General features: G+C 39.8%; 2 protein-coding genes and 1 long non-coding RNA gene across 3 annotated transcripts; 2 read left to right on the top strand and 1 right to left on the bottom strand.

Moving 5' to 3' along the window:
- Nucleotides 1–33,717: 33,717 nt before the first annotated feature.
- LOC134292071 (uncharacterized) lies at nucleotides 33,718–35,602 on the top strand. The gene is made up of 2 exons (XM_062860794.1): nucleotides 33,718–34,738; nucleotides 35,328–35,602. Exons 1-2 carry the CDS (start codon nucleotides 33,819–33,821, stop codon nucleotides 35,374–35,376), a joined length of 969 nt encoding a protein of 322 aa, XP_062716778.1. The 5' UTR covers nucleotides 33,718–33,818; the 3' UTR covers nucleotides 35,377–35,602.
- Nucleotides 35,603–285,839: 250,237 nt separating this feature from the next.
- LOC109415401 (peroxidasin homolog) lies at nucleotides 285,840–853,695 on the top strand. The gene is made up of 11 exons (XM_062856469.1): nucleotides 285,840–288,061; nucleotides 531,240–531,412; nucleotides 611,186–611,332; nucleotides 625,145–625,345; nucleotides 625,419–625,540; nucleotides 667,213–667,360; nucleotides 699,825–699,922; nucleotides 730,898–731,019; nucleotides 765,425–765,605; nucleotides 786,072–786,242; nucleotides 830,105–853,695. The coding sequence occupies exons 1-11, from the start codon at nucleotides 287,943–287,945 to the stop codon at nucleotides 830,330–830,332; spliced, it is 1,710 nt and encodes a 569-aa protein (XP_062712453.1). The 5' UTR covers nucleotides 285,840–287,942; the 3' UTR covers nucleotides 830,333–853,695.
- Nucleotides 853,696–1,125,028: 271,333 nt separating this feature from the next.
- On the bottom strand, nucleotides 1,125,029–1,125,901 carry LOC134292061 (uncharacterized). The gene is made up of 2 exons (XR_009999435.1): nucleotides 1,125,580–1,125,901; nucleotides 1,125,029–1,125,519 (listed from the first exon to the last, which is right to left on the bottom strand). It is a non-coding gene; the product is annotated as an uncharacterized LOC134292061 (long non-coding RNA).
- Between the last annotated feature and the right edge of the window lie 16,886 nt (nucleotides 1,125,902–1,142,787).

The raw sequence follows: 1,142,787 nt of genomic DNA, 5'->3' as shown, positions 1-1,142,787 counted from the left end.
AAAATACACCTTAATACATAAAAGCAAATGAAAAACGAACGAGACATCAAACCACGCAATGGAAATTGAAAATTTCAAGCAGCATTTTGAAAAAAAAAGCCAACTGTCGATAAAGATCAAGAAGTCATCCTAGACTGTATTTATGTTGCATTGTAGAGCAATGTGAAGATATCCCTTCAACGCCTCAACTAACTAGTGAAGACGAAATGGAGCCACATGAAATGGAACGCATTAAGTCTGAAATGGCACTCAATAGTTTCCTCGAGTGAGCAAGCAATGAGTAGCATTTTCAGTCTTGAGTATTATTCAAATTATGACATCCATGCTGTCGGTATTTGCATGGTAGCAATTGATCATTGATCATTTCATAACAGCCGTTTAAGTGATTTTAATGATCTATTCTGACGAACATCTTTGGATTCTCTTATGCTAAGAAACTTCCTAAATTTATATGAAGTTCCGAACGGAATTCTATTTAGAGCTTGAATTTTGACATTTTATCAAACCAACTTTGATTGAAATGAGTTAAAATTGCAGTTTTATATAGCTTTTTGTTTGTTAGGTAAACATTTGAGATGTTTTAGAATGCGATTCTATATAATCAAGTTCAGTACCCGGTCACCTTTGTCACTGAAACCATTTAGGGTAGAAGCATTAGCTTTGGCCATAGTACAGATTGAAACCTTTCATATTGGCATATTGGTAGTTTTAATTGGTTCATTTGTATTTTTTTGGGAAAGGTTTCCCTTAGACTGACGAAAACTGGTGAACGAACGCTACTAATGCAATGTGCAAAAGTACCATACTTATCACAATTCATATGTCCTACTTAGTTTGAAATATGCACTCGAAATTATTTCTATAAAATATCATAGCGTGATTAAATTGAAAAAAATACCGTGCTAGAATCGAGCGTGATATAATGGAGCGTGATTAAATAGAACCGTGACAAAATCGAAAAACCACTGTACTAGGAGTTTCTTCATGAATTCTTTCTGAAGTTCGAGAACTCAAACATTATTCTTCAGGGATTAGTCTAGGAGTTCCTTCAGAGATTCCTCCAGGTGTTCCTTCAGGGATTGGTACAAAAGGTGCTCCAAAGAATTCCAACCAGTGCTTCCTCTAAAATTTCAATCAGCGAAGCCAATCATTGTCGTTATTGTGCCAAAACCATGTGCGACTGTAGAATCGAGTTCATTTCTACGCCTACTGGCGATGGAGATAGTCGAGTGACTCCGTAGCTTGAAGGAATAGAAGCGGCCGTCTAGCGAATTGGGGAGTCGTGAGTTCGAGTCTCATCGGAGTACGTGGATTTCTTTTCATAATTCAAATCTCAATTTGTTCATCGAGCACATGTTTCTGTTGTGCACATGGATGTTAAAGCATATTCAAAAATGTGACTTTTTCGTTTTTTTTTATGTTTTTTTCATTACTTCAATGCATTTTTGCAAAATTTTACTACAAGTAAACTAGAGGTTACTAAAGGTAAATTATGCAGTTTTCAAGTTTTCTCACTGAAAGTTTTCTTAGGAAGATCGCTTCAGATCTTCCAGTTAATTACGAAAGCTCCTGGTTTTTCTATGCAGGAGTTCTTTCAGGGGCACGTAGATGGCATTCCTTTTCCCTCCTATTGGAATTGTTTGCAGTCAATCAATCAGGTTCCCCCATTAACAATGCATTTGGGTTCCCTCAGCATTGGTACAAGAAGTGGGACACTAAAACGTTACGTCATCGCATCCTAGTGTTTAGGGATCTCTCCAGGAGTTCCTTCAGATCTTCTTCCGGGAGCATTCAGGGATGCCTCCAGAAGTTCCATCTAGTGTTCCTACAGGAGTTCCTTCTGAGATCTCTCCTGGAATTTCTGCAAGGATTCCTCTTGGAACTATTTCAAAGGTGTCTCCGAGAATTCCTTCAAGGATTACCCCAGTCGTTCCGTTAATAATTTCAGCCGGAGTTCCTTCTCAGATTCGTCCAGGATTTTTTCAGAAATTTCTTCTGGAATTCCTTCTCTCTTGGGATACTTTCGAAATGTGTCATGGAGATTTTGCAAAGATTCTACCAGGAGTTCCTTCAGGGATTGCTCTAGGCATTCCTTCAGGGATTCCTACAGAAGTACCTCCAAGGATTCATTCCGGAGTTTCTTCGAAGATCCCGGCAGTGCATTAGTTGTTTCAATGATTGCTCCAGAAGTTCCTTCAGGGATCACTGCAGGAATTCCTTCAGGAATCGCCCCTCCAGGATGACCTTCACAGATTTTTGCAGGAGGATTCAAGAATGCCCCCAGGAGTTTCAGGGATTCCTCCAGAAGTTTATTCAGGGATTCCTACAGTCGCTCCTTCAGGGATTAGTCTATTCTAATAGTCTCTTTTAAGATTACTACAGGAGTTTTTTCTGGGATACCTGGAAGTCTTCCGGATTTCTTTTCAGAAGGATTCAGGAATGTCTCCAGGAATTATATCAAGGATTTCTCCAGAAGTACCTTCGGGAATTTCTAAATGGGTTCCCTCAGGAATTCTTCTAGGAGATCTTTCATGGATTTCTTTAGAAATTTAATCAGGCATAGCTTCAGGATTTCCTTGATGGATCTTTCATAGACTTCCTACAAGAATTCCTCCAGGATTTCTTTCAAGGGATCCTCCAGAGATAGCTTCTGGAAATTCTTCGGGAAGTCACCCTGGAAATTCTACGGGGATTCTTCCAGGAAACCCTTCACGGATTCCTCCTGGAAATTCTTCAGGGATTCCTCTTGGAATTGCTTCGAATAATCCTCCTGGAAATCCTTCTTAAATTCCTCCTGGTAATCCTTCGTACAGTTCTTCCTACAAATCCTGGAAATCCTTCATAGATTCCTCCTGGAAATCCTCCGGGGAATCCTCCTGGAAACTCTTGGGAGATTCCTACTAGAAATCCTTCGGAAATTTCACATGGAATTTCTTCTAAGATTTCTCCTGGAAACCCTTTGCGGATTCTTCTTGCAATTTCTTTGGAGATTCTTCTGGTAAGCCTTCGAGGATTATTCCTGGGAATCGTTCGGAAATTCCTCCTGGAATTCCTTTGGGAAGTCCTGTGGGAATTCCTCCTAGAATTCTTTCGGGAATCTCTTTTATATTTCCTTCGGGAATTCCTCAGGAAATCCTTCCTAGACTATATTCGGGGATTCCTCTTTGTAATCCTTCGAGGATTCCTCCGGAAAATCCTTTGAGGGTTACTCTTGACAATCCTTCGGGTATTCATCCTAGAAATCTTTCGGGGATTCCTCCCGGAAATATTTCGGGGATTCCTCCTGGAAATCTTTCGAGGATTCCTCCAGAAATCTTTCATGGATTCTTCCTGGGAATCCTTTGAGAATTCCTCCATGAAATCCAGTGAGGATTCCTTTGGGAAATCTTTCAAAGATCCATCCTTCGTATATTTCTCCTGGAGCTCATTCAGGGATTCCTTCTACTCCTGCTCCTCCTGGAAATACTTCGCAGAGTCCTCCTGGAAATCCTCCAGAGATTCATCCTAGAATTATTTTGGGGATTCCTGTTGGAGTTCTGTTGGAGATTCCTGCTGGAATTCCTACGGAGATTCCTTCTGGAAATCTTTCTGAAATTTCTCATGAAAATCCTTCGTACAATTCCTCTAACAAATCCTACGGGGATTACTCCTTGAAATCTCTCATAGATTCCTCATGGAAAACCTCCGGGCATTTCTTCTGAAAACTATTCGAGATTTTTTTTCTGGCATTCCTTCGACGATTCCTGCTGAAATCCCATCTGGAATTTCTCCTGGAATTCCTTCCGGGAATCCTCGTGGATTTTTTTTCTTGGATTTCTCTAAAATTCCGATCAAGATTTCTCCAGCAAATCTGCAGGAATCTCTTAAGGAGAGATTCTTGATTCACCAGGGATTCTTTAGGAAATTCCTTTAGGGATTCATTCAGCAGTTCCTGCAAGGATTAGTCCAGGTGTTCTTTCAGGGACTTCTCCACGATTTCTTTCAGAGAATCCTCCAGGTAAGAGCGGTGCCTCTCTTTGTTCTAATTAATCATATTAGCGCCCATCCGCCTTTTACTTTTTGATAACTTTTTGCCCTTCAATGGCAATGGATTAATGCGACATGCTCAAGGGTACGTATAATATCACAATACGTTGGTCTAATCTTGGTTATGAAAAAGCTCACACTGAAAAATCTGGAGCAATATGTGCTTCGCCACTGTCTAATGAAAGCAGAATCCACATATCGGAATGGGCAAAGTGATTATTGAAAGCACCGTTCAATTCCGGCTCCCTGCGACAAGTCCACGTCCGCCGTGGCTTGAAATCATTAGCATTATAAACCAGTTGAACAAGACCCGAGCAGAAGAGAATAGCAAAATAATAACTACAAAATAACATAACCTGTTTTTATATCTTGTTTTGTTATTATTAACTTATCTGGAAATTACTTTTCCATAACATCTTTTGTTGGACAATCTTATTTTGTTATTATCCAGCAATTGATATGCATCCATTAAAAAAACATTTAAATAACATGTTTTGTTATGGAGCAAACTAAGTTATTATTGTGATATTGAGAGTGTACACATATTGGATAAACAATATCACAACAATAACAAGTTTTTAAATTGTAACTACAACATTAGAGATTTACGTTCTTTACAGCATTCCGTACATATTATCTTATAATTCTAATTACCTATTATTCTTGTCAGCTTATTATTTTATGAACACTTCGAATATTATGTCCTGTTTTTTACCATTTTATGTATCCAGTTACATATAGTCGTATCCATGCCATAGAAAATCTCAGAATGTTGTAATACTTGGTGGATTAGTGTTCCTCGGAAATAGTTAGACTCATATGTTATAATTCGTAATTAGGATAACTCTATCCAAAAAATTTTGCTTTCGGTTTGTTAACAATAACTTTTGAAGATCAAAATTTGTTATTGAAATATTTTCAAAATTCATTGTTATTAAGTTGTTATTGACACAAACAAAACATGTTATTAAATTGGTCTTCCAGGAACACTTTTTTGTTATGATATTTGTTATTTTGCCGCTTATGACACGCAAGTTTATAACAAAATATGTTATGTTAATAACATTAAAATAACTGATTTCATCACTCAGTTATTTTGCCAAAATAACGCATTTTGTTAAACGACTGTTATTTTCTTCTGCTCGGGGAATGTAATGCTAATGGAGACAGCGTACGTGGGCTTTGAGTTGTGTGATAGCCAACGATCGATCGCTGTTTGTCAAATTTTCATCCCATCATGCCATGATGAATTCCCTTAGCTGAAACACGGAACCATGATCTTTTGTGTGCGGCAGTGGAATTCTTTGTAACATTTTTTAGTCAAAACATCCTAGGTTATCATTTACATAACATTATCGGTTAAAAAGTTTCAGACAAATTATTTCAACTTATATGACAAACATGCAAAAAAGTATGTTTTCCCGCATAATTACAATTGCAATACGCAACGTGTAGGCGCAACCGATCATGCTCAAATTTTGCACAGATACTGAGCTGCCCATGATCGCATAGTTGGCGTAACCACCATTGACTATGTCAGTATTCCCAAGCTAATATCTATCGCAGTGAATAAATGTGACCAGTTTTATTCAATAGAGCACAAGATCCAATCACTAGCTAGATGTCAACGGGAAAAAAATCTTAAAATTTTCATTTTTCATTGTTAAAATTTCAAAAGTGTGTTGAAAACTACAGTGGCGCTTACGTCAACTATGCGATTATGGGCAGTGAGGACCCAAAACGGAACCAAAAAAGCTTTGATCTGAGAAAACGGTTCCGATGACCCACGCTAATGTGCAATCGGTAGTGGTCATAATGCCACAGTGGTCACCGGAAATAAATGAACATCGGGAGAGGACCATTTGGAGGAGGTAATCGAAGTCCTGGACGAAGATTTGCTGGATACTTCCCCGGAAATTGGAGAAACAGAGCAGGCACATGCTTGTGCGAATGAATCAGCTCCTGAAGGATAATAATAACCCTAGGCAATCGTATCACTTTACGGTCTTTGACAAAGTTGTTTGGCATATAGTCACCTACATTAATACCAAAGGGTTTTACCACTAAACGCAGTGTCACCTAGCGGCGAAAAATTAACTATAGATTTCTGCATACATTTGGCCACGTTTTCCCATACAAACTTCAAACACTTTGAGCGCTCCCTTAGGCTTAATCGATTTTTTTTTCAAATTTTGAACGTAGCTTCCAGGAGTCCAAAACAACCAATTCAGGAGGTGGCAGCCAATTAAACGCCCCATAATAAATTCAAAAGTTTCCATAAATAATTCGAAACTTGCCAATAAATAAATAGGGGTGGAAGCAATAATAAACTATAAAAGTTCCATAAACAAATCAAAAAGCGCATAAATAAATCAAGACTTCCCATAAATAATTGATTTTCGAGCAATAAAAAATGCCAGAATTTCCACAAATAAATCAACAATTGCAATAAAAAACTACATTTTTTCCAACAAAAAATTTCGAACATACTACATCAAGAACTATTATGCTAGAAAGACTGTGCAATTTAACAGACAATCGCTTGCTGTCCGAACTCGCTAACGCTCGTCGGACTTTAAAAAGGGATAACATCTCTGTTCGCATTCTACCGGGCAAATTCTTGGATCTGTGGATTGCCTAGATCCGAATCGACGCAGCTACGGCGCGTCGGATTTCGGAAACTTCGGCGGCCTTCTGCCGCCTCAGTTCCTCAATCCTCTATGCGGCTTCGCCGCATGGCTCGGCCGAAACTTTTACTTTACACATTGTTTCGTATATATTGCTAAATTTTCAATTGCTTTTTTGATGTTTTTCAATTGGGAAGTTTTGAATTATTTATGGAAAAATCAGATTTATTTATGGAAAATTTAAACTTTTCTGGTGGAAAAAATGTAGTTATTTATTGAAATTCTTGAATTATTTGTGGAAATTCCGACATTTTTTATTGCTCGAAAATCAATTATTTATGGGAAATTTTGATTTATTTATGCACTTTTTGATTTGTTTATGGAAATTTTATAGTTTATTATTGCTCCCACCATTACTTCTTTATTGGCAATTTCTGATTTTGGTATGGAAAATGATAAATTTTCTATGAGTCGTTTATATTTTAGCCTTCAGGAGGTAAAGGTGCTATTAGACTGTTTGTCATTATGTCAAATATTTGCCATTGAAGTCCGACATTTATCCAAGGTTGCTATGATTCACGTTGTGTTGGTCATTTGTTGGGCTTGTTTGGCCAAATATTTTTCAGGTTAAATGGGACCTTAAGACTTGGCATTTTTAAATTTTTTTGTTTTTCAGTATTTCGAAAAGTTATGACAAAATGTTGGTTTTTGATAAAAAATTGTAACATGCGATGGTCCTTCCAACGCATGGATTGAAATTGTAATGAAATCGATTTCGGTCTTTTATTTTGGGGCGTAACAAGGTATGTTTTGAAGATGCTTTAGCATGTATAACTTTTTGAAAAATAGATTTGGAAATAATATTTCACACATAGTGGGGCAAAAGTTCGAATTGAGGGGCAAGAGTTCGAGTCATGTGACAACTTTGAGTAAAAACCTAAAATTCTGCAAAATGTACATATTATCTCTAAAAATGATGGAATAAGTGAGAAAATTCGATTAAAGTTGAAAAAAATGTGGTTTTAACTGAATTTGGCGAAAAACTACTAATTTTTGATGTAGTAAATTTAACCCTGATTTGGGTAAAATCCAGATCGAACTTTGAAGTGTATTCCAGTTCCAGCATAAAATATTAATTAGGTTCAGGCATTCCTATTACTTAAGTGTCAAAATATTGTGCTACGATTAGCGAAATTCTACAAACACTAGATTCGAACTTTTGCCCCAGTGGTGGGGCAAGAGTTCGAATAAGACGCACACATACAAAAAGTGTTGTAACTCAAAATCGAAAAGACATTTGGCGTAACTTTGTTCAGAAAAAAATTAACTCGTGGATGGTAGAATCACCACACGGTATTCATTCATTTTTATCTGCTGAGATTTTTTGAGAAAAATTGTATTTGCAACTAGGGTCGAACTTTTGCCCCACCTTACTCTATATTATTCCAGCAAAATTTGATGATTATTGGTGTAGTACTTTCATCAATACAATCAAAACAACAAGGGGTGCACACTAATTGTTGTCTGAGGGGCTAAAATCACGGTTAGCCCCAATATATGTTTCGACTATAAAATTGTTGATAGTGCATCGATTTTTTTGAAATTTTGCCTATGCAAGGAAAGTAGATTAAGAGGTTTGTGTTTAAAATTTCAGCCATTTCCTTTATCAAATTCAAAAGTTACAGCGCTGACAAGCTAAACCAGGGGCTTTACAAAATTCAATTGCTTGCGTTCTACTGTTTCTTTGCTATAACAAAAGGTACTTCACCGATTCAATTGAAATTTTGCAGGTGAAATGAACACATCTTAAGATATTATCATGCAAAATTTGAGCAATTTTAATGTATATATTGCAGAGTTACAACCATATTTCTGTGTCCCGATTATTGCGGATACAGGCTTTAATGCTGAGTCGAGAAAAGTCGAGATTTTTTTCAACGTTTTGTACAACGACGTGATTATTTAAGAGTTAGATGAATAGATTTATCACTGTAAAATATGTATACCTATAATTTTCAAGGGGCCCACAAATTTGGTTCCGCACCGGGCCCCCAAATCCCCTGCTACGCCACTGATAGAATCGCAAGTGTGCGACGATAGAAATTGAATAGAAGTTGAAAATTAACAGAGGGCCATAATTGAACAACACAATCACAACGACGACCCCTTTGCCTAACGTTCTCGTTACTTTCGTGACTCCTTCCTTCTTTGAGTAGTATTAAGTTCACCGAGAAAAGCCAATAAAATTCAATTATCATATCTGAACCAGTAGTTGTCCGGAACCGGTTCCGGGGGTCCCGACGGATGTGGCCAAATATAAAAGATTACCAAACCCATGCATGCGATACAACAAAGAACGGCTTTTCTGATGACCTGATGTCTGGTTATCAAAGAAATTGGTTAGAACCACATTAGGGACAGCCGGTAGTGCCGTAACCAGTTTCGGCGGTCCCTCCGATAGCGGCTAAATATAAAATTGAACTGAACCTATGTATGCGACACAGCAAAGCTAGGATTTTTTGATAACCTTATAAACATTAGCAAGCAAACAGGCTCAGACCGATGAAAAAAATGTTTTACGCATATGGTCAAATCTCAATCGTTACGTAGTACATAATTGAATTTTACATGTTTTTGACTTTGCATGTCTCAAACTGGCTATAACTTGAAAATGGTCAAACTTATCGCATTTGAAAGATTATTAAATTTGCTATTAAAAAGATCTTGGAATCTATAGGTTTAGTTAGATAACTAAAGCAAACAAGCTCGAAAGTAGTGTTTTGCCTTTCTCGTACACTTAGTGCACTAAAAAACTATACGTTCACTCAAAAAACGATTTTTCGGAAAAAGGCTCGGAGGATCAAGTCGCATATACCAATTAACTCAGTTCAACGATTTGAGATTATGTCTGTATGTGTGTATGTATGTATGTGCGCAAAATAAATTCACTCACTTTTGAGGCACTTCCCATTGGCCGATTTTTCGAATTATAGCTTGAATCGAACCGGAATTGTTTGCTATAAAAAATGGTCCAGATCGGCCAAGGCGTTCCGGAGTTATGGTCATTTCAGTGATCCGGACCAGCACCGGTAGAACTGGCCGTATATAAAACTGAACTTGCCCCATCATGCGATACATCAAACTGCGGCGATTTTTGTAACCTTTGACATGGTTGACGAGAAGCGATGTTGGCCCAAAATTCAAGATGGCATCCAAATGTTTAAGGTGGTTCAAAATTGAAGATGGCGGCTGTTTTATAGAGATTTTGGCTCTTAAAGCATGCTATATGGGATTATTTGATATGGGGAAGATGTCTGGACTCCTAAAATGACGACTAGAATATCCAAGATGGCAGTCTGAAATCCAAGGTGGTGGCTTCAAATTCAATATGGCGTCTGTTTAAAGAAGTTTAAGGCTCTAAAACCATGCAATATGGGTATATTTGGTTTGGGGAAGATGTCCGGAGTCAAAAAATGGCGACCAGAATGTACAAGATGGCGATCTAAAATCCAAGATGGTGGCTTCAGATTGAAGATGTCGGCTGTTTAATGAAGTTTTAGGCTCTAAAACCATGCAATATTGGTATTTTGGTATGGGGAAGACTTCCCGAGTCCAAAACGGCGATCAGGATATCCAAGATGGCGATCTAAAATTTAAACTGGCGGCTCCGAATTCAAAATCGCGGCTGTTTAATGGAGGTTTAGGGCCTGAAACAATGCATTACTGGTATATTTGGTATGGGGATGATGTCTGGATTCCAAAAATGGCGACTAGAATATCCAAGATGTTGGTCCAAAATCCAAGATGGCGGCTCCAAATTCAAGATGGCAGCTGTTTAATGAAGTATATTTTTCGTAGGGAAGATGCATGGACGCCAAAAATGGCGACCAGAACATCCAAGATAGCAATCTTAAATCCTAAATGGCGGCTTCAAATTCAAGATAGCGTCTTTTTCTTAAGAGTTTGATGCTCAAACATTAAAAGCCAGATAAACGATATGATTTCTGGTATCATGGAATGGATTTCTGTAAATTGTATGAAAGTGTGATATACATCTACATTTCGCTTGAGTTTTATTGAAATGGGGTTTTGAAGGCACGAGAAAGGCGCCATCACCGCTAGGTGAATTAAATAGGGTTTTTTGTTTTTCATATAAGGGCTATCCACTGCGGAAGTTCTCATAAATCTTCATGCTGAGAAGCAGGCTTTGTTATAGTGAGGATATTACGTCAAGAAAAGAAGATCAGGGAACGATACAATTGAGAATCTTATTCAAAATGCATTTTAATCGCAATTGAAGCCCTAGCAACTGAAATAGTTAAAAACAAATTCTTTTGGCATCGCTCAAACAAATTCCGTGAGCCAATTTCAGCGTGCACACCATTTATCGAAAACCGAACAAAAACCCCTCCACTAGCCAGCGGGAGGTTTTATTTATTTGTGAAACTAATTATGCGGATAAATTTTCATAATAACTACCACTAATAACGGGGACTGGATGGAGCCCCCCGAAGGACTACCGACAATCGGGCACAAAAGTGAGTTAGCGATCGTGGAACATTTTGTGCAGCTGCCAAAAACGTCCCCTAAAGTCAGCGTGGCCGCCACCGCCGCCAGGCAGCGAAGTGCACCATATGAAAATCCGTCGGCGACACGGCAGTTGGTCCGCACGGATGGACGGTCGGCCGGTTGGTTGGTCGTCAAATCCCCTTCAGTATCCCGTTGAGAGTTCGCGAAGAGGTGCCGTCAAAAGCGATGAGGTGCGAGGTTTAGTACGAAATTTCCGAGAGTCATGAATTTCAAAGTGGTGGCCTCTTTTGTTGCTGCCATGGCTTCGTTCGTTTGCTGCATTTAGAGCAAAATACACTGCTGGTACAACTAGATGCTAACGAGTGCTAACATATGGATCGGGAGGGGATGTGAATAGGATTGTTGTTGAGTGGGGATCAAATTCCGAACTTCAGCAAAGCCCTAGTGCAAAAATGAGTACATTCCTTGCATTATAGTTTTTTTTGTGGGGCGGTATTGCAATTTTGGGCTTCCTGAACTGCATCTGCAACACCTTTAGAGAATATGTTTTCTAAATATTTAGTTTGTATCCGAGACAATACTAGCTATCAATATTGCCGCGGGAGAGTATCGACGCCACCAGTTTTACCTTAGAGCAGAGGGTATGGATTGATCAAGATGTCTACAAAAAAGAGAAGCTTATCGACAATTTATTATAAAATATTCAGTAGTCTTCTCAATCACGGTCCGCATCGAAACAGTACCTACCGATTTTCAAGTGTTGTTTTATTTTGCACTTTCGTAAATATATACAGGGTGTTAGGTTCCTGAGTGCAAACTTTTTAAAGGGTGATAGAGGACCATAAATGGTGAAAAAAATTGTTCTACGCATATGGTCAAATCTCAACCACTACATAGTTATTGAACTTCCCATGTTGACTCTCATCGCCTTAACTGGCTATAACTTGAAAAAGGTCAAACTTATCGCAATTTTTTTACCCTTATCCGAAAGAGTATTGAATTTTCTATCAAATTGCATCTTTGAATCGATTGGTTTAGTTAAATAACTAAGTTTTCTAGAGCAAAATTGCTCAAAATAGTGTGTTTCAATTAGTTTTTGTCAATTATCTTCGAAACATGCGTAATAAACTCAAATTCTTATTTTGGCAAAGTTATGGCCCCTGTTCCACTCTACAATTCGTTCTTTGACACCAAACTTCTAGTTCTTATCGTTTTCATGCAATTTCGATTTAAATGTGCGGCACAGTGCGCAAAAACGTGTTTACCTAGACAGTTGCAAATTTATGACCTAAAATGAGATGTTTAAATCGGAATTGCAAGAAAGAATGAATTGTAGAGTGGAACAGGGGCCACAACTCTGCCAAAGAAAGAATTTTAATTTATTACGCATGTTTCAAAGTTAATTGACAAAAACAAATTAAAACACACTATTTTGAGCAATTTTGCTCTAGAAAACGTAGTTATTTAAGTAAACCAATCGATTCAAAGATGCCATTTGATAGAAAATTCAATACTCTTTCGAATAAGGGTAAAAAAATTGCGATAAATTTGACCATTTTCAAGTTATAGCCAGTTAAGGTTATGAGAGTCAAAAACATGGAAAGTTCAATAACTGCGTAACGGTTGAGATTTGACCATATGCGTAGAACAATTTTTTCCACCATTTATAGTCCTCTATCACCCTTTAAAAAGTTTGCACTCGTGAACCTAACACCCTGTATCTTCATACAAATGACATTTCTTAACCAACATGTGAATACCACTGTACGCCTCAGTTCCTTCCGTCCTTCCTAGGCTCATGTGATCAGATAGAGGGGAGTCTGCTCTACCTGTTACTGTTACTACCTGTTAGATTTAATGAATAATGGGACAAGAGGAGAAACGGGAGAAGCCGAAATTCTCAATGGGTGTTACGCCCTTTTCAAATCTTGGTATTGATGTCCATGTCCAATCACGGGCTCACTAGAACAAACAACATTCTCCAAAGTTGCGCGGTATCGTATGTAACCACTCTTGATCAAACAATCACCATAAAAATACGATGAAAGCATGGTCCAATTTAAGTCTAAAAATCCTTTCAGTTCAGAAACTCCATGAAATTGCTCAGTTCCTTACACAAACGACGTACCTGCAGACGACAGCAAAATGAACGGAAGGAATTCAATGAATGGCACTTTACGATTATTGTTCCGTGTGCTCTGATAATTCCAGCGAGTAATCACCAATAGAACTGACAAAGAGAGAGCCAAACCTCCCACTTTTCCATAAGTATCACACAATTCAAAGCCCACGTTTATCTTATCAACCGAACTCAACTCAACTCAACCCCATTACCCGGAGACACAGTTTCCCTTTGACAGGACGCCCCTCCTTCTACCAGCCGAAACGGACCCCGACACAATCCAAGGTGTGAACAGGCCGTTGAAAATATCGCTAACTGGTGTGGCAAAGTCTTCTCCAGCGTCGTTGAAACGGAAACGCGTTCTGCGTTGACATATTTCTACAAATTCTCCGCCGTTGTTGAAGGGGAAACCCAAGGGCTTTCTCCAAACACTGACTGACTGTGCAACAACACATTCACCCGAGCTACGACGAGCAGCATGGAAAGGTGTCTCTTCTCCGGAGAAACAAAGGAGTGGCAGAATGCCATGTCTCCCCGTTCCTCTGCACCGGAAAGCATTCACAGAATGTCGTCAAAATAATAGATCATTATCGTAAATTACCAAACCCCTCGTGCCGTGAAGAACCACCACCGCCCCCATTGAGATGTGTAAAGCCAAGAGAAAGGTACTGAATCGGGAGTGGGTGCGGTTGTTGAATGCGTTGTATCATTGACGATTTCTTATTACCCACCGCCAAACAAATTTCTCTTTGTTGTCGGAAGCAAATTGTGTTGAATACAGTGGTGCCTTCGAGACTAGTCGAATTTACTCAATATGTTAGCAGCTCTTGGAAAATAAACAATGTTTTAACTCCCTCTATGAGCGTCAACAATTATAAGAAAAATAACCTATTTCTTTCATTATAAGATTTTATGTAAGAATATAGCTTCTCTGTAAATCTTTTGTTTCCTCTCTATTTCCTGCCGAAATAGATATGGAATTCTGAAAATAGGAGTGTTCGTGGTGTGGGCTCAGAGTTAGTTTGGCTTTCTATTCCGCAGAATTGTTACCTGTTCTGTGGCTTAGTTGGTTTAAGCGCCGGTCTAGCGAATACGGAGTCGTGAGTTCCAATCCCACCAGAAGGCATTTTTTTTTCACAATTTCATCTCTCAATTTAATTGGCAAATTTTGTGTCTTCCAATTATCAAGTTTCGACGTATGTACTAGCAAAATTAATATTTGCCTGTAATGGGCAACATGGACATGGGCGACATAGACAAAAATTTGTAACTCAAATATTCTTTCAGATTCTCTCAAAATAAAAAAAATCCGGGATTCTTTATTTAAAATTGTTTTCCAGGGATTTCTTGAGTTTCTTACAGAGATCAGTTCAGATATTTGAGCAGTTATTTCTCTGAAAATTCTTAAAATATATTTTGGAACGCCTTGCATTAATTGCTTCAAAAATCCCTCCATGATTTTTTTCGGAAAATTTTTAGTGATGCCTTCAGAAATACTGTGAGAGTCTCCTTCAAAAGTTTATTTATTTGAAAAACCATCCATGGATATATTTAGAAAATGCTCCATTGATTTTCATAACACATCCTCTAGGTGTCAAGAGATAAATCTCTAGCGATTTCTACGGATGCTTTCAAGGATTTCTTCAGGAATACCGGGAAAAATGCTTTCAGGGATTTCTTAAGAATTGTATTGGTTTCCTTTAGAATTTCATTTAAAATGTTCTATAGATAACCCCAGAAATTAACATAGGTACTCCTTCATAAAACCTTCCTTGAATTCTTTCCAAAATTGCTCCAAGGTTTTTTTTAGAATTATTCTAGAGTTTCCTTTAAATTTTCCCGTTTTTTTTTTAAATATCATCGTTTTTTTTCTTAAGCATCCAGCGACAACTCCGTCCAGAATTTCACAGAAAAACCTTTTATGGGCTTCCTCAGAAGTTCCTCCATAGATTTTTGCGGAAATGCGTCCCTACGAGACTTCTTTCAGGAAATCATGCATGGAAATCTTCAGAAATTCAAAATCTTGAAGTTTCTTTGAATATTTCTCCAATGAATATTTTAGAATATCCTTCACAGACTTCTTCGCGAATTTCTAAGTGTTACCTTCAGAATTTCTCTCAAATATTCCTTCATAAATTCGCCCAAAGATTTATTTGAGAAATTTTCTATTGATTTCGTGCAAAATCACTCAATTGTTTCCTTCAGAAAGTGCTCCAGGAGTTCTTTAAATCCATCAAGTTTGTTATCGTTTTAAAGAACTCTACCAGCGGTTTTTTCAGCAATTCTCTCAGGGGTTCTTTAGGTTTTATATCCAAAGATTTCTCCAAGAATTTCCCTCCAGAGTTTCCCCATAAAATCCTCCAAGAGTGTTTCTTAGTATTTTTCCAGGTTTTTCTTCTCAAACTACACCATGGATTGTTTTCTAGTCTTATAAAGGGAAACATGCTTAAAAAATCTTCAGAATTTTTTTCAAATTCATTTTATAACTTCTTCCAGTATTTTTTTTCTGAAACTATTCCTGAGATTCTTTCAGCAATTCGTACAGATATTTTTTATAAAGTCCACCAGTAATTTGTTCAGCAATTGCTATATGGCTTCCATTCAAAATTCTGGAATTTCCATTGAGATTACTGCATTATTCAAAATAATATCTCCAAAAAATTTTCTTCATTACCTTTGTGCATTAATTTGAGAATTTATTAACGGAAAGGAAATAATTTCTGAAGGCTAGGGAAATTTAAAGAAATTCTGCCAGGAATGCTTTCGGAAATTTTTGTGAGAAATCCATGAAAAAATCTTCCAGGGATTCCGTTAGAAGATTCATAATATGCTTTAGAAGAACTTCCTATTTTCTAGAGATTACACCAGAAATTAACATGAGTACTCCTTTATAAAACCTTTCTACAGTTTCTTTCAGCTTCTTTCAGAAATCCTTTCAGGTATTCCTTTAAAAGGATTTGTTGTTCAGAATTTTTCCACAAATTCCTCCAAGGATTTTTTTTTTGAAAAACTTTAACATTCTTTCGGAAATATTTACTTCGAAAAATTTTCAAGGGCTCCCTTAGAAATTGTCCTGGAAATTTCATGACATATTTTCATAATTTTTTTTCATAAATTTGTCCAAAGATTCCTTTGAGAAATTTTCTACAGATTCCTTCCAAAAATGCTCTATGCTTTCTCTATGCTCTTTGCTCTAAGGTTTCTTCAAAAATCCTTCTGGGGATTCTTTGAAAAAATATCTCCAGGACTCCCTTCAGATATTCCCTTAAGAATTTATCCAGAAATTCCTATAATAATTCTTCTAGGTATATTTCCATATGTTCCTTCTGATACTCTACTAGAGATTACCTTATTATTCCGCATTAGAACAAAAATCTGTTGACAAAATTGTTCGGAAATTTCTTCAATTCTTTCAAAGATTCTTACATCAATTCTTCCAGTAGTTCTGTCAAAAAATATTCCTGAAATTCCTTCAGAAATTGAAACAAATATTTCTTCAAGAAGTCCACTAGAAATTTGTCCAGGAACTGCTATCGAAAGTCCACTGGTAATTCATTCAGGAATGTATCTAAACGATTAGTTTCAGTGAATCAGGTCAAAATTCTTCCTAAGATTCCTACAGGAGTTCATTCAGAAATTCCTTCAGGATTCTTTCCTTTTCCAGAAAATTCGCAGGCTTTTTCTGCTGTGTATGTATCTAAGAACTTCTTCATGGATTTTTTTGGGAAATTCAGAAACATATCCAGGAAATTTTCACAGAAAAAAACTTTTGAAATATCACGAGAGTTTTTTCTAGGTTACCAAGGTATTTCCTCAGGTATTTTCACTGAAACTTCATCAGAAATACGTCAATAGATTGTAAAAGAATTACTCTCCAAAAAATCTCCAAGAATTTTATGAAAGAATTTTTCCACGAATATTCCTAAACGTTCCTCAAAAAACTTTTCTAGAAATTCCACCAAAAGTTTACCGTGGAATTTCTCCAGGTATTTGAGAAAGATTTTTTTTAATTTCTCCTGGCATTACTTTGAGAATTTCCATTGGATTTCTTCAGATGTTCTAGTGAGACTTATTCAACAGTATTTACTGAGACTTCTACAAGGAGTACATTGGAGATGTTTTTAGAGATTGCTTCAGCGATTCCATCAAAAATATCTTCAAAGACTTTCAAAGAGTTTCAGAGTTTGCTCAGGAATTTTCGCAATGGTTTTCAAAAAAGTTCTTTTATGGAGTTAGTAAGAAGTTGCTCGAGAATTTTCTTTACAAATGTCAAAGAGATTCCCTACCCAAGCAACACACATGTTATAATAGAGTTACTACAGCGCAAGTTTTGGTTGTATAGAAGTTTATTTTACGTAATTCTAACATTGTGTTGAAATAACGTAAAATAAACTTCTATACAACCAAAACTTGCGCTGTCGTAACTTTTATATAACATGTGTGTTACTTGGGTAATATATTCTTTCTAGAGTTCCTCCAGGAATTCCCTGAGGGATTCCTTCAAGGATAATTTCAAAAATTCCTGTTTTTTTTTGTTTATTGAAAGTGCTGCTGAAGTTCCATCAGAAATATCTCCTGTGATAACTTTAGAGCATCTTTTCTCAACCTTGGCTCTTGTGACCTCACAGTATGTTGTCATCCCAGTTTTCGAAAAACAATCGAAGCGTGCCTGCTAGCAGTTGGGGGGTGGCGAAACAAAGTTTCGGAAACTACGCTTTAGAGGTCCCTGCAGGAATTGTTTCAGACATTCTTCTAAGGATTTTTTTTTCATAAAAGTTCTTCCAGAAATCGTTGGAAAAACCTTAAAATAATTCAAGATTCCAAGATTTTTTTTTGATAATTTTCCGGAGGGAACAAAAGTTCTTGAAGTAAATTTTTATTTATCTTTGAGGTTAGCTCTGAAGGAATTTCAGAAGATATGCCTGGGAGAATACCTGAAGAAACTCCTCAATATACCTACTTATTCCTAGAAAAAAAAAAAAAAAACATTAGAAACTTCTAGAGCAACTGTGGAAGTAACTTCATGCTTGAAAAACTCCTGGCGATACCTATAAGTGAAAATTTGAAAGAATCTCTTAGAAATGTCTGTGGAATCTACAGACAAAGATACTGCATTAATTAATGAAAAAAATTCAAAATAAATTTCTTGGGAATCCCCTGCAGGATTTTCAAAAACAATCCTTCGAAGAACTTCAGTAGATACCACTGGAGGATTTCTTAAACGACATACACTCCCGATCAAAAGTTTGGGGTCACCCCCTCAAAAACATGTATTTTTTTTAGGCCCATATCTTCGCCAATTTGCGTCCGGTTTCAAAACGCTGGGTCGTATTCAAAAGATAATAAGTCAAAGAAACTTTAAACATGATTGAAAAAAAAAACTTTTTTAAAAAATTTAGTATGTAAACTTAAGGCGAAACTGGAACCATTTCCTAACTTTTTGGTTTTTGATTTTTTATTAAATAACGAAGCAATATTTTCAAAATCGGTTTTCGTGCACATGTATGGAGTATGGATCAAGATATCTTCTGAATTTTTTTGTAAAGGAAAATGTTTTCCGTTTTTGCAAAAAACAGTTTTGAACAAAATATCACAAAAAAATGGTTTCTGCAAAAATAGAAAACATTTTTCAAAACATGAGAAAATGCTTCCAGTTTCGCCTTAATACAAAGTTGCCAAATTTTCTAAAAAATGAATACAGTGGTTTTTCGATTTTGTCACGGTTCTATTTGATCACGCTCCATTATATCACACTCGATTTTAGCACGCTATTTTTTTCGATTATTTCACGCTATGATAATCGATACAAATATCGCCAACCACATATTTCAAACTATATAGGATACATGAATCATCATAACTTAGCGAAAGCGTTACGAAGGAGTTTCGGGGGCTTTGGAGCCTCTCAGATGCGTCACATGGGGTCCGAGGGAGTTTAAGGGGGATTTTGGAGGCATTTCAAGACGTTTCAGAGAATTTTCGGGGAATTCAGGGGCGTTAAGAAAGCGTTACGGAGAAGTTCTCAGGGGTTTCGAAGCCTCTCAGGTGCGTTACATCATAGCAAATGTTATTGTTTTGAATTCCCATGTTGCGTGCATCAAAATTTCCGTTGGTCCAATAAGGCATTTGGTAATCACCACGATAAATTTCTTGTTGTCCTAGATATCTATAATTGTTAAAATCTTTTTCATAACCTATTTCGCTCTGGTTGAATCTACTTTTATCGTAATGGAAGTTGTGATCAATACATTGTGGATTACTGAATTTCTGTTTTTCATTTTGTTGCCTGTAAAATTCTGCAGTGTGGGAATCCCTCAATCTCTGCTCGATGCGTTCTTGTTGTTCCACATCGATGCATTCTTCTTGTAGGTAATCTAGCAAATCTTCCAATGAGTCTTCTTTTTTCGTTTTTGCAAAAATTTTCAAATTTATATCTTCCAATCCCGCTAGAAAATGTATTCTTAAATGTCTTTGAGCGTATGACTCAATTGTAGGATCTTTAATATAATCTTTTTCGAATTCATCAATATTCCTCTTAAGTTGAAGAACGCGATCTTTGTAGTTTTTAAAACTTTCACACTTGCCTTGTTCAAGGGTCTCTATTTTATTAAACAGTTCTTCCAATTGTAAACTAATTCCGAATTCTTTTTGGAGATTATCTTTCACTTTATCCCAAGTATTTGCAAGAATGTTTTTAAATTTTAACGCTGCTGGACCTTTAAGTTTCGACAGTGCAATTTGAATGAGTATGGTTTCTGCATTTTTCCTTTCACTAGCATCAGTTATCCGTTTTATGGGTTTCAAAAAACAATTAATTTGATATATGAAAGCATCTAATTCACACGCACTACCATGAAATTCTGGAATACACTGTATAGCAAAATTTATTGGAAATTCAAATCTAGCGTTGTTCGCTCCACTATTGTTGCCTATTTCATCCATTGTATTCGTGGCCATTTTTATGTTGATATTTTTACTGATTTTTTTTTTTTAATTCAAATTAACACGACCTTATTATCGCCGGTCTGCTGCATAGTTACAAAATTATTATTTTTTTCAACTTTTGATTGATTCCATTCCATTGTAATGCTAGTTCACATCTGAAAATCATGTTTAGTGTAAAATTATGCCCTAAGTTCGAAAGCATAAGGGAAAAAGATACAGTAGAGCTGAAAATATTTTCGATATCCCGTACAAACCTGGCGATTTTGAATCAACATTGTTACATTGTTGTAGTTTTTGAAAGAAAAATACAAATTGTCTTTATTTATTGAATATTTTGCTAAAATTTAAGGCGATTGTTCCCTACACTTATCAATATCCAATCTGACGAAAAAAAAAATCAGATATTCAAAACATATTACGTTCAGCTTCCTATTATTGCAAAAAGATATTGAAAATTTGTGAATTGTAACTTGAGATATTTAAATTTTAGTAAATTAAAAAAAACTTGGTTGCGATTGTCTCGTATAATTAAAAAAAAACTGTACTTCTTAGTTTTCTTATTTTAAACACGGTCTCAAAATCAGCACGTTATTATGCATCAATAATTTTAATCGTTAACAGAAGTCCGCGACTTTCCTTTGATTTTGTTAACTAGTGTTATTCGTTCGTATTTTTCATCCACTTGTTCTTCTTGAAATCATTATTCTTGTTATATTTTTCCATTATTTATTGAAAATCAGTATGATTTCCTTTTTTTTAAATAAATTTTTGAATAACTTCTTTATTTTTACCATAACAGTATTTCAATTAAAATGTTTTTGTATAAATCGTAAAAAAAAAATTTATCATTTCAAACCAACTCACAAAAAATTTAAACCATCTCAAAACACTTAATCATTTAAAAGGTTAATACTCACGATACCATCAAATAATGCAGGCTGAATGATGTCCATTGGTCCAGACACTCGGTTCCATACACAGGTTGTTGCGTTGCCATTTCCAATTCGGTGCTACGTTGTATTCCACTAACACTTGCGCTGCCACGAATTTCATCTTTTCCATCCAGTCTGTAACATTGTTTTCTTCTCAATTGTTCAAAACTGTTCAATGTTCATGGTTTGCACTGATTCTGACACTGATTTCTTCTTCCAGTCAGAAAATTGGCGTTCCGCTGTTCTAATTGTCGAACAGTTTTGCGCTGTCACCATATGAAGCGCCCTGTACCGTCCAGGGGCTCAACTAAACACTACACGGAATGTGATATCTTTTAATTCATAACAGTCCGACGATATCTTTTTAATAATCTATATTGAAATACCACAAACCATCACTTAACTTATATTACAATGATTCAATTTTTTTTCTTATATCACCTTTCTGTATTTCTTCACCGAAGTTGAAAAAACTGAACCGAACTGGACTTTTACTCTTACGTTGAAAAACTGAACTTTTACAACTACTGTCTTTTCTGAACCAAGATTGAACACTCTAGCGTTGAAACTGACCCACTGTCTCACTGACTACCTTTGAACTCAACAACCCCGTTCTTCAACAACTCTAACGTCGAACTCTCCTCGATTACTCTGTTCTTCAACAACTGCCCGATTGAAGCCAAAACCTCCGTATTTATAGCCTGAATTTCCTAGCAATACCCGAAGAAGTCACGAAAATTCCTAACGTTGCCCAACCCATCTTGGGCGTGTCCAAAAAACCTAAAAAAAATACTAAAACGTCCCAAAACCTTCTACCTTTCCTACTTGTCCACATCGTGTTTTACATCTTTCTCTTCTTGAAAAATCTCTTTTCTCTTGGGCGTATCCCAAGCCTAGCCGTGTCTTGGGCGTATCCCAAGCCCTACCAAAAATCCTAGTTCTGATAAAAAAAAACCTAATTTCCTAACCACGCCTGACTTGGGCGTGTTCGCAAAACCCCTACTAAGAATCTTTACCCGAAGGCCTACATCGTCTAGCCCCGCCTCACTTGGGCATCTTCAATGCTTGGGCGTGTCATATCGTCATCTTCACCATCGTCCTCATCGTCATCATCGTCATCATCATCACCATCATCATCATCATTATCATCATCATTATTCTTAGCCCCATCATCTTTTCGGACTTGGCACCCAATTCTTCAAAACAAAGCAACCGCCTTGTTATTCAAATGTAACCTTGCTTGCGCACAATGACCCCTAGCCGGGTCCCGGCCACGGATGTTGGTTGAAATTGTACTCCAACATTCTTTTCGTTCGGTTTACTTGAAGACAAAACAAATCCAGTGCAAACAAGCCAGGCGCCCTATGCGGCCAATACGGTGTCGATTTCAGAACATTCCAGCAAGGGTTTACCTGAGTTCAAAGCGAACCCAGTGAAAACAAAAAAAACCAACCACGGCTACGCGGCCAATTCGGCGCATCGATTTTCGAGACAAACAAAAACAATTGCGGTTACCCGAAACCACATGCGGCCAATTCGGCGCCTCAATCTTGTGACAAAAAAAACAATCTAGGCTATCTGAAACCATAGGCGGCCAATACGGCGCCTTGATTTCGCAACATTCCAGCTAAAGTTTACCTGAGTTCAAAACGAATCAGGTGCAAAACAATCCAGGCTACCTGAGACCATAGACGGCCAATTCGGTGCCTCGATTTCGAAACGTTCCTTTTAGGTTCACCTAGGTTCAACCCAAGCCAATGTCACCTTTGTGCAACCGCGATTAATAGAACATTCTTTCGGGTTTATTGCCCATCTTTGTCGTCGGCCCACCAAGCGTAGTAACAATCTGCACTACCCCGGTCCAGGCCCAACGTGTTCGAACACGATCGCACCCGGCCACCACCGGACGATGATGGGTCATAAAAACAAAGTCAGTAACGAATGGTATGTTTCCCGTTGCTTCCAATATACCGCGCGTGAGGTAGGTAGACCCTACGATGAAAATTGAATCTAAAATCCCCCGGGCAGCTGTTGGGAATGTGGGGTGAAAAAAATGCATTTTTGTTTCAGTTGAATTGACTTTGAATATCGGAAGGCGTGGGAATATTTAGGCGTTGCATGGGGTCCCCGGGAAGTTTAAAGGGGATTTTTGAGGCATTTTAAGAAGTTTCAGAGCAAACTCTGAAATACCTTAAAACGCCCCTCAAACCTCTTGTAACGCCCTTTAAAGGCTCCTGAGATCCCATGAACTGCCCCTAAAGCCCCTTGGAACGCCCCTTGGAACGCCCCTGAAACCCAATTAATACTATTGAAATACCCCAGAATTCCCCGTAATCCCATGAAAACACCAAAAAAATCTTGACAGAACACCGTTAGAAGGTTCCTCAAATCCCCCGAAACAACCCCTTAAAACACCCCTGAAGCCCCTTGGAACCCCCTTTTTGGGCTCTCTTGGAACTTTCTGGAAACCCCCATAGCCCCATCTTAACTGCCCAGGAGCAAGACCTGTTCTCGCGAACTTGATTCTCTAATTAAAGCCCTAGTTAAAGAATAAACTTAATTTATGCATAAATTTCCCTCTTTTAATGCCTTTTTCAATTTATGCACATTTTTAGTTTATGCAGTCCCAGCCATGTGCATAAAAAGAGGTTCTAGTGTACCTGGAACGTCAGGACCATAAATGAACCTGGAGGAGTGTGCCTTTTGGCTCGTGAATTGCAGAAAGTTGGTGTGTGCGTGGCTGCTATACAGAAAGTGCGGTGGCCCAAAACTGCACACTTAGAAATTCTGAATTTTGCACGAAACGGAATCATTAAAGAATGTAAACGTTTTCAAGACGGAATCACAAATTGAACTCAATTTTACGCGCATCATGTAAGTGCTGATTGGTTGCGTTAGATGTCAACAAATTCGTTTCACCAGAAACGTAGAATCAGTATCACTTTCATCACCCACCTTCTAACTCGGTGAAATAGCCGAGAGGTAAGAGATGTGACTCACGATCAGCAGATCCGGTGTTCAAATCCAGCCATGGGATTATTTTACTTTTCAATGTTTTATCTGTCAAATCGGTTCTAGCGATTGCTAGAGGCTAAGAAAAATAAGTTGTATTTTGGGGTGTCTTGAAAGACGAAAATTTACATGTTTCAACCTCTAAATTTGTGTTTTTGAAAATGCTCGTATATGTCAGGTTCAGGACACTTAAAATTACATGATATTTTCTAGGTGTGTGGTGAACGTGAATTCAGGGCGGTGGATCCCGTCGCCAACACATCGTTCAAATATAACATCTACCATAGCGGCAGCGATAAGGCAGAACATGGGGTCGGATTCATAGTGACCGGGAAACAGATGAAGCGAGTTATGTAGAAGCCGATCAACGAGCGGATCTGCGTACTGAGGATCCGGGGCAAATTCTTTAACTACAGCCTGATCAATGTCTATGCGCCGACCAACGAGAAAACCGATGATGTGAAGGATGTGTTTTATGAATGTCTTGACAAGACCTATGGAGACTGCCCAAAACACGACGTTAAGATTATCATCGGTGACGCCAACGCGCAGGTGGGAAGAGAGGGCTTTTTCCGTCCAATCATCGGAACGGAGAGCCTTCACTCCATCGCAAACGACAACAGCCTGAGATTAGTTAACTTTGCTGCTGCCAGGGGAAGGGCCATTAGTAGCACCTACTTTGCACGCAAGGATATCCGCAAGCACACCTGGAGACACCCAAACGGCGATACTTGCAATCAAATCGACCATGTGCTGGTAGATGGCCGACATTTCTCGGAAGTAATTGATGTTAGAACTTTTCGAGGTCCCAACATCGACTCAGATCACTATCTCGTAGTTAGTAAAATTCGAGCTCGGTTATCAACCGTGTCGGACTCTAGGAACCGGCGATCGATGCGTTTCAACATCCAGCGGTTTTCAGCAGACGGAACGGTAGCTGACTATCATTAGAAGCTGGACGAGCGTATAAGTGAGATCAACGAGAGCGATAATCTCAACACTCTGTGGGAGTCTATCCACGGAGTGATGAGTACGGCAGCGCGGGAGGAGATAGGTACTGCTCAAAGACGACCTAAGAACGGGTGATTTGACGAGGAGTGCCAGAGGGTAACGGACGAGAAAAATGTTGCCAGAAGCCGGATGCTGGTGCCGGGGACCCGGCAGAGCAGGGAGCGATACAGGGAAGCAAGAGTAGCCGTAAAACGAATCCACCGCAAAAAGAAAAAAGAGCACGAGGAAAATGTAATTGCTCAGGCGCAAGAGAGTATGGAACAGAATGATATGCGGAGATTTTACGAAACTGTCAATGGCGTGCATAGAAAAACAGCGCCTTCTCCCGTCATGTGCAACGGCCGTAATGGAAACTTGCTGACAGACAAGACAATGATGGCTGCTAGGTGGAGAGAGCACTTCGAGGTATTGTTGAACGGTGGGAGTGGAAGAGCGACGGACAGAATTCGAATCGACGACGACGGACAAGCTGTGGAACCCCCAAAGCTAGACAAGGTCAAGACAGCCATTAGGGGACTGAAGAACAACAAGGCTGCTGGGAAGGACGAACTCCCGGCCGAACTTCTCAAGCACGGTGGTGAGCAGCTGTATCAACTCTTACACCGTATTAAATTGAAGATATGGGAGGAGGAAGAACTGCCCGCTAGTAGGTTGGATGGTCTCATTTGCCCTCTTTCCAAGAAAGGGCATCGACTAGAGTGCACGAATTACAGAGGAATAACACTCCTCAATTCAGCGTACAAAATTTTGTCCGGAGTTCTGTTCCACAGGCTGAGGCCGATTGAGGAGTCCTTCGTCGGCGAATATCAGGCAGGATTTCGTGAGGGCCGATCAACGATGGACCAGATGTTCACCCTCCGGCAGATTCTCGATTAATTTCGGGAGTACAACTTGCAGACCCATCATCTGTTTATTGATTTCAAGGCGGCGTACGATTCAGTGAAGAGAAACGAGTTATGGCAGATTATGTTCGAACATGGATTTCCGGCGAAGCTGATTAGACTGATTAGACTTGACGGATCGAAATCAAGTGTACGGGTTGCGTATGAAATTTCGTCATCGTTCGTAACCTTTGCGGACTGAAGCAGGGCGATGCTCTTTCGAACTTACTGTTCAACATAGCACTGGAAGGAGCGATAAGGAGAGCTGGTGTGCACAGAAGCGGAACCATTGTCACGAAGTCGCATATGCTCCTGGGCTTCGCGGACGATATCGACATCATCGGAATCGACCGTCGGGCCGTGGAAGAGGCGTTCGTACCTTTTAAGAGGGAGACTGCGAGGATTGGACTTACGATTAACACCACAAAGACTAAGTACATGATTGTTGGTGTTCAACGTCGGTCCGGCCGTGGTAGTGGTGACGAAGTGGTGCTAGGTGGGAAAAAGTTTGAAGTTGTGGATGAATTTGTTTATCTTGGTTCTCTAGTGACGTGCGATAATGATGTTACCCGCGAGCTGAAAAGACGGATTGCGGCTGCAAATCAGGCCTTTTTCGGTCTGCGAAACCAGCTGAGGTCCCGCAGGCTGCGAACAAAGACAAAACTCGCGTTGTACAAGTCTCTGATTCTCCCGGTCGTTTTATACGGTCATGAAACGTGGACGTTAAAAGAAGTTGATCGGAGAGCCTTTGGAGTCTTCGAACGTAAAGTGCTGCGAACAATACTCGGCGGTAAACTGGAGGACGGCATCTGGCGGCGTCGCATGAACTACGAATTGTACCAGGTATATAAAGAGATGGATATAGTGAAGCGAGTACAACACGGCAGGCTGCGGTGGGCTGGACACGTAGCTCGTATGCCGGAGGTACGACAAGCTAAAATTATATTCAGCAGAGAACCAGGAAGGGGTCGTTGGCTTCGTGGAATGCCGCGCACACGTTGGCTTTTTGCAGTTGAGGAGGACCTAAGGACTCTAAACGTTCAGGGCGCCTGGAAGCGATTGGCCCAGGACCGAGGCCAGTGGAGGCGGATACTTCATTCGGCGTAGACTCACCGCTACGAGTTGAAGCCCATCAAGTATCAAGTAAGTATGTGCTGGTCATTGATAAGTCAGAATATCTGTAATTATTGGCTATTTTCCGTCTAATATGACGGAAAATACCAACTATGACGTTGTAAATTCCTAGCCTTTTTGTCGCTTTCTTTCAGTAATGCCCAAGATGTCGAGAAAAGTTGTCGACGGGAACGAGAGCCATATTCGCCCTCTACGGATTAGCGATCCAAAGGCTTGACCACTGGATTAACTGAAGATCCAGGCGGTGTTCGAACTTCTGATGAAACAAGAACTGACCTTAAAGGTATGTATCCCCAACCACGAATGACCTTGCTCTATTATAATCATGTACTTTTCCCCTGCACCAGGAATCATAATGCATCCCATTCATACGTCCAATAACGGTTTCAATAATCGCATAAATATATAAAATCACATTCGCAAAATCCGCGTGTAGCTGGAAGTTTATTATCACGCACGGCTTGATCCTGCTGTGTACAATCCAGGGGTGGGTGACGGGTCCCAACCTTAACCCCCCATTCAAACAGAACACCATCGTCATCATTGCCATCATCATCATATCATGGCTTACGGCGACGTGAGATGCAAGCTCATGCCATTAGTTTCCCCAGCATTGAAGAGGGTTCAAGGTGATGATGGGGCGGACTGAGGATGATGATACAAAATCACTGGCTATGGGTGTCGACGGAACGTGATTTTCATTTGTTTGTTTGTTGACAACATTAGCGCCTTTTTTTGTTGTACGTGGAAATCCCGGATCATGTCAAAGTGTGGCCGCCTCGGGCACTCTGCGCTACTGTTGCACGCGGTGTTTGGATGTGGATGCCGAAAGTTCAAAGTGCTCGAACGGTTTCAATTTTAGGATAAGGGGATATAATTCGGGTTGGGTCCCGGCTGGCTGAGGGAAGCAGAAACAGCGAATAACTGTGAGCATTGAACTTTGAATTGCGTGTACCTAGAAATGCATTTGATACAAAATGAAATGAATAAATTAAACCTCATGAAATATTGTCGGATGCTGTTTTATGTAGTGGGGGGAAGAGGTTGTCGCGTGTTATGCGATTTTTTTAACCTTCGAATGAGAAGGATGCGTTTTGGAAAGAGATGAAAAATTAATATGTGCGGAAGTGTGGAATGTGCTTTTTTTTAAGGCCTTTCAATGCACGGATTATACCGGGGATTTTGATTGCTGTTGTATCTGATGGAAACAGATTGACGGATCGGTTAAAAATTGTGTACAATTGGGTTGCATTTACTGCTTTTGACGCGATGGCTTATTTTTATTGAATTAAGCCATAACATGTAAAGTAAACGATTGGTTGACCGACGACAGTCATTAACTTCGGGTGGTAAAACAAAAACTGGATTTCATTCATTTTGCGTATGTAGATTCCAGTAGGATCAAATTGTTGTTCAAGAAAAAAACGACATTCGGATAACATAGCTTGTTCAACATACACTCCCCAAAAACATGTCATTATTCAGGCCCATATAATCGATTTCAAAACCTTGGGTCAAAAGATGATACATAAGTCAAAGAAACGTTGAATAACACTTGACTATCACGCCGAGGACCTGGGATCGAATCCCACTCCCGACAAACTCGCAAAATGTGAGTTCTTCCTTCGGAAGGGAAGTAAAGCGTGGGTCCCGAGATGAACTAGCCTAGGGCTAAAAATCTCGTTAATACAGATAAAAAAACCCAGATTAATTCACCTAGTGGTGATAGCGCCTTTCTCGTCGAATAAGTACTCTAAGATATTTCCGTCGCCATAAGCCGAAGTGTTCCTGAATCCTGAAAATACTCTAGAATGGAACAAATATTATTTTCTTCTTTTGTCGCAGTGCCCGTTCGTCATTGAGGGGGTGGAATTGATAAATAATATGTATTTGATGAAAAAATAAATACTCAAACAATTAAGCAAAACCGCTTGATTTATCGGGTTTGGTAAGAAATTTTCTGGAGGACTCTTCACCTTAAAATTTAAAAATTTATTGGTTTATTCGTTTGTGCCCTTCCTCAAAATGTTAAATTCCGACCCAAAATTTTCAAGAGGGAACCCCTCTTGACAGAAAAGCAAGAACCTTATCAGAGCCATAATTGAATTTGGAAACTTATTGATGGCTCATATTCCTATGTTATGTATTATGTTAAACGTATAAGCAGAGCTGAATAATATTAAACCTCTCAGTTGACTGCTTGACCACCTTCACGAGCACTAGATGCGGAACATTATCAAGACATTTCAGCAATTTTTTTGCACAGTTTAGCCTTTACTTCATTATCATTGGTTATACTGCCGTTCTACGCATGATTATCCCATGTTATATGGGATTCATGTAAATTTGACAAAAAAGTGCAAGTAAGTAAAATTTCCCATAAAAAAACCATTCAAATTTCAACCGTGTTGAAGAGCGCGATGGCTCAACCAGTTGCATCGAAATTCTGCGCAGTAATTTAAGTCGCAAAAGGGGATGTTTTTTTATTCTTAACCACTTAACCTATTTTACAGCTCTTTTGTCCACTAGGCACTACGTGAGCGATTCCAATTGGCGGCTGCACTTACACTTGCACAGCGCCTAAATGTCTTCTATTATATTCTTATTCAACTATATCGAACTGGTTTGCCTTTGTGCTGCTTTCACTTTTCTACCCTGTCCTTGATAGTGTAGTAGGCTTTGCTGTTATGAAAATACATTATGTCACAATAAAGAACTTTTTGCACCGGGTTGGACGTGTTTCCTTCAATTCAGAAGTGGGATAAGACCTACATTCTGCCATATGGATTCAAAATTTCATGTTATTCATCATCAGGAAGATATTTTGAGGTGCGTCGCGAAACGGAATTGGTGTTCCAAAGGAATAGTTGGAAGCAAAATGAAGACATTACAAAACTCTCGAGCTGGTGGTGTAACTTACGTGGTCAAGAGGAGTGCCGGGATCGGTAGAAACAGAAGTTTATGGCTGCAAGCGCCAAGAAAACGGGATTAAACAACAAGAAAAACTGCATTACAACATCGAAGACTGGGTCATCGAGTTGGAGCTAAGGAAAACGTCGTTGGGGCTGATGGAGTCAATAAAGTGGTTGTTCACATCGAGGACGATGTGTGTTGCCAAGATGGCCGAACTGTAGTAGGCTTTGCTGTTATGAAAATACATTATGTCACAATAAAGAACTTCTTGCTCCGAGTTGGACGTGTTTCCTTCAGTAGAATGATGAGCACGATGATGAAATGATGTATGGCTGTTGTTCCTTTTCCAGTCCGATTGGGGGTCGTCCATTATGGGTTGCCGTTCGCCGATATCGAATTATCCGGGTCCGTTTGAGCTATGAGCGCTCAGAAGAGGGTCAAGGGCTAGCCGCTCTCGGGGGGAAAACCAACTGATGAAGTGCCGGGGCCTGGATCGAACCCATGACCATCCGCATATGAAGCGAACGTGTAGCCACTGCGCCATGCGGCAGTCAAAAGGGGATTGATGCTATAAAATTATAATTTTCCCATACAACGTTGATCCATCCTACTGTATAATTACGCCCCAGGAAAATGGTGAGATTTGAAAAGATCGCTTAAATTTTTATCAATATTTTGTTCGTTTACGCATATGAACCGGTTCTGGAACACTACCGGTTCAAATATAGTCTGAAACTACTTTCCTGCTCACCATTCAACTGGTTATCGAAAATGCCGCTATTTGACGTGTCGCATGCATGGGTTATGTTCACTTTTATATTTGGCCACTTCCGGCGGGACACCCGGAACCGGTTCCGAAACACTACCGATTCAGATAAAGTCTGAGACTATTTTTCTTCTTCTCGTTCATCAGATAATCGAAAATGCAGTGGTTTGATGGGTCGCATGCATGGGTTTGTTTCATTTTCATATCTGGCCCCTTCCTGGGGTACCGGTCCGGAACAACTAAATAGCCATAACTCCGGAACGGCTGGACCGATCTGAACCATTTTCAATAGGAAACAATGGGGCAATATACCGCGTCGAATGAACCATCGGTCGTTGAAATCGGTTCATATTTACTATCTAAAAAAGAGGTGACCTTTTTGTACACATACACACACACATACATACACACATACATCAACTCATCGAGCTGAGTCGATTAGTATATAACACTTGATCCCTCCGGGGGCTCTATCAAATTTTCGTTTTTGGAGTGAACATATAGCCTTTCGGTACACCTTGGTGTACGAGAAAGGCAAAAAAAAAACGTTGAATAAGATTTAGGTGGAATTTTTACAAAAATATGTAATATTAGACTGGGTTAACAAAGTCGATTTATCGGAACAAAGCTTTTTCGATTCGTTTTAGCGTCCAAAAACTGTGCAAAATTTGGTAGCGATTGGTTGCGATCGAAATTTGTATGGAATTTAGTATGAGAAAACGTACTTTTTTACATTTTTCTCATAAATTGATTTTTTTTTTCGTTTAAAACGATCGAACTAATGACGTTGAAGTATAGCCTAGGATATGCCGAAAAACTTTGCTAAAGACCGCAAAGTGATCAGACACTTATGATAAAAGTTATTATGTTCAGAAAGTCTGATGGTGCTTAATAATTAACAAGTAAAGAAATCACATCAATAATAAAATCTCAATTTTTGGCCTAAGTTACCAGGCAAATAATTGTTTTCACAAGCGTCGGATCACTTTCTGGTCTTTGGAAAAGTTTTTCGGCATATCCTAGGCTATACTTCAACATCATTAGTTAGATCGTTTTAGACGAAAAAAAAAACAATTCATGAGAAAAATGCAAAAAAAGCACGTTTTTCCATACTAAATTCCATACAAATTTCGATCGCAGAGTAAATGAACTCTCGATGTATATTGTGTTGTGTAGATTGTTTTTACAAAAAATGGGTCAATTTTGAAACTCCATACATTTTGTATGGGATGAAAAATTGGTGAAAAACTTTAAACAACATTTACTCGAAAGTTGGTTTTTGTCACTTACACCCAGAGACGAACCAGCCAAGGGCTGAAAGTCTCTCAAATAAAGCTAAATCAATCAATCACTTACACCCCTTTGCTTCTAACCCCCTCAATTATCTTCAAAAAATATTAAGAAAACATTCCAGGTATTTTTTCAAGAAATTTTCCCAACGATTTCTTCAGAAGACCTTCTAGAGACCTTTTTCAAAAATTCCACTTTTATTGACTTCGGAGAAATCATGAAAAATACTTGTATTGATTCCATCAGAAAATGCTTGGTTTACTTTAGAATTTTCTCCAATGTTTTCTGAGTATTACCTCATAAATTAATCTAGGAACTTTTTATATCACAATACCTGGATTTTTTTCGGTACTCCTCTTAAAGTTTTCTTCCAAAAGCGGGTTTCTTTTGAAAGTTTTGTTTTTAATTCAATTTCATGGATCGATTCAGAGTATCCTCTGGAATTTCCTTCGATGTTTTCGTTAGAGAACCCTTGAGAAAGTTCTCAAAAATTCCTCTAGAGAAGCTTGATGAAAGATTTGCTTAAGAAAATCCTCTAAAGATTTTTTCAGGAATTCGTACGAGAATTATTTCCGGATTATTTTTTGGAGGCTGTTCGAGCCCGTATGAAGTTGATCATCAATATTAACTTCTTTTCTCGATCAGCCTAGATAGCTGTGTAGTGTCGGTCAGGCCCGTGCACAGAAGTGGCGCCAAGGGAGGGGTTTTTCCCAATTTTGGCAAAAGGCGGAGGGGCGCCTAGTGTATGAAGCGTCGGTAATGGGGAGGGTTTAACACCCAAAACCCCCCCCTTGTGCACGGGCTTGGTGTCGGTAGCGATTGTCTCAATTGGCTAAGAATAACACTACGGACCGCCTGTTCCGGTGGTAAGAATCCACCAACAGGTGACCCCTAATTCATGGTGTGATGCGGCTTTATGGTTACCGTGCCTAGGAATTAATGGCTAGGGGGGGCTCTACCCCATTTGGCATAATGCCATTTGGCATAACGCCGTTTGGCATAATGCCATTTGGCATAATGGTCATTTGGCATAATGGCTATTTGGCATAATGCCGTTTGGCATAACACAAAGAACAGCCTTCTTGGTAAGAATGTGCATAATATTCGTTATGCCAAATGGCCATTATGCCAAATGGCCGTTATGCCAAATGGCTTTTATGCCAAATGGCATTATGCCAAACGGCGTTATGCCAAATGGCATTATGCCAAATGGGGTAGAGCCCTAGGGGGGTCTAATAAAAACCTAACCGCTAACGGAGCCTGTGGAGTACCAGGGCGCCCTCCACAGTATGTAGCCCTTACTGCGCTAACCGGAGCAATGGTGCAGTGGACCTTGTGTTTCTCCGAGACAATCAGCTGCCCTTCTTTAGTCTCACTTGAGGCTAAATAAGGGCGGGATTATGAAGATGTTGTTAATTAGTTTAAATTTTCACCTATATGGTTTCGCATTATGCGATTTACACAGTGTAGTCTGTGTATCCTCGCCTTTGGCGTTTTCCAATCGATACCGATTTGGTTTTATTGTTGCGAAGAGTTCAATCTTACCTAGTTTGGGTAGTGGCTACGGTTAGGATAGCTCAGATCAATCTTCAGCATAAAAGAACAGCAACGATCAATCTTTGCAGACTTATGCAAAATGGTACAGCCCAAGTGGCCTTGGTACAAGAACCTTACTTTCGTAAGGGAAATTTCTATCTAGGAAACCTTGTGAACCCGGTGTTTGCCACTTTCAGTAAACATGAAATGGCAAACTCGCGTGTCATGCCTCAAGCCTATGTGCTTGTCAACAACGCAATAGTTGCTACACTTATCTCTGAACTAACCACCAGAGATGTATGTGCTATCACAATTGATGTATCTGTTCGAAACCTCAACAGGAAATACGTCTATTGTTCTGTGTATTTACCGCATGATGAACCATCCCCTACGGATGCTTTCAAACAAGTCATCGCATACTGTACTTCAAAAGGCCTTCCGCTAATTGTTGGCAGTGATGCTAATGCTCACCATATCATCTGGGGCAGCTCAGACATTAACTTGAGAGGCTCCAGTTTGATGGAGTACTTAAGTAGTACAGATCTTGCATTACTTAACATAGGCAACCGCCCAACCTTCATGGTATCTGCTAGAGAGGAAGTGTTAGATATAACGCTTTACTCTAGCAGAATTAGTCACGAGCTGACCAATTGGCATGTGTCAGATGAAGAATCTTTATCTGACCATCGCTATATCTTTTTTGAACATTTAAATGTTACTTCGCAAACATTGCGTTTCAGGAATCCTCGGTCAACAAACTGGGATCTTTATACTGATTTGGTTGCAGCCAAATTTCATGGATACTCACCATCCATTGACACTCCAAGTGATTTAGATAATGCCGTTGATACTACAACGACCTTCATCATGGAAGCTTTTGAAGAAGCATGCCCTCTACGGTCTGTGAAGATCACAAGAGGAACCCCTTGGTGGAACTCTGATCTGGCGAAACTCAGGAAACAATGTAGAAAGAGTTGGAACAGACGACGTTCGGCTGGTTCGGAGGCTTTCAGGTCGGCTCGCAAGGCCTACAGGAAAGCTCTCCGGTCTGCTGAACGATCCGGCTGGAAAAACCTTTGTACAAATGTTTCCAGCTTGAGTGAAGTCAGTCGGTTAAACAAAATCCTTGCGAAATCTTAGGATTTCCGGGTGAACGAACTTCGTTTGCCAAATGGCGATCTGTCTTCCTCTGATGAGGAAGCTTTGGAATGCTTATTCAGCACACACTTCCCTGGATGTGTGGATATTACATCTTCGGATGATCCTGATGTCTTTTCTTGTAGTTATGATTCTTTAGCTTTGGCTCGGAGTATTGTAACTATAGAATCGATTGAGTGGGCTCTTAATAGCTTTGCTCCTTTCAAATCTCCTGGGGCAGATGGGATTTATCCTATTTTGCTTCAGAAGGGATTTGATTATTTCAAACATGTTTTGAAAAAACTACTTGTTTGCAGTTTTGCTACAGGGTATATTCCCAAATCCTGGAGGGATATTACTGTAAAGTTTATTCCGAAAGTGGGTCGTGCGTCGTATGAAGAAGCAAAGAGTTTCAGACCTATCAGTTTGACCTCTTTTCTTCTGAAATGCTTAGAACGCATTGAGGATCATCACATCCGTGATGTTCATCTGGCCAACGTGCCTCTTCATGTGAACCAACATGCCTACCAATCTGGTAAGTCCACTGTGACTCTTCTACACAAGGTTGTTTACGATATCGAGAAAGCATTCGCTCAAAAGCAATCTTGTTTGGGTGTTTTCTTAGATATCGAGGGTGCCTTTGACAACGTGCCTTTCGATGCCATATTGGAAGCCGCACGGAGTCATGGTATATCTCCAATGATTTCCAATTGGATTCACCAAATGCTCAAAAACCGATATCTGTTCTCGACATTGCGTCTAGCAGGGATTAGCAAATTGAGTGTTTGTCCCCAAGGGGGAGTCTTATCACCGCTTTTGTGGAATCTCGTAGCAAATACGCTATTGAGGCAACTCAATAATAGCGGTTTTCCTACTTATGGTTTTGCCGACGACTACCTAACATTGTTAGTTGGTATGTGCATCAGCACCCTTTTCGACCTGATGCAAAACGCCCTTCAGGTAGTTGAGGGTTGGTGTCGCCAATATGGCCTTTCGGTTAATCCGAGTAAAACATCTATTGTTCTTTTCACGGAAAGGCGAAACCGTAATGGCGTTCGACCTTTGCGTCTCTTTGATTCTGAAATCGATGTGACTGAACAGGTAAAGTACGTTGGAGTCATTCTTGATTCCAAGCTTTCCTGGACACCTCACATTGAGTTCAGAATCAAGAAAGCTTGTATGGCCTTCGGGCATACTTGGGGTCGGGCAACTTGGGGTCTAAAACCCAAGTATATCAAATGGATTTACACAACTGTGGTTCGGCCAATATTGGCTTATGGATGTCTTGTGTGGTGGCAAAAAGGTGAAGTGAGAACGGTCCAATCAAAATTAGGCCATCTCCAAAGGATGTGCTTAATGGCGATGTCTGGAGCGTCAACTCCTACGGCAGCGCTAGAAGTTCTCTTTGACGTTGCCCCACTACACATTCATCTCAAACAAGAAGCCCTTTCTTGCACTTACCGGTTACGGGTACTTGGTCTACTAGAGGAAACTCCTGTGAACCGCACATCAACACACACCTCGTTGTTTCCACTTTTGGTGAATTGGGACAAAATTGTCCTTGCTCCAAGTGATCTTACAATTGCTTGTAATTTTCCATATAGGACATTTTCCACGAAATTCCCTTCCCGGGAAGAGTGGACATCTGGTTATCTGGAAAGAAGTATTTCAGACGGCATCGTATGTTACACTGACGGCTCCCTTCTCGAAGGTCGAGCAGGTGCTGGTGTTTATTCTCGTGAGCTAAGGCTGTATCAGTCTTACTCACTTGGTAGACACTGCACCGTTTTTCAAGCCGAAATCTTTGCTCTTATGTGCGGAGTGCAATCAGCACTTCAGCAGCACGTAATGTGCAAAGTAATATACTTCTGTTCAGATAGCCAGGCTGCTATTAAAGCACTTGCTTCGGCCAACTCCAGGTCGAAGATAGTTATCGCTTGTCGAACTCAAATCGAGGAGCTGAATTCAGCAAACGCTGTTCACCTTCTATGGGTACCTGGTCATTCTTCCATCGCTGGAAATGAATTGGCTGATGAGTTAGCTCGCTCTGGAGCATCACATGACTTCATTGGCCCTGAGCCAGTTCCGATATCGAAGTGTTGGATTAAGCTTCAGATTCGCACCTGGGCTGTCACTCAACACAGACAATATTGGAATAGTTTGGAGTCATGTCGTCAAACCAAATTGTATAATGCTGAGCCATCTCTACGGGTGGCGAAGTATCTAACTAATCTGTCTAAGCAGAATTGCAGCATGCTGGTCAAAGCATTGACTGGCCACTGCCGACTCAGCTATCACATGGCGAATATTCAGCAAGCTGATTCATTTGCCTGTGATAGCTGTGAATCCGATTATGGAACTTCGTATCATTTGATATGTAACTGTCCAGTTTTCGCGCAACTGCGTTTCCGAGTATTCGGTAAACACTTATTAAGTGAAACTGACTTCAGAAACCTGAATCTTCAGGATATTCTGTTGTTCTTAACCCGCTGTGGTAAAGAGCTATAGGCTCTCTTTCGCTTTATGCGTTACTAGCTGACCCGGCAAACTTTGTATTGCCCCATTTTAATTGTGGGTCTTTCACTACGACACTTTCAATTGGTTTAGTTCTGATGCTTTTTAATATCTTCTGTTCCGGAAAAATCTTTAGTGGAATCCCTGAAGGCGTTCCTGGTAAATTCCTCAAGGAATTGCTGGTAAATTACTGGTAAATCCTGGTGAAATCACTGGAGGAATCCCTTGAACCAATTTCTGGAGAAATAGCTGGAGGAATCCTTGAAGGAATCCCTGGATTCTTGGAATAATGTGTGTATAAACTCCGGAAGGATGATTTCCTGGAGTATATTGGATTAATTTCTGCAAGAATTCCTGAGGTTATTTTCGCAGGAGTTCCTGGGGTAATTCCTGGAAGAGTCCCAGAATCATATCCTAAAGAAATGAAAAGGATGCCTGGACACATGCCTGTGCGAATTCCTGGAGGAATTTCTAGGGAAATTCCTTGAGCAATCTTCAGAGGAACTCCTGGAGGAATTTCTCGAGGATTTTCTTGAAGAATCGCTGGAAAACTTTTAGGTAGAATCCCTGGTGGAATCCTTTAAAGAGTTTCTGGAGAAATTCCTCGAGGAATCCCCTATGGAATTTCTACAGGAATTTCATGAGGTATTTCTTAAAAGTACCTGGAGGAATCACTGCAGAAATTCCATTAGGAATTTCCAGAGCAATGTCTGGAGAAATTCCTGGAAAAAATCTTGGAGGAATATCTGGATGAATTATTGGAGGAATCATCGTAGGAATTCCTGGAAGAATCTATGGAAGAATCTTTAGAGGAATCCCTGAAGGAATTTCTGGTAAATACCCGGACCAGTTCCTGAAGGAATTCTTGGAGGAAATTCTGATGGGATTCCTAGATGGATACCTTGAACCAATTCCTGGAGAAATCTCTTGAGGAATCCTTGGAGGAATACCTGAAGGAGAAACTTCTGGAAACATTCCTCAAGGAAACCCCGAAAGAATTCCCGGAAGAATCCCTGGAAGAACTTCTGGAGGAATTACTGAAGAAATTCTTGAAACAATTTCAAAAAAGAATCCCTGTAGGGTTTACTGGATCAATTCCTGGATCAATTCTTGGGGTAATTCCTGAAGGTATTCTTAATGGCAATCCTGGAGGAAACGCCTGGATGAAATCCAGAATCCCTGAAGTAAATTCTGCAAGAATGCCTGAGTTAATATCTGCAGGAATTGCTTGGGTAATTCCTGGTGGAATTCTCAAAGGTATTCCTGGAGGAGTCCCAGAATTAAATCCTGAATGCCTGAGGAATGCCTGGATGAATCCCTGGAGGAATCCCTATAGAAATCCCTGAATGAATGCCTGGTGGTATTTCTAAAAGAATTCGTGGCAGAATTCCAAGAGCAATCCCTAGAGAAACTCCTGAAGGAATGCCTGGAGGAGCTCCTGAAGGCATTCCAGTAGACATACCTGAGAGAATTTCTGGAGAAATCTGAGGAATTCCTTGAGCTATCTTCTAAGGAACTCCTGGAGGAATCTCTAGAGTAATCTCTGGAGAAATTTCTGGTGGATTTTATTGAAGAATCACTGGAGAACTTCCAGCAACAATCCCTGGAGGAATTCTTGAATAAATGCCTGAAAGAATTCCTGGAGAAGTTCCTGGATGAACCCCTGGTGGAATCTCTAAAGGAATTGCTCGAGGTATATCTAGAGGAATACCTGTAGGAATTCACAGAGGAATCCTGAAACAATTCCTGAAGGAATTTCTGGGGGAATCCCAGAAAGAGTGCTTGGAGTTACTTTTAAAATAATCCCAAAAGCTGTTCCAGAAAAAATCACAGAAGGAATTCCCGGGTGAATTTCTGAAGAAAGCCCATGAGGAATTCCTTAGGGAATCACAGGAGAGTTTTCTTGGCGAATTTTGTAGGAATCACTGGATAAAAAAAATCTGAAGAAGTCCATGTCTGCAATAATGATTTTTTTTAACGAAATGTTTAATTAATTTCTGGATATTTTTTGAATAACCTGTAGAAATACTGCGAATTCCAGACAGTGTTGCGAATACTCACTAGCAAAAAATTATACTCACTTGCTTCTATCTCAGTCCAGAAGCATGCTATCAAAAAATGATGTTTGAAGGGGTTTTAGATTGTAGTTTAATCTAAAAGTTTGTCGAATAAAGTAAAGGTCTCAGACACATGCCAAAACCGTGAGAGAGCTGTGAGTACACGGTGAGTATAAATTACACGAATTTTACTCACCTCGTACTCACAGCTCTCTCACAACTTTGGTATGCGTCTGCGACCTTTACTTTATTCGGCAAACTTTTAGATTAAACTACAATCTAAAAGCCCTTCTAACATCATTTTTTGATAGCATGCTTCTGGACTGAGATAGAAGCAAATGAGTATCACCCTTGCAAGTGAGTATTCGCAACACTGATTCCAGATGGATTAATTGGAGCAATCTCTAGTGAAATTCTGGAAGACATCTCTGAAGCAATACCTGCAGAAATACTATAAAAGATCTCTGGTTAAACTCTCGAAGGAAACCGCGGAAACAACACTGGAACAATCACTGAAGGAACCTCTAAAGATGTCTAAATCTCCACTTAAGGACAAATCCCCAAAAAAATGTCTGGTTGAATCGCCTGCAACATCATAAATACAATTAAATTAAATAGTAGTTCACGTTTTTAAAGCGAAAACGCTAAATACTGATAAAAATAACGATTATTCACAGTTGTTTGAAGCCAACGATGAGAGAGCATCAGAAAGTGTTACACTTTCTGGTCTATGTTGGAGTATCTTTGTATTCGTTCGTGAACCATACGACTCCAAGAGCGAACATAGTCACGCTTGGTTATTGTCGATTTAGCACTAAATTGGTTTCCAAAAAAAACTTCATTGACTTCCGCTGCCTTTACTATGCGTTAAACATAACGTCGGAAGTAGTGCACTGTACAGTAAATCTGGTTTTCTATACCGTGAACTACTTCCGACGTAATGTTTAACGCATAGTAAAGGCAGCGGAAGTCAATGAAGTTTTTTTTTGGAAACCAATTTAGTGCTAACGCCACAATATTGAAACAGAACCAACAAAAGGAAAGAAACACTGCAGATTGGTTCACTTATCACTTCTGCTGCCAAACACTGGTTCTAGATTTTACAACGTTGTAGTTGTAGATACTGTAAAATGTATACTTTTTTTATGAAGAATGCAAAGTTCTATCTCATCATTGACAGTTTTAGCGCCAACTCGAACTAATGAACCCAGAAGAGATCATTTAAATCCAGCAGGGTAGTATGTACGCCGAAAAATGCACCTGTGATAAGTGTGCGAAGCACGATTCGTCACATTTATTTTCAATAATTCACCCCAAAGTGACACCGACAAACTCTCATGCACAACTCATAATCGTAGAGTCAAGTCCCTGCTAGCGCAAGCACCTAATATTCGATTCATGATGTATGTCATCGACGGACGGCCTTGCCATCAAACGGTGGCACGACGATATCGCATTCAGCCGCGACACGGATTACCACTCGATTATGGGATAATGAGACCCCTTGCCGAATACATCGCCAAAGGTGGGTGAGGCAAGGCCCGAGCGGATGCAAATCCTGATTGCTCACATATCGCCCGGCTCGGCTATTGAACGTGCAAAATCAGGGATGCAAAATTTAGATATCCATCCGGCAAATGCACTTCCTCCCTGCTGTCTCCACACCGCTCTTCCTCATAGCCGGGAAGCACCAATTTCAAAGCGCGCCAACGAAATCTGTCAGTCGTTTCCGCTTTTTATACGGCTCATTTGTTATTTAATACGGCAAAAACTAATCAATTGGTTATGCACGCTGCCGGTGTCATCCGTGCTCCCTGGGCGGCGGCGGAGGTGGAAATGCAAATTGAAAGTTCACAGTAAAATATTGATTCTGACGGGGTTGTGGGACCGGCTGGACCGGACCAGCGGTGCGACTACGGACGAGTGTTTGCTTTCCGTTAGATTTGATCGTATCAAATTTGGTACTGACTAGCCCCGGTCTGTTTTTCTGGGCTGAGGGTCATTAGGCGTGTAAACTTTCCTGATAGAGATCATAACACAGGGTTCGTTCAAATCAAGCCATATGGAAATGGAAGTGCTTTTCCGATGAGCACACGTGTGTGAAGAGCTCAGCCTGAGGGTGATTTAGGTTGGAAATTTGTGAGCTAGAAACTACATAATAAGTTCTGGGCTATAGCAAATGACGATTTTCTTTCTTCAAATATTTGCTCATTGTTCAAGCTCATGAACAATGGATTTAAGAGGGTGAAATAACTGTTTGAGAGTATGGCCTCAATAATATTATTGAACATTAAAATTACAATGGAACCCGTGTGTGTGATGAAAAGCTTTCTAATAATAAAGGATGTTTATCCAGAAGAGGTACAGTCGCTACAGATGTGAGTCCTTGATGTATGCAAGAGACGAGCACAACCATGGACGAAACTACTAGGGCTTAACCCCCAAGGTACCATTTTTTGCCTTTCTCGTACACTAAGTGTACTGGAAAGGCTATATGCTCACTCCAAAAACGACTTTTTGATAGAAGGCTCGGAGGGTCAAGTCACATATACAAATCAACTCAGCTCGATGAATTGAGATGATGTCTGTGTGTGTGTATGTGTGTGTGTGTGTGTATGTGTGTGTGTGTGTGTGTGTGTATGTGTGTGTGTATGTGTGTGTACAAATAAACTCACATCACTTTTTGGCAGTAAACCTCAACCGATTTTAATTACCGACGGTTCATTCGACGCGGAATCTGGTCCCATTGTTTCCTATTGAAAATGGTTCGGATCGGTCCAGCCGTTCCGGAGTTATGGCCATTTACGTGTTCCGGACCAGTACCCTTGGAAGGGGCCATACATAAAAATGTAACAAACACATACATGCGACACATCAAACTGCGGCATTTTGGATAACCTGATGAACAGTCAGCAAGAAAACAGTCTCAGACCATATCTGAACTGGTAGTGTTCCGGAACCGGTTCCGGGAGTCCCACCGGAAGTGGTCAAATATAAAAGTGAACCAAATCCATGCATGCGAGTGCGACACATCAAATTGCGGCATTTTGGATAACCTGATGAACAATCAGCAAGAAAACAGTCTCAGACCATATCTGAACCGGTAGTGTTCCGGAACTGGTTCCGGGAGTCCCACCGGAAGTGGCCAAATATAAAAGTGAACTAAATCCATGCATGCGATACATCAAATTGTGGCATTTTGGATAACCTGATGAACTGTCAGCAAGAAAACAGTCTCAGATCATATCTGAACCGGTAGTGTTTCGGAACCGGTTCCGGGAGTCCCGCCGGAAGTGGCCAAATATAAAAGTGAACCAAATCCATGCATGCGACACATCAAATTGCGGTATTTTGGATAACCTGATGAACAGTCAGCAAGAAAACAGTCTCAGACCATATATGAACCAGTAGTGTTCCGGAACCGGTTCCGGGAGTCCCGCAGGAAGTGGCCAAATATAAAAGTGAACCAAATCCATGCATGCGATATATCAAAACGCGACTTTTTTGATAACCCAATGAAGGGTTGGCATAAGAAAAGACTCAGACCATATCTGAACCGGAAGTGTATCGGAACCGGTTCCGGGTGTCCCGCTGAAAGTGGTCATATATAAAAGTGATCCAAACCCATGCATGCGGCACATCAAACTACGGCATTTTCGATAACCTGATGAGCAGTTAGCAAGAAAACAGTCTCAGACCTTATATGAACCAGTAGTGTTTCAGAACCGGTTCCGGGTATTCCGCCTGAAGTGGCCGTATATAAAAGTTGACAAAACTCTTGCATGCGGCAAATCAAATCACGGTTTTTTCGGCAACTTGATGACCGGTTATTGAGGAAGTAGGCTATGACCACATTATGGACTGTCAGTAGTGCCGAAACTAGTTCCCTCCGAAAGCGGCTAAATATAAAATTGAACCAAACCCATGGCGTTTTTTAAAACCTTTTTTTTATGTCTTTATTTAGGCGCCGTCCACAAATTACGTAACGCTCTAGGGGGAGAGGGGGAGTATGACCGAGCGTTACGGTCCATACAAAAATTTTAGGATTTTCATACAAAAAAACGTTACGGAGGGGGGAGGGGGGTCAAAAATTGCCGATTTTAGCGTTACGTAATAAATGGATGCTGCCTTATGAGATTTTCAGCCCGAGGCTGGTTCATCTCAGTTTGATAACCTAATAAACTTTAGCAAGCAAATAGACTCAGACTATTTAAGAGACTATCGGTAGTGTTTCGCAACCGGTTCCAGGCCGGAAGTGACACCAAACCCATGCATGCGATACCTCAAATCACGGCTTTTTAGGTAACATGATGAACAGTTGCAAGAAAATATACGCAAGCCCTATCAGTGTGTTACGGAACTGATTATGGGTGTCCCGCCAGAAATGATCAAATGTAAAAGAGAACCAATACATGCGACATATCGATGACTTTTTCAGTAACAAGATAAACGGTTAACCAACAAATAATCTCAGACCATATTTGGGAGAACCGGTAGTGTTCCAGAACTGGTGACAAGACGAGTAACGCGTCGGAAATGGTAAAATATAGAAAGGAACTAAACCATAGCGGCGTTTTTGATAATCTGATGAACAGTTATCAAGAAAATAGTCTCACGCCACAGTAGTTCGGAATCGGTTGCGGGTGCGATTTGATAGAAGTGAACCAAAACCATGCATATGATACATAAAATCGCGGCATTTTCAAAAATTTGCCGAACGATTAGCAAGAAAATAGCCTCAAATCACATCAATTTCCGGCTGTTCAGGTCACGTGATGAACAGTTGACAAAAACATAGTCTAAGACCATATTTGAGACAACCGGAATCAGTTCCAGGTGTCCCGCCGGAAATAGTCAAACGTAAAATTTAACCGAACCCATGCAAGCTGCATATTAAATAGCGGAATTATAAAGGTTAACAAAATAAATGTCAAAGTGATAAATCAAATTGTGGCTTTTTTGATAGTATGTAAACGTTGGGTAAGATTATAAATGAAGAAATGATCAAAGTCTTCATATATGCAAGAGAACGAAATCGTGACCAAAGCGATCTCTTCAAACCACGCCATTTCAGATTCCTGCGGTGTAAATGTATAGTAGGATGGATCAACGTTTTATATAAAAATATAATTTAATCGCGTCAACCTTATGCAGTTTTTCAATCTCCAATCTCCTTATGCTTCTAAAATTACTGCTTACAATTTGGGTGGGCTGGTTGAGCCCTCACTCTTCTCATTGCGATTGAAATTTGAATGAAAAATTTACATTTTCTGCATTTTCCTCGTAGGAAGATCAAATTTTACATGAATCGTGTTACCAATGATAATAAAATATAGCCTAAAGTGTGCTGAAATAAACAATGGCGAAGATCACAAAGTGATCTGTGATTGTGAATAAAGTTAACCTTCTTCAAGCATTAACTGACGCTCACCTCGCTGCCGTAGTGGATGGAATGGGGTCACAATGACCCCAATACACGACTAGGGTTAAGGTGGTCAAGCAGTCAACTGAGAGGTCTGATCTTTTTCTGCTCTGTTTTGTTGTTGAACATAACATCGGAATATGTATCATCAATATGTTTCGAAAATCGATGATGGCTTTGTTAAAATTTTTGCTAGTGTAAAGTGTTTTTAGGATTCAGGAACATTTTGGCTAACGTCGAAGAAAAGTTTATGAGTACATATTCGACGAGAAAGGCACTATCACCACTAGGTGGATTAATCTGGTTTTTTTCTTTTTCTTTCTTCATTGGTCCAATTGTCGGTTTAACTTATCTCGGAGCTGATCCATTATCGAGTAAATGTTTTAACCAGGTACTATTTTTCCTCAAAATACAAGAAATATACTTCATTTGCTTCTAACTACACTTTTTTTTCAAGTCAACCCACTGCAGATCAGTCGGTAGAAAGTGTGCCGATTTATAAGTGCGCAGGATTTATTTTACATTAGTGAGCCCAACTTTTTATGCTGATTTGAGGCACCTCTTAATTTCGATGAACTTGGTTGACATTTTGACCCGTGGATTTGCCTAGGATGCCCATCCAAACATGAGGGGGGACTTGAAAAAGTCCTAGTGTCGATGCGTTGCTTTATAAATTTGTCAATGAATTTCTTCAAGAATTTTATTCCTCTAAGATTCTGAAGAAACCCGTGATTTAGTTTCAAGAAGAAAATTGCGAGAAATTTCTTGGAATGCTCCTTTAAAGATTTGAAGCAATCTATGAAAAAAAAACTACACGTAGGGTAAGTGTACCAATTATTCGCCATCGTTAATTTTCACCCTTTAACGATGTGAATCAACAAGAAAAAAAAAATGCGAACAACAGATCACGTTCACAAAAGATAGTCGCACTCATTCAAACTCAACATTTTCCTCAAATCATGGTAGAAATAAATCATTTTCCTTAAAATTTCGGCTTCCTTGCACTTTTTTTCGCCATAGTGTACCAATTATGGCTAACCTCAAAAGGAATGCATGCAAATAGTGCGAAAAGGAACCGAAGTTAAAAAAATGTAACCATAACTGGTATAGGGTTCCTATCATTGCCACACGCTGTAATTATTACTAAAAGTAGTTTTGGATCCGTTTCTATATTTTTCCTGTAATTCCATACTTACATACTAAGCTGTCTTTTAACTTATTGATGGCATTCGTTGGTCTACTCGTTATTTTTGTATAAATAGCTTTCCTTAGGTAGTGCCATAATTGGTGCACGCATCCTATTCTTTTAAAACAAAATTCTAGAAGAATTCTTTCCTGGATTCTATTTGAGTTTCCTCCAACAACTTTTCTTAAGGATTTCCCCATAAATTATATTTTTTTTCGAGAAATTCTTGTTGAAATGCGTCTAGAGGGGTTTCCCAAATAAATTCCTCCAGAGATAAAAAAAATGTGATTCTGGTAGAAATTTAGGGAACTTCTTCGCATATTCCATCAGGGATTCTTACAAGAATTCCTCATCTAAGGATGCCTTTGTACCTGTAATTCTTACAGATATTTTTGCTGGATTTTCTCCAGCGGTAGTTAAAAGTCGCTTAGCAATGTTCACTCTTTTCAAAAGTAAACAAATTGCAAAGGCTTTTCTTAGCTAGCTAGTAAGTGAGATTATACCTAAAAATAAAATAATAAGATAAATAAATTAATTATTGGTAACATATTACAAAACATGCAGCAATAAAAAATAAAACTTATTACCATATAAGATTACCATATAAATGGCAAACAGTCAGAACCAAATTTAATACAAACACACCCACAACACAACCCACGCTGACTGACTGACTGAAAAATAAAAAAAAAAAATCAAAATTTAAAAACCCAATTAGTCTACAAGTACAAAGAAAACACCCGCAATTATGTTCATAGAAATTAATTCAGAAACTCTTTCAATAGATCTCTGAGTGTTTCTACTTAAATTCTTCAGACAATATCGCTCAGAATTTCTTCATCAACCAGGGTTTAGCCAAAATCTCTGAACTACATCCGTTTTAACTTTTCTGAAAACTTCATCAAGATTTTTTTCAAGAAATTCCATAAATGTTTCTCAAAGGATTTCTGCCGGTCGGTACTCACTTAAGAGTTGATGTGGTCAACACATCTTATTCACGTATATCAGCCTTATGCCCATTTGGATCCATCTAGTTTTCTCTGAAAAATATTTATTATGAGGTATTTGTTTAGGAATCTCAGGGAAATTCCTTATTGAGTCTCAGAATGAAATTCTAAAGAAATTCCCAGGAGGAATACGCGTGAAAACAAGTGGAATCGCTTGGCGGTTCTCGCTTTTAAATCCAGGAGGAATCCGAAAAATCTCTTGAAAAAAATCTCGTTCACTTAAAAGACAATTCACACCGTCTTCAGCCAGAGGCTGCACAGACTGAACACATTACTTACACTAGACAACGGACAACACAGAACACCCAGTAGCCCAGTGATGAATTTTTCGTTTGACGAAAAGTTTCCACCGTTGCAGTTAAAATTCGTAGGAAACATTTCTAGAGAAATCTCTGATTCAGTGCTAAAAATCGTAGATGTATCCTTGGAGGAAATGTGCCTGTAAGATGCTCTGTAAAAAATATTGCAGGAATCTCTCAAGAAATGTCCGCTAGAACCACTATAAGTAATAATGCAAGAAACTCTGACAGCAAAGTTTCTGAAACGATCTTTGAAAAAGCTTTTGAATGCGGAAATAAACCAGCCTAGGGCTGAAAGTTTTAATAATAAAGAAATATTATAATTACTATTATTAACTTTCCATTATGGGAAAATTCAGCCCAAGGCTGGTTTATTCTCGAATGAAAAAATGAAACTTCTGGATCCCTGGAGAAAATTATAAAGGAATTCCTGGAGAAACTTCAGAATATATGTTGTGATCACTGGAGAAATCTATGGAAACTTCCGTAACGAATTCATGATGAAATTTAAAAAAAAAATCCTGAAGCGAAGTTTCTTAATGATTCCCAGAAAGAAACATTGAATGTATTTTTTAACGATTTTGTTCATGAATTCTTTGAGTTATTTTTTAAGGTAACCTTTGTGCAAATTTAGAAGAAGTCTATAGATTTTTTATAGTTTACTCGTGAATTTTAACTACGGCTAATTCCATATACTTGAGTCTATTGAAGATTGTCCAAAGGAATCTATGGAAAAAAATCTGAGAGATTTCTTAGAAGAATTTTTGAAGAAAACTTTTATAGATTTTTTTATTATTCCTTGGAAGCTTAGTTATCCGTAAACATCTATTAAAGACTATTTTTGGAAGATGTTCCAAAGAAATCCTTTGCAAAATTTCTGAAGTAATGCAGAACTTTTGGTTTTCTTAGAGAAATCGCTGAAAGAATTTTCTTACAGAATCTCCGGAAAGATTTCTTCAAAAAAAAAACAAACAAATAAACTGTTTCTGAGGAGTTCAATATGATGGTAGTTTGAAGGAGTTTCTTAAGTCATGCAATTATGGGTATATTTGGCATGGAGAAGATGTCCGAAAAACCAAAAAGTGCGACCAGAATCTCCAAGATGACAGTATAAAATCCAAGATAGCGGCTCCAAATTCCAGATGGCGACTGTTATACAAAACGACCGGAATATCCAAGATTGTCGTCAAAAATTCAAGAAGGTGGTTATAAATTCAAGATGGCGGCTCCATATTAAGGTGGCCCACAGTTATATGAAAAACAAAAATTTCGAAAAATGCCAAGTCTTACCTCCTAAATCAGTTGTTTTGGACTCCCAGAAGCTACGTTCAAAATTTGAGCACAATCAATTAAGCCTAAGGGGGCGCTCAAAACGCTTGAATTTGTATTGGAAAACTGGGTCAAATGTATGCAGAAATTTAACGTTTTCGAATTTCGCCACTAGGTGGCGCTAATAGCGTTCAATAATCAAGCCCTTTGGTACTATTGTAGGTGACTATATGCCAAACAACTTTGTCGAAGACCGCAAAGTGATCCAACGTCTGTGAAAAAAGTTATACCCTAGGTAAAGTGAGGATAAACTTTATTGTTGTTTTTCTAATACACGTAAAGGAATAATACCGTCAAGGCGCCATTCACCGTGGGGGCTCCATTCACCGTGTGCCTTCGAATATTTTTTCATTATTTCCAAATTATGATTGAATGATATGACAATTTCCCTTCAATTTCACCAATACAATGTTGAAGGCACACGGTGAATGGAGCCCCCACGGTGAATGGCGCATTGACGGTATCAATAATGAAATCTCAATACTTTGCCTCACTTTGCCTAGGGTATAACTTTTTTCACAGCCGTCGGATCGCTTTGCGGTCTTCGACAAAGTTGTTTGGCATATAGTCACCTACAATAATACCAAAGAGTTTGATTATGGAACGCTTCCAGAACCACCTAGCGGCAAAATTCGAAAACATATAATTTCTGCTAACATTTGGCCAAGTTTTCCCATACAAACTTCAAGCGTTTTGAGCGCCCCCTTAGGCTCTACCGATTTTGCTCAAATTTTGAACGTAGCTTCTGGGAGTCCAAAACAACTGATTCAGGAGGTAAGACTTGGCATTTTTCGAAATTTTTGTATTTCATATAAGTGTGGGCGACCCTACTCCATTTTCAAAATTGCGACTGTTTAATGGTGTGTTAGGCTTTAAAACTATGCAATATGGGAATATTTGGTATGGGTAAGAAGTCTGGACCCCAAAAATGGCGACCGGAATATCCAAGATGGCAGCCTAAAATCCAAGATGGCGGCTCCAAATTCAAGATAGCGGCTGTTTATTGGTGTTTAGGCTCTGAAACCATGCAATATGGATATATGTATTTGGTATGGGGAAGACGTCTGGAGTACATGAATAATGACCAGATTATCAATCAGTAGGTCGGCTCCAGAGACACGTTCTCCTCCATTTGGGAAATTTGTGCCATCGCCATGAATACGAGTCTATTCATCATTTACCTGAAGGAGAGGGAAGGGAGGAATAAGGAATGGGATAGGGAAAGGGAAGGTAAGGAAATAGGGTCGACATTATCGCATAAGCGTACCACAGTGGGTTCAAACAGCGCCCTGAAAAGGGCACTGTAAAAAACGCATAGAGCGTAAAGTAAGTTTATAACTGGCAAGTAACGGGTTCAGAACAACAGAACATCCTGGAGATTCAGGCTTCTTAGGTCAGTTTCATTTAATCAAGTGTTTACCGAGTTCTCGGAAACGCAGTTGCGTAAAAACTGGGTAGTTACATATCAAATGATTCAAAGTTCCACAGCCGGATTCTCAGCTAAGATATACAAATGAAGCAGCCTGTTGAGGCTTGTGATGGACAAAATCATAAGTAAGAAAACCACATTAAGTTATCTCAATTGCGTTTCTGATAAGAGATCCCTCAAAAGTGGTTGCAAGACGTAATGTCGAGAAGAGATGTTGGTTTTTGAGCATTTGGTAAATCCAATTGAAAATCATTGAAAGATAAATAGGACAATCCGTGCGGCTTCCAATATGGAATCGAAAGGTACGTGTTCAAAAGTATCCTAGAAATCCAAGAAAACACTCAAACAAAATTGTTGTTAAATGAATGCTTATCCGATATCGTAAACAACATTGTGTAAACAAATCACAGTGGACTTTCCATTTTGGTAAGCATGTTGGTTCCCATGGAGAGGCATGTTTGCCAGAAAACATCACGGGTGTGATGCTCGACAAAGCGTTCTGATTAATTATTTCAGAAGAAAGAGGTCAAATCGATGGGTCTGATCTTCATACGATGCATTATCCTCTAACGGAATAAACTTGACAGTGTAATCCCACCAAGATTTGGGAATAGCAAGGCTGCAAACAAACAGTTTTATCAACACATTCTGGGACTCGAGACATGACACGCGAGATTGCCATTTCAATTTTACTGAAAGTAGCAAACATCGGGTCAAACGCAAAATGCGGAACCATATAGGTGATAATTAAAGCATTACATCTACATAGAAATCCCCCTAAGAAAGTAAGGTTTCTGGACCAAAGCTGTTCTTTAATGCTGAAGATTGATCTGAGCTGTCATAACCATAGCCACTACCCAAACTAGGCACGACGAAACTCTTACAATCATAACACAAGAAAAAAGAGCAGCGATAAAAACCAATTCGGTATCGATTGAAGAACGCCAGAGACAAAGACACACAGAGGACACTGTGAAGGACGCATAATGCGAAGAGCCATATGAGTCATAATTAAAGCTAATAAACAACATACTAATAATCCCACCCTCATTGAGCCTCGCAGTTGAGGCTTAAGGCAAAACTGGAAGCATTTCCTCATTTTTTTGGTTTTTAATTTTAAACATTTTCTACCGCGTAAAAAAAATCAGAAGATACCCTGATCCATACTCTACATGTGCACGAAAACCGATTTTGAAAATATTGCTTCGTTATTTAATAAAAAATCAAAAACCAAAAAATGAGGAAATGCTTCCAGTTTCGCCTTAAGAAGGATAGCATATTATCTCGGAGAAACACAAGGTCAACTGCACCATTGCTCCGGTTAACGCAGTAAGGGCAGAATACTGTGGAGGGTGCCCTAGTACTCCACAGGCTCCGTTAAGCGGTTAATATTTTATTAGACCCCCCTAACCATTCATTACTAGGCACGGTAAGCATATAGCCGCATCACACCATGAATTAGGGGTCACCTGTTTAATGGACTCTTACCACCGGAACAGGCAGCCCGTAGTGTTATTCTCAGCCAATTGTGACAACCGCTACCGACACTATACAGCTATCTAGGCTGATCGAGAAAAAAGTTAATATTGATGATCAAGTTAATAAAATGACAACCAGAATATCCAAGATAACGGTTCGAAATCCTAGATGGTGGCTCCATATCCAAAATGGCGGCTGTTTAATGGTGTTTAGGCTCTGAAACCATGCAATATGGATATATGTATTTGGAATGGGGAAGATGTCTGGGGTACATGAATAATAACCAGATTATCAAATACGACGGCCTAAAATTCAGGATGGCGGCTCCAAATTCAAGATGACGGTTGTTCAATGGAGTTTTAGGCACTAAAGCCATGAAATGATGGTATATATAGCATGAAGAATATGTCTGGAGTCTCAAAATGACAGCCAGAATATCCAAGATGGCGATCGAAAATGGCGTCTCAAAATTCAAGATGGCGTCTGTTAAATGGTGTTTTAGGCTTACAAATCATGCAATATGGGTATATATGGCACAGGAAAGATTTTCGAAGTTTAAAAATTGTAACCAGAATTACTAAGATGGCGGTCCAATAATCAAGATGGCGGTCCAATATCCAAGATGGCGGATATTCAATGGAGTTTTAGGCTCTAAACCAATAGATATGAACATATTTGGATGAATCTTTAGGGAATCATAAGGAAAGTATAAAAAGTAATTGTTTCCAGATGAGTTGTAGATTTTCATTCAATTTTCACTCAACGTGAGAAGAATTTATAGCACTTAAGTTTAGTCTTCTTATGTATCAAAGTCAGAAATCAAAAATTTCAATCGTAACAAAATCAAGAACGGTGGAGGGAAAAGTACCTATAGTCCACTTTAAAATTTGCATTCCTGAAAGTATACCGTTTGAAGGACTGTCGTAGACTTACAGAGTTCCTCTTTTTTTACCCTCGGTGTCTGTTTCGTCGTCTTCCAAGACTTGAATTTTACACCTGGCCGTGCATCGCCGGCGTTTATAAATTTGCATTTAATGGAACTAATGGATCACCCAATCCGTCCAGTCCAGGAGATGCTTCTCATAGGCAAAAGCAACGTAGGAAAACTTTTGTCAACATCGCTCGGCCGGACGAAGATTGAGCGATACATAATGGGCAAGCAGGGTGAAAGATGAACTGAATAATATTATTTCTTGGAAGTTGATTTACAAGATGCTTACAGCTGCCGCTTGTTAGCTGATCTTTCGCATTCCGCCCAGCTGCTGATGACTTCCACTATGTAGTATAAGGAAGTGAGACGGATCCCTACTACATTGGATATCGGCGCAAGGATAGGAACGTCGTGAAGGCAAGTTATTTAATTAGAAGCAATTTGCTGTGACTTGCATTCCAGCGGCAGCAACAGATGCTGTGTACTGCCCTATCGTGCTTGGAACGAGATAAGATTTTTCTGGAACGAAGCCATCAGCCATGTGCTCTTGCATGATTGAAAAACTTCCCCCTCGGATAGCCGGAAAAGGTTAATCTCTTATTGAGCTGTGCTCCATTCACACAGTAACAGTCCGATATAAGCCCCATTCACAAAGCATTTCACTCACCTGTTCAACCGCACACTCACACACTCGCATCACACAATTGCAGCCACTCTATCATTGCTTTCGTCTGATCCGGGCAATCAAAGGGGATTCATATTGGACGAGAAAAGAAGAGGAGATTGAGAAATCATGATACGATGGGATCAAAATTAAGGCTTCAACGTATCCGTAATGCTCTTTCGTGCTGCTGCTGTGTGATGGAACCGAGTAACGAAAAGCGAAAAGGTAGCTTCCCTTCTTTGAGGGTATGCAATATAGTGATTTTCAATAAGATACAGTTGCATGGCCGCAGAACGATTACTCATACGTGAATAATTTTGAATGTATAACATTGATCAACATTTCAAAAGTAAAAAATCGGCATGGATTGAATGATATAGGACACAAACGAATAACTCGTAGATGTATAAAATAGAACCAGAATGCCTTGTGAGCAACGTGGCCGTGCGGATAGCGGTGGCAGTCATCTAGGCGTATCGTAAACTCCGAGTGTGGGTTCGATTCCCGCTCCAGTCGGTGGAAAATTTTCGTCAAACGAAAAATTCATCATTGGTCCACTGGGTGTTCTGTGTGTTGTCCGTTGTCTAGTGTAAGTAATGTGTTCAGTCTGTCCAGCCTCTGGCTGAAGACGGTGAAAATTGTCTTTTTTAAGCCTGATATCTTTGACAAACATAACCTTCTACTAAGAGATTTGACGCAACGATTAATATAGAAATAAATGAGATTTCGCTAAAGAACAATCTTCGGTATAGTTAAAGCTGGAAGAGTAACCTAAAAGTACCAGGGGTAAACTATCTTTCTAAGGACGAGTACAAGAGTACATCTATCAAATTGAAGTTATCTTAATGTAAGCAGTAAATATAAAAATCATGTATCATTGAGCAGAAAATACAAACCCTAACCGACAACCCATGTATCATGTAGCGTAAGATACACTCGAAGGGCCAGCCTGCCAATTCCCAAGGAAATCACGAACGAAACACCACAGCAAATCCTCGCTTGGCAGAAATTGGCTTCATCAGGGACTTTTCGGTTAGTATGATTTCATAACGACCGGTATAAATTTAATAAAACTCCTCCACATTCTCAGGTGGTAGACACTCCTTCTTCGTACACACTACCGCCAGAAGATAGCTATCACCGATGGTAGGCAGCATGAAACCACACACAATAGCGTTTCGACTTGACCCACCCACTAGCAGTCTTGTTTCCCTCCCCTCAACCGTCCAACCATGTACGCTTTGGTGATAAAGCTCTTAACTTGCTCCATTGCGCCCAACACATGCATGCAAAAGGCCTAGCTCAAATCATACCTATTCCAGACCCGTATGCCGAGAGTGAAAAATGGTAACTCAGGTAGAATTAACTCCTGGTGGTACGGAACGTTCCTGTTTGAGTGAACAACGAACATAACGTATTCGCCTTTATTTGTCGGGGGTCGAAGCATAACTTTTGCGACCCAGAAGTCCCGTCCACCCCTCACCCTCCCAATAATGTTGAAGAAGACCTGTTGTAAATTTGCGAGAAACTGAAAGTCCGAAAGCCGAGGTCGGCGGATGTTGGGAACATATTTTAACAGTTGAAAGCTTCCTGTTGGTTGGGGATTGGCTCACTGAATGGTCCTACACGCACGAACTCAGCCAGCATACACAGACACACTTTATTGGGTGGTGAGCAGAGGAAGTTGGAATCTTTTCATCGCTTTAGCATGTTGTATGTCCTACCTGTGGGAACACGGTTCAATGGATTTATTTCGATAGCAACATCACTTGACTACTGTTGACTCTTGAGATGTGAAATACGGCTTTCAATAATGGAATCAATGGGGCCCAATTTATTTTAAATACATCCATTTGACTAATTTATTAAGCTTAACATAAAATTAAAATAACACTGAAAATACAATTTAAGCTTAGTTTCTTGCTCCCAAGTAGAGCGCTCAAGTAAAATTCCTCCTTTTTCCGTAAGTAATTTTGACATTTGTTCAACTGGCAGCATTTTAACAAAACGATGCTGTGAGAAGGATGTGAAAGAAAAGGACACCAGGTTGTTCACGGTTTGGACTTGAAGAAATTTCGATCGTTTCCTCAGGAAATGTTATTGAAATTGAAATGTACTCTTTCGCGCGCGTGTGGGGAAAATGAATGAATTTATATTTTACTTTTGGGTGGGCTTCTGGGGAAAATCCAGACTACGGATTCGCACTACGGTGGGAGGAATTCTGCTGGGTCTCTGACGGTTACTTCATGGAGTTCTTGAAGAAAAAGATCCACGAAGGATTCTTTGTGATGAATCTTCTGGCATTCCGTACGAAGGTTTTTCTTTGAGATTTCGCAGAAAATTCTCTTGAAGTTCTTCCGGGTGCTCCACCAGAAAATCCACCAGGAGTTCACCGGGGATTGTCTTAAAATGTCTCTTAGATTTTCATTAGAAGTTCTACAAAAAATCCCTCCATGAGGGATTTCTGTAGTATTTTTTTTTCGGGGTTCACTCAGATATTTATTCAGATTCCCGCAGAAATTCCATCCGGGATCATTCCAAGAGATGCTTCTAGAACTTCTACAGGAATGCATTCTAAGGTTTCTCCAATAATTCCCCCAAAGATTCCTCCAAGAATTCCTCCGGAGATTCCTACTCCTCCGGACATTTCTCCAGAAATTCCTCCTGAGATTTCTCCAATAATTCCTCTAGAAATTTTTCTGGAGATTCCTGCAGGAACTCCTCCGGAGATTTTTTTTTTGGAAATCCCTCGGGGAAAACCTTCCGGAGATTCCTCCAAAAGATCTTCCTAAAATCCTCCGAAGGTTTCTTCGGAGATTCCTCCCGGAATTCCTCCAGGAATTCGTCCGAGGATTCCTCCAGAATTTTCTCCGATGATTCCTCCAGGAATTCCTCCGAGGATTCCTCCAAGAATTCCTCCTGGATTATCTCCGCCAATTTTTCCAGGAATTCCTCTGAGGATTCCTTCAGGAATTTCTTTGGGGATTCCTCCGGATTATCTTTGCTGATTTTTCCAGGAACTCTTCTGAAGTTTCCTCCAGGTACTCCTCCGAAGATTCCTCCAGGAGTTCCTCCGGAGATCCCTCCAAAAAATATTCCGGAGATTCCACATTCAACTCCTCCGGAGATTCCTCCAGAAATACCTCCTCGAAATTTCTCCAATAATTCCTCCGGAAATTCCTCCAGAAATTCCTCCCAGAATTCCTCCACAAATTCCTACCGAAATTCCTCCAGAAATTCCTCCCGGAATTCCTCCGGTGATTTCTCCAGGAATTCCACCGGATATTCCTCCAGGAATTCCCCCAAAGATTCCTGCAGTAATTTCTGGAGGAATCTCGAGAGAAATTCCTGGAGGAATCTCCGGAGAAATTCCTGGATTAATCTCCGGTGGAATTCCTGGAGAAATCTTCGGAGGAATTATTGGAGGAATCTCCGGAGGAATTATTGGAAAAATCTTAGAAGGAATTTTTGGAGATTTGCTCCAGAAAATCCTCTGGTGATTGCTCAAGAAATTGCTTCGGGGATTTCTCCGATAAATTTCTCCAGGAATCCATTCGGGGATTCTCGGGGAAGTCCTGCAGGAATTCTGGAAGAATTGCACGAGAATTTCAGAGGAACTCCTGGAAAATTACCCGAAGAAGTCATGGTGGAATTATTGGTGAACTTCTGGTGGAATTACCGAGGTAATTTTAGATGAGTTCCTGGGAAACTCCTGGGGGAATTTCCTGGAAACTCATTGGGGAATTCCAGGGGATTTTATGCAAGAATTCTCAGGAAACTCTTGCAGAAGTTCTCGAAAATCCTCCTGGAAGAACTTCTGGGGAACTCCTGGATATACTTCTTAAGGAATTAACGGGGAACTTCTGGAGGCATACCCGGGAACTCTCGGAAGTTTTATCGGGGATTTCCTGAAAATTTCTAGATGATTTCCTGGGAAATCCTTGGAGGAATTTTCGGAACACTCCTTGAGGAATTCTCGGGGAGCACCCTGGAGGAATGCCCGGGGAAACTTCTGGAGGACATTCTGGAGGAATTATCGAGGAACTCCTGACAGAACTCTTTTAGGAATTTTCGAGAACTAGCCAGCTTGTTCCTGGAATTAAGAGCTATTTTCATGAGGAACTTGAAAACACCATATTTCCAAAACTCCCAGAGTCCCGAACTCTTTTTTTTTTTAAATCATAAGCTTCTCTTGGACCCACATCTTCTTTGAAGAACTTGAGGAGCTTCGCCGAATTATTCGTTTTTTTAATAGTATTTCCCGCTTCCTGCAGAATCTCGGAAAATACCCGAACTCCTATAAAATCATAACTTTCTTTTATGAGAATGGAATTCTTGGAATTTCCTTCCGTATTAACTTCTTTGTGGATTGACCAGGTAGTTCGTTCTTAAAATCTTTTAATTTTTACTGCACTAATTTTCTCTCTATAATTCCATTATCGTCCCCAACATCGTCCCACAATTACCACCGATACAGCGAGACAGAACAAGAGCAATGCTGCAGATTCTCACATAATTACTTTCGTCCAGGAAACAAACTTATTCACCAAACTAAAGTTGTTTTGAAATTAACTGCAGGAAATCCCCGCTCATTGCGTTTTGTCGCAGTGGCAGAGTTGCATTTTTTTTGAGTACATACCACAGTGCTTCCGCATTCCGTTGCACTTCAAACAGATGTTTTATCTTGAGTTCTTCCCTTGCCAAATCTTTAACCCTGTGTACTTTAGGCCTAAGGCCCCTGTGTACTAACAGCTTAATGCACACTGATATCTTTGGTGCGAAAGAAGAAACAAAAAGAAAGAGAAAATGTCACTTTTACTCACGGAATAATACATCGACATATTATTCCGTACGGAAAATTAACAACATGACTGACAGCATCGCATGACAGTGCCATCTGTTGGCAAATCTTTTTGGCTGCGAATTACTTATCAACTGCGAACGCTAAAGTAATTTTGATTGCAAAAGCTTTACTTGACCATTACTTGTCCTATCCTTTTACACAGTACTTACCAGGTGGAAACTAGCCATTACCTTCATAACACTTAGTTATTGAAGCTGTAGCTTAACAACGCTACGCACACGTGTTCACACAAGCTCATCCTATTGTTATCTCTCCTTTTCACGCCTTCTTGTGCCAACTTCTTGTACAGTAACGAGCACCAATTTTGCAGTGTTATTCTTCGGTAATCCTACACCATGCCCTGCCCATCGTATCCCCCCAGTTTTAGCAGCTTTCTGGATGTTCGGTTAGTCGTAGAGTGCAGCGAGCTCATGGTTTTTTCTCTGTCGCCCCGCACTGTTCTTCCGCACACCACCAACGATAATCATTAGCACGCAACACTCGGAAACTCTAGGAACTCGCAGATCCTCCTCTGCAAGGTCCCCGTGTAGTGGTAGTAGAGGAACACCGGTATTATGAACGTTCTTTGGGGGTGTCCTTTTAATTGGGTAAGGGTATTTATACGATTTTTTTTACACCCCTTTCGCCTCTTATAAGATTTTTTGTATGAGAACCCAAATATGTTTGTATGGCGCGTAAGATTTAACAAACCCCTACCTCCCCCCATAAATCCTTCCGTAATTAATGGTCAGCCCCTTTACATGGTACATTTAGTGGGGGATGAGTATTTTTTGACCGTAGTTTTTCTGAAGCTTCTGGTAGGGTAGAGCTTCCGCGGGTCTTGTTGCACAACAGTTCCATTTCCTCTGCCCTGCACCCCTCGTCAAACGTTTCATTCCGTCGACTCTGTCCCACGTAGCTCTGAAAGTGTTCTCGGCTGCGTCATTTATGGCTATTTTAGTGTATTCTTTTTGCTTGAGAGCATAGCAGTGAGAATGACTCACGATGGCGATGCCAGTCTATGACAAGAAGCCGCGATGTTTTCTTTTCGGTTTGACTGCGTTGTCGTCGTCGGTTTGAACGCATTGGCGTTCCCCGTGAGTTCCAATCAGTGGCTAGATGCCACTTTTGTCTGCACCGATTAGGAGCACATAATCACTAATCACTTAAACAGATATTTATCGGTGAGCTCGTTGCATGTTATTAAAAGAATTAACAGTCCAAAATATAATCTGCGTGACATGCTGCAACACAGCCTTCTCGCAGCTTATAAAAATTGCTCCCAGAACAACAGCCAGTAGCCTAAAGGAATGTTTAGATTAGTCACTTGAAAAATAACTGCTGGACTTTCTAGAGGAATTTCAGTCGGAATCCCTAGAGGAATCCTTGAACAAAATCCTGAACTCCTGAAGAAACACTGGCAACAATGTCTGGAGGAATCCCAGCAAGAACTCATTAAGGGATTCATGGAGAAAATCTCTACAGTAATTGCTAGAGAAATCCCGGGAGAAATGCGTGAAGGAATCACAACAGGAAGTCCTGGAGTAATACAAGGAGAAAATTCAGTAGGAGTCCTTGGATTTATTCCAAAAAGAACCCTAGAAGCATATTTGGTGGGAATCCAGACATAACTCCACGAAAAATTCTGAGAAGAGTCCAAGGAGAAATACCTAAAGATTACCCGGAAGAAGATTCTGTGGAAAAAATGCTACTGGAATTTCCGGGGAAATTACAGTAGAAAGTCCTGATAAATTCCGGCAAGAGTTTCTGGAGAAATTTCTATTAAAATTCCTTGAAGAATATCTGGAGGAGTTTCTGGAGAAATTTCAGCAGGAGTTGCTTAAGGAATGCCAGCATAAATTCCTTGAGAAGTCTCTCTCAGGAGGAATTCTTGGATGAATATCAAACAATCCTTAGAGAAATCCATCACTGAAAAAAAAAATCCTGGAGTATTTCACTTCGCTGAAGTCTTTAAAGGTAACGATTCCAGGACGGAACTCCCGGAGAAATTCTCTATTGAATTTCAATGATTATCTGAGAGATTCTCAGGGGTCTCAAGTTAGCCTCAAGATTTAGGCTATGGATCACCAATCCGGAGACGGCAGGTTTGAATCCCGTTCCGGTAGGGAATATTTTCTCGACACCCTAGCCATAGTGTATCATTGTGCTCTCCTCACAACATACAAATTCATGCGATGGAAAGCAAAGGAAGCCTTTCGATTAATAACTATGGACGTGCTTAAAAACCACTAAGTTGAAGCGAGGCAGGCCAAGTTCCAGTGATAACGTAGAGCAATAAAGAGGAAAAAGAAGAAGATTTGAGAGAATTCGGAAGGAATTCCTAAAAGAGTCCTAGAAGTAATCCCATGAGAAACATAGGAAGGAAGTACGAGAAACTAGAGAGGACTTCATGAAGGAATGCTGAAATGGACATGCTTGCTCAGCTCATGGCCTAGTCATACTCATAGAGCCGATGTTGACATGGAGCACCTATCAGTGCAGAGTGTATGTTGGCGATTGTGCAGTTATTACCTCCACAAAGTAATCAAATATTTCTGCGTTCATTTTCAAGTATCTCATGGCGGAGCTGAAAATGCATGCATCTGACATCCAGTTCAGTAAAGTCCTTATAGAAACCCTAAGAAAAATTTATGGAAGAATTTGGGAAAAAATACAGAAAGCTCATGAAGTGTTCTGGAGGAATTCCTGATGATGATGATTCTTGATGCAGTATCAAGAAAGAATCATGGAAAGAATTTGGGGCAAACCCGCAATGGAATCTTGGAAGGAATCAATTAATAATCAATCCTCTGAAGATTGAGAGGAATCAATGATCAACAAAGGAATCCCGAGAAAATATGTCGTAAGAGATTCACAAAAGAAGCTTGATATAAATTAATTGAGAAATCCATAGAGGAATCTCTGAAGAGATCCAATCTATGACAAAAGGTCGAAAGACATAAGGTCGAAGGACAAAAGGTCGAATGGGCAAAAGGTCGAATGGGACAAAAGGTATAACCAAAGATAATTTGAAAGACATGAAAAAGTGATTGATATTTAATCCCGCATTGCAATTCGAAATAGATGCCTAGGATGATATAAAGTAGAAACCAATAGAATGATATAAAGTAATATTATTCATGAAAGTTAAATGTGGAAAACAGTACTCTTTTAAAGAATAGCCTATGGGTAGAAGATCAATCATAGATTGAGATATTATCATTTGAAACTCCAAGCGATTTAATGAAGCAAAACAATTTATTCATTATAGAAGAACAAATCTCTGGGTATTATATGAGCAAACAAAACGAAATGATTTACGTTGGGAGGTATGGCGTTCAGTCTTTGGAGGAATAACTCAATAACGGACTCTTAAGCTTTATGAAAGCTTAAGAATCTGTTTTGAGTTATTCTTCCAACGGCTGAACGCCATACCACCCAACATAATCATCAACAGTCGAAATTCGAAGAAATTATTTACTTATACAGTGTAATTCGTAGCAACTACCTATCCATCCAAGAGGGGGGTGATCACTAATCACAAGTAGTAGTAGTTTCTGCAGTATAGATAGGAAGAACAGCTTTTGAAATAAAGAAGGCAAAATTTCTGATTGAATAATAAGTACCTAAAGAGTCGATAATTGTTTCAGTGACAAAACTTAAAAGAACAGCCTATACATTTTAGAAGGAAAAATTCCTGAACAAAACACCAAACTAAATTGCCATCAAATACTACATTAACACAACTTGAAAGAACAGCCTAAAAAAAGGAAAAATTTCCTATAGAAATGTCAGTGGCTGAAATACGTATGATTACTATAACAGCAAAATAATGATTCTCTCAATGAGCAACAAGATGAAATATTTATTCTTGTAAGTGAGACACACCAGCTGGTAACTTGGTTTACCAATGTTTTTGTTCATTCGACCTTTTGTCCATTGGACCTTTTGTCTATTCGACCTTTTGTCCATTCGACCTTTTGTCCCTTCGACCATTTGTCCTTGGACCTTCTGTCCTTAAAGCCCCATGAAAGAATCCTTGATGAAATCCATAGATAAACCCTCAATGGAAACTCTAGCGGGGAGAAATCCTCGAAGGAATCATATGAGAAATTGTTGAAGAAATCTAAGCACAATTCTCTGAAAATATCCAAGAAGAATCCCAGAATGAGTCTTGGGAGGAATACCTGAAAAAAAAATCTGTAAAAAGTCCCGGGAGAAATCCTTTAATAAATCCTAGAAGAAATCAATGAAGAACTATCGGAAGGAATCTCTGAAAGAATGCTTGAACGAACCCCAAAGTGACCCCAAATCTCTGAAGATCATTCGGGAGAAAAATCTGCAGAAATTGCAGTAGAAAGCCTGCGTGAAACTCTTAACTGAAAAAGAGACGAATCAGCCAAGGACTGAAGGTCTCTATAATATAGATCAATCAATCAATAAATCTTAAAGGAATCCTGGGAGGAACCAATGGCGGAGACCCGTGAGAATCCCTCGATGTAATCTCATTAGGAATTTTGGAAATAAATGAATAAATCCCAGGAGAAATGCCTATACCTATTTCAAGAGAGAACCCAAGAAGAATCTTGGAGAAATCCCTGATGGAGTCTTGGGAATAATCCGTAAATGAATCCCGGAATAAATCTCAAAATTTATCAGGGGATGAAAAAAGGAATGCCAGGGAGGAATCTCTGATGTGATGCTGATAATATCCCCGAATAAATCCTGGGAGAAACACACCTGATGCGAAATCCAGAAGACATTAAAAAATCCTCAAAGGAGTCTTGGGAAATCATTGAGAAATCAATAAAAGAAAACCAGGTAGAATCCGTACGGGGATCCTAGAAGAAATATCTGGAGAAATTCTGGAAAATATTACTGAAATAATTCTGAAGGGATTCCTGAAAGTATACCGGTAGTAATTACTGGAAGAATCTTTCGAAGAATGCTTGAAAAGATCCCATGAAAAATACTGAGAGGAAAAAATATGTGATGAATCCCTTTAGGATTATTTGGAGGAATTTCAAGATTAAACTTGATAGGCATTCTAAGAAAAACTCAAGGGAATCACAGGAAGGAATTTCTCATAATGTTCATTGATGAATCCCAGTGGAAGGCCCTGAATGTAGACCAAGATATCCGTGCTATATATTATATGTTGTCCGTCCAAACCCTTTAAAGCTCGATCTCGATTTTAAATATATTAAGGTTAAATTTACCACATCAAAATTTAACAGTTTTTCGCCAAATTCAGTTAAAACGAAAAATTTTTTCAACTTAGATCAAATCTTCTCACTAATTCCATCATTTTTTGGAAATTAGCATTAGACTTTGCCCCCAAGAATTCTACTCTAATCGTCGCCACTACAAAAAATGAAATTTCTATGGAGATGGCGTAGGCTAGAGCAGTGGCCAGGACTAGTGCTGTTACCCTTTGTTTATATTCCAGAATTTTAGGTTTCTACCACATGACCACAGGAATTGAACTCTTGCCCTATAATTAAAACTTTTAACCCACTAGAGTGAGGTGGGGCAAAAGTTCGACCCTAGTTAAAAATTCAATTTTTCTCAAAAAAATCGAAGCAGATAAAAATAAATGAATACCGTGTGGTGATTCTACCATCCATCAGCTAAAATTTTGCTGAACAAAGTTACGCCAAATGTCTTTTCAATTTTGAGTTACAACACTTTTTGTATGTATGTGTCTTATTCGAACTCTTGCCCCGCCACTGGGGCAAAAGTTCGAATCTTGTGTTTGTGGAATTTCGCTAACCGTGGCACACTAGTTTCATACTTTGGTAATAGGAATACCTAAAACCAATTAATATTTGATGTTGGAAATGGAATACACTTTAAAGTTCGATCTGGATTTTACCCAAATCAGGGTTAAATTTACTACACAAAAATTTAGTAGTTTTCCGCAAAATTCAGATAAAACAACTTTTTTTTCAACTTTGATCGAGTTCTCTCACTAATTCCATCATTTTTAGAGATAATATGTACATTTTGTCGAATTTTAGGTTTTTAACTAAAGTTGCCACATGACTCGAACTCTTGCCCCACAATTCGAACTTTTACCCCACTATGTGTAAAATATGACTTCCAAATCATTTTTGCAAAAAGTTATACATGCTAAAGCTTCTTCAAAATATATGTACCTAGTTATGCCCCAAAATAAAATATTGAATACGATTTCATTACAATTCCATTCCATGGGTTGGAAGGATCATCGCATATTAGAATTTTTTGATCAAAAACCAACATTTTCTCATAACTTTTCGAAATATTGATTAATTTTCATAATTTTTAAAGTGAAAGACTCTTTTCCAAAAAGGCTTCGAACAATCTTGACACCCGAAAGTTATAATTTGAATTGAGCTCGAAAACTTCAAAAGAAACTTTTGCCCCACTCGAACTTTTGCCCCTTTTTACTCTATGTGTGAAATATGATTTCTAAAACTATTTTGGCAAAAGTAATAAGTTAAAATTTTTCACTGTTAAGGCTGACTTTGGAAAAGTCGGTAAAACTATTTTCGAAGTCCGGAAAAATTCCCAAAATAAATATTTTTGAAATGAAATTGTTTAAGCTACATTCTGTAAAATATTCACGATGCTCCTGAGTTATAACCAATTTTGAGTAGAGTAGAGTAGAGTAGAGTAGAGTAGAGTAGAGTAGAGTAGAGTAGAGTAGAGTAGAGTAGAGTAGAGTAGAGTAGAGTAGAGTAGAGTAGAGTAGAGTAGAGTAGAGTAGAGTAGAGTAGAGTAGAGTAGAGTAGAGTAGAGTAGAGTAGAGTAGAGTAGAGTAGAGTAGAGTAGAGTAGAGTAGAGTAGAGTAGAGTAGAGTAGAGTAGAGTAGAGTAGAGTAGAGTAGAGTAGAGTAGAGTAGAGTAGAGTAGAGTAGAGTAGAGTAGAGTAGAGTAGAGTAGAGTAGAGTAGAGTAGAGTAGAGTAGAGTAGAGTAGAGTAGAGTAGAGTAGAGTAGAGTAGAGTAGAGTAGAGTAGAGTAGAGTAGAGTAGAGTAGAGTAGAGTAGAGTAGAGTAGAGTAGAGTAGAGTAGAGTAGAGTAGAGTAGAGTAGAGTAGAGTAGAGTAGAGTAGAGTAGAGTAGAGTAGAGTAGAGTAGAGTAGAGTAGAGTAGAGTAGAGTAGAGTAGAGTAGAGTAGAGTAGAGTAGAGTAGAGTAGAGTAGAGTAGAGTAGAGTAGAGTAGAGTAGAGTAGAGTAGAGTAGAGTAGAGTAGAGTAGAGTAGAGTAGAGTAGAGTAGAGTAGAGTAGAGTAGAGTAGAGTAGAGTAGAGTAGAGTAGAGTAGAGTAGAGTAGAGTAGAGTAGAGTAGAGTAGAGTAGAGTAGAGTAGAGTAGAGTAGAGTAGAGTAGAGTAGAGTAGAGTAGAGTAGAGTAGAGTAGAGTAGAGTAGAGTAGAGTAGAGTAGAGTAGAGTAGAGTAGAGTAGAGTAGAGTAGAGTAGAGTAGAGTAGAGTAGAGTAGAGTAGAGTAGAGTAGAGTAGAGTAGAGTAGAGTAGAGTAGAGTAGAGTAGAGTAGAGTAGAGTAGAGTAGAGTAGAGTAGAGTAGAGTAGAGTAGAGTAGAGTAGAGTAGAGTAGAGTAGAGTAGAGTAGAGTAGAGTAGAGTAGAGTAGAGTAGAGTAGAGTAGAGTAGAGTAGAGTAGAGTAGAGTAGAGTAGAGTAGAGTAGAGTAGAGTAGAGTAGAGTAGAGTAGAGTAGAGTAGAGTAGAGTAGAGTAGAGTAGAGTAGAGTAGAGTAGAGTAGAGTAGAGTAGAGTAGAGTAGAGTAGAGTAGAGTAGAGTAGAGTAGAGTAGAGTAGAGTAGAGTAGAGTAGAGTAGAGTAGAGTAGAGTAGAGTAGAGTAGAGTAGAGTAGAGTAGAGTAGAGTAGAGTAGAGTAGAGTAGAGTAGAGTAGAGTAGAGTAGAGTAGAGTAGAGTAGAGTAGAGTAGAGTAGAGTAGAGTAGAGTAGAGTAGAGTAGAGTAGAGTAGAGTAGAGTAGAGTAGAGTAGAGTAGAGTAGAGTAGAGTAGAGTAGAGTAGAGTAGAGTAGAGTAGAGTAGAGTAGAGTAGAGTAGAGTAATTAAATCGCCGACCTCAGCAAACGGATTGCCGAGAATCCAACAGCCGAGAATCCGGTAATAATTTTTACTGAATCTCGGTAAAAGTTTTACCGAGATGTCGTTTAAACTTTGCCGAGATCTCGGTAATCCAACATTTTACCGAGATCTCGGCAAAGTTCACCGAGACTCGGTAATGGTTTACCGAAATCTCGGTTGAATTTTTACCGAGAATCAGTAAATATTTTACCGAGATATCAGCTGTTGAATTCTCGGTAAACCGTTTACCGAGATCAATTTCTGAATTTAAGTGTGTAGAGTAGAATAGAATAGGAAATTTTATTTCAATAAGTTTATTTTTTTGTCATGCTTCACATACAAACTTCAGCAGGGTAATGGCTGGGAAAGTCACTAAAGACTAGGTAATTCTCTCACATCCACATTCCACTCGATTGGCATTGTGCGGCGAGAACTAAACCAGGTGCAAGTCAGTCACCCGTCGTTCAATCCTGTCGAACTGTGCCGTATGGCCACTGACTGCTGATTGTGCGACACGGGAACTGGGATGAGAATACAGCCAGGTGTGTGTGTGTGTGGGTATGTTGCAAGTTGCAACGTTCAGGTTGGCAATAAGTTGTGACCGTGCACAAGTGCAACAGACGTTCTTCAGGGAAATTTACAACCATCAACTTGATTTGCAGCTCGCGGTGGTGGCTAGTAGCAATGGCGACGAGGCTGCATCGTCGCGCTTCCTATAGGAAAAGCGTTAAGGTTCTGTCAAATCGCCACTAACAGATACTGAGTCAGCGTCGCTCGGAATCGTTTGCGTCGAATTGTGAGCAGGCCTTCAAATTTCCTCTCCACCTTGTTCGTTAGCAGCTGTGGTGGCGACGTTCAGTAGACACAAAGATGGAGCGATATAATTTTCACCCACCACATAGGTAGGTAGCTGTTCCCCATCCAGTCCCGAGCTGTGGAGTTCCGAAGGATCACAAAGCACGTCAACTGGCGCGACTGGCTAGGTGACTGGTGGATGCTGCTGAAGGTACGTAAATCGCCGAGAGTAACTATTGTAACGAACGGTGATGGCAGGCGCGATGGCGAAGTACCAGTTGAAGCTATTCTCGGGAAGCGGGCTTTTCTAGTTAAGAGGAACACGTGCTCGGTAATGTAAAGCTCGACGAGGCAACTGCATACAGGTGGCATCCGCAGGAAATAAGCCACCGATGGTCTCGTTGTGGGGCATTCATTCAGTGGGCACGAGTACGGATTATTTAAAGATCCGCTGCCGATACTGTCAAGGTGGAATGATTACCTTCGTCTTCAACTCTGAGTGTAAGATTTTCAGGTGTGCGATATTGGTGACAGCCACGTTAAATTGTTACTTGAGTCAATTGCTACTCTATATCCCTTTCGTGAAGGACCATAAAAGAATGATTATCTCAAATTTTCTCTTATAAACTTAAGGTCCTCTAGAATAAAACTTTCTTTGTTTCGGCTACTTTATCCACCTTTGCACTTTTTGGGGTCAAATTAGGACCAGCACACTGCATCGAACGCCATTGATGTTTTTTCATCCTAATTGAAATACTCCAGTCTGTAAAAATATTGACAGTATGTATTGATAACAATGCAAACTCTACTTTTTAGATAATTTGGACTCATTTTAGTTGATCTGTTATCGCGTGATGTCCAACCACATTATTTTTTTTCCATCATAGCAGTGGATGTTCAACACTCCTTTTAATAATCTTCTATCGCTCACCTCCTAAGACAAATAAACACTCGCATATTTCTTTGACTTTCGACTGATGAACTGGCTGACGTTTTACATTTAGCCCGGTAATTTACGATCATCTGTAATAGCTCAGGTACATCACGGTAGCAGCAGCTTCACACACAAGCTTAATGCACTCTCTGTCTGCATTCCTGGTGCCGGCAGCAAAGACAATGACGACGAATCGTCGACACGGCACCCATTACAAATGAACCTGGCTGGGAAGCTCAAATGCACCTTAATGGCTAGTGGGTCAGCTGGAGCAATTCCGGATGGGGGTGATGGTGCTGGTATAGCACCTTTGATAAAACCGCATCACAAGCTGCTACCCGTTTGTGGAACCATGCTACCGTCCATGGTTGCTGTTGCTATACTTTTCTCCCGGCGATGCTTATGGTGTGGCTAAACATTGCGGTCAAACCGAAGGAAGACCGAACCGAAAGCAACTGCCACCCACACTCACTCCGGTAAATACCTGGTCTGAGGAGGGAAGAAGCAAATTTGCCAACGAACCAGATAGCTGAGCATTATAAGAGCATCGCCAACGCTGTGCTCTTATTGTTTTAGTTTTTGTCGAAGTTTTTCACTGTTTAATTATTAGAACACAACTTTGTCTCTCATCCAGTGTTTGGACGAGAAAGTGATCAGTGAACCACTCGGCAGTTTTTCTTCCCTTCTGTTGGTTCTGTTTCAATTACCAAGCGGTGTATGTTCTCTCGTCGAGTCGCATGGTTCACGAAGGAACACTAAGAGGATACTCCGATATAAACAAGCTGCGGCGATGAGCGGGCATCGCTAAGTGTAACACTTACCGATGGTCGCTCATCGTTGGCTTGGGGCAACTGTGAATAATCGTTATTTTCATCAGTATTTAATGCGTTTTCGCTCTAAAAACGTGAAATACTATTTAATTTAACTGTATTCATGACGTTGCAGGTTGTGTAGTCACAATAAAAAAAGAATTATGGCAATAAAATATTCTTACCGAATGCATCGCTTTCATTAGCGTCATCGAGCATCTTCTCTCTTGATTGCGCTCTCGTATCGAACCGGGCAAGAGAATGAACAGCATTTCGGGGAGCGTTCCCGAGCATGTTGGTTCATGAAATGTTACAATCGCGAATGTATCACTTGCTGAGCATGGACCATTCAGTGGTTCGCGATAAAAATCCACACACTGCTCTCATCATAAAGACTTTAGTTCATAGCTCTTAGTTGTGTATAGCTATAAATAATTAGAATTATGAAAATTATTGAACATAGGAGTCTCCAGCTAGCCTAGCGGTTAAGGCTATGGATCGCCAATCCTGAGACGGCGGGTTCGGTTCCCGTTCCGGGCGGGAAAATTTTCTCGACTCCCTGGGCATAGTGTATCATTGTACTTGCATCATATTACACAAATTCATGCAATGGCAGGCAAAGCAAGCCCTTTAATTAATAACTGTGAAAGTGCTCAAAGAACACTATGTTGAAGCGAGGCAGGCCAAGTCCCAGTAGTGGGGACGTAGAGCCATAAGGAAGAAGAAGAAGAAGAAGAAGAAGAAGAAGAGGTATTCCACTAAGATGTCCAGGTTCATCATCACCATGCAACGTTTTGCCTAACGTAGAAAGTGGTAGAAAATTCTATAAAAACGTGGCTGACGCATGAAGACCGGAATTGTGCTAAATTTTTAAAACTATACCGCATAATAATTGGAAATCACAACATACTGGAATAGCATCTCAAATCAGCCCACCGGTGGGATTACCCTTACGCCAACAGTGGGTGTCAGTAAGGTGCTTTGGTTTGGCGGTTTTCGTGGTTTGCAGCTGGATTTATTCGGTTCACTTAAGGTGTCGGTTAAAAATGGCTTTTCAACACAACAACGTTTTCACACTTGCACCACCAGTGCCACCACCACCATTCCACATGGTACCATGCATTCGTAAATGGTTGCTGAACGTGCGGTTTATACGTGATACTCTTAAGCTTACCCATGGTCACGTTTATGGTGGGTACTCTTTAACAACTTGATTTGTTATCCTTTTACGGAAGGGCTTGCGGATCGTGGATGGTATTCTGTGAAGAGTCGGAAAACAACTGCGAAAACAAGAACAAAATCGCTGTCTATAATTAGAATTGCGTGCAAAACAAGGATTAGTTCATGTGAATGATCTCTCCGTGGAATACCCGCGACAGCCACCGAATCAATGAAAGCATGTTGATTTCAACCTCATCTGGTGAAGCTACCTCAACAGATATCCTGTTAATCTTCAACCCCAAGAGGACACAGCCCTCACTCTGCACCCCCCCCCCCCTACATCCCGAACGTTTCTTCAGATATCTGACAGCAACGCTGATAATGATGATGGAGCGCCAGCTTCTCCAGCAAGCACAATAAAAGACCGATTAAATCATCCCATAAATTTCAATCCCGACCGAGCGAACTTCCCCATAAATAATTCAGAAAAACACTTCATCCCTCGGCTGCTGGTTGGCCGGCTGGCTGTCCGTGTCGGTTGGTCGATTTGCCGGCCCAAGTGGAATAAAAGTGATACACACTTAGTAGATAGTTGCTCACCGGTCCGGACCGGACCGAACGTAGAGCCTCGTGTTGGTCCATCCCGCTGCTATCCATCTTCTTTGGGGTGAATCTGTGGGAGGAGGGGACTCTGGTCGGACGTTGCGTGTGGAGGGAAATCACCCAAGCGGAATCTGCCGACCCGTCAGGAGGAAATGAATTGATCCCCGTTACATGAATATCTTGCGCTTACTGACTGACTGGTTGGTTTGGAGCTTAATGAACGTGGGAGAGTGGAAGGATGTTGTTTCTTCGTTGGTCATTTTGGGGATTCAAACACGTGTCATGCATACGCATTAGAAATATGGGATAAGGAGCAATGAGCTGGATCAACATTTTCAAGGCTAATCTGTACGTTTTCATTTACTTAGCTGAAAATTCCCACTTTAACCGCTAACAAAAAAAAATTACAATCATTCAAAGACGCTGGCTCACATGGTCAAATATTTCACCACGCACATATCAATGATTATATACGTTTGGCTCAGATTTTTATTAGCGACCTACACATGTAGGCCCTTCTGTATAACTGTAACCTTAAACACGCCATTTTTTTTCTTAATATAAAAAAAAAACTTTGATCATGTGCTGGATGTCGTGAATTTTTTACTTTTGCATTAAAATATAAAAATGCAATATCCAAGAAACAAAATTCATCCAAAAGTTTCTCTAGAGGTTTCCATTAAAAATGCAGATCTTTTTCTGGAACTCTTTCAGGAGTTATTGTTGAAATTTTTTATAAAGTTTTAACACTCCGCTATGATCAATGTATTTAACTTATTTTGTCAATAATTACGTAGACTACATATATACTTAAGGCTGTATCTATATCCTAAGATCCTTTTCTTAGGTCTTATTCTATATATTCAGATATTCCCTCAAACATTGAAATTGAAATTTTCAATAGAAATTTTTCAATAGATTCTGAAACTCCCTCAACAGGATTCTCCAGGGATTGCTTAGGGTTTATTAAGACCTTAATTCAGGTACCTTTCATACTTTGTTGCGATGATGCTTAAGAAATTTTCCCAAAGATTCTCTTAGCAATTTTAATTACCGCAAAACAAACTCCTTAGGATTTTTCAAAGGATTTTCAAAAAATCCTTCTATGAATACATGCAAAGGATTCTCCTGTTCTTTCAGAGATAAAAAAAACAGTATTTCAAAAACTTATTAAGAAGTTCTCTAGAAGTATTTTTCAGGATGTTACTTTCAAAAATTTCTCCTTCAGGTATTTTTCTTCAGGATTTTTTTTTGCAGTTATCCCTGAAGAAATTATTTATATTTTTTCTATGAATACCTCCAGAGGTATCTCCAGGAGTTATCCTAAGAATACCTCCCGAAATTCCTCCAGGAATCCCTTACTTACCTTACCGGTCAGGCTAAGGCCGGGGTGGCCTCTGCTGTACATAGTAGTCGCCTCCATTCCACTCGGTCCATGGATGTTTGTCTCCAGTTCCGCACTCTGCGTAGGGTCCGCAGATCGTCCTCCACTTGGTCGACCCACCTAGCTCGCTGCGCTCCACGTCTTCTTGTACCGGTTGGATGACTCTCGAGAACCATTTTGGTCGGGTTGCTATCCGACATCCTGATGACGTGACCCGCCCACCGTAGCCTCCCGATTTTCGCGGTATGGACGATGGTTGGTTCTCTTAGTAGCTGATGCAGCTCGTGGTTCATTCGCCTTCTCCAAGTCCCGTCTTCCATCTGCACTCCGCCGTAGATGGTACGCAACATCTTCCGTTCGAAAACTCCAAGGGCGCGTTGGTCCTCTGCACGTAGGGTCCATGTTTCGTGCCCATAGAGGACGACCGGTCTAATCAACGTTTTGTAGATGGTTAACTTCGTGTTACGGCGAACTTTATTCGATCGTAGAGTTCTGCGGAGTCCAAAGTATTCACGATTTCCTGCCACAATGCGCCTCTGAATTTCTCTGCTGGTGTCGTTGTCGTCGGTCACCAGTGAGCCCAAGTACACGAATTCTTCAACCGCCTCGATTTCATCACCGTCGATATGAATTCGGGGTGGTGGGCGCGGTGATTCCTCCCTGGAGCCCTTTGCCATCATGTACTTTGTCTTCGACACATTAATGACTAATCCGATTCGCCTGGCTTCACTCTTTAGTCGGATGTACGTTTCCGCCATCGTCTCAAATTTACGAGCAATAATATCAATATCATCGGCGAAACCAAGCAGCTGAACGGACTTCGTGAAAATCGTCCCACTCGTGTTCCCCGCTCTTCTTATTACACCCTCCAAAGCAATGCTGAACAGCAAGCACGAAAGACCATCACCTTGCCGTAACCCTCTTCGAGATTCGAAGGGACTCGAGAGTGTCCCTGATACTCGAACTACGCACATCACTCGATCCATCGTCGCCTTGACCAACCGTATCAGTTTATCCGGGAATCCGTATTCGTGCATAATCTGCCATAGCTGTTCTCGATCGATTGTATCATACGCCGATTTGAAATCGATGAACAAGTGATGTGTGGGCACGTCGTTTATTCAAGAGTTCCACCAGTACCTTTGTCTGCAATTTCTGCAGGAGTTTTGGCAGACATTTTTAAGAGGTTCGTTTAGAAGTTCACTACGGATATCTGCAGGACTTCTTTCAGAAATATCTTAAGCAATTTAGAATTGAAATAACATTCAGAGTTCCTTAAGAAGTTTATCATGTATTTTTTTTTTCAGGAATTAAGGAGATATCTGGAGGATTTCCTTTAGGTATTAGGGAGGTATATTAATGTAGATATACCAGGGTATCTAAATGAGTTATCCCAAGATTTTTTGTCCAAGAATCGTACCAGAAAATTGTCAAGAATTTCTTCTAGATATCTCCAAAAGGATTTTTTGGAAAGAGAATACCTTCCAAAATTCCTCCAGGGATCTCTCCGAAATTTATTTGTGGATTTATTCAAGAATTCCACCAGTACCTTTGTCAGCAATTTCTGCAGGAGTTTTGGCAGACATTTTCAAGAGATTCGTTTAGAAAGTTCACTACGGATATCTGCAGGACTTCCTTCAGAAATATCTTAAGCAATTTGTAATTGAAATAACTTTCAGAGTTCCTTAAGAAATTTCTCATGTTTTTTTCCAGGAATTAGGGAGGTTTCTAGAGGATTTTCTTTAGGTATTAGGGAGGCATAAGTTATCCCAGGGTATCTAAATGAGTTATCCCAAGATTTTTTGTCCAAGAATCGTCCCAGAAAATTGTCAAGAGTTTCTTCTAGATAACTCCAAAAGTAATTTTTAGAAAAGGGATTCCTTCGGATCATCCAGGATGTTTTTCAGAATTTTCTTCAATAAATTCTTGCTTAGGAATTTCTCATGGAATTCTTGGAGGTAGAGGTGTGCGCCGATTTGAAATCTGTCGGCGGCGGCGTTTTGCATTTTTTTTGACCGACGGCGGCAGCGTGATCGGCGTGACGCTGAATAAATTTTCGGCGGCGGCGGCGTAAAACGGCATGGTCATAATTTTTAATTTTTTGTTAATTCCGTTAATCAATATCATTGTTTCATTTTTTAGTAACTCTTTATTTTAAAGATGCAATGGCATGTTTATGGCTACGGTTTAGTTATTTTTTTATTTTTACATGTTTTTTGAAAATTTATAGAAATAATTTTTATGGTGAATCAGCTGCCCAAAAAATTATCAAGAATGACCTTCTAAAGGATTCCCGGAAAAAATTCTAGAGGAATCCCCGATGGAATTTCTAGAGGAATTTTCGAATAAACTCTTTAAGGAATTCCCGGAGAAATTCGTAGAGGCATTCCTCCAGGTACACCTACAGGAATTCCCGGATGAACTTCTAAACAAACGAATTTCCAAAAGAGCATCTAACAGAATTCCCTGATGAACTCTTAGAGGAACGCTTGGGGAAACTCCTGGAAGAGTTCAGGAAACAAATCTTAGAATAACTCTTAGAGATATTGCCGGAGGAACTCTTAGAGAAATTTCCGGAAGAATTGTTAGGGGAATTACCGGTAGAACTCATAGAAGAATTCTCGGATGAAATTACGGGCATTCCCTGTGTAACTCCCAGAAATATTTTTAAAGCAACTAGTAAAGTTATTGCCAGAGAAATTTTCGGAGGAATTTTCGGACGTAGAGAAATTGCCGAAGAAATTCGAAAAGGAATTCTAGGAGGAACTCGTAGAGAAATTACCAGAGGTATTCATAGATGAGCTCTCGGATGAACTCTTAATGGATTTCCCGAAAGAATTTCTTGAGGAATTCCCAGCGGGATTTCTAGAGCAACTCCCGAAGGAACTCCTAGAAGAATTCCCAAGAAATTCGTGAAGAAATTCCCGGATGAACTCAGATACTTCTAGAGAAATTCCTGGGAGAACTCCTAGAGTAACGTTCGAGGAAATTCTTAAAGGACTTCTCGAAGAAATCTCCTGGCATACCCAGTGCAAGTTCTAGAAAAAACTCGTAAAGGTGTTTGCGAAGATATTCGAACTCCCGGAAGCATTTCTAGACAAATTCCCGAAAGAACTTTAAGAGAAAGTCACGGTGAAACTCTTAGTGTAATTATCGGAAAAAAATGGTGATGAATCCCCGCACGCTATGTCCAAAGGGAAGTATTACGAAAATCAAATGTACCTCAAATGTTATTCCATAGGATCGATGGTTTGAACCTCTAGTTTCAGAATCTGTGCGGTTTAAAATATTTCATATTGGGTTTTTCGATTTTTTTGATTTTTTTCCTATTTTCCCATGCAAATGGCGAAAAAAGTTGTTTTAAGGTTAATTTCATCCCATATAAAAATGTATGGAAAAAAACCCAAGATGGATTATTTTAAATCGCACATATTCTGAATCTAGAGGTCCTAAAATACGGTTCTAGCGAATAAAATTTGAGGTACATTCACTATTCATAATACTTCCCTTTGGACATAGCGTGCCCCGAAGGAACTCGGAAAGGAAGGGATTCTCGCAAGAATTTCTAGAGGAAACCGTAGAGACATTTCCACAGGAACTTCTAGAGGAATGTTCGGAGAAACTTCTGGAAGAATGTCCGGGCGACCTCTTAAAGAAACTCCTGGAAGAATTCCAGAAGTAACTGCTATAGAATTTGCCGAAAGAAGTCCCAGAAGAACTCCCGGAAGCACTCCTAGAGGAATTACAGGAGAAACTCCTAGAGGAATTATCGGAGGAAACTTCTGGTATTTCCAGTGCAATTTCTATGAATTCTTAAAGGAATTCCCGTAGAAATTCGTTAAGGAATTCCCGGATGAACTCGTTGAAGAACTCGTGGAGGAATTCCTGGAGGTGCTCTTAGAGGAATTGTGTGTGTATTTGGTTTTGAAGAGGGACTTAACCTAGTGGTCATTCGTCCCTCTGTCCTAGAGGAATTGCCGGATGATCTGCTAAAGGAATTCCCAGGAAAAACTTCTAGACTTCTAGATGAATTCCTGGAGGATCTCCTAAAAGAATACCCGGAGTAACTCTTAGAGGAGTTTCTGGAGGAAGTACTACAAAAAGTCTCAGTGAAACTTCTGTAGCAATGCCCGAAGAAACTTCTAGAGGATGTTTCGGAGGAAATCCTTGGAGTTGCCGAAGGACTTTCCGGACTTCCCGGAGGAACTCTTAGCGGAATGCTTGGCGAAACTGCTGGAAGAATCCTCAAAAGAGTTGCTGGAGAAATTTCATCTCTTCTGGAGATGAACACGATAACAACTTTTTTTTCAAAATCGCAATAATTTGCTTCAATCGTCGGAATCCCTAGATTCTTTTTCAGCCATCAGTTATCTTCAGGAACCCCCGCCCCGGTGTCTTTGTAAACTCGAAGGACAAACTCTTTCACTTTTTTAGAACTGTTATAAATTTGGACCAAAGAAAATGGACCACTGCTGAAAACGACTTTACAAATGCTATGTATGCAGATGACTCCATTGCTTGAAATATGTATTGCAATGAAATAAATCAAGATATAATTTAATTTATCGATGAGTTTTTGAGATCGGCGTAGAGAATTGGTGTTCGGCGGCGTAAGCGGCGGCGCGCCGAAAAATAATCGGTGGCGGCGGCGTGAATCGAAAATCGGCGGCGGCGCCGGCGTGGCGCGGCGGCGCACACCTCTGCTTGGAGGAACCCTTAGAAGAATTTTGAAGGACATTTTAAACAAATCTACCGACGAATTTCAGTAAAACTCCATGAAAGGATTGTTGAGGAACTTTACTGGAGGGTACAGTAAAGTTTCCCAGAAGGAAGCTTTTAAAAAACTTCCTAGAGAAATACCTTGACATATTCGCAGGCAAAGCCTTGGACGAAAATCCTAGAAAAGTTTGTTAGGTAATCCATAAGAAAATTTCTGAAGAAATCCTTTAATAAAATTTAAAAAGGAGTCTGGAAGATTTTCCAAAAAAAAATCCGTGGAGAATATTTCCGGATGAGTTTTTAACTTTTCATTTTATGAAGAAATTGCTAAAAGCACTTCTGAAAGTGTTTTCTAAGCAATTTGAAGACATATTTTTGAAAAAAAAAAAATCCCACGGGAATGCTTGAAAAAAAAAACGCTTCTGTAAGCTTCTGTAAATATCCTTTGCAAAAACTCGAGATAATACTAAAGGAATAACTGTAGAAATTCCTAGGTAACATTTCTGAATAAGTTCCTCAAAGAATCCGCCGAGAAATTCTTAGAGTTATCTTTTAAGAAAATGGCGGAGGAAGTTATTGAGAATTACATGGAGGAAATACTATATGAACTAAGTGTAGAATTAGCATAAGTTAAAATACACAGAAATAAAAATTAAAAAAAAAAACTATACGAACTCTGTATGAACTCCAGGAGGAATTCCTACATGAATCTTTGAAAGAATTTATCTGTGGAAATTTGTTAACGAACCCCTTCAAGGGTTTCCTAAACAAATCCTTGAAAAATTTCTGAAGTTTTCCCTGCCGGAGTTTCAAGAGGTTCTCATGAAAATTGACATAAAAGTATTCCTGGATAAAGAAATTCTCAAGGGACTTTCTGGAGGAAACCATCTGAAAACATCCATGTAGCAATTTTGGAAAGCAATTCATAGAAGATTTTACAATGAAATCCTTGGACCAATTAATATAGATATCTCATAAAGAATTTCTGGACAAATTTTCCGGGAAATTTCTAAAGGATTCCCTGGAAGGTTTTTTGAAGAAAATTTTCTAAAGAAGTATGTAAAAAAAAATTCTAGAGAAATCCATCCATGAAGCAATTTTTGGAGAATACCGAACTTTTGATGTTCTGAAGGAATCGCTGAAAGCATTTCTGAAGAAATCCGAGGATGATTTCCTGGAGGAATTCTCGTACGGAACATCGAAAGAATTGATGTAGGAATTTCTATAAAGGTTTTCTAAAGGTGTTTTTGGAGAAATTAAAAGAGGATCTTCTAGAGGTAATTCCTAATGAAATTCAAGAGCAATTTCTGACGACATTCTGAAAAAAAAAAACATTTGAGAGGAAACCATAAAAAAGTTCTAAATGGAGCATTCCGGACATTCAAGGTGAAATTTCCCAGAGCATTCCTGGCTGATTTTTTTTATTAAATTCCTGGAACATTTTCTGAAGGAATAACTTTGGGAATTTATGAAGGATTTTTTGCAGGAATCCATGGAGTGATGTCTGAAGATATCTATGAAATGTTTCCCAAATCAAATATATTCTTTGATAAATTTTTGCAGGAATCTCTCAAAAAATTTCTGGAGGAACCACTAAAAGATATCTGACGAAATTTATGGATGAGTTTCTACAGCATTCTTTGTAAGATTTTCTAACATAGCATTTTAAGAAATTCAGGAGGAATAGCAAATGAAATATTAGAACAATGTCATGTAAGAAATTTAGGTATGAATCTCTGACAGTTTTTTTTAGTTATTTTCGAGCAAGTTTATGGAGTGTTCCATTGGCGCTCATGCTGATAGTCGATTACTCAGTGAGTAACTTGGAGTATCTACAATGACACCACTGAGGAGAACCTGTTGAAATTTCACCAGGAGTTCCTTCTGAGATTCACGCAGATGCTTAAACTGATTTTTTTTAGAAGTTTATCCAGAGATTTCTTCGTAATCTTTCGGAAATCCTTCCATTTTCCTCTGAAATTCTTAAGGATTTTTTTTTCTAAAATTTCTCCAGAAGTTCCTTCTGAAGTTTTCCAAAGGTTCTTCCTGGGATTCTTCCAAAATTTCTATTGTAATTCCATTCTTGAATATGTAGTTCTAGCATTCTTCCCAGATTTCCCTCTAGGAATCGTTCAAAAACTTTTCCAAGAGTTCCTCCTGGGATTCCTTAATGAGCTCCTCTTTGGTGCTCCTGCAATAATTTCTTCTAGGTTTATAGAAGCGAGACTTTTGGATTCTTGCTGGAATTACCGGCAGGTGTTCTCTTTGGAGATCTTTTCAGGAGTCCCCTCTGGGGATCCCTTTCCAGGAGTCCCCTCTGGGGATCCCTTTCCAGGAGTCCCCTCTGGGGATCCCTTTCCAGCAGTCCCCTCTGGGGATCCCTTTCCAGGAGTCCCCTCTGGGGATCCCTTTCCAGGAGTCCCCTCTGGGGATCCCTTTCCAGGAGTCCCCTCTGGGGATCCCTTTCCAGGAGTCCCCTCTGGGGATCCCTTTCCAGGAGTCCCCTCTGGGGATCCCTTTCCAGGAGTCCCCTCTGGGGATCCCTTTCCAGGAGTCCCCTCTGGGGATCCCTTTCCAGGAGTCCCCTCTGGGGATCCCTTTCCAGGAGTCCCCTCTGGGGATCCTTTTCCAGGAGTCCCCTCTGGGGATCCCTTTCCAGGAGTCCCCTCTGGGGATCCCTTTCCAGGAGTCCCCTCTGGGGATTCCTTTCCAGGAGTCCCCTCTGGGGATTCCTTTCCAGGAGTCCCCTCTGGGGATCCCTTTCCAGGAGTCCCCTCTGGGGATCCCTTTCCAGGAGTCCCCTCTGGGGATCCCTTTCCAGGGGTTTCCCTCTGGGGATCCCTTTCCAGGGGTTTCCCTCTGGGGATCCCTTTCCAGGGGTTTCCCTCTGGGGATCCCTTTCCAGGGGTTTCCCTCTGGGGATCCCTTTCCAGGGGTTTCCCTCTGGGGATCCCTTTCCAGGGGTTTCCCTCTGGGGATCCCTTTCCAGGGGTTTCCCTCTGGGGATCCCTTTCCAGGGGTTTCCCTCTGGGGATCCCTTTCCAGGGGTTTCCCTCTGGGGATCCCTTTCCAGGGGTTTCCCTCTGGGGATCCCTTTCCAGGGGTTTCCCTCTGGGGATCCCTTTCCAGGGGTTTCCCTCTGGGGATCCCTTTCCAGGGGTTTCCCTCTGGGGATCCCTTTCCAGGGGTTTCCCTCTGGGGATCCCTTTCCAGGGGTTTCCCTCTGGGGATCCCTTTCCAGGGGTTTCCCTCTGGGGATCCCTTTCCAGGGGTTTCCCTCTGGGGATCCCTTTCCAGGGGTTTCCCTCTGGGGATCCCTTTCCAGGGGTTTCCCTCTGGGGATCCCTTTCCAGGGGTTTCCCTCTGGGGATCCCTTTCCAGGGGTTTCCCTCTGGGGATCCCTTTCCAGGGGTTTCCCTCTGGGGATCCCTTTCCAGGGGTTTCCCTCTGGGGATCCCTTTCCAGGGGTTTCCCTCTGGGGATCCCTTTCCAGGGGTTTCCCTCTGGGGATCCCTTTCCAGGGGTTTCCCTCTGGGGATCCCTTTCCAGGGGTTTCCCTCTGGGGATCCCTTTCCAGGGGTTTCCCTCTGGGGATCCCTTTCCAGGGGTTTCCCTCTGGGGATCCCTTTCCAGGGGTTTCCCTCTGGGGATCCCTTTCCAGGGGTTTCCCTCTGGGGATCCCTTTCCAGGGGTTTCCCTCTGGGGATCCCTTTCCAGGGGTTTCCCTCTGGGGATCCCTTTCCAGGGGTTTCCCTCTGGGGATCCCTTTCCAGGGGTTTCCCTCTGGGGATCCCTTTCCAGGGGTTTCCCTCTGGGGATCCCTTTCCAGGGGTTTCCCTCTGGGGATCCCTTTCCAGGGGTTTCCCTCTGGGGATCCCTTTCCAGGGGTTTCCCTCTGGGGATCCCTTTCCAGGGGTTTCCCTCTGGGGATCCCTTTCCAGGTGTTTCCCTCTGGGGATCCCTTTCCAGGTGTTTCCCTCTGGGGATCCCTTTCCAGGAGTCCCCTCTGGGGATCCCTTTCCAGGAGTCCCCTCTGGGGATCCCTTTCCAGGAGTCCCCTCTGGGGATCCCTTTCCAGGAGTCCCCTCTGGGGATCCCTTTCCAGGAGTCCCCTCTGGGGATCCCTTTCCAGGAGTCCCCTCTGGGGATCCCTTTCCAGGAGTCCCCTCTGGGGATCCCTTTCCAGGAGTCCCCTCTGGGGATCCCTTTCCAGGAGTCCCCTCTGGGGATCCCTTTCCAGGAGTCCCCTCTGGGGATCCCTTTCCAGGAGTCCCCTCTGGGGATCCCTTTCCAGGAGTCCCCTCTGGGGATCCCTTTCCAGGAGTCCCCTCTGGGGATCCCTTTCCAGGAGTCCCCTCTGGGGATCCCTTTCCAGGAGTCCCCTCTGGGGATCCCTTTCCAGGAGTCCCCTCTGGGGATCCCTTTCCAGGAGTCCCCTCTGGGGATCCTTTTCCAGGAGTCCCCTCTGGGGATCCCTTTCCAGGAGTCCCCTCTGGGGATCCCTTTCCAGGAGTCCCCTCTGGGGATCCCTTTCCAGGAGTCCCCTCTGGCGATCCCTTTCCAGGAGTCCCCTCTGGGGATCCCTTTCCAGGAGTCCCCTCTGGGGATCCCTTTCCAGGAGTCCCCTCTGGGGATCCCTTTCCAGGAGTCCCCTCTGGGGATCCCTTTCCAGGAGTCCCCTCTGGGGATCCCTTTCCAGGAGTCCCCTCTGGGGATCCCTTTCCAGGAGTCCCCTCTGGGGATCTTTTTCCAGGAGTCCCCTCTGGGGATCCCTTTCCAGGAGTCCCCTCTGGGGATCCCTTTCCAGGAGTCCCCTCTGGGGATCCCTTTCCAGGAGTCCCCTCTGGGGATCTTTTTCCAGGAGTCCCCTCTGGGGATCCCTTTCCAGGAGTCCCCTCTGGGGATCCCTTTCATGAGTCCCCTCTAGAGATCGCTTTCAGGAGTCCCCTCTGGGGATCCCTTTCAGGAGTCCCTTATGGGGATCTGACTTGGATTCTAACCAGAAGTTTTTAATTTGTGTCTCTAGAAAATACCTCAGGAATTTCTTCAACAATTTCTCATCATCCTGAAATTTCAAGGAGAATTTAATCCAAACATCCGGCAGTCCTCCTACAACTTATCTTTTCAACAGAAGAAGCCATCATAATATTTGCATTGATAGTACAACCATACGGTAGAATCTCCCTAGAAAAAAGGGTACTGTCAGAAAATTCATTAAACATATTGTAGAAAACTAAGAGCATATAATTGTAGAGCGAATACCTCTGAATATGTCTAGAAACTTTGATAAAGGATTGAGTTTTGTGCAATCTCTGTAAATGTCAGATTTGCATTTTCTGTTATTAATACAACACATCTGTACCCTTCTTCAACATTCATCTAGATTTTAGCTAGCCGGAATGTTATCCACACATCACAAATAATACCGAACTACATCAACCATATTGCTCTCCATCAACAATAGCGATAGAGATACAGATAGGGCGAACAAGGTGCCATCCATGAGGCGCACGAAACATGTCATCTGACAATAATGGTGGAACTATAGAAACTAAGTGGATCGTCCGATGCCAGGTAACAAACGAGTACGCGTCACGTGTGCCACCTGCCTATCAGACTGAAATGCCGCTGCTCCGCGGGGGGGGGGGAGGAACAACAGAGCGGCCTGGACGACAACTTGGTCGGAATCATCTACTGAATAGTTAGACGTGGATGGAGTTGAGCTACAACCGCCGTCGCCCGGTATCAAACGGCAATGTGTGGATGTACCTTAGAGTGGTTCAAAAACAGACAGGCTGGAAATTAACATCTTGTCCCCTGGAATGTAAAGCTTAGTGCCTCACATGTTTCTCTGATAATGTGTATTTATGGTGCACGAGAAGTAAGGAGGTTGAAACGGTGATTCTATTTAAGGTTTGCGTCTAGGTTTGATTTTTGGTACGGTTCAGGTTCTGGAAAATAAAATTCCATATTTCAGTTTTGGCCTACTTTGGATCACACTAATGCGCCTGCTTCTCGCAGGTGACATTATATTCCTTGCGAACTCGGCGGCGTGGTTCCCGGGGATCAGAGCGCACTAGTTTTCATTAAAAGTCATAACATCTTCCCGGGTTCGTCGCATACGTTCGTAGCGACCGGGATCCGGTTAAAACTAGTTTTCCTCCTTCATGGGGCTTAACGTGAATTTTAATTAAATCTAGACCTAATGGAAAGCTCCCGACTAGGATTCCTCTGGCTCAGACCCATCCCTGCTGAAATGAAATGAAAGTCAACCACATGGCATATTACCAGGTATGTGACGATGGCTACACACCACCATCGTTCAATCACTGCAGTCGATCATGTTCGAGCCGCTCGGTGGTCAGTCCGGTGTCGCCCGAGCGAGCGCCGCCATCATCGTCCTTGTCAGCAGGTGGACACGACTGACTTTAATGGGCCATTAAAGGCGCTTCGAGACAAGCGAGCTACTAAGCTTCACATACGCCTTACACATCCGTCCGACCCCGATGTTGAACAGGCAAATCGACAAGAGCCCCAAGCAAGCTTGGTAGCAGCAGGGCTGGACCCTCGAAGCCTTAGCAAAGCAAAGACGATACACACAGTTTTCCGCACACATAATTTTCGCTTGCACCAGCACAACTCGCCGCGTTAATATCAATTATACTAATGGAATCGGAGCAATAAAGCCATAATCGTCGGAGGTTTATTGCAAGATTGCGGGAAAATGAATTTTAATGTGTGAGAAGGCCCTTCTTGGCCCTGTACGAGTCAATCTGGTTCCGGGCGTCTTCGCTGTAAGTGGGGGCTTTTTTCCGGTACTTTTATGGTCGGCTTGAGGGCAATGAAAATTGGGTTTCCATATATTTAGACGCTTTCTTGTGGCAGTCTTAAGCCCCATATGAAAGTTCGGTGCGAGAGCGTTTGATTCGTCAAGTTCAATGAACAGTGTCGTCATGTTAAAATCAGGGATGGGTACTGAAGATTTCCAAATTTTGGCGCCCCAATGATGGTGCAACACCATTGTTTTAGGCATTACACCAATTGTTATAAAAACTTTCTTTCTCATTGTTTTTGCTTCCCCATCTAGTTTTTTAACAATCTCCCTGTGATATTCGAAATCAAAGCTTTGAAAAATAAAAGAAAGTATGTGTGTGTGTGTTTTTATTAAATTAAGACATTTTTTGTAAATATTCTAATATCTTATGCCCATGGACAAGTAAGAAAACATTCATTTATGACTTATGATAAAGCCTGTATCCGCAATGATCGGGACACAGAAATAGAGCTGCAACTTTGCAATAGTTACATTATAATTGCTCAAATTTGGCCTGATAACATCTTGTTCAACATGTTCATTTGACCTACAAAATTTCATGAGAATCGGTGCAGTACTTTTTGTAGTAGCAATGAAAGAGTAGAATGTGCGCCATTGAATTTTGTACAGCCCCTAGTTTTGCTTGTCAGCGCTGTAACTTTTGAATTTAATAAAGGAAATGGCTGAAATTTTGAACACAAACCTCTCAATCTACATTTGTAACACAGGCAAAATTTCAAAATTCTCAAAAGCACGTCTGTTTGTTTTTCATCAACAGTTAAAAGTCATGCATCGCTTTTTATGAAATTTGGCACAAATAATAAACATATACCAAAGAGTTCTCAGTCAATTATTTGACCAATTTTACCGATTCATTACAGAGGTACAGCTGTACTTCTGTGTCCCGATTAGTTTTTTAACAATCTCCCTGTGATATTCGAAATCAAAGCTTTGGAAAATAAAAGAAAGTATGTGTGTGTGTTTTTTTAATTAAGACATTTTTTGTTAATGTTCTAATGTCTTATGCCCATGGACAAGTAAGAAAACATTCATTTATGACTTATGATAAAAGAATAGCCTAATGGTTAACGGGTTCGATTCCCGTTCCGGTCGGAAAAATTTTCTCGACTCCCTGGGCATAGTGTATCATTGTACTTGCCTCACAATATAAAAATTCATGCAGTGGCAGGCAAATAAAGTCCTTCTATTAACCCGTTAACGTTCAAGGTGTCTCACAATTTGAATCTTTAAATAAATTTGTTATCAAGTTCCAATAAAAAGCATGATTTGACAAAAAAATGGAAGTCTATGGTGTAGTTCCAAAAAAATTCTTCAATGTAGGTCCTCAACATCTGATAATTTTCTCAAGTTCTTTTTCAGCGTAACTTCTACGGTATCGTTATATTTATTTTGATCCATATAGGCATAACACAGCTCTAAACAAGTGAGAGAGATGATAACCACTCAAAAAGAATAGAAAAAAGACTTATAAATTGGGACAGAAATGTAACCCGATAAACGCCTAAAAGTATGCATGACCCTTGTTATTTCAACTGCCGTGTTCAACATTTCTCATATTCAAATTTCAAAAACAAATTAAATAAAGAGTGCTCACTTACGTAGCATAACGAAACATTTAAATACTATAGAAGTTAGATTTTACACGGATAATCATTGAGCATGAGCATGAGCAAGATTGACCACCCACGGTTGCTCCTCTGTTATTGCAAGGACAACTGCATTTACACAAAGAACCAACAGATCATGCTTGGGATTTGCTTTCTCCTCATTATGCAAATGCTGTAATCCAAATACTTTTCAATAAGCAATATCAGCACGGGCTTGCAAGATTTATTAGGGATTTTGTCTTGGTAAACAAATCTTGTTTTGTTTCGTGACAAACAATGCAAGACGAATAATTCCCTTTAAAATCGTCCCCCCATTTCCCGGAAGGAACTATTTTATAAATCCCTGGAAAAACTCGGGAAGAATTTTTGAAAAATTTAGGGATGCAGAAAAGAATAACTAAAAGAATTCTTTCAGGATTTTTCAAACCAACTCCTGCAAAAATCCCTGAAAAGAACCTAGGAGCAATCCCTACAGCAATTCTTTAAGTAAATATCCTGAAAGTATCTCGAGAAAATCTCATCTCACTGCTTCACCCTACTCTCTACCCTCTACCTTACTCTCTACCCGAGCAAAGGCGGATAACAGAATGATAACAATTTCTATTACTTGGTTAACATTCGTTTGATAATCGAGTTTGTTATCATTTAGGTTGAATTAAGAGCCAACATAACAAAAATGATAACTTAAATTCGCGAATACCAAAATGATAAGACGTTAAGTTATCATTGAGTTCAAGTTGATAACTAATTGTGTTGTACAATATTTTGTTCAACATTACATTTAGTTATCAACATGAAAAAATACAGCTGATTGATAACTTGTTTTGTCATCAATCAGTTATCATTCAGAGCTATTTTATCAACCGAAATAGTAAAAATCTACTTTGCCGACATCATCAGCAATTGAAAAAAAGTTTCTTATAATTTACATCCAATGTTTTCATCTATTGTGCCGAGGCGGGTCTCGAACCCTGATCGAGTGATAGCCAGTCGCAGCCGATAGCCCTTATACCAACGGGACTCAGTGAGTGAGAATAATTGAAGGCTAAGCTTTCGTACTACAGTCGCCATTGGCGTATTTAGGATTTTTTCCTAGGGGGTGCCTGGGGGATGCCAGTTTCAGTGGCTTCCAGGTTGTTTTGCTTTTTTTTTGCAAAAAGAAATATCGATCCACCTTCAATTTCTTAGTACATTGACATACTACGTCACGGGACAAATAAGCCCGAAAATTTAAACGCACTATATTTTAAAGAACAGTTTTTTTTTTGTTTTTGAAAAATCCGAACCGTTGTACTGACTTAACACTCTCGCCGCCATGTGAGGTTTGAGAACTTTATAACTTGATTACCTATAATACATGGAATTTGTATTTTCAGTTTGAACTTTACAATCATCACAACCCCTTTGTGAATTGAATATATTGATTGGGAATACATTTTCAGAGCAATTTTTAGAAGTGTAAATCTCGGAAACTATCAATTATCCACACATTTGCGTTTAACTTGTATTCATCGTGACATCTTCTTTGTATTATTGCATGATAACAACCCTTATAAAATAGTTTTCAGGAACAATTGTAAGAGTTTTTTCCCATGTTGTGGAAATTAAGCCACTACATCCAATAGGCTGAACTTTTGTGGCATTGAACTTGTAATATCAGAATACATATATGTATTTTTGGTTTGACCGCAACATTAATAGCGAATTTCGATTTTTCTCTTCAGGATTCTGATTCTATGTTATAATATAATAATGAAATTTGTGTTTTCGGCAAAACATTGTTTCGGTAATGCCTTAGGGAATACTCCCGGCAATTTATTTGAATTAAGACATCTTTTAGAAATCTCTCAGTAATTCCTTTGAATTTGGCAAATTTCTTCGGCAATTTCTTTAAGAATTTATTTGTTAATATGTCTGGAATTTGATACTGAACACCTTTTACGCATCCTTTGAAAATTTCATCGGAAATTACTTTGGAAATTTGTTTGGCAATTCCACTAGCAGTTTATTTGGGTTTTTTACTTCATTAGCAAATCCTTTGAAATGTTTTCTCGGGAGTTTCTTCGCCAATTTTTTAGTAGTCTTTCAAGCGATGTTTTGTTAATGTGAACAATTCTTAGATGATTGCTTTTTGAAATTTTCTAATTTCTCTTCAGGCAATTCCTTTGGGAATTCTTTTAGTGATGCCTTTGGTGATTCATTCGAAATTGACTCTGGGAACATCCTCACAACTTTTTTTGAAATGTATTCGGAATGACTTTACTTTTTTCGATTTTCGTCGATTTTTTGGACTTCAATTATCTATGCTATGAGGCTTCTTTTGAAAACTCTTTCGGAAGTTCTTTAATAAATCGCTTCTATAATTAAAATAAAAATTCTTTAGACAATTTCTTCTAGATTTCTTCGGTAATTATGTAAGGAATTCCTGCAGCAGATGATTTCGGAATACCTTGGGCATTTACGATGTTACTTGCATTGAACATTTAGTTGTGAATTTTATAATCAAACCCTTTGGAAATCTTGAAAACTTTTATTATTACTTTAGGAACTTCTTCGGTAATTCCTTTGGAAACTGATTCGGTAATTTTCTTAGAGATTTCCTTCGGGAAATTTTCTTCGGAAAAGTCTTTGGGAATTTCTTCAAAATTTGTTTGTGGAAATTTTTATACAATACATTTTGGAAATTTATTTTGAGATTGGATTCGGCCAATTTCTTTAAAAAGTCTTACTATTTTCATCAGGAATTCCTCTGGTAGTTTTTTTTTATTAAATCTTTGGGCAACAACTTTAAAAGCTCTAAGATAATTTTGATGAAATTTTTTCCGGCAACTTCTTTGGGAATTTGTTAGGAATGTTTTCGTGAATTCCATAGGATTTTCTTTAAGGTGAATATAGAACGAAGCCACACCTTGAATTTTCAGGAGCACAAATCTGAAAAACCGAATGCCGGTATGCGTTGAAAAGTTGATCGATTGGTCACCACCAGCGGGTAACCAATCGATCAACTTTTCAGCTCAAACCGAGATTCGGTTCTTCAGATTTGTGCTCTCGAAAATTCGAAGTGTGGCTTCGTTGTATATTCACCTTAAGTAAGTCCAGTTGAGAATTTTCAGTTCAGCAATTTTTGGAAGCAATAAATTTAAATACAATTGATATATAAAGAATTGCAAAAGTAATCACAATAAAATTGCCTGAGAAATTTGCAAAATAACTGAAAAAGAAATTGCTAAAATAATTACGGAGGAATAGCCATTGAAATATAGAAAAAAAATATCCAAAGGAAAGGAATTGTTGATTGCATTCCCAAGAAACGTAACAAGCTGAATATCAGTTTCTTAAACTAAAGTTTGCTTATGAGTGGTTTCTTCCTCTCTTATGAAGCTTAAATGGCTTAAATGTTTGTAGGGTTCCAATGAAACTACCGTAGAAATTTTCAAAAATAAAAGAACACCATGCCGAAGGAACCCTCAAAGAAATAGCCATACTGCGGTTTAGCAAATACGGAGCCGTGTGTTCTCGAGTCCCACCAGAACGCGATTCTTTTTTCACAGATTCGTCTCTCATTTTGTCAATTAGCAACATTCTGTGTCTTCTAATTAACTACAAGTTTTTCCCGTACATTCCAATAAAATTTCACTGGAGATTTCTCTAGTATACCTCCTAGAATTTCTCTGGAAATTCCAACTATTTCCAAAATTCGTTTAGGGATTCCTCTAGAGATTTCTATTGGGATTTCTTCAGCTAGAATTCCTTGAAGAAGGCCAAGATGAGTTCCAGGTGTAATACCATGATTAATTTCTAGAGTAATCCATGAATTCCTGGATGAGTCTTTAGAATCGCTTATGGACTTCTAAGAGGAGTTCCTGGAGAAGTCCAACAAAAAATTTTTGGAGAAATCCCAGATTTTTTTAAAGATTTCTAGGAGGACACACCGAAGGTATTTCTGCAAGACTTCTAGGAAGATTGTCTTGAATAATCCCAGCAAGTTTTTGAAGGAATCCCTGGAAAAATCTTAGTAGAATCCGTAGAAGAATTCTGGGAGGTATTACAGTAAGAATGACTGGAGGAGTTCTAGGAGGAATTGCTGGAAGAACCACAACAGGAATAGCTTGAGAAATCCAGCTGAAATTTCTGGATGAAGGCCAAGAGGAGTTCCTGTAGGAATCCCATGGGAAATTTATGAGAGAATCCGTGGACAAAATATTTTGGATAAACAATCTTGGAGGAATCACCGGAGAGTTTCTGAAGAAATCACAGAAAAAATTTCAGGAGGTATTCTGAGAAGTATTCTGGGATCACTGTAGAAAACTCAGCAGAAATCCTAGTAGAAATTTCTAGAGAAACCCCATCAAGAATGCCGGGATGAATCCAAAGAAAAATCCTTGGAATATCCAAAGAAGTCCCTGCAAGAACCGGTAGAGTTATTCTGGAAGAATCTATAGAGAAGACCATGAAGGAATCGCAGGAGGATTTTCTGAAAGAATCTCAGGAAGAATTCCAGCCATAATGGTGGGACAAATTCGTATAGGAATCACTAGGAAGAGTAGGAAGAATTTCTGGAGTAATTGACGGAAGAACCACAAGAGGAGTTGTTTTAGGTATTCTTGGAGGAAGGCCAAAAAGAGTTTCTGCAGGAATTCTCTAAGAATTTTCTGGAGAAATCTTTGGATAAAATCTCTGGAGGAATTCCTGGATGAGTCCTTGGAGAAATCCCTGGTTGAGAAACTAAAGGAATTTCTGCAAGAATTCCAGGAAGATTGCCTGAAAAGGTCTCAGAAAAAAAGCCAGGAGAAAGCTCTAGAAGAACTCGTAGCATAATTTCGGAAGTACCACAGTTAGAATTTCTGGAGGAAGAACAGCAGGAAGAACAGCATGAATTGCTAGAGCAGTAACAGCTGGAATATCTGGAGGAATTCTTAGAATTCCTGGAGCTATCATAGAAGTAATTTCTTGAGAAATCATAGAATCAGCAATGCCAGGGGTATCTTAAGAGAATTCCACTAACAAATGCTTGGAGGAATACCTACAGTTCTCCTTGAAGGAATCGGTAGAGGTTCTACCCCATTACCCCGAATGCCACTACCCCGAACGCCATTACCCCGAACGCCACTATCCCGAAAGCCATTACCCCGAATAGGCCATTACCCCGAAAGCCGTTACCCCGAATGGGCCATTACCCCGAATGGGCCATTACCCCGAACGCCACTACCCCGAATGGGCCACTACCCCGAACGACATTACCCCGAAAGTATATTTTTAGATGAGTTATTCTGGTGATGGGTATTTAATATTTTTGTTAATTTAATAACATTACTGACAGCTTCAATACCAGAAAATATCATTGTAAAGAATAACCTTAAAACAAAATAATGGAATAATACGTATTAGAGATGATCTTGTATGAGATAGAGCTGTCAGCAAAGGTCCTTCAAATACTGGCTATCGATATTGGCCCATTAGGCCGAAAAGATATTTGGCCAAAGTATCACTAATAAGTCTAATGATCATTAGGCGAGATCAAATAATACAAATTGCAAAATAGGCCCAGAAAGAACATTTTATAGTTAGAAAAAGAAAAAATCTTTTAAGGAGGAATAGACGATTTGGTAATATGTAAAACTCTATAACAGTGTAACTTAAAAAAAAACATTCCTTAAATGTGAAAAAATGTGATTGATAGGTTGGCCGCCAATAAGGTCTGCTAGGATATAACTAGAAAGAACAGCATATAAATTAAAGAAGGGCAAATCTCCTATGGGACCATTCATAAACTACGTAGACCGAATTTTGGTCACCTCGGTCCTCTCCCCCTCCTCATCGTAGAATTTTAAAAGACAATTGCACCGTCTTCGGCCAGAGGCCGCACAGACTGTACTAACATTAGACAATGGACAACACGTATAACACTCAGTGGCCCAGTGGAGTATTTTCTGTTTTGACGAAAAGTTTTCCTCGACCGGAGCGGGAATCGAACCCACACTTCGAGGCATGCGAGATACCTAAACGACTAACGCCGCTAACCGCTCGGCCACGAAGTCCACGATTTGTTCATACAAAAATTTGTAAATTTGTATAGAGCTTAGAATTTGGATAGACCCTCTCCTACTTACATAGTTTATGCACGGCCCCTATACATTAATCTGCAAAGGGCAACATGGCTACCAAACAACTCTGTAACAATATAAGTCGAAAGAACAGCCCAACTTTAAAAGAAGGGAAAACACCAGATGGAAATAATAGAGATATGTCGCCAATCAACCCGGTAACGACGTAACCAGAAAGAACAGCCTATAAATTGAAGAAGGGCAAATCTCATATACAGTAAGCAGCTTTCACTCCCAGTAAACTATATAAGTGCAGCTAGAAGAATAGCCTTTCAGGAAAAGAAAAGCTACAGTTTAGTCGCCAGAAAAAAAAAAATAGTTAATTTGGTTCAACGATGCTGGATCTACCTTGCTAAGTGAACTGAACTGAATATCTGAAATCCAGTCCAGTACTACAATCTTGAAAAAAATATCCAGAAAACAATTTTAGGGCTTGATGTTCTGGAAACTAACCATCAAAATCAAAAGAAATCAAAAGAAATCCAGTTGCCAGTTTGGCCGCAAGTCAATTCTGAAAAATTTTACTTGAAAGTACAGCCTATTATTCAAAGAAGAACAAATCCGCTATGGAGTTAGTTATTCGTCTGCAAATAAGCTACGTAACACTCAAACTCGAAAGAACAGCTTCTGATGAAAAGAAGGAAACATTTCTATAAAGAAATTAACAGTTTGGCTACCAAACAACTCTGCAGTCTGCAATAGTACATGGTTGGAAACTGCAAACTCAATAGAACAGCCTTATTTTTAAAAGAAGGCAAATATTTGAAGAAGTGTAGTTTAATAACCAGCACAATCGTTTGCCACCAGTTTACAATCGTGCTTGAGGCCAACCAACTTATAAAAGAAGGGAAAATGTCAGTTTGAAATACTTGTAGTTTTTATAGCCATAGCTATAAGTTCAAAAGAGCAGCTAGTTTAAAATAAGGAAAATTTGTCTTTACTTCTCTTCTTAATTTCATTGCGTTTGCTGCTTTCGTTTTCACGAACCTTACTTTTGCATGAAGCACAACATACGGAAACCTAAGGGAAACGGAACTTATCTTAACCGTAGTGTGGCCAGCAAAAAAAACACCCGTAGAAGGCCGGCAGGGTACCCGGGTACCCACGAAATGGAAATGATCATATCTCAGCGATTTTTCCACCTATTTTAAAAAAATTTGCCTCATTCAACTCAGAAACTCATTATATATCGAGATCGTATTTGGTTGGACCGGTCCGATCACCGAAACATCCGGATTTCCGGATCCATGTTTTTATACAATACAATATACGGGATTTTCGGTAGGTTAGTAGCAATTTCGGTACCAAGCATCGTAAAATTGCTTTGGCATATTGTATCTGGCCGGCCTGGAATTATAAAACGTGTTGACTTTGAAACTGTGTTTTCGGAACACGCTTCCGTGGGACCATGGTTGACCATAAACACTTTAAGTTATCCTAGCCTTAACAATGTGGGTTTCAATATGGTATAAGGACATGCTCCCAAAAATATGGATTTTCCGAAAACCACGGTGATTAGATCGGTCTAACTAAATATTTTTCCGATAGATGATGAGTTTCTGAGGTGAATAAGCTAAAAATTTCCAAAATCGATGAAAAATTGACGGAGCTATGATCATTTCAATTTCGTGGGTACCCGCGTACCCTGCCGGCCTTCCACGTAATAAAAAAATGAAGGAGCTCCTCCCCCTGCCCTTCCTCACTTTAAAATTCGGTCAACCCCATTATTAGATGTATATTCACGAGTTCTAAGATCTAACAGAGTTCCAACATCCTAGTCTCAATAACCATTAAAATATCGAGATTTGAAATTGAAAAAGGTACCCGGGTACCCTGCCGGCCACATAAGTGTTAAACAATGTGCTCCCATTGTCATGCTATCTAAAACGAAGTAAATAAGAGCTATTTGATTTGTGTTTTATTTTTATATATTTTTTTTACTCGTTACAAAAAGAAAACAGAAAAAATCGGTACCTGAATCGTCTGTTTAAGAATAGTATTAACATAGGGGCATAGGATGGAGAAGAGTATTCATACCTACACTAGTTACTGATTACCCTTTCCTAACTTATAACGACCTTCATCAACTTTTAATCGGTCACCCCTTTTTTGGTGATCTCCTGAACGATTCGGGGTAATGGCCCTTTCGGGGTAGTGGCTTTCGGGGTAATGGCTTTCGGGGAAATGGCTTTCGGGGTAATGACCCATTCGGGGTAATGGCTTTCGGGGTAGTGGCCTATTCGGGGTAATGGCTTTCGGGGTAGTGGCCTATTCGGGGTAATGGCATTCGGGGTAGGGGCGTTCGGGGTAATGGCGTTCGGGGTAATGGGGTGGAGCCATCAGTAGAAGTATACTGGAGGAATTCCTGATGGAATCGCAGGAGGAATTTCTGGAGGAATCTCAAGATGATTTCTCGAAAGTATTGCAGCAAGTAAGTATGCCAGGAGAAATCCCTAGAAGTATTTCTGAAGGAGTCCTCATGGGAATTGCTTGAAGAATTCCAGCTGAAATTCATGGAGGAAGGTCAATAGAAATTCTTGGGGAAATCCCCTGGGGAATTTGTGGAAGAACCTCTGTAGAAAGTCCTGGATGTATCCTTGAAGAAATGTAGGAAAGAATCAATGAAAGGATTTTATAGAAAAATCTCACGGAGATCTTCCTGAATAATTTTCGGAAGAACTTTCCTAGTAGAATTCCAGAAGGTACCACTGTGATAATTTGTAGAGGAGGAGTGACATTGCTGGAAGAATCGCAGCAGCAGTTGCTTGAGGAATCCTAGCTACAATTCCCGGAGGAAGGCCAATATAAGCGCCTGAAGGAGTTCCATGAGAAATTTCTGGAAAAATCTCCGAATGAAATCTCTGAAAGAATTCGTGGAAGAATCACCGGAGGAACTTCTAAAAGGATCCCAGGAAGATTGCTTGAATAATTCCACCAGATATTCCTGTAGAAAATTCCAATAGAAATTTTAAGAGGAATCCCTAAAAGAATTCCGATAAGAATCATAGTAAGAATTTCCAAAGAAATCCTAGCAGAATTTACTGGATCAATCTCTGCAGAAATTTCTAGTAAGTACAACCCCATCATGCCTGCCTCGAGTATCCTAAGGGAAGTTTATTGAAGAAATATCGGATTGAATCCAAAAAGGAAGCCTAGAGAAATCACTGTATGAATAGATAGAGGTATTTCTGGAGCAATCTATGTAGAATCTATAGATTGTTCCTACCAATATCCAAAACGTACAACAGTTATATAAGTAATTCCGGGTAAGCTTAAGTTTTGTTCACATGTGTCATTACTAAATATTAGAATTATTGTGTGAAGTTTTAAATTTTAGGTTTTTAAAAAACATACTGCTTTTTACTAAAATTTTAAAATTTTTGGAAAAATTCTAGGGGGTGCCGAATATGTTCTAGGGGGTGCCAGGCACCCCTGGAACCCCCCCTAGCTACGCCAATGACAGTCGCATTGAAGGTGGAAAGCGGAATCTATTTTTTGATTCGAGGTTCATCAGACTCTCAGATTTGGGAAAGCTTTGACATATACGTTTGAAAGCTGATAACATATTTTGTTATCATTTAGTTTTTTTATGATATCGCGATAGACTAAATTATCGATAGCTAAACTTGTTATCATTTGGTTATCATCAACTGAAGAAGACGATAACAAAAATAACAAAATGATAACACCGATAACTTAGTTTGTTATCAAAGTGATATAATTTTGTTATCCGCCTTTGCTCGGGTACTCTGCCCTCTATACTAATCCTCTATCATATCCCTCAACTCTACAATCTGCCCTACTCTCTACCAAACCACAGCCTTATATTTCACCCTACCTTCTACCGTACCCTCGACTCTAATACTTCACCAGGGATGCCATATATACAGATTTTTCTGTATTATAGAGATTTTTGAGCATCCATACAGATTACGTTTTATATGAAGTACATATTTTTGAACTAGAGGGCTATTTTATTTTTGTATGGGATACAGATTTTTCATCCAAATTTTGTATAGGATACAGATTTTTTAAAAGCGCTATACAAATTTTAAAAAAATCATCTGGCATCCTTGCCCTTCACCATACTCTATATTGTGCTAATCGTACCGTCTACCCTACTCTCTACGCTAACCCTTCCCCTACCCTTAATCCTACCCACCATCCTCTCCTTTTCCCTACCGTCAACCCTACCCTTCTACCCTACCCCCTCTACCCTATCCTTCACCCAAACCATCTACCCGACCGTCTGCTCTATCGGTTACCCTACCCGCTACCCTACCATCTACCCTGACCCTCTACCTCACCCTCTACCCTTATACTCATGAAGCCCTCGATAGATACCCATATTGCATAATATTATAGCTCAAACTATCAATCTGTGTCCGCCATCTTGGATTCAAAATGGCGTCGAATATCGATTTTTGACTCCTACACATCAAGCCCGATCGATTCATATCCATATTGCATGGCATTGAAGCTCAAACTACCTTTCCGTGACCACCATCTTGGATGTGGTCCGCCATCTTGAGTTTCAAAATGGCATCGGATATTTATTTTTGAGCTCTACTCATGAAACCCGATCGATAGATACCCATATTGTATCCAATCCAGCATTGTCGTTAAATATCATACATTCTGAAGGTCTGGCTGCCATCTTGGAAACTAAGCCGCCATCTTGATTTCCAATACCCTTACAATCACCTCCACATCCACATGTGTATGCCAAATTTGATTGAAATCTCTTGACCCATTCCGGAGTTATGCCGGAACATACATATATGTCTTCATATATACATTAAGGTGGTTCAAAAAATCGTTTTTGCTCCACACCGCTTATTCGATTCATAACCAGATTATATGCCTTCTCCCAAATTTTGAGTTGAATTGGTTGAAATTGAGAGTGCACAAGCCCTTCAAAGTTTGTCTGGGAATTACTATGGGAAAAGGACGTTTTTCATTCAATTGACCATAGCATTTCCCCAAGTACCCTAGAGTGTAAGTTGGACCTTGGTACTTCTAGGGTACTCTATCAGCTACAATTTTGCCGAAGACCACATTCAAATCGGACGTCTCATTAATTAGTTATCGATTTTTATCCAATTGGAGAAACATTAACAGCGATCGTTCAGCTTCCCAGCAGGTAACATTGCTGCACATGGTGCCAAAGATAGCACACAGAAATCATGGCTACTATGTATGTTTCAAGGCAAATTGCAGTGATACTCATCGAATAGTGTAACCATCATGATCAAAGATTTTCATTCTGTATAAAAAATCAATAACTAATTAATGAGGCGTCCGATTTGAATGTGGTCTTCAGCAAAGTTGTAGCTGATAGAGTAGCCTAGGAGTACCAAGGGTCAACTAACACTCTAGGGCACTTGGGGAAATGCTACGTTCAATAGAATTGAAAACGTCGTTTTCCCATAGCAATTCTCATACAAACTTTGAAGGGCTTGTGCACTCTCAATTTTCAACCAATTCAGCTCAATTTCTAGGAGAAGGCTTAGCATCTGGTTACGAATCGAATAAGCAGTGTGGAGCAAAATCGATTTTTTGAACCACGCTAATATACATACATATAAACATACAAATAGACAAACATATAAACAAACAAGCATATAAACATACAATTATACATACATTGGCTTTTGTTTGTATTGATTAACAATTTTGCCGAAGAAATGAACTATAAATTATTAACCATTGTCGAGATTCCAGGGAAATACATTGCTTTTCCATTGGAAATGAAGCTCATAGATTGTGACAATATGTAATCTTTGCAGCATCGTTTACGCCACCTAGTGAACCATTCACAAACTATATTGTGAACTATGAACAAGATATAAATGTGGAGAACATCTCCTCTGAAGAAAGTTTTCTAAATTTTTGCCTAATTTTAGATATATTCACTTCAAAAGGACTGTCCTATTTATAGGACGCTGTGCGTTCGGTGCATCTGGCCTATAAATAGGACGTTGGGCGGATATGGGTTAATAACTGTGGATGTGCTCAAAGAACACTAAGTTGAAGAGCAAGAGGCCAAGTTCCAGTGGGAACGTTAATTCATGAATAAGAAGAAGAACAAAATAAAATAATTTTCTCTTGCTATTTCCAAAAAAATACAGAAATCACTTTTGTAATTATTTCAATTTTTTGCACCCTAAAATTTCATTTTTCTTAGTTTTTTACGCTCCCATATGTGTAAAATCTACTATGATATAAGATTTGTTTTCCTTATAATCTACGCATTAAAAAAATGCTTCTTAATGATATTGGGTATTTTTCTTCTACATTCAAGTACAATCTGTTACCTGAATTTTCCGAGACAATATGCGATCCAGAATTTTTCTCATTTTGTTTTTTCGTATATCCAACCCTGTCTGTGGAAAATGTTTCATGAAAATCTGAGACCCTTTGGCCCAATTGGTACGATAATAAAAAAAAAAAATCCCCTACAGCTTTTCCAGAATAACGTAACCTTTTCTTATTTTAAGAAAAAAAACTTAGACCGATTGCACGTCCTTTAATCAAGGGAGATGCATTTGAGATAAGTAAGTTAAATTAATGTTTTTTTAATCCTTTATGAAATAATTATCGTTCGGATTTTAAAAACTCAATCGAATAATGCTCATAAAACGAATAACTGAAGTATAACCTTGAGTAAACAGCTTCGATTCTATCATAATCATACTGATCACAACTTCTGAGGCTTAACTTTTTTGTTAAAATCTCTTTAATAAATAAATAAAAATAATTGAATTTTTGAAAGGAGGAATATATGAAATAATGTGTGAGAGAACTCTTGGAGGGATTTCTGAACAAACACGTAGGCAAAATCCAGAGCAGCTCTTAAAATGTTCTCTGCATGTATTATTGTTGGAATCCTCTGAAACCAATGAAAAAAAAACCATCGATAAATAACTAAAGACATTCCTTCGGGTAATTCCGATTGAATGTCTAGAGAAATTCCCCTAAGCAAATTTTATTTAGAAAAAAATATTTAGGAACTGCTGGAATATTTTTTGTCGGAAGCCTGATCTCTGATTTTGAATGAGTTCTCGAAGGACTTACTGGAAGAATTCTTGGCAGGAGAAACTTTTTAAAGGATTTCCTTGCATACATTTTGGAAGCAATGGATTGGTTCTGGAAGAAACTTCCAGAGATATCTCTAGAGGGATTACTAGTGGAGAAATTTCTAAAAAAAACCCCAGGACATTTGCGAAAGAACCCTCGAGGGACGTTCGAGGCGTCTCTGGAAGACATTTAAAAATATATGGAGCAATTTCCTAAACTATCAATGCAATATTTTATTTATGAATCCCTGGAAAATATCTAAAGTTAGAAAAAAGAAAATCGCGTTAAGTACTGTTCCTTTGAATTCCACTAAGACTTTGCATCCTTTGACAGATACGAATTTCGACCTCAACTGTAAGGTCGTCTTCAGTGTATTGTACTTGACTCGACTGAAGAGATACATCGCATTCTACACGTTTTATACATCTTAGGTAAAAATAATAGGTAACTTAATCTAGGTTTTTTCCCCGAGCATGCCAAAACTTATATCTATATTAACCTCTAAAGTCATTTCAAGAAATATTACTTGAAGAGTCCACGAATTAATATTCCAGAAATATCATGGAAGATATTTAAAAGGAATCACAATGAAACCATAGAATAACTGTTGAGGAAATCTATGATTTTTTTTATGAAGAAATTCGTAAAGCATTACTTGAGGCACTTCATTGGCGTATATAACTTTTTCTTTTTTTTCACACATTCTCCTTGTTTATCAAGGGAAAGCGGGATGAAATAGGGTTTCAGAGCACCATCTTCCATCCGTCTCTTTCCCGTGTTTGTTCATAAGAGTGAGTAAGAAAAATGAAAAAGCTAGATCCGCTATTGGTAGTTCCTGAATTTCTAAGGGAAACTCTTCAGAAAATTTTCGAATGAAAACCTGGACAAAATTAGGAAAATATATTGAAAGATTATTGAAGAAAATCCAGCAATATTTTCTGAAAGGATCTTCTGGAGGATTTTTTTTTATTTCATGGAAGATACTTTGAGAATTTTTAAAGAAATTTAAAAATAGATTTTGAATTAGTCTTAACAATTGACTATTTTTTTCAGAACTCCCTGGAAAACTTCCTGAATACCACTCTTGTGTTTTTTTTTAAACAATCCTTGGATTTTTTAGGGCATCTATGGAGGATTTTCTTAAGCAACCCGTGGAAGGTCCTTCAAAGCAATCATTCAAAAAACATTTTAGAAAAATATTTTGAAAGGTTTATTAAACAATCAATGTTGGATTTTCTGTAACAATTCTTAGTGAAATTTCCGAAGGAATACCTACGCTAAATTGTGAAGGAATTCCAGCAGGAATTTCCAAAGCGATTTCCGTATGAATCCTTGCTACATATCTGAAAGAATCTGGAAAACATCTCGTGCGCGAATTTCTGGATCAATCCTTGGAGAAATTTTCGTAGGAATTACTGGAAAATTTTCTGAAAGACTTTAAGAAGATTTTCTGTAAAACTCTGTGGAAGAATTTCTTATGGAATCTTTGAAGGATTTTCCAAGTTATCCATAGAATAATAGATGATAAATATCTGAGCAAGTTTTAAAACGAATCCCTGGACTAATAGAGTAATTTCAGAAGCAATCCACGTGAGATTTTCTCAATTGCAGGTAGAGATTTCAAAAGGATCTTGGGCATATTTCTGGAATCCTTGGATGATCGCTTGATAGAATTTCGCAGATATCTCTGGAGGAATTTCTGAAGATTTTCTAAAGATGAACTAAATTCCCAGAAGAGTTTCTTGAAGAATTCCTGAAAAAAATTCTGAACTAATATTCAATGAATTTTTCGGAAAGAAAGCTTGCAAGAACTTCGGAAGAAAATCATGAAGGAATTTTTGAAAATAGTTTCTCTACTTTTTGCATCATTTTTGCTAGAGCTTTAGAAAAATAAAAGTAAGAATAATTTTAATATTTAACCTAACCTATATCTAAAATTTCCAGTAAGCCTAGTGGTTAAGGCTACAGAACGCCAATCCGGAGACGGCGGGTTCGATTCCCGTTCCGGTCGAGAAATTTTCTCGACACCCTCGATATAGTGTATCATTGTACTTGCCACACAATGTACAAATTCATGCAATGGCAGGCAAAGGAAGCCCTTCAATTAATAACTGTTGAAGTGCTCCAAGAACACTAAGTTAAAGAGAGGCAGGCCAAGTTCCAATGCAAATGTCAAGTCATAAAGAAAAACAAAAAAAGTTATGGTAATGCATCTTCAAAAAAGAAACTGCGTTGACTTTGGTAGGAATTAGGTTATTGGATACCTTATTGAGCATGTGGCTCCCATTTTCATCCTACGAAAAACAAGGAGTTAAGCGCTGATTGTTATGTTTCTTTTTTTTATATTTTTTGTTAGAAGTGAGCACCAATGAGAACAAAAAGAACGGAATCAATTGGTGACGTAATCGCTAGTTTTCGAAAAGGATGAATATGGGAGCGCGAGGTTACTGATGGCACATATACCCTATTTGGAAAATTTCTCCAAAGCCGTCTTGAACTGTTTACCGAAAACTACCGAAACTAGTATCAGTCATCTCACAATGATAAAAAAATGGTATTAGTCAGCTGAAAATCACATTTCAGTAAACATTGAATCTCCTTCCCCATTGTACAGCGATCAACCCACGATTTCCCTATTTGTGTTGTTGTTGTTAAATTCTACAGATTCATAACCATTCTGTGAGATAAATTCTTCTCCGCAAAATGTGTCAAATACTTCGTTCCTCGTCGTATCCTTTCCTTCCACCAGCAGCCCAAGCTTATCATCAAAAGCCTTTCATTGTTGTCTGTTTATCAGTGCCAGTGTTACTGTGTTGTGTGGTGGCGGCATATAGTGAATCTTCACTCCATCCCCAGCGTGCAGGCGGAGCACAATTCACGCTTTCCGTCCTGGGAGTATAGGAATTACACAGCTTATGCTCTCCATCCGGTACAAAACACCATGCCTTAGCTGCGAACTGACTGACGATTATGCTGGCCGTGTTGCAGGAGGGATAGATGCGAAATTGTTCCATGTGGGGATTTTTTTTTATTATCGAACAAATCGGGTCGAAGGGTCTCAGATTTTCATGAAATTTTTTCATGGATTCATGGATTCTGAACAAAAAAAAAATGAAATAGAAAAATCTAAGTCGCCTATTTTCCCGGAAAACTCAGGTGGATTTTTTTTGTTTTCCCCTGACACTACTTACTTTGAAAAATTATAACTCAAAAACAAAGCATCGCAGAAACATTTTTTTTCTAGACAATAAAAGCAAATTTTCTCAGAAATTAAAAAAAAAATATGAAATGAAAAAAGTTTTCCACAGATTATTCCACAGTTGAGAAAATTCGTAAAGAAAAGTGGGAAAAACTATGCCACAACTCGTGGAAAATTTTCAAACCTTTATAACCTTTAAGGTCATACGGGACGCCGTGCTAATTTTCTTATCCTCCCTCTCTTTCTAACAATTTGCCTCGCGATTTTGAAGATGGTAATCTCGATTTCTATCGAACAGAAAAGGCTGAAAAACAATCAGCATATGGACTGCAAGTGAGCATACACAATGATAAATTTTTGTGCCATAATATGAAGCAGAATCTGAGATAACCATTTTAATAGAAAAAGAGCAATGGCGGATATTTCCTCGATTGTCCCGTTCGCCCTTAATTGCTGAAATTTTTGGAATGTATTTTTTTTTTTTTTTCGTTTTTGAGCTATGGCCAATTTTGTGAAGCCTACATGGGATGGCCAAAATGTTTGGGATAGGCAACTTTTTTTCTCCCACAAAAAAAAATTAACATGCTGTAACTTTTAATACAGTGCATCAAAAAATCTCAAATTTTGACTGTTTGTCAACCTATTATATGTGCATCATTGGTACAAATTTGGGCTCGATTGATTAATGTTTCGCGAAGTTAGAACCGTTTGGGTGAAACACTATTTTTTAGACAACTCATTTTTGAGTTGTCATATCTCGGAAACCAGTGAACCGAATTGAATGAAATTTTGAACGTACACTATCAATATGTAAATGCTTCACAAACTATTAAAACATACGTACTTTTCAAACGTTGAAAAAAGTTATCATGGATTGACACTTTTTGGTTTTTTTCTCGAAAAAATGTATTTTTTTCACATCAATGTCAATAAATTTTAGTGTTGATATCCAAAGATTTTCCACTTCTGTTCTCAAGTTATCTCTAATCAGATATATTAGAGCCTAATTAGATTGAAGGAAGAACAAATTTAATAATTTTTGCGTGGTATTGTAAATTTGAATTATTTTCCTCTATATTGGTAAAAATTTCAACCCGGTATAACTTAACTCGCCGTGAGAAAATATTAAATTTAATTACGTCGTATTAAGTATCAATATATTGTTGATAAACGTTAAAAAATTCATTCAATTCGGTTCACTGGTTTCCGAGATATGACAGCTCAAAAAATAGTTGTCTAAAAATAGTGTTTTACCCGATCGGCTCTAACTTCGCGAAAAATTGATCAATCGAGCCCAAATTTGTACCAATGAAGCACATATAATAGGTTGACAAACAGTCAAAATTTGAGATTTTTTGATGCACTCTATGAAAAGTTACAGCATGTTGATTTTTTTGTTAAAGAAAAAAAGTTGCCTATCCTAAACATTTTGGCCATCCAGTGTATATTATATGGTAATTTTTCACAAAATTGTTTCTACGATGCATCGTTCTTGAGTTATGATTTAAAAAAAAAAAGGCTTACATGGCACATTTGGACATTGTGCAACAAAATTATAGCGAATAAAGGTTATAAAATAGAATCTATGACATTTGGTCGAAAGACATTTAGTCGAATGACGTTTGGTCGAATGACATTTGGTCGAAAGTACATTTGGTCGAACGGACATTTGGTCGAATGGACATTTGGTCGAAAGCCATTTTTTTGGAAAATGAAGCATATGACATTTAGTCGAATGGACGATTCGTCGAATGGACATTTGGTCGAAAGGCACTAACTGATGAAAAGAGATGTAGATTTCGGTATCATAATTTTTTATATGTTATTGAACAAGCAAGCCTCGTTGAATAAATGTACGACTCGTGCTGGAAAAAAATCATCATTTTGCAACTTGTTGCATAAATAACCATTTTGGCTCGCGTTCAGTTCATATGCAACACTGCGTCAAAGAATAGCCTATGTTTAAGGACAAACGTCTTGAAATCCCACTTCAACAGTGCATCAGAACTTCAGACGCACAATTCTCAAGAAGCAAGCTTCAAACAACAGTGCATTGTATAATGCTGTTTTCGCTCACTTATAATAAGCTTGAAACAAGAAGATCAGGTGCACTGGTTTTGTTTACGAAGAGATGTGTACGCTCGAAGTCGCGTGTTTTGGATCCTAACCAATCTGTCCTTAAGAGAAGGAAAAATATCCGATGAAAATGTCTGCAGCAATAACATCCAAATATCAAACGGAAGAACAGCTTGTATTCAAAAGGAGAAATTGCTTCTGAAACATTCAGTAGTTGGTACAGGAAAACGCAATGAAATAAATAAACGTGAAAGAATAGCCTATGTCTCAAAGAAGGAAAAATTCATGATAAAATGACAGCAAACATAGTACAAATACGAATTTTGAAAGAATAGCCTATGTTCAAAAGAAGGAAAAATCATAGATGAAAAAATCACAACCATAATGTCCACTCTTCACTCTCAGCACAAATAATACACTTGAAAGAACAGAGTATGTTGAAAAGAAGGAAAAATATTTGATGGAAAAGCCAGTATGTTATATACAAAAACGCAATGAAATGGTGAAACTGGAAAGAAGAGCCGAAACCTACACTGCACTACAATGTTTGCTTTTTTATGTTTGATATAATTAAACACGATCAAATTGCTATACGACATAGCGTCCATTCGACCAAACGTACTTTCAACCGAATAAGTTCAGTAACATATAAATTATTATACCGAAATCTAGAAAATTATTTTCCATTCAAAGCTCTTCATCAGTTAGTGCCTTTCGACCAAATGTCCATTCGACGAATTGTCCATTCGACTAAATGTCATATGCTTCTTCTTCCAAAAAATAGGTTTCGACCAAATGTCCATTCGACCAAATGTCCGTTCGACCAAATGTACTTTCGACCAAATGTCATTCGACCAAATGTCCTAAAGCCTATAAAATAACCTTCTCAAAAATAGTTTTTTTACACCCGATTCTTTTTTGCACGGGTCTGATTTTTGCTATAACTCACTCATATTTTAACCGATTCTCATGAAATTTTGTACACTGATAGTACTAACCGTGCCTACATGTGTACAAAATTTCATGAAAATCGGTTAAAAATTGACTGAGTTATACCGTGCAAAAAAAGATTCGGGTGTATTTTTTTCGGCTTATCTCTATAAATTTTCTCAACATTGAAAAAAAATCGTAAAAAACTTTTTCCAGTTCCTTTTTTTGGATTTCTGAGAATATTTGCTTTTATTTTCTAAAAAAAAAACTTTGTTTCTGCGATGCTTCATTCTTGAGTTATGATTTTTTAAAGTAAGTAGTGTCAGGGGAAAACAAAAAAAGCCCACCTGAGTTTTCCTGGAAAATAGGCGACCCTGATTTTTTTTCTTTTTTTTTGTTAATATATCCATGAGCCCAGCCTGTTGAAAAAGTTTCATGAAAATCGTAGACCCTTCGGCCCAAACCCGTACGTTAATAAAAAAATCCCCATGAATTTAGGAATTGGTAAGTTTGGATAAGCTTGTTGCGTATTTTAAACATCTATGTCCATACTGGCGTGGAAGCTCTATTTTTCAACTTGGCAGAAAAATGCTGTCCATAACTAACTAAGACCACAGAGGGGTCCTACGTTGGCATCGAATCGAACCCATTGATTTCAAAATATCGTACGATACAGTAGAAAGAATTTATCCTTGGCAGATAACACTGACATTAGCGTGGTTCATCGGAACCGTTTTCTCAGATCAAAGCTTTTTTGATTCCGTTTCGGGTCCTGAGTATCTGTGCAAAATTTGAGCGCGATCGATTGCGTCTACACTTTGCGCATTGCAATTGAAATTTGTATGGGATTTTGTATGGGAAAACATACTTTTTTGCATTTTCGTCATAAGTTGAAAAAGTTTGTCTGAAATTTTTTAACCGATACTATGAAATGATAGCCTAGGATGTTCTGAAAAACTTTGTCGAAGACCGCAAAGCAATCCGATACTTGTGGAAATAGTTATAACCAACGAAACGCAAGCATGTGTTTATGTTTAACATGTGAAGGAACAACAATAGCAACAAAATCGTGCTGTTTCGCCAAGCAATGCCAACGCTATAACTTTTTTCATAAGCATCAGATCACTTCGCGGTCTTCGACAAAGTTTTTCAGGACACCCTAGGCTATGTTTTCACTTTATCGGTTACATGGTTTTAGAAAAATTCGAGCTTGTTATGAGAGAAATGCAAAAAAGTGTGTTTTCCCATGTAAAACCCCATACAAACTTCAAACGCGATGCGCAAAACGTAGACATAACCGATCGTGCCCAAATTTTGCACACTTATTTGGGTCCTGAAATGGAATCAAAAGAGCTTTGATCTGATGGGATACCATTGAATTTTGTTTCCATATAAACGATGACCCACTCTAACTGACATATCGACAACCCCCTATCAAAACGACCTGTACTACTACAACCAGAAATCAGAAAACAGTGATTTTACTCCATTCCACCCTAGTTGAAAGCATTTTGTAGCGGTTTTACGAGCACGGGAGCGGGGGCTGGCTTGAAACCGCTCGCAAATTATTTCATACAAACTGGAAAGCACAATCCCACAAATGACAGGGATGAGAACGAGGACAACATTTCAATGTGAAGCAACAGCAGCAGCAGCAGCAGCTTCTACAGTTGAGGACGTCCTTGGAGAAGGTTCCCGTGAGGATGCATTAATGCGAGATGTGAGATGGGATTGTTGTTCACATGTGCGTCACTGGAAAACGCATTACGTGGTGGGTAAGAGAGAATGAATGCATAAAGCTTATGTCTTGTATTCAGTCACGATTTACATACTTTGTTGGAGGCTTGGTGAATGACTGTTTGGGAAACATGATATCCATGAAATATCAAGTCTTCCAATCATTGTGTAGAACCCGACTTTAAAGTTTTCGGATAAATCTTATCATATTTCCACGTCAATTTATGAAGTCCAAAAACCACAGCTTCATTACCAACGCAAACAAGTATCCAATTTCAGCCATCCGTGTTCGCCATCCCTGGCCATCAATCTCAGCTCAACCCGCCGAGATCAGATTGTATAAAGTTCTAAATTACGTTTACTGTTGAGACCGACCTTAACTGTCTGTCTGTGCAGCAAAACATCAAGCACCAAAGCCAAAGGGGTGGAAGTTCAACCGTAAAAAAATCGGAACTCCTCCATCATCGCCAGCACACAGGCCCATTTCCTAATTTGCCCATCCGAAAAAGGGGTTAAATCTTTTAAATAATTACCATCATTAGAACCCACCCGCATCATCCGGGATAATGATGACGACAACGGGCGAGGACATCGTACCGAAGGTTCATACGCACTGTGAAACCCGATGTTTTATGCGCGCAACCGAGCGAGATGTTTAACGATTTATGAGAGGTTGCCTCTTCAATTATTCCGACGTTGACGACGCGTGCTTGGCTGCTGCTTGCGCTGCTGCTGGTGTAAAGATTAACGGGGCCTAATTTAATGGTTGTTCTCTTTTCAAAGTTTGGCGCTCCTGGAAACTCCCTTCGGAGATGGTGGGAGCCAAAGCACACTCTATCAGGGCTAAGAGATGAGTTTGGATGTCACCTGATACCCTTTCGGAGGAGCCTCAGGATTCTTAATTAAGACTGTGGTTGTTGAACATGCGACGGAGATTAATTTAAGCTGGAAATGTTTAACTCAGTTGTTAAATTCAATAAGGTAAATCAATGATATCTATTTTCGCAACTGTTTGGGGTTTTAAAATCAAATTGTTGATTGAAATTCTTCGCTAGAGCAGTTTCTTATTGGCAACTCATTGACATTCTCAGTCCTGATGTATCCGTAAGTTCCTACTAAATAATTCTCAAGTCGATCATCTCTATTTGCTGCTTGGCGTTTCCTCTGCTATCGATCGTTTATTTTTAATTGTTAATTAGAAAAATCATTAGGTAACGCTACTAGCTCACACCAACAAAGTAGGTACTTATCTAGAAATAATACATACATGGAAGATATTGAAGGTTCAAGTGGAGTCTGATTTGGAATAAATAATCTTAAGTAATTGAATTCCTTGAAGGATTTTCCATTTTTGTAATTTTAGGCGGAATCTACTTGAATTCTTGAAACTAACGAACAATTCGCTCTTAAACACTTCACTCCGTCATTCTCCAAAGGGGCCTCTTATGCCTAACCAGCTTCTATTAGTATCCTAATGAATAAAATCACTACCTGTCTAAACACTTTATACTGCATATTATTGTCCCAACGGGCGGTGCGCACCATTTTATCGAATTCCACATCCTTTGTACCACGCTCCACGTAACTAGTCGATATCATACCAAAGTATCCCACTTAGTCGTCGGGTATTAGAATGGAACCAGTATGCATGTGTGTACAGTACACATACCAAAGCACCACCACCACCAGCGGGACTATCACCACTGGCTCGATATTTATTCCGCAAATATCATCACTGCTAATATTTGCATCGTACTTTGTGTGTTTTTAATAGTCTCTCGCACTCTGCTGCGGCGCTGCTGTTTAAAACTGCTAAATTCCCAGCATTTTCCATCTAGCCGGCCGACACTGCAAAGTACACTACCTTCTCCAACCAACCGGGCAGCGTACACTGATGTTATTCGTGCTGCACAGGAAGTGTTTCCAAAAGTACGGCTAGATGGACATTAAAATGAAGGCGAAACACAAAATACGCTAGAACTTTAAAGACATTAGAATTATAAAATCCTTTTATGGTTGGCTTTTCGGTCCGGATAAATTATTAGCGGGGTGATACTATTTCATCCGACGTTTCGACCCTTGGTTTAGATCTTCTTCAGGGAGGTTATAGGGATATCGCTACGTTTGTATCGCCGGTTGCTTGGCGTAGGGCTGTCGGGTTTGGTGAATTTAAGCTTGTGTTGGCTATTTGTGGGTAGATGGTGAGGGTGTAGTTTACAATAATTTGTTTTACCACTGCGCCGAACACTATTATGGCGTCTAGACACTGAATAGTATTCAATAGTTCGATCGCTGTAGTGGTGGAATAGCTTGATCACAGCGAATAAACCACAGTTGATCTGTCGCAGGGGGGTGACGTGTCACACACTTGGGCGAGATGATCGACGATAAGCTTACCTTCGGTAGCCACGTTAACTATGCCTGTAAAAGAGCCTCCACAGCTATTGCGGCACTGTCCCGGATGATGTCCAATAGCTCTGTGGTGTACGCCAGTAAGCGTAAGCTTCTGGCTAGTGTTGCTACGTCCATACTTAGGTATGGCGGCCCGGCGTGGGCACTGCGCTAAGTACTAAATGCTACCGACGGAAGCTGGAAAGTACTTACAGGCTAATGTGCCTGAGGGTTGCGAGCGCGTACCGTATCGTGTCACACGACGCTCTCTGCGTCATTACTGGTATGGTGCCTATCAGCATTCTTATCAGTGAGGACATGGAGTGCTTCGAAATGCGCGGCACAAGAGGCATACGCAGGACTGCCAGGATGGCCTCTATGGTCAAATGGCAGCGCGCGTGGGACAGTTCCACCAAAGGAAGGTGGACCCACAGGTTGATACCGAGGGTAGATAGTTGGATTATTAGGCGCCATGGGGAAGTTACATTCCACCTGACACAGGTCCTTTCAGGTCATGGTTGCTTCCGACAGTATCTACACCTGTGTGGCTCCGTGGTCGTGTGGCTAGAATCTTTAAGCTCATAGTCGCATCGTGCTGAGGACCCAGACAACCAGAAATCGCAAAAGAATGTACACTGTACATCGTATAAAGTACTATTTTAACTCACTATCGCATATATGTACGACTGAGGGACAATTTTCATCGCATATGATGTTATTTTTTGAACTTATTGTGATGTATCTGATAGAATCATATAAGAGTGCAAATTAACTTTTATAATGTATAACTACTTCGTAGTAAACGATATCTGATGTTTCATTGCGACGAACTTTACATATTCGCAAAAGAGTTCGAGCGGACTTGCAAAGTGTCAATTGAATTCGCATAATTGCATTATACGACTTCGCTTGTACTTTTCTTATTATGTCAGTGAAACTCGCATTGGTGTACAAACTAAATCGCATAAAAGTAAGAATAAACTCTTTAAAATGTGCATACAAACTCGCATAAGCTAGAATCGTTAACGTTGGTATATTGCGTAGTGATAACAATGAAAGAGGTGCTGTTGGAGTGCCAAAAAGCTACAAGAAAGTTAACAGTCATAATCATGTTTAACGACCTGATAATTTATAATGGGTGGTGCTAACAAGAGAGAGGTAGTGATAGCTGTGCGGGAAATCACGTTTCGGCATTTTGAGCTTCATATAGCGCAGGGAAACCAAGTGCATTCCAACACTGAGGTGAGTTAGAAGGTCATGACATTTAATCAGTAGTGTTTGGTGTTCAGTGTGAAGTGTGGCTCGAAAATCCAAAGGTTCTCAGTTCGATACTGAGGTGACAAGAATTGTTTTTTTTTCTAATATTATTAAGTAGCATAAGAAGATATATTGCGTCACAATTAGAGGGTCTTGCCAGGGATTTCCCGGGAAATCCCGGGATCTAAAAAATCCCGAATCCCGGGATATTTTTTCGAAATTCCCGGGATTTCCCGAAAATAAAAAAAATCAATAATGCGTTCTACTAAGCCAGAACTATTAGCTTTAAGTCTACTTTGATGGAAATCTTTGTAAATATACTACTAATTTATTTTAATTGAATGGTAGAATGTACGTCCTGAGAATTCATTTTCCGCTATTTTAAGCAGTGTTTTGGTACAGCCATATTTCTTGCAACAGTTTTATTAACATTTAGTAACATGTGAAATAATTCCAGATGAAGCTTCTGAAAAAAAAATCGATAAATTCCTTGAGCCATTTTCTTCTAAAGTTCAATCGAAACATCTTACGGAACTCATTAAAATATTCTAGACAAGGAAAAATTGAGTAATTTAAAGTAGATTTTTTTTAAATATTAAGGGAGTTTTTGAATTGATTTCAAGTAGATAAGGCTTACAGTAAATAGGTAGTATAATATAGTCATAGTCAAGTTAAATGCACAGCCCAGCAATGTGACCAGAACTGTTAAGGCTAGGATTGATTGATTGATTTGTCTTTATTTAAGAGACTTTTAAGGCTAGGATATTTTCAGCATCCCTGTACAAGTGATAATGTATTACCGTAAAATAATAAAAATTCAGTGTAAGAATTTCTTGCTAATGAAGGATATTTTCTTGCAAGAACGGCAAAGAAACATTCAAAGATCTTGTAAATGGTTGTGATTTTTTTTTCTGTAAACAAAGTCAGAGGAATTTCTAGATTGATTTGTTGAAGTCGTTTTAGAAAGAAAAAAAAACTCCTGGGGATTTAAGGACAAGGTATTTAGAGTACACAGCTCAAATTTTCTAGAGCCACTGAATGGATATTGCTGAATTATGCATTATGCAAACAATCAGTTCAGTGGTTGACAATATCGTGATGCATTTTCATCCAAATCCGTTCAATGGTTTCAAAAACTGTACTCTAGAAAATTTAAGCTATGTACTCCAAATACCTTGTCCTCAAAGGCATCTCTAATAGATCACTTTAGAAATGCCTTAAAAGAATTTCTATAAGATTTTTTGAAGGATTTTTTAAGATGTTCTAGCCAGCCCTACAAGATTTTTTTTAGCATGACGAGCCTCTTCCACATGTTCTATTCTAACGTTCTTTGCAAAAATGTCAATTGTACAAAAAAAGTTTAATACATGTATGAAATTTCTTCAAACTTTTTCTTTTAAAATAAATATACTGACCTAAATTGTAACAAGTTACCATTAAAGTTTTCAAATCGTTTCTCCAACCTTTATCACTCCCAGAAATAACAAGAAAAAAAGACCTCATGGCTTCATGTGATACTAACTCCTAAATTTCTGATGAGTCTCTATTTTTAAGTCTTCAAGAATGTAAGTATCGTTAGAAATGAGTTATAAAAACATCTAGCGAAAACTTTCCTTTGAAATACAGCTAAAACATGTTCATGTGTTGCTTTTCTTTAGAATTTTTATTGATAATCTCTTGACAGATTCTGTCAAGATAGTTCATGAAAATTAGTTCCTGTAGATGATCCAGATAATTTAATTTTTTTATATGAAACCTTCAACAACACTGGGTGTAATTGTGAATTTAAGTGAATTGAACGTTTTTATAAGTCAATGGAATTTGATTCAAAATGTTTTAGATTTCGTTCCATTGTTTTTTTTATTGATTTGGGAAAAACTTTGTTTTTCTTGGGATCTAGGGAAATCCCGGTATTTGAAAATAAAAATCCCGAATCCCGGGATTTTTTTCAGTCCGGGAAACAAGACCCTCTAGTCGCAATAGCGCACACTGAGCATCGCATAAGATACCGCCTGGAGTCATATAGCGTAATTATTTTTCCGTCAATGCACGTATAGCGCCTCCACTTTTGTACGCATAACGACAACGAATGGATGCATAGATAAGCATCTGCAAAGATTCCCAGAAAAAAAAAAACTCCTGGGATATTTCTAAAGCCGTTTTCTTCAAAATTCACAAGAAATATTTTTGAATCAATATCTTAAGGAATCCACGGAGAAATTATTGGGGTTATCCTTGTCTGGTCGTGTACTTCCTGAATAAATATTTAAAGAATTTCTGAGAAAATATCCGGAACATTTCCAAAGAAATCCCTGTAGGTAACTCTAAAACAATCTATGAAGGAATTTCCGAGAATTTTCAGTACGAAAACTTTCAGGATCTCTTGGAGCAGCTTTATGTTTTGCAGTGCAGCTCAAAGCTGAAAATGATTTATATTTTTGCTGTATATATGTAGAATATAAATATAAGTCAATGGTCATTTTTTTTATTACCGTACACATTGGGCCGAAGGGTCTCAGATTTTCATGAAACTTTTTCCATAGGCAGGGCTCATGGATATATGAACAAAAAAATGAGGTAAATTCAGGGTCGCCTATTTTCCCGGAAAACTCAGGTGGAAATTTTTTTGTTTTCCTCTGACACTACTCACATAGAAAAATCATAACTCAAGAACGAAGCATCGTAGAAACAAAGTTTTTTTTTTTAAGAAAATGAAAGCATTTATTTCAGAAATTCAAAAAAATATTCCCACAAAATTTTTCAAAATTGAAAAAATTCGTAAAGAAAAGCCGGAAAACTATGTCGAACTTGTGGAAAATTTTCGAAAAAATACTTTTGAGAAGGCGACCTTGAATTTTCGTCAATTTTTTTTTGTTCATATATCCATGAGCCCTGCCTGTGAAAATCAGAGACCTTTCGGCCCAAACCCGTACGGCAATAAAAAAAATCCCTAATGCCTCACATTCAGTCTCCTCGTTTATGCGTGTATCCGATACAATATCTATAATTTACGATAATAACAAACTTACGATGTTGCCGAAGTTACCCTGTTAGTGAACAACGACTCGGTGCTAGTAATGGGTGTACAACATAGGCAAATCCATGGAATTCACCTGCTAAACACTTAAAGTTCGCTTAAAATTATTCGGGGTGCTTCTTATTCCTCTGATTTGGGTGATATTATTATAATTTAACAATAAAATATTTTAGGAATGTTTAGGTTCTAACCACCAAAATCTTGTCCTACGGATTCTTGTCAGCAATGTTAGCAAAACGGGCTGCAAAACGGTGAGTCGAAAAGGAACATAGCTCTTGTCCTCACAAGTTCCTACCTCATGCTTCCACGGCTCAAGCGATGACAAACCGCCAGCTAAGAGTTGTGTGCTTAGCTGGTAGTGCAGCTTGGGCACTGTTGTCCTTCTGCTTCAGCTAGATTAAGGAGGTACGTCTCGAGCGTCTGTTCGCCAAGGAGGTGCAGCTTAAACAGCGTCTGTTCTGGCATCCAGAACGAATGCATAAAACATATCTTGGAGAAAGTCATGACGGAATATCTGTAAGAAGCGCGCTTAAAAATTCTTTTAAAAAATCCAAGGAAGAAGTTTTGTTCAAAAAAATAGCTGGAAGAGTTTCTGTACGAAGCCTTGGTAGATTTTGAGACCGATTAATATTGGGCAAAATCCATAGAAGATTTTCTTGCACTTGGAATCCTTGAACAAGTGTATAGAGGAATTACATAAGCATTTTTAAAGGAATACCCGGGGAAATTTCTAAAATTATTCCTCGCAGAATTTTTGCTGGAATTTTTGTAAGAATCTCTTAAATAGGCTGTGGACGATTTTCTTAAAAAAAAAAATTTGGATTATTTTTGGAAAAAAGCCCTTGATTTTCTCAAAGAATCGCTCAAAGCATTCCTGAACGGAACCTTTGATGTTTCCTGAAAAATTTTTCGTACGAACAGTTTTTAGAGAAAATTTTGAAGGAAACTATACAGGAAATTTTGAAGTGATCAAGATATAGTGGCTCAGTGAGTAATTTTATTTTAAGGACCCTTTAACTGAATGGAAGTCATTCGGGTCCGGTGAGTAATTTTAAGTTTCCTCGATATATATGATCTGACAACACATTTTTTTTTCATTAGTTAGTGAAGCCGGCAGCAGTTATCAAATTATCAGCAATCGCACATCCCAGAACACAACTGTCCCGGTGTCTACTCAAAGCCAACCAGTCCCACACTGCTGGCTGCTTACCGTTGTCGTATCTATGAGCAGCATTTGTGTGCTGTGTGTATATTTCTTCAATTACGCTCCCGGGGTCTTTGCTAATATTATACCGGCCCGATGTCGTTCGTTATTGTTAGATAGAGCTCGCTCGTACACGCCCATTGAGCAGATCGAACGTGAAAATTCAGGACGTCGGTGATTATGTTTGTCAGATCGGTGATAACGAGAGTTTCCGATACCGTTGCTGTAGCTCCGCCAAGAAGCCTTGTCCGGAGCGGGTCGAGTTGCCTGGTCGCAGAAATCGAGAAAGCCCAGGTGTGCCATCACGAATCACTGTCCGTTGGAGGTTGTTCGGATAACCAGATGGTCCGCTTGGAAGTCTCGGCTCGGCTGCAGATGCACAAAACATAGACAAACCGCAACGGTGAGCTGCCTTCCAGTGGCCAGAGGCGGTTTACCGATGCATCATGCAAAGCACACAGACTTCGAGACAGCCAACAACAATGAGCGTTGGGCGACGCCGGTGATGATGATGATAATCGCCTGGGTTTAATATCTGTTGTGTGAGTGTGCAGTTCTCGGTCTGCGGAAACATTATTTGCAGGCTTTCTGATATCGGAATCGTCGTCGTCGCATCACTACACGATATGAGCGACCATAAATGAGGCGCAACCGAATCGGAGCACCACCAGAACCCGGGAGCAATCGAGGCAAATTCACATTCAATTGAAGGTGAATTGTGAGTAATGGTTTGTGTACAACGGTTGAAACAGGAAATCAGAGAACTAATTCTCGCATAATGTATGTAAAGAGTTTAGAAGGCAGAGGTAGTCCACAATTTCAATCGTAATTTCCGTTCAAATAAAACCAAAGCAATAATCCTTACATATAATGGATGCTTTACTTGACTTACAAGCATCGAAGATAACAACCACAGAAAGCGAGAATTGTACACAACGATCGACTGTGGCTGTAATTAGTGTTTCATTACATCTTGAGTACAGGCACAAATTTTCAACAAATTAACCAGAGCACTGGAAATAAACTTTGAACATGGCGAAGCTCTAAAACTTATAAAAAGCCTGATTCTGTGGAAATGTAACAACTGATGTAAACTAATGATTTTTCTATACCTTTCAGCAGTAAATTTGATGCAAATGTTACCATTTCATCGAAATCCTTATTAAAACTTCCACATGATTATCGCTGCCATTGACAGTTATGACACTCATACTTCACTCAGCATTATCCAATTGATCAACTTTCTCCTTCTTATGAAATAGTCTGTTGCAGCCCAACAAGTTTCCTATCCCTAGCTTTAGCAATCGGATTACCAAGCAAAGAAGATTGCTTCTGGCTCCATTCTAATATATCTTCATTATTCGCCCATATTAAGAACTGCTGCTGCTACGGTTGCTTCTGCCTTATCCAGGAAAACTCTTTAAGCCATGAACTTTGCTGCCACTACTGACTGTATGCGCTTCTGTCCCGAGCCGCTGCCGCCACCATACACATATGTCTGCGATGACTGCTCTGCTGGTGGCGAAAGCTTTCTCCCAATATCTAGTAGACACACCAGGAATATTTATAAGTTTTGCTCGCATGAATAAGCAATAGTTATAATCTCGCAAGTTTCTCTTCCGAACGATGCGGCCGATATGCTGGGAGGGGGCGGGGGAGGTTCTCTTCCACTTCGACACACTTTGTGCCGTCCGTAAGTTTTCCGCATTTGTTGGTTGCAGGCCGGCAAATATACATTCCGCACGCCGGACGGACACCATCTCGGTCTGCCAGTCAGTGAGTTATTCAGCTGTGCGTCCCGAGTCGGAAGAATCATCTGGATTGGGATACAATTGCTTTCATCTAAGCTTTACATTTCATTTCATTTATTTGGTATTACATCAAATTCAAGATAAAACTGAATTAACAATATTTCTCCTAATACACGGTTCGTGGTCTGCCGCTCTCCTTCCTCGGTCACGCCCGATGCTCGCTAAGTCACTCTCCACCTGGTCCGCTCATTGTGCTCTCTGTGCTCCACGCCTTCTTGTACCAACCGGATCTGTCGCAAATACCAACTTTGCAGGGTTGTTGTCCGGAAATCTTGCAACATGCCCTGCCCATTGTATCCTTGGCTTTGACCACCTTCTGGATGCTGGGTCCCCCACAAACCTTTTTCCTGCATACTGCCGAAGATCGTTCTTAGCACGCATCGCTCGAAAACTCCGAGTGCTTACAGATCCTCCTCGAGCATGGTCCATGTCTCCTGTCCGCAAAGGACCACCGGTCTTATCAGCGTCTTTGTTCGCTCATATCGCGACCATCACGAGACAATCACTTGAACCGCTTCCTGGAATCACCCTTCCCAAGGTGATACGAACCAGCAAGCATGTCACGCCTGGAATGACAAACATGTTGTGGGTTCCACCTTTCGCAGCTTTTCAGCGATAGCAGTTGCTGAGTATGCTTCAGGCGGATTGCAAGAGAATCAATCTCTCTGAGCAACGATGCATAACGGGCGAAGTGAGAGCGTTTGCCGTAGCCAGGGCGAACTGCGTGGTGCGCTCAATGTGTGCGTTTAAACTGAGCTATGCAAAACCTGAGTCTCAGTGCAAAACGAATAGGATTTGTGACGTATGTACCGTACTCGTGATAATACACATGCATAGTTTTACATGCTGTTGCGCGTGCATCTGCTTGAGGCGACAGAGAGAGTCATGACACTCACATGAGCCATATCCAAGTCAAGATGATTGTATCAAAACAAGGGTGACCGGGTGACATTGATGGGTTTCTGTCTTTTCTGGTATTAGCGACCGTAGAGAGAGTGAATCAGAAACCGCAGGGACAGAGTGATACAAGTTTGGCGTTTATCAGCTTTTTGTGACTTGTACGCTGATGCTTCGCGGCACTGCGTACATAATGCACTTGGTGCGTGGGTGACTCTTTTTAGACCGCAGCTCTGGAGATCGTAGTAGGCACCTTGTCACAGTCACTGGTGAGATTCGAATGAACTGGATAGTTCACCCGAAACCCTTACGCAGTTTTGCACACCGGCCATCGTTGCTTTAATCAGTCTAGTTAGTTTACCAGGAAAGCTGTTTCCGTCCATGATTTTCCATAGTTCTGTGCGGTCGATACTGTCGTATGCCGCTTTGAAGTCGATGAACAGGCATTGGCGTAGCTAGGGGGGGTTCCAGGGGTGCCTGGCACCCCCTAGAACAAATTTGGCACCCCTTAGAATTTTCCTTGTCAATCACCAAAAATTTAAAATTTCACACAATGAATTTCAATACTTATTAAAAGCACATTTGAATAAAACTTAAACACTCCCGGAATTACTTATACACCTGTTGCACGTTTTGGCGTTTTGGATATTGGTAAGAACAATCAACAGACTTCTCCATGGATTCCTTCAGTATTACCTTTATCTATTCAAACAGTGATTTTTCTAGGCTTCCTTTATGGATTCCTCCCGATATTTCTTTGATAAACTTCTCTCAGGATTCTCCAGGCAGTTCAGATGGGGTTGTACATACTAGAAATTTCAGCGGAGATTGATCCAGCAATTTCTGGTAGTATTTCTTTAGAATTTCTTACTATGGTACTTCTTGGAATTTTTCTAGGTATTCTTCTAAAAATTTATCTTGGGATTTCTTCAGGAATTCCTGATGGGGTTATTCAAGACAACATTCCTGGGATTCTTTCAGAAGTTTCATCCGGTGATTCTTCCAGGAATTCCATCAGAGATTTTATTTAGAGATTCTTCCAGAAATTTCTCAAGAAATTCCTCCAGGAGCTTATATTGGCCTTACTCCGGGAACTGTGGCTAGGATTCCAGCAAGTTTTCTTAGAACTTCTCCAATAATTCTCACTGTGATACCTTCAGGAATTCTACTAGGGAAGTTCTTTCGGAAATTCTTCCAGAAAATCATCCTGGGTTTTTTTTTTCTAAAAATCCCTTCGGTGATTCTTCCAGAGATTTCTTCAAGGATTTAACCGGGACTTCCTCCAGAGGTTATTCCAGAAATTCCGCAGGGGATCTCTCCAAGAACTTCTATTGGCCTTCCTCCATGAAATTCGGCTGGAATTTTTCAAGCAATTCCCATTATAACTCCTTCAGAAATACTTCTAGGGATTTCACATGGCATATTACCATGCTGCAATACTTTCGGGAAATCTTCTTGAGATTCCTTAAAAAAATCTTCCTGCGATTCTATCAGGGATTCCTCCAGTATACATCTACCGATTCTTTCAAGGAGAACTGTAGTTATTCCTCCGGACACTTGGTAGAGGAACTTCTTTTAGGACACCCCCGGCATTCCTGATTCAAGGATTTCTCTGGAAATTACTTCTATGATACCTCCATGAATTCTATGAATTCCTACAGATCCGCGCTTCCCAAACTCCCAAGATCCGCTTCCCAATTTTGGGAAGCGCTGCTCCAGTTATTCCAGCTGGGATTCTTCTACCAATTCCTGCGGTTCTTCCAGCTATTCTTCCTTAATACATTCTAACTATGGTAGTTCAGAAATTATGCTACGGATTCTTCTAGAGCTTTCTCTTGGCTTTTCTGCTTGAATCTTTCCAGGTAATCTTCCTGGAATTCTTGCAGAAATTTCTTTGATTGTCCCACCAGGGATTTTTCCAAGGACTCATTCAGGAATTCCTATAGAAATTCCTCATGGAATTCCTGCAGAAACTCCCTTTAGCCTTCCTTTAAGAATACCTCGAACAACTCCTCCTAAGGTTCTTCCAGCAATTCCTTCAGAAATTCTTAAAACGATACGTCCAGATATTCTTCTTGTTATTCCTTTACGAATTTATCCTAGCATTATAGCTGGAATTCTTCCGAGAAATCTTCCTGATATTTCTTCAGAAATTCCCCGCGATTCCTTCATGACCTTCTCTAAAGATTCTTCCAGAATACCTCAACCGTTTCGTGCAGGGACTTCTCTTGGCATTCCAAGGATTTTTTCTTTGGATTCCGCCAGGCATTCCTGATTGGGTTTCTCTATAAATTCTTGTATAGTTTCCTCCAGCAATACCTCCTAGGATTTCTGCTGAGATTTCTACAATGATATACCCCAGAATCCTGTTAACAATACCTCCTGAGATTTTTCCTGTTTTTCTTCAGAAGCTCTTCGGTGATCCTCCAGGCATTTTTCTAGAGACTCACCCAGGAATTATTCTAGAGTTTTATTTGTGGACTACTATAGAAATTAATCACGGTATTAATCCTGGAACTCCTCTTGGGCTTCTTAAAGGAATGCCAGCAGAAATCTCTAGAAGAATACCTAATCGAATTTCGGGAATAGTTGGAATTTCCAGAGAAATCCTAGAAGGTATTACTATAAAAATCTCTAGTGAAATCCTATAGGAATGTACGGGAAAAAACTTATTATTAATTAGAAGGCACAGAATGTTGCTAATTGACAAATTGAGAGATGAATTTGCGAAAAAATCGCGTTCTGGTGAGTTTCGAACCTACGACTTCGTATTCGCTATACCGTAGTATGACCATTTCTTTGAGGATTCCTTCGACATGGTTATTATTATGTTTTTTTTGAAAATTTCTGCGGTAGTTTCATTAGAATTTCATCAGCAAATTCTTTGAATTTTTTTTGCTTAATTTCAATGGCTATTCTTCTGAAATTATATCAGCAATTTCTTTTTCAGTTATTTTGCGGATTTATTAGGCAATTTTATTGTGATTATTTTTGAAATTCTTTATGATTTAACTGTATTTATATTCATTACTTCCGAAAGTTCATGAATTGGAAAATCTAAAATTCTCAACTGGTCTTGGTCAAAGAAAATCCCATGAAATTCACGAAAAACTTACAGAAAAAAATCCCAAAGAAATTGTCGGAAAAAATCCATCAAAATTACATTAGAGCTTTCAAAGTAGTTGCCAAAACAATTCATATAAGAATTACCAGAGGAATTCCTGAATAAAACATTTTAAGACTTTTTAAGGAAATTGGCCAAAATAAATTGCCGAAATATTCTATCTATTCTATAAAGAAACAAAGAAATGGATTCGAAGAAATTCTCAAAGAATTTTCCGAAAGCATTAAAGGAATTTCTAAAGAAAATTTAAAAAGAACCCCTAAAGTAATTTCCGTAGAATCACCGTAACAGAGTTTTTAAAGAACCGCCAATTTTTCAAAAAAATTCCCGAAGGAAATCACTAAGAAAATTGCCGTATCAATTTTCAAAGGAATTACCAAAGAAGTTCCCTAAAGTAATAATAATCGAAGTTGCCGAAAATTTCGAATGAATTGCTGATGAAACTTCCGAATAAATGTTCAATGTAAGTAACATTGGAATTGCCGAAGGTTTTCCGGAATCATCTGCTGCAGGAATTCCTTACATAAAAACTGAAGAAATCTAGAAGAAAGTGTCTGAAGATTTTTCAATAAAATTATGGAAGCGATTTATGAAAGACTTTTCGAAGGAGTTCTCGAAGAAATTGGCGAAGGAATACCGAATAGCATAAATAACAAAAGTCCAAAAAATGGACGAAAATCCAAAAAAGCAGAATGACTTGCCGAAGAAAAATTGGAGAATTTTTAAAAGCAAATGGTCGGCGTTAAGTCAGAGAGGACCATGTGTCTTTTACTTAATTTCTAGAAAAACGACTTTAAAATTTACAACTCTATAAGTTTTGAGTTTTTCAACAAATTTTCTTGAATTTTTGACATAAATCTTAATAACTATTTATCACAAGATCGCTCTGTATTGATTGCGAAAAAACGTAAAATAAAACTTGAAACCGAGAAATTGCTAAGTGATTGATTGTACTTAGTCCACTCTGACTGAACGATTTATGAAAAATCTTCAACCAACTACAGTTTACACTCAAGTTTTTACATATTTGATGAAAAAATAATGCACAAGTAGGACAACAGTTAATAGGGGTAGTGTATAATGTGGGCAGGAAGTTTGAAATTTGTTATTTCGGTTATTACACTGTTGATTGCCATTTTCAATTTTTATGTTCAGTCAGAGTGGACCAAGTACAACAGCTCAATATCACATGAAGGGTAGTCAATGAATGAGTTATTTGATAATTTTTAACTTGAACATTTAATAGCTAACCACTTTTTAATGAATTTTCATAGTTCGGCACGTTTTTGAAATATTGTAGTTACACAGTTCATAATAATTTATTCAGAGGACTGGCATTTTTCAAAAATTCGTTCAGACAGTGTGAACCAAGTACACAATTCTTAAATAATCGGTAAAATCAACTTCTTCAAGAAACGGGTATTGGTACATTTCAATATGATGCCCAACAGCTACTAAACAAACATATTTTGATTTGGAAAGGATTACGAAGAATAAGGTAATTTCAACTATTTTTCTTAGAGACACATGGTCCACTCTGTCTGCACGCGAAATGCCACAATATGCTTCAACACGATGATCTGTAAAATACGATATGGACCATAATAAAATAGAATTTCACGTGCTTTCTTGACCAATAGTCATCAGGAAATGCGTTAGGGAGTCATACGATTTGGAAACGTATCACATTTTGATGATAAACTACTTTATTTATTGGATTTTAACCAATACATATTTTTTCAACTCTCTTGACATCAAGCATATGGTCCACTTTGACTGCACACTAGTATCGATTTTTGCAGTTCATTCAAAAGAAAATTGTGCTATAACTCTCGTTAATTGTAATGTTAAGAAAATTGGGTGAATGCTCCAAGTAGCTTAAGTAATTCTTTATCCAATGCCCTAAAAATCTAATTTTCGTCAATTTTGTTACTTGGTCCCCTCTGACTTAACGCCGACCAAATATCAATAGAATTGCTGACATTAACAAAACAATACTTGAAATACTATTTAAAAAATCAGCTTCATACAGCATACCAATCCAGTCGAAATTGGAATTTGGTGCGAACATTAGGATCCCGATGAGATAAATGGAAGTTCGTTCGCACCAAATTCCGGGTTTATGTTTGTGAAGCTTCAGAATGGAACTCAGGATAATCGAGTGGGAATTTTGTAGCTATGAGAATCATACTCACAATTTTTCTGTAAAAGTATTTTCTTGTCCACGTAGTAATATTCAACTAATTAAAAGAACGCTTTTAGCCATTAATTTTGTGGCCAAACCAAAAATGCAAATATGTATTCTGATTTTGAAATTTTAAGTATTTATATTCCTTAAAATTGTTATTGAAAGCTATTTTGATAAGGGTTGTTATCATGCAATAAAACAAAGAGGATGTCACGATGAATACAAGTTACACGCAAATTTGTGGATATTTTATAGTTTCCGAGATTTACAGTCTAATAATTGCTTCGAAAATGTATTCTAATGGACCTGATTGTTTTCAATCCACAAAACAGGGGATGTCGCGATGATTGTGAAGTACTTAAGTTCAAATTCTATTTTCCCGCGACGCAGTATATCATTATACTAAAAAAAAGAGGTCGGATCGGTATTTCATTAAAAAAAAAGCAACCTGAGAGCCACTGAAACTGGCACCCCCTAGGCACCCCCTAGGAAAAAATCCTAGATACGCCAATGTGAACAGGTGATGCGTTGGGACCTGGTATTCACGGCATTTCTGGAGGATTTTCCGTACGGTGAAGATCTGGTCCGTTGTCAACCGGCTGTCGATGAAGCCGGCCTGATAACTACCCACGAACTCATTCGTTTTAGGTGACAGGCGACGGAAGATGATCTGGAATAGCATTTTGAAGTCAGCATTCAAAATAGTTGTCGCTCTAAAGTTTTCATATATGTACCAAATGATTGCTTTTCTTGTGAATAGGTCAGATTATCCCTTCATTCCACTCCTCCGGTATCTGTTCGTTTTCCCAGATCCTGACGATCAACCAGTGCAACCGGTTCGTCCTTATCCCTGTATATTTCGACTCGCGGCACGAGCCGTTGTGGGATGCCTTGAGTTTCTCGTAGAACTTCCGTGTTTCAAGGGAATGGCACAGCAGATCCATTTCCTCGCACTCCGCTTCTTCCAGGCGTCGCTTTTTCTCCCGAAAGAAGCGGGTCTACTACTTCCGCTTCTGTTTGTAACGTTCCACGTTCTGGAGGGTTCCTTCCTGCAGCATTACCGCCCGTGCTGCGTTATTCTATTCCAAAATCTCGAATCATTCGTTTCGTCGACTTCTTCCCACCTACCCGATGGTGCTCTCGGCTGCGTTGTTGATGCGTTCGAGCTGTGCGTAAAATGCGTCTCTGTTATCATCAGTGCTTCCGGAGTGTGGGCTGTGTACGTTTATTATTTATGCTGAAGTTGAAGAATCGGCTCCTTGATCACGCGCCTCTGCATGTCGCTCATCACGATAAAAGCTGTTCTCAGCTCACGTGTGTTTCCGCTACTCTGATAGATGGTATGTTAACTTCTAAACGTTTGCACCATGGCTCCTGATTGTTTAACATACCTCCTGCAGCGCTACGATGCCGAACTCGTGGTCCTTCAGTAGATCGGTAAGTGTATGGGTTTCCAATCGCAAGTCCTTTTTGTTTGCTGGGGTCGTTGCTGTTGGTCTCGGTTCGTATTTTTCTGTTGCTGATATTTTGCTACCCCCTACAATGTTTTTTTACGACTGGCTCATAGGGCCTGATAACAACCTCCTACTTTCCGGAGGACCATAATGCACAGTTAAGCCTAGAGTCCTTCCCTGGCACTCGGACGTTGATAAGCCGCCCTCAACATGAGGATCAGACGCCGTTGTAGCCGCTCCTCCTAGAGAACCGATCAGCGCTCAGGTTTGCAGGAGCAATCTGCCCCCCCCCCCCTTCCCTGTCAAGCTACAACCAAATTTCCCACCGAGGTTGGTTATCCGTTGTAGTTTTGTTGATTGCTCGCAGCTCGGCCAGTGCCACGTGAAAGTAGGGATAGGAGTTGCTGGACAGAGGCTAGTGATCTCAATGGGAACTGTATTGCGCGAATTAGCCAGCCTTTACCGTGTCCTTAGCTTTACATAACGAAAATACATTTAATAAGCACATATGGCATTACTTTCCTAGATATCTGGATGAATGCAAAATCAGGTCGTTGACCCCGAAAGTGAAGGGCAATATTGCCAGTACGTGAGAACACGGCCAGGCGTTCAGGAAATCTGTCAAGGGTGAAGCTGAAAAGGCCGTCGCGTCACGAGTTGAAGGTAGCATTGGTCACGGCCTCGTGTAGGTCCTCAACCACCACTGATTAGGGTAGGTAAGAAGAAGGACGCCCCCTGGACCTTAATAAATAAGCAAAAAAAAAACGAAGTAGAAAGAGAAATAGGATACCAAGGACGATAAGTTACGGAGAGCTATGGGGTCAGGTGCTGAGCGAGAGAAGGGGCAGCAGGGACAGGAGTCCTGGGGTTTGACGAACCCTCCTTCTACGTTTCTGCCGTGAAGTTTCCGGCTATAGGTAGAACTACGAAAGGCTATTTCCGGTGGTAAGAGTCCTCCAAACGGGGTAACCCTAATGAGGCACGTTCGGTGTAGTACTAGATTTGTAGTAAAGGGCTGAATTTTTGTATGGTGAGGAGAAGGTCAATTCTCCGTTTCGGCAAAGAAATGGTGCAAAAAGCGTGGGTATAGAGATAAGTGACATTTCAACACACGAACACTAGCGAAAATTTTTCCTCACACAAAAGTACACGCCGATTGAAAGGCTATTCAGATTGCATATGCAAATATTACCCAATCGAATTGGGTAAAACGGGTAAATAATGATAAAACTAACGTCCGGGGCAAGAGTGCAAATGTTTTCCTCACAGTTTCACAACTACATCTACAAAAAAGGCACGCATACATTTGAACGTGATTACCTCTATTATGATTCCTTGCCTAATTTGATGCTATTTGAGCAAAGCTTGGGATAACTTATGTTGCAAGAAATGGAGAAAACAACTACACTGTTGACCCAAGTTTTGCTCAAACAGCATCAAATTAGGCAAGGAATCATAATACCCACGCTTTTTGCATTATTTCATTGCAGAAACGGAGAATTGACCTTCTCATCATACTAAAATTCAGCTCATTACTACAAATCTAGTACTTCACCGATCTGTCCTATTCAAAGTGTCAAGCGATCCGTGCCGAGAAATGAGTGATCGAGGGGTTGAAAAAGATGTTCGATCGTTAACTGAGCCTGTGAGGTAACTGGACAACCCACAAAGTATTTTGTCCCTTACTACGTTAATGCAGAGCTTTGGCGTGGCGGGCTTTTTTACACGTGCTACTCGTGGGATTTAATATGAGTCACAACAACAAAAAATATTAAACAAAGCGGTAGTGGTAGTGGCGTGGCTAACCCTTCCGACCCAGACAGAAGCCTTCACTTTTGCAGATAGTCGTAGAGGTGAGACGGATGCGATTGCTTATGACAAGCAACCAGAGAAACGTGTGAAGCAGCGGTCAGGTGAGAAGCTACCAGGTGGCATCAGCAAGGCTAGGCAGGTAGCTCTTCACCCCGAAGGTCGTTAGTAAAGCCGGTAATTCGGACCCCAGCCAGGCGTTCCGCAGAGATCGAAAGGTAACAGAAGGTTGAGACCACTGATAGGTCTTCAGGAGGCCAGGTGCTAAGCGCGAGAAGCCTGACGCGCTAGTCATCAAGACTGAAGAGCCCAAGGGGCTGTCCATAAACCACGTGGTCATGGGGGGGGGGGGTTCGGCCAATGACCATTTTGTAATTTTGTATGGACAAATAAAATTTTTTGTATGGACTAATGACCACGCGGGGGGGGGGGGTTGAAAAGTCCCAAAAAAATGACCACGTGGTTTATGGACAGCCCCCAAGTACTCGGAAATCTTGAAGGCGATGAGCAGCGACGTCAAACTCGTGCATACAAGTAGAGCAGCGGTTTACGCTTTCAGTCCTGGGCACCCATGGTGGTGCAGAGGGCCAAATTGAAAGATTTCCATCCTTGGCGATTGTGCTGCCATGAGCCTCTGGGTCTGCTTCTGCTGTGATGTCCTGCTGCAGGTTTCATTTCCGCTACTTCGTAGAGTGCCGACCCACCTCCACTTTCGCTCCCGAATTTCTGTCTCTATCGGCTTTTGATGACATCGACGATGGAGCTCCACGTTGGACATCCAATTGTGAGGCCACCATGCAGACCTGCAGCCGTCGAGTGTTTTCCACTGATACACACCAGGTTTCACAGCGTAGAGCAGCACAGAATTTTCGAGTTGAAAATTCGGATTTTGGTGCGTCAACTAATCTGGTTGTCTTTCCATACATTTCTTAAACTCGCAGAAGCAGCCCTTGCCTTTTTGATCCGTGCATCTATATCGATCTTGGTGCCGCAATCGGCCGCCATTTGGCTACCAAGATATTGGAAGCTTTCAATATTCTCCACTAACTGCCCAGCTACCGTAAAGCTGGAAGGGCTGATCGTGTTCCAACGATTTGGTCTTGTTGACGTTGATGGTAACTGCCACTGAGGAGCGATTGGCAACATGATCGAGCTTGCTCTGCATATCAGAGCACCCAACGGGAGGTCTGTCTAAGGTGTCCGGACTTCAGAATAGCCGCAGCTGACAAATCCTAGTTCAGCTGAACCTGAACCACTGCAACGCAACTCAGCAACTGCTTTGTAAGACAGTTTCTGAATGGGGGACGGATATTATCAGCATAGTGGACCCTTACCTAGTACCCGCCGGCAACAGAAATACGGTCGCGGATGGGTCCGGAATGGTCCGGAAAAATAGCTTGGATATTGACGACGCGTAAATACCCCGTACAAGAGTTGGTGTCTACTACCTATGGAGGCTAATTCTGTAGCTGTTATACATCTCCGCGGTGGTCGATCGAGCAGTTGCCGGACGCAGATGCTGGACTGTATGACGACCGTGCTGACAGGGCGAAGGCCAGTGGTAACCCGATCAGAAAGGCATAACAAAAATGTAACAAAATTATATCAACGGTTGTTAGATATATCAACGTTTGTTGTATTTAGATATATTTGACAAAAATGATTTAAAAACCTGATTTAATTATATCAGAATTATAACAAGGTCAGTTATAATACAAATAAAATCATTTTGATCATCTTTATATGAACATTATAACAACCTCAGTTATAGTTTTTAAAATGCAGTTTATTTCAAATGAACATTTCACTGGTGGTGTTTGGTACGCAGTTACGCCGCTGTGTGGTGCTACTGTGCTTGTAAAATACAGTATTTTTGACAAGTTTGTATCATGATCCAGATCCTTAAGAAAGTTCAGGTTATACGTTTCATTTATTTATTTACATACTTGTAGATTGAGGGTTATCCATTATTAGGAGTTCACAACAGTGCTGCAATTTTTCGACAGGCCTTTTTGATAGCGATATTTTGCTTTTTTCATTTTCTCCGTTTTGGTTTTCCTCTCATTGTTGTTTTCCGATCAGCAACACGGGAGCGAAATGAAATAGGTACTCACACTCGCACGCAGCGTGCTGAAAGCGAGAGCTGACAAGGCTAAATTTCCATTCAATTTTCTGTAGTTGAGTGTTTTCACCCGTGGTAGCGTATAGGGCACTCACTCTCACAAGCCACCGCTTGAGACGAATGGCCGTTCAGCATGAGTAGTGTGTGGATGATTGGGAATTGATCATGTTGGGTCGCTCACGAATGGAGCTCTCGTACTCTGTCAGTTCTCACATCGAGGAACTGAAAACGAAAACGAACGCCGCAGTCATTCATTTTCGGCTGAAAAACAGGCACTGAGACTGATATTTTGCAGGACTGGTTCACAATCGATTTCTTGATTAACGAGGTTCAAATTCATCAACACAAATCAAACCTTAAATAAACTAATGTAGTATTTTTTACATGTTTGAATCATAGATATATATTGTCTTATGTTGGATTCTCAACCAGCTGCGTTCAAAACGCGCAGCATCAGATCGCACCAGACCACGCACGTATGGTTTGTACACGGTGTGCACCTTGGCTAAAACTGGTTTTGCAGCCGCCGGGTGGGAGCTGTCACTTATAATAGCTGTCAAGCTGTATCGTAAAAGTAAAAACAATAAAAACAGCTCATACTATTGTATCAAAATGTGTTTTATTTTCATTTTTTATCAATACTTGATGGCACTACTTATATTTATACTGTTACTAAAAAGCTTTCATCTCAAAAATACCAAAAAATACCTCTCCAAATTTTTGGCAGTATGTTTACCTAGTATTGCTTCGTATTTGCTGAAAATTTTAAGTTGCGATTTTTTGCGCTTTGTGAGATATTAAGGCTTGAAATTCACACTATTTTTTCGAATTTGTATTATTATTTTTAATTTTTTATGATAATATTCAACATATTCCCGTACAATGTGATTGGTTTGACACATATGCATTAGGAAAAAAATTCAACTCACATGATTTCTAGTAAAAATGTCAAAATAAGTTTAAAAAACTGTTTTTCATTGATTCGTTTTTATTTTTTAAATAATTTGAAAACAGTAGGCTATGGAATTTTGACGTCTGAGAAAGAGTTGTTTATTTTGCAAAAATGAACAACTTTGCCGAAAACAGCAAGTCTCTAAGACGTAGAACAAAGAAGTTAGATGGTGGCGCCACCTATGCGGACGAGTTGCGAACAACTGCGTTCTTAGCAATAGATGCCCCTGCTGATGTCAAACAACTTTGTCGAAGACACCATGTGTCGGAAATGCTTTGTTTTGGAGTAATTAATTTAGTCGCGCTAGATTGCGATTCTGGCCCTTAGTGCATTGACATGTATAGTCAGATTTTTGATCGTTTTTTGTTATTGAACAACTGGATCAATTAGTCGTCTGCAAATTAAAATCACCTTAGTTTTTTTTTGAAGAATTGATTGATAATAATTTTTTTATATCTGTATTAACGAGATTTTTAGCCCTAGGATAGTTCATCTCGGGGCCCACGCTTTACTTCCCTTCCTAAGGAAGAACTCACATTTTGTGAGTTTGTCGGAAGTGGGATTCGATCCCAGGTCCTCGGCGTGATAGTCACGTGCTTTAACCATCACAGCGGACCTGGTCCACGTGATAACAAATTATTTGCAGTTTGTTTTCTGCTCTTGCCTGCATCGGACGCAGCAGACTCGTTTCGGTGTACCTACCACTGTGTGGTGTTGGAAGATAGTTTTTTTTGCCTTTTGTTGGGCAGTGCTTTTGTTCGCTGGTCGACCGTCGTCGGTGCAAATTAGCAATAAATTGTTGCTAGGATGGATGCTCCCTGTAACACACTACAATTTCAATTCCCAAGGGGGACGGTTCCGCCGTCGTGGGACGAAATCGCTGGATTTGTGAAGCAGCTTAAGTCGGATCCCATGCAGATGGAGGTGGTTTACAAGTTACCACAAACCAGAACCGTCTGCATCAAGTACGCTTCTGAGGAATCGATGGATCAATCTTTGAAGGAGAATGCGGATTGTGTAAAATTTCACTACTCGAACGGCAAAGCAGTAGATGTGCATGTGTCCATTGCGGGAAATAATGTGACATATGTGCGGGTGTTTGATCTCCCGCCGGAGGTGCCTGACAAGGATCTGTCGACTGCTCTCAGTAATTACGGAAAAGTTGGTCGGATGGTTCGCGAACAGTTCCCAGCGGGATTAGGGCTTGACCATCTCCAAACCGGTGTACGAGGCGTGTATGTCGAAATGGAAGTCGATATTCCGGCTGCCTTGGAGATAGGAAAATGGAAAGCACGTATATTCCACGATGGTCTGAAGGACAAATGTTTTTTGTGCAACAAGGAGGGGCACCGAAAAGACTCGTGTCCAGAGAGGAAAACGAAGAAACGGAACAACAAAAAGAACCCGGATCCAATATCGTACGCCGGCATTGTGGCTTGTGGACCTGCAGCACTGCAAAGTGAAGCGGATTTAATTGAGGAGGAACCAGAAATAATCGAACTAGTTGAGGATGAAGCCTTGGAAGTGGATGAAATAGGCTGCCATGTAGAGCCGGTCTCGGTGGAGCAAACAGAAGAGGAACAAAAGAGGGAAAGGCGTGAAAGAGCAATAGCGGACTTAACCAAGTTTGCCCATAGAGTCCAGGAGGTTATGACTAAACAACAGGCAAGCGAGCGAAGGGCGCAGTTCGCTGCATCGGGATCAACGGAGATGCTGCGTCCGAAGAAAACAGCTAGGAAGACTTCGAAGTAATTTTTTTAAGTAAATTAAACACAACAAGTGTAATTGAGTATTTCGGCTCCGTAAAGTGCACTGCACGCATGAGCCTATTAAATAAACGAAATGGAAAAAAAAAAAAACAAATTATTTGTGGAGCTTTGAAATTTATATCTAATTTCGTCACGTCATGCCGTTAGTCACGTTTCATTGCGTAGAGAGACGAACCAGCCAAAGGCTGAAAGTCTCTCAAATAAAGATAAATCAATCAATCAACGTTTCATTGCCATGCAATTAACGTCCATATTAATTCAGTAGAAATACAGCTTCGTATTATCTGTATAAACATGTGGATATTACATACTTTCAAGGATGATGGAAGGCCGTTGATAAATAAGGCTAACATCAATGGTCCTGAAACCGATTCTTGTGGCACTCCCGATAGAATACCGATCGGGCTTCAATGATTTCCTTTAACTTTCTTAATTTAAAAGCGGTTATTAAAAAAGGATACTCAATCAACTGAAATCAAATAGGTGTTATAATCTGTGCAGTAGTTCAAAATGAGAAACTCTGTTAAAAGCTTTTGAAAAATCAATCAATAGCAGAAGGCTATTTCTTTTTTACCAAAATGTTGATGGACATCGTCATGCATTTTAAGCAAATGCCGGGTACTTTCGACTAGTGGGGGAATTTCTTGTTTAAACCATTTTTTTTCTGAAAATAAAAACATTATATGACATCACGATGCAAAGCGAACGTCACAGAATTGCTTTAGTATGTCAATTGTTGTACCATGTAATGTAAAAAATGTGCATTAAAAATTTATTTTTTTATTTCACAAGCCATCTAAATCTGAAAATCTCCAGAAGTGCATTTCGCCAGAAGTGCTAACGCCATGAAGCGGTGAAATTTCCAACCACAAGACTACTACATAACTTTGCCACAGGCAGAAACTTCCTTGATAGTGAGTGAGGAGCATTAGATAATTATTTAATAACATATGTCAAAATGTTCGCTAGCACCAAGAGAAGGTGAAATTGTATACCACTCTGTTCACTGTTTAAGAGCCGTTAACTATCTCTACAACTTTGATGAAAATACGACGTTTATTTCTTGTCTGAATCATGAGATAAAGCATTCCAAAATGCAGAGCAAATTCTTGAGTTACGATTATAACTAAATTGTACCCACTTTTGTTATTATATCCTAAGATGACGTAATTGGGAACAATTACACTTTTATGTGACGTCATATTTTCTCTCCCCTGTACATTGGACAAATGAGTCTATTTATAGACCTGCCGCCAAAACGAAGAACCACTTGATCATATACCGCCCCTCACTTCAAGTGCTGCAATGGCCTCATTGATAAAGGCGCCGGTTTGCAATTGAAGGCTGGCGTCCTTGGTTCGATTCCCGTCTGGGTGAGGGTTTTTTTATATACTACGTGGAGCAAGTTTTTTATACAAAAAATATTTTGCTAAAAATAAATAACACTCTTAATAAAAATTACCCAAAAATGAGTTAAAATTTACCCAACTAAATTTTTACCCAATATATTTATATCAAATTTATAACAACATGTGTTATAATTTTTTGATCATTCCAATATTTATTATATGTCACGTTGTTATAAATTTGTTAATATTGTATCAACACCTGTTATGATTATGTTATGGCTAGAGCAATTTTAGTTATATTTTTTGTTATTTTAACACCTAACCGGCGAATTTTATAACTCATTCTGTTATGAAAAATCTTTGAAATAAATAACTTAATCGGTTATAATTTTGTTATGCCTTTCTGATCGGGAAGTGGTAAGTGGTAATAGCGGGTGACACTTTAATGCCTGGGCTGTGGAATGGGGAAGCCATTTTACGAATCAGCGAGATTAGATCCTGGTAGATGGCTATGCTAGATGTCGATCTTGCAAATGTCAATGCCAAAAATACCTTTAGTCAAAACGGCTTAAAAAGTAGTTCGAATGGGGAGGTTACGATGGCTACACTCACAGCGACCATCTGGCGGTTCGCTACGTTATCGACTACAATAACACCAGACAGCGGGTAGAGAAAGAGGCGACATGGCTAAGGCCAAGCCCTCGTAGGTGGAAAACATCATACGAGGTATCCAGGGAGGCGCTCTGCCGTGAGCGAATGCTACTCGATTTGAGCGATGACGAGCTGGTAGCGGTGCTCTCGCATGTGTACGATGCAACCCTTTTTTACGCTAGTTTACTGCCGTGTGCAGCATAGCTGGATACCCATAGAACATGGGACAACTATGCTGCACACGGCAGTTTAGGAGACCACCGGCTTATTGGCAAATACTCAAGCAATTCCGGATATGCGCCGTGCCTGCCTACAGACTAGGTGGCGATGGCAGCGAGCACAAACTCGGGAAGGGCGAAACGAACGGCGAGTGATGTTTGCCGCTGCCAAAGCCGCTTTGAAGACCAAGATAAAGGCCTGCTTTAAAAGTCTCTGTCTAAGTGCCAATACGAATCCGTGGGGTGATGCCTACAGGTTCGTGTTGCCCAAGACAAAAGGTGTAATAGCTCCTACAGAGCAGTCCCTAGGTGCCATCCTCAACAGAACACGCATAAAAATCCGTTCCGAAAACCGTCCACAACCAGTCACGTTATTCGGAACAAGCACGATTTTCGTTTACGAAAATACACCATGAATAAAAATCGCGTTCTCGTGAACCCTGTTCCGCCACAAAAATGTAACGCCTGAGTAACACACCAGCTCAAAATCAAAAACCATATTATCGTGAAATGTGTTCAGATATCTATGATTTTTGTTCGCATATATTGAACCTAGTTCACGGTACACGGTGTTTAGTTCACACGCGTGGGAACACAAATCACGGGAATTAGAACTACTTCATGGTCTGCAATAATCGTTCCGGCAATTGTGAATCAAATCACGGCAAGAGGATCGTTGTTCACGGTCTGATATCACAAGTTTACAAAATAAAACGAAAGTCGTGAACTTCTGTCAACTACCAACATTTTTGAAGCACAATTTAGTGCTGATTTCGAAACCGACCTTCAAAAAATTTAAAGTAGAACAGTTTTTGAGTTTTAGCTCAATATCGAGTTTTGTAACTTTTCAAAATATGTGATTTACTAAAATTCAAATATATTGCGTTTTGTTCAACCAATTTTAAATCTTTTTCCATAAATTAAAAGCTGAATACAATACCATTCGATCATCTGAATACAGGATTTGCGTCAGATTGATGAAATTCAAGATATTGGCGAGTTTTAGGGACGATCTTCTTAAATTTTAGCAAAATTCTTTGAAGAAATGTATTTTTTTCAATAAGAAAAAACCAACTGAAAAATTCTTTCTCGACGTTTATTAGACATTCCATATGTAGGCGAGTTACAGTAAAAATTTCAGCTCAATCGGAGCATTGATTACGGAGAATGAGATGTTTGAAGTGAGCGACTTTGCTTAAAAATAGAACAAAAATCGATTTCAAATCATCAACCTTGTATGGAAAGTCGAAAAAAATTCCGCTCTACTGTAATTTTTTTCCTTCGCGCATTCGAACTCAGGGCATGATTCTACACCAAAAATGATCATCAGCTTACCGAGTTCAAAAATGCTGTAAACTAGTGTATTTTTTTCAAATTGAAAGCAAAGAAAAATGCACTTCATGGTCTGGACACTGCTTCAGACGAATTTTAGACATTATCTTCGGCACAATTTAGACATTTCCACGATTTGGCTAGAAAATGGGTCAACGGATCACCATAATTCTATCACTGATGCATTCGAGGAGTACTCCGACATGTTCGTACGAAAAATAAATAACCGGGAAAGTAGTAAAAACGGGAAAATTTTAGGGGCACTTCTCTACAGAACCTTAGAGAACTACATGTCAAACAACGTAGTAGGCAGGCAGTACGACGTTTGCCGGGACAGCTAGTTGTATAATACTTTGTTAACACCGTACTTACATGGCATTTCCAAATCTGATTAAAAATCCATAGTATCTTAATCTTAGGCAGGGCGCAACAGTGGGAATCTCGCCATCTGTTTGTGCCAGCATTCCGGGGAATTCGAGACGCACTTTCACTCTCAATCATCAGAAAAACCACCACAATCACTCACTAACATTATAAACAATCAATAGTAATTTGCTTTTCGAATTAAAAACCGTTTTTAACGCCGAAAACCGGACACCAGAACTCTGCAAAAGACTGCTAGACTCCTTTGCGCGGCACTTGTGCGACTACCCGTGTGGATGTTTGTTTATGCGGCTGACAGGGCGCATGAACCGAGTTCCAGATTTTGTGATCAAAATCACGAAAATGATTTTGAGGGTTCTTAGTTCCGTGATTTTAGTTCGTATTATTGCATGCGTTACCAAATTAGTATGGGGTGTAAAGTAGGCATGAACTGTGTTCTGAAATTTAAGACTTGTCCTCGAAAAGTCAGGTTTACCGAATAACGTTTGCATGATCTAAATCACGATGATGAAGGAGACGCGGGTTCCATAATTTGTGACTTCTTGTTCCCGAATACTGGAACGGATTTTTATGCGTGAATGTTGAAGCACGCCTAGGTTGTGAATGGTCTCTCGAGCAACCAGTTCGGCTTTCGGAAAAGGGAAGTTGACCGTAGACGCTATCTTGTCGGTTACAAAACCACCGAAATAGCGCAAGAGGAGGAGGACTCGCTACTGTGCAGTAGTGACACTATTGGATGTAAGGAACGTATTCAACAGAGTTAGTTGGACGGCTACTACCGATGATTTTCTGCGTCTGGGGATAGCCGGGTACATGTACAAGATACTTGGAAGCCAGCCAGCAATTTGATGTCAATATCGAAATTGCCACTGAAATAGTCACACATATATAGCACCAAAGAAATCGTATTCAATGCGCGAAAGAGGCATATACATACTAAAGTGGAGGCCATATCGAAACATATACATATACGATACCAACATGATTTACGATTTCTCGAAAAATTTCTACAATTTCGCCGATTCACTCCGTCTAAATATATGATAATGCATGATCTTATTACGATTGAGTGTACCGATATACGACTCAAGATTTTCAAATAAAAAACTAATTGGTGTTCAGTGGGAATCGAACTTAGGTCCTTTGATTGAAAACTGCGCGTTATATCTATTGGCTATATTGCCAAGTTGAAAGTAGAGAGTTCAAAGTGAATGGGATGAAACGAATAAAAACTAGCATGATACGGTGCGAGACTTGTGGTAGGAGCGTTGTTGTTGTGCATTGAGTGGCACTTAAAGTGGTGCCTTGCAAGAGGCTTGTAATTCACATCGTTGTTGGAATCTAACACTTATATAAGTCATCTGCTGTATATAAATAGTAAATATGAAATCCTTCATATTTCGTTGAAATTATTGCTATCATAGTTAGCATGTGTCAACAAGAAAAAATAAACATTTTTTTCCTTGTCTCCATCATATTTTTTTTTTTCTTTTTTATTTAGGGATTTTCTGCCGTAGGCAGGTTCATCCCGAAATATGTCTCCATCATACAAATATGTAAACAAAACCATTCATGATTTCCGAGATTAAAATTCGACTGTTAAAAGTGCGACTGTAAAAATGAATATACTTTTTTCTACGATTTCGTCGTATACGAATGACAAATATACAATATTCTTATCGTTGTATACGATTGCATCGATTTTGATCATACCTCTAGGAAGGCATCTCGATTTAGCAGATTTATGTACGATAAAAAGCGACAATTTTCACGATGCAAAGAAATCACATATACGATGCTACCGAACTTGAAGCTTGACACTCAAAACGTATGATTTTTTTACGATTCTATCCGATTCTGTGCGACCATACCCATAGTTTCTAGCGCCTTTTATGATTGTAGACGACTATATGAAACGAAATCGAAATTGAAATTTTACTTGGTCTAAAATGCGATTTTTCGCAATCATTGTCATCAACTATACATATTATTATACAATTTTGATTCGATATAGGAAAATATACGATTTTTTCCACACAATGATTAACGATTTGTGGTCGGCTGGGCCCATATAGCCGAGGCACGGGTATTCAGCATGACCATGCTGAGGGTGACGGGTTCGATTCCCGGTCGGTCCAGGATCTTTTCGTAAAGAAAATTTCCTTGACTTCCTTGGGCATAGAGTATCTTCGTGCCTGCCACACGATATACACATGCAAAATGGTCATTGGCAGAGGAAGCTCTCAGTTAATAACTGTGGAAGTGCTCATAGAACACTAAGCTGAGAAGCAGGCTTTGTCCCAGTGAGGACGTTACGCCAAGAAGAGGAGGAGGAGGAGGTTGGCTGGGTTCCAGAACCGAGTACTAGTTTACGACAGAAAGGAGAGTTGGACGTGTTTTCACATAACCTCAAGAATCCCGCAAGGTTCCATCCTGAGTCCGGTGTTATGGATCATCATCTACGAGTTGTTGAGGTTGAAGTTACAGGTGATGGTTCATCGATCGAAGAAATGGAATCAACTACTGCACACTTGTTCACAGTTGTGGAGAGTGGATAAGAGCCAGGAAATTTGATTTTTCTCACCACAAAGCTTAGGTGATGATTGTGAATAATCTGACGTCGGTGCAGCAAACGTTGATCGTTGATCATTGTAGGCGAATTCACGTCAAATCGCTCCGTCAAAAACTTAGGTATAATCAACGAACGACGATAAGCTTACCTGCGGTAGCCACGTTAATTATGCCTCAAAGGGGGCCTCCACAGCTATTGTGGTAGTGATATAATTTCCCAACAGTGAAATGTACGTTTTTGGGTTTTTAAGATTCAAATTTAAACCAAACACCCCAACAAGTGAACTTTCATTATTTCTTCCATGTCGGGATCTCCCATCTCAATTGGCAAACCGAGTCGATTTCGCATTTGCCAGCTTCTCCGAAAGGCATCAAAATGATAATAACATTCACTCCTTTCGATGATGCTCCGTTCCGTTCAGCCACGCCGACCAAATCCAGCCAACCCAAAAGATACATAAGGGGGGATCACTACTAGACTAGCAATCCCATCCAGCTAGCTGGCAGAGAAGCCTTCCGGCTTCACGGCAGCGACAAAGGCGGCGGCGTAACACCCCGACAAAGCCAAGAAGGTTATATAATAAAGTTTATCGATGCGTATTGTTGTTCGGCATATATGGTTTCTGTCCGCTTGCCTCACGTTCCGTGCCCCTGCTCCCGCTCCGGTACTGAATACTAATTTTACTTTCCCAAACTGGCATTAAAGTGGAATTATCCTACCGATCTTGGCGTATGTGCGCGTGGGGGGGGGGGGGGGGGGGTAAGCACAAGCCATTAGAACCGGGACCAACAACCGCAGATGACTGTTGCGCGCTGTGCGGCTTGAATTGCGATTGCGATTGGGACTTGTGAGCCGGTCGGTCGGTCGATATGGGCTTATTAGCTGTCGATTTAGGATCCACGAGTTTTGGATCTTCTCCATGATTTGGTGGATTGGTACTTACCTAGCACATAATGGGTTCGAGCCAAAGTCCGGCCAGTTCCGGTACATTAATTTGTTTCGGGCGAACGTGAGTTGGATGAGGACAGGAATCGAAAAAAAAACGGATGGGAATTAATTGCTATTGAATTAGGATTAAGCGCTCATAAGGGGCGGGTGCCATGGAAGGATTTGGCGTGAAGAAATATGTTTTTTGTGAAATTGGATTGTTACGAGCATTACTCTTTTTTATATCGTTTCCCCCTTATCGAAATTTCAGAAATATTTAAAGGAGATCACAAAAAGTCGCATTTGATGAAAATTCCTATGCTTTTCATTCCTTGCATATTTTGTGCAACTACATTTTGTTATTCATTTGACTCTGCTGTTGTTTTGTAATTTTAACCCAAATTTTTTGCAAATTAACCAAACAGGAAATCGTTTCATATGGACTCCAGAAATTGCGGTCAAAAAAGTTTCCTCTCTGAACCAACTCTTCCATCGAAAAGTGGAACCATGTTAGCAGGTTCAAAGAATTTGAAATGAATGAATGAACGCGACTGAACTCGATTATTCAAAATATTCTCAGCTCGAATCTGTGGGGGTTTTAAAGCAATTCAGGAAAATTCAGTGGATTTTCAGCGTCTCCGGTGCGTTATAGGGTTTCCAGGGACTGTCAGGGGGCTATCATAGGCATTTCGGGACGTACAAAGGATTTTCAGTGGATTTAAAAGGGTTTTAGGGGGATTTTAGAGGGTCTCAGAAACGTATGAAAAGAGAGTTTAGACGGGGCTTAAGAAGGCCTACAGTTTTAACAATACATTTTGGATCACTGCTCTCAGCGTAAGGGGGCTTTCTTCGGCGTTTGAGCATTTCAGGTAGTTTTAGAAGGAGTCCAAGACGTTTCAGACTGATTACGCTGGTAGATCTGATGACTCATCATCAAGCAAGTACTTGGAGACTCTCAATCCACCATTGAACAGACCACTTGACAGCTGGGGATTTTTTTTATTACCGTCCAAATTGGTCCCTTCGGTCCCTTCGGTTTCATGCAGATTTGCATGAAACTTTTTCCACAGGCAGAGCTCATGGATATCTGAACAAAAAAAATTGAGAAAAATCAGCGTCGCATATTTTCCGGAAAACTCAGGGGGAAATTGTTTGTTTTCCCCTGACACTACTTACTTTGAAAAATCAAAACAGAAGAACAGAGCATCGTAGAAACATTTTTTTTTAGAAAATGAAAGCAAGTTTTCTCAGAAATCAAAAAAAAAAAAAATAAATATGAACTGCAAAAAGTTTTCCTCAAAATTTTCCACAGTTGAGAAAATTCGTAATGAAAAGCCGTTAAAACTATGCCCAAACTCGAGGGAAATTTTCAAAAAAATATATTTGAGAAGGTGATTTCATAAGCTTTGATCGCTGAAATTTTTGGAATGCACTTTTTTTTTCGTTTTTGAGTTATGGCCAATTTTGTTGAAAAATGTCCAAATGTGCCATAAGCCTTTTCTTTGTATAATCATAACTCACGAACGAAGCATCGCAGAAACAAAGTTTTTTTTTTGAAAATGAAAGCAAATTTCTCAGAAAAAAAAAATTAAGTGGAAAAAATTTTCCACCGTTGAAAAAAAAACATAAGGGAAAACCGGAAAAACTATGCCTGAGTTGGCGGAAAATATTCAAAAAATATTTTGAGAAGGTGATTTCATAAGCTTTGGTCGCTGAAATTTTTGGAATACACTTTTTTCTAGTTTTTTCCGGTTTTTTTATGAATCATCACAATGGTGAAAAATTGTGTGAAAAACTTTTGAATTATTGCGGAAAAATTTTCAAAAATTTCTCCAGAATGTTCCCCATATTTACCTAACCGAAGAAAATATCATAAGCATAATCAGTTTGGCCGAAAATATGATAAGCACAATCAGTAACCGAATAATAGAATCAGTAGTTTTTAAGTTATTCACATAACATATTATGTTATAAACTTGTCCGTCATAAGCGGCAAAATATCAAATATCTTAACAAAAAAATGTTCCTGGAAGACTAATTCAATAACATGTTTTGTTATATTCAATAACAATCTTAATAACAGTGACTTCAAAACTTAATTTTGTTGTGTTATTCTCCATTACATAATTGTACATTCTCAATAGTAGAATAATATCTAAACTTGCTCTATAACAAAATATGTTACTTAATTATTATTTAGTGGATGTATTCCAATAACTTGATCAAACAAAATAAGTTTGCCCAACAAAACATGTTATAGAAAAGTAATGTTTTGATAAGTAAATAATAACAAATTATGATATGAAAACAGGCCAAGTGATTCTGTTGTTATTAATTTGCTATTCTCCTCTGCTCGGGTATAGCTATTCATACTGTAATTTCCTTATTTTTCCAGAAATTTATTCAAAAAGCTTAAAGAAATGTAAACCTAAACCCAGTAAATTTATTAGGAGCTCTGCGCTGTTTGCTAGATTTTTTCGGGGATATCTCAAGACTCAATTCAGATATTTCTGAAATAAAGGGGATGTCAGTTTTCGGAAATAGTTTTTCCAGCTATACTTGAAAACTATTTTAATAACACATTGCGAAATGTATCAAAATTATCTTTAAAAAAATCTAAAAACTATCGGGAATTTTTTTTGAAATTACTTTGTAAGTGTATTTGGTAGAATCCATTGAGCGTTACCTAGAAAAAATATTTTGAGAATGAAGATTTAAATCAGAGTTTCTCGTTGTCACTATCAATGGTAGGCAAATTACTAATTTTGATAGGCCGATAGAGATTAAAGGCAGCATGTACTTTTTACAATACATTTTTTCTTCAAGCTTTCTAACAAACTACTTACAATATTTTTTATGACTATCTCACCGAGAATTGTAATATATTCTTGATATTTATTTTATATGCAAAAATTTTAAGCAAATTCCATAAAAAGAGCAATGTTATGCTTCGACAGATCACTGGCAAGATGTGTGACAAATTATTCCCAGTGCTCTCATGGTAAAAATCATAGCTAGCTAGTTAAGGTTTCCTGATTTCAGCACCTCTGCACTGGAACATTCGCATGGATGAATTCCTGTAGGAATCTCTGAAGGAATCGCTTGACCAATTTCTAAAGGACCTGCTAGAACAACTTCTGAAAGAACCCATGGAACAACTTTTGAAGAAATTCCTGCTGAAATTTCTGAAGTAATTCTAGGAATATTGAAGAAGTTTTAAAGATATTTTCGAAAGTATCGCCGAAGAAATTTAAGAAGAAAGTTATGAATTCCTGAAAGAATATCTAAAAAACAGGATCCATATAAGGATTTAGTTTCTGAAGGCATCGCCGAAAGTTTAAATAAAGGAATCTGTGGAGAAATTTCGGAATGATTGTCAAAATAAAAGTCTAAAGGAATCTCTGATCGAATTTTTGAAAGAATTCCTGGAGGAATTTGCACTCAAATTCATGGATTATTTTTTGGAAAAAATGGAGGAATTTCAGCAGAAATTCTTGCAAAGTGCTTTCAAAGAATTCTTGTGGAATTTGTAGAATATGGTGAATTTCTAAACAAATCCCTGAAAAAAGTTTTTGAATGAACCGATAGAAGATTTTTTAAATGAATCAATGTGGGAATTTTTAGTCAAATTCTTGGAAAATTTTCCGAAAGATTTTTAAGAAAGATGATTGGAAGAATTTCTGAAGATTTTTTTGGAAGATTTTCTAAAGGAATCTCCAATAGATTCTCTTAAAGAATACCTATAGAAATTTCTGAATATTAAGAGGAAATGCGGAAGTAATCCCTGGACGAATTTCTCAAATCTCTGAAATCATTTGTGAAAACTTATGGATAAATTGGTGAAGCAATTCATGTCAAATTTCCTAAGCAATTGGTAAAGAAAGACTTTTGAATCATTTCGTTATAAAATTCCAGGGCAAATAAATCCTCGGAGACATTTTCAAAGGAATCCCTGAATGAGTTTCTGCCCCACACACCACATTACACGAATTAAATCGTGGCCTAAATGCAACCATTTGAAGCATGGCATTTTCGATACCTGTGGTATGATATCTTCATCTTTCCATTTGTGTTGCCAGCTGATCTAGGTCTCCTGACGGACCAATGCAAGAAAAACCGCTGATGATGATGACGCTCGTAAATATCGCTTTTACTAGCGTCCACATTAATCAAAGAGTCCGCTTTCTTATTGCCTGGAATCGAGCAATATATAGGGACCAATTATGGTGATGGTGTATGCACACGCTCAGGTCTTGGTGTACTATTCCATTAAGAAAATACGCTGAGAGTTTCATTGACCAAACAGAATTCAAATAGCTTAGACTATCAACATGTAGACATACGTGTCACATATATGTGAACATGAGGCCTGTCTCAAACCATGTTCTGATTATTTTTCCCATCCTCTATACGAATGAGTGGAATAATTTTATGTTTTGTTTTTGTTTACTCTCTAATGCCTATTCTTTGGGAGATACGTGTATATATTTCGAAAACCACTTGCATGTTTTCTCAGTGTCAGTTATCTACACTGAGGAAAACTACAAGTGGTAGACTAAATACAAGTACCTATTAAAGGATAAGCGGTACTAAATGCTACAAAAACTCATTCCACTCAATCGAAGAGTGTATTCTGCTTTATAAGATTAAAAAATCGGTACAATAACCTATGTAAATTATGAATGTGATGTAGCGTGAAAAACTCAACAAACTCAGGTTATTTATACTTCCAACATATTCGGTTGGAAAATTAGAATCATAGATCTTGATAGGTTTCCCTCATAAAACAATTACTTTAATATTTTTGAAACACCACTCATAATAGACCCTCGATCCACTGGAAAACTTAATCCATCATGTCTCGTTGATACCACCACACATAGGAGAGTCACTCGATTTCGGAGCTTCGTGTCCCGTCAACCAAAAATAACACATTTCGCCATTGCTTCTGTCATGAATGTGGCGATGGCGGCGCGCCATTCCGGCTTGTCACGAACCAATTTCGAAAAACGTAATTAATCCTATTATCAAAATCAGATTGGTTCTTCCTCTGTGCTGCTGCTCCGTCTGCTGCCACATGGCATGGTATACAATACACAAGCCATCGGAGACTGGAACCATCAGCCGCCACACTCCAAACTCGGTACATCCAGGTCACGATCAGCACCGGAACTGCAGACTCCGACCCCGCCGGCCGCACGCGCACAACACTGGACTGGTTTTATTTGAAATCATCTTCTGCTTCCGATATTCCGGATTCTGCGAGGGGCGGCCGCTAAAGAAGCGTCGAAATCGAAATGCTTCACTAAAAATTCAAAAGCAAATTACCGATGGTGGAGACCCCCGCCTGCCACTGGAAACCACAACACACAGCAGCGGGATGACGTACGGACGACGGAAAGCGGTTTCAAATTAAGATGGCTCTCGTCGGTCCGGTGCGGCTCGGACAGACCACGACGGGCACCACAACGATGACGCCACCACGGACGGACGGAGGCATTTTCACGATTTGTAGATTAGAATTCAATTTCGCTGGTTTTCACCTTCAGTGAACCACAATCGGGATAGGCGTTTGTCGGACGATTCGGTGGAGATTGTTTGTACAAATAAGCAACCAACGGAAGTGAAGCAAGAAATTGCAACTCAATGGAAGCTGAAATTGAAACAAACCTGAGCGAAATTGGAACATTACGTGCTGTTTGGCCTCGGTGGGCTTGTACATTGCCCACAAGGCGGCATTTGGAACATTTTAAATTGAACAATTCGGTCAAAATAGAGCATGGATATTTTGACTGGCACTTTCCAATATTTGGAATATAAATTAAAAATCATTCTTGTACCAACTTTTCGAACCCTCTAAGCAGAATACCCTCATCGAATGAGTGTAATCAGTTTTATACCTTTTAGTTCCGCCCTATTTCGCTTATCCTTTGACCAGTGCTGATAATTTAATTTGGTCATATCTAAATTCAATCACCTACAGCTCATTTCAGAAGCTGATCCTGAGAATATGATATATGAAAAACTTGTGCGGCTAGACCAGTTCTGCAAGAAAGTCACGGAAAAACCGCTTTTTTTTGAATATTTAAGGTAAATGTCACGGACTACATTTGAAAAATGCCAAATGATATTCACCGTGAATATCATTGGCATTTTTCGAAGGTAGTCCGTGACATTTACCTTAAATATTTGAAAAATATAGATTTTTCCGTGACTTTCTTGCAGAACTGGTCTAGCCGCACAAGTTTTTCATATACCATATTCTCAGGATCAGCTTCTGAAATGAGTTGTAGGTGATTGAATTTAGATATAACGAAATTAATTTTTCAGCACTGCCTTTGACAGATACGCGTATTTCGACTACCACTTGTAATTTTCCTCAGTGTCAGTTATCCACTCCAAAAATGATTATTTTTATAATTAGTCATAACGTAGAGCCTTTTTAAAGTTTAAGTTTTTATACACTACTTACCTTCTAAATCCATAGATTAGTTAAAATTGAAATACAGTTTAACAACTGTAAAACTAATTTAAATTCTTTGAATTGATCTAGATAAGTTTAAGATGTATTCTAGGCATCGTTGCAACAAGTTTTATTTTGTGAAATTGGTTTTTACAACTTTTCCAACCAAACTTTGCTATACTCCTTGTTTTTTTTTTTGCTTTTGATTGCTAACTAATGTGAAATGATATAGAAATGTCAATCAAGGTTTTCATCAGGTTCATCTACTGAGTAAATAAAACAGAATTTCCATCGGACGCCAGTATTTTTTTGAATTTTCACCAGAGCTGAGCAATATCAGTCTTATTAGTTAACTACTGATACATATTACGCCACCACAACTAGTGCAGTCATGGTAAAATCCGAGCTAGTTACTCAAGGTTTCCAAATTTCAGCGCCCCTATAATGGGGTGGTCCCAGGGAAATGACTGGAATTGCTAAAGTTATAAGCTGTAAGTTAAGATAGAATTCTTCTGAAAATTTCTAGAAATTTTTCCAAGATTACCTCCAGAGGTAGCACCAGAAGTTGCTTTGGGGATTATTTTGTGATTTATCAAAAATGATCTGGAATGATTACAAAAAAGAACATTCTTGCAGAATTTCTTAGAAATGTTTTAGCAAGAATTAATCTAAAGATTCTTGTTAGTATGACCAGTAGTACACAGGGTCAAATATTTGACAAGGAAAGAACTCAAGAAACAACATCAGTTTGACACTAATGAAAATTCGATCGAGTCAATCAAGATGTTTGAGCCTTGGTTTCTTTTTGGACAAATATTTGATCCTGTGTACTAACGGCTTATCTCTTCAGAATGCATCCCTGTGCTTGAGTTTCTATGAAAATTTCTCTTTCCTCCTTTCTTGTTTCCAGGAATTCTTTGGGATTTTTTTTGGGACTTTTTCAGGGATTTCTCAAGGAATTTCTCAAAAGATTCATCGTGAATTTGGTCCACGGGTTTTCTCACAAATTTCTTCCGAATTTTCTCCAGATATCCCTTCACTGATTCAACGGAAAATTTCTCCAAGGATTGCCACATAAGTTCATGCTTGTATTGCTTCATGTATTTCTTCAAACATTTCTGAACAACTATAGGCAGAATTTTTCCTAGGAGTTTTTTTTTATTTCTCTGAAAACTCTTTTAGGAATTTCTTCAGTTTTTTCCAGGAATTCCACCAAACGTGTATTTAAAAGATGCAATGCCAGGAGTATTTTTTCAGATTCGAAAATTCTTTCAGAAATTCCTGTAAGGGTTTCCTTTAGCAATTGAAAAAAAGCTGCTTATCAGAAATTATAGCTTGAATTTAACTAGAGGTTCCTTAAGGTATTACTCACTTTATTTTGGGATTTTTTCAGATATTTATTTGCATATTCCGCAAGAAATTCTCAAGGTTTCTCAAATCATTTTCTCGAACGAAATTCCTCAAAAAAAAAGAAAAAAGAATTTCTTCTCTGAGTTTCTAAAGGCTAAAAGATATTTTTGCTGGAACCAAAAGTGAAACTTAAAAAAAAAATCTTTGTGTTTTTTGCCTTTCTCGTACAACAAAGTTGTACCGAAAGGCTATCATTTCACTCCAAAAATCAATTTTTGATAGAAAGCTCAGATTATCAAGTCTTATATATCAATCGACACAGCTCGACGAACTGAGCAAATGTCCGTCCGTATGTGTGTGTGTATGTGTGTGTGTATGTGTGTGTGTATGTGTGTGCTAATAATAGATCACAGAAATGAGCTTAAGTTTTTCCTAGTAAATGTCAATTGATTGTGCCGCAACAAGTTTCATTTGATAGGGAATAGGTTGTAGTTGAACGCTATTGAATTTGGTTTGGATATTTCAAGCCATTTCAGAGATATTTGAAAAACTTTGCGAACTTCCACAAATAAATATTTTTAATTCCCACGTTCCCATGATTTTCCAAGCCTAGACACGAACGCTTCTTGGACACCCTAAAATAATTTACCTGAGTTGTGAATTTAACTCATATTTTTTTAGATTGACAAAGTTGTAACAAAAACCATTTCCTGCTATAGCCCAACAGTAGATGTAGTAAATTTAAGTTGCATATTCAACGGAGTGGTTTTGAAGTTATATTTCAAGTTCGAAAAGTAGTGAATTGTACACCTTTTGATGTAGCATTTTTTAAACGTGTGCGTTGTAGCAGGTAAGGGAGCGACCATAATTTACGTCACATTTTGAGGGATATCTGCAAAATGTGATAATTCCGGCACATGTTTCAGAGAAACAATGCAAAAAGTTTGGCTGCAAGAAAAAAGGGGGTTGAAAATAGACAATTTTTAGTAACGTAATTTAAGGACGTCCCAAACATATTGTATATTTCGTGGGTCGTGTGCTGCATACATCTCGGCGATTAACTTACCGCTTACCGGGTTCTAATTAGTACACGTTACACACGAATAAACAAATTACCAAAAAAAATATGCCAAAAACTCAAAATCAAACAACCTTGTAAGGTATGAAAACTCTACTTGTTTTAGCGTTTTTTGGCATTTCTGCCTTTCTCGTACAACAAAGTTGTACCGAAAGGCTATCATTTCATTCCAAAAATCATTTTTTGATAGAAAGCTCAGATTATCACGTCTCATATATCAATCGACACAGCTCGACGAACTGAGCAAAATTTGCTACATTAAATGTCCGTCCGTGTGTTTTGGTGTGCTAATAATGCTAAGCAAAGAAATGAGCTTATGTTTTTCCTAGTAAATGTCAATCGATTGAGCCGCAACATGTTTTATTTGATAGGGAATAGGTTGTAGTTGAACGCTATTGAATTTGATTTGGATATTTCAAGCCATTTCGGAGATATTTGAAAAAGTTTGCGAGCTACCACAAAATAAACTTCTCATTCCCACGTTCCCATTTTCCAAGTCACAAACGCTTATCGGGAACCCTAAAAAAATTCACCTGAGCTGTGAATTTAACTCGCATTGTTTTAGATTGACATAATTGTAGCGAAAACTATTTTCTACTGTAGCCCAACAGTAGATATAGTAAATTTAAGTTGCATATTCAACGAAGTGGTTTTGAAGATCTTATTTAAGCTAGAAAAGTAGTGAATTATTATACACCTTTTGATGTAGCATTTTTTAAGCGTGTGCGTTATAACAGGTAAGGTAGCGATAATAAATCACGTCAAATTTTGAGGTATATCTGCAAAATGTGATAATCCCGATACATGTTTTGGAGATACAATGTAAAAAGTTTGATTGCAAGGGAAAAAGGGGTTGAAAAAGGACATTTTTTATGCAACGTAATTTGAGAACGTCCCAAACACATTAGTACATTTAAAGGGTCGTGTGCTGCATACATCTCGGCGATTAACTTACCGCTTACCTGTTTCTAATTAGTACACCAAGAAAAAAATCTACTCAGTGGCTGAGATGTGAGATTAGAAATCGAAAAATCGATTATTTTTCTTACTCGTTTTAGCTAAAAGTGGGACAACCCGTTGCCAATGAGTAACTGTTGTTGTCCCACCATTAATGGAAACTGAGCAAGAAAACAAAGGATTTTTCGATTTCTGAGTGAGACCAACTCAGAAACCAAGTAATTTTTTTTGCAGGTGTATACGTTACGTATAGTACATATATTAATGTAACATTTTTAAGCGTGTGCTTCGCTCAGGCAAGGGAGCAATCGTGAATCACGACACGCTTTAAGAGGTACTCACAAAGTGTAATAATCCATGCACACATTTTGAAGATGAAAATGTTAAAATGTTGACGTAGAGGGAGAAAAGTGATTTAGAATGGAAAATTTTAATGTGACGTAATCTATGAACGTCTCGAACATATTAATATATTTAATGGTTCGTGTGTTGCATACATCTTGGCGATTAACTTACCTACCACTTAACGAATAAATGTACATTTGTCAGGTTCTAATTATTACCTACCGAGGAAAATTTCTACTCAGTCACTGGGTTGATCTTACTCAGAATCAGAAATAGTTTTTGTTTTCCTACAAGGTCGTTTTCAGCGGTGGTCCATTTTTTTGGTCCAAATTTATAACAGTTCTAAAAATTTGGAACGCCAAAAATAGACCAAATTCCGCTCGCTTCCACCGGTATTTGTTTCAAATTCTAAATCGCGCATTAAACGTCATCTTGCCACTGTTTTTAAAGTAGAAATAGTTATCGTTCAAGGTGAAGCTTATTCCCGAAGATATGAAATTCCACCGGAGTTCCACCTGGACGTTACATCAAAGCTCCCTCCAGGAGTTCCACCAAGGATTAATCCGGAAGTTCAAACAGATATTCTTTGACGGGTTCCATCCCAGATTTTTCTAGTATTTCAATCTGGAATTTCTACAAAAATTCAATTTGGTATTCGACCTTTCACCTTGAATTCTTCCAACAGTTAACGTGAGATTTCTCGAAGAGTTCATCTTGGCATTGCCCCGGAGTCTCACCGGGAAATCTTCCATGAGGCCGATTTGAAAATCTCGGAAGAGCACAAGCTGGGATTTCTTCAAAAGTTCCATCATGAATTTTTACTGGAGTTTCACCTATGATAGTTCCATCTGGATTTGCGATATCTCCAGGAGTTCCTCCTAGAATTTCTTCAGGAGCGTCACCGTGGTTTTGTCAAAAGGAATTCCTCCAGGAGTTCCACCATGGATTTTTTAAAGAGTTCGATTTGAGTTTTTTTCGGTAATTCCACAAAGAATTCCTCCGCAAGTCCCTAAGAAGACCGTCTATAGAACCACCACTGGTTCGCACTGGAACTATGGTAAAAAAATTGAAAGAACTGCGAAAGAAAGGATTCCTGAAGGATCTTTGAGATGAATTTCTAGAGAAGCGGCTGATGGTGTTTCGGAAGAATATCCCAAAGGATTCCAAAAGATCAAAGGAATTCCCTGACTAATTTCAGAAAGGATTCTTGGAGGAACTACGAAGGGAATTTATTTAAGACCTTCGGACGGAACTCCAGGAGGAACACTTTGAGGTTTTTCCGCAAGGATTTCCGGATAAATTACGGAAACAATTTTCAGAAAATATTTCTTAACCTTCCTTTTGCAATGGGGTCAGTTTTTATCAATCGGCACATTCATTTGGTTGCCACTCCGTAGCAGGGAATCTTTTCAGGACACCTTCAGGAATTTCTCCAACAATTTCTCCAGCAAATCCTCCATGAATCCAGGGAATCCTCAAGAACCTCCTCCATGGATTTGTTCAGGGATTCCTCTAGGAAACTTTCCAAGAACTCCTCCAGACATTCTTCCAGGAATTCCTCTTGCGATTTTTTCAGGATTTTTTTCAAGAATTTGGGATATTCTCCACGAATTCTTCCAGGAAATCTTCCTGGGAATTTTCCAAGAAATCTTTCAAAAATTTCACTTAAGATTCTTTCAGAGATTCCTCCAAGAATTCCTCCACAGATACCTTCAGGAATTTCTCCAGCGGTTCCTCCAGGAACGGACAATTTCCAGAAGGAATTTCTGCAGGAATCCTCATTGAAAGAATGCTTGCAGGAATCTCTGGAGAGGATTAGTACGCCACAATACTCGGATTGTAGCTGCCACTTTCCGTCCGGGGATTCCTATAGAAATCCCTAGAGGAATTTCTGAGAAATTCCTGGAGAAATCCCCCTGGAATAATACATTAAATAATTCCTGGAGAAATTCCTGGAGGAATCCCTGGATAAATCTGGAACCTCCATTGGTTTCTCAAGGAATTGCTCTGGAATTCCTCCATAGATTTCTCCAGGGATTTCTTCAGGGATAATTCTAGGAATTCCTCCAGGATCTGGGAAAAATCCTCTCACGATTCTGGGAAGAATCCTCTCAGGATTCTGGGAAGAATCCTCTCAGGATTCTAGGAAGAATCCTCTTAGAATTCTGGAAAGAATCCTCTCAGGATTCTGGGAAGAATCCTCTCAGGATTCTAGGAAGAATCCTCTTAGAATTCTGGAAAGAATCCTCTCAGGATTCTGGGAAGAATCATCTCAGGATTCTGAAAAGTATCCTCTCAGGATTCTGAGAGATTTCTCCTGGAGTCTCCATTGGTTCCTCAAGGAATTCCTCCAGGAATTTCACCAGGTATTGCTCTAGAGATTTCTTCAGGAATTCCTCAAGAGATTCCTCTAATGATTCCTTCAGGAATTCCTCACAGATTCTTCTAGAAATTCCTCAGGGAATTCTCCAGGAATTCCTCAGGGATTCCTTCAGGAATTCCTCCAGAAATTCCACAGGGATTCCTCCAGAAATTCCACAGGGATTCCTCCAGAAATTCCATAGGGATTCCTCCAGGAATTCCACAGGGATTCCTCCAGGAATTCCACAGGGATTCCTCCAGGAATTCCACAGGGATTCCTCCAGGAATTCCACAGGGATTCCCCCAGGAATTCCACAGGGATTCCTCCAGGAATTCCACAGGGATTCCTCCAGGAATTCCACAGGGATACCTCCAGGAATTCCACAGGGATTCCTCCAGGAATTCCACAGGGATTCCTCCAGGAATTCCACAGGGATTCCTCCAGGAATTCCACAGGGATTCCTCCAGGAATTCCACAGGGATTCCTTCAGGAATTCCTCAGGGATTCCTTCAGGAATTCCTCAGGGATTCCTTCAGGAATTCCTCAGGCATTCCTTCAGGAATTCCTCAGGGATTCCTTCAGGAATTCCTCAGGCATTCCTTCAGGAATTCCTCAGGGATTCCTTCAGGAATTCCTCAGGCATTCCTTCAGGAATTCCTCAGGCATTCCTTCAGGAATTCCTCAGGGATTCCTTCAGGAATTCCTCAGGGATTCCTTCAGGAATTCCTCAGGGATTCCTTCAGGAATTCCTCAGGGATTCCTTCAGGAATTCCTCAGGGATTCCTTCAGGAATTCCTCAGGGATTCCTTCAGGAATTCCTCAGGGATTCTTTCAGGAATTCCTCAGGGATTCCTTCAGGAATTCCTCAGGGATTCCTTCAGGAATTCCTCAGGGATTCCTTCAGGAATTCCTCAGGGATTCCTTCAGGAATTCCTCAGGGATTCCTTCAGGAATTCCTCTGGGATTCCTCCAGGAGTTCTTCAGGGTTTTCTATAGGAATTCTTTCGGATATGTCTTTGGAGAAGAATCTTTGGAAGAATTCCTTGAGGAAGAAATGGACGTTCTCAGAGAAATCTGGAGGAACTCCTGGAGAAATCCAGGAAGAATTGCTGGAGGAATCTCTTGAGAAATCTCTTGGATTTCCTGGGGGGCTTCCTTTTGGACATTCCTGGAGGAATCCCTGGTACAGTTCCTATTTATATTCTTGGAGTAATTCCTATAGCAATCCCAGGAGGAATTCCTATTGTAGTCCCTGAGGAATTGCTGGAGAAATCTCTGAATAATTTTTGGAGGAATCCTTTGAGGAATTTCTGGAAGCATCCCTGGAGGAATTCCTGAAAGATTTTCTGGAAGAATCCCTGGAGGAATTTCTGAAAGAATCTTTGGAGGATTTCCTTAAGAAGTCTCTGGAGAAATACTTGGAGGACGTCCGTTCAGATATTTCTGGAGGAATCCCAGGAAAAATGGACGAATCCCTGGTGGAATGCCTGAAGGAATCCCTTGAGAAATCACTGGAGGAATTCTTGGAAAACTTCTTTTTGGATATTCCTGGAGGAATTTCCGGAGAAATCCCTATAGAATCCCTATTTGTGGGCTTCGTGGCCGAGCGGTTAGCGGCGTCAGTCGTTTAGGTGTCTCGTAAGCGTCGGAGTGTGGGTTTGATTCCCGCTCCAGTCGGGGAAAACTTTTCGTCAAATAGAAAATTCTCAAGTGGGCCACTGGGTGTAATATGTGACCATTGTCAAATGTTTGTACTGTCCAGTCTGTAGAGGCCGCAAGGTCGAAGACGGTGTAATTGTGTTTATACGAGTACAGTCAGGTTTTTTTTACGCGGGGGATACGTACCGCGTAAAAAAAAAACTCAGTTCAAAATTCGAAAAACCGCGTAAAAAAAGTCTCACCATTTCTCGACGAATCATGCAAAAATAAGCCGATGAACTTTTTTTTTGTATGGAGTTTTCATTTACGCGGCCGCGTAAATGAAAACCGCGTAAAAAAAGACCTGACTGTATATAAATTCCTGGAGGAATTCCTTTAAAAATACCTGTAGCAATCCCTAAGGAATTGCTAGAGGAATTACTGAAGGAATCCGTAAAGAATTTCTGGAGAAATCCAAAAGGGATTTCTGGAGAATCCCTGAGGAAATCATGGAAGAATCACTGAGAAATTCAAAAAGGAATACCTGAAGGATTCCTGGAGGAATCCCTGAGGAACTCCTGGAGGAATCCTCGAAGAATTCCTGGAGAAATCTCTGAAGAATTCATGGAGGAATCCCTTAGGAATTCCTGGAGGAATTCCTGGAGGAATTCCTGGAGGAATTCCTGGAGGAATCCCTGAGGAATTCCTGGAGGAATCCCTGAGGAATTCCTGAAGGAATCCCTGAGGAATTCCTGGTAGAATCCCTGAGGAATTCCTGAAGGAATCCTTGAGGAATTTCTGAAGAAATCCCTGAAAGAATCCCTGAGGAATTCCTGCAGGAATCCCTGAGGAATTCCTGAAGGAATCCCTGAGAAATTCCTGAAGGAATCCCTGAGGAATTCTTTGAGGAATATCTTAGGAATTCCTGGAGGAATCCATGTGGAATTCCTGGAGGAATCCTTGTGGAATTCCTGGAAGAATCCCTGAAGAATTCTTGAAGGAATCCCTGAAGGATGCTTGAAGGAATCTCTGAAGGATGCTTGAAGAAATCCCTGAGGAATTCATGGAAGAATTCCTGGAGGAATCACTGTGGAATTCCCGGAGGTATCTCTGAAGAATTCCTGGAGGAATCCCTAAAGAATTCTTGAAAACACCCCTGTGGAATTCCTGGAGGAAACCCTGGAGAAATCCCTGAGGAATTCCTGGAGGAATCCCTAAGGCATTCCTGGAGGAATCCCTGAGAAATTTCTGGAGGAATCCCTGAGGAATTTCTGGAGGAATCCCTGAGGAATTCCTGGAGGAATCCCTGAGGAACTCCTGGAGGAATGCCTGACGAATTCCTGGAGGAATCCCTGAGGAATTCATGGAGGAATTCCTGGAGAAATCCCTGAGGAATCCCTGGAGGAATTCCTGGAGGAATCCCTGAGGAATTCCTGTAGGAATCCCTAAGGCATTCCTGGAGGAATCCCTGAGTAATTTCTGGAAGAATCCCTGAGGAATTCCTGGAGGAATCCCTGAGGAATTCCTGGAGGAATCCCTGAGGAATTCCTGAAGGAATCCCTGAGGAATTCCTGGAGGAATTCCTGGAGAAATCCCTGAGGAATCCCTGAGGAATTCCTGGAGGAATCCCTGAGGAATTCCTGGAGGAATCCCTGAAGAATTCCTGGAGGAATTCTTGGAGGAATCCCTGAAGAATTCCTGGAGGAATCCCTGAAGGATTCCTGGAGGAATCCCTGAAGAATTCCTGGAGGAATCCCTGAAGAATTCCTGGAGGAATCCCTGAAGAATTCCTGGAGGAATCCCTGAAGAATTCCTGGAGGAATCCCTGAAGAATTCCTGGAGGAATCCCTGAAGAATTCCTGGAGGAATCCCTGAGGAATTCCTGGAAGGAATCCCTGAGGAACTCCTGGAGGAATCCCTGAGGAACTCCTGAAGGGATCCCTGAGGAACTCCTGGAGGAATCCCTGAGGAACTCCTGGAGGAATCCCTGAGGAACTCCTGGAGGAATCCCTGAGGAACTCCTGGAGGAATCCCCGAGGAACTCCTGGAGGAATCCCTGAGGAACTCCTGGAGGAATCCCTGAGGAACTCCTGGAGGAATCCTGTGGAACTCCTGGAGGAATCCCTGAGGAACTCCTGAAGGAATCCCTGAGGAACTCCTGGAGGAATCCCTGAGGAACTCCTGGAGGAATCCCTGAGGAATCCCTGAGGAACTCCTGGAGGAATCCCTGAGGAACTCCTGGAGGAATCCCTGACGAATTCCTAGAGGAATTTTTGAGAAACTCCTGGAGGAATCCCTGAGGATCTCCTGGAGGAATCTCTGAGGAACTCCTGGGGGAATCCCTGAGGAACTCCTGGAGGAATCCCTGAGGAACTCCTGGAGGAATCCCTGAGGAACTCCTGGAGAAATCCCTGAGGAACTCCTGGAGGAATCCCTGAGGAACTCCTGGAAGAATCCCTGAGGAATTTCTGGAGGAAACCCTGAGGAATTTTTGGAGGAATCCCTGAAAAATTCCTGAGGAATTCCTGGAATAATTCCTGAAGAAATTCTTGCAGGAATCCCTGAGGAACACTTGGAGGAATCCTTGGAGGAATTTCTGAAGAATTTCTGGAGGAACTCCTGAGGAATTCCTGGAAGAATCTCTAAGGTATTCCTGGAGAAATCTCTAGAGGAATTTTTGGAGGAGTCCCTGATGAAATTCCTGGAGGAATTCCTAGAGAAATCTGTAGGGGAATCCCTGGTGAAATTCCTGGAGGAATTCCTTGAGAAAGCAATGGAAATTCCTGGAGGAATCCCTGGAGAAATCTATGACGGAATTCCTGGAGGAATTTCTTGAGAAACCAATGGAGGTTCCTGGAGAAATTTCTGAAAAGTTGCTGGAGGAGTTTTTGGAGGCAAGTGTAGAATTAGCCTTGGTTAAAATAAACGTAAATAAAATTTTAAAAAAAGTTCCTGCAGGAATTCCTGTAGATGTTCCTTTAGGAACTCCTGTAGAAACTCCTAGATTTGTTCCTGGGAGAATCCCAGAGGAGATCTTGGAGGAATTCCGGGAGGAATCCCTGGAGGAATTCCTGGAGGAATCCCTGAGAAATTCTTGGAGGTGTTTGTGGAGGAATTTGTGGTACACAGCGTGAGCGTGGTGTCGCTGAGGGTGGCTGAAGACGCGACTGTTCGAGGGTTAAAAAGGATCACTTTCGTAGTGTGCCGCGCTTGTTGATGAGAGTGAACATTTTCGCTCCCGTCATTTATTTTTAGTTTCATTTTTATCAAATTTTCCATTTTCCTCAGTATTGAATGTTTTTGATTCCTGTATAAAAAGGACCAAAAATTTTGTTTTGGGACTGAATCACCTTCCTCAGCGTCATGCTCAAACTACTATTCTTATATAAGATGATGGTAACAATTTTCGAGCTTTCGGATATGGATGGGATAGTTCATTTTTTCAAAATTGATTCATAAAGTTACACTCATAGCACAATTATGGGTTAGGTACCTACTCAAGAAGCAGTCATTTCATAATCGATTTTCAAACAGAAATAACATTTACATTATTTTTATTTTGCATTCTTATCATTGAAACTCCTTTTTATTGTTTTATATAAAAATCTGCTGAAAATTACTAAAAAGTTGATGAATAATAATGAAAACTACATTAATGGGCCAAAATTGGCTGTGTAACAATTATGGGTCAACTTGTTGTCTACCTATTATTTATTTAGTTACTCAAGTTTTATCTATTTTGTTAATGAATTATCATTTATTCTCGTTAGATCAACTATAGTAGAATCTAATACTGGTCTCAAATCTCTTAACGAAGCGTGTTTTCATGATTTGAAATAATTTTTTCAAAATTGGGACCAAATCTCCATCCACCCACACCACCGATAAACGCCTAAAAGTATGCAATGTATATGTACGCAGAACTCTCAATTACATATATGCTGCACAAAAAGTCACCCATAATTGCGTGATTTTCACGCAGCAATAATGAGTCACTTAAATTTTGTCTGAAATTAGCTTTAATTAGCTGCAATCACATTAGTTTCCACATTAGGAACACAAATTTTACCTTTGTTCTGGTGGCGATACCATTTCGTACTTGAAAATCACTAAAGATCACTTTTACAGAGCTTACGAAAGCAGCGCACGCACTTTATTCACAATTGAAGCGTTACTTTGACAGATGGTTTTGCACCGAACAAAAGTTTTTGAAAATTTGTATGTTATTATTGGAAATACTGTTACATGGGAAAATATTAGGAAAATTTGCTGAAAAACTATGAAAGATACCCCATTTTACTGTACATTTTTGGTTTACCCTTAAAGAATCTAATTGCTATAACTATTACAAGTTCAAGCTTCTATGTTGCAGGAGCTAGAGAACGTATTCTACGAGAAAGGCACTATCACCGCTAGGTGGATTAATCTGGGTTTTTTTGCAGGAATTACTGGAGGAATTTCTCAAAAATTCTTGGACAATCCCTGGGAAGAACTTCTGAAGCAATTTCTGTAGAATTTGTAGTGTTGGGAAGTTTCTGCAACACTTCATAAAAAATTAAAAAAGAAATACCTTGCTGAAGTTCCAGAAGTTATTCTTTAAAATGATGAAGAAATCTTTGGAGATATGACTCAAATTATGTAATTTCAAAAGAAATCTCAGCAGAAATTGGTAAAAAGATAATCTGAAGTGTCACGTCGGAGCAGGGGGAGCGACACTAGTTTTGCCAACCCAAAAAACCTCAAAAAAAGCTGAAAAAAGCCCAAAAAAGCCCAAAAAAGTCGCTAAAACCCGCAAAAGTTTTGCGGGTTTTACCGGGTTTTTTCGACTTTTTTCGGTTTTTTTGGGGTTTTTCGGCTTGGCAAAACTAGTGTCGCTCCCCCCGCGTCGGAGTGTTGGTGGGACTTGGTTGACAGAAGGTTCACACATTGGTGTGTGGATACCAGGGTAAGGTGATAGAATTGTGTGTTTTTATTATTAAGAAGATATGCGGCACAGTTCGCTTGATTGCATAACTTGTAGGCGTTTTCTAATAGGATTGAGACACTGTGCAGTGAAAGTTTTTGGAAGGAAGGGAAACGGCTTTCTCAACCCGTTTCTATCCTAGCGATGGCTATGAACATGGGAATATACTTGAGTTGTATATGTAGAGAGCAGAGAGACAGTATATAGAAAAATACAAAGTAGTAGGAAAGGGACGGGCCAGGGATTGAACCCAGGACCTTCTGCATATAAATCAGAAGCGGTAGCCACTACCCAGTCAACCAGTGATCGTATAAGATGTTGAATAAGATGTTAAAGTGGAGGCGAAATGCGTACATTTTACATGCGCCTTAATGGAGGCATGCCGCATATGGCCTCCACTTTATCATCTTAAGCAACATCTTATACGATTGATGGTTATCTGGGTAGACTAGCAAGCCCGTCTAAAGAACTTGAAACAATGATGCAAATTATCACCTCACGAATGCTCAATCAACTTATCAACTGTATTTTTTCGTTGCGATTGAACTGTACACTGCTCAGCGATGACCAGAGGCAAAGAGGTGGCAAAACAAACATAATGTAATGTCGAATTCGTTTATTCCCGACGGTGCACAGCAATTGACACCGGAAAAACGAACGGTTTCGGTGCAATTTGTTGACAGCTTATGATGGTATTCGTAAGAGCGCGTGATAGCGTCAATGAAAACAATAAAGGATATCAAAAATGACCATAATCAATGTTTTCATGATTTCCGTGATGAACAAAATTATTTTTATTTTTTACTTTCTACATCCAATTTAACAATTTTAAAAGTTTTCAGTAATCCACTTGTACATGATAAACTTGTAATGATAAATGTTACTTGAAAATTGTTATCCAATGTTTTAACACTCCTACATTACTTACCTTCTTCAAATTCTCGTAATATCATAATTTTCCAATTAGAAGCAACTTTTTAGAACACTTTCTGTTGCCCAATAAAAAAGGATGCTAACATACAATTGTAAACGATCTACGTGCACAAATTTAACACAAAAAATGTTATATGCAGTTCAATAGAAAACGATTCGCTACAACGTAAAAAGGAAAATAAATAAATGCTTTTAAAAATAACGTTATTGAAACGAAACTCATATTAAAAACGATTCAACCATCCTTTAGTGACATTTGTTTGACTATTAATGTAATTCAAAAATTAAATATTTGTTGTTACAAAAAAATAGAATTAACGGTTTTTGAAACTGGTTGTACCTACAAAATGTTACTTCAGTAATATTTCAGTCCAATTTGAATTAATAGATTTTTATTCTATTCTGAGCTTATCAAAACTTTATTACGTAAATTTTTTTTCATAATTTATATATCACCATGTGACAGAAAATTCTGATGAGTAAAATCATTGAAAGTAATCTACATATTTGCGATTACAAAAAAATTGTGATGGGAAAAATATACATTGAATCAACTCTTTGAAATTTCATGTTACCGATAAATTTTGAAGATTCGTCAGAAGTTGAAAGACGTGATAATCATCGATCAAGTTTGAATAATTTTTAAACGCACAGATTTGCTGTTTGGAAATTAAAACATCTCAAAATAAACGAATATCCAAGAAAACTGTTTACCTAATGCCGAATAGAAAATCATCATTCCTACCCAAACAAAACCACGATACAAGTTCAGCGATATGCATGTATTGGTAAAACTAGCTTTGTACCTGCTACACCGCGCTCAAACTGGGTGTAGCATTTTCTTGCACCGGTGCCAATCGGGTGTCAAAACAGAACAGTACCTGCGAATAAACGAACGGTTTCGGTGCAAGTTTGCTACACCCGGTGGCAAAGCGGTGCAGGCGGTGCAAATAAACGAATTCGACATAACTCACAAACGATTTTGCACACATCTGTCAGTGCAGCCACATGCTCACCCGAATAGACAAACAACACCGAATGGGTTGGTTTCAGAAGCTACGGCACTAACGCTCGACACGCACACAGAAGCAACATTCGCATGTACCGACACCACACCAATATCGTTTCCAGCCTACGATGATTCGCGATAGGCTGAAGGGTGAAAACGTATTCGTTGTCGAAAGCGCATCGCATCATTTCGCGAATATTTTCATCAAATAGCAAGCTTGCTTAGAAACCTACCAAAAAGAATTCTGGAGAATTTCATCAGGGAATATCTGAAGGAAGCCCTGAAGAAACTTCTTAAAGAATGTACACCTGGAAAAAACTCAATAAGTGTTTTTGAACAAGCCTTGATAGATTCTAAGACCGAATTTCTGGAGTAATTTTTGAAAGAATAATCGATGGACAAACTTATGAGGGAATCTCATAAGGAATTTTTGAATGAATCTCCAGGGAAATTTCTAAAAGAATCCTTGGAAGAATCTCTGAAGGAACCACAGTAAGACTTTTTGAAGGAGTCTGTGGAAAATTTTCTAAATATACCCATAGAGAATTTTCTGGGAGAGCCTTTAGACTTTCTTTATAGAATTGCTTAGACTTTCTTAAAGAATCGAATTCTAGAAAAAAAAATCTATCGAGGTATTTTTATAGAAATCCTTCTAGGGGACTTTTTGGTGAAATTTTCGGAGGATTATCTAACGAAAATTCCAAAGAAAGTCCTAAAGATAATTCTGAAGCGATTCGTTAAAGATGTTGCAAAGAACATTCAGAAATCTGTCGAAGACTTTCCGAAATGATTTCCTATAGAATTTTGTAATAGAATTCATATCCAAGGAAGGTATTACGAAAAAAAAATAATGGATATATTTTCTCTAGTAAAATTAGGATAAACTTTCAAAGAAATCAATGGAGGTATTCTTGAAGATATCTCGGAGAAATCTGCAAAGAAATTCGTGGCAGAATTTCTAAAAAAAATCCTTGAAGTTATTCTGAAGGAATAACTGGAAGAATTTCTGAAGAAATACCTGGAGATGTTTTGGATGAATTTCTGAAGACATCCATGAGAAACTAAAGGAACTCTAGATAAATTTCCGAATGAATTTTTAATATTTTTAAAAAGCTCGCAGTGGAATCTTTGGGGTAATCTTTGAATACATTTCAGAAGAAATATCAGGACGAATTTCTGAAAGAATCTCCAAAAATATTTATTTTATTTGCATGAATTTTTGATGGAATCATTGGAAGAAGTTCCAATATCACGGAGTTTTTAGCGTACAGTGTGAGGGTACACAAAATTGAAAAACTCACAAAGGTTGCTTACTTTTTCTACATATATGAGGCCACCAAAAATCAAAGACGGTTTCTAATATCTTGCGGAAGAAATTTCCATAAGGACCAAACTAGATTTCTTATTTTTTTGTTTTTTTTTTAATTTAAGTACCGAGGCATATTTTCAAAAACGGTTTTCATACACAGTTAGAGGAAGGATCAAGGTATCTCCTGATTTTTTCCTGGTGTGAAATGTTTTTCAGTTAAAAAAACATTTTTAATCGAAATTTCTGAAAAAAAATGTTTTTTGTAAAAATGAAAAACATTTTCTATCAGGACAAAAAAATCAGGAGATATTTTGATCTTTTCTCTAACTTTTGAACTTATATTTTAAATAAGCTTCAGAAGAATCCTTTGGTTAAGTTATTGGAGAATTCTGGTTAAACCAATTGAACTAACCGCTAAAAATTGGTAAAATAATTCGTTTGATGTTTCCTGAAAACCCCTGAAACTCAATTAAGTATTTTCTTCAACCTTCTTTTGCATCATGTTGGCAGCAGCTCGCTGACGTATTGTACGGTTTGGGTGAAAAAATGACCCTAATGTCAAAGGAGGGTTAAACAAAATTGAGTTGAACAAAAAGTAATAAAATTAAAAAAAAATCTGTCAGATGTTTTGAAGAAATCGACACTGATTTTTCATTTGGGCCTAACTGACATTTTCGAGTTCTCTTCATCGATCCTCTCTTTGTGTTATCACAGAATGTGTATTGAGTTTTCCAAAGATTTTTTGGTTGAAATGCGAAGAAGATGACTACATGTTGCTATAGAAACAAAAAGAATAATAATTTTGTTTGTTTTGATCAAGTTATTAGCAAAAGAGAAAGTCGACGAAGAGAAATCGATCAAGTCAGTTAGGCCCTTATGAAAAATCATTGTCGAAATGTATGCATCGTTTATGTCATTTCCAATTATTTTGCTGATCTTAGTGAGATTCTTGAAATGCAAAATGTGTTCGTATTTATACTGTTATAAGTGAAATAAATTTTGGAAAATTGTTAAGGCGACTACCATTGACATTCTTAAAGAAAAACACGAATGAAAAGCACTTCAAGAAAATAAAAAACCCTAATTAATCCACCTAGCGGTGATGGTGCCTTTCTCGTGCTTTAAAATATCCATTCAACAAAACTCAAGCGGGGCGTGATGACATTGACATAAATATAAAATGGAAACTGCTTGCTAAATCTACTCAATATGGATACATTATTTATTAGCATAACATCCAATATTCAGAAAATATAAGACAACGATCCAAAATTCAAACCAAACAAGTGTTATGAAGCCGCAAAATTTCTAAACGTCATTTTAGATTTTCCGGTCATCATTTTATGACTCCGGATATCTACCCCAACTAAACTAACCGCCATCTTGAACATTGAGACACCATCTTGGATGTTCTGCTATTCATTTTTGGACCCTGTACCTAAAATTACATAAAATAGTCGCGGTATTGAATTTTTGCATGTCGTTTATGATTTTCTGGTTACCAGTTTTGGACGAAGACCGGCATTCTTCCCCATTCAAACTATAGTCATATTGCAGACCTTGTGAAACAGCGCACAGCTTGGGTTTTCTGATTACAAATTTTGAATTCTGGACATATTTCCATACAAAATATGCCCATAATGCAAGAATTTAAAATCCTATAAAATAGGCGCTAACTTGAATACTGGGCCATTATCTTGGATTTTGGACCGCTATCTTGGATACTCTGGTGGACTCGGAACATATTTCCCATACCAAATACACTTATTTTACATAGTTTTAGAGCTCAAAATTCCTTTAAAAAAGCCGCCATCTTCTGTTGACGCGATCAAATTCTTATTTTTCCCTTCAACGTTGACCCATCCTGCTATTAATTTACACCTTAGGGTTCTGGAATGGTACGATTTGATGAGATCGCTTTAGTTTTGTCTATATTTTGTTCTCTATTTTTTCCCTATTTTTCCATCAGGTTGTCGATAAGTCGTGATCAGTCTTGTTAGAGATCACAGTCATTTGAACCTTTTCGTCGATATTCGGCCTCCTTTGTCTCCGACATTCGCAACACAAGCAATCAAACTACTGTTCGAAACAAAAATGTCAAACGAATGCACTTTACGACGATAGCGGCTTCGGGAGACGGTTCGGCTTTTGTTATTCCTGTCTTCTTCCATAATAAGAACTATATTGCCCATCTGTGTGTCGCAACATGCAAGAATAAACTAATATTAACATTCATAATCGGAATTGGCTGAAAATCTATGCGTAAAGATAGAATTAGACAAATGTCATCGTGTCAGATGACATTAATTTGACCCTTCCTTATGTTTATTGATCTTCGTTCTACTGCTCGTGTTGTGTGTAAGAGGTAACTGTAGCGCACGAATGTAACAAAGCAAGCTGACACCCGACTGCAGCGAAATGAAGGTAGTAAAAAGTGTCGAATGTTTACAAGACTGGTCGTGATTTGATGTACCGTAAACCGGGGTCAAATTTATCTCCGGGTTGAAATTGATCAGACGTTTTTCCGTTACATAAAGTATGTTTTAAATAGTTTCCTTACCTGTATCGTTTAGTATAGGATTCCTACATAACGATACTTTGGAGGGAACTGTGTAAATTATGCTTTACTAACTGAAAAACGCCTGATCAATTTCGACCCGGAGATCAATTTGACCCCGGTTTACGGTACCGATCCATGGGTTTGGTTAAATTTTACATTTTACTACCCGGATCTTATTCCGGGTAAGTACCGGCTGAACCAAAAATGGTCTGACGCTATTGTCTTGTTAACTGTTCATCGGTTAACCAAAAACGTTGCTAATTGAAGGTGTCACATGCAGGGTTTGACAATTTCGACGGGACTCTCGGAACCAATTCCGGAACACTACCAGTTGTCTCTAGTGTGATCTAAGGCTATTTTCTTGCTAACTGTTCATCAGGTTATCGCAAAAGCCATGATTTGATGTGTCACATGCCTGGATTTGGTTTACTTTTACATTTGACCTCTTCCGGCCACTCAAAACCGATTCCGAAACACTTGCTGGCCGTTCATTAGGTAATCTAAAAAGCCGCAATTTGATGTGACGCATGCACGGGTTTGTTTCTCTTTCAGATTTGACCACTTCGGCGGGAACCCCGGAACCGGTTCCGGAACACTACCGGTTCAGATATGGTCCGAGACTATTTTCCTGCTTACCGCTCATCAGGTTATCGAAAATGCTGTGGTTTAATGTGTCGCATGCATGGGTTTGGTTCAATTGTATGTTTTGCCACTTCCAGTGGGACGCCTAGAACCGGTTCCGGAACACTACCGGTTCAGATATGCTCTGAGATGGTTTTCTTGCTCATTGTCCATCAGGTCATCGAAAATGCCGTGGTTTAATGTGTCGCATGCATGGGTTTGGTTCAATTGTATATTTGTCCACTTCCAGCGGGACGCGTAGAACCGGTTCCGGAACACTACCGGTTCAGATATGGTCTGAGACTATTTTCCTGCTTACCGCTCATCAGGTTATCGAAAATGCCGTGGTTGGATGTGTCGCATGCATGGGTTTGGTTCAATTGTGTGCTTTGCCACTTCCAGCGGGACGCCTAGAACCGGTTCCGGAACACTACCGGTTCAGATATGGTCTGAGATAGTTTTCCTGCTCATTGTCCATCAGCTTATCGAAAAAGCCGCTATTTGATGTGTCGCATGCATGAGTGTGGTTCACTTTTATATTTTACCACTTCCGGCGGGACACCCGGAACCGGTTCTGGGACACTACCGGTTCAGATATGGTCTGAGACTATTTTCTTGCCTACCGTTGATCAGATTATCGAAAAATCCGCGGTTTGATGTGTCGCATGCATAGGTTTAGCATTTTCATATCTGGCACCTTCCTGGGGTACCAGTCCGGAACACCTAAATGGCCATAACTCCGGAACGGCTGGCCCGATTCGAACCATTTTCAATAGGAAACAATGAGACCAGATTCCGCGTCGAATGAACCATCGGTCATTAAAATCGGTTGAGGTTTACTGCCAAAAAGTGATGTGAGTTTTTTTTGTACACACACATACACACACACATACATACATACACACACACAGACATCACCTCAATTCGTCGAGCTGAGTTGATTGGTATATGTGATTCGACCCTCCGGGCCTTCTATCAAAAAGTCGTTTTTGGAGTGAACATATAGCCTTTCCAGTACACTTAGTGTACGAGAAAGGCAAAAAGGACGATTTTTGCCTTTCTCGTACACTAAGTGTACTGGAAAGGCTATATGTTCATACCAAAAATGACTTTTTGATAGAAGGCCCGGAGAGTCGAGTCACATATACCAATCGACTCAGCTCGACGAATTGAGGTGGTGTCTGTGTGTGTGTATGTGTGTGTGTATGTGTGTGTGTGTGTATGTGTGTGTGTGTATGTGTGTGTACAAAAAACTCACATCACTTTTTGGCAGTAAACCTCAACCGATTTTAATGACCGACGGTTCATTCGACGCGGCATATAGTCCTATTGTTTCCTATTGAAAATGGTTCGGATCGGTCCGGCCATAAATTTAGGTGTTCCGGATCGGTACCTCTGGGAGGGACCAGACATGAAAATGCAACAAACCCATGCATGCGACATATCAAACCACGTTTTTTTTTTTTTTTTTTTTTTTTTTATCTGTATTAACGAGATTTTTAGCCCTAGGCTAGTTCATCTCGGGACCCACGCTTTACTTCCCTTCCGAAGGAAGAACTCACATTTTGCGAGTTTGTCGGGAGTGGGATTCGATCCCAGGTCCTCGGCGTGATAGTCAAGTGTTCTAACCATCACACCAGATCCGCTCCACGGCATTTTCGATCATCTGATAAATGGAAAGCAGGAAAATAGTCTCAAACCATATCTGAACCGGTAGTGTTCCGGAACCGGTTCCGGATGTCCCGCCGGAAGTGGCCAAATATAAAAGAGAACCAAGCCTGTACATGCGACACATCAAACCACGGCATTTTCGATAATCTGATGAACGGTAAGTAGGAAAATGGTCTCAGACCATATCAGAACCGGTAGTGTTCCAGAACCGGTTCCGGATGCCTCGCCGGAAGTTGTCAAATATAAAAGAGAACTAAACCCATGCACGTGACACATCAAACAGCGGCATTTTCGGTAACCTGTTGAATGGTTAGCAGGAAAATAGTATCAGATCATATCTGAACCGGTAGTGTTCCGGAACCGGTTCCGGATGTCCCACCGGAAGTGGCCAAATATAAAAGAGAAGCAAACCCATGCATGCGACACATCAAACCGTGGTATTTTCGATAACCTGATCATCGGTAAGCAGGAAAACAGTCTCAGACCATATCTGAACCGGTAGTGTTCCGGAACCGGTTCCGGGAGGTCCCAATGGGTGAATGCAAACTTTTTAAGGAGTGATGTGTACGCATATGGTCAAATCTCAACCGTTACATAATAATTATCTTTAGATGTTTTTGACTTTGCTTGTCTCAAACTGGCTATAACTTGAAAAAGGTCAAACTTATCGCAGCTTTTTAACCCTCATTCGAAAGTTTATTTTATTTTCTATCAAAAACAGATCTTTTAATCTAACGGTTTAGTTAAATATCTTAGTTTTCTACAGAATTTAAGCTCGAAAATATTGTTTTGCCTTTCTCGTGCACCGAAGTGTACTGAAAGGCTATATGTTCACTGACTATATGGCTATATGGCGTCTCAAAATTCAAGATGGCGGCAAAAACTTCAAGACGGCAGCTGTTTAATGGAGGTTTACGCTCTTAAACCATTCAATATAGGTGTATCTGATATGGGGAAGAAGTCTGGAGCCCAAAAATAGCGACCAGAATTTCCAAGCTGCTGGACATAAATCCTAAATGGCGGCTCAAAATTCAAGATTGCGGCTGTTGTTTAAAAGTTCAAGGCTCAAAAATCAAAAACCAGATAAATGATATGATCTCTGATGCCATGAAATGGATTTCTGTTAAACGTATGAAAGTACGATATTCATCAACATGTCACTTGAGTTGTGTTGAAATGTGTTTTTGAAGGCACGAGAAAGGCACCATCACCGCTAGGTGGATTAATTAGGGGACGATTTTTTTTTTCTTCAAAACACCAAAGTCTAACTCAAAAAAACTGAAAAAAAAATACATAAGGCTGATATAAACTTAATTTTGACTTTTTGTCTCAACCACCCCCCCTCCCCCCTTCAAATTTTTTTTGGCTTGATTTTGCATTTTGAGGGGGCAAACAAAACATATTTATCAAATTCTCCGTTCTTGCTAAACATTTTTTTTTATCTGTATTAACGAGATTTTTAGCCCTAGGCTAGTTCATCTCGGGACCCACGCTTTACTTCCCTTCCGAAGAAAGAACTCACATTTTGCAAGTTTGTCGGGAGTGGGATTCGATCCCATGTCCTCGGCGTGATAGTCACGTGCTTTAACCATCACACCAGGTCCACTCCACTATTTGCTAAAAATTCTTTAACAAATCCGATGAGTTTTTAATATTTTTCAGAATAAATGCTTTATTATTTTTGACCAGAGTGATGGGACAAAAAGAATAAATATTTGTAACGGCCTAACTATAAATTTTGCAAATTAATAAGGGGCTTTCCATAAACCACGTGGTCATTTATTGGGAGATTCTGAACCCCCCCCCCTTTCGTTCCACACGTTTAAGGTGTCTAGAATAATGTTAAACAAAAGCCAATTGTAGAAATGTTTGCCTGTGCCATGAAAATAATGTTTGTTAAACAGATAAAAAGTTCGATATTCAACAACATATCAACATTGAGTTTGGTAGAAATGGTTTTTCGAAGGCACCAGTAAGGCATCACCACCACCAGATGGATTAATTAGGGTTACATAATATGAAGACTAGCTGTCTCGACAAACGTCGTACTGTCTGCCTACTGTGTTTTTTGACATATAGCTCCACAGAGAAGTGCCCCGCAAACTCATGTGTATGAGAACCTCTCATTTAACAGGGGGATCTCAGTCCATGCTATGAACCTTTTCCGTCTCAAAAACCCCGGCATGCAAATCTGCACGCCAATCAGTCCAGTAGTTCCTGAACCCATAAGGGTCAGCCTTGTACTACCCAGATCTATGAATGAAAACATTTTGTACTTCCAATTCGTAAAATTCAGCATATTTGTAGTTCCGTGTCAAAAATTGAGCTTATTCCATAAAAAAGACCATAGTTACAGCATCTCAAACTTGATCATTTTGTATGATGATCGGCATTTGTTCGATCAATTATGCACCACAGTGTAGATTTACTACAATGCTATGAAAATTCAAAAAAAATTTGTTGCAATATTAAATTACAAAATGAATTGTCCGGTAAAAGTTAAAACAATTCAGGGAGTCATTTACCAACAACAGTAACAGTTACAGTTACAGTTAGACAAAACACAAGACCAGAACGACCAAGTTAGTTTCCCCTGAAGAAGACACTCATCCCGTGTCAAAACGTTGGGCAGTTATTGGACATCGTTTCACTGTTAAAAGAATGCGTAGCCGTTTCTAAGTGAAAGTTGAAACCCTACAGTCGAGCCTCCAATAGCGTAAATATTTTGTGAAACTTTAATCGCGTTTTTCTTAGTGATGGGGTTTTCATCATGGGACAACTAATACGTAGAATGCACAATGGGTCCAGAGCCGTGTTTACGAAGACAAAAATGTTTGTGCCTAAACCATAAGTTTTAGATACATGGTGTCTTTAGGAAACTTTCTACTTATTTTTCGACCTTTTTTCTCATTATTGTGAAATTAGGGTGGTCCCTCTAGTTTCGCTGATCCAAACATCTGCTTCCTAATAGTTTTATGTACGTTCACAAAATGTTCCACAAAGTTGTAAAAGAACTTATTTGGAGCAAGTTTGCCGAAGAAACTATTATTCTATCTCTTATGGTTCCTAACTTATAATTTTTTTAAATGATTCATGTTAGGGTGATCCATGAATTTCAGTTTTCCTGAAATAACTTTTAATGCGTTCGTTTCTCGTAAATACTTTGTTCCGAGCACTTTTAGAACTATCAACGACGCATATATTTTCCAAAGAGCTCAAAGTTCTAACTCTCATAGTTAAAAAGATATTGTCATTTTTCTACGAAAAATCATTTTTTTTTTCAAAATGTCATATCTCAAAAAGGAGCAAATGGATTTTCAATCTCCCGGTTGCATTGGAAAGATCGTACTCTGTTCTATTTATGTTGAAAAAACTGTAGGTACCTTTTTTGTTTAAAGCTTTTTATTGAATTTTGAAAATACGATTTTTTTCATGGAAAAGCAGTTGTAACTTTGAAAATCGATAAGATACAAACTTGGCGTCTTCGACAAAATTGTGAGTTTTTGGCTGCTATAAAAGTGCCCAAAACAAAGTATTGCGAAAAAATCTACACATAAAATTATATTGAGTAAAAACTGATTTTCATATGGAAAGCGGAACAATTTCAGCAAACTCTACTAGTCTTTGTTAGATAGATCGAAGTAACCATGCCGAAAATGTTTAAATTTGCTTATAATCCATAATTCGTCAATAAAATCAACTTAAAATGTGATTTTGAGCTGATTTCCACCAATTTAATTTCAATTTCATCACTTCAATGTATGGATAGTGAAAATGTCAATCACTAGTATATGTTTATGTTAACGTAAAAGCTTATCAAAGTTACATGATTTACAATGTCTTATCAACATTGTGCTTAAATGGTGATGACAGTATAAATAAACATTGGTTCTACAATGAAATGGATGACCATTTACCTAGCTACTTTGATCTATCTAACAAAGACGAGTTGAATTTGCTTGAAATGTGTCATTTTTCATATGAAAATCTGTTTTTACTCAATATAATTTTATGTGTTGATTTTTTCGCAATACTTTGTTCTGAGCACTTTTATAGCAGCCAAAAACTCACATTTTTGTCGAAGACGCCAAGTTTGTATCTCATCGATTTTCAAAGTTACAACTGCTTTTCCATGAAAAAAATCGTATTTTCAAAATTCAATAAAAAGCTTTAAACAAAAAAGGTACCTACAGTTTTTTCACCATAAATAGAATAGAGTACGATCTTCACAAAGCAACCGGGAGATTGAAAATCCATTTGCTCCTTTTTGAGATATGACATTTTGAAAAAAAGTGATTTTTCGAAGAAAAATGTCAATATCTTTTTAACTATGAGAGTTAGAACTTTGGGCTCTTTGGAAAAAATATGCGTCGTTGATAGTTCTAAAAGTGCTCGGAACAAAGTATTTACGAGAAATGAACGCATTAAAAGTTATTTCAGGAAAACTGAAATTCATGGATCACCCTAACATAAATCTTTTAAAAAATATAAGTTAGGAACCATAAGAGATAGAATAACGGTTTCTTTGGCAAACTTGCTCCAAATAAGTAATTTTACAACTTTGTGGAACATTTTGTGAACGTACATAAAACTATTAAAAAGCAGATGTTTGAATCAGCAAAACTAGAGGGACCACCCTAATTTCACAATAATGAGAAAAAAGATCGAAAGATAAGAAGAAACTTTCCCAAAGACACCATGTATCTAAAACTTAAGGTTTAGGCCCAAACATTTTTGTCTTCGTAAACACGGCTCTGGACCCATTGTGGAATGGTAGTACATATGTTGAACGTTTCTTTCAGTTTGCGGACTCATCTTTATACAGCCTAGGAGTGATTTGATTTGCAAGTTCTAGCCGAGTCCTTCGTCATTTAAATCTTATGCTTCCGTGATTACTAAAGCCACAGCGTACAAATATCATTAGGGGTGGTGGGGGTAAAGTGGACAACCTAAGCATTGTGATTGTTTCCAGTAGAAATGCGGCAAAATCCATCCGTTTTTCCGAGTAACATGGAAGGTAATGATATACTCTAGAAATCTTGTAAGAGATTACATTTAAAAAGTATTGTTTTCTTTGATTATTTTCTTCACCAAAACGTGCATAAAAATAGCGTGAAAAAAATCGGTGGGGGTAAAATGGACAATCGATGGGGTAAAATGAACAAGTCGTTAAAAGTTATACAACAGCATATTATTTCTATGTTTTTAAATGCAAACTATCAAATTTCATACGATACCTTTATTTTGTTGTTTTCAAACTTTACTAACAAGCTTTGATACACACTTAAATAATTATTGTAAAAATAGTGTAAAAAACAAGCACTGTTTTGGATGAAAATGATTTTTTTTAGATATAAAATATTTTTTTATAACTTTTTACTTCAACTATCTCACGACATGTATGACGGCTGATGATTCTGGAGTTTGCAAAAAAAAAAATATGGAATTTTGGTGAAATTGAACCGATTGTCCATTTTACCCCCACCGTCTGATTATGTTAAAATTATTTCCAAAACTTTTTTTTTTACAAAACTTAATTTTTTTTTCGTTAGAATATATTCTTCTATGTGGACTTTATTAGTTTAGGGTGTAAAACTTGTAATAGTTCGATAAAAACTCACGAAAAAACCTTAGCAATGATAAACAGATTTTACATCATTTCCGATTTTTCACGTGATTTTTGAAGTTTTTGTCATTTTGAAGAGGTTTATTTGATTTTAATGTTAAAGATCAGAAAAAGTATAATGATTCATGCTTAGGCGTAAGCTTCAATCGTTAAAACATTTTGAAAAACAATAAAAGCCATGAAACTGTACCCTGTCCATTTTACTCCACCTGTCCACTTTACCCCCACCACCCCTATGCTGCGGTTAATAAGATTTTGTCTTTGACGACAAGCACACACCATTCTCATCCGCCCTCTCTGATTGGGATCAAAGCAACGACCACCGACCACTGACTGTCCCAAAATTGCACAAGCACATTTCTCGAGAAACAGACCGAATAATTTCGCCTCCTCGCCAGAGTAGCTCTTGAAGGTTGAAAATGACTAATGCAGGAAGGGCGAAACATCATCGCTCTGTGTTTCGTATTCCGGAGGACTGGATTCCGTTTCGGTTGTCCGGTTTGGTTCGGTTTCACCATCTCTCGAAAGCCCAGTTGAGCAAGAATGCAGGCAAGGAGCTGAACATGTAAAATGATTCGCAGAAGGATATTTGTGTCAACAGGCTTGAGTTCTGTTGCGGACGGTCAACGGCGATGGCGACGGGTGTGCAAAGTTTCGTGTTACATGACCAGCAGCAGCAGCCATACCTTCAAAGAACCATTTCGTAAGCATTAAACTCCATTGTTGAAAGCGTTAAGAGAGGGATTCCATTTCGGACTGGCAGCAGAATCAGGAGCTTGAGCTTGTTGTTAGATGCATGACTTTGGTTGTGTAAACGATGATGGCGCTGGAAACCGTGTCAGATGCTGGACAATGGAGTGCTGTAAAACTTGTGTGAAACCAGTCAGCGTCGCACTGTTACCTAGAGGGCAATCATTTCCGAGTGATAAAGTGGCAAACACTTAAGAGGATTGCGAGAACACCAGTGTCAGCTTGGATACTTGAACCATTTGTCATGTTTAAGATATTTTTGTTCCATATCGTTTCAGTTCTACTGCTTGATAGCTTGACATTTCATTATTGTTGTTTTAACTTCTCAAAAGTTCATCAAGCATCACCGAAAAACCAATTAAGTAGTACTACAAAAGTTTCCAAACATAGTATTGAAATCTAATCACCATCCAGGACCCATCCAACATATGCAAACTAACAAGGATTGAGTCCACGTGTTATTACAAGATAAAAAAAAACCTGCACAGCTGCAGCCCCAATTTACATGAACCTAGCACAGTGGTTACCAAGCGTTGGATTACGGAAGAAATAATATCAAAAAAACCAGAGTTTAATTATTCTTGTTTTTAACATTTAATGGCGTTGAAACCTCCTGAGATGTCTTCAAAAATTCCGCTAGAAGAATTTCCATGCATTTCCTCAAAAGTTCCTTTATAAATTATTTTAGAAATCAGTACATTATTTTCAAGAAATTATCCAAAGATTTCTTCAATAAAAACATTCAGCGATTGTTTTCAAATTCCTTCAGAATTTCTTCGAAGTTTCCTCCACAAATTCTTAAAAATTCTTAAAAATTCTTAAAAACTCTTAAAAATTCTTAAAAATTCTTAAAAATTCTTAAAATTCTTAAAAATTCTTAAAAATTCTTAAAAAACTTAAAAATTCTTAAAAATTTTTAAAAATTCTTGAAAATTCTTACGATTGTTGAAAAGTTTATTCAAGAATCCCTGTAAGAAATCTTCTGTAGATTGCTTCCAAAATTTCTCCAAGTGTTGCGTCAGAAATGCCTCCATGAATTCGGTCTGAAAGTCTATAAAGGTTTCTTAAAAATTCTTAAAAATTCTCAAAAACTCTTAAAAAAAATCTTAAAAATTCTTAAAATTCCTTAAAAAATCTTAAAAATTCTTAAAAATTCTGAAAAATTCTTAAAAATTCTTAAAAATTTTTAAAAATTTTTAAAAATTCTTAAAAGTTCTTAAAAATTCTTAAAAATTCTTAAAAATTCTTAAAAAATTCTTAAAAATTCTTAAAAATTCCTAAAAATTCTTAAAAATTCTTGAAAATTCTTAAGATTGTTTAAAAGTTTTTTCAAGCATTCCTGTAAGAAATCTTCTGTAGATTGCTTCCAAAATTTCTCCAAGTGTTGCTTCAGAAATGCCTCCAGAAATTCGGTCTGAAAGTGTATAAAGGTTTTTAAAAATTCCTAAAAATTCCTAAAAAATCTTAAAAACACTTAAAAATTCTAAAAAAATCTTAAAAATTCTTAAAAATTCTAAAAAACTCTTACAAATTCTTAAAAATTCTTAAAAATTCTTGAAAATTCTCAAAAATTCTTAAATATTCATAAAAATTCTTAAAAATTCTTGAAAATTCTTAAGATTGTTTAAAAGTTTATTCAAGAATCCCTATAAGAAATCTTCTGTAGATTACTTTCAAAATTTCTCCAAGTGTTGCTTCAGAAATGCCTCCACGAATTCGATCTGAAAGTCCATAAAGGTTTCTTAAATAAACTTTTTCATAAATTTCTCCAAAAAATCTTCCGGGGATTCTTAAAGAAATTTCTCCAGGGCTTTCTTCAGATATTTGGTCAAAAATGTCCATAGATATTTCTACAAGAGTCCTTTTAGCTAGATTTAAATGGATTTCTTCTAAAATTTCTTATTTTATGGATTTCTTAAAAATTCTTGAAAATTCTTAAGATTGTTTAAAAGTTTATTCAAGAATTCCTGTAAGAAATCTTCTGTAGATTGCTTCCAAAATTTCTCCAAGTGTTGCTTCAGAAATGCCTCCAGGAATTCGGTCTGAAAGTGTATAAAGGTTTCTCAAAAATTCTTAAAAATTCTTAAAAATTCTTAAAACCACTTAAAAATTCCTAAAAAATCTTAAAAAATCTTAAAAATTCTAAAAAACTCTTACAAATTCTTAAAAAATTCTTTAAAATTCTTGAAAATTCTCAAAAATTCTTAAATATTCATGAAAATTCTTAAAAATTCATGAAAATTCTTAAGATTGTTTAAAAGTTTATTCAAGAATCCCTGTAAGAAATCTTCTGTAGATTGCTTCCAAAATTTCTCCAAGTGTTGCTTCAGAAATGCCTCCACGAATTCGGTCTGAAAGTCCATAAAGGTTTCTTAAAGAAATTTTTTCATAAGTTACTCCAGAAAATCTTCCGGGGATTCTTAAAGAAATTTCTCCAGGGCTTTCTTCAGATATTTGGTCAAAAATGTCTATAGATATTTCTACAAGAGTCCTTTTAGCTAGATTTAAATGGATTTATTCTAAATATCATCAGGGATTACTTTTAAAAATCTTCAAAGAATTTGTTTAGAGAATCCTCCTGAAATTTCTCCAGGGATTCCTTCAGAATGTTGTTCAGAAATTATTTCATAAATTCTCCACTGGTTTAGAAATTATTTCATAAATTCTCCACTTGAAGAAGTTTATCAGAGATTAGTTCTGGAATTGCCCTAGGGATTTCATTTAAAATTCCAACAGGTATGTGTCAAGGTGATTCAGTCAGAAAATCCTCTTTGAATTACTTACAGTGAATTGGGCAAGAATTCTTCCAAAGTAAGGACAATGGAAACTCGTAATTTCGCGGGTGTCAGAAAATTTTACAAAATTTCAAAACTACTCTACAATTTTCCATCAATTTTTAATTTTGAAACATAAATGCCTGATATTTTTTGACAGTGTAAATTTATTGCTGATTCCGTTTCCGCACAATTAAAGTTTACGGCATTTTAAATTTTCTAACCTGAGTTTTAAACAAATTTGTTTTTCTCTCTTTATAATCAAGATTTCGGGTTGAAGGTGCTAGTTCATCTCGATCAAATTTGTTATTTTTTCAATGAGGTAATGATTACGCCTCACAAAACCACAAACCATTTGTGATGCGAAATTGGTTTTTTCCTCAACAAAACGTTCAAAATTATGGAATCACGAAATTTCCACAAAATGCACAAAAGTAGCCCGCAAAATTTAAGAAATTTTACCGCGGATTCCTGAGAAATCTAAAGGAGAACATACAGTGTTTGCTTTACTTCCTCCAGACATTGTTCTATATATTTAGCTCTCAATTCATTCGGCATTTCCTCTAGAAATAACTCTAAGAATTTTCTATAAAATTCCTAAAAATTTTAAGGAATTTCACAAAGGATTTCCCGAGTTTTTTTTTTTCAACTAATTATCCTAAAAAATATTCTGGAATTCCACGTGAGATTCCTTCAAATCTTCCTCTGGAGATTCATGCAAATGTACTTCCTGAGATTACACATTCCATTCAATTTTCTACTGAAGATTTTTTTTTGAAACTCCGTCACTGATGCTTTCAGAAGTTCCTGCTTGGATTCATTCTGAAAAAACTTTGGGGTTTCCTTCAAAATTGTCTCCAGAGATTTCTTCAGAATTTTAGGGACTTCTCCGAAAGCATTTTCATGGAGTTTTTCAGAAATTCCACTAAAAATTTCTTCAAAATTAGGGCCTCCAAGAATTCTTTGATGAATTCCTTCAGTGATTTGCCAGAAAATCTTACAAGTGCTTTTCATGAATTTCTTCTGTGATTCCGTTAGAAACGTATCCTGGAAATTCTTCACAGATTAATACTGGAATGGTTTGAGATATTTCTCCAGGGAAATTTCTCATAAATAATTGCAAGAATTCTGGAAAGAATGTGTGAAGAAATTTTTAAGATTTTTTAAGAAAATTCCCTGAAAAATTCTTGAACTTTCTCTCCAAACTACTCTGGAATTCATTTTCTTAAGATCTACAACATCTACCATCGTTATAGTTCACTCAGGTCAAGGAATTTTATCACGTTGATGTTCATTAGGCCTCGCAATACTACGAGCAACTCGATATTATGGAAGTTGGACATTCCGTGAGATACAAATGGTCTCCAATAAACTTTGAAGTTTGGGTTTCTGCATGAATTCTCTGAAAACTCCTCCAAGCAATTTTCCTAAGAGTTTCTCCTGAAATTTATCCACGGATTCAGGAAGTTTCCAGGAAGTTTTCCAGAGATTTTTCCCGGAATTCCTCCAGCGATTCCTCTAAAAAATCTTCCAGGGATTCCTCCATGCACTCATTCGAGAATAGTTCGAGAGCTCCTTCAGGAATTCATCCAAGGTTTCCCCAACAACTAATCCAGGGATTCCTCCAGGAAACCCTCTAGGTATTCTTCCACAAATTTCTCCGAAGATTCCTTCAGAGTTTCCTCCAGAAATTGTTCAGAATTACTCTAGTAATTCCTCCAGGAAAATTTTCCGGGTAATTTTCCCGGGAATTTTCTGCAGAAATTCCTACAGGACTTCCTCCAAGAATACCCCCAGGACTTTTTCCTGGAATTATGTACTGCTAATTCATCTAGGAATTCTTCTAGGGATTCCTTCAAAAATTCCTCCACGGTGTCCTCCAGAAATTGTTCCAGAAATCCCTCCAGGGATTCCTCTACAAACTCGTACCGGAATTATTCATGCAATTACAACAGGAGTTTTTCCAGAAACTCCTCACATTCCTGGAATTCTTTCAGAATTTTCATTAGTCATTCCTCAAGGAATTCCTTCAGGATTCTTGGTGGAATTCTAGAAATAAGTCTTGACGAGGTTCCTGAAGGAATTCATGGAAGAGAATTCTGGAAGGAATTGTTGGAGGAATTCTTAGCGGATGTCTTGGAGGAATTCCTAGAGGATTTCCTGAAGAAATTCTTGGAGGAATTACTGGGAGATTCTTGTATTCATTTCTGGAGGAATTTCTGAGGAATTTTCTGAATTCCTGAAGGCATTTGTTGAAAAATCCCTGGAGGTATTCCTAGAGGGATTTATAAAGGAATCCCTGACCAAAATCCTGGAAAAGAAGTACTGGAGCAGCTCTTGGAGAAATTCTTATTAGAGGTCCTTGGAGGAATTCTTAGCAGAAGTTTTTGAAGAATATGTGGAGAAATTCTTGGAGGATCTTTTGGAAAATTTTTTGGAGAAATAATTAGAGAAATTCATGATGTAATTCATTGGGAAATTCTTGGAGGAATTCTTGGAAGAAGTCTCGGAGCAGTTCCTGGAGAATTCCCTGAAGGAATGCTCGGAGGAATCTCTGGAGCTGTCCCAGGAGTATTTTCTAGAGGAATTTCGAAAGTTTTTCTGAATGATTTTTTGAATGAATTCTGGAAGGAATTTCTAGAACAAATCCCTGAATGTATTTCTGGCAAAACCCCTGAACGGATTCATGGCAGAAGTCTTAAATGGACCCTTGGTGAAGTTCTTGGGGAAGGTCCTGTAGGGATTTTTGAAAGAATTCTAGGCAGATAACTTGGAGGAGTTCCTGGATATATTCTTGAAGAAATTCCTTGACGATTTTTTGGTGGAATTTCTGGCGGAATTCTTAAGGGAATTCCTGAAGGCATTAAAAGAGGAATTCCTGGACGAATTTCTGGAGAATTAATTTCTGGGGGAATTTCTGTAGGATATCTTGATGGAATTTCAAGACGAATTTATTAAGGAATTGTTGTAAGAGCTCCTAGAGTTATTTCGGAAGGATTTTTTTGCGTAATTCCTTCCTTAAGAATTTTTGGAGGAATTTCTGACGAAAACCCTGAAGGAATTCTCGGACGAATTCTTAGGGTAATTCCGGGAGTATTTTCTTGAGGAATTTCAAAAAAGGTTTCCCGTAGGATCTTGAAGGTATTCATGGAGGAATTTCTGGAATTTCTCAGAAAATCCCAGAGGGAATTCCTGGAAGAGTTCTTTGAGATAAACCTGAAAAAGTTCCTGGAGTATTTCCTGTAAAAAATCTTGTTCCTGGAAAAAAATCTGGAGAAATGCCTGAAAGTTATTTCGGATGAATCCCTGAATTAAATTTGGGGAAAAAATCTGGAAGATTTCCTGTATGTTTCTGGAGAAATTATTTGAAGAATTTCTAGAGAAATTCCTAAAGGGATTCTTGAAGAAATTCCTGGATAAATTTTTGGAGGAATTCCTTGAAAATTTATGGGCAGAAGTCTTGGAAAAATTCCTGAAGAAATTCTTTAAGGAAAATACCTAGAAGGATTCTTTGAGGAATTCTTGGCTGAATTTTTTGAGGAATATCTGACGAAATTCTTGGAGAAATTTCTGTAGGAATTCTTGAAGGAATTCTTCGAAGAATTTCTAGAGGCATTCTTATAGAAGTTTATGGTAGAATTCTTAGAGGAACTTCTAAAAGAATTTTCAAAGAATTTCTTGAAAAAATCCTGGGGGAATTTTCGAAGGAATTATTGGCAGGAATTTTTGGAGGAATACGTGGAAGGATTCTTTGAGGAGTTCTTGGCGAAAGTTTTGGAGGAATTTCAGAAGGAATTTTTGGAGGAACTACACCGATGAAGTAAATAGATACAAGAGTAAAGCTTATAAAGCTTGAAGGTCCTAAATCCTGTATCCGCAATATGGCATCGAAAGGCACGTTGGAGAGCGTTCATAAATGATGAAGTATTTTTTGGCCAATTTTCAACACCCCCTCCCCCCTCGTAGCCTATTTCCGCATACCTAATGCATGTCATCCCAAGTAACATTTTAAGTTTTGTTCGGCTCTATAAGAGATCTTCATGACTAATTTTATAAAACTTGCAATAAAACTGATTTATACATCAAAACCTCTTGATAACCTTTTCAAGAGCATCTTCCGGCTAAGTGGCCAGTGGAAATCAGAAACCCTGCATCCAACCAACTGGTGGGCAATTCTTCATCCTCCCAAATCTATATAATAATCTGGTGGATTGATTGATGTAGCTGCTCGCTTCCGTGCTTAAGAAGTTCGACCGGGATCTCGTCCTTCCCAGCAGCCTTGCTGTTTTCAGCTCCTTTAGGGCCTTTTTAACCTCATCCAGTGTTGGTGGTTCCACTGCTTGACTGTCATCCATTATGTTAATCCTGTTCCTGGGTGCTCCTTCGCTGCTACCATTCAATAAATCTTCGAAGTGCTCCTTCCACCTGGCTGCCACCATTGTTTTGTCTGTCAGCAAATTTCCTTCCCGGTCATTGCACATGGCGGGCACTGGCGCAGTCTTGTGCAGCGCGCCATTGACAGTTGCATAAAACCTCCGCATATCGTTCCTGTCCATACTTTCCTGCGCTTCAGCAATAACACTCTCTTCATGTTGCTGTTTTTTTTCTGCGGTGGCTTCGTTTCTCTTCTGCTCTTGCAACCCTGTACCGCTCTCTGTTCTGCCGGGTACCGGCCACTAGCATTCGACTTCTGGCGGCATTCTTTTCGTTCGTCACTCGTTGGCAGTCCTCGTCAAACCAACCATTACGTTGGCGTCGCTGAGTGGTACCTATCACCTCTTGCGCTGTTGTTGTCCCTGCTTCGTGGATACTTCCCCACAAGCTGTTGACATCTCCAGATCCGTTGGTCTCTCCTATCCTCTCGTCTAGCTTCTGATGGTACTGTGCAGCAACCCCTTCGGCTGACAAGCGCTGGATATTGAAACGCATCGTCCTGTTGTTTCTTGAACTCGTGACGTCGATGACGTGGCCTCACTCAAATTGGAAACATTTATCCAGCTGGATCGTTCAGCAGGTTGAACGAGGATTCTTGACATTGACGGGCGTTGAGAACCCCTATCATCTCTGCCATCTAAGTAAAAACTAGCCCAAACATTCTATTTCCAACCATCGAATTCAGCACCTAAAGTCCGAACCCAATTTGCGTGATATAGAGACGATAGTAGCGTGTGCCGGGGACCGGGGCGACTACCGAACGAAAGCAAAGTTCACGCAAATTGATCCCATTGTTCAACAACAACAACGCCCGAGCACACATCCACAATGCAGGCAGCACAGAACGGACGACAGCTCAAGCCCCGGACCCGGTCCGCGGTGGTGCAACTGCAGCGGAAATGGGAAGCACGACAACAATGAATGTCCACAGAACAGCGCTGCCAAAAAAAGAAAGGAAAAAAAAGTCAGGGAGAATAGCGCTCCAAAAATTGCAGGATCTCGATTCGGGGGCCAACGGTGGGGAAAAAAGTTGCATCTGTCCAATGGTAATTGAATTTCCCAAACCTCAGCTCGGCAACTCGGCGTTGGTTTTTACGAATGTAGTGCGGTGGATGGGACTTTTTTTCTCGGGTGCTCACTTGCCCACTATACTTGCCCGTATACGGTATTTCAGTCAACGTGTTTGCTGGGCTTCAGGGAAAGAACCAAGGGCAAGGGGGTAGTAATGCACTCCTCCTGTTGGAGCAAATAGTTTATTGATGACAATGATCTTCTTTTATGCGAAGTTTTTGCTAGCCCCCCAATGCAATGTGGTACTTCTTCCGCCGGTTGATTCCTGTTTGAAGTGAATCGTGAAGGCCGGGGATTTCTGGGTGAAAAACTATTGTGGATAATCATGGAAGACTGAATTTCCCGTGGAATAGATTTGGGTACCGACTACGACATGAAATGTGGCTGACCGAAATTATCAAGTTCCTGTTCCTGTTTCACGGTAGTCCTAGAAAATGGAAAACACTTAACGGACACTTGGACGCACGTGTTTTTTCTGGGGAAAATCAAGAAAATAAGGTTCAATAAGGTCCCGGAATGGTGCTACATTTTTTTTTTTTGTAATAAAAATTTGCTTCTGCTACATCTAGTGCTACATTCTGTACGAATACAAAAATGATCGCTTGACTAAGAAACAGTGGTGTCATCGAGGTTACTCCAAGTTACTCAATGGGTAACCAGGTCTCGCCATTCTCAGCAACAGTCTGAACACTCAGTCAAAATTCATGAGAATCTATCTGTTCTACATGTCATCTGACATAAGCCTACCAAGTTATAATCCTTCTCGTGTACACTTCACTAATGACAGTTCCTCTGTTAAATACGATCTGTCCATGAAATAAGCTATTCATAGAATACCAGATCTACTTCGGTCTATATCTATTTCTCGTATTTTTAACAAAAAGTATCAAAATGTCAATTCCTATAAGAGATTTTTCACTGATGGGTCTCGCATAAATGGATCCACTGGTTTCGGTGTCTTCCATGAAAATTTCACCGCCTTCCGCAAACTTCAGGAACCTTGTTCGGTTTATGTTGCTGAGCTGGCAGCAATTTTACATCGCTTTGGGGATGATTTCCAACATGCTCATGGACGCCATTTCTTCATCTTCTCAGATAGCCTTAGTTCGATTGAGGCACTCCGGTCGATGAAACCTGTAAAACATTTATCCTACTTTCTTACAAAATTAAGGGAGCAGATGGGTGCACTGGTCGAAATATCATACAAGATTACCTTTGTATGGGCCCCCTCACATTGCTCAATTTATGGCAATAAAAAGGCGGACTCTCTCTCGCAAAGGTGGGCGCACAGGAAGGTGAGATCTATGATAGAAGAATTTCACATGATGAATTTTTCCATTTTGTTCGCCAGAGTTCTCTTCAAAGTTGGCAAAATGATTAGCGAGATGGCCAGCTGGGACGATGGTTACATTCCATTATTTCATTATTGTTTGTTTGCGAGTGTGGTGGTATGGTTTGGATGTAAGTCGCAATTTTATTCGCGTAATGTCAAGACTTATGTCCAACCATCACTCGCTAGATGTGCATTTACACAGGAATAACCTCGCGTTGGGCAATGTTTGTACTAAGTGCGGTTCCAATTATGATGACATCGACCACGTAGTTTGGCAATGCCCGGATAATGATGCCTCCAGAGCACTTCTTTTGGATACCCTTGAGGCCCGAAGTAGACAATCCTTTGTTCTTGCAAGAGATGTGTTGGGGACCCGTGATGTCACATACATGGGATGTATTTTCGACTTTCTTCGCTCTGCTGGTATAAAAGTTTATCTCGCTTTTGTTTTCTTTTCCAGTTTTATTTTCTCTGTTTTGTTTGCTGTTTTGTCCTCTTTGTGTTACCGAGCTGGTCCTGGCCATCCGGAAGACCAAGTCCCACATCAAGTTGGTACCAACTGAAAAGTTGTTAATCGAGCCAAAAATAACGGTGCTGGATCTTTAGGCAGAAGTATGTCAGGCCGAAGTACGTTAGGCCGCAGTTCATTAGGTCGAAAGTGTCTTTACGCCGAACGGGCATCAGTTCGGTTGAGTTGAAAGTCATGAAACGCCCAGTTTGATCATATATAAAACCCAATACTCAAAAGAATAACCGACTTCTCAAAGAAAGTAAATCTGTCATGGTACTCAGTGGTTCAATTAATTACTACCGTCAATAAAATATGCAAAAGCAAAATTTTCGGATGGAATGTTGGCAGAGTGATCAATTAATTATCAGTACTTCAGTAACAGTATAACATCTACATCAAGAAATCATCTATGTGAGAAAAGGGAGAAGGATAAAAGAATACTGACTCATTTTATGAACTTCAGTTTAACAACCCATTCAGCCTATCTTACTTCGGTCTGACGTACTTTGGCTAAACGTACTTCGTCCTAAGACCGGATCCCCCTAGTTGGGCATTGGGTCAATGTTAAATTGCATATTTGCAATAATCTTTTCGGGGAATAGGTACATACGGGGAAACATCTTTCGGGGAAATGGTACATTCGGGGAAAAAACTTTCGGGAAAACTTCATTCGGGGAATTGGTTTTCGGGGAAATGTCGTACAATCCTATTAAGTACAAAAAAAGATCTCCGGCTCCGTAAAGCGTTATACGCGATTGAACCCAAAATAAATGAACAAGTTAAAAAAAAAAATCCCAGAAATTAACGCAAATATTCCCTAACAAATTCTTTCTTGGATTTCTTCCAAATACGCCTAATTGATTTTTTAGAACACCTGAATCGAATCCTTGAAATTTTTTTTCAGATTTTTTTTTTCTGGAATTTTCCCTATAGCATTCATTAAAAATTTCACTGACAATTCATCAAGAAAAGTTCCCAGGGATCTCCTCATAAACTCCATAGATTCTTTCAGAAGTCGTTCGAGCCGTTATTCAGGAAATAATCCACGGATACTTTAAGAAATGTTAAAAGATATTGCCTCTACAAATGAAAAGTTCAGAATTTCTTAAGGATTTTTTTTAGAAAATCGTGTCAAAAATGCTTCCAGGATTCTTTAGGGTTTATTTCCAGGGTTGCCATCAGATATTCCCTCATGAGTTTCTCCAGAAATTCCTCCTAAAATTCTTCTAGCTAGATTGCCATGTGTTTCTTCTGATACTCCATCAGGGATTACTTCAAAAATTCTTTTAAGAAAATGCAATATTTTTAGAAAATTTCCTCAAATGCGTCACTTTCAGTTTTTTTTTTCGCCGGACAATGCAACGCGACCGAGATCCCCATCTCAACTGCCCCAAACACGCGTCACTTTTCGTTTATTCCGCCGAACAATGCAACCTGATCGATTTCGCTTTCGCAACTGCCCCAAACACGCGTCATTTTTCGTTTTTTTTTCCTTCGAACAATACAACGCGACGAGATCCCCATCGCAACTGCCCCATTCGATAATTTCTTCGATATTCCATCCAAAAACTACTTTGGGAATAGTTCTAGAAGTTGGCTTAGATAATCCTCCGGCAAATCTTTAAGCAAATGTTTTGGAAATTTCCGAAAAGAGAAATTATGAAAAAGTTTTTAAATAATCCGGATTTCGCTTCGGCTACTGCCAATTTGTGCATGCGATCATCCAATAAATACTTTCAAATTTCTTCGGGAATTTATTTTGGTATTTCTTTGGTAATTAATTTCCTTTTCCTTTTGTCATTCTCCAGGATTTCCTTTCAGAAACTATTCTTTGGAAATTCTTTCAGAAAATAATTTAGGCGTTTTTTCTGGGAATACCTGTCGATTCACCAGTAGAAATTCCTCTGGCAGTAGATTTAAAAATTCGGCATGCAATTTGTTTTGAAATTCTGTTTGTTTTTTGAAATTCTAGTTGTTTTCTACGAAAAATTCCTTTTTGAATTCCAGAAACTCCTCCAAGAATTCTTCTAGCTAGATTGCCATGTGTTTCTTCTGATACTCCATCAGGGATCACCTCATAAATTCTTTTAAGAAAAAGCAATCCTTTTAAAAAAAATTTCGAAAATTTCTTCAAGGATTCCTTTACAAATTATTTTGAAATTTGAAATTCTTCCCGAAAATCTTCGAGAGTTATCTGTATAGCTGTTTCTTCAAGAAGTGCTTCAGAGATTTGCTCAGACTGAACATCTTTCTTTAGATATTTATCCAGAAAATCCGGCAGGAATTATTTCAGTGATTGATTCTTGCATTACCACTTTCAATGATTCAGGCAGAAATTCCTCCGGAATTTCCTGCAGGGTTTCATGCAGAGATTTCTTCGGGATTTTTTTTATGTATTTCTCCAGAAAGTTCTCCAACCTTTCCTCCATGGATAAAACCAAGAAATTCTCCACGGATGCTTTCAAGAATTCAGATACATTTCCCAGGAATTTAAAAAGGAATTCATTTGGAAATATCTCAGTTTTTCTCCACGCATCTTTACAGAAGATTAGCAAGGCGTATTTCTCCTCTGGATAAATCCCCGGAATTCTGGGAGGAAACCCCGGAGAAATTTCTGACGGAATCCCCTGAGAAATTTCTGCAGAAATCTCCGGAGTTATTCTTGGAGGAATCCCTGGAGCAATCCCCAAATAATTTTCGCAGGAATTCCTGGAGGAATCCCCGGAGGAATTCCCGGAGGAATTCCTGGAGGAATCCCTGGTAGCATGCCCGGATGAATCCCTGAAGGAATCCCCGAAAAATTCCTGGATGGATTCCCGGACTAATTCCTGGGTGAATCCCTGGCGGAATTCCTGGATGAATCCCCTGAAGAATTCCTGGAGGAATCCCCGGAGGAATTCCTGGAGGAATTCCTGGAGAAATTTCTGGAGGAATTCCTGGATAAATCCTCGGAGGAATTCCCGGAGGAATCCCTGGAGGAATTCCTGGAGGAATTCCTGGAGGAATCCCCGGAATAATTCCTGGAGGAATTTCTGGAGGAATTCCTAGAGGAATCCGTGGAAGGATTCCTGGAAGAATACCCGGAGGAATCTATAGTAAATCCTGGAGAAATCCCTGGAGGGATCCCCGGAAGAATCCCGAGGGTATTCCTAGATGAATTTTCGGAAGAATTTCTGGCAGAATCCTCGGCAGAATTTCTGGAGGAATCTCCAGAGGAATTCCTGGAGGATTTTCGAGAGCAATCTATGAAGGAATTTCTGGAGGAACCTCTGAAGGAATTCCTGGAGGAACCTCTGAAGGAATTTCTAAGGGAATGCGCGAAGGAATTCCTGGAGGGGTTTCCGGAGGAATACCTGGAGAAATTCCCGGGAGGAAAACCAAGAGGAATTCCTGGAGGAATACATCGATAAATTACTGGAGGAGTTCCTGGAGGAATACCTGCAGGAATTTCCGGAGGAATTCCTGGAGGAATGCCCGGAGAAATTTTTGGAGGAATCCTCGGAGAAATTCCTAGAGAAACCTCCGGAATTTCTGGAGCAAAACGCAAAGGAATCCCCGCAGGATCCCCTGGAGGAGTCCCAGGAGGAATTCCTGGAGGAATCCCTAGAGGAATGCCCGGATGAATCCCTGGAGGAATTCCTGGATGAATTCCCGGAAGAATTCCTGGATGAATCCCCTGAAGAATTCCTGGAGGAATCCTTCTAAGAATTCCTGGGGGAATTCCTGGAGGAATTCCTGGATGAATCTCCGGAGGAATTCCTGGAGGAATCTATGGTGTAACTGTTGGAGAAATCCCGGAAGAATCCCCGGGGGAATTCCTAGAGGAATTTTTGGAAGTATTCCTGACGGAATTCTAGGAAGAATTTCTGGAGGAATCTCCAGAGGAATTCCTGGAGGATTTTCGAGAGCAATCTACGAAGGAATTTCTGGAGGAACCTCTGAAAGAATTTCTAAGGGAATCCACGAAGGAATTCCTGGATGGACTTCCGGTGGAATACCTGGAGGAATTCCCGGGGGTAAAACCAAGAGTCATTCCTGGAGAAATACATCGAGGAATTCCTGGAGGAGTTCCTGGAGGAAATCTTGTAGGAATTTCCGGAGGAATTCCTGGAGGAATCCCCGAAGAAATTTTTGGGGGAATCCCCGGAGAAATTCCTGGAGAAATCTCCGGAGGAATTCCTGGAGGGATTTTGGAGTAATTCCTGGAGGAATTTCTGGAGTAATTCCTGGAGGAATCCCTGAAGCAATCACCAGAGGAATGTCCGCCGGTACCCCTGGAGGAATCTATGGTGTAACTGTTGGAGAAATCCCGGTAGGAATCCCCGGAAGAATCCCCATGGAATTCCTGGAGGAATTTTAGGAAGTATTCCTGGCGCAATTCCAGGAAGAATTTCTGGAGCAATCTCCAGAGGAATTCCTGGAGGATTCGTCGAGGGAAGTCCTACAGGATATTCGATAGCAATCTACGAAGGAATTTTTGGAGCAATCCCCAGAGGAATGCCTGCAGGAACCCCTGGAGGAATCCCGGGAGGAGTTCCTGGGGGAATCCCGGGAGGAGTTCTTGGAAGAATCCCTGGAGGAATGCCCAGATGAATCCCTGGAGAAATTCCTGGATGAATCCCCGAGAGAATTCCTGGAGAAATCCCTAGAGAAATTTCTGGAGGAATCCCCGGAGAAATCACTGGAGAAATCTCCGGATTAGTTCCTGGAGGAGTCCCTGGAGCAACCCCTAGAGGAATCTCCACAGGAATTCCTGGAGGAATGCCTGGAGGAATGCCTGAAGGAATCCCCGGAGGAATGCCTGAAGGGATCCCTGCAGGAATGCCCGGATAAATTCCTGGAGGAATCCCCAGAGGAATTCCTGGATGAATCCTCGGAGGAATTCCTGGAGGAATCTCCAGAAGAATTCCTGGATGAATCCCCGGAAGAATCTCTGGAGACATCCCCGGAGAAATTTCTAGAGGAATCCCCGGAAAAATCTCCGGAGTAATTCCTGGAGGAGTCCCTAAAGCAACCCCTAGAGGAATCCCCACAGAAATTCCTGGAGGAATCCCCGGAGGAGTTCCTGGAGGAATTCCTGAATGAATCCCCGGAGGAATTCCTGGATGCATCTCCGGAGGAATTCCTGGGTGAATCCCTGGAGGAATTCCTGGATGAATCTCCAGAGGAATTCCTGGAGGAATCCCCAGATGAATTCCTGGATGAATCCTCAGAGGAATTCCTGGAGGAATTCCCAGAAGAATTCCTGGAGGAATCCCCGGAAGAATTTCTGGAGAAATCCCCGGAGAAATTTCTGGAGGAATCCCCGGAGAAATCCCTGGAGAAATCTCCGGAGTAATTCCTGGAGGAGTCCCTGGAGTATCTCCTAGAGGAATCCCCACAGAAATTCCTGGAAGAATCCCCGGAGGAATTCCTGGAGGAATTCCTGGATGAATCCCCGGAGGAATTCCTGGGTGAATGCCTGGAGGAATTCCTGGATGAATCTCCAGAGTAATTCCTGGAGGAATCTCCGGAGGAATTCCTGGATAAATCCCCGAAAGAATCCCTGGATGAATCTCCGGAGGAATTACTGGATGAATCCCCGGAAGAATTCCTAGAGAAATCCTTGGATGAATTTTTGGAGGAATTTCTAGATGAAATTTCGTTGGAACTCTTTACGGAATCCTAGGAAGAATTTCTGGAGGAATCTCCTGGGGAATTCATGGAGGAATACCTGTAGAAATTTATGCAGGAAACCTCAAAAAAAATCGTGAAGAAACTTCTGCATGAATTACAGGAGGAACTGTAGAAAGAGTTTATGAATGGTTTAGAATAGAAATCCCTTAAATACAATAAGGAGGAACTAACTCTGAATTAAAACTCTTGAAGGAGTTGCTATGGCAATCCCACAAAGAAATCATGGAATCTCATAGAGCACTTTTTGGAAATCCAGAAGAAATTGTAAAGAATTTCCTACAGTTTTTTTTGGATAAAACTCCTGGAGAATCTCAGAAGGAAGCTGCGAAGGACTTCAAGAAAAAAAATATGGAGAAATCTCAGCAGGAGCTCGTGGAGGTTTGCCAGAAAGTGACCTTGGAGAAATTTTATATGGAACTCCTGCAGGGATATCGGAAGAAACTTCTGAAAAAATTCCATAAGAACTGATGAAAATTTTTCGAAAAAAATTGTGCAGATATGTACATTAGATAAAATTTTTGAAGTTCTGCACCAGAAACAGCTCCTGCAGGAATTTCCGTAGTAATTCGCGGGGTACTCTCTAAAGTACCCATGGAAGTTCAGTCTCCTTGATTTGCAATAAGAGCTACAGGTCCCGGATCCAGTGGTCAATTCCTTCAAAAATTGACGGCAGAGTTCCGGGTTCCATCGAGAAAATGGGATTATATTCCGGCAGGAACGCTATTACAAATTCAACAGCAACCGCGGGATGTTGTTTACATATCTCACAGAACCCGAACAGCGCCAATGTCACTTTTCCTTGCGGAATAATTGGTCAGGATATTTTCCCACAAGAAAAAGTGGCACCTGGTTTGATCGACACAATCATCACCATCATCATTAATCATCAAGTTCATCGATTATTCCATTTCAGCTGAGTACCGCTCAAGAAATTTTGTTAGGAAATCGTTTCTTGACCGTTTCTTGTTCTATCTTTTCCAAAGTACTTACCAGGTGAGTACAACTCCTTATAAAAACAAGATTGTTAATAAAGAAACAATTAAAATTTAAAAATCCTGGGAGAACTGTAGAACACTGTGCAGATAATTATAGAAGAATTTCTTGAAAAATTTCTTAGAAAAAAATTCTGAAGCATCTTTGAAAAACTTTCTGAAAGAATCGCCTAAGAAAGGTCTGAATAAATGCTAGGCCATCTCTGGAGAAATTTTTGAGGAAACCCTTGCAGGAACTTCCAAAAAAAGTCACTTCCAAAGAAATTTCCTCTTAATTGCCTAATAAAATTGCTAAGTTTTATCTAAAAGAATTTCTTGAAAAATAAAACAAGAAAGAATATTAGAATTTCTGTATAAAAAATCTCTTGGAATCACATATTTAAAAGAAAAATCATTGGATGAACTCCTGGACAAATCCCTAAAAAATCCCCTCGAGAAAATTCTGATGATATTCCTGGAAGAATTTTCTTAGAAATGTTCGAATAAATACATGAAGGAAAATTTGCACAACCCTGTGTAGCAATCTTTGAAGCAACCCAAGTAACCACGAAGCTGTATATAAGTGCATCAATTTGGCCATATATTTATATTTAAAATTGTGTAAATAATGCTGCACTACTTTAAACACCTCATTGAAGCAATATTAAAGTCGAAAAGGGCCCCACTAAAATTAAATTAGTGCCACATATTGCAGCACGTTGACAGCCATTGCTAAAGTGACATAAATGCATGTGCTGTACATTTGCATTAGCACAGTTAATTACGTGCAACACGAAAAACCAAAACAAAAATCTATTTTTAGCACCGTTTCGTTATCGAAGGTACTAATGCCCTCCCACATCAATGTTTTAACCATTTTATTGTTGCCGGGTCGGGAGTCGAACCAGCAGTGTTGAAGACCGCTAGATGAGTTCCATACGCGCTGGTGCCGTGGACCGTTTCTGCTACAGTGGTAACAAGAGATATTTCATTAACTAAAAGGAAACTGTTCTTCTGCCTCGACCATTGCAGTAGAGGGCAAAACGACTATGGCATATGTAATAGAATCCCTGCAATCACATTCTGATAAATCACTGATAAATACATAATGCATTCTAGAAGATATTTAACCAATACAAGAAAATTAAAACACCCTTCGTACACTGCTCATAACATTATGCTAATTGCGGTTTCCATCATTATTGGCATGTGATCATCAGAAAAGAGAAAAGGTCATCTCTAAAATGGTGTTGCTGAAGAAATTCGTCGATCGGTGGTTCAAACGAGGATTAAGTTGGTCGGGAGTCGAACCAGAAGTGTTGAAGACCGCTATAGTTGACCGTGAAGTTATTAGCTCTTCTTGATTTCATTTGTTTACCATTAGAGTCAAGCTTTTATAATTGTATTGTTAGAGCAACCCTTGCTAGTTTGTACATTGCATTTATACAGTTTCTGCAGTGTTGAATTATTGAATTATCGTATATCACCTTTTAATGCACCCTAATGTAAAGAAAAAATGTAATGCATCAAAACATTGATAATGCCAATCTAAAGGATTTTTGCATGATAAGTGTAGAATTACTGCATTTCGCATGGCAAAGGTTGATATGCAGTCTAATTCGTGCAATGATATAATGCTTGTGGTTACTTGGGAATTTCCTATAGAATTGCTGGGGACTAATTTCAATATGAAGCTTTCGAGAAATAACTTTTGAACTTCCAGAAGAAGACCCATGGAAAATTGCTGGAGGAATTTATGAACGCATTTCTGGAGGAATCCACAGAAAACATCCATGAACAGGAATGAATTGACCAGGGAGGAATCTTAAGAGGAATTCTTGATAAACTTATTTCTGGAAGTCCTGCGAGAGTTCTCTTGATATGTAAATTTCGGAAAAAAATGATCGTGAAGAAAACTATAAAGAAGTACATGGGAAGAAATACAGCCTAAGAGTATTCTCGGAGGAGTTCTTGTTGAACTATTGAGTAATAGAAAAGAAATCGAAAAGACAGTTTATGGAGGGGATTTTCCGGAATACTTAATTCTTAATAAGGTGTAATATTGAAATCATTTCCATAGAAGCGTACCGGTACAGGGGGTGCTGAGATTTGAAAACATGGAGTAACCAGCTCTGAGTTTACCATGACAGCACTGCTAAGAAAGCTTCCAGCTTATAGCTGTATAAGGGCTTATTCGACACTAAATTATGCCGAAGATTTTATTTCAGTCGAGGCCAAGGTTACGCCAAGTTGAAAAAGAAGAAAGTTAGCTAGATCAAATAACCTAAGTTTACATGATTTTTTAGAAACTTTTACAAGCAAAGCAAGAAAAATACTCATTTACCGTCAAGGCACCATTCACCGTGGATCTAAGAGGATTCGGGGCAAATAAGGGCTGTCATTTGACACCAGTCTCATAATCATTGTTGGTGCCGCTTTTAATTGCCTTCATTATAGGTTAAAATTAAAGCAATACCCACAAAAGTAGAATTTTTTTCACAAAATTTGGTGATATAGTACAATTAGTAAAGGGTAGTAGGGTCGCCTAATTCCGTGGTAGGTCACCATTCACCGTGGTAGTAGGGACCCATTCACCGTGTATGAGAAATTGTATTCTACTTTGTTTAAAAATGATCAAAACACCCCAGCCAAGGAAATTTTCTTCGTTTAAATTCATTTCAAGTAATAACTTGCATGATTTTATTAGAAAAACGAATGTTCAAATTTTCAATTTTTTCTAGATATATGGGACAATATGGGGCACGGTGAATGGAGACCATTGATTTTTAGGGTACCCATTTACCGTGCCTTTTTGTTTCAATTAAAAATACGAGTAATCGTACTTTCTTGTTAAACTTACTTCGGTAATGCAAAATACATATCTGATATGTGAATTTAATTGCTTCTTGGTGGAATAAAAACGTTACTACATTTAGTTTATCGCTTAAATCACCTTAGCGCAGTTTTCGTTTTTTCACTATGAAAGCAGTGAACGAGCAGAAACCCGCTTCATGTAAACACACTTTAGTGTCAAAATGATACTTTTAAATGTTTCTAATGAGCGTTTTGATATGGTAACAATACATTAGTGTTGTATTGGTGAAATTGAAGGGAAATTGTCATATCATTCAATCATAATATGGAAATAATAAAAAAATATTCGAAGGCACACGGTGAATGGCGCCTTGACGGTAAACAAAAAACATCTAAAAAATCGTTTAGTTATCGATACATATATGTAAAAGTCAAAATAAGGCATACAATGGATCCAACTAATTTGAACTAATAAATTCCAAATAACGTGATTTTTCATTCAAATCACATCCATTGTGATAAAGCGATAACATCTCCATTCACAAAAAAAGTAAACACCTGATGCTATCAGCAAACACCATTATCATTCTTTTCACATCCATCCTCGCTCGCTTCCCATTGCTGAAAATAGTCATCTTCGTAGGACCGTTGATCGTAGCGTACAGCTGGTGGAAGCCGAACTGAAAGGATGTTAAACGAAAGCTAATTATCTCGTAACTTATTCAGCGAGTGTGCAGCACAGCTCGGTTGGCAACTTTCCATTATCCGTGGTATCATCGCATCGGTGTAACTTTTCATATTTCATCAAAGGATTAGTGTTGGTTCAAAGGTATTCCGAAAGACAGAGGTTTAACAAAAACTTGTGAGCATCGTCAGTTTTCATTTCCTTGCATCCGATAGAGTTCTACCATTTTCCTCCATACCACTCTCGAAAAAGAAATTCTTGTCGTCCCAAAATTAGTCACCTGTCGTCTTAAATATTTGCAAACTTGAAACCGTGTTATCCCCAAAGTCGGTGTCTAATTTTTCCCATCACGCGGGAGTGACTGACACACATACGTGCCAGCCAAACTTCCACCCAGAATGTCATGTCCCCGCGGGAGCTTTGCAACTTTCCTACTCACCGGCAATATGTAGGATGTAGGTTAGTCATCTTCAGTCTAGCGGGTGTCCCCTCACCGCATAGGAGAATCGCTAGAGAGATTTAGACAACAACGAAAAGGAGTGTCATCACTACTCTCGGTTACCATCGGCGCAGCGTCGTCGTCGTCCTTTCCTCCCATATGCACATTTTTCCGCATTGCTGGTAGCCTAGAAAAAACGGGAAACATAATACGCGTATCAAGTTGCCACGTGAGCTCACACACGTAGACAAGCGGAGATCAGGTAGGCGAAAAGTGATATTTTTATTTCGGATCTCGCGTGCGGAGAGTTGTGAGCCGCAAGGTGCGTGCCATGTCGTCGTCGTGTAGCTTCCTCCGTTTTGTCATGTATTCACGAGTGAGTCAAGAGGAGAGTGTACCAGGATGCATCGACCTGACTTTTGCGAACATTTATTTGCACAACAACAGAATTAGAATAACACATACCCAACAATTGTGCCCCACATTACTCGGTTTGCGGCTGCCATCGCATACACTGCACGTGGATCCACCCATCGCGCTGCTCGCCTTATTGTGCGAACCGGATCTTGCAGCATGTTCTGCCCACCGTATCTTTCCGATGGTTCCGGTTGTTCTTTTAAGAAATCCTTTCTAGGTTAGTAGGTAATCAATAAAGCATAACATGGGTATTGCATAGCGTGGACAAACAGACATTTCCCTTAACGATTCAGAACCTAGTAACGGAAGCATGTTCGCGAAAGATAAAAAAAAAAACAGAAACTTCACAGTACGTTCAAAACCTGTAAACTTATGAGGGATCGAATGTAACAAAAGGATCCCGGCATATATAACGGAAATTTTTGTGCGATCTTAGACTTCTATTGCAGATGAATGTTAAAAAAAATAAAAATAACATTTGGTTTCGAACGAGATTTGAACTCAAATCCTTGGGTTGTGAGTAGCACGCCCGAGTGCTTACGGCTGTCTCATATTGTTGGAATCCTGACAGTCAAAATCAAACAGTTTCTATTGTACAAGAACTACCGTCTTCGGACGTGTGTAACCTACTGTAGCGAATAGAAAGAGAGAAAACTGTAACAGCTGCGAGCAAGCAGAGCAACCGCAGAGAGTTTCTGGCATGATTTATAGCAGATACATGTAAATTTCATGCGAATTTGCTGTGTTTGGGCGAACAGAGATAAATAAAAGATGTTATTTTTTAGGTTATTCAGTGTTTTAGCCAGTACAACGGCACTGCTGATTGGAAGGTCCAAATTGGCTCCCTTAAGATGACAAAGCAGCCAGGACCCGCCTCGCAGTTGTCACACGTTCGCTTCATAAGCGGATGGTCATGATTTCGATCCCGGCCCCGGCACTTGCAATTTTTTGTCAGCTGCTCTTCCCTCCGAGAGCGGCTGATAATGTAATTGGATATCGATGAACGACAACTCATAATGTACCGTCAATCAGACTGGAAAAGGAACAAGAGGCACACATCAACATCATCGGTGCTCATCATTCTACCATGGACAGAGTACACTGGAAGACGGCTTGTATTAAACTATTTTTAAATTTACCATGGTAAAACGTGATCCGATGAGCCACCCACCAACGTCAAATTAGTGATAAATGAAATGGTAAATAAGAAAAAAGAAGCACTGCAAAGTAGAAAGATTGCGTCATTGACTGTACAAATACAGAGCGAGGGAAAATTAGAAATTTCAAAGTCATGTACCTAAAACACCTAAACCCGTCAGTTACAGTTAGGCCATACATAGGAAAAATAACGATACAAATGTTTACCTCCTGAGACACAAACCTCTTGACGAAACGTCGGACAAATAGAGGATGTTGTTTGTTCAAATAATGACTGCGTAGTCAAACATAGTTATTAGTTTAGTCAAATGTTTTTCTAAGACCAATATATTAGTCATGAATGTACAAAATTTCCTTTTAATTCGGTTCTCTTAATCCTGAGATAAAGAACGGCAGCTGAATTAGAAACGTTTTACTAGAAGCGTTCTTACTTCGAATTGAGTTAACCAATCGAGCCCCAATTTATACCAATCATAGCGAACTAGCTGAGGATTTGAAGGTCAAAATTTGAGAATTTTAGTGCACATTATAAAGAGTTACAGTTTGTTGAACATTTTCTAGCCAATAAGTAAAATTTGCATGCTCTCGCAAATTTGCAACTAGCGCCGTCTATAGGCAGAAACTCGAACCAAACGGTAAATTAACTGAAAGCCCTTTATCTGAAATTAAAAATTTGTTTGTCCCCTAGCACCGCTTAGCGGTGGAATTTCGAATTATTTGTCCCATAATCAGTAAGTTCTTGACCAGCCAAAAAACTATGCCGAAGACACTTGCAATTTCGTTAGCGTCACAGCTGTTAATCTGTGATTTCTGTGATATCTAAGACAAGACGGGCTTGGTGGTCTAGTGACTACCGCTTCTGATTCGTATGCAGAAGGTCCTGGGTCCAATCCCTGGCCAGTCCTTTCCTCCTACTTTGTATTCTATCTATTTTCTCTTCTCTACATATATAACTCATGTATATTCATGAGTTCATAGCTATCGCAAGAACAGAAACGGGTTGAAAAAACGGTTTCCCTTCCTTCCAACTTTCACAGCACAGTGTCAATCTATCATATAACGCAAACAAGTTATGCAACCTAGCGAACTGTGTCGCTTCGCATTCAGAATAATCTACACACAATCTATCATCTCTAAATATCTCCTCTATCAATGGATCGTATCACTGACCAATGGTGACTCCCAGTACTCACATCCTACTCTACTAACAAATACCCCATCAGTGCTGGTTGTGGGGACACAGAGTGCTCTCGGTCTCTAGTAGAAACAATCATCACACTCTAACATTTATTTCCCTTCCCAACTAACTGTAAGGAATTGGCCAGTGCCGGTATTATCGTGATCGATTTCTGTGATATCTAATTGTAAGACAAGCAGACGAAACACTCACAAACTTCCCATCCCATATGTCTCAGGGTCCTGATTACTAGAATGTTGATGGCTTCGACAAAGTTGTTTGACTTATAAAGGGCTTACAGATGATGGACTCTATGATTCGAAATTCTGCCACTAGGCGGCACTAGTTACAAATTTGCAAAAGCTTGCAATTTTTTGGTATTAGTTTTTCAAAAACTCTCAATTTTTTCATGTTTTTTACCTCATAAACCTTCCTTGGGAGAAAACTAACAGAACAAAACTAAGACGATCAAAATCGGCCCTTCCGTTCGCAAGTTTTGCGCGGTCCCACGTATGCCACTGCATTTTTATATACAGGGGGTGGTCAAAATGTTTGGGATAGGCAACTTTTTTTCTCCCACAAAAAAATTCAACATGCTGTAACTTTTCATAGAGTGCATCCTAAAACCTCAAATTTTGACTGTTTATCAACCTGTTATATGTGCATTATTGGTACAAAATTGGGCTCGATTGAATAATTTTTCGCGAAGTAAGACCCGTTTGGGTAAAACGCTATTTTTTAGACAACTCATTTTTGAGCTATCATATCTCGGAAACCAGTGAACCGAATTGAATGATTTTTTTAACGTATATCAACATTATATTGATACTTAATACAACGTTATAAAATGTAATATTTTCTCACGACGAATTAAGTTATACCGGGTTGAAATTTTTACCCATATAGAGGAAAATAATTGAAATTTACAATACCACACAAAAATTACTAAATGTGTTCTTCATTTAATCCAAATAGGCTCTAATATATCTGAATAAAGATAACTTGAGATCAGAAGTGGAAAATCTTTGGACATCAACACTAAAATTTATTGACATTGACGTAAAAAAATTACATTTTTTCGAGAAAAATCCAAAAAGTGTCAATCCATGATAACTTTTTTCAACGTTCAAAAAGTATCTATATTTTAATAGCTTGTAAAGCATTTGTATATTGTTAGTGTACGTTCAAAATTTCATTTAATTCGGTTCACTGGTTTCCGAGATATGACAGCTCAAAAATGAGTTGTCTAAAAAATAGTGTTTTACCCGAACGGTTCTAAGTGCGAAAGAATAATCAATCGAGCCCAAATTTGTACCAGTAATGCACATATAATAGGTTGACAAACAGTCAAAATTTGAGAATTTTTGATGCACTCTATGAAAAGTTATAGCATGTTGAATTTTTTTGTGAGAGAAAAAAAGTTGCCTATCCCAAACTTTTTGGCCATCCCCTGTATATATAGATAGATATATTGGTCTTTGAATACCACATTACTCGACTAAAATAAGAGTAAAGTGATAAATTTACAGATTAGTAAACACACTTTAAAATCACTCGGTTTGTCCAAAAACTGTACACAATGAATTAAAACTCAAAATTTATAATGATTATAGTCATAGTTATAAAACAAATAACATTGTCTTTTTTATGAAAACGAATGAAAATCTGAGAATAACGATTTTTTTCTTGTTCTGGTCAGTATTAGGGTCACTCCAGGAATTTCTCTCGGAATCCCTCCCGGTATTCCTTCAGAAACCGTAACTTCCTGGGATACCACCAGGAATTTCTTCCTGGAACCTCCTCATACGCATCAGAAACGTCTTTTAATTCCTCTGAAACACCTTTAAATGCCCCTGAAAGCCCACCTGAAACCCCGCAAAACGCCTCAGAAACCTACCTGAAACGCCCACAATCCCCTTGAAACGCCCCTGAAGCGCCCCTAGAAACCCACCTGAAACATCCTGGAATCTCTTGAAATCTCCTAAAATGCTTCTAAAACCTCCCTGAAAAGCTCTGAAACGTTCTGTAACCTTCTGAAACGCCCCTCAAAGACCCCCTGGAACCCCCAGAAACCACCAAAACTCCTCTGAAACCTCCATGAAACGCCCTTCCACCCCTTGAAACGCCTTTAAAAGCCCAATGAAATCCCCAGAAACCCCCTAAAACACCTCTGAAACCTCCCTGAAACGCCACTGGAACTAAAAGTCTAAAAGTCCCCCCGAAGCCTCCAGAATCCCTACAAAACGCCCCTGAATGCTCCCTGAAACGCACTCTAACCCCTAGAAGCCCCCCTCTCCCCCCCCCCCCCCTGATACGCCCCAGAAATCAATTAAAACGTCCCTGAAACCTCCCTGAAACGCTCTGTAACCCCTTGAAACGCCCAAACGCCCCTAAAAGAGCCCTGAAACATCCTGAAACCCTCTGAAACTTCTCCGAAACGCCGTGTATCCCCTTGAAACGACTCTGTAGCCCCCTGACACACCCTGGAACCCTCTGAAAGCTTTACACATCTACCGGGATTTGACCTTTTACGCGGTTTTTAAATAACGCGGTACCATTTCCATTGCCAGCTATTTTATGTTCGAAGGACAACACTGCCGTGAATCGCAAGTCAGTCCCATCTATAGAAAGTAGGCATTGAGAAAATGGACTCTGAAGTTCTTAAATTCGATTTCCATGTGAAATTTCAAAAAAATCGCCATAAATTGAATACTTCTGCGATTATCATGAAACTTTCACAAATTGTTTCAAATGTAAATACCGAACTGCGAAAAATATAATACTGGCTAAACGAGTGCTGAACAGTTGCACTGCAGGGTACACAAGTTCGTAATGGGACTGACTTGCGATTACTTTTCATTATGGAACAATCTGACTTGGTGTTGTTTTTCGATTTTACTGAACAAACTATATATTTTTATTCACACAGCTGAAAGACCATCCGAAGGAAGATCGAAAATCGCCATTAACTCAATTTATCCCAAAATGCAGATGGGACTGACTTGCGATTCACGGCAGAACACTATCGACAACTTCTCAGTACAGCAATGATCAGCCCTCTGTCACCCATCCTAGCCGACATTGCTCTGGTCACAGTCATTGATAGAGCAATGTGTTCACGTCCCTTTCCAATTTCAATACTGAAAAAGTATATGCATGAGATATCTTCATGGCCATTTTGACCGATGCCAAGGCACAAGTATGTACTTCGCGAGTTTAACCGGCATGAAGTGAGGCTACAGTCAATGGAAAGTTGGCATACCTAGATGTGCCGGTGATCAGAAACGAGGATAAGACTCTACCGAATGGTTCATTAAACCAATAACTTCTGGAAGGATACTGAACTGGCACTCCTTCCACCTACCAAAATATAAAGTGAAAGTTGCAAGAAACTTTATACAGCGAGTCTGCACATTATCCACCAACAAGCTCCAATGCCATCTCATCGACACGACCGCCCATTACAACCAGCACAGATCCTTCAGTACCTGAAATGGACACTGAACGAGAAATTGCTTCAATAATTCAACGACCTCCAAATGCATACAACATCGAGCCAACAGCAACAAACCACAGAGAACATCTAGGGTATCGCGCCACTTGGGCGGTGGCTTCTATATTCGTCTGTTTTCCACTATAACTCAGTCAATTTTGAACCAATTGACTTGAAATGTTGTACACGGGTAGATACTATACCTATCTCATCGCATTCCAAAAATTGTGTCAATTGGTTCAAATTTAACTGAGTTATAGCGGAAAACAGACGAAAATAGAAGCCACCGCCCAAGTGGCGCGATTCCCTAATCTACCGATTCATCCTATACGTCACAGGACCATCCGAACGCATCATCTGCAACCCAAACAGGGACCCCAAGTAACACACTTGTCACAGAAGAGTCACGGCGGCGCAGGTTTTTGTTGCGCAGAAGTCACCGTGACTTACTTCTAGCAAGTAAGTATTCATTTGTTAGAAGCAAGTCGCAGTGACTTCTGCGCGACATAAACCTGCGCCGCCGTGACTCTTCTGTGACAAGTGTGTTACTTGGGACTACACAACAAATTCAAACAAGATTAGGGGTTCGAACCACTTGGGCACCCGCGTCAATTCCCGGCACCTCACAGCAAAACAAATCAAAATATCACTTGTCGCATATTTTCCATACGCACTTCCTTGGGTAATCATCTCCCGCAACATTTCCGCAACGGGATCCACAGTCAATGAGCTACACGTTCACTCTGAAGTCGCACAAGTGCGCAAAACAACTATTACACGCATTCGAGTGCACATTGTCAGCGCAAAGATGGGTGCCGAAGTGATTTCCTATTTGATTTTGCTGGAAGTTCGGCACGAGTGACGGGAATTGGCGCTGGACTAGGTACAGTAAACTCGTTCAAAATCAACTTTCCGGGAGAAAATCTTCACAACGATCACTGTTAACAACAAGTACACGCAATAAGGTATTTGATTCAGATGGAAGAAGTGGACGGAAACTGTCGTTTCGTTGTGAATTTTGGTAATGCATAATTTTGTTTACCCGTAGTGCCGGGAATGGGATCAACAAACCTATTGTCAACATGGGACTGCAACCTTTGAACAGTCGTAAGAACTCTGGCGGCGCCGCTTTGCTTGCCATTTGTTCTCGACCAGAAGAAAATATCAACAGCATAATAAAATATGTTATTTTGGCATAGTAACTGAACAATGACATCAGTAATTTTTATGTGTTTTACATAACAAGGTTATAAACTTGTCTATTATAAGCGGCATAAAAACAAATATCATATCAAAAAATGAGGAACGAACTCACCGGAAATCCTATTCAGCTGATTCTCAGTGTTTGTTTTTCGTTTTTGAGTTATTGAAAAAAAAAGCTAGCAAAATATCAGCATTTTTGACCATTTTTTAGATCCCGAAGAAAACCTTCCCTATTTTGCTCAATTATTAAGAGGTCCTAAAATCATTGGCTTTAGTAGACAGCATATTTTTTCGTCGAAAAAAAAATATCATGTTTTTTTAGCTTCATACATATTTTTCAGAACTACGGCAGTTTGGACCCCTTGAGCCATAAGATACGGACTTCAATTTTTGGCAGGATTATTTTTTCGCTAAAACGATCATTTTTCAATAACGAACTTTTAACATTTCCCATGTTTGCAAAATATGGGACTCTCCAGTTGAAAAGTCGGAGGGTGAACCGAACGAATTTACGCTGAATTCCTTCGAAAGATGGATTTCATTAATCTAGAGGCTGTAAAGGCGAATCAGGAGGGGTCTCAGCAGCCTTTAAAGGGCGCTACAGGAGGTTTCAGGCGCGTTTCAAGGCGTTTCAGAGGTATTTCAGAGATATTAAGGGGGTTGCAAGAACGTTTTAAAGGCGTTCCTAGAGGTTTTAGGAGCGTTTGATTGCACAGGGGATTTTCAAGGGGTTTCAGGAGCATTTCAAATTGATTATGATGACTTCAAGGGCGTTTCAATGGGATTACGGAGGCTTGAGTAGCGTTTCGAGGCATTTCAGGTCAGGGTCGTATCAGGGGGGGGTTTCAAGAAATCCCTTAAAGCAAAGGGGTTTCAGTGACATTTTAAATGAATTACGGGGATTTCAATGGCATTTCAATGGGACTATCGAGGTGTCACAGATGTTTCAAGGCATTTTAGGTATTTTAAGCAATTACAAGGGTATTTGTGAAGGATTGTCTGAAAATCCTCTGAAAATTCCTGCGTAAAGCATCTGAATCAGGCCTAATATTCTCGGAACTGTCCATGGATGCTATGTAATGCCTGCACAAAGTAGTTCTTTCAAGGATTGCTCCAGAAGTTCCTCCGGTGATATCTCCAGGAGTTTATTCAGCGATCTCCCTCATAGCTCCAGGATTCAGGGATGCCTCCAGATGATCTTTAGGAATTCCTTGAGAAGATTTCTAAGCTATATCAACAGGAGTTCGTTCAGAGATTCTTTTATGAGGATTCATAGATGCCTTCTGGAGATACATCAATAATTCCGTAAGAAATTTCTTCAAAAATTCCTCCAGGAGTTTCATGGATTCTTGTAGATGTTTCTCCTTCTGAATTTCTTTAAGGATTCCTACCGAAGTTCCTTCAGAAATCTCTCCAGGTATTCTTCCAGGGATCGCTCCTGGAATTTTTCCAGAGATTTTTTCCAGGAGGACTCGTGGATGCCTCCTGGAGTTTATTCCTAACCACTTAACCTATTTTACAGCTCTTTTGTCCACTAGGGCACTACGTGAGCGATTCCAATTGGCGGCTGCACCTACACTTTGTACAGCGCCTAAATGTATTCTATTATATTCTTATTCTACTCTATCGAACTGGTTTGCCTCTGTGTTGCTTTCACTTCTCTACCCTGTCCTTGGTAGAATGATGAGCACGATGATGAAATGATGTGTGGCTGTTGTTCCTTTTCCAGTCCGATTGGGGGTCGTCCATTATGGGTTGCCGTTCGCCGATATCCAATTATCCGGGTCCGTTTGAGCTATGAGAGCTCAGAAGAGGGTCCAGTGCCAGCCGCTCTCGGGGGGAAGAGCAACTGACAAAGTGCCGGGGGTGGGATCGAACCCATGACCATCCGCTTATGAAGCGAACATGTAGCCACTGCGCCACGGGCCCCGGCACCTCCAGGAGTTACGTAAGAGATTTCTCCAGAAGCTCATTCAGGAATTCCTACAGGAGTTCATTCAGGGAATCTTGTAGGTGTTCCTTTAATGATTTCCTTAGGATTATAATCAGGCATATCTCCTGGATATTCTTGAAGGATCTTTCATGGAGTTCGTCCAGGATTTCCTTCTGAAATTCTTTCGAGGATACCTCGTGCAAATCCTTCCCCCTACCCGAAAACATTCCCTTTAGGAGATTCCGCTGAAAGTCCTTCGAGGATTCCGCCTGGAAATCCATCAGAGATTCCTACCGGTATTCCTTCAGGAATTTCCCCTGGAATCCCTGCAGGGATTTCTCCTGAAATTTCTTCGGGGATTTCTCCTGGACTTCCTTCAGGGGTTCCCCTTGACTTACTTCGAAGATTCTTCCTGGAATTTCTTTTTGAATTTCTTCGGAGATTCCTTCTAGAATTCTTTCGGGGTTTTCTCTTGGAATACCTTCGGGGATTCTTCCTATATTTTCCTTCGGGGTTTCTTTCGAGGATTCCTCCTGGATATTTTTTAATGGTTCCTCCTAGAAATCCTTTGGGTATACCTTCTCGAATTCCTTTGAAAATTTTATAAGTTAGTTATGTACCTTTCTCTCCTACCATGCATCCTTTATTTTAAAAATACTCCAGGGAGTCTTTCCGGCACTCATGCGTGAAGTGAACCGTCACCGAAATCAAGCGAGGCGTGTGTGTGGTTGAATATACCAGCAGCTCCGGGAAAATGTACCATATGTAGTGTAGGTAGGTACAATATGTGGAAGAACCCGATGTTCTGATTGTTTGCTTGCTCACATCATGCGCCTGTCGAGAAGATCTGCGTGCGTGACACCTACACGACGGATCTTTTCTTCGTGTTCATCGGTGAACGGTGGCACCGTAGCAGCCGAGCGCGCGCCTCGTGCAAGGGAAAGAAAAAACGACAACACCATCAGTTTCCATTTGGAGCTTCCGGAGCCAAAGCCGACACGACGAATCAGATAAATCACTACTGATGAAAGGCTTTTATTGTTCCCGGGCTTTAATCTGATTAAAGAGACCGGATTAGGGCGGATGTCTTCTTTTTTCGGGGCGAGGCGAAAAAACGTGTCGTTGCTCGAATGTGGTAAATTAGCCGGTTCGAATGTGCTTACAATAGATATGCGTCGGCGGTAATTGGGATTACGCTTTTCGTTTCCTGGTGTGACAGCGAATTACCGATTCTCCACTTCATTTGATGGTAGAAAAGACAGTTTTTCCTTATCACATCGTTCATCTGTAAGCACAGTTTAATTTCACAAATGTAATATTACCGGGTGTACATTTGAGCATGGAAGTCAATTTATAATTAGTTTTGGAAGTTTTGAAATACACTAAGTCGAAAAGAAGCAGAAGATCTTCTACCATACTGCCCATATTCGCATAGTTGGCGTAAGCGCCACTGTAGTTTTTATCACACTTTTGAAATTTCAATGATGAATAATGCAAAGTTTAAGATATTTTTTGCGTTGACATCTCGTGCTCTATTGAATAAAACTGGTCACAATTAAGCACATGCGATAGATATTAGCTTGTAAATGCTGACATTGTCAATGGTGGTTACGTCGACTATGCGAACATGGGCAGCGTACAGTGCTGTCATGGTAGAATCAGAGCTGGTTACTCAAGGCTTCCAAATTCCAGCGCTCCCTATACTAGTACACCCCCTAAGGAAATGGTTTCGCCTAACTAAGAATAGGGTAAAAGCTCCCTTAGTGGAGGTAGTACCAATAGTGGTGGAAGTGGCAATTTAGCACTATTTCGACCAAATAGCTTGCAAATGAAATTTTTAATAGATGCATCATACTTAATTAACACTCCTGCGTCGATGCTATTTTTCACTTACACGAACGTCTATGCCTCGAAAAAAGTTGGAACGCTAATTTCAACCTTCTATATCTCGGCCGTTACAAGTCCGATTTCAAAAATTTTTTTAGCAATGAATTTTTTAGGATCTCTGGATGAGTATACATGTTTTGAAAATTTTCTCTGATCAAAATTCTAATTTCTAGTACTAAAAAACCCGGAGCAAGTCGTTATAAATTTCCTAAGATTTTTATGTTCGAGCAGAACTTTAAATTTATCGCGATGACCACATGATTTTTTGATGGTGAATTGCCCACACGAGTGTAATAAAGCTATCAATGTGATTATAGTGATTATTTATCAATCAAAGCACTGCAATATATTCACAAAACTACGTATAATACAGAAAAAACCATATTATCTTTTGTAACTTTAAATTTGTCGCGATGACCAATGTATTTTTTTATTTTAAAATGTGCGCATATACTTAAGGAAGAAATTCTCAGAACATTGTTGATATTTTTCTCTTCAAAGAACTACAAAAAATTCAGAAAACTACGATTTTTTCAGGAAAAATATACATTTTCGTTATAACTTCAAACTAATCTCGAATTCCCATACATTTTATGATTTTAAAATATTTGCGTATTAATCCAGAACAAGTTTGCAGAACATTATTGATACAAATCTGGCCAAACAACTACAAAAAATTCAGAAAACTACGATTTTTTCAGGAAAAATATACAATTTTGTTATAACTTCAAACTAATCTCGAATTCTTATACATTTTATGATTTTAAAATATTTGCGTATTTATCCAGAACAAGTTTGCAGAACATTATTGATATTAATTTGGCCAAAGAACTACAAAAAAATCAGAAATTTACGATTTTTTCAGTTAAAATATACATTTTTGTAATTACGTTGTGAAAAGTTGAACATTTCAGTTGGCTGAAGTATGCTGAAATGGCCTACTTTTCACCCCTAATGCAAGTGTGCCGAAAAGTACTGCCCGCGCACAACTGTTTGACAACGGGAGCTCGATCATTGGTGACGCCTACTATACCAGCGCCTACCTGATCAAACGAAAAACTACGCCGACAAGCATGAGCGCGCGCACGTGGTTTCTACTGATACATGTTTGTGTAGCTAGAAAAGATTGCACTAAATGGGTGTTTTTCGTAATTACAAAAAACTTTGTATGCAACTCGTTGCAAAACTCGATTTTTTCAGCACTCGTCGTATTTATCCAACTCGGCAAGCCTCGTTGGATAAATGTACGACTCGCGCTGAAAAAATCCTCATTTTGCAACTTGTTGCATAAATAACTATTTTGTTATAACTTCAAACTAATCTTGAATTCCCATACATTTTATGATTTTAAAATATTTGCGTATTTACCCAGAATAAGTTTGCATAACATTATTGATGTAAATCTGCAGAAAAGCTACAAAAATTAGAAAACTACGATTTTTTCAGGAAAAATATTTAATTTGGTAATAACTTCAATCTAATCTTGAATTCTCATACATTTTATGATTTTAAAATATGTTTGTGTATTTATCCAGAACAAATTTGCAGAACATTATTGATATGAGTTTGGCCAAAGAACTACAAAAATTCAGAAAACTACGATTTTATCAGGAAAAATATGCAATTTTGTTATAACTTTAAACGAATCTCGAATTTCCATACATTTTATGATTTTAAAATATTTGCGTATTTATCCAGAATAAGTTTGCAGAATATTATTGATGTAACTCTGGCAAAAGAGCTACAAAAAATCAGCAAAAATACGAATTTTTCGGGAAAAATATACAATTTTGTTATAACTTCAAACTAATCTCAAATTCCCATAGATTTTATGATTTTAAAATATTTGTGTATTTATCCAGAACAAATTTCCAGAACATTATTGATATAAACTTGGCCAAGGAACTACAAAAAATTCAGAAATTTACGATTTTATCAGGAAATATATACAATTTTGTTACAACATCTTATTGGTCTCAAAATCTAAGACATTTTATGATTTTAAAATATTTTTGTTTGTACATATTCAGAACAAGTTTGCAGAATATTATTGATATGAATGTGGCCAAAGAACTACTGAAAATTCAGAAAACTATGTTTTTTCAGAAAAAAATATACAATTTTGATATAACTTCAAATCAATATCAAATTCTCATACATTTTATTATTTTAAAATGTTTGCGAATTTATCAAGAACAAGTTTGCAGACATTATTGATATAAATCTGGCAAATGAACTACAAAAAATTCAGAAATTGACGATTTTTTTCAGGAAAAATATACAATTTTGTTGTAACTTCAAAGTAATCTCGAATTTCCATACATTTTATGATTTTAAAATATTTGCGTATTTATCCAGAACAAGTTTTCAGATCATCATTGATATAAATCTTGCCAAAGAACTACAAAAAATCAGAAAACTACGAATTTCATAACATCTTCTTGATCACAAAATCTTGGACATTTAATGATATTAAATATTTTCGTTTGTATCCAGAACAAGTTTGCAGAACATTGTTGATATAAATATGACTAAAAAACTTCAACAAAAATCAGAAAACGTCGAGTTTTTCGGGAAAAATATATAATTTTATTGTGACTTCAAATTGATCTAGAATTATTATACAACCAGGAAGGGCTCGTCGGCTTCATGGGAGGCCGCGCACACGTTGGCTTTTTGCAGTTGAGGGGGACCTAAGGACTCTAAACGTTCAGGGCGACTGGAAGCGATTGGACCAGGACCGAGGCCAGTGGAGGCGGATACTTCATTCGAAGTAGAATCTCCGCTACGAGTTGTAACCCATCAAGTATCAAATAAGTTATTATACATTTTATGATTTTAGATTTTTTGCGTATTTATTCAAAACAAGTTTGCAGAACATTGTTGATAGTTAAGCTGCTAAGAACTACGAAAAATTCAAAAATCTACGAATTTTTCAGGAAAAATATACAATTTCGTTATAACTTAAAATTGATCTCGATTTACTGTATATTTTATGATTTTAAAATATTTGCGTATTCATCCAAAACAAGTTTGTAGAACATCGATCATAGCTTTCTCCTAAAAGAACTACTAAGAAAACTAGGAATTTTTCAGGAAAAATATTCAATTTTGTTATTACTTCAAATTGTTGTCAAAATCCCATACGTTTTATGATTTTTAAGTAATTGCGTATTTAGGCAAAACAAGTTGCACAACATTGCTGATATAATTCTGCCCAACAAACTGCAAAAAATACAGAACACTACGATTTTTTCAGGAAAAATATACAGTTTCGTTATACTTTCAAATTGTTTTCAATATTTCATGTATTTGCGTATTTATCTAAAATATATATGCAGAACATTGTTGATATTATTCGGACAAAAACACTACAAAAATCAGGAAACTATGAATATTTCCGGATAATTTATAATTTTGTTATAACATAAGATTGATATAATTCTGGTCAAAGAGCTACAAAAAAATCAGAAACTATGAATTTTTCAAAAAAAAAAACAATTTTATTATTACTTCAAGTTGATCTCAATTCTTAATTCATTTGATGCATCCAAAATTTATGATTAAAAAAATGCCCATTTTCCGAAGCAAACCTCTGTTGATATTATGCTGGCAAAAGCACTACAAAAATTCAGAAAAATACATTTTTTTCTGATGACGTACATTTTAATTATAACCAATTATAATCAATTTTAAGATTTCAACATCCCATACATATAATGATTTGAAAAAAGTTGCATGTTTAAACAGAACAAGTATTTCAAAAATTCGTAGTTTTCTAATTTTTTTTTGTTGTTCTTTGGAGAGAAAACTATCAACAGTGTAACGCCAACTTGTTTTGGATAAATACGCAAATATTTAAAATCATAAAATGTATGCGTTTTGGAGATCAATTTGAAGTTATATGAAAATTGTTTATTTTTCCTGGATAATAGTAATTTTCTGAATATTTTGTTATTTTTTAAAGAGAAAACTATCGACAATGTTCTGCAAACTTGTTATGGATAAATACGCAAATATTTTAGAATCATAAAATGTATGAGAAATTGCACTCAATTTGAGGTTATATCGAAATTGTACATATCTGCTAAAAAAATCGTAGGTTTCTGAATTTTTTGTAGTTCTTTGACCAGATTCATACCAAGCATGTTCTGGATAAATACGCAAATATTTTAAAATCATAATATGTATTGGATTTCGAGATTGGTTTGAAGTTATAACAAAAATGTATATTTTTCCTGAAAAATTCGTAGTTTTCTGAATTTTCTGTAGTTTTTCTGCCAGATTTACATCAATAATGTTCTTCAAACTTGTTTTGGATAAATACGAAAATATTTCGAAATCATAAAATATATGAGAAATTGAAATCAATTTGAGGTTATATCAAAAATGTATATTTCTGCTAATAAAAATAGTAGTTTTTTGAATTTATAACGAAATTGTATATTTTTCCTGAAAAAATCGTAGTTTTCTTAATGTTTGTAGTTCTTCTGCCAGATTTACATCAATAATGTTCTGCAAACTTATTCTGGATAAAAACACAAAATTTTAAAATTATAAAATGTATGGGAATTCGAGATTAGTTTGAAGTTATAACAAAATTGTATATTTTTCCTGGAAAAAAATCGTAGTTTTCTGAATTTTTGAAATTCTTCTGTCAGATTTACATCAATAATGTTCTGCAAACTTGTTCTGGATAAATACGCAAAAATTGTAAAATCATAAAATTTATAGGATTTCGAGATTAATTTGAAATTATAACAAAATTGTATATTTTTCCTGAAAAATTCGTAGTTTTCTGAATTTTGTGTAGTTCTCTGGCCAGATTTATATCAGCATGGTTCTGGATGAATACGCAAATATTTTAAAATCATAAAATGTATGGAAATTCGAGATTAGTTTGAAATTATAACAAAATTGTATATTTTTCCTGAAAAATTCGTAGTTTTCTGAATTTTTGTAGTTCTTCTGCCTGATTTTCATCAATTATGTTCTGCAAACTTGTTCTGGATAAATACGCAAATATTTTAAACCATAAAATGTATGGGAATTTAAGATTAGTTTGTAGTTATAATAGAATTGTATATTTTTCCTGAAAAAATCGCAAATTTCTGATTTTTTGTAGTTTTTTTGCCAGATTTACATCATTAATGTTCTGCAAACTTGTTCTGGTTAAATACGCAAATATTTTAAAATCATAAAATGTATGGGAATTCAAGATTAGTTTGAAGTTATAACAAAATTGTATATTTTTCCTGAAAAACTCGTAAATTTCTGAATTTTTTGTAGTTCTTTGGCCAAATTTATATCAATAATGTTCTGCAAACTTGTTTTGGATAAATACACAAATATTTTAAAATCATAAAATGTATGGGAATTCGAGATTAGTTTGAAGTTATAACGAAATTGTATATTTTTCCTGAAAAATTCGTAGTTTTCTGAATTTTTGTAGTTCTTCTGCTAGATTTACATCAATAGTGTTCTGCAAACTTGTTCTGGATAAATACATAAACATATTTTAAAATCATAAAATGTATGGGAATTCAAGATTAGTTTGTAGTTATAACAAAATTGTATATTTTTCCTGAAAAAATTGCAAATTTCTGAATTTTTGTAGTTCTTTTGCAAGATTTACATCAATAATGTTCTGCAAACTTGTTCTGGATAAATACGCAAATATTTTAAAATCATAAAATGTATGGGAATTCAAGATTAGTTTGAAGTTATAACAAAATTGTATATTTTTCCTGAAAAAATCGTAAATTTCTGAATTTTTTGTAGTTCTTTGGCCAAATTTATATCAATAATGTTCTGCAAACTTGTTCTGGATAAATACACAAATATTTTAAAATCATAAAATGTATGGGAATTCGAGATTAGTTTGAAGTTATAACGAAATTGTATATTTTTCCTGAAAAATTCGTAGTTTTCTGAATTTTTGTAGTTCTTCTGCTAGATTTACATCAATAGTGTTTTGCACACTTGTTTTGGATAAATATGCAAACATTTTAAAATCATAAAATGTATGGAAATTCGAGATTAATTTGAAATAATAACACAATTGTATTTTTTTCCTGAAAAATTTGTAGTTTTCTGAATTTTTGTAGTTTTTTGGCCAGATTTACATCAATTATGTTCTGCAAACTAGTTCTGGATAAATACGCAAATATTTTAAAATCATAAAACGTATGGGAATTCAAGATTAGTTTGAAGTTATAACAAAATTGTATATTTTTCCTGAAAAAATCGCAAATTTCTGAATTTTTGTAGTTCTTTTGCCAGTTTTACATCAATAATGTTCTGCAAACTTGTTCTGGATAAATACGCAAATATTTTAAAATCATAAAATGTATGGGAATTCGAGATTAGTTTGAAATTATATCGAAATTGTATATTTTTCCTGAAAAAAATCGTAGATTTTTGAATTTTTTGTAGTTTTTTGGCCAAATTTGTATCAATAATGTTCTGCAAACTTGTTCTGGATTAATACGCAAATATTTTAAAATCATAAAATGTATGGGAATTCGAGATTAGTTTGAAGTTATAACGAAATTGTATATTTTTCCTGAAAAAATCGTAGTTTTCTGAATTTTTTGTAGTTCTTTGAAGAGAAAAATATCAACAATGTTCTGATAATTTCTTCCTTAAGTATATGCGCACATTTTAAAATAAAAAAATACATTGGTCATCGCGACAAATTTAAAGTTACAAAAGATAATATGGTTTTCTCTGTATTATACGTAGTTTTGTGAATATATTGCAGTGCTTTGAGTGATAAATAATCACTATAATCACATTGATAGCTTTATTACACTCGTGTGGGCTATTCACCATCAAAAAATCATGTGGTCATCGCGATAAATTTAAAGTTCTGCTCGAACATAAAAATCTTAGGAAATTTATAACGACTTGCTCCAGGTTTTTTAGTACTAGAAATTAGAATTTTGATCAGAGAAAATTTTCAAAACATGTATACTCATCCAGAGATCCTAAAAAATTCATTGCTAAAAAAATTTTTGAAATCGGACTTGTAACGGCCGAGATATAGAAGGTTGAAATTAGCGTTCCAACTTTTTTTGAGGCATCGGCGTTTGAGTGTTAATAACATTAATTCAGTTTTGTGTTCAGGATTTGCCGAAAAACCTATCTTAATCAATTATTTTCCTTAATTTTTTTGCTCCTTTGCACCTATAGTGGTGGTAGTGTTCCTTTAGTGGTGGGTCCCATAAGAATTCAATGGGATACGCCACTATAGGAACCAATATTAAATTTTACCTCCATAATAGGAACCATGTACCTATAGTTGGTGCAAGCGATTTATTAGCAAAAACTGATATAAACAATGGTTTTCACATTTTTCCTAGCAAATTTAAGTGAACAACTACCGATTAACGTTTTCAGACTTTTTATTTGTGTTATTTTCAATTTGATTCAATTATTTTACTACAAGGAGCTATTAATAGCACCACTATTGGTACATTTACCCTAATTCTGCAAAAACTCTCTCATGTATTATTATTACAGTATTTTTTTCTGTAATAATCGTGAAATTCCTTTTCGCTTCTTGCTGGAATTCTTTTATGAGTTTAACAGGAATTAAAATTTCTAGAAAATTCTCCTGAATTACCTCACCGCCAGAAATTCCTTTAGTGATTCTTTGAGAATTTATCAAATAGTGTCTGAAATGTTTACAGAAAGAAGTTTCTCGCAGGATTTCTTTCAATGATTTTAGCATGAATTCCTCTAAAGCTTTCTCTTAGTTAAGGGTCGCAGTACCAACCAATTTTGGCGAGTACCGGTATTTCGGTACTAGTGCATCCAGTACCGGTAGTAGCGGTAAAATACCGGTACTGGCAGATTTTTGCTGAAGCCACATAAGGCTCTAAGTTAACAAGCCAAAAATCAACAGTGTAACTATTTTTGCATTATGAAATTCAGTTCAAAGTTTTCAAATATATCCTTGGCATGTTCCCTCAGCCTAAATATAAGGAAACTAAGGATCAAATTTGTTTCAAAACATTATACTTGAGTTTCCACATGTTCATCAGAACAGTTACATGGCGAATATTGAGAAACATTTTGAAACTTCTTATTGTCTGGTAATGCTTAAATATAAATGTGTACACTAATAAAATTTGTTTCCCGATGCAAACGACAAATACAAAACTGTTTTTACTGTCAATTTAGAATTTCCAATGCTCAATTAATTTATCGCCGATGTCTTAAAATCAGTTGATCCGTACATTGAAGTAGGTTGAACATTGTCCTGCTATGAAATAAGTAAGAGCAGGATGCAGCAACTTCAACAATGCTCAACCTGCTTCATTGAACAGGACTGGTATCAAAGTACTGATTCTCCAGTACCGAAAGTACCGGTACTAGAGGTGGCTCGGTACCGGTATTTTCGGTACCGAAAGTTGGCCGGTTGTACCGGTTCTATCGGTGCTACATCCCTACTCTTAGTGTCCCTTCAAAATGCATCCCTGGGATTCCTCCAGGTAGTCTTTCGGGAATTCTCACATTTCTTAGGTAAATTCACAAGAAATTTCTTAAAATATATTTCTTGATACTGGCTCACGGGTTTCTTACAAAATTCCTCCTGAGATTCTCTACAAGATTCTATAGGAAATTCATTCAATAATGGTATGCATGCTTGTATTATTTTATATATTTCTTCAAACATTTCTGAGACTATTCCTCCAGAAATATTGATTGATTTTTTTCCATGATTTTTTCTCTGGGATTTCTCCAATAATTCTCAGAATCAGGAATCTTTCCATGGCTTTATCCAGGAATTCCTCCAAACGTTTCTTCGAAAGGTGCAATTCTAGGAGTGTTTTTTTATAAAGATCTGGTGATTCTTTCAGAAATTCCTCTTGGGGTTTCCTTTACAAATTAAGATTTTATCCAGGAACATTTTTCAGAAATTATTGCTTCAATTTATTCAAAGGTTTCATTATGTATTTAAAAAAAAAGAGATTTCTACGAGCTTAAAATTTATTTGGAAATTCCTCCAGAAAATTCTTGGAAGTTCCCCCGAGGGCTTCTCCAATAGTTTCTTCGAGTATTCCTCCAGGAATTGCTTTGGGTTTATTCCGACCTTCTATCGGGGATTCTTTTAGTTTTTTTTCCCAGCGAATCCTTCAAAAATTCCTGCAGAAATTACTCTAGAATCTATTCCTTAGCATTTTCCAAGAATTTTTTCTATGAATACCTGCAGACGGTTTTGCAGTACATCCGGGTATTATTTAGAAAATTCCTTAAAAAATCATTTTTAATGTTATCAGTGGTTCTCCAGGATTTTTTTAACTGTTTCTTCAGTATTTCCTTCGGAAATTTCAGAAAATTCAGAATAGGGGTTTCTGCTGTACAAATCCCTTTTTGAATTGTATAAGATATTTCTTCAGAGATATCTCCAGGAGTTTTTTTTAGGGATTCCTACAGCAAATCCTCGATGCCTGGAGGATAAATTTATTTAAGGATTTCTTTAAAAAATCCACTATTACCTTTGTCAGCAATTACGGCAGCCATTTTAAGGTTTTTTTTTTCGAATTTCCTCTAAGGATTTTTCCAATAATCCCTCCACAGGTTTATCAAGTTTTTTTTCCTTGGAATAACTTGATATCTTTTTTTTTCAGAGAATGAAGAGGATATCTTAGGGTGTTTCTTCAGGTATTCTCTTAGAAATTATCCAAGGCATTCATCAAGAGATTTCTTGAGACTTTCCTCCAGAAATTTCTTAAAAACTCCTTCAGGGATTTCTTATCGAATTTTTCAGTATTTCTGGAAGGACTTCTGAAAATCTCTGGAGGAATATCTAATCCAATTATGTAGGGATATCTAAAGACATGTCAGGAGATATTTTTGATAGAATCGCGAGAGCAATTTCTAAATGAAATCATTGTAGAAATTTCTTCAAAAATCACTGAAGTTTTTCAAATAATTCTAGAGAAAAAGTTTCAAAGCAACCCCTGTAGGATTTGCAGAACAATATTTAGAAAATTTCCTGAAAAACTCCTTGAAGAACTTTTGAAGAAATCCCTTGCTGAAATTCTGAAGAAATTTCTAGAGATAAATATATCTCCTCAAAGGAATTTCAGAAAAAAATCCAGCAGAAATTTCTGAAAGAAACCCTGAGAAGTTCCTAGATAAAAAAAGAAGACTCTCCCCCAAAGTGTCAGCTTGAACCATATTGTTTTATTTTTTTTTTGTTCGTGAATTTTAACTGAGGCTAATTTTTCACACAAAAGCTTGAAACTCTCATTCTATGAACGTATGAGTACACTTACGTGAAATTCTACATTCGGGTGCAAGGACTTTTGGTAGTGAAGAATTTTTATTTTTTTTATCTGTATTAACGAGATTTTTAGCCCTGGGCTAGTTCATCTCGGGACCCACGCTTTACTTCCCTTCCGAAGGAAGAACTCACATTTTGTGAGTTTGTCGGGAGTGGGATTCGATCCCAGGTCCTCGGCGTGATAGTCAAGTGTTCTAACCATCCAACCAGATCCGCTCCAGGTAGTGAAGAAATCTACGGTAATATCCCTATAGAATTCTTTTTAATGAATCTCTGGATAAATATCCGAATAAATCCTTGGGAAACACTTGAAAGAAATTCAGGAGGAAATTATTAAGAATTTCTTGGAGAAACTTCTAGATAAATCCTTAGTGGAATTCTTAAAAAAATATTGAAGAATTTATATGAAAATTTCTGGATAAATTATTTAATAAAATTCTTGGCGGATTTTCTAAAAATATTTTTGAATAAATCTGCGGACGAATTTTTGAAAAAAAAAACGGAATACCTGGAGAAACGCATAGAAAAGCGCCTGCAAAGACCTGATGAAAAAAACTCTTGAGGTATTGCTAAAGGCATTTCTGTAGAAATTCGTAGGAAATATTTTTGAATTAATTTGTTAGGGAAGCCGTGAAGAAGTTACAGGAGTTATCCGTAGAGGAAATGTCGAATAAATTGCTGGGGTAATACATCGAGAAATATGTAGAAGAAATCCTTAAGGAATCTCTGTATGAACTCCTGCAGGAATCTCTGGAAGAATTCCTGTCTGAATTACTGGAAGTAATAATTTAAAAATGAAAGAATCCATAGAATCTCTGGAGGAATTTCTGCAGGTTTTTTTCGATGAATCCTTAAAAAATTCTTAACACATTCATGTGGAAATTTTCAATGGAAGGAATATCAGGAAAATTTTCTAAAGAAACCAATGAAAGAAAGGAATTCTAAAGAAAACCCTGTCAGAGATCGTGAAAAAAAATCCCTGGAGACATTTCTGATCATTTTTGTAAACGAATCTCAAGCCAAATTTCTAAAAGCATGATGTAGTTTCAGAAGGAACCTACCTAAAAAGAATTCTTGGAGAGGGAATATCTGAATGAAGCTCCGGAAAAAAATCTCAGAAAATTCTTAGAAGAATGTTTGAAACAAAAAAAGCTCCTGTAAGAAACCTTGGGAGATTTTAAGACCTAATTCCTGGAGTAATTTCTGGAGAAAACCTTGAATTTATTCTGGAAGAAATCCATAGAAAATATCTGGGACATATTTTTAAAGGAATCTCAAGAAAAATTTCAAAACGAATGCCTGGAAGAATTTCTAAAGTAATCTTTGTAAGAATTTCCGAAGGAGTCTGTAAAATATTCTTTAAACAAATCCTTGGAGAAATTTCTGGAGGAACCTTTGTTTTTCTTAAAGATACGCTGAATACATTTCTGATGGAATCCATGGATTATCGGATCTGTGAAGGATGTTTTAAGGATTCCCCCCCCCCCTAGAGGAATTTGTGGAGAAATTTCTGGGACATGCTATAACGAAAATTCTCATGGAAATCCTTGATGAAATTCAAGTTAATTGCTGAAATGATATCTAGAAACTGTGTAGAAAATTAGACAGGACTTTAAGAACTTTCTAAAGCAATCAATGGAAGAATGCCTGAAGGATTTCCCAGAAAAATCTTGGTAGGCATTCATGGCAAAATTTCTAAAAAATTACCTGAACATTTTCTGAAGCAATCACTGGAGGAATTTCTAAAGATGTAATAAGCTAAAGAAATCCCTGGATGAATTTTCAGTATGAACCTTTGATATATTTTTAAAAGATTAGGTACTATGTAGTACATAATTTCGTAAAAAATCGCATAAGCAATCACTAAATAATATCAGAGGCTCTTCTACACTTCCAAAATCTTAAATTTTCTTAAAAGGTAAGGAATAGGAGCGTAGATATATATCTGGAAGGAAGTTTTTCTTGTGTTAACGCAAACACATCGAGAAAAATCGCAGATGGAATATTCTTATGCGTATCTGTAAATGTGGAAGAAAACAAAATCAAATTCTCCATTCCTTATATGAGGGGGTTAGAAGCAAAGGGGTGTAAGTGACAAAAACCCACTTTCAAGTAAATGAGGTTTAAAGTTTTCCACCAATTTTTCATCCCATACAAAAAGTATGGAGTTTTAAAAACAAATCATATTTCTCCGATATTTGTAATTTTACTAAACATCGTAAAAATAATCTTAAAAAGTTCCTGAAAGCTTGAAATCTGAAGAATTTCTTTATATGCTCAGCTCAAAATCGAGAAAATGGTCACTTATACTCCTTTAGCATCTTGACCCCTCATATGTAAGAGCTTTTTTACACATTCGGGGCGTTAAAGTCACATTTGCACTTATGCAAAACCACAAAAGAATATTATAATATTTGGTAGAGTGACAGAAAAAGATCAAATATCACTAAAATTTTTACATACATATTATCGGAAGATTTGTTCTCTTTGTCATAAGGGGGTTTTGTCACAAAATTTATTGAAACTTTTGAAGTCGTATAATTAAGCTAGGTTGGGAAAGATTTGCGGTCAACTTTCAGCTCCATAGGTTTTAAAAATCTCCTATAACGAAGAGAACATAATTGTCAAAAATACATTAGTTTCTCTATATGAAGACGCCCAGCTCGTACCTAAGAGGGGTGGGGGTTGTTTTGGGGGTTGGTTAAACCCTTCTCATTACCCAAGTTCCATATAGAAGGCGCCTTTCCGCCTTATATTGAAAATACGAAAAAATCCTCCTTTGACATCTTTTCTGCGCACGGGCCTGGAGGGTGCAAAATATCGAAAAAAAAACACCGATTTCCTTGGTGTAGAGCGGAAACAATTCCTAATTTCACTGAGAAGCTGTTATCTTACATGTGTGGAAGCACAAAAACAAAAAAAAAAACATAGGCTGTTTTTCTTATACTTGCGAGGGCGCTCATCCTGGGAATAAAAAAAAAATAAGTTTGACCTCAAGAGCTGGTTACTCAGTGAGTAACTTGGAGTAACCACGATGACACCACTGGCAGCGTAGCTGACTGGCATTTTACTTGGCTACCAATTTGTGTTTAAGAGATGTATTGTTTCTGCCAAACGTATTGCTGCAATACAATGATGAATTTAAATTGAAATCAACCCCACTTTAAAGCGCTCTCAAAACAGACACGTCTGAACCAAGCCAACAAACCAAGTTCATCAGTGTCGGAGGCGGTCCAAAATTAGAATGATGATTCAATCAGACAGAATCCGTTCATCCTTTCGGCACACAAACGGCCTGTCCAAACCAGTTGTCATCCTCCGATCGCCGTTGTCGCTGACATGCTGCTGGCAGATGGCCGGAAGTGCCATAGGACCGAAACGAAATAGCGACAACGCTTCGTCGGTCACGAGCAAGTCTATCGAAAAACAGCATAACGCTAGAAGTTCACATAGCTTCTTTGGAATGGTAATTCGGTTAAAAAACAATTTTTGTTGTCGGGAAATACTCCGTTCTCTGCTCTGCTTTATCCGGGTGGAATGTTTTATTGGATTTCCGTTTTTCGTCCTTAAGGCTGAGGCCTGAAACAATCAAATTCACTCTCGCCAACTGAGTCAACCAAAATTGAAAACGAGCCATTCTTCCGAGGAAGACGTTCTCTCTAATCAAAATAGAAAAAAAAAAACCTTTTGCTTGAAGAAACAATTTCTTCAACTGCTGCTGCTCCTGAATAAACAAAGAACCATCATTACCGCTATCATCATATACTAACAATTCAGACAGGGAGCAACCGGTTTTTGTGTCCCTCCGTCCTCCATCTGCTTGCTCATCGGTGAGTTCTTGTTGACTTTGAGTAATTACAACCACCACAACCGGCTCAGTTGAGTTCAGTTCGGTTCAGTGAAGAAACAAAAAAGAAAAGATAACTGCTCCTCTTGACGAAGGATGGGTTCTTTGGCCGGCCAATCAGACCACCCACGCTGCTGCCTCCCGCTTGCTAAAGGTTCAAGTTGCTGCTTCAAATGCATCCCGACAATTAGCCTCGACAGGCACACAGAGTGCATACAGCTGGTGGTGCGAGGGGCGTAATTCCCCATTCTCAGTAACCGAAACAATCGCGTCCGTTGTTTTACTCCGACAACAAATAGACCAAGAATGACCTTCCATCAGTGTACGGAGGGTTTCCCACCCAAACGCAGAACAGCATGGGCGGTTTGAGGAAATTGAAAGTGAGGGGCCAAATACAATGGTTTCAGCAGACCGGCTCTGGAGCCACATTATACTCCATTTTGACCATTTGTATCATTGCCTTAAAATGAGCATATTTAATCATCTAAAAGAAATAAAGTCAGAGAGGGGCATAGAGATAAGGACAGGTAGAGAAATTGAAAAAGGTACCCTGGAAGGGGACACTTACGCACTAACGTAATGCCAATGGGTCTTAACAGCGCCCTGTAAGAGCACTGTAAAATCGTAAAAAGAGCCTAGCCTTACGCCAGCTCTTCAAAAAAAACGGAAATATGCTTCTTTGCAAAGCTCAATTTCAATAAAACTTTACGAATTCGCTGCGCTCTAATAAATAAAGAAAAAATAAACCTTTCTCCAGCAATTTCGTTGGAAAACCCTCCACGGATTTAAAAACAAATTCAAGAATTTATTCCACAGTTCTCTTCAGGAATTCTTTTAGAAAAGCTGCTACAGAAATTCTTCAGAGTTTTTTTTTTTCAAATCCAGCATTGATTGTTTTAGAAAAATCTCCAAGAAATTCTTCAGTGGCTCCTTTAGAAAATCCCTCAGGGGTTGTTTCAAAAACATTTCGGAAGGATTTTCAGTAAACCATCCAAATTAAAAAAAAGTCTTCGGGGAATCATTTGGATTTTTTTTTATCAGGGATTGCTTTGGAACTTCCTCTGATTTCATTGATTATTATTTCACTGATAATTCTTCCTGAAATTTCATAGAGAGTTATTTCTAGAAAATCTTGATATTTGGCCAGAAGTTCTTAAAGACCTTTCTCTGCATATTTATTTCATAATTTTTGCAGAGAATCTCCCGCAGAGATCCCTTCAGGATTTCTTCCTGGTTTTTTAGAGAATCTTCCAAAAAGTCCTTAGAAAATTCATGGAGGAACTTTTTTGTATTTTTTGTCCAAGGATTGAACCAGAAATTTCAATAACAATTTCTTAACGGGTTATTCCTGAACATCCTTCCAGAGTTTTCTTCAAATATTCCACCAAAAAATTATACAAGAATTCCCTAAGAAAGCCTTACATAGATTAATTAGGTAATTCCTTCATGGATTCCTTCTAAACTCCTTCCTGGGATTGATTTGGAAAATCTTCCTTGTTCTTTTTTCTTCTTAAAGGAATGCTTTCAGGGAATTCTTCAGAAATCCTTCGTTCATTTCCTTCAAAGTTCCTGAGATTAATTTTCAATAAGTTCTTGAAAAACTCATCAAGATTTTCTTTCACAAAATCATCGTGGATTACTTTCCGAAAATCTCCACTGATTCGATCAAAAATATTTCCAATAACTAGTTAAGTAACTCTTGCTTAGATTAATCCAGATATTCCTCCATGAATTTCGTCAAAAGTTTCACAGCCCAGACAACCAATTTGCACGTACAAATGAAGTTTATTTCATGTTTCATGTTTCATGCTATACGTACTTTTATGCGTTAAAGTTACATCGCATAAGATGCAGCAAAAGTGCCTTATGCGTACAAAAGTGGAGGCGCTATACGTGCATTGACGGAACAATAATAACGCTGTATGACTTGATGCGATATCTTAATATGCGATGCACCGTGTGCATTATTGCGACGTAATTCCGCGCGACTGAATAATATTAAAAAAAAAAACAATTCTTGTCAGCTCGATATCGAACTAATGACCTCTGGATTGTCGAGCCACACTTCACACACAACACCAAACGCTACTTATGAAACAAGCTGATTAATTATCATGATATTCTAACTCACCTCAGTGTTTGCTGGAATGCACTTGGTTCACTTGCGCTGTGCGTGTTTGGCAGGCTAAAAACGACGAAGCACCATTTCCCGTACAGTTTTCACTGCCTCTCTCTGGCTAGTACCTCCCATTGTTGATTATCAAGTCAAAAAAAAAAACAAATAATGATGACTCTGCAACCATAATTTTGGCTGTTCACATTATTGTAGCTTTTTGGCACTGCATCCACAGTGCAACAGAAACTCTTTAATTGTTATCACATATAAAATCGCATAATGTCAACATAAACGCTTCTAGCTTATGTGAGTTTGTATGCACACTTCAACGAGTTTATTTGTACGTTTATGCGATTTCATCCATATACCAATGTGCGGTAAACTGACACAACAAGAAAAAGTACCAAGCGAAGCCGTATAATCATCGCAGTACGTAGTTATGCGAATTCATTTGACACTTTGCGAGTTCGCTCGCACGCTTTTGCGAATAAGTAAAGTTCATCGCAATAAAACATCAGAATATCATCTACTACGATGTACTCATACCTTATAAAAGTTGATTTGTATTCTTATATGACTTCACCTGATACATCGTAATAAGTTCAAAAAATAACATCATATGCGATGAAAATTGTCAGTCAGCCGTACAAATATGCGATAGTGACTTGAAATAGTACTTTATACGATATACAACGTGCAGAGAACCGAAAAAAAGTAGTGCTAGAAACATCTTGATTTAATTTTTATCACAAGTACTTCTACTCTCAGGATGTGTGTGAAATATTGTGCTTCAAATTAGAAAGATGCAGATGCAGATACCTTTTATAAAATTTCAAACTTTTCCAGAGAGTTGTTAAGATTTTTAAGGTTTGAATTGATCACTCTTGTGAATTGCACAAGTTATTTTACCGAAAATACATGAGAAAATCTTCACCTGAATTATGGATGAAACCTTAAACGCTTTAGAATAGAGAGACGAAAAGTTTCTGCTGAAAATTCGTGTTTATTTCTGTCGAAAATTATTGGTGTTATAAGATCAGAATAAAGAATATTTTTTAGAATTGTAGAGTTTGATTTCGCTTACCAAACTTATAAATTATTCAAATCGAACCCCAGAATTGTTGAAATATTTCTTTGAAGGAACTAGCAAGAATTTTAGGTTGGATTTAGGCGGAGATCTGATCCAATTTTCGTTAATATGATTAAATCCATGACGAATTTTTCTTCCTAGCTTGAATAAGGCGAGCTCTTAACAAATCCATAGGTTCCTTATGAAAACAGCAGCAGATATTTGTGGAGAAATTCTAGAAAGATCCTGAAATATTTAAAGTTTTGCAAACAATTTTTGTTTAAATTGGATAAACATTCGTCCGCCAAAGATTATTATGAAATTTTACTTATAATTCTATTCAAAGTAAAACAGAAACTCCATCAGGAACTCATTATGGATTTCCGATGAAATTTGTTCAGCAGCTTTTAGTAGAATTTCCGCTAAAAATACCACTATGGATTTTTTGCATCTTGAAGTTTCACAAGGAGTTCTTAACAATTATTCTGCTCGTTTACCAGAAACTCCTCTCGAAGTCACGTTAGGAATGTTTATGCTTAAGTTCCACAAAAAAAGAAACCTGGTAATCGGTCAGCAACTGTATAGATTTCATCAATGATTCCGCAAGAAATTCTATTTAAAGGTTTTGCAATAACGGCCTCAAGGATAGCGCTACAAATTTTATCTGAAATTTATCGAAAATGTCTCCAATAAAATCTATTTTTAAATTTCTTAAAGGACTTCCTCATGAGTTTCGACTTGATCAATGGAATTTTATACTATGAACACTCTCGGATAAAGCGTTATTTCCTTGATAAAATTTCTTTTACGATCGTCTTCAGACTAGATTTTCATATCTGGATCTCTGTTATGCTTAATTTATAGTGGATGCCTTTTTTCTAGTTACGCTTATCAAGCTAGATTAAGGCGGAAACAAATTTCATTTTGACTTTTTGTCCCCCCCTCTTTGAAAATTTTCGGCAGTATATTGCATTTTGAGGGGGCAGCTAGAAAAATATTTTATCAAAATATCGGGTCCTGCCAAAAATTCTTCAACAAATCTGATGAGTTTTGAATATTGTTGAAATTAAATACTATATTATTTTTATCCCCCCCCCCCTCGACCAGCCAAACAGTGGTGGGACAAAAAGTGAAATAAATATTTGAATCAGCCTAATTTCTTCAATAACAACCCTAATTTTTGGAAGAATTTTCCATATTTTCTGGATTTTTCTACAATGAAAAAAAATCCTCAAAAAAGAGGGCCCCCACAACACTGTGGCCCCGGGCCCCCACATTTGTAAATCCGGCCCTGACAACGTGGTTTCTTATGCGACTCCTGGTTGTCTGGGAGGTGCTTACAGAACTTCCACTAGAAATTTCTCCAGAATTTCAAGGAATCCTCCAGAGAACATATTATGAACCTAATGGATTCTTTCGAAAAGTCTTGCATGAATTCTTCTCGAAAAACAGAAATTCAGAATATGGGGCTGTCCATAAACCACGTGGTCATGAGTTGGGGGGGGGGGGTTTCAGCCAATGACTATTTTGTATGGACAAATAAAAAAAATTGTATGGACTAATGACCACGCGGTGGGGGGGGGGGGGGGGTTGAAAAGTCTCAAAAAATGACCACGTGGTTTATGGACAGCCCCTATCTTCCAAAATTTCCAGAAGTATTCTTCAGAAATTCGCTGACGGATTCCTAAAGGATTTTTTTATTTCCTCTAGAAATTAGTACGGATTTTTTTTTTCAAAAAATCACTTAGTAGTAGACCTTAAATGAGATCTTGAAAAATAAATTCATGGATTTCTTCAAAAATTTCTCCAGATTTTTTTTCAGGATTTCCAAGCAGATCCCGGGTAAAGCGAAATGGCAAATGAAGGGCAAATTTTACCATTAAAATAGAATGTTTGAATGGCAAAATTTGCTATTAGTTTGTTTGAAATAAGAGTTAAAATAACAAAAATAATAACTAAATTTCTATGGCATAACAACTAAAGAATAACTGATTTTGACATTGTAATAACAAAATAATAGCAAAACGAATGTCAAAATAATAACATATTTTAATATGATGGTAAATTATGTTATTGTTTTGATATTGTGACAGGATAGTATGATAGTAAGATTTGTTATTATTATGTTATTATACTATTTAGTAATAACTCGTCAATTACAAGTTTTACAATGTTAGCATATTTTGTAATTTATGTGTCATTCTGAACTATTCATAAAGAACTAAAGAATTGCAAATTTAGATATGATGACAAAATATATTATTCTTTAGTTATTGGTTTGTTATTCACCTCTACCCGGGATTCTTCCATGGATTCCCATAGAAATCACTCAAAAAATTCCTTCATGAACTCATCCAAAATTCTGCAGGTCCTCCAGCGAATTCTAACAAAGCTTCGTTAAGAAATCGAGTGAGCATTTTGTTGCAGTTTTTCCAGGAATTCTTCTAAAACTATCTTAACCCTCTAATACCCACATTTTTGATTTTGATCTTAATGTCATTTTTCGTCATATAAAATCGATTTGAACATGTTCTTTTGTTTATATATGTTCAACAATTGGCGAGTTTTTAAGGTGTGCAACAATTGACGATTTACCCTATGTTATCCAAGAATATAAAAGTTTTGATTTTCCAGGAAAGAAAAAAAATACAAAAATTCTCAAACTATGCCCCGTCCAAATGCGGGGGATAGATGTTAGAGGGTTAAGATGTTCTGCCTCCAGGGGTTTCCCTAGTGCATACCTGCAGAAATTTCTTTGGAAAATCCTCCTTTGAGTTCCTAAGGAATTTTCCTTGGATTCCTTCAGATATTCTTCAAGGAATTCTTGAAAGAATTCATTCAGAGCTTTCAACAGAAATTCGGCTAGAGATTCCAGATATTCGTTTGGAATTCATTTAGAAACTGCCTAAGAAATTTATTCAGAATTTCCACTAGTGACTCGTTTTTTGGTGAAATTTTTCTGTATGAATCTCTAGACGAATTTTTGAAAGCCTCTTAAAGAACTTCTTGAGGAATTTGTTCTCAAGCAAACTACCCAAGTATCACAACATGTTCTATAGGAATCATTTCGACTCCAATATGACCAGTTACTGTGGTTTGGTTCATAGCAATAAAACCGTTTTTCAGACAGATATATGACCGAAAAAGCGCGGAAGGTGGAGCTTCGGCAACATATTTGTGATGTTATAATCATGTTCTATATGAATCAAAGCATATAGCCGAGGCGGTAAACGCACGGGTATTCAGCATGACCATGCTGAGGGTGACGGGTTCGATTCCCGGTCGGTCCAGGATCTTTTCGTAAAGGAAATTTCCTTGACTTCCTTGGGCATAGAGTATCTTCGTGCCTGCCACACGATATACACATGCAAAATGGTCATTGGCAGAGGAAGCTCTCAGTTAATAACTGTGGAAGTGCTCATAGAACACTAAGCTGAGAAGCAGGCTTTGTCCCAGTGAGGACGTTACGCCAAGAAGAAGAAGAAGAAGAAGATGAATCAAAGCATACTTAATAATGTTTCTTAGTATGTTTTACAGTACATAATTCTGACAACTTTCAATAAACAAACTACACGTCTTCTTTTTCTAATTGAGGATGAAAATTCAGTTTCTTTTCTAAAGCGTAATCAATGTTTGTTGCATAACCGTATTCAAATATGTTTCAAAATGTCAAAAAAAAAAATATTCAAGTGCAAAATATGGCTTGCGATATTATTTCAGCTAAACTAATCCCACTTAAAATTGGCTTTCCATGACCAGAAATTGTGGTGCGAGTCATTTTTTCTGGTGAAATTGGCATTTGTACTTCTATAAATTTAATGCGCCTTATAAACACGTATATTTGAAGGATAATAAAATAAAACAAATTAAAACCATCGTTTTACTTGAGCAAGTGTAACCTTAAGTGCTTTGTTTTCCTAAATAGTAATTCTAAATCCTGCAAAAAAAAAAAATCATACATCATGGATAAAAATGGGATATTTGACTGAATATTTTATAAATATTAAGAGTATTAATGAAAAAAATAAATGGCATACTTGGACACGGCATGCTAAATGATTCGAGATATGATTAGAAATTAGCTTAATGCTTACCAATCTGGAAAATTTGTAAATGTAAATTGAGAATATTCTTTTTACAATGTCATACATATAGCCATCACAATTTATATGGATATGAATGAAGAAATTTTAAAGTGACATACACATGCAAAATTGATATTGGCAGAGGAAGCTCTAAATAAATAACTGTGGAAGTGCTCGTAGACTAACACTAAGCTGAGAAGCAGGCTTTGGTCCAGTGTTGACAACGTCAGAAAAAGAAGAAAATATATTTCACATGTTTGGGCTGATTTTATAAACGAAAATTGACAGGAGGTAGTGTCACTACCTCGTGAAAATCAATATCATTATCAACATTGTTGTCGGTTCGTAAAATGGGTAATTTTTCATAAAAAATTGCGGTGAAAGTCGATAAGAATTTCCATCTAGAAAAATGATACACTACTAGTTTTTCCAGGATGATAAAATTGATGTATGCCGTCGAGCCAATTGAAATTTTATTAATTAATACAATCAAAATTGTAGAGCATTGGCACGGTAAAAGTATAGTTTTTATTCTTAATTTATTACATATTGAACATCATATCGACATTTTTATGATCGGTAAGTGTAACATAGCCTAGTTAAAAATAATGACTTTAGTTTATGTTACATATGTTTGTTTACTTATTGAAAAAAACATGAATATGACTTAATGTAAACAAACAAAACATATTATGTTTAACAAAAACTTCATCAAAAACAAGTATTGAAAGACAAACTGAAAATGTTACTCATATATGACTTATGAAACATACTGAACATGTCATCATGTTACACATGTTTGCATACATACTGCAGAAACCCTGAATATGACTTCATAAGAACAAATGAAACATATTATGTTTTGACAGAACCTAACTAAAACAAGTATTGGAAGTAAGACTGAAAATATTACTCTAATACGACTTATCAAACATATTGAGTCTGTTGAGCTGTAGAGGGGCTTTTTGTTTATCGTGTGGTAGGCATGAAGAAACTCAAGGAAGTTTCTTTTGCGATCTACGTCACTATTGACCCAATTAAATAGTAGCAAACTTATACCATTATTATAAATAGCAAAACAAATCCTCCTGGTAGTGCTACGAGTTGACGTAAGTGGTCTGAAGTGGTCTTTAAAGAAACTATTTCAGGAAGACTCAAGCCATTTTATGTCGTAAAATATAAATGTGAGCTGCAAAATATTGTGATAGTTTATATATTTATTACAATAATCGGGTAAGTTGGACGGCAGTAGTATAGAGAAGAATCTATTGAAAGTTCACGTGCAATACAGAAAATATGTTGTAATGTAAAACCCAATACATTGGAGTGTTGTAATGTATTTGCATTTATTAGCGAAACGTTAAGATATGACGAAGCCACAGCTCGAATTTTCATGAGCACAAATCTGAAGAACCGAAAGTCCCTACCGAGAATGTGTTTGATGAACATATTAAGACAAATATAAAACTTAATCAGACTTGTCATATTGCGGCAAAATAAACGTTATTAGAACATATCCAACAAAATTAATATCAACATGTCACATTTGTTTGAAAAGACAAAATATTTACTCAAATACGACTTTTTAATAAGAAATTATTGAAGACTAGTTTTTGGAATCATGAATATGACTTATACAAGACAACATTTGTTTTGAAAAACTATGAAACAACTGTTATAGGACAAAATGATTAGTTTAAGACTTCTGATTATGTTTTCGGTGTTACTTGGGTATGGACAATTTTCTAAAGAAAAAGTTAAGGCGAAACTGGAAGCATTTCCCCATTTTTTTTTGCTTTTTTTTTAAATAATGAAGCAATATTTTCAAAATCGGTTTTCGTGCATATGTAGATTATGGATCAAGGTATCTATTGATTTTTTTTTTCGTAGTGGAAAATGTTTTCCATTTTTGCTAAAAAAAACATTTTTTGTGATATTTTGTTTAAAAATGGTTTCTACACAAACGAAAAACATTTTCCAGCAGGAAAAAAAATCAGAAAATGCCTTGATTCAATATTGCTTCGTTATTTAATAAAAATAATCAAAAATCAAAAAAATTAGGAAATGCATCCAGTTTTGCCTTAAGGAGAAATTCCTCAAAGAATTCTAAATTTCGGAAATACCTAATTGCTGTAGACATTTCTGAGGAAATCCGTGTAAGGTTTTTTGCAAAATTTCTCGAAGGAAGTTCTGAAAGATTAAATGGAGAAATTTCTGGGAAAATTAACGAAAGATATTATAGGGGAATCAATGAAGAATCTGTTGAAGGTATTTCAGTAGAAATTTTTGAAGCATTTTCGTAAGCAGTCCATGAAGGACTTTCTGAAATGAATTCATGGAGGGTTTATAACCTTCCTTTTGCATCACGTTGGCGCTGACGTAGTGTTAGGTCAAAAATGACCCTAATACCAAAGGAGGATTAAATGCATCTATCGAGCATCTTCGGAAGGAAAAAAGTCAAGATGAAAATCACGAAGAACTATCTTGAGAAATCCAAGTAAGAATTGCGAGATATTTCTTAAACCATCCATGGAAAATTTTCAGAAAGAATTCCCTCTATGATGTTTTTAAGACATCCAATATCAAAAGCAACACATGGAAGATTGTTCAATGAATATACTGGGAAGGTTTCTGGAGGAATCTTACGAAGATTTCGAAGGATTCCCTGGAGATATCTCTTAAGAAATGTTTAAACTTTTTTTAAAATGTGCCATTTCAGAAATTGTCTGAGTCCCACGATAATTTCGAAGTAGAAAAATTTATCCTCTGGAGTTAACTGAATTTCCAAAGATATCGAGGGATCCTGACGATAGGTTATGCTTTCAAAAATAATCTCGGGATCCGGAGAAAACTAGCAGTTCCGAGATGCGTGAAGAATTAGCATTATTTAAAACTCACGAATAAAATATAAATTTAAAAAAAAGTTCCGATATGTTTTTCTGTAAATTTCACAAAGAACTCAATTGTAAGGTCCTCCTGGAATATCGCTGGAGGTTCTTTCAGATGACTCACTGGGAATTTATCCAGAAGTTTAATAGAAAATTACTCGAAGAATTCATCAAGGAGTTCCATCGAGTACTGATCTAGATTATTTACTGGGAATTCCCCTAGAAACTCCACTGGTAAATTATCTGGGAGCTCCATTGGCAATTCTTGTTTAAGGCGAAACTGGAAGCATTTCCTCACTTTTTGGTTTTTGATTTTTTATAAAATAACGAAGCAATATTTTCAAAATCGGTTTTCGTACACATGTAGAGGATGGATCAAGGTATCTTCGGATTTTTTTTTCGTTGTGGAAAATGTTTTTCGTTTTTGAAGAAACCATTTTTGAACAAAATTTCACAAAAAAATGGTTTTAGAAAAAATGGAAAACATTTTCCACAACGAAAAAAATTCAGAAGATACATTGATCCATACTCTACATGTGTACGAAAACCGATTTTGAAAATATTGCTTCGTTATTTAAAAACAAATCAAAAACTGAAAAAATGAGGAAATGTTTCCAGTTTCGCCTTAAGTTCTACTACTAGAAAAACTTCTAGGACTTTCAATGGGAATTCCTTTAGAGGTCCCACCGGCTATTAATCTAGAAGTTCCACCCTTAGGAGTTCTACTGTGAATCCCTCTAGCAGTTTCGCCGGGAATTTTTTAAGAACTTCCACCATGAATTCCTTATAGAGTTCCACTGGAAATTTCTCTAGAAGTTTCATCAGGACAACTTCTAGAAGATTAAATGGAAATGCCTTAAAAGATTCCACTAAATATCCATCTAGAAGTTCTCCTGGGAACTAGGAGTCCACTGTGTTTTCATCTAACAATTCTACTAAGTGTTAAGTAAGTTCCATTGGGAATTCTTTCAGGAGTTTCAATCAAAATTCCTCTAGGAGTTCCATCGAAAAGATATCTACTCATTGTACTGTAAATTTATCTAGGAGTTCTACTAGGAATGTCTCTAGAAGTTCCACTGGGTATTAAGGAATTTTCAGTGAGAATTTCTCTAAGGGTTCTACTTGAATATCAGGAATAGGAATTCTACATGGAATTCCTCTAAGAGTTCCTTTATGGGTTCTACTGGGAACTCTTCTAAGAGTTGCATTGAGAATTCCTGTAGGAGTATCACCGAACATTTCTTTAGGAGCAACATCTGGAATTCCTCTAAAGGTTCCACTGAGAGTTCTTCAAAGAGCTTCTGAAATGCTTTCAGAAGTGTTACCGTGAATTCTGTCAGTAATTACTTACGGAATTCTCAATTGAAATACTCGAGTAATTTTCCGAAGTTTTTTTTTTACCGAGAACCCTTTCAGAAGATGATTCTAGGCTTCTTCCATTTCTTCCGTAGATTTTTCTGAAATTTCCTTAATTTCACCAGAATTGATCCTCTGGTGATTTTCATGGAAGTATCTCCTGAAGCTGTTTCGGATATACTTTCGGAATATCATCCGAATTTTTCTGCAGAAATGCTCCAGGAAGATTGTCCGGAAAATTTTCAGAAGTTCCTTTGGGAATCTCTGAAAAGTTCATCCGGGAATTCTTCTGTACATTTCTTCAGTAATTCATCTGAAAGCTTCTCCGGAAACTCTTGCGCAAGATCCTTTATTATTTCTTGTGAAAGTTTTGAAGAAACTCTTAAGAGAAATCCACGAGGAACTCCTGACAGTCTTCATGACACAAAAGTAAAGCTTATTAGACGCAGTGGCTCAACTTCACCCAACAATGATAAAAAAAGCTCTTGAATGAACTACAGGAGAAACTCCTGAAGAAATTTCTATGAATATTTCGGAATCAGTTGTCAAGAACCTTCAGTCTCCAGTTAGCCTAGTGGTTAAGGCTTAGGATCGCCAATCCGGAGACGGCGAGTTCGATTCCCGTTCCGGTCGGGAAAATTTTCTCGACTCCCTGGGCATAGTGTATCATTGTACTTGCCTCACAATATACAAATTCATGCAATGGCAGGCAAAGAAAGCCCTTCAAATAATAACTGTGGAAATGCTCAAAGAACACTAAGTTGAAGCGAGGCAGGCTAAGTCCCCGTGAGGACGTAGAGCCATAAAGAAGAAGAAGAAGAACCTTCAAAATAAATATCCGAGGGAGTTCTTCAAACTATTCCCATGTTGCTAAAGAGTCACGCAGTGCAGTTTTTTGGTTGCACTCGAGTCAAAGTCAAGTAATTCTAAAAGCATTTGCAAGGAAAACACCAAATCCATATTCAAAGAAAATACTGAAGGAATTCCCGGAGCGATTTTCATAATTCAAATAACTGGAGGATTTTGCAAACGAATGTCCAAAGGTAATGGTAAATCAATCCTTAAAGAACTTTCCAAAGGAAACGCCGAAGGAGTTTAAAAAAAATTCTAAGCACTTACCGCAGATATTTTCAAAGTGTTTCTCGCCAAGATTTCTGAAAGAACTGTTGAAATAATTATCAATAGAATTCTCAATTATTTTTCACGTAAATTCACAAAGGTATTTTTGAGGGAATTGCCGGAATTATTCTTGATGTAATTACCGCAGAAATTCCCAAAGTAATTACCGAAGCTCCATAGTAATAGACCTGTGCGCCGACCCGACTATATTGTCCTCGGCGGCGGCGCAAGGGCAATTTTTGGCCGGCGGCGGCGGCGTCATCGGCGTTACGCCGGTGGCAGCTTTCGGCGGCGGCGGCGGCGGCGTGAATCGGCGTGACCAAAATATGACCATAATGTCAACATTGGCAAAGCAAAAAAGTTGTCTCTACGCTCTAGAATTTGTTGTCTGGTCTTTTTCATGGCCATAACGTTTGAATGAATACCTTTTTAATTTCTGCTTGGGTCCGTCACTGTGACCAGCGATCAGCTCTATTGTGACTTTACCCGTATCCTTTGTCTAGTGCATTTTGCATAATAACATTGAAAATGAAGGGCAATAAAATATCGATGTTACTACAATTTTTGTTTTGTTTTTTTAGAACCTTCAGAAGCTGTCAAATTTTATAATAAGGTTACACTATTTACACTAAGGAATCCCCGAATGATTTCAGGGACGAATCTCAGAAGGAATTCCAGGATAAGCCTTAAAGAAACTCCTGGAGGGATCTATGAAGAAAATTCTGGATTAATCTCTGCAAGAATATCTCTTAGAGAGATCCCTTTAGAAACTTCTGAAAAAATCTCTGATTAAATATTTTGACGAATTTCAAAAGGAAATCCAAGAAAAATCACGGACGGAATAAGGAGGATTCCCCAAATAAATTAAAGCAGGAATCCCAAAGGAATTACCCTTGGGAATCGCCAAAGAAACTTCAGGAGGTATCTCTGAAGGAATCCATGCGGGAATCCAGAAGTGTGATATGGAATTCTCGAAGGATTTATAGGAGGAATAAACGAAGAATATCCTGGAGGATTCCCAAAGAAATTCAATACAAAGAAAATTTCCAGAAGGAATTTTCAAGAAAGTTCCAGTGGGAATTTTCAAGGGAATTCGAAAAAAAATCCCCAAAGGATTTCTAGGAGGAATCAACGAAAAATACCCAGAATAAATCTCTGGGGCCCATATAGCCGAGGCGGTAAACGCACGGGTATTCAGCATGACCATGCTGAGGGTGACGGGTTCGATTCCCGGTCGGTCCAGCATCTTTTCGTAAAGGAAATTTCCTTGACTTCCTTGGGCATAGAGTATCTTCGTGCCTGCCACACGATATACGCATGCAAAATGGTCATTGGCAGAGGAAGCTCTCAGTTAATAACTCTGGAAGTGCTCATAGAACACTAAGCTGAGAAGCAGGCTTTGTCCCAATGAGGACGTTACGCCAAGAAGAAGAAGAAGAAGATGTAGGAATCCTTGGGGAAAATTCCTGAAGTAATACCTGCATGAATGTCTGCCAGAGTTTCCACAGAAATTCTTAAATTTTTCTAATATAACGTAACGCAATGGGGGAGGGAAGGGGTCTAGCGCTGTGTTACGCTTCATATAAAATTTTGAAATCTTCCATACAAAAGTTGTTACGTGGGGAGGGAGGGGGTCTAAAAATGTAATTTTTTGTCGTTACGTAATATTTGAATGAACCCTTATGCACGAATTTATGGAGGATTTTTTTTCGGGAATTTTGTAATCAATGTGCAAACTCCAGCAAGAATTTCTGAATACATTTTTGATAGCATCCTTTGAAGGTTTTATAAAAAAATCCTGAAATAACTATTGCAAAAAAATACCCAGAAAAAATTGTAAAAAAATCACGAAATAATTTTGAAAGGAATCACAAGAAGATTTTCTTCGGGAAACTTTGAAAGCATTTCTTAACCAATTCTTGTTTTGGAATCCTCTTGCGAATCCCTGATATAATTTCTTGAAGAAACTTCGGAGAAATTTCTAGTTTTAAGTTTAATATGTTCTAAAAAATCTTTTTTTAAACTATTTTAGGCCAATGAATTTGAATAATTTTACAATGAAGCTATTTCTTTACATATTTTGAAAGAGTCGTTGGAGGAGTTTCTTAAGAAAAATATTGAAGACTTTACAAAGGATTCCATAGAGGAATTTCATACAATTCGTGGAAGTTTTTTTTTAAAGATTTCCAAGATAAATTTTTGAAAGAATGTATAGCTAAATTTTTGTACTAAGCATTCTGGACGAATCCAATGTTAGTATTTCTAAAATAATCGCTTTGGGAATGTCTGAAACAGTACTTGGAATCTAATGAAATTCACGGAACAATTTTGAAAGATATTACTAGGAAATTATCCTCAGAGAACTATGGAAGAAAACTTAAACGTTCTCTGAACGAGTTTTGTTTGGAATACCCTTGAATATCCCTGAAATAATTTGTAAAATAAATTTTAGCGGAATTTCTTAAAGAATTTTTTGAAGATTTTATAATAAAATCAGGAGAAATTAATGAAGGAATTTCTAATTTTAAATTTTATATTTTCTTTAACTATAGATTGTATGCCAATAACTTTCATGAATTTATGCTTAAACCTAGTTCTTGACACATTTCAATAGATTTGTTTGTGGAATTTCTGAATAAAACCGTTGAGGAATTTACGAATGATTCCAAGGAGGAACTTCATGCAATCCGTAGAATTTTTTTTAAGCCTCAAGACACGATTTTGAAGGAATCATTTGATGAATTTTTGAACGAATGTCCAGAGAAATATATGTACGAATTCATTTTGAAATTTCTGAAGGAACACATGTAGGTATTTTTAAAAGAATCGATGGAGGTGTTTCTGAAACAGTCCATGGCAGATTTCACTTCCTGCAGTGGTTTCTGAAAAAAAATCCTTTGAAGATTTTAAAAAAAAAATTCTGGATGAAATTCAAAAAAACAAAGCCCTTGGAAATATTTTTTTAGTGGAATCTCTGGACGAATTCTCTAAAGCTTCTGCAGAGTGTCTTAAGGAACCTGTGCAAGTTTTTCTGAACGAAGCCTTGGAGGAATTTCCGAAGGAATCTCTGGTCGACTATTTAGAGAAAAAAAATTGAGAAATGCCTGAAAGAATTCTGAAAAAAATCTCTGCAGGCATTCCCGAAATAATTTCTGGAAGAATGCATGAAGAAATGTTTGGGAATCCACGGAGAAACTGTTGGAAAAATTTTAGAAGAATTTTATGGAGCAGATTCTCAAGCAATCCGTGAAAGTTTTTCTGAAAGGATGGATTCTGAAAAGCATCCATAAAGCAGTTTGAGAAGAAATCCTTCATTAATTTTTAAAGGTGTTCTTGAAGAAAATGCTAAAAATCTCAAAAAAAGAATATATATATATAGAAATCCTCGAGTAAATTTATGAAGAACGAAATTTTTAAGAAACTTGATAAATCTCTGGAGGGTTTTGTTGAGGAATTCCTATCATAAAAGATTTTACAACTGGACGCAGTGACGGACCCGAACAGGAATAATAAGGAACTCCTAGAAACATTTGCAGAGGAAACCTAAGAGAAGTTGCTTCATAATTGCTTGCAGAATTTTCTTAAGAAATCATTAGAGGAATTTTTGATAGACACTTTGGAGGAATTGCTGAAACGTTAGCTTCTCAAAGATTCTCATGGCGGAAATTACCGAAAGAAATCTACATCTATGATTTCCTGAAAAATCGATGGATGAGTTTGTGGATGATTTTCCCAAATAATCCAAAACAGCAGTTTCTCAGGAAGATTTTTTTTGGGGAATCCCAAACATTTCAAAGAAATTTCTGAAAAAAGTTCAGATGAAATTCATGCAGAACTATCATAAAAATCCATATCAGATTTTCTAGAAAAAATCCTAAAAATATCTCTCAAAAAAATTATGGAAAATTTTATAAAATAAATCTTTGTGGATGTTTAAGACATCTATGGACCAATATCGACAATTAACTTATTGAAGTTTTTAAGAAGATTCTGGGGTAGTTTCTGGAGCAACACTCAAATGTTTTCTCGAAGGAATCTCTGGAGATATTTCAAAAACTTGTCAAAACCAGTCAAAATCCCACTTAGTTCTACTGGCGTTTTCTTCAAATTCCAAATTTCGCATACCTTGTTAAGGACCACTTGAAAGTACAGGAATTTATTCTCTGGTTTATACCGAATTTCCGAAATTATCGACTGTTCCTGACGATGGCTCATGATTTCAAAAGAAACAAGGGATTCTGAAGAAAGCGATTCCGAGATGCTACACTGGAAGTTTCACAAAGGATTCCAATGTGAAGTCCTCCTGTAAATTCGCTGGGGGTTTCTTTCAGACGTTACATTGTAAATTAAACCATAAGATCCATTGAAAATTACTCGAAGAGTTTCACTGAGAATTCATGCGAACATTAAATTTGGATTTTTACTGGAAATTCCTCTGGGATTTTCACTGGTAAATTTTCTGTAAGCCAAACCTGGAATTCTTTTAAAAGTTCTGCTGAGAATTCTTCTACGAATACCATTACGAAAACTTCTAGGAATTTCAATGGGTATCCCTTTAGAGGTTCCACTGATCATTCATCTTGAAGCTCTATTGGAAGCTCCTTTAGGATTCCACTGGGTATTCATCTAGGAATTCTAATGGGATTTCTTCTAGAAGTTCCATTATGAAAACTATTAAGAGTTCCAATCAGTACACCCAATCCTCCATTTAGGTAACGAGTCGGTACATTACCTAAATGGATTCCTAGGTTACAAAGAAGTTTGAGACGGGCAAGTGGCTTGCAGATGCAAAGGGGAGGGGATAAAGGCTTTCAGATGTAAAGGGGGGATGGTCAGAGGAATCTCAAGGGAATTTGGGGGGGGGGGGTGTCAAAGCCGTTTCCAGGCGTTTCAGGAGGGGGCTTTAGTAGCGTTTCAAATCGATTCTAAGCGTTTCAGGGCGTTTTAATGTGTTTTAGGGCGTTCCAGAAGATTAAAGGGGAGCTCAAGAGGACATCAGAGGCTAGCAGGTAAATTTCACAGAGATTTCATGGGGGTTTCAGAGACGTTTCAAAGCGTTTCAATGCGTTTCTGGGCGTTTCAGGGCATTTCAGAAGGTTTCCGATGGATTTAAAGGGGCTTAAAACGCTCGCAGGTGAATTTCACGGAGATTTCCTGAGGGTTTCAGAGGCGTTTCAAAGAGTTTAAAAGCATTTCAATGCGTTTCAGGGCGTTTCAGGAGGTTTCACACGGGTTTTAGGGGGCTTCAGAGGCTCTCAGTGTAATTTTACCGAGGTTTTACAGGGATTTTAGAGGCGTTTCAGAGCGTTTCTAAGCGTTTCAAAACGTTTCAAGGGTTTTCAATACATTTCAGGGCATCTCAAGAGGTTTTAGGAGGGTTTTAGGGGGCTTCAGAGCACATAGCTACAATAGATCACTGATTACACTTGTAGATCAGATGGTCTTAACTCCAGGGAGTTCTCGGATATTCCTATTCAATCATAGAACCCACCACTTGATAGAACATATATGCCTGGAGCTGTGTGAGTATAAACCTCATTCTTAATGCTCTTAGATACAACTAGTAGCCCTCGTAGATCCATGACCTATACTCAAGGCAGTTCTTGGAGAACCTTAAAGAATCATTGGTAGATTCGATTACCTATACGCAAGGAAGTTCCTGGAGATCCTCAAACTAACAAAGAACTCACCACTTGACAACACATAGCAACATGAGGCTGTGTAAACATAAATTCCATTCATAATGCTCCAATAGATCACTGATTACGCTTATAGATCAGATAGCCTTTAAACCAAGGAGATCTCGGATATTCTTAAACTTTTAACACTTAAACACTCCGTAAACGTCCCTTAACTCTTAGTTCTGCCTTTATCCCGTAAACCAACTTTATTTGTAATCCTGAGTACTCCAACTGCCCTGTACACCATCAAATTTTATTTAGGTAACGTTACCTAAATGGAGGAATCTAAATAGATTTTACCCAAATGAATCCTACCTAAATGGAGGTTTCAGTGTATTCTTTTAAAATTTCCAGTGCGAAGTAATCTAGAAGTTCTACTGAGAGTTCTTCTAGGTATTGTATTGGGAATTCTTATAGAAGTTTCACTGGGTATTCATCAAGGAGTTCTACTGGGAACGTCTCCAGGAGTTCCACTTTGAATTCCTGTTGAAGTTCCACTGGGTCTTCTAGAATTTACAGATTCCACTGGATATTCATCTCGGAGTTCCACTGGGAATTCTTCTATAAGTTCTACTGGCAATTCTGCTAGGGTTGAACTGATAATTCTTAATTGCAGAGTTGCATTGGGAATTCCTCTAGAAATTCTGCCGGAAATTTCTTTAAAAACTTTTAGGAGTTTCAATGGAAATGCCTTTAAAGGTTTCACTAGGAGTTCCTCTAGAAATTATGCAGGGTACTCCGCTAGAAGTTTCATTGGAAATTCTTTCAAACAAAATTCCAGTAGGAGTTCCGTCGAAAAGGCTGGGTATTTATCTAGGAGTTCTACTAGATATTTATATTCGAGTTCCACTGGGAATTCCTCTGCCAAACAGCCACAAGATGCAACGTACGAGATACATTACGGTATAATCAAATAGCCATAGCCCCGCCTAACAGCTGCCACTGCATTTTAACAAACTCCATCTCACTCCACTCCACAGCCGTTTCTTGTAATTTAAGATAAACAAAAGAACTTGTGCATTAGGACCGGTTCCTGCTGCTTCTGATGCCGTATTCATGAAAATGGGTTTTCCTTCATTTCCCAGCGACTAGTAGTACCTACTGTAACTGTGCAGAGTCTGAGAGTCCATGGGACGACGCTGAGCGCTGGTTGGTGCTGTGGAACAGTAGATGTGAATGTTACTGCTGTTTGTTTGATGGATTGCGTCTCGTTCCCGCTCGCTCTCTTCCAAGCGTTTTCAACCCGCATTCGCATTCGAGTAAGTCTAGTCCAAGAGAAGCCGGGCAGCACGTTGCATCCTTAACTGTACAACTGTTTTCTTTCAGATGGTGAATAGTGAAAGGTACTACTGTTGTACACAGTTATACCTATACGATTTGCTCTGTTTTCTTCCAGTTTCCTTTTCACGGACAATTTAATTTGCAACAAATGCTTGTTGAAAGAACTTTTGTTTTTGTTTGGTTCTGTGTAGCTACCTCCTGGTTGGATAAGGAGATGATGGGGGAAGCACAAGGACTGTGTGGTATTTCGAAGTCTTGAAAAAAAGGACTTCACGTCTGGTAGGATGCTTGTGGTCGACGGTGAGTGCAGTGTACCGTACGACATCGACAATGTGCGAAAACGATTGATGTACCACACTTTGGAAGTGGGTTCCGCACCTGAGGTTTGTGATGGTATTTTCATGGTCACGATGGTCTTTCTTATGAAACAAGTGCTTATGCTTCACTGAGCTTTCAATATGTATAGGGTTTCATCCATATTTTACAGGCCATAGCACATGGTGGACACTGGCGCAGTCTTGTGACGTGCACCATTGATCATTGCAAAAGAAACTCCACATAGCGCGCATGGATCGGCTTTTCTGTGTTTTAGCGATCACACTCTCTTCGTGTTGCTGTTTCTTTTCTGCTCTTGCCACCCTATACCGCTCTATGTTTAGCCAGTGTCTGTTTATCCAGGAGGTGCAGCTCAAATCTACGATCTGGCATCCAGATGCTCAGTCTTCCTCTTTGTGGCTATACGGTCCCACTGGAACTTCGCCTTGCTTCAACAGTGTTATTTGAGCACAGTTATCAATTGAAAGGCTTTCTTTGCTTGCCATTGCAAGAACTATGTATATTGTGAGGTAAGTATAATGATAAACTATGCCCAGGATGTCGAGAAAAGTTCCCGACCGAAACGGGAATCGAACCCGTCGTCTCTGGATTAGCTAGGACCCACAAGGCTAACTGGAGATCAGAGGCTCAGTATGGAAAGCTGTATAACGTTAACTATTCTTGATGAGCCACTCCCTTCAGCGCCAAGTAGGTAGGTATAGCTGAACCCTACCAAGAAATACAAACGCTACAATGGCTAAAAACCTGTTTTGATTCATCCCCCAGGAACCAGCCCTGCCCACAAATTTGCCACCACGATTTGGTTGCTTCGAGGGGATAAAAACTTTGCTTCGCGGACTAAACTCAAGAAGCCCCAAAGTGCCCTCCGCTCGCGAGTAGCGGTTATATTGTCACAATAACAGCGCAGCAATTCGCCAAAAAGATGACTCAATAATACAAACCAACAGCGCTGATGATGATGATGCTGGCTGGCTGGCGTGGCTCAATGACGCCGTTAATGACGGACTACAACGACGACGACGACGACGACCATGGAAGATATCGCATCCAGAGAGTGTGGAATGTGCGGTCTGCCGGATGGACGGACGGTCCTTGGTCGCTGCTCGCCGCGTCGGGACTGGAATATAAATTTGTTGATGTTTTGTTGCCATTTCCAAATGACCTCATTTTCCATCTTGTCGACAGTTTTCGTGACTTGGCTTGGGCCGGGAGCTTTCAAGTGGAACACAAACTGTTCGTTCGTTCGTTTGGCGATGGGGCAAAGAGCTGGGAATGAGATAATGCGAAAAGAGGACGGGTGGGACGGACGGATGCGAGGCGTGAAACGAAGAGTCCGTGGAAGTGGAAAAGTTTCACTATACCAAAGGTTCCGAGGGGTTCGGTGGAGTTTTGCTGCGGTGCACCGCACAGCTAGCACACAACAACGAAACAAGCAATTGCTATGGAAACTCTCCTTCGGTTGGGTTGAGGGAAGTAGAGAAGCTGTGTTGTTCTATCCTAATGAAGCTTTGGGAGCTCGCGATGGTGGATTTTCTGTCCGCAAAAGCCAGAATGAGCTATTCAACCGACCATGAGCGAGGAAGAAGTGGTTGAGGTTTTGACGGCGGTGAACTGACTGAGAATAATTGGAACAGATTTAAGGTTTTAGGAGGACAAGTTTAAATTGCTAGTGATGGTCGCGTTAATTTTTGAACTATTGATTAGTGTAGTTGATCTCGTAGGACTTGTAAGCCAAAATGGTGAACTCGCGAGTGTCCAGCAAAAACATGCTCTGGGTGACGGGTTCGATTTCCCGTTCTCACAGGAAATTTTTATGATGGATTCGATTCCCGCTCCAGTCGGTAAAAACTATTCGTCACTGGGCCACTAGGTGTTCTTGTGTGTTGTCCGTTGTCTAGTGTAAGTAATGTTCGGTCTGTGCAGTCTCTGGTTGAATGCGGTGTGAAGAATCTTTTAAATAAATCAATATGGTATAACTAGAGGCAGCTTAATGACTACTCCTGAAATCATTCAATATTAATAAAAAAAATCATTCTGTATTTTGAAGTTATTATTTTTCTTCTCGGCGTAACGTCCCCACTGGGATAAAACCTGCTTCTTATCAGCTTAGTGACTTAGTGTTCTATGAGCACTTCCTCAGTTTTTAACCGAGAGCTTCCTCTGCCAATGGCCATTTTGCATGTGTATATCGTGTGGCAGATACGAAGGTACTCTATGCCCAAGGAAGTCAAGAAAACTTACTTTTCAAAAAGTTCCCGGACTGACCGGGGATCGAACCCGTCACCCTCAGCATGGTCATGCTGGATACCCACACCTTTACAGCTGTGGCTGAAAGGGTTAACTATTTTTATAAATTTCGATTTTGTTATTAACGATAATGGAGACTGGGGTTCGCTAGATGCAGAAGTTGATTATTTTTTTTAAATTGACCGGTAATGCCGCTTGCAATTATGACAATCGGACATCCTGATTTTCTTCTGGAGAAAAGTGCCTTTCCAGTTTTAGAAAATATGCGATTCTCAATTGAGCCTCACGTAGAAGTTCAAACGGCACGGTAAAGGCTAACAATGCTAAGCTGAGAGGTTGAGGAGCGCATGATCGGTTGGTACCCGATCATCCAAAGCAGGTGGTAGTTGAGAATCAAAATTCGATTTTTCAATTTAAGCACAATAAACTTGCACAGCGTACACGCATTCCGGAAGCCTGCTGATAACGAGGACGTATTCTGCGCGTAGCTCGAACGCGAGTACGATAACAGCTCAAAACACGACGTCAAGACCGACGTCCGATTATAATGAGTTTTAAAAAGTGTTCGATTACGAAGACGCCGTGGGTGCATAGAAGTTTAATTTATCAGAATATCAGAATATCAGAAGCTGTATTGCCGAATTCTGCATCAGTATTAGTATAAGGTCAGACTGTGTTCAAAGAAGCAAACACCTCTGAAAAAAAACCAGATTAATCCACCTAGTGGTGATAGTGCCTTTCTCATCAAATATGTACTCATGATCTTTCCTTCGACGTTAGCCGAAATGTTCGAAATCCTGGGAACACTTTATATTGAAAAGCAAACATTTTAACAAAGCCGCCATCGATTTGTAAAACTTATTGGTGGCACCTATTCCGATGTTATGTTCCACGACAAAACAGAGCTGAACAATATCAGACCTCTCAGTTGACTGCTTGACCACCTTAACTTTATTCACAACCACAGATCACTTTACGATCTTCGACAAAGTTTTCTTTAGCATACTTTAAGCTATATTATAATTATCCTTGGTAACACACGATTCATGTAAAATTTTACCTCCTTGTGAGAAAAATGCAAAAAGGGAAATTTTTCATTCAAATTTCAATCGCTATGAGAAGAGCGAGGTCTCATCCAGCCGCACCCAAATTTTGCGCACTAATTTTAGACGCAAGAGGAAATTGATAAAATCTTATTCGGTGTTGATGCGATCAAATTATAATTTTCCCATTTAACGTGGATCTATCCTACTATATATTAACACCGCAGGAATCTGAAATGGTGTGATTTGATGAGCTCACCTTGGTCACAATCAAGCTTGCTATTTGGTGAAAACATTCGCGAAATGATGCGATTCGCTTTCGAGAACGAATACGTTTTCACCCTACCTCGCTTTATCAAGCCAACCTCCCGTACGAATAGCAGACGAACAGACTCGACGTTGATCAGCATTGTTGGCTGCTCCTTTTCAAGTTGAGCTGTTGCGTTCCAGCTAAGCCTGTCTTTTCATCGCTTTTGATGCTTTTCGATCAGCTTATCGCGAAGCATCGTAGGCAGGGAACGTTATTGGTGTGGTGTCGGTACATGCGAATGCTGCTTCTGTGTGCGTGTCGAGCGTTCGTGTCGTAGATTCTAAAACCAACCCATTCGGTGTTGTTCGGCTGTTCGGGTTAGCATGTGGCGGCACTGATAGATGTGTGCAAAATCGTTGGTGAGTTACACCATGTTCGTTTTGCCACCTCTTTGCCTCTGGTCATCGCTGAGCAGTGTACAGTTCAATCGCAAGCGATAAAAATACAATTGATAAGTTGATTGAGCATTCGTGAGGTGATATTTTGCATCATTGGTCACAATTTTGTTCTCTTGCATATATGAAGACTTCGACCATTTCTTCACTTTTTTATTCTTCAATCACTTAACCTAATTTACAGCTCTATTGTCCACTAGGGCACTGCGTGAGCGATTCCAAGTGGAAGCTGTACATACACTTTGTACAGCGCCTAAATGTATTCTATTCTAATTGTACTACATCGAACTGGTTGCCGTTGCGCTGCTTTCACTTTCTACCCTATCATGGTAGAATGATGAGCACGAGGATGTTGATGTGTGGCTGTTGGTTGTTCCTGTTTCCAGTCCGATTGGGGGTCCATTATGGGTTGCCGTTCGCCGATTGGTTGTGGAAATCGTTACCAGTTCTGGAACACTACCGGTTCTCCCAAATATGGTCTGAGACTTTCTACTGGCTAACTGTTCAGTAGGTTAAAAAGCCGCGATTTGATGTGTCGCATGCATAGGTTCGGTTCACTTTTACGACCTGTTGTCCCGAATATGGTATGAGGCTATTTTCTTGCTAGTCGTTCATCAGATTACCAAATAAATCATTTGATATGTTACATGTATTGGTTCTCTTTTACATTTACCCGGAGTGGGTTCCATAACACACTGATATTGTCTTTTTCTATTTTCTTGCCAACTGTTTATCATATTATCTGAAAAGCCGTGATTTGAGGTGTCGCATGCATGGGTTTGGTTCATTTTTTTATTTGGCCACTTCCGGTGGGACACCCGGAACCGGTTCCGGATATGGTTTGAGACAATTTTCTTGATAACCATTCATTAGGTTATCAAAAAAAATCCGCGCTTTGATATGTTGCATACATGGGTTTGGTTCACTTTTATATTTGGCCACTTCCGGCGGGACACTCAGAACCGGTTCCGGAACACTACCGGTTCAGATATGGTCAGAGACTATTTTCTTGCTAACCTTTCATTAGGTTATCAGAAAAGCCACGCTTTGGTGAGTCGCATGCATGGGATTGATTCACTTTTATATTTGGCCACTTCCGGCAGAACACCCGGAACCGGTTCCGGATATGGTTTGAGACAATTTTCTTGATAACCATAGGTTATCAAAAAAGCCGCGGTTTGATATGTCGTATGCATGAGTTTGGTTCACTTTTATATTTGGCCACTTCAGGCGGGACACTCAGAACCGGTTCCGGAACACTACCAGTTCAGATATGGTTTGTGACTATTTTTATGATAACCATTCATCAAGTTATCGAAAATGCCGCAATTGGATGTGCCGCATGTATGGGTTTGTTGCATTTTCATGTCTAACCCCGGCCTGGAACACCTATATGGCCATTACTCCAGAACGGCTGGACCGATCCGAACCATTTTCAATAGGAAACAATGGGACCCGATTCCGCGTCGAATGAGCCGTCGATCGTTAAAATCGGTTGATATTTACTATCTAAAAGTGGGCTTCGTGGCCGTGCGGTTAGCGGCGTCAGTCGTCTAGGCGTTTCGTAAGCCTCGGAGTGCGGGTTCGATTCCCGCTCCAGCGGGGAAAACTTTTCGTCAAACGGAAAATTCTCCATTGGACCACTGGGTGTTATGTGTGCTGTTCGTTGTCTCGTGGATGTAGTGTTCAGTCTGTGCAGCGTCTGGCTGAAGACGATGTAGTGTCTTTTTCTATAAAAGTTAGGTGACCTCTATTTGTACACACACACACACACACACATACACGCACACCCCTCCGGGGGCTCTATCAAATTTTCGTTTTTGGAGTGAACATATAGCCTTTCGGTACACTTTGGTGTACAAGAAAGGCAAAAATGCTTGCAGTTACTAAGGGGCTGTCCATAAACCACGTGGTCATTTCTTTTTGGGATTTCTCAACCCCCCCCCCCCGCGTGGTCATTAGTCCATAAAAAATTTTTTATTCATCCATACAAAATGGTCATCGGCCGAACCCCCCCCCCCCCCCCCCCTCATGACCACGTGGTTTATGGACAGCCCCTAAGTTCATAATCTGCAAAGAAATGGGAAATTGGCAGAGTCGAATATGGTCCTTGGACCGTATATTCAAGTCATATACATTAGTACCGCTGGAAACTGGTTTTAAGTTTTATCATAATTAAGCTAGAATACATTCGACTGTATGGCATTTGGTCACATGGCAAAGCCAAGGTGATAGACAGTGCTGTCATGGTAAGATCAGACCTGGTTACTCATGGTTTTTATATTTCAGCGTGCCCTATACTGGTACGCCCCAATAAAATGACTGCACTGTTGCGTCTAATTAACCTTTCAGAACGCGCATCTGTTTGATGCTAAAACTGCACCGCGCTCGCGCTGTATACGACGAGTGAGGTTTTTAGATAGTGTTGTACTTTTTACAACGGCGCGCGTCTTGAAGGGTTAAGAATTAATGCGGGAAACCCCCTTTTAGCATTATTAATTAATGACGTTTTTCTGTGATTATCTCGGAAGAGACATTCTTGCTGAAATTCCCTTTATCAGTTTTGCAAAAATTCTGCCTAAAATGTCTAGAAAAATCTTCATCTTTAAGTATTTATAAAACAAATCTGAAATGTGTATCAGGTATCAGAACATAGGCTCAGGCGGCACGTTCTCCATCGAATGCGAGATTTGTGCCTCGCACGTCATAGCCGATCATCATTAAACTCCGAAAGCTTTTCGGTCTACCTCCTTTATCGTCCATGCCTCGTGCCCATAGAGGGAAACCGGTAGTCTTATATAGACCGAATTTCGATTGCGTTTGCAAGTTACGGGAAGCTGGTTACGCAATCCGTAAAAGGCCCTATTCACAGCTGAAATACGCCTTTTCACTTCATGGGAAACTTCATTGTCACATGTCACAAGTTTTCCAAGATAAACAAGTTCTTCAACAACATCAAACACATCCCCATCAATCACTTCCTCGTCGTGTTAGTGCCGGCCCGCCTCTGTCTCTGCCCGCCATCATGCACTTCGCCTTGGTAGTGTTAATCGTCAAGCCTATCCTCGCTGTCTCTCTCTTCAGAGGAGCATAAGCTGCCTCCACTGCCCTAGGATCGATGCCGATGATATCAAGATCGTCCGCAAAGCCGAGGAGCATGTGCGACCGTGTGAGGATAGTCCACTCCTCTGCATGCTAAAATAACTGCATTTGATTTAGGACTAAATTGCTGAAGACGAAACATTCAATGCCTTTGAAAATGGATTTGGAATGCGGCGGATGTGACACAAAAATGAGTCACATTTTATGTTGTGTCATTCGTTATTCTGTCAGTTTCTCAAATTGTGTCTTCTGTAATAATCAGATTTTTTTAGTGTGTAAGAAACCCTAACGTGCGCAGCTTTTTTTTCGCTCATTCTCCTTAGACAAACACAAAAAAGAGCGAGGTAAAAGAGGGGGCAAGTACCTCTATCTCGTGTGTGTTTGTAGTGAGAGAGAAAAAAGAAAATGCTGCGCACGTTAGAGCTACTTAACACTACGTGATCCGCTACATGGTCAGTTAGGAGAAATATGTTGAACACTGAAGATTTGATTTGCAAGCACTTTCCGAGGTAAAATTTGCAAAAAGCGTAGCACCACCAGCCGTTTCTCAATATGGCTGGCCATATTCAAAACAACGCAGAGCAAAGGAAACCCGTGACAGTTTCAAAAACGCAGCCGCTCGCGCGCACAGCCTGCTACGATCTCCTCGTTTTAAACATTATCATAAACAAAAAAAAAACTGAATAGATTTATTGATTACTGCTCAAATGGATGAGTTGAATTTATGCAACACTGCAGTGCTGACGTAGTTGAATACCCGGTATCTAGTAGTAATGTTGCACTAACATTCCTTCCTTTGCTTGATAATTGAGAGGAAGTTGCCAGCCAATGTGATAAAGGTAAGGTGAAGAGATCGTTTTGTGTAATACACACGACTTTGATTGTATTAGTGCGCTGTTTTTTACTTTACATAGCAACCCGTAACATCCTAACAACGCTTGACGTCATACAGTCAGTTTTTGTGGTTTTCTGAGCCCGCCGAAATTTTCTGCAGTCGCACTGCTCCTTTATTCGTCTGTTACCAGGGGTGATTTTTTTTTCTTAATCACTTAACCTAATTTACAGCTCTATTGTCCACTAGGGCACTACGTGAGCGATTTCAATTGACAGCTGTACCTACAGTATTGCACAGAGCCTATATGTATTCTATTATACTTTATCAAACTGGTTGCCTTTCTGCTGCTTTCACTTCTCTACTCTAAGTACATGGTAGAATGATGAGCACAAGGATGATAGGTGGCCGTTGTTCCTTTCCAGTTCGATTGGGGGTCCATTATGAGTAGCAGTTCGCCGATGTCCAGGTATCCGGGTCCGTTTGAGCCATAGGGTTCAGAAGAGGGTCAGTGTCAGTTGCTCTCGGGGGAAAAGCAACTGACGAAAAATTGCAAGTGCCGGAGCTGGGAATCAAACCCATGACCATCCGCATATGAAGCGAACGTGTGACCAACTACGCCACGGGCCCCGGCCGGGGTGATTTTCGTGTTGTTATTTGAACATAAACAGGGACAAGTTTTGCAGCGTAAGAAAAAAAGTGTAGGCTTTTCTGAATTTTATAACATTTCTTTATGTTTTAGGTTAAAATGCAACTGGCCAATCGTCTCAAGCTATGATGAACGTTTGTTATGTGCAGAATATTCGGATTAATAATAAAAAATGCGTTAGTGGTGGCGATAAAGCCTCGTTCAAAGACACGATGTTCTCCGACATCGCCGTTCGGACGTATAGAAAGGAAATTCTCGCGAACATTTGCGCTCTCGATCCTCCAGGTTTTTAATGTATTGAGCGGATGTATTGGGAGGTCTACAGGAGTTTTTACCCAGGTTTGTTTCAGCTGAATCATTATTTTGAACTCATGAATTGAATGAAAGTTGATGTATTTTGATGGGAACGCGGCATTTCCCAATCGTTCCTGTTATTGAGCTTGTATGACGTCACCTACCCTCTCTTTAAAAGTTGTTTATCTTCGACTCTTACTTACACAAGCAAAGGATGAGTTCCTCGTCACCTTCCTTATATCACATTGGTTGCCAGCGCCATTTATCAACTTTTATGACACATCTTCTACTTCTTCTTCTTCTTCTTCCGAAGATACTCAGTTCAAGAAAGTCAAGGAAATTTCCTTGACGAAAAGTTCCTGGACCGACCGGGAATCGAACCCGTCACCTTCAGCATGGTCATGCTGAATACCCACGCCTTTTCGCTGTGGCTATATGGGCCTTATGTGACACATATTAAACATTTCGTCTCCTTATAAGAGATTATTTTATAATTTTTATTGACATGTATTTTAACTTGAAGCTAATTCTACACTTCCCTGATAAGAGAGATAAGCCTACTATTAGCTGTACTACACAATTGATAACGACTGAAGGTGCATACCATTTTTCCAATCCCGGCAAGTCCCATTCAGCGGATTCTGCTTTCTCAAATAAGCTTCACTTCCAACCGAATAGCTTCAACCAATCGGTTCTAAAATTATTCTTCTCTCGTTATGCCAACAAACAATCAACCTCCGTCAGCCAGAGCTCGTTCGCTCGCCCGTGTCTTCGTTTACCAAAAAGGGTTAGGACTCTTAGCTTGGGAAGGACGAACGAAACGGGGGCACCCCCAGAAGACAATCATGTTTTAATCGCAGTTTTGACAGCATTCTGTAAAAGTTCTTTTCGATGGTCGTCGCGTCCGTCGTGCGCGCGTGGGTGAAAACAGAACGCCGAAGATGTGCGGCATGCAAAGCTCAGCTTATCTTCCACCCTTCTGCCTTCGCGTATCATCTCTTCTCATCTATACCTACCGAAATGGCAATAAAGGCCACCAGCACCACCCCCCTCCCGAAAAAAAAAAAACAACGGGACAGTCGGTCGGTTTGGATTCGGACCGGTAGGTGCATGCCAGCACGTCTACGACGATGATGACGATGATGATGACGACGACGACGGTGATGGACCTTCTGGCTGGCTGGCTGGCGCGCTGTCGACGTCGAGTGCGGAAGCTCTCTGTTCGCATTATTGCCGCTACTATCAAATGAAAATGATGATGATGATGATGATGTGTTTGGACGTGAGTGCTCCCGGGAAATAGTGGATTGCATTCGGAACGTAAACGTGACTCGGACTGTGGTGCGCATGACGGCACGAGCAGCAACTTCGGGAAGAGAACGGCGAGAATGAGTTGCTTCTGGGGAGTGAGTGGCACGAGGGAAATGTGGGTTTCCGTAGATTGTGTTTGGGAGTGATAAAGGTGAGTTGCATGGGGTAAAGTGCCCACTTGATGGCATTGAAGTGGAATATGTATTATCCCACTAAGGAAAATAACTAACTAACTAACTAACTAGCTACCTAACTAACTAACTACCAAGCTAACTAAATAACTTCTAGAAACGTCCCTGAGACTTCTACATCATCTATGAAACCTTTTCGAAGGCCCCTAAATTCCTTGAAACCAACTCGGACGTCCCTGAAAATCCTTGAAAGCTCCAGGAACGCTCTTGAAACCCCCTGGATTACCCCTCGAACTCCCCTGAGTAGAGATGCCAGATATATAGTTCTATCTGTTTTTGAGAACTTGTGCATATTAAGTTTTGTATGAAATACATATTTTTGGGTTCAAGGAGTTATTCATTTTTTTTTTGTAAAGAAAACAGATTTTTCTTATGGGTTAGAGAATAGATTCAGATTTTTCAAAACAGTCGGTCAGATTAAAAAAAAATCGTCTGGCAACTCTGCCTTTCAGACCCCTGAAACTCATCTGGAAAGCCCCTGAAACCCTATGAAAGCCTTGGGAATCTTCTGGAACGCCCAGAAAAAGGACGTTTCAGACGGTTCTTTCTGGGGATTTCAGGGGGTTTCCAGATGCATGTTTGAGAGTTTCTGAAAGGCCATTTCTAATTGATCATGGGAATATCAAGGACAATGGAGGTTGCAGGCATCTGCTCGAACGTTCCAAAGGCGATTTATGAGTTTTTCGTGAGATATCTCAGGAGTTCAAGGGCATTCACGGTAATCTTGAAGGGATTGCAGGGATTTCAGGAGTGTTTCAGTAATATGAAGAGCCCCTGACATCTCTGAAACCGCCATGAGATCCCCTGAAACGCCCCAGAAACGTCCAGGTATTCTCTGAGACCCCTTTAACCCTTTGGAGACGGATGGGTCTGGGTCACATTAGCCCAGCCGAGAAAACCGACCTTTACAAACGTGTTCTAGACCAGCGAGACTGCATCCATAAAGGCGAAAATGTCGTCTCAAAAGGGTTAAATGCTCCTGAAAAGCCTCCAAACGCCCTGGGACCCCCCAAATTGCTCCTAAGGCCTCCTGCAGCGCCTTTGAAGCCCCCTGAAATGCGCTTACAATCGTCCGAAGCACCTCCTCAATTAATTATTAGAATTGCGTAAATATGGCCTGCATAAAAAGAGATTTCAGGGAACTTTTTTTTCAAGGCAATAACGTAGCTGGCGTTGTTCAGGGATCAGGTGTTTATGGACTTCTACACCTCGCTTCTGTTTGTCAAGAGGTTATAGTCCTTGCCCCTAAACTTTTCAGCTTGCGGAACGAAGACTATACGGGATGCGTTGAGTTTCTGGTAGAATGTCCCTGTTTCTGCATGTAACGTTCAACAGTGCCTAGACGCTGCGTTCCTCTTCTTCCGACGGTGTTCTTGGCTGCGTCGTTGGTGTTTGACAGCAGACCTTTATGGAGGCCTCATCAAACCTACATTCGGTCAGAATCACTTCCTCGAAACTTAGTGCGTACGCGGTAGCGAATCCTATTCGAGCAGAAGAAAATAACAAGTGAATAACATATCAAGGTATTTATCTTAAGTACTACCATAACATGATATGCCCTTTATTAGGTGGTAATAAGAGGCAAAATAACAAAAACAAATACCAAAATTTAGTATAAATAATACCTAGAAAATAACAAGTTTTATTATTTCAATAATAAATACATACCTAAAATTTCAAGTGCTGTGTTTGTTATCCCAAAGTTATTGAATAACAAACTAATAACATTTCTTGTTATTAAATGTTTTATTTGTTCGATGACTTCATGATGTAATAGGAAATCTTGTTCTTCGGTTATTTTCACTTCTAAACCAACAAATACCACATCAATACCAGACTCTGCTCAAATACCTTCAACAGTTATTGTGATGTTCTCATAACATTTCGTAGAATAACGCAGCAATAACAATTTTAGGTATTAGAGCACATCTTGGTCTTCGCATGATATTCGTAAGGTATGCCCTTCTGCTCGGGTATTTCTTCAGTCGCTCTAGGTCGTGGTTGGGGCCTCCTGTTAGCCTAGTGGTAAGGCAGGCTTTTGATCGCCAATCTGGAGACGGCGGGTTCGATTCCCGTTCCGGTCGGGTACATAGTGTCCTTGTCTCACAATATTCAAATTCATGCAATGGCAGGCAAAGAATGCCCTTTAATTAATAACTGTGGGAGTGCCCAAAGAACACTAAGTTCAAGAGAGCCAGTCCAAGTTCCAGTGGGAACGTAGAGTTACTAAGAAAAAGAAAAAGGTCGTGGTTCCTCGCAAACACTGGCCATAGTAAAGAATGTGCAAAAAAACAACGCACGCTTCAGACGTTAGATGCACCTGCACCTATCTAAGCCTCAAGCCAACGCCAGGGAGTTTCAGGAGTGTTTCGCGAGAGAATCAATCTTTTTCTTCCGAAAATCGTTATGTTGTAAAATACATGCTGGTCAGCATATCAAATGATCAGATTTGGATAGAAGATTCATTTTATGCTTCTTATTGGGAATTGGACCTTTGTACTTCGAAAGATATCAAGAAATACAGCGTAACGAGACACTGTCGCAAAAAATGACGAATTTTGACCAAACGCTAGCAAATTTGCTACTTTCCACAGGCAGTTTTCAAAGTTTCAGGTACTTTTGGAAGATTATAAGTAATAATCTTCATTTTGTTGCAAAAAGAATCATAATCGACAGCAGGAGCCCGGAAATATCGTTCAAAGACGTTCAAACACCGCTGTGTAGAAGTGCGTGAAATGTGTCCTATGTACTTTTCAGGAGGTGTTCCAGAGGGCTTCAGAGGGCCCCAGGGGCATTACTGGAGGTTTATGGAGCATTGCAGGAGTCTTCAAGGGGTTTCAGGGTCGTTCCATTGGATTTCAGAGGAGCTCTAGGGGTTTCCAGGGAGTTCAAGGATGTTTCAGGAGGTCCTAGGGGCGTGATATGAAGCTTCCCGGGTAGAAGTAAAGAGCTCAATAATAGCATTTTTTGATACAAAGATCAAAAAGTGATATTGATTTGATTGATATAAGAGATAAAAGATCTAAAAATAATATCAAAAAATTACTCATGGAACATCATCATACTATCATATTTAGATTTTATAAGATCTAACCAATAGCAGCGAGCTATTGGATTGATCTTGAAATATCAAATTTTGATATTGTCCAGATATTCCAGGGACATATTTTAGATATTATTTCCAGATCTTTTATCTCTTATATCAATCAAAACAATATCACGTTTTGATCGTCAGTATTTAACCTCTACCCCGGTTAAGGGGCTTTCATTGGCGTTCCAAGGATTTTCAAGGGGTTAAAGGACATTCTAGGGGTTACAGAGGAGTTCTAGGAGGTTTCAGGGGCTTCGGGGGGTTTTCTGAGGTTCCGTGAGTGTTCCCGGAGGTTTCTGAGGGTTTCAGGGAGTTTCTGAGCGTTCCAAGGGATCCCAAAGTGTTCAAGTGTATTTTAAGGGCATGGGGATACATCCCTGATCACCTGATACCGCGAAATGCCTTGGAACGCTTCGACTACCCTCTGAAAACTTTATAAGCTTCTTCAAAATCCCACTAACTTCCCCCTGAATCTCCCGAAAACCCTCTGAAGGGTTCCTTCTTCGGGAGGAAAACCTCCTGTAAAGCCTTGATACACCCTGAAAACCTCTAAGAAGCCCAAAGAAACTTCCGGGATCCTTCGAGACCCTCTTCGAAACCCTTCTGAAACTCCTATAAAAATTGAAAATGAAAATCTGTTCTATTCTGAATATATTGCTTGTTACACTTTTGCAAACCTCCCTCCCCCCTATAATCGTGACGTACTTCATGGATCACGTTTATTTTACCCGGATATTTTTCCTTTTCTAATTTATAGACAGTTAGGCTTTATTTAATCGCTGTAATGATTGGATTTTCAAATGACAGTATTCCGATCTATGATTCACCCTTCTTCAACCCATAGGCAGTTCTTTCAAGGAATATCCCAAGTAACACACTTTTTTGTGACTTACTTCTAGCAAGTAAGCGTTTATTTGTTAGAAGTAAGTCACAGTGACTTCTGTGCGACAAAAACTTGCGCCGCCGTGACTCCTCTGTGACAAGTGTGTTACTTGGGATTATTTTCCATATTCAACCTTATTGAATAACATTACTTTCCATCATTTATGGTCATCTATTTCGAATTGCAATGCGAAACATAAATATATTCAAGTCAATTAGAGGGAATTTAAATGAACTATAATTACTATCCATAATTTTGAAATGATGATGAAGTTTCGGATAAATTGGTGTTATATTAGAAAAATAATCTAATCGTTTTAATTTTCTTTCATGTAAAGATTTTTAAGTTTAGTCAAAAGTTTTTAATAGCTCATCATATTAGTCATAAATGATCAAAATTTTATTGCATTCAGTTGGTTGAATCCGGAGATATAACAGCTCAAAGTTGGCTATCGGATAATTATACCTTTTTCTAGAATCTTTCTAACTTCATATAGAAAAGCCCGATCTTTTCCAAAATTGGACCACTGATACATAACTAGCTGATGAACTCACAGTAAAAAATTGAGAATATTCGATGCCCTTTTCGAAAAGTTACAGTTAGTTGAACATTTTTTGAAAAGTGAAAATTTTACCTGTCCCAGTTATTTTGAGTATCCCCTGTATATTGACATGCATTACTCTAGGTATATAAATTATTCAAGTTGAATTAAAGTGGGAAGTGGCGCCACTATTGTTGAATTACGATTATACCAGTATAATCGTAAGGCAGCAATAGTAGCGCCACTTGATACTATAATTCAACTTTAATGGTTAAGGACAGACTTGTTAGAATCCCAAGATGGCCGCCACAATGGTCGATTTTGGCACCTACTCACGATTCTGACGGCACAAATTTCTTCGTAAACAAAACCAGCACATCTGATTTTCTCATTTTAAGCTTATTACAAGTGAGCAAGAACAGAATAATAAAATGCACAGCTGTTTGAAGCTTGCTTCTTGAGATTTGTGCGTTTTAAGTTCTGATGCACTGTTGAAACGGTATTTCAAGGCGTTTGTCCTTAATGTAGGGCATTGCATGCCAATATATGCACTTTATATCCACTAAAACCCCAATTTACGCTCATAACGGGGGGAGCGTAAATTGGGGGAGCGTAACTTGGGGGGAGCGCTATTTGGGAATTAGTGCGTAAATCGGGGGAGTGTTTTTTCAGTTTTATAATTAGTTTGTGAAGATCGAAATCACAAAGTTCCTAACCTGTGGAAAGTTTATAAGTTATTTAATTACAATCAATAATTTAGCAGTTTTGCTAAGTTCAATGGTTCCCAACCTACGGTCATGGATCAAGCGAATTTTTCAAGAACCAAAGGTGTGAGGATGAAGTGAAAAGGTTTTTCACATTCTGCACTTCAGGGAGCACATATGTACTTATCATAATGTAGTTGTATTGCAAAGATCAGTGGTTTCCAATCTATGGTCACGGGCCACGTGTATATCTCAAGAATCGAAAGTGCTAGGAAGAAGAGAAAATGCTTTACGGATTGATCATCTCAAAGACCAGTATCTCTGATATAGAAATGTTAGAAAATAAGTGGTTTCCAATCTATGGTCACTAGAGTGGGTCAACGTTGTATGGAGAAACATTAAATTTGATCGTATCAACCCGGAACAAAGCTTTTTCAATCTATATTAGTGTCCAAAACAACTGTGCAAAATTTGGGAGCGATTGTTTGCGTCCCCGTATTCCGCATTGCGATTGAAATTTGTATGGAAGTTAGTATGGGAAAACGTACTTTTTTGCATTTTACTCATAAGTTGAATTTTTTGTTTAATACCCTGTAACTAATGACGTTCAAGTATAGCCTAGGATATGCCGAAAAACTTTGCCGAAGACCGCTAAGTAATCCGACGCTTGTGAAAAAAGTTATTCGCCTGGTAACTTAGGCCAAAAATTGAGATTTTATTACACTAGTTTACAAAATAAAACGAAAGTCGTGAACTTGTGTCAACGACCAAAATTTTTGAAGCACAATTTAGCGCTGATTTCGAAATCGACCTTCAAAAAATTTTAAGTAGACCAGTTTTTGAGTTTCAGCTCAATATCGAGTTTTACAACTTTTCAGAATATGTAATTTACTAAAATTCAAATATATTGCGTTTTGTTCAACCAATTTTAATTTTTTTTCCATAAATTAAAAGCTGAATTCAATATCATTCGATCATCTGAATACAAGTTTTGCGTCAGATTGATGAATTTCAAGATATTGGCGAATTTTACGGACGATTTCCTTAAATTTTGGCAAAATTCCCAATTTTTTTTGAAGAAAAGTATTTTTTTCAATAAGAAAAACCCTATTTAAAAATTCTTTTTCGACGTTTATTTGACATATCATGTGTAGGCGAGTTACAGTAAAAATTTCAGCTCAATGGGAGCATTGATTACGGAGAATGAGATGTTTGAAGTGAGCGACTTTGCTTAAAAATAGAACAAAAATCGATTTCAAATCGTCACCCTTGTATGGAAAGTCGAAAAAAATTCCGCTCTACTGTAATTTTTTTCCTTCACGTTTTCGAACTCAGGGCATGATTCTACGCCAAAAATGATCATCAGCTTACCGAGTTCAAAAATGCTGTAAACTAGTGTTATTGATGTTATTCCTTTACATGTTAAATGATATGCACCACCAGGCAATCCGTACGTTATAACTTTTTTCACAAGTGTCGGATCACTTTGCGGTCTTCGGCAAAGTTTTTCGGCATATCCTATGCTATACTTTAGCGTCATTAGTTAGATCGTTTTAGATGAAAAACTTCAATTTATGAGAAAAATGCAAAAAATCACGTTAACTTCCATACAAATTTCAATCGCGATGCGGAATACGGGGAAGCAACCAATCGCTCCCAAATTTTGCACAGTTGCTTTGAACGCTAAAAGGAATCGAAAACGCCTTGTTCCGAAAAATCGACTTTGTTGACCCAGTCTAATGGTCACGGGCCACGTGAATATCTCAAAAACCGAAAGTGCTCGGAAGAAGAGAAAATGCATTATGGGTTGATCATCTCAAAGATCAGTATCTCTGATATAGAAATGTTGGAAAATCAGTGGTTTCCAATCTATGGTCACGGGCCACGTGCATTACTCAAGAACCGAAAGTGCTAGGAATAAGAGCAAATGTTTTACGGATTGATCATCTCAAGGATCAGTATCTCTGATATAGATATGTTGAAAAATCAGTGGTTTCCAATCTATGGTCACGGGCCACGTGCATATCTCCAGAACCGAAAGTGCTAGGAAGAAGAGGAAATGCTTTACGGATTGATCATCGCAAGGTTCAGTATCTCTGATACAGATATGTTGAAAAATCAGTGGTTTCCAATCTATGGTCACGGGCCACGTGAGTATCTCAAGAACCATGTTTTACGGATTGATCATCTCAAGGATCAGTATCTCTGATATAGATAGAGTAATGCGGGGCAAAAGTTCGCAGTGGGTCTTTTTCTGAGCACGAGTTAAGAACTCAAACAAATCTGTATGGGTTCGACACATAATCAGGTCAGTTACTCGTCAATAAAAATTGGAACGATTTCGTTATGGTTTGGCAGAGTTATGCACAAAACTGTGTTTCTAGGTGTTTTGATAGAATTTTTGGACCATTTGGAATAAGAATTTGTAGTAACAGGAAGAAGAAGAATCTCATAACCTCTTGATGCCGAAGAATCGTTATTCTATAGTAGTGCGCGGGGTGCACTCGAACAAACTATAAACTACTAGTGCTTCTTGTAGAAAGGGACATTGCTAAAACCTCGACAGTGGGGTAAAAGTTCGCAGTAGCTTTGGGGCAAAAGTTCGCACTAGATTTCTGAATCTAGTTCATCAATATAATTACAGAATCTTTGGAGCAATGATGATTTCGTATGGAAACTACTATATACGTATAATATGTGTAGTATGCACCCTGAAATCGTTGCGGCAGAGGGTTTGAACTTAGTTTTGAAGGAAGATTGATTGTAAGGCAAACATTATGTTCACCCATTTTAATCAAAAAATGAAGAATGGCCAAAAACATTTTAAAACATTCTCTTCGTCATCCTCGTCGTGCCTTTCCATATGTTTCTGAAGGTCTTTTGTTCATCTACTTTACCGGAGTCTTTCATAGCTTAATTTGTAAATTCACAGTTATAATTTATCACCATACTGACGGGGATAAGATTCGATTACGGTCCCGTTCAACAGTTTTGCTGCATATTTAATTTTTTTTTTCATGTATTCTGTGCAATACGTATATCTATGATTACTCCACAATGTATTTTGACAACTACAGAAACGCTGGAAAGGACAGCTCTTAGTTAATAGTTGTGGAAGTCTTCATAAAACACATTCTATACATAAGCTGAACATCAGGTCGTATTCCAGTTGGGCCGTGATGCTAAGAACAGAAAGAAACAGATTTCATGGCAAGAGTGAAACGACGAACATGAATTAGCATGAAATAAATGAACATCACACCAATAAACTACCCTTTACAAGGTGCGAACTTTTGCCCCGCATAATGCGAACTTTTGCCCCCACTATGGGGCAAAAGTTCGCATTGGAGTACTTGTATTGAAAATTGTAATACTATAACTAGAAAAGCAATGCGAAAAAATCTAGAACTACGTTTTGAAGGCAACATGATAAGGACCCGTTTAACGGAGAACAACGATATTATTTTCTTTTCGTTTAATAGTTATTTTGAGAAGTCAAAAGAATTCAGATGAAGTTTTTGACATTCTAACTGCCAATATGAGAAGTATTTCCTTTTTTCAATCATAGGCTATTCTTTCTAGTTTTGATATTCATTGATAAGTTGGCGTTGAAACTACAGATATTTTATAGGTTTTTCCTTCTTCCAATCATAGGCTGTTCTTTTGAGATAAGGTACCCCGGGGCAAGTGGGACCTAAAAAGTGCTAGTTTGGTTTTGTCATGCTAAAAATTTCTGAACACAAATTCTTCAATAATTCCAATGGACCCAAAAGACGTTGTTGGTATATTTGTGTTTATTAACGTGCATTAAAACTGTTTCAAAATTTTTACATTCCATATATTATGCATATAATGAAAAGTGTAGCAGATCTTCATTTACTGTGTTTCACGGGGCAAGTGGGACCTATTCAGAGTTTTTGTTCAAAGGGCCTAATATAAGTTGCAACAAATAAGGTAACATAAATCATAAATCGCTGGGGAAAAACTTGAATCAACTCTAGCAGCTCAATAAATTGTTTTTTTTTTATATAAAAAGCGCCGTAAAGTGAAGAAACAAAAGATTTCGAAACTTGGTCTCTATATTATATAGTTGATGAATCTCGCCAAAAGTAAATCTGGGGTTTCGAGATTTTCAGTAATATCTTCTCCCTTACATAATCTTACGGTCATTAAATGATGTTTTTTTAATCATGAATTTTGAAAAGGCCATTTCCCTGTTTTGAATTTTTATTGACGGTTCCTGAATCCTCAGAAGAATTCATTAGGCAGCGTTGAGTGAAAAAAATAATGGAAGGTACTTAGAGAAAAACAAAAAATAATAAATGCTGTTGATTTTTTTTTGTTTTACCCAAGGTTTTACCATTTTTAACAAGAATGTCATCATCTAAATAGAGGTAATAAAGTATAATTCAACAGTAGATTACTTAACGCGTCAATTTTTATTGACTTTCGTGCTAATTTCGTCTTAGGCTGGACAAGGCGAGATGAACCCATAAAATTGTGTTTGTTTATTCTCGTAGGTCCCACTTGCCCCAGATAGCGAAATGCACTGGGGCAAGTGAGAGCAGTAAACTAAAGGTAATAAATAAAAATAAAATACAGCTTTTTCGCTTGAAATCATTTGCAAGAACTCCAAATACTATCCTGAAACCGAAAAAGTATTTGTAGAATAACAAATCTATTTTTAAACGACGAATGTAGTAGAGCACTTCAATCTCACCTAGTGAATTGAAAATTACATATGAACAACAATAACGTATATGGTCTCTTTATAGTTGAAACAATAACATTTTTTGTATTCAAAGAATCCGTAGGTGTGATACCTATGTTTTCCATGAAGAATGTTAGTCCTTAAAATCTATATATATAAAAATGGATTTCTGTCTGTCTGTCTGTCTGTCTGTCGGTCTGTCTGTCTGTCTGTCTGTCTGTCTGTCTGTCTGACCGCTATGCATTCAGAAACTACTGAACCGATCGGTGTGAAATTTTGTATGCGGGTATGTTTGAGGCCGGGGAAGGTTCTTAGCTTGGTGTGAGACCTCTCCGGTCTCGGGAACGGGGGGCTCCCATACAGATTACTTTCCGGGGGACGTCCCTAAGGAGCTATGTGTCAAAAAACACAGTAGGCAGGCAGTACGACGGTTGTCAGAAGTGTGTAATAAAAAATGATTGCATCGGAAACATCTCGGAAACAACTTAATTGCTTTTGCCGTAGATGCCTGCTTGCATGGGCAATACAACCTTTTGTCGCCCCGAATATCAACGGTAAAGTCGGTTGGATTAAGGACAGCAATGACAACGGACTGAATGAGTAAGCGTCCTGAAGCTGTGATGCCAATGGTGATTGCGAATCGCTGCTGGAAGTTCGGAAAGGGTTGATAGCACGAAACGGTAGGTGGACCCTAGACAGAATATATCGGTCTGAGGATACTGCTTGGTTGGATCAAGGATGATGTTTGTTACGATCCACTATGTAGTGCAGTGCCGTGCAGGTCTAGGTGGACTTCAATATATGGAATCTCGGAGTACCAAGATCTAATATGGAGCCGCTGATCGGAAAATGTATTGCAGATTGTAAGTATGCAGGAGGGCAAGTTATTTATAATATCTTTGATTCGCCTATGCATGCTCCTTAAATTTTAACCCATGCTTTATCGGACATTTTATATATTGCTGTACTGTACGTGTATCGACGAGTGCAATAAAAAAATCAATTCAACCGATATTAAATTGACCGAGTAATAACGAAATGTGCCTAAAATAGGACTCTCCCTGCCTAAGAGTCAGAATAGAATTTTTGTAAGTACTAAGATTATCGAGCCGTGAATTGTATCAAAGCTTTCGCAAAAAGTTTCAGCATACTCTAATACAGTTAAGCCACCATGAGTCGATATTCTTTTAGACTCATCGATATCGGCGAGTCGATATAGACTCATGAAGGTGATTTTTTCTAAAACAAAAATAATCGGGACGCCCCGAATGAAATTGTAATTCCTGCGAAATATGAGCAACAATTAGGAAAAGACGAATTTCGCACCAACTCGTCTTCGGGGTTGGCAGCACCCCCTCAGAATGTTATGAAATTTTACCTTTACCTTTTCAAGCAACTTTGCATATTTTGTTTTTTCAAAATTAACCTAGACTAACATTTAAAAAGAGTCAAAGTTTTTTAACCGTTTTTTTTCACAAAAAAATAACTCGAATATGATAAGATGTACAAAAAAGTGATGTATGGGGGACATTTAGAGAATTGTCCAAGCTTTCATGAAAAAATATTTTAAAAATTCTAAATACATTTTTACACGTTAAAAAATATATTTTTAAAATTAAAAGTCAATTTACAGAAAATGCCCACTTTTTTATGTTTTGAAATTTTTTTCCAAGAAAGTCAATATTGTTGCCTAATTTCCTCCATACATCACAAGATGGGCACTTTTAAGGAAAAAAAGTTTTTCTAACAAAAACTTTTTCATGTTAGTTTTTTTAGCGTGTTGCGCATTAGCCGTTTTTTTTTCACAAAAAATATAACTCGAATATGATAAGTTGTACAAAAAAGTGATGTATGGGGGACTTTTAGGGAATTGTCCAAGCTTTCAAGAAAACATATTTAAAAAATATAAAAAAATGTTTTACACGCTAAAAAATATCTTTTCAAAATTAAAAGTCAATTTACAGAAAAAGCCCACTTTTTTATGTTTTGAATTTTTTTTCCCAAGAAAGGCAATATAGTTGCCTAACTTTCCTCCATACATCACAAGATGGGCACTTTTAAGGAAAAAAAAATTTTCTAAAAAAAACTTTTTCATTTTATTTTATTTTTTGCGTGTTGTGCATTAACTCGTACAGTGATGTATCCAGAATCCTAATGACAATCCATTAAAACTTAATGGGCTCAACTACTTTTTTAATATCTTAACTTGCTTGACATTGAAAACGTGCTTGATATTGGAAAGGGCTCAAGACAAATTTGCTTTTAGGGTTTTATATCAATGAAAACGCTTGTGTGTTGATGAAATATGTACATATGTATATGTGTATTCAATTATTTTCTTTTCTACAATATATACATCCTTCTTTTATACATTCTATTGTAACGTTTTTTGAATATTGTCGGGCCGCCACCAAACCGGACTTCGCACAATCAAGTCGCGACGCGACCCCACTCGCGACGTTTTTTAATCATGTCAAAAGTAGTGCGCATCCTTCCCGTTGTTATCAGCAACACAGCGCACTAGATGCGAAACAGTTGCGACACTTGTGGACCAAGAAAATAACAATTTTTGATTGAATGTCGGTCTTGATTCCAACCGGATAGACAATATTAGATCTTTAGTCTATCTGAAACAAATTGAACTTTTTTGGATTATCTTTTGAATTCGAAAACTTCTTCGCTTCAATTTGATTTTCAGAAATTGGCACAAATGAATGAAATTGTTGTGTACCAGGTATTGTTTTTACGTGACTGTATGTGTATAGTTCTTCAAGTTCATCCGTCATTTTTGCATATTGTTCATTTGAAATAAAGCAGAAATTCAATTTTGTTATATGTATATCTGACTGTTTAACTGCCCAGTCATACAGTTCTCAAGGAGTTGTGATTGTGTTTCCATAATCTCGAGCAAGACTTGCTCGTTTTGCCATTCGCTTGACAACAGCATCACATGGACCTTTGCCATGTGAAGTTGCGAAGAAGTGCCATTCTGCTTCCAATCCATACTTGGACCGAAAACTGCACAAACTGGCAAATTTTTTTTTGTTCTTATAATGAGCTGCAGCTCCATCTGACATGAAAGTAATTTTTGAGAAATCAATCGATTGTTTAATGAAATCCAGCAGTTTTGATATAAATAACTGAACTGCTGTTGTATCGTGTGTAAGTACTTCAGATATTATTATAAAGCTCAAGTTTTCCAACTTATTTTCTTTTCTGTAGTACACTTCAAAGGGGTGAATAGTAGCTTGAGAATTATTCCAATGGTAACCTTGAGCTGAATTTTGAATGATAAATGAATAATTTTCTGAAAAGTCACAAATTGTTAATACTTCACCCTGTTTAAGAGATTCTTTTTTATCCCGCAAAAATGAGGATTGTTCTTTATAAATGAAATCATGAGTTATAAGCTTATCAACTTTTTCTACAAAATACGGAACAAACTTGTCTATAGTCTTAGTAATAGTTTTCAAATTGCATCGATCAGTAGTTAGCCATTGTTGAAATAAAACCGATTCTTTATCATTCGCTTCTAATAATGATGTTAGTTCACTGGTTCTAGGCACACAATAATACAATTTCAGCAAACAGAATGCTGTTTTAAGCATTCAGATATCAAAACAAGCTGAGAAACAGGTTCTATTCCAGTTGGGATGTAACGCCAAGGAAAAGAAGGCACCCAATCAAACAAAGTTGTAATGCCCATTGAGTGTTATTAAATGGGTATAAGGATTCTTGATACATTATGTACGAGTTAATGCGCAACACGCCAAAAAAAAATAACATGAAAAAGTTTTTGTTAGAAAAACTTTTTTTCCTTAAAAGTGCCCATCTTGTGATGTATGGAAGAAAGTTAGGCAACAATATTGACTTTCTTGGAAAAAAAATTTCAAAACATAAAAACGTGGGCATTTTCTGTAAATTGACTTTTAATTTTAAAAATATATTTTTTAGCGTGTAAAAATGTATTTAGAATTTTTAAAATATTTTTTCATGAAAGCTTGGACAATTCTCTAAAAGTCCCCCATACAAAACTTTTCTATAGGTCTTGTCATTTTTGAGTTACATCGATTTTAAAAAAATCTTCGAAAAAAAGTTAGGCCCTCTTCAAATGTTACTCTTGAAAATTTTCGAAAATTTAAGTATGCAAAGTTGCTTATAAAAACCTAGTCTTTATGCCCACCAAGTTTCATTCGATTCTGAGAGGGTGTTGCCAACCACTGGTCGAGTTGGCGCGAAATTCGTCAAAAAGGAAATAAATTTGGCATGTGGAAATTTTTGAAGGTATGACATATTTCTGTTTTAGTGTCACACCTCTACCCCCTCTAAAAAGAAGGAGCCAGAAGGGCGTTCAGCCAATGGTCATAAGACCAAACGTCATAATGCCAATAAGTCCGACTGATAATCATGCACTTTTTGACAAACAGATAGTACTTCACTACTACTATTGCTCACTCCACCTGAGATTTTTCATTCTTTTAAAAATAGGCTGTTCTTACAAGTCACATTGTTACATACATACATTCCCGATCAAATGTTTCAACACGATGGCAATATAAACAATCTTAAATGCGGTAATGCATGAATGTTCTCGACAAATATTGTCAAAAAAGCCTACAATACCATACTTTAAATGGGAAATACATGGTTTGCGATTATTCATATATTAATTCGGAAATTCCTTAAACATTTTCTTCAAAAAAATCCTTTAGGATGGATGGATTGTTCCTTCAATAATTCGGCTAGAATTTATTGCAGACATGGATATCTTCAGATTTTTTTATCCAGCGATTCCTACAGAAATTCTTTCAAGACTTCGCTAACAAAACTCTCCTGTGATTCCCTGAGGAGAATTCCTTATGGCGTTTCTTCAGAAATTCACTCTGGAATTCCTTCTGTGATTTTTTCAGGAACAACACCAAGCACTCTGCTTTTGATTCCTTCAGTAATTCCTTCAGGAGTTGTTCCAGGATTCCTCTGTGAATTCCTTCAGGGAATCGTCTAAAAATTCCTACAGAGATTCGTCCAGGAATTCCTCTATAAAGTCCGCTAGAGGTTCCTCTAGAAATTCCTCCAGGGGTTCATCCAGGAACTCCTCCAGGAATTCTCACAGGGAATTGTCCAAAAATTCCTCCAGGGATTCTTCCTAGAAGTTCTCCAGTGATTCTTCAATAAAATACTCCAGGAATTCCTCTGGGGATTTCTCTAGAGATTCCTCCATGAGTTTCTTAGAAGATAGCTCAAGGAATTTCTTTAGAGATTTCTGCAGAAATTCTCTCAGGTATGTATACTGGAATTCCTTCAGGAGCACCTCCAGGCGTTCCTTCAGGATTGCTCATGGAATTTCTCCACGAATTCTTTTAGGAATTCCTCTAGGAATTCTTTTAGAAATACCTCCAGGGATTTCTATAGGGATTCCTCCGAGGATTCATCCAGGCATTCCTTAAGGATTTAAGGGACTCCTACAGGATTACCTTTAAGAATTCCACAAGGAATTACCCAGATGTAAACTCAGGAACTCCTGCAGAATTTACCTCAGGAATTCTGGATTTCATCCAGGCATTTCCTCCAAAATTGCTACCAAGAATTCCTTTAGGAATTACTCCAAGAATTTATCCAGGAATTGATCCAGAAAATCCTCCAGAGATTCCTTTTTGAAATGATTTCAAGAATTTCTTCAGTTATTCCTCCAGGAGTTTCCCAGGGATTCCTACGGGAATTCTTCCATGGTTTCTTGAGGATTTTTTTCAGAAATTTCTCATACAGGTATTCCTCCAAGGATTCCTCCAGAGATTTCTCCAGGAATTGGTTCAAGGGATCACTCCAGGAATCCCACCAGCATTTCCTCCAGGAATTCTATCAGGAATTGGGCCAGGTATTTACCAGTAATTCCTTCTAAGATTCCTCTAAAAATTCTTCCAGAAATTTCTCTAGGAATTCCTCCGATGATTCCTCCAATAATTCATCCAGATATTACTCCAAGAATTTCCTAATGGAATTTCTGCAGGGATTCCTCTGGAGATCTCTGAAGGATTCCTAGAGGAAATCCTCCAGGTATTTCTCTAGAGATACCTCATGAAATTCCTGTAGAAATTCCACTAGGGATTCCTCTAGGAATTTCTCTAGAAATTCTGTAAATGATTCAACAAGGAATTCTACCTGAAAGTTTTCCAGCGATTCTTCAAGAAAACCCTCCAGAAATTCCTCCAGGCCGAATTTCCTCAAGAAATGTCTCTAGATATTCTGACAGGAATTCGCACATGCCTCTTCAGGCATTCATTCAGGAGCTCCTCCAGGGGTTCATCCAGGCATTTCTTCAAGATTTGATTATGGGACTCCTCCAGGAATACCTTTAAGAATTCCACCAGGAATTATCCCAGGAACTACTGCAGAAATTACAAAAGGATTTCTTGCAGAAATTAATCAAGTAATTCGTTCAGAAATTATAACGGCAATTTATCCAGGAAATCATCCAACCGAAGTTTATACAGGTATTATTCCAAGTATCCAGGGATTCCTTCAAGGATTCCTCCAGAGATTTCACCAGGAATTGGTTCAAGGGATTCCTCCAGGAAAACCACAAGGATTAAGATCTGTCAAAATGACCTGATAACAGTCAAATATTATGAGATTATGTTAGTTGGTATAATAAAGAACCATTTTACGAAACACAAACGAATAAACTGTGGGAACGAACTGTTTTATTAATGAAAAAAACCCTAATAAATCCACCTAGCGGTGATGGCGCCTTTCTCGTGCCTTCGAAACCCCATTTCAATAAAACTCAAGCGAAATGTTTATGTACATCGCACTTTCATACAATTAACAGAAATCCATTTCATGATACCAGAAATCATATCGTTTATCTGGCTTTTAATGTTTGAGCCTCAAACTCTTAAGAAAAAGACGCTATCAAGAATTTGAAGCCGCCATTTAGGATTAGAGGTTGCCATCTTCGATGTTCTGGTCGCCATTTTTGGAATCCAGACATCATCCCCATATCAAATATACCAACAATGCATTGTTTCAGGCCCTAAAACTCCATTTAACAGCCGCGATATTAAAATCGGAGCCGTCATCTTAAATTTGAGGGGGTTAGAAGCAAAGGGGTGTAAGTGACAAAAACCCACTTTCGAGTAAATGAGGTTTAAAGTTTTTGACTAATTTTTCATCCCATACAAAATGTATGGAGTTTCAAAATCAACCCCATTTTCTCTGATTTATTGTAATTTTTCCAAACATCGTAGAAACAATCTTAAAAAAGTTCCTGAAAGCTTGAAATTTGAAGAATTTTATGATATGCTCAGTTCAAAATCGACAAAATGGTCACTTACACCCCTTTGATTCTGGGCCCCTCATTTTAGATCGCCCATTTGGATATCCTGATCGCCATTTTGGACTCTGGAAGCCTTCCCCATACCAAATATACCAATATTGCATGGTTTTAGAGCCTTAAACTTCTTTAAACAGACGCCATCTTGAATTTGAAGCCATCATCTTGGATTTCTGACCGCCATCTTGGATATTCTAGTCGCCATTTTAGGATTCCAGACATCTTGCCCATATCTTTTTTTTTAGTTTTTATTTCTGTGTATTTTAACTTAGATGCTAATTCTACACTCATCTCCATATCAAATATTTCCATATAGCATGCTTTAAGAGCCTAAATCTCTAGTAAACAGCCGCCATCTTGAATTTTGAGCCGTCACCTTGAACATTTGGCTGCCATCTTGAATTTTTGGCCGGCATCGTGGAGCTTATGGTCTCCAGTGTTGATTTCGGACCGGTTCCGGACAACTACCGGTTCAGATATGGTCTGATGCTGTTTTTCTGCTTTCGTTCATCAGGTTATCGGAAATGCCGCTCTTTGATGTGTCGCATGCATGGGTTTGGATCACTTTTATATTTGGCCATTTCCGGCGAGACACTGGTTCGGAACTGGTTCCGGAATACAACCGGCTGTCTCTAATGTGGTCCTAACCTATTTATTTGATAATCAGTCATCAGGCTATCAGAAAAGCCGTAATTTGTTGTATCGCATGCATGGGTTTGGTACTCTTTTATATTTGGACACATCTGTCGGGACCCCCGGTACCGGTTCCGGAACACTACTGGTTTAGATATGGTCTGATATTGTTTTCCTGCTATCCGTTCATCAGGTTATCAAAAATTCCGCTGTTTGATGTGTCGCATGCATGGGTTTGGTACTCTTTTATATTTGGCCACTTCCGGTGGGACATCCGGAGCCGGTTCCGGAACACTACCGGTTCAGATATGGTCTGAGACTATTTTCCTGCTTACCGTTCATCAGATAATCGTAAATGCCGTGGTTTGATGGGTCGCATGCATGGGTTTGGTACTCTTTTATATTTGGCCACTTCCGGTGGGACATCCGGAACCGGTTCCGGAACACTACCGGTTAGATATGGTCTGAGACTATTTTCCTGTTTACCGTTCATCAGATAATCGTAAATGCCGTGGTTTGATGGGTCGCATGCATGGGTTTGGTGCATTTTCATGTCTGGCTACTTCCAGGGGTACCGGTTCCGGAACACCTAAATGGCCATAACTCCGAAACGGCTGGACCGATCCGAACCATTTTCAATAGGAAACAATGGGACCAGATTCCGCGTCGAATGAGCCGTCGATCGTTAAAATCGGTTGATATTTACTATCTAAAAGTGAGGTGACCTTTTTTTGTACACATACACACACTCATACATACACACACACACACACACATACACACACAGACATCATCTCAACTCGTCGAGCTGAGTCGATTGGTATATGAAACTTGCCCCTCTGGGGGCTCTATCGCAATTTCATTTTTGGAGTGAACATATAGCCTTTCGGTACACCTTGGTGTACGAGAAAGGCAAAACGTGGCTTAACGATTCTACATCACACAATAATCTGACAAAAGCAAGTCTAGAATGTTCAACACAGTGAGACGTCAACCGGTGAGAGGAGAGCCTGGTGGTTGATTCCCAACAGGAAGAATAGTCTTTAAGCCCATATAGCCGATTTGGTAAGTGCACGTGCAATCAACAAAATCATGCTGTGGATGGCGAGTTTGATTCCCGGTTAGCCCAGAACCGTTTCAATCGACATTTCCTTACCTTGTGCATAAAATATCTTCATGACTACCACACGATATACACACATATGCAAAATAAACAGTGACTGTGAAGGATCTCAGTTAAAAATGGTGAAAGTTCTCATAAAATAAGCTGAGGAGCAGGCTGTTTACCAGTTGGACCGTTACGCCAAGAAGAGCGAGAGCGGGAATCTTTTAGCAATTTAAAACAACATTGATTTAAAACATTTGCTAGGGTTGGGTGCTAAAACGGCATAAATGTGTTAGTTTGCAAAAAAAGTTAGGCCGTTTTCAAAAGTTACACGAGCTTTTTCCGTGGCATAATTTTTCTATGACGCCTAAAGACATCAACTGCATCAATATCTATATATATAAAAATGAATTTCTGTCTGTCTGTCTGTCGGTCTGTCTGTCTATCTGTCTGTCTGTCTGTCTGACCGCTATGGATTCGAAAACTACTGGACCGATCGGCGTGAAATTTTGTATGTGGATGCTGTTGGGGCCGGGGAAGGTTCTTAGCTTGGTGTGAGACCTCTCCGGTCTCTGGAACGGGGGGCTCCCATACAGATGACTTCACCGGGGACGTCCCTTTGGAGCTGTTTGTCAAAAAACACAGTAGGCAGGCAGTACAGGGCAATATGACGTTTGCCGGGTCAGCTAGTTGAATATAAAAATGAAATGCTGAATGAAAAACACATTTATTTCTCTACTTCAAAAAAGGCTGACAAAATAGGGTCAAAAAGCTGACAAAATCGGGGGTAGACAAAATCGGGGGTAGACAAAATCGGGGGCTGACAAAATCGGGTCCCCACTGTATCTTAAGCAGAATTCTATAAAAAACTTCTTTTTTTTCAATCAGCTAGGAAAGATAGAAGTTTATAATTGCCTAATTATATAAATCCGGGACGTTTCCGGGACGCTTGTAAATGCGGGACAGGTTGCTTGAATCCGGGACTGTCCCGCACAATCCGGGACGTGTGGTCACTTTACTTTAAAAATATCACATCACAAATACCACTTTGTCTGATGGTCCGAACCTGTGGAATAGAGAACAGTGAAGAGAATTGTCAGACAAAAGAGGCACAAAACAAGCAACAAAGAAGGTGCGACGATTACTCTTTATCCCTACTGGTGACAGATAATGACATGATCTCGAATTTTTTTGTTGCAGACAAAACGGAAGCTGAATTTGTTGCGTACTTTTCAACTCGTGAATAATCAATTATTACTAACCCAAAGTCAAAACTGTTTGATGATGGAGCTTCACCAGAGTTGCAGTGTTTACCGACTCGAAGTTACCGTTCGAAAATCGCAATGCAAGGCTTAAAAATCTCTAAACTCTCGGTGTACGATGTTAATCCCATTATTTTCAAGTTGGGACAAACTTATGTCGCATGGGTTGTTTTGTCGCAACAAATACAGGTTGCGACATTATCATTATTGTTGCGCGATGGTTGAATTTTGATTCACTGATAGAGAACAATGGACTTGTGCCTTTGACTATAAGTCTATTTTACGAAACGACAACAGTGTTGATATTGATATTAACACTCACGGGCTTGGGTGCAACCTCCTGTCAAATTTTCATTCATGAAATGAGCGATCAGCTGATCCGAAACGTTTCGTAAAATGGCTCATTGAAAATGAAAACGTGCACTCATGCAGAAATATTTACTCCCACTTGGCCAATGAGTTGGTCTTACTTATCCAATTTAACGCCCAGATGTATGCAACTTAGCGTTATCACTTACCGTTACCTGACGTGCCATTGCCTTACTACATTCATACACCGAGGTAAATTTCTACTCAGTCACTGAGTTGGTCCTACTCAGAAAAAGAAAAGACTTCTATTTTCTTACTTAATTTCCGTTAAGTTAAAACTGAGACAACTCAATGAGTTGCCTCACTTCTAACTGAAACTGAGCAGGAAAAAAAATAATTTGGAATAAATCCATCTCAGTAACTGAGTAGAATTTTTTCTCTTAAAACATCTTAAAACCCAACGGCGTAAAAAAGCACAGAAAAACCCGTGCGAGAGGGGGTGGGGATGTACATTCCCAATTTTAGCGTGACGTACGTAATGGATGCTCCATGATGACTGTTTTGATGATTAAACAGCATCCTGTTCGCCAGATACACGTTTGGGAACATGGCAAAAAATTCTTGAGCGTATACATCACGCGTTGTTGTGGAGGGGGGCTTCAGCAAAGTGTGAAAGTGTGAGCATTTTTTTTAGAGTTCTCATACAAAAAGTGTGACATAGGGGGAACGGGGTTTGAAAATCGGCAATTTTCGCGTGACGAAATTTATGGACGTTCCCTTGTGATATCACGTTTCCAAAAAATGATGACGGATGTTTGAGCCGTTTGCTGCACATGAAGTCGACTCGTAAGAGTGATGCACGAATTAGATCTTAACGCAGCAAATCAGCCGCCGCCGTTGAATGTGGGTCTAGCCATCGCTAGAACCGGATCAATAGATGAATCATATATATAATGTGGTCCATTCATTTAATATCAGTATGGACTTATCCACCATCGGTCGGAGACATTCAAGACTATCCTAGTACAGTGCCCCACAATTTATGAATCGGCAAAAATGACCACAGTTTATGGATCACTCATTTGATCAAACATGGTGATTTATAAATCTCGCACCTAGTATCATACGGGCGTATCTACAATGATCGGCGTATCTTCATCGATTTTCTCTTCGGCTAGTAACTTAGCTTGCAAATCATTTTTGGTTGTTTTTGTTGTTTTAGGTTCTAGTGCTAGTCGTCATTCGCCGAAATACACCGAGAGATCATCCGAATATTGGTCGTATTTTCCGGAATAATCCGAAGAGAAAATCGACGAAGAGAAATCGATCATTGTAGATACGCCTGTATGATACTAAACGCGAGAAATAGTGTACAACATATTAAGGTGATTCATCAGTGTTTGGTCACTGTATGACAATTAAAGGAATACAAGAAATTTTTATTTTTTATCTAAATTTTATCTAAATTTGACTCTAAATTTGTAGTAGAATCGCATTTGCCACGTAGTTTAAATAAAATGTAATTTTGAATATTAGTTTCCTTAAATTACTGAGCTTCAATTTCCTTTAAATTTCTTTGAATATTCGCGACAATTCAAAAGTTCTGAAACCTTAAAAATTCCAAGAAATGCCTGAAATTATGTTAAGTATCGAGAATTTCCAATGTCACCTAGATGCATACGGATAAAGGTATCTTTTACAGGTTTGGTTTTACAAACTGATTTATACAAGCTGTTGCAGGCATGTGGCTAAACTTCCGACGTGGTAGAACTGCTCATATAGTCTGGTGTCAGCCATCACTAACGAACCATGCATGAGTGTGATGATGGCAAAATGTTCTGCGAATTCAGATATTTCCTCTTTGTTAAGGGAACCATTTGGTGATCTCCGATGGCACGGAGATGTACCAAATTTTTGAATTTACCTTAATATAAAATAATAAGAGCAAAAACTTTAAAATAATACTAAAAAATATTTTAAATTTATATGATTTTGCAGTGTAAAATTTCACTTAATTTTTATTGGATTTTTTTAGTACAGAGAATATTTTCACTTATCATTTAAGCTTCAAATGTGAAGTTAGATGGAAAAAATCTACTTAAGATTTCCAGTAGAATTTAAGTGAATTTTTCGCTCAGTGCAGACATTCGGTGGGCAAACACTGAGCGAAAAATTCTACTGGAAATCTCAAGTAGATTTTTTCCATCTAACTTCACATTTGAAGCTTAAATGATAAGTGAAAATATTCTCTGTACTAAAAAAATCCAATAAAAATTAAGTGAAATTTTTCACTGCCAAATCATATAAATTTAAAATATATTTTAGTATTATTTTAAAGTTTTTGCTCTTATTATTATTTTATATTAAGGTAAATACAAAAATTTGGTTCATCTCCGTGCCATCGGAGACCACCAAATGGTTCCCTTGATAAAGAGGAAACATCTGAATTCGCAGAACATTTTGCCATCATCACACTCATGCATGGTTCGTTAGTGATGGCTGACAGCTACATGCTTCTATTTTGCATACTTTCGTTCGACTGCAGTAAAATCCACTTGAAAACCATATACAATTTATAATACGATACAGTGCGAAATTTCCAATAACTTTCCATTGGAGATTCACTATACTTTCAAGCGGGTTTCACTTAACTCATGTGAACTCACTCAAAAATTGTTTTTTGAACGGTTACTTGACTTTTTCCAGTGAAATCAAAATGAAATTTCCTCTCAGTGCAGTTTCGCGACGAAACGCGGAAAGGCAGTATCCGCGATCAACTAGGTAAATATCTTATAGGAACGTAATTTAAAACGAAAACCTTCGGCTGCCTCCCGTCCGTCACTTAGCATCGCCATCGCTATCGAACCATGAATGGCAGTGAGGTTGGATGCTGCTATGCTTGGTCAGCGGCTGCTCAGCCTCCTCCACCCACCCTATGCACTCGGGTGGGTTTGGGTCGGCGTCGAAGCGCTGGGTAACCATGCCAGCCGATGCCAGTTGTCCCATTTCGATGACGTATTACTTTAGGGGGAGGGTGGCAATCGCTCGTACGACTGATTCGTCATTCCGAAGGGGCTGTTCATAAATCACGTATACTAAAATTTGGTCATTTCAGACCCCCCCCCCCCCTCGTAGACTTTTGTCCAAAAATCTTGAAATTTGTATACAGCGTATACTTTGGCCAGACCCACACCCTTCCCACCAGTCTATGTGGTTTATGAACGGTCCCAAAACACGATTTTTGAGAATTTGGGACGGGCTGGATCCTGGATGATCTCCCTAATGGTTTCCCTGTTAAAAAGAAAATTTTCAAATATCAGGATATGTTGCCATCATCACACTCATACGTGGTTCGTTAGTGATGGGTGACAACTCTAGGCTTTTTTTGCTTATATGTGTAGCACGTTAGCGCCGCTCTTTCGTCGTCGTCGTTTTCTCTCACATTCTCTCTTACTTTCGTTCTCGTGGTGTGCTGCGGGCTGCGGCGTCCGTCGTCGCGGTCGTCGCGCACCAACTTAAGCAGGCTGTTACACCTGTCGCTCGGGTGAAAAATGCTGGTCCGGATCACTAAACTGGCCATAATTCCGAAACGCCTTGACCGATCCGAATCATTTTCAATAGCAAACAATGCGGTAAAATTCCGGTTCGATTCGAGCTATAATCCGAAAAATCGGCCAATGGGAAGTGCCTTAAAAGTGAGTGAACTTATTTTGTTCACAGACACACATACATACACACATACAGACATCATCTCAATTCGTCGAACTGAGTTGATTGGTATATGTGACTTGACCCTCCGAGCCTCCTATCGAAAAATTTTTTTTTGAGTGAACATATAGCCTTTCAGTTCACTTAGGTGAACGAGAAAGGCAAAAAAAAATATCATGAAGTTAACTCTATGTGAAAACCCTGCCTCTTCTGGACAGGAGAGCTCCCATACAACAGACATTTCTTCATTAAACAAGAATCAATCAAGGGTTCCCTTTGGCATGTGGAGGGTTATGAAGGCAAGAAATGTTTCTTAAATAGTGGAGACCCCTCCCCAAGAGGAAACAATACAAATGAAACAGAAGAAACTATTAAAAATTACATCGGAAATGTATGCTTTTTTTCATCAGAGATGTACATTCGGCGATCGAATTGTCAACGCCAAGGTTAACACTTTGGGAGATTTGTCACTTTAAGTTACATTGATAAAGAGTAAAGGTTGGTAATCAAGCAGCATATCTTAGATTTTCCTTCTTTAAAAATAGGCTGTTCTTTCACATTACACTGTTATGAAATATGGCCTTCTCTCAACATAAATGAAACAATAGATAAAATTTGTTAGGGCAATTCAAACACAAACTGTGTATTTCTCAGGCAAAAAACAAGTTCTAATAGAGTTTCTGTTCTACTATACATACACGACGTTCTAATATATATAAAACTGACTTTACATACCCTTTGTAAACGATGAAATATTAGAACGATCGGCATGATTTTTGCACGGTTCAATTCGACTTCAGGGTGGCTATGTTTAGATTTAGAAAAAGTTGAGAAAATCAACTATACATAATTCGTTTAAAAAACCCGCGACATTACTAAAATATGCATGAGATGCGAAGAATTTCAAAAACAACACAATAAAATTAATATTAAATGCGCTAGATAATTGTAAAAAAAACTACGCCAACACATTTAAAATGGGCAATACAAGGTTTGCCGGGTCAGCTAGTAAATAATAAAAAAAATACTAGCTATAGGTCTCACTTGCCCCCGATTCTCACTTGCCCCGGGGCACCTTATACTGAATCGGGAAACAATGTCATGGTCACATTATTTCATCATTCAATTTTCCTCCAAACCCGGAACCCGGAACCCTATACAGGTCGGACTCGATTATCCGGGACACTTCAAAATTATTTCACCCCGGATAATCGAACCACCCGGATAACCGAGCCATGCTTTTTGCCTTTCTCGTACACCAAGGTGTACCGAAAGGCTATATGTTCACTCCAAAAACGAAAATTTGATAGAGCCCCTGGAGGGGTCAAGTGTTATATACCAATCGACTCAGCTCGACGAGTTGAGATGATGTCTGTGTGTATGTATGTGTGTGTGTGTGTGTGTATGTATGTGTGTGTGTGTGTATGTGTACAAAAAAGGTCACCTCATTTTTAGATAGTAAACATCAACCGATTTTAACGACCGACAGTTCATTCGTCGCGGAATCTGGTCCCATTGTTTCCTATTGAAAATGGTTCGAATCGGTCCAGCCATTCCGGAGTTATGGCCATTTAGGTGTTCCGGATTGGTACCCCAGGAAGGGGCCAGATATGAAAATGCAACAAACCCATGCATGCGACCCATCAAACCACGGCATTTTCGATTATCTGATGAACGGGAAGTAGGAAAATAATCTCATACTATATCTGAACCGGTAGTGTTCCGGAACCGGTTCCGGGTGTCCTGCCGGAAGTGGCCAAATGTAAAAGTGAACATAACCCATGCATGCGACACATCAAAGAGCGGCTTTTTCGATAACCAGTTGAATGGTAAGCTGGAAAGTAGTTTCAGACCATATTTGAACCGGTAGTGTTCCGGAACTGGTTCCGGGTGTCCTACCGGAAGTGACCAATAAAAAAATATCCAAACCCATGCATGCGACGCATCAAAGAGCGGCATTTTCGATAACCAGATGAACGGTAAGCAGGAAAAGAGTTTCATACCTTATCTGAACCGGTTGTGTTCCGAAACCGGTTCCAGGTGTCCCGCCGGAAGTGGCCAATTAAAACAGTGAACCAAACCCATGCATGTGACACATCAAAGAGCGGCTTTTTCGATAACCAGATGAACGGTAAGCAGGTAAATAGTTTCAGACCATATCTGAACCGCTTATGTATATTAAACTGACGAAGTTGAAGAGGTGAATCCAACTGAATGCGTCTGACGATGACCGAAGAATAGTAGGTCGAAACGCGTAACGCTTAACAGGCTGTTTCCGATATTTGTCACCGATAGTTACCAATCAATCCACAAATAACATATCTGAACCGGTTGTGTTTTGGAACCGGTTCCAGGTGTCCCGCCGGAAGTGGCCAGTTAAAAAAGTGCCATGCAAACCCATGCACATGAAACATCAAATCATCAAAAATGTTGGATAACCAGATAAACGGGCAGCAAGAAAAAAGTCTCTGACCATACCTAAGATTACCAGCAGTGTTGCAGAATCAGGATTGAATGCATCGCTGAAATTACGAAGGTGCGTAAAATAACAAAATCTCAATAAAAAAAAAGCGATCTTGTCAAATCACACCATTTTAGATTCCTGAGACGTAATTATACAGTCGGATGAATCAACGTTGTATGGGGAAATTTTAATTTTATAGCATCAATCTCCTTTTGTGGTTGAAATTACTACGCACAATTTTGATGCTACTGGTTGAGCCCTCGCGCTCTGTAACACGGTTGAAATTTAAATGGGTTTTATTATGAGAAATTTCACTAGCTTGCACTTTTTTTTTTGTCAAATCTATCTATATATATAAAAATGAGTTTGCAGCCCCTTTGAGGCAACAAAACTCACGAACGGCCGAACCGATCAGCATGACCCTTACACGTTTCGATTCGTATTGGTGCTGGCAGTGTTTATATGTATAAAAAGTTACTAGAATCAACTATAAATGTAAGAAAGTTGATAAAGTACAGATTTTCATAAGCTGGGAAGGAAATCAACACGATCGAAATGAAACCAATCTAGAGTGCTGTGACGTTATGAGCTCAACAGTTGTCAAACCACCACAGCTAGGCAAGACAACGTTTGCCGGGACAGCTAGTTTTAGATAAATCTTATAACCAACAATAATAAAATAAAGGCTTAAGTGTGCAGAAAAAAATTGCCGAAATATCTTGATAATGATCGGCATATGGCTTTCGATTATGTCTTTGATATAAGTGTTGCTTTTCTGAATAAGGCTGACACAAATTTCGATTTTCTCATAAGTCATGAGGGGTCTTCCTTGGAAATTTTATTCGGAATTCATCATTTTGAGGAAGGGCACAAATGAATAAGGGAGATCGGGGCATAATGGACACCTGGGGCGAAATGGACACCCCTGTTTTGTCGAAACCGTTGACTTTTATGCTAAACTTTTAATGCATAAGTATAAAGGAACTAGTCATCGTTCTATTTTTTTCAAAAGTACCATCCATATGCCTCCAAAATAACCTAAATACCATTGAAATTGAAATATGTTTTTCATATGGTGAAGTTCTTATAATTTCAACGCAGCAGCAAATAAGAAACTACGAGTGTTTGAGTGTCTCCAACATTAAAACAAGTGAATTGCTACCTTATCTACATGCATACGTAGATTTAGCAATGGATAATAGTTATTTATGTAACGAGTTGCAAAAAGTTGATTTTTTCAGCACGAGTCGTACATTTATCCAACGAGGCTTGCCGAGTTGGATAAATACGAAGAGTTCTGAAAAATCGAGTTTTGCAACGAGTTCCATACACAATTTTATGCAATGATTTTTTTCATAATGCAACCCATTTGAGTTGCATTATGTTCATAATGCAACTCAAATGAGTTGCATTATGAACATTATACAACTATTTTTCATTATGCAACTAATTTCAGTTACATAATAAACCAGTTCGGAAAAATTGACCATTATGATACCAAAATGAGTTATATAAAATGTAAATTATGATACTGAATTGCATAAAGTATTTTATTTGTGATTAGAATTTACTCAAAATAGAAATTTCAATGTTGTAGTCGATTTGGGGCGAAATGAACACTGGCAATTACGAATGGATGTAAGCTCATTGCATACTGTTAAGCGCTTAAGAGTGTTTGGAAAAAAATCAATTTGATTATTTTAGCCTAAAGTTTATTTAACTAACTTTGATGTTATGTAAACTCGTCTAAGATGGAGTATTTAATCTGTGGTATCGATCTCCGTGGGCAAATTACTTAACTGATCGATGTTATCAAAGAAATGGCATAAAATATGCAGGGGTGTCCATTTCGCCCCGTACCTTCTCTGCCAGCCCTAAAAACACAGATTTACCATTCATTATTTCTTCACAATAAAGACATTCTACCTGCTGTAAATGATTGATTGATTTGTCTTTATTAAAGAGACTTTCAGCCCTTGGCTGGTTCGTCTCTTGCTGTAAATGATTTAAATACGCAGGAAACAAACTAAAGTTGTAAGCCAACTGATAATATGTTAAGGTTTTCTCAGTTATACAGGCCTAACGTACTCATTTGCTTAGGGTGTCCATTATGCCTCTAATCCACCTCAACCAATAAATTTTTAAATTGTAAAGTGAAATTAGAGTCCCAAATCCGATGAGTTTGGGTATTTTTTCATCAAATGCATTAATTATTTATCAATTCTACTCTCCCATTTATAAGTCAACGAGCACTGTTACAAAAGAAGAAAATGAGATTTGTTCCGTCTAGAGTATTCTCAGAATTCAGGAACACTTCGGCTTAGTACATATTCGACGAGAAAGGCACTATCACCACAAGGTGGATTAATCTGGGTTTTTTCTTCTGGTATTATTATAATCATGTTTTTGCCTTTCTCGTACACTAAGTGTACTGGAAAGGCTATATGTTCACTCCAAAAATGACTTTTTGATAGAAGGCCCGGAGGGTCAAATCACATATACCAATCGACTCAGCTCGACTTATTGAGGTGATGTCTGTGTGTGTGTATGTGTGTGCGTATGTGTGTGCGTGTGTGTGTGTGTCTGTATGTGTGTGTACAAAAAAAACTCACATCACTTTTTGGCAGTAAACCTCATCCGATTTCAATGACCGACGGTTCATTCGACGCGCAATTTGGTCCCATTGTTTCCTATTGAAAATGGTTCGGATCGGTTCGGCCGTTCCGGAGATATGGCCATTTAGGTGTTCCGGAACGGTTCCCCAGGAAGGGACCAGATATGAAAATGCATCAAACCTATGCATGCGGCACATCAAACCACGGCATTTTCGATAACCTGATGAGCGGTAAGCAGAAAAATAGTCTAAGACCATATCTGAACCGGTAGTGTTCCGGAACCGGTTCCGGTTGTCCCGCCGGAAGTGGCAAATATCAAAGTGAACCAAACCCATGCATGAGACACATCAAACCACGGCATTTTCGATAACGTGATGAGCGGTAGGCAGGAAAATAATCTCAGACCATATCTGAACCGGTAGTGTTCCCGAACCGGTTCTGGGCGTGGCGCTGTAAGTGGCCAAATATACAATTGTACCAAACCCATGCAAGCGACACATCAAACCACGGCATTTTCGATGACCTGATGGACAATGAGCAGGAAAACCATCTCAGACCATATATTAACCGGTAGTGTTCCGGAACCGGTTCTAGTCGTCCCGCTGGAAGGGGCCAAATATACAATTGAACCAAACCCATGCATGCGGCCAAGGATGGAAATCTAGTGATCATGATCAGATTTCGAATGTGTCGCGGTCGAACGGCATCGCGCGATCATAGCAACAACGATAACATTTTGTCGTCAAGCATCGTAACAAACTTCGGTCCGAGAAGAATGATTCGCTCGGCATGTGCGGGCGCGATGCGATCGTTATCATGAAGTCGAAATGATAAATTAGTGATTTCATTCACTTTTTGAGCATTCTTGGTGTTTTAATTTCCAGATATGCTTATGAACGTATCATTTCGAATCACGAATGCGGCTTATGGGTGCATAAGTGGCAAACAATGTGATGAATACAATTTATCATGACTTGTAACATGATCCGATAACGAGTCATCACGCGATAAAGCGTACATCAGATGCTTTAATTGTTCTGTGATACGAGCACGGTGTGAGGCGTCGGCATCATGCTACCGTAAGAACAAGGCTATCTTGGATTATTCGTATCCTGTATCATTTATCGCTTGAAGTGATTTTCTGCCATCTCTGCATGCGGCACATCAATAACCGATAACCTGATGAGCGGTAAGCAGGAAAATAGTCTCAGATCATATCTAAACCGGTAGTGTTCCGGAACCCGTTCCGGGGTTCCCGCCGAAGTGGTTAAATTTGAAAGAGAAATAAACCCGTACATGCGTCACATCAAATAGCGGCTTTTTAGATTACCTAATGAACGGCCAGCAAGTGTTTCTGAATCGGTTTTGAGTGGCCGGAAGAGGCCAAATGTAAAAGTAAACCAAATCCAGGCATGTGACACATCAAATCGTGGCTTTTGCGATAACCTGATGAACAGTTAGCTAGAAAATAGCCTTACGTCACACTAAAGACAACTGGTAGTGTTCCGAAATTGGTTCCAAGAGTCCCGTCGAAATTGTCAAACCCTGCATGTGACACCTTCAATTTGCAGCGTATTTGGTTAACTGATGAGTAGTTAACAAGACATTAATATTAGACCATATTTGGTTCAGCCGGTAGTTACCCGGAATCAGATCCGGGTAGTAAAATGTAAAATTTAACCAAACTCATGGATGCGGTACATCAAATCACGACCAGTCTTGTAAACATTCGACACTTTTTACTACCTTCATTTCGTTGCCGCAGTCGGGTGTCAGTCGGTTTTGTTACATTCGTGCGCTATCGTTACCTCTTACCTACACACAACACGAGCAGTGGAACGAAGATCAATGAACATAAGAAAGGGTCAAATCAATGTCATCTGACACGATGGCATGTGTCTAATTCTAGCTTTACGCATAGATTTTCAGCCAATTCCGATTATGAATGTTAATATTAGTTTATTATTGCATGTTGCATTGAATACGACACACAGATTGGCAACATAGCTCTTATTATGGAAGAAGACAGGAATAACAAAAGCCGAACCGTCTCCCGAAGCTGCTATCGTGGTGAAGTGCATTCGTTTGACATTTTTGTTTCGAACAGTAGTTTGATTGCTTGTGTTGCGAATGTCGGAGACAAAGGAGGCCGATTATCGACGAAAAGGTTCAAATGACTATGATCTCTAACAAGACTGATCACGACTTATCGACAACCTGATGGAAAAATAGGGTCAGACCACATTAGATTCCCGGTAGTGTTGCGGGTTCAGCTGTGGCTTCGAAAGTGGTTAGAAGTAAAAGTGAAGCAAACCCGTTCATGCGATATATCAAATCGCGGTGATTAGGTAAAGGTGAATAAATAGCAATAAAATATTCTCAGACCATAATTGGGACAACCGGTAGTGTCATGGTCCATGACTCATGGAATCAGATCCAGCTATCCCACCGGAGATTACCAAATATAAAAATGAACCAAACCCATACATACGACACATCAGATCGTAGATTTTTTGATAATCTATTGAACGGTTAGCAAGAAAATAGCCTTAGATCACATTAGAGACTAGCTGTTGTGTAGCAGAACCAACGTTCATGTGAAAAATTAAATCGTCGCTTTGTTTAATGGCCTGATAAACATTAGGTATGAGCAACAGTGACGAATAGGTCTAAGTTCTCATATATGAGAACAAAATATAGACAAAACTAAAGCGATCTCATCAAATCGTACCATTTCAGATTCCTAAGGTGTAAATTTATAGCAGGATGGAAAAATAAGAATTTGATCGCGTCAACAGAAGATGGTGGCTGTTTTAAGGAATTTTGAGCTCTAAAACTATGTAAAATAAGTGTATTTGGTATGGGAAATATGTTCGGAGTCCACCAGAGTATCCAAGATAGCGGTCCAAAGTCCAAGATAATGGCCCAGTATCCAAGTTAGTGCCTATTTTATAGGATTTTTAATTCTTGCATTATGGGCATATTTTGTATGAAAATATGTCCGGAATTCAAAATTTGTAATCAGAAAACCCAAGCTGTTTCACAAGGTCTGCAATATGACTATAGTTTGAATGGGGAAGAATGTCGGTCTTCGTTCAAAACTAGTAACCATAAACGACATGCCAAAATTCAATACGGCGACTATTTTATGTAATTTTAGGTGCAGAGTCCAAAAATGAATACCAGAACATCCAAGATGGTGTCTCAATGTTCAAGATGGCGGTTAGTTTAGTTGGGGTAGATATCCGGAGTCATAAAATGATGACCGGGAAATCTAAAATGACGTTTCAAAATTTTGCGGCTTCATGACACTTGTTTGGTTTGAGTTTTGGATCGTTGTCTTATATTTTCTGAATATTGGATGTTATGCTAATATAAAATGTTTCCATATTGAGTAGATTTAGCAAGCAGTTTTCCTTTTATATTTATGTAATGTCATCAACATGTTGCTCGAGTTTTGTTGAAAGGGTATTTTAAAGCACGAGAGAGGCACCATCACCGCTAGGTGGATTAATTAGGGTTTTTTAATAAAATTTTTGCTGAAAAATGTGAAAAAAAACAATTTTCAAACAGGCTAAACCCTATTTACAGGTGTTGTATTAGATGTTTATCACAATTTTTGTGATAGGTCTTCTGACTTAATAATACGTCATTCTTGTAAAATTGAGTTCAATGTGACGTGAACAATTTCTGAATCGTGCATCATTACGTTTCATATGACTAAATATTCAGTCAAATGTGACAGAAAATTACGTCACTTGGGCGTTTAAATTTACGTCATATGTGTTGCTTGGATATGTGCATCATAAGTGACGGAAATTTACATGATTTTTTCTAAGTGTGTACCCTACTTTCTATCCTACCATGTAACCCTCTACCCTACTTTCTACCCTACCTTTTACCCTACCCTCTACCGTACTCTCTCACAAAACCTTCTACCCTACATTCTACCCTACCCTGTAACCTACCCTCTACCCTACCATCTACCCTACTCTCTCACAAAACCCTCTACCCTATCTTCTACCCTACCATCTACCTTACCCTCTACCCTACATTTGTAATCACCATGGACGTCCACTCGTCCTGGGGTGTCGACGTCCACACGCCTAGGCTAGCTCACCTATGGACTTCTCTCAGGGTCGGCATTAGACCTCTCGGGGGACTGAACAACCTCTTACTTACCTCGGAAGACTAGGTAGACAATGGAAGGCCACTACTAATCAAGGAATGCTATCTTTCTTTTACAGACGGTAAAAGTCAAAAGTTTAGTTAAACAATTTTTGTTCGGGTGTGGGTATTTTCTAGTACTCGGGATGTTGATTCGATGGCGTCACTGCTCTGCTGGTACGTTGAGGAAGAGAAGGAGGAAAGAGAACAACATACCTTGTTGGCGCACGTGCTTGGAAGGGGTGCGCCGCGCTTTGGGATCAACGCCGTCGGGGCGCTACTTCCCGCTCGGTTCGGGTGCCGACGATCCGTCGTCGGGGCTATGAGGTTATAATTGGACTTTTCCTGGTGGGGATAACGAGTTCCCGCCCGTTCTGTGGCACTGGGATGACCTGACGAGGGGACCGCCTGATGGGGAATGTCCCGTGATTAGGGTGATATACACCACGCACTGGTGGCCCGGTTGAATGATTCTGGTGAACCGTTGATGGTAGGTTCGGGAATCTGTATGGCCGGGTTAAGGTGAACCGGGGGCACGCCTGGAAGCGGCGGGGCGTGTCCGGTATGTCCCGTGGAGTTACACGTGGATTTCACAGGTTTACACCATTGACAAGGGGTAACCTGGACCTCTTACCTCGAGCGCTTTCCGTGCTCGGAATCTTGGAAAAAACCGTTTTGTCCACGCACTCAACTAATTACAAAAAAGTCACACTTCTACCGGTTTCGTTTTACGAGGCACTTTTTTTTAAAATACGTGTTGACTGCTTCCAAACCTGGACTTAATTGCCTGGTTCATCTCATCTCCCACTCTCATTCCCTCTTTTCCTCTCCTCACCAATTCTCCTCCTCCTTCATTCCACATACACATGGGGTGTATATAAAGTATTCAAATTGATTTAAATTGTACATAGGTTTTTTCATATCCAAACTAGTCCTATATGTCATTTTTTTATCTTCTACTAACATTGTGTTTGATTTAACTAACCATAGAGATACTGTACATAACAATTATTTATTATAATTTTGAGAAAAATGAAGTATTTAGAAAAATAGAACAATTTTGCTTGACTTTCCATTGTAACCGAATTAGGTCGGTAACACATTCTACCCTAACCCTCTATCCTACTCTCTACCTTACCCTCTACCCTACATTATACCTAACCCTCTACCCTACCCTCTTCCCTACTCTACCCTCTACAATAAGCCTCTACAGTACCGTCTACGCTAATCATCTACCCTAACCTCTGCTCTACCTTCTAACCTACCCTTTACCCTAACCTTGTACCTCACCCTCTACCCTACCTTCTATCCTACCTTCAACCCTAATCCTCTACCCTACCTTCTACTTCTACCCTACCCTCTACCCTAACCCATTACCCTACCCTCTACCTTACCTCCTATTCTACCCTCTACCCAACTTCCTATCCTACCTTATACCATAACCCTCTACCCTACCCTCTACCCTACCTTTTACCCTACCCTCTACCCTACCCCCTAACATAACCCTTAACCCTAACCATCTACCCTACTCTATACCCTAACCCTCTATGTATCATATGTATCACATGTCACTTGTTACCGAATACCTAAAACCCCAATTTACGCCTAAGGAGCGTAAATTGGGGGAGCGCTATTTGGGATTTAGTGCGTAAATCGGGGGCGCAAATTGAGTTTGGCGCAAAAAAAGTGAGCGTAAATTGGGGTTTAAGTGTATATACAATACGTACAGCATCAACAGCATGATTACTTGGGTAGTCGACTTCAGGTTGGTTTAGTAACCGCGATTGATTATGCAACGTAACTCAGTATATCAGATATGGCTGTTGTAACTTGTAACCAGTGTATAGACCCGAGGTTCTGAACTCTAAGGTAGTTAAGCCAATCTGGAATATTCATATAGTAGGATCTCTAAATGACATTTCAATTTCAAGAACTTCACGGATTCCTGCAGATTGTGAAATTCTATTATTTAAGGCGAAAACACATTACATTATTTTTGTAGACTTGAAGGACTTCATTATAGAACAGTTTGGATGGATGTTCCAAAGGTTTAGAATACAGTAAGGACCCGATTTTGTCAGCCCCATTTTGCGACGAACTTTTTGCTCTCATTATCTTATGATCACAATTTAAGCAATTTATTATTATTTATCATCAATCTGCAGCTGAGATGCAGAACATAGAGGAATAAAAAGTTTGAAAAACTGTCTAAGTTTTTGAAGAGAGCAAAAAATGTGTTCCGAAAAGGGGCTGACAAAATCGGGTCACTTATGTGATATCTAGTAGACTTCGTCCAATAACCATGGTTGATTATGCAACGTTACTCAGTATAACAGATAGGGCTACTGTTACGAGTGTAGATATGAAGTTCTGAACTCCATGGTAGTTTGACTGCCTGGAATATCCCTATAGTGTCTATTAAAGACATTAGAGATCTCAAGAGCTTCACGGATCCCAGTTTATTTTTGGCGAAAATACATAAAATTATTCTTGTAGATTTGAAGGACTTCACTTTTAGACTGTTTCGAACGGCAGCTTATTTATTGCACCCATAAACAAATAGAAACGCTCCATAGAAAATCAGAAAGCGCTCCATAAAGAATGAACATATGTTCCATGAAAATTTGCAATGTTACCCATAAATAATTGAAAACGTTCCCTACTTTATAAAAAATGTACCGTTAAAACATAAAATTTTCTCATTAAAAGTGACATTTTGCACCAATAAATAATACGGAAATGCACCAAAGTAAAATACAAATGCTCCATAGAAAAATGCAAATGCTCCATAAAAAATGAAAATTGTACCCATAGAAAATTGAATATTGCTCCATAGAAAAATTGAATTACACCATAAAAAATTGAAATTGCATCATAGAAAATAGATGAATTCTTCATAAGTATTATCAAACTGTACCATAAAAAATATGAATTGCTCCATGAAAAATTGAAAATCCTCCATAGATAGCATATTCTCATAATTTAATTCGACAGGGTTGAATTTCTTTACATTGCACTGCTTTAGTGGTGCAAATGTTTAAAGTTATGGAGAATTTAATTTTTTTACGAGCAAATTACATTTTATGTGGTGCAGTTTGATAATACTTATGGAGCATTTGTCTATTTTCTATGGTGCAAATTCATTTTTTTAAGGCACAATTTAATTTTTCTATGGAACAAAATTCAATTTTCTATGGGTACATTTTTTTTAATGGAGCGTTTGCATTTTTCTATGGAGCATTTGTATTTTATTATGGAGCATTTCAGTATTATTTATTGGTCCAAAATTCCACTGGTAATGAGAAAATTTTATGTTTTACCGGTTCATTTTTTATAAAGTATGGAACGTTTTCAATTATTTATGAATAATATTGCACATTTTCATGGAACATATGTTCATTCTTTATGGAGCGCTTTTTGATTTTCTATGGAGCATTTGCAATTTGTTATGGTTGCAATAACCTTTTGCCGTTTCGAACACCTAGAACATCCCAGAATATAATAACCTTTTGATAATATTAACGAAGATTAACTGAATACATGAGAACGTAATCCATATCATAAAATAAGCTTTTAGAACAACTGGTATGTTAATTATTTTGTTTCTTCAAACTTCATGGTGTTCAGGAATTGAAAAGCATTCTGTTCAAAAGTACTTTGGACACATGATTTGATTTGGATTGCGAAAAATTTGACCGACTTTTCGAATAAACATCTGTGGTCAAATCATAATTTTTAACCATCCTATGAACCATAGTGTAACGTGGAACTAAATAGAGCTTTAGGGAAAATATAGTTCTTTAAAAATATTTTATTATATGATATGCTAATTTATAAATCAGTAATTGACAAGGTAATTGATACCAAATTGGCAATGAATCATTAAACGAGGTAGAAGGATGAACTCGATCATTATTGGCCAGTGCCTTTTTAGGCGGGAATTAGATAAAAACCCTACCTTCCTATGAAAAAGAAAACTAATTCAAAATCAAAATCTTCAACCCACAGTGAATATCCTCTTGCTTAGCATTCGCTAGTAAGGTGCCGTCCACAAATTACGTAACGCTCTAGGGGGAGGTGGGGAGTATGGCGCAGCGTTACGATTCATACAAATTTTTTAGGATTTTCATACAAAAAAGCGTTACGGAGGGGGGAGGGGGGTCTAAAAATGTCGATTTTAGCGTTACGTAATAAATGGACGCTGCCTAAAAGCATCCCACGTCGCCACAAGTTTCATTCTGTGAGTACCACATTATTCTCCAATGTCCAAACCTTTCCAAACGATATCTCACCAAAAATTCATCCTCTCGAAAAGCACACACACACACTCCAATCCGGCTCAGCTGGTGCGGAGCAGTTGACGCGTCAAAACAGATGCATCATCATCATCGTCGTCGTCCTACTGCTGCTGCTGCTGCTGCTGCTACTGCTGAAGAAGATCCTTGACATCACCCCGCCGTGCCGCCACCCATCGCGCTGCTTTCACACCTTCCCACAACAATGCAATGAGGGTGGACGAAACGAACGTGAGAAACGTTCCCACGCTTCCGCCGCGCCGTGAGAGAGAATGAGTTACCCAGACAGCACGGCAGTGGGTTCTCCTGCCACACGAAACGCTTGGTTCCGCAACAGATATCGGCTGGAGCTGGAGAACCGTCCTCACTGTGTCGTCCGTTTTTCCGTTAGGTCAACCGTGGAAAATGAGCGTCTGGGGGGCATAAACAGTGCCGTACTCCGGTCGGACCGCTTCAGTCTCATAGCGAGTGGCAATCGTGTCGGTTGTTGGCCGGAACTCTGTCGGCTCGTCGTCGCGGTGGTTGTGATGAGAAGAATAAGATTTTTTTGTGGCAGAGAAGGTTCAGTACGAAACGTTCGCGTGGATTTTATGAAATAGGTGAAATAGGAGCATCCAAGTTGTGCGTGGATAGTTCGAGCGGTCACGGGACTCGGACTCGCGCGCTGTTGTTGGTCCGTGATTAGGGAACAAGTGTGGGGGAGAGCTGAGGAGGAGTGCCGGCTTCTAATTATGTGTAGGTCTCTCCGGAGCCTGTCAACAGTGCCATAAACTGCGCTCGTTTTTGGCGGTGGTTGATGGTGATTTAGTGCAAAGATAAGGCGCATTCTTTCCGAACGAGGATTACGAGCGACGTGAACGTGTGGACGAGAGACGTGGAAGCAAGCGCGTTTGACACGTGGAGGTCTTTGAGTGCGGTGTGACGCGTTAGCGTGAATCGTGGGGCACGTGCTTTTTATAAGGTGAAAATCGGATGGTTTTGCATTAGCATTATAAAGGAGACGCTGTGGCACGACGACGGCGGTCGAGGTGGGAATTTCCTGAACGGCGATGTTAGCTCGGAAGGCACCATAATTTGAAGGATGTTATACAAATTCGACATTTCACAGCTTGTTTGAATGCGCGGTTAGCTTTGGGGGTGTGGTGCAAGGTCAAAAATAAAAAAAAAACTTGTGAATGGTTCCCACACGATAACGATCCCATCGAGTTGTGCATGTCGGAATAAATTTATGGATTAATTCCGACAGCTCCCAAGAAGATGACATTTTAATTAAGCCTGTGGTAGGGCTCTGTGCAAGGTCGGTTTCGGGACGACCCACCAGGGACTCATTCTCGGTGTTCTGCTTCGCCTCACACTCCGGACTACTGCGGCTGGGCAGAGGAAGCGACCGAGTTTTGGCCAAAGGGCATCAACAGGACGAAGCAAAAGCAAAGGAAAGCCGCTCATTTTTCTTCCTCAACGTCGACGTCCTGCCAACGAAATGGTGTAGAACGACGTCCGACACGTGCAGCTTAAGTGAGTGGAAAAACGTTTTGGCTCGGGTAGATCACTGGAATCCATCTTCGCCAAAAATAGAAAAAAAAACGGAACTTGACTGAGTGAGGCCGATAATTGAGTTTCGCGCGAACGAAGGACGAATTCAGGACGAAATATGCGCTCCTCCGACCCCGTTGTTCTTCACACCCTACAAAAGTGCGTTTATTCAGCATATTGCCACTACGGGTGAAGTGAGAAAAACGATTCCACTCGTCCCGTACTCCAAAATCAAAATCAATTACCAAATATTTTTTGAAAAACGATTCCACATCAAAACACCCCCACCATCAAAACACACGGCAAAGCAAATAAACCACATTCCAATCGAGTGCAAGTGAAGTGTGTCAGTCAAATAAACATAACCTGCCGAGGCATCCGTTGTTGGTGGGGAGCAAAATTGAATAGCTGTATAGAATAAAAAATAAAGTGATTTCGAAGGGTGAAAAAGTGCACCGGAAATTGGTTCTAGTAATTGAATTGCTCTACTGCAGGAAAAATCCAACTTGCTCGTTCACTGTGTCTCTATGTGCATGTGAGTGTGTCCGCTGCGGCCCACCCCGTCCAATGATGTTTGCAAGTTTGTTTGTGAAAAGTTGAACCACCAAATTCTACGCTTGACAGAGTGTGCGATAGATGTTTTCCCGTTGAAACCCCCTCAGCCAGTCTGTCGGTGCCATATAGTGCGTGATTTAGTGTAGTGAGCCGTCAGACAGAATTGCGACTAAATCGAGTGGAAAATACCTGGGTCTCGGTCTGATTTATGAATAGAGTTGGATAATGACATTCCGGAATCACAACACAAACAGATCCCGGATCCCACTTCAATCCTAGTTTTTGGATGTTTGATTCTCAAGGAAATGTATCTCTTGGTGCTGCCGATTCACATCCGGAGCTGCCCGGTAAAATAACACAAAACTGGAATAATAATTAAATTTCCCGGAGATCCGGCCCAAGCATCGTGTGTACCGGTGTGCAGCCTGCACTCAGCTCATGTGCTGTGGTATCATCATCATCTCATCTTCGAGCAGCACCACAACTGAACGAAGAAACGGTAGCTTTCGATCTGCATCCGGAGAAGCATCAGCAGCAGCAACAATAGCAAAAACAAGGTACCGTATATCTAATTTCCTGTGCTTTCCGTTTTCCGCTTTTCTGTGTGTTTGAAGGAAGCCAAACTACTTTTGAGGAGCCCTTATGGGGATATAATTTTGGGTGCTCGCTCACTGAGAGGATGTCGTTTTGCGAGATCTTAACCAAAAATGAGTTTCGGTGTGGAGAAGGGTGATGAAGGGGGGGACCGGCTTCTGCTTAGATTGCTTTGGGCTATTTTCGAAAAAGTTTAACTGCATTATATGCTTTAGGAGATTTCTCGCTCGAGGAATGGGCCGAACTAATTCAGCTTAGTATGGAGGCAAGTTTTTATTATTCTGAATGAAGATATTATAACAAAGTTATTCAGCTCTTTCTGGAACAAGACATTTTTTTTCAAATTTATTCGAGCGTCTCAGACGAGCAACCTAGGATATCTGTACTTTTAGATGCTTCGCTGAAATTACAAAGGTGAACAAAATCGAAGCAAGCAATTTATATGCTTAAAAGAAAGAACAAAATCTTGACAAAACTATAGGTATCTCGTCAAATCACACCATTTCAGATTCCTGAGACGTAATTATACAGTAGGATGTATCAACGTTGTATGGGAAAATTAAAATTTGATCGCACCAATCCCCTTTTGCGTCTTAAATACTGCGCACAATTTTGATGCCCTCGCGCTCTGTAACATGGTTGAAATTTGAATATGTTTTATTATTAGAAATTTCACATGTTTGCACTTTTTTTTTGTCAAATTTTACATGAATCTTATACCCAATGTTAATAAAATTACAGACGTAAAAATCTTGAGTACATCCCGGGCAGAGGTCAAGTACTGACGATCAAAGCGTGATATTGGTTTGATTGAGATAAGAGGTAAAAGTACTGAAAATAATATCAAAAATGTGTTCTTGAACCTTCTGACCAATAGCAAAATTTGATATTTGAAGATCAATCAAATAGCTCACTGCTATTGGTTAGATTTTGCCAAGAGCAAAATGTGCTATGAGGACGATGTTTCAGGAGTAAATTTGAGATATTATTTTCAATACTTTTACCTCTTATCTCAAACAAACAAATAGGGTATCGCGCCACTTGGGCGGTGGCTTCTATATTCGTCTGTTTTCCACTATAACTCATTCAATTTTGAACCAATTGACTTGAAATGTTGTACACGGGTAGATACTATACCTATCTCACCACATTCCAAAAGTTGTGTCAATTGGTTCAAATTTGACTGAGTTATAGTGGAAAACAGACGAATATTGAAGCCACCGCCCAAGTGGCGCGATTCCCTATCATTTTCTGATCTTCATATCAAAACATGATATTATTGAGCTTTTTTCCTCTGCTCGGATTAATATGGTTTTTTTAATTAAAATTTCATATTTCAATCGATTTCCATACATTTTGTGTAATATTTTTGTTACTATTTTTAACATTTTCACCCACTGTGCAGTAAGTAATATGTACTAGATCATTACGTAAAATACCCTCATGACTTCAATATCATTCGAAAATGACCGAATATTGAATATTTTTAATAAATTTTATTAAAAAAAATCCCTAAATCTCGAAAACGAGCATTCAGCGAAATTTGGCCTTGTAAATTTTTAATTTCAAATTATGCGTATTTTATGAAAACAGGTCTAGGTAAAAAATAATGTATAAGCATTTTTCAAAAAAATTGAAAAATCCAACTTGTTCGAAAAAATAATATCTTTTTTTGTCCATCATTTCTCTATATTAATCAGAAGTGCAATAAGCTGTATTAAATAAAAACAAAAATAATAATAACTTTTTTTGGTAATTGATTTTGAAATAAATTAGAAAATACAACTTCCTTTTTTATACATTTTGTATACAGGGTTTGGGTGCTATTAATGGTAGAGGGTCCATCGAAATATGCTTCGGCGGCTTTTTTGCAATATGTTACCTCAATGGATTGTCAAAAAGTGAAATTTTATAATAAGTTTCATATCCCCTCTTTCATAATATGTTAAGACCGTCAAACATCAACTCAATTCAATTTTATTAAAGATTATTTACTAATAGGGTGTACAGAAGCACTGCACTTTTTGTACTCTAATGAACGTTATGTTCCTCTAAGACAAAAAGAACTGTGAGGGTTGTTGTTGTGGTGTTAAATAGTGGTTAGCTATAGCTTTTCCTTCCTAAAGATACCTGTCTAGATTGTTAGTTACATACCTCTTCAAGTTGTTCTTAAATATGGCTCCACCCCACTACCCCGAACGCCATTACCCCGAACGCCACTACCCCGAATGCCATTACCCCGAATAGGCCACTACCCCGAAAGCCACTACCCCGAATGGGTCATTACCCCGAAAGCCATTACCCCGAATAGGCCATTACCCCGAAAGCCACTACCCCGAATGGGTCATTTCCCCGAATAGGCCATTACCCCGAAAGCCACTTCCCCGAATGGGCCCTTACACCCAATCATCCAGAAGATCACCAAAAAAGTGTTGGCCGATTAGAAGTTGATGGTTATAAGTTAGAAAACGATAATCAGTAACCAGAATGCCCCATTTATTCGAAAAAAATATTTCAAAGAAAACCTGAGATCATTATATTAATTAATTTTTGTACATTTAAGCACGATCTGATATTTTGTTTCTTATTTTGATTAATGTTATCAGTTGATGATCAGTTTCCGGAACGTCAAGCTCTAAAATTGTTTTCAAATATTTTCAAGATTTTAGTACTTGCAGTACTTGCAAAGTAAAGCCAGCATCGTTGGACCAAATGGACTTTTTTTTAACTGGCGATTAAACTGTAACTTTTCTTTTCGTCAAAGGCTGTTTTTGTAGGTGCACTTACATAGTTTACTGGCAGTTGAACTGCTTACTGTATATGAGATTTGCCCTTCTTCAATTTATAGGCTGTTCTTTCTAGTTACATCGTTATCGGGTTGATTGGCGACTAATCTATTAATTCTATGTGGTGTTTTTCCTTCTTTAAAAATTGGACTGTTCTTGCGACCTATATTGTTACTGAGTTGTTCGGTAGCCTGGTGGTTTATTGGCCCTTGCAGGTTTCTGTACAGAAGCCGTGCATACACTAGGTAGAGTTTCAGAGGAAGGGTGTCTATCCATAGTCTACGCTCCATACAATTTTCCATATTTTTATGGACAAAATTATATGACAGGGAGGAGGAGAGGTGGAAGCTCAGGTAAAATATTATCTCCTGAGCGCCCATTAAAAACACCACCCCCGGCGAAGACTGGCGCTCGAGCCTAGCTATTTAGCACTGTAGTTGGAGGAAATGCCAATGTAGAACCCGTAGCTTCCGGGAAGGTAAGCCCAGCTCCCTGGGTTAGTGGGTTGGTGTCAGGCCCTGCGAGCCAGCCGTAAAAAAGACTAGCACCGGAAAATCAACAAGAGAAGAATGCGAACCGATACCAATGGCGACGACCACAGCGACGAAAAGGGACTTGCGATTGGAAGCTCGGTACGTGGAACTGCAGATCTCTCAACTTCATCGGGAGCACCCGCATACTCGCCGATATACTGAAGGACCGCGGGTTCGGAATCGTAGCGCTGCAGGAGGTGTGTTGGACAGGATCTATGGTGCGAACGTTTAGAGGTAATCATACCATCTACCAGAGTTGCGGCAACACACGTGAGCTGGGAACAGCTTTTATAGTGATGGGCGACATGCAGAGGCGCGTGATCGGTTGGTGGCCGATCGACGAAATAATGTGCAGGTTGAGGATCAAGGGCCGATTCTTCAACATTAGCATAATAAACGTGCACAGCCCTCACTCCGGAAGCACTGATGATGACAAAGACGCATTTTACGCGCAGCTCGAACGCGAGTACGACCGCTGCCCAAACCACGACGTCAAGATCATCATAGGGGATCTAAACGCTCAGGTAGGCCAGGAGGAGGAATTCAGACCGACGATTGGAAAGTTCAGCGCCCACCAGCTGACGAACGAAAATGGCCTCCGCCTCATCGATTTCGCCGCCTCCAAGAACATGGCCATTCGTAGCACCTTCTTCCAGCACAGCCTCCCGTATCGTTACACCTGGAGATCACCACAACAAACGGAATCGCAAATCGACCACGTTCTGATTGATGGACGGCACTTCTCCGACATTATCGACGTCAGGACCTATCGTGGCGCTAATATCGACTCCGATCACTACCTGGTGATGGTTAAACTGCGCCCAAAACTCTCCGTACATTACCGGCGGCCGCCCCGGTACGATCTAGAGCGACTGAAGCAACCGAATGTCGCCACCGCATACGCGCAGAATCTCGAGGCAGCGTTGCCGGACGAGGGTGTGCTCGATGTGGCCCCTCTAGAGGACTGCTGGAGTACAATCAAAGCAGCCATCAACAACGCAGCTGAGAGCACTATCGGGTACGTAGAACGGAGTCGACGAAACGATTGGTTCGACGAGGAGTGCAGAGCGGTTCTGGAGGAGAAGGATGCAGCGCGGGCGGTAATGCTGCAGCATGGAACCCGACAGAATGTGGAGCGATACAGACAGAAGCGGAAGCAGCAGACCCGTCTCTTCCGGGAGAAAAAGCGCCGCCTGGAAGAAGCGGAGTGCGAGGAAATGGAACTGCTGTGCCGTTCACAGGAAACACGCAAGTTCTACCAGAAGCTCAACGCATCCCGCAAAGGCTACGTGCCGCAAGCCGAAATCTGCAGGGATAAGGACGGGAGCCTCCTGACGGACAAACGTGAGGTGATCGAAAGGTGGAAGCAGCACTTCGACGAGCACCTGAATGGCGAAGAGAATGTAGGCACGGAGGACCAAGGCAGCGGAGGAAATGACTATGTTGGTGCAGCAGAGGACGGGAACGAACCAACTCCCACGCTGAGGGAAGTTAAGGATGCCATCCACCAGCTCAAAAACAACAAAGCGGCTGGTAAGGACGGTATCGCAGCGGAACTCATCAAGATGGGCCCGGAAAAGTTGGCCACCTGTCTGCACCAGTTAGTAGTCAAGATCTGGGAAACCGAACAGCTACCGGAGGAGTGGAAGGAAGGGATAATCTGTCCCATCCACAAGAAAGGCGACAAGTTAATGTGTGAGAACTTTCGAGCGATCACCATTTTGAATGCCGCCTACAAAGTGCTATCCCAGATCATCTTCCGTCGTCTTTCACCTAAAGTAAATGAGTTCGTGGGAAGTTACCAAGCCGGTTTCATCGACGGCCGGTCGACAACGGACCAGATCTTCACCGTACGGCAAATCCTCCAGAAATGCCGTGAATACCAGGTCCCAACGCATCACCTGTTCATCGACTTCAAAGCGGCATACGACAGTATCGACCGCACAGAGCTATGGAAAATTATGAACGAGAACAGCTTTCCCGGGAAGCTGACTAGACTGATAAGAGCAACGATGGACGGTGTGCAGAACAGCGTAAGGATTTCGGGTGAACTATCCAGTTCATTTGAATCTCGACGGGGACTACGACAAGGTGATGGACTTTCCTGCCTACTATTCAACATCGCCCTGGAAGGTGTTATGCGACGAGCCGGGCTCAACAGCCGGGGTACGATCTTCACGAAATCCAGCCAATTTGTATGTTTTGCGGATGACATGGATATTATTGCTAGGACATTTGGAACGGTGGAAGAACAGTACACCCGCCTGAAACGTGAAGCAGCAAAGGTCGGACTGGTGGTGAATGCGGCTAAGACAAAGTACATGCTGGTAGGTGGGACTGAGCGAGACAGGACAAGCCTTGGCAGCAATGTTACGATAGACGGGGATACTTTCGAGGTAGTAGAAGAATTCGTCTACCTCGGTTCCTTGCTAACGGCTGACAATAACGTGAGCCGTGAAATACGAAGGCGCATCATCAGTGGAAGTCGTGCCTATTATGGGCTCCAGAAGAAACTGCGGTCAAAAAAGATTCACCCCCGCACCAAATGTACCATGTACAAGACGTTAATAAGACCGGTGGTTCTCTACGGGCACGAGACGTGGATGATGCTCGAGGAGGACATGCAAGCACTCGGAGTTTTCGAGCGACGGGTGCTAAGGACGATCTTCGGCGGCGTGCAGGAGAACGGTGTGTGGCGGAGAAGGATGAACCACGAGCTCGCTGCACTTTATGGCGAACCCAGCATCCAGAAGGTAGCCAAAGCCGGAAGGATACGGTGGGCAGGGCATGTTGCAAGAATGCCGGACAACAACCCTGCAAAGTTGGTGTTTGCTAACCATCCGGTTGGTACAAGAAGGCGTGGAGCGCAGAGAGCACGATGGGCGGACCAGGTGGAGCGTGATCTGGCGAGTGTTGGGCGTGACCGACGTTGGAGAGCTGCAGCTGCAAATCGAGTATTATGGCGGCAAATTGTTGATTCAGTATTATCATGAATTTGATGTTAACTAAATAAATGAAAAATAAATGAATGGAGGAGGAGAGGTCTGAGGTGACCGAAATTTGGTCTACGTGGTTTATGAATGGACCCATAGGAGATTTGCCTTCTTTAATTTATAGGCTGTTCTTTCTTGTTATAACCATGCAGACCTTGTGGGTGACCAACCTATTAACCACATTTTTCCTCTTGTTAAGAATGTGTTGTTTTTTTTTTAGTTACATTGTTACAGAATTTAATTACCAAACTGTCTATTCATCCTTAAGAGATTTTCCCATCTTCTAGGTAAAGGCTGTTCTTTGGAGGCCAATTTTTGATCGGTATTATTTCGATCTAGCCTTATGATCATTTGGCATATTGATAGTTTATACAAATGTCTTTTCGACCTTATGAGCCAGTATTGACATTTGCTGACAGTTATATCTCATGCAAGATCAGCTCTAACACGTATTCACTTGCGTGCGCAGCTTTTTCTTTTTACTCGCTCATTCTCTTTGATACACTCAAGAAAGAGCGAGATAAAAGAGGAGGCAAAATGCTTCCTCTTTTATCTGTTTCTTTCTTGTGTTTGTTTACGAGAGGGAGTGAGAAAAGAGAAAAGTTGCGCACGCTAGAGTACGCATTACCAGGGATGGAAAATGATGAACATTGCAGTTGAGCAGACACAAACCAAAACAAACATACTCGTGAACAACAGGAGCCCGAGAATACTCGCACTTCTTTATTCGTGAGTAAACGAAGCTGGCAAGCACTCGCATGTGATTCGCGAAGCTTCGTGAGTTTTTTTTAATTTTGACGAAAAACGCATTTTAACGACTGACAGTGCTGCTTTTCAGGAAAAATGAAGCATAAAGCATTAATTTATGTTGGATAATCACTGGATTTGCTATTATAACCACAACAAAATGCACTTCCCGCACCTCCACTAGTTCTTCACGAATAAAAGCTCATGAGTGTTTCTGTTTCTGTTTTGCTTCTTACTCACGAAGCAGGCGGGTGCGAATAAACTCACACACTGTTTACTCTCGGAATCGTGAGTAAGCCTTGTGTTGGCTTTACACTCGCGAATTGCTTCATGAGGAGAGTAATTCCATCACTGCGCATAACTCCTTTATGTTGTTTTAAGGTTATTCTATCAAATAGTATCTTCTGGTATTGTGGCTGTCAGTAATGTTATTAAGTTATTCCTTCTTTCAAATTGGCTTCTCTTTCAATATCCTTTACGAAAAACATATATAAACCATCATCAGAATGACCCATTTAAAAATATGTGGCCTATTCGGGGTAGTGGCATTCGGGGTAATGACCCATTCGGGGTAATGGCTTTCGGGGTAATGGCATTCGGGGTAATGGGGTAGAATCCCTACTTCTAACTATCTCAGAAGTAAAATTAGAGGCAACGATACGATCTAAATTGCGAGTTTCATATTGATGTGTTACATTTTGCAATTCAATATTATGATGTATATCCTGAATATGTATGATTCTATGGATTATTATTGATGTTTGATATTCGTGCAAGGCGCTGATTGGAACTATGTTATGACCTAAACTGTTGAACAAGTTTATTGTAGGATGGAGGACCGGAAGTCGGTATATTGCTTTAATACATCGATTTTGCTGAATTTGCAAGCCTCTTAGCTGATGTTTTCCTACCGAACCCCATACACAAGACGCATATTGGTAACGACTATTTATAAATGCATAATAAATTTTCAAAAGCACATGTAGAGGAAGATAGTATGATAGTTTCCTTAGCATACCGCACATTGGCGCGCAACTCTGAACTACACTTTTTATATGTTCCTTCCATGACAGCGTAGATTCGAGAATAATACCTAAATGTTTGAAAGAATCAACTTCTTCAATTTCTATATTCCTAATCAGAAGTCTAGAATGTGTCGAAACGATTGTACGAGGCCCTCGGAATAACATGAACTTTGTTTTCGTGGCATTTAGTGATAGCAAATTGTTTTCTAAGTATTCACCAACAATATTTAAATCCTCTTGCATCATGGAAATAATTTCTTGAGGAGTTTGACCGGCATAAGAACAAACAGAATCGTCCGCAAAAAGTCTAGGAACTCCATTCAACTGTAGGTTACTCAGATCATTCACATATATAAGAAACAGAAGCGGTCCTAGGTTGCTACCCTGCGGCACTCCGATTACTACACTGCGCTCACTACTCCGATATCCGTTGATAACGACAGTTTGCTTCCGATTTTGCAGATAGCTGGAGAACAAGGTGTTGGGAAGACCTCGAATTCCACAAGATTCAAGTTAAAAAAACACATGATCTATTGTATCGAAAGCTTTCGACAGATCCAAGAACAAGCAACGGTTTTTTGATCAATTGTATCGGACAGCTCATCCACCAGTTCAAACACTGCTGTCTGAGTCGAAGATCCCTTGCGGAAACCATACTGTTTTGTATAAAAGAAATTGTTCATATCCAGGAATTCCAGAAGACGTCGCGCGAGCAGCTGTTCAAACTCCTTGTTGATCGCAGGCAGTACAGAGATGGGACGATAGTTACTTAGTTGTTTCTTATCTCCGTTATTGAATACCGGATAAACAACTGCCGTCTTGAGGCAATCGGGATATACTCCAGCGGTGGCAGAATCGTTGCAGGCATCAGCAATAATAGTCGACAAAATAGCTCGATGGTGTTTTAAAGCAGATATCGGCAATCCATCAAATCCGGTCGCTTTGGAACTATCTAGATTTAAAATTACAGTCAACACTTCATCTGCAGTTGCAGGATTTAGGAAGAAACTGTTTGACACCTCCCGGATAGTGCCATGAAGATTGATGTTATTGGACGACGATAGTTTTTCAGCTAGTTGATTCCCAATTGACGTGAAGTATTCGTTGAAGATGCTGGAGACCCGCGCAGCATCGGAAACATTCCTATCGTCGATATTGAGCACGATCTCATGAGCTTCATGGTGGGTGCCCAAAAGACCGTTAATGCGCTTCCAAAGTTCTTTGGGACTTCTGGCGTTCAGAAATTGGTTGTAATACTGGTTGTAATAACTCAACATACTTTGCAGCAACCAAAGAAAGCCTCTCGTTGGGGCTCACATTGCCCCAGTTGTACGTTGTCAGGAATTCACTGAACTGTCTATCAACAACTTGGTAGTGGGTAACAGTCTTTGTCAGAGTACGCTTGCCGTTGATGACAACATTGGGCTTCAGAGAAGGCAGAACATAGTTGTGGTCACTAAGTGCACAGCTGATAGTATAATTTGTTATTCTATTTAAGTCCTCCACACGCGAAATTGCATGATCAAGGATGTTGTTACTATGAGGTCTGGTTATAAAAGTGTTTGTAACTACCATTCCATAGGACTGCAGAAGGTCCAAGCATTCTTCTGATCCACGAGTTTCACGGTTGATTACCACGTTCATATCACCAAGAATAAATAAGGAGTGTATCGTAAAGTAGTTGAAATTGTTTACAATAGCCTCAAAAATATTGAGGCGCCATTGAGGCGCAATTCTTAAAAATGAAAAAAATGCCATTTTTGAGGAACCTCTTTTTTCTATGTTCCTCCAAATCATGTTTACGTAAATAAAAAATACATAATATGAAAAATTCGCATTTTTTAAACAGGGTATGTTTTTTGCCTTTCTCGTACACCAAGGTGTACCGAAAGGCTATATGTTCACTCCAAAAACGAAAATTTGATAGAGCCTCCGGAGGGGTCAAGTGTTATATACCAATCGACTCAGCTCGACGAGCTGAGATGATGTCTGTGTGTGTGTATGTGTGTGTGTGTGTATGTATGTGTGTGCGTATGTGTGTGTGTATGTGTACAAAAAAGGTCACCTAACTTTTAGATAGTAAACATCAACCGATTTTAACGACCGACGGTTCATTCGACGCGGAATCTGGTCCCATTGTTTCCTATTGAAAATGGTTCGGATCGGTCAAGCCGTTCCGGAGTTATGGCCATTTAGGTGTTCCGGACCGGTACCCCAGAAAGGGGCCAGATATGAAAATGCAACAAACCCATGCATGCGACCCATCAAACCACGGCATTTTCGATTATCTGATGAACGGGAAGTAGGGAAATAGTCTCAGACTATATCTGAACCGGTAGTGTTCCGGAACCGGTTCCGGGTGTTCTGCCGGAAGTGGCCAAATATAAAAGTGAACATAACCCATGCATGCGACACATCAAATAGCGGCTTTTTCGATAACCAGTTGAATGGTAAGCAGGAAAGTAGTTTCAGACCATATTTGAACCGGTAGTGTTCCGAAACCGGTTCGGGGTGTCCTGCCGGAAGTGGCCAATAAAAATATTGAACCAAACCCATGCATGCGACGCATCAAAGAGCAGCTTTTTCGATAACCAGATGAACGGTAGGCAGGAAAACAGTTTCATACCATATCTCAACCGGTTGTGTTCCAGAACCGATTCCAGGTGTCCCGCCGGAAGTGGCCAATTAAAAAAGTGAACCAAACCCATGCATGCGACACATCAAAGAGCGGCTTTTTCGATAACCAGATGAACGGTAAGCAGGAAAATAGCTTCAGACCATATCTGAACCGCTTATATGGATATTAAACTGACGAAGTTGAAGGGGTGAATCCAACTGAATGCATCTGACGATGACCGAAGAATCGAAACGCGTAACGCTTAACAAGCTGTTTCCGATATTTGCCACCGATAATTACCAATCATGACAATGATTTTATTGCCCTTTTCCGGCTATACCAGGGGGCTGTCCATAAACCACGTGGTCATTAGGGGGGGGGGGAGGGGGGTTCGGCCAATGACCATTTTGTATGGACTAATAAAAAATTTTGTATGGACTAATGACCACGGGGGGGGGGGGGGTGTTTGAAAAGTCCCAAAAAAATGACCACGTGGTTTATGGACAGCCCCCAGTCGGCTAGTATGTCTGAAATAGACGTAAAAACTTGAAGTATTTTAGGCAAAGTACGTTTAATTGGCAAATTGAGAGATAAATTTGTGAAAAAATTACCACTTGTTTTGGTGGGATTCGAACCCACGACTCCGTTATCGCTAGTCCGGCGCTTTAACCAACTAAGCTACAGAACAAGTTGCGGGAGATTGGCATCTAAGAGCCGAAAGAGAGATAAAGTTGTCAAAGACGGACCCGGTTTAGGGTGGTGCTTCGAATCCAGTTTGACTTTCTATTCTGCAGAGTTGTAACTTGTTCTGTAGCTTAGTTGGTTAAAGCGCCGGACTAGCGATAACGGAGTCGTGGGTTCGAATCCCACCAAAACAAGTGGTAATTTTTTCACAAATTTATCTCTCAATTTGCCAATTAAACGTACTTTGCCTAAAATACTTCAAGTTTTTACGTCAATTACCAATCAATCCACAAATAACATATCTGAACCGGTTGTGTACCGGAACCGGTTCCAGGTGTCCAGCCGGAAGTGGCCAGTTAAAAAAGTGAACCAACCCCTCATATGCACATCAAATCATCAAAAATGTTGGATAACCAGATAACCGGCAGCAAGAAAATAGTCTCTGACCACACCTAAGATGGCCAGCAGTGTTGCAGAATCAGGATTGAATGCATCGCTGAAATTACGAAAGTGAACAAAATCAATGCAAACGATAAATATGCGTAAAAAAACAAAATCTTAAAAAAAATTAAAGCGATCTTGTCAAATCACACCATTTTAGATTCCTGAGACGTAATTAAACAGTTAGATGAATCAACGTTGTATGGGGAAATTTTAATTTTATAGCATCAATCCCCTTTTGCGGTTGAAATTACTAGGCACAATTTAGATGCAACTGGTTGAGCCCTCGCGCTCTGTAACACGGTTGAAATTTGAATGGGTTTTATTATGAGAAATTTCACTAGCTTGCACTTTTTTGTCAAATGTTAAGTCTTATAACCAATGCAATGATAATTAAATAAAGGAGTGTGCAGAGAAAAAATTGCCGAAACATCTTGATAATTATCGGCATCCAGTGCTAGTGAAGGTGGTCAAGCAGTCAACTGAGAGGTTTGATATTTTTCAGCTCTGCTTATACGTTTAACATTATACATAACTTCGGAATATGAGCCATCAATAAGTTTTCAAATTCGATTATGGCTTTGATATAATTATTGCTTTTCTGAATAAGGCTGACACAAATTTCGATTTTCTCTTAAGTCAAGAGGGGCCCCCCTTGGAAATTTTATTCGGAATTCATCATTTTGAGGAAGGTCACAAATAAATAAGGTCAACCAATAAATTTTTAAATTTTAAAGTGAAATTAGAGTCCAGAAAATGTGTTACTAAATCCGATGAGTTAAGCGGATTTGCACACTGTTTGGGTAGTTTTTCATCAAATACATTAATTATTTATCAACTCTACTCCCCCATTGCGTTAAGGTGCCATGATGCATCACTAAGCTTTCGAACGAATCATTGACTTTTTGCTTTTCAATGATTGTTTGCCTCGCATTTTTGAATTGATAAAAAAACAGTCAATTCTGCAGCAACGTATAAGAAAAAGTATCATCGCAATCACTGTGAGTGTGCATATAGGATGATACTTTTTCATATGAATATTCACTTTGGTGGCAAAGAATTATCACTTTGAAATTTCGAGCCACAAATCCAACATGGCTGCCGATGCTGATGATGATGATGAAGAAGATGAGATTTGTTACGTTCTAGAGTATTCCCAGAATTCAGGAACACTTCGGTTATGGCTCTTGAGTACATATTCGACGAGAAAGGCACTATCACCACTAGGTGGATTAATCTAGGTTTTTTATTTATGGACGAGTAAGTTAGAGCAAAAATTAGAATTTTATTACTTTTAAAGATATTGAAAGCAGATCTTCAAAGTTTGACCAAAAAATAGACGTTTTTTGGAGTGGACCATTTTGTTGATATATGATATTTTTCTATTGAAAATATGAATTTTGAAACTCGGTGTTAAATGATATGTTATTTGTACATAACTGTTAACAAGCATCAATATTTTCCAGATTTTTTATCGTACAAATTTTATGCGCTATAGATTTTCGAAATGTTGAAAAATCTTAACAAAATTGCATTTTGTGCAGATTTTTATTTTGTGAGGTGTATTCATTTAACCATATTTTCAATAATACTAAACATTTTCCAAATTTTTCCAAGCTGTTCTAAACTTAACTATATTGTGAAGATTTCATAGAAGAACCGAAATGAAAAGACCAAACCAGCTTCGAGATAGAGCATCCTGAACATTTTCAACTACTTTCCGATACACTCCTTACTGGCTTGGAGAGGTTTGACGACGACATAATCTGTTCCAAGATTGTCGAAAAGCGGTTGAAATCGAAGTCTGGGGGGCGGTATATTCCATGAAGAGCACAGGAGAAATTGTTCACCTGCAGATTTAGACTGATCTGATGATAGCCATCCAAAGCAATGTTGCTTATAACATCGTAGGTAATGCCGTTTCTCACGAAGATAGCCAATCCACCAGCAGAATTGGTACGGCAAGAGTAAATATTGGAAAAACCACTCAGATTGTAGAACTTTGTTCTTTCTTGTTCGATGCACGTTTCACAGATTACCATGCAGTATACAGGTATTCCCAAGTTGTCAATGAATATGGCCAGTGAGTTAAATTTTTCGATATCATTCGTGCCCCGAATGTTGATCTGCAACATATTCAAACAGGAGCCTCCTCGCGCGAAAATTGATTGTTGGATTAGTGGTTCTAAGTAGAAATTATTGTCCTGCATGTTGTTTCTATTTCCGTTAACTAAACAAGACATTCAATCAAACATTTAATGTACTCGAGATGTGGTAAGCTTAAGAATGTCAGCACGAGACCTTATTACGACAGGTTTCGACCCTGACAAGGATTTCGCCAGCAGTACTGGCCCACACATAAGAGAATCTCATTTTTTCCTGGGATAGCTTGAGCTCTCGTAGAAGTTCAATTTTCAACGGGGATAGTTCGCTTCGTACTGAAACTAACATACAACAATTATAAATTATTCCAGTGAAATACGCATTTGAAAATATTCATCGACGTTGCCTAATGGACCCCTCCGGTGTCCATTATAGGATTATTTACAGATATCTTGGCGCGACAGTCCCATTTGATTTCCATGTTATCTGCCTCGCTGCCAACGGTGCCTATAATGGACCCTTCTGAATGCACCTATAGTGAACCCAATGTTAACATCCAATAAATAGTTAAAATAATCGATTTTTAAACCCACTGGGCAATCCGTTTGCCAGGAACTGATGGGCAGCAATGTAATAGATGTTCCCTCGTGGAAGTTGTCTGGAATCAGTTGTTTGGGCATATATAGTTGGGTTTATCTTTAGGGGGTCCACTATAGGCACAGGGTCCATAACTAGTATCCGACCCCTAGTCCATGAATTGCCTAAAATATTGCTGGAATAAGACGGCACATCAATCGGACACACCGTTTATGAGATATACAGGGTGTTAGGTTCGTGAGTGCAAACTTTTTAAAGGGTGATAGAGGACCATAAATGGTGAAAAAATTGTTCAACGCATATGGTCAAATCTCAACCGTTACGTAGTTATTGAACTTTCCTTGTTTTTGATTATTATTGCCATAACTGGCTATAACTTTAAAATGGTCAAACTTATCGCAGTTTTTTACCCTTATTCGAAAGATTATTGAATTCTCTATCTAATGGCATCTTTGAATCGATTGGTTTAGTTAAATAACTAAGTTTTCTAGAGCAAAATACCTCAAAAGTAGGGTGTTTTATTTTGTTTTGTCAGTTATCTTTGAAAAAAATGCGTAATAAATTAGAATTCTTTCTTAGGCAAAGTTATGGCCCCTCTTCCACTCTACAATTCGTTCTTTGACACCAAACTTCTATCTCTTATCGTTTTCTTGCAGTTTTGATAATCCCGGGATAAACATTTGCCTACTGGTCGGGAAATAGACATCTAGTTTTCTTTAATAGGATTCCTACACTGCCGTTCTACGCCCAATTGTCCCATGTTATATGGGAATCCCATATAACATGGGACAATTATGCGTAGAACGGCAGTATATGATTTATCTCTTAGTCCTTCCCGAGAATCGTCGAAAAGTTCGTACCAGGATTTCTTATGGAATTTTTCCCAATATTCCACTTAGGATTCTTCTTGTGAAACCTTCAAGTATTCTTCTAGGTATTTCTTCAGGAACTCCATTCGCTTTTTTTTCTGAATTTTCTCCATTATTCTTATCATGGGATTTGTAATATGATTTTCTCCAGGATTCCATTAGGAATATTCCTGGGTTTCCGTCAGGGATTCCTACATGAATTCAAAGATTCCTGCAATGTTTTCTCTCGCGATTCTTTCAAGGATGCCGTCAGGGATCCCTTCCGAGATTTTCTGAGGAATATTGATAGTGATTCCTCCAGAATTCCTTCGCGGGATTCCTTAAGGAATTTCTTCCGGAATCCACTCAGAGATTTCTCTAAAAAAATCTTTTAGAATTTCTTCCCGTGATTTTTTTTGTATTTCTTTTAGTATTTTACCTTGATTTTTTTTTTGCTGGATTCCTCAAGATGATTTAGATATAATTCAAGAGGATTTCGGCGAGGGAACGGTGGGAGACAGAGGATTATGGTGAGGCTAAGCCAAGTGGTTAGAGGAAAAAACTTCATAAAAAATAACTGTGCTACATTTTCAGAAACTATGTCAAAAACCGTAAACAAAACTACGACCAATTTTTTTTTTAACTTGCAAATCGTTTTTAGATAGAAACGGAATTAATCAAAATTTTGAAATAAACTAGCAAACTCCAAGAGTACAGGGGATAGACAAAATGATCGGGACGGGCAAAATTTTCACTTTTCTAAAAATGTTAAACTAGCTGTAACTTTTCGAAAAGTGCAATAAATATTCTCAAATTTTCACTGTGAATTCATCAACTAGTTGTGTATCAGTGGTCCAAATTTGGAAAAGATCGGGCTATTCTTCACGAGTTTATAAAGATTCTTGAAAAAGTTATAATTATCCGATAGCCAATTTTGAGCTGTTATATCTCCGGATTCATTTGGCCATTCATGACTTATATAATGAACTCTGAAAAACGTTTGACTTAACTTTAGTTTTTTAACAAAAGAAAAGGTTATAACAATTTCATTTATTTCACAATTTTTTAGTAAATTGGTCTATTTTTAATATTCATTCCATTACTTTTTCAATTTATTGGCGGCTATGTTGTTACTTTCGTTCAAAATACATTTATATATAAGTTAATTAGAGGGAAATAAAATTAACTATAATTTGCATCTTGAATTTTGAAGCGATGTTGAAGTTTAGAATAATTTGGTGTTTTATTAGAAAAATAATCTAATCGTTATAATTTTCTTCCGCGTTAAGAAATTGAAGTTATTTTACAGGGCTTCCAAAGCTCATTATGTAAGTCATAAATGGTCAAAATTTCATTGCATTCGGTTCATTGAATCCGGAGATATAACAGCTCAAAATTAACTATCAGATAATTATATCTTTTTCAAGAATCTTCATAACTTAGTGGAGAATAGCTCGATCTTTTCCGAATTTGGATCACTGATACATATCCAGATGATGAATTCACACAGAAAATTTGAGAATATTTGATGCATTTTTCGAAAAGTTACAGCAAGTTGAACATTTTTTGAAAAGTGAAAATTTTGCCTATCCCGATCATTTTGTCTATCCCCTTTATTTGCAAGTGTTGATGGGTATTTGCTGAAACTGAGGTGAAAACTTCACATTTTATGTGTTGCACTGTGGAATGAACATCATTTATGGATTCTCCCATACAGTAACAGGTTTTAATAACAATCTAAACTTTTATTGAGAACACGAACAGAAAAAAAACATGTAATATAACTTTAACAATGACCCGTTTTGTCGATCGAACACTTCTCTTTGTCGTACAGCACCAGGCTCCCAATCTCTCCATCTCTCATCATTATCATCATCATCAGAGTTCATCTCAGCAATAGCGCAAACAGCAGACCTCTCGTTAGAGTATGTTGGATAAAACCACATGGTCCAGGGTTCACGCCAGACAGGGGTTCATTAGGTTGGATTGTTACAATACGAAAATAGGAACGCCCGGAGATCGAACCCATACTCTCAGCGTAGTCTAACTGAATAGGCAATGTATATCTCCTTGCACCTGGCTGAGACCATTTTTTATATTAAAAGGCTTCCTTCCTGGTCACTGGAAATAGATGTCACTGGCGCACTATTGCACTAGCTGCAGAAATCAAACTCTCATCGCGCTACCGTTCCTCACTGAGGCAGATTCGTATCTCCCGTGCTTTTGGTTACCTGAACTGCTCTCTGTTTAGCCGGTAGCGGTCACTCATTTGCATTCCTAGTTGGTACTAATGACACAACAAAGGCTAGAATTCGTTCATAATTCAGGAGAGTACCTGGTATAGTAATAAAGGTTCTAATTTTGGAGGGTTTTTGGAAGTTGGATGGGTTTTTCTCAGAATAATTAACGCCCAAAACGGGGTGTGCTTAAACTTGAGCGTTAATTGTACTATTTGTAAATGAGTGCGTAAATTGAGTAACCGTTATAAGGATTTAGTGCGTAAACGGTATTCATTTGATGATGATTAACCTGGGCTTGTTAGGGGAATATCTGTAAATAAAAAGAAAATCGCGTTGAGTACTGTTCCTTTGAATTCCACTAAGAATTTGCATCCTTTGACAGATACGTATTTCGACCTCAACTGTAAGGTCGTCTTCAGTGTCTTGTACAGTCGAGTCAAGTACAAGACACTGAAGACGACCTTACAGTTGAGGTCGAAATACGTATCTGTCAAAGGATGCAAATTCTTAGTGGAATTTAAAGGAACAGTACTTAACGCGATTTTCTTGGTATTCAGTTTGTGAAGATCGAAATTACAAAGTGTTGATCCTGTGATAAGTTACTTTAGTTTGAAATATTTAGTTACAATCCTAAATTCAGCAGTTTTGCAAAGATCAGCTGTTCCCAATCCTGGTCACGGGTCACAAGAATTTCTCAAGAATCTAAAGTGCTAGGAAGAAGTGCAAATGTTTATCGTATTGATCATCTCTAGGATGTATATGTTGAAATAATCAGTGGTTTTCAATCTATGGGCCACGGAAATTTCTCAAGGACGAAATGAAAAAGTTTTTCGGATTCTACGCCTTCGTGAGCACATACTAAAATGTAGCTTAGTGATTCCCAATCTGAGGTCAAGGTCCGTGGGAACTTCTTAAGCATCGAATAGACCACGCAGTCAACTCGCGACCAATTTCACACTCTGGTAATCATATTGAGTGGAATTTGTAAACAGTTTTTATGTTCTTTTTATCAATGTTGCATATTTTCACCTCACGAGTGCTCATCGCAGCTTATCGATTGTATTTTTATCGCTTGCGATTTAACTGTGCACCGCTAATCGATGATCAGATGCAAAGAGGTGACATAACGTGCATGATATGCGTCTAGTGGTTTCGGCTTGCAGTCACAGAAATAAGCGTTGATTCTTTTAATCCATCGCCGACGTCTCAATCCTCGGGATAGGATCTTCTTTAGGGCTCGAAGTTAATCAACTTGTGAAGTGCCGTACGGTAAAACATCCGAAAAGGTTGAAGTGCGAAAACATTCCGAACGTTGCTCAGTGTGAAAATACCTCCATAATTAGTTTCCCATGACCAGCAATGACGTTGCCCCACTACACATTCATCTCATACAAGAAGCACTTTCTTGCACTTACCGCCTATGGGTACACGGTTTACTAGAGGAAACTCCTGTGAACCGCAGTTCAACACACACCTCGTTGTTTCCACTTTTGGTGAATTGGGACAAAGTTGTCCTTGCTCCAAGTGATCTTACAATTGCTTGTAATTTTCCATATATGACATTTTCCACGAAATTCCCTTCCCGGGAAGAGTGGACATCTGGTTATCTGGAGAGAAGTATTTCTGACGGCATCGTATGTTACACTGATGGCTCCCTTCTCGAAGGTCGAGCAGGTGCTGGTGTTTATTCTCGTGAGCTAAGGCTGTATCAGTCTTATTCACTTGGCAGACACTGCACCGTTTTTCAGGCCGAAATATTTGCTCTTATGTGCGGAGTTCAATCTGCACTTCAGCAGCACGTAACGGGCAAAGTAATATACTTCTGTTCAGATAGCCAGGCTGCTATTAAAGCACTTGCTTCGGCCAACTCCAGGTCGAAGATAGTTATCGCTTGTCGAACTCAAATTGAGGAGCTGAATTCAGCAAACGCTGTTCACCTTGTATGGGTACCTGGCCATTCTTCCATCGCTGGAAATGAATTGGCTGATGAGTTAGCTCGCACTGGAGCATCACATGACTTCATTGGCCCTGAGCCAGCTATTCCGGTATCCAAGTGTTGGGTGAAGCTTCAGATTGACACCTGGGCTGCCACTCAGCACAAACAATACTGGAATAGTTTGGAGTCATGTCGTCAAACAAAACTGTATTGTACTGAGCCATCTCTAGGGGTGGCAAAGTATCTAACTAATCTGTCAAAGCAGAATTGCAGCATGCTGGTCAAAGCATTGACTGGCCACTGCCGACTCAGTTATCACATGGCGAATATTCAGCAAGCTGATTCATTTGCATGTGATAGCTGTGAATCCGATTATGGAACTTCGTATCATTTAATATGTAACTGTCCTGTTTTTGCGCAATTGCGTTTCCGAGTACTCGGAAACCGGGACTTCAGAAACCTGAATCTTCAGGACGTTCTGTTGTTCTTGACCCGCTGTGGTAAAGAGCTATAGGCTCTCTTTACGCTTTATGCATTATTACAGTGTCCTTTTCAGGACGCTATGGGAACCCATTGTGGTACGCTTTTGCGAGTATGACGATCCTATTCCTTTACCTGTCCTTTCCCATGTCCTATCCTTTTTCCTTCCCTTCTCCGTCAGGTAAATGATGAATAGGCTCGTGTTCATGGCGATGGCACAAATTTCCCGAATGGAGGAGAACGTGCCTCTAGAGCCGACCTACTGATACCTGATACCAGCAATGGTACAACATTCCGTGTATATACGGCACTTCACAAGTTGATTAACTTCGAGCCCTAAAGAAGATCCAAACCCGAGGATCGAAACGATGGCGATGAATTAAAAAATCAACGCTTATTTATGTGACTGCAAGCTGAAACCACAGACGTCCCACCAAATTCAGTCATCCAAAAAAAACAAACTTTCATGATATAACTCGCAAACGACTTTGTACACATCTGACAGTGCCGCCACTCGCGCGCTCGAACAGCCGAACCTCCCCAAATGGATTGATTGTAGCGGCTACGGCGCAAATGTTCGACACGCACACATATGCAACATTCGCATATACCGACACTATACCAATAAAAGTTTCCCGCCGACGATGCTTCGCGATAAGCTCATTGACATCATCGAAAGCGATGAGAAGTAAGGTTTAGCTGGAAGGCAACTGGTCAACGGTAAAAAGGAATAACCCACAAGTATCGAGTCTGTTCATGTGCAATTCATGTACCGTATTCGTTGGCGAATGCAAATCGCATAATATCGCGAATTACTGGACAGACTTGTCATTCTTTACGACTTTTTTCAGCGATTCATACGACTTTTTACTAGCTGGGAAGAGATGAGCGTAATTGTCAAACGATGGAAATAATATTTGCGTCATTCACATTTTTTTCTTCTTCCAAAATAATTTCCAATTACCCGGAATTTCGTTTCGACGTTTGCCGGGACAGCTAGTACCAAATAAAAAAAAAAACACGTGGTTTGGTCGCGACCCCCCAACCCCCCTCCGTGGCTTTCCGTAGTCTTTTGGCAGACACCCTCCTCCCCCCCTTTTGACCATGTGGTTTATGGATGGCCCTATATTACACCCAGAGGCCCAGTGGAGAATTTTCCGTTAGACGAAAAGTTTTCCCTGACTGGAACGGGAATCGAACCCACACTTCGAGGCTTACGAGATACCTAAAGACTGACGCCGCTAACCGCTCGGCCACGAAGCCCGCTATATTTGTTTTGAGATTTTCAGTCAAACGAAACGAAAACTTGCCTAGTTTTTCCCAGATTATTTGTCGACCTCTGAGAAACCTCACACTTTCCCGCTTTTTCATCTGCAGCTCTAGCTACAGTGGAAGCGGCGTCGGATAAACGTTTTAATTACTTTGAGCGTAGTAAAATTTAACCCTCAATCCGGGTTTTCTCTGAGCTGCTCCTGTTTTCTACGGATAAGTGGGGGACATTTAAAAAGCAGTCTCGTAAAACGTGCGTATATAAGTGTGGATGTGTGTGTGGTTTGGGAAAGGTCAAAAATGTTTTATGGGGATCGGGGCAAGAACTGGATAGTAAAATGTTCCGGAAATGGCTTCACGATTGTTGTTTTAAAACTGGGCGTTGGTTACACTAAAGTTTTGAGCTAAAATGTTTTTGTGGAATATATTCGTAAATATATATCGTATTCTAAGTACGAACATTCCTGGTGCTGATCTAAAGGCGTTTGTAGAGGGCCATATTTTAGACTTTTTTCGCTACAGCTCCGCCAATTTTATATCAGTTGACCAGTGTACGTACTTACTGTACGTATCTCAATGAAAAGTGTGAAAATAGGACCTCTTGCCAAAATAGTCCCACACCTATCTGAAGACAACTGAATTAAGATGAAAATGACTTAACGTGAACACTGAAATGATTTGAAATTCAGAAAATACTTGTTTATTAAACACATCTCTTGTGACTCCCGAAATGTCTGCCAAAGCGAACAACATCGCTAAAAACCGTGTCGGTGGAAACCGCTCTAATGGATGGACTGCGGTGCACTCGTGTGCACACATTTTCTGGTTGCGTTAAATATCTCCAACGCATTTTTTTTTCTGCTCTTTCAAAAGACCCACCACAGGCAGCCCTAAAAACACACACACACCCACACACACCCACGCATATTCACTCAAACAGCGGCAATGTAATCATCATTCGGTTCCGTGCGCGCCGCCGTGCATGGCATATCATTTTTTGGCCCGTGTCGTCCGACCGTTGCAGAAGCTTGTGCTTATGCTTGAAGGGATTCTCTCGTTCGCTCTGTTATGTTGATGCGTTGGCTTACGGTTTCGTTATTCAAAAAACCACCACCACAGCCAGCAGTGGCAACATCCGGTTGAAGGAGCATGATTTTTCGATCCTTGCGAGAATTACGCGGACACCACTGACTGGCTGGGTCAGAGCCTGATGACGACGAGGGGACACAATGGATGGTGGTGGTGGTTGGAACCTGTGTTTGGTGGCTGATGGCAGCGCAACGCAACAGCAGGTGGTGGATCTACCAGCAGCAAATGAGAATATCCACCATTTAGCCAGCTGGAAATTCCACCGCCAACGCGCCGTGTCGTAGTTTGCTCTGTTGCTCGCTTTTTGTGCAGCGGATTTCTTGTTTAAAGCAGAATGCCAGGTTACTGTGAAGAGTTGTAAAGTTGTTCACTTCAATTCGATGTCTGGCGGGCAACTGTGCACACTTGCTTTTTCTCAGACTATATTAACTTTTGTATTACTTGATACATGATACTTGATGGGCTACAACTCGTAGCGGTGAGTCTACGCCGAATAAAAGATTCGCCTCCGATGGTCTCGATCCGAGCCCAATCGCTTCCAGTCATCCTGAACGTTTAGAGCCCTTAGGTTCTCAACTGCAAAAAGCCAACGTGTGCGCGGCCTACCACGAAGCCCATATCCCCTTCTTGGTTCTCTGCTGAATATGGTTTAAGCTTGTTGTTCCTCTGGCATACGAGTTACGTGCCCAGCCCACCACAGCCTGCCATGTTTTATTTATGTCACTATATCTATCTCTTTATATACTCTTGGTACAATTCGTAGTCCATGCGACGACGCCAGATGCCGTCCACCAGTTAATCGCGGAGTATTATTCGCAGCACTTTACTTTCAAATTCTCCAAAGGTTCTCCGATCAGCTTCTCTCAACGTCCACGATTCATGGCCGTATAAAGCGACTGGAAGAATCAGAGTCCTATACAACATGAATTTTGTCTTCGTTTGCAGCCTACGGGACTTCAGCTGGTTTCAAATACTGAAAAATGCCCGATTCGCAACCGCAATCCGTGTTTTCACCTCGCAGGTAACATCATTATTGCACGCCACTAGACTACCAAGATAAACAAATTCGTCCACAACATCAAATTTTTCACCATCTAGCACCACTTCGTCACCACTACCACGCACGGTCGGACCGACATTGACCACCAGCAATCATGTACTTGGTCTTTGTAGTGGTAATCGTAAGTCCAATCCTCACAGTTTCCCTCTTAAAAGGTATGAACGCCTCTTCCACGGCTCTAAGGTCGTTCCCGATGATGTCGATATCGTTCGCGAAGCCCAGAAGTATGGTTCCGCTCCTTTGCACTTTAGCTCTCGAAAGAGTTTCACCCTGCTTCAGTCCGTCAAAAGTTACAAACGATGACGAAATTTCATCCGAAACCCTCAAGTGTTCGATACGTCAAGAGTCACACGAATCAGTCTTATGAGCTTCGCCGGAAAACCATGTTCGATCACAATCTGCCATTCCTCGTTTCGCTTCACTGAATCGTACACCGCCTTGAAATCCATACACAGATTATGGGTCTGCAAGTTGTACTCCTGAAATTGATAGAAAATATACCGAATATCTAAGGTGTATTTCAAGATCTACTATACAAAGGCTCCATCCGATTAGTTGGAAATTTGGCTGATAGAGGCGCTATGCAAAGCTAGTTGCGCACTCACCAGCTCTCATAAGGTATCATATGCGTAATCTCAAGATCCAGTTTATTAGGAACAATAGTGTCTTGGGTAAAGTTGTTCAGAAGTTCGAGAATAGTCTGTTTTTGATTTTTTATTAAATAACGAAGCAATATTTTCAAAATCAGCTTTCGTACACATGATTGATTGATTTGTCTTTATTAAAGAGACTTTCAGCCCTCGGCTGTTTCGTACACATGTAAAGTATGGATCAAGGCATCTTCTGATATTTTTTTTTTCTCGTGGTGGATTTTTTTTTCCATTTGTGCAGAAACCATTTTTTTATGAAATTTTGTTCAAAAATGGTTTCTGCAAAAATGAAAAACATTTTCCACCAGGAAAAAAAAAATCAGGAGATACCTTGATCCATACTCAACATGTGCACGAAAACCGATTTTGAAAATATTCCTTCGTTATTTAATAAAAAATCAAAAACCAAAAAAATGAGGAAATGCTTCCAGTTTCGCCTTAAGTCGGTTATTTCATCGCCAGGTGGCATAAATTGCCAAGTACAGTTTTAAACTTCTCTATTTCGGGATCCAAAGCAGATAGCAAAGTATCGTCTTCGGCAAAGTTGTTCAGAAAAACAGGAACAATCGTTTAACAAGGCCTGTTCTTAATTCCTATCAGGAACTCCACAATGTCTCACCATTCTTCCGAATTGTGAGATGGCACAATTGTGTGTATGTGTGTTTGCTCACGGTTGCATAGATCGCATTGCTTACCATAGTGAATTCTAATCAATGGGCGCACTAATATTCCTTCCCTTCCCAGGATGACCGTAACAGCGTGGTCAGCGCCTTCATTGATCCAATAAAGTATGAGCTCTTGAAACGGAGTAGCAACTACGAAGTGAAGGTCATCAATGATCATCAGTAGGTCGGCTACAGAAGCGCGTTTACCTCCTTTTGCGAAGTTTGTGCCAAGCACCAATGATCAAAACAAATTGAATAATTGATAATGACATTCATGTAAAAGATTCTTATGTTACTCCTGGAATAATCCGAATACATGGTATGCCAAAGTTTCGTGCTTCCCTTTGATATGACGGTTGTTGCACCTTAACTGCCTCATTCATCGGATGCAGGAAGTCGATAATGGACTGCTGCACCAACGCCAGCGACTTCTCTCTTCCTTGACATTATTTATTTGGAATTGTCCCATGTACTCGCGGCTTTACGTACTATTTACGCAACCAAAACATTTCAACAACTTCTGAAGATAGACGTAAAAACTTGAAGTATTTTTAGGCAAATTGAGAGATAAATATGTGAAAAAATTACCACTTGTTTTGGTGGGATTCGAACCCACGACTCCGTCATCGCTAGTCCGGCGCTTTAACCAACTAAGCGGAGCTTTCGCAGAGTGCGGAACTGAAGATGCACAGCCATGGACTGAGTCGAATGGAGACGACTCCTACGTAAAGAAGAGGACACTAAGGCCATTGTCTGACTGGTAAGGTTACGGTAGCATTCTCTCCATTAAACGAAGTCTCGAAGTACTCTCTACTACCCACACGGCCATTGCACATGATGGAAGAAGGCGCTGTTTTTATACACACGCCGAAGACATTTTTGTAAAATTTGCGCATATCAGTATGTCAGTATGTTTCGGCTTCCTCGTAACGCTCCCCATTCTGCCAGGTACCAGACACTAACATCCGGTTTCTTGCAACGTTTTTTTCATCCGTTTCTTGCTGGCAATCCCCATTGAATCAACACGGATAAAGTTGAGACAATTTTAGAAAGAACGAACAATTCCACCAGTAATCACGGTGGCCACAATTTCATCCTGTCCGGGTGCTGAGCTACCATTCGCTGGCCTCGTGAGACCGGTGACGGATTTCCGTACTTTTTTCTCTCCCCCAGCCCCAACACTGGACTTGGGATGACGGCGGACGTATTCCGATGATTGTTGCAGGACCGTGGGAACGAGTCGCGTGCTGCGGACGACGACGACGACGACGTGGAAGTAGGGTTACAATTGTGCAGAATTGAAAGTGAAACTGGATACGATTTTTTCGACGAAAAAATACGCTATTCTACTAAAACCGAGGATTGTATGGCCCTAAAGAGTCAAAAATGTGCTTAGAATTGCGATATCTCTGACATCTCCGAGTTATTGACAAAAAAAAAGGAAAAATTTGCATTTTTAACCATATATTAGGATCTTAAAGGAAAGAGCTACCCTATTTTGCTCAATATCTTAAAAACAATTGGAGTTATCGCAATTCTGAGCACAGTTTTGGCCCTTTAGGGTTCTAAAATCGAAAAAAATAGGTTTTTTAGTCTCATAAAGTTTTTGACCACTTTAGGCACCTTGAGGCAAGTAATTCTTGCGATTTTGTCGATTTGAAAATGTTGACCATCAGCCTCTTTGATGTTGTATTCTATGTCGGATGTTGTTTGCTCCAACGTGGCAAAATATAACAGGGAATTGTCTTCTGTATTTAGTTAAAGCGATCATTTTCCAGCAACGAAATTTGAACATTTACAATTTGGGAGCGTCCATAAATGACGCAGCCTTTTAGAGTTGAGGGGGAGTCTGGAATTGTGTGACGAGCCATGTATTAGGTATGGGAAAATATGCTACGAGGTGGGGGGGGGTAGTAAGAAATCGCATAATATATGCTACGTCATTTATGGACGTTCCCTTTTTGCAAAATAAGGGACGGCCCATTGCTTATACCCCAGTTTAGGCAGAGCCATGCGTCTTGTAATAGTAGAGAAGGCTACTGGAACGTACAAAAGAGCAGTGAATCGAATTTGTCTGCTACCCACTTATAACATGGATCACTAAGCCAGGAAATCTTAAATGCCAGATGGTGGCTCCATAGAGGATTCGCATACAAAAAATATAAGAGTCAAATTTTGTAAAATGGATTCGTTGCTGATATTTGAAAGGAGCACTAATGTTGGCAAACAAGATGCTTAATTGAATACTTGCTGAATTGCGTTGACTGTACGTCACATAAACCATCTTTCTTCACTAAGCACGGTCCTAGGCCAATTGCTTCCAGCCTCCCTGGACGTTGAGTGCTCTTAGGTCCTCTTCGACGATAGACATCCACTTTGTGTGCGGGTTTCCATGGAATCACCGGCTTTTCCCTAGTTCTTTACTGTATATTATATTCACCTGCAGCTCTTCCAGCATTCTTGCGGTGTGACCAGCCCAACTAAGCCTACTTTGTTTTAAGAGCTTGGCAATATCTTCATGTGTATATATTTCGTACAGTATGCATTTTACTGTGCGTTTCAAGGTCGACTTACTTCGACGTCCAAGTCTCGTGTCCGTATAGAATAACCGGAAGGATCAGTGTCTCATACAACGCGAATTTTGTGTTTATTTTCAAACTACGAATCTACGGACATAAAAAATCTTTTTCGCAGCTGTAAGACGTTTTTCACCTCGTGAGAAATATCATTATTGCACGTCACTTAATCCTAGCCGTGCATTGGGGTCACTATGACCCAAACAGGTACGCTGAGTGTGCACTGCATTAACAGGGTGAGTGTCAGCTAATGCACGTAGAAAGTTAAGTTACAATATATACACATTCATTCGTATTATAAGCCAAGCTGATACTGGCCCTCTTCTAAGCCCATGGCTCCAACGGACCTAGGCGAACAGCAACTCATAATGGACCCTCAATTGAAGTGGAAAAGGAACAACAGTCACTCATAAACATCCTCGTGCTTATCATTTTGCCATGGGTAGAGTAAAAAAATGAAATATTTACAGTAGAATAGAATACATTCGGACGCTGTACAAAGTGTAAGTGCAGCTGCCAATTGTATTCGCTCACGTAGTGGCCTAGTGAACAATAATGCTGTTAATTAGGTTAAGTGGTCAAGAACCTCTATGGATGATGATGAAATCGCGACGGTTAAAGAATTCGTGGACTTGGACTCTTTGACAACAATACCAGCAGAAAAATTCAGAGATGCATTGTGGCAAGAAATCGAGCTTACTTTGGACTACGCAGAACTCTACGATCTAAGAAAGTGCGCCGTCACACGAAGTTAAACATCTGCAAAACGCTGATTAGACCGGTAGTCCTCTATGGGCACGAAGCATGGTCCCTACGTGCAGAGGACCAACACGCCCTTGGAGTTTTTGAACGGAAGGTGTTACCATCTACGGTGGAGTGCAGATGGATACAGATGACGGAGGACGATTTGCGGAGCTTTCGCAGAGTGCGGAACTGAAGATGCACAGCCATGGACTGAGTCGAATGGAGACGACTCCTACGTAAAGAAGAGGACACTAAGGCCATTGTCTGACTGGTAAGGTTACGGTAGCATTCTCTCCATTAAACGAAGTCTCGAAGTACTCTCTACTACCCACACGGCCATTGCACATGATGGAAGAAGGCGCTGTTTTTATACACACGCCGAAGACATTTTTGTAAAATTTGCGCATATCAGTATGTCAGTATGTTTCGGCTTCCTCGTAACGCTCCCCATTCTGCCAGGTACCAGACACTAACATCCGGTTTCTTGCAACGTTTTTTTCATCCGTTTCTTGCTGGCAATCCCCATTGAATCAACACGGATAAAGTTGAGACAATTTTAGAAAGAACGAACAATTCCACCAGTAATCACGGTGGCCACAATTTCATCCTGTCCGGGTGCTGAGCTACCATTCGCTGGCCTCGTGAGACCGGTGACGGATTTCCGTACTTTTTTCTCTCCCCCAGCCCCAACACTGGACTTGGGATGACGGCGGACGTATTCCGATGATTGTTGCAGGACCGTGGGAACGAGTCGCGTGCTGCGGACGACGACGACGACGACGTGGAAGCAGGGTATGTTGTTTATTTAATCAACTTACTTTTATCAGCGTTCGCTTTCCGCCGTTGACGCTACCGCACGCGGCTGACTGGCTGGCCTCCATGGGATCCCTATGGCCCTCGGGGTGCAGAAACGTGGAAAATAATCTTCAACTTGTCATAACTGGACGCCAACGAGCACTCCTCAGCGATGGTGAAAAGTGCACGGCAAAGATTTACTTTTCTTGCTTCTTTGCTTAAGTTAGTTGGATGGCGCTCTGTTACACTGTTAAAGAAATGCGGGGTGGCGCCCCGAGCTGTCTCTCTCTCTCTCTCTCTCCCTCTGCAGTGGAAACATGTTCAATTAAAACAAGAAAAGTTATTTCTGTAATGAGACTGCCAAGAGGTAGTTTGGATTTTACATGACATTTTGATTAAAATCTTTCAAGTAGGAGCGTTTCTGCAGACACGGGGTCGCTCATTAAGAACAATGGATAAGATTATTTACACTGCTTGCAGATGGTATTATTAATAACGAAGAATAGTAGACCAGACTTATTTGCCAGGGAGGATTGATTTGCATTATTGTCTTGGTTCACGTTGGAGAAACTATGGCATGAATTAATTACATCCATGATTCCTCGCGTTCTTCTTTTTATTTCAGTCTGACTGAAATATAACTCTTGTAACTGCAGTCATGGCCATTTCAGTTTTATTTTTATTTTATTTTTAATTACATTTAATTCAAACAATACACTGCGTTGTTTTTCATGACTCTTCTCATACCATTCTATTTCATGCTATTTGACGGCTCAGTAGTGACATTACTTTCATGATACACGGAGCTCTAATCTGCTTTCATGCTAATTTATTGCAGAGATCTCTGTGGTAGCAACGAACTTGTTTGTTTGTGTGCAATTACAAATTTGAATAGGGTCCAGCGCCAATTCTCGGCACCAGTGTCGAACTTCCAGCAAAATCTAATGGAAAATCTGTTCGGCACCCATCTTTGTGCTGACGAAGTGCACTCGCCTGCGTGTGATAATTTTTTTGAGCAATTGTGCGGCTTCAGAATGAAAGTGTAGCTAATTGACTGTGGATCCCGTTGCGCAAATGTTGCGGGAGATGATTACCCACGGGAGTGTGTTTGGAAAATATGCGGTAAAAGATATTTTGATTTCTTTTGCTGTGAGGTGCTGGGAATTGACGCCGGTGCCCAAGTAGTGCGAAACCCTATTATTTAAAAACGGTAACAAGCATTTAAGGTGAATATATAATGAAGCCACACCTCGAATTTTCAAGAGCATAAATCTGAGGAACCAAAAGACAGATTGCGCTGAAAATTTGATCGATTGGTGACCCGCTGAAGGTGACCAATCGATCGACCGCTTTTCAGCGTAAACCAACTGTCGGTTCTTCAGATTTGTGCTTTTGAAAATTCGAGGTGTGACTTCGTTATATATTCACCTTAAGATCATTGACAGCAAAGTCCGAAAAAACTGTTTCCAGATTGTCTTTTACTAAAACTTTTGACTTCACACATACCGTCAAAACGAGCAAAATGAAAAATTTACTATAAACTCATTTATGGCTGTATCGAAACAGTCGCTAACATTTCCTAAATATATAGCTTCGGAATAATGACAAAGCCAACCCATAAATTCTCCGTAAAAGTCGTCAGTAATCTCGTAATCTCTGCCAAAATAACCCGCCAACCCAAACAGGAACCCAAACTCGACGGAACAAGCACCGGAAAAGAGCTATTATCGAACCACTTCACCAAACAACAATCCAATAAAACTTTAATTCCATTTGTTTAACCTCGTTCTGCCGGGTAGCCAGCAGCAGCCCGAAACCACTACCAGCAGCCATTGCCCCGCTGCTACTGCTGTCTCAGCAAGACGAAGACCCGGAGATCGCTCTCCAGAACACAATGCTCGTTAATCTCGTTGGTCTTCGGTCGTTTCGGATTCAACTTCCGGACCTCCTCCATCTGCGCCGGCAGGGACTTTGATTGTTGTGTGAGCACATATTTCCATTTGTTTTCTCACTTCGGGCAGTCAGTCCAGCCTCCGTCGGAACCAGACGTTTGATATGTGGAGAGGATAAGACAGCGCCCGCACTCGCCCACTCACTCCACACATGCACGGTAGGTACATAACACTCCACGTGATGGCCCTCGGGAGGAGACGAACGGCTGGAATCGGTCTCCGGGTGGATGACTACAAACACACTTCCCAACTCAAATGAATTGGAATTTATTACCTCCGGTTGGGCTTGATCCTCCCTCACACTGGTTCGGTCGGGGGTACCTACTTTAAATCAGGATAAAGTTGTGGATCAGTTAAAACTTCAACTCCCGCTCGATAGCGAGCGGACGGCATTACCCTCCACGATATGTGAGCAATTAGAAAAACCGACATCCGTTTTGCTTGTCCGTTTGTTCAATTGGTCGATGGAAAGGGTGGCAAAAGGATTCGGAACAGCTTACGGTCTTAAAATATCGTTTTCAGGACGTTTTCATCGGGATATCGTACGAAAAAAGAAGGGTTCAGGGGTTATTCCAGGTTTCATTTGCATTTTTTATTTGCACGGCAGCCTATTGTGAGCACCGTGAAATTTATAAAACTGTAAAATAGTCAAACAATTATTTGATAGTTTTTATTCTTTTTCATAGAACATGATGATGATAATGAGCAAGACATCTCCCTATAGCATTGGCATAATCTGAAAAGCGATTTGATTGCGATCAAGATTGTGCTGTTTTTAGAGGTCAGTGATAGCGAGTCAAATTTCATGCACCAATCAATTCAGTTCGACGAATTGAGATGATGTATGTGTGCATGTATGTGTGTATGTGTTGTATATATGTATGTGTGTGTAAGTATGTCTGTGCACAGAAAAGTCACTCACTTTCAAGGTACTTTCAATTAGTGGATTTTTCGGATTTTAGCACTAATCAAACCGGAGTTCAACCGTATTGTTTGCTATTAAAAATGGTCCGGATCGGTTTGGGCATTCCGGAGCTATGGCCTTTTCAGTAATCCGTACCAGTACTGATAGAACTGGTCGTATATAAAAGTGAACCAAGTTCTATTATACGGCACATCAAACTGCGCCGGTTTGTGTAACCTTTAGCATGGTTGACGAATTTGTATAGACATCAACACTGAAGACCAGAAAATTAACGATATCGACCCAAAATTGAAGATGGCGTCCAGAATATTTAAAATGTCATCTCAAAATTCAAGAAGGCGGCTGTTTATTTCAGATTTTGTTTCTGAAACCATGCAATAAGGGTATATTTGATATGGAGAAAAAGTCTGGAGTCAAAATGGAGACCATATTATTCAAGATGGCGGTTAGAAATCCAAGATGGCGGCTCAAAATTCAAGATGGCAGCTTCAAGTTAAAGGCTCACAAATCAAAAGCCAGATGCACAATATGATTTCTGGTGCCATGAAATGGATTTTTATTGAGCGGATGAGAGTACGATATTCATCAACGTTGGGTTTTGTTGAAATGGGTATTTGAAGGCACGAGAAAGGCGCCATCACCGCTAGGTGGATTAATTATTGTTTTTTTGTTAACATCTACAAAACTTCCGTAAAGGTCCCATTAGACGTGACAAATATTTGGCCAAATAAGCTCAACAAACGACCAACACAACGTGAATCATAGCAACCTTGGATTGACGTCGGACTTCAATGACAAATATTTGGCATAATGACAAGCAGTCTAATGTCACCTTAAAAAATCATAGCTAGACTCTTTTGGAAATAATTAACTCTCTTTAGTATCAACCCTGGATTTTCTTCATGATTTCCTTCAATATTTTCTCCAGTGGAGCATAATGGAAACTCGTCTGAAGATTTATTAAAATGGGTACATAATGTCTTTCATGACTACCTGGAGTACTTTCAGTATTAATCATCTAGTTACCCTATGCTTATTAGCAATCTTGGAATGTCCTGAATCTGTATTCCTCTAAAATGAACCTTTAGTTGTATTGTTCCTAGTATATCCTTGCCGAAAAGACTCATATACTGCATATACTTGGATGAATGAATGAATCTATTCAAACAAAAAAAAATGTCTGGAGGAATTCTATAAGAAATTTTAAGATAAATTCCTGGCGCATCTGCTAGAGAAATTACGAGAGGAATCCGTAGGAGAATTCCGAAAGAGTCTTCCCTGGTACAATTCCTAGAGGAACCCCTTAAGAAATGTCTGAAAGAATCCCTAGAGATATTATAGAGACCCTGATTGAATCCCTGTGTATAATTCTGAAGAAACTGCTGAAGGGGTTTTCGAAGAAATTCCTGGAACATGTTTAGGCAGTTGCTTGAAAAAATTCCAAGGTAAATTCCTACACACATTTCGGAGCCAGGACGTCCCTGGTGAAATTTCTTCTAGGATAAGTCCTAATACTATCGTTTGAAGAAATCCTTAAGGCATACCCGGGAGAATTTCTGAAGGAATCCCTAAACGCATTTTTGGAAGAATCCCAAAAGGACCTTCTAAAGAAACACCCTCAAAACATCCCTGGAAAAACTTCTAGACGAAGCTCTGAAGAAGTTCCTAAAGAAATTCGTGGATAACTGCTTGAAGGATTTCTTGGAGGAAAACAAATCTCAGTACATATTCCTAAAAGAATTGCCGTACAAATTTCCGTTGGACTTCCTTTGCAGGAACTGCAGGAAGTATTCTTGAAGGAACTTATGTTTGGATGTCTGAACAAATCCGTGGATGAAATTCTGAAGGATTTCTTGGTGAACACTTTAAAAGAATTCCTGGATGACTTCTATTTTGGAGAATTTCCTGGCTCCTGTATGCAATTATCATAAAGAATTCCAACACAAATCACTGGAGGTATTCCCCCGCCTAGACGAATTCTTGGATGAACTGCTAGAGAAATTTCTGAAGGAATGCACGGAGGAGCTACTGAAGGAATTCCTAGAAATGCCTGGAAGAATTCCTGAAGTAATCCCTGGACAAAATCCTGGCGAAATCTCTGTAGGAATCCCTTGAAGTGTTTCCTGGAGGCTTTCCTATAGAAATTCCTGGAAAAAATCCTTAGAGGGTTTGTTGGAAGAATATCTGGAAGAATTTCTGAAAGCATGCATGAAAGAATTCCTAAAGATTTCTGAAAGAATTCTTGGAGGAATGCGTAAAAGAATTACCGTAAGAATTCCTGGAGAAATGGAAGAACTCCTGAAGGAATGCCTGAAGGAATCCTTGGAGAAACTTCTGGACAAATTCCTGGAGGAGTTTTTGGAGGGGTTTCTGAATGAAATCCTGGAGGAATTCTGGGAGAAATCTCTAGAAATGTTCTTGGACGCATCCCTCGAAGAATTTTTGGATAAATCGCTGGAGGAATTTCTGATGAATTTCCTGGAGAAATTCCTGTAGGATCTCTGGAGAAATTCCTAAAGTATCCCCAGAGGATCTCTAGAGGATTTACTTGAAGAGTCCTTGAAAGAATTTCTTGAAGAGCTTGTAGATAAAACCCAGGAGGAATCCCTGAAGAAATATCAGGAGGAATCTCCAGCGGCTGAAGAAGTCCCAGGAATTACTGCAGGAATTCCTGGAAGAATTCCTAGAGGAATCCCTAGAGGAACTCCAGGCGAAATTCCTGGAAGAATTCCTGAAGGAGTCCCTGGCACAATCCCTGGAGCAATTCTTTGAGAAATTCCTGGAGGCATTCCTGCGGGAATTCCTGGAGGAATCTCCAGAGGAATACTTGGATGAATCCATAGAAAAAATCCTGGGTAATTTCTATGTAAATTCCTGGTCGAATCGCTGCATAAATTCCCGGAGGAATCCCCAGAGGAATTCTTGGAGGAAGCTTTGGAGGAATCCCTGGAGAACTCCCAAGAGAAATCTCTGGAAGAATTTCTGAAGAATCCCTAGAGAACAATTCCCGGAAGCATTCCTAAGAAGAATTCCTGGAGGAATTCTTGAAAGAATTCTAGGAGGAATTTCTGAAGGAAAACAGAGAAGAGTTTCTCGAGGAATCCTTGAGGGATTTTTTGAAATAATCCTTGGAGTTTTTCTTGGAAGAATCCCAGAAGTATTTGAAGAGTGAAACATTTCAGGAATTCCTGAGATAATCTCTGGAGGAATTCTTGGAGGAATATTTGGATAATTTTTTGAAGAACCCCTAGGAGTAATCCTGGAAGCAATCCCGTGAGGAATTCCTTTGAATATTCCAGGAGAGCTTCCTAAACAAATTCCTGAAAGAATTTTTGTATGAAACCCTAGAAAAAAAATCTGGAAGAATCAATCTCTGCAGTAATTTTTGGACGATTTATTTAAGTTATCCTTAGATGGACTCGTAATAGTTTTTTTTATAAATTTTCTAAATAACCACTGAATAAATTTAAGCTTCAGCTTTATTTAAGCTTCAGCTTTATTGACTCCAGTATCGCCAGACCAGTTATATTCACACAAGAAACCAATAAGATATCTGCCGGAGACTAGCAGGCATCTTCAGTGTGCGAGTGTTGATGATCATCTATTTTTAGACGACAATGGCGCCTACCACGTCAGTTTGCTGGTCGATGTGGGAAGTGATAATTGCAATCGTTCCTCGCGCTTAGTATCCAATGATCGATTTCTCTCCACCGATTTTCTCTTTGATTAATAACTTGGACGGCAAATTTTTGGTTGTTTTAGATGCTAGTTCTATTTCCCCTCCACCGAAACACATCGATAGATCATTTGAATATTGGTTGTGTTTCTCGGAATAATCCGGAGAGAAAATCGACGAAGAGAAATCGATCATTGTAGATACGCCTGTATGATACAAAAAGCGAGGTTTGTATCCACAGCAGACCGAATATACCTCTGAGTCTGCACATATTCTTGCGAATGTCGGACTGTTTGTGGGATGTGGTTGGCAAAGGGTTCACACATTGGTGCGTGGATGCCTGGCGGGAGATGAAAGATTATTGCGTTTATTATTCTTACGATAATGCGGCAAAGTTCGATTGATTGCATAACTCGTAGGCGTTGTATGATAGATTTACACTGTACTGTGAAATTTGGAAGTACGGGATACTCGTTTCTGTTATAGCGATGGCTATGAACATGTGAATATACATGAGTTGGATATGTCAATAGGAGAGAGAAAGTATATAAAAAGATACAAAGTAGGAGGAAAGGGCAAACCAAGGATTGAACCCAGGACCTTCTGCATATGAAATAGAAGTGGAAGCCACTAGACCACCAAGCCCGTCTTTCCTGGAAGAAATTCTCGTAAAAATTCTTCGTATACTTTCAAATGGAACTATTGGAGCAATTTATAGTGGAATTTTCGAAGGAATACTAGCAGAAATGCCTAAAAGGATATCAGGAAATTCCTAAAGAAATCCTCGAAAAAAGTACAGGAGTACAGAGTCCTCCAAGATAAATTCCCGGAGGAATGTCTGGTTTCCCAGAGGAATTTTCAGAGTCAATGATGGAATCCCTGCAGGAAGCTATGGAAAATTCATGGAGGAATTCTTTGATGCATCTCTGCAGAATTTTTTTTTGTCTGTATTAAGGAGATTTTTAACCCTACTCTGCAGAATAGGGTGGGGCTAATTTTGAAAAATCTCTCCGGGATATGCTTTCCCAAGAAGAAAGTGGTCGAAATGAGTGAGCTGTGCAAAAAAGAGCGATTTTTGTTGATGTTTAGAGGTGGCACAAAGGGTTTGAGTGGAATTTATGCTAGAGCAAACATTAAAAAAAATAATAAAATTTAGGCCCGAACAAATCCCATTTTCTTCTTTTGTCACTTTGCTTGTTGACTCGTCAAGGGGGGATGATAAATAATAAAGATATTTGACGAAAAATTACCCAAACAATTAGGCAAAAAGTCAAACACAACGGAATTGTTAAGAAATTTTCTCGACGACTCTAATTTTACTTTCAAATTTTTAAATTTCAAAATAATTTGTTTGCCCCCTTCCCCCTCAAAATGTCGAATTGTGACGAAAAATTTCCGAGGGGGAGGGGTGACATAAGAGAAAATCGAAATTTGTGTCAGCCTTATTTTTTAAACAACTTTTCTAGACTAAATCGGTAATTCTAGAATCCAATTGGGTCAAAATCGCCCTCAAAAATGCGATATCTCTACTGGTGTTTGTGAAAATTGTTAAAAAAAAGTCCGAGAAGGGATCGTAGGAGAAATTCCTGAAGAATTTCTTGTAATAAACCCTGAAACAATCACTATAGGTCGGAACTCCACATGACGTCCACGGAGGAGTTCACAAAGGAGAAAATTCTGGAGAAGTCCCTTGAATAATTCCTGGAGAAATACTTGGAATTTTTGAAAGGGATCATGGAGGAATTCTTAAATAAATCCTGGATTTTTTGCTCTTGGCAGTACCTTTGTTTGAGTTGGATACTAGTGAAAATTTGTGAATTTTGGATTAGTGCGGATGTTAACTTGTTCAGTCGATTTCACTCGGCACCAACAGATGGACTCTGGAAACATCCTAAAAGACTTCTTCACTATTTGAAGGGATCGAGGATTCTAATTGGTTACGCCGATGCCGACTGGGGTAATGATTGTGAAGAGAGGTGTCCAATATCCAAATTTGTTTACCAGATTATTGGTGCAACTGTTTATTGGACATCTAGGAAGCAAAACACATAAGCATTATCGTCCACCGTAGCTAAGTATGTTTCTCTTATTGGGGCTATTTGTGGAGTTTCTGAAAGAATTTAGAACACCGATGGCTGAACATGTGAAGATCTACGAGGATAATCAATCTTGTACAAAAATCTCAGTGAAACCTCGGGAGCATAAATGTATGAAGCATGTTGATATACGATTTCATTTTCTTCGTGTTTGCATCCAAATCAAGATCATCAAACCGGTTTATATTTCGACGAAGGAACAAATCGCTGATATACTTGCAGAAGGACTTCCTATTGGATCCTTTCATTACTGTTTCAACCTCTAACTAATAAAGAATAATTGAAAGCCATTGCGTTTCAATAGCTGTGATCTCTGGCGATTTTTCTTTGAAAAAGTTATTTTTCTCATTGTAATATATATATATATATATATATATATATATATATATAAATGTAGTGGCATACGTGGGACCGCGCATAACTTGCGAACGGAGTTTTCGATTTGGGTCGTTTTAGTTTTGTTCTGTTAGTTTTCACCCAAGGAAGGTTTATGAGGCAAAAAACATGGACATATTGAGAGTTTTGAAAATGGGGAACGTTCGGTGTAGTACTAGATTTGTAGTAATGAGCTGAATTTTAGTATGGTGAGAAGGCCAATTCTCCGTTTCTGCAATAAAATGGTGCAAAAAGCGTGGGTATTATGATTCCTTGTCTAATTTGATGCTGTTTGAGCAAAACTTTGGATAACTATGATGTTTATGTTACAAGAAATGGAGAAAACAACAACACTGTTGCCCAAAGTTTTGCTCAAGCAGCATCAAATTAGGCAAGGAATCATAATACCCACGCTTTTTGCACCATTTCGTTGCAGAAACGGAGAATTGACCTTCTCACCATGCTAAAATTCAGCTCATTACTACAAATCTAGTACTTCACCGATCTGTCCTATTGATTTTTCTGAACGGGGACTTGGACTTGGTTAGGGAATATAAACGTCAAAAATCGTAGTAGGCAAGACAAAGTTTGCCGGGGTCAGCTAGTATAGTATAAAAATTTAGAATGTAAATGCTCCGATCGAGCTCAAATTTTGCACGGCTGATTCATTTTCATTTATTTAGTTTACATCAAATTTATGATAGGGTAAGAAATCAAACTTTGAACTAGTCAAATTGTAATCTTAATTTGAACCATTTCGAAATTCATTAGAACGACGTACTTTTTAGGCAAATATTGTCCCGAAAAAGATGTTAAACAGCTTTCCGTAATATAACCTGATAACATGGACTTTAAAAGCATTGAAAAAAGCGTTTTTGTCATGCAAAACAGGCAATTGAAAAATCACGGCGATTTCACCCATTTCTCCTCAGAGAAAGCACATTTTCGGTGCACTCGTACAGCTCATGCATTGTATCACACGCAATATTTGAACACGTCAAATGAAAGCTTATTTATCGTAGAATCGACCAACTGAATAATATTTCGCACTATTTGTCATAAAATTATCAAAATTTAAGTAATTCTTACTTAGAGAATGTTATCTTAAGTTGAACCATTTGTAATCTAAATTTGAACTAGTAAACGCAGGCGAGCTTCCAGTGTTGGCCTGCAGACTGCGCTAGTAGTTGTTTGTTTACTCTTGGGGATGAAAAATTCCAAATTTAGTTTCCAAGTTCCTGAAGAGTTTAAAACATTCTTAGTTTAAATTCCACTGCCTAATGAATAATAGTTATGAGAATTAGCAGATCCATGTGTTTTTCTATTGTTTAGCACGAAATTGGCTGTTGTGGGAAATACTCGAGCTGCTGCCGCCAGTAGTTCAAATTAAGATTAACATTGGTTCAAATTAAGATTAAAATCATTGTTGACGAATAATCAAATTTTTCAACGAAATTCGGTGCAAATACAAACTTTTCACCACTTAACAGAAAGCTTATACCCGTGGCTTTCATGTACATAAGATTTTGCCGTAGTAAATTATGTCCATGTGGGAGAAAAAATCACTCAAAATTTGCGCTACTTCGGAAAGCCGCAATTTGGTTCAACTTTTGATTACCTACCCTAATACTGAATCAACAATTTGTCGCCATAATACTCGATGCAACTTCAGCTCTCTAACGTCGGTCACGCCCAACGCTCGCCAGATCACGCTCCACCTGGTCTGCCCATCGTGCTCTTTGCGCTCCACGCCTTCTTGTACCAACCGGATGGTTAGTAAACACCAGCTTTGCAGGGTTGTCCGGCATTCTTGCAACATGCCCTGCCCACCGTATCCGTCCAGCTTTGGCCACTTTCTGGATGCTGGGTTCGCCGTAAAGTGCAGCGAGCTTGTGGTTCATCCTTCTCCGCCACACACCGTTATTCTGCACGCCGCCGAAGATCGTCATTAGCATGTGTCGCTCGAAAATTCCTGTCCGTGTCCGTAGAGAACCACCGGTCTTATTAGCGTGTTGTACATGGTACATTTGGTGCGGGGGTGAATCTTTTTTGACCGCAGTTTCTTCTGGAGCCCATAGTAGGCACGACTTCCACTGATGATGCGCCTTCGTATTTCACGGCTCACGTTATTGTCAGCCGTTAGCAAGGAACTGAGGTAGAGCACAGCTGATGTGAGACCCAAATAGGACCCAAATATATGTAGGAATTAGATTTTTTTTCTTTTTTTCAATTTTCATATATAGCCGTTTCCTAGGCTAGTGGAATGAATACCACATGACAGACTGTGGTACAAAACCCATATCCTGCAGAGAACCAGATAGGGGCTGTACTTCTTCCATAGGAGGTCATGCACAGGTTAGATTTTTTTTGCTGTTGAGGAGGGCCTAGGAACTCTGAACGTTAAGGACGAGTGTAAGCGATTGGCCGCAGGACCGTGACCAAGTGGAGGCAAATGCTTTATTCGGCGTAGACTTATCGCTACGGTTGTATCAAGTATACAAATTAGCAGATCATGCTAAAAATTACTTGTGTTATCCTGGAACGACTCCGAATCACCCACCTCAACCGCCCAGCAGGATTAACCGTCCTCGAACGTCGTCAGTGGGGATGAAAACCAACGAGAGATAGTTTTATTTGTGGCTTCCGAGATTGTTTGGAGCCCCATTTGACTGTCCCATTTCCGGCAAACGATACATACTTTATTTTAAACGTGTACATTTCATGCCAAAGGAACTTCTCCGACCGAAAAGAAAACACCGATCCCAAATCAGACCGTTCGGTTCGTCGACGGTCGGTTCGGTGGAACGAGGCGAGATGGAAACTGTGGCCAACTCCGTCTGAGCCACAGACAACATACAACTTGCCGGTTTGCAAAAAGGCTGCTTGCTAAACTACCTTCGTTGGAGCGCTTCCGAAAAGTGCTGCTGCCTTTTTCGGGATAGATGGGAGATTATTTCCTACTTAAAGTTGGCGGCGGAATGAGCTCGGAAATGGAAAAACGAAATCTCCAACGGGGTGGTAGGCACAACCAGGGTGGGATGGTAGGTTGGTGGTGCTCGGTGAAACGGGTTGCAGCAATTAGAATAAAGAGAATGTTTTGATGCGGTCGAGCAACGACAGCGAACGGCTTCTATATAGAGGAACAGTTGGGTTGGTTAAGGCCATCAGGGGTTGGGCTGGTGGGCAGTGATTCAAAGCTTATTTTGTTAATGAGAATTTGATTGCTTCACAGTAAATCCTCACGGTTCGGTGTGGCAGGGATTTGTGCTGTGGACAATGTGACTGGGTATATTTTAAAAACTGGGGTTATGTGTCGTACTGAAGACTACACCATCGGTTGAGATTTCAACTTTTTAGCGCTCTTGTAAAAAGTTACACAGTATATCTTGTCGCTTTGTGTTGGGTTGGAAGAAATATCCCATACCACATTCCATTATTCGACATGATCAATGTGTCTCCTTTTATACTTGCAATTTTCCTGACTTTTCCAATGCCGAGCGTAGATCGCAAACTAATTGCTCCAAATGAACTTACAAAATACAACAATTTGTCAGACAAAGCTGCTTTTTAACTTCGTTGAGTTTTCAAAAACAAATCCTGCGATGAGAACCATCTCTGTTAATCACACTTCAAATGTCGACGGAAACGAGCACAACTAGACTGCTTCCGGAAATAATCATCTGGCATGACGAAAAGCACTGTACCGTGTTGAGCAACCTGTGCTAATTGAACTCTGCAAAAAAAAACCCTCTTCTCATCCTCGGAAACCCAGCCTGTTCCAACAAGAAAAAAACATGACAAGTCCATTGTTTGCATTTTTTTCGCTTGAGTTGTGATTTTCACCACCCTCCGTTGCCCCCATCGCATCGCATCGTAAAAGGATGACTTCCAGTTCAGTGGTTAGTTTTTCACCCGCAGCTTTCGTCGACTCATAAACTTCCCCACAAAAGTGATCCAGCTAATGGAATAGTTTCCACTCAGTCGGTCGTTCGGCGAAACACAAACGGACAAAAACTGTCTCCCTATTATTTCGGTCACGCAACCCTAATCCGGGAGTGTTCCGCGTCAGTTCCGACGCTCCGAGTGGAGAACAAATGCGATAGACGACGGGGATAAGCTACTGCTGCTGAACCGGGCGGCGGCGTTGAAGCGAATGTAGGTAGAATGAATGCCCTCCTAGATATGGCTAGGCTACTCTCTCTGCTCGGTCACACTGGTAGTGCTACCAGTCCTCATCGGCACGGCCGGCATGGGATTTTATTTGATTAAGGTTCTTCTTTCTCAGCTCAGCAATTCCGGTCGTTTGTTTGTAAAGGATTTTCTGTGTTGCTTGCTACTCACCTTGCATCACTAACCGACCGACCGTCCGACCAACCAACCGACCGACGATGACGACGACGGCCTTATATCGGAACGAAGATAAACGATTTCATTTCCACGCCGGGTGTCCTACATTCTTAACAACACGCTGAGGCTGCTACCTCACCGACCGCGGCTTCCAACTCTAAACAAAGTCACAGTTGCTGATGTAGATGGAAAAGTTGAATAAAATAAACGAATAACGTTCAGAACGGCTGAGTACCAAATAAATCGAATTTTGGTTAGGTTTTTATCCAATTCCCGTCTAGCTAAGCACCGACCAATGATGATTCATTCTTGCACTTCGCTTTGCCTCATGGTCAATTTGGTATCAACTAATCTATAAGTTGGCTTCCATAAAGCTTCCATAATAATATTGTAAAATTACTAAAATTTCCTTAAAATATAAGAATTAATAATTGACCCTTAAATTTTGTTTCCGTCTAGTCCACGTCTATTTCGGAAAAAAAAACCTGAATTCAATCCCCGGTTCACCTTATACGTGACACTATGGTATATAGGATGATCATAAACTATGATTCATTCAAAAAGTCGGTCAAATTCTTCGCAATTCAAATCAAATCATGTGTTTTAAGGACCATTGAGCAAAAAGACAATTGAGCCCAAGCAACACACTTTGTTATAGAAATGTTTTACGCACTTCTCCAAAACATTTCACAGTCATGGAATAAAGATGCGACAACATGTTCCATGACTTTTATATGACCGAAAAAGCGCACGAAAAATGCCTTCTGCAACAAATTTTGGTTATAGAAAAGTTTTGATGTAACTTAATGAAAACAAACAAACTTGTTAGCGAGATGTTATGAAAACCATATCATAGCTTAAAAATCGGAAGTATTGTCTTGGTGTTTATTACTTTTCAATAACAAAATTCTAACATCAGCTGTCAAAACAAATCGTGGTGTAAACACAAATACATGAAAGCGTAATTGAGAATGTTTTTTTTTATTTTGACAGCAGTTTATCTGAAAAGATGAAAGATGAAACTAAATCTTGCGAACTCATTAATGTAACGGAGAAACGTAAACTCAAAATAGTCAGGCAAAAGCAGTGATCACAGAGCCGAAAAAGGTGTGCGCTTTTAGTTTTACCGTGGATTATGGCATTTTACCTCCACTAAATTAATGCGCTATTCGGTTGATCGATTTTTTCAAATAATGTTGTGCATTTTCTACGACCGTCATTTGACTTATTCGATAAGCTTCTTATTTTTCAGAAACAACCAATATGGTGGCACCATCAAAAGGCAGGCCCGCCAAGGCAGTGCCGACCAAAAATATTCTGACAGTGAAATTTTCAAAGTATTTTCCTATATTTTCATCATAGTTTTTTTTTTTTTTTATATATACTCATCGGTAGGGTGAACACAAAAGATTGAGTTTAAATAAGGGCGAAAGTAACATGAGAGAGTTCTCTTCATCGACTCTCTCTTCTTCAAATTAAAGTGACAAGATGCAAGTATGGTAATCGCTAGGTTGCGATGCAATCTAGCCTCTAAGTGTAAAAAGTTCGATTGAATTTGCATCTTGACACTTTAATTTGCAGAAGAGAGAGTCGATGTAGAGAACTCTCTCATATTACTTTCGCCCTTATTTAAACTCAATCTAGAAATACCCGTTTAACGTATATAGGGTTAATCGCCAATTTCTGCACAGATAAAACCGCACCTATTGTTGCATATTTCATAAGAATACATAAAAGGTCGATTTTTGCGTGACATAATTTGTGCGTGACATAATTTGTACATGAAATCACAAAAATGAAATCATTTCTATTTTTTTTTTATTGTGAACATTTTTGACATGCACTGTAACTGGATACATCTCGCCCAAGCAGTTAGTGGTTTCTGCTTGCGTGTACGTACACGTTGCATCACACGAACACTATTTAAGTTACTGGTGAAAAATAGTAAACAAAAATCAGCTGTTCCCGGCAAAATCAAACCGGGAGTATTTCAGAAGTAGATTTGCATTAGTGTTCGTGACACCGCGCTACGTGAACTCAATGTCTTGGCAGTGCATGTTTTGGTTACAGAGAAGTTACAGTGACTTACTTCTAGCATCATTATGTTTTGAAATATGTCATCCAAAAGTATTGCGAAACAACCTATAAAAAAATTCTCATTCCATTCCATTTGACAGTGAAGTCAAACAACAACACTTACGTCAAATAAACATACGGGAAAAAAAGCAAAATTTCAATTGAAAGAATTATTCATAATCCTATAAGTAGTGAAACAAAATTTATCGTAAATGTTGCAAACGTTGTTCGCTGTGCTGCCGTAGTGGGAAGAATGGAGATGTAGCGCGGAAGGTTGTCTGCCACGAAGGTAGATCTCGAAATGAGAACTAAGAAAAACAAATGGATGTTTCGCCGCCGAAGCAGAGCAGATGACGATTCCCGGCCACGGTGGTAGCAGCATAGCAGAAGCAAAAGATTAACGTGTAATGCCTTCCGAAGCGAGTGCGGGAGACTGAGGTTCGTTAATGTTGTTCTGGCGAGTAATGGTTCGGGAAGTGTGTGCGATCAATAACGGCTCAAAGCTGGGGACGAATTGAGGAAAACAGAATCTTTACAAAATCTGTCTGCGCCAAGCGGAATCTCCTGTCACAGGAGCAAACTGATTTTTTTTCTAAGCGCTTCTTTTAACGTTGCATTCCAAATCTAACGAAGCTGACACGCACCGACAAATTGACAAACGACCGTAAACAAACATTTGTGAAAATGAAAGATGTTATACGTCTAGTTGGTAAAACTAAACTATAACATGTTTAACAAACTAGAGTGACAAAGCCATTGATTGGAGACGAAACACAAAATTTTCGTATTTGTTTTCAGAAAACATATTGAAAACATTACGTTGGATACACATGTTTTGCAAAAACTTGTAAAAACTATTTTTTAACTAGGGATGTTTTCAAAAAACATTTATGTAACATTTTTTAACATTTTTGTAGCTGCAACTTGTTTTGTTGTGTTACTTGGGAGATGGATGTAGCTTGAATAATGACCACCATATTTCAATTAATATTTTTGTCCACCAGATCCTGACACATTCCAGCGTAACGGGACACCGCGAGGAACTAACTTTCGTGAATAAATGACGACTGCAATCGAATATAATGTTCATGACCATATGGTTTAACAGGTTCTATAACAAGCTTATTGGATGTACTTCCTGATGCAATACTTGTTATATGGGGTTTTGGTTCCAATTTACTTTATATAACATGTTACATTTCGTAACGGGACACCATCGCAGAAATCTTCTTTTTAAAATTTTCAATCTGAAATGTGTATATCAGCTCTGTTATGAGGTTTTGAATAATAGAGTCTTCTAGACATTTCTTCTTTGGATTGATGTGAACAAGATTGCCGAAGTGAGTTTTACTGAGAAATGTATAGTTTTTGAAATATTCTTGATTTAGTTTTGGGAGCGTAGCGTTACGCTCGCGTGAAAACAGTGTTTTGCAAATGGTGTCCCGTTACGGCTAAAGACATCTAGTTGTAGATCAAATGCTTTGCTAGACCGAATGTTGGTGTCTTCGGCAATGTTTTTCAGACAGATGGTAGCTGTCCTATAGGACACAAATAGGCCTTCAAGCCCGCTCTGGCCTATGGTGGCCATCGGGATGGGCCCTGGGGAACCTGTTTCGAGGTTTATCAAACCTTCACGTACCCGACCCCCGACAACACATTTTCAAAATGCTGGCATTCCGTCAATTTTCATCTGATTTTTTTGAAGTCGCCCTCAATTGATCATAAATTGGTGCTAGTTTATTATGCTCAAGTGTCCATGCAATGTCCGGTACCATTCCGGAGATATTCCGGATTGTGCTGGGGTCAGGGGGTTGTCTAAATGGCTAAAAGTGATTATTTCGTGTGTTGTTGTGTTTGAACCATCGATCAGCGGAATTTTTGTTGCGATCAGTAAAACACGACTGCTATAACCAGATTTGAATAAGTTGGCCCATCCGGATCCTCGTGACAGGTTCCGCGGGGCCTCATTGGGGACACTTCTGATTTTCAACTTAAACATGCCGTTCGACATATCAATCTTCATGATTTCGAATGACTGAGTCAGAAACGATAGACTAAAGTATGTTTCAACTAATATGGCTACCCCGGAACATATAGCACAGGTTCCACGGGGGTGTCATTGAAGACATTTTTGGTTTGTAACCAAAACATGCCGAGCGTCGTATCAAACTTCATGATTTCGAAATAATGGGATAGAAAAAAATGACTGAAGTATATATCAACTGATATGGCCGCTCCGTAACACCTGGAGCAGGTTTCGCGGGGGCCTCTAAAACACAATAACACACACGAAATAATCACTTTCAGCCATTTGGCAAAACAGACCCCTTCCCCACCCCCTGCCCATAGTCGATCGAGGGCGACTTAAAAAAAAATCAGATGAAAATTGACGAAATGCGAGCATTTTGAAAATGAGTTATCGGAGGTCGAGTACTTGAAATTTAATTGTATCTCCAAAACCATGGTTGGGCGACGTATCTATCTTCGCGGTTTGCCCATATTCTACATCATAATGATCCGAATAAGATTCAATGATATCTATAGTACATTCTTCCAACACAGTCTTTTCAAGCATATGTAGCATGTTGCTTTAATCCAGTAACGACACAAACAAACGGATTTCGAGACGAAAAAAGGTTGACAATCAAAACGACAAGAGGGAGGTCGCTAGACTTTCAATCAACTACTAATGTATGTAGTCACAAAAAGTAATGTAACGCAACGCCATGTGCATTTTTTCATTTTTTTTTATTTTTTTTATTTTCAATAAGCACATAAGCTTCAAAAGGTGTCAGGCCATTCGGCCGAAGGTTATTAGGTCGAAGGCCATTCGGCCGAAAGTCATTAGGCCGAATGGTCATTAGGCCGAATGGTCATCAGGTCGTATGGTCATTGGGTCTTCTTCTTGCCGTTACGTTCCCACTGAGACAATAAAGCCTGCTTCTCAGCTTCACAGTTATTAACTGAGTGCTTCCTCTGCAAATGACCATTTTGCGTGTGTGTATCGCGTGACAGGCACGAAGATACTTTATTGATGCTGAATCTACTGATATTTTACCCATGAATTTTTCCTTCTTTTAAATATAGGCTGCTCTTTCTAGTATCATTGCTAAAATAGTTTTTGGCGCTGAAACTGCTGATATTCAGTTCATATTTTTTTCCTTCTTTAAAACATATGCTATTCTTTCTAGTTTCATTGTTTTTTTTTTTGTTTTTATTTTTGTGTATTTTAACTTAGAGCTAATTCTACACTAGTTTCATTGTTAAACTAGGCAAAAATTGTTGGAAAAGGTAAAAACAACGGCTAACTTTCAATTCGTCCTGATGACCATTCGGCCTAATGACCATTCGGCCTTATGACCTTCGGCCTAATGGCCTTTGGCCTAATGGCCTTTGGCCTAATGGCCTTTGGCCTAATGGCCTTCGGCCTAATGACCCAGCATCGCTTCAAAATATATAAGTAAATTATACGGTGATTAATGGGGTAAACAAGGAATGCCAACCATCACTTCGGGATCTTCAAGTTTTGAACGTTGTGAGATTCCAAAAAACCTTTTTCTACATCATGGTAGTAATTCATAGGACATGGTAAAAAGGCTATAGCATCTAAAGAGTATGCTGTCACCACGAAACTTAATAAAATATCACTTGTTATACTGATCCACCAGAATACCTGCCCTTTGTTTACGTAGTTTTCGTAGAGAGCTGAGAAGCGGGTTTTGTTCCAGTAGGGGCGTTACACCAAGAAGTATAATGAAAATATATATACCCTATAATATCATTTCATCATGGGTACAGATTTTCGGGTAAATATTTGATGAAACCAAACTTCTTTATTTACTTATGAATATCTTTCAAATTTCCGTAACGGGACACCATGTCTACGTACCCATTGTAACGCCTAAGATAACGCGTCGATCAAGGCAACCCATGTGTTGGAAGAAAGGTCTCCACGAGTACTAAGAGAATCCTGAAAATCATTTTTCTAAAGTTCGTAATAAATTCGTTATTACAACAAATGTGCTATTTTCGTAACGGGACACCATTAAATTGCGGCTATTGCAAAAAGTGCTTAAAACATATCAAAACCCATTTTAATGAAAAATTTCCTTTGGGTGTATAAAAAATACATTATTATACTACATTAACAAAAAAATAGGTATAATGTTTTCGAACTTCAACATGCAAGCAGGCATACTTGAGAATTATCAATGAAATATTTCATTTTTATTGCATAAAATGCTATTACTTCACCTAGCTATTTAAACAAGTTACCAGTCAAATTTTAAGTGAAGCAAATGGTTTTCCTAAGATTGAATCTACTCTTTTTCATACGCTGGAAAGTTTGGGGCAAAACAATCACTTTGAAATTTCACACCCTTGGCGTAGAAGTGCGTGGAATGTGTCTAATACGCCATCACAGCGCAGTAAATAAACCTTTCTCTGTGGTTGTGAAATACGATGTTTCGTATGCATAAAATCCACCCCAACATTTGCTTGAATCCTCCCTAGATGAAGACAACCTGTTGTTTACATTTAACCAACGGGAAAAAATCATGTATTGCATTAATTAAACAGCTTTCTTTGCCATCTACGGTAGTGAAATCCAACATTGCAGTACCTCAGAATTTATGTAGGGTGTGTGAATTGATGGCTGGTTGAATCTAGTGAAGTGAAAATTGAACGGTGCTAAAGAATAATTCGGCTAGCTTTGGTGCAGTTGCCTTCATTGTAAGCAAAATGATAAATATTTTCAACTCGTAAGTGGAGTGGAATTAAAACGTGAAATTTGGTGTAATTATTCGATATCCAGTGCTATAGGGACTGGTTTTTGATAGCCTACATCTTTTTACTTCCGGCCACAAATTACCAAACACTCTAGGTGGAGGGGGGGGGGGGGGGGGTGAGTAAGGCCGAGCGTTAGAAATTTAAGAATGGCGATTGGCTAGGAGATTTGAAGAGAGGTCATGTGGAGTTTCAAAGGATTATCAGGGGAGTTTTAATGGAGTTTCGGAGGGAGTCAGGTACGTAACATGGGGTCTGAGGGGATTTCAGAAAAATTTCAGGGAGTTATCCTGAGGCGTTACTACCATTAGAGTCACTACCATTAGAGATCTCAGGTGATGCCCAATCGAAACTATCGCCCAAATAGGAGTGGTTAAGGTGGTTTTGGAGGGTTTGAGGTAAATTACATGGGGTCCGAGGGGGTTTTAGATGGTATTTTAGGAAGTTGAAGATCATTCTCAGCAAGTTTGTGCAAGGCGTTACAAGGGCGTTTTCGGGGCTTCAGAGTGCCTCAGGTGCGTTACGAGAGGATTTTGACGGGGTTCTGGTAGCGTACATGAGCGTTTAAGGGAGTTTAGAATGGTGTCAGGTACGTTATATATTATCCAGGAGGTTTCAAGGGGTTTTCTGTTGTGTTTAAGGAAGTTTCAGAGGTTTTTTATTGCGCTTTCGCAAGATGTTACATGTGTTACAGCGGCGTTTTCGGGGTTTCAGATGCGTTACATGAGGTCCGAGGTAGACCTGTGCACTGCAGCGCCACGCCGCCTCCGCCGACACTTTTTGTCCCACGCTGACGCCAACCGAGGTATCGGCGGCTCACCATACGCCACTGTTTGTCACGCTGCTGGTTTTCATTTTTTTCGCGCTGGTGATCAGTGCACGAACAAAATTAAGTTTACAAAAACTTGAGATAAAAAATTCTCACGATCACTATCATAGAGTTTGTGCAATAATTGATTGCAATCATACTTTTGAATTATTATTGTTGAATTCTTCTTGAATTTCTTTAGAGATCTTTTACGAATTCCTTCAAAAATTCATCCAAAAGGATTAAGAGATTCCTATAGGAGTTTCATCATGGATTTTTTTTCTAGGATTTTTTTTTTCAGAAGATCTATCAGAAAGATCTCAACAGAAGCACCTTTAGGGAGAACTCCAGGAGTTCTTTCAGAAATTCTTTAAGGAGGATTCAGAGATTGAAGATACATCAGAGATTACTCCAGGAGATCTTTCAGGAATTCTTCTGGAATTTCAACAAAAGATTTCTCATGGTGTTCTGTACGTATCGCTCAAAGAGATCCTTCAGGGATCACTCCAGGAGTTCCATCAGAAGTTCCTACATGAAATTCCTTATTTTAGGGATTTCTAAAAGGGATTTCTCTAGGAAATCTTTCAGATACTTCTACAGGAGTTCTTGCAGGGGTTTCTTCTACAGTTTCTTTAGAAATTCCTACAGGAGTTCTAACAGGTATTATTGTAGGAGTTCCTCCAGGATTCCTTAAGAGTTTCAGGGATTCATGCAGATGTTTCTTCAGAGATTTCTCTTGAATCCAGTAGTTCCTTCAGAAATCTCTTCAAGAGTTCCTTAAGAGAATCTCATAGTAGGATCCAAGGATACTTCCATGAGAATTCAGAGATCCCTCCAGAAGTTTATTCAGGATTTCTTACAGAAATTCATTCAAGGATTAGTACATGACTTCCTGCTAAGTTCCCTTCAGGATATCCTTAGGAGATTCCTCGAGAAGATTCTTCAGGGATTCTTCCAGGTATTCTTCCTGGGGTTCTTTCAGAGAATTTACCAGGGGGACTCACGGATGCCTCCAGGAGTTCAAGAATTTCCTTAGAATTTTAAGCAGGCATCTCACCAGGATATTCTTGACAGATCTCTCATGAAGTTTGTACAGGAATTCCTCCAGATTTTTTTCCGGAATTCCGTTAGAATTTTTTTCGGGGATTCCTCCTTACACACCTTCCCTCTTCACGGAAAGATTCCTAAAGAAATCCTTCGAGGATTCCGCCTGAAAAACCTCCGGAAATTCCTAACGGAATTCTTTCAGCGGTCCCCCCTGGAATTTCTGCAGGGATTTCTCCTGGACTTCATCCTAGATTTCCTTCGGGTTTTCCTCTAAGACTTCTTTCGAGGACTCCTCATGAAATTCTTTCTGGGATTCCTCCTGATAGTCCGTCGTGGATTCCTCCTGAAATTTCTTCAGGGGTTCCTCGTGTAATTCCTCCGGGAATTCCTCCTGGAGAGATCCTTCAGAGATTTCTCCTGAAATTCGTTTGGGGATTACTCCTGATATTTCGCCGTGGATTTCTCCCGGAACGCCATTTGGCCGAATGTCGTAAGGTCGAAAAATAAAGTGGGATTGCCACTGTGCTCCACACCAGTATAACTCGAAAGAACAGCCTCTGATTCAAAGAAGGTAAAATCTCTGACAAAAAATCACAGTTTCACGCCAACTGGTTCCCTGAATGGTAAAATTAGAAAGATTAGCATACGATTAAAAGAAGAAATTACTTCTGATGTTCACATTGGCAGCTAGAATGTTACCCATAGTTTGTCTTCACCGCTGAATTCCTTCGATCATAATTCGGCCAAACGATCCTTTCGGTCAAATTGCATTCGGGCAAACGACATTCGGCCAAACTGCATTCGACCAAATGGCTGGACTCCCCTGAATATGCAGAATATGCCACTTTCACGTATGAAATCGGACTATGTGTAAATTGAGTCGCATGACACGCTGTTACATCTTCTGCGACAAGCTATAAAAATGAAAAAGTTTTATATTCTTTAGTTTAATATATTTTGTTACATTCTGAATCGGTTCATTTTCCGTTGTAAATTATACAGTAACCATAAACGATCTCTGGAAACAGCTGAAAATAAGTTTTCGGTGGAAAAATGCGTGATTATCAAAAAAGTCCCGCAAAAGTGGAGCCTGAAGTCGATTTTTCCAAAGCTAAATAAAAAGTGACACTAAGTCGGATATGATAACAGAACCTATCAGGACCTCGCGGAATATAACCCCACGACGGCTTACGTTCAAGAATGTACTTCTAGAGGAAATGCCTATTAATATCAACGAAGAGTTATCAACTGTTCGAAATGTTCAAAATACACAGAAATAAAAATTAAAAAAAAAGTTTGAATGTATATAATTCCGCAACTAACAACAGAAATGACAAAATAATTTTTCGTATAAGACTAATTAAACTTGAGGGATAAAAGTCGCACTGACATCTTTTCTTGTAATCCCCAACTTTCACCTCGACTTGTATTTGCCAAACGGTGCCTACACAATCATAAAAAATCCTAGAAATATTCACATACTGCAAATGATTGGTATCGGCATCAAGGACATGAAAGCTACCTGAAAAAAACTTTGGGCCTGCCTGATCACTCCTTGTACATATAATCAACCATTATCATTGACGGACTACCGGTTCACAAAAGCAACACTAAAAACTTTTGTCCAATCTTGTGTAAGATCCACGAGGTTTCTGATAGTTCACCTTTGGCAATTAGTTTTACTACGGAATCGCCAATACTGAAGAACGCAATAAAAACTCGTAAGGGCTTCCAATACACATAGTTTAAAATAGCATAGATACTCGCAAGATAACATTTTGAAAATCACATAAAGAGTCACACAAACTCGTAGGAACATCCACTTAAAGTCGTATAAACTAATTTGCTAAATCGCATGAGGTTTTATCGTCAGGAAATACACGTATATCACTTCTACTTGTGCACGCATGAGGCACTTTTAAAGCATCTTATACGATCTAAGTTTACCGTAAAAAGTACGCATAAGACATTTTGTAGCTGAGTTACACGTGCAAAAATGGTTATCTGGGTAACGAGTATACTCTTTCGATATTCGTTTCCAAGTAATCAATGAACGTTGATTATAAACAACTTCATCAGAAATTTTCTTGGCAATAAAATGCGGCAAAGATCTTCTCTTGTTTAGATGATAGGCTATTCTTTCTAGCTTACTCATCTTTCCTTACCGGTCAGACTAAGTTTCCTTTGCTGTATGTAGAAGTCGAATCCATTCGATTTGGTCCATGGCCGTGCGTCTGCTGCCACGCACTTCCGCAAATCGACACCTTTTCTTGCTGCACACTACTTCTTATGGTAACGATCGGATAGAACAATTTTTACTCGAGTTGTTATCCGACATCCTGATGACGTGACCCGCCAACCGTAGCTTCCTGCGCTGGTTGTCTAAGCAGCTGATGCAGCTCGTGATTCATATGCCCTCTTTAAGTCCCGTCTTCCATCTGCACTGCTCCCTAGATCATACATAAAACCCTCCATTAGAAAACTCCAAGTGCGCATTGATCTTCTGCACGTGGTCCATGCTTCGTGCCCATAGAGGACTACTGGTCTAATCAGCGTTTTGTAGATGATTAGTTTCGTGTGACGGCGTACTTTCTTCGATCGTAGAGTTCTGCGGAGTCCAAAGTAAGCTCGATTTCCTGCCACAATCCGTCGCTGAATTTCTCTACTGGTGTCATTGGCCGCGGTAACCAGTGAGCCCAAATACACAAATTCCTCAACCACCTCGTATTCATCACCGTCGCTAGAGATTCGGGGTGGCGGGCGCGTTCAATCCTCCCTAGAGCCCTTTTGCCATCATGTTCTTTGCTTTCGACACATTAATGACTAATCCGATTCGCCTAGCTTCCTTCTATTGTCGGATGTACGTTTCCCCCAACGTCTCAAATTTACGAGCTACAATATCAATATCATCGGAAACCAAGCAGTTGAACGAACGGGCTTCGTGAAAATCGTTCCACCCGTGTTTTTCCTCACTCTCTTTATTACACCCTCTATGGCGATGTTGAACCTTGCCGTACCCCTCCATGAGATTCGAAGGGACTCGAGAGTGTCCCTGATACTCGAACAACGCACATCACTCGATTCATCGTCGCATTGATCCATCGTATCAGTTTATCAGTATTCGTGCATAATCTGGCATAGCTGATCTCGATCGATTGTAACATATGCTGATTTCAAATCGATGAACAAGTGATGCGTGGCCACGTTGTATTCATGGAATTTCTGCAACACCTAGCGGATGGCGAACGTCTGGTCCGTTGTAGCGCGTTCACCCATGAATTCAGCCTGCCCTTGTCCCACGCACACTCTTGCAAGCGATGACAGACGGTGGCATAAAAATTGAGATAGAGTACCTTGTAGGACGCGCTCAGTAGTGTAATCGCATTGTATTTCCCGCAATACAGTCTGTTGTTTTTTTTGTAGATAGGATACATGATACCTTCCATTCACTCCATCGATAATATCTCCTCTTCCCAAATCGTGATAATCAAGCTTGCTATTTGGTGAAAACATTTGCGAAATGATGTGATTCGCTTTCGAGAACGAATACTTTTACACCCTTCCTCGCTTTATCAAATCAACCTCCCGTACGAATAGCACACGAACAGACTCGACGCTGATCAGCATTGTTGGCTGCTCCTTTTTGTCGTTGATCTGTTGCGTTCCAGCCAAGCCCGCCTTTTCATCGTTGTCGATGCTTTTCGATCAGCTTATCGCGAAGCATCATAGGCTGGAAACGTTATTGGTGTGGTGTCGGTACATGCGAATGTTGCTTCTGTGTGTGTATCGAGCGTTCGTGTCGTAGCTTCTGAAACCAACCCATTCGATGTTGTTCGGCTGTTCGGGTGAGCATGTGGCGGCACCTACAGATGTATGCAAAATCGTTTGTGAGTTGCATCATGTTTGTTTTGCCACCTCTTTGCCTCTGGTCATCGCTGTGCAGTGTAAAGTTCAATCGCAAACGATAGAAATGCAATTGATAAGTTATTTGAGCATTCGTGAGGTGATAATTTGCATCATTGGTGATAATAACCCAGTGTAGTGCTCTCACCAGTGCTTCCCTACATTATTTTCGAAGCTCGCCTGTTAATTGATCTGCTCCAGCGGCTTAGTTATTTTTCAACGAGCCAAATCGTCATCCACAATTAGGATTTGTTTTATTAACTGTATGATTAAAGTTTTGGCCCAGCCTCGGGCCACTATGCCACAGCTATGGTCAGCCAGCCGATGTCCAATTTCCAGGAAATAACAACAATATCAGCAGAAAAGGCTCTGCCGGCACTTCACACGGGCGAGAACCGTTGCGGCTTCTGGTTTTCCCGAACCGAAAGCGAGGAGATTGGTCCTTTGAAAGCAGATTTCGCAGACTTTCTCACCTTTTGTTTGATCAGCTCAGCTCCGTCCGGACGAAGCAGCGATGGTTAAGGTTGAGACGCGGGAAGGCACCACATGTGCGAGTGTGAAACGGACGCCTAACGAAGGAAAGCCAGCGAACCGACGACGACGGACCAACGAAGGAGCGAACGAACGAACGGATCGGTCTGTTTGGTCCGGTTCGGATATGGGCCATCCGCTGACCGGGTCGTTTCCATCTGCAATAAATATCGAGCGCCCGTTGCCTCTCCGTTGGGAACGTGTCGAGAAATCAAAGAAAGGATTGAGTGGAGCTGACCGTTGTTGGCGAAGTGCGGTGCGGTGGGTAGCTTTTTTACGAATCGGTGTGAAGTGCAGGCAGCCGGAAACGAGGCACGTTCCGCCTCGGCTCGCTTGTTGGGAAGGAGGAAATGTTGACCTCCAAACAATCTGGCTTGGATTGCGGGTTCGGGCTAGGGGCGCTTTTTGAGATTGGATTCATTCTCGGATTTGTGATTTGTGCAGCACATTTCCAGGTGATTGAGTTTGAAACGGTTCCGAGTCGAAATGTTGGCAGGTTGTTTGAAATCAATATTTCATGCTGGTCATCCGGCATGGTGGATGTTTGAAGCTTGGTTAGGTCTGATAAGAGGGCAAACGAATTGCTTCAATTGAAACACATGTTTTTATATCTACAAAACCATTACGTTGACCACGCTTGGTTGTATAAATCAAGTTGGTAGTGCTATTTAATTAACAGGATGATACTTACCTCTCCGGTCAGACTAAGGCCTTAGTGTCCTCAACTGTACATAGAAGTCGTCTCTGTTTTACTTGATCCATGGCTGTGTGTCTCCAGTTCCGCACTCTGCGAAGGGTCCGCAAATCGTTCTCCACTTGATCGACCCACCTAGCTCGCTGCGTACCACGTCTTCTTGTACCGGTTCAATGATTTTCGAGAACCGTTTTAGTTGGGTTGCTATCCCACATCCTAATGACGACACCCGCCCACTGTAGCCTTCCAACTGTTTTTGGTGTGGACGATGGTTGTTTCTCTCAGTAGGTGATGCAGTTCGTGGTTCTTTCTCCTTTTCCAAGTCTCGTCTTATATCTGCACTCCGCCATAGATGATACGCAACACCTTCTGATCGAAAACTCTGTAGAATAGAGGAAGCCCAGAAGTAAAAAAAAAATAATAATTTTCAAGTCTTAGTTGTTAATGCAATTAGATCAATTTACTGAACGACAAATTAAGAGTCAATTCCCCTTTGCAACAACCATACAAAGCGTGATAAAGGGGAAGTTGCTTCCCCAGCGCTAGTTATTTCTGATTTGGTCCAAGGGCGCTTTGGGTCTCTGCACGTAGAGTTCATGCTTCGTGCCCATAGAGGCACAACAAGATGATGGTTAAAAGGATTTCCAATCAAATATTTCTACATATATATTTCGGAAGATTTTACATAAACTGTTTTATCGCAGAGGCTCTCTCAAAGGTCATAAAACAGAAAAAAAAACATTTAGTACAATAACTGGAATTTCCAAAAAAAACCCAGATTAATCCACCTAGTGGTGATAGTGCCTTTCTCGTCAAACATGTACCCATGATCTTTCCTTAGTTGGGATACGACTGGGATTATTTTGCTTCAGAATGTTGGCTTCAGCCTTTTGGGGGAATCGAAAACACTAGTTCATGATTTTTTCCGACGTTTCGATCTGTATGGGGCCTTTTCAAGGGTTCAATCGGTCAAGGTTTCCTAGTTATGATGGCCTTGCCTAACTTAAAAATGTCATACGAAAGTTTTGGTATTTATTGAGTCCGTTCGGTTTGAAACCGTCGTGATGTGGACAATCTCCTACCTATCGGGCAGTTTAGAATTCGGTCCCTGTTTTTGGAATCTTCTACTATTGTTTGTTTAGCGAGATTCTGTGCTAGGGCCATCATTCCGAAGCATGATCTTTCCGTCGACGTAATGCGAACTGTTCCTGAATCCTGAGAATACCTTATTTAGAAAAGTAATAATTTTAATAAAATTGGGAAATTTATTAGTTGAACATATTCCGACGTTACGTTAAACGTATAGACTGGGCTGAAAAATATCATAATTTTCAGTTCACTGCTTGAGCACCTTCACTATCACTGAAGACCGATCAACATCAAGACGATAATTACAAGCTAGGATATAACGTCTTTCACAATCACAGATGACTTTACGGCAGGCCTGCTCAACCATTCGTGGCCGCGGGCCACAAGTGATACTCCATACCAGTCGACGGGCCAGACATTAAATTTCGACACCAAATTTCGAAAGCACGAATGCAACAGTGAAATTTTGTGCATCCGATTACCCGTTCTCACGGCAAATCACAACACTGACATCATTTGGGTCATAAAAATGTGAGCAAGAATTCTTGATTTTTTGCAAAAATCACCCTGAATACTTTTTTTTTGAATTTTGCCGAACTGCAGGTTGCAGCAAACAATTTGCTGAAATTCAGCAAACTTTCCTGATTCGTTCAGTAAACTCTGCTGTTCAGCAGCAACGTTTTTCTGAAATTCAGTAAATTTTGCTGAAATTCTGCTTCAAATTTGGCTGTACCTTTCAAGTTTAAAATTTTTAAATTTATGTATTTAAATTTTTTAATCTTTGAAAATTTTTAACAAAACACTCTACCTATTTCGAGTTTATTTTTAATATTAAATTTTATTTAAATATGAAATATCTTCAATTATTTCAATCCTTGGGCCAAGTTTCATTCATCGATTCTGCGGGCCGTATGTTGGACAGCCCTGCTTTACGGTCTTCGACATAGTTTTTATCATAGGTTACAAAACTCATGTAAAATTTGACAAAAAATGCAAGCAAGTGAAATTGCCCATACTAAATCCCATAAGAAAATTCCCAGTAGTTTTGGACGGAAAAGAGGATTGAAAAAACTTTCTCCGGGGATGATGCGATAATTTTCTCATATAACGTTGACCTATCCTACTGTATATTTTTACACCTCAGTGATTTGATGAGATTGCTTTAGTACAGACAAACAGACATATCATTTGTAACATATTGCTATTATATTCATCGTTACGAAAAAATAATCGCTAAATGCTAATCAGGTTGCGTTTCACTGCGGCTTGATGTTGGTAGTGAGTAGACGTCAAACGAGCAACAACGATTAATATTTGTTTCAACCGTTGAAAACAAGGACGATGGAGAGTGAGTAGAGTAAGACGTCTGTATGTATGTGGCCTTAGTTCAGTCAAGATTTTGTTTTCTTACACATATTTATCGCTTGCATTGACTTTGTTCATTTTTGAAGTTCCTGCGAAGCACCCTAGGAAGCACCCAATGCTGGTTTTGCATCACTATCGGTAGCCTCTAATGTGGTCTGAGCCTATTTTCTTGCTAATCGTTCCTCATGATTTAAAAACAGACCGCGGTTCGATGTGTCGCATGCAAAGGTTTGTTTTTTTTTTTGATATTTTGGCCACCTCCGGTTGGACACCCTAGATCGGTCCTGGAACACTATCGGTAGCCTTTATAAAGATCTTCGTTGTGGTCTGAGCCTATTTTCTGACTAATCGGTCATCACGTTATTTAAAAAGCCGCTGTTTAATGTGCCACAGGCATGGGTTTTGATATCCACTACATTTGACCACTTCCAGCGGGACACCCGCAACCGGTTCCCGAACTCTATCGGTTTTTTGTTTTTTTACTCAATCATTTATTCAAGGCTCATGCGAACTCTATCGGTTGATCCAAATATGATCTGAAACTATTCTCTTTTATTAACCGTTTATCAGGTTGCCTGAAGAGCTTGCGATTTGATGCGTCGCATGTAAGGGGTTGGTTAACTTTTATACTTGGCTATTTCCGGCGTGACATCTGGAACCGGTTCAGTAACACTACCGGTTCCGATATGGTCTGAGAATGTTTCTCTGCCCACCGTTCATCAGGCTATCGAAAAAGCCGCTGTTTGTTGTATCGCATGCATGGGTATGGTTCACTTTCATATTTAGCCACTTCCGGCGGAACATCCAGAACCGGTTCTGGCACACTACCGGTTCAGATATAATCCGAGAATAATTTCCTGCCTACTGTTCATCAGGCTATCGAAAAAGCCGCTGTTTGATGTATCACATGCATGGGTTTGGTTCACTTTCCGTTCCGGCGGAACACCCAGAACCGGTTCCAGAATACTACCGGATCAGATATGGTCTGAGAATGTTTTCCTGCCTACTGTTTATCAGGTTATCGAAAAACCCGCTGTTTGATGTGTCGCATGTATGGCTTTGGTTCACATTCATATTTGGCCACATCCGGCGGGTCACCCGGAACCGGTTCCGGAACACTACCGGTTCAAATATGGCCCAAGACTATTTTCCTGTTTACCGTTCATCATGTTTTCGAAAGTGCCGTGGTTTGATGTGTCGCATGAATGGGTTTGTAGCGTTTTCATATCTGGCCCCTTCCTGGGGTACCGATCCGGAACACCTAAATGGCCATAACTCCGGAACGGCTGGACCGATCCGAACCATTTTCAATAGGAAACAATGGGACCAGATTCCACGTCGAATGAACCATTGGTCATTAAAATCGGTTGAGGTTTACTGCCAAAAAGTGATGTGAGTTTTTTTTGTACACACACATACACACACACATACATACACACACACACACACACACACACACACACACACACACACACACACATACATACACACACACAGACATCACCTCAATTCGTCGAGCTGAGTTGATTGGTATATGTGACTCGACTATCCGGGCCTTCTATCAAAAAGTCATTTTTGGAGTGAACATATAGCCTTTCCAGTACACTTAGTGTACGAGAAAGGCAAAAAGGAACCACGTAAAATCTATGTGGATCTCCATTAAGTAAAAGGGTTCACCGAAAAGGAGCAAAAAGGGGAATTGAAGAACCTTTGGCGACTTAAAAGTTTAGTGGTAATTAGGATTTTCTAACCAGATGGTTTCGCCACTGCTACCGCAACCACGTTGGCATCGAACAAGTTTGTTATGCTCAGTCTCATCGTTATATATATATGATCCCTCCGTCTCCAAAGGGTTAGACTCTCTCGCAGGCTTTCTTTAAATTGTCCTGAAACCCGATTAAACCCCCTGAAATCCTATAAAACATCTTGAAACGCTTTGAAATGGCCTTGAAACCATAAGAAAATCACCTGAGACCCCGTAGACTTCTCTGACACTCTACTGAAGCAAGCTCCTAAAGTCCAATTCAAACGCCCTTAAAACCTCATGAGATTGACAGAGGTTAAGCAAAGTGTGGCTTATCATATAAATATGTAAGAGGTCTAATACAAAAAGTGTAACATAGGAGGAGCGGGGATCGAAATTTGACATTTTTGTGTTACATAATATATGGACGTTCTCTAAACTCTACTTAAGCCTTGAAACTCGTCTGAAACACCCCTGAAGCTTCCCTGGAAGCCTCTGAAGCCCCATGATACTTCCAGGAACCTTTCTGAAATACCTGGAAACGCCTTGAATACCTCTGAAACTCCCCTTCAGGTACAAATTCAACACTTCGTAAAGAATCTGCGAAATTGTGACGATTGTTCCTGAAGTTAGCCACGCCAAGTTCGACTCTTTCCATATCGCTTAAGCCCACTCCGGTACATTTATTCTCTCACATCCGGATATAATGGTCAAAAGTTGGACAAAAAATATTTGTAAAAGTAAATAAAAAGGTAATACTTACACTGCCGTAATTCTGCAAAGTGACGTAAGCAACATTGATAGTTTTGGCCCATCTTTTGGTTATTATGCATAAAACTCTTGGTCATCCTCTAAGTTTTCTTCCAAAGATGATAGATTACGACTAGATCTTGCATTCTAATACAGCAGGCATGCCACAGTGTTATTTTTACACCAGATATTGTATATAATATACCAAAAAATATCGAAATTTTAAATGACGCTTACGTCACTTTGTAGAATTACGACAGCAGGTATTCCACTAATAAGTCCAGGTTCATCATCATCATATTTAAAAAAAAACCCTAATTAATCCCCCTAGCGGTGATGGTGCCTTTCTCGTGCTTTAAAATATCCTTTCAACAAAACTCGAGCGACATGTTGATTACATTGACATAAATACAAAATGAAAACTGCTTGCTAAATCTACTCAATATGGATACATTTTATATTAGCATAACATCCAATATTCAGAAAATATAAGACAACGATCCAAAACTCAAACCAAACAAGTGTCATGAAGCCGCAAAATTTTGAAACAACATTTTAGATTTTCCGGTCATCATTTTATGACTCCGGATATCTACCCCAACTAAACTAACCGCCATCTTGAACATTGAGACACCATCTTGGATGTTCTGGTATTCATTTTTGGACTCTGCACCTAATATTACATAAAATAGTCGCCGTATTGAATTTTGGCATGTCGTTTATGATTTTCTGGTTACCAGTTTTGGACGAAGACCGGCATTCTTCCCCATTCAAACTATAGTCATATTGCAGACCTTGTGAAACAGCGTACAGATTGGGTTTTCTGATTACAAATTTTGAATTCTGGACATATTTTCATACAAAATATGTCCATAATGCAAGAATTGAAAATCCTATAAAATAGGCACTAACTTGAATACTGGGCCATTATCTTGGACTTTGGATCGCTATCTTGGATAATCTGGTTTCCCATACCAAATACACTTATTTTACATAGTTTTAGAGCTCAAAATTCCTTAAATCAGCCACCATCTTCTGTTGACGCGATCAAATTCTTATTTTTCCATTCAACGTTGACCCATCCTGCTATTAATTTACACCTTAGGAATCTGAAATGGTACGATTTGATGAGATCACTTTAGTTTTGTCTATATTTTGTTCTCATATATGAGAACTTAGAACTATTCGTCACTGTTGTTCATATCTAATGTTTATCAGCCCATTAAACAAAGCCACGATTTAATTTTTCACATGAACGTTGGTTCTGATACACAACAGCTAGTCTCTAATGTGATCTTAGGCTATTTTCTTGCTAACCGTTCATTAGATTATCAAAAAATCTGCGATCTGATGTGTCGTATGTATGGGTTTGGTTCATTTTTATATGTGGTAATTTCCGGTGGGATAGCCGGATCAGATTCCATGAGTCATGGACCATGACACTACCGGTTGTCCCAATTATGGTCTGAGAATACTTTATTGCTATTTATTCACCTTTACCTAATCACCGCGATTTGATATATCGCATGAATGGGTTTGCTTCACTTTTACTTCTAACCCGCAACACTACCGGGAATCTAATGTGGTCTGACCCCATTTTTCCATCAGGTTGTCGATAAATCGTGATCAGTCTTGTTAGAGATCACAGTCATTTGAACCTTTTCGTCGATATTCGGCCTCATTTGTCTCCGACATTCGCAACACAAGCAATCAAACTACTGTTCGAAACAAAAATGTCAAACGAATGCACTTCACCACGATAGTGGCTTCGGGAGACGGTTTGGCATTTGTAATTCCTGTCTTCTTCCATAATAAGAGCTATGTTGCCCATCTGTGTGTCGTATTCAATGCAACATGCAATAATAAACTAATATTAACATTCATAATCGGAATTGGCTGAAAATCTATGCGTAAAGCTAGAATTAGACACATGTCATCGTGTCAGATGACATTGATTTGACCCTTTCTTATATTTACTGATCTTCGTTCTACTGCTCGTGTTATGTTTAGGTAAGAGGTAACGATAGCGCACGAATATAACAAAGCCGACTGACACCCGACTGCGGCAACGAAATGAAGGTAGTAAAAAGTGTCGAATGTTTACAAGACTGGTCGTGATTTGATGTACCGCATCCATGAGTTTGGTTAAATTTTACATTTTACTACCCGGATCTGATTCCGGGTAACTACCGGCTGAACCAAATATGGTCTAACATTAGTGTCTTGTTAACTGCTCATCGGTTAACCAAAAACGCTGCAAATTGAAGGTGTCACATGCAGGGTTTGACAATTTCGGAACACTACCAGTTGTCTTTAGTGTGACGTAAGGCTATTTTTTAGCTAACTGTTCATCAGGTTATCGCAAAAGCCACGATTTGATGTGTCACATGCCTGGATTTGGTTTACTTTTACATTTGGCCTCTTCCGGCCACTCAAAACCGATTCCGAAACACTTGCTGGCCACATTAGGTAATCTAAAAAGCCGTTATTTGATGTGACGCATGTACGGGTTTGTTTCTCTTTCAGATTTAACCACTTCGGCGGGATCCTCGGAACGGGTTCCGGAACACTACTGGTTCTATGGTCTGAGATGGTTTTCCTGCTCATTGTCCATCAGGTCATCGTAAAATGCCGTGGTTTGATGTGTCGCTTGCATGGGTTTGGTACAATTGTATATTTGGCCACTTCCAGCGGGACGCCCAGAACCGGTTCGGGAACACTACCGGTTCAGATATGGTCTGAGATGAGTTTCCTGCTCATTGGCCATCAGGTCATCGAAAATGCCGTGGTTTGATGTGCCACATGCATGGGTTTGGTTCAATTGTATCTTTGGCCACTTCGAGCGGGACGACTAGAACCGGTTCCGGAACACTACCGGTCCATATATGGTCTGAGATAGTTTTCCTGCTCATTGTCCATCAGGTCATCGAAAATGCCGTGGTTTGATGAGTCGCATGCATGGGTTTGGTTCAATTGTATTTTTGACCACTTCCAGTGGAACGCCTAGAACCGGTTCCGGAACACTACCGGTTCAGATATGGTCTGAGATGAGTTTCCTGCTCATTGGCCATCAGGTCATCTAAAATGCCGTGGTTTGATGTGTCGCTTGCATGGTTTTGGTACAATTGTATATTTGGAAACTTCCAGCGGGACGCCCAGAACCGGTTCGGGAACACTACCGGTTCAGATATGGTCTTAGACTATTTTTCTGCTTACCGCCCATCAGGTTATCGAAAATGCCGTGGTTTGATGTGTCGCATGCATAGGTTTGATGCATTTTCATATCTGGTCCCTTCCTGGGGTACCGATCCGGAACACCTAAATGGCCATAACTCCGGAACGGCTGGACCGATCCGAACCATTTTCAATAGGAAACAATGGGACCAGATTCCGCGTCGAATGAACCGTCGGTCATTGAAATCGGATGAGGTTTACTGCCAAAAAGTGATGTGAGTTTTTTTGTACACACACATACAGACACACACACACACGCACACACATACACACACACACACACACACAGACATCACCTCAATTCGTCGAGCTGAGTCGATTGGTATATGTGATTTGACCCTCCGGGCCTTCTATCAAAAAGTCATTTTTGGAGTGAACATATAGCCTTTCCAGTACACTTAGTGTACGAGAAAGGCAAAAACAATCATTGTGCGCTGGTTACCCATGGTTACCCATAACAATCATAAATGCGCCCGCCACAAATGCTCAGCGCAGGCTAGTGCGCAGGGTGACTAAGATGAAAAATGCACACTCCATTTCAACTGTATGACATTCAGTTCACCCGTTGACTAATAGATGGCACAGTCATCGTTGTTGCCGCCTGAATACAAGCACTGATGGGCAAGTGGGAAATCTATGTATTAATTATCTACGACTAAATCGTGGGCTGCTGTGGAAGCCCATTACACTTGAGCACGTATTTGACTAGCTGGTGACGTTGCTCTCCTAGCTCACCAACGCTCTGATATACAGAGTAAGCTCAATAATCTTGCCGATCACAGGTCTTACCATCAACCTAGGATAGGATGCGTCACGTAGTCGACGATTTGAGACCATTTTGCTGTCAAACGGAGACTAGTCGCTGATTGGTTGAAATTGATACCCGTTTGCTGCGATCAGATCGCTTTGTTATTGGTTTGGCCGTGTTGCTAGTTTGTAGGTTTGACATGTGATACCTATATTCAAAATCATAATTTTCTATTCAAGTTTTATCGGCTTAAAAATGTCAGAATTCAAATGTAAAACATACTAAAGTGGCTCATATGTGTGAAAGTTGATAAATATTATTGATTTGGTGCAAAATCAATTGAATTTTTGATATAATTCACTGTAAATGAGAGAACCTTTCGTTAGAAAGCAATTTTACTTGCAAGTTATGCTATTCCAGATGCAATTAGTAATTTACGGTGTGAAATATGCATCCAAATTTCAATCGTTTAATTTAAATGGGTTAAAAGATTTGGAATAAAGAAAAGTGGCAGCACTGGATTTCCATCGTCGACGAAAAAATATCAAGGCAGGCGAATTTCCACACTTATATGAAAAACATAAATTTTGAAAAATGCCAAGCCTCACCTCTTCAATTAACTGTTTTGGACTCTCAGAAGCTACGTTCAAAATTTGAGCAAAATCGATTGAGCCTAAGGGGGCGCTCAAAACGCTTGAAGTTTGCATGGAAAAACTTGGCCAAATGTATGCAGAAATTTTAAGTTTTCGAATTTTGCCGCTAGGTGGCGCTGTAAACGTTAAATAATCAAACCCTTTGGTATTATTGTAGGTGACTATATGCCAAACAACTTTGTCGAAGACCGCAAAGTGATCCAAAGTCTGTGAAAAAAGTTATACCCTAGGTAAAGTGAGGATAAACTTTATTATTGTTTTTCCAATACATGTAAAGGAATAATATCAATAATGAAATCTCAATACTTTGCCTCACTTTGCCTAGGGTATAACTTTTTTCACAGCCGTTGGATCACTTCGCGGTCTTTGACCAAGTTCTTTGGCATATAGTCACCTACAATAATACCAAAGGGTTTGATTATTGAACGTTTACAGCGCCACCTAGCGGCAAAATTCGAAAACTTAAAAATTCTGCATACATTTGGCCAAGTTTTCCCATACAAACTTCAAGCGTTTTGAGCGCCCCCTTAAGCTCAACCGATTTTGCTCAAATTTTGAACGTAGCTTCTGGGAGTCCAAAACAACTGATTTAGGAGGTAAGACTTGGCATTTTTCGAAATTTTGGTTTTTCATATAAGTGTGGGCCACCCTAATGGGCATGCAATGGAGAATGTTGAAAGCTTTCAATATCTCGGTATCCAAATGGCGGCCGATGACGGCACGAAGTTCGGCAAAGATGCACAAATTAAGAAGGCGAGAACTGCTTTTGCAAGTTGGAGAAAAGTTTGGAAAAACAATCAGATTTTTTGGCGCGCCAAAATCCAAATTTTTACCTAAAACGTGGAATTTTTGCTACAGTGCGCTAGTGATACTTGGTGTGTATCAACGGAGAACGGCTGCAGGTCTTCATCAATAGATGCCTGAGGTATAACGTGGAGTTCCATCGTCGATGTAATCAAGATCCGATAGCGACACAAATTTGGGAGCGGAGATGTGGAGATAAATCAACCACATTCTACGCAGAAGCCGGAGAGAAATCTGCAAGCATGCGTTAGATTCCCGGGTAGAGCTTAATGGCAAAAGAATGGCAAATTTTACCATTAAAACAGAATGTTTGAATGGCAAAATGTGTTATTTGTTTGTTTGAAATAAGAGTTAAAATAACAAAAATAATAACAAAATTTTGGTAGCAGAAAAACTTAAAAATAACTTATTTTGCCATTGTAATAACAAAGTAATGGTAAAGCATGCGGATTAAATTGAAAAACAAAATAAGTTATTATTGAGATATTGATAACAAAATAAGACCCAAATTAACTGTTATCGGTGAATAACAAAATATGACATTCTTGAGTTATTTATAACAGGATAAGAACAAATTAAGCTGTTTATGTGGCGATCAAAATAATGGTAGGTTTAGTTGTTCAAATTCTATTTTAAAATATTGGTAGATTCAGTTATTATTTCAAAGTAGCAGAAGAAAAGTAAAATGAGCAATTTCTATTAATTGTTTGAGTTCTAAATTAACATAAATTGATGTGCATCAAATAGAATCTATTGCGAATCAAACACACAGCTGAGAATCCGGATTTGTTTACTTTTGCGAGATACGTCGAATTGAAAAGTTATGCTTGAAATATACAATATAATAGTTAATGGTATATTAAGAGTAAAATATGTTATGGTGCCTAATGTTTATAAATAATTTCTCACAATATCAAAATAATGGCAAATTTAGCTAGGAATGTAAATTATGTTATTGTTTTGATATTTTATACAATTCATTATAAAATATGCTGAATTGCAAATTCTACCATGATAGTAATTTTTGTTATTGATGTGTTATTTAGCATTATTTATGAATAGCATATCAATGACAAGATTTGCTATGATTGTATATTTTGCTATTGATTTGCCATTTTAAGTTTTTCATAATAACAGAAGAATGGCAAAACGAGATATGATGGCAAAACCAGTTATTATTTTGTCCTTTGTTTGCCATTAGCCTCTACCCGGGTTGGTATCCAGCAAGATCTCGCAGCAGAGGCTTCTGCTACAAGAGTTCCACATTTATCAACTGAGAGCTTTTTTTTCATTATTGATTATGATTTGATTATGTTGCATAGCATCGTGTGGCAGGTATGACGCTCTAGGAACTGAAGATCATTCCTATTACCAAAAAAATCTTGAATCGACTTGGAATCGAACCCAATGCCTTTACGCTCAGTAGCCAAGCGTTGATTGTTTCTGCCATAAGGGCTGTTTGTGTATTCGTCGAGCGCATTATTATTGCGAGTTTTTGTTGAAAAAAAGAAGAATCCTTCATACTGTTAGTCTCCAAAAATAGGCAATGTACTTGAAATGGAATTCTCAAAATACATGCATCAGATATGGAACTATGACGCAGTTTATCTTCACTGAAAACTCCCCCTGAAGCTGTCGAAACACGTGACAATGCAATCTCACATTCCCATATGCGTCTCTCATCAAAAAGGGAAGGGGGACATCTAACGAAATTTCCAACTACAGCTAACCCGGAAGGTGACTCTGAGAAAAAATGGATTATTCCTTCTAATCCCTTTTTCTACAATTTTTCCTGGATCCTGAACCAGAAGCGACAACGATGGAAATGGAATCACTCGAGAAGCATGAATTCCATCAAGCGGAAATGATGCAAAATAGGCCCCAAGCTGGCTCTCGGTCGGGATGGGACCAGATTTGCTGACTGACCAACTGGTGCCTGTCGATTGACGTCCATACTGAAAAGGGGAAGAAAAAAAAACTAACGAATAGAGACGAATGGAATCCCCGGGAACGAACACGGGATGGTCCTTCGTTCCACATTCATTGGCTGGCCGGCTGGTACGTGTGGCGACAACGGAAACTTGATTGATAGATCACTTTTTCGTTTCGGGCGGCAACAATTTTTGTAAAGAATCTGGCCATTGCTGCTGCTGGAGTGGCATGAACGATGAAGACGTGGACGTGGGCAGGTTCCGTCAGACCGAATGGCTTTTAGTGATCCCTGGGAAGCAGCGATGCCTCTTGAGTTGCTTTGCTACAGGATCGGACAGATGATGGAATGATGCGACAATTTTGCCTGCATAATTGGGCTAGCTGAGCAGCAGTGTTGAATGATGAAGGAGGGGTTGGCTAAAAGGACAGATGATGGAAATTTGTTAAATTTCTTATAGCTTGGAGATGATTGAACACGATTCAATTCATTCAGCAAATGGTGTCGAATCATTGGAAATATGATTTTGAATGAGTTTGAGTTTGAAATTAGGGGGATTCTTCGTTTTTCCTTCGCATTTTGAAGACTAACATTGCAAATATCTATGAAAATTTGATAAAAAAATAAGGAATTAAAATTGAATAACAAGAGGAATCGATGACATTTAAAAACCACACCAAAGTAACAAATTGAACTGATTTGAATAAACAAGAGGAACATGGTCAACTTAAGGATTTGAACAAATTTTACAAAAGCTATTGAATTGGGGGAATGACTCATCAAATTAACATTAAAACATTATTTTTACCTAAGATGAATAAGACGTGTAGAATGCGATGGATCTCTTCAGTCGAGTTAAGTACAAGACACTGAAGACGACCTTACAGTTGAGGTCGAAATACGTATCTGTCAAAGGATGCAAATTCTTAGTGGAATTCAAAGGAACCGTACTTAACCCGATTTTCTTTTTATTTATTAAAACAACCTTAAAACCTAATTAAAACCAACTTAGGACACATTAGAGACTGTCTTAAAACTAACTTGGAAAGTTTGGAACAATCTCGAGAAAAACAAGAGACATTATTGAGAACACTTGAATGAAACTCAAGATAAATATAAACATAAATTAAATACCAAAATGGGGGAGTCGTATAAACTTTGTAGTGTGTTTGAGCTGAAACATGATTTAAACAAACATGAGAGAAGCTTAAAACTAGCTTGAGAAAACTTGAGGTATACTTATTATGAACTTGGCATATTTTGAAACAAATTATGACATTTTTTTTTATTTATGACAAACTCTTTCTTGAATTTTTACAAAAAATCTAAGTATTTGTATGTCAATGATATGTGAACATAGCTTCGTTATACGAATCTCATAACAGGTAGCTTCGTTTGGTAAATCACACACAATTCACTTCCACGGGAGACATCAAACATGCATTCCGACCTACTACCAACTTTCATTCCCAGCTCTGCTCTGCTCCCCACTACCATCCCACCTTAGTCATTGTCAATGGCTTTTATGAACTCAATTGTAAAGAACCAACTCAAACCCAGAAGAGAGAAAACCGAGTAGGAATTTTCTGCTACAGAATGTGGTCGCCTACAGCAGCCGAACGAACGAACGAACAAGTAGACAGATGGATTGGCTTGTCGCTTGTCACACATGTCCATCGCTCTAACCGGCGACGGACTGCTGACTGACTAGTAAGCTCGGTCGGTCGCTCAGTGAAGAACTGAAAACGGGATTCCTCCTCGGGACCGTCGTCGCAATCCTTGCTGCCACGTGGTGGTCCACATCCATTGCTGCGTCGCGCTGGTAGTCATCGTCGGAGTTGTCACAGTGATACGGCACTGACGGATGGTGAATAAATATGGTTATGTAAATTTCAGAAAATAGACTTTGAATTCCCAGTGTCAGGCCAAATCAAAGCGAGTTTTCTGAATGACGATGACGAACCAACTGTGGAGGAAAGAAGGGTTGAATGATCCACTTCCAAGTGGGGCGGCGGGATCTGGGACTGGAATGTACTTATACGTTCCAGTCCTTTGTCCGTGAATAGACCTACAATGGATGAATATGCTCGAGCGGTGCCGTGATTCTGCCAGGAATGCATATGGAAAATTAGGGTAAGTTGTTGGATTTTGGACCCATCACATTGGCTATCTGAACAGAAGTATTTTACTTTGCCCATTACATTTTGCAGAAGTACTGATTGCACTCCACATATAAGAGCAAAGATTTCGGCCTGAAAAAAGTGCAGTATCTACCAAGTGAGTAAGACTGATGTAGCCATAGCTTACGAGAATAGACACCAGCACCTGCCCGACCTTCGAGAAGGGAGTCGTCAGTCTAACATACAATGTCTTCTGAAAACTTCTCTCCAAATTAACAGATGCCCACTTTTCCCGGGAAGAGAAGGGAAGGAGAATATGAAAAATTACAAGCAATTGTAAGATCACCTGGAGCAAGAACAACTTGGTTCCAATTCACCAAAAGTGGAAACATCGAGGTGTGTGTTGATCAGCGGTTCACAGGAGTTTTATCTAGTAGACCGAGTACCCGTAGCCGGTAGGTGCAAAAATGTGCTTCTTGGGGCATCGTCAAAAAGAACTTCGAGCGCTGCCGTGGGAGTTGAAGAGAACGTTCCAGATATCGCCATTAAGCACATCCTTTGAAGATGACCTAATTTTGATTGGACCGTTCTAGCTTCGCCCTTTTGCCACCACATAAGACATCCATAAGCCAATATTGGAAGAATAACAGTTGTGTAAATTCATGTGATATACTTGAGTTTTAGACCCCAAGTTGTACCGAAGGTTTGCCGGCATTGCCCGAAGGCCATACAAACTTTCTTGATTTTGAACTCAATGTGAGGTGTCCAGAAAAGCATGGAATCAAGAATGACTCCAACGTACTTTACCTGATCAGTCACATCGATTTCAAAATCAAAGAGACGCAAAGGTCGAACGCCATTACGGTTACGCCTTTCCGTAAAAATGAACAATAGATGTTTTACTCGGATTTATGCAAAAGGCCATATTGGCGACACCAACCCTCAACTACCTGAAGAGCGCTTTGCATCAGGTCGAAAAGGATGATGAAGCACATACCAACTAACAATGTTAGGTAGTCGTTGGCAAAACCATTAGTTGGAAAACCGCTATTATTGAGTTGTCTCAATAGCGTTTCTGCTACGAGATTCCACAAAAGCGGTGACAAGACTCCCTTTTGGAGGCATCCACAAACACTGAATTTCCTAATCGCCGCTTGACGCAATGTCGAGAAGAGATAACGGTTTTTGAGCATTTGGTGAATCCAATTGGAAATCATTGGAGATATACCATGACCCCGTGCGGCTTCCAATATGGCATGGAAAGGCACGTTGTCAAAGGCACCCTCGATACCTAAGAAAACACCCAAGCAGGATTGCTTTTCAGCGAATGCCTTCTCGATATCGTAAACAACTTTGTGTAAAAGAGTCACAGTGGACTTTCCAGATTGGTAAGCATGTGGGTTCACATGAAGAGGCACGTTGTCCAGATGAACATCACGGATGTGATGATCCACAATGCGTTCTAAGCATTTCAGAAGAAAAGAGGTCAAACTGATAGGTCTGAAGCTCTTTGCTTCTTCATACGACGCACGACCCACTTTCGGAATAAACTTTACAGTAATATCCCGCCAGGATTTGGGAATATACCCTGTAGCAAAACTGTTTGGGAATATACCCTGTAGTAACATGTTTGAAATGATCAAATCCCGTCTGAAGCAAAATAGGATAACTCCCATCTGTCCTAGGAGATTTGAAAGGAGCAAAGCTATTAAGTGCCCATTCAATCGATTCTATAGTTATAACTACAGATGGATGTCTAGCACTGACTGGTAGGTATCAATCAGACGATACGTGTTTGGAGCCTGTGAAAACCAAGCAGATATACGTTTGCTTTTTAAACACGATTTATGTCGGTTGAGCAAAAAAGAGATAGAAAAAAACTGTTTTATTGTGCCGGAGTGATTTTTTCACGATACGAGCTCAGGCACACTACGACGAATCTTTTCGTTGCAGAAAACAACGAATGGCATTCGTAAGCCGGATGAGCGATTTCGTACAATGCAACAAAATATTTTTTCAGTATACCGAGCCGAGCCGAAGCTAAGGAATCAGAACTACAAGAAAGGACATTAGGTTCGTCCGAAGATTTAATATCGACACATCCGGGAAAGTGTGTGCTGAATAAGCATTCCAGAATTTCCTCGCCACAGGAAGTAAAATCGCCATTTGACAAACGAAGTTCGTTCACTCTGAAATTCTTGGATTTCGCGAGAATTTTGTTTAGCCGATAGACTTCACTTAAACTGGTAACATTTGTACAAAGGTTTTTCCAGTCGGGTCGTTCAGCATACCGGAGAGAGCTCTCTGGTAGGCCATGCGAGCTGTCCTGAAAGCCTCCGAATCAGCCGAACGTCGTCTGTTCCAACTCTTCTGACATTGTTTCCTGAGTTTCGCCAGATCAGGGTTTCACCAAGGGATTCTGCTAGAGCAAAGCGTTATGTCTAACACTTCCTCTCTAGCAGATACCATGAAGGTTGGGCGGTTGCCTATGTTAAGTAATCCAAAATTCCATCAAACTGGAGCCTCTCAAATTGATGTCTGAGCTGCCCCAGATTTTATGGTGAGCATTAGCATCACTACCAACAATTAGCGGAAGGCCTTTAGAAGTGCAGTATGCAATGACTTGCTTGAAAGCATCCGTAGGGGATGGTTCATCATGCGGTAAATAAGCCAAACAATAAACGTATTTCCTGTTGAGGTTTCCAACAGATACATAGATTGTGATACCCAAGAAACACACAAGTCACAAAGGAATGTCGACAGCGCAGATTTTTGGTTGGACACGAGTCCTTTTCAAGTTATTCTGCCTTTTATTTAGAATAACATGAATGCAGCTGCTGTACAACCAAAAACCTGCGCTGTTGACACTCCTTTGTGACTTGTGTGCTGCTTGGGTAGCACATACATATACATAGTTAGTTCAGAGATGAGTGTAGCAACGATTGCGTTGTTGACAAGCACACATGATCGAGGCATGACACGCAAGTTTGCAATACTAAAAGTAGCAAACACCGGATTCACAAGGTTTCCTAGATAGAAATTCCCCTTACGAAAGTAAGGTTCTTGGACTAACGCCACTTGGGCTATATCATTTTGCATAAGTCTACAAAGATTGATCGTTGCTGTTCTTTTGTGCTGAAGATTGATCTGAGCTATCCCAACCGCAGCCACTACCCAAACTAGGCAAGATTAAGCTCTTAACAATCACAGCACAAAAAAGAACAGCAACAATAAAGCCAGATCGGTATCGATTTGAGTGCGCTAAAGGCGAGGATGCACAGAAGACACTGTGTAAAACGCATAATGCGAAACCATATAGGTGAAAATTTATACTAATTAATAACATCTTCATAATCCCGCCCTTATTCAGTCTCAAGTATGAGATTGAAGAAGGGCAGCTGATTGTGTCGGAGAGACACAAGGTCCACTACACCATTGCCCCGGTTAGCGCAGTAAGGGCAACATACTGTTGGGGTTTCGGGGACAATATAGGGACACTACTGAGGGTTCCGCCATCCTCAAAAGGGGCTGTCCATAAACCACGTGGTCATGAGGGGGGGGGGGGGGGGGGGTTCGGCCGATGACCATTTTGTATGGACAAATAAAATTTTTTGTATGGACTAATGACCACGCGGGGGGGGGGGGGGGTTGAAAAGTCCCAAAAAATGACCACGTGGTTTATGGACAGCCCCAAACGCCTCTAACGACTTTGAAATCAAATCCGCTGAAAATGCTCTGAAGCTTCTTGGAATGCCTCCGAAATCTACCATAAACCCCCAGAAACCCCGTGTAACGCACCTTAGACCCTCCAAAACCCCCAAAAACGCCATGTAATGCCTCCGTAACGTTTCTGAAATCCTCCGAAAATGCTCTGAAGCCTTTTGGAATGCCTCCTAAAACCCCCTAATACCGCCGGAAACCCCATGTAACGTACCTCAGACCCTCCGAAACCTCCAAAAACGCCATATAACGCCTCAGTAATGTTTGTGAAATCCGCCGAAAAATGCTCTGAAGCTCTTTGGAATGCCTCCAAATTCCCCCTAAACCCTCAGAAACCCCATGTAACGCACCACAGATCCATCGAAACCCCAGAAAATGGCATGTAACACCTCCGTAACGTTCCTGAAATCCGCCGAAAATGCTCTGAAGCTCTTTGGAATGCCTCCAAAATCCTCCTTAAACCCCCAGAAACCTAATGTAACGCACCTCAGACCTTCCGAAACCCCTGAAAACGCTATGTAACGCCTCCGTAACGTTTGTGAAATCCGCCAAAAATTCTCTGAAGCTCTTTGGCATGCCTCCAAAATACCCCTTAAATCCCCAGAAACCTCATGTAACGCACCTCAAACCCTCCGAAACCCCAAAAAACGGCATGTAACGTCTTCGTAACGTTTCTGAAATCCGTCGAAAATGCTCTGAAGCTCTTTGGTATGCCTCCAAAATCCCCCTTAAACCCCCAGAAACCCCATGTAACGCACCTCAGACCTTCCGAAACCCCCGAAAACGCTATGTAACGCCTCCGTTACGATTATGAAATTTGCTTAAAATGCTCTGAAGCTTCTTGGAATGCCTCTGAAACCCCCCTTAAACCCCCTCTGACCCCATGTAATGCACATGTGACTCTCCGAAACCCCGAAACGCCATGTAACGCCTTCGTAATGTCTTTGAAATCAGCCGAAAATCCTCTGAAACTTTCTAAAAAACCTCCAAAATCTTCCTAAACTATCCCCCTTCCCTGTCAGACCCCAAGTAACACCCCTGACACCCTCTAGCACGAGTTATCCGCATTTTTCTTTCGCAATTTTCGGAACCACTCCCATCATCTTGATTTGTGTTACAATCATGGTGCCAAATGTTACATTCATGGTAGACGACATTCATGCATCGACGGCAGTATGAATGTAGTGTGTGACGGTAGTATGCAACATTAGGCATGATGGTAAAGGCGTTGCGACGATAATGAAAAAATGTACTATACGGTTCACGGGTTGGGAGGTATGGCTTTCAATCTTTGGAGGAATAACTTATGAAAGCTTAAGAATCCGTTTTTGAGTTATTCTTGCAAAGACTGAACGCCATACCTCCCAACATAATCATCAGCAGTCGAAATTCGAAGAAATTATTTATACTTATACAGTGTAATTCGTCGGAACTACCTATAAATCCAAGAGGGGATGATCACTAATCACAAGTAGTAATTGTTTCTGCAGTATAGATAGGAAGAACAGCTAATGAATTAAAGAAGGCAAAATTTCTGATTGAACTATAATTACCTAAATAGTCGATAATTAATTCAGTAACAAAACTTAAAAGAACAGCCTATAAATTTAAGAAGGAAAAATTACTGAACAAAATATCAAACTAAATTGCCATTAAACACTACATCAACACAACTTGAAAGAATATGATTACTATAACAGCACCATAATGTTTCTCTCAATGAGCAACAACATGAACTATTTATTCATATAAGTGACACACCAGCTGGTAACTTGGTCTAGTAATGTTTTTGTTCATTCGAACTTTTGTCCCATTCGACCTTTTGTCCATTCGACCTTTTGTCGCTTCGACCTTTTGTCTTTCGACCTTCTGTCCTAAAGCCATCGTAGCTGCTATACGCCTTTTCACATCATACACGCTTTTTACAACACAATGGGGATGTGTCACTACCTCATCACTGCCCTAACAATAACACCACTATGCCTGACTCTGTCTCTACCTGAAATCATGTTCTCCGTCTAAGTCTCGTTTATTGCCAAGCCTATGCTGGCTTATTATAGAGGCAAAAGTTTCCTGCAGTGGCCTGCAACCGATTGCATTACACTTTTTAGTAGATAAGGCCAGGCCCGTGCACAGAAAGTGCGACCAGGGAGCGGTTTTTTCCTAATTTTGGCGAACGGCGGAGGGGTACTTAGTGTATAACATATCGACAATGGGAGGGGTATAACCCCTAGAACCCCTCCCTTGTGCATGGGCTTGGATAAGGCATATGATGGCATACAACCAGGCAATTCTTCATCCTCGCTTAACCGCAAAAGAATATAATGGATCGTTTGATTTAGCTGCATGCTCCTGCATTTAAAAAAAATGATCGAGATCTCGTCTTTTTAGGTAGTTTTATGGTGTCAGCCCGTTTGAGGCCTTTTCAGTCTCATCTAGTGTTCTTCAAAAAATGCTGTTTCTGGAAACAGCAGTATCTGAAAAATTCCACCCTATCATTGTACTTGGCAGGCACTGGCAGCACAATCTTGAACCACGCATCACAGACATTAAAACTTTTGCATATCATTCCAACCTATACTTTACAGCGCTTCAGAATTCACTCTCTCATCGTTCTACCGTTTCTCGGCTCTTACCACTTTCCACCGTTTTCTATTGAATCGGGCAACGGGCGGTAGGTTCCCAGGGGACCGCTTTTGAAACACTTCCTTTTACAATCAAAACATGTGTCTTACGACTCATCAATACCAACTCTTTCGAAAGAATAATGCACAAAAGATAGGATGTCGGGGGTTGAAGTCTGGAAGGTTAAAATCAGTATACGTTTGTCATAAAGTATCATTATTATTAAATCGAGAAATATTCATATTGAAATAAAGTATAATCGTGTTACTAAGCAGATCTAACTTTACGGTTGTATAGTAACTGTTGATGTAAAGTGATACCAAGAAATCCCAATTCTACAGATTTCCTTCCACAGAACTCATTGCACTGCGCTCAACATCCAAATGTTAATTAAATCGCACCAGAGCGCCAGCTTACGCACCGATGCAGGAAGATTGCGGTACCATTTCACCCAAAACTAACAAGCACACAGCATCCATGATGGTTCGCCAAAAATGACATGCCATAACTGCTATCTACTAGCTTACATTTGACTTTCCATGCGTGCCACCAACATCAACAGCAGCGCAGACGAGGAGGTATAATCCTTCGAGAGCAAATTCAACCGAAGAGCATCATCATCATCTCCACTGCCTTTCATCTCGAGGATCCGGCAGAGTACTGATATAAGTGCGGCTTCTACGAATTTCCACTCGATGCTGACAAGTGATGTCGAATGCATCTTATCAATCATTAAAATCGACCCCTTGCCGTCCTTGCTCTCTGGTTTACTGCAGCGCAGTAGTAATAGACACAAAGGCAAACAGACACACACACATGGTTCTGAAAGTCGGTTTCTTAGAGGAGTATAATTCCATGATGTGATGAGAAACCTCCGGTGAGTGCTGCGGTAAAGCTTGATGACGACGAAATCTGGACGTGACAATTTGTCAAATGTACTCTGAAAGCAGGTTTGAATTAGAACAGAATGTACTGTGGGAATGCAGCACAGCTCGCGGGTTGCCGATGTGATAGATTGATTAACACTCTATTGTACATACTGTACTGTGAAATTGGGATGAAGGCAAACGAGGTTTTTTAAAACTTACAATAGAACGGTTTCCTGTCCAAATTTCGTCACGAACAGCGTTCAAGTCAAGAGTTTAGTTATTGCTTTCCAGTTTCAGAGCTAGAACAGATGCGTCGTCCTATCACATCATCATCATCACCACCACCGCTGCCGCCACTGACTTCGGTTGGTGACGACAATTCTCGAGAAGCAGACGAACAAATCAACCGGCGGCGACGATGACGACGACGAGTTGCTCTCCAGATTCAATCAAGTTAATTAAATGGATTCGTTCAAGATTAGTTACAGAGCGACAAGGCACCAGACCCACACTCGCACTCACACACGGTTCCCGCATTTTGCACCGCATTTCATGTTGGATAACCAAAGTGGCTCGATTAGTTATTCAAAGCTCTCTATCTCGGTGGAAGCGAATCTGCTAAATCTCCAATCGAAAATTAATTCCACCTACCTACTTGCGTCTGTTTCCGCCAAGCTAGGCGTCACGTCACCACCCTCCAGGACTGTCTCGCAGCATTCAAGCGAAATTGAATTAAAAATTATCCCGTGTGCTGACGAGGAGCTTTTGCATTGTTTTCTTCACGATGAAATTTAATAAATACAGGAAAATTGTAATAACATCAAAAACAAACACTAAACATATTCTTTAGGAGAGCGATGACGATGGCAGCTAGACAGAAGACGTGCTCACAGTGGGTCATAATGATATTTTTTGCTACAAAAGACAAAAAATGAAACTGGCAATGCTACCTAAGGACTTAAAATACGAACTCCAGTTCTTACTCCATCCGGAAGCAGAAACACGAAAAGCTTCATTTAAACACCATTCTCATCGTACTCGAGCTATGGCTTCAACAGTGTTCTGGTGGGATTCTCTGGGGATTTTGATAATGTCCCTGAAAATCCCTTAATAGGCCATGAAACCACCTAGAATTCCTATGAATCTCCTGTTTTCACCTGAAATACCGACTGGAACACCGTTGAGTCCCCAAGAAAAATCGTAAAATGATCCTGATACCCATTGAAATTGCCTGAAACTCCCATAAAATCTCCTGAAACGCCTCTGAAGCCCCTTAAAACACTAGGGAACGATCCTGGAACGCCTCTGAAACCCTCTACACAAACTTCCTAAGATTCCCTTAAACATACTGGAGTGCCTTTGGAACGCTCGTGAAACCCATGAACCCTCTGAAGCCCTTGGTACACTCTGAAATTATACGGAACATCTTTGTAACGACCTTGATATCACTTGAAAAATCCCTGAGCACCCTTGAAATCATCTGGAACACTCCTGGATCGCCTCTGAAACCCCCTGAGACTTCTAAATACACTGAGAGGAAATTTCATTTTGATTTCACTGGAAAAAGTCAAGTAACCGTTCCAAAATCAATTTTTCAGTGAGTTCACATGAGCTAAGTGAAACCCGCTTGAAAGCATAGTGAAACTCCAAAGAAAAGTTATTGGAAATTTCGCACTGTATCGTATTGTAAATTGTATATGGTTTTCAAGTGAATTTTACTGCAGTCGAAAGTATGCAAAATAGACGCGTATAGTTGTCACCCATCACTAACGAACCATGCATGGATGTGATGATGGCAATATGTTCTGTAAATTCAGTTGTTTTCTTGTTATCAAGGGAACCATTTTGGTGGTCTCCGATGGCACGGAGACGAACCAAATTTTTGAATTACCTTTATATAAAATAAAAATAATAGTAAAAGCTAGTAAAATTATACTAAAAAAATATTTTTAATTCATATGATTTGGCAGTGAAAAATTTCACTTAAATTTTATTGGATTTTTTCAGTAGAATATTTTCACTAACAAATCATTTAAGTTTCAAATGTTAAGTGAGATGGAAAAAATCTACTTAAGATTTCCAGTAGAATTTAAGTGAATTTTTCGCTCAGTGTAGATCACCTCTGTAACTTCCTCGATAATAACTGGAACACTTGAAACCTAAACTAATCAAAAACCTCTGAAACTCTTCTGGACCAGGGGCCTACATCGTCGAAACCAAAACATGACGCTGAAAGCGAGCGCCCATCAGCATCGGACGGACGCCGACGACGGGAACATTCAAAACAACATGCATGCGCTTCGCTTCAGCCGCCCTTCTTGTCACTTTCTTCGACGCAACGACGGGTGGCGGCTCATTTTCACACCGACTGGGATTCAGTTGAAATTTTCAAATTGTCTAAAATGTATGTTTGCTTAATATTTTTATGGGTAATGACCTATTTCTGTAAAATGTGCATAGAATACATTAACATTACACAGATTTGCCGGTTGTTACACTCATTAATTGAGTTATAACAGAGAAATTCATTCGATGTCGAACGAGCGTACGTGAGCTTGTGAGTGTGAAACAAAGTGGCGTCTGCGACGACGCAGCGCCGTCGGTTCATCGGTGACGATGACAGTCGGGCTGAGCGACGACGACGGCGCCTTGTTTCCATTGACGATTGAAACCATTGTTTACAAACTTCGCCTGAAAATTTCAATTGAAATTGAAAATGTAGGGCCCTGTTCTGGACACCAATGAAATCTCCAAAACCCCACGGATCGCCAATGAAATGCGCTGGAATGCCTCAGAAACCCCATGAAAACCTTTTAAACCCCCTGGAACGCTCCTGGAAGGATGTGAGTGTGTTTTTTTTTTCATTGGAATGCTCATCTCTCGTAGAATTTTGTCTATATACAATTAACATATTTAATACATTGTACAATACAATTACAATTACAATGTTTTGAAAATTTTTTTAGCGATTCAATTGCAAGCTCTTTCAGAAAATTTAGATGCAGAATTTTGAACTTTCCAAAGATTTTTTTTAATTTTTTTTCAAAAAGATTGCCGAAAGCTTTTCCGTGGAATACGCTGAAAGTATACCCAAGTAACCACGGTGATGACGCCTTATTGCATGCAGATATATGGTGTATTTAGAGCAATCATTACTTTATATGCAAACTTAAGGTTGATTTAAAGTGGAATGGGTAATTATGCGACTGCTTTAAGATTATACCAGTATAATCTTAATTTGATTCTATAATTGCCCATTTCCACTTTAACGTATTTTTCCTGAAAACTACAATTCAATAGCTTTTAAACAAAAAAAGAAGTTTAAAATCGGTCAACTGGTTCAAAAGTTACGATTTTTTGAAAATTTTTAGTTTTGAACAACCTTCATTTTTTGGACCACCCTATATGAAAATTGGTCGCCCTAATGACGAAATAAAAAAAATACGGGTCTAATTATTTCCGAAGAACTACAAGCCCACCAAGTTTCACGACAATCAGAGATGCACTATATCGTGTTTCTATGGAATGGCTGAATATTGATAACAATATCGCTAAAACTAACGTGATGTGATCAAAAAATCTTTGGAAACTTCTATGCCAATTCTTCACGGATTTGATTTGGCAATAACTTCAAAATTTTCCTTTCAATTTCCTTTGAAATTTCCTCGGGCAGTCCTTTCAAAAACTTCTTCCATAATTTCTTTGGAAATTCCTTCGGCAATTATTTTGAAAACTTGCAGTATCATTAAAAATTTCCTTAGCATTTTTTTTCCAGATTTTCTTCGGAAATTTCTTTCAAAATTACCCATGGAAATAGCTTTAAACAAAGCCCTTCCGCTATTAATTCAGTTTATTTTCAGAGAATCAATACGGAAATACCTGTGTGTATTCCAGCAGTTATTTTTTTATATTTCTGGAGTGGCTGCCTTGAAAAAGTTCATTAAAAACTCCATTGGACGCTTCTTTGATACTTTTCCTTCTGTAATTTCTTGGGAAGTTCCTTTACTTAGTTACTGTAAATTATGGTAGTTTATCAGATTTTTTTTTATTTTAAAGAAAATTGGGTTATGTACTGTTCCTTTTGCATCCTTTGACAGAAAAGGAACAGTACTTAACTCGATTTTCTTTTTAATTACAGGTATTCCACTAACACGCTCTGGTTCATCATCATTAGCATTTTTTTGCTGAATCTGTTCTGGGAAATTTTGATTAGGAATTTCTCAATTTCTAAAAAAAATAGCTGATAATTTTACAAAAGAATGACCAATGGATTTTTCAAAAAGATAGCCGAAGGAATTCCCGAGGAATAAACTGAAGGAACTGTGGACGAATTTCTTAAAATAGTTAGGGACATTTTTCTGAGAAGTTTCTGAGTTTCAAAGTAGGGTAAGTGTACCAATTATGATAGTACCTCCAATTAGCCATAGTTAATTTCTAACATTTTATGATGCAAACCAATATGAAAAAAATGTGAATAAAAGATCACGTTCACAAAAGATGATTGCACTCATTTAAACTTCAAAATTTGTTGAAATTATAATAACAATACATATATTTTCCTTAAAAATTTAGCTCCGTTGAACTTAATATCGCCATATTGTACCAGTTATGGCTAAACCAATAAGGAATGCAAGCAAATAGTGTGAAAAAGAATCAAAGTTAAAAATGTGTCCATAACTGGTTAAGGGTTCCTATCATTGGCACACACGTAGTACATACTAAAAGAAGTTTTGGCTTTGTTACTACACTGAAACCTCCATTTAAGTCGATGCATGGCTGATCAAAAATAATTTTTACCGTACAGGCAATAACTAAACTATACAGTTTTATATTTTTTGACAAATCTCCTTTGTCATGCGAAGTGTTAAAAAATATAAAAGCCTATAGTTTCGTCATTGCATGCATGGTAAAAATTATTTTCGATCAGCCATGCAGCGACTTAAATGGAGGTTTCAGTGTACATTTTTCCTATAAAGTATGATAACTAAGCTATCGTTTGACATATCGATGACAATTGTAGGTCTTCTTCTTATTGTTGTAGAAATAGTTTGTCTTAAGTAGTGCCATAACTGGTACACGCACCCTATAACATTTTTTAGTAAAATGGTGATGACCGTTTGTTTTTATAATGAAATTCTCCTCAATAACTGAAAACGACATTGAAGCCCCGACGATGAACGGTTACTAATAAAATAGACTCAGATCATAACTGAAACTGCCGGTAGTATTCTGGAATCGGTTCCAGGTGTCCCACCGGAAGTGGCCAAGCATAAAAATGAGCCAAACATTTTTCGTGACTTTTTCGATAGCCTGATGATCAGTTAACAAAAAATTTGGTTCGGATCACATTTAAAACTACAGGCTGTGTTCCAGAGCCGGTTCCAGGTGTCCCGCCGGAAGTGGTCAAGCACGAAAATGAGCCAAACCTATGCTTGTGGCTCATCAAATCGCGGCTTTTTCGATAACCTGAAGATCGGTTGGTAGGAAATTAGGTTTTGACTATATTTGAAACTACTGGTTGTAGACCGACGTGGATCCACAGCAAAGTGATATCTTCTTCTTCTTCTTCTTTATGGCTCGACGTCCCCACTGGGACTTGGCCTGTCTCACTTCAACATAGTGTTCTTTGATCACTTCCACAGTTATTAATTGAATGGATTTCTTTGCGTGCCATTGCATGAATTTGTATATTGTGAGGCAAGCACAATGATACACTATGCCCACGGAGTCGAGAAAATTTCCCGACCAGAGCGGGAATCGAACCCGCCATCTCCGGATTGGCGATCCATAGCCTTAACCACTAGGCTAACTGGAGACCCCTCCTATCATCTTATATCATAGCTGACTAGTGTATCTGAAAGTCGTAGTACAAAACAAGGAAATGTGATTTATATTTAGAAAGTTCTAGGGGTCCATTTCTTAGGTGACCCATCTTGCCCCATTACTATGTTAGGATAATGGACGTATTTTGGCCCACCTAGGGAATTTTATTGCATTTTTCAAATAATCTCTTCAAAATTTTGGAAAAGGATTATTGGAAGTTTTAATAATAATTTGCCAAGATTTTGTAGAGATTATATAATAAATGTATTAAAATTCCCAAGGTGGGCCAAAATACCTGCCCGGACTAAAATACGTCCACTTCTCTATCATGATTCAGGAACACTTCGGTTTACGCCGACGGGAAGACCATCAGTATACATTTGACGAGAAAGGCACTATCACCCCTAGGTGGATTAATCTGGTTTTAAGGAATATTTTAAGTTTCTCCATTAATTTTCCAGTGCCTTCTGAAATGGCTCCATTCAGGCTCCATACTTTCAGAAATTTCTCCTTCGGTTCCTTCAATAATTCTTTCAAGGATTCTTCAATAATTTTATTCGAGGAACGTCTCCAGCTTTTCCTCCTGAAGTTCCTTAATGATTTTTATTCGTCCGGAGATTTCTGCAGACAGCAACTCTTTCAGCACTTCCTCCAGGTATTCCTCAATAATCTCTTCAATTTCTGGAAACTTAAATAGAAATTCATTTCCATTTTCTCTGAAAATATTTGCAGAAGTTTAGGTATTATTCCAGAAATTATTTCAGTGATTGATTAAAAAATTTGTTCACGAATTCCTAAAGAATTTCTTTCATATTTTTTGGGAAGGGTATCTTCAGGAATATTTCTCATGCTTTTCTCATGGGCTTGCACTTCGCTGCCCGAGCAGTTAGTGACGTCAGTCGTTTAGGTATCTCGTAAGCCTCGGAGTGTGTCGATTCCCACTCCAGTCGGGGAAAACTTTTCGTCAAACGGAAAATTCTTCACTGGGTGTTATATGTGTTGTCCGTTGTCAATTGTCAGTAATGTGGAGTCTGTAGAGTCTCTTATAAAAATTCCACTAAAGGAGTATTCTAAGAATTCTTCGAGGAATTTCTCTTTCGAAACATCTTCAGGAATTTCCCTGTGCATTTTATAAATATTATTTGGGATTATCTCCAAAGATTGCTTTAATAATTAGGTGGAACATTTTATCAAAAAATACTCAAAGTACTCTTTTGGAAATTTCTCAATGTACTCCTTCTTAAACTTGTTCAGGTTTTTCTTCTGAAATATCTCCAGAGATTCCATAAGCAGCTTAGGAAGGTTTCTTTTTGAAATATCTCAAACGATTACTCCAGAAATATCTCCTTGAATTCCTTCAGAGTACTCTATAAAATTTCATAAAAATACTGGAGCAATTCATCACAGGTTATTTTAAGGAACTGCCTAGAGATACCTCTGAAGAAGTTTTTTTGCAGAAGTTTAAAAGGTCTCCATTATTTCTAAAAAATCCAAAAAATAAATCCTGAAACGATTTCTGAAGGAATTCTTGAAAAATATTCTAAATCGATTTTTGAAGGGTCCCCATAAAATTTCTGAAAGAATTCCTGAAGAAAGGTCTCAATATATCCCACCCCACCTGGAAGAATATCTGAGGATCTTCTGGTTAACACTCTGGAGGATCTTCAAGATGAATCTCTTGAGATATTTTTGGAAGAATTGCTGGTTAGAATCCCCGAAGAAGTACCTAGAAATAACACTGAAGGAATATACAGAGATATTCCTAAGGAGGAACTCCAACAAAAGTTTCAGAAAACATTACTGCAAAAATAAATCTTATTTTTTATGAAATCGAAAGAGGATTTCCGAGATGAATACCCGAGATGAAAAGATGAAAAATTTAAGAAAATAATCGAAAAAAAATATTTTACCCAAATTCGAATAACTGTATGAACAGTTTTCGTTGTGTTCATCTATCTTCTTCTTCTATATATATAAAAATGAGTTTGAAGTTCCTTTGAGGCAACAAAACTCAAGAACGGATGAACCGATCAGCTTGACTCTTGCACGGTTCGCTTCGTATTCGTGTTGGCTGTGATTATATGTACAAAAAGTTACCAAAATTATCTAGAAAAGTATGTCAAGTTACTGATTCTTTATGATCTGGGAAGAAATTCAACATGACCGAAATAAAACCAATCTGAAGAGCGGTGCTGCAATGACCTTAACTGTTGTCAAACCATCACAAGTGGGCAAGACAAAGTTTGCCGGGAGCGCTAGTTTTGAATAAATTTAAGAAGGAATCTTCAAGCAACCTTTAGGTCCTATGAACTTACTGGTCCTTGTGTTGATATTTTCCCTTACCCTCGAGCGATCGCGCTGTTGTATTTTGTACAAGACGTGTAGTCTGAAAATCTGACTTTTTAGGGCGGGTAATGGAAATGGAAGAATTGGAAATATTATTTTCTTTTTTTTTCTTTTTTTTTATCTTTTTTTAATACGTTTACCGCGGGACCCACGTTTTCCTTCCGAAGCCAGAACTCAAACTTTGCGAGTTCATCGGGAGTGGAATGTGATCTGAAATCCTTGGCGTGTTAGTCACGTGCTTTAACCATCACACCAGGTTCGCTTCAGGAAATATTTAATGTGAAAGTATAAAAATTGACCTCAAATATTTAGGTATTGCCTCCATTTATGCTAATCACGTTAAATATTATATAACTCTTCATTATTTTCCAAGTTTGTTTGGAACATACACATACTCACACATATACACATTGGCACATGTACCTATACAAATATTAGCAAAGGGTGTGTCCATTAATTACGTACGGGTTCACGCGGGTTGGCGATTTAAGAAAACACACAAATATTTAGGTTCTCACACAAAACATCTAACAAGAAGGGAAGGGGGTGTCGAAAAACTGCCAAAAATCCCTAACGTAATAAATGGACAGTCCCTCATAATTTTATGTTTTTTGTTTATATTTATGTGTATTTTAACTTATAGAGAATCGCGCCACTTGGGCGGTGGCTTCTATATTCGTCTGTTTTCCACTATAACTCAGTCAAATCTGAACCAATTGACACAACTTTTGGAATGTGGTGACACAGGTATAGTATCTACCTCTCACACGAGAACCGTGTCATTTTCGTCACAAAATGCTTCATCCTTGCCCACAGTGCCACCATGCGCGTAGATATGACGAGTGGTGTCGAAATGGATGAGCTGCCACGTCGAGCAATGGAAAAAAAACACTGCCCTGTCTGAAGTGTGACAGAACACGGCAGTGGCGACGGCGCGCGTGAAGTTTCGCCCATGTTTCTCGGGCGCATATCCTTCCGTTCCCCATATTTCCGGAAGTGGCTGCTAGGATTGCGCTCATCAAGCTCCTCTCGCTGCTGTAGGTAGTTGAGTAAAGCGCCGCAGCCCGGTAACGTGCGTACGCGTACTTAATTGAATTAAATTTTAATCATATTTAAATAAATTTGTTTTTATATATGCCGCTGCCGCTGCGCTGATGCTTGGATCGTCTGTCGGGAAGTACTTTTTGGAGCAAACTTTTTATTTTCCGTTTCTGGGAACGTGAGCGTTGTTTTTTTTTTGTCTGAGCTGGCGGATCCCAGCAGCACGTGGGAGCAATGAAACGATTGTGGAAACATTGTTTTCCAAGCGATCCGTTTCGACTGCCGGATTTTCACGAGCCATTTGGTACGCATCGTGGTACAAGGTTTTTTTCGATGCTTCATCAGAATTGCTTGTTTTTGTAGCACTAGATCCTGCGCAATTTTTCCAATCGATATGCTAATGAAGTTGAGTGGAGTGAAACCGATACGTGGAACAGATGGGTGTGAGAGAATTATTTTTGGGAAAAAAGTTGTATGGGGTTACGTTCAATTGTACAGATGTATCTTGAAATTGGCTGTTGAGCAATAAAAATGGATCACTCGTAACGCAGAGTGAACAACCAAACAAAAACGTTCTTTGTAATGTGAACTTTTAACTGCCTGTATATTTAATATGTTACTGTTTGTTTCTATTCAAAATGTTTGTCTAACCCTTCAGGACACGTGCCGTTGTGAAAAGTGCAACACTACCGAAAAACTTCGCGCATCGTATGAAGCGCAAGCGTGGTGTAGTTTTTCCGACTAGAAAATTGTAACAAAAATAAAACATAATTATAATAAACCATGATACTATTACTCATTGTGATATTATCATGTTCAAAATACTATAACTCAATTATATCACAATATTTTATGAATGTTGTTTGATAACTCATTGTATTAATATTTAATTTCGATTCTTTGACATTTAGAAAATAATGGTACAAAGTTGTATTAAATTTTGATAGAAACTGTTAATGTTGTGGCTAAAATGTATGTTACATTTTGTTATAATTTTGATCTGATTATAACAAAAAAGGTTAATATCTTGATTATACCAGTGTTACAATTTTGGTCATTTTAAAATCATTATGCATCTAGTTTGTAACACAATAAGTTATAGAAAAATATAATTACATCATAACACATTATGATATAAACTTTATATAATTTTCTAGTCGGGTTGGTACTAATATTCCTTCCCTCTTCCAACCTTGCTGCAAGCACGGCGTTGTTATTGTACCGTTAAAGAGAGCACGTGATGATACAGTGAGAATGGTTGACCACTCCTAGTCAATTATTCAGTTTGATTCATTGTGCAACTGTCATTGGCTCGGATCAATCACGGAGTACCGACCATAGATTATGTGCAATCAGTCTAAGCTAAGCTTGGCTGAATGCTGATAGTAACCCGAGCAGAAAGGCATAACACAATTATAACCTATCAAGATTTTTCATATTCGAATGAGTTATAAAATTCACCGGTTAGGTGTTAAAATAACAAATTTTATAACTAAAATTTCTCTAGCCATAACATGATTATAACAGGTCTTGATACAATTATAACAAGCTTATAACAAAATGAGATATAAAAATCAAGAAAATAAAATCAAATTATATCACATGTTGTTATAAAGCAGTTATAAATATATTGGGTAAAAACTAAGTAGTGTAAAAAATAACTCATTTTTGGGTAATACATTTTTAGCGTATTAGTAATTTTTTGTAGGAACCATCGGAAGCCTTTCTTAAGAAATCCTTGGAGAAGTTGCTGAAGAATTCTTCAACCAAAATTTCTAGAGGAACTCTAGGGGAAATCTCTTTAAGAACTTTTGGAGAAATATTCGAATATTTGACTGGAGGATCGTCAGTAAGAATTTACGTAGGAATCGTTGAGAAAACTCTCGGAGAGATCTCTGGAAGAATTTCTAGTGAGCTCCTAGAAGACCTGCAAGAGAAATACTTTTAATATCTCTAGAAATATTCCCTGAAAGTACTCCGTGGCCATCTGTAATAAACAGACAACTTGTAAGACATGAACAAAATCCTGTAAACAAATGTAATTGCCACGGTTCAATTACATATAACATTTTCCACTTGAGAGCCAAGGACTTCTCGACAACTTCGCTGATGAGTGATGATCCGAACTTCCTATGACAGCAGAATAATGAGATTTAACACATCAAATAGCTCGTAGTGGTGAAATTGTGCATAAAATGTTACACCATTTGAGAATTTCAAGAACCACGAACAACTTTGCTGAACATACGAACTGTGCAGGTGATCTGGATCATGATAAGAAATATTTAAAATTACCCAACACCATCACGTAATGGTGGAGTTGCTTACCTCATTTTCCACCTTCCAAAGTCATAAGCTTTCTGTACAAATTTGATGAAGACAAGCGCTTTTTTGGTAGTTTATATAATAAAGGATATCAACAATTGTGTATTTTCTAAACACAATGGCGCCATACAGCGGTTTATTTACGCACTAAACACTATCAAAAATATTGATTAGTTACAAATTGCATTTTAAAAATTATTACTGAGTTTGTTATAATGTTGATGTAATGATGATAAAATCACATATTCATTTATTGTAAATCGCTTTGTTAGAATCTTGAAAAAATACAAACTAGTTTTCATACCGGCTCCAACAAATATATCTAAATATAACAAACCTTGATAGAGATAACAACCGTTGATATAATTATGTTATGTTTTTGTTATGCCTTTCTGATCGGGAAGGGGTCCAATTTCCGATCGATCCAGGAACGTTTAGTAAAGGACATGTCCTTGACTTACTTAGGTATGGATTATCTTCTTTGGCAGCCCAAATAGAAAATTATATCAAGATTATATCATATTGTGTTATGATGTTACAATATTTTGCTATAACTTATTATGCTATAAACTAGATGCATTACGATGTTAAAATAACCAAAGTTGTACACTGGTCTTATCAAGATAATAACCAATTTGGTTATAATCAGATCAAAATTATAACAAAATATGATACGAATTTAAGTTTTAGGTTTACTAGTTTCCATCAAAATTTAATACAAATTTGTAAAATTGTTTTCTTAATGGTGAAGACTTGAACTAATTACAACATAATGTGATATAATTGAGTCAAAATATTTTGGAAATATCAAGGTTGTTGAAATTGATTATATCACAATGAGTTATAAATATCATGGTCTGTTATAATTATGTTATATTTTTGTTACAATTTTCTAGTCAGGAGTGGAGGTTGTCAGCCAAATTATAACAATAGAAGCGTTCATAGAAAATTGGGCTGAGCAGCTAGATTTGTCCCAGTGGTGACGTTATGTCGTCAAGAAGAAGAAGAACAGTTATGACTTATAACTTGAAAGGAATAACGATGTGATGGTACTTTATGAACGTAAAGATTGAATTTATACTTTGCATAATACAAACCATTCATCGTCAAAAACCCTTAATAGGCCCAATTAGCTATTTCCCTATGAAACACAAATCTGGTACTTAAATCAACGAGATTTGAATACAAAATAACTATTTTCCTACCAAACCTCCGTTTACAGTTTTCGGTCGCTGCTGCGGCTTGCTATTGTTGCTGTTGGCCAAACATGGACTTTGAACGCGCACGAAACCCCTTTCCCTCGGTTTGCTCGAAAGTGTACCGTGCATGCCGACCGTGCGATAAAAACGTATAAATCATAACACTTTAACATAACTCTACGCCCACCTCCGGGGTCGCCCCCCCTAGTGGGTGAGTGCTGCATTCTGGCTTCTGGGTGGTCCCGAGCCCGGACTCTCGACCACACGGAAACATTCCGCAAACGGCGAAAAAGGGTGTAAACATTTCGTGACACCAGACATGACTTAAAGTACTTTAAATCAATTACACTTACTTTTTCTCTTCGCCGCCACCGCTGACTGGTGGGCTAGCTCACTGGGTGGTGATAGTGGTGCGGCATGGTTGGCATAAACACAATGGACTGGCTTAAAAATTGATTTAAACAACATATAACTACACTGCCAACATTCATTTCTGCTCGGCACGATACGTGGCGAGCAGGGATGCCAGAACATGACTCAGATGAGAATTCTATGTCGCAGATTGATGCCATGTCCTGTGGTATATTAAATAGGAATATCGTTGTCAAACTCGAGAATGTGTTTCTGAATCATCAAGTAAGACTAGTAGACATGGCTTTCGATAGCCAACGAGACGGTAGATTCGGATTCCCGTTGCAGTTGGGAAGTTGTGCTTGTCACACAACATTAACCCTAAAAGGGATACCTTCATGGCCTCAGTTTCGTCACCTCGCTGAGTGTGTTCCATCAAAGACGAGCTCTGAAAGGCGCCTGGGGTCCAATGGACCCCAGGTATCCCTTTTAGGGTTAAAATTCAAGCAATAGCAGGCAAAGAAAGTCCTCAATAACTGAAGAAGCAGGCTAAGTTCCAGTGGGAACGTATAGTCAAAACAAAGAAGACATGATTGATTCAATTTATCGGCTGATCAACAAATTCTTACCAGATGAAATATATTTGAATCAGAATTTTTCAATTCTCGACGTTTCGGCCGATGGATTATGACAATCTTCAAGAGTCTTTCTGTTGTTTGTTTCTTGTTATAAAAAAGTTTCGATGCCGAAACTATCAGGTTGAAACAGAAAACAGAAACCATCTGGAATATTTTTAGTTCCCATATCCCGACATCTACGTAATGTAAAAATTCCTTTAGATCATCCAACAAAACGTCTGGCATCCCCAGTGACAACTTGCACTACCGACCAGCAGGGGGGTTGGGGAGGCTCGTTATGCCACGTCGGCCACCACAGACGCCCTGTTCAGTATACATATCGCGAAATAATCGACTTGTCGTGATGATGTTTGCCGGGTACATACTGGCTGCCAGCAAGCATGCTGCCTTTTTTATTGCAAAACCGCGCGGCCAAGAGCGGTGCGCTATGAAAACGAAAACAGTAGTTGACTGGATCGTGAAGAGGGAATGTGTGGGGCTGAGCTGGGAAAAAAATTACAGAGTGTAGAACATGGGCTTCCTGCCGATGCCAATCGTAGTAGTAGGCCGTAGTGAGGTTACGACGTCGTCGTCCTCGTTCACAGGCTGAAACCCGGCCGTAAGGATCTTGACGGTTGACGCAACGATACGTATGTTGTCGGTACGTATGGAATCGATGTGTGCGATTGCGATATGAAACATGTGCTCTCGTAGGGGCGTTAGGGTGTAAGCGCGAACGTACTCCACAAATAAGTGCTCTGTCAACGAACTGGAAAATCGTCCCATCTAGCGGAGCGGTTTTATGGAAATTTATTGAAGTTTCGAATGTGATACAGGTAGTAAGAAGTTTTTCGTGAATTGAGAAGTTCAGGAATAAGTTCGATAATTACCATTCGAGAAAATACATTAAGGGAGGGGCCTGAACGTAATCTATATACATTCCCCATAGAAATAACGCCAGGAATTCCATTTCCTGAGTAATGTGAAGGTTCTCCAAAAGTTCTTCCATGATATTGTTTTGTTATCCCAGCCTTGGTACCAGCAGATATTCTTCCAGAGATTTATGCAGAAATTCATAAAAATATTCCTCCATAACAACTTCGTGTATTCCTCCATTTTCAAAAGAAATTCCAGTTCCTAGGAAGCCTTACATAAATTCCATTGCAAATTTCTCATAAATCTTACCATAAGTTTCAGAGTTTCTCCAGACATTCTTTCAGGGATTCCTTAAAAAAAGCGTTCCAGAATTCCTCCGGAAATTCCTACAGAAAGAGATTTCCCTAGGAATTTTCCAAATTATTGGCAAAAATGCTTATAGAAACTCCACCAAGGATTTCTGAGGAAGAGATTCCAAAAATTTCCTTAGCAACGCTTTTTTTTGGAATTCATTGGGATTCTTTCAGATAATCCTTCAGGAATTCTTTTGAAAATATCTCCAGAGATTTTTACAAAAATCAGATAGACATTTTTTTTTCAATTTTTTTCCAAGGATTATTTCAGAAATTTCTTTATAGATTCCATCTTAAGTTCACTCTGGAATTCCATCAGAAATTATCTCAGATTTTTTTTTTCATGGATATATTATCAGAATTTCCATCAATTCCTTGGACGGTTTCGTCAGGGGTTACCGAGGAAATGTTCCTGCAGAAATAACACCTGGGATTCCTTTAGAGATTCTCCCTGGAATACTTTCAGATATTTCTTCACAGATTTTTATAGAAGTATTTTATGAAAATAAAAAAAAAAACATATTGAAGTAATTTCAGACGCAATCGTTGGAGGTGTTACTGGAGGAATCTCTTAGGACAAACCTGGAGCAATTCCTTGAGATAGCTTCAGATGAATATCTAGAAGAATTTCACGTGGAATTTTTGGGGAAATTATTGGAAAAAATCCTGGAGAAGTTTCTTAAGAACAAACATGATGAATTTCTGATTCAAATAATGAAGAAGTTTTTGAAGATAGTTTCTGAAAAAAAAATCGAGAATCCGTGAAAAAACTGCAAATCTCAATGGTATTGGAGGATTTTTTGGAAAAAATTTCCAATAAATTTTGAAGATAGATTTGGAACAAACCCTGAAAGAGCTCTTGAAGATGCTTTTGTAGGAATTTTTGAAAGATTTTCTAGCATAATGTCTAAAAGTTATAGGTGGATAAAAATCTATAAATCAATTCCCCTAGGGCCTGTCAATAAACTACGTAGCCTCTGAGGGTGGGGGGGGGGGTGGTGGTGTAGAGGGTCTGGCCTAAGTCTGCAGTCCATACAAATTTCGACTTTTTTTTAATGAACGAAAGTCCACGAGGGGGGGGAGGGGGGGGTCTGAGATTGCCAAAATTGAGTCTACGTAGTTTATGGACAGCGCCCTAGAGGAATTTTAGGAACAAATTTTTATCAAATGAAAGAAGTCTTGTAGCAAACACCAAAACAAATTTCTGAAAAAAAAATTAAGGAGTAATGGTGGAAACGACCGACACTTTGGTAAAATTATCCCTAATAAACTGAAAAACGATGTGCAGTAATTATAAGAAGAATTTCTTGGGATATTCCTGGGGAAACGCCAAGAAATAAAGACTGAAGTTATTTCTGAAGGAGTTCCTGAAAGAATTTCCGAACGTACCTAGGAAAGACCGTACCACTGAAGAAAGGTTTTGTAAATCCCAAGAAAATTTTACAATCCAACCCCTAGAGGAACTTCCAGAAGAATCTCTTGATAATTTGTTGGAGGAATTCCCAAAGAAACGCCTAAAACAATCCCTGGAGGAATTCCTGAAAAAAAAAAACCCAATGTAATGCATGGACAAAATCATTTAGAAACCTCTCGAGGAACTCAACACAAAAATCAGAAACCAGTATTTCTGAAGGAATCGAAGAAATTTTATTCTAAAGACTTATCGTCCTGATTAGGAAAAGTCATCCAAGCTCTTTGAAGCTCTTGAAGTCTATAATGCCATTTATAAACACTATAGGGATATTCCAGGTCAGTCAAATTACCTCACAGATCAGAACTTAAGGTCTACACTCGTAACAGTGGCCATATCTGATATACTGAGTAACGTTGCATAATCAATCGCGGTTACTGGACCAACCTGAAGTCTACTACATATTATTATAAACCTTTGAGACATTTAGAATCATCCAAACTATCCTGAAGTGTATCTCTTGACAATAACAGTAGTTATTCTCATAGTGAACTGTAACGTTACAGATCCAACTGTTATCTGTAATCCCCCTGGCATTTCATGAGTCACTCCAAGAAACTTTTCAGATATTCCATATCAATCGAACTACGCCGGAGACTATAGCTTCAGGTCTACACTTGTGATAATAGCTTTTGCCCCTACGTCAAGTTGTGTTACATTATCAACGGTATTTACCAAAGTAGTTCGAGGATCAATTAGGGTTGTTTTTTTGGATATCATGGGTCTTTTTTACTGTTATGGAGCTTAGTTGAAAAAAAAAAACACAAGTAATTTCGTTTTAGGGAGTAACGTTACATAACCAAATAAGATCCACGAAGCTCTTTACTCTTATTTTTTTTTAAATCCGCATTCGTTGTAGTTATTGTTTGAGCTATGAAAAGTTACGTTACCTAGTCTAATCCACCCAGATCCGTGATCTTCTTGCCACCTACTAATTTTTGTATTTGCAAAGCCTTAATACAATATTTGTATTTGTTTCATACCGCATTGTATTAGAATCTGACAATATCTGGTTGCGTGTAACTACTGCGCCACGGGCCCCGGCTAAATCGAGTGTTGTGGTAATGAATTGTTGATTCACTTTTATTATAATTGTTATTAACGCTATATATATATATATATATATATATATATATATATATATATATATATATATATATATATATATATATATATATATATATATATATATATATATATATATATATATATATATATATATATATATATATATATATAAATTATGATACCCGAGGGGGTTTCGGCGTTTTTAAAAAAACTACGACTGCGCCACTTCAGTTTCAGCTGAAGACTCTTCTTCCTGTATTGTGCGAATCAGTTTTTATAAACTAACACTTCCCGATCGATCATGATTATTCCTGATCAAACCTAACTGAACTTGAACTTGAAAAATATGTTGCGCCACAGCTATGACGATGATTCTACGTCGTATGATGTGCGTGCGGGTGGATGTTTATGTTTGGTGCGATTCGGCTGCAATGGTGCTCCGGCGAATGAATGTTTATGTTGACTCATGATGATTGCGTCTCAGGCTTGGATAGCGAAAGTGGCTTATTGACGAATATCGGCATGATCGGTGGTAACGGTTTAATTGTGGTCAGTGGAAACGGGTTGCTCGTAACTACTCCCCTCCGTGAAGTCGAGACGTCCCGGGTCGACAAAAGTGTTGATTGTATTCTTGGGGATGATGAAATCTCTCGCAATTCTAATGACTCATCTTTAGCTTGGTTGTTTGATACTTCTTCTAAAAATGGTTTTCTGCGGAAATTGATGTTGACGTTTTTGGTTTTGACCTTGTACAAAATGATAAGGGTTATAATTCCCAGAATGCTGAATACCGACAAACTTATTGAGGAATAATGGTGAATTTGATGGCTTGTCGATAGGGTTTCCAAATGGTTTCGGTTTTGTATTTGCAGATCTTCAATCGAACTTTCTATAATCTGCTTTTCGATATGTAAACCATCTAATGGTACTACACTAAAACCTCTTTTTATGCAGGTTTTTTTATGCACTTTTAATTTATGCACCTTTTTTTATGCCCTGCATAAAAAGAGGGAGAGCTAAATCAGAACCAATATTGTGCATAAGAATATTTAATAATGACAGGAACTATTGCAACGGCGACCGGGAGGTGTTCACAGATGAGAGCAAAGGAAGGTTACAGGTTCGATTTTGGGTGTTTCCGAAGGTCTCATGTGCGTTACATGGGCTCCGAGTGGGTCTTAAGGGGATTTCGGAGTCGTTTTAGGAGTCTCAGAACATTTTAGGCTGGTTTCAAAGCCGTTACGGAGGCGTTTTTGGGGGTTTTGGTTTAGGAGGATTTTTTTTAGACATTTCAAGATGTTTCAGATCATTTTCGGCGTGATTCAGAGGCGTTACGAAAGCGTTACGGAGGAGTTTTCGGGGTGTTCGGAGCCTCTCAGGTGCGTTACATGGGGTCCGAGGGGGTTTAAGGGGGATTTTGGAGGCATTTCAAGACGTTTCAGAGCATTTTCGGCGGGATGCAGAGGCGTTACTTATGCGTTACGGAGGAGTTTTCGGGGTGTTCGGAGCTTCTCAGGTGCGTTACATGGGGTTCGAGGGGGTTTAAGGGGGATTTTGGAGGCATTTCAAGACGTTTCAGACCATTTTCGGCATGATTCAGAGGCGTTACGGAAGCGTTACGGAGGAGTTTTCGGGGTGTTCGGAGCCTCTCAGGTGCGTTACAAGGGGTCTGAGGGGGTTTAAGGGGGATTTTGGAGGCATTTCAAGACGTTTCAGAGCATTTTCGGCGGGATGCAGAGGCGTTACTTATGCGTTACGGAGGAGTTTTCGGGATGTTCGGAGCCTCTCAGGTGCGTTACATGGGGTCCGAGGGGATTTAAAAAGGATTTTGGAGGCATTTCAAGACGTTTCAGAGCATTTTTGGGGAATTCAGAGGAGTTACGGTAGCGTTACGGAGAAGTTCTCAGGGGTTTCGAAGCCTCTCAGGTGCGTTACATGGGGTCCCCGGGGGGTTTAAGGGGGATTTTTGGGGCATTTCAGGAAGTTTCAGAGCAGACTCTGAAATACCTTAAATTGCCCCTCAAACCTCATAACGCCCTTTAAAGTCTCCTGAGATCCCTAGAATTGCCCCTAAAGCCCCTTGGAACGCCCCTGAAACCCACTTAATACTATTGAAACACCACAGAATTCTCCGTAATCCCATGAAAACACCAAAAAATCCTGACAGAACACCCTTGTAAGGCTCCTCACACCCCCCGAAACAACCCCTTAAAACGCCCCTGAAGCCCCTTGGAACCCCCTTTTTGGGCTCTCTGGGGACATTTTGGAAACCCCCTTAGCCCCACCTCATCTGCCCAGGAGCAAGATCTGTTCTCGCAAACTAGATTTTATAATTGAAGCCCAAACTTAATTTATGCATAAATTTCCCTCTTTTTATGCCTTTTTTAATTTATGCACATTTTTAATTTATGCAGTCCCAGCCATGTGCATAAAAAGAGGTTCCAGTGTATCAACGGCATCTCTGTTTTGAATATTTCGGTATTTTCGAATTTTGTACTGTCTAAAATTATACTGCAATTGCGAAATTCTATTAAATACGAGCCAGTTAGGTTTCTGTTCGTTATTTCGCAATTTGACCGTATATTCACGGGAGATTTCGATTTGACAATAATATGATTATTAGTTATTTGTTTAAATTCTTTTTGTTGATTGTACATTTTAAAAGTGCATTTACCGGTCATACCTCGAAGTAACTGTGTAAAACAAGTGTCATTGCTTAAATCCAATAAATCCTTCTGATTGCATATGCGATATTCTTCTATGTTTCGGCATTCCTTCGTAATAAAATATGTCTCGTTGTTGATGATCATAGCTGTGCTGGCGGGCAAATTTAAAATCTTATTTTCGATTGGCAAAGCTTCTAAAATCAAACGACTGTAAGTATGATTCTGCAAAGATGGAATTTTAACTACAAAAACAAGTTTTGTCATATTGTAAAAAGCTGATATTTCTAAGAAATCATATACCTGTTCAAAATTATGAATTACAATTCCTTTTTCTTCTAATCTATCGATCGAGAATGACAATTCATCGGGATGCAAGATATGTTTTGAAATAATGTTTACCTTTGCTAAATGAATAGATTCAGAGATATCTTTAAAATGAGAGATAAGATGATCCAATTGAATATTAACATTTATAATACTTTCCAATATTTTGATTTGTTTCTGTAAGCTTCCTGACTCGTTATTATTAATAGCGTTCATTATAAGTGATTTTTGATTATTTATTTGCTTAATCAATCTATTGACTCTATCTTGCATTTCAAAATTAATTTTTCTTTGTTCGTTATTCTCTGTAATAAGCTGATTACTTTTAGTAGTAAGATCATCTAAATCTCGTGAAATGTCGATATAGTCTTGATGGTCCATATTTCCAGTTAAAAATTTTATTCCTGTACCTACAAAATCCATCAATCCTCGTTTTTGTCTAGTTTTCATTTGAAGTCCAAAATAGAGGTTTTTGAGATTGAAGAGCTTTGTAGATAAAACATCGTTCAATTCTGTAAAATTTCCATAATTTCTTAATTCCTTGGTTATTAATTTCAACTTTGTGAAAGTGGGTTCGTATAAATCAAAATCAATAGTATGGTAAATTCTATGTTCACCGACTTTCATAAAGCTTTCTCCTGCTGTTAAAGCCAATAATCCAGGGTTTTGATTAAGGTCCATGATTTGAATAGTACAATGAATGGGTTGTAACATACAATTAATAGATATTAAAAACAAGAGAAGTGTTGTTGTTTCCATGATGAAATCTAAAACGAGAAAGAAAAAGTAATATGAAATTTATTTTCTGATACGACGCATTTTAGTTTTATGGAGTTTTCTGTTTTTATCGTCCTTGTAAGTTTGATTTCTATCCGAGGTTACTTTGACTTTTTCAAACCATTCTTTGGTTTTAGCTTTAATTCCTTGTCGTCTATTGAATGCTTGTTGATCTGGTTCTAAAGCTGGTGGATCTTCTCTAGAAGCGTTCCGGTTTTTATGCTGTTCCTGTTGAGTAGAAGTTATTTTAGTAATGGTTTCATCATAAATTTTATCTCGGTATTCTATGAGTTGTGCACGATCGAGTGGTCTTTCTTCACCATCTTTTATTCCGTAAAATACTTCACGTGGTTTTAATTTTGTTGAGGTGTGAATTGCGTTATTGTATAAACTACATGCGATTAAAAACATTTCTTTACTGGAGAGATTTTCATATTTATGTTTGTTGCATCGGTAAATTTCACTTAAGGTAGAATGGAACCGCTCAACAATTCCGTTCACTTCACTGTAATTAGTTGGTGTAAAATATTGTTGTATGTTGAGGTTATTTAACAAATCACGAATTTCAATTGATTTAAACGCTGGTTCATTGTCTGAGACAATTAACTTTGGTGATCCAAATTGTGAAATGAATTTTATCAAGCCTTTTCGAATGTCTATTGTAGTTCTTGATTTGATGGGAATTAAAAATCCGAATCTAGACAATTTGTCTACAATTGAGAGAAATAAGTTTGGTTGGAATATGAAAATGTCTATGTGAATAATGTCAAGAGGTTGTTTTGGTATTGGGGTTTCACCTAGTTTGATTTTATATGGTTTTCGTTCGTATTTCATCTTATTGCAAATTTCACAAAGGATAATGTATTTTCGTATTTTATTTTTCATTTTGGGGAAGAAAAATCTATTCCGTATTTCACAGAGATTTTCTAAAATACCACGATGTGAAGTCTCGTGAGTGTTTTCAATAAGAGTATCTTGTTCAACTTCGGTTCGAATGTCGATACGCATCGTTTGAGATATCTTTACTTTGAAAGTGCGACATCTGCTAAAATAGTTTTTGTAAACAAATTGAATGATATTGATAACATTTTCAGGACAAAGAATACAGTTAGTACGTCTTGTATCCATGTATTCCTTGAATATTTTAATTATGAAAGGTACTCCAAAAATAAATTTAGTGATAGTTCGTCTATAAACTCTTGGAAAAACTTCTTCATAAATATTGCTTTCTTCATTTCCAATCTTCAAAATAATTTGATTACTGAAATAATTAATCGGAATTTCAGTGCATGGTATAAGTTCTGAATCATCTGTGTCTGCTGAATGCATAGTGTCATTACTAGACGATGTTTCATCTTCATTAATGTTCACTTCTTGGAATATTCTTGATAAACTGTCGGCTACAACATTTTGTTTGCCTGGTTTATATCGAATTTCATAGTCAAATTCTGACAAAGTTAAGCGCCAGTGAATTAATCTTTGGTTTGGTTCTTTCAAATTTAAACTGTATGTTAAAGGTTTGTGATCTGTGTATAAAATAAATTTTCTTCCGTACAAATATGGACGAAAATGTTTGCAAGCCCATACAATAGCTAAGAGTTCCTTTTCTATTGTAGAATAATTTTCTTCGGTTTTATTTAAAGTACGTGACGCAAAGGCTATTGGCTTATCTTTTCCCAATGGTCCTTGTGAGAGTACTGCGCCTATGGCAAAATTTGATGCATCAGTAGTGAGAATGAATGATTTATCAAAATCTGGATATTGCAAAATATCACTGCTTGTCAAAATTGATTTACACTTTTGAAATGCTTTCACGAAATCTTCTGAATGAATTATAGTTTCACCTTTTCGAAGTGAATTTGTCAAAGGTTTTGCAATTTTTGCAAAATCTTTTATAAATTTTCTGTAGTACCCTAAAATTCCTAGGAAACCTCTAAGTTCCCGTTCATTTTTAGGTAAAGGCCAATTCTTAATAATTGAAATCTTTTCAGGGTTAGGTTTAACACCATCTGTAGATACGATGTGTCCTAAGAAAGCAACTTCTTTGCGTAAAAACTCGCATTTGTCTAATTGTACTTTCATATTGTATTTAGACAATGTATTAAATATTTTCCGTAAGTTATCAAGGTGTTCTTGTAGGCTTGTGGAAAACACAATAATGTCATCCATATAAATAAAACATCTGACGCCAATATGCTCACGTAAAATATTATCCATTACTCTTTGAAATGTAGACGGTGCATTTTTGAGTCCAAAAGGCATTCTCAAAAATTCGTAATGTCCATTTTCAACGTTAAAAGCTGTTTTAGGAATGTCTGATTCTTCAACTTCAATTTGATGAAATCCAGACGCCAAGTCTAATGTGGTAAAATAATTACATCTTCCAAGTTTATCCAAAATATCGGTAATATTTGGGATAGGATATCTATCATCAATAGTTTTATCGTTCAATTTACGATAGTCAATAACTAGTCTCCATTTCTTCAGTCCAGATGCGTCCATTTTCTTAGCAACGATCCAAACTGGTGATGTCCAAGGACTTATAGAATGTCTAATAATTCCTTGTTCTAACATTTCTGAAATTTGTTTTTGTACCTCTTCTTTATGACAGAAGGGGTACCGATACGATTTACAATAAATTGGCATTTCATCCTTTGTTTTAATGCTGTGTTTGATAGCATTTGTAAATGTTAAACTTTCTCCGGGTAAGTAAAATACATCTTGATTGTCTGCAATTAATTTTAAAAGTTTTGGCTTCTCTTCAGAGTTTAGGTGATCCAATCGCAATTGATTAAATAACTGTCGATTGATTGATCTAACTGGATGTGGGTAAGATTGTGATTCGAAATTATTCAACTCAGAAACAAATGGTTTAAAAATTTCAATTTGAATTGGGTTATTCCGATGATTTGTTATTGCTAGAAAAGCATGATTGTTTTCTGCTTTGTATAATCCAGCGTGTACAAAAATAGAATCATGAATTTGAGTATCATGAGAAACAAAGAAATCACCTTTTTCAAAATTAACAGGGAAATGGATAAATTTTGTCTCATTTGCATTAAGTTGTACCTGTGTAGAACATGGATATTTACGTAGCATTTTAATATTTCCAGAGGGAAGTTGTAGTTCATTTGTTGTTGTTATGATATTTGCTTTCAAGTTTTGCAAAGCTTCATAACCGATTAGTCCGTCAAAAAATGGATGAAAATCAAAAACATAAAATTGCAACTTTTGGGTATTTGGAATTTTGTAAAATGGATTGAAATATACAGACTGATTAATTGTGTGAACTCCATTTATATTATGAACTGTTAATGGATCTGTAAATTTAGCTTGATTAACATGTTTGGGGCTAATGTAATTTTTATTGGCTTCAGTATCTATTAAAAATTTGAGTGGACCTTTAGTAGTGTCAACTTCAACATAGGGAATAAAATTATTCATGTTGGGTGCCCGTCTTCCGTTCGCTCGCGAAAATTTATGTCATCAACTTGAACATTATTTTGTTCACATTCTTTGATTGCTGGTAGAGTAACTTTTGGTAAATTTATATTATTGTTTTGAACCTGAGATTGATTTGGGTCTTCATCAAAATATTCAGAATAATCTAAGTATTCTGGATATTCCGAGTATTGTGGATATGGTGAATATTCTGAGTATTCAGGATAATAATACGGTTCACTGTAATCGGGATAATCAAAACATTCATCAAACTCTTCTACCTGATAATGTGGTCGATTCATGTAATTTACCTATTTGCTGAGAGAAGGGTCTACTTCCATTGGTGTCGTCTTTGGTTGTGGTTTTGGGAAATTTCTTTGGAATGTGTTTGGCATAAACGGATTTCTTTGGTATTGGAATGGTCTTTGGAATTGATTTTGTTGGAATGGTCTAAATTGAAAAGGTCTTTGAGGCGTATTAAATTGGAATGGACGTGGTCCATTATTAAATTGAGGTCGAGGTGTTGATTGAAATTGGAAAGGTCTTTGATATTGTGGAGGTTTCTGAAAATTGAATGGTCTTGGTGGAGGAAATTGGAAAGATTTCTGCATCGGTTTTGGTGGTAACGAAATTGGATTCGAAGTTTTCGATGCTGATTGGAATGGATTTTTCACATAATTGTAATTATCCTCTTCAAGACAAAGTCTGAGTGCTTCCTTAAGTGTTTTGGGTGCCTGAGCTCTAATAATTGGTCCAAGAGGCTCTTTAAGTCCCGACAAGAAAACTTTTAAACCTAGATCTTGATAAAACTGTTTCTTTGCAGCAATGATAACACTTACCTTAAAAATCTTGAACTGAATCCCCTTGCTTCAATTTAAACAAGTCTCTAGTAAGAGAAATTTCATCCCTTTTATCACTGAAATGAGTAATCAAGGTATTTTTAATATCATCCCAGTTAGTCTCAGTACCATACAATTCAAGCGCGGCATCCGCATCATGCGTAATTTTAGATCGAATAGCATGCATCCAAACATCAAATGCAGGTGTTCCTTTTGCACGCTCCAATGTTGGCATTAACTTGTCAATGGATTTAATAAATGAATGCAATTTAACAGGATCCCCAGTGAAGCATGGAAAATCCCTCAAAATTTGTGGAGTCTGCAAGCTTTTCAAAATAGATTCCACATCACTGAAATTATTCATAGTAGCAGCTCTCAAATTTGCAATTTGTTGGTCTTTTTGATTAATTTGCAATAAAGCATTATCAAGTTGATTCTGCGCATCTTGTCCAGCGGCTAATTGATGCTGTAGTTCAATTACCTGACGGTTCTGCTCAACCATGTCTGAAGCAGCTTGTTCTAGTTGTGCTTGTAGCGCTTCATTTTCTGCGGCCAATAAATCACGGTTTCCATCGTACCTGGCCATCGTTGTCACTCACTAAAAATATCTAAACACACTTAAAAATACACTTATGGGTTAAGAGATTAATTTTGGTTATTAACTTTTGCACTTTTAAAAATTTTTGATTCACTTTTTATTTGGTTCACTTTTATTATTTATTTCACTTTTAAAATTCTTTGATAATGATTCTTTGGTAATTTTTCTTTGATAATAATCTTTGATAATAACTTTTCAATAATAATTCTTCTTTTTCTCTTAAAATTACACTTAACTTACCACAATCCTTTTCGGTCCTCACTTCGGTGTTCGTCCGTCGCGTTTCCGTCCTGGCTGTGGGTTCCCGTTGCACTTCGGTATGCGTCCGTTGTGTGTCCGGTGTTTTGCCGTGGTCTTCGGTTCCCGCCGTGTCCAGGTGAAATGAAGTTTTCTTCTAATCGACGATATGCACTCGCTGATGGGAATTGTCCCGAAAAAACTCACTAATCACTGATCACTGCAAGCGGTATCCTACCGACACTGCGACAATTATGATACCCGAGGGGGTTTCGGCGTTTTTAAAAAAAACTACGACTGCGCCACTTCAGTTTCAGCTGAAGACTCTTCTTCCTGTATTGTGCGAATCAGTTTTTATAAACTAACACTTCCCGATCGATCATGATTATTCCTGATCAAACCTAACTGAACTTGAACTTGAAAAATATGCTGCGCCACAGCTATGACGATGATTCTACGTCGTATGATGTGCGTGCGGGTGGATGTTTATGTTTGGTGCGATTCGGCTGCAATGGTGCTCCGGCGAATGAATGTTTATGTTGACTCATGATGATTGCGTCTCAGGCTTGGATAGCGAAAATGGCTTATTGACGAATATCGGCATGATCGGTGGTAACGGTTTAATTGTGGTCAGTGGAAACGGGTTGCTCGTAACTTATATATATATATATATATATATATATATATATATATATATATATATATATATATATATATATATATATATATATATATATATATATATATATATATATATATATATATATATATATATATATATATATATATATATATATATATATATATATAGATATGAATTAGATATTATTATTTCGGTGGGTAATGTTGTGTAACTCAGTACGAGTAACTGCGTACGATTCTGAATATCCCGAAGCTATATCAAAGTCTTTGATTACCTATATACGTAGGTATAATAGATTAGCAACATTGATCTATATGTATGTATAGCCTAAACATAAACTTCAATTGCTGTAGATGCTAGATTCTAAACATTATCATAGTTTGGATGACCCCAGCTGACCATTGAACATTCAGAAGATCTACTGGACATGATAAATTACATATCGTAGCTTTGTATAATGGAAAAAGTTACCGTCACACCCGTAGCGCTTAAGGATCTAAACTCAAGAAAAATTTGGATCACCTAGGATATCCCAACTGATTTGATACTGTCTGTTGAACTTTCAGAAGACTTGCTGGATATGATAGATTACAAATCGTGGCTTTGTATAATGAAAGAAGTTACCGTTATATCCGTAGATTTTAGGATCTAAACTCAAGAACAGTTTGGATGACCTACCCAAGCAAGTTGGACCCAAGTTGGACACGAGTCATTTTTAAGTTAGGTTGCCTTTGGGTTACAATTACATGAATATTACTCCTGTACAACCAAAAACTTGCGCTGCCGACGCTGCCGACTGCTTGGGTAGAATATGCAGAAAAAATATGCTGCTTGATATTCTACCATTTTTATGCTGTTGAGCACCAAAACTACAGGAAAACGTAGAAAAAAAAACTTTATAATAACGCTTGGAAAAAAATCGTCTCCAAAGGGTTAATGGAGGCTCCTAAACAGATTTTACCTAAATGAATTCTATCGAAATAGAGGTTTGAGTGTAAGAAGCTACATTACATCGCAATAGGGCACACAGTAATCACATAAGATATCGCTTCAAGTCATATAGCGTTGTTACCGTGTCGCCAATACACATTTATCGCCTTCTCTATTGTACACTCAAACCTCCAGTCGAATCCATTTAGGTAAAAGACACATTCTACCGTGACGTTACAACGTTTTCTGTCAGATTTTTCACTATAACTCGTAAATTCGTCCATAAACCCTCAAATATTTTTGCATATTCGGATTCCTTGTAAAATTTCCATTAAGTATGATCTGTTGAACAGTAAATTTTCATCGGAAAAATATGTTAGAAGTGGGAATAAGTAGCGTGGCGCTACAACGTCGTAACGTCACGCTACTAATTCCCAATTCTAGCATACTTTTCCAATGAAAACTAACTGTTCAACAGATCATACTTATTGAATAGTTTAAAAGGAATCCGAATATGCAAAAATATTTGAGAACTTACGGTCGAGTTATAGTGAAAAATTCGACCAAAAAGGCGTCAAAACGTTGTAACGTCACGATAGAATGTGTAAAAACCAATACAGGATCCTCCATTTTGGAAATGTTTCCTAAATGTTATCTGATTGTGAACAGAGCAGTCAGAGGTTGGAGCAAGTGCAGTTAAGGGAAGTTCATGGCGTGCTCAGGAGGGAACAACGAGGTTTTGGACTGTTTAAGGTTTCCCAAGAACTTTCTTCGAATTTTGGGCATAAGTCATTGAATCTACATGCATTACTTGTGTGTTTCAATGATTGAACAAAAGAATGCAACTTTGTGCTAACAAGTGATAAGTTCAATGTTTGTTTAAGAATATCTAAAAGCTGCTTCAAGTATAGGTCATTGGATCTACAATCGTAAACAGTCTGGAACGCATTGAATCTCTTCTGAACCCACCTGAAACGTTTAAGAAACGCTTTAAAGCGCCGCTGAAATATCCCTGAAGATTACCTAAGAGCTGCTATCCAAAATTTATTTTCAGAACAGTAGGCCCCTTAACCCCCCTAAAAACACCCGGTAACACCCCCGAGACACGCCGAAACCCACGAAAACACCTTCAAAACCCCCTAAACACTCTTGGACACCGTGTAACGCACCAGACACTCTCTGAAACCCCCAAAACGCCTACGTACCGCCTCAGTATTGCCTCAGAAACTCGCGATAAATCATCTATAGCAGCCTGAAATGTCTTTGGAATCTCCCTAAAACTCCCTCGGATCCCATGTAACGCACCTGAGACCGTCAAAACCGCCAAAAACGCCTACGTAACGCCTCTGCAACTCGCCAAAAATCATCTAAAGCTGTCTGAAATCCCCCTAAAATCCCCTCGGACCCCATGCAACGCATCTGAGACCCTCAGAAACCCCCGAAACGCTTTCGTAACGTCTGAGTAACGCCTCTGAAACTCGCCAAAAATCCTCTGAAGCTCTCTGAAATGCCTTCGAAATTCCCTAAAAACCCCATAGGATCCCATGTTATGCAACTGAGACACTCCGAAACTCTCCAAAATTACCCCTGAAGCCCCCCGCCTCTCCTGAAACTCCCATGAAATCCCTCTGAACCCCGCGTGGTCCCCTTTAACCCTTATGTGGCCAACAGGGTACCCGGATTCCCAGCGCCAATTTGAAAAGCACGGTGTAGAAAAAAGCAAAAAAATTGTCGGACACATAATGGTTAAATCTCCAGGTCACTCGCCGTTCTTAAAACTTCTTTGCAATATTCAAATCCTTTTAGGTAATGAACCGAATCCATTTAGGTAAAAACTATTAAAGGCAGTCCCGACTTATTACCTAAATGGAGGTTTTAGTGTACGCATAAGAAACTTTTGCTGCATTTGAAACAGTGTAACTTTCGCATAGAAGAGTACGTACAACATGGCCATAAACTGATTGTCTGCGTCTGCAACCAAACGAACTGTGCAGCATCACCTTCACAGTAATTTTCAAACAATCTATCATCCACAACCACGGTGTCTTTTACAAAACATATCATTGAAAATAAATCAGTATCGCTAAGTCTCCCGCCAAATGAAAGTTAATGAGCTCCTCTTTAATTTGGCGTAATGTTCTATCCGGGGGGTGTGGGTCCATAAAAAATCAATCTAGTTAGAGTTCAAACAACTTTTACTGCAGTCCAAACGCACGTCGGCAGCCGGCGAATAAGATCAAAATCGATCGAATAGTAATCCTCAAAACCAATCACCTGCGCATTTTGGGTGTAACTATGGGAGTTTTTCGGCTTTCGGTCACGGAAAAAAACGTTGATACCGTCAAGGCACCATTCACCGTGGATCTAAGAGGATTCGGGGCAAATAAGGGCTGTCATTTGACACCAGTCTTATAAACATTGTTAGTGCCACTTTAAATTGCCTTCTTTATAGGTTAAAATTAAAGCAATATCCACAGAAGTAGAATTTTTTTTTACAAAATTTGGTGATATAGTACAATTAGTAAAGGGTAGTAGGGTCGCCTTATTCCGTGGTAGGTCACCATTCACCGTGGTAGTAGGGAACCATTCACCGTGTATGAGAAATTTTATTCTACTTTGTTTAAAAATGATCAAAACAACCCAGCCAAGGGAATTTTCTTCGTTTAAATTCATTTCAAGTAATAACTTGCAAGATTTTATTAGAAAAACGAATGTTCAAATTTTCGTTTTTTTTTTCTTGGTATATGGGACAATATGGGGCACGGTGAATGGAGACCATTGATTTTTAGGGTACCCATTTACCGTGCCTTTTTGTTTCAATTGAAAAGTACGAGTAATCGTACTTTCTTGTAATGCAACTTACCTCGGTAATGCAAAATACATACCTGATATGTGAATTTAATTGCTTCTTGGTGGAATAAAAACGTTACTACATTTAGTTTATCGCTTAAATCACCTTAGCGCAGTTTTCGTTTTTTCACTATGAATGCAGTGAACGAGCAGAAACCCGCTTCATGTAAACACACTTTAGTGTCAAAATGATACTTTTAAATGTTTTTATTGAGCGTTTTGACATGGTAACAATACATTAGTGTTGTATAGGTGAAATTGAAGGGAAATTGTCATATTATTCAATCATAATATGGAAATAATGAAAAAAATATTCGAAAGCTCACGGTGAATAGAGCTCCCACGGTGAATGGCGCCTTGACGGTACTTTTATATCACTGCTAACGTTTCGATCCTTGGGCTGGGATCTTCTTCAGGGATCGATCTAAATCAACTTGTGATAATCGTATTTTGCACACGATCTTTTGTTGGAAACAAAAATGCCATTCTTGGTTATTAGAGTTTCCTAAGAGCTGTGTGCTTAGCTGGTAGTGCAGCCTGGGCACTGTTGGCCTTCTGACTTCAGCTAGATTGAGAAGGTACGTCCCTAGCGTCTGTTCACCAAGGAGGAGCGGCTCAAATAGCGTCTGTTCTGGCATCCAGCGGCTGAGTATGAAATGCTCCTCCATCGGAAGCTATACCTAAGGAGGCAGCCTTATCACGGTGTATAGGGAACCTTAGGTCAACAACCTAATGTTCCCGAAATCCAAAAAAAAAAAACCGTTACAGAAGCCGATAGGTAAGGACCATTCTTGGTAAACCACATGATTTTCGTCTAGTCGTGTAAAAAAATACAAAAATTAATCAAACTCTTCTTTTTGCATGATTGGTCAAGAATTCATATTTTTTGCACGTTTTTCCAAATTAAGAACTATAAACTTTTTTGCACTTTACGCATCCCCAGTGCAAAAAAGAATCCTGGAAGAAATATCTTCCAATTTAAACATTTGGGATTTGCCACAGTGGCATGATTTGTGACGAGCAGCAGTTTCCAAAACACTGATGACGCCTCTTACGGCTCTGTTCCCACGGCAAGCCACTCTAAAACACAACCGTAACTCTACTAATTAATTTTCAATTCATTTCCAACCGAGTCCGCCCAGACTGCACGTAGCGAAAGCTTTTCCTCATACATAAACATTTATCCCGGTTGTTTTTTCTCTCTCCTTATTCCGGAGCAAAACCAGCACACTCCGACCGACTTCACTAACTCTCTGCCAAGAAAGGAAAACAATTTCTGTTCGTTTTTATAGCGCGGGTACGCGAGCGCGAGTTCCCCCCGAAACGGATGCAGCATTATGCACCAGCAGCACCACCCGTCGAACTAGCGCACACTCTGCTATCAAGCGGCAGCTGGCGGACGCTTGTTCGTTCTTTTGATTGTCGGCACTACACCACTGGCACTGCACTGTATGCGGCGGCACCACGTTGAATAGTTGGGTGCATTCCGCGGTCCCGGGTACCTTCGTTCTCCGGGTGATTTTTAAAAACAGATTTCCTCTTTACCCTGGGCTTCCGGTGGTGTGGTGGCGCGGCTGGGGTTGGGTAATGGAAATGGATGAGCAGGAGGTGGAGGAGCAGAAGGATCCAAGGCGGATGTTTGAGCCAAGTGCAACAGCCAGCAACCAGCCGGCAGCCACATGTTTCTTTTGTGAATTTGGAGGATATACGAGGAAACTTGAAGAACGCCGCGGTGCAACCGACGAGCATCCGAGGTACCGCGTGTGTGAAGTTATGAATTGGTTGGTGCTTGCAAGTTTGTAAGTTCTTGGTGTGTGGGAGAAGGGGGGGAGGGCATATGTGAAGTTGAAGGAGGGTATAAATTGTAGTAGTTCGTATTCGAAATTATGCATCCGGGATGTTGGCTATTGGTAATCGCGTTTGGTGTGAAATTTATGCTTTATTTTTCCTGGGCATGCACGATTGAATTTACTGTCTTGTATTACTTAAAGAGTACCCGCTACAAGTCTTTTTACTGTTGTTAGACCGTTCGCAATGCTGTTTTATTTTGTATGGCGAGTTTTAAAATTTTTAAAACTCGCCATATAAAATAAAACAGCATTGCGAACGGCCTTAGGATAGGAAAGTTAAAACCTAGGTTAAAACTAAACATTGTGGTAGCTTTTTTGATCGACTTCGTATTTGAAGGCCATATCGAAGCAGTATCCTTGCGGCCAAGCCAGCTACAAAGGAATTCTTGGGCGATATTAGTAGGGCCCACATGAAGTTGATCACCAACATTAACTTGTTCCCCCTTTTCCGAAAAGTCTAGTGTCGGGATGGCTTGTCTTAGTTGGCTAAGAATAACACTACGGACCACCTGTTCCTGTGATAAAAGTACACTAACAGATAACCCCTAATTCACGGTGCAATGCGGCTATGTGCTTACCGCGACTCCGAAAGAAAGGTTATAGGGTAGTCTCATAAGCCCATATATGAATATACATTGGCCCATATAGTCGATGCGGTAAGCGCACGGGTATTCGGCAAGAACATTCTGAAGGGTCTGGTTCGGCATAGAGTATCTTCGTGCCTGCCACATGATAAACATATGCAAAATGGGCATTTGTAAAGCAAGCACTCAGTAAATAACGGTGGAAATGGTCACACAACACTAAGCTGAGAAGCTGGATTTATCCGAGTTGAGACGTTACGTTAAGAAGAAACTTTAGGACTACTAAGGAAAATGAACCAAGTTCCATCATGCGACAAATTAAACTGCTGCAATTTTTGTAATCTTTAGCATGGTTGACGAATTTTGTGCGAAAATCAACACTTCCCGAGCAGGAATGAATAACTGCCACATAACTGGAACATACCAAAGTCAATTATCATACCAAGACAAGGTATTGGTCGGTTATCCAGGTATTGAAAATAACTTATTTTGGTATTTTGCAGGTATTAATAGAATACCTCAACGAGTTATTGGTTTGGTGTTGAGGACTGCTTGAGGTAAGGAGTGTATCGGAAATTAACTATAAACATTCAGGATGCTCTATCTCAAAGCATGTTTGTTCTTATCATTTCGGTTCTTCTATCAAATCTTCACAATATAGTCAAGTTTAGAACAGCCTGAAAAAATTTGAAAAATGTTTAGCATTATTGAAAATATTGTAGAATGAATACATCTGACAAATTAAAGTTTTGGACAAATTGTTGTATTTTAAAGATTTCTCAGCGTTTCAATAACCTATTGCGAATAAAACTTGTGCGGCGAAAAATCCAAAAAATAATAATTATTGTTAGGAGTTATGTACACATAACATATCACCGAACACCAACTTAAAAAAAAAATATTTATGATCAAAAAACCCTCAACATTTAAAAAATGACCTATCCTAAAAAACCACTATTTTTTGTCGAACTTTGACAGTCTGTTTTAAATATCTTCAAAGGTTATACAATTCCGTTTTCTACTAAAGCTACCTCGTCGTTGAGTTTAAAAACATTTCCAATTAAAAAAAAATGAATCATCAATTTGATGTATTTTTTGTTTGCGTAATCGTGCTTTGAATGAGCATCAAAAAATAGGGTCCCTGAGAAATGACCTTTTTTCATTTTTTTTTAAGAATTGCGCTAAAATGGAGTCGAATTTTTTCTTGGAAAATTTTTTTTACCTATATTATGAGCAATCTGGGAAAGAATATTTGCGCTAAAATATTTTAAAAAATAAAAAAAAAATCATTTTTTACGCAATTTCAAATTTTTAAGAGGTGTCCAAAATTTCAAGATCATGCGTTTGAACTTTGAGATTGATGACCATGTAAAATAATTATTTTTACAAAAGCAAAAGTGCCATTACTTTTTCTGAGGATTTATATAGTACCTCAAAAAATAAAATTATTTATAACTTGAATAAATTATTTTTTAGGATGTTTTGAACATATATAGTTAATTTCCGATACAGTCATTATCATTCAATTATGGAAAAATCGCTATTTGTATGGAAAAATCTCCGATTATTATTTAGATATTGCCATACCTGATGCCATTATTCACGCGTTATGCACAGAATACACACCAGTTATTATTTTAGGTATTTTACCTCTTATGCAGGGCTACTTAATACCTCATTCAGGTTGTAGGTATTCGGTTTTCCATACCTGAGTTCTTCAGCTATTTTCTCCTGCTCGGGTTGAAAGCAAAAACTCCACGAAGTCGAAATTCAAGATGGCAGCTCCAAATTCAAGGTAGCGGCTATTTGATAAAGTTTTAGACTCTAAAACCATGCAATATGGGGTACATTTAGTATGGAGAAGATGTCTGTAGTCCAAAAATGGCGACCAGAATATCCAATATGGCGGTCTAAATATCAATATGGCGGCTCCAAATTTAAGTTGGCGGCTGTTTAATGGTGTATTAGGCCCTAAAACCATACAATATGAATATATTTGATAAGGGGAAGATGACCCAGGAACTCCTTCTATGCGTTCAGCAAGAAATTCTCCCGAAATATCTCCAGGAATTCTTAAAGAGTTTCCTTCAAGATTTGTTTAGGAATTCTCAAGAAAGTCTTCAAGGAATTCCTTCAGATTTTATTTCAAAAAAAACCAAACCTTCCAGAGATTCCTAAATAGATTGAAAAGGAGTTTCTCTAGCGATTACTTCAGATGTTTAATCAAGATTTTAACAGGAAATTCTCCAAAGGTTCGGAAAGTTCTTCTTTCGTTTCCTTCAGAAATTCAGTTTTTTTTTTCGTGGCAAGGCTTGTTGAAATTTTGGTAGCAGTTCCTCGAGAGATTGCTCCTGGAATTTCTCTGTTTCAGGTTTTTTTTTTCTCAGGAATTCCTCTGGGATTCTCCCAGGCATTTTTTTCAGAAATTCCTCTAGAAAATTCTTAGGAGATTCTTATAGAAGCTAATCCCGGGGGGTTTCCCAGAATATCATCGTGTGGGTGTACGAGAAAGGCAAAAAGGCACGAATAAACTTCTGAAGGCATTCTTAGAGAAATTCCTGCGGGAATATGCAATAGAATCCTTGGAGAAATTCCTGAAGAAATCTCTGGAGGAGTTCGTGAAAAAAATATCTGTACGCATTACTGAAGATTGTTTGAAGAAACCACTGGAGCAATTTCTAGAAGAAATACTGGAGGAACCACGAAGATATATATGACTGAAAAATTGTTGGAAAAAATTATCCTATCGCGACTCGACCATTGGGTTGAATCGAATAGCTTGCTTTCAAATACACAGTTCGGGTTTCGCAAGGGCAAAGGAACAAACGATTGTCTTGCGTTGCTTTCAACAGATATTCAACTGGCCTTTGCGGAAAAGGAGCAACTGGCTTCAGTTTTCTTGGATATTAAGGGCGCCTTTGATTCGGTTTCCATAGGAATATTGTCAGAAAAACTGCACAATAGTGGACTTCCAGGAATTTTAAATAATTTCTTGTATAATTTGTTGTCAGAAAAACATATGAGTTTCAATCTCGGACAACTGACAACTTCCAGAATTAGTTACATGGGCCTACGCCAAGGCTCATGTTTAAGTCCCTTGCTTTATAATTTTTACGTGAAAGACATTGATAGTTACTTGGAAGGACAATGCACGCTAAGACAACTTGCAGATGATGCTGTGGTTTCTCTAAAAGGCCCACATGCAGAAATGTTGCAAAGACCATTGCAAAATTCTCTAAATAATCTGTCAATCTGGGCAAGAGATTTAGGGATCGAGTTTTCTCCGCAAAAAACTCAATTGGTTGTGTTTTCTGGAAAGCGGAACCCAGCCCAACTGAAACTCAATCTTTTGGGAATAGAAATCGACCAGTCTTTGACTTCGAAATACCTTGGGGTCTGGTATGATTCAAAAGGCACTTGGGGTACCCAAATCAAGTATTTGGTGCAAAAATGTCAACAAAGGATCAATTTTCTACGCACAATTACCGGAGCATGGTGGGGTGCTCACCCGGAAGACATAATAAAACTTTACAAAACGACTATTCTCTCGGTTCTCGAATATGGCTCTTTCTGTTTCCACTCAGCAGCAAACTGCGATTGTATGTCATTCCCCAGAAACCCATTCCCCAGAACGACATTCCCCAGAATGAAATTCCCCAGAATGAAATTCCCCAGAATGAAATTCCCCAGAATGACCCAATCCCCAGAAATCCATTCCCCAGAATGGGACATTTCCCAGAAAATTATTCCCCAGAATGGGACATTCCCCAGAAAAATATGAGAATCAGTAGTTCCATGGGAATTCTGGTGATTTGTTAGTTTTTAGAGCTCTAGGTGATTTGACCGAACTCCAGCGGAAGATCAGAACATTTCTGCGAGATAACTTTCAAATGGACAAGGTTTTCATATAATGATGCCTTCTTCAGTGTATCTCAAATGAATATTGAGTAAAGAACAAAAATGCGGCAACCTTACTTAAAGAAGGTTGTATTTCTATAAGTTTGGTAACTAATGTCAGACATTTTATCATTCAAATTTGAATAAAATCCAATAAAAAGAAAATCTCAATTCCAAAATATCCCAAAAGAACAGCCTGTTAATTAAAGAAAGCAAATTACAGATGAAAAAAGGCAGCCATTCTATTGGACACACCTCGGAATGACTGTTTCAGCAGTACGTTATGTTGTAGAGTTCCATATTTTTGCATGAAGTTGAATTGTATACCAGTGTTATGAAAAATAAAAAAAAAGATGGTGGCTCATTAGGACAAACATTCCATAAATTGAAAAATAATAAGGCCGAAAGGACACTAGGCTGCAATAATGTTGTTTGGGCATCAGTTTAGGTTTTTACTTGTTACAGTTTGTGCTCATGTAAATTGGAATATACTACATAACAGCAAAGGTGGTTAGATGGAAATTATGAACGACATGTTTCATTGTTCGACAACACGAATGGGTTTGTAAAAATAGTTCTACTTCAAATAATATGAATGTGATTACTTTTGTGTAAATCAAGTTGTCAAATGCCTTAGTGAAGGTTTTCGGATGCCAGACACTGGATTTTATCCTTGTGACCAAATTCCCTTCAAAATTTCTTAGAAGGATGCAACCACACATGTAATTATTCCAATGTGCATTCAAAAATATTTAATGGAAAATTACATACTATTCATTCTACATGCCATATAAATCTGATACATTACATTAGAATAACTTTGTCAGCATTACAAAGACATTTACAAAAAAAAAAGTTGAATTGGGTTTACTCGACGCAATTTCGTGTTGCCCTGTTTTAGTGTGATTTGAGTTTGCAGCAAAATGGTACTCATTAACCTGAACCCAGCAAAAAGAATGTTTTTTGCGCTTCTCGCTCAACAGATGGCGGTAGTGTAGCATGCACAGTGTGACCGAGTACGAAAAAAAATCTAGAGTCAGTCATCTTTTTCCTTCTAACCATGTTTGATAATAGTGCAACTAGAAAGAACAGTCTTTGATGATAAAAAGGAACAATCTCTTATATAAAGGTAAGTAGTTTGGCCGCCAAGGAGCTCTCCAACAAACCAACTAGAAAGAACAGCCAATTTGAAAAAAAAGGGATAATCTCAGATGAAGTCAGCAGCTACTATTACAAGCCACTAATCAATTAAGTAATGGTATATGTAGCCAAACACTAGTGCACCTACAAGCCCAATGCTGCTCAACCTCCCGTATCAGGGTTACTCAAATTTTATCCCGAAACCAATTTGAAAATAAAATTAGAAACGATTCTGGGGAATGGCTTTCTGGGGAATGGGTCATTCTGGGGAAAGGCTTTCTGGGAAATGTCCCATTCTGGGGAATGGCATTCTAGGGAACGGCATTCTGGGGAATTGGATTCTGGGAAATGACCTACAACCGCAAACTGCCACCTATTAAAGTTGGCACGAATTCAATATCGTTGTCTGCGTATTGCCCTCGGCTGCATGCACTCAACGCATAATGCGAGCCTAGAGGTCCTGGCAGGGGTGAAACCTCTCCAGAACCGCTTCTGGGAGCTCTCGCTAAGGTTACTTATCAAGTGTAGAGTGAGCAACACACTTGTCATTGAAAACTTCGAAGAAATGCTCAGTCTGAACACTCAATCATAATTCATGAGAATTTATCTGTTCTACATGTCATCTGACATAAGCCTACCAAGTTATAATCCTCCCCGTGTACACTTCACTAATGACAGTACCTCTATTAAATACGATCTGTCTATGGAACAAGCTATTCATGGAATACCAGATCAACTTCGATGTATATCTATTCCTCGCATTTTCAACGAAAAGTACCAAAATGTCAATTCCTGTAAGAGATTCTTCACTGATGGGTCTCGCTTAAATGGATCCACTGGTTTCGGTGTCTTCAATGAAAATTTCACCGCCTTCCGCAAACTTCAGGAACCTTGTTCGGTTTATGTTGCTGAGCTGGCAGCAATCAATTTCGCTTTAGGGATGATTTCAAACATGCCCGTAGACCATTTCTTCATCTTCTCGGATAGCCTTAGTTCGATTGAGGCACTCCGGTCGATGAAACCTGTAAAACATTCATCTTGCTTTCTTACAAAAATAAGGGAGCAGATGGGTGCACTGGTCGAAAGATCATACAAGATTACCTATGTATGGGTCCCCTCACATTGCTCAATTTATGGCAATGAGAAGGCGGACTCTCTCGCAAAGGTGGGCGCACAGGAAGGTGAGATCTATGATAGAAGAATTTCACATGATGAATTTTTCCATTTTGTTCGCCAGAGTTCTCTTCAAAGTTGGCAAAATGATTGGCGAGATGGCCAGCTGGGACGGTGGTTACATTCCATTATTCCTAATGTTTCTTTGCAAGTGTGGTGGTATGGTCTGGATGTAAGTCGCAATTTCATTCGCGTGATGTCAAGACTTATGTCCAACCATTACTCGCTAGACGCGCATTTACACAGGATTAACCTCGCGTTGAGCAATGTTTGTACTAAGTGCGGTTCCGGTTATGATGACATCGACCACGTAGTTTGGCAATGCCCGGATAATGACGCCTCCAGAGCGCTACTTTTGGATACCCTTGAGGCCCGAGGTAGACAACCCTTTGTTCTTGTGAGAGATGTGTTGGGGACCCGCGATGTCACATACATGGGATGTATTTTCGACTTTCTTCGCTCTGCTGGTATAAAAGTTTAATTTGCTTGTATTTTCTTCTCCAGTTTTTTTTTTCTCTGTTTTGTCCTCTTTGTGTTACCAAGCTGCTCCTGGCCATCCGGAAGACCAAGTCCCACAACAAGTTGGTACCAACACCACAAGGCACCGAATACGCTAGCAAGATGCGATTCACCCCCGGATGAGCAGCAGTGAAACCTTTGGCCCAATCCTTACCCTGTCCATCCCTCAAAATGTGACCTTCTAAACTCGAGCTGCCACGAGTACCCTAGCTTCCACCCATTACTAACAGATATCATTAAAAAGTTATTACTCTGTATAATCTATACTATTAAGTACAAAGAAAGATCCTCGGCTCCGTAAAGCGTTATACGCGATTGAGCCCCAAATAAATGAACTAGATAAAAAAAAAATATATGACTGAAGACATTACTGGAGAAGTTTTTAAAGCAACCCCTGGGGAGTTATACTTTGAAAAGAAAGGGCAGTTTCAGCAAAGTATGACAACCCCGTACACAATATTCAGAGGTCCCATACAAAAAGTGTGCCATTGGGGGAGTGGGTTGAAAATGAGCATTTTTTGTGTAACGTTATTGATCGACTTTCTAATAAATCAGTAGAGCTATTTAAGAAGGTTTGCTTTGAAAATTCTTTACAAAATTTAAGGAGAAAGTTAAAGCATTCATTAAAATACTTTTGAAGCAATATTTGTAAGATTTTTATGATAAATAACTGAAGAAATTTCATAAATTATTCTACAGTTTTAATTTTCTTAGAAAAAAAAACGCTGTGAGTATGTCTGGAATTCTTAGATAGTTTTCTGAAAAAAAAAAACCGGTGAAATTTGCGAAAAAATCCTAACAGAATTTTCAATCATGGAAGGTTTTCTTGAAAAATGCTTGGTGAAATCTCTGGAGGTTCCTTTAGAGGAATATCTGAAGAAAATTCTGGTAGAATTTCTTTAAAAAAATCATGAAAATTTTTTTGAAAGAAATCTTTGGAGAAATCTCCAAAGAATTCCTGAAAAAATCGCTGCATGATATTGAACATTTAGTAGGATCAGAAATCAATCATCCGTCATTGGATAAGCGATTCACAGCCCTAACCATTAGTAACCCAAGCAGCACCTGCAACATCATGCAGATTGTGGCTTTCTATTCTTTGGTCTAAATTAGTTGCACTAGAAGCACACGAAACTTCCATCTTGTCAGTTGAGTTGCATTTAAACTATTCCCTATTCCCTTACCTTCCCTTTCCCTATCCCATCCCTTATTCCTTCCTTCGCTCTCCCTCAGGTAAATGATGAATAGGCTCGTATTCATGGCGATGGCACAAATTTCCCCAATGGAGGAGAACGTGCCTCTTGAGCCGACCTACTGATACCTGATACCTGCATTTAAACTCCGAAATTCGTAAAGTTGCGGCTTTGTTTCATAGAAATCACAAATTACCACGTGTTTGACATTGATTCGTGGAGGCGGAGCTTACATATTGCTCGCAAGTGATATTAATACAGTCAGCTTACATTAAATTTGTTATGCAACATGCATGAAACATCTAACTCTGGTTTGTTTGTTCAGATTAGGTTCCATATGCGTTACAGAAAACTTGAGCGTTCTCTAACTTGTGACAAAGAAGGTGCAATAAAGTAACAAGTAACTTCAGTAGCTTTTATGGTGCGTTGAGCATCGATTCTCTCATAGAGCTTTTGATGTAGTATGTAAGGTGAGTAGATAATACTCCTGGTGTCCATGGTTCGAGTCTGGACAAAATATTTTCCCAACTTTTTTATCATTCCTCCTCGTTAAGTTGCATAAGAATTCAGAATCTGCGCTTTTTGGGTTTTAAACAAGAAGCAATTGTGTTCTGTCGTCCGTAATACGGACAGTGAATAAATTGCACTAAGGTTGCTGTTACTGGATTAGCAACAAGTCGTGTTGCTTGGGAAGCTAAATGGAGTTTAAGTGGTAACCAGTAGAGGGAATTGTCACCAAGAATATCGACTGAAAACCTACAAGAATGCCATACGTTGATGTCCATAAAAATCTCCCAAGAGTTATGCCAAGAATATGTGCTTGTGAATCTCATGAGAACATCACACCATTAACAATGTTGTTCGTTGATAATCTGTTAAGAATTACAACAAAAACTTGCTAAGTACGTTTGACAAGAAAAAGCGGTGACTTTCAAAGTATTACAGTAAGAATTTACTAACCGGAATCTTAAAACATATTGCAAAAGATTCATAAAAGATCTCAAGAAAAATAATTCTAACATTAACAAAAAAAAAATACAAATTACCACTTTTTTGCTTTTTCCGTACACTAAAGTGTTTTGAAAGGCTATATGTTCACTCAAAAACAAATTTTCGATAGAAGGCTCGGAGGGTTAAATCACATATATCAATCAACTCTGCTCGACAAATTGAGACGATATCTGTATGTGTGTATGTATATGTGTATGTATGTATGTCTGTGCGCAAGATAATTTCACTCAATTTTTTGGCACTTCCCATTGGTCGGTTTTTCGGATTATAGTTTTATTCGAACCGGAATTTTACTGCATTTTTTTATGTTTAAAATGGTCCGGATCGAGGCGTTCCGGAGTTATGGCCGTTTCAGTCATCCGGACCAGCACCGGTAGAACTGGCCGTATATAAAACTGAACCAAGCTCCATCATGCGACAAATCAAACTGCGGCGATTTTTGCAACCTTTAGCAGGGTTGACGAATTTTGTGCGGGAATTAACACTGGAGACAAGAAATTCCACGATGTCGGCCCAAAATTCAAGATGGCAGCCTAATATTCAAGATGGTGGCTGTTTAGGAGGAAACAAACCATTATCCGTATTAAAAAAAACTCAAAGTGAGATTTTTCGCTAAAATTTCAACCAATGGTAATAAAAATTCGTCGATGCACTCTATTCACCATCTGAATAACAGTGATATAATTTTCAACCGTGGCTTTGTAAATTAGAGCAAAAACACTGCTTTTTATTATGATGATAAGCCTGGGCGTGTTATTGGAATACCTGTAAGTAAAAGAAAATCGTGTAAGTACAAGACACTGAAGACGGCATTACAGTTGATGTTGAAATACGTATCTGTCAAAGTATGCAAATTCTTAGTGGAATTAAAAGGAACAGCACTTAACCCGATTTTCTTTTTTCTTGCTTTTACAAGTTGATGATTGCTGATGATTGAATGATGGTAATTTGAGCCTTAACAGAGTTTTAATCGAATATAGTTTTTAAAACCGACAGAACTTTTAAAACCGTGCATTATGGGTATATTTGGTATGAGTAAGATGTCTGGGTCCAAAAATGGCGACCAGAATATCCAAGATGGCAGTCTAAAATGAAGATGACGGCTCTAAATTCAAAATGGTGACTGCTTATTGGTGTTTTAGGCCCTGAAACCATTTAATATGGGTGTCCGAAGCCTAAAAGTAACGACCAGAATTTCTAAGATGGCGGACGAAAATCCAAGATGGCGGCTCAAAATTCTAGTTTTATGCCCATAACCAATAACCATGAAAATATTTGGTATGGGGAAGAAGTCTGGAGTCCAAAAATGGCCACCAGAATATCCACGATAACGGCTCCAAATCTAAGATGGCGGCTCCAAATTCAAGATGGCGTCTGTTCAAAGGGTTTTCAGGCTCTAAAACCATGTAATATGGGTATATTTGGTATAGGGAAGATGTCTGGACTCCAAAAATGTTGATCATAATATCCAATATGGCAGCACAGAAATTCAAGATGGCGGCTCTTGAAGAATATATTTTACACTAATGTTCAAGTAATCCCAAGGGCCCATATAGCCGAGGCGGTAAACGCACGGGTATTCAGCATGACCATGCTGAGGGTGACGGGTTCGATTCCCGGTCGGTCCAGGATCTTTTCGTAAAGGAAATTTCCTTGGGCATAGAGTATCTTCGTGCCTGCCACACGATATACACATGCAAAATGGTCATTGGCAGAGGAAGCTCTCAGTTAAAAACTGTGGAAGTGCTCATAGAACACTAAGCTGAGAAGCAGGCTTTGTCCCAGTGAGGACGTTACGCCAAGAAGAGAAAGAGAGAGAGTTCAAGTAATCCATCGTACCTCATCGCCCTTCTACTAATGATGATGAATTTGCACGAAATTACAACCGCTACCGTTGCGGTTCCACAGAGGTACCTGTATGTGTAATGTACATTTATCATTCATAAATGACCGGTAAATGTGCGCACAGATTCACTATTAGAGTCTCGTCATCATCACCACTTTCCATTTGTTCGTCTACAGACGCGTGGTTGAACCACACGGTTGATTATCACGATGTATCGTAATTATGATGGAGTCCTAGGTTTGAGGGTAAATCAGGCTGTGCAGTGTACATGTAGTTTCACCGATGCCATCATAATGCTTTTGGTTTCACAAATGATGGAAGCAAATCATCGGCGGCAAAACGGCAATCAGCGGTCATTTCCGGCTTTTATCTGATTCATTTGTTAAATAAAGGGCGTTGCTTGGTGGTGGTGCACATCCATCCGGCGAAGGGGGATCGGGGATGTTTTGCAGGATCAAATATTTGAAATTATGGTTGGGCTGTGTGTGTGCTAAAGGGTGCAGGATGCAAAATACTGGGCGACATCCATCACCCATTGCAGTGCACAGGAATTGGAAATCTAGTCAATCAACGCTAATTTCATTTGTGTCGGAAACGTGGACAGAACTGAAATTTCCAATGATGGGTTCAACCAACTACGATGAAACCGCTTTAGGACCAGTCTGTGCTGTCATTGTTGTATGTAACCCTCTTTCTCAATGGTATAAAATTATCTTTCAGAGTCATCACACCAGTTCCGAAAAAAAGAAAATCCGAAAATATCTTTCCGAAGAATTCCAATGGGCTTTCCAGTATGCCCAAAGCTAAATCCTTAACCCAATTATGGATCCCCCAGACCATCTCCATGCACCCCGCTTTAGCGCAGCATCCTTACCATCGTCACCCAGTTCCGTTGTGGTAGGTCAGATCGATAAAATCCAATTCGTTCCTCTTCTTCTGTTTGTTTCTTACGACAATTTCCTTCGTCATTGTTCGCCTGTGACAGCCAGCGCAGCGTTTCCGAAAGAAAAAAAATCGAAAAGCCGAAATCTTTTGACACTATCATCAATGATAACCATGGCACGAGATGTCGTCCATGATGGTGACACGCGATTGCCCTAAAACAGCAAACCATATGGCCGGGTAAGCGTGATGATCACAGTTGTGATGATGGTGACCAAAACTGTTGGGAAATGAGAATTTTAAAAATTTCAATTTCCCAAATTGAGAAAAGGCAAACTTCGGACAAGTTTGAAGAAAATTTGAGAATTCAGAGAACTTGGAACAAGATTGGGACAAGCTTGTGATAAGCATAAGACATTCATGAGACAAGCTTGAGACAAGTGTGTGACAAGATCGGAACAGCCATGGAACAAGTTTAGGATCAGTTTGAGACAACATTGGACAAGCATGGGACAAGCTTGATACTAGCTTGAGGCAAATACGGGGCAAGTTTGAGGCATTCATGAGACAAGTCAGATAAAAGCATGGGACGAACACAGGATTAGCTTGTTTCGAGCTCGGGACAAGCATGGGACAAGTTTGTGATAAACTTGAAACATTCTTGGGATAATCTTGAGACAAGCGTGGGACAAGCATGGGACAACCATGGGACAAGCATGTCATAAGCATTGGAAAAACTTGTTATCAGATCGTTACGAGCTCAGGACCAGCATGGGACATGTTTGGGACAAGCTTGAGACATTCATGAGACAAGCATGCTACAAGAATGGGACTAGTTAAGGTTAAGCTCGCTACAAGCTCGGGACAAGCATGGGACAAGTTTGTGATAAGCATGAGACACTGATAATACAAACTTGAGACAAGCATGGGACAAGCATGGGACAACCATGGACAAGCATGGAACAATCATGGCACAAGCATGCGATCAGCATGAGACAAACTTGAAATCAGATCGTTATGAGCTCGGGAGCAGCATGGGTCATGTTTGAGACAAGTTTGAGACATTCATGAGACAAGCTTGAGACAAGCGTGGGACGAGCATGAGACTACCATGGGCAAGCATGGGATAGGCATGACAGAAGCACGTGATAAGCATTGGAAAAACTTGTAATCAGATCGTCACGAGCTCAGGACCAGCATGGGACATGTTTGGGACAAGTTTGAGACATTCATGAGACAAGTTTGATAAAAGCATGGGACAATTTCAGGACAAGCTCGTTACGAGTTCGGAACAAGCATGAGACAAGTTTGTGATAAGCATGAGACATTCATGATACAAACTTGAGACAAGCATGGGACAATCATGGGACAGCCATGGGCAAGCATGGGATAAGCATGGCACAAGCATGTGATAAGCATGAGACAAACTTGAAACCAGATCGTTACGAGCTCGGGAACAGCATGGGACATATTTTGGACAAGTTTGAGATATTCATGAGACAAGTTTGCTACAAGTATGGGACGAACTCAGGACAAGCTCGTTACGAGCTCGGGACAAGCATGGGACAAGTTTGTGATAAGCTTGAGACATTCATGGGACAAGCTTGTGACAAGTGTGCGACAAGCTCGGAACAGCCATGGGACAAGTTTAGGATCAGTTTGAGACAACATTGGACAAGCATGGGACAACCATGAGACATTCATCAGACGAGCTTGAAAAAACTAAAACGTCGACATGCATAAGACAAGTTTGAGACAAGCTTGAGAGAAAATCCTCACAATAGCATCGAAACCAACTCGATCTGCCGAACTCAGTGTTGCCCCACTGTGTCAAGCTTGTCATCTTCGGCGGAAGGAAAAAATAAACACAGCTTCTATATTTTGTCAACCAAACGGACGCAATTCGATCGAAGCACCATTTCCTTGCCCCTCGCCCACAGTCCTCACCCCGACGGACGGTTCTTACAATTTCTGAGAAGTCACAAAGTGCCTTGCCCAAAGACGGAAAAAATCGAATTCTTTTCAGCTGGTGGTAATTCTCTTTAAGCTCGTCTCCTCGTTCCCCAAAACACAGTTTCCGTTACAGCTGACCACCCCCTCCCAACAGAAGATAAACCGAGCAAAAAGAAAACAACCAACGGCGGCATCGGGAGGGATCACCATCATCGATGTTGGGTAGTCTTCGTTCGTCCTGTCCGTCGTCGCCGTTTGTGTGAACAATGGGCCCGGTCGATTATTGGTTGCCATCGAGACGAGGGGCTTACGAGATAGCTTTTATGGCATTATTAGATCGAAAGTTGCCGGCTGGCGTTGCCCATTGATGCTGCTGATGCTCTCTTTCTTTTATCTGTCGGTCGGTTGGTCGGATTCGGATAAGGCGTTGTTGTACGTGCGTGTGTGTGTTTGTGTGTGAGTGGTACAAGGACCAAACCCGCTGCTGAATGAAAGTTTAGGGATTAGTGCTACTCTTAACAAAAAAGTGGCAGACGGAAGAGACGGGCGTCGTCGTATGTGCAAGATTGTTCTGGCGTCTAGTGCTTTTGATCATTTTTTTTCTCTGTTTTGTTTTATTGGGGTGGATCAAAGATTAATGATGGTTTTCGTGGGAATATTGCCCATTTCATGCGATGGGAAAAGATGTTCAGTAAAGAGGGTCCGAGTTTCCTATGAATTAATGAGGGGTTTAGCTGGACTGGAACTTTATGTGTGACAGCGTGTACTTGTCGATCCATTTTGCTGGCTTTGTTTTTTTTATCGATGATTCATTTGTTATAAAAATGTTCATTACTTGGATCCGAATCCGCTGAAATAAGTGTTAGTAGTTGGAAAGTATAGTTATGGTGTTCGTTTCTCACTAACATGCAAAGATTTTGATTTGTATGTGAACAAGTGTCGTTCATAAAACAAATAGACAATCTATTGGGGTTTCCAGAATTATCATGCTCACTCCACATCGTTAACTTTTGTTCTTTCTGAAATTTAAAAAGTTGTAAGGAGTGTATCGGAAAGTAGTTGAAAATGTTCAGAATGCTCTATCTCGAAGCTGGGTTGGTCCTTTCATTTCGGTTCTTCTATGAAATCTTCGCAATATAGTTAAGTTTAGAATACCTTGGAAAAATTTGGGAAATGTTTAGTATTATTGAAAATATGGTGAAATGAATACACCTCACAAAATAAAAATCTGCACAAAATGCAATTTTGTTAAGATTTTTCAACATTTCAAAAATCTGTAGCGAGTAAAATTTGTACGATAAAAAATCTGGAAAATATTGGTGCTTGTTAACAGTTATGTACATATAACATATCATGCAACACCGACTTTTAAAATTCATATTTTCGATAGAAAAATCTCCTATATCTACAAAATGGTCCACTCCAAAAAACGTCTAATTTTTGGTCAAATTTTGAAGATCTGCTTTTAATATCTTAAAAGGTGATGAAATTCTATTTTCTGCTCTAACTTACTCGTCCATAAATTAAAAAACATACCCTATTTAAAAAAATGCGAATTTTTCATTTAATGTATTTTTTATTTGCTTAAACATGATTTAGAGGAGCATAGAAAAAAGGGGTTCCTCAAAAATGGCCATTTTTCATTTTAATGAATTGCACTTAAATGCAGTGGATATATTTCTTGAAAAAACTAATTTGCCTATATCATGAGGATTCTGGAGCTTATTATGTTTGTACAAAAAAGTTAACAATTTTCGAACATTATCGAACTTTTTTCGCAATTTCAATTTTTTAGGAGGTGTGCAAAAATTTAAAAACATGCGTTCAGTAATCTAGGTTAAAAACCAAGTTAAAAGAACATTTTTAAAAATCATAAAAGCCATTTCGTTTTTCAAGGATTTATACAGTATCTCCAAAAATAAAATTACTTAAAAGTTGTATTAAACTATTTTTGAGGCTATTTTAAACATTTTCAACTACTTTACGATACACTCCTTATGAATCGTGACATTTGTTTCAATCTGTATCGAGTTAGCAAAGGATGCATTGTTCGTGCTGCTTGCTTGTTTCTTGCGTCACTGTTTTTGTTAACATTTCTGAATTCCTTTGGACGAAGCTAGTGTTGAATGACTGTCAAATGTCATGACTTTGACATTTGAATGTTGATACTATCATGCACATCCCGTAAAATACCACCGGTAGACATTGGCTTCAGCGACCTTATTTAAGTTATAATAGAATGGTATAATGATAACACTTTTCTCTGATATTTCTCCTGGAAAAAAGCATTATTAAAAATTTTGACTTTTAACATTTTAATCGAAAAAAATACTCTCGAACTTTTGCCATAAATTCCTTACATGGCCGGGGTTCTGCTAAACCGAACTAAGCGCTACAAAGATAATTCCGAGATAATTAAGCTTAAAGTTCAACCACTCACACATAAACAACAGCGGAGATTATTTGAAACATTTCCGCACACATGTAACTTACAAGCCTTCACTAACCATCAGAAATTAAGAATACATGTATATTATTTGGAATCATTGATATAATTACATTTTATTTCTTGGTACTTTGCACTCAGTTCACTCTGGCTGAAAATGGTTTATAGTTCAGTTTGGCTGAATGTGTTTTTTTTGTTTCAGGTAAAACTAGTTGGACAGGGAAAAAATCTCGATTTTTCATCGCCATCGAAACATAATTAATTCCTCCCACACCCATATTTCTAATAACGTGTTCATTTCTCTCACAGATTGTTTCTATGAGTCGGTTAGAAGTTGGAAATCTGGCGGCGATGAGGAGAACTTGAAACGTTCATCACCTGGACCAAAACTAAAATATTTCGCTGATTCTATCGAATGGTTTACAGTTCACTCTGGTTGGATGCAAAATGATGTTTTGTATGTTCCGCCAAACAGAAATTTTGAATTTACTCCACGAAGAGCTGTTAGAATTACTGGATTTTTACATGGAAGGAAGATCATCATTTTCTTCACTTAACCCTCTAATACCCAAATTTTTGATTTTGATCTAAATATCATTTTTCGTCATCTAAAATCGATTTAAACATGTTTTGGAAGATGATTCTTTTCAATTCTCGATTTCGTGAATTTCAGTTTTTGATTTTTCTAATTTTTATTTTTGAACATCCCCACACTTTTATATTTTTCCTGGAAGCCAATTTGAGTAACGGATTTTTTGAGATGCAAACATTTTGAGATTTTATGATTATTGTTGAAATATTATTATTTTAAATTTTTTCCACAGAAAATTTTATTTTCCGTCTAATTTTAAATAAAATAATTTTAGAGTGTATTCGATTCGCTTAAACCATTAAACAAGGATAGAATGATTTGGGAAAAATTTAAAATATGTTAATTGTAGCGATTCAATACTAAATAAGCAATGACTTCTAAAAGGTGACTAAAACGTCATTTTTTTTCAATAATTTTTAAAAAATGTAAATACGCTTTAAAATACACCAAAAATTATTATGAGATATACAGAACAGTCCTAAATATCAGCAAAAAATATTAAAAAATTGGTTTTCCACGAAACAAAAATTACAAAAATGCTCAAACTATACCCCGTCGGGATTGGGTATTAGAGGGTTAATGGTTATAAAAACTCAATTTTTCAAAAAATGGTCTTTGGTTCGGTTTAGCAGAACCCCGACCACATGGAGAAAAAAAATCAACCAATTTCGGGATTGCGTGTGGGAACCCGATTTTGAAGTGGATTTTTTACATTTGATCCCTTGGGACAAAGTACCCACCGGCTAAGGTTTTTTTCACCCAATTGCTAGTTCAAAACACTTAAATTTGAGTGCAAAGCTGTTTACTCAATTGTGACTTCCCGCACTGAACTGTAAAGGTAGGTTGTTTTGCTTTTCGCTATCTGACATGGATGAGAGAGGAGAGGTTGAGTTTAAAAATACTTAAATTTAGGTACTTGAGTTTTTCCTTGTAACTTAAATTCCTTGAACCTTGTGGGCCGCTCAGTCTCTTTACGTAAGGGTTCATGGCAAAAGAAAGGGTTTGAGAAATCTTACTCTATTGACATCCTACAGTATTGAAAGGAATCCTGGAAATACCAACATTTCTTCTGTTATTATCTTGTCAACTATACAGTACCGAGCCAACTCTGGGTCAGGCTCGCCACTGATGTATAATCATCAAAATTCTGTGAATTTTGATACATCGGACGGCACAGAAATAGAAAATGCGAGAATTGACATCCTTTCCTGGGTCCCGGGACCACCAGGTGGCCAAATTTCCTCCAGTTGTTGGCTTGATGACTGATGAATTATTGAAAATCTGCAAATTTTGATGTGCTGCTCTGCATTGTCAATCAAAATGTGAGAATTTGCCACATTCCAGGGGTCCAGTGAACCGGTCCTGGAACCATCTAGCTGGCAATACAGTTGTTGAATTTGACATGCCACTGATGTATTCGCCTCAAAATTCTGCAAATTTCGATATATTACACGGCATGATCATGGCCAATGCGAGAATTGACCTCATTTCCAGGGTCCTAGGAACCGGTCCAGGGACAGGTCCGGGACCACCAGTTGAACAATGTTGTTTCTAGTCTTGAGAACTGATGAATTCTCTGCAAAATTCTGAAAATTTTGATGTGCCACACGGCAAGGTCATGCGAAACACGAGAATTAACCATATACCCGGGGCCTCGGGAACCGTTTCAGGGACCACCATGTGACTAATACTGCTTTTGGTATTTGACGTGCTATCTGATGTATTTGCATCGAAATTCTGCTAATTTCAATATCGCACAGCGTGATCATAGAAAATTCGAGAATTGGCCACATATCCGGGGCGCTGGGAACCGGACACATTGTAGGGATTCCGGTAACTGGTTCCAGGACCACCAAGTGGCCAATCTTTCCTTAGGCGCCTGAAATGGTCACTGATGTATTCTCTAAAAAATCTGCAACTTTTGATATGTCACACGGCATGAATTCTAAATCACCAAATTTGTAAAATGGCCACCCCTCGGGGGTCTTCGGGAGTCCGTTTCGGAACCTCAAGATTTAGTCCCGTGATCCCCTGATGGCCAAGACTTATCTGGTCAGTGACTTAGTGACTGCGTTACTTTAATAGTGCTTAATCCGGTGCATTCAGTTCTTCAAAAATCAATTCAGCTGCATTTTGCATAATTTATTGCGAAAAATGCGCTCCTGCGAAAATGGCCAAACCATGGTCCCTTTAAGGTCGATTCCAAGTGGCTACATCCAACCAAATCTTAGTTTTGAGCCAGATCCACAAAATTAAAGCCTTATCGATAATTTTGAGTACAAAAACTTTATTATTTTATTGAGAAATGACTGTGGAATCGTTGTACCAAATCCGCGTCAATATGACCCATCTTTTTTGGCCAAATTTAACGGTTCAAATAAATTCTCAAAATATTGTATGAACGATATTCTACGAGAGGAGGGGGGGGGGGTCTGACATGACAAAAAAGAGTCAACCTAATTGCAGGGACCACGAGGAGCTCAGGGGCGTTTTACGGGGTCTCATGGGGATTGGAGGGGTACGTGGAGATATCAAGACTATTTCAGGGGGATTCAGGGGGTTCCAAGAGGTTTCGGGAGGCGTAACGTGAGGCCTCTAGGCATTTCAGAGGGCTTCAAGTGGCCTCAAGGGTACTTCAGGGGGTCTCAAAGGGATTACAGGGGGCTCAGGGGCATTTAAGAGGGTCTAAACAGGTTTCAGAAGGCTCCAAGTAGCTTCAGAGACGGTTCAGAGGATCTCAGGGAGTTCTAAGGACTCTTCTTGTTTTTGTATGAATTGCAGAGGGTCTCTGAAGTATTTTAGCTGTCTCAGGTGGCTTCAGATGCGCTTCAGAGAGTATCATGAGTCCCCATCGCTTACTCATCCAGACATATATTTTTTTCAGGCATCCTTTCGGAAACTTCTGTAGGGATTCTTTGAAACGTTCTTCCAGGGATTGTTTTAGAAATAGTTGAAGAATTTATTCAGAGATTCTTCCAGATATTTGGAAATTACTTCAGAAATGCCACCAAGCTTGTTTTTGGGATTTTTTTTAGATACTTCTTCTGAAATGACTTTAAGATTCCTTTGACGATACATTCTCCAGCGATTTGTTTGCAAAATTCTTCCAGTGATTCCCTCGGGAATTCCTCAAGTTATTTTTTGGGAATACCTTCTGGATTATTTCCAGAGTTTCTTTCGGGAATTCCTCCGGTGATTACGTTTTGGATCCTTAATTTTTTTTTTCGCAAATCCTTCCAGAGATTAAAGAATTTTCACAAGGATTCTTTCAAAAATTCATCCAGACATTCCTTATGAATTTTCTAAAGGGATTGCTTCGGCTGTTTCTCATGGTTTTATTCAGGAAGTCCTTCAATCACGAATACCTCTAGAGATTCTTCTGGGATTTTTTCAGCAGTCGGGACTGTCTAAGCATATTTTTTTTCCTAAACGGATTCAGTTTATTACCTAAATGGATTTAAAAATTGCAAACAACTTTAAGAAGGGCGTTTAATCCACTTGTGCATCCTATGTAACATATGCGATCGTGTGTTGACTGGACAGTTGTGTTACATGGGGTCCGAGGTGGTTTAAGGGCGATGTCGAGGGCATTTCAGAAAGCTTCAGAAAATTTTTGGAGAATTTCAGATAATGTAGGCGTTTTCGAGATTTTCGGAGGGTCTCAGTAGCGATACAGGGGGTTTTGAGGGGGTGAAGGAAGCCAACAATCTCTGAAAATATATTTTTGGATCACTGCTCTTAAGTGATCTTTAGGGATATTTCAGCGGCGCTTTGAAGCGTTTCATAAACGATTTCAGAAGAGATTCAAGACGTTCCAGACGATTCACAATTGTAGATCCGATGACCTATACTCAAGGCAGCTGTAAGAGATTCTTAACCTTCCGTAACTCGCGCGGTTGGCCACCTTCGTCAGCACCACGCCAATGCTGAGTACAAAAAGCGAGATTTTTTCGACGTGTTGTACAAAATACAACAGCGCGATCCCTCGAGGGTTAAACAAACAGTGGACTTTCTATTTATTAGCAAACATTTGGATGAGTGGTGTAAGCATGACTTTGATTCAATCGTTCAATCAATCAAGTTGTACATGTAGATTCGATGACTTATGCTCAAGAAAGAGTTTTGGAAACGTTAATCAGTCCCAGACCTTATTCCCAACGTAAAACACCCCAAGGGCTCTGAACACAATCAGATTCCATTTAGGGGAAAGGGGGAATAAAGCCCCGACTAAGCATATGTGATAATAAACCTCAAAAGATGCCTATTTTAAGGTCGTATTCTGCCTTGGAGAGCAGTTTACTCCTTTACATAAGAGACTTCATCTTTTGACCCGCGTGCCCACAAAATTTCCCACTCAAATAAACAATTAAAAAAAAGTGTTACTTTTCAGGTGCCGGGAAACTGCAGGAGTCAAAACGTCTTTTTGGGTGAGGCAAAACGCCCGCTGGCATTTCCCGCTTTGACTTTTTGTGAAATACCAAGTAGCTCCATCGAACTCTTCCCAGTGGGAAATGAAGGAGTAGGAGGCGCGTGGTGGTTTAATAGCTTGATTCCATATAATCAGCGCCAATGTCTTAAGAGCCAGTTCGCGAGAGCCGCAACCCCTTCTTGTATCGATGTGCTCCGATTGAGCTGAAATTTTCAGGGTATGGTTTTCCATATAAAAAATGATATCTGGCCGATTTTCAGATTTTTCCGTTAGGGGGAAGTGGGGTAAAATAGCCCTCAAAGATTTCATGTCTAAAAATAGGTAAAATCACTAAAATCGCAATAACTTCCGCAAAAGTTAACGGATTCAGCTGAAATTTTGGATGGACACTCTACTCCTATGGCACTTCCATTTAAGCCAAGCGTTGGATATTCTTTGATATTTAATTTGAAGAAATAGGTTATTTTCATAATTTTTTTGACGATTTTCAGGGCGCCTGTTTTTGTACCAACAGAACTAGGATGAAAAACTGAGTACTACGTTTTGAAGGATTACCCAAGAGCTTTCATTTGATATGTGACCCAGATGCGCCAACTTAAAAACTTTCGAAAAAAATTTTTTTTTCTCGGGTATGCATTTTACCCCATATTTTTAGCTATCTCAAGAAGTGTTGTCGCAAATTATGACAACGTTATTTAACTTTCAATGGTTTTTCTTCAATATTAATTCAACAAAAAAAATTATGACTAAGAAATGCAATTATTAGATTTTTTTATTTGGGGAAAGTAGGGTAAAACGGACTAACTCAACGTCCTTTCGAAATAACGTTGCTACGATGTTCTCTGATCGGTCTTTAATTTTCAGAGTTCTTTATTCTATTCAAGAATAGATGCTTTACTACATAGTTTTTTTCTTGAGAGGATAACGGGGTAAAACAATTCTCAGAAAAAATGTTGAATATAATCAAAATTTCAAAACCTACAAATGCTTTGGTAAAACTTGGCGAAATTTCATGAAATAAGAAAAAAATTCTTAATTTTTATTGCTTATTCAAATAAGCAAATCTGACCACATTTTGACGTCGAGAAATGTCACAGATTAGCACGTGGTGTGTGATTCACCGGATTCTCTCTCGATTTTTTTTTTGGCATGTATCTCCGGTTCAATTTTCTCTTTTTTTTCTCGTGAAAGTTGTTGCAGTGCACAATGGTCCACGACAAAGATTTACGAGGAAAGATGCATTTAGCGCCTTCAAATGATTTTTTGGACAAATATGGTCTTCTACAAAGTTGTTCCCAAAAATCAGGCCCTCTTTTCAATGTACATAAAAATTAGGGTGGTCCATATTTTCAAAGAAATTGGGAACCAAACTTTTTTATTTGCAAGAATAACTATACATTCTTCGGGAAAGTTGTGGATCTCTCAATTTTGAGCAAGTTTCCTGAAGACTTTTTTTTCATGTAGCTTTAAAATTGACCGATCCAGAGATGTTTTTCTGAATAAGCTTAGGGTGGTTCAAGAAAAACCGGTTTTCTCGCGTTAACTTTTTCAGTTTCGATTTTTCATCAAAGTCGCCCAAGAAACACTTGTAGAGCATTTGAAGACGCGTCGTTTCATGCGCTGAAATGGTCCTTATCTCTTTTGGTTCAAAAGTTACAGGTGTTTTTCCTAAAAAATCATTATTTTTAAAGGTGATATGACCGATTGGTGTGTGAAAAATGCTGGAAAAGTGCCTATTTTTTTCTAGAAAACCATCAATATATTTTGAACGGAATGACTAAGCAACATTCCCAGCGCACGAAAATGTGCGTTATTTTTGAGTTCTTGAATTGTTCTTAGACAACTTTGACGTGAAATTTGAAACAAAAAAGATAAAGATAAAGGGTGACGCTAGAACAAATCGTTTTATTGCTTTAACGTTTTTGTTTAAAATTTCTCGTTTAAGTCGCGTGAGAACCACTTTTGCAGCTTCCAAAAAAGCGCATTTTCGTTCGCTGAGAATGTTGCTACGTCATTCCGTTCAAAAGTTATTGATGATTATCTAGAAAAAATATGCACTTTTCAAGTATTTTTCACTTGAGTTACAAAAAAACACCCCTCTAATTTTTTGATGTGTTTTATAACAACGTTTCTTCTTTTGAATGCGGGCAAAAGATTAATTTTTATGATTGCCCCAACCCGTCATAACACCTTTTCAAAAAACTATGCTCTACAAGTGTTTCTTGGGTGGCTTTGATGAAAAATCGAAACTGAAACAGTTAACGCCAGAAAACCGGTTTTTCTTGAACCACCCTAAGCTTATTCAGAAAAATATCTCTAGATCAGTCAATTTTAAAGCTACAAAAAAAGTATTCAGGAAACTTGCTCAAAATTGATAGATCTACAACTTTTCCGAAGAATGTATACAGTTATTCTTGCAAATAAAAAAGTTTGGTTCCCAATTTTTTTGAAAATATGGACCATCCTAATTTTGATGTACATTGAAAAGAGGGCCTGATTTTTGGGAACGACTTCGTAGAAGACCATATTTGTCCAAAAAATCATTTGAAGCCGCTGAATGCATCTTTCCTCGTAAATCTTTGTCGTGGACCATTGTGCACTGCTGCAACTTTCACGAGAAAAAAAGAGAAAATTGAACCGGAGATGCATGTCAAAAGAAAAATCGAGAAAGAATCCGACGAATCACACACCACGTGCTAATCTGTGACATTTCTCGACGTCAAAATGTGGTCAGACTTGCTCATTTGAATAAGCAATAAAAATTTAGAATTTTTTTCTTATTTCATGAAATTTCGACAAGTTTTACCAAAGCATTTGTAGGTTTTGACATTTTGATTATATTCAACATTTTTTTCTGAGAATTGTTTTACCCCGTTATCCTCTCAAGAAAAAAAAGTGATAAAGCATCTATTCTTGAATGGAATAAAGAACTATAAAAATTAAAGACCGATCAGAGAACATCGTAGGAACGTTATTTCGAAAGGAGGTTGAGTTAGTCCGTTTTACCCTACTTTCCCCAAATGAAAAAATCTAATAATTGAATTTCTTAGTCATCATTTTTCTGTTGAATTAATATTGAAGAAAATCCTTGAAAGTTATATAACGTTGTCATAATTTGCGACAATACTTCTTTAGACAGCTAAAAATATGGGATAAAATGCATACCCGAGAAAAAATTTTTTTTTTTCGAAAGTTTTTAAGTTGGCGCATCTGGGTCACATATCAAATGAAAGCTCTTGGGTAATCCTTCAAAACGTAGTACTCAGTTTTTCATCCTAGTTCTGTTGGTACGAAAACAGGCGCCCTGAAAATCGTCAAAAAAATTATGAAAATAACCTATTTCTTCAAATTAAATATCAAAGAATATCCAACGCTTGGCTTAAATGGAAGTGCCGTAGGAGTAGAGTGTCCATCCAAAATTTCAGCTGAATCCGTTAACTTTTGCGGAAGTTATTGCGATTTTAGTGATTTTACCTATTTTTAGACATGAAATCTTTGAGGGCTATTTTACCCCACTTCTCCCTAACGGAAAAATCTGAAAATCAGCCAGATATCATCTTTTATATAGAAAACCATACCCTGAAAATTTCAGCTCAATCGGAGCACATCGATTTCACTTCCTTTGGAAAGGGGGTCGCGGTTCTCGCGAACTGGCTCTTAATTTCTGTGCGCTGCAACTTAGGGAAACTTCCCGAATGCGGAAAATCGTCCTTTTCCACGCTTTCAAGCCGTTCTTGGGCTTAACCTGCTCAATTTTAGTTCTAGTTTGCTTGTATTTAACGAAAACCTCTAAACAATATGATGAAATCGCGTGAAGGCGTTTTGCCCCCGGGGAGCGTTACGCCCGCAGTTCTCCTAAGTAACGTTACCTAAATGGAGGTTTGGGTCTACCTGAAATTCTTCCTAAATTTCCTCCTTTTCTACCTGCTGAGATTTATTTCGAAATTCATCTTAGATTTTGTTTGTTGTTTCTGCTGAAACTCATCCTGAAATTTTTCTAATAATTGCTATTAAGCTTTATCTCACGCCGTCAGGACTTTCTGCAGGGATGCTTACATGAGTTTCTATAATGGTTCCCCAAGATACTACTTAACAATTTAGAAATTATTCAATGTATTCTTCAAGAATGTGACCAAGAATTAATTCAGGAATTGCGCTGCCGTTATTTTTGCATTTTTGTTGGACAACATTTATAGATTTTTAGGATACACGTTTATGATTTTTCATGAGCTCTACCCCAAAGTTGTTTTTCTTAAATAACATTTTTTTATCTTAACTACGAGATTCTTAATACGAGGCTAATTCATCTCAAGCCTTGAGTAACAGGTTGAAAGTGTCAATGTGAAATAATGAACTTCAACAAGTTTCATCACCAAGTTGGAGTGATATTAAAACTAAACTGCAAATCCCATGCTATCACTTCAAACATATCACTTAATGTACTCCCCTAGGTTTTCAGCTCATCAAACTCAAATGAAGCTACAGTTGGCTAACATTCGAATCAACTTTCCTCTAACCGATTTTCCGCCTGACTTGTGTTATTAAATTTATTCTGATCACTCTAGAATAATATTTTCCCATTCTGTTTCCCCTTCCTTTTCCATTTTAACTAACCGAGCAAGCGTACCTCTCGTCTTAACTGCTGCCTCATAATGAAGCCAATTTTCCACCCAAAGGGATTTGTATCGCCCCCTCCACCAATTCTTAATTCTTGAAGGAGTAGGTATTTTCCTTGCGGTTGTTGGTTGGTGCGATGATGCTCCTGGCACACCGAACCAGAACACAGACAATGGCAATCGTGTTGTCGTCGTCGTCCTCATCGTCGTACTTGGTTTTGATACCTACCTTCATTTTGATCCCAACTCATGATTCCACAATCCGGTTTCCTTTTTGATTGCGTGCCCGAGGATGGCTGAAAGAGCTAGAGCTGCCGTCGCCATCGCCGCCGCCACCAATAATATCAAATGCCTGTCTAATGCCAATAGTTCTCGGCTCCAGCCAGCCCTCCCACATGCTCGTCTGTGAGGAGATAGTGGTGTGGTGGGTGGTAATATTGAGACATTTCGAGACACGTCGAAATCACGTTTGAAGCTTTCGTTTGGGCGCAGGTGTTTCGGTTCTAGAGTCGGAGAGGATTAGGAACCTTTTGAACAAAAGCGGATATCAATTTGTGTTTCGGGTAGTTTTCAAAAAGGATCCGAACGAAATTAAACTTTATTGAAGACAGCCCTTTTGTTGTAATTGCTTTTGTTTGGAGGAATTGAAATTTCAATAAAGAGAATCGATCCATTCAATGATTGTAATCAGGGGCGTACAATTTCGTTTCAATGATACACTTTCATGCAACATTTGAATGAGTCACTTCAAGTGTTTCATACATTTTTCTAATGACTCGGTCGTTAAAAAAAACTTTTCCACTCATCGTAGCACTCGGTAGTCTCCCACCCGGTCGCATTGCTTGTGCTTCACCCGTCAGAGCATTAGTGTCTCACTGGTGCGCGCTAGTCTCTCAATGGTTACGGGCGCCGGTTAATTGGATTTAAGTGGTCGAATTTGTTATCCTCTTTCATAAAACATAATTATCATTCTATTGGCGTGCATCACTATTTAAAAATGTGGTTTAAATAGTGTTTTTAGCATGTTGAAGTATTTCAATGACTCATAAATGAAACGAAAATCCAAGTGTATCATCCGTATCATCCCATGTTTCATACACACTTGTTTCTGTAGCAGCAACGAACGAGTGTGTTGCTGGGTGAGAGATGAAGCATCACAGCAGTCCGTTCGCATGGGAAACGATTTGCTACAGTCGTCGTACGTCATGTTTTCCTTTCGAAATTGCACGACCCTGATTGTAATATGAGAGTAGCTTAATTAAGACTGAAAGCTTACAAAAAAGGCCAGGCTAGTAATTAAAATTCCGATTGAATAGGAGCTCACACACAATAAAGGAAAGGGAGCCTATAGTGCAAATGATAACTCTTCACATAGCGTGTTTGATGTGGTTTCGCCAAGAAAACCGCATCCCATTCGGGCTGCTATCAGCAAAATGGTCACGTTACGTTACGCCCTTTTCCCACGCGCACAATGGCACGTCAATCAAACACGTGGAACGTGTGAAATTGAATCCGACAGCAACGTTGAAAACTCAACTCTCCTCCATCAGCCAGAACTTGCGGCGGTCACAGTGGCGGCAGCGGCGGTGCGCAAATTTCTGCAGAGAGTTCAATTTATTTTTGATGATTAAATTGGCTGTCAAACCAACTGCTGACAGCAGCGAAATTTGCATATTGAAAATTCCTCCTCAGCTTCACAGTCAGGTTCTTGTGTTCTACTTGCACTCCCAAAACTGTTTCCGATCTTCATCGGCAAATAATCGCTTCGTTAGCACCAGCTTTCCGTCTTTGCGCAGAAACATAAGGACTGTTCATTTTATAAAGAGGACAACTTTGCAAGGGTATAAAAAGAAAACGCGTAGTTCAAATTTGAGCAGCCTTGGTTAGTTGTTCAGTACATTATATTAGCAGATAATAACCATAAATAAATTGGTTTAAAATTATTGAACTTCATAGAAATGTGGCAAAGTGTTTCGAGAGATCCATTTTTCAATTCCCAAAAACTAAAGATAAACACAAAATTTCTGTAAAACATCGGTTTATCGTTTTTAATTGCAAAAAAGTGTTTGCCATGCTGCAGCAGTTTGAGTGATACATATTCTGGCAAAATATAAGCCTAATCGGAATAATGGTTGTTGAGATATTAAAGTTACAAATTGGACTCGATTTTCAGAATAAAATTTATTTGTTAAACAAAAATGTATAAAAATAATAAATTTTGAATGTTTTCAATGGATCTAGTCGAAAGTACTAATAATGCAATTTCAAATGCAGAAAACCGCTTCTTGATAGCATTGTTGGCTTGGTTACTGTGCTTCATGGCAGTTACCGGAGATAAAACCGCTTCGTTCTATGAAGGTTCTTCTAAATAACGATGTACTCTATTGCAAATACAACGTAACAATGATGTCGAAAATAAAAATTAACATGTAGTTATTTTCAAATAAGGTATATAATCACATAGGGTCAGACCTTGCTGAAAATAAATAATAATAAGCATCTCTAGAATCAAAAACTTGCATTTATGGAGCAAAAAGTATGCAATTTTTCATTATGGCCATCATTAAGTATTAAATTTATGATGGAGAATGTACTTTAAAGCATATTTTTCTTCGGTATCATTTAGAATGCGATTCTCTTCTATACTAGACAAATTTTGAACTGATTCCGTAGTGTTATTGCATCACTGGACTTGAATAAGTATTTTTTTATCAATTTCATTGATAACAAGGCAACTCACTATATCAAGCTGTATAATGCTTGGTGTATTATTACTGACCAACTATTACACTCTACCTTTAGAAGAATAGTAATGGATCCCAACACATTGAAAAATTCATGAAAATTTTAAAGTTATGTATGTGGAAAGTTGTGTAGAATTTTGAGAAATGCGGTTTTATTGGGTTTTAACGAAAACCGCTTCAGTTCCATAACTAAGGACAATTTGTATAATGTTATATTTTTCCTACACTGTAGAATAGCTATGGAAATTTATGCAAAAAACCGATAATGATTTTATTGAAAAATAAAAAAGATATCACACAAATAAGGTGTCCTCTTTATAAAATGAACAGTCCTTACATACCACCGTCTCGGAGGACGAGCTGAAGAGTTTCCAATGACTTTTTAATTGAGACCAATCTATGTGTGACGCCTTGCTAACAAGCTGCAGATAGACTAGACAGCTGCAATTATGATCGTAACTTTTAGTGCAGTTATCTCAGTTCGATAATGATAGTTGTCGGTGGTTCAGTTTATGGACGATGGAAAGTTTTCACTTTACGGAGGAAAATGTAATCAAATTTAAATTAAGATCACCTGGTTGCTTTTCGATCGGCAGTCCTGATGAGGTTACACTAGAAATTTCTGCAGATACCTCCAGCAATTCCTCCTAGGATTTCTCTAAAAATTCTTACTATGATACTTTTTGGAATTCTCCTTTTGATTTAGCTTTATTATAGAGACTTTCAGCCCTTGGCTGGTTCGTCCCAAGAAACAGAACTAGTTGAATAACAGTTTCTTAAGTCAATGTTTGCTTAAGAGTGGTTTGTTCTGCTCTAGTACATCGAAAATGTTTGTTGGGGTCTCTGGGAATTCTTCGAGGGATTTCTCCAGAAACTTCTTTTGGGATTTCCCCAGGAATTCCTGGTAGCATTATTTAAGACAATCTTTCTGGGATGATTCCAGAAGTTCCTCCGATGATTTTTCCAGGAATTCATTCATGGGTTTTATCCAGGGAGTTCTTCAGAAATTACACATGAGAATCCTCCAGGAGTTTCTATTGGCTTTCCTCGGGAATTATAGCAGCTCTTGTTGCGGCTCTTCCAGCAATTTTCCCTAGAACTCCTCCTAACTGTGATACCTTCAGGAATTCTTCTAGAGATTCCTCTGGAGATTTCTCAAGCATTTTTGCTGGGATTCTTCCTGGAATGTTCCCAAAAATCCCTTCGGTAATTCTTCCTGCGATTTTATCCAGTGGTTCTTTCAGAAATTTCCCATTAGGTTTCTTCAAGAACTCCTATTAGCCTTGCTACGGTTCCGGGCCATTTGGCCGAACGCCATTTGGCCGAATGTCGTTTGGCCGAACGCCATTTGGCCGAAAGGGTCGTTTGGCCGAATGCCACTTGGCCGAATGCCGTTTGGCCGAAAAATAAATGATGAACTTAAGTGACCATGCCATTGTTTCCCGTTTCAGTATATCTCAAAAGAACAGCCTATGATTCAAAGAAGGAAAAATCCCTGATAAAATATCGGCAGTTTCAACGCCAACTAATCCATGAATATCAAAACTAGAAGAATAGCCTATGATTGAAAGAAGGAAATATTTCTGATAATCGTATTTGCAGTTAGAATGTCAGAAGCTTCCTCTGAATAATTTTGATCATGATTCGGCCAAACGGCATTCGGCCAAACGACCCTTTCGGCCAGATGGCATTCGGCCAAATGGCGTTCGGCCAAACGACATTCGGCCAAACGACATTCGGCCAAATGGCCGGACACCCCTTGCTCCACTGGGATTCCTCAAGCAGTTCCTATTAGGACTCCTCCAGAATTTCTTACTGTGATTCTCCTGGAATACTTCCAGGGATTTCTCCTAGCATACTTTCTTGCTGCAACACTTTCGGTAAATTTTCCAGAAATTCTTCCAGAAATGCATCCATCCATCAGGGACTCCTCCATGGATTGCTCCAGAATACTTCTATCAATTCTTCCAAGGAGAACTAGGTATTCCTCCAGGTATTTATTCAAGGAACTTCTCTTAGGTTTCCTTCGACATGCCTTCAGCAATTTCTACTAGGATTTCTCTATTAACTCCTTGTATGAAAACTCCCGGAGTTCTAGGAATTCCTCCACAAATTCCTTCAAGAGCTCTTGCGAGACCATTCGAGGCAATCTTCCATGGATTATTCAAGAAGTTCCTCCAGGAACCTCTCCAAAGATTTTATCCAGAAATTCCAACTGGGATCCCTCAAGCAATTGTAACTGTGGTTCTACCAACCATTTTTCCTAGGACTCCTCCTAAAACTTGTACAGAAAATCTTACCTTCATTAGTAGCTTCAGGAGTTCTTCTAGGGATTTCTCTAGAGATTTATCTTGGGATTTATTAAGGAGTTTTTACTGAGATTATTCATGGCAATATTTCGAACAGTCTTCAAGGTGATTCATTCTAGGAATTCCGTTCATTCCTCTAGGAGTTCCTTTAGAGATTTTATCCCGGGATTCCTCCAGTAATTTATATTGGGATTCCTCAAGGAGCTCCTTGTGAGAAATTTCAGCAGGTTCTTCAAGCAATTCTTCCTGCGGTTCTTCTAGCTGTACTGGCTAAAACTCCTCCAGAATTCAAACTGTGATACTTCAAAAATTCTGCTAGGGATTCTTCTAGAGCTTTCTCCTGGCTTTGCTGGGATCCTTCCTGGCAATCTTCCTGGTATTCTTGCAGACATTTAATCGGTTGTTCTTCCAGAAGCTCCTCTCAGCCTTCCTCCATAGATTTCTCAAACATCTCCTCCTGCGATTCTTCCAACAATTCCTCTTCCAGATATTCCAACTATGGTATCTCCAAGAATTCTTCTAGTGATTCCTATAGGAATTATCATGACATTCTTGCTGGAGTTTTTCTTGAAATTGTTTCAGGTATTCCTCCGGTGATTCCTTCAGGAACTTCTCTATGAATTCCTCCAGAATTCCTCTATCGGTTCTTCTAGTGACTTCTCTAGGTGTCCAGGTATTTCTTAAAAAAATATATAGGATTGCTACAGGCATATAGCCGAGGCGGTAAACGCACGGGTATTCAGCATGACCATGCTGAGGGTGACGGGTTCGATTCCCGGTCGGTCCAGGATCTTTTCGTAAAGGAAATTTCCTTGACTTCCTTGGGCATAGAGTATCTTCGTGCCTGCCACACGATATACACATGCAAAATGGTCATTGGCAGAGGAAGCTCTCAGTTAATAACTGTGGAAGTGCTCATAGAACACTAAGCTGAGAAGCAGGCTTTGTCCCAGTGAGGACGTTACGCCAAGTAGAGGAGAGGAGGACAGGCATTCCTGATTGTGTTTTTCTAAAAAGTCCTGTATAGTTTCCTCCAGTAATTCCTCTTAGATCTTCTGCTGAATTTTTTACAATGATACATCCCAGAATGCTACTCAGTATTCCTCCAGAGTTTTTTTTTTCTTGAGATTCTTTCAGAAGTTCCTCCGGTGATTCGTCCAGATATTTTTATCCAAGATATCCAAGGATTTCCCCACGAATTTCTCATGAGATTCCTCCAAGAGCTCCAGCTGGGGTTCCACACCGTGCTTTTTCAGGAATGCCCTCCAGGCCTCCTCCTGAAATTACTGTGATACCTGCAGGAATTCTTCCAGAGATTTCTCTTGACATTCTTGCTGAAATTCTTCCGGGGGACTCCAGAAATGCCTTTAATGATTACTCCAGAGGTTTTTCTAAAGACTCATCCAGGAATTCCTCCAGAGATTCATGGATATCTTCAAGAATGTCACATAAAATTCCTCCTGAAACTCTTCTTGTCTTTCTTCCAGGAATCCCAGCTGCAGGAATCTCAAAAGAATTATCCTAGTAGATATTCCTAGAGAAATCTCTAGTGAAATCCCATCAGGAAAGATGTTAAGTGAAATAAAAGAAAACCTTAATTTGTGTCAGTCTTCTTAAACTTTATATCATACAAACTTTACGTGTAATACATAATAATCTGTATAATAATCTGTAACATCAAATAGGGTGCCTAAGGATATTATCGGCAGGTTTGTTCCCTTCGTCATGGGTAGTTTTTGTGGACCAAATTGCCTGATATTTGGGCCAATAAATCAGCTTGGTTCGGAAGAATTTGAGCCCAACTCTAAGATCAACAGGTTTCAAAAAACCCCTCATGCCAAAAAGAACAAAACTGCCGGCAATACGTAAGTTCCCCTATATCATGATAACTCCTTTACTAGAAAACGATCAAATTTGAATGGCGTGTGTAAAGTGTATTTGAGCGATTTTCTTGGAATTTTTTTCAAGAATTTAATTAGAAACTACTTCGACAATTCCTTTAGGAGTTAACCAGGCATTTTTTTTATTTCATCAGAAAACTCTTCGGATGCTGTTGCAGGAGTTTATTTCCAATCATTTTTGGAAATTACCTAGCAATTCTTCCAACAATCCCTCAGAGAAATCCTTGGGTCATGCCTTAAGTCATTAATTCGGCGAAGACTGTGCGAATTTATGTGTAAATGTCTTTGGATTTGCTTGAGAATTTTTTTCGGGTATGTTTTGAGTAATCCCATTGGGATATTTTTTCATCAAGCTTTTTGGAATTCCGTCGGCAATTTATTTTGTGATTTCTCCTGCATTTTTTTTTTGAAACTTCTTGCAGAAGAAAATCACAATTCTATTGAGAGTAAATTCTGAAATTCTCATAGTTCAATAGATCTATTTGTTCGTTGTTTGTTCAGTAAAGTTTTGGAAACTCTTGCTGCGGTCTCTTTTGGAATTTCGTAGGAAATTTAATTGGGCCCATATAGCCGAGGCGGTAAACGCACGGGTATTCAGCATGACCATGCTGAGGGTGACGGGTTCGATTCCCGGTCGGTCCAGGATCTTTTCGTAAAGGAAATTTCCTTGACTTCCTTGGGCATAGAGTATCTTCGTGCCTGCCACACGATATACACATGCAAAATGGTCATTGGCAGAGGAAGCTCTCAGTTAATAACTGTGGAAGTGCTCATAGAACACTAAGCTGAGAAGCAGGCTTTGTCCCAGTGAGGACGTTACGCCAAGAAGAGGAGAGGAGGAAATTTAATTTGATCTTGCTTCAAAATTTTCTTGTTATTTTTTCTTTGAGTTTTTTCCTTTAAAAATCATTGATATTTCTTTGAGAACTTTTCTTCTTTGAGGCAATTTATTCGGAAAAATCTTTGAAAATTCCTTTGACGAGCCATTTAGCAATACCCTTAGGCATTTCTCTGGCAATGTCGAATGGCATTTTTTATTGGCAATAAGTATTGGCAACTCTTTGCGAAATTCCTTGGGAATATTCTCTGAGAGGTCCCTCAGAAATTTCTGCGTGAGTTCTTGAGCAAAACTTCCATTGATATTTCTTCGACAACTCTGTTGGAAGCAATTCCGCCAATTCATTCAGGAACTCTTTGAGAAATTATTATAGTAATTCTATCGACGATTTCATTTAAAGTTTCTTCAACAACTTCTAAGCAGGGATGGGATCATTCATTTACAAAGAGTTACACTCACTTGCTTCTATCTCAGTACCGAAGCATGCTATCAAAAAACAATGTAAACCTTGTTGTTTTATCTGAAAGTTTGCCGAATGACATTATGGTCGAACACGCATGCCAAAGCCGTGAGCGGGCTGTGAAAGCAACTCTTCATGCGGTGAATGTAAATTACATTCACGCTGTAGAGGGTTGCGTTTGCTGCCTTTTGCCGACTTAATTATTGATGCTGCGGTAGTATACTGTTCTACAAAGTTTCAGGTAAAGCAAAACTGAAAAAGTGTTCCATACATTGATTTTTACTAAGATGTTTCTGAAGCAAGTTCACAGCAAGTGAATGTTACTGATTGCAAAGAATAATCTTGTCCCTGTTTCTGTTTTAATTCCTTCGGAAATTCCATTTGGAATTTCTTAGGTGGTTTTATAAAATCACTTCGTTTTTGCCCTTCTTGTACACTAGGTGTACTGGAAATGCTATATCAGGCCAAACATGTCTAAAGGTCCTATCTGCAGAAGAGAGGCTCTCTTTGGTTTCCCTCTCTTTCGTTAATATCTCAGCTGTTTATTTGTATTATGATTGTCTCCTTGCATTTAACGATGGTCAAAACAATCATCTTTTGATTTGTACTGCAAAAGTAGTTGAAAAGTGTACCATTACATTGTAATAATTGAAAGAGAAAGTGAACAAAGAGAGCCTCTCAAATGCAGATAGGACCTTTTGAAATGTTTGGCCTGATATGTTCACTCAAAAAATGATTTTTCGATAAAAGGCTCGGAGGACCAAGTCGCATATCCCAATCAACTCAGTTCGACGAATTGAGATTATGTCTGTATGTGTGTATGTATGTATGTCTGTGCGCAAAATAAGTTCAGTCACTTTTGAGGCACTTCCCATTGGCCGTTTTTTCGGGTTATAGCTCGAATAGAACCGGAATTTTACCGCATTGTTTGCTATTAAAAAATGTTCCGGATCGGTCACGCAGTTCCGGAGTTATCGCCGGTAAAACTGGCCGTATATAAAACTGAATCTGGCCCCATAATGCGACACATCAAACTGCGGCGATTTTTGTAACCTTTAGCATGGTTGATGAATTTTGTGCGGAATTTCCTGAAAGGAAAATCAATAAAATCGCAAAAGAAATTCTCAGATGAATATATTGTATAAAGAATTCCCTAAGGAAATACTGCAAGCATTTACTATGGAATTTAAGAAAGTCCAAGAAATTGCAGTTAAAATTTTCAAAGGAAGTTGATGAACTAATTCCAACTTAATTACCGAAGAAATTCCCATTACTTTGCCGAAGGAATTCTCAAGGAAATCGTCATAGTAGTATCGTAAGAAAAATGTTTTCAAATGTATTGTAAAAAGAATTCATAAAGAAATTGCGGAAGGAATTTCCAAAGGAATCGTTAAAGTGTTAACCTGGGCATCATCAAAACTTTTCATTAATTCTTCGTTGGAAAAAAAAATCAAGTATACCGAAGAAATTTTCAAAGAAAATTCTAAAAAATATCATAGGAATTCACAATGGTCAAAATGATTGCGGAGCCTATAAGAAATGCTGAATTCAGTTCGAAAAACAAAATTTTGATATGAATGTTTATTACAGTAACAGTAAAATCAAGAAATGGACATTTAGAAGGTGGTACGGTCACCCTACCATAAAATGTCGGCCGATTCAGGGCAACTTGGTTTAGTTTTTTCAACAGAATCAGCTCTGAAGAGAAAGAAACGAAAAAGTCCTGCTTTTATACTTTTTCTCACCGTAGAGTTATTGTCAAATAAACACATCGTTAGCATCGCCCTGTATAGTAGCATCACGTGGCGTCAAAAAATAACTTCAAATGACTTCTTAATTGAGCCCATATATCGACCATATGCCAACAAGTTTTTGGCAACCCCATTTGAGCGAACAGCTCCCCACCGTTGACGAGGACGACGTAGACGACGGCCATAACGTCTCGCTGCGGTATCATCTCAATTTGATCTTAAATATCCGCTTGCTTTCCCGGAGCTCCTTTCATGAACCATCATCAGGAAAAGTATCACTTTTTTCGAAAAGTGAGCATATTTTTCGAAGAAGGAGCTGCATGAAAATTTTACCGACGATATCTTGTTCTCCCGGTTGGCTCGCTGGGGAGCGTTGGGACTGGGGAGCGCACTTTCAAGCTCACAAATACATTCATTATACGGTTATGGCATCGCACTGTGCTACTGCAGGCTGATGATCTTTTAAGAGCGATAAGAAATTTGATACGTTTCGAAAGCACTTTTCTTCTCCAGTTTGCCGGTTGCCAACCACCGAAAGGATGCAGCTTCAAGATGTGCTGATTATACGTGCTTGTGCAGTATCTTCATCAGTGAAGTGGGGTTACCAGTTTCGAGATGAAACTCTGTGGGAGAATAGAAACTTTAAATTGGAAGCTCTATCTGTATTTTGGGCTCTTCTACAGACAACTCTGGTACCGCTGCTCACACACGTGTACGTACGAATCTCGTCTTGGCTCGTGCTGTTTTTGATGAATAATTAAACGCTTAGGAAGCCGTGATCAAATTACAGACAAATTTATTTCCAATTAACGAAAACGAAACTTTAGCCCTTACCTCGAAGGCAGAAATCTCGCCTTCAATCCCATGTTATAGCTCTCTCCAACTCACACTGCTTACCAGCAACACGATAATTGCAGAACATGAAATTTCAGCCTTTCAAGCGAAAATTCAATTTCCTAACCTTCCCCTTTCATCGATGTCAAAGGCAAACCGGATTTCCGAGAAAACCCAGTGATTATTCGAAACCATTCCTTAAACCGGGGACTCACACTTCCAGCCGTAGACGACAGGTCAAACAATCGATCGCTTACAAAGAGTGCTTTTCCGAAAGTGCCTAAACAAACACCCTCCTCTTTCGGGCCTGTCATCATCATCGTACGTACGGATACGACGACGACATAACGACAACAGGTGAGCTCAACCAAGGTACCCAATCTCTGTTTCCATAATGGATAGATTGATGCGGTTTTCTGTGTGTTGGTCGGTTTGCATTTACGGATTCAACGATGAAAGCTAGTTCTGGCTTCGTACCCATTGTCTGTGGGTGCCCGGTCCCTCCCTCATGCAACCGTGGAGGGTAGTACCTTGTACCCTGACCGACTCCAACGATTCTCTACCGTTGTAGAACTCTATTGACGGAAAGGAAGAATAGCTTTTGAATAAAACATTATGGTAATGACTCCCTTTTACCCAACTCATGGATTCAAGCCCTTCAATCGGAAAACGGTTCAGGCAAGCACCATCAGCATCATCGGAATTGGCCAATACGGAAAGCCTTGTCCAATCGGCGGCGGCGGCGTTACTTGGTTCGTTCTTTCGTTTTGGATGATGAAGTCACTATCTACCTGCCTGCCCGCCTGCATATTTGGGAAGAGAGAAATGATGCTTTTCAAATTTATGCGGCGACGAAATTGAATTAGAGCTCTAATCTTGTTCCAGACAATGGGGCTGTATGGGATTGAGATTCCTGTTGAAGGTGATTTTTCATGTGATAGAGGGTCTTAGAAGGGCTACTCATCTTTTTTATAAATTCTTCAATTAAAATATGTTTAGACTATCCTTGTAGCTCTAACATGTTCACTTGAAGATTAAAAAAAAATAATACTTGTCTATGTAAAATAAATAAGATTAAATGAAGTCGTTCAGGTTTAGTTTTTTATCATAACAGTGCAATGCCGTAGGGTGTTCCTAAAATAATATTACCTAAAAAGCCCCCCTTACCCTTTGGAGCCCCAGGGGTCAATATGACTCCGGTGATGAAACCTTGGATGAAACCGAGCATAACAAACGTATTCGCGGCCAGTGAGGTTGCGGCAGCAGTGCCAAAGTAATCCAGCTCCAAAGGGCTTAACAAAAATAGGCTGAGAAACCGTCGAAAACGTTATTTCATCTATTCAAAATTAGGTTTTTGGATTACTTATACAATTTTTGTTTAGTTTTAATGCAAAGCATTCGAAAATTCTCGTAATTCACGGCTTTTACTCGATTTTTGCCTTTCTCGTGCACCAAGGTGTACCGAAAGGCTATATGTTCACTCCAAAAACGAAAATTTGATAGAGCCTTCGGAGGGGTCAAGTCTTATATACCAATCGACTCAGCTCGACGAATTGAGGTGATGTCTGTGTGTGCGTATGTGTGTGTGTGTGTATGTGTGTATGTGTGTATGTGTACAAAAAAAACTCACATCACTTTTTGGCAGTAAACCTCAACCGATTTTAATGACCGACGGTTCATTCGACGCGGAATCTGGTCCCATTGTTTCCTATTGAAAATGGTTCAGATCGGTCCAGCCGTTCCGGAGTTATGGCCATTTAGGTGTTCCGGACCGGTACCCCTGGAAGGGGCCAGATATGAAAACGCTACAAAACCATGCATGCGGCACATCAAACTACGGCATTTTTGATAACTTGATGAATGGTAAGCACCAAAATAGTCTCAGACCATATCTGAACCGGTAGTGACCCGTAACCGGTTCCGGGTGTTCCGCCGGAAGTAGCCAAACATAAAAGTGAACTAAACCCATGCATGCGACATATCAAACCGCAGCTTTTTCGATAACGTGATGAACAGTAAGCAGGAAAACATTCTCCGACCATATCGGAACCGATAGTGTTCCAGAACCGGTTTATAAATGTCCCGTCGGAAGTAGCCAAGTATAAAAGTTAACCAAACCCATGCATGTGACACATCAAATAGTGGCTTTTTTGATATCCTGATGAACAGTAAGCAGGATAATATTCTCAGACCATATCTGAACCGGTTGTGTCCCGGTACCGGTTCCGGGTGTCCCGTCGGAAGTGGCCAAATATACAATTGAACTAAAACCATGCATGCGACATATCTAACCGCAGCTTTTTCGATAACCTGATGAACAGAAAGCAGAAAAGCATTCTCAAACCATATCGGAACCGGTTCCAGATGTCCCACCGGAGGTAGCAAAATATAAAAGTAAATTAAACCCATGCAAGCGCATATCAAATAGTGTCTTTTTTGGTATCTTGATGAACAGTGACTTTTTAGAGGTAAGCTGATAAACGGTTAACAAGAAAAATAAAATCATAGACCATACTTTGGAAAACCGAAACCGGTTCCAGGTGCCCCGACGGAAGTGGTCAAATGTAGAAAAGTATCAAACGCATACACGCAGCACATTAAATAACGGCTTCTTCGATAACGCGAAGAATGGACAACAAGAAAATAGTCTCAGGCCAGTAGTGTTCAGGAACCAGATTCGAGTGCCTCGCCGGAACTGGCGAAAGGCACAAATGAACCAAATCCATACATGCATTACATCAATTTGCGACTTTTTAGGAAAACTGATTAATAATTTGCATGAAACTAGTCTAAAACCACATCAGGGACAATCATACATACATACATACATACATTTATTTGTTCAACATCATTAAGACAAGACATAATCAACAATAGTACGCCACAATACTCGGTTTGTGGCTGCCGCTCTCCATCCTCGGTCGCGCCCAATGCTCGCCAAGTCACGCTCCACCTGGTCCGCCCATCGTGCTCTCTGCGCTCCACGCCTTCTTGTGCCAACCGGATCCGTTGCAAACACCAGCTTTGCAGGGTTGTTGTCCGGCATTCTTGCAACATGCCCTGCCCACCGTATCCTTCCGGCTTTGGCCACCTTCTGGATGCTGGGTTCGCCGTAAAGTGCAGCGAGCTCGTGGTTCATCCTTCTCCGCCACACACCGTTCTCCTGCACACCGCCGAAGATCGTTCTTAGCACGCGTCGCTCGAAAACTCCGAGTGCTTGTAGGTCCTCCTCGAGCATGGTCCAGGTCTCGTGCCCGTAGAGGATCACCGGTCTTATTAGCATTTTGTACATGGTGCATTTGGTGCGTGGGTGAATCTTTTTCGACCGCAGTTTCTTCTGGAGCCCGTAGTAGGCCCGACTTCCGCTGATGATGCGCCTCCGAATTTCTCGGCTCACGTTGTTGTCAGCCGTCAGTAAGGATCCGAGGTAGACGAATTCCTCCACCACCTCGAAAGTATCCCCGTCTATCGTAACATTACTACCCAGACGGATCCGGTCGTGTTCGGTTCCGCCTACCAGCATGTACTTTGTTTTTGAGGCATTCACCACCAGTCCGACCTTTGCTGCTTCGCGTTTCAGGCGGGTGTACAGTTATGCCACCGTTCCAAATGTTCTAGCGATAATGTCCATGTCGTCCGCAAAGCACACAAATTGACCGGATTTTGTGAAAATCGTTCCCCGGCTATTGAGCCCGGCTCGTCGCATCACACCTTCCAGCGCGATGTTGAAGAGTAGACATGAGAGTCCGTCACCTTGTCGCAGTCCCCGGCGAGATACGAATGAACTGGATAGTTCACCCGAAACCCTTACGCAGTTTTGCACACCGTCCATCGTTGCTTTAATCAGTCTAGTCAGCTTCCCAGGAAAGCCGTTTTCGTCCATGATTCTCCATAGCTCTGCGCGGTCGATACTATCGTATGCCGCTTTGAAGTCGATGAACAGGTGGTGCGTTGGGACCTGGTATTCACGGCATTTCTGGAGGATTTGCCGTACGGTAAAGATCTGGTCCGTTGTCGACCGGCCGTCGATGAAGCCGGCTTGATAACTTCCCACGAACTCATTTGTTTTAGGTGACAGACGACGGAAGATGATCTGGGATAGCACTTTGTAGGCAGCATTCAAAATAGTGATCGCCCTGAAGTTCTCACATTCCAAATGGTCGCCTTTCTTGTGAATGGGGCAGATTACCCCTTCCTTCCACTCCTCCGGTAGCTGTTCGGTTTCCCAGATCCTGACTATTAGCCGATGCAGACAGGTGGCCAACTTTTCTGGGCCCATCTTGATGAGTTCAGCTGCGATACCATCCTTACCAGCTGCTTTGTTGGTTTTGAGCTGGTGAATGGCATCCTTAACTTCCCTCAGCGTGGGAGTTGGTTCATTTCCGTCCTCCGCTGCACTGGCGTCGTCGTTCCTTCCGTTGCCGTGGGCTCCCGTGCCTACGTTCTCCACGCCGTTCAGGTGCTGATCGAAGTGCTGCTTCCACCTTTCGATCACCTCACGTCCGTCCGTCAAGAGGCCTCCGTCTTTATCCCTGCATATTTCGGCTCGCGGCACGAAGCCGTTGCGGGATGCGTTGAGCTTCTGATAGAACTTCCGTGTTTCTTGGGAACGGCACAGCAGTTCCATTTCTTCACACTCCGCTTCTTCCAGGCGGCGCTTTTTCTCCCGAAAGAGGCGGGTCTGCTGTTTCCGCTTCTGTTTGTAACGTTCCACGTTCTGTCGAGTCCCTTGCTGCAGCATTACCGCCCTCGCTGCATTCTTCTCCACCAAAACCGTTCTGCACTCTTCGTCGAACCATTCGTTCCGTCGATTCCGTTCCACGTACCCGATGGTGCTCTCGGCTGCGTCGTTGATGGCTGCTTTCACTGTACTCCAGCAGTCCTCTAGAGGGGCCTCATCGAGCTCGCCCTCGTCTGGCAACGCGGCTTCGAGATTCTGCGCGTATGCTGAGGCGACATCCGGTTGCTTCAGTCGCTCTAGGTTGTACCGTGGCGGTCGCCGGTACCGTACATTGTTGATGACGGAGAGTTTTGGGCGCAGTTTGACCATCACCAGATAGTGGTCGGAGTCGATGTTGGCGCCACGATAGGTCCTGACGTCGATAATGTCGGAAAAGTGCCGTCCGTCAATCAGAACGTGGTCGATTTGAGATTCCGTCTGCTGTGGTGATCTCCAGGTGTAACGATAAGGGAGGCTGTGTTGGAAAAAGGTGCTACGTATGGCCATATTTTTGGAGGCGGCGAAATCAATGAGTCGTAGGCCGTTTTCGTTCGTATGCTGGTGGGCGCTGAACTTACCAATCGTCGGTCTGAATTCCTCCTCCTGGCCTACCTGAGCGTTTAAATCTCCTATGATGATCTTGACGTCGTGGCTTGGGCAGCGGTCGTACTTGCGTTCGAGCTGCGCGTAAAATGCGTCTTTGTCATCATCAGTACTTCCGGAGTGTGGGCTGTGCACGTTTATTATGCTGAAGTTGAAGAATCGGCCCTTGATCCTCAACCTGCACATTCTTTCGTCGATCGGCCACCAACCGATCACGCGCCTCTGCATATCGCACATCACGATGAAAGCTGTTCCCAGCTCGCGTGTGTTGCCGCAGCTCTGGTAGATGGTATGATTACCTCTAAACGTTCGCACCATGGATCCTGTCCAACACACCTCCTGCAGCGCTACGATGCCGAACCCGCGGTCCTTCAGTAGATCGGCGAGTATGCGGGTGCTCCCAATGAAGTTGAGAGATCGGCAGTTCCATGTACCGAGTTTCCAATCGCAAGTCCTTTTTGTTCGCTGGGGTCGTTGCCGTTGGTCTCGGTTCGTATTATTCTGTTGCTGATTTTCCGTTACAATGGTTTTTTACGGCTGGCTCGTAGGGCCTGACACCAACCCCCTACTTTCCGGAGGACCATAGTGCACAGTTGAGCTTAGAGTCCTTCCCTGGCACTCGGACGTAGATCAGCCACCCCTAACATGGGGATCAGACGCTGTTGTGAGCCGCTCCTCCTGGAGAACAGACGCTCAGGTTTGCCGAAGCAAACCCCCCCTTCCCTGTCAGCCTACGACCAAAGTTCCCACCGGGGTTGGTTACCCGATCTTCCCTAAGGTTGCTCATAGTTTCCGGCCGGTACCGCGTGGAGGTAGGGATAGGAGTTGCTGGGCAGAGGCTAGTGGATCACAATGGGATCTGAATTGCGCAGCATACCCAGCCTTTACCGTGCCTGGGACAATCGGTAAGTGGTAAAATGTGAACCGAAAGTGGTAAATGTGAAATTGGACCAAACCCATACCTGTCGTACCATAAAATCACGCTAATTCGACAATGATGGCTGTCAAATTACCTTGGTAAACTTTTAATTCTATAAACTAACTATTTTAGTTTTGTTTAGATTGTATGATTTGTTTTTGAACATAAATCTAACAGATATTGACGGTTTCCCCCCTTATCGAACGCGACGATTTGAATCCGTCGCTGATGAAAGCGTCGCCAGAGTCGTCGCAGCCAATCAGCAGGCGGGAGTCTGACGTTTCTCCGATCTCACTAACACAAACAGCAGCAGAGGTTGCGATGATTCAGAAATGCGACTGGAAGTTGGAAGCGCGTTTTGTTATGAAAGCAACATACAATATTGTGGTGGTACGAATTGATAGCTTGTTCATTTTACGATTGTTGGCTTCCGAGGTTCACTGCGGTTGATCACTAAACGGATCAGATGTCGAAAAGCACAAAATTAGAACTTTCGAGCCGCTGCGGATGTGAGTAACATCACAATATCGCATCACTCCTATTTACAGTGTATTACACTGTGACATTTGATCATTTTTTAATTCAACAAATTTTGAATGAGCGGGGTCCAAATTAAAAAGTGTCGTATTAAAGAGTGATGAATATGTGTAAATATGTGTAAGAGAACAAATCTTGACATATTAAACCCACATACAAACAGATGTCTCGCTATACTCGCTACTTTCTTGTTTTCAATGAAATACAACCTAGAATGTGCAGAAAAATCTTTATCGAAGACCGCAAAGTGATCTGTGAATGTGTAAAAAGTTATATCTTAGCTTGTTAGTATCGCCTTGATATTGATCAGCTCCCAGTGTTAGTGAAGGTATTCAAGCAGTCAACTGAGAAATCTGATATTATTCAGCTCTGCTTATACGCTGAACACAACGTCGGACTGTGTGTCATCAATAAGTTTTAAGTTGAATTAATGACGGCTTTGATAAAATGCTTGCTTTTCCTAAAAAATATCAGGATTCAGGAACACTTTGACTTACGTCAACGGAAAGATCGTGAGAACATATACGACGAGAAAGGCACTTTCACCTCTAGGTGGATTAATTTGGTTTTTTTCAATTTCTTTGTTTTTTTTTTAGAAGATCTGTCGAAGTTTTTTTTTAGTTTTTATTAACGTGTATTTTAACTTAAATGCTAATTCTACACTCATCTGTCGAAGTGATTTTCTTCCGATAAGCTTCGGGTCACCGTTAGTGATCGTGAGCAAGCATACAAGATTGTTGGCTATGTGCTATTTACGTTAGTCCGCCTTCCAAGCTACCTAGCCGACGAAAAAAATCATGGAATAGCAAACAGTGACCCCCTCTCCAGGTCGAAGATAGTTATCGCTTGTCGAACTCAAATCGAGGAGATGAATTCAGCAAACGCTGTTCACCTTGTATGGGTAGGGTAAGTGTACCAGTTATCGCCATAGTGGTTCCCTATTTCGCCATAGCGGAATATTAGAAAGTTTTCAAGCTTTGATCTGTTAAGACAGTTTTAGTTGCGAGAATTTGAATGCATCTTGTCATTAAAACTCTTGAAATGATATAAAATTTTTAATTATCACAAATAACCACTATGGCCAAATAGGGAACCACTATGGCGATAACTGGTACACTCAGCCTACCTGGCCATTCTTCCATCGCTGGAAATGAATTGGCTGATGAGTTAGCTCGCACTGGAGCATCACATGACTTCATTGGCCCTGAGCCAGCTATTCCTACATCGAAGTGTTGGGTAAAGCTTCAGATTCACACCTGGGCTGCTACTCAACACAGACAATACTGGAATGTCGTCAAACAAAATTGTATTGTACTGAGCCACATCTAGGGGTGGCAAAGTATCTAACAAATCTGTCAAAGCAGAATTGGAGCATGCTGGTCAAAGCATTGACTGACCAATGCCGACTCAGCTATCACATGGCGAATATTCAGCAAGCTGATTCATTTGCCTGTGATAGCTGTGAATCCGATTATGGAACTTCGTATCATTTAATATGTAAGTGTCCAGTTTTTGCACAATTGTGTTTCCGAGTACTCGGGAAACACTTATTAAGTGAAACTGACTTCAGAAATCTGAATCTTCAGGACCTTCTGTTGTTCTTGACCCGCTGTGGTAAAGAGCTATAGGCTCTCTTTACGCTTTATGCGTTATCACAGTGCCCTTCTCAGGGCGCTGTTTGAACCCATTGTGGTACGCTGATTAGCCTGGTACACGGTTTATATGGGAAAATATAAAAAAAATGGGAAAACTCCAACTCCTGTATACTTTTTGAGTTCCATTTTGGTCCCATATCAACTGTGCAAAATTTCAGATCGATCGAAAAAACTATATTTTAGCGCCAGCCATTTTTAGTTTTTCATACGATTTACTATGGGGAAAATTTACTTCTTCAAAGAAAAATCGCTTGAGGTCACCCATTGATCCCTAAATGATGGCCGACGTTGAATGATTTCTGTAGATAACTTCACGAGGAATCAGACCTCCGAAGACCGCAAAGCGATGCGACATTCGTGGAAAAAGTTATTATGCCTTCCCCGATCGATAAAATGACGAGATTTTATTATTTATTGTTATTCCTTACATGTTAAATAGCTTTGGCATGCCATTCGGTTTTAAGTCATTAACTTTTTTCACATACCTTAGATCGTTTTGCAGTCTTTAGAGGGTTTGTTCCTCGTACAATTTCCAACGGAAATCATTCATCGATATATTTTTAGGGGTTAAGGGGCAACCTGTGGCGATTTTTCTTTGAAAACGTGATTATCTCCATAGTAAATCGTATGAAAACTTAAAACGGCTGGCGCTAAAATATAGTTTCTCCGATCGAGCTGAAATTTTGCACAGTTGCTATGGGGCCAAAATGGAACTCAAAAAGTGTACAGGAGTAAAATGACTTTTTGTTTATGGGATTTTTTTTTTTTTCGGCGCTATATCGGTCTTCGGGTTTCTTTAAAAACAACCGGTTAGGTTAAAAGCCGACGTTTCGAATGTTTATTCATTCATCCTCATATCCAAATAAACATTCGAAACGTCGGCTTTTAACCTAACCGGTTGTTTTTAAAGAAACCCGAAGACCGATATAGCGCCAAAAAAATCCCATAAATTATCAAGACGGTCGAAAATCAACCAATGACTTTTTGTGTCCCACGCTAACGCTTATGCGTTATTACAGAGTCCTTTCCAGGACGCTATGTGAACCCATTGGGGTACGCTTTTGCGAGGATGACGATCCTATTCCCTTACCTGTCCTTTCCCATGTCCTATCCTTTTTTCTTCCCTTCTCCGTCAGGTAAATGATGAATAGGCTCGTGTTCATGGCGATGGCACAAATTTTCCAAATGGAGGAGAACGTGCCTCTAGAGCCGACTTACTGATACCTGATACCTCGGTGAACTTTGCCGAGATCTCGTTAAAAAGTTGGATTACCGAGATCTCGGCAAAGTTCTAACGACATCTCGGTAAAACTTTTACCGAGATTCAGTGAAAATTATTACCGGTTTCTCGGCTGTTGGATTCTCGACAATCCGTTTGCTGAGGTCGGCGATTTTATTTAAGTTTGTACATGCGTGCTTTTGGGGATTAAAATGCATCACGTCTTTTACAGAATAGCTACTCAATCAATAATGTCTGGCACTTAAGCCGTCGCATGCCACGTGTCTGTCTAAAGGTATCCAAGGTAAGCGCCTAAGTATCAGCCTCCAGCTTCCTCCAAGAACTCTAATTTCCTACAGTTATCTCATCCATATCTGCTCAGTTATGTTTACAGGCCAGTTATCCAGTACCAGAATGAGAAGCTTTACGATAACAAATGTTCAGCAGAACTATTTTGAACAATAAGGAATTGACGAGTGATTAGAGCTCTCCATCCGATTTCAATACTGCTGATGTAGAGTTATCCAGGGTCGTTATAGTAAAGCTCGAACATCTCGAAATCCATTACTTTGCTTTCATCCTAAGAAAAAACACTCGTTTTGAGTTCCGGGCTATTTGGCTAAAATGGCCATTTTGTTGAATGCATATTGACCGATAAGCAAAAAGTGTACTCAAGCGAATTGTTTCTAATAAAATATTGTTAGATTCAACCCCTGATAATTCCTGAATGGTAAAACTAGAAAGAATAGCTTAAGATTAAAAGAAATTCATATTTCTGATGATCATATAAGCAGCTACAATGTCAAATAGTTTCCCTGAATTCGGCCAGATGGCGTTCAATCAAACGATATTCAGCCAAGTAGCCGGATACCCTCATTTTGTAAGTGTCTGTGTGTGCGTGTGTGTTTTTTAAATGTCAGGTCAGTGCTTTATTAATCACACAAGCTTCGCTTTAATAAATATTAAGTTTTACTACGTCGCACACTGTTTCCAAATGCACACTGTCGTGATGAAAATTATTGTGGGCATAAAAAATGATTTGACAGGGATATTGTCTTCGAAGAACTTGTTTGGTATACCAGAGCCCTTGTTTTGGAAGTATCACAAACGTGATTAATCCACCTAGAAGTGAAACAGAAATTTTATTTTTTAACCAGTTTATTTGTTGTAACTTTAGATTTTTCCCATTATCAAAAGTATTTCATTATTTTACTATAAGAAGTTAGTAAAATGTGCCCACGATGAAATTGGCTCACAGAAAATATTGTATAATTTTTTATTGCGTTCGCCAAAATAGCTAATTTATAGTATATTATGTGTAGCTAAAACCATAAAATTTTCATTACAATCGGCTGAGTATTGGCGCAGATATTGTCGATATCATAAAATGAGATTTTAGAAAATATGGGCACCCATTTCAAAAAATTGCTTATACTATAACTTTTTTGTTATCTCATCAAAACCTTTGAAAATTTCACTCGATATTGTTAACATAGTATCAATTAAGTGGTAAAAATTTGGTCAAAATCGGTTCAGTACATTTTCTAGTTAATATCCAAAGCTCAAATCGCTTCAAGGTAAATTGTAGGTACTTTTTGACCATTTTTAGTTCCGCGTGCACTATTTTGACTGTAGAACTGGTAACACTGTCCCGATTTTTATAAAACATTGACAGTGTAAAATTGTTGTGTTAAACTGTTTACAGTGAAAATTTCAGCCATTTTTGTTGAATACTTTCAAAGTAAGAGCAGTTTGAATTTCACTCTGCCAAAAACCACATCTGCTTATTGTGACATAGTGCGACATATATGGCTATGACTTTTGAACGGTATGATCTAATTGAATGAAATTTTGACAAATTACTTCTACATACATACTTTACGTACCTAAAAATTGTCATTGTAATCGGTTCAGTATTTTTGGCGCCAGAGTTGAAACGGCAAACAAGTGATATTTTCCAAAATGTTTGTTTGCACAAGATTCTCAAGCGGCAAATCCCTTGTTTCAACAATGTCTCCGCCAATACTCAACCGATTTGAATGAAAATTTTATGGAATCAGCTACACATAATATACTGTTCATAGTCAAAAAATTAGCTATTTTGGCGAACGCAATCAAAAGTTATGCAATATTTTCTGTGTGCCAATTTCATCGTGAACACCCTTTAATAACACTACTAATGGAGATGAACCAGCTCCTGACTGAAAATCACGATAATAAAGATAATAACAATAATAAGCTGGCACGCTAAAGGCTAGGTATGTTGCGCAATTCAGATCCAATTGTGATCCACTAGCCTCTGCCGAGCAACTGCTATCCCTACTTCCGCGTGGTACTGGCTGGAAACTGCGAGTAACCTAAGGGAAGATCGGGTAGCCAACCCCGGTGGGAACTTTGGTCGTATGCTGACAGGGAAGGGGAGAGGGGCTGAGTGTCTGTTCTCCAACGTCCGAGTGCCAGGGAACTCAACTGTGAACTATGGTCCTCCGGAAAGTAGCCGGTTGTTGTCAGACCCTTCGATTCCGCCGTAAAAAAAAACATTGTATCGGAAAATAAGCAACAGCATAATACGAACCGAGACCAACGGCAACAACAACAAGAGGTGTATTGGACAGGATCTATGGTGCGAACGTTTAGAGGTAATCATACCATCTACCAGAGCTGCGGCAACACTGCGAGCTGGGAACAACTTTCATCGTGATAGGTGATATGCAGAGACGCGTGATCGGTGGCTGATCGACGAAAGAATGTGCAGGTTGAGGATCGAGGTCGAGGGCCGATTCTTCAACTTCAGCATAATAAACGTGCACAGCCCGCACTCCGGAATGATGATGACAAAGACGCATTTTACGCGCAGCTCGAACGCGAGTACGATTACTGCCCAAGCCACGACGTCAAGATCATCATAGGAGACCTAAACGCTCAGGTAGGCCAGGAGAAGGAATTCAGACCGACGATTGGAAAGCTCAGTGCCCACAAGTAGACGAACGAAAACGGCCTACGACTCATTGATTTCACCGCCTCCAAAAATATGGCACCTTTTTCCAACACAGCCTCCCTTATTGTTACACTTGGAGATCACCGCAGCAGACGGAATCGCAAATCGACAACGTTCTGATTGACGGACGGCACTTCGCCGACCACTACCTGAGGATGGTCAAACTTGTGCCCAAAACTTTCCGTCATCAACAATGTACGGTACCGGCGAACGATACGGTATAACTGAAGAGCGATTGAAGCAACTGGATGTCACCTCAGAACGTGCGAAGAATTTGGAGGCAGTGTTGCCGGACGAGGGCGAGCTTTATGTGGCTCCTCTAGAGAACTGCTGGAGTACAGCAAAAGTAGCTATCAACGACGCAGCCGAGAGCTGCCGAGGGTACGTGAAGAGAAGTCGATGGAACGAATGGTTTGGTGAGGAGTACAGACTGCAGAACGATTTGAAGAAGAAAAACGCAGCGTGGGTGCAAATGCTGCAGCATGGAACACGACAGAACGTAGAACGTTGCAAGCAGAAGCGGAAATGGCAGACCCGCCTCTTTCGGGAGAAAATGCTTCGCCTGGAAGAAGCGAAGTGTGAAGAAATGGAACTGCTGTGCCGTTCCCAAGAAACACGGATGTTCTACCAGAAGCTCAACGCATTCCGAAAAGGCTTCGTGCCACGATATGAAATATGCAGGGAAAAGGACGGTGGCCCCTGAACGGAGGGACGTAAGGTGATCGAATGGTGGAAGCAGCACTTCTATCAGCACCTGAATGGCGTGGAGAACATAGGCACGGAAGACCACGGCAACGAATGAGTTCGTGGGAAGTTATCAAGTCGACAGCGAAACAGATCTTCACCGTATGGCAAATCCTCCAGAAATGCTGTGAATACCAGGTCCCAACGCAGAGATACGGAGATACGGAAAACCATGGACAAAAACCGGGTGTCCTGTGAAGCTGACTAGACTGAATCAAGTAACGATGGACGGTGTGCAAAACTGCGTACGGATTTCGAGTGAACTATCCAGTTCGTTTGAATCTCGCCGGGGACTGCGACAAGGTGATCGACTCTCATGCCTACTATTCACCATCGCTCTGGAAGGTGTGATGCGACGAGCCGGGCTCAATAGCCGTGGTACGATTTTTTACAAAATTCGGTCAATTTGTGTGTTTTGCGTGGTGCAGGAATTCGTTTACCTCGGATGCTTACTGACGGTGAAACTCGTACCTACTACGGGTTCTGGAAGAAGCTGCTGCCGAAAAAGATTCCCTCCTGTACCGAATGCACCATGTACAAAATGCCAATAAGATCGGTGATCCTCTATGGACACAAGACATGGACCATGCTCGAGGTGGACCTACAAGCACATGTAGTTTTCGAGCGACACGTGCTAAGGACAATCTTCGGTGGTGTGTGCAGAAGAATGGTGTGTGGTGGAGAAAGATGAACCACGAGTTCGCTGCACTTTACGGTGTACTCAGCATCCAGAAGGTGGTCAAAGCCGGAAAGATACGGTGGGAAGGGCGTGTTGCAAGAACACTGAACAACAACCCTGAAAAGCTGGTGTTCGCTTACGATCCGGTTGGGACAAGATGGCGAGAAGCGCAGAGAGCACGATGGGCGGACCAGGGTGAACGTGATCTAAAAAGCATAGAGCGGGACCCACGAACCTTGTTATTGTGACATACTTTCGTTGTTTATGACTTATTTTAAATGTGATGTTGAGCAAATAAAGGTATGAAGTTGATCGGTCTACGGTGACCAGTAGCAAAAAATCCTAATTTATGCCTAAAAATGTATCCCATTATCTGCAATTAATCTAATCGTTTCCCCCTTGCCCACTTCCGATTAATAATCGCAGCGTGTACCATAATCTGCCGCAACGCCGATTAACAGTTCCGCTGATGACTCTATCGAACGACGACATGACACATAAATACCAAATTGTGACTCTATCAGGCCCTGCAGCAACTACGACATTAAAGTGATGCCCGAGCGTCGAGCCCGAGTGAGTGTGTATCTGATCGGCCGGTTTGGTGTCAAAATCTAAATCCACTCAGCCGTCGGCGGTGGTGGCAGCATCGATGAATATTTGATTGTTGTTCGTACGATGTCAACATCACCTTTCGCCGCCCCCACTGGTTCTCGATTTCCGCCCCCAGCCACCATCATCATCGAAAGCAAAGATTATGACACCGAGAACAACGGCGAACGGAGAAACCTTTCAATCGCGTGATGATTCCCAGTCGTTCCGTAAAGTGGGGAAGAGGCGAAGTGTGCGAGGGTGTACAAGGCCACTCAATTCCCGGTATCTGCAGCTGCCAGCTCAGCCCTCTGCGTCCCGGGAATAACACGAGTCCTTTTACGCTCGGGATAACGAATCTAATTTAATCAGGGGAGAGAAAATATTTTCTCAAATATAGACATAAATATTCATGCCTGAGCGAGCAGCGACGATGTAGGTACACCGACAGCTGCGGAGGCGGCATAAGAAGCGTGTCGCTCTTAAAGGTCGTCGTCGCTGTGGAGTCGGATTTTCGATTCTGGAACTGGAACTCTAACTGGTATGTTGCCGGGATAGCAGAAAGGCTTTTTGACTTTGCTGGTCCCTGGGCTTCTATTTAGCTAGGGGGAGGCTAGATGAAGGTTGGGCAGGTACCCATCCATAGAAATATGTACATATTTTTCGAGCATCGACACAAGTCAGCTGTGAAAGATTTATAGAGGCACACACAGGAGGACAGTACAGACTACAGAACAGATGCTTCATCATCGCATCGTCTGTGTCGACGTCGGTCGGTCGGTCGGTCTTCGGCTTCTTCGGCGTTGAAGAGCTGAGAATTTCTAATATTCGCTTGGCTTTTCACATTTCACACCATCAGCTAAATTGAGTATGCGGAGAAAGCCCCGGAGGCGTGGGACTTTGATAAGGGAAGAGTTTATGAAGCCAATTTCGTACTTTTTGGGGCTGGAGAAGATGATTTGATTGGATTGAGTAAAAGCTGGAACGATATTAGTTCGATGAGTTTTCAATAGCGTGTGAACTGGAAATATTGCTTTGAAAATTATGTTCTAATAACCGATTCAAATATTGTCACAATGGCTAATATCTTCTATTTTTATCTTTCCAGGTAATGGCGGAAAACATCCTGTAATTGGGTAAGAGACTTCATGATATCAGACTATGGCAGTAATTTTGAGTGATCTTGATTGATCGGCAATTGGTGCTACTCTAGTATCGCTAAATCAGCTACACTTTACACAGGGAACCAATGGTGTAACTGTTTGACCCTATGTAATAGGCATCTTCAGGCCCATATAGCCGAGGCGGTAAACGCACGGGTATTCAGCATGACCATGCTGAGGGTGACGGGTTCGATTCCCGGTCGGTCCAGGATCTTTTCGTAAAGGAAATTTCCTTGACTTCCGTGGGCATAGAGTATCTTCGTGCCTGCCACACGATATACACATGCAAAATGGTCATTGGCAGAGGAAGCTCTCAGTTAATAACTGTGGAAGTGCTCATAGAACACTAAGCTGAGAAGCAGGCTTTGTCCCAGGAGGACGTTACGCCAAGAAGAGAGAGAGAATAGGCATCTTCAGTCAACTAAGGTCTTTTTTTTATTCTTCAATCACTTAAACTAATTTCCAGCTCTATTGTCCACTAGGGCACTGCGTGAGCAATTCCAATTGGAAGCTGTACATATGCTTTGTACAGCGCCTAAATGTATTCTATTTCTTATTGTACTACATCGAACTGGTGGCCGTTGCGCTGCCTTCAGTTTCTACCTTATCATGGTAGAATGATGAGCTCAAGAATGTTGATGTGTGGCTGTTGGTGGTTCCTGTTTCCAGTCCGATTGGGGGTCCATTATGGGTTGCCGTTCGCCGATGTCCAAGTATTCTGAGCATTGGGCTCAGAAGAGGGTCAGTGTCAGCTGCTCTCAGGGGGAAAGAGCAACTGACGAAAGAGCCGGGGCTGGGATCGAACCCATGACCATCTGCTTATGAAGAAAACGTGTAGCCACTACGCCACAGGCCCCGGCAAGGTCTTTTTAACACGGGGGATTGGTTACGTGGAAGATCTACAAACGTAATCAATGGTTTGTTGCCACATAACTAATGCAGTGTAACGTCCTAAAGGTCCAGGGAGCATAGTTCTGTAGAGAAATAATTTCCAAAGATCTTCTAGGTCCTCCAAGAACTTCCCCGAGTAAAGGCCTTAAGATCTACAAGCGTTACCAATGGATAGTTGTTACATTACTGATATGGTACAACATTCTACAGGCCCATAGAGCACTGAGCTGAAGAGAATGATTATTATTATTATTCAGGTTAGCTATATAAACCTCGTGACTGAATATAGTAAATAAAATCCATTACGGTTTTAGTTCTTAAGACCAGTATTCGTGAGAGTTCTTGGATGACCTAAAACATCTTTGTCAATTACTATTCATCAATGACTTGGGTAACGTAAAACTTTCTTGGATATCAAAACTCTACAGAACTGTCTTCCATGGACCTGTAGGATATTGCACCGCATCAGTAATATTACAAAAGTCCACTGATTGTGCTTATTGATATTTAGGCCTCTACTAGCGGAAATTCTTGGATTCCCTAGAAAATCTTTGAAAATAACATCTCTTTGTAACCGTGCTCCATAAATCTGTATGATGTTACACCGTATCAGTATTGTAACAAAGATTATGCCAGTAGATTCATGCCTTTACTTTCGGAAGTTCTTTTATGACCTAGAACACGTTTATGGGGTCACGGGGTCTCCAATTAGCCTAGTGGTTAAGGCTATGAATCGCCAATCTGGAAACGACGGGTTCGATTCCCGTTCCGGTCGAGACAATTTTCTCGACTCCCTGGGCATAGTGTATCATTGTGCTTGCCTCACAATATACTAATCCATTCTATGACTGGTAAAGAAAGCCCTCCAATTAATAACTGTGGAAGTTCTCAAAGAACAATAAGTTGGAGAGAGGCAGGCCAGGTTCCTGTGGGAACGTAGAGCCATATAGAAGAAGAAGAAGAAGAAGAAGAAGAAGAAGAAGAAGAAGAAGAATAAGAAAAAGAAGAAGAAGAACAAGAAGAAGAAGAAGAAGACGTTTACAGAACCATGCGGCAAGGACCTGCAGGATGTTACACCGCATCAGTAATGTAACAACATTGCATTATTGTACTTGTAGACCTTAAGGCCTTTATTTACGGAAGTACTTGGATGACCTAGAAAATTTTTGGAAAGTACTACTCTACAAAACCATGCTTTATGGACCTATAGGAAGTTACACCGCATCAGTAATGTGACAATAACCCATTGATTTTGCTTATAGATCTTATGGCCTTCACTCGCCGAAGTTCTTAGACGCACTAGATCATCATTGAAAATCACTTCTCTACAGAACTTTGCTCCATGGACCTGTAGGATGTTACATCGTATCAGTAATGTAATTTTCTTCAGCATTTTTTTTTTTATTAGGTTTTATTTCAGATATTTCAAGTATTTTTAATACTAATCTCTTCCGAGAAATTTCTTCACGAATTATTCCAGTGATTCCTGGAGTTCCAGAAAGATTTCCTTTAATTATCTTAATAGACTTTTCTAAGAAGTTCACATAGGGCTTGTCGAGGAGTTTCTCCAAATTGTTCTTCAGGAAGTTGTTCAAAAATTCTTCTTCTTCACGAATTTCAATGGGATTTCTTAAGTTATTCCTCTAGAGATTCATGCAATGAAACTTCTAAGATGTTTACATGGATTCTGCTAAAAATTTCTTTAGATATCCCTTCAGGGATTCTTTCAGATATAACTGCTCGGATTCCTTCTGAAATTCCTTCAAAAATATATCAAGAGATGTTTGCAGAACTACAGCGTTTTCTTCAAAAATTTGAGCAAGGGATTCTTTCAAAAGTCCTTCCATGGAATTTTCGGGCAATTTCTCCTAAAATTTATTTATCAATCCTACAGAGATTCTTGCGGAAATTCTTCCAAAGGTTTTTTTCTAACAATTCCTTGAGAAACTCCTTCTGGAACTCCTACAGAAATTCCTACAAGAGTTCTTTCCATAAATTGCTCAGAAATATCTCCTGGAATTCCATCAGAGATTTCTTTAGGAAATATTTCAGATATTCCTTCATTGATTTTTTTCCAGATTTTTTTCTGGAAATTACACAAAAAATACTGGAAGAACTCTTAAAACAATTGCATAAGCTTTTCTTAAACAAATTTTTGGAGGATTTTCTTAAATAACTTCTGGTATTATCATTGGCGATTTCCAGAGGAAATTCTTGAAATTTTCTGAAAGAATTGTCGAAGAAAAAATCATGAAGCAATTGGACGTAAAAACTTGAAGTATTTTAGGCAAAGTACGTTTAATTGGCAAATTGAGAGATAAATTTGTGAAAAAATTACCACTTGTTTTGGTGGGATTCGAACCCACGACTCCGTTATCGCTAGTCCGGCGCTTTAACCAACTAAGCTACAGAACAAGTTACAACTCTGCAGAATAGAAAGTCAAACTGGATTCGAAGCACCACCCTAAACCGGGTCCGTCTTTCACAACTTTATCTCTCTTTCGGCTCTTAGATGCCAATCTCCCGCACTCTCGCGGCCTACCAACAACAAGTGTGCGCGTATTGTTTTTAGAATGTTGATATTGAAGCTCGACTGACACATACTTCGTCACCAACCATATGATCGGTGCTCAACGCATACTGAGTTTGCACCGATCATATGGTTGGTGACGAAGTATGTGTCAGTCGAGCTTCAATATCAACATTCTAAAAACAATACGCGCACACTTGTTGTTGGTAGGCCGCGAGAGTGCGGGAGATTGGCATCTAAGAGCCGAAAGAGAGATAAAGTTGTGAAAGACGGACCCGGTTTAGGGTGGTGCTTCGAATCCAGTTTGACTTTCTATTCTGCAGAGTTGTAACTTGTTCTGTAGCTTAGTTGGTTAAAGCGCCGGACTAGCGATAACGGAGTCGTGGGTTCGAATCCCACCAAAACAAGTGGTAATTTTTTCACAAATTTATCTCTCAATTTGCCAATTAAACGTACTTTGCCTAAAATACTTCAAGTTTTTACGTCTATTTCAGACATACTAGCCGACTGGTATAGCCGGAAAAGGGCAATAAAATCATTGTCATGAAGCAATTAATGACTTTATCTTTGGAGGAGTGTCTGGATAAATGCCTGGGCAACAAAGGTACTGGTGAAATTCTTGAAGAGATGTATTAATGAATTTCTGAGGGTTCCCTAAAGGATTATCAGAAGTAATCCTTACAAGACCTTTTAGCTACACCACTGAAGGAATTCTTAGAAAAAAGTCGTACACAACTTCATAAGCTATTGATGCACAAAAATCCCTGAAGTACCGGAGAAATTTCTGAAGGAAAAAATCAAGGCAGAATTCTTTGGAGAATCATTGATCAAATTTCTGAAAATAAAAAGTTTTAGGAATCTTTGAAATAATATCTGGTATAACTGGAGAACACTTTGAAATATTCATAAAAGAATATCTTGAAAACTAATAAATGTCAACGACTAGATTCTGGAGTGATTTCTGCGGGAATTGTTGAGACAATATTTGGAGAAATTCCTGAAGCATTACTGGAAACATTTCTGCAAGAATTCCTGAATGTATTCTGTTCCTCCGGAGGAACTTTTAGAAGAATCTCTTGAGGTATTTGAAAGGAATTTCCTTATAAATGGCTGAGAGAATTCCTGAAAATCTGAAATAACAAATGAAGAAACCTCTAGAGAAATTTCAACAATATTTTCTGGTGGAATTTGTACAACATTTTCTGAATTTTTAAAGTAAAACCTTAGATGAACATCTGAAAAAATTTCTGAACAAATTTTCGAATTTCAGTGATAAAAGTCACATGGAATTGCATCTTTTGAAGACGCCTCTGGAGGAGTTATTAAAGAAACCCCTGCACTTATTGCAATTATGGAAATGGTGCGATGGTGGAAATCTGAAAGTATTCCTGGGGGAATTCTTTGAGACATGTTTATACACCATGAATACATGCACGAAGTTATGTAGCAATTCTTAAAGGAATTTCCTAAAGAATCCGTGCATTTCTGAACACACCCATGTGGGGTAATTTTCCAATTGTTACACGGCCAAAAATTCGCCAATTGTTGCACACCTCATAAGAATGACATATAGTGTGCAACAATAGGCGACTTTTTAGCCGTGCAATAATTGGAAATTTACCCTAATTTTAAGAAATTAAAGCAAAAATTCCTGAAATAATCTCTAGAGGAATCCCAAAAACATACTTGGGCAGGTATGCATTAGACTGCGGCTTATTTTTCAAAATTTGTTGAAACCTGGAATTCGTAAGCTCTTTTGGATTCAAATGACACTAAAAGAGAAACCTCTGAGTTTACGCCAAAAATATTGAGATTTAGAGGTCGCGCAATTGCTTCAAAGTTGAATTTTCGAGTAATGAAAAAATGTTTTCACTTCAAGTGCCATAACTTTCTTAATTTTCAACCGATTTTCAATCTTTATATATGAATTTCTCACAAATTACATTTCGAATAAACTCGTAGAACATCATTTTTTTTCCAAAGTCACGCTAAATATGAGTTTTTGAAGATTTAATTTATTTTTTTTCCTCCTTTTTACAAAAAATTTCAAATTCAGAGTCCTATAACTTTTTAACCGTTTGACCAATTTTAAATTCTTTAGCTTGCTTTTATAGACATTTTTGTTGCCTAAAAATGCTGTGCAAAATGGTGCAAAATTAATATGCAGACGGGTGCAAAATTAATGTGTCACAAGTGTGGAGCAGACCTGGTGTGATGGTTAGAACACTTGACGATCACGCCGAGGACCTGGGATCGAATCCCACTCCCGACAAACTTATAAAATATGAGTTCTTCCTTCGGAAGGGAAGTAAAGCGTGGGTCCCGAGATGAACTAGCCTAGGGCTAAAAATCTCGTTAATGCAGATAAAAAAATGTCATAACACTTTTCAAATTTTCATATATTGTACCTTAGGTTAGGTATCTTTATTAGAGAGATTTTCAGCCCGAGGCTGGTTCATCTCTTGGAGAATTACCAACTAAACTGGAAGAACCTGAAGGGTACCTTCCAGTGGTACAGAGTTTACAAAAAATATAAAACTAGGCTGTCAGTCATATTGGACTAAAAAGGCCTTTCTAAAGGCGGTGTTCTTCAAAAGAGTTTTCCACATCGTTAACCATGTGGTAAGCCGGGTCGATTATATCCATTGGTGTTGTTTTCCTTAAATATCCGTGTCTGGTCCGTATGTCGAGCGTGAGTCGTTTGCTAGATTTCATTGAATAGCCTAGCTTCTTTGAGGAAGTTCAGCAGAGTCCTTTCGCATACAGAGTCATTTTGGAGATTGTACCTTAGGAATTTTGGTAGTTTTTAAGTTAAAAAACGGTTCGTGTCGTCACGTGTCGCCGCAATTTCTTATAGTACATCCTCAACATCATGCCTAGGGCTGTATAAAAACGTTTAAATATTTTGCAGAAATTTGCTGGTTTTCAAATTAGAGCTGTTTAAAAAAGTCATTTTTTTTTCAAATATTTTATGTTATTTTACCATTTTTTACTGAAATAAAATTTATCTCCCCACATTTTTTGCACGTTTTGAACAAACTTGATTGGATTTGATCGAAAGATGATAATTTAATTAAATTCAAATTGATTTTCTAACAAAAAAAAGGAAAAGATGTGGGGTTTACTGACATATACAGTTTTAAAATGATTGAAGTGACATAGTTTTTGAATACCCCTTTTGAAACACTTAAAATACTACATAACATATCTAGACAACCTATAACTTCGATCAAACACATATAAAAAGTTTTGGACGAACTTTGTTTTTTTCTGACAATTGTGCAATAGTCACGTTGTTGTGCTTTGTAGAACACGTTGGAAAAAGCCCGCTTGTTGTACACAGCACCAGCGTGGTGCTGGCGGTGGTTGCCAACCACGCCAGTTACTGATGGTTAAGGACTCTAGGAATTTATTCTTTATTCAAGCAATTCGTTCATAAAATCTTCCATAAATTCTTTCAGAAATTACTCCAGCGGTTTCGTCAGAAAGGGTTTCAGATTCTTGAAATTGTTCCATAGGTTTTTTGATCTTCAGATATCCTGTTTCAAATTCAGAAATTTCTTATTCCAAAAAGCGTTTTTCTATTAGAATTTTACCTTTAGAAAGGTAACTTTCTTATATTCTTTGAGAAAATCTTACAGCAATTTGTTGAATCTTACTTCGGAAATCTTCCGGAGATTTCTTTAGGAATTTCCCTAAGGATTTCAACGAAGAAAGAGAAAAATGAACGAGAAGGCATTGGATCCCTGCACTAATGACTGTCAAAGTTTCCAACAGATTTTTTTTCTGGAAACACCAACATAAATTCAGATATTCCTCAAGGAGTTCCTTGTTGTATTCTCCCCGAAATATCTTCAGGGTTTCCTTTACAAATTCTTGAAGGAATTCATACAAAATTCTCTGAACATAGTCCCAGGAATATCTACAGGAATTTCAAAGAAGTTTGTCCAGCCAGGAATCTTAACAGACGTTTTTTAAGACGTTTCTCAATATATTCCAAAAAAAGACCTATCCATGAGTACTTTCGGAAAATTTACTTCATTATCGGAGTGCGATAATTTCAAATTCCAAATCTGCACGCCAAACTGGGCGAAAATCTAAATTTTTAAGATTTTTGGAGCCTGGAAACCTATGAAATATCAATTTGATTTTTTTATTGGTGCCGTTTGATGAATCACCCCACGTGGGATTTTGTATTGGCAGTGTCTAAGCTGTCAAAAGGTGATATCAGAAAATCGCTTTGAAATTGAGTTTCGGTATCAAAATAAAATTCTATAAATCTAAAAAAAAACCATTGTGGTTCAGAAAAAAAATATAAATATTTTTTTAATATTTTCAAACTCAATTCTTTGATTAATTCATAAGAGAACTTCTCCATGTTTTCTTTTCTGATTTTTCACAGAATCCTTCCGAAATTTATTCAGTTATTCCTTCAGAAATATTTACAAAGTCTTTTAATATTTTTTCTAAATTGTCTGTAATAATTGTACAAACAATTATTGGACGCATTTTAGAAACAATTCTCAACAACATTTCTAAACAAACTCCTGTAGAACTGTTCAAAGGAATCCCGGAAAACCTGTAGAGATTCCAAGAATAATATGGCGAATAAAAATTTGAAGAGTTTCTCTAAAGAAATATATGGAGGAGTTCAGATTACTTTGAAGGAATTCCTCAAAGGAGCCGAAAGAATCTAAGGGTTCTCAAAGGAACATCTGGAAGAACTTTTGGGCAGACATTTTGGGAGAAAAAACGCTGAAAGAAAGTTTGAAAGAATCCTTATTACCTGAAAAAACTGGATAACCTTCAGCACAAGTATTCCTTTGAGAAAAGGAAAACACGCAAAACAATGAATTCCGGAATCATTTCTGAAGGAATTCCTGAGAGAATCTCATGAGGTATTTTCCAAGAACCACAGAAACAATTTTTAAAATCATCCCTGAAAAAAGGTCAAAATAAATCTTGAAAGGAATTCACGAATCAATCGATAGAGGAATTCTGGAAGAACTTACAGAACCGTCTCATGAAAATTCAGATGAATTTCTGGAGAAATGTCAGGGATCGATTCTAGCTGACGCTCTTGAAGGTATCCCTTGGAGATTATTTAAAAAAAATACCCGAAGAATTTTGAAAGAATTCCTACAATAATTTTGGAAAGAATGATAAGGGGATAAATCAGATTTTCTGAAAAATGCGCTAGAGAAATGCAAAAAGGAGGAATTTCTAGAGAAACTCCTCTGAAAATCTTTGGATGAATTCCTGCATGAAAAAAACAAGAAAAAAAATCGCTAGGATCTCATTTTTTTTTTAAATATCTTAAGGAATACGTGGAAAAGCTACGGACGAATGTTTTTAAAAAATTTCTCAGAAAATCCCGAAAGAGAATTGCGTGCAATTCGTGGAAATATTTTTAAATAAATGCATGGACAGGAGTACATTCCAAAAGGCAGGCCCGTGCCCAGCAGTGGCGCCAAGGGAGGATTTTTTCCCTATTTCGACAAAAGGCGGAGGGGCGCCTAGTGTATAAAGCCTCGTTAATAGAAGGAGGGGGGGGGGGTTAACACCCAAACAACCCCCTTCCCTCCCTTGTGCACGGGCTTGCCAAAAGGATACCCGGAATCATTAAAGGCATGTTTGTTGAAATCATTCAAGGAATTCTTGTTGAATTCTTCAAGATATTCTTTCTGTAAAAATTCCAAAATAACTTTGGTAAATGGCGAAGGAACTGCTGATGGAAGTTCTGCCGGTTTTCCTGGAGGTTATCATAATGAAAATTGAGTTTTCTTGGGTATTTTTTTTATTATTTTACCAAAGAAGTATGTATTTTTAAGATTAGGAAAAGTCATCCAAATTACATGTGTAAGGCTTATTATTGAAATGAGTTCCATGGTTTCTTACTTTCAGCGCCCCAGAAACCTTGAGTAATTAGCTCTGATTTTACAAAGACAGTACTGATTTGGTCCGGGATATTATGGTCCCGGACCATTCCCCCAAAAGATTGTAGCAATTTTTCCTGATATACTATCCGTCTTAATGTGTTTTTTTTTTCAGGTAAACAATATATTTTCAAACAAATTAAGGGGCTGAAACCGTTAGTAGAACCATCTTTGAAGTATATTTTAAAATTTTCTTCAATGAACCTGATGGCCTTAATCGTCACTGCGAATCCCAGGATTTCTTCCAAATAAAATGGATTTTTGAAAAAAAAAAATAATGCTGGAGTTTTTGAAAGCATTATTGTCGGTTTATCTTTATAACAACAAATAAGGATGAATCCCACAGGAGCCTCAAAGAATATGTGAGAAATTTTTGAATTATTTCAACGCCTTTGAAATTTTTGAAACTTAAAAAAATGCACAATAGTCCGAATCTACGTTTTAGCAAAAAGAAACTTACTATCTCTGTAATCGTCAATTTCAAGTGCTCTAAGTTTTTACCATACCTACAAGTTTCCCATTCCACTGATGGTACAACAAGTCGTGGAGCGTTGCATACGAGATGGCAAGCCATCTGGAATGTTCTCTAGCTAGCACTATGTGCTACTGAAGGTTGATAGAAGCTTATTGGCGTTACGTCTAAACTGGGACAAAATCTCCTTATCAGCTTAGTGTTCCATGAGTACTTCCACAGTTATTAACTGAGAGCTCGCTCTGCCAACCGAGTAACTTGGTGGGATGAATTCGATTATGTGTTGGCAGAAAGTGAATGTAAAGCTAAAACCATGAATGAATTGCTCAAAATTCTATTAGTGACAAATGTGCAATTTACAGCAATAGACGCAGTGGTTCCACTCTCCACAAAAGCGTTCATATTTGAATTTAAATATTTTAAGCAGCGTTTTGTCCCAAAATACTTATCTTTACAGTACTTTGATCAACGTCATCCAAATCTTCCCTCACACCGCATTGGAATTGCTTTCAACGATTCATAGTATGGCGGCGGTGTATGACCAAACTCGTGTTCGACCTTCATCCAACGCGCATAATACCGCCCCCCTCCCAGTCAGCCAACAGTCGTTCATGCTCAATGAAAGGTCCTCCCAAAAGTGTGAAGCGTGCTTCTGCGTCCCAATAGACAGGATTTGCGGACGAGTGCACCAACGACGACGACGACGGCGTTCCACAAACCAAATCAACCCGCTTTGTTGGTTGGTATCCTTCGCTGGGCGGATGGTGATGGCCAAATTTTCATTTGCTTCCATTTCGTCGAGCTCATTCATTTCATTCCACGTAGGTACCGTATTCACAGCGACTCAACTCGTCGTAATCGTTTTAGAATCTCATCACCATCCTGCATGCAAATATATTTTCTCGTAATATCAACTTTAATTCAATTATGCGATTACACGGTAGCTGGGAAAATTCGCTTGCAAACAACCCCTTCTCACCTCCCAATCATTCATGCATGATTGTGTTTGTGGGAATGTGCGAGTGTATGCTGTATATCGCCTGGGTTATGATGGAAAGCTCGCTTGGGAGTTCCAGGAAAGCGCCAGAGGAAGCCTATTGTACACGAACATCGCTGGCATGGGGGTGGGGAAGCAAGCGGCGGCAGAGCAGTGGACCGTGAGAATAGGACGACGTGCCTCAATTGAGGCGGTGCGGTGTGGGGAGAAGTTAAGACAGTCGATGTCTTTGAGAAACACGGAAGGTTTACTGGGTTAAGGACATGCAAGCAAGGAATAATCTGGATTTATCTGAGGTGATCGTTCCGCTACGGTTATGGCAGTGACTAGGCTAGGGTTTCTTCGAATTTGCTTGTTGAGAGGTGGTAGGGATGGTTGTTTAAGAGAAAATGAGGAAGGAGAAAACGTGTTTACACAAACGGGGATCACAATTTCACGACTTCAAATTATGTGTGTGTAGAAATTCATAACGGGAGATTTTCTCGGCAATCGCAATCTGAGTACATAGTAATAGAATCCTTTGGAGGGACTTTCGAAATCTCTTGAAAATTTTCTGGTGAAATTTTTTGAACAAATGTTTGAGGGAATCTCTGAATATAAGGATCATTTTTTTCCTGGATTGCATCTTTTGTAGAAAACTTTGGAGCAACTCCTTGAGAAACCTTAGGAAGCCTTAGGTCGCTCGCTGTGATCTGTAGTGTGCTGTGCAAGTAGTCCTACGGGCCTGTCTATAAACTACGTAGACTCAAAGGGAGAAAATATTGTATGGACAAAAGTCTACGCCTCACCTCGGGAGAGGGGGGGGGGGGGCTTAAATTGCCAAGATTGAGTCTACGTAGTTTATGGACAGCGCCCAACAAGTTATAAGACAAATTTCTCTGTTTAATGTTTTATGTTTTTTTTTTATCTGTATTAACGAGATTTTTAGCCCTAGGCTAGTTCATCTCGAGACCCACGCTTTACTTCCCTTCCGAAGGAAGAACTCACATTTGGTGAGTTTGTCGGGAGTGGGATTCGATCCCAGGTCCTCGGCGTGATAGTCAAGTGTTCTAACCATCACACCAGGTCCGCTCCACAATGTTGTATGTTAAATGGCACTACAAACGCATATTTAATCAGTTCTTCGAGTTGATTATTACTTACCCATATCAACCTTCAGTCGAAAATCGATTCCAGGAGTGCTATCATTGCACTACAACTTTGTTGTGCGGGGGACTCAAAGCCATATTGAATTTATCAGTTTCCACGATAAAGGCCATTGGAAAAAATCCGCTTGCTGGTTCACCGTAAAGGAGTTCAAATGTTTTGTGATACTCATACAGCAAGGTTACAGGTATCAGGTATCAGTAGGTCGGCTCCAGAGGAACGTTTTCTTCCCTTTGGGCAATTTGTGCTATGAACACGAGCCTATATATCATTTACTTAAGGGAGAAGGAAAGGAAAAAGGATGGGACAAGGGAATGAACAGGTAAGGGAATAGGATCGTCATACACGCATAAGCATACCAAAATGGGTTCACATAGCGTCCTGAAAAGGACACTGTAATAACGCATAAAGCGTAAAGAGAGCCAAGAACAACAGAACGTCCTGAAGATTCAGGTTTCTGAAGTCAGCTTCACTTAACAAGTGTTAACCGAGTACTCGGAAACGCAGTTGCGCAAAAATTGGACAGTTACATATCAAATGATACGAAGTTCCAGAATCGGATTCACAGCTATCACGGGAAAATGAATCAGCTAGCAGAATATTCGCTATGTGATAACTGAGTCGACAGTGACCAGTTAATGCTTTGACCAGCATACTGCAATTCTGCTTTGACAGATTTGTAAGATACTTCGCCTCCCCTAGAGATGGCTCAATACAACACAATTTGGTTTGACGACATGACTCCAAACTATTCCAGTATTGTCTGTGTATCGTCAAGCGATAACTATCTTCGACCTAGAGTTGGCCGAAGCAAGTGCTTCAATAGCAGCCTGGCTATCTGAACAGAAGTATATTACTTTGCCCATTACGTGCTGCTGAAGTGCTGATTGCACTCCGCACATAAGAGCAAAGATATCGGCCTGAAAACGGTGCAGTGTCTACCAAGTGAGTAAGACAGATACAGCCTTAGCTCACGAGAATAAACAAACACCTGCACTTGCTCGACCTTCGAGACGGGAGCCACCAGTGTAACATACGATGCCGTCTGAAATACTTCTTTGGGGTCATCCATAAAGTACGTCACGCTTTGAGGGGGGAGGGGGAGTTTGTGAAAGTGTGACAACCAATGCAACGAGTATAGGAAAACCCCGTACGAAGGGGGGAGGGGGGGTTGAAAATTCCCAATTTCAGCGTGACGTACTAAATGGATGCCCCCTTTCCAGATATCCAGATGTCCAATCTTCCCGGGAAGGGAATTTCGTGGAAAATTTCCTATATGGGAAATTACAAGCAATTGAAAGATCATTTGAAGAAAGGACAACTTTGTCCCAATTCACCAAAAGTGGAAACAACGAGGTGTGTGTTGAACTACAGTTCACAGGAGTTTTCTCTAGTAAACCGAGTACTCATAGGCGGTACGTGCAAGAAAGTGCTACTTGTTTGAGATGAATGTGTAGTGGGGCAACGTCAAAGAGAACTTCGAGAGCTGCCGTGGGAGTTGAAGAGAACGCTCCAGACATCGCCATTAAGCACATTCTTTGGAGATGGCCTAATTTTGATTCGATTGTTCTCACTTCGCCCTTTTGCCACCAAACAATACATCCATAGGCCAATATTGGACGAACCACAGTTATATAAATCCATTTGATATACTTGGGTTTTAGACCCCAAGTTGTACCAAAGGATCGCCGGCATTGCCCGAAGGCCGTACAAGCTTTCTTGATTCTGAACTCAACATGAGGTATCCAGGAAAGCTTGGAATCAAGAATGACTCCAACATACTTTACCTTTTCAGTCACATTGATTTCAGAATCAAAGAGACGTAAAGGTCGAACACCATTACGGTTTTGCTTTTCCGTGAAAAGAACAATAGATGTTTTACTCAGCTTTACCGAAACGAAATATTGGCGACACCAACCTTAAACTACCTAAGCGTTTTACATTAGGTAGAAAAGGGTGATGATGCACATACCGGCTAATATTGTTAGGTAGTCATCGGCAAAACCATAAGTAGGAAAACCGCTATTATTGAGTTGCCTCAATAGCGTATCTGCTACGAGATTCCACAAAAGCGGTGATAAGACTCCCCCTTGGGGGCATCCACAAACACTCAATTTCCTAATCACCGTTTGACGCAGTGTCGAGAAGAGATGTCGGTTCCTGAGCATTTGGTAAATCCAATTGGAAATCATTGGAGATATACCATGACCCCGTGCGGCTTCCAATATGGCATCGAAAGGCACGTTGTCAAAGGCACCCTCGATATCTAAGAAAACACTCAAGCAGGATTGCTTTTGAGCGAATGCCTTCTCGATATCGTTAAAGAGTCACAGTGGACTTTCCAGATTGGTAGGCATGTTGGTTCACATGAAGAGGCACGTTGGCCAGATGAACATCACGGATGTGATGATCCACAATGCGTTCCAAGCATTTCAGAAGAGAAGAGGTCAAACTGGTAGCTCTGAAACTATTTGCTTCATCATACGACGCACGACCCACTTTCGGAATAAACTTCACAGTAATATCCCGCCAGGATTTGGGAATATACCCTGTAGCAAAACTGCAAACAAGTATTTTTTTTCAAAATATGTTTGAAATGATCAAATCTCTTCTGAAGGAAAATAGGATAAATCTCATCTGCCCCATAAGATTTGAAAGGAGCAAAGCTATTAAGTGCCCACTCAATCGATTCTATAGTTAAAATACTCCGAGCTGAAGCCAGGGAATCATAACTACAAGAAAAGACATCAGGTTCATCCGAAGATGTAATATCAACACATCCGGGGAAGTGTGTACTGAATAAACATTCCAAAACTTCCTCATCAGAGGAAGTGAAACCACCATTTGGCAAACAAAGTTCGTTCACATGAAAATTCTTAGATTTTACAGGGATTTTGTTCAACCGATTGGCTTTACTTGAACTAGATACATTTTTACAAAGGCTGGAAACCAGCTGGATCGTTCAGCAGACCGGAGAGCTTTCCTGTAGGCCTTGCGAGCCGACCTGAAAGCCTCCGATCCAGCCGAACGTCGTCTATTCCAACTCTTTCTACATTGTTTCCTGAGTTTCGCCAGATCAGAGTTCCGCCAAGGGGTTCCTCTTGTGATCTTCACAGACCGTAGAGGGCAAGGTAGAGGGCATGCTTCTTTAAAAGCTTCCATGATGAAGGTCGTTGTAGAATCAACGGCATAATCTAAATTACTTGGAGTGTCAATGGATGGTGAGTATCCATGAAATTTGGCCGCAACCAAATCAGTTTGTTGAGTTTGTTGACCGGGGATTCGTGAAACGCAATGTTTGCGAAGTAACATTCAAATGTTCAAAAAAAGATGTAGCGATGGTCAGATAAAGATTCTTTATCTGACACATGCCAATTGGTCAGCTCGTGACTAATTCTACTAGAGCAAAGCGTTATGCCTAACACTTCCTCTCTAGCATATACCATGAAGGTTGGGCGGTTGCCTATGTTAAGTAATGCAAGATCTGTACTACTTAAGTACTCCATCAAACTAGAGCCTCTCAAGTTAGTGTCTGAGCTGCCCCAGCTGGTGAGCATTAGCATCACTGCCAACAATTAGCGGAGGGCCTTTTGAAGTACAGTATGCGATGACTTGTTTGAAAGCATCCATAGGGGATGATTCATCATGCGGTAAATAAACCGATCAATAGACGTATTTTCTGTTGAGGTTTCCAACAGATACATCAATTGTGATAGCACATACATCTCTGGTGGTTAGTTCAGAGATAAGTGTAGCAACTATTGCGTTGTTGACAAGCACACATGCTCGAGGCATGACACGCGAATTTGCCATTTCATGTTTACTGAAAGTGGCAAACACCGGATTCACAACGTTTTCTAGATAGAAATTCCCCTTACGAAGTGAGGTTCTTGGACTAACGCCACTTGGGCTGTACCATTTTGCATAAGTCTGCAAAGATTGATCGTTGCTGTTCTTTTATGCTGAAGATTGATCTGAGCTATCCTAACCGTAGCCACTACCCAAACTATTCAAGAATTAGCTCTTAATCATCACAGCACAAAAAAGAACAGCAACAATAAAGCCAGATCGGTATCGATTTGAATGCGCCTAAGGCGAGGATGCACATAATACACTGTGTAAAAACACACACGCAGAAAAATGAGGCTTGTTCTAAACAATAAAACGCATGGTTGATTTTCAAACTTATCATTTACTTATTCCAAAGCTTTAGCGGCTTTTCGGGCCCGTATGAAGTTGATCACCAATATCAACTTCTTTTCCCGATCAGCCTAGATAGCTGTGTAGTGTCGGTAGCGGTTAGTTCAACTGGCTAAGAATAGCACTACGGACCGCCTGTTCCAGTGGTAGGAATCCACTAATCAGGTGACCCCTAATTCATGGTGTTATGCGGCTTTATGCTTACCGTGCCTAGGAATGAATGGCTAGGGGGGTCTAATAAAAACCTAACCGCAAACGGAGCCTGTGGAGTACCAGGGCACCCTCCACAGTATTTGCCCTTACTGTGCTAACCGGAGCAATAGCGCGGTGGACCTTGTGTTTCTCCGAGACAATCAGCTGCCCTTCTTCAATCTCATTCTTGAGGCTGAATAAGGGCGGGATTATGAAGATGTTATTAATTAGTTTAGATTTTCACCTATATGGTTTCGCATTATGCGTTTTACACAGTGTATTCTGTGCATCCTCGCCTTTGGCGCACTCAATTCGATACCGATCTGGTTTTATTGTTGCTGTTCTTTTTTGTGCTGTGATTGTTAAGAGTTTAATCTTGCCTAGTTTGGGTAGTGGCTACGGTTAGGATAGCTCAGATCAATCTTCAGCACAAAAGAACAGCAACGATCAATCTTTGTAGACTTATGCAAAATGGTACAGCCCAAGTGGCGTTAGTCCAAGAACCTTACTTTCGTAAGGGGAATTTCTATTTAGGAAACCTTGTGAATCCGGTGTTTGCTACTTTCAGTAAAAATGAAATGGCAAACTCACGTGTCATGCCTCGAGCATGTGTGCTTGTCAACAACGCAATCGTTGCTACACTCATCTCTGAACTAACTACCAGAGATGTATGTGCTATCATAATAGATGTATCTGTTGGAAACCTCAACAGGAAATACGTTTATTGTTCGGTTTATTTACCGCATGATGAACCATCCCCTACGGATGCTTTCAAGCAAGTCATTGCATACTGCACTTCAAAAGGCCTTCCGCTAATTGTTGGTAGTGATGCTAATGCTCACCATTTAATCTGGGGCAGCTCAGACATCAATTTGAGAGGCTCCAGTTTGATGGAATACTTGAGTAGTACAGATCTTGGATTACTTAACATAGGCAACCGCCCAACCTTCATGGTATCTGGTAGAGAGGAAGTGTTAGACATAACGCTTTGCTCTAGCAGAATTAGTCATGAGCTGACCAATTGGCATGTGTCAGATGAAGAATCTTTATCTGACCATCGTTACATCTTGTTTGAACATGTGAATTTTACTTCGCAAACTTTGCGTTTCAGGAATCCCCGGTCAACCAACTGGGATCTCTTTACCGATTTGGTTGCAGCCAAATTTCATGGATACTCACCATCAATTGACACTCCAAGTGATTTAGATGATGCCGTTGATACTACAACGGCCTTCATCATGGAAGCTTTTGAAGAAGCCTGCCCTCTGCGGTCTGTGAAGACCACAAGAGGAACCCCTTGGTGGAACTCCGATCTGGCGAAGCTCAGGAAACAATGTAGAAAGAGTTGGAACAGACGACGTTCGGCTGGATCGGAAGCTTTCAGGTCGGCTCGCAAGGCCTACCAGAAAGCTCTTCGGTCTGCTGAACGATCCGGCTGGAAAAACCTTTGTACAAATGTTTCCAGTCTGAGTGAAGCCAGTCGATTGAACAAAATCCTTGCAAAATCTAAGGATTTTCAAGTGAACGAACTTCGTTTGCCAAATGGTGATTTCACTTCCTCTGATGAGGAAGTTTTAGAATGTTTATTCAGTACACACTTCCCCGGATGTGTGGATATTACATCTTCGGATGAACCTGATGTCTTTTCTTGTAGTTATGATTCTTTAGCTTCGGCTCGGAGTATCATAACTTTAGAATCGACTGAATGGGCACTTAATAGCTTTGCTCCTTTCAAATCTCCTGGGGCAGATGGGATTTATCCTATTTTGCTTCAGAAGGGATTTGATCATTTCAAACATGTTTTGAAACAACTACTTGTTTGCAGTTTTGCTACAGGATATATTCCCAAATCCTGGCGGGATATTACTGTGAAGTTTATTCCGAAAGTGGGTCGCGCGTCGTATGAAGAAGCAAAGAGCTTCAGACCTATCAGTTTGACCTCTTTTCTTCTGAAATGCTTAGAACGCATTGTGGATCATCACATCCGTGATGTTTATCTGGCCAATGTGCCTCTTCATGTGAACCAACATGCTTACCAATCTGGAAAGTCCACTGTGACTCTTTTACACAAAGTTGTTTACGATATCGAGAAGGCATTCGCTCAAAAGCAATCCTGCTTGGGTGTTTTCTTAGATATCGAGGGTGCCTTTGACAACGTGCCTTTCGATGCCATATTGGAAGCCGCACGGGGTCATGGTATATCTCCAATGATTTCCAATTGGATTCACCAAATGCTCAAAAACCGACATCTCTTCTCGACATTGCGTCAAGCGGCGATTAGGAAATTGAGTGTTTGTGGATGCCCCCAAGGGGGAGTCTTATCACCACTTTTATGGAATCTCGTAGCAGATACGCTATTGAGGCAACTCAATAATAGCGGTTTTCCTACTTATGGTTTTGCCGACGACTACCTAACATTGTTAGTCGGTATGTCCATCAGCACCCTTTTCGACCTGATTCAAAACGCTCTTCAAGTAGTTGAGGGTTGGTGTCGCCAATATGGCCTCTCGGTAAATCCGAGTAAAACATCTATTGTACTTTTCACGGAAAAGCGAAACCGTAATGGTGTTCGAACTTTACGTCTCTTTGATTCTGAAATCAATGTGACTGAACAGGTAAAGTACGTTGGAGTCATTCTTGATTCCAAGCTTTCCTGGACACCTCATGTTGAGTTCAGAATCAAGAAAGCTTGTATGGCCTTCGGGCAATGCCGGCGAACCTTTGGTACAACTTGGGGTCTAAAACCCAAGTATATCAAATGGATCTACACAACTGTTGTTCGGCCAATATTGGCCTATGGATGTCTTGTGTGGTGGCAAAAGGGCGAAGTGAGAACGGTCCAATCAAAGTTAGGCCATCTCCAAAGGATGTGCTTAATGGCGATGTCTGGAGCGTTCTCTTCAACTCCCACGGCAGCGCTCGAAGTTCTCTTTGACGTTGTCCCACTACACATTCATCTCAAACAAGAAGCACTTTCTTGCACTTACCGTCTATGGGTACTCGGTTTACTAGAGGAAACTCCTGTGAACCGCAGTTCAACACACACCTCGTTGTTTCCACTTTTGGTGAATTGGGACAAAGTTGTCCTTGCTCCAAGTGATCTTACAATTGCTTGTAATTTTCCATATAGGACATTTTCCACGAAATTCCCTTCCCGGGAAGAGTGGACATCTGGTTATCTGGAGAGAAGTATTTCAGACGGCATCGTATGTTACACTGATGGCTCCCTTCTAAAAGGTCGAGCAGGTGCTGGTGTTTATTCTCGTGAGCTAAGGCTGTATCAGTCTTATTCACTTGGCAGACACTGCACCGTTTTTCAGGCCGAAAACTTTGCTCTTATGTGCGGAGTGCAATCAGCACTTCAGCAGCACGTAATGGGCAAAGTAATATACTTCTGTTCAGATAGCCAGGCTGCTATAAAAGCACTTGCTTCGGCCAACTCCAGGTCGAAGATAGTTATCGCTTGTCGAACTCAAATTGAGGAGCTGAATTCAGCAAACGCTGTTCACCTTGTATGGGTACCTGGCCATTCTTCCATCGCTGGAAATGAATTGGCTGATGAGTTAGCTCGCACTGGAGCATCACATGACTTCATTGGCCCTGAGCCAGCTATTCCGGTATCCAAGTGTTGGGTGAAGCTTCAGATTGACACCTGGGCTGCCACTCAGCACAAACAATACTGGAATAGTTTGGAGTCATGTCGTCAAACAAAATTGTATTGTACTGAGCCATCTCTAGGGGTGGCAAAGTATCTAACAAATCTGTCAAAGCAGAATTGCAGCATGCTGGTCAAAGCATTGACTGGCCACTGCCGACTCAGTTATCATATGGCGAATATTCAGCAAGCTGATTCATTTGCATGTGATAGCTGTGAATCCGATTATGGAACTTCGTATCATTTAATATGTAACTGTCCAGCTTTTGCGCAATTGCGTTTCCGAGTACTCGGGAAACACTTATTAAGTGAAACTGACTTCAGAAACCTGAATCTTCAGGACGTTCTGTTGTTCTTGACCCGCTGTGGTAAAGAGCTATAGGCTCTCTTTACGCTTTATGCAATATCACAGTGCCCTTCTCAGGGCGCTGTTTGAAGCCATTGTGGCACGCTTATGCGTTATTACAGTGTCCTTTTCAGGACGCTATGTGAACCCATTGTGGTACGCTTTTGCGAGTATGACGATCCTATTCCCTTACCTGTCCTTTCCCATCTCCTATCCTTTTTCCTTCCCTTCTCCGTCAGGTAAATGATGAATAGGCTCGTGTTCATGGCGATGGCACAAATTTCCCAAATGGAGGAGAACGTGCCTCTAGAGCCGACCTACTGATACCTGATACCTGATACCCAAACTATTCAAGAATTAGCTCTTAATCATCACAGCACAAAAAAGAACAGCAACAATAAAGCCAGATCGGTATCGATTTGAATGCGCCTAAGGCGAGGATGCACATAATACACTGTGTAAAAACACACACGCAGAAAAATGAGGCTTGTTCTAAACAATAAAACGCATGGTTGATTTTCAAACTTATCATTTACTTATTCCAAAGCTATATTTCTTTGTTCTTACGTTGAGTTTATCGATCAAAACAACCAATTCCCATCATTCCATATAACGTTAAAAACTTCATTTGTATCAACAAAATGAGGACCACAAACATGGCCCGGAAGCACTCACACATCTTTAAAATTCCTACCCCAACATCGCCACAACGAAGAAAGCAAATCCATCACTCCAACTTCCAAGTGAAGTTTTGGCCGTGATGGATAACACGCAGGCACTCAAGACAACATCCACAAAAAGTTGGTCGGTTTCGCCTTTTTGCCTTTTTTTATTCGTTCTAGCTTCCATCCGCTCGACGAGTGTCTAAAAATAGATTTCCGAGCTGTCGCAGGAGTAGCCATCACCAACACAATCACATTCTGGCTTTGTTAGAGGAAAAAGTGCAGTCGTTTTTAACAATCCGGTATTTTATGTTGAAACTACCAAATATGTGTTTGTTCTAACAAACTGTCAAAAATTTCGGCAAATGAAAATATTTGTATTATAAAACAATGGAACAGTTCAGTTTTAACTAGAAATCAGTTTGTCGCTATAGCAAACTGAAAAATTGTTTGATTTGAACTAGAACTTAATTGTGTTCACAATTTATTTTTCTGTATGCAATACGAAACCATATAGGTGAAAATTAAAACTAATTGATAACATCATCATAATCCCGCCCTTATTCATCCTCAAGTATGAGATTGAAGAAGGGTAACTGATTGTCTCGGAGAAACACAAGGTTCACCGCGCTATTGCTCCGGTTAGCGCAGTAAAGGGCAAAATACTATGGAGGGTCAGGGTGCCCTGGTACTCCACAGGCTCCGTTTGTGATTAGGTTTCATAAGACCCCCCTAACCATTCATTCCTAGGCACGGTAAGCGTAAAGTCGCATAACACCTGATTAGTGGACTCCTACCAAGGTTGCAACCATTCATTTGCAAAAATTTACATTCATTTGCTATTATCTCAGTTCAGAAGCATGCTATCGAAAAACAATGTATGGTTGAATTGAACCTTGTAGTTTTATCTGAAAGTTCGCCGAACAGCATTAGGGTCGTACACGCATACCAAAGTCGTGAGAGAGCTGTGAAGGCAACTCTCCACGCGGTGAATATAAATTTCATTCACGCTGTGGAAAGTTGCCTTCACAGCTCACTCACGACTTTGGAATGCGTGTGCGACCCCAATGTTATTCTGCAAACTCTCAGATAAAACTACAAGGTTAAATTCATCCATACATTGTTTTTCGATAGCATGCTTCTGAACTGAGATAATAGCAAATGAATGTAAATTTTTGCAAATGAATGGTTGCAACCTTGACTCCTACCACTGGAGCAGGCTGTCCGTAGTGCTATTCTTAGCCAGTTGAACCAACCGCTACCGGCACTACACAGCTATCTAGGCTGATCGGGAAAAGAAGTTAATATTGGCGATCAACTTCATACGGGCCCGAAAAGCCGGCATTGATGTCAAAGAAGAAAATAGCCATAAAACATTGGAGAATAAGATGCCGTTTTAGAGTAACCAACATGACACGTATATTAGAATGTTCCAGAACAAATTCAAAAATTCAACTTTTTCAGGTTCTTAGGATTACAAATGTGATAATGACATATGTTTCCTTCAATTTCATTGGCATACGTTGTTCGAAGAACTTGTAGAAAACAAGAATATCTTTCTATTTCTGCCGGAAGAATTGATTTTCGATAAGTTTTAGCCTCTTTAGTGTAAAGTTTCATTAATAAATAAAAAAAAAAACAAATTAATCCACCTAGTGGTGATAGTGCCTTTCTCGCCGAATATGTTCTTACGATCTTTCCGTCGACGTAAGTCAAAGTGTTCCTGAAAAGCAAGTATTTTATCAAAGCAATCATTGAATTGAAAACTTATGAAGGCACATAGTCCGAGGTTATGTTCAACGTATAAGCAGAGCTGAATAATATCAGACTTCTCAGTTGACTGCTTGAGCACCTTCACTAGCACTGGAGACTGATCAATAAATATTAAAACGATACTAACAAGCTAAGATATAACTTTTTACACAATCACAGATCACTTTGCGGTCTTCGACTAGGTTTTTTCTGCACTTTTTAGGCTATATTTTAATGACAGTTGAAAACAAGAACGATAAGTAGTGAGGTAGTGAGTATAGTGAGACGTCTGTTTTAAGGACTGTTCAATTTATAAAACGGACAACTTTACAAGCGTTGTTCAAATTTAACCACCCTTGATTCGTTGTTCAGTACATCATCTTTAATTATAGTAATAATTTTTGAATCGAACAGTGTTTGGACGAAAAAGTGATCAGTGAACCATTCGGCAGTTTTTCTTCCCTTCTGTTGGTTCTGTTTCAATTACCAAGCGGTGTATGTTCTCTCGTCGAGTCGCATGGTTCACGAAGGAACACAAAGAAGATACTCCGATATAAACAAGCTGCGGCGATGAGCGGGCATCGCTAAGTGTAACACTTACCGATGATCTCTCATCGTTGGCTTGGGACAACTGTGAATAATCGTTAGTTTTATCAGTATTTAATGCGTTTTCGCTTTAAAAACGTGAACTACTATTTAATTTAACTGTATTCATGACGTTGCAGGTTGTGTAGTCACGATAAAAAAAGAATTATGACAATAAAATATTCTTACCGAATGCATCGCTTTCATTAGCGTCATCGAGCATCTTCTCTCTTGATTGCGCTCTCGTATCGAACCGGACAAGAGAATGAACAGCATTTCGGGCAGCGTTCCTGAGCATGTCGGTTCACGAAATGTTACAATCGGGAATGTATCACTTGCTGAACATGGTCCATTCAGTGGTTCGCGATAAAAATCCACACACTGGAATCGAATAAAAATAGTTTTATTTTAAAGAAAATCAGCCAGGTGTTAAATAAGACGAATTTTTCGATTTCTGAAAATTGAAAAAAATATATAAAATTACTGCTCACATATGGTGTATCGTTTTTAATACCAGAAAAGTATGTGCCATGCTACAGCAGCGTGAGTAATAAACATTGTTGCTACACTTACGGATTTCTTCGGACCTCCTATTAGCAAACTCTGTCTTTTGGGGTATGAGTTAGCTATAAGCTAAAATTAAATATTTTAATTCGTTTGCAGGTTCATTAAGGTTACATTTTACTTACATTTACTTGTCCTTCGTGTAACTAATCCGTTCTGTCGTAACAACTTTGATCGTGTGCTAATCAATCGTGTTCCTGTACAATTTAAGTGTTATGTGTTATATTTGAGTGTCTAGTATAAGTAATAAAGTGTACTTACTGTCGAATTCAGTGTTAAATTTAGCAAAATAATAAAATAATTTAAGCAAATCTGATTGACTCCGAACTCGATATATAGATGACTTTGCAATTCTGTTTTGTTTTGATTATCTCTCCATCCTACCTAGATCTACATCTCTGCCCTATCAGCAAGATTAACTACCGTGTTGCCAAAAATGGGATACTCTATTCCACCGCGAGCGAGTACACCGCAACAAACATACTGGCACAATTTAAACTCAATTGAAAAATTAAGTGTTGAGATATTAAAGTCTCAAGTGAGATTCGATCTTTTGAATAAAATTCAATTGTAAAGTAAAAAGGGCATGAAAATATTAAATAATCAATTTTTTTATGCATTCAGTCGAAAGTGGGAATAATGTGGTTTGAAATGCAGAAAACTGCTTCTTAATAGCATTGCTGGTCTGGTTACTGTGCGCCATTACAGACACAGTAATCAATACAGTTTCGTTCTTTGAAGGTTCTTCCAAATAACAACGCACATACATACATATTACATACAAATAACAACGCAACCAAATGCAAATTTTGCAAAACAATGATGTTGGGAATAAAAAACTTTGCATCCGATTATTATTAAATAAGGTGTTCAATAACATAGGACCAACCGTGTTGGAGATAAATAATAACAAGATTCGCTAGAGTCGAAAATCTGCATCAATGGAGCAAAAAGTATGAATTTTTTTAATATGACCATCTTTATGGATTGAATTTAGGATGAAAAATGCAATTAAAAGTAAATTTCTCTTCTGTATCATTCAGAGAGCAATATTCTACTACTCTGAACAAATTTTTAGCCGAATTCATGATGCTATTGCAACACAGGACTTAAATGAACATTTTTTAATAATTTCTATGAAAACAAGGTAACTCACTATATCAAGCTGGAAACTGCTTGGTGAATTATTATTGACCAACCATTGAGCTTTACCTTTAGTAGAATAGTATAATATTCCAATACATTAAAAACTTCATGAAAATGTGCGTGTTAAGTAGGGTCTGGGACCATTTGGGCAGGAGCACCTATTTTGGGCACTTGCTGCTATAACTCAGTCAATTCTCAACCGATTGACTTGATTTTTGAGACACGATTAAATACGCACAGTATCTAGCCATGCACAAAAAATCAAGTCAATCGGTTTGAAATTGATTGAGTAATAGCAGTAAGTGCCCAAAATAGGTGCTCCTGCCCAAATGGTCCCAGACCCTATGTGGAAAGTTATGTCGAATTTTGAGAAATGGGTTTTTATTCATGTTATACGAAAACCGCTTCAGTTACACAATAAAGAACATTTTGCTTAATGTTATATTTTTCCTACATTTGAGAATAACTATAGAAAGTTATGCAAAAAGCTGATAATAATTTTATTGAAAAATAAAAAAGATATCGCACAAGCAAGTTGTCCGTTTTATAAATTGAACAGTCCTTATGTGGATTTTATTTGTCTAAATTTTGTTCTCTTTCACATTTTTATCGCTTGCATTGATTTTATTTACTTTCGTAGTTCTGGCGAAGCACCAAACGCTGGTTGTGCAACCCTACCGGTAGTCTCTAATGTGGTATGAGCCTATTTTCTAGTTAACCGTTCCTCAGGTTATTAAAAAAGCCGAAATGTGATGTGTCGCATGGTAAATTAGGTTATTTTCGATGCGGGTCTCCCAAATATAGTCTGAGACTATTTTATTGCTTAAGTTCATATGGTTACCTAAAACCACGATTTGATTTGTCTCATGCATGGGTATAGATCACTTTTACATTTAACAACTTCCAGTGGGACACCCAGAACCGGTTTTCGAGACACTACCGGTTGTCTAAAATATGGTCTGAGGCTATGTTCTTACAAATAGATCATCATGTTAACAAAAAAGCTGCTAATTGGTATACTGTCAAAAACCGCGTGTTGATCTCTCTTTAATACGACACTTTTTAATTCGTACCCCTCTCATTCGACATTTGTCGAATTAAAAAATGATCAAATGTCACTGTGTAATATTCTGTAAATACGAATGATCCAATATTGTGCTGTTACTTACACCCACAGCGGCTCCTCGTGCAGCTGTTATTTCCGGAAGTTGAAATTTGGTGCTTTCCGACACCTGATTCGTTTGGTGATCAAATCGTAAAATAAACAAGCTATTATTCCGTACCACCACAGTACCTTTCACATACAATTTCACATTTTACAACTTTCGGTTCACATTTCACCAATTTCGGTTCACATTTTACCACTTCCGATTGTCCCTGATGTGATCTTAGACTAGTTTCATGCAAATTGTTAATCAGTTTTCCTAAAGAGTCGCGAATTGTGGTGTGGTTCATTTGTGCATTTCGCCAGTTCCGGCGAGACACTCAAAACTGGTTCCGGAACACTACCGGTTGACCCAAATATAGCCGGAAACTTTTTTTTTGCCAAATCAAGATACTCAAAAATCCGCGATTTGATGTGTCGCATGCATGAGTTTGGTTCACTTTTATATTTGGTCATTTCCTGCGGGACACCCAGAACCGGTTCCAGATCACTACCGGCTCAGATATGTTCTGAGAATATTATCCTGCTGACTGTTCATCAGGATGTCAAAAAAGCCACTATTTGATATGTCGCATGCATAGGTTTGGGTAACTTTTATACTTGGCCACCGCCGGCGGGACATCTGGAACTGGTTCCAAAACCCTACCGGTTCCGATATGGTCTGAGAATATTTTCCTGCTTACTGTTCTCCAGGTTATCGGAAAAGCCGCGGTTTGATATGTCGCATGCATGGGTTTAGTTCACTTTTATGTTTGGCCACTTCCGGCGGACACCCGGAACCGAATCCGGGACAATACCGGTTCAGATATGGCCTGAGATCATTTTTTTGTTTACTGTTCATAAAGTTAACAAAAATGCCGTAGTTTGATGTGTCGCATGGATGGGTTTGTAGCGTTTTCATATCTGGTCTCTTCCTGGGGTACCGGTCCGGAACACCTAAATGGCCATAACTCCGGAACCGCTGGACCGATCCGAAACATTTTCAATAGGAAACAATGGGACCAGATTCCGCGTCGAATGATCAATCGGTCATTAAAATCGGTTGAGGTTTATTGCCAAAAAGTGATGTGAGTTTATTTTGTACACACACATACACACACACATACACACACAGACATCACCTCAACTCGTCGAGCTGAGTTGATTGGTATATGTGACTCGACCCTCCGGGCCTCCTATCAAAAAGTCATTTTTGGAGTGAACATATAGCCTTTCCAGTACACTTAGTGTACGAGAAAGGCAAAAAGATAAGTTTTAGTGTAGTTATGACTTTTTGAAGTTAGAAAATTGTCGAAAAACACAAAATTGATTTGATGCACTTTGTTGCTGCCAGCACTGCCATACGGTGTCATCACAACGGAATAATCATGATAGTCGACCATGATAATGATCAAAGCTAAATGTATAGGAGATAGAACTGTCAAAGCAAAAGTGTAGTGAAGACAGGGCACATGAAGTGTAATTTGAAGAGTTGTTCTTGAATTATTGAAATTATTAGTCTAAAATCTTAATCTACTTACAGCTAGAAGTTAAAATGCTTAATAATAGATTTATGCTATGTTAATCTAGTTTATCACAGATGAAACTACAGTAAGTTACTAGAAGTTTAATAATTTGTTATTCTAACCTTAAATCCTATAATCACAGATGAATGCACAAAGATGTTACGGCTGAAATGGTTAAATATTATCCTAAAATAAGTGTAAGACCGAATAATGTGAGTATATTGTAAAACCTATAAGACATCATTGAACTAAACATGCAAATATATTTCAGCTTTTAGATGTTTCGCACCTGCATATCAGAGTTTGCGATCTGCTTCGAAGAATTCGGCTGTGAGCCTCATGTAACCCCCTCCGGACCACCTTTTCACCGTAACACACTTCCTTAATTCAATGGATTTGGCTGAAATTTTGAAATTTTGTTCAGTTACTTCTTTTTGGATGTCAATCAAAATATGGGGGAGAACTTGAGAATCGAACAACATTTTTTGAAAAAGTGGTCCGGCCTATTACTTACCCATATCAACCTTAACCCTCTAATACCAAATCCCGCCTTTAGACGGGGTATAGTTTGAGCATTTTTGTAATTTTTGTTTCGTGGAAAATCAATTTTTTTATATTTTTGGCTGATATTTAGAACTGTTCTGTATATCTCAAAATGGTTTTTGGTGTATTTTAAAGCGTATTTACATTTTTTTAAAAATCATTGAAAAATTGATGTTTTAGACACCTTTTAGAAGTCATTGTTTATTTTGTATTGAATCGCTACAATCAACATATTTTAAATTTTTCCCAAATCATTCTATCCTTGTTCAATAGTTTAAGGGAATCGAATACACTCAAAAATTATTTTCCTTAAAATTACACGGAAAATAAAATTTTATGTGAAAAAAAATCAAAATAATAATAATTACACAATAATCATAAAATCTCAAAATGTTTTCATCTAAAAAAATCCGTTCCCCAAATTGGCTTCCAGGAAAAATATAAAAGTGTGGGGATGTTCAAAAATAAAAATTAGAAAAATCAAAAACTGAAATTCGCGAAATCGAGAATTAAAAAGAATCATCTTCCAAAACATGTTTAAATCGATTTTAGATGACGAAAAATGATATTTAGATCAAAATAAAAAATTTGGGTATTGGAGAACTTAAGCACATCGTTTCCAGGAGTGCTGTACATTTTTAGTACATTTCCCTTTTTAAATATGATAAATCATCATTGAATGCACTCGCCCAGCTCCCTGATTTTATTGCTGTTCATTTGCGAAAGAGTCTCATTACAGTTTCCCAGAAAGCAACGAGTTTCAGCGTGTTGGTGCAATTAAAATTACTTGATACCAGGTTAAAATGAAATACTACGTAGGTGTTTAATGTTTAATATTTATGATATGTTCCATACAGTTAAACAGCATTTTATTCAGTACATCGTTTTGTTTCATATAGAATGCATTTGTATATGGAAGCGTCGGATTCCTTATCAAACTGATCCTTGTCCATCATTATAAGATGCAAACCATAAAAATATTGATTTTTTTTTTGTAATGTTGTATAGAACAAACATTTTGGAATCTATTTACAAATGCCAATTCCACAGACCATTCATTTCACATCCCATTTCATGGCCCATTAAAATGATTCAACAACGACAGCCTTCGGCGACTCACGACTCAACCAACGATCCAAACAGCACAGCATGCCCTCCAACAGTCACCTCATTTTTCTTCCAAATCGCAAATCGCTCGAACTCCACTGAGAGGCCATAATAAATGCCACTGACACGGTATGATTTCAACGCTACTTTTTTCCGCTTGCCATATATGTAGTATTCCCCACAAACATCCCTGCACGGCTTGAACTTTTTAAAGGTCGTTCTTGGTCGGTTCAGCAAGTAACCGGAGAGCCGGTTGACTGTTGACTATTTTGCCACCCATCGAGTTCTGCCTGCCATGTGCCTGGGGCGGCGTTCCGAGCCTTCAAGAAGGCATTCAGACAGTCTTGGAGCTTCAATGTCGTTCAACCACCCACCCAGCTGGTTTGGCTTCGTATGCCTCCCGCCTGCCACTCGCAGCATGCAATCTTGAAATATTAATAATAACATAGCAATTATATACTTCGAAAAGTTTTCATATTAACAACTATACAACAATTTGCCATATTTATGTACCAATTTTATGATGCTTTCCGACTTTCGGTTCCATGCCAGCCAGTGGATCGGCTCTCCGTAAGCTTTGTTCGGATATGTTCGGGGTTGGTGGGTGGCAATTGCAACTTGCTTCTACGGGTTTCCTTTTCTACTGGTGTCGTTGGGTGCCACACAGTTAGCTGTTGGTAGCATGTAGCTAAATGAGAGTAGTAAAATGAACGATGGGGCATGAAGCCTCAAGCCTACACGAGGTAGGGACTCCAGAACCCCCGGCTGTCTGAGAATCAGAAATCGGGTAGGGTGTGCAATATGTAGCTGATTGGAATAGTTAAACCTTACCATTGAAACCAACGGTCTATAGCTCAAAATCAAAACCAGTTGAAAGCTACCGACACTACTATTCTAGGCTAATCGAAAAAAAAAGAAAAGCTCATATTAATGATCCAAGTCTTACCAGTCCAAACAGACATGTCCAAAAAATGTCCACCAAATATGTATCGCACTCCCTCAACAAAAACCTCTCCTGTCGACAGCAGTAAAATTCCAAAACAAACCCACCCAATCACAGCTGGAGGAGCTTCAGCTTCGGGGTGAGTATGCCCAAATCCAGCAACTGGTGGCGGTGGTGTTGCCTGCCCCGATGGATATCTCTAGGTGGAACAGCTCCGAGAAGGAACCATAAACTATTTCCTTCCACTTGATTTCGAATTGGCAAAGTTCATGCCGAGTCGGCCGATGTGCTGCGCTAGGCCGACGTCCCGTATTCAAGAGTGTGACTCGGTTGGAGCTTCCGCCACGCCGGACTGCCATGCCATGCCAGCGGGGACCGAAGTTTTCTGTTTGTTTTTACTTTCAAGGAACACACAGTTTGCGAGCGGGTTGGATAGCGCAGTCATGGGAAAACCAAGCTCCCGAAGTTTCGCCCATCCGGGAAGCGGGAGGGGGTTCGGACCGGTAAGTTTGTGGGGGCATTTGAATAAATTTCAATTTAATTTTCAGTTTACTGTTGAACACCGGGCATTGCGCTGATTAACTTTGGAGCGAAAACTTCCGCCGTTCGCAATATGGTACACTGGAGTAGTCGGGATGATGTAGTTGTTAGTAAGGGAAGCTGGAGCAATAGCACATATGTTTTCCACACGTACGGCTCGGTGTTCTCTTGAGAACTTTGGTTGCATGGCGTGGGCACACACGAGCAGCTGGTCTAGGTAACTACTATAGATGCCGGATGGTGTGAAGTGTAGGAAAACTAAAATAATTCATTTCAAATTAAAGGATGTAGATTATTAGAAAATGTTTGTGGAGTTCCTGCAGGGTTTACGGCAGTTCGGAAATGAAAAGTATGATTGTTATCTGGCTTGTTCTATAACTGATTTTGGCTAACGTCCATTGAGTTTACATTGTTTTGATATTCGATTCAATTTATTGGAACTCTTCAGAGAATCTATTCAACATTTCTTTGGAACTCCTTCAGCAATTTCTCAGAAAACGCTGACGATAATTCTTTTGGAAATTTTCTCAACAATTTCTTTAGAAATAACTTCGGAAATGCCTTTATCCGTTCACCTGTGAATTCTTTTTACATTTGTTAGGTAATTTTCAAGGAATTTTAAGTAAATTTCTTTGGAGAATCCTGCGATAATTCCTTTTAGAATTTCTTTAGGATTTTTGTCAAAACTTTTTTTGAGAATTTATTTGAGAAGTCTTTCAATAATTCATTTTAGAAAGTCCTTCAGCAATGTCTTACTGAATTCCACTCATAGAAGATTTTGTTGACCAATTCATTCGTAAGTTCTTCAATACTGTCTTTAAGAATTTCCCGGTAATTTCTTTGGAACTTCCTTCAAAAACTTCTTTGGTATTTTGTTCACCCATCTAAATTAAAAATCCTTCTACAGTTTATTATGAAATGTTTGGAATCTCCTTGGAGAATTCCTATAGGAAATAATTCGGTAATTCGCTTGGAAGTTTCCCTTTTTAGTGATTATGTAGAATTTATCGGTTATTTTTTTTTTTTTTAGAAATTTCCTTCGAAATTCTACCGATATACCCGTGGAAAATTTCTAAGAGTTTTTTTTTTGGATTCTCTTTAGAAAACTGACACGCCATTTTTTTCGAAAATTTCGCAACCAGTTCTTTTGATATAGGTTTTTTTATTATCGTACTCAGAATTTCATGATTTTTTTCATATGTAGGGTTCATATATATTTGAACAAAGACTAAATTGAAAAAAAAATCAGGGTCTCTCAATTTTCCGGAAAACTCTAGTGGAAAACACACATTTTCCACAGACACCACCTACATTGAAAAATCATAACTCAACAACGAATTTTCGAGATGTGGCTTTTCTTTGTTCCTAAGAAACGACCAATTTAGTGAAAATTTGTATTAAAGATGGTAGAAAATCAGCCAACATCTGGTCAATTTCCACAGAATTGGTCATAACTCAGGAACCGAGCAAAATTACATCTTGAAAAGTTCACAGAATATACCTTATAAAATTTCCTTTCAACAATATTTTTGTGAGAATTTTTCCGGACTTCTAAAATAGTTTTTCCGACTTTTCCAACCGATTTTTCTCAACAGTGGAACATTTTATTTAAAACCGTTTTTATTTTGTATTTTCTTTTTGAATTGCTGAGAAAATTTGCAGAAAATAAATTGTGTCTACGATGCTTCGTTCTTGAGCTATGATTTTTTCAATGTAGGTGATGTCTGTGGAAAATAATTGTTTCCACTGAAGTTTTTCAGAAAATTAGGCGACCCTTTTTTCGGCGGTTTTTTTTTAATTTAATGTTTGGTCATATATATATGAACCCTGCCTGTAAAAAAAAATTGTTCATCAAATTCTGAGAACCTTCGTACCAATTTGTACGGTAATAAAAAAAATCTCCTATACTCTCACCGATTTTCCTAGGACATTTTTTGTGAGTTCCTACGGTAATTTCTTGAGGAACATGTATGTATTGCAGGTCCTTTGGAATCATTTTTGGTAAATCTCTTGGAAATTGAGTGGACACTTTTATTCGAAATTGTTTTAAAAATATTAAAAAAAAAACTTGCAACTAGAAGGTACAGATTGTTGTAAATTACCAAGTTTCGAAATAACCTATGTAACATTTATCAGTCAAGTAGACTAGAAGAAGTTCTTACAACCGTAATATAACCAGAATAAAAAGTATATGGTTTTATGAAGGTTCCCAAGACCTCTACAAGATTAATTGGTCATCAAAATGTTACTTGGGCAGTTTGTGAGAAACTATAGTTCTGGTGAGATTCAAGCCTATGACTCCGTTTTCGCTACACCGGTGCGGTGCTTTAATCAGCTATACACAGATATACATTCTTGTGCTCATTCATGTTTTTTTTTACGATAATTTCTGAAGAATTCATCAGATTTCCTTCTGGTGTAGTTCTCCAGAAAATCTTCTAGCTCCAAGATGCGATTCAATGCTTTTGCTTGAAAGTTCTAAAAAATATCACTTACTCTCTCAGAAATTATTGTTGAATATGAATTTCTCCATGTATTACTCCACAATCAAGAATTCTTTCAGGCATTTATTTATAAATTCCTCCATGGGATCTTCAAGAGATTCTTCTGAAAGCTCCTCTAGGGGTTTCTTCATATGTTCCTCCAGGTATTCCTCCAAGGATCACTTAGAATGCATTCAGATCTATCTTCAGAGATACTTTCAGAAATTCCTCCAAATATTATCTCATCATCAAGGATTTTTTCAAGAAAATATGCTATGAAAATGTACAGAGAGTACTCCAGTTCTATCAGATTTTTTTTTCCTAAATTCATCGGAAATACTTTTTGCTAGAAATTGCTTCAGTGATTCTCTAAAATAATCCTCCAGGATTTTTTTGTTTCTGGATTTTTTTCAGTACTCTTGGGATTTTTGTGTACTAATCCTTTCCGAAGTTGTATTAGAAATTCTTCTAAGATTTCCATAGGTATCGTTTTTAAAGTTTCCAAGGACTTCTGCAATTCTCCAGAGAGCTCTCACAAACTTATTGAGGGAATTATTAAAAAATATCACTGTGTCTGTAAAATCTGCATGGGTTTCGCATATATTTTTAAGAGATTCCTTCGGAAATTCCTATGCGGATTTCTCCCGAAATCCCTCCAAAAATGTCTCAAGCCATTTATCTTTAGAATTGCTTCCAGAGGTCCTCCAGATGCTCTCATGTTTATTTGCTTCAAGGAATTGAAGAGGTATATTAAGGAATATCATCAAGTACACATCCTGGGACGTCTCCGTCAGAGGTTGCATTCAAATTTTTTTTCGGGAATCCCTCTAGAACATTCTCAAGAATTTCTTCTAGGAATCTCTAAAGGTAACAGCAAGAGTTTTTATGTGGTTTCTTCAGTCGTCTGAATGTCTGGAAGATATCCTGGAGGAATCCCTGGATAAATTCCTAGAGGAGTCCCTGGAATTCCTGGAGGAATCCCTGGAGGAATCCCTGGAGGAATTCCTGAGGGAATCCCTGGAGGGATTCCTGGAAATTCCTGAGGGTAACCCTGGGGGAATTCCAAAAGGAACCCGGAAGGAATCCAGGAGGAATTTCTGAAAGAATTCCTGGAGGAATCCCTGGAGGAATTCATGGAGGAATCCCTGGAGGATTTTTTGGAGCAATCACTGGAGGAAACTCTGAAGGCATTCTTGTAAGATTTCTTGGAGGAATCTCTGGAGGAATTCTTGATGGAATTCTTGGAGGAATTTGTGAAGGAATTCCTGAGAGAATCCTTGAAGGAATTCCTGGAGGAATCTATGGAGGAATTCCTGGTGAAATCTCTTAAGGAATTGATGGAAGAATTTCTTAAGGATTTCTGGAGTAATTCTACAAGGAATCTCTGGAGGAATTCTTAGAAAATTTAATAGATGGATTCTTGGAGATATTCCTGGAGGAATTCTTGGAGGAATTTTTGGAGCAATCTCTGGAGAAATTTCTGGAAGAACCCCTGGAGCATTTCTGGGAGGATTCTCTGGTGAAATTCCTGCAGGAATCCATGGATATATTTTTTTTTGAGGAATCTCTCCCGGAATCTTTGAAGGAATCCCTGGAAGATATTTTGGAGGAATTCCTGGAGCAATTCTTGGAGGAATAAGTATAGGAATTCCTGAAGGAATCCATGGAGGAATCCCTGGAGGAACGTCTGGAAGAATTCCTGGAGGAATCCCTGGAAGAATGTCTGTGAGAATTCCTGGAGGTATCTTTGGAGGAATTCATGGAGCAATCTTTGGAGGAAACTCTGGAGGAATTCCTGGAAGATTTCTTGGAGGAATCTCTGGAGGAATTCTTGGCAGGATTCTTGGAGGAATTTGTGAAGGAATTCCCGAAAGAATCCTTGGAGGAATTCCTGGTGGAATCTCTGGAGGAATTCCTGATAAAATCGCTTAAGGAATTTATTGAGGAATTTCTGAAGGAATTCTAGAGTAATTCTGGAGGAATTCCTAGAAAATTTAATAGATGGATCTTGGAGAAACTCCTGGAGGAATTCTTGGAGGAATTCTAGGAAGAATTCATGGAGGAATCCCTGGTGGAATCGCTGATGGAATTCCTTGAGGAATTTCTAGATGAATACCTAGATGAAATCGTGAAGAAATCCGTGGAGGAATTTCTGGAGGATTCCCTGGACAAATTTTTGTAGGAATTTCTCTGTCAACGTGTGTGTTAGTGAAATTACAAGCCCATGCCCAGAGCATTATGATACTCGTTATGGGAAGTCATCGTGAGTGAGCCGTCGCATGGCATGTTCTCATACTCCAATGCGCAGTAACTTCATCAAGAAATCATTCGTTTTCTTTTCTACGGAAAATTAGAAAACAACAGGACCTGACCAACACCTGTCAAATTTGACAGGTACTGGTCCTATTGCTTTCAATCTCTCTGAAAGAGCGAAAGAGATAGAATTTCACCGTGAGATGATCTATTGCATCCTCAGAATTTTCTCCAAACATGATCCATCATGTCATGTTCCAGTGGCCACGGGTGGGCCAGTTTTATCAATGATGTTTTTCCGGATTATCACTGTAATTTGTATAGAAAAAATTAAGATAGAGCCGTCACATGACTACTTTGGTAATGTTATCGAAATATCCTCGATACTGAAGAAAAGTGAGCTCAAAACAGCCTCTCCAGTCTCTCCGGGTCTCACCAGAACCGGTTCTGGAATATCCGGATATGGTCAATGCACTCATCGCGCTACTTTTCAAACTCTAGATGAAAAACCACGGCATTTGAATAGTCGAAACGAGCCTCTGCACTTAAATCTGTATGTGTTCCCTGTGGGTGCCTTCCAAAACCGGTTACAAGAACCTATGTTCCGGAATGGCCACGAATTAGTTACGGTCTGATTCTTGGAATTGATATCTTTCAATTAAGCCAAAGAAAATGGAAATCGGATCAAAAATATGCTTTTGGAAGCGTGTCAAAAATTTTTTTTGTTGCTCTTTTCGCTGAAAGTTGATTATAGCTTGGAAATTGTCGTTTTCAAAAGTTAGGAAAAATCAGGAAATCTCAGGTCTGTAACTTTAACGACCCTAATGTAAAATGAAGGTTAAGGGATAATTCTTCCACTATTTTTTGTGCATTTTTAAGGAAACTTCTTAATAAATCCTTGGAGGAATATCTGAAACAATGCCTGCATAGTTCACTGAAGGAATCCTAGGAGATAATTCCGGCGGAACCGCAGAAACAGTTTTTCAAAAGAAAGGAATTTTGCAAGAAATAATTAGAAATACCCTAGGAAGAATTTCCGAAACAATCTCTGTAGGACTCTAGAAGTAATTTCAAATGGAATTTCCTGATAAATCCATGGAAGGGCTTTTGAAGAATCCCCGAGTTTAAAGTCCTGAAGAAATGCCTAAAATCCCACAAACGTCTCTGAAGATATTTTTGATGAAGAGTGTGTTCTACTGTATTTTGGAAAACAGTTTTCTGGATGTGTGATGACATCAGATGTAGAAGAACGTAACAACCTCCTTTAACTGATGTCATCACGCATCCAGAAAATTGGTTCAAATGCGTTTTGTGTCTGCTATTTCAATTGCCAGTAGGGTCTGCTACCATTTGAGCAGGTGTACATATATCGGGCACTAAGTCAATTTCATACCAATTGATTCGAATGTTTGTATAGAGTTAGATGCTGTACGTATCTCACCGCGTGCCAAATATTAAGTCATTAGGTATAAAACTAGCTTAGGTTTAGCGACAAGTGCCCAAAATAGGTACACCTGCCCAAATGGTACAAAACCTTTTCCCATCGATCCCTGTTTTACCTCAAATCATGTAATTTCACATCGAACTCATCCGAACAATAGTCCCATCAGAACTCATTTGGCCGCTACAAAACCGCTACAATCTCGTCTAACTTCTATCACTGACCGCATCCCATCGAAACATACCCGGACTCCGGAGCCTGTCCCAATTCGATATCGCCGCCGCAACGTGAGCAGATAAGCGCAACCCGGTAACCGATCCAGGCCAAGCCTGCTGAATAATTGACAGCGATTTACAGCAGGACAGTGTGATGATGTGCCTCTGCCGCTTCATCTCCACCAGTCGACTTCTCCCTGCCAGGTGGCGGATGGTGAGCGGCAGTCACTTTCCGCCATAATGTGATTCAATTTAGTTCGGGAGTGCGTGTTGGAAACTGGTTCAACCTTCCGCAACAAAACCATATGTGTTGGAAGGTACAACCTTGTCAGTGTCGGTCGGGATTACATACGGCCGGGGTAGTGAAACCTCGTACTTATCAACCAACACAGAAATGATGGCGAGATGACGACGTTGACGACGACGACGTCGAAGGCAGTACCGAACGGTGTTAACGTGATGGGATTTGGATCCAATTTTGGGTTCACAAATAAGATTTCAGCCCGGAATGAAACATCGTCTTTAATCTCCTTGCTGGCTTCATCTCCGGTCTCCGGCCTCCGCCACTCTGCGCCCTGCTGATGCAGGGCGACCGGATCTCTGTCGTTCCGTGACCAGGGCAATAGAAGATCTTTTTTTCATTTTCCAACTTTCTTCAATTTGATGCTTGTTTGTAGCCGGAACAAGTTTCCCGGATTGCCCGCAAGCTGTCGATGGCTATTTTTTTTTATCCATATTCAATGATGCTGCCCGACTGGGATGGGAAAACAAAATTTTGTTGCTGTGTGTATTTAAAATGCAAATATCAAATGCGGAAGCACCAAATAACTTGATTCATGGTGCGACCGTTTAGAGGTAATCATACCATCTGAAAGAGTTGCGGTAACATACATGAACTGGAAACGGTAATCGCCTTGACCTGTGGCCGTTTCCGCCCCTGCGTAGAGTGTGGCCGACCCACCTCCACTTTCGCTCCCGAATTTCTATCGGTATCGGCTTTTGTTGACATCGATGATGGAACTCCACGTTGGAGATTCAATTGTGGGGCCACCATGCACGAATTACATATACAGGGGATGGCCAAAATGTTTGGGATAGGCAACTTTTTTTCTCTCACAAAAAAATTCAACATGCTATAACTTTTCGTAGAGTGCATCAAAAAATCTCAAATTTTGACTGTTTATCAACCTGTTATATGTGCATCACTGGTACAAATTTGTGCTCGATTGATTAAACTTTTGCAAAGTTATAACCGTTCGGGTGAAACACTATTTTTTAGACAACTCATTTTTGAGCTGTCATATCTCGGAAACCAGTAAATCGAATTGAATGAAATTTTGAACGTACACTAACAATATACAGATGCTTCACAAACTATTAAAACATAGATAGTTTTTGAACGTTGAAAAAAGTTATCATGGATTGACACTTTTTGGATTTTTCTTGAAAAAAGGTATTTTTTTAGGTCAATGTCAATAAATTTTAGTGTTGATGTCCAAAGATTTTCCACTTCTGTTCTCAAGTTATCTCTAATCAGATATATTAGAGCCTATTTAGATTGAAGAAAGAACACATTTAGCAATTTTTGTATGGTATTGTAAATTTGACTTATTTTCCTCTATATGGGTAAAAATTTCAACCCGGTATAACTTAATTTAACGGTGATTAAACCCATCAAGTAAGATAACTTAATTCGTCGTGAGAAAATATTACGAAATTTGTTTTTTCGGCTGTGCAGTCTTGAATGAAAGCGTTGATTCTACTTCGCCGGCGAAGATTAAGTAGAATCAACGCTTTCATTCAAGACTGCACAGCCGAAAAAACAAATTTCGAAAATATTACATTTTATAGCGTTGTATTAGGTATCAATATATTGTTCATAAACGTTAAAAAATTCATTCAATTCGGTTCACTAGTTTCCGAGATATGACAGCTCAAAAATGTGTTGTCTAAAAAATAGTGTTTTACCCGAACGGTTCTAACTTTGCGAAAAATTATTCAATCGAGCTCAATTTTGTACCAATCATGCACATATAACAGGTTGATAAACAGTCAAAATTTGAGATTTTTTGATGCACTCTATGAGAAGTTACAGCATGTTGATTTTTTTTTGTGGGAGAAAAAAAGTTGCCTATCCCAAACATTTTGGCCACCCCCTGTATACCATAGCCACAGGCATCTATTGATGAAGACTTGCAGCCGTTGAGTATTCTCCACTGATACACACCAGGTTTCCCTGGCGTATAGCAGCACAGATTTCACGTTCGAGTTGAAAATTCGGATTTTGTACATTTCTTAAACACGCAAAAGCAGACCTCGCCTTCTTGATCCGTGCACCTACAATCGATCTTGGAGCCGCCATTTGGCTACCGAGATATTGGAATCTTTCAACATTCTCCACTGATTGCCCAGCTCAGCTACCGTAAAGCTGGAAGGGTTGACCGTGTTTACATCCAACGATTTAGTCTTGTTAACGTTGATCGTAAGACCAGCCGCTGAGGAGCGATTGGCAAGATCATCGAGCTTCCTCTGCATATCAGAGCGCCGTTGAGCTAGGAGAGCAACGTCATCAGCCAGTTCGAAGTCATTTAGGTGCTCCATGGTAATGGGCTGCCACAGCAATCCACGATTTGGTTCGCGGTCAATCGCACCTACCAGGATCTCGTCGATTACGATGAGGAACAGCAACGACCTGGATAGGATCGGACATAACACCGTTGTGCAGTACTCTGCGCGAAAATGCCCTGTTCCCACGTGTTTCCATGATTGAGACGGTCGAAAGCTTTTTCGTAATCAATGAACACCAGGTATAGGAATTCATTGATTTGCTCCATAGTGATACGGAGAGTGATAATATGGTCCACACAGGATCTTCCGGCACAGAATCCTGCTTGCTGCCGTCGGAGAGTTGCGTCAAACTTCTCCTGTATCCAGTTGAGGATCACTTTGCAGAAGACTTTGAAAACGACACAAAGTAACATGAAACGTACAGTAACATGACGGAACGAATGGTTTGACAAAAAGTACAGAGCGATTGTGGGAGATAATTATGCAATGAATTATGGTCGGTAATGCTGTAGCATGGGGCGCGGCAGATCTTGGAATGATACAAACATAGGTGGAAACAGAAAATTCTCATCTTTCGGGAGCAAAAAGCGCTGCCTGGAAGAGGCAGAGCGAAAGAAAATGGAACTTTTGTACCGTTCTCAAGTAACATGGAAGTAGTACCAGAAACCAGTGATCCAAAATGTACTGTCAAAAACTGTAATTTGCATGATAATCGTGGGTGTATGGTCTTGACTATCATGCAACAAAAATATTCACGTTTGACCAAATGAAATATTCATGGGTGACAGTGACATTTTTTTTAATCACGGCAAAAAATGTAGTGTGTTGGCAAATTGAGTGAACTATTGAAATCCCAGTGGTTCCGAAAACTGCAAACGGGACATGCGTATAAATTAGGAACCGGAAGGGTGAAGAAGCTGAGACGAAGATTTTCGGATTGTGCGAGTACGAGGGTCATAACCACCAATGGAGCAGGGGAGCAAAAGTCAGTGGCTCCCAACTGAATAGTTACGGCCCACGTCTAACAGATCAAAAAGCCTCATGCCATACGGATATTTTCGGACCTGGCTAATTGAGTTGATGTTGAAACCCGATATCCTAGGCCATTTTGGAATTAAATATGCCGCTTGGGGTTTCGGGGACAATATGTATAGGGACACTACTGAGGGTTTCCGCCATCCTCAAAAACGCCTCTGTAACGACTTTGAAATCAAATCCGCTGAAAATGCTCTGAAGCTTCTTGGAATGCTTCCGAAATCTACCTTAAACCTCCTGAAACTCCATGTAACGCACCTTAGATCCTCCGAAACCCCATAAAACGCCATGTAACGCCTCCGTAACGTTTCTGAAATCCGCCGAAAATGCTCTGAAGCTCTTTGGAATGCTTTCAAGATCCCCCTAAACCCCCAGGAACCGCATGTAACGCACTTTATATCCTCCAAAACCCTCAAAAATGCCATGTAACACCTCCGTAACGTTTGTGAAATCTGCCGAAAATCCTCTGAAACTTCGTAAAAAACCTCCGAAATCTTCCTAAACTACCCCCCTTCCCTCTCAGACCCCATGCCCCTGACACCCTCTAGCACAAGTTATCCGCATTTTTCTTTCGCAGTTTTCGGAACCACTGGAACTCCAGTTCTACATTTCAAAACTGTCATTTCGTATTCCCATCATCTTGATTTGTGTTACAATCATGGTGCCAAATGCTACATTCATGGTAGACGACATTCATGCATCGACGGCAGCATGAATGTAGTGTGTGACGGTAGTATGCAACATTAGTCATGACGGTAAAGGCATTGCGACGATAATGAAAAAAAAATGTACTATACGGTTCACTGCCAGAAACTCAACGCATCACGCACAGGCCAAGATTTGCAATGATAAGAACCTGTTCTTAACAGACGGACGTGAGCTGATCCAAAGGTGCAATCAGTACTTCGATGAGCACCTTGAGTCGCGTGGAGAAAATAAGCACGAGAGACCATGGCAACGGAGGAATTGACTACGCCAGCGCAACAGAAGACGGAAATGATACGCTGAGAAAATTTTAAGATGCTATCCATTAGCTCAAAACTGATAAAGCAGCTGGTAAGCATGGAATCGCAGATCAGTAGTTCATCAAGATTCAAGTGACTATAAACCTTGATCTGGGAAACCGAACAACTACCGGAGGAATGAAAGCATTGCTTAAGGTAACCAAATAATATTTCTGAAGGAGGATATCTTGAAGACATTCGTGTAGAAAAACTTAAAGAAACTCTTTGGAAACCCCTGGTGGAATTGCTTGAAGAATTACTTGTGATTTTTGTTTGCAAGAATTGCTGTAGGAGGTTTCTGAGCGATTCTTAAAGGCTGGGAATGCATGAACATTCTGCTCTTTTGATTCACACTGATAGGAGGATGTTTAACGCTAGTAGGATATTTGGGTAAATTTGACCCAGACAGGCTCGCTGTTCGTATATTACGTCATCGTGGTCCACCCAGCGTAACATCCTAAGAGGGTTAATAACCTAAATGTCATAACGAACTGCCAAAAATCCGCAGTGCCTCATACAGTGGATACACCAGAGTGAAACCTTGTGGTTCTGCGGTGCAGTATTTCAGTTTTATTAGGACAAACCTGACTATAGGAATAAATGGAAACAAATGGATAATGATCTGTAAATATTTAAAAAAATAATCTCCTTAAAAATGTTAAAGGTATTATTGTAGAAATTCTTAAGGGCCTGTCCATAAACTACGTGGACTCTTAAGGGGGGGGGGGTCTGGCCAAAGTCTACGCTCCATACATATTTTGAAAATTTTGTATGAACGAAAATCTACGAGAGGGGAGGGGAGGTTCTGAGAAGACCAAAAATGAGTCTACGTAGTTTATGGACAGCGCCTAAGAAGTATTTCTGAGGAGTTAGGTGAAGAGAAATTCCTAAATGTATCCTTGTAGGTGTGAATATTGCGTCACTTACTAGATCAATCTGTTCCCCGCCATCTTAGCTAACTACAGTAGAATCACTTGGCATAATCCGGAACCACACGATGAAGGCGACTTGCTCCGCCAAAGCTCCTCTCCTGAGGCGGCTTTACATTGACAAAGTCATGATGGCGCTAGTTGTCACTGATGCTTGCTAGGGGACGGACACGCAAGGGGAATAACAGTAAACTATATTCACACCCCACAGTATTCATTTATTAGACTTTGTCTTCAGCAGTAGCTGTACAGACTGAGTAATTATCCTATTATCTAATACTAGTTTAAAACCTATTTCTACTTATTACATAACCAAACGATTCAACATTGTTCAACAATTTAAAACATTACTCAGGTGATCCTGGAAGACATTTTGGAAAAATTCACATACCTCCCTCTCGGGGTATATAAAATGAATTTCTGCAGGAATACCTAGTGCAATTTTTGCTTCAGCCACTAAAAGAAATCATGCAAGGATCTTTGGAGGAATCCCTGAAGAAGTTTCTGGAGATATTCCTTTAGGAATTCCTAATGGAAACCACATAGAATCCATGGAGAAAAAAAAACCTTGGGCAAATATAAAGAAATTCGAATTCCTGGAGACATATCTTGAACAACCCACTGAAAACTTTCTAAAGGAATCCTTGGAGAAATTAAAAAAAAAACTCAAGGAATCCCTGAGAGAAATTCTTGAAGAACCCTTAAAGAATTTGAAGTAACCACAGAAGAAATTTCTTAAAGACTTCTTGAAAGATTTTATGGAGAACTAGCTGTCCCCGCCAAACTTTGTCCTGCTTACTGCCTAACAGAACAAGACTAAGACGACCCAATTACGCTCCGTTCGCAAGCTATGCGCGGTCTCACGTATGCCACTGCATTTTTATATATAAAGAAGATTAATGAAAGAATTAAAAAAAACATGAAGTCGGTTTTGGGAAAAAATTCATGGAAAATTTCCAAAAACAATTCTTGAAGAATTGCTTGGAGGAATTTCGGAAGAAATCCTTGAAGATTGTTACTTGAAAAGGTTTATGTAGAAATGTTTGGCGAAATTTCTAAAACATTCGAAATTTCTAATTATCTGAAGAATTCATTGAAGAAATTTCTATAGAAATCCGTGAATGATTTTCCGAGATAATCGCTTGAATTCCTGTGAAATTTCGTGTGTAATATTTTTTCGAAGAGTACTTTAAGAAGTTTCTGGAGAAATCTGGAAAATGCATGAATGATTTTTTGGAACACAATTTTTGGAAAATATTTGAAGAAATCCGTAGAAAGTTTTATAAAAGAGCATGAGCATATGAGCATGAGCATAGATGACCGCACAATTCGTAGTTGCTACTCCATGATTGACCAGAGCAATCGAAATTGCACAAGGAACCAATGAATAGGGCTTGGGACTAGCTTACTATTCTCAATGTACACAGGTCGAGAGCTCTCAACTTTAATAAGGTCAATAACGGCGCCGGCCACGTCCTTACGGTCATCGAGGATGGAAGGGAATGTTAGTAAGACAAACGTTGTTATAAAGACCGCGAATCGCTGCATCCCCACGTTTGTCTCAGGAAGGATTTTTTTGTTAGTAGGGTAAGGTACATTGAGCGCGCGAAACTTTGCTGCTGCCGAACTACCGCACACTACTCTTTTCCAAGTCATGTAACTATGGAAGAAAAAATATTCATTTGAACATACAAAAAATGCACTGTAAGATTTTATGAAAACATTACCGGAGCATTCACAAAAAAATTGTCTATTTATTCTCATTTTAGTAACAGACGCAATTCACAAACATAAATGCCTATACTTTTATGTTCGGCTATCTCAGTCATACACTTAATTAGACGTTATGTTTATTTTACCCGACGTTTCGGCCATTGGGTGTGGCCTTTTTCGAGGGAAAAATGGTTTCTCGTCTTCGTCTTAAAGATTTTGCAATGGCCGAAACGTCGGGTAAAATAAACATAACGTCTAATTAAGTGTATGACTGAGATAGCCGAACATAAAAGTTAACACCAAGTTCCAGTCGCAACTACCATTAAATGCCTATAAAAATTAAAAAAAAAATCCAAAAGATTATTGCGAGAAACTATAAATAAATGCTCAAAGAAATGGTCGCCCGTAGAAAGTTTTATAAAAGAATGGCCAAAAAACATTCCGCTAAATTACCATGTAAAATTTTTGAAGGTGATTAATTTTTATAATGTTTTCCCTTAACTCTCCAGTGATCGTGCTGTTTTATTTTGTACAACACGTTGAAAAAATCTCGCTTTTATACTCAGCATGAGCGTGGTGCTGGCGGTGGTGGTCGACCACGCAAGTTACGCAAGTTTAAATAGCCCAGGATTTTTCAAAGGAATCGCTGGAAAAGTTTCTTAAAATAAATAATGAAAGATTTCTCAAAGAAAGCAGAGAAAAGAATTCTGAAAAAAAAATCAAAAAATAATTAAAGAATTTTGGAAAGGAACTATTTCTCTAAATTATACCATTAATTTTTTAAAAATAATCTAGGAATTCCTTCAAAATTTTACAAAAAAAATCCTGTAGGAGTCCACCTAAGATTTTTTTCAAAAATTCGCCCAAAAGTTTGTGCAAACATAGATTCTTTCAGTTTTTCTAAGATTCCTACAGTCATTCTCCCAAGAGTTAGTTTAAAAAACTCTCCAGGGATTTCCTAAGAAATTCCTCATGGGATTGCTTTCGGGGTTCCTCCTGGGGTTTCGTCAGAAATTCCTTCCAGGAACATTCCTCCAAGAATTCCTCTTCTTCAGGAACTCTATTTGGTATTCCTTCTGAAAATTCTGTCAGGAACATTTATAGGAATTAATCAAGGAATTCATCCAGAAATTATTCAGTGATTTCCTTGGGAATTTCTCTTGAGATGGCTTTCGGGTTTACTCCAGGGATTTCTCCAGAGATTCCTCCAAGAAATTCTTCAGAGATTCCTCCTAAATTTGCTCCGGATAATTCTCCAGACAATCCATCAAGAGTTCATCCAGGAATTTATCCAAGGATATCTTCAAGAATTCTTACGGAATTGCTTCTGGACTTACTTCAGGAATTCCTCCAGAAATTCCTACACGAATTCCTCCAGGAATTTATCCGGGAATTCATCTAAAAAATCCCACGGGAATTCATCCAGGAATCCCTCCAGGATCTCCCTCACAGATCCTTCCAGCAATTGCTTCAGATTTCTTCCAGGGATTCTTCAGGAATTCTGTAAGGAATTCCTTCTGGAATGCATCCAAGAGTTCTTCAGAAATTTTCCTGGGGAATCTTCCGCGATTTTTTCTAGGGATTCCTCCAGGAAATCCTACAGGAATTTATCCAAGGATTCCTCTACAGATTTCTCCAGGGATAACTTCGGGTATTCTTTCAGACATTTCTTCATTAATTCCTTAAAATTCAAAAAAAAATTCGTCCTGCGATTCTTTTAGAAACATAAACTGAGACCTATCTCCACGAAATCCTTCAAGCAGTTATCCATGGATTTCCTCTGGAAGTTTCCCCGAGATTCCTCTAGAAGTTTTTTCATGAATTATCAGGAATGCTTTGGGGATATTCCTTTAGAAAGTCCTGCAGGGGTTCTTTCAAAAAGACGTCAAGGGACTCCTGGGGAGTGTTACCCCTGGGAATGTCTTGAGGGGTTTTCCAATGATTGTTTAAGAACTTATCCTAGGATTCGTCTAGGAATTTTACCGTGGATCTTCTTCTGAAACTTGTGTAGTGATTTCTCTATGCTCGTATGGTTTATAAAATAATTTATTATGAAACATCTAGAGGAATCTTTCCTAGAGAAATTTTGGAAAAAATCTTTGGAGGAATTATTTAGCAAACTCTGAAGAAAATTTCCAAATTAATTTTTGGAACATTTTTTAGAACCCATAAAAGGATTGCTGCAGGAGTCTGGAGGATTTTTTATAAATAATTATAAAGGTTTTCAGAAAAATCTCTGAGTGATTTTCTCAAGAAATCCTAGAAAGATGTTCTGAAAAAACATTCCTGGAAAACTTTCTGAAGAGAAATCAATTTTTGGAAACTTCATAGTCAAATTTCTGGAGGTATTTTCTGTAGAGGAATTTCTAAAGTAATCTCTAGAGGAAATTTCAGAATGAATCTTTTTTTTAACCAGTGAAAGAGTTCTGGTAGGACTTTTGGAAGTTTCCGACAGAATCCTAGGTTGAATTTCTTTTCAAAAATCTTAAGAAATTTGTGAAAGAATCGCCAGTATCACGACTAATATATAAAATAAGCTTAAAATGTAAGCTAACTATGACCATAGTATAGTCAGGATCTTTGATGTTAACTCAAATGGAAGACTGATATTGATCCTATTTTGTTACATCCCCCATGTCGGGACAGCTCTCATATAAAGCTCCTCGTCCTGTGTAGCAACCAACCAAGCCATCGCAGCGCAGCACAGCGCGCCAAAGAAGATCAGCTCCACAAAAAGGCGACTTCAGTGGAATCAAGTGTGGAGGAATGGACGAAAAAAAAACGGATCTGGAATCGAATTACTGACTTGAGCGCAACCTTCCCAGCCTGCGGCGAGTTTTACAGGAACATGTGCGATACTTCGGTGGTCGTCGACAAATCCTTGGAGGGACGAAAGCAGTCCATTCCACAACGCTGCCCACAGCAGCGATTGTGTGTAGCAACAGCAGCGGCGCGGCGGCCGATGATGATGGAATGCGATGTGATACGTGTGGGAGCGAGTGGACAAAGGACCACTGCCTGGGTTGTGGCAAATTGAATTTACAGTTTTCAATAACCACCACCCGCTTGCTCGCTTCGGTGGAGGTGGTGTAATAAAATCAATTTCAATTCTTGTTATTCTCGTTCTGGGTCCGATACCTTCTGCGAATGGCACAACTCCATCATTTCAGCGGAATCCTTCCTCCTCGCTGAGTGACGTTATTATGGAGCTGTCTACTTCCAACATGACTGCTTCAAACGAACGAATCCCTTGTGAAGTTGAACGCCTTTCAGACATATGTCTAAACGCTGTAGATATCAAGCTGGGAGTAGAACGACATTACGCAAATTGAAAAAGAAATCGCTTCAACAAGCATTCTCCATTACGCAAAGCATTTCACCAAATGATGATCTGGGTGTAGGTTGGCTTGGGAAGGAGCGAAACGGAAATGTGAACCGGCTGCGGTGTGGACAAGCAATGCGATGAGGTTTTCTTTGTACGCATCAAAGGAGAAACGCTTAGAAGGTGGCATCCATTTAGCATATGAATGCAGGCAGACATGTGCGACTCGGGTGACTCGGCCCGGCTCCGGGATCCCTCTCTCTCTGGGGGCTTAGCATTACGAGAACAAGATGCTAGATGTCAGCAGGTGGAAGGTGATGCCAAACATCGGCAACGTGACCCAAACTGACAGGATGCCAGAAGGGTGGGAGATGAACCGTATTAACCGCACAGTCGTTTGTTGCGGGCGTAGGATTTTAAGCTTTTGATGAAAGGTATGATTCAACAACTGTGTCGTTGGTGGTTGCTCATTGCTTGCTGATGGCGTGCAGAATGGCCAACATTGAATTATTAATTATTTGGAAATTCAACGCGCAAAACATAATAAACCGTGTACAACCTAATCGAGATTGACAATCAATGCCTGAATTATGTAAAGGACCATGCAACATCGCAAGAGAATATCAATCTCAAATCACACGTAGTTTCAATTAAAAAGAATCGATCACAACTATATAAAACACACTTTTAACGTCCGCTTTCAATGACTGAAATTCAATTCACAAAATATTGAAAAAAAAAATATAAGTAGGGTACTTATTATAGCCACAGATGTAAAGGCGTGGGTATTCAGCATGACCATGCTGAGGGTCACGGGTACGATTCCCGATCAGTGAAAGACATTAAGTTAGAAGGACTTTAAGTCGGTCATTTGAAATCAATTTTAAAGTAACTCTTATTCTTATTATTATTATTATTTGCGTTACGCATTTACTGGGTTAAAACCTGCTTCACAGCTTAGTGTTCTTTGAGCACTTCCACAATTATTAACTGAGAGCTTCCTCTGTCAATGACCATTTTGCATGTGTGTATAGTGTGGCAGGCACAAAGATACTCTATAAAATGGAAATAATTTTAATTTCTATAACGAAAAATTCCTGGATCGACCAGGAAGCGAGACCATCACCCTTAACATGGTCGTTTCGAATACCCACGCCTGAACAGCTATGGATTTATGGGCCCTAATAATTTAATGTGGGCGAGCTACATCGCAAGCGATGGATGATAGAAATTGGCGGGAATTTAAACCAACAGAGGGCCATTGTTGAACAACACGATCACACGTGCTTGTCTTGAAGGGCTAGGTAATAGTAGTGAAATTAATTCTGCTGGCCTAGGCAATCTAAAAGATCGTGGTAGTGATCTGTTAAATATTGTTCGGCTTCATTTTCAGATTTATCGATCGGTGGCACTTGTTCAACAAGTAAATGAATAGAATCATTGAGGCACAATTGAAGCGTATAACAATCAAATATTGATCGATTGAACTCAAAATAAATCTTAAAATCACAACCACGATCTTCTTGTCTGTCTTGGGTTAATAGTCTTAATCTAACTACTAAAGCCATAGGTAGGCGGCGGGCCCAGCGTGCATCAGTGTGTAATGGGATTTCGTCCGGGTGCCGGTGTCGCGCGCTTTTGCTTCGTTGGTTCGATTCTTTTTCTATTTAATTTAACACGAAGTAACATGACACGAAGGTCATATTACTTATCAAAGTGAATCCAGACCCAACGATACCTTTCCTACTAACAAACATCCTTCCTGCAGCCTTTGGTGGAGTCACAGCGGTAAACGCGGGCCTTCACTTAACAAAGGTTGTTACTAATATTCCTTCCCTCTTCCAACCTGATTGCCGTACAATTCGTAGTTGCTACTCTGTGATTGACCAGAACTATCGAAATTGCACAAGAAACCATCAAACGGGGCATGGGACTGGGAGTAGCTACCGCTCTCAATGTGCATTTTCGAGCATGTTTAGTCAATATCGGCGCCGGCCACGTCCTTACGGTCATCAAGGAAGAGAAGGAATGGTAGTGTGACGTACGTTGCTACTAGAGCCCGATATCACCTCATCTTCTCCACGACTGTCACGGGAAGAAATTTTTGTTAGTGAGGAGTCACCTAGGGAGAGTCACATGATTTGAATTCACTTCGGAAAATGATGTGATTCATGCAATCTTTATTTGAATCAAAACATTTATTCATTTTGACTAAAATATTACAAAATGTCGACACCGAAGATAACGAACCATTCAATTTATTATGTGAGTGCAAAAAAATGAAATAAAGATATTTATTATCAACAAAAAGTGCTCTGGGAACTAGCGCTGAAACATGACGTTACCAATTTTCAAATATTTGTTAAGCAATATTTTGCAATTTTATACATCAGCATTAACTATTATAATAAAATTAAAATTAAAATTAAAATGGAACGAGCTCACCGATAAATATCCATCCAAATGTCCACAGCAGCATCTTTGACAAACTGGCTTCATCTCCGAAATAACACTCAACCTCTCCGATTCTACCTGAGAAACGACGCTGCGCACAGTCAAATCGACGACGACGTGGCCAACCCGATTGAAAAAAGCAGCACTTCCACGTTGCCTTCCAAAACACATCAGTTACAGCTAGTCGAATATCCCATGTACTTACACTGGATCTATGGCATTTGGTCGAAACCCCCTCGAGTGGATATGGGCTTATGACTGTCATTTTTTCACAGATTCGATTAATATTTCCAAGAATCTTGAACAGAATATAAAATTGCCTCAACCTTGCCATCCAGTATTGCCATGAGTCCATTATTTGATCCTTTTTGAAAAGCTCAAGCAGTTATCATTAACAAAAACACTATCTCACACTTAACCTCAACAATGTATACTAGTAGATATGTTAAAAAAGTACATTTCAGGAATTTTGGGTGACTGGACCTGATTATTCGCATGACTTATCAATAGAAAAAAACCCAGATTAATCCACCTAATAGTGATAGTGCCTTCCTCGTCGATTGTGTACTCATGATCTTTCGGTATACGCAATCAATCTTGCGTTAGAGTCAGTGATTAGCCCCAAATCTCTGTGATTTGGTATCAGGTATCAGTAGGTCGGCTCCAGAAGCACGTTCTCCTCCATTTGGGAAATTTGTGCCATCGCCATGAATACGAGCCTATTCATCATTTACCTGAGGGAGAGCGAAGGGAGGAATAAGGGATGGGATAGGGAAAAATAAGGTAAGGGAATAGGGTCGACATAATCGCATAAGCGTACCACAACGGGTTCAAACAGTGCCCTGAGAAGGACACTGTAAAAAACGCACAAAGCGTAAATTAAACCTATAGCTACTTGCCACAAGGGGTTCAGAACAACAGAACATCCTGAAGATTCAGGCTTCTTAGGTCAGTTTCACTTAATCAAGTGTTTACCGAGTACTAGGAAACGCAGTTGCGCAAAAACTGGATAGTTTCATATCAAATGATTCATAGTTCCACAGTCGGATTATCAGCTAAGATATACAAATGAAGAAGCCTGTTGAGGCTTGTGATGGACAAAATCATAAGTAGGAAAATCACAATGAGTTATCTTAATTGCGTTTCTGCTACGAGATTCCTCAAAAGTCATGGCAAGACTCCCGCATGGGGGCATCCACAAATACTCAATTTCCCAATCGCTGCTTGACGTAATGCCGAGAAGAGATGTTGGTTTTTTAGCATTTGGTAAATACAATTGGAAATCATTGAAAGATAAATAGGACAATCCATGCGGCTTCCAAAATGGAATCGAAAGGTACGTGATCAAAAGTATCCTGGAAATCCAAGAAAACACAAAAAAAATGTTTTTGAATGAATGCTTATCCGATATCGTAAACAACATTGTGTAAGCAAATCACAGTGGACTTTCCATTTTGGTAAGCATGTTGGTTCCCATGGAGAGGCATGTTTGCCAGAAAAACATAACGGGTGTGGTGCTCGACAAAGCGTTCTAATCATTTCAGAAGAAAGAGGTCAAATTGATAGGTCTGATCTTCATACGATGCATTATCCACTTACGGAATAAACTTGACAGTATAATCCCACCAAGATTTGGGAATAGCAAGGCTGCAAACAAGCAGTTTTATCAAAACATTTTGGGGCTCGAGGCATGACACGCGAGATTGCCATTGAAAGTAGTAAACATCGGGTCAAACGCAAAATGCGGAACCATAAAGGTGTTATTTAAAGCATTACATCTGCATAGAAACCCGAGCAAAGTCTGACAGCAAATCGAAAACTAATTTTGATGTTGTGATATAGCTAATTATGATTACTCAGGTTGATGTCGTTTTGGTCGTTTTAACGGTTAAAACATCAAAAATGAGAGCAGAAAAATGTTCCTGTGAGAGCAAATTGAAAACAATTCCTGCTATCAGTGATGGCAAATTGATTACTGTTTTTGCTATCAGTGCGAAAAAATGGAAAAATCGTTAAATTTAGAGTTTTTCGAATAATATGGAAACCCAAATACAATACGTTAATTGTAATGATGATATATCATTAGATGCCTCATAAAAGGTCGCCTAGAAGCTTTGAAATGACTTGAAAACTAAAACATTTGTAATAATTTTAAATGACAGCAAAACGATATCAAAATTTGAAATCGAAATTAATCAAGACAATCTGATGTCAAAATATAATATCAATTTGCTGCTGATTACAAATCGTGTTTTCGATTTGCTATCATTTTGTTGTTAGACTTTGCTCGGGAATCCCCCCTACGAAAGTAAGGTTCATGGACCAAATCTGTTTTTTTATGCTGAAGATTGATCTGAGCAGTCATAACCATAGCCACTACCCAAACTGGGCCCGATCAAACTCTTACAATCACAACACAAGAAAAAAGAGCAGCGATAAAAACCAATTTGGTATCGATTGAAGAACGTCAGAGACGAACATTCACAGAGGACACTGTGAAGAACGCATAATGCGAAGAGCCATATAGCAGTGAAGAGAATTGTCAGACAAAAGAGGCACAAAACAAGCAACAAAGAAGACGCGGCGATTACTCTTTATCCCAACTGGTAACAGATAATGACATGCTCTCAAATTTTTTTGTTGCAGACAAAACGGAAGCTGAATTTGTTGCGTACTTTTCAACTCGTGAATAATCAATTATGACTAACCCAAAACCGAAACTTTTTGATGATACATCTTCAGCAGCGTTGCAGTGTTTACCGACTCGAAGTTACCGCTCGAAAATCACAATACACGGCTTGAAAATCTCTCAACTAGTGATGCACGATCTTTGTCCTATTCTGTTCAAGTTGGGACAAATGTATGTCGCATTGGAAAGAATGTCGCAACAAATTCAGGTTGCGACATTGTCGTTATTGTTGCGCGATGGCTAAATTTTGATTCACTGCCATATAGGTTATAATTAAAGCTAATAAACATTATACTAATAATCCCTTACAGAGCCTCGCAGTTGAGGCTTAAGAAGGATAGAAGATTATCTAGGAGAAACACAAGGTCAACTGCACCATTGCTCCAGTTAGCGCAGAAGGGCAGAATACTGTGGAGAGCGCCCTAGTACTCCACAAGTTCCGTTAAGCGGTTAGGATTTTATTAGACCCCCCCTAACCATTCATTCCTTAGCACGGTAAGCATAAAGCCGCATAACACCATGAATTAGGGGTCACCTGTTTAGTGGACTCTTACCACTGGATCAGGCGATCCGTAGTGTTATTCCTAGCCAATTGAGACAACCGCTACCGACACTACACAGCTATCTAGGCTGATCGGGAAAAGAAGTTAACATTGATGGTCAACTTCCAAACGAGCCCGAACAGCCCGACAAATTAATCCACCTAGTGGTGATAGTGCCTTCCTCGTCGATTGTGTACTCGTGATCTTTCGGTCTACGCAATCAATCTTGCGTTAGAGACAGTGATTAGCCCCAAATCTCTGTGATTTGGTAACGGACGAGAAGGAGGAAATTCTGGAAACAGCGACCTGGGACTGTACCACCTACGAATTTCTGAATCATGAGAATACTTTATTTAGAAATTCAAGAATTTTATTAAGATTATCATCGAATTGGGGCACTTATTCCGACGTTATGTTCAACGCATGGGCAGAGCTGAAAGTATCACTCCTTTAAGTTGACTGCTTAACCACCTTCACTGGAGGCTGATTCATCTCAAGATGACAATTACTAGCGAGGATTAAACTTTGTTCACAGATCACTTTGACAATGTTTTATCTGCACACTTTATGCTACATTTTATTTTCACTAGTTACAAGATTCATGTAAAATTTGTAATGTAGTAATTTGAATTGCCAATGTTATATCACATTCAAATATCAACCACATTACAGAGCTCGCCCTCCAGTTGCATCAAAATTTTGCGCAGTAATTTTAGTCGCAAATAAAGATTTGAAAGAATGTTCGGGGCTGATGTACTTAAATTTTTTTTTTTTAAAACAACGTTGTCCCATCCTACTGTAAATTTACGTCTCAGCAATCAAAAATGGTGTGATTTGATGAGATCGCTTTATTTTTTTAAGTTTGCGGTTCTCTTACTCATATCAATCGCTTAGTTCATTTTCGTAATTCCAACTGAAGCACCCAACGCTGCTTCTGCAACACCACCGGTAGTCTCTTATGTAGCCTGAGTCTATTTTGAATTGCTTACGAGACACCCGGAAATGATTCCGGAACACTACCGGTATATTTACATGTGGTCTGAGTTTATGAAAACTGTTAATCAGGTTACCCGGAACTAAAAACGCTACCGGTAGTAACTTCTGTGGACTGTGCCTATTTTCTTATTATCCATGCATCAGGTTACTGACAAAATAGCGATTTGATGTACCGCAAGCATGGGATTGATTCACTTCTTTATATGTCCACTTCCAATGGAACACCCTTAACCGGTTCCGGAAAATTTACATGGTTCATTTTTACATTTGACCAATTCCGGCGGAACACCTGAAACCGGTTGTAGAACACTACCGGTGGTCTCTAACGTAATCTGAGCTGATTTTCTTGAAAACCATTCATCAGCTTATCGAAAAAATCGCGATTTGATGAAGCGCATGCATGAAGTTCCTTTCTACATTTGACCACATCCGGAGGGACACCGGGAACCGATTCCGGGACACTACTAGTTTTCCCAAGCATGATCTGAGTTATTTTTTGGTAACCGTTCATCAGGATACCTTAAAAGCCACTATCAGTAGTTTCTAATGTGGGCTTAGCTTATTTTCTTGCTGATCGTACAAGTTATCGAAAAGGCCACGATATGATGTGTCGCATGTATGAATTAGGCCACTTCGGGCGGGACACCAGGAACCGGCTCTTTGATGTTTCCGGTACAGATATGGTCTGAGACTATTTTCCTGCTTACCGTTCCTCAGGTTATAGAAAAAGCGGCGATTTGATGTGTCGCATGCATGGGTTTACTTCACTTTTATATTTGATCACTTCCAGCGGGACACCCGGAACTGGTTCCGCAACACTACCGGTTCAGATATAGTCTGCGACTATTTTCCTATTTACCGTTCATCAGGTTATAGAAAAAGCTGCGATTTGATGCGTCGCATGCATTGGTTTCGTTCACTTTTATATTTGGCCACTTCCAGCGGGACACGCGGAACCGGTATGCTACCGGTTTAGATATGATCTGATACTAATTTCCTGTCTACCGTTCATCAGGTTATACAAAAAATTGGTTCAGTTTTATATTTCGCCGCTTCCAGCGGGACACCCGAAACTGGTTCCGGAACACTACCGGTTCAGATATAGTCTGCGACTATTTTCCTGCTCACTGTTCATCAGAAAAGTAAGGTGAAGTATATTGCAAAATAAGCTACATGAAAAATATTTTCAGATAGAAAATCAAACATGAGCAACATTTCATTTGAATTGAAAAAATCTCGCGTTTACGTGATTCGTGCTCTATTTCAAAATATTATTTTTCATGCAAATGTCAGCAATACGGTTGCATATTTTCCGAATGCATCGTCAAAATTCACGATGTTTTTCAAGTATGCACTACCATGACGAAGACTCCTTGTCCCAGTGACTTCAATTCCATTGCACGTTGGTTTATTTCGTATTCATGGCCACAGTTCATTAGCAAGAAGCCAAAGACGAAAGTCAAGCAGCAATTCTGTTCTGCATACATTTCTGCAGCAGAAATTCGTTCATCTCAACAACGTTCCTACTGTGTGCACATACACTTGACATGATATTATGAATTAATGAGTGGTATTTTCACATTTTCCCATCAACGCCTCCCCTTCCCCATCCCCGTTTGTCACACACCGACTTGTATACGTCTTGCCGATGATTCTCAGCCGAGTCATTCCTCCGGGATTTGGACCACTCATCACCGTAGCAAACGAACCACCGCACCGGTACCATTAGACTGGTAGATATTCTGGTTGTCCGCTTTTCAAAATTCAAGTGGCAACTTCACCGGGGCACATTCCTCAGGATTTTCCACACGAACAAAATCTCCTCCGGTGGGTATTCGTGGGGCCACAATCAGTAGCAGTGCTGCCGCCGGTGCCATTCAATGGCCATGAGTGGAACCGTCCCAGTGGAGAACATCGCCATTGAAGCCCAACATAAAATAACAAGCTCATTAAATAGTAAAATTTATTCTGAACATTCGGAAAACTTGTCCAGGGGAGCTGCCTGCCTGCCTGCCAGAGTTGTTCCCCTTGATGATGATGTTGGAGATGATGTTGGTGATGATCAGTATGCAACTCCCTCGTCGTCGCAGAGTGTCCATCGTCGTCGGCTGCATCCGTTTCATTTATCCAATTAACTAGCCTCAGCTACACAAATCCATACGCTGCTGCTGCCTGGTTTCGTTGGCAGTTTTCCAGTCGATGGACGTACAAACTCCCCGGAGGCTAACCGGAACTACATACTGTCCGAGAGGGATTACACGGCGCATATGGGTGACCCGAGTAGAGGGATGTTTCAGGATTGGAGCACAGTTTTATAGACTGTGTATACATTTATTTGGACAACATCACGTCCATGGTGTGAGATTGATAATCAACAACATTACGTCATTGAACGTGATTCACGACCATCACTTTCTATTCTAGATTGCGTTCTGCCTGGCCTGCCCATAATACTGCTGCGTTCCACAACTATCTTGAGCAAACTGGAACTGATCATATACGCAAGAGGTGGGCCCTCGTTCCACTAAAAACTCATTCTCTCTTTTCCTTATCTTCCCAGTACGCCCGTAAGGGATTACTTCGAGAAGAGGGCGGATCGTACATGAGTACTCTCTATTGGTTTGCGTTCCACCAGTTACCGCCTTAAGTTGTCCTCTCTTTCCTGGAAAATTGAGTCCTGGCGAGTACTTTAGACTACCCGTTGAATTTATGTTACTGGATGGGGAAGGGGACCAACTCAATTTGCTGTTGGTTGGCCCGCCATTTTCTCTGTAGTTCAAGTATGATTCGGAAGACCGTGGAAGTAACGGAGTCCCACTTGTCCGCCCTCGTACTTCATTTCAACAATGTTGTCCGGAGTAATATCTCTACCGCATATCTGCTGCAAACTCGATGAAGCTTGAGCATTCGAAGAGCACAAACTCCGCAATCTCGTCGCAGTTTGCGCATTCCGGACATGCGGTGGAGCCTGCATGTCCCAATCTATGCAGATCCACCTAAATAACCCATGGCCTGACAGAAATTGCGTCAAGTGAAAGCTGAACTTGCCATGGAGTCTGCTCGTCCATTTAGACACGCTCGGTATGAGCCTGTATGTCCATCTAGCCTTGCTGGAAGAATCCCATTCCAATTAGAACTGGACCCAGGATAGATCCCTGAGGTACCCCCGCAGTGATGTTGAAGTTCCTCTCGCCTTCCTCTGTGTCATTGATTAGCACCCTATATTGGAAGTAGCTCTCCAGTGTATGGTGCACTCGATGGCGGCCCAGTTGACGCTATTGAACGCATTCTTTACGTCCAGCGTGACGATCGCACAATAGCGGATTCCCGTTCGCTTATTTTGGACCGTTATCTCAGCCGTTTTGGTTACAGCCATATTAGCGTCCACCGTCCATCGACCCTTCCCGAAGCCGAACTGGTTATCCGAGAGGCCAAAGTCATTGAATATCTCGGTGCAGACCATCAGCCTCGACAGAATGATCAATTCCAACAGTTTTCCAGCAGTGTCCAGAAGGCAGATAGATCTGTATGCCGATGGGTCGCCAGGTGGTTTTCCGGGTTTGGGTAGTAGAACCAGTCTTTGCCTTTTCCACCTTTCCGGAAATTCGCTTCTGTCTAGGCATATCTGCATAACCATTCTGAACATGTCCGGACCCGGAGCCTTGCTCGACTTAAGCGACTTCGCTATTGCGATGAGCTCTTCGTTTGTCCCCGGAGTGACCTCACTTTGAGCGGTTTGACCACAGGGGACGGGAACCCACGATCTTGTATCTTGGCGAAGGAACATTGTTTCCACGATCTTCTGCAGCATCTCGAGGGGATCGTTCTGGGGGTGCTGAAGCGCCTTTCGTTTTGGACATGACTACTCTGTAAGCATCACCCCAAGGGGTCGTGTTGGCTTCCTGGAAGAGATTTTCGTGGCACGCCCGCTTACGTGCCTTAATCTCTTTGTTCAGTGCCAGTGTAGCCGTCCTGTAGGCCTCACTTCGTTCCATTCTACCCTCATCGGTGCAAGCTCTTTGCATCTACCTTCTAGCTCTTACGCAGGGTGCACGGAGTTGTGCAATTTCAGGACACCTCCAGTATACCGGTTTGCATTTCTGGGTAGGGATCGCCTTGGCATTACGGTGCCGAATCTATGACAAAAGGTCGAAAGACATAAGGTCGAAGGACAAAAGGTCGAAGGACAAAAGGTCGAATGGACAAAAGGTCGAATGGACAAAAGGTCGAATGGACAAAAGGTCGAATAGACAAAAGGTCGAATGGACAAAAGGTCGAATGGACAAAAGGTCGAATAGAACAAAAGGTATAATTGGCAGTAGACAATTTGGAAGATATGATAAAGTGGTCAGTATTTGACCACTCTGGGTACTATATGAGCAAACAAAACGAAATAATTTACGTTGGGAGCAGTGATCCATAATGTACTGTCAAAAACTGTAGTTTGCATGATAATCATCGGTGTATGGTCTAGACTATCATGCAACAAAAACATTCACGTATGAGCAGATGAAATATTCATGGGTGACTGTGACATTTTTTTAATCACGGCAAAAAATGTAGAGGATTGGCAAATTGAATGAACTAATGAAATCCCAGTGGTTCCGAAAGCTGCGAACGGGACATGCGTGTAACTTAGAAACCGGAAGTGTGAAGAAGCGGAGACAAAGATTTTCGGATTGTGCGTTCCGAGCGTCATAATCACCAATGGAGCAGGGGAACAAAAGTCAGTGGCTCCCAACTGAATAGTCATGACCCACGTCTAACAAATCAAAAAGTCTCATACCATACGGATATTTTCGAACCTGGCTAATTGAGTTTATGTTGAAACCCGATATCCTAGGCCATTTTGGAGATAAATATTGCGCTTGGGGTTTCGAGGACAATATAGGGACACTGCTGAGGGTTTCCGCCATCCTCAAAACGCCTCTGTAACGACTTTGAAATCAAATCCGCTGAAAATGCTCTTGGAATGCCTCCGAAATCTACTTTAAACCCCCTGAAACCCCATGTAACGCACATTAGATCCTCCAAAACCCCCAAAAACGCCATGTAACGCCTCCGTAACGTTTCTGAAATCCTCCGAAAATGCTCTGAAGCCTTTTGGAATGCCTCCAAAAACCCCCTAATACCCCCCATAAACCCCATGTAACGCACCTCAGACCCTCTGAAACCCCAGAAAACGGCATGTAACGCCTCCGTAACGTTTCTGAAATCCGCCGAAAATGCTTTGAAGCTCTTTGGAATGCCTCCACAATCCCCCCTAAACTCCCAGAATCCCCAAGTATCGCACCTCAGACCTTCCGAAACCCCTGAAAACGCTATGTTACGCTTCCGTAACGTTTGTGAAATCCGCCGAAAATTCTCTGAAGCTCTTTGGTATGCCTCCAAAATCCCCGTAAAACCCACAGAAACCCCATGTAACGCACCTCAGACCCTCCGAAACCCCAGAAAACGGCATGTAACGCCTCCGTAACGTTTCTGAAATCCGCCGAAAATGCTCTGAAGCTCTTTGGAATGCCTCCAAAATCCCCCCCCCATATAACGCACCTCAGACCTTCCGAAACCCCTGAAAACGCTATGTAACGCTTCCGTAACGTTTGTGAAATCCGCCGAAAATTCTCTGAAGCTCTTTGGAATGCCTCCAAAATCCCCCTTAAACCCCCAGAAACCCCATGTAACGCACCTCAGACCCTCCGAAACCCCAGAAAGCGGCATGTAACGCCTTCGTAACGTTTCTGAAATCCGCCGAAAAATGCTCTGAAGCTCTTTGGAATGCCTCCAAAATCCCCCTAATACCCCCAGAAACCCCATGTAACGCACCTCAGACCCTCCGAAACCCCAGAAAACGGCATGTAACGCCTCCGTAACGTTTCTGAAATCCGCCGAAAATGCTCTGAAGCTCTTTGGAATGCCTCCAAAATCCCCCTTAAACCCCCAGAAACCTCATGTAACGCACCTCAGACCTTCCGAAACCCCTGAAAACGCTATGTAACGCTTCCGTAACGTTTGTGAAATCCGCCGAAAATTCTCTGAAGCTCTTTGGAATGCCTTCAAAATCCCCCTTAAACTCCCAGAAACCCCATGTAACGCTCCTTAGACCCTCCGAAACCCCAGAAAACGGCATGTAACGCCTTCGTAACGTTTCTGAAATCCGCCGAAAAATGCTCTGAAGCTCTTTGGAATGCCTCCAAAATCCCCCTAATACCCCCAGAAACCCCATGTAACGCACCTCAGACCCTCCGAAACCCCAGAAAACGACATGTAACGCCTCCGTAACGTTTCTGAAATCCGCCGAAAATGCTCTGAAGCTCTTTGGAATGCCTCCAAAATCCGATAATGAAAAAAATGTACCGTTCACGGGTTGGGAGGTATGGCTTTCAATCTTTGGAGGAATAACTTATGAACGCTTAAGAATCCGTTTTTGAGTTATTCTTGCAAAGACTGAACGCCATACCTCCCAACATAATCATCAGCAGTCGAAATTCGAAGAAATTATTTATACTTAAACATTTTAATTCGTTGGAACTACCTATAAATCCAAGAGGGGATGAGATGATCACTAATCACAAGTAGTATTTTTTTCTACTGTAGAGATAGGAAGAACAGCTATTGAATTAAAGAAGGCAAAATTTCTGATTGAATTATAAGTACCTAAATAGTCAATAATTAATTCTGTAACAAAACTTAAAAGAACAGCCTATAAATTTAAGAAGGAAAAATTACTGAACAAAACATCAAACTAAATTGCCATTAAATACTATATCAACACAACTTGAAAGAATAGCCCATAAACAAAAGAAGGAAAAATTTCCTATAGAAATGTCAGTGGCTGAAATACATACACTCCCGTTCAAAAGTTTTGGGTCACCCCCTCAAAAACATGTCATTTTTTTAGGCCCATATCTCCGCCAATTTGCGTCCGATTTCAAAACCCTAGGTTTCATTCAAAAGATAATAAGTCAAAGAAACTTTGAACATGATTTAAAAGAAACTTTTACAAAAAAAAAATGTATGTAAACTTAACCCAAAGTTGCCAAATTTTCTAAAAAATAAATATAAAGTTACGGCACTGTCGCTGGAAATTGGGTCGACCAAATTTTAAGAAGGGAGCGGTAATATCACCCATTTTTTATTAGCTTTCAACTGCTTTTTACAGAACTTAGCTAAAAAATCTAGAAAAAAAGTTACTAAGTAAATTATTCCTTGATGTCATCGACCAAAAGTTTGGGGTCACCCCTCAAAATGCTGCATCGGCCAAAAGTTTGGGGTCACTATCGTAAAACATGGAAAAGTGATTTGTTGATATCTTTGTCATCTTTCATTCAATTTTAATTCTTCTTGGCTTATTTGAAACAAAATGAATGATACTTACTGCATAGACATTGAACCACACATATTTGTTGAAATTTACATACTAAAACTTAACGTAAAGTTGCCTCATTTTTTGAAGCGTGGTAAAATGTGCTAACTTTACATAACATTTTTATTTACAAAAATCGTTAAATACGTTAAGTTGAAGACATCAAACGTAAATTTAGTTAATTATCTTTGAAATGAGCCAAAAATAATTAAAATTGAACTATAGATGACGAAGATATCACCAAATCACTTTTCCATGTTTTACGAAAGTGACCCCAAACTTTTGGCCGATACATCATATTGAGGGGTGACCCCAAACTTTTGGTCGATGATATCAAGGATTAATTTACTTAATAACTTTTTTTCTAGATTTTTTAGCTAAGTTCTGTAAAAAGCAGTTGAAAGCTAATAGAAAATGGGTCATATTACCGCTCTCATCTTAAAATTTGGTCGACCCAACTTCCAGCGACACTGCCGTAAGTTTATATTCATTTTTAAGAAAATTTGGCAACTTTGGGTTAAGTTTACATACAACATTTTTTGAAAAAGTTTCTTTTAAATCATGTTCAAAGTTTCTTTGACTTATTATCTTTTGAATGAAACCTAGGGTTTTGAAATCGGACGCAAATTGGCGGAGATATGGGCATAAAAAAATGACATGTTTTTGAGGGGGTGACCCCAAACTTTTGAACGGGAGTGTATGATTACTATAAAAGCACCATAATGTTTCTCTCAATGAGCAACAACATGAACCATTCGACCTTTTGTCCCATTCGACCTTTTGTCCCATTCGACCTTTTGTCCCATTCGACCTTTTGTCCCATTCGACCTTTTGTCCCATTCGACCTTTTGTCCCATTCGACCTTTTGTCCCATTCGACCTTTTGTCCATTCGACCTTTTGTCCCTTCGACCTTTTGTCCATTCGACCTTTTGTCCATTCGACCTTTTGTCCATTCGACCTTTTGTCCATTCGACCTTTTGTCCTTCGACCTTTTGTCCTTCGACCTTTTGTCCTTCGACCATTTGTCCTTCGACCTTCTGTCCTAAAGCCTATCGAAGCGTGAGGTCAGCCATCCCCGATGACCATCGATGACCTTCGGCTGTGGCCATCTTCCTCCGTGTTCCACCCTGTATCGAATCGCCAGATGGTCACTGTGGGTGTACTCATCGTCGACCCACCAGTCTCCAGTCTGAGCAAGGGTTCAGACACGGGCTCCAGAAGGCTGATGGACTCTTCACCGTTCCTACTGTAGGGTTTTTGTCGCCTACGTCCGCGACATCTACTTTCAGTCCAGCCATAGCTTCTAGTAGACCCCAGCTTCTCTCGTTATCCAAGTGGCTGCTCTCCCCTCTCCCTCTTTTCCAGGCGTTGTAGTCTCCACCGATGACCACGGGGTTTAATCCCACTAGTACGTTTGATACGCTTGAGGGCGGCTCCGGACGGAGTTCCGAACCTAGCCTTAAAAGTAGCTATTGCAGAGGCTCCCGAGATGTTCAGGTCTGCTATGCAGAAATGCCTGGACGAGGGAGTTTTCCCAGAAGCTTGGAAGAGGCAGAGCCTGGTACTATTGCCAAAGGCGGGGAAACCACCCGGAGACCCGTCGGCATATAGACCAATATGCTTGATTGACACGGCGGGGAAGGTGCTCGAAAAGATCATCCTCAATAGAATGTTGCGGTTCACCGAGGGCGAAAATGGTCTTTCGAGTAACCAGTACGGCTTCCGGAAGGGGAGGTCCACCGTAGACGCTATCTTGTCGGTTACAAAAACCGCCGAGAAAGCACTCGAGCCTAAGAGGAGGGGAATTCGCTTTTGCGCGGTAGTGACTCTGGATGTAAGGAATGCGTTCAATAGCGCCAGCTGGTCTGCTATTGCCGATGCGCTCTTGCGTCTGGGGATACCGGAGTACCTGTACAAGATTCTCGGAAGTTACTTTCAGAATCGTGTACTAGTCTACGACACGGAGGTGGGTCGGAAGTGCTTTCACATAACCTCAGGAGTCCCGCAAGGTTCCATCCTGGGTCCGGTGTTATGGAATGTCATGTACGACGAGGTGTTGAGGTTAGAGTATCCAGTGGGAGTGGTGATTGTCGGATTTGCCGACGACATTACGCTCGAAGTCTACGGTGAAACGATCGAGGAGGTAAAGTTGACTACCAACCACTCGATCAAGGTTGTGGAGGCGTGGATGCGGTCCAGGAAACTGGAGCTGGCTCACCACAAGACAGAGGTGACGGTTGTTAACAACCTGAAGTCGGAGCAGCAGACGGAGATCAGTGTAGGAGACTGTACTATCCTGTCAAAGCGCTCCGTCAAACACTTGGGCGTGATGATCGACGATAAGCTTACCTTCGGTAGCCACGTCGATTATGCCTGTAAAAGAGCCTCCACAGCTATTGCGGCACTGTCCCGGATGATGTCCAATAGCTCTGCGGTGTACGCCAGTAAGCGCAAGCTTCTGGCTAGTGTTGCTACATCCATACTTAGGTATGGCGGCCCGGCGTGGGGCACCGCGCTAAGTACTAAATGCTACCGACGGAAGCTGGAAAGTACTTACAGGCTGATGTGCCTGAGGGTTGCGAGCGCGTACCGTACCGTGTCACACGACGCTCTCTGCGTCATTACTGGTATGGTGCCTATCAGCATTCTTATCAGTGAGGACATGGAGTGCTTCGAAATGCGCGGCACAAGAGGCATACGCAGGACTGTCAGGATGGCCTCTATGGTCAAATGGCAGCGCGCGTGGGACAGTTCCACCAAAGGAAGGTGGACCTATAGGTTGATACTGAGGGTAGATAGTTGGATTAATAGGCGCCATGGGGAAGTCACATTCCACCTGACACAGGTCCTTACAGGTCATGGTTGCTTCCGACAGTATCTACACCGTTTCGGGCATGCGGATTCTCCCGAATGCCCAGTGTGCAATGGTTCAGAGGAAACGGCGGAACACGTTTTGTTCGTGTGCCCGCGTTTTCGCACAATGCGTGACCGCATGCTTGCCACATGCGGGGAGGACACAACTCCGGACAACTTGGTCCAAAGGAAGTGTAGGGATGAGTTTGGCTGGAACGCCGTTTCAACGGCTATTACCCACATCGTCTGGGAGCTACAGAGGAGGTGGCGCGTGGACTCGGAGAATGGCTAGTCCAGATGCAGTACAAGAGGTGGTCCAGGGGTTCGGAGTCGGCTTCGTAGGTCATACCGGTGCCCTGCGGTCGAGATCGACCCTTACAACGATTAAGTGGCCGCGGAGAGGAAGTCCCGGTAGCGATGCTGTCGTGGCGTCGGTCTACTGGGTTGGATCCAAGCCCGCGGTTGGAAAGGGGTCCCCGGCAAGGGTCGGGGCAGGTGGAGACCCTGCCGTCAGCAACCTACGGATGCATCTGATAGGGCCTGAAGGGTAGTGATACCCTTCCTTTGCGGGCAGGTCAGATCGGGTTGCATGTGGGCATCAGTTCTTGATGTCCGCTCAGCAGTAGGGCGCGGGCGGGGTTGACTCTGCCCGCCTTCCGAGGACAAAGGGAGTGGCGAGGACCACTCGGGAAACTGGCTAAGCGCCAGCATGCTACCGTGATGGACTCTCCAAAGCGAGTCATCGATGTTCGTTGCTGCAGGCTACGCAGCTAACCTTGTGGGTGCGATGTGCACTAGCCCCTCTCTGAAGCAATACCTTCTTGGTGGTTCCAGAGAGACGTAGGGTTTGGCGACCATAGGAATGGTTTAGTGGGTACGAGGATAGAGTAGTCCTGGATTTTACTTTTGTTGTAGAAGACGGCCTGTCAGACCTACACTACCCTAACCTTCTGTTAGGGTGTCTGTTGAGCAGATTATCCCCCTATGGTTTAGAAGGAAAAAAAAAAGGCGGCTGCGAACTCCTCTGCTGCGTTGGAGATCTCGTCTAGGTTCTTACACTGGAGAGTTGCCTCCGCCGTCAGGGCTCTCACCTGCACCCTCTCGTTCAGTATTTCTTTGGCTAGTGCCTTGTAGGAGGTACCGCTCTTAACCGCGTTCTTCTTAATCGAGCTGCTCGGCGACTACTGAAATTTTTGTAGTCTACTCCTGTTGCGGCTTAGGTTACTCCATTCGAGCATGGTTCTTGGTTTCAAGACTACGACATCTTAGGATTTACCTTTGCCACGATTTCCCAGTGCGCTTGTCAGCCTTCATCCAAGACTGTCATCATCTGTACCTCCGAAGGTTCTTCTAATTTTGTTTTTTTTTTGAACATTTCTTCTGAAGTTTCTTCAAGAATTCCTTCAGGAGGTTTTGAGAATCCTACCGAGATTTTCCCAGAAAACTTCATGAGCTCCTCCAGAAATGCCTCTAGGAATTTCACCTTGCGTTTCACCTTAAATTACTCCTAGAGTTTCTTTGAGAATTTCATCGAAAATTTCTCTGGAAAATCTTTTACAACTTTTTCAAGGATTTTGATTTTAAGAGTCTTTTTCTGGAATTTCGTTCGAAGTTTCTTCGAGAACTCCTTCATACATAAGCTTCTACGGCGATTCCATCAGAAGTTCATCTCGGATCTCCTTCAGGAGTTTCTCCAGGAATACTAGAAATATGTCCTCCGAGTATTGCAGAGAGAGATTTCCGAGAATTACAGTAAAAACTCTCCCGTTATTTATTAAAAGCATTCTCCGAGTATTCTTTAAGGGATTTCCCTTGGAATTTCCTTCAGAACTTCCTCCGAGATTTTATTCAGAAGTTTCTCCAACAGCTCCCTAAAGAATTCCTGCTAATTTTATCCTGGGGATTCTTTCAAGATTGTCTCCAGAAATTCCTTTGAGAATTTTTCCCTCATGGAATACCAGTAGGTGTTACTCCGGTAATTTCTTCAAGACTTCCACCGCGAGCTTTTCCAGGAGTTCTTCTGGTATTTTTTCTGCTGTGCCTCCGGGAATTTCCTTCCTACAGGAATTTGTCCATAATTTTTGCAGCAGTTCTTTAAGTAATTCCTTCAGAATTTCTTCCTGAAACTATTTAAATGGCGTCTTCAGGAATGCTTTCAAGAGTTCCTCCGGGAATTTTCCGCAGGTGCTTCTCCACGAATTCCATCAGGAGGGTATCGGGGATTTCCCTAGGGAGTTCTTTTGGAAATTCCAGAAAGAGATCTTCAGAGAGTGGCTTCTGAGCTTTCTCCGAGAATTTCTTCAGAACCGGGCCAATACTCAAATGCTCATGAGTTTTGGAGCCAATATTATCTTCGTATGGGAGCGATTAATACATTGTCGGATTTTTTTACTGAGCGGAGCTGTCAAAACGTTGCCCAGTTGTTAAAAGGCGAAAATTAACTTTGTAGTTCATTTTAGGCATCTAAATAACGTTTAAAAGATTTAAAAAAATAGTGGCTCAGAAAAAAGAGCACTTTCGTGAACCATTATTTTTTTACAAAAATAAAAAAAAATCGGATTTTTTTTCTTCAAAAGCCCCTTTAGATATTTTTTTCGGAAGTTCATCTGGATTTTCCTTTAGAAGTTTCTCTGAAAATTCCATCCATAGTACACCCGGGAATTCCTTGAGAATTTTCTGTGGGGATTAATTTAGGAGTTCCTTCAGAGTTTTCTCCAAGGGTTGAATAGGCTATATGAGCTCCTCCAGGAAATCTTTCAGAAGTTCCCACGGAGTTGATCTTTGGGAGATCCTTCGGAAATTCCTTCGGGAGTTTCTCCGGAAATTCCAGTTGAAGTTCCGGGAATTCCAGCACGAGTTCCTCCGGGACTTCAATCAAGACTTCCTCTGTAATTTCTTTTAGAACTTCCTTCTTAGCTTTCGTCATGAGTCCTTTAAGAATGCATCTAGGAGTTCATCCAGGAATTTCCTCTGGTATCTTCCATCCAGAAATCGTCCAGAAACTTCCTTCTTCTAGTTTTCTCGTCAAGCATCCTGTAGAAGTTTCTCGAGAAATTCCTGCAACAATTTTTCGCGATTTTATTCAGAAGCACCCCCGGGATGCCTGCATGGCTTCCTGCGGGAATTCTTCTGAACTTCTCCCGCATTTTTTTGTTCAATTGTTTTAGGAGTTTCTCCTCGAATATCATCAAGAGTTCTTCTGAATCATATTACTCCATTACTCCATTAAATATTTTGAACAACCCTGAGAATATTATTCCTATTGTAATAATATTCCTATGTAAATTTCCAAGAAACTTCTTAAAACTCTCAAAGAATCTCTTGGAAGAAGTCTTGCAAGAGCTTCTGATATCGGAGGACCTCCCGGAAAATGTCCTTGAAGAACTCCTGAAAATATTCTTGAATCACCTCCTAGGAGAGTTCCCGAAGGAACAGTAGAGAGTAATTCTTTGAGACCTGAGAGAATTTCCAATTTTTAGCGAAACTCCTGGATGAATTATTTAATGAACTTCTTGAAGTTTTCTTAAAAAAATTCTGGAGAATTTTCCAAAACAATTTCTAGGAAAGTTCTGGAAGAATCGTCGGATAGTTCTCGGAGAAAATTCTAGTGAAATCCCCGGAATAAAGTACGGATGAACTTCCGGGTATTGCTCGAGAAACTCCGGAAAACGTTTCCTGAGAAACTTCTGGAAAAATATGTAAGAAGTTTTCGATAATTTCCGGACAAAATGTTGGAAGAATTAGCAACCCAGACAACCGATTCACACGAATAAAGAAGTTTATGTTCATGTTAGACGTACTTTTATGCGGTAAAGTTACATCGCATAAGGTGCAGTAAAAGTGCCTTATGCGTACAAAAGTGGAGGCGCTATACGTACATTGACGGAATAATAATAACGCTGTATGACTTCAGGCGATATCTTATGCGTTGCACGATGTACACTATTGCGACGAAATATATCATCTCATGCGACTTAATAATATTAAAAAAATTATTCTTGTCACCTCAGTATCGAACTAAGAACCTTTGGATTTTCGAGCCAAATTTCACACTGAACACCAAACACTACTCATGAATCACACTGATTAAATGTCATGACCTTCTAACTCACCTCAGTGTTGGAATGCACTTGGTTTTCGTGCGCTGTCTAGAGCTCAAAATGACGAAACGTGATTTCCCGCACAGTTATTAGTAACTCTCTCTTGCTAGCACCACCCATTATAATTATCAGGTCATTAAAACGAAAGTGATGACTTTATAACTTATTTTGTAACCATAATTATGACTGTTAACTTTCTTTTAGCTTTTTGGCACTCCAACAGCACCTCTTTCATTGTTATCACATATCACATCGCAATATACCAACGTTAACGATTCTAGTTTATGCGAGTTTAAAATGTGCATATAACGAGTTTATTTTTACTTTTATGCGATTTAGCATGTACACCAATGCGAGTTTCACTGACATAATAAGAAAAGTACATAGAGAAGTCGTATAATCATCGCAGTGCACAATTATGCGAATTCAATTAACACTTTGCGAGTCCGCTAAAACTCTTTTGCGAATAAGTAAAGTTCGTCGCAATAAAACATCAGAATGTCGTCTACTACGATGTAGTTATACATTATAAAAGTTAATTTGCACTCTTATATGATTTTACCAGATACATCGCAATAAGTTCAAAAAATAACATCATATGCAATGAAAATTGTCATTCAGCCGTATATATATGCGATAGTGAGTTAAAATAGTACTTTATACGATGTACAGCGTATATCCTTATGCGATTTCTGGTTGTCTGGGAAAGCAATTGCAAGAATTCCTTGATGAACTAGAAAATATTTCCGCAGAAACCTCCACAAATTTGAAGAATAAACTTTCAAGACTTCTCAGTGGAACTCTTAACGGAGTTTCCTGTGGAGCTATCTAAGGAATTCGCGGTGTAACTTCTGGTGGAACTCCTCGAGGAATTCCCCATGCATCTTTAACAGGAGTTCCCAGTTGAACGCCAAAGTTCCCGATGGAGCTCCGTCAGAAATTCCTACAGGAAATCTCAGGATAATACCTCTAAAAATTCCAGTGCAGCTCCTCGAGGAATTCCCGGTGGAACTCTTTTAGGAGGAATTCTTAGAACTTCCAGATTCATTCATAGCAGAAATCCCGGTGGAAATCCTACTGGAATTTCCGATGGAACAATTCGGATAATTAATTAGATGGAACAAATCGAGGAATAATTAGAGTAATTCCCAGTGGAGCTCCTAGAGGAACTCGCAATGGACTCTTTGCGGAACACCCCTAGAAAACCCCCGTGCATTTCCAGGAGGAGTTTCCGGTGGAACTTCTTAATAATTACCAGGTAGAACTCGTTGAAGAATTCGCTATGAAACTCCTACAGGAGTTTCCGATGTAACATCTCGAGAGATTCTCTCTCTAGCTTTTAAAGGAATTCCCGGTGGAGCTCCTAGAGAATAATTTCTGAAGAAACTTTTAAGGGAATTCGCGATTGAACTTCTCAAGAAAGTTCCGGCTGAGCTCCTCAATAGATTTCCCGTGCAGCTTCTTGAGGAATTCCCGGTGGAACAACTCGAGGAATTCTCTGTGCAGCTTAGTAGCTTCCGGTGGGACTCTAATGGAATACCCTATGGAACTCCTAGAGTAATTCCCAGTGGAGCAATTGGAGTAATTCCTAATGGAACTCCTAGAAGAAGAACGCCTAGAATAATACACGGTAGGACTGCTGTAGGAATCTCTGGTGTAACGCCAAGGGTTATTCCCGGTGGCTTTCCTAGAGAATTTCCCGGTAGAACTCATACAGAAATTCACAGTACAGCCCCTGGAGGTCCTGGTTGGTCGTATAGACTAATTCCCGGCGGTACTTTTAGAGAAAATTACGATGGTACTCCTAGAGGAATTTTCAGTGGCATTCATCGAGTAATTCCCGGCGGAATTCCTAGAGAAATTTCTGGAGGAACATCTCGATGAACTACCGATGAAGCTCCTAAAGGAATTTCTTATGGAACATCTAAGTAGGTACGAGAATTCCCGGCGGAACTTCTAGAGGTTCAGATTGATGCTCTTGAGGAATTTGCAATGCAACATCTTGAGGAACTTTCGCGCACTTACAGTCCCGTTCAAAAGTTTGGGGTCACCCCCTCAAAAACATGTCATTTTTTTAGGCCCATATCTCCGCCAATTTGCGTCCGATTTCAAAACCCTAGAGGTTTCATTCAAAAGATAATAAGTCAAAGAAACTTTGAACATGATTTAAAAGAAACTTTTTCAAAAAATTTGGTATGTAAACTTAACCCAAAGTTGCCAAATTTTCTGAAAAATGAATATAAACTTACGGCAGTGTCGCTGGAAGTTGGGTCGACCAAATTTTAAGATGAGAGCGGTAATATGACCCATTTTCTATTAGCTTGCAACTGCTTTTTAAGATATCAACAAATCACTTTTCCATGTTTTACGATAGTGACCCCAAACTTTTGGCCGATGACATCAAGGATTAATTTACTTAATAACTTTTTTCTAGATTTTTTAGCTAAGTTCTGTAAAAAGCATTTGAAAGCTAATAGAAAATGGGTCATATTACCGCTCTCATCTTAAAATTTGGTCGACTCAACTTCCAGCGACACTGCCGTAAGTTTATATTCATTTTTTAGAAAATTTGGCAACTTTAAGTTAAGTTTACATACAATTTTTTTTGAAAAAGTTTCTTTTAAATCATGTTCAAAGTTTCTTTGACTTATTATCTTTTGAATGAAACCTAGGGTTTTGAAATCGGACGCAAATTGGCGGAGATATGGGCCTAAAAAAATGACATGTTTTTGAGGGGGTGACCCCAAACTTTTGAACGAGAGTGTATAAAAGGAACTTCTAGAAGAATCCTCTGGTTTACGACAGAAGAGAAATTATTCTTTCAAAACTTCGTTACGTGTCTCAATTTTGAATTTAAAACAAACGCCGATGTAACCGGCCGAAAGTTGGTATATTTTTGGCGTTCTAAAAGTTTATATAAATATAAATAAAACTGTATGCCATCTTCTCAGTCGGGAGCCACACACGCAAGCACTAGGAATGCTGCAAGATAATTCACAATCCCGTTACTAATGAATTCCCCGGTGATATACATTGTACGTCGTACATACATCCCAACCTCTCCGGATCTGGCCGGGGAAGTAGCTACAGTTCTGCTATCCTAGTGCTTCGTGATCCAGATACAAAATTGCAACCCATATAAATAGTATACCTACCAGTACGAATACGTTCCGAATGGGAACGCTAGTGGTCTTTTCTGATGGACAGTACAGAAACTGGCCTAGGCCACAAGGCAAATTCCAAGAACAAGTTTCCCATCTTCATTCGGGTTTCGGAAAGCATGTTTTGCGTAAATTGTAATTAACCCAACATTCATCGGGATGCACACAGTAGTCGGACAACCCACCAGGACTGACCGGAGGATGATTTGTTTTCCGCTGGAGAAAGAGCGGACGGTTCGTTAGGGTTTAACTGCAAATTATTTCCTGTACAGCGGGAACTGGATAACGTGAGGATGTTCACATGCAAGTGCGGGAAAATTGGGAAAAACTGTACTCAAGTATATACAACATATTAAATCAACAGAAAGAATTGGATTGGTTTGGGAGTTCCTTGTTGGAAGAGATGTACGAAACGAAGACCCGTAGGAAGGCAAATTGAGTAGATTCCGTTTGTTTGTCGGGCAACATTGTACTTCTGGAAGCTTTGAGTATGTGCTTACTTACTGGAAGACTATTTGCGTACGAACAAGCATCGCTTCCAATTGTGCTGTTGGGTACAAAGACATGTGTGCCAAAGTTGGAAAGAAGTGTTTCGAGGGTGAACAAAGACTGGAAAAAGAAAAAAATCCGGATAAAAAAAAAACAAATCCAATACATTCCGGAAGTTTACTCGGAGTGATGATACACTGCAAGCTTTAAGATGCAGCATTTTTGGATTTAGTGAAAGACCGAAATGCTGTAACAGTCCAAGTTTCCTCGCTTGAAGTAGAAAATGTACTGCGCTTTATTGTTGCTGACTTTCCTGGAAATAATTACTTAACGTTTTCATCAATCTCATCTATTATCACAGTTTAAATTGAAATTAACCCAGAGGACAAACTTCCCAGGAATTAACACAAACGGTTTTAATCAAAGATCTCGCCACAATCAGCTTCCCTTTTTCAATCTCCTGGCCAACATCAAACAGTCTCAGCACTGCCTTCACTCGTATAGTACCACTAATTAGTTCCACTTTCTTTACAAGCCACGGTTTGGTTCTTCATTCATTGTCGTCGGATTTTCATCACCTCCAATTCTCCTCGAAAGACAATGGCCATTTCAACCTTCATACCTACACAGATCATCAGACGTCTCTCTTCACTTGCTCTTTGTCGTTCATCTTTTAAACGGGTAATTAAAATATTCTGTTAGTCCGTCACGGCCCTCCCGTCGTTTTTACCCCTGTTTGACGTATGCTCACTAACGCCATCTGGTGAGAGCTTACTTGTTTTCATGATAATGAATTTGAACGCAATTAGTTCAACGTAACACTTCTGTTTTTCTATGATTCCCAGCTACCCCCGCTCGTGACAACTGGGAAACGTGAAGCAATCACAAATTATTCAAAGGTTATTCAATTTTTCGTTTCCATTTGCGCTCTTCGCCAGAAGTGTTCTGTGCACAGCGCAAAAATACGGAAAACTTCAAAAAGCTTATTACAAGTGCGGGCGAACTTTCATCGCCCGCGCTACGCGCTTTTAAAACAAAAGAGTAGCAAACTGTGCGGTGGTGGGCGATGCGACGACGACGACGACAGCAACGTGGTGGCTGTGGGTGGTTGGATGGTGGACATCAAAGCTGAAAACTGCTGTGATTCAGGAAACGACAACGCAGTAGCAGTCATCGACGCGACGGACGACGATGGTGACATCACGGTTGGTCAAAGGGATCGTGTTTGCGCGACGATGACGACGACTACGTTCGGCCAACCGTGGGAAAGTAATTTTACGCTTGTTATGATTTCAATTCGGTAATACAGGGGTACGGAAGCGTTAGCGGTGCGGCAGTGATGATGATGGTGCATTTCCGATGAGACGGGATAAAGTACAGCGAGTGATGATTTGGACAAATGAAAGTATGATAATCTCGTATTCTAACAGGTGAAAGGTTTGCATTGACTGTTGAAGTTCTTGGAGTAATCTGTATTTTCAGGTAACTTTTACACATACAGAGATTGTTTACGAAAAATCATGGGCAAGGGTGATATTTATTCATAGCTTTACAGACTTCATCTATTTTCTGTAGAGTTATCCCTCAGTAATAACTACAAACTTTTCGACGTTTTTGTGGACATATTCGGTCATAGGGCCTTCCTAACCTAGTTTAGTGCTGCTTCGCTGCCGCCATTATTTTGTCTGACAACACATGTCCTTCTCAGTTATTGCATACGGCAGGCCTAATCGTAATCTACGCAGTCTTGTGGCAGCTGCCTAAAACCTCCGCATAATGGTCCGATCCATAATTTTCTTCGCTTCAGTAATCACACTCTCTTCGTGCATGCTACATTTACTTGTTAGGTAGATTCGCTTGCCACCCTGTATCGCTGTGTGCTGTTTTGCGATTTGATGTTGGAACGCATCGTTCTGCTTTTTCTGAAACTCGCGATTCGGGTAATCGTACTCGAATTTTCGTGAGTACAACTATCCGAGATTGCCGGAGCCTGTGGCTCAGTGGTTCCACGTTCACTTTATTGATTGACCACCTTGTCGGCTGTTCGAGTCCGTATGAAGTTGATCATCAATATTAACTTCTTTTCTCGATCAGCCTAGATAGCTGTGTATCGATTGTCTCAATTGGCTAAGAATAACACTACGGACCGCCTGTTCCGGTGGTAAGAGTCCACCAACAGGTGACCCCTAATTCATGGTGTGATGCGACTTTATGCTTACCGTGCCTAGGAATGAATGGCTAGGGGGGTCTAATAAAAACTTAACCGCAAACGGAGCCTGTGGAGCATCAGGGAGCCCTCCACAGTATGTTGGCCTTACTGAAATAACCGGAGCAATAGTGCAGTGGACCTTGTGTTTCTCCGAGACAATCAGCTGCTCTTCTTTAGTCTAACTTGAGGCTAATTAAGGGCGGGATTATGAAGATGTTGTTAATAAGTTTAAATTTACACCTATATGGTTTCGCATTAGGCGCCATCCACAAATTACGTAACGCTCTAGGGGAGGGGGGAGTACGGCCAAGCGTTGCGGCCCATACACAAATTTTTAGGCTTTCATACAAAAAAAGCGTTACGGAGGGGGGAGGGGGGGGGTCAAAAATTGTCGATTTTAGCGTTACGTAATAAATGGATGCTGCCTTATGCGATTTACACAGTGTATTCTGTGCATCCTCGCCTTTGGCGTTTTTCAATCAATACCTATCTGGTTTTGTTGCTGCTGTTCTTTGTTGTGCTGTTGTTGCGAAGAGTTTAATCTTGCCTAGTTTTGGTAGTGGCTACGGTTAGGATGACTCAGATCAATCTTCAGCATAAAAGAACAGTAAAAAACAATCTTTACAGACTTATGCAAAATGGTTCAGCCCAAGTGGCCTTGGCCCAAGAACCTTACTTCCGTAAGGGGAATTTCTATCTAGGAAACCTTGTGAACCCGGTGTTTGCTACTTTCAGTAATCATGAAATGGCAAACTCGCGTGTCATGCCTCGAGCCTGTGTGCTTGTCAACAACGCAATAGTTGCTACACTCATCTCTGAACTAACTACCAGAAATGTATGTGCTATCACAATTGATGTATCTGTTGGAAACCTCAACAGAAAACACGTCAATTGTTCGGTTTATTTACCGTATGATGAACCATCCCCTACAGATACTTTCAAACAAGTCATCGCATAATGTACTTCAAAAGGCCTTCCACTAATTGTTGGCAGTGATGCTAATGCTCACCATATCATCTGGGGCAGCTCAGACATTAACTTGAGAGGCTTCAGTTTGATGAAGTACTTAAGTAGTACAGATCTTGCATTACTTAACATAGGCAACCGCCCAACCTTCATGGTATATGCTAGAGAGGAAGTGTTAGACATAACGCTTTGCTCTAGTAGAATAAGTCACGAGCTGACCAATTGGCATGTGTCAAATGAAGAATCTTTATCTGACAATCGCTACATCTTTTTTGAACATTTAAATGTTACTTCGCAAACATTGGGTTTCAGGAATTCCCGGTCAACAAACTGGGATCTTTATACTGATTTGGTTGCAGCCAAATTTCATGGATACTCACCATCCATTGACACTCCAAGTGATTTAGATGGCGCCGTTGATACTACAACGACCTTCATCATGGAAGCTTTTAAAGAAGCATGCCCACTACGGTCTGTGAAGATCACAAGAGGTACCCCTTTGGTGGAACTCTGATCTGGCGAAACTCAGGAAACAATGTAGAAAGAGTTGGAACAGACGACGTTCAGCTGGTTCGGAGGCTTTCAGGTCGGCTCGCAAGGCCTACAGGAAAGCTCTCCGGTCTTCTGAACGTTTCGGCTGGAAAAAAACTTTGTACAAATGTTTCCTGTTTGAGTGAAGTCAGTCGGTTAAACAAAATCCTTGAAAAATCTAAACATTTCCGAGTGAACGAACTTCGTTTGCCAAATGGCGATCTGACTTTCTCTGATGAGGAAGTTCTGGAATGCTTATTCAGCACACACTTTCCTGGATGTGTGGATATTACATCTTCGGGTGAACCTGATGTATTTTCTTGTAGTTACGATTCCCTAGCTTCGACTCGGAGTATTGTAACTATAGCATCGATTGAGTGGGCACTTAATAGCTTTGCTCCTTTCAAATCTCCTGGGGCAGATGGGATTTATCCTATTTTGCTTCAGAAGGGATTTGATCATTTCAAACATGTTTTGAAAAAAATAATTGTTTGCAGTTTTGCAGTTTGCAGATATTACTGTAAAGTTTATTCCGAAAGTGGGTCGTGCGTCGCATGAAGAAGCATAGAGTTTCAGACCTTTCAGTTTGACCTCTTTTCTTCTGAAATGCTTAGAACGCATTGTCGATCATCACATCCGTGATGTTCATCTGGCCAATGTGCCTCTTCATGTGAACCAACATGCCTATCAATCTGGTAAGTCCACTGTGACACTTTTACACAAGGTTGTTTACGATATCGAGAAAGAATTCGCTCAAAAGCAATCCTGTTTGGGTGTTTTCTTAGATATCGAGGGTGCCTTTGACAACGTGCCTTTCGATGCCATATTGGAAGCCGCACGGAGTCATGGTATACCTTCAATGATTTCCAATTGGATTCATCAAATGCTCAAAAACCGATATCTCTTCTCGACATTGCGTCTAGCAGGGACTAGGAAATTGAGTGTTTGTGGATGCTCCCAAGGGGGAGTCTTGTCACCGCTTTTGTGGATTCTCGTAGCAGAGACGCTATTGAGGCAACTCAATAATAGCGGTTTTCCTACTTATGGCCGACGACTACCTAGCATTGTTAGTTGGTATGTGCATCAGCACCCTTTTCGACCTGATGCAAAACACTCTTCAGGTAATTGAGGGTTGGTGTCGCCTATATGGCCTTTCGGTATATCCGAGTAAAACATCTATTGTTCTTTTCACGGAAAGGCAAAACCGTAATGGTGATCAACCTTTACGTCTCTTTGATTTTGAAGTCGATGTGACTGAACAGGTAAAGTACGTTGGAGTCATTCTTGATTCCAAGCTTTTCTGGACACCTCACATTGAGTTCAGAATCAAGAAAGCTTGTATGGCCTTCGGGTAATGCCGGCGAATTTTTGGTACAAGTTGGGGTCTAAAACCCAAGTATATCAAATGGATTTACACAACTGTGGTTCGGCCAATATTGGATTCGGCCTATGGATGTCTTGTGTGGTGGCAAAAGAGCGAAATGAGAACGATCCAATCAAAATTAGGCCATCTGCAAATGATATGCTTAATGGCGATGTCTGGAGCGTTCTCTTCAACTCCCACGGCAGCGCTCGAAGTTCTCTTTGATGTTGCCTCACTACACATTCATCTTAAACAAGAAGCACTTTCTTGCACTTACCGTCTACGGGTACTCGGTCTACTAGAGGAAACTCCTGTGAACCGCACATCAACACACGCCTCGTTGTTTCCACTTTCGGTGAATTGGGACAAAATTGTCCTTGCTCCAAGTGATCTTACAATTGCTTGTAATTTTCCATATAGGACATTTTCCACGAAAATCCCTTCCCGGGAAGAGTGGACATCTGGATATCTGGAAAGAAGTATTTCAGACGGCATCGTATGTTACAGTGATGGCTCCCTTCTCGAAGGTCGAGCAGGTGCTGGTGTTTATTCTCGTGAGCTAAGGCTGTATCAGTCTTACTCACTTGGTAGACACTGAACCGTTTTCAGGCCGAAATCTTTGCTCTTATGTGCGGAGTGCAATCGGCACTTCAGCAGCACGTAATGGGCAAAGTAATATACTTCTTTTCAGATAGCCAGGCTGGTATTAAAGCACTTGCTTCGGCCAACTCCAGGTCGAAGATAGTTATCGCTTGCCGAACTCAAATCGAGGAGCTGAATTCGGCAAACGCTGTTCACCTTGCATGGGTACCTGGCCATTCTTCCATCGCTGGAAATGAATTGGCTGATGAGTTAGCTCGCACTGGAGCATCACATGAATTCATTGGCCCTGAGCCAGCTATTCCGATATCGAAGTGTTGGGTAAAGCTTCAGATTCACACCTAGGCTGCTACTCAACGCAGACAATACTGGAATAGTTTGGAGTCATGTCGTCAAACCAAATTGTGTTGTACTGAGCCATCTCTAGGGGTGGCGAAGTATCTAACAAACCTGTCAAAGCAGAACTGCAGCATTCTGGTCAAAGCATTGACTGGCCTCTGCCGACTCAGCTATCACATGGCGAATATTCAGCAAGCTGATACATTTGCATGTGATAGCTGTGAATCCGATTATGGAATTTCGTATCATTTGATATATAACTGTCCAGTTTTTACGCATTTGCGTTTCCGAGTATTCGGTAAACACTTATTAAGTGAAACTGACTTCAGAGACCTGAATATTCGGGATATTCTGTTGTTCTTAAACCGCTGTGGTAAAGAGCTATAGGCTCTCTTTCGCTTCCTGCGTTATTATCCTCTTCCAGGGTACTTTTCCTATTTCCCTACCTGTCCTTATCCCCATCCTTATCCTTATTCCCTTCCTTTTCCCTCAGGTAGATGATGAAATAGGCTATTATTTTGACGATGGCACAAATGTCCCAAATGAAGGATAACGTGCCTCTGGAGCCGGCCTTCTGATATCTGATACCTGAGGGTCTCCGGTTAGCTTAGTGGTTAAGGCTATGGATCATTGGATCGTCAATCCGGAGACAAAGGGTTCGATTTCCGTTCCGGTTTTCTTGACTCCCTGGGCATAGTATCATTGTACTTGCCTTACAATATACAAATTCTTGCAATGGCAGGTAAAGAAAGTTCTTCAATTAACAGTGGAAGTGCTCAAAGAACACTATGTTGAAACGAGGCAGGCCAAGTTCCAGTGCGGACGTAGAGCCTTAAATAAGAAGCGAGAAGTAGAAGAATCTGGCCCCACAAGTTTTTCATATACCATACTTTCTGATTCAGCTTCAGAACTGAGCTGTAGATGATTGAATCTAAATATGTCGAAATTTTCAGCACTACCTATAAGTAAAGGATTTACCCAATGTATAACAATCTACCACAACGTAAGGTAGCCATTGTGATGGTCAACTCTTGCAACCTATGAAGCTCTAAATCACTGTGGCGAGTTATTCGACCCAGATCACTAGGGATCTTCTTTCCCGGTAAAATCTTCTGTTTCAACCAACCATTAATTAATTATATTTTCACAATGGCCCTCCTAAGCTCCTCAAACACCCCGTACCCTTCCCCAGCATCGATATCTCTTTCCACTTGAAGATGGTCTATTCCATCGTTTGTCCACAACACTCTCCATAACCATCCTGCAGGGCGCAATTCATTCTCGTCATTAATGTTGTGCTTTTCTTTCTCTATCTCTCGTTTGTTCTTGGCAGGAAATCCGATTCGGAACCAAACGGGAGTCCCTTCCGCTGTGGAGCAACGACTTCTACTGAGACGGCGAGGACGACGACGACGACGGAAGCGAAGGAAAGGCTGAAAATGAGGAAAAATATGAGATCGATGACGTGTTTCGTGATATTTCTGCTAGTTTTCATCATGAGTTATGGTGAGTGTGTGGCATTTTGTGCTGTCGTTTCTGTTTCTCGCGCGCGGATGAATTATGTATGGGGTTCGGGAGATTAATGTGCTGCGAGTGGATTTCGAGCGGCTCTTGGGGTTGTTTGTTTTTGGGGGGCCGACAGCATTGTCTTCCGTCCGGATTTGTGCTGCTGCAGCAGCAGCATCAACAAGGAAAATTAGAGACCGATGGTAAACAGTCGATGATTTGTAATTATGGCGATGGAAAACGTTTACTCTATCATTTCTCGCACACGAACTCGTACGGGAAGTTGAGCATTATTTGTCAGACGTTTTATGATGAAGAACATCAACACCGAAAGGGGCAATTTATCGCTATCAGAGCGTTGTATTATATTGATAGCCAAATGTCGAGACGAAGGACGGTATTTACGCATATAATTACAACAGCAGTTCTTTCAGATGTTCCTCCAGAAATTCTTCCAATAAGTCCTCCAGAAATTCATGGAATTGCTCAAGAATTCCATCAGGATGCCTCCAGGAATTCTTTCAGGAGTTTCCTCAAGAATACAATCAGAATTTCCTCAAGAAATTTCTCCAGGATTCTCTATGAGGAATTCCTTTCAAATTTTCTTCGAAATTCTCTGACAATTCTTCTGGGAATTCTTCCAGGAATTTCTCTGAAAATTCCTGCTGGAACTCATCTAGAGATTTCTCCTGGAATTTCTCTACAAATTCCTTTAGGCATTTCTCCTGTAATCACTCTATGCATTCTCTGGAATTCCTCCAGAAAATGCTCTAGGAATTGCACTTGGAATTCCTCATGGAATTCCTCGTGAAATTTCTCCTCGAATCCCTCCTGGAATTCCCCCTGGAATTTCTCCAGGAATTCCTCCTGGAATTCCTCCTGGAATTCCTCCAGGAACTCCTCCAGGAATTCCTCCAGGAATTCGTTCTGGAATTCGTTCTGGAATTCCTTCTGGAATTCCTCCTGGAATTTCTTCTGGAATTCCTCCTGGAATTCCTTCTGGAATTCCTCCTGGAATTCCTTCTAGAATTCCTCCTGAAATTCCTTCTGGAATTCCTTCTGGAATTCTTCCTGGAATTCTTCCAGGAATTCTTCCTGGAATTCCTCCTGGAAATCTTCCTGGAATACCTCCTGGAATTCTTCCTGGAATTCCTCCTGGAATTCTTCCTGGAATTCCTCCTGGAATTCTTCCTGGAATTCCTCCTGGAATTCTTCCTGGAATTCTTCCTGGAATTCCTCCTGGAATTCTTCCTGGAATTCTTCCTGGAATTCCTCCTGGAATTCCTCCTGGAATTCCTCCTGGAATTGTTCCTGGAATTCCTCCTGGAATTGTTCCTGGAATTCCTCCTGGAATTCCTCCTGGAATTCCTCCTGGAATTCCTCCTGGAATTCCTCCTGGAATTCCTCCTGGAATTCCTCCTGGAATTCCTCCTGGAATTCCTCCTGGAATTCCTACTGAAATTACTCCTGGAATTCCTCCTGGAATTACTCCTGGAATTCCTCCTGGAATTCCTCCTGGAATTCCTCCTGGAATTCCTCCTGGAATTCCTCCTGGAGTTCCTCCTGGAATTCCTCCTGGAATTCCTCCTGAAATTCCTCCTGGAATTCCTCCTGGAATTCCTCCTGGAATTCCTCCTGGAATTCCTCCTGGAATTCCTCCTGGAATTCCTCCTGGAATTCCTCCTGGAATTCCTCCTGGAACTCCTCCTGGAATTCCTCCTGGAACTCCTCCTGGAATTCCTCCTGGAATTCCTCCTGGAATTCCTCCTGGAATTCCTCCTGGAATTCCTCCTGGAACTCCTCCTGGAATTCCTCCTGGAATTCCTCCTGGAATTCCTCCTGGAATTCCTCCTGGAATTCCTCCTGGAATTCCTCCTGGAATTCCTCCTGGAATTCCTCCTGGAATTCCTCCTGGAATTCCTCCTGGAATTCCTCCTGGAATTCCTCCTGGAATTCCTCCTGGAATTCCTCCTGGAATTCCTCCTGGAATTCCTCCTGGAATTCCTCCTGGAATTCCTCCTGGAATTCCTCCTGGAATTCCTCCTGGAATTCCTCCTGGAATTCCTCCTGGAATTCCTCCTGGAATTCCTCCTGGAATTCCTCCTGGAATTCCTCCTGGAATTCCTCCTGGAATTGTTCCTGGAATTGTTCCTGGAATTTTTCCTGGAATTCCTCCTGGAATTCCTCCTGGAATTCCTCCTGGAATTGTTCCTGGAATTCCTCCTGGAATTGTTCCTGGAATTGTTCCTGGAATTCCTCCTGGAATTCCTCCTGGAATTCCTCCTGGAATTCCTCCTGGAATTCCTCCTGGAATTCCTCCTGGAATTCCTACTGGAATTACTCCTGGAATTCCTCCTGGAATTACTCCTGGAATTACTCCTGGAATTCCTCCTGGAATTCCTCCTGGAATTCCTCCTGGAATTCCTCCTGGAATTCCTACTGGAATTACTCCTGGAATTCCTCCTGGAATTACTCCTGGAATTCCTCCTGGAATTCCTCCTGGAATTCCTCCTGGAATTCCTCCTGGAATTCCTCCTGGAATTCCTCCTGGAATTCCTCCTGGAATTCCTCCTGGAATTCCTCCTGGAATTCCTCCTGGAATTCCTCCTGGAATTCCTCCTGGAATTTCTCCTGGAATTCCTCCTGGAATTCCTCCTGGAATTCCTCCTGGAATTCCTCCTGGAGTTCCTCCTGGAATTCCTCCTGGAATTCCTCCTGGAATTCCTCCTGGAATTCCTCCTGGAATTCCTCCTGGAATTCCTCCTGGAATTCCTCCTGGAATTCCTCCTGGAATTCCTCCTGGAATTCCTCCTGGAATTCCTCCTGGAATTCCTCCTGGAATTCCTCCTGGAATTCCTCCTGAAATTCCTCCTGGAATTCCTCCTGGAATTCCTCCTGGAATTCCTCCTGGAATTCCTCCTGGAATTCCTCCTGGAATTCCTCCTGGAATTCCTCCTGGAATTCCTCCTGGAATTCCTCCTGGAATTCCTCCTGGAATTCCTCCTGGAATTCCTCCTGGAATTCCTCCTGGAATTCCTCCTGGAATTCCTCCTGGAATTCCTCCTTTAATTCCTCCTGGAATTCCTCCTGGAATTCCTCCTGGAATTCCTCCTGGAATTCCTCCTGGAATTCCTCCTGGAATTCCTCTTGGAATTCCTCCTGGAATTCCTCCTGGAATTCCTCCTGGAATTCCTCCTGGAATTCCTCCTGGAATTCCTCCTGGAATTCCTCCTGGAATTCATCCTGGAATTCCTCCTGGAATTCATCCTGGAATTCCTCCTGGAATTCCTCCTGGAATTCCTCCTGGAATTCCTCCTGGAATTCCTCCTGGAATTCCTCCTGGAATTCCTCCTGGAATTCCTCCTGGAATTCCTCCTGGAATTCCTCCTGGAATTCCTCCTGGAATTCCTCCTGGAATTCCTCCTGGAATTCCTCCTGGAATTCCTCCTGGAATTCCTCCTGGAATTCCTCCTGGAATTTCTCCTGGAATTCTTCCTGGAATTCCTCATGGAATTCCTCCTGGAATTGCTCCTGGAATTCCTCCTGGAATTGCTCCTGGAATTCCTCCTGGAATTCCTCCTGGAATTCCTCCTGGAATTCCTCCTGGAATTCCTCCTGGAATTCCTCCTGGAATTCCTCCTGGAATTCCTCCTAGAATTCCTCCTGGAATTCCTCCTGGAATTCCTCCTGGAATTCCTTCTTGAGTTCCTCCTGGAATTCCTTCCTAAATTCCTCCTGGAATTCCTTCTGGAATTCCTTCTGGAATTCCTTCTGGAATTCCTCCTGGAATGCCTCTTGGAATTCCTCCTGGAATTCCTCCTGGAATTCCTAACAATCACTTTAAATACATCATACTTAGAAACAAAACATAAACTTCTCTACTGAGAATGTACGAAACCTTATCAATCTTTCAAAACTCCCAATAAACGTGTCATTATTCAGTTTTCACCGCTTCAACTGATCTTTTCGTCCGAAAATACCATTGAACCTTCGGTGACTTGGCGCGTAGCGATGATTTATTCATCTTTTTTTACTCATCTCCCGTACCGTCATCAGTCATCGTCAGGCCACCCTGCGCAGGGAGGTCGAAAAGTACCGAAGCAGCAAACAGTACCAAAACGCCGCTTTTACACCAGTCTCTAATTCAAGGCCGTTTATTTACCGACGACGACGACGTCGTTGCCGCTTTCGCAGAAAACAAATTCCGCGAAAATCGATGTTTTACGGACGGAAACTCTCGGGGTTGCTCCCGGTGGATTCCACAAACCTCGTCCTCCTCCTCCTGACATTCCAAAACTTCCAACAAGGACAAGGACACGACATTTTCGGACGCCATCCAATCTGAAATTCATAATAAAATTCCTTATCGCCTCCGCCCCGCGCCTGTCAGAGACAACGAAAAACTAATGCTCCGTCAAATAAGCTCCAGTCCAGACGGGCAGGGGCAACCAACAAACACCCAACGAACACCCGGGAGCACGGAGACCTTGACAATATGTATTCATCCCGTGTGTTTGGTAATAATTCATGGCCATCGCACCGCCGTGTTCAGGGCGGCTGTTCCCGGGTAGACGGGGAAAATGGAACTTCAACTAAAATAGCTGCCTTCTTCGTTGGGGTCGATAAGGTGTCGTGACAGCAGGAGCGTTACAGAATAAGCAATTAGGAAAATTAAAAGACTTCGATTTATTGCCCAATTTCCATGTCTGTGCTTCTAGGTCAGGGAATATGAGCAGTATTGACGCGTTGTGGTAATGTAAAAGTCTCAAGGCGGAATACGTAGGAAAATACACAGGGGATTCTTGGTAGAATTCCGGTAAATTTTAGTAGCACTATTCCAGAGGGAATTGCTGAAGAAAAATCTGTGGGATTTACATGAGATATTCCTGGAGAAACTCCTAGATGAGATTCTGGGAATTCCGTGGGAAAATTTATGAAGGAACAATTTAAGCAGTTTCTGTAGTAATTGTTGAGAGAATACCTGGAGGAATTTCTAGGGCAAGTCCTAGAGTAATTTCTAGAGAACTTTCTGCAGGAGTTTTTGAGAATTTGTCGGAGGAATGTCCAATGGATATTCAGGAGCAATTCCTGTAGAAATTCCCCATGGATTTTCTGGAGTATTTTCAGAGTATATTCCTGGAATAATATGGAAAAAATCCTGTTATGATAGCTCGGATGAGTTCCTGAAAAATATCCTGGACTCCTGGAAGGATTACTGAAGGAACTGAGGGGGTAGCTCTTATGGATTGTCCATAGAAGTTCCCATAAAAATCATGCAGAAATTACTGAGGGAAGTTGTGGATATAATCTTTTGGGGGTTTCTAGAGAAATTATTAGGGGAATTACAAGGAGAGTTTATGTGACAATTCCTAGAGTTTTTTTTTTCAAATTCTTTGAAAAAATTCCGAAAAATTCCTGGAGGCCAAGAGACTTTTTGAAAGGATCTTGCGAATGAATTTTAGGATGAACTTCTGGAGTAACTTTTGGGTCATTTTTAGCAAGAATTAGAGAAGGAAATTTCCTGCAGAATGGTCTCAGAGAACGGCAAATTTCAGCAGTAATTTCTGCAGGAGTTCCTGAAAAAATCAAGTATAAATTCATGAAAAAATTACATGAGATATTTCTTAAGAAATTACTTTAATTCTTTAGTTCTTGAGAAATTTCCAGGAACAACTTCTGAAGTTTTGCCTTAGGGGAATTTCTGAAGAATATAAAAAATCATCTTGACTTTCTAGATGAATTGTGTGGGAAGCTCGTGGGAAAATTTGAGGTTGAATTGCTATCTGTGGGAATGTCTGAGAATATGACTAAGGATATTCCTGCTAGATTTGCATTGTACATGTTGTGGTAATTACTTATTAGTAGAGAATTCCCGGATCAAATTTTGGGGGAGCCTTGTGGATGCTCGTACTGGAACTCGTAGTACATTTCATGGAGAAAATTGAAAAAAAAAATCAAAAATTCAAAAAGTGGCTTGTTTTACGATTTTAATCTCCTCTATGAAATTGGATATTTTTCTTCTACTCATCTTGTTACAACAAAATCGATCTTGGGATTTTTCTTATTTGTTTGTGTACACATACATATTAGAAAAATATTCTGTCTGATTTTTTCATAGAAATAAGAAAGTGCAAAAATATTATTCAGCTTTCCTTAATATACATGTAATAAAATCAGCTTGATGAATTTCCGAATCTGTTTGCACCCTCACAAACATAAGAATGACTGTCACTTTTCTTATATTTCCGGACAGTTATAAAAATCCCCTGTTCAGTTTTGGAGGAGTTTCAGATCTTAGCAATCTTTTTTTTTATTATTTTTTTATCCTATTTATCTTTTTGAGATTATTAAATTTGTTGTGCCCCATGTGTGTAAAGAAATATTTGCGTGCTTGGAAATACTTCCAAGAATTCCTACAGACATTCCTCCAAGAAAAATATAATCCAGGGATTCAAAATTTTTCGGGGATTCTCTTAGAAAACTTTTTAGAAATTCCTTCAGAAATTGTTAGGAAATTTCTGAAATTTGTGCAGGGCTTCTTTGGTCTTTGCCCATGGAATCGATAAAATCCTGATTCCTGATTATTTAAAAAAAAAACTTTCAGAGATTTTTTGAGAAATTCATCTCAGGTATCATTTTAGAAATTTCACTAGCAATTCCATCAGATTGTAACCAGAAAATATTTTTTTAAAATACTTCAGAAAGTCCTCAAGTGATTGCTTCAGGTTTTTCAGAGATTCTTCCGAAAATTTATCTAAGAATTTTTTGGTAAACTTTTCTTGAATATCTTCAAAATTTCCTCCTTGGATTCCTGTACAAAATTCTTCAGGGATTTCAACCAAATTCCAAAGATTTCTTCATAAATTTTTCTTACTAAGAGTTTCAGTAAAGAAAATCTCCAGGAGTTCTGCCAGAAAATCTTTCCTTCGTAAGTTTTCCTTGAATTCTTTCAATAAATCTTTCAGGGATTATTATTTTTATTTTTTTTATTTTTGAAATTATCAGCTAGAGCTGGTTCGTCTCTTATTTAGTAAATTTTCTCCAAGAATTCCTACGGAATTTCCTCTAGAGGTTCACTCAGAAGTTGCTCAAGGGATCCTTTAGAACATTTTTCTTCGATTGCTTCAGAAAGTTTCCTTCAGAAATTTAGAGGTTTTTTCAAAAATTTTCCTTCACTTTTTTCCAAAAAAAAAACAGGTTTTTATAAAAAAACTTCCACAGATTTCCTCAGTAATAACTAGAGAGATTTCTTTAAAGTATTCTCTAGGAAATCTTCAGAAATCGCTGCAGGTGTTATTTTTGAAAATATTTTGCGTATTCATTCTGAAATTCCTGGCCTTCAGAACAGGGATTCCTCAATTTTTTTCCAGGGATTTCTGTAGAAACTTCCCTTGAAATTATTACATTGATTCTTTCGGAAATTTCTTTGTGAATTCCTTTAGATTTTTCCTGTATACATTCTTCCAGGGATTCCTCACTAAAATCTTGCAGGGCTTCTTGCAAAAAATATGTCCTACAAAAACACCTGTTGGATCTCGCTCCAACGTCGTCGGCCGGCGTCATCACAGGCTGCTTCAAACCGACCAAGCTGCGAAGCGTGTGAGAAACGGCCCTTTGATACAACGAGCTGCGCTGCCTATTGTACGATAGTTTCGTCAGCCTAACCGCACGTTGGGCTCCCTGTAGCATGCAGCGCAGCGCGTTCATTCTATTATTTTCTATCTGTTTTGTGTCATTATCCGTACTATCAGTCACCTATAAAAGGTTACTGAGCAAACTGTATCATGTTAGTGTGTATCGTCATATCACCGCCGTGTGGAGCACTGCCACACGGTGGTGCGAATAAATAGTAAAACGTTTATTGCGTGTACTTCTTCTACGCCGCCCGGTGTCCCGTATATAGTTAGACACAACGTGGGGCAAGACATCCTGGCCGAAACATTGGTGCCGTGACCAGGATGAAGGACACCCCGGAGGACCATCGGACGGACAACGGATTACTTTCGACGCCACCGACAACTCACCATGGGCCGAGCCGTCGCCCACCGGATCGAAGCATCCGCTCCTTGGACCGTAGCGTCCCCCGTCGGATCCCTGCATCCACCCGTGTCGGACCGTAGCGTCCCCCTGTAGGACCCCAGCGTCCACCCGCCGGATCGTAGCATCCATTGTCGGACCCCCAGCGTCCACCGCAGGCCGCGAGCGCATCATCGCCCTGCCGAACGTTCCACCGTCGGACCATTGCCGTCCACCCCCCGGACCCTGTGTCATTTTGCCGGACCATTGCCGTCCACCCGTCGGACCCCGAGTGTCCACCTGCAGGATGCGAACGTATCATCGCCCTGCCGAACATCCACCGTCGGACCACGAGCGTCCACCCATGGGACCCAGCGTCCACTGCAGGCCGCGAGCGCATCATCGCCGCCTGCACAGGGAAAAATTTCTACTCAGTGACTGAGTTGGTCTTACTCAGATATCGAAAAATCCTTTGTTTTCTTACTCAGTTTCCGTTAAAAGTGGGACAACCCATTGCCAATGGGTTGTCCCACTTTTAGCCGAAACTGAGTAAGAAAACAAAGGATTTTTCGATTTCTGAGTAGGGCCAACTCAGTCATTGAGTAGAAATTTTTCTCGGTGTGTCGAATCTGCCACCGTCGGACCCCCAGCGTCCACTGCAGGGCTGAAGAGTCACCCTGTCGAATCGTCCAACTGCAGGGCCGAAGCGTCGACCTGTCGAATTGGATTGTCCATTCACTGGACCACCACATCCCTCCGTCAAACAAGCCGCCGTATCATCAATCAACCCAACCGTCGTCGTCACAAACCAAAGACCAGTGCGAAGTGAATCAATCCCATCCCATCATCCGGTTCGAGTGCAAACGTTCCAGCTGATCCAACCGAAATAGGCGAACGAAAACGAGAAGCGAAAAAACTACCTGGCCGACTACGCACATCGTCATCGAAGAGCGAATCATCTTCGACCACAGTCGGACCTACCTACCTACCTACACACCAAAAATCGATTCAAGGTTTCAGCAAAATTTTGCTGAATTTTGCCGAGCTGAAGGTTTCAGCAAAAATTTTGCTGAAATTCAGCAAAATTTGCTGATTTGTTCAGTAAACTCTGCTGATCACCAGTAACGTGTTGCTGAAATTCAGCAAACTTTGCTGAAAGTTCAGCAAAAAATTTTGCTGGACTCTTCAGCTCGGCAAAATTCAGCAAAATATTGCTGAAAGCGTTTAGTGTGTAACATCGGACAGCGAACCAGAGCAGCGATCACATCCCGATCGCAACCAGCTGATCCCGATCGTACCTACAGCGCCAGATGAAACGTCGTCGTCAGCCTGGCCGGCGCAAAAGATAATTGAATACGTGCGTTTTCGGGCGGGAGTATGTTGGCGCAGCACATGAACGGCGTTATCTAGGCGCCCTCAATAGCAGCAGCAGCGCACCGGTACATTCAATTAGGATAGTTTTGCTTGCCATTTATTTTACTGCTAGCAGCAAGCAGCCCAGCGGCTATTGTAACATTCGCACTGGGCTGCGTGGTGCTATCCCGTCAGCGCATCGCACATTGTGGCGATGCGCATTCAAAGATTGTCCGTAATATCACTGCCGCTTATAAAAGCGGCAGCGTGATGATTGTAATGTTAGTTGTAAGCAATAGAACCACCACAGAGCAGGAGCACTGCCTCTCTGTGGTGCGCCAATAAATCGTAGTAAAAAGTAGTTCGCATTCGCCTTATCCTCCGGGAGAAGAAACACAACGTGGGGCCTATCAACCGCTGGACGAAACAACACCTTTATCCTTCAGAATTTCTGCAGGAAATCCATCCAGAAAATTCTCTTTTTGAAAAATTTTCTTAAATTGCTTCAAAAATTGTTCCATTTAGCGCTTTCAGGAAATCTTCTAAAGATTCCTTCAAAAGTTTCTCCAGAGATTGTTTTTAGAAAATTTCACCTGGGTTGCCCGAAGAACTCCCACATGAATTTCTGCAACAATTTCTTCCTCAATTCCATTAAAAACTCTTTAGTGGATTTTCCGGCAAATCTTCCACAAATTTCCCCCAGTGATTCCTTCTGAAAGTCATAAATTCACAATTCCTTCAAAAATTTCTCCAGGTTTCCATTGAAAAATCTTCCACAAATTCCGAAGAAATTCCTCCAATGTTTTCTCAGAAATTCTTGATTTCTTAATAGTTTATTCCTGAAAATTTTGTTGACAGGCTTGTCTGTACTGAGTGCTTTAAAATTCAGCTTTTTTGATTCACATCACCAAAATTATCACCATGCGCACAGCGTGGGCTAGACTGCTTCTACAGATTCCTCCAGAAATCTTTTCAAGGTTTTCTTCAAGTATTCCTTCTGGGAGTCTGTCATCGATTGCTTCAGAAATAACTCCAGGAATTTAATCATATAATTTTCCAAGGATTCTTTCAAGAATTACTTTGTTCATTTCTTACAAAATTCTCCCTTTGCTTTGGATGCTTTAAAAAATTCGTCGAAAAGATAGTAGTATTTTATGTTATTTTTTCAAGGAATGTTTCGAAAATTCTTCAAGGTTTCCTCCAGAAAATCTTCTATTAATTTTCCGTTCCGTTTTTTTTTTAAGAAATTTCTTCAGGGATTATTCAAGAATACCCTCCATAGATCTTTCAATTAAATCTTCCATAGATCTTTCAAAAATTTTCTCCGTGTTGATTTTTTTCTAGAAATGAGTAATTCTCGCTGAAACCGGTCCACCTTGTTTTTAAAAATGCTTAAGGCTCAAATGAGAATCGCACATTATTCAAAACTAAAAAAGCACTTTTCTCCAGAATGACGGGAGAGCTAACAAAACCACTGTGTCCGATTGTCAAAATTGACTAAATAAACATTCTTATTTTCTTTGATTTGTGGATCATTTTGGGAAAAAGTGCTTTTTGGTTCTACAGGGGATAGACAAAATGATCGGGACAGGCAAAATTTTCACTTTCCAAAAAATGTTCAACTAGCTATAACTTTTCGAAAAGTGCATCGAATATTCTCAAATTTTTACTGTAAGCTCTTTAACTAGTTGTGTAGTGGACAAAATTTGGAAAAGGTCGGACAATTCTTCACGAAGTTATAAAGATTTTTGAAAAAAAGGTAAAATTATCCGATAGCCAACTTTGAGCTGTTATACCTCCGAATTCAATGAACCGATTGCAATGAAATTTTGAACATTTAAGACTTATATAATGAACTCTGGAAAACATTTGACTTATTTTGAAATTTTTAACAAGCGAAAAAATTATAGCGATTTTATTTTTTTCACGATTTTATAGTAAATTGGTCTCTTTTTAATATGCATCCCATTACTTTTTCAATTTATTGGCGGCTATGTTGTTACTTTCCTTCAAAACGCATTTATATATTAGTCAATTAGAGGGAAACTAAATGAACTATAATTTGCATCTTGAATTTTGAAACGATGTTGATGTTTTTGATAATTTGGTGTTTTATTAGAAAAATGATCTAATCGTTATAATTTTCTTCCGTGTTAAGAATATTAAGTTAAGTCAATGGTTTTTCATAGCTCATTATATAAGTCATTAATGGTCAAAATTCCATTGCATTCGGTTCATTGAATCCGGAGATATAACTGCTCAAAGTTGGCTATCGGATAATTTTACCATTTTCAAAAATCTTTATAACTTCGTGAAGAATTTTCCGATTTTTTCCAAATTTTGCCCACTGATACACAACTAGTTGAAGAACTTACAGTAAAAATTTGAGAATATTTGATGCACTTTTCGAAAAGTTACAGCTAATTGAACATTTTTTGAAAAGTGAAAGTTTTGCCTGTCCCGATCATTTTGTCTATCCCCTGTAGAACATTTGACACTTTCAATTGAGCCTTAATGTGGCGGTTTTCGGAAAGTCCTTGCCAAAAAAGTAAGCGAAATGCATTTTGTTACTCAAATTGATGGACCTCTCGTTAGCTAGAGCCACAACAATTTTTGCGGACCCCTCGATTTTGGTCAAATGTTTGAGCTGTTACAACTCGAAAGTTTCTTCTAACGGTGAAAAAAAAATTTGATAGACAAATCCAAGATGGCGGGCAAAATCAATATGGCCGACTCAACTTTTGATAATCGTAGTTAAAAGTAGCTTTATCTGTCCTCTGTTCAACAACATTTCGTTTTGAGGTGGTTTTTTGAGAAATTTTCGAGTTATAACGGTTTCAATGAGCCCCAATTTGACCAAAATCGAGGGGTCTGCAATAATTGTTGTGACTCTAACTAACGAGGGTCCATCAATATGGGTAACTAAATGCATTTTCCTTTTTTTTTTTTGGCAAGGACTTACAGAAAATCGTCACCTTAAGCATTTTTAAAGACAAGGTGTAAATAGTGGACCGTTCTCAGCGAGATTATAATCCTAAGGGAATTTTTGAAGGAACTCCTACAAGATTCCCTGAAGAAATCCCAGGAGCGATCCTTGGAACACCTTCTGGAAGAAATCCTGAAGGGACTTCTCGAACAAGGATATCCTGAATAAATCTTGGTAGGAACTTTTATATAGGAATCGCTGAATAAACTTCTGGGGTCTTCCCTGAGTTCTCCTGGTGGTATCCTTGGATCTTCGTATAAGATTCCCTGAAGGAACTTCTGTAATGATTTCTGAAGGAACTTCTGTAGGAATCTCTGAAAAATATCAGCAGGAATCTCTGAAGAAACATCTGCGAGAATCCATGAAACTCCTGGAGGTATCTCTGATGGAAGTCCTGGAAAGAACTGCTGTAAGAATTTCTAATGATACTTCAGAAGGAATCCCTGCAGGAACTCCTACACTGATTTATAAACTCCTGCAGGTATTCCTGAAGAAACTTCTCACGGAATTCTTGATGGATCTTCAGATGGCACATATGAATCCTCCTGCAAGAATATTTAAAGGGGCTTCTGGAAGGATACCTGAACGAACTCCCGTTGAAATAGCTTAGGGAACTTCTGAAGGAATTCTTAATGAACACATGGAGGATCCTTGAATACTCCTGGAGCTATCTATAAGAGAGACCGCAGAGCGAACTCCTAAGATCACCTAAGGAACTTCTCGAGCAGTTCTTGAAGAACTCCTGAAAGAATCTCTGAACATTTTCTTGAGGCATAACGAAGTAATTCCAAGAGGAATGAATTTCAGGAATTTCTGATGGATCTCCTGGAGGAATCTCTAAGGAAACTCCCGGACTAGATCCTAGCAAAACTCCTGAAGGAACTTCTGAAGGAATCCATGAAGGAACTCTCAGACTAATCTCTGAAGGACCTCCTATGAGAATTCCCGAAGGATGTTCTGTATGAATCTCTGATGTATCTCTAGTAGGCATCCTTGAATTCTCCTGAAATAATTTTTGAAGGTACTCCTGTCGAGATATTCCTGAGAGATCTTCTGAAAAAAAATCATCCTGGATGCATCCCTGTAGATTTTTCTGGTGGAATCCCAGGTGGAGGCATTACTATATTCTTCTGGAAGATTCTCTGAAGGAACTTCTGGAGAGATGTGAATGTGTGTTCTAAGAGTAGAGAAATCAATTATTGTAATCAAACTCTTATGATAATGATCGTGAGATTTTGTTGCCTCAACTATATATAAACTTAATTTTGATCGTGCACTGATCACCGGCGCGAAAAATGAAATCGGCGGCGTGACAAACAGCGGCGTATGGCGCGCCGCCGATGGCTCAGTCTGCGTCAGCGAGGGCCAAAAAGTGTCGGCGGCGGCGGCGCACAGGTCCAGTTTCAGAGCATTTTCTGCGGAATTAGAGGCGTTACGAAAGCGATACGGAGGAGTTTTCGGAGGGTTTGGATCCCCTCAGGTGCGTTACATGTATTGTATTTGACAAGGAATGAACGGAAGGTCCATAATATGTCTGTAATGAAAGTCTGATCGATTACAACCAGATGTTTGAGCATAGGTTTGATTTTGGTGTAATATGTATTTGATTCTGAGTACTCTAGCCTATATTCACGGTCTTCTGATTTCAAACCGTTTTGCTTCTTCGTTCATTCTTCAAATGCGAAAAAGTTTACACAAAATTGTACATTTATGAAAATCCTGCGACCGAAAGTTCACTGTATGTTCACCGGATCACGGCGTATGCGAGTTGTCAGCAGTTTCGCATCTTGCTGGTTATTGGCAAGTAATGTCAACATGAAAAATTTAATAATTAAAAATTCATTATTCTTTGAAAATAGGATAAGGGTCTCCAGTTAGCCTACACGCTAAGAAAAAGTAACTATAAAATGAGTAAGATTCACACAAAACTGAGCTAAACTGGAACAGCTCAAAAAATGAGTAAATATTGCATTTCCAGCGATAGGGCTGGTCCAATTGCAAAAATTCAACTAGTTTAAGCCGTATATGCAATTCACTCATTTTTGAGTTGTCCCACTTTAGCTGAAAAATGTGTGAATTTTCTGACCGTGTAGTGGTTAAGGATATATGGATCGGTAATTCGGAGACGGTGGGTTCGATTTCCATTCCAGTCGCGAAAATTTTCGATTCCCAGGGCACAGTGTATCATTGTCCTTGCCTCACATTGCCAATTCATGTAATGGCAGGCAAAGAAAGCCCTTCATTTAATAACTATGGAAATGCTTGAAGAACACTAAGTTGAAGAGAAGTAGTTCAAGTTTTAGTGGGAACGTAGAGCCATACAAAAGAAGAAGAAAATAGGTTTTCAAGTTTTGTCCTTTCGTCTTAAGACGTTCTTCCATAGATGTAACTGTTCACTTACCGAAAATCCGTTACATTTTTCATTGCATAACATAGAGACGAACCAGCCAAGGGCTGAAAGTCTCTCTAATAAAGACAAATCAATCAAATCAATTGCATAACATATGAAATGTTTATACAGTCAGGTTTTTTTTACGCGGGGGATACGTACCGCGTAAAAAAAACTCGGTTCAAAATCCAAAAAACCGCGTAAAAAAGTCTCACCATTTCTCGACGAATCATGCAAATTTCGATGAAATTTCGATGGATTTTTTTTTTCGTATGGAGTTTTTATTTACGCGGCCGCGTAAATGAAAACCGCGTAAAAAAAACCTGACTGTATTACGAAAAAAAATAACCCTCTAATACCCAACCCCGCCTTTAGACGGGGTATAGTTTGAGCAATTTTGTAATTTTTGTTTCGTGGACAATCATTTTTTTTTTAATTTTTGGCTGATATTAAGGACTGTTTTGTACATCTCAAAAAGGTTTTTGGTGTATTTTAAAACGTATTTACATTTTTTTAAATCATTGAAAAATTGATGTTTTAGTCACCTTCTAGAAATAATTGTTTATTTTGTATTGAATCGCTACAATTGACACATTTTAATTTTTTTCCAAATTATTCTATCCTAGTTTTATAGTTTTAGGGAATCGAATACACTTTTAAATTATTTTCCTTAAAATTACACGGAAAATAAAATTTTCTATGAAAAAAATAAAAATAAAAATATTTCAACAATAATCATAAAATCTCAAAATGTGTTCATCTAAAATAATCCGTACCCCAGGCTTCCTGAAAAAAATATAAAACTGTGGGGATGTTCAAAAATAAAAATTAGAAAAATCAAAAACTGAAATTCACGAAATCTGGAATTAAAAAGAATCATCTTCCAAAACATGTTTAAATCGATTTTAGATGACGAAAAATGATATTTAGATCAAAATAAAAAAATTGGGTATTGGAGGGTTAATGAATTCTAACATGAACTTGTCGAGAACAACTCTGTGAAGTGTCAAAGTTTTCGAACAATTTACATTGAAGATATTTTGGCATGATAAAAATAAATTATCGCTGATGTATCTTTTACTTGCACCGCGGTACCTTTACTGGAAAATTATTTATATTTGTCTCACGACTGCTCAGATATTCAACATACAAATCAGGTAGCTAAAATACTGCTTTCAAGTACCAAGTTTCAGACCATACCTGTATGAGTTTCTAATTAGAGGTAGGGCTAGATATTTGAATGATCATACTTCTAGCAAATAAAAGCATATTTTATACCTAGAGGCGAATGAACCAGATGGTTGAAAACCTCTATTATAAAAAAAATATACCTAAACATGCATGCAGTGTTTTCATTTCATTCCCATGTAGTAAGTACACAACCGTAAATTTATACAGGTACATTTAATTCACGCTCGGTAGAAATCATACATCCTCACCGCCAACCCCCATGACCTATATAATCCCCTTCTCCTGTCGATTCATACCAGTTGATCCTGTGAATTACAACAACAAACAATGTCTGAACCAACTTGTCTTTCCATCGACGATCTTCCTCCGGAGGTGCTCCAAATGGTGTTCGATTTGCTGCCGTTGAAGGACCGGAAACCAGCAGCATTGGTGAACAGGAAATGGCATCAACTACTCAGAGCAAATCGTTTCATTTCACGGACAGCCCTGAAAGTATGTGCATCGACGCTGGACTCGGACTGGGCGCTGGAAGCCATGAAACGTCCCTACAGAAGAGTGATAATTTCAAGTGACCGAGTGGAGCACGGACCCCAGTGGATCAGTTTTCGCGATCGACTTCAGAAATTGATCACTTCGGACGTTATTCAGGAAAGTGTGCAATCAATGATAGTGATCATGAGTGCTAGGGCAGTGAGTGAAGTATTTGACCAATCGGAAACGATTTGGTTCACCAAACTGGAACAAGTGACTTATTCACCGGGAACGACAAAATTGATCGACGAAGATGTCGTACCGCAAATCAACGTCTATGCTCCGAACTTGAATCGCTTGAAAATCGATTGCCTCAATCAGTCGTGTGTGGAATTTATTCGGATTGTCTCTCCGAAATTAAAGCGCCTTATTTTGAGATTTTTCGATAAAGCCAAACTTATTGAAGTGATGTCCATCACAAGCTTTTCTCGCCTTCGGGAGCTGTGCATTTACTCCTTTGCAACACCGTTGGAACAAGAGAAAATGCTATCGACGGATATCGGAAACGCTTTCGAGCAAAATCTTGGAAACCTCCATATGCTGAGCATTCGCGATGACATGAATACATTTCCATATGTGTATCATGTAATGTTTGCGGCGGCATCGAATTTAACTTACTTGAACGTGGAGGGAATCGAAATGCATCCGCTAGCTTTGTACGCTGTTAACAACATTACCAAATTGCAAGTTCTTCAGCTCTTGGCGGATACCACGTATCAAAACTGGAGCTGTGAATTCGAGTTACACCTTCCGGACTTGAAGGTACTTCTTCTGTCCCCAAAATTGATGGCCCAAGCAGGATGCCTGCCCAAACTTCAAAATTTTGCAATCCACAACCATTCGGTTCACATCGGACTTCTCGATGAATATGCCAACGAAGCCCTCGCTACATATGCAAAGCTTTCAACGATTCAGCAACTGCACCTGCAAGGTATCGTTTTCAGCGAGGAAACACTCGATGTTGTTTGCAGCTTTCGGTCCAGCCCTCGGATAGTCCTCGAGGATATCTGGGACAACATACAGGTGCTGCATCAGATCGTCAATAGCTACCCGAATTTGAAATGGCTCAAGTTGGTCCACTGTCGGTTCAAAGCGGAAGAGGAAGATCCACATGTGGTCGGCGATGCGTCGGATGATTCAGAGTGGGAAACATTGCAGCAGGCGGAATCGGTAGGTCAGACGTTTGAGTTCTTCACGCTTGCGAAGCTGGAGGAGTTGTTTCCCAATCGCGTAGTGGAAGTCCACGACAGTTATTTTTTAAAACACATTGAATATGCTCCCTGGAGATTGCAGCAAACTGTGGATGAAATAGCGAAAAATGCGGCAAACGATAAGCGGTAATTGATGGTTGGGAAAACTGCGGTTGGGATTTGAATTAATCACATTTTGTATTATTACTCTCTTATGATTATATTGACTCAATAAACATTCAAAAAAGTCTAAAATTTGGTTTAAGAGTTTTAACTTTTCCTTCGGAACTCCGTCCGGACCTGGGGCCTTACCTACGCTAAGGGACTTAGCTATCCCCGCAAGTTCCACATCGGTGACCATCTCCTCATTGCCAGCCCCAGTCTCCGGCTGTCCTACGAAAGGAGGCCAAGGACTAGGATCATGACGCGGAAAAAGTCGTCCAATGATCCCCTCCAACATCTCTGGAGATTGCTCTGTAGGAGCCATCACACCTCTCGTCTTGGCCATAACGATCCTGTAGGCGTCACCCCACGGGTTCGTATTGGCACTATGACAGAGACCCTCAAAGCAGGCCTTTTTGCTTGCTCTAATCTCGGTCTTAAGCGCGGCTTTTGCAGCGGCGAACACCACCCACCGTTCGTTTCGCTCTTCCTCTGATCGTGCTCGCTGCATCCGCCGCCTAGCCCGTAGGCAGGCGCGGCGCAGGTCCTCAATCGTTTGAGTCCACCAGTAAGCTGGTGTTCTCCCATTTCTAAGGTGGACTCGTCTAGGTATGGTCGCATCTCATGCACGCAAGAGCACTGCTACCAGCTCGTTGCCGTCTCAACCAAGTAGGTTTCGTAGGTCTAAACCAATACCCCTTCATCGAAGTATGATGGCTTCCGCCTGTAAAGGCTTGGCCTTGGCCTAGCCGCCTCTTCTTCTACCCGCTGCCTGATGTTGTTGTAGTTTATACTGCACTGTAGTGAACCGCTAGGTGATCGCTGTGTGTGTAGCCATCGTCTACTCTCCAGTTCAAAGTACTTGTTAGGCCAGGCCCATTCAACGATCCAGGCATTGGTTACTCGCTATTACGACCCGCCTTCGTCCAGTCAGCACGGTGATCATACAATCCAGTATCTACGTAAACTGTTCGATCGACCACCGTGGAGGCGCATAACAGCTATAAAAGAAGACCCTGTTTACTTTGGCTACCACGAATTCCTCATAGGTAGTAGACAGCAGCTCCTAAACGGGGTATTAACCCGTCGTTCATATCGCCGCTATTTTTCTGAGTCAATCTGAGACCCAATTGCTGTTCGGCGGGTACTGGGTCCGCTGTGATGGTGATATCCGTCCCCCAATCAGAACCGAGAGACAAGTTCAGGTTCAGCTGCGTTACCTGCACTGTGAATTGTTCACTGCGGCTTTCTTGAAGGCCGGGCACCTTGGACTACTCGTTGGACGCCTGTTGTTCACGAATTTGCCGGTACAAATCAGACAAATTAGTAGACTCGTACAGTCTTGTGTCGTATGGCATTTGGCGCCGCATCTCATACTCAGTTTGCTCCTGCCAGGGCCTTTGTAGTCCCATGACTTCGAGACACCTGAAACAAACCTCCGGTGGCTCGTGAAATGTCAGTTGACATACGCACCAGCCGATCCTTCTTACTTTACTGGACTGCTTTACGTCCGACACAGGTAGCTGAACCAAAGTCGTGACGAGCTCATGCTCTTTGGTGACCTCGTATGAGTTTTTCAACTTCAGAGCCGCCTTTTGTGTGAGGGCCCTCACCTCTACCCCTTCCGCTAAACTTTTGCAGGCGACGCCCATGCGTTCCTTATTGCGCTTCAGCTCCATGATCATCTCGCTCGCACGAGTACATTTGATACTGCGCACAAAAGCTTCCAGATCTAAAAGCTTGGCGTCGCTTCGCATCGCCTGCAAGACGTGCGGGTACTTAGACTGTTCGATCTTGATGACGAGCGCGTCGCCGTTCTCGCGTTTGGCACCTACTTTTTCACGCCTTTTTGGTTTGGCGTCCCTGTTCTCCTCGATCTGCGACTTTTTCTTCTTCCTCTTCCGCTCGACTTTCGTTCAAGAGGGTTCCTGTCATTTCCTTGGTTCACCCTACTCTGTGGTTGCTGAGGGCCTAACAACGGTCGAAACCATTTGTTCCCTTCCATCCCGGACAGGCCAGCCTTTCCAGGCCCACTCTTCCCAGCTTTCCGGGACGCCTGGCTGGGGTCCGACTTGCCAGCATTACTACCGGCCTTTGGGATTAGTATCATTCTAGCCTCGCGGACACCGCCAGACAGCTCATCATGGTTGCCTCACCCGCTCCTGCGAGTGATAATCACGAGCAATCGCATCCATCACACTTTTTGGATTTCCTGCGACAGCGAAGGCCTCCGTCTGGGTAGACTTCATAACCTTGACTTCCACCGGTTTCGCCGCTGCTGCAATCTTCACGAGTCTCACGTGATCCTGCTTGGCGTCGTCCAAAGACTTACGAAGTCGCAACAGGGCCATTATCAGGTCCTTACTTATGTTGGACTCCGTGGCTGCAATGTCGATGAGCTGGCCAAGTTGCGGGCAGTCCTTCTCACTTTTGGTTAATGGCCCTCGTCAACCACGCTCCGTCCAGTATCTCCACCGGCTGGCTTGCCGGGGAATGGTTCGAAGCTCCCACGTTGAAGCTGTGTGCGCAGCTTCCTGCTCCTGCTTCTTCGCTTCTCCTTTACGAAGACCTCGCCAACCCAAACTCAAATTGTTTTTCATGATTATTCCCACGAGTTGTACAGGAAAGGATGTCGACGACGTAAGAGCCCTGAATCAACGCGGTAAGACACGAAATACTGTGGGGGGTGCCCAGGTACCCCACAGGCTCCGTTAATGATCGAGCATCTTTTTCACCCCTTCGATCTCTCATTCTTCTGTACGGGTCGCTTGAAACCTTGAATTGGGGTTAGGATTCCTATTCTTAGACGGCGACTTCGCGGCTGACTCGCAAACGGGGTGGGTCGTCAGGCCCCGAGACTGTAATCTCTGCTGTCCCGTGATGAGTGGATTGAAGGCTTCCATGAGGTACTGCCTTTTTTCTACTTTTTTTGGTCGGGAACGAAGGGTGCCACATACAAAGACCCGACATCATTATATTCTTGAAGATGTTTCGTCTATCAAAATCAAAATATCAAAATCATCACAAGTTTTATCTGTAGTACGAGCTCTTGTTCGTCTGTTCTATTTTCGGTAAAAGTATGGATTATCGAAGTCAGCACAGTTCCGAAGTTTAGTATTTTTTAACAAACGTTCGGTAAACATAACCGATGGTCAGTATAGTTTACCGAACGTTCGTTAATTTTTCGCCTAGTTTCAGTAATGTTTTGCTGAACATTCGGTAATTTAAACTTTTACCGAAAATAGAACAGTTGAATACGGTTCTTTATTTTAAGTATGTATGTTCCTGTTGACACTCTGAAACCTCCATTTAGGTAGGATCCATTTAGATAAAATCTATTTAGGTTTCTCCTTTTAGGTAACGTTACCTAAATGGAATTTAATTGTATACAAAGCAGTTTGAGTACTCAAGATTACAGTTAAAGTTGGCTTATGGGAAGAAAACCATAACTAAGAGATAAGGGACGTTTACGGAGTGTTTAAGGATTGATAGTTTAAGAATATCCGAGAACTACCTGGAGTTAAGGCCATCTGATCTACAAGCGTAATCAGTGATCGATTATGAATCATGAGAGCATAATGAATGAAATTTTTGCTTACACAGTCTTATTTTGCTATGTTGTCAGTTTGAGGATCTCCAAGAACTTCCTGTCGTATAGGTCATCGGATTTACCAATGATTCTTTAAGGTTTTCCTAGCACTCCCTTGAACATAGGTCGTCGAATCTACGAGGGCTACTAGTTGCAGAGCATTAAGAATGAGGTTTATACTCACACAGTCCCAGGCATCTATGATCTATCAAGTGGTGGGTTTTATGATTGTATAGGAGTATCCGAGAAATCCCTGGAGTTGAGGCCAGCTGATCTACAACTGTAATCAGTGATCTATTGGAGCAGGAACGCATTAAAACGCCCTGAAACGCTTTGAAACGCTTTGAAATGCCTCTAAAGCCCCTTTAAAACCTCCGTGAAATCACCTGTGAGCCTCTGAAGCCCCTAAAATCTCTGTGAAACCTCCTAAAACGTTCTGAAACGCTTTGAAACGCCTCTGAAATCGTTATAAAACCTCCGTGAAATTCACCTACGAGCCTCTTAAGCCCCCTCAAATTCATCGGAAATCTTCTGAAATGCCCTAAAAAGCACTGAAACACTTTGAAACGCCTCTGAAACACCAATGAAACCTCCGTGAAATTTATCTGTGACCCTGTGAAGCCTCCTTAAGCCCACCTCACATCTCTTGAAACGCCCTGAAAGGCATTAAAACGCTATGAAAGCCTTGAAACGGCTATAAAGCTTCTATTCACCTTAGACCCTTTGAAGGCACCCTTAAACCTCCTGAAACCTTCTGAAGGTCATGAAACGCACTGAAACGTACTGAAACGCCTATGGAACCAACATAAAACCTCCGTAAAATTCAGCTGGGAGTTTCTGAAGCCTCACAAAACTCTCTGAAACCTCCGGAAATGCCTTGAAACACCTCTGAAACACAAATGAAATCCATGGTAACAATTACTGAAAGCCTCTGAAGCCCCCTAAAAGCCCTCTGAAACCTCCTGAAACGCCCTGAAACGCCTGGAAATGCCTCTAAACCTCCTCCTCCCCCTATAAAAAAGTCCTTGATATTCCTCTGACCATCCCCCTTTACATCTAAAAGCCTTGGTCACCCCCCTTTGCATCTGCAAGCCACTTGTCCTTCTCAAACTTCTTTGCAATCTTGAAATCCATTTTGGGCTGAAATTCTATTTAGGCGGTCCGAAATCATTACCTAATTGGAGGTTTGGGTGTACTTTTGAATGATGAAACTGTTCGGCTCCCCAATGGATGCCAATACTGACGATCAACTTCATACAGGGGGTAGACAAAATGATCGGGACAGGCAAAATTTTCACTTTTCAAAAAATGGTCAAATAGCTGTAACTTTTTGAAAGGTGCATCAAAAAATGTAAAATTTTTACTGTGAGTTGATTAACTAGTTATGTATCAATGGTTCAATTTTGGGAAAGAACGAGCTATTCTACATGAGGTTAGAAAGATTCTAGAAAACGTCAAAATTATTTGATAGCTAACTTTGAACTGTTATATCTCCGGATTCAATGAATCAAATGCAATTAAATTTTGAGCGTTCATGATTTATATGATAGGCTTTAAAAAACTTTTGACATAGCCTGAAATTGTTCACACGGAAGAAAATTATAACGATTAAACAATTTTTCTAATAAAACACCAAATTTTCCAAAACTTCAACAAAATTCAAGATGCTAATAATAGTTCAATTAAATTACCTCTAATTGACTTGTATATAAATATGTTTTGATGGAAAGTAACAACATAACCGGCAATAAATAGAAAAAGTAATGGGATGCATATTAAAAATACACCAATTTTCTGAAAAATCATAGATCAAATGAAATCGCTATAACTTTGTCGCTTGTTAATACTTTCAAGTTAAGTTTTTTTTCAAGTTTTTCAGAGCTCATGCCCGAGCAGAGGAGAATAGCAAGTAGACGTGTGCGCCGAAGCAGTTTTCACCGGCGGCGGCGTGTATAGCAATCGGCGTAACCTCATTTTTTTGTGAAATGCTATAAAACGTTAAAATAAAATAATTTGTTTCCTGTATTTGAGTACAATTTTCATCTATTTTGTTTGAAAGGTGTAAGTAAACGTATGTAAATCAGAGATTTCAATAAAAACTATCCTTGCAAGAATTATGGTAGAGAATTGTTGAGGACGTTTACCAGGGAATTTATAAAGGATTCCTCTCGAGTGAAATTCACTACGTCGCACGTCTATTCTTAGGATATTCTTTTCTAAAACTCATTTTAGACCAGTGCTGTCATGGTAAAATTTAATTTTCTTTCGAGTTCTGTTAGGGTTCTTTTCAGTAATGCCAAGAAGGATTCTAAGAATTCTTTCGTGCGTTTTTTCAGAAATTCCTCCAGAAAATTCTCAATAGATTCTTCTGGAAGTTCCTCCAGGGGGCTTCCTGGAAGATCCTCAGATATTCCTCCACGGGTGGGATCGCAAACTTCTCTCTTCTGAGATTTATAGAAACATTCCTTCATGGATTCTTTTTCCGACAACTCTTAAAAATCCCTCCAACGATTCTTTCAGGAGTTCCTTTAGAAATCATTTCAGGATTTATTTCTTGACGTTTCTTCAGAAATAACTCAAGAATATCTCTTCTTGCAATTACTGCACAGTAATCTCCAGTTTTCCTGGTTATTTCTTTTTGCACGAATTCCCGATGAATTGTTTTCAAAGATTCCTTCAGAAACTTCTTCATGATTTAATTCAGAAATTCCTCATGGATGTTCTTTAAATATTCCATCAGCGATTTTATCAGAAACTAATCCATTTTTTCTTAATTTTTTCCAAAAATTTCTCATAAAATTCTTCTAGAAAATCCCCCAAAGTTTATTTTTCTTACCCTGTTGGGGAAATTAAACCACTGCGCCAAATTAACTGAACTTTTGTGGTGAATCTCAGGAGCTCCCCCAAGGACTTTCCCAAGAGCTCCTCCAACAACGATTATTTCTGAAATTGTCTCAATGAAATCAAATCTTTTGAGGAATCTTTATATACAAATTCATTCAGATAACCTTCCAAGAATAACTCCTACATGTTTTATGTAATTTCATAAAATATTTCTATAAATATCTGTGGATATCTAAAAAAATTCACGGGGGAATCTCAAAAGGAATCCCAGGAAATATGTATTTCTGAAAGAACCGAAGGAGGGATTCCAAAGAGTAACCGTCTAGGCATTTCTTTGGTAACCTCAGACGATATTTTCCAAGGGATTCCTTGGAAAAAATCATGAAAAAATGTTTGAGGTAATTTCTTACTGACATTCTTGAAAAATCCTTAAATTAGTGAAGGAGTCATTAGTGATATTTCAGATGGAATTCTTTAGTGGGCTTTAGATGGAATCCATGGGGGAATTTCTAAAAGAATCTTTGGAGGAATTTTTGAATAAATTTTCTATCTAATTCCTGAAAGAATCCCAAGGAATTTTCTGAAATAATTCGAGAAAGAGTTGCTAAAGAAATTTCTTGAAACTCTCTATTAGAATCCCTTGGTGAAATTCCGACAGAGATTCATCAAAAAATATTTAGAAAAAATCTAAGACAAATTCGGAAAGAATACCCGAAAGAATTTATGAACATAGTTTTAAAAGAATCCCTGGAAAAATGTCTGGAGAAATACTCTTTAAGAAATTTCTCAAACATTTCTTATCCATGGAAGAATTTCAGAAGGAATTACTGGTGAAATACGTGAAGGAGTACCCGGTGGAATTCATGAGCTGTATGATTTTTTTTTCAGAAATCACTGGAATTACAAAACAAAATCATGGAAGAATTTCTGAATTATGTCCTGGAGACACTGCATTAAGAAATTTATAGAAGAAGCCAAGAATTTTCGGAGTATCCGATAGGGTAATTCCTGAAAGAACCCTGGGACAGCTGTGTAAATATAACTCCTGGGCAGGGCCGAATTTACAAATGTGGGGGCCCGGGGCCACAGTGTTGTGGGGGCCCTCTTTTTAGAGGATATTTTTTTTTTCATTGTAGGAAAATCCAGAAAATATGGAAAATTCTTCCAAAAATAAGGGTTGTTATTGAAGAAATCATAATCTAGCTTAACAAGCGTAACCATAATTAAGGCATCTACTATAAACTAAGCATAACAGAGATCCAGATATGAAAATCAAGTCTGAAGACGATTGTAAAAGAAATTTTATCAAGTAAATAACGCTTTATCTGAGAGTGTTCATAGTATTAGATTCCATTGATCAAGTAGAAATTCATGGGAAAGTCCTTTAAGAAATATAAAAATAGATATCATAGGATACATTTTCGATAAATTTCAGATAAAATTTATAGCGCTATCTTTGGGGCCAACCTCCAAATAGAATTTCTGGCGGAATCATTGATGACATCTATAGAGTTGCTGACCGATTACCAGGTTTCTTTTTTTGTGGAACTTAAGCATAAACATTCCTAACGGAAGTTCGAGAGGAGTTTCTGGTGAACGCGCAGAATAATTGTTAAGAACTCCTTGTGAAACTTCAAGAAACAAAAAATCCATAGTGGTATTTTAGCGGAAATTCTACTGAAAGCTGTTAAAAAAATTTCATCGGAAATCGATAATGAGTTCCTGATGGAATTTCTGTTTTACTTTGAATAGAAATATAAGTAAAATTTCATAATAATCTTCGGCGGACGAGTTTATAGCCAATTCAAACAAAAATTGTTTGGAAAACTTTAAATATTTCAGGATCTTTCAATAATTTCTCCACAAATATCTACTGCAATTTTCATATGGATTTGTTAAGAGTTCGCCTTAAATTACAGTTTTTTTTTAATAACACCAATAATTTTTGACAGAAAAAAACACGAATTTTCAGTAGAAACTTTTTGACTCTCTATTCTTTAGCGTTTAAGATTTCATTTAGAAATCAGGTGAATATTTTCTCATATATTTTCGTTAAAATTACTTGTGCAATTCACAAGAGTCATCAATTCAAACCATAAATTTTATTAAAAGGCAGACATCTGCTTCTTTCTAATTTGAAGCACAATATTTCACACACATCTTGAGAGTAGAAGTACTTGTGTTAAAAATTAAATCAAGATGTTTCTAGCACTACTTTTTTTCGGTTCCCATTTGAAGTAACATTTTGTGGGGGCCCCTGGAATGTGGGGGCCCGGGGCCATGGCCCCCCTGGCCCCCCCTTAAATCCGGCCCTGCTCCTGGGTGTTATTTCTGAAGGACCGTTCATAAGTTACGCCACGCTTTGAGGAGCGAGGGGTTCCGAAGAGTGTGATAATTTCAGAGGAGTCCTATACAAACAGTGAGCCATAGAAGGGACGGGGGAGGAGGGTGAATTTGAAAATGGACATTTTTGTGTGACCTTATTTATGGAATTTCTAATAAATCAATGGAGTCATTACAGGAATTCCAAAGAAATTCTTTGGAAAACTTATGGAGGAATATATAACACCTCTAAAAATATTTCTGATGGAACATTAGATTTTTTTAAGAATCCTTGGAGAAATTTCTGAAAGAATTCTGGACTTTTTATTTTTAAGAAAATAAAACGCTGTTAGAAAGTCATGAATCCATGTATGGTTTTCTCAAAAAAAAACCGTAGAAATTTTTGAAATAATCCATGGGGGAATTTCTTAAGCATAGAGCTTTTTAGAAGAATTCATGGTGAAATTTCTGGAGGGTCCTCTATAGGAATGTCTGAAGATTGCATGGAATATAGAGTAAGGTGGGGCAAAAGTTCGAACCTAGTTGAAAATTCATTTTTTTTCTCAAAAAAATCGAAGCAGATAAAAATAAATGAATACCGTGTGGTGATTCTACCATCCATGAGTTATTTTTTTGCTGAACAAAGTTACGCCAAATGTCTTTTCAATTTTGAGGTACAACACTTTTTGTATGTGTGTGTCTTATTCGAACTCTTGCCCCACCACTGGGGCAAAAGTTCGAATCTTGTGTTTGTGGAATTTCGCTAACCGTAGCACATTATTTTGACACTTTGGTAATAGGAATATCTAAAACCAATTAATATTTGATGTTGAAACTGGAATACACATTAAAGTTCGATTTGGATTTTACCCAAATCAGGGTTAAATTTACTACATCAAAAATTAGTCGTTTTCGGCCAAATTCAGATAAAACAACCTTTTTTTAAACTTTGATCGAGTTTTCTCATTAATTCTATCATTTTTAGAGATAATATTTGCCACATGACTCGAACTCTTGCCCCACAATTCGAACTTTTGCACCGCTATGTGTAAAATATGATTTCCAAATCTTTTTTGCAAAAAGTTATACATGCTAAAGCTTCTTCAAAATATACCTAGCTACGCCCCAGAATAAAATATCGGATTCGATTTCATTACAATTCCATTCCATGCGTTGGAAGGATCATCGCATATAACAATTTTTTGATCAAAAACCAACATTTTGTCATAACTTTTCGAAATATTGATCAATTTTCATAATTTTTGTAGTGAAAGACTCTTTTTCAAAAAGGCTTCGAACAACCTTGACACCAGAAAGAAATAATTTGAAATAAGCTCAATAACTTCAAAAGAAACTCTTGCCCCACTCGAACTTTTGCCCCACTTTACTATATGCCTTCAAGGATGTAATTCGTAAATTGCCATGAGAATCTTCCAAGAGATAAACAAAGAATATGTAGGAGGATGTATTTGTGAACCTAATAAGATCATTGCCAAGAATTGCTTTACAAGAGACTCGCTTAGTACTTGAAATAGAATAAGTGAGGATTATCAAAGTATAGCTATAAGAAATCACTAGAGTAAATCACATTAAAATGTTACAAAAAATATACAAGAAGAACTTCAGAAAAATACACCTAATATGCAAAACAAAATCAATAGAAACTGTTTGAAAATTGCTATTAGGTTTAAATATGTGATTCGTGAATGTTGGCGAGAAAAAAAATCTTTGTCGTTTTCTCATCGGCGTGGGAAATTTTGTTCGGCGGCGTGGAAAAATATGAACAGCGGCTCGCCGGGTCAATTTAACTGGCGGCGGCGGCGTGATAAAATCTTCGGCGACGGCGGCGCGGCGCGGCGGCGCACACGTCTAATAGCAAGTTAATAACTACGAAATCACATAATCTGTTTTTATATCTTGCTTTGTTATTATTAAATTATCAAGGCATAGCTTTTCCATAACAAATTTTGTTGGACAATCTCATTTTGTTATAATCAAGCTGTTGATATATGTACATTAACCCTAAAAGGGATACCTTCACGGCCTCAGTTTCGTCACCTCGCAGAGTGTGTTCCATCAAGGACGAGCTCTGAAAGGCGCCTGGGGTCCAATGGACCCCAGGTATCCCTTTTAGGGTTAATTAAATTACATTTAAATAACATGTTTTGTTGAAGTACAAGTTCAGTTATTGTTGTACTATTGATCAATTTATCAGCCATAGCACAACAGTAACAAGTTTTGAAATCACAGCAACAATTCGACAATTATGACCTGTCCCTTTGTGTTGTTCCATTTTTATATTCAGTTAAAAAGGAAATTCCTGAACGACTCCTTTTAAGAATTCCTTAAATAATTTTCGGATAAGCACTTGGAAGTTCTGGAGGAACCTTTTGATAAATCCCTAGAGAAGTCTTCAAGAGAAATACTGGTGCAATTTTCTTAGAAGTTCCGAAGTTAATTTTTCTGAGCAATTATTAGGATTCTTGGCAAATCTTTTGAAAAACTCTTGGAGAGTCCTTCGGAAAAACTCATAATAAAATCCACAAAGAAATATTCTGAGAAATCTTAAGATGAATTCAGAACTAATCACAGGAAATTCTGAAGAAACCCTTGAAGGCATTCTATGCAGGATTCTGGAGGAATTTCTAGAGGAGTCTTTGAAAATCCATGAAAGATTCCGTCAAAGAACTCTCGGAGAAATTTCTGGAAGATTTTTGGAGTCATTTATGGAAAAGTTTATGACCAAATCTGTCGACAAATTTTTGGAAGAATTTTATGACAAAGTCATTTGATAAACAGAAAATGAGTTCTGATTCGGAATCCTTAGAGAAATAAATACAGGAATTTTAGAAATACATATTGCAAAAAAATCTGGTGAAAGTCCTGTAGGAATCATCAGAGGAAGTTCAGGAGAAATTATAGCAAAATTTTTGGAGGAATTCTTGTAGAATCCAGGAGGAATATTCGACATATTTCTTGAATCCAGGGAAAAATCGGAGAAATTGAAACAATCTTTCCAGGAAAATTGTAATAACCTGTACAATATTTCTAATATTTCAAAAAAAATCTGCAAAACTGTTGAGCTTTCTAAAAATTCTTCAGTTTCTCTGCTGAAAAAAATAAACAAAGGTTACACGTGCTCCGAAAACAATTAAAGTATAACAGTTTATAAATTACAGGTGGAAATCGAAGCTCGTCGTATTTGATAACATATAAATTACTAAAGTTCGATTATCTTGCGACTTCAAATCTCTTAGAATGAAAATATTTCTTACGTCAGATTGATGAACCTCATGTTAGTGGCGGGTTTCTGAGAAAAAGCGAATAATTTTATATAATAAGTATTATAACTTATTTAGTAACGAGTTTGATATCATAGCAAATTCTGTTCTCCAAATATTATCAATAACATATTAAGATCAAAATTTGTTATTGAAATATTTTCCGAATTCACTGTTATTAAGTTGTTATTGAAACTAACAAAACAAGTTATTGAAATGGTTTTCCAGAACATTTTTTTTTGTTATGGAATTTGTTATTTTGCCGCTTATGACAGACAAGTTTATAACACAATATGCTATGGTAATAACTTAAAAATAATCTATTTTATTATTCAGTTATTTTGGCCAAATGACACAGCTCATTATGCTGCTGTTATTCCCTTCTGCTCGGGCATTATGTTAGTTATAAATGATCAAAATTTCATTGCATTCGGTTCATTGAATCCGGAGATATAATAGCTCAAAGTTTACTATCGGATAATTATACCTTTTCCTAGAATCTTTATAACTTCGTACAGAATAGCCCGATCTTTCTCAAAATTGGACCATCGATACACAACTAGTTATTCAGCTTACAGTAAAAATTTTAGGATGTTTCGATGCTTGAAAAGAAAATAAGTGTATTAATGTTGATGACAATAAGAAATCGCTAGGGAACAACTGTGACTTAAGTTAGTTTAGTCTTCCAAATCAGAAAAAAATATACCATGTTTACTCAACATCAATATAATGTCAGGTCATATGTCGTTCATAATTGAATGTTTGTGCCTCCCAACATAAATCAAACGTTTAATTCGTTTCGGGAAATTTCTAGGAACATCTAGTCTCCATGAAATATTACCAGCACTCACTCCAGTAACGGCTTCACTCAAGCGCAAGTGTTCCACTGTCATGCCAGTTAGCCATAAGCAATAACCTTTCGTTTTCCGCCGCAACACTTTACTTTCCCGATCCGGAGGTCGGAGGTGGCATTCAAGCTGGGAACATATTCGTTTCTCTGACGTCTTCCCAGCCCAGGAGCCTTCTCCAACAAGGTGTTGCTAAAACGGAATCCCATTCTCCTTCGTTTGTATGACTCACTGCCGGCCATTCCGCATCCTTTGGCCAAATGTCGACTGCTGAGAGGGCACACAGTAGTTTGCCTTGTGCTGCTGCTGCTAGCTGCTGCTAGTGTTACAAATATAGGGCAAATAAAATTTTACGATTATTGTTCGTGTAACAAACAGGGGCCAAAGGAAAAGAACTTGAACCCATCACACAAACACAAAACCATAAACACTCCCCATGATATGGATGTGGGTGGTACCTACCAAACTACTTCTGCTTCTTCTATTGCGACCAGTGCGTAGCACCCGGATCGTGGAGATTCAAGTAAAAGGCTCGTTTTTCTTCCTTCACTCTTCTGGTGGCCGGAGTGGCCTAATCTTATCTCGAAGAGAGTCCACGATTCTACTTCGCACAAAACCAACCCGAAACGAAAATAATATATATGGGAAAGTGTTCTTTTTAGGTGTGAACGGATCCCACTTGTGCTCTAGGAGGGTACCGTCCGACGGACGGACGCTCTGTCTGTCGTTCTGGTTGCGGCGCTGGCAGGGGCTCTAAGTGGTGGCCAAGTGACACGATAGCTCCATTTTCGCTCACCAGCCAGCACCAGCTAGTTCGGAACGGCCTTGGTCGAAATAGAGGAACAACGAAACAACGCAACACAAAAATGCCAAAAGCTATCATTAGACCGATGAGGGTGTGTGTGAGCGGTGTGGACCGTATCCTTCGACCAAGGAAATCGCTACTTGGAACGCTAGGAAAAAAAAGGTGCTATAGTGCTGCCTAGTTTCGGTTGTTTTTTTTCCGAATGCCGGCGCTGGGATGGCCACCAAGCGAGGAGGATGACCACGTTTCAGAAGTGATAATAGATCATTATCGTAAATTACCCTCCGAGTGGGATTGGTCGCTTGGTTTAGTTTCGGATGGTCCTAGCTGTGGAACAACGAGGCTTTGAGCTATGTGTGATGAGTGGGTTTTTTCCAGAAGAATAAAATTTATAGGCGGTAAAATGAGGTTGGGCGAGAAATTGAAGTCTTTCAGCGTGTTTTATTTTTTTCTGTTTTCCTTTGTTCAATTTAGCTTTTCCGGGAAAACACTTTTTTACTGGGAAAAGGTGTCTGATTTATGTCTGAGATGAAAATAGCTAAAAAAAACAAGGGGCTTCTGCATCTTGAATCTAGTCAAGAATAAAATATTTAACAAAGAATTTTTGTTTTAATTATCTCTTTAAATTCCCTACACTAGAACAGAGAATACATAAAGCAAAGAAATGCCATAAAATACAGAAAATACAAAGAAGATGACCAAAAAGCAATCATGAATGATGACAAAGTACGCATCTTGAAATACAACAGAGAAGCTGATATCAGACAGAAAAAAAGGGGATAGAGAAGATATAGGAGTCAGAAGGTATTGACGAAGGAAAGACATAAAGATTGCTTAGAATAACTGCTGAAAATAAGACAGAGAATAATAAAATAATACGATAATATAGATGATGCGTAAAGACGACAGAAACTACAACTCGGCACCTACATTTCAAAAGGGCGTAACTGCATTTGGAAGTAATACCTTATTTCAAAGCTGTAGGTCGTACTGCCTCCCTTACACTCAAACCACCGTGGTTGTCGGAAAGAGGAGAGTTTTTCCCATCTGGTACTTGTTGTGAAAAACATGGAAATCATAACACATGATCCACAGCTTTTAAAGAAGGTGATGATTCCAAAAGCAGTTACGCCCTTTTGAAATGTTGGTGTCGAACTGAGAAACGGGTAAGGTGATAGAAAAGTAATCAAAGAAGAGGACTGATTATTATAATACAAAAAGACACTGAGGACGATGTTAAAGAGCAGAGAGATTCCAGAACACAAATAGAAGCAGCTTGGAAGAATAACCGAGATGGAGATAGAGAAGACTATAGACAGAAAAAAACTGAGAAAACAAAAAGCTCAGCAGAAAATGCAAAATGAAGCATAAAAAAACTCTAATTAATTCACCTAGCGGTGATGGCACCTTTCTCGTGCCTTCGAAACCATATTTCAATAAAACTCAAGCGACAAGTTGATGAATATCGTACTTTCGTACGTTTAAGGACGCGTAGTGCGTCATCAGCATCATTGAAATCTCGCTCAAAATTTCAAAGTGATAAAACTCAGCCACCAAAGCGCATATTTGTATAAAAATGTATCATCCCATATGCTCACTCGTGGTGAGTGTGATGATACTTTTTCAGCTACGTGACTGAAAAATTGTCCGTTTTTTATCACTTCAAAAACGCGAGGCAAACAATCATTGAAAACCGAAAAGTCGATGATTCCTATGAAAATTCTGTGATGCACCAAGTCACCTTAACAAAAATCCATTTTATGGCACCAGAAATCATCTCGTTTATCCGACTTTTGATGTTTGAGCCTCAAACTCTTGAAAAAATGCCACTATCTTGAATTTTGAGCCGCCATTCCGAATTTAAGACGTCCGCAATCTTGGATATTCTGGTCGCCATTTTTGGACTTCAGGCCGTACACTTTCTACATATCAATTATGTCAATCATACCCAAGTAACCACGAGGCACTATAATTCACCTGGAGGCGAATATACAGTATGACCCATAAAAAAATGCGACAGTTTTCAAAGTCATCGTTCCCCTACTTCGAACTGATTAACCTCGCATGTATCTATTGGATAGTATAGTAGAGCCACTAATCTTATAATGGCAAAGGAACATAGACTGATTCCATGCAAATACCTTCGGAAATATAACGTTGAACATATGGATGTCGAAATCGTCCACGCGCCAGAGGCCGTTTTTTAAGGATATAATTTTCTTTCAATTGCTTTCAATCACATTCAATCAAATTTTATTTTCAAAATAGTACTTTTATGGCTGGATAAGGTCTTCAGGAGTTGGTTGGTTCGTCGGACAAGCACGAAAAAACATTAACTTATAAATTAAGAGACATTTTGTGAAAATTGAATTATTTGACAAATGATAATTTTTAGAAAATATTATGTTTTAAGCATGAAATTGTTTTTAAGTACATAGTATTTGTACCTATCATAAAGGTAGGTATATATGCCTTCATCGACAAAAAAATGTTTTGAAAAATGTTCTAACAGTGTTAAGTTTTTTATTAATTTATCTTAAATACGGTTTTTAATATGTAGCACCTTTTTTAGTTTTTGTTTCCTAAACATTTGAAATTATTTTTAAAATATTTTTCAAACATGGGCGTATTAAAGAGTACATATTTCTTCATGGTTTCCATGTGTTTAAAAGTTTTTATCTTAGTTCATTTTGCTATGAAAATTATAGGAAAACTTGATTTTATTTAGAAATTGTTAACAATTATAAGGTATCCCATATACGTAACCAATGAATATTTTGACAAAAATGTTAGAGATCCTGTATGACAATGACCTCCTTATTGTATCCTAATCCAAAAAAGTTTAATTCACTGGGATTATTTCAACAAAAATCATCAAATACTGCAAAAAAATGGAATGTCGCATTTTTTTATGGGTCATACTGTAATGCTATTAAGGAGCTGATATGCGCTATATTGGCCGCTTAATAGCCCTGTGAGCCAAAAGTGGCGAAATATAGTGCTAATGGTAACTAGGGTACTCATACGGCCGTCCCTTATTTTGCAAAAATTGGAAATGTTATAAGTTCGTTAATGGAAAATGATCGTTTTTACTAAGAAATGCTCGTGTCAAAATTTGAAGTCCGTATCTCAAGGCTAAGTGGTCCCTCAAGGGGCCTAAAGTTGCCAAAAATTGTATGGGACCAAAAAAACATGAAATTTTTTTCGACAAAAAAATACGCTGTTCTACTAAAACCGGTGATTTTAGAACCCTAAAGGACCAAAAATGTGCTTAGATTTGCGATATTTTTACTCGTTTTTGAGTTATTGAACAAAATAGAGTAAGTTTCCTTCGGAATCTAAAAAAGTGGTAAAAAATGCCGATTTTTCAGTTGTTATTTTGTCAATATCTTGCAAACGAGTAGAGATATCGCAAATCTAAGCACATTTTTAACCTTTTTGTTTGGGTCCTAAAATCACCGGTTTTAGTGGAATAGCGTATTTGTTTTGTCGAAAAAAAAATTCATGTTTTTTTGGTCCCACATAGCCTTGAGATACGGACTTCAAATTTAGACACGATCATTTTTTAGCTAAAACGATCATTTTCCACTAACGAACTTATAACATTTCCCAATTTTGCAAAATAAGGGACGGCCTAGTACTCATACAGTCTCTTACCGATTGTGGCAACACAAGTTGGATTTTATGTTGCCAAAATCGGTAATTTTTTTTGTAATTTATTTTTAACTTTTATGCGTCATATTTGCTTATATTATAAATATGGACCATTCATAAGCTACAAAACGCTTCCCTTATGGGACGTTCATAAATTTGTAAAATGTAATGATTTGTAAAAAAGTCGCTTTTGGAAAATTGAAAAAGCCAGTTTAAAATGTATTTAAGAGATTTATCTGTAAAATTTGTTTGTCTAAAATTTGTGTTCCCAAAATCGGTAAAAAGTGTTACCAAAAACGGTTGTTGCCAAAATTGGCAAGAAATTGTTACCAAAATCGATAAGAAAGTGTCTTTCACGATTTTGAGGCACAAACCTCCATTGAACAGACGCCATCTTGAAATTTGGGCCACCATCTTGGATTTATGATCGCTATCCTAGATATTTTGGTCATCATTTTTGGATTCCAGACATCTTCCCTGTACCGAATAAACCCATATTGCACGGTTTTAGGGTCTAAAACTGCATTAAACAGTCGCCATCTTAAAATTGGAGCCTCCACCTTGGATTTAAGGCCGCCATTTTGGATACTCTGGTCACCACTTTTGGAGCGCCATTTTGAATTTTGAGCCGCCATCTTGGATATTCTGGTCGCCATTTTTGAACTCCGGACATCTTTCCCACACAAAACTTACCCATATTGTATGGTTTCGGGGCATAAACCTCCATTAAACAGTCGCCATCTTGAATTTTGAGCTGCCATCTTGGTTTATAGCATCTTGGATATTCTTTTCAATTATTTTTCAATATACCCATACTGTATGAATTTGGGGTCTAAAACACCATTATATACCGCCATCTTGAATTTGGAGCCGCCATCTTGGATTTCAGATCGCCATTTTGGATATTATGGTCGCTATATTTGAACTCCGAACATCTTCCTCATGCCAAATATATCAATATTGGATATTCTGGTCACCATTTTTGGACTCTGCACCAGTGAATCAAAATTCAACCATCGCGCAACAATAATGACAATGTCGCAACCTGTGTTTGTTGCGACAATCCACCCAATGTGACATAAGTTTGTCCCAACTTGAAAATGATAAGATAAACATCGAACACCACGAGTTTGAAGATTTTTAAGCCTTGCATTGCGATTTTCGAACGGTAACTTTGAGTCAGTAAACACAGCAACTCTGTTGAAGATCTATCATCAAACGGTTTCGACTTTGGGTTAGTAATAACACTAGTTTACAGCATTTTTGAACTCGGTAAGCTGATGATCGTTTTTGGTGTAGAATTATGCCCAGAGTTCGAAAACGCGAAGGAAAAAAAATTACAGTAGAGCGGAATTTTTTTCGACTTTCCATACAAGGTTGATGATTTGAAATCGATTTTTGTTCTATTTTTAAGCAAAGTCGCTCACTTCACACATCTCATTCTCTGTAATCAATGCTCCGATTGAGCTGATTATTTTACTGTAACTCGCCTACATATCATATGTTAAATAAACGTCGAAAAAGAATTTTTAAATTGTTTTTTTGTTATTGAAAAAAATACATTTCTTCATATATTTTTGGAAAATTTGCTAAAACTTAAGGAGATTGTCTCCAAAACTCGCCAATATCTTGAATTTCATCAATCTGACGCAGAACCTGCATTCAGATGATCGAATGGTATTATATTCAGCTTCTAATTTATGGAAAAAGATTTTCAATTGGCTGAACAAAACGCAAGATATTTGAATTTTATTAAATTCCATATTTTAAAAAGTTGTGAATCTCGATATTGAACTAAAACTCAAAAACTGTTCTACTTTAAATTTTTTGAAGCACGGTTTCGAAATCAGGGCTAAATTATGCTTCAAAAATTTTGGTCGTTGACAGAAGTTCACGACTTTCGTTTTATTTTGTAAACTAGTGTAATTGATTATTCACGAGTTGGAAAGTACGCAACAAATTTAGCTTCCGTTTTGTCGGCAACAAAAACAAATCTTTTCTTCAGTCGAGCACTTGACACTGAAGAAGTCTGTAAGTCACAGACGAAATAGGCCTATCTGTCCGAAGATAAGCACAGTAGTAGAATTAAAAGGAATTTGCTCGTCCTTTCTAGTTTTTTTTAAAAGAGTTATTCATTTTTTATTTTCTTTTGCAAAAGTAAAGTATTAGTGAAGTGTTTTTAAATTAAACTAGAGTTTGAAGTAACAAGTTCTACTAAAAGCTCTAAAGTAATAGTAAAGAAAAAAATCGAGATCATGTCATTATCTGTTACCAGTAGGGATAAAACGTAATCTTTGCGCCTTCTTTGTTGCTTGTTTTGTGCCTCTTTTGTCTGACAATTCTCTTCACTGCTCTGTGCATCTTCTCCATACCAAATATGCCCCATATTGCATGGTTTTAAAGTCAAATACTTCATTAAACAGCCGCCATCTTGAATATTAGGATGCCATCTTGAATTTTGGGCCGGCATCGTCAAAGTTCCGGTTTCCGCACAAAATTCATCAACCGTGCCAAAAGTTACAAAAATCGCCGCAGTTTGATGTGTCGCATGATGTGGCTTGGTTCAGTTTTATTTACGGTCAGTTCTACCGGTGCTGGACCGGATCACTGAATTGGCCATAACTCCGGAACGCCTCGACCGATCCGGACCATTTGTAATAACAAACAATGCGGTAAAATTCCCATTCGAGATATAATCCGAAAAATCGGCCTAAGGTAAGTGCCCTAATAGTGAGTAAACTTTTTTTGTGCACAGACATATATACATACACACATACAGACATCATCTCAATTCATCGAACTGAGTTGATTGCTATATGTGACTTGACCCCCCGAGCCTTCTATCGAAAATTCGTTGTTTAAGTGAACATATAGCCGTCTCGTTCACTTAGGTGAACTAGAAAGGCAAAACGAATAAGATAGGAGGCAAACAATAATGGCAAAAAAGTCAACATATTAGAACCAGGAATGCCGGGTAAAATATTCAAATGTCTTCACGAGGAAGGCTTAAATATCTTCACATATTTTGCACTAAAATGCATTTCTAAACGTTAAATAGACATTGATTTGGGGTTTTCAGACTGGAAGTGGATGTTATTGCATTAAAACGGCTACGGACATACATTTATTTGCTCAACATCACATCAAGATGAGATCAACGATCAACAATTGTACGCCACAATACTCGGTTCTCCATTCTCGGTCACACCCAATGCTCGCCAAGTCACGCTCCACCTGTTCCGCCCATCATGCTCTCTGCGCTCCACGCCTTCTTGTGCCAGCCGGATCAGTAGCAAATACCAGCTTTGCAGGGTTGTTGTCCGGCATTCTTGCAACATGTCCTGCCCACCGTATCCTTCCGGCTTTGGCCACCTTCTGGATGTTGGGTTCGCCGTTGAATATAGCGAGCTCATAGTCCATCCTTCTCCGCCACACACCGTTCTCCTGCACACCGCCGAAGTTGTCCTTAGCACGTGTCGCTCAAAAACTCCGAGTCCTTGTAGCTCCTTCTTGAGCAAGGTCGATGTCTCCTGTCTGTAGAGGATCTGCGATCTTTTTGTACATACTTACATGGTGAACTTGGTGCGTGGTTGCACCTTTTTAGACCGCAGCTTCTTCTGGAGCCCGTAGTAGGCACAACTTCCACTGATGACGCGACTTCGTATTTCACGGCTAGAACTGTTATCAGCCGTCAGTAAGGATCCCATGTAGACGAATACCTCCACCACATCGAAGGAGTCCCTGTCTAACGTAACATTACTACCCAGACGGATCCGGTCGTGTTTGGTTCCGCCTCCCAGCATGTACTTTGTGTTGAACGCATGCAACACAGTCCGACCTTTGATGCCTCGCGTTTCAGGCGGGTGTAAAGTTCTGCTACCGATCTAAATTATCTGGCGATAATGTCCATGTCGTCCGCAAGGACACAAATTGACCGGATTTTGTGGAAATCGTGCCCCGGATGTTGAGCCCGGCTCGTCGCATCACACCTTCCACAGAGATGCTGAAGAGTAGGCATGAGAGTCTGTCACCTTGTCGCAGTCCCCGGCGAGATTCGAATGAACTGGATAGATCACCCGAAGCTCTTACAAAGTTTTGTCCATCGTTGCTTTTATCAGTCTAGTCAGCTTCCCATGAAGGTCGTTTTCGTCCATGATTTTCCATAGCTCTGTGCGAACGATATTGTCGTATGACGCTTTGAAGTCGATGAACAGGTGATGTGGTGAGACCTGGTACCTGCAGCATTTCTGGAGGGTTTGCCGTACGGTGAAAATATGACCCGTTGTCAACCGGCAGTCGATGAAGCCGGCTTGATAACTTCTCACAAACTCATTCGTTTTAGGTGACAGCATTAGCGTATTCGTTCCCTTCGTAGTCGTGATCTCCCGTGCCCTCGTCCTCCACGTCATTCAAGTGCTCGTCGAAGTGCTGCTTCCACCTTTCGATCACCTCACGTCCACCCATCAAGAGGCCTTCGTCCTTAAGGCGAAACTGGATCCATTTCCTCACTTTTTGGTTTTTGATTTTTTATTAAATAACGAAGAGTTATTTTTTAAATCGGTTTTCGTGCAAATGTAGAGTATGTATCAGGGTATCTCCTGATTTTTTTACGCGAGAGAAAATGTTTTTCGTTTTTGCAGAAACCATTTTCAAACAAAATTTCACTAAAAAATGGTTTCTGCAAAAACGAAAAACATTTTCTGCAACGTAAAAAATTCAGAAGATACCTCGATCCATACTCTACAAGTGCACGAAAACCGATTTTGAAAATATTGCTTCGTTATTTAATAAAAAATCAAAAGCCAAAAAAATGAGAAAATGCTTCCAGTTTCGCCTTAAGTAGGTTGACAATTTTCCCATGAAAAAGGTTATGTAAGAAGACAATTTAGATAACAGAGAAGACAGATGCGGACAGAAAGAAGATAGAAAAGGCAAAGCAGATAGATAAAACAGAAAAAAAAAGAAAACGATTCGAACAGGAGAAAGGAAAGAATTCAAACTGAGTATAAAATTAAAGTGTGTCTTCACTGCCGTATGGCAATTGCCATTACACCTTCACTTTAGCTCAGGAAGTCACGTTCCACTCGTTATGCCGGTATTTTTGTTACTCTCCGGTCGGTTTGCGCTCCTCCTTCGCACTTAAGATATCAAGTAAAAAGGTGTCCTCTCCGCGACGTACTCCATTTCGCAAGCCCTCCGATATCAGCCAAACAGTATTATTTTGCCTATCGTGGGCCACCGCCAAACACATAATCGCAAATAATGAAAAAGCTTTTATCATGATAATGAAATACTGTATTTATGTTTATTGCCAATCTCTTTCCTCTTCGGACTCGATTGGCGCTGTCTGTCTTTGTCTAGGTTCCAGCCCCCTCTAGAACTCCCCATTCCCCACGGCAAAGGTGCTTCTCCGCACGAACGAATTCACAACCATCTTCGAGCAAGGGCGATAGGGAGACGGCACTGCTGATAAATTTGACTCCATTTAAATTGAAACTGATAAATTGCTGCTGTTTATTGAAAAGCCGCCGTCGACTCGACTCCACCGCCGTCGACGACCGGCGACGCCGAAACTCTCGTGGGAAAATAGAGTCTCTTCTCTGTCTGTCGTCGCCACTTTATTTTTCCCCGCAACTGAACTGAATGAAACGCCAAAACAAACCAACTTTAGCACACCAACTCGCGACAACGCTGAGCGAGCATCACATCGGCTTCTTCGTACAAATGAACAGTGAATGGGTTTGTTATTCGCACCGGAATGCTGATTCCAGAAGTACGTGTTCTGTTGTTTCTTCTTTGTATTGGCGTCACATACAAACACTCATTACTTTTTATTTCTAAATCTAATTTAATATAAGATGTGATTAACAATAATAAGACGACATAATACTCGGTTTGCGGCTGCAGATGTCCTTCCTCGGTCACACCCAATGGTCGCCAGTTAACGCTGAACCTGGTTCACCTATGCAACTCCACGCTTTCTTGTGCCAAGCGAACAGGATCAGTAGCGAACACCTACTTGCAGGATTGTTGACCGGAATTCTAGAAGCTTTGGTCATCTTCTGGATTTCCGACCTTTGCTGTACTGGCGTATTCGTTTCCTCCGTTACCGTGGTCTCCCGTACCCACGTTTCTACGCCCTTCAGGTGATCATCGAAGTGCTGCTGTCACTTTTTTTTAATCATCACACGTCCGTCCGTTAAGAGACTACCGTCCTTATTCCTGCATATTTTGGCTTGCAGCACGTCGTTGCGAAATACTTTGAGCTCCTGGTAGAGCTTTCATGTTTCTGGAAGACGGCACAGCAATTCAATTTCCTCGTACACCGCTTTTTCCATACGACGTTTATGCTGCTTTCGTTTGTAGCGTTCCACTTTCTGACGGAACTCATGCTGCAGCATGACTGTCCGTACTGTGTTTATATCCTCCAAAATCTCTCTACACTCCGAGTCGAGCAACACTTAACTCCGTTCCATGTACCAGAAAGTGCTTTCAGCTGCAGAGGAGCTCGCCTTCTCGTTCGCAAAGCTGTCTCAAGATCCTACGCGTGTACTAAGACGACATCCAGTTATGTCAGTCACGTGAGGTCGTACTAAGGGGGCTCAAATTTTCAAGGGCACAATCTGCAAAACCAAATGACAGTTTGCGATGTAAAGTTCACAAGGGGGTTTTAATGCAGTTTCGGGGATTTTAGGTGGCTTCCCAAGGAACAATGAATGCTGTGCAGTGAGAGTGAATGTGGAGCTTCGTAGCCGTGCGGTTAGGATCACCAAGCTTCTAATCGCACCATGCTATGGGGTTTGAATCCCGCTCCGGGTGATGAAACTTTTCGTGACATTGTGTCTTCTCTGTATGCACTAGTGCATGCTCCTTGTGTCACTTGTCTAGTGATAAGTTTCATTAAAAAAAAAAGAAATTAAATGTTGCTTGGCCTATTGAACAGTTGTTAGCAAAAAACAACCGAAAAATCAGCATTTTTGACCATTTTTTAGATCCCGAAAAAAAACCTAAACTATTTTGTTCAATAACTCAAAAACGAGTAAAGATATCGTAATTCGAGTAAAGATATCGTAGTTCAGGGTCCTAAAATCACCGGTTTTGGTTGAATAGCGGATTTTTTCGTTGACAAAAAAAATCCATGTTTTTTTGGTCCCATACCATTTTTGACAACTTTAGGCCCCTTGAGGGACCACTTAGCCTTGAGATACGGACTTCAAATTTTGGCACGATCATTTCTTAGCTAAAACGATCATTTTCCACTAACGAGCTTATAACATTTTTTTTTGCAATATAAGGGACGGCCTATTGTTCTCCCAATAGGTTGTCCCTTATTTTGCAAAAAATTGAAATGTTATAAGTTCGTTAGTGGAAAATGATCGTTTTTAGGCCCACTGTTCAACCTGGGCTGCAAAACGGTGAGTCGATAATGGGAGCGTCCAACATAGCTCTGGTCCTCACAAGTTCCTACCTCATACTTACACGGGTCAAGCGATGACAAAGACCGCCAGCTAAGAGTTGTGTGCTTGCAAAGCTGGTAGTGCAGCCTGGGCACTGTTGTCCTTCTGACTTCAGCTAGATTGAGGAGGTACGATCCGAGCGTCTGTTCACCAAGGAGATGCGACTCAAACAGCGTCTGTTCTGGCATCCAGCGGCTGAGTAAGAAACGCTGCACCACGCCCAGCTAGATCCAAGGTGGTAGCCCCATCAGCGTGGTTGTCCTAGTGTTGGTTGGGACGTTAAACAGAACTGGCACGATGGCCCCCCGGCGAGACAGGAGTGTTGGCGTAGGCCCAATAAGCCACCCGTAAAAATCCCCATTGCGAATAGCATAGGAGAAAATACGACTCGATACAATCGGCAAAGACCCACGCGACGAAATAAAGACTACGATTGGAAATTTGGAACATGGAATTGCAAGTCACTAGGTTTCGCAGGATGTGACAGGATAATTTACGACGAACTACACGCCGCAACTTCGAAATCGTGGCGTTGCAGGAACTTTGTTGGACTGGACAGAGAGTGTGGAAAAGCGGGCATCGAGCGGCTACCTGCTACCAAAGTTGTGGCTCCACCAATGAACTGGGAACAGGATTTATAGTGTTGGGCAAGATGCGACAACGTGTGATCGGGTGGCAGCCGATCAACGCAAGGATATGCATGTTGAGAGTTAAGGGCCGTTTCTTCAACTACAGCATCATCAACGTCCACTGCCCACACGAAGGGAGACCTGATGACGAGAAAGAAGCGCTCTACGCGCAGCTAGAGCAAACAAACGATGGTTGCTCGCCGCGTGACGTGAAAATCGTTGTCGGCGACATGAACGCACAGGTAGGAAGGGAGGAAATGTACATACCGATAATCAAGCGAAACAGCCTGCACGTCGTATCGAATGATAACGGCCAGCGATGCGTAAACTTTGCAGCCTCCCGTGGTATGGTAGTCCGAAGCACCTTCTTCCCCCGCAAAGATATCCACAAGGCCACCTGGAGATCACCCGACCACCAAACAGAAAACCAAATCGACCACGTTATAATCGACGGAAAATTCGTCTCGGATATAACCAATGTCCGCACATATCGCAGTGCGAATATAGATTCGGTTCACTACTTAGTCGCTGTATGCATGCGCTCAAAACTTTCGACAGTTATCACCACGCGTCGGAGTCGAACGCCGTGACTCAACATCGAGCAGCTGCGTAACGCAGCAGCGGTTAGCAGTTAGCAGTAGCCCTACCAACGGAAGAGCAGCTTGGCGCAGCTACACTTGAAGATGGCTGGAGGGACATCCGATCCGCCATAGGTAGTAACTCGGCTACAGCACTAGGTTTCGCGACTCCGAATCACAGAAACGGTTGGTACGACGGCAAATGTGAACAGTTGAAAAAAACGAGAAGAATGCAGCATGGGCGAGAATGCTGCAACACCGTACAAGAGCGAATGAGGCACGTTACAAACAGGCGCGGAACAGGCAGAACTCAGTCTTCCGAATGAAGAAGCGCCAGCAGGAAGAACGAGATCGCGAAGCGATGGAAGAGCTGTACCGTGCTAAAGACATACGAAAGTTCTACGAGAAGCTGAACCGCTCGCGCAGAGGCTTTGTGCCACAAGCCGACATGTGCCGAGATAAGCACGGGAATATTCTCACGAGCGAGCGTGAGATGGTCGTAAGGTGGCGGCAGCATTACGATGAGCACCTCAATGGCGACGTTGCAAGTACCGAAGGTGGCGTGGTAACAGATCTAGGAGTATGTGCACAGGACGAAAGACTTCCGGCCCCTGACCTCCAAGAGATTGAGGAGGAGGTTGGCCGGTTGAAAAACAACAAAGCCGCTCGAGCAGATCAACTACCATGCGAGCTTCTTATATACGGTGGAGAAGCACTGGTGAGAGCACTACACTGGGTCATTACCAAGATTTGGGAGGAGGAAGTATTACCGGAGGAATGGATGGAAGGTATCGTGTGTCCCATCTACAAAAAGGGCGACAAGTTGGATTGCAGGAACTACCGTGCGATCACACTACTGAGCGCTGCCTACAAGATACTCTCTCAAATTTTATGCCGCCGTTTATCACCGATTACAAGAGAGTTCGTGGGGCAATATCAGGCTGGATTCATGGGTGAATGCGCTACAACGGATCAGATGTTCGCCATCCGCCAGGTGTTGCAGAAATGCCGCGAATACAATGTGCCCACACATCACTTGTTCATCGATTTCAAATCGGCATATGATACAATCGATGGCTAAAAGTGATTATTTCGTGTATTATTGTGCTTGAGAGGCCTCCGTGGAACCTTTTTCAGGTGTTCCGCAGCGGCCACATGAGTTGCTACATACTTCAGTCAACTTTTTTTACCCCATTCTCTTGAAATCATGAAGTTATATATGTCGCACAGCATGTTTTCTGGTTGCAAACCAGAAATTATCCCGATGTTACCCCCATGGAACCTATGCTATATGTTCAGGGTTGGTCATATTAGTTGATACAGACTTCAGGGTATCATTTCTGAATCAGTCATTCGAAATTATGAAGTTTGATATGTCGCACGACATGTTTTGGATGAAAACCAGAAGTGTCCCCATTGAGCCCCCCGCGAAACCTGTCACGATGATCCGGATGGGCCAACTTATTCAAATCTGGTTATCGCAGTTGTGTTTTATTGTTCGCAATGAAAATTCCGCTGAAAATCGATGATTCAAATACAATAACACACGAAATAATTATTTTTAGTCATTTCGGCACCCTCTCTGACCCAAGTACTATTCGGAATATCTCCGTAATGGTTCCTGATATTGCATGGCCACTTGGGTGTAATAAACTTGCATCAATTTATGATCGATTGAGGGCGACTTCAAGAAAATTGCATGAAAATTGACGAAATGCCAGTATTTTGAAAATGAGATGTTGGGAGTCGGGCACGTGATGGTTAATTTCGACACATTACATGATGGTACATAATAGCAAAGGACTCCAGGGAGGAATCACCCCGCCCACCACCCCGAATTTATATCGACGGTGATGAAATCGAGGCGGTTGAAGAATTCGTGTACTTGGGCTCACTGGTGACCGCCGACAACGACACCAGCAGAGAAATTCAGAGGCGCATTGTGGCAGGAAATCGTGCTTACTTTGGACTCCGCAGAACTCTACGATCGAATAAAGTTCGTCGTAACACGAAGTTAACTATCTAAAAAACGCTGATTAGACCGGTCGTCCTCTATGGGAACGAAACATGGACCCTACGTGCAGAGGACCAACGCGCCCTTGGAGTTTTCGAACGGAAGGTGTCGGCGGAGTGCAGATGGAAGACGGGACTTGGAGAACTATGAGCTGCATCAGCTGCTGAGAGAACCAACCATCGTCCATACCGCGAAAATCAGGAGGCTACGGTGGGCGGGTCACGTCATCAGGATGACGGAGAGCAACCCGACTAAAATGGTTCTCGAGAGTCATCCGACCGGTACAAGGACACGTGGAGCGCAGCGAGCTAGGTGGGTCGACCGAGTGGAGGACGATCTGCGGACACTACGCAGAGTGCGGAACTGGAGACAAACAGCCTTGGACCGAGTGGAATGGAGACGACTACTATGTACAGCAGAGGCCATTCTGCATTCTGCAGCAGTGAAGTCCAACTTTGAAGTTCCACAGAAGTTTTGTGGGGTGTGAATTGAAAGTTAGTTCATCAAACAAATCTAGCGAAGTGTAAATTGAACGGTGATGAAGAACAATTCGTCTAGCTGCTGCTTTGGTTCGGTTGCCTTCGTCGTACGCAAAATGAGGAAAATTGACAACTTATAAGAGAAGAGAAATTAAAACGTGTAATTTTTAGTAATTATTCGATTTTAAATGCTAAAAAGGCTATTTTTCTCATCTTTCTCCTTTGTTTGATTTGGAAACACTACCCATCTTGTATAAATATGCTACCGAATCACTGCACCTATTCCATCGAATAAAGAGATGAGTTTCCACGACCCCTCGCAGCGCGAAGAAAAAAAAACGACCGGAAAGGAGTACACTTGTTCGAGCGCAAAGGACGACCACGGACCGATGGGGAGCAGCAGGGTGGTCGAAAGCGGGAAGGTGCCGGAGGGGTCAAGGCCGGGAGGACTTATCGTCGTTGGCGAAATTGATTTCCATTTTTCCTCGTTTCGTGACTTTTTGATTTGTTGAATGGCAGCAGTGACGCGTGCTGGGGGCGAAAAATATGGTGCCAAGTTTGGCGGCTGATTTGGAGAGGCGCTTCTCTTTCTTTTTATTTGACCCAATTTATAATTGGGTTTTTTATCTTTTGCCCGTTCGGAGTGGAGAGTGATGGGTAGAAGATAAAAGTGAAAAATAGCTTCGATAGACACTTGTCTCTAGAATTGCAGAAATGTTTCAACGGACTTCAATAGGAATATGATTTTTTGAAGGGGCGAAATTTAGCCTTTCATAAAGCTTCTGTCTGGATGTACATTTGTATGAATCTGTACTTGTGCAATACAAGCGTGAAAATAAAAGAAAATGAAAAAAAAAAATACACTACTAATTTTACTACAATCTAAAGTTATTCTGAAAGTTAAGCCATACATGTTGCTTCGTCTTATATTTCAAATGGGTCTCTAGTTGGCCATGTGGTTAAGGCTATGGAATTGGAAAAATTTTCTCAACTTTCCTCAACATTAAGTAATTATGGTTTTCACAGTACGACACATGAACGTCAAAAAATGTGACCCAGACAAGAAAGCATATGAACTTGATGAGGAAATCAGACGCCGAAATTATGAAACTACATGCGTCTTGAGTACATGAAAAATGAAATCTAATAGCAGCGAGCAAAGTTCCCCACCAGTTGAACTTTTCGTAATCAACTGAGAGCTTTCAAATTGCTTTGCAAATTTCATTCAACTGAAAATTCTCTTTCGCAGAACATTTGCTCGTGATCTTCAATCGGAAAAGTTTTGCAATATCGTCTCACATCGGCCACACCCGCTGGTAGTGGTGGCGGTGGTTGAGGCGGAAGACGACGTCACGATGGCACCCATCGCCATCGCATCTCTTGATGTCTCTATGGTTGTTCCTATTCCGCCCTGTGTGTGCACGCAACTTTCCACCGCCGTTCAGAACCGGTGAAAGAAGGCGCCGCCATGGAAGATAAACATAATCATATTCGCTTCGATTCCACGCACATATTTTTCGCTGGTCCCGTTGACGGTTCTCGCCTCGACAAAAGTTGTTTGGTGCGATAAGGAAATTTTCCTTCCTCTTTTGGCGTCCCATTCAGCGCACTAGAAGAGGAAGTAGCTTTCACGCGTTCTGTTTGTTCGGCTTGGCTTCCGTGTGCGCCGCCGGTGCCGTCGTCGCGACGACACCGGGGAGGAAGTCTTCAAGAAAGCGGAAACGAGCTGCGAAAGCGACTTTATGCCATGAATGAAGTTTGCTTCCATGGAGGTCCCAATCAGGGCGCAAAATTTTCGACCAGACGAGTTGAAGTTCACCGTGCGGCAATTTTCATTCACTTGCCTGCATATTCATATTCAGCTGCTCGATACTCGTTTGTCAACTGAATGAAAGGCAATGAATATTTGTAAACATCTTACAAAGTGTTAAACTGCTGATAAAATGTTAACGTTTCGATTACAGTTAACGGTGCTTTACACGGATCTTTTCCCATTTGATTGTTGTGGAGTGTTTTTGGAAGGAATCGTAGCCATAAACGTAGGTAATTATGAAGATGTTTCTCGATCGGCTTCATATTCAATGACTACGAATTGACTGACTGTGTGAAGAGGGAGAGCGAAAATGAATTTGTTTGTTTTGAATATTCAGTGCAGAATCATTCAAATTCGTGCTGTTTTCAGTCAATGACTATGAACATTTTGCACCCTGGTCCCAATACGCTCCGAACTACACTTGTGTAGTTATACCTACGCTTTTTTTTTTGTTTATTTGCCTCATTGTGCGGGGAGTCGTTATTTACCCTTGAGCTCGTACCCTTGTTCGCATTTTTCTTCAGCCTTCGTTGATTTGAGTAACCCATTCGCTATGCTCTGGTCTGGTCAGTGACGTACTCGGGAAAGATATATTCTTTGTGCTACCTGGTCATCGATGTATTGTAATACAGGATATTATTTGTACGCTTTTCCATGTGCAATATGTTCTCTCCAAAGAATCACGAAACTTTGGTAGAGAAGCTCTTCTACTTACATGATCGGTTTAGACATAATTACCAACAATTTGAGCATTGCTGGTTAGCGTTTCAGGTACACCTCTACCACACATCCAAATGATCTGGCAATACACAATGTCCATCCCGGGAAGACGAGAATATCTGAATCAAATCTCAAATCGTACAATTTTTACTGTCAGAGCTCGGTGTAATTTTGATGTGTTATTCGAAAATTTTAAAAATATCGCACCAATAACTCAAATTGATATGATATCAGTTTTTGTTCTTGTCGAAATATCTGAAATTTTTTACTTAAGGTCTGAGGTCACGCTTCTCACGAGAGAGAGGATTTCTGGCTTTTTGGCGTATTATGCGTAATTTCTCGAATATGAGACCAAATACCATAATTTCCTCATGTGCAATTATTCTGTAGATATCCTAGAATCTTCTGTGAAAATTTCACCATTCTAGGATATTCCAAATTCGAATACCGTGGTCAAGAGCGAACAAATCTACAAACAAAAAGTAGATGCTTATGCATTTCTCTTGCTTATTTTTCACACAAAAAGGTAGTGTATTCTCAAAAGGCCATGTGCAAATACTGTTGTATGTTCATAGATCCTGTAAACGTAAAAAAAGTACATGTTACCGCATAAAATTTCGTAAACCGTGCTGTTTAGTAAAAACGGTTTTATATAAAAAAAACACTCAAATTTAAGAGGAATCTATCTCCAATTACTGTGGTTCTCCGCATCGCTGGCTCTGGGTTTGCGACTGCGGTGCGTTTAGTAATTCACCTCTAAAGTGCTCAAACCCAAATAAATCAAATAAACATTTGATTTTATTATATTTGTAACAAATGACAGTGAAATACTGTTTCAATTCTTTTGTTTCATTGCTGTTTTGTTAATAAATAAAAGAAAAAAGAATAACATCAATAGTAGAAACAGACAGAGCAAACAAGATCAACGAATAAGAACACAATAATCTTTGAATAATTTCTGAACCTCTTAGATATTCTTATAAAAGTTGTGTATTTCAGGGAAACATGAATCGCTTTACAATGCATGAGTATTCTGCTTTAAAATATTGATATGATTTTATTTTCTTTTTCTGGGAGTATCGTTCCCACTGGGACAAAGAATTGTACGACATTTCCCCGAAAACCAGTTCCCCGAATGAAGTTTCCCCGAAAGTTTTACCCCGAATGTACCATTTCCCCGAAAAATGTTTCCCCGAATGTACCGTTTCTCCGAAGAGATTATTGCATTTCACGCAGAAAAATATCGATAGGTAGAACCTAAAAACACATCGATTAGAATCGATCATTTTCGTATGCATTGAATTGATCATGCAATTTTTTTTGTTTCTATTCGGCAATATTTTCGAAACAACAGTTTTTTCGATTTGAATAAAAAATTTACTCAATATTTTAAAATCAACAAATCTTTGTTATTGTTTCTAAAAAACAATTTTGTAGAATCAACAATTTTGATGTTTTAAGGTCACTATTTTGTTTTTGGGAGGTAAACAGTACGCTTTGTTTTTATTTTCTTTTTTCGTCACAGAATTTCTGTGAAAAGTGCATTCGAAAAGTAAAAATTATGTGAGTTTATTTGAAAGCTGTTATCCAAGTTTTACTTTTCATGAAACTGCTTTTAGCTAGGCAGTAAACGATTGAGGATAGTTGTAAGATAAAATTGTGATTTCATGATTTAATGGATTTTGTTGTTAATTTCAGCCAGGCGGTTCGAATGGGAGAAATATAACCGCTAGCCATGATGGTCTCCCATAGCGGAAGGTCCGAAAGAGCTTGAAACTATTGAGAAATCATCATGTCTACAGGTCGTAAGCCCTGATAAAGTGTGGAACGTTTTGATGGCTGTGATCCCTGACCATCATGTCAAAAACCCAGGGATACCCAAGTGACCATACTGTTAGGGTGTAGGGGTCGCATGTGTGAGGCGCATATATTGACAGGACATGGACCGTTAGGGCTGAGTAGGGTCGGGGAATGGATCTACGATTGCTGAATTATACTGAAAAAGTCGTGATTCAGCAGTGGTGGCACCGCTTTCCGCTTTTAAAAGACAATTACACCGTCTTCGACCTTGTGGCCACTACAGACTGAACATTACAACATTAGACAACGGACAACACATATAACACCCAGTGGCCCAGTGGAGAATTTTCCGTTTGACGAAAAGTTTTCCCCGACTGGAGCGGGAATCGAACCCACACTCCGAGGCTTACGAGACACCTAAACGACTGACGCCGCTAACCGCTCGGCCACGAAGCCCAGGCCCGGCCTTGGTGGTTTGTGTGGGGTGGTGCGTGTCGGTGTGTGTGTGCTTTGTGCGTGCGGTGCATACGGCTTCAGCAGGGTGGTTACTTGGGTAGTGTGGGATAATTGGGTTTGGGACTGAGGGGGTCGTCGTTGATAAGGCCGACATCATTGAGTGCTCATTGTTGTCGGTTGTGTTGGTGACGATTTCTTCAACTTTATAAACTCATTTATACCACGCATAAATTTTGGGAAGAGGGACTGCTTTGTAATGCAAGAGAGGGATTAAACTCTGCGTTACGGGTTGGGTGAGGTCATGCAGATAGAAGCAACCCAGGTGACCGTGCGGCTCGGGTCGTGATGGATGCATGAGTGCAGTGTGTGTGGGGTACGCTACCCTGTGGGTGCAGCTGAGTCTGGGTTGGAGTGGAAAAAGACCCTTCTCTACCCTAGATCGGTTTCGGTTGTACGAGCGGGGTAGTGTTTGTCTTATTTGTGACGTGTTGTGCGTGATTTGCGGTCCGAGCTGAGTGGTTACTTGGGAAGTATTGTGCTCTGCAATTTACATTTTGGTTTTAGGGTGAAGCTATGGCTGGACTGTGCCTCGGATTTGTTGGGCGCAGGTCGGGAGAGCTGGTGGCGGTTTGTGCTGGAGGGTTTGCTCGATTAATTATTCACTGGTGGTGGCCAGTCGACCGACTGTTCGCGCAGCCTGTCATTTGGTTCTTGGGGTTTGTGCTCTCGAGGTTCGGGGGGCTGTTTGGGCTCGTTCAGAAGTTAACCATCAATGTTAACTTCTTTTCCCAATCAGCCTAGATAGCTGTGTAGTGTCGGTAGCGGTTGTCTCAATTGGCTAAGAATAACACTACGGATCGCCTGATCCAGTGGTAAGAGTCCACTAAACAGGTGACCCCTAGTTCATGGTGTTATGCGGCTTTATGCTTACCGTGCCAAAGAATGAATGGTTAGGGGGGTCTATTAAAAACCTAACCACAAACGGAGCCTGTGGAGAATTAGGGCGTCCTCCACAGTATTACGCCCTTACTGCGCTAACCGGAGCAATAGTGCAGCGGACCTTGCGTTTCTCCGAGATAATCAGTTGCCCTTCTTAAGTCTCAAATTTGAGGCTAAATAAGGGCGGGATTATTCAAATGTTGTAAATTAACTTACATTACCACCTATATGGGTTCGCTTAATGCGTTTTCGCCATTGGCGTTTTTCAATTGACACCGGATTGGTTTGTCGTTGATGTTTCCTTTTTGTGCTGTGATTGTGAAGTGTGTAATCCTGTATAGTTTGGGTAGTGGCTACGGCTAGGAAACCTCAGATCAATTTTCAGCGTAAAAAGCGTGCGTGGCCCAAGTGGCTCTACTTCAAAAAGCTCATTTTCGTAGGGCAACTTCTGTATATGTTACCTTGTGAACCCAGTTTTGCTTCTTTCATTATAAATGAAGTGTCGTGCCTCGAGCATGCTATATCTTAGAATAACGTTAACAATATTTTTCAACCTTTCCTTATGGATGCCTTCAAGCAAGCTCTTGTATTCAGCATATTTTTGCTGATATTTGGCAGTATTGCTACGATGATTACATCATCTGAAGTAGCTCAAACATTAATTTGAGATGCTTCAGTTTGATGGATTACTTAGGTAGTCCAGTTCATGGATAACTTGTTATAGAATTGCACCTAACCAAACTCTGCATGAGCAGAATTTGTCAAGAGTTGACTGATTGGCATGTGTCAGATGAGGAGTCTCCATTTGACCTTCTTTGCACTTTTGAGTGTTCCTGCGTAAAACTTGCGTATTCAGGTGTCCCTGCTCAACAAACTAGGAACCTGTACTAATTGGTTGCGACCACATTTTATGGATAACTCGCTTCCATTGCTACTCCAAGAGAGTTTCATTGTGGTTTTGTACCTACAACGCCCTCCATTGTGGTATACCATAACTATTGCTTTGAAAGAAGCTTGTTCTCTGCGGTCTGTGCGGACTGCAAGAGATATTCCTGAATGGAACTCTGATCTGTTCAAGTTCAATATATCTTCGGATAAACCATTCTTTTGTATAGTTACAAATCTCTAGCTTCCGCTTAAGAATTATAGCTATATAATCGACTTAGCGGGTCCTAAAAAGCTCTGCTTAATTCAAATCTTCAGGAGGAAAAGGGGTTTTGTCCTATTTTTCTCCAGAGGGATTTGAGTATTTCAAACATGTGTTGAACTCTTGTACTTTTCTATGGGGTATTTTCATGGCGTGAAATTACTCCATAGTTTTATCCCGAAAGGATCTGTGATGTTCGTCTGGCTTACATGCCTATTCATGTGAACTCACATGTCTCCCAATTAGGGATGTCCACAGTGACTCTTTTACACAAAGTTGTATATGTTTTCAAGAAAGTACTCGCTCAAACGTATAGGTTTTGCTTGGGTGATTTCTTGAATATTGAGGATGCTTTCGTTGTCGTGCCTTTCAATGTAACATCACAAGCTACCTCCAATGAGCTATAGGCTCTCTTTACGCTTATGCGTTTTACAGTGTCCTTTTCAGGGCACTGATTAAACCCGTTGTGGTATGGGCTATGAGCTCTCGTTGCGCTTATGCGTTCATTCCCTTTTCTAGGGTACCCCTTCCTATTTCATCACCTTTCCCTTTCCTAATCCCATTCCATCCCTTGTCCCATTCTCCCTCAGGTAAATGATGAAATAGGCTTATATGTATGGCGATGGCACAAATGTCCCAAATGGAGGATAACGTGCCTCTGGAGCCGGCCTTCTGATACCTGATACCTGAGGTCATGCAGATAGAAGCAACCCAGGTGACCGTGCGGCTCGGGTCGTGATGGATGCATGAGTGCAGTGTGTGTGGGGTACGCTACCCTGTGGGTGCAGCTGAGTCTGGGTTGGAGTGGAAAAAGACCCTTCTCTACCCTAGATCGGTTTCGGTTGTACGAGCGGGGTAGTGTTTGTCTTATTTGTGACGTGTTGTGCGTGATTTGCGGTCCGAGCTGAGTGGTTACTTGGGAAGTATTGTGCTCTGCAATTTACATTTTGGTTTTAGGGTGAAGCTATGGCTGGACTGTGCCTCGGATTTGTTGGGCGCAGGTCGGGAGAGCTGGTGGTGGTTTGTGCTGGAGGGTTTGCTCGATTAATTATTCACTGGTGGGGGCCAGTCGACCGACTGTTCGCGCAGCCTGTCATTTGGTTCTTGGGGTTTGTGCTCTCGAGGTTCGGGGCGTTGCTTCATTGTATCTTCGCTTTAATACTAATATTCCTTGTTTGATTAAGGGGCGATTTCTTCACCCTGGCTTAAGCGTTAAACCAGGTTTAACTATATGGGTAAGCCTGGCTTACCAGTTAAGCCGAGGTGAAGAAATCGGCCCTAATTGACTATTATGTACAGGCGCTTAACTCATTCTATTTCATAGATTGCCAGATTTAAGGGTAATGGTTCAATAGGGTGTTAGCAATCAGAGTGGATTAGAACGAGTTGGCGCCTACAATACACCAACACTAACACACATACATCAATACTTACACGCACACATGCGCTGTAAAAGACCAGTGGGCGAGACAATGGTGCCTACCTAACAGTTGTAGGTGGGGTGTTTGGCTTAGCTACATGACTTGGTCCGGCAAGCCCATAAACATCAATTGGTAGACGTATTGCCTAGTGAAAAGACAACGCAGATGGGCGAAAGCCAGGGGATGCGTTGATAATAGCAGAATAGCAGAATTTTAGCCAGGCGGTTCGAATGGGAGAAATATAATTTTATTTACGGAAAAAGTGAAATCGCATGAAGATTGGTAAAGGTAAATTTGACATGATTGATCTTGATATGATATAACAATTTATGTATCTATTTCAGAATTAACCAAGAATACAGAATGAAATCAACAGAGAAAATGGGACTGACGAAAAGTTCATTAGCAGGAATCGCGCCACAACATCATATCAGAGCAAAAGCCTACAATCGCCATATTATTTTGCTAAGACGATGTATAGTGTAAAGTTTAAAATAATTAGATTTGTTTACACAAATGTAAATAAACAATAAACAACAAAACAGTTTTATTATTATTATTATTGGTTAAAAAACAGCATCGTTGAAACAATAAAATCTTATTTTAGTTTCAATACAACACCTTTTATTACTTCAAAACATTGCTTTTGTAGATTTGACAAATCGTATTTTTGTTTCGAAAAAAAATATGCATTGATTTTGACAGCAGGTTGATTTCGGGCAATTTTAGAAACAAAAAACTTCATTGTTGTTATGAATTTATGAATTTGTTGAATCAACAAAATTTGCAGGTAAGCGCTGAGTCAACAATAAAATTTGTTGAATCTATGCAGAATTCCTTTGGTTTTACAAAATATTTTTCTGCGTGTTGCGTTTAACTTTGACCCAATGCAAAACTAGGGGGATCTGGTTTTTAGGACGAAGTTCGCTTAGCCAAAGTACGTCAGAACGAAGTATGTTAAGCCGAATGGGTTGCTAAGCTGAAGTTCATAGGGTAGAATGGGTCAATAGGCCGTCTTCCTAGTTTTCTTCATAAATGTTAAAATTTGTTTTCGAAGTCCTAAAAGATTGATTGATTGATTTGTCTTTATTTAAGAGACTTTCATGGGCCCTAAAAGATGTCTTTTGAGGTTTTTTTACATTCCTCGATTATAGGACATTTTATGGATACTGGGATATACTTCCATGATTTTGCAATATTCTTTAATCCTTTTCCCTCTTTTCTCACATAGATGATTTCTTGATGTTGATGTTGTACCGTTACTGAAGTACTGATGATTGATTGATAACTCTGCCAACATTCCATCTGAAAATTTTGCTTCATTTTATAACACACAATTGGTTTTAGTTGTAATATTGCATAGCTTATTGATAGTATTAATTTTTTAAACCACTTACTGTCCCATGACAAATTTACCTTCTTTGAGAAGTCGACTATTCTTTTGAGTGTTGGGTTTTATATATGATCAAACTATTTTTTTCGTGGCTTTCAACTCAACCGGACTATCGGCCTAATGAACTGTGGCCCAACGTACTTCGGTCTGACATACTTCTGCCTAAAGATCCAGCACCGTCTTTTTGGCTCGATTTATAACCTTTCATTTAATAAAATTTTTCTTCTTTCAAACATAGGCAGGCTGTTTTTTCAAGTTGAACTGCTCATATATCATCAGTAATTTGACTGCTGCTATATTTATTTGTTTTTGATTTTGTAACCAACTGTTCTAGTATGTATAGGCGTTATAATAGAAATCTCCATCACAGATTCTCCCTTCTTTCATCGTATACTGTTCTTTTGAAATATTGTCAGCCGTTTAACTACTAATATCTTTTGTAGAAATGTCAATTTCAAATGCTACTTCTGTCATGATTGATCCATTGATCTACAAAAATCTAAAGAGTACTTGGCTGCAAATCTATTTGTCAAACAAATTCAGTTGCATCGACTTTTCGTATAAAGTCTTTTAATACACATTAAAATTGTGCTCATAGAATTCCTTTGCAAGCAAGTATACTTTAAGACTTAAAGTTAAAGTTATCTGGATCATGTGTTTCACAATGACAATAAACTTTAGCAGATTACTACAACAATCAAGATGACTCGTTGTAAAGGTATGATGCGTTTAAAGGGCGTTTTCATCGATTGAATATTTACAAATAAATAGAAAGAACCGCCTATGAATAAAAGAAGGGAAAATTATGATGAGCGTGTTCTTAGTAGAGTGCAATATAATTTTCAATCAGTACCACAGAAAAGAACGACCCTTCAAATATGAAGAATAGCAGAGCAAACCTAATTGAAGCATCATGAAGAACATCATGATAAGAGGGAATGCACAATATCAATGAGGTGTTAAAGTTTCCATGATCTTAATATCTTTCTAAAGAATACTCATCGGCACACTTTGTACTCGGGCTCACTTTCCGCTATTTCGTTTCAATGACTGGTTCAGACAATGGGATTAATCAAGAAAATGATCAGAAACCAGTACTTAAAATAGTATTACAAATATTTCGGGGAAACAGTCCATTCGGGGAAACGGTTCGTTCGGGGAATCGGTTTTCGGGGAAAAAACGTTCGGGGAACTAGTTTTCGGGGAAATGTCGTACAATCGGGACAAAGTATGCTTCTCAGCGTGTTGTTATGTGGACCAATGCGCGTGTACTTATTCTCGTTTGAGTTTTGTGCGGTGCCGTGCTGCATAAGTGGCCATGGAAAAAAGTTCATTTTCTGTGAATATGGTACTGCTCTAACGTCTAATTAGTGAAAACGTGCATAAGTCCATAGTAATAAACTTTGACATTTATCTGCCAATGATCAAGCTGCTCTTGTATATCAGGCCAAACATTTCAATAGGTTCTATCTGCATTTGAGAGGCTCTCTTTGTTCACATTCTCTTTCAATTATTGCAATGTAATGGTACACTTTTCAACTATTTTTGCTGTACAAATTAAGAGACGATTGTTTTGACGTTCAATGCAAGGAGACAATCATAATACAAATAAACAGCTGAGTTATTAACGAAAGAGAGGGAAATTAAAGAGAGCCTCTCTTCTGCAGATAGGACCTTTAGACATGTTTGGCCTGAATATCGTGTGGTAGAAACGAACATACGCGGAGCACACGAATGTAGAGAACATTTCCATAACGAACAGTTTATGGCTCGTACTCGGGCTTGAAGGGGACCGAACCACCATTCTAGACCACCTAGACTTTTAGAAAGACTAGGAATTCCTTGCCCATATCTGGGTCCGCTAAGGTTATTTGAGGATTTTCCCAAGAGTCTGGGAATAATTCTTGACTTTTAGTAATACCAACTACAGTCGAGTCTCTTATTAGACCCTCTTTATGCCAACCGCAATTTCTCAGCAGTCTCGCATCCAATCCACCTGATTTTTTTTAGTGCAGTTATTGCTTACTAAGGACTGTATCGGAAATTAACTATAAACGTTCACAATTGCCTGAAAAATAATCTGTTCGAAATAAACAAAACTTTATTTTTGGAGATACTATATAAATCTCTTAAATAAAGAATGGCAGTTCTGATTTTCAAAAAATAATCATTTAACTTGGACTTTTATCGCAAAGACTGCACACCTCCTGAAAATTTAAAATTGCGAATACTGTGGGAAAATATTCAATTTTTCTCTTATTTTTGCGCAAATATATTCTTCTACAGAATGCTCATGATATAAGAAAATTATTTTTATCAAGAAAAATTCCCTCCGGAGTTTAGGGCAATTCTTAAAAATGAAAAAAGGCCATTTTTCGAGGAACTCTTTTTTTTATGCGTCTTCAAAGAATGATTACGCAAATAAAAAATACATAAAGTTGAAAATTTGCATTTTTTTCGATTGTGTATGTATTTAAATCTATTGAAGAGGTAGTTTTTCCAGAGAACGGAATTTTATAACCTCTAAAGATATTTAAAACAGAGCGTCAAAGTTCGACCAAAAAGTAGGTGTTTTTTGGGATAGTCCATATTCTTAATGTTGGAGGTTTTTCTATCCAAAATAAGAATTTTAAAAGACTGTTTTTAGTGATATGTATTGTGTACATAACTGCTAGTAATAATCATTATTTTCCAGATTTTTCCCCGTAGAATTTTTTTTCGCAACAAATATTTGAAACGTTAAAAAAAATTAAAAATAATGCTGTTTGTACAGATTGTTATTTTGTGTGGTATACTCATAGAACCATATTTTCAATAATACTAAACATTTTCCAAATTTCTTCAAGCTGTTCTAAACTTAACTATATTGTGAAGATTTCATAGAAGAACCGGAATGAAAAGACCAACCGTGCGTCGAGATAGAGCATTTTGAATGTTTATAGTTAATTTCCGATACAGTCCTTATAGACTCATCACAAACAAAATATAAACTAAATTGGTTAGAAAACAGCCTGCAAAACGCGATGGGCGTAAAGTTGGCAGCGTCTAATAGGATATCTGATTGTATTTGTTGTCTATAGCTAGGTCCGCTAAGGTAGTTCGAGAATTTTTGAAGATTCTATGCGAAATTCTAGACTTTGAAAAATACTAGGAACTCCTTGTCCACATCTGGGTTCGCTAAGGTTTTTTCAGGATTTTCTAAGTGTCTAGGAATAATTCTTTATTTCTAAAAATATCAGGTAGTTCGAGGGTTTTCAAGGAATTTAAGCAAAACTCTTGATTCTTAGAAATACTAGGCTTTCCTTGTCCCCATCTGGGTAAGCCGAAGCTATTTGAGTCTCGAGAAAATTCCTTATTTTTTTAAATACTAGAAATTGCTTGCCCACATCTGGGTCCGCTAAAGTGGTTCGAGGATTTTTGAAGAATCTATGTTAAATTCTTGATGTTAAGAAATACTAGAAATGCCTTATCCACATCTGGATTCCCCAATGTAGTTCGAATATGTTTAAAGAATCTTTGTAAAATTCTTGGCTAAGAAATACAAGGAACTCCTTGTCCACATCTGGGTCCGCTAAAGTAATTCAAGAATTTTTGAAGAATCTATGTAGAATCTTCGACTTTCAGAAACACTAGGAATTCCTTGCCCTGATCTGGGTAAGCCAAAGTTATTTGAGGACTTTCGAAGCTTGTAGGAAAAAAATCTTATGTCCTCGGGGGAATCCTGGAGGAACTCCCAAAAAAAATATTTTTGAAACTTCAAGAGGAATTCCTGGAAGAACTCGTAAAGAAATTCCTGAACATACTCCTAGAGGAATTCTCGGAGGAACTCTTAGAGAAATTCCCAGAGGAATTTCCGGAGGAACTCTTGAGGAATTTTCGACTTCTCGAATTCTCCTAATAGAATACCCAAACAAACTTCCGTAGAATCTAAGAAATCCCATTGAACCTCCTAGAGCAATTTTCGGAGGAACTCCTGGAGAATTATTGGAGGAACTCATAAAGGAACTTCCAGAGGAACTTATAGAAGAATTCCCGGAGGAACTCCTCGAGGAATTCCCAGAGGAACTCCTAGAAAGAAATCTCATTGCAACCCGTAGAGTGATTTCCGGAGGAACTACGGCGATTCCCAGAGGAATTGGAGAAACTTCGAAAGGATTTCTCGGAGGAACTTCTAATGACATTCCCGAAGAAATTCCTGGAAAAAAAAGAATTCCTGGAGACACTCCAAGAGAAACTTATGGAGAAATTCTTGGAGGTACTCCTAGAGGAATTTCTGGAGGAAATTTTAGATGAGGGGCAACTCCAAAAGGAATTTCGGGAGAAACTCGAAAAGGAATTTTGAGAGGAACTCATAGAATAATAATCTTGGAGAAACTTCCAGAGAGTTTGCTTAAGAAACTCCTTGAAGAATTCAATAAGAAACCCCACAGAAATTTCCGGAGGAACTCCTAGTGGAATTCCCGGATAAATTCCTATTCTTCTAGGAAAAATTCCTTTTGGTACTACTAGAGGAATTTCCGGAGAAACTCCTCAAGGAATTTCCGGAGAAACTCCTCAAGGAAATCCCGGAGGAACTCCTCAAGGAAATCCCGGAGGAACTCCTAGCGAAATTCCTGGGGGTATCCCTAAATATATTTCTAGAGGAATTTCTAGAGACATTTCCAGCGGAGAAACTCCTGGATAAATTTCCGGAGGAACACCACTCTTAGAAGAACTTCTGGAAGAACTGTAAAAGGAATTTCCGGAGGAACCTTGGGAGGAACTCCTTCAGGAATTCTCAAAGACACTTCTAATAGAATACCCAAAGGGACTCCTAGAGGATTTTCCGAAGGTCTAAGAAATCCCATTGAAACTCCTAGAGTAATTCCCGGAGGAACTGGAGAATTCTTGGAGGAACTTTCAAAAAGAATTTTCGGATGAACGTCCAGAAGAAATCCCGGAGGAACTCCTCCAGGAATTCTCGGAGGAACTGCTAGAGAATTTCCTGGAAAAACTCATATAGGAATTCCCGGGAGAACTCCTTTAGGAATTTCTGCAGGAACTCCTAGAAAAATGCCATTGAAACTTTTAGAGGAAATCCCGGGAGAACTCCCCGAAGATGATTCCGGATGAACACCTTGAAAGAAATCTTTTTGGAACTCGTAGAGCTATTTGCGGAGGAACTCATAGAGGAATTTCCGGAGGAACTCCTACAGAGAGTACCAGAAGACAGCCTAGAGGAATTCCCGGAGGAACTCCTAGAAGAATTCCTGGAGGAACTCCAAGAGAAACTTATAGCGAAATTCGTGGAGTTACGCGTAGAGGACTTCCCGAGGGAACTCTTGGAGGAATTTTTGGAGGAAGTTCAAGAGGAATTTCGGGAGGAACTCATAGAATAATTCTTGAAAGAACTTCTTGAGAACATTCTGAAGAAACTACTTGAGGAATCCATCGAGGAATTAATATAGGAATTCCCAGTGGAACTCCTAGCAAAATTCCGGGAGGAACTACCAAAGAAATTCCCGTAAGAAATCCTAGAGGAACTCTTGGACTTACACTTGGAAAGACTTCTAGAAAAAAAAAATCCTCTTAGAACTTCTTGAGGCATTCCCGGAGTACCACCTAGAGGAATTTGTGGATGAACTTCTCGAGGAATTCCAGAAGAAATTCCTATAGAAATTCTTTGGGTTACTCTTAGAGGAACTCCTGGAAGAATTTCCTAGAAAAAATAAAACTAAAACTACTTCTAGAGAAATTCCTGCAAGAATTCCTTCTTGTGCCTTCTAGAGGAATTCCTGGAGGAACTCCTGGAGGTATGCCCGTAGGTTCTCCTGGAGGATTTTTCAAAGGAACTTCTAGAGGAATTCCCGGAGAAACTCCTAGAGAAATTTGCGGAGGAACTCCCCGAGGAATTTCCGGAGGAACTCGTAGAACTCGCTTTTGAAAATCTGGTGATCGTTCTCGGGTTAGGTACTAAATTCCGGAGTGCTAACTTTGGACCAAGTTTTCTTTCCGATAGGGCATCCGATTTGGCTGCGATTGTGCGGGAAAACTCGATCCAGTTACAGCGACAGTTACAGGTTCTGCCGAACCACAGTGGACGAGAACACTGTAACTATTGGGTCCCTGAAGAAGGTCCCAAACGGACCGAAACGTCGGACAAAATAACATAACAGCGTTTTGATTTTGTCAAGACTGAGAAGCCACAAAACATTAGTTTCCAAATACAGTCGAACACACCAACGAGATAGCTTGAGGGACAGGTAGCCGAGTGGCATCTATCAACCGGTGTGCCCAAGAAGATTTTTCCTGAGTTTGTCCATGGAGATCATTCCACGTGCCTGTTAACGAGTGGGCCATTTGGCCCGAGAAGAGAATCGTGTTATAGAAGATTCCGGAATAGAAGCTACGTTACCAAGCTTCGCCTAGTACCTTCAACAGCCACGATTGGTTCCGATCTGGTCGGATCACCACCTCAAACCAGCCACGTTTCGGTCGGTCCGGAGGCCACCTCAATCGTACGTGCTATCTCCAGCTGGGTGACAAGTGTGCGCCGTAGCCGCTGAAAGCCACCGCTTGGCCCCGATTTCTGACTACCAGTATACTTCGTCGAAACCCCTTTCACCAGGCACCGTCGTCCCGCCGGCCCGGTTCGCCATCGATCCAAAGAAGGTCACCGTTAGATTGCTGCAGACCTTGGCTGTCCCCGTCATTCAGTACCAAGCGCTCCTGAACCCAAGACTCCGAATCCAGGCAGTTCGCCTCTCGCCAGGCGTCCCTGCGAGTGGGGGTATCTACCCTCACGACGTTAGAAGTCTGAGGTGGTTGGGAACCCGTCACCGCCCGCCGAAAATTCCAGTTTTTATAATAGGACTCCCACATCCGAAGCTCCACCCCTACTCCTCTCTCCTCTTCTTGGCGTAACGTCCTCACTGGGACAAAGCCTGCTTCTCAGCTTAGTGTTCTATGAGCACTTGCACAGTTATTAACTGAGAGCTTCCTCTGCCAATGACCATTTTGCATGTGTATATCGTGTGGCAGGCACGAAGATACTCTATGCCCAAGGAAGTCAAGGAAATTTCCTTTACGAAAAGATCCTGGACCGACCGGGAATCAAACCCGTCACCCTCAGCATGGTCATGCTGAATTCCCGTGCGTTTACCGCCTCGGCTATATGGGCCCTGATACCTCCACCCCTACTATCAAAGTTAGAAGAAGGCCTTGTGTGCCCACCCCGGAAGCGGCCGTTGGCCCAAGACCAGCCGCTTGGGGCTTAGGCCAGTCCTCGTCTGGGACCGCGCAACTACTCCCGGGGTCAAATCGTTTCAAGGTAGTGTGGATGTATGTCCGTGAGTGTATGTGTGTACAATAACGATCACTCATTTGTAGGGCACTTTAAAACGGCCCATTTCAACGATTTTAACTCGAATTGCACCAGAATTTTACCGCATTATTTGTTTTTGAAAAATGGTTTCGATTGGTCGAGACGTTCCGGAGTTATAGCCATTTTAGTAATCTGGATCAGCACTAGTGGAACTGGCCATATATAAAATTGAACCAAACCCCATCACCTAACACAAAACTCATGACGACTGCCCCATCACATGATTCCTTCTGCGGTTCCGGGATTTCAGTAATTGTTTCTTTGGCATATCTTCAGTTTATTTTATGGTATTTAAGGAATTTATAACTATAAGTTATAAGTTATAACTGAAAAATGAACAATGAAAATATTCCTTAAGGAACTCCTGTACGGGCTTTATAAGAATTTCCTAGATGATATTCCATAAAAAAGAAGAATTCCTTTAAGGTGTAATAAGAGCGCGTCCTGGTCCATTTTCGCGTTTTCAAGAGTACCGATTTCATCATCCACAAAACACATGCCCGAGCTGAGGCGAATACCTTTCAAATACCATGCTGATAACAACCTGTGCTCTAATATCTAAAATTGTTATTATTGTATTATTCTACAAAATGTTATGAGAACAACGCAATAACATTTGGAAGTATGTGAGCAGAGTTAACTGAAGAACATATTTTGACCATGGCGTTATCAAACAAATGCACGATTTAATAACAAAAAATGTTATTACTTTGTTATTCAACACCTTTTGGATAATAAATACAGCGCTAAAAATTTTGGGTATTTATTTATTATTGAAATAACAATACTTATTATGTTATAGGTGTTATTGATACAAAATCATGGTATTCGTTTTTGTTATTTTGCCTCTTATGTCCACCAAATGAAGGGCATATCGAGGTATGATTGTATTTAAGATTAATACCTAAATATGTTATTCACTTCCTATTCTTTTCTGCTCGGTTGAAGTGGAAAATGTTACTCGATGTTTATCACGAATGAGCAAGCAAGGAGAAGCAATATCAGCTCTATGCGTTGTTTGGATGACGAGATCGGTGCTTAAGGTATTTGCAGGGCAGCCATTTGGATTCGCTCATATATGTTCTTAAATACTCTGGAAAGAATTTCCTGATAACCCCCTGGAGGATTTTTATCTGGAGGAACATCTGAAAGAATTCCAAGGATCTGAAGGAGTTTCAGAAGGAACTTCAGGAGGAATTCAGAAAAGAATTCCTTGAGAAATCCTAAACGGCTGAATGCCGAATGGACTTTACGAAGAAATCAGGGCAGTAGTTTCTGGAGGAATCTTGAAAGAGGTTCTTGCACGAACGTTGGAAGGATCTTGTACCTACTTTTCGAATATCTTCTTCGAATCAGTTTTGTACCTTTTAATTCCGTCCTATTTTACTTACCTTTCGACAGATACCCGTATTCCGACTACCACTTGTAATCTTCCTCAGATCTTCCAGAGGATAACTGACACTGAGGAAGATTACAAGTGGTAGTCGAAATACGCGTATCTGTCAAAGGATAAGTAAAATAAGGCGGAATTAAAAGGTGCAAAACTATTTACACTCGATCAAAGACTCTGGAAGGAGTTCTCGGAAAAAAAAATCCCACGGGAATCCTGGAAAGAGTTCTTGAAGGATCCCAGAAGAAATTCCTGAAAAAAAAAATCCGGAACGAGTTCCTGGAAAAATTCTTGAAGGAATACTGGCACAAGTCCTCGAAAGATTCCAGGAAGAATTGGAAATGAACCTTGGAAATAATTCCTTAAGAAATCCCAGAAGGGATTCCTGGAGGATCCTCGCAAGCAATTACTACACACTCAGTTTTGATTATCGTGCACGGCTGTACAAATCTTAGATTCATGAGAGGAATTTCGCAAGGGGATCCTGCAAGAATGCTGGAAAGACATGGACCTGCAAGCACTTGGAGTTTTCGAACGACGCGTGCTAAGACGATCTAAGGCAGTATGCAGGAGAACGATGTGTACCGGCGAAGGATGAACCACGAGCTCGCTGCACTCTACGGCGAACCTTGCATCCACAAGGTGGCCAAAGCTGGAAGGATATGGAATATGGCATATGCATATTGCAAGAATGTCGGACAACAACTCTTCAAATTTGGTATTCACTACTGATCCAGTTGGCACAAGATGGCGTGGAGAGCAGAGAGCACGATGAGCGGCTCAGGTGGAGCGTGATCCGGCGAGCATTGGGATTGACTGAGGAAAAAGAGTGGCAGCCACAAACCGAGTATTGTAGTGTACTATTGATTATCATGTCCAATGTCAAATGTGATGTTGAACAAATAACTGTGTGTGGGTGCTGCTGTTCTTTGTGAGATTCATGGCATATTTAGAGCCTTGACCATTTCTGAAAGTTACATTTTTACAAACGTTTTAACTGAACAAACTTCAGCTACCGTCGTGCGGGGCTACTTTTGAAATGCGGGGCTACTTTGGACACTTTTGAATATGGATTTTTTGAATTCAAAATATGGTTCAAATCTGTTTGATGTCTTAGGAACTATTATAAAGCAATAGTTTTCCCTTCATTTGGTTGAACTAATTTTTCAAACAGACCGTTTATTGCTTGTCAGGACGCGAAAAAACATCGAATAAACTAATATAATATGCATAACGTATCAGAACATTTGGTCTGTAGGCATTGTTTCTACAGTTCATAAATTTCAAAGGGTTGATCAATTCATTCAAAATGTATCAACGTAGCATATACAATCGAATATTTGTATCGTTATACGTAATAAATGACCGTTTCGCCCAAATAAAGGATTGATGGTCCCTTTTTTCAGGCTATCTATATAGCAATATCACGCTGCTCATAATACCAAAGGTAGCACAGAACCATCTTAAAACGCATATTTTTATTGAAATTATGTATGATACAGTATACTACAGTATTGGTACAATGTAGTTTTCCAAATAACCCTGGAATTTGAAATGCAGTTTTGTTATAGATAAAAATGTCCAAAGTAGCCCCCATCCGGTTCTATATGAGATGTGTCCGATTGGTGTATGAACAACTTTTTTGTTTATTGATGGATTTAGCTCAAATTTTGCATACATCCTACATACATACTCACAATTATTGTGTATAAAAATTGCGGAAATTCATTCACTAGTCTGGGAGTTATAATGTCATAAAGTTGAAAAACCATGAAAAAGTGTATAAAGAAGCCCCGCACGACGGTACTCTAATTCTCATCCTTTTCATTTTCCCAGTGTACTTATATGAACGCAAAGTGTTTCATATGGTTGCAGCAGCGGCACCGCAAACTTCCATGAATACAAAGCACCACCCACACTGGAGCGCAGTTGAAGAAAAACAGAATTGATATAGAAAAGTTTATATTTCATTTTCATTTCCATTTTCCCCAGCAAAGAAAGCAGACAAGAAACAAGAGTATGTAGACGTAGAGGTACACACGCAACAATCAGCAGCGTATACTTACTTTTATGAATTCTTGTTTGTCTTGGAGTTTTCGGAATCAAGTTTAAAACTTCGGTGAGTTTCGAGATCTTTTCCAGAAAAAACAGCAACTGGAGCCAACTGGGATGGAAATCAGCAACTTCCAAAGAGTGCACAACCGGGCTGAGCGTATTCAAGGATGTAGCCTTTTTGTGGAAAGTTAGCTCATGAAAATGAAGTTTAGGATCTTTCTGATAACTGTTGATGAATGTTACTCGAATTGAATGTAAATAGGGTCTGGGACCATTTGGGCAGGAGGACCTATTTTGGGCACTTGATGCTATAACTTAGTCAATTTTTAACCAATCGACTTCAATTTTTGTACATGGCTAGATGCTGTGCGTATCTCACCGTGTCCCAAAAATCAGGACAATTGGTTAAAAATTGTCTGAGTTATAGCAGCAAGTGCCCAAAATAGGTCCGCCTGCCCAAATGGTCCCAGACCCTATATTGACAGAGACTGATTTCAGAAATAACTCTACCTACCTCTGTGCTGTTCTTTGATGTACGGTATTGCTGTGATTTAGTGTTCAGGAAATTAGAACCCAATTAGCCCGTATTATTAACAAAATAATCACAAATTACCAGCCGATTGAAAGACATTCAAATGTCATGTGCGCATATAATGAAGTGATTCCCCGGAAAAGCAGCCAAACATCAAACCCAGAATTCCGGGAAAGGAAGTCAATTGGTAACCCGGAACGACCGTAGCGAAGAAAAAAATAATTAGCGATAATATTCCGGCGAATTATTATTAATTCATGCTCCACAAATTGATTCCTATCACGCAGGTAATCAATTACACATCATAACAGCGCAGCAGCGGGTGCCTTCCCGAAGCAGGAGGATGGATGGCAGCATATGGTGCTTCCGCGACAACAACGCTACCATGCGATGCGATGGTTGACTCCGGGCGACGTTGATGGCTTAGTTTTCAATTCGTCATTTTTGATGGGCGATGAAAGGAACCGCTGCGGTGTGTTGTGTTCGTGGCAATTGCTGATATGACGCGTTAAAACAGCGTGGAACGCAACAGTGTTTTCGGTTGATTTACTACTTTTGTGTTTTTTTTGGAACTGAATAGAAAGCACCTGAAAGAGAATGTTTTGTGGGTAAAGACGCGACTTGAGCGCGCATGGGAACTAGACACATTATTCAATAGTGTGCTTTGTGGCCTATTGTGATTCCATTAGATTGATTAGCTTCAATTATGAATGCAAGCCTTTTCAGCGGAATGTAGAACTTCTCGGTAATGACCATGGCTTTCATCAGGAATATCGATAGCGTTAATGAAGTCACATATTCAACATAATTGTAGCATTTCATTGAAATTCAAGAGCTGGACCTGAACATTTGAACAAAACAGATCAGAAGAATTTGGCCCGTGATTCGAGAAAATTCATTACAAACTAGTCCTGGAAATGTATATTTGTAATGTATGAAGTAGCAAATACAAGTAGTAGCTGACATATCTGCTAATTGTCACGTTATTTGTAAATATGTAAGTTCTGGCTTTCTCAGTCTAGGGAATCCAAACGATTAAATTTCCATTTCCCGACGTTTCGGCCTGATTTATTTGGACTTTTTCAAGGGTAAAGCTGTCTATCGTTTTTTTTTTTGTTTCTGCTCAGAGGGTTCAAACAGACGGTACAGAAATTCTTTTGATAATTATCTCTTAAAATTGCTTTGCTTTTATTTGGAAATATGTTTGCAATTTCTTTCAATATTTTCATGGGTATTCCTCCAGAATTTTTAATTTTTCTGGAAACCATTCAGAAGTTCCTTTGTATTTGCTCAATATTTTGGACGTCAATTATGTTGGGAATTTGTTCAACAATTCCCGTAAAACCACCATCAAAAATTCCTCTGAGAATCAGTCGGACTATGTCATAAGAGTTTGTTTCGGCATTCATTGGAATTCTATCGGAACTGCTTTTGAAAATTTTAACCTTCCAGGACGCGCGCCATCAAGCAACCGAAACTGAACCGCGCTAGCGCTGCATACGAAATGCGATGTTTTTGGTAGTGTTGTACTATTTACAACAGCGCGCGCGCTGAATGGTCAATGATATTTTTTTTTTCTTAATCAGGTCTTGTGGATATTAATTTGGAATGTCCTTTGGTAGTTCTCCTGGGATTTTGGTAATGTTTCAGCAACTTCGTTGGAAAGTCTTTCGGTTATTGTAAACTATTGGAAATGTGTTTCATTTGTAAAAATATTGCTAAAGAAATTTCCAATGCCATAACAAACAAAACTTTGAAAGAAACTCCCAAAGCTAATACCAGAGAAGTTTTCAAAAATTGACAGGAAAATTTAAGAACTGATGGACTAAGAAATTCTCAAAGCAGCTGTCAAATGAATTTCGAAAATAATCGGAAAAAATATCAAAACAATTGCCAAAAAATACCTAAGGGATAACCGGCGAAACTCTCTGAACAGTTTCTGAAATAGTGAAAAACATCCCGTAGTTCCACCTTCTTATGATTGTTCAAAAGAAATTACCAAAAAAAGTCTTGAAAAACGTCAAAAACATCAACACTTATGACAAAGGTATTTTTGGAATACTGAAGAAGTCTTGGCAAAGGTAACTCCAAAGACATTACCAGAACAATTCACATGCAATTTGCCGAAGCTGTTTCCAAAAGAATTGTTCAATCATTTCCCGTATGAATTGGCGATGTAGTTTCAAGAAGAGTGTCGAAGTAGTTCCCAAAGTAACTACCAAATGGACTTATCAAAGGAAATCAGAAAAAAAATCGAGAATGAATTCTCAATGAAAGTGCCGTAGAAATTCTAGAAGAAATTTCAGAAGAAGTAACCAAAGCCGTGGCTCAAGAATTTCCTACAAGAATCGCCTAAAATTTTTTTAGGGATTTGTCAAAAAAATCTCGAAATAATTGACGAAGAAAGAAACTTCTTGAAGAAATTAAACAAAAACTTAAAAATTTCAACCAATAGCGTTGAAATTTCTTACGTCAGTTATTTTGGGAATTCATTAAACAATTTATGTGGGCCTTCGAACATAGGAAAATCTTTTGGAAATTATTTGTACTGTTTCTGTTTTTTCGATCATTTATTTTGGAATTCATTTTGAAGTCCTGTTGAAAACTTTTTTGTGTGTTTTTTTTAATTTCTTAGAATTTTTTTGGATACTTTTGGTAAATCCTTCAGTTTTTCGTTTATGACGTTTTTGGCATATTCTATGCGAACATTTGTAGAAATTGCTTTGTCAAATTTTGACGCAATTTCTTTGGAAATGCCTTTGACAATAACCTTGGTTTTTGAAAAATTCCTAGGGGAATCCCTTCAAGATTTTCGTCGGTCATTCCATTGTTAATTCTTGAAGATTTTGTTTTGAATTTGTAAGAGTATTTTCGAAAGAATTTCCAAAGTAATTACATTTGGAATTCCATACGGAAATACCACCGAAATTTCCAAAAGTCATCAGTAAAATTTAGGACAGATTAGACTGAGGAATTTTAAAAGTATCAGTCAAATAAATTTTAAAATGAACAATCGAACCATTTACCAAAGAAATTATTAGCAAAACTCTCAAAAGAATTTTTGAAACTATATAGAACAATTTGAGGGAGTTGCCTTACAAATTTCCAAAACAATTATCTAAAGAATTTTCAAAAGAAATGCCTCAGGTGTTTAAAAAATAATAACCAAATGAAAACCTTTCCAAAAGTTATTGCCGATTATGTCTCCTGAAGAAGTGCCAATCAAAATTCCAGAGAATTTATCAAAATAATCTCAAAAAAAAATATGAAGAAATCCCAAAAAAAAAAAATAATTCCATGGGAATTGTTGGATCAATTCATGTTGAAACTGCAGAAAACTTTTCCAAAGAAGAAATTCCGCTCAACTAACCCCAAAGACAATATTGAAAGAAAAAAATCACCGACAATTTACCGAATCGGGAGTTCCAGGAAGACTGTCGAAGAAATTCTTGAAGCAATGCAAACCCCAAGTAACAATTTTAATTTTATCAAAGTTTTTTAGCGATTCTAAAATCCTAAACATAAAACCATTGATACCGATTTGAAAATGCTCTCGAGTTCTTGTATGCCTCAATAAGCCCACGTTCTGGCTAGTTGGCCCAGTCTTATTAGGGTCTACAGAACTTCGTATGCAAACCGGCTTAGGATTTCGGGTTGTATCATAGTTTTATCAATCTTCTAAATAAAACCATATTCTGAATTGTCAAATAATTGTTTTGATTATTTTTCACTCTCAACGTTCGATCGTCAGAATAAATTATGCTTGGTTGTTTATCCAGCCATCAATTGGAAAGATGCAGATATGGAATTCAGATTTGTTTTCCTATTTAATACGTGTCAGGAGACATGCCACGGAAAATTTGTGGTGAATGTGACTGTGATAATGACAAAAACTAAGTGCGCCACACAAACTATGCATAATTTGGAAGTTAAATGCATTTAATTTACTCGGTGGAATTGGGTGCAAAAAAGGTTTTTTCAACACAGCGGAGTTTAAAAGACATTATGTAATTTTTCTGACAAAATAAGATGACGGAAACGTGTTGTATGGTTTAATTTGATCTTGAGCTGTATGTGAAATCATAAAATTGAGTAATATTTTTTCTTTATTTACATGAATTATCCCGGCTTGGTGACATATTTTTCTGATAAAACTCTGTGTTCCTGATGATTCCTCCAATAGGGCTAACCCTCCTGAGGTAGTCATAACTGAGCTCATGGTAGAACTAGCGGTTTTATCACAGCATTTTTTTGGTTTATGTTACGGCCACGAAATCTTTTGTTGGTTTTATGCATTGCCTCACAGTTTTGTGTATTTGTTTACAAAAAAAATCTCTCCGACAACAACCGCAAATGCAAGTTTTATTGAAATGGTATATAATAAGTGATAAAACCAATTCATGTCTACTTGCAAGTTTTTAATTGAAGATGTTTATAGCAGAAGTTATATGATAGTTTTATGGAACGCCAAAGGTTCAAAGTAAAAAGCTACCACATAAAACTAATTTAGAACAACTAGCTTTTTGACATGCTCGTATAAAACCAGGATAAAACATGAATAAACCTTCAAGGCATGCTGATTGTTACTTGGGACATTTTCCAAAATTGATGGAAATTCCAAAGAAACTTCTGATGAAATTTAAGAAGAAATTTCTGAAGAAATTCACAGAGCTATTGAAGAGAATTCCCTACTAAAATCGGTCAAGAAGAAATTCCAAAGTAACACACTTGTCACATAAGAGTAACGGCGGCGTAGGTTTTTGTTGCGCAGAAGTCACTGTTACTTACTTCTAACAAATAAACACTTATTTGCTAGAAGTAAGTCACAGTAACTTCTGTGCAACAAAAACCTGCGCCCCCGTGACTTTTCTGTGACAAGTGTGCTACTTGGGTTGTCAAAATCAATCTAAAAAGAATTGCCGAGGAAAGTTCAATGAAATGTTTAAGTAAACTCTTTAGAAAACTTGAAAATTTTCACCAAAGCAATGGCAAAAACATGTTTTTTAAAACAACAGCTGATTTAGTTTTCAGAGGAAATGCTAAAGAAATATAAAAAAGGCTGAAAGAATCCAGAGAGAAATTGCTTAAGGAATTCTGAAAAGAACTGCCGAACGATTTTTCAGAGTCATTGGCCAAGGGATTCAAAAAAAAAAAAAATGAATATATTTCAAATGAATTGCTTCACTAATTTTTAAAGTAATTATCTACTGAAAAAAAAATCCATAAGAACCACGCAACTACATGTAAGATATATGAGGCGTATATCAAACTGATGACTAAAAAAAAAACACATATGTTTCGTTGATATCGAATTTTAATATTTTTTTTTTATCTCTAAGGAAATTCCAGGAGATATTTCTGCTGAAACCTCAGAAGCAATTTCCAAAAAAAATATTCCTTATAACATTTTTTGCAGGAATCATTGAATGATTTTTTTTAAGAGTTCTTGAAGAAACTCGAAATAATTTCTGAAGAAATCCCTGTAGGACAGACCTGTGAAGTACTAGATTTGTAGTAATGAGCTGAATTTTAGTATAGTGAGAAGATCAATTCTCCGTTTCTGCAATGAAATGGTGCAAAAAGCGTGGGTATTATGATTCCTTGCCTAATTTGATGCTGTTTGAGCAAAACTTTGGGCAACAGTGTTGTTGTTTTCTCCATTTCTTGCTACATAAACAATATAGTTATCCAAAGTTTTGCTCAAACAGCATCAAATTTGGCAAGGAATCATAATACCCACGCTTTTTGCACCATTTCATTGCAGAAACGGAGAATTGACCTTCTCACCATACTAAAATTCAGCTCATTACTACAAATCTAGTACTACACTGAACGTGCCCCATTGATTTTGATAAGTTATTTAAAAAAAAATTGGAAAAACTGTTGCCGAAATCCCTTGTTGAAATTCCTGAACAAATCCCTAAAATACTGAAGGAATCTCTGGAGGTATAAACGTATCCTCAAAAATTTCAAGAGGAGTCCCAGCAGGATATTCCGAAGACATCAGCAGAAAAATTTCTTTAAAATCTTAGAAAATATTTTAGAATGATTCTATATAGGAATATCTGAAGCAATTACAAAGAAATACATGAAGGGATCTTGGGATTTCTTAAGAACTTGCTACAGAAATTTCTCGGGAAACCCGTGGTGCAATTCCTAAAAACAAATATTGAGGAATTTATAGGGATTGCTTTCAGAATTCATTAGTAATTTTTGTGCGGCTTTTGGAAGAATTTCTTAAATATCCCTACTTAAATATCTGAACAAATTCTGCAGAGCTCTAAAAACGTTTTAGGAGATTTTTCTGATGCAAGCGCAGAAGCAATTTCGATAAAAATGCTTATAGGAATTTCGGCAGGATTCACTGAAGGAATTTGTCATAGAATTCTTGGAGAAACCTTGAGAAGAATATCTGAAGAAATCCCTGTGGAATTTATTAAGGAATTTTTAAAAGCATTTTTGAAAATCTCCATGGAGAAACTGTTGCAGAAACTTCTTGCTGAAATAATCCGTAAAATTGATAAGGATAATCTGGAGATAATAATTTCTCCTCAAGGGGATTCAAAGGGGAATCCCATCAGGAAACTCCGAAGAAATCTTCAGTATCGCTGAACAAATCTTAGAAAGTACTTTTGAATAAATGTAGCTAGGAATATCTGAAGCAATTCCAGGAAGATTCTTGAAAGAATATCAGGGGGATTTCTTCAGAGGTACCTCTTGAGAAACCAGTGGTGCAATTCCTAGAAAAAGTATTGAGAAATTTACAGAAAAAAATCCTTCAAAAAAGTTTTGGAAGATTTTTCAAATCCATTCCTCGAGAAATTTGTGGTCGAATTTTTAAAAAAACATCCTATGGCTGTACCTGGAGAATTAGTTCATGTAAAATTTTTTGAAAAAAAAAATGTTTAAATATTTACTTGACAAATTTCCGTAGAAATTCATAGAAAATATTTATGAATAAATTTCCCAAAGAATTCGTGGTGAAATAATATCTGTTATACTTAGAAGAAATGCCGGATACATTTCTGGGCCATACACGGAGAAATAACGGGATAATATCCCAAAAGAATTTCTATATTCCCTCGAAGAATTTCCGCTTTAAACAATGAAAGGAATAATGCAATAAATCTGGAAAAAGAATCTACAGGATTTTCTGCAGGATACTACAATTTCTACAGCGATTTAAGAAATTCCTGGACATATTCATGCGGAAATTTTCAACGGAATCCCTAGAGTTATTCCTGGAAAATTCTCTGGTGGACTCCCTGAGGAAAATTCTGAAAGAATGTCTGAATAATTTTCTGAAGAAACCGGTGGGAGAATTTGTAAGAGATTTTTTAAAGAAATTTCTGAAATAATGCCGTAGAAAATTCTGAAAGAATTCTTGCAGAAATTTCCGATGCAACGAATCCCTAGTACAGTTTAAAAGGTCAATTCTGGTAGATTTTAAGAGCGAATACCAGATTATTTTTCTGGAGAAATCTAAGGAATAATTTTGGAAAAAAAACCATTGAAGATTTCCATGACTTGGAATCTTTGGAGAAATACAAAGAGTAATCTCATAAAGAATATTTAAAGGGATTTTTTTAAAATAGTCTCTGAAAAAAAAGTTAAGGAATCTTTGTAAGAAATTCTGAAGAAGCGTGTGGAATATTTTTGAAAGGAAATCCCCGAAAAACTTTCTGGAGGATCCTCTGTTTTTTTAATTTTTTTTTAGAAATAACGTTCTAAAGGAATTTGTAGATTTTTGTATCTGTTTTAACGAGTACTTCCCTTCCGAAGGAAGAACTCACATTTTGCGAGTTTGTCGGGAGTGGGATTCGATCCCAGGTCCTCGGCGTGAGAGTCACGTCCCAAGTAACAATTAATGCTGAACAGTGAGAGTATTAGCTGAACAATAGGTGGCTAATGGTGTCAATGGCTGAACACAATGACAGCTGGATATTGGTCTGAAGTATGGCTTGTTCAACTTCTATAATCAGCAATACATAGAAGGCTGGATATCAAGTTGAATAAATTATTCATCTGGGTAACCAGCTTTAAAACATACACTAACATGCAGAATTAAACATCTGTTGTTCAACCTTTAATCAAACATTTTTTGACATGTGACCCAAGCATGGTTTTCGTGAAGTACACATCGCTTCTTCAGCCTTAATTCAGACTTAGTTCAACTTTTGTTCTTGACTATTCAGACACAACAAGTAATGCTCTTGTTTTCAAGCGTATACAATTGTATGTGGTGTATGTGCTAAGGTGAGTGACTATAAATCAGGAGGTCCACGTTCAATTCCCAGTTTTCCCACAGATTGATTTATGCATTCCTAAACATCTCTTCTGGAAATAGACGCAGCTAATGATAAAAATAGGCTCACGAAAGTGTTTTTATTTTATTTTATCACAATCATTAAATATAATTGCATATTAAAAGCCTTAAATCAGCCTTCCGATGAATCTCAAATCAGCGAAAGGTTGAATTAAATCACCAAAATTAGATGTTTAGGAGCTGAATGAAGGATTGTACCTATAGTGTTCAGCTTTTGTTCAAATGATCGCTGATTCAAAAGAGTTGGAGAAACGTTTGTACAGCATCAAATTGTTACCTGGGGTATTTTAACCATCACACCAGGTCCACTCCACAAATTTATGAATGATTTTCTCAAACACCCATTACGTACGTACGTATTTCTGAAAACATCTATGTAGGAAGCTTCTCTTATTTTGGGAGCAATTTCTGGAGGACCCAATAAGGAAAATTCCGAAGGAAGTTTTAGAGGAAACTTTGAAACAATCCATGGAAGATGTTCTGATGAACTATCAAACGAAATCCGTAAAACTTTCTCAAAAGGAATTCCTGGAGGGTTTTTTTAAATCCTTTATTAAACAATATCGAAGCAATCCAGGGGAGTTTTTATTTTAAAGTTTCTAAATTAATTTCTGGGGTAATCTTGTTTCTGAAGGAAACAAAGAATTTTCTCAAATTATCAACAACAGAATTCCTGAAAGATTTCTTACAGAAATTTCAAAGACATTCCGAATATTCAGATGAATTTGTGAAGATATTCTTGCATAGTTTTCAAATAAATTCTTCTAATTTTTTTCGGGAGGAATCTGTCAAAATTTTTTGAAGGAATCAGTAAAAGATTTCTGAAGAATTTCATGGATGCAAGATTTGCTAAAATAATGTTTTGAGACGTTTCGGAGAAATAACGCTGAAATAAATTTCCAAATGAATTTCTAACCGATTTTTAAAGAGTACACAACTAAGTCCACAGAACCAAATCATTGAGTAAATTTCTTAAGAAGTTCTATTTAATAAATATGTCTCTTATTTGAAAGGACCATTCTGCCTAATGGACATTCGGTCGAATGGTCTAACATCAATGTCCACTACTATTTTTTTAGTACAAACGTAGCAAATCGCTTAGGAGTTTGTGAAGGCAGCCTATTTATTGCACCAATAAATAAATAGAAACGCTCCATATAAAATCAAAAAGCGATCCATAAAGAATGAACATATGTTCCATGAAAATGTGCAATGTTACCCATAAATAATTGAAAACGTTCCATACTTGATAAAAAATGTACATGTAAAACATAAAATTTTCTCAATAAAAGTGAAATTTTGCACCAATAAATAATACTGAAATGCTCCATAATAAAATAAAAATGCTCCATAGAAAAATGCAAATGCTCCATAAAAAATTAAAATTGTACCCATAGAAAAATGAATATTGCTCCATAAAAAAAATAAATTGCACCATAAAAAATTGAAATTGCGTCATAGAAAATAGATGAATTCTCCAGAAGTATTATCAAACTGCACCATAGAAAATAGGAATTGCTCCATGAAAAATTGAAAATGCTCCATAGATAGCATATTCTCATAATTTAATTTTACAGGGCTAAATTGTTTTACATTGCACTGCTTTAGTGGTGCAAATGTTTAAAGTTATGGAGAATTTTCATTTTTTTATGGAGCAAATTGTAATTTATGTGGCTCAGTTTGATAATACTTATGGAGCATTTGTCTGTTTTCTATGGAGCAATTTCATATTTTTGTTGTGCAATTTAATTTTTCTATGGAGCAATATTCAATTTTCTATGGGTACAATTTTATTTTTTTATGGAGCGTTTGCTTTTTTCTATGGAGCATTTGTATTTTATTATGGAGCATTTCAGTATTATATATTGGTGCAATATTTCACTTTTAATGAGAAAATTTTATGTTTTACCGGTACATTTTTTATAAAATGTGGAACGTTTTCAATTATTTATGGGTAACATTGCACATTTTCTTGGAACATATGTTCATTCTTTATGGAGCGCTTTTTGGTTTTCTATGGATCATTTGCAATTTGTTATGGTTGCAATAACCTTTTGCCGTTTGTGAAGTAGTAATGCCGTATGCAGCTTAGTTGTCCCATATTCTATGGGAGTTCCTATTAACTGGAACAACTATGCTGCTAACTATCTAGGCTTTTCGCTGCAATTTCACGGTAATAAGGATAGTTCTATTTGCCAAACATAATCAAGTTTGTCGGCTGCCACAAACAGGTTCTTCCGCCAGCTTGCTTACTAGTTCAACGACGTTTTCTTTTTCGACATCTCATCGTCGACATCGCATCGGGTGCGTTCGTCTTCCAGCGCATTTAACACACAAGCAAGGCCAAAGTCTAACTCATTCTGGCAGTGAGTAGCAGAAGCGGTGGCAGCACCATCATTGGCATTGACTTGCTTACTTGGATGGCACAGCCCAAACGAAAACCCGACAACTAGCTCATTGCGAAAGTTTAGCTAGCTGCTCCTGGCAAAGGAAGCCCGAAATTAACCCTAGTTTATGCCTTAGGGTAGTTGCAAAACTGACGGATGGAAGGACGCACGAGGATTGCGAGTGAACAAACTACAAAGTTGAAAAACTTCTCACCGTCTGTCAGTTTGGCCGTCGACTGGGCTGCTGCTACGGCTAAGAGCTACTTGTGCACCGGTGAGCCGTAGCCCGGAATATTCATAAAGTTCCAGTGCTGCGCGCCGTGTGCCGTGTCGTTCCGCCGCCGAGGCTGCTCCATCTGAAACTAGTTGTTCTTTCGCATGAATAAGCAATAGTTAATCTCTGATCTTACTTTGTTGGAAGCCTCTGATGGACGATGTGGAAGCACCTGGCGAGAAGTACTCTCTGCGCTTGCCGGTCGCATCCCATTGCTTGTGAAGTGTCCTACTTTCATGCATCAGTGGTCGCTGCGCCGTAATTTATGTGGCCGGTTGCCTCTGGAATGGAATGCCTTACCGGTGATTTCGTCCATCGTCAATAATGATGGGTGGTGTGGTGGTAATGTGGTCCTGTCGCGTGTCCCACCTACAGCACCCTTCCGGCTATGTAGGGGACCTATCGTAGCTGTTGTAAGTAATTCATTCGACCACTTGCATATGTGTCGCTCTATTACGGTGACCATGGGGGTGCGGTCAGTCATGTGGGTATCGTGCTCAGTGGATGCTGAATGATGGCCCTCATGCGGGAGATCAAAGATTATCCTTTTCAAGTGTTACCATAATACATTTGAATTACAATGTATAACAGCATTTCTTCAACCATGTGACAGATGGCAACATTCTCTGAGAGTAAAATGGGGCGTGGTTGCGTTTTGAAGATTTCGAATAAATTATTGAAAACATTTGAAATTTAGCTTAATTTGAAACCGAAAAACAGTTGTGAACCCGTGTTTCCTTGAGACATCGTCAATCATCTATAGGTACCTTACAAAATGAGCTCATTGGCCTATGTCATTGCATCAATTGAAACCCATCTGCCCGTAACTCACGCATGAACCAAGTGTGCTGAATAGAATCTTACCACGGCGTTGAAAGCGCGCCAACCGAGGACACAATTTGCAAGTCTAATCGATTTTCTGGAAGCAATTACTCACACGATGAAGCGTTTCGTCACTCATCGCTTCCCATTAATTGACGGCGGTAATTATCGCTTCGCAAATAAGATTCCGCTCCAACCGGCTTGCTTGCTTGCTTCGGCTGATGATCAAATACGCACCACTAATCGTCGCTCGAGATTATCACCCGGCGCGTTACATTCACGCCTCTTTCAACAAAGGACCGGCGCTGGCCGACATGTGATTCACGTTGGCCTGTTTGGATTGCTCCCTATCAATCTGGTTCCATCAATAACGAACACGGGAGGGAAATCACAATCACTGCGTGTATGGATTGAAGTGCAAATAATCGCAATAACCATCATAAAGTATGCCATCGAAACCCACTCGCACATATAATACATTACGGGAGGGTCCCGCGAATTCCATACCGATCCGGCAATTATTGATTAAATTTCCACCACGAAACAACATTCTAACCGAGCATTTTCCCGCATCGTTCTCGTTTTCCTCTTTTCGGCCGAAAATTTAATACACGCAGGATTATGCAGCGGGCGACCGGAGCCGTACATCTCGACCATGGACATCGACGCACCGACGGTGGCACCGAAATTTATGACCCGGGGCCACCTCTACAAGGCCATCATCGGTGACTCGATCGAGCTGCCGTGCAAAGTGAAAGACCTCGGTGAGTAGCAGTAGTATGTAGTTTAGTATGGTGTTGGGCGATGGCCATGTAGACATTAAACTATCTGTTTATATGGTATATTTCCCGAGGTAAGGGTATGCGATAATACTAGTTTACAAAATAAAACAAAAGTCGTGAACTTCTGTCAACGACCAAAATTTTTGAAGCGCAATTTAGCACTGATTTCGAAACCGTGCTTCAAAAAATGTTAAGTAGAGCAGTTTTTGAGTTTTAGCTCAATATCGAGTTTTACAACTTTTAAAAATATGGAATTTAATAAAATTCAAATATCTTGCGTATTTTTCAACTAATTTCAAATCTTTTTCCATCAATACCATACAATACCATTCGATCATCTGAATGCAGATTTTGCGTCATATTGATGAAATTCAAGATATTGGCGAGTTAAATTTTAGCTAAATTTCCAAAAATATATAAAGAAATGTTTTTTTTTTTAAAAAGAAAAAAAAAAACAATTCTAAAATTCTTTCTCAACGTTTATTTGACATATCATATGTAGGCGAGTTACGGTAAAAAATTCAGCTCAATCGGAGCATTGATTACGGAGAATGAGATGTGTGAAGTGAGCGACGTTGCTTAAAAATAGAACAAAAATCGATTTCAAAACATCAACCTTGTAAGGAAAGTCGAAAAAAAATTCGCTCTACTGTAATTTTTTCCCTCGCGTTTTCGAACTCAGGACATGATTCTACACCAACAATGATCATCAGCTATACGAGATGAACCAGCCGAGGGCTGAAAATCTCGATAATAAAGAAAAATAATAATAATAATCATCAGCTTACCGAGTGCAAAAATGCTGTAAACTAGTGTAATTATTTAATGCGATAATTACTTAAGTTCAGAGTTAAAAGGAACGATTACGAATTCCACCATGAAGACGTGGAAGCTAGAGCATCGAGCAATGGGGAAATTTTTTGTACCATTTACGACAGCAGTTGCCTTTTGAGAAATTTTCTCATTTCACGGTTATGTTTTGATAAGGTTTTTAGGAATAACAATACCCAATTTCATATTTAGATCCGTCTGAGACAACAAGTGTAGCTGTATCAGCTTGATGAATACCCAAGGGATGTTATTGTGGAATTGTGTAGTTTGGTAGAACTGCGTCGAAGAAATAGCTTCTAGTCTAGGAGGAGTCAACTCGCAGATCCAGGATCTGGTCAGGTCGTCTGATTCAAGTGCTACCAAAGACGTGTTTGCGGTTAAAGAAAGATACGCACAGAAGTTCATCCTCTCTCATATTTTTATAGAATGAGGAAATCTGCTGGTCAGATACCCGAGACGTGGACCCTCGGGTTATGTGGGGGTTAACCCACTGGGCTGCAAAACGGTGAATCGATAAGGAGAGCGTCCAACATAGCTCTGGTCCTCACAAGTTCCTACCTCATGCTTCCACGGATCAAACGATGACAAAGGCCGCCAGCTAAGAGTTGTGTGCTTAGCTGGTAGTGCAGCCTGGGCACTGTTGTCCTTCTGACTTCAGCTAGATTGAGGAGGTACCCAGTTGGGACGTAGAGCCATAAAGAAGAAGAAGAAGAAGAACCCTCGGATACCGATCCGGCAACGAAATAAGGACTATGATTGGAAACTCGGTACCTGGAACGTCAGGACCTTAAATGAACCTGGAAGAGTGAGCCTTTTGGCTCGTGAATTGCAGAAAGTTGGTGTGTGCGTGGCTGCTATATAGGAAGTGCGGTGGCCCGAAACGGGTGAACGTGAATTCAGGGCGGTGGATCCTGCCGCCAATACATCGTTCAAATATAACATCTATCACAGCGGCAGCGATAAGGCAGAACATGGGGTCGGATTCATAGTGATCGGGAAACAGATGAAGCGAGTTATGAGGTGGAAGCCGATCAACGAGCGGATCTGCGTATTAAGAATCCGGGGCAAATTCTTTAACTACAGCCTGATTAATGTCTATGCGCTGACCAACGAGAAAACCGATGACGTGAAGGATGCGTTTTATGTCTAGACAAGACCTATGGATAATGCCCAAAACACAACGTTAAGATTGTCATCGGTGACGCCAACGCGCAGGTCGGAAGAGAGGACTTTTTCCGTCCAATCAACGGTACGCAGAGCCTTCACTCCGTCACAAATGACAACGGCCTGAGATTAGTCAACTTTGCTACCGCCAGGGGGATGGCCATTAGTAGCACCTACTTTGCACGCAAGGATATCTGCAAGCACACCTGGAGACACCCAAACGGCGATGTTTGCAACCAAATCGACCATGTGCTGGAAGATGGTCAACATTTCTCGGACGTAATTGATGTTAGAACTTTTAGAGGTCCCAAGATCACTATCTCGTAGTAAGTAGTAAGATTCGAGCTCGGTTATCAAACGTGTCGGACTCTTGGAACTGGCGATCGATGCGTTTCAACATCCAGCATTTTTCAGCAGACGGTACGGTAGCTGACTATCACCAGAAGCTGGACGAGCGGATAAGTGAGATCAACGAGAGCGATAATCTCAACACTCTGTGGGAGTCTATTCAAGGAGCGATGAGTACAGCAGTGCGGGAGGTGATAGGCACTGCTCAAAGACGACCTAGATACGGGTGGTTCGACGAAGAGCGCCAGAGGGTAACGAACGAGAAGAATATTGCCAGAATCCAGATGCTGGTGTCGGGGACCCGGCAGAGCAGGGAGCGATATAGGGAAGCAAGAGTAGCCGTAAAACGAATACACCACAAAAAGAAAAAAGAGCATGAGGAAAATGTGATTGCTCAGGCGCAAGAGAGTATGGAACAGAATGATATGCGGAGATTTTACGAAACTGACAATGGCGTGCGGAGAAAAAAAGCGCCTTCTCCCTTCATGTGCAACGACCGTAATGTAAACTTGCTGACAGACAAGACAATGGTGGCTACAAGGTGGAGAGAGCACTTTGAGTTGTTGAACGGTGGGAGTGCGAGTGGAAGAGCGACGGACATAATTCGAATCGACGACGACGGACAAGCTGTGGAACCTCCAACGCTAGACGAGGTCAAGACAGCCATTATGGGACTGAAGAACAACAAGGCTGCTGGGAAGGATGAACTTCCGGCCAAGCTTCTCAAGCACGGTAGTGAGCAGCTGTATCAACTTTTACTCCGTATTATATTAAAGATATGGGAGGAGCAAGAACTGCCTGCTAGTTGGTTGGATGGTCTCATTTGACCTCTTTTCAAGAAAGGGCATCGACTGGAGTGCGCGAATTACAAAGGAATAACACTCCTCAATTCAGCGTACAAAGTTTTGTCCGGAGCTCTGTTCCACAGGCTGAGGCCGATTGAGGAGTCCTTCGTCGGCGAATATCAGGCGGGTTTTCGTGAGGGCCGATCAACGACTGATCAGATGTTCTTCCTGCGGCAGATTCTCGATAAATTTCGGGAGTAAAACTTGCCGACCCATCATCTGTTTATTGATTTCAAGGCGGCGTACGATTTAGTGAAGAGAAACGAGTTATGGCAGATTATGATCGAACATGAATTTCCGGCGAAGCTGAGTAGACTGATTCGTGCGACGTTTGACGGATCGAAATCAAGTGTACGGGTTGCGGATGAAATTTCGTCATCGTTCGTAACCTTTGACGGACTGAAGCAGGGCGATGCTCTTTCGAACTCACTGTTCAACATAGCACTGGAAGGAGCGATAAGGAGAGCTGGCGTGCACAGGAGCGGAACCATTGTTACGAAGTCGCATATATGCTCCTGAGCTTCGCGGACGATATCGACATCATCGGAATCGACAGTCGGGTCGTGGAAGAGGCGTTCGTACCTTTTAAGAGGGAGACTGCGAGGATTAGACTTACGATTAACACCACAAAGACTAAGTACATGATTGCTGGTGGTCCACGTCGGTCCGGACGTGGTTGTGGTGACGAAGTGGTGCTAGGAGGTGAAATGTTTGAAGCTGTGGATGAATTTGGTTTGGTACTCTAGTGACGTGCGATAATGATGTTACCCGTGAGGTGAGAAGACGGATTGTGGCTGCGAATCGGGCCTTTTTGACGTAGGACTACGTCTCTGTTTTCTATACCCGGTGTCATTTCAAAATTTATGAAACCAAGAGCGTTACGTTTGAGTGAAAGATTTTAAACGCTCACAGTACCTTTCCCACTGAACGAAATGATAAACAAATCCCGTTATCCGAGAGATGAAACTCCCGCGTTCAATTTGTAATATTCGGTGAACCTGAAAATCATTGATAAATAGTTGAAAAGTTGTTTTAAAGTTAGACATTGAAATCGCTGAAATCTATAAATATGGGTAGCGGACAAATTTTCTCGTTCAGTATACCAACGCTCTCTGATTGGTGCGCATCGTGGGGGCAACTACGATGCAGGAAGGAATGCGATCATGCGAGAGCTGATCGTCAGTTCCATTTCGACCACCGTCGAGGTGACACCTCGAGCTGGGCAGCGGCACATCGACTCAGCGACGACACTTGGCTATCGTACTGATAGCACCAGGAATCTCATTCACAACAGCAAGCGGCGGGCCAGTTTTCGACTGCGTCTAGCGTTGAGCGCGGAGAAAATCAACACGAATTGCGTGGCATTGTAAATTCATCAAAATCGTCCATTATTCAAACGGTTCTTTTCAGGACTATCGAAAAAGATTTCTCAAGAGTTAATTGGATGAATTTCCACCCTCGATCGAGAAAGGTGAACCTAGTGCAAAGCAAGGACAGAGCGGCGTTTCTCAGCAAAAGCAAAGCCGGTCATTAATCGCATGCACGGCAGCAAGCGGCGGGCCAGTTTTCGGTGGCGTTCAGCATTTAGTGCGGAGAAAACAAACACGCATAGTGGCATAGTGAATTCATTTAATTTTCCTCCTAATTTAAGGACCATCGAAAATGATTTTTCAAGAGCTGTGAATCGGATAATTCCATTCCAACGAACGGGAAAAGTGTAGTACAACCGAAAAGTGAATGATTTTGAATGCTTGGTGACTCAGCCAGCAACAATTATGACGTCTAATTGTTCCACCCGGACTTTGGCAACGCATTATCATATCCGGACCATTTTGCGTGAAAAATGTTTCAATTCTAACATTTTCCAAATTAAAATGATCTAAATCATCTAATATTTTGGTTACATTATCCGTTCAATGGAAATTTTCTCATTTCTCGGTTGATTTATCGTTTGATGCATCTGGAGCATAAGGGGCGGGTCATGCAAACGAAATTAACTGAAAAGCCAGCCGAATGGGAGGAGCTTCATCTGCCAATCTAGGGGTATAAAAGCAGTGTTCTCTGTTTTCTTTCGTCATTTTCGTTGGATCAGTCAAGGAGGTTGGAGGTGGATGTCACCTCCAGCAAGGCAGCAGCACAACAACCCAGCGACTACTCTCGGATATCGTGCTGATGATAGCACTTGGAATCGCATCCATGGCAGCGGCGGTGGGCCAATTTTCGACGGCGTCCAGCATTCTCCGCACTCCGCAGCGAAAACCAACATGCATTGCATGGCATGGTGAATGCATCAAAATCGTCCATTATTCAAACCGGTCCTTTTCAGGACCATCGAAAATGATTCCTCAAGAGTTAATTGGATAATTTCCAACATCGATCGAGATGTAGTGCAACCAAAAAGCAAAAGACAGAGCATCGTTGCCAGCAATAGTGAAACTGGTCATTATTGTAATCCACGGCGGTCCAGTTTTCGGTGGCGTTTATCATTCAGCACGGAGAAAACCAACACGCATTGCGTGACATGGTGAATTCATGCCATTTCGTTCCTAAAATCGTCAATTAATCAAACGGTCTTGTTCAGGACCACCGTTAATTATTCCTTAAGAGTTTGTGAATCTGCTAATTTCATTCCATCGAACGAGAAAAGTGTGGTGCAATTGAGAAGTGAAAGATTGAATACTTGGTGGCCCAGCAATAATGATGAAACCAGTCACTAATGGCCTAATGGTTCCACCCGGAATTTAACAACGCATTATTCTATCCGAACTATTTTGCGTGAAACATTGTTTAATTAAAATTAAGTTTAAACATTTTTCGAAAATGTTCGAAGGTGAATATATGACGAAGCCACACCTAGAATTTTCTAGAGCACAAATCTGAAGAACCGAATGTCGGTTTGCGCTTAAAAGTTGATCGTTTGGTTACCCGCTGGTGGTTTGCTCATTTCTCGGTTGGTTAGTTGCTTGATGCGTCTGGAGCATTCGGGGCGGGTCATGCAAACGAAATAAACTGGAAAGCCAGCCAAATGGGAGGAGCCTAATCTACTAATCAAGGGGAATAAAAGCAGTGACCTCTGTTTTCTTCCGTCATTTTCGTTGAATCAGTCAAAGGGAATGGATGTCACCTCCGCAGCTGCGCACCAATCCTGCGATGACTCTCGGCTATTTAGCTGATAGAACCAGGAATCTCTAGAATCTGGAACCAGGAATCTCAGGCTATATGGAACAGGGCCCATATAGCCGAGGCGGTAAACGCCCGGGTATTCAGCATGACCATGCTGAGGGTAACGGGTTCGATTCCCGGTCGGTCCAGGATCTTTTTGTAAAGGAAATTTCCTTGACTTCCTTGGGCATAGAGTATCTTCGTGCCTGCCATACGATATGCACATGCAAAATGGTCATTGGCAGAGGAAGCTCTCAATTAATTACTTTGGAAGTGCTCATAGAACACTAAGCTGAGAAGCAGGCTTTGTCCCAGTGAGGACGTTACGCCAAGAAGAAGAAGAAGAAGAACCAGGAATATCATCCACGGCAGTAAGCGATGGCAGTTTTCGATGGCTTCCAGCATTCAGTGCGGATAATTTTCAATTGTCTTGCCGAAATCTCTTGTTATTTAAAAGGTTCTTTTCAGGACCAGTGAAAATTATTCCTCCAGAGTTATGAATCGGATAATTAAAAGCGACAGACTGAAAACTTAGCAACAGCATAGCCGGCCTCTAATTGTTGTTCGCGTAACTATACAACGTATTGTTGAATCTAGCAATTGAGTTGTGTCAAATACACATGGCTACGGTGGCTCCATCTGTTAATTTCATAGCGGCAATTTTAGTTATTTTAATGATTGTTGCGATCGCAATATGATGTTTGGGAAGCTATGGCTTAACGCCTTTCAATATTATAATCATTCTTTCCTTTCGACGAAAATTCTTTCAAACTACGGTTGAACATTTATCTTCAAAATAAAATAATACTCAACCCTCAAGTGATGGCCAACCGCGCGAGTTACGGAAGGTTTAACTAATTAACATCTTATGAATGCGTTCAGTGAAATGGATCACATAGGTAACAACTTTAATCAACACATCACTCCGCCGATTTGAATTTTGCCAGCATACATTGTGTAGGCCTTTTATCGTCGGTTTCCTGCAATAGGGGCACAACTCAAAAAATGTGAATTTTCAGAATAAGCGTTTGAAAATTGGCAATCATGAAGCACCTCCTGCAAATTCACTTATTTCTCTCATCATTTGACAAAAGTAAACAAATTTTGATTGTTGTATCATTGAAAGGGGCTGAAGGACTATCTGTTTCATGAATTTTTGACAACTATTTTTCAACGACTATTGAAAAAATTGACTGATTTTGAGTTGTGCCCTTACTGCGGAAAATTGGTGAAAATGCCCAAATCTCGCGTTTCTCATCGAATTTTGGAACGGGTCTTTGTGAGATGAAATTTTACATAGTTTTTCATCATTTGCCATCAAAATCTCAAAAATGACATATTTTGAGTTGTGCCCCTATTGCAGGAAACCGACGTTATGTGATAAATTCGTTATGCATTTATTTACGAAGGTCGGACAACAATGACACGAAAAATCAGCTGATTTAAGACTTCAAATTAAAGGGCCCATTTCAATATATAAAAGTCGGAACCTCATTCCAGCCTTTGTCCTACGTCAACAATGCGGTTATGTCTCAGACATTACCCACCCCTAGTTTTCGGTCTGCGATACCAGCTGAAGTCCCGCAGGCTGCAAACGAAGACAAAACTCGCATTGTCAAGACTCTGATTTTTCCGGTCGCTTTATACGGCCATGAAACGTGGACGTTGAAAGAAGTTGATCGGATAGCATTTAGAGTCTTCGAACGTAAAGTGCTGTGAACAATACTCGGCGGTAAACTGGAAGACGGTATCTAGCGGCGTCGCATGAACTACGATTTGTAACAGGTATATAAAGAGATGGATATAGTGAAGCGAATACAACACGGCAGGCTGCGGTGGGCTGGACACGTAGCTTGTATGCCGGAGGAACGACAAGCTAACATTATATTCAGCAGAGAACCAGGAAGGGGTCGTCGGCTTCGTGGAAGGCCGCGCACACGTTGGCTTTTTACAGTTGAGGAGGACCTAAGGACTCTAAACGTTCAGGGCGACTGGAAGCGATTGGCTCAGGACTGAGGCCAGTGGAGGCGGATACTTCATTCGGCGTAGACTCACCGCTACGAGTTGTAGCCCATCAAATATCAAGTAAGTAACCCACTAAAACCTCATTCACTCTCTTCCTTACCTTCTCGGTACGCTAGGTATGACTTTGAGAATGGAGGGGGCGTACATGAGTACTCTCTATTGGTAAGCGTTTCACCAGCTATCGCACGCTATGTCCAAAGGGAAGTATTATGAAAAGTGAATGTACCTCAAATTTTTTTCGCTAGAACCGTATTTTTGGACCTCTAGATTCAGAATATGTGCGATTTCAAATCATCCATCTTGGTTTTTTTTTTCCATACATTTTTGTATGGGATGAATTTGACCTTAAAATGACTTTTTTCGACATTTGTATGGAAAAATAGGAAAAAAATCAAAAATATCAAAAAACCCAAGATGAAATATTTTAACCCGCACAGATTCTGAAACTAGAGGTCAAAACCTATAATCCTAGGGAATAATATTTAAGGTACATTCATTTTTCATAATTCTTTCTTTTGGACATAGCGTGTATCGCCTTGAGTTGTCCTCTCTCCCCTGAGAGCTAGAGTCCTGACTAGTACTGTAGACTACCCGCTGGACTCAAGCTTCTGGGTGGGAAAGGGGGCCAACTCAACTTGCTGTTGGTCGGCCCGCCATTTTCTCTGTACTGTCTACTGTTTTCCGATTCCAGTAGACCGTGGAAGTAACGGAATCTCACTTGTCCGCCCCCGTACAGATCCTTCCGACAATATTGTTCGGAGTGATATCTCCACCGCATATCTCCTGCATACTCGACCTTTGCTTCACAAAGCGTGGGAATTCGAAGAGCACATGCTCCGCGGTCTCGTCGCAGCTTGCGCATTCTGGACATACGGGGCAACCTGCATGCCAGAATCTGTACAGATACCACCTGAATTACCCATGGCCTGACAGAAATTGTGTCAAGTGAAAATTCCCTCACCAAGAGGCCTGGTCGTCCAATTAGGCACGCTCGGTATGAGCCTGTGTGTCTAAGTCCATCTACGCTTGCTGGAGGAATCCCATTCTCACTGTCATTTCAACATAGACGAGGTTCTGACGATCCGTCTCACCCTCTTATGCCTCGTCGCTCGAAGCATTCTCTGTCCTCTGCCTCCACCAGTGCTATGGGTATCATGACCTACCGCACACATACCGCGTCCTTTGAGACCGTGCAGTATGCGCTGACCACCCTAAGGTACATCAACCTACGGGTACTCTCGAGCCGCTTCACGTTTCGATTGACCACTAGCGTATTCGACCATGCAGCGGCGCCATACCGTAGTATGAAGGGAGATCGCTACTGTCGCGAACAGATTAGGCTTGATCGAGACTATTGACATAACCTTTGACAATGCCTTTCGAATTTAGCATCAATCATGACCCCCAATTGCTTAAGTGAGCGCTTAGACTTGATCATGCATCACCCTGCTGTTTAGACTTGCGGTTGTTTTCCACCACCATCTCCAACCTCTTCAACCGACTCACCGTATACCACCTGGGTAATGTCGTCAGCAAAGCCAACCAGCTTTACTCCAGAAATCCGTCATGAACGTTGAAATTCAACTTAACTCCCGGTGGTAATGCTAGCCTCAATACGCCGTCGTATGCCGCGTTCCACAGTACCGGGCCCAAGATTGATGCTTGTGGTACCCCGCAGTGTTTTTGGCATTCCTCGGTGTCATAAATCAGCATCCTGTTCTGGAATTAGTTTTCCAGAATTTTCCTTAGGTTAACCGGGACTCCTAAGCGAGATGGCGAGACTCATCGGTCCAAGCTCTTTGCATCCTTCTCCTTGCCCTATGGCAAGATGCACGGAGCATCATGGCTTCCTGGCACCACCAGTATACTGGTCTTCGTCCATTCCTGGGTATGGTTCGTCTCGGCATTGCGGCGTCGCACGCTCAACTCAGGGTACTAACTAGACCGTCGGTGTTCTGCTCTATGAGCAGTCGCTCAACAAATGCCGAATTATCTAAACGTCATCCTCGTTGAGTATCGGTTGTGGTGATCTGCTCATTTTCTCATTATCTACCCTCACGTCGACCTGCTTAACAGGTATTGCATCCAAAGGTAGATGATTATTATCATTACACGGTTATCCTCGACTGCTGCCGTCTACCACCATGTTCGATACTGTATCGAATCGCCAGGTGATCACTATGCGTGTACCCGTTGATAACTCTCCAGTCTGTGCTAGGGTTAACACCCGGGCTCCAGAAGGTCACATCAATGATGGACTCCGCACCGTTTCTGCTATAGGTGCTTGTACTGCCTACTTTCGCAACCGCAGCGCCATAGACTCGAGTAGAGCCCAGCCTCTCTCGTTCGTACAGCGACTGCCCCACTCGACCGCCCACGCGTTAAAGTCCGCACCGATGACCAAGGGACTCAATCCTACTAGTGCGCTTACCAGTGAGTCTAACATGGACGAGAACTAGTCCATCAGCCAGCTGGGGGGGGCATAGCTACTACAGTAGTAAACCCCGTCGATCTTCGCAATTTCGAAGCCCTCACACGTCCTGGTGATTATCTCCTGGACCGGGTACCGACCGGTCGTACAGATCGCCGCTTTCTTAGCCTTATCCGCTACCCAGTTCCTGTTATCTGGGGGATGCGATATGGGTCCGAAAGTAGCGCGATATCTGTACTCGACTCCGACGCGGATTGCCACAACAACTGTTGCACGGCTTCACAGTGATTTAAGTTCAACTGTGTTACCTGCATCATTTTCGGCAATTCTGTCCTCTCATACTTGGGCACTTAAGCCCACCCGTCACGTGGCCTTTATTCACCGTGCAAATCAGGCACTTTGGTGCCGATTTGAACTCCCTGGCGAAGTGGCCTTCTACTCCGCACCTTCTGAAGAGTTTGCTCCTGTCGAGGCCTTTTCATGCCCACGAATTGTGACCTCGCTCGAAACACCTGAAGCCCACTTCTGGCGGCTCGCAGATGCTGAGTGGACACTCTGACCAGCTGACTTCGATCATGCCCTTCACAGCCGCTTTTTTCGCCTCCCCAATTGGAAGCTTGATCGTAGCGATCTGCGTGCTTGCTGTGCCCCTCCGGATGTGGATCGATGCGCTCGGCGCAACTACCATGCACTGCGGCTTAAGGACGGCAGAGAGCTCCTCCGCGTTGGTGATCTCATCCAGGTTCTTGCACTGGAGAGTCGCTTCTGGCGTCAGAACCCTCACCTGTACCTTCTCGCCCAGCACCTCTTGTGCTAGTGCCGTGTAAGAAGAGCCCTTATTGACAGGGCCGGATCTAAGGGGGGGGGGTGTTCGGTGGGGCCAGGGCCCCGGTCCCCCACATTTTAGGGCCCCCCACAAAAACCATATTTGGTTCAAGTACTACTCAAAAACAAAGAAAAACTGTATTGCTCATCGCATTTGTACCTCCGAGGAGCCTTCACAACCGCCCGAGCCCCGGGCCCCCACAATCCTTAATCCGGGCCTGCTTATTGATGGCATCCTTCTTGAACACCAGCATCATCTCCCCTGTCCTAGTGCGCCGGAAGCTTTTGACATCCGCGCCTTGCTCCGAGATGATTTTCACCTCGCATAGCCCGCAGCAAATCTGCGTAGCTATTTCCCTCTGTTCTGAGGACCAGTGCGTCGCCCCTCGTACGTTTACGAGCAGGCTTCACCCTGGTTTTACTCAAAAGCTTCTCTTACCCCTTCTTCTTCTCAACCGTAATCCAAGGGTTCGCCTTCTCTTGGACCGGTTGGCCACCGCTAATTTTCACGGGGTTTCGGATCTTTACCCCTAGCACTCTGGTAGAGACCCTCAAGGCAGGCCTTTTTGCTTGCTCTTATCTCAGTCTTCAGCGCGGCAGCGGCGAACACCACTCGCCGTTCGTTTAGCTCTTCTTCAGATCGTGCTCGCTGCATTGCATGCGCCGCCTAGCCCGTAAGATGGCGCGGCGCAGGTCCGCAATCGCGTCGGTCCACTAGTAAGTCGATGGTCTCCCATTTCGAGGGTGGACTCGTCTAGGCATGGTCGCATTGAACGCACTCGAGAGCACCTCTACCAGCTCGTCGCCATCTAAACCAAGTAAGTTTCACTCACAGCGGTGCGCCTCCCTAAATACCCCTTCGTCGAAGGATGATGTCTTCCACAAGCGAGTGCTTGGCCTTGTCCCAGCCACCTCTTCGTCGACCCGCTGCATGCTGCTTGTAGTCGATACTGTAGCGAAGCGTCAGGTAATCGCTATGAGTGTAGCTATCGAACTATTTGTAAGGTCAGGACTACAGAAAGTCACGTCAATAATCGACTCCGTATTGTTCCGAATACGGAGGTATGTTTAGTACCGACATTAGCCAGTTCAATATCTTGTATAGCCAGTATCTCTAGCAGGATCTGATCCCGCTGGTTCGTGAAATGACTTCCCCATTCCACGGCCCAAGTCATCCGCTATTATCACCGGTCTTCTCCTTGTTAGCACGGTCGTCATACAGTCCAGCATCTGCGTGAACTGCTCGATTGGCCACCGCGGAGACGCATAACAGCTACAGAAGAAAGTCCAGTTTTCTTTGGCGACCAAGAAACCCTCATAGATAGTAGACATCAACTCCGGGGTATTTACCCGTCGTCCATATCGCCGTCATTTTTCTGGACCCATCCGCGACGCGACCCAATTGCCGTTGCCAGTGGGTACACTGTATGGATCCGCAATGATGACGATATCCGTCCCCCACTCAGAAACCGCCTGACAAAGCAGTTGCTGAGCCGCGACACAGTGGTTCAGATTCAGCTGCGTTACCTGCACTTTGATTTGTTTAGTACAGATTTCTTGACGGCCGGGCACCTTGGACCACCCGTTGTTTGGTGCGCCTGTTGTTCTTTGATTTCCCGATCAGTTGAAATATAAAAAAATATCAACAACTTTTTTTTCCATTTTAGTATGAAAATCTGAAAATCTGTTTTAGTACTCTGAATCTTACGGACCATCACTTTCTAATTTATCGCATACCCTTACCCCAAGGAAAATCTCTGCAAACAGAGCAGTATTCCGTCGTGTCGTCGCCATCGACTAGCTGGTAGGTATTAGCCGAACAAACGTGCCGATGCCCATGCATGGATTTGGGAATCTGTGGCAGGAAATGGTTGAAAATATTTGCAATTGGCTGCGACGAGAGCTCCCGTTTCTGGATTTTAATAAGCTCAAAAGCACGCAGGATAACGATGGAATTTATTTGGCGCTAACTGCTCTCTCTCCCAAGTTGACACAAATTTGTTTGGCAGACACCAAAACAGTTAGTATTGACTGCTCGTTGACGACGACGACGACAACGACAATGGCGAAATGATGCTCTCGAACCTAATTTTCGTCGCATTTTGGTGTGCGTGCTTGATCCTAACCGACCTTTTGCGGTTCTTCCTGTTGTTCCGTTCACAGGTTCCTACGTGCTGCTGTGGCGCCGAGGTACGTCGGTTCTGACGGCGGCCAGCCTCATGGTGACCCGCGACCCACGCTTCAAGCTGGTCGAAGGCTATAATCTGCAGATAGCCAATGTGAAAATTCAGGACGCCGGTGATTACATTTGCCAGATCGGCGATAACGAAAGCCGGGACCAGGTGCACACGCTGGAAATTCTCGGTAAGTTGCGGTGGTGGTGCTGGAAGCCGGGGCCTCGAAGCGTAACGAGTTCGGTCTCTTTTGTCTCTTGCAGTGCCGCCGACGATACGAGTGGTGCCTCAGAATCGACAAATCACAGCCCGGAAGGGAAGCACGGTGACGCTCGAGTGCAAAGCCTCGGGAAATCCGGTACCGGCGATCTACTGGCATAAAAAGGTAAGCGGGGCTCGGGAACGTCGGGAATCAATATCGGTTAGTTTTAGTGGCCCCTGCTAAATCATGGCTGACAGTTTTAATTAGCTTGGTTGGAACTTGATTCACGGTGGATGAGCCATTTTAAGCGAGTGTGTGCATTTGACTTAAATGAAGTAATTTGAGGTTATCATAAAGGTATCAAAATCAAGTCTTAGATTTGCATATGAAGTTTGATGATTTATAACGAAACTAGAACAGCAAAATGCAGAATTCTTTTAGGTAATGTTGAACTATTATGGCTTTCTCAGTCTAGGAGCTTTGAAACGGCTAGTTTGACATAGCCTTTTTTTCAAAGTTATAAGAACGATGTGTAACATTACAAGATATACATTACAAATATACATTAAACATACGCTGTCAACCGTCTCTCGTTATGCGGTTTTTGAATGCAGTTTGAGAGTTGAAGCTTCTTGTAATGCCCTAATGTGAGCATGAGCATGAGCATGAGCATGAGCATAGATGACCGCACAATTCGTTGTTGCTACTCCGTGATTGACCAGAGCAATCGAAATTGCACAAAGAACCAATTAATAGGGCTTTGGATTAGCTTACTATTCTCAATGTACACAGTTCGAGGGTTCTCAATTTTAATAAGGTCAATAACGACGCCGGCCACGTCCTTACGGTCATCGAGGATGGGAGGGAATGCTAGTAAGACAATCGTCTTTATAACAACGAATCGCTGTATCTCCCCGTTTGTCGAACATTTCGTGTTAAGTTTTAAATGCTTGAAGTTCTCCAGAATGACTTCATCGCTTCATCGAATTATGAAGTTAGAAATCACACGGTTGATTTTGATAACATTGTTGAAATGGCGAATTTGGTCAACTCCCTGACAGCCATGGTAGGTATGACCGTTCAGAAGGAGCATGGGAGCCTGGAAGTTCTATTTTCCTTCACGTTTCGGAAAATTTTGAAGTTTGAGGTGTAGTACGATTGATTTGACCAAAGTTGTGGGAGTGAAGACATCCGAAAGAAGGACTGTTTTCCTTCATGTTTCGACATATCATGAAATTTGAGGTGTCGTACGGCTTATTTTGACAATATTTCAGAAATGACCACTTCCCTGCGGCCTAGGCCGGAAGCTTCCCGAATAGTTCTGGTGTGGCCAAACCGATCCCAAGGGATTATAAGGGCCTAGATGGTCTATTTTCCTTCATGTTTGATCAAATCATGAAGTTAGAGGTGCGCACGATTGATTTGACCAACTTTGTAGAAATGAACATTTTGACACTTCCCTACCTGGGGGCATCCGGAACATTCTGGGTATGGCCAGGTCGTTCCCGAGGGGTCATAAGAGCCTAGAAGGACCCTCCATGTTTTGACAAATCATGAAGTTTGAGGTGCCGCACGATTGATTTGACCAACGTTGCGGAAATGGCCAATTTGACCTAGACATGGGTAACTCACTCGCGAGTCGACTCAAAGAATCGATTCGCGAAACCGAGTGAGTGAACCACGACTCTTTTAAAAAGAGTTGCGATTCACTGAAGTCATTACGAAGTGCCAAAAATAGTTAGATTGACTGCGTACTTTAGTGATGTTTAGACACAGAACATCGCAATCTTTGGCAATCGATCATATTTCATTCGTATATTGTATAGCCGGCTCGTGAAAGTGATTCGACTCTTTAGTGGGTGGATCGAAAATCTGTGTATCTTGTATTTATTGTGTCGATGGCTGAGTTGATGTCTTTACATTGCGAGCTGATTTCCTAAAAAACTGGACATATAAAAAGAGAAGTCGGCTAACATCGAAAAATGGCATTTTTTATCAAGTTACGGAAAAGAGTTGCCGAATCGGTTAAAAGAGTCGACTCTTTTTTGAGAGTGAATCGGTAGCGATTCACTCTCAAAATTGAATCATTTTCCCATCTCTAATTTGACCACTTTCTTGGGGACATCCGACATCTTGTGGCCAGAACCACTCTAAGGGGTCATGGGAGCCCAAAAGGATTATTATCCTTCATGTTTCGACAAATCATGAAGTTTGAGGTGTCACACGGCTGATTTTGACTATGTTTGAGAAATGACGACTTCCCTGAGGGCATCCGGATCATTCCGGGTATGGCCAGACCGGTACCAAGTGACCATAAGTGCGTAGAAGGGCTGTTTTCCTTTAGGTTTCAACAAATCATGAAGTTAGAGGTGTCGCACGGTTGATTTTGATAACATTGTGGAAATGGCCACTTTTGTCACATCCCTTTGGATACCCGGAACATTCCGGGTATGGCCAGGCCCTTCCCGAGGGGTCTTAGGAGCGTGGAAGGACTATTTTCCTTCATGTTTCGACAAATCATGAAGTTCGGGGTGCCGCCTGAATGATTCTGACAATGTTGCTAGAATGGCCACTTTGGCTACATCCCTGGGGGCACCCGGGACATATACGGTTCATGAGACCGCTTGATTGTGTCATTTCAAGTCAATGGTTCCTTGCAGTTATATAGTTTCTGTATTCCTGGCGTATAATATGTGCAAATTTCCAAAATAATTATAGATTCTATAAGACTCAAATTTTGGGCCCTGGGACTGCTCGGTTCTGGAAGAGTACCGGCTTGAGCCCCAGACAGCTGGTCTAAGCCGCGGCCGTCTACGGGGTGGGTCTCCAAAACCTCTTTTAGCCCCAGGTCTCAGGGCGTCTGGCGTGGGGAGGTTTTCGGAGCGCGAGGGACCTAAATAATTTAATCTCGGTGAAATGAAATGTGCTTTTTATGAAACTTACAGAAAGATGATGGTCAACGATTCGCTTGGTGCCGAAGCTATGGTGCACGGTTGTGCGTCGTCCGTCGGTCCGGCGGATGAACGTCGATAGAGGGTCGATGCTTGGCGGTCTGGGATCGACCGGGCTGCGTACTCCACCGGCGCCACGTGGAATTTGAGCGCTAGCGGGCGTCTTGTGGCCCGCTGTGCCGACCGATTTGGCGTTGGTCGGAGGACCTGGGATGGTGTAGGCCGGAGATAGGTAGCCGGGTTGCCCTTCGGTATCTGGTCTGGGGCCACGTGGACGGTGATCTATAGGGGCGGCTGGCTTGACTTGGATCGAAGAATCCGGCAGCTGACGGAGCTGGCAGAGAGCGGAGCGTAGGAACAGGGTGCGGAATGGCTCACTGGGGCCTTCGATATCCGGCTCGGCGACTCGGGGACGGCTCTCGGCTGAGACAGCCGATTTGATCCCGATTGAAAACTCCGAGATGACGGAGGACGGTGCGTAGTGGCCCGGTATGGATTCCCGGAGACACTTCCACAACGAAGCAAAACTTGGCCGCACCCGAGCGTTTGCCCTTCCGATGGACGAAGTCGACGGTGCGTCTGTCCGGAATGGAGTCCTTCTGGCCACGGTGCGTCTCCGACAGGTTTATCACCGGGAGATTAAGGTAGGTTTCTGGGCCACACGGGTACTCCAAGGTACAAAAAACTTTAGCACGCCGGAAAACTTAAGCGCCACTTTGAAGCCACGCGGGATATCACATCTAGTGTAACAAATACGGTATGCACCACTATCTGCTTTCATCAGCGCCCACAACTTGACTGCCTGCCACCGCGCTTTCAATCTCCTACTCGACCGCTCGTTGGGAGCTCAGCCACCCACAGAAACGCGCGTTTCGCATTTCCTCCTAATTTGCGCTACCTTGCTTTGTGGGTACCATTGGAGGTGACTCTCCCACCTGGGCTATGTGTAGACAATCCATCGCAAAATTCAAATGCATCGTTTCACAAAACTAAACTTCACAAACAGTATCCCTACTTTCTCGCGCTCAGGGCATTAAGAAATTGGCAAGATGTTACCCGCCGGTAACAATTCAGAGTAAAATGCATTAATGTGTCATTTTCCGGCCGGTCATGACCCCAACGGAATCTGGAATAACTCCGGAACGGATGGGTGAACCAGTTCCGTATGGAAGTCCTTGACAATATGTACAAACCTGGAGCGAATGCAATTGACTTAAAAAAATCGCTTGGGAAATGCCTTTTTCATAGCTGATTCTAGATTTGAAAATCATCCAAAGTAAACGTTGGGTACGCGAAGGTTAAGGGGCTCTCAGGAGCATTCCAGGGAGTCTCAAAGGGTCTCAATTAGTCTCAGGTGATTTCAGAGGGGTTTCAGGGAGTGTTGCGGGAGTTTTGGGGAGTCTCAATGGCGTTCCAAGAGGTCTCCGCAGAGTTTTAGAGAGTCTCAGAAGTGTGTCAGGTGATCCCAGGGGATTTCAGGGGTATTTCAGGCAGTCTTGCAGGAGCTTTAGGGAGTCTCAAGGGCGTTCTCAGTTAAGAGGGAGTATTTCAGGGGGTTCCAGGGATATCAGGGGGTTTCAGGAGGTCTCAAAGGCATTCAATGAGTCTACAAGAAGTACCTGAAGGTATCGGAAATGCTTTAGGGTGTATCAGATGGTACCTGTTGGTACCTGGTTTCAAAAGTATGTCAGGCGGTCTCAGAAGCGTTTCAGATTTCTTAAAGGAGTTTCAATGGGACTCACGGATTTTCAATGAGGTTTCGGGGTTCTTCAGGTGGTCTCCGGAGCGTTCCAATAAGTCTGAGGAGTGTTTTAGGAGGTCTCAAGAGCTGACTAAAGGGGTTTTAGAGGGTTACATGGAGGTCTCAAAAGCATTATAGAGAGTCTCAGAAGCGTTTCAGTGGGTTTCAAGAAATTTCAGGGTACTTACAAAAACGTCCCTGAAACACCCTGGGACACTCTTAAGTACCTTTGAAATGCCTTGAAACGCCTCTGAAACCCCTTCAAATACCCTTTAAAGGCTCGTGAGACCACCCCCCCCCCCCCCACCCCTCTGAATCGCCATCAAAACTCCTTGAATCATCACTTAAACCTTTGTAATTCTATTGAAATTTCTTCAATCCCATTTGAACGTGAACTTAATGTGTCTCGACGTATATAAAAGGCTTCTGGATTCCCCTGAAATAACCCCGTGAAACTCTCAAGGACCTTGCTGTGAACCACCTTAGCCCCATCTCAAATGTCCAGGAGCAAGACCTGTTTTCGTGAACTCTTTCTTCATTAAAGCTCTGACTTCAAATATCTCTTTATCCTTTTAATGTATGCACATTTTTTATTTATACATCCCCAGCGCATGGCATATAAAGAGTTTATGGAACGAGCTCGCTGGTAAACAGTCATCCAAGTATCCAGTGATTATAAAAAGAAAAAAAAAACACCGGGCCCTATTTCGGTGTTATAAAAAATTTACAAAAAGATTGGTTAAAACTGAAGCTTGATCGTATAGACCAAATTGTCGGGGATCTCAACAGTAGTTCATCAAGCACCCAAGGCATTACAGATTCTTTGCACTTACTTCTCATGCAATGCGATAGCTCAAAACTTTGCAGAGAAATCGACAAATATGCTCCAGTACAGTAGGGACGCATGTCTTTTTCCGAACAAAGAGTGCACAGTGGGAAAAATCGACCCCAAAAAACGGATCTTTTAACGCCGCTGGTTTCGGTACGTGAAGTTGACCATTTCTGACGTAAAAAATTACGAGAAATCGATTGGTGCTAAATTCATTCACCGCACGGCACGGGAAGTGGCCCATTATGCCCCATTTTGCCCTTTTTTCATACAAAAAGTGAATCAAAATGTACTTTCCAACAACTAACACGACTGTAGATCGTTGAAAATAGCTGCAGGTGTAATTGCAAGTTGGTAGCAATCATAAGAATGCATAAGAGATCCTTTTTAATGCTTATTTTGCCCCATATGCCCCAAAAACTGCTGGATATTCACAATTTTTCCTAATTATGAGTGGATTTTCAATGTTACTGATTTGAAGTTGATTTGTTTGGCATACACAAAAAGCGCTAGATCTATTATCACCAGAATCATCTTCGGGAGTTGTCCGATTTGCCCCATTTTGCCCTATGTTCATGAAAAAATGAGATTTAAAATGTATTTATGAAAAATAAATACTGCTATTTAACGTTGAAATTAGTTTTAGGTGCAATTGGAAGCTAACAGTTATCATGCGCATATGTGAAAGATATTGTCCCTATTTTACCCTACATGCCCCTAAAACTGCTGGATAATAACATATTTTATATGGTTTTGTTATGTTACTGGATGCAAAACATGAAGTCGTGGATCATTTTTGATATATACAAATACGGTTTATCGATTTATACTAGAACCATTCTCGGGAATGGTATGAATAGCTGTCCATTTCACCCCGATTGGCCCTGATTTTTTGTCATGTGATGAATAAACTGATTTGCCCTGATTTTTTTTTACCATCCTTTCAGTACCAAAAGTCCATCAATTCGCACATAAGCAAATGCGGGAAATCAATTCATACATGAGGTAACAACATATCAGGGCAAATTGGGGTAAAATGGACAGCTATTTATACCCTCCCAAGAATGATTCTAAAGCCAATCGATAAACCGTATATGAATATATAAAAAATGATCCAGGACTTCATGTATTGCAACCACTAACATTACAAAACAATACAAAAAATGTTATCTTCCAGCAGATTTAGGGGCATGTAGGGTAAAACAGGGAAAATATCTTTCATATATGCGTATGATCTCTGTTAGCCCTGGAAGGACCTAAAACTAATTTCAACGTCCCATAGCAGTATCTGTTTCTTATAAATGCAATTTAAATCATTTTTCTATGACAATAGGGCAATATGTGGTAAAGTGGGCAACTACTGAAGATGATTCTGGTAATAACAGATTTAGCGCTTTTTGTTCATGCAAAAAAAAAGAAATTTAAATCAGTAACCTTAAAAATCCATTCATAATTATGTAAAATTCACAATTTTCAGCAGTTGTTGGGGCATATGGGGCAAAATAAGCATTTAAAAGGATCTTTCATATGTGTTTATGATTTACATTAACCTCTAATTACACCTGCTGCTAATTTCAACGATCTACAGTCGTGTTAGTTGTTGGAAAGTACATATTGATTCACTTTTTGTATGAAAAAAAGGGCAAAATGGGCCACTTCCCGTGCCGTGCGGTGAATGAATTTAGCATCAATTGATTTCTCATATTTTTTTACGTCAGAAATGGTCAACTTCACATACCGAAACCAGCGGCGTTGAAAGATCCGTTTTTTGGGTCGATTTTTCCCACTGTGGAGTGGTACAAGCTGATTCCCTTCATATCCCAGCAGAACTTCACCTAATAAATAAATGACCTGAAGTCAGCACCTCAACAGAAAAGGACTTTACAAACATGCCCCCTTTTAACATGTTACCATTTAAAGATCAACTTTCATTTTAATAAATGCAATGCAAGGTCACAGTCTAACGAACACAACACCGGGTTCTGTAGGTACATTTTATTCCGAGAATGCATAATATCTTGCTCCCTCGACCACACGAAATGGAAACATATCCCCCTTCAGGTCTCGCTTCTGTAAATAACGCCCTACAACTCCTCCCCCACTCAAACGGCTCAAACGGCAGCGTTTGAGATGAGTTCTAGTAAACATAGAGAAAAAAGAGCCGATGGATGGTCTTTATGTCAGGTAAACGATTCACAGACTGGAGCAAACAAATAGTAATAAGCTCGGAACTCGGACGGCTACAGTAGCTAGCCGGCAGTCCTGGGAGTTTTTCTACTCGATTTCATAATGCTTCGCCTGCAGCGAGATGGCGGGATGTGTAGCGACAAGGCCCTTCAGGTGTTCAGGCGTCGGAAAGGGGTCAGCGACGTCAGGAAATGAATGTTTCATAAAAAAAAGTTTAACCGAATGCAAAAACCGCCTGGAACTGGCGGCGGCGACTAGACCCCGGGGAAGTTGTCGAGGATTGCAATACGGGGAAAAGTTTCTAATGAAGCACCCATCCGCTGCCGGCGTCGTCGTCGCCATCGCCATCGTGGTAAATACCGGGAAGCTTGAAAACGATACCTTGGAAACTGAAGCCCAGGTCGGACCGGACCGGTAGTGCGAGCAGCGGCTTTTCTGCAGTGGCGCACACGGTACCATTTACGGCTACCTATTCATGGCTCCCTGAAATGGGTGTTCAAATGAAAAACTATGCAATTTAACAAGAGGTTTTGCTCGCTGATGCTCAACGTTGAAATTTACTCATTAGCGAAAATAGACATGGGTTTCGGCGTGTTTTTTTTTTCTTCGGTGAGAGAAAATTACTCGGGCGATACAGTGTTCATTTGGTTTAGAGATATACCTATGCAAAAGAACGCTTCTTCTTGAGCTCGGCTGGAAAAAAAATGATTAGTTGTGGAATCTTTACGGTCGTTAGTACCGGTTAGTCCGGCATGTGAACCAAAGCGTGGTATGGAGAGAAGATTCCGGATATTTTTAAATGATTTATGGTTATTTACAGTGACTAAATTTTATTTCCATGATGAATTTCTAGCTGACTTTTGTTTTCATGATGATTGCAGTTGTTTTGGGGCAAACACTGAATACAAATCTTACAATGTCACAAATATGTGAATTGTTCCTTTTATCTGGTTGCCCTCATTGTTTTTTCCTTCAGCAATTCCCCTACCTTTTGAATATGGCGGAACAATGAAAGAATAATTGAAGACATCCCGAAAGGAATTGTTAAAGAAATGCCTAGAGGTACTTCAATACCTAAAATGAATCCCCTCAAGATTCCCTGAAGATTTTTTCAAAAGAATTGTAGAAGGAATCCTTAAAGAAATCCGAGGAACCCCTAATGGGATCCTTTACAAAATCCCGGAGGAATCTTTGAAGGTATGCCACTTTGAAAAGTCTTTTTAAAAAATTTTAAGAAATCCTGGCAGAACCCCCAAGATGTTTTCCGGGAGCACACCCCAAAAGCATTCTGGAAGAATCCTGAGGGGAATTTCGGCTGGAAGCTCTACGGAAATTCCTGAAAGAATCACAGAAGACATCCCAGGAGGAATTACTGGAGAAATCTCGGGAAAACTCCAGAGAAATCGGTGAAAAATCCCGGTAAAAATATTTATACCAGGAGGAATCTGTGATGCAATCCTAGCTAAATTCCCTGAAGGAATTCGGTGGAGAATATTTTATGGAATCCTTAAAGAAATCACGACCGGAATCCTGGTTGGGAGCTGAGGCTGAGGATTCCCGCCTGAAAGTATCGTAGAAAAAACCCATAATAAAGTGCGGGTACAATTTTTTAAGATATCCCATCAGGGATTTTGGTACAAATTTCTAAAAGAATCCCACCGGGATTGCGTAAAATTATTTCATATTGCTTTTTAGAAAGAATCCCAGCAGTGCTGTCATAGAACTACCCATTCAACCAGCGATCGTATAAGATATTGAATAAGATGTTAAAATGGCTTGCTGTTAAAAGCATGCTCGCATATGGCCTCCACTTTATCATCTTATGCAAATGGCTTCAAAATTGCGCCTTATGGAAATTATCTCCAAGATTTTTCCTAACCTTGACCCTAGTTTTATAAAGAGTTGAAAGACCATTGAGTCCTTAAACGTAATATAGTATAGGTTGCTAAAATTGTAACATGGCCAAACATTTTTAACTTGGCCGTCCTGGCCGTGAGGATCTAAAACCAGTTCCGGAAGTAACTTGAAAAGATTACATTCAAAATTCCACGCGAAAGCATTATTTTATAATTTTATTTTTTTATTCTTATTTTATAATTTTTCAATTATAATTTTAAAAATATATTCTGGAAATAGTTCCGGAAGAGAATAAGTAGGATACTCCCAAAGCAATAATATTTAGCGATACTGCACAAAAAAATAATTCGGGAAACCTCTTATCGAATTAAGATTAGAAGGGGTATGCCACCACAAATTCTAAAAAAAACTTAATAATTCACCTAGCTTTGATTTCGCGTTTCTCGTGCCTTCGACAACCCGTTTCAACAAAACTCAAGTGCAATGTTGATTAATATTACACTTTCATACCTTTAACAAAAATCCATTTCATGGCACCTGAAATCAAATCATATCCATATTTCATGATTTTAGAGATTAAACCTTCGTTAAATAGCCACCATATTGAATTTCTGGTCGCCAAACTCGATTAAACAGCTGCCATCTTGAATTTTGAGCCACTATCTTGGATTTCAGATAGCCATCTTGGATATTGTGGTTGCCATTTTTGAACTCCGGACATCTTCCTCATACCAAATATACCCATAATAGAGTTTTACATTAAACAGCAGCCAGCTTGAGTTTGATCTACACAGCAAAAAATATGAAAGTTAAACAGCACGTAAATTGAAGATCATCTGAAATTTGCGGCAGAAAAATGTAAATCACCAACATTTACCGTCAGCCAAGCAGCCCGCTGCTGGTCAGACGGCTTGTTTACAGATTTTAAAGCATATTCGCTTTAAATTTATAAGCATCTGCTATAAATCATGCCAACCACTCTCCGTCGTCAGCTAAACGAACGGCTGCTCGCAGCTGTGGCGGTTTCCTCGTTGTCTCTCTCAGTACTCTCTGCAGCAGCCGAAGCATGCCGAGAACGCGTGCATTATGGTAGAAGCAGTTTAACTTTGACTGTCTGCTTTTCAACAAGCTGAGATAGCCGAGAGAGCTCGGGCGTGCTACTCACACCCCAAAGATCTGAGTTCAATTCTCGCTCGGAGCTCAATTTTTCTTTATATTTTATAACAGATATCTGCAATGTAATTTTAAGATCGCACAAAAATTTCCATTATATATGACGGGGTCCTTTTGTTACATTCGATCCGTCATAAATTTACAGGTTTTTTTCGAATTGTGTACCATCTTGGATATTCTGGATATACTTTAGACCACCATCTTGGATATTCTGGTCGCCATTTTCAGACTCCGGACATCTTCCTTATACCAAATATACCCATATTGCATAGTTTTAGGTCCTAAACGCCATTAAAAATCGCCATCTTGAATTTTGAGTCCCCATCTTGAATTTAAGAACAGCATCTTGGATTTCCTGGTTGCCATTTTTGGACTCCAGACATCTTCACCTTACAAAGTATACCCATGTGCATGGTATTAGAGCCTAAAACTCCATCAAACAAACGCCATCTTGAATTTAGAGCCGCCATAGTGAAATAGAAGCCGCTATCTTGGATTTTAGGCTGCCATTTTGGATATTATGGTCGCTATTTTTGGACTCCGGACAACTTTTCCATACAAAAAATACCCGTATTGCAAGGTTTTAGAGCCTAAAACTCTATTAAACAGCCGCCATTTGAATTCGGAGCCGCCATCATGAAAATTCCGGTCTCCAGTGTTAATTTCCGCACAAAACGTCAACCATGCAAAAGGTTACAAAAACCGGTGCAGCTTGATGTGTCGCATGATGAGGTTTGGTTTAGTTTCATATACGGCCAGTTCTACCGGTGCTGATTCGGATCACTGAAATGGCCATAACTCCAGACCGCCTTGACCGATCCGAATCATTTTGAATAGCAAACAATGCGGTAAAAATCCGGTTCGATGCCAGCTATAATCCGAAAAATCGGACAGTGGGAAGTGCGTGAGTGAGTGCAAGTGAGTGAACTTTTTTTGCGCACACACATACATACATACACACACACAGACATCATCTGGCTAATGTCGGTACCAAGAGTACCTTTAGTCGAAACGGAGCGGAGTCAATTATTGACGTGACCTTTTGTAGTCCTGGCCTAACAAGTAGTTCGAACTGGAGAGTAGATGATGGCTACACTCACAGCGACCACCTGGCGGTTCGCTACAGTATCGACTACAATAACAGCAGACAGCGGATAGAAGAAGAGGCGGCTAGGCCAAGGCCAAGCCCTCGCAGGTGGAAGACATCATACTTCGACGAAGGGGTATTTAGGGAGGCGCTCCGCCGTGAGCGAAACTTAATCGGTTTAGACGGCGACGAGCTGGTAGCGGTGCTCTCACGTGCGTGTGATGCGACCATGCCTAGGCGAGTCCACCCTAGAAATGGGAGGCCACCGGCTTACTGGTGGACCGACGCGATTGCGGACCTGCGCCGTGCCTGCCTACGGGCTAGGCGGCGGATGCAGCGAGCACGATCAGAGGAAGAGCGAAACGAACGGCGGGTGGTGTTCGCCGCTGCAAAAGCCGCGCTTAAGACCGAGATAAGAGCAAGCAAAAAGGCCTGCTTTGAGGGTCTCTGTCAGAGTGCCAATACGAACCCGTGGGGTGACGCCTACAGGATCGTTATGGCCAAGACGAGAGGTGTGATGGCTCCTACAGAGCAATCTCCAGAGATGTTGGAGGGGATCATTAGAGGACTTTTTCCGCGTCATGATCCTAGTCCTTGGCCTCCTTTCGTAGGACAGCCGGGGACTGGGGCTGGCGATGAGGAGAGGGTCACCGATGTGGAACTTGCGGGGATAGCTAAGTCCCTTAGCGTAGGTAAGGCCCCAGGTCCGGACGGAGTTCCGAACCTGGCCTTAAAAGTAGCTATTGCAGAGGCTCCCGAGATGTTCAGGTCTGCTATGCAGAAATGCCTGGACGAGGGAGTTTTCCCAGAGGCTTGGAAGAGGCAGAGCCTGGTACTATTGCCAAAGGCGGGGAAACCACCCGGAGACCCGTCGGCATATAGACCAATATGCTTGATTGACACGGCGGGGAAGGTGCTCGAAAAGATCATCCTCAATAGAATGTTGCGGTTCACCGAGGGCGAAAATGGTCTTTCGAGTAACCAGTACGGCTTCCGGAAGGGGAGGTCCACCGTAGACGCTATCTTGTCGGTTACAAAAACCGCCGAGAAAGCACTCGAGCCTAAGAGGAGGGGAATTCGCTTTTGCGCGGTAGTGACTCTGGATGTAAGGAATGCGTTTAATAGCGCCAGCTGGTCTGCTATTGCCGATGCGCTCTTGCGTCTGGGGATACCGGAGTACCTGTACAAGATTCTCGGAAGTTACTTTCAGAATCGTGTACTAGTCTACGACACGGAGGTGGGTCGGAAGTGCTTTCACATAACCTCAGGAGTCCCGCAAGGTTCCATCCTGGGTCCGGTGTTATGGAATGTCATGTACGACGAGGTGTTGAGGTTAGAGTACCCAGTGGGAGTGGTGATTGTCGGATTTGCCGACGATATTACGCTCGAAGTCTACGGTGAAACGATCGAGGAGGTGAAGTTGACTACCGACCACTCGATCAAGGTTGTGGAGGCGTGGATGCGGTCCAGAAAACTGGAGCTGGCTCACCACAAGACAGAGGTGACGGTTGTTAACAACATGCAGTCGGCGCAGCAGACGGAGATCAGTGTAGGAGAGTGCACTATCCTGTCGAAGCGCTCTGTCAAGCACTTGGGCGTGATGATCGACGATAAGCTTACCTTCGGTAGCCACGTCGATTATGCCTGTAAAAGAGCCTCCACAGCTATTGCGGCACTGTCCCGGATGATGTCCAATAGCTCAGCGGTGTACGCCAGTAAGCGCAAGCTTCTGGCTAGTGTTGCTACGTCCATACTTAGGTATGGCGGCCCGGCGTGGGGCACCGCGTTAAGTACTAAATGCTACCGACGGAAGCTGGAAAGTACTTACAGGCTTATGTGCCTGAGGGTTGCGAGCGCGTACCGTACCGTGTCACACGACGCTCTCTGCGTCATTACTGGTATGGTGCCTATCAGCATTCTTATCAGTGAGGACATGGAGTGCTTCGAAATGCGCGGCACAAGAGGCATACGCAGGACTGTCAGGATGGCCTCTATGGTCAAATGGCAGCGCGCGTGGGACAGTTCCACCAAAGGAAGGTGGACCTATAGGTTGATACCGAGGGTAGATAGTTGGATTAATAGGCGCCATGGGGAAGTCACATTCCACCTGACACAGGTCCTTACAGGTCATGGTTGCTTCCGACAGTATCTACACCGTTTCGGGCATGCGGATTCTCCCGAATGCCCAGTGTGCAATGGTTTAGAGGAAACGGCGGAACACGTTTTGTTCGTGTGCCCGCGTTTTCGCACAATGCGTGACCGCATGCTTGCCACATGCGGAGAGGACACAACTCCGGACAACTTGGTCCAGAGGATGTGTAGGGATGAGTTTGGCTGGAACGCCGTTTCAACGGCTATTACCCACATCGTCTGGGAGCTACAGAGGAGGTGGCGCGTGGACTCGGAGAATGGCTAGTCCAGATGCAGTACAAGAGGTGGTCCAGGGGTTCGGAGTCGGCTTCGTAGGTCATACCGGTGCCCTGCGGTCGAGATCGACCCTTACAACGATTAAGTGGCCGCGGAGAGGAAGTCCCGGTAGTGGTGCTGTCGTGGCGTCGGTCTACTGGGTTGGAACCGAGCCCGCGGTTGGTAAGGGGTCCCCGGCAAGGGTCGGGGTAGGTGAGATCCTGCTGTCTGCAACCTACGGGTGCATCTGATAGGGCCTGAAGGGTAGTGATACCCTTCCTTACGGGCAGGTCAGATCGGATTGCACGTGGGCATCAGTTCTTGATGTCCGCTCAGCAGTAGGGCGCGGGCGGGGTTGACCCTGCCCGCCTTCCGAGGACAAAGGGAGTGGCGAGGACCACTCGGGAAACTGGCTAAGCGCCAGCATGCTACCGTGATGGACTCTCCAAAGCGAGTCATCGATGTTCGTTGCTGCAGGCTACGCAGCTAACCTTGTGGGTGCGATGTGCACTAGCCCCTCTCTGAAGCAATACCTTCTTGGTGGTTCCGGAGAGACGTAGGGTTTGGCGACCATAGGAATGGTTTAGTGGGTACGAGGAGAGAGTAGTCCTGGATTTTACTTTTGTTGTAGAAGACGGCCTGTCAGACCTACACTACCCTAACCTTCTGTTAGGGTGTCTGTTGAGCAGATTATCCCCCTATGGTTTAGAAGGAAAAAAAAAACAGACATCATCTCAATTCATCGAAATGAGGTTGTTGGTATATGTGACTTGACTTGACCCTCCGACTCTTTTATCGAAAATTTGTTTTTTGAGCGAACATATGGCCTTTCAGTTCACTTAGGTGAAACTGAAAGGCAAAACAATCTTGCAGGAAAATTTCTACAGGTGCAAGTTAGAATTCTTCCACAGATTTCTGCAGCAGTTCCTTCGGAGTTCAAAGATTCCTCAAGTGTTTGCTGCAAGAATTCCTCCAAAGATTCCTTCAGAAATTTGGAAAATGTTCAGGATTTATTTTTCAGAAATTCATGCTGAAATTTCTCCAGGTGTTCTTTTATGTATTCCTCCATATATTCGTGCAGAGAAACCTTGGCATTGTTCCAGCAATTCCTCAACAAAAACGGCAAGAGATTTTTCTAGAAGTTTCCTTGGGAGTTTTTCTAAAACTTTCTCCAGGAATTCCTCCGGGGATTGCTCTATGAATTATTTTAAGAATTAGATTAGACCATGCTTCAGGGATTCTCCGGTGGTTTTTCAGAAATTTCTCTAGATCAGGATTCCTCCAGAGCTTTCTTTAAAAATTCCTTTATACATTTATTAAGTATGTCCCTCAGAAATCCCTTTAGAAATTTTCTAGGAAACTCCTCAGAAATACCTTTGGAAGCTTCTCCAGAAACTTCTCTGGAATTCCAGTGTTCCTTTAGAAATATCCCAAGGAGTTCGTTCAAGTAACCTCCCCCCAGATTTCTCCAGGAACTCGTCTAAATGCTTCTCAAAATCTCCAACGGTATCTCCAGGAATTTCTCCAGGGATTCCATCATATTTTTTTCAGTGATTCTTTGTGAAATTTCTGAAAAAAACTTTTGAAAAAAATCTCTGACGAAAATGCTGAGTGAACTCCTGGAGTAATATCCGAAGAAATTCCAGGAGATGTTTCTACGGCAACCCTGGAAGAAATTTTCAATGAATTCCTGGATAACTCCTTGGAAGTATTCCCGCAGGAATTCCTGAAGCATTTTTCAAGAAATTACTGAAAATAAAATCATGAATGTTTTTTTTTACAAAACTGCTTGCTGAAACTCCTGAATAATTCCTCAAAATACTGTGGTAGTCTGAGAAAATATTTGTTGAGGAATTACTGAGGGATCTCAGAAAATAAAAAAAAAATCTGTGGATGAATGTCTGGAAGAATCCTTGAAGGAACTTCTGAAAAAATCTCCAGTTGAATTCCTGTAAAAATCCCTTTATGCATTTTTTTTTAATCTCATGGAGGAATATCTGAGGGAATCCCAAGAGAATTTCTGAAATAGTACCAACAAGAATTTCTGTCAAAAATGTTTTAAAAACTCTTTGGTGAAATTCCTAGAAAAACTTATTGAGAAACTTAAAAAACAAATTGATTAAATCCTTCAATGAAACGCATTGATGATTTTCTGACATTAATCTTAGTTATATCAATGGACTCATATGTTAGCAAAGCACTGAAGGTGCCTAGATAAATCTCTTGGGAAATGTCTAGAGGAATCTCTGTAGATATTTGTTTGAATAAATCCCTCAAGGATCCGTAGAAAAAATCCTTGAGATTGGAGGAAATCTTGACGAAACTACTGGGGAAGTGCAGAGGGACATCCGGGGAACTTCTGATCGAAACTCTGTATGGAATACAACAGCAATCTCTGAAGTAATTTCTGATGGATTCCCTGGAGATATTTTTTAAGAAATTCCTGTAGGATTTTGAGAAGGAATCCACACAAGAATATCTGAAGTAATTCCTGCCAGAGTTTCTGGAAAAAAAACATGCTTTTTATCCTAGAGAAATTCTTGGTATAATTTCTATAGAGCTTCCTAAGGCAATATATAAAGAAACCATTGGAGCAATATCTTAGGGAACCCGAGCAGAAGGGCAACCTTACAAATACCATGTGCAGAGCAACATGTGCTTTAATATCCAAAATTGTTATTGCTGCGTTATTCTACGAAATGTTATGAGAACATCACAATAACAGTTGGAGGTATTTGAGCAGAATTTGATATTGATGTAGTATTTGTTGGTTCAGCAGTGAAAATAACCGAAGAACAAGGTTTGCTATTACATCATGAAGTCATCGAACAAATGAAACAAGAAATGTTATTAGCTTGTTAAATATTCAATAACTTTGGAATAACAAATACAGTACTTGAAATTTTAGGTATGCGTTTGTTATTGAAATAACAAGACTTGTTATTTTTTAGGTGTTATTTATACAAAATTCTGGTATTCATTTTTGTTATTTTGCCTCTTATTACCACCTAATACAGTCGAGTCTTTTTTTACGCGGTTTTCATTTACGCGGCCGCGTAAATGAAAACTCCATATAAAAAAAAATTTCATCGTCTTATTTTTGCATGATTCGTCGAGAAATGGTGAGACTTTTTTTACGCGGTTTTTCGAATTTTGAACTGAGTTTTTTTTACGCGGTACGTATCCCCCGCGTAAAAAAACCTGACTGTAAAGGGCATATCAAGGTTTAATAGTATTTAAGATAAATACCTTGATATGTTATTCACTTGTTATTTTCTTCTGCGCGGGAAACACTCGAAGAACTTTTGAAGATATTCTGGAGTTATCTCTACAGGAATTTTTAAAGGAATATCCGTAACCATTTCTTAAGATTCCCCGAAGAAACTTTGAACGCATTTCTAAAAAAACCCAGATTAATCCACCTAGTGGTGATAGTGCCTTTCTCGTCGAATATGTACTCATGATCTTTCCGTCGATGCAATCAATCTTGCCTTAGAGTCAGTAATCAGCCCCAAATCTCTGTGCTTTGGTAACGAACGAGAAGGAGGAAATGCTCATAACAGCGATCTGGGACTGTACCACTTACGAGTTTCTGAATCATGAAAATACTGTATTTAGAAAATCCAAAATTTTATCAAGGCCATCATCGAATTAGGGCACTTTTTCCGACGTAATGTTCAACGTATGGGCAGAGCAGAAAGTATCAGTCCTTTCAGTTGACTGCTTGACCATCACCATCACTGGAGACTGTTTCATACCAAGATGACAATTACTAGCCAGGATTAAACTTTTTTCCCTTCTACATTTGACCACATCCGGAGGGACACCGGGAACCGATTCCGGGACACTACTAGTTTTCCCAAGCATGAACAGAAATATTTTTTCTTGGTAACCGTTCATCAGGATACCTTAAAAGCCATTTGATGTATCGCGAATATTTTTTGGTTCTCTTTTACATTCGGCCACTTTCAGCGAGACACCTCGAACCGATTCCTATCAGTAGTTTCTATTGTGGGCTTAGCTTATTTTCTTGCTGATCGTACAAGTGATCGAAAAGGGTGTAACCGTTTGGTTACAAATTGTTGATTTTTGTTTGGGCTCTTTAAAAAAAACTCAGGCGTCCGTGTGCTGAAGACGTGTTTTTGTAGTGCAGTGGTTGAATTCGGTTTGAGAACCAAATACCAACCCCCCTGACATTGGTCAAGTGGATGCCTGGGAAGAAACCTGTTCAGGTAAATGTGAAACCCTGCGCTCAATTTAGACCTTCTTTTAAAGTGCATGTCCCGTTCAATAGGACCTCTTTTGTTGGACCTAAATTAGGTGCCACCGTCCAGCACACGGTTCGGCCCACGAAGCCGTCAGGCTTCTGCGCCTGAACCGTAAAGGAGCTTAGCCGTCCGCCATAGGACGGATCCTCAGGCCGAAGGCCTTAATCGTTGAAGAGGATTTCCCCTCTCGGCCGTCCAAGGTGGCCATGCCACGGCCGGTCGATTGAGCCTAAGAGGGAAGTCGCTTGCATCAGCCTCCCCCCTCCCCAGCAACGCCCGCTGGCCCGTCGGCCGAGTACCGGCCCAGACACTGCTCGCCTAGCCATCCGGCGAGATTTCCGGCCGCACAGCTCGACTGGAGTCGCTGTGTCGGCCACCAAACCCAGCACCATCAGCGCAGCGGTATGTACCGGTACCACCGAGTAGATTAGGTTACACATAACAAATTATACACTTTTTAACACAGAACAACACGCACACTCAACAATTAGGGTTTTTAATAAATTATATACAAGTAAAGTGAAGGATTTGTGTTCTTAGATTTTGTATCGCGAACGTGCCCTTGATTACCCAGTAGCTAGCCGACCCTGGGATTGCCGGAATCTCTTGCGTCTTGAGTCGGCCCGGCACTGTTATATTGTCGATTAGTTTCAAGGGCACGATTTGATGTGTCGCATGTATGAATTAGGTCACTTCCGGCGGGACACCAGGAACCGGTTCCGGGATGCTACTGATTCAGAAATGATATGAGACTATTTTCTTGCTTACCGTTCCTCAGGGTATAGAAAAAGCTGCGATTTGATGTGTTGCATGCATAGGTTTGGTTCACTTTTATATTTGGCCACTTCCGGCGGGTTACCCGGAACCAGTTCCAGAACACTACCGGATCAGATATGGTCTGAGACTATTTTCCTGTTTACCATTCATCAGGTTACAGAAAAAGCGGTGATTTGATGTGTCGCATGCATGGGTTTGTTTCACTTTTATATTTGGCCACTTCCGGCGGGACACCCGGAACCGGTTCCGGTATGCTACCGGTTTAGATATGGTCTGAGACTATTTTCCTGTCTACCGTTTATCAGATTATAGAGAAAGCTGCGATTTGATGTGTCGCATGCATGGGTTTGGTTCACTTTTATATTTGGCCACTTCCGGCGGGAAACCCGGAACCGGTTCCGGAGCACTACCGGTTCAAGTATAGTCTGCGACTATTTTCCTGCTTACTGTTCATCAGATAATCGAAAATGTCGTGGTTTGATGGGTCGCATGCATGGGTTTGTTGCAATTTCATATCTGGCCCCTACCTGGGGTACCGGTCCGGAACACCTAAATGGCCATAACTCCGGAACGGCTGGACCGATTCAAACCATTTTCAATAGGAAACAATGGGACAATATTCCGCGTCGATTGAAACCAAAAGTGTTGAAATCGGATGATATTTACTATCCAAAACTGAGGTGACATTTTTGTACACATACACACATACACACGCACACACACACACACACACACACACACACATACATACATACACACACATACACACACACAGACATCATCTCAACTCGTCGAGCTGAGTCGAATAGTATATAAGACTTGGCCCTCCGGGGGTTCTATCAAGACTTCATTTTTGGAGTGAACACATAGCCTTTCGGTACACCTTGGTGTACGAGAAAGGCAAAAATATTTGCAGGCTTTCTAAGAAAATCCTTGGAGAAAGTTCTGAAGAACTTTTGAACTTTTGATTTACTGAAAGATTTGCTGGAAGATTTTCCTCAAGATGTTATTCGGAAAGATTCTCCAAAGGATGTTCTGAAAGAACCCATGGAAGATTTTCTGAGGATACCAATAGGTATTAGAGGTAGACCAATAGGTTAGAGCAATTATTTGAGAAGTGTCTGGATTATCTTCTGGAGGACTTGCTAAGCCAAACTCTGAAGGAATTTCTGAAAAAATTCGTAGAGGAATTTTCAAAGCTTGCTGAATATCCGGAACACTGGAAAAGTTTCTAAAGGAATCTATGAACTTTAAAAGGGATCTCTGAAAGAACTCCTGAAGAATTTTTTAGAGGAATCTCTGAAATCTTTGACAGAATATTTCAAGATTCAATGTAGAACTTTCTGAAGGAATCACTGGAGAAATTCTGGATGCATCACCCAAAGATTTTCTGAAGCATGATTTTCTAAACAATCCTTCGAGAAATTTTGGAAGAATAGCTAGTGAAGTTTTTCTTTCAATCCTTGGAAGTTTCCTGAAGAAAATTTTCAAATGAACCCAGAATACTTTTTGCCTGTCTCGTACACCAAGGTGTACCGAAAGGCTATATGTTCACTCCAAAAACGAAAATTTGATAGAGCCTCCGGAGGGGTCAAGTGTTATATACCAATCGACTCAGCTCGACGAGCTGAGATGATGTCTGTGTGTGTGTATGTGTGTGTGTATGTTTGTGTGTGCGTATGTGTGTGTGTGTGTGTGTACAAAAAAGGTCACCTAACTTTTAGATAGTAAACATCAACCGATTTTAACGACCGATGGTTCATTCGACGTGGAATCTGGTCCCATTGTTTCCTATTGAAAATGGTTCGGATCGGTCCAGCCGTTCCGGAGTTATGGCCATTTAGGCGTTCCGGACCGGTACCCCAAGAAGGGGCCAGATATGAAAATGCAACAAACCCATGCATGCGACCCATCAAACCACGACATTTTCGATAATCTGATGAACGGGAAGTAGGGAAATAGTCTCAGACTTTATCTGAACCGGTAGTGTTCCGGAACCGGTTCCGGGTGTCCTGCCGGAAGTGGCCAAATATAAAAGTGAACATAACCCATGCATGCGACACATCAAATAGCGGCTTTTTCGATAACCAGTTGAATGGTAAGCAGGAAAGTAGTTTCAGACCATATTTGAACCGGTAGTGTTCCGGAACCGGTTCCGGGTGTCCTGCCGGAAGTGGCCAATAAAAATATTGAACCAAACCCATGCATGCGACGCATCAAAGAGCAGCTTTTTCGATAACCAGATGAACGGTAGGCAGGAAAATAGTTTCATACCGTATCTGAACTGGTTGTGTTCCGGAACCGGTTCCAGGTGTCCCGCCGGAAGTGGCCAATTAAAAAAGTGAACCAAACCCATGCATGCGACATATCAAAGAGCGGCTTTTTCGATAACCAGATGAACGGTAAGCAGGAAAATAGTTTCAGACCATATCTGAACCGCTTATATGGATATTAAACTGACGTAGTTGAAGGGGTGAATCCAACTGAATGCGTCTGACGATGACCGAAGAATAGTAGGTCGAAACGCGTAACGCTTAACAAGCCGTTTCCGATATTTGTCACCGATAATTACCAATCAATTCACAAATAACATATCTGAACCAGTTGTGTTCCGGAACCGGTTCCAGGTGTCCCACCGGAAGTGGCCAGTTAAAAAAGTGAACCAAATCCTCATATGCACATCAAATCATCAAAAGTGTTGGATAACCAGATAAACCGGCAGGAAGAAAATAGTCTCCGACTACACCTAAGATGGCAAGCAGTGTTGCAGAATCAGGATTGAATGCATCGCTGAAATTACGAAAGTGAACAAAATTAATGCAAGCGATAAATATGTGTAAAAGAACAAAATCTTAATAAAAATTTAAGCGATCTTGTCAAATCGCACCATTTTAGATTCCTGAGACGTAATTATACAGTAAGATGAATCAACGTTGTATGGGGAAATTTTAATTTTATTGCATCAATCCCCTTTTGCGGTTGAAATTACTAGGCACAATTTAGATGCAACTGGTTGAGCCCTCGCGCTCTGTAACACGGTTGAAATTTGAATGGGTTTCATTATGAGAAATTTCACTAGCTTGCACTTTTTTGTCAAATGTTACATAACTCTTATAACCAATGCAATGATAATTAAATAAAGGCTAAAGTGTGCAGAGAAAAAATTGCCGAAATATCTTGATAATGATCGGCATCCAGTGCCAGTGAAGGTGGTTAAGCAGTCAACTGAGAGGTTTGATATTTTTCAGCTCTGCTTATACGTTTAACATAATACATAATTTCGGAATATGAGCCATCAATAAGTTTTAAAATTCGATTATGGCTTTGATATAATTGTTGCTTTTCTGAATAAGGCTGACACAAATTTCGAATTTCTCTTAAGTCAAGAGGGGTCCCCCTTGGAAATTTTATTCGGAATTCATCATTTTGAGGAAGGGCACAAATAAATAGGTCAACCAATAAATTTTTAAATTTTAAAGTGAAATTAGAGCCCAGAAAATTTATTACCAAATCCGATGAGTTAAGCGGATTTGCTCATTGTTTGGGTAGTCTTTCATCAAATACATTAATTATTTATCAGCTCTACTCCCCCATTGTTAAGGTGCCATGATGCATCACTAAGCTTTCGAACGAATCATTAACTTTTTGCTTTTTAATGATTGTTTGCCTCGGATTTTTGAATTGATAAAAAACTGTCAATTCTGCAGCAACGTATAAGAAAATGTATCATCGCAATCACTGTGAGTGAGCATATAGGATGATACTTTTTCATACGCATATTCACTTTGGTGGCAAAGAATTATCACTTTGAAATTTCGAGCCACAAATTCAACATTGCTGCCGATGCTGATGATGCCCTAAAAAATCAACCAGAACTGTGACAAAAGAAGAAGATGAGATTTGTTACGTTCTAGAGTATTCTCAAAATTCAGGAACACTTCGGCTTATGGCTCTTGAGTACATATTCGACGAGAAAGGCACTATCACCACTAGGTGGATTAATCTAGGTTTATTTTTTCAAGTAATCAGGGTAAAATATCATAGGAATCTAAGTAAGAAAAAATTGTCATAGGAAATCGTAGAGAAAATTTCATAGAAATATAGATACGAATTTCTGAAAGAATCGTTGTAATATTTAATTGGAAAGTTTTCTTAAGGAATCCATGGGACAAATCCTGATATGATGGAACAACACATCATTTTGAAGAAATCTTTTTCAAAGAAGTATATTATCTGTTATCTCTACAGCAATTCCTGAAGGAACATCTGTACATAAGAACTCTAGGAAGAATCCTAGGAAGACTTTCGAGAGGAATACCTGAAAAATTCCTGAAAATATCTCATGAACCTCTCTTCTCATCATCCACCCCCCCCCCCCCTCTATCTAACCGTCTTCTCAACCCTTTACCCTACCATATACCCCCTCCCACTACTCTACGCTCTACTCTAACCCCCTACTCTACCGTCTACCCTATGGCACAAATTTCCCGAATGGAGGAGAACGTGCCTCTAGAGCCGACCTACTGATACTGATACCGTCTACCCTAACCTCCTACCCCACTCACTAACCTATCCCTCTGCCCTATCTTTGTACGCCAAATTGTGCGCCACCTAGTAAACTAGTCAGAGTTATATTGTCCACTATGAACAAGGTATGGATGTGATGAACAACTTCTCAGAAGACAGTATTCTAAAATTTTGCGTAACTGGATCTTGCGGATTAGAAGGCACTGCGTGTATTCCGCACATCAAGAAGGCTCCGTCCCCATTTTTGTCTGTTGCAAATGTGGTAGATTTGGTTTTCAGTACGTCCTTCATGTAATAGCCACGTGACTATATGCAGTTGTCGATGACCAAAGAGCAAACACCCAATCACCACAAAATTTTACAAACAGCTCTCCTTCTTCGCACATTTCTTGAAGACCATGTTGTCCCATTAGAACAGCTATGGCAGATTATGCACAAATGCGGATTCCCGGATAAACTGATACGATTGATCAAGGCGACGATGGATCGAGTGTTGTGCGTAGTTCAAGTATCAGGGACACTCTCGAGTCCCTTCGAATCTCACAGAGGGTTACGGCAAGGTGATGGTCTTTCGTGCTTGCTGTTCAACATTGCTTTGGAGGGTGTAATACGAAGAGCGGGGATAAACACGAGTGGAACGATTTTCACGAAGTCCGTTCAGCTGTTTGGTTTCACTGATGATATTGATATTATTGCTCGTAAATTTGAGACGATGGCGGAAACGTACATCCGACTAAAGAGTGAAGCCAGACGAATCGGATTAGTCATTAATGTGTCGAAGACAAAGTACATGATGGCAAAGAGCTCCAGGGAGGAATCAGCGCTCGCCACCCCGAATTTATATCGACGGTGATGAAATCGAGGTGGTTGAAGAATTCGTGTACTTCGGCTCACTGGTGATCGCCGACAACGACACCAGCAGAGAAATTCAGAGGCGCATTGTGGCAGGAAATCGTGCTTACTTTAGACTCCGCAGAACTCTACGATCGAATAAAGTTCGCCGTAACACGAAGTTAACTATCTACAAAACGCTGATTAGACCGGTAGTCCTCTATGGGCACGAAACATGGACCCTACGTGCAGAGGACCAACGCGCCCTTGGAGTTTTCGAACGGAAGGTGTTGCGTACCATCTACGGCGGACTGCAGATGAAAAACGGGCTGCATCAGCTGCTGTGAGAACCAACCATCATCGTCCATACCGCGAAAATCGAGAGGCTACGTTAGACGGGTCACGTCATTAAGATGTCGGATAGCAACCCGACTAAAATGATTCTCGAGAGTCATACGACCGGTACAAGTAGACGTGGTGCGCAGCAAATTAGGTGGGTCGACCAAGTGGAGGACGATCTGAGGACCCTACGCAGAGTGCGGAACTGGAGACAAACAGCTATGGACCGAGTGGAATGGAGACGGCTACTATGTACAGAAGAGGCCACCCAAGCCTTAGCCTGATCTGTAAGTAAGTAAGTATGTTGTCCCATTACGCGCTCATAGCCGCTGGTGTCGGTGCAGAACTTGATGATGAAGTCGCCTTTGCAGATCCTGATGTCGCCTTTTGGAACTTTATCCACAACTCTCTCTATACATACCTATACTTACACCTACCAAGTCACATATGATTGTTTCAAATGTAGGAAGAAAATGTGACACAGGTCAAGAATTAAAGCTCAAGGCAACACGTGCTGAATTGATTCTTCTGATGATGCAATTGCAACCAAGAAAGTCCTAATCGATTATGTATGCTTGTGAATTTTATCATCCTGTTGCTATGCTGACCATCCTATTCATTTCAGTTTTTTCCCATAGCAACCCCTCTGCAAGCAAGTAAAACATTAAAAAGGCATGCCCAGTATTTTCCAATACAATTTCAGAAAACTTGCTTCAATTTGCTCTGATCAACATTCGAGCACACGCTACATCCACCCGTGTTGAGTTCACTGCACAACAGCTCTCCCAGCAAGGAATCCCACCACTATTTTCCTTTGATGATATCAATTCTTACTCAGTTTCTTTCTTCGAACATTCCATCGCCACCCTCCACAGTAAGGGGATGCTTTGAATGCACAGAATGCAACATCATTGGCAAGTGCAACCCGGGATGGTGCTGCACATATTCCTTCTTCCCACATGTCAATCCGACCCGACCCGTCTGGTAATGCCCCTCTCCAGTAATGGCAGGATAGACTTTACCGAGCTTTCACTCTGGGAAAGCCAATCAATGTGAAGGGATATCCTTATCAGACACTTTTATGTGCGTTTTTTTTTCTTCTCTATGGTCTGACTCGCTTGAGCATCGATGAAGCCATCGAGGAGGGTTGATCCGATGCCATTTCGATATGGAAATCATCGAAGAGGCAGCAGAAAGAGCAACCCTACGGTTGGTCTAGTGGGGCCACCCATATCGACATAGACATCGTATCGTGTGGTAGTCTGGGAAACGCAACCAAGACAAGTAATCACTCAGGTATGCTTTTGTTTCAACGATCCATCTTCATCAGGAGTGGGATGCTGGGTGCATAGATTTTCAACCGATACGAGGCGGCAGCTCGTTCGATGATGTGCACTCAGAGCCGGTTGCAGGGATTGATTGGTGATGCATGGTTAATGGTTATTTAACTACTGTTTGCAATTGATTTAAAGTGATTGTACCTATTGATTCAATTTTTCCTGACTTCGATCTGTTCCAGTTTTTTCTTCCATCTTCTGCGTCCTAAAACATTTTCAGCAGAAAACCGACAAATGTCGATGATGATAAACTTGGACTTGTTAGTGGAATCCCAGTCAATATATGATCGCTTATGATGTTGAATAGGATGCAAAATTGGAGGCGATATACGTACCTTTTACACGCCGTGTAATGGAAGCATGTACGCATATGGCCTCCACTTTAGCATCTTATTCAACATCATATTAAACTTTGTGTTAGCTGGGATACCTGTAAGAAAAAAAGAAAATTGGGTTAAGTACTATTCCTTTCAACCCGTAAACACCCGGGACGATCTACTTTTGGTAGAAATGCAACAGTTGTGCTTAGAAATGCATGGTACCTCCCACCATTTGCTGGGAGCCGAAAATACGTGTTTTTTTTTTCATAATTCTGCATGTTTTTGTTCAAATTTCATCGTTTTGCTAATCATCAATGGTTTTCACTGATCCTTGACATGCAATGTATTACTTCCCATCATAGTCTGTTGAAGTTTTGATCCCAATGCTATTCTAAGGCCTCCAAAGTACTCCGAAGTTTTTTCAACCACATTTTATACACAATGAATGATCATAGAAAACATAGTCTACTTTACTCAAAAAGCCTCAAAGCACCCCTAGACAATTCATGGCACATGAATTGGGTGATCTAGGTCATCCAAACTACTCTGGAATTCATTTTCTTAAGATCTAATACAGTGGTCACCAAACTGCGGCCCGCGCGCCGCATGCGGCCCTCGGGAAGGTTTAGTGCGGCCCGCGACCTGATTTTGAAATACATATAAAGGATGACATGTATGTTGAAGTTAAATCCTGAAACTATTAAAATTTGATCAAAATAAATTCAAATGCCTTGCGGCCCGCAGCCTTTTTGTAAAATTCCATTGTGGCCCGCGTAGACAGTGAGCCTGAGGACCACTGATCTAATACATCTCCCATCGTTTATGGTCACTCTCTCTCTTCTTGGCGTAACGTCCTCACTGGGACAAAGCCTGCTTCTCAGCTTAGTGTTCAATGAGCACTTCCGCAGTTTTTAACTGAGAGCTTTCTCTGCCAATGACCATTTTGCATGTGTATATCGTGTGGCAGGCACGAAGATACTCTTTGCCCAAGGAAGTCAAGGAATTTTCCTTTACGAAAAGATCCTGGACCAACCGGGAATCGAAACCGGCACCCTCAGCATGGTCATGCTGAATACCCGTGCGTTTACCGCCTCGGCTATATGTACCGCTTTACTCCATCGAAGTAATTCTTTCACCATTACTTCTGTTGTATTTCTGTGTGTTACTTGTGCATGTGCATCCACTGACATACAAATGATCTTTATGGTATTTTGAAGTGTTGGAAATTACTCAAGAATTCCTCCAGGCGTTCCTCGGAAATTCCTCCAGGAGTCCCTCAGAAATTCATCGTGATGTTCTCCGAGAATACCTCAACAAGTTCCTGGGGATTGCCACAGGACTTCCCGTGAAATTCTTCAAGAGTTTCCCAGCAGTTTCTCGAAAATTTCTACTGGAGCTGTGCTGGAATTCCTTCAGGAGAGGAATTACTGTAAGAACCTTTCCAAGGGAATTCCTCAGGAAGGGAGTTCCTCCGGAAATTCCCCAAGAATTCTATGGGAGTTTTCTCCAGGCGTTCCCTTAAAACTCCTCAAGGAAATTTTCCTAATAGTTCCTCCAGAAATTTCTCCCGGGATTCCTCCAGGAAGTTTTCCAGGGATTCCTCCAGGAATTTTTCTAGGAATTTCTCCAGCGATTTCTCTAGAAATTCTGCCAGGGATTCCTTCAGGAACTTCTTCAGGAATACCCCCAGGGATTCCTTCGCGAAATCCTCTATGGATTCCTCCATGGACTCATCAGGAAATCCATTCAGGTATTCTTCCAGGAATTCCTCAACTCCTTCAGAAATTCATCCAAGATTTCCTCCAACAACTAATTCATTGATTTCTTCAGGATTCAAGGATTTCTTCCAGAAATTTATCTAGGGATTCCTCCACAGTTTCCTCCAGGAATTCCTCCAGGGAATTTCTCCGGGTAATTTCTCCAGAAATCCCTCCAATAATACCTTCAGGAATTTCTCCATAAATAACCGCTAATTAATCTATTGATTCATCAAGGGATTCCTTCAGTAATTCCTCCATGGTGTCCTCCAGAAATTCTTCCACAAATGTATCCCGGTATACAACAGGGGTTCTTCCCGGAATTCCTCACAGGAATTCCTCCTGATTTTTTCCAGGAATTCCGTCAGTCATTCCTCCAGGGATTCCTCCAGGAATTCTGGCTGGATATACTCCAGGATATATTCCAGAAATTCCTCCAGCAAATACTCCAGGAGTTTCTTCAGAAATTACTCCAGGAATTTCTCCAGAAATCACATTACAAATTCCTTCTGGAATTACTAAAAGAAAGCGTCTAGGAACGGTTCCGGAAAATAACCCAAGAATTCCTACAAGAAATATTCCAGAATTTTCTCCAGAAATAACTGCAGGAATTCCTACAAGAATTGCTACAGGAATTTATCCAGAAATTCTTGCAATTCCAGTTAAATTACTCGCGTAGATTACCCCATGAATTCTTGCAACAAATACTCCAAGAAATCCTCCAAGAATTCCTCCAGGAAAAACAAAAATTTCTTCAGCAGTTCAGCGAAATCCTTCAGGAACTCCTCTAAGTATTTACCATGTTACTGTATTTCGTTCTCAAAGTCCTCTGCAAAGTGATCCTTAACCGGATGCAGGAGAAGATTGACGCAACTCTCCGACGGCAGCAAGCAGGATTCCGTGCCGGACGATTTTAAGTGGACCATATGATCACGCTCCGTATAGTTCTGGAGCAAATCAATGAATTCCAAGAGTCTCTCTACCTGGTGTTCATTGAGAACGAAAAAGCTTTCGACCGTCGCAATCACGGAAACATGTGGGAAGCCCTCAGGCGCAAGAGTCTCCCTGAGAAACACAGAACACAGCATTTTCGTGCAGAGTACTGAAAAAGCTTCCAATATCTTGGTAGCAAAAATGGCGGCCGATGGTGGCACAAAGATCGACAAAGATCAAGAAGGCGAGGGCTGCTTTTGCGAGTTTAAGAAATGTATGGAAAAACAAATAGATCAGTCGACGCACCAAAATTCGAATTGTTAACTCGAACGTGAAATCTGTACTGCTATACGCCAGTGAAATCTGGTGTGTATCAGTTGAGTACACTTAACGGCTGCAGGTCTTCATCAATAGATGCCTGCGGTATTTAATTCGTGCATGGTGGTCTCATAATTGGATCTACAACGTGGAGCTCCATCGTCGATGTCATCAAAAGCCGATAGCGACAGAAATTCGTGAGCGAAAGTGGAGGTGGTCGACCACACTCTACGCAGGTAAGGAAACGAAATCTGCAAGGAAGAGTTAGATTGGAACCCAGCAGTACATCGCAGTAGAGGCAAACCAGGAGGCGCAGCCTCAACAACGAAATCAAGCAAGTCGACAGAAATTTGACCTGGCTACAGGTCGAGGCGATGGCTTGCAATAGCCCAGGATAGAGATCTTTCAATTCGCCCCTCTGCACCACCGTGGGTGCCCAGGACTGAAAGTAAGTAGAAAGTATTTACCTGGAAAATAATTTAAACATTCCTTTACTAATTACTGCATGAATTCATTCAGAAAGTACTCCAAGAAATCCTCCAGGAATTTCTCCAGATATTTCTTCAAGCAATTCTTGAAGAAATTCCTGGAAGTATTCTTGTAGGAATTCTTGGATGAATTCCTGAACAAAATCTTCAAGGAATTCCTAGAAAAATTCCCAGAGAGATTCTTGAAGGAATTCTTGAAAGATTTCTTGGAGGAATTCATGGAAAGGAATTTTCGAAGGGATTGTTGGAGGAGCTCTTTGCGGATGTCTTGGAGGAATTCCTGGACGAACTCTTCTGGAGGATTTTTCAAACGAATTCTAGAAGGAATTTCTGGAAAAAAAAACCCTGGAGGTTTTTCTGGCGAAATTCCTGAAGGGATTCTTGGCAGAAATCTTAGAGGGTTCTCAATGTGTTCACCAAACACATAAACAATTATATCACCGACGCTTTGCAAGCAAAATATGGTTTACTTCCACGGTTAGAATCTCCTGAAATAATGCAAATCATGGACGAAGCTAGAAAAAACAGTAATAAGGGGCAATTCTTCCTTAATTGTCCGAAAAGTTCAAAAAATCATAACTTGGTTAACAAAACAAAAACAATCAATTTTCTTATGTCAATAAGAAGCTAAGAATCTAAGAATTATCGAGAAAAATATCACACATAGTCGTAGCCAGTGATATGGGTTCACAAGGGGCAGAGAAATTGAGTTCTCAAATCTGTACACATAACCAATATTCCATACTAATTTCTCAGTCAACAAATCAAAAATTAATCGTTCTTTTTTACCCATATAAGCCACCAGAACTCATCTTGAAAGAATTAGGCATAGTCGTAGTAGGGAAACAGTGAACGGGGGGAGAGAAAGGTGACTCTGAATGTTTTTCAAAAATTGCCGCTTTGCTGGTAAATAATGACTTTATTCTACGATTGGCATCTTGAGACTATGTAAAAAAACAAACAATATATAAGCGGAGGTAGGAAAACATCTCCAGGGCAGTTTCTAGAATAATACATTTAAAATTCAGAAAGTCATCACTCTAAAATTAAGCAAGAAATTCTCAATTTTCCTTCAGAAATAAAAAGTTAAGAATTTCTAATAAAGAAAAAATACGACACATGGTCGTAGCCATGATGCTTGAAAAAAAATCATGGATTAGTTCATTTCCTTCCTTTCGAGGTTAAAATGGGATAATACACAATTGAATAAATTCATTATTATAATTAATCATTTGAGAGAACTTCATAATAAAATTCTGATGGAATCCGCGAAGCATTCCCAAAACTATTCCTGAATGGTGTTCTCATAGAAACCCTTACAGAAACTTTTGTTGGAATAAATTGCCCATGAAATCCGTGGATGAAATCTTAAAGGAATCACTGAAAGAATTCTCCAACAATTCCTTTATCAAATTCCACTAGGAATCCCTGGAGAAATTTCTCAAAGAATCTGAAATTTCTTGATTGTATCTCTGTAAGAATTCTCGATGGTATCCCAGGAAAATATCGTTAAAGAGGATCCTTCAAGAACCCATGATTTGATTGAGAGTTTTCTCATTAACTACCTGGAAGAATCCTCAAGGTTGATGGTATCCTCCAAAGAAAACCTGAAGAAATTCACTAAGGTATTCCAGGGGAAATTTCCTATGCCATCCTTACAGAAATATGCAATAAAATAAATAGAGATGAGTCCGATTAAATCATTGGGTGAACTCCTGAAGGAATCTCTGAAAAAATCCCTTGGCTAATTCCTTAGCACATATGGAGAAATTTGTTGAAGAATTTCACGATGAAATTCTACGGGGAACTCCCGACAGAATTCCTAAATAAGATTCTCAAGGAATCACTGGAGCAACTCTGTAACAAATTCTTTTAATCCCAGGGGAAATCCTCTAAAGATTGCTCAAGTTTCAGGAAAGATTATCCAAAAGTGCGTCAACAAATCCCTGCAGAAATTCTTGTTGAAATCCTTGAAATCTCACTATCCATCGAATGTCTGGTCAAATTTCTGTAAGAATCTCTTTGAGGATTCCCGGGAGGTAGAATTCAAAAAACACGTAAATAATTTCAAGAATTTTTTTTTAAATTTTTTTTTCGTAAATTTCAACTAATGCTATTCCTTTCGAATATGTTCGGAATATGATGAAACCATTGGGTGAATTCTGTAATAAAGTATCTGGATAAATTCCCAAAAAACCCTACACAAATTTTTAATGATGTTCTAAATCAGTACACCAAAAAAATGTTTATCGAATGTCTTAGAAACAAGTAATAATGTAAAGCTTCTGCAAAGAATACTTGAAAAATAAAAACGGTGGAATACCTAGAGAAGTTTACAAAAAAAACTCTTGGATGAATTTCTAACCAAATCTTTAGAAAAATTTCGCAAATTGTATTGTAACGGACAATGCCAGCAGGCACTGGTGCTTTCCGTACGATCATTTTTGATGAACAATTAGTGTTGGTTTGAGCCGTACATCGAGCGGTCGCCTTTATATTGTGCACTCATTAACTGAATAAATTCAAATCTTTCCACGTTATTTCGTGTCGCGTTTTTTATCATTTGCCGATTTTCTCATCACGTTACATCTGGGGGCTCAACCGGGATTTGCTTCCCACAGCAAAACATAAAAATGAACCAAACGGTAGTTGAGCTTGGACATCGGATGGACCGACTTGAACGGATTGTCGTCAAGTTGGAAAACATCATAAGGAACGTCTTCAATACTGAGGTGCTGCAACAAGCAACACAAACGCAAAATGAAAACGATTGTGGCGAAAACAATGGTTGTTTTGGACCGCAGCGATCTGAACCACCAGTTCAGGCATCAATAGTCACAGCGGAGCCGATGCGGAATTTAAATGAGATGCGGAGGAACAGCGACAACGTTTCAGAAACATCCACACAGCTACAGTGTATTATGATGAATACTACCATTAGGAAACCGTGGTATACTGCCAACAGCGAGTTTTTTACGGCAGGAGAATTTCTGGAGCGATTTGAAAATTACTGTCGAAACCAAAACCCACGTGCGACGGATAGTTGGATGATAACAACTGTTTATGATTGTTTGTCTGGATCGCCTAAGCTCTGGTATCGCATGTATTCCTACAAGTTCGACAGCTGGGACCGTTTCAAGATGCTTTTTGTGCAACAGTTTTGGGGTTGTCGGCAACAACGAGAGTTTAGGAAACTGCTGCACGATGGAGTATACGACCAAAGAGGTAGAGGATCGAAAATGAGTGCTTATTTTGCAAGGATGTTCAACAAAGCCCGATACATGTCGCTACCGCCAACTGAAGATGAAATTATTCGTCTACTATCTCAGCATTACTCTACTTCTATTAGAGAGAAGCTCTGTCATCTCAACAAAATTGAAGCCGTTTACAATTTCTTAGATGAAGAGGATTACGTGTCGAACAAATGTAAAGCTTCAAGAGACAAAACATCGCTGGAGATAGAATCAACAGTTCCGGTGACAAATGATCGTTCTAGGGAGGGGGAGCTGTAACGGACAATGCCAGCAGGCACTGGTGCTTTCCGTACGATCATTTTTGATGAACAATTAGTGTTGGTTTGAGCCGTACATCGAGCGGTCGCCTTTATATTGTGCACTCATTAACTAAATAAATTCAAATCTTTCCACGTTATTTCGTGTCGCGTTTTTTATCATTCGCCGATTTTCTCATCACGTTACAGTATAAAGAAATTTTCAATGGCTTTTCTAGTATAAACTCTCCAATGAATTGCTTAGAGCATTAGGCAAGTTTCTAGGCTTTTCGTAGCATTTCCAAGCTCATTAAAAGGTTTCAGAACCATTTGAGGTAACGTTCGGGAGAGTTTAGGAAAAGTCTGTAGGGGTCTCTTAAGCCTAGGGATAAGGGCCAGGACACACAGGGGCGATATATGTGTGCCATTCTAGGAAAGGAACAGGGAGTGACATAAACTTTCTCAGCATCGTCACTCCCACCGATTTTCACGTATATTTTTGGTTTTTAATTAAAATTAGTGGTTGTTAGGGTAGTGGAACCAACTCGGCAGGACTCCTGTTTTGGACACTTTTCGGCACCAACATTTCAAAAGGGCGTAACTGCTTTTGCAACCAATGCCTTCTCACAAAGCTGTGGAGCGTATCCCATCCCTCTCGAGCAATCCACTAGCACAAATAGAAAGATAAAATCCTCCTCTTTCGATCAATGGATGTGAACTGCGTGGGATGAATGAAATACGATCCACAGCTCTGTGAGAAGGCATTGGTTGCAAAAGCAGTTACGCCCTTTTGAAATGTTGGTGCCGTTTTCTGGTAAAGCCTGTATCCGCAATAATCGGGACAGGCTGTAGCTCTGCAATAAATACAGTAAAATTGCTTAAGTTTTGCCTAATAATATCTTAAGATGTGTTCCTTTCACCTGTAAAATTTCATGTGAATCGGTGAAGTACCTTTTGTTGTAGCAATGAAACAGTAGAACGCGAGCAATTGAATTTTGTACAGTCCCTGGTTTAGCTTGTCAGTGCTGTTACTTTTGAATTCAATTAAGAAATTGGCTGAAATTTTGAACACATACCTCTCAATCTACTTTACTTGCATAGGCAAAATTTCAAAAAAATCGATGCACTATCAACAATTTTATAGTCGAAACATATATTGGGATTGACCGTGATTTTAGCCTCTCAAACAACAATTTGTGAGTACCCCTTATTGTATCGATTGTATTGTTGAAAGTACTACACCAATAATCATCAAATTTTGCAGGCATAATATACACATAATCAACTACCTTCTGTGGAAATTTCATGAAAATTGGCAGAGACATTCAAAAGTTATGAATGGGCAAACATTGCACATGAAAAACATGAAACATTTTCACTAACACTATCCCCTATCAACACCAGTAACTTTCAATCCAAATGATAAAAGTTGATGAAATTTTGCATGAAAGTGTCTCTATAAGTATTATAATTGCTCACGAAATTTCATAATTTTCCTCACAGAACTTTGAATTGTAGTGGATAAGAATCATCTAGTATTCGAATGAAAATTGGTGATGATTGTACAATAGTTATTTATGTAACGAGTTGCAAAAAGTGGATTTTTTCAGCACGAGTCGTACATTTATCCAACGAGGCTTGCCGAGTTGGATAAATACGAAGAGTGCTGAAAAAATCGAGTTTTGCAACGAGTTCCATACACAATTTTATGCAATGATTTTTTCATAATGCAACTGATTTGAGTTGCATAATGTTCATAATGAGTTGCATTATGAACAATATACAACTATTTTTCATTATGCAACTCATTTCAGTTGCATAATGAATCAGTTCGGAAAAAAATGGCCATTATGATACCAAAATGAGTTAGATAAAATATTAATTATGATTCTGAACTGCATAAAATCTTAAAAACCACGACTGTTTGTTTCTTATCCACAGTTAAAAGTAATGCATCTATTTTTATGAAATTTTGCACAAATAATAAACATACATCAAAGAGTTCTCAGTTAATTTTTGGTCAATTTTCATTGATTCAGTACAGAGTTACAGCCGTTCTTTTATGTCCCGTTTATTGCGGATACAGGCTTTATATCTCAGCAAATTTTTAACCACTTGACATATTTTTCAAGTCTAGTCAAAGAATGTCCAAAGTACTGGCCACTTCCGAAGTGGCTCGCGATTCTATGAGATGTCCCTACTCGGAAGCTTCCATGTTGAATCAAAAACTATGCATAGTAGGCCTGACAGCTTTAATGCTTTCATAATAAGATACACTGTTATTAAAAATTACCAAAGATATTGATGTTGCTTCTATCAGGTCTTACTTACCTTACCGGTCAGGCTAAGGCCGGGGTGGCCTCTGCTGTACATAGTAGCCGCCTCCACTCCACTCGGTCCATGGCTGTTTGTCTCCAGTTCCGCACTCTGCGTAGGGTCCGCAGATCGTCCTCCACTTGGTCGACCCACCTAGCTCGCTGCGCTCCACGTTTTCTTCTACCGGTCGGATGACTCTCGAGAACCATTTTAGTCGGGTTGCTATCCGACATCCTGATGACGTGATCCGCCCACCGTAGCCTCCCGATTTTCGCGGTATGGACGATGGTTGGTTCTCTTAGCAGCTGATGCAGCTCGTGGTTCAATCGCCTTCTCCAAGTCCCGTCTTCCATCTGCACTCCGCCGTAGATGGTACGCAACACCTTCCGTTCGAAAACTCCAAGGGCGCGTTGGTACGTAGGGTCCATGTTTCGTGCCCATAGAGGACGACCGGTCTAATCAGCGTTTTGTAGATGGTTAACTTTGTGTTACGGCCAAGGGGCTAGTCGCTTGGAACATTGTGCCAAGAGGTGCCAAGCACACCGTCTTATACGCTGTGTGGCACACCGAGGCACTCTGAGGCACAGTTTTGACACTTGAGTTTGGGTGAAAAAACTAGGCAACCATGTGCATTTGACCTGCAAAATGAAAACAAACAGTTGGTTGTCTTGGTAGTTGCCAAGCAAAATCTGAATCATCAAGCAGTGGCACTTCGGGGCACACTGAGGCACAATTCAATACCCGTTGGCACACTGAAAATAATTGGCACAAGTAAAGATGTGCTCAGCGACTCCCCCTTGGTTACGGCGAACTTTATTCGATCGTAAAGTTCTGCGGAGTCCAAAGTAAGAACGATTTCCTGCCACAATGCGCCTCTGAATTTCTCTGCTGGTGTCGTTGTCGGCGGTTACCAGTGAGCCCAAGTACACGAATTCTTCAACCGCCTCGGTTTCATCACCGTCGATATGAATTCGGGGTGGCGGGCGCGGTGATTCCTCCCTGGAGCCCTTTGCCATCATGTACTTTGTCTTCGACACATTAATGATTAGTCCGATTCGCCTGGCTTCACTCTTTAGTCGGATGTACGTTTCCGCCATCGTCTCAAATTTACGAGCAATAATATCAATATCATCGGCGAAACCAAGCAGCTGAACGGACTTCGTGAAAATCGTTCCACTCGTGTTTATCCCCGCTCTTCGTATTACACCCTCCAAAGCAATGTTGAACAGCAAGCACGAAAGACCATCACCTTGCCGTAACCCTCTGCGAGATTCGAAGGGACTCGAGAGTGTCCCTGATACTCGAACTACGCACATCACTCGATCCATCGTCGCCTTGATCAACCGTATCAGTTTATCCGGGAATCCGTATTCGTGCATAATCTGCCATAGCTGTTCTCGATCGATTGTATCATACGCCGATTTGAAATCGATGAACAAGTGATGTGTGGGCACGTTGTATTCGCGGCATTTCTGCAACACCAGGCGGATGGCGAACATCTAGTCCGTTGCAGCTAGAGCTTCCATTTCCCGACCATTTTGGTTGTCCCGGGATTCGGGATAAAATTTTTTGCTTGTCCCGGGAAATCCCGGGAAATTTTTCAATGTGCTTAAAAACGCATTTTTGCGATCAGGAATATGTTTTATTCATCAATTAAAAAAAACAATGGTTCAAATCAAGAAACTGGTCTTATTAATTTGAATTCGTTCGCTGAAAATACAACTTCAAGAAGCAAATGTTATTAATGATTTCATCGGACAGTGAGAATTGCTTTTTAGAACAGTTATTTCCGGAGTTCGATTTTAAGATTCGGGCTCAACTTACCATGTAGGTGGCTCAAAAATTGAGTTCTTTCGCAATTACTTTTGAAAAAAAAACAACCATTGGCCTGTGCCCTCTTTTTCATCCTTCTCTTTCTCGTGTTTGTTTAAGAGAGTGAGTGAGATAAAAGAAAAAGCTAGCTACGTTAATGTTGCCGAATCAGTCTAAGACGGGCTGGCATATTACTTTATAGCCGATTCCAGTTCTTCACGCTTGTTGGATGGTGTTATGCATACAAGACAATCCAGCATTCAACTCGGCAGCGTCATTATCGGTCTGTCTTTGGCAGTCTCGCAACAATCGAACTCCCAGTTCCTTGATGAACTTAATCATTTCTGTTTTCGATAAGCTTTCCAGTTCTGTTAGCACTTGCGTTGACGACGGAAGACCTTGAAAGAACTTTAACGCTGTTATTATTTCCTTGTGGCGCCGTTTGTTAATTCTTTTCATATTTACATGGAAGAGGTCGTTTCCAACTTTGGAGTTACTTTTCGTAAGCTTCGAATACAAGAAACTCAAGCTGCCTTCCGCAGACAGTAATATCCGTAGCGAGTCTGATTGGCTGAAGAGCTTCCTGAAGGATTTTTTGCAACCTCAAAATCATTGTCCAACATAAGCTTAGAAGGCCTATTTCGAAAAAATGTTGTTTGATGCAATCAAAACCGTAAATGAAGTGCTCCAGCAGCGTTTCAGTCGAGTTTCAACGAGTTTTGATGTCCACAGACAGTTGAAGTAGTTTATGTAACATTTTCGTGTTTTTTTGTTGAGGGCGATTTTCGAAAAAAAAATCACGGCTCTTCGAATACGTTTCAGACACTCCAAATTCAAATCAAAGGGAATCAAAATGAGTAAGAAATGTGTGTCCCGGGAATCCCGGGATTTCCGGGATGGTGAAAAATGTTATCCCGGGATTCAGGAAATCCCGAATTTGTCAAGATCCCGGGATTTTTTGTCCCGGGATATCCCGGGTTGGAACCTCTAGTTGTAGCGCGTTCACCCATAAATCCAGCCTGATATTGCCCCACGAACTCTCTTGCAATCGGTGATAGACGGCGGCATAAAATTTGAGTGAGTATCTTGTAGGCAGCGCTCAGTAGTGTGATCGCGCGGTAGTTCCCGCAATCCAACTTGTCGCCCTTTTTGTAGATGGGACACACGATACCTTCCATCCATTCCTCCGGTAATACTTCCTCCTCCCAAATCTTGGTAATGACCCAGTGTAGTGCTCTCACCAGTGCTTCTCCACCGTATTCTAGAAGCTCGCTTGGTAGTTGATCTGCTCCAGCGGCTTTGTTGTTTTTCAACCGGCCAACCTCCTCCTCAATCTCTCGAAGGTCAGGGGCCGGAAGTCTTTCGTCCTGTGCACATACTCCTAGATCGGTTACCCCGCCACCTTCGGTACTTGCAACGTCGCCATTGAGGTGCTCATCGTAATGCTGCCGCCACCTCTCGACCACCTCACGCTTGCTCGTGAAAATATTCCCGTGATTATCTCGGCACATGTCGGCTTGTGGCACAAAGCCTCTGCGCGAGCGGTTCAGCTTCTCGTAGAACTTTCGTGTGTCCTTAGCGCGGTACAGCTCTTCCATCGCTTCGCGATCTCGTTCTTCCTGCTGGCGCTTCTTCATCCGGTTTCAAGGTCTGCTAGCTTTAAATTTAAAGATGTTCAAAGGTTTTCAGAGGGTTTCAGAAGAGTTTCAGATGACTCTTTGGAGACATCAAGGGGATTTTTTGAGGGGTTTTAAAGCACGTCAAGGAGCTTCTATCGATATCTGGAAATTGTATGAGGCTTTAGGGAAGTCTGCGGATGTCTTTAGGAAGTTTTGTGTGACGTTTTATAAAGTTTTCAGGGGAAGTTTTATGAGGCGTTTCAAGATTTGTCTAGAAGTATCGAAGGGCGTAAGTAAAGTTATGAAAATTTGACGAGGACCTCTGGATACTTTCTGAGGGTCATAAAGACATTTCAATCGATTATCATAGATTGCAGAGGGTTTTAAAACGCTTTAGTACAGTTTTAGAAAAGTCTACGGGAGTCTCAGAAATTGTCTGGTTTTTAAAGACCATTTCTGGGTTTTCAATGTCCTTCCTATATTATCTTCTAATTGAATCATCTTCTTATCTGTCTTTATTCATATCTTGCTATTGTTCTCCATTCCTGGTCTTCTTATCTCTTCCTATCTCTCCATACTTCGATCTTATCATCTGTCTATTTTTCTATCCATTTATCGTTTTATCTTTCTGTCTGCCAATTTCTCTACCCTCATTTTTTTATCTTCCTGTCTTCCCATTTTTTGCTCCTCATATAAACTTTTGTTTCTATCTTCCTATTTTCCTCTTCTTACTGCTGACTTCATCTTTCATACTTCTTCTTCTTCATGGCTCTACGTCCCCACTGGGACTTGGCCTGCCTCGCTTCAACTTAGTGTTCTTTGAGCACTTCCACAGTTATTAATTGAAGGGCTTTCTTTGCCTGCCATTGCATGAATTTGTATGTATATTGTGAGGCAAGTACAATTATACACTATGCCCAGGGAGTTGAGAAAATTTTCCCGACCGGAACGGGAATCGAACCCGCCATCTCCGGATTGGCGATCCAAAGCCTTAACCACTAGGCTAACTGGAGACCCCATCTTTCAGTTTTCCTGATTTCCTCGTTGATTACACAGTGTAACAAAAATTAACTTTCGGTCTGTCTCAAGAGGAAACTTTTGTGTCTCTGACAGATTTTGGCCCGCTGAATCCGAATTCGGGCTCAGATTTGCTCCAATACGTCACAATTTTGAGCTATACCTCAATTTATAGGGCAAAATATGCGATTTTGGGCTTTTTAAACTACAAGCCATTAAACAAGGAAATATTTTTTTCTAGCAATCAAAAGGTTAATTGGTCAATTAACATCTAAATTAACGACTCATGCAAAATGTTTCGTTTTACCAAATCGAATTTGATAGTTTTAAGCGATTTATGTTAGGTACGATATTTCCCATACAAGTCACTCTCCAAAAGTTGCATGCAAGTTTTCATACTATCATAAAATGCTTAAATCTATCAAATTTGATTTGGTAAAAGAAAATATTTTGCATAAGTTGTTAATTTAGATGTGTATTGACCAATTAAACTCTTGATTGCTTAAATAAAATATTTCCATGCTTAATGGCTTGCAGTCAAAAAAGCTCAAAATCGCATATTTTGCCCTATAAATTGAGGTATAGCTCCAAATTGTGACGTGCTGGAGCAAATCTGAGCCCGGATTCGGATTCAGCGGCCCAAATTTTTTCGGAGACACATAAGTTTGCTCTTGAGACAAAAAAATGCTGCGCTGTGTTACTAAACTTCTTGCAATAAAATCTTTCTATCTTCTTACCTAAACATTTCCTTTCTTATTATTTTTTTCATATTTCTGGTTATTTAGCTTGCTATCTTCACGTTTTTCTTATTTTCTATTCTCGTATGCTAGAATTCTTCTTTCCTACCATCACATCTTATCAGCTTCCTATTTAACGGTTTCGCAATTTTTCAATTTTTTGTCTATCTTTTAATCTGATTTTTTTTTTATTTTTTTACCATTTTATCTTTTTATCTCCCTATCTTCTGTTTTACTTTAAATTATAGATTTTCAAAATAAAATCAATGTATCCAGCCATTTGAAAGTTTCCTAAAACCTACAGTCAAATCCATCTCTGACTGCTCTGTCGAAATGCACTCGACTCGAAAAGAACCAACACACCGATGAAGAGTGCCACTACAGCTCTCGAGGCGCAAACATTTAATCGCATTTGGCTCACATTCAATCCCCGATCGAGGGTCTCGTGAAGCCTTCCTTCCACCCCTATTCCACCCCTCCCTCATGCACCAAACCAAACCAATCGTCCATGGCTTTATTTGTACTAGTCAGCTCTAGTCGTCAGCCTAGTAGTAGTTGGGCCACTTGCATAATAGTACTCATCCACCGACAATAACCCGAATGAGCAAACATTGCCATCGTCGTCCTAGTCGTCGTCCTCGTCATCGACGTCGACGTCGACGATCCTTTATGCTACCACACCAACAGACTCATTCTGGCTTTTGCCTTTCTTTTCTCCTATTTTTTTTTGCTCCACAGGACTCATTCGCCGGTGCATCACATCTGTCGGAAAGTCCGACACTGCTGCTGGAACGTGTCGATCGGCACCACGCCGGAATTTACCAGTGCACAGCGGACAACGGCGTCCGGGAGGCAGTGCACGCCGATATCGATGTAACGGTGCTGTGTAAGTATTTTTTTTTTGCTCTGCTCTCTTCTGTGCTACTTGCTGTAAGCCCCTTACGGCATGACCGGCATGTCCGACCATCATGCGAGTGGGGGGAAGGGTGATTGGGGGATTCCATTGAGCAAACAGACCATAACCTAGAGCAGCTACTACTACCGTTGGTGGTGTCGTGGGGTCCAGCCATAGCCTGGCAGTGCACAGCTGGTTTGCAACGTGCGCTGGAGGGAGGAGCAAGGGAATTGATTCCAGTGGTTTACGAACTTTTGCTGTGCAGTTTGCCAATTCAGAAAAGCCATGAATTATGAATAATTGACTGGCGGAACTTCAATAAGAGCTTTAAATGTCTTGAAGAGGTGTTCGTTATAAGAATTTATGGCTAAGGAGGACACGGCTCATGGGCCATTTGATTGCTAGAGTAGTGGGGATCGTGGTATCAGATGAATATGATATCACAGGTAGTGATGATTTCAGCGAGTCAGATATTTGATGTCGTTAAACGCATAGCAGTTCAATGGTCTGAAATGTTAACGTAGAACGTTGCCCAGTATTAGTTAACTTTTTTTTTATTACCGACACTTTATACTAATAGTGCATTCGTGTCAAATTAGTTAACTTATAATTATTGTCGGGCCGCCACCAAACCGGACACAATCAAGTCGCGACGCGACCCAACTCGCGACGTTTTTTAATCATGTCAAAAGTAGTGCGCATCCTTCCCGTTGTTGTCAGCAACACAGCGCACTAGATGCGAAACAGTTGCGACACTTGTGGACCAAGAAAATGGCAATTTTTGATCGAATGTCGGTCTTGATTCCAACCGGATAGACAATAACGTTATTGGGTTTATTTCCAGTTGCGCCAACAACTTTTCTAAAGTTTACTTAAACCGTCGATTGACATTGATCATCCTTTGAGTTGACATCAGAGATGCCAGATTATTTTATCAAAAATCTGTATGAACACAGATTTTTCTGTTTCGGCGAATTGGAGGGTATAGCAGACACCAAGAGTCCTAGATTTCAATTAAAGTTTTACAAAAATGTACTACTTTTTGACGGTTTTTAATTTTTGCTGGTATTTTGTTTTCCTCAAACATATGTAGAAATGTACATTTTTTCATAAATTCTTTTAATTTCAAGCAGCAATTTATTGAAAATAATTTTAAATTTTATGCTTTCTGGAGAAATCTATATCACATTTCAAAAACCTGTATTTTTCTGTACTCTGTATTTTGTCTGTATAGGAGGTCAAAAATCTGTATAATACAGAAGAAATCAGAATATCTTGCATCTCTGGTTGACACAGAAAGACTGGGTATTGCGTAAAGCGTAATTCAGATCTCATGGAGACCAGAATCCTCTGACCAGCAACTCCTATCTCTACCTTCCCGTGGCACCGGTCGAGCAGCGAGCAACGGTAGGCAAGATCGGGTAGCCATCCCCGGTGGGTATCAGGTATCAGTAGGTCGGCTCCAGAGGCACGTTCTACTCCATTTTGTGCCATCGTCATGAATACGAGCCTATTCATCATTTACCTGAGGGAGAGGGAAAATAGGAATAAGGGATGGGATAGGGAAAGGGAAGGTAAGGGAATAGGGTTGACATAATCGCATAAGCGTACCACAACGGGATCAAACAGCGCCCTGAAAAGGACACTGTAAAAAACGCAAAAAGCGTAAAGTAAGCCTATAGCTACTTGCCATAACGGGTTCAGAGCAACATAACATCCTGAAGATTCAGGCTTCTTAGGTCAGTTTCACCTATAGAAGAAAGAAAATTTGAATATTAAGTAAGCCGGAATGATCCCAAGCAACACACAAGTTACAAAGAAGTGTCGACAGCGCAGGTTTTTGGTTGTATAGGAGCTACATTCATGTAATTCTAACTAAAAGGCAGAATAACTTGAAAATGACTCGTGTCCAACCAAAAACCTGCGCTGTCGATACTTCTTTGTGACTTGTGTGCTGCTTGGGATGGATATCACAGAAAATGGCATCATGTAATCAAAAATCAAGCATAAAATTGAACGTTTGATCATGCACATGAATCGTTTAACGATAATAATTGAAAAATATACAACCTTGGCCTTTGTTCCACTCTGCGCTTTGAAATTTTAGCTAACGTTGGCTGAAATTTACACGAACTACGTGTGATCAGCACAGCCGCTGACGGCGACCGCAGCAGCAGTCAGCCATATTGCAAAGTGTGTGTTTTCATTTCGCGAGGAATAATTTGGGAAACAATCACTTAATTTCTTAATTTAGAGCTGATAATTGATGATTTTTTTTCTATGTTTGTTAATTTATAGTGTGTTTACAAAACGGTGACATTCGTGTTGTTGCTTGAGGAAGTGGCTGAAGTGCGGAAAGTGTTTAAAAATGAGAATGCCGTGGCAGTAGCAGATGCCGTCATTAGCACCACCTGGATTTCCATCGCATTGAAAGTGTGAGATACAAAATCATATTAAAACTTAATAAATACATCCACTTGTCATGTAGAAGCGTATTTTTTCCTTCAACTGGGTGAGACTTTCCCCAAAATTGAAACATATTGGCGTCTTCCAAAAAGGAAAAAGATATCTCGGCTCATCCACTTCGCATTTTTTCTCTGATTAGCTTTTGTTTACTAGTAGGCAACGAACTATGAATCCAAACGATGAAATTTACATGATGATTAAAATTCACACCTGCAATCAAAACAGCACATGTAAATTTTAACACCAGCAGTATTTTACGCTAACCTTGGCATTCCCTTTATGTGCATTATATGTATCGTAAATTTACCAGAATTTTTGATACTGTGTAATCAAGTGTTTACCGAGTACTCGGAAACGCAGTTGCGTAAAAACTTGGTAGTTACAAATCAAATGATTCAAAGTTCCACATTCGGATTCTCAAAATATACAAATGGAGCAGCCTGTTGAGGCTTGTGATGGACAAAATCATTAGTAGGACCACATTAAGTTATCTCAATTGCGTTTCTGATACGAGATTCCTCATTCCTCAAAAGCGGTGGCAAGACTCCCGCATGGGGGCATCCACAAACACTCAATTTCCTAATCGCTGCTTGACGTAATGCCAAGAAGAGATGTTGGTTTTTGAGCATTTTGTAAATCCAATTGGAAATCATTGAAAGATAAATAGGACAATCCGTGCGGCTTCCAATATGGAATCGAAAGGTACGTGTTCAAAAGTATCCTGGAAATCCAAGAAAACACTCAAACAAAATTGTTGTTAAATGAATGCTTTTCCGATATTGTAAACAACATCGTGTAAACAAATCACAGTGGACTTTCCATTCTGATAAGCATGTTGGTTCCCATGGAGGGGCATGTTTGCCAGAAAAACATCACGGGTATTATGCTCGGCAAAGCGTTCTAATCATTTCAGAAGAAAGAGGTCAAATTTATAGGTCTGAACTTCATACGATGCATTGTCCACTTACGGAATAAACTTGACAGTATAATCCCACCAAGATTGGGAAATAACAAGGCCGCAAACAAGCAGTTTTATCAAAACATGTTGGGGCTCGAGGCATGACACGCGAGATTGTCATTTCAATTTTACTGAAAGTAGCAAACATCGGATCAAACGCAAAATGCGCAACCATATTGGTGTTAATTAAAGCATTAACTCTACATAGAAATCCCCCCTACGAAAGTGAAGTTCTTGGGCCAAAGCTGTTCTTTTATGCTGAAGATTGATCAGAGCTGTCATAACCATAGCCACTACCCAAACTAGGCACGATCAAACTCTTACAATCACAACACAAGAAGAAAGAGCAGCGATAAAAACCAATTCGGTATCGATTGAAGAACGCCAGAGACGAACATACACAGAGGACACTGTGAAGAACGCATAATGCGAAGAGCCATATAGGTTATAATTAAAGCTAATAAACAACATACTAGTAATCCCACCCTTATTGAGCCTCGCAGTTTAGGCTTAAGAAGGATAGCAGATTATTTCGGAGAAAAACAAAGTCAACTGCACCATTGCTCCGGTTAGCGCATTAAGAGCAGAATACTATGGAGGGCACCTTAGTACTCCACAGGCTCCGTTTGTGGTTAGGTTTTTATTAGACCCCCCTAACCGTTCATTCCTTGGCACGGTGGGCATAAAGCCGCATAACACCATGAATTAGGGGTCACCTGTTTAGTGGACTCTTACCACTGGATCAGGCGATCCGTAGTGTTATTCTTAGCCAATTGAAACAACCGCTACCGATACTACACAGCTATCTAGGCTGACCGGGAAAAGAAGTTAACATTGATAGCTAACTTCCAAGCATGCCCGATCAGACCGACTGGGTGGTCGAATGGGGTAGCCGCTTATCTAACGCAAGAGACTGGGTTCAGCTCGAATCTATGGTCAAGCTGAACGTGGATGTCGTGAACGTACATTGATGACACAAATACCAGGAATGGTACAGAGTCCATCATTGATGTGCCCTCTTAGAGCCCAGATCTAAACTCTAACTTTGATTGGAGGGTCGACGATGATTCGGTACAGAACTGAACACGAAACAGCCGAGAGTCTGCGTCACCCAAGTAACACAGAAAACATCTTTGGAAATTAAAATTTCTAAAGATGTATTATAAATGTACTATAAGTGGATTTTCAAACAACCCGTGTCATAGACGAGCTCTGATTATGTTTTTCGATAACAAACATAAAACCTAACAGCAGTCTAGCTTTTGGGCATCATAAACGTATGGAATATGTTGATTAAACAATTATGCAACAGAACTGAAGCAACAGGTGTTACGGGTATAAATATTTGTTACAATAATAAGACAGAATAATTGTTTAATGTGTTTAAAGTTCAATATTCGTTCGTTCCTTGTGCTACATGTTGAATTTTAACTTGTAAATATTACCCTAGTATTAATTAACATTTATAGGGTTCTGGCAGGATAGAGGCCAATGAAGTGCAATCCTATTTCGATTGCCAACATTCAGGCCATTTCGGGCCGCGATTAATTACTAGATACGTAAACCTTTCCCTGACACAGACTTCAAGTCATAGAGCTCTAGTATCGAAACCCGAAACGGGATGCCCGATTAGGATTAGTTTTCCTAGACAAAACCAAGCTATGAACACAATAACAACTACTGTGAACTAAAAGGCATACTGCCAACTAAAATACAATTCCAGGATGACTGATGGACCCAAACCAATAAAAGAAACCTCGTCATCCTGTGATCGGAAGGTGTTATCCATTTGGATAACAGGGCACATTTATGTTCTGTGTTGTGTTGCGTCAACTTGTGATGTCTCTTATTTGTGCATTTATAAGGTTCCACGTATCGTGATGTGTTAATCCTTTGGAAATAATTTATTTTCTTTTATTTTTGTAACATGGCGCCCAACGTGGGGCCCTAGAATTTGTAGGGTTCCATGTTGTATTTTTGGAACATGGCGCCCAACTGAAAAACCCCGTACAGCTAGCCGGAAGGATTATAACTTCAGTTTTAAGGCCATTTTATTTTTGTGGACAGTTAACCTCCATAAAAGTAAAGTTTAGTTTAGGTTAGATTTATTCGTTACGTGATTTGGAGAGCAGTTTGGCTTTCGGGTAACAATCTTTTTTTTTGAGTAAAGGTGTTTTCTGGGGACTTGTTAGTCCTGTTCACCGCTACGTTTCTGGAAAGCATTGTGGCTTTCGGGTAGCACAACTCATTTTGGTTTTGTTTTGAGTTTAGGTTAAGTTATTTATCTTTATCGTAGTGTTAAGTGTATGGCCTTAACACTATTGTTATAAAGGATACGAAGCATATGGGAGCTGAATTTTTCGTGAATCGGTGAACGATTCACGAAAAATTCTTGCTCAAACGTTGGATTGTGTTACGGGTATAAATATTTGTTACAATAATAAGACAGAATAATTGTTTAATGTGTTTAAAGTTCAATATTCGTTCGTTCCTTGTGCTACATGTTGAATTTTAACTTGTAAATATTACCCTAGTATTAATTAACATTTATAGGGTTCTGGCAGGATAGAGGCCAATGAAGTGCAATCCTATTTCGATTGCCAACATTCAGGCCATTTCGGGCCGCGATTAATTACTAGATACGTAAACCTTTCCCTGACACAGACTTCAAGTCATAGAGCTCTAGTATCGAAACCCGAAACGGGATGCCCGATTAGGATTAGTTTTCCTAGACAAAACCAAGCTATGAACACAATAACAACTACTGTGAACTAAAAGGCATACTGCCAACTAAAATACAATTCCAGGATGACTGATGGACCCAAACCAATAAAAGAAACCTCGTCATCCTGTGATCGGAAGGTGTTATCCATTTGGATAACAGGGCACATTTATGTTCTGTGTTGTGTTGCGTCAACTTGTGATGTCTCTTATTTGTGCATTTATAAGGTTCCACGTATCGTGATGTGTTAATCCTTTGGAAATAATTTATTTTCTTTTATTTTTGTAACATGGCGCCCAACGTGGGGCCCTAGAATTTGTAGGGTTCCATGTTGTATTTTTGGAACACAGGCGCACCAGCTCGAATATTTAATGTTTACGTTTTCACATTTAGCGGTATTATTATGAATCATCACTTTTGATCGCTTTAAAACAAAATCACTTTGATTTAGTAATCCGCCAATGCACCCGGCGTAATGATCTACGCAAGACCAAGTTAGCCAACGTATTCCATTCATCTGGTCCAGCGGCATTCAGTTTCTTTACCTGCCAAAAGACCAGGAACACCGCACGGCAGCTCCGGTTTTTTATTCCAAATGTGCCTACTAGAATCCACAAATAAAATTACAATCCAATATATTTATAGCAGTATCAAACGGTATATCGGATACCACTGTAGATGCAGTGGCAGTGTTCTTCCGGCCGTGTTTTGTTGACCTTCCGACTCCAGTGCAGCGTTGCTTATTTTGAAACGGCACACGCAAATTAGTGATTAGACGGATAAAACCAGTGATTATCAGACTATTTTTCTACGATTGCTCACTGTAAATTTCACAGAAACTAAATAACTCTGACGAGCCTTTGGGCAGCAGCGCGCTTGTTGACAAACCACATTTTGACTTCGGACTCTAGTTTAATTTAAAAACATTTCACTAATACTTCACTTTTGCAAAAGAAAATAAAAAATGAATAACTCTTTTAAAGAAAAACTAGAAAGGACGGGCAAATTCCTTTTAATTCTACTACTGTGCTTATCTTCGGACAGATAGGCCTATTTCGTCTGTGACTTACAGACTTCTTCAGTGTCAAGTACTCGACTGAAGAAAACCTCGCATTCGTTGTGGTATTTATACTAGGAGTGTATGTGTAGGTACGTGTGTGGGTAAAAGTGTAGGTATAAAAATGTAGGTACAAAATTGTAGGTACAGATTTGTAAAAAAAAAATGGGGGTGTATCTACCTGTTAGGAAACAGGGTGTCAATAAGATACCTAAAGCTAGGAAAATTCCTACCGATTTGGTAGGTAGTCAATTGGTGTTTGTTGTGTTATTTTTTCCTGCCGATTTGGTAGGTAGTCAATTTGTGTTTTGTGTATTGTGTAATGTTTTGTGTGTGTTAGGTAAAAATTTAAACAGCCACGTGTACCCATTGCCCTGATCCTTGTTAAGTAGTTTTTTATTGTTTTGTTTGTAAATTTCTAAACTTTCTGCAACATCAAGTTTCCATGGGTTTGTAATGTGTCGTAAGAGTTTAATATTTGAAGTATTCAAAAAATGTCCTTCATTGAAAATATGTTCAGCAACTTTAGATTTAAAATGATGAATGAGTCCCTTGTCTGTGTCTTTGTGTGCTTTTGATACTTCCGTTATGTGTTCTTTGAATCGTGTGTTGAGTGTGCGTTTTGTTTGTCCTATGTATATTTTGTCACAGTGATTACATGTAACTTTGTAAACACCAGATTTTGTTAAGTTGTCCAACGGGTCTTTCGTAGATCCTAAGAGAGTTTGAAGTTGGTTAGCTTTGCTTGTGAAAACTAATTCAAAACCAAACTTTCTGAGAATTGGTCGGAGTTTTTTGGTGTCACTGTTGTAGTTCACAGTTATCCGTTTAAGTGTAGGTTCTGTCCGTGTCAGTGTAGTCAAAGAACGTCTGTATTGTTGTTGTGTCTTTTTGTTGATGATCTGTTGTATTGTTTGTTTTGTGTAACCGTTCAACTGTGCTGTTTCGAAAATGTAATTAAGTTCTTTCGTTTTTCCTGTTTCACTAAGTGGAAGTGTCTGCATTCGGTGTATCATGTGATTGAAGGATGCAATTTTGTGCTGATGTGAGTGATTTGATGAATTTGGAATAGTGCGTTGAGTGTGTGTCGGTTTTCTGTAAATTTCGAAGGAAAGTGTTGATTCTTGTTTTACGATGAGTATGTCCAAAAATGGTAGTTGGTTGTTCTGTTCAATTTCACAAGTGAATTCGATGTTTTTGTGTGCATTATTGATATTGTTCAAGATTTCAGGTAAAAGATGTTTCTTAACAATGCTAAACACGTCGTCAACGTATCTCCACCAGACTTCAGGGAGCTGTTTGTTGTTTTCTAAGCGTTTTTCCAAATTTGCCATAAAAATTTCACTTAAAAATGGAGAAAGTGGATTGCCCATGGGGGCACCATTAAGTTGTTTGTAGGTTTCATTTCTGAACGAAAAATAATTTTCTTCCATACAAAGTTTGGTTAATTTGATGTATGTACGAACTTTCTTAATCCAATCTGAATCTGAATCTTCATATTGGTTCAGAAGCCAATCTTCTAGTAGGTTAATGGCCTCTTTAACTGGAATGCTTGGAAATAGTGATTTAACGTCGAATGAAACTAAAATTTCATCATCGTTAACGGATAAATTCTGTACTAGTTCTGTGAATTGTTCGGAATTCTTGACAGATCTACTGTGAAATTTTTTAGGCATGTTTTGGAATTCTTGTACTAAATATTTGGCAATTTTGTGTGTAGGTGAACCAATGGCTGAAACAATCTCACGCATTTCATTTCCAGGTTTATGGACTTTGGGAAGTCCTTTTATTCTTGGCAATGAAGGGTTAGATTCTTTCAGGCTTTTAATGACGCTTCCTAAAACTGGTGTAGACTCTTTGAGAGTTTTGTCAACACGTCTTACTAATCCTGGAAGAGGATCAGTACGTTGTTTTCGGTAAGGTCCATTTTGAATCTTGTTATTCATTATTTCATCATAGTCCTCTTTGTTCATGATTACTGTTTTGTTTCCTTTGTCAGCTTTCAACAAAACAAATTGAACAAAGAACACCTGAAAGAACAACGAATAATCAAAGAACTTAACCAGAAACCAGTTTTCTACCTGAAAGCTGACAAAGGAAACAAAACAGTAATCATGAACAAAGAGGACTATGATGAAATAATGAATAACAAGATTCAAAATGGACCTTACCGAAAACAACGTACTGATCCTCTTCCAGGATTAGTAAGACGTGTTGACAAAACTCTCAAAGAGTCTACACCAGTTTTAGGAAGCGTCATTAAAAGCCTGAAAGAATCTAACCCTTCATTGCCAAGAATAAAAGGACTTCCCGAAGTCCATAAACCTGGTAATGAAATGCGTGAGATTGTTTCAGCCATTGGTTCACCTACACACAAAATTGCCAAATATTTAGTACAAGAATTCCAAAACATGCCTAAAAAATTTCACAGTAGATCTGTCAAGAATTCCGAACAATTCACAGAACTAGTACAGAATTTATCCGTTAACGATGATGAAATTTTAGTTTCATTCGACGTTAAATCACTATTTCCAAGCATTCCAGTTAAAGAGGCCATTAACCTACTAGAAGATTGGCTTCTGAACCAATATGAAGATTCAGATTCAGATTGGATTAAGAAAGTTCGTACATACATCAAATTAACCAAACTTTGTATGGAAGAAAATTATTTTTCGTTCAGAAATGAAACCTACAAACAACTTAATGGTGCCCCCATGGGCAATCCACTTTCTCCATTTTTAAGTGAAATTTTTATGGCAAATTTGGAAAAACGCTTAGAAAACAACAAACAGCTCCCTGAAGTCTGGTGGAGATACGTTGACGACGTGTTTAGCATTGTTAAGAAACATCTTTTACCTGAAATCTTGAACAATATCAATAATGCACACAAAAACATCGAATTCACTTGTGAAATTGAACAGAACAACCAACTACCATTTTTGGACATACTCATCGTAAAACAAGAATCAACACTTTCCTTCGAAATTTACAGAAAACCGACACACACTCAACGCACTATTCCAAATTCATCAAATCACTCACATCAGCACAAAATTGCATCCTTCAATCACATGATACACCGAATGCAGACACTTCCACTTAGTGAAACAGGAAAAACGAAAGAACTTAATTACATTTTCGAAACAGCACAGTTGAACGGTTACACAAAACAAACAATACAACAGATCATCAACAAAAAGACACAACAACAATACAGACGTTCTTTGACTACACTGACACGGACAGAACCTACACTTAAACGGATAACTGTGAACTACAACAGTGACACCAAAAAACTCCGACCAATTCTCAGAAAGTTTGGTTTTGAATTAGTTTTCACAAGCAAAGCTAACCAACTTCAAACTCTCTTAGGATCTACGAAAGACCCGTTGGACAACTTAACAAAATCTGGTGTTTACAAAGTTACATGTAATCACTGTGACAAAATATACATAGGACAAACAAAACGCACACTCAACACACGATTCAAAGAACACATAACGGAAGTATCAAAAGCACACAAAGACACAGACAAGGGACTCATTCATCATTTTAAATCTAAAGTTGCTGAACATATTTTCAATGAAGGACATTTTTTGAATACTTCAAATATTAAACTCTTACGACACATTACAAACCCATGGAAACTTGATGTTGCAGAAAGTTTAGAAATTTACAAACAAAACAATAAAAAACTACTTAACAAGGATCAGGGCAATGGGTACACGTGGCTGTTTAAATTTTTACCTAACACACACAAAACATTACACAATACACAAAACACAAATTGACTACCTACCAAATCGGCAGGAAAAAATAACACAACAAACACCAATTGACTACCTACCAAATCGGTAGGAATTTTCCTAGCTTTAGGTATCTTATTGACACCCTGTTTCCTAACAGGTAGATACACCCCCATTTTTTTTTACAAATCTGTACCTACAATTTTGTACCTACATTTTTATACCTACACTTTTACCCACACACGTACCTACACATACACTCCTAGTATAAATACCACAACGAATGCGAGGTTTTCTTCAGTCGAGTACTTGACACTGAAGAAGTCTGTAAGTCACAGACGAAATAGGCCTATCTGTCCGAAGATAAGCACAGTAGTAGAATTAAAAGGAATTTGCCCGTCCTTTCTAGTTTTTCTTTAAAAGAGTTATTCATTTTTTATTTTCTTTTGCAAAAGTGAAGTATTAGTGAAATGTTTTTAAATTAAACTAGAGTCCGAAGTAACAAGTTCTACTAAAAGCTCTAAAGTAATAGTAAAGCACATTTTGACGTTTTGATAGACGCGCGAGTCTCTACGTAAATATGTTGTAATACAGTTTTTTAGCTGTTGCGATGATTACTGCAAAATCAAATAATAACATTACTGAGTTTAGATTGGAGAGAAGCTATCAAGACGTATTATTAACGTTGGTAATAGATCTATCACATTTCATAATTGAGTTTCTCTCTAAATGTAATATTAACGCTGTTTTAACTATGTTTTTACAATCAAAGAGCAAGTTTAGTAGAAATATTTTTGTTTTTATGAAAAATAATTATGATTACAGGGCTGGCTAAAAATATGAAGATGCAAAATGCAAGTCAAGCAAATTAACATTATTCATTTCCTCGCTTGGTGAGAACTATAAAGTAATCCGTTTTTTTAATTGTTCTAATATGGAAATATCCAAGCATAATTCGTCATATCTTCCAGTCATACATGTATAATCGATATTTAAATTATTAACAACATCTTTGATCGGCACTGTTAGCTTCATGAAGTGTCCGCCATATTTTTTCTTTCACGTAGATTAAAAAAACGTCTCCGAGCCAGGATTATTCCGTTGAATTATGATATATTCATTAGTCATTTCAATGGCGCTCAAATTATGCAAAAGTAAAATGATTGGTTTCACAATAAATCTACAACCGCATGGTGAAACATGATTACCACCTCTGTGGCTAAGCACTTCAGAACTTATTTTCCGAAAAGTAACAGACATTATCGCCATCACTTATAAATCATCATTTTTTCGTGCATTTAGCAAGTGTAGATTTGCATCATTATATTATGTTTTTTTCGGAACGTTTCTTCACTTCAAATGTTGAGGTTTTCAAATAATATATTAGTTTGTTTCAAAAAAATTTTCTGAAAGCTATATAGCTTTTAAATGATATAATTGTAACATATGAGTATGCTATGTAATATAAGTATTTTCTGCTAGTTGATTCATCTATAATTAGCTCAATTTCAACCAAAGAATGTGTTTGCGCTATCTGAGTATTTTGTCAGTTTTAACTACAGACAGACAACTTGATTGTAACTGATGATCAATGATACGTCAGGTGTGAACGACATAATTAGTATCATAAGTGTATCACAATACATCTTATATAACTTGTAAGATGTTTTATAAGCCGCCATTTTTTGCGCTGTTTTGAATTTATAAGTGTCCAAAATCAAGTAAATAATGCAAGAAAAATACAGCCGATTATGTATTAAACGTTGGGTTTTTACTCTTATATAACAAGTTGTGTTACTTGGGCAGCCATCGGGGATAGCTTTGACAAGCTGGCATTCGTGGAGCGATTGTTCATGGAGGGTAACACCGACGATTTGTCCAGCGACCATCTAGTCGGAACCCTAAGCCGCGTATGTGATGCCACATGCCAAGGTGAACCCTACCCAGGAATAGACGCAGACCAGTATATTGGTGGTGACTATAAATCTCGAGACTCCACATATTTTCCCTAAGAGCTAGGAGGAGGATGCAAAACGCATTTTTTGACGTTTCGGGGGTAACATTTTAGAACTAGGGACATTTTCAACTTCAGCCTTTTAAAATTAGTGGTTTAGCCTTCGGTAGGTGGAATTCTGCTTGGATCACCACGCTTATTCTGTGGAAAATCTTGTGGGAATTCCAGAAGACCTACTGAGGATGAACTTTGATAAGATTTTGCGGATAATTCGATGAGAATTAAATGGCGATTCCAGTGAAAATGTGTATTGGCGTTTGTAGGCAGATCAAAACACGACTACTGGAGAAAACCCAGTAGTAACTGTGGGGGAATTCTTCACGAATCAGCTGACGGAGTTCTTCAAAAAGTTGTTGGAGGAATTTCTCAAGGAAGTCCTGTACGAATTGTATGAGAAGCGCATTGTGGAATCCTATACGGAACTTCTAGAGTAATTTCATAAGGTATTCCAAAAACAAAAACTCCTGAAAAATTTACTTCTGAGAGAATTTTAGAATGAACTTATGGAATAATTACAGAATAATGTTCAGATATCATAATTAACTTTAATTGGCTTTTTTCGGTGATATGAATACTACTCAAAGTAAGAGGGAGTAAGGAAAGTAATGAAAGAATACGATGGATAGATACGCAAGCGAGCGATAAGAGAAATTGAACAGAAATTGAGAGGGCCATTGTTGAGCAACACAATCACAACGACGATCTTCTTGCCATGCGTTCTCGAGTTGAACGGCTAGGTAATAGTCAGAGCGTTAATGATTAATCATAAATTTAATCATGATTAATGATTAATGATTAAGATTAATCAAAATCATTAATCATAATCACAAAAAAATCTCACTTAATCATTAATCATTAATCTTAATCACATTGTTTTTGCAATCTAATCATTAATCAGTAATCATAATCATAAGAAAAAAATATTAATCAATCATTAATCATTCATCACCAAAAATTATTCATCATATAAAATATATGATCCAATTTAAATTGGTTCAAATGCTGTTCTAAATAATATAATTTATATTTTTTTTTTCAAAAATCTCCCGGACATAGTTATCTTTTTCTTTTTGAATTCCTGGACGAATAGTAAAGGAATTCTGAAAAAAATCATGGAAAGAATTCCTGAAAGAACCTCGGACTTAATTACTGAAGCAATCTTGAGAATTTTTAGAAGAAGCTATTGCATAAATCCATGAAGGAACTCCTTGAAAGATCCTAGAAAGAGGTCCCGGATAATTCCCGAAACAAGCTTATGGAGAAATTCTGTAAGAAGTTCTAGGTGGGGAATCTCGGATATATTTTCTAGAGAAATCGAGTGGATATCTAGAAGAAACTTCAAGAGGAATCACAACAAGTATGCTTAGAAGAATCTAGGAAGGCATCCCAAAAAGGACTCCTGGAGGGATCTCAGAAGGAGCTCCTGGATAAATCACTGAAAGAACTTCAGGGTGAATCATAGACAGAATTCCTGGAGAATTCGCAGAAGCAACTCCTGGTTAATCTTAGAAGAATATTGAATCCCAGAAGGAATTCCGTGAGCAACTGGTGAAAGTTCTTCGGCAGGAATAATCGGAAAATCTCCAGGGGAATTTCAATAGAAGGCATCGTCAAAATAAGAATTTCAGAAGAAACTCTTGGAAGAATTCTAAATGGAACTCTTGATTAATCTTAGATGAATTTTATGTGGAATATCAGATAGAACTCCGTAAATAACCTATGAAGGAACTCTTGGAAGAATCCTGAGGGATCCCAGCAGAGACTCCTGAAAAAATGTAAGAAGAATCACCTTGAATACTCCAGGAAGAAATTCTCGGATGAATGCTAGGAACAACTCGTGGAAGAATCACCGAAGAAATACTAGAAAAATCCCGACGGTATTTTCTGGATGAATCTTAAAGAATTCCTAGAGATATCCCAGAGGAAACTCCTGGATAAATTTTGGCTCAAATTCCTAATAAAGTCCCGGAAGGAACTTCCGAAGGAACTTCGGAACAAAAATTCTGGAGGAAACCTGGGATTATTCAAGAAAGAAATTCTTCTGGTATTTCTGGTAAGTTTTCTTTTCTAAGAATTCCTCCGCAGGATAACTTTCTGAGATTAATCCAAGAGTTCTTTCTAAGATTCCTTCAGGAGTTTCGGCTGGTTCATTCTCGAAAAACAGAAGTTCCATTTGTAATTGCTCTTGGAGTTCCTTCTGGAACTTCGAAGATTTTTCAATGAGCTTCTTCTGAAATAATTTCATTTTGGATTCATGCTGCTGTTTTTGAGATTTTTTCAGGAGTTCTGAGATTCTTCCTGATTGTTTTATTAGGATCCGTCCCAGAGTGTCTTTTGAGATTCCTGAAGGATTATTTTCTGAGATTGATCACGAAATCCATATAGAAATCCTAAATGACTTCCTTATTAAATTTCTATAGAACTTCCTTCTGGGACTCCTTATGGAGTTCTTCTTCCTTGTTAAGAGGAGTTTTTCTGGAATTTCTCCAGCTGTTCCTTCTAGGACTCATCCAAAAGTTTCTTCAGCGGAAGGTATTCCTGGAGGTATCCTGAAACTCGTGGAAGAATTCAAGGAAGAATCTTTGCGGAATTCTAAGAACTCCGTCGAATATTTGTGAATGAATTCCTGGAAGAATCTCGAAACGAAATCTTGCAGGAATCTCAGAACAAATTCCTTGAGGAATCGTGGAACTGCCGGAAGAATCTCAGAAGCAATTCTTGAAGAAACATAGGATGGAATCTCTAGAGAAATTCCTGAAGGATTTTGGATGGAACCTCTTAAGGAATCCCACCTGAAACTAGGCGTGACAGAAACTCCTTCACAAGAAAATGATGAAGCGATTTCAGTGATTTTCTGAGGAGAGAAAAGAAAACTCAGAAATCACAAAGCAAATACTCAACAGCACCGAGTGCGAGCTTGTCGCGCAGTGAGGAGCTCATCCAGCACTCAAAATTGCTTGCTGTGTTTCTCACGTCCACTAACACTAAAACACTCGCAAGTTCCACTCCCTTACAAATAAAGACTCGCTAGGATCAAAACACACTCCTCTTCCCAAAATCATGTCCTTTTTTTATTTTTTTTTCCTTTGCTTTTTCCTCGCTCGGTTCCTATTACTTCAAGCGGCCTTTGTTGTAGAAGTATATAATAGAAATACACTAGAACTCCAACGGCGCTGAAGTCACTTTTCCTTAACAATTTATTATTGATTTCCTTTGTGAATAGACGATTGTTTATAAATATTTATCTTGTAGAAGCCAAGAAACATCAAAGAAAAAATACCTTAGCGATCGAGGCGTGCATTTTTCTAAGTCTAAGTCAAGGAATACTTCATGAGATTCTTCCGGGGGTTTATTAAGGGTTCCTTCAGCATCCTCAACAGTATTCTAAAAGTTTCTTTTGAAAAGTCTTCCAAAGTTTTTTTTTGTTTTGACTTCCAGGAGTTCAAGCAATTTTACCCGGGATTTCATGCGGGATTTCTCCAGCAGGTCTTTTAAGGGTTGCTTCAGGAATTCCTTCCAAGGTTCCTTCAGAAGTACCTGCCAAAATTCTGTCTGGGATTCCTTCAAGGATTTCATGGAAGATTCCTCCCGATTTTCTTCTAGGATTTCTTCAGGAATTCTTTCTTAGATCCTTCCAGGAATCCTTCAAGGACTTCTTTCAGTATTTCCACAAAAACTTCTCCGCGATTCTTCCAGGAGCTTCTTTTGGAATTCTTTTAGTAACTGCTTCTGGGATTGCTCCGAGAATTCCAAGAATTTCGTCTGAGCCTATGACTGGAATTGTTTCTACAATTCTTGAGGAACTCCTTCGTGGATTTCTTCAGGAACATCTTCTGGGATGTCTTTGGTAACTCTTTCCGGAATTCTTCTAGGAAGTTCTTCTGGAATTCTTTCAGAAATTGTTTCCACAATTTCTCCAAGAAATCTGTTCAAATTCATATGGGATTTTTTTTAAATTTTTTTTTCTAAAGTTCCGTTGGGAGTTTCTGCAGATCGTTCTGCAATTCTGGACATCCTCCAAGCGTTTATTACGAAGTATTTTGAGAAATTCTTCCTGCAGTTTTTATTTATGGCATTCCTTAGGAACTTCCTACAGGATTGGAAGTTTGAGTGTTCGACTGTTTGGATGCACTGGATGTTGGATTTATCGGCTATTCACTCACCAAACTCCTTGGAACGACAACGGTTCAAACGAATTAAAATCGTTGTCTTTCCAAGGAGTTTGATGACTGCATAGCCGAGAAATCCAACATCCAGCACTTCCTACAGGATATCTTTGAGGAAATACTCCAGCAAGTTCCTTCCTCCAAGTGGTTTTCCTCCAACAGAACTTCGTGGAGGAATCTCAAATGGAATCTTTCAGGAATTTGAGAGGAAATTAGAATCTCAAAAGAAGATTAAAAAAATGTTTGACATTTTCTTTAAGTTTTAAACTGAAAATACCCCGAAAAGGATTTTGCTGTAACTTATTTCAACAGCATCTGCATCACAGAGGAAACCAAATCCACTTCACATTGTTGCTTCTGTTTCACCAAAATCCTTCGTAACATCCAGGAAATGCAAACAGACAAGTTTAAATCAACAGAATTCCACTCCGTCGTGTCCGGTTCCGTGCCGTTACGTCCGCCACCCGTCGCCACCAGTGCGGGGAGTCGAACAGTAAAACAAATGTTTCCACCGAGGCGAATATTTATTTTCTAAACAGACCTTGAAATGTTTTATTTCCATGCCCAAGTGCCGCCCGTGCGTTGTTCTTGGGGCTGTGCTGATTCATTGCAATTCTGCACCCGATCGGAATATGCATATATATTGGATATTTGTGCTCTTTTGTATCTGCCTGCATACCGAAGGAAAGAGCATCCCAACGCGACACGGTAGGAGCATTGCACACCGGGCAGACGAGAGAAGCTTTCCGCAATCATTTGCACATAAAAAATCGAACACGAATTCGGCAATCGCATCCCGCCAAGCTGCCCCGGATCCAGCAAAACAGCAAAATCACATTCCTCGTAGCCTCGTAGCTTCTTGCAAACGGTTGGAAGAGTTGAGAGAAATAAATATCGCTGCAACCAACCATTGAATTCACTTTTGCAAGCAGCTTCCATATAGGCTCCGTCGTTCGTGGGACTCTCATGGTTGGTTATGGTTTGCACAAGTCGGAACCGAAGCCACTCGCCAAGATAAGCAAAACTGTGTTTCAATTTGGGACGGAAATGTTTACCTTTATTTAAATTTTTATATCCCTTTCGTCGCCTCCTCTTGGACGGGGGATGGTGAGAAACGCGGAGAAACGATGACGTTGAGCGTGTGCATGGACCAGCGACGCCAGTAGCAGTGCTGCCAGAAAGTAGAATATCTTAATGGCTACAGAAAAGTCATACTCCACATGTAGGCCTTTTCCTCCGTAGGTTTTGGGTAATGTTGCTAGCTGATTGTCTTCTTAGAGCAAAAGCTCCATTTTCAGCCGTATAAAACCTCCGCATATCGTTCCGATTCATGCTTGCCTATACTTCAGAAAATACCGCACTATTCGATATGCTTTTTCTTGCGGCGTGTGGTGGGTTTATTTTTCCAGTATCGCTTACTAATCATTAAAACTTCGAAATACTGGCACCGAAACCCCGCTATCGTCCACACCAACTCCGGCGCGCAATCGGCCCCAATTTGTAGTGGAAATAAATTCGCTCACTCGTACTCCATTCCGAGCACATGTGCCCGAAGCCCAAAACCACCGTCGTAGTCGTATTTGGACGGTCCGGACGGGGGCATAAATCCGCAGCATCGTCGTCGTTCCCATTCCGTCCGCCTCCACCACTCAGTCCTAACGACTACTACGCTTTTGGGGGATCCCATTAGCACCAGGCAGATCGGAATGGTGGTGCGCTGCATACTATTCCGCTTAAAAAAAAAGTCGAAACCCGAAAAAGGCCAACATCAGCATATTTCGATCGGTTTCCCCCCTGCCTGGTCGATAGGAGGAAAAAGACGTTCTGGAGACTGGGAGGGATATTTCTCGATTTCGGCGGACTTCTATAGACTCTTTGTGTTGCGGAGTAGAAGCGGTTTTTTTTTGGCTTCTTTTCCAGCACCACTTCTGGCAGAAGTTCGTAAAAGAGACAAACGAACTCAACCGGGAGTGGCTTTTAGTGTATTTTAATACAGATTCGAACCGACCCCGGCAAGTGCATATACAGTATGACACTATTGAGGCATTCAGTGGGATTTGTAGTGGCAAAAAATACACACGACATAAAGAGTATTCAATTGACGATGTACATTGAATCGCGGCGGTGCTGAAAGAATGTTTATTTCATTCGGAAATAAATAACAGAGGTTCGAATTGAATGAGCAAATTTACAAAATGGCATCCAAGTGGTTTGTCGATTTGAATGCTGCCATTGTCTGAATAAATGCCATAAATGAGGAAAAGAGGTTAGGGGCCAGATAGTCGCAGCGGTAAGCGCATGGGTAGTCAGCAAGACCATGCTGAGTTTGACGGGTTCGAGTCTCGGTTGGTACATGAACTTTTCGTAATGTAAATTTGCATGATTTCTTTGAGAGAGTATCTTTGTGCCTGCCACACGATATGTTGACAAAATCAATAGTTTCCAATCTATGGCCATGGCACTATAGGGTATCAGGCGGACTCTCCGCAACGCTTGTTCTGAAAATTTCTATCAAAAATAAACATATAAACTAAGAGAAATCCAGAATTTCAAGTTTCCAGCTGATGTAGTTACGATATTGTGCATCAAAGTTAAGTAAAGCTAAAGAATCGATTTCATATAAAAAAAAACAACATATAATTTCAAACCGATATTTAATAATAAATATCCTCATTATCTATTGGTTTCAATACACCATTGGTAAGGTATTGAAGGAAGCTTTTCGACAAACAGGTGGTTTTGTGAAATAGTTGAACAATTGTAAGAAAAACGGCAAAAGAAGAAGAAGAAGCTGAAAAAGCATGAAATTCGAATTTTGTTAATCGACATCTTTTTTTCCCACACATTCCCGGGTCCAAAATCAGTTTAAGGTCAAATTTTAGGTCTACGCTAACGATTTCCAATGCGAAATGCTGCGGTCAATTACGGTCTTGGGAGATTCAGCTTTTTTTTCGCATGGGAACGCCCCTTGACATTGAACGACGATTCACAAAAAAATTAAGCAAATTACCTTTGGAACTCATTTTTGCAGTAAATCCACAATATTTTGATCATTCCTAGTGAAAAAAAAAACAAAAAAATAAGATAGAATCAAACAAATCCAATTTTTTTTTATATTATCAGTTATTCGGCCATTTTCACCTTTTCAAAACTTGATCGAGATGCTTAACCCTAAAAGGGATACCTGGGGTCCATTGAAACCCAGGTGCATTTCAGAGCTCGTCTTTGATGGAACACACTCAGCGAGGTGACGAAATTGAGGCCATGAAGGTATCCCTTTTAGGGTTAAAAATCTTCATTTACAATATATTTTGGTCGAACCAACTACAGAAAACTAAGAAATCCTCGAAAATGTGATAAAATATTTTTGTCCGGCTGCTTGTATGGGAATCTCCCATAATGCACGGGCCACGTGCATACCGTCTACCCCCGTTGGTTTGACCTCATCTAATCTGAACACTTTTTAATTTGACCCCCTCTAATCTGCACATCGTTCAAACTAAAAATGGTTTAAACGTCATTCTGCTCATGGAACGGAGTGAAACGGAACGCAGAATCAAAACAAAACAGCAAAAAAGGGTAACCGCCAGTGTGTTTTTAGATGTCCACAGGGTTACTAGAAGTTCAAATTATAAAATGAACCCCGTTTGTTTGCATGAGGTGTCGGTCAAACCAACGGGGGTAGACAGTATCTCAATAACGGCAAGTATGACGACGGATTATAATCCGTATACGCCATTTTGATCAACTAACTTGAATATATTACAGTGGTTCCCAAGATGACGTCACGAGCCACGGAAATTTCTGAATCATCGAAAGTGCGAGTAAACAGTTCAATATAACTTAAGGGCAAAGTCTTCGGTATACCAATCCGTGTGGTCAATTAATGATTTTTAATGAAACTCAACGTACGTACATATGTACAGCTGTGGATTTTTTCGCAATTTTACTAATAATATTTCCATCTGTACATATGTACGTTGAGTTTCATTAAAGTTCAATATAGATGTGTTGCTAATATCAATGGTTTTCAATTTATGGCCACCGGAAGTGTGAGAGGCCTCAGTGGCATTTCAGGGGTCTCAGTATCATTTAAGGGATTCTCAGGGATTCAGGGATTCTCAGGGAGTTCCAGGGTCATCGAAGGGGCGTTTGGGGGTTTATTGAGAGTTTCTAGGATTCTCAGGGGATCCCAGAGAGATTATAAGAGGGGTCCATCGGAATTCGAGGAGGTCCCAGGGAGATCTCATGAGGGCTCAGGGGCGTTGCAGAGAATCTCAGGAGGTTTCAAAGGGCACCAGAGTCATTTCAGGAAATTCCATGGGATCTCAGGGGGGTTTCAGAGATTCTCAGAGGGTTTGAGGGATACCTCAAAAGCCCGCATGGGAACTTCAGGGGGCAAGGCTTAAATTTGGTCTACGTGTTTAAGGAACAGACCCATACTAGATTACTATACGCCAAATAAACCGTTACCTCAACTTGGGAATCACCACGCTTTGTAACATCCCTTTATTGTAAGCAGTGATCCTTAAGGAATCCTAGAAATTAGCATGGCCCATACCTCCATATTGCAAACCTGTGAGCTTTACAACACCACCTTATTTCAATTTTAGTGCTCCTTGAGATTCAGAATCCAAAAGCATTCACACCTTCTCCTAGAAGTTTACGGTTCTAGCAAAATCAAATGGCCCGTGACCCCAGCTTGGGAACCACTGTACTTTGCATCGTCACTAGAATGCTTTTTGAGACACAGAATCTGAAAACCTTTTTCACTTTCTAATCGATCTTTGGTATTTGAGAAATTAGCCTTGACCCGTGACCACTGATCACTGCATCACTACTCTATTGTAACACATGTAATGTACATGCTCCTTTAGATGCAGAATCCGAAAAAAACTCACCCTCTGCTAGAACTTTCGGATCTTCAGAAGTTCGCGTGGCCCGTTACTCAAGATTGGGGACCCAAATTTTGCAACACTGCTGGTAGTAGTGCTTCTTGAGGCGGATACTTTGAAAAATAATTTCAAACATTCAAAAACATTAAGCTTTTTAAAAAACTTCTTAATTAAACAGTTCACACAAATCCCTTACTTACTTACCTTACCGCTCAGGCTAAGGCCGGGGTGGCCTCTGCTGTACATAGTAGCCGCCTCCATTCCACTCGGTCCATGGCTGTTTGTCTCCAGTTTCGCACTCTGCGTAGGGTCCGCAGATCGTCCTCCAATTGGTCGACCCACCTAGCTCGCTGCGCTCCACGTCTTCTTGTACCGGTCGGATGACTCTCGAGAACCATTTTAGTCGGGTTGCTATCCGACATCCTGATGACGTGACCCGCCCACCGTAGCCTCCCGATTTTCGCGGTATGGACGATGGTTGGTTCTCCCAGCAGCTGATGCAGCTCGTGGTTCATTCGCCTTCTCCAAGTCCCGTCTTCCATCTGCACTCCGCCGTAGATGGTACGCAACACCTTCCGTTCGAAAACTCCAAGGGCGCGTTGGTCCTCTGCACGTAGGGTCCATGTTTCGTGCCCATAGAGGACGACCGGTCTAATCAACGTTTTGTAGATGGTTAACTTCGTGTTACGGCGAACTTTATTCGATCGTAGAGTTCTGCGGAGTCCAAAGTAGGCACGATTTCCTGCCACAATGCGCCTCTGAATTTCTCTGCTGGTCTCGTTGTCGTCGGTCACCAGTGAGCCCAAGTACACGAATTCTTCAACCGCCTCGATTTCATCACCGTCGATATGAATTCGGAGTGGCGGGCGCGGTGATTCCTCCCTGGAGCCCTTTGCCATCATGTACTTTGTCTTCGACACATTAATGACTAATCCGATTCGCCTGGCTTCACTCTTTAGTCGGATGTACGTTTCCGCCATCGTCTCAAATTTACGTGCAATAATATCAATATCATCGGCGAAACCAAGCAGCTGAACGGACTTCGTGAAAATCGTCCCACTCGTGTTTATCCCCGCTCTTCTTATTACACCCTCCAACGCAATGTTGAACAGCAAGCACGAAAGACCATCACCTTGCCGTAACCCTCTGCGAGATTCGAAGGGACTCGAGAGTGTCCCTGATACTCGAACTACGCACATCACTCGATCCATCGTCGCCTTGATCAACCGTATCAGTTTATCCGGGAATCCGTATTCGTGCATAATCTGCCATAGCTGTTCTCGATCGATTGTATCATACGCCGATTTGAAATCGATGAACAAGTGATGTGTGGGCACGTTGTATTCGCGGCATTTCTGCAACACCTGGCGGATGGCGAACATCTGGTCCGTTGTAGCGCGTTCACCCATAAATCCAGCCTGATATTGCCCCACGAACTCTCTTGCAATCGGTGATAGACGGCGGCATAAAATTTGAGAGAGTATCTTGTAGGCAGCGCTCAGTAGTGTGATCGCGCGGTAGTTCCCGCAATCCAACTTGTCGCCCTTTTTGTAGATGGGACACACGATACCTTCCATCCATTCCTCCGGTAATACTTCCTCCTCCCAAATCTTGGTAATGACCCAGTGTAGTGCTCTCACCAGTGCTTCTCCACCGTATTTTAGAAGCTCGCTTGGTAGTTGATCTGCTCCAGCGGCTTTGTTGTTTTTCAACCGGCCAACCTCCTCCTCAATCTCTTGAAGGTCAGGGGCCGGAAGTCTTTCGTCCTGTGCACATACTCCTAGATCTGTTACCACGCCACCTTCGGTACTTGCAACGTCGCCATTGAGGTGCTCATCGTAATGCTGCCGCCACCTCTCGACCACCTCACGCTCGCTCGTGAGAATATTCCCGTGATTATCTCGGCACATGTCGGCTTGTGGCACAAAGCCTCTGCGCGAGCGGTTCAGCTTCTCGTAGAACTTTCGTGTGTCCTTAGCGCGGTACAGCTCTTCCATCGCTTCGCGATCTCGTTCTTCCTGCTGGCGCTTCTTCATCCGGAAGACTGAGTTCTGCCTGTTCCGCGCCTGTTTGTAACGTGCCTCATTCGCTCTCGTACGGTGTTGCAGCATTCTCGCCCATGCTGCATTCTTCTCGTTTTTTAACTGTTCACATTCGCCGTCGTACCAGTCGTTTCTGTGATTCGGAGTCGCGAAGCCTAGTGCTGTAGCCGAGGTACTACCTATGGCGGATCGGATGTGCCTCCAGCCATCTTCAAGTGTAGCTGCGCCAAGCTGCTCTTCCGTTGGTAGGGCCACTGCTAACTGCTGCGCGTAGTCTTGAGCCACTTCTACGTTACGAAGTTGCTCGATGTTGAGCCGCGGCGTTCGACTTCGACGCGTGGTGATAACTGTCGAGAGTTTTGAGCGCATGCATACAGCGACTAAGTAGTGATCCGAATCTATATTCGCACTGCGGTATGTGCGGACGTTGGTTATATCTGAGAAGAATTTACCGTCGATTAGAACGTGGTCGATTTGGTTTTCTGTTTGATGGTCGGGTGATCTCCAGGTGGCTTTGTGGATATCTTTGCGGGGGAAGAAAGTGCTTCGGACTACCATACCACGGGAGGCTGCAAAGTTTACGCATCGCTGGCCGTTATCATTCGATACGGCGTGCAGGCTGTTTCGCCCGATTACCGGTCTGTACATTTCCTCCCTTCCTACCTGCGCGTTCATGTCGCCGACAACGATTTTCACGTCACGCGGCGAGCAACCATCGTATGTTTGCTCTAATTGCGCGTAGAACGCTTCTTTCTCGTCATCGGGTCTCCCTTCGTGTGGGCAGTGGACGTTGATGATGCTGTAGTTGAAGAAACGGCCCTTAACTCTCAACATGCACATCCTTGCGTTGATCGGCTGCCACCCGATCACACGTTGTCGCATCTTGCCCAACACTATAAATCCTGTTCCCAGTTCATTGGTGGTGCCACAGCTTTGGTAGAAGGTAGCCGCTCGATGCCCGCTTTTCCACACTTTCTGTCCAGTCCAACAAAGTTCCTGCAACGCCACGATGTCGAAGTTGCGGGGATGTAGTTCGTCGTAGATTATCCTGTCGCATCCTGCGAAACCTAGTGACTTGCAATTCCATGTTCCAAGTTTCCAATCGTAGTCCTTATTTCGTCGCGTGGGTCTTTGCCGATTGTATCGAGTCGTATTTTCTCCTATGTTATTCGCAATGGGGATTTTTACGGGTGGCTTATTGGGCCTACGCCAACACTCCTGTCTCGCCGGAGGGCCATCGTGCCAGTTCTGTTTAACGTCCCAACCAACACTGGGACGACCACGCTGATGGGGCTACCACCTTGGATCTAGCTGGGCGTGGTGCAGCGTTTCTTACTCAGCCGCTGGATGCCAGAACAGACGCTGTTTGAGCCGCACCTCCTTGGTGAACAGACACTCGGATCGTACCTCCTCAATCTAGCTGAAGTCAGAAGGACAACAGTGCCCAGGCTGCACTACCAGCTAAGCACACAACTCTTAGCTGGCGGTCTTTGTCATCGCTTGACCCGTGGAAGCATGAGGTAGGAACTTGTGAGGACCAGAGCTATATTGGACGCTCTCCTTATCGACTCACCGTTTTGCAGCCCAAATCCCATCACTTTATTTTATCGTTGCTTGTTAGCTTACACTACACATTTCTTATTAAGTATTTTGGGCCAGCTAAATTTCCTTCCCACCTACTTCTTGAGAATTTTCTTTAAGTATCTTGACAGATATCACCAGAAATTCATTTAAGGTATCTTTCGAAATCAAAGCAAAAGTTCGGAATTCTCATAAAAACGAGAATTTTTGCAGGACTTTATAGAATGATTACTGCAAGAATCTTCCAGGTTAAATGCATTCCTATTCATGTTTTTCTGTGGATTTTTTTCCAGTAAATTCTGAAGAAATTTTTCCATTAATTCATTTATGAATTTTTCATGAGTTGCTCAAGAAATTTTTCAAAACATTTATCTGGACGCTAGTCTAAGGGTTTCTTTAAAAATTTCGTCACAAATTCCTCCTGGAATTTCTTTAGGAATTCGTTAGGAAATTCTTTCAAGGATCGCTACAGAAGTTCTTGCATGTATCTTCCAAAATTTTGGAGAAATTTCCTCCAGAAATATCAACAGAATTTCCTCCAGGAGTTTTTCAATGGGGTTTCTCAAGAAATTCTTCTAGGTTTTTTCCAGTGGTTTCTCCAGGAATTCTTCCAAAGATTACTGAAATATATGCAATTCTAGAAGAATGTATTTTCACCGAGATTTTTGAATACTTGAGTTTCTTGTTAGTATTTATCAAGAGGTTGTTTCAGGTATGATTCCATATATTCCGCCATTAATTTTTATTTTTTTCTAGAAAATTCTAAAGCAATACTTCTGGAACTTCCTTCAAAAGATCCTCAAGAATTCTCTCTTGGAATTCCTCCAGAGATAATCAAGCATTTATGCAGACCTTTCTTCAGCGATTCTTTCATCACATTCTCCGGAGATACTTCAAAGGCTTTCCTCAGCAGCTCCCGCAGATATTACTCCAGAATATATTTTGTTTAGATTCAAGAAATTATTTTATGTATTTCCGCAGTTCAGGGTGTTTTTTTTTTATAAATTTTCAAAAAATATCATTTGTTTTAAGACATTTCTTTAGTAGAAATCTAAATTATTTCTGCAAGAAATTTGTTTTTGCATTTCTCCCTTCAGAAATTGTGTGAGCTTTTTTGAGAATTCCTAGCGATGCCCTAGGGGATAGACAAAATGATCGGGACAGGCAAAATTTACACTTTTCAAAAAATGTTCAAGTAGCTGTAACTTTTCGAAAAGTGCATCAAATATTCTGAAATTTTTACTGTTAGTTCATCAACTAGTTGTGTATCAGTGGTCCAAATTTGGGAAAGATCGAGCCATTCTTTACAAAGTTATAAAGATTCTTAAAAAAGGTAAAATTATCCGATAGCTAACTTTGAGCTGTTATATCCGGATTCAATGAACCGATTGAAATGAAATTTAGACCATTTATGACTTATATAATGAACTCTGGAAAACATTTGACTTAACTTGTAATTTTTAACAAGTGACAAAATTATAGCGACGTGGAGAATGGCCCGATCTTTTCTAAATATGAACCACTGATACACAACTAGTTGATGAACTTACAGTAAAAATTTGAGAATATTTGATGCTTTTTTCGAAAAGTTATAGCTAGTTGTACACTTTTTGAAAGTGAAAATTTTGCCTGTCCCGATCATTTTGTCTATCCCCTGCAGAAAATTCTTCAGTTCAAAGTTTTTTTTCTTCAAAAATTCCTTTAAAATATCATTTTATTTGGAATTTTTTTTTCAGTAGTACTCCAAAGAACTCCTCCAGAGTTTTTTTTTTATTTATTTCTGCAATATTACCGTCAGAACTTTTCAAGTACTAATTTCTTCAGAAATCGCAAGAGAATTTTTTCCAAGAATTCCTAGGGGCAAGACAGCTATAACGAGCATAATTTTAGTTTATTTTTTGAGCTCGCGATTTCTTTGGATTACTTGCTGAGTGGTAAGATTTGAACTCACAAAGTGTTGTCTAATAGAAAACAATCTGGCGGTCTTGTTGTATTTTCCGCATTTGAGGAACGTTCCCGGATAAATTCTTGCAAAAAAAAAAAAAGTAACTCAGTATTGCTCCGGATCGCACGCTGCCTTGCACCTAGAAGAATTTCTCCAGAGGAATATCTAGAAGCTATTGCAAGGATTTCTTCCTGCAGGTATCTCTAAGATTTTTAGGGAATTTTTCGAGAATCCCACTGGTGCATTTGACTGCAAATATTTTTTTTTTAGAGAATCCTTCAAAAGTTCCTCTACGGATTCCTCTAGAAGTCCTACCAGAAATTTCTCTACCAACTTTTTCTTTGAGTTACTTCTAGAGCTCTTCCAGGTAGTTGCTCTAGGTTTTTTTTTCTGGGAATGTAAGCGGAATCTTGAGGAGTTTTTTAAAGGGTTTCTTCCAGGAATTACTGCAGAGATAACATCCGGAAAATTTTCTAAAACTTCTTCTAGAAATCTTCAAATATTTTTCAATGGACTCCTTTAGACAATCGTCAGGAATTTCATATTTATTTTGTGCAATTTCTGGATGAATTTCCGATAAAAAAAATCCCTAACGAAATAACTAAAACAATTCCAGCATGAATAGCTAAAGGAATCTCAGAAGATATTTAGGCCAGAACTACAGGATTAATCTTAAAAATTCCTTTTAGGAAGTTCTGTGAGAATCACTGCACGAATCTGTTTAAGAATTCTTGGAGGAATCCTTGAAAGAAGTTCCGAAGGAAGCTTTGCAGGATTTTTAGGAAATATTCAGAACAAATAATCTAGTCTAGTCTACACATACACAGCCATCACTTGGAAGAATCCTGGAAAATGATAGAATCGATTACTTCTATCATTTGTCTTGTCATTATCAATGCTTGTAGTGAATCAGTTATATATTACAAGTATTGAAACGGCCAGGCCTACTGTGCAGCGTCATTGAATTTTAAATGAAAACCATAGAACGGGGATTTCTCGTACCAACCGCTCCGTATAGTATGTGGTATAGAAGTTGAGCAAAAACGTTGGGAGTGACGCTGCTCAGAAATTTAATGTCACTCCATCTAGTCTCCTCGCCCTGGGATGGGACGTAGGATTTTCCCCTTATGCCTTGGCTTGGAAGCCTTCGTTTAAGCGCCATTGCTCGCTCTCTGAAACGAGAAAAAATATTGTGACCCTTTACCCGGTTAGACTAAGAAAATAAAATTGTAAGATAGTAAACTGTGAAATAAAACTTAGAATGATCTCACCAAATAATCAAACGTCCGGTATCCTTTTTCCTTACAGCGTAAAACAAGCTGTACAGAAACGCAATATTTTGTTTTCACTTGATGATGGATTTATTTTTCCCTCGTGGGTTCTTCATTTCAAACTTTCTCAGCGCTTATTATAAAAACATTATTTTAATTGAAAGAAACCTAAATCACGCGAAACACTTCAGTGACAGTTATGCGTGATCATATCAAAACACAAAAATCAAACTCTTCAAAATCGTCTTCGCCAATTAATTGCACATTATGCAGAGATACACACGACGCATCCACATTTTGTACGCGGATAGAACCAGAACTGCAAGTGTAGTCACGAAAAAATCTAGAGAAAAAGAATTCACACACAGAGCACAATCAGGTACTCCTAAAGGATAAGCTTTTCCAAACGGAAGAGAACGTTATCAACGGAACATATTTTCACGGGAACTTCAATGCCTCATATTCTTCTTTCGGTCACAAACACTCACGGAAACTGTAAATTCGGAACTCTGAAGAAATATTCAGAACAACTTCTTAAAAACTCCCTGGAAAAACTTTGGAAGAAATTCCTTACTAAAATTGCCGCAGAAAATTCTGAAACTCTGAATAAGTCTCTGGAGATATTTTAAATGTGATTTCCAAAGAAATTTCTGTAGAAATCTCCAGTATACTGGAGAATCTATAAAATCGCTGTAGAAGTCTCAGGAAGAATTGTGGCAAGAATATCTAAAAAAATATCTAAAGAAATCTCAAGGTAATTTGTAAAGGAATCCCAGAAGGAGCTTCAGGGGAACTTCCAGGAGAAATACCCTGAGAAATTCCTCGGGAAAGCCTTGGTGGAATTCCTATAGGAAAAATTATTGAGGGTTTCTTTATAAAATCCATGGAAAAATCCTTTAACAAATTTCTTGAATTTTTTTTCTTTTGGGAGCATTCTTTATAGAATAAGTTGACGTATTGTTGTAGTGTACCTGAAGATACACATTGCTATGCTTCTGAAAAGATCAATAGAAAAAAAAAACTCTGGAGATATTTCTGAAGAATTTCCTTGAGAAATTCATAGGGAACGTTTCTGAATTTCTTAAAGAATCCGTGGAAAAATTCTTAGACTTATCTATACAGGAAATGCCGGAGAAATGTCTAGAGCAACACATGGCAGAAATCCGAAAGAAATTCTACAGGAACCTTAGAAAAATTCCTTCCGGAATCATAGAAAGTAATAATGCAAGAATATCTGGAATTTCTAAAGGAATTACAGAAGTAAATCGTAAATAATCTCCGTTAAAATTTCTGTTAGATTTTCTTAACAGATTTTTGTTCTAAGAATTTATAAAGTAATCCCTGGCGAAGTTATAGATGGAACCCATTTCAAATGGAAAATAATCGCGAGTGAATATCTGATGGTATAGTGCTTCCATCAGATATTCCCTCGCGATTATTTTCCAGAAATTTTCCGAATTTGATGGAGTTCTTGAATAAAACCATTGTAGATTTAAAGACCGAATTACTAGAGTTATTTTTGAAGGAAATCAGGGAGCGATTTTGAAAGGAATCAGTAAAAGATTTGTCAAAGGTATTCTTGAACAAATCTCGTAAAAAAATTCTTAAAAAATTTCACCTTGGAACAATTTTTTAAGGAAACTTTGGGAAAATTTCTTTGAATGTCTTTGGAAGATTTTTTTTGAAGAAGAAGATGTTCTGGGGTTATGTTTAGAAAACTGTGAAGGAAACATATAGCATTTCAAAGAAATGCCCGAAAATTGTTCAAAGAATTGTCAGAGAAGTCTCCAAAAGCATTCCTAGCAGAATTTCTTTAAAATAATATTATTGGAAAATTTTATGAAAGAATCGCTAAAGGAATTAAAAAAAATACCTGAAGGATTTTTACAGGAATCCATGGAACAATTTCTGAAGCTATCCATAGATGGTATTCTAAATGAACCTTTCGGTTATTTCCTGGACGAATCTCTCATAGATTTTTTGAAAGAATTACTAAACAATTTCGAAGAAATTCATGGGGGAGTTTCCATAATATTTTTTTGAGAAATAGAGAAATAGCTAGTGAAACATTTGCATTGATGCTCGTAGAAACTAAAAAAAAAATCCAGGAGAAATCCTGGACCAAATTGCGGAAATAATCCATGAAATATGTTCATTTTATGTTTTGTAGAGACTTCTGGAGAAATGCTTGGAAGAACTCCTATAACCACTGGGTTTTTATTACACGTTTTTTTCATGCTTCTTCTTCTTATTAATATTCTTCTTATTCTCCTTCTTCTTCCTCCTCCTCTTCTTCTCCTTCTTTTCTTTTCCTTCTTTTTCTTTTCCTTCTTCTTTTTCTTCTCCTTCTTCTTTTTCTTTTTTTTATGCCTCTTCATTCCCACTTGAACTTTGGCCTGCTTCTCTTCAACTTCGTTTTTTTTTGAGCATTTTCACAGTTATTCTTGGCAGGCTTTTTTGCCTGCCGTGTAGCATGAATATGTATACATGTTGTCTGATAAGGCAAGGCAAGGAATTACCTTAAAATTAAGACAAGGACAATGATACGCTATGCCAGGAAATCGAGAAAATGTTCCCGACTGGAACTGGAATCGAATCCACCGTGTTAGGATTGGCGATCCATAGCTCTAACTGCCATTCTTCTACAAAGTGGGTGCTTTCGTCACTTCCAAACTTTCCAAACTTTGACATCTTTTAGTCAGTGCTGAATATGTCATTTTTACATATCTATACTCAACCTCTCTCTCTCTCTCTTCTTGGCGTAACGTCCTCACTGGGACAAAGCCTGCTTCTCAGCTTAGTGTTCTATGAGCACTTCCACAGTTATTAACTGAGAGCTTCCTCTGCCAATGACCATTTTGCATGTGTATATCGTGTGGCAGGCACGAAGATACTCTATGCCCAAGGAAGTCAAGGAAATTTCCTTTACGAAAAGATCCTGGACCGACCGGGAATCGAACCTGTCACCCTCAGCATGGTCATGCTGAATACCCGTGCGTTTACCGCCTCGGCTATATGGGCCTCTCTATACTCAACCTCTTACAGCTCATTTTAGAAGCATAACCTGAGAATATGATATATGAAAAACTTAAAGTTTACAAGAAAGTTACGGAAAACCCGCTTATGTTGAATATCAATTGACATTTTTTGAAAATAATCCGTGACATTTATGTACCTTAAATATTTGAAAAAAGAGGTTTTTCCGTGACTTTCTTGCAGAACTGGTCTATCCGCACAAGTTTTTCTTATGCCATATTCTCAGGTTCAGCTTCTAAAATGAGTTGTAGGTGGGTGAATTTTAGATATGTTGAAGTGATATTTTCAGCACTGCTTTTGGTATGTAGGGTTGGGACGATATGGGCAGGAGGACCTATTTTGGGCACTTGCTGCTATAACTCAGTCAATTTCAAACCATGTATCTGGCGAAATAATAACACTGTGGTTTGTCTTCTATACAAGGAAAACTATTAGAAAAATCACAGCCAGTCTGAATCAAATGTTTCAGTGTACCCAGAATGAATCATTACATCAAACATTAACATTGATTTCGAAATAAAACCGATCTCACTGAGTTTCCTCTTTTCTCTTCCAGCCCCTCCGGATATAACCGTGGAAAAAACGTGGGTGCATGCGAGTGAAGGATTCGACATCGATTTAGTGTGCACGGTGCATGGTGATGTCAACTCGGAGGTAAGTCTGCCCAAATCGCGTGACGTCAAAACAGCAGTTCATTTGACATTTTTCCAATCCCCACCAACCCACCTGCGGCAAATGCATTCATCAAATTAGAATTCTCTTTACTCAATTAGTTTGGAAGTTTTGGGAATCTACCAGAAGCATACTTCCGAACTTTGCGATCACCATTTTATTCGGGGGATCAAAACTTGCATCGTTTTTGTGTTTTTTGATGCCGAAGTCAACTAGCAGCGCCGAAACTGCTTTCATCTTGCATCGTTTTGTTAGCTTGCTCGAGGTGAAACCACTTTCAGCTGGCAAGTTGCTGAAATTGCTACCGCAGGCTGACTAACGGCGGTGGCGTCGGCGATGGTGGTGGTGCTGCTGGGTTAGGTACCAAAGGCTAGGGATACACTCTTCAGAGTGTACTAACATCAGGTGAAAAAGTTATGTTTGGTAGTTACCGTCGCTGCGCTGGTTTCATGAAGTAGACCGAGGTGACGCGGGATGCTTTCAACTGTGGGGACCTGCGGAAGCAGGTGGGGGTTGTATAACGAAGTCTTGAAAAAAGTTTGTCTTGCATCACGTAGGGTCGTCGCCGGTGTTTACGTACGTATGATGAGCTGAAAATGTTTTCCTAACTTTGGTGACGCGTCATCGGATGGTTCAAGCACACGGGAATGATAAACCGGAATGAAACTTTCGGTGCGGTGGGGGCAAAGTAACTACGAAATTGCTTCGTCGCGTCACGTGGAACAACTTTGAAGGTTAAAGATTATTGTTTGTTAATGACGTGTTAAACTTCGAGGTGAATTTCTTTCGTGGTGTGCCCTGGGATTTCATTCAAAAATGTGTTTTGATAATCAATAATAATACTTTTATTCTGAATGTCCAGAATGCCTCTTTCTGTAACAATTTTCGATACGAGAACACCAAACACCCTGTTGAAATTTTGTTGTTATAGACTGTTTCAGAAATTATAAATACACTAACGATAACCTGCCATTCCAATTTGAGCACAATATACAAAAAAGTTTCTTCTAGCTCTTATAGTAAACATGCTAACGAAGCAAATAATACCAATTTTGTTGATGTTTGTGGAAAAAGTTAAAAAATAGGGCTCTGTAAACTAGATGATTAAAATTTGAAGTTGCACAAAGTGGTCAAAAAATGTAGCATAATAGAAAAGAAAAAAAATCTCACAGATAAAATATTTAATTTCCAAACACAATGAAAATTGCTGTATCGATAATAAAAGATATTTCTCGATTGGTAAAAGTAATTTTTACTGGAATATTTGATCAAGAACCACCATTAAGGGCCTACTCGAAACAAAAATTTTTGTTTCAAATTTCTCAACAATACCAGTGGCAACAAACGTTGAGCAAACGAATGTCTTAATAACTGTTTACTGCATTCGTTTTTATGGTATGACAAGCTTTGTCTTCTGAAGGATCGAATGAGCTGAAAAAATAAGTTTGTTTAGATTAAATGCGTTCAGGAAAGCTAAGAAACTGTGCGGTAGTTCTTATGTTCCGTAGAAAACCTTAAAAAATGAGAAACTTGATCCCCGAAAAAATGTTGTGGAAATGTCTTTATCGATTTTTTTCAAATTTTGATCAGGGCATTCCTTAGACAACTTGTTGAGAAAGCGAATGAGATAAAAATTTTGAAAATGTTTGGTATTTAATGATAAAAAAATTTGAAATCATTAAAAAACACCTTTGTGCAAATGCGAATTTGAAAAATTAAGTTATTTGTTACAGAACTCGACTGTTCTTTAAAATATCAAGACAATTGAAAGGAAATATAAAAATATGGAGTACAATATGCTATTCTCTGAAAGAAGTTGGTAAAAATCATTAGAACTGTCCATTTAATTTAATAAAGAAAGTGTATTTATAATTTCTGAAACAGTCTATATATTTATTTATTATACAGGGTGTTTGGTTCCGGGTTTTGGATATTTTCAGGGCTGATAGGTCTTGATGAGAGATGAAAAAGTTCCCATGGAACATAGGGTCGGAAATCACTGCTAAGTGAGTTAATCACATTTTAAGTTTTTAATTTTTGGTTATCTTTGAAGTCCTATATCTACTAAACTATCAATCGTACAAACTTTCTCAGCGCACGAATTGAAAGCTAATTACTTCTACTTTCTTAGTCTCTTGGACGTAAACTTTGTAAAAATAGTTTAAAAGGCCTTAAATTGAAAAATAATGCAAAATTGGTCGAAAAAATCGACTCTTTTTCGGACATTTTTGATGATTTAAATATGAAAATAAAGCTTTTGTTAAAAAAGTTCTTCTACAAAACATGCACGAACTTGTTCCCTAAAAATGTTTCTTTGACACCAAAACTCTATCTTTTGTAGTTAAGCCAAAAAATGTTTTTGAAAATAACGTTCCAAATTGCATTAACTTCATGCCAAAACAATGGTCATCACCCTATCCGTCGTGCGTTCGTGTGCTGTTGCTCTACGGCATGAGGACGACTACTGCTGCTGGCTTGGCTGCTGGTGATGTCATTGTATACAGAAAACGAGCTCGCTCTTTGTCGCGTCACATCTCCGCCTGTGGAATCATTCGAGGCGGAGTTTGGATTTGCGCATACTAAGTGTGACGTGCAGTTAACTTGTTTTTCGACGGAGCGAAAGGAAAGCGCCGACGAAAGTGTATTTACAAGAGCAACCATTTAAATCCTTCGCACTCGTAGCTCTGCTGCGGTGCTGTTCAGATGGGGGGGGTCTGTGCGTGCGGTCATTTAGAGCATGCACTTATTTGATGCATTTCATTTTTTTTTGTATGATGTGCAAGGATGATTCTTCTAATTTCTTGCATAACACTCCCTCTGGGACAGAGCCTGTTTCTCAGCTCAGTTGTAAAACATACAGCAATAAATTCCTTTGGAACCAATCATGGCCGTCCTTGGGAAATGATACCTTTGGGGAATCTAATCAACAAATTGGCCATTTTAGGAGAAGTTGGGGATTCTTAAGGGACATTGGGGATTTTTAGGCGATATTGGGGATTTTTAAGGAACATTGGGGATTTTAAGGAGATGTTGGGGCGGATAAAGGGAACTTAAGAATCATGGGGGTTGGACATTTTAGGAGAAGTTGGGGATTCTTAAGGGACATTGGGAATTTTTAGGCGATATTGGGGAATCTAATCAACAAGTTGGCCATTTTAGGAGAAGTTGGGGATTCTTAAGGGACATTGGGGATATTTAAGCGATATTGGGGAATCCAATCAACAAGTTGACCATTTTAGGAGATATTGGGGATTCTTAAGGGACATTGGGGATATTTAGGCGATATTGGGGAGGGTAGAGGGAACTTAGGAATCATGGTCGTCCTTGGGAAATGATACCTTTGGGGAATCTAATCAACAAATTGTCCATTTTAGGAGAAGTTGGGAATTCTTAAGGGACATTGGGGATTTTAAGGAGATATTGGGGCGGATAAAGGGAACTTAGGAATCATGGGGGTTGGACATTTTAGGAGAAGTTGGGGATTCTTAAGGGACATTGGGAATTTTTAGGCGATATTGGGGAATCTAATCAACAAGTTGACCATTTTAGGAGATATTGGGGATTTTTAAGGGACATTGGGGATATTTAGGCGATATTGGGGAGGGTAGAGGGAACTTAGGAATCATGGCCGTCCTTGGGAAATGATACCTTTGGGGAATCTAATCAACAAATTGTCCATTTTAGGAGAAGTTGGGGATTCTTAAGGGACATTGGGGATTTTAAGGAGATATTGGTGATTTTTAAGGAACATTGGGGATTTTTAGGAGATATTGGGGCGTTTAAAGGGAACTTAGGAATCATGGGGGTCCTTGGGATTTGATACCTTTGGGGAATCTAATCAAAAAGTTGGACATTTTAGGAGATATTGGGGATTCTTAAGGGACATTGGGGATTTTAAGGCGATATTGGGTAGGGTAAAGGGAACTCAGGAATCATGGGGGTCCACGGGAATTGATACCTTTGGGGAATCTAATCAACAAGTTGGACATTTTAGGAGAAGTTGGGAATTCTTAAGAAACATTGGGGATTTTTAGGAGATACTGGGGCTTTTTAAGGAACATTGGGGATTTTAAGGAGATATTGGGGCGGATAAAGGGAACTTAGGAATCATGGGGGTTGGACATTTTAGGAGAAGTTGGGGATTCTTAAGGGACATTGGGGATATTTAGGCGATATTGGGGAGGGTAGAGGGAACTTAGGAATCATGGCCGTCCTTGGGAAATGATACCTTTGGGGAATCTAATCAACAAATTGTCCATTTTAGGAGAAGTTGGGGATTCTTAAGGGACATTGGGGATTTTTAGGAGATATCGGGGATTTTTAAGGAACATTGGGGATTTTTAGGAGACATTGGGAAGGGAAAAAGGGAACTTAAGAATCATGGGGGTCCTTGGGATATGATACCTTTGGGGAATCTAATCAACAAATTGGCCATTTTAGGAGAAGTTGGGGATTCTTAAGGGACATTGGGGATTTTTAGGCGATATTGGGGATTTTTAAGGAACATTGGGGATTTTAAGGAGATATTGGGGCGGATAAAGGGAACTTAGGAATCATGGGGGTTGGACATTTTAGGAGAAGTTGGGGATTCTTAAGGGACATTGGGAATTTTTAGGCGATATTGGGGAATCTAATCAACAAGTTGGCCATTTTAGGAGAAGTTGGGGATTCTTAAGGGACATTGGGGATATTTAAGCGATATTGGGGAATCCAATAAACAAGTTGACCATTTTAGGAGATATTGGGGATTCTTAAGGGACATTGGGGATATTTAGGCGATATTGGGGAGAGTAGAGGGAACTTAGGAATCATGGCCGTCCTTGGGAAATGATACCTTTGGGGAATCTAATCAACAAGTTGGCCATTTTAGGAGAAGTTGGGGATTCTTAAGGGACATTGGGGATATTTAGGCGATATTGGGGAGGGTAGAGGGAACTTAGGAATCATGGCCGTCCTTGGGAAATGATACCTTTGGGGAATCTAATCAACAAATTGTCCATTTTAGGAGAAGTTGGGGATTCTTAAGGGACATTGGGGATTTTAAGGAGATATTGGTGATTTTTAAGGAACATTGGGGATTTTTAGGAGATATTGGGGCGGTTAAAGGGAACTTAGGAATCATGGGGGTCCTTGGGATTTGATACCTTTGGGGAATCTAATCAAAAAGTTGGACATTTTAGGAGATATTGGGGATTCTTAAGGGACATTGGGGATTTTAAGGCGATATTGGGTAGGGTAAAGGGAACTCAGGAATCATGGGGGTCCACGGGAATTGATACCTTTGGGGAATCTAATCAACAAGTTGGACATTTTAGGAGAAGTTGGGGATTCTTAAGAAACATTGGGGATTTTTAGGAGATACTGGGGCTTTTTAAGGAACATTGGGGATTTTTAGGAGATATTGGGAAGGGGAAAGAGAACTGAGGAATAATGGGGGTCCTTGGGAAATGATACCTTTGGGGAATCTAATCAACAAGTTGGCCATTTTAGGAGAAGTTGGGGATTCTTTAGAGACATTGGGGATTTTTAAGAGATATTGGGGATTTTAAGGAACATTGGGGATTTTTAGGAGTTATTGGGGATTTTTAAGGAACATTGCGGATTTTTAAGGAACATTGGGGAATTTTAGGAAATATTGGGAAGGGGAAAAGGGAACTTAGGAAATGATACCTTTGGGGAATCTTATCAACAAGTTGGCCATTTTAGGAGAAGTTAGGAATTCTTAATAGACATTGGGGATTTTTCGGCGATATTGGGGAATCTAATCAACAAGTTGACCATTTTAGGATATATTGGGGAATTTTATGGAACATTGGGGATTTTTAGAAGATATTGGGAAGGGTAAAAGAACTTAGGAATCATGGCGGTCCTCGGGATATGATACCTTTGGGGAATCTAATCGACAAGTCGATCATTTTAGGAGAAGTTGGGGATTCTTGAGGAACATTGGGGATTTTAAGGAGATATTGGGGATTTTTAAGGAACATTGAGGATTTTTAAGGAAAATTGGGGGTTATTAGGAGTTATTGGGAAGGGGAAAAGGGAACTTAAGAATCATGGGGGTCCTTGGGGTATGATACTTTTGAGGAATCTAATCAACAAGTTCGACATTTTAGGAGAAGTTGGGGATTCTTAAGGGACATTGGGGATTTTAAGGCGATATTGGGTAGGGTAAAGGGAACTTAGGAATCATGGCGGTCCACGGCAATTGATACCTTTGGGGAATCTAATCAACAAGTTGGACATTTTAGGAGAAGTTGTGGATTCTTAAGAGACATTGGGGATTTTTAGGCGATATTGGGGAAGGTAAAGGGAAATTAGCAATCATGGGGGTCCTTGGGATATGATAGATTAGGGAATCTAATCAACAAGTTGGCCATTTTAGGAGAAGTTGGGGATTCTTAAGGGACATTGGGGATTTTTAGGCGATATTGGGGATTTTTAAGGAACATTGGGGATTTTAAGGAGATATTGTGGCGGATAAAGGGAACTTAGGAATCATGGGGGTTGGACATTTTAGGAGAAGTTGGGGATTCTTAAGGGACATTGGGAATTTTTAGGCGATATTGGGGATTTTTAAGGAACATTGGGGATTTTAAGGAGATATTGGGGCGGATAAAGGGAACTTAGGAATCATGGGGGTTGGACATTTTAGGAGAAGTTGGGGATTCTTAAGGGACATTGGGGATTTTTAGGCGATATTGGAGATTTTTAAGGAACATTGGGGATTTTAAGGAGATATTGGGGCGGATAAAGGGACCTTAGGAATCATGGGGGTTGGACATTTTAGGAGAAGTTGGGGATTCTTAAGGGACATTGGGGATTTTTAGGCGATATTGGGGATTTTTAAGGAACATTGGGGATTTTAAGGAGATATTGGGGCGGATAAAGGGAATTTAGAAATCATGGGGGTTGGACATTTTAGGAGAAGTTGGGAATTCTTAAGGGACATTGGGAATTTTTAGGCGATATTGGGGAATCTAATCAACAAGTTGACCATTTTAGGAGATATTGGGGATTTTTAAGGGACATTGGGGATATTTAGGCGATATTGGGGAGGGTAGAGGGAACTTAGGAATCATGGCCGTCCTTGGGAAATGATACCTTTGGGGAATCTAATCAACAAATTGTCCATTTTAGGAGAAGTTGGGGATTCTTAAGGGACATTGGGGATTTTTAGGCGATATTGGGGATTTTTAAGGAACATTGGGGATTTTAAGGAGATATTGGGGAGGGTAAAGGGAACTTAGGAATCATGGCCGTCCTTGGGAAATGATACCTTTGGGGAATCTAATCAACAAATTGGACATTTTAGGAGAAGTTGGGGATTCTTAAGGGACATTGGGAATTTTTAGGCGATATTGGGGAATCTAATCAACAAGTTGACCATTTTAGGAGATATTGGGGATTTGTAAGGGACATTGGGGATATTTAGGCGATATTGGGGAGGGTAAAGGGATCTTAGGAATCATGGCCGTCCTTGGGATATGATACCTTTGGGGAATCTAATCGACAAGTCGGACATTTTAGGAGAAGTTGGGGATTCTTATGGAACATTGGAGATTTTAAGGAGATATTGGGGTGGGTAAAGAGAACTTAGGAATCATGGGGGTCCTTGGGATATGATACCTTTGGGGAATCTAATCAACAAGTCGGACATTTTTGGAGAAGTTGGGGATTCTTAAGGAACATTGGGGATTTTTAGGAGATACAGTCAGGTTTTTTTTTACGCGGGGGATACGTACCGCGTAAAAAAAAAACTCAGTTCAAAATTCGAAAAACCGCGTAAAAAAAGTCTCACCATTTCTCGACGAATCATGCAAAAATAAGACGATGATTTTTTTTTTTATATGGAGTTTTCATTTACGCGGCCGCGTAAATGAAAACCGCGTAAAAAAGACCTGACTGTATTGGGGATTTGTAAGGAACATTGGGGATTCTCAAGGGACATTGGGATTTTTTAGGAGATATTGGGAAGGGGAAAAGGGAACTTAAGAATCATGGGGGTCCTTGGGAAGTGATACCTTTGGGGAATCTAATCAACAAGTTGGCCATTTTAGGAGAAGTTGGGGATTCTCAAGGGACATTGGGGATTTTTAGGCAATATTGGGGGTTTTTAAGGAACATTGGGGATTTTAAGGAGATATTGGGGCTGATAAAGGGAACTTAGGAATCATGGGGGTCCTTGGGATTTGATACCTTTGGGGAATCTAATCAACAAGTTGGCCATTTAAGGAGAAGTTGGTGATTCTTAAGGGACATTGGGGATTTTAAGGAGATATTGGGGCTTTTTAAGGAACATTGGGGATTTTTAAGGAACATTGGGGAATTTTAGGAGATATTGGGAAGGGGAAAAGGGAACTTAGGAATCATGGGGTTCCTTGGGATTTGATACCTTTGGGGAATCTAATCAACAAATTGGCCATTTTAGGAGAAGTTGGGAATTCTTAAGGGACATTGGGAATTTTTAGGCGATATTGGGGAAGCTAATCAACAAGTTGGCCATTTTAGGATAAGTTCGGGATTCTTAAGAAACATTGGGTATTTTTAGGAGATATTGGGGCGGGTAAAAAGAACTTAGGAATCATGGGGGTCCTTGAGAAATGATACTTTTGGGGAATCTAATTAACAAGTTGGACATTTCAGAAGAAGTTGGGGATTATTAAGGAACATTGGGGATTTTAAGGAGATATTGGGGATTTTTAAGGAACATTGGGGATTCTCAAGGTACATTGGGGATTTTTAGGAGATATTGGGGATTTTTAAGGAACATTGGGGATTTTTAGGAGATATTAGGGCGGGTAAAGGGAACTTAGGAATCATGAGGGTCCTTGGGAAATGATACCTTTGGGGAATCTAATCAACATGTTGGCCTTTTTAGGAGATATTGGGGATTTTAGGCGATATTGGGGAGGGTAAAGGGAACTTAAGAATCATGGGGGTCCTTGGGAAATGATACCTTTGGGGAATCTAATCAACAAGTTGGACATTTTAGGAGAAGTTGGGGATTCTTAAGAAACATTGAGAATTTTTAGGAGATATTGGGGATTTTTAAGGATCATTAAGAATTTTTAGGAGATATTGGGGAAGGCAAAGAGAACTTAGGAATCACGGGGGTCCTTGGGAGATTATACCTATGGGAAATCTAATCAACAAGTTGGACATTTTTAGGAGATATTGGGGATTTTTGTTCCTTGATTTTTAAGGAACATTGGGGATTTTGAGGAGATATTGGGGAAGGTAAAAGGACATGTTAGGAGAAGTTGGGGATTCTTAAGGAACATTGGGAATTTTTAGGAGATATTGAGAATTTTTAAGGAACATTGGGGATTTTTAGGAGATATTGGGGATTTTTGTTCCTTGATTTTTAAGGTACATTGGGGATTTTGAGGAGATATTGGGTAGGGTAAAGGGACATTTTAGGAGTAGTTGGGGATTCTTAAGGAACATTAGGAATTTTAGGAGATATTGGGGAGGGTCATGGGTACTTAGGAATCATGGGAGTCCTTGGGAAATGTTGCCTTTGGGGAATCTAATCGACAAGTTGGACATTTTAAAAGAAGTTGGGGATTCTTAAGGAATATTGGGGATTTTAAAGAAACATTGGGGATTTTTAGAAGTCATTGAGGATTTTTAAAAATCGTTGGGATTTTTTAGGAGATATTGCGGAGGGAAAAGGGAACTTAAGAATCATGGGGTTTCTTGGAAAATGATCTCAAACGTTCCTTTAAAAATCCCTAATTTCTCCTTAAGAATCCCTAACTTCTTCTAAAATGTCCAACTTGTTGTTTAGATTCCCCAAGGGTATCATTTCCCAAGGACGCCCATTATTCCTAAGTTCCCTATATCCTCCCCAATATTTCCTAAAAATCCCGAACGTTCCATAAAAAATCCCAATATCTCCAAAAAATTCTCAATGATCCTTGAGAATCCTCAACTTCTCCTAAAACGTCCAACTTATTCGATAGATTTCCCAAAGGCATTTTTTCCTAAGAAGACCTCCATGATTCCTATATTTTCTTTACCCTCTCCAATATCTCCTAAAAATTACCAATGTTTCCTAAAAAATCCCCTACTTCTGCTAAAATGTTCAACTTGTTGCTAAGGTTCCCCAAAGGAATAATTTCCCATGCAGACCCCCATAATTCCTAAGTTCCCCTTACCCTCCTCAATATTTCCTTAAATCCCAATATTTCCTTAAAAAATCTCCAATACCTTCTCAAAAGCCCCAAAATTCCTTAAAAAATCCCCTATATCTTCTAAAAAGCCCCAACATTCCTTATAAAATCCCCAATATCTCCTCAAATTTCCAATGTTCTTGAAGAACCCCCAACTTCTCCTAAGAGGTCCAACTAAATCTAACGAATCCCAAAGGTATCATTTCCCAAGGACCCCCAAGTTCCGATTACCCTCCATAATATCTCCTACAATTCCCAACACTCCTTGAAAAGTTCCCAATATCTTCTAAAATTCCCCAACGTCATGAAAAATCTCCAATATCTCCTGAAAATCCCCAAAGTTTCTTAAAAATCTCCAATTTCTCCTAAAAATCCCCAATGTTCCCTTAAAATCCCCAATATCTTCTAAAAATCCCCAATGTTCCTTAAAAATCCTCAATGTTCCTTAAAAATCCACAATATCTCCTAAAAATCCCCAATGTTCCTTAAGAATCCCCAACTTCTCCTAAAATGTCCAACTTGTTGATTAGATTCCCCAAAGGTATCATTTCCCAAGGACCCATATGATTCCTAAGTTCCCTCAACCCTCCCCAATATCTCCTAAAAATCCCCAATGTTCCTTAAAAATCCCCAATATCTCCTAAAAATTCCCAATGTTCCTTAAGATTCCCCAACTTCTCCTAAAATGGACAACTTGTTGATTAGATTCCCCAAAGGTATCATATCCCAAGGACCTCCATGGTTCCTAAGTTCCCTTTTCCCCTTCCCAATATCTCCTAAAATTCCCCAATGTTCCTTAAAAATTCTCAATGTTTCTTAAAAAGCCCCAATTTCTCCTAAAAATCCCCAATGTTTCTTAAGAATCCCCAACTTCTCCTAAAATGGCCAACTTGTTGATTAGATTCCCCAAAGGTATCAATTGCCGTGGACCGCCATGATTCCTAAGTTCCCTTTACCCTACCCAATATCGCCTTAAAATCCCCAATGTCCCTTAAGAATCCCCAACTTCTCCTAAAATGTCGAACTTGTTGATTAGATTCCACAAAGGTATCATATCCCAAGGACCCCCATGATTCTTAAGTTCCCTTTTCCCCTTCCCAATATCTCCTAATAACCCCCAATTTTCCTTAAAAATCCTTAATGTTCCTTAAAAATCCCCAATATCTCCTTAAAATCCCCAATGTTCTTCAAGAATCCCCAACTTCTCCTAAAATGATCGACTTGTCGATTAGATTCCCCAAAGGTATCATATCCCGAGGACCGCCATGATTCCTAAGTTCTTTTACCCTTCCCAATATTTTCTAAAAATCCCCAATGTTCCTTAAAAATCCCCAATATATCCTAAAATGGTCAACTTGTTGATTAGATTCCCCAATATCGCCGAAAAATCCCCAATGTCTATTAAGAATCCCCAACTTCTCCTAAAATGGCCAACTTGTTGATAAGATTCCCCAAAGGTATCATTTCCTGAGCACCGCCATGATTCCTAAGTTCCCTTTTCCCCTTCTTAATATTTCCTAAAATTCCCCAATGTTCCTTAAAAATCCCCAATGTTCCTTAAAAATCCCCAATAACTCCTAAAAATCCCCAATGTTCCTTAAAATCCCCAATATCTCCTAAAAATCCCCAATGTCTCTAAAGAATCCCCAACTTCTCCTAAAATGGCCAACTTGTTGATTAGATTCCCCAAAGGTTCCCCCATGATTCCTAAGTTCCCCATACCCTCCCCAATATCTCCTAAAATCCCCAATGTGCCTTAAAAATCCCCAATAGTCCTTAAAAATCCTCAATATCTCCTAAAAATCCCCAATGTTCCTTAATAATCCATAACTTCTTCTAAACTGTCCAACTTGTTGATTAGATTCCCCAAAGGTATCATTTCCCGAGGACCGCCATGATTCCTAAGTTCCCTTTACCCTACCCAATATCTCCTAAAAATCCCCAATGTTCCTTAAAAATCCCCAATATCTCCTAAAATGGTCAACTTGTTGATTAGATTCCCCAATATCCCCTAAAAATCCCCAATGTCCCTTAAGAATCCCCAACTTCTCCTAAAATGGCCAACTTGTTGATTAGATTCCCCAAAGGTATCATTTCCCAAGGACCCCCATTATTCCTCAGTTCTCTTTCCCCTTCCCAATATCTCCTAAAAATCCCCAATGTTTCTTAAAAATCCCCAATGTTCCTTAAAAAGCCCCAGTATCTCCTAAAAATCCCCAATGTTTCTTAAGAATCCCCAACTTCTCCTAAAATGTCCAACTTGTTGATTAGATTCCCCAAAGGTATCAATTCCCGTGGACCCCCATGATTCCTGAGTTCCCTTTACCCTACCCAATATCTCCTTAAAATCCCCAATGTCCCTTAAGAATCCCCAATATCTCCTAAAATGTCCAACTTGTTGATTAGATTCCCCAAAGGTATCAAATCCCAAGGACCCCCATGATTCCTAAGTTCCCTTTACCCGCCCCAATATCTCCTAAAAATCCCCAATGTTCCTTAAAAATCACCAATATCTCCTTAAAATCCCCAATGTCCCTTAAGAATTCCCAACTTCTCCTAAAATGGACAATTTGTTGATTAGATTCCCCAAAGGTATCATTTCCCAAGGACGGCCATGATTCCTAAGTTCCCTCTACCCTCCCCAATATCGCCTAAATATCCCCAATGTCCCTTAAGAATCCCCAACTTCTCCTAAAATGGCCAACTTGTTGATTAGATTCCCCAAAGGTATCATTTCCCAAGGACGGCCATGATTCCTAAGTTCCCTCTACCCTCCCCAATATCGCCTAAATATCCCCAATGTCCCTTAAGAATCCCCAATATCTCCTAAAATGGTCAACTTGTTGATTGGATTCCCCAATATCGCTTAAATATCCCCAATGTCCCTTAAGAATCCCCAACTTCTCCTAAAATGGCCAACTTGTTGATTAGATTCCCCAATATCGCCTAAAAATTCCCAATGTCCCTTAAGAATCCCCAACTTCTCCTAAAATGTCCAACCCCCATGATTCCTAAGTTCCCTTTATCCGCCCCAATATCTCCTTAAAATCCCCAATGTCCCTTAAGAATTCCCAACTTCTCCTAAAATGGACAATTTGTTGATTAGATTCCCCAAAGGTATCATTTCCCAAGGACGACCATGATTCCTAAGTTCCCTCTACCCTCCCCAATATCGCCTAAATATCCCCAATGTCCCTTAAGAATCCCCAATATCTCCTAAAATGGTCAACTTGTTGATTGGATTCCCCAATATCGCCTAAAAATTCCCAATGTCCCTTAAGAATCCCCAACTTCTCCTAAAATGTCCAACCCCCATGATTCCTAAGTTCCCTTTATCCGCCCCAACATCTCCTTAAAATCCCCAATGTTCCTTAAAAATCCCCAATATCGCCTAAAAATCCCCAATGTCCCTTAAGAATCCCCAACTTCTCCTAAAATGGCCAATTTGTTGATTAGATTCCCCAAAGGTATCATTTCCCAAGGACGGCCATGATTGGTTCCAAAGGAATTTATTGCTGTATGTTTTACAACTGAGCTGAGAAACAGGCTCTGTCCCAGAGGGAGTGTTATGCAAGAAATTAGAAGAATCATCCTTGCACATCATACAAAAAAAAATGAAATGCATCAAATAAGTGCATGCTCTAAATGACCGCACGCACAGACCCCCCCCATCTGAACAGCACCGCAGCAGAGCTACGAGTGCGAAGGATTTAAATGGTTGCTCTTGTAAATACACTTTCGTCGGCGCTTTCCTTTCGCTCCGTCGAAAAACAAGTTAACTGCACGTTGCACTTAGTATGCGCAAATCCAAACTCCGCCTCGAATGATTCCACAGGCGGAGATGTGACGCGACAAAGAGCGAGCTCGTTTTCTGTATACGATGACATCACCAGCAGCCAAGCCAGCAGCAGTAGTCGTCCTCATGCCGTAGAGCAACAGCACACGAACGCACGACGGATAGGGTGATGACCATTGTTTTGGCATGAAGTTAATGCAATTTGGAACGTTATTTTCAAAAACATTTTTTGGCTTAACTACAAAAGATAGAGTTTTGGTGTCTAAGAAACATTTTTAGGGAACAAGTTCGTGCATGTTTTGTAGAAGAACTTTTTTAACATAAGCTTTATTTTCATATTTAAATCATCAAAAATGTCCAAAAAAGAGTGGATTTTTTCGACCAATTTTGCATTATTTTTCAATTTAAGGCCTTTTAAACTATTTTTACAAAGTTTACGTCCAAGAGACTAAGAAAGTAGAAGTAATTAGCTTTCAATTCGTGCGCTGAGAAAGTTTGTACGATTGATAGTTTAGTAGATATAGGACTTCAAAGATAACCAAAAATTAAAAACTTAAAATGTGATTAACTCACTTAGCAGTGATTTCCGACCCTATGTTCCATGGGAACTTTTTCATCTCTCATCAAGACCTATCAGCCCTGAAAATATCCAAAACCCGGAACCAAACACCCTGTATATTGGTTTTGTTTTAATAAAAAAAATCACAGGATTCCACAACTTAACAAAACTTCTAAATAACATACATTTGCTTAGTTACTTTCAGCCCTGAATCCTCCACAATATAGCTCAAAAGCACAACAGTGCCCACGCTGCATTATAATCTAAGCACACTACTCATAGCTGTCGATCTTTATCTTACACCCATGGAAGCATGGGGTAGGAACTACTACTATTAAAAAAAATCAAGGATATCTTTTTACTAGAACTAGACTCTCGAGGTCTTTCTCCAAGAATCACTCCAGGAATTCCTACAGGGGTTGTTTCAGGACTTCATCATATCAGGAACTCTTCTAAAACCTTTTCCAAAGTTTAGGAGTGTATCCATACAGGAATTTGGTTACAGTTTACTGTTGAAATTCAAATTAGTAGCCCAACAAGAAGTATTAGTTGAATTCTTCAAGGCTTTCTCCAAGAATACCTCCAGCAATTTCTCCATCGATTCTATAGCTTCCGCCACGATCCTTTCAACAATGTATGTGCTAGAGAAATTTTTGTGAAATGTTTCAAGCATTCTTCCAAGGGAGCGTCCATAAATGACGCAGCTTTTTAGTGGGTAGAGGGGAGTCTGGGATTGTGTGACGAGCCATGTATTAGGTATAGGAAACATGCAACGAAGGGGGGCGGGGAGAAGTAAAAAATCAGCCAAAAAATGCTACGCCATTAATGGACGTTCTCAAAGGGTGCAATGATACAAATTGCCTTTTACTGGCATTTTATCAGATTTGCTGGTATGTCTGAAACATACTGGAAAAACTTGTAATCAGAAGGCACGAAATGTTGCTAATTGACATATTGAGAAATGAAATTTGTGGAAAAAAATGCATTATGGTGGGATTCGAATCCACGACTCCGTATTCGCTAGACCGGCTCTTTAACCAACTAAGCCACAGAACAGGTAATTATTCTGCGGAATAGAAAGCCAATCTGACTACGAAGCCACACCATGAACACTTCTTTTTCACAAACCCATCTGGGAGGATGTCGTTAACACTTTAGCATTTGCATTACTAGTTAAAGTTTGAAAAACACTTCACTATTGCAAAAGAAAAACTAAAAGATGAAATGTTTAAAGAAAAACTAGAAAACGACGTGTGAATTCCTTTTAATTCCACTACTTTGCTTGTCTTCTCACGTATAGGCCTATTTTGTCTGCGACTTACAGACTACTTCAGTATCGAGTGCTTGTCTTTTTCCTTTCAAAGCTTCATTTCGAAATTACTGCAAAGTTTTCTAGAGATTGCTCCAGAAATAAAGAAGAAGTTCTTTGTTAAATGTTAAAAGGCATTACGAGAAGCTCCACCTCTCAAGCTGCATTCACCAACCGTATAACGAGAGACGTTTGACCGCTTATCCTTCGAAAAGGGCCAACACACGGGACCGAAACGTCGGGCTATGCAAACTAGCCGTTTCATTTTCTTAGACTGGGAAACCACAATAGTCCAGAAATTAATCTAGGACCTTTTTTGAAATTTCTATGGAATCCTTTAGATATTGCTTCATTGGAAACCCAAGGAATTCCCAAGTAACAGATGTAGCTGAGTTACAGTTTTTAAACTGAAGTTTACTTAAGGACAAACGTCATAAAATCCCGCTTCAACAGTCCATCAGAACTTTAAACGCACAAATCTCTCGAAGCAGTTTCAAACAACAGTGCATTTTATTATTCTGTTCTTGCTCACTTGTAATAAGCTTAAAATAAGAAGCTCAGGTGCGCTGGTTTTGTTTACGAAGAAAGTTGTGCCCTCGAAATCGTGAGTAGGTGTCAAAGTCGGCCATTGTGACGGCCATTTTGGGATTCTAACAAGTCTGTCCTTAAGAGTGGAACAAACACTCTTATACAGCAAAAATGTTTTTAGGTTCCTTTCGAAAAGTCCTCCACAGATTTCTTATGAAAGTTCTTTAGAACATCTTCCATGGATTGCATCAGAATTTCCTCCGGAATTTTCTTATCAATTTTCGTTGAAGATCTTACATAAATTTCGCCAAAACTTTCTCTAGAAAAGCTTCCAGGAAATCCTTAGCAATTCCTCCATAGGTTTTTTTCCGGAAATCTGAATATGTATTATTTCCAGTAATCTTTCAAGGGTACCGTTAGAAATGCTTTCAGCGATTCTTTAAGAAAGTCAAAGGCTCTACAAGAATTTTCTCAAAGAAAATCTTCGACAGATCTTTCAGAAAGTCTTTCAAATATTCCTTTATAAATTATTCCAGGGAATCTTTTAAAAATGTCCCTGGACGTTTCTTTCAAAAAAAAAACCCAGATTAATCCACCTAGTGGTGATAGTGCCTTTCTCGTCGAATATGTACTCATAATCTTTCCGTCGACGCAATCAATCTTGCCTTAGAGTCAGTGATCAGCCCCAAATCTCTGTGCTTTGGTAACGGACGAGAAGGAGGAAATGCTCATAACGGCGATCTGGGACTGTACCACCTACGAATTTCTGAATCATGAGAATACTTCATTTAGAAATTCAAGGTTATCATCGAATTGGGGCACTTATTCCGACGTTATGTTCAACGTATGGGCAAAGCCGAAAGTATCAGACCTTTTAGTTGACTGCTTGACCACCTTCACTGGAGACTGATTCATACCAAGATGACAATTACTAGCCAGGATTTACCTTTTTCACAGATCACTTTGACAAAGTTTCATCTGCACACTTTATGCTATATTTTATTATCATTGGTTACAAGATCCATGTAAAATTTGTAATGGAGTAATTTGAATTGGCAATGCTATATCACATTCAAATATAAACAACATTACAGTGCTCGCCCTCCAGTCGCATCAAAATTTTGCGCAGTAATTATAGACGCAAATAAAGATTTAAAAGAATGTTTGGGGCTGATGCGCTTAAATTCTAATTTTTCCATACAACGTTGACCCATCCTACGGTAAATTTACGTCTCAGGAATCAAAAATTGTGCGATTTAACGAAATCGCTTTAGTTTTTTTTTAGGTTTTTGGTTCTCTTACACATATCCATCGCCTGCATTGATTTAGTTCACTTTCGTAATTCCGCTGAAGCACCCAACGCTGCTTCTGCAACACCACCGGTAGCCTCTTATGTATTCTCAGTCTATTTTGTATTGCTTACGAGACCCCCGGAAATGATTCCGGAACATTAACGATATATTTAAATGTGGTCTGAGTTTATGAAAACTGTTAATCAGGTTACCCGGAATTAAAAACACTACCGGAGGTAACTTCTATGGACTGTGCCTATTTTCTTATTATCCATGCATCAGGTTACTGACAAAAAAGCGATTTGACGTTCATCAGGTTATAGAAAAAGCTGCGATTTGATGTGTCGCATGCATGTGTTTGGTTCACTTTTATATTTGGCCACTTCCGGCGGGATACCCGGAACCGGTTCTGGAACACTACCAGATCAGATATGGTCAGAGACTATTTTCCTGTTTATCACTCATCAGGTTACAGGTGGGCTTTGCTTATTTTTTTGCTGATCGTACAAGTTATCGAAAAGGCTACGATTTGATGTGTCACATGTATGAATTAGGCCACTTCCGGCGGGACATCAGGAACTGGTTTCGGGATGCTACCGGTTCAGATATGATCCGAAACCGGTTCCGTAACACTACCGGTTCAGATATAGTGCACGACTATTTTCCTATTTACCGTTCATCAGGTTATAGAAAAAGCTGCGATTTGATGTGTCGCATGCATGTGTTTGGTTCACTTTTATATTTGGCCACTTCCGGCGGGATACCCGGAACCGGTTCTGGAACACTACCAGATCAGATATGGTCAGAGACTATTTTCCTGTTTATCACTCATCAGGTTACAGAAAAAGCGGTGATTATATGTGTCGCACACATGGGTTTGTTTCACTTTTATATTTGGCCACTTCCGGCGGGACACCCGGAACCGGTTCCGGAACACTACCGGTTCAGATATAGTCTGCGACAATTTTCCTGCTTACCGTTAATCAGATAATCGCAAATGCCGTGGTTTGATGGGTCGCATGCATGGGTTTGTTGCAATTTCATATCTGGCCCTTTCCTGGGGTACCGGTCCGGAACACCTAAATGGCCATAACTCCGGAACGGCTGGACCGATTCGAACCATTTTCAATAGGAAACAATGGGACAATATTCCGCGTCGATTGTAACATAAAGCGTTGAAATCGGATGATATTTACTATCCAAAAGTGAGGTGACATTTTTGTACACATACACACATACACACGCACACACACACACACATACATACATACACACACACATACACACACACAGACATCATCTCAACTCATCGAGCTGAGTCGATTGGTATATAAGACTTGGTCCTCCGGGGGTTCTATCAAGATTTAATTTATGGAGTGAACATATAGCCTTTCGGTACACCTTGGTGTACGAGAAAGGCAAAAAAACCTTTATGAGATTTTCACATAAAGATGTCGAAGGATTCAGAGTCTACGAAAATCCTTCTTCCAAAAATCTTCCACGGATTCCTTTAGAAATTACTCCAGGAACTCGGTCTTCAAATCTAACAAGGTGTGCTTCAGAAGCTCCTCCAGCGATTTTTTGTTTCAGAAATTGTTCCCGGATTTCTCTAACGCATTTGTTTTTTACAAATATTCTCAGAACAGTTTATCCAGAAAATGCTTTAGAGATGCTATTAGGTAGATTTCTTTGAGAACCTTGGGATTTCGAAGATTTCTTCAGTAATTTCTTCAGGTTTTTTTTTTCTTTGAAATTCCTGCCGGAGTTCCGTATGAATCTCCTTTGAGAAGTTATTTTTATCTCCAGAGATTTCTTCAAAATTGTAGATATTCCTTTAAAAAATTAAGCAAGAGATTTCTTCAAAAGTTCTTCCATGGAATTTTTCAGAATTTCTAAAAAAAAAATTACAAATTCTACAGGGATTACTTTGAAAATTCGATTATTTCTCCAAGAGTTCTTACAGGAATTCCTTCAGTGATTCCTGCAGAAATTGCTCCAAGGAATTATTGTTAGAAATTGCCCTTGCAGTAAGATCAGTAATAACTCTTGCGGTGCCTTCAGATATCCCTGCAGATTTTTTCAGAAGTTCTTTGGAAAATTTCACAAAAAATAATAATTCGGTTTTTAAAGAATCTCTGAAAGGATTTCTAAGAAATCCCGGAAAGATTGCTTCTAGAAATACCTTAAAAAAAACCTGGATAAAGCTTTGGAAACTTTGAAAAGACATTCTAAGATTGAGGATTTCTATGATAAAAACGCCTGAAGAAATTTTTAAAATAATCCCTTGATCCATTCCTGCACGAATACCTAGGAGAATGTCTAGGATAATATCTGTAGAAACACCACAAGATATCTTCTTATTTCTCTGAAAAAAATCTTGAGAGACTTCTCGAAGAAATCTGCAAGTAATTCTATGGAAAAAAAATGCTTGAGAAGTTTCTGTAAGGATTCCTGAAAAATCTATAGAGGATCTGCAGAAATCCCAGACATTGGTATTGGTGTAATTTTTAGAAGAAATCCTTCTATGAATTTTTTGAGGGATCCCTTAAGGATTTTCTGAAGGAATCCTTCGAAGAATTGTTGGAGACCCCCGGAAGAATTTCTTTCCCATACAATTTTCCATTCAATTTTCCATACATTTTCTAAAGATATTTTCTGAAGCAATTTTAAGGAGAACCGCTGAAAAAATAAAAAAAAAATAAATTTTGAAATAATACCTGAAAGATCTGGAAAATCCTCTGCCAAAGATTCTCTTAATTAATTAGCATTTTTCAAGGATTTTTTTCAAGACTTAGGTATTTCTATGAATGCCTTCATAGAAATACCTTAGGCCTGGAAAAAATCCTTGAAAAATGCTAATCAATTAAGAGAATCTTTGGCAAAAAAAAACCTGAAAAAAAAACCCTGAAATAGGTTTGAATAAATCCAAAGCAATGCCTGGCATTATGTCTGAAGGAACTTTTGGAGAAAACTAAAGAGCAATTTGCCGAAAAATCTTTGGAAAATATCTAGAAAGATTTCTAAATACAAGTCCGAACAAAATCCTGAATGAATGGAGAAAAAACTAAAGAAACCTCTGGAGAATCTCAAGCTATCTTTTCTGAACAGTTTCTGCAAAAAACAAATCTAATTTCGAATGAAAACCTTAGCGAAATATCTGAAAGCATCTCCGAATCTTTGTGCAAAAAGTCTCCTGGAAGTGCATTAAAAAAAAAAAACTCAGAAATTTAAAGATGATTTTTTGGTAAAAAACTTCAGACTTCTAAAATTTTAGAAAAAAAAAACTGCCAATGTTCCTGAAGGAATTGCTAGAAATACAAGCATGAGCTTTTGTAGCAATCCTTAAAGGAATTTCCTGTAGAACCCCTTAAGGAATCTAAGGAGGAATCCCGAAAATAATTTCTGTGGAAACCTGTGCGTCAGTGTGAAGATCAACCCTTTAAGAAATTACTTGAGAAACTCTTGAAGCAGTCTCAGGGAAAATTCCTGGGGGAGTTCCTGAAAGAATCTCTGGAGAAACCTCTGATGAAGTTTCCAAGCATGCGTTCTTAAGGGATACCAAGAATCCCAACAGGAATTTCTGGCGGTGTCCTCGGAGGTATTCCTGGATATTTTTTTAAAAATTTCAAGAAGAATTCTTGCTGAACTCATAAAGAAATTCCTGCATTAATGTTCTTCCCGCGATCGTTACACAATCATTTCGTGACATAATAATGCAAGGAGGGGGTTTTCTGGAATAATTTATAACTGGGCACGATAGTGAAGCCATTTCTACTCCACTGATTCAGGGTTTGCAAGTGATTTCAGGGTCATTCCAGGAGCATCAAAGATATTCAAAGGAGTTTCAGGGGCATTCCAGGGGCTTTCAAGAGGTTTCAGGAGTGTTCTAAAGCATTCCAGGAGCATCAAAAGGGATTCAGGAGCGTTCCAGGGATAACAACGGTGTTCCAGGAGCTTCAGGGGTGTTTCAAGATTTTTTTTTATTCTTGAATTTTAACTGATGCTTATCCTTCATACTATTCCAGGGGCATTAGGGGCATTCCAGAGATTGTCAAGTAGTTTTGGGGGCGTTACAGTCCATTTCAGTAGTTTTTAAAGGGCTTCGGGAGTGGGATTCAGGGATGTCTATTTTACCGGAAAATTCAGGTGGAAACATTTTTGTTTACCTTGATGTTTACTCACTCACTTACTTACTTAAGATACCCCGGGGCAAGTGGGACATAAAAAAGTGCTAGTTTGATTTTGTCATGCCAAAAAATTCTAAACATAAATAATTTTATAATTTCAATGGTTCTAAAAGACATTGTTGGGATATTTCTTCATATTAACGGGCAATAAAACTGTTTCAAAATTTTCAAATTCTATATATCATGCATATAACGAAAAGTGTAGCACATCTTCATATACTCCATTTCACGGGGCAAGTGGGACCTATCCGGATTTTTTGTACATATGTATGGCTTAATATAGATGCTGCTTGTAAGGTAGCATAAGTAAATATAAATATCTCATACGAATAACTATGTTCAGAGATTTGTGTTGGAAGAGTTTTGTGGTACCGTGCATAAATTACGTAAAACATATAATAATGAAGTACTGATAGAAAAAGTTGATTTAACTCTAGCAGCTCGTGCAAAACCATTTTTTTTACACTAAATGGGCCATAATGTTAAATGAAGATTTCAAAACATGCTTTTCATATTACATAATTGATTAATCTCACCAAATGGTTTTTCAAGTTTCACAGATGTTATGGTTTTCCTTACATAATTTACGATCATTAAATGAAAACTTTTTAAATCGTGAAATTTAAATAGGTCATTTTTCTATTTTTTGTGTTTTATGAACGATTTCTTAACACTCAGAAACACTCCGAAAAACGTAAAAATAATAGAATAATAGACGAAAATGTGAAAAACAGATGGTTTTGAGAAAAATATGTTTGCACCAAGACTTCACCGATTTGAAAACTAGCTTCATCATCAAAATAGAAGTTATTAAGTAGAATTCATCGGTCGATTACTTAAGACGCCGATTTTTACTTCAATTTTGTCTGAACTTCAACATAAGCTGAAGAAAGTTAGATCAAACTATGAAATTGTGTTTGTTTACTCTCATAGGTCTCACTTGCCCCAGATGCTGAAATGCACTGGGGAAAGTGAGAGCAGTTAAATAAAGATAATAAATGAAAATAAATTACATCTTTTTCGCTTGAAATAATTTGCAAGCATTCCAATTGTTATCTTGAAACTGGAAAAGTTTTACTTTATTTGTTATTCTTTTTTTAACGACGAATGTAGTAGAGTACGTTAATCTCACTTAGTGAATTGAAAATTATGTATGAACAACAATAACATATATGGTTTCTTTATGGTGGAAACGATAACAATTTTTGTATTTAAAGTATTTGTTGGTGTGGTGTCTATGTTTTCCACGAAGAACGGTTGCCTTAAAAATAGATAAAAATAAAAATAATAGCTGTAGGTCTCACTTGCCCCGGATTCTCAATTGCCCCGGGGTACCTTACTTATATTGAAAAATCATAACTCAAGAACGCAGCACCGTAGAAACAACAAAATGAGAGTAAAATTTCTCAGGAATTCCATCGTTGAGAAAATTTGTAAAGAAAAGTCGGAAAATCTATGCCAGAACTCGTGGAAAATTTTAAAAATTGGGACGGTATTTTCTTAAGCTTCAATCGCTAAAATTTTTAGAATTCCCTTTTTTTTATTTTTGAGTAATGGCCAATTTTGTGAAAAATGACCATATGTGCCATATAAGCCTTTTCATTGAAAAATCATAATTCGAGGACGAAGCATCGTAGAAACAGAGTTTTTTTTTAATGAAAATGAAAGCAAATTTTCTCAGAAACCCAAAATAAAAATGAACTGAGAAAAGTTTTACACAAATTTTTCTGAATTATTTCTAATTTCATGTAGAATATCCCGTTCTTTCTTAAATATGGACCATTGATAGACAACAAGTTGACAAACTTACAGTGAAAATTTGAGATCTTTTGATGCATTTTTTAAAAGTTACAGCTAGTTGACCATTTTTCAAGAAGTGAAAATTTTGCATGTTCTGAACAGTTTGTCTATCCTCTGATAAGATAGTTTTTCACCAAATTGACCATAATTCAGAAACGAAAAAAGTGCATTCCAAAAATTTCAGCGATTAAAGCTTATGAAACTACATTCTCTTAAATATTTTTTTGAAAATTTTGTACGAGCTTCGGCACAGTTTTTCTGGCTTTTCTTTACGAATTTCCTCAACAGTAGAAAACTTTTTCCTTTCTATATATATTTTTTTGTATCCTGAGAAAATTTGCTTTCATTTTCATAAAAAAAACTTTGTTTCCACGATGCTTCTTCATCTTTGAGTTATAATTTTTCAAAGAAAGACTTATATGGCACATTTGAAAATTTTTCACAGAATTGGCCATAACTCAAAACGAAAAAAAGTGCAATCCAAAAATTTCGGCGATTAAATTTTATAAAAATACCTTCTCAGAATTTTTTTTTGAAATTTTTTTATGTGTTCGGGCATAGTTTTTCCGGATTTTCTTTACGAATTTTCTCAACTTTGGAAATTTCGTGGAAAACTATTTCCAGCTAATATTTTTTTTTGGATTCCTGAGAAAATTTGCAAAACTTGGTTTCTACTATGCTTTGTTCTTGAGTTATGATTTTTCAAAGTAAGAAGTGTCATGGGAAAGCATAAAAAATCCACCTAAGCTTCCCGGGAAAATAGGCGGCCTTGAATTTTCTCAATTTTTTTATTCATATATCCATGAAACCTGCCCGTGGAAAAAGTTTCATGAAAATCTGAGACGCTTCGGCTTAAAACCGTACGGTAATAAAAAAAAATCCCCGAGTGTTTCTGTGGATCTCAGTGGTATTCCAGGAGTGTTCTTGTGGATTTCAACAGCGTCCCAGGAGGTTTGAAGGGGTTTCAAGGGTGTTGTATGGGGCTTCTAAGCGTTCCAGGAATGTTCCTGTAATTTCAGCGCGTTCCATGAATATTTCATGACATCTAAGGGAGTTTCTGAAGGGTCAAGGATATTCCAGAAAGCTTTCAAAAGAATTCCAGAGACGTTTCAAGGGGTTCAAGGAGTTTTCAGGAGCGTTCCAGAAATGTTGATGATGATGATGATGATGGTCCCGCCACATACCCCTACAAAGGTTTGAGCTAGACGATATATCTTTAAGATAATTATTAATAATGATCAATGAAATCAGATTTGCAAACGAAATACGGTCTGATTCTTAATACAGATATAAACAACATTATAATTTGTCATACTATACAGCAAAAACATAAATTTCAAAATACTGCTGCTCTTAACTACAGATGTTTGCAAGCGTTACTAGTGATCATGAAAGATCAGAAAATCAAAAATATTGCGAGGATTGATAACGTTCGCGCGATGTCAAAACAGTCGGCAATATTCTCATTCTCAAGAAATTCCCGACATTCAACTAGACGACTCACTACTAATCTACAGAATCCTTCAGCAGTACAAATATTCCATATGATAAATAAATACAAAAATGTCATTTATACCTGTCACCACGCGCGAGACTCAAACTTGTGTAGACTACACAAAATAAGTTCAGTTAATAATACTACGTCAACAAATATAAAATCCATCATCCCATCGGGGCGACCATTATAGTTTGTTCGTGCCTCCTATTACAAAATATAAATTGTCCACAAAAATATCCGTTGGTAAACTTCGCCAAGATACAAAATCTAGTCAAGAATAAAAAGTCAACAGAGTAGCTGTTCAAAAAGCAGCTTTTACGTGTGAAATACATAGTCTCTTAAACTGTGATAGAGTTGCTGCATTCGTGATGTGGTCAGGCATCGAATTGAAAACATTTATACCTTTATAGTACAAGGAATTTTGTGAAGCACCATGCAAAAAGTGGGGTGTTCGTATTTGATCCGCGTTTCTAGTGTTATAACTATGAATGTCACTTCCTCTTTCAATTCGGTCACACAAATATCTAGGCAGCATACCATTCTTTAATTTAAAAATGAACACCAACGTTAAATACACAATTCTTTGCTTCACTGACAACCACTGAAGGGCGTCCAACAAAAAAGTTGAGGAAGTGAATCTGTTACATCTTAAAATCAACCGCATTATTTTATTTTGCAAACGCTGTAGCCTTGATATTTGTGTTTCATTAGCTAAAAACAAAACGGACGGGCAGAACTCAATGTGTGGAGAAATGATTGATTTGTACAACTGTATTTTACTAGCAATAGTCAAATCGTTTTTTAATCGACATAGAATACCATACTTTTTGGCTATTTTCTTGATGACATTGTCGATGTGAGCGTCAAACTTTAGTCTGTCATCAATAATCACGCCAAGATATTTAATTTCGCGCACGCGATCAATTGTCTCACCATCAATTTCTACAGAGACTTCAGAGTTAACTCGACTCCGCGAAATGACTATGAATTTAGTTTTACTAATGTTCAATTTCAGCTGTTTGTACTTCAACCATTTACTCAGAGAACGTAAATCTGCATTCATATGTGAAACGGCTTCCCTCAAATCTTTTGCTGCAATGAATATCACGGTATCATCGGCAAAAACATTAATATCGCAAAACCGTAAGACTCGTCGCATGTCATTGATGTACATAATGAATAAAACGGGCCCTAATACATTCCCCTGTGGCACGCCTAGGCTGTTAACCACGGGGCTCGAAATCGAATCATTAAAAACAGTCCGTTGAGTTCTGTCAGACAAATAGCTTTCGAACCATCTGTATGCAGAACCCGAAATTCCAAAGCGCTTCATTGTTTCCAACAACAAGGGCCGAGAAATCGTTTCAAAAGCGCGTTTCAGATCCAAAAAAACAGCAACAATAGTATCTTTACGCTCTACATTTTCTTTCCATTTCGCTAGCACCAAGTTCAATGCGGTTTCACAGGAATGACCTTCCCGATATCCCGATTGCTCTGGTATTAGCAAATTATTACTATTTAGATATGCTAACAGCTGGCCTTTTACAACAAGTTCCAAAATTGTTTCTAATATGTGCAACATATTGATGGGACGAAACTCTTCGGCTTTAATCGTTCCAGCAACTTTTTGAATTGGAATCACTATGGATTCCTTCCAAACGTGCGGCACGTGCCCAGTTTGTAACGATTCATTAATCAGGTCCAGCAGATTGTGACCAATGACATCAAAGCAATCCTGTATTACTCTCGCATTTACAATATCTACGCCAGCCGTTTTGCCCATAGAAAAGCAAATATTTTTTAGTTCTTCCAAAGTTATTGGGTGAAAAGATTCAAATATACTATTGATGCTAATCGGCTGTTGTATTTCGTCAGGCTTATCTACTAATTCAATTGATTGATTAATAGATAAAACACTATCGATGAAATATTCATTAAATCTACTCGCTATAACTTGTTCAGACTAGGTTTTAACAATGACTTTAAAATGTTCCATAACTCTTTGCTGTTGTTTTGATGCTGATCAATTTTCCTCTGAACATACTCGCAACGAGTTTGTTTAACCAATTGCGAGTATTTATTGCGCGCGACCTTGTACCTTTGCCAATTTCTAAAATTTTCATTTCTTCGCCATTTTTTGTACAATTTGTCTCTTTTGCGTTTAAGACGCAGTAGATCCAATAAATTGTACCAGCTGTTCGTATTTTTTAATGTAACAACTTTATTTTCGACTAGTTGATTGGTACAGGTTTTCAAGACGTCAGTTAGAACAGCTGATTTCCGATCTAAAGAACCGTCGTTAGCATGAAAATCCACACCTCTTGCAACAAGACTCGAAAGTGCTTGTTTTGAGTACTTCTTCCAACACTTTAATTTTACAACATTACAATCCTCTCTGTCATTTTCGTCAATATTAATTACTAAAGCTTCATGGTCAGTTATTTTTAATTCTGGACTTACAACAACATTTACAGTATTACAATTTGAATAAACATGGTCAATTAGAGTTTTGCTGTGTTGAGCAATACGCGTAAAATCATTTACTTATTGTTTCAAATTATAAAAGTCCGCTAGCCGTTTCAAATGATTCGAATTCGGATTGTCACACCAATTGATATAAAAGTCGCCAGCAAGTACATTACATTTACCTGAATCTAAAAACGTCTCAAGCCAGTTTTCCAAAATTTGAATAAAACGCTGGTCATTAGCACTGGGAGAGTGATATAAACACCATAATTACCCATCTTCATGCCACGTAAAACTGCGATGCCTAAGAGCCAATTGCTTTCACAAGCCTCGTTTAATAGAAGCTTGTACTGAACTGATTCTTTGACATAAATAGCAACTCCGCCAGTGTGTCTCGAATGTGATACACAAGCAGCCACATTATGTTCTACGGATTTCAGGGGTTGCCTCCCTGGAGCCCCCAGAAACCCCTTCAAAATCTTTCTAAAACTCTCAAGAAATTTTAAAATAAAAATCTGATATGTTTGTTATAGATACATTCCCAAGTAACATTTTAAGTTTTGTTCGGCTCTACAAGAGATCTTCATGACCAATTTTATAAAACTTGCAATAAAACTGATTTATATATCAAAACCTCTTGATAACCTCTTTAAGAGCATCTTCCGGCTAAGTGGACCACTCTCGGAGAGGCTCTGCAAACCGCATTAAGAGAAGCAATAAAACCGTTTTAATTCAATTTTACCGTGAATATTGGGATTGTAGAATCATAAAATTAATGCGCCTCAAAAATAGTGAATATTATCATCTTGGAATGAAATGAATCAATTTGTTTATTTAGTAAAACTATCTCGAGTCACAAAAAAACTCAGCAGAGAGAGTTTATTTATGTGAGCATGTTATGGAAATGGTGGCAAACTATGAATTCAATGCTTATTTGAGCAAAATTAACTATTTTCCTTTCACGTTAGCTAATTATTCAATATGGCGACAACCATTATCAGCGAAAATAAAACGAAAGCAAGTTTACTTTTATGATGACTGCAATAAACCGAAGACCACTTTATCAAGAAGACTTGCAGCACTGCTCAAAATCGGGAGTCACTGTTAGCAGCGCCACCACGGCTTAAGGTGAAAGCATTTATGATAGTGTGTGTAAATCTGCATACTCGCACCAATACATTCTTACACTTTTATACAAAGGTACCACCTTAGCTCAACAGGCGGCGGTGCCGTCGGTGTCGCATGCCGTTAGTAAGGGAAAACAACAGAGATGCATGTCTTCTTGATAAAGTAGTCTTCGAATAAACCTAGAAATGTCGTAGTTCTGCTTTTCCACCAACAGATGTCGTTACTAATCGAACGGATCGCCATCTGTTGAGAGTTTTAACAGTTTTATTGTGGTAATAATGATTGCCAGAAGGTTTACAAATCGGAAAGTTTTGTTTACTCTTAAAATCTGTCTCCATGGATATCTTCAAGTATACTACAAAACATTTTAGCAATGGTTTTCATAAAGGCTGTCATAAAACTGCGAGTTTTAATTATTGCTGTAATAAAACCCTAACAAAAATCAAACAAAACCAATCAGCAATGGAAATTGTAACTTGGGATTATTATTTCAGAGGCGAATGAACCAGAAGGTTCGAAACCTCTATAATAATAATAAAAAAACATTATTATTAAGGATGCGTCTAACATTTGGATTCCCGACTTCCGCTAAATATGTTTTGTTTTTATAAAAAAATTGAATTTAACGCAATGGGAAGTGTAAGGAATTTCTGGATCTAGACAATTACTGGATAGCTTCTACTTCTTCTCAATTTATATCGTTAATTATTTTAACAATTGAATGAGGCAGTCTTCCTCCAGTTAAAATATAAACACCCATATCTAGTTAATGTTAATATTTCGTTAAAACTGCTAATATTTATTCGAAAGATTTGATTCAAGGTTATAAGAAAACAGGGTAAAATATTTGACAAGGATAGTGCTCAAGAAACAACATTTATTTGGCACTAATGAAATTTTGATCGAGTCAAAAAAGATGTTTGAGCATTGGTTTCTTTCTGGACAAATATTTGACCCTGTGTACTGGGATCTTAAGAACTTTTGCCTTGAAGTTAAAATTAAAGAACAATAGGTTTAAATTCATTCCTTAAATATTCTCTACCTTCAAGTTATCAAATTCAGTTCGTAGCTTTTCTTTTTACCAAAAAAGCTCATCCTTTTTTATTATTTTACTCTCTTTTAACACGGTTCACGAACTTCCCACAATAGACGAGATTAAATGACAATCAAATTAAGTTTTAATTCTGAATTTTCCATACCCGGTTCGGTACCGCACCAGGGTCCGATCCACACTTTGCATATCTACATTTTAATTAGGTCCCTTTCGCTCTCCAGCACCCAACCCAGCCCAGCAAAGAACAATCCATTATCTTTTTCCGAGCCCCCGAACCGAGCATAATTCAAGCCACGAACGCCGCCACGCCATCCCGGGGTGGTTTTAATGCAGTGCTAATTCCATTCCATTCACACCTTCCGTACAAGAAGAAACTGTGTGCAGGCGGGAATTCCCCTACTCGGTGAAGTTGATTTTTGCACTCGTCATAATGGGAATAGTGGAAAAAAATGTGGACGGAGTGGGAAAGAAAAAAAAACTACTCCATTCGCCAAGGCAAACTCATCAGATTGGAAGAGTTGAGCTCCGTACGCACCGGTACCCTAAAACAAACTACTGCCAGAGTTAGGAGCTCGACGTATCGAGTTAAATAAATTTTTGCTAGTTAAACTGGGGTGGAAACTTGTGTTTCTCAAAGTTGCGCTTCCATCAGCACACTTGCTGCGGCATCCCCCCGGGCCTCCGTCACGTCACCTACCAGCATACTAGTCATACTGTGGGTTTTCTGGGGAAGAACTAACCGACTCTCAGGGATGAAGTTTTTAATTAATGTACGACAGAGACTAACACAAAGTAGGGACATTCTTTGGGAAGCGTTTTGCAAAAAAAAGTTGCCAAATTGTATATTTTGCCGAAAGGTGTTTGCACAGTTTGTGTTCATTCCGATATAGATTAAATGTATTTTAAACATCGCACCTCCCTTTAGATACTCAATAATCAAGGCTCCACTGAAAATAAATTCAGTGTAAGAGAGATAAAATCTGAGAAGAATTTCTTAACAACCTTTCCGTAGAATCTTATCGAATGCTTCCACGCTTGTCAAAAACGTATCCTTTTCTAGTAAACCTTCACCGCCCAACCCATAACGATCATTTCTGATTCACTTCCAACCAACTCTAATCACATTTTATTTTCCCCACATTTCGTTTTTACCCACGCACAGATGCTGTGGTACCAGAATTCGTTCCTCCTGGATCCCAACGACCGCCGGGCCATGTTCTCCAAGGGTGACAAATACACGCTGAACATTCGAAACTTTCAGCAGTCCGACTTTGGCAACTACAGGTAAGTGTTTCTGCTGCTAGAAATGAGTAGCCGCCCGTCCGTCCGTCCGTCCGTCCGCCGGGCGCGCAGGTGCTTTCTATTGCCCTTATCAGCGTCATCATTTTTGAGACTGGAGTAGTCGTCAACCTACCCACCATCATCACTGAAATCGTTGTTGGGTGGTGAATTCAGGAAGGGTGGGAGATATATTTTTAACAGGAATCACATTTACTTGAGACTGATTAGAAGCCGGGCAGACAACCATAAACGGGGAGACGAGTAACGCTACGCTACGCAACGCAACGGTGGAAGTAATTTGGTGTGACTAAAGCCGTACTGATGGTTGCTTCTGCTGCTGCTGCTGCGCGTGTTGGCTGCCGTTGATGGTCGCGTTTGGTTGGCTTGTCGTCAGTTTTCTAGTGATGGCGTAGTTGGGGATGATGAAAGTGATTTTGAAATTTCTGCTAGGGAAGAGTGTTGCGGACACGTTATTCGACCATTTGGATTCTTTAGTTCAAGTGGTATCACGAGTTTTAATACTCTGTCCGGCCGAAGAGTATTAGAAACTCGTGAATAAAACAGGGTTTCTAGTTAATATCCTTTTTTCAACAAACATTGAGTGTCTAAGCACTTTTAAATTTTTATATCCATGCATTCATTTATTTAGTTCAACATCAAATTCATGATAACACTGAATCAACAATTTACCGCCATAATACTCGATTTGCAGCTGCAGCTCTTCAACGTCGGTCACGCTCAACGCTCGCCAGACCACGCTCCACCTGGTCGGCCCATCGTGCTCCCTGCGCCCCATGCCTTCTTGTACCAACCAGATGGTTAGCAAACACCAACTTTGAAAGGTTGTTGTCCGGCATTCTTGCAACATGCCCTGCCCACCGTATCCATCCCGCTTAGGCCACTTTCAGGATGTTGGGTTCACCGTAGAGTGCAGTAAGCTCATGGTTCATTCTTCGCCGCCACACACCATTCTCCTGCACACCGCCGAAGATCGTCCTTAGCATGCATCGCTTGAAAACTTCGAGTGCTTGTAGGTCCTCCTCGAGCATCATCCATGTCTCGTGCCCTCTAGAGAACCAGCGGTCTTATTAGCGTCTTGTCTCTCTCTCTCTCTCTTCTTGGCGTAACGTCCTCACTGGGACAAAGCCTGCTTATCAGCTTAGTGTTCTATGAGCACTTCCACAGTTTTTAACTGAGAGCTTCCTCTGCCAATGACCATTTTGCATGTGTATATCGTGTGGCAGGCACGAAGATACTCTATGCCCAAGGAAGTCAAGGAAATTTCCTTTACGAAAAGATCCTGGACCGACCCGGGAATCGAACCCGTCACCCTCAGCATGGTCATGCTGAATACCCGTGCGTTTACCGCCTCGGCTATATGGGCCCTTGTACATGGTACATTTGGTGCGGGGGTGAATCTTTTTTGACCGCAGTTTCTTCTGGAGCCTATAGTAGGCACGACTTCCACTGATGATGCGCCTTCGTATTTCATGGCTCACGTTTTTGTCAGCCGTTGGCAAGGAACCGAGGTAGACGAATTCTTCTACCACCTTGAAAATATCCCCGTCTATCGTAACATTGCTGCCAAGGCTTGTCCTGTCTCGCTCAGTCCCACCTACCTGCATGTACTTTGTCTTAGCCGCATTCACCACCAGTCCGACCTTTGCTGCTTCACGTTTCAGGCGGATGTACTGTTCTGCCACCGTTCCAAATGTTCTAGCAATAATATCCATGTCATCCGCAAAACAAACAAATTGGCTGAAAACTAGGCAGGAAAGTCCATCACATTGACGTAATCCCCGTCGAGATTCAAATGAACTGGATAGTTCACTCGAAATCCTTACGCTGTTGTGCACACCGTCCATCGTTGCTCTTATCAGTCTGGTAAGCTACCCGGGAAAGCTGTTCTCGTCCATGATTTTTCATAGCTCTGTGCGGTCGATACTGTCGTATGCCGCCTTGAAGTCGATAAATAGGTGGTGCGTTGGGACCTGGTATTTACGGCATTTCTGGAGGATTTGCCGTACGGTGAAGATCTGGTCCGTTGTCGACCGGCCGTCGATGAAACCGGCTTGGTAAATTCCCACAAACTCATTTACTTCAGGTGAAAGACGACGGAAGATGATCTGGGATAGCACTTTGTAGGCGGCATTCAAAATGGTGATCGCTCGAAAATTCTCACACATTAACTTGTCGCCTTTCTTGTGGATGGGACAGATTATCCCTTCCTTCCACTCCTCCGGTAGCTGTTCGGTTTCCCAGATCTTGACTACTAACTGGTGCAGACAGGTGGCCAACTTTTCCGGGTCCATCTTGATGAGTTCTGCTGCGATACCGTCCTTACCAGCCGCTTTGTTGTTTTTGCGCTGGTGGATGGCATCCTTAACTTCCCTCAACATGGGAGTTGGTTCGTTCGCGTCCTCTGCTGCGCCAACACAGTCGTATCCTCCGCTGCCTTGATCCCCCATGCTTACATTCTCTTCGTCATTCAGGTGTTCGTCGAAGTGCTGCTTCCACCTTTCGATCACCTCACGTTTGTCCGGCAGGAGGCCTCTGTCTTATCCCTGCATAGTTCGGCTCGCGGCACAATGCCGTTGCGGGATGCGTTGAGCTTCTGATAGAACTTCCGTGTTTCTTGGGAACGGCACAGCAGATCCATTTCTTCACACTCCGCTTCTTCCAGGCGGCGCTTTTTCTCCCGAAAGAGGCGGGTCTGCTGTTTCCGCTTCTGTTTGTAATGTTCCACGTTCTGTTGAATCCCTTGCTGCAGCATTGCCGCTCGCGCTGCGTCCTTCTCCTACGGAACCGTTATGCACTCCTCGTCGAACCAATCGTTTCGTCGACTCCGTTCTACCTACCCGATAGTGCTCTCGACTGCGTTGTTGATGGCTGCTTTGACTGTACTCCAGAATTCCTCCAGAGGAGCCACATCGAGCACACCCTCGTCCGGCGACGCTGACTCGAGATTCTGCACGTATGCGGTGGCGATATCCGGTTGCTTCAGTCGCTCTAGATCGTACCGGAGCGGCCGCCGGTACTGTACATTGTTATTTACGGATAGTTTTGGGCGCAGTTTAACCATCACCAGGTAGTGATCAGAGTCGATATTAGCGCCACGATAGGTCCTGCACTGATAGACGGCTTGCGGTTGAAATTACTATTCTGAGGGTCAACATAAATGCACAACGCCACTTTATTTGTGCAGACTGAGTTTCGTTTCAATTCAACAGATTAATGTTTTCAATTTTACCATGGACCCGATTTACAATTAAAAAAAGTTTCTGTTGGCAACCGGATTCAAACCAAGAATCTTGAGATCACCAGGCTCGCACGCTACCACTTGGCTATCGAACCGGTTGATATGAGAGGACACATAATGCACACAAGAAGCGTATATGGGTTGAAGATTATGTTATGCCACAGTAAATTTGAAAACATTTTTGTGCTTGTCATAACCGCAAGCCGTCTTTCAGTGTGACGTCGATAATGTCGGAGAAGTGCCGTCCATCAATCAGAACGTGGTCGATTTGCGATTCCGTTTGTTGTGGTGATCTCCATGTGTAACGGGAGGCTGTGCTGGAAGAAGGTGCTACGAATGGCCAGGCCATGTTCTTGGAGGTGGCGAAATCTATGAGGCGTAGGCCATTTTCGTTCATCAGCTGGTGGGCGCTGAACTTTCCAATCGTAATTCTGAATTCCTCCTCCTGACCTACCTGAGCGGTTAGGTCCCCTATGATGATCTTGACGTCGTGGTTAGGGCAGCGGTCGTACTCGCGTTCGAGCTGCGCGTAAAATGCGTTCTTGTTATCATCAATACTCTCATAGTGTGGGCTGTGCATGTTTATTATGCTGAAGTTGAAGAATCGGCCCTTGATCTTCAGCACATTCTTTCGTCGATCGGCCACCAACCGATCACGCGCATATCACCCATCACGATGAAAGCTGTTCCCAGCTCGCGTGTGTTGTCGCAGCTCTGGTAGATGGTATGATTACCTCTAAACGTTCGCACCATGGATTCTGTCCAACACACCTCCTGCAGCGCTACATGCCGAACCCGCGGTCCTTCAGTAGATCGGAGAGTATGCGGTTGCTCCCAATGAAGTTGAGAGATCGGCAGTTCAACGTACCGAGTTTTCAATCGCAAGTCCTTTTTTTGCAGGGGTCGTTGCCTGGTTCGTATTATTCTGTTGGTCTCGGTTCGTATTATTCTGTTGTTGATTTTCCGTTACAATGTTTTTTTTACGGCCGACTCATAGGGCCTGACACAAACCCTTTACTTTCCGGAGGACCATAGTGCACAGTTGAGCTTAGAGTCCTTTCCTGGCACTCGGACGTTGATCAGCCGCCCCTAACATGGGAATCAGACGCTGTTGTGAGCCGCTCCTCGTGGAGAACAGACGCTCAGGTTTGCCGAAGCAAACCCCCCTTTCCCTGTCAGCCTATGACCAAAGTTCCCACCGGTGTTGGTTACCCGATCTTCCCTAAGGTTGCTCATAGTTTCCGGCCGGTACCACGAGGAGGTAGGGATAGGAGTTGCTGGGCATAAGCTAGTGGATCACAATGGGATCTGAATGGCGCAGCATACCCAGCCTTTACCGTGCCCTTTAACGTCCTGTACTGTGCTTCAATGAGGCCGATGATTTTCTCAGGGACATCCTTGCGCCTAAGGGCTCCCCACATGTTTCCGTGATTGAGACGGACGAATGCTTTTTCGTAATCAATGAACACCAGGTAGAGAGATTTTTTGAACTCATTGATACTCTCCAAGATACGGAGCGTGACAATATGGTCCACAAGATCGTCCGACAAGGAATTCTTCCTGCTACCACCGGAGAGTTTCGACAATCTTCTCCTGTATCTGGTTAAGGGCCACTTTACAGAGGACTTTGAGAACGATACACAGCAACACGATATCCCGCCAATTATCGCATTCAGTCAGGTCACCCTTTTTGGGCACCTTTTTTAAGATGCTTTGCATCCAGTAGACCGGAAATGTCGCGATTTTCTATATATTGCAGAATAATTGATGCAGCAGTTGTGCAAATACTACGGGGTCAGCATTTAGCATCTCGGCTGATATGTGATCGACTCCCAGGGCCCTGTTCGATTTCATACTACGGATGGCCGTTTCTATCTCCTGCAATGATGGAGCATCGGTGTTGACACGGGTAATGCGTCGAACCCTTGGCGGATCATGTTGAGGTGTTGGTGGCGTGGTCGATACTTGAAAAAGGTTCCATAAGTGCTCGAACAAGCGTTTTAGCTGGTCAGCCGGGTCAGTCAATAGCTGTCAAGATGTGTACTTCACGGACATCGTAGCATTCATCTTAGTTCCACTAAGGCGACGTGAGGCCTCTTAAAGGAGACCAATGTCGCCGGTATTCGCGGCTTCTCGCCTCTGTCAGCTAGGGAGTCCGCCCACACTCTTTAGTCCCGCCTACATGAGCGCTTCACTTCCTTCTCAAGAGCCGAATTGTGCTGACGGGCAACGGCTTTGGCTCCTCGTGTTTTCGTTCGCTCTATCGCGGCTTTGGCGTTCCTTCGCTCCTCTATCTTCCTCCAGGTATCATCTGTGATCCACTGTTTTCTCTGGGTGCGTAGCTCAACCAAATTATTCTCGCCGGTGGCCATGAAGGCGTTCTTGATGGGGCTCCATTGATCTTCTACGCTTCCTCTTTCCGGAATAACCGCAACATGGTTCTCCGGCTTCTCGTCGAAGGAACTTTTCATCTCAGCGTCTTCCAGTCGGTGTGTGTATGGAACCGACGCCCGATTTTCTCCTCCTATCGATGGATCCTCGCAAAGCGCAACCAGATACACCGATTAGAAAATGATGGTTAGACGCAATGTCGGCGCTTGTCAAGAAGGCTCCGTCTTCATTTCCAGCTGATGCAGATGTGGTGGTCGATTTGATTTTCCGTGACGCCATCAGGGGAAACCCATGTCACTTTGTGTACTGGTCAATGGGAAAAGAGCGATCCTCCAATCATCATGTCATTGTTGCCACAAAATTCTGCAAATAGCCCACCGTTCTCGCTCATTTCTCCGAGACCTCATAGTCCGAGATGTCGGAACCAACCTTCGCGTTGAAGTCGCCCATGAGGATCTTGATATCTCCTTTTGGAATGAATCAAAAGCGAATGAATGAAGGTTATTGAATGGGTTATTATTTAGAATGAATAGGGCCGATATCTTCACCCTGGCTTAAGTGTTAAACCAAACTGGATGTGTAAGCCTGGCTTACTGGTTAAGTCGAGGTGAAGAAATCGGCCCTTAGAAGAAAGTTTTTGCTTGTAATGTAAACATTTGTATCTTCATCAACAAGATTTCAAACCTGGGCTAGTTAATCCTAAGCCCCACGACTTAACCTCCCTTACGAAGGAAGAACGCCCGTGAGTATATCGGGAATGCGATTCGATACCAAGTCTAATGTTCTGACCATCATACCAGGTTCGCTATAAAAATATTTCCAGAAACATGAAAAAATCGCGAGGACCGGCATCACCGGTCTATCAAATGTGAATGCAAATACAGTAAGGACCCGATTTTGTCAGCCCCATTTTGCGACAAACTTTTTGGTCTTGTTATCTAACGGTCAATTTTCAACCAATTCATTCAAGATTATCATCAAACTACGGCTTAAATGCAGAACGTACAGAGATAAAAAAAATGAAAAACCGTTCAGGTTTTTGAAGAGAGCAAAAACATGTTCTGAAAGGGGCTGACAAAATCGGGTCATTAATGTAAGGACAAATGAATATTCTCTGAGTGTGGCTTCCAAACGTTCGCCGAAGTTTGGTATCGTCGCTAAGAGGCAGGCATACAAAAAAGTGACGACCATTCGCTACTGAGTGACTTTCAATGTGAACAAAGTTGCATTGGAAATCAGAAATCCTATCCTAGGGGTTTTCTCATAAACTTTTTATATTGATTTCCCTAAAAAGTTCATCAGGACATTCTCTCAACAGTTCCATCCTGGAGATTCATCCAGATACTTCACCCACAGACAAACAGACGTAACACTTAGAAAGAATTCCTTAAAAATTAATCGCTCAGTTACACTACCACCAGCTGGTGACGATATTGCGCAAAGCACTGAGCTTCGCCATATCGTCAACAGCAGGCGCTAGTGTGAAACGTCAAACGCGAACAAAAACGATGCGCGCGCCTCTGGTTGTGAAAGTAACAACTGTGGATATTTAAATTGATCGTTAAAACCGTGGGCGATGGAAATTTTGTTAGTGTTACGTCTGTTTGTCTGTGCTTCACCTGTGCATTTATCCTGGAATGCCATCTGGTGAAATCTTCAGGAATCCATGCTGCGAATTTCTCTCGAAATTTTTTCTGTGGTTTCCTTAAGTTACTCCTTTTGGAGATTCTTCTAAAAACTTCGTCCGGGGGTTCTTCCAGGGAGATATTCCTTAAAGTTACAAGAAGGAAGTCCTTAAGGATTGTTAAAAAGAACTTCTGAAGGGTTCCCACAGGGTACTTCTGGAGGGTTTTCAGAAAGAACATCTGGAGAATCTTCGAAGAAAGAACTGGATTTTTTTTAGAAGGAACACCAGGAGCGCTCCCAGAAAGAACTTCTTGAGAATTGGCAGAAGAAATTTTTGAAGGGTTTTCAGACGAAGCTCCTGGATTTTTTTAATAGGAACTTTTGAAGAATTCTCAGAAAGAACTTCTCTCGTAAGGAACTCTTGGATTTTTTAGAGAATTCTAAGAAGGATTTCTTGGAGGACTTCCAGAATAAATTATTGGAGGATTTTCAAAAGTAAAACTTGGAGAAACTCCAGTAGGAAATCGCGTAGAAATTTCAAAAACTATTCTGAAAGGTATCCCGCAACAAAGTCATAGATGAATTTTCAGATGGAATACTAAATCAAACTCATGCAGGGAAACCAGAAAGAACTTCTAGAAATATTCCTGGTCGAATACTAGAAGGATTCTTGAAGAATTCTCGATGGAATAGGAATGCGAATCCCTGTTAAAATAAGACTGGAATTTCAGATGAAACACGTGAGTGAGTTCTAGAAGATTCATTGGAAAATCTTGAAATGAACTTTTTATTGGATCCCAAATGAAGCCTTTCAACTTTCATTATGAGGAAATCCAAAGAAGAATTTTATGATATTGCAAAATGTATCCCAAAACAAGACTACTTGAAGACAAGAACAGAACTGTAAGACATAATCATGCGAACTCCTTCTAGGCTTATTCCTACAAATATTCTTGGAGGAATTCTAGAAGCAACCTTTTGAGCAATCCCAAAACAATTTATGAAATAATCTCTTAAGATTAAAGAAAAATGCTACGAAATTTCTCAAAAGTTTCCCAGAAGCAACTTCAGAGAAAAAATCGAAAATGTGTTACATTCGGTGCATAAAAAAACGCATTTCAGAGGGGGGGGGATGTCACCAGTTCTATCCATTTTTTGTCCTTGAATGTGTCTGTCATATGTGTATATCATGGATACCTTCCAATTGTCTGACTCCCTCCAATTTTTTTTTTGTATTGGTTTTATCACAGGATTCCTTAGGGAATTATTAAGAAAACATCTTTTCAAGCATTTCCTCCTGAAATTTCTCTAATTATTCGCCCTTTAGTTATTTTTGTGATTTTTCTCGAATTTAGTTTTGGAACTTCAACCGAAACACTTTTATCGATTTCTGCCGGAATTCAATGCGGCATTCTTAGAATGATTTTGTAAGAATCCCCCAAGGTTATATTCGGGAAATTATGTTTGTTATTCCTCTATTTCGGACCGAGTTTGTTCTTTGAATTTCTTCCGATATTCCTGCAAGGGCTTGCAAGAATTGCTTAAGGATTCTTTCAGATTTTTTTTTCGGATTCCTTGTGAAACTCAGACAGGAGTGTTTGAAAGCCGAAGTGATAAATGAATCGGTCGTGTCTATGATCTCCAGTCAAGCCGACCATTGTGCATTCGTCGAATGTTTCACAAGCTGAGTGTAGACCACTCAGTCACTCGCGATCAAATTCCACATACTAAACTCAAAACGAGGTTTCACTCGGACTCCTTCGGCGATTTCTAACGGGATTTTCTGAGTTTTTATTTACACTAATTTCTCTTGACAGTCTTCAAGGAAAACCCCTCGATAAATGTCTCCAACTTTTTTGCCTCGAGAAATGTCTGCATCTTTTTTGAAGAGGAAATCGCAGAAGGAACTCTAAGAAGAAAATCCGGAGGGAACTATTATAAAAAATCTGAAAAACTCCATCAAAACCTTCTAAAAAATCTCTTCGTTACATGTTAGGAGGGGTGCCGGGTGAAATTCAGCAAAAAATCTCTAGAAAAAACTCCCCAAGGAAACTGGAAGAATCACGAGAAGGAATAATTGAAATATTTCCCGTTAGAACTCCCAAAAAAATTATGCTAGAAACTCCAGGAGAAAATCAGGAAAAAAACAATCCAAAAGAAGCTTAAACAATCCAAGGAGATACTGTAGAAGAAATCTTAAGAGGCTTTCCTTCAGAAATCTCGAAAGGCCTTTCAGGAAAACTCGTTTGGAAAACTCCTGAATTCTTCTGGGAAAAACTACGGCATCTGAAAAAAAATCCCGAAAGAAGCTCTGGAGAAATCCCGTGAAAATATCCCGCGATAATAATTCGAGTAATTACAGGAAGAGCTGCTAGGCAGACAAAATTTTGGTACACATCGTGGGAGGATCATTGGAAAAAATCCCGAGAAACATCTGAGAGGTGGAACTTTAACATAAATCCAGCCAGATACATCTAAAGAAACTCCAGGAAAATTATAGAAATGTCCCTGCAAAATCTCTTGCAGTAATGCCTGAAGATTTTCCCGGTGAAGCCTCAGGGAATCTCTGGGAGAACTCTGACAGCAGAGCTAGAATATCCTCTGAAAGTAATCCTTGTAAGAGCTCCTAACAAAGTTCCGAGGAAAACCACTGGAATAAATCTTTAGAAGAATCACTATACAAATTTCCAGAGAAACGCCCTTATTAGATTTTCAAAAAACTCCAGGAAAAATTGCTAGAGAACTATTGATGAGCTCCCCAAAAAATATCGGCCAAGAAGGGGTTCCAACCAGAAGGAATCCCTTGAGGAATATCGGAAAAAGTCTTGGAAAGAGTCCAGTTACACCAAAAATTCTTTTTGGATAAAGATTCGGGTGTGCACCTTATGGAATTTACTTAAAACGAAACAGATTATTTCATTAATGGATTTCAAGACTGGTAGTTTAGGGCAGTTGAATGATTAAGAAAATTGAATGCGACACCATGCCGGGTTTCCGAGGTGTTTAAGGAGGTTTTCAGAGGAGTTGCAATGCATTTTAGTCTACAAATGCTCCAAAAGGTTTAGAGGAGATTGATGATTTTCAGGGAGAACTCAGTGGATTTCAGGGACTGAAGGGAGTTCTTGGATACCCTTAGACTCCCTCCCACTTTAACACCCTCCACCCTTGTTGCACCCCTGTTTCATAAAACCACCATAAACCTCACCTTAATTCTCTCAAATGATTTGAAATTCTAATCGAGAAATTTTTCCTTAATGGAGCTACCCAAATACATTTGTTGATTCTAGTCGGAAAAATAAATGAAAATAATGAGGAATACAAGAAGAAATTTTCCAAGGATTCCTTTAAGGAGTTCAATGTTGAATTTTAGAAACAATGCAGTCAGAAATCCTGGTGAAGAGGAGCGTACAACTACAACATGCTTGAAAACTTGTTCAATTATGTTTTATTCGTTCCAGTAGTGTTGTAAACTCTGTGGAGTTTGATTCATAATAGAGAGAAGAAGTATGTCCCAATGTTATGACCTTGTCCTAAATAAAGTAAATGTTGCCAATAGACCTGTAGTTGATGTTACGTAACCAGATAAAATCTCTTTTACAACTTAATTCTCTCTGTAACTTTCCCAGCAGCCCTTCTGAAAGATTGCAGCACACCAAAGGTGAATCGATTAATTTTCTTCCACCTTGCACCAAGCTTTATACAGACTGCAGGAAAACGATGGACACGTTGCAACGCCCCATGCTGCGGAATGATGGAATGAAGGAAATTTAATTTTCATCTCGTTCAAGTCTTTCAACCCAAAGCACTTGCGGGTGCCCAGAAGCTTCCAGAGTCCAGACTGTGGAGCAGAGTCTGCAAATTGACGCGAAGTGCTTCATTTTCGGCTCAAAGTACATTTGAGAGCTGGGTTGAAATTGTCAATTTCAGCTTATTTCGTCCCCTGCCTTGCTGGAGGATAATGGGTTGCATTCTTAATGACAGCTGGCGGCGTCATTTTGTCGAAAATGCAAATAGGTTTGAAGGAGTCATCATTTTTTGGGACGACTGCTAGCCGGTGCTGATATTTTAATGAAACCTCCTGAATGCTTTCAATGTTGATGAGAGAACATTCATGGGGAAAACTTGTGCTATAATTGTATCCATTCAAACAAGCAGTAGGAAATAAGTTTTCAAAAAACAATTTCGAAGATCGATTTTCCCGTCTTATTCCACGAAACTTTCCCATTCGTTTGGGACCCCTTTTCAATCGTTCCGACTGGGGACTCTTAATTGACTGACGCTTTTCATTTCCCCATTTGACAAAATCTCCTACATGCCGGTTCCTCCGTCCGTCAAACTTCTTCCGCAAAGATAAGCTTCTTTAAATAGGAGCTCCAACCTTCGTCTACACTCTACAATCTCCCTTGGCAAAATCAAGCGTCTTTTCATCATGGTGCGTCCTACGAAATTCCCACATTCGCAATTCATCTTCCCGGGTCGGCTCGGCTCGGCTCCAGACCTATAGTAGTTGGGTCTCAGTTTCCAGTTTCGCTTTACTGGAGTGACGGTTCAAGTCACCCACTCATTATCATCGCCATCATTTGGCATCCGCACTTGAGGCCGTATACTTCTCGCCCGCCATTACGATCAGGTATCCGGCCTTTTTCGCATTTGGGCTGCGGGCGGAGGGGACGGGGCGTCAAGGAGGTACAAATGCTCCATCTTCATCGTCGTCATTAAAACTTTTCCGCAAAGAGAATGAGAGAAAAAGCCTGGGAAAAGTTTGTTGTGAAATCTGAACCGCAGGGAAAATTAGTGTTGGCTTTCTTGAAATTGCTGCAAAATGATGAGTGTCTTGCTCGGTGCGGTGCGGTGGTTGGAAGCTGAAAGACGACTGACTGTGCCATTCGGTGCTCACTCGGTGACTAAGTTGATAGGTGCACAGATTTGTTCTCTCCCCGGGAGATTTGGACTGCCATTATGGCATTATGGTGGCTGGCCGGCGGGCATGAAGAAGAAATGAAACGACAATATTTGAGTTTCTAGAGGCTTGCGGGATTGTCTCAGCAAATTGAGATTTGGAAGAAAAATCTCTGAAAATATTGTTTTGGTTAATAGTTGAATCTGCTTTTCATCACAGCTGAGACTTCCATGTAATCAATGTTATTGTGAAGTGTAAATTGGATTGAAGAAAGGAAGTTCAGTCAAACAATCATGAATGTCCATCTATCTCTTGTCAACTAATTTGGCAGTCCTACTGACAGTCCCTCCAAATGTAAGAAATATTTCAGTGATTCTATCAAAAACTCAGGATTTCTTACGAAATTTATTCAATGATTTTCTCTCAAATTCCCTCAGAAACTACTCTGCGGACTGAAAAAAATGATTTTTTTTCAAATCTGTATTCGGATTTTCTTCCAGAAATTTCTTTGGTTTCTTATATGGATCATTTCAGATATTTCACTAGCTATCATTCCAAAATTTCACAACAGATTATTTTGAAAAGACCAGCATAGATTGTTCCAGAAATTCCTCCATGCATTGCTTCAGAAAGGGGATCGACTGCGATTGGTATTATGCTAGCGGGGATTTTCGGCTTTCAGTCTCTATGTAATCATAAACGGATATTGGTTCAACACCTGACGTTTCGGTCACATAGAGACTGAAAGCCGAAAATCTCGCTAGCATAATTTCTTTAGAAATCATTGTTTTACTGAAAAAAACTTTTATGTTCGGCTTTCTCAGTCATACACTTAATTAGGCGTTATATGTTTATTTTACCCGACGTTTCGGCCATTGGGTGTGGCCTTTTTCAAGGGAAAACTGTTTTGTACAAATGTTTAATTAGTCTTGAGTTGTGTTAATTTAGTTCAGTGTTTCTTGCATGGTTTCTCGTCTTCCTCTTAAAGATTTTGCTGTTCTGCTTATCGTGTGGTCATGGTTTTGCTTCTGTGGGATTGTTATAATTTGTTTAGTTAATTTTACCAATTTTCGCTTATTTTAAACTTACAATTGTACATTTTTTTTCGTTTACACTTTTACTTATTTGTCACAGGGTTTTGTCTAGTGGTAAAAACGGTGATTTCAGAATGGTGAATTTCTGTTTAGTCAATTTATAGTTTGGTCTGTTTATAGAATGGAGCTTTTGTGCTTTTATAGCTATCGTACGATTGTTGTGTCTGTACGTCGATTTTTCTGCTCTGTCTATTTTTAAGTGTGTGTAATATGCCTGCATAGGTTGTACTGAGATTGTTTACGTCTGTTCGGTGGTTAACTGTATTGGTATTGTTTGTAATATGGCACATCTCTAATACTGGTAGGGAAGATGTTCTTCTAGATTGGTCAAGTATTGTTGTTTTGGTCGAGTCGAAATTATGGTCTTCTTCAATGACATGATTCATAAGTGCAGTTGTTTCCCTAAGTTTGTTTCTCTCTTCTTCTGCTTGTGGTTAACATCAAGTTCCAGTCGCAATTACCATCGAAAAAAAAACAAACTTAGAGATTTCTCCAGATGTTTCAAACCAAATCAGAGGATTCATTCAAAAAGCCATCCATGGACATTTTCAGAAACTCCTCCATTGATTTCTGTGAAATATCCTGCAGGTATGTCTTTAGAAATTACTCTAGGCTTTCTTTCAAAAAGTGTTTCAGGGAATTTTTAAGAAATTCAGCTTAAAATTTCTTCGGAGAGATTTGTCTGAGAATTCTAACAGCGATTCCTTTAGCAAATCCTTTGAAATTTATCATAAAGTTTTTTCAGGTTACCCAGAAGTTACTTTAAAAACTCTTTCATAAATCCATTCTTTGATTCCTTCCGAAATTGCCCCATGTATTCCTTTAGAAAACCCTCCAGGAAGTCTTTCACGATTTCCTTGTAAAAAAATCTTTCATCTACCATTTTTTATAAAAAAGGACCTCTAAAATTTTCTTCAGAGGATCCTCCAGAATTTTATCAATGAATTCCTCTAGAAAAGCACCTATTTTTTTTTTTTTTTTTTTATTCCTGTTCGGGTTTGTCACTGCGACCAGTTTTTAGATCTATTGTGACATTACCCGTAACCTTAGTGTAGTGCATGTCGCATTACTCAATTGCCATTGAGGGGCAATAAAGTATCGATTTTGATACAGTTTTTGTTTTGTTTTCTTAGAAAACAAAACAAGAGTACTGATATTGGCCATGCATCGGAAACCTAGCATCACCCTTGTTTTACTGCTAAATTCTCCCCAGTAGGAAGTTTAGGACCCGGGTTTTAACATTAGCAGCAATATCATTCCAATAATGGAACATGTGTTCAGTAATAAGGATTCTAGTATGTTCCTTGCGTACTAGCACTTTCCAGTCTTCGAAGAGTTAGTACATACATAGATCCCTAACCCAATTTGATTTCCTTTGCATTGAGTTTAGCCTCAGGTGGTGAGGTTTTTAACTATATGCAAAGTAAAGTTGGTAAAGTCAGTTTTATTCAAAAACTGGAAGTCACCAAAACACCAGTAGTAAGGACTAAATACTATAATTCCTTGAATTAACAGAACACATATTCCAAAATTGAAAAATAGGACGACACTAGATTTCGGTTTGGTAGATCTATCACCGCAACGCAACCCAAAAAGGCGATCTACCCACGCTACGGGCTCCGTTAAAGATTGGGCATCTTTTAAACCCCCTCAATCATTCATCCCTCAGCACGGGTCGCCTGACACCTTGGATTGGGGTTACCTGTTTGGTGGACTTCTACCCCCGGAACAGGTGGTCCGTAGTGCTATTCTAAGCCGGCAGCTTCACGGGCAAAAAGCACCTATAGACTATAGTCTTTTAAAAATCACCCTTAATTTATTTACAAATATTCTGAAAAATAGAATTGGATGGATGAATGGAATTCTATTGAAAATCTTCCACAATACTTTTAAATTTCCCTTCAGAAACTCTTCCAGGGATTCTTTTAGAAATTTCTCTGGGAAAATCTCAGATGTTCTCCAGATTCCTCCATGAATTTAACCAAGGATTTCTTCAAGAACTCATCTTTGGATTCCTTCCCAATTTAAAGTACTTCACGGTTTTGTTCAGAAATTACTCCTGGAACTCTGTGCAAATATTTACCAAAATTTATTTTTAGAAACTCCTTTAGAAATTCTTCTAGGGATATTTTAGGAAATTTATCGAGAGCTTTCGTCAAAAATTCTCTCAAAAATTGCTCCGAGAATTCTTTAAGGTAAATTTCCGCCAGAGATTATTTCAGAAATTATTTTAGGGATTCGTTTAGAAAATCCTTCGGGAATATCTCTTCGAATTCCTTTAGAGTTTCATACAGGAACTAGGAATTCTTTCAAAGAATCTTTCATTAATTCTTCCAGTGGTTCCTCTAGATTTTTTTTTTCAGGTTATTGTTACTTTATCAAACACATTTTCAGCCCTAGGCTTATTCGTCTCTTAAATTTCTTTCTGAAATTTGTGCAGTTATTTAAAAAAAAATCCACCAGTGATTTGAACAGAAGCTGCTCTATGGATTCCAATAAAGATATGTTCAGGAATCTCTTCAGGGTTACATCCAGAAAATCCTGCGCCAACAGTTGATTAATTGTGATTAAGTTGCGAGTGCCACCCTAGTGTGTGGTCACTCACTCTTCGTGTTTGCTATCACCAGCAACAGCTGACCGTCGCATACTATTGTCCGTATGTGTACGGATACCGATCGCTTCACGATCGGCTCGCTCCCCATCCATCTCTGCGGGATAAAGGCAGCAGATTGTAAACAGTTTAGTTAGAAACATATACAGTTTAGTTATAAAACATAAACATAACAGTTTAGTTAGAAACCGCCGCGATCGGTACTCCGTTCGGCTAATAAAACTATGTTTGTTTCCGTAAATAAGGTTTGTTTACTTCAACCCGCGAAATAGTGTTGTGTAGTGACCAATATCACCGCGTACATCCGAGATGCTTCTATGTGCGTTAACACCGTGATTCAGGCACGAGATCCTCAAGAGATTTCTGCAGAAGTTCATACAGATTTTCCTTCAGGGTTACCTCCAAATATCCCTCTATGTTTTTCCCAAAAGTTGCTCTGGAATTTAACCACGGATTCTTGAGGGAATATTGGCATGTCAACAGGAATTCCTTTAGAAATATTTCAAGATTTTTTTCTAGAGGTCTTTACAGAAACTTATTTAGAAATGACTCCAGGAATTCAGTCTGAATTATGCCCATAGAACGCTCCAGGAATATTTAAGGAATATCCACCAAGAATCTTATTGTAGGTTTTCTCCAGGAATTTCGCAAAAAATATATCAGCCGAGACAAAGCAGCCTGTCATCCTGCCGAGAAAACACAAGTTAACCTATCTCATCATCGACTCCTTCCACCGAAAGTTCCTACATGGATGCCCCGAAACCGTAGTCAACGAGATAAGACAACTGTATCATGCCCCGAAGCTGCGCATCGTTGTCAAGACTGTTGCGAAGAGCTGCCAAATGTGTAGAGTAAAGCGAGCCCAACCACACGTGCCAAGAATGGCTCCACTTCCGTCTGCACGTCTAGCGTCGTTCGTAAGACCGTTTAGCTACTGGGGTTAGATCTGTTCGGCCCTCTTCTGGTCAAAGTCGGTAGAAGTAATGCCAAGAGGTGGATTGCATTGTTTACCTGCTTGACAATACGGGCTGTCCATTTGGAGGTCGTCTACAGCCTTTCTACTGAGTCCTGCGTGATGAGCATACGCCGATTCGTTAGCCGTCGTGGGTCGCCAGTAGAAATTCATTCGGACAATGGAACAAACTTCAAAGGCGCCGACAGATTGTTGAGGGGACAAATGCAGAACATCAAGGGAGTAATGGCAGAAACGTTCACCAATACAACTACAAAATGGGTCTTCATCCCTCCGAGTGCTCCACACATGGGTGGACCACGGGAGCGGATGGTCCGCTCTGTAAAAGTGGCTATGGAAGCAGCTAATGGGGGACGGAGATTGGACGACGAGGGGCTGTTAACCCTGGCAGTTGAGGCAGAAGGAATCGTGAATTCGAGACCGCTGACATATCTCCCGTTGGATGCAGAGGAGGCAGAGGCCCTTACCCCAAATCATTTTATCCTGGGTAGCTCAAGCGGTGTAAAACAGCCAGCAGCGAACCCAGTGGACAGTGGAGTCGCTCTACGGAACACCTGGGGACAGATCCAATTTCAGATGGATGTTTTCTGGAAACGGTGGACGCGCGAGTACCTTTCAACTCTCACGCGACGTGTCAAATGGTTCGGAGAAGTAAGGCCGATAGTGGTCGGAGACATAGTATTAGTTGTAGAAGAAGGAAAGAGAAATGGTTGGGCAAGAGGTCGCATTTGTGAGGTCTATGAAGGGAGAGATGGTAGAATTCGACAGGACATGAGGGTGGAAGAGATCGTACCGACTCTTAGAGCAAACACATATTTAATTTGGTCAGCTGAAAAGCTAAAATGGGCACATTTATTAAAAACATTCAATATACACATACATTTATGTACTTACTAATTCGGTAACCTAGCTGGGAAGACAAATGCTGCCATCCTCTTCGAAATACATCTCCGCATTGGTTACAAATTAGCAGCATTGTTCTACATCTAGCTTTACAATTGCTGGGGTATTCGCAGAGGTGCTCAAATTACTTTAGTGTTCAAATTAATCACACTCTGTTCTGCATAACAAGTAGTTTCTAGAAGAATTTCTGGAACAACTTCTGGAGAAATCCTAAAGTGATACTCCGGGAGAAAATCTGATAATATTTCTACAGAAATTCTTTCAGACTTGTTTGAAGAAAAACATGGAAGAATACATGCATAAAATTTTGTAGCAAAATTGTAGGATTTTTTTTCCGAAATTATTCTAGAAAATCCCAGAAAAATCTTCTTTATGTAATAATTTTGGAAAAAAATGACAAATCCTGAAAGAATCCCAAAGGATTTTTTGCTATTACATTGGAGGCTTTCATGGAAAGTTTTTTATAATAAAAGAAACATTTCGTGAAAAGGAGATGAATCAGCCATAGGCTGAAAATCTCGATAATAAAGATATAAAAAAAATAGTGAAAAAATAACTCCTGGTGGAGTTTTCCTGGCATAATTCCATGGAGGCGTACCAGTGTAAGGGGCGCAGCAATTTGGAAATCTTAAGTTAACAGCTCTCATTTTACCATGACAACACTGCTTTGGAGTCTTTGGAGTCATCGCTACGAGTTGTAGCCTATCAAGTGTAAAGTTAGTATAGTATACAGTCGACTCTCCGCAACTCGATGTTCTATAACTCGATATTTTCTATAACTCGATGGATTCTTCGGTCCCTTCATTTCCTCATATATCACACTCTCCATTAGTCGATATTTCTATAACTCGATGCCTCCTTTGGTCGATGGCACGCGCGGTGTTATTTTGTTTCCATGACTCGATGTGCGGTTGACATGTTCTTTCTGTGGCCTGAAAAAAAATCATTTCCCGTTCTAAAGTCGTTGGAAGCGGCTCGCAAGCAATGGAATCTTTTGAGAAAAGGAAGTTGAACACGCTTACTCTTGCCCAGAGGGTGGAAATTATAAACCGATCTGAGCAAGGAATGAAGGTCACGGAGATCAGCAAGACTTTCAAGATTCCTCAAAGCACTGTTTCAACGATCATTCGCAAAAAGGACAAATGGATGAAAAAGCCGAATCACAAGGAAACCCTTTGTCGAAACGGGATAAGCCGTTGCTGAATGACAAGTTGGAACAATCACTGGTAATTTTTGTCCGTCAAGCTAGAGAGAATCACATCCCGTTATCCGGTTCTATAATTTGCGAGAAAGCATGCCAGTTCGCAACAACATTAGGAGTGCAGAATTTCAAGAGCAGTAGCGGTTGGCTAGTGAAATTTTGAAGCGTCAAAAAATTTCATTCAAGAAATTATGTGGAGAAAGCGCCAGCGTGAATACCGTCGTGACTGACGACTGGAAGGAGAACACGTTACCAAAAATCATTGAGGACTACAGGGGATACTCAAAATAACTGGGACAGGTAAAATTTTCACTTTTCGAAAAATGTTCAACTCGCTGTAACTTTTCGAAAAGGGCATCAAATTTTCTCAAATTTTTACTGTAAGTTCATCAACTAGTTGTGTATCAGTGAACAAAATTTGGAAAAGATCTGGCCATTCTACACGAAGTTATAAAGGTTCTAGAAAAAGTTATAATTGTCCGATAGCCAACTTTGAGCTGTTATATCTCCGGATTCAATGAACCGAATGCAATGAAATTTTGATAATTTATGACTAATATAATGAACTTTGAAAAACAGTTTACATAATTTGAAATTATTAATAAGAAAAAAAGTTAAGGCGATTTAATTTATTCTATGTTTTTTTAGTAAATTTATCTATTTTTCATATGCATCCCATTACTTTTTCAATTTAATGCCGGCTATTTGGTTGCTTTCCTTTAAAACATAAATATATTCAAGTCAATTAGAGGGGATTTTAATGAACTATAATTACTATCTCGAATTTTGAAACGATGATGAAGTTTTGAAATAATTGGTGTTATATTAGAAAAATAATCCAATCGTTATAATTTTCTTTCGTGTGAAGAATTTTAAGTTTAGTCGAAAGTTTTTAAAAGCTCATTATATAAGTCATAAATGATAAAAATTTCATTGCATTCGGTTCATTGAATCCGGAGATATAACAGCTCAAACTTGGCTATCGGATAATTATACCTTTTTCTAGAACCTTTAAAACTTCGTGTAGAATGGCTCGATCTTTTCCAAATTTTGTTCACTGATACACAACTAGTTGATGAATTTACAGTAAAAATTTGAGAATATTTGATGCCCTTTTCGAAAAGTTACAGCGAGTTGAACATTTTTCGAAAAGTGAAAATTTTACCTGTCCCAGTTATTTTGGGTAACCCCTGTATGTCCCACAGGACATATTTAACGCGGACGAAACCGGCTTATTTTATAAGTGTCTTCCAGACAAAACCTTTGCTCTGCAGGACGAATCATGTCACGGGGGAAAGTATTCCAAACAGAGGTTGACAGTCATGTGCGCTGCAAATATGGACGGAAGTGAAAAACTACCCTTGTTTATAATCGGGAAGAGCAAAAAACCACGCTGTTTCAAAAACGTGAAGTCCCTGCCAGTTCTGTACAGAGGTATTTTTTTAGTTTTCATTAACATGTGTTTTAACAGTCGCTAATATTACACCTTATGCAAAGGTAACAAAAAGGCCTGGATGACGTCTTTGCTGTTTGAAGAGTGGATTCTGGAGCTCGACAAAAAATTCCTAGCAGAAAATAGGAAAATTATTCTTTTCATTGATAACTGTACAGCTCACCCAAAGTCTGTTCAAGAGAAATTGAAAGCAATCGAACTCTGATTCTTCCCCCCAAATGCAACATCAGTACTGCAGCCGTTGGACCTAGGAATCATCAAAACGTTGAAGCACTATTATAGATATACTCTAGTTAAACAACGGATACAGAATATGGATAACGGAGAGGTAATTTGGGTTATCCCAGCATGTATTTCAAATACCTAACGTTGTTATAATTGAATTTTATTGGCTTTTCTCGGTGAACTTAATACTACTCAAAGAAGGAGGGAGTAACGAAAGTAATGAAAGAAACGGTGGATAGAATCGCAAGTGTGCGACGAGAGAAATTGAATAGAAGTTGAAAATTAACAGAGGGCCATAATTGAACAACACAATCACAACGACGACCCCTTTGCCTAACGTTCTCGTGTTGAACGGCTAGGTACTAGTAGTTTGATGATGACTACTAGCCCTAGACAGGCAAAAAGATCGTGGTTGTGATCTGTTAAATGTTGTTCGGCTTTGCTTTCGGTTCTATCGATCTGTGACACTTGTTCAGAGATTCATATCGAGCGAACGTTACTTATTTGATTTTCGCGCTTTCATCTCGTATGCTCCTATTGTGTCCAAATGATCTTATTCGAACCGAGTTTCATTCTTTCTTGCCAACTGGATTTTACTTTCTAGGTTTAATCACCGCATGACTTTATCATAATTGAATTTTATTGGCTTTTCTCGGTGAATGCGGAGTCATGCGGTGATTAAACCTAGAAAGTAAAATCCAGTTGGCAAGAAAGAATGAAACTCGGTTCGAATAAGATCATTTGGACACAATAGGAGCATACGAGATGAAAGCGCGAAAATCAAATAAGTAACGTTCGCTCGATATGAATCTCTGAACAAGTGTCACAGATCGATAGAACCGAAAGCAAAGCCGAACAACATTTAACAGATCACAACCACGATCTTTTTGCCTGTCTAGGGCTAGTAGTCATCATCAAACTACTAGTACCTAGCCGTTCAACACGAGAACGTTAGGCAAAGGGGTCGTCGTTGTGATTGTGTTGTTCAATTATGGCCCTCTGTTAATTTTCAACTTCTATTCAATTTCTCTCGTCGCACACTTGCGATTCTATCCACCGTTTCTTTCATTACTTTCGTTACTCCCTCCTTCTTTGAGTAGTATTAAGTTCACCGAGAAAAGCCAATAAAATTCAATTATGATAAAGTCATGCGGTGATTAAACCTAGAAAGTACCTAACGTTGTTCTCTATATTATAGACGTTGAAAGAGGTAACCGTATTGGACGCTATAAATCTCCTAGCAAAGGTGTGGTCTGTGAAGGTTTCGGCACAAACGATCGAACATTGCTTCCGAAAGGCAGGATTTGAGTTACACTGGAACCTCTTTTTATGCACATGACTGGGACTGCATAAATTAAAAATGTGCATAAATTAAAAAAGGCATAAAAAGAGGGAAATTTATGCATAAATTAAGTTTAGGCTTCAATTATAAAATCTAGTTTGCGAGAACAGATCTTGCTCCTGGGCAGATGAGGTGGGGCTAAGGGGGTTTCCAGAATGTCCCCAGAGAGCCCAAAAAGGGGGTTCCAAGGGGCTTCAGGGGCGTTTAAAGGGGTTGTTTCGGGGGGTTTGAGGAGCCTTACAAGGGTGTTCTGTCAGGATTTTTTGGTGTTTTCATGGGATTACGGAGAATTCTGGGGTGTTTCAATAGTATTAAGTGGGTTTCAGGGGCGTTCCAAGGGGCTTGAGGGGCAATTCTAGGGATCTCAGGAGACTTTAAAGGGCGTTACATGAGGTTTGAGGGGCGATTTAAGGTATTTCAGAGTCTGCTCTGAAACTTCCTGAAATGCCTCAAAAATCCCCCTTGAGCCCCCCGGGGACCCCATGTAACGCACCTGAGAGGCTTCGAAACCCATGAGAACTTCTCCGTAACGCTACCGTAACTCCTCTGAATCCCCCAAAAATGCTCTGAAACGTCTTGAAATGCTTCCAAAATCCTTTTTAAATCCCCTCGGACCCCATGTAACGCACCTGAGAGGCTCCGAACACCCCGAAAACTCCTCCGTAACGCATAAGCAGTGCTGAAAAATTCATTTCGTCATATCTAAATTCAACCACCTACAGCTCATTTTAGAAGCCGAACCTGAGAATATGGTATATGAAAAACTTGTGCGGCTAGACCAGTTCTACGAGAAAGTCACGGAAAAACCGCTATTTTTCGAATATTTAGGATAAATGTCACGGACTACCTTTGAAAAATGCCAAATGATATTCACCGTGAATATCATTGGCATTTTTCGAAGGTAGTCCGTGACATTTACCTTAAATATTCGAAAAATAGCGGTTTTTCCGTGACTTTCTTGCAGAACTGGTCTAGCCGCATAAGTTTTTCATATACCATATTCTCAGGTTCAGCTTCTAAAATGAGCTGTGGGTGATTGAATTTAGATATGACGAAATGAATTTTTCAGCACTGCGCATAAGTAACGCCTCTGCATCCCGCCGAAAATGCTCTGAAACGTCTTGAAATGCCTCCAAAATCCCCCTTAAACCCCCTCGGACCCCTTGTAACGCACCTGAGAGGCTCCGAACACCCCGAAAACTCCTCCGTAACGCTTCCGTAACGCCTCTGAATCATGCCGAAAATGGTCTGAAACGTCTTGAAATGCCTCCAAAATCCCCCTTAAACCCCCTCGGACCCCATGTAACGCACCTGAGAAGCTCAGAACACCCCGAAAACTCCTCCGTAACGCATAAGTAACGCCTCTGCATCCCGCCGAAAATGCTCTGAAACGTCTTGAAATGCCTCCCAATCCCCCATAAACCCCCTCGGACCCCATGTAACGCACCTGAGAAGCTCAGAACACCCCGAAAACTCCTCCGTAACGCATAAGTAACGCCTCTTCATCCCGCCGAAAATGCTCTGAAACGTCTTGAAATGCCTCCAAAATCCCCCTTAAACCCCCTCGGACCCCATGTAACGCACCTCAGAAGCTCAGAACACCCCGAAAACTCCTCCGTAACGCATAAGTAACGCCTCTGCATCCCGCCGAAAATGCTCTGAAACGTCTTGAAATGCCTCCAAAATCCCCCTTAAACCCCCTCGGACCCCATGTAACGCACCTGAGAAGCTCCGAACACCCCGAAAACTCCTCCGTAACGCTTTCGTAACGCCTCTGAATCACGCCGAAAATGATCTGAAACATCTTGAAATGTCTAAAAAAAAATCCTTCTAAACCAAAACCCCCAAAAACGCCTCCGTAACGGCTTTGAAACCAGCCTAACATGTTCTGAGACTCCTAAAACGACTCCGAAATCCCCCCGGAGCCCATGTAACGCACATGAGACCTTCGGAAACACCCAAAATCGAACCTGTAACCTTCCTTTGCTCTCATCTGTGAACACCTCCCGGTCGCCGTTGCAATAGTTCCTGTCATTATTAAATATTCTTATGCACAATATTGGTTCTGATTAGCTTTCCCTCTTTTTATGCAGGGCATAAAAAAAGGTGCATAAATTAAAAGTGCATAAAAAAAACCTGCATAAAAAGAGGTTTTAGTGTACTAGGAGACGACGACATACCTCTTGCCGAACTCATGCGTCGTGAGATCATTCAAAATCAACAAGCCGCTTTGTTAGCGGAAGACGAAACATTTCCGGTGGATCCTGAAGTGTCGTTTACGGAACACTGCAACGTGGACGCAAATGTAGTTTGTTGTGAACTTATGACAGATGAAGATATAATCGAAAGCGTATACCTTGGCGACTTTTTTGATGTGGACCCAGATGAGGATGTTGAAATGATGCCTATTGCTGAAAGAGAAAGCGAACCCGTTCGGATTACAGCAAACACAGTTGATTGGACTCTAAAATCGTTGCGGAACATTCTTGATTCGACAGATGGCGTTCATCCAGAGCTTTTTTTCAATTTTCATAGAATTGAGAATTTCCTGAGAGACAAATATCCAACAGATTCAAGTTTTTGATTTACAAAAATTGTTAATCGGTTTTTTTTTTATCTGTATTAACGAGATTTTTAGCCCTAGGCTAGTTCATCTCGGGACCCACGCTTTACTTCCCTTCCAAAGGAAGAACCCTCATTTTGTGAGTTTGTCGGAAGTGGGACTCGATCCCAGGTCCTAGGCGTGATAGTCAAGTGTTCTAACCATTACACCAGGTCCGCTACACCATTAATCGATTAGTAATTCGGTTTTCCACTAGCCGTAAGCCCACGTGGAATTAGATAATAAATGTTTTGAAAAAGTTTATATCAATTGGTTTTCGATACTTTATGATGACCGAGAAAATAGGCGAAATATCAATGAAATAATCGATTAACCGACTTTTTGGAGTAATAAGGCATTCGGGGAAACCGGCCTTCGGGAAAACGACATTCTGGAAAATGTAGCATAATCATTTATTTCATAGCTACACAGCTTTCTGACTAGCATGGATCCAATTTCTGAGAAAAAATATTTTCATATATATTAATAATATATTCCTTACAATTTATCGTGTTTTAGATCATATATATGTTGAAAATGTTAAAAAACAACTTAAATTTGAAATCTTGATATTATTTTTAACAAAAAAAAGATAATATCAACCACGCCTATATTATCCTCATATTCTATAACTCGATAATTCTATAAGTCGATGGTCCCTTGGATATCGAGTTGTGGAGAGTTGACTGTAGTATAATTATCACTTATTTGCTTAAACTGACGAAAAACCCTTATACACCAAAACCTCTATGGGGCTGTCCATAAACCACGTGGTCATTTTTTGGAACTTTTCAACCCCCCCCCCCCCCCGGTGGTCCTTAGTCCATACAAAAATATTTATTTGACCATACAAAATGGTCATCGACCGAACCCACCCCCCCCCCCCCTCATGACCACGTGGTTTATGGACAGCCCCTATTTAGGTAACAAGTCGGGTCTGCCTAAATATAATTTTTACCTAAATGGATTCATTACCTAAATGGATTCAGTTCATTACCTAAATGGAGTACAAGGTTGCAAAGAAGTTTAAGAAGGGAGAGCTACTAGGAGATATAAAGGATGTCATGTTTGGGTCATGTGGAGGGAGTTTCAGATGACTTTCAGGAAGTTTCAGGGGGGATGGGTTTCAGGAGGGGAGGGGCTTCAGGGGCGTTTTCGGGGGATTTGAAGAGTCTTAGATCAGAATTGTCATTCAAATGACTAGCTGTGCACGAAACACGAAAGACCCTGCAAAATTCCGCCAGACTGAAAAATTATTGAATGTCGGGTCAAAGTCGGGTCGATTTTTATCGTATGTTGGGCCATTGTTGGACCAACATCGAACATCTGTTGGGTCTATGTTGGGTTTGGTGGCCAAAATAAAAACAGGTGAATGATAGGTTGATGTCAGGTTTCACGTCATCAATGCTGGAGCTGATATCAATTGAATGATGGAAGGATGGTTGCTTATCTCTGTTTCAGCTGGAAATGACGCTGGATACTGACAACACTGCATGGAAGGGGGGGGGGTTAGGGGGCATATCTCAACAATACATCCCCCCTCCATTCCCCCCATGTCCCCTTAACACCACTCACTACTTCTGTCCCGTAAACGAACCTTATACCTAATCTTATGTACTCCAACTGATCTGAACACAATCAAATTCCATTTAGGTAACGTTACCTAAATGGAGGGACCTTAATAGATTTTGCCTAAATGGATCCTACCTAAATGGAGGTTTGAGTGTAGCAGTTTTAAATTCTCTTCCATTTCAAATCAAATTGATATCAACGTCGATCAAATTCATAAAGCAGCCGGAGTGTAGAATTAGCAACTAGTTAAAATACACATAAATAAAAACAAAAAAAAAATAATAAAGCAGCCGTCCCATCAATTCCCATCATAACCATGCCATGAAATTTATCATTATCGACCCTCGTACGGCTTCGACTGCAGTCAACAGCACGACCGATGGCGGCGGCACAACCAGCGAGCGAACGATCCCAAGCTGCAAATCTACCGCCGCCGCCGCCCCAACTCCCGAAATTTACGAAACGCTCTCTAACATGCTCCGCTGCCAAAGCCGATCCGGATTATCCGCAAATTGAGAATTCATATCGACGTTAATGATACTTATTACACTTGAATGGTGCTGTAAATCCAGTTCATTTCACGCCCCGTGCTTCCTTTCAGAGTCGAGTAGCTCCCCAATCCAATACCAATCCCAGCCAATCCTCCCAACCGAAGGAGTTCCGCTTTGCTTACGCCTGCCATCGACTGCTGCTACTGCTACTGCACCACTACATCCTGGAGCTTACGCGCGGATGGCGGCGATCAGGACTACGCCTAGCAGGCGGCTTCCTTGCAGAGCTACTTTGAATGGCAGTGGATGATTTATGAGCAGAAAAAGTTGAATTGAAATTTACATGATTACGCTAAGTACTATCATAAAGACGGTTCTTGTTGGGGAGCAAAAAAGCCGGCCGCCGGAATCGAGGCATCACGATAATGCCTGCTGCCTGCTGCTGCCTTCCCTTCCGCCCCGGAAGCCGCAATCACACCACGTACAGCCAGCAGCGGTAGTGGGATCAACAGCGGTGGTTGGTGTGGGAGGGAGGCAAAAAAGACTGCACCATTCATCCATCCAAAGACGGCGCAAACTATAAGAAGATAATAAATCCTTATTTCCGTGTGATTTATTGTGAAGAAAATTGAGAGTTGCGAACACAAAAGCGGAAGTAAGCTCACCAACCCAATCTTACCCGTTCGGTGCTCTCTATCTCTGGATGGAGAGTCTATTCCTACCGAGATAGTGTCAAGATCAAGAATGGAGCCATGAGGTGTGAGGAGGCCGACCGAGGCTTTATCGAGACCACTGGATTAGTGATTGCTCAGCTCACACTGACTGCTGTTGCTACCTACTGCTGCTGAGGCAGACACAATGGTGAAGGTCGAGAACTGATCTGAGACAAGAAATAAAATTGTTTGCTCTCGAGTGATACGGTGTGGTCATAATCCGGAACTGTAATGCTCTGGTGCGATTGCATCTATTCTATACGGTAGCAGGTATTGTCAGAAGAAAGCCAATATAAGCTGCCATTGAAGCTGCGGTTTACCTATGACTTTGTATGATTGTTAGAGTAACTCAAGATTTTTTACGAGAAGGCCTTTTTCCAAAAACAATAGAGATATTTTTTTTCTATTTTGTGGAACTGAGGCGATGTTGTTTGCAATTGAAATTTGTCTACAATTTTTCAGAATGAGGGTGAGCTCGATATAACCCCCACTGAAGCTGGACTGCTGAAGCATCGCCGATTTCGTAAAGCTGAATTGATGAACGATTGGGTCGACAAGAAGCTCAGACTTGTTTGAAAGAGACAAACGCAACGTAGTCGTTGATGCATCAGCATGGAACCAGCCAGCATACAAAGCAATACAAACAATAGAGGAAGCAAATGCTGCCTGGAAAAAGTGGAGTGTAAAAAAATGCAATTGCTCTGTTGTTCCCAGAAACAAACAAGACAGTTCTGTACCAGTAACTCAACGCATTCCGCAATTGTGTTAGGCGCCGTGAGTCAAAACGTGCGGTGATCAGGACTCTTGACAAATAGACATGCGGCGATTGAAAGGTGGAAGCAGCACTTCGATGAACACCGTCGCTATTCTGTCTTCCGACATTCGCAGATAAACTAAGACTTCAACAGCTTCAAACGCTACTCCATCAATCACTCAGCACTACCCTAGGCCTGCCTCTGTCTCTACCCACTACCATGTAGTTAGTCTTGGTAGAGTGAATCGTCAAGTCTATCCTCGCTTTCTCTCTCTTCAGAGGAGCATAAGCATCCTCCGCTGCCCTACGATCGATGCCGATGAGATCAATATCGTCCGCAAAGCCGAGGAGTATGTGCGACCGTGTGATGATAGTACCATTCCTCTGCACGCTAGACCTTCTAATCGCTCTTTTGAGTGCAATTTTGAACAGCAAAGAGAAGTTGATGCTTCAATCCATCCAAGATTACAAACGAGGTACATGGATACTTCTTATGCGATCCGAATACTTGATTTTGATCCAACGCGGCGTTACGCGTATCATCCTAAGTAGTTTCGCCGGAAAACCATGTTCTGACATTATCTACCAAAGCTCATTTCTATTCACTGAATAGTACGCTGCTTTAAAATCAATGATCAGATGGTGAGTCTGCTTGTTATATTCCCGAAATTGGTCTAGGATAATCCGCTGGTTAAACATTTGATCCGTCGTTGATCGGCCCTTACGAAAACCAGCCTGGTATTCGCCGACGAAGGACTCCTCAAGAGGTCTCAGTCTGTTAAACAGGACTAGCGACAGTACATATCTTATATGCCGAATTCAAAGGGGGTAATCCCTCTGTAATTGGCACACTTAAGTCTGTGCCCTTTCTTGTAGATTGGAAATATGACGCAATCTTACCAGCTGGTAGGCAATTCTTTATCCTTCCAAATCTTTACAATAATTTGGTGGATTGGTTGCTGTAACTGCTCGAGTGCTCGCTTACGTGCTTAAGAAGTTCGACCGGGATATCGACCTTCCCAGCAGCCTTGTTGTTTTTCAGCTCCTTTTTAACCTTTTTACCAGGGCCATTTTAACCTCATCCAGTGGTGGCTCTACTAATTGACCGTCATCCATTATGGGAATCCTGTGTTTCTGGGTGCTCCTTCACTGCTACCATTCAATAACTCTTCGAAGTGCTCCTTCCACCCACCTGCCACCAGCCACCATTGTTCTATCTGTCAACAAATTTTCTTTCCGGTCATTGCACATGGCGGGCACTGGCGCAGTCTTGTGCCGTGCACCATTGACAGTGGCATAAAACTGCCGCATATCGTTCCTGCCCATGCTTTCCTGCGCTTCAGCAATCACACTCTCTTCATGCTGCCGTTTTTTACTGCGATGGGTTCGTTTCTCTGATGTTCAAGCCACCCTGTACCGCTACTTGTTGAGCCGGGTACCGACCACTAGCATTCGACTTCTGGCAGCATTCATTTCGTATAACACTCGTTGAAGTCGCTGAGCGGTACCCAAGCAATACGACTTGTTGCTAATCCAGTAACAGCAACCTTAGTGCAATTTATTCACTGTCCGTATTACGGACGACAGAACACAATTGCTTCTTCTTTGAAACCCAAAAAGCGCATATTCTGAATTCTTATGCAACATAAACGAGGAGGAATGATAAAAAAGTTGGGAAAATATTTTGTCCAGACTCGAACCATGGACACCAGGAGTATTGTCTACTCACCTCACATACTACACCAAACGCTCTATGAGAGAATCGATGCTCAACACACCATAAAAGCTACTGAAGTTACTTGTTACTTTATTGCACCTTCTTTGTCACAAGTTAGAGAACTGTCAAAATGAAAAGACGCTCAAGTTTTCTGTAACGCATATGGAACCTAATCTGAACAAACAAACCAGAGTTAGATGTTTCAGGCATGTTACAACACATTTAATGTAAGCTGACTGTATTATCACTTGCGAGCAATATGTAAGCTCCGCCTCCACAGATCGATGTCAAACACGTGGTAATTTGTGATTTCTATGAAACAAAGCCGCAACTTAACGATATTCGGAGTTAAAATGCAACTCAACTGACAAGATGGAAGTTTCGTGTGCTTCTAGTACAACTCATTTAGACCAAAGCATAGAAAGCCATACCCAAGAAACACGACTTGTTGCTAAGCCAGTAACAGCAACCTTAGTGCAATTTATTCACTGTCCGTATTACGGACGACAGAACACAATTGCTTTTTCTTTGAAACCCTAAAAGCGCAGATTATGAATTCTTATGCAACATAAACGAGAAGGAATGATAAAAAATGGAAAAAGATTTTGTCCAGACTCGAACCATGGACACCATGAGTATAATCTACTCACCTTACATACTCTACCAAGAGCTCTGTGAGAGAATCGATACTCAACGCACCATAAAAGCTACTGAAGTTACTTGTTACTTTATTGCACCTTCATTGTCACAAGTTAGAGAACTGTCAAAATGACAAGACGCTCAAGTTTTCTGTAACGTATTTGGAACCTAGTCTGAACAAACAAACCAGAGTTAGATGTTTCATGCATGTTACATAACACATTTAATGTAAGCTGACTGTATTCCCGGGCAGAAAAGAATTACAAAACAATTGCGAGATTTACCATTCAAAAAGAATTACTGAATGGTAAAATTTGCCATTGGTTTGTTTGAAATAAGTGACAAAAGGGCAAAAATAATAACTGAAATTGTTCTATGAAATAACTAAAGAATGTCAAATTTTAACATTACAATGGCAAACCAAGAACAAAAAAAAATCAAGGTTGAGAATTGCAAAATATACCATTATTGAGTTATTGAAAACAGAATAATATCAAAATTAGTTATTCGCCTGTCAACAAAAAAAATATCAAAAGTTACCATTAGAAGTACCAAAATTCAAATTTTGTCATTATGTTGTTTTTAATAAGTGCCAAAACTGCGATGGTTCATCAAACTCGTAAGAGGTCAACAATATCTCACCAATTGCAAAATTTGTTATGATAGCAAAATAAGACATTCAGCAGTTATTCTTCCAAATTTGATAAATGACAAGCGAATGGCATATTTTGATATGATATCATTTTATGCTATTGACATGTTATTTTAAGCTCGTTATGAAGAACTCATGAATGACAAAATAAGTTATGACAATAAAATTTATTATTCTTTTGTTGTTGGTTTGCCATTCACCTCTACCCGGGTTACCACTTGTGAGCAATATGTACGCTCCGCCTCCACGAATCGATTTCAAACACGTGGTAATTTGTGATTTCTATGAAACAAAGACGCAACTTTACGTATCTCGGAGTATAAATGCAACACAACTGACAAGATGAATGTTTCGTGTGCTTCTAGTGCAATTCATTTAGACCAAAGCATAGAAAGCCACATTCTGGATGATGTTGCAGGTGCTGCTTGGGTACCTATAACCTTTTGCGTTGTTGTTGTCACTGCTTCATGAATAAACCCCCATAAACTGTTGACAACTTCAGATCTGTTGGTCTCTCCTCCTATCCTCTCGTTCAGCTTCTGATGGTTCTGTGCAGGAACCCCTTTGGCTGACAAGCGTTGGATATTGAAAGGAATCGTTCTGTTGTTTCTTGAACTTGTAACACTGGATAATCGCGCCAGTATTTTCGCGGCTACAAGATAATGATCCTAGTCCATGTTCGGGCCTCTGTAGGACCGAAATAGAGACGAACCAGCCAAGGGCTGAAAGCCTCTTTAATAAAGCCTGTATCCGCAATAATCGGGACACAGAAATACAGCTGTAACTCTGCAATAGATACATTAATTTTGCCCAAATTTGGCCCAATAACATCTTAAGATGTGTTAATTTCACCTACAAAATTTCATGTGAATCGGTGCAGTAGTTTTGGTTGTAGCAATTAAAGAGTAGAACGTGTGCGATTGAATTTTGTACAGCCCCTAGTTTTGCTTGCCAGCGCTGTAACTATTGAATTTGGCAAAGGAAATGGCTAACATTTTGAACCCAAACCTCTCAATCTACATTTGTTGTATAGGCAAATTTTCAAAAAAATTGATGCACTATCAACAATTTTATAGTCGAAACATGTATTGGGACTGAAGGTGATTTTAGCCCCTTAGACAGCAAATAGTCAGCACCCTTTATTGATTCGATTGTATACCTGAAAGTTCTCCAACAATAATCATCAAATTTTGCAGGCATAATATATACATAATCAACTGCCTTCTGTGAAAATTTTATGAAAATTGGCAGAGAAATTCAAAAATACGCGTGGAGCCTCGTAGCCGTGCGGTTAAGGTCACCACGCTTCTAATCGCACCGTGCTATGGGGTGAGGGTTCGATTCCCGCTCCGGGCGATGAAACTTTTCGTGAGAATAGTTTCTTCTCCGCATCCACTGGTGCATGCTCCGTGTGTCCCTTGTCTAGTGTTAAGTGTCATTCAGTCTGTGCAGCCTCTGGCTGAAGACGGTACTGCAAACGAAATTTCATAACTATCATCACAGAACTTTGAACTATAGCGTTAAAGAACCATCTATTAAGCGAATGAAAATTGGTCATGTTTGTACAAAATCTTAAAAACCACGTCTGTTTATTTTTTATCCACAGTAAAAAGTAATGCATCGATTTTTATGAAATTTGGCACAAATAATAAATATACATCAAAGAGTTCTCAGTCAATTATTTGGCCAAATTTACCGATTCATTACAGAGCTACAGCCGTACTTCTGTGTCCCGATTATTGCGGATACAGACTTTAAAGACAAATCAATCAATCAATCTGTAGGACCTCACAAAAATGTCACCGAAAAATGTCGCCCGTCGACCAGCACGAGGTATATCTGGGAGCAAGTTTCACCACTCGGGTGTCGCCAGGTGTGTGTTCGGATATGCTTACGTGCGAAGTAGCATCCCTCTAGTAGCAGCGAATGTCACAAGACGCAGGCCATCATCGTTGGTAACGGAATGAAGGCTTTCCGTTCCAATTAGGCTGACACAAATTTCTATTTTCTCTAATGTCACCCCCCCCCCCTCGGAAAATTTTGGTCGGAATTCGACATTTTGAGGAGGGACACAAATAAATTATTCATAAATTTAAAAATTTTGAACTGAAATTAGAGTTGTCGAGAAAATTTCTTAACAAATCCGATGAGTTTTTCGATTTTGCCTAATTGTTTGGGTAAATTTTCATCAAATGCATTTATTATTTATTATCCACCCCTTGACGAGTCAAAGAGCAAAGTGACAACAGAAGAAAATGAGATTTGTTCCGGCCTTACAGGTCGAAAGAAATTTGCTCTGCCCATCTACGCATTTATTTCTCCGATGACAATTTGGTTTTGGGCACTTTCCATAGGATTTATCAAGGCTCTTATAGAACTCATTTTTCATGTCATCGGGTTTATCATTCGTTGGTGTATAGGATCAGACTGTAGTTGAAGAATTTAACCATCATCCTCAACACATAGATTTGGTCGCTTACCGAATAAATCGCTTCACATGCTTCTCGATCACTATGAAGCCCACTCCACTTTCTGCCTTGTCGCCGCAACTGTAGTAGATGTGGTACCTGAATGAGTTTTCAGCAGGCTACCTTACCGGTGCTGCACTGCCTACATCATCGCGTTGAAGGGACTCCTCCTTAGGTATAGCTGACGCGATACAGCCTTTCATACTCAGCCGCTGGATGCCAGAGCTGTTTGAGCCGCACCTCCTTGGTGAACAGACGCTCGAGACGTACCTCCTCAATCTAGCTAACAACTCTTAGTTGGCAGTCTTTGTCGTCGCTTGACCCGTGGAAGCATGAGGTAGGAACTTGTGAGGACCAGAGCTATGTTGTACGCTTTCCTTCTCGACTCACCATTTTCACAATTCGCTCATGCCAATTGCTATCACATATGACTGTTATCAGACTGTATACAGTGCTCCCAGCGACAATTAACTTGTGTATGCTGACTTTGTCCGTGTTGGTTACGTCGACTATGCTAACATGGGCAGTAAAACTCTATAACAATAATGGTGAAAATTCACTCGTTTTCAAATTCCTTTTCATTGATTGAGACGAGCGGCATTGCAATTTTGACATAAAGAATTTGACTTTGATGACAGAACATCTGCGGAGAAAACTATTGTTCAACGTTGATTAGAGCGAAACCGTACATAATTGAACTTTCCCCCCAATACTATTGATTATTGTTCCAGCTTCTCAATAACGATTTTCCTGTTAATAAGAAGCTATTAATTCCTGCCAGATACTAACGTTCTATATCTTCCCTTCTCATTCCCATTGCAGTTGCGTAGCGGACAATGCCCTCGGTCGGACGAAAAAGTACATCGAGGTGTCGGGTCGGCCCGGACCGGCCAACTTCCTCTCGCCCGCCTACAGTTCCCACCTCGATCGGTACAATCTGACGTACACGATCGAATCGATACCACCGCTGGACGAGATAAAACTCCTGTACCGGAAGCTAATGGTAGGTTGATGATGGGGTGGTATCGTCGCCGACCGTGGCGGCGAAAGCTACACCTAAATATTTACCAAACCGGGTGCTGCCGCGCCGTCGGTCGTCGGTCGTCATCGTTAATGATCATAATCATAACAATAACCATCGAAAACATCAACATCATCATAATCAAGCGTTCGGTTCGGTTTGGTCCTCCGTATCGGCCTCATCAACGCCATCGCCATCTTCACCGATGGGCCCCTCGAGGGGATGGTAGTTTGGGTGTCGGGTGGGTGGAGGGATGTTTTATTTTTACGCCACGCTGCCGTTACTGGCGTGGTGCCTCGAGGCAGAAGTTGAACGTAGAAGAAAGCAAAAGAAAGGATATATTGTGATGTATTAATTACGATTAAACCTTTAATCTGGTTCACTTGCCGAAATGATTCGTTATTTGTCGGAAAAGGAGTAAAGGGTAAATGGGTTTGTGTTACGGAACGGCATGCTATGTATACCAGGGCTTTAGGACATTTGGTCGAACGACATTTGGTCGAATGACGTTTGGTCGAATGACATTTGGTCGAAAGTACATTTGGTCGAAACCCATTTTGTGGAAGAAGCATATGACATTTAGTCGAATGGGCAATTCGTCGAATAGACATCTGGTCGAAAGGTACTATCTGATGAAAAAAGATTTGAGTGAAAAATAGAATAGATTACAGTATCATAATTTACATGTTACATACTGAACTTATTTGGTTGAAAGCACGTTTGGTCGTATAGCAACTTAATCGTATCTAATAATATTAAACATTAAATAGCAAATATTTTAGTGCAGTGTAGTTTTCGTTGGCATTGTTGAAGTAGTTGTTTTTCCATCGAAGATTTCTCCTTATTTTTAATATCAGCTCTTCTTTCAAGTTTCATCATTTCATGGTGTTTTTGTGTAGAACATATTGGCTTTTCCATCAAAGATTTCTCCTTCCTTTCAACATGTCCTGTTCTTTCAAGTTTGTTATTTGTACTGAGAGTAGACATTATGGTGTTCCAAAAGCTAGACTTTACATATACTGGCGTGAGTGAGAAATGGACAAATATATATGTATATGTAAAGTCTAGCTTTTGGAATAAAGTAAAACTTCCATTCGGCTGGTTAAGCCGCAAAAATCGATAATTCATTAACTTAATTATTATGGTGTTGTTTTTTTATCAATGATTTTTCCTTCTTTTGAACATAGGCTGTTCTTTCATGTTTCGTATTTCTACTGTGTTTGAATGTTATAGCTGCTGTCTTTTTATCGTGTATTTTTCCTTCTTTGAAACATAGGCTATTATTTCACGTTTAATCACTTCATTGCGTTTTCCTGTACCAACTTCTGAATGTTTTAGAAGAAATTTCTCCTTTTGAACACAAGCTGCTCTTTCGCTTGGTATTTAAATCTTATAGCTGCAGACTTTTTCATCAGAGCTTTTTCCTTCTTTCAAACATAGACTGTTCTTTAACACAGTGCTGCATTTGAACTGAAAGCTGACCAAGATGACTATTATTTTCCACTTAAATCTCTTTTCATCAGTTAGTGCCTTTTGACCAGATGTCCATTCGACAAATTGTCCATTCGAATAAATGCCATATGCTTCTTCTTCCACAAAATGGGTTTCGACCAAATGTCCGTTCGACCAAATGTACTTTCGACCAAATGTCTTTCGACCAAATGTCATAGATCCACACACTTTCAGAATCATGACCAATCTTCATTCGCATACAGTACTGCAAGGATAATGTTGGAAATTTGTTAGACTCTTTAAAGTCAACAGTTTGAATTGAAGTTTCGTTTTGAATATGTTTCGTATTCTTAATATGCGATGTATGTATGCCATTTCATAACTTCATTTGTCTGCGTGTAATAGTTGTTTTGAGCACTTGTGTGGCTTCAGAATGAAAGTGTAGCATTTTGACTGGGGAACCCGTAGTGGAAATGTTGCGGGAGATGATTACCTACGGAAGTGCGTTTGGAAAATATGCGGCAAGTAATAGGGTAATTCGCCAATTGTTGAACGGTTAGTACTGGCATTTTTGTTTTCGTTTATTTTTCCGTGCATAATTCCACTTTTCTTGAAAAATATCCAGTGAATGTCTAGATCCACTCATGTCTTATACTTCCCATTGAATTTAAATTCCCTTAAATTCCATTTTTTAAGAGAAAATATAACATTTGTATGGGAGGTCTGTTACCCAAATGTTGAACGCTTCCTTAAGCTAGCTCATCCTAATGTTGGACAATTCTCGCTAATTGTTGAAAGGTTCAAGCTTTGTTCGTAATTGATGACGTATAACCCGACATCAACCTATCATTGACCTGTTTTTATTTTGGCTACCAAACCCAACATAGCCCCTACAGTTACCCGATGTCGGTCCAACAGTGGTCCAACATTTGATAAAATTTGACCCAACATTGGTCCGATATCCGATAATTTTTCACTCTGGCGGATTTGTTTCGGGTTTTTCGTATTTTGTGGCCAGTAAGACATTTGAGTGGCAATTTATTCAAATGACAGGGAATTGCTTCTCGTTTGAAAAGAGCTCTAGTGAACTGAAATCGTATTTGACATGACTAGATGTAAAAAATGACTGAAAAGATTTGACTACAAGCGAAAACGATTGAAGAAAAGAACGCCTTTGAAAGCCCCTGAAACACTCCTGGATGCCCATGGGGTCCACTCAGCCCCCTAGAGCACCCTTGTAATGACTCTGAAATCCCTTGCAAACTCGTGGATCGCTCCTAAACCCCTCTAGAATGCCCTGAAATACTTTTGGGACCACCTTAACACTCTGAAGCCCTCTGCAACACTCCTGGAACATCCCTGGAACACCCTTGAAACCCCATGACATGCACGATTAGGTAAAGTGAAAAAAAAATCTAGCAGTCATGCTAACATCGTAGGTTATGTCAGTGTTCAACAATTGGATCCTAGATGCCTAATGATAGTGTGATAAGAAACGTATTTTAACAAATGAAATTACAATGAAAATGTGATTTTAAACAATGTTAAACTGCAAAGGACATCCTTCCAGTTCTTGTAACTATGGTGTGACTTTGATATTTGTGGTCGATTTGCCAGTAAAGCTTATTTCGTAAGAGCAATTTCTTAAAATTAATCTTAAGAATTGTGCAGTTTCGTGTCATCAGCGGTACAAAATTTGCAATCATCATTTTTTACGTAAAATATGTATAATTTTGTAACTGAATTAGATCAACATCGTGACACACATGTATACACATCTACATCATACGTTTACCGAAAATTACTTAAGTTAGATTTATAATAAAATTTTCAGAAAGTGTTCAACATTTGGGTGGTGTTCAACATTTGGCGAATTACCCTACAGTCAGGTTTTTTTTACGCGGGAGGATACGTACCGCGTAAAAAAAAACTCAGTTCAAAATTCAAAAAACCGCGTAAAAAAAGTCCCACTATTTCTGGACGAATCATGCAAAAATAAGACGATGATTTTTTTTGTATGGAGTTTTCATTTACGCGGCCGCGTAAATGAAAACCGCGTAAAAAAAGACCTGACTGTATTTTCTAGATATTTGTATGCTTTTTACAATGAGATATATTGCCTTTTACTGGCATTTACCAGATTTGCTAATTTACTAAGGGGGCATCCATTAAATACGTCACGCTCATGAGGGGGGGAAGGTGTTCAAGAAAGTGTGACAAGTAAAGCATTAGGTATACGAAAAACCCTTACGAAGGGGGGAGGGGGGTCTAAAATTTCCAAATTTTGCGTGACGTACTAAATGGATGCCCCCTAATTAACAAATTGAGAGATGAAATTTATTTAAAGAAAACGCGTTCTGGTGGGCTTCAAACCCACGACTCCGTATTTGTTAGTGCGGCGTTTTAACCAACTAAGCCACAGAACATGTTATAGTTCTGCGGAATAGAAAGCCAAACTGACACCATGAACATAATTTTTTTTTTACAAATCCATCTCTGTTGCGGCTTAGATGCCAATCCACAACACACTCGCGTTTATGCCCACTAGGCCGTCCCTTATTTTGCAAAATTTAGAAATGTTATAAGTTCGTTAGTGGAAAATGATCGTTTTAGCTAAAAAATGATCGTGTCAAAATTTGAAGTCCGTATCTCAAGGCTAAGTGGTCCCTCAAGGGGCCTAAAGTTGTCAAAAATTGTATGGGACCAAAAAAACATGAAATTTTTATCGACAAAAAATACGCTATTCTACTAAAACCGGTGATTTTAGGACCCTTAAGGGCCAAAAAATGTGCTTAGATTTGCGATATCTCTACTAGTTTCCAAGATATTGACAAAAAACAACTGAAAAATCAGCATTTTTGACCATTTTTTTAGATTCCGAAGGAAACTTACCTTATTTTGTTCCATAACTCAAAAACGAGTAGAGATATCGCAAATCTAAGCACATTTTTGGTCCTTTAGGGTCATAAAATCACCGGTTTTAGTAGACTAGCGTATTTTTTTTGTCGAAAAAAAAATCATGTTTTTTTGGTCCCATACAATTTTTGACAACTTTAGGCCCCTTGAGGGACCACTTAGCCTTGAGATAATGACTTCAAATTTTGACACGATCATTTTTTAGCTAAAACGATCATTTTCCAACAACGAACTTATAACATTTCCAATTTTTGCAAAATAAGGGACGGCCTAATGCCCACTAACTACAAATAAGAGCGAATTGTTTTTATGAAGCCGAGACCTACTCTTGCACTCCGCATACATAGCCACCAAGCAGTCTGTTTACTGGTGGTGTGTGGATTGGCATCTAAGCCGAAAGAGTGATGAATTTGTAAAAAAGGAGTATTCATGGTGTGGATTGGGGTCTCCAGTTAGCCTAGTGGTTAAGGCTATGGATCACCAATCCGGAGACGGTGGGTTCGATTCCCGTTCCAGTCGGGAAAATTTTCTCGACTCCCTGGGCATAGTGTATCATTGTACTTGCCTCATAATATACAAATTCATGCAATGGCAGGAAATGCAAAGAACGCCCTTCAATTAATAACTGTGGAAGTGCTTTTAAAGAACACTAAGTTGAAGCGAGGCAGGCGAAGTCCCAGTGGGAACGTAGAGCCATAAAGAAGAAGAAGAACATGGTGTGGCTTCGGAGTCAGTTTGGCTTTCTATTCCGCAGAATTATAACATGTTGGTTAAAGCGCCAGTCTAACGGAAATGGAGTCATGGGAGCAACGCGATTTTTTGTTTTCACAAATATCTTTTCTCAATTTGTCAGTTACCAACATTTCGTGCCTTCTAATTAAAAGTTTTTAAAATATACTTCTCTCTTTCCTTTCCTCTATTTTTTTTTAAATTTCTCCTTGGATTTCCCCAGGAATTTATCTTAAAATTTCTAAAGGGACTCTTTCAAGAGTACCTTTTTGGAATTTTGTTGGGATTGCTCCATAATTTCTTCCGGGGATTAGGCCAGAAATTTCTTTTTAGAAGGTTCTACAGATTTCTCAAAAGTTTCTCTATGCGCGTCTTCAGTTATTTCTCCAGGAATATCTACAAGTTTTCTCTAAATAATTGGCTATGAGATTTCCTGTATGAATTTCCTTGGGGTTCCTCTTGGTATCCTTCCAGTATTCCCTCTTGGAGTTCCTACAGTAATATCATCATGTATTGCTTCAGGGATTTCTCTTGTGATTTATTTTGGATTTTTTTTTCTAGAAATCCCTGCTAGGAAATCTTCTGGGATTAATGCTACAGTTTCTCAAGCTATTCCTGCACCTGATTTCTATAGAAATTCCCCTTAAGTTGTTTGTGCAAAATTTTCTTCGTGGAATATTCAAGAAACTTCACTTGGAACCCGTTACAGGGATTCCTTTAGAGATTTCAGTGAGAGTTTGTCAAGTGATTGTTCCAGGAATACATCCAGGAATTCATTCAGGAATTCTTCTAGAAATGTTTTTTGGAATGTAAATTTTTTCAGAGTTTGCGAAAGAAATTCCTTCAGAAATTACTTGAGGGATTTATCTGGTAAATCCTCCTGAGATTTCTTCAAAAATTACTTTCGGAATTCCAGTATTTGTCCTGTTACTCTTCGGGTAATTTCTCCAGAATTTCTTCCAGGAGTTCATCCAGATCATTCACCCAGAATTTTACCTCTTGGAATTTTCAAGGGGATTCCGCCACAAGGATTCCTCCTAATGGTTTTCCCAATGGTTTCTTTGGAGATTTTCAAATACATTCCCGTGCAAAAGTTTGGGGTCACGCCCTCGAAACATGGAAATGTTTTTCGGTCATATCTCAGTCATCTTTCATTCAAACCACTCGTTCTTAGACTCTATCGAGAGATAAATAGTTAGATTTGATTCGTAGGTACTTATCACTAATTTCATATGAAATTTTTAGTATGAAAAGTTTACCTAAACCTACATGTTTTTCCTAAATCTGTATGAAAATTTGTTTTCCGTGTAATTCAAAACAGGGTCGAGCATTAGAACCCTATTTCTATCCTCTTTGAGAGCCATTAATTAGATTATAGCGGAAAAATTCCTAAAATAATTTAAATTATCGAGTTAGGTTTACAAGTGACCGTGCAAAAGTTTGGGGTCACCATCCAAATGAAACCAGAGTCGGGTTTTTATTCAAATCGTTATTTTTTGGTACAACTCCAACTCCTTCATTGTTAGTTGAAAGCCAAAACACAGTTATGGTTATGTAATGTTCATAAACTAAGTTCTAGACTAAGTTAAGGTAGAAAATGGTATATAAAATCCATACTAAATCAGCTTAAGTAACCTAACTCTTAACCTTTCGATAGAGTCTAAGAACGAGTGAATTAAATGAAAGATGACTAAGATCTGATCGAAAAACATTTCCTTGTTTTTGAGGGGGTGATCCCAAACTTTTGCACGGGAGTGTATGTCTCGATTTTTTCGTGAACACTTTGAGCACAAACCTTAGTGGGACGATGAAAAGTTCTTTAAAAATCTCTGAACAGTTTTTGGAAGAGAGACGGATTTTTGGAGATTTTTTAAAACAATTATAATAAGTTTGATCAGGGTACTGTGGATTATTTCTTGGGCGATTATTTTAAGAAATATTAAAACAATGAATGGAACAGCTCAGTGAGACATCCTTGAAAGAATGTACAGTTAGGCAAACTTATGAAACCAATTGAATGAGTCTGACGTAGAAATTTCTCTGCATGTCTTCCAGGGATAAGCATACCTATCGGAATGAATCGGGTAATGCTTGAACAAGCTTCCACAACAAACCTCCACAGCTGTCAGAATTCTGAAAGAAATCTCCTTTGAAACCGTTAGAGGAACAGCCAAAGTAACATCTGGGAAAATTCCTATAAATCAGTGATGGTCATAGGCGCCAACTTGTGACGTAGTTGGGGGGGGGGCGAAACTCTGCAAAAATGGACAAAATTCAACTTTTTTCAGCTCAATGCGCTAGTTTTCACGTCAGTATGTCTAAAATAGATGAACTGCGTCGAAATTTTACGAATTTGGTTGATTTTGAGAAGCCTCGCCCCCCCAACTACGTCACAAGTTGGCGCGTATGGTGATGGTATTGTTTCCCAAGATTTTCCCCAGAAAGTTGTAATTCTGGATTGAAATTCCTTCAGATTGGTCTCCTAGACGTTCTTCTGAAATTTTAGGACGGATTCTCCAGCATTTTTTTTAATTTTTTTTTTCACTTGATTTTTAATCAATTTATGTTTATGTTAATTTAAAAGTTTATATTGGCAGACTTTTTCGTAGTTTTCCTGGAAATGATCTGGACATTTCTCCAATATAGTGGATCACTCTTACAATTCTTCCGGTTCCTTAAGAAGATTCTTAACGAAACTCCTTCAGAGCACCTCGATGAATAGCACCGGAATTGTGTTATGTTTTTTTTTAATTTTTTAGAAAATATCCCAATAAAAAAAATTGTGGGTTAAAATTGTAAAAAAATCCGTTCATGAAATATTTTGAGTAATATCACGGTTATTTTTTAAGATTTCGTCAGTCCATTTAGGTAGAATCCGTTTAGGTAAAATCGGTTTAGATCCCTTCATTCAGGTCACGTTACCTATATAATTTGATTGTGCTCAGAATAGTTAGATATTTAAGTTAAGTGGAGTTTCGGGCGTACATACATGCATGTTTTATGAAACTATGTGCTGTCAAATGGTGAGTTCAATTTTCTCAAGATTCTCCATGGCTTCCTTTAGGTAGAGTAATGCGGGGCAAAAGAACCCAAACAAATCTGTATGGGTTCGACACACAATCAGGTCAGTAACTTGTCAATAAAAATTGTAATGATTTCGTTATGATGTGGCAGAGTTATGCAAAAAATGTGTTTCAAGGTGTTTCGTTAGATTTTTTGGACCTTTTAGAATAAGAATTTGTAGTAACAGGAAGAAGAATAATCTCATAACCTCTTGATGTCGGAGAATCGTTATTCCATAGTAGTTCGACAGGTGCACTCGAATAAACAATAAACTACTAGTGCTTCTTGCAAAAAGGGACATTGTTGAAACCTCGACAGTGGGGCAAAAGTTCGCACTGGATCTCTGAATCTAGTACATCAATATAATTACAGAATCTTTGAAGCAATGATGATTCGGTATAGAAACTACTTTACATGTATAATATGTGTAGTATGCACCCTGAAATCATTTCGGTAGAGGGTTTGAACTTAGTTTTGTAAGATGATGGATTGTAAGGCAAATATTTTGTTTACCCAATTAAATCAAGAAATGAAAAATGGCCAAAACACATTTTAAATCATTTTCTTCGTCATCCTCGTCGTGTCTTTTCGTATATTTCTGAAGGTCTTATGTTCATCTACTTTACCTGGGTCTTCCATAGCTTAGTTTGTAAATTGACAGTTATAATTCATCACCATACTGACGGGGATAAGATTCGATTACGGTCCCGTTTAATAGTTTTGCTGCACATTTGATTTTTTTTCATGTATTTTGTTCAACACGTATCTCTATGATTACTCCAGAATGTATTTTGACAACTTCAGTAACACTGGAAAGGACAGCTCTTAGTTAATAGTTGTGGAAGTTTTCATCAAATTCATTGTATACAAAAGCTGAACACCTGTTCGTATTCCAGTTGGGCCGTAATGCTATGAACATAAAGAATCTGATTTCATGGCTAGAGTGAATTCCAGAATTCCAAAATACGCCACTAAAATCCTCTGTAGCTCCTTGATATGGCTCCGAAAACCGTCGGAGATCTTCTGTAACGCATATGTGAACCTCTGAAACCGCCTCCGGAACCCTTCTATAAGGTTCCGGGTCATTTGGTCGAACGCCATTTGGCCGAATGCCGTTTGGCCGAAGGTCATTTAGCCGAAAGGGTCATTTGACCGAACGCCGTTTGGCCGAAAAACTGATGATGAACCTAAGTGATCTTGCCACTGTTTACTATATCAGTATAACTCGAATGAACAGCCTTTGATTCAAAGAAGGAAAAATCTCTGACAAAAATATTCCCAGTTTCAATGCCAGCTTATCCCTTGATGGTAAAACTTGAAAGAATAACCTATGATTAAAAAAAGGAAAATTTCTGATGATCATATTAGCAGCTAGAATGTTATCCAGAGTTTGCCCACGCCTCCAAATCCTTTTGATAATAATTCGGCCAAACGGCATTCGGCCAAACGGCATTCGGCCAAACGGCATTCGGCCAAACGGCATTCGGCCAAACGGCATTCGGCCAAACGGCATTCGGCCAAATGGCATTCGGCCAAACGGCATTCGGCCAAACGGCTTTCGGTCAAATGGCCGGACACCCTTCTATAGCGCCTTTGAAATCAGCTGAATCTTCCTGAAATGCCTCCAAAAACCCCCTGACATCCACTCGGATTCCATGTAACACATCTGAGGCCCTCCGAAAACCGCCGAAAACGCCTCTAAACCCCCTCTCCCTTGAAAATAATCTGAAACTCTATATGGCCCCCCATCCATCTCCTAGCCACTCGGGCTTCTTGAACTTCTTTGCAACATTGTAACCCATTTAGGTATAAATTATGATAGGCTGTCTCGACTCTGAAGGTTTAGGTGTATGATAATGTTTGGTTTATATTCAGCGGTTGTATAGCCTAAACCAATATCTAGACACAAGGTTTGAAATGTTCCAAACTTACTCGTAACGGCTTGAAGGTTCTTAATGCTCCATTCGTAAAGTTTAGCATGATTTACGAAAAACTGTAAGGCTCGATATCGTTTGCGTCTATCCGATGCATGTCGAAGAAAATTGTATCAAATGAACTTTAAAAATTGAGTTCACAAAATACGTTAGATGCGACACAAAAAATATTCAAAAGTTGACTGAGTAGGATTCATTTAAATTTTATGTTTTGTTGTTAAAAATTCTAAAAATTTGATTTTTACGTCGAACTTGATCATACTTATGGTAGGTCGTCTGATTAGTAACATGATTACCGTAAGTGAGTTCTTATAAACCATTTCATAAACATATGATCAGCAAGTTTCGATCCATAAGAACAAGAGCATTAAATATTTAGCGTTTACTTAACTCAAATGTAAATCTTAAAATACGCAAAGGTGTTCAACACTCACCCCAAAAAGATAAACACCGGCAAGAAGCACATCAATCTTCCCGTGGCATTAAAAATAAGCAAAAGGATTTCATCGCTCCGATTGCTAATCTTATTACCTACTCCTCGTTCTTTACTCTGTGAACCCGCACTGGAAGCGATTCATCCGATGATTACATTTCGCCATCATCCATCCATCGCTGGCTGGCTGCACGTTTGCCTTGGCGCGCCACAGTTCAGAATTGTCGCGTCGTCATCCAGATCCAGCACCACCGGTATGAAGTCGTCGTCCTCGATGGTGACGGCATTTTCCTTCGCAGGCGACTCAGTAGCTGCCCGTCTCTCTATTTGCCCAATTTATCATTTTATTAATCTTTAATTACTTTTCCATTGCCATTTTCTGTGCCAGGAGCTTCCCTTTTTCTCTTAGTCTATGAAGACTTGACTTTTCCGAGGATATTTAGCCACGAGTCCATCCTTAGCCGGTCCACTCCATCCTCGGAGATCAAGCCGGGAAATGGATCAGAAGATCCTAGATTTAAGATTTCCAGTGCGGCGAAGAAGCACTAGAAGGCGAGAACCTCAGTAGAGGGCAGTTGCTGCTGACGGTGGCGGATGTTATCACAGTTTCATTAGTCACAATGACTCTTCGGTATTATATGCTTTCATCGCCGTTTCTCGGTACCAACCAGAACTAGCCAGGGCGCGCTAGTACCTGCTCTTCTGTAGGAGAAGCTCGCTTGGGGGGAAAGGGTTGACAGTCCCACCACAGTGATTCGTTTTACGATGGTCTTTTTCCTGCCGTTTGCAAACTCCCTCCGAATAACCGTTAGGACGAGTGAGCATGACGAGGCACAGTGGGATTAACTGAGAGCTCGTTTTGTCCAAATCACTGTTACTTCCGGAAAATCGAGATCGTCAGCGATTGATGACATTGTGGGATGGCGCATTACTTATGAGTTCTCCCAGATGTTCAATCTCCAAGTGTTGGCCAAACAAAGGCCCACTATTCACCAGTGTGATAGGAGTTTTTCGGCTCGGCGACGACGACGACGATGATGACACCGATGCGATGGTGCAATGGCTTTGGCTCACTATCATTCTTTTTCATCACCTCCGTCCGCTCCACTGAGTCACTTTAGCTTTGATTTAGTGACAGTGGCATGTCTCGCTTCATTCATTGCAGTTTTATTTTGCACTCCACCCGCAACCCAAACACTCAGCACTTTGGCTCTGAGTGAGTATGGGTGAGCGTGCAATCCAACGCTGGCTGCTGTGACTGTGATGTAGATTCCAGAACGGAATGGTAGTGCTCGACTCTGACTCTGAGCCTGACTCTGACTCCATTGAAGAGATGGAGAATTCCGATTGGAAGGGAATTGAAAATAGAGCTCCTGCCGGTGGCAGCCCAGCTCAAGCCCCCCAGCCAGACATATGAACACAAATGGGGTCCCCGAGACGAAGCTAATCTAATTTGAACAGTTTGTCACGCTCCGGGGATGAATGGCTTTCCGACAGTGGTAATAATTTGAACCTTTCCCATGGGGGGTTTGGGGTAGCGAACTAACGTTTGCGAAATTTGTTCGGTAAACATGAGGCGAGACGATATGTTTTCTTTTGCTATGTTTCACTAATTGATTCAAATGAGTGGACACAGCGATACAGGGTTTATTGAATCACGGGTGAACGAAAACCTTACACTTTTGTGGTTTGATAGAAAAGAAAGAACAATATTTGAACGAAGTAAACTATAATCTACTCTTCTCTAGAAAATCTTCAGAAATTCCTGAGATTTCCAGGGGAAATTCTCCACGAATTTTTCAGTGGAAATTCTCCAAGAATTTCCAGGAGAAATTCTCCAAGAATTTCTAGGGGAAATTCTCCATCAATTTCCAGGGAAAATTGTCCAAGAATTTCCAAGAGAAATTCTCCAAGAATTTCCAAGGGAAATTCTCCAAGAATTTTCAAGGGAAATTCTCCAAGAATTTCCAAGGGAAATTCTCCAAGAATTTCCAGGGGAAATTCTCCAAGAATTTCCAGGGGAAATTCTCCAAGAATTTCCAGGGGAAATTCTTCAACAATTTCCAAGGGAAATTCTCCAACAATTTCCAAGGGAAATTCTCCAACAATTTCCAAGGGAAATTCTCCAACAATTTCCAAGGGAAATTCTCCAACAATTTCCAAGGGAAATTCTCCAACAATTTCCAAGGGAAATTCTCCAACAATTTCCAAGGGAAAATCTCCAACAATTTCCAAGGGAAATTCTCCAACAATTTCCAAGGGAAATTCTCCAACAATTTCCAAGGGAAATTCTCCAAGAATTTCCAAGGGAAATTCTCCAAGAATTTCCAAGGGAAATTCTCCAAGAATTTCCAAGGGAAATTCTCCAAGAATTTCCAAAAGAAATTCTCCAAGAATTTCCAAGGGAAATTCTCCAACAATTTCCAAGGGAAATTCTCCAACAATTTCCAAGGGAAATTCTCCAACAATTTCCATGGGAAATTCTCCAACAATTTCCAAGGGAAATTCTCCAACAATTTCCAAGGGAAATTCACCAAGAATTTCCAAGGGAAATTCTCCAAGAATTTCCAGGGGAAATTCTCCAAGAATTTCCAAGGGAAATTCTCCAAGAATTTCCAGGGGAAATTCTCCAAGAATTTCCAGGGGAAATTCTCCAAGAATTTCCAGGGGAAATTCTCCAAGAATTTCCAGGGGAAATTCTCCAAGAATTTCCAGGGGAAATTCTCCAAGAATTTCCGGGGGAAATTCTCCAAGAATTTCCGGGGGAAATTCTCCAAGAATTTTTAGAAGAAATTCTCCAAGAATTTCCAGGGGAAATTCTCCAAGAATTTCCAGGGGAAATTCTCCAAGAATTTCCAGGGGAAATTCTCCAAGAATTTCCAGGGGAAATTCTCCAAGAATTTCCAGGGGAAATTCTCCAAGAATTTCCAGGGGAAATTCTCCAAGAATTTCCAGGGGAAATTCTCCAAGAATTTCCAGGGGAAATTCTCCAAGAATTTCCAGGGGAAATTCTCCAAGAATTTCCAGGGGAAATTCTCCAAGAATTTCCAGGGGAAATTCTCCAAGAATTTCCAGGGGAAATTCTCCAAGAATTTCCAAGGGAAATTCTCCAAGAATTTCCAGTGGAAATTCTCCAAGAATTTCCAGGGGAAATTCTCCAAGAATTTCCAGGGGAAATTCTCCAAGAATTTCCAGGGGAAATTCTCCAAGAATTTCCAGGGGAAATTCTCCAAGAATTTCCAGGGGAAATTCTCCAAGAATTTCCAGGGGAAATTCTCCAAGAATTTCCAGGGGAAATTCTCCAAGAATTTCCAGGGGAAATTCTCCAAGAATTTCCAGGGGAAATTCTCCAAGAATTTCCAGGGGAAATTCTCCAAGAATTTCCAGGGGAAATTCTCCAAGAATTTCCAGGGGAAATTCTCCAAGAATTTCCGGGGGAAATTCTCCAAGAATTTTTAGAAGAAATTCTCCAAGAATTTCCAGGGGAAATTCTCCAAGAATTTCCAGGGGAAATTCTCCAAGAATTTCCAGGGGAAATTCTCCAAGAATTTCCAGGGGAAATTCTCCAAGAATTTCCAGGGAAAACTCTCCAAGAATTTCCAGGGGAAATTCTCCAAGAATTTCCAGGGGAAATTCTCCAAGAATTTCCAGGGGAAATTCTCCAAGAATTTCCAGGGGAAATTCTCCAAGAATTTCCAGGGGAAATTCTCCAAGAATTTCCAGGGGAAATTCTCCAAGAATTTCCAGGGGAAATTCTCCAAGAATTTCCAGGGGAAATTCTCCAAGAATTTCCAGGGGAATTTCTCCAAGAATTTCCAGGGGAAATTCTCCAAGAATTTCCAGGGGAAATTCTCCAAGAATTTCCAGGGGAAATTCTCCAATAATTTCCAGGGGAAATTCTCCAAGAATTTCCAGGGGAAATTCTCCAAGAATTTCCAGGGGAAATTCTCCAAGAATTTCCAGGGGAAATTCTCCAAGAATTTCCAGGGGAAATTCTTCAAGAATTTCCAGGGGAAATTCTTCAAGAATTTCCAGGGGAAATTCTTCAAGAATTTCCAGGGGAAATTCTCCAAGAATTTCCAGCGGAAATTCTCCAAGAATTTCCAGCGGAAATTCTCCAAGAATTTCCAGCGGAAATTCTCCAAGAATTTCCAGGGGAAATTCTCCAAGAATTTCCAGGGAAATTCTCCAAGAATTTCCAGGGGAAATTCTCCAAGAATTTCCAGGGGAAATTCTCCAAGAATTTCCAGGGGAAATTCTCCAAGAATTTCCAGGGGAAATTCTCCAAGAATTTCCAGGGGAAATTCTCCAAGAATTTCCAGGGGAAATTCTCCAAGAATTTCCAGGGGAAATTCTCCAAGAATTTCCAGGGGAAATTCTCCAAGAATTTCCAGGGGAAATTCTCCAAGAATTTCCAGGGGAAATTCTCCAAGAATTTCCAGGGGAAATTCTCCAAGAATTTCCAGGGGAAATTCTCCAAGAATTTCCAGGGGAAATTCTCCAAGAATTTCCAGGGGAAATTCTCCAAGAATTTCCAGGGGAAATTCTCCAAGAATTTCCAGGGGAAATTCTCCAAGAATTTCCAGGGGAAATTCTCCAAGAATTTCCAGGGGAAATTCTCCAAGAATTTCCAGGGGAAATTCTCCAAGAATTTCCAGGGGAAATTCTCCAAGAATTTCCAGGGGAAATTCTCCAAGAATTTCCAGGGGAAATTCTCCAAGAATTTCCAGGGGAAATTCTCCAAGAATTTCCAGGGGAAATTCTCCAAGAATTTCCAGGGGAAATTCTCCAAGAATTTCCAGGGGAAATTCTCCAAGAATTTCCAGGGGAAATTCTCCAAGAATTTTTAGGGGAAATTCTCCAAGAATTTCCAGGGGAAATTCTCCAAGAATTTCCAGGGGAAATTCTCCAAGAATTTCCAGGGGAAATTCTCCAAGAATTTCCAGGGGAAATTCTCCAAGAATTTCCAGGGGAAATTCTCCAAGAATTTCCAGGGGAAATTCTTCAAGAATTTCCAGGGGAAATTCTTCAAGAATTTCCAGGGGAAATTCTTCAAGAATTTCCAGGGGAAATTCTTCAAGAATTTCCAGGGGAAATTCTTCAAGAATTTCCAGGGGAAATTCTTCAAGAATTTCCAGGGGAAATTCTCCAAGAATTTCCAGGGGAAATTCTCCAAGAATTTCCAGCGGAAATTCTTCAAGAATTTCCAGCGGAAATTCTCCAAGAATTTCCAGCGGAAATTCTCCAAGAATTTCCAGCGGAAATTCTCCAAGAATTTCCAGGGGAAATTCTCCAAGAATTTCCAGGGAAATTCTCCAAGAATTTCCAGGGGAAATTCTCCAAGAATTTCCAGGGGAAATTCTCCAAGAATTTCCAGGGGAAATTCTCCAAGAATTTCCGGGGGAAATTCTCCAAGAATTTCCGGGGGAAATTCTCCAAGAATTTTTAGAAGAAATTCTCCAAGAATTTCCAGGGGAAATTCTCCAAGAATTTCCAGGGGAAATTCTCCAAGAATTTCCAGGGGAAATTCTCCAAGAATTTCCAGGGGAAATTCTCCAAGAATTTCCAGGGGAAATTCTCCAAGAATTTCCAGGGGAAATTCTCCAAGAATTTCCAGGGGAAATTCTCCAAGAATTTCCAGGGAAATTCTCCAAGAATTTCCAGGGGAAATTCTCCAAAAATTTCCAGGGGAAATTCTTCAAGAATTCCCAGGGGAAATTCTCCAAGAATTTCCAGGGGAAATTCTAAAAGAATTTCTAGGGGAAATTCTCCAAGAATTTCCAGGGGAAATTCTACAAGAATTTCTAGGGGAAATTCTCCAAGAATTTCCAGGGGAAATTCTCCAAGAATTTCCAGGGGAAATTCTCCAAGAATTTCCAGAGGAAATTCTCCAAGAATTTCCAGAGGAAATTCTCCAAGAATTTCCAGAGGTAATTCTCCAAGAATTTCCAGGGGAAATTCTCCAAGAATTTTCAGGGGAAATTCTCCAAGAATTTTCAGGGAAAATTCTCCAAGAATTTCCAAGGGCAATTCTCCAAGAATTTCCAAGGGAAATTCTCCAAGAATTTCCAAGGGAAATTCTCCAAGAATTTCCAAGGGAAATTCTCCAAGAATTTCCAAGGGAAATTCTCCAAGAATTTCCAAGGGAAATTCTCCAAGAATTTCCAAGGGAAATTCTCCAAGAATTTCCAAGGGAAATTCTCCAAGAATTTCCAAGGGAAATTCTCCAAGAACTTCCAAGGGAAATTCTCCAAGAACTTCCAAGGGAAATTCTCCAAGAATTTCCAAGGGAAATTCTCCAAGAATTTCCAAGGGAAATTCTGCAAGAATTTCCAAGGGAAATTCTCCAAGAATTTCCAAGGGAAATTCTCCAAGAATTTCCAAGGGAAATTCTCCAAGAATTTCCAAGGGAAATTCTCCAAGAATTTCCAAGGGAAATTCTCCAAGAATTTCCTAGGGAAATTCTCCAAGAATTTCCAAGGGAAATTCTCCAAGAATTTCCAAGGGAAATTCTCCAAGAATTTCCAAGGGAAATTCTCCAAGAATTTCCAAGGGAAATTCTCCAAGAATTTCCAAGGGAAATTCTCCAAGAATTTCCAAGGGAAATTCTCCAAGAATTTCCAAGGGAAATTCTCCAAGAATTTCCAAGGGAAATTTTCCAAGAATTTCCAAGGGAAATTCTCCAAGAATTTCCAAGGGAAATTCTCCAAGAATTTCCAAGGGAAATTCTCCAAGAATTTTCAAGGGAAATTCTCCAAGAATTTCCAAGGGAAATTCTCCAAGAATTTCCAAGGCAAATTCTCCAAGAATTTCCAAGGGAAATTCTCCAAGAATTTCCAAGGGAAATTCTCCAAGAATTTCCAAGGGAAATTCTCCAAGAATTTCCAAGGGAAATTCTCCAAGAATTTCCAAGGGAAATTCTTCAAGAATTTCCAAGGCAAATTCTTCAAGAATTTCCAAGGGAAATTCTCCAAGAATTTCCAAGGGAAATTCTCCAAGAATTTTCAAGGGAAATTCTCCAAGAATTTTCAAGGGAAATTCTCCAAGAATTTCCAAGGGAAATTCTCCGAGAATTTCCAAGGGAAATTCTCAAAGAATTTCCAAGGGAGATTCTCCAAGAATTTCCAAGGGAAATTCTCCAAGAATTTCCAAGGGAAATTCTCCAAGAATTTCCAAGGGAAATTCTCCAAGAATTTCCAAGGGAAATTCTCCAAGAATTTCCAAGGGAAATTCTCCAAGAATTTCCAAGGGAAATTCTCCAAGAATTTCCAAGGTAAATTCTCCAAGAATTTCCAAGGGAAATTCTCCAAGAATTTTCAAGCGAAATTTTCCAAGAATTTCCAAGGGAAATTCTCCAAGAATTTCCAAGGGAAATTCTCCAAGAATTTCCAAGGGAAATTCTCCAAGAATTTCCAAGGGAAATTCTCCAAGAATTTCCAAGGGAAATTCTCCAAGAATTTCCAAGGGAAATTCTTCAAGAATTTCCAAGGCAAATTCTTCAAGAATTTCCAAGGGAAATTCTCCAAGAATTTCCAAGGGAAATTCTCCAAGAATTTTCAAGGGAAATTCTCCAAGAATTTTCAAGGGAAATTCTCCAAGAATTTCCAAGGGAAATTCTCCAAGAATTTCCAAGGGAAATTCTCGAAGAATTTCCAAGGGAAATTCTCCAAGAATTTCCAAGGGAGATTCTCCAAGAATTTCCAAGGGAAATTCTCCAAGAATTTCCAAGGGAAATTCTCCAAGAATTTCCAAGGGAAATTCTCCAAGAATTTCCAAGGGAAATTCTCCAAGAATTTCCAAGGGAAATTCTCCAAGAATTTCCAAGGGAAATTCTCCAAGAATTTCCAAGGGAAATTCTCCAAGAATTTCCAAGGGAAATTCTCCAAGAATTTCCAAGGGAAATTCTCCAAGAATTTCCAAGGGAAATTCTCCAAGAATTTCCAAGGGAAATTCTCCAAGAATTTCCAAGGGAAATTCTCCAAGAATTTCCAAGGGAAATTCTCCAAGAATTTTCAAGCGAAATTTTCCAAGAATTTCCAAGGGAAATTCTCCAAGAATTTCCAAGGGAAATTCTCCAAGAATTTCCAAGGGAAATTCTCCAAGAATTTCCAAGGGAAATTCTCCAAGAATTTCCAAGGGAAATTCTCCAAGAATTTCCAAGGGAAATTCTCCAAGAATTTCCAAGGGAAATTCTCCAAGAATTTCCAAGGGAAATTCTCCAAGTTGAAAATTCTCGGGAAATTTTCCAAGAATTTCCAAGGTCAATTGTCCAAGAATTTCCAAGGAAAATTCTCCAACAATTTCCAAGGGAAATTCTCCAAGAATTTCCAAAGGAAATTCTACAAGAGTTTCCAACAATTTTCAAGGGAAATTCGCCAAGAATTTCCAAGGAAAATTCTCCAAAAATTTCCAAGGGAAATTCTCCAAGAATTTCCAAGGGAAATTCTCCAAAAATTTCCAAGGGAAATTCTTTAAAAATTTCCAAGGGAAATTCTCTAAAAAATTCCAAGGGAAATTCTCCAAAAATTTCCAAGGGAAATTCTCCAAAAATTACCAAGGGAAATTGTCCAAAAATGTCCAAGGGAAATTCTCCAGAATTTTTCAAGGGAAATTCTTCAAAAATTTCCAAGGGAAATTTTCCAAATATTTCCAAGGGAAATTCTCCAATAATTTCCAAGTAAAATTCTCCAGCAGTTCCCTCGGGAAATCATCCAAGAATATCCTCGGAAAATGCTCCAAGAATATCCTCAAAAAATTCTCCAAGAACTTCCTCGGAAAATTCTTTAAACTTGGCTCAAAAAACTCTCAAAGAATTTTTTCGGAAAATTCTCCAAAAATTCTTTTGGGAACACTCCAAGAATTTTCCCGGGGAATTCTCAAAGAAATTCTTCAAAAACATCCCTTGGGGAGTACTCCAAGCATTCTATCTAAGAATTCAAGAATTTCTTCGGAAAATACCTCGAGATATTCTCTACGAATTTCCTTGAAAAAATCTCCAACAATTTTTTTGGGTAATTTCCATAAAATTCTTCGGAGAAAACTTAAAGAATATCCTTTGGAACATCTTCAAGACCTTCTTTGGAAAGTTCTTCAAACTTTCCCTCAGGAATTATTCCAATCATTTCCTCGTATTTTTCTTTATGGATTTTCTCGGGAAATTCGCCAAGATTTACTCTGGAAATTTGCAGGATTTTTTCGCGGGATTTTCTGCAAGAATTTCTTCGGAGTCTTCTTCAGGAATTCCATAAGGGAAATTCCATAAAAGAATTCCCCTGGAGATTGATTCAATAATTCCCTTTTGTAGCTTACCAAGCATTTACTCGAATTATCATTTGAAGGGATTCTTGTAAATTTACGTTTATTAGTCAATATCGAATCGAAGAACATCGATACATGGATGCTTAACTGCATTCTATAGAAAAATTGATTGAAAAATCCATTTTGAATAACCGAACATAATCGAACGATGACCCCCGAAAAAGCCATATCCAATAATCATGATTCACACCCAATCTAATTATTGAACTGCGTAACATCTCTTTTCATGAACTTCCCGGAACATCGGTAACAAACACCATCACCAACAACAAAAACACCCATTATGTGCCGCCACCCTTTTCATATCGGATTCAATCTGGCAAATCGACATGGTCATTTACAACATCGTCAATGGCAACGGGCCGGATCAACTGCCTTCTTTCCCGCCGCTGTCCTACGACTTCCTTTGTGACCGGCTGCTGCTGCTGATCCAAAACGCTCCGACACCGAATCAATATCGATAAAATCAACGTCAAAATGGGCCAAATCCCCGGCGCGCACCGATGTCATCGATTCGCAATGAAAACAACAATGCCAATCGACGGCGACAACGACAACAACAACGACGCCGGAAAAAATGTCCTTTGACCGCGCCCGCTCCAGATGAACGAAACATATCAACATCCGGGCAGCTGGGAGGACACGATTTTAGTGCCAACATTAACCCGCTCCGATCCGACGCACTTTATTATGTCACATGTGATAAAAGGATTATCGCCCGGCGCGGTCTACGAGGTGATGATCCAGGCACGGAACAACCACGGCTGGAATGAGGTACGTATGTGTAGTATGTATGTAAGAAGCGATTTATCTCTCAGGCTAGGATCTCAGCAAAGCGAACTGTTCGCTTTTCGGGGGTGTGATATCGTGGATGAGTGTGTTTTTTTTGTTTCGTCGGCGAGTTGCCTGATTGATGGCGGTTTGAATTCTCGATTAGCGAAGCGTTGGCTGTAATGTATGCGAGTATGAGATAAAGTGGAATCGGGAATGAGTGATGATGGAGAGGAAAATTTAATTTTATTTGATTCTGTGATACAGTGGATCAGAAACCTTTAACCATGACGGATTGTGACTTTGAGTCTATTTTTGTCAACTGATGGAGTTTGCAGATCCACACCTGTCAGAAAGATAAGACTGAAAAGGATTCATCGAGTGTATGCAAGGCGTAAAGATTGAGCATTGAGTACATACTTCATAATTCATTATTGTCACTAAAGCTACATAACGTGAGGTACAGTCTAGACTTCTACTACACGGTTGGTTCGGGGGTTCAGTTGGAATCCGTGTTGTAAGATTCCCACAGCTTATGGGATTTCGCCTAATTGGGGGTGTGAGCGAATATCTCTGGCGTAGTACAAGATAGCACCATATTATCTTTGACAAAATTATAGTACTAGAATAGATCTATCACACAATGCCAACTAACATCCAAGTATTTGGTAATTTGGCCGCTAGAGGTGCTTTGTAGAAGTGGTTGCTATGTATACTCGCCAGCAGAAGCACTCATAAGTTATCACATGTGATATCTCATAATCTACTTTATTTGGAACAACGCTGTCTTCGGCAAAGTTGTTCAATCGGTCAATAACAATCTGATGCTGCACCGATTAGTTTGTGATTTCGTCGCTAGGTGGCGCTAGTGATCAAGTAAAGTATCAAACTTCTCTATCTCGGGATTCAGAGCAGATAGAAAAGTGTCGTCTTCGTAAAGTTCTTCAGGAAGTCAAGAGCTATGTGGTGATTCAAAAATTAGTTTGTGATTTCACCGCTAGGTGGCGCTAGTTGTCAAGTAAAGTTTCAAACTTCGCTATCTCTGGATTCAGAGCAGATAGAAAAGTGTCGTTTTCGGCGAAGTTCTTCAGGAAGACAAAACCTTTGTGTAGATTCAACATTTAGTTGGTGATTTTGCCGCTCGATGGCGCTTAAAACTCTCTATCTCGGGCTCCAGAGCAGATAGAAAAGTGTCGTCTTCGGCAAAGTTCTTCAGGAAGTCAAAACCTATCTGGTGATTCAACATTTGGTTGGTGAATTCTTCGCTAGAAGGCACTAGATGTCAAGTAGAATTTTAAACTTCTCTAGTTCGCGATCAGAGCAGATTGAAAGGGTCGTTCTCGGCAAAGTTCTTCAGGAAGTCAAGAGCTATCTGATGATTCAACAATTAGTTTGCAATTTTATCGCTAGTCGTCAGGTAAAGTTTCAAATTTCTCTATCTCGGAATCCAGAGCAGATAGAAGAGTGTCGTCTTAACCTTTCAGAACGCGTGCTAGTTGGATCATAAAACTACACCACCCCCTATAAATACAAGAACGCCCCGATTTTTCTATTTTGTCTAATTAAGGCTGGAATTCCTTTTATGAGTTTAGCAAAAAAAATCTTAAAATTTCTAGAAAATTCTCAAGCAGAACATTTAGAGACAACGGCAGATTTTTTTTTAGAGATTCATTGTGGATTATTTTTTTTTTAATCTGGAATGTTTACAGTAAGAATATTATCGTAGTGTTGTTTAGAATGATTTTAGCTAGAATTCCTCTATTCTATCATGTATTTCCTCAAATATATCTGAAGAAATTTCTCCGGAAATATTATCAGATTTATTCCCGGAGTTTTTCTTTGGGATTTCTCCGAAAATTCTTCTAGAAATTCAACGAGGAATTTCCCTCGTAATTCTTCCAAAGTTTCTTCAAAAGATGCAATTCTAAATTAAGATTTTAATTCAAAAACGTTTTCAGGAATTATTGATAGAATTTCTCCAGTGTTTCCTTCATGCATTACTCAATTTTTTCAGGGTTTTTCTTTTGGCTATTTATTTGGAAATTCCTTTTGACAACAAGGTTCTTCTGAAAGTTTCTTCAAAGCTTTCTCTATGCAATAAATTTTTCACGTATTCATCAAGGCATTGCTTTCTATTTATTCAGGAATTCTTCTTGATCTTTTTCTAAAGTATTCTCTCCTGCAAAAATTACTCCTGAATTTATTCCTATCTGTAATGCAGTTTTCCTGAAATTTTTCAAGAGATTATACTATGAAAAAAAATACTTACAATGTCTTCAGTTGTTAACTAAAGATTTCCTCCAGGATTGTTTTTATTATTTCTGCTGTATTTCTTCATGAACTTTTCCAGGTTGATGTTAAGAGATGTTTTGTTTCAGAAATCAAATAAACATTGTTACCAAGAATTTACTCACAGCTATCTCCAGGAGGTCTTCTAAGGATTCCTTCAGAGTCTGAAGAACTTTGTCTGGACAAAACAGAACTCTGTCCGGACAGAACAGAACTCTCGAGACAGAACAGAGTTTGAAGTTCAGACATCCTCCAAAGATCCATCAAGTATTCCAAGTAGTTCTTAGAAATTCTTTCAACCCGAGCAGAAGGGAATAGCAGCAGAATAATAAAATATGTTATTTCGGCAAAATAACTGAGCAACGTAAAGAGTTATTTTCATGTTATTTACATAACATATAATGTTATAAACTTAACTGTCATAAGTGGCAGAATAACAAAAATCATAACAAAAAAATGTTCCTGGAAGACCAGATAAATAACACGTTTTGTTGGTTTCAATAACAACTTTATAATAGCGAATTTGCAAAATATTTCAATAACAAATTTTGAAATAAATAAGTTATTGATAACAATCAAAAAACAAACTAAGTTATAATAGGTATAACATGAAAATCAAAATGGCCTCGATGCAGTGAAAGTAACTTCTTTATCGACATTTTTGTCCGAAATGTATAGTTCATTCTGGATCCAGCATGTTTATTGAACTTCATTCCACTGCTCGCGCTGTGTGTAAGAGGTAACGGTAGCGCACGAATGTAACAAAGCAAGCTGACGCCCGACTGCGGCAACGAAATGAAGGTCAACCCCGTGCACAAGGGGGGGGGGGGGTTAACACCCAACCGATACAACCGACGCTCCATACACTAGGCACCCCTCCGCCTTTTGCCGAAATTTGGGAAACCCCCCCTCCCCTTGGCGCCACTTCTGTGCACGGGCCTGATGAAGGTAGTGAAAAGTGTCGAATGTTTACAAAACTGGTCTCAATAACACAATAATAACTGAACTTATGCTACAACAAGACATGTTAGTGAAAAGTAATTTAAAGAAAATATATCAATATCAGGATCATAACAAAATTAGATTGTCCAACAAAACATGTAATGGAACTATAATATCTTAATAAGTTAATAATAACAAATTAAGATATAAAAACAGGTTTTGTGATTCTATTGTTATTATTTTGATATTCTCCTCTGTTCGGGAAGAATTCGCTAAAAAAAATATTTTGTAATTTTGTGCAGTTTCTGGGAGAACTCCTGGAGAAATATCTGAACAAATGCTGCAGGGATCTTCAAGGACATCCCAGGTGATTTCTGATGGAATCGTAACAGCAATTTGTGAAAAAACCTTGTAGGAATTGATGTAGAGTCCAGGAATTTCTCGAAGAATTCTTGAAGAATCCCTGATAAGAATTTCCGAAGCAACCGCTGTAAACATTTTAAAAGAATTTCCCAAAAACACCTTGGAAGAACTTTGTGAAAACCCCTGAATTACTTCCTAAAGAAAATCCTGAATTGTGTAAAATGTTTGTAGTGATTAAAGCTATCTTCACAAAAAATATTTAAAAACGATTCCAGTAGGAGTTTCTAAAAACGAGCAATTTTGGTCGTGAAGGAATCTCCAGTAAAATCACTGTAAAAATCTTAGGAAGTACTTCCGTACTACTCTGGAAGAATATCCGAAGAAATCGTTGGGAAATTCATGAAGGAATCACAGCAGGAATGTCTTAAGAACTTCCTGGAGAAACTTCTCGGTAAATTTTTGGTGAAATTCCCAGAAAAAGTATTGAGCAATGGAATATCTGGAGGAACACATAGATAAGCGTCTGCAAAGAATCCTACGAAAACTCTTGAGATGTTTCCAAAGGAATTTTCGTAGTAAAAATATCTAATAATATTTTCCGTAGTAAAAATATCGAAATATTTTTGAATAAATTTCCCAAAGAATTCATGGAGAAGTTATAGGAGTAATCCTTAAAGGAAAGGCGAGATAGGTTTCTGGAGTTATACATCGAGGAATATCTGGAAAAATTCTGAAGGAATCTCTCTATGAACTTCAGCAGGAATTTCTGGAGAAATTCCCACCTGAATTACTAAAAGCAATAATGCAAGCATTTTTGGAGGACTATCTGGGCACATTCGTATGGCAATTTTCGATAGAAACCATAGAACAATTACACTAGTTTACAAAATAAAACGAAAGTCGTGAACTCCTGTCAACGACCAAAATTTTTGAAGTACAATTTAGTGCTGATTTCGAAACCGTGCTTCAAAAAATTTAAAGTAGAACAGTTTTTGAGTTTTAGCCCAACATCGGGATTTACAACTTTTTAAAATATGGAATTTCATAAAATTTCATAAAATAAAAGCTGAACATGATACCATTCGAACATCTGAATGCAGGTTTTGCGTCAGATTGATGAAATTCAAGATATTGGCAAGTTTTGGAGACGATCTCCTTAAATTTTAGCAAATTTTCCAAAAATAAATGAATCAATGTATTTTTTTCAATAAGAAAAATACAATTTAAAAATTCTTTCTCAGCGTTTATTTGATATATCATATGTAGACGAGTTACAGTAAAAAATTCAGCTCAATCGGAGCATTCATTACGGAGATCATTAATGAGATGTGTGAAGTGAGCGACGTTGCTTAAAAATAGAACAAAAATCGATTTCAAACCAGTCGAAAAAAAAATCCGCTTTATTATATTTTTTTTTCCTTCGCGTTTTCGAACTCAGGGCATGATTCTACACCAAAAACGATCATCAGCTTACCGAGTTCAAAAATTCTGTAAACTAGTGTTAGTGAACAAATCTTCGGCGAAATTCGTGACGAAAAAAGGAGCTTTTCAAGGAATCTCTAAGAAAATTTCTAAAATAATCTCTGGAAGTATTTTAAAAGGAATCTTTGTAAAAATTGTTGAAGGAGTTCAAGGAGAATTATCTGGACGGGAGCATCCTTTGGTTTTCTTAAAGAATCGTTGAATGCATTTCCGAATCCGAGGATACGTTTCGGGAAGAGTTCTCGTACGCATTCAATACACAAATCAATGGAGGATTTATAAAATAACCCAACCCTTTCTATAGGAAATTTTTGAGAAGCTTTTGGAGGGTACTCTAACTAAAATTCCGAAGGATTTTCTAAAGAAATCCATGGATCAATATTGGTAAGAATCCTGCAAAGGTTTTAGAAAAAAAAATTGAATTAATTTCTGGGGTAATTTCTAGAATATTTTGGAAAACATTCTAAAAAGAACTAAGCATGGTTTAAAGGAATCTAAAGAAGAACTTCTTAAGGTTTTTTTTCTCAGAGAAATCTCCGAGGAAGATAATGGCAGAATTTCTTAAAAATATATGGAAAAAAATAAAAAAAAAAATCCATGGAGAAATTTTCTGAATGGAACTTCGATGAACTGTTTAAAGATTCCAAACAGAAATTTCAGGAGAATTTTTTGAAGTTTCTGAAGAATTGTGATAAATTTCTGAGGAATCATTTGCACGTCTTTGGACGCAAAACAATATGAGAAACTCACAAAGGTAACTTACTTTTCCTACGCATATGAGACCACAAAAAATCGTAGATGGTTCCTAATTTCTGACAGGGTTACAGGTTCAATCTGAGATTACTGAAGAATATCTGTCTGAGATTGCAACTGAATTCCTTCTGGGTTTTCTTCAGGAATTCTTTCTGAGATTCATTCACGAAATCTTTCCAGGAGTCCTTCAAAAAATGATTTCGGTATTCTTTTAGGAATTATTTGCGGAATTTCTCTAAACACTTATTTCGGAATCCCTGCAGGAGCTCCCCCGAGAACTCTTTCCAGGGTTCCTTCATGAACATCTTCCGGGATTGCTCCTGAAACAATTTCCGAACTTCCGGGATTCTTTCGGGAACTCCTTCCAAGATTTTTCTGCAATTCATCCGAGAATTTTTCCGTGATTCCTTCAGAAGATCTTTTTTTTTGTATAGGCTAAGAGCTCATTACGGGATTCTTCTGAGAATTCCTTTTAGGATAGCTTCAGGAACTCTGCTCGGAATTCTTTCAGAAACGGATTTCCTGGTTTATCCAGGATCCACTAGCAACTTTTTTCCGAAGTTACTTCTGGAATGCCTACTGATGCTTCTGGAATCCCTCCAGAAGTTCATTCTGGAATTCTCTGAGATGTTCCTGATGGAAATTTTGCAGGAGTTTATCAGGGAATTCTTCTATGAGTTTTTAAAGAAATTCCTTAGTGATGTTTTGTACGGAATTCCATATGAAATATCTTTAGATGTGTCTTTTGAAGTTTTGTGATGAGTTCCTCCAATAAATTCATAAGGAACTTCTTCAGCTGCTATGCAAGGAGTTTCCCCCGGAGAACATTCTGGTTTTCCACCAGTTAATTGTTATGGGTTGCCTTTCTCCCAGGAATTCCTTCCGGGAATTTCCGGAAAAACGTCTAAAGAAATTCTAAATAAAACTATTCTGAGCGAAAAGTATTCCCTAAGGGGCTGTTCATAAACCACGTAGACTTTTTGGGGGGAGGGGGGGTCTGGCCAAAGTCTACGCTCAATACAAATTTTAAATTTTTTGTATGAACAAAAGTAAACGAGGGGGAGGGGGGTCTGAGATGGCCAAATTTTGGTCTACGTGGTTTATGAACAACCCTAAGGGTATCCGGGCCTGGAACCCCTAGAGAAACTCCGAAAGAAACCCCTTGAAGTATAAGAAGGAAATATCCAGACAGGAGTTCTTTGTGGAATCCCAGATGGAATCTTTTGAAGGAATCTCAGAAGAAACTCTTGGAAAAATTACAAATTTGTTTCTGAAGGAATCTCAAGAAGAATCTAAAATAGAGCTGCATGAGGAATCACAGAAAAAACTTCTAGAATAATCCTGGATTAAACTTCTGGAGAAACCAAGGAAGGAATTTCTGTAGGAATTCCAGGAAACATTTCTGGGGTTAATCCCATAAGGAATTTCTGGAGGAATTTCGAAAAAAAAAAATCCTAGAGAAATTTCGCAAGGGCTTTATAGACGAATTCAGAGACATCTGTGCGAATCCCAAAATCCCCCTTGGGAAATCCGAAGAGTACCTATGTAGGGACCTGTGCCGATTTGGCTGACGGCCGTTTGGCGGGTTTAGGGAAACGCGCAGCAACTTACCCAATGCGTCCACACGCCTTGATGGTCCGATAACGAAGAGGCCGAGAGTTGCTCGTGCTGATGCCTCGTGGTTGGTTGTCGGGTCTGCCGTCAACTTGGCGGTCGAGTTGGTGGACGGTAAGCCGAATCGTGTTCGGGTTTTATGGCAAACGTCCGGATACACGATTAACATCTCCTTCCGAGGGGTATTAGTACCACACATCCCCCTCCCACAATAATTGGAAGAACTACCGTTTCTTCCATTGCTAAACCTGAGCGTTAGTTCTTCATTCTGATTTTTATTGAGAAAAGATGAAAAATAACGTTCAATATTGCGCAGCTGTGTATTAGCCATTCACGATGACGATTCAGATTCATTGCTTTCCACCACCCTTTAAAAAGTCGTCGTTTCAATAGACAGTTGTAATAGTAATCAGCGCCTACCAAAAGTTACGCGTGAAATTGAAATATTTCACGCGATATGTTTCGGTTCTCGAGTTTCGGTCAGTTTCGGTCGATACCGTTCGATGTCTGATGTTTCACTGTTGTTATGTTGTCATACGAGTCATACGCACGTCAACTGCAGTTTTTGTTTATTTACAGCTAATCAGAGTGTTCAAAGTAAAATAATTGCATCTTTGCAGTTACATTGTCGTATGTCAGCGTTCTTTCGTTCTTGTTTTGCTTTAGTGTTATGACTAGACCAAGGACTAGACCGCCTAGCATGAATTTTGTGATGATTTCGGGTCAAAGGTGAGTATACGATTGAGTTTGTTTCTGTGTTTTTTTATTTTCTTTTCTTTTTAGTGAATGCAACGTAGTTAAAATGTCATATTTTACTGATGAAAGAAAAAAAATACAACGATATTATGTCCCAGAATCAACATTATCAATCAATTTTCAAGTGCTTGGACGTAGTCCTTCATATAAGATGGAGCGGTTCTCGTTCTACGGGGCCGCTCAGACGGACCAGCATCTCGGATGTCATCGTTTGTGTTGACCAGGGTAGTTTCGCCAGTGTTATTGGTAGGAGTGCGCCAGTGTCCCACCTTCCTCGTCTGAGTTACATGCCGCTTTACAATTTGGCCGTGAACATTTTGTAAAACAAGGCTCCCATTGTCCTCTTGAATCACGGTGTATTTCTGTGGATCGAATCTACTTTCACCTTTGGCGCGGGCTTGTCGCTCGATGATAATCGTATCCCCTGGGCTTACGCGACTTGTGCGTGCTCCTCTTTTGATGTCTTCGCGCTCCTTCGATCTAAGCTTTGCTAGTTTGTCTCTGCGGTTAATAGCTTCGTCGTCATGATTTACTTTTTCGTGGTGCAGCAAAGGAAGATGTCGTTTTATCTTTCGTCCCATCATTATCTCTTCCGGTGGATGTCCAGTAACGGAGTGAGCGGCCGCATTGTGCGCGTTGATGGCGGCTTGTAATTCTATTTTAAAGCAGGATCCGTTGCTGACGGCGGTGGCCATCGCCTTGTTCACCAGCTTCATGTAATTCTCGACGAGGCCGTTCTGCTGCGGAAACAGAGGAGTCGAGAAAACAGCTTCGATACCCCGGTCGGCACAGTAAGCTCGATACTCATCACCATTAAACGGTGGTCCGTTATCGGAGCGAATAGTTTTTGGGAAGCCTTCGCGTGCGAAAACGTCCTCCAACACCCCCTTTGTCTGCTCAAAGTTTGTGGACCTCACCGGACGGGCAATTAGGAACCTATCAGCATTGAAACAAAATAATACTTAAATGTACAAGCTAAAATAAAATCTATTACGTTACCTTGACCTATAATCGACGATCAGCAGAATTGAAATCCCTCCGAACCTCGCATAAGGGCCGTTGAAGTCCAATGCTATGGTCTCCCAAACCGCTTGTGGTGCTGGAATTCTCTTCATTGGTGTGGGTTTCTCCGGTCGCCCATTAATCGCGCAAGTTTGGCATGATTTTACCCACTCTTCTGCATCAGATGACATCCTGGGCCACCAAACTCGCTCTCTTAAAATGCTCTTAAGCTTGGCAGTCATTGGGTGACCGTTATGGGCCAGGTTCAATGTCTTCGATCGCAGCTTGGTAGGAACCACGGCACACCCGTTTTTAACTAAGATTCCATCCTTAAGCGAGAGATCCGCTGCCACACTTTCAAATGTTCTAAGCTCCTCGGACCAACTTCGTGTTTCCAGTGCATCTATCACACTCTGGAGAGTTGTATCTAGCGCTGTTTCTTCTTGGAGCTCCTTAACCGTTAAAAATCCGACAGATTTCGCTTCTAAGGATGCAATTTCCCATGGACTTTGCTGATCGTCAAACGGGGCATCGTTTCCCGTGTACAGTCGTGAGGGCGGGTCAGCAATATTTTTGCGACCACGGATATACTCCACCTCATAGTCGTATGGGCTGAGCCGAAGGGCCCATCCATCGGCTCTAGTTAAGGCCCGTTTTGAACTCTCCCGCGAACGATTCAAAATAAACGCGACACCCTGTGCATCTGTTTTCAGCGTGAAGTGCCGCCCAAGCAGGAAAAACGAAAAGTGTTCCACCGCCCATACGGTGGCCAGTGCTTCACGCTGGTTTTGCGCATACCGTTTTTCCGTGTCGGTTAGGGCTTTTGAAGCAAAACTGATTATGCGTGGGGGCTTGTTTGAACTTTCTTGTACTAAAACCGCACCGAGAGCCTTGGGTGATGCATCAGTATACAAAATCGTGTTCTCGTTATCCGAGAAGTAACCGAGGGTCGTTGTACATTCTGTGATTCCTTTTTTGAGTGCGTTGAAAGCTGCAAGTTCTTCAGGACCCCAAGACCAATCTTTGCTGGTAGTTGCGGCCCACAGGATGCTTGAGATCTTCGCGAAGTCCTTGATATAAGGGCTGACAAATGCGGCAAGTCCCAGGAAACTTTTCAGTTCAGAAACGCTAGCTGGAGCTCTGAACTGCCGGATCGCCTTTACTTTTGCTTCGTCTACGTGGAACCCCTTTTCATCTAGCCCATGTCCCAAGAATGTTACGAAGGTTTTATCGAACTCGCATTTTTTTTGGTTTAAGGTGAGATTGTTTGCTCGAAGTATTTCCAGAACTTGAGCAGTTGTTCTTCTTAGTTTGTCCAACGTATCGGCAAATATTAGTACATCATCGATGTAAACTATTTTGTTTTCCACGCCCTCCAACAAGCGGCACATCTCCCTCTGAAAGATCTCAGGTGCACAGTTCACTCCAAACATTAGGCGTGTAAATCTGTACATACCAGTTTCAGTCAAGAATGTGGTAAGGTCGCGCGATTCCTTGCACAGTTCGAGATGGTGGTAGGCGTTGTTGAGGTCCAGCTTGGTGAAAAACTTTGCCCCGTGAAGTTTTATCTTCATCTCATCAATTAGAGGCATGCGGAAGTATTCCCTCTGTATGGCCTTGTTTGGAGCGCGCATGTTGACTACAAGACGGAAGTCATTCTTACCTTTGGGTACCGCCGACATCCCGCTGATCCACTCAGGTGCTTTCGTCACTCGTTCGATGATGCCACGTGCTTCCATGTCTTCTAACCGTTCTCTTGCAGCCTCACGAAACGCTGCTGGCACGTTGTAGTAGGCATTCTTCGTAGGAGGGATTGCCTTGTTGACACTGAATTTTACCTTTACGCCAGGTACCTTTGGGAACATTCCGGTCGCAGGCGCTTGATCACAGCTGTTCACAGTAAGCCCAACTTTTAACAGCTTTAATTCGCTAGCTGTCTGACGGCCAAGTAAGGATCGACGTCCTTCATCCACAACGAGGAACTCAGCTGTCACGGTTGGTTTGATGGCGTCTACCACTTCAACCACTGCTCTGAAAGCACAACGTACTGCCATTGGTGCCTCTACTGCATATGCACGAAGTTCCCTAGCTTCAAATTCATGTATCGGGTCCAGTTTGGCCATCCCGTTGCGAAATTCTGCTTCCAGGTACATCCAGTCGTTCCCACCTATGATATTAACGTCAGCCCCTGAATCTACAAGGAAGTTGTAAGGGCTCGACGAGCCCAGACGACAGCGAACAATTGCGTCACTCAGGAAAATAACCGAATTTACTTGCTAGAACAAAACAGAATAAGAAAAGGGCGGCAGCTGAATAAAGGGAACTTAATCTTCCGATTATTGCGTTGGTTTTCTTGAGTAGTATGAGTATGTTTAATGAAAAAAAAAAAGTTCTATATTGCCAGTCGATGTTTATTGATTTCTCTGAAGGAGTTCACATTTTCTTTACTTTAGTAACAAATGAAATCATACCTGCTCGTCGTTCGAGTCCTGGGTCCATCCTGGTGGGAGAGGCTTTAGTGGGACGTTTCGAGTTTCTTGTACGGAGTTAGCCCCCGCACTTCTTGGGTTTCCCCGGCAGGTTGAAGCGAAGTGTCCAACTCGACCACATGAGTTACACGGTTTATCCATAGCCGGGCAGACATTCCTTTTGTGGTACAGGTACCCACATTTCCAGCACCGATTGCGTTGACCTTTACGATGATTCTGTGATGGCTCTCTCGAATTTGTGTATCGGAATCCCTTGTTCGCTTCTACCTTCCGGACTTTACGGAAGGATTCTCTTTCACGGCTGTGTTCTCGTTTTCGGTTGATGGCATGAACTTCAGGCGGACTGTTCTCCACACGTTGTTGGTCGGCTTCGTATGGTTCGGCTAGGGACTCGACCCTTGTAGCTGCTTGCACGATATAGCTTGCATCGTGCCCGTATGTCCTAGCAGCAACTGCTATTTGGCGATTCTGCATTCCCTTGAGAAGTTGAGCAAGGACAAAACGAACTTGATCGGAGGGACTGTAGCCGCAGAGTCGAACTTTACGGGTAAGTCTGGCGTGGAAACAAACAATTGTTTCACCTTTCGCCTGCCGCATCGCTTGAAACGCCTCGTGCTCCGCGGCCGTGTCGGTCATCGACTTAAAGTAGTTGTTCACGCTTGCGACGAAGGTCGAGTAGCATCTCGGGTCGCGATAGTTCGGTTCTAGGTCTGCCGCACTGATAATATCTTGCAATGACTGTCCTAGCGACAAGTACAGCAACTTTGCGCGGTCTGCGGATCCGGTAAAGGTTGAAAGAGACGCCGCTGTTTCGAAGTTTCCGATAAATCTCTGCCAATTTTCCCAAAGCTTATTGGACGGAATGTCTTTTGGGAACTTGGGAATGAGATCCCACCGTATGTTGCATCCTCTTTCGGCAATACCGGGCTGCGGCGCGTAGCCGAGATCTTCCTTCTCCTCTGTCGTAGTCGTATTCGGTATCGGATCAGTTTCAGGTGAACGATTTTTCGTTACGTTGTCGGTCATTGGTTCTACACGCAGCGACTTCTCATTCACATCTTCGGTCTCTACCCAGGTTACTCCATCCGTTTCGACGGTTTCATGGGCAGCCACGTCCAGATCGTCAGAGTCAAAAGAACGTATATCACTCTGGGCTTCACAACCGTCCGTGCCATCATCGGCGGCCGGGGCTAATACGTATTTTCCACCACTGAACATATTTGTGATCTGTTCGAAATAGAGACACAGAGTGTAATGATTAACATATAGAATTCTCAAAACGTCCACTGATGATAGTCATCTCTGTTTGTTTTTTTTTTAACCCCATCGCATTGGCATGTAGTATAAGTCAAGTATGTACGTCACGTTTGCTCTAGATCATTCATTTGTCGTGCTCTCCAAAACTTCGTGCAATGGAGCAATACAAGCAAGTCACTGCAATACACATGGAGTAAGCCAACCAAGGAAAACTTTTCTATTTTAGGACACATTGTTGCTGCCTTATCACAGCATAAAATAATAGTGATCGTCCATGCAAACTTTTTTTTTCCCACTGAAGCTACCAAGATTGATGCAATCGCTTCTCTGGTATTCTTCTAGAACACCTCTTGTGCATTATCAGTCATATGCCTGTGGTCGCATACTTAGCATTCTAGACTCATTCCGAAGGTACCAAAACGAATTGTTTCATGCTTCTCCGGTATTCTTCAAGAACACCTTGTGACCTTTCTCCGTCACAAACCACGACACATTGAAGCTACCAAATTGCCAAAACTTTTGTCAATTGCTTCTCCGGTGTTCTTCCAGAACACCTTGCGGATTCCATGATTACTTTTTTGGGATGCGCTCCGAAGCCACCTAACGAAAACGTTTTCGTTTGCTTCTCCGGTGTTCTTCTAGAACACCTTGCGGGCATTTTTCCGCAAACCAGTACTAAACAAAATCGCATTTTCGCTACACGTGGTTTCCAGTCCGCTCATTTTACTGAATTTTAGATTTTCCTCAACGCGAATTTCCAGATGCACAACATAACCATGTTCAAGTTAATCACAAAATCGATAGCATTTCCAGGAAATAACCTGGCAGGTTCGCCAATGTGCCGATTTGGCTGACGGCCGTTTGGCGGGTTTAGGGAAACGCGCAGCAACTTACCCAATGCGTCCACACGCCTTGATGGTCCGATAACGAAGAGGCCGAGAGTTGCTCGTGCTGATGCCTCGTGGTTGGTTGTCGGGTCTGCCGTCAACTTGGCGGTCGAGTTGGTGGACGGTAAGCCGAATCGTGTTCGGGTTTTATGGCAAACGTCCGGATACACGATTAACATCTCCTTCCGAGGGGTATTAGTACCACACAGGACCCCGGGAGTATTTCACTGGAAATCCTGGCAAATGCTCCTGGTGGAATTCCAGACGGAGCCTATTAAGGAATCCCAGGAAAATTTCCTAGAAGAATCCCAGATAGAACTTATGAAGGAATCCTAATTGAACATATGGAAGAATCTCCTTTTTCAGTGAGACTAGCTGTGGTTTTGCATTATATAGTGTCGAAGTCTTATGTGGAATTATTCATTACATGTTGTTAAATAAACGTGCAGACAACGCTGTTGCAAATGCGCTGTTCTATTCACGATTCCGCACTTATGCTAATTGCGAAAGGGGTTCAGTGAGGCGGAACATACGTAATAACGAGTTCAGCATTACAGTTCGCTCACTGAACCCAGCATTGCGATCATGGAAGGCTCAAGCTCGTTGAGGTTGCTCGCAAGCCCAATGGTATACCCAAGTAACCAAAAGTTCCGCTTCCCATGACAAAATGCACTTTCAAGTTCCGCGAAGTTCAGATAAAGTTCCAAATGGAACTTTCTGGCTGCTTAAGAGGCTAACGATGAGCCTTGCTGGAACTTCGGTCACAAGTTCCGGCAAGGCTCATTGTTAGCCTCTTAAGCAGCCAGAAAGTTCCATTCGGAACTTTATCTGAACTTCACGGAACTTTAAAGCTGCTTAAGATGCTACTCGGAACTTTGTCGGAACTTTCAAGTTCATAGAAGTTCAGTTCAGTAGCATTGTGTTTCAATGAAGATTAAATTTATTTCTTTTACAGAAAACAACTGTTGAAGCATATATGAATAAAAGACAAAAATGAGTTTATCAAATTAATGAATATTAGGCTTGAGCAAAAAAAAAATTGCCGCCCTTCGGATTCGAACCGATAATCGCTGCGTGAGAACCCTGCGCTCTACCACAGTACTACAGTTGCGATAGAGTGAGCAGCAGGTAAAGTCTGACTTGAATCGATTTTCTGTCGGCAGCTAGTTTTGCACATTTGTACAGTAGTGAAGTTAGCTTGCCTTTATCAAGTGTCTTCAGCAGCGCAGCGGTAAGTCGGCAGGCTGTCACGCAGGAGGATCCAGTTCAAATCTACATAGGAGCGACATGAGTGAAAATATAATTATCAGAAGCAATTTCCAGACACGAATCTTCAAACCCACCAACAGAGTTGTGATTCTGGAAAACACATTTTTGTTTCTGCATGAATTTTGTCAAAGTTCTGCCAGAAGCTGCTTAGAAGGCTATCCAGCGTGCTTATGTGAACTTTCAAGTTCCAAAATTACTTAAAAATGAAGCTGCTTAGAAGGCTAATGAGCAACCTCGAACAAGCTGCTTAGCTTATAAATTACCCTTTTATCTGAACTTTTGGTTACTTGGCACGGTGTGTCTGGTGGACAACATTATTTAAAAAAAATCGGTATCGCTAAAATACCCACCAAACGAAAGCTAAGGGTCCCACCTTTCATTTGAGACTTAAATGAGAAAGTTCTATCGGCGGGTCTAGAACATTTTTTTTTTGAAATAGTGTGATATTTTTTGTATTTTCTCGAAGTACTAAGTAATAACGAAAAACAGTTTGCCAACATGGCTTTCCGACGGAAGATTTTTTATATGATGTTAATTACACTTCCCACAAAAGCATAATAGTCCCATTTTAATAAAAAAAACAGTAAACAGTAGTCAGTTTCGTGGTTCTGGGCAGTAATGCTTAAAAAATGTAATAGTTTCAAGCAGGTGGACATGATGAGTTCAAATTTCAATTTACATGTGTACCGCATCATGCTCTAATACTTGTAATTATTATTAAATCACCGTGTTCATCCTTATAGAATGCATTTGACAAAACTTTCAATTATTTAAAGAATTTTATTATTTTCTCTATTGAGCAATGCACGATATAAGCACAGACAAACAGACGTAACACTCTTCAATAGGGCTTGCCACATGCATTTAACGATGAATTTAAATTTCGTTTGATTTCCGCGATTCTTTCACCAGAGGTGCTAATGTTCGATCGCTTTGATGTTTGCAAGTGTACACGTTGCTGAATGATACAAACGAAACTTGCAGGACACATGTATAAAAGTATGCGTGTTAGGCAAACGTCAAATCGCAACCTATCATGGAGGACAGTTTCTCGCGCGGTTCTACCAATAGGTGGATGCGTGTTCATGAAAAAGACAGCAACAAAATTAATGAATTTTCTCTAAGAGTTACGTCTTCTTGTCTGTGATATAAGGGAATGGCTGTGTGTTCCAAATACCATGAATTGACTAAAACTACAAACTGAACATGTTTTTGATACTTTTACTTTATAAACAAGTTCTACAAATCTCTAGGCACAAAACATTGCCAATTTATTTGACAGAGTTGTTTTAAGTGAAAAACATCCTTAAGGCCACGATGTTAGATGCTAAGATACTACAATTAATTACAAGACGACATACACTTTCCAGAATCCTAAGATCACCGCAACTTGATATTTTCTAGAATCAAATCTTTAAAACGCGTGTATTCCTTATGGGGCAGGTGGGTCAAGACACATAATTTGAGAAAGGCGGTCCTACAATAATAGAGCAAAACTAAAATAAAAATTGCGTTGATTTATTTAGTTTTTTGGTGAAATAGGTACTTTTTCATAATTTCTAATTGTAATCCGAGATTTTTTGTTCTCAAGGCCGTCATTAACATAATCGTCATCATTGAAAAATCTAAAGCGGTTTTCTCGTCCAATACTGATATTTTCATATTAAAAAATGTATTTACTGTACTGCTGCAGGAGCATGGAGTACAGTGCATACATTTTCAATGCAAACATGAAATCTCCCTTTTACATCTTTAGCAGAACTGAAACGAGCACTGTCTTTTTGCATCATCGGTAGCAGTGCTAGGTCTGCCGCGTTTGCTCTTAAATTTAGGAGAAACTGTAGTTCTTGCTTGCAGCACTACATATTTCACAATTACAGCAAATTTCGATACTCCGCGTAGAAGACTCAAATTAAGTTTATACTTAAAGGGAGTAATTCTAAAGGGTATGATCTCATCATTGAGCGAATAAGCTTTAAATGAGTACCGTAAACCGGGGTCAAATTGATCTCCGGGTCGAAATTGATCAGACGTTTGTCCATTAGATAAAGTATACTTTAAATAGTTTTGATGCAAATATCGTTTAATATCTGTTTTCAACAGCACAATACATAAAAAGAAACTATGTAAAATATGCTCAGCCTAACTGAAAAACGTCTGATCAATTTCGACCCGAAGAACAATTTGACCACGGTAATTGCGATATATTATCGTGGGATGATACCAACTTCTTTATCTGGTATATTTCAGAAAATGTTGTTCAATATCAATAACCTGCAAATACAAATAAAAACAAATTGGGACTTTTCTATTTTATTCTGTCTTTTGTTTGTATGCTCAGCCATATAAAACAAATATCTAAATCTGTGAATATCAACTACCTTCGATGATATTGAAAAATGTTAAATGCTTTTACAAGTATCAGAACGAAGCACAAAATGAACGTATGGATTACTGCACGAATTTATTCTGGCCTGCTTACTCTCACACGAAATTTGACGTTTGAGAGGTGTCGGCACCGCTCAAACGTCAAATTTTCTGTGAGAGTAAGCAAGCCAGCATAAATTCGTGCAGTGGACCATACCGGCCTATAATGGAACGTGGTCATTTTATCCGAGCTACTTTGTTGATCGTTATATTTTTATTGACATCCAAATCATGGCCTTCTACGACTGTAAAACTTTTCGAACATTTGGCACTGTCGATAAAAACGAGGAGAATGGCAATCGAAATAACTTCTCCTACATGTCAATAAGGAGAAGATGGTTAACACACATACCTAAATATTGGTAAAATTCTATTACTTAAATGTTGAATATGTTTTTACCCGTTTACTCTATTAATATGATACGTTACTAACGAGCGACCTGATACGAGCCCATTGGGTTTACACTCAAGGTTGAGAGGAAGAAAATGCAAGACAGACACATTCCACGCGTTACATTTTGTGCGAGAATCAAACTTTTACCTCCAAAAATTGATATGTTGTCATATACATACCAACTAGCATATCAAACGATCAGATTTGGTTAGAAGATTCAGTTTATGCTTTCTAATTGAGAATTGGACCTTTGTACTTCGAAAGAAAACAAGAAACACAGCGTAACGGGACACCATCGCAAAAAATGACGAATTTTGACCGAACGCCAAGAAATTTGCTCCTTTTTAGAAGCAATTTTCAAAGTTTCTAGTACTATTAGAAGAATATAGGTAATTATCTTCATTTTGGTGCAAAAAAAATTTAAATTGAAAGCAGGAGCCCGGAAATATCGTTCAATGAAGTTCAAAAATCGCGGTGTAGAAGTGCGTGGAATGTGTCCTTAAAGTAATAAATTTTTGAAAAAAAAAATTGTTCTAGGACCGCCGATAGAACTTTCTTCTTTTAGCCTCAAATGAAAGGGGGGACCTTCAGCTTTCGTTTGGTGGATGTTTTAGCAATACCGATTTTTTTAAAATAATTTTGTTCTACCAGACACACCGTGCTTGGGTATGAAATCACCTGAAACCTTCTGAATTCCATTAATACATCCTCCCTTGTAATGACCCTGATTTTTTGCAAACCCGGTTCAACCCTCTAAAGCTCCCGAAAGCCGCACTGAAACTATCTAAAGTACTACTAGAATTCTCATAAAACCACTCGAATCCTTCCTCAAACCTTCTGAAAACCATATGACCTCCCTGAACCTTTCTATACTACTTTCAGCCCACTCAAACTACTCTCCGACATGTCGCGTCATCGTGAAAATCTACATTCCCTTGGAGTTCCTCCCGTTGAAGCCATATGGAACTTCTTGAAACCTTGCCTGAAACTTTTACAACTCCCCATAAAATTTTCCTGAATCCACTGATACTCCCTAAAACCCCATAAACCCTCCTGAAATGCCCCATTAAGGCTCAAGCATCCGTCATCATTTTTCGGAAAATAAAAAGCAGTTTTCTCGCTGCAAATCTAAACAAGGATCATGAAAATACATTCACTGCATTACAGTCTTCATGTGGAGTACAGTGAATATATTTTCATAGCAAAAACTTTTGTTTTGAACGAAAAAACTGCTTTCAAATGTTTGATGATGACGATGATTTCAATGACGAAAAGTTCAACGTTAAGTCCCTCTCAGATCCTCAAATACTCCATTAAATACTTTAAAAATTTCCTAACAACCCAAAATTTCCCTGAAACTTCCAGAAGTCTCTTTGAAATCTTCTGAAATCCCCTGAAAGCTCTTCAAACAAGGGTCTTGAAAACCCGTAAAACCTGCGTAAATTTCACTAGTACTGCTATTAAACTTCCTTGAAACCTCTGAAATTTCATGAAACTCCCTTTTTCTTCTCCTTGGTGTAACGTCCCAACCCCAACTGGTACCCTGCATTGCAGCTTAGTGTTCATTAGCACTTTCCCAGTTATTTACTTATGGCTTCCTCGGCCAATGACCGTTTTTCAGGTGTATATCATGTCATGTCAGACACGGAGATACACTATGTCCAAGTAGTTTTGGGAAATATCCTTTACGAAAAGCTCCAGGACTGACCGGGGATCAGGCCCGTCACCCTCAGCATGGTCTTGCTGATCACCCATGCAATTACCGTATCGGCTATATAGACACTTGAAACCCACATGAAATCAATCTTGAATATCACTGAAATGCTTCTGAAACTATCCTTCCTTTTCAAACAACTTTGAAATCTTCCTAGGCCATCTTTGGCTTTTCCGAAACTTACCCTGGACACCTCACTTATCTCTTGAAACTTCCTTCAGGGTACTGAGATTGTCAAGTGGCTCCGTAGCTTGGAGGAAAGAAGTGCCCGTCTAGTTGATTTGGAGTCGTGTGTTTGATTCTTACTGGAGCACGTGGGTTGCTTTGTTAAACAGACGGGCTTGGTGGTCCAGTGGCTCTCTCTCTCTCTCTTCTTGGCGTAACGTCCTCATTAGGACAAAGCCTGCATCTCAGCTTAGTGTTCTATGAGCACTTCCACAGTTATTAACTGAGAGCTTCCTCTGCCAATGACCATTTTGCATGCGTATATCGTGTGGCAGGCACGAAGATACTTTATGCCCAAGGAAGTCAAAAAAAATTTCCTTTACGAAAAGATCCTGGACCGAGCGGGAATCGAACCCGTCACCCTCAGCATAGTCATGCTGGATACCCGTGCGTTACCGCCTCGCCGCCTCGGCTATATGGGCCCTACCAGTGGCTACCGCTTCTGATTCATATGCAGAAGGTCCTGGGCCCGTCCCATTCCTTCTACTTTGTACCTTTTTATCCATTTTCTCTATACTCTCCTCTCTCTCTATATATATATATATATATATATATATATATATATATATATATATATATATATGCAACTCATGTATATTCATATGTTCATAACCATGGCTAGAACCAGAAACGGTTGAAAAGCCGTTTCCCTTTCTTCCAACTTTAACAACACAGTGTCAATCTATCAGGTAACGCCTACAAGTTATGCAATCAAGCGAACTGTGTCGCTTTAGCTTCATAGTTATAATCACCTTACGCTTGGCATCCACGCACCAATGTGTGAACCCTCTGTCAATCATATCCCACCAACATCCGCATGAGTTTGTGCAGACGCAGAGGTTTATTCGGTCTGAGAGGTATATTGCAATCATCACTTCTTTCCCCTTCCCCACATTGATCTGCTACCTGACGTGGCATGTGCCATTATCGCCTAAAAATGGAAGATCACCAACGCTCAGATGTCTGCTAGTCCCCGGCAAATACTCATTGTTTCCTTCTGTGAGTGAAGCAGGTCTGACGATACGGGCGGTCAATCAAGCTCAAGCTGACCTACTGTTGTCGAATGGTACTGTGGTTATTGGCAGTGCAGTTAAACAATAATGTCTCCAGCAATTGGAATTTTGACAAAAAGTCATTGAAAAAATATAGGCTTTAATGACTGAATATTCAACGGAGCCTGCATCATGTGAAAAAAACCTTTATTTTTCCAATTTCATGATGCCTAGAAACAGACGTGCCAACTTGGTCAAATTATTGGGACGGCAAAGCCTGGTTTTTCTGATTTTTTGTATGGAAAAATCGAAAAATCGTCAAATATTGGGGGGGGGGGCAAAACCATGCTTGCCCCCCTAAGTTGGCGCCTATGCCTAGAAAACAACAAACCGTCATTGTACTGATTTTCACTGGAATACTCAACTCAACATCCATGTGTCTAATCTGGGAGATGATTAGCTTAATCCACCACAAACAAGCTTAATCCCAAGGGCAAACTTAACCCAAAGAAAAGCCAACCCCATACACATATCATGTGGTATGTGTACAGCGAGAAGTCAATTCTAGATGTTTTGATCCCGGAGGCAGAAAAGCACAACGATAAACTTCACACATGATTGCAAATAAAAATATCACCTCCAATGGATGTCTCCTCTTTCCCGCAACACAATATGGCTGCGTCTCCCGAGTCACCAGACGTACAACAACATAAGGTTCAAGTTTCCCTCCACGAAGTGATCCCCACTGTTGTTGTAACAGTAGTCAGTGGAGGCCACCCCCTGACAGAAACAGATAACCTCCTCCTCGGAGAGTGCTTGACGATGACACACATTCCCATCGTTTCCCCCATCGCATCGCCACGTCGTGGCAACGATCCACTCCATCAAGCACCATCGAGGCACTTTTCCGAAACTCTAGCCTCTGCACTTTCGCACTCGAGCAGAGTGGTAATGTGCTCGCACCAGAGTTCTGGAGAGTTGTGTTCTGGGCCGTGACGATACACGCCCTGTGCCATCGGCGGCGCGGCTCGGCGGCGTCGCCTGACAGCTCGGGGCGTCAAGTGAGTTGATGACTAAATATCGGCTCGTCCCGTTGTTGCGTTGTTGTCGACGTCGTCGGTAGGAGGCGCAAAGGTGGAGCACCGGAATGGCAGGCGGCTCATTTTTCACGGCTTCCGGCGGTGGTTGTCAGTCGGATGGATGACTGTGATGAGCAGTACAAGGTCATCAGCAGCACAAAAGGTATACAGAAGCGATTTCGATGCGGAATGGGATTATGTGTGGAACGGTGTTTGACATCCGAATTATAGATTATATACCAAGGAGATTTTAAAGACGTGCTGTATCCCTGATTTAACCCCTTGGAGCCAGAGGAGTCATACACTCCCGTTCAAAAGTTTGGGGTCACCCCCTCAAAAACATGTCATTTTTTTAGGCCCATATCACCGCCAATTTGCGTCCGATTTCAAAACCTTAGGTTTCATTCAAAAGATAAAAAGTCAAAGAGTCTTTGAACATGATTTAAAAGAAACTTTTTCAAAAAATTATGTATGTAAACTTAACCCAAAGTTGTCAAATTTCCTAAAAAATGAATATAAACTTACGGCAGTGTCGCTGGAAGTTGGGTCGACCAAATTTTAAGATGAGAGCGGTAATATGACCTATTTTCTAATAGCTTTCAACTGCTTTTTACAGAACTTAGCTAAAAAATCTAGAAGAAAAGTTATTAAGTAAATTAATCCTTGATGTCATCGACCAAAAGTTTGGGGTCACCCCTCAATATGATGTATCGGCCAAAAGTTTGGGGTCACTATCGTAAAACATGGAAAAGTGATTTGGTGATATCTTCGTCATCTATAGTTCAATTTTAATTATTTTTGGCTCATTTCAAAGATAATTTACTAAATTTACGTTTGATATCTTTAACTTAACGTATTTGACGATTTTTGTATATAATAATGTTATGTAAAGTTAGCACTTTTTACCACGCTTCAAAAAATGAGGCAACTTTACGTTAAGTTTTAGTATATAAATTTCAACAAATATGTGTGGTTCAATGTCTATGCAGTAAGTATCATTCATTTTGTTTCAAATAAGAAAAAGAAATGAAATGAAATGAAAGATGACAAAGATATCAACAAATCACTTTTCCATGTTTTACGATAGTGACCCCAAACTTTTGGTCGATACATCATTTTGAGGGGTGACCCCAAACTTTTGGTCGATGACATCAAGGATGAATTTACTTAATAACTTTTTTTCTAGATTTTTTAGCTAAGTTCTGTAAAAAGCAGTTGAAAGCTAATAGAAAATGGGTCATATTACCACTCTCATCTTAAAATTTGGTCGACCCAACTTCCAGCGACACTGCCGTAAGTTTATATTTATTTTTTAGAAAATTTGGCAACTTTGGGTTAAGTTTACATACAAAATGTTTTGAAAAAGTTTCTTTTAAATCATGTTCAAAGTTTCTTTGGCTTATTATCTTTTGAATGAAACCTAAGGTTTTGAAATCGGACGCAAATTTGGCGGAGATATGGGCCTGAAAAAATGACATGTTTTTGAAGGGGTGACCCCAAACTTTTGAACGGGAGTGTATATGACCCCAATATAGAAACGGCTGTATAAATTCACCCATTCTATAAAACAGAATACTGTCCTCGGAAAAGTTGTTGCTAATTCTATTGGAGACTTCATTGATAACCCCCTGAACACCCTGAACACCATGAAATTTGGAAAAACTACACAGTTCGAAAAAAACCTGTAAAATTATGACGGATCGAATGTAACAAAAGGACCCCGTCATATATGATGGAAATTTTTGTGTGATCTTAAAATTACATTGCAGATATCTGTTAGAAAATATAAAGAAAAATTGAGATCCGAGCGAGAATTGAACTCAGATCCTTAGCGTATGAGTAGCACGCCCGAGCTCTCTCGGCTATCTCAGCTTGTTCAATAGCAGACAGTCAAAGTTAAACTGCTTCTACCATAATGCACGCATTCCAGATATGCTCCGACTGCTGCAAAGAGTACTGAGAGAGACAACGGCATTGGCGTATCTAGGATTTTTTCCTAGGGGGTGCCTGGGGGGTGCCAGTTTCAGTGGCTTCCAAGTTGCTTTGCTTTTTTTTGCAAAAAGAAATATCGATCAACCCTCAATTTCTTAGTACAATGATATACTACGTCGCGGGACAAATTAGCCCGAAAATTTAAACGCGCTATATTTTAAAGAACAGTTTTTTTTTAAATCCGAACCGTTGCACTGAATTAACACTCTCTCGGCCATGTGAGGTTTGAGAACTTGATAACTTAATTACGTACAGTATCGGACAATTAAAATGCACCAAAGCCGTTTTCCCATACAAAATAGTCAACTTTAGATTACCATATCTCAGTTATCTCTCAACCGATTGTTCTCATTTTTCTGTGACGAACTACAAAACATTTCAATTCTCAAAAACACTTGAGAAATTTCGGTGATAACTATTGATACAAAAGTTACGGATAGGTTGAATTTTGACAATAAAAATACACCAAGACAAAAAGTTTTATAGCAACAATTTGTTACGTCATATCATTATGGTATCTTCGGCAAATATGTTTCTTGTGTAATGACGAATACATTTGCTGAAGAGATGAACATGATATGACTTCAGCATTTTTACTATACAACTTTTTGTCTTGGTGCATTTTTATTGTCAAAAATCAACCTATCTGTAACTTTTGAATCAATAGTTATCATCGATTTTATTCAATTGTTTTTAAGAATTGAAATGTTTTGTAATTCATCACAGAAAAATGAAATCAATCGGTTGAGAGATAACTAAGATATGGTAATCTAAAGTTTACTATTTTGTATGGGAAAACAGCTTTGGTGCATTTTTATTGTCCGATACTGTATAATGCATGGAATTTGTATTTTCAGTTTGAACTTTACAATCATCACAACCCCTTTGTTTTGTGGATTGAATACATTGATTAAGAAAACATTTTCAGAGCAATTATAAGAAGTGTAAATCTCGGAAACTATCAAATATCCACAAATTTGCGTGTAACTTGTATTCATCGTGACAGCATGATAACAACCCTTATAAAATAGTTTTCAATTGTATGAGCCTTTTTTCCATGTTGTGGAAATTAAGCCATTGCGTCCAATAAGCTTAACTTTTGTGGCATTGAAATTGCAAAATCAGGTTACATATTTGCATTTTTGGTTTGACCACAACATTGATAGCGAACTTTGATTTTTCTCTTCGGGATTCTGATTTAATGCTATAATATAATAAAGAAATTTGTGTTTTTGGCAAAACATTGTTTCGGTAATCCCTCGGAGAATATTCCCGGCAATTTATTTGGAAACTGTTTTGCAATTTATTTGAATTAAGCCTTCTTTTAGAAACTAAAAAAAAAAGAAAAAAAAGTTTTACGGGAGTTTTTTCGCCAGTTTTTTAGTAGTCTTTCAACTGATGTTTTGTTAATGTCAGCAATTCTATTGATAGTTGCTTTGGTGATTCATTCGACATTGACTCTGGGAACTTCCTTACATTTTTTTTTGGAAATGTCTTCGGCAAGTCATTCTACTTTTTTTTCGGATTTCCTTCGATTTTTTGGACCTCCATTATTTATGCTATTAGGTATTTCTTCACCAATTCCTTCGAAAACTCCTTCGGAAGTTCTTTAATAAATCGCTTCTATAATTGAAATAAAAATTATATAGACAATTTCTTCTAGATTTCTTCAGTAATTGTGTAAGGAATTCCTGCAGATGATGATTTCAGAACACCTTCAGCATTACCGATGTTACTTGCATTGAACATTTATTCGGGAATTTAATCAGCAAATCCTTTGGAAACTTCTATTATTACTTTAGTAACTTCTTCGGGAATTTCTTCAAAAAAAAAAAAAATCTCTGGCGATTCTTTGAAAATTCTGTCACTGCAATCACTTTTCGAATTCTTTCAATTTTTTTAGAAATTCCTTCGATGATTTTGGTAAATTCTTTGAGAATATTTTGGAAATTTGTTTGTGAATGTTTGTGGAAATTTTTATAGAATACTAGCTGTCCCGGCAAACGTCGTACTACCTGCCTACTGTGTTTTTTGACAAACAGTTCCCTAGAGAAGTCCCCCGCAACTTCACCTGTATGGGAGCCTCCCGTTTCAAAGACTGGAACGGTCTCACACCAAGCTAAGAACCTTCCCCGGCCCCAACAGCACCCACATACAAAATTTCACACCGATCGGTCCAGTAGTTTCCGAATCTATAACGGTCAGACAGACAGACAGAAATTCATTTTTATATATTTGGATGGATGGATAGATATTCTGACAATTTATTTTGAGAGTGGATTCGGTTAATGAAATTGGCCTTACTATTTTCATCAGAAATTCCTCTGGTAGTTCTTACATACATTCTTTTGGCAACTAAGGTAATTTTGATGAAATTTTTTCCGGCAATTTCTTTGGGAATTTGTCAGGAAATTTTTCGTGAAGTTCATAGGATTTTTTTTAAGCAAGTCCAGTTGAGAAATTCTGAATTTCCAGTTCAGCAATTTTCGGAAGCAAATAATTTAAATACAATTGAATCATAAAGATAGTCACGATAAAATTGCCGGAGAAATTGGCAAAATAACTGAAAAAGAAATTGTTTAAATAATTGCGGAGAAATAGCCATTGAAATATAGAATAAAAATCCAAAGAAATTGTTTATTGCAATCCAATAAAACGTAACTAGCTGAATATCAGTTTCTTATACTAAATATTGCTTAAGAGTGGTTTGTTCCTCTCCTATAAAGTAAAAATGTTCGTAGGGTTCCAATGAAACTATCTTGGAAATTTTCAAAAATAAAAACAATCATGCCGAAGGAACCCTCAAAGAAATGGCCATACTGCGGTTTAGCAAATACTTAGCCGTGTGTTCTCAAATCCCACCAAAACGCGATATTTTTTCCACAAATTCATCTCTCATTTTGACAATTAGCAACATTCTGTGCCTTCTAATTAATTACAAATGTTTCCCGTACATTCCTATAGGATTTCACTAAAGATTTCTCTAGTAATACCTCCTAGGATTTCTCTGGAAATTCCATCAATTCCCAAAATTCGTTTAGGGATTCCTCTAGAAATTTCTATTGGGATTCCTTCAGCTAGAATTCCTTGAAGAAGGCCAAGAGGAGTACCAGGTTTAATACCATGATTATTTTCTAGAGTAATAAATGAATTCCTGGATGAGTTTTTAGAAAAATCCCTGGAAGAATCAAAGGCATATCTGGAAGTATCCTAGAAAAACTGGCTAGAAGGATCTCGGCAAGAATTCCAGAAGCAATTTTGAGAGGGATTCCTGCAGGTATCACAGTAAGAATTCTGGAGGAGACCTAGAAGGCGTTCCTGAAACATTAGAAGCAGCACGAATCGCTTATGGAGTTCTAAGAGGAGTTCCTGGAGAAGTCCAACAAGAAATATTTGGAGAAATCCCAGATTTTTTTTTAAGATTTCCAGGAGGACACACCTAAGGTACTTCTGCAAGACTCCAAGGAAGACTGTCTTGAATAATCCCAGCAAGTTTTTGAAGGAGTCTCTGGAGAAATTATTAGAAGAATCCGTAGAAGAATTCTGGGAGGTATTACAGTAAGAATGACTGGAGAAGTCCTAGGAGGAGTTGCTGGAAGAACCACAGCAGGAATAGCTTGAGCTGAAATTCTTGAATGAAGGCCAAGAGGAGTTCCTGTAGGAAACGCATGGGAAATTTATGAGAAAATTCGTGGACAAAATATCTTGCATAAAAACCCTGGAGGAATCACCGGAGAGTTTCTGAAGAAATCACAGGAAAAATCTCAGGAGATAGTCTTAGAAGGATTCTGGGATGTATCACTTTAGAACCCTCAGCTAATATCCTAGAAGGAATTGCCGGAGAAAACTGTTCAGGAATTTCTAGAGAAACCCCATCAGTAATGCCGGGGGGAATCCAAAGATAAAAATCTTTGGAATACATAGCGAAGGCCTTGCAAGAACCGGTAAGGGGCTGTCCATTTATTACGTAAGGGGATTTTTGCGATTTTTCGACACCCCTCCCCCCCTTGTAAGATTTTTTGTATGGACAGCCCTACGTAATTAATGGACAGCCCCTAAAAGTATACTGGAAGAATCTATAGAGAAGGCGCTGAAGGAATCGCAGGAGGATTTTTTGAATGAATCTCAGGAAGAATGCTACCCATAATGCTAGGATAAATTGGTATAGGAATCACTAGGAAGAATTTCTGGATGAATTGATGGAAGAATCACAGGAGGAGCTGTTTGAGGTATTCTGGAAGGAAGGCCAAAAAGAGTTTCTGCAGGAATTCCATGAAGATTTTCTGGAAAAATCTTTGGATAAAATCTCTGGAGGGATTCCTGGATGAGTCCTTGGAGTAATCCCTGGTAGAGCAACCAAAGGAATTTTCGCAAGAATTCCAGCAAGATTGCCTGGAAAGGTCTCAGCAAAAACGCCAGGAGAAAGCTTTAGAAGAATCCGTAGCATAATTATGGAAGTATCGTAAAATCGGCTTGACCGACCTCAAGAAATGTTCAAACAAATATTTAACATTGAATCAGTCTTTGCTATCGAATGGTATATCGTAATTTGCTATTATTTAGCTATAAAATGACATGTACTTTATGAAAATTGAAATTTATAAACATTTGAATAAATCGATTTTTCCATAACTGTGTTTCGTAACGCAATGAGATACATTGTCAAACATTCATGCATGGCATGAATACTAGATACAATATGAAGTTCAAAATCACTGTATTACTGGAATACGATATCCTAGAGTTATATTTAATAAACGAAACTTTTATGAAAATGCTCTTTTTCAATAAAATATATGATTTATCAAAAGTAGACCATCAATTCCTGAAGCCATTGCCTACCTTCAGACGTTATTCGCGATTAGAAGGATTTTAATTCTAAAATAACTCAAAAAGTACATAGCTTTAGAACATATTCGAAATCAGCGACCCTGAATTTAGTAAGTAAGCGTATTTTCAACACAAACACATAGATCACTGACATGATCAATGTTACCCAAAATCAAAAATGAGATTAAATAGCCTATTTGAACATGCTTTAAAGTTTTACAATACTTTTTCGAGTAGCTTTCCACATACTCAGAGGCCCAGTACTTGTTTTAAAAATATAAAACATGTAACGTTTGCTTTAACACGAGAATTATTCAAGAAAGATCGAAAATTCTGATCAATGTTACGGTACCACAGTTAGAATTTCTGGAGGAAGTACAGCTGGAAGAACCGCATAAACTGCTTGAGCAGTCACACCTGGATTATATGGAGGAATTCATAGAATTCCAGGAGATATCATAGAAGTAATTTCTAGAGAAATCCTATGCAATGTCAGGGGTATCTTAAGAGAAGTTCTTCTAACAAATGCCTGGAGGAATAACTACAGTTCTCCTTGAAAGAATCGGTAGAAGTATACTGAAGGAATCCCTGATGGAATCGCAGGAGGAATTTCTGGAGGAATCTCAGGAAGATTTCCCGAAAGTATAGCAGCAAATAAGTATGCCAGGAGAAATCTGAAAGAATTCGTGGAAGAATCACCGGAGGAACTTTTGAAAGGATCCCAGGAAGATTGCTTGAATAATTCCACCAGAAATTCCTGAAGAAATCTCAATAGAAATTTTGAGAGGAATCCCTAGAAGAATTCCGAGAAGAATCATTGTAAGAATTTCCAAAGAAATCCTAGCAGAATTTGCTGGATCAATCTCTGCAGAAATTTCTAGTATGTACAACCCCATCATTACTGCCTGGAGTCAAAGGAAGTTTATTGAATTGGTTGATTGATTTGTCTTTAGTTAAGAGACTTTCAGCCCTTGGCTGGTTCGTCTCGAAGTTTATTGAAGAAATATCGCGAAGAATCCATAAAGGAAGCCTAGAGAAATCACTGTATGAATACCTTTATATTTCTGGAGGAATCTATGTAGAAGTCTGTTGATTGTTCTTTCCAATATCCAAAACGCCAAAACGTGCAACAGTTAAAATGCGAGTTCAAATGTGCCATTAATAAATATTAGAATTATTATGTGAAGTTTTAAATTTTAGGTGATTGTCAAGGAAAAATTCTAGGGGGTGCCAAATATGTTCTAGGGGGTGCCAGGCACCCCTGGAACCCCCCCTAGCTACGCCAATGGACAACGGGGAAACCGCCACAGCTGCAAGCAGCCGTTCTTTAGCTGACGACGGAGAGCTGGCATGGTTTATAGCAGATGCATGTAAATTTAAAGCGAATATGCTTTAAAATCTGTAAACAAGCCGTCTGACCAGCAGCGGACTGCTCGGCTGACGTTGAATGTTGGCGATTTACATTTTTCTGTCGCAAATTTCAGTTGATATTCAATTTACGTGCTGTTTAACTTTCATATTTTTTTTGCTGTGTAAATAATTGTTGTTCCAAAAGCTGAACTTGGATGTTGGTTACGTTTATGTGTATTCATTAGGCCTTCGTCAAAATATCGAAAGGCGTTCCATATTCTGGGATGTTCTAGGAGTTCCAAACTGTCCTATAGTGAAGTCCTTCAAATCTACAAAAATAATTTTATGTGTTTTCGTCACAAACAATGGCATTGCGTAACTTACTGTAATCCGTGATGCTTTTTACATCTAAAATGTCATTTATAGATACTACAGGGATATACCAGGTAAGCCAAACCACCTTATAGTTCAGAACTTTAGGTCTACACTCGTAACAGTAGTCATATCTGTCATACTGAATATCGTTGCATACACAGCAAAAAAATTCTTGTAACATCACATCATTATCGCTGCACATCAGTCGCGTACATCATTTTCATGCAACAAATTAGCCGCCGTAGCTTGAGAGTGGGTCTAGCAATCGCTAGAACCGGATCTTTAGATGAATCATATATAAGTAAAATATTGGCATCACAGAAAAAAATATGTAATTAAAATTCAACGAGAAATCATGCACATAAAGGGAATGCCAGAGTTAGTGCACTTTTACATGAGATATCATGTAAATTTACGTTACGTTCGTGTAAATTTCCGCCAACCATCACGTAAACCATCATGGACTCCAACCAGTTACGCGACTATTAGCGGAAATTTACACGAATGTAACGTAATTTTACATGATATCTCATGTAAATATGTACTAACTCTAGCATTCCCTTTATGTGCATGATTTCTCGCTGAATTTTAATTACATATTTTTTTCTGTGATGGATTCGTACACTGATCCGTTGATTGTGAGGCATATCCCTTACCTCTCGGCTATTCGACCGAGTTAGAATGTGGGCGATAAATATGATACTGCTTCTGGGCATTTGCTGGAATGGGTTTGTTGACACTTTCCGGTGCCAACCAGGGTGTGCATGGTGAGTGTGATAACTGTTGGAAAACGATGTAGCCGAGTGAAATTACGTTCGAAAATGAATACATCACCAGAAATTACAAGCCTGGATATTACAAAATTATTTGCTGTGTAATCAACCGCAGTTACTGGAGCAATCTGAAGTGCACTAGCTTATTATAATCCTTTTGGACATTCAGGGTCGTCCAAACTGTTTTGTAAAGACGTCCTTAAAATCTACAAGAACTATTTTATGTGTTTTCACCATAAATAACAGTATTGCATAATCTGCTGGGGTCTGCTAAGATCTCAAAAACTCAAATGTCATTTAGAGACAGTACAGGGATATTCCAGGTCAGTAAAACTACATTGGAGTTCAGGACTTCAGGTCTACACTCGTAACGACAGCCATATCTGCTATACCGAGTAACGTTGCATATTTATTCGTGGTTACTAAAGCAATCTGAAGTCTACTTTTTTATTGTAAACCCTTGTGACACCCAGGTTCTTCTAAACTCCAAGAATAACTTTATGTGTTTTTGCCATACATAGTAGAATTGCATAATCTGCTGGGATCCGCGAAGCTCTTGAAATCTCAAATGTCATTTAGTGGCACTACAGGGATATTCCAGGTCAATCAAAGTACCTTTCAGTTCAGGACTTCAGGTGTACACTCGTGACAGTATTTATATCTGTTATACTGAGTAGCACTGCATAATCAACCGCAGTTACTGGAGCAATCTGAAGTCTACTAGCTTATTACTATCCTTTGGGACATTCAGGGTCGACCAAACTGTTCCATAATGAAGTCTTTCAAATCTACAAGAATAACTTTATGTGCCATAAATAACAGTATTGAATAATCTACTGGGATCCGCGAAGCTCTCGAAATCTACAATGTCATTTAGAGACACTACCTTGGAGTTCAGGACTTCAGGTCTACACTCGTCGTAACACCATCCGTATCTGCTATACTGAGTAACGTTGTATATTTAACCGTGGCTACTGGACCAATCTGAAATCTTTTTTTTTATTATAAACCTTTGGGACCTTGAGGTTCGACCAAACTGTTTTATAATGAAGTCCTTTAAATCTACAAGAATAACTTTATGTGTTTTTGCCATAAATAATAGTATTGCATAATCTGCTGAGATCCACGAAGCTCTTCAAATTTCAAATGTCATTTAGAGGCACGACAGGGATATTCCAGGTCAGCCAAACTACCTTTGAGTTCAGGACCTCAGGTCTACACTCGTAACAGTAGTCATATCTGTTATACTGAGTAACACTGCATAATCAACCACAGTAACTGGAGCAATCAGAAGTCTACTAGCTTATTTTAAACCTTTGGGACATTCAGGGTCGTCCAAACTATTCTATAATGAAGTATTTCAAACCTACAAAACTAATTTTATGTGTTTTCGCCATAAATAATAGTATTGTATAATCTGCTGGAATCCGCGAAGCTTTTGAAATCTGAATTGTCATTCAGAGACACTACAGGGATATTCCAGGTCAGCCAAACTACCTTGGAATTCAGGACTTCAGGTCTACACTCGTAACACCATTCATATCTGCTATACTGAGTAACGTTGCATATTTATCCGTGGTTACTGAAGCAATCTGAAGTCAACTTTTTTTTATAAACCTTTGTGACATCCAGGTTCGTCCAAAATGTTTTATAATAAAGTCCTTCAAATCTACAAGAATAACTTTATGTGTTTTTGCCATAAATAATAGTATTGCATAATCTGATGGGATCCGCGAAGCTCTTGAAATGTCATTTAGATACACTACAGGGATATTCCTGGTCAGCCAAACTACCTTGCAGTTCAGGACTTCAGGTCCACACTCGTAACATCAGCTATATCTGACATACTGAGTAACGTTTCATAATCAATCGCGGTGACTGGACAAACCAGAAGTCTACTATACATTATTATGAACCTTTGGGACATTGAGGGTCGTCCAAACTATCCTGAAGTTTAGCTATTGATAGTTACAGTAGTTATTCTCCCAATGAACTTTATTCTTTAATCTGTAATCCCCCTGGCAAATCATGAGGCATTCAAAGGTAGTTTTGAGATATTCCAGATCAATAACAATACTCCGGAGACCACAGCTTCAGGTATACACGTGTTACAATAGCTTTTGCCTCTACGTTAACCAACCCCAACAAACATTAATGCTGTACAATAGACAAATAAACTGCTCTTTAGCTTGATTGAAAAAAAAATAGCTGCATAAGCTTTTGTTCAGTTATGATTGTTACTTTGGACTATTGGATCTAAACTCAAGAACAGTTAGGATGACCTAGGATATCCTAACTGATCTGATACTGTCTATTGAACTTTCAGAAGACTTACTGGACAAGATAGATTACACATCGTAGCTTTGTATAATGAAAGAAGTTACCGTTTTACCCGTAACCTTTAGGATCTAAACTCGAGAACAGTTTGGATGACCTAGGATATCCCAACTGATCTGATACTGTCTGTTGAACTTTCTGAACACTTTATGGACATGATAGATTACAAATCTTAGCTTTGTATAATGATAGAAGTTACCGTTACACTCATAGACCTAAGGATCTAAACTAAAGACTGTCTGTTACGGCGAAAATGCATGGATTTGATGGGATTTGAAGCCGAATGCTTTGTAGCAGATCGCAAACTACATGTCAAGGGTGCGAAAGCAGCTTTAAGCTGAAATTTTATTAGCTGGTTAAATAAAACGTTACTTTCTAATATTTAGGCAAATATTACTTACTTAATTCGGTTTACAAATCCATTTAGTAGTTCTTGATAATCTCGTAACATTTTATGTTTCTATCTGTGGTAGGTAATAGGTTTAAGGTTAGAATAGCAAATGGAATAAACTTCTTTAACTTACTGTCACATAATTCTAAGATACTAGCTTAGTTATCTTTAAGGCAATTTAACTGCACTGTAAGCTGTAAGTAGATAACTCAATTTTAGGAACTAATTCAATTATTTGCCGCAAACTTCCAAATTACGCTTACATGACTTTGCAACACACTAATGATCTTCTATTCAATACATCTCACTAGGATCATTTCGCTTTGACACAATAATCAACCACAAACGATCATCACGGGCAGTGTTGCCAGCAATACTGTCTATTGAACTTTCAGAAGACTTAATGAACATGATAGTGTACAAATTGTAGCTGTGTTTAAAGAAAGATACCATTATACCCGTAGACTTTAAGATCTAAGCTCAAGAACAGTTTGGATGATACGATATCCCAACTGTTTCTTTTGAACTTTCAGAAGACTTTTGAATATGATAGATAACAAATCAGAGCTTTGTATAATGGAAGAAGGTACAATTCCACTCGTAGATTGTAGGATCTGAACTCAAGAACACTTCGGAGCTTTGTATAGTGAAAAAAGGTAGCATTCGTAGACTTTAGGATCTAAACTTAAGAACAGTTTGGATGACCTAGAATATCCCGACTGATCTGATACTGTCTGTTGAACTTTCAGAAGACTTAATGGACATGATAAATTACAAATCGTAGCTTTGTATAATGGTAGAAGTTACCGTTACACCCATAGACTTAAGGATCTAAACTCAAGAATAGTTTGCATGACCTACGATATCCAGAAAAATATCTTTCATAATATTCTACCGTTTTTAATCTATTGGCCAACCTACAGAAAAAAGTAGAAAAAACTCCACAATTTCGCAAAAATCCGGCTTCAAAGGGTTGAGCGACTTGTTGTATGACTCACTATTGCATAAAAGTATGAATTTAAGAAGTTATTTATTCAGACTTCCATATCAATGCTGCTTAAAAAGCTGTATTCTTATCATGCATTTACCTCTTTCCTGCTGAACAGTTCAAAGCAAGTCGTTTAACCCGAAAGCTTAGCAGTTCGTGATAATCAGGCGGCACGTTTTCTCGACAGTTCACATTTTGTACGATTTTATTGTCACATTCCCCCTCACCCCGTCGGCCGTGTGAACGCAAACAGGCCTCAGCCAGCATGGAAACCTCAAGGCTCAAGGGAGCAAAACTCTTACTTAAGTGCTGCTGAAAAATTCAGTCCAATTCCCGCTCCCACTCTGGCTAAGCCGTCCAACCAAAACCGACACGAGGCAGTTGGGGAAAATTAAATGATCATAAATAATTAAAATCCGAGCTTGTGCTCGCCCAACAGGTCGTTGCGTTGTCGTACCTATCTACTAGGTACCCTACCCCTAGTCTGTGCGATATTTTTTTCTCCCATCCGCGTGCCGAGCCGACTCAACCTAGCGCAAAAGTCAACTTGTTCCGGTGTGGGTAAACCCCGTGAAACAAGCTTTAAAAAGGAAACCAGATGAAAGGCGATTATTTTCCATTTTTAATTTCCTTCGGCTTGACACACAGCTGCCGTGCCGTGCCAAGTGAGTGTGTTCCCGGCGCGGCGTGGCTGGTTCGATCCCGCGCCTCAATGCCAGTTCCAGAGGGAGTAAAAGGTAGAGAAAGTGGGTATTTTTAGTCTAGAATCAGCGACTGTGTCTTTTTCTCCATGCCGGTTTCCGGTAGTTTGTCGTTCCCCAAGGATTAGTTGCTAGGTTGGTACTTGCTGGTGAACTGGATTAGGCAGTAGACACGTCTGGAAATAGAACGAAATCCTCTCTATCAGTCTTGAGGTAGGTTAACGAAGACATATCGCAGGAGATTCAGCTGAAAGGCAGTGGTGCCATCTAGATTTTCAAAGAGTTTTCATATCCCTTCAAATATGTTATTCTTCATCATTAACTACTTAGTATGATGATTCAACTGGCAGAACATCTGCTTCTCTGTTTAGTTCTTTCAGATACTTTCCCAATTATTCTCTGTTTCTTTGAAAAATGTATTTTGTTTTTCATTCCCCGGCTAAAATTGCATTCTGCATTAGGGTTTTAAAATTACATTAAACGGTTAAACTCCTACTGTTCCTCCTAATCCTACACACCAAATTTTTCGAAACGCTTCCAGCACAAAAAAAATCAGCAAAATAAAATGCTGAATTTCAGCAAAATTTTTGCTGAATTTCAGCACAACGTTGCTGATCAACTGTCAAAATTGCTGGAAGATTCAGCAAGCTGAAAAATAGTTGCTGATATTCAGTAAATTCGTATTGCTGAATGAAATCAGCACAAAAAAAATCAGCAAAGTTTGCTGAATACCAGCAAACAAAATTTGCAGTGTACACCGATTAGGGAAATACTTCTTCGAAGATCGAGTATATTTGTATTATGATTGCAAAATCTAATACATTAAAACCTCAATTTAGGCAGATGGCCGGGGGTGGATAAATCAAAAATGTGCATAAACTAAACAAGGCATAAAATAAGGGAAATTTGTGCATAAATTAAGTTTGGGCTATAATGAGGGAATCTAGTTCGTGAGAAAAGGTCTTGTTCCTGGGCATTTGAGGTGCAGCTAAGGGGATTTCTATAAAGTTCTTTAATAACCCAGAAAAGGGGGTTCCAAGGGGCTTCAGGGGCGTTTCAGGGGGTTGTTTGAGGGGATTTGGGGTGCCTTTTAAAAGCGTTCTGTCAGGTTTTGATGTCGTTTACATGGGATTACGGGAAATTCAGGGGCATTTCAATAGAATTTAGGGGATTTCAGGGACGTTTCAAGGTGCTTTAAGGGAAATTCAGGGGATCTCAGGAGCCTGTAAAGGGCGTTACAAGGGATTTGAGGAGCGTTTTACTGTATTTAAGAGTAATTTAAAAAAAATTCAGGGGTGTCAGCAGCATTTCAAGAGCGTTCCTAGAGATTTTAGGGGCGTATGATAGCATTTCAGGGGCGTTTCGAGTATTTCAGGTCAAGGTCGTATCAGGAGGTTTCAAGAACATTTTTAAATCAAATAGCATTTCAGGGGCGTTTCAAAGGACTTTGGGATGGGGTCCCTGAAAATCCTCTGCAACTTCCGGAAACACCTCGAAGATCCCACTAAAACCCTTTGGAGCCCATGTAACGCACCTGAGACGCTCAGAAACTCCCTAAAACTCCTCCTTCACAGGGGGTTTTTTTCAGCTTCCAGTCAAAAATTTAAAAAAACCCCTGTGAATTTCGAAACAGTCGATAGCATCTAAGTAAAACTCCTCCGTAACGCTTCAGTAACGCCTCTGAATCCCGCCGAAAACAGTTTGAAGCTTCCTGAAATACCTTCAAAATTCCCCTTAAACCCCCTCGGACCCCATGTAACGTACCTGTGACGCTCTGAAACCCCCAAAAACTCCTCCGTAACGCCTCTGGATCCCACAGGAAATGCTCTGAAACTTCCTGAAATGCCACCAAAATTCCACTAAAACCAATTCGGACCCCATGTAACGCACCTAAGACACTCCGAAACCCCCGAAAACTCCTCCATAACGCCTCTGAATCCCACATGAAATGCTATGAAACTTCCTGAAATGCCTCCAAAATCCCCCAAAATCCCCAAAAGCCTAACGCCTCCGAATCCCTCTAAAACCCACTGGACCCCATGTAACGCACGTGAAACTCTCGGAAATCCCCGGAAACGTACCTGTAATACCCCCTAAACCCGCCTAAATTCCTCTGAAACTCTCTGCAATGATTTCGAAAATCCCTTCAGGCCCCTGAACCCCCCCCCCCTGAGATCTCCTGGTACCCCGCGGAAACCCCTTGGGACCCCCTGAAACTTGTTAATGTATTCTTCCTGTGGTACTATCTTTTCTTTCAGGAACTTCTGCTGTGATTACTCCAGAAATTCTGGCAGGCATTATTGCAGGACTTTTTCCAGCAATTTCTACAGGAACTTCTATCGGGTTTTATTCAGAGATAACGGTCATGATACCTCCTAGAATAACTCCGTGGATTTATCCATGAATTAATCTCGGTAGACGGAAGTGCGTATAAACGAGAGCTTGATGGTGGCTCATGGGACGGCTTCGGAAGTCACGGATCGGTAGCCGGATCGTCGGCCTTAACAATGAATAGCAGTCGACCTATTAAGAGGCGGAGTGTTGACGTGGTGGTGATGATCGACAGAAGTAGTCGTGTGGGACCATCGAAGGGCTTGGCTTGATGTTTCCGTGTTCGGAGTTGTAGTTCACCGAGAGGGCGAACAGATTCTGGGTTCTGCTCAGTTTGCTACTGAGGCCGGCTCGGAGTATGACCAAAGGCCGGGTCAAAAATCGTGCCAGAATTGATGGCCAGAACTTCGCTGAACTGCCAGTCTTACCCGAGGTCTGGTCAGGTAGTCTGATCTGGCCTCTTCAAGAACCACCAAAAATCGAGTGGCCGTCTAAAAAATAAAAAAAACGGACCTCCAAATTTTTTCTAATGTATTTAGGCCTACCGTCCCACACCAGACCAAATCGAAATGTTACCGTACAGTAACAAACTGCTTCTGGAAATGGTCTCCAGAGTTATTGATAGAGATTCTTTCAGGATGATTCTCCAGGGATGATTTTGTCAGCCAAAACTTCTACTAGTAGCTGACAAAATCAGGTTCTCACTGTACTTTGAAAAACCACTAGGAGCTTGGACAAAAGAAACAGCAAGGGACTACACAATACTGAGGTCAATTTTGACAACCCTGAATGTCCCGAAAGTATATAATAATATCTGATCTGATTTGATCAACCATGAGGTCTTGAAATGGAACAATAGAGGGTCTCAGGGAAGACTTTACATGGATTTCGTGGGAGAGGTGGGTTTCAGGGAGTTTCTTAAGGGGCTTCATGAAACTTACAAGGTTTCGTGAAGTTGTAGAATTCCCAGGTGAATCCAAATAAGTTTCATAGTTGTTCCAGGGCAGATTTAATAAGGTTTCAGCAGGCTCTAAGCTTTCAAGAAATTCTAGGAAATTTCGTGGTCATTTGAGGGAATCCAAGTAACAATGAATGCTGAACCGTGAGGGTATAAGTTGAACATAAGCTGTTATTACAGAGGGTCCAAAAAGAAATTAATGCTCAAACATCTTGTTTGACTCGATTGAATTTTCATTAGTGTCAAACTGATATTGTTTCTTGTGTGCTTTCCTTGTCAAATATTTGACCCTGTGTACTACTGGCCATACTCTCACGGCTGAATAAAACTGTAAGTGGCTGAACAAAAAGACAGCCGAATATTATTTATTTATTTATTTATTTATTTATTTATTTATTTATTCATAACAATTATTGCGACGTAAGACTCTGTCTTTTTAGTATATTAGTTTGAAGTATGGCTTGCTCAAGCTCTCCAATCAGCAATACACAGATGTCTGATTCTGTGTAACAAGCACAAGCATACACAAATAATCATCTGTTGTTCAACCTTTAAGCAAATAATTTTGGACAGCTGACCCAAGCAAGTTTTCGTGAAGTCCACATCGCTTCTTCAGCCTCAATACATACTTAGACCAACTTATGTTCTTGATTAGTCAGACACCAAGCCCGTACACAAGGGGGAGTTTTGGGGGTTAAACACCTCCTATTGCCGATGATCCATACACTACGCGCCCCTCCGCCCTCTGCCAAAATTAAGAAAAATCCCTCCCTTGTCGCCTTTTCTCTGCACGGGCCTATCAGACACAACAAATAATGCTTTCGGTACTTAAAAGAGTTCGACTGATGTGAGAGATTGAAGCTGCTTTTATCGGCGCTGCAGTCTCGTGAAATCAAAACGACTGTTTTAGATTTGTCCCGACGTATCGACTCTATGTCGGTCGAGTCTTCTTCAAAGAAGCCTTCTTCAACGAAGACTCAAAATAGAGTCGAAACGTCTAAAACAGTCATTTTGATTCTCCAAGACTGCAGCGCCGATAAAAGTAGCTAAAAAGTAATGCTCTCGTTTTCGAGGATATATAACCTTCCGTAACTGGCGCGGTTGACCACCACCGTCAGCACCACGTTTATGCTGAGTACAAAAAGCGCGATTTTTTCAACACGATTGCTCGAGGGATAATTATGTGTGGTATAGGTGCTAAGATGAGCGAGTATACATCAGGAGATCTAAGTTTAATTCCCAGTTTTCCCATATATTATTTTATACATTCCTAAACATCCCTCCAGGAAATAGAAAGCAGCAAATGGTCAAAATACATGTGATTGATTACTGATTACGCACATGTTAAGCTTTAAAACAGCCTTCCGATGAACCTTGAGCAGCCAAAGGTTGAATAAAATTACCAAAATTAGACGTTTAGAATCTGAATGAAGGATTGTATCTCTTGCGCTCAGCCTTTGTACCTCAAGCGTGCTTTTATCATGATCTGTGTACTCAGTGATCGACGCGACCACTCCCGGGTTAACTCTTTTTCGACGTTTTGCCGCCCAACTAACAGGGAATCTCAGGAATATTTCAGGAGCTTTCAGGGGAGTTCTGGGACGTTTCATATTATCTCAGGAGGATCCATGGAGGTTTCAGGGGTTTTTGGTTTCACGGCTATCTTAGAGGGCTTTGAGAGGATTTAGGGATTTTCAGGGGTGTTTCAAGGGCGGTTCAGGAGCCTTTCAGGAAGTTTCAGGGAATCTCAGTAAGTTTAAGATACAGTCTTGGAGCTTTCTGATTCTCTGAACTATTTTTCATGGCGATGCGTTCACCCAGGGATAACGTCTGCTCCTCAGCTTAATGTTCTATGAGCTCTACCACAGTTTTCAAATGAGAGCTTCCTCTGCCAATGATTTTATTTGCATGTGTATATCATGTGGCAGGCAGAGGGTTTTGTATAATTGAAGGCAGAGTTGGGCCTAGCATATGGCACTTTTATAATGGGAGGGGTCAAGTAGAGTATCTTTAGAGTTGCTCCAACAAACAGTGTCGGACAAAACAATAAGACCACCAGCCTTTTTTCATACACGAAACAACAATACAATAGAACCACTTTCAGATTGCCATTATCAAAGGATATATGAGAGAATCTTATACTTGATAATTGATAAACAAGTACTAAAATTATGGATGCCATTTAAACTTGGGGACATATTGAATTGACCACAAATAACCTATGAAAATCTGGTGTTAGAGTTTTGTCGCAATATATATTTGAAACTTTAAAAGTAGTGAACAGAACTCAACCAATTTAATACAAATCGAAATTCCCGTAATTCCATGTCGGCTGTCAAAATTTCAGGCAAATCGGTTTACAAGAATTCGAGTATCATGTCGTTAAACTTGGCCGTTTTGTATGAAATAGGACCAGTGGTCTTATTGTTTTGTCCGACACTGTAGATTGCTTAGAAGAAGTGCCGACGAGAGATCCAACGTGGAAGAAGCATATGCTTTCTCGGCTTCCAAGAGTAATCGAGGAATACTAATTTGTACTTGGCGGCTAGCAGGGCGTACGAAACGGTTCTCAAATAGAAGCAGGTTCTGTATGCTTTCCCAGAGGCATTGCTGAATTCGTGGACTTTTCGTGGACGATTGATTTTATCTAATCCACATGGACCACTACGAAACGCCAACCAACGCTGTTGCTTGGATTCACCAATGATTCACCTAACGGTTCGTCTCAGTTCATGAAGGAGCATCAGAGAGTTTCGACAAAGAATTTGGCGAGCATTGCGACCACTCCCAGCAATCCAAAAAGTTTGCAGCGTCGAGCGTTTAGTCGATATGTTGGTCAATTCGGATAATGTGGGTACGAAGTATTGGAATTCGTTCTGCCGTTGCAGCCTTAGAGTTTTAGTAGAAGCAGAAGAATACATTGTTCGTCTAACGGGATTATGAAGATGAATTCGATACCTACAAGCTCGTATCAGCAGAATTCAGTAACTGTAGAAATAGCTGCTTCACCTTCGGTAAGCATGTCGTCCATGTGAAAATCCTTCGCTAGGAGCAACGAGATGAGAGAAACTTACGCATAATCAACTATTCAGCAAAACCATGCTGAGGATGATGGTCGGTTCGGAAACTTTGAACGCATTTTAAGTATAGTTCCAGGCCGCCATGATGATCAAATATAGGATTTCGATTAATTTAATTATGGAGAATAATATTGTATGCGATAAGTAATCAGGATACTGGAGTATCGAATACATTCATATTGAACATCTGGCATCTCTTCCCGCTTCAAAGCGCGCGATCCACGTTTCTTTAGGATAAAATATTTAATCGAGAAATAGTAGGTACCGGGATTCGTTTAACTTTTCATTCCACCGCCTGACATCTAGAATCGATTTTTATTATCCATTTCCGCACATCTCCTCGATTCGATTCGGAGGCAACTGAGTGGAAAATATGGAACCATCAGAGAAAGATAGATCTACCTACCGGGGGGAAAATGGGAATCCATCGGAGCCATTACCAAGAATTATTGTGAGACATCCGTTATTGATGCGGAACTTGGCGGAATAAAGTCATTTTCGCTGCTGCTGTTGCTGCTGTACACAGGATAACCAAGGCGTAGATTCAAGGATTTAGCGCTCTCGCGCGGAAGACACGGCTCGGCGGTCCCATGCCATTAATTTATGGCGTTTAATGCAAACAACAGTTGAAACAAGCAATCAAGCGCTGTTATTACGTTTGTTATTGTTGCTCATTATTGGTGTGGCAAGCAATTATAATTATCGCTATATTCGGTATTGTTGCTCTCTTTCATGCTCGTGTCCGGAGAACATATTGTTGTTCGCGCCGGTTGTTTGCCATTAACCTACACACCAACACACACAGGAGACAGGACGGGCCACAAACCGACGATGATGACAGCTCGCACAACAAACGCGCCGAGGTCCGGATTTCTACGTCGACTGAATTAATTATTCTCCACTAATTCCGGTGCAAACCAATTGCTCTTCATTATCATTTACGTTTCGTTCCACATCGCGGGAGGCGCGTAAAGGCGGATGGTTCACGCCATTGCCTCCCCCACCCCCCTCATTCATACACTTTATGGGTTTTCACTGAAAGCCCGGAATGGATGAATATATTGCGGCGTGTCTTTGGGAATCCTCCAACCTTCACACGTAAAAGCACTTCCGATTGGATTCATAAATGGTGCTGAAGCGGATCGGAGGTGTGAATATTTGCACAACGTATGTATTGTGGAAGCAATTTGACAGAATCGATTGTGATAAATCACTATCTCTATCATCGTTTCTTGAATATTCAGTTGTGTTGAACGTTCTTTAAAAGAAATTGAGTATCTTTCACTACTGGCTAAATAGTCCAAGCATACACGGAACTATACAATAATAGCTGTGTCATTTGAGCACTGATAACATTAGTAATATGTTGTGGTCAATAGGGCCATGCTAAACGTACACTACGCTAGCGGGATGCACCTCGCGTAATATCTTAGGAAGGTTAAGCAAGCATATGTTTTGAATTTGAACAAACTCAACGGATGGTTTCATGGAAGAGCATCCTACTAAATGAAGTCCACTGAATTGAGCTCCAGGAATAATTATCCCTCGGAAAACAACATAAAATTTAATGCAAAATAATTGCTCCCCAATCTAATATACTACAACAAATCCCTTACAATCCACCCTTTCGCAATACATAACTAGCTCGTTAACAACTCGTGCCAATAAATAAATGAACCCATCCGCTGATCAGATCACCGCCAAAATAATCCTTTTACTGATTCCTCTCATCCTCTAACCTATACAGCCACACACACGAAAACGACCAGTTCTAACGATTTCCGTTTCCGCATCGTTTCTTGTCTCGTTCTCTCCCCAAACCCAGATCAGCGACATCCATCAGTTCTACACGCGCAACTACGACCTGCGGATGGACGAGATGGAATTCGTGATGAGTTCGATCTCCAACAGCGGCGCCGTCCGGGTGCTGCCAGCTGCGTGGGGCGGACCAACGGCGGTCATAATTAATTTACTCGCAATTATCGTTGCCGCTGGAGTTGGAGTCGGAGCCGGTGCCGCTGGCCGCGGCAGAGCGCTGCTGATGGCTCATTAATTATTAAGCCGATGATCCGCCAGAACGCGCGCGCCCAACCTAAGCCGGAAATCGCCACGCCAGCCAGCCGTGATCATCTTGTTCCTGTTGTTGGTGGTGGGTAAGACCGCGCACAGAGCCGCGGGCAATTTGCGCTGGCGGATGAGGGATACCGCCGCCGCCGGCGGGCTTTTGTCTGATAGTGGTAAGTCGGCGGTCGGCGACGACGGGCATTTGTAAATTGGATAGTGATATAGGATTTTTGTACTATTGGTTCTCTCTAAGCGCAAAACCGAAACGAGAGCCGTGTAGCTTTACGATGAAATATGATAACTAGTGAAAACAAGTGATAACTGAACTGAGAATCTCGTAAGTAGTTTCTAGAGACAGAATGTGTACGCTACTAGCCGTAAGTATCAGTACGTAGTGGTAAAGTAGCGAATGAAAAGAAACAAATGTCAAATCAAAGTGAATTAGTTTTGGAAAAGTGGCGGAAATATGTCGATATTGAGATGACTCTTGTGATGCTGGATGGTAATTAAATCACTGAAATGCCTGTTACTATATCTATTTTCGATAAAATTTAATGAAAAACTTGTCAAATGCTGAGTTTTTCTATATAAAAAGAAATTTCAATCATTCATGATACAAATTATGGAGCAGGAGCACGACTCATTAAAATCTATCAACTAATAGTTTGGAAATTTTCCTTAGGGATTTTATTAGTTTCTAACAGGGATTAATTTGGATATTTCACACGTAATTTCTTTAAAATGTCTATAAATATTATTAATGAAAATCTAGCGTTGATAGCTTCTAAAATTCTTTGAAAAATTTCTCCAGAAAATTCTCGAAGGGGGAGGTTTTGGTGTCCCCCCCCCCTTTACACCAGTTTCATGTAAGAAATATATACTAGGTGCCCCTCCAATTTTTAAAGAAAATGCCAAAAACCCCTCCCTTAATGCCTTTCTGTGTACGACCCTGAATTATGCAGCTTATATCTTTAGAAATTCGTCCGAAACTTCTTCAGGTATTTTTTAGAAATTCCTCTAGCGATTCGTTTAAAAAATCTTCCATTGACTTTTTTAGTAATTCGGCCAAGAATTACCTCGGAACCTTTTCTAAGGAATCCTTCGAGAATTCATAAATTGACCAAAAAATTCTTAAAAGTTTTCTAGAGATTACTCCAGAAATCAATTTATGAACTTTTTTATAAAACTTTCCAACATTTTTTAAACTTCGTTAGAATATCTTCCATGAATTGCTCCACGATGACCTCTAGATTTTTCTTCAGATTTTTCGTTTGAGGATCCTTCAGAAATGTCTCCAAAAGTTCCTCTAGAAAAGCTGCAAAGGGTTTCCTAAAAAAATCCTTCAATTTTTTTTTTCAGGAATTCGTACGAAAACTCAGAAATTATTACAAAGATTCCTTCAGATTTTTTTCAATGGATTCTTTTCAAAATTTCCCAAAGTCTCCATCAAAAAATCTAATGGGATTTCTCCATCAATTTATCCAAGAATTTCAAGTTCAAGGGAACTTTCAACAGATTTCTTCCAAAACTTATCCAAACTTATCAAAATTTTCTTCAAGAATTTGACATTATAGCCTTTTAGAAGCTTCTTGGGCGTTTTATTTTTCAGAAACTTTCTTATTGATTCTTTTAGATATATCTTCTTGACTTCCTTCAGATTCACCCTCATGAATTCATCCATTAATTCTTTTATGTTAATTTATAAAGGTTTTTTCAGAACCTTCACCACTAATTACTTTATAAATTCTTCTAGGTATTCATTTAAATAATTCATCAGAAATTTCTTCAGGGATTTTTTCACTATTTTCTACAAAATCCTTTAAAAATTCTTTCAAATACTCTTTCATAAGTACTTTCAGTGGTTTCTTCAAAAAATTTCCAAAGATTTCTTTAAAAAAATCGTTTAGTTATTTCTTCAGAATGTATTGTTCAAAATTTGCTCTAGGGAATCCATTGAAATCCCCACATGAATGCATGCAGGAATTCCTCCAGAGAAACCTGCAGGAGTTTATACACAGATTCCTTAAGGATTTATTCCAGATATTCCTCCAATACTTCCAGAAAAACTAACAAGAACTTAATTAAAAGATTTCTCTAGGGATTGTCCAATGATTTTCCCTACATTTTTTTTTCAAGGATTTTCAGCAAGGGATTTCCGAGTAAATTTCTCCAGACATTTCTCCAGGAAATTCTTTAAAAAATCCCCCAAGATTACTTAAGGAATTCTTTAGAATTTTTTTTAGATATTCTTCCAAAGATTCATTTAAAAGTATTTGCTACGATTTCTACAAGGATTCTAATGAAGATTTCAACAGAAATTCCGAGCTCCTGTTAGGATTTCTACTAAAATTTCTTCAAGGAGATATTATTTACAGAGACTTCCTCCAGAATTTTAGGGATTCATTCGAAAGTTCTTCCATGTATTTTTTTTCAGAAATTCATTCAAAGTTTTCTGTACAAGTACTTCGCAAATTCTTTGAGCAAATTCGTTGAGAAATTCTTCCAGCGATAACTGTAGGAATTCCTACAATGATTTTTTTAGAACTTGCTACTGTACTTCCATCAAAATTATCTCCTGAGATGTCTTTAGAGATCCCTGCAGTTTTTTTTTAGAAATTTTCCAGGGATTTTTTAGAAGTTTTTCCAGAGATTTCACAAAAATCTCTAAAAAAAATGTTTAAGGAATCCGTGAAGGAATTCAAAAACTCCTAGAGATATTTTTTTAAACTTTTAGAAGAAATTCCAGAAAAAAATTCTGGAAAAAATCATGAAGTAATTTTTGAAGTTATCTCTGGACCAACTGCTGCATGAATGCCTAGAATAATATCTTGGAGTATACCAGATGAAACACTTCACGATACCATCTCAATGCTCGGGAAATCGCCACTTCTGGAGAAACTCTGCAAATAATTCCAAGGAGAAAATACTTGAAAAGTTTATAGAGCGATTCTGAAAAAAAAAAGTCTGAATAAACCCAAAATAATGCTTGGAGGAATACCTGGAGAAACCATTGCAGAAACTACTGGAGGAAATTCCAGAAGAATTTGTAGAGAATTTTCTTGAGTAATTTCCAAACAAAAGCCTGAAAAAATATATGAATAAATATTTTCCGGAAAGATCACTGTAGAAAATCAACCTATAATTTCTGAAAAAAAAAAATCAAGAAAAAGATCTGAATTTCTACAGTTAACTTCTAGAGAAATTTCTGAACAAAAACCCTAAATTTTAGAGAAAAGTTTCTCCTAGAATTTCATATTTTCGTTCAAGAGCAAGTCATGGCAAAACTCCTAAAAAAATTTCTAGAAAAACTTCTCACGTACTTAAAAAAAAAATCGGCAAATCATAAAAAAGTCTTGTTAAAAATTCTTACAATACTTTTGGGGGAATTCCATAAGAAATGAATGTAGAAATACAAGAAATACTAGCATGGATGCGACAAGGATGACAAGGATGCGACCTGAAGGAATAGCAGTGGGCATTTCCTAAAATAATTCTAAAAAATCCTGCAAAAATCTTCTTTTTCTAAGCCTTTCAGAAAAAATTTTGATAAATCCTGAAATAATCCTTAAAAAAATTTCTGGTGTCGTCCCTGGAGGTAACTCTGCAGATTTTTTTTTTTCATTTTAAAGAGCACTCTTGAACTTGATAGACTCATAAAAGGAATTCCACCAAGAATGTTCCTTCCACGAAAATTGCAGACAAATTTCGTGAAACAGTAATACATGGAGGCAAGCATCACCAACGTCCACTGCCGATATGAAATGAGACCTGGTGACGAGAAAGAAGCGTTCTACGCGCAGTTAGGGCAAACATACGATGATTGCTCGCCGTGTGACGTGAAAGTTGTTGATGGCGACATGAACGCACAGGTAGGAAGGGAGGAAATGAACATACCAGTAATCGGGCGAAACAGCCTGCATGCTGTATCGAATGACAACGGCTAGCGATGTGTGAACTTTGCAGCCTCCCGTGGTATGGTAGTCCGAAACACCTTCTTACCCCGCAAAGATATCCACAAAGCCACCTGGAGATCACCTGACCATCAAATAGAAAGCCAAATCGACCACGTTCTAATCAACGGTAAAATCTTCTCGGATATAACCAATGTACGCACATACATCCGATTCGCCATAGGTAGTACGACGGTGAATGCGAACCGTTGAAAGAACGAGAAGAATGCAGCATGGGCGAGAATGCTGCAACACCGTACGAGAGCTAATGAGGCACGTGACAGATAGGGGCGGAACAGGCAGAACTCAGTCTTCCGGATGAAGAAGCTCCAGCAGGAAGAACAAGATCGCGAAGCGATGGAAGAGCTGTACCGCACTAAGGACACACGAAAGTTCTACGAGAAGCTGAACCGCTCGCGCAGAGGCTTTGTGCCACAAGCCGACATGTGCCTTGATAATCACGGGAATATTGTCACGAGCGAACATGAGGTGGTCGAGAGTGGCGGCAGCATTACGATGAGCACCTCAATGGCGACGTTGCAAGCACCGGGGGTGGCGTGGTAACAGATCTAGGAGTACGTGCGCAGGACGAAAGATTTCCAGTACCTAACCTCCAAGAGATTGAGGGGGAAGTTAGCCGGTTGAAAAACAACAAAGTCGCTGTAATAGATCAACTACCAAGCGAGTTAATAAAATATGGTAAAGAAGCACTGGTGATAGCACTACACTGGGTCATTATCAAGATTTGGGAGGAGGAAGTATTACCGGAGGGGTGGCTGGAAGGTATCGTGTGTCCCATCTACAAAAATTTGGATTGCGGAAATTATCGCGTGATGACGCTACTGAGCACTGCCTACAAGATACTCTCTCAAATTTTATGCCGCCGTCTATCGCCGATTGCAAGAGAGTTCGTGGGGCAATATCAGGCTGGATTTATGGGTGAACGCGCTACAACGGACCAGATGTTCGCCATCCGCCAGGTGTTGCAGAAATGCCGCGAATACAACGTGCCCACACATCACTTGTTCATCGATTTCAAATCGGCGTATGATACAATCGATCGTGAACAGCTATGGCAGATTATGCACGAATACGGATTCCCGGATAAACTGATACGATTGATCAAGGCGACGATGGATCGAGTGATGTGCGTAGTTCGAGTATCAGGGACACTCTCGAGTCCCTTCGAATCTCGCAGAGGGTTACGGCAAGGTGATGGTCTTTTGTGTTTGCTGTTCAACATTGCTTTAGAGGGTGTAATTAAAACAGCGGAACGATTTTCACGAAGTTGGTATCCGTAAGAAGTTTCCTTTCCGTTGATGAGTAATTGAACAGAGCATGTTCGTGACAATAGCCATAGATCCATGACCATTGCAGAATTTCAGGGAATACCTTTGATACAAACTCAATAATCTGTGGTCATTTCACCCCGTAATAGTAAGCACAACAGCGTGGAAAGTAATAGTTATTGGTCTCGGTGACCTAGAAATGCTTGGGTACATCAGAAGTGTCAAAAAGTGACGGATTGAGTAAAAGTTGGCAGGTCCCGTATGTTAGTACCTGGTAACTGGCAGAAGAGAGAGTCGTACAAGGAAGTGAAAGCAGTATTAGAAGAGCGGCCTGTATGGATGCCTCCTAGGATCACTTCAGACATATTTTCCGGCTTTCCATTAAAGATTTCTTCCGAGATTCCTTAAATAATACCTCCCAGGAATCTTCATCAGTTTCTTCCGGGATTATTTCACAGATTTTTCCCGAGACTGCGTCAGGGATTCCTTCAGGGCTCTTCCTGGGCTATTTCCGGGATTCCATCAGGCATTTTTCGCGGGATTCATTCAATGATTCCTCCCGGGTTTTTATTACGTATTTCTTCTGGGCCTCTAGAGAATCCTCGAATGATTCTAAATAGAATCCCCAAAGAATTCTGTAGAGAACCCTTGAAGGATTCGGTGATGTATCTCTCGTAAAACTAGAGATATTCACTCTTCTCATTAGCTAGGGTGAAGAGGAAAGTGATCTAAAGAGATCAGAACCATAGGTTCACAATCTCGGACCGAACAAATCTTAAAAGGATTCTTTAGAGAATCCTCAAAAAATTCTGTCGAAAATCCTCATAGGATTCTTAAAGGATTCTGTAGAGAATCCTCAAAAAATTCTGTAGAGAATCCTTAAGGCAGGCTATTTATTGCACCCATAAACATCATAAATGCTCCATAGAAAACCAAAAAGCGCTCCATAAAGAATGTGTTTCATGAAAATGTGCAAACTTATCCATAAATAATTGAAAACGTTCCATATTTTACAGAAAATGTACCGGTAAAACATATTTTTTTATTAAAAGTGCAATTTTGTACCAATAAATAATACTAAAATGTTCCAAAATAAAATGCAAATGCTTCATAAAAAATGAAATTGTACCCATAGTAAATAGAATATTTATCCATAGAAAAACTAAATTTCACCATGAAAATTTAAAATTGCACCATAGAAAATGGATGAACGCTCCATAAGTAATAGCAAACTACGCCATATAAAACATGGTTTGCTCCATGAAAAAATAGAAATACTCCATAGATAGCATATTGGCCTAATTAAATTCAGCAGTGCTGAATTGCTTTTCATTGCACTACATTAGTGGTGCAGATGTTTAAATTAATGAGCATTTTCAATTTTTTATGGAGCAAACCATGTTTTATATGGGGCAGTTTAATAGTACTTATCTATTTTATATGGTGCGTTTTAATTTTTTTGTGGTGCAATATTCAATTTGCTATGGGTACAATTTTATTTTTCATGGAGCATTTGCATTTTATTATGGAACATTTGTAGTTTATTATGAACCATTTTTGTATTATTTATTGGTACAAAATTGCACTTGTAATGAGAAAATGGTACATTTTTCATAAAGTACGGAACTTTTTCAATTATTTATGGGTAACATTGCACATTTTCATGGAACATATGTTTATTCTTTAGGGAGCGATTTTTGATTTTCTATGGAGCATTTGCAATCTGTTGGGGGCAATATGACCCAGACAGGCACGCTGAACGTGTACTACGCCATTGTGGTGCGAATATCTTGAAATTCTAGGAGGGTTAAAGGATTCCATAGTGAATTATCAAATAATTCTGTAAAGAATCCTCAAAGGATTCTGTTGAGAATCCTCAAAGAGACGTAGAGATTCCTGAGAAAATCTCATAGGCATCTCAAGCGGGGTATCCATCTGAAGCTTCTCCAGTAATTCTGTGTCGATGATTTCAGGAATTGCATCAGGTATACCTCCAGATATTTTTTCTGGGTTTCTTCGAGAGGTTATTCCGAGATTTTCCAAAACTTCCTTTCAAAAGCTTCTTCTGGGATGTTTTTAAGAATTTTTCCTGTGATTCTGAGATTCCTCATGAAGTTACTGTTCAGATTCTTCAATAAATTTTATCAACATGTTCTGTCAGAAATTCATTCTTCTTAAATTCCTTTAATAGTGCTTCCTGATATTTCACAAGTTACTACTTTTGGACTCTTATAATGATCTACAGAAAAATACACAAAGTCCAGAAATAACAAAAGAAAATCCAGAAGCAAGCTCAAAACGATCTCCTTGAGAAACGTATTTTTGCCAAAGAGAATATTTTTTTTGAAGGAATCGCACACAAAATGTGTGAAGAATTGTAGAAGTATTCCCCACTAACATTTTGATGGCCTTTTAGTCTTGAAGAGGTTTTAAACCCGTTATACAACCTTATACTTTTTTAATCAGCTTTTAAAATAACGAGTAAATTGTTGATATTGCATAAAAATCGAGAGAAAATTGATAATGCAGCAGCAGCAGCCATTTGAGTGATTTAGTTTCCACCCAGTACTTTTTAAGCCTAAAGAGTTAAACGACTAATACCCCTGCCAGCGACACCGTATCAGAATTATGACCCACAAAAGCGGAAAATGACGCCACGCGACAATTATCCAATAATCGTAACTATAAATATTTGTACATACACACACATCCGGGCCAAATACGGAAAACTAGTTTTCCCCATTTGTCCCATTAGTTGTAGGTATCTAGTTCTAGTAGGTACTAGAGTATGGAGCAAAAAAAACTCCTAAAAACATGCGTCCATTGAATCAGCAAAAATGTTAAACAAGAGCAGTGAAAAAAAAACTAGATGATTCAGCTATTTATACCTACCAAGTAAAAACAGTAAATACCGACTAACGCACTACACACTACAACAACTGAGAGAGATGTGGTTGATGTTTTTTAGCAGCAGAGCCGTGAAAAAAAAAAATGTGATTTAGATTATGTCCCCGTTTGTCACCACCCATGTTCATCGTGTCCGTCTGTGTGCATGTTGTTGTTTGCATCTAGAGAGTATGTCTGTTCGTCTGTAATTTTATTCCCGTCGTCCGTCGTACGTAGGTACTACAATAATACATATGTGACTGTATAGAGCCGTATTATTGATTGTTGTGAGGCAGCGAGGATTTCCACTAATGCACATCGGTCCAGCAAGAGCAGCAGCAGCAGCAACCGACAATTAATGCAAAATGGGGATGGATTAATCGTGTTGCTGGTGGGGATTCCGGATGTAAATCACGTGGCCTCGAGGCACAACAGGCAATAAGCATTTTTCTCTGCTGCTGGTCCCAGGGATTAGCTGATGGAATAATTGTGTTTTTACGAGCGATTAATTGGATGTGGGATGGTTTAGAGTGGGATTTGTGTTGTTTGGAAAATGTTTCAAGGTCGTTAATTTGAATTCATGGAGCGCTGCTGGTAGTGCAATTAAATCCGAGCAGATGAATCAATACAGCAATTCTCTTGTTTACCATTTGGAATGCTTGAGTCGTTTCACACCCACTGAAATTTCAGCCGGGTGTACTGCTCTGACAGCGTTCCAAATGTTTAGGTGATATTATCCATGCCATCCACAAAGCACACAAATCGACCGGATTTAATAAAAACTGTACACCGGCTGTTGAGGGCCTGCTCGACGAAGTACATCATCCAGAGCGATGTTGAAGAGTCCGCATGAGAGACCGCGGGTCTGCTGATCCCGTTTCTGTTTGTATCGTTCCACGTTCTGCCAGGTTACATGCTGCAGTATTACCGCCCATGTTGCGTTCTCCTTCAAAATAGCTCTGCACTCCTCGTCGTTCCGTTTTTTTTTCAACGACTCCGTTATACGTAGGGTATTGTACCATTTCGGCAGGTGTACCTAATTTGAGCACTTTCCGCTATAACTAAGTCAATTTCCAACGGATTGTTTTGAATTTTTGTATAGAGCTAGCACGTGCAGTATCTTACTCTATACAAAAACTCAATTCAATCGGTTTGAAATTGACTTAGTTATAGCGGCAAGTGCCCAAAATAGTACAATAGCCTACCAACGGTGCTGTTGGCTGCGTTGTTTATGGCTGCTTGTGTTTTCTTCTACTAAGGTGATCTCTCGGTGTAACGATGAGTGAGGCTCTGTCTTGAAAGAGTCACTCTTTTGAAAAGCGGTGAAATCGATGACTCGTAGACTGCTTTCTTTCGTCAGATGGTGGGTGCTGAACTTTCCAAGTCGGTCTGGATTCCATCTCCTTACCGACCTGAGCGTTTAGGTCTCCTGTGAGAATTTTGACGTCACGGTTTGGGGAGCGGTCGTACTTGCTTTCGAGCTGCGCGTAGAATGTGTCCTTGTCATCGTCAGCACTTCCTGAGTGTTGGCTGTGCACGTTGTTTATGCTGAAGTTGAAGAATCGTCCCTTGATCCTCAACCTGCACTTTCTGTCGACGATCAAAAACCTACCGTGTGTTACCGCAGCCCCGGTAGACGGTATGGTTACCTCTAAACGTTCTTACCATGGATCCTGTCCAACATATGTACCTCCTGCAGTGCCACGATGCCAAATCCGCGGTTCTTCAGTACATCGGCGAGAACGCAGGTGCTCCAATGAAATTGAGTGATCTGCAGTTCTACGTACTGGGCTTCCAATTGCAAGTACATTTTCATCGCTGGTATAGATGCCATTAGTCTCGGATCGTATTATTCTGTTCCTAACTTTCTGGACAGCCATAGTATCTCGTTTTCAATTAATCTTCGATTAGCCGATTTATTTCAAGCGGATTTCTACTAGAAATTTTCCTAGGGATCTAACACAAGTGTTTTTGAAAATTTTCTTAAAACTTTTTAAAGATTTTTTTTTTAATGTACACCATTAGTTTTGAAAGATCTTTTTTTTGTTTAATTCTCAAACGTTGGCCACTTCTCCAACCTATTCTCATTCAGAAACAAGGCTTTTGTTGAGAATTTTAAAGCTGTTTGTTATAAATTCCATGATATGATTTTTTTTTTCCTCGGAGATCCTCCAGGAATCTTTCTATAAATACCTTCGAAAATTTCTGCAATGGGAGTTCGCCAGGCAATTCTAGAGTTCTGGAGTTCGAGAGTTTCCTCGAGAAGTTCCTTCAGGAACTATGCTGCCGTGAATCGCAAGTCAGTCCCATCTGCATTTTGGGCAAAAATGAGTTAATGGCCGTTTTCGGTCTTTCTTCGGATGATCTTTCAGCTGGATGAATAAAAATATATAGTTTGTTCAGTAAAATTGAAAAACAACACCAAGTCAGATTGTCCCATAATGAAAAGTAAAAGTCAGTCCCATTACGAACTAGTGTACCCTCCGGTACAAAACCTAACATTGTTTTAGCCAGTTTAATATTTTTCACTGATACGTTTTCATGTTTGAAGCAATGTGTGAAAGTTTCATGATGACCGCGTAAGTTTTTATTTCATGACGATTTTTTGAAGTTTCACATAGAAATCGAATTTGAAAAGTACAGAGTCCATTTTCTCAATGCCTACTTTTTACAGATGGGACTGACTTGCGATTCACGGCAGTATGCTAGTGTTAAATGTGTCTGGTGGTCTTGGTGAGGGTTCAAATAGAATTTCATGTGGGCTTTTCAATGATTTGAATCTAGGAATCATTCTGAAGTTCTTCGACTAATCGCTCTGGATTTTTTTTTTGAGTTCCTCCAGAAATACTTTCAGAAGCTCCCACAAGACGATTTTTCCAAGGACTGCCTTTAAGTAGTTCTTCAAGTGGAAGCATTTTCATAAGTTTCTTCAGAAAGTACCATCGTTCTTGCAGGAGTTTTCCTAACTGGTCCTCTAAAAGCTGTCAAGAACTTTCTCCAAGGGTTTGTTTGAGAGTCCTCGAATGGCTCATTCTGGAGTTTCTCCAAGAACTTGTTCACAAAGAGATGTTGCAATTCCTTTTAAGTAAGTGAAAATATTTCCTACAATTTTTTTTTGTGGAATTTCTTAAACTTTCCAGAAATTTTAACAGGACTCCATCAGGTATCAATTCAGACTACTTTCAAGAATTTCCTTAAGAAGTTTAATAAGAAATCCTCAATGTATTCCTAAACTTCTTTAAAGAATTTTTTCTGTTCCTCTTCGAATTTCTTATAGTTATTTATATAACGAGTTGCAAAAAGTAGATTTTTTTCAGCACGAGTCGTACATACGAAGAGTGCTTAAAAAATCGAGTTTTGCAACGAGTTCCATACAAAATTTTATGCAATCATTTGAGTTGCATAATATTCATAATGCAACTCAAATGAGTTGCATTATGAACATTATACAACTATTTTTCATTATGCAACTAATTTCAGTTGCATAATGAACCAATTCGGAAAAATGGCCATAATGATACTGAAATGAGTTATATAAATTTGAAATTATGATACTGAATTGCATAAAATAGTTTTGTGCCAATTCTATCCAGCATATATTTTAAAATTCATTCGTGAGTTAAACTAGAAGCTGCTTTAGAAGTTCTTTTTCAAAATCGTCCATAACCTTTTGTTGGAATTGCTTGAGAGTTTCCATCGGCATTTTTTCCAAAAATCTCCGTTAATTTTTTTTTATTCAGTAGTTTCTACAGGTATGTATTTAGGAGTTCTTACAGCAATTGTGGCAGTAGTTCGTAAACAAGCTCCTCAAAAAGCTCGTCTATAAATTCTTTCAAGAATGGTTATCGGAATTCCTTCTGAAGTGTTTTTTCAATTCATTCAAGATTACTTTCTGAAATTCTACCAAGAAGTAATTTATGTTTATAAACTCCTGATATAATTTAAACAAAATAAACCACTCCTGAAGAATTTTCATGAATCTCCTGAGGAAACTCATAGACGAATACATTAACTCTTTGAGGAATTCCCGAAGAAACTCTGAAGCAAGAAAAATGTCTGAACTCCTCGAGTAATCTTCAACAATTCCTAGAATAATTCCTGGAGAATTTCCCTTATCAATTCTGGAAAGAACTTCTAGTGAGTTTCTTGTTGTAACTGCTGAAGGAATTCCTGAGGAAACTTCAAAATAAACTCTTTTTTTTATATCTGTATGAACGAGATTTTTAGCCCTAGGCTAGTTCATTTCGGGACCCATGCTTTACTTCCCTTCCGAAGGATGAGATCTTCCGAGTTTGTCGGGAGTGGGATTCGATCCCAATAAACTCTTTGAAAAAAATCCTTTGTAAATTTGGAAGGAACTGTTCCTACCTGATCAGAAAACAGAGCGTTAATGATTAATCATAAATTTAATCATGATTAATGCTTAATGATTAAGATTAATCAAAATTAATCATAATCATAAAAAAAATCTCATTTAATCATTAATCATTAATCTTAATCACACTGTTTTGGCAATCTAATCATTAATCAGTAATCATAATCATAAGAAAAAATATTAATCAATCATTAATCATTCATCATCGAAAATGATTTATCATATAAAATATATGATCCAATTTTTTCTGTTCTGAATAATATAATTTATGATTCTTTTTTTCAAAAATCTCCCGGACAGAGTTACCTTTTACTTTTGAAACTTCAAAGGCATGTTAAAATACAAATAAATTTTAATCATTTCCAGTTTTTTGTGATTGATTAATCATGATTAATCATGATTTTTAATCAATGAGCCATTTTTAATCATTAATCATAATCAATAATCACAGATAAAACCAATTTTAATCATTAATCATAATCTTTAATCATCCTAAAAATCTAATTAATCATCAATCATAATCAATAATCACCAAAATTGGAATTTTAATCATCAATGATTAATCATGATTAAATTTTTTGTTAATCATGAACGCTCTGGCAGAAAATACTGGAGCGCTCATTGAAAGGAATTTCTGGAAAAATATCCACAAGTACTCCTGGAGACATTCCTGCATAATTACTTGATTAATCTTTGAAGGTGTTCCTGTTGAAATTTGTAAAAAAAACGCTTCTTTAGGAGTTCCTGCGAGAAATCTAGGATCTACTTATGGAACAATTTCTAGAGGAAATTCTAAAACAATTGCTTTTGAAACTCCTACAGAAATTACTGAAGGAGCTCCTAGAGGAATGCCTGAAAGAATTGCTCGCGAATTTCCTGGAGAAATCGCTAAAAATATTCTTAAGAAAATCCCTAAAAGAAAAAAAATCTTAAACAACTCTCTGAGCAACTTCTGATGGAATTCTTGGTGTAATTTATTACTGTTACAAAACTCGTAGTGTGACTTCTGGTGGAATACTTGTAGAATTCCTGGAGGTACTTTTTAGTATATTCATGGAGGAATTTAATAAATTTCCTCATAATAACAGTCTCTAACATATTTGTAGCTGTTTGAAAAAAGTGCCTTTTCGTATTTTTTTTCTTTAATTGCGATGTTAAGACGTTGAGTTTTTTCCTAAAAGTTCTTCTTGTGTCAATTGCGTGTCAACGGAATGCAGAAGAAAATATTAAAAGAAGATCAAATTTTGCAATTAAAAATGAATAGCAGAATGACAAAATTTGTTATTGGCTTGTTGGGAATAAGAGCTAGAAGAACACAAATAATAACGGACTTTGTACCGGAAAATAACTCAATAATAACAAATTTTATCATTAGTCAATATTTTATATTAAAAAAGTTTGTCCTTTATTTGTTATTTTTAAATGTTGAATAACTGAATCAGTTATTATCGAGTTATTGAGAACAAAGTAAGTACAAAATAAGTTATTGATTAAAAAAAGACCATCACAATTGTAAATATTAGGGGTACTCACCAAACAGATTAAAATGCTGTGTAAGCCATGATTTTCTGTTTATTTGAAATGTTTCATGATTTTGTGGATGAAATAATCAAAGATTGCCTTGGTGATCGCGACGTTTAATCAGTTTAATCGGTTTACGCTGTTTAGTGAATCCCCCTATTGTTCTTATGCTTGGAAAAATTGTTTTCTAAGTACAGAAATGCTTTGTCCTTGGTTTGATCTTATAATAACAAAATTAATTCATATTTACTTATTTTCTGGAACAAAGTCAGTTATTATTTTAGTACTTTAAATTTATTTTACCAACAAGCCAATAAAAAAGTTGTTCTTCATCAACATTCCAATTTCAAAATGTAATTGAATCTTCTCGTGTTATTGTCTCTGACAAAACGAAAAATAAACTCATCAATAACAAAACAAAGTTATGATTGCAAAATATGCCATTGGGATGTTATTTTACTTGGAATGTCCATAAGAATTTATTTTCTATGATTGCATATTTTGGTATTTCATAAATATTCAGTTATTTATTGTTATTCAATAATAACTTACCCGAGCAGAGGAGAATATCAAATTCATAACAACAGAATCACATAGCCTGTTTTTATATCATAATTTGTTATTATAAACTTATCAAAGTATTACTTTTTTATAACATGTTTTATTGGGCAATCTTATTTTGTTATAATTAAGTTATTGAAAGTCATCCACTAAATAACATTTCAATAACATACTTTGATGTAGACCAAGTTTTGTTATTATTCTACTATTGAAAATGTACAAATATGCCCGAGCAGAAGAGAATATCAAAATCATAACAACTGAATCACAAAACCTGTTTTTATATCTTGGTTTGTTATTATTAACTTATTGAGGCATCATTTTTCCATTTTTGTTGGGCAATCTGATTTCGTTATGATCCTGCTATTGGTATATTTTCTTTAAAGAACATTTTAATAAGATGTTTTGTTGTAGAACAAGTTCTGTTATTTTTATATTATTGAGAGTGTACCATTATTGATCATCAATAGCACAACAATAAAGTTTTGCAATCACAACTACACCATGCGAGATTTACAGCAAAAGAAATGAAAAAGTTAACATTTGCTGATTTCCATACAAAAAGCCATGCTTGGAGTCTATAAGCCATATCTTAGGTGTCTATGAATCGGTTAAGCTGTACTTTTGACACTAAACTAAGAATTACTTGTAATTTTATTTCTATTTAGTTCGATCCATTTCAGTGGGAAAACATATAGAAACGGTTCTATTTTGGAAATAAAAAAGTGAACAACCATGATCCACCATAACCCAGAAACAAAATTAATTTTAAGGCCGTTTGGACCAGGAAGCCTGGAAAGGTGCCATTATTTTTGAATGACTGGCTTATGTGTAATAGTGGGTTATGGCCTTAGTCATGGCTGTTTATTACTTTTTATTTTCCAACAGAAATTCATTTTTTTTCCTCTTAAATGGCTCGAACTTAGGGGTTACATACCTACCTTGCGAGAATAAAAAAAATCTTTGTTATGATTCTGATATTATAACTCACTTTGCATCCATATTGTTATCAATAACTTTTTAATATCAAAATTAGTTATTGAAACATTGTATAAATTCATTGTTATTAAGTTGTTATGAAACTAACAAAACCTGTTATTTAACTGTTCTTTTAGGAACATTTTTTTGTTATTATTTTTGTTATTTTGCCGCTTATAACAGACAAGTTTATAACACGGTATGTTATGTCAATAACATGAAAATAACTCTTTGCGTTACTCAGTTATTTTTCCAAAATAACACATTTTATTATATTGCTGGTATAACCTTCTGCTCGGGTGTAATGAACTATAACATAACAATAACAAGTTTTAAAATTCACTGCAAGATTCATTGTTATTAAGTTGTTATTGAATCTAACAAAACTTGTTTTTAAATTGATCTTCCAGGAACATTTTTTTGTTATGATTTTTGTTATTTTGCCGCTTATGACACACATGTTTATAACATAATAAGATATGTTAATAATATACAAAATTCTGATTTCATTATACAGTTATTTATTACGCTAAAATAACACATTTGATTATGATGTTGATACTCTCTTCTGGGGCAGAAATAACGTTTTCTTTTTGCAATTTCTGACTTAAAGTTTTACGCGAGAAATCCGTGTTTGGAAACATAAGATTGTGAATACTAATTTAAAGCTTCACGAAAATTGTAAGCATTTCTCACCAGCAATGATTGCCAACTGAGGATTAGTTTGCTTCGTACTCGGTAAATTATTAACGGAAAACAAAAAGCATCGTAAGAACTTTTTACTTTCCAACCCATTTTCATCCACGCGAAGTACCCGCCCAAGAAGGATCAAAGTTCTATCGGTTTCTTAAAATCCGATAACAACCCCGCAGCTAATGGATGTTTCGAAGGCTTAGATCCACAATGTATGTAGGTGGGTGGGTACTTTTTTTCCCCTTGGGGTCATGAATACAATACCAGCGGAACCAAAAGCCATAAGACAAAACTCTTTCGCAAAGCTCTTTCGAACCGCTCTCCCAAGGAGCTTCGGAACAACTTTTACACCTTTCCCGGTGAAATTCGGGATCCATTTGGCCCGGACCTAGTATCCTCAATCCGGAAAGCCGCCCGCGTCCCCAAAGTGCCGAGAGTTGGAAAGTTTTGTCCCTTTGCAAGCAATCTTACCCGGTAACGATCTCCTTAACCTTTCCACCTGACGTTCGTCGTGTCGTCGTCGTCGTCGAAGACGACGAGGTCGTAACTGGTAAACTATTATGGATTTCCCCTAGCGGGGTGGTCGTGGTAGGAAGGAAAACCAGATAGCGTAGGAAAAGCGGAAGGCCACAACATGTGGCTATCCTCGCTGGTTGTTGGTGCTTTTGCAGAAAAGAAGTTGAAACTTTCACTTGCAAGTTGGTCGAAGTGGGGGAAATCGGTTCGAGAGGGAGTGGTGGGGTGAAACGGATCACTGAGAAAGAGCTTACGGCTCAGCTAAGTATTTTATGGGCACTCAACTGATAGCTCTTTCCGCCAATTGACCTTCCCACATACGTACATCCCGTGGTAGGCACAGAGATACTCTCTACCTAAGGAAGTTGGAGGAACATGCATTTTGAAAAGATTCGAGACCGCCCGGGAATCGAACTAACATCTCTCAGTATGAATATCTGCGCGTTTTCCGCCTCGACTGTATGAACCATTACCCTAGTTATCTATAATAGTGTATGCAACTCTTGTTTGACCAAATTAACAGTTACCTAAACTCATCTAGGATATGTGCGTTACTTGAGTCATGCCATCATAAAAAATCTCAGGTCTGTTAAATGTTCAGTGAAATTGTCAGGTAAATTGGGACAGAGCTTCTGATTTCAGCCCTTTGCTAAATAATGTACCAATACATACATACCTTACTTTGTCCAACCCCGTAAATCGAAGACGCATTTAACCATGTTCTCCCTTACATGACTCCGTTCCTTGGTTGCTGCTCGCTGTTCCTCCTGTTGTGTGTGTACTTGCGGAAATCTGTTCAACTCGCAAGTAGAGCCTCCCTTCCACCCAGCAGGGGAAGATAACCGATAAACTGGGAGGGGTCGCCCGCCATTGCCGGCCGTTATGGCCGCCGGATTGAAGCAGAGAGCTACTGTTGCCGCTGCTCCTGCTGCTGCGTGGTAAGTAGTTTTACAACAACAATCCGTGAAGCGATCGTTTGATAAATATTTGATTAAAATAAAGTGCCTTATGGATCATTTACCCCCTCGTTTTCGTTTGTGGACTCCTGTCGTGTGCTCGCGCTCCCCGATAGCCCATTTCCGTCTTGGTCAGGTGGAAGCAGTCAGTAGAAAACAGTACTTGGAAGCAATGTGTACATAAATGTTGGGGGATTACGGTGAAAAAGATGCGGCTCACATCTAGGAGGTAAGACGAGCAAAAGTTAAAAGCGGCAAATCTGTGCGGTGTTAGGATAGTGAGTACTAGAAAAGCGTACACTTAGGGGAGTTCTTTTTAGGATGTCAAATCGATCGACTTGATTCAGAAAAGTATGTTAAAATGTATAAGTAGTGAAGTACGGATAATATTCTAGGATAAATAAGTAAATTTAATGTAATGAACTTTCACACGAAGCTCGACACATGACTTTCGGAAGTACGAGACTCTTTTATACGCACAACTTTGGATTTAGAAATCTGAGGTATCCATCAGCAAGAGTTTTTATTGTTTTCTTCATATTTCCCTAATTTAGATTCCTTTTCATAACTCGATATTTTTTTAGTTATATTTTTTTATTGTTTTAACGACCCTTTAACTATAAAAGTCATTCAGGTCGGTTTTAGTTATATTAAAAAATGCTTTTCATATTATTTCCATGATTATTGCTTCGATGTAGAATGTATAACCTACTACTGGAAGGTAGAAGTAGCCAGTTTTAGATTTCGATCGTTACGAAATGTAACTTTCATTAAAATGGCTTTCAGTTTTGGTCAAGTTTTATTAATGGCACAAATTTCCCAAATGGAGAAGAACGTGCTTCGGGAGCCGACCTACTGATACCTGAAGTTTTATGTTTGCCACGTTCACGCTGCAGCATTACCGTCCGCTTTAGGTTCTTTTCATGCAAAACCTCTCAACGAACCGATCATTCCGTGGACATCGTATTACGTACCAGACAGAGCTCTCGGCTGCATTGTAATCCTCAAGAGAGTCATCTTCGAACTTGCCTCTTGTCTACAACGCTGCCTCGAGATTCGGCGTGCATGAAACGGCAAAATCAGGCTGCTTCAGTCTTTCTAGGTAATACCGTACATTGTGAATGACGCAATATTTTGTAGTCGATCCGTAGATCAATAATGACCCTTACCCAAGTCGCACCATCGAGGTTGGTTGCGTAGCCTTCCAGCAGCAAGCATTACGACAGGTTAACCTGACAGTATTTTAGGAGGACACCGTTAAGGTTCTGGCAAATTGCCGGCTTCCCGGATTGCCTCAACCTTCCCTTTGTACTCGTAAGGCGAGGCAGGGTCGACACCACGCCTGATTTCCTCTGCACCGAAAGTTGACCTTCTGTAGTTGAGGGCCTATCAGCATAGAACACAGAGGGACTTGCCGACAAGGTCCCTCCACCTGCCCAGGACCTTGCCGGGGATTCTTTTCCATCCACGGGCACGGATCCAACCCAGCAGACCGACGCCACGACCGTGACAATACCTTGCGTAGCCGACACCGAATTGAACCACCTCTTGTTTAGTGTCTGAACTAGCCACTCCTCGAGTCTACGCGCCACCTCATCTGTAGCTCCCAGCCGATTTGGGCGATAGTCGATGAAACGGTATTCCAGCCAAGCTCGTTTTTACACATCCTCTGGGCAAGATTGTCCGGAATCGTGTCCCCACCACATGCGGCAAGCATGTGGTCACGAATTGTCCGAATATTTCGTCGTACATGACCTTCCATAACACCGGACCCAGGATAGAACCTTGCGGGACACCTAAGGGTATGTGAAAGCACATCCCACCCACCTCCGTGTCGTAAACTAGTACTTGATTCTGGAAGTAACTTGTACAAGTATCCGGGTATCCGCAGATGCAGAAGCGCATCGGCAATAGCCGCGCAACTGTCCCTATTGAACGCGTTCCTTACATCCAGAGTCACTACTGCACAGTATCGAATTCCCTTCCTCTTACGCTGGAGCGCTATCTCGGCGGTTATTGTAACCGACAGGATAGCGTCTACGGTAGACCTTCCCTTTCGGAAGCCGTACTGGCTATTCGAGAGACCATTTACACATTCGGTGTGCCTCAACATTCTATTGAGGATAATCTATCTGAGCACCTTCCCCGCCCTGTCGATCAAGCATATTGGTCTATATGCCGATGGGTTTCCGGGTCGTTTCCTCGCCTTTGGCATTAGAACCAGGCTCTGCCGCTTCCAAACTTCTGGGAAAACTCCTTCGTCCACTCATTTCTGCATAGCAGACCTGAACATTCCGGGAGCCTCTGTAATAGCTACTTTTAAGGCCAGGTTCGGAACTCCGTCCGACCCGGGGGCCTTACCTACGCTAAGGGCCTTGGCTATCCCGACAAGTTCCACATCGGTGACCCTCTGCTCATCGCCAGCCCCAGTCCCCGGCTGTCTTAGGAAAGGAGGCCGAGGGCTGTTTAGGATCATGACGCGGAAGATGCCCCTCGATGATCCCCTTCAACATCTCTGAATATTGCTCTGTAGGAGCCATTACACCTCTCGTCTTGACCATCACGATCCTGGAGGCATCACCCCACGGCATCGCCGCCTAGCCCGTAGGCAGGCGCGACGCAGGTCCGCAATCGCTTGAGTCCACCAGTAAGCCCGTGGTTTACCATTACCATGCCTAGGCAAGCCTAGCTACCAGCTTGTCACCGCTTTAACCAAGTAGGTTTCGCTAACGGCGGAGCACCTCCCTAAATACCCCTTCTTCGAAGTATGATGTCTTCCACCTTCGAGGGCTTGGCCTTTGCCTGGCCGCCTCTTCCTCTACCCGCTGCCTGTTGGTGTTGTAGTCGATACTGTAGCGAACCGCCAGGTGATCGCTGTGCATGAAGCCATCGTCTACTCTCCAGTTCGAACTACTTGTCAGGCCAGGACTGCAAAAAGTAACGGCAATAATCGACGCCGCACCACCGTTCCGACTAAAGGGACTCTTGTTACCAACAATAGCCAGGTCGACATCTAGCATGGCCAGTCTCTCTAGCAGGATCTGACCCTGCTGGTTCGTGAAATGGCTTCCCCAGTCTACGGTTCAGGCATTGATGTCACCCGCTATTACTACCGGCCTTCGCCCTGTCCGAACGGTCGCCATAAAGTTCAGCATCTGCGTAAACTGCTCGATCGACCAACGCGGAGGCGCAGAACAGCAGCGTGCTCCTGTCAAGGCCTTTGCAGTCCCATGACGTATGTCCTGGTTCCAGACATCTGAAGCAAAGTTCCCGTGGCTCGTGTATGGTCAGTGGGCCCATGGCCTTGGGCATCCTTACTTTAACGGACTTGTTAGCGACCGCCCTAGGTAGCTGTATCATGGCCACCTCTGTCCCTGCCGGGCCTTTCCGTAGCTGAATGGCTCTGCAGTGGCCACTTTCTCCTCGCACTGTTGCCGCAGTACCATGACGAGCTCTTCCACGACAGTGATCTTGCCTAAGTTTAGAAGAGTCGCCTCCGATCCGAAGGACCTCTTCCGCTAGACACTTGTAGGCAGCGTATTTGCACATTTGGTCACGCTTAAGCTAGAGTATCAATTCATCGGTTAACTACGTCAAATGTTGCATACATCGGCTGTCCGTGAGTTTGGCATCGCTTCTTTTGGCCTTCAAGACCTCTGAGTACTTAGACATGTCCGTTTCGATGACAAGGGCCTCGCAGTTTTCTCGTTTGACACCTGTCCTCCTACTTCTTCTTGGCTTAGCGTCCCTTAGTTACTGTTCCTCTTTCTTCCTTTGCCTGTCCACTGGGTCCATGGTGCGACCTCTCCATAACCTACCGTAGTATGTGGCTGCCTAAATATTGTCGCAACCCCCTGCTCATTTCAACCCGGGACAGGTCGATCGTCCCAGCTTTCCGGGACGCCTGTCCGGGGTCCGACTCACAGGTAGTACTGACCTTCACCTCCGGGGTTAACAGCCTCCTTGCTTTGCGAGCGTCGCCTGCCAGATTCTCCCTGGACGACTGCCTCGCATACTTCTACGATTGATTTCTTATGCGAGCATATCTGGCGAACTCTTCGTGCTACCCGCGAATGCGAAGACCTCAGCCTGGGTAGTTTACGGTACATACAGCTTCGCGGGCTCTACTGCTGCTGCAGTTGTCATGTGCTTACCATGCTCTTGCTTGACCACCATCGTTGACTTACGAAGTCTCAACAAGGCCTGCTTGAGGTCTTTGTTGATGTTCACAAAGTCAATGATGTAGTCAAACCACCGACGAACCGACGTGACAGCTAGAACAAATAAATTCAAATTTGTTGTCCGCGATGCCATGATGAAATAGCCGAACACTATCGCCACCTCTATAACGTCTCGCGATGATTTGATAGCTCGACACCGAACCCCCGTGTGTTCATATAGGAAACGGTTCGCGTCTGCGCTGATTTGACAGAAGCGATCGCTCGCTTCGGTGGTCGACCGTTAAATTTGGGGGGGGACACTTTTGAATCAACACTGTCACGTCGGTTCGTCGGTGGTCAAACTGCTGCGCAGCCACCTCCATGGCAGAAAGTACGTCCTTGATCTTATTGATGACCCTCATCAACCACGCTCCATCCATCACCTCTCCCGACAGGCTGACCAAGGACGAAATGAAGGTCGCTACGATGGCATTCCACACACAGCTACCTCCTCCTGTTTCTGCTCTGCTTAAAGGAGACCTTGCCAATCCTCTTCTTGCGAAGCGGTTATCCTCACCACTACCGCTACAAAATGGTTTCTGATTATCATTTGAGCTTCTTATGGATTCCCAGGAGTAGCACAGGAAAAAGGTCCATCACATCACAGCTTTGCATTAACGCGGTACGGGGAAAATTACTGTGAAGGATGTCTAGTTGCTCCACAGGCTCCGTTTGCGATCGTCGTCGATCGAGTATCTTTCTCTCCCTCTCGAGCATCATTCCTCAGCACGGGTCGTTTAACACCTTGAATTGGAGTTACCTTGTTTGGCGGACTGTTCCCGCTGGAAGTCTATGCATTCTCTGCTCTCCGATTTGCTTCGACTTCACGTGACGATTTGCTCGGGTAGCACATGAGATTCGAAGTCGTTGGTTAACCCGGGAGCGGTCGCGTCGTGTACTGAGTACACGCACCATAAAAAAAGCACGCTTTTGGTACACAGCTTGAGCGTGGCATCGTTGAGGGTGCCCGAAGACGCGACTGATCGAGGGTTAACGTTTTTAAGATGCCGTACTGAGCATCGACGATGAGTAAAGGTGCAGAGTTATACAAGATTTGTTGCAGAAGCAGCTGTTTTTCATCAGTTGGAGGACATCACTTTAAGCATTAGTTACCTTCGTATGGAACTTGTTACTTTACCTCAATATTGTTGGCTACTTATTCAGGCGTTACTTCAATGTTTCATTTGTTAATTCACTTTATTTTAGTATGATTCAAGGACCGTTGCTTTTACGACTTATTCAAACGACTCCATGGTTGACGGAACACCGGCAAAAGCACCTCTCATAAACAAATGAGCTGACCCGAAACAAAAAAAATGACGAACGTTATATTTACGTGCAAATATTTCTGTACATACACGAGACATTCAGTAACGAATGAAAATATGCCACTTTTGTATCCCCTCTGAAAAGCATAATAAACCCAAATTAATGAAAGTCCCCAACGGCACAAAAAAACGAAAAAAAGATCAATAGAATCAATGTGCAGTGAACAAATTGGTCAAAAAGTGCAATAACATAAAGAGAACAATACCGCCGGTCGTAAAACACTCCACACCAGCAGGAAGCTGGCCAATTTGTGTACAATCGTCGAAAATCGGGGCAGCCAGATAAAACAATTAAGCATTAACAATGGACAAAAGAGCAGGAAGAAAAAAAAAATACATGTGAAGAACGAGCGTAATTAATTTTCAAATTATCACTCTCAGCAAATGAACAGTCAGTGCGCACATAAGTTGCGAGAGGGGGTTTGCCTGTACAGTTGTCCGGTATAAACAAACCAATGCAGAATAAATGAGGAAAAACGAGTTCGAAAAAATAATCTTTCAACCACCCATTGCATTGCACATCAAGCACGGTGTTGTTATTCAAGAGCAAGAGCTGGGCAAAAGTAATTACGTGAGGCGACCGAGAGACAGAGAGAGTGAGAGAGTACGATATTAACTGTAAATAATAATATGCGAATGATGAAGAAAAAAGTAAAACTCAAAACCAGTAGCATTAAAAAAAAGGTTAAAGCAAAAATGTGTAAACTTTTACGGTCCTGGTAATAAAAGCAGCAACTCGATCGGAGTTGGAAGACGTGAACAAAATAAAGCCCTGTTTGTGTATTGATTTTCTTAACTTCGAATGCCTTATTGAAACCAGTAGTGGTGTCATGGTGAACTCAGAGCTGGTTACTCAAGATTTACAAAGTTCAGAGCCCCTCAGGTAAGTGACATTTTTTTTTTCTTTTATTAGGGAGATTTTCAGCCTGAGGCTGATTCGTCACCATATAAGTGACAATATAATTTTAGCATGGTCAATTATATTTTCACTATTTTTTCTGTAATTTATTACTGTATTTATTATTTATGTGTTCCCGATCGTCAGAACAAACACCGTTCTTTTAGTTGCAGACTTAGCAGCTACAAAGCTGTAATTTTATTTAAGTTCAGTTAAACAGGTATTGGTTGGTGGTTAGTTAACTTATAACTACAATTACTCACAATTTCAGTATTTTTCTGTCACTTTTCTGGCTGTCGATTATCGGGAAAACGTGGGTTTTACAATCTGTACAAATTACATTGTTCATTTAATTTCAGGTTATAAATACGGACTCAATAATGACTATGAAATTCTGACTGAAACAAAACGTACCTTGACGGACTGGATTTTCACTTATTGTGCGGTGCTGACTGTATACGGAATACTACTGTAATCTAACTAGATATAACAAATAAATTCAGTATAACAATTCAAATAAATAGTTCACAAACTCACTTCAAATTATCGGAATAATCCACTAAGTTCAATCTTTGTTCGCTAAATGCTAACTACACTGTACACTAGCAAAGTCTGAATGAGTCTGTCTGTCTTTGTTCTGTCAGCTGCTATCCGATCTGTCAGTCCACTCGGCGGCAGCCGCTCAGTTGCGAGGGAACGGACGTTGGTTTCGCCATCGTTTCACGGTCGACAGTGTTGCCGGTAATAGTTTATGAGTTCAGCATGAATTATTCCTAAGATTATTTAAGAATGTATTCCTTCTCACTAACTTCTTAAGAATTGTCTCCTCGATAACCTCCAGGGTCACTGCCAGATATTCATTTAGGGATTCTTTCAAAACTTATCAAAATGTTTCCGATTTTTTTATAAAAAAAATGTTCTCAGATGATTTCCGAAAATGTTTTCAACAAGGATTCCTCCAGAGATTCCTTATCTTCCTTCCTTATCTTACCGGTCAGACTAAGGCCTGAATGTCCCCTGTTGCACGTAGGAGTCGTCTCCATTCTACGTCTCCAGTTCCACACTCTGCGAAGGGTCCGCAAATCGTCCTCCACTTGATCGACCCACCTAGCTCGCTGCGCATCACGTCTTCTTGTACCAGGCGGGTGGCTCTCGAGAAGCATTCTAATCGGGTTGCTATCGTTTTGATCGTATTGATTCATTTACAGAAGTTTGTGCATTTATTTCATGAGGAAAAAGCTGTAATTTTTTTTCCAGGAATATTAGTAGAATTTCATCCATGAGTTTTACTTTGCGATTTCTCCAGGAATTCTTCTAGAAATTACTTAAGAAAAATTTCTAGGAATTTCTCTTCTAGAAGTTTCTCCAGGAATTCCTCCAAAATGTCTTCAAAAGATGTAATTTTTGGGAAATGTCTCACAAAAATCGGAATTTTTCTCGGAATTTCGGCAACGATTTCTTATGGAAGTTTAGAGTTTTTTCCAGGAACTCTTTCGGAAATTTTTGTTGAAATTTCTGCCGAGGATCCATCTGGTAATACTCCATATTTCAAGGAATTGCCTCAGGCATTTATTTGGAAATTTCGGTAAGTTCCACCAGGTGTTCCTCCAGGAATTGCTACCGGTTTATGCATCAGGGATTTTTAAAGATTTTTTTCTCCGAAGATGCTTAGAAATACTGCCAAAGATTCTCTCAGCGATTCCTGCAGTAATTTCTCTAAAGTTCTTTTTGGGAATTTCTGAAAGAATTTTCTAAGCACATTCTTCGATGAATTGCAAGCGTTCTCCAAGTCTTTCGCGTTTTTTTTAAGATTCTAAAAAAAAATCCCATAATTTTTTTCAGCGGCTCTCTAACTAAAGACTGGACTCGAAAAAAATAAGACACTCAAAATAATGTATAACTTTTGATTGCGTTCTCAAAAATAGCTGATTTTTTTACCAGGATTAGCATGTTTTGTGTAGCTAATGCCCTAAAAATTTCAACAAAATCGGTTCAGTATTGACACAAATATTGTCGATACAATAAAATGTGATTTTACACATTGAACACTGTCCCGATTTTTTTTGAAACTTTGACAGTGTAAAATCGTTGTGTTAATCTGTTCTCAATGGAAATTTCAGCCATTTTGATTGAACATTTTAAAAGTTAGAACAGTTTGAATGTCACTATACCAAAAACCACATCTGCTTATTGTGACATAGGGCTACATATATGGCTATAACTTTTTAAAGGTCAAATCAAATTGAATGAAATTTTGACACAATACATCTACATACATACATTTTGTACAGAAAATTTTTCATTGAAATCGGTTCAGTATTTTTGGCTGTACAGTTTTAGGTAAAAAATGTGATATTTTTTAAAGTGTTTGTTTGGCCCAAGATTCTCAAATGGCAAGTCTCTTGTTTGGACGATATCTCCGCCAACACTTAACCGATTTTGATGAAATTTTTATGGTATTAGCTACACATAATGTACTATTCCTGGTCAAAAAATCAGCAATTTTTGTGCACGCAATCGAAAGTTATACATTATTCTTTGTGTCTCATTTTTTTTCGAGTCCAGTCTTTAATTCCTCCAGAGCTTTTTGTTATGTTTCTGCAGGATTTCCTGAAATCCCTCCAACAAATTTTCAAGCCATTTTTCCTTAAAATTACTTCCAAAGTTCCTTTCGATGTTTCACATAACTTCCTTTCTAGGAAATAAGATATTTTCCACAGATTTGCTTCAGGATTTTTTGTCTAAGAATCCCTTAAGAAAATTTTCAAGAATATGTGCTATGAATCTCCAAAGGTATCACCAAGAGTTTGTTTAAGTGATTCTCTAAAACAATCTCCAGGGATTCTTTCAAGACATCTTTCAGAATTTGTTGTGCAATTTCTGGATAAACTTTTAAGAACAATCGCTGGGGGATATTTGGAACAATACAGTCGAGACTGTAAGAATCCCTGAAGGAATCTCCAAAGGAATGTTTGCCTAAACTTTCGAAAGAATTTCCCAAGGAATATCTGTTAGATTTTTAAATAAGTTTTCTGAGGAATTTAAGAAAAAAAATTAATGGAAGAACTTTTGAAGACATACCTTGCTGGAATTCCTGAAAAAATCTCTGAAATTCTGAAAGATTCTCTGGAGACATTTTTTAATGAATTTCAGAAGCAATCAGAGCAAGAGTTTCTGATAGAATTTCTGAAGGAATTTTTGAAGAAATATTTAGTAAAAGCACTAAAGAAATCCTAGGAAGAACTCTCGAATAAATATCAATGGAAATGTCTGATAAATTTCTGGGAAATTCTTGAAGGAAATAACTGGAGAAATTCCTCGGTAAACTCCTGGAGATGTCCTTCAATAATGTTTTTGCAGGATTTTCTGAAAGTATTTCTGGAGTTATCAGTAAACGTTTTCCAAAAGTAATACGTGGGAAAATGCTTAAATAAGCAAAACATACAAAAAAAAAACTGAGGGCGCTCATACGGGAGTTCATTTTTTATCTCTAGAGTTAGTTACTCAGTGAGTAACTTAGAGTAACCTCGATGACACCGCTTTTTATCAGATTATTCATATGAAGAAAACATTTCAACGTGGTTGTATTGCCTTCGAAGAGTTTACCCTCAAGCCTCAAGTAGATATTATCCCATGATCGAAGATTCACAAATTACTTTATCGTAATTACTACAGCTTCCCAGCCTCGTAACAACACCATACTTCGCCCTCCAAATGTCATTGTATCACAAATCAAACCTGCTCTGCTGGCGAACTGCCGGAGCTTCGCCCATCACAGCCCTCCATTACTGGGGCAAGTCGTTTGTCTGAGCCTGCTTTCCTTCCGCAAACACAGGAGGAACGGCCGGCGTGCAAACTACTGAACGATGATGATTTTATAGCTGTCATTATTCACACGCCTTCCGATCGGAAGGGGTTTGGTGTGGAGACCTGACTGACTGGTACTGCTAAGAGGCGCTCTGGGAGGCGAACAGATGGTTGGAAATGTGTTTCCAGAGCTCCCGCCGAGACGTGCTGGGTGAAGGAGTCTTGCTGGGCATTGATGCTGAGGAGGTGGAAGTGTGGAAGTGATTGGTCGTTCATGGAAAGGATTGTGGTGGGTGACGAAGGTGAGTAAATAACTACAAGCACTTTGCTTTATGACCCGCTTTTAATGAGTACCATAGATATTGGGAAATTGCTTCATTGATGTTTGTAATAAAAGTTTCCTGCTACAAGTAGATACCATATACATTATGAAGAACGTTTTGATGTTGATGATTGATTTGAAATCAATCTTCTGCTACATACATATTTTGTTACTAAACACCGTCACAAGCTGAAACATTGCTGCAATATTTGTTGCAGCTTCCAAATAAGCTACCAAGGAGTTGACGGCCTAACCCAAGTAACAATCTTGATTCTATTTGGTTTTATTTGTTTTTATGATAGTTTTATCTGAACATTGCATATTCTAGTTGATCTTATCGGAGTTTCAGCTGAGCACAACTATTCTTCGTCAATATGTGGTTTTAAAAACACCTCCAAGAATACTTGAGGTTCAGTTCCTAAAACCATAAACACAACAAGAACTGTAGAACTTATTTTCAGTTTTATAAGACTCTTGTAGTTATCTTCAATTATCCGTTCTTGATCAAGAGCAACTGTTCTCGCATGAGAACAGTTTGGTATATGAAAAATACAAGAAAAAACTCAAGCATCAGGTTTTGATTCTCATCGTTCCATTATTGCTGCCAATCAGAGATGCCAGATATACAGATTTTTGACCTCCTATACAGACAAGGTACAGAGTACAAAAAATACAGATTTTGAAAATGTGATACAGATTTCTCCAGAAAGCATAAAATTTGAAGTTACTTTCAATAAATTTAATGAAAACTTAAAAAAATGATGCATAAACTTTAAAGAATTTATGAAAATTTTTACATTTTCACACATGTTTAAGAATAATAAATACCAGTAAAAATTAAAAGTAGCCATAAAGTAGTATATTTTTGTTAGTTTCTATTGAAATCTAGGACTCTTGGTGTATACTATACCCTCAAATACGACGATTCAGAAAAATCTGTATTGATACAGATTTTTGATAAAATAATCTGGCATCTCTGCTGCCAATCAAGAACACCTACCCGGAAATCCAACCGCGACGCGGTGCAGTGCCAAGTACCTCCGGTTGCAGCATCCGAAATGAGGTGGGTTTGGTCATCCACACTCTTAAAAAAATTGGATTTTACACGTGACGTAAACCATCAACGTACGTAAACATTTCATTACTGAATGGCAAATTTGAATCAATTTTACATCCATCATGTAAGTTCTAGTTGGTTGCACAAAGATGTCAACAAACCTACCTGACCAGATAGATAGAAACAGTTTAACATTTATCGTTTGTCTCACAACTCGGTGATACAGCCAAGAGGTATAGTACGTGCCTCTCAATCAGCAGAACAGAGTACGAATCTAGTTTATTATTTTACATACATATGTTTTATCTCTCGTTTCGGCTCTAGCGATTGATAGCTCGACTTTATTTGTGATAGAAGACGTAAATTTGTGTCAAATGGGCCGCTCCTTTTATGTGCATCCAAGTGAACTTAAATTTACATGTTTTTGCCTTTCTCGTACACCAAGTGTACTGGAAAGGCTATATGTTCACTCCAAAAATGACTTTCGATAGAAGGCCCGGAGGGTCGAGTCACATATACCAATCAACTCAGCTCGACGAATCGAGGTGATGTCTGTGTGTGTGTATATGTGTACAACAAAACTTACATCACTTTTTGGCAGTAAACCTCAACCGATTTTAATGACCAACGGTTCATTCGACGCAGAATCTGGTCCCATTGTTTCCTATTGAAAATGGTTCGGATCGGTCCAGCCGTTCCGGAGTTATGACCATTTAGGTGTTCCGGACCGGTACCCCAGGCAGGGGCCAGATATGAAAACGCTCCAAACCCATGCATGCGACACATCAAACTACGGCGTTTTCGATAACTTGATGAATGGTAAGCAGGAAAATGGTCACAGACTATATCTGAACCGGTAGTGTCCCGGAACCGGTTCCGGGTGTCCCGCTGGAAGTGGCCAAACATAAAAGCGAACTAAACCCATGCATGCGACATATCAAACCACGGCTTTTTTTAAACCAGATGAACGGTAAGCAAGACAATGGTCTTAGACCATATCTGAATAGTGTTTCATTGTACTTGCCTAACAATATACAAACTCATGCAATGGCAGGCAAAGAATGCCCTTCAATTAATAACTAAAGAGGCAGGCCAAGTCCCAGTGGGGTCGTAGAGCCATAAAGATGAAGAAGAAGATTCACAATTGGCATGGAACTAGTCTGAGATCACATCAGGGACAATCGGTACAATCCCGGAACTGGGTCTGGGTGTCCTGCCGGAAGTAATATAATGAGAAATTGAACTAAACCCATACGTGTGGTACCATAAAACTACGCTAATTCGACAATGATTGCTGTTAAATTACCCGGGTTAACTTTTAATTCGACAAACTAACTCTAAATTAGTTTTTGTTCAGATTTTCGGATTCGTTTTTGAACACAAATCCTACAGATATTGTGGTAGTATGAATTGAAAGCTTGTTAATTTTATGATTGTTGGCTTCCGAAGTTCATTGTGATTGATCACCAAATGGATCAGGTGTCGGATAGCACAAAATTTGAACTTCCGGAAGTAGCAGCTGCACGAGGAGCCGCTTCGGGTGTGAGTAACAGCACAATATCGGATCATTCGGGCATGGGACACGCTTGTATGGAAAAAATAAATCCTCGCTCCAGTCGACTTTTTGGATTCCATTTTGGTCCCATATGAACTGTACAACATTTCAGAGCAATCGGTGAAACTATAGTTTAGCGCAAGCGATTGCGCAAGCGAATGAGCGAGGCACGAATTAAAAAGAGTCGTATTGAAAAATGATTAATACGGGGGGCTTGACAGTACATCAAATAGCAGCTTTTTCGATAACACGATGATCGATTCGTAAGACCATATTTTAGACAACCGGTAGTGTCCCGAAACCGGTTCTGGGTGTCCCACTGGAAGTGGTCAAATGTAAAAGTGATCCATACCCATGCACGCGATACATGAAATCGTGGTTTTCTAAGTAACTAAATAGCAATGAAATGGTTTCAGACTATACTTGGGAGACTCGGTAGTGCCCCGGAACCAGTTCCGGGTGTCTCACCGAAATTGACCAAATGTACCGTGCGAGACATCAAACCACGACTTTTTTAATAACCTGAGGAACGGTTAGCTATAAAAAAAGATCACACCACATTAGAGACTACCGGTGAACAAAATCAATGCAAACGATAAATATGTGTAAGAGAAACAAAATTTGACAAATTAAACCCACATACAAACAGACAATACTCACTACATATCGTTGTTGTTTTCAACGGTTGATTCAAATAATTATCAGTTCGCCAATTGAACGCTTACAGCGCACGCATCGTTTGTGCTCCTGTTTGACGTTTATTCACTACCGCCGTCTAGCTAGCGGATCGCAATTTGTTGCAAGTGATATGTTTGTTTATCTGTGCTGTGCTCATCAAATCACACAATTTCAGATTCCTGAGGTGTAAATATTATGCTTTTTGTTGAAATTCGAAGTGACCTGGGACGCGAAAATTGAGTTTTTACTTACTTTTAAGTGTCGCAACTCGATTCGGATGAGTGCATATTGTAGCTCTTAATTAGCTCAATGATGTGCAATGCCAATAATCGGTTCAAATTAATTTCGCATCTGCAACTTCGCATGTCACGCGAGTCGCGACTTCGATTTGGTGATGCGACGATAATATACAGTAGGATGAGTCAACGTTGTATGGGACAATTTGAATTTAATCGCATCAACCCCGAACAAAGGTTTTGCGTATAAAATTACTGGGTAAAATTTTAATGGACTGATTGCGCCCTCGCGCTCTGTAATTGGTTGAAGTTTACATGAAAATTTCACATGCTTGCATTTTTTGTCAAATTTTATATGCATTTTTTAACCTCCCAAGTAACAATTCCATCGCTGATTGGTTTTGTTTGATTTTCATTAATGTTTTATTACAGCAATAATTAAAACTCACAGTTTTATGACTGCTTTTATGAAAACCATTAATAAAATGTTTTATAGTGTACTTGAAGATATCCATAAAGACAGATTTTAGGAGTAATCAAAACTTTCCGATATGTAAACCTTCTGGCAATCATTATTACCGCAATACAACTGTTAAAACTCTCAACAGATGGCGATCCGTTCGATTAGGAACGAAATCTGTTGGTGGAAAAGCAGAAACTACGACACTGCTAGGTTTATTGCGGTCATCACAAAAGTAAACTTGCTTTCGTTTTATTTTCGCTGATTATGGTCGTCGCAATATTGAAGAATGAGCTTACGTGAATGAAAAATAGTTAATTTTGCCTCAATTAGCAATTAATTGGTAGTTTGCAACCATTTTCATAACATGCTCACATAAATAAACTCTCTCTGCTGAGTTTTCTTGTGATTCGGGATAATTTTACTAAATTCACAAATTGATTTATTTCATTCCAAGATGATAATATTCACTATTTTCGAAGCGCATTAATTTGATGTTTCTGCAACCCCAATATTCACGGTAAATTCGAATGCGCATAAGCCTACCAGCACAATAACTACTAAAATACTGCTTTGAAATAATCGCTTTCTACTTACGAATGATGTATCCTCCTGAACTTAACGTGCCATCGAAGAAGCTTCTCTGCATCTTGAGCTGTCATAGTTTTTGTTGAAAAAAAAAACAACAACAATCGAGAATGGGAAATATTTCAACTAGGTTTTAAAACGGGTTTATTGCTACTCTTAATGCGGTTTGCAAAACCTCTCCGAGAGTGGTCCACTTAGCCGGAAGATACTCTTAAAGAGGTTATCAAGAAGTTTTGATGAATGATTCAATTTTATTGCAAGTTTTATAAAATTGGTCATGAAGATCTCTTGTAGAGCCGAACAAAACTTAAAATGTTACTTGGGCTATGATATGAAAAAACATTGGCGAAGATCGCAAAGTGATCTGTGATTGTGTAAAAAGTTATATCTTGGCTTGTAAGTATCGTCTAGATATTGATCGGCCTCCAGTGTTAGTGAAGATGCTCAAGCAGTCAACTGAGAAGTCTGATATTTTTCAGCTCTGCTTATACGTTGAACATAACGTCGGACTATGTGCCATCAATAAATTTTAAGTCAATTCAATGATGGCTTTGATAAAATGCTTGCTTTTCTTATAAAGTATTAGGATTCAGAACACTTTGGCTTTCATCGACGGAAAGATCATGAGAGCATATTCGACGAAAAAGGCACTATCACCACTAGGTGGATTAATTTGGTTTTTTCTGAGAGTGTAGCATTCTTGTGTTATGCTTTTAGCTCTGGCATGAGTTGAAAGAAATTTAAGACGATCTTATGGTGAAGTTGATTAAAACCATCGATAATGGACCGACCTCTGGCCGAGATTTCAATGAAAGCCATGTTGAGAAAACTCATGAACAATGTTTTCATGACCAGGAATAATATTTTTAAATATTTTATTAGTGCATTATAATGGAAGCGCGTTGCAATTTTTGGAAGTATCTTGCAACATATATACGATGAATTTTGCTTGGCATTTGGCATCCTTGTTACACCACGGAAATATTTCCAATTTGTGTAATAAATTAATCCTGATTACAATAATGTGTCATTTTCATTGTTTTTTTTTTCAATTTAATTCACCAAACTTTTCTGTCGACATAAAAGCTGCATCAGCAACAACACTGACAAATTTATTATCGTTTTAGCGTGCACTTGAAGAATTCTGCAAGAAGAGAGCAATTCGCCTTGAGGACAACTTGGGAAGTACAATAAGTTTTATGAGAAATTTAAAAACAATTCTCCAAGATCATCTAAGGATGGGCCGCTTTGGTTTTATGGCGGGTTTATGGTTGAGTTGATGACGTTTTGCAGAGCAATTTGGTTTATGCATGGTTTTAAAGAACAGGTGTTGAAGAATACTTCAACAGCATTATAAAATTAATTTTGTTACTTGAGTACTTTCCATACGATGTGACCAGCCGTACGCATACTGCCGTGTTTTTTGCGCATAAGGTTCCCAAAAACTTTATTAATGGGGCCATCCATAAACCACGTGACCACTAGGGGGGAGGGGGGGGGGTCTGCCGAAAGACCACGAAAAGCCACGGAGGGGGGGGGGCGGATGCGACCAATCCAAGTGGTTTTTTATTTGGTATTTTGTTTTCCTGTCTGTTCCAAAAGTATAAAATCAATTTTTGTTCAACTGACTAAGTCGATTTTTCCTGTCCATAGCACGAAAAATTGTGTAGTCAATTTTGAGTCTGTACAAACAAACCGTCTGTATCTTAGAAAAAAATATCATAGGGAAAGGTCAAGCATTGAGACTAAAGACATTCAGTGCACTTTAGGCTTCCGTCAGTCACCTAAGCTCGTGTAGACCACCATAGAAGCCACAAGTGTTTGGAAGTATTAAGGAGATATACAAAAGTGTTGGGACGGAATTAGATCCTCCCAGGTTAGAAGGGCATCATACCTGTGTGTTGGAAAGGTGCTGCGAAGGATCAGTGGCGGAAAAAGCAGTTCTCTGAGGGCCGCATTTACCCACAGCGAGGACCATAGTGACGTGGCCAGCAGTGAAGAGCTCCCGATTGGGACTGCGTAACACATCCTCCGGACGAACTCCGGTGAAGCGTACCAGTGACGGGAGCAGTCATCTGAAGCACCAGGTTTCGGGTGGACCCCAGGCCCTGGAACCAAACCCCCCCCCCACCCCCCCGTCAGGCAAGACACGTGTGACGTCTACGGACGGGCCAGGACATCCCATGCGGCCGTAGTGAGCGGACGAACGGTGGTCGGCATGTTTCCAAGCGACTCGGCAAATTCCGGGCGGACAGGACACGAGTATGATGATGATTAACCTGGGCTTGTAAGGGGAATATCTGTAAGTAAAAGAAAATCGTGTTAAGTACTGTTCCTTTGAATTCCACTAAGAATTTGCTTTCCTTTGACAGATACGTATTTCGACCTCAACTGTAAGGTCGTCTTCAGTGTCTTGTACTTGACTCGACACGAGTGCCAAGCGACGGTCAGGCGGAGTTCATCCGGGCCCCTGCACTAACACCACACACTTTCTGTAAGTACCACGTTGTTGAATAGGTAGGAGTTAGGGCCGTAGGGACACTAAGGACTTTAAATAAAGCCGTCATTTAGATCATTCGTTGCTTTTCCCTCTTCCTGCAAAACCTCGGCGGAACTAGCCGACCCTGAGTGGGCTGGGAGTCCTTAGGACTGAGCGGGCGTAACGAAGGTAAGTTACAAAGTGTTGTACAAAATACAGGTTAATGAGAAAATTCAAAGAACTGTTTCTTTTATTTTGGATACCATTCCGCTTTTTCTCATAAATTGAGTTGCATAATCCCAGCTAATTTAAGTACATGTTCTCAAGGTCAGGTTATGTACAAGGTCCAGTTTGCGTGAAATTCCATGTCACATATTTCTCTTCTAGCAGAAACAAAATAATATGAATATGTAAATTCAGGAAAGGAAAAATTCTGATGATTTTATTGATGGTAACAGGCCCGTGCACAGAAGTGGCGCCGAGGGAAGGGTTTTTCCGAATTTCCGGCCAAAGGCGGAGGGATGCCTAGTGTATGGAGTGTCGGTAATGGAGAGGGTTTAACACCCAACCCCCCCCCCCCCCTCCTTGTGCACGGGCTTGGATGGTAAACACTACCCAACTATTATGTGTGGGATATACACCAGACAACATTGAAGCGGATCAACTATACTCCCCGGACAACACTGAAGGGTTAGATGTTTGACAGCTACATCAGTACAAGCACTAGCCGACCTACGCGACACCTAGGTCGGCGTCATTCGGCTCGAACACCGAACGACTCCCTTTGGCTGGCTGCTACGGGCTCTTTCGATCGCAGACAGTCACCCACACGGAAAAAACAAATTACCTAAAAAATACGTTAAAAGAACCCAAAAATAAGTAAACCGCTTGAACTTTTTACCCAGCAGTGGGTTGTTTCCTCGCTCTCCCGCTCGCAATGTTGTCAAAAACAAAGCGAGAAGCACACTGAAAGATCTATGTACACAGAGCAAGAAGTAACTTTCACGCAGCGATCGAAAAGACAAAATATTTCATGCAAACTTGTGTGAAAATTCACGCAAATTTGTGTAACACCGGATCAGCACATTTTTTGTGCTGATCCAGTCGTACGTAAATATGAGTGAAAAATCCTTTGTCTTTTCGCAAGTTACTCATTCGCTGTGTACTTTCGTTTTAGGGTGCAGCTTCCTAGCTGAAAATGTCCGTGCGAGAAGCCAAATTTGGTTTTTTTGCCGTTTACCCAAAAGTAGGTTTATTTCAACCCACTAGGGTACTTTGAAAGTCAACGCTGGGTAGAAAAAACTTTGCGATGGGTTGCAATTTTCTGCCGGGATCAAACGGAAACTACCCACTCAAAGCTTTAACGCGGTATAGCCAAATTTGGAATCTCGTACGGAAGAGCCGATATGAGTGAAAAGAACCTATATTTGGGTTGATTTCTGGTTCCGTGCAGGTAAGACGTGCTCCCGTTCGGCTGGTGTCATGGACAATTATCGACCGCCATGATCGCCGGAATCCCACATTATGATACCACTGAACATTTCCAGCTAACGTGGCTGATCACCAAATCAGACTAAACCTGTACAGAACATTTATTTTCACATGTTCTGCTAACGATAGAATGAATTAACCTACACTTGTGAATGTTTTTCCTTTTGTAGATATTTATCCCGTTTACAATTTCCAAAAACTGCCTCCTTTTTTGAGGCTGTCATCCTTGAAAAATTCCAGCTACTTTCTTGCAGTGAAATTTAAAACAAATTTTCTTCTTGGCCGCAGGAATTTGTCTTGTCTCTCTTCAAACTAGTGTTTTTTGAACACTTCCACTGTTATTAATTGAAGTGCATTGCATTCTTTGTTTGTCTTGCATAAATGCGTATTTTGTGTGGCAAGCACAATGATACACTATGCTGTTATTGTGTTGTGATTATTTTAAAAGTCTTTCGAAGAAAAAATCGCATACCGTCGTTGGGGTGAGAATGGATCAAAAAAGAATACTTAAAGATTGTTTGTTAAAAAACAAATGCATTTGAAGTCGGAATAACTTTTTATTTGGTACTAGCTGTCCCCGGCAAACTTTGTCTTGCCTACTGCGTTTTTTGACGTTTCAAGTCTTTAGCCAAGCGCCCAAGTCCCCGTTCAATATGTATGAAAACCCGATTTTCAAAAACTCGCAATTTTCCCATGTTTTTGGCCTCATAAACCTTCCTTGGGTGAAAACCAACAGAACAAAACTTAGACGACCCAAATCGGACCATCCGTTCGCAAGTTATGCGCGGTCCCACGTATGCCACTACATTTTTATATATATAGATATAAACTCTTCTATGTGGAAATGATAGTTTAGCAAGAAAACATCACATTATATGAATTGCTTACTAAACTACAAATGATTGAAAATTGACCCAATCTCACCCCTTAGAGGGGGTGAGAATGGGTCAAAGTATTCGAAATCGCCTATCTAAGAAGTCAAGTTAATTGATCATATCTAGTAAATCTACTTAAAACCAGGCCCGAATTTAAGGGGGGCAAAGGGGGCAAGAGCCCCGGGCCCCCGATTAGCCCCCCCCAAGAATTCATAAGCACTATATATTTTGTTCAACGAATCCATCAAAATATACATCAAAGACGATTATATTTATTATATGTCCTAGAGTTGTTATAATTGGGTTCTTAAAGGGTACCTATCCAGATTGTTTATAATCTGAAATCGAAATCCATAATTTCATAATTTTGAACTGTTTGCAGATTGGATTCAAAGTTTTTGTGGGATTTCTTTTTGCCTTTCTCGTACACCAAAGTGTACTGAAAGGCTATATGACCGCTCAAAAAACCAATTTTCGATAGAAGGCTCGGAGAGTCAAGTCACATATACCAATCAACTCAGTTCGACGAATTGAGATGATGTCTGTATGTGTGTATGTGTGTATGTATGTATGTATGTCTGTGTACAAAAAGGTCACTCACTTTTAAGGCACTTCCCATTGGCCGATTTTTCGGATTATAGCTTGAATCGAACCGGAATTTTACCGCATTGTTTGCTATTAAAAATGGTCAGGATCGGTCAAGGCGTTCCGGAGTTATGGCCATTTGAGTGATCCGGAACAGCACCGGTAGAACTGGTCACATATAAAACTGAATCAAGTCCCCGACCAAGCCCCATCATGCAACACATCAAACTGCAGCGATTTTTGTAACCTTCAGCATGGTTGACAAATTTAGTGCGAATATTAACACAGGAGACCGAAAATTCTACGATGACAGTCCAAAATTCAAGATGGCGGTCTAAAATCCAAAAAGGCGGCTCCAAATTCAAGATGGCGGCTGTATAATGGAGTTTTAAGCCCTAAACCATGCAATATGGGGGGAAGATGTTTGGAGTCCAATAATGGCGACCATAATATCCAAGATGGCGGTCTAAAGTCCAAGATGGCGGCTCCAAATTCAATATGGCGGCTGTAGACGGAGTTTTAGGCTCTAAACCATGCAATAAGGGTATATTTTGTATGGGGTAGATGTCCGGTGTCCAAACATGGCGACCTGAACATTCAAGATGGCTTTCTAAAATTCAAGATGGCGGCTTCAAATTCAAGATGGAAGCTGTTTAAAGAAGTTTTAGACCCTAAAACCATGCAATATGGGTACATTTGGTATGAGGAAGATGTCTGAAGTCCAAAAATGGCGACCAGAATATCCATGATGGCGGTCTAAAATCCAAGATGGCGGCTCCAAATTCAAGATGGCGGTTGTTTAGTGGAGTTTTTGGCTCTAAAACCATGCAATAAGGTTATATTTTGTATGGGCAAGATATCCGGAGTCCAAAAATGGTGACCTCAATATCCAAGATGGCGGTGTAGAATCCAATATGCAATATGGTTATAATTTGTATGAGGAAGGTGTCCGGAGTAAAAAAATGGCAACCTGAATATCCAAGATATTGGTCTAAAATCCAAAATGGTGGCTCCAAATTCAAGATGGCAGCTGTATAACGGAGTTTTAGGCCCTAAAATCATGCTATATGCGTATTTTGTATGGGGAAAATGTTTGGAGTCCGAAAATGGCGGCCTGAATATCCAATATAGCGGTCTAAAATTCAAGATGGCGACTTCAAATTGAAGGTGGAGGCTGTTTAATGGAGTTTTAGGTCCTAAAACTATGAAAAATGGGTATATTTGGTATAAGGAAGATATCCGGAGTCCAAAAATAATGACCACAATTTCCGAGAGGGTGATCTAAAATCCAAAATGGCGGCTCCAAATTCAAGACGGCGGCTGTTTAAAGCAGTTTTAAACCCTAAATGCATGTAATATGGGTATATCTGGTATAAGGAAGATGTCTGGAGTCCAAAAATGGCGACCGCAATATGCAAAATGGTGGCCCAAACACCAAGGTGGCTGCTCCAAATTCAGGATGGTGGCTGTTAAAAGGAGTTTTAAGCTCTAAATCCATGTCACATGGGTTTATTTGATATAGGGACGAATTCTAGACTGAGCAAGGCTGCTCATTGCTTTTTCGCCCGACACGAATGCTCACTTAAGGGTAAAAAGTCGTAAATAAATAATAATAATAATAATTGCTTCTTCAGCTCTGTTTGTTGTTTACATAGATGACGAGATCCGTGCTTTCGGTATTTGCAAGGCAGCCATTGTGACAGCCATCTTTGGATTCGCTCATATATGTGCTTAAGAGTTTGAGGCTCAAACATCAAAGCCACATAAACGATATGATTTCTGATGCCATGTAATGGATTTTTGTTTAACGTATGAAAGTGTGATATTTATCAACATGTCACTTGAGTTTTGTTGAAATGTGTTTTCGAAGGCACGAGAAAGGCGCCATCACCGCTAGGTGGATTATTTAGGGTTTTTTCGGTATGAGCTGCAATTCTAAAGTCATAAAACTGTTTTGTCAATTCATGTTTTGAAGTAAAGAAATTTTGATCTTTCGATTAAACTGAAAACAATATTTTAATTGCTAACAATTTAATGGCTTACAATTTTAGTGTATTTCCCAGAATTACTATTTTGAGGCTGCTTGATTGCAGCAAATTCAGCTCTAGAGAGATATTACAGTATTAAACAATTTAGTAAAACGAAGTTTTTGTTTTTTTTTTATATAGGGTCTGGGACCATTTGATCAGGAGCATCTATTTTGGGCACTTGCAGCTATAACGCAGTCAATTTCAAACCGATTGACATGAATTTTTGCATATGGCTAGATACTGTGCGTCCCCGTAACGTGGGTAGATCACCTTAGAATGGTGCGTTGCGGTGTGAGATCTACCAAATCAAATTTTGATCTTGATATTTACCGTATTTATAAATACTCCAAGATCAAAGTTTGATGCACTTTTTTGTGTTTTGTAGTATTTTTGTTTCAATGTACTGCTAATTAACATTTTATTTCAGCAGGATTCAGGTAAATTTATCGTATGATATAAATAATATTGTAAAAATATGTAACTGTGGCGAGCGTATCACTAATATTGACGTACGATGTTAATACTATTTCATATTTCAGATTAACAACCGAAGAATCTAGTAATTCAACCAAATGCTATCAAGATTACGAGGAAACCAGGATGAATTGGACAGACAACTGATTCAAAGCAGTCTAACAATGGTGTGTCTAAACGTTGACCAAGCGTATCCTTTGGAGTTTACCCTTCCACTAACAAAACCCAAATTCCCGTGACACCTATTATTATTATTATTTATTCAATTCCGTAACTCAAGACATACATCTTATAATGTTACATATTTGGAAAATGGTGGATTTGACGTTAAGTTCACGAATGGATATGATTTTGGAATATAAAGACATCTATATATAACTAATTATTGATTATTAACTTCAAAGTGCTCAAATATTCTCCTTCTAAACCTAGGCCTGAGAGATCGTAGAGTTGTCTACATTTTTCATAGGTGTCCAAAACCAACCATCCTCAGCAGTCGCAAGGACGTGGCCAGGACAGTGCTCGACCATTGGAGGATTGCGTCAGTCTTGTCTAAGAGTCAGAGATTAGTCCCAAGTCTTTGTGCTTTGGTTCGGACGGTAAGAAGGCAACCCTCATAACAGCGGTCTAGGACTGTACCACCTACGAATTTGTGCGACTCGCGTAATGCTAATGCTAATGCTAATGGCTAGATACTGTGCGTATCTGATCGTGTTTCAAAAATTAGGTCAATCGGTTTGAAATTGACTAAGTTATAGCAGCAAGTGCCCAAAATAGATGCTCCTGCCCAAATGGTCCCAGACCCTACGCGAGTTTTTCCAAAACCCCTTCAAAGTTCTTATTGAGATTTAGTAGAAAACTTATTTATGTTAAAATTACTGCACAAAAGCGTCTCTAAACAGAGTGCGTTAAAAGAGTAAGATTTTCGGTGTAACTTAAATAATACTTCTACATCAGTCTGTTCATATAACGATCATATTCTGAAAAAAAAAAACACTCAGTTAACAGATGATCGCATATGATGTTGAATAGCATGCAAAAGCGGAGGCAATATACGCACACTTGGTTAAACGTGGTTTAATGGAAGCATGCACGCATATGACCTCCACTTAAGCACCCTATTCAACATCATTCTGTGTTAGCTGGGAACTACACGCAAAACAAGAAAAGCTACCAAAAATTGAGATATGCCTTTTCTACCAATTCATGTATTAAAAACGTACAGAAAATGTGATAAATCATAATCCATTCGTTGTATTAAGATGCGCTACACGGTTCCATGGCTTCCATACCACTACACACAAACACCTCCATTGAAACCCGAGAAGTTGAACCGGGTTGCGTCTAAAAATAACTTTCGCCTCGCTGCTGAGCTTCGCGTCCTATTGTCTACATGGAATTTTCCACTTGCAAACAGCAACCTGCTGGATGCGGGCTTTTCAGTGCACAATGGGTCTAGAGTCGTATTTACGAAGACAAAAATGTTTCTGCCAAGTTCTGTCATTTCTTTTTTTTTTTCATTATTGTGAAATGATTACGGTCAATCAAGTGTGGCTTATCCAAAAATCTGCTGATTGATTATTCTCTATACAATATCAGAATGTTTTACAAAGTTATAGCAAATTTACAAAAATAAAACATTCGATTGATTTGATTGATTTGTCTTTATTCAAGAGACTTTCAGCCCTTGGATAAAACATTCGAATCATTAGAACTTTTCGAAAAGTTTTCAATAAATTGCAACTTTTTTGCCTTTGGTCATATTTTAGTCGAGTCCAACGATACATGAAGACCAATACATTAGTCACAAACTTTCAAAATTTAATTAATTTCGGTTCGCTTAGTCCTAAGGTACAGTAATTTGATAAACGGAAGTCAAAAACTAGTTCTTCGTTTAATTGCTATATCTCTGGATCAAGTGAACCGAATGAAATGCGACATTGCGCAATTATGACTAATACATAGCTCTTTGAAAAACCTTTGACTTGACTTAGACACGTTCAAAGAAAACAAACTTACAGCTTGTTGATTACTTCACGAAAAAATATCAATCATTTGAATGATTTTGCAAATGTGTAACTAGCGCCGCCTAGTGGACCATTAACTGTAAGCCCTTGACTCACTTAACAACGTTGTCGAAGACACCAACTTTCTAAGTGGTGAGATATATGAAATTTAGAATTTGCCGTTTATTTTTGGAATTTCTAATTAAACGATCCATCACCATCCACCATGGCATCGCAAATAAAATTATGAGAAAGCAGATTTTTGAATCAGTTTAACCAGACGAACCACCCTAACATAACAATAATAGGGAATAGGGTCAACAATTGAAAATAAACTTTCTAAAATACAATATGTGTCTAAAAACTTAAGGCTGAAGCATAAACAGTTTTGTCTTCGCAAATACGGCTCTGGACCCATTGTGCAGTGTGGCGGCTGTATCGCTTCCATCACCAAGCCACGGTTGTGTTGATCATGATGGCTTTCAGCCTCTTGGCTATTCATGTGCAGTTGTAGCCGTGCTGGTTAGAGCGCAGGATACTGTGTATCACCATGATTGTGTCTCGGTTCGATTCCCGCCGCCGCCCGTATTTCTTTTTAAATATGTATTGGTATTTGATGCCGCCGCTGCTGCCATGATCAGTCTAAAAATAGAACAAATAATGAGAAACCAGTGCGACAGAGCACACGCACACATGCGAAATTTACCTTTTCCAGATTCTAGGAAGCCAATACAATTTTTGGTATACTGCCACCTACCAATTTTTGTATTTGCAAGGCCCTAATACAATATTTGTATATGTTTCATACCCAATTGTTTTAGAATCTGCCAATCTCAGGTTGCGTGTACTTAATATCCATCTGCACAAGTTCATTGAGGACAGATGTTATCATGGGAAAAAGAAGATAATGATTTCTGGAAATGTTCCTGGTAAATTCGGGTTAGTTTTGAAAATCTAGTTTCCAGAAACATCTTAGAACAGTGGTTTTACACATCTGTTTCACTGTCATTTTTTTAGAATGTATAGTCAAAGTTGCTCCCTGGCGTACTAACTTTGTTCAATCTGAATCTTAAAATACTCGTTGAATTCCTTATAAAAATTTCTCCACATTCCAAAGTGTTAAAATGAACGCTTAGTTCTAGTATTTGCATAAATCTTATGAATTCGAATGAATGTCCAAAATATTTGTAATTCCTATCTAAATAAGATGACATTTACGCTGTAAATTTGAATGCAGTATCTTCATGTTTAACCCTCTAATACCCAAATTTTTGATTTTGATCTAAATATCATTTTTCGACATCTAAAATCGATTTAAACATGTTTTGGAAGATGATTCTTTTGAATTCTCGATTTCGTGAATTTCAGTTTTTGATTTTTCTAATTTTTATTTTTGAACATCCCCACACTTTTATATTTTTCCTGGAAGCCAATTTGGGGAACGGATTTTTTGAGATGAAAACATTTTGAGATTTTATGATTATTGTTGAAATATTATTATTTAAAAATTGTTTCACAGCAAATTTTATTTTCCGTGTAATTTTAATTAAAATAATTTTAGAGTGTATTCGATTCCCTTAAACTTTTAAACAAGGATAGAATGAATTGGGAAAAATTTAAAATATGTTATTTGTAGCGATTCAATACAAAATAAACAATGACTTCTAAAAGGTGACTAAAACATCAATTTTTCAATGATTTTTTAAAAATGTAAATACGCTTTAAAATACATTAAAACAAATTTGAGATGTACAGAACAGTCATAAATATCAGCCAAAAATATTTTTGAGAACTGCATTGTTAAAAGTACACTTTTTGTAGGACATCGGTAGTAAGCAATATTTGGCCTGAATATTTCTTACAATAATACTATTATTGAAAATAATGCAAAATAAATGATATGAACAAAATAGATGTGACTTTTTTTCCTGAATCGCAAAAAAAAACATTAAAAATATGAAAATACGAATGATACACAACATTGAAAACAAAAAGTAGGAAAATCTTCAACATCTTGCTTTAGGGGGCCCACTTTATAGGGTTTGCCCCTGGCCCCCCGAAGCCCAAATCCGGCACTGCTTAAAACACAATGTAACCATGACGAATAAAAACTTGGGTAATTTTTAAAGATGATTAATCCACCTAAAAGGGCTAATACAATTGTTGAAATTTGATAAAATAACGTTTGTAGACTGTATCGCCATTTTTAGCCACCATAATCATCCTCATTTAGAGTTTCAACCTCCATGAGTGGAGGGGGGATTACAATAAGGGAGGGGCGCATTGAAAGATTGATTGTGAAAAACATGATATTTTTAGCACAGAGAAACAGACGTAACTCTTAGAACAAATTTCATTGAAAAACATCGTCATCAAAACATACCGCCCAATGCTAAATGTTCTGTACTTGGCCGGGCAATCACTAGGTGGCAGTAATGAGCAAACGTCAAACAGGAGCAAAAACGACGCCAGCGCAGCGAGTGGTCAATCGACCTACTACCGAAAATTTGAATCAACCGTTAAAAAGGTGATCGATGGGAAGCGAGCGGAGTGTGACGTCTGTTTCTCTGTGTTTTTAGTATACTGCATAAGAAATGTTTGACCAAACCCTCCGTTATAAACTCTTGTGCACATGATCATTGGCCTCTATATTGCTAAAGCAGATCACTTCATCTCAAGATAGAGGATCGTTAAAATATTATGTTAAACAACATTTCACATTATTAGACCCTCTCCCGCAATAGCATTTAAATGTATTTTTTTAATAAATTTTGTAGGAGTCCTTGCACAACGGTGGACTTATTCTTCTTTCTTTAGTATTTTTATTTATTTTATGAATGATCCTTATATGGCACTCTTTATTTATAAAGTTAAACACTCAATAAGCAATCTCGTATGCCGCAATTCAATGTTCGTTCGCTTTCCGACATTGTGCTATGTTACCGGTTTTATAGCTCCGGTATTTCCTGGATCCCACTACCGTCTGGTAGTTTCACGATATTTCCATAAAGTTTCAAAAATGATGGGAGAAGAAGATCGCTATTAAGTCTATTTTTTGAGCTTGTGATATTGCAGTACACTAAAGATTAGCTGATGATTAGACGAACTGTCCGAACGCATGGGTGTATTGTTATAAATGATTTTAGGCACCAAACGTTTTAACACACTCGCTTGACACATCTCGACATGTTTTCGAAAGAAAGCGTGCTTTTATGAGGATACGGTAAACATGGCACCACTCTAACGTCAAATGGGGACTGGATTACAAGTTTTTAGTTGAGGTTATGTGCTCTCGATAACTTGCTTGACCCAATCTCACCCCTATTCTTAATATTTAGACATAGGGTCGAAAATATTGAATTTTTACATAAAAAGAGCAATGCCAGCCCGCTTTTTTCATTGCTTCATCCAGGTAATACCTGCAGCTAAACACTTATAAGAAAATTTATTATTAGGTACATGTGTTAAACATTACGAGGGAGATTTTTTTTTCAGAGTGATTTACTAGTAGTTTCATTATATATGTTCAGTCACAAATTTAACAAAAAACAATTATTGCTAAACATCTTATTCTGCATCATGATGTGTAAAAAAATCTCTTCTTTGAAATAAAATAAGGTTTTCAATATAAATTAGCGATAGTTGATGAGCTATTTCAAATTTTATGTTTCTCCGATTTGACCCAATCTCACCCCCCAGACCCATTGTCACCCCCATCGACGGTACAAAAAAAAACACGTGGCCACCCGTGTGAGGGGAGGGGGACCACGCCATGCCACGGTGGGAGAGGGGGGGTCCAAAAATCAGGAAAAAAATGGCCACGTGGTTTATGGACAGCCCCTATTCTCCGTTATGTGGGTGGGAAGGGATGGTAGGGATGGAAAGACATTTGTCTATTTGAGTTGGTTTATTGCTTAGGGAGTATCTAGGATCAACTATGCGCAAACAATGCGACTGGTTTGTTATTGTTCGGGTTTGGTTTTGCTAAGAAAAATCATTCCATTCCAGTAGGACTCAGATATCTATGATTTTCAAAGTCGTGTTCTCAATTTGAGGCTCATATATTTCGTACGTACATCACGGCACTTTACGAAACAATGTACATTCGTTGAAATATCCAATTACAATTCCAGCAACGTACATATATCCATATTTTACAAACCATTTCTTCTCCCACATTACACCGCAACATAAATTTGGATCAATGCAGCGGCACGATTTCGAGATCAACACCCATTTTTCTCACGTGAGTGCTGGATGGTTATGGATGTCAACCCAACAAGCATTTTGCGCACTGAACATGTGTAAGGCTTAAAAAATGCCGAGTGAGGCAACAAAAAAAAAGCTTCATCGTTTTCTACTTTACGAGAAGCAACCTTTACGACACGACACGACACTTTGCAGTTGACAAATACTACCTGCGAAAAAAGCAACCCTTCCCTCTGATAACCTTCGTAGAATCAATGAAGCTTCTTGGCAAGAAAGTGGGAAATTTCTCATCGCCTGAAGTGCCTCAGGGGAGGTTTATGTTTCATCGCAGTTTTTTTTTTTACTTTCTCCTCCCAAACCAGGCGTCATCGTTTGGCCAAAGTACCCCTCTCCCTAAGGCTGGGAAAGTTTCTTTGTGCTGCCACACTCTTTCACGCCCGTTGACTTTCTGACTTTGTTCTTCGAGACAGGTACGGGGGGCGCGGTCGGTCGGCGAGGCCTCGACAGATATGAGACACTTTGATATGACACGTGGTAATTTTTTTATATATTTTCTGAACAACCCGAGATCAAGGCAATCGAAACCTAACGGAGTCAGTCAGCGTGGGCCTGATGCGGGAAAACGTTTTCCTGGAATGAAAATTTTATTATGCGTGCAATCAAAAAACGATGTATGGACGACTTTTGCATTGTGGTTTTGTCTAAAGCTTTGCCGAATAGAGTAGTGGTCGCACACGTATACCGAAGTCGTGAGGGAGCTGCGAAGGCAACTCTGCACGAGGTGAATGTAAATTACACTCACCTCGTGGAGAGTTGCTTTTACAACTCTGCCACGACTTTGGCATACGTGTACGACCCCTACTCTATTCGGCAAAGTTTTAGACAAAACCACAATGCAAAAGTCGTCCATACATCGTTTCTTGATTACACGCTTCTGAGCTGAGAAAATATTAAGTGAATGTAACTCTTTGAAAGTGAGTGTTCCCATCCCTGTCTGTGAGAATGCTCAGCAATCTTCTGTAAGAATCCTTAGCAGGAATCTGTGAGAATCCTTTACAGTTTTCTGTGAGAAATCTACGCAGGATTCCATGAGATTAATAAGCAGGATTCTGTGAGAATCCTCAGCAGGATTCTGTGAGAATCCTCAGCAGGATTCTGTGAGAATCCCCAGCCGGATTATGTGAGAATCCTTAGCAGGATTCTGTGAGAATCCTCAGCAGGATTCTGTTAGAATCCTCAGCAGGATTCTGTGAGAATCCTCACCAGGATTCTGTGAGAATCCTCACCAGGATTCTGTGAGAATCCTCAGCAGGATTTTGTGAGAATTCTCAGCAGGATTCTGTAAGAATCTTCAGCAGGATTCTGTGAGAATCCTCAGCAGGATTCTGTGAGAATCCTCAGCAGGATTCTGTGAGAATCCTCAGCAGGATTCTGTCAGAATCCTCAGCAGGATTCTGTCAGAATCCTCAGCAGGATTCTGTCAGAATCCTCAGCAGGATTCTGTCAGAATCCTCAGCAGGATTCTGTCAGAATCCTCAGCAGGATTCTGTCAGAATCCTCAGCAGGATTCTGTCAGAATCCTCAGCAGGATTCTGTCAGAATCCTCAGCAGGATTCTGTCAGAATCCTCAGCAGGATTCTGTCAGAATCCTCAGCAGGATTCTGTCAGAATCCTCAGCAGGATTCTGTCAGAATCCTCAGCAGGATTCTGTCAGAATCCTCAGCAGGATTCTGTCAGAATCCTCAGCAGGATTCTGTCAGAATCCTCAGCAGGATTCTGTCAGAATCCTCAGCAGGATTCTGTCAGAATCCTCAGCAGGATTCTGTCAGAATCCTCAGCAGGATTCTGTGAGAATCCTCACCAGGATTCTGTGAGAATCCTCACCAGGATTCTGTGAGAATCCTCACCAGGATTCTGTGAGAATCCTCACCAGGATTCTGTGAGAATCCTCACCAGGATTCTGTGAGAATCCTCACCAGGATTCTGTGAGAATCCTCACCAGGATTCTGTGAGAATCCTCACCAGGATTCTGTGAGAATCCTCACTAGGGTCCTGTGAGAATCCTCACCAGGATTCTGTGAGAATTCTCACCAGGATTCTGTGAGAATCCTCACCAGGATTCTGTGAGAATCCTCACCAGGATTCTGTGAGAATCCTCACCAGGATTCTGTGAGAATCCTCACCAGGATTCTGTGAGAATCCTCAGCAGGATTCTGTAAGAATCCTCAGCAGGATTCTGTGAGAATCCTCAGCAGGATTCTGTGAGAATCCTCAGCAGGATTCTGTGAGAATCCTCAGCAGGATTCTGTCAGAATCCTCAGCAGGATTCTGTGAGAATCCTCAGCAGGATTCTGTGAGAATCCTCAGCAGGATTCTGTGAGAATCCTCAGCAGGATTCTGTCAGAATCCTCAGCAGGATTCTGTCAGAATCCTCAGCAGGATTCTGTCAGAATCCTCAGCAGGATTCTGTCAGAATCCTCAGCAGGATTCTGTCAGAATCCTCAGCAGGATTCTGTCAGAATCCTCAGCAGGATTCTGTCAGAATCCTCAGCAGGATTCTGTCAGAATCCTCAGCAGGATTCTGTCAGAATCCTCAGCAGGATTCTGTCAGAATCCTCAGCAGGATTCTGTCAGAATCCTCAGCAGGATTCTGTCAGAATCCTCAGCAGGATTCTGTCAGAATCCTCAGCAGGATTCTGTCAGAATCCTCAGCAGGATTCTGTCAGAATCCTCAGCAGGATTCTGTCAGAATCCTCAGCAGGATTCTGTCAGAATCCTCAGCAGGATTCTGTCAGAATCCTCAGCAGGATTCTGTCAGAATCCTCAGCAGGATTCTGTCAGAATCCTCAGCAGGATTCTGTCAGAATCCTCAGCAGGATTCTGTCAGAATCCTCAGCAGGATTTTGTAGAATCCTCACCAGGATTCTGTCAGAATCCTCACCAGGATTCTGTGAGAATCCTCACCAGGATTCTGTGAGAATCCTCACCAGGATTCTGTGAGAATCCTCACCAGGATTCTGTGAGAATCCTCACCAGGATTCTGTGAGAATCCTCACCAGGATTCTGTGAGAATCCTCACCAGGATTCTGTGAGAATCCTCACCAGGATTCTGTGAGAATCCTCACCAGGATTCTGTGAGAATCCTCACCAGGATTCTGTGAGAATCCTCACCAGGATTCTGTGAGAATCCTCACCAGGATTCTGTGAGAATCCTCACCAGGATTCTGTGAGAATCCTCACCAGGATTCTGTGAGAATCCTCACCAGGATTCTGTGAGAATCCTCACCAGGATTCTGTGAGAATCCTCACCAGGATTCTGTGAGAATCCTCACCAGGATTCTGTGAGAATCCTCACCAGGATTCTGTGAGAATCCTCACCAGGATTCTGTGAGAATCCTCACCAGGGTCCTGTGAGAATCCTCACCAGGATTCTGTGAGAATTCTCACCAGGATTCTGTGAGAATCCTCAGCAGGATTCTGTGAGAATCCTCAGCAGGATTCTGTGAGAATCCTCAGCAGGATTCTGTGAGAATCCTCAGCAGGATTCTGTGAGAATCCTCAGCAGGATTCTGTGAGAATCCTCAGCAGGATTCTGTGAGAATCCTCAGCAGGATTCTGTGAGAATCCTCAGCAGGATTCTGTGAGAATCCTCAGCAGGATTCTGTGAGAATCCTCAGCAGGATTCTGTGAGAATCCTCAGCAGGATTCTGTGAGAATCCTCAGCAGGATTCTGTGAGAATTCTCAGCAGGTTTCTGTGAGAATCCTCAGCAGGATTCATTGAGAATCCTTAGCAGGATTCTGTGAGAATCCTCAGCAGGATTCTGTGAGAATCCTCAACAGGGTTCAGTGAGAATCCTCAGCAGGGTTCAGTGGGAATCCTCAGCAGGATTCTGTGAGAATCCTCAGCAGGATTCTGTGAGAATCCTCAGCAGGATTCTGTGAGAATCCTCAGCAGGATTCTGTGAGAATCTTCAGCAGGATTCTGTGAGAATCCTCAACAGGGCTCAGTGAGAACCAGAGTTCTGTGAGAATCCTTTACAGTGTTCTGTGAGAAGTCTGCGCAGAATTCTGTGAGAATCCTCAGCAGGATTCTGTGAGAATCCTCAGCAGGATTTTGTGAGAATCCTCAGCAGGATTCTGTAAGAATCCTCAGCAGGATTCTGTGAGAATCCTCAGCAGGATTCTGTGAGAATCCTCAGCAGGATTCTGTGAGAATCCTCAGCAGGATTCTGTGAGAATCTTCAGCAGGATTCTGTGAGAATCCTCAACAGGGCTCAGTGAGAACCAGAGTTCTGTGAGAATCCTTTACAGTGTTCTGTGAGAAGTCTGCGCAGAATTCTGTGAGAATCCTCAGCAGGATTCTGTGAGAATCCTCAGCAGGATTTTGTGAGAATCCTCAGCAGGATTCTGTGAGAATCCTCAGCAGGATTCTGTGAGAATTCTCAGCAGGATTCTGTGAGAATCCTCAGCAGGATTCTGTGAGAATCCTCAGCAGGATTCTGTGAGAATCCTCAGCAGGATTCTGTGAGAATCCTCAGCAGGATTCTGTGAGAATCCTCATCAGGATTCTGTGAGAATCCTCAGCAGGATTCTGTGAGAATCCTCAGCAGGATTCTGTGAGAATCCTCAACAGGGCTCAGTGAGAACCAGAGTTCTGTGAGAATCCTTTACAGTGTTCTGTGAGAAGTCTGCGCAGAATTCTGTGAGAATCCTCAGCAGGATTCTGTGAGAATCCTCAGCAGGATTTTGTGAGAATCCTCAGCAGGATTCTGTGAGAATCCTCAGCAGGATTCTGTGAGAATCCTCAGCAGGATTCTGTGAGAATCCCTATGCAGGATTCTGTGAGAATCCTCAGCAGGATTCTGTGAGAATCCTCAGCAGGATTCTGTGAGAATCCTCAGCAGGATTCTGTGAGAATCCTCAGCAGGATTCTGTGAGAATCTTCAGCAGGATTCTGTGAGAATCCTCAACAGGGCTCAGTGAGAACCAGAGTTCTGTGAGAATCCTTTACAGTGTTCTGTGAGAAGTCTGCGCAGAATTCTGTGAGAATCCTCAGCAGGATTCTGTGAGAATCCTCAGCAGGATTTTGTGAGAATCCTCAGCAGGATTCTGTGAGAATCCTCAGCAGGATTCTGTGAGAATCCTCAGCAGGATTCTGTGAGAATCCTCAGCAGGATTCTGTGAGAATCCTCAGCAGGATTCTGTGAGAATCTTCAGCAGGATTCTGTGAGAATCCTCAACAGGGCTCAGTGAGAACCAGAGTTCTGTGAGAATCCTTTACAGTGTTCTGTGAGAAGTCTGCGCAGAATTCTGTGAGAATCCTCAGCAGGATTCTGTGAGAATCCTCAGCAGGATTTTGTGAGAATCCTCAGCAGGATTCTGTGAGAATCCTCAGCAGGATTCTGTGAGAATCCTCAGCAGGATTCTGTGAGAATTCTCAGCAGGATTCTGTGAGAATCCTCAGCAGGATTCTGTGAGAATCCTCAGCAGGATTCTGTGAGAATCCTCAGCAGGATTCTGTGAGAATCCTCATCAGGATTCTGTGAGAATCCTCAGCAGGATTCTGTGAGAATCCTCAGCAGGATTCTGTGAGAATCTTCAGCAGGATTCTGTGAGAATCTTCAGCAGGATTCTGTGAGAATCCTCAACAGGGCTCAGTGAGAACCAGAGTTCTGTGAGAATCCTTTACAGTGTTCTGTGAGAAGTCTGCGCAGAATTATGTGAGAATCCTCAGCAGGATTCTGTGAGAATCCTCAGCAGGATTTTGTGAGAATCCTCAGCAGGATTCTGTGAGAATCCTCAGCAGGATTCTGTGAGAATCCTCAGCAGGATTCTGTGAGAATCCCTATGCAGGATTCTGTGAGAATCCTCAGCAGGATTCTGTGAGAATCCTCAGCAGGATTCTGTGAGAATCCTCAGCAGGATTCTGTGAGAATCCTCAGCAGGATTCTGTGAGAATCTTCAGCAGGATTCTGTGAGAATCCTCAACAGGGCTCAGTGAGAACCAGAGTTCTGTGAGAATCCTTTACAGTGTTCTGTGAGAAGTCTGCGCAGAATTCTGTGAGAATCCTCAGCAGGATTCTGTGAGAATCCTCAGCAGGATTTTGTGAGAATCCTCAGCAGGATTCTGTGAGAATCCTCAGCAGGATTCTGTGAGAATCCTCAGCAGGATTCTGTGAGAATCCTCAGCAGGATTCTGTGAGAATCCTCAGCAGGATTCTGTGAGAATCCTCATCAGGATTCTGTGAGAATCCTCAGCAGGATTCTGTGAGAATCCTCAGCAGGATTCTGTGAGAATCCTCAGCAGGATTCTGTGAGAATCCTCAGCAGGATTCTGTGAGAATCCTCAGCAGGATTCTGTGAGAATCCTCAGCAGGATTCTGTGAGAATCCTCAGCAGGATTCTGTGAGAATCCTCAGCAGGATTCTGTGAGAATCCTCAGCAGGATTCTGTGAGAATCCTCAGCAGGATTCTGTGAGAATCCTCAGCAGGATTCTGTGAGAATCCTCAGCAGGATTCTGTGAGAATCCTCAGCAGGATTCTGTGAGAATCCTCAGCAGGATTCTGTGAGAATCCTCAGCAGGATTCTGTGAGAATCCTCAGCAGGATTCTGTGAGAATCCTCAGCAGGATTCTGTGAGAATTCTCAGCAGGTTTCTGTGAGAATCCTCAGCAGGATTCATTGAGAATCCTTAGCAGGATTCTGTGAGAATCCTCAGCAGGATTCTGTGAGAATCCTCAACAGGGTTCAGTGAGAATCCTCAGCAGGGTTCAGTGGGAATCCTCAGCAGGATTCTGTGAGAATCCTCAGCAGGATTCTGTGAGAATCCTCAGCAGGATTCTGTGAGAATCCTCAGCAGGATTCTGTGAGAATCCTCAGCAGGATTCTGTGAGAATCCTCAGCAGGATTCTGTGAGAATCCTCAGCAGGATTCTGTGAGAATCTTCAGCAGGATTCTGTGAGAATCCTCAACAGGGCTCAGTGAGAACCAGAGTTCTGTGAGAATCCTTTACAGTGTTCTGTGAGAAGTCTGCGCAGAATTCTGTGAGAATCCTCAGCAGGATTCTGTGAGAATCCTCAGCAGGATTTTGTGAGAATCCTCTGCAGGATTCTGTGAGAATCCTCAGCAGGATTCTGTGAGAATCCTCAGCAGGATTCTGTGAGAATCCTCAGCAGGACTCTGTGAGAATCCTCGGCTGGATTCGGCTGTGAGAAGTCTGCGCAGAATTCTGTGAGAATCCTTAGCACGATTCTGTGAGAATCATCACCAGTGTCCTGTGAGAATCCTTTACAGTTTTCTGTGAGAATCCCCAGCAGGATTCTGTAAGAATCCTCAGCAGGATTCTGTAAGAATCCTCAGCAGGATTCAGTGAGAATCCTCAGCAGGATTCTGTGCGAATCCTCAGCAGGATTCTGTGGGAATCCTCAGCAGGATTCTGTGAGAATCCTCAGCAGGATTCTGTGAGAATCCTCAACAGGGTTCAGTGAGAATCCTCAGCAGGGTTCAGTGGGAATCCTCAGCAGGATTCTGTGAGAATCCTCAGCAGGATTCTGTGAGAATCCTCAGCAGGATTCTGTGAGAATCTTCAGCAGGATTCTGTGAGAATCCTCAACAGGGCTCAGTGAGAACCAGAGTTCTGTGAGAATCCTTTACAGTGTTCTGTGAGAAGTCTGCGCAGAATTCTGTGAGAATCCTCAACAGGGTTCAGTGAGAATCCTCAGCAGGATTCTGTGAGAATCCTCAGCAGGATTCTGTGAGAATCCTCAGCAGGATTCTGTGAGAATCCTCAGCAGGATTCTGTCAGAATCCTCAGCAGGACTCTGTGAGAATCCTCGGCTGGATTATGTGAGAAGTCTGCGCAGAATTCTGTGAGAATCCTTAGCACGATTCTGTGAGAATCCTCACCAGGGTCCTGTGAGAATCCTTTACAGTTTTCTGTTAGAATTCTCAGCAGGATTCTGTGAGAATCCTCAGCAGGATTATGTGAGAATTCTCAACAGGATTATTTGAGAAACCTCAGCAGGATTATGTAAGAATCCTCTACAGTATTCTGTGAGAAGTCTGCACTGGATTCTGTGAGATTCCTAAGCAGGATTCTGTGAGAATCATTTACAGTATTTTGTGAGAAGTCTGCGCAGGATTTTGTGAGATTCTCAAGCAGGATTCTGTGAGAATCCTCAGCAGGATTCTGTGAGAGTTCTTAGTCGGATTCTGTGAGAATCCTCAGCAGGATTGTGGGGGAATCCTCAGCAGGATTATGTGAGAATCCTCAGCAGGATTCTGTGAGAATCCTTTACAGTATTCTATGAGAAATCTGCGCAGAATTCTGTGAGAATCCTCAGCAGGATTCTGTGAGAAGTCTGCGCTGGATTCTGTGAGATTCATACGCAGGATTCTGTGAATATTCTCAGCAGGATTCTGTGAGAATCCCCAGCCGGATTATGTGAGAATTCTCACCCGGATTCTGTGAGAATTCTTTACAGTGTTCTGTGAGAAGTCTGCGCAGAATTCTGTGAGAATCCTCAGCAGGATTCTGTGAGAATCCTCAGCAGGATTCTGGAAGAATCCTCAGCAGGGTTCTGTGAAAATCCTCTGCAGGATTCTGTGAGAGTCCTTCGCATGATTGTGGGAGAATCCTCAGCAGGTTTTGTATGTATCATCATCAGAGTTCTGTGAGATTCTCAGCAGGATTAGCCTTTGTTTGTTTTTGTGAGAATCCTGAGCAGAATTCTGTGAGAGTTATTAACATTCTGTGAGAATTCTGCGAAGATTCTGTGAGAATTCTGAACAAGAATTCGGTAAGAACCCTGATACTGTATTGTATAAGAATCCGAAGCAGGATTTTCTGACAATCCTCAGCTGTTTTTGTGAGAATTCTCAGTTTGAGTTGGATGTGAATCCTCATAGTGGATTTCACCGCCTTCCTATTAGTGTGGGTAAGTGAAGAAAAATTGTATTAAATTAACATATGAGTAATGCTGTTCAAAACTCAATTATAACTTTGATAAAAACATTATTGGCTTGATTACCTTGTTGCAGTATACAAATATGCTCATATAAAAAGACCAACAATAAAACGAAATAATGTTTCCACTTCAAACTGTGTAACTATACTCCTTCTGATGAAACTGATTGAAAATAATAATGAAAATCGATGGCCAGCAGGATGTCAGAATGCTCAGCAGGATTCTGTGAGAATCCTCAGCAGGATTCTGTGAGAATCCTCAGCAGGATTCTGTGAGAATCCTCAGCAGGATTCTGTGAGAATCCTCAGCAGGATTCTGTGAGAATCCTCAGCAGGATTATGTGAGAATCCTCAGCAGGATTCTGTAAGAATCCTCAGCAGGATTCTGTGAGAATCCTCAGCAGGATTCTGTGAGAATCCTAAGCAGGATTCTGTGAGAATCCTCAGCAGGATTCTGTGAGAATCCTCAGCAGGATTCTGTGAGAATCCTCAGCAGGGTTCTGTGAGAATCCTCAGCAGGATCCTGTGAGATTCCTCAGCAGGATTCTGTGAGAATCCTCAGCAGGATTCTGTGAGATTCCTCAGCAGGATTCTGTGAGAATCTTCAGCAGGATTCTGTGAGAATCCTCAGCAGGATTCTGTGAGAATCCTCAGCGGGATTCTGTGAGAATCTCCAGCAGGATTCTGTGAGAATCCTCAGCAGGATTTTGACAGAATCCTCAGCAGGATTTTGACAGAATCCTCAGCAGGATTCTGTGAGAATCCTCAGCAGGATTCTGTGAGAATCCTCAGCAGGATTGTGTGAGAATCCTCAGCAGGATTCTGTGAGAATCCTCAGCAGGATTCTGTGAGAATCCTCAGCAGGATTTTGACAGAATCCTCAGCAGGATTCTGTGAGAATCCTCAGCAGGATTCTGTGAGAATCCTCAGCAGGATTCTGTGAGAATCCTCAGCAGGATTCTGTGAGAATCCTCAGCAGGATTTTGACAGAATCCTCAGCAGGATTCTGTGAGAATCCTCAGCAGGATTCTGTGAGAATCCTGAGCAGGATTCTGTGAGAATCCTCAGCAGGATTCTGTGAGAATCCTCAGCAGGATTCTGTGAGAATCCTCAGCAGGATTCTGTGAGAATCCTCAGCAGGATTCTGTGAGAACTCTCAGCAGGGTTCTGTGAGAATCCTCAGCAGGATTCTGTGAGAATCCTCAGCAAGATTTTGACAGAATCCTCAGCAGGATTCTGTGAGAATCCTCAGCAGGATTCTGTGAGAATCCTCAGCAGGATTATGTGAGAATCCTTAGCAGGATTTTGACAGAATCCTCAGCAGGATTCTGTGAGAATCCTCAGCAGGATTCTGTGAGAATCCTCAGCAGGATTCTGTGAGAATCCTCAGCAGGATTCTGTGAGAATCCTCAGCAGGATTCTGTGAGAATCCTCAGCAGGATTCTGTCAGAATCCTCAGCAGGATTTTGACAGAATCCTCAGCAGGATTCTGTGAGAATCCTCAGCAGGATTCTGTGAGAATCCTCAGCAGGATTTTGACAGAATCCTCAGCAGGATTTTGACAGAATCCTCAGCAGGATTCTGTGAGAATCCTCAGCAGGATTCTGTGAGAATCCTCAGCAGGATTCTGTGAGAATCCTTAGCAGGATTTTGACAGAATCCTCAGCAGGATTCTGTGAGAATCCTCAGCAGGATTCTGTGAGAATCCTCAGCAGGATTCTGTGAGAATCCTCAGCAGGATTCTGTGAGAATCCTCAGCAGGATTCTGTGAGAATCCTCAGCATGATTCTGTGAGAATCCTCAGCAGGATTCTGTGAGAATCCTCAGCAGGATTCTGTGAGAATCCTCAGCAGGATTCTGTCAGAATCCTCAGCAGGATTTTGACAGAATCCTCAGCAGGATTCTGTGAGAATCCTCAGCAGGATTCTGTGAGAATCCTCAGCAGGATTTTGACAGAATCCTCAGCAGGATTCTGTGAGAATCCTCAGCAGGATTCTGTGAGAATCCTCAGCAGGATTTTGACAGAATCCTCAGCAGGATTCTGTGAGAATCCTCAGCAGGATTCTGTGAGAATTCTCAGCAGGATTCTGTGAGAATCCTCAGCAGGATTCTGTGAGAATCCTCAGCAGGATTCTGTGAGAATCCTCAGCAGGATTCTGTGAGAATCCTCAGCAGGATTCTGTGAGAATCCTCAGCAGGATTCTGTCAGAATCCTCAGCAGGATTTTGACAAAATCCTCAGCAGGATTCTGTGAGAATCCTCAGCAGGATTCTGTGAGAATCCTCAGCAGGATTTTGACAGAATCCTCAGCAGGATTTTGACAGAATCCTCAGCAGGATTCTGTGAGAATCCTCAGCAGGATTCTGTGAGAATCCTCAGCAGGATTCTGTGAGAATCCTTAGCAGGATTTTGACAGAATCCTCAGCAGGATTCTGTGAGAATCCTCAGCAGGATTCTGTGAGAATCCTCAGCAGGATTCTGTGAGAATCCTCAGCAGGATTCTGTGAGAATCCTCAGCAGGATTCTGTCAGAATCTTCAGCAGGATTTTGACAGAATCCTCAGCAGGATTGTGTGAGAATCCTCAGCAGGATTCTGTGAGAATCCTCAGCAGGATTTTGACAGAATCCTCAGCAGGATTCTGTGAGAATCCTCAGCAGGATTCTGTGAGAATCCTCAGCAGGATTCTGTGAGAATCCTCAGCAGGATTCTGTGAGAATCCTCAGCAGGATTTTGACAGAATCCTCAGCAGGATTCTGTGAGAATCCTCAGCAGGATTCTGTGAGAATCCTCAGCAGATTCTATGAGAATTCTGAACAAGAATTCGGTAAGAACCCTGATACTGTATTGTTTAAGAATCCGAAGCAGGATTTTCTGACAATCCTCAGCTGTTTTTGTGAGAATTCTCAGTTTGAGTTGGATTTCACCGCCTTCCTATTAGTGTGGGTAAGTGAAGAAAAATTGTATTAAATTAACATATGAGTAATGCTGTTCAAAACTCAATTATAACTTTGATAAAAACATTATTGGCTTGATTACCTTGTTGCAGTATACAAATATGCTCTTATAAAAAAGAACAACAATTAAGCGAAATAATGTTTCCACTTCAAACAGTGTTACTCCATTCCTTCTGATGAAACGGATTGAAAATAATAATGAAAATCAATGGCCATCAATTTCCACTGCCCTCCCGGAAAACAAAGGTAATCAAAGCGGGCTCAATAAAGATCGTTGTTGTTTTAATCATTCAAAAACAGGTTGAAGCCTGTGTTCGCAATAATCGGGACACAGAAATACCGCCTTAAATCTGCAATGTATACATTGAAATTGCTCAAATATAGCCTGTCAATATCTCAAGTTGTGTTCGTTTCACCTACACAATTTTATTCAAATCGGTGCAAATCTTTTTGTTGTAGCAAATAAATTTCGTTAGCACTCAATTTATCTTTTTAGCTCTATATTTTCGAAATTGGCAAAGGAAATCCCTGAAAACACAACATATATTTACAATTTAAATACTCTTTCATATCAATACTGATACCTTTTGAACCAGGAAATCAAAGTTGATGAAATTTGCAAGGAAGTGTCTGTATGTGTTTCGTAGCTGCTTGCGAAATTTCAGCAAATATCCTTACTGTACGTTGGCCTTTGGACTGTTGGGAAAAGAACTATGTGTCATGAAAAAATAGTCATGATTGTACAAAATGCCTGATCTTTTTTTTTTGTTTTTGAGCTTCAGGTAAAAGTAATGCACCAATTTTTTATGAAATATGGCACAAACAATAAATATTCACCAAAAGAGTTTTCAGTCATTTGTTTGCCAATTCTATTCTATTGCAAATTTACGGCCGTATTTCTGTGTCCCGATTATTGCGGACACACGCTTTGTTTTATGGTCATCGGAGAAAAGTTGGCTATTTGGTAATTGGCATGGCACAACCGAACAGAGTGTAACTGCTTCGGTCAACCAGTCAGGACAACTTTGCCTTTCACCATGGAGAGAGCGGGAGAATATGCATAATATGTATAAGCTGCCAATTATAACTCAACAGTTATAAATTTTTATTGGCGTAATTAATGAAATTACTGAAATTGCATCAAGATAAGTGCTGAGAAAAATGCGTTTTTCTAGTATGGTGTTAATTGGCAGTCGGGTTCAAATGTTTCAATAAAATTATTGAAGTGTAATTGGCCAAGTTTGATTTAATTGCGAGAGGAAGTTTGTTCTGTACTTAGTAAAAAATAATAAAACCAAGCTGTTGAACAGTTTTGAACGAGTTCATATAGCTTTCACGGTGTGTCTGGTGGAGAACATTAATTTTAAAAAATCGGTATCGCTAAGACACCCACCAAGCGAAAGCTAAGGGTCCCTCCTTTCATTTGAGACTTAAAGGAGAAAGTTCTATCGGCGGGTCTAGAACATTTTTTTTTTGAAAAAATATGATATTTTTTTCATTTTTTTTCGAAGATTACATTTATGAGTGTTTTGTCATTGTCATTTTGTTTTTCCATTGCAAGCATGATTCGCCGACGATATATTTTTAATATTATGTTTATTATTCTTCACATAAAAGCACAATAGTCCCATGTGAATGGGAAATCCAGCAGATGACAGTTTTGTGTTTATGGACAGTGTGCTGAAAGTACTAGAACAGTGAGTATACAATCGAGTTATATGTTGTTCCTTTGAATTCCAATCTTGATTCCAATAATGTGTTTGCATCCTATGACAGATGCGTATACGTCTTTAGGGTCTCGTATTTGACTGGCACCAGCAGGTCACCAATCGACCACCTTTACAGCATATACCGTCATTTGGTCCTTCAGATTTATGCTCTTGAAATTTCGGGGTGTGACTTCGTCATATATTCTCCTCAAACAGCTTCTCAACTTCAATGCGCGTCTGGTACTCAAGACACTTGTTTTCTTTTGTTTTCTTCTTCTTCTTCTCCTTGGCGAAACGTCCCTACAGGGAAAAAGCATGCTTCTTAGCAGTGGCGTAGCAAGGGGGGGTGCGGGGGTGCGGTCCGCACCGGGCCCCCGAATTTAAGGGGCCCCCAAATCAGAGAACACTAGTTTGCACAAAGTTCTTTAACTCTTCAGAACGCGCGCAGTTGTAAAAAGTACAAGACTACCAAAAAACCTCGCTCGTTGTATACAGTGCCAGCGTGGTGCAGTTACGGTTGCTTGATGGCGCGCATCCTGATTGATTGAATAGCGAAAGTTTCCTATAAATAGAAGTTCTACTGCTGGTAGGTATGTAGTGGATCCTTCGAGATTATCGAGTTTTTAGAATGGAGCACACAGATGGCTAATTTTAAATCCTATTATTAACAATTGTAAATATGCACATTTTGTTCAAGTAGTTTAGTAAGTTTAGTTTTGATTAGTACGATGATTACTCTTTGTACCTACAGGGGCCCCAAAATATAAGAAAAAACGTGCTAGAAATCACAATTGAATGTTATTAAAAGGTCCCTGATATTCTTACTACAGGACCAAACATAACTCTTGATTTAGCTTAAGGTAGCAGCTGAAATTCAGGGGCCCCTTTTTTGAAAATTAAGAACTGAACACATGTCACGTCAGAACCGTAATAACAATAGGTTGTCGATTATTTTCGCTCTCGTATAAAAAAGTACAAACCACGTATTCCAATTATTTCATCAAGTATTTCTATCCAAGTATTCCTTAAAGGGTTTCTGCGGAAATTCCTTTGGGCAAGGTAAATACTTCCTTGCCTTCGGAGATATTTTTGCGATTTATCTAGCAGTTACTTCAAAGACTTCCACAAAAAATCCTCAAAGATTAACTTCAGAACTTGTTAAGGGATTGCTTCAGAAATTCTTCTAAGCATTGATTTAGGAATACTCAAAATGATTCTTTCAGGAACCCGTCCAAGCAATTTTTACAGCAACTTTTCAAGAAATCCTTCACCAATTCTATCAAGGATTTTGTTTTCAGGAATTTCTTCAAGCATTCGTCCAGAAATACTTTCTCGTGATAAATTCCAGGATATATTCGGAAAGTATCATTGGGTTGATTTTGCAGGTATCTTTGCTGACATTCTTGAAGGATTACTACAGTACTATGAAGTAGTACTAGAAGAACAAGGAGTACTTTGAGGATTTACGTAAAGGATTCCTGAAGACATTTTGAAAGCAAAGGGATTTTGGAAGAACTAATTATGAAATGTCTAGATTATTTCTCAATGAAATCAATGGTGGAAACTTCAAAGAATCCCTCTCATATTATATGAAGCAAGTCAAAATATAATCTTCAAAAGATTTCCTATATATTTTCTTGGGGGAATTTCTCTAGGACCCCCTGAGGAAATTTCTGCAGGAATCCTTTGGAGATGAGTGTATTTATTCTTATAGGGTTATCTGAAGGAAAACTTTGAGGAATTCCTGAACGAATATTTTTATGGAATTCGAATGTCGTGTACCTAGTTCTTACGTTAGCAAAACAAACCAATAAGTGTTGAAATTCATAGGAATACATATTGCTGAAGAAATTTCATCAGAAACGCTTGGAGGAGTTCCCGAAGCAATCGCTGTAGTAACTTTCTAAGGAAATCTTGGAGAAATTTGTAAAGAAGTCTGTGACACCGGAGCTTTACGGTTTTCGGATGTAGAAAACATACACTGTAGAACTGTGGTCTAGAACTAACTTTATTACTAATGCTAAGCCTTATATATATGAATGAATGTACAATACATTCTACCTGATTTGACTCATTATCTTTTGGGTCCCTTTCTTATTATCTCTACTTTGTTATCGCCGCCACTATCGGTGCGTCACTATTTTCATTACAATTTATGGGTCTCTTTCTTGGTCCTTCGTAGAAGATTAGTTTATGACGTAATTGTCTTGGGTAGCAGAGAATTATCAACTATGCGCATATTGCAACTAACAATATGCCATGCGGTGCGCTGTATAACTTAAGGAAAATGACAACTTGAGTTTGAAATGCAAATTGATTGATTCGCGTTCGTTACATTCCGGACCCCGTAAATCTACTAGATTTACAATAATAATTGTCGATAAGCGATTTATTACTTATTATATGAAATGATATTAATATTGTCTTTTTACTTAGGACTAGACATTTGTGTTGAATTTTGGATACACATTTCCTCTATACAGGTTCATTTCTGTTTCTTCTGTTTCATTGTTTGGTTGTTGATTCTCTTCTGAACATCTATTATTTTCCATTTTGTTTACCGTCTCCCTTCTAATGTTTTTATGCGACAAAAAATTAGTTAATGAGTCCCAGAATGATGCTATTAGTTTCCAACTGAAACCATAGATGTCATATAATATCTGACTATGTATGATTGTATCAACAATAAATTTTAAACCTCGAGCGAATAGGTAAATACCGATGAATGTTGACGTAGTGTTTCCCAACCATGTGCTCCAAGACAACACTTTGTTCCAGTACTTATGTATTGCACCATCAATTATTTTCTCAGATAATAAAGCATCAAATCTAAAGCCTTGAGTATTAGGATTTTGTCCAGCTAAAATTTTATAAACTACAGAAGATGCTACACGTCTTTCGCCTTGTTCATATATCATGTTCCTCATTTTGACCAAACTGTTGGAATCATAAACCCCACTCTCCATTAAGTTTGGCAATGGCGTGTATGACCAGCTGGTAACAATATCAGTTGATAGTTTACTTGGCGCAGTGGTTTCTCGTAATCTTCCATCTGTGGTGTACCATCTGCTCCCAAATTTGAATTTGGCAGGAAGTAGAGGAGTACACTCTATTTCTGTTCCTAATGTTTGTAAAACGCGTGTAACTGGAGCTAAAAACATTGACACATTATTGTAAAAAACGGGAATTTCTTGATAACATTGCTCAGTAAATCTTGGTGTAATGTAAACAGGTTTACACTCCAAAACGTGCAAAACTTCGCCAGCGACTACTGCTGTGTAACCATTTCTCTTCATTATGCTGCTGACGAATTCATTCGGGTTAAGCCTAGCCAGTGTAAGCTTAGTTTCTAAAAGAACTTTATCTAACTTACACATTTCAGCCATAACCATATTGTAAATATCATTTAAAGATTGACCAATATAACTTTCTACAAGAGTAATTTTGGAATTAAAATAAGTAAACAAATCCAAATTTTTTCCACTGTTTGCTTTTCGTGTAAATGGAGATCTAATACTCTCTGTTTCAATTATTAAAATTCTAGGATGATCAGTAGTAAATCCGTTGTAACCACAAATGCGAGTATCTTCTCGTGTTTTGATCGAAAATACTTGCTTTTCTGAAATAGTGCTGTAAACCACTGAATGAGTTTGCTTTATATTACCCTCTAAACTTGTAGTTTTATTGACAAGTCCTTCATAAATTACTTCAAATTCAGTTGTTTCACAGGACTGATTCAAGTCTACATTCCAGGTCAAATAACCTTCTTCGGAATCTAGACATGTTCCAATTGAATACGAACACATTAAACCATTTTTCAAATATATCTGATCATTTTCAAGGTCAATATTTGCAATATAGTCGTATAGAGCAATCTCGTACTCATAATAAACTAGTGCCCCAGTCCATGTATAGAATGGTGTACTATATGTGCCTCCGTTGCATGAATTTCCAGTCACGCTACCTACAATAAGCGTTTCACCCCTTGTAGTGGAATTTAACTTCAGCTCATTAATTTGTCTGTCATGAGTCAGCGATACAATTCCTAAAGCGTGTACCTTTGTACATTCTTCTGAATTGAACTCTTTGACGATGTAAGAATATCCATACTGATAATCTGAAGTATGCGAAAATGCTCCACAATGTCTTATGGACCTTCGAATTATTACCTTACATTGAAGAACTTTAGTTAAACCTTTTACATTCCTTTGTAAAACCTGTATTGTTATTTCTGTTGAACTCAAATTACTTTTCTGAGGAATACAAGAAGCTACATCAAGAAGCGAGTAACTTGTCATGTTTACCTCTGGGTTGGCACAATCAAATGCTATCAATCCTCTAGTTTCGAAACCAAAGATTAATGTAAACATGTATACAAGCAACATAAACGATATGAAGTTACTAGGATTTTTTGTTCTTGTGGTTTTATTCGAACGTAGATTGCACATTTCTTCATGATCATCTTGATTCGGGATTAAATCTGGTGAATCTAGTTTCTTCGGTTCTGAAAGTGGAATTGTGTCATGACTTCCTTGAAAGTTTTGAGTTTGTTGAAATAAATCATCATTTGTTTCTAAAGATGGCTTTGGCTTTTGAATTTTCCGAACATCTAAAACTGCCACTTTGACGGCTGGTCTTTCATAAATACCTTTAGATGTTTTAATTTCAGCAGATCTTACTTGTCCATCTTTAGCCATTCTAACACTGATTACTCGACCTTTCAACCATGTTCCAGGAGGTGCCTTATCATCAGTTATTACAACAATATCGTCAACTTTAATAGGTTCAATTTGATTAGTCCATTTATTTCGTTTCAACAATAATGGAAGGTACTCTTTCGTCCACCGATCCCAAAAATATTTCCCATAGTTTTGAACCTTTTTCCAATGATGTTTTTCTAAGTGAATTGCAGTTGGATCATAAGGTGGTACATATTCTCCAGCACGACCAATTAGAATATGAAATGGTGTCATTATTTCGTCGTCGATATCTTCTACTGGTATGTGTGTTAATGGACGAGAGTTTAAAATAAATTCTACTTGGATCAGAGCAGATCTTAAAATTGCTGGTCGTGGTAAACGACTACCATACTGCTTCAGCATTTTATATAGCGATAACTTTATGATTTTAATAAGCCTCTCCCATACTCCGCCGAAATGGGATGCCGCGGGAGGATTGAATGTCCATTTTAAGGCTAATGCTGCCGCATCACCGTTTCTCATTCTTTTATCAATATTCACAATTAGTTCTTTTAATTCATTGTCAGCTCCAACAAAGTTGGTGCCATTATCGCTGTAAAGGTGCTTAATTTTTCCTCTTCTGTTTTGAAAATTACGCAAACAGACAATAAAAGAATCTGTATCTAATTTCTCAGCCATTTCGATGTGAACTGCTCTACTAGACATACATGTAAAAATCACACCCCAACGTTTTTCTCTTGATCGTTTTACTGCAACTTCAAATGGACCAAAGTAATCCACTCCAGTATGCGTAAATGGATACAAGAAAGATTCGGTCCGATAATCTGGTAAGGGTGCCATCATGGGTGGTACTGGTTTTGCGTTAGCAATAATGCATTCTTGGCAATATTTCTTGACCTTTTTCAAAAGTGACCTTTGTTTAATAATCCAAAACTTTTGAAGAATAGCTGCAATCACGACATTGTCATTCTGATGCAAATACCGTTCATGATATGTCTTTACAATTAAAAAAGAAATATTATGTTCATATGGTAATATAATTGGCTTTCTTGCTGATTCGGGTATGCTTCTTGCGTGTTCCAATCTTCCTCTTGCTCTGAGTACTCCATGATTATCAAGCATTGGACTCAATTTTCGTAAGTTGCTGGATTTTTCAATTTCTTTACCTTCTTTCAGTAATGTTACTTCCTCTGCGAAACAATCCCATTGAGCTTTTTTGAATATCGCGTTTTCAACCCATTTTACATCATCATAATTAGTGCTACGATCAAAATCTGTTTTATTTTTAATCCAATCGGTAAACTTTTTTATTATTAGAGTTCGCTTAACCAAACGCCACCAGTCCGAAAAATAATCGTCCTGAATAAAAGAGTAAGGATGTATTCTTTGATGAATGTTTACATAGTTTCTCAGCTCTTCATCAGTTTCCATACTTACTGTCCAGTTTGGCCAATAACTTTCTGATTTTCTTAAAAACGATGGTCCATTGAGCCATAATGATGCTCCCTTTTTAATTTTTGTACCTTCATCAGCAGGGTTTAATGATGATTTTATATATCTCCATTGATCCATTGAAGTTGTTTCTAAGATTTCAGCAACTCGATGAGCTACGAATTGCTTATACCGCCTATGCTGACTATTAATCCAGGCTAGGACAGTTTGACTGTCTGACCACATGACGCATTTTGAAATCGAAATTCTTAATTCTTTCTTTACGGTATTCAACAATCTTATCCCTAATATTGCTGCTTGCAACTCTAAACGTGGTATGGATAACATTTTATTCGGTGAAACTCTTGCCTTTGCTGATACTATATTCACATCAGTGCCATTTGCAGTAACACTTCTCAGATACACAACGGCAGCAAAAGCATTTTCCGAAGCATCTCCGAACATATGCAACTCATAAAACAATGCATTTTTCAAGGTCATACATCTTGGAATCTTAAAATGGGTGACAAGTTTAAGCATATCTATCCAAGAGTTCCAAAAATTTGATAAACTATCTGGTAACTGGCTATCCCAATCAGAAGATTCTTTATGCCATTTTTGTAAAAGAATTCTACCATGAATTGTGAAGTTCGAAATTAACCCTAAGGGATCGTAAATACTCATTACAAACGAGAGAGTTTCTCTCTTTGTAATCAACCTTGTGAATTCCAATCGATCAAGTTTTAATTGAAATTCGATCAAATCAGTTGTTGTATTCCAATAGATACCCAATACTTTATCAGTTGGTATTTCTTTATTCTCGAACCATTTTATTTCTGAAACATGAAGTCTTTCTGAAGGAATAACGTTGGCAAGCTGTTGCGAATTTGTAATAAAATTTCTTAGATGAAATCCAGCATACTGTTGAATATTTATAACACCCTGAACAACTTCAGATGCTTCTTTAATTTCATCAAAGCTATCCAAATAATCATCAACATAAAAGTTATTTTCAGAAGCCTCAGAAGCCTTTGGAAAATCATCCTTAAAAAGCTGTGCATTATAATTTTTCACTGCTTGAGCACAAGCAGGAGAACACGTTGATCCAAAAATCATTGATTCCATCACATATACGCTCGGATCCCTATCGGCCTCACATTGTCTCCAAAGGTATCTTTGTGCAGGCTGATCTTCCATAACAATTTTTATTTGCTGAAACATTTCTTGTATATCCCCTGTAACAGCGATTTTGAACTCTCTGAATCTTAGCAAAACACCGAACAAAGATTTTACTGTGTCAGGACCGGAAAGCAGTGCTGAGTTAAAAGATACTCCTTCTACTGCTGCAGCTGCATCAAAAACAATTCTTGATTTAGGTGGGACTTTGTTTTTATTTGTCACAATAAAATGAGGCAAATAATAGGTGTTTGGATGTTCCTGTAGTAGCTCACGTGGGCTAAGCTTACGGGCATAACCCTTTTTAACAAATCCTTCAAATGACTCAATTGCCCATTTTCTTAGCTCTGGTTTCCTAGCTAATGTCTTCTCCAATATTTCCAAACGTTTGAAAGCATTATTAAAACTTGGAGGGAAACTCATGCTTTCAGTTTTCCACAATAATCCTATTGAGTAATGTCCGTTTTCATATTTAATTGTATTTTTAATAATTGATTCAGCTCTTTCTACTTCTGCTGATTTTGGTAATTTATTAACGACGTTGACTCCAAAGTTTTCAGTAGAACAATAATTTTCAAAAATTGCTCTTAAATCTGTACTTTCATGCTCTCTAATGCAAAAAGAATATGAAGGCTCACCTCTATATACCTTACCGAAAATCAACCATCCTAGTTTGGTACGCGCTGCCATCGGCGAGTTCTCGTCACTTATCCTTCTGTCGGTCGTCAACAACAAATGAGCGTGCTCCATACCAATTAAAATCGTGGGCTTGGCGTTGACGTATCCCTGAACTGGAACATCAGCTAAATAAGTGAACTCCTTCTTCATGTGTTTAATATCCAATGTTTGCGTTGGAAGTTCAATGTCCTCGATGGTCCTGACATCCTTCATTGAATAAGTTTTTCCTCCATGTCCGCGTATCCACAGCTGTACTCTTCGGCTAGGTGATTCCTTTGAAACGTTCTGCGTCCAGGTTAATTCCAGTGGTTCTGACCGTCCATGGAGCCCAAGTTTATCCGCTACCGATTGATCCAAAAGGCTTAATGACGAGCCGGGATCAAGGAAAGCGAATGTTTCCAAAGAGAGGTTTCTATTCTGCAACGTTACTGGTACTATTTGATAATATACCGTTGATTTTCGACTTCCATGATGATTATTGTTAGTTTTGTCCTTCTCCAGATTTTGATTTTCCTTGGGTTTCTCGACGGCTGCTTTATGCAATAAACGATTGTGCATTCCCTTGCAACCGTCTATTTTGCATTCTCGCTTGCTTCTGCAAAACTTACTACCGTGTCCTTTGTTCAGGCAAGAAAAACACAGTTTCAATTGTTGAATTCGTTGTTGCCTTTGCTCAACATTGAGGTTTTTCAATATGTTGCACTTGAACGTTTGATGCTCATGCTTACAAATGTTGCACTGCATTTTTGAAGGATTGTTATGAATATTGATTCTGGGCTTTTGTTCCTTTCTTGTAGGTGGTGCTAATCTCCGTAATGTCGTTGCGTGAGTTTGCAGCCACTTATTCAAATCATGGAGAGTTGGCTGACTGACATTTCTTTGAAGCGCTTCTGTCCATGTTATCTGCATACTAAATGGTAGCTTTGATACTATGTCAGTAATTAACCGATAATCATGAAGGAATTCTGGCTTGGCCAATGTTTCCATTGTCACAACCAAATCGTCCAATGCGTTAGCAATATCGATAGTATGGAGTTTGGGTTGATTCAATGTTTTTATCAGCTCGTTCAATAATTGCTGATAAATAGCCTCCGGTCTCCCATAAATTTCTTCAAGCCGTTGCATTATTCTAGGAACATTAGCAGCCCCTATCATCAAATTTGACACGCTCTTGGCAGCTTGGCCATACAGAGCTTCTTCCAATCTTGATAAATTTTCGAGATTGGTAAATCTACCTTCGGCAGATGTGTCCTTAAAAATGCTTTTGAATTTCGGCCATTCACGAGCCTCTCCACTAAATTTTGGAAGCTTGATTAATGCTTGCCTCGTCGCATTTAAAGAACCTTCAGACTGACGTCTGTTTGCCACATCTTGTTGAATTTTCAGCGATTCATTTAGCTGGTTCGCTAAATCAAACTTCACTTTTACGTCCAATAATGTCGCTCGTTCGATTTCCAGATATTCGCATTTGGCGCAAAGGAATCGCTCTTCTTGTGACGGCGTATGCTTAAGGTGCACACAACTAAGGTGGAACCACCTATCACAATCGTCACAAGACACCATATTATCCTTGGTGTCAGCTTCCTTGCATAAACGGCAGTTTCCGTTCTTATTTTCCACGAATTGGAACATAGCTTTTGATTTTGCCATCGCAAATGTTCACTTTACTCTCACCTGGTTGTTTGCTGCTACTTTGCTTCTCTGTTTCCTTTTGCCGGATCTGCGCGTTCACTTCTGATGACAGCTTCTAAAGGTATTTCCAAACCTTTTTGTTAATTCACACACTGCAGTTTCACTATTTTAAAAAATGTCCAATGTCCTAGTTTCACTTGAATTACCACTCTGGGTTTTAATATTCAACACACAAGGTATTTTAGACACGATTCGTGAATATCTATTCACAACTTTCGAATGTTTGCCACTATTGGCTCAAGATTTGTAACAGTTAAATTTTGTGACAATGCACAACACTCAGACTGCACTCCTGGCGACAGTAAACCACGTTACAAAATCAATCACTGTAGCTATTTATTACGACAACTTTTTATATTGTCGGAGTCCTTTCCACTTATTCTAGTTGATCTCCGCGCGCCGGTATCACTGCACAATTTCAACACAACGTCGCGAGTACTCTCCTCTCTGGTAGTTCACCAAAATGTGACACCGGAGCTTTACGGTTTTCGGATGTAGAAAACATACACTGTAGAACTGTGGTCTAGAACTAACTTTATTACTAATGCTAAGCCTTATATATATGAATGAATGTACAATACATTCTACCTGATTTGACTCATTATCTTTTGGGTCCCTTTCTTATTATCTCTACTTTGTTATCGCCGCCACTATCGGTGCGTCACTATTTTCATTACAATTTATGGGTCTCTTTCTTGGTCCTTCGTAGAAGATTAGTTTATGACGTAATTGTCTTGGGTAGCAGAGAATTATCAACTATGCGCATATTGCAACTAACAATATGCCATGCGGTGCGCTGTATAACTTAAGGAAAATGACAACTTGAGTTTGAAATGCAAATTGATTGATTCGCGTTCGTTACAAAGTCCTTGAAGTAATTCCTAGACAAATCTTAAAAGATATCCAAGAAAGAGTTCTTGGAGTTCCTGACTTGGAACAAATGCTTGATGAAGTCGTAAGAAACATTTTAAGAAATTTCGTGAAGAGAATCCGGACGAAATGGATGTTATCGTTAAAAAAATATTTAATGGTATCAATAGAATATTTCCTGATGGAAACCTTGGAATAATATCTAAAAAAATCATTAAAAGAATGCCAGTAAAATTTCTTGGAGTGAGATTCTTTTTAAGGATTTCTGAAGTATTTCATAGTCTCATTAGAAATTTCTGCGGCATTTCATTCGAGAAATTGTTAGGCAATTCATTCGGAAACCCCTTTAATCAATTCTCGGCAATACTTCAGAAATGGCTTTGCGAACTTCTTCAGATTTTTATTTCTACGGAAGTTTTTTTTAATTCGTCTGCAACTTTTCGATGTGTTTTTTTTGACAATTTGTTTGACAAATCCTCCGGTAATTACTTTGGGAATAATCTCAGCACTCTTCTGGAAACTCCTAAACTTTTTTTACCAATTCCTACGGGAATTAATTGGTTAATTCATTTGACATTTGCTTCGGAAATTCATTTGATGAATTTCCTCTGAGTTACCTGACAAAATCTTTCGAATTACCTTTTCTGAAGTTCAAATTCTTTGGAAATCCTTTTTGCAATTTTTATTGACTTTCATCCAAAAATTTCAATAAGATTATTTTCAACTTTTTCGAAAATGTTTCAGCAATTCATTTGAAATTTGTTCTGTGACTCTTTTAGAAATTTAGTGGCAATAACATCCAAAATTGATTAAGGTTTTTAAAATTCTTTGGGCAATTGCTTTGAAAATTTATCAGACAATTCCTACGGGATTTCATCAATTTCATTGAAAGTTTCATCGACAGTCCTTTTGCTAATGTGCTTGACAATTACTTTTGTAATTCTTTCAATAGTTACTTTAGAAATTTATTCGACAGGTACTTTGAAAACTCCTTTCCTTAGTCAATTCGTTTGTGAATATAAGTGGACATTTTTTGAGAACATCTCCGGTAATTGCTCAGATTTTTTTCTGGTAATAACTCTGGTAATTTATTTTGATGATTCCTTACGGAATTCCGTTTGTTATTCTCTGAGATACACTTTTGTGAATTAAAAAAATCCAATAATATTCAACGGAACGGCCGAAGAAAATCTCAGAAGAATAACCTTAGGAATTTCCAAAAAAGGTGATTACCAGAGAAGTTTACAAACAATTTCCTGAAAACAATTCACAAAGCAATTCCTAAAAATGTTTAAAGATATTTTAAAAGAATTTTTGGGGGGAATTTCGGTAACAATTCTTGAAATAATTCATGTCTTATTTAATTTTAATTTCTAATTTTGAATCTGAATTCAACAAAAGAATCTTCGAAAAAATTCTCCAGGGTTATGTTATTAAAATCATGCCAACCAGTATATCCAACGATCAGTTTTGATTAAAAGATTCCATTCATGCTTTATAAATGAAAATTTGAACTTTTAACTTCAAGATAAATCAAGAAATAGAGCGTAACGGAACACCATCGCAAAAAATGACAAGTTTTGATTTAACGCCAAAAATTTTGATACTTTCTCGAAACCATTTTCAAAGTGTCTAGTACTATTTGAATAATATATCTCTATTTTGATACAAAAAGAATCAAAATCGAAAGCACGAGCACTGAAATATCTTTCAATGAAGTTCAAAAACCGCGGTGTAGAAGTGCGTGGAATGTGTCCAGGAGTAATTTGATAAATACTTGACGAGATTCTTGCATGAAAGAATTCCGGAAAGATTTCTTGTACAGAATTATTTCTAAAGAATCTGGGACATTCAGTTTTAGAATGAATGAATGAAATCAATTCAAGAAATTCTAAGGGAATGCTTGAAAAAATTCTGAACGAATCATTTTAGAAATCTCAAATGAATTTATTGGATGAAGTACTAATAATCTTTGAAAAACAAAAATCCTGAAGTAAGATTGGGAGGAATTTCTTAACGCCTTTTTGATGGAATTTTTTTAGAATTTGGAATAAAACCTTGGAAGAACTCCTTGAGTGATCCCTGAAATAAAAATCCCAAAAGTAATCCACGGTAGAATCTTCGGAGAAATTATTAAATAAATTAAACATGGAAAGCCTTATCCAATTGATGAAATTGTTTTAGGGATTTCTAACAAGATCATTGAGGAAATTTTGAAATGTAATGTTTTGATATTTAAGAAGTCTCTAAATTTAAGCGATTCTTGAAAAATTCCCAATTGATATCCTCTATGAAATCTTAGCCTTACAGTAACAACTTCTAAACAAAACAGTCTTAAGTGGTATCCTTGGAGAAACTTCTGAAGAAATTGTTTGATTTGATAAGATAGGGTAATAGGGTATCTGTTCATTTACCATTTAAGCATATACGCTCCAATTTTCATCCTACTTAAAGCAAAGGATTGAAACGCTTTTTGTTTTGGTTCTTATTTTTTGTATTTTTGTGAGCACGAATGATAAAAAATACGTATTCAATCGGTGCCGCGATTGTAAGATTACTTAGGGCATGTTGTGGACCCATCCACGAAATTTCGGAGAGTTTTTTAAACGATTTTTTGGAGGAATTTCTAGAGTAATCATTAATAAATCCTCGTGAAATTTTTGACTGAAATGCTTAGATTATTTGTTCGATAGATTCGGAAGAATTTTGAAGGAGTCTTATCAAAAATCGTAATAGATTTTCTTTTGAAGAGTTCCCAGAGAAATTCTTGTAAAAATTCCTCTAGGAATCCTTGGGAAAACTCCTAGAGGGGATGGATATCAAAGAACTCGTTTGAGGAACTCCAGAAGGATTTTTCGTGAGAATTCCTACAGAAGTTCCTCTGAGAATTTTCTTAGAGGAACTTCTGTAGGAACCATTGGAGCTTTTTTAAAATTATTATCCATGGATCCTTAGGAAATTTGCTTGAAGGAGTTCCAGGATGATCTCTTAGAGAAACCTTAGAGAAAACTTGAAGAATCATTGCAGAAATTTTACATAAAAAAGCGTTGCGGTAATTTTTGAAGGAATCCTTGGATGAATATCTGGAAGAATTCTTGATTTTTCTAAAGAAATCTTCAAAAAATCGCCAAGATAGGTGATGAATGTTTGAGGAAATGCCAACATAAATTCTTGGAGAAATCTCTGAAAGAGTTGTGTTATTCCCTCATTGAGAAATTTTTGAAGAATCTATGAAGAAATAGTTAAATTCTGTGGAAAAATCATCAAAGGAATATTTGGTGGATCTCCTGAAAGAAACCATGGAGGAATGTTTAAGAAATTCTAGAAGGACTTTTCTTCCTCTTGCGGAATTCCAATATCATTTCTTGGGAGAATTTCTGGTTCCAAAAGAATTATTAGAAATTTTTCTGTAGTATTTTTTCTGAAATTTCTTAAGAATTCTGTGGGTGATCCAAGGGATGATCTTCTAGAGATGCCATTGATAGAATCTTCGGTGGACTTCCTGAACACATCATCAAGAATCTTTTGAAGTACTCTGAAGTATGTTTGAAAACATCCTCGGAGACAACACTGTAAGAATTTCTAAAGGAAGGCTTAAAGAAATACTGAATGACATCCTTGCATTAATTACTTAACCTTCCAGGACGCGCGCCATCAAGCAACCGAAACTGCACCGCGCTCTCGCTGTATACGACGAGCGAGGTTTTTTGGTAGTGTTGTACTTTTTACAACAGTGCGCGTGCTGAAGGGTTAAAAGATTCTTAAAGATAAATCATTCTTCAAGAAAGATTTTTTTCAAGAAAACGGTAAAGCAACCTTTGAAGGAATACCTGAAGGATTACTTGGTGCAATTCCTGAATAACTTGTTAAAAAAAATCGACATAATTCTTAGATAAAAGATCTTACGCATTTTGATAGAACTCCGGGATGTATCTTTGCAGAAATCCCCCAAGAATTTCATAAAGAGAAACAAGAAAAAAAAATTACCCTTCCGTCAGTCAGATGGCCACCACCATCACAATAAGTCGAGATTTTTCCAATGTTTTGTACAAAATACAACAGCGTGATCATTCGAGAGTTAAATGTTTAAATTTGTCCATGTAAAATAGTTACATCTGTTATTTCCATGGGGGCCCACAAATTTGGTTCCGCACCGGGCCCCCAAATTCCTAGCTACGCCACTGCTTCTTAGCTTGTTCTTTGAGCACTGTAGGAGATGTAATAAGAATAAATGAAATTGTTTGATTTGTTTGAAATTTTCTTACTTTATCTCCTACAAGCACTTTCACAGTTTTTAACTAAAAACTTCTTTTGCCAATTACTATTTTGCATGTGTATAGCGTGTGACTTGCACGAAAATACTGCACGAAAATACGTCCTGGACTGACCGGGAATCGAACCCGTCATCCTCAGCATGGTTGTGCTGGGTACTCACGCCTTTGCAACTGTGGCTTTATGGGCGCTTTTCTTTATCAAAAACAAATCATCGATGAACAAAATCGGTTTACTGTTCTGGTCACTCGTTGACGCCGGTTTCCATCTGGATGGTAGTTCATGAATATTTGATAGCTTCATCTGATCAGCCTGATCTCTGGGTTTTGCCGGCAAACATTCAGCAACCTCAGCAACTTTATGAGAAGTCTGAATGATGTTCAACAAGTTTCAATGTACTTCAGCTTTAGTGCAAACAAGCTGCTTGCCTTTGGTCATCTTCCTGTAGCATCTAGAACACATCTGCAACGAGTAATTTCTTTCTGCGTCATCGGTAGTAGCACTAGATATGCCACGTTTGCCCTTTATGAGAAGTTGTAGTTCTTGCAGAACTACATATTTCACAAACAAGGGCCGCAACTCCATGTAGAAGGTTTCAAATAATATGTAAGCTCATAGAGAGTAAATCTAATGGGTATATTCGCCACCATTGAATGAGATAAATTGCTTGCTCATTTGCAAGTCATAACTTTTTTGTGGGGTAGTACTAACTGCTATCTCTGATATCTTTCAGAAAAATGTTTTCATAATATCAACAACCTACAAGTAGAAACAAGAACAAGTTGAGACATTTTCAATCCGTTCTGATTAATATGTATGTGCTCAGACATATGTACTTTAATGTAAAACATGTGTATATGTCAATAAAGCTGTAGAATTGAATGAAAAGTTGCTAACTCGTCTATAATGCCATGATGCTAGCAGAAGATGTGGAGCGGGCCTGGTGTGATGGTTAGAACACTTGACGATCACGGCGAGGACCTGGGATCGAGTCCCACTCCCGACAAACTCGCAAAATGTGAGTTCTTCCTTCGGAAGGGAAGTGAAGCGTGGGTCCCAAGATAAAATAGCCAAGGGCTAAAAATCTCGTTAATACAGATTTAAAAAAATAGCAAAAGATCAAACTATCGATAACCGACAGATTAGCACATTGTTTTTACTACACATACCGTTAGACATGTAGTATTGATTATTCTGTTTTTGTCAGTTGAGCAAGACTACCTGTTCACAAAGATATACTGTTACTAATATTTTTCATGTCTAATTACCCGTTATTAGACAATTTTACTAAATAAATCTAAAACAGTGAATATTAACTGCTTTCGATGACAATTGTGGCGGAAAAAAACTTCTTCAAACACCAAACGTACTCTTTGGTTTGGTTTTCCTCGTCACTTAGGGGATTCTTGTCGTAGTTGTTTCTTTAAAAGTAAGGAGCTATACCTAACTGCATAGTCTAAATTAACTAAAAATGTTTAAGTCTTAGGTACCATAAAGGTGCACAAATTGAACAAATACTGGCATGTGATAATTCTATCCGAGCCACGGCATACAAGGATGTAAGATAGACCATCACATTGATAAAATTGGTGTGGAGCTCTAGATCGTTTTATTCATGCTTTTGGACGATTTAAATTGCATCATCAAAAAAGTTTCAGTTTTCCGAAATGGATTACCTTCCATATGTTGTGCCCCGTTATCCGAGCTACTTTGATGTATGTTCTATTTTTGTTGACATTACTTGGCCTACTTTGATCGTAAAACTGTTAAATCATAAGACGCTGTCAATAAAAAATAAGAAAATTGCAGCCGCAATAACTACTTCAACATAAAAGGCGATGTTTATTTGTATATATGCCCAGATACTGCTGAAATTCTATTCAACTACCTTAAATATCTTTTTTAACTTTATGTCTAAGCAATATTTTGTAAGGAAAATTTTTAATTTTTGATTTGACCCATTTACTCTTTTAAAAGGATACGTTACTAATGGGCGACCTCATACAAGCCCATTTGGCTACACTTAAGGTTAAAAAGAAAAAACACAAGCCTCAAAGATAGTAATATTTGAAAAAAAAAAATGTTCTAGACCCGCCGATAGAACTTTCTCCTTTTAGTCTCAAATGAAAGAGGGGACATTCAGCTTTCGTTTGGTGGGTGTTTTAGCTATACCGATTTTTTTAAATTAATTTTGTTCTACCAGACACACCGTGGCTTTACAGGAAAAAAAATGTATATTTGGTAAATATATGACTTTTAGATAATATTGATCGGAATTTGCTTATGACATGAAATTTCTAACTCAACACCTCTAAAACGAACTAAAAGTTGATTTTTTTTTGTTTAAGAATTTCCACATGCAGAGCCTGCACTAATATTATATTATTTTGGGCTACTGGTCAAATGGAAAAGTTCGTTGGAATAAATATTTTCCCAACTAAAGCAGCAAATCCAATATGATACTTGGAAGCAACCTTTCGGCGGGATTGTCCTAAAATGATGATGTACAGTGATGATAGTTTGGATGCTTCCGCTTCCCGGAGAAAACCAACCCAACATTGTTAATTATTTACCCGAAATTGTTATGGTGAGAGCTTTTGAACGTAACCGATGCGACCTCCGAGCGGGAATGGATTTTGCTCTGTAAAACTATTCCATCAATTATTCACCGCCCGTAATGTGTCAGGCCATTTCGAACAACATGAAATCCTAGCTTTTCTGTATGAAGCCTTCGGTAGGGGAAGGTTCATTCCGGGAAAATTTGAAACTCTGCAGGAAATTCAATTAATCATTGTACAGCAACGAACTGAAGCTTCCGCTTGCATCCATCTAAGTTTCGTTCGAACTCAATTGATGTTTGAGTTGTATGAATAGTGCAGCTTTCAATGTGGGGCTGTTTGCTTCACTCGAAATTCACATTGGAAAAAATCTGCCTATCGGTATTAAGTTCCAAATGCAGCAAGACTTGATTTCATTCTCAAAAATCCTAAAACAAAATCGAAAAAAACGTCCGACCGAATCGAACTGATCCACTGCCAACATGGTGTTGATATATAGGTGCACTCCAATCAAATCTAGTCCGAAATGACTTCTTTGCTGGAAATTGAACTTGTGTGATTACGGAAAAACTCTGCACAGCAACCTTCATCTCTCGCAATCGAAGATGGAAAGAAACGTATTTGTTACCTGTCCCATTCCATTTCCATTCCATTTCCATTCCATTTCCATTCCATTTCCATTCCATTTCCATTCCATTTCCATTCCATTTCCATTCCATTTCCATTCCATTTCCATTCCATTTCCATTCCATTTCCATTCCATTTCCATTCCATTTCCATTCCATTTCCATTCCATTTCCATTCCATTTCCATTCCATTTCCATTCCATTTCCATTCCATTTCCATTCCATTTCCATTCCATTTCCATTCCATTTCCATTCCATTTCCATTCCATTTCCATTCCATTTCCATTCCATTTCCATTCCATTTCCATTCCATTTCCATTCCATTTCCATTCCATTTCCATTCCATTTCCATTCCATTTCCATTCCATTTCCATTCCATTTCCATTCCATTTCCATTCCATTTCCATTCCATTTCCATTCCATTTCCATTCCATTTCCATTCCATTTCCATTCCATTTCCATTCCATTTCCATTCCATTTCCATTCCATTTCCATTCCATTTCCATTCCATTTCCATTCCATTTCCATTCCATTTCCATTCCATTTCCATTCCATTTCCATTCCATTTCCATTCCATTTCCATTCCATTTCCATTCCATTTCCATTCCATTTCCATTCCATTTCCATTCCATTTCCATTCCATTTCCATTCCATTTCCATTCCATTTCCATTCCATTTCCATTCCATTTCCATTCCATTTCCATTCCATTTCCATTCCATTTCCATTCCATTTCCATTCCATTTCCATTCCATTTCCATTCCATTTCCATTCCATTTCCATTCCATTTCCATTCCATTTCCATTCCATTTCCATTCCATTTCCATTCCATTTCCATTCCATTTCCATTCCATTTCCATTCCATTTCCATTCCATTTCCATTCCATTTCCATTCCATTTCCATTCCATTTCCATTCCATTTCCATTCCATTTCCATTCCATTTCCATTCCATTTCCATTCCATTTCCATTCCATTTCCATTCCATTTCCATTCCATTTCCATTCCATTTCCATTCCATTTCCATTCCATTTCCATTCCATTTCCATTCCATTTCCATTCCATTTCCATTCCATTTCCATTCCATTTCCATTCCATTTCCATTCCATTTCCATTCCATTTCCATTCCATTTCCATTCCATTTCCATTCCATTTCCATTCCATTTCCATTCCATTTCCATTCCATTTCCATTCCATTTCCATTCCATTTCCATTCCATTTCCATTCCATTTCCATTCCATTTCCATTCCATTTCCATTCCATTTCCATTCCATTTCCATTCCATTTCCATTCCATTTCCATTCCATTTCCATTCCATTTCCATTCCATTTCCATTCCATTTCCATTCCATTTCCATTCCATTTCCATTCCATTTCCATTCCATTTCCATTCCATTTCCATTCCATTTCCATTCCATTTCCATTCCATTTCCATTCCATTTCCATTCCATTTCCATTCCATTTCCATTCCATTTCCATTCCATTTCCATTCCATTTCCATTCCATTTCCATTCCATTTCCATTCCATTTCCATTCCATTTCCATTCCATTTCCATTCCATTTCCATTCCATTTCCATTCCATTTCCATTCCATTTCCATTCCATTTCCATTCCATTTCCATTCCATTTCCATTCCATTTCCATTCCATTTCCATTCCATTTCCATTCCATTTCCATTCCATTTCCATTCCATTTCCATTCCATTTCCATTCCATTTCCATTCCATTTCCATTCCATTTCCATTCCATTTCCATTCCATTTCCATTCCATTTCCATTCCATTTCCATTCCATTTCCATTCCATTTCCATTCCATTTCCATTCCATTTCCATTCCATTTCCATTCCATTTCCATTCCATTTCCATTCCATTTCCATTCCATTTCCATTCCATTTCCATTCCATTTCCATTCCATTTCCATTCCATTTCCATTCCATTTCCATTCCATTTCCATTCCATTTCCATTCCATTTCCATTCCATTTCCATTCCATTTCCATTCCATTTCCATTCCATTTCCATTCCATTTCCATTCCATTTCCATTCCATTTCCATTCCATTTCCATTCCATTTCCATTCCATTTCCATTCCATTTCCATTCCATTTCCATTCCATTTCCATTCCATTTCCATTCCATTTCCATTCCATTTCCATTCCATTTCCATTCCATTTCCATTCCATTTCCATTCCATTTCCATTCCATTTCCATTCCATTTCCATTCCATTTCCATTCCATTTCCATTCCATTTCCATTCCATTTCCATTCCATTTCCATTCCATTTCCATTCCATTTCCATTCCATTTCCATTCCATTTCCATTCCATTTCCATTCCATTTCCATTCCATTTCCATTCCATTTCCATTCCATTTCCATTCCATTTCCATTCCATTTCCATTCCATTTCCATTCCATTTCCATTCCATTTCCATTCCATTTCCATTCCATTTCCATTCCATTTCCATTCCATTTCCATTCCATTTCCATTCCATTTCCATTCCATTTCCATTCCATTTCCATTCCATTTCCATTCCATTTCCATTCCATTTCCATTCCATTTCCATTCCATTTCCATTCCATTTCCATTCCATTTCCATTCCATTTCCATTCCATTTCCATTCCATTTCCATTCCATTTCCATTCCATTTCCATTCCATTTCCATTCCATTTCCATTCCATTTCCATTCCATTTCCATTCCATTTCCATTCCATTTCCATTCCATTTCCATTCCATTTCCATTCCATTTCCATTCCATTTCCCCGGCATCCTGTTCAGGATTCGCCCTGAATCCTGTTCAAGATTCTCCCGGAATGCTGTTCAGGATTCTCCCGGAATCGTGTTCAGGATTCTCCCGGAATCGTGTTCAGGATTCTCCCGGAATCGTGTTCAGGATTCTCCCGGAATCGTGTTCAGGATTCTCCCGGAATCGTGTTCAGGATTCTCCCGGAATCCTGTTCAGGATTCTCCCAGAATCCTGTTCAGGATTCTCCCAGAATCCTGTTCAGGATTCTCCCAGAATCCTGTTCAGGATTCTCCCAGAATCCTGTTCAGGATTCTCCCAGAATCCTGTTCAGGATTCTCCCAGAATCCTGTTCAGGATTCTCCCAGAATCCTGTTCAGGATTCTCCCAGAATCCTGTTCAGGATTCTCCCAGAATCCTGTTCAGGATTCTCCCAGAATCCTGTTCAGGATTCTCCCAGAATCCTGTTCAGGATTCTCCCAGAATCCTGTTCAGGATTCTCCCAGAATCCTGTTCAGGATTCTCCCAGAATCCTGTTCAGGATTCTCCCGGAATCCTGTTTAGGATTCTCCCGGAATCCTGTTCAGGATTCTCCCGGAATCCTGTTCAGGATTCTCCCGGAATCCTGTTCAGGATTCTCCCGGAATCCTGTTCAGGATTCTCCCGGAATCCTGTTCAGGATTCTCCCGGAATCCTGTTCAGGATTCTCCCGGAATCCTGTTCAGGATTCTCCCGGAATCCTGAACAAGATTCCAGGCGAATCCTGAACAAGATTCCTGGCGAATCCTGAACAGGATTCCAGGCGAATCCTGAACAGGATTCCGGGCGAATCCTGAACAGGATTCCGGGCGAATCCTGAACAGGATTCCAGGCGAATCCTTATCAGGATTCCGGGCGAATCCTGAACAGGATTCCGGGCGAATCCTGAACAGGATTCCGAGCGAATCCTGAATAGGATTCCGGGCGAATCCCGAACAGGATTTCGGGCGAGTTCTGAACAGGATTCCGGTGCGAATCCTGAACAGGATTCCTGTTCAGGATTCGCCCGGAATCCTGTTCAGGATTCGCCCGGATTCCTGTTCAGGATTCGCCCGGAATCCTGTTCAGGATTCGCCCGGAATCCTGTTCAGGATTCGCCCGGAATCCTGTTCAGAACTCGCCCGAAATCCTGTTCAGGATTCGCCCGGAATCCTGTTCAGGATTCGCCCGGAATCCTGTTCAGGATTCGCCCGGAATCCTGTTCAGGATTCGCCCGGATTCCTGTTCAGGATTCGCCCGGATTCCTGTTCAGGATTCGCCCGGAATCCTGTTCAGGATTTGCCCGGAATCCTGTTCAGAACTCGCCCGAAATCCTGTTCAGGATTCGCCCGGAATCCTGTTCAGAATTTGCCCGTAATCCTGTTCAGGATTCGCCCGGAATCCTGTTCAGGATTCGCCCGGAATCCTGTTCAGGATTCGCCCGGAATCCTGTTCAGGATTCGCCCGGAATCCTGTTCAGGATTCGCCCGGAATCCTGTTCAAGATTCGCCCGGAATCCTGTTCAGGATTCGACCGGAATCCTGTTCAGAACTCGCCCGGAATCCTGTTTAGGATTCGCCCGGAATCCTGTTCAGGATTCTCCCGGAATCCTGTTCAGGATTCTCCCGGAATCCTGTTCAGGATTCTCCCGGAATCCTGTTCAGGATTCTCCCGGAATCCTGTTCAGGATTCTCCCGGAATCCTGTTCAGGATTCTCCCGGAATCCTGAACAAGATTCCAGGCGAATCCTGAACAAGATTCCGGGCGAATCCTGAACAGGATTCCGAGCGAATCCTGAATAGGATTCCGGGCGAATCCCGAACAGGATTTCGGGCGAGTTCTGAACAGGATTCCGGTGCGAATCCTGAACAGGATTCCTGTTCAGGATTCGCCCGGAATCCTGTTCAGGATTCGCCCGGATTCCTGTTCAGGATTCGCCCGGAATCCTGTTCAGGATTCGCCCGGAATCCTGTTCAGGATTCGCCCGGAATCCTGTTCAGAACTCGCCCGAAATCCTGTTCAGGATTCGCCCGGAATCCTGTTCAGGATTCGCCCGGAATCCTGTTCAGGATTCGCCCGGAATCCTGTTCAGGATTCGCCCGGATTCCTGTTCAGGATTCGCCCGGATTCCTGTTCAGGATTCGCCCGGAATCCTGTTCAGGATTTGCCCGGAATCCTGTTCAGAACTCGCCCGAAATCCTGTTCAGGATTCGCCCGGAATCCTGTTCAGAATTTGCCCGTAATCCTGTTCAGGATTCGCCCGGAATCCTGTTCAGGATTCGCCCGGAATCCTGTTCAGGATTCGCCCGGAATCCTGTTCAGGATTCGCCCGGAATCCTGTTCAGGATTCGCCCGGAATCCTGTTCAAGATTCGCCCGGAATCCTGTTCAGGATTCGACCGGAATCCTGTTCAGAACTCGCCCGGAATCCTGTTTAGGATTCGCCCGGAATCCTGTTCAGGATTCTCCCGGAATCCTGTTCAGGATTCTCCCGGAATCCTGTTCAGGATTCTCCCGGAATCCTGTTCAGGATTCTCCCGGAATCCTGTTCAGGATTCTCCCGGAATCCTGTTCAGGATTCTCCCGGAATCCTGAACAAGATTCCAGGCGAATCCTGAACAAGATTCCTGGCGAATCCTGAACAGGATTCCAGGCGAATCCTGAACAGGATTCCGGGCGAATCCTGAACAGGATTCCGGGCGAATCCTGAACAGGATTCCAGGCGAATCCTTATCAGGATTCCGGGCGAATCCTGAACAGGATTCCGGGCGAATCCTGAACAGGATTCCGAGCGAATCCTGAATAGGATTCCGGGCGAATCCCGAACAGGATTTCGGGCGAGTTCTGAACAGGATTCCGGTGCGAATCCTGAACAGGATTCCAGGCGAATCCTGAACAGGATTCCAGGCGAATCCTGAACAGGATTCTGGGCAATCCTGAACAGGATTCCGGGCGAATCCTGAACAGGATTCCGGGCGAATCCTGAACAGGATTCCGGGCGAATCCTATTCAGGATTCCGGGCAATCCTGAACAGGATTCCGGGCAATCCTGAACAGGATTCCGGGCAATCCTGAAAAGGATTCCAAGCAATCCTGAACAGGATTCCAGGCGATTCCTGAACAGGATTCCGGGCGAATCCTGAACAGGATTCCGGGCGAATCCTGAACAGGATTCCGGGCGAATCCTGAACAGGATTCCGGGCGAATCCTGAACAGGATTCCGGGCGAATCCTGAACAGGATTCCGGGCGAATCCTGAACAGGATTCCGGGCGAATCCTGAACAGGATTCTGGGAGAATCCTGAACAGGATTCCGGGAGAATCCTGAACAGGATTCCGGGAGAATCCTGAACAGGATTCCGGGAGAATCCTGAACAGGATTCCGGGAGAATCCTGAACAGGATTCCGGGAGAATCCTGAACAGGATTCCGGGAGAATCCTGAACAGGATTCCGGGAGAATCCTGAACAGGATTCGCCCGTAATCCTGTTCAGAACTCGCCCGAAATCCTGTTCAGGATTCGCCCGGAATCCTGTTCAGAATTTGCCCGTAATCCTGTTCAGGATTCGCCCGGAATCCTGTTCAGGATTCGCCCGGAATCCTGTTCAGGATTCGCCCGGAATCCTGTTCAGGATTCGCCCGGAATCCTGTTCAGGATTCGCCCGGAATCCTGTTCAGGATTCGCCCGGAATCCTGTTCAGGATTCGCCCGGAATCCTGTTCAGGATTCGCCCTGAATCCTGTTCAGGATTCGCCCGGAATCCTGTTCAGGATTCGCCCGGAATCCTGTTCAGGATTCGCCCGGAATCCTGTTCAGGATTCGCCCGGATTCCTGTTCAGGATTCGCCCGGAATCCTGTTCAGGATTCGCCCGGAATCCTGTTCAGGATTCGCCCGGAATCCTGTTCAGAACTCGCCCGAAATCCTGTTCAGGATTCGCCCGGAATCCTGTTCAGGATTCGCCCGGAATCCTGTTCAGGATTCGCCCGGAATCCTGTTCAGGATTCGCCCGGATTCCTGTTCAGGATTCGCCCGGAATCCTGTTCAGGATTCGCCCGGAATCCTGTTCAGGATTTGCCCGGAATCCTGTTCAGAACTCGCCCGAAATCCTGTTCAGGATTCGCCCGGAATCCTGTTCAGAATTTGCCCGTAATCCTGTTCAGGATTCGCCCGGAATCCTGTTCAGGATTCGCCCGGAATCCTGTTCAGGATTCGCCCGGAATCCTGTTCAGGATTCGCCCGGAATCCTGTTCAGGATTCGCCCGGAATCCTGTTCAAGATTCGCCCGGAATCCTGTTCAGGATTCGACCGGAATCCTGTTCAGAACTCGCCCGGAATCCTGTTTAGGATTCGCCCGGAATCCTGTTCAGGATTCGCCCGGAATCCTGTTCAGGATTCGCCCGGAATCCTGTTCAGGATTCGCCCGGAATCCTGTTCGAGATTCGCCCGGAATCCTGTTCAGGATTCGCCCGGAATCCTGTTCAGGATTCGCCCGGAATCCTGTTCAGGATTCGCCCGGAATCCTGTTCAGGATTCGCCCGGAATCCTGTTCAGGATTCGCCCGGAATCCTGTTCAGGATTCGCCCGGAACCCTGTTCAGGATTCTCCCAGAATCCTGTTCAGGATTCTCCCAGAATCCTGTTCAGGATTCTCCCAGAATCCTGTTCAGGATTCTCCCAGAATCCTGTTCAGGATTCTCCCAGAATCCTGTTCAGGATTCTCCCAGAATCCTGTTCAGGATTCTCCCAGAATCCTGTTCAGGATTCTCCCAGAATCCTGTTCAGGATTCTCCCAGAATCCTGTTCAGGATTCTCCCAGAATCCTGTTCAGGATTCTGGGAGAATCCTGAACAGGATTCTCCCAGAATCCTGTTCAGGATTCTCCCAGAATCCTGTTCAGGATTCTCCCAGAATCCTGTTCAGGATTCTCCCAGAATCCTGTTCAGGATTCTCCCAGAATCCTGTTCAGGATTCTCCCAGAATCCTGATCATCATTCTTCCATAAGACCTCCAAGGCCATTGTCGGCTTTCTCTTTTGTTCGATACTTCGTTAATAATCAAGATCCTGAGATTTTAGTTGAAGATCTGAACAAACATGATGAACAGATTTCTGATTGAGAATGTTACTTCGAACAATAAGTGAATTTATTCCTATGGAGAAGATATCTGATGACCATTAACGGGATATGGAAAAACTCCCATCCATTTTCAAGAAGTTTCCCAAAAATACTGTTCCATATTCGATGCAACCATGGCCTTCCTCGGCGTTCGACCGCAGGGCTAAGAATATGCCATTTCAGCACCGTCGTAAAAAAGATTTCAACTGGAATGAAGAATTGTTCATTCCACTCTTACCCGGCCAGGCCAAGACACACACACGTACTACATCGCGCACTCAAATACGAGGCCGGGGAAAACCTCATAAAAATGAATAATAGCGCCATATATCTGAAAACGATTTCATTTACCCAGGACGCACATACGGACACACCACCCAGTTACGACGACGACGACGGCGAGCCAAACCACACGCAGTCAAATGCCCGGTCAGGCTGAGGGCTTCCACCTTGATTCCAAAATCTTTTGCAGTTTGTTTGGAGGGAGAATCGACGCCCGCCACAGGAAATGGGCAGTTATTGGAATTTTTACCGTGAATCCGGTTATTGGTCTGCGATACTCGGAATAACATATAAAGGAGGAAATTAAGCTAACGTTCTCAACCAGCGGAAACAGAAAAGATTGCAAAAACAAAGTTCTTCCTCGGAAATCCCTAATCCGAAGCGTCGTTGAGCACCGTCGATTACCTTGCGAAAGGGCGACCAGCGGCGGGCAGCGTCTTCGCCATAAATAATACCGCCAACCTTAACATATTATCTTTTATTGATATTTAAACAAAAATGCTCTTTTCCGATACATACCCATCACTTGTGGGGCCGATCGTCCGTCCGTCGTTCCCAGGTTATTATTATACCTACACGGAAGACGACGTCGACGACGACGGTGAGGCAAGTGGCATAAATCAACCAGCTCCTCGGTCTCCGAAACAGACTCGACGCTCTGAAGCCTGCTCGATCCGTCGAAGGATATTTATGAGCTTGCCCGGGAAATATTGCGGCAACTTTCGGCTTGACACGGTGATTTTCTTTTCCACACTTTGTTCTCTCTAGTGAGCAACTGGCCCAAGGGCCAGTGGTGCTCAAGCTGTTTGACGCGGATCATTGGCTTAGTAAGAAAGTCTGGAGTTTCAATCCAAACCCTGGATTAATGGTGCTAGTATGGTTCCGGGTCATTTGACCGAATGCCGTTTGGCCGCAAAATGAATGATGAACTTAAGTGAACATGCCACTCTCGAACATGCCAGTATAACTCGAAAGGACAGCCTATGATTCAAAGAATGAAAAATCTGACAAAACAATCGCGGTTTCAACGTCAACTGATTCCACAATGGTAAAACTAGAAATTAAAAGAAGTAAATATTTCTGATGATCATATTGATAACTAGAATGTTACCCGGAGTTTGTCCTCACGTCTGAATTAATTTGATCATAATTCGGCCAAACGGCATTTAGCCAAATGATCCTTTCGGCCAAACGGCATTCGGCAAAATTGCCGGACACCCCTCAGCCCAGCTAGGAGTGTCTTGGGCGCAATAACGCTAGTACATTTCTGATGTACTGGTTAACTTTTCCATATTGATTCCTCCATAGTAAATAATGATAATGAAATTTTCCAATAGCTTTAAAGCATTACTCGAAGGATTCAATAAAAAAATATTCCCACAAAAACTTCAGTCTGAAATACTTTATAGTAATTTCATGAAATATTTGTCCAGGAATAGTGCAGTGAATTCCATTGAGATATGGAAATCTTGTAGCAGTCCTGTCACGGTTTTTTACATTTTTTTAATAATATTACCTGCTTGAGATTTCTCTATTGGTTTCTCCTAGAAACTCCAAAAAATTGGAAAAACTATCAAAAATCCAGTGTAATCCATAGGTTCCCAAACTTTCTGGTGCGTGATCCCCTTTTGCCAGGAGACGTACTTTTCACGACCCACCATAGAAATTTCCTCATTTGTTGTCTGTTATAGTAAAACATTTGACTGTCCCTCTCGACCCCCTAGATGAAGGACGGTGTCCTCCCTGGGGGGTCGCGACCCGCAGTTTGGGAAGCCATAGTGTAATCAGGGATGGGAACAATCACTTGCGAAGAGTTACACTCACTTGCTGTTTTCTCAGCTCAGAAGCGTGCTATCAAGAAACGATGTATGGACGACTTTTGCCTTTTGGTTTTGTCTAAAAGTTTACCGAACAAAGTATGGGTCGCACACGCATATCGAAGACGTGAGGGAGCTGCGAAGGCAACTCTCCACGAGGTGAATGTAAATTACACTCACCTCGTGGAGAGTCGCTTTCGCAGCTCTGTCACGACTTAGGTATGGGTTTGTGACCCGTACTCTATTCGACAAACTTTTAGACAAAACCACAAGCCAAAAGTCGACCATACATCGTTTCTTGATAGCACGCTTCTGAGCTGAGAAAACAGCAAGTGAGTGTAACTCTTCGCAAGTGAGTGTTCCCATCCCTGAGTGTAATCAGTTTTATACCTTTCAATTCCGCCCTCTGGGCTGCAAAACGATGAGTCGAAAAGGAGAGCGTCCAACATAGCTCTGGTCCTCACAAGTTCCTACCTCATGCTTCCACGGGTCATGCGATGACAAAGACCGCCAGCTAAGAGTTGTGTGCTTAGCTGGTAGTGCAGCCTGGGCACTGTTGTCCTTCTGACTTCGACTAGATTGAGGAGGTACGTCTCGAGCGTCTGTTCACCAAGGAGGTGCGGCTCAAACAGCATCTGTTCTGGCAGCTGAGTATGAAATGCTCCTCCACCGAAAGCTATACCTAAGATGGCAGCCCCACCAGGGTGGATAGGGGACCTTAGGCCAACAACCTACTGTTTCCGAAACCCAAAAAAACCGTTACTGAAATCGAAAATGAAACATTACGAACTGATTCAACGGCAACGACTTTTAGCGCGAAACAACCGACATGAATTGGAACTTGAAATGTATTAACCCTAGCCCAGCAGGGTAAACTGGCACAACTAACCAATGAGGCATGCCGTATGAAGCTTGAGATCCTAGAACTGAGCGAAGTCCGTTGGCCGAACTTTGGAGAACACAGATTGGCGTCGGGTCAAATGCTGCTATACTCTGGCCTACGAGGTGAACACGCTTCTCGACACCGTGCAGTTGGTTTCCTGCTCAGCGCTCACGCCCACGCTGCGCTCATGAAGTGGGAACCTATTAATGAGAGGATAATTGTAGCCAGATTCAGAACACGGGTTCGAAACCTTACCATGATCCAATGTTACGCGCCAACCGAAGCTGCCGAATTACAAGATAAAGAGAACTTTTACAGTCAACTGAATGCTGTCGTGGACAAGACTCCGAAAGGTGATATCAAGATCCTCATGGGTGAATTCAACGCGATGGTTGGTTCCGACAACTTGGACTATGAGCACGTCATGGGATGCCATGGTCTCGGAGAAATGAGCGAAAATGGAGAGCTGTTTGCAGAGTTTTGTGGCAACAATGACATGGTGATTGGGGGATCGCTCTTTCCTCGTCGACCAGAGCACAAAGTGACATGGGTTTCTCGTGATGGCGTCACGGAAAATCAAATCGACCACATCTGCATCAGCCGAAAATGGAGACGGAGCCTTCTGGATGTGCGGAACAAACGTAGCGCCGCAATTGCGTCCGACCATCATCTCCTAATCGGCAAAATCCGACTACGCATTGCGAGGATCCATCGACAGGAGGAGGAAATCGAGCGCCGGTTCAACACACGCTGACTGGAAGACGCTGCGGTGAAAAGGTCCTTCGTCGAGGAGCTAGAGAACCGTGCTGCGAATATTCCAGAAGGTGGAAGCGTAGAAGATCAATGGAGCGCCATCAAGAACGCCTTCATCGCCACTGGCGTGAATAATTTGGGACAGCTACGCACCCGAAGAAAGCAGTGGATCACAGATAATACCTGGAGGAAGATAGAGGAGCGAAGGAACGCCGAAGCCACGGTAGGGCGAGCGAAAACACGAGGAGCCAAAGCCGTAGCCCGTCAGCGCTATTCGGCTCTCGAGAAGGAAGTGAAACGCTCATGTAGACGGGACAAAAGAGCGTGGGCGTACTCCCTAACCGACGAAGGCGAGAAAGCCGCAAACACAGGCGACATCCGTCTCCTCTACGATGTCTCACGTCGCCTTAGTGGGACCAAGATGAATGCTACGATGCGCGTGAACCAGTGTTTGGACGAAAAAGTGATAAGTGAACCACTCGGTAGTTTTTCTTCCCTTCTGTTGGTTCTATTTCAATTATCAAGCGGTGTGTGTTCTCTCGTCGAGTCGCATGGTTCACGAAGGAACACAAAGAAGATACTCCGACATAGAGAAGCTGCGGCGATGAGCGGGCATCGCTAAGTGTAACACTTACCGATGATCTCTCATCGTTGGTTTGGGACAACTGTGAAAAATCGTTATTTTTATCAGTATGTTATGCGTTTTCGCTTTAAAAACGTGAACTACTATTTATTTTAACTATATTCATAATGTTGCAGATTGTGTAGTCACAATAAAAAAGAATTATGTATGACAATAACATATTCTTACCGAATGCATCGCTTTCATTAGCGTCATCGAGCATCTTCTCTCTTGATTGCGCTCTCGTTTCGAACCGAACAAGAGAATGAACAGCATTTCGAGGAGCGTTCCCGAGCATGTCGGTTCACGAAACGTTACATTCGCGAATGTATCACTTGCTGAGTATGGACCATTCAGTGGTTCGCGATAAAAATCCACACACTGGCGTGAAAGATACGTCTGGACAGTTACTGACCGACCCGGCTGACCAGTTGAAACGCTGGTTCGAGCACTTTGGAAACCATTTTAAAGTGTCGGTCACGCCATCAACAACTCAGCATGATCCGCCAAGGGTTCGACGCATTACCCGTGTCAACACCGAAGCTCCATCAGTGCAGGAGATAGAAACAGCCATCCGTAGCATGCAATCGAACAGAGCCCCAGGGGTCGATCGCATATCAGCTGAGATGCTCAAAGCTGACCCCGTAGTATCCGCACAACTACTGCATCAATTATTCTGCAACATATGGGAAACCGCGACATTTCCGGCCGACTTGATGCAAGACGTAAAGGTACCCAAAAAGGGTGACCTGACTGTATGCGATAATTGGCGGGGCATCATGTTACTGGGTATCGTTCTCAAAGTCCTCTGCAAAGTGATCCTTAACCGGATACAGGAGAAGATTGACGCAACTCTCCGACGGCAGCAAGCAGGATTCCGTGCCGGACGATCCTGTGGGGACCATATTGTCACGCTCCGTATCATCCTGGAGCAAATCAATGAATTCCAAGAATTCCAAGTTTCTCTACCTGGTGTTCATTGATTACGAAAAAGCTTTCGACCGTCTCAATCACGGAAACATGTGGGCCCAAGGGTGTCCCTGAGAAAATCATCAGCCTCATTGAAGCACAGTACAGAGCATTTTCGTGCAGAGTACTGCACAACGTTGATTTGTCCGATCCCATCCGGGTCGTTGCTGGAGAGAGGCAAGGATGTATACTATCACCCCTACTGTTCCTCATCGTAATCGACGAGATGCTGGTTGGTGCGATTGACCGTGAACCAAATCGTAGATTGCTGTGGCAACCCATTACCATGGAGCACCTAAATGACTTCGAACTGGCTGATGACGTTGCTCTCCTAGCTCAACGGCGCTCTGATATCCAGAGCAAGCTCGATGATCTTGCTAATCGCTCCTCAGCGGCAGGTCTTACCATCAACGTCAACAAGACCAAATCGTTGGATGTGGACACGGTCAACCCTTCCAGCTTTACGGTAGCTGGGCAATCAGTGGAGAATGTTGAAAGCTTCCAATATCTTGGTAGCAAAATGGCAGCCGATGGCGGCAAAAGATCGACATTGGTGTACGGATTAAGAAGGCGAGGACTGCTTTTGCGAGTTTAAGAAATGTATGGAAAAACAACCAGATCAGTCGACGCACCATAATCCGAATTTTTAACTCGAACGTGAAATCTGGGCTGCCATACGCCAGCTAAACCTGGTGTGTATCAGCGGGAACCACTTAACGGCTGCATGTCTTCATCAATAGATGCCTGCTGTATATAATTCGTGCATGGTGGCCTCACAATTGGATCTACAACGTGGAGCTCCATCGTCGATGTCATCAAAAGCCGATAGCGACAGAAATTCGGGAGCGAAAGTGGAGGTTGGTCGGCCACACTCTACGCAGGGGCAGAAACAAAATCTGCAGACAAGCGTTAGACTGGAACCCAGCAGGACATCGCAGCAGAGGCATACCCAGAGGCTCATGGCGCCGCAGCCTCACTAACGAAATCAAGCAAGTCGACAGAAATTTGACCTGGTCACAGCTCAAGGCGATGGCTGGCAATCGCCCAGGATGGAAATCTTTCAATTCGGCCCTCTGCACCACCGTGGGTGCCCAGGACTGAAAGTAAGTATTAAGTAATTCCACCCTCTAACGCTTATTCTTTGACAGACTATTTCGACTACCTCTTGTAATATTCTTCAGTATCAGTTTTCCACTCTACAGGATAAGTATTAAAGTGTGGAATTGCAAGGTACAAAACTGATTACACTCATTCAAAAAAGGTATTCTTCTTAAAAGGTTTGAAAGTCGGTACAAGACTATCAAGATGTCAAAACGTAGACAGGGAATTTAGTTTGGATTTCATAAAAAAAAGTCACTGTCAAATATTTCGCCATAAAATCCTTTTGAAAACTTTCAGGGATTCTGTGAACGGAGGGTTATTTTAATAATTGATGATTTTCAAACAATTTCTCCAATGATTACTGCAGATATAATCAGAAATGTTTCTAGAAATTTCTCTAACACATACTTTATCAATTAAAACTGTAAATTCTACAGATATTTCAATAAATGCTCCAAGGATTTCACTAGAAATTTTAGACTAAGCATGTCTTTTTCTCCTAGACATACGAGCTTCACAGAGCATTCACCAGAAATCTACTCTGTACATTTCAGTCGAATTCCCAGATGGAATTACCGCTTGGAATTTACCAAGGTGTTTATGTCTAAAATATCTCCAAAGATATCATCAGATTCACAGATAAATTCAACAAGTATTGTGTCTTTTTGAGAAGTATTTCAAATGGAAATCGCTTAAAGGGATTTTCCCCTTTTACAAATTTTTAGTCTATTTATCTATTCTATCTATACAGGGTGTTAGGTTCATGAGTGCAAACTTTTTAAAGGGTGATAGAGGACCATATATGGTGAAAAAAATTGTTCCACGCATATGGTCAAATCTCAACCGTTACGTAGTTATTGAACTCCCCATGTTTTTGACTCTTATTGCCTTAACTGGCTATAACTTTAAAATGGTCAAACTTATCGCAGTTTTTTACTCTTATTCGAAAGATAATTGAATTTTCTATCAAATGGCATCTTTGAACCGATTGGTTTAGCTAAATAACTAAGTTTTCTAGAGCAAAATAGCTAAAAATAGCGTGTTTTTATTTGTTTATGTCCATTATCTTTAAAACATGCGTAATAAATTAAAATTCTTTCTTTGGGAAAGTTGTGGCCCCTGTTCCACTCTACAATTTGTTCTTTGACGCCAAACTTCAAACTCTTATCGTTTTCTTGCAATTTTGATTTATAGAAAATTCAATAATCTTTCGAATAAGGGTTAAAAAAGTGCGATAAGTTTGACCATTTTAAAGTTATAGCCAGTTAAGGCAATAAGAGTCAAAAACATGGGGAGGTCAATAACTACGTAACGGTTGAGATTTGACCATATGCGTAGAACAATTTTTTTCACCATTTATGGTCCTCTATCACCCTTTAAAAAGTTTGCACTCAGGATCCTAACACCCTGTATATCTATCTATCTATATAAATAAAAAAGGAATGGTGTTTGTATGTCACGAATAGGCTCAGGAACGGGTCAACGGATTTACTTCATTCATCAACTGTTGTATTCGTACAGGGCTCCGACGTGTTCGTGCGGAAAAATAACTGGAAAAAGTGTCCGGGAAGGCAAGAAAAACGGGAAATCGGAAATTCCGTTTTAATCGGCAATCCTCTATGACTGTGACGGACTCTGACTGTGATAAAACACAGTAGGCAGGCAGTACGACGTTTGCCGGGACAGCTAGTCTATCTATATAAATAAAAATAAATAGTGTTTGTATGTCACGAATAGGCTCGGAAACGGGTCAACGGATCTACACCATTCGTTTAGTGTTTCATTGTGCAGGGCTCCGACGTGTTCGTACGAAAAAATAATTGGGAACATCGACCGGGAACGCACCGAAAACGAGAAAGGTTGAAATTCCATTTTCGGGACATTTTTCTACAGAGCTGCATGTAAAAAACACAGTAGGCAGGCAGAACGGCGTTTGCCGGGACAGCTAGTCAAAAATAAATAAATAATAATAAATTCAACATGTACATGGCAAACATTGCACAATGGTCCGAGGACCAACATTAAGTGGAAAAAATTAATAACTCAAAAACCATCCAAGATAGAGTCTTCATGTCTTCTAGACATTTGCTCGTGAGTCCAAGCCGCGTTATATGCAAAAGTGTCCTAAACGCCAAATCTTAAAATACTTCATATTTCAGCACCTAACTTTTTTATTTCAAAAGATATCGAAATAAAATGTTCTGCAAAGTTGAAGAAGGTAAAACCCCCGACAACTTTTTCGAAGAGCAGTTTTTTCTATCTCTTCAATCTGAAGAGATATAACTTATTGAAGAAATAAAAAGTCCGAAATCGGTTTTTTTGTCATATGTCAAAAACTATCATTTTTTCAAGCCTACTATGTTCAGAGCAATTGTACATATTGCCAAAATACACATTTCGTCAGAAGACATCAAAGCTGTACGATGTTTCTATCAAAATATATAAGTATTTTTGTACTTTTTTAAGCCAATTTTTCTAGCGTAACATTTGAAAAAGGCGCAAGTGAATCTTTAATTTTCTCCCACCACCGGATCTAGTATGACAAAAACTGCATTTTAACAAATTTTGGAGAGGGTGTTTTTTTGTTTTGCGTTTTAAATGTGATTTGACTATGACCGTATTTTAGGCATCAAATTCACGAAAAATGACATCCATAATGTCCGAGTTCAACATCTACTCGTGTTTCAAGATCACTTATCTTAAACATTCGAGTAGCGATGAACCCAATGTTGTCTTTTTTGTTATCCTAGGATCAAAGGCCTTTCATAATATATGTCAAACATATAAAACTGGACGGTCCACAATTCAATTTAAAATTTGCATACGATCACCAGATGCATATATCTGATGAATTAAGAAATCGAAAAACTATAGGGAATTTGTTTTATATTTTTGCTCACTTACACAAAGGAACAAAACAAAACAAAAAAGACAACATTGGGTTCATCGCTACTCGAATGTTTAAGATAATTGATCTTGAAACACGAGTAGATGTTGAACTCGGACATTATGGATGTCATTTTTCGTGAATTTGATGCCTAAAATACGGTCATAGTCAAATCACATTTAAAACGCAAAACAAAAAAACACCCTCTCCAAAATTTGTTAAAATGCAGTTTTTGTCATACTAGATCCGGTGGTGGGAGAAAATTAAAGATTCACTTGCGCCTTTTTCAAATGTTACGCTAGAAAAATTGGCTTAAAAAAGTACAAAAATACTTATATATTTTGATGGAAACATCGTACAGCTTTGATGTCTTCTGACGAAATGTGTATTTTGGCAATATGTACAATTGCTCTGAACATAGTAGGCTTGAAAAAATGATAGTTTTTGACATATGACAAAAAAACCGATTTCGGACTTTTTATTTCTTCAATAAGTTATATCTCTTCAGATTGAAGAGATAGAAAAAACTGCTCTTCGAAAAAGTTGTCGGGGGTTTTACCTTCTTCAACTTTGCAGAACATTTTATTTCGATATCTTTTGAAATAAAAAAGTTAGGTGCTGAAATATGAAGTATTTTAAGATTTGGCGTTTAGGACACTTTTGCATATAACGCGGCTTGGACTCACGAGCAAATGTCTAGAAGACATGAAGACTCTATCTTGGATGGTTTTTGAGTTATTAATTTTTTCCACTTAATGTTGGTCCTCGGACCATTGTGCATTGTAACCGTTCGCTAACTTTCTCAAGAGAGTTATTGAAACGCGGTGGCTTTTGCGCCACTCTCACGAACGAGAGACCACCGGTTCATATTTAAGTTTGCCCGACTAATGTGATGACTCTCCTCTCAAGGGCTTCCTCGAACGGCCGCTAGCTCAACTAAAAACCTCCAAAATCTAATAAACGAAACGAATCAATAACGGAAATTTACACAAAAAGAGATAAAGAACAGAATAAACAACAACAAGTGAACATTTTGGAGTCACTGAAGTGAATTTATTTGAATAAATTTAGCAAACAAAGCAAAAACAATAGAAACACGAAAAAAAAACAAATGAATTCATTTTAGTCTATATTCTTTTTCACAAAAATGCTCGTCAAGTGTGTGTGTGTTGAGTGTGTGTGTGTATAATCATGGCCATGAACTCAAAAACGACGTACCTGCGCAGGCTTTTTCGTTGTCGGTGCTTCGTCGTGGCCAGTCGTCGACGTCGGTTCGCTCTCCAAAACGTTCGCCGGACTAAAGGTGCGGAGGGGGGAGTGTCGGCGGTCCGGTACTCTGCCCGATCGTGCTTAAACCGCACGCGGGTAGGCCGGATGTCATCCCCACTCTCCGTTTGACTGCCAGTTTTGGCAGGCGAGGAGCAGCGAAAAAGGCTTGAAGCCAAAATAAAAAGCGTCTTTTGGACGCTGGGGTCCAAAGACGAGACACATAATTAAAACAATATACACTAAACACGAATTCATTCACAATTACCTTTTTTACAACAAATCAACGCACAGGGAACAGAGTGTCACTTCAACGACACCACTTCAAACGACACTACTTCACAAATCTACATTACTACAAAACACTACACACCTGAACAAAAACTTCAAACTGGCAGAAGGTCGCCGAAGCTCACTTCTGTTCTCCAGCCGACTCTAACTAAAAGTGATGGAGTCAAGTCGATTTCTCTAGTCAAGTAAATTTCCTGCTATTGAGGCAGTCGTCTATTGAATCTACAAACTATTATATACAAGTGCGCCAAATTCAAATCGCACATGGCCGTAAAAACTTTTTAACGCCATCGAAAAAGTCCTATAAGATACGTAACATGAATCGTCATTAGCTTAGCCTAGACACAAACCATATATGAAACGGATAATCTATACTAAATGAAACGGTTCAAACTCTAAGGCAAATTCAACGAATCCAATTCAATAAAGATTTCACTTAAAAAGATAAAAACGTCAAAAACTACAAATTAGACTGAAATAATCTTGAAAACTAATAATGAATTATGAAAAAAAAAAACAAATTTTAAAAACAAAATCGAAATATTCAAAAAATATTACAATTTAATCTAACTGAATTCAAACTTTATTTTACTTAAACAGAATAAAAACGTCAAAACGTTACAACATATACGCCATGTTGAGGGCCATGAGAGTAGAAATCGACTATCGTCGCTAGGTGTGGATGTGAAAAGCATCCAATGGATAATCTCCCAGTAGGGAAGGTTGACAAGGTGGCTGCAGTCGGAAGATCAGAGTTAGCTGGTCATTGTTGTCGTGATGGAATCGGGAATGATCCACTTGCAGACACGTCGTCTTGCGCCACGCGTCCCTGAGCGGAAAGCACGTAGGCGCCGGCTGAACTATCACTGGCCGAATTGTCTGGGACCTCCTTCATCATGCGTCCGTTAAAGTTCACTGTACTCGTAAGACTGCCTCAGCCGGAATTCCAACTGGCTGAGGAACCCCTTATTCTCAGAATTAATCATTCCAGTAACTTGGAAAAAGACGGGATGGTAACATAAGGCTGAATTTCAAAAGGCTGAATGCACATAAGGCTGAATACAAAAGGCTGAAACTATCGATATGTAACAAAAGGCTGAAATTACAAAAGGCTGAAATAACAAAAGGCTGAAAACATGGCAAATTCCAAAACTTGAAATATGCATAATAATGAACTCTATAGAATCTGAGCTGAGGGTTTAATGATTTAAAAGATGGTATTAAACAAGGTATTATTTTTTTTGAATGGGTAACTTATGATCTTTGCATTTACCTCGAAAGAACAGCCTTTTTAAAAAAGTGGGAAAAATCTCTGATGGAAGAGTAAGTATTGTGACCGCAAATAGTACAGTATAACGACCAAGCAGAAAGGTTTGATGATAATATCTGCATACTAATAACTCTCCCGTGAGTGATTTTTCCTTCTATTAAAAATAGGCTGATCCTTTGAGGTATTTGCATATATTCAGTGTTGGCATTCTTACCAATGTGTAAAATGCAGCGAGCTTTTGCGTGCGCATATTCCTTAAAAACGATTCATCGGAGATTTCCCCTTCTTTTGAACATAGGCTATTCTTACTGTGTTTGAATGTTATAGCTGCATCTTTTTTTATCAAAGGTTTTCCTTCTTTTAAAATGTTGAAAGAACCATAATTTAAGTTCAGGTGTTGAAGCTGCTTACTTTTTACCAGATGTTTCTTCTTCTTATAAAATAGGCTTTTCTTTCAAGCAGTATTGTATTCGAACAGAACTTGAGCCAAAAATGAACTGAACACTTTAAATTTTTTGGTCGACAAAGCATTGAACTTGCCTGTCTGAGCTTTTGCTGCTTAAGAGCGCCCGCTCGGTTCCCATTCGACTCTGAGTTCACATGCGCTTATCTTCATCATTAAATCCTATGTGTCTTCTTTCCTAGGACTAGAACCTTGTGCCGCATCTACATGTTTGGACGTTATTATGTTATGTCACAGGGAAATGCATCATAGATCCTTTGGTACGACATTGTGGTCTCGGATATTGAAATACAGCTCCAGGAATTTAGATTTTTCGAAACACACGATGGTCGGACTGGTTCACTCTTCAATAAAAGGAGATTGAATTAGCCCAAAATATTGCCAAAATTGAAGGGTGAAATGGCGCAAATATGACCATTTTAGTATCACAGATAAGGGTAACATGTTAGTCAGCATGCTACGGGTTCAGTCCTTTCCAGTTCATGCCGCGTTCAATTTGCATGTTCAAATATACATATTTGATCGCAGTGTGCCGAGTATGAACTTCAATGCAAACGCGTTCACACTGCAGTGCTGCAATTCGGTTCTGAATTCTTATGCGCACAACATTGGGGGAAATAGTTTCTGTCGATATGTGATGCTAATAAACCTGTTTAGTCACCCGGAGTTCCTTGAGAAACTTAATCAGGAATGGCCAACTGATGGACCGACGATCAGACTCTATTGGTTTAGGTAATTTTATGATTTTCGATAATTCATGCCAATAACTCCGTTACTGTATTGTATTAAATCATATGATTGGAAATCCGGATTTTCCAAAACCCATGTTGACTGGACTGGTACGCTCAGATATGGTTTCAATAGCAGAAGAATTTCTGAATCTAATGAGCTCAAATGTTTGAAATCTGTGGAAACATGGTGGAGGTATGGCCATTTCAGTTTCGCGGATTTCGCTAGTGTTCAATTTAGAGCTCGCACGCGTTATAAATTTACATAGAACTGAACAAAGTTCAAACATTTTTAAGCAACAGTTAGGTACAATAATTTTTGCCTCAACTACCGCTTATTACCCGAATTACCCGAACAATTGTTTACATCTTAGACTCATTCAACCTAGTTTCCGAGTTGACACACATAATACTTCAAACGAGTGGAAATAAATTGTTGGCGAAATCCTTTGTCAATTTGAGCTAAAAGTAAGTACAAGACAAGAAAGTACAATAACATAGACATTATGATACCGAAATCCATAAGATTATGTTCCACTTGAATGTCTTTTCATCAGTTAGAGTTAGCTCACGTGACCAGATGACAATTCGATGAATAGTCAAATCGATTGAATGTCATATACTTCCTCTTCCGTAAAATGGGTTTTGACCAAATGACCGTTTGACCAAATGTACTTTCGAGCAAAGATTCTGTTGTTTCCTATGATCATTTTCAAGTCGAGTCAAATGTTTATCAAAGACCAATAGATTAGCCATAAATGTCCAAAATATCATTTCATTCGATTCTCTACAACTTTCAAATTTTTCAACATGTTGATATCTTTCAGCCTTTTGATGCTTTCAGCCTTTTGATCATTCAGCCTTATGTGTTTCAGCCTTTTGATCATTCAGCCTTATGTGATTCAGCCTTTTGTACGTAACCCAAAAAGACAGATTGCTAGAGAGAATTGGGTTTTTAAATTTTGTAAAATGTACTGATTTTTTGATTTTATACGAAAGAGCACCTCTTTCTGAGCCACTATGATTTTTTTTCAGATTTTTAGAACTTCATTATGGTACCTAAAATCAATTTCAAAGAGATTTTTTGAAATCCCCTTTTGACAGCTGGGCAACTGTTTGACAGCTCCGCCTAGTACAAAATGCGACGAGGGGTGATTCAACAAATCGCTCCCATACAAACTTCAAAATGGTTTTAAAGTAGGTTCCCGGGCACCAAAATTCATGAAAATTTGGATTTCGGCTCAGTTTGGCATGCAGATTCAGAATATGGAATTATCTCAACACCGCTAAAGAAGCCAATTCTCTAAAATCTCTGTTCATGCTTGCAGTTTCCAAATGTTAACATAGTAATGGAATGCGTCCCATTCCCTGGCGGGAGCCGAAGACCTTTCCAGCAACTACGAGCCCGTCAACCAACCACCCCTTCTCGGCCAAAGATTTTTTTTTCGCGCTCGGGTGCAGCAACGTGAAATTCACCGGTACGGACGAGATCGGATACCTGAACTGAATCTGGATGGAGTTATCCTTCTCGGTACACTGGAGATCCATAGTCTAACTGGATCATGACTGGAAAAATGGCCTAGCGGATGATGAACCCATAGAATCCGGGATAAACTAGAGAAAGGAATACACTTTTCGTCTTGGCTGTGGATCAGTTAGCACCATCGCTTATCTTAGGACCCTCTCGACGAGATGTATTCGCAGGCCCGACATGCCGACTTCACATCCCTGGACAATCTTCAAGGCCTTCAAACGGACCTGAACTCCTGCAGTCCTCCAACATCTGGAAGACTAGGGTTTCAACGGAAATCTGCATTTGTTAAGAACTTCCTGTTCTACCGGAAGTTCTGTGTGATGGTTGACAACGGTGTCTCTTCCGAGTACTGCGAGGCGTTTCCTCAACAGCTTCCACTTGTAGAGGAAGAACAATTGCTACCTGGAAGGCGATCAAACGCGTCGTTCGCATTCTGTTTGATACGACGGATAACTACGTAGAGGTAGATGCTCGAAAACGACTCACTCAAAGTGCGTTTGATCGCCTTCCAGGTAGCAATTGTTCTTCCTCTACAAGTGGTTGAGGAAGCGGTGCCTGTATGATAGGCATACAGTTTCAAACAATAAACAAATCGCTTTCGCTCTTCGTACATATGTACAACAGAGATGGTTATATTTGCGGTTTAGGGGAAGATGATATAGATCGATGAGATTAGAATTGAACCTTATGACAACTAAGTTGCCGGGTCATTAATTGGCTCGGTAGCTTAGTTGGTATCAGGAATCAGAAGGCCGGCTCCAGAGGCACGTTATCCTCCATTTGGGACATTTGTGCCATCGCCATACATATGAGCCTATTTCATCATTTACCTGAGGGAGAATGGGACACGGGATGGGAATTGGGAAAGGGAAAGGTGATGAAATAGGAAGGGGTGCCCTAGAAGAGGGAATGAGCGCATAAGCGCAACGAGAGCTCATAGCTCATACCACAACGGGGTTAATCAGTGCCCTGAAAAGGACACTGTAAAACGCATAAGCGTAAAAAGAGCCTATAGCTCATTGGAGGTAGCTTGCGACGTCATGCGACTTTCAATATGACATAGAAAGGCACGTCATCAAAAGCATCCTCAATATTCAAGAAATCATCCAAGCAAAAACTACGTTTGAGCGAGTGCTCTCTTGAAAACGTATACAACTTTATGTAAAAGAGTCACTGTGGACATCCCAAATTGGGAGACATGTGAGTTCACATGAACAGGCATGTTAGCCAGACGAATATCACAGATGTGATAATCGACAATGCGTTTAGAGCATTTCAGAAAGAACGACGTAACCAGATTAATCTGGAACTTATTCCTTCTTAAATACCCAATAGAAATTACAAGAGTTCAAAACATGTTTGAAAACTCAAATCCCTCTGGAGAAAAATAGGATAAAGCCCCATTTGCTCCAGGAGATTTGAAGTAAGCAGAGCTTTTTAGTGCTCACTAAATCGATTCTATAGCTACAATCCTCGGGGTAGAAGCTAAAGATTCGTAGCTATACAAAAGACGGTTTATCCGAAGATATTTAGAACTTGAACAGGTCCGAGTTCCATTCAGGAATACCTCTTGCGGTCCGCACAGACCGCAGGGGACAAGCTTCTTTCAAAGCAGTAGCTATGGTATACCACAATGAAGGGCATTGTAATAACAAAACCATAATGAAACTCTCTTGGAGTAGCAATGGAAGCGAGTTATCCATAAAATGTGATCGCAACCAATTATTCCAGGTTCCCTAGCTTGTTGAGCAGGGACGCCTGAATACGCAAAGTTTGCGAAGGAACACTCCAAAGTGCAAAAAGGTCAAATAGAGGGTCCTCATCTGACACAGGCCAATCAGTCAACTCATGACAAATTCTGCTCATGCAGAGTTGGGTTAGGTGCAATTCTATGGTAAGTTAACCATGAACTGTACTACCTAAGTAATCCATCCAACTGAAGCACCTCAAATTAATGTTTGAGCTACTTCAGATGCCAAATATCAGCGAAAAGATGCTGAAAACAAGAGCTTGCTTGAAGGCATCCATAAGGAAAGGTTGAAACATACTGTTAACGTTATTCTAAAATAGAGCATGCTCGAGGCACGACAGTTCATCTATAATGAAAAAAGCAAAGCTGGGTTCACAAGGTAACCTAAACAGAAGTTACCCAACGAAATTGAACTTTTTGAAGTAGATCCACTTGGGCTACATACGCTTTTTACGCTGAAAATTGATCTGAGGTTTCCTTGCCGTAGCCACTACCCAAACTAGACAGGATTACACTCTTCACAATCACAGCACAAAAAGGAAACATCAACGACGAACCAAATCGTGGTCAATTGAAAAACGCCAATGGCGAAAACGCATTAGGCGAACCCATATAGGCAGTAATGTAAGCTAATTAACAACATTTGAATAACCCCGCCCTTATTTAGCCTCAAACTTGAGACTTAAGCAGGGCAACTGATTATCTCGGAGAAACGCAAGGTCCACTGCACCATTGCTCCGGTTAGCGCAGTAAGGGCGTAATACTGTGAAGGACGCCCTAATTCTCCACAGGCTCCGTTTGTGGTTAGGTTTTTATTAGACCCCCCTAACCATTCATTCTTTGGCACGGTAAGCATAAAGCCGCATAACACCATGAATTAGGGGTCACCTGTTTAGTGGACTCTTACCACTGGATCAGGCGATCCGTAGTGTTATTCTTAGCCAATTATGACAATTGCTACCGACACTACACAGCTATCTAGGCTGATCGGGAAAAGAAGTTAACATTGATGGTCAACTTCCAATCGAACCCGAACAGCCAGCAAGTTGCCGGGTCATTAATTGGCTCGGTAGCTTAGTTGGTAAAGCACTTGTCTAGCGAATAAGGGTCGTGAGTTCAAATCTCACCTGAGCTGTGGATTTTTTTTTTCAATTTAACCAATAGTTTACCCATCTGTACATATGTACGTTGAAATATTTGAAATTCAGCTCATATGTAGCTGTCCCATAGGTTCAAGACGGACCTGCAGAATCTTCGGCAGCATACGGAATGTCCTTAGTAACTCTCCTCTGCTTTTTGAAGGACGCAGGTTACTTTTCCAACATCCAAGACGCCCAGGTCGAGAACAGTTGTTTATCCTACCCCGACACTCTCTACGATAGCCCCAGTCTGTTTAAGGCCCAACTCGTCGCCTGTGGATAACGTTTTGATTGGAAGAACTTCTACTACTCTCATTGAGACGTCAAAGCTTCACGGACACTTCAACCTCCCAGACAACCAGTGATCGTATAAGATGTTGCATAAGATGATAAAGTGGAGACCATATGCATTATGCATGCATGTCTCCATTTAGGCGCATGTAAAATGTGCGCATATCGCCTCCACATCTTATGCAACATCATATACGATCACTGGTTGGCTGGGCTGTCACCCTCAGCTTGGTCAACTCCACGCCCAGGAAGGCTAAACTACCGAAGAGGAATCCCGCCTCCAGGGTGCTGCGGCATGCCTGACGCCTCAATGCCGTTGGTAGTTCCAGAGACCAGGAGAGCCTTCGACGTCCTCTAAATACTCCTCCGCGTGGGGGAGCTGTTGTTGCCCCACCACACTGCTTATTATGGTGCGTTTGATTGGTTAAAATGTAGAAAATTCAATTTCTAAAGATTAAATAAAAGTTGTGAACATTGGTAGAACCACTGCAAACCACTGCATACGATTTCCTTTTTTTCGTTTACCAGGAATCCGTTTACACCTCAGTAAATGCGTTCGGAAGCTGGCAAACACTCTGGCACTAGAGTACGATCTACGCTGGCGTTGGTTTTTATCCACAGGAGAGCAGATACAGAGATGATTGCTTTTAGTCATAAGGAATGAGGCTTGTAAATAAATGATTGGAAGATAGGATTGGTTTAGTTAAGGATCCAACTGTGTGCGAGCATACACTTGTGATTGCTTCCGCACTAGGCGAAGAAGTAAGGATGCACTGGCAAAGCTAGTCTGTGATGTGTATGTTTTTGCTGATTGCATATAATAGCACAGATGAGCGAGTGTTATAATGTAGCACTAGTAGTAGAGTGCTTCGTCGTCGTAACAGCCGGAAATCCGGCTTGCATCCCATCGTATCCTGAGATCTAGAGCACATGCAGATGTTGTGTTGTGAAGTGTGAAGATGCATTCTGTGCAACATTTCACCCCGGATTGAGAGGCAGCTGTCACAACTCAGCCAGCAGGAGATGATCACTATGGGAAGGCTTTATGCACACTTCCGCAGCGGGGTGCTGCAGTTGATGTTTCAATTTTCTGGATGGAAGACAACATGAATGACAGTAGTTCTTTTCTAGTGTGTGGGAAGTTACTTTGGAAGTGACGAGTGTTATTGAGACTTGGAAAATGGATTTTAGTATGGTTGAGTCTCAATGTGGCGCCGTCACAAATTTAGACTATTTTTGAGAGGAGTGAGAAAAAATAGAGTGGCAGCTGATAGCTTTCCAACTGAAAATAAATGTCGAAGGAATATGATGCTTCTTGGTATGTATTTAATAGTAACAGTCATAATCAACATGGCTTCAACTCTAAACTAGTTGAATAATCCAGTCGGACATTCATATTGCAAAATGTTTGCAAAAGATGAAATATCTTGTAGTTAATCTCAATTTATCTGGAAAGAATGAGAACAGATATATTCTTGAAACTAGAAACTAAAAGCGGGAGCTACAAACATAAAACAAGCATCTGGAAGCATAACGCCCGTAAGCTAGAAGCCTGTAAGCCAAAAGTCTTTAAGCAAAAAGTTTAGAAGATAGAAATCTGGAAGCTAGTAGCCTGAGAGACACCTTAAAATAAAAATCCTGGGTGGTAAAAGCCTAGATTCTAGAAGCACGGAAATAACAATCCTGGATGTTGGCAGCCTGAAAATAGAAACAATAAACCTGGAAGCTGAAGCATGTACGCTATAAGCTTAGAAGCTAGAAGCCTAGAAGTTGAACGCCTAGAAACTGAAGTTGTGGAAGCTACTAAACGCATGGAAGCTATAAATTAGATGCCTGGAAAGCAGAAGTCTGGAAACTGGGAACCTGGGAGCTATAAACTCGGAAGTTAGATGCCTGGAAGCTAGAATGCTGTAACCTAGGAGTCTGGCAGATGAAATAGTGGAAGCTAGAAGCCTGGGAGCTCAAACCCTGGAAATCAGAAGCCTGGAAACTTTTCCATGGAACCCCGAATCCAGAAGTCTGGAAGGCAAAGCCCGTAATCTTTTAATTTGGCATCTGATAGCCTGGAAACTTGAAGACTGTAAACCAAAAACCTGGAAGTTAAACTTTCGGAATCTAGAAACCTGAAAACTATAGGCCAGGAAGCTTGGAGCCTGAAGGCCTATAAAACGGGAACATGGAACCTGAAAGCTACGAATCTGGCTGCTGAAAGCCTGGAAGCCAGAAGCCTGGAAACTAGAAGCTAGAAATTTGTTAGCTAGATGCCTGCAAATCAGAAGCCTGGAAACTAAAAGCCTGGAAGATAGAATCATGGAAGCGCGAAGCATGGGAGCTAGAATCCAGAAACCTGAAAGCCTGGAAACAAGGAATCTGACAGCTGAAAGCCTGGAAGTTTGAATAATGGAAACCAGGAAGCTAAATGCTTGGAAGCCACGCAGCCGTGCGGTTAGGGTCACCACCAACTTCTAATTGCACCATGCTGTGGGGTGAGGCGTCGATTCCCGCTCCGGGCGATGAAACTTTTCGTGAAAATAGTTTCTTCTCCGTATTCACTGGTGCATGATCCGTGTTTCTAGTGTTATGTTTCGTTCAGTCTGTCTGTCTAGCTGAAGGCGGTGTCCGTGTCTTTTAAAAAGAAACTGGAAACCTAGAAGCTAGAATCCTGGTTACTATAGGCCAGGAAGGTAGAAGACTGGAAGCCAGAATCATGGGAACTAGACACATGGAAGCTAGGAATCTGGCATCTGAAAGCCTGGAAGCTAGAAGCCCACATGGCAAAAGCCTAGAAACTGGAAGTCTGGAAGCTAGAAACTAGCAGCTGAAAGCCTGGATGCTTGAAACCTGGAATTCAAAAGCGTGGAAGCTAAGCTCCAGGGTTGGGAACACTCACATTCAAAGAGTTACACTCACTTGCTATTTTCTCAGTTCGGAAGCGTGCAATCAAGAAACGATGTATGGACTTGGACGACTTTTGCCTTGTAGTTTTGTCTAAAATTTTGCCGAATAGAGTAGAGGTCGCACACGAGTCCCAAAGTCGTGACAGAGCTGTGAAAGCGACTCTCCACGAGGTGAGTGTAATTTACATTCACCTCGTGGAGAGTTGCCTTTGCAGCTCCCTCACGACTTCGGTATGCGTGTGCAAGCCCTTCTCTATTCGGCAAAGTTTTAGATAAAACCACAAGGCAAAAGTCGTCCATGTATCATTTTTTGACTGCACGCTTCTGAGCTGAGGAAATAGCAAGTGAGTGTAACTCTTTGCAAATGAGTGTTCCCATCCTTGCTAAGCTCCTAGATGATAAAAGTCAAGAAACTAGAAACCAGTTAACTAGCCGCCTGAAAAGCATTAGCCTGGAAACATGAAGCTTGGAAGCTATAAGCATGGGATCTTGAAACCTGGAAGCTAGGAATTTGGCTGCTGAAAGCCTGGAAACTAGAAGCTATAAATATGTAAGCCTGAAAATCAAAATCCTGGGAACTGGGAATCGGGCAGCTGAAAGCCTGGAGGTTTTAAAACCGGACACCAAAAGCCTGGAAGCTCAAATGTCAGACGCCTGAAACCTGGAAGCTAGAAGTCTGGAAACAAGAATCCCGGAAACTATATGACTGAAAGCTAGAAGCCGGAATCTGCAACTGAAAGCCTGGAAGTTTGAAGCCTGGCAGCTAAAAACCTGTAAATTAAAAGCCTGGAAGCAAGATGTGTGGAAACCAGAAGCTTACAAACAAGAGGCTAGGAGGCCTGCTAGCCAAAAGCCTGGAAAGTAGAAGCAGGAAGCTAGGAATATGGCAGGTGAAAGCCTGGATGCTTGAAACCTGGAAGCTTGAAGCCTGGAAACCAAAAGCCAAGCACTTGGAAGCTAGAAGCCTGGGAGTTAGAAGCTTGGAAGCTAGAAATCAGGTAGCTGGAAGCATGGAAATCTGACGTCTGGAAACTGAGGCCGGAAACCCGGAAGATAGATGCTTAAAAGCTAGAAACCTTAAAGCTAAAAGGCTGGAAGGCTCGATACTTGTATGCTAGTAGCTTGGGTACCAGAAGAGTGGGCACTAGAGGCCTGGAAGCTGAATGCCTGGAAACTAGAAACCGGGTACGAAACCAAAAGCCTGGGAATTAGAGACTTGGAAGCTCGAAGCTTGGAAGCTAAAGCATGGAAACCATAAATCTTGTAAGATGTCAAGTTGTTCGCCAAATTAAATTAAATAATTATTCGGAATTATTGTCAATGTTTATCCAAAGAAGGAAATAATTTCTTTCCATGTATCCTGCAGCATAAAATCCACTTTGAAGCTTTGAAGCTTTTATTCATTTCGTACTTGTGCTGCCACCTGGAAGTCAATAAGCTCGAATTTCAATATTTTGGCATGATAGACTTTGAATTCGCGGATACATCGATGGATGCATATTAAAAGGCGAATTGACCTAATCTCAATGCATTTTCCTGCTGCGCAATTTCCTCTCCTGTGGAAATTTCCATCTATTTTCATTAAATTCCAATCAAGAAACGGCTTGTTAAACATTGTACAGCTTGCAGGGAAACTGCGTCTTAGCTTTTCGGTCTCAAACAATTTGCATCGCGACCATCCTATGATTCAAAGTGGAGGGCTCGAAAAGATCGGTCGATATTGTGTCGGAGTGAATCTTATAAGAAGAATCAATAAATTGGAATTCCTTCGAACTGAATTCGAAGTAATGAACGCGCAAGTAGTTTAAATACTGAACTTTTAAATCAAATAAAATTAATTGCAGGTTTTTTGTAAGTTCGTTAACTTTTTGAAAAAGCGAGTTGTGAGTTAACCACGTGCGATTCATAGTGGTTTAGTTCAGGTAAGCCAATACTATTTCGACCTTAAGTGAAGCTAAAAGTGAAATTCCAACGTTGAATAGGCTTTGCCCATCCAACGTGGGCAATTTGTCCGGAGTTGGCCCACCTTTTCCGAGGACGAATTGGACCTTTATCTGGCCTTGAAGGACCCGGATATTCCCAAGCCTACCGCCAGAACGAACAGCCCACGTGGCTTGAACAGAACACCTCGTCGATCAGCATACAACCGTCCGCGCGCCAATTGAGCGGAGACACTGTAGCACAGTTGGAAGTTGGGTTCGGCATCGAATCAAATTCGCAAGACTGCTCGAATCTAGACCCGTTTCGCCAAGTGGGACGACATCGAGCCTCAACCACGTGCTCGTCACTCCACTGCATGCAGGGACGCATCTACCCTGGAACACTCGTCACCCACGGGTCAAGCTAGTGTCTCTTCTGTGACGGTGTAAGGTGAATCCGTTCGGCGTAGTACCCAAACTCACACCCGTTTGTCGTCCAAGCTGGGATCCGCTGTAAGTTCGCATCGAAGGACAGCGTGGAATCCTCAACGTTTGCAGCTTAAGGTCAGACTAGATTAAGCGTTCCTAGGAATAAACAAATTTCTCTGATTAGTACACCTAAATACAACCAGAATGCTAGTCGTGACGTCACACCATATCAGTAGGGTTTTCTTGAACTGAATCGAGATTTTTTAATAAAGATTTTTTTCCTAATTGAGCTGTGAAACTTACGACAAACCTGGATATTTTTAGCTTTTAAGTTCGAAAGCCGGTTTGAAGGCTCTAAATCGTATTTCGAATTCAGTTCTCTCTCCACTAGTTCGTGACGTTCGATGATTTTATTAGCAAATTGGTTGGTCTACTTAGCCGAGACACACTTTAGCTGCTCGACTGTACAATAGCCGTTAGAATTTGGTATTTTTATTCGGATTTTGGTAAATTTTTGCTTCATAGGTTTGGTCAATTTGTATAGATTCGGTCCGTTATCAACTGCTTGGCCTGCTCTGAGAAAGAGGTCTCGTGCCGGGATATTAATCCGAGCTAACGGTCCTTCTACAGGAAAGTGGCGCTTAAGCCGTTAGCCTAGTGATACGGAAGGATTGCTACAATCTGGAAGCTAAATGCACATAACATATGTGTGTATCTTCGAACAAATTTGAAGTTCCTAGAAGCCTGGACACCAGGATCCTGCAAACTAAAGGCTTTGAAGCTAGAAGCCTGAAAGCCAGAAACCTGCACAGCAAATGATTTTGTAATATCCAGGCGCGTAATTTCTGGTGATGTATCCATTTTCGAACGTAATCTCACTGAATTACATCGTTTTCTAACATTTATCACACTTACCATGTACTCTCTGGTTGACACCGGAAAGTGTCAACAAACCCGTTTCAGCAGATACCTAGAAACAGTATCATATTTATCACCCACCTTCTATAACTCGGTGAAATAGCCCAGAGGTAAGGGATATGCCTCACAATCAGCGTATCTGTGTACGAATCCATGCCAATATTTTACATAAGGGGCTGTTCATAAACCACGTAGACCAAAATTTGGCCATCTCAGCACCGACGAACCGACGTGACAGCTAGAACAAATAAATTCAAATTTGTTGCCCGCGACGCCATGATGAAAAATATCCGAACACTATCGCCACCTCTATAACGGCTCGCGATGATTTGATAGCTCGACACCAAACCCCCGTGTGTTCATATAGGAAACGGTTCGCGTCTGCGCTGATTTCACAGAAGCGATCGCTCGCTTCGCTCGTCGACCGTTAAATTAGGGGGGGACAGTTTTGGATCGCCACTGTCACGTCGGTTCGTCGGTGATCTCAGACCCCCCCTCCCCCCTCGTAGACTTTTGTCCATACAAAAATTTGAAAATTTGTATGGAGCGTAGACTTTGGTCAGACCCCCCCCTCCCCCCAAAAAGTCTACGTGGTTTATGAACGGCCCCATATGTATATGATTCATCTATCGATCTGGTTCTAGCGATTGCTAGACCCACTCTCAAGCTGCGGCGGCTAATATGCAGCGTGGAAGGAATGAAATTTGTACATCATTTTTACGACGTGACTGATGTGCAATGAAAATGATGTGATATCACAAGATTTTTTTTTGCTGTGTGGAACTGGAAGTTAGAAACCTGTAAGCTAGAAGCATGGAAACGAGAAACCTGAAAGCGTAAAGATAGACACTAAACACTAGGATACCAGAAGCTCGACATAATTGAAATCGTTGAAAGCGTCACTCCAAGCAATTACACGAGTTCAATTTCAACTTTTCCACGGTGTTGATGTTTTACCACCATCAAGTAATAGCAACCGAGCAGATTATTAACCAGGATCACAATCCAGCTATGACTACTTGATTAAACAACAGTAAAACGTCCGGCCTGAAACTGGATCTAAACCAGAATAGCCTGCAAAAGCAATGAAGTGAACTCCATTATTGAAACAATACTAAAACAGATGTCATTACTTCACCGGAACGAGCCAGCCGCTCGACGAGGACGGCGTACCTATCTAATGCTGTTCCATTTCGAAATTTATCGCATCTCACACGTAACGACTTGGCAATTCCAGAACATGTCGTCAGACGATACCGATGTCCCGTCGTAGTCGCCGTCGCATTTTCCGCGTCGCCTGGAAATTGCGGCTGAGCGTTTCGCATTTTTATTGACTCCGAGTCCATCAAATAGCGACTTTACAAGAACAATGCCGGGGCGTTTCAATGGCTTTGGTGACGAGGGTATCATCATGGTACATACGTAACAAAGGGAAGCGTGGGAAATGCTGCAGCAACTAGCGGGACGAGCATTTTACAGAGCAATATCAAGTTGACAAGGATAAGGGGAGAATGGACAGAAGTACTCCGGAATGTGAGCACTGTTCACTGTATCTATTGTTGCATCTTATCCATCAATAGACATATTCCACGCACTTCTACACCACGATTTTTGAACTTCGTTGAACGATATTTTAATGCTCCAGCTGTAGATTTTGATTCTTTTTGCACCAAAATGAAGATAATTACTTGAAATGTTTCGAGAAAGTAACAAATTTCTTGGCGTTAATTCAAAATTTGTCACTTTTTGCTATGGTGTCCCGTTACGCTCTATTTCTTGATATTTCTTGAAGTAAAAAAGTTCAATTTACATTTACAAAACATGAGAATCTTCCAATCAAATCTGATCGTTCGATATACTGTTTAGCATGTATTTAAAAACATAAGCATTTTTGAAAGCAAAAGTTTGATTCTCGCGCAAAACGTAACGCGTGGAATGTGTCAATATGAAATACAGGCATTGTGAAGAAATTTTAATCTTGTTCAACACTCGATAGAAGAACTTCAAAACTTAAGCAATAATTTCCTCATCGACGCATTTCGCTCCTCTCTTCCCTAGACGTAAAAGCATTGATGGAACCCACAAGAACAAAAGTTCTCTCTCTAAAACAGTCAGTGCTCGTTAATGCAATAAAAACCTTGCCGATACGTGGCACGACTTGGCTGGAAACGTTTATTTGATGGAAACACACCAGGCCAGTAGCGCGTATTGGTAATGCCCTCATCCAGCAGGGAGTCGAGTACGGGAAGTCGAACATATCACCTCACCACTTCTCTTGCATGCGTAATCATTACTTATTTACGTTAAATCTCGCGTTACATTTGAAAAGGGCCTATCCCTAAAATGTAAACAAATCGATTTTAATACCTTTCCATAGCATCCCCCAACAGTAACATACTGTGCAAACATCACCCGACTAACCGTTTATCTTATCAGAATAAACCCCACCTTCAAAACGGCCGATCATTGCTTTTTTTCCCAATCATTCATAAGCCCGTGCTCCAAATGGGCCAGTAACGGTAAAATTTTGTTTTCATTTGTTGGTCCTCTCGCTTAAAGGGCCGACAACCGAAAATTTTCCGAACGGCTCTCGGCCTGAGCGCCGAGAGAGAGAATTCTCTCTCTAAAAAACGGCCAAGCCTTGATACGATGTCAACAACGGACTCACTCGGGGGACCAACCCACGCTAAGAAAATTTTAGAAAGACTCACAATAAGGCGTACACTGGGTAAAATTTTTCAAATTAGCTTAACATGTTTATCTATAATTTTTCATACTTTTTTGATAACTTTTAATGTAAACTTGATTATTGAAGCATAGATACATCTATTCTTGTGTCATTAAAACGAAAAGCATGTTGAAAAATCCGAAAACTGTGAAATACGAATAGGAAATGTGATGGAAAATGTTTGCATCGATTTTTCTCAATGTTTACGTTCTGGGGATAGGCCCTTTTCAAATGTAACGCGAGAAATATTTCATCAGACGAGCAGGGAAAAACAACATACGCAACAATGTATCGGACGATGATGACGACTGTTCGTGGAAACAGCAACAGTTGTATGTTTGATGAGAACTGGTGTTATGCGAAACGTTTAGCATAGGTACATTTCCTACTTTTTGTTCTTTTTTTATGGTGTGACATTTACATTAGGAACACTTCAACGATTACTGATGGAGAGCGTTCTTCACCAATGGGGCACGTTCGGTGAAGTACCACCGACGAACCGACGTGACAGTGGTGATCCAAAACTGTCCCCCCCTAATTTAACGGTCGACCAGCGAAGCGAGCGATCGCTTCTGTCAAATCAGCACAGACGCGAACCGTTTCCTATATGAACACACGGGGGTTTGGTGTCGAGCTATCAAATCATCGCGAGCCGTTATAGAGGTGGCGATAGTGTACGGCTTTTTTTCATCATGGCGTCGCGGACAACAAATTTGAATTTATTTGTTCTAGCTGTCACGTCGGTTCGTCGGTGGAAGTACCACTACACGGAGAAACTGAAAAACTCAAAATTAGGTACTTTTAAACTCAATTTTGAGTTCATTTTCATCTCCCTTTTCATGCGCTCTTTCTGTTGTTGTCAGAGAGTGAAGAGAGAAACAGCCCAACTTTTGCAGTTCCGTGCGTCAAGCCAACGCTGAGTTTCTAGCACAGTACTCAAATTTGAGTGAATACAACCTAGTCAAATTTTCGGTTGGGTGGAAAAAACTTAAAATTAGGTATTTTTTCACATGGAAGCAAGCGGGAACAACCCAACAAAAACATCGATTCCATCAACTCAAAATTGGCTTGACGCACGCAACCCCGAAGTTGGGTGGAAAGAACTCACTTTTGGGTAGTTTCGTCTCTCCGTGTAGATTTGTAGTAAGGGAGCGACCAAAAATGACGTAGCTTTTCAGGGGGAGGCGGAGTCTGGGATTGTGTGACGAGCCACGTTTTAAGTATGGGAAAATACGCTACGAGGGGGGGGCCTCTTCAACAACACAGTTACTCACAGTTTTGATCAAACAGCGTCAAATTGGACAAGGAATCATAATACCCACGTTTTCTGTACCAACGGTGGCAGAACTGTACACCCGCCTGAAACGTGAAGCAACATAGGTCGAAACCGGGAATGACCGGGCAAGCCAATCCACTTATCCGCGAGCGGTAATGGCGGTGGCACGCACAAATAACCGATTCGACTTTTGACGTTTCTTGGGGATCGCAATCGGTTGGCGCCACCAAACGGTGGATGAAGGGGTGAGGAGGAGAATGAAATTGTTTTGACTTTCCCCCAAGAAACGTCAAAATCCAAACCGGTTGGATATGCCTGCCGGCGCCATTACCGCTCGCGGATAAGTGGATAGGCAGCAGTGTTACGATAGACGGGGACACGTTCGAGGTTGTGGAAGATTTCGTCTACCTCGGATCCTTATTAACGGCAAACAACAACGTCAGCCACGGAATACGAAGGCGCATCATCTGTGGAAGTCGGGCCTACTACGGGCTCCACAAGAACCTGCGGTCGAAGAAGATTCACCCCCGCACCAAATGCACCATGTACAAGACGCTGATAAGACCGGTGGCTCTCTACGGGCACGAGACCTGGACTATGATCGAGGAGGACATGCAAGCACTCGAAGTGTTCGAGCGTCGATTGCTTAGGACCATCTTTGGTGGTGTGCAGGAGAACGGTGTGTGGTGGCGAGCTCTACGGCGAACCTAGCATCCGGAAGGCCGTAAAAGCTGGAAGAAACGATGGGCAGGGCATGTTATGAGAATGCCGGACAACAACCCTGCAATGCTGGTGTTCGCAAGAGATCCAGATGGCACAAGAAGACCTGGAGGGCAGCGTGCAAGATGGGCGGACCAGGTACAGAACGATCTGGCAAATGTGGGAAGCGGGCGAGGATGGAGGACTGCAGCCGCGAACCGAGTGTTGTGACGAGGAATAGTTGATTCAGTTTTATTGTTATAACGATATAATACTCAATAAATGAAAAAAAAAAAGAAATGAAATGAAAGTGCGTGAAATGTGTCAATTTAAGCATCTCATACATGTTGGATCAACACCGGTGCCGGCCAAGTCCTTACAGTCAGTTGAGAAAGGAGAGAAATGTCTTCGGATGGCCCATCTCATACCCATACACTTTTTTTGTAGCATGGAAGGTTTATGAGCAGATATCTTTCGATAATATTTTGCAACAGCTTCAGAGAGTTCCCTTTGATCGTACTCTTCTTCCGTGTATGCTCATCCAGTTCTCTCTATTCTATTGGTCTCATTTTAACTAATTCTGAGCAGAGTCTTTTGAAGTGTCGTAGGTTGTTGGTACGCTGTGCATCTTCAGGCAATTGGTTGAATAAACTAAATCCTTTGTAAAGCAACGAATTTTGCGTGCACGTTTTTTTTGTAGTTCAGTAGTCTGAGGCTTCCATCATATCTTGTTTCATATTGATGCATATCCCATCCATAACATACAGTGGGTACTCGTTAAACATTGAGATTAAATTCCATTGACAACTCGGAAAATAAACACAAGCGTATTGAATTCGATCCGTTGACGTATTGACATCCATTGAAGACAGTTCAACATAATTACCCGTGGAGTCAGCCGTTCACATTGCAGAATTAATCGCATTACCGTGTTTTGTAAAATATGCATTCGCTTTAATTGCGTTTTTGAAGCCAGAAACAGGATAGAAGCACAATAGTCGAAATGTGGAGCGATGATCGTCTTATACAATGTCACCTTAGCAGCAAGTGTGAGATAACGGCTTACTCGGCATAAAACTCCAAATTTTCGGGCAACTTTTTTTATCGAATAGTTAATGTGTTCACAGAAATTCAGTTTCGCATCCAGCATTACTCCAAGACACTTCATCGATTTTACCCGTTCCACAACTTCTTCATCCATACGCGCTTCACCTGTGCAACCCGTTTGCGACCTCGTTGTTACCACCATGTATTTTGTCTTTGTTACATTCAGTTTCAACTTTTTCCACTTCAACCATTTTGAAAAGTACTGTAGATCTACGTTCATGACTTGAAATCACTGTGTGTAGCTACTCCCTTCAAAAAATAATACTGTGTCGCCGGTACAGAGATTCACCTCCACTCGATGTAGCACCCGCTTCAAATCGTTTATATACAGAATGTACAACAGTGATCCAATAACACTACCCTGAGGAACCCCAAGGCCCACGGTTGTCTCAGATGATACCGATTTATTATATCTCGTCACTTGGGTGTGGTTCTCCAAATAGCTACTGAACCACTTCAATGCAGTCCCTTGGATACCATACCGCTTCAAGACATGTCTCAACTTTGATCGGTCAATGGTTTCGAATGCCCTCTTCAGATCAACAAACACTGCCATGACTATTTTGCCTCGTTCAATAGTCTGCTTCCACTTCAACATCAGTAAAATCAATGCAGTTTCACATGAATGATGCTTCTTGAATCCTGACTGCTCCTCGAGAATTATTCCATCGTTATCCACTTAGCTCATTATCTGCTCCTTAACCAATGTTTCCAGTATCTTCTCATATAGTGGCAATATATTTATTGGTCTGTATAGTCTTCTGGTCGCGTAGATTTTGAAACTTTCGGAATGGGAATCACCAACGTTTTTTTTTCCACGTAGTAGGGAAAACACCATTCGGCAAAGATCTATTAACAACTTTTAGCAGCTGAAGATCAATCACATCAAACGAATCCAGTAACACTCATTTCATCACGTTCTCAACTCCTGCACACTCTTTCAGCGCATGAATTGTTTCCTGCAACTTATCAGCTGTAATCGGCTCAAATCTACAAAATCTCATATTCGACTCGATGTCCTCAGGTCTTTCGGCTTGTTCGATTGTTGGAGATGCGATACTATGTATGTATTTCTTTTACATACACTTTGTAATTTGCGATGTCGGTCGTGCGGCTGGCAGGATAAGAGATGTCAAACATTTCCACATTCTTTTGGAGTCACCTTGACAATCAATGATTTCTCAAACAATTGATTCGTTTTTTGCCACCTGCAACTCACGTACGTAACAATTCCGAATGTATACCTTTTCCAGTCCTCATTACTTCTGCTCTCTTTAAATAATCGATACGCACGGTCTCTTTCGGACTTCATACCTCTCAAATCCGGACCAAGGATGTGATCGAGTATGCTTAGTATCACATACATCTATCAGCTGGTTAACTGCAGAAATAAGTGCTTTGCTAAGGCGCTCGGCAATTTTGTCAACGGAACATCCTCTTTATATCAGCGTTGGATCATTTCTAGGGATATGTTGCAACCGATCTTTGGAATATCGCCTCCATGAGACTCTTTCTTAGGTACAGAAATACGCACGGATCCTCCAAAGTTTATGCAGATTGTTTCATGATCAGAAATTTTCATCTCCTCTACAATGTTTGCCTCACAACACTCTGAATTGGTGAACACCAAATCGATCATTGCACTACTCCTACTCCGGACACTTTCGTCCCACGCAGCGTGATCTGTAACAAGACTCAAGTTTCTGACAGAATTCATTTTTTTACAATTCACACTTTCTTTCGAATTTGTTTTGCACTCTTGTACCAAATGGTTTTCGCTACATGATGTGGGACAGGTTGGAGTTGAAGCCTTACAATCTTTACTGTTATGGTTGAACGCACAACACCTATAGCAACGCATCACTTGCAGACCGTCAACCACTCGGCAATGATCCCACCCACAATTTAGCCTTTCGTCGTTCATCATCCTAGTGAATGTCTCAGCATCGAGCTCAATAGTCACACTGACATTATTGAATCGCAGTTTTTGATTACAATAGAGCTTGCTGACGTTTATTCACCTCTCTCTTTCAAGCTTGCAGGTGGGATAGGATTTGTTTTCATCGGGAAACCTTTCCTGATGACAACAAATCCTACTCCGCCTGTATGTTTGAAAGAGAAAGGTGAATAAACGTCAGCAAGCTCTATACGTTGTAAGATGGTGATTCCTCAACCCCGCATATAGCGATAGGTACACATTGCGCATATCTATCCCTCGAAGCGTTACGATACATCCAATCTGGCAACCCTTTGGCAGATGTCATATTTGGCGCGCACGCAGACACATCACTACATGTGTGCATTCAACTGCCTCTTTCGCATTCTCATCGTTTATCGGACAAGTCGTGCATGCTGGGCGACAGTGCAAGCGAGAACCATAATTTACATACATATGTACGTCTTGCATAGTTTGAAATGCTTCAGGTTTTCGAAAGCCTTGTTCTGATCTACCAATGTCCCTTTCAGTTCTTCTTCATTCCATTCTTCACTCATACCGATCAACTTGATTGTCGGTTTGAGGTTTTCCCGGATGTTCATGTCGTACTGGCCAGCCATGATCTTTTCAACGTTCTCTTTCAACAATTTAACACTTTCTTCGTCTTTCAGTGCAATTACAACTTCCCCATCCTTGGCACTCGTGACTCGTTTCACATTTAGATGTCTGGCATCCACTTTCTTCCGCAGTTCAGCCCGAACGTCTTCAACCTGCATACCTGCCTTACAGTGACCGGCACAAAAAAGATCCACCTTATAGTGGTTACAGTTTCTAATGAAAACTACATGCAAATATGATAAAATATACCTTTTAATGAATGCACTTCATCCATTTTACATTGTTTTAGTAATCTGTGTTGAAAAATATTTGGTTTTTGAGGAATGAAGAAAATTCTGATAAGATTGGGAAAAATGCTTAAAAATAGGGTATAACAGAAAAAATGATCCACTTAGCAATTAATTCTGAAACTTCAAAATTTCGCCAAATTTTCACACGTTTTGCTTCTTGGTGTATGCTGTTGTAATGTTTTCAACATATTAAATTTATTTTGACATGAGTTTTATCAATTTTAGGGTGATATGGGGCGAGTTTATTTTTCATGGTTAATATAATGGGTAAAAATTTCCCGAAACTTCAAAAACTATCTGTAAGTAAGAATGAATGCTATTAATCTATAATATAATAATAATTCAGCTTGCAGACATGTGTGAAGAATAAGCATTAAGTTAAAATTCAAATATACAAAGAAATTAAAAAAATAAAAGCTTGCAGACATACAGATGTGTATTTTTTTGGACAATTTTTATGAGTTTTGGTCGAATAATGCACAGAAATGCACATGTTGCGAAGATTATTAAGGATTATGTGATAGGGAAGTGGAACCATCTCGGCAGGGGTCCTATTTTGGGCACTTTTCTGCTATAACTCAGCCAATTCTGAACCAATTGACACAATTTTTGGAACGCGATGAGATACGTATAGTATCTAGCCGTGTACAAAATTTCAAGTCAATTGGTTTGAAATTGACTGAGTTATAGTGAAGAGTGCCCAAAATACCGGCCGCTGCCCAAGTGGTTCGCTACCCTATCTCAAAACACTCTCACGTTTGTGTATCGCTATGATTACCTCCATCTGCTTATGCCAAAGCATGCCAGAGGTATATTCTATCATATACACTTTTATAATTACAAAATTTCAATGTATTGTAAGTGGTACACACGGGTGCTCAATCATAATGTCAACTTTTAACATCAAATTCCACTGTAGCTCCAATACACACATTCTCAGAATAAAAGTTTACAAAAAATAAAGCATCAGATCATCTAGTCGTCTTCTGCAATATTTTTCGTTGGAATACAAGTAATATACAGGGTGTTGGGTTCCTTACCCAGAATATTTTAGGGGGTGATTAAGGATGATATTTGATGAAAAAAATTGTTCTACGCATATGGTCAAATCTCAACCATTACGGAGTTATTGAACTTTTCATGATTTTGACAATGCTTTCAATAAAATGGCTATAACATGAAAACGGTTAAACTTATTTAAGATCTCTCAGCACCATTCGAAAGATTGTGAAATTTGCTATTGAACGTCATCTTCGAACATGCAAGTTTTTGTTACTTACTCACTTTTTAAGAGCAACTAAGTGGAAAGTAAGTGGATTTTTATCAGTTTTTGTCGATTTACTCGGAAAAATGCGTAATTAACTTATTTTTTTCCTTAGACAAAGTTGAGCGCCTTGAAATGCTCTACAATTCGTTCTTTGGCACCAAACTCCTAACTCTTGTCATTTTCCCGCAATTTTGATTTGAATGCACTGTTTTGCATCATAAATTTGCTTCAGCAAGTGCATCAGATATTAGCTCTCTTGACCCCACTGTGACTGCGAAACAAGCGTCATGTTTACTTCGCGCACACGGCTACTTGATTCCCAGCGCCGAACAACAACAACAGGATGGCGCGCTGGCGCATGAGCGAAAAGAACGACGCCGGTGCGTGTTCGGCAAGGTGTTCAGTTGAATGCTTTTTGTAGTCCCAATGATTCTGGGATGCTCATGATAATCCCGGCAAGAGGGTTGGATTTTGGTAGAAAGTAACTGGGGCTATCAGCCTGAGAGGCTTGGTTAGGGTGCTTTATTATTCCGGCATCGTTTTGGGGGATGGGAAACACCAGAATAAAACTGTTGTTGTCGATATCTGGAGGTTCGCGATGATTTTAAAAGTGAGCTGGTGATCCCGGAAGTAACCTTGTTGGCTATAAAGTAACTAATAAAGCTTTGAGCGTATAGTACAGTACAATCTTCGTCGGGTTTGGACGCTGTTCCTCCTGGTTTTCCAAACATTTCATATTCTCATGTCTTTTTCAACCACGTGTAGCCAGCGTGTTCGCAGACGTCCATGAAGTCACCGACCATTAAACCTGGTTCCATGCTGAATATTGTTTTCGTTATTATTCTTTCTTTTGATATTCGCACTACGTGTCCAGCCCACTGAAGGCTGCCGTAATTTATTCGTTTCAAAAATGTGTTTTTTGACGAAGTAGGTTGACGTTGATCGAAGTTTGCTGCTTCCTGCTCTTACTCATTCGCCAACAAATGGGTAAGAGCAGGATTTAGCAACTTCGATCATGTTAAATCTATCTCATTGAACATGACTAATATTCATAGCACTTTGTGCTCTGTTTCTGTCTCCACTCGGGAGCTTGTAGTTTTGTAAAGTTTCGAAAGCAACAACGCCATACTCAATTAGGATTTCTGAATGAAATTAAGATTTTGTGAGTAATTCCTCCAGAGATTTCCATAAGAATTTTTCCATCGATTCCTCCAAAATTACTTCGAAGATTCTTCTAGACTTCTTCGAGAGATTCCTCCAGGAACTCCTCCAGAGATTCCTCTAGGGATTCCTCTAAGAATTTCTGAAAGGACTCCAAAGGACCGGCCATTTGTCCAGGGATTATTACAGGAATTACAGCAGAATTTCCTCCAGGAATACGTCTAGGGATTCCTCCATAATTCCTCTAAAAGCTCCTCCAGGAATACCTCTAGGAATTCCTCCAAGGATTCCTTCAGTAAATTCTTTAGGGATTTCAACATGAGTTCCGGTAGTATTTCCTGCATGAATTGCTCTGGAATTGCCCTTACAGTTCCTCCAGGAATGTCTTTAGGGAATCCTCCAGAAATTCATCCAGGGACTTTTCCAGAAATACCTTCAAAAATTTCGTAAGAGATTCCTCCAGGAATACCTGCATGAATTCTTCAAGAAATTCTCTTTCCAGGAATTCTCCAGTTTCTTTTTGCCATTGTTATCTCTGAAGAAATTCTTGGAGAAATCCCAGAGAAGTTCTTCGAGGTATCCCTGGAGGAAACTCTGGAAGAATTCCTTGAAGAATCTCTGAAGGAGTTTCTGGAAGAATTTCTTCTGGAGAAATAACCGAAGTAATCTAGAAATCCCTGGAGCATTTCCTAGAAGAACCCCTGGAAAAACTCCTGAAGAAACCCCAGAAGGAATTCCTGAAGATTTCTTTGATGAAATCTTAGAAGTAATCCCTGGATGAATCTCTGGAGAAATCCTTGGAGGAATCTCTGAAGGAATTCTTGGTGAAATTATTGGAAGAGCCTCTGGAGAAATTTATAGCACAATTGCTTGAGGATAGCACAATTGCTTGAAGAATCCTTGGAAGAATGCGTCGAAGTACGTTTGAAACGAACGTTTCATGGAGCAATTCTTGGACACAGCTCTAGAGGAGTCTCTGGAGGAGTCTCTGGAAGAATTCCTGGAATAATCCCTGACAGAATCCTTGAGGGAATTCTGGAGAAATCCCTGGAGGAAACCTTGGAAGAATCCCTGGAGGAATCCACGGAGAAATTTCTAGTGTAATCACAGGAGGAATGCCTGAAGAAATCTCTAAAGAAATTCCTAGACGAATCCTTGAAGGAATTCCTAGAGGAATCCTGAAGTAATACCGTGAGCATTCTCTAAAAGAATACTTGGAGGAGTTCCTAAAGGAATCCCTGGAGGAATCTCTGCAGGATTCCCTGAATTAATTCATGGAGGAATTCGTAGAAGAAATCTTGGAGGAATCCCTGAACGAATCTCTGGACGAATCCCAGGTGGAGCTCTGGAAGTATGCTTGGAGGAGCTCCTGGAGAAATTAATCGAAGAATTCGTGGAGGAATCTCTTGACAAATTACTGGAGGAACCCCTGAAGGTATTAATTAAGGAATCCTGGAAGGAAACCAGGAAGAATCCCTGGAAAACCTTCTGGAGGTATCCCTGAAAAATCCTTGGAGGAATTCTGGAGAAATCCCTGGAATCCTAAAAGCTATCTCTGCAGCAATTCTTGGAGGAATCCCTGGGGGAGATATTCCTGAAGGAATTTGTGAACCTAACTTTGAAGGAAACCTTAGAAGAATCCCTGCAGGAATCCTTGGAGGAATTTCTGGTGTAATCACTTGAGGAATGTCTAAAGAAATCTCTGGAAGAAAACCAGGAATACTTTTTAGGGGAATCCCTGAAGGATATCTTGAATGAATCCCAGGAGAAATTTCTGGATAAATTCCTGAAGGTATCCCAGCAGGATTCCCTGAAGGAATTCTTGGAGGAATCCCTGGAAGAATTTAAAGTAGAATTTTTGTGGAAATTCTGGGAGTAGTAGCTAGAGGAATCTCTGGAGTAGCGCTAGGAAGAATCTCTAGAAAAATCCTGGGAAGAATTTTCGGAGCAAGTTTTATTTTTGGTGATTCTTTTATGAATTCCTCCAGCGAAACATCCAAGAAATCCTGCCGATTTTCCTACATAAAGTGATTTTCTCGAGATTTTGCCAAATAATTATCCAGCAAATGATCCAACCTTTATCCAGGAAAAACTTCTGGGGGAAATTGAGAAGGAATGCCTGGAAAAATCCCTGAAGAAAGTCTTGGAAAAAATACTGAAGGAATTTGTGGAGGAAACCTTGGTAAAATCCCTGGGAGAGTTTCTGATAGAATCTCTGAAGGAGTTGCTGAAGTAATCCCAGGTTGGAAAGTTTCTAGAGGATTCGAAGAATTCGTGGAGAAATCACTAGAGGATTTTCGTTAGGAATAATTGGAGGAAGCCTTGGCATTATTCCTGGAAGAATTTTAAGTGGAATTTCTGGGGAAGTTCCTGGAGTAATCCTTAGTGAAAGTTCTGGAGGAATTCCTGGTAGAATCCTTTGAGAAATCCCTGCAACAATCCTTGGAGGAATCCATGGAATTTTCATGGAATTCCGTCAGGGAATTCTCCAGATATTCCTTCAGGGATTTCTCCAGGCATTTCTTTAGTGATGACACCAGAAATTCCTTTAGGGATTCTGTCAAGGTTTCCTCCAAAATTTGGTTCACAAATTCCTCCAGGAATTTCTCCAAGAATGCCTTCAGGGATTCCTCCAGAAGGTTCTCCAGGGATTCTTCCAGGTTTCCTCCTTGGATTTCTTTGTTAATACTTTCAGGGGATCCTCCAGTAATTTCCCCAGAAATTCCTCCACCAATTCCTCGATTATGCTTCGAGATTTGTTGATTTTTTTCGGTGAAAAAAGACTTTCCAAATCGTTTTGGCATAACGTTTCGGCCTACTTCATTCAGCCATCATCAGATCTGTGAACATTTATTGAGTCAAGTTAGTACAATTTTCCTTCTTGGTCTACAATTTGAAATTACCACCCACTTACACAAAACGTTTGTTCTCCACCACTGTGGCCTATCAACTAACCCTAAATCCTATTTCTATGTATATTATTTCGTCAGATTACGTCATGCGGTTCGTCTCGGCTGTGTGACTCAATAAATGTTCACAGATCTGATGATGGCTGAATGAAGTAGGCCGAAACGTTATGCCAAAACGATTTGGAAAGTCTTTTTTCACCGAAAAAAATCAACAAATCTCGAAGCATAAAATTCAACGGTGACGAAAAAACCCCACAAAATTCCTCGATTAATTCCTCATGGAACTCCTCCAGGTATACCTCCAGAAATTCCAGAGATTCCATCAGATATTCCTCCAGGAATTGCTCTAGGAATTCCTTCAGGGAATCCTCCAAGTATTCTTTCAGAGAATGCTCCAGATATTAATTACTTCAGGAGGATGTTCCAGGTGATTACATCACAAATTTCTTCAGGCATTCCTCCTGTGATTACACTAGAAATTTCTCCGTGGATTCCTTCAGGGATTCTTTCAAGGTTTCCTCCAAAGTTGCCCTCACAAATTTCTTCAGGAATTTAAACAAAAAATCCTTCAGAAATCTCTCCAGGGATTCCTCCAAGAATACTTGCATGGATTACTTCTAGGATTCCTCCAGGGATTTCTCCAGAATTCCCTCAAGGATTCTGTCAGGGATTATTCCAGGAATTCTTCCAGAGACTCCTCCAGTGACTCCTCTAGAGCTGCGTCCAAGAATTGCTCCAGGAAACGTTCGTTTCAAACGTACTTCGACGCATTCTTCCAAGGATTCTAAAAAAAATCCTCAAGCAATTGTGCTATCAATTTCTCCAGAGGCTCTTGCAATAATTTCACCAAGAATTCCTTCAGAGATTCCTCCAAGGATTTCTCCAGAGATTCATCCAGGGATTACTTCTAAGATTTCATCAAGGAAATCTTCAGGAATTCCTTCTGGGGTTTCTTCAGGAGTTTTTCCAGGGGTTCTTCTAGGAAATGCTCCAGGGATTACTAGATTACTTCGGTTATTTCTCCAGAAGAAATTCTTCCAGAAATTTCTTCAGAGATTCTTCAAGGAATTCTTCCAGAGTTTCCTCCAGGGATACCTTGAAGAACTTCTCTGGGATTTCTCCAAGAATTCCTTCAGAGATAACAATGGCAAAAAGAAACTGGAGAATTCCTGGAAAGAGAATTTCTTGAAGAATTCATGCAGGTATTCCTGGAGGGATCTCTTACGAAATTTTTGAAGGTATTTCTGGAAAAGTCCCTGGATGAATTTCTGGAGGATTCCCTAAAGACATTCCTGGAGGAACTGTAAGGGCAATTCCAGAGCAATTCATGCAGGAAATACTACCGGAACTCATGTTGAAATCCCTAAAGAATTTACTGAAGGAATCCTTGGAGGAATTCCTAGAGGTATTCCTGGAGGAGCTTTTAGAGGAATTATGGAGGAATCCCTAGACGTATTCCTGGAGGAAATTCTGCTGTAATTCCTGTAATAATCCCTGGACAAATGGCCGGTCCTTTGGAGTCCTTTGAGAAATTCTTAGAGGAATCCCTAGAGGAATCTCTGGAGGAGTTCCTGGAGGAATCTCTCGAAGAAGTCTAGAAGAATCTTCGAAGTAATTTTGGAGGAATCGATGGAAAAATTCTTATGGAAATCTCTGGAGGAATTACTCACAAAATCTTAATTTCATTCAGAAATCCTAATTGAGTATGGCGTTGTTGCTTTCGAAACTTTACAAAACTACAAGCTCCCGAGTGGAGACAGAAACAGAGCACAAAGTGCTATGAATATTAGTCATGTTCAATGAGATAGATTTAACATGATCGAAGTTGCTAAATCCTGCTCTTACCCATTTGTTGGCGAATGAGTAAGAGCAGGAAGCAGCAAACTTCGATCAACGTCAACCTACTTCGTCAAAAAACACATTTTTGAAACGAATAAATTACGGCAGCCTTCAGTGGGCTGGACACGTAGTGCGAATATCAAAAGAAAGAATAATAACGAAAACAATATTCAGCATGGAACCAGGTTTAATGGTCGGTGACTTCATGGACGTCTGCGAACACGCTGGCTACACGTGGTTGAAAAAGACATGAGAATATGAAATGTTTGGAAAACCAGGAGGAACAGCGTCCAAACCCGACGAAGATTGTACTGTACTATACGCTCAAAGCTTTATTAGTTACTTTATAGCCAACAAGGTTACTTCCGGGATCACCAGCTCACTTTTAAAATCATCGCGAACCTCCAGATATCGACAACAACAGTTTTATTCTGGTGTTTCCCATCCCCCAAAACGATGCCGGAATAATAAAGCACCCTAACCAAGCCTCTCAGGCTGATAGCCCCAGTTACTTTCTACCAAAATCCAACCCTCTTGCCGGGATTATCATGAGCATCCCAGAATCATTGGGACTACAAAAAGCATTCAACTGAACACCTTGCCGAACACGCACCGGCGTCGTTCTTTTCGCTCATGCGCCAGCGCGCCATCCTGTTGTTGTTGTTCGGCGCTGGGAATCAAGTAGCCGTGTGCGCGAAGTAAACATGACGCTTGTTTCGCAGTCACAGTGGGGTCAAGAGAGCTAATATCTGATGCACTTGCTGAAGCAAATTTATGATGCAAAACAGTGCATTCAAATCAAAATTGCGGGAAAATGACAAGAGTTAGGAGTTTGGTGCCAAAGAACGAATTGTAGAGCATTTCAAGGCGCTCAACTTTGTCTAAGGAAAAAAATAAGTTAATTACGCATTTTTCCGAGTAAATCGACAAAAACTGATAAAAATCCACTTACTTTCCACTTATTTGCTCTTAAAAAGTGAGTAAGTAACAAAAACTTGCATGTTCGAAGATGACGTTCAATAGCAAATTTCACAATCTTTCGAACGGTGCTGAGAGATCTTAAATAAGTTTAACCGTTTTCATGTTATAGCCATTTTATTGAAAGCATTGTCAAAATCATGAAAAGTTCAATAACTCCGTAATGGTTGAGATTTGACCATATGCGTAGAACAATTTTTTTCATCAAATATCATCCTTAATCACCCCCTAAAATATTCTGGGTAAGGAACCCAACACCCTGTATGTGCCGAAGACACCAACATGATTTGACGTTACTATCTCTTGTCATCACTGATTTCGTGTGTGCGCATAATTTAACACCAGTGGGTTTTTTTTTTGAAAGTTAACAATATAAGTGAGCACCATGTGTACCACTTGTAATACATTAAAAATATGTAAATTTCAATGTGTATATTATAGAATATACCTCCAGCAAGCTTTAGCACAAGCAGATGGAAGTGATCATTGCGATACATAAGCGTGAGAGTGTTTTGAGTTATAAAATAATCCTTAATAATCTTCACATCATTGCTTCCAGTCACATTCAATCAAATTTTGTTTTCAATATAGTACTTTCGTAGTTATTTATCTTAAATTCAGTTTTTAATATATAGCAGCTTTCTAAGTTTGTGATTCCTAAACATTTGAAATTATTTTCAAAATATTTTTCAAACGAAGGCGTAGGGTAATTGTTCCCTTCGTTGTGGTAGTACCTATTGTTGCGGTAATGGCAGTTGAGCACTTTTTCGACTGAAATGTTACCAAAAGGCATTTTTAATAGATCTATTATGCTTAAATTATGAGATTGCACTTTTTGTGTGCTTAAGATTTGCCCAAAAACCTATTTAAAAAATATATTTTCCTTAATATTTCTGCTGCTGTGTTCCTATTGTTGCGGTAGTGTTCCTATTGTTGCGGTATCCCATATGATTTCAATGGAATACCGCAACAATAGGAACCGAAATTAAATTTTACCTCCATAATAGGAACGGTGTTCCTATTGTTGTGGCAAGCGGTTATTGATCTAAAACAGAGAGAAACGATAGTTTTCACATTTTTCCCAGCAAATTTGGATAGAAAGCTACCGACTAACGTTTTGAAAACCTTCTTTAGATGGTACGACCATATATTTTTGAATTAATTTACCTTATTACCACAACGATCGGCACACTTACCCTATTTAAGAGTACATATTTCTTCATGGTTTTGTGTGTTCAAAAGTTTCAATCTCAATTTATTTTACTCTGAAAATTAAAGGAAAACTTGAATTTTTTTTTTAGAAATTGTTAAAAATTATAAGGCATCCTATATACAGGGGATACTCAAAATAACTGGGATAGGTAAAATTTTCACTTTTCAAAAAATGTTCAATTCGCTGTAACTTTTTGAAAAGAACATCAAATATTCTCAAATTTTTACTGTAAGTTCATCAACTAGCTGTGTATCAGTGGTCAAAATTTGGAAAAGATCGAGCCATTCTACACGATGTTGTAAAGGTTCTAGAAAAAGGTATAATTATCCGATAGCCAACTTTGAGCTGTTATATCTCCGGATTCAATGAACCGAATGCAATGAAATTTTGATCATTTATGACTAATATAATGAACTTTGAAAAACAGTTTACTTAATTTGAAATTATTAATAAGAAAAAAAGTTATGGCGGTTTCATTTATTCTATGTTTTTTTAGTAAATTTATCAATTTTTCATATTCATCCCATTACTTTTTCAAATTAATGCCAGTTATTTTGTTACTTTCTTTCAAAACGTTTTCATATTGAAGTCAATTAGAGGGAATTTAAAGAAACTATAATTACTATCTCGAATTTTGAAACGATGATGAAGTTTTGGATAAATTGATGGTATATTAGAAAAATAATCCAATCGTAATAATTTTCTTTCGTGTAAAGACTTTTAAGTTTAGTCAAAAGTATTTGATAGCTCATTATATAAGTCATAAATGTTCAAAATTTCGTTGCATTCGGTTCATTGAATCCGGAGATATAACAGCTCAAACTTGGCAATCGAATAAGTATACCTTTTTCTAGAACCTTTATAACTTCGTGTAGAATGGCTCGATCTTTTCCAAATTTTGACCACTGATACACAGCTAGTTGATGAACTTACATTAAAAATTTGAGAATCTTTGATGCCCTTTTCGAAAACTGACAGCGAGTTCAACATTTTTTGAAAAGTGAAAATTTTACCTATCCCAGTTATTTTGAGTATCCCCTGTACGTAACCACTGAATATTTTAACACAAAATTTAGAGATCCAGTATGACAATTACCTCCCTATTGTATCCTTATCTAAAAAAGTTGAATTCATTAAAATTATTTAATTAAAACCCACCCAAGAGTGTCGCATTTTTTATGGGTCATACTGTAGATCCTGCATAAGACTATTCAGATTGATTATATCTTATATGTGGGCTTCGTGGCCGAGCGGTTAGCAACGTCAGTCGTTTAGGTGTCTCGAAAGCCTCGGAGTGTGGGTTCGATTCCTGCTCCAGTCGGGGAAAACTTTTCGTCAAACGAAAAATTCTCCACTGGGCTACTGGGTGTTATGTGTGTTGTCCGTTGTCTGATGTTAGTATTGTGTTCAGTCTGTGCGGCCACTGGCCGAAGACGGTGTAAATTGTCTTGTCTTTCTTTCCCTGCTTATCTTTTTAGGATACTAGTGTCATTAAAAACCAAGTCAACCATCAGACGGTGTACAAAATATATGTGCAGCTACCAATTGTAATCGTGCACATAGTGCCCCATTAGACAATAGTGCTATAAATTATAATTAGAGGTTGAATATTAAAAAAAAAAATATTCTATTCTATCAAAGAAAATATTATAAAAATCGTTTAAAAGATTTTTCTTTCAAAATATAATCAAACGAAACCAAATTTAAATACCCAAATTTCGTTTTATAGCATTCCTTAGCGTACCGCAGAATTTCGTTTCACCCCTCCACCGAATGTTGTCATGCCATTGAATCAAACAAAATCAACATTCCACTAATTGCTACTCCAGCATCGCGAGTAAGAAAATGTTAGATGACATTCGTCGAGTCGAGAGTAGTAATTTGCAACAGAGTTCAAGTGGACCCGAGAAAGCGAGCAGACAGTTTTCCCTCTGGCCCATTCGAATTACATATGCAAGATTCCCCAGATGGGACTGATGGCTTTATTGTTACTGTGTTCAGCAGCTAGGGGTACCACACCAACAACAGTGCAGTGCAGAATATGACGCCTCGGAGGGTTGTCTGGCAGAGTTGCATTGTTTGCGTTGTTCTTCTGTTTTTGGCGGGTTTTTGATTTATGTCCCCGGGGCGACAAATTTCAGCTATGCGGTAAAATATTCAGCTGCTACCAGACCTCTAACCTCAAATTTGTCTCTCTAAGCTGGGGTTAAGCCCCATTCCAATGGCTCATCAACAACAACCGGTCATGGACGGAACTGTGATTTACATTTGATAGTTTTTGCTTTAGGGGTTTATGAGTTTTTTTTTATAACTGGCAATTTCCATCAAATCCAGACAGTAAACCATGGGCATAACAGTTTCTTTTGTTTGCATTCTTGAACTGTTTGCATAACACATTTAAGACCTAGCAATCAACTAGAACATTCCACCTACTGTAGGTCCAAAATAGTTTTATTGTCACGTAAGTGGCACCTTCCACCCTTCGGAGAAATGAAAGTAGTATTTATGTGACCCGTTCAGGTTGTTTCCCCGACTGGCAGGCAAGCGACACTCGCTTATTAAAAGCACACTCGCTGTAAAACTATTAACATGAGCTAAAATTTATGTGTTAATAATTTATCATCATAAATTTGAACCGGGACTCCACTTGAAAGTTTCCCCACGCGGCAACACCGGGTTTTGGAAGCCTTCGGGGCAGACTGGGTGGGAGAGTGAGGAAGTCAAAATCCATGTTAGTTACGAACAAGGAGTAGGTAAACCGTCCACACAGCTCAGGATAAGCGCTTCTCACGACTGTAGTGACGGGAGCAGCAAACTGCACAAGAAGACGTCGTTGGATCTTCATTTCGTTGAAAGTTGGGATGGAGAAACCAAACGATTTGCTCTCTTCCCTGTGCGGTGTCGGTCGTGAATAACGATGCGGAGTTAGTTGTAAAGTAGGGTAAAGAATGCTAAATTACGCGTTGCATATTGTGCGGAAGCTACATATCTCAACCAATCTTCAAGTTCCAGTCTGAACAGGTCGATGGCGTTGCACAGTGTTACCTCGGATACTATTATTATTTGTATCCTATACAAAACCTCTACACAAATTTGTGCCGATTCGGGCAGCCGATTTTCCCACTGTGCCCCACGTTGGCAGGAAACAAACAGTTCCGCAAGTGGAAAGCATTAAAATTACAATCCGCCATCTATCGTGCACCGTTGCTCCATCCATTCCGTATAATTCCATCTGCTCGCTCCGATGATGTTAGTCCTGCTGTTCACGGAGACACTGAAAAACTCAAAATTAGGTACTTTTAAACTCAAATTTGAGTTCTTTTTCATCTCCCTTTTCATGCGCTCTTTCTGTTGTTGTCAGAGAGTGAAGAGAGAAACAGCCTTTTGCAGTTCCGTGCGTAAACTCTTTTGTATGGGTTTTCTGACGCTCTTTTGAAATTTTCTGTGCCTCGGCTATACGAATGTCTATCACTGTATAAATAAAAAAATATATAGTTACAAAATGACCCACATTAAACGCCTAAACGTAGACAATTTTATCGAAAATTGTCTGATTCTCGCGAAAAGTATGATTTTTTAAACAAATATGACATGCTAACTTCGATTTTACTCAAAGCTTATTTCAATATATCTACCATGGTTGATTAAAAGAGCTTTGTAAGCCATCCGATGCACAAGGTGTTGATGGAAGGAGAAATTTTGAATGTAATTTTTTCTTCAAGTTATATTACATATTCGGAAAAATCGATATTTCTATATACAATTTGACATCATTGGCATACAAGTAATTCTACAATCCTCAAGGATAATCACATAATCGATTTACGGCAAAAGTTATTCCATTGAATCAAAATTAAAGCATCCTCAGCGGTTGAAGCTCGTGGATCTCATAGTGACCAACTTTACCCCGCTGATCAACTTCCCCCCGGTACCCTACTTTACCAGCGAACCTAGCGAACATTGAGCCAACGATGACTGCCCCGACATGCCCGACTTCATAAATACACGACTGCTGTGTGAGAGCTGCCAGCAACTGTCATCTTCGAATTCCTGTGAAAACATATAAACATCGTATGCTGTTGCTTGCAGGACAGGTCTACAATGTTCTACAAACATCGAGTGGCCCGGATTTTATCCACTATGGCTGCTCCAACAACGACAGCTACACCTACGGCGAGGGCCCTGGAACGGTCGTTGGTCGCCGTCATCCTCATCGTCGTCGTAGGCCTGCCATCTCAAACTGTCACCCATCATCGTTCTGTTCCAAAATTCTGCCCAGTTTCAGGGAGTGTTTCCCGTTTCAGTTCAGTTTGGGCTGGTTCCTGGCGCTGCTGGTGGTTTGACAGTTTTGTACGGGGGGGCTTTTTGATTGCAACCATAGAAAGGCGTTTTAATTATGAATCACATCTATTTTCACAGATCCAGCTTATTTGTTTGCTTCGCTGCTGAATTGCTTGAAATAATATTGATGTTTACGAAACTCTTTCTGTTGAATATGTACCGTAAATACTTAGTCTTTTCAAGGTCTCAAACATCGTTTGCCTAATGTATGTGTGTCCCCGAACTAGCTTGCCCTGTGCTTTCTACCCGAACTAACTAACCGTCAACATCCTAGTTGGTTGTTGTTGTTGTCGTTGTCGGCGGTGGCGGCGACGACGACGACGTTGTCGACCATGTTCGTTGCTGCTGTTGTCGCCAGAATCTATAGACTACCTACCTCCAGAGTGAAGTTGAGTTGATGGCCGGAAGAGCGGAAGGAAGTCAATCGGCGGGGGAAGGCAGCGGGATAGGGATGTGACGGGAAGAATAAATATCACTTCCACATTATGCTACTATACGCTCGAGTCGTTATTTATGATTATGTCATGTTTGTTTATAACTTTCGGTGTTCCATTACGTGCTCAACGATGCAGTTTGATGAATGAGGTTCCTCTGCCGGGTATGGGCTCGTGGCACGCTGGAGACGGCTGGACCACCATGTAGGCGGAACAGACCGATGTGAGTCTGTGGGTGTTTGCTGGTGGTCACTGCATGGCAAGATTTTCATAGTTTTTCTTTGGGTGCCCAGCGGTCGAAGTATGTATTGCATAGATTCAGTGAGGGTTAGGTTGTATTCTAAAACTAGCTTTTGACATGTGGACTGCATCAGGGATATGAATGCTAATTTTTATCAGATTGGAAACCATACCGAGAACTGAAGGCAGCTACATCAGGCCAAATGACGAAGTCGTTCGATTGGATCTATGTGTACCAGATTTGCTTCTAATTTGAAAACGAGGTCTATGGCAGGTATGCAGGCGTCAGCAGTTCTTTTTTTCTGTGCTGAATTTCTAGCGAATTTTTCAATTCAGAAGAACAGTTGCAGGTGGGGTTCATATGTTCGGTTTGCGTTTCTGAATGTGCATAGTAATGAAAGTACAGCGAATGTCAAATAAACGTCGGAGTTGTTTTTGCGAAAGTCGATCTGTTTAGTCGAACTCAACACTGTCTACGAGAATGCCATCTGATGGCATGATTTTCACGGTTTCGGAGAATTTTATGTAGCTTCCTATTTTCTCATCTATTTGAGCTTCAACGTGAGCTTGATTTATCGCTCGTAGTAGCTTCCATCCTGAAATCTATATGTACCATGTGTGAATATTATTTACAATCATTTCATTTAACCCTCCCAAGATGTTAAGCTAGGCGCACCACAATAACGTAGTGCATGCTCAGCGAGCCTGTCTGGCTCATACAGACCCAAACATCCCAATGAGAGTCTAATAAAGGTGGGGAAGACGATACTTCGTGTGCGTGAGATCCGTGTTGTGGTATTAGGCGTGGTGCAGAAAATATCATCCTCGATTACTAGCTTTAATCGATTAATTTAAAACGCGAGCGCCCATTACTATGTCGGCGCACAGTCGATAAACGAATTGTCAAAACGAATACGACAGAAATCCGAACCCGATCTAAGCGAACCGAGTCAAAGCGAGGTGATAGAATGACGTAATTTATACGTAAAATACGACGCTCATGTCGGGCACGAGTCAGTTGATCGACGATAGCAGAACGGTGCAGCCACCGAAAAACAGAGGACAGAGTCTTCCCCGAAGCGGTTATTCCACTGCTGGCTAAAAAGTGAGATTTTTTAGAGCTGCCATCACTTAAGCCGGCAAAGGAACAGCTGCTGCTGATCCGAGGCAATTTCTGCAACCGGCAAAATAGCAGACAGGAGGAGGATTGAAGGTCGGTTACGACACGTGTCTGGTGCAAAATATGTCACTACTACAAGCAAAGCGAGCTCCCATAAGAACGCGTGTCAAATAGTGACGTTCCTATTCGTGTTTACATTTTTCTTTCCTGACTAATAATGGTTTCGCAGCGCGGTTTCACGAACACTAATGCAAATCTACTGGTTGAAAATATGCCCATTTGATTTTGCTGGGAACAGCTGATCTTTGTTTACTATTTTCAACCAGTAACTCAAGTGGTGTTCGTGTAATGCAGCGTGTACGTACACGCAACACTACTAAAAGCAGAAACCACTATACATAGCCATTTCTTCTTCTTCCCCACCTGTAATATACTGTCATTGCAAACATCCTACTAGGGTTAATTAGATTTTACACCAAAACCTCCATTTAGGTAATGAGTCGGGACTGCCTAAATAGATTTTTTACCTAAATGGATTCATTACCCAAATGGATTCAGGATTCTGTCACATTCGCCCGAAAACCATTCACCCGAATGACAAACGCCCGAATTCCAATCGTCCGAAAAGACCATTCGCCCGAAAGTCATCCGCCAAGGCGAATGATCTTTCGGGGGAATGGTATTTCGGGCGAATAGTCTTTTCGGGCGAATGGTCTTTTTGGGCGAATGACTTTCGGGCGTTTGTTACATTTGGGCGTGTGTCATTCGGGCATTTGGAATTCGGGCGAATGATGTTCGGGCGAATATGATAGAACCGGATTCAGTTTACATTTACAAGTTACATTTACATTTACATTTTACATTTTTGTGCATATTATTTTTATGCACTTTTAATTTATGCAACTTTTTTATGCCCTGCACACAAGGATCGGTATATTCGCCTCACTCCATTCATATTCACTCCTCTTTGCTGAAGCGAATCGAGAAAGATGCAGCAAACGGATTGTCGTGATCAAACACGCAACCCCATCATCAGCGGGATAATGGATATTCGTTGCCGATCGTCGCAGTTCGGATCGCAAGCAAATGAATGAATGGCGAATTGTGACGAATGCTGGTGAGCGATCGAAGCGGCTATTATCATAACTAGAAGAGAATTTCTGCATGTAATGCATACATTTTTAGTGTATTGTTGTTGAAATGCTAGATTAGCAAAGAAAATAATAAACATTGTTTGAAAACTTCAAATATTCGTACGCGCAATATCACTCACGAATCGCATCACCGCTCGATCGCTTGCGATGCGAATGTGGACATGGGCGTAGCCAGAGGGGGGCAGGGGGGTCCGTGGCCCCCCCCTGGCCGCCAGATTTATTTTTTAATATAGAGCCAACTCAAAGATTATCAATAATTCAAAGTTCCAGAAAACATATCTAAAAAAATATTATCAAACCTTTTTTTACTCGAGAACCACAGGAAATTTCGCCAAATATTTCTCCAAGACAACCACTTCAATCATATCTTAGATTTTTTACCAAATAACAAGCTTGATTGAATGGCTAAATTTTGTGATGGCAATACAAGAACAGCATACCAAATTTTCCAGATATGCCGGAACCGGTTCCGGTAGGAAAAAGGAAGGACTTTGTAGAACCATATGCTGCTATAGAGTACAGTTATGTGCTACTGCAACACGAATTTTCACTAGTACTCAATTCAAAAAAAAAACGTCGTGTTAAGAGCAACATACCTGGGATTTCTTTACGAATATGTTCAAGGGCACCATGAAAAATTCCTTTAGGCATTTATTCAATAACTTCTTCAGGGATTCATTCAGAAATTCCACAAAGCACTTCTCCAGGATTTTCTCCTTCGTGAATTCTTCCATGGGCATCTTCCAGGGTTCTAATAATGATTGTTTCAGGGTTTGTTCCAAGAAATCCATCAAATTCCCACGATTCCTTCATATTTTTATAGATACTTCTGTAAGGATTCCTCCAGGATTTTTTTTTCCATAGCTGCCATATTGCTCCAGAGAAATTTTCAAGACATCCTCTATGGGTTACACCAGACATTCATCCGGGAAATTATTCTGGGATATCTATAGAGATTCCCCCAGTGATTGTTCCAGTGTATTTTCGAGGATTCCTCCAGGAATTTCTTCAGTGATTCCCAAAGGAATGTCAACAGAAATTCTTTTAGGTATTTCTATAAGTGTTCTTTCAGCGATTTCTTCAGGAATTTCTCCATATATTCCTTCGAAAATTCCACTAGAGATATAATTCAATGTGGATTAATTTGAAGTATTTTTAAATATCTTCCAGAAACGCTTACTGTAATTTTTTCAGAGATGCACTAAAAAAATCCAGGAGTTCCTTTAAACATTGTACAAAATATTATTTTATGAGTTCATCCAAAGATTCCAACAATAATTCGACCAAAAATTATTGCAGACATGCATTCCTCCATATTTTATTCGAACATATTTTTTCCAGTGATTTGTTAAAAAAGTTTTCCTGCGATTTCCTAAGAAATTCCTCATGGGATTGCTTCCTGGATTCCTCATGGATTTTTTTCAGGAATTCTTCCATGTTTTTCTTCAAGAATTCCTCCAGGGATTTACGCGGGAATTTCTTCTGTGTTTCTTTCAGGAACAGCTCAAGGGATTATTTGAAAATTCCTCGAACGATTCCCCCAGGAACACTTTTTAAGGAGTTCCTTTTGAAATTCTTTCAGGAATTAATCCAGTACATACTTCCTCCAGGGACTGTTTAAGGATTCCTTTAGCAATGCCTCTAGAAATTGCTTCCGGGATTCCTCTTGGGGTAACTTCAGGAGCTCCTGCAGGGATTCCTTCAGGAACTGCTACAGGGATTCCTCACGGAGTTCCTCCAATAATTCTTCTTAGAACTCCTTCAGGATTTCCCCAAGGATTCCATCTAAAATTTCTTCAGGAATTCTTCCTGGGGTGGAGCGGACCTGGTGTGGTGGTTAGAACGCAAGACTATCACGCTGGGGATCTGGGATCGAATCCCACTCCCTACATACTCATGGGTTCTTCCTTCGGAAGGGAAGTAAAGCGTGGGTGCCGAGATGAACTAGCCTAGGGTTAAAAATCTCGTTAATACAGACAAAAAAAATATCTTCCTGGGATTCATACATGAATTTCTCAAGGAATTATTCCCCGAATTTCTTTAGAGATTTCTCCAGGAATTATTCCAGGGATTCCTCTGGGACTTGCTGCAGGGATTCCTCTATACAATCATCCAGGGATTCCTTCACAAATGTCTCTAGAGATTCTTCCAGAAACTTCTCCAGGAATTCTTCTCGAGATTCCGCCGTTAATCCTACAGGTATTTCTCTAGGATATCCTCCAGGAGCTCCTCCATGGATTCCTCCAAGATTTTCTGCAGGGCTTAACTCGGAAATTCCTTCTGTGATTCTTTCTGGAACAACTTATTTTAAAAATTTCCACAAAGATTCTCCCAGGAACTCTTCTTAAGTTTCCTTCATGAAATCCTCCTTGTATTCTTTAAGGAACTTCTCCAGGAAATAATTCAGTATTTCCCCCTGGAACTGTTTAGAAATTTCCTTAAGAATTCCTTTTAAAATTGCTTCCGGGATTCCTTCTGGAGTTTCTTCAGGAACTCTTCTGAGGATTCCTCCAGACTTTCTCCAAGAATTTCTCTGCAATTTCTTCAGGAATTATTCCCGGTATTTCTCTACGAAGTTCTAAAGAGATTCATCTACGAATTTCTTCAGGAATTCCTCTAACAGTTTTATTTCATCTTGAGATTCCTGCAGAAACTCCGCCAAAAATTCCTCTAGAGATTTCTCCAGGAGTTCTTCTGGAGATTTCTTCAGGAATTCCTACTGGCATGCCTCTAGGATATCCTCCAGTGATCCCTCCAAAAATTCCTACAAGATAATTTTTTTCAGAAATTCTTTCAAAAAATCCTCCACGTTTTCCTCAATGCATTCCTTCAGGACTTCCTCCAGGCATTCCTCCAGAGAAACCTCTAATAATTGCTTCCGGGATTCTTCCAAGAATTCCTACAGAAATTTATCCAGGAAATCTTCAAGGCATTCCTCCAAGATTTTTTTCCAGAGACTCCTACAGGAATTTATTCAAAGATTTCTCCAGGAATAACTTCAGAGAATCCTCCATGAATTCCACTAGGAACTCTCCTAGGCATTCTTCCAGGAAATTTTCCAGGCATCTTCCAGATATTCATCCTTGAATTCCTGCAGAGATTTTTCCAGAAATGTTTCAGCGATTTCTCCAGAAATTCCACCAGATATTGCTCCAGGAATTCTCCATGAGTTGTTGCAGGAGTTTCTACTGGGATTGTTTTATCCTGGGATTCCTTCGAAAAATCCACGCCGGCTTTCCTTCAGGACTTCAGGAATTCTTCCGAGAATTCTTGTAGATTTGCTTCTAGGTATGGATTTCTCTAGGAATTTCGCTAAAAATTTCTCCAGGAACTCCTTCAGGGATTTCTTCAAGAATTCCCCCAAGGATTCCTTCAGAAATTCCTTCGAGGATTTCTCCAGGAATTTCTCCAGAAATTTCCCTAAAAATTCCTCCAGGAATTTTTCATGGGATTTTTTCAGATATTTCTCCCATAGATCCTCTAGAGATTCCCCCAGAAATTAATCCAGTAATTGTTGCAAGAATTTCTCCAAAGATTCCTTTAGAAATTTCTTCAAGGATCGCTGCAGCAATTCTCAAAGGAAAACCTTCAGAAATTCCTCCGGGTATTTCTCCACGATTCAATCCAGGAATTTCTCCAGGAACTCCTCCAGGAAAGTCTCCAAGAATTACCCCAAGAATTTATTCAGGAATTCATTCAGTAATTACTCGAGGAATCCGGGAATTTCGCCTGGACATTCTTCAAAAATTATGCCAGCAATGTCTCCAGGATTTTTTTTCCAGAAAATCTTATGGGAATTTTTTCAGAAGTTCTTCCAGGAATACCCTCAGAATTTTTTCTGGGATTCCTCCTGGCATTTTTCCAGGAATTTCTCCTAATATTCTTTCACGAATTGCTTCCGGAATTCCTCCAGGGATTTCTGCACGAATTTCTCTTAGAATTTTCCCAAGGATTCCTCCAGGAAATCCTTCGAAGATTTCTCCAGAAGTTCCTCCAAGAATTCTTCCATCAAATCCCCTAGGGGATTCTTCAGAAATTCTTGCAGGAAATTCTCCAAAAATACCTTTAGTAATTGTTACGGGAGGCGTTACACCCGTCGACACTATAACAGAAAGTTTCCACAGGGATGCTGCCGATCTGACGGATTGCTTGTCATCCATCGGCTCCAATGATGTAGGGACGAAGATTCATGTCAAAAAAACGCGAAAAAGAAAGTGAAATGTGGACGAAGACTACGCAAATGATTAGCTAGAATTTAGTTGAAAGTTGTTTAAATTACACTAGTTTACAGCATTTTTGAACTCGGTAAGCTGATGATCATTTTTGGTGTAGAATCATGCCCTGAGTTCGTAAATGCGAAAGAAATAAATTACAGTAGAGCGGAAATTTTTTCGACTTTCCATACAAGGTTGATGATTTGAAATCGATTTTTGTTCTATTTTTAAGCAAAGTCGCTCACTTCAAACATCTCATTCTCCGTAATCAATGCTCCGATTGAGCTGAAATTTTTACTGTAACTCGCCTACATATGACATGTGAAATAAACGTCGAGAAAGAATTTTTAAGTTGGTTTTTTCTTATTGAAAAAAATACATTTCTTCAAAAAAATTTGGGAATTTTGCTAAAATTTAAGAAGATCGTCCCTAAAACTTGCCAATATCTTGAATTTCATCAATCTGACGCAAACCCTGTATTCAGATGATCGAATGGTATTGTATTCAGCTTTTAATTTATGGAAAAAGATTAAAAATTGGTTGAACAAAACGCAATATTTTTGAATTTTAGTAAATTACATATTTTGAAAAGTTGCAAAACTCGATATTGAGCTAAAACTCAAAAACTGTTCTACTTAAAAATTTTTGAAGGTCGGTTTCGAAATCAGCACTAAATTGTGCTTCAAAAATTTTGGTCGTTGACAGAAGTTCACGACTTTCGTTTTATTTTGTAAACTTGTGTTATTGAACTGGACAGAATTTCTTATTGGATTAGTTGCTACTAGTGAGATTAAGTGAATTACAAATGAAAATGAATTGGAAATCTAATAACTCTTATACAAACTACACATACAAAACATTTTAGGTTAGCTTAATGAACTACTTACGACTATCTTTGGTTGAGAATTAATTATGAATTAGATTCCTAAACTATTTCCTACGGACGCAAACTGTGAGTAAAACTTAAATACTATAGTTGAACTTATAACTAAGACTTCAAAACTTACTGAACTAGGTAATTGGACTAGACGTACTATCACAGAACGGTTGATGACGTAGAGATCATAGACTGGAGTCACAGAATTGTGAGTATAGACAATAGTAAACATGACCAACAATAACAGTAAAATATCTTTTAGCTTTAAAGCCTTTTCGTAAATACAAGAAATTGCTACAAGAACCGTGATTTTATTCTACGTCTTGCGCCGTGACAACAGTAATTTTTCAGTGATTCCTCCTGGTATTGCTCCAGGTATTCCTCCAGAAATTTCTCAATAAATTCCTCCAGGGATTTCCTCACAAATTTCTTCAAGGATTCCCCCAGGAATTCCTTCAGGAATTCCTTCGAGAATTTCTTCAGAAATTGAAGAGTAATATAGATCTGCAGGGATACCTCTAGAAACTTATCCAGTAATTCTTTCAAGAATTCCTTTAGAGATTTTTCCAGGAATTTCATCATGGATTCCTCCAGCAATTCCCACAGGAATATCTCTAGGAATTCCTCCAGGCATTCCTTCAGGATTTTATACAGGGATTTCTTCAGGAACTCCTTCAGGAATTACCCCAGGACATCCTTCATAAATTTTGTTAGCATTTCCTCTAGAAATCCCTCCAGGCATTTCGCCAGGAATTTCTCCTGAGATTCCATCAGAAATTGCTTCAGGAATTTCTCCGAGATTTCGGCACGAATTTTTCCTGGGATTTTCTCATGGATTCCTCCAGGAAATCCTTCGAAGATTCCTCCCGGAAATCCTCCAGAAGTTCCCCCCAGGATTCTTCCAGGAATTCCTCTATTTCTTCAGAAATTCTTCCAGCAGGAGAACTTCTTGGAGTACCTTCAGGAATTTTTCAGGGATTCCCCCAGGTATTTCTCCAGGGATTTCTCTCCAAATTTCTTCAAGGATCCCCCAGGGATTCTTTTAGGATTTATCTAGAGATTTTCGTAGACATTTTCCGGCAATACAGTCAAAGAAACCTTGCGTTGATTCTTTTAAATCTTCGCCAACGTTTCGGCACTTGTTGGGACCTTCTTCAGGGAAAATGTCTACGAACAACAACACCAGTGGTGCCACCAACATTACATTTATCTGGAGATTTCTCTAGAAATTCATCTAGTAGTTCTTCCAAGAATTCCTCTAGAGATTTCTCCAGCAATTATCACAGGAATACTTCTAGGAATTCCTGCAGGAAATACCTCAGAAATTTCTTCAGGAGCTCCTCCAGGAATTTATGTCAGCAATTCAGGAAATCCTTAAGGGATTTCTTCAGAGATTCGTCCAGGAAGTTCCAGGAATACTTTCAGGAATTTTCAAGGGATTCCTCCAGACATTCCTTCAGGAATTCTTTCAGAAATTTATCCAGGAATTGCTTCAGGGATATTTCCAGAGATTCCTCCCGGTAATCCTCCAGAAATTCCTCCAAGGGTTCTTCCAGGAAATCCTCCTGAAATTTCTCAAGGGATTTTTTCACAAATTTCTACAGCAGTTCCTCCCGGAATTCCTCTGGCGATTTCCCCAGTAATTTTTCCAGGAATTGCTCCATGAATTCATCCAAAAAATTTCACCAGGAATTTCTACAGGAATCCCTGTTCGGTCTCATCCAATAATTCTTCCAAGAATTACGTTAGGAATTTGTTTAGAAGTTTCTCGAATTAGTTTCTCTTTAGAAGTTTCTAGAATTTGTTTAGAGAATCCTGTTCTCTCTAGATATTTTCCTAGGAATTGCTTCAGGGCTCATGTGTTCATCCTGAAATTCCTTCAGAGGTTTCTCCAAGAACTGTCCCAAGGATTTTTTTAATTTCTATTAGATTTCCTCTAGGAATTCCACAAGAGATTTATTCTGATTTTTTTTTCAAGGGGTTCCTCCCAGAATTCCTCCAGGAATTTCTCCAGAACTTCCTCCAAGGAATCCTCCAGAAATTTATCTACAATTTCTTCTAGGATTTCCTCATGAGATCTCTTCAGGAATTCCTCCAGGTACACTTTCAAAAATTCTGCCAGGGATTCCTCCGGGAATTTCTACGGGAATTCCTCCGAGAATTCCTTCGGGCATTCCTCTAGGGATTCTATAGGGCTTCCTCCAGGCATTCCTGTAGGAATTGCTCCAGGGGTTTATTCAGGAAGTCTTCCAGGGATTGCTCCGGAAATTCCTCAAATTATTTCTTCAAAAATTCTTCTCAGGTTCAATTCAAAAATTCATTCAGGAGTTCCTTAGGAAATTTTACAAATCCTTAAATCATTTTTTCAGACATGTACCCAAAAACTTCTCCAGGTTTACCTGATGATTTCTGGAGGAATTCCTCCAGCGAATAGTATTGAAAGATTATTTAAAAAGGACTCATACAGGAACAAAGAAATTCTAGTCCTAAAAATCCTTAATCTGCCAGAAATTGCTCACCGCTACTAGCACCACCTTGAATCATCTAGATCAGGCGAGTTTTTAACGTATTGTACAAAATACAGCAACGTGTCAGCTGAAGGGTTAAATAATACTTTTAGAATATGTTATCATATTCAATTTCATCGTATTGCGTATAGATATAGAAGCTAGTAGGCACCAATTTGCTAAGGGTGCTTGCCCCCCCCCTGACCGAAAAGCTGGCTACGCCCTTGAATGTGGACGAATGTTTAAATTCCATGTGTGGCTTCCCACCGTTCGCCGGTGTTTGCTGTCGTCGCTGACAAGCAAAGACACAAACTAAAGCGACAACCATTCGCTGCTGACTGTATTCGAATGTAGAAGAAGATGAAAAGTGGAAATCAGGAACCCTGCCTGCACAAAAAGAGGGAAAGCTACTCAGAACCAATATTGTGCATAACAATATTTAATAATGACGGAAACTATTGCAACGGCGGTCAGGGGTTGTTTATAGGGATGAGCAGATGCGTTACATAGGGCCCGAGGGGATGTTGGAGGCATTTCAGGAAGTTTCAGAGCATTTTTGGCGAGATTCAGAGGCGTTACGGAGGAGTTTTCGGGGGTTTCGGAGGGTCTCAAGTGTGTTACATGGGGTCCAAGGGGGTTCAAGGGGGATTTTAGAGACATTTCAGGCAGTTTTAGAGCATTTTCGGCGAGATTCAGAGGCGTTACGGAGGAGTTTTCAGGGGTTTTGGAGCGTCGCAGGTGCGTTACATGGGGTCCGAGGGGGTATTAGGGGTACACTTGAAGATGGCTGGAGGGACATCCGACGACAGGTACGACCTCGAGCTGGACACTCCGGTGAGTTGGAAATATGGCCCAACTGTCCACACGCGTAGCAAGATGATTTGGAGCTCATTGAAGATGATTGTTGATTTAAACGACGATTATGAACAGCAGACAAATTTCCCACACGTTCGCCAAACTTTTTGGCCGTCGAAATTACACCTCTTCCTCGTTCGATCTCGTAAACTGATGATTCCCGCGAAACAGCGTTACTTTCTTTTAGCTCTTTCATCTGATGATCCGTGTCTTCGATAGTTGCAGCAATCTCCTCTGTTTCCTTCAGCGTGCGATCGCGTTTTATGGCTAGTTTCCACCTGGTAAGTACTGTGTAAAAGGATAGGACAAGTAATGGTCAAGTAAAACTTTTGCAATCAAAATTACTTTAGCGTTCGCAGTTGATAAGTAATTCGCAGCCAAAAAGATTTGCCAACAGATGGCACTGTCATGCGATGCTGTCAGTCATGTTGTTAATTTTCCGTACGGAATAATATGTCGATGTATTATTCCGTGAGTAAAAGTGACATTTCTCTTTGTTTTTGTTTCTTCTTTCGCACCAAAGACATCAGTGTGCATTAAGCTGTTAGTACACAGGGGCCTTAGGCCTATAGTACACAGGGGGAAAGATTTGGCAAGCGAAGAACTCAAGATAAAACATCTGTTTGAAGTGCAACGGAATGCGGAAGCACTGTGGTATGTACTCAAAAAAATCCGCAACTCTGCCTCTGCGGCAAAACGCAATGAGTGTGGATTTCCTGCGGTTAATTTCAAAACAACTTCAGTTTGGTGAAAAAGTTTGTTTCCTGGAAGAAAGTAATTATGTGAGAATCTACAGCATTGCTTTTGCTCTGTCTCACTCTGTCGTTGGTAATTGTGGGACGATCTTGGGAACGATATTGGGGTTATAGAGAGAAAATTAGTGCAGTAAAAATCCAAATATTTTAAGAACGAACAACCTGGTCAATCCATGAGATATAAAGAAGTTAATACGGAAGGAAATTCCAAGAATTCCATTCTCATAAAAGAAAGTTATGATTTTATAGGAGTCCGAGTATTGTCCGAGATTCTACAGGAAGCGGGAAATACTTTAAAAAAAAAAACGAATAATTCGGCGATGCTCCTCAAGTTCTTCGAAGAAGCTGTGGAAGCAAATGATTTCAATAAAATTTTCGGGAGTTCTGGGAGTTACGGAAAGATGGTGTTTTTGAGTTCCTCACGAAAATAGCTCTTAATTCCAGGAACAAGCTGGTTAGTTCTCGAAAATTCCTAAAAGAGTTCTATCAGGAGTTCCTCCAGGAGTTCTCCGGGAATTCCTCCAGAAGTTCCCCGGGCTTTCCTCCAGGGAGTTCCACGAGAATTCCTCAAGGAGTGTTCCGAAAATTCCTCTAGGGACTTCCCAGGAAATCATCCAGAAATTCTCATGTGAATCCTCTAGGAAATCCCCGATAAAACTTCCGGAAATTTACCGGAGAAATCCCCGAAGCAATTTCTTGAGCAATCACCAGAGGATCTTCTGGAGCAAATCTCTAAAAATTCCTTCTAAGATTTTTCCAATAATTTCTCCGGAGATTCCTCCAATAATTCCTCCGGAGATTTCTCCAGGAATTGCACAGAGATTCCTCCAGGATTTTCTCCGGAGATTCCTCCGGGAATAGGAGATTCCACCAGAAATTACTGCACGAATCTTTGGGGGAATTCCTGGACGAATCTCCGGAGGAAATTCCTGGAGAAATCTCAGGAGGAATTTCTGGAGAAATCTCCGGAGGAATTCCGACAGGAATTTCTGGAGGAATTCCGGTAGGAATTTCTGGAGGAATTCTGGGAGGAATTTCTCAAGGAATCTTTAGAAGAATTGTTGGAGAAATTTCAAGGAGGTATTTCTGGAGGAATCTTCGGAGGAGTTGAATGATTAATCTCCGCAATGTTTTTTGGAGGGATCTCCGGAGGAATCTTCGGAGGAGTACCTGGAGGAAACTTCGGAAGAGTTCCTGGAGAAATCAGCAAAGATAATCCGGAGGAATCCCCAAAGAAATTCCTGAAGGAATCCTCAGAAGAATTCCTGAAAAAATTGGCGGAGATAATCCAGGAGGAATTTTCGGAGGAATTCCTGGAGGAATCCTCGGAGGAATTGCTGGAGGAATCCTAGGAGAAATTTCTGGAGGAATCCTCGGAGGAATTCCTGGAGGATCTTTTGGGGGAATCTCCGGAAGGTTTTCCCCGAGGAATTTCCAAAAAAATCTCCGGAAGAGTTCCTGCAGGAATCTCCAGAGAAATTTCTGAAGGAATCTTTGGAGGAATTATTGGAGAAATCTGAAATCCTGGTGGATTTTCTGGTGGAGCACCTGAAAGAATTTCTAGAGAATTTTCTGTGAAATCTCAAGGAAAAACCTTCGTACGGAATGCCAGAAGATTCATCACAAAGAATCCTTTGTGGATCTTCATCAAATTTCTCTTCAATTCCCTGTGAAGCTTTGTCCCAGTATTTCTTCAAGAACTCCATGAACTAACCGTCAGAGACCCAGCAGAATTCCTCCCACCGTAGTGCGAATCCGTAGTCTGGATTTTTCCCAGCAGCCCACCCAAAAGTTATAAATTAAATCATTTTCCCCACACATTTCCTGAGGAAACGAACGAAATTTCTTCAAGTCCAAATCGTAAACAACCTGGTGCCATTTTCTTTCACATCCTTCTTACAGCATCGTTTCGTTAAAATGCTGTCATTTAAACAAATGTCAAAATTACTTACGGAAAAAGGAGGAATTTTACTTGAGCGCTCTACTTGGGAGCTAGAAACTAAGCTTTAAAATTGATTTGCGCAACTCATTTGACCGACAGTTTTCCACTACCACATCAATCAAATATATTTCCTTCAGAATTTCGCATACTTCTGACGAATATTTTTCGAAACCACAATTCATGATTTGTTGACGAAGACGAATGATGTAATGCGAAAATTTCTCGTTTGAATCTTGTTTTAGCTTACGAAGCTTCCTGCGCTCGATAACATCCTGTCTGCCGGCTTGAAAGTACGAGTCGAGCAACTCTATGGCTAGGTCATAGACCTTCGGCTCAAGAGTAACCAATGGCATTTTGGCATGCTCAGGCAAACATGTAGTTCCACTTTTCCTAGATGAAGCAACTTCGCGCGCTTAATTTTTTGTTCTGTTATACCGAACGCTTCAAAATAACATTCGAGAGACCTCTTCCACGTTCCCCATTCTCTTGAAAGTTTTCCTTTCTCGATCATGTCACATCGAAACGGTGCTATTTGACGCGATTCTTCCAACTGTAACGTTTTTTTAATTAACCAATTAGACTTGACAGAAAAATGAAACATTTTTTTTATATTTTATTTGAATTACCGGATGATGGCGTGTGCATCAATAAATAATAAATCAAAACAGTATGAACATACACTACCCGTCATTAGTACGGACTCACAAAAAGTATTGCAACAATATTGCATCACCCTGACTCACCTCGATATCTTCAAAACCCGAGGACTTATAAATACGCTGTCTTCAGGAAAGTTATTCAGAAGACCAAAAGCAACAACTTTTCTGAAGGCGGCATTTTTGTAGGTGTTCTGGTTTTAGAGATATCGAGGTGATTCAGGGTGATGCAATATTGTTGCAATACTTTTTGTGAGTCCGTACTTATGACGGGTAGTGTAAATGTAATACTGACGCATATATATGTATATATTCTTCCTTACACTGTACACCGGCCCAAATCCCACATTTGTCTCGTATGCCATACATCAAACTCAAACATTAATTATAATTCAAGTCAATCGTTAAATAAGATCAAATAAAAAATCAATTTGCGATGAATACACACAAGTAAACAATTTCAATAAAGTTGAAATATATACTATTGGTTCTAATAAAACCATTCTGTAGACATTTGAACAACTCTTGATAAAATCATATCATCGTGTAAATAACTTCATGTTCAAACACAGATTTTCATTATGAAAGCCAAGGGCTGAAAGTTTCTATAATAAAGCTAAATCAATCAATCAACAGATTTTCATTGTTCGTTTAAATTCATAATAAATATTTGAATGATTTTAACTTAACATCACAACATTCAAAGAACCCTTATGGTAAAAAAATGAAAACATTCTTTTAACGCTTTTGGTTTAACTCAAAGTGTCCCTTAACGATCCTGATTTCCTTTGAACGCTCCTGGTTCAGTTCAAAATATCCATAGAAACTCCCCAAATTCAAATCAAATTTCCGTTCAAACGCTCCTGGTTCGAAAACAAGACTTCCCTTGAATCCACCTGTTCATTTAATGTCCTCTGAACGCTCCTGGTTCGATTCCGGTTCAAAATTACTTGTCATCAATAATTGAACACTGCCGGTTCAAAACATCCTTCGAACGCACCTGGTTCGATCCAACTCTCCATTCGAACGCTCCTGGTTCAATTCTAAATATCCCATGAACGCTCCTGGTTCAAACCGAACACAGAAATCCTTCGAACGCTCCTGGTTCAAACCAAAGACAAAAATCCTACGAACGCTCCTGGCTCAAATCAATACATTCCATGAACGCTCCTTGTTTAAACCGAACACCAAATTCTCTTGAACGCTCCTGGTTCGATTCAATTTGCCAATCAAACGCTTTTGGTTCAAATAAAACAATCAATCGTATAGAATCAAAACACAACAAATACTTACGTTCTCCTAATAAACTTTCAATCCAGATCCAAACATCAACCGTATCAAAACAACGGTAAATCTATATACTTTCAATAAGGCCGATGCAAATATTATTTTTCTTTTATGTCCAAGACCTTTCATCGGGTACGAGGGGGGGGACAAAAATAAATAAGGAACAAACAAAAAAAAACTATTGAAAAATTAAAATTTTTACCAACTATTGAACAAATATTTTTCAACTATTGAAAAACAGTTGCTTGTAAACATTTTTTCTATTGAAAATGAAGTCAATGGACGCCATGTTTTTTTTTTTCGCCCCTTCAATATTTTGGGATTTTTGAAGGGGGGGGTGACATAAAACAAATTAAATATTTGCATCGGCCTAATTGTCAATTACTTACACCGTATCACATCACTTTGCTTGGTTTTAAAATGATAAAAAATCTAGATTTAACCGAACACTCAACATAACTGTATTTACACTTTTTTTATGTAAACAAGAAAATCGACACCACATCTCAGCAACTATATTGTTGCCATCTCTTTTATTCCACTTCACTGTACACACCCATCATCATTACCCGTCATTCAATGATTTCATTCATTCGGAAAATACCAACTGCAGCTGTAAATCACCAACACATTAGCAGAAAACGATTTGCTATCTTGCTTCTCAATTGCCCTTCGGCTAGCTGTCAATGACACTCTGACAAAATGTTGTTGTTATAAAAATAGCCCAACAAACATTTTTGCTGTACAAGAGTGGAACAAACGAGTCTTAAACAAACTTTAGCTTAAGAAACTGTTGTTCAGCTAGTTCTGTATCTTGGGAGGCCTCCTTGCCATTTTTGACTACGAAGGTTAAAGAGATTCCAACTCTTTGCCGCTCTAATGAAAAACCTCGTAAGGAACTGTCAGAATGTGCGTGAAAAAAAAAGCAAAAAATATTTCCCTCCCGTTTTTTCTCACGTAAACCTTCACGCACATTCGACAACTTCGTATCTAATACTCTACAGACACTGCCCAGACAACCAGTAGTCACATAAGGATACACGCAGTATCGTATAAAGTACGACTTTAAGTTTCATTCGCATATATGTACGCTGGAGGGACAACTTCAATCGCATAGCATGTTATATTCTGGTCCCATTTCGACGTATCTGGGAAAGTCGTATAACAATACGAATCAACGTTTATAAGGTATGACTACACTGGGAAACTGGCTAAGCGTCAGCATGCTACCGTGATGGACTCTCCAAAGCGAGTCATCGATGTTCGTTGCTGCAGGCTACGCAGCTAACCTTGTGGGTGCGATGTGCACTAGCCCCTCTCTGAAGCAATACCTTCTTGGTGGTTCCGGAGAGACGTAGGGTTTGGCGACCATAGGAATGGTTTAGTGGGTACGAGGAGAGAGTAGTCCTGGATTTTACTTTTGTTGTAGAAGACGGCCTGTCAGACCTACACTACCCTAACCTTCTGTTAGGGTGTCTGTTGTGCAGATTATCCCCCTATGGTTTAGAAGGAAAAAAAAAGGTATGACTACATCGTAGTAAACAATATTCTGATGTGTTATTGCGATGAACTTAACTTATTCGCAAACGTCTGCGAGCGAACTCGCAAAGTGTCACATGAATTCGCATAATTGTGTACTGCAATGATTATACGACTTCGCTTAATACTTTTCATATTATGCCAAATTAACTCGCATTGGTGTACACGTGCTGTTTGACTGCTGATGCAGTTCCAAAAAGTCAACATGTTATAATAAGGTAAACAGCCATCATTATGGACACATCATTTTTGTTTTGTGGTCCCGAAATTCAACAATGGATGACGCTAGCCAGAGAGGGATAGTGGAAATAGTGCGGGAAATCACGCTTTGTCGTTTTAACTTCAGATATTCTGCCGAACACGCACAGCGCAGGCGAACAAAGTGCATTTCAACATTAAATTAAATAGCCTGTTTCACAAGTAGTGTTTAGTGTACATTGTACAGTGGGGCTCGATAATCCAAAGGTCATTAGGTCGACACTGAGGGGACTGTTCTTTTTTTTTATTTAATTAAGTCGCATAAGATGTTGTATAACTTCGCAATAGTGCATACCGTATATCGCATTGGATATCGCTTGAAGTCATATGTGTTTATGTCAATGTCAATGTACTTATATCGTTTCCGTTTTTGTATATATTGTATTTTTTTCTAACATTATTAATTGATTTAAGTTTCCTGCACATTACGATAAAGAAAAAGTTTCTTAACTAGAACAACAACATTTTTGTTCGAAATGTTGATAACTCTTGCTTTTTTTTAGTTTTTTTTGTATTTGTGAATTTAAACTTAATGCTAATTCTTCACACAGACAACTTTTGCTGACATTGTAAGATTTATTAAAAACAAAAACATTTGAAGCACACACTTTGAGTAATTTTGTGGCAATCATGATTTTAGCAAGCTCTGGTGCATCAACGAGAAAAAAGCTCGTTACATACTAATCTTCAGAATTCTGACATTTTCTACCCATGCTGAAGCCATGATGGTCAATATCAGCAATGCTTGGAACAGTTTTGGAAAATAAGGTGTATTGTTATTTATTTTCAATTTCTGGCCCGTCGACTGGTATGGAGTGTAACCTGTGGCCCGCTGCCGTTGAAGGTTGGGCAGACCTGGTCTACGTAGTTTATGCACTGGCTTATACTAAACACACCATTCATGCCTTGGATTACAGAAGAAATGTCATGGAATCATGGTATTTTTGAGTCAATGGAAATTTGGGTGTTTGTACTTCGATCGTTTGAAATTCGGTTTAATGGATTTCGGGAGAATGGGACAGAACCGGGGAAGAGACGTTACAAGATGGTTTACATGGATATTCCTAGGGGGATTCAGATCATCCAAGTTTCAAGAAACTTCAGACGGTCTAAGGGGGCTTTCAGAGGTGTTCCAACGAGGTTCCAAGGGTTTCGGAGGCCTTTCAGAAAGGTAACATAGTGTGTTTACGGGACTTTTTGAGAAATTTATAAGTTATCAGAATAGTTTCAGGGAACTTTAGGGGAGTTTCAGGAGCTTTTCACGCTGGTTTGCGGGACTCCAAGAGGCTCCAGTGAAACTCCTCCAGGATTTCTATTGGCACCAGAAGAATTTCAGGGAAGCTTCCGGCGGTTTCAGAGAGATCCCAAGAGAACTTCAGAGAGATTCTCCAAAGCACAACTTGAACACCATCGAGAGGCCTTGGTTGCAGAGGCACCATAAAACACATCCGAAGCACCCTAAAACCACTTGAAACGTCACTGAACTCCAGAAAATTTGTGGCTCTCTGGAAAATAATGGAATTTGAAAAAGAATACAGACTTTTTCACAATAGCATATCCTTACATGCCGTAGTCATTTTAACAAATTCAATTCCGGAAGAGAACACGACTTAGGGTATGTAATAAGGTGGCTGAACCATCATGGTAAATTATTCATTTTAAAAACCTTCTTGCTGCACTTCTTTCTTGCTAATAGCGTCCATATAAAAGGATAATGAGAACCTTTAAATACCGTCACCATAATAACTCATACAAAAGTAGAGCAATTTAGCCTCTCCCATTCACCCACCGAGAAAATTTTTATCGAAAACAATTTATTTCATGTGCGCGGTTTCCATCGGTTTTCACTTGCCAAAGCACTTTCGCCCCGTGCTCGACGCTGATGGAACCACTTTGAATTTATTGCAACATCCTGTGCACACTAATCGACTGCCAACAATTGGCACCCATTCGGCGGAAATGGACACCACTCGGGAGCGAGTGCGCTGGACTGCACGCTCTTAATCACCTGGCCGCCAGTTGGAGTTGGTACCTATATTTTGCAACGATGACTCCAGTGTGAAATAGACCCATTTGAAAAACACCGTTCATATAAAAGACACATGTTGAATGGCGCAGCCGAGCCGGAGTGTGGTGGTGCTTTCGTTCGCGTAGGCCAGCAGTTTGCTGTCTGCTCTGCTCGACCGGTGGAATTTCGCTAGTCAAAACATGAGTGATTAATCATTTCGGCTGCCATTTATTATTCACACCTGGCTCGGTTTGCTTGTTTTACACAACGATCGTTGCTGTTGGTTGGATTTGTTGCGACCTGGTCGTCGATCTAAAAATGGCGCACGCCACGGAACTGACGTGATCCAATTCCAGCTTCCTTTCGGTGTGCGCAAATGGGATCAGCGCGCGGGGGAAAATCACAGGGAAAATAAATTTTCCGTACAGCCTCCCAGTATTTCATCCTTGGGGAGAGCTATGATGAAAGTCCGTGTCGGATTGGAAAATAAAATTTTCGGCAAACTGAATTTAGGTTGATAATGGGGGAGAATAAAAAAAACAGGGAAACAGCGAGAGGGATGAGAAATATTTTCCGGTCGTAATCGCAGCTAGCAGGTGGGTCAACGATGCAGAAGGTAGCAGCGGTATTCGACGACTGAGTGAAGTTTATTGGAATGAATGGTGAAAAATGAAAATGAAATGGATGACGTGAGGAGGTAATGACGGAGACTGACGGACGAGTGGTTGACTGCTGAAATTCCCACGATTGATTTATGGTAACAAGTAATACCAGTTCTTTTATTGTGTTTTTGAGTTGCCCTTTCGATGTTGTACATTTGAGACTTGAGCTTCAAGTGCTTTTTCTGAAGTCGTGAAGTCGTTTGGAAAAAGCAAGAAAATAATTGAATGAGTATCAAGAGTCCTGCTTACCAACGATAATGGTCTGCAGCTTGCGACATTTGCTGCTACCAGGAGGATGGTAATCAGTAATAAAATCCAGATAAACAACCTGCGGAAATACTCTATGGCAAACCACGTAACATTTTGAAGACCAATTAGTCTTGTGGAGTTTTTTAGGACCGTCATAAATCCATATACTTTTTATTTTGGTTTTATGATTCTAATGTATTTAACTTAAAAAATGTTACTTGGGAAAGAAGTCAAAAAAATTTCCATTACGAAAAGATTCCTGGGCTTTCCCACGCTGAATTTCCACACCTTTAGAACTGTGGCTATACGGCCCCTTTGCCTAGCTGATTCGGCTATTCCACTTTCGGATTCCTTCGACTGTTCCTTCAGGATCGTAATTGTTACCTTTTGCTTCAGCAATTCTAGTTGAAAATGTTTGAATTTTCAAAGGAATTATCTGAGAAATTTACAAGGAGTTTTCAAAGAAAGTATCGCAATAATTGTGAAAGGAATTCCTGACATAATATCCTGTGAAATTTCCAAATGAATGACCAAAAGATTTTCTAGTGAAATTTTCGTAAAAGCAGTAGGATGCGTTTAATTTTTCAAAAGCTGTTGAAACCTGGAATTTGTATGCTCTTCTAGATTCAAGTCACATGAAAATAGAAATCTCTGAATTTGAGCCAAACATATTGAGATACCAAGTAACATTTTAAGTTTTGTTCGGCTCTATAAGAGATCTTCATGTCCAATTTTATAAAACTTGGAATAAAACTGATTTATACATCAAAACCTCTTGATAACCTCTTTAAGAGCATCTGCCGGCTAAGTGAACCACTCTCGGAGAAGTTTTGCACACCACATTAAGAGTAGCAATAAAACTGTTTTAAAACCTAGTTGAAAAATTTTCCATTCACGAAAATAGGTTATGATGTTTGTTGTTTTTTATTTCAACAAAAACTATGACAGCTCAAGATGCAGATATGGTACGTAAAGTTCAGGAGGATACATCCCAGATAACCAATTTGCACGTATAATGAAGTTTATGTTCATGTTATACGTACTTTTATGCGGTAAAGTTACATAGCATAAGATACAGTAAAAGTGCCTTATGCGTACAAAAGTGGAGGCGCTATACGTGTATTGACGGAAAAATGATAACGCTATGTGACTTCAGGCGATATCTTATGCGATGAAAGGTGTGCACTATTGCGACGAAATATAGCAATTTATGCGACTAAATAATAATCGAGAAAAAAAACAATTCTTGTCACCTCAAAATCTAACTAAGAACCTTTGGATTTTTGAGCCACACTTCACACTTAACACTAAACACCACTTATGAAACACACTGATTAATTGTCATTACATTCAAACTCACCTCAGTGTTTGTTGGAATGCACTTGGTTTCCCTGCGCTGTACCGAACAAGCTATCTGGAGCTCAAATGACGAAGCGTGATTTTCCGCACAGTTATCACCTCTGTTAATTACACTAGTTTACAGCATTTTTGAACTCGGTAAGCTGATGATCATTTTTGGTGTAGAATCATGCCCTGAGTTCGAAAACGCGAAGGAAAAAAATTACAGTAGAGCGGAAATTTTTTCGACTTTCCATACAAGGTTGATGATTTGAAATCGATTTTTGTTCTATTTTTAAGCAACGTCGCTCACTTCACACATCTCATTCTCCGTAATCAATGCTCCGATTGAGCTGAATTTTTTACTGTAACTCGCCTACATATGATATGTCAAATAAACGTTGAGAAAGAATTTTTAGATTGTTTTTTTCTTATTGAAAAAAATACATTTCTTCATATATTTTTGGAAATTTGGTTAAAATTTAAGGAGATCGTCCCTAAAACTCGCCAATATCTTGAATTTTATCAATCTGACGCAAAACCTGCATTCAGATGATCGAATGGTATTGTATTCAGCTTTTAAATTATGGAAAAAGATTTGAAATTGGTTGAACAAAACGCAAGTTATTGGAATTTTAGTAAATTCCATATTTTTAAAAGTTGTAAAACTCGATATTGAGCTAATACTCAAAAAGTGCTCTACTTAAAAATTTTTGAAGCACGGTTTCGAAATCAGTACTAAATTGTGTTTCAAAAATTTTGGTCGTTGACAGAAGTTCACGACTTTCGTTTTATTTTGTAAACTAGTGTTATCAGGTCAACAAAACAAAAATTATGGCTTTTTAACATATTTTGTAACCATAATGCCGACTGCTAACTTTCTTGTAGCTTTTTGGCACTTCAACTGCACCTCTATCATTGTTATCACATATCACATCGCAATATATCAACGTTAACAATTCTAGCTTATGCGAGTTTGTATGCACATTTTAACGAGTTTATTTTTACTTCTATGTGATTTAGTTTATACACTAATGCGAGTTTAACTGACATAATAATAAAAGTACCAAGCGAAGTCGTATAATCATCGCAGTGCGCAATTATGCGAATTCAATTGACACTTTGCGAGTCCGCTCGAACTGTTTTGCGAATAAGCAAAGTTCGTCACAATAAAACATCAGAATATCGTCTACTACGATGTAGTTATACATTATAAAAGTTAATTTGCACTCTTATATGATTTTAGCAGATACATCGCAGTAAGTTCAAAAAAATAACATCATATGCGATGAAAATTGTCCCTCAACCGTATATGTATGCGATAGTGAGTAAAAATAGTACTTTATACGATGTACAGCGTACATCCTTATGCGATTTCTGGTTGTCTGGGATTATTCGTAAGTAGAAAGCGATCATTTCAGAGTAGTATTTTAATAACTATTGTGTTGGTAGGCTTATGCACATTCAATTTTACCGTGAATATTGGGGTTGCAGAAACATAAAATTAACACGCTTCGAAAAAGGTAAAAATTATCATCTTGGAGTAAAATAAATTAATTTGTTAATTTAGTAAAACTATCTCAAATCACAAGAAAACTCAGCTGAGGGAGTTTATTTATGTGAGCATGTTATGGAAATGGCGGCAAACTATCAAATTCATTGTTTATTTGAGCAAATTTAACTATTTTCCATCCACGTCAAGTATTTCTTCAATATGGCGTCGACCATAATTGGCGAAAATAAAACGGCAGCAAGTGTACTTTTATGATGACCGCAATAAACCTAGTAGTGTCGTAGTTTCTGCTTTTCCACCAACAGAGGTCGAACAGATCGCCATCTGTTGAGAGTTTGAACAGTTGTATTGTGGTAATTATGAAAGCCAGAAGGTTTACATGTCGGAGAGTTTTGTTTACTCTTAAAATCTGGCTTTATGGATATCTTCAGGTGTATTATAAAACATTTCATCAATGGTTTTCATAAAAGTAGTTATAAAACTGCGAGTTTTAATTATTGCTGTTACAAAATCCTAATAAAAATCAAATAAAACCAATCAGCAATGGAATTGAATTTTCCAAAGAAGGAATCACTAAAGGAGTTGTGGAATCAGTTTTCTGTGAAATTGATGCAATTGCCGTAGAATACGAAGGATTTACAGAATGAATCTCAATTAAATTGACAAAGACATTTTCAAAGGCAATACAAAAAAGTCCCTGAGGAATTGCCGCAAATATTTACAATTGCTTTGTATGTTGAACGATTACAAAGAACCACTATCCCTGCATAAAATATGAGCTAGAAACAATACGTTGTGTGGACGAGATCCCCGTTGACCTTCTTAAGTGCTGGGCCAAGTAGCTGTATCCATAATTCCCTTAGAATCTTATACTTATAAATAGATGATATAGGAGGTTGAAGCTGGCTGGAAGCCAAAAGCTTGATGGACGGCCTTATATGGCAAATCTACAAAAAAAGGCACAAGCTTGAGTGAGCCACTCCTCTTAACCTCCCTTTTGCATCACATTGGGAGCAGCTCGCTGATGCAGTGTACGGTTTGGGTAAAAAATGACCCTAATGGTAAAGGAGGGTTATTTCAGCGTACACTGGAGCCTTCATTTAGATCATCAGACGGGGGGTGCACAAATAGATGTTTTTCTCCTAAATTGAGTCAGTTTATTACCTATAGATAATAGACCTAATACCTTATATATATTTATTTCAGGAGTTCCCGGGAGTTTTTGGGGATTTTACCATCTATCATTATACATTCATTGGCGAATGCAAGGCTACACTTCTCGTGAGGTCTGACTGCAGACGATCAAATAGACCGTAAATTTGGAAATATCATCGCAATGAATAGATAGTAGTTAGTTTAATTCTTCGGCATTTATTTAGGTTCAATTGATTTTATCACACTTAAACTGAAACTTTCTCGTATGGGTCCCGCAAGCAGAAGTTCTTGAGTAGACATACACATTCTGAATTGAATAGAAAATGCTTGTGATATGTATTTTGTTGAATTATCATACCTTTGGTACTTCTTCAATGAATCATAACTCTAAGACGATCAGATTAAGAAATGATTTTATTGATCAAAGAAACTTAGCAGCTAACTTACAAAATCGCCTGAGGGTGGAGCCTGGACAAATTCATTTAAACAAAAAGACTATTGCCAAGAATGGGCGTTTCCAAACACAGCATGGTGCTCAACGCATGCCTCGAAAAGTATGTCATCATCGCTCAACAATTGCCACACGCGTTGTTGAACGATGGTGTTAAATTTCTTGTAGCGCATGTTGTCAAACATCAGTGCATGTTTGAGAAGGTTTGAAATTTGACCCACGACACGGAATCGTTTTGGGTCTGCTTCGAAAACATGTGGCAAAGAAATGCATACTCAAATGTGTAATGTACACAGAAAATTTATTGGCTTTTTGCCTTACGGGAAACGTCGGTTGACTCTTGAGAAATGTAACTTTCTAACCTAATGGAAAACGTCGGTTTTCCAGGAAGGTTACATGACATGATTTTTAGGTACAGTACAGAATCAATTTTTATGTGGTGTAATATCAATGTTTATAAATTCAAATACTCTTCATTATCATTTGAGCAGAATAAACAACATTGTTGGCTAGTTTTTGTCTTTTTCGTACATTAAGTGTACTGGAAAAACTATATGTTCACTCGAAAAATGACTTTTTGATAGGAGGCCCGAGGGGTCGAGTCACATATACCAATCAACTCAGCTCGACGAGTTGAGGTGATGTCTGTGTGTGTGTGTGTGTGTGTGTGTGTGTGTGTGTGTGTGTGTGTGTGTGTGTGTGTGTGTGTGTGTGTGTGTGTGTGTGTGTGTGTGTGTGTGTGTGTGTGTGTGTGTGTGTGTGTGTGTGTGTGTGTGTGTGTGTGTGTGTGTGTGTGTGTGTGTGTGTGTGTGTGTGTGTGTGTGTGTGTGTGTGTGTGTGTGTGTGTGTGTGTGTGTGTGTGTGTGTGTGTGTGTGTGTGTGTGTGTGTTTGTGTGTGTGTGTGTGTGTGTGTGTGTGTGTGTGTGTGTGTGTGTGTGTGTGTGTGTTTGTGTGTGTGTGTGTGTGTGTGTGTGTGTGTGTGTGTGTGTGTGTGTGTGTGTGTGTGTGTGTGTGTGTGTGTGTGTGTGTGTGTGTATGTATGTGTGTATGTGTGTGGTCAAAATAAACTCACATCACTTTTTTTAACTAAACCTCAACCGATTTTAATGACCGACGGTTCATTCGACGCGGAATCTGGTCCCATTGTTTCCTATTGAAAATGGTTCGGATCGGTTGGTGTCCCGTCCGAACTGGCCAAATATAAAATTGATTTAAAACCATGTATGCGACATATCAAACCGCGGCTTTTTCGATAACCTGATGAACAGTATGCAGGAAAGCATTCTCAGAATATATCGGAACCGGTAGTGTTCTGGAACCGGTTCCAGATGTCCTGCCGGAGGTGGCCAATTATAAAAGTTAACCAAACTCATGCATGCGACATATAAGTTAGTGGCTTTTTTGACATCCTAAAAAATATTCTCAGACCATATCTGAACCAGTTATGTTCCGGAACCGGTTCCTGGTGTCCCGTCAAAAGTGGCCAAATATAAAATTGAACTCAAACCATACATGCGACATATCAAACCCCAATTTTTTTGATAATCTGAAGCAGGAAAGCATTCTCAGACCATATCGGAACCGGTTCCAGATGTCCCGCCGGAGGTGGACAAGTATAAAAGTAAACCAAACCCATGCATGCGACACATCAAATTGCGGATTTTTAGGTATCTTGACTATGCAAAAAAAAGTTTTCGGCCATATTGGGGACAACTTGCAGTATTCCACAATCGATAACGGTTGCCTTTCGGAAGTGGTCAAATGTAAGGGAGAACCAAACCCATAAATTCGACACATTAAATGACTTTTTAGGTAACCTGATTAACGGTTAACAAGAAAAGAAAAATCCTAGACCATACTTTAGAAAACCAATAGTGTGCCGAAACCGGTTCCAGGAGCTCCGACGGAAGTGGTCAAATGTAGAACGGAACCAAACGCAAACACGCAGCACATTAAATAACGGCTTCTTCGATAACGCAAAGAACGGTCAGCAAGAAAAAAATCTCAAGCCACATTTACCGGTAGCGTTCCGGAACCAGTTTCGAGTGCCTCGCCGGAACTGGCGAAATGCACAAATGAACCAAACCCATGCATGCATTACATCAATTTGCGATTTTTTAGGAAAACTGATTAACAATTTGCATGAAACTAGTCTAAGGCCACATCAGGGACAATAGGTAAGTGGTAAAATGTGAACGGAAAGTGGTACAATGTGAAATTGAACCAAACCCATACGTGTGGTACCATAAAACCACGCTAATTTGACATTACATTAACATTAACAGTAACAGTAACATTACAATATCGAATCATTCGTATTTACAGTGTATTACACTGTGACATTTGATCACTTTTTAATTCGACAAATGTCGAATGAGCGGGGTACGAATTAAAAAGTGTCGTATTAAGGTGAAATGGGAGAGCGTCCAGGTGCATTTTTGACTTGCATTTTTGAGAGCACCGATCTCGTCATCCACAAAACGCCCGAAAACGAAAATGCCACTCAATGTTTATCACGAGTGAGCAAGGCTTCTGATTGCTTTTTCAGCTCTGTTTGTTGTTTCGATGACGAGATCCGTGCTTTCGGTATTTGCAAGGCAGCCATTGTGGCCATCTTTGGATTCGCTCATATATGTCCTTAAAGAGTGATGAATACGCGGGGTTTGACAGTACATGCATCAAATAGCAGCTTTTTTGATAACTTCTTCTTCACTACGTTCTTGTTTTCAACGGTCAATAAAATATAACCTAAAATGTGCAGAAAAAATCTTTGTCGAAGACCGCAAAGTGATCTGTGATTGTGTAAAATGTTATATCTTGGCTTGTTAGTATCGTCTTGATATCGATCAGCCTCCAGTGTTAGTGAATGTGCTCAACCCAAGTAACAAAACTAGCTGAACAACAGTCCCAAGTAACACACTTTGTTACATAGTTGTATAAAATACACGTTCTATTCAAATCCCCTTGTTAGATTATGAATATGAACAACTAAAATCTGTACACATATAACACCGAAAAAGCGCAAAAAATGGCGGCTTATAGAACATCTTTGATGTTATAAAAGATGTTTTCCATTACATAGTTAGAACAATAACAAAGCGTCGCCAATCTTTACTTGTTATATCTAAGCTAGCAGGAAGAAAGCGATAACCAATTGACATTTATTCGATAATATTTGACAGCTTCAGCTCAAACAAAATGGAAATAAGCATCCTGTATACAAAACCTCTTTTGTAATAGCCAAAAATTATGTACATGCTTAGAAATAATTGCATGATTGATATACGTTTTAATTAATCAGAAGTAACTCCAGTGCGATTCATGATTTATGGCGAAATATACATTTTTATTCTGTATAAATTCATGGGCTCTCAGTTCGACGAATATTGAGAAAAATATTTCGTTCATTTCTTCCTTGTTAGTGTGATATTCTATCATCTGCGAATATCTGGATACTCTTTCACTATGATTATATACTACAAAAACACACCCGAAATCCTTTCTAGATTCCGCGTCCACTGCTCACAGCTTACTCGCTTACTGACTTTCTTCGCCTCTCCATCCCAAACACTCACACACAGTCCCATGCTCATACTAGGATACCACATCCTCCTTTTGCAGAAAATGTTCAATTAACTATAATCCTAGAGCTACTATCATGACGTATACTTTACAGCTATTTTAAACATTAAAAACAAATAACTGATAAGGAATGTACAACCATATTTCGATTCCACCCAACACGGAGGAGGATCTAGAGCACAAATTGTCCACCTGCCCGAAAACTAATGCTCTTTGGAATCATCTTCAGTCTAAGTTGGAGACAACCGTAGGAAGGAGGATGACGTTCTCTAGCCTGAGAATACCAGAACTCATAGCAATGAGTGGGAGATGCCGTTACAAGGCTCTAAAAATGTTTATAACATATGTAAATTATGTTTTAGATGCCAATGACCAGCTTTCTGTAGAGGCATTAGATTTTGTTTTAAACTGTTCTTCTGTGTAACGTGTACATGTATCTAGTGAAATAGTTCCAATAAATGTGTTTACAAAAAAAAAAAAAAAAATTCCAATTTATTTCCCCAACGCACATGATCTCCACAAATCATTTTCCAACTTAAACATAACATGTCTAAACCAACACCCCTACTTATTTGGAACATGACTACCTGTGTCCACCGTGTCCACTCCCCTTTGAGACTTAGGCTCTTTTCGCCTCGATTCGCTTTATCAACCTGTCCTGCAACAATACCGACATAGTGGGAAAACTCACACCACTGGCAAACTATACAGTTATATTTACAACCACTAAAATGCTCTACAAGCATATCCATGTCATTGCTGGAGAAAATATTGAAGAACAACACAAAGTTTTATTGATAAATTAACTGTCACTATTGAGTTTATTGTAAAGCAAAGCAGAAGGACACTTTCCCGTCCCACAAAAAAAAAACTTCAAAGATTTTTTTAAACCCTTCTTTGATACCAATTTCCGTTTGGAAAGAGATATGCTGCATCTGTGTGGCCAACACTCAATGATGGTAATCATTTGTACATACGGATATTTTAGACATTCGATTATCCTTCTAACGATCATATTGCCATTAAACAGACACTTTAAGCTTGCATCTTCAAACCGAAAGATACTGGTTTAAACTAACGAGTCTGGAATAACAAAGAGGAGAAACGTCAAAATTGGAACAGCCGATTTGCTGTCATCCCCATAGTTCCAATCGAGCAGGAGACCTGTCAAAACGACCAGGATTCGCCACTTTTGTATACTCGAGACATTTTAGTTTAAACTAGTCTCAAACCCAAGGCCACCGATATTGAAATTGTTGCGGTGCCGGAAATCAGTGCATTGCGAATGAAACATAGTGGTTTCGCAGTGCGGTGTCACGAACACTAATACAAATCTACTGGTTGAAAATATGCCCATTTGATTTTGCCGGGAACAGCTGATCTTTGTTTACTATTTTCAACCAGTAACTCAGGTAGTGTTTGTGTAATGCATCGTGTACGTACACGCAACACCACTAAAAGCAGAAACCACTATAACATCTTACTGGAATCACGCCTTCTGAATGTCAATTCATTCATAAAATTGAGATCGAAACACCAACACTCCCACTTCTGCACATATAAAAACAAAAACAAAACACCGACATAGCCAATCAATCCCCGAAACCAACACGATACAACAACGCAACGCAGCTCACGGATTTACCTGTGCATCGTTCCATCGTTTCGTCACACATACATACCTACTAGTGAAAAATGAACACTGCTGATTGACGTTTTAATTTGAATCCATCTCCCCAGTTTTGCGCGGCAAGGTAAAAATGAGCTACTGCAGTCGATCAGTGCAGTGTGGGCAAATAATATTATGTATCAATTCCACGTCATCACGTGCATTAACAACCAAACTTAGGTAATTTCATTTAGTTTTATCTTCGTCGATTTTCATAATTCATTTAATATGTATCCAAGATAAGAACTATGCTCAAGTACTTCTATGTATTTTCATTTTGTGATTTGGTCTTGGGCTATACCCGGCTCAAGCGTCATTGCTTTGTCATTAGAAGAATCATGATCTATTGATTGCACTGGAAACAAGACTCGATTCGTTGGCCATGGGCTTCACCCGACGCAACGATGCTTGGTAATGAGCTAAAACTCTACGCAAGCTACAAATTTACATGTTTCAGCGAATCGTATGGTTTTGTATTGGCCATGAGCTAAACTCGACGCAATACTTTCGTTGGCCATGGGCTTTACCCGACGCAACGTTCAATACTTGGCAATGAGCTTAAACTCTGCGCAAGCACCGTACATGTTTTTGTATTACTCGTTTCAATACATCTTGACCTTGGGCTCCTCCCGGTTCAGAATTTGATTTGATGCTGCTCAAACTCAACACAAAATAGTATTTTCATACTGGCAACCATGCCGCATGAACACTCTCTCCCTCTCTCTCGCTCTTTTCTGACAGATACTCTCTTCGACTCACCCCTGTAGAAAAAAAAACTATCATTTCCGTCACCTTTTTTCACATTTCAAAATCTTATTTTTCCACAAAAACTCCAGCAAAACACCATGTTCCTTTACATGGCAGGATCGCCAATGTGATATTCTATCATCTGCGAATATCTGGATACTCTTTCACTATGATTATATACTACAAAAACACACCCGAAACCCTTTCTAGATTCCGCGTCCACTGCTCACAGCTTACTCGCTTACTGACTTCTTCGCCTCTCCATCCCAAACACTCACACACAGTCCCATGCTCATACTAGGATAGACGATTGCACTGATGAACTGAATTCATCGCGGTCCGAGAATTTTGACACTAGAGCGGGGCCATTCCCAATCAGAATTGTTCAATTCTGATTGGAAATATTGCACTTCTGATTGGAAGCGGCTCCGCTCTAGTGTCAAAATTCTCGGACCGCGATGAATTCAGTTCATCGGTGCACTCGTCTATACCACAGTTAGTATCTTCATTCTATTAGAATGCATTATCGCGGCTTGGCTATGTAATACAATGTCGTCTAAAAAAGCTTCAATAATATTTTTTTGTAAAAAATAAAAGCTTATTAGCGTGCAGATTACGACATGTTGAGAATGTGTCAATTTTATCATTAAGATTTTAACGATTTTATAATTTTATATATCTACGCCATCTAATATGAAGATGTATAAATTGTTTTAACAGGCACTGTAAATCCATCCGATGTTGTCTGTTAAAGAATGATTGTCTCCAAAGCGTTCAAATTACGTTCCAGAAACACCGCAGTAACATGTTTGTGTTATGCTATAAATGAACGTTGAAATAACATCATATGGACGTATTATAATCATCTAGCTGTAAATGTTGCAGGAAGCAGATGACTGTTGTTTTGTTCTGGTTTGATGCACTTATTTTTAACAATACAGTGAGGGTTCGCTCGTTGGGTCACGACTGCGCCCCGATTAGCGAATCGTGTTCGTTCGTTGGGGCAACTGACAACTGATCAAAATGCTCTAGACACATGCAAACGACGAGAAATACGTCACGAAACACTCACTTACTTGCACAAACGTTCTGTATATAGGAGCTTCGATGCGACGGCAGTCAGACGTCATACTCATTTTGACATCGATTTTGACATTGACAGTGCTTTTTAGTTGGGTTTTGCCCCAACCAGTGAACATTCAACTATCGAGACAGCCCATCTAACGAGCCGCCAACGAACAAATCGGGACTGTAATACAATAAACACAAAAACAAATTATAGATCGTAAAAGCAAAACAAACAGTTTTGGTGAAAAATCAAAACAAGTCAGTTTGGGTTTTTTACCCTAGTTTTAGGCTGTTTAATCGAAATTGTTTGTGATTGTGAGTAATAAGCAGTCGTCACTCAGGTAAGTAAACAAGTTGAAATCAGTTTGTAGGCTCAGCTGACATGGGAGATAGTTTCCAAAGCTGCGCGGTGAATTCACTAACGGCGAATATCATCCGCAATGTCAGATCTATCAATCCCAAATTTCTCAGCAACTAAGCCCATAACCATCAGCATATGTGTATAACAGAATAAGTAATCCCTCGAAATAGGTATGTTTACGAAATAAAAGCACAGAATATTAAAAATGCCGGGGTAAAAGTCATAAACATTGGGTGCTATCATCTTTCATTTATCTTGTTAACAAGAAGTACTTGTTCTATTAACTTATTTTTGACGTAAAATCAACATATTCGAACTTGTTAGTATTTATTAGGTTAAGCCACATAACATCTTGATTGAAGGAGATACGATAAGCCTGTGATCTTGTGGAATCAACGTATTTTGAACGTTACGATAACTTGAAAAAGACTTGTAAGATATTGGTAGCAGATTGTTACCGCTATATTTAACGCGAACATATTTTCAACCAAAGATGTTTTCATATTCATTACTAATACTCTTGTAATACATCTTTTTCAAATAATATTTGAAAATATGTTTTCTGTGTTACTTGGGGTTTCTTAAACTAAAGTTTGCTTAAGAATGGTTTGTTCCACTCTTGTACATCAAAAATGTTTGTTGAGAATAGACTGACCCATATACAAAAACATCGAAAAATTCCACGGGGCACCCTCTAGAATCGTGCCTTAGGATGAGGAGAGCCATCTGTGAAAATGTCAGCTCAATCGGTTTAAAACTGAGCTGGCGTAAATGAGTTGCAGGTTTTTATGGGATATTCAGTCCAAATATGTATATGGGAAATTAGATGACTTCCAGTATCTCATTCAGCACGCTAATTTGAAGAGTTTGATTTGGCTCATAATAGAAAAAAATAGTAGTTGATGCCCTAAGAAACAACTTTGTAGAAGACCATGTTATGATAAAACTTGATTTAGTTGTGGTTTCATCTAACGAAAGCAGGATGAGGACATCTGCCCCCGTTTACTCTCGGTTATTATATGTAGCAAGTGTTTGCTGTTCGAAACTTGCGCGCTACATCATAGGCGGCTATGTGCCATTAATTCAATGATTGCTTTGATAAAATGCTTGCTTTTTCTAAAAAAATATCAGGATTCAGGAACACTTTGACTTACGTCGACGGAAAGATCGTGAGAAAATATACGCGAGAAAGGCACTATCACCACTAGGTGGATTAATTTGGGGTTTTTAGAAACATTATCGAAAACTAGATCGAAAACATATTTTTTTCTCGAAAAAAACAACACAAGAAAAAATCAATCCCTTTTAATTCATCATACGTGCTTGTACAAAACTTTCCTATGACCTTAAACAATAATTTTCAGCCTCATGTAGCCACTCGTTCAGTACAACCAGAAACTAGCATATATCCAGCGATGCCAGATGATTTTCTGTATCACTGGTTCAAAAATCTGTAATCCATACAAAATTTTAGTGAAAAATCTGTATTCCATACAAATGGAAAATCTGTATTTCATATAAACGCAACCTGTACAGATGCTCAAAAATCTGTGTTATTTATCTGTATCTGTATATATGGCATCCCTGCGTATACCTCTCGATTTCGCTGCAGTGTGTTCTTTGTCCCAGTGCAAAATAATGAATTTTTGGAACCGTCAAACAAGAAATCGTGATTACGGAGTAACTCTAGAGAATACAAATATGGCTGCCACAATAACCGACTTGGACCCCTACCCGAGCAGGAGAAAATAGCTGAAGAATAACTAACTCAGGTATGGAAAACCGAATACCTACAACCTGAATGAGGTATTAAGTAGCCCTGCATAAGAGGTAAAATACCTAAAATAATAACTGGTGTGTATTCTGTGCATAACGCGTGAATAATGACATCAGGTATGGCAATACCTAAATAATAATCGGTGATTTTTCCATACAAATAGCGATTTTCCCATAATTGAATAATACCTCAATCAGTCCTCAACACCAAATCAATAACTCGTTGAGGTATTGTATCAATACCTACAAAATACCAAAATAGGTTATTTTCAATACCTGGACAACCGACCAATACCTTGTCTTGGTATGATACCTGACTTTGGTATGCTCTAATTATGTGGCAGTTATTCATTCCTGCTCGGGTACTCACGTTTTCAAAAGCACCAATCCCAAAAATTCGTAAACAAATGCGCTCGATTCGGAAAAGCTGCCTCTTTTTGCAAGTGAGCAAAGCCAGGATAAACAAGTGCGGCTTGGTTCGATGATTCGTTCGTCAGATTTGTGCCTCTGAAGTTTGTATGCAAAATTGCAATGGGATTTTATGATGTTTCACCTTAAGCTCGGTTTTTATTGAACCGGTTTAAAGTTTTCGTCTCCGTTTGTACGTATGACACTGATACTGGTACAGCCCTATGTTTCGTACCTTTTTCTTCTTCTTAATGGCTCTACGTCGTCACTGGTACTTGGCCTGCCTCGCTTCAACTTAGTGTTCTTTGAGCACTTCCACAGTTATTAATTGAAGGGCATTCTTTGCCTGCCATTGCATGAATTTGTATATTGAGAGGTAAGTACAATGATACAGTATGCCCAGGGAGTTGAGTAGATTTTCCCGACCGGAACGGCAATGGCACCCGCCGTCTCCGGAATGGTGATCCATAGCATTGTCCACTAGGCTAACGGGAGACCCCAGTTTCGTCTCGTACCACCAGTAGTTACAGATAACCTCTGCATATCGTTCCGCTCCATGCTTCCCTGCGGTTCAGTTGTCGCACTCCCTCCGTTCTGCAGTCTCTCGTTGTGGTGCATTAATTTGTACCGATACTAAGCACCATGTGTCGCTCTCTATTGAAGCAAGTAAGCATTAGTCACTTGGAGGAGTTTATCGATGCCGGTTCTTATATGAGCATGAGCATTGAGCATGGATGACCGCACAATTCGTGGTTGCTATTCCGCGATTGACCAGAGCAATCAAAATTGCATAAAGAACCAATGAACAGGGTTTGGGACTAGCTTATTATTCTCAATGTACAGAGTTCAAGAACTCCCAATTTTATTTATTTCAATAACAGCGCTGGCCATGTCCTTACGGTCATTGAGGAGGGAAAGGAATGTTAGTAAGACAACCGTTGTTATAAAGACCGAACATGTCAGTGTCTCCACGATTGTCTTGAGAAGGAATTTGTGTTAGTAGTGTAGGGAGCACTGCCAATCTATGAGTCATTTGCGGTTGGTGATATGATTTGACTTTTCTATACGAAAACATGTCTAAGAAAAGAAATCCTGTTGCGCGTCTTTACCTCATTAGAAAGCAGAAGCTTTTAGCCCATTCCACGCAGGAATGAACCGAACGCGACAAAGGACAAACCAACAATCAAAACCAAATGTATTCACAACAAGAAAAATACAACACTCGATGCCAGTTCTTCTTTATATACCACATACATAAAAAAGAAACATAAAATTATCAATCTACACTTTTTGCCTTTCTCGTACACTAAGTGTACTGGAAAGGCTATATGTTCACCCCAAAACTGACTTTTTGATAGAAGGCCCGGATGGTCAAATCACATATACCAATCGACTCAGCTCGACGAATTGAGGTGATGTCTGTGTGTGTATGTGTGTGTATGTGCGTGCGTGTGTGTGTGTCTGTATGTGTGTGTACAAAAAAACTCACATCACTTTTTGGCAGTAAACCTTATCCGATTTCAATGACCGACGGTTCATTCGACGCGGAATCTAGTCCCATTGTTTCCTATTGAAAATGGTTCGGATCGGTTCAGCCGTTCCGGAGATATGGCCATTTAGGTGTTCCGGAACGGTACCCCAGGAAGGGACCAGATATGAAAATGCATCAAACCTATGCATGCGACACATCAAACCACGGCATTTTCGATAACCTGATGAGCGGTAAGCAGAAAAATAGTCTAAGTCCACATCTGAACTGGTAGTGTCCCGAACCGGTTCTGGGCGTCCCGCTGGAAGTGGCCAAATATACAATTGTACCAAACCTATGCAAGCGACACATCAAACCACGGCATTTTAGATGACCTGATGGACAATGAGCGGGAAAATCATCTCAGATCATATCTGAACCTGTAGTGTTCCGAAACCGGTTCTAGGCGTCCCGCTGGAAGTGGTCAAAAATACAATTGAACCAAACCCATGCATGCGACACATCAAACCACGGCATTTCCGATGACCTGATGGACAATGAGCAGGAAAACCATTTCAGACTATATCTGAACCGGTAGTGTTCCGGAACCGGTTTTAGTCGTCAAGCTGGAAGTGGCCAAATATACAATTGAACCAAACTCATGCATGCGACACATCAAACCACGGCATTTTCGATGACCTGATGGACAATGAGCAGGAAAACCATCTCAGACCACATCTGAACTAGTAGTGTTCCGGAACCCGTTCCGGGGTTCCCGCCGAAGTGGTTAAATCTGAAAGAGAAACAAACCCGTACACGCGTCACATCAAATAGCGGCTTTTTAGATTACCTAATGAACGGCCAGCAAGTGTTTCGGAATCGGTTTTGAGTTGCCGGAAGAGGCCAAATGTAAAAGTAAACCAAATCCAGGCATGTGACACATCAAATCGTGGATTTTGCGATAACCTGATGAACAGTTAGCTAGAAAATAGCCTTACGTCACACTAAAGCCAACTGGTAGTGTTCCGGAATTGGTTCCAAGAGTCCCGTCGAAATTATCAAACCCTGCATGTGACACCTTAAATTTGCAGCGTTTTTGGTTAACCGATGAGCAGTTAACAAGACAATAATGTTAGACCATATTTGGTTCAGCCGGTAGTTACCCGGAATCAGATCCGGGTAGTAAAATGTAAAATTTAACCAAACCCATGGATGCGGTACATCAAATCACGACCAGTCTTGTAAACATTCGACACATTTTACTACCTTCATTTCGTTGCCGCAGTCGGGTGTCAGTCGGATTTGTTACATTCGTACGCTATCGTTACCTCTGACCTACACACAACACGAGCAGTAGAACGAAGATCAATAAACATAAGAAAGGGTAAAATCAATGTCATCTGACACGATGACATGTGTCTAATTCTAGCTTTACGCTTAGATTTTCAGCCAATTCCGATTATGAATGTTAATATTAGTTTATTATTGCATGTTGCATTGAATACGACACACAGATGGGCAACATAGCTCTTATTATGGAAGAAGACAGTAATAACAAAAGCCGAACCGTCTCCCGAAGCTGCTATCGTGGTGAAGTGCATTCGTTTGACATTTTTGTTTCGAACAGTAGTTTGATTGCTTGTGTTGCGAATGTCGGAGACAAAGGAGGCCGAATATCGACGAAAAAGTTCAAATGACTGTGATCTCTAACAAGACTGATCACGACTTATCGACAACCTGATGGAAAAATAGGGTCAGACCACATTAGATTCCCGGTAGTGTTGCGGGTTCAGCTGTGGCTTCGAAAGTGGTTAGAAGTAAAAGTGAAACAAACCCATTCATGCGATATATCAAATCGCGGTGATTAGGTAAAGGTGAATAAATAGCAATAAAATATTCTCAGACCACAATTGGGACAACCGGTAGTGTTATGGTCCATGGCTCATGGAATCAGATCCGGCTATCCCACCGGAAAAAACCAAATATAAAAATGACCCAAACCCATACATACGACACATCAGATCGCAGATTTTTTGATAATCTAATGAACGGTTAGCAAGAAAATAGCCTTAGATCACATTAGAGACTAGCTGTTGTGTAGCAGAACCAACGTTCATGTGAAAAAATAAATCGTGGCTTTGTTTAATGTCCTGATAAACATTATTTATGAACAACAGTGACGAATAGGTCTAAGTTCTCATATATGAGAACAAAATATAGACAAAACTAAAGCGATTTCATCAAATCGTACCATTTCAGATTCCTAAGGTGTAAAGTAATAGCAGGATGGGTCAACGTTGAATGGAAAAATAAGAATTTGATCGTGTCAACAGAAAATGGTGGCTGTTTATGGAATTTTGAGCTCTAAAACTATGTAAAATAAGTGTATTTGGTATGGGAAATATGTTCGGAGTCCACCAGAGTATACAAGATAGCGGTCCAAAGTCCAAAATAATGACCCAGTATTCAAGTTAGTGCCTATTTTATAGGATTTTTAATTCTTGCATTATTTTGTATGAAAATATGTCCAGAATTCAAAATTTGTAATCAGAAAACCCAAGCTGTGCGCTGTTTCACAAGGTCTGCAATTTGACTATAGTTTGAATGGGGAAGAATGCCGGTCTTCGTCCAAAACTGGTAACCAGAAAATCATAAACGACATGCCAAAATTCAATACGGCGACTATTTTATGTAATTTTAGGTGCAGAGTCCAAAAATGAATACCAGAACATCCAAGATGGTGTCTCAATGTTCAAGATGGCGGTTAGTTTATTTGGGGTAGATATCCGGAGTCATAAAATGATGACCGGAAAATCTAAAATGACGTTTCAAAAATTTGCGGCTTCATGACACTTGTTTGGTTTGAGTTTTGGATCGTTGTCTTATATTTTCTGAATATCGGATGTTATGCTGATATAAAATGTATCCATGTTGAGTAGATTTAGCAAGCAGTTTTCGTTTTGTATTTATGTCAATGTCATCAACATGTCGCTTGAGTTTTGTTGAAGGGATATTTTAAAGCACGAGAAAGGCACCATCACCGCTAGGTGGATTAATTAGGGTTTTTTTAAATATTTTTGAATGCCAGTTTTTAACATTTGAAACTAAGCATGAGTCCATTCAAGCAAATAAGTTCTTCTACATGCTTCTGGGTCTCCAGTTATTTAGCCTTGTGGATAAGATTTTGGATTGCCAATCTGGAGACGGCGGGTTCGATTCACGTTCCGGTCGAGAACTTCTCTTGGCTTCCCTGGGCATAGTGCATCATTGTACTTGCCTCATAATATACAAATGCAAGCAATGGCAAGCAATGAAAGCCCTTTAATTAATAACTGTGGAAGTGCTCAAAGAACACTAAGTTGAAGAGAGGCAAACCAAGTTCCAGTGGGAACGTAGAGCCACAAAGAAGAAGAACAACATGCTTCTGGATTCACTTCCTAAAAGGAACAATTTTAACTTTTCAGAGTAGTGTCTCGGTTCTACTTCCACAATTATTAACTAAGAGCTTCTTACATTCGTATACTATGTAGCAGACATGAAGATTCTATGTTATGCATTGACCCAAATATTCTGCTTCAATGCAAACACTCAAGTTCCCTTCTTTTGAGCTCTTCTGAATACATTATATCATTCTAACCAAACCCAAATATCCAATTTGCAACGAACAACTAGAGACAAACTGAAAAAAAATCTCTACCATCTGCTACCGAGCAACGTCGTCAACCAAGTTGCAAGTGAACGAACCCGCAAAACATTCATATTGCATACATATGTGCGGAGCGGATGATGAAGGAGAGCTTTGGGTCCGAGAAACGACTATGTATAATCCAAATTCAGCTGTCTCGCCATGCTGTCCCACCCGCCAAACATACAAATGTCGGACAATTTTTCATGGCACCAGACGAATGTCCTTGTGGTGGACCACTTATGCATGTTTCTGGTGGAATTCCGACTCTATGAGGGAGGACCATCCACCATATGTGGTGCTACAGGGTGACGACGGCGGCCGCATGATGATAACGAGGAAGGTGATTTGTTACTTAAATGGGATAGGGATGGGAAAAATCGTTCACTAGGGTATTTGTAAGGTCAAGGTTTGCTTTTCTTGAGGAGGTTTGCTTGAGCGGTTATATTAATATTTATTTTTATAAAGGATAACACTCGTAAGACTGTAAGTTTTTATTGAATATTTAGCTAGAAGTGTTGGATGTCTTCTTTCTGAAAGAGTTCTCGGAGGAATCTTTAGAAGAATACTCACTGAACTCATAAAAGGAGTTCTTGCAAACATGTCATTGCTGCGATAATGACAGGAAAAAAAATGCAAAAAATAATTCATGGAAGAGTGACCCAGAATTAATGGTAATTGAAGTAATTTCCATGGCAGCATACCAGTATTGTGGGCGCTGAAATTTGAAAACTTTGAGTACCCAGCTCTTATTTTACCATGCCAACATTGCCCGCAAGTACTTACATGGCAGTTGACAAAGGGATTTCTTTCATTATTCATGTGATATGTACAGGTTGTCGAACAAATTTCTATAACAAATAACAAATTTCTATACTGGATAGCGATGAACAATTTAATTTCGAAAAAAACATCTTCCAAAACTAGTCACGCACTAGCTCACATTTCATACTGAAACTGTAATCTTGGCGAAGAAACTTCCGAAAAAAATCACCAAACAATCAAAACAATTGCTATTCACAAAAGGATTACTTTTGTAAAAGTTAGGAAAACTTTATTTAATGATAATGGTACGCTAAAGAAAGGATTTTAAGTATAGAAGTATTATTCCCCAAGTTGTAACACCCTTTCATCACTGAAACTGACAACCCCGACGCCCAGATATGTAATTACAATCACGAACAAGCATTAGCTCCCTCTCCTGTATCGTAATAATCGTTTCCAGATTATCATCGCTGGCTCAGCCCCAGCACAGAAAAGCCCAAAAAGATTGACTGCGATCCTCCCCGCGAATCCAAACCACTCGTTCCGGAAACTTTTGGGTCCATTTCAATTTACCTCTCCGGAATTTATTCCATTCCATTTTCCTCAAATTTATTACACCTCTTTGGAGCTGTCACCGATCCCGGAGTTTCCCGAGTTTCGGGCGGGACATGAAAGGCCGCCGCAAGACGGAAGGTCACAAGAAGCGAGGCGGTGTTCTCCGCAACACGAGACAAAACGACCGACCAGCAAACAACCAACAAAGTTTTCCAGAACTGCCTCGAACTGGTAATCCGCCCATTCGCACTCTTTTTTCCCACACTTTTCCGGCAAACCTTTCTTAGAACGGGAAAAATTCGAGACTTCAGCTTCTTTTTTCCCTCTCCCAATGGTCGATGATGCAGCGCTGGTCGGTTCGTTTTAATAAACAGGAAAGTGGCTAAGTTACGGGATCGGGCCGTCCCCTCGGTTCGTACGCTGAAGCTCTGCTGTCGACTGCAGCAGCATCAGATTTCTTTCTGTTCCCATTCCGAGGAAAAAAAAGTCCTAGTCCCTTTTGGCCGGTCCTCAGCCGGACTGGAGTTAATTTCTTACGCTTTTATTCAGATTTTCTTTCAATAGTTTGGAGAGAAACTTTTTTCTCCATCGCCGTCGCAGTTCGTCGTTCTCCTCCTGGCTGGTCGTTATGGTTTTTGTGCCAGCCAGCGCAGCGCCGAGTGAACCGAAGAACGATGGTCATCGGTGCCTTACTTCCGTCATAATTCCTACAAAGTTAATGCCAAAAACAATTTTGTTGAAATTTATTTGAAAAAGTTTGACCGGTCTTGGGTACTGGGCAATGCGTGATGTCGTTTGGGTGGATTTTGGGAAAAGTTTAGCGAAGTATTGCTATTTCTTTAAAACAGAAATTGTATTGATCATCATCCAGTGGGTATATCCCAAAGAGTTGAAGATAAGTTCAAGAAGGTTACATTCTCGTAATCACTGCTCGGCGAACTTACAGAAATGTTCGCGCTATGGGATGAAGCACAAAATTACCCGAGGTTCCGAGCCCCCCATAGAGTCATAGTGAAGGATTTTTTTTTTTAATATTAGAGCATGGCACTAAGATTTGTATGAGAAACTAGAGGTGTTCAATTCAGATAGAGGATATTACGATATACTTAAATTTAGTTGTTCCTCAACTGATTATGATTTTTCTTCGGGAATGAACTTTGTACTGTGTCGGTACCGTCGTTCGGGGTGACATTGGGCCTTGAGGGTAACATTGGTCCATCGATCTCACAAATTCAATGACGGATTTCGCGCCAACTCGAACAAATGTTGGCAGCACCCTCTCAGATTACAACGAAACTTTCTTGGTGTGTAGACCTTGCCCAGATAAGCCACTTTGCATACTCATTTTTCTAATTTTTTTTTCTCGACTGACTTTTGAAAAGGGCTAAACTTTTTTTATGGAAAAATGTTTTAATCAAAAAATGACTACTCCTACAAAAAAGTGTTGTATGGGTGATTATCACAAAATAAGTCAAATTTTAAGAAAAAAATACTGAAAAAAATCCAAAATGAGCCCTACACTGAAAAAAATCATTTCTAAAAATTCAAAGTTGATTTAAAAAAAAACACCATTTTTGATTTTGATGAAATTTTGTCTCAAGACAGGTAATTATGTTCCCTACCAACCGTCCATACATCACAAGATGGTTACTTCTAAGGAAAAAAAAGTTTTTCTAACAAAAACTTTTTCTTGTTCGAATGTTTTTTTTTTCAGTGTATTTTGTTATCAACAATAAAACCAGTGAAGGCCATAACAATCCCAGAATCCAATGAAACTCAATTTTCTAGGAGATTTTGTGTTATTTATTCAATCATTTGGAAGGGTTTTCCTAAACATAAAAAATTTCAAAATATTACAAATGTATTTTCTTAGGAAATGTAATGTTTGATCGCAATATGTATTGAAGTGCACTTTTAAATATACAATTATTTATAATTATGAATTTTTCAAATATATATATATGTGCCTTAGAGCCAATTTCAAACATGTTCTTTTCTATTTTTTTCCGATCATACTAAATATTTTTGGTTCATCTTCTGAATTAGAATACCTGATTGCCTTTACTTTGTCGCCAGGAATAGGCAAAAAACTATGGAATTTCTGAGTGCCTGGTATTGTTTTGGCGTTATTATATATTTCTTCGAGATCATCTGACATTTTAATGTACTGTTCAGTGGATACGTAACAGAAATTTAATTTAGTTATATTTTTATCTGTCTGTACAACTGCCCAGTTATATAACTCTCGTGGAGTTGTTATGGTATTTTCATAATCTCGAGCAAGACTTGCTCTCTTTGCCATTCGCTTGAGAGTGCCACCAATAGCATCACATGGACCTTTACCGTGGGACGTTGCAAAAAAATGCCATTCTGCTCTTAATGCATGCTTTGACTGGAATCTACATAGACTAGCAAAGTTCTTCTTATTTTTGTAATGTGATGCTGCCCCATCAGACATGAAATAAATTTTAGAAAAGTTCGTTAATTGTTTCATAAAATCTATCATTTTTGAGATGAACAACTGGACCGCAACTGTATCGTGAGCCATTACTTCCGATATGATAATGAAGCTAACATTTACAAGTTTATTATCTTTCATATAGTAAATTTCAAATGGGTGTATTGTTGCTTGCGAGTTGTTCCAATGATATCCTTGAGCAGCGTTTTGAATTATGAATGAATAGTTTTCAGAGAAATCACAAATCGCAAGAATTTCATCATCCTTTAATGTATCTTTTTTATTTCTGAGAAATGATGATTGTTGTTTATGAATAAAGTCGTGTGTTATAAGTTTGTCAATTTTATCAACAAGATACGGAACAAATTCATCAACAGGTTTAATAATCGTTTCTAAATTACAGCGTTCAGTATTCAACCACTGCTGAAATATAATCTCTTCTTTGTCATTTGATTCTAATATCAATGTAAGTTCCTCTTCAATGTGTTCATTACAAGCACACTTTTCACAAGCACGGAAAAAGCAATTATCTGTTCTGGTGGAAATATCGCAAAGCATTTTTTGTATTATTTCATCTTGTGACACAATTCTTATACTGTTGAACATTAAATTTACATTTTCATGAATAGTACATATGCATACATTATGTATACCAGTAGAATCAAGTAAAATACAATGCTTTGGTCGCAACTGTGTAAATACTGTGAAACCAATATTCACAGTTTTGTACATATCTACAAAAATCATATAAGCCTCTTTGAGCGACATCATCAAAAGTCGTTTTTGAACTTGTTGTTTTTTTCCATTTCGAACCTCAGAAACAAAATCATTTGTTCCTGGCATTGGCCTGCTGATATCATTATCATCAAAAAATTCTCTTACTATTTGTTTTGTATCGTCATCAATACCATGCCCCCTTCTTTTTTCGGTGGTACAAAGAATACCCTGTTCATAAACAAGATCCTTCGCCTGCCTCGCCATATACATTGGTGCGTTAAACTCTCTTGTGATTTTATTTACCGACCAAGACTTAGGAAGTACAGATAGTATTTTAATCTGTTCGCTTCTGTCAGTTGTAGGGTGATTGAACTTATCCTTTAACTGCATAATTATCTCGTCATACGCCTCCACTTTGCCAACATCCGTTGAATCTATTCCGAAGATATTTTTTTGAACTGCTTTCGTAATCTGCAATGATTTGTTTATGCGATATTCCATACTTCTCATGTTTCTAGATGAGATTGGCGATAAACTCATTGTTTCAGCAATGGTATTAAACTTCTCAATATTATGGGGACCCTGTAGTTGATCTGTTGACGGAATTGACTCCAATGATGGAATAGATGGTACCATATCTGTAAGATAAAAGTTAAGGTTAACAATATAATAATGAATGCAGTGGAAAGTTAATGATAGTTATTTATGCAACGAGTTGCAAAAATGATTTTTTTTCGCACAAGTAGTACATTTATCCAACGAGGCTTGCCGGGTTGGATAAATGCGAAGAATACTGAAAAATGTAGTTTTGCAACGAGCTGCAAAATGAGTTATATAAAAGAAGCTAACACGTTGAAGGCTTACTTACCTAGCTCATGTTCGATTTGTTGACCACTCGTTGACGGTTCTGGTTCTGGAACATCATGATGTTGCTGCCCACTAAATGATGGTTGCATAGTTTCGTCGTTTCCATCCGATCGGCGTTTTTTCGTATTCGGGCTTCTGTTGTGACTTATCAATCCACGACATGACTCACAAATACTCATCGATTCGTCGATTTCATGTGTATATCCCATGGAATGAATTTTATCTATCAATCTTAATGACATGCCCCGTAGATTATGACGGTTGCACTTTGGATTGTTTATTTTTGCACTGCACTTGAATTTGTTGAATTTTGATTTATACGATTGATCCATTACTTTTCAGAACTGCCTTTAATAACCAAAGAGAAGTAACACGTTGAATGATACCGATTCATTTTCTTGTTTTGTTCGTATTTGCTTTAGGTACAACTCTTGATTTGTTTTTTTTTTTCGATTAGGTAGTTCGAATCTAATAAATAGCCTTACCTAATATTAGGTAAGAACATGGGGTAGAAACGTTTGGGTAGAAATTACAGCAGCACGTATGAAATGCGTGTTCTAATTGTATATTGTTTCGTACTTCTAGAGTGCTGCTGCGTGAATATGGGTGCATTGCATTGTCGCATATGACACAATAAGTTTCATTGCATTTTGAGATTACTAGATAACCTTCACTGGTTTAGTTTGTTTTTAAAAAAAGACACTGAAAAAATAATAATTTGGACATGAAAAAGTTTTTGTTAGAAAAACTTTTTTTCCTTAAAAGTGCCCATCTTGTGATGTATGGACGGTTGGTAGGGAACATAATTACCTGTCTTGAGACAAAATTTCATCAAAATCAAAAATGGTGTTTTTTTTTTAAATCAACTTTGAATTTTTAGAAATGATTTTTTTCAGTGTAGGGCTCATTTTCGATTTTTTTTTAGTATTTTTTTCTTAAAATTTGACTTATTTTGTGATAATCACCCATACAACACTTTTTTGTAGGAGTAGTCATTTTTTGATTAAAAACATTTTTAAAAAATCCATAAAAAAAAAGTTTAGCCCTTTTCAAAAGTCAGTCCAGATAAATTTTGAAGAAACTAAGTATGCAAAGTGGCTTATCTAGTCTTGGTGTACATACCCAGAAAGTTTCATTGTAATCTGAGAGGGTGCTGCCAATTCCGAATACGATTTGGAGCGAAATTCGTCCAATGTAAGTCATAAAATCCGACAGTGGATGCAAAGTATCTTAGAATTGTGTATTAGAGTGGGTCATCGTTTATATGGAAAAATGAAAAATTCAATGGTATCCCATCAGAATAAAGCTTTTTTGATCTTATTTCAGGACCCAAATAAGTGTGCAAAATTTGGGCACGATCGGTTATGTCTACGTTTTGCGCATCGCGTTTGAAGTTTGTATGGGATTTTACATGGGAAAACACACTTTTTTGCATTTCTCTCATAACAAGCTCGAATTTTTCTAAAACCATGTAACCGATGAAGTGAAAACATAGCCTAGAGTGTCCTGAAAAACTTTGTCGAAGACCGCGAAGTGATCTGATGCTTATGAAAAAAGTTATAGCGTTAGCATTGCTTGGCGAAACAGCATGATTTTGTTGCTATTGTTATTATTTTACATGTTAAAACATAAATACATACATGCGGTTCGTTGGTTATAACTATTTTCACAAGCACCGGATCACTTTGCGGTCTTCAATAAAGTTTTTCAGAACATCCTAGGCTATCATTTTATAGTATCGGTTGAAAAGTTTCAGACAAACTTTTTCAACTTTATGACACAAATGCAAAAAAGTATGTTTTCCCATACAAAATTCCATACAAATTTCAATTGCAATGCGCAAAGTGCAGACGCAACCGATCGTGCTCAAATTTTGCACAGATACTCTGGACCCGAAACGGAACCAAAAAAGCTTTGATCTGAGAAAACAGTTCCGATGACCCACTCTATTGTGTATTCTTGTAGTCTAGCACACAATATGCATTCTCGTCGTATTCTAAACCAGCGAAATAATGGCCCAATGTTACCCCGCTTTGGCCCAATGACACCCCGCACGACGGTAGCTGTATTACTAGAGAAAAATATTCAGAAAATAAAGGGTCTTCCCTGCTGTTTAAGCAGGGTGATGACAGCACAAAATACTTCAAGTTATTAGCGAAAGAGATAGTCGACGAAGAGAAATCGATCAAGTCAGTTAGGCCCTAATCAAAAATCACTGTCGCTTATGTGTAGTTAATCTAAAATTTTTTTATCATTTTCATCTCTTAATTTCATATTTATTTTCGCGGTGAAATTACTTGCAATCTTATGCCAACTCTTCTCAACACTGATATACAATCCAGTATTTAGCTCAATATTAGTTGTTCGATTCTGATTATCTAATATCTTATTTGATTCAAATAATTATATATTTTTTATATATCTTTATTACATATCGAGGTTTTCAGGCTGTGGCTGGCTCATCTCCGATTCAAATTAGATTAAAACCCCAAAATACCTATTAACCTATTTGTTCTCTCAAAATACTCACATGGCTGTTGTTTTGTCAATTTTCAATCAATTTTTTTTTCATCATGCATCATACTTACCTTATAAAAAAGTAGATTGTATGCAGAGGTCTTAGGATGTTCAGGAAAATATGTGGGTTTCCTTATTTCTGTGACCAACCACTCTGTTTGTTCACTCTGGTCATAGAGCTCGAACCCTTTCTCAGCATTAATATTAAATAAATTAAAGGAAAAGTTAAAAGAAGAACACTAAGAAAGCTAGTAGGGACGATTACAAACAATTATTCAAATTCAAATAAATATATATCCTTAAACATATTATATAACCTAAGCCAAAGGTCCATGCAAATAAATTAAGTTATTGCGAATAACCAGCTAGGAGGCAAAAGGCGGCAAACGGTTAATTCAAAACAAACTTAGGATTTATATACAGTACCCCCTTAAACACGACACTCACAATAATACAAGCCACCGCTCGTTCACTTGAGTTTTTGCCAGAAAAGCGACCACAGCTCGGAAAACAAAAGTTCGATCAAAAGTGTAGTGCCAGATAGTGCCACGGTGCCCCCACAGACCGTTATTATAAAATAAAAATGTCCATCAAAACTAAGTTCAGGGATCGAATCCTGGTGCCATTCTGCACCTCTGGACAATTTTTTAAAATAATCCCTGGGAGGAATCTCGAGAAATCTCGATTTGATGTTTTATACTAAGAAATTTCAAAGAAATCCATGTTCAGATTCAACAATATCGCTTAAATACCTACAAAAAAAAGTCCCCAAAGTATTCAAAGTTGTTTCAAACCAGTATATACTTACCAACGCAACTTTTATTATACATATTTACTACTAACCCAACTCAATTAACTGATTAAACTGACATAAGTATGTTTTTCCAAGCCATGCATCGGTTTTAACGTAAGCATTAAAAAGCGATTTTTCCCTATTGTTTTATGAACATATTACACATACCAGTGTTATACATTAAAATTTTCCCTAATTCTACAACATGTTTACTATATTAAGAGGAACCAACCCTCCGAAGACCACAAAGGGATCTAAGATATGTGGAAAAAGTTAATGACTAAAACCCGAATAGAATGGAAACGCTGTTTAACATGTAAGGAATAACAATAAATAACACTAGTTTACAGCATTTTTGAACTCGGTAAGCTGATGATCGTTTTTGGTGTAGAATCATGCCCTTAGTTCGAAAACGCGAAGGAAAAAAATACAGTCGAGCGGATATTTTTTCGACTTTCCATACAAGGTTGATGATTTGAAATCGAATTTTGTTCTATTTTTAAGCAAAGTCGCTCACTCCACACATCTCACTCTCCGTAATCAATGCTCCGATTGGACTGTATTTTTTACTGTAACTTGCCTACATATGATATGTAAAATAAACGTTGAGAAAGATTTTATACATTGTATTTTTCTTATTGAAAAAAATAATTTCTTCATATATTTTTGGAAATTTTGCTAAAATTTAAGGAGATTGTCCCCAAAACTCCCCAATATATTGAATTTCATCCATCTGACGCAAAACCTGCATTCAGATGATCAAATGGTATTATATTCAGCTTTTAATTTATGGAAAAAGATTTGAAATTGGTTGAACGAAGCGCAAGATATTTGAATTTTATTAAATTCCATATTTTAAAAAGTTGTAAAACTCGTTATTGAGCTAAAACTTAAAAACTGTTCTACTTTAAATTTTTTGAAGCACAGTTTCGAAGTCAGCGCTAAATTATGCTTCAAAAATTTTGGTCGTTGACAGAAGTTCACGACTTTTGTTTTATTTTGTAAACTAGTGTAATCAAATCTCGCCATTTTATCGATCGGGTAAGGCTTCATAAATTTTTTTCCGTGAACTTCGCATCGCTTTGCGGTCTTCGGAAGTCTAATTCATCATGAAGTTTGCTACAGAAATCATTCATCGAATTATTTTTAGGGACCAAGGGGTGACCCCAGACGATTTTTCATTGAAGAAGTAAATTTTCTCATAAAATTGTCTGAAAAACTAAGAATAACGGGTGCAAAAAAATAGTTTTCCCGATCGACCTGATATTTTGCACAGTTGATATGGGACCAAAATGGAACTTAAAAAGTATACAAGAACTAGAGTTTTGCATTTTTTATATTTACGTGTGTTATTACATATACGCCGTTGTTTCCTCCAAAATTGGTGTACTATTAGATCTTTATTTAACACATATTTCTCAGTAATTTTCTAGTGTTCATGTGCAAGAATATGTAGCACTTTTCATTCAAAAAAAATGTTCAAAATTCTAGGCAAAGCAAAACAAAGATAATCGTACACACCGTAGTTGCTACTCCGTGATTGACCAGAGTTGCACAGAGAACCAATGAAAGCAAGGCTTGGGACTAGCTAACCATTCTCAATGTGCACAATTCGAGAGTTCAACATTTGAAAGTCAATAACGGCGCTGGCCACGTCCTTACGGTCATCGGATCGAACAATACAATACAATAGTTTGGTAAGTCAATTTAATCAGTTAATTGATTTAGATGAGTAGTAAATATGTATAATTGAAGTAACGTTATTAAATAAATACGGGTTTGAAACAACTTTGAACACTTCAGGGAAAGTTTGTGTAGGTATTTAAACTATATTGTCCAATCTGAACATGGATTTCTTTGGAATTTCTTAGTATAAAACATCAAATCGAGATTTCTCGAGATTCTTCCTAGGAATTATTTGAAAAATTTGCCCAGAGGTGCAGAATGGCACCAGGATTCGATCCCTGAACTTAGTTTTGATGGACATTTTTATTTTATAATAACTTATGGGATTTTTTGGCGCTATATCGGTCTTCGGGTTTCTTTAAAAACAACCGGTTAGGTTAAAAGCCGACGTTTCGAATGTTTATTCATTCATCCTCAGGGCAAACTACAAATTTCACATTTAGTCACTTATTAACATATAACATACAGATTATACAAATTACTTACACCAAACAGTTATCTCTATGTCAAGTGGTTTTTGAACATGGATTTTAATAACGGTCTGTGGGGGCACCGTGAGTGCGCTATAGCCTACAATTTAGGCAACATTTGTGTAGTGGTACACCACCATTTTTTCCACTTTTGGTGAATTTTTCCCGGCACAGAAACGCCTCTACTGCGAGTATTTTCGAACATCGATCGTTACCACCGGTCGGTTAATACCCAGGACTACATGGAAGGAGCACTCCAAATCGTGAGGGCTTGGCGAGATACCCGCCGTCGAAGTCAGAGGTCAGGCCACCGGCGGCTGAGGTACCGAAAATCCCATCCAACGAAACGGACCCCCCCCCCTTTTACGAGAACCAGAGGGCAGTAGGGCCGGCAGAAGCGATCCGGCATAGAGAACCCCTACTACCGTGCAGCAGCCGGCCGTGAGGACCGAAAGTAGCGAACCGGCTTCACGGACCCCTTCGGTAGGGAAGTAAATCGTGGGTCCCGAGATGAACTAGCAGTGGCGTAGCTAGGAATTTAGGGGCCCGGTGCGGAACCAAATTTGTGGCCCCCGTGAAAATAAAAGATGTGAATATTTTGCAATGATAAATCTATACATTTAACTCTCGAATAATCGCGTTGTTATATTTTGTACAAAATGTTCAAAAAAATCTCGTCTTAGGTACTCTGCAACTGACTGACGGAAGGTCAAAAAACATTAATGAATTTCTTTGGGGATTTATGCAACGATGCATCCCGGAGTTCCATCAATGAGTATAAGATTTTTTTATAAGACTTATGTCGTATTTTTTCAACAATTTATTTAGAAGTTGCACCAAGCAATCCCTTAGGAATTCCTTCAAAGATTGCTTTACTGTTTTCTTTAAAAAAATCTTTTTTGAAGAATATGTCTTCAAGAATCTATTAAGTGGTAAATGCATGTATGTCGTCATTCAGTATTTTTCTAAGCACTCCTTCAGGAATTCTTACAGTGTTGTCTCCGAGAATGTTTGCAAAAGTACTTCAGAGTACTTCGAAATATTCCTGCAAAGTCTTCATCGAATATTTCTCGAAACATTTGTTCAAGAAGTCCACCACGAATTCTATTAATAATATCTCAGACGATTCACCTATATTATTCTAGTATTCTCGAGAAATTTCAGAGAAAATAACTACAACAAATTTTTCAATAATTCTTTCAAGAAATTACATCGGAATTCCACCAGATGAAGAGAAGTCCTTCAAAAATTCTTCAAATATTCCTCCATGGTTTGTTTCATCATTGAGATCATCAATATTTCTTTTATGATTTTTCCACAGAAGTTAACTATTTCTCCACAGATTTTTCAAGGATTTCTCAATTATTTCCCCACATTACTCTTTCAGAGGTTTCTCCAAGAATTTATCTTGGTATTTCCTCTAGCATACATCACTCATCTTGGCTTTCTTTTGAAAATTTCTTATGATTTTGTTTTCATAGATTCATTCAGAAATTCCTCCAAGGATTCCTTCAAAAACTACTGCAACGTTTTTTTTTTCGAAAAATTTCTATGAAGACTCTTTAAGGAGTTTCTCTAAGGTTTCACTAAGAGATTCATTCCAGAAATTCTCCAAGAAATTTCCAAAGAACCCATTGGATAAAAATTTTAAAACATCCAAGGATTAATACAGAAGTTCCTCTAAGAAAATTCTGTAGGAATCCTTTTGAAAAATCCTTCAGGAATTCCTCCAACGAATTCTTTAATACTCATCAACTCTGGGAGTTTTCCTTAGACTTACTTCAGGAATTTTTGCCATGCATGCCTCTGGAAACTCTTCTTCAAATTTCTATTGCGATTTTTGCTAAAACTCCTTCAAAATTCTTCCGAGAAACCTTTTGAAAAATCATTCTAAGTTTCCATCAAGCACTCCAGTCAAGAATTTCACCAGGATTTATCTAGAAATTCCCACAAAAAATCGTTTAAAAAATTCTCTGAGAAAATATGAAACAAAACTAGAAGTGCTTCATTGCTTTGTTTTGAGTACGATGAAAATTGGAGCGTGTATGCATAAATGGTTAAGGAACAGACACCCTTTCGTATCAAATCAATCATTTTTTTTTTTCAGAAGGTGCTCCAAGGATTCATTATAAGTCTGTTTTGTTCAGAAAGAACCCAGAATCATCCTTTAAGTGCTTAATGCCAGGCTAAGATTTCATAGAGGATATTCATCAGGAATTATTCAGGAATCGCTTCTAGAATTCTTACGGTCATTTTTCCAAGGATGTCTTAAGTATTTTCTCAAAAAATCTCTTGAAAATTATCAAAAGATTATTTCAGAATTTCTTCAAGGATCTTGTTTGAAACTTCTGCAACGGGTTCATCAATCAGATATAGCTTTCCTGGTTAAGTTAATTTAATAATTTCTTCAAGGAATCTACCAAGGATTACTTTTGGGAATTTTCCAGCGATCACTTTAGGAATTCTTACAAGGTTTTATTCGAATAAGGAAACCCTTCAAAGAGGCCTCTAGAAATTCCTCCTTTACTTTCCATCCATCCATCCAAAAAATTCTCTTGCAATTTCTTCGAAGATTCGTTCGGAATCTAATTCAAGTTTTCTCTGAGAATTTCCTATTTTTTTTCATTTATTCATTCTTAAATGGATTTTCCCAGGTATTTGACAAATCATTTTGTACAACAAATCTTTCGGGAATTCTTGCAAAATTTTGACACAAATTCCTCCAAAAAAATCTACAGGAATTCCTCCCGAGGATGCTTAAAGTGTTTTTGCTAGAAATGCTTAAGAAGTATCTCTGATAAGCCTGATAAGGATTCAGAAACTCCTCCTTTAGAAATTCAAATAAAAATATAAGAATTCTTTCAAAAATTCTCACAGAAATTCCTCCAAGAAATTCTACTGAAGTTTCTTATAACATTTTTCGGAATTGATTTGTGATTTTTTTTTTTATGAAATTGATTGTGAACTTCTTTGGTAATCACCTTTTTTTGGCAATTCCCTAGGTAATCCTTTTGAAATTTTTCTCTACGATTCCGTTGTAAATTCATAGATTTTTTTTTTAATTCGCAAGAACGTGCCTCATAGAACTTCAAATGTATTAACAGGCGGAATTTTGTATGGAATTATCAATCAAAATTTCCTGAGCAATTACAAAATCGAAATTTTCTTAGGAATTACCGAAGAAGTATAAAAAAATCCCACTTGAATTTACAAACGATTCGACTCAGGAATTTTAAAAGCACCTGTCGAATTAATTATTAATGGAACTATTGGTAGAATTACAAAAGTAATTGTCAGGTGTATAAGCAAAGGATCTGCCAGTGAAACTTTCAATAGAATTGCTGAAATCCCGTAGGAGTTATCTGATAAATTGCCAAAGCGCCTTCCAAAATAATTTTGAAAAGTAATGCTGTGGGTATTTAAAAAAAATAACCTGAACCAATTACGTATATTATTGCCGAGCAACTTCCATAAGAGTAACCGAATCAAATTTTGAAGGAATTGCTGAAATAGTTTTCAAAAAACAATTCCAAGAAAACCTCAAAAAAAATCTTATAGAAATTTTCGGATTAAACTCAATAAAAATTGCTAAAAGCAATTTGCCGAAAAACTCCACAAAAGGTAATTCGAAAGATTTTGTCAGGCAACTCAATGGAAATTCGCCGAATGAATTCCCAAAGCAAATGCCAAACGAATGATCGATTCATATTTCCAAGGAATTGGCAAAGAAGTTTCATGAAGAGTGTTGAAGTTATTCCCAAAGTAATTACCAGAGGATTTTTTAAACTAATTGTGAAAAAAAGAAAACCCGCAAAAAGTTTGCAGACAAATTTCCGTAAAAATTGAATTCTGAAGAAGTTCACAAAGCCATTGCTAAATCATGGCCGAGAATTGATTCAAGAAGTTTCCAAAGGAATTGCCTAATTATTTCTCAAAAGAATTGCCACAGATATTTTAATGATTTTTTTAACGAAGATCCTAAAGAATACTTGATTTTTTTTTGCCAGAGGAATAGCGAACTTAATTTAAGACACAATAGCTGAAACAGCTTCCAAAAGAATTGTCAAAGAAATTTTCTAAAAATAATGCAGATAGAATTCAGAAGAATATTGCTTAAGGAATTCCCAAAGCAATTTGCGAATGCAATTTTCAGAGTTATTGCTGAAGAGGATTTCCAAGGTAATTATTGAAAAAGATTCAAAAGAAATTGCCAATTGGGTTACCGAGATGAACCAGCCCTGGGCTGAAAATCTCGTTAAGAATAAACAAAACATCATCGTTTAACAAAAACTCAAAAGCAGTTTTCTTGCTGAAATGTCAACCAATGTTGATAAAAATTTATCACTGCACTCCAGTCACCATCTGGATAACAGTGAAATAATTTTCAATGACGCATTTGTGATTTAGAGAAAAAAAAACACATCTTTTGAATACTTGATGATTGCTGATGACTGAATGATGGTTATTTGAGCCTTAATAAAGATAATAAAAAAAAGAAATCGCCAGTGAAATACTTAAGAAATTCTTATTAATAAAATGTAAAAATTCCTTCACGAATTCTCACAGAAATTCATCCAAGAAATTTTACTGGGATTATTCTTTCAATTAATCCCTCAAGTATTCTTTCAAGGCCTCTATCAGGATTTTTTTCTATTGAAACCTTTGAATATTTTTTAGCTGTAACACCCGTTACGTCTGGATCCCCTTCTAAAACTTCTAAAAATATTTCTTACGCTTTCATCAAGCATTTGTTCCAAGTGAGGAACTCTAAGAGCTCTTTCTTGGATACCTTTTGCGATTTATCTTGGATTTACTTCAAGGAAATCTTTACAAATTTCTCCAAGATTTCTTTCAAAAGTTGCTCCGGGAATTCCTTCAAGCGTTTCTGAAGGAATTTCTTCAGTAATACATATGTATTCCAAAGAATTCCATAAAAAAATCTAAAAGATTTCCTCAAACGGTTCCTTTGCGGCTACCCCAAACAATAACTTGAGCAATTTTCCAGAGGAGTCCTTTGGGCATTCCTTCAAGAATTTGTTTTTCAGGAATTCCAATGCTTAAAACAGTTTTTCTTTCAGTACTTTCAATGATTTCTTTCGAATTTGTTTAAGCATTTCTTTAGTTAAACCTGCAGGGGTTTCTTTAAAAATGCTTCCAATAATTGTTGTAGGAAATTGTCCAAAGATTCCTTTGGCGATTTTCTCAAGTCCTTTTTCTCAATTCGTTCGAGAATCATTTAAGAAAGTCTAGTAAAGGTTTAATATTTTTCTCCAAGGTTTTTTCTTTGTCACGTAGCAAAGATTCGTTCATGGAATTTACAAAGGATACCTTCAGAAATTTCCTAAGGGGGTTCTACAGAAATTCCCCCAAGCCCTCCTGCAGAATATCCTCCAAGGAAATAAATAGGATTTTTTTTAAAGTTTATTTGTTGAATTGAAAATTTGAGAGGATTTTTTAGAGGATTCCGCCATTGATTTCTTTGGGATACAATCTAGGCATTTCATCATTAGTTCTACCAAAAAATTCTTTAGGAATTCTTTACGTAAATCCTCAAAGTACTCCTAGTACTTCTAGTTCTACTTCATAGTACTGTAGTAACCATTCAATAATACCATCGAAGATACCTCCATAATTAACCCAATAATTCTTTCTGAATACATCTTGGAATTCATCTTCATTCTTCAAAGATTCCTTTAGAAATTCCTCTGAAAATTTCCTGAAAGCATTTCTACAAGGTCCGTCGGGAATTCCTCCAAAATTCCTTTAGACAATCTTTTAGAAAAAAAGATCCGTTCAGGTATGGCTTTAAGCATGATCTCAGAAATTCATGAAACATATTTTCGATGAGAAACTCATGCAAGATTCCTTCTTGGATAAATCTCTAAAGGAATTCTTGGAGTAATTCCATAATGTTCATCTGAAGGATTCCTTGAATGAATTCATAAAATAATCCGAAAAGGTATTCCTAAACGGATGCTTGAAGAAATTCCTTAAAAAAACATCGCAGGATTTTTTCAAAATTTCCTGAAGAAATGCTTGGAGGAGTTCCTGAAGGAATCATCATTGTAAGTATTCCAAAATCAAAACTTAGAAGATTTTCTGAAGCAATCCCTGAAAAAAGTTCTAAAGTTAGTCTTAAGGAATTTTTTGTAGAAGTCTTTGAAGTAACTGCTAGTTAAATCATAGAAGATATCCCCGAAGACAAGGTAAGTATTTACCTCGCCCGAAGTAATTCCCGCAGAAGCCCTTCACGGAATATAATGAAAAAATACTTTGAAAAAAAAAATACTTGATGAACTAGTTGGAATACGTTGATTGCCCTTATTTTTTATATGAGAGCAAAAAAAACGACAAACTATTATTATGTTCAGCTCCTCATTATCATTAATGGGGCCTCTGAATTTCAGCTGCTACCTTAAGCTAAGTCAAACGCTATGTTTGGTCCTGTGGTATAGATATCAGGGACGATTTCATAATGCTTATGAATTTTACTTCCATACCAGTACTGAATTTCGTAAAATTTAATTTTGATTTCTAGCACATTTTTTCTTGAATTTTGGGGCCCCTGTAGAAAGAGTAATCATCAAATTAATCAACACTAAACTAACTAAACTACTTGAATAAAGTGAGCTTCTTTACAATTGTTAACAAAAGGACTTCAAATCAGCCATCTGTGTACCCATTCCAAAATCCCTTGATAATCACGAAGGGGCCCCTACAAACCTATCTGCAAGTATTGAACTTACAGGAAACTTTCGCTATTTAACCCTAGTTGGAGTCATTATGACCCATATAGGCACGCTGATTGTATACTACGTCAGCGTAGAGAGCGTCTGCTATTGCACAAAGATTCCCTCATCTGTAGAGCCTTTTAATCACTGCGTTCATTATTTAGGAATATTGTGGTATGACCCATAATGTATTATGGTGCTAGTCAAATATCCTGTCACAATTAAGCTGTGATGGACATTGGTTGATGTAACACCTGATCCCAACTAGGCACAACTCGATTTATAAAGTTTATTACCCTGTTGGGATTACTTTGCACGAAGATGGTTGAAGAACTTTATTCAAACTAGTGTTAGAGACCTTCTCTGATTAGGAGGCCCCATGAACTAGGGGGCCCGGTGCGGACCGCACCCTCCGCACCCCCCTTGCTACGCCACTGTGAACTAGCCTAGGGTTAGGGTCTGTCCATAAACTACGTTGACTCTTAGGGGGGGACGGGGGGGTCTGGCGAAAGTATACGCTCCTTACAAATTTCAAAAAAATTGTATGAAGTCTACGGAGGGGGAGGGGGGGTCTGAGATGGCCGAAAATGATTCTACGTAGTTTATGGACAGCGCCTTAAAAATCTCGTTAATTCAGACAAAAAAAAAAAAACCCAGTGGCTCAGTGGGCCACGTGTAGATCGCGTGGCTTCGATCCGCTACCCCAGGACTTCACCTGCCAGCTTCCAGCGACGGGCCGAACACTGACACCCACACAAGTCCGTGAGTATTTAGAGTGTATTTAGAAGGATATCAGCTAGGGACGTTAGGGACGCTAGGGCCTGTTTCAATAAACCGCCGCAAAAAGTCATTATTTCTTCTTTTAATTCTTCCTTCTTTCCTCGAATTTGCCTCGGCGTGGATGAGCCGTCCCTGAGAATCGGGTAAGGGTTTAATGAGCTGAGCGGGCGTGGCAGAGACTAGTTACATTTTCTAGTTCGAATCTTTCCACAGCTCTACATTCATCATGGATTGCTCCAGAGAATTCCTCTATGGGTTTTACCAGACATTCCTCCAGGAATTACACCTGGGATATCTTTAGAGGTTCCTTCAGTGATGGTTCCAGTGCTTTTTTTTCGAGGATTCCTCTAGGAATTTCTCCAGGGATTTCCAAAAGAATGTCAACAGAAATCTTTTTAGATATTTCTACAAGTGCACCTTCAGGGATTTCTCCATATATTCCTTCAAGAATTCCACTAGAGATTGCTCCAATAATTCAATCCGGAATAATTCGACGTATTTCAACAGGAACATCTTTCAGAAACCCTTACAGGCCTTTTACCAGAGATTATCTTAAACTTAATTCAGAAGTTCCTTGAAACATTGTACAAAACATTATTTTGGGAGTCCATGCAAAGATTCCAACAATAATTCGTACAAAAATGATTGTAGACATGAATTCCTTCGTATTTTTTCCTCCGGAAATTCTCTCCTGGGAATCCCTAAGGAACTCCTCATGGGATTGGTTCCGGGATTTCTCATGGGATTTCTTCAGGAATTTCTCCAGGGATTCCCCCGGGAATTTCCTCTGCGTTCCTTTCACGATCAACTCCTGGGATAATTTTAAAAATTCCTCCAAGGATTCCCCCAGGAAAACTTTTTAGAATTCCTTCAGGAGTTCCTCTTGAAATTCTTTCAGAAACTTCTCCGGGAATTAATCCAGATCTTCCTCCAGGTACTGTTTAGGTGTTCCCTAAGGAATACCTCTTGGAATTGCTTCCGGGATTCCTCCTGGGGTTTCTTCAGGAACTCCTGCAGGGTTTCCTTCCGGAACTGCTACAAGGATTCCTCAAGGAGTTCATCCGTGAACTCTTTTTAGAATTATTTCAGGATTTCTCCAAGAATTCCATCTGCAATTTCTTCAGGAATTCTTCCTGGCATTCCTCCAGGAACTCGTCAAGGGATTTTTTCAGAGATTCCTCCGGGAATTATTAGGGAGTCCTCTAAAAACTCATCCAGGGATTCCTCCAGAAATGCCTCTAGAGATTCCTCCAGGAATTCTCTAGAGATTCCTCCAGGAATTCTTCTAACGATTCCTCCAGGATTTTTTCTAGAGATTCCTCCGTTAATCCCTACAGGCATTCTTCTAGGAGATATCCTACAGGGATTACTCCAATAATTTCTGCAGAGCTTAACTCGGCAATTCCTTCTGTGATTCTTTCTGGAACAACTTATTTTAAAAGCTCCTCCAAAGATTTCCCTGGAACTCTTCTTAGGATTCCTTCAGGAACTCTTCCTTGAAATATTTCAGTACTTCCTCCAGGAACTGTTCAGGGATTGCCTTAGGAATTCCTCTTGAAATTGCTTCCGATATTCCTTCTGGAGTTTCTTCGGGAACTCTTGTAGGAATTCCTTCAGAATTTCCATTTGCGACTTTTTCAGGAATTATTCCTGGTACTCCTCTACGAATTTCTTAACAGATTCCTCCAGGAATTCTGCTAAAAACCCCTCCAGGAACTTATTCAGGGATTTCTCCACGAATTTCTCCACGAATTTCTCCACGAATTTCTCCACGAATTTCTCCACGAATTCCTCCAAGGATTCCCCCAGGGATTTCTTCAGGAATTCCTCCAAAAATTTCTCTAGAAATTCCTCCAGGAATTTCTCAGGGGATTCTTCCAGAAATTTCTCCCAGAGTTCTTCTAGAGATTCTCCCAGAAATTCATCCAGGAATTATTGCAAGAATTCCTTCAATTCCTCCGAAAATTTCTCCAAGGATTCCTCCAGCAATTCCCAAAGGAAAACCTGCAGGCATTCATCAAGGATTTTATCCAGGATTTTTTTCAGGAACTCCTCCAGGAAATTCTCCAGGAATTACCTCAAGAATTTCTTCAGCTATTTCTCTAAGAATTAATCCAGGAATTGGACATCCTTCAGAAATTATGTCAGTAATTTCTCCAGAAATCTTTCCAGAAAATCTCATGGGGATTTTTTCAGAAATTCTTCCAGGAAATTCTCCAGGAATACCCTCAGGAATTTATCAGGGATTCCTCCAGGTATTTCTTAGGGATTTTCTCCTGAGAATTTCCCAGGGATTCCGCCAGGAAAGCCTTCGATGATTCCACCAGGAAATCTTCTAGAAGTTCCTCTAAGGATTCTTCTTGCAAATCCTCTAGGGATTTCTTCAGAAAATTCTTCCAAAAAATTCTCCGGGAACACGTTTAGGAAATTTTATGGGATTCCGCCATGTATTCGTCCAGAGATTCCTCCAAGGGTTTCTCCACAAATTTCACAAAGATTCCCCCAGGGATTTCTTCAGGAATTCCTTCGAGGATTTCTCCAGAAGTTCCCTCAGAAATTCCGCTAGAAATTCCCCCAGGAATTTCCCAAATGATTTTTTTTTTTAGAAATAGAAATCTCCAAAACTCCTCTAGAGATTCCTCTAGAAATTCATCCAGTAATTCTTTCGAGAATTCCTCCAGAGATTCCTCCAGGAATTCCATCATGGATTCCTTCAGCAATTCCCACAGGAATGCCAGGAATTTTTCTAGGAATTCTTCCAGGAATACTTTCAAGAATTTTTCAGTGATTTCTCCAGACATTATTCCAGGAATTCCTCCAGAGATTCTTCCAGGAATTTCTACAGGGATTCCTCCAGGGATTTCCCCACGAATTTCTCCAAAGATTCCTCCAGAAAATCCTTCGAAGATTTATCCTGGAAATCCTCCAGAAGTATCTCCAAGTATTCTTCCAGGGAATCATCTAGGGATTTCTTCAGAAACTATTCCCGGAATACCTTCAGGATTTCAGCAGGAATTCCTCCAGGGATTCCTACAGGAATTTCTTCAGAAATTCCTCCAGGGATTTCTCCACAAAATTTTCAATGATTTCCCCAGGGATCCTTCAGGATTTCTCCAGGAATTCCTCCAGAAATTCCGCTAGAAATTCCTCTAGGAATTTCTCAAGTGGTTTTTTAGAAATAGAAAAATAATAGAAATCACTTAGAATTCCTCTGAAGATTTCATTAGAAGTTTATCCAGAAATTATTTCAAGAATTCCTCTATAGATGACTCCAGAAATTCTCACATAAATCCTCTAGGAGTTCCTCCAGTCATTCCTTCAGGATATTATTCAGGAATTTCTCTTAGAACTGCTCCAGGATTTTCTCCAGTAATTGTTTCTGGACATTTTTCAGAAATTATTTCAGCAATTCCTCCAGGCATACCTCTAGGAATTTCTCTAGGGATTTCTTCAGAGATTCTTCCAGGAAATTCTCCAGGAATACTTTCAGGAATTTTTCAGAGATTCCTCCAAACATTCCTCCAGGAATTACTCAAGAGATTCCTCCAGGAATTGCTTCAGGGATTCCTACACTAATTACTCCAGGGATATTCCCAGAGATTCTTTCAGGGAATCCTCTAGAAATTCCCTCTAGGATTTTTCCAGGAAATCCTCCTCGAATTTCTCAAAGGAATTTTCAGAAATTTTTCCAGGAATTCCTCCCAGAATTCCTCTGGAGATTTCTCCAGGAATTCATTCAGGAATTCTTCCAGAGATTGTTCCAAGAATTCATCCAAGAATTCCTCCAGGAATTACGCCAGTATTTTTTTCAGAAGTTTCTCCAGGCATTCCTCCAGGATTCTCTCACGAGATTTTCCCAAAAATTGCTTCAGGGATTCCTTCAGAAATTTCTTCAAGAATTCCTCTAGGAATACCTCAAGAGGTTTCTTCTGAAATTTTTCTAGCTATTTCTCCCACAATTCCTCCAGGAATTTCTCCAGAATTTCTTCCAATGAATCCTCTAGAAATTTATCTAGGATATCCTCATGAAATTTCTTTAGAAATTTATCAAGGTATTCCTCTCATAATTTATCAGAAGAGGGTCAGTGCCAGCTGCTCTCAGGGGGAAAGAGCAACTGACGAAAGTGGGGCTGGGATCGAACCCATGACCATCTGCTTATGAAGCAAACGTGTGACCTATTGCGCCACGGGCCCCGGCCTATGAAATACTTATCGGAGTACATTGTAGATTGTAAATCCTTTTTCAAAGTTTTTGGATGTTGTACGTCATTTAAACAATATTTATATATTTGAAGTTTTAAGGGGACTTGGCTTAGGTGTACAAATTGGATACACTTCGTAACATGAAGTAATTTGCGGCACGAAATATCTTCAAAAATGTCTCGAATTTAAAGATAAAATCAGCATCGTCAAAGGAAAAAATGCATACTATATAGACCAATCTGTAGGACCTCGAAATTGCCATTTCCATTTCTGAAAAGAATTCGGAATTTGAAATTTTCTTGACAAAATTATTGAAATTCATTCCCGATTTTTTGTATCTTTTGCAAACTTAGGAAACTTTTTTAAACAATTCCTTTACACATTTCTTAAGCTACTAATTTGAAAATTTCTCAGGCAATTATTTTAGGAATTACTTCTACAATTTATTCAACGAATGCCTCGGATACTTTTTCAGAAATCTTTTTGTAGATTGCTTTGGTAATTATTTTAGATATTAACAGCAACTTCCTTTTGGATTTGCTGGAGAAATTCCAGAGAAAAATCCAATTCCCATAAGGATTGCCGAAGGAATTTCAAAAATAAATCAACAAATTTATTTGCAAAGGAATTCTCGAAGAAATAAAGAAGTTTCTGAGGAAATTTCCAAAAAAGAGCACCGGAGAGTTTTTCAGACATAATACGTTAGTAATTCCTATAAGAATTGGCAAAAAAAGCATTTCCAGAGGCATCGGCCAAATCAATTCATAAAAAAATGCTAAAGCAATTTTAAAAGGAACTGTTTACTGGAAGAATTAACAGTAATAAGTCCCAGGCAGAACACATGCTACAGACGGTTTTTTGATTCACAGGAGCTACAGTTATGTAATTCTAATCCAATGCTTGAATTACTTGACATGACTTGTATGCAACCAAAAATCTGCGCTGTCGTGACTCTTTTGTGATATATGTGCTGCTTGGGGTTTTCAAATTTTCAAATATTTTTGAAGAGAACTAGCATATCAATTCACAAGAGAATTGACGAGAAAGATTCTAAAGGAGCTGCTGGAGAAATTTTTCATGAAATACATGCATGAATTAACAAAGAAATCTCCGAAGAAATCTCCAAAGAATATACCGAAAAATATGTAGAAGGAACTACCAAAAAAAGTTGCTTGAGATATTTCCGAAGGATTATCCAAAGCAATTTATTCAAATAAAATTCCAAGAAAAATCTAAAAAAAATATTTGTTAAAGGAATTCTTAATGGAATTGTCGAAGGAATTGCGGAAAGAATTTGGAAAAAAAAATTCGAAATAATTTCCAAAAGAATTACCAAAAAATATTTTTCAGAGTACTAATCGAACCATTTTTCAAAGAATTGCATGAGAATTTTTTCAAAGGTTTTTTCCGACGAAATTTCCAAAGAAGCTACTGGGTAAATTTGCAGAGAAACTAACGAAAAAGACTCCAAAGGATTTGCCGAAGACATTCCCGAAATAAATTGCGAAAGAAATTTCAAAAAAAAAGAAAATTGCCAGACAAATTCCCAAAATAATGCTCGAAGGAATTCTCAAGAAAATATTCGAGGAAAGTTTGAAAGATATTGACGCAGGATTCTTAATCCTTCTGAGATGCTACGCTAGGTGCACCACGCTGGCGTAGAGCATGACCAGTGTACCTATATAGGTTATATTGACCCCAATTTCCTACCAGGGTTAAGAGTATTACTTACGAATTCACGCTGAACTTGTCTGAAGAGTTTTCACTGGAATTACGGAAGGAATTCACAAACATATTGCTGTATTACTTTCCCAAGTAATGCCTGAAAAATACTTCACAGAAATTACCGACGGAATTCCTCATGGAATTAATAAAAGAACAAACCAAAAAAATTACAGAACAAATTTCTAAAAGTTTTACAAAGGATTTGTGTAAGGAATTTCCTCTTAAATTGTAAAGAACTCACAAAAGGAATGCACAAAGCAATGTTCGAAAGAATTACTAAAACTATTTACAAAGTCATTTACCATATAAATTTCTGAATGCATCATTACCGAAGAATTTCCCAAAAAAAAATGCTTTTTAAATTCACAAATAATTTGCCTTTCGAATTGTAATGCATCGGCAATTCTTTCACCCGAAGCAATTTTCAAAGAAATTGCCGAAAAAATGCTCAAAAGAATTACAGACTTAATTGTTCAGGAAATTACTGAGGAGTCTCTAACGTTTTTCGCTTTTTGGGAAGGTCCCCTTTCCACCGTAGTTGAACCACCGACAAACCAACGTGACATTATGTTTCCAAGATTGGCAAGAAATGCTATTCTTAAACCGTTGGAAAACCGTAACCCGTTCTGTCATTTTCGTCCTTTCATGGAAAAAACCTCGAAAAAGATGCAAAGAAACAGAGCAAAATAAATTCAGCTGATCGTTGCAAACGTCACATGCACTCTTATTAAGAAATGATTAACCGTGCCATGGAATTTCTCCTTATGAGGCAAAATAGTCAGTAATTCATTAACAAAAATATTAGAAATGCAAAAAGTGTCAGCGGATTAAATTGTTTTTCAAAGTTAATACTTGCTCTGCTTCTTCATTTCACAGGAGATTTTGAAACTTTTTGAGGACAAAGTTAATAAATTAAATTACAAAGATTGCCATCTAAAAGTTACACAAATTTTAAAGAGTATGAATCTGCTGATCTTTTAAAGCACGTTTTCAATGATATCGACACTGCTAGGATAATGCTCATAACCATCACTACATTCAGTTGTTAAACCATATTCAAGTAAGTAAGGCTTCCTATTCTTATAACTTATATTTTTCCCTCTACTTTTTTCCTCGAAGTCCTGCCGTCATCCATTCACAGAGCTTTCACCGAAGGATTTCTCACAGTATGCTGTTCTCCCTTACCACCATTGTCGCCGCCCTCGTCAACAGGAAAAACACCCTTTCCAGCAAAATCCTTTCAACTTCGATGAAACCCCACCGGATTCAATGCACTTATACGATGGAAAAAACCTACCTACTGTGCTTTGGATCGGCTTCTGGTACACGGCGGCTGTATGATGACATAAGAATAACGCGAACTAGAAAAGAAAAAAAAAATCAACTTTCTGCCAACTATTTGGGAAGCCCACAAAGCATTATTCGAGATAAGGGAAAAACTACACGCACCACTGGTAAGCGTTCAGATGAGGCAAAAATTCCACCAAATACTCAAGCAATCACCAGCGGTGAACAAATGTAGGGTTGGCTAATCTGCTTCCGTCTCGTATGATCCAGAATCTTTTCATAATGATATGTTTTCTGACTTCTTTTGGCACAAAATTTCTTCGTGGGCGCCGAACGATATACGAATACAAAAATAATTTATTTTCAAAGAATGCTTTCGGTTAATGACTGTGGAAGCGCTCATAAAACACTGCATTGAAAAACAGGCTCTTTCCCAGTTGGGGCGCCACGCAAAGAGGATACCCGGGTGGACGAAAATATCTAAATCAGATCTCAAATCAAACATTTTTTGATGTCATATCTCTCTGTGATATTGTTGTGTTATTCAAAGATTTGATGAATATTGCACGAATAACTCAAAGTGATATGATATCACTTTATGTTCTAGTCGGAACATCTGAAAATTTCTACATAACAACAAATTTAGTTATGCTGAACGAAATGGAACACGTACACCCAAAGATATTGCTCAATGTAAGTGAAATGCCATGTGTCATTTCTGAGCTGTAGAAACGAAGAACCTTATGCTCTTATTCCCCCAAATTACATAACAGTGAGCTGCGGTTGACAGATAAGCATCACCGTCTGTGCACACTTAGAATAAATTACAGTATTTGGTGAAAAAATCACCCAAACTGGTCTGTAAACAAGCAAACTACAGTATTACGGCGAAATCGATGAAACTATGTACTGACGAAAATCGATGAAATCTAAGAAATCATGGAAGAACCGGTGAAATCAGACAAATTTACAGGAGCAGCAAGTGGTAGCAAGTGTGGTTCCTAATCAGAAGGTCGTGTATTCAATTCCATGATCGACTTTTTTTTATGAAAATAGAGGTTTTTTATGCTCGCATAAAATTGCCGTAAAGTTGTGAAAAACTACCGTACGGTCAGTAATATTTACGGATCATTTGTAAAATTTACCGTACGTTCAGTGATATTAACAGTTCATTCGTAAACAAACATACCGAACGTTCTGTGATTTTTAAGGTAATTTTGTAAAAAGTACCGAACGTTGCGGTAATTTTGACAGATGCATTTTCGTGAGATTCACAGTATTTTCGGTGATTTGGAAAATCACCGAACTTTTTACCGTACGTTCAGCTGTTGAGATTACGGGAAAATTTTACTGTAATCCGTCTGTTTAGGTAGGTAGGATAATTTTTGTTTGTGGCACAGTACATAGTGGATTTAGATCTAATTCGTACGTAAGTGATCCAAAGATCTCACAAACACTAGCAAAAAGCGAATGCGTATGTTGATTTTAACGAATGAGAAGCAGAGTCGAGGAAATACAGCTACTAGTCGATCAACCACCAATAGGATAGGTTCGAAGCTTTGCAAAAATACAAACCTCAGAACACAGTATGCAAATCGTTCTTCGCGCTAAGTTGTGTCTTGCATGCTAGCAACGTCGCGTGTGATACATATTTGTTGCAGTGATCCGAATTGCATAACTCTGGCGAATAGATCTACCGTAGATTGGTGTGGACAGGTTATTCCCCAACACCGTCATTTTCCCTAAATGTGTGGATCCTTAGGTTAAAGGTTGCTGGCTGTTTGAAGATTTTTTTATTTATTTTCCTGGAAAAATGTTGACAAACTTGTCTGTTATTGTTTTGATCTTGTAATATCATAACGAGCTATTATTGAGCACTTCTCCATACTATGTAGATTTTGATATTTTTTCTGATGTTTTACCTCTTATATCAATCAAACCAATATCAGTTTTTTGTTCTTCAGTAATTCAATTTGTAATAACTGAATATAACTGAAATAACAGCCATTCCTTTCCTACTCACTTACTTACTTCCTTGAGCTCACCACATGGGCAACACGCTTACTGAAGTGAACTTATGCTGTAGGGATCATCTACCAGAGCGTTCATGATTAACGAAAAATGTAATCATAATTAATCAATGATGAAATATTTGAAATTTCAGTTTCTATGATTAATGATTAATTTGATTTTTAGGATGATTAGTGATTATGATTAATGATTAAAATGACTAATTGATTAAAAATCATGATGAGTCATGATTAATCAATCACAAAAAACTGTAAATGATTATTGAAAAATTAAATCTGGATTATTTAAAATTTCAAATATCTAGTTTTGTTCCCAAGTAGAGCGCTCAAGTAGAATTCCTCCTTTTTCCACAAGTATTTTTGACAACTGAAGCATTACTTTTCCTTACGGAATAATAGACAGAATAATGGACTATTTTTCTAAAAGAAAAGTGACAGCTCCATTTGAATTGCATGGGGGATATTACCGATGTTACACTTTGCTTGCCGCCTGCGAACTGCTCAAGTAATTTTGAAGTGGAATCATTACATACTTGACCATTACTTATTCTATCTTTTTGTTCAGTACGTACAAAGTGGAAACTATCCTTAGAAATGTATCTCTGTATTGGCTGGGAGTGTATAAATTAAAACGGGCATAAAAAAGAGGTTATTTGTGCATTACTTATGTAAGGGCTTTAATGAGCGAATGTAGTTCGCCAGAACAGATCTTGCTCCTGGAAATTTGTGATGGGACCAAGGGGATTTCCAGGAAGCTCCAAGGGTCTTCAGGGGTGTTTCATTGAGTTGTTTTAGGCGATTTCAGGAGCATTTTAAGTGCGTTTATGAACATTTCAATAGTATAAAGAACTTTTCAGAGAACTTCAGAGGCGTTCAAAGGGGTTTAAGGTTTTATTCAAATTGATAATGATGATTTCAAGGGTGTTCAATGGGATTACGGAGGTTTCAAGGGCGTTTCGAAGCATTTCAGATAGGGTCATATCAGGGGAGTTTCAGAAACATTTTGGGGTGTCAGGGGCATTTGAAACGGAACTAAGGAAATTTCAAGGACCTATCAATGAGATTATTTTAGTTACAGGGGTGTTTCATGGCATTTCCGGGGCGTTTCAAGGGTTTTCGTTAAGAGGTCTCTGAAAATCCTCTGAAATTTTATGAAACGCCTCTCAAATCCGCCTGAAATCCCCACAGACCCCACGCAATTCACCTGAGACCGTCCGAAAGCACTTAAAATGCCTATGTAACGACTCTAAAACTCGTCAAAAATAATCAGAAATCCCATAAAATCCCCTCGGGTTCCATGTAAGCACAGAGAAGAGTCCAGTCTGAATTTTGTGTAAGGAATATTTCATCGGCAACACAAGTGGCAATAGCGTGGCGCTGCAATCGATTAATTTCCTATACCAATTTAATTCACCACTTGAAATGTTTCAATTCACCACTGACTGTGGCAATATGGTGTTTGGCGGCGTTAGTGTTGTCATCGTGCATTGGTTTGCAACCTTACTCAAGTGAAGATTCAAATCCTTACACAACTTTCTGAATGAAATTTGTTGTAGCCTGGATGTCTGTTCTCTGTGATGTAACGCATCAGAGACCCCCCTCCCCCGAAGCACATAAAACGCCCATGAACCCCATGTAACGCACCTGAGACCTGTACCGAAAACACCTCCGTATAACTCGCAAAAAAAAAACAATTTTTTTTTAAATGCCCCCGAAATCCCCTGAAAACGCCGTCGGCCTCATGTAACGCACGCGAGACACTCAGAAACCCCCGATAGCGCCTGCGTAATGCCTTTGAAACCCACCGCATAACCTCTGAAATACCTCCGAAACTTAAAACCACCACTGAAACCCGCCAAAAATCCTCTTATATTTCTTGAAATGACCCGGAAACCTGCTCCAAATATCAATAACCCCAGTGTGACCTCCAGGTATTCCCCTGTAGCCCCTTTGGATCACCTGAAACGCCTCTAAGACCTCCCAAAACACCCCTGAGATCCCCTGAAAGCCCCTAGAACCCCCTAAAATGACCTTTACCTCAAGGTACCCCCAGAAACCCCCTGAATCCTTCGAAACACCCATGAGACCCCTTCAAACCCCTTGAGTGTCACTTAAAATGCCCCTAAGACCTTCTGGTGTGCCCTGGTTCCCCATGGAATGCCCCAGAAACGTCCCTGAGACCCGTTAGAACTCCCCTAGATCCCTCTAAGACCACCTGAAGCACTCCTGAGACCTCCTAGAATCCCTGAAGCTTCCTGAGGGGACCCTAAAACCTCCTTAAACGCTGCTGAGATATCCTGGTACCTCCTTAAAACTCTCCTGCTATCTCCTGGCCAGGGCCGGGAACACTCACTTGCAAAGAGTTACACTCACTTGCAAAGAGTTACACTCACTTGCAGTTTTCTCAGACCAGAAGCGTGCAATCAAGAAACGATGTATAGACGACTTTTGCCTTGTGGTTTTGTCTAAAACTTTGCCGAATAGAGTAGGGGTCGCACACGTGTTCCCATCCTTGCTCCTGGCACCCCGCTGAAACCCCTTTTAACCCCCTGCAATCAACCTTTGCTCGTCCCTATAAACGCCCCCTAGCCGCCGTTGCCATAGTTACCGTCATTATTACATTTTTATACACAATTTTGCAGAGCATAAAAATGATGCATAAACTGAAAATGCATAGATAACCTGCATAAAAGAAGTTGTAGTATTTAGAACAGCATTTAAACTACAGTTCAAATTGGATGATATATATTATATGGTGAATCATTTTTATGATGAATGATGAATGATTGATTAAAAAAAATTCTTATTATTATGATTACTGATTAATGATTAAATTGCAAAAGGAACGTGATTAAGATTAAACGATAATTCTGTGTGATTATGATTGATGATTTTTTATTAATCTTAATCATTAATCATTAATCATGATTAAATTTATGATTAATCATTAACGCTCTGTCATCTACATATGCAGCGGATTCAATGGTATGGATTTGATGAGCAAATGTTTTAATTTTCCTTCTATATGCTCTTTTCGTCTCCTCCGTGTTGAACAGTACTTTGGCATGTTTTATAGAAAAATCGGTATTGAAGCATGAATGATTATAAACAACATAATAGAACATCAAAAGAGAAAAAGGTCATAAGACAGAACTGTCAAATTCAACGTATTATTTTCTGAATTTTTATCCTAGATAGAGATGAAATTAGGTACACCTTAACAAAGATGAAAGACGTACAGCAACCTGCTACTAAGATTTAAATAATTTATCAACGTTTGCCTCACAATCTTTTCAGGAAGTTGTCGAAGTAGTGCATTACCTTACATGCGAACAACTCTCACCTTCCTAGTGAGCGCAGCTCACAATTCACAAAAGGAAAAGTTTTCCGCGCTCCGGCAGTCAGCTCCATCTTTGCGTCAAGCTGTGCGCAATAGTTTTTTTTTCGAAGCCGAAGATCACACACCCACACAAGCTATACCTTCATAGGAGTAGGAAGGAATCAATTTCGGAAGCACTTTTTTGTTTGCACTTTAATTGATGGGCGTTTCTCTCTGAGCCGGGCATCAGGTAGCAGCGTCAGCGTCAGCGCCAGCGTTGAGTTGACTGGAACAAACCCAGTGTTGGCAAAAGAGGTGGAGAAAAAAATCTGGAGAATTTTTCCCAGCACAAAACGGGAAGTTTTGGTTCGAAGGGAAACCTTATCCACATTGTTGGAGGGCTTCTTTTCTGCCAATAAGTTGCGTCGTAAATTTTTGCCGTCGGCAGAAAGCAGCTGAAAGGGTAGATTTTTCATTGCTTTGACAGCTTTGAAAGTGGGAGGAAAATTTTTGATTTTAATTAAGAGTTCTGCGGGAAGAGTAGTGAGCAAGCCATATTTAACGGAATTTGTAGTAGTCTACGTCGTCTTGCACAAAATTTGAAATATATTTTGCCTGTTTTTGAATAAAACTCAAACTTTAAACATTAGGAATATTGTACCTTTGCAGATTTAATTTTTCAGGAACACCATCAAGAAATAAGTCATAGATTCCACTAGAAATAACCTTAAAAAAAACCCAAATTAATCCACCTAGCGGTGATAGTGCCTTTCTCGTCGAATATGCTCTCACAATCTTTCCGTCGATGTAAGCCAAAGTATTCTGAATCCTGATAAATACTTTATAAGAAAAGCAAGCATTTTATCAAAGCCATCATTGAATTAATTAAAAACTTATTGATGGCACATAATCCGACGTTATGTTTAACGTATAAGCAGAGCTGAAAAATATCAGACTTCTCAGTTGACTTCTTGAGCATCTTCACTAACACTGGTGGCCGTTCAATATCAATACGATACCTCCAATCCAAGATATAACTTTTTAAACGATCACTTTTCGATCTTCGCCAATGTTTTTTTCTGTACATTTTAGGCTATATTTTATTATCATATCATAGGTTACAAAATTCATGTGAAATTTAACAAAAAATGCAAGCATGTGAAATTTTCCATGTAAACTATATTTTATTATCATATCATAGGTTACAAAATTCATGTGAAATTTAACAAAAAATGCAAGCATGTGAAATTTTCCATGTAAACTTCAACCACTTACAGAACGCGAGGGCGCAACTAGTCTATAAAAATTTTACCCAGTAATTTAATACGATTGATGCGATTAAATTCAATTTTTTCCATACAACGTTTACTCATCCTACTGTATATTATCGTTACATCACCAAATCGAAGTCGCAACTCGCGTGACATGCGAAAATGCAGATGCGAAATTAATTTGAACCGATTATTGGCATTGCGCATCATTGAGCTAATTAAGAGCTACAATATGCACTCACCCGAATCGAGTTGCGACATTTAAAAGTAAGTAAAAACTCAATTTTCGCGTCCCAGGTCACTTCGAATTTCAACAAAAAGCATAATATTTCCACCTCAGGAATCTGAAATTGTGTGATTTCATGAGCACAGCACAGATAAACAGACATATCACTTACAACAAATTGCGATCCGCTAGCTAGACGGTGGCTGTGAATAAACGTCAAACAGGAGCACAAACGATGCGTGCGCTGTAAGCGTTCAATTGGCGAACTGATAAATATTTTAATCAACCGTTGAAAACAACAACGATATGTAGTGAGTATAGTCTGTTTGTATGTGGGTTAAATTTCTCAAATTTTGTTTCTTTTACACATATTTATCGTTTGTATTGATTTTGTTCACCGGTAGTCTTTAATGTGGTGTGAGCCTATTTCATAGCTAACCGTTCCTCAGGTTATTAAAAAGACCGTGGTTTGATGTGTTGCACGGTATATTTGGTCAATTTCGGTGGGACACCCGGAACTGGTTCCGGGGCACTACCGAGTCTCCCAAGTATAGTCTGAGACCATTTCATTTCAAATATTCATTAGGTTACTTAGAAAACCACGATTTCATGTATCGCGTGCATGGGTATGGATCACTTTTACGTTTGACCACTTCCAGTGGGACACCCAGAACCGGTTTCGGGACACTACCGGTTGTCTAAAACATGGTCTTACGAATCGATCATCGTGTTATCGAAAAAGCTGCTATTTGATGTACTGTCAAACTCCCCGTATTAATCATTCTTTAATAGGACTCTTTTTAATTCGTACCTCGCTCATTCGACATTTGTCGAATTAAAAAATGATCAAATGTTACAGTGATATACAGCGGTCTTCGAAGGAATAGTTCACATATTATATTTATAGAAGAAGCGTTGTTCGATTTGAATTAAGAGCTCTGGGATGTTTTTGTCCGGAAGTGTAACTTTTCCTATAGTACAGGGGTTCTCAAACTTTTTCAGCTTGCTACCCACTTTTGATTTTCAATGAATTTGGCGACCCACCAGCAGGAAAATTTATAAAATAAGTCATTTTTTACGCAAATTTGGGCAGCCTTTTTAAATAAATACATTTCATCACTTTCATAGGTTGTGATAAACTTTCGTTACGTAACTTTCAAACAAGTTATTTTTGTTTATTAATAGTACTCTTCAAGTATTTTGGAAAAGTCTAAGAAATGTTAAGGTGCCCAAGTTTGCAGCATCAGGCTCTACCTTTAGTTGCATTTTCATGCTTCTGCAGAACTTTAAAACTAAATATCGGTTGAAAATGCTATAGATATTCACAGCGAATGGGTGAACATCAAGTAGTTTTTAAAATTGTTGTACTGCTGGATGGTTAGATGAGTCCTCTTGAAATTTTTAATAATATTCTTCATACAGACTTATTTTATTTATTTATTTAGAGTGGTATTTTTTTTTTGCTTAGTTTTGGTATTTGTAAATGTTTTGCTATTTTAACTGCTGAAACTGGCGTGTAAGCCTAACAAAAAATGCTAACTGCAAGCAACAACTTGAACTCATTTTTTTTCCAGAACACAAGTGAAATCTAAAATTTTACCCAAATCCTTGAACTTCCGATTGAAAACTTAATGTTTTAGAATCAATTTCAGAACGCAGACTGTTGTTTTAATATTTATTGTAGTCCAGAGAAAACTTATAATACAAAATTTTGAGACGAATTGAGGAGAAACCGAACCTCTAGAAATAATTCTTCTAGAAATGGATTCTCCAAGGAAGTATTTCTAAATTAGAAAGTGGCTAGCAATAACATTCGACTATTAACATGTCGAATGTTATTGCTAACCACTTTCTTATTTCCAAAGACTTCGCGACCCACCAAAAATCAGTCCGCGACCCACCAGTGGGTCGCGACCCATAGTTTGAGAAACGCTGCTATAGTAAATCCTATGCAAACTTTGAATCCCTTGCGCTAAATTATAGTTTTACCGATTGCTCTGAAATTTTGTACAGTTCATATGGAACCAAAATGGAATCCAAAAAGTCGACTGGAACGAGGATTTATTTTTTCCATGCAAGCGTGTCCCATGCACGAATGATTCGATATTGTGCTGTTACTCACACCCGAAGCGGCTCCTCGTGCAGCTGCCACTTCCGGAAGTTTAAATTTTGTGCTATCCGACACCTGATCCATTTGATGATCAACTACAGTGAACTTCGGAAGCCAAAAATCATAAAAAACAAGCTTTCAGTTCATACTACCACAATATCTGTAGGATTTGTGTTCAAAAACGAATCCGAAAATCTAAACAAAAACTAAAATAGAGTTAGTTTGTCGAATTAAAAGTTTACCCCGGTAATTTGACAGCAATCATTGTCGAATTAGCGTAGTTTTATGGTACCTCACGTATGGGTTTGGTTCAATTTCTCAGTATACCACTTCCGGCAGGACACCCAGAACCAGTTCCGGGATTGTACCGATTGTCCCTGATGTGTTCTCAGACTAGTTCCATACCAATTGTGAATCTTCTTCTTCTTCTTTATGGCTCGACGACCCCACTGGGGCTTAGTCTGCCTCTTTAGTTATTAATTGAGGGACTTTCTTTGCCTACCATTGCATGAATTTGTATATTATGAGGGAATTACAATGACACACTATGCCCAGGGAGTAGAAAAATTTTTCCTGACCGGAACAGGAATCGAACCCGCCGTCTCCGGATTAGCGATCCATATATTTAACTACTAGGCTAACCGGAGACCCCAATTATGAATCAGTTTTCCTAAAAAGTCGCGAATTTTTGTACCGTATTATGTGTCGCATTTATGGGTTTGGTTCTCCTTTACATTTGACCACTTCCGGCGGAACACCCGTAATCGGTTGCGGAACAGTTTCGGTTGTCCCAAATATTGTCAGAAACTTTTTTTGCCTAATCAAGACACCTAAAAAGCCAGGATTTGATGTGTCGCATGCATGGGTTTGGTTCACTTTAATATTTGGTTACTTTCGGCGGGGCACCCGGAATCGATTCCGGTACAGTACCAGTAGTTTCTGATGCTGCCTGAGCCATTTTTTGCTAACCGTTTATCAGTTATCCAAAAGCCGCGATTTGATGTGTTGCATGCACGGGGTTGGTTCAGTTTCTTATTTGGCCATTTCCGGCGGGACACCCGGAACTGGTTCTGGATTACTACTGGTTCAGATATGTTCTGAGAATATTTTCCTACCTACTGTTCACAAGGATATCGAAAAAGACGCGGTTTGATATGTCGCATGCATGGATTTAGTTCATATTTGTATTTGGCCACTTCCGGCGGAACACCTGGAACCGGTTCCGGATCACTATTGGTTTCGATATGTTTTGACAATATTTTCCTGCTTACTGTTCATCAGGATATCGAAAAAGCCACTATTTGACATGTCGCATGCATAGCTTTGATTAACTTTTATACTTGGTCACATCCGACGGGACACTGGAACCGGTTCCGAAACACAACCGGTTCAGATATGGTCTGAGACCATTGTCTTGCTTACCGTTCATCTGGTTTTCAAAAAAGCCGCGGTTTGATATGTCGCATGCATGGGTTTAGTTCGCTTTCATGTTTGGCCACTTCCAGCGGGACACCCGGAACCGGTTCCGGGACACTACCGGTTCAGATATGGTCTGAGACCATTTTCCTGCTTACCATTCATCAAGTTATCGAAAATGCCGTAGTTTGATGTGTCGCATGCATGGGTTTGGAGCGTTTTCATATCTTGCCCCTTCCTGGGGTACCGGTCCGGAACACCTAAATGGCCATAACTCCGGAACGGCTGGACCGATCCGAACCATTTTCAATAGGAAACAATGGGACCAGATTCCGCGTCGAATGAACCGTCGGTCAATAAAATTGGTTGAGGTTTACTGCCAAAAAGTGATGTGAGTTTTTTTTGTACACATACACACATACACACATACACACACACACACATACACACACACAGACATCACCTCGATTTGTCGAGCTGAGTTGATTGGTATATGTGACTCGACCCTCCGGGCCTCCTATCAAAAAGTCATTTTTGGAGTGAACATATAGCCTTTCCAGTACACTTGGTGTACGAGAAAGGCAAAAACCTTTAACCTCAAAAGCTTCTTCCTCGTTGTGAAATCTCTAAGGATATCTTTAATTTGGATAGCTTGGATGCTTGAAGATAACGATAAAATTTCCTGCAGAATTGTTACATAAAATTATATCCTCCAATACGAGGATCCAGTCGAATAATATTGTATCGTGTTTTCACATCGATTCGATATTATCAAATGTTGCAAAGCCATAAAATGATCCGTTTGCAGCATGGAGAACACGTTCATGGGTTGATTTATTTGACATCAATTTAATATCAAAAATTGATATTGTACACCGAACCGTCTCTGGAGGAATTCCTGGGTGAATCCGTGGAGGAATTCCAGGAGAATTTCCTGGAGGACTCCCTAGAGGAAATCTGGGCGGAATCCCTGGAGAAGAAACACCTTGAGGAATTCCTGGAGGAATCCTTGGAGAAATTTCTGGTGAAATTCTTGGAAGAACTCCTAGAGGGCTTTTTGGAAAAATCCCTGGAACAATTTCTGGAGGAACCTCAGGAGGAATGCCTGGTGGATCTTCTGGACAAATTCCTGGCGGAATCCCAGGTTGAACTCCTGGAGAACTTCCTGGAGGAATTTTTGAAGAAATCCCTGAATGAATCCCTGGAGGAATATTTAAAGGAATTCTGGGAGGAATCCCTGTAGAAATTTCTGAAGAAATTCTTAGAGGAATTTCCCGAGAACTATTTCTGGAGAAAATCTTGGAGGAATTGCTGGAGGAATCGTCGGTAAAATTTCTGAAGGAATCTCTGGAAGAATCCTAAGAGGAATCCCTGCAGAAGTTTCTGACGAAACTCCTAAAGTAATTCCCAGAGGAATTCCTGGAGGAAACCCTGGAAGAAATCCCCGAGGAATCCCGGGATAAAATCCTAGAGGAATTCCTGAATTAATTCATGAAAGAATTTCTGAAGAAATCCATAGAGAATTCCTTTTGGAATTTCTGTAGGAATTTCCGAAGGAATTCCTGGAGGAATTCCTGGATTTATTTCTGAAGAAATACCTTGGGTAATTCCTGGAGAAATTCTTGGTGGAACTTCCAGAGGAGCCCGTGGAGAAATGCCTGAATGATTCCTGAAGAAATCCTTGAAGAAATTCTTAGAGGAATCTCAGAAGAAATTCATGCAAGAATCGCTGGAGAAGTTCTTGGAATCCTGGAGAAATTTCTGAAGGAATACCTAGAGATTTTTTTGGAGAAATTTCTGGAGAAATTGCCGTAGGTAGTGTGGAGGTATTCCTAAAGGAATTCCTGGAGGAATGCTTAGAGCAATCCAACAAGGAATTCCTGAAGGAATGCCAGGAGGATTTCCTGGGGAAATTTCTGAAGGAATCCTTAGAGGATTTTTTGGAGAAATTTCTGGAGAAATTGTCGTAGGTAGTGTGGAGGTATTCCCAAAGGAAATCCTGGAGGAATGCTTAGAGCAATCCCAAGGGGAATTCCTGAAGGAATGCCGGGAGGAACCCCTGGAGAAATTCCTGGAGACATGCCTGCAGGAATTCCTGGAAGAATCTCTAGAGAAATTCCTTGAGAAATCTGCAGAGGAATTTCTGAAGGAATCCCTGTATACATTCCATGGGGAATCCCTGGAGGAATCCTTAGAGAAGTCCCTGGAGGATTCCTAAGGGAATCTCTAAACAGTTCCTGGAGGAAGTCTTAGATTAATTCCTGGAGTAGTTTCTGGAGGAATTCCTGAAGAAATCCCTAGAAGAGTATTCGGCTTTTTCAAAAAAGTCCTAGGAACTCTATCGGGTCACAGAAGAAATTCCCAGGAGGAATCTTGGAGAAATTTATGAAGAGACCCCTTGATGAATCCCGAAAGCAATCTCATGAGGAATTCCTTATGAAATCTCACTAGAGCTTTCTTATCAAATTCCCGGAAGAATCTCTGTAGGAATCCCTGGATAAAAATTTGAAGAAATCCATGTCTGCAGTAATTTCTGGACGAGTAATTGAAGGAATACTTGGATGGACTCCCAATCGATTTTTTTTTTAAATATTCCTGGATTAATTTTTGAATAATCTCTAGTAAAATTTTCTGAAAGACATACTTCGAAAAATCCAAATGGAATCATTGGAGCAATCTCCAGCGGAATTCTGGAGGTAATATATGTAGAAATATTTGAAGAAATCTCTGAAGGAATATCTGTAAAAATGCCTTAAAGGATCTCTGGAGAAGTTCCTGAAAGAAACCTCGAGTACAGTACTCGATCAATCACTGGAGGAACCTTTAAAGTTATCCCTGGAAAAATCCCCGAAGAAATTTCTGATGTAGTCCCTAGATGAATTCTTAAAGGAATCTCTGGGGAAGTTCAAGATGGAATCTCTGCAGCAAGCTATGGAAAAAATGCTGGACGAAAGGTTCCTACTCATATAGTTTACAAAACTAGAAAGAAATCTAAGACAGTCATTTTGATTCCTCAAATCTGCAATGTCTATTGCATATTCACATATCGGGTGCCCATGCCACTTAAAAGACATATCAAGTCAGCCCCAAGTGGTCAACCCTCCAGAAAATAATCCTAGCTACGCCAATGATTTTACGACTTTGTATCGAAAATTTATATAACATTGAGACAATGCATTCTGAAGAAAACTGAAAATTTAATATTTTTGAATCGAAAGAAAAGTCGAATGTAAAAAAATCGATTCGGTCAATTTTGTGGGGCTTCAACATCGATTCAAAAAATCGATTAATCGAAACATAAACATCGATTTCGCGAACATCGATTCAAAATTACCCGTGTAGCACGGAACCGCCAAACTACCCAAAATTGAGTTCTTTTGACGCAATCCCATAGTTCGGCCCAATAAGCCAAAATTTGAGTAAATCGATTAAACTCACGCTAGGTAATATCCTTTACCTCCAGCAAAAAAATATACTCAAGTGTAGGTAAAATCATCCCAAAACCACCCCCATTCAACACAAATTTAAATAAAGCCACATTTACCCAAAATTGGCTTATTGACCTCAAGGACCCCCGTTGGATAGACGCATCTCTGTTTACAACGCATCTACAACATCGGGGGGGAAGAGAGGGAAATCAACCTAATTTTGGGAAGCGAGTTTATTCGATATACTCAATTTTGAGTAAAATTATCCAAAAAATGAGGTAGTTTGAATTTTCCGTGTAAGGCACACGCTCACTATTTACTTTCCGCGCTAAACAACAATCTCCCGGTAAAGAATCTTCCGATTCTAGTCGGGAACACGCTCACTGTTTACTTTTCACGCCAAACAACAAGCTCCTGAGAAGAAATCTTCTGAATCCATCCGAGCACACCCGAGCAGAACAGAATAACAACGGCATAACCCAGACAACCAGTAATCGTATAAGATGTTGCATAAGATGATAAAGTGGAGGCCATATGCGTGCATGCCTCCATTTAGGCGCATGTAAAATGTACGCATATCGCCTCTACTTTATCATCTTATGCCACATCTTATACGATCACTGGTTGACTGGGAATAAAATGCGTTATTTTTGCAAAATAACTGCATAATGGAATTAGTAATTTTCATGTGATTAACATAACATATTGAGTTATAAACTTGTCTGTCTTAAGCGGCAAAATAACAAGTACCATAACAAACATTTGTTCCTGGAACATCAATTTAATAACATGCTTTGAAATTTCAACAACAACTTAATAGCAGTGAATTTCAGAAATATTTGAATAACAAAATTTGGTATTAAAGAGTTATTGATAACAATCCGAATTATCAAACAGATAACAAAGTACGTTATATCCCAGCCAACACACGATCACATATGCTGTTGAATAGGATGCAAAAAGTGGAGGCGATATGTGTACACTTTACTCGTGGTAAAATGAAAGCATATATGCATATGGCCTCCACTTTAGCATCTTATTATTCATATATGACTTCGTGTTGGCTGAGAATGCTATACAGGGGATAGACAAAATGATCAGGACAGGCAAAATTTTCCCTTCCCAAAAAAATTTCAAATAGCTGTAACTTTTCGTAAAGTGCATCAAATATTCTCAAATTTTGACTGTAAGTAGATCAACCATTTGTGTATCAGTGGACAAAATTTGGAAAAGATCGAACTATTCTGCACGAAGTTATAAAGATTCTAAAAAACCGGATTAACCCACCTAGTGGTGATAGTGCCTTTCTCGTCGAATATGTACTCATGAACTTTCCGCATCCTGAATCCTGTGAATATTTTATTTATAAAAGCAAGAATTTTATCCAAGCCACCGTCGAATTGGGAAACTTACTGATGGCACATATTTCCGGTGTTATGTTCAATTTATAGGCAGAGCTGAAAAATATCAGACCTCTTAGTTGACTGCGTGACCACCTTTACTATTACTGGAGACCCATCAATACCAAGACGATAACAACAAGCTTAAAAATATAATTTATTTCACAACCAAAAATCACTTTACACCTGGCTTTACATATATTTATCGCTTGCATCGATTATTTAAACTGTTATTACCACTTCCTGTGAGATACCTGGAACCGATTCCAACACTGTACCTATTGTTTTAATTATGGTCTGAGACTAGTTTCTTGCTTACTGTTCAACAGGTTTTCTGAAAAGCCGAAAAAGCATGGATTTGATTCATTTTACATTTTAGTCATTCTTGTGGGACATACAAAATGGGTTCTACCGGTAGTCTCTAATGTGATCTGAGTCTATTTTTTTTGTAGACCTTTCACCAGGTTATCGAAAAAGCCGTGGTTTGATATGTCGCATGCATGGGTTTGGCTCCTATATGCATTTGACCACTTCCAGCAAGACACCCGGAACCGGTTCCGGAGTACTACTGGTTGTCTCAAATATGGTCTGAAACCATTTTCTTGCTAACCGTCCATCAGGTTATCTAAAGAGCCGCGATTTGATGTGATGCATGCATGGATTTGGTTCACTTTTACATTTGACCACTTCCGGCGGGACATCCGGAACTGTTTCTAGAGCACTACCGGTAGTCTCTGCTGTAATCTTAGGCTATTTTCCTGCTTGCTGTTCACCAGGTTATTGAAAAAGCCGCTATTTGATGTGTCGCATGCATGGATTTTGTCAAGGGTTTGGTCACTTTTATATTTGACCACTTCCGGCGGGGCATCCGGAGCCGCTTCCGGAACACTACTGGTAGTTTCTGTTGTGATAAAAGGCTATTTTCCTGCTTACCGTTCTTCAGGTTATTGAAAAAGCTGCTATTTAATGTGTCGTATGCATGGGTTTGTTTCCTATCTACATTTGACCACTTCCGGCGGGGCATCCGGAGCCGGTTCCGGAATACTACCGGTAGTCTCTGCTGTGATCTAAAGCTATTTTCCTGCTTACTGTTCTTCAGGTTATCGTAAAAGCTGCTATTTAATGTGTCGCATGCATGGGTTTGGTTCCCATCTACATTTGACCACTTCCGGCAGGACACAAGGAACCGGTTCTGGAATACTACTGGTTTTGCTAAATATAGTCTGATTCCATTTTATTGCTAACCGTTCATCAGATTATCTATAGAGACGCGATTTGATGTGTCGCATGCATGGGTTTGGTTCAATTTTATATTTGGCCACCTCCGGCGGGGCACCCGCAACCGGTTCCGGAACACTACCGGTAGTCTCTGCTGGGTCAAAGGCTATTTTCCTGCTCACTGTTCATCAGGTTATCGAAAAAGCCGCTATTTGATGTGTCGCATGCATGGATTCGGCTCACTTTTATATTTTGCCACTTCCGGCAGGACATCCGGAACCGATTCCGGAATACTACTGGTTCAGATATGGACTGAGAGTATTTTCTTGCTTACCGTTCGTCAGGTTATCGAAATAGCCGTGGTCTGATATGTCGCATGCATGGTTTTGTAGCATTTTCACATCTGGCCCCTCCCTGGGGTACCGATCCGGAACACCTAAACGGCCATAACTCCGGAACGGCTGGACCGATCCCAACCATTTTCAATAGGAAACAATGGGACCAGATTCCGCGTCGAATGAACCGTCGGTCATTAAAATCGGTTGAGGTTTACTGCCAAAAAGTGATGTGAGTTTATTTTGTACACACACATACTCACACACACACATACACACACACACACATACATACACACACAGACATCACCTCAATTCGTCGAGCTGAGTTGATTGGTATATGTGACTCGACCCTCCGGGCCTTCTATCAAAAAGTCATTTTTAGAGTGAACATATAGCCTTTCCAGTACACTTAGTGTACGAGAAAGGCAAAAAGGTATAATTATTCGATAGCCAACTTTGAGCTGTTATATCTCCGGATTCAATGAACCGAATGCAATGAAATTTTGACCATTTATGACTTACATAATAAGCTTTGAAAAACTTTTGGCATAACTTAAAATTTTTAATACGAAAGAAAGTTAGAACGATTAGATTATTTTTCTAATAAAACACTAAATTATCCAAAATTTCAAAATTCAAGATACTCATAATAGTTCATTTAAATTCTCTCTGATTGTCTTGAATACAGATATGTTTTGAAAGAAAATAACAACATAGGCGGCAATTCATTGAAAAAGTAATGGGATGCATATGAAAAATAGACCAATTTACTTAGAAATCATAAAATCAATGAAATCGCTATAACTTTTTCTCTTGTTAATAATTTCAAGTTCAGTCAAACGTTTTTCAGAGCTTATTATGTAAGTCATAAATGAACAAAATTTCACTGCATTCAGTTCATTGAATCCGGAGATATAACAGCTCAAAGTTGGCTATCGGATAATTCTACCTTTTTCTAAAATGATTATAACTTCGTGCAGAATTGCCCGATCATTTCCAAATTCTGTCCACTGATACACAACTGGTTGATTAACTTACAGTCTAAATTTGAGAATATTTGATGCACTTTTCGAAAAGTCACAGCTAATTGGACATTTTTTGAAAAGTGACAATTTTGCCTGTCCCGATCATTTTGTCTATCCCCTGTACATATCTAGACCATCATGTGAAAAGGGCGGAACAATCATTGCGAACTTCAGTTTCTCCCGTCCCTCATATGCGTATTTTACCACAAATAGGTAGATCCGACTTCATCCTCTGCAACAACAGGGAACAAAATACTTCTAAAAAATCCCATTTAAATCCGTCTACAATTTTGGATTCCGCTGTCTGTATTAGCTGCGTTCAAACAAGTGTACTCAATAAGTTTGATATTTTTTTCATTGAAATTCTCATGTCAAAGGCAGAATCTGGAACGTCCCTTCCAAACCCAACCTTAAATATCGTCTGCTATGTTCGCGTTTTGATGTGTTGAGGGTGCTGCGCCACTAGCGCAGTGGCTAGTATTTTGGGCACTTTTCAACTACAACTTAGTTAATTTCAAACCTCGCGCCGCTCAGCAGGGACCTTGGTTCTGTACCCATTACAGCCCCTCCATGTCGCGTAATATACCACACCTCTTATCAAATGTGATATAGGAGTTTTGTACCATTTGGGCAGGTGTACCTATTTTGGACATTTGTTACAATAACTCAATTTGAGATACGTACAGTATTTAACCCTGACAAAAATTCAAATCACTTGGTTTGAAATTGACTTATAGTGGCAAATGCCCAAAATAGGTACACCTGCTCAAATGGTACAAGATCCTATAACTCGAAATATTATTCTCTTCATTCGTATAACAACTTAAAATCCCATGTTGTAAATTACACAAAAACGAAACCAAAACACAAAGGCATGCGCATCAAATAATGAACGAAAATCGCTTCATTTCATCACATATAGGTATTCAGCAACATTTCATCGCTCCTTTTAGGCATTCGACTCTTGTGCTCGTTCCTCACTACACTCAGGCAACTAACCATACAAATTTCATAAAGTAAACTTTATGAAACAGCGAGAAAAATGAAAAAAATATGTTCATAGGGCAGCTTTGATTTTCGTATCGATCATGCTGATTTTCATAGAACTGATTAACTTTTTCAATGCATCTATAGTTATACAATCACAATGTGCTTTATGTCACAAGTATGCAGCGGTTCGTACGAAATAGCTACCGTAAACCATCTTCATTAAATTAGGAGAGGTTTGGCTCTTGAGCGAAAGCTACATTACCATGAAACTAAACAATTAACAACAAAAAAAAACCCTAATTAATCCACCTAGCGGTGATGGTGCCTTTCTCGTACCATAAAGTATCCTTTCAACAAAACACAAGTGATAAATGAAGTCCACTCAATATGGATATATTTTATATGAGCATGATCGAAATTCCAATTGTGGATTTTTTATAATTCCGAATATCTTCCCCAACTATCCAAGGAGAACCATTTTACTTGGTTTCAGAGAATAAATTCTAGAAAACAATCGCCGTATTTAATATTCAGGCATCATATAGATATTCAAGTAATCATTTTTGAAATCTTGACATATTTTCCATGCAAAATATATACACAGCAGATAAATTTGTAATATCCTCTGACGTAATTTTTGGCATTTCCGAACGTAATTTTACCTGTTTATATCGTCGTTTTCCAACAATTATCACTCTCATCATGTACACCCTGTTTAGCACCGGAAAATGTCAACGAACCTGTTCCAGAAGATAGGGTAGTGGAGGTAATTTGGCCCACCCTGGGTTTTTATTACATTTATCATTATTATCTCTACCAAATCTTGGCAAATGATTATTGGAAGTTCCAATAATCATATGCCAAGATTTGGTAGAGATTATATGATAAATGTAATAAAAAATCCAGGGTGGGCCAAAATACATGCCCGGGCCAAAATACCTCCACTACCCTACTCGCTTATTTTCGAATAGGATGAATATGGGTGCGTAAGATTACTAATGATGGAACACACATCCTATATGAATTGTCTGTCGGTTTCATTCTAGCGATTGCTAGAACGCGACTTAAGAGTGTACCATCAAACTCGGTGAAATAGCTAAACGGCGGCGGCTAATTTGCTGCATTGAATGTAATTTTTTCATCACTACGTGAGTGATGTACAGCTTAAATAATGTGGTATCTTAAGAATATTAGTGTAACAATTTACCTGGTTTACCACTCCTTTGGCATTAGGGTCAATTTGACCCAAACCGCACACCACGCCAGCGACCTGTTCCCAACGTGATGCAAAAGGAAGGTTAAGAGCTTAAGCTCAGTTTAATACGCGCTACCGAGGTACAACGACCCACCTTAATATCTCCCTGATAACATTATTTTTCATATGACATGTTTACACTAATCGATAGCATTTTTAATTTTCTATCTTCTCAACCAATAAAACTTGGAATTTTACCAACTAATAAAATATTAAAATTAAAAACCGATTTCAGCCTTTCTGATGTAAGAATGCGAAAAGTTTTTCCGCAGATTTGCAGATCGCAATGGAGCAAAGTTGTAAAACTTGATGTGAAAATCTCTTTGCTTACTCGCAAAATTTATGATTTGTGCAAGAAGGGCCGTTTTAAGTGTAAGAACGCGTATTTTGTAGTCCAAAATCGCGAGTACTTTTGGGGCAAAATGCGCCGGCCTTCGTCGTTACTCCAAAACAGCCGTTGGCGTTTGAATTATGACTACAGTAACACAGAGACGAAAATCAGAACCTTTCAAATGTGCATTAATTGCGTTATTAGCTGCAGCACTAACGTCGAGTAAACGCCGTGATGCATGCAACACTCAAACCACGTTATTTCTTGGCGTGTTACATTTCGTGGCGCATTTTTCACGTAACACGCCTACCCCGAAAAACTGAAAAACACATATTTGATCAATAATTTAAAAAAAAAATCATAGCATAGCTTCTACAATGTTATTTGATTTAACGTTTTCAATAATTGGAAGAAAACACATTGAACTTTAGGTTGCCGGCAACTAGAATGATCATTATTAATGAATGAATTAGAGGAAATTACATTTCAATTTCACTGGAAAAAGTCAAGTAACCGTTTGCAAATTATTTTTTCAAGGGATTTTCATGGATTAAGTGAAACCCGCTTTGAAGCATACACTGAAAATATTCTACACGTTCGAGTCACATGTTTCAAACATGAATTTTCACCACTTGGGAAACATCTGAATTTAACGGTCAGACCAGTCATAAATCTACTTTTCGAAATCATTTGTAAAACACGTTAGTTTGGCATCATAAATGTCAAATTTCTTAGAATATTTGTACCAGGCACCCAGCTGCGGGTCCTTGTTCACCAAAAATGAAGCATGCTAAGACATACTTACCGCGGGCGAGTTCGGTGGTGTGCGTTACGTTATATGCGAACCATTTCCATTATCGATACATAAACATACTGTCAAACACGATAAAATCATGTGTTAAAGACAGTGGTTTAGAACCTCAACTCAGTGTTGCCACATTTTTATCTGTACCGGAGGGTCAAAAATCTTTTTTATCTGTACCAGACATTTGAAAAATCTGTACCCAAAATCTGTACCAAATTTGTACCACATTTTATTTATAATCGCTTAAAATACACAAAAAAGAGCATTAAATTCTGGCTAAACTATGAAAAACACTTAATTTGAGTATACTGTTACCAATTTCTGAACTTTAAAAACAAAAATATCAGTATAAAAATTTTGTAAATTTGAATTTTAATGATTTTTTTCTCATTTTCAAAAAATCTGTACCATTCTGTACCTTTTGCTGAAAATCTGTAATCTGCACCGTACAGAATCTGTACCAAAAAGTTGAAAAAAATCTGTACTTTTACAGAATAATCTGCACCTGTGGCAACACTGCCTCAACTATTCAACATCTGATTCAAAAGAATTACACGTTAATGTAGCGTGCTGTTCTGAACGATACATTAACGTGTAAAAGAACATGGATGAAGCGTGTCGATTATTTTCAGTGTATGATTTGGAAGCGAAAAATTACTTAGATTTTACTGGAAATCTTACGTAGATTTTTCCATCCAATTTCACGTTGAAACGTCAACTTCGCGAGTGTAATGATCAAGGAACTGGTTACGCTATCGATGGCTGTATTTGACGAAACTGTGTTACCTTCGCTTTGCAACCAATGTTTATTCACGCAGCGTGCGTCGACTCACACACGCACTGTAAGATCAAAGTACTCTTTAAAGGGTAAAAAAGTACCCATTTCGAGAGTAACTAGGTGAACTCATAAAAAGAGTAAACGACCTTTACTCTTGAAAGAGTAATGCGCCCGTACGTCAGTTCACCGTGTAAATTTTACCCATTATTCTTAATTAATACGGCTGGCATAAAGAGTAAATTTTACTCTGTTTTATTTATTTTTTCAGAACTTTTGAAAGTTTTAAATTTTAAAGGAAATTTTGGATAACAGAATGAACGATTTACAGCAATGCATGGGAGGATACTTTATTTGCTCTAAAAACAACAGAAAATCATCTTAAACGTTTATAACTTAACACTATTTCAGGCCAAACATTTCAATAGGTCCTATCTGCATTTGAGAGGCTCTCTTTGTTCACTTTCTCTTTCAATTATTGCAATGTAATGGTACACCCCGCATAGATAAATACAATTTGTATTACACTCCACACAGTATGCCCCCTTCATCTGTTACTGTTACTATACCACGAACAGGTGCTTTTCTGTTGAAACTATGAAACTCGAAACATTCAATCATAAAGAACGGTCTGTGTAACCCATACCAAGTTGTAACAATATGTCATATTGTGCAGAAATTGTCAAATAATATAGGGATTACAACTCAGGAGATATGGTGGCAATATAGAAAACCCTTTTCTCAAACGGTTTGCGATTATATTTTCGCAACACACTTACACAAGTGTATTTCACTATATGTCACTTAAATCCAACAGTTTGCCAAATAGTTGCGCACATTGGTGTATGTACCGATCGAACTTTTGCAGTTTGCAGAAAAAAAAAACTTGAAAACTTGTCTCGGTAAATAAACGGTCCAAAGCAACTAGAGGGAGCAAAAAGGTAAGTTTTGCATGATTTTCTATTTTGTTTTTTGGTGCTCAGTTTCCCCCGTATTCCAGTAGGAGCAGGAGATTGACCGACAACCACCGCGAAAAGCTCGGCACCACCGCACCGAAAGTAAGCGGAAAGGCCATCGAGAAGTCGTTCGCCGGCAAGGCTCAGAAGAACATCGTGAGAGGCGGAAAGAAGAAGGAAAGCTACGCTACAGGGTGCTGAAACAAGTCCATCCGGACACCGGTGTCTCGTCCCGTAACCCGTACCCGTAACAATCTACGAACGCATCGCCGCCGAAGCCTCCCGTCTGGCGCACTACAACAAGCGGTCGACGGTCACCTCCCGGGAAATTTAAACCGCCGTCCGGTTGCTGCTCCCCAGAGAGTTGGCCAAGCATGCTGTTTCCGAAGGTACCAAGGCCGTCACTAAATACACAAGCTCGAAGTAAACGAGGCAGACGCACCCCGAAAAATCGGATGTGTGTCTCTAGCGACTACAAATCCGCTCCCAATTTACCCTTTTTTTTGACAGCTCCATACATCTGCAAAAAATGGATACTTTTTGCACTTTAAAGGGTAATGCCGAGTTCGCAGTGCGAATGAGATGATCGTGATTCGATTTTAGGACGATTGCCGTACTGATTCGTCATTCCAAAACACGATTTTGACAATTTGGGCTGGATGATCGGACAAATCAGTCGATTTCGAGATGGAGCTTCCGTTCAATGCACCTAACCGCCGTTTAGCACGTTAGCGCCACTCTTTTGTCGTCGTCGTTTGCTCTCACATTCTCTCGTACTCTCGTTCTCTTGGTGTGCAGTGTTCTGCGGTGGCCGTCGTCGCGGTCGTCACCTGCTAACCAAATTACACCTGTCGCTCGGGTGAAAAATGCTGGCCCGGATCACTAAATCGGCCATAACTCCGGAACGCCTTGACCGATCCGAACCAATTTCAATAGAAAACAATGCGGTAAAATTCCGGTTCGATTCGAGCTATAATGCGAAAAATCGACCAATGGGAAGTGCCTTAAAAATGAGTAAACTTTTTTTTTTACACAGACATACATACATACACACATACAGACATCATCTCAATTCGTCGAACTGAGTTGATTGGTATATGTGACTTGACCCTTCGAGCCTTCTAACGAAAATTCTTTTTTTGAGTGAACATAAAGCGCGTAAATAAATACCCAATTCCTCACATACCTACGGGTGTTCGACAACGGTTTTGACGACCGCCGCCCAGCGTATCAAGCAATCATAATCAATGGACCACCTAACCGCCTCTACCTCTGTAGTCTGTAGCACGTTAGCAGCGCCGCTCTTTCGTCGTCGTCGTTTTCTCTCACATTCTCTCTTACTCTCGTTCTCGTGGTGTGGTGTGCTGCGGCGGCCGTCGTCGCGGTCGTCATCCACCAAGAGCCTTCCTAACCAAATTACACCTGTCGCTCGGGTGAAAAAATGCTGGTCCGGATCACTAAATTGGCCATAACTTCGGAACGCCTTGACCGATCCGAACCATTTTCAATAGCAAACAATGCGGTAAAATTCCGGTTCGATACAAGCTATAATCGGCCAATGGGAAGTGCTTTAAAAGTGAGTGAACTTATTACTTAGACACACATACAGACATCATCTCAATTCGTCGAACTGAGTTGATTGGTATATGTGACTTGAGTTTGACCCAAGGGGAATGACATATCCTTTTCTAACCGGAATATCCGCATTTATCCGTTTCTCACCGTCGCTAACCGTTGCTAAGCGAGCTGCTAAGTGAGCAGCGGTTAGACGCGGTTAGCGACGGTTAGAAACGGATAAATGCGGATATTCCGATTAGAAAAGGATATGTCATTCCCCTTGGTTTGACCCTCCGAGCCTTCTATCGAAAATTCGTTTTTTGAGTGAACATATAGCCTTTCAGTACACTTTGGTGTACGAGAAAGGCAAAACATAGAAATGATATGCCGTTATATAACTTTTTACGACTTGTTCATTTTACCCCCACCGATTTTTTTCACGCTATTTTGATGCACGTTTTGGTGAAGAAAATAATCAAAGAAAACAATTTTTTTAAAAAGCAATCCCTTACAAGATTTCTAGAGTACATATATCATTACCTTCCATGTTACTCGGAAAAGCAGATGGATTTTGCCGCATTTCCACTGGAAACGACCAAAATGCTTAGGTTGTCCACTTTACCCCCACCACCCCTAACGAATCTTGTTTCAATGATCGGCAAAATGGTTGGGATTCTAGTGATTTTGTTCTGTGCTTGACCTAACAGCAATAGACCACCTCACGGCGAAAATCTATCTCTTTAGCTCTTTCAGAGAGTTTGAAAACAAATGGACAGTTAAATTTGACAGGTGTTGGTCCTGTTGTTTTCTAATTTTCCGTAGGAGAGATAGAGAGCGATTTCTTGATGACGTCACCGTGCAATGGAGTATTGCAATTTAATGGTTCGAACATTTGTTTGTCTAGTGCAGTGATCCTCAGCCTAACTGTTTTTGCGGGCCGAAATTGAATTTTGAAAAGAGACCGTGGGCCGCAAGTCATTAAAGAGTTTATTTTCAATAACTTTCAAGATTTAACCAAGGATTTAACACACAATATACTTGTTTGATTTTTCGAAAAGTTTAAAGAATAAACATCAGTTAAATTTTACAAATAACAATTTTGAACAATTGAACAAGAGCAAAAAACTAAACAACCTGGAGTTATTAGGAGATTTTATTTTACTTGGAAAAAAATTGAAAATTGTATGGTATTAAAAACACAAAATAGTTTTTGCAGTTTTTGGTATTAATAATGTTGAAAAATTATTTCAGACAAGCTACATTAAGTCACAGAAAATAAGCAATAGTGAAAATGGCTAGAACAATATGAACCTTTTTAAGAATATTGTGGATAAACTTACAGCGTACTTATAGCGCAGATTAAAAGTGCAGAATTGTGGAAGTCCTAGACACGAACACGGACAAATTTCTTGTAAAACCTCTGGATCCAGTTTTGACAAATTTCCGAGTTTATTACTGTAGCTTAAGGATTTCCTGAAAAGTATTTTTTAAAAATCTTGGTACTGTGAGGTTTTTGGTATTTCTCGTGGATTTTGAGAAATTTCAGAATGATTTCTTTAAAAGCCAATGAAGAAAAACCTGCAGACATGATTTTCTGAGCAATGTGAACAAGTATTTGTAGACGATTTAGAATAGATATTTTAAGAGGAATCCCCAAAAGTATTACTAGGAGAAGAAAGAGTATCTTGCCGAATCCCTGAAGTTTTTAGCGAAATTCCGAAAATTTGGGCAACACTTATTTTTTGAAAAAAAATGTAGGCAACAATTCTGTAAATAAAATTGAAATAATTTCCTGGCAGAAGTGGTAATAATAAAGTACAAACAAGGAAGTTTTTTCGCCGATAGAAACAAAATGGAATTATTTTAAGTTAATTTTCGCAAGGGGAATGACATATCCTTTTCTAACCGGAATATCCGCATTTATCCGTTTCTCACCGTCGCTAACCGTTGCTAAGCGAGCTGCTAAGTGAGCAGCGGTTAGACGCGGTTAGCGACGGTTAGAAACGGATAAATGCGGATATTCCGATTAGAAAAGGATATGTCATTCCCCTTGAATTTTCGTGAATTTTAGTACTAATAACGAGTCGGAAATCCATGGTAGAGAGCCTGTGAAATTTAGCCTGAACTCATAATTTAAGCGAAACACATCGTTCTCAACAACAATTTCGAATATTTTCGAAACAATATTCGAAAAAGTAGCCTGTTACAGCTTGGAAAACTTTCAAAATTCTTACTTCTTTTGAAAAAATCTCCATGATATTGGCTAAATTCATTCTCTTTAAAGTTTTAACATATGGTAAAATTTCTGATTTTCATGATGGAATCTTTACGTGGGCCACTTTCTTATAAGGACTGTTCATTTTATAAAGAGGACACCTTGTTTGTGTGATATCTTTTTTATTTTTCAATAAAATCATTACCAGTTTTTTGCATAAACTTCCATAGCTATTCTACAGTGTAGGAAAAATATAACATTATACAAATTGTCCTTAGTGATGGAACTGGAGTGGTTTTCGTTAAAACTCAGTAAAAACCAATTTCTCAAAATTCTACATAACTTTCCACATACATAACTTTTAAATTTTTATGAACTTTTCAATTTGTTGGGATCTAATACTATTCTACTAAAGGTAGAACGTAATAGTTGGTCAATAATAATGCACCAAGCATTATACAGCTTGATATAGTAAGTTGCTTTGTTATCAATGAAATTGATAAAACATACTTATTTAAGTTCAGTGATGCAATAACACTTGGGATTCAGTTCAAAATTTGTCCAGTATAGAAGAGAATCGCATTCTAAATTATACCGAAGAAAAATATGCTTTAAAGTACATTCTTCATCATAAATTTAATCCTTAACTATGGCCATAGTGAAAAATTTCATATTTTTTTGCCCCATAAATGCAAGTTTTCGATTCTAGAGAAGCTTATTATTATTTATTTTCAGCAAGGCTTGATCCTATGTGATTATATACCTTATTTGAAAATAACTTCATGTAAAGTTTTATTTTCGACATCATTGCACAGTGGTTCCATTTGTTCAGGGAAGCGGTCATAAATCATTTTCTTCGTTTTTTGAAGGGCAGAATCATTATAAGTGACCAGAAATAGCATGTTATGACTAAAAAAGGATATTCCTGTTCATTTTCATGATCATCACTTGAACAATATGAAATTTGAACATTTTTATTTATGATAAATGAAAATATCATTAAAAAAACCTTTATTTTGCACAGAAATCAGTAATCAAATATTTTTAATTATTATGAAGAGTGGGTCAAATTCTGAGGAATTTCTGATAAGTATTGCACGTTAAAACATGTATAGCGCGACTGTATCATAATAGATTCTTGTGAATAGAATCAGTATTAGCATTATAATTGTGATTTTATTAGTAGGTTCTATTTCTACTGCAATAAAATAAATATATGAAAGTGAATTTTTTATTTTTCAGAAATAAGGTAGTTTGCATTGTCGAAACACAGAAAAAATCATCACATATCGAATTAGTATGTATAACTATAGTACCTAATGCCCAAAAGCGATAATTCTGAAACAATAGTAAAAATAGTGCAATTACAGGATCAATTACTTCTGAAATTATTTCAAACAAATATTCCGGATTAATTCACAAAACGTACCTAAAAGGAAATTTTTCAACCATACAAATATTGTTTTACACAGTTATATGTCATATAATTCATGGGCCTGCGTTTTGCACAATAAAAAAGATTCAAGTATCTGTCCAGTCGTATTTGTTTTTTACAATTGCTATCCAGTAATATAGTACATGGAATTTTAATCATGTATTGCTCTAACCCAATAAAAGAAATATATACAAATACCCCTCGCCATTGCAATTTAATCAGCGCCTGATATTTTAAAAGAAATCAATTTGTACACTAAGATTTGACGTTAATGAATTTATCAAATATTCCGATTTGGGAAGGGAATATGAGGAGTAAAAACGGTCTTTTAGTAAATATCTTTTAGTAAATATTGCTAAAAGAGCGAATTTACTCCTTCTTCTTCCAGCACTGCAGTATTAGGTACTGAATGGAATTTGAAGAATTTTTTAAATGTTGGCAGCAAATGCAAAACTTCTTATCAAAGCCAACAATTACAGAGGTAAGTTTTGACGAGGCCAAATAAGAATGGTTGTTATGCCACTATTGAGGTATGAATACCTCAATACCTCCAGAAGTGTATTTTTTGTTCATAATTGAAAAAAACATTTTCAAAGATTGTTTTCAAATAAAATATCCCTCAAATATTGTAAAAAGCATTGAAATATCTCCTGTAAAAATTTCAGTCATTTTGGTACGCATTTCAGACAATTACAGAAAAACTAGTATATACAGGGTGTTAGGTTCCTGAGTGCAAACTTTTTAACGGGTGATAGAGGACCATAAATGGAGAAAAAAAATGTTCTACGCATATGGTCAAAACTCAACCGTTACGTAGTTATTGAACTCCCCATGTTTTTGACTCCTATTGCCTTAACTGGGAATAACTTGAAAATGGTCAAACTTATCGAAGTTTTTTGACCCTTATTCGAAAGATTATTGAATTTTCTATCAAATGGCATCTTTGAATCGATTGGTTGAGTTAAATAACTAAGTTTTCTAAAGCAAAATAGCTAAAAATAGGGTGTTTTTATTGGTTTTTGTCAATTATCTTTGAAACATGCGTAATAAATTAAAATTCTTTCTTTGACAAAGTTGTGGCTCCTGTTACACTCTACAATTCGTTCTTTGACACCAAACTTCTAGCTCTTATCGTTTTCTTGCAATTTTGATTTAAATGTGCGGCACAATGCGCTAAAAAGTGCTTTCAATGACAGTTGCAAATTTATGATCTGAAATGCAATGTTGAAGTCGAAATTGAAACAAAACGATAAGAGATAGAAGTTTGATGTCAAAGAACGAATTGTAGAGTGGAACAGGGGCCACAACTTTGTCAAAGAAAGAATTTTAATTTATTACGCATGTTTCAAAGATAATTGACAAAAACAAATTAAAACACACTACTTTTGAGCTATTTGTTCTAGAAAACATAGTTAGTTAACTCAACCAATCGATTCAAAGTTGCCATTTGATAGAAAATTCAATAATCTTTCGGATAAGGGTAAAAAAACTGCGATAAGTTTGACCATTTTCAAGTTTTAACCAGTTGAGGCAATGAGAGTCAAAAACATGGGAAGTTCAATAACTACGTAACGGTTGAGATTTGACCATATGCGTAGAACAATTTTTTTCTGCATTTATGGTCCTCTATCACCCTTTAAAAAGTTTGCACTCAGGAACCTAACACCCTGTATATAATTTTGTAGTTATTTTAATACAAATTTTTTATAAAAATAACGGGTAACTTCCAATACATCCTGCAAGCTTGTATGCAGATATTTGCAGCTACAATCTTCACAGATTGATTCTCCTACTCAAATCTGATCATTTGCTGGCGGACGATTGATTAAATGTGGTTAAGAACATGTTTGAAATGTTACATGAATTTTTATTATGTATATATTCTATTGGTAAAATTATGTGCCTATTACTCACATCCCCATTGGTCCAAAAACATCCAGAACCGGTTTTTAGCGCTTCGAATTGGAAGATAAACATCTAATCTAATTCTCTGCGATGAAAACCAATCGAAAATCTACTTGCTTTTGTTATACGAAGACGCGGAGTACAACTCAAAAGTCATGTGATTTTTCGACAAATTTAAAGAATGTAAAATTGCATAACAGTACCCACGCTCTCATGCAAAATATGCAACTGAAACTTACATAAAAATGGATTTTCTGCATTCTTGGGAACATTATTGATTTATAAAAATTATGCAAACTCATAAATTAGACAATCAATTTTTCGATTTTTGGCCTATGGCGGTACCACTGTGCATTGTTATGTTGTATTTGCAATGGGTTACATCGTTATTTAGAAGAACCTTAAAAGAACGAAGCTGTTTTTCCTCCGGTAACTGCCATGAAGCACAGTAACCAAGCCAACAATGCTACCAAGAAGCGGTTTTCTGCATTTGAAATTGCATTATTAGTACTTTCGGCTAGATCCATTGAAAACATTCAAAATTTAATATTCTCATATTTTTTGTTTAACAAATAAATTTTGTTCTGAAAATCGAGACCAACTTGTAACTTTAATATCTCAACAACTAATATTCCGATTAGGTCTATATTTTGCCAGAATATGTATCACTCATACTGCTGCAGTATGGGAAACACTTTTATGAAATTAAAAACGATACACCGATGTTTTACAGTAATTTTGTGTTTATCTTAAGTTTTTGGGGATCGAAAAATTGACCTCTCCTAACACTTTGCCACATTTCTATGAAGTCCAACAATTTTAACCCAATTTAATTATAGTTATTATCTGCTAATATAATGTACTGAACAACCAACCAAGGCTGCTCAAATTTGAACTACGCGTTTTCTTTTTATAGCCTTGCAAAGTTGTCCTCTTTATAAAATGAACAGTCCTTACATTTCAAAATCATTTCGCGGGCCGCACAAAATCTGGTCGAGAGCCGCATGCGGCCCGCGGGCCGCAGTTTGGTGACCACTGGTCTAGTGCATAGCAGAAATTTGGAATGTACTTTCTGCAACAGTCGTTGAAAAATTCGCAACAATAAATATTTGATACCTAAAACGTATGCGACTCACTGAAAGCTGCGCGAATGCTATCGATCGCGGTCACCAAGCAATCTTTGTTTGTTATTTTGCTCGTATTTTATTTATATCCATCAATCTAATTTATTCGTTTCGGTCCATCCGAATGGCGCGGCACCACCCAACAACCACCACAGCCACCCGAACCGAAACCCAACCCAACCAGTCAGCTGTCCGGTCCGCGCATCACCGCTGGCTGTGTGCGTGATCCTGACCCTGCCCGCGCGCACCAGACTTTCGGTGGGCAACGTGGGCAAACAACATCATTCGCGACTCGCGAGTGACAGCCCTTTCGCTCGCACTATCCCAGCCAGAGTTTAAAATTTTCATTTTCAATGAATGAAATTCAACATGAATTTTGAAAATTCTCAACTGAGGAATCAAAATAAATCTCATTTTGGTGAATGAATTTTTTCACCTATTCATTCATTTTTCTGTTCACTGAGAAATAAAACTGAACCGTAATTCCCGATTATACTTCCAATCACCTCAAAACTTGTGTATAGTAGTTAATTAAAATATTAATCATGTTCTCTATTTCTCCATTCAGTCGGATTGTGCGTCTGTTAACAGAAATTGAACATTTTACGACGAGCGAAAACATATTCGTGACAGAGAGTTGAATGAAAAAAGAGAGGCATTCAGCTGACAATGAATGTGGCCAAACACGAATGAAAAAATGAAAATGTCAATCTTCATTTTCAATCTTCGAATTTTTTACTCTCTGATCCCAGCATAGTCTATTTTACGAAACGACAACAGTGATGATATTGATATTAACACTCACGGGCTTGGGTGCAACCTCCTGTCAAATTTTCATTCATGAAATGAGCAATCAGCTGATCCGAAACGTCTTGTAAAATGGCTCATTGATGTTGCACTGGTGCCGGTAGTGGGATGCAAGGTTTTTATATATTGTAAGGTTTGAACATGACGTTTAGTTTGTGGAGAAAAGCAGAGGAAGCGAAATTTCAAAGGAATTTGAGGTGGCGGGGATTTGTTTTCAGAATTTCTCACGGTGAAAAAATAATGGCCGCTCAGCCAGTTTTGACATCTAAGACTACCTTAGAATATGTAAATACCTTGGTGGGATGCACTTCAAAACTAGGCCCAGTTTCGCGACGAAACGCGGAACAGTATCCGCGATCAACTAGGTAAATATCCTATAGGAACGTAATTTAAAACGAAAACCTTCGGCTGCCTCTCGTCCGTCACTTAGCATCGCCATCGCTATCGAACCATGAATGGCAGTGAGGTGGGGTGCTATGTTCGGTCAGCCTCCTCCACCCAGCCCATGCACTGGCCACTGGGGTGGGTTTGAGTCGGCGTCGAAGCGCTGGGTATCCATGACAGTTGTCCCATTTCGATGACGTATTACTTTAGGGGGAGGGGGGCAATCGGTCGTGCGACTGATTCGTCATTCCGAAGGGGCTGTTCATAAACCACGTATTCCAAAATTTGGCCATTTCAGACCCCCCCCCCCTCGTAGACTTTTGTCCATACAAAAATATTGAAATTTGTATGGAGCGTAGACTTTGGCCAGACCCCCCCCCCCTCTACGTGGTTTATGAACGGTCCCAAAACACGATTTTTGAGAATTTGGAACGGGCTGGATCTGGATCCTGGATGATCTCCCTAATGATTCCCCTGTTAAAAAGGAAACTTTGAATTAACAGGACATGTTGCCATCATCACACTCATACGTGTTTCGTTAGTGATGGGTGACAACTCTAGGCATTTTTTTGCTTATATGTATAGCCAGTGTTGCCACATTTTTTTCGGTTTTCATCTGTGATTTTGGTCAAAAAAATCTTTTTCATCTGTAGGAAATTTCAGAAAATCTTAGTAAAAATCTGTGATAGGTTAATGTCTCCAAAATCGAATATTTTTGAACAATTTGTTTAAAAAAATGTGGAAAAAAATGTTCTTAGAATAACGTTGACCAAAACACTCCCAGGTTGCATCTGAAGATCATCAGAAACCACAAGAACGTCGAAAACAATGCGCCTGAGGCATGGCCTAGGCCATCCAACTAGAAGATTTAATTCCTATTATTTAAATTTGAGTACCTAAAAATTATAATAAAGCTTTTTTCACGAAAGTCATTATCATTATTTTAAAAATCTTAAAAATCTTTTTTATTATAAAAATCTTTGATCTGTGATCACAGATATCTGTAGGCGAAAATGAGAAAAAATCTGTGTAATTCTAGGTAAATCTGTGTATGTGGCATCACTGTGTATAGCACGTTAGCGCCGCTCTTTCGTCGTCGTCGTTTTCTCTCACATTCTCTCTTACTTTCGTTATCGTGGTGTGCTGCGGGCTGTGGCGTCCGTCGTCGCGGTCGTCGCCTGCACCAACTTAAGCAGGCTGTTACACCTGTCGCTCGGGTGAAAAATGCTGGTCCGGATCACTAAATTGGCCATAACTTCGGAACGCCTTGACCGATCCGAATCATTTTCAATAGCAAATAATGCGGTAAAATTCCGGTTCGATTTGAGCTATAATCCGAAAAATCGGCCAGTGGGAAGTGCCTTAAAAGTGAGTGAACTTATTTTGTTTACAGACACACATACATACACACATACAGACATCATCTCAATTCGTCGAACTGAGTTGATCGGTATATGTGACTTGACCCTCCGAGCCTCCTATCGAAAATTTTTTTTTGAGTGAACATATAGCCTTTCAGTTCACTTAGGTGAACGAGAAAGGCAAAAACTGGTTCCGGATTCAAAATGGTTCTTTTCATGCGTAAAGCAATCGCTCTAGAGTCAATTTACACGTGCCTCGCATCCTTCCACCCATAATTTAATTCCACGCTAAGTGCTACGACTTTCTTAATGGGGCACGTTCGGTGTAGTACTAGATTTGTAGTAATGAGCTGAATTTTAGTATGGTGAGAAGGTCAACTCTCTGTTTCTGCAATGAAATGGTACAAAAAGCGTGGGTATTATGATTCTTTACCTAATTTGAGGCTGTTTGAGCAAAACTTTGGATAGCTATGTTGTTTATGTTGCAAGAAATTGAGAAAACAACAACACTGTTGCACAAAGTTTTGCTCAAACAGCATCAAATTAGGCAAGGAATCATAATACCCACGCTTTTTGCACCATTTCATTGCAGAAACGGAGAATTGTCCTTCTCACCATACTAAAATTCAGCTCATTACTACAAATCTAGTACTTCACCGATCTGTCCTATTTGGCTACTGAACTTCATAATTCAGCAGCAAGAAATCATATATCAACATTATGAAATCATAATCAAGCTCTGATGAATTCATTGACACACGTTATGGTTTCATAAGGTCTCATTTGAAGTCAAAAGAGAACATTATGAGTTTCATAATGTGACATAATGAATTCATATGGGCTTGTCTATGATTTCATAATGCAGTTTTAAGGATACCGGCAACAGAATCTGATCAGTTTCCACATGTTTCATAATGAGTATTTACGAATATCGTATGTTTAAGTTATGGCTTAATTCCATAATGTGTTTTTATGAATTCTTTACGGTTATTTGTCTGAGTGTACGCAAGACGTGTCGGAAACTCACTTGTCAGAACTCGCCGGGAACCGTTTGCTCCGACTCTCCTACCGTTGATCTCCTAGATTGACCGCGCTGCCCTTTAGGTAGTTCCGTAGGTGGCCGCCAGTAGGCTCCGTGCTGCTCTAGGTTCACTCTCTGTGGCGGATTGTTGATCTGGACGTGGATGTTGGGCCAGCTCGAGCGGAATGATACCATACAGCAAAAAAAATCTTGTAATATCACATAATTTTCGATGCACATCAGTCGCGTCGTAAAATTGATGTACAAATCACATCCGTTCTACGCAGCAAATCAGCCGCCGCAGTTTGAAAGTGGGTCTAGCAATTGCTAGAACCGGAACGATTGATGAATCATATATAAGTAAAATATTGGCATGGATTCGTACACTGATCCGTTGATTGTGAGGCGTATCCCTTACCTCTCGGCTATTTCACCGAGTTGGGAGGTAGATGATAAATATGAAACTGCTTCTGAGTGTGTTTGCTGGAATGGGTTTGTTGACACTTGTCGGTGCCAACCAGGGTGTACAGTACATAGTGAGTGTGATAAATGTTGGAAAACGATGTAACCGAATGAAATTAAGTTCAAAAATGGATACATCGCCAGAAATTACGCGCCTGGATATTACAAAATTATTTGCTGTGCAGGATGTGCACCAGCAATGACTCGGACCCCACCTATTTTACGCTGAAAAGTTATAACAAACGAAAACTCCTGTCCACTTTATATTAGTGACTGCTCACTGCAGCTTACCATTATTGGTGTGCTTGATGTCTTCCTTCCACCGGTGTGATTTGTCGAAACTCCGTCACCTTTGGTGCACTTCTCATCTCTCTCCTCGATTGCGATCACCCCGAAGATGGGCTTCCGCTGACTAACTCATGTCCGTTCCATGCTCTTCAATCTGCGGAGATTTGGGGTATTCAACGGTTTGTGTTCCTACGCACTCAGAGCTTATCCTACCTTTCTGTTAGGACACCACACAGGACGTTCACTGTCGCACTATCGACGAATGGCCAACTCGTGATCGACGCAGCTGACTCACAAAGTGTACCTGTTTTATTTCAACGTGTTATTGATCGGCTCGGGAATCAGTGTGAAATTTATCTAACTTATCCTGCTCGTGATTGATTTTCCCCTGCTGTTTTCGGTCCCCTCCGGTGATTTTCTTTGGTGCTCTGTTCGACCGTTTTCACGACCTGTACTTATTGTTCGCACTTTTGTTTACTGTTTTATTTACCTGTCAGCTAGTGAACTACACGGAGAAACAAAAGTACTCACAATTGAGTTCTTTCCACCCAACTTCGGCAATGGGTGCGTCGGTGCGTCAAGCCAATTTTGATTTGATGAAATCGATGTTTATGGGTTCATTCAAATGTTGCGTAACGCAAATTTTTACAATTTTGGACCCCCTCCCTCACCCACGTAACTACTTTTGTATGGAAAATTTGGAATTTTTGTATGAAGTGCTGGAACGTCTCCCGCCCCCTTTAGCGTTACGTAATATTTGAACGAACCCTATGAGCCGATGCACACGAACGTTAATGATCCATTTTACGAAGTGACAACAATGTTGATGATGATATTGATTTTCACGGGTTATTTGACGCTACCTCCTGTCAAAATTCATTCATAAAATCGGCTCGTAAAATGGACTATTCTCGCTGCGTGAATCCACGCTGCGTCGCCGCAGCGTTTCTGTGGGGTATGCGTTGATTGCGTGGTGGTGGAGACAAAATTCATCAAAATGCCTTATGATTTTTTGCCATAACGAACCGTATTCTATGAACTTCATAGTCGTACTTTAAATAATTCATTATAAATAGAATTGATTTCATGTAGTCGCTTTTTGTCGCAGAATCGACTCAGAGGTTGGTTTTTAATTTTTATCGATACTGCATGAAGAACGGCCGAATGATGTTCTAATCGTTATGAGTTACTCAAATGTCGCTTTGTTCCACAACCAAATGTATTATTGATTGGCTGTATACCAATAGCTTGGTCATAACAAAATAAGATAGTCTGTTTTGTTGTTATGGAAACGTAATGCCTTGATAATTCAATAATACCAAACCAAGATATAAAAACAGGTTTTATGATTTCGTAGTTATTAATTTGCTATTCCCCTCTGCTCGGGCACGCTCACTGTTTACCTTTCACGCCGAACACCAAATTTTAAGAATCTTGCCACGCACACACTATTAACATTTCAAAGAAATTTCACTTCTGAAACTAAATATTTTAATCACAGGTTCAAAAAATAATATAATAGGATCAACAGGTAGGTAGGCTAAAATATTAACGACACATAAGAAAGTGATCACTATTTATAAATAATTCCAAAAGTCCCAGGGAAAGAACAGGGGTGTATTCAGTAATAGATCACAAAAGCTCCATAAACAAATAAAAAAATGCATAAATAATTGATTTTTGAGCAGTTTAAAATGCAATGAATAAATCAACTGTTGCAATAAAAAAGCCATTTTCTCACCAAAAAAGTTTGAATTTTCCATAAATAAATCCGATTTTTCCAAAATAAATAGAAAAAATGGCATTATTAATTGCATTCTCGATATTTTTTATTGTGAATTTTTTAATTTTATTCTTCAATCACTTAACCAAATTTACAGCAGTTCACTAGGGCACTGCGTGAGCGATTCCAGTTGGAAGCTGCACTTCCACTTTGTACAGCGCCTTAATGTATTCTATTCCTATTCTACTATATCGAACTGGTTGCCGTTGCGCTGCTTTCACTTTCTACCCTATCATGATAGAATGATGAGCACGAGGAAGCTGATGTGTGGCTGTTGGTTGTTCCATTTTCCAGTCCGATTGGGGGTCCATTATGAGTTGCCGTTCGCCGATGAACAAGTATCCAGGTCCGTTTGAGCCATGGACTCAGAAGAGGGGCAGTGTCAGCTGCTCTCAGGGGGAAAGAGCAACTGACGAAAGTGCCGGGGCTGGGATCGAACCCATGACCATCTGCTCATGAAGCAAACGTGTGACCAATTGTGCCACGGGCCCCGGCAAATTTCTAATTTATTATGGAAAAATCGGATTTATTTATGGAAAATTCGAAGTTTTTTGGTGGGAAACTGACTTTTTTTTTATTTCATTGCATTTTTGACGTTTTTCATTGCTCAAAAATCAATTATTTATGGGAACTTTTGATTTATTTACGCATTTTTTTTATTTGTTTATGGAACTTTTGTTATCTATTAATAATATCACCCCTGTTTCATCACTGGGACTTTTGAAATTATTTTTGATATTTTTATTTATTTATTATGGAACGTTCAATTGTCTGACAGGAAGGTATTATTCGTACAAATAAAATTACTGCTTTATTGACTGTTGTACTATTCAACTTCTGTCCGCAGGGAATCTCCCGGATAGAGGTGAAGTACTGACGATCTAAACGTGATATTGGTCTGATTGATATAAGAGATAAAAGACCTGAAAATAATATCTGAAAAATGTTCCTGGATCATCTGAACAATATAAAAATTTGATATTTCAAGATCAAATGAATAGCTCGTTGCTTTTGGTTAGATTTTACAAGACCTAAATATGGTTTGATAATGATGTTCCAGGAGTAAATTTTAGATATTATTTTTTGATTTTTTATCTCTTATATCAATCAAACCAATATCACTTTTTGATCTCAATATCAAAATAAGCTATTATTGAGCTCTTTTACTCTACATGGGTCTGCATAAAAGAACGTTGATTCAAAATACCTACGTATAAAGCGTATTTTTTTTCTAAAACGGCAAGTTTATCGAAAATCTACGAGATTTCATCTAGGATAGAATCAGCACCCCAAAAGAAAACCACTCAACGAACGCCCTGAAGTCTTTCGCAACCGCTCTACCAAATGAACCTAGGAGAAAAATGAACCGTCATCAGAATAAAAGTTTCCTTCTTTTTCTAAAAACCGGAATGTGATCACCAGTATGGTTTGCGGTTCTCTGTATGTACTTCCATCGCTTAGCCCACGGTATCCCACTATGTATTCCCAAGTGCAGTTGAAAAATTTGATTCTTACATGACACAATTTTCTTTTCTTTCCCCATGGAAACCTACACTGTACTTTATACGTAGGTGTGTGGAGCGACGAACAAGAGGACATAGTCCTCTAGCTTCTGGCGTACAGCAGAAGCAGCAGCCAAATGGGGGAAAATTGCTCTTCCAAACAGCTGATGCAATGCATTTCCTGTTCCGCCGGTGAATTCCTCTTACACTTTACTACGTGCACATCATCGATCGCCCGGCTGGGTGACAGTGAGTATGGGATTAAGATTCCATGCTACATTTGGAAATGATTTCTTTTTTCCCTTACTTTTTTTCGGGTTCCACCCACAGCACAGAAGTGTGCAATCATTTTTCCGACTTACTTCTCCTTTATTCGGCGGTTTATTTCTTCGTTGCAGCAGCCGTTGTGTGGGAAGATGTTTTTATCCGGCGCGGCACATCGGTTTACTTTTAGTCGTTACGATGGCGGAACTGAGTAGCGAGCTCATTTTCCAGGAAACGGGCAAGGTATTTAGCGTTCCGGTGCAGAAAACGATGTGTGCGCAGTCGAATACTAATGGCTTTTCGGAGGGCGGATTTTCGATTCTAACGGTGTATGGGATCTCTTTCGAATATGATGTGGAGCTTGAATTGCAATCTGTCTTATTTTGTTAAATCACGGGACACAGCTCAGATTGATGTTCCATAAGCATTTCAACGGTTATTAACAAGTGCAATCGATCATTTTGCATTGGTTCATCGCATCGTCTGACAGGCACAAATGTATGTACACTAAAACCTCTTTTTATGCATGTTTTTGCCTTTCTCGTACACCAAGGTGTACCGAAAGGCTATATGTTCACTCCAAAACCGAAAATTTGATAGAGCCCCCGGAGTGGTCAAGTGTTATATACCAATCGACTCAGCTCGACGAGTTGAGATGATGTCTGTGTGTGTGTGTGTGTGTGTGTGTGTGTGTGTGTGTGTGTGTGTGTGTGTGTGTGTGTGTGTGTGTGTGTGTGTGTGTGTGTGTGTGTGTGTGTGTGTGTGTGTGTGTGTGTGTGTGTGTGTGTGTGTGTGTGTGTGTGTGTGTGTGTGTGTGTGTGTGTGTGTGTGTGTGTGTGTGTGTGTGTGTGTGTGTGTGTGTGTGTGTGTGTGTGTGTGTGTGTGTGTGTGTGTGTGTGTGTGTGTGTGTGTGTGTGTGTATGTATGTATGTGTGTGTGTGTGTATGTGTACAAAAAGGTCACCTCTTTTTTAGATAGTAAATATGAACCGATTTCAACGACCGATGGTTCATTCGACGCGGTATACTTCCCCATTGTTTCCTATTGAAAATGGTTCAGATCGGTCCAGCCGTTCCGGAGTTATGGCCATTTAGGTGTTCCGGACCGGTACCCCAGGAAGGGGCCAGATATGAAAATGCAACAAACCCATGCATGCGACCCATCAAACCACTGCATTTTCGATTATCTGATGAACGGGAAGTAGAAAACTAGTCTCAGACTATATCTGAACCGGTAGTGTTCCGGAACCGGTTCCGGGTGTCCCGCCGGAAGTGGCCAAATATAAAAGTGAACATAACCCATGCATGCGAGACGTCAAATAGCGGCATTTTCGATAACCAGCTGAATGGTGAGCAGGAAAGTAGTTTCAGACTTTATTTGAACCCGTAGTGTTTCAGAACCGGTTCCAGGTGTCCCGCCGGAAGTGGCCAACTAAAAAAGTGAAGCAAACCCATGCATGCGACACATCAAACAGCGGCTTTTTCGATAACCTGATGAACGGTAAGCAGGAGAATAGTTTCAAACCATATCTGAACCGGTTGTGTTCCAGAACCGGTTCCAGGTGTCCCGCCGGAAGTGGCCAATTAAAAAAGTGAACCAAACCCAGGCATGCGACACGCCAAATAGCGGCTGTATCGATAACCAGATGAACGGTAAGCAGGAAAATAGTTTCAGACCATATCTGAACCGGTTGTGTCCCGGAACCGGTTCCAGGTGTCCCGCTGGAAGTAGCCAATTAAAAAAAAAAGAACCAAACCCAGGCATGCGACACATCGAACTGTGGCTTTTGCGATAACCTGATGAACGGTAAGCAGGAAAGTAGTTTCAGACTATATTCGAACCAGTAGCGTTTTAGAACCGATTCCAGGTATCCCGCCGGAAGTCGCTAACTAAAAAAGCAAACCAAACCCATGCATGCGACACATCAAACAGTGGCTTTTTCGGTAACAAGATGAACGATAAGCAGGAAAATAGTTTCAGTCCATTTCTGAACCGGTTGTGTTCCGGAACCGGTTCCAGGTGTCCCGCCGGAAGTTTGATAACCAGATTAAAGGGCAGCAGTAAAATAGTCTTAGACCCAAGCTCTGACCACACCTAAGATTACCGGCAGTGTTGCAGAATCAGGATTGGATGCATCGCTGAAATTACAACAAAACAAAATCGATGCAAGCGATACATATGCGTAAACGAACAAAATATTGATAAAAATTTAAGCGATCTTGTCAAATCCCACCATTTTCCTGAGGCGTAATTATACAGTAGGATGGATCAACGTTGTATGGGAAAATTTTAATTTTATAGCATCAATCCCCTTTTGACTGCCGGGGCCCGTGGCGCAGTGGCTACACGTTCGCTTCATAAGCGGATGGTCATGGGTTCGATCCCAGCCCCGGCACTTCGTCAGTTGCTCTTCCCCCCGAGAGCGGCTGGCACTTGACCCTCTTCTGAGCTCTCATAGCTCAAACGGACCCGGATAATTGGATATCGGCGAACGGCAACCCATAATGAACGACCCCCAATCGGACTGGAAAAGGAACAACAGCCAAACATCATTTCATCATCGTGCTCATCATTCTACCAAGGACAGGGAAGAAAAGTGAAAGCAGCACAAAGGCAAACCAGTTCGATATAGTTGAATAAGAATATAATAGAATACATTTAGGCACTGTACAAGTGTAAGTGCAGCCGCCAATTGGAATCGCTTACGTAGTGCCTAGTGGACAAAAGAGCTGTAAAATAGGTTAAGTTGCTAAGAATAAAAAAAAATCCCCTTTTGCGACTTAAGTTACTGCGCACATTTTTGATGCAACTGGTTGAGCCATCGCGCTTTGTAATACGGTTGAAATTTAAATGGGTTATAATATGGGAAATTTTACTTGCTTGCACTTTTTTTTGTCAAATGTTACATGAATCTTATACTGTCGTTCCACGCCCAATTGTCCCATGTTATATGGGAATCCCATATAACATGGGATAATCATGCGTAGAACGGCAGTATAACCAATGATAATAAAGTAAAGGCTAAACTGTGCAGAAAAAAAATGCTGAAATGTCTTGATAATGTTCGGCATCCAGCGCTAGTGAAGGTGGTCAAGCAGTTAACTGAGAGGTATAATATTATTCAGCTCTGCTTATACGTTTAACATAATACATAATATAGGAATATGAGCCATCAATAAGTTTTCAAATTCGATTATGGCTTTGATAAGGTTCTTGCTTTTCTGAACAAGGCTGACACAAATTTCGATTTTCTCTTAAGTCAAGAGGGGTCCCCCCTTGGAAATTTAGGGTCGGAATTCAATATTTTGAGGAAGGGCACAAATGAATAAACCAATAAATTTTTAAATTTTAAGGCGAAGAGTCCTCCAGAAAATTTCTTACCAAACCCGATGAATTAAGCGGTTTTGCTTAATTGTTTGAGTATTTTTTTCATCAAATACATTTATTATTTATCAACTCCACCTCCTCATTGACGAACGAGCACTGTGACCAAGCTTGCTATTTGATGAAAACATTCGTGAAATGATGCGATTTGCTTTCGACAACGAATACGTTTACACCCATCCTCGCGTTATTCAATCAACCTCCCATACGAGTAGCACACGAACGGACTCAACACTGATCAGCATAGTTGACTCTTCCTTTTCACCGTTGAGCCGTTGCGTTCTAGCCAAGCATCTCTTTTCATCGCTTTCGATGCTTTTCGACAGCTTATCGCGAAGCATCGTTGGCTGGAAGCTTTATTAGTATGGTATCGGTACATGCGAATGTTGCTTCTGTGTGCGTGTCGAGCGTTCGTGCCGTAGCTTCGCAAACCAACCTATTCCGTATGGTTCGGCTGTTCGGGCGAGCGTGTGGCGGCACAGTCAGATGTGTGCAAAATCGTTTGTGATTTACATCATGTTCGTTTTGCCACCTCTTTGCTGCTGGTCATCGCTGATCAGTGCACAGTTCAATCGCACGCGATTAATATACAGTTGATGAGTTGTGATGAGCAAGCATGGGAACACTCACTTGGAAAGAGTTACACTCACTTGCAGTTTTTGCAGCTCAGAAGCGTGCAATCAAGAAACGATGTATGGACGACTTTTGCCTTGTGGTTTTGTGTAAAAGTTTGCCGAATGGAGTACAGGTCGCACACGCATACCGAAGTCGGGAGGGAACTGGGAAGGCAACTCTCCACGAGGTGAATGTAAATTACACTCACCTCGTGGAGAGTCACATTCACAGCTCTGTCACGACTTTGGGATTTGTGTGCGACCCCTACTTTGTTCGGCAAAGTTTTAGACAAATTCACAAGGCAAAAGTCGTCCATACATCGTTTCTTGATTGCACGCTTCTGAGCTGAGAAAATAGCAAGTGAATGTAACTCTTTGAAAGTGAGTGTTCCCATCCCTGGTGGAGCACTAGTGAGGTGATAATTTGCATCATTGCTGTGACAAAAGAAAAAAATGATATTTGTTCCATTCTAGAGTATTTTCAGGATTCAGGGACACTTCGGCTTATGGCGACGGAAATATCTTAGAGTACATATTCGACGAGATAGGCGCTATCACCACTAGGTGGATTAATCTGGGTTTTTTTATGCACTTTTAATTTATGCACCTTTTTTTATGCCCTGCATAAAAAGAGGGAAAGCTACTCAGAACCAATATTAATAATTAATAATGACAGGAACTATTGCAACGGCGACCGGGGGTGTTTGCAGATGAGAGCAAAGGAAGGTTACAGGTTCATTTTTGGGTGTTTCCGAAGGTCTCATGTGCGTTACATGGGCTCCGAGTGGGTCTTAAGGGGATTTCGGAGTCATTTCAGGAGTCTCAGAGCATTTTAGGCTGGTTTCAGATCCGTTACGGAGTCGTTTTTAGGGGTTTTGGTTTAGGAGGATTTTTTTAGACATTTCAACATGTTTCAGATCATTTTCGGCGTGATTCAGAGGCGTTACGGAAGCGTTACGGAAGATTTTTCGGGGTGTTCAGAGCTTCTCAGGTGCGTTACATGGGGTCCGAGGGGGTTTAAGGGGGATTTTGGAGGCACTTCAGAATGTTTCAGACCATTTTCGGCGTGATTCAGAGGCGTTACGGAAGCGTTACGGAAGAGTTTTTGGGGTGTTCGGAGCCTCTCAGGTGCGTTACATGGGGTCCGAAGGGGTTTAAGGGTGAATTTGGAGGCATTTCAAGACGTTTCAGAGCATTTTCGGCGGGATGCAGAGGCGTTACGAAAACGTTACGGAGGAGTTTCCGGGGGGTTTGGAGCCTCTTAGGTGCGTTACATGGGGTCCGAGGGGGTTTAAGGGGGATTTTGGAGGCATTTCAAGACGTTTCAAAGCATTTTTGGTGGGATGCAGAGGCGTTACTTAAGCGTTACGGAGGACTTTTCGGGGTGTTCGGAGCTTCTCAGGGGGATTTTGGAGGCACTTCTGAATGTTTCAGACCATTTTCGGCGTGATTCAGAGGCGTTACGGAAGCGTTTCAGAAGAGCTTTCGGGGTGTACAGAGCCTCTCAGGTGCGTTACATGGGGTTCGAGGGGGTTTAAGGGGGGTTTTGGAGGCATTTCAAAATGTTTCAGACCATTTTCGGCGTGATTCAGAGGCGTTACGGAAGCGTTACGAAAGAGTTTTCGGGGTGTTCAGAGCCTCTAAGGTGCGTTACATGGGGTCCGAGGGGGTTTAAGGGGGATTTTGGAGGCATTTCAAAATGTTTCAGACCATTTTCGGCGTGATTCAGAGGCGTTACGGAAGCGTTACGGAAGAGTTTTCGGGGTGTTCGGAGCCTCTCAGGTGCGTTACATGGGGTCCGAGGGGGTTTAAGGGGGAATTTGGAGGCATTTCAAGACGTTTTAGAGCATTTTCGGCGGGATGCAGAGGCTTTACGAAAACGTTACGGAGGAGTTTCCGGGGGATATTGGAGGCATTTCAAAATGTTTAGACCATTTTCGGCGTGATTAAGAGGCGTTACGAAAGCGTTACAGAGGAGTTTTCGGGGTGTTCGGAACCTTTCATGTGCGTTACATGGGGTCCGAAGGTGTTTAAGGGGGATTTTAGAGGCATTTCAGGAAGTTTCAGAGCAGACTCTGAAATGCCTTAAATCGCCCCTCAAACCTCATGCAACGCCCTTTAAAGTCTCCTGAGATCCCTTGAGTTGCCCCTAAAGCCCCTTGGAACGCCCCTGAAACCCACTTAATACTATTCAAATACCCCAGAATTCTCCGTAATCCCATGAAAACACCAAAAAATCTTTACAGAACACCCTTGTAAGGCTCCTCAAATCCCTCGAAACAACCCCTTAAAACGCCCCTGAAGCCCCTTGGAACCCCCTTTTTTGGGCTCTCTGGGAACATTCTGGAAACCCCCTTAGCCCCACCTCAACTGCCCAGGAGCAAGATCTGTTCTCGCAAACTAGATTTTCTAATTAAAGCCCAAACTTAATTTATGCATAAATTTCCCTCTTTTTATGCCTTTTTTAATTTATGCACATTTTTAATTTATGCAGTCCCAGCCATGTGCATAAAAAGAGGTTCCAGTGTATCCAGAAAGCCAATCGATCACTGATGGTGACAGTATACTCTAGCTGAAGACACGCACTCTTACCGTCGTAACTCAAAAAATCACTATAACTTTAAGATTAAGCTTGAGCTTCATTGACCGCCTATGATTGGCGTGTAAAAGCAAAAGAAAAACGAACCCAACACATCAAGGAACGCACGAGGATAACGTGATAGCTGAAGCGCAGGAAAGCATGTGTAGGAACAATATATGGAGGTTTTATGCAACTGTCAATGGCGTGCGGTACAAGACTGCGCCTGCAGTATGGAATGGTTCCATACAAATATAATATATTACAATTATATTCCCTGAATTCCCACACCATATAAATAAAAATGTAAATGTTGCCATTCGGTAACATCAACGAGTTTCAAAACTTAGCACCATTTGATAGTCATAGATCATCTGATCAACTTTGCTGAAGACACGAACTTTCTAGGTGATCAGAATCATAAGAAAAACCATGTCAAAGTACTTCGTTTTAAATGCACACTGGCGCCACATAGCGGCGGAATTACGCACTAAACTTACCACCATTCTATAGCCATAGACCTTCTGAACAACTTTGCTGAAGGTCTAAACTATGCAGGGGATACGGTTTTTGAGATACAGTTTAGAAAATGATGAAGTCTTCAGGTGATGCAAAACTTTCTGGGGGTGCTGCAATATCCAATTGGGGTGTTGCAATACTAGACGATGCGATTCCATATACAGGGGATAGACAAAATGATCGGGACAGGCAAAATTTTCACTTTACAAAAAATGTTCAACTAGCTGTAACTTTTCGAAAAGTGCATTGAATATTCTCAAATTTTTACTGTAAGTTCTTCAACTAGTTGTGTATCAGTGAACAAAATTTGGAAAAGATCGGACAATTCTTCACGAAGTTATAAAGATTTTAGAAAAAGATAAAATTATCCGATAGCCAACTTTGAGCTGTTATACCTCCGGATTCAATGAACCGATTGTAATGAAATTTTGACCATTCATGACTTATATAATGAACTCTGGAAAACATTTGACTTAACTTGAAATTTTTAACAAGCAAAAAAGTTAAAGCGATTTAATTTTTTTCACGATTTTTTACTAAATTGGTCTATTTTTATTATGCATCCCATTACTTTTTCAATTTATTGGCGGCTATGTTGTTACTTTCCTTCAAAACGCATTTATATATAGGTCAATTAGAGGGAAACTAAATGAACTATAATTTGCATCTTGAATTTTGAAACGATGTTGATGTTTTGGATAATTTGGTGTTTTATTAGAAAAATAATCTAATCGTTATAATTTTCTTCCGTGTTAAGAATATTAAGTTAAGTCAATGGTTTTTCATAGCTCATTATATAAGTCATTAATGGTCAACATTTCATTTCATTCGGTTCATTGAATCCGGAGATATAACAGCTCAAAGTTGGCTATCGGATAATTTTACCATTTTCAAAAATCTTTATAACTTCGTGAAGAATTGTCCGATCTTTTCCAAATTTTGTCCACTGATACACAACTAGTTGAAGAAGTTACAGTAAAAATTTGAGAATATTTGATGCACTTTCCGAATAGTTACAGCTAATTAAACATTTTTTGAAAAGTGAAAATTTTGCCTGTCCCGATCATTTTGTCTATCCCCTGTATATTGCAGCACCACGAAAAGTTTGGCATCACCTGAAAACCTTATGATTTACTAAACTATATCTGAAAAACCGTATCCTCTGCAAAGTTCAGACATTCGGCAAAGTTGTTCAGCAAGTTTATGACCCTCAAATGGTGGTGTGTTTAGTACACAATTCCGCCGCTATATGGCGCCAGTGTGCATTTGAAACGAAGCACTTTGACGTGGTTTAACTCATGATTCTGATCACCTAGAAAGTTCGTGTCTTCAGCAAAGTTGGTCAGAGGGTCTATGGCTATCAAATGGTGGTAAGTTTAGTGCGTAATTCCGCCGTTATGTGGCGCTAGTGTGCATTTAAAACAAAGTACTTTGACATGGTTTATTTCATGATTCTTACTTTTTTTCAGTCCTGTTCAGATCCGTCGCAGCGACCAAAGATTAGATCTATTGTGACATTACCCGTATCCTTAGTGTAGTTCATGTTGCATTACTCCATTGCAAATGAAGGCAATACAATATCGATTTTGCTACAGTTTTTGTATCGTATTCTTAGAGCATTCAGAAGCTCTCAAATTTGATACTAAGATCGCACTATTTACACTAAGTAATCTCCGAATGATTTCAGGGAGGAATCTCAGAAGGAATTCCAGGAGAAACCTTAACAGAAACTGCTGGAGAAATCCATGAAGAAAATTCTGGACTCTGCAGGAACTGCTGTATGAAACCCTGAAGGAACTTCTGCAGAAATCTCTGGTGGTTCGTAGAGAGATCCTGGTCTGTCTTAGAGAGATCCCTGCAGGAACTTCTAAAGGAATCCATGCCTGAAATTTTCGAGGAACTTTAGAAGGGAATCCAGGAGGACACCCTAAATGAATTCAATCAATTCAAATCATAAGGGATTTACAGCAGGAGAAATTCCCTTATGATTTGAATTCCAGCAGGAATCCTCAAAAAAATTCTAGTGGGAGTTTCAAACAGAATTCGAAAAAGAATCCCCAAAGGATTTCTAAGAGGAATAAACAAAAAATACCGTAGAGGTATTTCTGGAGGAATTCCAGGAGAAATCTCTGAAAGAATTCTAGAAGGAATCCCCGAAGGAATTCTAGGAAGAATCCCCGAAGGAATTCTAAGAGGAATCCCCGCAGGAATTCCAGAAGGAATCACCGAAGGAAGTCTAGGAGGAATCTCCCAAGAAATTACAGGAGAAATTTCTGCAGGAATCCCAGGAGGAGCCACCGAAAGAATTCCGGGAGAAATCTTCGAAGGAACTCCGAGCGGCATCCTCAAAGGTTTTAAAAAGGAAACCCCGGAGGAATTCCAAGAGGAATCCCCATAGGAATTCAGAAGAAATCCCCGAAGAAATTCTAGAAGGAATCCTCGAAGGAACTGTAGGAAAATCCACAAATTCTAGAAACATCACATCACATCACATCAAGAAACGGCAGCACGAAGATAATGTGACAGCTGAAGCGCAGGAAAGCATGTGGGGGAACGATATGCGGAGATTTTATGCAACTGTCAATGGCGCGCGGTACAAGACTGCGCCTGTACACTATCAGGCGGTTCCATACAAAAGCATTTTCGCGTCAAATTTATGATAAATAGTTTTCACTGCACCTTTCAGCCCTTCAAACTTAGCTGCATATGAAAGCTTTAGGTTTAAGCTGTAACACAAAAAAAAAATGAAAAAGTTTCAGCGAGTACATAATGAGATATAATGTTTTAAAAATGTGTTCAAAAATCATATAAGTTTTACTAAAAGTTCTATAACTTTTAAAAAACTTATACGATCTCGCTCAAAATTTCACCAATGAAGCATTAATATATGATTCATAATTGGTCAAAATTTCAGCGTTTTTGATTGACGTATAAAAAAGTTATAAACATTTGAATGAAAAATTATATTGACAAAAATTTGCTGTACGGACAATTGTTTGATACACTGTACATGTACAATTATTGTTACTTATTGACGTTATTTTTGTTAAGGCATATGTTTTGAGGTTTCCCCCAACACAACAGTTTTAAGTTCAACGGATGTTCTAGGTCGTCCCAAAACTCCAAAACAGCAAATAGCTCACTGGAAGCATTGAACGTGTCCGTGTCTTTAAAAAATGTAGGTACAGAATCTACCAGCAAAACTACTGTTCTATGAATGATTACTCTATGCGCCACAGACCAATGACCCCGCCAGCATGCTATCGTGATGGACTCTCCAGAGCGAGTCATCGATGTTCGTTGCTGCTAGGCTACGGCAGCTAACCTTGAGGGTGCGATATGCACTAGCCCCTCTCTGAAGCAATACCTTCTTGGTGGTTCCGGAGAGACGTAGGGTTTGGCGACCATAGGAATGTGTTTTAGTGGGTCGAGGAGAGAGTAGTCCTGGCTTCTACTGGCGTTGTAGAAGACGGCCTTAACCCCACACTACCCTAACCTTCCTGTTAGGGTGTCTGATGAGCAGATTTATCCCCCTATGGTTTACACTAAAACCTCCGTTTAGGTAATGAGTCGGGACTGCCTAAATAGAATTTTTACCTAAATGGATTCATTACCTAAATGGATTCAGTTTATTACCTAAATGGAGTACAAGGTTGCAAAAAAGTTTAAGAAGGGAGAGTTACTAGGAGATTTAAAGGAAGTCATTCGGAGTTCCAGATGGCTTTCAAGAAGTTTCAGGAGGGGAGGGGCCTCAGGGGTGTTTTCGGGGATTTTGGGGGGTCTTAGATCAGAATAATTCTGTATGTATAATAATGACAATTATGTATGTATGTATAATGACAATTATTGTCATTCAAATGACTAGCTTGGCACGAAACACGAAAAACCCAGCAAAATTCCGCCAGACTGAAAAATTATTGAATGTCGGGTCAAAGTCAGGTCAATTTTTATCGTATGTTGGACCATTAATGGACCAACATCGAGCAACTGTTGGGTCTATGTTGGGTTTGGTGGCCAAAATAAAAACAGGTGAATGATAGGTTGATGTCGGGTCTGACGTCATCAATGCTGGAGCTGATATGAATTGAATGATGGAAGGATGGCTGCTTATCTCAATTTCAGCTGGAAATGACGCTGGATACTGACACTTTTCAACACTGCATGGAAGAGGGGGGGGGGGGGGGTGGTGAAGGGGCAACCCAACCTTAACGCCACTCAGTAATTCTTACCCACTTACCCATAAACCAACCTTATACCTAATCTTAAGTACTCCAACTGATCTGAACACAATCAAATTCCATTTAGGTAACGTTACCTAAATGGAGGGACCTAAATAGATTTTACCTAAACGGATCCTACCTAAATGGAGGTTTGAGTGTAGAAGGAAAAAAAAAAGACCAATGACCCTTCTAACAAGTAAATTGAGAATTGTATTAAACTGTACGGATGGTTCAGATCCTCCAAGAACTCCATGGAATATAAGTTTTCATATCTAAGAGCATAACCAGTGCTTGTGTAGGTCTGTGAAGATCTGTATTGATCCGCGAAGGAATTGAAAGGTCCGCAAAGATCTACAATAGTAATTTAAGGGAATACCGCATAATCTGAAAGTACATTAGCTAGACAATGCATACTCCAAATTTCATAAAGATTGGAGCACTAGAGCCAAAGTTACAGCCCATTGTAGCGCGCACCTTTCATAGGGACAAGGCAATGCGAGAAACTTTAAACGCGATTATCTCGAAATAGTGTTTAAAAAAATTTCCGTTTCGGTGAACACGATATCTGAAAAACTTGTTGAATGATTTGCAAACTTTTTTTTAATTATTCGTATTTCAAATCTGTAGGTGCTTGGTTTCGCTGATGATATAGATATTATAGCTCAGAAATTTGAGACGATGGCGGAAACGTACATCCGACTAAGGAATGAAGCCAGGCGAATCGGATTAGTCATTAATGTGTCGAAGACAAAGTACATGATGGAAATAAAGGGCTTCAGGGAGGAATCACCGCGCCCGCCACCCCGAATTTTTATCGATGGTGATGAAATCGAGGCGGTTGCAGAATTCGGGTAGGTACTTGGGCTCACTGGTGACCGCCGACAACGGCACCATCAGAGAAATTCATAGACGCATTGTGGCAGGAAATCGAGCTTACTTTGGACTCCGCAGAATTCTACAACAGTGATGGAATTACTCTCATCATGAAGCAATTCGCGAGTGACGAGTCAACACAACGCTTACTCACGATTCCGAGAGTAAACAGTGCGTGAGTTTATTCGCATACCCAAAAAATCAAATTTCACCAAATAGTAAATCGTGAATAACTCTAAGACGGATAGAAAAAACACCATGCTGTCTTCGGCAAAGTTTTTCCTCATAAAATTTCCAACCTTTTCATGGAAATTGTTTTAAATTAGCATTAGGATGAGATACTTTTTATGATGGGTAAAATGCAAAGTATATCAAAAAATGACAAATTTTAGTAAATTCAAAAATTCAGTATCAAAAAGTTACCTGCAAAACATGTCGTGAGTTATTTTTCCCAAGTAGTTTGGATCTATATCAAGCTGTAAAAAATATAAAAATGGTGGGTATTGCCAATTTTTGTACGGTAAAAAATATTTGTATGAAATTTATTACGAAATTTTTTTCAAAAATCTCGCCGGGACGACCTCTTAACGTCAATTCTGAAAGTTGCTGTCATACAAGAGTTTGTTTCTAACACCCTTAGCTATCATTTGCAGGGTGAGCCTCCAAGCTTTTTGACCATGTTCAATTTTGGGACACCCTAATGTTGGGGTCTATATGACCCAAAACTGAGTTTCAAATAGTCATATCTTTTTTATTACAGCTCTGATGGATCTGAATTTTACTGGCTTTCAATATTTTATGGAAACAAAGGAATTGACATCATTACATTTTTTTCGGTAAATGTATACCAGCTGTAGAAAAAAAAAACTTCGAATAAGATACTGGGGTCATATAGACCCAGAAATGCAAACTCTTTTAACAAAGTGAAATTTTGACTAAACTATAACATATTTTTATCAATCGAAAAAAAATTTTTTTAAAAATGTGATTACTAAATAAAATACTGGTTCCGGGAACAATGGCCACTGAAATCGACTACAAAGGGGACCATATTTTGTATATGACACTACCACATACCGCTGTCCATTCCAGTTCTGATTTCGTGTTGAAATTCAACGTAAAATGTTAAATGTATTCATGTTTTCAGACATGTAAGTCTGATTCTACTACGAACTATGGTCACCGTTGACCACTCCGGGAACCTCCGAGGTGCCCTTAACTGGGGACAATTACGTTTTTATCTCAAAACATGCCGAGCGACGGCTCTTTCTTCATGATTTTTGGTAGTGCCCTAAACTATACACATTCATGGTGTATCAAGGAGGGCCTTAGCATCAACTCGTCAAAAGTCGTAATTGTCCCTTTCACTAGGAGAAGGAAGATCAACCTAAAAGCTTTTCGGCTTGGAGGGTTACAAATTCATTTTCATTTTCATTTCATTTATTAAATCAAAAACTGTAGAATAAGGGCTGCCCCTTTTAAATGACTTCATAAGTTGAGACCACTAGAGTTTATCAAGTACTTATAAATCTAAAAATCTTAAATAACTAATCTAGTAATTCTAATTCCTCCTATTAAACCACGCAATACAGTCTCGACGGAAAACATTAACAGAATCAATATTTTTTAATTCGTTTGGTAATTGGTTCCAATAAGCAATTCCTCTTACAAATAAGGTGTTCCCATAGTGAGACGTGTTATAATTCGGTATCACAAAATTTCGAGTTCTTGGGCTTTGAAAGCGCTGTAATTTCTCAAATAAGTATGTTGGCGAAGATCTACTTACTATTTTATTCAAAAGCAGACAGGATCGAAGCTTAGCAAACTCGTAAAAAGGACATCCTAGTAGCAGTGGCTGAAGATGGGTCACCCTTGAATATCTGTTTAAGTTAAACACATAGCGTACACAACAATTGAGAGCCACTCTTAAACGATCCAAGGACCTTGCCGATGCATTTAACAGAATTTCAGCCCCATACATAAAATGAGGCAAAATGAGGCTTTTGAAAAGTTGCATTTTCGTTTGATAATTGAGCATGCTCGATGTTAATCTAAGCTGTCGAAGGCCCATGTAAATTTTGTTACATTGAGAATTTACATGTGAATCCCACTCAAGATTCTGTTGTATAACAAAACCGAGAAGTACAGCTTCCGTTACATATTCAATGGTATCTTGCCCTAGGTAGATCCTTGGCAAATCAAAATCAAATCTTGACCGAGATAAAAGCATAACTTTGGTTTTGTCAGCATTTATAGGAAGAAAGTTCTGTTGAGACCAAGACAAAAGACTGTTCAGATCCTCATTGATAAGCTGAGCCAATGCATCTATAGAAAGTTCAGTAGAGCCCAAATAAAATTGAACATCATCTGCAAACATAAGGATGCTACAATGTTTTAATATGGATGGAGATCATTGATAAACATTGAAAATAAAAGAGGACCTAGAAAAGACCCTTGAGGTACACCAGATAGAATAGATATTGGCCGCGAAACAGTATTATTGATATGGACAACTTGAGCTCGACCAGACAAATAAGATCGTATTAGGTTAGACGCAATCTGAGAGAAATAAAACTGAGTGGTTAACTTATTGATAAGTTTTGCATGCGAAACGCGATCAAAAGCTTTCGAAAAATCAATTAGTAATAGGAATGCCATTCCTTTTTTATCAATGGTTTTCAAGATGTCATCAGTAACTTTTAGAATCGCAGTGGTAGTACTGTGAGCTGGTCTAAAGCCAGATTGATTATCGCTAAGCAGATTAAACGACTCTACAAATTGATGAATTTGGCCTTTCAATATTTTTTTAAAAACTTTAGACAGCCCACAGAGAATACTTATAGGTCTATGATTATTCAAACCGTTGATTCTAGGCTTTTTTTTGATAGGAATTATTTTTGCAGCTTTCCAAGATTGCGGATACTTCGAAGAAGTTATAATTAAGTTAAAAACATGACGAATCTCGGAAATTATGAATGGTAACAACAGTTTAATAAAACGTAATGGAATAAGATCCATTCCAACAGCGTTCGATTTGATAGTGTTCATGGCGAAGAAAATATCAGTTTCCCCGATGGTTGAAACCGGGATCGTTTATACTATGAAGTAAATTCCAATTCATCGTTAAAGCTGCACCACTCAAAGCAGACATATCAATATTATAGTAATCCCTAAAAGTACGAATACTAGTATTTTTTTCATTTCGCGAAATATTTAATGATGAAAATATGATATCGTGCTTAGAAAAGGCAGGTGCCGAGACCTGGTTGAAATTAAGCACAAAATCGGAATCGTTAGTTATCATTAAGTCTAAAAGGGAACACGAGTTAGACAGAAAATGAGTAGGCTCTTCATTAACACGGAGAAAGCCGAGACTATCAAGAGCACCTTTTAAATTAACAGTTTTTTCGTTTAATTTCAACATGTTCGTATTAAAATCACCAACTACGATGGTCTTAGGGAAATTACCGGATAAATCAGACAACTTATTAAACAAAATTTCAGAACAATCATTTCGAGGGGGATTGTATACCACCCCGAGCAAAAACTTTTCATGCTTAAATCGAGTTTCCAAGAATAAATATTCAGTAAGGTTGGTGTGACCCATACCAACATAGAGTTTGGAATTAGAGAGTACCGTACACGAAATTCCATCCCTGTAATATACGTAGACACCACCCCCATGGCTATATTGCCGATCATTACGAATCAACTTGAACCCATCAATAGGTATTAAGTCATCATTAATACTGTCGCTAAGCCACGATTCTGTAATGCACACAATGTCTAGTTTGCTTTCAGTAATACACAATTTCAATTCGTTAAATTTGCTCATTTGCCGAGCCCAAATACTTTGAATGTTAATATGGCATATATTGAGCTTATCCGAATGCAAAGCACAGTTCATCACAACACGTGGAATACACGAAACACCTACATTTGAAGAGGAATTTACGATATCAACCGACATCGAAAGAAACAAATGTATACGACTCTAAACAAGACAGTAAATGCGTGGTAGTGAAGGAGGAATTAGAATAAAAAAGAAAATGTGAGTGAAACTCCATTACAATAATTGTATCCACAACTCTAAATCTCAATCAAATTGCTAACAATAATCGCTACGTGGCCCAACTTGATAAGAATCAATGATACAGTATTCATTCAAAAACTCATATAACAAACACCAACACAGTCTCTGAGTACATGGCAGAGTAGTAACGGCAACCTTGAGCTCGACTACCAGTTCAATGAGCAACATCTCAGCAGCAGCAACCGTCACCAAATGGCCCCAGTCCTCAGGCAGCAGCAACAGCGAAACCATACAGCAGCAGCAACAGCGTAACCACATCAGCAACAGGTTCCAGAATCAGTGCAACAGCATTATTGTGTTTGAACTCCGATGAAAAACGTTACTCCAACAATTTTACTTGCAGGAAGGAAGAAAACATGGAAGCTAGTGGATCGGAATCATAGGAAATAATAGTGAAGGAGAAAACAGAAACTAATATGGAAAGGTATGGCATTTGACTTTTAGGAGGGGAAGAAAACATGGAAATTATAGGATCGGAGTCATGGACCATAGAGGCAAGGAAAAGAGCGTGTAAGAGGAAAGGTATGATGCTTATTCCAGGCCGTCCATCGACAGCACTATTTGCGCTTGGTCCTCAGGCTTCCGTTTGATGAAGACGAACCCATCCTTGGTGAAAACGTTCTGCAGCTTGCCAGTTTTCTTCAGCTTGATAGCATGCGCCTTGAGTTGACGAGCAAGAACGTTCACGTAGATGCGCTTATTGATGCTGAATCCAAGATGGTTCAGTGACAAACTACGCGAAGAAAGGTACCTTTGATAGAAATCATCACGCACATTCTTGAAAGCGAATTGTAGCACTATAGGCGGAGAAGCTCCAGCTTCAATAGGGAGACGTGCCAACCGTTTGGTGTGAATAAGTGGCAAGTTTTGTTCATTGTAGCCGAGCGCCGATGAAACCTTACTGCTGTAGCCGACCAAGTCCTCATTAGGTTTGTAGGGAACATCAGACAGTAGCAAGTCGTTTGTCCTCATCGAAGCCAGTAATCGTTCCTCATTCATAAGCGCGTTGGAACGGATATCATTGACTGATTCCGTTAATCGTAGCACCTCGTTCGAACAGTCTTGCTTGAACTGCTGCACATCCTCACGCAGATCGGCGATTTCGCTCCTCAAGTCGCACTTACTCTGCTCAATCCTTGAGTTCGTCTCGTTGAACATTTGTTGCATCCGAAAGAGCAGATCGTCCAACGTTTCCACATGATCGTCCGAAGAATCCAGGTCTTCCTTCGACCGCTTACAGGGATTAGATTTTGTTTCGGTCGTCAAAGGAACAAGTGTGTTTGTTTTGGTTTTACCCATTGTATGTCGGTGAACACTTGTTTTGCTTGTCACAGTAGAATGAGCGGAATGAACTTCAGTGAGTGCCTTTTTTAGCTGAACGTTCGATGACGAAACAAACAATGGCGAGCTTGGCAGTGAAAGGCAGAAAAATATGTGGAGAAAAATGTGGAATATCTGCGCAGCCTGCCAATAAATTAGGTAAATTCCATAAATCACTGCATCTGCATCCTCCGATGAGCCGTCGAACAGAGGTTGGTGAACGAAAAATTCACAGCACGGCCGATGAAATCAAATTTAGCCACTACCAACTATCTCACTCACAATTTCCAGCTCCAGCTTCCAGAATCCCTTCATCCTAGTGATCGAGTGAAATACTTAGGTTTGTTACTGGATGCTAAACTGAACTGGAATGCTCAAATTGAGTCCGTGATCGGTAAGGCAACAAGTGCATTCTGGTTATGCTCCAAAACTATTGGCAGGACGTGGGGATTGAAACCAAAAATGATAATGTGGATTTATACTGCCATAATCCGCCCAAAAGTGACGTATGCTTCGTTTGTCTGGTGGCCAAAAACAAAAGAGGCTACCACACAATCAAAGCTTGCGAAAATTCAACGTCTTGCGTCCATTGCTGTTACAGGAGCGATGCGAAGCACTCCATCAAAAGCTTTAGATGCGATTCTCAATCTACTACCTTTGCACGAGTACGTGCAATTAGAAGCAGAAAAGGAATTGCTGAGACTTGAACGAGTTGAAAAGTTTATGCCAGATGATCTTGTAGGTCACCTGAACATTACACAATACAAAATAGGCCAGTAATGAAAATGATTAAAGACTGGATGAAACCTGTGGAGAACCATGATGTTCCTTACAAGTTGCACGAAACAACTCGTGCAGATTGGAAAGTCGGAGGTCCCACTGTTCGTCAAGGGTCAATCAAATTCTTTACAGATGGCTCAAAAGTTGGAATAAAAACGGGAGCAGGAATCTACGGCCCTGGAATACAAATTTCAGTGGCGATGGGACACTATCCTACGGTGTTTCAAGCAGAGATTCTTGCTATTTTGAAATGCGCAAATATCTGCCTTGAGAGAAAATGCAGATTATGCAAATATTTGTATTTTCTCAGATAGTCAAGCTGCACTAAAAGCAAGGTGCGCTTACAAATGTACTTCAAAGCTTGTCTGGGAATGCATTCTTTCACTGCGCAGGCTATGCCAAGGGAATTCAGTAAACTTATAATGGGTTCCAGGTCACTGTGGCATCGAAGGAAATGAAATGGCAGACGAGCTTGCTAAAAGTGGTACCAATTTACAGTTTGCTGGCCCAGAACCATTCTGTGGTATATCATACTGTACAATTAAAATGGACCTGAAACGCTGGGCTGAGCAGAGGGTGATATCCAATTGGATGGACGTCTAAAATTGCAATCAGTCAAAACGATTTATAACACCAAATGCTTATGAAACCAAAAAGCTCTTAAAGCTCAACAAGATAAGGGTATGCGGTATGGGATTTTTTCAAAGCGAAACGAAACGAAACGATATGTGAAATTTCTGACGCAATGCGGTACGAAACGAAACGAAATTCATAAATGTTTCGTGAGATCGATACGAAATCCGAATTCACTCGGTATTTTTCGAAACGAAACGAAATTTTCGAAAAAGTTCCGCGGAATTTTGCAGTTATATCAAATTGATCAAGAAATGGATGCTGCGTGTTTGATTTTTTTTCTAGCGTTGGCGTGGCGGTGTTTCAGTTTAGTCTCATCTTCAAGGCTTCATTTGCTACAGTTCCATTTATAGGTTTGTTGCTGGGGCTGCCGCTTTTCTACCGTTTCTCACATCAAACCCGACATTAGATTTGTCTTCGGTAAGCTAAAATGCTGAAATAATACATTTATTAGAACAAACATACACATGAAAAATAGAACTACTCACAAATTCGGTGATCTAATTAGAAAACACCTCCTCACAAAACTAACAATTGAATTCCTATTCGCATGCATTTTATGCAGAATGAATGACTAGGGGTGTTCAAATATAATTTAATGTGTCTAAACATTTCAGATAAGTACCCAACTTTGCCTAACAAGGGTGGAGGACCATTTGGGCCCTGGACCGATTCTGACCACTTTGAGCTGTGAGTCAGCCAATATTGTAGCAATTTACTTGGAGTTTTGCACATCTCACTGCGTAAAAAAATCGAGTCATTTGTACAGATGTTTCTTTTTTAATGAGTATTCAAGATTTGGAGGAACTTGCTAGTGGAATCTAAGTAGAATATAGTGGGAATTTGAAGTTAAAGTCCTAATGGAGTTTGGAGATAAATACTTGGAAAGATATCTTGGGTATCTAAACTCTAACAAAATCTTAAAAACAAAACAAAACATTTGGATTCATTTCTCGTGCAGCTTGTTGATGATTATTACCCCTCTACTTCCCACGATTGCTCTTCTAGGGCACCATCGATTTTCGACGAACTCCAGACAAGCGGAATTAGATAAATATGATGCAATACTTTTTAGAATATGATTGTAATCTCATTAGGTAAAGCCAAATCCTAACTACTTGTTTCAAAAGTGTAACTGCTGATAAACAATCAAAATACTATTGATTTACAACTGTTTTTCGTTAATTTTGAAAAATTTGGCCAATTTGCAATAACTTTTGTCCAAACACTTTTTTCGGAAACGCTTTCTTGGCATAGGAATAGCCGTTCAAAGTCGTGAGAAGGAAAGGGTTAAGATAAGTTTAAAAAGACAGAGGAAAATCTAAATAAATTTAAACATTAATTATAAAAATTTCGTTGAATCTTCAAAGATTGAGGTAAGTTAATAAAAAAAAAAAAACTAGTATTGATTTGCGAAGATCAAATTGATAAAGAAGTCAAAATTATGGCCACGCCGATTCACGCCGACGCCGCCGCCGAATTAAAATGCGACAAACGCCGCCGCCGACAGATTTCAAATCGGCGCACACCTCTACTGTAAGATGCTCTAATATCGATTGTTTATCAGAAGCATGAAGCATATGATGTGGAAACATCAACTACTAGATGTTTAACAATCAAGCTAAAGAAAGCTTGAAATCTACAACCTTCAAAGAAATAACAGATGATTGAATTTATCAGAAAAAACCTTGTAAAACTCACAGAGAATGCTTACGAAATATATGCGGTAATCATTGAAGCATCCGCAAACTCGATCCGCAATCCGCAATCCGCAAATTCTAAAAATATAAATACAATCATCTCTAGATATTAGGCCAACAATTCTACCAGATAAAACTGGATTCAAGATGCTACATGTTAAGCGGATCTGATGTTATGGTTGATGTGCATGCCCTTCTCACCGACGATCTGGGATCAAAAAACCACTCCCAAAAAAATTTAAAAAGAGTTTTCTACCTTTAGGTCATTTGATTCGGAACTAGCCTAGGGTTATAGCTTTATGAATCGTACATGTATAATTTGGCCAGAAAATTCTACGGGATTTCTTATTAACGAAAGGAATAAGAGCTTAACCGTGAATAGCGTTTCGTCATACACAGGCCCGGATCAAGGATTGCCCGAGGCCCGAGCGGATGCGAAGGTCCCTTGGTAATGAGCATACAAAAATGTCTTTGTTTTCAAACAGTATTTGAGCAATATGAAACATAATGTTGATGTGTAGGGGAACAAAGCCCAAAATGCCAAGATGGGGTAAAATGACCCAACTGATAAAATCATTCCTGAATGGGACTTGATCATTACTATAGGTGAATGATGTCAAGATATGTTTGCATCGAACATTCTTCTAGAAGCTAGGCCACCAAACCCACGAAAAATCTTTCGATTTCCTAATGAAAATTGACAACTTCCGGTTTTTCGTGCTTGCAATTAAGGTTTTCTGGTGATTTTACTACCAGCCAAGTGTTTCCAACGAGATTGAGGCACACATGGAGACGCATGGTTGTTGATGTCTACGCTTTCTATGTTAGGGGTCATTCAAATATTACGATCATTGTTTTGCGGGGAGGAGGGGTAACACTCAATTTATTGAGTATACAAAAAAGCGGGACAGAGGGGGAAAGAGGAGTCGGAAATGCCCGAAAACTGATGGACGTAATTTTTGAATGTTTTCATGAAGTGGCATCTTACCCCATGGCAGATGGTCGTTTTGCACCACTTCCGTTTTACGAACCAGTTTTTAAAACCGCTAAAAATCGATGAAAATGCAATAGTTTAATGTATAGTTTTGCTGAAGTATCGAGCAAATATTGTCTAGTTGCTGTTACCACTTCGAAAGCCAAACAAATGAGGCTTATTATCATTGAAAACGATGGAAGTTTGAAAAATGGCATTTTACCCCACTTGACCCTAATAACCAAAAAAGGTCTTTGTAGGGGGGCCTAAAATGTGGGGGGCCGGAGCCCGAATAACCACCCCCAGCCACCCCCATCCCACCCGTACATCCAGCCCTGGTCATACAGATGTAAGGGGCTGTCCATAAACCACGTGGTCATAAGGGGGGGGGGGGGTATTCGGCCAATGACCATTTTGTATGGACAAATAAAAAATTTTGTATGGACTAATGACCACGCGGGGGGGGGGGGTTTGAAAAGTCCCCAAAAAATGACCACGTGGTTTATGGACAGCCCCTAATGGTAAATCCCTTCCAAGAGTTCCACTAAAAAATTAAGCTCTTTCAAAAAAGGCATTTACACAATGAATTTGTTTTCGAAATTTATTAGACATTCCGCGGAATTCCGTTTAATTTCGTCAAAATATATTTTTTGAAGACGAAATTTTTAGAATTTGACGAAACGAAACGAAATTCAAAATCATAAATTTCGCCTGGTTGAATTCCGTGGAATTCCGCGGAATTCCGTTTCGAGGTGCATTTGGCGAAACTTTTCGGTATACCGCATACCCTTACAACAAGAGAGCTCTATGTACATACACTGGCCTAGTAACTGGACACTGCCCGAGCAGGTATCACTTGAAAAATATTGGCCATATTCAGAGTGATATCTGTCGTTTCTGTAATACGGAACGTGAAACCTCGGAACATCTGCTTTGCAGTTGTGGTGCTTTATACACGCGCAGGCAAAGATTTCTAAATAGTGGTTGCTTGCAACCCAGTGAGATCTGGTCTGCAAAACCTGGGAAGGTCTTGGAGTTTATCAATTCCATTGCACCTGACTGGGAGACGACGCGTCGTGGCAGTAGCTGATTACTTGACACATGGTAATTAGCTGGCGAATGTCAAAACGGGACATGCCCAAAAGTTCAGCCTATTGGACGCAGTGGTTTAATTTCCCCAACAGGGGAGAAAAAAAAATACTTGAGGATTTCGGGGGGTAGCCTGAGAAAGCTAAATGAACTGGTTGCCGGGAAAATGTTCGTGGGATGGCCAGGCTTTTGTTACGAGATAACAACCATCATGTAGTTTTCCGAAGGTCTCAATCGAATCCACCAATACACGAATACACGAAATTTTGTACAGTGCTAAACACGTTTAGTACTACCCGTGTATTTTTTTTTACTTAATCATTTATTTGTAGGCTTATGTGCCATTAGACATAACGATGCCGAGTACTACCCGTGTAGGGAAAATCAAGTTGATAGGTTTAAAAGTGACCGGGTTATAGCAAAATGGATTTACCCGTGCAAAAAAAGAATCTGGTGTACTACAAAAGTGTTCATTGGCATACAACCACCATATTTATGCTTTGTGATCACTGATCACCCTCCTTGGATTGATGAGCAGTTTTTTTTTATTTTTTTATGTAAGTGGCCATGCACAAATTACGTCACGCTTTTAGGGGGAGGGGGGGGGGGTTGTATAACGTGACGACCCATACAAAAATGTTTGACGTCTCATACAAAAGGTATGACATAGGGGGGAGGGGGGATTGAAAATGGACGATTTTTGCGTGACATAATTTGTGTATCACGCTAAGTGTATTTTAACTTAATTGTTAATTCTACACTCATTTGAGCAGTTCATCCAAATTATGCTGTATTAGTAAATAGTTTCGATCTATTTGTCATACATCACCAAGAGTCTGTCTTTAATTAATAGGCTGTTTTTTGAAACTATTTTGCCGTAATAGGGTTTCGAACTAATTGAGCACCCGTGCCGATTCCCGGCACCTCACAGCAAAACAAATCAAAATATCACTTACCGCATATTTTCCAAACGCACTTTCGTAGGTAGGGGAACAACGCCCAAAATGCCAAGATGGGGTAAAATGGCCCAATTCATAGAATCGTTCCTCGATGTGATTTGACCATTACTAAAGGTGAATGGTGTCAAGATATGATTACATAAAACATTCTTCTAGAAGCTAAGCCGCCGTACCCATGGATAATCTATCGATTTCCCAATGAAAACTATCAACTTCCGGTTTTTCGTGCTTGCAATTAAGGTTTTCTGGTGATTTTATTACCAGCCAAGTGTTTGCTAGCAGATTGAGACACACATGGAGGCGCATGGTTGTTGATGTTCACGCTTTTCATGTTAGGGGTCATTCAAATATGACGACCATCGTTTAGCGGGGAAAGGGGTGACACTCCATGTATTGAGCATACGAAAATAGCGAACCAGAGGAGCAAAGGGAGTCAGAAATGCCCGAAAAATAATGGACGTAATTTTTAACGTTTTCATGAAGTGGCATCTTACCCCATGGCAGGTGGCCTTTTTGCACCACTTCCGTTTTACGAACCTGTTTTTGAAATCGCTATAAATCGATGAAAATGCATTAGTTTAGTGAATATTTTTGCTGAAGTATCGAGCAAATATTGTCTAGATGCTGTTAACACTTTGGAAGCCTATTCAAAGAAGCTATTTATCATTGAAAACGATGAAAGTTTGAAAAATGGCATATTACCCCACTTTCCCCTAATCATCTCCCGCAACAATTCCGCAACGGGATCCACAGTCAATGAGCTACACGTTCACCTTGAAGCCGCACAAGTGCTCAAAACAACTATTACACGTAGACGAGTGCACTTCATCAACACAAAGATGGGTGCCGAAGTGATTTCCCATTTGATTTTGCTGGAAGTTCGGCACTGGTGCCGGGAATTACCGCTGGACTAGGTGCAATAAATTCGTTCAAAAAAACTTTCCGGCAGAAAATCTTCACAACAATTACTGTTAACAACAAGTTTACGCAATAAGGTATCTGATTCAGGTGGAAAAAGTGGACAAAAACGGTCCTTTCGTTGTGAATTAAGGTAATTCACAGTTTTGTTTACCTGTAGTTTGAATTCAGGGACAACTATTCAATTCTTTTAAGTAAATTGAAGTTGTTTTACAATATTTTTTACATGATATGAAAGATAATTGATAAATTAGTAATTGATACCAAATAGGCTATGGGGCGTTAGGCGAGGAGCAAGTTTAAAATCGATCATTATTAGTCGGTGCTTACACAGACGGAAACTAGATGAAAACCCCAACTCAAATATAGTTTTTTTTTTATTTTAATGTTTAAACAACCTTGTACCGACTTTTCGAACCCTCTAAGCAGAATACCCTCTTCAAATGAGTGTTGGGGCTGTCTATAAACCCCCCCTTCCCCCCAACATGGTCTTGCGTGGTTTCAGACTCAACCCCCTAAAGGCTTAGTCTGATTTGGTGATTAGCTACGTTAGCTGGAGATGTTTAGTGGTATTATAATAGTTGGGTAGTGTTTATCATCAATAAAATCACCCGAATTATTCCTTACCTGAATGCATTCATATAGGTGTCCGGCCATTTGGCCGAACGCCGTTTGGCCGAATGCCATCTGGCCGAATGGGTCATTTGGCCGAATCGTGATCAAAAGAATTCAGAAGAAGTCTTCGACATTTTTATTCCCAATATGATCATCAGAAATATTTCCTTCTTTTAATAATAGGCTATTCTTTCTAGTTTTGATATTCAGTGCTTAGTTGGCGTTAAAACTGCCTATATTTTATCAAAGATTTTTCCTTCTTTGACTCATAGGCTGTTCTTTCAAGTTGTACTGAGGCTGGGAACGGGGGCATGGTCACCTAAGTTCATCATTCATTTTTCGGCCAAACGGCATTCGGCCAAATGGCATTTGGCCAAATGACCCTTTCGGCCAAATGGCGTTCGGCCAAACGGCATTCGGCCAAATGGCGTTCGGCCAAATGACCCGGAACCATTCATATAATTTTAATTCTACTAAAAGATAAATATGTTACATGGAATCAGGGTTCCTGATTTCCACTTTTCATCTTCCTCCACACTCGAAGACAGTCAGCAGCGAACGGTTGTCGCTTTAGTTTGTGTGTTTGCTGAATATGAATGGAGTGAGGCGAATATAAAGATCCTTGCATGGAATCTTGGGCAAACTGCGATTAGACAGCATCCATTTATTACGTAACGCTAAAATCGAAATTTTTCGACCCCCTCCCCTCTCCGTAACGCTTTGTTGTATGAAAATCCTAAAACTTTTGTACGTATGGCTCGTAACGCTCGTAACCGCGCAACTGACGGAAGGTTAAAGAACACTAAAGTCTAGTATGCACCTGGTAAGAAAAGCACTCCAGAAAAAATCCCTCTAATTACCAAAGGAATTTTGACAACTGATTAGTATGGGAAAAAATGTCACTTTTCCTTGAGGAATAATTGAACGGAATATTTTTCCGCAAGGAAAAGTGACAGCTCCATTTGATTTGCCCGGCAGGCGTTACGAGCGTTACACAATTTTCATTTCTTTTCAGCTGCGGACCACTCAAGAAATTTTGACAACGAAATCATTTCTTGACCGTTTCTTGTCCTATCCTTTTCCACAGTACTTTTGAGGTGCGTACTACACTTAAACCAGGGGAGTAAGCTGGCTGTCAACTGGGAACAAATTGCGCCTACCCTCTATTCAATTTTAGTACCATTAGAAGGACGTAACGGCCAACCAAGAAAATATCTATTTTCGTTCGCAAAATTGATTTTAACACCGTTTTATCATGCTAAAAGCAAGTCAGCATGTGATTCAAGCATAATCCCACACATTTTATTTAGATTATATTGAAAAATTTTATTCCGAAAAAAATCAGTGTTTTGTTTTCGCCATTATGAAATATTTGCCTCTACTCTCGCTTGTTTTTGTTTTCGTTTTGTTTGGAGTGCAGAAATCGGTTGAGAATTGAAAACTCCCAGAGCGGTTCTGGTGCTTTAATATGAGGATAATTTAACACTACAACTCAAGAAATTTCGATAATTACCTAAAAAACTGAGCATCAGCACCGAAAGGAAGAGAAAAACGCTAATGTTTTTACTATTGTTGATGTTTATAAACAACTAAACAAAAGATGTTTACAAATTAGAACCAACAGCAGATGGCGCGCAGGTGGGCATGTTTGGGTGGGCGTAGAGGGTAGGATCTACCAGCCCTGCACTAAACTTTTCTAAGATACATACCAAATATATGTTTGTTCTAACGAACTGTCAAATATTTCGATGAATGAAAATATTTGTATTATCAAACAATGGAGCAGTTCAGTTTTAACTAGAAATTAGTTTGTCGCTATAGTAAACTGAAAAATCGGTTGATTTGAACTAGAATTTATTTGTGCTTAAAGCTCATTTCTCTGCGTGGGAAAGGATGTAATATGTACATTTATTTTACGACGCAACTGATGTGCAGTGAAAATGCTGTGAGATCACATGAATGTTTTTGCTGTGAATGTAATGATTTGATAGAGTTCCAGATCTAAGAAGAATGATCTTCAAGATTTAATAACTGTGCAGGAGACTACAGCGATGCTGTCGTTTTATTTTCATGCTCCTGCAACGTAACCATGTGACTCAATACAACTGCACTCCCTAACACGGTGGCTGATTCAGTTCAGTGAAGTCTATAAATCAGCTGTTTAAGAAAACAACGATTGCGCATGCCCCATTTGGGATATCCTACTGTTAGTTTCACTTCAATTCCAATGGATGGCAGCAGAGTATCACACGACGTAGGTTCGAGAAAATGATATGGTAGGAGCAGATCTAAACTATTATCCTGTCGGTGTAGTAGAGTAGGATAATTTGAAATGTTGCACGATGTAAGGTAGTAACGGTAATTATAACCAATGCTACGCGATGATTTCTGAACTTCATAGAGTGAAATAGGGGAAATCCTGAATGCAGTTTGCAGCTTGAGTTGCTAAACTGAATATGAAGATGGCACTAGTAGTATCTGATAGACCATCAACGGTGATGATGACCGTAATATTCTTCTAATTATGCTCAGAACAGCACTTCGCCATTAATTATTTGCTAAATCGAATCGATTGGGTGCCGGCGGTAAAGCGTAATTGGCACATATTTAATGACTATTACCTATATGCGTGTATCCGCTGTACCGCGGTTCAATCGCTTCAACATACATTACATCCTGCAGTAACGACGGAGCTGTGGGCAGTTGTGCAATCACGTGCGCTGGCCCGCTCGCCACAAAAATCAGTGGTGAAATCACACCCTCGAGGGTGAAGCCACCACCAGCCAGTCCAGTCGGTGGCGGAGAGAGCAACAACAAACCATTCGATTGCATTGCTCAGAACACGGAGGGGAGGGCCAGTACCATCATCGTCGTCATCCACGTCGGTTGGACCCCTTTTCGGTACGGATGACCTATTTACATTCTTCACCCCCCCTTGCGGATTCGCAATTTGGCAGCGGGCACCACCGGAACAGAGAGACCAGTACCAACCTACTGCCAGGATGCCGTCGAGCCATGGCGGATGGGCTCCCCAGTCCCCAGTGATGAAAGCGCAGCGGGGTGGAAAAGTGTGCAGATCAATAAAATGAATATTTCAACCGATTTTATCTCGGAAACATAATTACTGCTGCCACAAATAGAGGCTTTGCGCTGGACCGAGGGGAACGCTGGTGGATCTGATGGGCTCAGAAGGGAAAAAGAGTTTTGCGACAATTCTCAGATTTCCATGGGTGAACTGCCAAGTTTCAAAAAAAAAAAAAGGGCCGTGGCCAGGCTACGTGGTCGTGCGGTTTTTGCCCGAGCAGAGCAGAATAGCAAATTATTATCTGCGAAATGACATAACCTGTTTTTATATCTTGGTTTGTTATTATTATCTTATCAAGACATTACATCTTCATAACATTTTTTGTTGGACAATCTTATTTTGTTATGATCACGGTATTGGTGCAGTCATCAAATAACATATGAATAATACGTTTTGTTGTAAAACAAATTTAGTTATTATTGTACTATTGAGAGAGTACAAACAATTGATAATCAATAGCACAACAATAACTTGTTTTGATATGAAAACTACATCATTCGAGATTTATCAATTATCATTATTTCTTATTTATTTATTCATTTATTTATTGTTTCTCTTCATCTGATCTACTTGGATCTCAATGAAGTGTGGCTGGGAAAAGCCTTAATAAGGCATAAAAACCCGCATCTTTGAAGTAATACATGACAAACAATTACAATTAATTACATATACGACACAACTTATCTAACTAATGCTAACATTATAAAAGAACAAAAAATCTAACGAAACACATCAATGAAAGTCAAACTGTTAAAATACATTGTTAAAATTTAAAGTCATAAACCTAATGGGATCATGTTGTCCGTATCGACTATTACGTGGATCCAAATGCAGGAAATTGCGGCGCCGTTGTGGTCGTCCTGGAACATATATACGGAGCTCTGACAGTAAAGAAGGAGCATCAATCTCTCCGTTCAAAAGTTTCCCAATGAAATTGGATTGCATTGACGACCTCCTACTCGCTAAAGTTTCCAACCCTAACAGCATACACCGGTGCTCATACGGCGGAAGATGAACAGCGTCACGCCAGGGAAGACTCCGAAGCGCTAATCGCACAAATTTTCGTCGCACAGCCTCAAAACGGTCGATCCAATTCTGACTATACGGGCACCAAACTACTACTGCTGATTCCAGAATGGAGCGAACTAAAGCGCAGTATAGTGATTTAAGGCATAAAGGATCACGAAAGCCATCAGCAATCTTAAACATGAAGCCCAGCTGTTTATTTGCTCTAGAAAGCACATCATCGTAATGAGGCCTGAAAGTCATCTCCGTATCCAGAATCACTCCAAGATCCTTAATTTCATTTCTACGTTCCAGCGTTTCACCTGATAAGGAGTAGTCAAATAGAATTGGATTCCTTTTTCTGCAAAACGTTATAGCAATGCATTTTCCCACGCAGAGTTCTAAACCATTACGCCTGCTACAGCATTCAAAAGAGCTTAACGCTACCTGCAATGCCACACAGTCTTCAATGCAGGTGATCATGATGAAAATCTTCACGTCGTCCGCATAGAAAATGCGTTCGCCACGGGGCAGTAGGGGAAGGTGGGGTAATATGCACCCCCTAAGCAAACGTGGCGCTATAGCTAAGATTAAGATGATTTTATGGGTGTCTTGCGTTTTGAAAGTTAGTTTACCTATTCGACTAAGAGATGCCAACTTTTGGTACGCGTCATTTCAATTTTACGCAATCAAATTAACAATTTAAAAAAGTGTTACGTTTTGGGTGCTGATAAACTTTTGGGGGCAAAACGCACCTTGAGGTGGGGCAATACGACCTCTGGCATTTTCCGCTTTGAATTTTTAAGAAATACCAGGCGGCTCCATGTTACTGTTTACGGCAGCAAATGGAAGGAGTAGGAGGCGGATGGTAGTTAATAGGTTGATTCCATATCATCAGCGCGCAATTGCTTAAATTGTGTGCGCTTCAAATTAGACAATCTTTCCAAATGTGGAAAATCATAGTTTTCCACGCTTTTCATTCGAATATTCTTTGCATTCTTGGGCTTGTCCGGGTCAGTTTAACGTCTAGTTTGCTTGCATCGAATGGAACTTCTCATATATAATGAAATAGCGTGAGGGCGTTTTGCCCCGGGGGTGCGTATTACCCCAGGTTACCCTACATATGCTACGTCTTTGATGAACAGCGAAAATAAAAGCGGTCCGAGATTGCTTCCCTGTGGTACTCCAGAGGGAATGGTAGTAGAATCCGAAAGAAAGCCCTTCAATTAATAACTGTGGAAGTTTTTTTTTTTTTAGTTTTTATTTATGTGTATTTCAACTTAAATGCTAATTCTACACTCAGAAACTGTGGAAGTGCTCAAAGAACACTAAGTTGAAGCGAGGCAGGCCAAGTCCCAGTGGGAACGTCGAGCCATTAAGAAGAAGAAGAAGACGATGGTTGGTTCTCTCAGCAGCTGATGCAGCTCGTGGTTCATTCGCCTTCTCCAAGTCCCGTCTTCCATCTGCACTCCGCCGTAGATGGTACGCAACACCTTCCGTTCGAAAACGCCAAGGGCCCGTTGGTCCTCTGCACGTAGGGTCTATGTTTCGTGCCCATAGAGGACGACCGGTCTTATCAGCGTTTTGTAGATAGTTAACTTTGTGTTACGGCGAACTTTATTCGATCGTTTAGAGTTCTGCGGAGTCCAAAGTAAGCACGATTTCCTGCCATAATGCGCCTCTGAATTTCTCTGCTGGTGTCGTTGTCGGCGGTCACCAGTGAGCCCATGTACACGAATTCTTCAACCGCCTCTATTTCATCACCGTCGATACACCTGGCGGATGGCGAACATCTGGTCCGTTGTAGCGCGTTCACCCATGAAGCCAGCCTGATATTGCCCCACGAACTCTCTTGCAATCGGTGATAGACGGCGGCATAAAATTTGGGAGAGTACCTTGTAGGCAGCGCTCAGTAGTGTGATCGCGCGATAGTTCTCGTAATCCAACTTATCGCCCTTTTTGTAGATGGGACACATGATACCTTCCATCCATTACTCCTCCGGTAATACTTCCTCCTCCCAAATCTTGGTAATGACCCAGTGTACACTCAGTAGCAAAATAAAAGCCGAGCTGATTTGTCTCCTAAAATGCGTCGTGTTCAATCTGCTGCAACTTTTACAATTACCAATATTGTTGGCTGAAAATTTTACCACTTCATCATCAATATATCGATAATGTATGGTCAACATTTCAAATTGATGGAAATTATATATTTTGAGTTATAACAACTTATACGAAAAAATCAATTTTTGGACATACATTTTTCAAAAATCCGTATTTTAGTGAAAAATTTAAGTACCTTCATAAAAATTTCACTGCAGCGTCAGTAAATATAGGAAATGTTGTGGTCAAAATTTGAAATGTTTTCATCCAGCGTTTTGTGCCACAGAAATCGTCAAAGTTGAAGTACCACTGTGGGTGCCTACAGTTTTCACTCCATATTGACCACGCTGAAACACCGGTGCAGAAAAAAAGCCGAGGTCAATTCGTTCCATTAATGTTTAGATCTTAGTTTTAGTAAACAAAACATATTATATGACATATTTTTATAAATTTTCTGTGGTCTGCTAGTTGTTTATGACATTCTACACGTAACACATAGTGCGTTACGCGCATTGGCGTAGCTAGGGGGGGTTCCAGGGGTGCCTGGCACCCCCTAGAACAAATTTGGCACCCCCTAGAATTTTTCCTTGACAGTCACCTCAAATTTTAAGCTTCACACAATAATTCCAATATTTATTAATGGCACATTTGAACAAAACTTAAGCACACCCGGAATTACCTATATAACTGTTGTACGTTTTGGCGCAGATTTTGGCGTTTTTGGATATTGGTAAGAACAGACTTCTCCATATATTCCTACCTCTATCTATTCATACAGTGATTTCATTAGGCTTCCTTTATGGATTCGTCCTGATATTTCTGCAATAAACTTCCCTTAGGAATTAGGATACTCCAGGCAGTCCTAATGGGGTTGTACATACTAGAAATTTCTGCAGAGATTGATCCAGCAAATTCTGCTAGGATTTCTTTGGAAATTCTTACTATGATTCTTCTCGGAATTCTTCTAGGGATTCCTCTAAAAATTTCTATTGGGATTTTTTTAAGAATTCCTGATGGAATTATTCAAGCAATCTTCCTGGGATCCTTTCAGAAGTTCCTCCGGTGATTCTTCCAGGAATTCTTTCAGAGATTTCATTCAGAGGCTCTTCCAAAAAATTCTCATGGAATTTGCTTATATTGGCCTTCCTCCGTGAATTTTGGCTAGGATTCCTCAAGCAACTCCTGCTGCGATTCTTCCAGCAATGTCTCTCCTCTAAAAACTCTCACTGTGGTACCTTCTGGAATTCTACTAGGAAAGTTCTTCGGGAAGATCTCCCTGAGATTTTTATATAAAATACCTTCATTGATTCTTCCATACATTTCTTCAAGGATATATTCAGGACTTTCTACAGAGGTTCTTCCAGAAATTCCACAGGGGATTTCCCCAAAAATTCCTCCATGAATTTCAACTGGAATTCTTCAAACAATTCCCGTTAAGACTTCTTCAGAAATACTTCTAGGGATTTTTCTTGGCATACTTACTTGCTGCAATTCTTTTGGGAAATATTACTGAGATTCCTCTAGAAATTCTTCCTGCGATTCCAACAGGGATTCCACCAGTATGCTTCTACCTATTCTTTCAAGGAGTACTGTAGGTATTCCTCCAGGCATTTGTTAGAGGATCTTCTCATAAGATACCCCTGGCATTGCTGATTCTAGGATTTCTCTAAAAATTACTTCTATGATAGCTCCCGGAATTCTAAGAATTCCTCCAGATATTCCAGCTGTGACTGCTCCAGCAATTCATGCGGTTCTTCCAGCTATTCTTCCTCCAGAAATTCTAACTGTGGTACTTCCGAAATTATGCTACGGATTCTTCTAGAGCTTTCTCCTGACTTTTTTGCTGAGACCTTTCCAGGCAATCTTCCTAGAATTCTTGCAGAAATTCCTTTGGTTGCTCCACCAGGGATTTCTCCAAGAACTCATCCAGGAATTCCTCCAGAGATTGTTTCCAAAGATTTCTCCAGAAAATCATCATGGAATTGCTGCAGAAATTCTTTTTGGCCTTCTTCCAAGAATACCTCAAACAACTCCTCCTGTGATTATTCCATCAATTTCTCCAGAAATTCTTCCTAATGATTCCTATACGAATTTATCCTAGTATTATGGCTGGAATTCTTCCTGAGATTCTTTCAGAAAATCCTCTTGCGATTCCATTAGGGCCTTCTTTATAGATTCTTCCAGAATACCTCTACCAGTTCTTGCAGGGACTTCTCTAGGTATTCCAAGGATTTTTTCTTTGGATTCCCCCCGGCATTCCTGATGGAATTTCTCTAGAAATTCCTGTACAGTTTCCTCCAGCAATTCCTTCTAGGATTTCAGCTGAGGTTTCTACAGTGATACATCCCAGAATCCTTCTATGAATACCTCCTGAGATTTTTCCTGTGATTTCTTCAGAAACGCTCCGGTGATTCCTCCAGGATTTTTTATCCAAGATATTTTGTCCACGGATTCTCTCATAAATTTCCCATGGAATTCCTACAGGAACTCCTCTTGGCTTACATCCAGGAATTTCAGCTGGATTTCTCAAGCTATTCCTGTTGTGGTTCTTCCAGCAATTCCTCCTAGGACTCCTCCAGTCATTCTTACTCCCAGAATTCTTCTACGGACTCTTCTAAGAGTTTAGCCAGGAATTCCTTCAAAAACTTGCTGCGATTATTCAAGACAATCTTCGTAGGAGTCTTGCAGAAGTACCTTCGGTATGTCTTCCTGGAAATCCTAAAAAAAAAACTAGGATTTCTCCAAATATTTCTTGTTGGACTTCTCAAGGAACTCCTCTTGAATTTCATCCAGGAACTCCTCCTAGGATTCCATAAGCGATTCTAGCTGCTTCTAATGTTTCAGGAATGCCTCCCAGGTCTCCTCCAGAAATTCTTACTGTAATACCTGCAGGAATCCCTCTAGAGATTACATCTGGAATTCTTGCCGGGATTCTTCTAGTCAGTTTTCCTAGGATACTTCCAAATACCTTTGATTCTTCCAGGGATTTTTCTAAATAATCATCCAAGAATTCATGGATTACTCTAGAAATTAATCATGGTATTACACCTGGAACTCCTCTTGGCCTTCCTTAAAGAATTCTAGCTGAAGGAATCCCAATATAAATCTCTTGAGGAATCCCTAAACGAATTTCGGGAATAGTTGGAATTTCCAGAGATATCCTAGGACGCATTACTAGAGAAATCTCTAGTGAAATCCTATAGGAATGTACGGGAAAAACTTGTAATTAATTAGAAGGCACAGAATGTTGCTAATTGACAAAAAGAAGGATGAATTTGTGGAAAAAGAATCGCGTTTTGGTGGGATTCGAGAACACACGACTCCGTATTTGCTAAACCGCAGTATGGCCATTTCTTTGAGGGTTCCTTCGGCATTATTGTTCTTTTTATTTATTTTTTTATTTTTTCGGTAGTTTCATTGGAACCCAACAAACATTTTAGCTTGTTAGTAGGGGAACAAATCGCTCTTAAGCAAACTTTAGTTTAAGAAACTGATATTAAGCTAGTTACGTTGTTTTGGGAATGCAATCAACAATTTCTTTGGATTTTTTTTTTTATTTCAATGACTATTCTTCCGTAATTATTTTAGCAATTTCTTTTTCAGTTATTTTGCAAATTTCTCAGGAAATTTTATCGTGATTACTTTTGTAATTCTTAATGATTTAATTATATTTAAATATATTGCTTCTGGAAATTCAGAAATGCTCAACTGGATGTGCTTAAAGAAAATCCTATGAAATTCACGAAAAATTTCCTGACAAATCCCCAAAGAAATTGCCGGAAAAAATCCATCAAAATTACCTTAGAGCTTTCACAGTAGTTGCCAAAAGAATTCATATAAGAACTGCCAGAGAAATTTCTCATGAAAATAGTAAAGCTTTTTAAAGAAATTGGCCGAATCCAATTTCAAAATAAATTGCCAAAAAATATTCTATAAAAAATTCCACAAACATTCATAAAAAAAATTTCGAAGAAATTCTCAAAGAATTTTTCGAAATCATTAAAGGCATTTCTGAAGAAAATTTAGAAAGAATTCCTAAAGTAATTGCAGTAACAGAATCTTTAAAGAACCGCCAGAGATTTTTTTTAAAGAAATTCCCGGAGGATATCTCTTAGAAAATTGCCGAATCCATTTCCAAAGGAATTACCGAAGAAATTCCTAAAGTAATAATAGAAGTTTCCAAAGGATTCGCTGATAAATTCCCAAATAAATATCAATGCAAGCAACATCGAAATTGCCGAAGGTGTTCCGAAATCATCTGCTGCAGGAACTCCTTACATAATTACTGAAGAAATCTAGAAGAAATTGTCTAAAGAATTTTTATTCAAATTATAGAACCTATTTATAAAAAAAACTTACGAAGAAGTTTTCGAAGGAATTGGTGAAGAAATAGCTAATACCATAGATAATGGAAGTCCAAAAAAAACGACGCAAATCCGAAAAACAAGTAGAATGACTTGCTGAAGACATTTCCAAAAAAAAATGTGAGGAAGTTCCCAGAGTTAATGTCGAATGAATCACCAAAGGCTTCTCAAAGGAATTGCCCAAGGAGAAATTGAAGAACTTTAAAAAGCAAATATGAATAGAATTGCTGACATTAATAAAACATCGCTTGAAAGACTACTAAAAAATTGGCGAAGGAACTGCCGAGAGAACATTTCAATAAATGTGCCAATGAAATAAACAAAAAGTCAAATAAACTCCTAGTGGAATTGCCAAAGAAATTTCCAAAGTAATTTCCGATGAAATTTTCAAAGGATGCGTAAAAGGTGTTTAGTATCAAATTCCAGACAAATTACCAAATAAATTCGAAGAAATTGGCCAAACTCAAAGGAATTTCTGGGAAATTAAAATAGCCTTAATTTAAGTAAATTGCAAAATAATTTCCAAATGAATTGCCGGGAATATTCCCTGAGGAATTACCGAAACAATGTTTTGCCGAAAACCCAAATTTCTTTATTATATTTTAGCATAGAATCAGAGTCCCGAAGAGAAAAATCAAAGCTTGCTATTAATGTTGTGGTCAAACCAAAAATGCAAATATGCATCCTGATTTTGCAATTTCAAGTATTTATAACTCTTACAATGCCACAAAAGTACAGCTTATTGGACGCCTTACCTTACCTTACCGGTCAGGCTAAGGCCGGGGTGGCCTCTGCTGTACATAGTAGCCGCCTCCATTCCACTCGGTCCATGGCTGTTTGCCTCCAGTTCCGCACTCTGCGTAGGGTCCGCAGATCGTCCTCCACTTGGTCGACCCACCTAGCTCGCTGCGCACCACGTCTTCTTGTACCGGTCGGATGGCTCTCGAGAACCATTTTAGTCGGGTTGCTATCCGACATCCTGATGACGTGACCCGCCCACCGTAGCCTCCCGATTTTCGCGGTATGGACGATGGTTGGTTCTCCCAGCAGCTGATGCAGCTCGTGGTTCATTCGCCTTCTCCAAGTCCCGTCTTCCATCTGCACTCCGCCGTAGATGGTACGCAACACCTTCCGTTCGAAAACTCCAAGGGCGCGTTGGTCCTCTGCACGTAGGGTCCATGTTTCGTGCCCATAGAGGACGACCGGTCTAATCAACGTTTTGTAGATGGTTAACTTCGTGTTACGGCGAATTTTATTCGATCGAAGAGTACTGCGGAGTCCAAAGTAGGCACGATTTCCTGCCACAATGCGCCTCTGAATTTCTCTGCTGGTGTCGTTGTCGTCGGTCACCAGTGAGCCCAAGTACACGAATTCTTCAACCGCCTCGATTTCATCACCGTCGATATGAATTCGGGGTGGCGGGCGCGGTGATTCCTCCCTGGAGCCCTTGGCCATCATGTACTTTGTCTTCGACACATTCATGACTAATCCGATTCGCCTGGCTTCACTCTTTAGTCGGATGTACGTTTCCGCCATCGTCTCAAATTTACGAGCAATAATATCAATATCATCGGCGAAACCAAGCAGCTGAACGGATTTCGTGAGAATCGTCCCACTCGTGTTTATCCCCGCTCTTCTTATTACACCCTCCAAAGCAATGTTGAACAGCAAGCACGAAAGACCATCACCTTGCCGTAACCCTCTGCGAGATTCGAAGGGACTCGAGAGTGTCCCTGATACTCGAACTACGCACATCACTCGATCCATCGTCGCCTTGATCAACCGTATCAGTTTATCCGGGAATCCGTATTCGTGCATAATCTGCCATAGCTGTTCTCGATCGATTGTATCATACGCCGATTTGAAATCGATGAACAAGTGATGTGTGGGCACGTTGTATTCGCGGCATTTCTGCAACACCTGGCGGATGGCGAACATCTGGTCCGTTGTAGCGCGTTCACCCATAAATCCAGCCTGATATTGCCCCACGAACTCTCTTGCAATCGGTGATAGACGGCGGCATAAAATTTGAGAGAGTATCTTGTAGGCAGCGCTCAGTAGTGTGATCGCGCGGTAGTTCCCGCAATCCAACTTGTCGCCCTTTTTGTAGATGGGACACACGATACCTTCCATCCATTCCTCCGGTAATACTTCCTCCTCCCAAATCTTGGTAATGACCCAGTGTAGTGCTCTCACCAGTGCTTCTCCACCGTATTTTAGAAGCTCGCTTGGTAGTTGATCTGCTCCAGCTGCTTTATTGTTTTTCAAGCGGCAAACCTCCTCCTCAATCTCTTGGAGGTCAGGGACCAGAAGACTTTCGTCCTGTGCACATACTCCTAGATCTGTTACCACGCCACCTTCGGTACTTGCAGCGTCGCCATTGAGGTGCTCATCGTAATGCTGCCGCCACCTCTCGACCACCTCACGCTCGCTCGTGAGAATATTCCCGTGATTATCTCGGCACATGTCGGCTTGTGGCACAAAGCCTCTGCGCGAGCGGTTCAGCTTCTCGAAGAACTTTCGTGTCCCCTTAGCGCGGTACAGCTCTTCCATCGCTTCGCGATCTCGTTCTTCCTGCTGGCGCTTCTTCATCCGGAAGACTGAGTTCTGCCTGTTCCGCGCCTGTTTGTAACGTGCCTCATTCGCTCTCGTACGGTGTTGCAGCATTCTCGCCCATGCTGCATTCTTCTCGTTTTTCAACTGTTCACATTCGCCGTCGTACCAGTCGTTTCTGTGATTCGGATTCGCGAAGCCTAGTGCTGTAGCCGAGGTACTACCTATGGCGGATCGGATGTCCCTCCAGCCATCTTCAAGTGTAGCTGCGCCAAGCTGCTCTTCCGTTGGTAGGGCCACTGCTAACTGCTGCGCGTAGTCTTGAGCCACTTCTACGTTACGAAGTTGCTCGATGTTGAGCCGCGGCGTTCGACTTCGACGCGTGGTGATAACTGTCGAAAGTTTTGAGCGCATGCATACAGCTACTAAGTAGTGATCCGAATCTATATTCGCACTGCGGTATGTGCGGACGTTGGTTATATCTGAGAAGAATTTACCGTCGATTAGAACGTGGTCGATTTGGTTTTCTGTTTGGTGGTCGGGTGATCTCCAGGTGGCTTTGTGGATATCTTTGCGGGGGAAGAAGGTGCTTCGGACTACCATACCACGGGAGGCTGCAAAGTTTACGCATCGCTGGCCGTTATCATTCGATACGGCGTGCAGGCTGTTTCGCCCGATTACCGGTCTGTACATTTCCTCCCTTCCTACCTGCGCGTTCATGTCGCCGACAACGATTTTCACGTCACGCGGCGAGCAACCATCGTATGTTTGCTCTAACTGCGCGTAGAACGCTTCTTTCTCGTCATCGGGTCTCCCTTCGTGTGGGCAGTGGACGTTAATGATGCTGTAGTTGAAGAAACGGCCCTTAACTCTCAACATGCACATCCTTGCGTTGATCGGCTGCCACCCGATCACACGTTGTCGCATCTTGCCCAACACTATAAATCCTGTTCCCAGTTCATTGGTGGTGCCACAGCTTTGGTAGAAGGTAGCTTATTGGACGCAGTGGCTTAATTTCCACAACAGGGGAGAAGAAAAGACTCTTACAATTGTTCTTGAAAACTATTTTATAAGGGTTGTTATCATGCAATGAAACAAAGAGGATGTCACGATGAATACAAGTTACACGCAAATTTGTAGATATTTCATAGTTTCCGAGATTTACACTTCTGATAATTGCTCTAAAAATGTATTCTTAATCAAAGTATTCAATCCGCAAAACAAAGGGGTTGTGATGATTGTAAAGTTCAAACTGAAAATACAAATTCCATTTATTATACGTAATCAAGTTATCAAGTTCTCAAACCTTACATGGCGGGGAGAGTGTTAAGTCAGTACAACGGTTCGGATTAAAAAAAACCGTTCTTTAAAATATAGCGCGTTTAAATTTTCATTATACTAAGAAATTGAGGATGGATCGGTATTTCTTTTTATAAAAAAAAGCAAAACAACCTGGAACCCACTGAAACTGGCACCCCCCAGGCACCCCCTAGGAAAAAAAATCCTAGATACGCCAATGGTTACGCGTTACACGTAATGCGTTACAAACAAGTAGTTTGTATAATTTACAAATTTTGGCTACTGTTAAAACCTTCCATCGCTTCCATCGCTTCGCGATCTCGTTCTTCCTGCTGGCGCTTCTTCATCCGAAAGACTGAGTTCTGCCTGTTCCGCGCCTGTCTGTAACGTGCCTCATTCGCTCTCGTACGGTGTTGCAGCATTCTCGCCCATGCTGCATTCTTCTCGTTTTTCAACTGGGGGGGCACTGCGTGAGCGATTCCTACTGGAAGCTGTACTTACACTACAGCGCCTAAATATATTCTATTCTTATTCTACTATATCGGGCTGGTTGCCATTGCGCTGCTTTCACTTTCTACCTTATCATGGTAGAATGATGAGTACGAGGATATTGATGTGTGGCTGTTGGTTGTTTCTTTTTCCAGTCCGATTGGGGGTCCATTACGAGTTGCAGTTCGCCGATGTCCAAGTATCCGGGTCCGTTTGAGCCATGGGTTCAGAAGAGGGTCAGTGTCAGCTGCTCTCAGGGGGAAAAAGCAACTGACGAGAGTGCCGGGGCTGGGATCGAACCCATGACCATCTGCTTATGAAGCAAACGTGTGACCAATTGTGCCACGAACCCCGGCAACGTAGCGGTATTTAGTGTAGCCCTTAAATATCGCTATTTATAGGTATTCATAGGTATTCCTAACTCATACCGCGTCTTCTATGGCCATATGCAATTAGCTGCCGTTCCCGTAGCGAAACAATTGCGCTGCGTGCATGGGATTCGATTGGATACTAGGAAGCCTCAACCATAGTCGTACCACCCCGAAACAGACAATCGGTGATCCCGTTTTTATTTATTCATTGTCATTCCCGTTTTAATTATTTGAACTGTGATGGAACTGTGTGAGTATGTGATTGGCCAGCTAGCCGGTGTTGGTGGTGGCGGAAATGCGGGATAGCCGAATTTGTTTCAGGTATGTGCAAATACACTACTATAGCTGCTGCACACTTGGTGGTGGACTGCACGTAACCTGGGTGGTCCTTCGCGGGTAACTACGCGGGTATCTGGGATGCGAATTGAGCGTTCAAAGCGGGTCGTTTTGCAGAATTAATTGAACCGATATTGACCCGTTGCGTTCCTCCATTCCGGGACCAACCGGGGTGTTTCGTGGGGTAATTGAGTTACTGTGAAACTGTTCCAATTGGAATGCAATTGCTCGGAGAACACCGCGGGGAGGCAGAATTTATCGTTGATTATAATTAGTCGATTTTGTTGCATGTGTACATGCCGATCCAGTCATTGTAACACTGTGAACGCTTTATGAGTTCTTACGCAACAAGCGGTGAAAAGAAAAGATTTGTTAGCACCTGTATGAGCAAAGCAAAAATTGTATAAATCAGATACAGCGTTGGTCACTGATAGGACTTTCTTCATTTGGGCTTCTTGATTGGGTTGATCTTTGCACCTTGTAAGCCAGTTAAGGTTCCCTTCTGGCACAAATTTCCCAAATGGAGAAGAACGTGCCTCTGGAGCCGACCTACTGAAGGTTCCCTTCTTGGAGCGGCTGTTTACATAATTCTGAAAAACAAACACTTTTCTCCAAAGCATCCATCACCATGTGGCTCGAAAGGAGTGTGAATCACCTATATCCACGGAGTCCAATTACCTTCCCGAGCCAGCGACACACCAGACGCTCTCGTGGTGACCGTGGTGACATAGGATAATGACAACATTCTACGTTTTATAGAGACGACCGCATGAAACGTAGTAAAATACTGCACTTTACTACGACTGCATTCGAGTTTACCTGGAACTGGCTATCTTCCTTCCAAACGATGAACTTGGCTCATGTTTTCAAGGGTGTTAGCACCTGGTGCACATCGTTCGCAATACATACATTTATGGGACAGGTTGGGCATCAAATGGATCTTTCGGGGAAGCCGTCATATAATCAGCGGAATGTCTAGACTAACAAATTGATAGTAAGAAGCTATACTCGTCGCTGAAAATGGACTTTGGTCCATCATTGGTGACTTGGCATATTTGGGCAAGCACTTTTGCTACGAAAATACGAAAATGCGTTCCTCACAAGCAAATGGTTTTGCAGAAAACAAGAATATGTGATTGAGTTGACGACATTTCAGCAATCAATTGTTAAACTTCCAAGTTGTATCGCTACTTACTATAATAATGATAACAATCACACTTTTGGTCATATCTTCAGCAATTCTGGTTTCTCCTGACTGCTCCAGTGTTTTATCAGGAACTTCTTCCGGAATTAACACTAGAATTCCTCGAGAGTTTCCGCTAGGGATTTTCTCAGGAATTCTCTCCAGGACTCCTGAAGGAATTGCTCCAGGGATTCCTACAAGAATTCTTCCAGAGATTTCTAGGGTTTACTCAAAGTATTTCTTCAGGAATTTCTCAAGGCATTCCTCCAAGAATGCCTCCAAAATTGTCTTAACGAATCCTTCCTGAGATTCCACCGAAAATCCCTCCTGAGAATTCTTCGGAAATCCCTTGAGAGATTCATTCAGGAATCCATCCAAAGATTCCTCCAGATTTTTCCAAAAATCTCTCCAGAGATTCATCCAGGAATCCCTCCAGACATTTCCCCAGGATTTCTCCGGGAATCTCTCCAGTAACCTCTCCAGAGCAGAGATACCATAAATACAGATTTATCAGTATCATACAGATTTTTGACCATCCGTACAGATTTCGTTTAACATAAAATTAAGATTTTTAGCAAAAGTGGTTATTTTATTTTTGTATGGGATACAGATTTTTCACCTAAATTTTGTATAGGGTACAGATTATTGGAAAAAGTGAATATTTTTTTTTTCATATCATCGGGAATCCCTGCTCCATATATCCCTCCAGGAATTTCTACAGATATTGCTCCAGGAATCTCGCCTTAGACTCCTCCGGGAATCACTTCAAAAATTCCTCCAGGAATCTCTCCAGAGATTCCTCCGGCAATCTCTCCAGAGATTGCTCCAGGAATCTCTCCTGAAATTCCTCCCGGAATCTATCCAGAGATTCTTCCGGGAATCTTCCCGGAGATTCCCCCAGGAATCTTCCCGGAGCTTTCCCCAGGAATCTTCCCTGAGATTCCTCCAGCAATCTTCCCGGAGATCCCTCCAGGAATCTTCCCGGAGATTCCTCCAGCAATCTTCCCGGAGATTCCTCCAGGAATCTTCCCGGAAATTCCTCCAGGAATCTTCCCGGAGATTCCTCCAGGAATCTTCCCGGAGATTCCTCCAGGAATCTTCCCGGAGATTCCTCCAGGAATCTCGGAGATTCCTCCAGGAATCTCGGAGATTCCTCCAGGAATCACGGAGATTCCTCCAGGAATCACGGAGATTCCTCCAGGAATCTTGGAGATTCTTCCAGGAATCACGAAGACTCCTCCAGGAATCTTTCCGGAGATTCCTCCAGGAATCTTCCCGGAGATTCGTCCAGGAATCTTCCCGGAGATTCGTCCAGGAATCTTCCCGGAGATTCGTCCAGGAATCTTCCCGGAGATTCGTCCAGAAATCTCCCCGGTGATTCGTCCAGGAATCTCCTCGGAGATTCGTCCAGGAATCTCCTCGGAGATTCGTCCAGGAATCTCGGAGATTCGTCCAGGAATCTCTCCGGAGGTTTCTCCAGGAATCTCTCCGGAGGTTTCTCCAGGAATCTCTCTGGAGGTTTCTTCAGGAATCTCTCCGGAGGTTTCTCCAGGAATCTCTCCGGAGATTTCTCCAGGAATCTCTCCGGAGATTTCTCCAGGAATCTCTCCGGAGATTTCTCCAGGAATCTCTCCGGAGGTTTCTCCAGGAATCTCTCCGGAGGTTTCTCCAGGAATCTCTCCGGAGGTTTCTCCAGGAATCTCTCCGGAGGTTTCTCCAGGAATCTCTCCGGAGGTTTCTCCAGGAATCTCTCCGGAGGTTTCTCCAGGAATCTCTCCGGAGGTTTCTCCAGGAATCTCTCCGGAGGTTTCTCCAGGAATCTCTCCGGAGGTTTCTCCAGGAATCTCTCCGGAGGATTCTCCAGGAATCTCTCCGGAGGTTTCTCCAGGAATCTCTCCGGAGGTTTCTCCAGGAATCTCTCCGGAGGATTCTCCAGGAATCTCTCCGGAGGTTTCTCCAGGAATCTCTCCGGAGGTTTCTCCAGGAATCTCTCCGGAGGTTTCTCCAGGAATCTCTCCGGAGGTTTCTCCAGGAATCTCTCCGGAGGTTTCTCCAGGAATCTCTCCGGAGGTTTCTCCAGGAATCTCTCCGGAGGTTTCTCCAGGAATCTCTCCGGAGGTTTCTCCAGGAATCTCTCCGGAGGTTTCTCCAGGAATCTCTCCGGAGGTTTCTCCAGGAATCTCTCCGGAGGTTTCTCCAGGAATCTCTCCGGAGGTTTCTCCAGGAATCTCTCCGGAGGTTTCTCCAGGAATCTCTCCGGAGGTTTCTCCAGGAATCTCTCCGGAGGTTTCTCCAGGAATCTCTCCGGAGGTTCCTCCAGGAATCTCTCCGGAGATTTCTTCAGGAATCTCTCCGGAGATTTCTCCAGGAATCTCTCCGGAGATTTCTCCAGGAATCTCTCCGGAGATTTCTCCAGGAATCTCTCCGGAGATTTCTCCAGGAATCTCTCCGGAGATTTCTCCAGGAATCTCTCCGGAGATTTCTCCAGGAATCTCTCCAAAGATTTCTCCAGGAATCTCTCCGGAGATTTCTCCAGGAATCTCTCCGGAGATTTCTCCAGGAATCTCTCCGGAGATTTCTCCAGGAATCTCTCCGGAGATTTCTCCAGGAATCTCTCCGGAGATTTCTCCAGGAATCTCTCCGGAGATTTCTCCAGGAATCTCTCCGGAGATTTCTCCAGGAATCTCTCCGGAGATTTCTCCAGGAATCTCTCCGGAGATTTCTCCAGGAATCTCTCCGGAGATTTCTCCAGGAATCTCTCCGGAGATTTCTCCAGGAATCTCTCCGGTGATTTCTCCAGGAATCTCTCCGCAGATTTCTCCAGGAATCTCACCGGAGATTCCTCCAGGAATATTTCCGGAGATTCCTCCAGGAATCTTCCCGGAGATTCCTCCAGGAATCTTCCCGGAGGTTCCTCCAGGAATCTTCCCGGAGGTTCCTCCAGGAATCTTCCCGGAGATTCCTCCAGGAATCTTCCCGGAGATTCCTCCAGGAATCTTCCCGGAGATTCCTCCAGGAATCTTCCCGGAGATTCCTCCAGGAATCTTCCCGGAGATTCCTCCAGGAATCTTCCCGGAGATTCCTCCAGGAATCTTCCCGGAGATTCCTCCAGGAATCTTCCCGGAGATTCCTCCAGGAATCTTCCCGGAGATTCCTCCAGGAATCTTCCCGGAGATTCCTCCAGGAATCTTCCCGGAGATTCCTCCAGGAATCTTCCCGGAGATTCCTCCAGGAATCTTTCCGGAGATTCCTCCAGGAATCTTTCCGGAGATTCCTCCAGGAATCTTTCCGGAGATTCCTCCAGGAATCTTTCCGGAGATTCCTCCAGGAATCTTTCCGGAGATTCCTCCAGGAATCTTTCCGGAGATTCCTCCAGGAATCTTTCCTGAGATTCCTCCAGGAATCTTTCCGGAGATTCCTCCAGGCATCTTCCCGGAGATTCCTCCAGGAATCTTCCCGGAGATTCCTCCAGGAATCTTCCCGGAGATTCCTCCAGGAATCTTCCCGGAGATTCCTTCAAGAATCTTTCCGGAGACTCCTTCAAGAATCTTTCCGGAGATTCCTCCAGGAATCTTTCCGGAGATTCCTCCAGGAATCTTTCCGGAGATTCCTCCAGGAATCTTTCCGGAGATTCCTCCAGGAATCTTTCCGGAGATTCCTCCAGGAATCTTTCCGGAGATTCCTCCAGGAATCTTTCCGGAGATTCCTCCAGGAATCTTTCCGGAGATTCCTCCAGGAATCTTTCCGGAGATTCCTCCAGGAATCTTTCCGGAGATTCCTCCAGGAATCTTTCCGGAGATTCCTCCAGGAATCTTTCCGGAGATTTCTCCAGGAATCTTTCCGGAGATTCCTTCGGTCATAGGTTACTTCAGGAGGAGTTCCTGCAGTGATTTAGCTAAGGAATCCTTCACAGATGTTTTCAGGGAGTCATCCAACGATTTATTAATGAATTTCACAAGCGATTCCTCTGGAGATTTCTCCAGCGATTTCTTCAGAGGTTCCTCCATTAGTAGTGCAAAAAGATCATTTCTGAGAGCAAGAAAAGGCAGTTTTCTATAATAGAGTCTCTTTAGTATGTACAATTTTCTTCCCATTGTTCTGAACCACCACTCTTTAAAATTCAAAAAAAAATACTGCAACAACATATACTACAAGAGCGAAATGCCGAAGCACCACTTACAATCCGATAACAAACGATTCTGTGCATAGCGTAGTGCATAGTGGATATCTAATGACATGCCATCGCCGGCAAGCGGGATGATGACGATGACGACGACGACGACGACGATGTCGACATCGATAAGAAGAGAGCAAGTGGTAAGGAACCCACCCGCTACTGCTGCTACCGGAATGCAACCACCGTATGACGAGGTTTGCCACATCGATGCAGTGTAGTGGAGCGTCCCTCTCTGCACGTGTCACTTTCCATTCACCTACACGGAGAAATCAAACTACCTAATTTTTGGGTCGATTTTACTCAAAGCTGAGTATATCGAATAAACTAGTTACCCAAAATTAGGTTGTTTTCCCTCTTTCTCTCACCGATGTTGTCAAAAACAAACAGAGATGCATCTACCCAACGGGGGTACTTGAGCCCAATAAGCCAATTTTGGGTAAATGCAGGTTTACTCAAATTTGGGTTGAATGAGGGGGGGTCTTGGGTTGAATTTACCTACTCTTAAGTAAATGTTTTTGCTGGAGGTGAAGGCAATTTACCTAGTGTGAGTTTAATCGATTTACTCAAATTTGGCTTATTGGGCCGAACTATGGGATTGCGTCAAAAGAACTCAATTTTGAGTAGTTTGGCGGTTCCGTGTAGGTTTATCGTTTTTGCAACCTGCTGCATTACTGTGTGCATTGTATTCCCCTGTCGTGGTAGCATCAGGAGTCTACTACCAGTTGACAGCAGTGAATAGACTGATGAGTAGGAAACAAGTCTTCGACATCGAAAGTTGCAGCTCCACCGTTGTCTCTAGCAAGTGCCTAGGTATGCCATCCAGGGCTGACAACGTCGTCGGTTAGATCGAAGAGAACCGCAAAATCAACGAGGATGGTGGAAAATGCGGGGAACGAACGAGAGAAACCGACGAAAGATGATGCTGATAGGGAATGCTGCGTTCGAGTATGACTCCGTGGTGCTGGGTTCGAAGCTTCATCGGAGATGGTGGAAATACTTCTTCAGATAACAATGTGCCTGAACTGCACCGATGATCTCCTTCAGACACTTTTATGCACATACTCAAGTGGAAAATCAGGATTAGGGAAAGTAGAGCAGACATCCAGAACCGAGCACGACTCAGAGTTAAAGACAGACAAAAAACGAGATTGATTCTGCTGATCTACCCTCCGGACAAGTGCAGTACAGAGAGAGAGGCTCTAACGCCACAAGAACGAAGACAAATGGAAACACGAGTTTTAAAATGCAGAAACCTTGTACGTCGGACTGAGTAGTGTCCTGTTCATTTGAAATTCAATTTCCCACTTGGTCACCAGCACCAAGGTGCATCCCCCGGGACACATTCACTTCGGTATCAATTTATTCAAAATGGGAGAGCAACATCATCGTCGTCCGAAGTTCGATCGGATTGGAATCATCATTAAAGCCATCATTTTATTTGCCCAAGTGCAGTCAGGAAATTACATCGACGTCGACGACGACGATAACGATGGCCAGAGCATCGGTAGAGCTGGAGCAAACACTTCCCGGTATTTGGTTATTGAAAGCCATTATTTCCAGACTGGAAGACGACTACATGTCCCGTCACACTAATGGGCCATTCCGTCTGCCGCAGGAAAACTTGGCCACGTGGCGAGGCTTAGCACGGTTGAAATGCGCGCGAGAGCTACTCTTTAATGAAGTGTTGATCAAACCACTTGAACCCCGGTGGTGGCTGGTCGACGGTAACGGATGGATGGGTGACAAATATTCGCTATTTTGTTGAGGGGGTTACAAGTACGCTGTCATTTGTGGTTGAGGGTTGCTTCTTTTACAAGAAAAAAGTTGCTTGGTTTGTTGGTATGGTATCATTGGTATTTTATTTATCTCGGAACCGCCCCCACGTAGACTTTTGATCATACAAAATTTTCGAAATTTGTATGGAGCGTAGACTTTGGCCAGACCCCCCTCTACCCACCCCCCTTAAGAGTCTACGTAGTTTTTGGAAGGCCCAAAGACCCATAAAATAAGTTGAAATTCACACACATTCGCATCAATTTACAATCATCTCGCAAAGTTATTTTAGAATTCTTGAATCGTATCATTACCTAAGAATTGAAATTCACAAACAAAATTGTTAACAGCATTGCATTTGATATCGTTCCAGAGCCATTTCCATTGTGTGTAATCATGATATGCAATTTCCACGCAATTTTCTCTTCCTTCCATATTGTTGGGATTATTCTTCGACCAATTGGTATACTCTACCGGCAACCCTGTGGCTAGCCATACGAAGGAGCCTTCTTTGGAAATATCGCTCGCTCCTATCCACGCGTTGGATAGATCGATGCCGTCTGCCTTGGCTGCAAGGATTGTCTCGAGAACTGCAAGATTTTTCGCTTCACTGTTTACCACCGCCAACCGCATACCGATTCGATTGCAATATTGTACAGCTCCGATCCAATTTAGCTAAAAATGATAATGTTAAGTGTGGTTCTGTCAGTAAATATATTCTCGCTGTTGCCTCACCTTCGTGTTTGGGATGAAAAATGATGTCTGTTTCTCACAATTTGAAGTGTGCCCAAGGCTTACGGCACACAATACAGTAAAAAATAAGGCAAAACTCCAATGAAACATATTTGCAAGACTGTGACAATGAACTGTAAAACTGCATATTTATACCTATTTGGGAAACGCAGCTGCTGCCGTAATTCTGCAAAATGACGTAAGCGACATTGACAGTTTTGGCCCATTTTTTGGTTATTATGCATAAAACTCTTGCTCATCCTCTAAGTTTCTTTCCATAGATGATAGATTACGACTAAATCTTGCATTCTAATACAGCAGGCAAACCACAGTGCTATTTTTACACCAGATATTATATATAATATACCAAAAATTATCGACATTTTGAATGGCGCTTACGTCACTTTGCAGAAATACGGCAGAGCTATGCTTGATTCTCGTTAAATGTAGGCAAGCATGTATACTAAGCCCCACTAAATCTTAGCCCTATGAGTGCTGTGTGATTCCCCGTTTTTTTGTTTCTCAGAATGTAAGCAAACAAAAATAATGCGAAGCGAGCGACGAGAGATAATGCTCAATTTCTTTCTACTCTGATTCCTAGCATTTTGAAAAATTTCGCAAAAGCTACTGGAATGATTACTGCACTGCACACACGAAATAACTGTTACACATTATGTGCGGGAATGTTCAATATTATACAGATTTTTGAAACGAGTGATACAGATTTTTCAAAATGTCATCTGGAATCCCTGACTGCTATCTACTGTCAGTTCACTGTGTATGACAATTTTAAGTTTTAGCTTTGCTTAGCTTACCTTAGACTAACTGTACATGTCAATGGTTGCTCCTCCGTGATTGATCTGATTTGCTATGAATTGCACTGAAATCCAACTGAATAAGGGGCTGGGACACTCATTTTCAGTGCAAATTTAGCATTTTAAATCAAATCAATACTGGCGCCGGTCAAGTCCTCACGGTCAATTGGGAAGGAAAAGAAATGTTAGAGTGTGATGGTTGTTGCTACTAGAGACCGATGTGGTGGGTACTGTGGGGCTCACCCTAGCCTAAATGAATACTCACTGTTTCATATCCCTCGTATACCTGTCAAATGAATGAACATACCTTTTGTTGGTGTTCATTCAGTACGGATGGCTTGCGTGAGCGGCAACGAGTCAACCACACTACGGGGCCGTTAGACTCTTCCTCTTTCGTCCAGCAACCACCGACGAGTCGTGACGGACCAGCGACCGGCTTCCATCTTGCATTGGGTGATTCTCACTGCGAGCATTATTTCGCGTTTTCCACAGGTACGGTTCTGTAGAACACGCGCATGGCTACAGTAAGCATAAATAAAACATCAGCACAACTGCGATCGCGCCACCCGGGCGATGAACACTTACTTACCTTACCGATCAGGCTAAGGCCGGGGTGGCCTCTGCTGTACATAGTAGCCGTCTCCATTCCACTCGGTCCATGACTGTTTGTCTGCAGTTTGGCACTCTGCGTAGGGTCCGCAGATCGTCCTCCACTTGGTCGACCCACCTAGCTCGCTGCGCTCCACGTCGTCTTGTACCGGTCGGATGACTCTCGAGAACCATTTTAGTCGGGTTGCTATCCGACATCCTGATGACGTGACCCGCCCACCGTAGCCTCCCGATTTTCGCGGTATGGACGATGGTTGGTTCTCTCAGCAGCTGATGCAGCTCGTGGTTCATTCGCCTTCTCCAAGTCCCGTCTTCCATCTGCACTCCGCCGTAGATGGTACGCAACACCTTCCGTTCGAAAACTCCAAGGGCGCGTTGGTCCTCTGCACGTAGGGTCCATGTTTCGTGCCCATAGAGGACGACCGGTCTAATCAGCGTTTTGTAGATGGTAAACTTCGTGTTACGGCGAACTTTATTCGATCGTAGAGTTCTGCGGAGTCCAAAGTAAGCACGATTTCCTGCCACAATGCGCCTCTGAATTTCTCTGCTGGTGTCGTTGTCGGCGGTCACCAGTGAGCCCAAGTACACGAATTCTTCAACCGCCTCGATTTCATCACCGTCGATATGAATTCGGGGTGGCGGGCGCGGTGATTCCTCCCTGGAGTCCTTTGCCATCATGTACTTTGTCTTCGACACATTAATGACTAATCCGATTCGTATGGCTTCACACTTTAGTCGGATGTACGTTTCCGCCATCGTCTCAAATTTTCGAGCAATAATATCAATATCATCAGCGAAACCAAGCAGCTGAACGGACTTCGTGAAAATCGTCCCACTCGTGTTTATCCCCGCTCTTCTTATTACACCCTCTAAAGCAATTTTGAACAGCAAGCACGAAAGACCATCACCTTGCCGTAACCCACTGCGAGATTCGAGGGGACTCGAGAGTGTCCCTGATACTCGAACTACGCACATCACTCGATCCATCGTCGGCTTGATCAATCGTATCAGTTTATCCGGGAATCCGTATTCGTGCATAATCTGCCATAACTGTTCTCGATCGATTGTATCATACGCTGATTTGAAATCGATGAACAAGTGATGTGTGGGCACGTTGTATTCGCGGCATTTCTGCAACACCTGGCGGATGGCGAACATCTGTTCCGTTGTAGCGCGTTCACCCATTAATCCAGCCTGATATTGCCCCACGAACTCTCTTGCAATCGGTGATAGACGGCGGCATAAAATTTGAGAGAGTATCTTGTAGGCAGCGCTCAGTAGTGTGATCGCGCGGTAGTTCCCGCAATCGAACTTGTCGTCCTTTTTGTAGATGGGACACACGATACCTTCCATCCATTCCTCCGGTAATACTTCCGCCACCCAAATCTTGGTAATGACCCAGTGTAGTGCTCTCACCAGTGCTTCTCCACCGTATTTTAGAAGCTCGCTTGGTAGTTGATCTGCTCCAGCGGCTTTGTTGTTTTTCAACCGGCCAACCTCCTCCTCAATCTCTTGGAGGTCAGGGGCCGGAAGACTTTCATCCTGTGCACATACTCCTAGATCTGTTACCACGCCACCTTCGGTACTTGCAGCGTCGCCATTGAGGTGCTCATCGTAATGCTGCCGCCACCTCTCGACCACCTCACGCTCGCTCGTGAGAATATTCCCGTGATTATCTCGGCACATGTCGGCTTGTGGCACAAAGCCTCTGCGCGAGCGGTTCAGCTTCTCGAAGAACTTTCGTGTCCCCTTAGCGCGGTACAGCTCTTCCATCGCTTCGCGATCTCGTTCTTCCTGCTGGCGCTTCTTCATCCGAAAGACTGAGTTCTGCCTGTTCCGCGCCTGTCTGTAACGTGCCTCATTCGCTCTCGTACGGTGTTGCAGCATTCTCGCCCATGCTGCATTCTTCTCGTTTTTCAACTGTTCACATTCGCCGTAGTACCAGTCGTTTCTGTGATTCGGAGTCGCGAAGCCTAGTGCTGTAGCCGAGGTTCTACCTATGGTGGATCGGATGTCCCTCCAGCCATCTTCAAGTGTAGCTGCGCCAAGCTGCTCTTCCGTTGGTAGGGCCACTGCTAACTGCTGCGCGTAGTCTTGAGCCACTTCTACGTTACGCAGCTGCTCGATGTTGAGCCGCGGCGTTCGACTTCGACGCGTGGTGATAACTGTCGAAAGTTTTGAGCGCATGCATACAGCGACTAAGTAGTGATCCGAATCTATATTCGCACTGCGGTATGTGCGAACATTGGTTATATCCGAGAAGAATTTACCGTCGATTAGAACGTGGTCGATTTCATTTTCTGTTTGTTGATCGGGTGATCTCCAGGTGGCTTTGTGGATATCTTTGCGGGGGAAGAAGGTGCTTCGGACTGCCATACCACGGGAGGCTGCAAAGTTTACGCATCGCTGGCCGTTATCATTCGATACGGCGTGCAGGCTGTTTCGCCCGATTACCGGTCTGTACATTTCCTTCCTTCCTACCTGCGCGTTCACGTCACGCGGCGAGCAACCATCGTTTGCTCTAACTGCTTGTAGAACGCTTCTTTCTCGTCATCAGGTCTCCCTTCGTGTGGGCAGTGGACGTTAATGATGCTGTAGTTGAAGAAACGGCCCTTAACTCTCAACATGCACATCCTTGCGTTGATCGGCTGCCACCCGATCACACGTTGTCGCAACTTGCCCAACACTATAAATCCTGTTCCCAGTTCATTGGTGGTGCCACAGGTTTGGTAGAAGGTAGCCGCTCGATGCCCGCTTTTCCACACTTTCTGTCCAGTCCAACAAAGTTCCTGCAACGCCACGATGTCGAAGTTGCGGGGATGTAGTTCGTCGTAGATTATCCTGTCACATCCTGCGAAACCTAGTGACTTGCAATTCCATGTTCCAAGTTTCCAATCGTAGTCCTTATATCGTCGCGTGGGTCTTTGCCGATTGTATCGAGTCGTATTTTCTCCTATGTTATTCGCAATGAGGATTTTTACGGGTGGCTTATTGGGCCTACGCCAACACTCCTGTCTCGCCGGAGGGCCATCGTGCCAGTTCTGTTTAACTTCCCAACCAACACTGGGACGACCACGCTGATGGGGCTACCACCTTGGATCTAGCTGGGCGTGGTGCAGCGTTTCTTACTTAGCCGCTGGATGCCAGAACAGACGCTGTTTGAGCCGCACCTCCTTGGTGAACAAACGCTCGAATCGTACCTCCTCAATCTAGCTGAAGTCAGAAGGACAACAGTGCCCAGGCTGCACTACCAGCTAAGCACACAACTCTTAGCTGACGGTCTTTGTCATCGCTTGACCCGTGGAAGCATGAGGTAGGAACTTGTGAGGACGAGCGATGAACGCAGTTATGCTGATGTAGCAAAAAAAAAGGGTCACCTAGCCACTACCGAGCGAGTGCGCATAAGAGTTAAATCAGTTCATTCCAAGTTCGTACGCCAACTATGCCGTGTCAGTTTGTTCGATCACACCTCCCTCAAGACGACTCCGCTGCTGGGAAGAGAGACCAAGAGCACTCTGCGGGGTATTTTCAGTAGGGTAGTATGGAAGATCTGGGAGTTACCTTTTTCCGGTGATGCGATCCATGGATAGGGGATATATGTATTTAGATGATAGATCGTGTGTAGATACTGAAAAGGAGAGCGGGACAGTTCGCTTGGTTGCATAACTTGAAAGCGTTATATGATAGATTGACACTGAGCGGTTAAAGGTGGAAGGAGGTGAATCGGATTTTTCTACCTGTTTCTGTTCTAGCGATGGCTATAAATGTATGAATATTCATGAGTTGTATATATATATAAAGACAAGAAAGAGGGAAAAATGATCGAAAGATACAAAGTATGAGGGGAGGGACAGGCCTGGATTGAATCCAGGAACTTCTGCATACGAATCAGAAGCGGTAGCCACTAGTCCACCAGGCTCGTTGGTGTCTCTTCAGCATCTACTTAGGGAATTTTCTCGGTATTTTCTTCGAGAAATACTTCGGCAGTTCTGTTCTGGGTAGTTCTTGTTCTTTCTACAGTAATATATACTTTAAAAGTTTATTGAGCAATATCTTTGGATTTTTTTTTCTTGTAAAACAAGCGAGCTTGTAATTCGCAAAGCAACAACCAAAGGAATTTCAAAATAATTGTCATAGAAAAAAGCACAAGAAATTTGAAAGACACATTTTCAAAGACAAACATAAGTTTTCGGAGAAATGTTTCAAGAATGTTATCGAAGGACTTGCAAACACAAATCTGACAAGTTTCACAAAGGATTAGACAAGGATTGCTCAAATGAATTCTCAAAAGATATGCTTAACAAGTTCTCAAGGAAAGAAGAAAGATTTTCGAAAAATGTCCAAAGGTATTATCAAAAGAATTAACTTACATATTGCCGATGGAGTTGCTGAATGAATTTTCCAGAAATATTTGAAGGAATGTATTGGCGATTCAATACTTATTTATTTATACTTGTCTCCAATTTTATCGTACGGACAGATTATAACTTACTAGCTAATCTTATTTCCAAACAAATTCCTCGATATACCGAAATCAAAATAGACAAGCACTTCGTTGAAACGACGACAACAAACATCAAAGGGATTATTCTGTCCATATAGGGTGCGGTGCCTCGGTAAACGAAGAGAAAATCAGCTCGTCTCGTTGATCGGAAAGGGGCGTTGAACTGTATTTTGCCAAGCAATGCTGAACAGTCGATATCGTTTTGCAAAATGTCGAAAATGAAACGGCGTTGCAGTAGTATCCTTCTATCCGCTAAGGTCGGCAGGTGCACTAATGCGCAGCGATGCTCGTATGGCGGCAGTCTTAAAGGATCGTTCCATGGAAACTGACGAAGTGCAAATCGCAGGAAGCTCCGCTGGATTCGCTCCATCCAATTGTACTGTACAGCATGATAGAGGATCCATACTAGCACACCATATTCCAGTATACTGCACACCAGCGCGCAATATAATGCATACATCTTCAAACTGTTTAGAATTTCGTTTGATGAAGCCGAGCATAGCGTATGCCTTTGCGGTTGTTGAAGCTACCTGTTCGGCAAAATTGAGCTTGTGGTCAAGCAATACACCGAGATCTCTGACAGTGTTGGCTCTAGTTATTGTGTTGGATGACATTTTGTGTTGGAATATAGTTGGGGTGTGACTGCGGCTGAACGCGATTACATTGCATTTGCGAATGTTCACTTCCATTTCGTTTAGCGTATACACCAGTTCTGCGGAATACCAATGTCGCTTTGAATTTAACTCTAATTTCGAACGGGTCCAATTTCAATCCATCTAGGCGTACGTAAGCACTGCGCTCAGTGAGGCATGAGGAAACCCACCGAGTCAACCATTGAGGAAGGCCAATTCTATCCAATTTTTTCACTGCCAATGAATGAGGCACTCGGTCGAAAGCTTTTGTAAAGCCGATATAAATGGCATCCACTTGTTGGTGTTTTTTCATGGCATCCAACTACGAAGGAACATACGTCATTAGATTTGTAGGAGTAGACCTTTTCCTCACAAATCCATGCTGAAACTCAGAGATACGTGATGCAGATGGGGATAAATTTATTAAGCGAGTTAAATAAATAGCTTAGGCGAGTCGTGAACGAGGCTCTAAAAACTTTCGGTGTGGAGTTGCCACGATAGTTCTCAACATTGTGTATACTTCCTGACTTATGTATAGCAGTAATGGCAACGGCTTTCCATGTACTCGGAAAAACACCTTCAGAAACCGATCGATTGAGGAGAATGGTGGCGGGAACTGCAAGCGAATCAGCACAGTTCTTGATGAAGAGTGGCGACAATCGATCAGGCCCAGTACCTTTAGTGCCATCTAGCCGTTGCAGCTTGATCAGCACATCCTCTGGAGAAACGTTGAAAACTCAAACGTTGAATTCATACCGGGGTAAACTGTCCAAATACACCTCTCACGAAGGTGAACGATTATAAGGGTCCATACACAAATTACGTCACGCGTTTATGGGAGAGGGGGTTTGCAGAGCGTGACGGCCCTTACAAAAAATATTGAGGTCCCATACAAAAATGTGACATAGGGGGGAGGATGGTCGGAAAAGGTCAATTTTTCGTGACATAATTTGTGTATCATCCCTTACTAAGCACACTTCCAAAGAAGGATAAGAACAAGTTCGCTCTGTCGAGGGGAGTTTCAGCTTCCACGTCGTTGTAATGTACGCGTTGGGAGATTCTGTTGTCAAATCATTTATTTGATGAAGGCCGCATCCAATCACAGATTCGACCAAAGCTACCTCTTGCTCTGAGGAAGCGTTGATTGGCAAGAAAGAGTTAATTTCATCTTCATACACCCAACGTAAGCGAGGAAGGTTGTAATTGCCAACAACTAATACATGACCGCGATCACCAGCAAGATCAGACAGATGTTGAACAAAAGCAGAATGCTGTTCATACAGAATATTATGGCGCCAGCACTAAACCGAATAGCGACGTTTTGACTAGCGACACTTTTTTTCAGTACCGGGTGAGGCGCGCTGTGTGCTTTCAATGGTGCACTATCATATTCGTCACTTCCGATGTATGTTGTAAACAACCCAAAATTAGCAAAAATATTTTTCTCAAAAAAAGTTTTTTTATTTCCAACCGAATTCATAATACTCGTGCAAGTAATGGAGAAGGATGAAATCACTTAATCACATGGCGGAATGTCGCTTTTTATTTTGTACCGCACTTGTTTCATTGGACCCTAGCACCTTGGTTGAAATGGTGGGTGGGTAGCCAGTCTGAGTCACAACACTTGGCATTTTGGTAACACTTCTGTTTGTGTTGGCCGGGATGGAATTGCATCAAAGAATCAACAATAAACGCTTTTCTGTGGCTGAAAGCCGAAAAATACCAAGTTACAACTAACCCAGTTATACCCCGTAGAACATTTGTTGAAATGGATTCATTAGTATTTTATTAATCAGATTGGTTCGGAAAGACCCATAAAAGTAATTGATATTCACACACATTCACATCATTCTGCAAACATATCGCAATTTTTTTAGAATTCTTGAATCATATCAAGAGTATTGAAGTTAAATTCACAAACAAAATTGAGCACCGCATGGCATTTGTTATCGTTCCAGCGCCATTTCCATTGTGTGTAAGCATGATATGCAATTTCCACGCAATTTTCTATTCCTGCCTCATTGTCGGGATTGCTCTCAGACCAATTGCTATAGTATACCGGCAACCCTGTGGCTAGCCATACGAAGGTGCCTTCTTTGGAAATATCGCTCGCTCCTATCCACGCGTTGGATAGATCTATGCCGTCTGCCTTGGCTGAATGAATTGTCTCAAGAACTGCAAGATTTTTCGCTTCACTGTTAACCACCGCCAGCCGCATACCGATTCGATTGCAATATTGTACAGCTCCGATCCAATTAAGCTAAAAATGACAATGTGATGTGACGTTCTGTCTGTCAATGTTTTTTCACTGTTGCCTCACCTTCGTGTTTGGGATGTAAAATGATGTCTGTTTCTCACAGCATGAAGTGTGCCCATGGCTGACGGCACACAATACAGTAAAAAGCAAAGCAAATCCCCAATGAAACATTTTTTCAAGACTGTGACAACGAATTGTAGAACTGCATATTTATACCTGCTTGCGAAACGCAACTTGATTCTCGTATGTGCCAAGTCTAACTGAATCTTTGCCCTATGAGTGCTGTGTGATTCCCCGTTTTTTGTTTCGCAGAATGTAACCAAACAAAAATAATGCGAAGCGAGCGACGGGAGATAATGCTCAGTGCCTTTACTTTGATTCCTAGCATTTCTTCTTACGCTAGTGAAAGCTATAGGAATGATTCCCTACTATTCATAGGAACTACTACTGTTACATATTTTGTACGGCAATGTTCAAGATAGAGTTCGTAAGATTATGTTAAATTACTACTGCAAACTGCACTGTGAATAACAAATTCAAAGAATAATAATTCACCGAAAGGAGATTGATCCTATAAGCAAAGGCAGTATCCAGAAAGTCCCATATTTGCTCGAACTCAACATTCATCAGGTCGAAAAGGATTAATTTGGGAGCGTGAGATTACTTATGACACTCATACCCTACATAATCCACCTTTTGTTGCGTAAAAGCAATCTCATGTACAGCCGAGATAGTTTTGAATACACGGATGATGAGTTTTCAGAAAAAAAAAAACCCTAATTAATCCACCTAGCGGTGATGGTGCCTTTCTCGTGCTTTAAAATATCCTTTTAACAAAACTCGAGCGACATGTTGATGACATCGACATAAATACAAAATGAAAACTGCTTGCTAAATCTACTCAATATGGATACATTTTATATTAGCATAACATCCAATATTCAGAAAATATAAGACAACGATCCAAAACTCAAACCAAACAAGTGTCATGAAGCCGCAAAGTTTTGAAACGTCATTTTAGATTTTCCGGTCATCATTTTTTGACTCCGGATATCTACCCCAACTAAACTAACCGCCATCTTGAACATTGAGACACCATCTTGGATGTTCTGGTATTCATTTTTGGACTCTGCACCTAAAATTACATAAAATAGTCGCCGTATTGAATTTTGGCATGTCGTTTATGATTTTCTGGTTACCAGTTTTGGACGAAGACCGGCATTCTTCCCCATTCAAACTATAGTCATATTGCAGACCTTGTGAAACAGCGCACAGCTTGGGTTTTCTGATTACAAAATTTGAATTCTGGACATATTTTCATACAAAATATGCCCATAATGCAAGAATTAAAAATCCTATAAAATAGGCACTAACTTGAATACTGGGCCATTATCTTGGACTTTGGACCGCTATTTTGTATACTCTGGTGGACTCCAAACAAATTTCCCATACCAAATACACTTATTTTACATAGTTTTAGAGCTCAAAATTCGTTAAAACAGCCACCATCTCTTTACACCTTAGGAATCTGAAATGGTACGATTTGGTGAGATCGCTTTAGTTTTGTCTATATTTTGTTCTCATATATAAGAACTTAGACCTATTCGTCACTGTTGTTCATACCTAATGTTTATCAGGCCATTAAACAAAGCCACGATTTAATTTTTCACATGAACGTTGGTTCTGCTACACAACAGCTAGTCTCTAATGTGATCCAAGGCTATTTTCTTGCTAACCGTTCATTAGATTATCAATGAATCTGCGATCTGATGTGTCGTATGTATGGGTTTGGTTCATTTTTATACTTGGTAATTTCCGGTGGGATAGCCGGATCTGATTCCGTGAGTCATGGACCATGACACTACCGGTTGTCCCAATTATGGTCTGAGAATATTTTATTGCTATTTATTCACCTTTACCTAATCACCGCGATTTGATATATCGCATGAATGGGTTTGCTTCACTTTTACTTCTAACCACTTTCGAAGCCACAGCTGAACCCGCAACACTACCGGGAATCTAATGTGGTCTGACCCTATTTTTCCATCAGGTTGTCGATAAGTCGTGATCAGTCTTCGTTCTACTGCTCGTGTTGTGTGTAGGTAAGAGGTAACGATAGCGCACGAATGTAACAAAGCCGACTGACACCCGACTGCGGCAACGAAATGAAGGTAGTAAAAAGTGTCGAATGTTTACAAGACTGGTCGTGATTTGATGTACCGCATCCATGGGTTTGGTTAAATTTTACATTTTACTACCCGGATCTGATTTCGGGTAACTACCGGCTGAACCAAATATGGTCTAACATTATTGTCTTGTTAACTGCTCATCGGTTAACCAAAAACGCTGCAAATTGAAGGTGTCACATGCAGGGTTTGACAATTTCGACGGGACTCTCTGAACCAGTGAATCAAAATTCAACCATCGCGCAACAATAACGACAATATCGCAACCTGAATTTGTTGCGACATACTACCCAATGCGACATAGGTTTGTCCCAACTTGAACAGAATACGATAAAGATCGTGCACCATAAATTTAGAGATTTTTAAGCCTTGCATTGTGATTTGCGAGCGGTAACTTCGAGTCGGTATACACTGCAACACTGCTGAAGATGTATCACCAAAAAGTTTCGATTTTGGGTTAGTAATATTTGATTATTCACGAGTTGAAAAGTACGCAACAAATTCAGCTTCCGTTTTGTCTGCAACAAAAAATTTCGAAATCATGTCATTATCTGTTACCAGTTGGGATAAAGAGTATCGCTGTGTCTTCTTTGTTGCTTGTTTTGTGCCTCTTTTGTCTGACAATTCTCTTCACTGCTCTGAACCAATTCCGGACCCCTACCAGTGACGTAAGGCTATTTTCTAGCTAACTGTTCATCAGGTTATCGCAAAAGCCACGATTTGATGTGTCACATGCCTGGATTTGGTTCACTTTTACATTTGGCCTCTTCCGGCCACTCAAAACCGATTCCGAAACACTTGCTGACCGTTCATTAGGTAATCTAAAAAGCCGCTATTTGATGTGACGCATGTACAGTGACCCCACAATTTATGAATCGGCAAAAATGACCACAGTTTATGGATCACTCCATTTGATCAACATGGTGATTCATAAATAGTGTACAAAAATTAAGGTGATTCATCGGTGTGGGGTCACTGTACGGGTTTGTTTCTCTTTCAGATTTAACCACTTCGGCGGCAACCCCGGAACGGGTTCCGGATCACTACTGGTTCAGATATAATCTGAGGTGGTTTTCCTGCTCATAGTCCATCAGGTCATCGAAAATGCCGTGGTTTGATGTGTCGCATGTATGGGTTTGGTTCAATTGTATATTTGGCCACTTCCAGCGGGACGCCTAGAACCGGTTCCGTAACACTACCGGTTCAGGTATGGTCTGAGACTATTTTTCTGCTTACCGCTCATCAGGTTATCGAAAATGCCGTGGTTTGATGTGTCGCATGCATGGGTTTGGTTCACTTGTACATTTGGCCACTTCCAGCGGGACGACTAGAACCGGTTCCGGAACACTACCGGTTCAGATATGGTCTGAGATGATTTTCCTGTTCATTGTCCATCAGGTCATCTAAAATGCCGTGGTTTGATGTGTCGCTTGCATGGGTTTGGTACAATTGTGTATTTGGCCACTTCCAGCGGGACGCCCAGAACCGGTTCGGGAACACTACCGGTTCAGATATGGTCTGAGACTATTTTCCTGCTTACCGCTCATCAGGTTATCGAAAATGTCGTGGTTTGATGTGTCTCATGCATGGGTTTGGTCCACTTTGATATTTGCCACTTCCGGCGGGACACCCGGAACCGGTTCCGGAACACTACCGGTTCAGATATGGTCTTAGACTATTTTTCTGCTTACCGCTCATCAGGTTATCGAAAATGCCGTGGTTTGATGTGTCGCATGCGTAGGTTTGATGCATTTTCATATCTGGTCCCTTCCTGGGGTACCGTTCCGGAACACCTAATAGGCCATATCTCCGGAACGGCTGGACCGATCCGAACCATTTTCAATAGGAAACAATGGGACCAGATTCCGCGTCGAATGAACCGTCGGTCATTGAAATCGGATGAGGTTTACTGCCAAAAAGTGATGTGAGTTTTTTTGTACACACACATACACACACACACACATACACACACACAGACATCACCTCAATTCGTCGAGCTGAGTCGATTGGTATATAAGACTTGACCCCTCCGGAGGCTCTATCAAATTTTCGTTTTTGGAGTGAACATATAGCCTTTCGGTACACCTTGGTGTACGAGAAAGGCAAAAAATCTAAAATTTTCAATATAAGCAAAAATTACACAGCGTAACAAAAATGAACTTTTGGTCTGTCTCAAGAGCAAACTTATGTGTCTCTGACAGATTTTGGGCCGCTGAATCCGAATCCGGGCTCAGATTTGCTCCAGCACGTCACAGTTTTGAGCTATACCTCATTTTATAGGGCAAAATATGCGATTATTGGGCTTTTTTTTGACTGCAAGCCATTAAGCAAGGAAATATTCTTTTAAAGCAATCAAAGGATAAATTGGTCAATTTACATCCATATTAACGATTCATGCAAAATATTTCATTTTGCCAAATCAAATTTAATAGATTTAGGAATGTTATGTTAGTATGTATGCTAAGTTTGCTCTTGAAACAAAAAAATGTTGCGCTGTGGTATATAAATATAAATTATCAAAAATTGTAGTTAGGATAAGTGTTCCAATTATGGCTATGTTTAGTACCATTGGCCATAGTTAATTTTTGATCTTTTGCGATGCAAATGAGCATAAAAGATTGTGTTAATAAAGGATTACTCTCAAATAACATGGTTGCATTAACTAAACTAAATTGATCAAATGATCAAAGGATCCGAAATAAAGAAATGGGTCCATAACTGGTACAGGGTTCTTATCATTGACACCGTCGTAACAAATGCCAAAGTAGCTTTGACTCCGATTTAAAAATAATACGATAATTGACAAGCAATTAATGTTTTTTCGTAAATAACTGTGAAAAAAATGGCCGACATTTTTTGACAGATCTTGAGAACCGCTGCAAGTCCGTTTTTGTGTTACTTATTATGTTTCGTTTAACATCTGTGTTATTTTAGCTAAAACTGGAATATTTTTTGCTAAAGGAGCTTGAACGGCGTCATTGTCATAAACTCTAACCGAAAAACAATCCATAAATTTGGAAAATGCATTTCTATGCCGACAACATCAGTAAAACATTATTAGTGCAATTGGGGCAGCTGTCCTCTATTTGCATTTTCTCGACTGTTCAGCACGCTTTGAAGCTATTTTTTAAGTAAAATTGGGGGACTACATAGCCTTCTTATCTACAAAAACTAATGAGGTGTATTGAAAGATAACCGAGAAATAGCTAAAAGTAGGGTGGGGCGGGGCAAGATGGGTCACCTAAGGATGGATCACCATAACTTTGTAAATACAAATCGTATTAGTTTGTATTCGTCCGCTACTCTTTAATACACTAGTTAGCTATGCTAAATGTCGATAAAAAGTTTATTAAATACAAAATACTAGCTGTACCCGGCAAACTTTGTCTTGCCTACTGCGTTTTTTGACGTTTCATATCCCTATCCAAGCCCAAGTCCCCGTTCAAAATGTATGAAAACCCGATTTTCAAAGATTCTCAATTTTCCCATGTTTTTTGGTTCATAAACCTTCCTTGAGTGAAAACTAACAGAACAGAAGTTGGACGACTCAAATCGGACCATCCATTCGCAAGTTATGCGCGGTCCCACGTATGCCACTGCATTTTTATATATATAGATGATGTTAAACAAGCAGTTTTAAAAAATGATCGATTTTGCGCCGTGAAAAAAGTGCGGGGCAAGATGGGTCATCTTTTAAGTAATTCACATTTTCTCAACGAAAAACGTCAAAATATAAGATTTGTTCCGCATTCATATATGCTCCATATCCATACTGAGTAACCAAGAGCTACTAAAACATTTTATAAATTTATTTGGAATATAAAAAACTTTACGATATGAGTGGTCCTAAGGCGACTTGAAAATCGATGTTTTCACTAAAAAATTATCATAATTTTATGTTCTAATTTTGAGCGTTCATTCCGCTTGATTGAAGTCATTTATGTGATAGTCTTGTAACAAAAAATAAATAACTTTTGAATACTCCAAAAATACGTTCAAAATTGAAGGTGACCCATCTTGCCCCGCGGCCGATTATATGGAGATTATATGGAATGTATAGCATAAGAAAAATGGCTAAAAACCATTTTATTTTTTATTTCCAATGAGAGTGAATAATTTTTAAATCAATGCCCCAAACATTTGTATATTCACGCTGGTCATCTAACAAAATTATTAACATAATCAAAACATGAGTAATGCGCCCGAAAATGGCACTGACCCATCTTGCCCCGCCCCACCCTATTACAGAAAATCCAACTTGAACAATAGGTAACCCTAAGATTTTTAAGAAAATCCTGATTTCAGTTTTCCGCCGCAAGGTGGCGCTAGAAGCATTGAAACACAACTATTTTTATTATTGCTTAAGTGAATTCTATGCACAACACCTTTGTCGAACACAGCATAGTGATCCGATGCTTTTAAAAAAAAAAGTGATATCCAAGACTTATGAGTAGTAGAAATTGTGTATTCTCGGCAGTTTTGTTCATTCCCAACCAAGCTGAATTATACAACCAAGTTTCAGGAAATTTGGCCGAAAAAACCCCTCATGACGAAGAGAACATACCTGGCGATAATACTCATCGTCACCCTATATTAAAGTGACCAGATGATCAGAGCTCGAACGCGGGACATTAATTTGGAAAGATGCATAGTAACGTGAAATCATGATCTATTTTTTTTGTTGACGAATACGTAACGATTTTTTTTTTGTTCTTAGAATACGAAGCACTCATTTCTTCTACCAAGCATATCTTTCTGCGTTGTGAGCTTCGCAGAAGTGGGACAAACTCATAAACATTTTTTCTACAGTCTTCAAAAGCAACCTGATAATTGAATCTAGCTGTCAAAAATGGTTTTAATATTTCAACTCTCAATTGCTTTCAAAATTAAAATTTAGGTGCTTCGTACATAACTGAAACAAAAATCGTTTATTACAACATTTTTGGCTGACAATCATGACGTGAACTCTACAATTTTTTAAGGTTATTATTACCCTCAAATTGCCTGAAAATTTTAACCAATCCACAATGGTCCACGAAACAGATTTACGAGGAAAGATGCATTCAGCGCCTCCAAATGATTTTCTAGGTTAATATGGTCTTCTACTAAGTTGTTCCTAAAAATAAGGCCCTCTTGTGGGCTTCGTGGCCGAGCGGTTAGCGACGTCAGTCGTTTAGGTGTCTCGTAAGCCTCGGAGTGTGGGTTCGATTCCCGCTCCAGTCGGGGAAAACTTTTCGTCAAACGGAAAATTCTCCACTGGGCCACTGGGTGTAATATGTGTTGTCCGTTGTCTAATGTTAGTAATGTTCAGTCTGTAGAGGCCGCAAGGTCGAAGACGGTGTAATTGTCTTTTTTTTTTCAATATACCTGAAAATTAAGGTGGTCCATATTTTCAAAGAAATTGGTACCGTAATCCGGGGTAACATTGATCAGAATTTTCGATCTTTCTTGAATAATTCTCTTTGTAAAGCAAACGTTACATGTTTTATATTTTAAAAAGAAGTACTAGCCCTCTGAGTTTGTGTTAAGCTACTCGAAATAGTATTATAAAACTTTAAAACATGTTTAAACAGGCTTTTTAATCTAATTTTTGATTTTGTTGATTTGGGGTAACATTGATCATGTCAGTGATCAATCTTCGTTTGTGTTGAAAATACCCTTACTTACTAAATTCGGGGTCGCTGATTTTGAATATGTTGTCCAAATTCTTACAAGTTATGCACTTTTTGAGTTTTTTTTAGGATTAAAATCCTCCAAACGGCGAATAGCGCCTAAAGGTAGACAATTGCTTAAGGAATTGTTAGCTTACTTTTATTAAATCGTTTATTTTATTGAAAAATAGCATTTCCACAAACGTTTCGTTTATTAAATTCAACTCTAGGATATCATATTGAAGTAATACAGTGATTTCGAACCTCATGTAGTATCTAGTATTCATGCCATTTAAGAATGTTTGACAATGTATCTCATTGCATTACGAAACACAGTTATGGAAAAATCGATTTATTTCAATGTTTATGAAATTCAATTTTCATGAACAACATGTCATTTATATGCTAAGTAATAGCAGATAACGATATACCAATCGATAGCATAAACTGGTTCAATGTAAAATGCTTGTTTGAACATTTCATAAGGTCGGTCAAGCCGATCAATATTACCCCGCTGATCAATGATACCCCGTTTTACGGTAACCAAACTTTTTTATTTGCAAGAATAACTAAATACATTCTTCGGGATAGTTGTGAATCTATCAATTTTGAGCAAGTTTGCTGAAGACACTTTTTATGTAACTTTAAAATTAACCGATCTAGAGGTATTTTTCTGAAAAAGCTTAGGGTGGTTCAAGAAAAACCGGTTTTCTGGCGTTAACTTTTTCAGTTTAGATTTTTCATCAAAGTCGCCCAAGAAACACTTGAAGAGCATTTGAAGACGCGTCGTTTCGTGCGCTAAGATGGTCGTTATCTCTTTTGGTTCAAAAGTTACAGGCATTTTTCTTTAAAAAATCATAGTTTTTTAAAACGGTGTTATGATGGGTTGGGGCAAACATAAAAAATATCTTTTGCCCGCATTCAAAAGAAGAAATGTTGTTATAAAACATATCAACAAATTAGAGGGGTGTTTTTTTGTAACTCAAGTAAAAAATACTTGAAAAGTGCCTATTTTTTCTAGAAAATCATCAATATCTTTTGAACGGAATGTCGTAGCAACATTCTCAGCGCACGAAAATGTGCGTTTCTTAAAGCTCTAAAAATGGTGATGTGAAAGATATTTGAAACAAAAAAGATAAAGTGTTTAAACTGTTTTGACCAAATTTGGAGCATTTTCCCATAGTTTTCATAGGGTGACACTAGAACAAATCGTTTTATTGCTTTATCTTTTTTGTTTCAAATTTCTCGTCAAAGCCGCCTAAGAACCACTTTTAGAGCTTCCAAAAACGCGCATTTTTGTGCGCTGAGAATGTTGCTACGTCATTCCGTTCAAAAGATATTGATGATTTTCTAGAAAAAATAGGCACTTTTCAAGTATTTTTCACTTGAGTTACAAAAATAACACCTCTCTAATTTTTTGATATTTTTTAAAACAACATTTCTTCTTTTGAATGCGGGCAAAAGATATTTTTTATGTTTGCCCCAACCCGTCAAAACACCTTTTTAAAAAACTATGATTTTTTAAGGAAAACGCCTGTAACTTTTGAACCAAAAGACCATCTCAGCGTACGAAACGACGCGTCTTCAAATGCTCTACAAGTGTTTCTTGGGCGACTTTGATGAAAAATCGAAACTGAAAAAATTAACGCCAGAAAACCGGTTTTTCTTGAACCACCCTAAGCTTATTCAGAAAAATACCTCTAGAGCGGTCAATTCTAAAGCTACATTAAAAGTGTCTTCAGCAAACTTGCTCAAAATTGATAGATCTACAACTTTCCCGAAGAATGTATACAGTTATTCTTGCAAATAAAAATGTTTGGTTACCAATTTCTTTGAAAATATGGACCACCCTAATTTCCATGCACATTTCAAAGAGGGCCTCATCATTAGGGACAACTTTGTAGAAGACCATATTTGCCTAAAAACTCATTTGAAGGCGTTGCATGCATCTTTCCTCGTAAATCGAGGTTCGTGGACCACTGTGCAATCTAGCCTCTGCTTGTCCAATTTTGTCATTTGCCTACTATTTCCTTAAGTAGCTTGGATGCTTCTCTGTCAACATTGATTAACTTATTGGATGAATTTAATTTACGAGCGTACTCGTACCAGTCAATGAAGGTTTTGATATTGACCCATTTGAAAAAAAAATAACACAGTCAAAATAAATTTCCAATAAAAGTTTACTATACTGGGTTCGGAAAGATTTTAACTTCGAGCAACGAATTCCCTCCAGATTTTTCATCTGACTGTGCGCAGTGCGCACTTACATAGTTTTTTGCCCTGAAGTTTGAACTTGAGGCAGTTTCGTCTACTACTTTTGTAATTGTACTCTTGTAACTCTCTATTTTCCTCACCGAACTGTAAAATGATGCTGTCTGACTGTGCATAAAAATCAACCAGATATTCAAATTTTTTTTCTCTTAAAATAAAATAAAAATGCTGGGACTTTTTTATCGCTCGATAAAAAAAAAGCTTTCAATAGATCAAACTTTACTGTAACCCACAATCTTCATGTACTTTCTCGCCAAAATCTTTCAGTATTTGAACTCTGATATTGAAAGTTCCGTTAACCTTCTTCGTGCATTAGCTTGCGCGTACCTCGCTGACCTAGTGCACGTTTAGGGTAACGGTCGAATTTTGGACCCCTAGAGGATATTAGTTTGAATTTAAGCTGAAATCAAACAGATTCAGAGGGTATTACACATAATGATGATGTTGATATGACCTTCAAAGCCTCCACTGTCCGTCAAAAATACCCGCAAGGTCATTTCTGGCTGAAAATTTGATGAAAATAAATTATTTTTGAAGCATCAATTTTCACTATTTTGGACACCCCAATGTATTTTGGACCCTCGTAAGTATATATTCTGGACACCCGGTGTTTAAACCCACTTGAAACTATTTTCGAAGAATCTGCCACTAGGATATGCTGGATCACATCCTACTTACATGATTGACAAAGGCTGATTAGACGAACTTTGCGAATTTAATGCGCTAGAATGATGAAAGTTTTTGTTTACATCTGCAAGTTTCTCCAGCACCATTTTCTCTTTTCGTAAACATGCCGCGACACTCGCACGGATGACGTGATTAACAAAAAAAGAAATCAAGGCAAATAATGATATTTCCAGTGAGGAAATGATTGCTGCTCGTGCAGAACAATCTAATTTAGCGAATGATTCTAAAAATTGTCATCATCTCTTCATTAAACCTGTGAAAATTATGATAATACGACCCAGGGGGTCCAAAATATATAGGGGTCCAAATTATATTGGTTACCCTAGGGGTCATAGTGACCCTAACACACGAAGAGAATTAATATGTTTGATGTGATTTGTGCTTTGTACAAAACCGGTTTGACTATTTTGGCTTTGAAGTTAGTACAATATTTTGAATGCTTGTTGAATTTTTTTTTTTCAAACGCGGGACATTCTTACGATTTGAGACGAACGCGGGACATTTCGCGGGACATAATTTGTCGCGGGACATTTGGTCAAAAGGCGGGACTGTCCCGCTAAACGCGGGACGTCTGGTCACTTTACCCTATATAGTATATCGAAAAACAGACATTTTTCAACGATACTATTCCTTTGTTTGCTGAAATAACCAATTCAAAAATAATTAAAAAATAACTCTTGAAGCATATCTGCATACTTACGCCACATGTATCATTGAAAGGCTTTTACACAATGCATTTTACAGATTTCGCCTTATTTATACAACAAAAAGTAGAATACGAAATACTCTTGGGCGCGCTAGTGTAAAACATAGGATGTGAAAAGACTTTCGCCTACCGTCACTTTTTTGATTATCACAAGATCTATATTTTTCCCAGTTCACTAGAAATGGGACGTATTTTTTGTTGTATGATTTATATTTTTATCACAACCCATCGATGAAATATCCCTATTTGGAGGTTAGTTCAAAATTACCGCACGCACCCTGTACACAATGACGTTATTGGCATACATTCATTCAGGAATATGTACCTTTGAAAATGGCTCCCAGTATTTATTTACCCTGGAATTTATTCCAATATTTATTTCCAAAATTGCTTCAGAAATTCCTCTATGGATCACTTCTGAAATTCCTCAAGGGGTTCCTTCGGAAATTTAGAGATTCGTGGCAAGCACTTGATAGAGCATGGCTACTGGTTGTGCTGTAATCTCCGAACGATCTTTCTGTACGAGTAGTGAAGGTTTGTACCGCATTCTGCTCGGTCGCCTTTTGTTGCAATTATGCGCTATTAAATACAAGTAAGGGAACCCAGAATTTGTCGACGGTCTCCGAAAAAAACTTCCTAAGTCAAATCATCACGTTACAGATTATTTGAGAATATCTTCCATGTGTTCCTCCAGAGGTGTCACAACGAAATCCTCTATGAAATCTGGCATAAATTGGTTCACCAATTCCTCCATGATCTTTCCCAAATCATTTCAGAGATTGTTTGAGAAATTCGCCCAGAGAATACTTTACAAATCCCTCTGGATATTATTAAGAAATTTTTCTAGGTATTCTTTTGGTAAACCTATTTGGAGATTCCTTTAGGAAATTTACCGAAAATTTCAGAAAATTTTAGATAATTTCTTCAAAAAAAATCTGCCTAAAAACTTTCGGAAATTTGTCTCCAAGTAAATATTTGGTCGGAAATTCCCACAAGGATTCTTGCGAAGAAGCTTCCATTGATTCATCTGGAAATTTTCATCAAGGATTGGTTACGAAATTCCTCCAATTCTACGAAATCCACAAAAAATTCTTCAAAGAATCTTGCATGATTTGCTTCTGAAAATTCTCCATTTTTTTCCAAAATATATTCACGAATTTGTGCAAAAATTTATCAAGGAATCCTTTCAAAAATTCGTTCAGATATACCTTCAGACACTTTTTCAGCATTTATTCAATAATTTATCTAGAGATTATTTTAATAAAACTTTCAGCGATGCCTTTAGAAACTATTCCAGAGTTTCAAAAGTTCCTTCAAAAATTTCTGCTGGGGTTACTTTGCACGCTAACGCCACTCAGCACTAAAGTGCATAATTTCCAGAGGTGTCAGGCCATTCGGCCGAAGGTCATTAGGCCGAAGGTCATTAGGCCGAAGGTCATTAGGCCGAATGGTCATTAGGCCGAATGGTCATTAGGCCGAATGGTCATTAGGCCGAATGGTCATCAGGCCGAATTGGGTCTTCTTCTTGCCGTTACGTCCCCACTGAGACAAAGCCTGCTTCTCAGCTTAGTGTTCTATGAACACTTCCACAGTTATTAACTGAGAGCTTCCTCGGCAAATGACCATTTTGCATGTGTATATCGTGTGACAGGCACGAAGATACTTTATTGATGCTGAATCTACTGATATTTTACCCATGAATTTTTCCTTCTTTTAAACATAGGCTGTTCTTTCTAGTATCATTGCTAAAATAGTTTTTGGCGCAGAAACTGCTGATATTCAATTCATAAATTTTTCCTTCTTTAAAACATAGGCTATTCTTTCTAGTTTCATTGTTAAAGTAGTTTTCGGCAAAACATTTTTGGAAAAAGTAAAAACAACAGATCTCTTTACAGGCTCATAACGGCTGATTTTCAATTCGTCCTGATGACCATTCGGCCTAATGACCATTCGGCCTAGTGACCATTCGGCCTAATGACCATTCGGCCTAATGACCTTCGGCCTAATGGCCTTCGGCCTAATGACCTTCGGCGGTCATTACCCAGCATCATTTCCAGACTACACCAAAAATGTGTAACCCTTGCACATTCACAAATCAGCCCCTGTGTCCGCCAAATCGTTAAATTCGCAAAAATTTTTGTACAGCAATCTAGCTAGGTTTACTAGTGACCTTGGAAAACAAAAAAAATATCGACATTTCGCATCTAGACGAGCGTACGAGCTGAGAATGTGTAACTGTAACACATTTTTGTGTGGTCTGGAAATTATGCACTTATGAGTAGGGCTTACACATTTTAGTGCTGAGCGGTTTTACTGTGTGGATATTCTTTCACAGATTTCACCAGAAATTACCACAACAACTTCCAATTTCTCTAGCAATCCCACTAAGATTACTAGAAGTTTATAAAGAGTTGAGTAAGAAAGTTTATGATTTTCTGCAGGAATCCCTCCAGGGATTTCTTTAGAAAACCCTTTAGAGACTTACCCTATTTTTTTCGAGATTCTCCTAGATTTTTTTTTCCGGTAAATCTTTTTTTTGAAATTCCTTTACGCATTCTCTAAAACGATCTTCTGAGGTTTATTTATAAAACTTCTTCCGACGTTTGCTTTAGAAATTACTCCAAAGATTTGTTTTGCAAAATCTGAATTACATTCAAAAAATATTCCTGGAATTTCCTTATAAATTTCTTCAGGGACTCTTTTGAAAAATGTTTATGAGATCCAGTCGAGATTTTTTTGCAAGTATTCCAATAGAAACTGTCCTAGGGGTTTCTTCACATTTAATTTAAATCTCCCACGGCTTTTATAAAAAATTCAAATAATAATTTCTTTAGAAATATCTGCAGATTTTCCTCCACAGATTTCTTTACAAATTTCTCCAAGGATTGCTTAAAAAAAATCCACAGGTTTTTGCTGAAATCTTCCTGAATCCAACCAGGGATTCATTTAAAAATCTTTCTCGAGTTCCTCGAAAAATCTTCCAGGGATTCTTCAAAAATTCCTATTAAAAATCTTTCATAGATTGTTCTAGAGATTCATCTACGAATTTGTTGAGATCTTTTGTCATGGATTCCTCCAGAAATTTTTAAAAGCATCCATGTATAAAATCCTCCATTAAATTTCTCAAAAATACTCAATGGGCTTCTATTAGAGAATAATTAACGGGTTCATTGAGACTCAGAAATTCAGAACTCCTTCAAAATTTTCTCAGAAGCTCTCTGAAGAATTTTCTCCAAGGATTGCTTTACAAGAGATTAACAAGGAAATTCCCAAGATTTCTTCACATTCCTTTACACCTTCAAGACACCAATTTTTCAGAAATCGCTCGCAGGATTTCTTAAGAATGTCTTAGAATTTTTTTTTTTTTTTTTTATCTGTATTAACGAGATTTTTAGCCCTAGGCTAGTTCATCTCGGGACCCACGCTTTACTTCCCTTCCGAAGGAAGAACTCACATTTGTGAGTTTGTCGGGAGTGGGATTCGATCCCAGGTCCTCAGCGTGATAATCAAGTGTTCTAATCATCACTCCAGGTCCGCTCCCAATGTCTTAGAAAATCCTCCAAGGATTTCTTTAGAAATGTTTCTACAGATTCTTTCAGAGATTCTTATAAGGATTTTTATGGATATGGTGGAAAACATCCTTGCGGAGGTTCCTTCAGAAATTCATACAGAGGTTGTGTTAGAAATTCCGCCAGGATTTTATTAAGGGATCTCTCTAGGAAGTTTTTTTCCAAAAATATCTCGAGAGGTTTTGCTGGGTATTCCACTAGGGACCACCAGGTGTTTTTTAGCAAGTTTTTTAGGTTTTCCTTCTTGAATTTCTTAAGAGAATCCATCCATGGATTCTTAAAAAAAATCTGTTTTTTTTTTAAGAAATTATTTCAGTGATTTTTCAAAAAAATTTTCGTTAGATTTTTTTTTAAATTCCTTCTGAAATTTCTTCAGCGATACTTTTGGGAATATCTTTATAGACTTCTTCAATATTTCTAAAACTACTCCAGAAATTCCAGCAGGGATTTCTTCAAAAGTTGCTTCATGGATTCTTTCAGAAGTGGTTCGAGCAGTTCCTCCAGGAATTGATCAAGTGGTTCTTTCAGAGGTTCCTCCAGGAATTCATGCATTGAAATGCACCAGTGAAGGGGCGCTCAAATCGGGGAACCTTGACTTTCTGATTTTACCATGACAACACTGGAAATAATTTATCACACATCTTGTCAGTAATCTGATAAAAAACGAAGAAATTTAAGGGTTTTTTTTAACGAAACTTCTAATTTTCCAAAATAATTACCGATCCAACTAACCAACGACATGACTAGAGATATTTCCAAATGTATTGTTGATGGAGTTTAAATAAGAGTTTCTAGAAAAATATCCTATGGAGATGGTACATAAAAATCCAAATAAATTACAGAAGGAAAAATAGGCTACGGAAATTCCAAATGAATTTTCGAAGTGATGACCGAGAAAATTCCGAAGAATCATTGGCAAGTTTGCAAAAAGTTACCGAAAAAAGTCCCAAAGAAGTTACCGAAAGGAATATTCAAGGAATATTCAAGGAAATTACCAAAGAAACTTTTAAAAAATTGTCCAATCATTTACACAAAGGAATGTTCAAAGCAGTTCTCAAAAGAATCGTCGAAGACATCCCCTAATCATTAGTAAAGACTTAAGAACTTCCATAGGAATTAAAGAAGCACTTCACAAAAACAAATATTGTATTTTCCAAAAAATTGCCGAAAAATTTCTAAATTTCTCAAAAAAAAACAAAAAAAAAATAACCGGAGAAGTTTTAAACGGAACATCAACAAATCAACAAATTTCCAGATAAATTACCCTTGGTTCTTCGGAAAGAATAGGAAAGGTTGCAACGAAGTCTGTATTTGCCGCTGCCAAAATATCGCTATCGATCTCTCACTGCTCCAACAGCTACTGTTCTTATACGATTCCTACTGACAAAAAGTTTTACATCAAGATATTTAAAAAAATAATTTAAAGAAGTAAAACCACGTATGGCAAAATGCACTTCGTCAACTGGAAAACGAGGAAAAGAATAAACATTATTTCAAACCAGTTTAGCTAATTTTACCACGGCTCCAAATCAAAATTTCCATCACGAATTGAAGTTAATACCCGGGCAGAAAAGAATTACAAAACAATTGCAAGTTTTACCATTCAAAAATAATTACTGAATGGTAAAATTTGTCATTGGTTTGTTTGAAATCAGTGACAAAAGGGCAAAAATAATAACTGACATTGTTTGATAAAATAACTAAAGAATGTCAAATTTTGACATTACAATGGCAAACCAAGAACAAAACATTAAGATTAAGAATTGCAAAATATACCATTATTGAGTTATTGAAAATAGAACAATATCAAAATTCGTTATTCCCTTGTCATCCAAAAGAAGGGTATATTATGTTGTTTATTCCAATAACAAAATGAAAACTTATAAGTTTTTTGGATGGAAAGTAATTGCAAACAAATATCAAAATTTACCATTAGAATAACCAAAATTCAAATTTTGTCATTATGTTGTTCTTGATAAGTGCCAAAAACTGCGAGTTCATCAAACTCGCAAAAGGTCAACAATATCTCACCAATTGCAAAATTTGTTATGATAGCAAAATAAGACATTCAGTAGTTATTCTTCCTAATTTTAAAATGACAAGCGAATGGCATATTTTGATATGATATCATATTATGCTATTCACATGTTGTTTTAAGCTCTTCATGAAGAACTCATGAATGACAAAATAAGTTATGACAA

This window comes from Aedes albopictus, chromosome 3 (genome assembly GCF_035046485.1).
Source record: "Aedes albopictus strain Foshan chromosome 3, AalbF5, whole genome shotgun sequence".
NCBI lineage: Eukaryota > Metazoa > Arthropoda > Insecta > Diptera > Culicidae > Aedes > Aedes albopictus.
The sequence above is the reverse complement of the archived record's forward strand: the minus strand, read 5'-3'. Positions and strand labels throughout refer to the sequence as shown.

Bases quoted from the DNA above. Each gene is read 5' to 3' on its own strand.
- LOC109415401 (XM_062856469.1), top strand. From the start codon at position 287,943: ATGTGCTGTGGTATCATCATCATCTCATCTTCGAGCAGCACCACAACT. The intron at 288,062-531,239 runs GTACCGTATATC...TGTTCTTGGCAG, and splicing joins GCAACAATAGCAAAAACAAG to GAAATCCGATTCGGAACCAA. The intron at 699,923-730,897 runs GTAAGTCTGCCC...ACCCACGCACAG, and splicing joins ATGGTGATGTCAACTCGGAG to ATGCTGTGGTACCAGAATTC.
- LOC134292071 (XM_062860794.1), top strand. From the start codon at position 33,819: ATGCAAAATGGTACAGCCCAAGTGGCCTTGGTACAAGAACCTTACTTT. The intron at 34,739-35,327 runs GTCGGCTCGCAA...GAACGCATTGAG, and splicing joins GCTGGTTCGGAGGCTTTCAG to GATCATCACATCCGTGATGT.